Genomic DNA, 1,153,433 nt, shown 5'->3' with positions numbered 1-1,153,433 from the left:
TTTCCTCATTTAAAAGATTGAGACTAGATCTCCGTCGTGAAAATTCTTAATGAAAGGGACTTAATAGACAGTGGTGCTTAATTACAATGATATAGCTCTCCTCTGATATTTGTCTTTTGGTGCATAGAGGATAGGTATTTTTAAATGATACTATAAGGGTTTTTAAAATTTATATTTAGTATTCATATAACATCCATTATCAGAGTACCCAATGGGATAACTCAAGAGCCCCGGGACCACTGGCAAGGAGCCAAAGCTATTACAGTCACATTTGTGAATAAATTAGAAACAGCTTAGGCTCAGTTTCTCACACTCAAGAACTGACTAAATGTACCTCCTGCTCTATCCCCATTCAGTAATTTCCAAAGTCTGTCAGGGAATAGATTCATTAGAATCATCTGGACACTTGTTAAATATACGTCTGTCATGCTCCCCACTAAACCTACTGAAGGGAGATGACTGGAATCCACAATTTTAACAAGCTCTCCTGATGATAATGATGTTTATCCTGGTTTGGATACTGCTTACTGTCCTGCCTCAGAAACCACATAGATGTAGAGAGAAAGGGATACTGATACCATCTAGCTGGTGGAAGATAAAGTCCTTTACATCAGGACTCAAGTGTCTATAGGGCCCACACAAGTAACTTAAATTAAAAAAAAACTGGCCAAACAGGAATTAAGGGGAACTCTAGCAAACACACCCCATGTAAAATGGATAGTTTTTAATTAGCTGTAGTGGTTGTCAGGAGGGCAAGCTTCCCAGCGCTGCCCTGTGCTTTGTAAAAAGGAGATGAAAATAGGATTCTTACGTAAAATCTCCAGTTTGTAGGACTTGGAACTAATTCAGGGTGAGCTTAATGAAACACTTGTGGCTTCAGGTTTGTATTGTCTATTTTAGATCTGATTCTCAGTTGTGCCCTCTAAATCACACTTCTCTCTTTGTCAGCTCCACTGTGGTTTTCAGTTTGATTCATTTAACCATCCAGGTGAAGCTGCAGAAAACCCTATATAAAACGGCCATTCCATCTTTTCTGTTGTCATATCTTTATAAAGTTTGCCAAATTCTTATAAAATTTGTAGAAATCTATCTCTCCCATAAAGCATTTGAGAACTTTATTCTCCAAACATCTGAAAATGTACTCTTTTCAGGTACTTCTCCCAAACATCTTTTCCACCTCTGTATATTTAACACATATTACTAAAGGGATTATTCATCTTCACATAGAAATATCTATTAAGACTTTAGCTTAAATATGTGAAGATAATACTTTCAATAATAATTTTTGTTAATCCCTAAGTGTATTATATGCAATTAGCCTTCATATATAAATTAAAATATTGGAACCTTATTGTTTATTCATTATTGAGTGCTTATTACTTGCTTAACATTACCCTAATTAAAAGCAATTACTGTGGGTATCTCTCTTAATTCTAAAGCCGAAGTCAGAATTTTTAAAATAAGTAAATAAAAGGGACCTTTCCCAAAGATAAAATCAAAAAAAGGCCTTACGCTGAGGTGTTCTCATGAGTCTGGATCCTAATACAGCACGAGAGAAAGCTCCTGGGGCAGGTGGCAAAGCAAAGGACTTTAAAGAGAAACCCAGAAACTTTTCATCAAATAAACACTACATCTTATGCTAGAAAGGAGTTTTAATAACTGGCCGAAGGTAGTTAGTTAATTTTTTTTGTTTTTTGCTTGTGTGTTTTTGATGAGTGGTGGAGTGATGCTTCTAGTGAAGTCTCATGAAGAGAAAGGAAGGAAAATGAAAGCGTATTACTCTGAGAGAAGATCCATAATAGTTGTATGAGGACTGAGACCCACCAAAGTACTATCAATTATCTTCACATATTCGAATTGGTCATCTAAAGGAACTTGGGGATTTATTGTAACCTGGAACACATCCAAAAGTCACTATTTCTGAATATATGACATATCACCAGGACTCATATCATTGTAAAATGATATGACTCGATTAATTTGAATGAAGATAAAAGATATCTAAATTTTATGTCTTATAATAAACATCACTTATATGACACGTTAGTAGAATTTATAGAGGTTGATGATTTATTGAACGTTAATTATTATCATGGCCTCAGATGAGATGATGGAGAAAGAATAGAAATAAACACAAAAGATTGTTTCCACTCTACAGTAGCTTAAATTCTATTTAAAGAATACAAATAAAGTACAGGCATTAAAGATGCTTCAGAACAAGGTAGAGCTCTGAATGAATTGTGTATTTTAATGAGAACTTGGTCCACTGAGTTTTAAGGAAGTAATGATTCAGAGTACAGTGGCAATAGCTAGGGAAATTAAATAAGCTATTTTTAATTTGTCAGCCTAGCTAACTAACTTTGAAATCTTTTAATTTAAGTTAACTCATTCAATCATTTGCTCACTCAACAAACATTTGTTAAGTGCTTCTCTGCATTTTTATTAAAAGGTAATACATTCACATGGCTCAAGAATAAGATGTAGAAGTCTCACTACTGCCCCATCCCTATCTACTCCCATAAGTGATCAATTTTATTAATTTGTTTCTTATCCTTATCATTTATTTATGCAAATGCAAGAAAATGTTAATGTGATTTAGGAGTTTAATCCTTTTAGTATACAAAACGTCACATATTTATATACACTGGTCTTTACCTTACTTTCAGTATTATGAAAGTTCCCTATAAAACTGAATAATATTCTACTCTGTGCCGTTGTTTAACCCATCTCATATAGATGGATACAGTTTATATCCGATGTATTGCTAATATCAACAGTACTAGCATAGCTGCCATAATAATCTAGATGATACTGTGTTCATATTCCTTGTCTTTTCTCACCAAACTTTCTCAATAGACTCTAAAACTAATAATATGTAAATTCTTTTTGGTTCAAGAGAAAAGAGGGTTGGGATCTATCTATTCACCTATAATTTTACATAATCATATATAAGATTATGATTATATAAAACATCTATATATAATTGTATATATCTGTTATATGTTATATATAATATATAATTTTAAGCTTTATGTATACTATTACTATTGGTAACACCTCCTAACATAAATCACAGACTGGATTATCGTCCATTTCCTTTGAAGCAGTTTTAAGAAACCCTAATGCAACTAATCTTAAGAGAGAGATGCCATTCTTTGGCTATCCATACCTCACACTACAATATTTTTGCTAGTGATAATCATCTTTTCTATCTTAATTTCTTATTAGTATTAAGTTGTGGATCATTACCCAGTCAAGATGTTAACTGAATCATGTCATGTCCCATGGAGTTTTATCATGTTTAAATTTTCAAAACTTGACTACATGTAGGAAAATGAAATGTATTAAAAAAAAAACAAAGCTCAGGTTCTTCCCAAGCTCCGACAGCTTGAAAGGAACTCCAACAGAGAAACAGAAGTAAAATGAAAACTCCTGGAGCCTTTGCCCACCCATACGAGACTCTAATTGGCAGCTTCGTAGGGAATTTGTCAGTCATTCAAGTTCTATATACTAGAATCCTGATTAAATTTGAAAACAGAGATATCAGTCTGGTACTGTAAGTTGTCTCAAAATTAAAATAACATTAGTTTAATATTTTACATTTTCATTTAATGTGTGTATTTATTTTAAAACATACATGTAATATATTTGTTACCTTTTATTAGAACTTTTGCTTAAATATCTTCTTCAAATCCTAGCCCTTGTGCAAATTAGATCATGTTCATGATATTTTTTTTTTTTCATGATATTTTAATTCATGCCTCATTTAACAAATTTATCTTTTAAAAACGCCTCTATCTAAATGTAAAATATTTCAAAGCCCTTCTCTGCAATGTGGGTACATAATAGAACACACTTGACATACACTTTTGAAAACTTTTAAAACCCTTTGCTAATTGAAAAAAAAATTACTGCTGTTGCTTCAGAAGCTCTCAAAGAACTTTAAAATTATCTGGTTTTAAAATCCTGTACACTTGTGAGGGATCAATATTATTTTGAAGAATATGTGACTTCTGAAAACTCAGAGTCAGTGGTAGAGCTCAAAATAGAACCAATGAATCTTGACTCTCAATTTGTGTCTCCAGCTAACCACATTAACTGGACAATTTTCTTTCATCTGTGTATTATTAATAACATAATATCTCGTGACACAATAGACTAATAGCCTCTTTGGAGAATTACCTTCGAGTTATGTGGTACATTTTTTTAAAGAACATGTTATGTGCAGATATATATAACTTATGGACTGTCATGTAATAAAATAATTGCTGGCTATTTAGATCAGTGTTTTCACTTCCAACAGTCTTAGTCTTATGAATAGATATGGGCCACTTAGAACAATGATATATCTTAAATTAACAGAGTAGCTTTTTCCCAGAAAACTTCAGTTTTCTCTTACCCAGATACCTCATGAAAAGGGAGCTAGTCAGAACTTTCACATCCTATCGTTATTTTAGATTTGGGGTAAGTTAGGTCTGGTCTAAATAAACTACTGCTTCTGGACCCAAAGGAAATTCATATTAGTCAGTACCTTGGACCCAAGCTATTCAACTTCAAATCAAGACCAATGGGTTTTCCAACTTGTATGGGTTTTGGTTAATGTTATTACTGTTAGTTATTCAAGTATCATGATAACTTTGTTATATTTTCCTACATTTCAAACTCTTCCCTCCCTTAGTGGCAATGATAGTGTGCTGTCAGGATTTTCATTTTATTTCTCTATTTCTAATTTCTTCTATACTTTAAATGAAGGTTTTCCTCAATGGTCTCCTCTTGAACGTCTTCCTTTCTTTCTGTCATAAACATCTATGGCTTCAGTTATTGAGTATATGAAGCTCATTCCAACATGTATAACTAGAGCTTAACCTTACTCCTGAGATTTGTTTGCCTTCTAGTCATTTCCTCCTGGGTTTTCATTAGTAGCTCAAACTCAACACGTTCTAAGCTTTCCTTAACTTTTTTCTCTTGAAGGTATCAGCCTCATAATTCTGTTATCCCATATGCCCCCAAAGCCTGTTTCTTTTCCACGTTGTTTTATAATTATATCTTTATAGGTCTTTTATCCCAGCTGAGTTTCAAGCTCCTCGTGAGTAGGATCTTATTCATCTTTGTTGTCCTGGTACATAGCACTGTATAGCACCTGGCAGATGCTCAATAAATTTTTGGTGAAAGAATGCATGAACACACGATCATTGTGTAAAGGTCTGGTAAACTTTCAGGTTATTTGAGATGGAAAGAGATCTATTTCATGCAAAAAAAAAAAATTTACACTTTGTTTTTTAAAATGTTGCCAGAGAATAAATTATTAAAATCTACTATATTAATATACTGGAACACCATTGCAATACATGTCATTATTATTTGGTTTGGGGATATAATTTTAATAAAATTACATTTTTTTGATGGAGCAGCTTCAAAAATAGGTATTAGTCTCTTCAAGTGAGTCTGATAAAGTTTATGTTCTAGTAATGTTTATGTTACTAAAGTGTTAGGTATTTATAATTATGAAGAAAATACAATTACGACAGAAGCATTTCCAATCAAATAAGATTTGATTATCCATTAATACTAAATGGGAGGTTCATGACCTGAGCCTAATGGGCCCTCTACAAGTTGTAGAGGACAGTTAAATGACTCAGCAGTGAAACTGACATTGAAGAGCAGATTTTGCCTGCCAGCCACTCTCAGGGTTTGGATTTCACTGGATCATGTTCCAAAAGGTCAGCACTGGCCAGATGACCAGTCCAGAACTGCAGATGGCAATGTGGTCACCTGACCACTCTGGGGCTCCCCAACCTGCTGCCCAGGCTCAAGTTCACGGAAAGGTCATGGCAAGCCCTATGCCACTACTCTGGAATATCATAATTCCCGGGTCCTCTCTCTTTTACATGATGTGGAATAAAATAGATACTTTTGGTGTCCCAGCCAGAGAACAAAATCGTGACACTGTTGTAACATTTGAAAGATAGCAGCTTAGTGTTAGAGAGCAGCTCAGTGTGGGACAGATTTCTTCAGAAGAATGCTTACATTCTGAAAATGAAACAGCATTTACATACTCACCAGAAACTTGGGAGACATTCAAGACACCAGCGTTCAAGTCTGACTACACCAGTTACAAGCTGTATGTTCTTGTGCCTCTCATGTCATCTCTTTGAACCCCCGTTTTATGTCTAGCTATAAACTGGAGAAAACAGTACTGTACCTACCCTGCCCTGCCAACTTCAGAGAGTTGAGAAACACAGCATGTAAGTCATTGGCAAACTGTCTGGTGATATACAAACAAACTATCCATTTTCTTTCTGCTTGAATGAGAATCTTTCTGTGAAATTTCCAGTGAAAAAAAATTTATTCTTATTTTTAAACCATATGAGTTAGACTTAGCGAATAGACTTTTTTTTTTTTTAAGCATTTATTGCTCCTAAACTTTTTAAAAAGAGGCCCAAAAGGAGGACACAATCTAAAGACCTCTCTGGTCAATGATTCTCTTGCTCAAATTTTGCCCAGTCTAGCAGGAAAATGAAACTAACTTTAATTTTGAATATTTTTATACCCTTTCAGAGTCAGAATTAAGGAATATACGTTTGAACATGGCTTGGAACTATTGTATTATTTATGCTCAAGTAGCATTTTAAAAAATCTTATGGGATAAGATCACATAATCTTTCTCCAGTGCTTTTATTCTTTGACAAGACAGGTTGGTTAGACTGTAACTCTCACTGCTTCAACGGGGTTTTTCATTTGCCCAGAGGCCAGACCTCTTGGACATTACTCACTCAAGGTAAATGGGGCAAGATTATGTCCATAATATGAAGTACTTATCTACACACGAGAGAGAAAAAGCTGAGCTCACAGGTGGCGCTGAAATAATAAACGATGAGCTTATTTTTTTCTGGAAAGCCTCTTAGGAATAATCAGAAATGGATAGTAGATCTGGAAACAACCTCTGCAACTCCTGGATAAGCCCTTAGAAGTAATTCTGCAGAGTTGGTGCACAAATGTCATTAGAACTAAATAGTTACTCTTGGAGGTAAGATTTTAACTTTGTTTTCAATTGTAACATCCTAAAGAAGGGCTTAAAATACTTGAACTTAGAACAAATGTGAAAAATAAAATTTTTAATGTGTCGGTTTGAGAAAATTTTCAGCAGATGAAAATCAAATTTGCCTTGGTGCTTTCTAATTTTGCCCAATTTTATTTCTCTGTGCTGTGTCAGCTAAGAGAACAGAGACATCTGACTGCAGCTCACACAGCCTTCTCTGAAAGTTCTCAGGAAAAACAACCAAGAACACAATGGAAAAGAGGGCAGATGTACAGTCCTCCAGCCTCCCGTTGACTAGGCTTGGCTTCAGGTCCTGGGAAATTGAGAGAATGCTGATTTGCATGGTTGATGCAGATCAAAGGGAAGGCCGAGTGCCCCGTTGCCCTGTTGCTTGTGCCCGAGTAAACACTTCGGGTTCCTTGGAGCAGAAGCAAGGAGACAATGAATAGATAAGTTGTCTCCTAGAAACTATAAAGGTAGAATTTCTACCTTGTTTTTGTGAAAACTTGAGAACAGGGCAAGCTTTGTAGCATGCAGGAAAGGAATACAGTCGTGTTAGAATACAGTAGAGATAGAAACAGACAGTTGTTGCTCTTTCTTTAAGTGTCCCCTTGCAGCGTGGGCAGTCTGCATTCAGAGCAGCTTATGTTCTTCGTGTTGCACCTGCTCTGCTGTTGGTTTCTAAAAACTATGCCTACACATATGTGGCTAAAACTTCCCTCTCTTGAGTGTCTCCCGTCTGTACTGGAAGATTTAGCTCCAAGGAACCTGGATTCCTGTTTGTTCACCCAGCCCCCTGCCCAATATGTTACCCACATCCAGGCCTCATCACTCACCTACTGTCTTCATATCTGGCCCCAGTATCTCAGTCAGTCACCACCAATTTTTGCTGCCGTGGATTTATTTGCCCTGAGGGAACTGTTGGAGTAGCTGGTGGGGACAAACTGTACTCTCTATAACTTTCCTTTGCACCTTAAGGGCACTTTGGTTAGAAAAGGTATGTTCCACGTACCCAAGTGTGCTCCTCTGGAGGTTGCCCTAGAAACATTTGAACTGTATGCAAATTGGTCACCCCTCTCCACTTCTAAAGCTGATCTCCCCCCTTTTATTTCAGCCTAAGTGTCTGTACAGCCCCACAGAACCCAAGCCTGGCTTGCAGGGTCAAGCTGTCCTTTCACAGTGGGAAAAAGCTGATGAAAATCCTTCACACAGAGGTGTTAAGAGCTTAATGATGAACACTCCCTTGAGTGTCTTCATTTTGAAAGAGATTGTCTGGAGAGGTTATTGATTTACACAGAGAAATGGATTTCTAATCCTGGAATTTCGTTAGGAGAAGGGAAAAAGATGTACTCAGGTGGAGATAAAGATCTTTTTTTTGGGGGGAATAACTCCAGAAATTAAATAGAAACAGCCACCTGATTTTGTCCTCTGATGAGGTGGCCCAGATTATGCCAGTGCCTTTGACTCAAGCATAGTGATAAGCTTTGATAGAGAATACAGAGAAGAGAAAGAGGAGAGGAGGAAAAATAGGAGAGAGGGGAGAAGAAAAACTAGAGGTGCACAATCGCTTTACAGTAATAGAAAGAAGACAGAGAATTCCATAATGCCCACTCTTGTGAGGAAACGTGTTTCTGAAAAATATTTAGATTAGTTTGGCATAGTACTGTAATCATGGACTTTGGCAAGTGAACTAAGTTAAAATGAATATATATTAGCAGCATAAAATACAAATAAAGTACTGTCTAAAAATACAGAATAAATCTCATCGACTCTAGCATCCTTCTCTTGAATGTGCTTCCATAAGATTTTTAAAAGTTTCAACTGCTAGAGATTGTGACTCAAAAAAAAAAAAAAAAAAGAAAAACCAAACAGACTAGGGCAAAATGAGATCACTGTAATTGGATATCAAAGATGAGGTTTAAAAATAGCCACCTCATATCCAGATAAGCAAAAACAGTGTGGTAAGCTAGCAGTAATATTGATAATAATATTTAAAATAATGGTAATGGTAAGGATGATCACGTGGCATTGTTCTAAGTCCTGACAAAGCTAGATCGTCACAACAATTCTATGAAATAGAGAGTATTAACATTTTAATCAGGAGGAAAAGGAGGCACAGAAAGTTGATGCAGTTAAAATCAACAAGTGTCAGAGCCCAGAAGTAAGCAAAGTACATAGTTCTAAGGTTTTCCTTTAGTGTATTCTGAGGCTACATATTAGCATTTCAATGCAAGTTTGTCCTAAACTTTTGCTGTGCTTTTGAATCGTCCTAATCCGCTCCTTTGTTTCTGTGCTGTGGTAGTTCCTGATGAGAGAGCCCAAACAATGACACATCTTCACAATATTTACAAATCCTGAAAATCAATACTTCAAAGGGAGTAGAAACCAGTTGCTTTGGGATTTAAACGATTGGAGGACAATTGCTTAAGTCAATCTCTCAATGGCCATAATTTTCTTACATTAAATAACAACTGCAACAATACTATTTAAAATTCTTGGTTTTGAAGTTTGGAAGAGACACTAGAGAAAATCTTGTCCCTCACCCCGACTTTATGGATTAGGAAACTGCGTCCCAAAAAAGGCATTAACTAATTTGCTTAAGGTACACAACACTGAAAAGGACTGATTTTCCAAAAAGCAGCTTTAAGTGGCATTAACCATGGTGCTGTGTAGTGACTTGTGATATAGCTGACTTAATCTAGGTTACTGAGATGGCTGATATAAAATAAGCATTTTGCCACTTTCTGTTAACCTTCATCCTTTTAATCAACTTTGACTTTTGCCCAGAGGCTCCAGAATCATCACTTTTGTTACATGAGAGTAAATGCTGGACTTTTAGATAGCTGTTCCTCCTTTCCTATTTCCCCTCCCACATTCATTGTTATCCTTCACTGAAGAATGAAAGCCTTTGACAAGTTTATTTTTTAAGGAGGAATCATTCTTTTCTTTCCTTCCTTCAGAGTGGTTCATTTCTAGGACCAACAAAGAAATTATGTGTTACGATGCTTAGTTAATAATTTTTTTTTTTTACTTCTCTTCCTACAATCAACTACCTGGTTCTAGAATTATTTACTTAAGTTACATATTAAATTTTGTATTGAATTGTGTGTGTGTATGTGTATATACAAGTAAATATGCATGTATATATATGTATTTTATATGCATGTATATGTGTATGTGTATATATGTATAAATATATGCCTACCACCCCACATTTCTTGCAGGCCTAGTGCCATCCTGGATTTTGGATTAAAATGCTAGCTCCAACTCTTACTGGGTACCTAACTTGACGCAATTTACTTGCCTTCTTGACTCTCGTTTCTCCCTGTTTAATACTCCCTGTATAATAATACTAATAGTAGTATTTTTTTTCAAAGTTGTTTTAAGGATAACAAATATATGTGATTGCGTAAAGAGTCTAGCACAATGTCTGGCATATAGTTTGTGATCAATAAATATTACTCATTATTATTTTTGCCTGGCCTATAGTAGGTGTTCGACAAATATTGCTAGTGTTATTATTATTATCGTTATTATTATTCTATGTCTCTGAACATTCACAATTTCTCTCACTACCATAGCAACAATGCTTTATAACTACCACCACATAACTTCATTCTTCAAGTAGAAAAATAGGAGCATGTAATATACTTGTGAGGATTATCCATGTACAACAGTCATATAAAGTGCTCCCTAAATGGTAGATATTTTTATGGTTTTGTTTGCCAGCGTCATTGTTGTACAAGGCTTGCTTTGCACATCTTCCTTCCTATCTGCTCTAGCTTCTTAGTTAGGCTGGTCAGCTTAGCTCTTCAATGCTAAGAAAAACAGAAAAATACTAGTTCTGCCTATACCGTGCTTTGTGGCTTTGGCCAGGTATTTTATCATCTTTAACATCACTTTCTCAATCCTAGAATGAAGTGTCTAAATGAGATCTTGAATGTACCTTCCACAATTTCACACAGAAATAATTTTCTTGAATCTGTTATGTGAGTGAAAGCCGTAGGACACTCACCATTCACCACTGCTTTGCTTTCAGAGTCTAATTTGAAATAATCCAATGAGATTTCTTATAAAAGAGGCACATGCCACTGAAAGTCAAATACTGAGTATCTCTGTTTTAAATGCAGTTTATAACTTCCTATATTTCTTTACTCTCTAATGTGGCTGCCTAGTACAATATCAGGATAAAAGGCAGTGTATACATTAATTAGACAGTGAGAATCGCAGTGTTAGTCATTTGTTTTGTTAATGTCATTGTAAATTTTCTACAACATCAGCCTAGGCCTCATTATATGTGGAACCATAGAGTGTCATAATCTGATGAGCCATAAAGCAACATACTTTTATCAAAAAATCTATTTGTTGAATAAAAGGCATTTAAGGTTTCTTGTTTTAATACATGGTGTATAGTGACATCTATCGGAGATTGTGTGTAATGAATGACATACAGCTAAAATCAAGATTCTATGGGTGTGGTAAGCTTTTAGTGTGAGGAAAATGTATCAAATATAACAAGAAACAGCAAAATATAAATTCACTCTTAACACTTAAGGTGGGTGTCTCCCTGAAGTATTGAAGATGCTCTGTATATGCCCCATAAAATAAATAGTTTCAAATGACTGGGAAAATTGAAGGGGAAGAGAGCAATTTCCATGGTAACCATATAAAGGGGAATTTCTCAAAGGAAGAGTAAGGTGAAGAACAGAAATAAAAAGAGGTTGGACAAAAATAAGAATAAACTTGCCAAACAAGTAAATAGGGCAGAAGTAGTTCTTTAGTTAAAATATCTTTATAAAATATTATTTATTCCTCTAAAACAATAATACTAATAAAATAACTATGGATATAATTAGTTATATCATGTACTACACCATATACATTATATTTCCCAGCTAAAAGTATTGTGTCACAGACATGTCTGAGAAAGTAGTGGCAACACAGCATGGACAGACGAGGGAACTGGTGGTCAGGAGTGTGATTCCAGATCCCAGGTCTGCTGAAACCTTCCTAGACCTTAGTTATTTTACCCATAAAATGAGAAAGGATAACAAAGCAATTTCCAAGGCCAAATCCAGCTCTAAATTTTCTAAGTATGACTTTTAAAATAGTGGCAACTTTTCTTTTTTAATAATTCTATGATTAGTTGTTAACTTGATGTGCAACCTTGCACAAAGCTCTTAACCTCTCTGTGCTACGGTTTCCTCACTTATAATTGCAGGTGTTGGGACTAGATGATCTCTGAATTGACATCTCTAAAATGTTATTATTCTCAAACACTTTACCATATTCCCAAGCCCATTTGAGCCTGAGTGAATTAAAATTTTACCTTGAGGTAGAGTTAAGAGAATCAGTGAAAACTGAAGCATATAGAAAAAAAGACTACTTATATTAAACATGAATATATCTCCAAATATATTTAAATGAACTTGAAGAGGATATTTTGATTTTTTAAAAAAATCTATGCACCCACACCACTTCTGTGTTTTGGTCAGTAACTGGGGACAGTAACAGAAAAGGTAGTGTGCCTCTGAAGGTCTTGTCTCCTCCTCAGCTCTACTCCCAACTAGGCTTCAAGTTTGGATCAGTGACACTAAAGAGACAAAGAGGGCTAAATTTCTGAGTTCAATTCCCTGGATCCTCCCAAAGCCTTGATAGCTTAAGCTGAGATTCGTTGAGGGATTGCCTGAGATTTTGAAACACAACTAAATGGGCATTTCCTATACCTGAAAAGAGACACTTTACTATAGCTAATCATACTATCTATATTCAAACATTTTTAATTCTAGAGAAAGCTACAGGTTACTAGGATTCTTCATATTCAACAAAAGAAAAATTTTTTTCTGATGTTTTGATTTAAAACCAAGTTTAGTGATGAATTTTGTGTTAAAAAAAATAAAGCCAAGCTTAGAATACTCTCAATAGTAAATTAAAGACCAATTTTATTGGTCACATATCAAAATGTGCCAAAAATGATGTTAAAACTTCAGGCACAGTGTCTCATTTAATCTTTATAATTCAATGAAGGTTTTATAACCTATTTATAAATGAAGACAATAAGGCTTTAAAAGTTTAACACATTAAGCTTAAAACTGAATTAAAGTATTATAAACTCACACTCATTCTGCCTCTCTCCCACACATACGTTTGTGTGTGTGGCACACACAAATGTGCACACATACAGGTTTGCTTTAATTGGTCCCTACCATCATTATTACAGGTTTAGTCTTTTTTAATTTATATTATGAGCTAGTAGTCAGTGGTATGTTCAGTTTCTATATAAGAAGGGTTAAATTAAATTTAGGGCTAACAACTGGTTGTATTTTCTATTTCTGGTGTTGTTCGTTTGCCATGAGAAATAAAACTGTTTGCAGAGTATCTTAGATAAGGTGAAGAAATATCAGCTACCACTGATAGAAGTAAACGGAGAAATTCAGGCACACTGAATTAAAGTTAATACATTTCTTTTGAGTAATACGTGTTGAAAATATAATTTCAAATTTTTTTCAGTTTGGCCTTTTTTATTATAGAAGATTTTCAACATACTAAAGTAGAACAGTAAAATGAACCCCAACTGACATGAACCTATGGGCAATCCTGCCTCAACTACGATCTGTCCACTTCCCTCTCCCATATTAATTCAAAGCAAATCCTTAGCATCACATCATTTCATCTGTATATGTTCCAGAATGTGTCACTAAAGTATAGGGAATTTTATAAAATGTAATAATACATTTATCACACACACCCCCATGACAATAATTTCTTATTATCAAATATTCAGTCATTTTTTTGAAATGCAGTTGAATTTGGAAAATATTTTCTTTGCAAACAAGATATAGAAAGAAACTTTCTTAGTCTGATAAAGAGTGTATTTTTAAAAGATACCCTATATCATAATTAATGTTGAATTATTGAAAGGTTTTTTTCTAGAGATCAAGAACAGGACATGGATGCATGCTATTACAGCTTGTAGAAAACAAAGTATCAGAATCCTAGCAATACAAGAAACCAAGGACAAAAGACATTAGTTTGCAAAGCAAGAAATTAAGCTATCAGTTTTGCAAATGGCATAATGGTATACATTGAAAATAAAGATTCTTATCAAGGTAGCTAGATGTAGCACAGTACATAGTACCACAATACAAAGTAAATTGTATCAACAATCGACTACATTTCTAAATAACAGCAAAAAGCAGATGGAAAATGAAATTTTTAAAAATAACATCAAAAACATGAAATACTGAGGAAAAATTCAATTAAAGTATGCAAGACCTCTACATCCAAAACTACAAATAACAATTGAGAGAAATTAAAGAAGTCCTATATAAATAGAGAGATGAAAAATGTCCATGGATTAGAACTCTCAATATTACAAAGGTGTCAATTCTGGATGACAGCCATTTCCAATCAAAAACACAAACTAATATCTATAGAATTTACATCTGGTATTCATTTGGAGTAACACAAATACTGACAAAAATGGATTTATACAAAATATTAAATTTGAGATAACATCATGGAGGTTCACAAACACAAGACAAGGCAAAGCCTGGCAATTTCAACTGGTAAAGATACAACGAGCCACTTTTAGATTTAGAGAGTTTATTAATTACATGGACAGCAAGAAAGAAGAATAAGCTAGAGGTGCCAGCTCCCTGAGTCCCTGCCCAGCGCAATGAAACGTTCAACACTGAAACAAAAGGAGACGAATGACTGCAGTGCAAGTTGTAGAATATCATGTTGCCGCAGAACCAAATCTAGATTGCAGCTATGTAGTTTTATATTCTGTAGCTGTGTACTTAGGGGGGTGGGGCAGAAAGCCCCATAACTCATCTGACTCAAGAGGCGATGAGAAACTGATTCATAACAGCCTTCCAGAGGAGATAGATAAAGAGATGAATGGGCAGTGACCTCATAGAAGCGCCTTAAAGGCCTCCCACACTCCCTTGTCCCCAGAAGATCATAAGGTGTACTCCCAAGACTCAAATAAGCTGCAGCTCAAGCCTTTGCTTACATGTATACATGCAAGGTCACCAAGGTGGCATGGTTGAGCCATTCTCCTTTGTTAAGAAATATAGTAAGCAAAGAAAATATACAGACAGCAAATAAGCATATGAAAAGATGTCTTACATCGTATGTCGTCAGGGAAATGCAAATTAAAACACAATGAGATACCACTACATATCTATTAAATTGCTAAAATTCAGAGCACTGTTAAAACACTAAATGCTAGCAAGGATGTGAAGCAACAGGAGCTCTCTTTTATTGCAACTGGGAATACAAAATGGTACAGTCACTTTAGAAGACAGTTTGGCAGTTTTGTTTTTGTTTTTTGTTTTTTTACAAAACTAAACATACTCTTATCCAGCAGTCATGTTCCTTGGTATTTATCCAAAGGAATTGAAAACTTATATCCACACAAAAATCTTCATACAGATGTTTATAGCAGCTTTATTCATAATTGCCAAATTCTAGAAGCAGCCTAGATATCCTTTAGTAGGTGAATAGATTGTGGTATATCCAGACAATGGAATATTTATCAGTGCTAAAAAGAAATGAGCTTCGAAGCCATGAAAAGATATGTAGGAATGTTAAGTGTATATTACTAGGTGAAAGAAGCCAATCTGAAAAGGCTACATACTGTATAATTCCAACTATATGACATTTGGGAAAAGACAAAATTATAAAGACAATAAAAAGATCAGTCTTGTCAGGGGTAGTGAGGGAGAGGAGAGAAGAATAGAGCATGGAGAATTTTTAAGGCAGTGAAAATACTCTGTATAATATTATAATGATGAATATATGTCATCATACATTTGTCCAAAATCATAGACGTACAACACCAAGAGTGAACCCTAAAGTAGACTATGAACTTTGTGTGATTATGATGTGTCAGTGTAGGCTCATCCAAAATGTACGATTCTGGTTAATGATGCTGATAATGGAGGGTGCTGTGCATATGCAGGGCAGGAGTGTATGGAAAATCTTTGAACTGTCCTCTCAATTTTGTTGTAACGCTACAACTGCTCTAAAATAAAGTCAAAAAATAAATAATAAAAGTTTAAAAACAGTAAAAATCAAAAGCAATACAAAATACCATGTATTCAGAAATTTTAAAAAATAAAGAATATTCTTGGGATGGGAAAGAAGTCATAAAGGAAATAATTACTGATAGCTCAATGCCAAATTCCTAGGTCATAGTTAAGTAATATTTTTAAAAATTAAAGTTATAGCTCTAAATATATATCAGAAAACAAGAAAAAATAAAGACACGAGCTAAGTATTTAAATCAGAAAAATTGAAAAGGAGAAAGAAAATAAATTCAAAGTAATAAAAAAGGGAGGAAATATTTTTAGAAATAACCATCAATATCCACATTAAGTTAAACATTAATTCTTACTGATGTCTCCAACACTATTCTATTACCACATAGATCAATCCCTTGCTGATCTGTAATAAACCTAGTTGCTGCCATTCATGAGCTATTTACTGACTTGTTCAATCCTAGTGTCCTTGTATACCAGTAGAAGAATTATTAACCTGCACCCCTGTGGGAGCCAATGTTATCAACTAGGGTATGGTACTGATGTGTAGTTTATTTTGCCTTTACTCTTATAGGTTCCATTCATATCTGTAAATTATATCTATATGTTTATAGATATGTGTATATGTACAAGTTAGCATACAAACATAATTATTTGCTCTGTCAGCTGGGCAGTCCTAAAATAAATGATCACACCAGTGGCAACAAGCACACCAAATACCCAGATCTTCGTTTCTAATACCATTCTCCAATAAATGGAACCATGCTCCTTGAGGGAAGTAGCTGAAAATAGGACAGGGGTAGGAAATATACGAGATGAACTTGGAGCATCCCATTGTGCCAGAAAGTAAAAAAGTGCTTAAAAAAACAAACCCCCTCACATTGATGGGGAGCGTTGTCAAAGAGACACAGGAGCCAACAGAAGGAGCACCCAATGGGAAAGCTGAAGCAATCTGAGTAACAAAATAAATAGATTATAGCCCAAAGCATCAAATAAATATTCATGAGTCCACATAGATATAAATAAATGATTGAATAAATGAGGCACACAAGACAGATCTGTGAAGATTGATTCCAAATAAATTTTGTAGTTATTCCACACTAAAGTGGAGAGCTTAACTCCCTACTCCTTAAATGTGGACTGTACATTGTGACTTCCTTCCAAAAAGTGCAGTATGGAAACATGTGAAAAGAGTAACTCTACTGTGGAGAAACCTGATACATAGTACTTCAGCCAGGTGATCAAGGTCAATATCAACAGTCACAAATCTTATTGATATTATATGCCCTGGATATGATGTGGTAAAAGTGGAACTTAACCTCTGTGATCTTTTCCCCCAAAAACCATAACCCAAGCTAATCATGAGAAAAACATCAGACAGATTCCTACATATACCTGCCCAATACTCCTCAAAACTGTCAGGGTCATAAAAACAAGGAAATTCAGAGAAACTGTCACAGTCAAGAGGAACCTAAGAAAACATGACAAATAAATATAATGTGGTATCCTGGAGTAGAAATAGGATATTAGATAAAAACAATCCATAAACTATGAACTTCAGTTAATAATTTTAAAAAGGAAAGACATGACAAGGAAAAAAAAGAAAAAAACGTGAAAAAGAGAACTAATGTGATTAGTTCGTGCCCACCCAGATAATTCAGGTAATCTCTCCATCTCAACTGAGGTCTGTAACTTTAACCTCATCTGCAAATTCCCTTTTGCCATATAATGCAACATATTTATAAATTCCAGAGGTTAGGATATGGATATGGTTGAGAGGGGGAACATTTTTCTGCCTACCAAAGGAATATAAAAGTAACCTTGAATAAACAGAGAAATACACTATATTTTTAAATAGAACTATTTAATATTTTTAGTAAATTAACCTGTGTAAATATAAGGCAATCTCAATACAAATTCTGGTGGATATTGAAAGAACTCAATAAACTGATTCTAAAATAAATACAGAAATATAAATGACTAAGAATAGCTAAAACACTTTTGAAAAGCAAAAGCAAACCGAAAGGAATTGTACTCCATACTGAATGAATCTAAAACTTACATACGATATGTAAATGCAATTTTGTACTTGGGAAAGACCTGATAAAAAGACAAGTGGAAAGAAATTCCATGAGTAGACCTTTATAGATATTGAAAATTGGCATACGAGAGACATGGCAAAAAAGAAAGTGAAGAAAGTCTAGACTTTCTCACAGGTAATGATGGAAAACTTTCTAACTACATGGAGAAAATTAGTTTGGGATGTCTAATTTACATCATTTAAAATTTTCCAAATGGATTAAAGACCTAAATTTAAAGCTAAACTATAAAACTGTTAAAATCATAATTGGAATAGTCTTCTAATGCTGCGGTGGATTAAGATGTCTTATATAATACCTGAAAACAGAAAATATAATGGGAAAAGTTATGGGTTTGACTACATTAAAAACAATGATTTCTTTTTACTATAAACACATGTAGATTGAGAGAAGATATTTGCAATGTTCCAAATCAGAACAGTATTAATAGTCGGCATAAACGAATTCTCAAGTCAACTAGAAAATTATAGGAAACTCATTAGAAAAAAAAGGGGCAAGAAATAGAAATAGTAACTGCAGAAATTAAACCCGGTGGTTAGCAGGTGTTTGAAGTGATGCTCAGGCCCATTAGTCATCAGAGAAAACAATCAGAGATAATACTTTCAGATTGGCAAAAAAATTAGAAGTTATTTTCCAAGTGTTGAGAAGAGAAACCGCTGATAGGTGTGTAAGTTGATGTGGCCATTATACATAAGATTTTGACAGTCTCTCTCTTTCTCCAACAAGCAAACAAACTAACATATAGTAGATATATAGTATGTGTCAGGATACAATTGCTATCCTCATGGTGCTTATATTCTGGTAGGGATACAAAGATCTGTAAGTTCCTATATTAAACATGTTGGAGTTTGGGCTTGGATGGGGGTAAAGAGAACAATGAATCAAATTAGAGAAAACATGGCAAGGGCCTTGCACAGACCCAAATGATAGTGTTCCGTGAATTACCCCTTACAAACATGATGTATCTTACCATTGTGAGTCTGGGTTTGGAATTTATAATGCATCCTCAGGCAAATAAAATTTTAAGACATATTAGGGAATAAGAGAATCCTAGAAACATTTTTCAGTCAGTACACTGAGGCAAATTCTATTAAAAGAGAAAAATCAAACCAGGTCTGGTTGCTGCAAAGCAACAGAAATTTAGAAGGGGTCTGTTAGCTCTAACGGTTCTTAATGGTGAAGACATCCCGGGACAAGTTATTCAAGACAACATCTCTGACACAGATTTATAGCCAAGAGAATCCCCTAAGTGGAATCAAGCACCTGCTCAGTTTTACAGAGAAAAATTTCAAGCTTTATCATCATTGATGTGGGGTTTTTCCCCCTTCAAATCAAGGATTTACAGTGTTTGGTGTACAGAAAATATAAGAATGCAAGTAGTTCAAAGCGTCCCGCTCCTCACAGGATATACTCCCAAAGAAGAGTAGAGATGAGCCCTCCCGCCAGGCAGAACCTGGAGCAGCCAGATTTGCAGACCAAGGAATTCACTCTCATTCGAGGCAGTGATTGAATAAATGCATTCACCTGAAAATCTGTCGATCCTATCGTGTGCCTTAAATTTTCTGTGTTCTAATATGTGCTATCTGTTCTAGTCCCATTATCAATGTTCATTTCTTTCTAAGAAGTCTCTTTCTTTATTCACTTTCTGTAAATGCTAATTCTTATTGTAATTTCCCTGTATTGGGGTAATTAAATTCTAATTCAGAGTTTGATAGTGAAACCTTTTCATGAATCCAGTCAAAAAAAAACCCCCAAACCAAAAACAACCAAAAAAATTGAAGAAGAATGAATGTAACCTGGACTTTGTAGACTGAGAAATGTTGCTCCTTCATTTCTCAAATCCTTGGGCTGTGTCTTTAAGATGAACACTTCTGAAGCTGTGTCTATAGTTGGAGTTGGATTATATTTTAGGTAGACGCATGTATGGAATCTTGTAATCGTGGTTAGGTGATTATATATTCCAGGCAAAGAAACATGGATAAAATACACTAGTAATTCCAAATATACCTTCCACCAATCAGCTATGGTGTGGTAATTGGGTGTTGGTATTTAAAGTGGCCTCTGTAGGATTGAATATAAGGGAGGATTTTTGCAAAGGTGATGTGGGTATAGGAAGAATGTGTCCATGAGTGCTATAGTCAGAATCTCCTTATTTGTTCCTGTCAAGTTTTTACTGCTCTGAAAAACTTTATTTTCTGTTCAAATTAATTAAGTAACTTTCTTTTCCCTCTCCAATCCCCTTCTCAATGCTATTTGTTATGCCGTGTTATGTCTAACATTTTTTCAAATACAGAAAGTATAAAGATCATATGTTCTGGCAAATGTGTAAGAGAAGCCCAAGTTAAGCAATTTTATTTTTTTAAAGGCAATTAATGAAATGAGTAATCAATAGTCATTTAACATTTATTTCCTGGAGAAAATGTTCACATACTCCAATTCACATATTAGAAAGGGTTTTTTCAAACCACATGAGATATTTTTGAATAAATGAAACATGAAGGTGACTCTGCCTTTGAAATACTTTGGTGAAACATTTCAAAATAGTTGCAGAATTTATCAATTAAAAATATGCTCTTGATTGGAGCAGCAGAGAATAAAGACTAGGATTTGAGTCCCCAAGTGAGGAGTTGGGAGAGAAACATAGTTGCTTCAAAAATTTCTTCTATTCCTTGATCTCTTTCTTCTCCTTCTGGTATTCCCATTTCATGTATGTTACATCTTCTGTAGTTGTCCCACAGTTTTTGGATATTCTGTTCCAACGTTTTTTTTCTCTTTGCTTTTCAGTTTGGGGATTCTATTGACATATCCTCAAGCTCAGAGCTTCTTTCCTCAGCCGTGTCCGGTCTACTAATGAGTCCATCAAAGGCATTCTTCATTTCTGTTACAGTGTTACCGTATTTTTGATCCTTAGCGTTTCTTTTCCTTTCTTAAAATTTCCATCTCTCTGCTTCCATTACTTATCTGTTTTTGCTTGTTGACTGCTTATTCTGTTAAGAGATCTTAGCATATTAATCATACTTCTTTTAAATTCTGAAAATTCCAACATCCCTGCCGTGTCTGGTTCTGATGCTTGTCCTTCCTTTTCAGACTGTGTTTTGCCTTTCAGTATGTCTTCATAATGTTTTGTTGAAAAGCAGACATATTGAATTACATAAATAGAACTACGGTAAGTAGGCTTTTAATGGTGTAGTGATAAGCTGTAGAGGGAGGGGAAGCATTCTGTAGTCCTGTGATTAGGTCTCAGTCTTTTGGTGAGCCTGTGCTCCTGATCTGTGAACTTCTCAAGTGCTTCTCAGCATATTTGTTTCATCCCCTTAGTACAGAATGGCCAGAGGGTGCTGGAGTTCCATTTTCCTTCCTTCAGGTGGTTTAGGCTCTGAAAAAACCCAAATAGGTAAAGGTTTCTCCTAAGGGTAGGCCTTGTTAAGGATAGAGTCCTCTCCTGTATTTCGCAAGTGGTTACTTCTCCCCTCCTCCTGCTGGAAACCCAAAGCGATTTTTCTCTGAGCTCACAGGTTCTCACAGTGAACCAGTTAGAGCTCCAGGAGTTAAAACTCATAAAAATGTGTCTGAGTCCCTCTGACTGGGCCTCCCTGGAATTTTTATCTCCTAGGTTTGTCCACACTGAACCTCCAGCAATTTGTCAATTGCAGTTCAGCCTTCCCAGGGAGGTTTCTGCTGGTGGGTTTCTCTCCGGGGAAATTGTGATTCTCTGTATCTGCCTGTCTGTCTCTAATTTGGGGGGCAGTGGTTTGTCCTGTGGCCTCACTTCTCTGCTGAATTTAAGAACTGTTGATTTTTAAATTTGTTCAGTTTTTACTTGTTAGGATGAAGTGGCGACTTATAAACTCTTTACATGCCTGACTGGAAACCAGGAGTCCTAAATCTATAAACGTTTTTCTTTTCTTATATTTAATTTAGTAATAGGATTTTACTAGTCTCATAAAATTAGTTAGCTATTCCAGCATCTTTTCCCCCCTTCCATTTGAAGGAAGAATTATTCACTACTTAAATGTTTGGTAAAACTCACCTGCAAAACAGTGTAGGCCTGGGAGGGGGGTGTCATGATTCTTTTAAATATGTCTTCAGATTATATTTCCATATAACTCAATTAAATTATTTGGTTTTTTAGTTCTTTGAATTCAGCCTTAGTACTAAAAAAAAAATTTTTTTTGGTATTTCAAAAAAAAACTTTGGGTTTTGCACATGCTATTTCTTTTGGGGGAGTACTTTTCTTTTCATGTATTTTTCCAGCTAACTTTGATCATTCTTTAGTTTTTTTTTCATCTTATCAGATGGTGGTGATTATATGTTATGGAGAACCATGTCTTCTAGAAAGCCTTCCTTGATCTAAGTCGGGTTACATGTTCATATTATGTGAGCACACAGAATCCTGTACTTCTGTTTTATATTGTGCATCACACAGTACTGTCATTCCCTGTGGACTCACCAGTATGTCCCACCAGTCCGTAATCTCCTTGAAGGCAAGAATTATATCACTTCTTGATTCCTCAAAATCATCATTTATTGTCTTAAAGTATTTGCTAGATAAAATATTCTACACCACTATAACTAGGTTATGGTTTCAAAGAGGAAGTAACTGACTTTCTCCATACCTTTGTTTTGCTATTGCCATTTGTGGAGAGATTTTAATTGTTCAGTGTACACTTTAAAACAGATAACCACTACCATCTCGTGGCGGTTTTATGAATTACAGCCCATAGCCTCAAAGTGACTCAAAGTGGATGTGTTCATTTAAGCCAGTGGTTCTCACTTAAGGGGTTGGAAAATCAGATTAGGAGGAAGGTGAGTAGCAGATAATGTGTTTCTCAAAATACTTAAAAGGTCAAAGTTAACACATTATTTTTAAAAACATCATGGATATATTCTGTGCTAAATCTATATTTGCATATTTTACTCATAATCCCAAAGCTCAAATATTCTTTGAAGATATTTTGTTAGATGAATACATATTTATTATTGCTATATTTCCTCACTAAATTAACTTTTTTATCATTATGAAATAACTCGTCTTGCCTTACATTCTTCATTGATGTTAATTATAGCTACACCACTTACTTTTCATTATTATTTGCAGGCAAGTCTTTCTATCCTGTCACTTTCAACTGATCTGTGTCCTTATATTTAAAGTTTGTGACAATCACTCCATCTGTTCCACTGGCTCTGGTTTATATGTTGGGTAGTCCTCTGGAGGTCACCACACCTATCCTCTCTGAGACCTTTCAAAACAATTTATCTCTTGCCTTCAGCAGTGGGTGACATCATGCCATCCTGGTTTGGACATAAGCTGTTCCAGAAAAGCACGGATATCCCCTGTGCAAATAGAATGCTCTTTTTGTTCTGCCTATGGGCCCTGGCATATCCTCTGTTTAAGGCCTTGTGGGGAAAGCACTGAATGAAATCATATTTTAGAAATGCAGTGATTATAGCCTATGCAGAGAAGACATAGATGGAAGATATGTAGTTTATGCTACGAAATCCCCGATAGGAAATTTAACATGAACAAAAAATAAATTATTTTTCACATTTTCTTGCATACACTGGAAAATTATCAATGATGCTCAGTTACAACTTTTAGAGAGCTATTAAAAACTAGTATTCTTGGGCAGCATAATGGATGCTGCAGCATCATAAGTAACAATGTAACCAGCATTAAATAAATGGTATTAAGACACTGCAGAGGCAAGGTTATATTGTTTACATATAAACAAGTTCCAAAGAGCCATAACATTGTAATTAATAACAATGGTACTTCCTTTTGCTAAATATTGGAAATATGAAGCTAGCCAGGAACAGCCTTTTGACAACATAGAACACCAAAAAAATAATGCATGAACCTAAACAGAAAGAGAGTGTGCTTAGACACTGTGAAGAATCATCATGTGTGCCAATAAATGTATAAATACATAAGTGCATTGTCTCTGCAGACTATTTAAAAAAAAGCTTCATTAAAAATTACTATACCTCATATAGACTCAAGAATATTCTTATGCATTTTATTTTTTTAAAAATTTATTTTATTTATTTATTTTTGGCTGAGTTGGGTCTTTGTTGCTGCACGCGGGCTTTCTCTAGCTGAGGTGGGCGGGGGCTACTCTTCGTTGCGGTGCGCGGGCTTCTCATTGCGGTAGCTTCTCTTGTTACGGAGCACGGGCTCTAGGCGTGTGGGCTTAGTAGTTGTGGTACGTGGGACCAGTAGTTGTGACTCATGGGCTCTAGAGCGCAGGCTCAGTAGTTGTGGTGCACGGGCTTAGTTGCTCCACGGCATGTGGGATCTTCCCGGACCAGGGCTCGAACCCGTGTCCCCTACATTGGCAGGCAGATTCTTAACCACTGTGCCACCAGGGAAGCCCTGTTATGCCTTTTAAAATCATGTTGTTGATATAGAAAGGGCCCTTCATAAAATATGTGCCTGATGCTCTGCTCACCCTAGAGGTTAGGCCTAGAAGTGACCCTGTTTATAAGCATCTCTAATTAGACAGATGGAGACTTATTTAGGAGTGGAATCACAGAGGGAAAATACCCCTAACTGATTGAGATAGAGTTTTCTTGAGTATGGGTTATGTCCTGATAAACCCATATTAAGTTGAAAATGTCAGAAGTTGAAAACGCATTTAATACACCTAACCTACTGAACATCATGGTTTAACCTACCTTAAAGCATACTTCCAATACTTACATTAGCTTACAGTTGGGCAAAATCATCTAACACAAAGCCTATTTTATAATAAAGTGTTGACTATTTCATGCAACATTGAATACTGTACTGAAAGTGAAAAACGCAGTGGTTGAATGGGTAAGGAATGGTTGTATGTGTATCAGTTGTTCACCTGTGTGATCGTATGGCTGATTGGGAGCTGTGGCTCACTGCTGCTGCCCAGCACCACGAGAGAGAATTGCACTGCATATAGTGTGATCTAGTCCAGGAAAAGGTAAAAATTCAAAATTCAAAGTACAGTTTCTACTGGATGCGTATTGTTTTTGCTTCATCATAAAGTAGAAAAATCTTTAAGTTAAACCATCTAAAGTTGGGGACCATCTGTATAATTAAACAGAACACATTGGAAACTATCCTTGTAGTGAGAGAAGTGATGGAGATGATGTTCCATAAATTAAGGGAAAGCACCAATTTGAGTTTTTGCAAAAGGATGGTTTGGTCACAGCCCTCTGATTTCCATACCCTTCTAAGTTTTTTCTAGGATAATGATATTCTAGAAAAGGTAAAACGATGGAGATGGAAAATGATTCAGTGATTTTACTGCCAATCTACCTTATCTAAAAAAATACTCAGGGGATTATTATAATTAAATGACAATTAAAATAGAGATTTCAAAGTAAGTGGTGACCAATAGGAGAAGACAATTTTGTTGGCATTAAATCTCTTTCTCTCTCTTTCTCTTTATCCACCTATCTACCTATCTAAAATGACTATGCTTTTGAAATAAGAGATTTAAGGACTGTTTAAACATTTGAGAAATATTATAAGGAAAAATATGATTAGAAGCCTGAAATAGAAATATGAAATTGTCTTAGGAAAACATAGCAGGATTGGTTTGTGTGTGTGTTGAAATTTATATCATTCATATTATATAATGTTAAGAGTGGCTTAAAGAAAGGGATCAAATCTCTTTTTGTTCATGTGAAAGGAAGACAGTATATATTTTATGTATGAAAAGAAAGTGAGAGTAAAAAGGATCCATTTTTGTAAAAGCAAACAAACCAAAAGTCTGTATATGTGCATATATGTGTACATAATTTTGGATGGACACAGGATAAGAGGGACTATAAAGGCTATTAACATTGGTTTAATTATGAATAGATTAAGCAGCTAAGTAATTAGAGAGATCATTAATTGTTTATACTGTCTTACATTATTTCACTCATTACACTTATCACACAATATTTATTTAATTAACATTTCAATAGGAAAGTATTAATTAACTAATGGTTACTTATTACTGTAGTAAAAGCATTCAAAATCTTTTGTTGAGCACCTGCTATATTCAAGATATTGTGCTAAAGTGGAGAATTTAGGGCACACTTGAAATCTGCCCTCAAGAAACTATCAATCATTTTCTTCTTCTGTTTTTGCAGACCAATCATCAGGATATATTCAGGCTATGGATAGTTATAAGTATCAGGACTAAAGGGAAACACAGAAAGGTGAACCCAATACTTAGTGTAAGTTTTTTCCCTTGACATATTTACCAATGACATGTATTATCTGATGGGCTGAAAAGGTGGAAAGCAAATGGTAGCTTAGAGCCTAAAAAAATCAGGCAGAGCTTCTGGTCATTTCATGAGGCTGATGGGAAAAAAATTTATGTTTCAAAGCAACCGAGGAGGAGGATGTTTGGCAAACACTTCAGGCTTTTAGTTGAAGACCTCAAAGGGATACAACCTAGGAGTACAGGTGAAGAAAAATAGACCAGCATTCACAAATAACAGCATCTAGGTAATATTAAGGTTAAAGCTTAAGGTTATTCACCCCTAACCTAGCCTGCCAGAAACAAAATTAAACCTTCTTTGAAAGAATAAAACATCATCTATAGCATGAAAATACCATTTCCATGCACAATTTTGGCATTAAATCAAAATTACTAGGCATAAGAGAAGACAAATTATATGAAAAATATCAAGAGAAAAAAAAAAGAACAACAGAAAATAGAAACATACCTAGAGAAGATCATTGTATTTGATTTGTAAATTGTAAAAAATAAAACAGAATTTAAGAAATCAAAATATGACCTAACAGCAGAAAGACACAGCTGAAGACAAAATTTCTTTAAGGCACAGAATATATTCAGTTTTATCATTATTCCAAGTACTTAAGGAATAAAGGAAACCCACCCAAATTTCAAGGAACTGAAATCACACAGTGTATTTTTGTAAAGCAGTGATATCAAACTAAGATAAATAATAAAAATAAATAGAAAAGCTTTAAATATACGGAAATTAAAAAATATACTACAAATATACCATGGGTCAAAAAGAAATAACAAGGACAATTAGGAAATATTTTGAACTGAATGGCTATGTAAATAGACCATATAAATATTTAGGGAATGCAGTTATAACCTAACAAATAAGAAAAGCTATAACCATGCTTCCAGGAAAATTCATAGTCTTAAAAGCATATGTTAGAAAAGTAGAAAGAGGGACTTCCCTAGCAGTCCAGTGGTTAGAACTCCCTGCTTCCAATGCAGGGGGTGCGGGTTCAATCCCTGGTCAGGGAAACATGATCTAAGATTCCACAGGTGCAGCCAAAAAAAAAAAAAAAGACTGAAAAACTAACTATTTCAATATCCATCTCAAGAAGTTAGAAAAAGTAATTAACCCAAAGAAAAAAGTAACAAAACGATGAAGACAAGAGCAGAAAATAATTGAATAGACAGCAAACATAGAATAGAGAAAGACCTCAAAGCCAAGAGTTGGTTGTTTGAAAAAAAGTAATAAAGTTGTTAAGCCCCTAAAAAGATTATTTAAGAAAAAAGAAGGTATGAAATACCAATATCAGAAATAAAGAGGAGGGGCTTCCCTGGTGGCGCAGTGGTTGAGAATCTGCCTGCTAATTCAGGGGACATGGGTTCGAGCCCTGGTCTGGGAAGATCCCACATGCCACCGGGCAACTAGGCCTGTGAGCCACAACTGCTGAGCCTGCGCGTCTGGAGCCTGTGCTCCGCAGCAAGAGAGGCCACGATAGTGAGAGGCCCACGCTCCATGATGAAGAGTGGCCCCTGCTCACTGCAGCTAGAGAAAGCCCTCGCACAGAAACGAAGACCCAACACAGCCAACTAAATAAATAAATAATAATTAAAGGTGCTAATAATTAAAAAAAAAAAAAAAGAAAGAGGAGACAGCAGTCTAGATCATACAGACATTACACACATTATAGCACAGTTTTGTGAACAGCTTTATGACACTCCCTCAAAATATATTTTGAAATATAGATGAAATGGACAAATTCTTTATAAAACACAAATTACCAGAACTGACATATGGGGAAAGAGAACATCTGAATAGTCCTATATCTATTAAAGAAGTGCAATCTGTAATTAACATCTGTCAACTAAGAAAATTCCCAAGTACAAAAAGCTTTGATAGAGAATTATTCCTAATATTTATGGAGGAGAAAACACTAGTGTTAAGCAAACTATTTCAGAAAATTGAAAAAGAGTGAACTCCTCCCAACTTATTTTATGAGGGTATAAAACTTGATATAAACATCTAAGATAGGGATAATTAGAAAGGAAAACTCTAGGCTAATTTCCCTAAACATAGATGAAAAAATTTTAAACAAATACTAGCAAGCCAAGTCAAGCAAAATGTAAGAATTATAATAAATCCTAACCAATTATTTTTTCAAGGATAAAAGATGATTTAACAGTTTGAAAAATAAATAATATAATATACCTCATTAACATAATAAAGGAGAAAAAATTATGTAATCTTCTGAAATATGCAGAAAAATATGTGATATAATTCAACGCCCACTCATGGTTTTGGGGAAAAAACCCAAATCATAGAAAACTGGGGCTAGGAAGTTATTACTTTAATAAAGGATGCCTATGAAAACCTATGGCAATATTGTTCAATACAAATATTTATTCATGAAAAAGTAATTCATCCTTGGAGTAAAGATAAGACATATGTGGATGATGGCACTTAGCAGAAAATAGGGCTGGAGACATCAGAAAAGGCTGAAATTAGAAAAATGAATTTGATGGTTTGTAGATCGATCAAGTATTAATTTCAAGTAAAGGAACAGCATGAGCAAAACCATGGAGGTAAGAAAGGACAGGGACTGTGGACTAGCAAATGTTTAGTCATATGTTCACTTTAGTTATAGGTGGTGCATAGGGATTTCAAGAAAGACGAGTATGGAGAAACAGGTGGAGGTTAGCTTGAGGAGGGTAGATACACTATTATATGAATAGCAGTATTTCCTTTTATCAGTTCAGGACACAAATCTCAGGGAAGAACTTAAAATGGAAATACGTTTTACCTACATTAGTACTTATTTTTGCTAACTGAAAGAAATATGAAGAGTATTTTCATTTTTATGAAAAAGACAAAAAGAGAAAATAGCATTCAGCCTGTGTTTTGCAGCAAGCCATTATAGAAGCAGCACGCACTGGAGCAGTGACAGTGGCACTGCCAAGCTCTTTCCTCTGAAACTACATTCAGCATCTCAGCATCAAACCTTCATAGCTTTGAACTGTATCTATCAGCATCTGTGCTTTATCTCCATTTATTTTGTGCATCTGTTAGCAAGATGTATCCTAAGGTGATAACTTCTTTGCTTTACATCATTAGGAATGCTGTACTTTTGGATAGTAGGAGAAGCCTGTATAGACAACTCACTTCTCACTAATTCTATACACTGTTTCCTTAACTGGCCTATTAATTTTATATAATACCTGTAAATTTACACGTATATGAATGGTGAGCCTCAGTTTCCTTATGAAACTCTAACAATAAGGAGTTTATCCAGGAGTCACAATGTGCCAAAGTCCAACTTTCTGGAAATTATCAATAGATGTGAACAAAGAAAAATGAAAAGGAGCTCTGAGGTGCTGGAATTTTTTAAAGTAAGGCCATGTGGACAAATGGCTGGAGCTTTGAACCCCATCAGCTGTCATACCTTGTCCAATCTCATCATCTCTGCCTGTTCTCCAATTGGGAATAAAAATAAAGGAATTCATATGAGATATAGGTGTAAAAGATATTATAGAGATTGGTTCAAGGAGGTGGAGTAGAAGGATGTGTGCTCACTCCCTCTTGCGAGAGCACTGGAATCACAACTAACTGCTGAACAATCATTGACAGAAAGACACTGGAACTCACCAAACAAGATACCCCACATCTAAAGACAAAGGAGGAGCCACAATGGGATGGTAGGAGGGGCTCAATCACAATAAAATCAAATCCCATAACTGCTGGGTGGGTGACTCACAAACTGGAGAACACTTATACCACAGAAGTCCACCCACTGGAGTGAAGGGTCTGAGCCCCACGTCAGGCTTCCCAACCTGGGGGTCCAGCAATGGGAGGAGGAATTCCTAGACAATCAGATTTTGAAGCCTAGCGGGATTTGATAGCAGGACTTCGATAGGGAAAGGACTGGGGGAAAGAGAGACTCCACTCTTTGAGGGCACACACAAAGTAGTGTGCACATCAGGACCCAGGGGAAGGAGCAGTGACCCCACAGGAGACTGAACCCGACCTACCTGCTAGTGTTGGAGGGACTCCTTCAGAGGCAGGGGTTGGCTGTGGCTCACTGTGGGGACAAGGACACTGTCAGCAGAAGTTCTGGTAAGTACTACTTGGCGTGAGCCCTCCCAGAGTCCGCCATTAGCCCCACCAAAGAGCCTGGTAGGCTACAGTGCTGGGTTGCCTCAGGCCAAACAACTAACAGGAAGGGAACTCAGCCCCACCCGTCAGCAGACAAGTGGATTAAGGTTTTACTGAGCTCTGCCCAGCAGAGCAACACCCAGCTCTACCCACCACCAATCCCTCCCATCAGGAAGCTTGCACAAGCCTCTTAGATAGCCTCATCCACTGGAGGGCAGACAGCAGAAACAAGAAGAACTAAATTCTGCAGCCTGTGGAAGGAAAACCACATTCACAGAAAGATAGACAAAATGAAAAGGCAGAGGACTTTGTACCAGTTGAAGGAACAAGGTAAAACCCCAGAAAAACAACTAAAAGAGGTGGAGATAGGCAACCTTCCAGAAAAAGAATTCAGAATATTGATGGTGAAGATGATCCAGGACCTCAGAAAAAGAATGGAGGCAAAGATCAAAAGATGTAAGAAATATTTAACAAAGACCTAGAAGAATTACAGAACAAACACCTAGAAGAATTAAAGAACAAACAGAGATGGACAATACAATAAATGAAATGAAAAATACACTAGAAGGAATCAATAGCAGAATAACTGAGGAAGAAGAACGGATAAGTGACCTCGAAGACAGAATGGTGGAATTCACTGCCACAGAACAGAATGAAGAAAAAAGAATGAAAAGAAATGAAGACAGCCTAAGAGACCTCTGGGACAACATTAAAAACAACAACATTCCCATTATAGGGGTCCCAGAAGGAGAAAGGAGAAAGGACCTGAGAAAATATTTGAAGTGATTATTGTCAAAAACTTCCCTACCATGGGAAAGTAAATAGCCACCCAAGTCCAGGAAGTGCAGAGTCCCAGGCAGCATAAACCCAAGGAGAAACATGCCGAGACACATAATAATCAAATTGACAAAAATTAAAGACAAAAAAAAATTATTGAAAGCAACAAGGGAAAAATGACAAATAACATACAAGGGAACTCCCATAAGGTTAACAGCTGATTTCTCAGCAGAAATTCTACAAGCTAGAGGGGAGTGGCACAATATATTTAAAGTGATGTAAGGGAAGAACCCACAACAAAGATTACTCTACCCAGCAAGGATCTCATTCAGATTTCATGGAGAAATCAAAAGCTTTACAGACAAGCAAAAGCTAAGATAATTCAGCACCACCAAACCAGCTCTACAACAAATGCTAAAGGAACTTCTCTAAGTGGGAAATACAACAGAAGAAAAGGACCTACAAAAACAAACCCATAACAATTAAGAAAATGAAAATAGGAACATACATATCGATAATTACCTTAAACGTGAACAGATTAAATGCTCCAACCAAAAGACACAGGCTTGCTGAATGGATACAAAAACAAGCCCCATATATATGCTGCCTACAAGAGACCCACTTCAGACCTAGGGACACATACAGGCTGAAAGTGAGCGGATGGAAAAAGATATTCCATGCAAATGGAAATCAAAAGAAAGCTGGAGTAGCAATACTCATATCAGATAAAGTAAACTTTAAAATCAAGAATGCTACAAGAGACAAGGAAGGACACTACATAATGATCAAGGGATCAATTCAAGAAGAAGATATAACAATTATAAATATATATGCACCCAACGTAGGAGCACCTCAATACATAAGGCGACTGCTAACAGCTATAAAAGAGGAAATCAACAGTAACACAGTAATAATGGGGGACACCAATGGACAGATCATCCACATAGAAAATTAGTAAGGAAACACAAGCTTTAAATGACACAATAGAACAGATAGATTTAATTGATATTTATAGGACATTCCATCCAAAAATAGCAGATTACACTTTCTTCTCAACTGCACACAGAACATTCTCCAGCAGAGATCACATCTTGGGTCACAAATCAAGCCTCAGTTAATTTAAGAAAGTTGAAATCATATCAAGCATCTTTACCAACCACAACACTATGAGATTAGAAATCAATTACAGGGAAAAAAATGTAAAAAACACAAACACATGGAGGCTAAACAATATGTTATTAAATAACCAAGAGATCACTGAAGAAATCAAAGAGGAAATCAAAAAATACCTACAGACAAATGACAACGAAAACATGACTATCCAAAACCTATGGGATGCAGCAAAAGCAGTTCTAAGAGGGAAGTTTATAGAAATACCAGGCTACCTCAAGAAACAAGAAAAATCTCAAACAATTTAACCTTACACCTAAAGGAACTAGAGAAAGAACAAACAAAACCCAAAGTTAGCAGAAGGAAAGAAATCATAAAGATCAGAGCAGAAATAAATGAAATAGAAACAAAGAAAACAATAGCAAAGATCAATAAAACTAAAAGTTGGTTCTTTGAGAAGATAAACAAAATTGATAAGCCTTTAGCTAGACTCATTAAGAAAAAGAGGGAGAGGACTCAAATCAATAGATTTAGAAATGAAAAAGGAGAAGTTACAACGGACACTGCAGAAATACAAAGCATCCTAAGAGACTATTACAAGCAACTCTATGCCAATTAAATAGACAACCTGGAAGAAATGGACAAATGCTTAGAAAGGTATAATCTTCTAAGACTGAACCAGGAAGAAATAGAAAATATGAACAGACCAATCACAAGTAATGAAATCGAAACTGTGATTAAAAATCTTCCAACATACAGAAGTCCAGGACCAGATGGCTTCACAGCTGAATTCTATCAAACATTTAGAGAAGAGCTAACCCCCATCCTTCTCAAACTCTTCCAAAGCTGCAGCAGAAGAAACACTCCCAAACTCATTCTATGAGGCCACCATCACCCTGATACCAAAACCAGACAAAGATACTACAAAAAAAGAACATTACAGACCAATATCACTGATGAACATAGATGCAGAAATCCTCAACAAAATACTAGCAAACAGAATCCAACAACACATTAAAAGGATCATACACCATGATCAAGTGGGATTTATCCCAGGGATGCAAGGATTCTTCAATATATGCAAATCAACCAATGTGATACACCATATTAACAAACTGAAGAATAAAAACCATATGATCATCTCAATAGATGCAGGAAAAGCTTTTGACAAAATTCGACACCCATTTATGATAAAAACTCTCCAGAAAGTGAGCATAGAAGGAACCTACCTCAACATAATAAAGGCCATATACGACAAACCCACAGCAAACATCATTCTTAATGGTGAAAAACTGAAAGCATTTCCTCTAAGATCAGGAACGAGAGAAGGATGTCCACTCTCACCACTGTTATTCAACATAGTTTTGGAAGTCCTAGACACGGCAATCAGAGAAGAAAAAGAAATAAAAGGAATCCAAATCGGAAAAGAAGAAGTAAAACTGTCCCTGTTTGCAGATGACATGATACTATACATACAGAATCCTAAAGATGCCACCAGAAAACTACTAGAGCTAATCAATGAATTTGGTAAAGTTGCAGGATACAAAATTAATGCACAGAAATCTCTTGCATTCCTATACACTAATGATGAAAAATCTGAAAGAGAAATTAAGGAAACACTCCCATTTACCATTGCAACAAAAAGAATAAAATACCTAGGAATGAACCTACCTAAGGAGGTAAAAGACCTGTATGCAGAAAGCTATAAGACACTGATGAAAGAAATCAAAAATGACACAAACAGATGGTGAGATATACCATGTTCTTGGATTGCAAGAATCAATATTGTGAAAGTGAGTATACTGCCCACAGCAAACTACGGATTCAATGCAATCCCTATCAAATTACCAGTAGCATTTTTTACAGAACTAGGACAAAAAGTCTTAAAATTTGTATGGAGACACAAAGACCCCGAATAGCCAAAGCAGTCTTGAGGGGAAAAAATGGAGCTAGAGGAATCAGACTCCCTGACTTCAGACTATACTACAAAGCTACAGTAATCAAGACAATATGGTGCTGGCTCAAAAACAGAAATATAGTTCAATGGAACAGGATAGAAAGACCAGAGATAATCCCATGCACCTATGGTCAAATAATCTATGACAAAGGAGGCAAAGATATACAATGGAGAAAAGACAGCCTGTTCAATAAGTGGTGCTGGGAAAACTGGACAGCTATATGTAAAAGAATGAAATTAGAACACTCCCTAACACCATACACAAAAATAAACCCAAAATGGATTAGAGACCTAAATGTAAGACTGGACACTATAAATCTCTTAGAGGAAAGCATACGAAGAACACTCTTTGACATAAATCACAGCAAGATCTTTTTTGATCTACCTCCTAGAGTAATGGAAATAAAAACAAAATAAACAAACGGATCCTAATGAAACTTAAAAGCTTTTGCAAAGCAAAGGAAACTACAAACAAGACGAAAAGACAATCCTCAGAATGGGAGAAAATATTTGCAAACAAATCAATGGGCAAAGGATTAATCTCCAAAATATATAAACAAATCATGCTGCTCAATACTAAAAAAACCAACAACCCAATGAAAAAATGGGCAGAAGACCTAAATAGACATTTCTCCAAAGAAGACATACAGATGGCCAAGAAGCACATGAAAAGCTGCTCAACATCCCTAATTATTAGAGAAATGCTAATCAAAATTACAATGAGGTATCACCTAACATCAGTTAGAATGGGCATCATCAGAAAATCTACAAACAACAAATGCTGGAGAGGGTGTGGAGAAAAGACAACCTTCTTGCACTGTTGGTGGGAATGTAAATTGATATAGCCACTATGGAGAACAGTATGTAGGTTCCTTAAAAAACTAAAAATAGAATTACCATATGACCCAGCAATCCCACTACTGGGCATATACCCTGAGAACACCATAATTCAAAAAGACACATGCACCCGAATGTTCATTGCAGCACTATTTACAATAGCCAGGTCATGGAAGCAACCTAAATGCCCATCGACAGACGAATGGATAAAGAAGATGTGGTACATATATACAATGGAATATTACTCAGTCATAGAAAGGAACGAAATTGGGTCATTGGTAGAGACGTGGATGAATCTAGAGACTGTCATACAGAGTGAAGTAAGTCAAAAAGAGAGAACAAATATATATTAACGCATATATGTGGAACCTAGAAAAATGGTACAGATGAACTGATTTGCAGGGCAGAAATAGAGACACAGATGTAGAGAACAAACTTATGGACACCAATGGGGGAAAGTTATGGGGTGGTGGTGGTGGTGGTGGGATGAATTGGGAGATTGGGATTGACATGTATACACTAATATGTATAAAATAGATAACTAATAAGAGCCTGCTGTATAAAAAATAAAATAAAATAAAAAGATATTATAAACATGATTCCACAAGATTTGATTAGATTTGAAAGTTGAGGTAGATCATAGATTTCAAAATGATTCTAAGATTTTTCAGCCAACTGGTTGATAACCAGCCCAACTGGTATTTATGAAAATGACAATATCCTAGGAAGTCCCCAAGTTGGAATCCCCTAGTTGACTAAAAAATTTGTATTTTTTAACCATCTTGGAATTTGTTACATGTGCTCAAAATTTTGTGTTCTTACATATGAAAGAGATGGCTGAAACAATGGAGTTAAATGTGATTCTGAGGAAGGAAATGTAGAGATAGTGAGAGATGAGAGAGCGAGAGAGAAATATTGAAATCAACATGTTGAGAAATATAGATGTAAAATTCTAACGATCACATCATATGCCGTCAGTGAAATACAAATTAAAATGTGATACCACGGTGGCCAAAATCCGGTACACTGACAACACTAGATGATTGTGAGGATGTGAAACATCAGGAACTCTCATTCATTGCTGCTGGGAATGCAAGAGAATATAAGAACTTTGGAAGACAGTTTGGTGGTTTCTTACAAAACTAAACATATTTTTACCACATGATACAGCAATCATCCTCCTTGGTATTTACCCAAAGGAGTTGAAGATTTATGTCTGTGCAAAAGCCTACACACAAATGTTTATAGCAGCTTTATTCATAATTGCCAAATTCTGGAAGCAATCAAGATATCCTTCAGTAGGTGAATGGATAAATAAACTGTGGTACATCCAGACAATGGAATATTATTCAGTGCTAAAAAGAAGTGAGCTATCAGTCCATGAAAAGACATGGAGGAACTTTAAATGCATATTACTAAGTGAAAGAGGCCAATCTGAAGAGGTTACATAGACTTGATTCCAACTATATGACCTTCTGGAAAAGGCTGAATTGTAGAGACAGTAAAAAAAAAAATCAGTGGTTGACAGGGGTGGGAGGAGTGGAGGAGGGAAGGATAGGTGCAGCATAGAGGATTTTAGGGCAGTGAAAATACACTGTATGATATGATGATGATGGATACATGTCATTATACATGGATAAATGTCTAAACCCATAGAATATACAACACCAAGAGTGAATAGTAATATAAACTGTGTACTTTTGATGATTATGATGTTTTAATATAGGTTCATCAATTGTAACAAATGTACCTCTCTGGCGGGGGATGTTGATAATGGGGGAGGCGATGCATGTGTGGGGGCAGAGGGTACATGGGAAACCTCTGTACTTTTCTCTCAATCTCGCTATGAATCTGAAACTGCTACAAATATAATCTTAAAAATATCTAAAGAAAGAGGCTATATATCAGGCATCTGCATTTTAGACATCTTGATATTCTGTTAATGCCTTACTACAGTGCTCTACACAAAAATTCTGCTTAACAAATATTTATTAAATCTATGTAAAAATCAGATTTATTATGATTTTTCAGTCTATAGCAGGATAACATAATTAATTAGAGAACTAAGTGGGGAGACATTGCTAGTGGCAGACTGAGAAAAATGATAATCAATAGCAAAAGTAACAAGATAGAATAACTATGAAAGACAGCAATAAATACTTTAAAAACCAAGCAATTATATAATCAAGTATAGGGAACAAATGGTCATCCCAACAACCTAATAACTCATCAAGGGATCTCTGTATTCCAGTATGGACATTGTTGATAGTGAAAGCTGTGACCAAGAATCATTAAGAAATCAACGTAACCTAAAGGCCTTGCCTTTGATTTGTATTTTTGTGAAATCACATCATAAGAGAATACATTACAAATATGTTCAATAAATTCTTCAATGTTTATTCAGATTGCAGTGGGAGTAGAGTGGGATGAGGATTGAAAAATATAAGACTGATCAGAATTTATATATACATATATAATACATTAATATATATTATGTATAATATATGTTCATTAGTTATAATGCCTATTTCTAAAAACTTCTTTTATGAAAACTTTTTCATTCTTATAAAAAGAACCAGCTGAAAGTCAACTATACTTCAATAAAAAAATAAATCAGCAAACAACCAGGGTTTGGCTATGGGAATAATTATTCTTCAGGAGCCTTTTTTTTTTTTTAACATCTTTATTGGAGTAAAATTGTTTAACAATGTTGTGTTAGTTTTTGCTGTATAACAAAGTGAATTAGCTATATGTATACATATATCCCCATATCACCCCGCTCTTGGGTCTCTCTCCCAACCTCCCTATCCCACCCCTCTAGGTGGTCACAAAGCACCAAGCTGATCTCTCTGTGCTATGTGGAGGCTTCCCACTAGCTATCTATTTAACATTTGGTAGTATACACATGTCCATGCCACTGTCTCACTTCATCCCAACTTCCCCTCCCCCTCCCCGTGTACTCAAGTCCATTCTCTACGTCTGTGTCTTTATTCCTGTCCTGCCCCTTGGTTCATCAAAACAATTTTTTTTAGATTCCATATATATGTGTTAGCATACGGAATTTGTTTTTCTCTTTCTGACTTATTTCATTCTGTATGACAGACTCTGGGTCCATCCACCTCACTACAAATAACTCAATTTCCTTTCTTTTTATGGCTGAGTAATATTCCACTGTATATATGTGCCACATCTTCTTTATCCATTCCTCTGTGGATGGACATTTAGGTTGGTTCCATGTCCTGGCTATTGTAAATAGTGCTGCAGTGAACATTGTGGTGCATGTCTCTTTTTGAATTATGGTTTTCTCAGGGTATATGCCCAGTAGTGGGATTGCTGGGTCATAGGGTAGCTCTATTTTTAGTTTTTTAAGGAACCTCCATACTGTTCTCCATAGTGGCTGTATCAATTTACATTCCCACCAACAGTGCAAGAGGGTTCCCTTTTCTCCACACCCTCTCCAGCATTTATCGTTTGTAGATTTTTTGATGATGGCCACTCTGACCAGTGTGAGGTGATACCTCATTGTGGTTTTGATTTGCATTTCTCTAATGATTAGTGATGTTGAACATCCTTTCATGAGTTTGTTGGCAATCTGTAAATCTTCTTTGGAGAAATGTCTATTTAGGTCTTCTGCCCATTTTTTGATTGGGTTGTTTGGTTTTTTTTTGATATTGAGCTGCATGAGCTGCTTGTATAATTTGGAGATTAATCCTTTGTCTGTTGCTTCATTTGCAAATACTTTCCCCCATTCTGAGGATTGTCTTTTCGTCTTATTTATGGTTTCCTTTGCTGTGCAAAAGCTTTTAAGTTTAATTAGGTCCTATTTGTTTATTTATGTTTTTATTCTCATTACTCTAGGAGGTGGGTCAAAAAAGATCTTGCTGCGATTTATGTCAAAGAGTGTTCTGCCTGTGTTTTCCTCTAAGAGTTTTATAGTGTCTGGCCTTACACTTAGGTCTTTAATCCATTTTGAGTTTATTTTTGTGTATGGTGTTAGGGAGTGTTCTAATTTCATTCTTTTACATATAGCTGTCCAGTTTTCCCAGCACCACTTATTGAACAGGCTGTCTTTTCTCCATTGTATATCTTTGCCTCCTTTGTCATAGATTATTTGACCATAGGTGCATGGGATTATCTCTGGTCTTTCTATCCTGTTCCATTGAACTATATTTCTGTTTTTGAGCCAGCACCATATTGTCTTGATTACTGTAGCTTTGTAGTATAGTCTGAAGTCAGGGAGTCTGATTCCTCTAGCTCCATTTTTTCCCCTCAAGACTGCTTTGGCTATTCGGGGTCTTTGTGTCTCCATACAAATTTTAAGACTTTTTGTCCTAGTTCTGTAAAAAATGCTACTGGTAATTTGATAGGGATTGCATTGAATCCGTAGTTTGCTGTGGGCAGTATACTCACTTTCACAATATTGATTCTTGCAATCCAAGAACATGGTATATCTCACCATCTGTTTGTGTCATTTTTGATTTCTTTCATCAGTGTCTTATAGCTTTCTGCATACAGGTCTTTTACCTCCTTAGGTAGGTTCATTCCTAGGTATTTTATTCTTTTTGTTGCAATGGTAAATGGGAGTGTTTCCTTAATTTCTCTTTCAGATTTTTCATCATTAGTGTATAGGAATGCAAGAGATTTCTGTGCATTAATTTTGTATCCTGCAACTTTACCAAATTCATTGATTAGCTCTAGTAGTTTTCTGGTGGCATCTTTAGGATTCTGTATGTATAGTATCATGTCATCTGCAAACAGGGACAGTTTTACTTCTTCTTTTCCGATTTGGATTCCTTTTATTTCTTTTTCTTCTCTGATTGCCGTGTCTAGGACTTCCAAAACTATGTTGAATAACAGTGGTGAGAGTGGACATCCTTCTCTCGTTCCTGATCTTAGAGGAAATGCTTTCAGTTTTTCACCATTGAGAATGATGTTTGCTGTGGGTTTGTCGTATATGGCCTTTATTATGTTGAGGTAGGTTCCCCTATGCCCACCTTCTGCAGAGTTTTTATCATAAATGGGTGTTGAATTTTGTCAAAAGCTTTTTCTGCATCTCTTGAGATGATCATATGGTTTTTATTCTTCAATTTGTTAATATAGCGTATCACATTGTTTGATTTGCATATATTGAAGAATGCTTGCATTCCTGGGATAAATCCCACTTGATCATGGTGTATAATCCTTTTAATGTGCTGTTGGATTCTCTTTGCTAATATTTTGTTGAGGATTTCTACATCTATGTTCATCAGTGATATTGGCCTGTAGTTTTCTTTTTTTTGTGACATCTTTGTCTGGTTTTGGTATCAGGGTGATGGTGGCCTCATAGAATGAGATTGGGACTGGTCCTCCCTCTGCTATATTTTGCAAGAGTTTGAAAAGGATAGGTGTTAACGCTTCTCCAAGTGTTTGATCGAATTCGCCTGTGAAGCCATCTGGCCCTGGGCTTTTATTTGTTGGAAGATTTTAAATCACAGTTTCAATTTCAGTGCTTGTGATTGGTCTGTTCATATTTTCTATTTCTTCCTGGTTCATTCTTGGAAGGTTGTACTTTTCTAAGAGTTTGTCCATTTTTTCCAGGTTGTCCATTTTATTGGAATATAGTTGTTTGTAGTAGTCTCTCATGATCCTTTGTATTTTCTGCAGTGTCAGTTGCTACTTCTTTTTCATTTCTAATTCTATTGATTTGAGTCTTCTCCCTTTTTCTCCTGATGAGTCAGGCTAATGGTTTATCAATTTTGTTTATCTTCTCAAAGAACCAGCTTTTAGTTTTATTGATCTTTGCCACTGTTTCCTTCATTTCTTTTTCATTTATTTCTGATCTGATCTTTATGATATCTTTCCTTCTGCTAACTTTGGGTTTTTTTTTTCTTCTTTCTCTAATTGCTTTATGTGTAAGGTTAGGTTGTTTATTTGAGATTTTTCTTTTTTCTTGATGTAGGATTGCATTGCTATAAACTTCCCTCTTAGAACTGCTTTTGCTGCATCCCATAGGTTTTGGGTCGTCATGTTTTCATTGTCATTTGTTTCTAGGTATTTTTTGATTTCCTCTTTGATTTCTTCAGCAATCTCTTGGTTATTTAGTAGAGTATTGTTTAGCCTCCATGTGTTTGTATTTTTTACAGTATTTTTCCTGTAATTGATATCTAGTATCAAAGCGTTGTGGTTGGAACACATACTTGATACGATTTCAATTTTCTTAAATTTACCGAGGCTTGATTTGTGACCCAAGATATGATCTATCCTGGAGAATGTTCCACGTGCACTTGAGAAGAAAGCATATTCTATTGTTTTTGGCTGGACTGTCCTATAAATATCAATTAAGTCCATCTGGTCTAATGTGTCATTTAAAGCTTGTGTTTCCTTATTTATTTACATTTTGGATGATCTGTCCATTGGTGTAAGTGGGGTGTTAAAGTCCCCTAGTATTATTGTGTTATGGTGGATTTCCCATTTTATGGCTGTTAGCATTTGCCTTATGTATTGAGGTGCTCCTATGTTGAGTGCATAAACATTTACAACTGTTTTATCTTCTTCTTGGATTGATCCCTGGATCATTATGTAGTGTCCTTCTTTGTCTCTTGTAATAGTCTTTATTTTAAAGTCTAATTTTTCTGATATGAAAATTGCTACCCCAGCTTTCTTTTGATTTCCATTTGCATGGAATATCTTTTTCCATCCCGTCACTTTCAGTCTGTGTGTGTCCCTAGGTCCAAAGTTGGTGTCTTCTAGACAGCATATATACGGGTCTTTTTTTGGTATCCATTCAGCCAGTCTGTGTCTTTTGTTTGGAGAATTTAATTCATTTACAGTTAAGGTAATTATTGATATGTATATTTATATTACCATTTTCTTAATTGATTTGGGTTTGTTTTTGTGGGTCTTTTCCTTCTCTTGTGTTTCCCGCCTAGAGAAGTTCCTTTAGCATTTGTTGTAAAACTGGTTTGGTGGTGCTGAATTTTCTTAACTTTTGCTTGTCTGCAAAGGTGTTAATTTCTCCGTTGAATCTGAATGAGATCCTTGATGGGTAATCCCAGTTGTAGGTTTTTCCCTTTCATCACTTTAAATATGTCCTGCCACTCCCTTCTGGGTTGCAGGGTTTCTGCTGAAAGATCAGCTGTTAACCTTATGGGGATTCCCTTATAAGTTATTTGTTGCTTTTCCCTTGCTGATTTTAATATTTTTTCTTTGAATTTAATTTTTGATAGTTTGATTAATATGTGTCTTGGCGTGTTTCTCCTTGGATTTATCCTGTATGGGACTCTCTGCACTTCCTGGGCTTGATTGATTATTTCCTTTCCCATGTTAGGGAAGTTTTCAACTATAATCTCTTCAAATGTTTTCTCAGTCCCTTTCTTTTTCTGGTCTTCTTTTGGGAAGCCTATAATTCGAATGTTGGTGTGTCTAATGTTGTCCCAGAGGTCTCTGAGACTGTCCTCAATTCTTTTCATTCTTTTTTTCTTTATTCTGCTCTGCGGTAGTTATTTCCACTATTCTATCTTCCAGCTCACTTATCCGTTCTTCTGCCTCAGTTATTCTGCTATTGATTCCTTCCAGAGAATTTTTAATTTCATTTATTGTGTTGTTCATCATTGTTTGTTTGCTCTTTAATTCTTCTAGGTTCTTGTTAACCATTTCTTGTATTTTCTCCATCTATTTCCAAGATTTTGGATCATCTTTATTATCATTACTCTGAATTCTTTTTCAGGTAGACTGCCTATTTCCTCTTTTGTTTCGTCTGGTGGGTTTTTACCTTGCTACTTCATCTGCTGCATATTTCTCTGTCTTCCCACTTTGTTTAACTTACTGTGTTTGGGGTCTCTTTTCGCAGGCTGCATGTTCATAGTTCCTCTTACCTCTGGTGTCTGCCTCCAGCTGGGGAGGTTGGTTTGGTGCCTTGTGTAGGCTTCCTGCTGGGCAGTACTGGTGCCTGTGTTCTGCTGGGTGGGGCTGGATCTTGTGCCTCTCATGGGCAGGGCTGCATCCGGTGCTGTGTTTTGGGGTGTCTGTGAACTTAGTCTGCTAATGGGTGGGGTTGTGTTCCTGTCTTGCTAGTTGTTTGGCATGGGGCGTCCATCACTGGAGCTTGCTGGCTGTTGGGTGGAGCTGGGTCTTAGTGTTGAGGTGGAGATTTCTGGGAGAGCTCTTGCCAATTAATATTACATGGGGCCGAGAGGTCTCTGGTTGTCCAACGTCTTGGACTTGGCTCTCCCACCTCAGAGGCTCAGGCTCGACACCCGGCCGGAGCACCAAGACCCTGCCAACCACACCACACAGAAGAAAAGGAAGAAAAAGAAAAAACTGAACCGACAGCACCCCAAAACAAACAGTAAAAGCAAAACTAAACAGACAAAATCGCACAAAGAAACGTATACACACACACTCACAAAAAAAAAAAGGAAGAGAGCAACCAAGCCAATAAACAAACCCACAAATGAAAACAAACAGTAAAAACTAAACTAAGATAAACATAAAACCAAAAACACATCAAACGCAGAAAGCAAACCTCAAGTCCACAGTTGCGCCCAAAGTCTACCACCTCACTTTTGGGCACACTCATTGTCTATTCAGGTAGGTATTCCACAGATGCAGGGTTTACCAAGCAGGTTACGAGGATTTAATCCGTTGCCCCTGAGGCTGCATGGAGAGATTTCCCTTTCTCTTCTTTGTTCGCACAGCTCCTGGGGTTCAGCTTTGGTTTTGGCCCCGCCTCTGCATGTAAGCTGCCCTCAGGAGTCTGTTCCCCGGCCAGACAGGAGGGTATTAAAGCAGTGGCTGATTAGGGCTGTCTTGCTCACTCAGGCCATGGAAAGGGAGGGATATGGAGGAGCCTATTTTTATCTGACGAAGTTCTAACAGGGACAGCAAGCACTAATGACTTTAGACCAAAGCAAGAATATGTGTAATATATTTGTGAAGTTCCCACTACATACACACACACACACACACACACACACACACACACACACATCATTTTGGCACTTAGCAAACCAAACTTTAATTATAAAACTTATTTGTAGAGAATACTACATTTTCCAGCAATAGTAGATAAATAAGGTCTTACTGTATATATTATCAGCTGTTCAGATAACAAACTATCGAAATACAGTCACCAGATTTGTACTTTAAAATTGCATGATTTTTTAAAAACTTGAGATTATTTATTTATTTATTTAAACATTCTTTTTCTACTCCCAAAGAGTCACATAACACATAATCATGAATCTTAGACATCATTTTAGAAATTTTCCTCTAATTTATTATTCTACTTTTTACATTTTAACAAAAGCTACAATTTTTATCCCTTCCATCAACTCATTCGTTTCCTGCATCCCAACTTCTTTATTTATAAAAGAGGTAAGATTTATGTGGAATTATTTTTAAGTGAATAATGATTATGAAAAAACTGTGAAGTCATAAAAGGATCGTTTCTCTGAGAAACATATCTATGACCTAGATTGAAAGTTTGCTTTATAAAGAAATGTGCCCACATTCTTGTGCTCTGTTAACATTACATTGCTATAAAAAGTCAGACTAACAAAATCCCAGTGGAATATGTACATTGCAGCAGTTGCTAAGGTAACACCTTTAGTCTCTAAATAGAAAAAAATTAAAAATACATTCTTTGAGGGCAGATAAGTTAAGGCTGTCCCAAGTTTTTCTAAGACTATTTTCGTGGCAGCAATAAACGACAGTAAGGAGAATAACTAGGACCTAAACTGAGACCTAGTCATAGGTGAAAAATAAATTGACCTGTATAAATGAAATTAAAACAGCATAGGATAAAGCCCTTCTGAAGTTCCCTTTAGGTACCCACAAAGAAGAGTAGCCTCAAGGAGAACTAAAAATGAGGAAATTAAACTACATTGTCATATTCATCCCTCAGGGTGAATTCACTATTAAGACAGAAAGAAGCTGGGAATAATTTGCTCACTATACAATCTTCCTATTCAAACTTTATCTTTCCTCTGGGGTGACCCTTGAAAGTATAGATTTCTTATATACGAGCCTAGAAATGCACAGAGAACAAGTTTCAGAACAAGATTAAATTACCCTCTACTCAAAAAGTCTAATATCTAAATATATATTATTTAAAGAGGCAGCCACTGGATGTCATTGTAATGCCATGAAAATAAAAGTTTCATAAGTAAACTTTTACTCCAGAAATTTGATAGCATTAAGCATAGTTCAGTCTACATCACCTAAAACATCGTCAAAGATATGCTTTCCAGATTTGTTTTATTTGTTGGTGACAGTGATGAGATATTTATTAAAGGATTTAAATGCATTGTTTATTTTTTCATTATTTTTTCTGTTTTATTTGTCAACTGATAAGTAGACTGAAAATATTTTATGATTTTCCTGTTACCATACTTTGGATATTTCAGTCAAATTGGTTTGTATTGTTAACTAATGAACAAACATTTTATTAACTAAGACATTATTATGGTTCAGTAGAACGAGAGAAATGATAAAGATTTGAGGCCTAACCCCATGGCATGCTTTAGACTGTCTCAGGGCTACTGGAAATAAATGATTCACTAGGACTGTAGACATGCAAGGAGACCAGGCATTGGAATACTGTATCTGTCCCTAGACTACTTAGGACCCCCTAGACTACTTGGGACGCCCTGTTCAGGGTACCAGTTGCCCAGAGAAGCTCCTGATAGCTTTTCACAGTTTTAGCACAAATTTAACAAGTCAAATTGAATTCGTCTCTTTTCCACCCAGTTCAAAATTCTATCCCTGACAGAAAAAACAATGAAGGAAAAAAAGTTTGGTTGAGGTTATCCTTGTTTTATTTGAAGTCAAACTAAAAAGCTTAGGTAGTTAAGAATGTGCCTTACCCCTATCTCTGATCTCCCTGCCTCTCTTAATAATAACCCATAATAAATCTGTTATTTATTTATCTAAGCAAATTAACCAAAAAAATTCAATGAAACCAGGGTTCCACCAAATTTTATGTAAATAATTCTCAGTGGTCAAGAGTTAAAAATCAAACTAGTCTATGCACTGCTTGGAACTTTACAATGAGTTTTATAGTGTCAAAGTTTCTGAAAATTCTTGCAGTAAAGCACTCTTATCTATATATGTTTAATATAGATTTGATGCCTTTTAATTCCTATCACAATCAGTTATATGATGTCTATTATGTCATAATTTATAAATAGATTTTCTAGAAAAAACATATTAAATGTTCACATACAATTATTAACCAGTTATAATATTTAATTATTCCTAGACTTAAATGCTACTTTCTTTTTCAATAGAAACATCTAAGTTTCAGTCTAGAGCTTCTTCACATTCTGAATTAAAGTTTTTCTGAATTACTCTGGGGTCAGAGTTGTAAAGTTTTTCCTACAAAGTAATGTCCTTTTATCATGTTCAGTTCTGATGCACCATTTCAAAGATTGATGTTTTTCAGTTATTTGGGATATTTTATTTCTACCATGATCTCATTCTGCAAGCTTTGGTGCAGATGTCCTTTTAATCTTACCATAAGGCAGCAGAAGAAAAAACCTGGTATAGATTTCATACTCTTTCCTTAGAAAACTGATTCTAAATTTTAGTATTCATCCGATATACTTGGAGGGCTATTAAAACAGAGGTTGCTAGGGCACACTCCCAGAGTTTCTCATTCGGAATGTCTGGGCTCAAGGATTTATATCTAACAAGTCCCCAGGTAATGCTGATGCTGTGGCCCAGGAGCCACGCTTGTAGAACCACTGCCTTAGGCCTTCTCTAAAATGCTTTACCTCAAGGGCTTGAAGGTGGTTAGTTGTACTCTCAGGAATAAAAACTATGTCATAGCACATTCTGCTAAACTTATTTTCAGGTGATTGGATGAACTGATTGTTTGCAGAACTCATTAAAAATTTATGGACTGGTTGTGTTAAATAAACATCTCTTGTAAAAATATTCAAGTAGGATTTAGCAGTCTTGTATCAGCACAGAAATCTTATATTCACTGTTCATGCAAGTATAATCATATATTTGAGAAATAAATATACACATTCTTGTGTAACTTGTCTTTTGTAATCATACAAGATGGTAGGAGCAGCAATAAATAGCTTCAGAGTGAAGCACTTCATTTCAAAACTGGCACTTTTTGAAATTAATATTTTTAACAGCTTTAAGATTGGCAGTAAGATTTTGAGGTATATTTGACACAATATTTATCTATTTCTTTTTTAGTTAAATTTGAGGTTAATTTTTTTTCTTCATGAATTTCTTCATTGAATCACTGAAAGTCATGTAGAATCTTCTGAAAGTCAAACCTTGAAGGAATGGAAATATGTCACCTGATTGATATTTCTTCATGATGCAAAATGGATCATAAGTTCTTTTTTGCTTTGTGAAGTCTATGGTCTTGTGATAGAGATCTGGCAGTGTGTATGGTCTTTAATTGCATTGCCTAGAATGTGGCAAACAATTATTTTGATAATAGATATCAATGACAAAACAATAAGTTTTGGCCTAAACAATAGGTCTTAATGACAAATAAAACACAACTTTATTTATTTGTGAATATCTTGCATCTTGAAATTCTGAAAGTTTCTTGGTTGTTTCTTCACAAGAAAACTTAGAAATGTAATTTTTCTCTAGTAATAGGTGTTTAAATTTCATAACTATATTTTTATGTCCTTTTTGTTTTAAAACTTCGTTATAGTGAAAACTTTTAAAGGACATTTTAAATGACTTTTAAGTGTACAAATATAAATATAAACTGTATGTGATTTTATCAGTACTAATAACCTAGGTGACAATCTGTTCAGTTTCTTTTTATGCACATTTGATATAGATGTATGCAAAGACAGCAGTATATCTTTCTCTTCTGCCTAAAGGTTGGTGTAAACATAATAGAAAATATATATTCATGTATATGGAATCAAGGAAATATTGTATTAAAAAAACAGGAAAATAGTGATGTAAGCTGATGTAATTCATTCTTAAAATATCAGGAACTGGTAAAGTTTTATACTCTCTCTATTTTTTTCTTTATGTCTTTATAGAACAGATCTCTGTTCTACTGTTGCCAGGACTGTTCAGTGGAGAGGTTCTTTATACATATTTATAAATATTAAGTAATTTCATCTCTTTACCTTAGTTTGAAATTATCCAAAAGAATTTGTCTTAGGAAAGAAAAATGATATCAAAACAATTTACAGTCTAAGTAACATGTAATCTTACATGTACATGTAATGCAACTGTTTTACACTCATTTATTTATATGTAGACAAGTAAATAGTATAAGTTTGTTTCTATATTAAAAGAGCAAGGGAAACTGAAGAATCATTGCATAGAAGATACAATAAAATGAACAAAGAGACGTAAACTTGAAGCTTAGTAACAGAAAGAACTGTAGAGATCATCTAGAACCCTATTTTACAGTGGAGAAATTTCGGATTCAAAGTAAATGAATTTTCCAAAAGACAGTGATCATGGATTATAAACATCAAAAAGATAGTTAGTGACAAAGTCAGGACTAGAACTTTTCTACCAAAGGACTTTTCTACTAAATATCCCAAGGCATGTTTAGTTAAGATGACAGAGTAAGTGTCAGTAACATTTTCCTCTCAGGTGACTGCAGATTCCAAATACATTCTTCCCCCAGAGCCTTTCCTCTATAGTTCCTTTTCCTTCTGTTTCCCTCTGCATAACACCTGCTCTGGGAGTTATCTCCTTTTCCTTCTTCACAGTCTGAGTCCCTCAAGGTAGAAGAGAGAATTTTCTGAGCAAGGAGTGGTCAGGTGGGAAGCTGTGATGCTTACGGAATGGGTGAGGGAGGAGATGGTGCATCTGGGGAGTGGGGGTAGGAGGACAGTCCAGGGAATGGAATTTGACGCTGCTGAACTCAAGCTTTTTCATAAAAAGTCAGCAGTCATTTCCTCCCCTCAAGGAGGCATCTCAAAAGACTTCGTACTTTAGCATCTTATACATTGTGTGTGGTGGTGGGGGAGGAAAAGGGGAGGGGGAGAGAGAGAACTTTGTCTCTCTTCAGCTTGCAAAATCATGAGTTCCCTAGAGTTGTAAAAGGACTTGGGATCACATAGCACAGTACTGAACACATAGCAGAGACTTTATCAATTACCTGTTGACTGATAATTTTATGTATATATATTATGTTCTCAGGTTTGGAGTTACAGGTTTATCCAGTTATTTATTGTCTGAAGGCAAAAAATCCATTAACTGTTTCATTTATTTAAAAAAAAATTAATTGAATGCTTACTATGTGCCAGGCAGGTACTGTGCTGTTACTTCCTCTACCACATCCTCCACGACCACCTCTAATGAAGATGACACAGCAATTGGTGATGCTGCTGATAATAAAGATGAAGATAATGATTGCTAACATTTGTTGAGTGCTTACTATTTCCCAGGCATTGCTCTAAATGTTTTACTCATTTACTGTTTAGAACAAACGTAGGAAGTGGCTACAATTATCTTCATTTTATAATTGATAAAACTAGAGCAACTTGTCCAGTGTCACAGCACTAATAGTTGAAGCATCTGGAGTTAGGTGACGCATCTGGGGTCTGGACCCCAAGCAGTGCAGCTCCAGAGCCATTATGCTCGAGAGAGGGGCTCTGCCTCCATAAACTAATGGTCTGAGGGATGAGCAGGATACATGAATGGACATGAGAAGTGCCAGTTAAGATTTGCAAATTAAGTGCAAATCAGTAATGCACAAACGGACATGCTGAACCCTCCCTGGGGAGTTGTGGAGGTTTCATAGAGCAGAAAAGTATGATGTAGGTCTAACAGGGGTTAGCATATTTTTCATTCAGACCACTTTGGCAGTCTGATGAATTTGTCACAGAATAGTATTTTTAAATGCCTAAAAGAAAATACATAGAAATGTAACTGAAACTAACTGTATGGAAATGAAGGTATTTAAAATGCATTTTTTTCTTGTAGTAATATGTGCACTTCTTTATTAATGCATAAAATAACAAGATCTATTGCTGGTTCTAATAGTTACGCTAATTCAAAGAGTTGAAGAGTCTAAATGTTATTTGAGACACCTGCAAAAACTGTAACCTGCTATGAAAATATTTGTGATTTCTGTTGATGATAAAGTCATAGGTTCTGCTAATAATACTAAAGTTTGTATACTACATTTACTTTTTTTAAAAAATTATTTATTTATTTATTTGGTTGCTCTGGGTCTTAGTTGCGGCAGGTGGGCTCCTTAGTTGCGGCAGGCATGTGGGATCTAGTTCCCTGACCAGGGATCGAACCCGGGCCCCCTACATTGGGAGCACGGAGCCCTATCCACTGCGCCACCAGGGAAGTCCCTACTACATTTATTTTTGAAAGATATGCTAAATTTCAGTTATGGGTTAGCAAAAGTAAAAGTATAATTTTTTTCCATCCACATTCATAAATGCATTGAATTCTATCCATGGTCTATCTGGAGTCCATGGACCCCAAGTTAAGAAGCCCTGAAAAAATGAAGAAGCATTTATGCTGTGGACAAGGCGGCATAACCTGCTATGCTATGATTTGGGGAATATCTTATTGAGAGTTATGTTGGGTTTTATCACAATAAAAACGCCTTCCCAAAAGTATAAGCAGCAGATTATTACTTTCACACCATGGACTGCAAGATGGCCTGCTGAGAAGCACCATCAATTAAGACCGAACAGTAAGCAGTTTGCTCTCTACAAAGTTTGTTCCTCTTTCACTACAGCCAACTTAGAATTTCCAGCCTCTTGCCAGCACTGTCCTGCAGATTTCAGTGTCTTAATAGCTTTATTACAAAGTGAACATTTGATCCCAATAATGGCATAGTTTCTACCTGAGCAGCATCTATAGTCTGGAAAAAAAAAAAGACCCAAAATGTGATAATAGAAAGAGTCCCCAGTCATGCTGGGACCAGCGTTTTGGCAACCGACCGAATGACAGAATTTAGCGAATGTCCAATTTGTGACCCAGGATGCATATTGGAAGGACGGATGGAAAATAAGAAAAAAGAGGGAAAAGGATTCTTGTTTACTCTTTGAAGGCAAGGTCACCATTGAAATGTAATGGACATCACTGAAACTCAACGTTCAAATATTTGTTTACCACCTAGCCCCTGCTGCCAGGTTTTGGTGTGTGCTGGGAAGTTTCCCACAGCACATGCAAAGGCTCCAAGTAGTTCATTAAGGCTTCTCACCGCTTTCTTGCTCACCCTCATCTTTGGAGGTGTAAATTAGAGAGGCAGATGTACAATCTGGGAAGTTTTCCAGCTATATATTTAGAACGTGGAGTGTTCAGCACCGTGGGCGTTGAGCAGTTTTTTCAGTCTGTCACACATCCAGCCTGGGTGCCAAGGAAACCCCCCAAATGGCCCCTGAATGCTTTGTTCTGGAAGAAAATAGTAACCTTTATCAGGACAAGCCACAGTTTGCTTTTTAATGTTTATTGTATAATGAATTACTATTGAGCATAGTGGAAGAAAAAGTGGATTGTGATTGAAGTCTGGGAAGCCCTGAGGTTCCTGGCTAAATGATATCTGTTAGAAGAATGTTTTAAAGGGTCCCTTTCTTGCAATTTGCAGAAAGTACTTGTGCATCAAGGACATGAGATACCAAAAGGCTGAAATGGTCTAAGAGCATACTTACTTATATTTGAAAAGTACTTATCAGTTGAAGAGTGCTTTCGTATATTTTTATCTGATTTTATCCTTGCTATACCTCGTATCTACAGGATAGATTTTATTTTTCCACAGTTTGATAGGGAACCAGACTCAGGTTAAGTAGCCAATGTTGTGAAGATGTGTTATGGTGGAATTAGGTCTTAATCTCTTCATTCATGAAACTCTTCAGTAGCTACCGTTTGTCAGGGGAACAGAGAGGGAAGCAAAATAATACAGCACCCTATACTCATCTAATTTCCTCCACCCTCTCCTAAATAAACTAATATGGAGAGGAGTCATCTGAGAAATAGAAAGAGTCAAGTATGAATGGAGATGAAGGGTAGCGTCAGAAAGAACATGGAAGGTTGGGAAAATTGTTCCAGTGGGTGCTTTCAGTGCATAGAGATGTGTCCATCTCACACTCTTTTCAGCACAGTTGAGTTCTCTGGTCTTCCCTGCTCTAAATTTCTCTTCTCTTCCTTTACTCTAAAGAGTCAGAGTTCACTGATGGTGAAAATGCTCTCTTCTTCTGTCCCTCAGGTGGAAAATTCTGAGACAGATTCTGTTAAGACTATTCAGAGGCCCCCAGTAGGATTGAGGGCCAGTTGCCTACAGTGGTGACCATTTCAAGAACACACGCCGGTAATGACCGTCCTTTTTGTTTTTCCTTCTTTCCAACCTCTTACTCTTGTTCTCTGGGATCACTTCCAAAATAAGCCACTTGTATACAAGCCCTCTTCTAAAACTCTGCCTTCTGGGGACAGCCTAGGTGAACACAGGGGAACTATAAACCTTTGATTTTGTGTAACTTAAATGCCTCAGTTGGCTCTATGTTAAAAAAGAATTCCGTTACTATGTACTATCAACTCCAAATATTAATAGTTGAACCAGAACACCTTAGGGAAGGAAGTGAATGCCATATACCTCCAGCTTTGAAGGAAACCAGAATGAGTAGAGCCCAAGTTTCAATTGCTTACGACCTACACCACCAATCTGTAAGAACAGCCTAGTATTATGTTCTTCCCATCTCTCCTAATTAGAGCTCTGTGCAGGGAAAAAAAAAAAAGAGAACACCTCTGCCTTCACGTTTTACCCGCACAGCCTTAGCCTTAAGGCAGATTCCCCTTTCAATTATGTAGGCCCCCAACTGAGGACTTCGCTCATGTGCGCCATTCTATTTTCATCATGAAATTCAGCTCCCCTTTCTTTCCCTTTCTTAGCAGGATCCATTCCATGTGAACGTGCTAGGAATTTCCCGTCCCCTTTGACTTTTGTGGGCAGCTGAACACACGTGGCCTTGTCCCTGACAGCCACACTGCCACAGGCGCCTTCCCCTCACCACACACTCTGCACACGCGCTTCAGGAAGCAATGCCTCCTGGCTCCTTTGCCGGATTATTATGCACTGGCTTTGGGAATCAGCAGTAGTCTAATGTCTGACACTTATGATTTTTCTAAGAAAAATATGAATTCCCAAACCTCTCATTCTGTATTTAAATGATTAGCAGTTACCTATTTTTCAAAATTATAGGGATAAGCCACATGACTGACCTGCATTATGACACCACTTGCAAGAAGTTGGAGATCATTTAGCCTCTGTCTCCATTCTTGTGCTTCAGAGGAAGTCTTTATGTGAAGGTTTTTACTTTCAACATGATCCCGATTTGCAGAAAGAGCATAAAAGATTTGGCTATTGTATTTTGTTGTCTGCCGTTATTTAAAAAATGAGGTTTTGTTTAAACTTTTAACTCGGTGTAAGGACATTCCCTTTTCATGGTATGGTGGAGCTCAAGAACAAACATAAGCATCAGACAAAAGGGATGCAGCAATTGCAAAGTCACAATATTTGATACCTTTAATAATATTAGACAAGTATGAAATAATTATTTTTAGATGATGGCAGTGTATTTGTGGGTGTGTCAGGAATGAACAAAAGCACTCTTCACCTTATTTTTTGAACATGTGAAATGACAGGTTTTGTTATTTATATTCAAGGCAAGTAAAATTATATATTACTATTCCTATTTTTAAAAAATATTGTGGGAAAAACTTTTGCTGTTTTTTAAAGCTACCACTAGATGGTATGCAAATACTCTTTCTTCAATGCCAGTTCTATTGGTTTTAGATTGTTAGAATATGAGATGGACCTGTATGTGATGATCTGATTTAATTTTATTCTTGTCTTTGAGATGGGGGTGTAGGCAGAAGGGATGCTGCTTGAATCAGGAATTTTTCATTAACTCATCAACTCCACAGGACCAGTTTTATTCCCTGCATGATAATGGGGATATTATGACTTATTTTAACTTTAAATTTTCTCATACCATTTCTCCAGTTTAACCAAGTAGCAACTATTAAATAATAATATTTAAGGATTTTCTGCAAGTATACTTCATATCTAGAAGTTCTTTGTACTTGAAGGACTAAAGATATTTTACATTTGTGATTTTAAAAAATTACTTAGAGTTTTAAAAAAACTACTTAGTTACCAAATAAAGATATCACCTCATGGTAGGGAAAAAAGAAAAAAATAAGTGTTTTTCATATAAATTATCTAATACTTTTAATAGCTAAAATTAATTTCTAATTTAGCCTATCTAAATACCTATGTCTTTCAATATATGTGAAAATGCTGAATGTCCCTCTCTGTCCAACTGAGATTCTGATCTGTTTTCTTCTAACTCATAAATAAAATTAGTGGGCTGCTATTCCAAATGAGGTAATGACATTCATCATCGTGTAACAAATCTATGGTGAGTCCAGGTCTTTCCAAAACAATTATTATTTGAAGTACCAATCAACTCTAGCTTCTAGTATTTGATAGTATGTTCACCACTCCAACTTCATTATTCCTGCTGTAATACAAGAGACCTTCTGTGCAAAAGTCACCTACAAGATTTCCCAATTAATGGCTTCCAATCTGGCAGCAGTGGTCTTCCTGCCATTCTTCTGGACGGGGGGTTAATGAAAGACCAGCAAAGAATAGGGAGGAAAGTGAAGATGAGGTGAGATGGCTATAAGTATCACTGACTCAGCTGTCAATGCTTAAAATTAACCTTTTCTCCGAATATGTAGCACAGTACTTTGCATTAGTGCAATTTCAGAGATAAAGAGCATTTGAACTCATTACATTATTTAGCTGTTTATATAGCCACGTATACCTACACAACCATACACACTATAAATGTAAAAAGCCATCTACACACATAACCACATAAATCGTAAGGGACTGCCTTATATCTCAAATTATCTGAATTTTGCTGATTACTCATTTTCAGATAATTGAGACTTCATCATCAGCCTGAACTTCATGTTCCTCTCTTTCATTCCTCTTAATGCTACATTTTTTCTAAACCTTTGTCCTTTGGATCTCATACTTGCTTTCTCTGTTTTTGTTCTGAATCACAAAGTAATCCCAGAGGAAGACAGATAACCATGCAGATTTCATGCAGTACAGAGACCAGCTGAGCAGCAGCCCTTATGCTTGCTAATTTACTGCCGAAGACCCCCAAATAATTATACCCTTTGCTTAAGTTCTAGACTCACTGATTTCACACTTGCACTATTTGTGGATGAACTCACCTCTGGCTTCACTGAAGGAATGGGGACTCTTAGATCCATTCTCCTTGACCTAATTTCACATTTTCTGAAAAATATTTGCAGGAGAAGGTGTAGCAGTCTTTGTAATCCATAATCACTTGCCTTTGGTCTCATCATTTCCTGACATCGGAAAACTGTGCTCCTTTACCTGATTCTGCACTGTTGTTTGTCTTGAGCAACTCCTCCTCCTTTAATACATAGTATTTCTTTCTTCTCTTAAGAGAACAAATAAACAAAAACTAATGAATCCTTCCTTTGCTCCTCCACACTTATACCCAGTTACCAAATTTTATCTTTTATTTCACTGAAAATGTGTCAATATTCCAACATTTTTATTCTTTTTATCAACTGTAACCTCTGCAATTTTACATCTGACCCCACTCTTCTGAAAACTGCTCACTTTCCAATATTCCATTTACTGCTACTTCTAATGACACTTCTTGTCTGCCTAGACCTGTGGACTATATTTTATTGACCAAACTTTCCTTTGTGAACCTTCCTTGTGCTGTGAAATCTGTGATCACTACCTTGATTCTCCTCCCATCTTTTAGATAGCATATCCATTTATTTGAGGTCTCCAGCACTTCATTCTTCTTCTTAATTATAAACATTTCTCAGGGCTAACTGCATCCTAATACTTTGCTCTTCTATTTATTTTCCACCTGTTTACTTTTTTATTCACCATTCCTTTTTTTACAGCTATCATACCAGTCTACCCATACCACTACTAATCTGTTACAGTTTCTTGTGGTATGGCTCTACAAGGAAAAGATCATTACAGAAGAGCTAATTGGCAAACATAGAAAGAATGCTGGGATTAGGAAATCATCATTTTGTAACCACAAAAAGTTATGTATATAAACCATGTAATCATAGTAAAGATTAGTTCAGGCAAGAATCATCAGTGGGGGACTTCCCTGGTGGATCAGTTGTTGAGAATCCGCCTGCCAATGCAGGGGACACGGGTTCCAGCCCTGGTCCCGGAAGATCCCACATGCCACGGAGCAGCTAGGCCCATGCACCGCAACTACTGAGCCTGCGCTCTAGAGCCCGCGAGCCACAACTACTGAAGCCCGCGTGCCTAGAGCCCGTGCTCCGCAACAAGAGAGGCCACTGCAATAAGAAGCCCGTGCACTGCAGCGAGGAGTGGCCCCCGCTCGCCGCAACTAGAGAAGGCCCATGTGCAGCAATGAAAACCCAACGCAGCCAAAAAAAAAGGAAATCAATGGATGCTAAATCTAGAAGGAAATTTTGATGAGGTGTAAGATATTTGTATTATCTTAAGTTGTCTTTCCAAATATTGGTTAATTGTTGCAAAAGGAATTACAGGAGAAAGTAAGCATCATCTTAGCTGAGTGATAACAATATCACAAAAGGAGAGAATGATGAACATCATCTGCCTCCAGATGTTACGCCCTGGTACAACATCACTTAAGCCATCAGTTCAGCAATCAATTGAAGATGTGCCTTGTGAATTCAAGGGCTCAGCACTGTGCCTGGATCATTGTAAGCACTCAGTAAGTGTTAATTTTTTCTTTCAAATTCTTCCACAATAGGTCTTCATACAACATTTCTTACCTTTTATCTCATTGCTCTTCATTATGCCCTCTTCATTCAAGCCACATGTGTGTCTTCTTTCCCCAGCTAGATTGTCAGGTAGTGTTTAGTACTGTGTCTCACATACAGTAGATACTGATACATGTTTGTTGTTGCCATTGGTGTTTGATTATTGTATGCACAATTTTGTTTGATGAATTGGAGGAGAAAGGACTCTTCTAATTTATACAAAGTCTGTTGCTATAGATACCACATTTTCCTCTAGGTTTTCATTTTTTTACTTCTCTCTGTGGTACCAGCAAATTATTTTCATCACATCTCTTTTTAACTTGATTTAGCTACACAAATAACAAACAAGAAATGTAATAATTTAATTTAAAAGACAATCTACATTCAATGCTTATAAACAATTGCTCTCATTATAAAGTTTATTTTCTAATAACCAAATATATTGGAAGACATATTTATTGATTATGCTGTGGTGTTTTAGCATAAGGCAAAACTAAATTTTAAAGTAGTTCTTATCTAATGGTGACTAAAGAAGCAAGTTAAGACTGCATACATGATGCAATTTAATTAAATAGTTTAAAATCTCATCAGTTACATTAAAATTATATTGAAAAATCATGTTTATTGATTATACAGAGAAATACAAGGTAACTATTGATGTTAAACTAAAGTTATTTTCTAATTGGGTCTAAGAAATAATTAAGGTGTTAAAGTTTAATGCATGATTTATTTTCATTAAATCACTTTGGAACTTCATCCTTTACATTAAAATGTGTTTGTCAAATTAGGATTTTTGATTTGGAGACCAACAAGAAATATTGTTTTAGTTTTTCTTATTTATTATATTTAACATAGAGTTTGTGCTCGTTAAAGCATATTAAGATTTGTCTATATTATGGCATGAAATAAGAAAAAGGACTATTCATTCAATACAAATAAAATGGATGAATCAGAGTCAATTTAATATTTTGTGTAATTTCCTCAATTGATTGCTTAGTAGTTTAGTGATCTTTGTATAGTGATTTAATTTTTTAGCTGAGACAAAGATTTTTTAAGCTTTTTCTTTGGTAACCTTAGTGAACATATTGAGACAATAAATGCGTCAGAAATTAAGTACATATTCTTCAATTAGAAAATCAAATGCTTGCACTAGAACCTGAATTCTCTGAATATACAAATAAAAGCAACCACCTCATTTGGTTAAAAAATTAGAAAAAGAAATTAGCTTTATGACATCCTAATCCATAATATTTTGTAGCTTGTTTTTAAATTCAGGGTAGTGTTGAATTCTTGAGATAAAAAGCATTGAATAACAAATAGAGCAATTCTGTTTTTTTCTTTGTTTTGTGGTATTTAAAGGTGAAATGCTATAAAGAACAACTAGGGAAATGACATAACACTATTCTTTGTCTTAACTTACCTGTAATTTTAATACCTATCAAATAATGAATAAAAAGAAATAAAAAGTATATAAATAGTATATTCACCCAGCCTGGAGGATGAAAGAAGTATTATTTACCAGATTCTATATCAATAATATTAATAACCTCTATTTATCAATCTTAGTATATAAATGGCAACTAACATACATTAATTTTCACCTTAACTCTATTAGCTGTATTTGACAAATAAGAAAATAGACTTGTATTAGCTTTACTTGACAAATGAGAAAATAGAGACTTCCAGAGGTTAAGTAATCTGGCCAAGGTCATGAAGCAAGTATAGGCAGAACCAGAATTCAAAAATAGATCAGTCTGGGTTTAAAGTCTGCAGTTTTAACTGGTATGCATATTGCCTTCATGGGTGTGTTTATATTTCAAGTGTGAAGGTCATGCAAGCTTTTAGTTTCTATTGTTCTCCTTTGAACACGGCTATATTTAACTTTCTTCTCACCAGAAAATTGGTCAAGAAAAATATGAGAACTTTCACATAATGTACCATCTTTCAACATTCCATTCCATGGAAAGAAATTATGGATACCAAGCTTAAAATGCTGATCTTTTCATGCTGATACTAATTATTTCCATTTTAAAATGAGGAAAATAATATCTACCCTCAAAGTTTGTCGTAAGGAGTAAATGAGATAAGGCATCATGAAAGTTACGTGTAAGAAATTACCCAAGTGTGTTCTACAAATGTGAGCATTATTTTCACATTTCTCTATGCTTTTAATGAATGCTTAGCATCATGATTTAGTTATGACTTGAAAGAGGAGCTTCAACTTTTGGATAAATAGTGCCACAAATAAGTTCTTAAGTGTGGTACTCTCAAAAGTTCTGCATTGCCCCTGGAATATAAGGCAGATATGAGTAATTTAAGAAATTCCAATTGGTACTCTAATACTCTGATACATTGGCTGGTTTAGACCCTCTGGGAAACTAAACATTTCATGAAATATTTGATTAGAATCAAAGTCTGTGTGTGTTTGCCCTTGTTTTGAGAGTAGATATATATCTATATCTATGTATATGTATATATATGATGTATATATATGATTTTATGGATATTATATGAGTTGGCTGCATGCTCACCTGCCATAATAAATAAGAACTTGCAAGGTGACTGGTTCATACATCCTTTTCCTGATAATGCATACTGCCGTGTGTCCATATAGAAAGTCCCTTCTGGGCAAGAACACAAGAAATACTTTAACATTTTTTCAACAGAGTGCCAAATCTGCACCTGCATATCTGTTATCTAAAGCATATGGATCTCTCTGATGAATTACGTGAATATTATCATTTTAGACACTTGTCACAGAATTGAATCATGAATTGACTGTGATTTAATACTTGCCAAATGTTCACCTGAGCTAGCTAATGTTTTGGAGGTGGTACAGGGATTCATTAAGTATCCATTCCTCTGAGCTCTCTAACTTCTTCAGTTTTCTCTGTATTATATCAGGCCATCAAAAAGTAATAATGGGTTTTCTTAAAAGTTTAAGCTTCTCATAAAAGAATTTCAAAGTTGGGAAACAGGGGCCCCACCCCTATGGCTATAGCTGGCCACATGCAGATTATTATTCTTCCTCCATCATGAAAAATAACAATTTTATACCCTGACATGTAAAGAGCTTGGAATCTTTACTCCCGTGCTCACAGCAAGGAGAAAACAGAAAAACTGAAAATCAACACCTAGGGGCCCAGTCATAGGCCCACCCACTTTCATTATTTTTACCTTCTGGAACCCTACCTGGTTCTCACAGTGGACTGCAGAAAAATCCTCCTGTGCTCAGGCAGGAGGAGACGAAAAGTAACCATTTTGAGATCCACCTAGAGCATTCTGATCTCTCTAACAAAGGTCCATCCTCAAGGGAAACTACTTTACCGGAGCCTCACCTGACCTGGGGGAAGGGCCCTAAGGCAACTCTAGCGCCCACAAGCCTTCCTGTCTCATATAAATTGAGAAAGAAAAAGGCTAAGAAACTTCTCTGAAGGTCACAGTCCAGGGATTCTGCCCTCCCTCTTCTCCCAAATGAAGATTTAATCATAGGATTAAGAATGCTTCCCCTCTCAAATGCGTCATACCATATCATCAGGGCTCTTGTATAATTGTAGCAGATTACATCTAAGAGAGTTGTAAGACATAGACTTCCTTTAAGAAGTTACTAGGGAAACCCAAACACAACAAAGTAAACAAATATGAGGACACCAGAGGAACTGAAACCCCTGACACCTACAGCTAACTATAGCAAACATTAAACACAGCCTAGCTCCTAGACAGATAAATATAAAACCACTAACTAAAGTCATGTTTACTTCAGTTCCTATTACACAATATGTCATGTCCAACAGTCAACAGAAAATTACAAGGCATTCTAACAGGCAAGGAAAAATGCAGTTTGAAGAAACAAAGCAAACATCAGACCAGACTCAGATATGACAGAGATTTTAGAATTATCAGAACAGGAATTTAAAGCAATTATGATTAATATGCTAAGGGCTGTAATAGAAAAAAAATGGACAACACGCAAGAACAGATGGGTAACCTAAGCAGAGAGATGGAAACTCTAAGAAAGAATCAAAAGGAAATGCTAGAAATAAAGCACACTGTAACAGAAATGAAGAATGCCTTTGACGGGCTAATCAATACAGTAGACTGGAAATAGACAAGGAAAGAATCAGTAATATTGTAAATATGTCAATAAACACTTCTAAAGCTGAAATTCAAACAGAAAAAAGAATGAAAATAAAAAGTAATAAAATATCCAAGAAAACTGGGGCAATTACAAAAAGAGAATAGGAATGGGAGTACCAGAAGGAGAAGAAAGAGAGAAAGGAGCACGAGAAATATTTGAAGTAATATTGTCTGAGAATTATCCAAAATTAATGACAGACATCAAAACAAAGATTCAGGTACTCCGAGAATCCCAGCAGGGTAAATACCAAAAAGTACACCTAGGTATATAATACTCAAAGTACAGAAAGTCAAATACAATGAGAAAATCTTGAAAGAAGATGGGGTAGGGGGCAGCCTTACCTACAGAGGAACAAGGAGAAGAATTACGTTGAACTTTTATTCATAAATCATGCAAGCAAGAAGAGAGTGAAGTGAAGTATTTAAAGTCTTAAAAGAAAAAAAAAAAAAACCTCACCTATCTTAAATTCTGTATCCAGTGAAATTATCATTCAAAACTGAAGGAGAAATAAAGACTTCCTTAGACAAACAAAAGCTGTAAGAATTTGTTGTCAGTAGACTTGCCCTGCAAGAAATGTTAAAAGAAGTTCTTTTGGTGATATAGATCAGAGACTCGGATTTACATAAAGAAAAGAAAAGCATTAGAGAAGGAATAAATGAAGGTAAAATAAAACCTTTTTAAATTTTTTAACTAATTTAAAAGATAACTTCAAAATAATTATAGTAACAATGTATGGGGTGATTATATCTTATGAATCAGCAAAATGAATAACAGCAATGTTGTAAAGGATGGGAAGGAGAAACTGAGAATACTCTGTTATACTCTTCATTACTCATGAAGTGGTATAGAGTTATTTGAAAGTGGATTTAGATTAGCTACAAAAGTATACTACAAAACCTAAGGCAGCCACAAAAAAATGAACGTGAAAGGATAACATCAAAGTTTGTGAGATGCAGCAAAAGCAGTGCTTAGAGGAAAGTTTAAAATGTTGAATGCACATACTAGAATTGAAACAAGATATAAAATCAATCATCTAAATTACTACCTTAAGAAACTAGAGAAAGAAGACCAGTGTAAACCTAAAACACAAAAAGAAATGATAAAAATTAGAGCAGAAATTAATGGAATTGAAACAGGAATACTGTAAATAAAACCAAAAGCTAGTTCTTTAAAAAGAACTATAGAACTGATAAACCTCTACCCAAGCTAATTAAGAAAAAGAGAAGACAAATTGCTGATATCAGAAATGTAGGGAGGTCCATCACTACTGATTCCATGATATTGAAGTATAATAAAGAAATACAATGAACAACTCTATGCCTACAAATTTGATAACTCAGATGAAGTGAACCAATTCTTTGAAAGACAACATCTACCAAAACTCAAACAAAGAGATAGACGATCTGAACAGGCCCATATCTATGAAAGGAATTGAATCAACAACCAACAATCTTACAAAAAAGAAAGTATAAGGCCTAGGTGATGTCACTGGTGAATTCTACCAAATGGTTTTTTTTTTAAGAAAGGCAGACTGCTGCGTGAAACACCTCATTTGGGTGTGTGTGGAGTCTTGTAAGCTTGACTACCCTATGTTCTCCTACAAAGGGACCTTGAGAACTTGTTTGGTCTACTAAACATCTAAGGAAGAAATGATACGTATTATCTACAACATTATCCAGAGACTTGAAGCAGAGGGTACACTGCCTAACTCATTCTATGAGTCTAGCATTATCCTAATGTCAAAACTAGACAAAGATATTACAAGAAACTACAAACCAACATCTTACATGAACATAGATGCAAAGATCCTCAACAAAATATTAGCAAATCTAATCCAACAATGTATAAAAAAAATTATACAGGAGCACTAAGCTGGGGCTTCTATTTTCCCCCATTTTGCTCCCACATGTTCTTTTCAGAGAAGTTAGAAAATATTCATAAGTGAAAAATATTTTAATTACCCATATCACCATTTAAAAATAACCACTGTTAATATTTTTATGGATGTACTTCCTGACGTTTTCTTATGTTCAAATCTCAGCTCCATTATTTAGTATATGACCTTGGACAGGTAACTTAACCTTTATGAATGAGTTTTATCTTCAACATGATGATAATGATAATAATTTTCTTCATTGAATTGTTGTGAATATTAAATGAAATTGTGCATGTTAAGTAGTTAGAATAGTGCCTGGTACTAGCTTATAAACTTAAATGTACACCTAGCCTTTGACCTGCTAATTATTCTCCTAGATATTTACTTATCTCAATTCTACCCCCTCCCATAATGCACAAATATTGAAAGCAATCTGAATGTCCAGCAACAACAGAATGAAATGATAATGTGATAATGATAATGATAATGTGATAATGATAACGTGATAATGTGATAAATACCACCCAGCATGAAAAAGCACAAACTAGTGATAAACTCAACAATATGGATAATCTCAAAAGCATTTTGCTAAGTGAAAGGAGCCAGAGGCAAACGACTACATAATATAATATGTACTTCCATTTCTATGAAGTTCAAGAGCAAGCAAAACTAAACTGGTGAAATCAGAAGAGCAGTTACATTTGGGGATGGGGTTACACTAGAAATGGCATGACGAAAATTACTGGGCTATATCTCAATTGGAGTGGTAGTTGTATGGGTGTGTACATGTGACATAATCCTTTAAACTCTACTCCTAAAATTGGTTCTTTAATTTTGTGTGAGAATTGTGCCTCAGTTTTTAAAAAGTCTTCATCCTCACATAATACTTGACTATCATGCTGTCTCCAGTCTTAATGCTGGTCATTGCCACATCCAATCAACAACTTGTGGAAATCATCCTGTTCTCTTCATCTGCACTGCTGCCTCATGTAGTCAGGATATGATTTTCTCTCATACGGTTTATTGAAATATCTCCTAATTAAGATCATTGTCCTCAACTTAGCTGAACGGATTTTTTAAAATGCAAAACAGATCAGATCACATCACATTATTACTTAAAATCCTCCAATGGCTGTCAATAAATCTTGACAATTCTCAAATCCCTTTCTGTATCTTCATGGGACCATTTGACCTGGGACCCCGCAAACCACTTCAGTCTCATCTTTCACTATTTACCCACTAGACTGTTTGGTCCCAGACATTAGAAATGTTTTTATTTAATTTCAACCCCTTTTCTTGATTCTAGTTCTTCCCCCATGCTTTTATTTGACATGGAGCAATTTTATTTTCCTCTTACTTGACTAATCCTACTAGATCATCTGGTTTCAACTGAATTAACCTTTTATTCTAGGAAGCTGTACCCAACTACGTATTCTGTTCAGGGCATAAGTGCTACCATAATATCCTATTCTTCTCATACTGTACTTAATTACTTATTTATTTGTCCTTGTTTCTTTCTAGACTCTAAACATGTAATCTGAAGGATCACGTCTGTGTCATTTACACTAACATCCACAACATCTACAACAATCCCTGGTCCATAGTAGTGTCTCAGTAAATATATGATTATTATTAAGCCATTGAATAACTGAATGAATGATGAGTAAAATAAAGAATGAGTGAACATTATATTCTTGGCCTTTTTAAAAGAGAAACTATAAAATAGCCATTTAAAGAATAGTTGGATACCATTTACAAAACTGTAGTAGAAAGTTTCACACATAAAAGTCTCGTGGATGCTTAAGTTTGCCAACATTTGTGTCAGTTGTTGACGAAAACCTCTGCCTAATGTAGGGCAAAATGGTCATGACAATTTCTACTAATAATTTCTATATATTAAATATATTATGAGAAGTTTAAAACTGGTCTGTTTCTGTATAAGTAGGATGTAGATTATCCTGTGACAATAGCTGCTAAGTAGTTTAAAATGAAAATAAACAGTTTATAAGTCAGTCTCCCAAAGGAAACTCAAAGGAAGCAACATAGTTAAGTTAATATCCTTTTATAAACCATGTCAGTTTCTAATTAAAATAAAATTTTCAGTAGGAAATTTGGGATGTAGTTCATGGCACCTCTCAGGTAACACAAGAAAGCACAAATATCTAATGATAACTAAATTATTTCTTGTAAATTTATAGCTGTATAGTGATTTCTCATTATTTGTTAAACCTTCAGTATTTCCCCAGTTGAAGCCTGGAAAAACCATCAGATATAAAAATATTTGATAAATAAAACTTTAAAATAATTAAATAATTTTTTTCCTATTTGAAATGTTTTCAGCTTATTTTCTGTAGCAATAGGTTATAATGCTATTAGCCACCATTTACCACATGGTTATTAGATGTCAGGCAATATTCAGTTACTGAGCACTGAGAGGTCTTGTTTCATCTTCTCGAAAACTCAGTTAGGAAAATGAATAGTAGAAATATGTCTATAATTTATTATTGGGAAATTAACATATTATTAAAAAGCATACTGACTACAATTATGATTATTTAAAATTATAGATATACTGTGTATGTGTACATGTAAGAGACCCTAGGCAGATTTCTCACCAAAACGTTGACAAAGATTATGTCTTACTTTGAAAAAAATATTTGCAGTGTTACAAAAGTCATTTTATGATGATCACACATTATTTCATTTATCAGTAACTACCTCTTTTCTCTACACACATCTTCACTTTGAAGAGATATACTAGACTTTTTATTATATTTATAATCTTTCCTCTATTTCCATATCCATACAGAAGCCTCCTATTTCAAGCTTTATGGATTCAGAATTTTTTTCCTGTAGCTCTTATGTCTGAATATTTTACCAGAATCAGAAGAGGTGGGAATGGCTCATTGAAAGATAAATGAATCATTTAAAATGGAATAAGTTGTAATTGTGTCTTGACTCCTATCTCTTCTTCTCAGTATATACCTAAACAAATTAGTTTAGTTTTAAAATATATTGGATCAAGATGTCCCAACAGAGCCTAAGAATGTAATCACCAATCACATTTCTTTATTCTTAAAAGTTGGAATGTACTTAAGAAATTATTTAAACACAATAACTTCACATAAACTATACCAAAAACTGAGTGCTTTCAAGACAAGAATTTCCCAGTTTTCGGACAGACAATACAAAATCACTCCATCCAAAGTCTACTCAACAATTTATGAAGCTGAAACTTAAGACTACAGCTTGCAGCTAACATATTCTAGTAGGCTCAACAAAATCTGTGAACTTCAAGATAAGATATTCTATTAGAGCCATCTATAGATTTTCTTATTGCTTATACTTATACTTAAAATTTTATAGGTTTCAATTCCTACTTCTCCAGGTTTTAGGGCAACTTTAGAGATCATTTTGAGAAAATATTTGGAACTTATTCCTACAGTCTATCTCCTCTCAAGAGTACAATGGCACCATACCTTCAATAATGTATGTTGACACAATTACTTAATGAAATGTTATCTAAAGCAAGTGGAGTCTCTGTTCAACCATTTAAATAATTTCTGCCCTTTAGATATTGACCAGAGAGCTTCATCCTTCTTTATTGACTCTTCCAATTCTTGTCAAACAAATATTTGAAACAAGTGTTCCCTGAGAAAGAAAATCCAGAAAACATGCTATTTAGACTATCAGTAACTAATTGTGCTCACTTTCTTATGAAAAGGCCACTTCTACAAATAAATCGCTTGGAGGTAATTTCCTACTTCAGATGGGGAACCTTAGGGAATATGATCTAGTGAAGGACATGTCCCAGCTTCAGATGACAAGAGCAAGTAAAGATTTTTAAATCCATCATGGTTATTTTCTTGATGCTTTGAGACCTGGTTATACTCTTTAATCCTGTGTTTTGAATTAGCAACAATGCTGAGGACCAAGAGGTGCGGTGGTGTCTCATCTTCTATCCATACTCAGTACACCTTATCTTAGAACTAAAGATGGTGTAAGAGAATACCTTGTCTTACAACTAAGGGCTGTAAATGAAGGGAGGTGGTGGGGTGACACTATACTCGTATTCTTTATTTATAGTACTCCAATGAATAGGCTTCCTTCTTTTTGAAGATTTGGAATTTACCCTTTTAATATTGGTAATTGATCGTTTTGTAAAATTTGTACAAAATATTGTGTTCTAGAAGACAGTGATAGATTTTGTTTTTTACTTCACCTTTTATTCTTTGGACCAACATGCAGGGCCTTCTTTAGAAATGTCTATTGACAGGAAGGAAAGTTTGTTTGACTTCTATCAAGGATCAACTGAGTAAAAAGCCCTTTTCCATCATATATAAATATTTATTGCCCCTTAAGTAAATTGTTGTTCTTCCTAATAGGAATAAGATAGGGAAGAATGATAAATTAAACAGTTTGGGCAAGAAAATGTCTCTCTTGACAGTCTTTCTCCAAATGGCTCTAAGGATACAATATGCATTCTTTGCTAATCATAGTATACCATGAATTAATATTAAATCACTGCATATATAATTTTAAGAGCCTTATTACAATGTAATTCCATTTATGTCTCTCCTAATTTTTTGAGCTATTTTGTCATAAGTTTTACTTCTATATATGTTCCAAGCACCACATACATTATTACTATTTGAAAAATAATCAATTTACTTTAAAAAATTTTTAAGAGACAATATTCATCATTCCTTCCTATATGTAAGGATTTCCATCTGGAGTCATTTACCCTAAGCCTGAGAACTTTATTTAGCCATATTTTAGTGTATATCTACTGTAATAAGTTCTATCAATTTTTGTTTACCTGAAAATGTCTTTTTTTTGCCTTGAAATTTTAAACATATTTTTCCTGGATATAGATTTTTTTTTCTTTCAGAATTTTTACCATTATTCCATTATCTTCTGATTTATACTATTTCTAAAAAGATGTAAGCAATATTTTTACTTTTATTCCACTGTACGTAATTTTTCTCTCAATATCAACAGTTTGACTATGATGTGCCTAGGTGCATTTTTCTTTTTATTTATGCTGTTTTGAGTTCACTGAGTGTCCTGCATTTTTGGTTGCTCTTTTTGATCAAATTTGGAAAAATTTCAGCCAGTATTTCTTTAAATATTTTTTTCCTACACCTTTCTTTCTTCTTCTCCTGGGACTCTAATTTCATGAATGTTATACTAGTTGATGCTGTCATATTGGCCATTGAGGCTCTGTTTATATTTTTCAGTCAGCTTTCTCACTGTAGTTTAGTTTGGATAATTTCTGTTGACTTCTTTTCATGTTTACTGATCATTTCTCCTCTTTTGTGCAATCTTGTTAATCACATGCAATGAATTTTTCATTTCAAAATTTTTTTCAGTTTACATTTTTTCTTTGTTTCTTCTTTACAGTCCTATAGCTTTTCTGAAATTTTCTATTGCCTTACCAATTTTACCAACATTTTTCTATAATTCCTTTAACATATTTATCATGATTGTATTAAAGTCCTGACTGCTAATTCCAAATCTGGGTTATATGTGGTTTTATTTTTAGTGAATTATATTTCCTGTTTCTTCACATATCTGGGATTTTTTTTTCGGTAGTTGACATTATGCATTGTAGAGCATCTGGAATCTGTTATTGTTTTCTGAAAAGTGCTGTATTTTGTAAAAACATGCAGTTAAACTACAATGCAGTTTATTTGATCTTTGAGACAATTATTTGTAGGCTTTCTTAGAGTGGTCAATTTTCATTTTTTCTTTGAGTCTTCTGGCAAACTCCTTAGTCTTTGGGTGCAGCCTTTATTCAGAAGATGTGACCCTTATGTTGTTTCAGTGGAGACCCTGAGATATTTACCAATTCCCTCAAAATGTTGAGATTCACATGCTAATCCTGTCTCCCCAGCAGAGGCAGCTACTAATATGTAAGTACATCTCTTTCAGCCTTCCGGATGTTCTTTTCCCTAAATGGGTCTATTGATATCTTATTCTGTGGATGTATAGTTTAGGGGTCAGTGATTTGAGATGGGTTTATATGCAGAGTTTCTGTGGTTTTTTTCCTTTCTGGGATTCTCCCCTCACATTCTATCCACGCCTAGGTCCATGAATCCTATTGTCTGACTCCTTAAACCAATAAGATGGTAGCTTTTTTTCCTGAGTTTTGTCAAAGGCATGTCATGTGGACTTGAGAGTTTCCTCAGGGGAAAACCACATAAATGGAGCTCTTACCCAGAATGTTTCTACTCTTTCAGGGTTAAACCTCCTCCAGTTTGTACTTGTTTCTGTTACTCTCCAGTTATTTTAAGTATTTATATTTTATGTTTTGTCCATAGCTTATAATTACTAGCAGCAGATGAGTTAGTCCATTATAAGTTTTGCTATCATTGCCAGAAGCTAGACGCTTTCATCACTTTTATTTTCTTAATTTGCAAATTATTAGTGAACTAGGAGATCTTTAAAATATTTTACTAAAATTAAATTCATATGCATGCAAATTACCTCTTAATTATGTGACTGTTGGTACAACAAGTGAGTAAGAGCCTCAGAATTAGATATGTCATTATTTTAAAGAATATTAGTCATTATGCAATGAGCACACTAAAATTTACACAGACAGATCCTTGGAAGATAGTAATCAAGAATCTCAAGTCATCTTTATTCAAGTATTTAATGAAGTTGCCAACATGTTTTCTAATATCAATTGATACCACTCTTGCATTTTAGCTCTGTGATTGTTCAGATTACTTTGCCTATTTAAGGCAGCAGTAAATGTCTTGGGGAAGGATCTATATACTTATTGCACAAAAATGATTATCCCTAAGGATATCTCACATTCATAAAATATAGTTTGCAAACAAAATTCACATATGTTTACCTGGTTTAATTTTCTTAACTACCCTCTGATTTAGTGTGTCAGTATCTCCATTTTATATTGAATAGATTATAAAATTAGAATCTTAAAGGGATTATGGTGACTTTCAAAAAAAAAAGAAAAGAAAAGAAACCCACAGGTAGCAGGTTACGGGAGCCAAGTCCTGGACTTAGATATTCTGCCTCCCAATAGAACTTTGTTTCCACTAATCCATAGCAATCTCCTTAATTGGATCCCCACTAATTCTGCTTTAGATCTCAATGCCCTTCTTTGTATAAGTCAAATACTTTGTGTAATCCCTTTATAATACAGAGTAACACAGGATATTTGATGGTAACTTCAAATTGGAGACTAGTTACCTTGATGAGAAAATAAAATTCAGAAAGGATTAAATAGCATGTAAAGATACATTGATTGACATAGCTCAGATTAGAATTTAGGAATCCTAACTACTAAATGTTCCATTGCTTCATGCTTGGCAGAGTTAAAGAGATGCATTCCGGCTCATTGTTTTCTATTAACCATGTTTATATTTTAAAATATTGATCAACTTCAAGCTGAATACAAACAATTTATTTGCATTTGAGCAGGAAAATGTTTGTAGGAAAGAAATCAATAACTGCAATTTTGGAAGTAAATGTTAGACAAAAATCTGTGTCTCTTAGCATCCAGTGTCTTATATCAAGCCTGAAAACAAGTTTTAAAAATTACTTGCTAATAGACTTTTATCTCTGAAATCTAGAACTGGTCACATTTGTCCTCTGGGGAAAAGAAAAGGAAGATGAACAAGATTCAGTTTCTTATTTACAAGTCTTGTTAATTTAACCACGCTTTGAAATTAAACCATTTTTTAAGTTCTAGCTCTGAAAATAAAACTTCAGTCTCTCAAGCCCTGTACGATGTGCAGCATTTTGATGATATTATTGACTATTGTGGGCATCTCCTTCTAGGTGACTTTTTTGAATTTTGCTGCCTGAGTATCTATTTGGCATAAGAAATTTGCTGCGTGAGTATCTATTTGGCTATTCCCTCATTTATGCTATAATTGCACCCTTACTTTGATTGTTAGATGTCCTGTGTAGAAAATGGAGCTGCTTCTGAAAACCTCTTACCTTGCTAATACACTGAAAGCTTGTGATTGTAGAGAGGGAGCTCCTTGAAAAACTAACATGTGATTCTTGTTACCAGGAAACCATATTCCTAGATTAAATCTCTCTCTCATACAGCCATTGCTCAATATAGACATCTATAGATATGCTATACATACATATGCATATGCAAAACTTTGGACATACATAAAAATCAAGTTAAAATAAGATCTAGCTTTACAGAGATACGATTTCTACAAATCTAGTTGGACTGAAAAGCAGGTCACTTTTGAGATGTCAAACAATCACATGATTAATTTTACATCTTATATTCTTGACCTTAGAAATATACAGAATGGAAATTAAAAGAATAAAACAAACTAAATTTGAAATCTTTCCAGTTTCTGTTTCTTCTGTATTGAAAATATGTGTGGAGGGTAGTAAGAGAGGCATTCAGTTAAATTGTCAGAGCTGAATTTAGATATATTACAGGATTTACAAATTTACTTTCTCTTAAGAGAGTAAGAAAGACATATGTATATCAATGTAATCAGTTCCCAGAAACTTAAAAAGTGTTATAGACCATTCAGACAAATTTTCCTTCTATTAATACATTTTTTTGTAAAATTACAGAAAGCTTCCTTTTGCAAATTGATATAAGGGTTAGGTGCATCCACCCAAGTACTATTGTTCAGAAAACTTCCTGTTGTCAAGGACTTTTCCTAAAATTAAGCCTGACATAGAGTAATATTAAAAAGAGAATCATTTTGACCCAGTGGCCAGAATGACCACTGAGTTTCTTGGGACAGAAGGATAGCTCCACTAATAGGAGCTATCTCAGAGAGCACAATGGTAACTAGCTCAAATATATTTGAAGGAAGCGTGTTAGACTTGTGGAATACAAAAACCTAAAACCATTGTGAAGAAGAATTTACCAATAGCTGAAAAAGAATTACCAATGAAATTACTCTTTCACTCAGTAATCTCACTTCTAGGGATTCACCTTTAAAATACATCTTCAAGAAAACAAAACAAAGCAAATATTTACAGAGATATTTATTGCAGCAATATTTCTAATAGCAAAATGTTTGAAACAAATAAAATTCTCATTTATAAAAAGTTGGTTGAATAAAATATGTTAAATCCACACAAATGGACAGTTTTGCAGATGTAATAAAACTGAAGATGATCTCTATGAATCAATATTGTGTTATATTCAGGGTATATTGTGAAGTGGAAAAAACAAGTTTGGAAAAATATATTTGCTGTAAGATCTTTGTTTAAGAATGAAAGAGGGGTAAAGTATTTATACATATTTTTAAAATTCCTATTTAAAAAAAAAGAAATACAGAAAGGAACCACAAGACAGTAAAGAAAATGATTATACAGAGGGAGTGGTTGGAATTGGGTGGAAGGAAATGGGTTGGGAATGAGACTCTTCTAATGATATGTTTTCACATTGGAACTATATAAATAATTTATTTTAAACTGTGTAAATTATTTGCATATTTAAAAATAAATTAAGTCAAAGGGTACAAAAGAAGCAAACACATAAAAAACAAATAGCAACAAAGGAATGAAACATGATGATATTAATAACTAAATGAAATGTGTGGTCCTTGATTGGATCATAGATTGAAAAGAAAAAAAAAGAAAAGGAAAATAGGCATTATTGGGACAATAGGGAAAATTTGAATATGGACTTGTTTTCAACTTCAGGAGAATGAAGCTTGCATATGTTGAAATTAATTTAAATGAGTTATCTAAGAATTAAAATCACTAAGGAAAGGTGGCCTAATTTGGCATTACTGACAACAGACACCTGTTTTTAAACTTTTTATTTTATAATGGAATATAGGTGATTAACAATGTTGTGTTAGTTTCAGGTGTACAGCAAAGTGATTCAGTTATACATATACATGTATCTATTCTTTTTCAAATTCTTTTCCCATTTAGGTTGTTAAACAATATTGAGCAGAGCTCCCTGTGCTATACAGTAGGTCTTTGTTGGTCATCCATTTTAAATATAGCAATGTGTACATGTCAACCCCAAACTCCCTAACTATCCCTTCCCCCCCAGTAACCATAAGTTCGTTCTCTAAGTCTGTGAGTCTGTTTCTGTTTTGTAAATAAGTTCATTTGCATCATGTTTTTGATTCCTCATATAAGCAATATCATACGATACTTGTCTTTCCCTGTCTGGCTTACTTCACTCAGTATGACAATCTCTAGGTCCATCCATGTTGCTGCAAATGGCATTATTTGATTATTTTTAATGGCTGAGTGATATTCCATTGTATATATGTACCACACCTTCTTTATCCATTCCTCTGTTGATGGACATTTAGGTTGCTTCCATGTCTTGGCTATTGTAAACAGTGCTGCAATGAACATTGGGGTGCATGTATCCTTTCAGACCATGTTTTTCTCTGGATATATGCCCAGGAGTGGGATTGCAGGATCATATGGTAGCTCTATTTTTAGTTTTTTAAGGAACCTCCATACTGTTCTCCACAGTGGCTGTACCAATTTACATACCCACCAACAGTGTAGGAGGGTTCCCTTCTCTCCACACCCTCTCCAGCATTTATTTGTGGATTTTTTGATGATAGCCATTCTGACTGATGTGAGGTAATAGCTTATTGTAGTTCTGATTTGCATTTCTCTAATAATTGGTGATGTTGAACATCTTTTCATATGCCTCTTGGCCATCTGTATGTCTTCTTTGAAGAAATGTTTATTTAGGTCTTCTGCCCATGTTTTGATTGGGTTCTTTGTTTTGATGATATTAAGCCACATGAGCTCTTTGTAAATTTTGGAGACTAATCCCTTGTCAGTCACACAGTTTGCAAATATTTTCTCCCATTCTATGGGTTGTCTTTTCATTTTGTTTATGGTTTCCTTTGCTGTTCAAAAGCTTTTGAGTTTAAATAGGTCCCATTTGTTTATTTTTGTTTTTATTTCCATTACTCTGGGAGACAGATCGAAAAAGATCTTGCTGCAATTTATGTCAGAGAGTGTTCTGCCTATGTTTTCCTCTAAGAGTTTTATAGCGTCTGGCCTTACATTTAGGTCTTTAATCCATTTTGAGTTTATTTTTGTGTATGGTGTTAAAGAATGTTCTGATTTCATTTTTTTACATATAGCTGTCCAGTTTTCCCAGCACCATTTACTGAAGAGACTGTCTTTCTTCCATTGTGTAGTCTTGCCTCCTTTGTTGTAGATTAGTTGACCATAGGTGTGTGGGTTTATTTCTGGGCTTTCCATCCTGGTCCATTGATCTATATTTCTATTTTTGTGCCAGTACCATACTGTTTTGATGACTATAGTTTTGTGGTATAGTCCGAAGTATCCTATGATACTATCATAGTATCCTATGATGTGGATCTACATCTTTCTGGTTTTATTTTCTAGATTGGTTTAGCAAGACTATTCTATGCTTAAGTTCACTTTTTCAGGAGATATGATTTTTCCTAGGTTCTGGTGTGTATGTTTGTAAATAAAAGGGAGCTCTAGTTGGACAAAATAATTTAAAACCCAGAAATGGTCTTCTTATGAAGTAAACAATGCCCCCAGCCATATCGCACTAACAACCTCACGCTTTATTTGCTTTTCTTTGTAAAATATTGAGTCTGGTGCTTGTTAGCTGAAGACATACAGCATCAAATGGAAATGCTGCTTGAAATGACAAGAATGTTAGTGTTGGAATTTTCTTTGATAGTATTTGTGGTTACAAGAAATAGGGAAAGTTCTTAATCTAGATGGTTGGAGGCATAGCTTAGGGACTGCACTAGATCAGAGTAACTGGCAGAGACTGTCTCTCTGGCTGTGTCGCCCTGGGTTTAGGCACAAAAGATCTCCCTGCTCCCTGCCCCAGGCAGGTGCTCTGACAGTCCCTCTCTCACCCCTCTGGTATCTTTCCATCACAGCTTGTCTCCTAGCTTCTGAAATGAGGTTCCATCTCCTCACACCTCATCCACGTGGTGCTCATGCACTCCCACACTTCATGCTGAGCTGAGCCTCCTCTTTTTTTGGAGTGTTTGTTTCCCCAGTGACTAGGTAAGCACAATTTTTTTGAAATCATGTATGCGAACTTATACACTGATCAATCTAACTCCAGATCTGTAATTCACAAAAAACCCTCACTCTCTTTAAAATATTCCATAGACACATTAAGGTAAGAACTCACCTTTACACAACATATTTACTTTGAAAATATTTGGACATTAAAACCCATTTCTTTCTGTATGTATGTGAAAACAATACACACTTTGCATATTATAGGAAAACCAGAGCAGGGCTTTTTGTGTTCAGACAGCCAGCAAGACAGAATTCAAGCATTAATATGGTTTAAATTTTTATTTTCATTTTAATTTAATTAACTGTGAGAGAAGCAAAATAACTCTATTTTCCTTTTATTTTCCCCACGTATTCCCCACACCCCTCCAGCGTAAGGAAAACCAGTTCTGCCCAATAACGTTGGTGGCATTAATTATTGCTGCATCACTTTCACCTGCTACAAGAGGCTTGCGGCAGTGATGGCTGGCTGCTGGCCAAAGGGCAATCTTCCTTCTCCTCAGCCTTTCTCTTCTTCTCTCATTAGCTGCCTGTGAAATTGTCACATATATTTTTATAAGAAGCCTTTTTCATGAGAACCTAATTCATTCAATATTATATCTAGCCTGAAATTCTGGCCATCACATGCTCCTATGTATTTCAAGAAACTTTATTCTTAGCTTGTCCCTTTTTGTGCCCTGTCAGCACTTATGGCTTTCCTCCCTCTGTAGCTAGGTGATGAGGAAAGGCTAAAAAGAAAGATCTATTCAGAAAGAAGAGCCTTGTGAATCCTTGGGATCACTATTTCTCTTGCTGTGCCAAATATTTATATAGCAGCCTATAAATGAGCATCGTTCAATTGGGGTTCTTTCCATTGGCCCCAAAGGTCAACACTGCCTTTTATAGATTCTGTTTGTATATATGTTTACACTCATGAAGCCCAGATTTTGGTTTCCGTCCCTCCATCATCCAAAATGATCCAGCAACAATGTAGTTCTGATATTCTGAATAAAAGGTCTGCTAGACTTAATCATAAAGCAGTCCATGAAATTGGCAGGCTCTCTTGAGTCACACTCTGTCACTCTTACTTTTTGAAAATAGTTTGTCAAGCTGATCTACACACGCAGGAAACATAAATTACTTGTACGCTTTCTTGGGGGAAGGGGGTGATGAGGAAAATAATTTACCAGGGTCAGTGCAAAGAATAGTGTTGTTACTACTTTTGGAAATTGATTTTATTTGAGCCTAGTTTTTTAGTTTAAGGAATAAACCAGGTTCTCACACTCCACTCTGTGTGCCTTCCTTGGGCTGAAGGACAAACCCCAAAGTCTCTGATTAGTAACTCTGAGATGAGAAGATTTGAGATATTCACTGGCAGTGCTCTTTGGTGAAAATAATTAAGAGGAAATGAATGGATATGCTCATTGGTTTCACAACTTCAGCCTACCACAAATCACAACAAGGAACCAAATGTTTAAGTCTAAAAATAATCTTTTTTTCATGGATTAAACTGGTTTTTACACCAAGAAAATCAAAAGTAGCTAAACACTTTCTACCCTTGTTGTCTAAAAGTAGCAACATATTCCTCTAAAATTTTATGCTGTGAAATCTGAAAGCCTGTAAGTACTAAGGCTTTGTTCTTCAGTGGCTGTTGAAGTGGCCAACAGGAAAAGTTCTAGGGCTTATTGGCTACAGCCAATGAAAGCAGGAACAGATGATTTCTATCAGCACACAGAGTCAAAATTCTAATGTCACCAACCCAGCAAAAAAGGTATGAGAAGGAAACTTCATTAGAACTTTTAGCAATAGTAAATCTCCTACTGGTGTTTGGTGAACTCCTTTTACTTGTGCTCTTTTTCTCCAAAAAAGTTTAAAGTTAATCATTATTTCTACCCTACTCATCCAACAACACAAGGGAGCTAGAATTATTTAACACAAACATTTCCTCTGTCTTATATGGTATTTTTGTCTGGTATTTACGTATATTTTTCTCTATTTTTAACACCACAAATAAATAATTATTATTTTTATAGAGTCAATGTTAATATAGATTTATCCACATATTTACCAATATTTTTGCACATTCTTCTGTTTTGCATCCTAAACTTTTCTTAAATACTTTCTTTTTCTTGAACTACATCTACTAGAAGTGTATTTAATGAGGCTCTATTGAAGGTAAATTTTCTTAGTTTTATCTAAATATGTATTTTATCCTGCTCTTAAATATAATTTAAGGTAGGTTTAAAGTTTTAAGTTAAGTTTTAAGTTTTAGCAAATTGAGGATATTGTTCTGTTAACATCAGTTTCTATTGTCAAGAAGTTGCCTGTCAGTCTAAATGCTGATTGTTTGCAGATAATCTGTCTTTTCTTTTTCATAACTTTTAATATACTATCTTTGTCTCTGGAGTTGTACAGCTTCACCATGATGTGTCCAATATTTGTTTGTTTGTCTGCTTTTTTTCCCTGTTTGGATTTTGTTGAGATTACGGAATCTGAGAATTCATGTCTTCAGGTGTTGAAAATGTTTAACCATTTTCTCTTCGAATGTTTCTCTCACATCTAATTTCTCCCTCTAGAATTCTGAAAAGAAAAGCATTTGATATTCTTTTTTAAATTTCAATATCTCATGTTTTCTGTTCCTTTGCTTCCCTAGACTTCAGATTAATATCTCAGTTTACTAATTATCTTCAATTGGGTTTATGTTAGCCACTAATTTCAATGAGTGTCTGTTTATTGCACACATTCTATTTGTGTGTTTTGTTTTGTTTTGTTTGGTTTTGGTTTTGGTTTTAAAATCTGACTGCTTTTAGAAGTCTCTTGTTCCTGGTTCATGCCTTCAGTTCCCATTCAATTTTAAACATACTTTCCTCATATGCTCCTTCTGACCTTTCTAAAATCAGAAATATTTGTGGGTTAATTCTGCTGATAGTTGTTTCTGCTGACTTACCCATGGTGATTTATTTCTTAGTGTGTTTGATAATTTTGGATTGTGAGCTCATATTCAGTTATTCTTTATTGAACTTCTGTAAGACTGGGTTGAGGTGTACCCTTCTAAAAATGAATTGTGTTGATACTCCCAGATACTTGGGACCACACTGAGTTCTCAGCCTGGGGTTTCCTAGGACTTACAGGTAGTGTGAATTCAGGCCTACAACTGTGTGAAAACGCCTCTGGCCATGAATTCCCAGGAGGGACATTTTTCTTCCAGATATAATTGAGGTGAAGACAGACAAATTATCTTATTTTTAATTGCCGGAGGGAATATTTTTTTCTAGTGTGTCTTCCAACGAGGGAGTGTCTGCTAGAGATTCTTGGTTTCATGCACGTGTCTCAGTTTTAACTCACCATATTGCTTGGCCCAAGGTCTTATTTCATTTCTATCATGAGACAACTTGCTGTATCAGCTTTAGCTTTCTATTACTCTTTCAGATTATTTTCCTTTTTATTTTTTACCACTTAGGATTTTGTTTTTATTCCTCAAAAGTTCACCTAGGCATTTAAAAAAATGTTTGTACTAGCTTATTAAGAATTTCTGTTTTTTTAAAAGAAAGTTTTTCAGGCTTTCTAACTTACCCATATAGCCAGAAATTGAAGATCACATTATTTTTTTTCATTGTGATCCAAAGAATTAATGGAAATAAACATTAGAAATATGGATTATCATCCTAAATCCATCACAGATACTCTGTGAATGTTCATGTTTATGAACAATGAGCAATATGTCTCTTTCCCTGAAAAAAGGTTTTTTTTTTTTTCTGTAGTGTAGTCTTACTGGCTTCTCAGATCCAGATTCTGAGGCACTTTAATATGCCTCAAAAATTCAAGTTTGATCACCACTATGAATTATGTGAGGGGCACTTTAGGTGGCTCATTTTATATTAGTTTATTTTGTACTGGTATACATTTAACACTTTTTCATTGCTTGCAATTCTGTGTTTTTAATAAAGAGAAAGAGAGTGCCAAGCTTAAAGCCGAATGGATCAAACAGCAGTACGGTACCTAGTTAGGTTTTAAAAGCATAATTTTTGTGTTATTGCATTTATTTTAAAATTATCTTCTATTTTTGGCAATGTTACTATTTTCTTTTTATAGTAGTGATATAAGTTTTCTGTATGTATTATTTGAGTTTAGAAAGTGAGTCATTTTAAAGACTATAGTGAGTAGATAATAATGTATGTGAGTTGTGGACATGGTGAGACTTTAAAGGTAATATTCGGGAAACAGGATTATAAACCTAGGTTAAACATGTGCTCCGAGCTACTAGTCCATCAGTAACCATGAATTTACCCAAATACTAACCATACTTTTTAGTGTGCTTTCTTTGGTTATAAACAGCTTATTTACAAGGCTCTTGGTGAAAAATTGGTGGACAAAATATGGTTACAGAATAGGGCTCTAATTATAACCTATGCCTTAGTAGTGTGATGATCTAGCTGGACAAGGTAAATAATCTGATTATGATTAGCTTGTAACCCACATAATTTAAAGAAACCAAACCACCTCCAAAACTGTAAAAATCAAGTGAAAAGTCAGCCAAGGAACAAATTAGGAAAATTAAATTATCCAGAGAAGCGATTGCTAAACCATCACATTAGAATCACCTCGGAAACTTGTTTGACTTTTCATGCCTATTGCCCAGTCTGAATGATGAATAGAATTTTTAGTGGTAGATCCTCTAAAAATGAGTTTGAAGCAAATTACTACAGACAAATGATCTTGACAATATATTCGTGAAATATATTGGGATTAATGCAGTCTATAATTTATTTCAGAGAAAAAAGGAATGTTTTAGATTAAAAGAAAGGAAAAGAACATAGGAATTAGATGATCAAGAAATGAATTTTAGATATAACACATATAAATATCTAAGTCATAAGATATTTATGTTTCTTTTCTTGGTTAGTATTATTAAAACATTATATGGATAGGAAGTAGAACTATTTGGTTTTGCCATCCTTGTTATGTTACTCTATATATTGACTAAAGACCAACATTTATAAATTCTGAACAAGACAGTAATTTCTTCCGTTTCCTTTGCAAAAGTTCAGTCATATTGAATATTTCTAGTCATTATCACTATTTAAATGATTTACTGAAAATACTTTCCTGAATGATTGAATGACTGGAATGAAAACAGGTTGCCATTAGTAAGAGTAGGCCATCTTTTTGCTAATGATGTGTATAAAAAGTTTAATTCATTGTCAAATATATAAGAATATAAGTCATGGAATCCCTGTCCACCTGGCCAAAATTTGGTCCAAAATGCCGTGCAAAACTCTTGCTCTCTAATCTTAAAATACGTACATGTATATGTACATATATAAAATATTTTAAATACAGCTTAAACACACACACAAAAAAGAGGAGGTTGTTCAGAATCAAAATAATTTTAAAAGAGAATGGAATAGAGGATTTGCTCAGATATTAGATTGGTCGAGTATAGAAGGGAAGTTGTGACTTCATTACTAGTGCTGTCTACATCTACACTAAAAGAGGGAGAACTTGGTATTACATAATGTTTAATCTCATGAGTAGAAGCCTTGCACTTGATTTAATGACTTCCTCTAACTCATTTCTCTTAAGAGAAAAAAATATATAGAAAGGAGAAATTAAACTTTATAATTAACCTTTTACACATTTAGACCTATGAAGTCACGACTATGCATATGTTCCAGAATTGCATATACTTTCAGGAATCTTATGATTATAAAATAGAGTGTAATAGAGTCATCCCACCACAAGTCAGCCATACAACATTTCTAGATGTTTTTTACCTCCTCCTTTATAAGAAGAAGCAGTGAAGAAATAGATCTTAGATAAATAATATGAAAGTGAACCTTGCTACTATAGATTTTTTTTTTTTTAGATTTTTTGTTTATTGTTTGTTCATTTATTTTTTGTTCCTAGATGCTGGAATGCAAATCCAAAAAGGTAGTGGTCACTTGTTCTGCCACGAGACTGCAGAAGTGATAGAAACTAGAAATTCTCTAATATTGTTTGAGTGCAGCATAACTGTATCTTTAAAGCCCTACCTGCAGGCACACACTCTGAAAATAGATCCCTTAGTAGTGTTTTCAGAAAATATCTTTATTTCTTTTCAGCTAGTTGCAGGAGGATCCAAGCTCTTGTATTCATATTTTTATATTTGTTAAAAAGAAATGAAATAAATTCAACCATTGGCTTTTAGTTCAACTCTACTAAGTTTAACACTTTTTGAAGTTGAGTACCAGTGAGTGAAACGAGGCAGAAAGTCCTTATATTCTACCTTTAATCACCCTTGATATTAAACTAGGGTTTAAGAAACCTCTCCAGTTATTTTCACTCCTTACTGTACTGACTGCACTTTTTCAGAAAGAGACAGTACTCAAACTAACTTTAAGGCATTTTCAGACTGTTTAAAGAAGGGAGATTTACAACAGTGAGCTAAGTCAAGAACATTAAAAAATATATGCATCAGTGCTAGCTCATGCTGTACACACACACACTAGGTGTAAGAAAAAGAAAATGATTTTTGTGGTTTGGAAAAGGTGAAATGTGAGCTCTGTTGTGATGGCGTAGATAAAATGTTAATTCAAGGGTAGGTAGGAAAAGGACTTAATAGTCAGGGGAATGGAGATGACTAAACAAAATTTACAAACAAAATAAGATCAGCCTTACTGGTAAATTTTGGTATTCCTCTCTAGAAGTTGAGAAAATGATAGCATAAAAATTTAGTAAATTTGTCAAGATCACACATCTAATAAATGGCACTACATGAATTTCAAACTGTCAACAGGGCTTTGCCAATGAGGATCCCAAGGTTTGGCCAGAGGAGCAGCGAGAGACATTAATATGAAGAGAAAGTGTTGGGCCTCTTCTAAAAACCCATTCCTCCAACTCACTCCTATTTCTCAGACTTCATTCTGGTTTCCTTTATATCCACTTTTCAATAGTATCTCCTTTCCAATTTATTTTTCATTCTCGAGTTTTCTCAAAATAAGATTCTTATCTTTAACTTGATTTCAGAATTCCCTGGCCACTGCCTGAGAAACACCAAAAACCCCATCCTGTTAAGAGATAGATACACTGAGGCATATTAAAAAGTTTGAGTTTATTTGAACAAAAATCAGTTCGAATCAGGCAGCATCCAATGTAGCAGATAGAAAGGAGCTCCTAGGGGCTGTACCAAATGAAAGACTTATAGGCAGAAGGGAGCAGGAACAAGGAATTTATATTAGACAAAAAAGCGGGTTGGTTATTGAAGGTTACTTTGCTTTGGGGGACGGCAGACGTCTGTCAGGCAGATTGCCTAGCTAGTGCTGCCAGGCAATTCCTGATTGACTGGTTCAGATGCCATTTCTGGGAGAGCCAAAAGTATAATTAAGTCTCAGCTTGGTGACATGGGGCTTAGCATAAATGACTCCATTTTGGGTTTGTTGTCTTGTTTTTTAATAATCTCCAACACCCTTTTTTCAGTATTTAATTCGCTACAAAGAAAAAAAAAATCTTACTTTCCTCTCTCCCTTCTTTATGAGAGGTATTTGGAACTTTTTAGATTAATTGCCTGGGTGCAAAGGAGTAGTCCCTCTTTCCCCTGTAAAATCCCTTAAAAATGTATTCTTAAGTTCTACTCCTGTTCAAAAGTTTAGAAAACACTATTTTACCTATATTTGTTCTATCATCTAAATAATTATTTGGCCTTCAGTTGTTTTTCCCTAACACAAGTCATTCATTCCATGTTACACTACACGCATACTCACAAAGCAATCCTACAGTTGTGAAATAATCAGTGATGAAAGCAACAGATTGATTCGCTGCAAGACTTCTCAGAGCCTTTAATGTAGTAATGTGAATTGTGAATTCTCTTTAATTCCTTTTTAAAAATTAAGTTAAATGTTTTCTTCCAGCTTTATTGAGACATAATTGACATACAGCAGCACTGTGTAAGTTTAAGCTGTACAGAGTAATGAATTGACGGATATACTTCATGAAATGATGACCACACTAAGTTTAGGGAACATCCATCATCTCGTATAGATACAAAATTTAAAAAATAGAAAAAAAATTTTTTTCTTGTGATGCGTACTCTTAGGATTTACCTTCTTAACAACTTTCATATATAACATAGAGCAGTGCTACTTATATTTATCCTGTTGTACATTACATCCCTAGGATTTATTTATCTTATAACTTGGAAGTTTGTACATTTTGACTGCCTTCATCCAGTTCACTCTCTCCCTAGCCCACACCTCTGGTAACCTCAAATCTGATTTCTTTTCCTTTGAGTTTATTTGTTTGTTCGTTTTTGAATTATAATTGACCTACAACACTATGTTAGTTTCTGTTACACAGTATAATAATTTGGTATTTCTATACATTTCAAAATGATCACCAGGATAAGTCTGGTTATGGTATGCCACCATACAATGATATTATGTAATTATTGACTATATTCTTCACACTGTACATTTCATACCTGTGACATTTATTTTGCACCTGGAAGTTCGTATTCCTTAATCTCCTTCACCTATTTCTTTCCTCTCCTTCCTCTCGTCCCCTCTGGCAACCACCTGTTTGTTCTCTGTATCTATAACTCTGCTACTGTTTTATTATGTTTATTCATTTGTTTTATTTTCTAGATTCCATATATGAGTGAAATCATACAGTATTTGTCTTTCTCTGTCTGACTTTTTCCACTTAGCATAGTATCCTCTAGCTCCATCCATATTGTTGAAAAGAGCAAGACTTCATTCTTTTTATAGCTGATTAATATTCCATTGTACACGTATATACCACATCTTCTTTATCCATTTATCTATTAACGGGCACTTAGGTTGATTCCATATCTTGGCTATTGTAAATAGTGCTGCAATGAACATAGGGGTGCCTATAGCTTTTCTAATTAGCATTTCTTTTCTTTGGATAAATACCCAGGAGTAGAATTGCTGGATCATATGGTAGTTCCATTTTTAATTATTTGAAGACTCCATATTCTTTTCCATAGTGGCTGCACTAATTTACATTCCCACCAACAGTGCAGAGGATTCCCTTTCCTCCACATTCTACTAATACTTGGTATTTGTTGTCTTTTTGATAATAGCCATTCTGACAGGTGGGAGGTGATATCTTATTGTGGTTTTGATTTGCATTTCCCTGGTGATTAGTGATATTGGGCATCATTTCATATGCCTGTTGGCCATCTTTATGCCTTTTGTTTTTTTTTTTTGTAAGATATCTTTTTTATTTTTTAAATTTATTTATTTTTTTATTTATGGCTGTGTTGGGTCTTCGTTTCTGTGCGAGGGCTTTCTCTAGTTGTGACAAGCGGGGACCACTCTTCATCGCGGTGTGCGGGCTTCTCACTATTGCGGCCTCTCTCGTTGCGGAGCACAGGCTCCAGACACACAGGCTCAGCAATTGTGGCTCACGGGCCCAGCTGCTCCGTGGCCTGTGGGATCCTCCCAGACCAGGGCTCGAACCCGTGTCCCCTGCATTGGCAGGCGGATTCTCAACCACTGCGCCACCAGGGAAGCCCTTTATGTCTTCTTTGGAAAAATATCTATTCAAATAGACATTTCAAAAATCGGGTTGGTTTTTTTGATGTTGATTTGTGTGAGTTCTTGGTATATTTTGGATATTAATTCCTTATCAGACATACTGTTTGCAAATATTTTCTCCCATTCAGTAGGATTTTTCATTTTGTTGATAGTTTCCTTCTCTGTGCAAAACTCTTTAATTCTTTATTTTCTTTTTCATGATAGAACTAGTGCACCACAAACATACGGTGGGAAATATCATTGTATTTCCATATTTGTGTATATTTATGTAATCAAAACAAATATCTCTATAAACAGTATTTGTTTTCTTTGCATAATAAAGAAAAAAGATTCCATTAAAGCTCTATCAGAAAAACAATACTGAATCTAAAATAAGAAGAGCAGTATTGATATTCTAGTGTGACCTAGAAGTACCTTAGAGAATATATTCTAGGTTTCATGCTCCCTTGGTTCTTATGTTAAGAGTTAAAACATAGATTTGGGTTATAAATAGGGCTGACACACTAACAAAAATAGAACTTAAAATGGTCCATACTTATTTTTCCAAGATACCTTGAAAGGAAATATCACTTGGTAAAGATTTTGAGATTTAATTTAGAGGTAAAAAGGGTAACATTGATCTATTAATAATTGGTACATCTGACTCCAACATTCGGTAGTTATCTTTATGGGACCTGATGTCTTTTTCCCAAAATGGAATTAAAATCTGACGACCATGTGTTCTCAGTATAAACATAGATATACACAGGAATACACAAAAATTATAAAGAGATTGCTTTACTGCCTTCTGCTATGTCTGCATAAAGTGAAAATTAAATATTTTTGAAAATTAAATTTTTTGAAGGTGGTAATTTAAACTGAAAAGCCACAAAATTATGTTGAAAATAATATTTTTCTAATCCATGAGTCACTAATGATATTTCTTTTAGGCACTCTGTTGTGAGGGGTTATTTAGATTTTCTCATTCTTGTAAGGAAATTATGTTTATCCAATTATAGACTTGGGTTGTGTGTTTGCTGAGGGTTAAACAGATTTTTAATAAATGTGCTGTATTCAAAATTTGTCATCTTTCAAATCAATTTAAGCTTCCCCTTGAAAGTGGAGGTCTGCTTATAGTTTTCCACCTTGGATTGTCAATCTACATTAAAACTGACCTTTGCCAAAACTAATTAAGGTATTTTAACCTTCAGAAAGAAACATTAAGCATAGTATATGTTGGAATGCTGACCTGGTTTTTGAAACTTCAACACCACCAGTGGCATCTTTGCAATTAATATAGCATCAAGTTTCTTTCAAAGGGCTTCAAAGGGGCATGATGGTAAAATCTGCAAAGACCTTCCAAGGTGGAAATTGGAAAATTAATAGCAGTGACCATGGGTTCAAGAGACTATATTTCTGTTTTCTTTATATGCTCCTCTCCTAACTCCTACTGGGAAATCCCACACAGAGATGGTAATCAAAATTCCAATGGAAATTGCCTCAGTCTTTTCATGATGACCCATCAGTGAAAAGTCTAGTGTGTGGAATCGAGTTTGAAAAGTAAGTTAAATTTAGAATGGCTATCTCAGAGCTGGGAAAGGGGGTAGAAAATTTCCTTAACATTATTCTGTCATTTGATACTAATACTCTGGATTCACATCACAGTTTTATATCTTATGGAACCCAATATATTTCAAAAGCTTTATCTCCCTTTCCCCCTTCTTCACAGAATCATTTCAACAGGGACATAAAGTATCATTTCTATTGTAAGAGAGGTCACATTGCACCAGGCAGTTTATAGAGAAGCCGGTCCTGTGTCATTCTAAATTTAGTAAGAAGATCCCACTCTGCACAAGCATTTGGTCTACGTAATTGCCAGAGAGTCTCAGGCTTTGTTACAGAAGCTTATGAAAACAAGTGTAACTCTCTACCACAACAAAGGCCAAGTATCCTTGAGCATCTCTAGACCCTGTTTAACTGAAGTTTTTCCCAGCAAAGCACCTACTCCTTGAACATGCAAAATTCCAGCCATATCTACACATAATAATCAGGCTTCAGAGGAGGGAAAGAGTGGAGAGAGAGTCCCTAAGGCAGCATGAGTTCTGTACAGAACCTAAAAGCTGGTACTTCTGCCAGAACCAGAAATAAAGTATTCCTTTGATAGTGATAATTGGGAATAGCTGCTGAACTGTGTCCTCTTGAAAATGTTTCAAGGTTGCCTTCAATGGGAAGAAATACATGATGTTAATAAGCTTCAAATGATAATGAGAAAATATTTTATGGAGAATAACATAAGAACTGTACCATAAAAAATGGATATAGACATTATGAATCAGGAGACTGCAAAATGAATCCCACAAACAAAATTGTTTTGTCCTTCCTGCTTGCCTTGTTTTAATTTAAGTTAGTTTCTAACATTTAAGAATTGGGAGGGTTTCACTCAATTTCTGCCATCTCCAAAAAGTGGGAAGATCTGAACAACCTAAGTGTTCATCAGTGGATGAATGGATAAAGAATTTGTGATACACACACACACACACACACACACACACACACACAGGAATATTATTCATTCATAAAAAGGAAGAAATTCTCGCCATTTGTGACAAAATGGATGGATTGTAAGGGCACTGTGCTAAGTGAAATAAGCCAAACAGAGAAGGACAAATACTGTGTGATCTCACTTATATGTGAAATCTAAAAACATAGAACTTATAGAAACAGAGAGTAGAATGGTGGTTGCCAGGGGCTGAGGGGTGGAGAAAATGGGAAAATGTTGGTCAAAGGATACAAACTTCTAGTTATAAGATGAATAAGTACAGCATGGTGATGATAGTTAACTAGTTAACCGTACTGTACTGTTTTATATATTTGAAAGTTCTTTTGATACAAGTAGAGCTTTCGTGTTCTCATCATAACAGTATAACAATAAAATGGTAATTAAGTGAGGTAAAGAATGTAACTATCTTTATTGTGGTAAACATTTTGCAATATATACATGTATCAAATCATCATGTTGTACACCTTAAATTTATACAAAGCTATATGTCAATTATATCTCAATAAAGCTGGAAAAATATATGTATTTTTTTAAATTGGAGGACCTGGCAATAGTGAACCCCTATTCCTTAATGTCAACAATGAACTGAAGCTTACATCACCCTAATCCCTATACTTGGTTCGTTTTGCATGTCACTTGGCATCTGAGTTTGCAAATCCCGCTCTGAAAGTTTGAGATATAAAAACTGCCCCTGGGGCTTCCCCGCTGGCGCAGTGGTTGAGAGTCTGCCTGCCAATGCAGGGGACACGGGTTCGAGCCCTGGTCTGGGAGGATCCCACATGCCACGGAGCAACTAGGCCCGTGAGCCACAACTACTGAGCCTGCGCATCTGGAGCTTGTGCTCCGCAACAAGAGAGGCCGCGATAGTGAGAGGCCCGCGCACCGCGATGAAGAGTGGCCCCCGCTTGCTGCAACTGGAGAAAGCCCTCGCACAGAAACGAAGACCCAACACAGCCAAAAATAAATAAATAAATAAATAAATAAAATAAAGGAATTCCTTTAAAAAAAAAAAAAACAAAACTGCCCCTGGATGTCACCTGGAGGCTCCAAAGGGTATATAGAGAGATTTCTAGGAGATGGCATCAAGAAACGTCAGTTTGTAGATCATTGTAGTTTATCTCTGCTTCTGCATATAATGAGCTCAGAAATAGATACCATAAAACAACTAATCTAATGTGAGTATATAAGCATTACTAAGCCTATACTCAGGAACGACTGAGGCCCTGTGAATCCACACTCCTCACCATGAACACTTAAGATTGCCACATACATTCATCTGCTCTGACTTTAGGAAAAGCCCCAGGACTTTGGGAAGACTCTTGGGTTTAGTGTACAGTATAATGACCTGTCTGTATTATGGTTTGTCTCCTGAAACAAGCAGGAAATTCTCTTTGCTGAGGTCTTAAGTCATAAGAAATTTAAGCCAATAACTACTTTCAATGACGTAGAAACACTTAATATGTGACAATTACATACAATAAATTTTCATAACATTTTACAACATTTAATGTGCTCTTACATGCATTCACTCCTTCTTTTTTTAAACCAACTCTGGAAAGTAGGCAAAGCAGATATTTGCTGCTTCTCATAGTGTCTGACAGTAAAAATGACTTTTGTCCAAGTACACAAAAAAATTTGAAAAGCCATGAGCAGAGCTCTGGTCTATTATCTACAAATAATAAAATTTTGGAGTGTATTCTTTAAATACCTAAATTATCAGCAATTGAGTAAATGTTATAGAGAGGTACAGTTGTTAAGAAGGAAAGTTCTGGAATTAATAGATCTGGGTTACTACGCTGGGTATGATGCTTAATACCTCTAAGACGTTGGACAAGTTAATAATTTAAGTTTTATTTTTCTCATCCGTAAAATGTACATAATTGTAGTTACCTTACAGAATTATTGTGAAAGTGAATGAGATAATGCCTGTTAAGTATTTGTAACAGTGGCTGGCACACAATAGGAATTCAATAAATAATGCCTAAAAGAATTATATTAAGATTCATAAGAAAATAGAGAATTTGAATTTACCTACCTGGCTGAAAAAGTGGTTTAGGTTATTTTAATGTAACTTTCTTTTAAGAATTCAATAGCATGTAAGGAAAGAAAAGGTCAATGTGGAATTTAACTTAGGTAATTTAATATATACGTACAAAGACTCCTAAAAACATGTCAGAATGGTACTTGGGAAAAAATTACTGCTGGATTCTGTTATTCTTTTTTGTGCTACAAAATTTTTTGAAAATCATTTTGTTTACTTATTGACAGGATATTTTTAATACTTGAGACGCTCTCAAGCACAATGCTTTCAACCGTTCATTTCACATTTGCATTGGCAAATGGAAATACTCTAAACCGATGCTTTCTCTATTACAAATATGAAATTTTTGTAAAGCTCTTGGAGAGTTGCAACCTACTTCTTAGCTTGCAGCAAAGTTGACTGTTTTTTGTTTTTCTTTCTGTCTGTCAGAGTTGCTATAATTCTCTTACTGAGTAATGAGAAACAGGTGTACACGAGTCAAAATTCATTAAGATGAAAACCAACTGAGGCTCATATTTCTCTGTGTACCCTGTGACAGATGCAGGGCTCTCACAATCAAATAAGTATCAATGCTTAATTTGTTGCATGATTATTGTTGATTAGAAATGGATCCTGATAACAAAATTGCAGTACTATTGACTTAATCTGTGAACTACATCCTTACCAAACACAACTAAACTGAATATTCTTTATATTGCACTGCTCACATACTTCCTAAGTTCCAAGGGAACGACGCAGGCACCTCTAAATCGCTTTCATAGTACTCATTGAATATCATATCTTGTTTACTACCTTTAATATTCTAGGTTTTCACACAGAATTCACTGTTTTATATTCAATTATTCAAAACATCTATATCAAATTGATAATTCTTTTGGGTCTCAGCTTAACTAAAGCACTGAAAGTTTAAATAAACCCATTGGTTTTTGAGGTTTCTATTTGTTAGTTTGCTTATAGTTTATTTGTGTACATTTTTGAAAAAACAAAATAATGCCTCTCAAAACTTGGTAGTTTTAAGAATTATTTATAAACGTGAAACCAATGTGTTCTTTCCCTTTAAAAATGGTCTTTTAAAAGGTTTAAGGATGAAATGGATTTTTATTTTAATCTGCAGCTCTCTCACATTCAGAGATTGTAATCACACAGCAAAAGGAAAGGGAACCTATAAAATCCTTTCAATGGTAGTGCTAATAATTTTTAATTGCCCTTTAATTAGCTTAATAGCTTATACTTCCTTGCATATCTCTTTTCATATGGCAGATTTTATATAGGATCCCAATTGTTATTTTTACAGCTTTTATTGACACTAGCAAATTGTTTTTCAGTTACTAACATATGCAAATTATTTGCATATATACATACCTTGGTCTTCAGGGATGTTTGTATGTGTTGTGATCTTACCAGTAGTTTTTATTAAATAAATCTATGTTCATAATTAACATATTTTCCATAAAAAGAATAGCAAATAAATAATTTCTTAAAATATTTAATAATGCTCAAGCAGTTTTATGAAATTTTTCATAAGATACAGTGTATTTATGCATATTACAAAAGAAGAAATTGTATCATATAAAAGGATTTACCCAATGAAGCAGCATTAACTTATTACTTATTCTGATTCATTGCAGTGTTTTTTATAAACATTTTTCATTGCATGGCTAGTATAATGAGGACTAGAAAAACTAAAAGTAATATAGAGAAAAACTAGTAGCTAGAAACGAAAATTAGCCAGAGTTGAAAGAAATAAGGAACAGATCCTTATTAATTGACTTCTTCTATAATGCACGTGGTTGGAGGAAAACAGGCCCTTTATATTGTTTGCACATATTCTTTCAGAAATATGTTTAACTATATTACTGAAATGCAGACAACAGAAATATTATGATTCAGCATTATTGGTTATTATACACATGGCGATTTGCTTTTCTAGAAGTTGCTGTATACAACTAACATTGCTAATCTTCATTTAAAAGCTATTTAGGGCTGGGCTCCACACTCCAAGAGGACTGAAGTTTCTTTGTTCTCGACCTCACCCTATGAATCTCTTCATCTGGCTGTTGGTTCCTGTGCTTTAATATCCTCAGTAATAAACCACTTATCTGAGCTTCCTGTCTAATGGAAAAGGACAGATAAAAATACAGTGCGGGGTGGGGGGGCATCAAGATGGCGGAGGAGTAAGACATGGAGATCACCTTCCTCCCCACAAATACATCAAAAATACATCTACATGTGGAACAACTCCTACAGAACACTTACTGAATGCTAGCAGAAGACCTCAGACTTCCCAAAAGGCAAGAAAATCCCCACGTACCCGGGTAGGGCATAAGAAAAAAGAAAAAGTGAAGACAAAAGAATAGGGACTGGACCTGCACCTCTGCGAGGGAGCTGTGAAGGAGGAAAAGTTTCCACACACTAGGAAGCCCCTTCATTGGTGGAGACTGCGGGTGGGTGGGGGGGAAGCTTCGGAGCCACGGAGGAGAGTGCAGCAACAGGACTGCAGATGGCAAAGTGGAGAGATTCCCGCACAGAGGATCACTGCGACCAGCACTCACTAGCCTGAGAGGCTTGCCTGCTCACCTGCCAGGACGGGCGGGGGCTGTGAGCTGAGGCTCGGGCTTCGGAGGTCAGATCACAGGGAGAGGACTGGGGTTGGCTGTGGGAACACAGCCTGAAGGGGGATAGTGCACCACAGCTAGCTGGGAGAGAGTCCGGGAAAAACTCTGGACTTGCCTAAGAAGCAAGAGACCATTATTTCAGGGTGTGAAAGAAGAGGGGATTCCTTGCCCATCTGCCCACAGAAAGCAGAGCACCACCTAAATGAGCTCCAGAGATGGCGCCTATCAGCTCAGACCACAGAAACAGGCATGAAACGCTAACACTGCTGCAGCAGCCACCAGGCATCCTGTGTGCAAGCACAGGTCACTATCCACACCCCCTCCCCGGAAGCCTGTGCAGCCCACCACTGCCAGGGTCCCGTGATCCAGGGACAACTTCCCAAGGAGAACACACTGTGTGCCTCAGGCTGTTGCAACGTCATGCCGGCCTCTGCTGCTGCAGGCTCACCCCACATTCCAATCATAACTACCGTACCCCTCCCTCCCCCAGGACTGAGTGAGCCAGAGCCCCTTAATCAGCCACTGCTTTAACCCCATCCTGTCTGGGTGGGAACAGAAGCCCTCAGGCGACTTACATGCAGAGGTGGGGCCAAATCCAAAGCTGAACCCCAGGAGCTGTGCAAACAAAGGAGAGAAAGGGGAGTCTCTCTGTGCAGCCTCAGGAGCGCAGATTAAATCCACACAGTCAACATGATGAACACTGAATCTGTGGAATACCTTAGCAGACAACGAATCGTCCCAAAATTGAGACAGTGGATGTTGGGAGCAACCATAGACTTGGGGTTTGCTGTCTGCGACTGATTTGTTTCTGATTTTCATATTTATCTTAGTTTCATTTTTAAAGCTTGTTATCATTAGTGGATTTGTTTATTGGTTTGGTTGCTCTCCTTTTTTTTATTATTTTTTATTTTAATAATTTATTTATTATTTTGTTTATTTATTTATTTATTTATCTTTCTTTTTTTCTCCCTTTTCTTCTGAGCCGTGTGGCTGACGGGGTCTTGGTGCTCTGGCCCAGTGTCAGGCCTGAGCCTCTGATGTGGCAGAGCCAAGTTCAGGACTTTGGACCACCAGAGACCTCCAGGCCCCACATAATATCAATCGGCGAGGGCTCTCCCAAAGAGCTCCATCTCAATGCTAAGACCCAGGTCCACCCAACGGCCAGCAAACTTCAGTGTTGTATGCCCCATGACAAACAACTAGCAAGACAGGAACACAACCCCACCCATTAGCACAGAGGCTGCCTAAAATCATACTAAGTTCACAGACACCCCAAAACACACCACTGGATGCAGTCCTGCCCATCACAAAGACAAGATCCAGCCTCACCCACCAGAACACAGGCACCAGTCCCCTCCACCAGGAAGCCTACACAACCCACTGAACCAAACTTACCCATTGGGGGCAGACACCAAAAACAATGGGAACTACGAACTTGCAGCCTGAGAAAAGGAGACCCCAAACACAGTAAGTTAAACAAAATAAGAAGACAGAGAAATATGCAAGCAGATGAAGGAGCAAGGTAAAAACCCACCAGACCAAACAAATAAAGAGGAAATAGGCAGTCTACCTGAAAAAGAATTCAAGGTAATGATAGTAAAGATGATCCAAAATCTTGGAAATAGAATAGAGAAAATACAAGAGTGCTTATCTAGGACCTAGAAGAACTAAAGAGCAAACAAACAATGATGAACAACACAATAAATGAAATGAAAAATTCTCTAGAAGGAATCAATAGCAGAATAACTGAGGCAGAAGGACGGATAAGTGACGGGGAAGATAAAATAGTGGAAATAATGACCACAGAGCAGAATAAAGGAAAAAGAATGAAAAGAATTGAGGACAGTCTCAGAGACCACTGGGACAACATCAAATGCACCAACATTTGAATTATAGGGTTCCCAGAAGAAGAACAGGAAAAGAAAGGGTCTGAGAAAATATTTGAAGAGATTATAGTTGAAAACTTCCCTAACATGGGAAAGGAAATAGTCAGTCAAGCCCAGGAAGCGCAGAGAGTCCCATACAGGATAAATCCAAGGAGAAACATGCCAAGACACATATTAATCAAACTACCAAAAATTAAATACTAAGAAAAAATATTAAAAGCAGCAAGGGAAAAGCAACAAATAATATCCAAGGGAATCCCCATAAGATTAAAAGCTGATCTTTCAGAAAAACTCTGCAAGCCAGAAGGGAGTGACAGGACATATTTAAAGTGATGAAAGGGAAAAACCTACAACCAAGATTACTCTACCCAGCAGGGATCTCATTCAGATTCGACAGAGAAATTAAAACCCTTACAGACCAGCAAAAGTTAGGAATTCAGCACCACCAAACCAGCTTTACAACAAATGCTAAAGGAACTTCTCTAAGCAGGAAACACAAGAGAAAGAAAAGACCTACAAAAACAAACCCAGAACAATAAAGGAAATGGTAATAGGAACATACATATCGATAATTACCTTAAATGTAAATGGATTAAATGCTCCAACGAAATGACATAGACTGGCTGAATGGATACAAAAACAAATCCATATATATGCTGTCTACAAGACCCCACTTCAGACCTAGGGACACATACAGACTGAAAGTGAGGGGATGGAAAAAGATATTCCATGCAAATGGAAATCAAAAGAAAGCTGGAGTAGCAATTCTCATACAGAAAAAATAGACTTTAAAATAAAGACTATTACAAGAGACAAAGAAGGACACTACATAATGATCAAGGGATTGATCCAAGAAGATAAAACAATTGTAAATATTTGTGCACTCAACGTAAGAGCACCTCAATACATAAGGCAAATGCTAACAGCCATAAAAAGGGAAATCGACAGTAACACAATAAGAGTAGAGGACTTTAACACCCCACTTTCACCAATGGACGTATCAACCAAAATGAAAAAAATAAGGAAACACAAGCTTTAAATGACACATTAAACAAGATGGACTTAATTGATATTTATAGGACATTCCATCCAAAAACAACAGAATACACTTTCTTCTCAAGTGCTCATGGAACATTCTCCAGCATAGATTACATCTTGGGTCACAAATCAAGCCTTGGTAAATTTAAGAAAATTGAAATCATATCAAGTATCCTTTCCGACCACAGTGCTATGAGACTGATATCAATTACAGGAAAAAAAAGAAAAAACTGTAAAAAATACAAGCACATGGAGGCTAAACCATATGCCACGAAATAACCAAGAGATTACTGAAGAAATCAAAGAGGAAATCAAAAAATACCTAGAAACAAATGACAATGAAAACGTGACGACCCAAAACCTATGTGGTATGCAGCAAAAGCAGTTCTAAGAGTGAAGTTTATAGCAACACAATCCTACCTCAAGAAATAAGAAAAATCTCAAATAAACAACCTAACCTTACACCTAAAGCAATGAGAGAAAGAAGAACAAAAATACCCCAAAGTTAGCAGAAGGAAAGAAATCTTAAAGGTCAGATCAGAAATAAATGAAAAAGAAATGAAGGAAACAATAGCAAAGATCAATAAAATTAAAAGCTGATTCTTTGAGAAGATAAACAAAATTGATAAACCATTAACCAGACTCATCAAGAAAAAAAGGGAGAAGACTCAAATCAATAGAATTAGAAATGAAAAAGGAGAAGTAGCTACTGACACTGCAGATATACACAGGATCATGAAAGATTACTACAAGTAACTATATACCAATAAATTGGACAAACTGGAAGAAATGGACAAATTCTTAGAAGAACACCACCTTCTGAGACTGAACCAGGAAGAAATAGAAGATATAAACAGACCAATCACAAACACAGAAATTGAAACTGTGATTAAAAATCTTCCAACAACAAAAAAATACCTAGGATTAGATTGCTTCACAGGCAAATTCTATCAAACATTTAGAGAAGAGCTAACACTCATCCTTCTCAAACTCTTCCAAAAAATTGCAGAGGAAGGAACACTCCCAAACTCATTCTCCAAGGCCACCATCACCCTGATATCAAAACCAGACAAAGATACTACAAAGAAAGAAAATTACAGACCAATATCACTGATGAATATAGATGCAAAAATCCTCAACAAAATACTAACAAACAGGGCTTCCCCGGTGGCACAGTGGTTGAGAATCCGCCTGCCAATGCAGGGGACACGGGTTCGAGCCCTGGTCTGGGAAGATCCCACATGCCACGGAGCAACTAGGCCCGTGAGCCACAACTACTGAGCCTGCTCTTCTGGAGCCTGTGCCCCGCAACAAGAGAGGCCACGACAGTGAAAGGCCCGCGCACCGCGATGAAGAGTGGCCCCCACTTGCCGCAACTAGAGAAAGCCCTCGCACAGAAACGAAGACCCAACACAGCCAAAAATAAATAAATAAAATTTAAAAAAAAAAACATATGGTAATTAAAAAAAAAAACTAACAAACAGAATCCAACAACACATTAAAAGGATCATACACCATTATCAAGTGGGATTTATCCCAGGGATGCAAGCATTCTTCAATATACGCAAATTAACAAATGTGATACACCATATTAACAAGTTGAAGGATTAAAAACCATATGATCATCTCAATAGATGCAGAAAAAGCTTTCGTCAAAATTCAACACCCATTTATGATAAAAACCCTCCAGAAAGTAGGCATAGAGGGAACTTACCTCAACATAATAAAGGCCATATATGACAAACCCACAGCCAACATCGTCTCAATGGAGAAAAACTGAAACCATTTCCTCTAAAATCAGGAACAAGACAAGGATGCCCACTCTCACCACTATTATTCAACAAAGTTTTGGAAGTTTTAGCCACAGCAATCAGAGAAGAAAAAGAAATAAAAGGAAACCAAATCGGAAAAGAAGAAATTAAGCTGTCACTGTTTGCAGATGACATGATACTATACATAGAGAATCCTAAAGATGCTACCAGAAAACTGCTAGAGCTAATCAATGAATTTGGTAAAGTTGCAGGATACAAAATTAATGCACAGAAATCTCTTGCATTCCTATACACTAATGATGAGAAATCTGAAAGAGAAATTAAGGAAACACTCCCATTTACCATTGCAACAAAAAGAATAAAATACCTAGGAATAAACCTACCTAAGGAGACAAAAGACCTCTATGCAGACAACTATAAGACACTGATGAAAGAAATTAAAGATGATACAAACAAATGGAGAGATATACCATGTTCTTGGATTGGAAGAATATACATTATGAAAATGACTATACTACCTAAAGCAATCTGCAGATTCAATGCAATCCCTATCAAACTACCAAAGGCATTTTCCACAGAACTAGAACAAAAAATTTCACAGTTTGTATGGAAACACAAGACCCCGTATAGCCAAAGCAATCTTGAGAAAGAAAAATGGAGCTGGAGGAATCAGGCTCCCTGACTTCAGACTATACTACAAAGCTACAGTAATCAAGACAGTATGGTACTGGCACAAAAACAGAAATATAGATCAATGGAACAGGATAGAAAGCCCAGAGATAAACCCATGCACATATGGTCACCTTATTTTTGATAAAGGAGGCAAGAATATACAATGCAGAAAAGACAGCCTCTTCAATAAATGGTGCTGGGAAAACTGGACAGCTACATGTAAAAGAATGAAATTAGAACACTCCCTAACACCATACACAAAAATAAACTCAAAATGGATTAAAGACCTAAATGTAAAGCCAAACACTATAAAAATCTACCTATTCTTAAACTCAGAGAACAATGTATTGGACAATTATAAATTAGAGATAGTAGCTATTTTTAATTTCCTTTCAAACAAGTCAAATATTCTTTCTTATAAAATATCACAATGATAAAAATAAATACAGCAAAATGCTGTAGGTCCTTTGCATACTGCCTACCTTAAAAATTCCTTATCCCTTCTTAGAGTTAATAATTAGTTACATGCCCTTACAGATATTTTTCTATTCATATGTGCTTTTTAATTAGTTATAGATGTAGATAGATGAATGTTTTATACACAAATTTAGATATAGAGGTAGTAACTAATATATGAATTTTTAAAATGTCTCCAAAACTTTGTTGTGGAGAAAAAATACTTGCTTTACTTTTTTATACCTGAACTCTATATGTATCCGCATTTTTTCCCATAAAGGAAAACATTTTTCCAATTCATGGTAAACTCAGTCAATATAGACATTTCTCAGTTGATTCAGAAATATCTTTAAGTTCCAAGGGCTTACATAAAATCATGATGTCAGTAAGAAGACTCTGGTCCTTGGTCGTCACCTCTCCATACAATATCTTCTCAGGTATTAGGTCATACTCCGAACTGATGGCTTCTTTGCTGTTTGCAATCAATCCACTCTCAGCCGCCTGGAAACCTGCTTGTTTTCATCTACTTCTTCCACTGGGGTCCATGGGGACTCTGAGATTGGAATAGGTCCATTTGCCTAAACATCCCCAGCTAGTCATTTCTACTTTACTCTCCTGTGCCATGGTAGCATGGAGAACTTTAAGGACACTTGCCATCCCTCAGGTCCCTGGGCAGGAGATAGAATAAAGGCCTTTCCTGTTATCTGTTCTCTGAACTTATCTAGCAGTTCTGTTGATTACCTCTGATCAGCACAAGGGGAGGCATAGGGTCATTTCTCAGCATATCTTGCCTGTGTCTAACATTCTTGCAACTTTCTCTATTGAAGTAAATTTTATCATTTGGAGAGTGGGAAAGGCTACCTATAGTTGTTCTCTTCTCAGTTCTAATAATTATCTCTTTCTCTCTTTCTTAAAAAAATGGGATTAGCTAGGACGTCTCATAATTGTTAAATACAGTGGTGCTAGTGTGCAGTATTGCTTTTACTGTTTAGTACATGGTCCCCTCTTTCAAGAAGATGCCACTTTATCAAGTTAAGAAAGTTTCCTTCTATTTCTGATTTACCATTTTAAAAAAATCTGCCAAATTCCTCATGCTGATTTTTCTCCTTGGAACTATTAATTTCCTTATAGGTTCCCTAATGTTGAGTTATTCTTGCATTCTTAGGATAAATCCTACTTGGTCAATACCAAATCTGTTAGTACACTGTTGGACTCAATTTATAATATTTTATCTAGGATCTTTACATCTGTTCCCATAAATAAGATTGCTCTACGTTTCTCTCTCTTTTATTAATTTTATATTTTTATTTTAGTGTTGTCCAGCATTGTTATCAATATCCTTTGTATAAGAATATTATATGTGTCACTACTGAATGACTAATGAACAGTGTCTTACAAGGTACTTTGATTAACCAAATTTTATATATATATATATAATATATAAACCATATATATATTTATAGAGTATTAATCTGTTTTTTCGGCGGGGGGTGTTTCAGCCACCAAATTCCCATGGCTCTCCTTTGTTTTGCATTCTATTAAAACTAACTGAGCCTAGTACATTGTCACCTTGCACTTGAACTCTGTATTATTTACTATACTAATTTTATTCTATATCATTTTACTAATAGGTATGCCACCAGTATCACTGCTTTCTGACACATTTTTCATACCAACATTAATCTTCCCAAATCTTTTCATTGCCACATTTTCTTCCCTTTTCAAAATGCATCTCCAATACTCATTCACTTGTAAATACTGTACCTTAATCAGGTAGAAGCTGGATAAATTTATTTCCTTATGTTGATGATTACAATAAAAAATAAGCACATATTAAATAAATAATATAAATAAATTATTAATTTTTACTTCTGAAAGTACTTTAGAATTATCAGAACAATATTAAGAACCTTCATTAAATCGTTTATCTTTGTATGGTGCTATAAAATCAGGGGAGGTATCTTATGTTTTGAGGTCCTAGATAAAATAAGTTTTTCTCTCCAAGTTCAAGGGAAAAAATTGACAAATATGTATAAAGCAACAATAATATATTTTTCACTCTGTATGAACATATGCAGTATTTGCATTTAAGAGTTTAAAGAAGCAAATATTGTCAGTTGTAATTTATAAAGAAAGTGTGTATATTTGTCATTCATCAAAAAATTTGGAGTATTTTAGTGTATATGTCATCTTGAGAAAATTAAATGAATCTTGGCTAAATACAGAGTTCAAGTTTCTTTGAGTTTACTGAGTCTCATCTGTCTTTGCAGAATGTACAGCTTTAATTCATCTTGGGAAAAGATGCATATATATATATATATATATATATATATATATATATATATATACACACACACACACACACACACATAATAACTAATGTGACAAACAATTAAATGCATTCAGCTAAAGTGAGGGAACAGAACCCACGAAGATACAAGGAGTAGTGGAAACAGGGACAACTGGAATTTCTGAAATATATATTGGAAAAATGTAACTTGATATGAAACAGCACTTAGTTCCAGCATCAGAAAAATATACACAAGCCTCCCTGGTTGGATCTATTTTGGTCTATAGACTGCATTTTTATTTATATACCAATGTAGCTAAGTTCAGTACTTCTCTCTCTTCTGTTATCAGCTGTAAAACAGCACTCTTGGAATAAAAATATGCTTTTCACTGTAACCTATTTAATATTCATTTTTAAAGTTTAGTTTTACCATATGATTCAAGTATAAATTGATTTCTTTTAGGCAATAACTAGATTCCCAACCTCACCCCCTTTCTTACACCTTTGCACTGTGTATTAACACTACAAATTGACACAGAACCTCATGTTATGAACATGGGGCACAAAAGAACTACTGAAGTTAAATTTCCACACAGTTTGTTGGAATACTAGCTTGAAATAAAAATTATAGAAATAAAATATAGTTTTTACAGATATGAAGTTGTAGACTGAAATTTATACCCCATGTAATCATACAATTTGTTGTTGTTTTGAGAAGGGAAATGCCAAAGAAAGGACATTCCAGGCAAGAAGAATAGCCTATGGAAAGGCAAAAATGAAAAACTGAATAGTTCATATTGTGCCCAGAGACTGCATGGCCCCAATACAAAATAGCTGCAAAATAAATATTTATTGAATGTGCCAAATTTACCACTGACTCCCATAGCTGATAAAACATTTTGCTTTCTCTATAAAGAGCCTATATCACTAAGTCCAGGGTATTCAGAAACACTTAAGAGACCTACTTCTTGACTTTCCAAATGCTTTTCATACATTCTCACTTTTGTTTCCTACCCCTAACTTAAAATCTAAAGTCCAAATGAAATGGTTTTCATTTACATCACCTAAACCAAATTGATTTTAATTTTTCACTCCTTCTCTCTGTATCTCTTCAATTATAGGATACCATACATCTACTACCCAGGTTGAGATATGTCTGCAACCTCTTGAGTCTCTTTATCCAAGTGTGTCTCTATTTCCATAGCCATCTACCAAGGACAGACCCTTCATTAGCTCATATTCAGATACGTATGATTCCACTCAGCTGATTTTCATGTTCTTGGGCTCTTTCCTGTCTGGTGCATCTACAGTATTTCTGCTCAAAAGGGAACGTGGCCAGGTTTCCCCTGCCCACTTGGGCCCCCGGGAACCTTCTAAGATCCTGGGCCTATATTTCTCAAGAATTTTGTCAGTAACTTAAATCTCTTCAAGATTTAATAAATTTAATATTATAGAGTCTTAAATATCTTGTACTCTCTACTGTATAATTTTAGTTTTTCAAAATTTTCTATCACGTAGCCTTTAAATTGGTCCTTTCCCGTATTTTCTACATGCTTATATAGAATTGAACACTACTTCTTTGCCTTTTTGAAAACATTTTTGGATTTCTACTTCTATATTTGAGCTTCACTGACCTTTCTGTAAATTATTATTTTTGTATTTATTACTCAAACCTAGTTAGTTCTATGACCTCATAATAGTCCTAATAAAAGCAAATGGCTTTTCTCAATAGCCATGATTATGATTATATGTCCTAATAAATTAACTCAGTAATTATCTTTGTGGTAGTTGGGATAACATTGACCTTTACATTTCAGTTTTTATTATTAGGACTTTATTTTTTTGTATCCTATATCTTGAGACTTTTATTTAAAAATATAAACAACAAAAATTTGCTATTAAAAGTGATTGCATTCTGTCACTGTAGTTTGGAAGGCTGTGTTCAAAAGATGTAGTTATTCAAATGTAATAGGCAGCAGGAAAGATGTGTGCTGGGAAATCCACAAACTCAAGGATAAATGTGTAAAAGAGAACTTCTAAAAAAATTTTATTGGAGTATAGTTGATTTACAATGTTGTGTTAGTTTCAGGTATACAGCAAAGTGATTCAGCTATACATATACATATATTCATTCTTTTTCAGATTCTTTTGCCATATAGGTTATTACAGAATATTGAGTAGAATTCCCTGTGCTATATAGTAGGTCCTTTTTGATTACCTATTTTATATATTGTACTGTGTATACGTTAATCCCAAACTCCTAATTCATCTCCCCCCCCTTCCCCTTTGGTAACCATAAGTTTGTTTTCAAAAATCTGTTTCTGTGTTGTAAATAAGTTCATTTACATCATTTTAAAAAATTAGATTCCACATATGAGGGATATCATATTATATCACTAGGCCTTTAAACAAAATGTTTCAATGAAAGTTCAAATGTATAGTAGATACATTTTGAATTCTATGACAATATGTTAAGGAAGTAAGGCAAGAATTATCTCCATCTCAAATGAAGGAAAATGAAGCTTAGCAAAGTTGGGCAATTTATCAAAAACTGTTTAGCTAATGGCATATTCAAAAAGAATATACAGTTCACTCTGAACATTTGTTGGCCAAACTTCTGTTTCTCAACTACAACAATATCACAGCATATGAATAGAAAATTAATCAAAAATTCAGATCGAAGAGGATTTACATCTTAAAATAGATCATGTAGAATTCTACTTACATAGCATCTGTTCCCACCCACCACCTCTTCTGATTTTCTTTCCCCAAAGTGCAAGGAAGTGGTGATTGATGACATTCTGCAATGTTCTTATGTGCTTTACCTCCAAATTCAGGGTTTAAATTGAACTTGTAATGTGAGCTACATTGTCCTATAATGAACCAACTATATATTCGATAGTTAAAAATTCCTTAAATCCAAATAGATTTCATGCTATGTTTTTAAAAATAGAATTTGAGGGCAGAGTCAAAGTGGCGTATTAGGAGGACATGGAATTCATGTCTCCTCACAACTAAGGCACCTACCAGACACTGGAGGGGGACCACGGACACCTAAGGGGACGGGAGGAACCCCCAGTGACTGGGTAGGATATGGGGTGTGGGGGGAGTGAAGGGGGAGGAGAAGTGGAGGCGGGACTGGACTTGTGCCCCTGAGAGGTGGCTGGGAGAGGGGAAAAGGGGGAAATTGGGGAACCATTGGGAGGGTAGAGGATCAAAAGGGAGCATGGCCAGGTTTCCCCTCCCCATTTGGGCTCCCGGGAACCTTCTAAGATCCCGGGCCTGATCCTCTGCCCACCTCGGCCCCCTCCAGCCGCTCAGGTCCTGAGAGAATGGGAGGGAGGGAAGGGGGAGCAAAAGTAAAGGCCAGACCTATGGGACTGGCACCCCTGAGGGGTGGCTGGGGGAGGGGAGGAGTTTCTACACTTAGAGGGACCCACCTACAGTTAGGGTCGAGTGGCGATGGGGGAGACCCTGGGGGAGACGGTTGGGGAGGGGTGCTAAGGAACAGAAAGGAATGGGGCCAGTGCTTTCCCTGTCCACTTAGGCACTGGGAAGCCTGTTGGGCTCCGGGCCTAATCCTCTGCCCTCAGAGCCTCCCTCCTGTCACGCAGAGCCCAAACCCCACCCCTACACCCCCACCCAGGGCCCCACCTCTACACTCGGAGACGCTCTCCAAAGCACTGGGCCTAAACCCCACCCACACACCCTCACTCAGTGCCCTACTTCCAAACTCTGGAACTCCACACTACAGAGGCCCACCTTTTGACCTGCTGTCTCTCCCCTTCTGGGCAGATCCTAAGAAGAGGTCCTGCCCCACGCTCAAACGTCAATCCCCCACCCAACTAGGCCCTGCCCCATACTAAACCCCGCCCCTGCCTATGTTCCACCCCTGCCTAAACTCCACCCCCATAGCCAAGGCTTTTTTTTTTCTTCTTTCCTCTTTTAGACTGGGGTTCTGTTTTACCTTATTGATTCATTGTTGTTGATTCTTTTATATTTTTATTTTTTCTAATAAATCTTTTATTTCTCAAATTTTATTTTATTCTTTATACTTTGTTATTGTTCTCTCCTTTTGGCTTGTTCCCCACCCCCCTTATTATTTTTTTCTTTTCTCTGTTGTGGTTTTATTTTACCTGTTGCACTTGTTTCAATTATACTTTTATTTTTCCTAATATAATTTTTATCTTTCTAATTCTATTTTGTTTTTTATTCTTTGATATTGTACTACTCCTTTTTTCTTTCTTTCTTCCTTTTTTTTTTTTTTTTTTAACCATGCCATGAGTCTTGCGGAATCTTGGTCCCCAGACCGGAGGTCAGGCCCAAGCTCCTGTGGTGGGAACTCCGAGTCCAAACCACTGGACTAACAGAGAACCTTAGATCCGGGGGAAAATCAATCGGACTGAGGCCTCCCGGAGGTCCTCATCTCAGCACCAAGACCCAGCTCTATCCAACTGCCTGCAAACTCCAGTACTGGACGTTCCAGGCCAAACAACCAGTAAGACAGGAGTACAGCACCACCCATCAAAAAAAAAAAATGAAACGACAAAATTATATGTTACAGATGAAGGAGCAATGTAAAAACCTACAAGACCAAATAAATAGGCAACCTACTGGAAAAAGAATTCAGAGTAATCATGGTAAAGATGATCCAAAATCTTGGAAACAGAATGGAGAAAATACAAGAAACATTTAACAAAGATCTAGAAGAACTAAAGAGTAAACAAACAATGATGAACAACACAATTTATGAAATTAAAAATACCCTAGAAGGAATCAGTAACAGAATAACTGAGGCAGAAGAATGGATAAGTGAGCTGGAAGATAACATGGTGGAAATAACTACCAGGGAGCAGAATAAAGAAAACAGAATGAAAAGAATTGAGGACAGTCTAAGAGACCTCTGGGACAACAATTAATGCACCAACATTCAAATTATAGGGGTCCCAGAAGAAGAAGGGAAAAAGAAAGGGTCTGAGAAAATATTTGAAGAGATTGTAGTCAAAAACTACCCTAACATGGGAAAGGAAATAGTCAATCAAGTCCAGGAAGCACAGAGAGTCCTATACAGGATAAATCCAAGGAGAAACACAACAAGACACATATTAATCAAACTATCAAAAATTAAATACAAAGCAAAAATATTAAAAGCAGCAAGGGAAAAGCAACAAATAACATACAAGGGAATCCCCATAAGGTTAACAGCTGATTTTTCAGCAAAAACTCTGCAACCCAGAAAGGAGTGGTAGGACATATTTAAAGTGATGAAAGGGAAAAACCTACAACAAAGATTACTGTACCCAGCATGGATCTCATTCAGATTCTACGAAGAAATTAAAACCTTTACAGATAAGCAAAAGTTAAGAGAATTCAGCACCACCAAACCAGCTTTACAACAAATACTAAAGGAACTTCTCTAGGCAGGAAACACAAGAGAAGGAAAAAACCTACAAAAACAAACCCAAAACAATTAAGACAATGGTAATAGGAACATACATATCAATAATTACCTTAAATGTATATGAAATAAATGATCCAACCAAAACACATAGATTGGTGGAATGGATACAAAAACAAGACCCATACATATGCTGTCTAAAAGAGACCCACTTCAGACCTAGCGACACACATACTGAAAGTGAGGGGATGGAAAAAGATATTCCATGCAAATGGAAATTAAAAGAAAGCTGGGGTAGCAATTCTCATATCAGACAATATAGACTTTAAAATAAAGACTACTACAAGAGACAAAGGACACTACATAATGATAAAGGGATCAATCTAAGAAGAAGATATAACAATTGTAAATATTTGTGCGCACAACATAGGAGCACATCAATAGATAAGGCAAATGCTAACAGCCATAAAAGGGGAAATCGACAGTAACACAATAATAGTAGGGGACTTTAACACCCCACTTTCACCAATGGACAGATCATCCAAAATGAAAATAAATAAGGAGACACAAGCTTTAAATAACACATTAAACAAGATGGACTTAATTGATATTTATAGGACATTCCATCTAAAAACAACAAAATACACTTTCTTCTCAAGTCCTCATGGAATATTCTCCAGGATAGATCATATCTTGGGTCACAAATCAAGCCTTGGTAAATTTAAGGAAATTGAAACTGTATCAAGTATCTTTTCTGACAACAATACTATGAGACTAGATAACAATTACAGGAAAAAAAATTAAAAAAATACAAACACATGGAGGCTAAACAATATGCTACTAAATAACCAAGTGATTACTGAAGAAATCAAAGAAGAAATCAAAAAATACCTAGAAACAAATGACAATGAAAACACGACGACCCAAAACCAATGGGATGCATCAAAAGCAGTTTGAAGAGGAACGTTTACAGCAATACAATCCTACCTCAAGAAACAAGAAAAATCTCAAATAAACAACCTAACCTTACACCCAAAACAATTAGAGAAGAAGAACAAAAAAACCCCAAATTTAGCAGAAGGAAAGAAATCATAAAGATCAGATCAGAAATAAATGAAAAAGAAATGAAGGAAACAATAGCAAAGATCAATAAAACTAAAAGCTGGTTCTTTAAGAAGATAAACAGAATTGATAAACCATTAGCTAGACTCATCAAAAAAAAAAGGGAGAAGACTCAAATCAACAGAATTAGAAATGAAAAAGGAGAAGTAACACCTGACACTGCAGAAATACAAAGGATAATGAGAGATTACTACAAGCAACTATATACCAATAAAATGGACAACCTGGAAGAAATGGACAAATTCTTAGAGAAGCACAAACTTCTGAGACTGAACCAGGAAGAAATAGAAGATATAAACAGACCAATCACAAACACAGAAATTGAAACTGTGATTAAAAATCTTCCAACAAATAAAAACCAAGGACTAGATGGCTTCAAGGGCAAATTCTATCAAACATTTAGAGAAGAGCTAACAACTATCCTTCTCAAACTCTTCCAAAATATAGCAGAGGGAGGAACACTCCCAACCTCTTTCTATGAGGCCACCATCACCCTGATAGCAAAACCAAACAAAGATGTCACCAAAAAAAAAAAACTATAGGCCAATATCTCTGATGAACATAGATGCAAAAATCCTCAACAACATACTAGCGAACAGAATCCAACAGCACATTGAAAGGATCATACACCATGATCAAGGGTGCTTTATCCAAGGAATGCAAGGATTCTTCAATATATGCAAATCAATCAATGTGATACACCATATTAACAAATTGAAGGATAAAACCACATGATAATCGCAATAGATGCTTTTGACAAAATTCAACAGCCATGTATGTTAAAAACTCTCCAGAAAGTAGGCATAGCGGGAACGTACCTCAACATAATAAAGACCATATGTGACAAACCCACAGCCATCATTGTTCTCAATGGTGAAAAACTGAAACCATTTCTTCTAAGATCAGGAACAAGACAAGGATGCCCACTCTCACCACTATTATTCAACATAGTTTTGGAAGTTTTAGCCACAGCGATCAGAGAAGAAAAATAAATAAATGGAATCCAAATTGGAAAAGAAGAAGTAAAACTGTCACTGTTTGCAGATGACATGATACTATATGTAGAGAATCCTATACATGCCACCAGAAAACTAGTAGAGCTAATCAATGAATTTGGTAGAGTAGCAAGATACAAAATTAATGCACAGTAATCTCTTACATTCTTATACACTAATGATGAAAAAACTGAAAGTAAAATTAAGTATACACTCCCATTTACCATTGCAACAAAAAGAATAAAATACCTAGGAATAAACCTAAGGAGACAAAAGACCTGTATGCAGAAAACTATAAGACACTGATGAAAAAATTAAAGATGATACAAACAGATGGAGAGATATACTATGTTCTTGGATTGGAAGAATCAACCTTGTGAAAATGACTGTACTACTCAAAGCAATCTACAGATTCAATGCAATCCCTTTCAAACTACCAATGGAATTTTTTACAGAACTAGAACAAAAAATTGCACAAATTGTATGGAAACACAAAAGACCCTGAAGAGCCAAAGCAATCTTGAGAAAGAACAATGGAGCTGGAGGAATCAGGCTCCCTCACTTCAGGCTATACTGCAAAGCTACAGTAATCAAGACAGTATGGTACTGGCACAAAAACAGAAATATAGATCAATGGAACAGGATAGAAAACCCAGAGATAAACCCACGCACATATGGTCACCTTATCTTTGATAAAGCAGGCAAGAATATATGATGGAGAAAAGACAGCCTCTTCAATAAGTGGTGCTGGGAAAACTGGACAGCTACATGTAAAAGAATGGAATTAGAACATTCCCTAACACCATACACAGAAGTAAACTCAAAATGGATTAAAGACGTAAAGGTATAAAGACATAAAGGTAAGGCCAGACACTATAAAACTCTCAGAGGAAAACGTAGGCAGAACACTCTATGACATAAATCACAGCAAGATCCTTTTTGACCCAGCTCCTAGAAAAATGGAAATAAAAACAAAAATAAACAAATGGGGCCTAATGAAACTTAAAAGCTTTTGCACAGCAAAGGAAACCATAAACAAGATGAAGAGACAACCCTCAGAATGGGAGAAAATATTTGCAGACAAAGCAACTGACAAAGGATTAATCTCCAAAATATACAAGCAGCTCATGCAGCTCAATAACAAAAAAACAAACAACCTAATCCAAAAATGGGCAGAAGACCTATATAGACATTCCTCCAAAGAAGATATACAGATTGCCAAGAAACACATGAAAGGACGCTCAAGGGCTTCCCTGGTGGCGCAGTGGTTGAGAGTCTGCCTGCCGGTGCGGGGGACGCGGGTTCGAGCCCTGGTCTGGGTAGATCCCACATGCCGCGGAGCAACTGGGCCCGTGAGCCACAATTGCTGAGCCTGCGCGTCTGGAGCCTGTGCCCCGCAACAAGAGAGGCTGCGATGGTGAGAGGCCTGCGCACCGCGATGAAGAGTGGTCCCCACTTGCCGCAACTAGAGAAAGCCCTCGCACAGAAACGAAGACTCAACACAGTCATAAATAAATAAATAAATAAATAAAAGAACGTGAATTTCTTTAAAAAAAAAAAAAAAAAGAATGCTCAATATCACTAATCATTAGAGAAATGCAAATCAAAACTACAATGATGTATCACCTCACACAGGTCAGAATGGCCATCATCAAAAAATCTACAAACAATAAATGCTGGAGAGTGTGTGGAGAAAAGGGAACCCTTTTGCACTGTTGGTGGGAATGTAACTTGATACAGCTACTATGGAGAACAGTATGGGGGTTCCTTAAAAAACTAAAAATAGAACTACCATATGACCCAGCAATCCCACTACTGGGCATATACTCTAAGAAAACCATAATTCAAAAAGAGTCATGTACTGCAACATTCATTGCAGCACTATTTACAATAGCCAGGACATGGAATCAACCTAAGTGTCCATCGACAGATGAATGGATAAAGAAGATGTGGCACATATAAACAATGGAATATTACTCAGCCATTAAAAGAAATAAAATTGAACTATTTGTAGTGAGTTGGATGGACCTAGAGTCTGTCATACAGAGTGAAGTAAGTCAGAAAGAGAAAACAAATACCCTATGCTAACACATACGTATGGAATCAAAAAAAAAAAAAAGGTTCTGATGAACGTAGGGGCAGGAAAGGAATAAAGACGCAGACGTGGAGAATGGACTTGAAGACACAGGGATGGGGAAGGGGAAGCTGGGACGAAGTGAGAGAGTAGCACTGACATATATACACTACCAAATGTAAAATAGATAGCTAGTGGGAAGCAGCTGCATAGCACAGGGAGATCAGCTTGGTGCTTTGTGACCACCTAGAGGAGTGAGATAAGGAGGGCAGGAGGGAGACGCCAGAGGGAGAGGATATTGTCATATATGTATGCATATAGCCGATTCACTTTTTATACAGCAGAAAGTAACACAACACTGTAAAGCAATTATACTTCAATAAAGATGTTAAAAGCAAAAATAGAATTTGATATTCAGCTAATAAATTTTTATGGGAACATTATAACAAGGTTTTACTGAACATGATTTGTATATTTTTATTTTAGTCACAAATATGGTTTGTTTGCCAAGTAAGTGATCTGCTCACTTTTGTTTTCCATTCCAGCGTTTTCTTTTATTTGCATTTTCCCAGGATGATGATCTGAAGACATCCATATTTAGCACTCCATCACCTACAAAGCAGAATTACCAAAGCCTTTAGCTTTAATACCACGCATGATTCCCAACTTCTTTTTAATATGTATTACCGTTTATTACCAGTCATTAAGGTCTGTAGAACTCCCATAGACGTTAGGCAGCACCTAGAAATATGTGCACCATTGGCAGGGCAGCAACTAATGAAAATGGGCCTCCATGTACAGCCTGCTGTGCTTATGTCTCCCCAGTATAGCTCTCTCCTTTCTCCTGCGAGAAAGGGAAGCAGGTTTGGATATTTATGGATGAGTTTCTTGGGATTCTGTGGAGGCAGAAAGTGGAAGGTGATATCCTTCTTATTTCTCAATTAGTAAGCACAAACTTACCAAGACGACAAGGTCTATGATTCAATACCAAAGATAACATTCCTAGTCCTTGGTGCTCCCTGGAGGATTTACAAATACACTGTGTAAACTAAAGAATAAGTTACTTTTTCCCAGTGGCCAGCATCTTGTTTCTCCTACCCAGAAATATAGGCAGGTTCAAATCCAGATTATGGCTCATAGATGCATCTTCCTTGTATATCTTTCTCTTACTTATTCCTTTCTTCTACCTCTCTTTCCATTTTCTTCTCCCAAAACTTTTAAAAGGTAACAGATCTTTCAAGTAGGAGCTAATATCATAGGTATTTCTCTAATTGGAGCATATTGAAGTTGAACTTGGACCAACAGGCTTTCATGCTGGACATAGATTTCGGGGTCTCTCAGAACTCAAGAGTTTCTAAATTTGTCCACTGATTTTATCTTCTTTGATTGTATCAGTTTTTATTCTAATCAATAGCTGTTAACATGCATTTAAGCTCATTTATTCCTTTTGGCTAACTAGCAGGAAGTGAGAGGGAAGAGAAAGAGAATCTAATGTTCAAGCTTCTGTCCTACTATTTTTTACATCTTCTGGTGATGGTATCACAATCATTAAGTCAGTCCTATTAAATACATTGTAGCCCAATACTCAGATTATTTATTGCACCCAGCCCCCTGAAAGAGTGAAAGAGAGTGTGTGTGTGTATTGTGTGTGTGTGTGTGTGTGTGTACACGCATGTGTACCACACAGAAGATTTTAACAAAGCACTAAAACCTGACAGGGTATGATGGCAAAGATCCAGGATAGGACCATTTAAGTAAACATGAAAGTGTAAATATTAAGCCCAATATCCACCGGAGAAAACCTTTTTGTCTTCATAGTTATATCACAGTAGAACAAAGAAGGTATCAATAATTAATTCAGTGGGCTAAGAAACATATATTTGAGTAAATAATTATTTTGAAATGACAAAATTTAGAAGCATTTGCATGTTTATCTTTTGAATGAAATAGTTATATTCTTTTTTGGTCACAATCCATTGTTCAAAAATGGCTCCCGTTTTCTAAACAAAACCCATGAATGCTTTGGGAAACTTGTCTCAGCTTTGGATGTTAGATTCTAAAAATGGAGAGATTTCTGGAGATATTTTTGATGTTATTGATCACAATCAAATGGAAATGACCTGCAAAAATACTTTGTTAAACAAAATCAAAGTTAGTACAGCTTATGTCGCAACAGTAGGTAATATTTATCAAGTAGTTAAAATGTGCCAGACACTATTCCAAGCATTTTATGCTTATTAATTTTGTAATCCTCACAATAACTCAGGGAGGTTATTTTAATTCTCCAAATATTCATATTGGTGGCAGTTTACATTAATTATGGTTCAAGCCAAATCACCTTACTTTTTCAGTAGAAAAACTCCATCATGCCTTATGTCTTTAAGTGCTATAATAATTAAATTATAAACAAAAATAAAACAATTCAATCAACTGTATTAAACTAAGTTAGTTGAATCAAAACCAAAAAAATATCTGTCAAAAATGAGAATATCAAGTGAAAATTTGGCATGATGATTCAAGATATGATGATGTTATGGTATTACAATCGTTTTTAATAGTGCTTCCTTTGGAATTTTCCTGAAGGACAGTGACCAGTAGATATCTTTACTGTACATTGGTAGGAGGCCATCTTAATCCATGAACAAATTACTTTGCGATTGATGAAGAGAAAATTTAGTCCATACATAACAATTGTTTTAAAAGAGACAATTTATTTAAGAAATTGACAATTAGTCCTTATGGTTTTGAGTGCAATTTGAATCCATCCTCACTTCTAAACTCAACTGCCACTTCTTACTGTGAGTCACTTCACCAACCAGAACAACTGCTGTTGATTCCCAGTTCCATTCTTTCAATCCTGCAGTAGTGCCTCCACTCAGCTTCTAAAACGGCCATTTTCTTGCTTAAAACCTTGCCTGGGAAAGTGTCCAGCTAGAGTTTAATGGTGACCACCTGAATCTGAATCTCTTGATACAACCTTCCAAAAACCACAAGATCAACAATGATAAGTAAAACAACACAAATAAAGAACACGAAATTACTATTGGCCATTCTTTAGATATGCTAAGGGACAGAGAATACCATGAATTTTTAATTACTTACAAGTAGAGACATGAAAAACAAATCCCAACAAGCTCTCATGGCTGGTAAAAGTCTATAGGTATGAAGAGTGAGGGAAGGCAAACTTAAGAGAGTCTGTGAAAAAAGAAAAGTAGAACAGAAGATGCAGATAAAGACAGGCAAAATCACTTCCAGGAAGTGAAATTACAACAGTAAGTACCAAAATGCTAAACACAAGTTGAAGAATTGGCAGTTCCCAGCATCAGTTACAACAATTGGGCTGGAAAGTAAGCAAAACTGTAGGTATTAGCCTTTGGGAAGCATTACTTCTGGGGGAAGAATCTGCCAAACAGAGAAGGGATGGCAGTGAAAAGTAAGAAAGAAAACAAAAAAAGAAGAAGTAAATGTTAAGAATCCCACAGAAACTAAAGACAAACATGACAAACCACATCTCTGCTCTTCATGCCTCCACCCCTATCATGAGAAACATAATCAGATTTTTAAAATGCATTTTAAAATACTGGTAGAAGAGGGCACTCTTGAGCCAGGAAAATTATCAACCAAAGGCCTAGGATTAAAAAACATTAACCCAATTCAACATAAAGTACTACAAAAAAGTAAACAGAAAATTCAAATTAAAATATTTCCTGTGATAGATATTCTTTCCAAAAATCAATAAGGGAGCAGAAGAACACTGTAACGAATTTCTAAATTGAGTTAAATATTCTTAAACAAGCCATAGTTTTAAAACAATTTTAAAAATGCTTTAAATCAGAAATTTTAAAAACTGATGACAAAAAAGGACAGAACAGAAGAAAAAAAATGCAATGAAAGTCACTCAAGCTCAGGAGAGGAATTGAAGAAAAAGACAAAGTCAACCAGGAAATGAAGAACAAATTAGAGGGTGCCCAAGAGAGTACAGAGTAGAATAAAATTTTAATAAGGGACTTTGAACAAAGGCAGGAAAACAACCAAGAGAGTACATATGATATTTTTAAAAAAGAGTAAAAAAGTTTAAGGAGAAAGTGGATGAAATGCCACTTTGCAGATGCAGGCAAGAAAAAGAAAATCTGCTCTTTATATAATTAGAGTTATTGGAAAGGAAAAATAAACACAACAGAAATAAATATTTAAATCTGTAAGGCAAGAAAACTATGGAAATAAAAAGTAAATTTACATGTTGAGAGGGCCTACCTTGTACCTGGGAAAATAAGTAAAAAACAAATGACTTTGAGAAATATGCTAGTAAAATGATTCTATTTAAAGGAAGAAAATAATCAGGATCTTTAAACAGAATAATCAAATTATCTATAATGAGAAGAATATTAGTCTAGCACCAGCCTCCCTAGAGTAACATACAACGCAAAGCAACAGTGGAGCTGCTGGGACTTCCCTGGTGGCGCAGTGGTTAAGAACCTGCCTGCCAATGCAGAGGACACGGGTTCGAGCCTTGGTTTGGGAAGATCCCACATGCTGCAGAGCAACTAAGCCCGTGCGCCACAACTACTGAGCCTGTGCTCTGGAGCCCGCGATCCACAACTACTGAGCCCATGTGCCACAACTACTGAAGCCCACATGCCTAGAGCCTGTGCTCCGCAACAAGAGAAACCACCACAGTGAGAAGCCTGCGCACTGCAACGAAGTGTAGCCCCGACTCATCACAACTAGAGAAAGCCCACACGCAGCAACAAAGACCCAATGCAGCCAAAAAAAAAAAAAAAATTAAATTTAAAAAAATTTATTAAAAAAACCAAAAAAAACAGTGGAGCTGCATTTTCAAAATATTCCATAGGATAAAAGTTAACCAAGGTTTTCATATTCAGCCAAACTGTCTTTAATGTATCAAGTCTATAGGTAAACAGTTTCAGCTGTGCAATAACCCAGAGACTATTTTACTGTGAGTCATTCATGAGGAATCTACTATAGAATGAGTACGTGTAAACAGCACATACTGAGTAAACCCTGGTAAATGGATTGCTGGTGGTTATTTAATACATTTAATTATAAATCAAACACTAACACAAGAGTAGGGTAATGGGTGAGAGAATAGTGTGTAAATGTTATATGTTCTGACTATGTGGAAAGAATTCCATTAAAAATATGAGGAGAGGAAAGGGAGAAGGGTGAAATTTGAAAAAGATAACTGACTTGTATATATGAGTGTCAGTGAGTACCATTTAAAACTGACAGACGAGATAGTGAAAAGGTTTTTTAAGAAAAAAGAAAATTAAGGGCATTGTAACAGGTACACATATAAAGATTACTAGAACAAAACAGAATCTTTCCAAAAAACCAAATTAAATACTAAAAGAAAATTTTGTTATATTTATTGTAAATAAAACATATCAATTATAGCATAAAATAATATGTCAGAATTGAAACAAAATGTACTTATAACATTAAGAGTACAAGGGCAGGGACTTCCCTGGTGGTCCAGTGGTTAAGACTTTGATATTCAATGTAGGGGGTGTGAGTTTGATCCCTGGTTGGGGAGCTAAGATCCCACATGCCCCATGGCCAAAAAAACAAAACATAAAACAGAAGCAATATTGTAACAAATTCAATAAAGACTTTAAAAAAATGGTCCACATCAAAAAAAAAAAAAAAAGTACAAGGGCAAGAATGTCTTCACTCAACCCTTTTATTTGACATAGTGGAAATCCTAACTAGTGCAACAAGACAAGAAAAAGAAACAAAAGATATACAGAATGGATAGGAGAAAATAAAACTGTTTATATTTGCAGATGCAATAATTGTCTATGTAGAAAATGCAAAGAATCTTTAAAATAACCTACTAGAGCTAATAAGCAGTTTTGGTGAGTAGCAGGATATAAGGTCAATATATAAACGTCAATTGCTTTCCTATGTACCAGTAATGAAAAACTGGAATTAAAAAAAATACCATTTACAATAGTATCAAAAAGTCAAACACTTAGGCATAAATTTAACAACATATATATAGAATCTATATGTAGAAAACTGCAAAATACTGCTGAAAGAAATTAAAGATGAAGTAAATGAATAGATAGATATTTGTGTTCATGGATTGGAAGACTCAATATAGTCAAGCTGTCAGTTCTTTCCATCTTGATCTATAGGTTTAATGCAATCCCAATCTAAATTCCAGGGAGCTATTTTGTCAATGTTGATAAACTGATTCTAAAGTTTACATAGAAAGGCAAAAGACTTGCAGTCCTATTTAATGTAATATTTTTTCTTCATCAGTTACCATATTTCCTTTTAAAAATAGATTATTTTTATTCTTAATTCTAGACTTTCATTTTAGTAAAAACATATCATTAAAATCTCTGCAAAGGTAAACTGGTTATTGGAAAATTACCTTGGAAACCAAACTCAAGTGTATCATCATGGGATGCACTTTTGCCATTCTTAAGAAAATTGGCAGTTAGTTGTTGATTTTGTTGTTCTGGAATTCCATTTTAAACTTTTCATCATTGTATACTCTAAAGCATTATACCTGCCTGGTGGCAAGTATGCTGAGTGTGTACCATTTGATTCACTTCATTGCTTAGATGTTCAATACACATCATGGGAATATACAAACTGAAAATCACAATTTGCTTTTTACTGAACATAAGGGACTTATCAATACTGATGATTCTTTTCACTCAGGCTTCTGTTCCTGGTGCAATCTTTGAGACAGCTGATCAATGACTGGGTCCCATTTGAAAACCCATTATGATCCCCAAGGAAGGCATAGCGCTGTGTTCTTTTTGCAGCACAGGAAACTTCTGAAAAACCTGCAACTACTCCCTTTGGCTTCTTGACTAAGGGTGGCCTATTTAGAAAATATGAACTACAAACCCAGAGAAAAAGAAAGAAAAGAAAGAAGTAGGTTTCCTCTATTTTAAAAATTTCCAAACTCATTATAGATCTCTATGGAACAGAGTTAAATTTAAATATCATGATGGAACTAAACAATTAAGTGAAAATTTATTAAACAAAAACAAAACTCAAACAACTCAGTAGTTCAGTCTGGTAATAGAGTCTGTAAAATCAGATCGAAATTCTGTCCTTACTTAATCCTGCACATGAGTTGAATAGCTAAAATGTATGAAATCTGCTATTACTGATCATTATACTTAGCAGAGCAGCTAAGTTTTGATTTGTATCATAACCACCTGGAGAATTTGTTAAACTAATAGATAGCTAAGCCCCTCCCCCCACAAACTTACTATATGAAATCTCCTGGAGATTGACCTTTTCTGTTTTTAACTAGCTCCTTAGGTAATTTTGATGCACACCAATGTCATGAATCACTGTCTTAGCACATGGTCAGCCCTCTAATATGGTGCAGGAAAGTAATTTGTTATTGATTACTCATTATCTGTATCCAGTATGTAGAGGACCTATTTCTTTTGGTGCAGCTACACTTCTTTGCCATCATTTTTTTGGGAATTTCACTTCACGTTAATATATCTATCCTGTAGTGGTAAGAGAAGGGAAAGAGAGATGAAACAAAAATTTGTCAAATTTTCTTCTCAAAGGTTTTGGTAAAAGATTGAGTAAGAAATAGATTAAAATCAATTTTAAGAATTGTCTGGGGATTTTGTTATCTATACTCTCCAGGTTTTTGGTTACCACAGATTAATAGAGGTGATTTTATTGCCTTTGATCCTAAATAGGCCCTAAAACATGTTCAAGAGTCATAGCCCTGGAGAATTAGCAACAGTCTCAGAAATTATCTAAATTACCTCAGCTTTTTCATATGGAACCTGAATGATTTTTTAAAAATATTTATACAAGGTTTCACTTTGCATGATGCCTGCTTCAAACGAATACAAGTCAGCAATAGCGTGTAGGGTTGTTAACTTTTAACAAATGAGCATAATGTGATCATGAAGTCATCTGTACATCTAGTCAAGCTTATAAAACAGATTATAAGATGTATCTGGTCTTGAGCCAACCAGTTTGAAAGAAAGGAAAAACGTGAAGAACAATTTACAAAGAGGGATGTGTAAAGAAAGAAAAAGAAGAACCTAAAGAACTTATAAGGGGGGACCTTCAAGATGGCGGAGGAGTAAGACATGGAGATCACCTGCCTCCCCCAAAATACATCTACATGTGAAACAACTCCTACAGAACACCTACTGAATGCTGGCAGAAGGCCTCAGACTTCCCAAAAGGCAAGAAAATACCCACGTACCTGGGCAGGGCAAAAGAAAAAAGAAAAAACAGAGACAAAAGAATAGGGATGGGACCTGCACCTCTGGGAGGGAGCTGTGAAGGAGGATAAGTTTCCACGTACTAGGAAGCCCCTTCACTGGTGGAGATGGGGGTGGGTGGGGAGGAACCTTCGGAGCCACGGAGGAGAGTGCAGCAACAGGACTGCAGATGGCAAAGTGGAGAGATTCCCGCACAGAGGATTGCTGCGACCAGCACTCACTAGCCCAAGAGGCTTGCCTGCTCACCCGCCAGGGTGGGCGGGGGCTGGGAGCTGAGGCTCGGGCTTCGGAGGTCAGATCCCAGGGAGAGGACTGGGGTTGGCTGCATGAGCACAGCCTGAAGGGGGCTAGTGCTCCACAGCTAGCCAGGAGGGAGTCCAGAAAAAGATCTGGACCTGCCTAAGAGGCAGAGACCATTGTTTCTGGGTGCACAAGGAGAGGGGATTCCTTCCCCATCTGCCCACAGAAGGCAGAGCACCACCTAAACGAGCTCCAGATACGGGCGCGAGCTGCGGCTATCAGCTCGGACCCCAGAGACAAGCATGAAATGCTAACGCTACTGCTGCAGCCACCACGAATCCTATGTGCAAGCACAGGTCACTATCCACACAGCCACCCTGGGAGCCTGTGCAGCCCACCACTACCAGGATCCCGTCATCCAGAGACAACTTCCCCAGGAGAACAAACGGTGCCCCTCAGGCTGTTGCAAAGTCGTGGTGGCCTCTGCTGCCGCAGGCTTGCCCCACATTCCAATTATAACTACCGTATCCCACCCTCCCCCTGATCTGAATGAGCAAGAGCCCCCTTCAGCCGCTGCTTTCACCCCCTCCTGTCTGGGCGGGGAACAGATGCCTGAGGGCAACCTACACACAGAGGTGGGGACACAACCAAAGCTGAACCCCAGGAGCTGTGCAAACAAAGAAGAGAAAGGGAAATTTTTCCATGCAGCCTCAGGAACAGTGGATTAAATCCCCACAATCAACTTGATGAGCCTTGCATGTGTGGACTACCTTAACAGACAACGAATCGTCCCCCAAATGAGGCAGTGGACTTTGGGAGCAACTGTAGACTTGGGGTTGGCTGCCTGTGACTGATTTGTTTCTGATTTTTATGTTTATCTTAGTTTAGTTTTTAGCACTTGTAATCATTGGTGGATTTGTTTATTGGCTTGGTTGCTCTCTTCTTTTTTTATTATTTAAAAAAAATATTTTATTTTAATAATTTATTTTTTTATTTACTTATTTTTTTTCTTTCTTTTTTCTCCCTTTTCTTCTGAGCCGTGTGGCTGACAGGGTCTTGGTGCTCTGGCCTGGTGTCAGCCCTGAGCTTCTGAGGTGGCAGAGCCGAGTTCAGGATGCTGGACCACCAGAGACCTCCCAGACCTATGTAATATCAATTGGCAAGAGCTCTCCCAGAGAACTCCATCTCATCGCTAAGACCCAGCTCCACGCAATGGCCAGCAAGCTCCAGTGCTGGATGCCCCATGCCAAACAACTAGCAGAACAGGAACACAACCCCACCCATTAGCAGAGAGGCTGCCTAGAATCATACTAAGTTCACAGACACCCCCAAAACACACCACTGGATGTGGCCCTGCCCACCAGAAATACAAGATCCAGCACCACCCATCATAACACAGGCACCAGTCATCTCCACCAGGAAACCTACACAACCCACCGAACCAACCTTACCCACTGGGGGCACACACCAAAAACAATGGGAACTATGAACCTGCAGCCCGAGAAAAGGAGACCCCAAACACAGTAAGTTAAACAAAATAAGAAGACAGAGAAATATGCAAGCAGATGAAGGAGCAAGGTAAAAACCCACCAGACCAAACAAATAAGGAGGAAATAGGCAGTCTACCTGAAAAAGAATTCAGGGTAATGATAGTAAAGATGATCCAAAATCTTGGAAATAGAATAGAGAAAATACAAGAGTGCTTATCTAGGACCTAGAAGAGCTAAAGAGCAAACAAACAATGATGAACAACACAATAAATGAAATGAAAAATTCTCTAGAAGGAATCAATAGCAGAATAACTGAGGCAGAAGAACGGATAAGTGACGGGGAAGATAAAATAGTGGAAATAATGACCACAGAGCAGAATAAAGAAAAAAAATGAAAAGAATTGAGGACAGTCTCAGAGACCTCTGGGACAACATCAAATGCACCAACATTTGAATTATAGGGTTCCCAGAAGAAGAACAGGAAAAGAAAGGGTCTGAGAAAATATTTGAAGAGATTATAGTTGAAAACTTCCCTAACATGGGAAAGGAAATAGTCAATCAAGCCCAGGAAGTGCAGAGAGTCCCATACAGGATAAATCCAAGGAGAAACACGCCAAGACACATATTAATCAAACTATCAAAAATTAAATACAAAGAAAAAATATTAAAAGCAGCAAGGGAAAAGCAACAAATAATATCCAAGGGAATCCCCATAAGATTAAAAGCTGATCTTTCAGAAAAACTCTGCAAGCCAGAAGGGAGTGACAGGACATATTTAAAGTGATGAAAGGGAAAAACCTACAACCAAAATTACTCTACCCAGCAGGGATCTCATTCAGATTCGACAGAGAAATTAAAACCCTTACAGACAAGCAAAAGTTAGGAGAATTCAGCACCACCAAACCAGCTTTACAACAAATGCGAAAGGAACTTCTCTAAGGAAACACAAGAGAAGGAAAAGACCTACAAAAACAAACCCAAAACAATAAAGAAAATGGTAATAGGAACATACATATCAATAATTACCTTAAATGTAAATGGATTAAATGCTCCAACGAAAAGACATAGACTGGCTGAATGGATACAAAAAACAAAACCATATATATGCTGTCTACAAGAGACCACTTCAGACCTAGGGACACATACAGACTGAAAGTGAGGGGATAGAAAAAGATATTCCATGCAAATGGAAATCAAAAGAAAGCTGGAGTAGCAATTCTCATACAGAAAAAATAGACTTTAAAATAAAGACTATTACATGAGACAAAGAAGGACACTACATAATGATCAAGGGATTGATCCAAGAAGATAAAACAATTGTAAGTATTTGTGCACCCAATATAAGAGATCCTCAATACATAAGACAAATGCTAACAGCCATAAAAAGGGAAATCGGCAGTAACACAATAATAGTAGGGGACTTTAACACCCCAATTTCACCAATGGATGCATCAACCAAAATGAAAGGAAATAAGGAAACACAAGTTTTAAATGACACATTAAACAAGATGGACTTAATTGATATTTATAGGACATTCCATCCAAAAACAACAGAATACACTTTCTTCTCAAGTGCTCATGGAACATTCTCCAGGATAGATCATATCTTGGGTCACAAATGAAGCCTTGGTAAATTTAAGAAAATTGAAATCATATCAAGTATGTGTTCCAACCACAATGCTATGAGACTAGGTATCAATTACAGGGAAAAAAACTGTAAAAAATACAAACATGTGGAGGCTAAACAATATGCTACTAAATAACCAAGAGATTGCTGAAGAAATCAAAGAGGAAATCAAAAATTACCTAGAAACAAATGACAATGAAACATGAAGACCCAAAACCTATGGGATGCAGCAAAACCAGTTGTAAGAGGGAAGTTTACAGCAATACAATCCTACCTCAAGAAGTAAGAAACATCTCAAACAAACAAACTAACCTTACACCTAAAGCAATTAGAGAAAGAAGAACAAAAACCCCCCAAAGTTAGCAGAAGGAAAGTAATCATAAAGATCAAACCAGAAATAAATGAAAAAGAAATGAAGGAAACAACAGCAAAGACCAATAACACTAAAAGCTGGTTCTTTGAGAAGATAAAAGAAAGTTGATAAACCATTAGCCAGACTAATCAAGAAAAAAAGGGAGAAGACTGAAATCAACAGAATTAGAAATGCAAAAGGGGAAGTAACACCTGACATTGCAGAAATACGAAGGATCATGAGAGATTACTACAAGCAACTATATGCCAATAAAATGGACACCCTGGAGGAAATAGAAAAATTCTTAGAAAAGCACAACCTTCCAAGACAACTAGGAAGAAATAGAAAATATAAACAGAACAATCACAAGCACAGAAAATGAAACTGTGATTAAAAATCTTCCAACAAACAAAAGCCAGGGCCAGATGGCTTCCCAGATGAATTCTATCAAACATTTAGAGAAGAGCTAACACCCATCCTTCTCAAACTCTTCTGAAATATAGCAGAGGGAGGAACACGCCCAAACTCATTCTATGAGGCCACCATCACCGGATACCAAAACCAGAGAAAGATGTCACAAAGAAAGAAAACAGCAGGCCATTATCACTGATGAACATAGATGCAAAAATCCTCAACATGATACTAGCAAACAGAATCCAACAGTACACTGAAAGGATCATACACCATGATCAAGTGGGGTTTATCCCAGGAATGCAAGGATTCTTCAATATATGCAAATCAATCAATGTGATACACCATATTAACAAATTGAAGGATAAAAACCACATGATAATCTCAATAGATGCAGAAAAATCTTTTGAGAAAATTCAGCACCCATTTGCGATAAAAACTCTCCAGAAAGTAGGCACAGAGGGAAACTACCTCAATATAATAAAGCCCATATATGACAAACCCACAGCCAACATCATTCTCAATGGTGAAAAACTGAAACCATTTCCTCTAAGATCAGGAACAGGAGAAGGTTGCCCACTCTCGCTGCTATTTTTCAACATAGTTTTGGAAGTTTTAGCCACTTCTGTTTAGCAATCAGAGAAGAAAAAAAAATAAAAGGAATACAAATCAGAAAAGAAGAAGTAAAACTGTCACTGTTTGCAGATGACATGATACTATACATAGAGAATCCTAAAACTGCTACCAGAACACTGCTAGAGCTAATCAATGAATTTGGTAAAGTAGCAGGATACAAAATTAATGCACAGAAATCTCTTGCATTCCTATACACTAATGATGAAAAATCTGAAAGAGAAATTAAGGAAACACTCCCATTTACCATTGCAACAAAAAGAATAAAATACCTAGGAATAAACCTACCTAAGTAGACAAAAGACCTATATGCAGAAAACTATAAGACACTGATGAAAAGTATTAAAGACAATACAAACAGATGGAGAGATATACCATGTTCTTGGACTGGAAGAACCAACGTTGTGAAAATGACTATACTACCCAAAGCCATCTACAGATTCAATGCAATCCCTTTCAAACTACCAATGGCAATTTTCACAGAACTAGAACAAAAAATTTCACAATTTGTATGGAAACACAGAAGACCCCGAATAGTCAAAGCAATCTTGAGAAAGAACAATGGAGCTGGAGGAATCAGGCTACCAGACTTCAGACTATACTACAAAACTACAGTAATCAAGACAGTATGGTACTGGCACAAAAACAGAAGTATAGATCAATGGAAGAGGATAGAAAGCCCAGAGATAATTCCACGCACATTTGGTCACCTTATCTTTGATAAAGGAGGTAAGAATATATGATGGAGAAAAGACAGCCTCTTCAATAAGTGGTGCTGGGAAAACTGGACAGCTACATGTAAAAGAATGAAATTAGGACATTCCCTAACATCATACACAGAAGTAAGCTCAAAATGGATTAAAGATGTAAAGGTATAAAGATGTAAAGGTAAGGCCAGACACTATAAAACTCTCAGAGGAAAACGTAGGCAGAACCCTCTATGACATAAATCACAGCAAGATCCTTTTTGACCCACCTCCTAGAGAAATGGAAATAAAAATAAAAATAAACAAATGGGACCTAATGAAACTTAAAAGCTTTTGCACAGCAAAGGAAACCATAAACAAGATGAAGAGACAACCCTCAGAATGGCAGAAAATATTTGCAGACAAAGCAACTGACAAAGGATTAATCTCCAAAATATACAAGCAGCTCATGCAGCTCAATAACAAAAAAACAAACAACCTAATCCAAAAATGGGCAGAAGACCTATATAGACATTTCTCCAAAGAAGATATACAGATTGCCACGAAACACATGAAAGGATGCTCAATATCACTAATCATTAGAGAAATGCAAATCAAAACTACAATGAGCTATCACCTCACCCTGGTCAGAATGGCCATCATCAAGAAATCTACAAACAATAAATGCTGGAGAGCGTGTGGAGAAAAGGGAACCCTCTTGCACTGTTGATGGGAATGTAAATTGATACAGCCACTATGGAGAACAGTATGGTAGTTCATTAAAAAACTAAAAGTAGACCTACCATATGACCCAGCAATCCCTCTACTGGGCATGTACGCTGAGAAAACCATAATTCAAAAAGAGACGTGAATCACAATGTTCATTGCAGCACTATTTACAATAGCCAGGACATGGAAGCAATGTAAGTGTCCATCGACAGATGATGGATAAAGAAGATGTGGCACATATATGCAATGGAATATTACTCAACCATAAAAAGAAACAAAATTGAACTATTTGCAGTGAGTTGGATGGACCTAGAGTCTGTTATACATAGTGAAGTAAGTCAGAAAGAGAAAAACAAATACCATATGCTAGCACATACATATGAAATAAAAAAAAAAAAAAAGGTTCTGATGAACGTAGGGGCAGGAAAGGAATAAAGACGCAGACGTGGAGAATGGACTTGAAGACACAGGGATGGGGAAGGGGAAGCTGGGACGAAGTGAGAGAGTAGCACTGACATATATACACTACCAAATGTAAAATAGATAGCTAATGGGAAGCAGCTGCATAGCACAGGGAGATCAGCTCGGTGCTTTGTGACCACCTAGAGGGGTGGGATAAGGAGGGCAGGAGGGAGATGTAAGAGGGAGGGGATATGGAGATATACGTATGCATATAGCTGATTCACTTTGTTTTACAGCAGAAAGTAACACAACACTGTAAAGCAATTATACTCCAATAAAGATGTTAAAAGCAAAAATAGAATTTGATATTCAGCTAATAATTTCTTATGGGAACATTATAACAAGGTTTTACTGACCATGATTTGTTATACAGCAGAAACTAACACAACAATGTAAAGCAATTATACTCCAATAAAGATGTTAAAAAAAAAAACTTACAAGAACTATCATGCAGGAGATGAGAAATGTGTTTTGTATTTCAATTGGGGAAAAAATGAAGAATGTGTTTTAAATTGCTTCAGAAAGGGTTGGCCCTAACTTCTACTTTCAGGTTCACTAAACTAAGCACACTGTCCTGCCTCAGCCTCTTTGCACATGCTGTTTTTTCTACGTGGAACGTTCCTCTCTCTCTCTTGACTGTCTTTACTTCAACTACCATGCAGTTTTCCTTCTCTTGGGTTCTCATAAGGTGTAATTTAATTGTTCATGTGATTGGCTGCTACATCTTCTCCCTGGCAGAGATCATATTCAATTCATCTTTAATTCATCATCCTTATTACAGTGGCTTGCATATACTGGTACTTGATGTTTGCTGAATGAATGAAAAGTTAAATGGAAAAAATAAAATTCCCAAAATTAGTCATCTCTCTTGACTAAAGAGACGTAAGTTAACAAAAACAAGTCACTGGGGAAAAAAAACAAAACTGTCTCCTCTCACCAGAATTGGTTACAAGGTAAACATGTGAAGCCTGTGATAATTTCTTCAAACCTATTCTCACTCCTAAGTATACGGGGGAGGCAACGAGCACGGCAGCTGTGGCGGCCTCTGAGAAGCTTCTGCTTCAGTTAGATCTATCACTTTCTAAGTCTGAGCACAGAATCTGGAGGCAGACCGTTTGCAGTGAAACTTTAAGTTGCAGTCCCTGCGTAACTGAATGGCATGAGCTATAAGTTGCAACCTCGTGTATCAGAGCAGCAACTTCATAGCCTGCAACCAGAAAGCCTGAAAACATAAGGGATGGCCTATAACCAGGTAAAGGTCAACTCCCATCACAATAGACAGAGAAGAAAACACACAGCACTTTGCTTTAACTAGAGCGTCCCCAAATTTAAAGTGTGTAAGATTCATGCAGGGAGCTTGTAAACCCACATTCCCATAAGTTATTGATTCTGTAGGTGTAGGAAGATGCCCAGGAATCTGCAGCTTAACACCAGTGCCTGGTGATTCTAATGCAGTTGGCTCTTTGAAAATCACCACTTTATATTGACTCCAGGGGAAAATTTTCTGCTAATTATGTGGCAAAATTTTAAAAATTTACCCAAATAAATAAAAATGATTTAAAAATTTAGCTTCTATGGAATTAATCAAATAATGTAGGAACTTTAATTCCTGTTCTTTGCAAGATAGAGGTATATGGTATATAGTAGTTCAGAGACTATGCTCTGGATTCTTCTTGTGCCCTTGGATTCCTGGGCATTTTGGGGAAAGGTGCTGAAGTATTTTGCATCTTTATTTCTTCCTTCTTAAAGAGTGGGAGTAATAAAAGCACCTTCAGAGCTGCTGTAAGGATAAAATCAGTTAATATGAAGTGCTTAGTACTATGTGCTTCTCCCAGGAAAAGTTGAATAAAGGTTATCAGTTATGATGATGTTATAACATACAGTTTTGGAGAGTAGATAATATTTGGACAATAATAACTATAATACAAAGGGGACTGGGAAAAAGTAAAAAATTTATAAGTATCTATATTAGGACAAGGGCAATAGGTTGCACAAGGTATAAAACAGTCAATTCCACAACACAAGTAAATATACAGTTCTGTGGAGGTCCAGAAGACAGAAATAGTGTGTCCTGCCATGGAACGGGGAACAGAGGAGGCATTGAGGATGGAGTGAACTTTGATTTGGGCCGTGAAGGATCAGTAACCTATGAACATGTGGACAAGAGCATCCCTGGCAGAGGAAACCTTGAACAAGGTTTGTAAACATTTAAGCACACAAGGTGTGTATGGCTGAGAGAGTGCATCTATTTTGATTTATCAGGGTAGTAGTGAGAAATAAGATAGAAATGTTACATGAGACTGAAAAAAGTAGAAATGAAAGCCTTTGCTTATTTGATGGCTTTTTCCACACAGGTGCGTCTAACATGAACAGAGCAGCAGATACTTTTATTTCCAGCTTGAGAAACAGTCCCAGAGGTGGTAACTGGAATGTCAATATCACGGACTTTTCAAAATGAGTCAATTGGAGTCTAGAAAAGAGGTCCTTATTAGTCACGGATAAATATTCAACTGAGCCTGTCACATGAACCTAATAAGAGGGGAGGTGCAGACAGTATTGAACAGATGCAGCCTTTTCACACTATGGTCTCCAGCTTTTTTCTAAAGGGAACATTAAAAAAATGACAGTATTTATAACCAAAGAGAATTAGCATCACAGCCTTTGGTAATGAGTGCCATAATGTAAGTAAGGGTGCCTGAGTCCAATCTTGACTCTAGCATTGACACCTGCTGTGGTTTGGGTAGATTCTAAAGCACTAAGGCCACTCTCCTTCCAGGGCTGTGAATCCTAACTAAATTGAAAGGGAAATCATTATAGTAAAAATATCTCAAGACCTTGCATTAGGCCAGCAAAGTTGATGCTATTAGCAAAGGAATATTAAATGAGTACTATGTTTCTTGGACTTAAAGTAAAAAATATGTTACATGCTCTCTTAATTCCGTCAATACTGTAGCAATTGAAAATGAGTTTGTTGAACTTTGCAAAGAAGCAATAATATATGAAATCCATATGTTAGCCATTCAATCGTCTTTTGAATATCAAGTTACTGGAAGATAGTCATACCCACAATAAAGATTTTCTGATAATATAATGTATTTGTTATATTTTTTCCTTCAGGAAAATTATATAACAAAAAAATGATGGAGCTGAGTTCAGATGTTATAAATTTATCACAGAAACTGTTGGCTATGTTTATCTCTACATTAAAAATTCATATGCTTGAAATATATGTATGTATACGTGTGTATATATGTTAAAAACATATATGTTCAAAACATATATACACATATATGCATATGTGTTTAAAACAATAAGACAAAAGTTTGTAGGATTCCCCTGAGAAGATTTTCATTCATATATGTTAATGTGATGTGGTTAGAAAACCTGACTGAATTAAGAATCCACAATTGTGCATGCTGTTCATATACTGAAAAGGAAGTTATCCATGATGCCTCATTGAATAGACAACCCTAGATGATTTCTACTTTGTGATAGTAATGAGCTGACCTCATGTAAAGTATAGGCCATGTTATTGTTCCTAAAGGTGATATTAACATGTCAAATGTAAGGGACATGGTTTGTTGAATGACCTCCAGAATTCAATATGGCAACCTTTAGCTGTGACACTTTTGCTGACTAATATACTTGGTAGCATTATTAGCTTTTGTGATGACACATCTTTTATACTTCCAAAATGTATACATCAATTATTGACAACAACATCAGAATGACGATATACCAATACAACCTCACCGTTAGAGGTGCTACATAAAAAAGATACCCAACCTGCTTATTCAAAAATTATCACTAGAAGAAGCATGCATTAGTTTGAGTATGAAGAATAATAGTAACATGAATCTAGGGACAAATAGAGGAGTAATTTCTGTAAACATCTGACTTAATCTTTAATATAAAAGAATGAGGGGGGCAGCTGAGTAGGTCAGAAAGCTTTACTTTAAATTATTTAATGAATTCTGTGATTTTGTTATTGCTAATGTTTTTATATCGAGAACAGGCCTTGTGGTGTTAAGTAGCTGGCAGCCCACATCTTAGTAATATTTTTTAGAATCACCATTTATATTCTAAAATATTAATGAGTGAATATTTTATCTGAGAACACTTTATGTACAGAAGTGATTCCAAATTTTTTTATCTTAATTGATAAAATACACTACCTGTAGAAACATGTGTCTTTTAAAATAAGCTTAGGAAAATCTCACCTTTATTTTTTTTTTAAGTAATGTCTACTTCTGGTCTGATAGCAGAACATCATGAATTTGGCTAGTTTTCCCAATAAATAAATTATGTCCTGAGGCAAATTAGCTTGCTTTGGGACTCTGGCTAAACAAAATCATGTTTTGGCTCTTTATTCCTCCTAAAACTCAATCCTCAGAGCTTGTAGGCAGAACTAAAATGGTTATTTAGTAATCATGTACCACCTTTTGGCATTTTATTGTTTTATTCTCTATGGGTATGTGCCCTATTTATCAAAAATATATAGAATACAGGGGGAAATAATTTACCATGGCCTAGAGAAATCTAGTTTAACAAAAATTTGCTGCATACCTACTGTGAGTCAAGAAATGTTTACTTGAATTTTGGATGATAGGTAGTATTCAAGAGTTTTAAGCAAAGGCATTAGTCTGGATGTTGTGTGAGAGATGGATTTGAGGCAATCACCTCATCAGGAAGGTGATGCCATGGTCCAGTCTAGAAATGTCCAAACTTAGGCTGTGAGAAAGATGATGAAGAAAGAATTAGAGAAGAATTCAAGGAATCCTAAAGATGTAAACTGGCTCATTCTGATGATTAATTGTATATAGAGAATAGAGACAACTGAGGGAATGAAAAGAGTTGAGGGTGTTTCTAAGATTTTTAGCATAGGTTGGGATGGTTAATGATATCACCAGATGCAATAGAGAACACAGGAGAAGATATTGCTTGGAGGCAGAGGAATATGATGAGTTAAGCTTTAGGGTATATTAATATGGAGGTTCTTCAAGGCATGCAGGTTGAGCTTTCCAGCTGCGATGTGAAAGTCTGAAGCTCAAGGAAATCTCAGGGATGGATATAGACATTTAGTCAGGATCAGTAAATGGTAGTAGAGTAGATGAAATCACTTCTGGAGAGAATGGAGAGGAAGAATAAAAATAGTTTGATGGCAAAACCTTGTAAAAAGTATTGATGTTTAAGGCACAGATAGAATAAATGATACTATAAAGGAATGAAGTGGAAAGATAAGAAAGGTAGAAGAACCAACAATATGGTTTCAATGAAACAAAGGAATCTGATGAATAACCAAACTGAGTGTTCACTTAAAATGTCAGCTTCCTGGGAACAAGGCACTTGCCTGACTTGTTCACTGCTAGATCCCCAGCACCAGGAGCAATGTCTGAACCTTAAAGGACACTCAGTAAGTGTTAAATGAATGAATCAAACAGCAGCATAATGTGCACTATAGAGGTTTATTCAAATAAACACTAAAAAATCACCATTGATGAGGTAATTGAGGACGTTGACAAAAGTGATTTCAATGAGATGGTGGGAGCAGCAATCAAACTCTAAGGAAAGGTTAAATAATACAAACACTGAGGGATGACTTCTTTTCAAAATAGTTGTATGTAAAGGAAAGGTAAGAGGAAGACAGCTCTTAAAATAATAAAAATAAAGCTTGGGAGACAGAAGATTATCAAAAGAAGGAAGTCCTCAAATGTCAGAATACAAAGGATCGGAGTCAAGTCATCCTGAAGTGGAGCACAGAAAGGAGAAGCCCACCACCAGATTGTAATTTCTTGATAACAAAGACAGTATCTCACTCTATGGTCTTACTACAGGTTCTGACACGAAGCAGGTACTCAGATTGGGTGCTCTTGCTGAATCAACTACACCTAAACTAACTCTACTCCAAGATGAAACCTGTTTTAGTTTGTATTTATTAGTCCAGTCCATCCCCTCTATCCCCCACCTCCCCTCTGTCAGCTTGGCAGCTGAAACAGAGATCTCAGGAGCTGGGCCCACACTTGAAGGAAAAATGATTGGAAATGGTCAGAAAGGGTGTTAACACTATCTGTAGAAGGGGCTTAATTATGCTCCAGTCCTGGGAGCTCAGAGGAAATTGGATGAAACCATTGTTCTCCATTATGAAATTAATTCTCACTCATCGAGAGATAAGATGTGTTATACAGCACTTGAAATTTTTATAAGATTCAAAGGGTTTGAATCAGATACTGAAACTATTTGATATTGGCAAAATACATATTTTGTAGCTATTTGTTGGCTCAAAAGTTTGTTCTAGTGGATACAATTAAATTACTTTCCTGTGTTCACCTGTGTATTGAAAAATAGTATTATTTTAAACCTGGAATTTGTTTTTGTTCCCTCTCCTTCCTTCTTTCCTCCCTCCCTCCCTCCCTCCCTTCCTTCCTTCCTTCCTTCCATCCTTCCTTCCTTCCTTCCATCTTTCTCCTAGAAGGCATATATGTATAAGCTGGATGTTTTCATTTAGGTGATTATATTCCTATTTTGCTTCATGTTTCTCTCTTGCCTTTACACAGCTAGTTTACAGTGTTTGGATACATTCTTTGGTATCTGTAGTGATTTGCCAAAATACTAATTATAGGTAGACTGTTATATAAGTTACTGCTGTTGCTCTGAAGACTGGGCATTTGGAGCTTTGTCACTGACAGTTGCAGATATTGGGAGCTGTGTTATCTAGATTTACAGGATGTCTCAGCAAACCTTTAATCTGATGTGATTGTGCCAAAATAACCTGGTGCCATGCATATACAATATGTCTATGCTAAAAATTCCCACAAAAATTTGGATGAGTAACCTCGCAGGCAAAGTAACTGGGATCTGCTATTTTAAAAACAGAACTAACGCAATTGTTTGTTGTTTTCAAATAGCAAAAAGTATATTATCACTAAATATGCTCAATTGCTTAACATCCTCTCTGTAAATATGTGTTATGCTAGGTCTCCCTTAGAAAATGTCAATTTAACATATAGGTGCTTATTTATTTTTCTCTATAGTCATGACAGTAGAGCCCCCATTGTTCCTTTGTGATGGGAAACTACTTAGACTATCTCCTAAGACTATTTTTGACCACCTCAAAAGTCTATAATATAACCAGTTTTAGAATCAACTATAAAGACCAAATAATTAGCTAGAAAAGGGAGGAAAAGCATTGAGACTTGACTTGTGTTAATGTTTCTCAAACTTTCATGTGCCTAAGAGTCACTTGGGAGGCTTATTAAATTTGTAGTTTCATGGGCTCCGTCTCATGCCTACTAGACAGGAATCTATGGGTATGGAGGCTGGACCCGGTAATCTAATAACCACCCTTGGTGAATTTTATGTCAGTGACCTAGACACACACTGTGTCCAGGCACAATTTTAAAACTTTCTTGGATTCAATACCAGATTTTTTTATCTTAGTTTTTATATTTTCTTTCAGTCTCTATTCATATAAGAAGGTATTGTGGGATTATCAATAGACCATCATGAGTCTGGCAACCGAGAGAGAGTGAAGGTCAAGAGAAGAGAAAGAGGTGCCTCCCTCTCCTCTTTGGACAGGACATGGTGATAAGCTATTCCTACTTATAAAGCAAAGTGCCCATTAGAGGCAAGTGACCAGGGAAGTGAAGGGAATTAGGTCATTCCCTGAGCAGGTAAATTTGCTATTTGAATTATCTGGGGAACCGGCCTGATTTTTTTTTTTCTTGTCGATGGAGACTTGGCCTAAATTTGCCCTCACTGCACACACATACCAAGTATCATAAGTAGTCAGACAAATCCAGTGGTCCAGGGTGCTCTTGAAACATTTGTGTTAGTCTTTCATTAACATCAACACCGTATTAGGTTGAATTTTGATAACCCTTTAGATATTATGAAGACTTTTCATGTAGGTTGTGTCATTTGAGCCTTAAAAAAGTTCAGTACAGGATTTTGGTTCCATGTTAATGCTTAAAAGACTAAAAATCCAGGAAAATCTAACAGCTTGGCTATTTGGAAATCAGGGACTAAAACCCAGGTTCCCTGACATATTGTTCAGTGTTATATCTTCTTTTAAAAAATAAATAAATTTATTTATTTATTTTTCGCTGCATTGTTTCTTCGTTGCTGCGAGCGGGCTTTCTCTAGTTGTGAGCGGGGGCTACTCTTCGTTGCCTTGCATGGGCTTCTCATTGCAGTGGCTTCTCTTGTTGTGGAGATGGGCTCTAGGCGCACGGGCTTCAGTAGTTGTGGCTCACGGGCTCCGTCGTTGTGGCTCACGGGCTCTAGAGCACAGGCTCAGTAGTTGTGGCGCCTGGGCTTAGTTGCTCCAAGGTATGTGGGATCTTCCTGGACCAGGGCTCGAACCCGTGCCCCTGCATTGGCAGGCGGATTCTTAACCACTGTGCCACCAAGGAAGTCCCCAGTGTTTTATCTTTGATTGTGCTTTGATTTCTTTTTTCTTTTAAAAAAATTAAGAAATAATTGTTGATACTTACTAATATGAATCGGAATCTATTAGAATATTTTAAGTTGCAAGTCACAGAAAGTCTCAATCTGGCCTAAACAATAAAGGTGATTTATTGACTCTTCAAAGCAAATGCTAGTATAACTAATATTGCTTCAGAGAGGCTTGATCCTGGAACTCAAATAAGGACTTGCTATTATCCTCTATTTCTTCACTCAGCTTACCATTGTTGACTCTGTTCTGCAGCACCATCTTTCTTTGTGGCCATAAAACAATGGCCAGCAGCACCCAAATCAAAGTTTTTCTTCTTATCCAGCAGGAAAGAGAAAGCTTTTTGCTCTTCCTCCGGCCCATAGCAGGATTAAAATCTCATTAGCCTGATTTGGATCTTCTGTCCAGTTCTAGGGGCAGAGTAGATGGTATGATGGCTTAAGTCAAGCAGAGTTCACACTTGAAGTTATGGTTCTCAAAAACCCATTGTTAAGGGAAAAGGATGTTCGTGGAGGTCAAAATAACTTTGTTTATCAGAATTCTGATTTCAAAGTCCCAATATCCTTTACTATTGATTTTAAAAATATTTGCCTGGTCAGCTGGAGGTTTGTGATAGTGAAGTCAAATTACTGAGGAACAAACTAATTAGACTAGTTTTATAGAGGAAAAAATCCCATTATTCTCCTAATTCTGGCCAGCATTCTGACAAAGTTTTACTTTTGATAACAAAAGGAACCAGGATGGAGAGTGTACCTGATTCACAATAATCTCTTTTTTCTATTAATATATAAAATAATACTAATATATAAAATATATAATAATTAATATATAATAATGAAATATATAGGGTATGTTCTATAACAGTAAGTCTTAAATCACTGATCTTTTGAGGACATGGTGGGCCATTTCTGTGGCTTTATTCCAGCCCTGCAATCCAGAGCCCTACTAAGATGAAGAAAGTTAGCTTCTTTGAAACAGCATTGGCACTAATTACTAGATATACAAAAAGAATGTATCAGTGGAAGAAAAATATGGAAGCAAAAGACAAATTAGGAGAGCAATTTTCATGGATCTTTCTTAGAATTCTCCTATGCCAAAAGAAAAACTCTCTAAAGTTTAGGAAGATTAGGTTATCTTGAGAGAAACCATTCCAATTTTAAGAGCAAAAGGAGTTTACACAGAAAAAGTAAGCATTAAATTGCTTCATTCAGTGAACAAATATTTCTTAAGCAACAACTCTGTGCAAAGGATTTATTTAAGCATCCTGTTCAATTACTGCAGAGGATAGATTGTGTTTGTTGGCTTTCTTTTATGTTTAATTTATGGATTGAGTAGCCTCTAATCCCAAACTTTCCTTAGGAGGATATTGATTTGCTTTTTGAAAATCACAACTTTGTAACTCTCAGTTCAAGTGGTTGCAACATACTAACCATAGCTCAGTTCTAGCAATGAGCCATGACCACCCTCCTAGCCAAGAATAGAATTTTTGTTTCCCTCTCCACCGTAATTGGTTCAGAGATTTACCCTCAGCAGATCAACAGCAGTTATTTCAGGACATTTTGCTGAAGCTATTAAGAAAGAGAAACTGGTATTACTCTTTACATGAACTACTGAGATACAGGCATCAAGCTTCTGGGGGCCACGACTGGGAAGGGAACTGCCTGGGAAATAAAAACAACATGGAAGAGAGAAGAGTTGAGAGATGCAGATGAAGAGCTAGTCCTGATGATAACATCTGAGCGGCTATTATTGTCAGTGTCTGAAATGATACCATATACTTTTCAGTTACGAAAGCCTATACACTCTCTTTCTTGTTTAAACCAGTTTGATTTGTGTTTCTTACACAATTAAATTATAGATTAACATAGTTGCCAATGCTAACAGGTTTATAAATGTAAACGCTTATTTTTAAACAAAGAATTAGAGAATTGAAAAAATACTGTGTAATATAAAGAGAATGTAGCTAGTTATAGTGGACATTGTGTTAAACTAAATAGAAACAGTTTGTATAAGCGACTGAAATTTTCTAAAGGGTAGACCCAATTTAATTGCAAAGTTTCCCAGTAGAAACCATACCCCTCCTTTATCACAAGGGGTCTGAGTTTCATCCCCTTGATAGAAAGACTAAAGCATAAACCACATCTGTGCATACTTATGTTGTTTTTAAATAAAATGTGCCTATTTCTCAGAGGAGGCTACTCCAGGGTCAGGAAATTTTATTAATTAAATGCCTCGGGCATTTAATTTTACCTTAAACATGTTAAACAGGGAATTTGAAAGTTGTAGATTTTTGGTCTAGCATGTTCATCTAAGTGACTTTCTGTTTGTGACATTTGGAAAGTGCAAACCATGAAACAACTGAGTGTTTTGATAACTCCTAAAATAAATGGTAAGAAACCATAAGAAGGTGCCAAATTGTGCACTTTTAGTTTAGGTTCAAATAGGGAAAATCGTTCTTTCTTTTTGGTGTAAAATTTTCATACAACAACTCATTTTGAAATGTGGTACTTTGTTCCTTTCCACTGCTGAATATTATTCATTGTATCTTCTTATATGAATATACCATGATTTGTTTGTCTGAGGGCCAGTTGATGGATATTTTAAGTTTCTTCCAGTTTGAAACTATGAAGAATAAAGTTGCTATGAACATTCAAGTGCAAATGTTTTAAGGATAATTAGTTTCATTTTTCTGCTTACACAACTGGCTAGTTGGATAATTGGTATGGTCAATTTATATTTAACTTTATAAGAAATTAACAAGCGATTTTCCAATTTAGCTGTATCACTTTGTATTCCTATTGGAGGAGGTCACTGAGAGGACACGACAGCTGATTGACCTGCATGCTGGACTCGGGCCATTCGATGCCCCTCAACCCCTCCCCCGTCCTTGGAATGTACATTCCGCCCACCATTTCCCCCACTGGAAGCTGCTTGAAGAGCGCAGCCTTGAGGGAGTAAGGTGTTGAGACCATCTGGACCGAATATGCTGACTGAACCCAGTTAAATCCTCTACGTAAACTTTTAAGACTGGCGGTCGGTGCGGAGATCTCGTCTTTCGGCTGCTGAAGACAAGCCTCGTATGTAAATTCTCTTGCTTCTTAAACGTGCCACCTACCAATCTGGAGTGGCCTGGCTTTCTTTGGCCTCAGATCCTTGCCCTCCGTGTACTGTGGTGGCCAGTTTGCAGGCCAGCAGTTCTCACCAGCCATATATAAGAGTTCCAGTTTCTCTACCGTGTCACTAATAATACTTGTACTGTCAGTTTTGTGTGTGTGTGAGTGTGTGTGATTTTTTTGGTTTGTTTTAGGCATTCTAGGAACTGTGAGGTAGCTATCTAATGTTTTTAACTTGCATTTCTCAGTGACAGGATGTTGAACATTCTTCCATATGATTATTTGCTATTTGTACAACTTTGATAAAGTATCTGTTGAAAGATTTTGCCTATTTATATATTTTTAAATTAGTTTGTCTTCTTAAAGTGTTGTAAATCCAAGTTATTTATATGTTTTGCAAATATCATGCTGTTTCTTTTTTTAAAGTAGTATATTTTAAAGAGCAAAGTATTTTAATTTTGATGAAGTCCCATTTATTTAGTTTGTTTGTTCATTCATGGTTTTGTATCCTATCTAAGAAATATTTGCTTAATCCAATTTTCTCCTATGGTGCTTTTTCTAGAAGTATATCTTTAGCTCTCACATTTAGGTTTATTACTCATTCTTATTCAAAATTCATAATGGTGTAGGTAAGGTAGGAGTTTCATTTTTGCATATGGTTATCCAATTGTTCCAGTATCATTTGTTCAAAAGGCTATTGTATTTGTTTCCTATTAGTACTGTGACAAATTATCAGAAATTTAGTAGCTGGTAATAAGACAAGTTGATTATCTTATAGTTTTGGAAGTCAGAAGTCCAAAATCAGTGTTATTGGGCTAAAGTCAAGATGTTGGCAGTGTTGGTTTCTTCTAGAGCTTCTAGGGGAGAATCCTTTTCTTACCTTTTTCAGATTCTAGAGGTTGCCAAGGCTCCTGGCCACTTCCTCCGTCTTCAAAACCAGCAGTATAACACTGTCAAATCTAGTTTACTGAGTCTGCTTCTGTCATCACCTTGCCTTCTTTCACTCTGAATCTTCTTCCTCCCTCTCATAAGTACCCTGGAAATTGTATTATGCCCACCTGAATAATTACATTGTGCCCACTCAGAAAAAAGGATCCTTAACAACATCGGCAATGTTCTTTTTGCCATACAAGGTAATATTTCATAGGTTTAGAGGATTAAGACATGGGCATCTTTGGGAGGAGGCATTATTCAGTCTACCACACTGTCATTCCATCCATTGAGTTACTTTCGTTGAAAATCCATTGAGTTACTTTTGTTGAAAATCAATTGACCATATAGGTATGGGTCTGTTACTAGACTCTCTATTCTGATCCACTGATCTATATTTCTACCCTTACACCAATGCCACACAGTCTAAATTACTGTAGCCTTAGAATGATTACTGAATTCATGTAGTAAGAGTCCTGCAACTCTATTCTACTTTTTCACACATTTGACTATTCCAGATCCTCTACATTTATCTATAAATTTTAAAAGCTGGTTTTTAAAGTCTACATCAAAACCTATATATCAAGTTGAGGAGCATTAACAGCTTAGTAGTATTAGATTTCTGATCAACAAACATGATATATATGTATATGTATATATATACATATATCCTTTACTTAAGTCTTCTATAATTCCCTAAGCAGTTTTTTATAGACTTCAGTATATAGATCTTGCACATATTTTGTTAAGTTTATTTCTATGTAATTCATATGTTTTATGATATTAAAATGGTATTTGTTTTTACATTTTAATTTTCAATTGTTTGTGGCAAGTATATAGAAATACAGTTGAATTTTTATATTTACTTTATATCTTATAATTTTGATAAATCCATTTATTAAGTCTGGTAGTCTTTGCATATTCTTTAGACTTTTCTATATAGATGTTCAGATTATCTTGAATAAAGATGATTTAACTTCTTTCTTTTCAATCTGAATGCTTTTTACTATTTTCCTTGACTTATTGCTCTGGCTAGAATTTCCAGCATTATGCTGAATAAAAATTGTGACAGTGGACATCCTTGCCTTGTTCCCAATCTTAGGGTATTTCATTATAAAGTATGATACAAATGAAGTCTTATGCAAATTCCTTTACTGGTTCAAGTTCCCTTGTATTATTGGTTTACTGAGAGTTTTTAATCATGAATTCATGTTAACTTTTTTATATGCCTTTTTTACATCTACTGATATATTACTTTTTTTGGTCTGTTGAGGTGAAATACATTGATTGGTTTTCATCTTAAAAGCCCCAAATTTTAAAATTCATCTTGCTTCCTAGGTTGAACTCACCGAGTCATGATGTATTATCCCTTTTATATATTAACTAATTTTTTTACTGTATGATCTTACTTATATGTGGAATCTAAAACACAAAATCTCATGGATACAGAGAACAGATTGGTTGTTGCCAGAGGTGGAGGTTGGAGGGGTGCAAAATGGGTGAAGGGGGTTTAAAAAGTACAAACTTGCAGCTATAAAATAAGTCCTGGAGGTGTAACGTACAGCATGGTGACTGTAATTAATACTGTATTTATACTTAAAAATTGCTAAGAGTAAATCTTAAAAGTTCTCATCACAAGGAAAAACCTGTAACTCTGCATGGTGATGTTAACTAGACTTATTTTTATATTGAGAAATGATCACAGTATCAAATTATGATGCACCCCTGAAACTGTTATATGTAAATTATGTCTCAATTTAAAAAACCTACTTTGAGCTAAGACTGATACAGAAAGCTTGCACATATTTAGTGTGAACCATGTGATGAGTTTGCCTCATTTCAAATTTTTTTATTTACGAAATTTATAAGCCTGTGTCTTGGAAGAGATCTGATACCTTCCTGCTTGTCCTGTGTTGCACTTGCAGTTTCCCACACTGTTTTGTCATCATAAGTACGTGGTTTCCCCCCTCCAGTGAAGATATAAGAAGTAACACACTAGGAGGAAGAGAGGAGTTGGGAAGTTTGTAATCATCATGGTATGGACCTAGTTGAGCAAGAAGCCCCAATATTAAAGCGAGAGAGGAAGTGGTTGTGGAGAAGGGTGTTTCCCTGGTCTCAGTTTCTCCCCATCAACTACTCATTAGTGGTCAGAATTTCAGTGAAATAAATACATTCCTAGTATTCAGAAGGCAGAGAGGAGAGACAGAGACCTACCTTATACGTACTCAGGATTTTGCCGCACGATGGCCTAAATATGCAGCCTTCAGACAACAGCCCCCTCCAATGATAAACCCCACCTGTAGGGCTGTAGGGGCCTGAAGCCCTGGAGTGGGACCTATGTTGTGCCGTCACACTGTGCATAGGGATGAATGGAGGGGGCTGCGCCTTGTGGGTTTTAGTTTCCCCAGCTGGAAAGTGTGAGCCTTGAATGAGATGATTCCCAGCTGACACAAGCCAACATGCTCCCTTTCTACGTGCGGGGGCGCCCAGCAGACATGTGGTTGGCCAAGGAGCTTTGTAAGCAGCTGAAAGGCTTTGAAAATCTCAGGAGACTGATTCCCAGCAAGGCAGTGTTAATGTCCTGGGGTGGAATCAATTCAGCGGATTGTGAGTGATTGCACCTGCTCAGGCCGCTGCCTGAACTGACTAGTTGCAGTCAGTGAGGTGTTGTGAGAGGCACTCAGGAGCACGCTCCAGGTCAGGGAGAGCCATTCCCTCCCTCAGGAGGGCTGACCTTGGTGGTCCACGTCCTATCTTCGTGTATTTGGACCATCTTTTCAGGTACCTAAGAAGGGGTCCAGAAGAGCCTGGGTCGTGAGTGTGGGGTGTCATGGGTTGTGAGGGGCTGCTGTGCTCAGCTTGGGCAGGAGGTCCAGAGACATTGGGGCTTGCTTGGCTGCATGACACAAAGGTCCATCCTGAGAGCTTTCCCTTCCCAGCGGCCCTTTGACTGTAAAATGTGATAACAGATGAGGGGGCAGGGCAGCTGGTGACAGATGGTATCCTCTGAGAGGTCCTTGAAGCCTTGCACAGGACTCACTCCTCAGGTGCCTGGAGCGGGGCTTTAGGAGCTAATGCTTCCCTCAGCCTCCTCTCTATCTTCCTCTCCTGCTTCTCCCTGACGCAATTTTCTAACATTTTGTAAAGGTTTTTTGAGAGAGATGTTGAATTGTAGTTTTCTTGTAGTATCTTTGTCTAATTTTGAAACCAGAGTAATGATGGCCTTATAAAATGAACTGAAAAACAGCTAGTGTAAAACTAGCATTATTTATGCCTTACATGATTGATAAAATTCACCCGTGAATCCATTAGGCCTAGAGTTTTCTTTCTTGGAAAGTTTTTAATTATGAATTCAGTTTCTTCTGTAGGCAACAGGCTATTTAGGTTTTCTATTCTTGATTTAGTTTTGGTAATTTGTATCTTTCAAAGTATTTGTTCATTTCCTGTAAGTACTCTAATTCATTGGCATGAATTTTTTCATAAAATTCCCTTATTATCAGTTGTCTATGGTAATGCCCCTAATTTCATTCCTTACACCGGTAAATTGTATTTTCTTCTTTTTTAAAATCAGTTTATTAAAAAAAAAAATCAGTTTATTTTATCCATTTATTGTGCTTTTCAAAGAACCAGCTTTTGAATTCATTGATTTTCTCTACTTTTTTGATTTTCTGTTTCACTTTATATTTCACTGATTTCTGTTATTATTATTTCCTTATTTCTACTTACTTTAGATTTAGTTTGATTTTTTTTCCCTAGTTTCTTAAGTTGAAACTTAAATCACTGCTTTGAAACTTTTCTTCTTTCCTAAAATGATCATTTAATTTAATGCTATAAAATGCCCTGCAAGGCTTTAGCTATGTGCCTCATATTTTTGTATGAGGTATTTTCATTTTCATTCTATTGAAAATATTTTATAATTTGCCTGTGATTTCTCTTTGACTATAAGTTTTTCCCAAGTGTGTTGTTTAGTTTTCAAATATTTGGGAAGTGTCCAGATATCTTTCTTTAAGTTTAATTTTGTTTTGTTCAGAGGACATGCTTTGTATGCATTCAATCCTCTTAAATTTCTTTTGATTATGGACCAGAATATGGTCTGATTTGATGAATGTTCTGTGTACACTTTAGAAGAATGCTTAGTCACCTAACATGGAATAGAATATTCTATACATGCCAATTTGGCAAAGTTGATGGTGTTGTTCAATTCATCTATATCTTTATGCTTGTTTTATCAGTTTTTGAGAAAATGGTATTGGACTATACAATTGAGTTAATTTCACATTAGTCAACTTAATTGTGAGGTTGTTACAAGGACTCACAGGTCTCAAACAGTTTCTCCTCACAAAACAACTTTATTATTGAAGGTCTCGAACCATTACCAACCTGCCTGTAAGCGAAGCACATTAGTAGCAGGAAGCCCAAGGTCTCTCATGATGAAGATTTTTTAAAGTGTGCTGATTTTGTAGGCATGTTCTAGTTATGTGAGCAGCCCTATTGGAGCCCCTATCACTACCATTTACTGAAACCAGGTGCAAATCATAAATCCAATTAGTATTTCTAAACAGTATTTTCAAGCTATTAAGTCCTGTTCTGAAACAACTCACAGACACATGGTTGCAGAATATTATTTATCTTTACAATAGATTCCATAGCACTGCCCAAGGGTCAGTAGCTCTGGAGATAAGCATGAGATCAATCCAGGCCAGCTGAAATAAATCCACCCTGTACCAGTGAGGTATAGGTATCAATTTAAGGAGACAATTAAACTAACACAATTTCTGTGAAAATTTTACCATGTGTTTGCACCAACTTAACTCTTTTCTTACAGTCTTTGCCTACTGTAGTTTGAACTTTATTATAAGCTTATGCTTATAGCTTATAATAAATAATTAACCCATTATTAATGAGATAGAAGTCCTCTTCAGGCCAATATCTTCCATTGAGATTGCATCCTAAGCAGATTTTCACTCAGTTTCCTAGTACATTTGATCAACTATGTCTGTATTAGCATGTCTTATTTTCACCTATCAAATTGACTTTACCAATGATCTCAGAATTGTACCAAATTGCACCATTTCTATGAGTATTAAAAATATAATTACAAAACAAAGCAGAAATTATGACTGTATTATTGTTACTTCCCAATAGAAATAACTATTTCCTGTGTGCCAAATATTATTATGTACACAGTTATTAACCAAAGATGATGTGTTAGTGAAATATGGAGTTCTAGGTGTTCTGAGTGAAGATACCTTCCTTCATCACACAGGATCAAATCAAAATGGGATTCAAATGGAAGAGGCTTTTAAGAAAGCCCCTCAACTGTCTTTTGGTAGTATTCATGTAAAAGTTAAAGATTTTTCTATACTCACAAGTTGTACAATTGAGCTGTCTTATTCTGGTCCGTTGATGTTGCCAGAGCTGTTAAGAAGACTATGTAAAATATACTACCCATTTGGAAACTTGTGTTAATGAGGGGATCCATAGAATTCCATGAATGGACTACCTGTGTTTTGGCAGTTGTATACCAGGTCAATGGGATTGGCTTTTTTTTTTTTTTTTTGGCCTCCATTTGAAGTAGTATATCTAAAACTCCTGCTTGTGCTATAGTACAAAGCTTTTTCTTCACTGTTCTGTTTGGGCTTGTTCTCTTAACTTTGTTCCGTTTGTAAAAACTATTTAGTTAAAACTGCATCATCAAACTAAACAACTTGATGTCTACCTCATAAAATTTGAATACTCCCCAAGCCACATTTTTTTGCAGGGTCTTTTTATTTTTTTGAGAACTCTCTTAATTAAAGCAAATTCTGTTCATCTAAACATTCCTAGGCTTTCTCTTATTCCCCATAAAGCACTCTTTGGTCTGGTAGTAAATGTTGTTTTATCCATCATGTATGTTGTTCCCACTATGCGCTAATTGCCCATGTGTAATTGGGAAACATATCTTGTAACCAAACATGCCCTGTTTCCCAGGACAAAGTCATATGGGAAATGAGTACTCCTATATATACCTTTGTGGATACCAGAATGTCCTCTATAGCTAGTCTCTCTAAATTGCAGATATTGTATCTCTAGTATATGAAACCACTAGGTTAGCTGTATGGATTGATCAACCTCAGTAACACCAATATTCTTTTAGTTTTTCCTTAAAGGTATTGGTGTATAATACTATGACACACTAGGCAAGTAATGCCTACCATTATAATCTTTTCTTAACATTTCATTAAAATTTATAGGTACACAATTATCTTCAGTTCTAACACAAAACAGAGTGCATGATGTTTGACCTAGGGAAAGAAATTCTCATAGATATCATCTCATTTGGGGTCCTAATAGTAAATGTAACCTGTAAAATGAGAGCCAAAGACATACCATGTTAGTGTTGTTCCATTTAGACATCGGGAGGATTTCTGTGATTTCACTGAAGCATACGACGTAAGCCATTCCAATAACGATGTTGCTTTATGCTGTCTCCCAGGTCATGGCATTTTATTCTAGTAAGGATGGAGCATTGGTGGAAAAAAATGTATCATCCTTACCAGCATCTGAGTCAAAGCTAAGAAAGAAAATTATTTTTGGCTTTAAGTCTTTCTCAAGATACCAAAATAATGTTTGATGTTACCTTATGAATAATTCCTTTGTTAATTCCTTTACTCTCAGTGATTATTTTACATTCTTTCCATTTATTTTAACCCAAACTTTTTCTCCCCATGTAAGCACTCAGGTTTGGCCTCTGTGCTGACCCACATGACGGGAGGAAATATGTGCCTTGCTAGTGCCTCCCTCTCCACCCATTGCCGTTTATTTGAAGGAGGATAAGAAAAATGTAAGCTTACGGACTATCTACCAGCTAATAAGCCACTTGTTCTTGTTGAAGCCAGTTTGGACTTTATATATTTTGAAGATTAGTTGCATATATATTTAGGATTTTATGTCTTTTGATAAATTGACCCATTTTTTCCCAATTTTATTGAGATAATTGGCATACAGCATTGTATAAGTTTAAGGTCAGCATAAAGACTTGACTTGCATATGTTGTGAAATGATTACCACGATACGTTTAGTTAACATGTATCATTTCATATAGATACAAAAAAAGTTTTATTTATTTTTTTGTGATGGGAACTTTTAGGATCTACTCTCTTAGCAACTTTCAAATATACAATACAGCAGTCAACTCTAGTCATCATGTTGTACATTACATCCCTAGTACGAGTACTTATTTATCTTATAACTGGAAGTTTGTGTCTTTTGACCACCTTCATCCAATTCAATTATGAATTGACCCTATAACATTATGAAACATCACTATTTATCCTTCATAATATTCCTTGCTCTAAAACTTTTATCTAATTATTTTTATAGCCATTCCAACTTTGTTTTAACTTATGCTTATGTGGTATATCACTTCTTGTCCGTTTACTTTTTTTTTTAACATATCTTTGTCTTTAACTTAAAGTAGATTTCTCATAGACAACATATAGTCGAGTCTTATTCTTCTCCATTTTACAATTGGAGCACTTGGACCATACTCATTTGATGTAACTGTCAGTATGGTTGCATTTACATCTATAATCTTCCTCTTTGTTTTATGTTTGTCATGCGTTTTTTCTCTGTAGTTGGCAAAACATTTTGCTTATTTAAGTTCTCCTAAAATATAAAAAACAGAATAGTTTCCTGAAATACAGTTTTTGGCAGTAAGTAAAGGTTACAATAAAGAACATTAAACCCCAAGTTTCCATAGCAGCTTTTATTTTTCTCTAAAAAGAAAGTTCATTTTCCTACAGAGACGTTCATTTAGATATGTATTCTACTGCACATAAAAGTTTTTTCTAAAGTGCCAAAACTCAGATAATTCTCATTATTTCAGAGGAGAATTATAATAAGCAGAAGAATGCATCAGCTTAAATACTCAAGGTCATCTCAAATCCTGAAGAGTCCCTGGGTTCTGTGATAGGGAATTATTTTGATAGCAAATACTTGGACTGAAATCCAAGCAATATGCTCTAAATCTTTATCTTCTGATTCTTAATTCTTTAAAATATAGTAACAGATTGCTTAGTCATATCTAATTATGTGGTCAAAAGAGAGTGTTTTGTAACGACTTGTTTTAAAAATTCCTACATAAACTTCATTTGTCAATTCTTTATTCCACCATCTATATTTTTCTTTGCTTTGTATGTCTTTTTTTATTTCCACCAATTCCCAAGGACAACCCTTCAAAAAACTATTCGTCCTGTTGTTCGGATGGAGGTAAATTACCGCCATAATCATAAGGTCTGCGGCTGTCTGGAGTGTCAGTCTGGCAAGCCAGATGGTCTCCAGTGGTCAGAGCAGTGGAGCCAGGAAGTGGTCTGGTCACTCTTCACTCCCACCAGGCTCAGGGCCCCCAACATCATGACACTGAAGCCACTGAGCCACAGTGCCGTGCACTTAAGATAATCAGAATATCATCTCTAGTGTTCCGATGGGCATAGATAGTATCAAATATATGTGTCCACATAATTCCAGAAAAATAAAGGCGCTGGTAAACAGACGGATCACAGGAGCCCTTGGTAGCAGAGCATCTAAGTAATGTTCCCCAATTAAACATCAACCCCGAGGCTAATTGAGGCCTTCCACTGATGCAGAACATATTTATCATTGCAAGAATCCCTCATGTTGCCATTCTGTAGCCATAACCACTTTTCTCCCATCTCTAGCCTCTCCTTAACCACTGTCAACCACAAATCTGTTCTCCATTTCTATAACTTTGTCTTTTCAAGAATGTTGCGTAAATGAGATCATACATTTTGTACTTTTTGAGATTTTTTTCACTCAGCATAAGCCTCTGGGGTTTCATTCAGGTTTCCTTATGTCAGGTAATTCCAACATTTCTGTCACTTTGGTCTTGGCATCTAATGATTGTATTTTCTTTTAAAATTCAGCCTGGAATCTTCCTTGTTCTTGGTATGAGGAGTGATTTTTTAATTGAAATCTGGACGTTTTCATAGTATGGTCTCAGACTTTGGATCTTATTTAAACTTCTGGTTTACTTTGCTTTTTCTGTTTCATCAGAGAAAGGAGGGGAATGTTGCCTCATGACTTCCAGTTGGAGATAGAAGCACAGGTTCCCCACTTGGTCTTTATTGACAACCAAGGGAGCGGAGGCTCCCTGTTAACGCTTTGGTGGGCATGCGAGTTTGAGCTCCCCCTGTGGAGTCCACTGACATTGTGGTGGGCTGGCCTCACTACCACTGTGTGAGAGTCCTGAGTCTCCCCTGGGCCTGCTATGACAACTGTGGGGAGGGGTCCCTTGTTACTGCTGGGTGGGTGTGAAAGTCTAAGCTGTGGTATCCGTTAACTCTGGGGGGCTCATTACCAGGTGATGGTGATGAAAATCTTAACTCCTTACTTGACCTTCTCTGACACCACCTCAGAGGGGTTGTTAGAGCACTTCATTACAGCCTCACAAGAGTGGAGGTCTAGGTTTCCCTCTCAGACTTTGCTGCTGTGGATGGGGTAGGCCACAGTTTTTTTTTTCAGTTTTATTTGGAGTAGATTACTTATCATCTAGGCATTTTCTTCTTCTAGATTGACCTTTCCTAGTACCTTGGCTAGAGAGAATAGGCTCTTATGGGTACTTTTTTTTTTTTTTTTTTAAAACATCTTTATTGAAGTATAATTGCCTTACAATGGTGTGTTAGCTTCTGCTTTATAACAAAGTGAATCAGTTATACATATACAATATGTTCCCATTTCTCTTCCCTCTTGCATCTCCCTCCCTCCCACCCTCCCCATCCCACCCCTCTAGGTGGTCACAAAGCACCAAGCTGATCTCCCTGTGCTATGCGGCTGCTTCCCACTAGCTATCTATTTTACATTTGGTAGTGTATATATGTCCATGACACTCTCTCACCCTGTCACATCTCACCCCACCCCCTCCCCATATCCTCAAGTCCATTCTCTGGTAGGTCTGTGTCTTTATTCCCGTCTTGCCACTAGGTTCTTCATGGCCTTTTTTTTTTTTTTTTTCCTTAGATTCCGTATATATGTGTTAGCATACTGTATTTGTTTTTCTCTTTCTGACTTACTTCACTCTGTATGACAGACTCTAACTCCATCCACCTCATTACAAATACCTCCATTTCATTTCTTTTTATGGCTGAGTAATATTCCATTGTATATATGTGCCACATCTTCTTTATCCATTCATCTGTCGATGGACATTTAGGTTGCTTCCATGTCCTGGCTATTGTAAATAGAGCTGCAATGAACATTTTGGTACATGACTCTTTTTGACCTATGGTTTTCTCAGGGTATATGCCCAGTAGTGGGATTGCTGGGTCGTATGGTAGTTCTATGGGTACTTTTTTTGTCTGCACTCTTTGGCTTTTGTAGGCTACCAGCTTCTTCAACTCCAAGTCTGAGATATGAGCAAAACGAAATCCCAGAGAACTCACCATCCTCCTGTCCCTCAGGTCCTGAAGTCCCTGCTGCTCTACCTTCTTCTTGCTACCTTTCAGAGTCTTCTTAGAGTTTCTCTTTCTCTCTCTCTCACACACACACAATCTATCATCTATCTATTTATCTACCTGTCTATCTACCTAACTATCTTAGTTTTCTAGAACTGTCTTAACTAAGTACCATATACTGGCTGGCTTAAACAACAGAAATTTATTTTCTCACAGTTCTGGAGGCTAGAAGTCCATGATCAGGGTGTCAGCAGGTTTGGTTTCTTCTGAGGCTTCTCTCCTTGGCTGGTAGATGGCCGCCTTCTTGCTGTGTTCTCACATTGTCTTGCACATATCTGGTGTTTGTGTGTCTAGATTTCCTTTTCATGAGGGCACTAGTCACATTAGATTAAAGCCAACCATAATGCCCTCATTTTAACTTAATCACCTCTTTAAAGGCTGTATCTCCAAATACAATCATATTCTGAGGTACTGAGGTTTAGGGCTTCAAAATATGAATTTGGGGGAACACAATTCATACCATAACACTCTCTCTTATTGTCTCTCTCTCTAGGTATGAATGTACGTGATACACACACACACACACACACACACACACACACTCTCTCTCTCTCTCTCTCTCTCTCTCTCTCTCTCTCTCTCTCTCTCTCTCTCTCTCTCTCTAGGAATTTAGCTGCACCTAGAGGAGGGAATAAGGAAAAGTATATGTACTCTATCTTCCCAGAAGTCGAAGTCTTTATTGTTATTTGTCTTAATGTCATCACTTTAAGGATGTCATTACATTCTGGTCTCCACTGTATTTAGTGAAATGTCAGCCAACATTTGTAGAGTTGTATCTCTCTTTGTAATATATATATTTTTTCTTCTGGTTTTCAGCAGTTTGATTGTATGTCTAGATATGGTCTAATTTGTGTTATACTACTTTGTATTTGCTGAGCTCTTTATTGGTTATGTTCTTCACCAAATTTTGAAAGCAATTAGCTCTTAAATCCTCATGCATTTTTTTCTGTCCTATTTTCTCTCTCGCGTCCTTTTGGAACTCCAATTACACATAACAGATTACTTGATTTTGTGTCACAGATCATTGGTGCACTTTTGTTTTCTTGTTATTTTCCTATCTCTATTTTTCAGATTAGATAATTTCCGTTGAACGTTTTCTACATACATTGATCCTTTCTTTGGCCATTTCCAACCATCTGTTGATCAGTTTCAGTGAACCTTTTATTTCAGGTACTGTGCTTCTAAACTCTAAAACTTCTATTGGGTTATTTTTTATATTTCCCATTTCTCTACTGAGATCCTCCAGATCTTCACTCATTTTGATAATAGTTCCCATTTGATTTTTGAATATGTTTTAAATACCTGCTCTAAAGTTCTTTTCTAGAAATTCCAACTTCTGGGTTATCTGGAAATCTGTTTCTATTGACTTTTAGAAAAACAAAATATGGGCCACATTTCCCTACTTTTAAAAATATATCTAGATATTTTAGATAATAATAGAATTATGGATTCCATTAACTTCCTCTGAAGAATGTTGATTTTTGTTTTTCAGACAGTAAATTATTGGCTGTTAATCTTGAATTACGGAGGCTTGGTTTTATGCTTTATTAGAAGAGATCTCTTTTTGTTTTATCTTTGTTCAAGATAGATATTTTAGTCCTGCTACATCATCTATAGCCTTAAGGCATGATCTTATGATATTTCACTGAGAAGAACCCAAACTCAAAATTTTATCTTTCTTCTGTGGGAAGAAACTGAGGCATCTGTCCAGTTAATTCAGCCTTACACTTGATGACTTCCACTTTTATCATTGGAGCCTTCTTCATACGTGCACAGTTTAGGGCACAGTCAACGATATGAGGATGGTTATATGCAGGTTTAGGACCTATTCTTTCAGTGTCCTCTTTTTTCCCAGGATTTTTACGCTCAGTTTCCATCAACTCTAGCTTCTGAAACCTTAAACCACTGAGGCAGCAGTTTTCTGCTTGAGTTTAGTCACTTCATGCCATGTGGACTGGCATATGGTATAGTGAAAGGTGGAATTCACTTTTAAAATACAATTTCTCTTAATTTTATGTTTTTATTTGATTGCCCATGCCTTCAAATAGTTACTTAAAAAGTATTTTGCTTAGAGTTTATAATTGTTATCTGGGAGATTGTGAAGTTATATCAGTAAAAACTATTCCAACATACCAAAACCAAAACTTTTCTTAATTTATATTTGTAAGTAAAAGAAAATAACCCAATTAAAAAATGAAAAGAAGACAGAAGGAAATATAAATGATAACAATTTACTGGCTTATTAGAATGGTATACATAAAGTGCCTTCTAGTGGGTTTTTGAGTTTTAGCCATTTGGTTTTGTTTTTATTTGGATAAATAGTAAGAATTTCAAGTAGTTCAATCGAACTATGAAAAAAGTCGACAAAAACAAAAAAGTCAAAGAAATATGGAATTTGACTTTATAGCTCCATGCTAAAATTGGATTTTTAGGCTGAGTCTCACACCAAGTTTGCTAATTCTAAGGCTACATGGAACAATTTCAGTTACTGTGTCTAAGACTTCAAAGGAAAAATAAATAATGAAGAATTTTAACTTTTTTTTATCAGATTCTGTAAAAAGCAAGATTTCTCTTCTTATGACTAGCAGAATTATACTATCAATAATAAAATTTCAGGCAGTGATGATGGTGTGCAACTGCATTTGCTAAACATATAACAAGTATGTGTTTAGGGGATATTCATGAGGAACGATTGGTGTCGACGGATGTAATTTTATGTTCTTTTTCAAAATCCTTCTTAAATTCTTCAAAATACTTGCAAACAGCTTTAACTGCCAGAGAGTAGAGTAATCAGCTAGTTCACCTTGACTGGGAAGGGAGACTCAGTTTCATAAAACCAAATTTGTACTCTTGTGATTTCCGGGCAATTTTCTTTTGCTTCCATATAAAATTTCAGGGATCAAAATTAATTCTTCCTTATAGCTATCTCTATAAAATTTGTCCTAGTAAATATAATTAAACAGAAATACAGTTATGTTCAAAGAATGAAATAATAATTATCTCAGCCTAAGCACTGAATTTTCTGACTATGCCAGCATTGTAGCCTATCTTTTCTGTTATTTAAGCTTGGTTCTTTTTTCTTAAGCCCTCTTTTTCTTATTGAGCTTGCAAATACATGGAAAGGCTGCCTCTAGGAGGATTAAAAATAATTTTCTGGGAAAATACTTTTACACAATTAGGCTCTTCTTTTAAAGATAAGTATTAAGAATTATGTGCACAATTATAGTCCTTTAAGCTAAGCTACTATACCCCATTGGATAAATCTGTATTCATACTTTATTTTTTCAACCCAATATTGTTTAGAAAATAGAGCAGAAATATTATGCAATTCAAGTTTGAAATACATATTATCTATAAGAAAAAAATCAATGTTATTAAATCGGTTATTCATAAAATTTTGTTTATATTTTTCTTTTTTTATTTGTATACATAATTTTATTCCTAGCAGTTGTCTTTTTTGGGGGGATTTCTATGCAAAATAGAGTTCAAATAGTAACACTAACTCAAAATGGTGCTGGCTGAGAACTTTTCAGTATCAGTCAATTAGATCAGATATTTGGATACTGTCTCTCTATGTGGCTCCATTATAGCATTTCTCTCTGTGAAGATGGGAATGAGTGTTTATTAGTATTTATGTTACATATAGTGTGTATACACGTGTGTGTCTTTGTCTTGTCTTAATCATATGCCTCTTGCTCTCCCTCTCTCCCCGACTCCCCCTCCCACCTTAGTCTATCATTTCAATTTCATAAGTGTTTATTTTGCTACTGGCCTTCTTTCTAATTCATCACACTTTCTGGGTAGATGTTCATCATTTGCCTCCCTCCGCTAAGTACAAGTCTTATTTTCAAATCCTGTTTACTGTCAAATATTTTGCCCCTGCTTGTCAAGCAGGTAGAGTAATATTGGACTTCCTGGTATTTCTTTTACACCTACTGGTTCAAGAAACAAAGAGAGAAGGAATGCATTGGGTGAAGAAAAGTGTACATATCTAACTGTGGGCTCTTTTGGGGAACTGTTATGTCAGGTCCTCATCTTTCTTAATATTTATTGTGCTTGTCGCTGCTTCTGCTGAAATGTATCTACAGTTTTCAGTAATTTGTATCTTGAACTCTTATTGCAGTATATGGGACACAAAGGATTATAGTTATGTTTTGGCTCTTAACTCCTACTGTCTCCTACTATGCATGTTAGTGACTATTCTGTTTTATATTTTGGAATAGTTTAACACATATTTTATCTAAGATACCTAAAATAATTGTGCTATTTATATAATAACAATTACACTAATAAAATTAAGTAACAGCAGAATTTGATTGAATATGTTTTGGTTATATTACCTGTTCCTGTCACCTGTCTGTCTGATAATATTTGCTCAATTTTGAGTTGCATTTATACAGTGTGATTGAATATTTTTCACGCAAATGCTGCATACGGTATGGCATTTTGTTAGTTGTAGCTTCCTCAGGTTTAAGGGGGTAAAGTGTATTCAGTTCACCCACAGCTGCATGCCATTTATTGTAATTTATTTGCCAAAGGGCTGCCTGCCAGAGCTAAAGTCACATTCATCTTCTTGTTCAAATCCTCTAAATTTGTTGAAACATTTAAGAGGCAATGTCAACAATGATTCAGTTTAAAAAATCACACCAAGAGATGTTTGGCATGGTGTACAATCTAGGTTGCAATTAGGTTTTATCGTTTGTTTATGGGCCAAATCAACTCCATCTCTACTGTCTTAATGTTGAGTAGGATGTCAAAGGCCTGTTCTTTCTCAAGAAGAAAGAGTAATGGGTTAATAGTCAAGAGACTAGGAGTGGCAGCCCTTATGCTATTCACTTTCCAATATTAGTGTATACCAAACCACTACTGATTTACACAGTTTGTTCACTTTCTTAACAGTATGAGACTATGAACCCAACTGTAGTTACATCTTAAAATTAATTATTCACAGATGGTGTAAACATTTTACTAAGGAGAGTCTAAAACAACAAGGTTGAAAATATTAAATAGTCTTAAATAAAGTAAAAGTTCTTAGTGTGTAAGGCTGAAGAGAGACTAGCATATATAGTAAGAAAGGGTTTTCTGTAGTTGGAAGTTATCAAAAGAAAAAAGTTCTAAAAAAACTTTTCTTTTAGTGAGAGACCCGCGCACCACAATGAAGAGTGGCCCCCACTTGCCGCAACTAGAGAAAGCCCTTGCACAGAAATGAAGACCCAACACAGCCAAAAATAAATAAATAAATAAAAATAAAAATAAAGGAATTCCTTTAAAAAAAAAAAACAAAAAACTTTTCTTGACAGATGTGAAAAATGATTGTTATTTAGTATTTCTAAACAATGATTAACGAAGAAATGATGAAATATCTATAAATTCAAATTTTAAAAATAGGAAAATATAAAGAGATTAGTGTTGAACTTTGAGTTGGAAATCATCAGCATCCCTACCAAATTATCAATCACTGAGCTTCTGTTTGGACTCTGGGAATGATGAGAAACTCATGATCTCATGAGCAAGCCTGTACCCTCGTTAGACAAATTTAACTGTCATTTAAAAAACTGTTAGCCAACATTTATTTCTATAGAATTTCCATGTACTGATAAACTTATGAGAATTAAAAGCAAATGACAAGCTAAAACTATCATTCCTTACCATAATACATATTTTATTATTTGATTTTTTTTTGAAAAGTAAAATTCTGCTTTATTTCTAACTGCATGAGGACACTGACATGAAAATAAACAGGAAAGGAAATAAGTAATCTAAGACTGTGACTTTCCAATTTCATCCAGGTTGGGCTTGGTTTAAGTCTGAGTTGAAGTTATACATGTTTCTTTATTGTGACCTATCCTACTGATAAAGAATTCCATAATTTTTCATCCCTTTACTAAATAAGTATAAAGATACTAAATGTCACTCTTCTTGCTAGTTTTAAGATATAGCTCATAAGTCTGTTGCAGGAAGGGAGACCCCTTCCACAGGGCCCAAGAGTGAGCTCTTGTCTAACACTCGGAAATGAATTGTCCAAGGAGACACACGTACTGACAAAGCAAAAGACTTTATTGGGAAGAGGCGCCAGGGTGGAGAGCAGCAGGGTAAGGGAACCCAGGAGAACTGTTCAGCTATGTGGCTTGAGGTCTCAGGTTTTATGCTAATGAGGTTAGTTTCCAGGTTGTCTCTGGCCAGTCATCTTGCTTGGCCCATATTTGGTCTGACTCAGGGTTCTTCCAGGTGGCACTTGCATCTCTCAGCCAAGATGGATTCCAGCGTGAGGGTTTCTGGGAGGTTGGCAGGACATATCATCTCCTCCCTCCTCCTTTCGGCCCCTCCCGAATTCTCCCGGTTAGCTTTCGGTGGCAGCACCGTGTTCTTTATCAGGACCTCCTGTTGTGAGACAACTCAGGAAAGCACTTATCATCCTGCCTGGCCAAGGCGGGCAGTTTTGGTCAACGGTTCCCTAACAATTCTGTTATCAATCTTGAAATGTACCTTGAGGCCTTATTTGCTGGGATGTGTGTACAGCTAATTTAACTTAGCTCAGTTATTAAACATGCTTTGCTGACTATCCTAAGCCTTTTTTTACTTTTCTCGACTGGTAATAAAGTGACTTTTTGATGGTGGCTCAAGTGGTGTGCAGGGGTGGATTACACTGTCCTTCCCCTCTTTCCTCATCACCTGCTTCCATCCATTAGTCTCTAAATAAATATCTGTTATTCCTTAGAACATTCCAGGGGTATTCTTGTTGGGATTTCCAAAAGGTCCTCTTAAATAACATCATTCTGTCCTACCCAGTTCTGAATAATTTGAGAAATAAAAAAAGAATGATAGCATGGGAACCAAAATATTGCCTTTGTTACTGATAATGAACAGATTTTGGTAGTAGATCTGTTCATTTGGAAAACTAATGTTCCTATCACCCCTGCCCTGCAGGTTGCTGGCAACCCTGGATAATTGGAAGAGGCCACCATCCCAAAGAGGCAGGAGTGGAATGCGTGTTTCTGCAGCTGACAGCTTCCTCCCAAGAGGAAGGAAGGCAGAGGTGAGTCAAGTGCCTGGTTAATTGCCTCAAATTTACACATCAAACAGATCATCTCACCTTCCTAATGACAAAGAGAGGTGACCAGTTTGTTGAGAAAAAAATTCTTCCTCAAGTCAGATAAGAGTGGTGGTGGGGGAAATGTTCCCAATTAACGTACTCAGTGAGAAGATATGGTGGGGCGCGGTCTTTCTCTGCTGGTCACAGAAGGTTCAGAGCACCATTTTCTTCCAGAAGTCCCCTGTTCCAAAGGGATATCAGGTGAGGTTAAAACATACTAGTTGACACTATTTTTTACACTGTTTTGACTAGTTTTTCTTCTAGCCTATACATTTTTTTCTTCTAGGGGCAATCACAAGCACCCAAAACTCCTCAGCAGGTACCTGGCATTGCCACTGTGTTCCAACACTTATGCTTTTGTAGCCATTTATTAATGGTTACTTACTTCCTTTATTGTTTAGTATTAAGATCACATTTTAAAAATCTCTAGTTATTTATAATGAAGTATTTATATCATGACTTCCTTAGAGCAAGAGAGGTTCTTAGTAAACATCACCCTATACTCACATTTTAAACATAAAGAAACTGAAGTCAAGAGACACAGACTTACATGAGGTCTCAAAATTAAGGTAAATAACCACTTTTTAAAAGAAAACAACCGCGTCCTGATTATAAAATATGTTAAGTGACTAGAATATATATACTTTTGAATATATTTATTTTATAAATGTATATCTAATTGATACTTACAACTCTGGAGGTATGTAATATTATTGTCCTAACTTTCTAGATAAGGAACTGAGGTTCAAAGGAATTATGCTGGTGTTAGAAAAGAATAGTTGTTTGGATTTGTAATATAAGAAAGAGCTGCAGTATATAATTTTATCAAACTGGTGTTCAACTAATTCTTCATTTCATTAATGTAGCCTATTTGGAGACTTTCTAGGATTCATTAGCGCAAATCACATTGCTCTCAGCTTCCTATACATTAGGTTTTGGTGAGTTTAGCTTTCTTAGGGTAGCCAATCAATTACTACTATTTCAGCTGCTTTCCAGCTCCCAAAATTTGGTTGCTGTTTTCTACTCTACTGTTCTTTGGCTTTCTAATTTAACGTTCCTTACTTGTAATTTAGTGAGATTTTAGTAGGGACCAGAAGGAAGGAGGTGGGTTCAATCTGTCTACTTTAACCGGAAACTATACTTGGTGAAGATTTTGGTTTTGATTAATTTAAGCCAATAAACTAAACTCAAATATTCTTCAACATAAATTATTTTTTCATATGTTCCCCATATTTTCCCTCTAGGTATTTAAAGAATTTGTTGTTTTATACCTATTGTATATTTTAAGAAAGCATTATTAGTAAAACAAAAGTTAATAATTTCCTGATATTTATGTGCCCAGACAATAGAGAATTCTCTTAGTAATTTCAAACTGCTTAGTTTTCCAGATAGGTAATAAATCCTTTGTTAATGATGCTTTACTTTTGAAATGCACTTTTATCTGATATACAATGAGATATAGACAATCAACTGAGTTATGAAATAAACACCTTCCACACCTTTATTTGTACTTAAACAAGTTACACAACATTGGAATTAGTTGTGCCTTTAAACTTTGAATATATTGTTTATAAAATTGTCTACCTCTGGAGAGCATTCTTTTTTTTTTTTTTTAGAATTTTGGTAGGAACTTAATTAATTAATTAATTAATTTTTGCTGTGTTGGGTCTTCGTTTCTGTGCGAGGGCTTTCTCTAGTTGCGGCGAGCGGGGGCCACTCTTCATCGCGGTGCGCGGGCCTGTCACTATCGCGGCCTCTGTTGTTGTGGAGAACAGGCTCCAGGCGCGCAGGCTCAGTAGTTGTGGCTCACGGGCCCAGTTGCTCCGCGGCATGTGGGATATTCCCAGACCAGGGCTCGAACCCGTGTCCCCTGCACTGGCAGGCAGATTCTCAACCACTGCGCCAATAGGGAAGCCCTGGAGAGCATTCTTGAATTGATATCTGACTTTTAAAAATTTTGCTGTTTTATTATTTATTATTTCTTTTTCTCTCTCTCTGTATAAATAATACAAATATATTTATACGATATATAAATGTATTTGATATATTTCATATATAATTATAGAAAATTTTTCATTTTACTCAAATTTTTAATATTCTACATATAATTATGTAAAATATAAATTATACTTTTTATAATATCTTGCCTACACTTTTTTAATATTTTGAATTTTATTTTAATTTTTTTAATACAGCAGGTTCTTATTAGTTATCTATTTTAAACATATTAGTATATATATGTCAATCCCAATCTCCCAATTCATCCTACCACCCCTGCCCCTGCTTTCCCCCCTTGATGTCTGTACATTTGTTCTCTATATCCGTGTCTCTATTTCTGCCTTGCAAACTGGTTCATCTGTACCGTTTTTATAGGATCCACATAAATGTGTTAGTATACGATATTTGTTTTTCTCTTTCTGACTTACTTCACTCTGTATGACAAACTCTAGGTCCATCGACGTCTCTACAAATGACCCAATTTTGTTCCTTTTTATGGTTGAGTAATATTCCTTTGTACATATGTACCACATCTTCTTTATCATTCATCTGTCAATGGGCATTTAGGTTGATTCCATGTCCTGGCTATTGTAAATAGTGCTGCAATGAATATTGGGGTGCATGTGTCTTTTTGAATTATGTTTTTCTCTGGGTGTATGCCCAGTAGTGGGATTGCTGGGTCATATGGTAATTCTATTTTTAGCTTTTTAAAGAACCTCCATACTGTTCTCCATAGTGGCTGTACCAATTTACATTCCCACCATCAGTGCAGGAGGGTCCCCTTTTCTCCACACGTTCTCCAGCATTTGTTGTTTGTAGATCTTCTGATGATGCCCATTCTAACTGGTGTGAGGTGATACCTCATTGAAGTTTTGATTTGCATTTCTCTAATAATTAGTGATGTTGAGCATCTTTTCATGTGCTTCGTGTCCGTCTGTATGTCTTCTTTGGAGAAATGTCTATTTAGGTCTTCTGCCCATTTTTGGATTGGGGTGTTTGTTTCTTTAATGTTGAGCTGAATGAGCTGTTTATATATTTTGGAGATTAATCCTTTGTCCGTTGATTCGTTTGCAAATATTTTCTCCCATTCTGAGGGTTGTCTTTTCGTCTTGTTTATGGTTTCCTTTGTTGTGCAAAAGCTTTGAAGTTTCATTAGGTCCCATTTGTTTATTTTTGTTTTTATTTACTCTAGGAGGTGGATCAAAAAAGATCTTGCTGTGATTTATGTCAAAATGTGTTCTTCCTATGTTTTCCTCTAAGAGTACTATAGTGTCCGATCTTACATTTAGGTCTTGAATCCATTTTGAGTTTATTTTTGTGTATGGTGTTAGGGAGTGTTCTAATTTCATTCTTTTACATGGAGCTGTCCAGTTTTCCCAGCACCACTTATTGAAGAGGCTGTCTTTTTTCCATTGTATATTCTTGTCTCCTTTGTCATAGATTAGTTGACCATAGGTGTTTGGGTTTATCTCTGCGCTTTCTATCGTGTTCCATTGATCTATATTTCGGTTTTTGTGCCACTACCATATTGTCTTGATTACTGTAGCTTTGTAGGATAGACTGAAGTCAGGGAGTCTGATTCCCCCAGCTCTGTTTTTTTCCCTCAAGATTGATTTGGCTGTTCGGGGTCTTTTGTGTCTCCACACAAATTTCAAGATTGTTTCTTCTAGCTCTGTAAAAAATGCCACTGGTAATTTCATAGGGATTGCATTGAATCTGTAGATTGCTTTGGGTAGTAAAGTCATTTTCACAATATTGATTCTTCCAATCCAAGAACATGGTATATCTCTCCATCTGTGTGTGTCATCTTTGATTTCTTTCATCAGTGTCTTATAGTTTTCTGCATACGGTCTTTTGTCTCCCTAGGTAGGTTTATTCCTAGGCATTTTATTCTTTTCGTTGCAATGGTAAATGGGAGTGTTCCCTTAATTTCTCGTTCTGATCTTTCATTGTTAGTGTATAGGAATGCAAGAGATTTCTGTGCATTAATTTTGTATCCTGCAACTTTACCAAATTCATTGATTAGCTCTAGTAGTTTTCTGGTGGCATCCTTAGGGTTATCTAAGTATAGTATCATCATCTGCAAACAGTGACAGTTTTACTTCTTCTTTTCCAATTTGTATTCCTTTTATTTCTTTTTCTTCTTTGACTGCCGTGGCTAGGACTTCCAAAACTATGTTGAATAATAGTGGCAAGAGTGGACATCCTTGTCTTGTTCCTGATCTTAGAGGAAATGCTTTCAATTTTTCACCATTGAGAACGATGTTTGCTGTGGGTTTTTCATATATGGCCTTTATTATGTTGAGGTAGGTGCCCTCTGTGCCCACTTTCTGGAGAGTTTTTATCATAAACGGGTGTTTAATTTCGTCAAAAGCTTTTTATGCATCTATTGAGATGATCATATGGTTTTTATTCTTCAATTTGTTAATATGGTGTATCACATTGATTAATTTGCGTATATTGAAGAATGCTTGCATCCCTGGGATAAATCCCACTTGATCATGGTGTATGATCCTTTTAATGTGTTGTTGGATTCTGTTTGCTAGTATTTTGTTGAGGATTTTTGCATCTATATTCATCAGTGATATTGGTCTGTAATTTTCTTTCTTTGTAGTATCTTTGTCTGGTTTTGGTATCAGGGTGATGGTGGCCTTGGAGAATGAGTTTGGGAGTGTTCCTTCCTCTGCAATTTTTTGGAAGAGTTTGAGAAGGATGGGTGTTAGCTCGTCTCTAAATGTTTGATAGAATTCAGCTGTGAAGCCATCTGGTCCTGGCCTTTGTTTGTTGGGAGATTTTTCATCACAGTTACAATTTCTCTGCTTGTGATTTGTCTGTTCATATTTTCTCTTTCTACCTGGTTCAGTCTTGGAAGGTTAAACATTTCTAAGGATTTGTCCGTTTCTTCCAGGTTGTCCATTTTATTGGCATAGGGTTGCTTGTAGTAGTCTCTTATGATGCTTTGTATTTTTGTGTGTCCATTGTAACTTCTCCTTTTTCATTTCTAATTTTATTGACTTGAGTCCTCTCCCTCTTTTTCTTGATGAGTCTGGCTAAAGGTTCATCAATTTTGTATATCTTCTCAAAGAACCAGCTTTTAGTTTTATTGATCTTTGCTATTGTTTTCTGTTTTTATTTCACTTATTTCTGCTCTGATTTTTATGATTTCTTTCCTTCTACTTACTTTGGGTTTTGTTTGTTCTTCTTTCTCTAGTTCCTTTAGGTGTAAGGTTAGATTGTTTATTTGCGATTTTTCTTGTTTCTTGAGGTAGGATTGTATTGCTATAAATTTCCCTTTAGAACTGCTTTTGCTGCATCCCATAGGTTTTGGATGGTTGTGTTTTCGTTGTCATTTGTTTCTAGGTATTTTTTGATTTCCTCTTTGATTTCTTCAGTGATCTGTTGGTTATTTAGTAATGTATTGTTTAGCCTCCATGTGTTTGTGTTTTTTATGTTTTTTCCCCTGTAATTGATTTCTAATCTCATAGCATTGTGGTCAGAAAAGATGCTTGATATGATTTCAGTATTCTTAAATTTACCGAGGCTTGACTTGTGCCCAGGTTGCAATCTATCCTGGAGAATTTTCCATGTGCACTTGAGAAGAAAGTGTAATCTGCTGTTTTCAGATGGAATGTCCTATAAATATCACTTAAATGTATCTGGTCTATTGTGTCATTTAAAGTTTGTGTTTCCTTATTAAGTTTCTGTCTGGATGATCTGTCCATTTGTGTAAGTGAGGTGTTAAAGTTCCTGACTATTACTGTGTTACTGTCGATTTCCTCTTTTATAGCTGTTAGCATTTGCCTTATGTATTGAAGTGCTCCTATGTTGGGTGCATATGTATTTATAATTGTTATATCTTCTTCTCAGATTGATTCCTTGATCATTATGTAGTGTCCTTCCTTGTCTCTTGTAACATTCTTTATTTTAAAGTCTATTTTATCTGATATGAGTATTGCTACTCCAGCTTTCTTTTGATTTCCATTTGCATGGAATATCTTTTTCCATCCCCTCACTTTCAGTCTGTATGTGTCCCTAGGTGTGAAGTGGGTCTCTTGTAGACAGCATATATATGGGTCTTGTTTTGGTATCCATTCAGCGAGCCTCTGTCTTTTGCTTGGAGCATTTAATCCGTTCACATTTAAGGTAATTATCGATATGTATGTTCCTATTACCATTTTCTTAATTGTTTTGGGTTTGTTTTTGTAAGTCCTTTTCTTCTCTTGTGTTTCCCACTTAGAGAAGTTCCTTTAGCATTTGTTGTAGAGCTGGTTTGGTGGTGGTGAATTCTCTTAGCTTTTGCTTGTCTGTAAAGCTTTTGATTTCTCCATCGAATCTGCATGAGATCCTTGACAGGTAGAGTAATATTGGTTGTAGGTTCTTCCTTTTCATCACTTTAAATATATTGTGCCACTCCCTTCTGGCTTGTAGAGCTTCTACCGAGAAATCAGCTGTTAACCTTATGGGAGTTCCCTTGTATGTTATTTGTGATTTTTCCTGTGTTGCTTTTAATACTTTTTCTTTGTCTTTAATTTTTGTTAATTTGATTACTACATGTCTCAGCGTGTTTCTCCTTGAGTTTATCCTGCCTGGGACTCTCTGCACTTCCTGGACTTGGGTGGCTATTTCCTTTTCCTTGTTAGGGAAGTTTTCGACTATAATCTCTTCAAATATTTTCTTGGGTCCTTTCTCTCTCTCTTCTCCTTCTGAGGCCCCTATAATGTGAATGTTGTTGCGTTTAATGTTGTCCCAGATGTCTCTTAGGCTGTCTTCATTCCTTTTCATTCTTTTTTCTTTATTCTGTTCCGCAGCAGTGAATACCACCATTCTGTCTTCGAGGTCACTTATCAGTTCTTCTGCCTCAACTAGTCTGCTATTGATTCCTTCTAGTGTATTTTTCATTTCAGTTATTGTGTTGTTCATCTCTGTTTGTTTGTTCTTTAATTCTTCTAGGTGTTTGTTCTTTAATTCTTCTTGGTCATTGTTAAACATTTCTTGTACCTTCTTGATCTTTGCCTCCATTCTTTTTCCGAAGTCCTGGATTATCTTCACTATCATTATTCTGAATTCTTTTTCTGGAAGGTTGTCTATCTCTACTTCATTTAATTATTTTTCTGGAGATTTATCTTGTTCCTTCATCTGGTATGTAGCCCTCTGCCTTTTTATTTTGTCTTTGTTTCTGTGAATGTGGTTTTCATTCCACAGGCTTCAGGATTGTAGTTCTTGCTTCTGCTGTCGGCCCTCTCATGGATGAGGCTATCTAAGAGGCTTGTGCAAGTTTCCTGATGGGAGGGACTGGTGGTGGGTAGAGCTGGCTGTTGCTTTGGTGGGCAGAGCTCAGAAAAACTTTAATCCACTTGTCTGCTGATGGGTGGGGCTGGGTTCCCTCCCTGTTGGTTGTTTGGCCTGAGGCAACCCAACACTGGAGCCTACCTAGCTCTTTGTTGGGGCTAATAGCAGACTCTGGGAGGGCTCACACCAAGGACTTCTTCCCAGAACTTCTGCTGCCAGTGTCCTTGTCCCCACAGTGAACCACAGCCACCCCCCGCCTCTGCAGGATACCCTCTAACACTAGCAGGTATGTCACGTTCAGTCTCCTGTGGGGTCACTGCTCCTTCCCCCTTCCTGATGCACACAGTACTTTGTGTGTGCCCTCCAAGAGTAAAGTCTCTGTTTCCCCCAGTCCTGTCAAAGTCCTGCAATCAAATCACACTAACCTTCGAAGTCTGGTTCTCTGAGAATTCCCCCTCCTGTTGCCACACCCCCAGGTTGGGAAGCCTGACATGGGCCTCAGAACCTTCACTCCAATGGGTGGACTTCTGTGGTATAATTGTTCTCCAGTTTGTGAGTCACCCACCCAGTGGTTATGGGATTTGATTTTATTGTGGTTGTGCCCCTCTACTGTATCATTGCAGCTTCTTCTTTGTCTTTGGATGGGGGGTATCTTTTTTCATGAGTTCCAGTGTCTTCCTGTTGATGATTGTTCAGCAGTTAGTTGTGATTCCAGTGCTCTCGCAAGAGGGAGTGAGCGCACGTCCTTCTACTCCACTGTCTCTTGCCTACGCTTGTAATTACATCTCCTGTTGATTGTATTATCTGTTTCTCTCTTTGATTAGATTTGCCCGATGGCTATATAATTTTTGGTGAAAAAATTCTCATTTGCATATAAATTTTACTGCTTTTTACACATTTTATGTTTAATATTTTCCCTTGTAATTTTCTTCATCATTTGTTAATTTAGTGAGTTGCCTTTTTATCTCATTGATCTTAATTATTAATTTTCAAAATAAAATAATTTAAAATTAAGAATTGACACGTACAGCTTTGGGTACCTTTCATGTTTTTGTCAGGAAGTATGTTTTTTTCTGAATTATCTGGAAATGTAATGATGGTTTGGTTTTGGGTTGAGTTGTGTTCTCCTCAAATTTTTATGTTGAAATTCTAACCCTCAGTGCCTCGGAATGTTCATCATTTTGAAATAAGAATGTTGTGGATGTAGTTAAGATGAGGTCATGTTGGAGTAAGGTGGGTCACTAATCCAATATGACTGGGGTCTTTTATAAAAAGAACCTCATGTGGAGGGATAGACATGCACACAGGGAGAACACCATGGGGACATGAAGAAAGAGATCAGGGCAACGCGAGTCCAGTCAAGGAACACCAGAGATTGCAAGCAAACCACCAGAAACTAGGAGGGAGGTATGGAATTGATTCTCCCTCACAGCCCTCAGAGAGAACCAATCCTGCTGACACCTTGATGTGAGATTTCTAGCCTCCAGAGCTGTAAGACAATACATTTCTGTTATTTAAACCAGTCTGTATTACTTTGTTAGGGCAGCCCTAGGAAACTAACATAATTACAATTTTCCTTATACTGTATAAGACCTTATACTGTAAAAGGATTTTTCCATTGCAAAAAAGCAGTTGTGAAATATTTTGAACTTTCCTGTTTAGATGAACACTAAATATCATTATTGTTAGAAATATCCCAAAGTCACTTGAAGTTTTGTTCTTTCAGAATATAAAATGTGATATCTATCAACTTCTTTATTCAATAAATATTTATCCAGCTTATAAGGTACCAAGCATTGCTATAAGTGCTGGGGAAACTGTAGTGAACAAGTCACATAAGACCTGTATTTATGAAACTTAATATAAGTAACAGAGGAAAACACATAATAAACACATAAATAGATTTTCAGATCGTGTTACATCCTATGGAGGAAATATAGAGTTGTGTATTACAAAGTAAGAAGGGTAAGGCATGGAGAATGGTTAAAGAAGGCCTGTCTAAAGAGATGCCATTCAAACCAAGACTCGAAGATTGTGAAGGAGCCAACCAGCTGAAATAGTGAGTGCACATTCTGAGCAGAAGCATTAGTAAGTGCAGTCTGTGAGATAAGAATAAATATGACCTGTTCAGAAAGGAGACCAAGTTGGCTGGAACAAGGTGGAGAGTGGTTAGAGAAGTAGACCAGGAACAAATCATGTACAGCCAGAGAGTGGACCCTGCTGTGGTTTGGCATCTAGTGTCCATTTCTATTTTTCCTGGTAAGGAAACACAATTGTCTTCTGGGGGAACTAGTTCCTCCCTCAGTCTCAGTCCTGTGCAGAATCTCAGCTTGGATCTCTCCACCCAACTTTCCCAGAGGTAGATACTTGACTTGGGCCGGGCTAAGAAGCTTTCATATTACTCTGTCATATACCTGTGACCAAATCAGAGGAGGAGCGATTCCTAAAGGTGAGACATACTCTCTTCTGCAGCATGAGAACCAGGCATTTCATCATCATGTGGATACCTAGTTATGATGCAGAGAGCCAGCCAAGAGTTAGAGAATGGATTCTGTAGACATCATCTAAGTCCTTCACTCAGGGAACTCTGAAGCCAGATCTATCCTGATGGGACACATCTATTTTGAGTTGGGTTTTCGGTCTATTAAGATCATAATAGAGGTTATATGTATTAATTCTTCTTTATTCATTACATTGTTTTAATCATTTTCATTTTTTCTACTTATTCAGCCTTTGAATGATACCAGTATTTTTAAATCTCTCACTGCAATTGTATTTCTGTCAACATTTCAATGTATATTTCTTCATTATGGCTTATACCATTTTTGATATAAAATGACCTGCTTTGACTGGTTTGATTATTTTGGTCTGAGTTCCTGTTGCTAGTAGGAGAGGCCCAGCTTTGCTTCTTTTTTTTTTTTTACTTTTAGGTCATTACCCATTCTCTTGTTTTTATAATTTCTTTCTTTCTTTTGTTCTTTTATTCTTTTGTTCTTTTTGAAGTATTTCATGTGAATTGATTATCATTAGTTTTTTCTTTTTCTTTTTTTTTTTTTTCTTTTTAAGCAATCTGAATTCCTACCCTAATGTGCCAGGCCTTACATGCCCTGGTTCTTCAGTAACTTCTGACTTCATGGGCAGATATGACCAATCTCATTGCTGTAGCTACCCTGGTCTTCTTGCTAATCTTTAAATACTCCTGACACATTTTCTCTTTAATATGTACCATTATCAAGCATACTTCATGTTTTACTTAATTTATCTTGTGGATCACCTGGCCCTCTTAGTAAAATGCAATGCTATGAGGGAAGAGATTTCTGTCTGTTAATCACTCTATACATAGGACCTAGAATATTGCTTAGTGTATAATAGGTACGTACAAATACTTGTTGACTGAATGAATTGAAGATATATATATGCTTTTTAAAGATATAATATTTAATTTTGGCATCTATTTCTATTATTTTGTGCTTCTGAGCTGTTCTTTTTTTTCTATATATATAAGTAGTCTTGTTTTTTTTTTTTTTTTTTTTTTTTTTTGGCCGTGCCACACGGCTTTGTGAGATCTCAGTTCCCTGACTAGGGATTGAACCCGGACCCTTAGCAGCGAGAGCTCGGAGTCCTAACCACCAGGAAATTCCCAGTAGTCTTATTCTTATTTGCTTATTAACTTCTGGAATTATTTCAAACTTTGTCATATGCCTTTTAGTTAAATGAATGGTTTCCTTAAAACTTTTCTGTGAAATTTATAAGCCAACATTGTACTGTGGAATGAGGAGATTAAGGTTAAATTTTTGCTTCAGTACCTCCCAAATTTGTAACTTAGGCAAGTTCTTTAACCTCTCTGTGACAACTTCCTTATCCAGCTCCACAACACATGATATAAAATAGTGGAAGAGAAACACAATACCTATAAGAAAGGCACCTGGTTGGAAAACAGCAGAATAGGAAATGCAGCAGTGTCTTCTCCACAGCATATATTTCCTGCTGAATAGAAATAGTTGAGTCCCTGCGTGCCAGGGGAATAGGCTTCTGCGTTGTCTCTCCTCTCAAGGGAGAGGCTCCTTCTCCATTGTCCTCCATGACCACAACAGAGAGGGTTCTTTCTCCGTCTACACTGCTTTGGTAGTCCACTTCCTATTGTGGTGAGTCGGTGGCCCTAGGATTGAATATTTACATGTTGTTGTCAGGTCTTTAAGTGTATTTCATCAATTGAGTCCTCTTAAAAACTTAACAATCTTCTGTAATACTTATTTGTTGGGCTAATAACTACAACCAAGATCTTGACTACACTCCTTTTTCTCCCCACATCTAACCTTTAGTATAATGGCCTCTGCCTTGAGTCCAGGAAATAATGACCACGAATCAGATTTTCTTCTTAACCAAGTTTGTTCATTCTGCCTGGTGAAGAATGCCCAATAAAGGAGCCCTAGAATAGGCATGAGTCTCACTCTCAATAATCATATTTGCTGCAAAATTGCTTACTTCCCGATTCTCTGAAGGTATGAGCTTCAGCTCAGGGATAGAGAAATTGGTTTTATAAGCCTGGAAAAGCACCATATGAAGGGATTCAGTCTGCTTAGAAGGCCTGTTATAGACAGAAAGCATGTTCCTTCTCAAGGTTGCATTTTCTTTTGTTTCTCCTTTCAGCTCAGTCTTCCTCAGGCTGAATTTCTCTCTGTTGTATAGTCCTTTGCTGAAAGCCACAGTGTGAAACAAACTCATCAAACGTTTTGAATTTTTCATGTTATTTTTTCCTACTTCTATATCTCTCTAGTAGGAGGCCTGTTATGCTAGAAATAAAGCAAAAATGGTGTCGGGGGGTGTGAAGGTAGATAATGACTATTGATTAAAACAGCAGAGTCTGCCTGACTCAGGGCTTAATAAATGTTTATTGAATTATTTTACTTGGGTTCATAGTTGCTTCTGACAGCTCTTAACATTAAGAATGTTTTGTTATTTTAAATATCTTTTCTTAAACTCTTTCTCCCCTGATGCTTGCATTAATTAGTATGGTCAGGCTGCCATTTGAAATACCGCAGGTTGAGTGGCTTAAAAACACATAAATTTATCTTCTCACAGCTCTGAAGGCTAGAAGTCCAAGATAAAGGTGCCAGCAGGGTTGGTTTCTGGTGAGACCTCTCTGCCTGCCTTACAGACGGCTGCCTTTTCTATGTGCATGAGTGGGGAGAGAGACCCAGTCATTGGATTAGGGCCCACGCTTATAACTTCATTTAATCTTAATTATGTCCTTAAGGGACCTATCTCCAAATACAGTCACATTGAGGATTGGGGCTTCAACTTATGAATTTTGGAGAGGTACAATTCCATCTATAACAACCCCGTTTTTAAGCAAAATTTTATTAATATGTAAGTTTCTCTTGGAGTATCTGTTGCTCTCACTGCAAACGACACAGTACCACTTACAGGTCAGAGGAATTGCTCAGTAGTATTGATGAAATGGGAAATCTTTCACACTGAAGCAGATTAACAATAATTAATATAGAATGTATTTAGTCAGAGGGTTAGAAAGGTACAATCACATGATTATTATGCTTGAAAATGTATGTTGAGTTGTTAATATGTGTGTTGAGTTTGCAATATGCCAAATTAATAGAAAGGGTAAAGGAGGTCTTAGTAAGATATAGGAAGATACAAGAGAAAGTAGGAAGAAACTGTGAGGATTCTGCATCCTTGTAACTGTGAAAATGATGCATTCTGGGAAATATTAAGTCTGACCAAATAGGGTAAAGGCTTCAATTAAGAATGGACTGTGCCACATATATACAATGGAATATTACTCAGCCATAAAAAGAAACGAAATTGAGTTATTTGTAGTGAGGTGGATGGACCTAGAGTCTGTCATACAGAGTGAAGTAAGTCAGAAAGAGAAAAACAAATACCGTATGCTAACACGTATATATGGAATCTAAAAAAACTGGTTCTGAAGAACCTAGGGGTAGGACAGGAATAAAGACTCAGACCATAGAGAATGGACTTGAGGACACGGGGAGGGGGAAGGGGAAGCTGGGATGAAGTGAGAGAGTGGCATGGACATATATACACTACCAAATGTAAAATAGATAGCTAGTGGGAAGCAGCAGCATAGCACAGGGAGATCAGCTCGGTGCTTTGTGACCACCTAGAGGGGTGGGATAGGGAGGGTGAGAGGGAGATGCAAGAGGGAGGGGTTATGGGGATATATATATATACATATAGCTGATTCAGTTTGTTACACAGCAGAAACTAACACAACATTGTAAAGCAATTATACTCCAATAAAGATGTTAAAAAAAAAAAAAAAAAAAGAGAATGGACCGTGCTGATTTCATTCCTGGTTTCCTTGGTTATCAGACCAAGGTAAGCCATTTGTTATGAGTGCCTAATGCGTTCTAGGCACTGAGCATGCAGCAGTGAATTAAATGCAGGTGATGCCATGACTCATATCTCCTCAGCCTCTGGCCATAGAAGGACAGTTCCTATGCAGGTTGACAACTTTTCCCAACTTTGCTTCTCAATCTAAACGTTAGGCTTTCTCCAGAACTCCAGAACTTGTTCACCCCACAACTGACAGCCCAGGAGAACTGGGAATGGAGCATTATCAGGACAAATTCCCTCAATGAGAGAATTCTGACGTACAGTCAATTGTGCTGTAATGCTTGTTTTGAAAATGTGAATTTGTTCCAACACAATATATTGAGGAATGATTTGAGAAGATTCCCAAATCTTTTGTTTGTTTATTAGCATGACTTCTTCCATGAGAAACATTAAATTAGGGATTGGCAAACTCCGGCCCATTGCCTATTTTTGTAAATAAGTTTTCTTTGGAGCAGCAGAGGCATGTTTGTTTTTTTTAAAACCCTTTTTATGACTGTGGCAGTGTCTATATGGCCCTCAATACTGAAAATATTTACTCTCTGATCCTTTCAGAAAAAAGATGATACATACAGGTGGCCAACAAACACATGAAAAGATGCTCTACATCACTAATCATTAGAGAAATGCAAATCAAAACCACAATGAGATATCATCTCACACCAGTCAGAATGGCCATCATTAAAACGTCTACCAATAACAAATGCTAGAGAGGGTGTGGAGAAAAGGGAACCCTCTTGCACTGTTGGTGGGAATGTAAATTGATAGAGCCACTATGGAGAACAGTATGGAGGTTCCTTAAAAAACTAAAAATAGAATTACCATATGACCCAGCAATCCCACTACTGGGCATGTGCCCTGAGAAAACCATAATTCAGAAAGATACATGCACCCCAATGTTCATTGCAGCACTATTTACAATAACCAGGACATGGAAGCAACCTAAATGTCCATCCACAGGGGAATGGATAAAGAAGATGTGGTACATATATACAGTGGAATATTACTCAGCCATAAAAAGGAACAAAATTGGGTCATTTGTAGAGACGTGGATGGACCTAGAGACTGTCATACAGAGTATAGTAAGTCAGAAAGAGAAAAACAGATATTGTTTATTAACGCATGTATGTGGAATCTAGAAAAATGGTATAGATGATCTTATTTGCAAAGCAGAAATAGAGACACAGATGTAGAGAACAAACATATGGATGCTAAGGGAGGGGTGGGATGAATTGGGAGATTGGGGTTGACATATACACATTATTGATGCTATGTATAAAATAGATAACTAATGAGAACCTACTATATAGCTCAGGGAATTCTACTCAATGCTCTGTGGTGACCTAAATGGGGAGGAAATCCAAAAAAGAGGGGGTATATGTATATGTATGGCTGATTCACTTTGCTGTACAGTAGAAACTAATACAACATTGTAAAGCAACTACACTCCAATAAAAATTAATTAAAAAAAAAAGATGATAATCCCTGATTAGGTGAATGCAGGAAACAACATGCAGCTGACCAAAGCCAAATAAAAAAAAAAAAGTACACAAACACACACCTCGAACATCTACCAGTGACCTGCATATGTTATGAACCACACCCAGTCACTCCTAGCCTTACAACTTTCTATCAGATTTCACGTAATTATTCTTCTACCACTTTGCAGTAACTCACAAACTGCAACCCTTCCAGCATGCCCTTCCACAAGCCAACATCAGGCCTTCGAAGTAAAATGCCGTATTTATTGTAGATTTTACGTATTTCTTAAACTTTTAGCATGTGTGACGCACTGTGCTACCATTTTTTTTAAAAAAATAAATTTATTTATTTATTTATTTATATTTGGCTGTGTTGGGTCTGTTGCTGCGTGTGGGCTTTCTCTAGTGGCGGTGAGTGGGGGCTACTCTTCGTTGCGGTGCGTGGGCTTCTCATAGCGGTGGCTTCTCTTGTTGAAGAGGATGGGCTCTAGGTACACGGGCTTCAGTAATTGTGGCACGTGGGCTCAGTAGTTGTGGCTTGCAGGCTCTAGAGCGCAGGCTCAGTAGTTGTGGCACATGGGCTTATTTGCTCCGCGGCATGTGGGATCTTCCCGGACCAGGGATCGAACCCGTGTCCCCTGCATTGGCAGGTGGATTCTTAACCACTGCGCCACCAGGGAAGTCCCTGTGCTACCATTTTTAAGGATTCTATCTTTTTTATGTGTGACTGATGAAGCTTTTGAGTATTGTGCTCCTAACTTCATTTTTCTCCATAAGCCCTGTGATTTTTATTCCATGATTTTGTTTAGCACAGTGATTTTTTTTTAGGAACACATATGCCACATTCTACCAGAACTGGCTGTACTTTCTACACTCTATTTCTAGGAAGTTCTCCAGAAGAGTGAGTCCCAATTGGCCAATCAGTGACTTGCTTATTAACAGACAGATTAAATGGCTTTTCTCTCTTCCCTGGCTCACTTCTCCCACTCCTTCTTTGTGCTTCCTTGGATCACTTTTCATGTAAGCCACTTGCTCCCAAGTCCTTGTCTCAGGCTCTAATTCTGGGGTAACAAATTAAGACAACAGGTTCCTGCCCTCAGGGAGCATACATCCTAATTTAGTAGAGAAACTATGATCAAGCAAATAAATGAGCAAACAACAAGCAAACAAGATAAATACAGATTGGGGTGTTTTATGTAGAAAATAGCCAGGGTGATGAGAGAAAAAAAATGGGAGGTCACTTTAAAAAGGATTCAGGGAAGGGCTCTCTGAGGAGGAGACATTTGACTTGAGCCATGAAGGATGAAAATGAGCCAACCAGGGTAAAATGGTGATGGTGTTATAATGAGAAATACTAAAGGCAAATCACTCAATGGAAAAGGACCGGTGTGGTACATAATGAAGTTATATCAATACTTGAGGATGTGTTGGGCACTGCAGTGCTTGTCATTTTTCTTACTGGTATTACAACAACCAGTACAAGTACACTATGTCTTGATAAATCCACATTGTACTCACTCTATGGAAGGGTCCACAGCCTGCAAGGCTGAAGTTCACACTTAGCATTTGTGAGTCAGCGTAGGTGGGTAGAAACACTAGCAACTCACTGCCTCATTTGTTCTCCCTGCCCTTTACTGCTATGAAAATAGAATTTTCAGAGAAAGATAAGAACCAACAAGTGTGGTATAAAACTACAATATGTGGTACAGATAAAGCATCTAAAGTGACCCTGGGGATCCTCAAGTCCCCAGTAAAGGGTCTCAAGGAACAGTGATGGCTTTGACATTGCATTGACAGTTATCATGGAGAGTGGTCATAATCATGATGCTGATTGATTAACAACCCTCAGTGCAGAAAAACAAAAAGAAAAATATTCTCAACTATTAGACTTCTTGCCAGTTTGGAAGAGACACACAATTTGAACATTCGTTATAGGACTGGCTCCTAAAACTTAAGGTATCTTATCAAAAAGTAAGGAACAGAGGGAAGAAAGGATGGGTCAAGAGAAATGGCATTCTGAGTGTGCACACGTCATCACTCTTCGGCACATTTTACATGTTATCCTACTCATCTTCACACTAACCATATGTGATAGTCTACCCAACTTTTATATACAAGGAAACTGAATCTTGGAGAGGTTCTGTAATTTGCCCAAGTTCACAGAGCTCCTTCAAACCAAAGTGTATCTGGCTTCATGCTAACAGAGAAAAAAATCAGTTACTAATATAGACTGAGTGGATATGAGTAATTTTAAAGAGAAGAACAAACATGGAAAAAAAATGAATGCCAGCTTTAAGACTTCGTTTAGAAAGGGTTGGAAAGGAGAGAAGACAAGAAATGCTGCAGTGGGGCCTGAGGTTGTCTCAAATGTATTGTATGGTCTTTAGCAGTGGATTCATTCTTGTGGATCATCACCTCTGCTAAGATACACGGTGCTGGGCTTACTGTCAGTAATTAAACATTTGTGCTGATTTTGAAGAATTTTATGGACATAGTAGGGAAGCCAAACTGATTTAATTGTTTTGCTAATTGCTAATCAGCCTCAGTATAATGGCAGGTGTTTGCATTTGTGTAGTTAGGAAGAGGGCCAGAATATCATTTGTAAGAAATCCTACACTAAAATTTAAGTGAGAACTGTATCAGTTGACTAAATTCTGTCCCATAAAGCAGGTGGTTTGAAATATTTTTACGTTATAAGATTATATTAAGATGCAGTTTCTCTAGCTCTTCTTCTACCGTCTGCATGACAGTGCACTGGTATATATCTAGATTTGTCTATCTAATCTTTTTTTGCACATTTAGGAATGAGGCTGTTAATGAGCTAATAGGATTACTTAATATGGAAAAGTATGGAACTAAAGTAAAACCCATCAATAGCGGCACCATTTTGTTTTCCCTGCCCTTTACTGCTATGAAAGTAAAAGGCAGGGAGAACAAATGAGGCAGTGAGTTGCTACCGTTTCTACCCACCTGTGCTGACTCGCAAATGCTAAATGTGAACTTCAGTCTTGCAGGCTGTGGTCCCTTCCATACAGTGAGTACAATGTGGCTTTATCAAGACATAGTGTACTTGTACTGGTTGTTGTAATACCAGTAAGAGAAATGACAAGCACTGCAGTGCCCAACACATCCTCAAATATTGATATAACTTCATTATGTACCACACTGGTCCTTTTCCATCAAGTGATTTGCCTCTAGTATTTCTCATTTCCAACCTTTCCTCCCCCGTTCTTCATCTCTTTTTCTTCCTTTAAACTCTTCTTAAATTTATCTCCATACATTTCATATTTAACTTCATAAATTTATTCATAAATTTAAATTTTTAAAAAATTTATCTTCATTCTTTTTAAAAATCCTGTTCTTATTTGCATTATACTACACTACTGTACTTTGTGTTTAGTCTTCAAGTTAGCATATTTTCTGTGACAATAGGGATTCTCTGTGCATAAATGCTGTTTGAAATTTTTTATGTTCTACTTGAAAGACAAAACCCTATTACTGACAGAATGTCCTGTTGGTCGAATAGGTTAATCAAGATATCAGGAAGTTTGGGGAAATTGCTACACACATACACTGCACTGTATTATTTTTTTCATAACTGTTTTACCAATATGAAGAAGATGAAGAAGGAAGTAACTGTGCTAATCTTTATCTGAGTCATGTCTTTCCAGGAAACATCAGACAGTTAAGATATCCTCTCACCATTTTGTTTTCTGAAATCTCCTAATAATTTTATGTTTCAACAAAATGGCTAACCTAACAACAAAGGACCTGCCCTCTCTCATACTCCAAAAAATGACTCACCTCCACCTCTCCTCAGTGATTCAGATTAGACCCATCTCTGTTCTTCTTCATGACTCCCATAAGACTCACTGATAATTTTCCTGTTTACCTGCCTCTATAAAACTGTTCTTCATTAATGAACATTCTCACTATTGCAAAAGCCTTAATAGAATCATATCCTTAATTGTCCAGTGCCTTTTGTCTTTCAAAGAGAGTTGAATAACTTGGAAGAGACACTTGAATTTACACTTGGCAAAGGCTTTTACCCCACCCATTCTTCTTTGAGTGAAGAACATGGCATGTAGCAACTAGCTGGTTCTATTCACAAATTCTTGGCACCAATATGGCTCCTAAAGCAGAGGAGACTGTGTTGAAGTTCATCACCACCAAGTGATATGAGTTGAGTATCATAGGATGACCTTCTACTCCAGAGTATCTTATTCCTACCTCACTGGTACACACTCACAGACCTAGCAAAAAGACATGCAAAGGTTTCAGTTCAGCGACTAACATGTAGTGAATGTTCTATTAATAGTACTTTTTACTATTATTGTTAACCAAGTACTCACAATTCTTCTAGTAAATTACACTTTCATTTCTTTGGCTTGGAAGGCCTTCCATATCTGAGATACTCACTAGTAAATGCAAATCCTCTTGGAATGGGTGACATCTGAACCTATTATTGGAAAAGTTCTAGATTAGGATGAATTACAACAACAGAGGAGCCAAAGCATTCTCTGTAGTAATGGGTGGCCAAGAAAGGAGAAGGTGCCACAAACAATCTATTTATAATATGGCCTTCTACTGGTCACTCAAGGTCATGGCTACATGTTAGAGTTTCATGTTATTATTAACAGAATAACAAATTTATACTCTATACTCAGATGTGCACAGAAAACATACTTTGCTTACTTTCTATAATGTATTGATATCTAACTTTCCTTAAAAACATCCCACCACCACATTACATATATATCCATTCTACTGACAAAAATATATATATATATATATTTAGTATATACAGATATATCTTTTTCCTTTTGTATCTATTCCAGAAAAAAAACTAACTAGATGTAGTTCAGTCTGGTAAACTCATTCCAATCTGATAACTTAATCTCTGTCTCTTTCATGTCAAAACAAATCTTTAAGATCCCTTCCCCTTCCTCCCTATTCCTTTCCTAGATAGATTGCCCCAGAGGGCAAAATTGCCCCTAGTTGAGAACAACTGGTCTACCATTGATCTATTTATATTTGAGCTTTGTCATTTTTCAGCTCTATGTAACCTTGGTTAGGTCATGCCACTACTGTAACCCTTAGATACCTCATCTATAAAATGTGTATAATAATAGCTACTGCACAGGAGTGTTATGAAGACTAAATGACAAATAAGGCTTATATGACATTGTGTCTGAGGGGAATGGGGAATGAAGACTGGACCTTTGATCCACATGGTAACTTTTATGCTCCTTGACAAATACTGTGGTGTGGCTAATTTGGGCTACCCTCTGAACCAGTAATTGCTGGTCCTGTTCAGCTATTGAAGCCATCTTGTCTCAGCCACTTGTCCTCGGTCAGAAAGTCTTCACACATGGTGGCTGTTTTGTCTGGATCCCAGGCCTTTGCAGATTTACCAACTTATCAGTTTCTCTGGGCTCTTCAACCAGAGCACACAGAACACCTGAACTCCCTATGCTTCATACAGGGCTTGGGAACCAGAAGCATTTCAAAGATTTTCTAGACACTTCCTTTGTGCTATACAATGTTCCCACATCATGATGGATGTGACTGTGTTGAGCTACACATAGAGGTTTGTGTCTTTCCCAGAAAAATATCCATTGCCAATGCTCTCCAGTCCCCCATCCATTTCAGCATTTCTCCCATTCTACTTTCACATCCTTCATTTCCCACCTTGGAAGATGGAAAGCAAGGACACATGTGTCTGATCTTTCTACCCTCTCCACATGTCTGTCTGCTCTTGGTTAAAATACACTGGGGCCATAATGAGTGAAATTTCTTTATTTTTACCATCCTATTTAAGGCAGAAACCACCCAACATCCACTTCCATGTCCCATTTTCCACTGGGACAGTGGATCCTAAGGACTTGAAGAGACTCTGCTGGCTAGGACAAACAGGCATCTCCATGGTAAGCAGCATGAGAGAAAATCAGATGGACTACTCTCAAATGCACTGTATGAGACTCTTGGTATTTAACCTGATTCTCTGGAGTAAACACCAAAAGCAATTGAGCTCTAATTCCCCAGCAGGCCAGCTGGATGAGGGCTCTTTTTTGACCTCCACTGAATTTAATTAGATTAAAAAAATAAAGACATAAGACATCTCTTGCAAAGCTTAATTTGTGGACAACTCACATCTGCTATGTAATGTTGTTCCTCTCCACTATAAGTTCAAAATTTCTGATGATTTGCTTAATATTCACAAGGACTAATGACGTAAATTGATATTTTTAATTTAAAATAGATTTCTTCTTCCTCAAAGTGCAATTTTAACTGATTTACATTTGCATGCTTTGCATAGACTATAATAGTTATTTATTTCTCTGAAGGAAATCGAACATTTGCAATTTATTATGCTAGAATATCCTTGAGTTTCCCCATCATCATATGGTATGATAAGTATATCATAGTTGCTGTATCTCTATTTTTAACAGTTGTGGCTTTTAAGAATTTGAGGATTTTAGAGACAAGACGTACTTAACTCACACATTAATTCTTTACGCTGTGCAAAATATCTAAATCAATAAACATTTTAGAAGAAAAAAATCAATACTGCCCAAACTCCAGTGAGTAGAACATGTGCTTGTGCTTCAGGTAAGTGCTGAAGTTCTGTGGGGAGACGCATAATTGGGTTGATTCTGTTTTTGGCTTTGTGATACATCTTGATTATGATACATGTTCTATAACCAGTGTCACCCGTTGCAAGAAACCTATGCATTCAGGATCTGAGCCACATTTTCATTGTATATGTTTAGTGTGTGAGGGACATCTTGGGTCATCTGCTTAAAGATATGAGGAAGTGACTATAAGAACAAAACGTTAAAGGTGTTTTGTAAACTGATGATTTATTTATTTATTTTCATTTACCAGACCATGGTAATAGAGAAGTATAGCATTTTACCTAACCCTGGAAAAAAGAAGGAACATCAGAAATAACTGAGTTCTAATTCCCCAGCTACAGACCAGATGAGGGCTCTCCATTGACCTCTACTGAATTCAGTTTAATTAAAAGAAAATAAATAAGTGAGACATTTCCTGCAAACAACTCAAAATGCTAATGTAAATTTGTTATAACTAGATAAAGGAATACAGCTATAATCTCATTAGATGTTACCCCCAAATCATATTTCTTTAAACATTAGTGTATTTTCTATAGTTTAGAGTCAATTGTTTGTTTGAAAAGTTAGGCATCCCTAACTTCCCAAGCCAGGGTTGCTGCATGTGTTCTTTTCAGTTATAATTAGGTGGCAAGGTGCATCCAGGTGGAACAGTTGGGTTTCACAGGTATTCCTCTTCATCACCTCCTACGGACTTAATTGTGTCTCCTCCCAAAATTCATTTGTTGAAGCCCTAACCCCTCAATGTGACTGTGTTTGGAGATGGGGCTTTTAGGAGGTAATTAAGCTTAAATGAGGCCATAAGGGTTGAGTCCTAATCCGATAGGATTAGTGACCTTACAAGAAGAGGGAGAGAGAGAGAGAGATGTCTGTCCATGTGCATGCCTCAGGGAAAAGCCATGTGAACACACACTGAGAAGGCAGCCATCTGCGAGCCGGGAAAAGACCCCTCATCAAAGCTCAACCATGCAAGGCACTCTGCTCTCAGGCTCTCAGCATCTAGAAGTGTGAGAAATTGATTCCTCTTGTTTAAGCCTCCCAATCTACGGTATCTTGTTATGGTAGCCTGAGCTAAGACACCACCATTTTGTAAAAGCATCCCTACCTCTTTCTAATCAGTGTCTATTGCCTCTGCTGATATGATGATGACTCTTCTTGCCTGCTGGCCCTTGGTCACAAGGAATCCAAAGAGCCACGGTGGCAGCTGTAGCTTGTAGTTCAGTGGGTCCCTTGCGGTGTCCCAAGAGTGCACCCTGTTTTGGAGACTATATCCTCTAACCCTATAGAAACCAGAGTTGCCAGGATAGAGAGCATAATTTTTTAAATAGGTATTTGGGAGTGATGGTAAGAGGGGCCAATCCTTCTAGCACCCCTCAGTTCTCAGATCAATGCATTCTTACTGGGATCACAGTGCCATGTATATAGCTTTCTGATTTAGTACATGTATAATGAGTCCTGAATGATGACACCAACTTCCTGCAGAGTATTTCTTCCAAGCTGGCACTTTAACGCTGTCTTCAACAGACTATCCCTATATTAGAGGAGACTAGCTGCTTCTGGATGTTGCAGTATGAGATGTAACCAGTGGATCGCAACCTTATAGGCCCATTCTTGCATATTCTTTGCTGTAAAATGGGTCTTTCGGTTGGATGCTGCATTATGTGGAATTTAATGCCTGAGGATCATGCATTCCCTAAACCCATGGATAGTGGTTCTGGCTGAAGTTTTGCAGGCAGGAAAGGCAAATCCATACCTGCGAGAGGTATCCATCTCTGTGAGGATAAACAACTGGCACTTCCAGGACAGAATGTCTAGTGTAGTTAACTTTGCATCAAGTGACCACTTGATCTCCTTGAGGAATTGTGCCATATTAGTGGCTCAGTGTTGGTCTTTGTTGCTGACATGTTGGACATTCAGGGGCAGCAGTAACTAGACTGACCTTGGCAAGTGCACTGCTAGAGTGAGTGATATTTTAGGTACCTGCATGCAGGGATTTGATCAGTTTCTTTTTTCAGTTATTAGCATAACTTTCAACCATCATGTATCATATTTCCAATTTTTATTTTTTAAATCTACCCTTTTACCACGCAGGCTGACAAAATAACTATCAAACTGGAGAGGTGCCATGCTAAAAAGATTCATAGATTTGGCAGAAATATAAAGGTTTTGTGCTTCAAAGCAAGAAATGTCACCAACTGACTGGGTGTGCTTTGGCACCTTAATATATATGTTTTCCCACATCAGAAGTACGTGTAGGCATATCCAATCTTATTCTCGGAAGTTTTTATGAAAAATATTACCTATTAGGAAACAAGACATATTTTTTTCTGTTAGTTTCTCAGTGTGAATACACTTTATTCTTATGGCTTAATAGGTATAGGATACAAATACTTCTTGACTTAAATTTGCCATTGTTTGCCTTGATAAAACAGAGTCAGTACAGTTTTTTTTTTTTTTTTGATTAAGGATTCTTTTTCAATGTATGTTCAAACTACCTCTCACATCTATTGGCTTTAAACTAATCTCAGCATCTGTCTACAGGGTTCTTCACTGTTTACTGTTTCCTCCGTATATAGTTTCATCCATCTGTGAAAATCCCAGTTTTTCTTCTGCTGCTTTTTTCCCTGAGATAAATTTTCTCCTTCCTTTAGAGTAAAATTCATCAAAATAGGTATTTCATTTAAAATATGAGTGGTAACGTATATCAAACTTTCTTCATTGTTATACAAATTGAACTAGTAATACTAACATATATATTTGATTTATTATTTACAAGTATATGTACATATAAATATAATATATTTACTATACCTTGCTCTGAAAATCTGTTTAATAATTTTAAATGTTTTGTTTGGCAGTGAAAGCTACACTCTCTTAAGAAACCGCATTGACTCCTTAGGAAATCTAGAAGTACTGCTGAATTTAAATTCAAGTAACATGGCTACAAGCTAATTACTATATTATATGTTAAAAGGAAATATTTTTCTTATTTAAAACTGAGAAAAATGTATCTCTTGAGGAAAGAGTTGTTTATAAATAAAATCTCTACTTCCTCTCCCATTTATTCTTTATCTCAATCCATTCTGAATTTTCCTCTATCATTCAATTTAATTAACTTTGCCAAGGTCACAAATGTTTCCCAAATCCAGTGAACACTTATTAGTTCTTATCTCACTCAGTGGACTTAGGTTTTCGTAGTTGAACAACCCTCCTTTGTGAATCACATTTCTATCTTGGCTTTCATGATGCCATGTTCAAATGTTTGCTTTGTTTTTCTCCTTTCTTACCTCCCTGGCCACTGTAGTTTGATCTCCATTTCCGGCTCATCAAAATGTGGTGCAATGTTCTATGAAGCCGAACTTGGTCTTACACACCTTGCCAATTATATTGGCCAGCTATTGCTGTAAAACAAACAAGTACAAAATTTCAGTGGCTTATGATATTAAAAATTTGCTTCTTCCTACGTGTGTGTGGCTTGTCTGGAGAGGCTCTGCTGACCTTGACTGGGCTTGTTCATGCATCCATAGACTGGGGGTTGGATAAAGAGGTGGAATTAGCTGGGCAGCTTTGATTCAAACTGAAGGTCTGCCAATGAGGCAGTTGGCTGTGCTTTATGTGTCTCCCATTCTTCTAGATTGCTGGGCTAGACAGAGCATGTTCTTCTTGTGAAGATGGCAGAGGTGTAAGGGGGAAAGCCAAAGCATACATTGTTTGTAAGGATTAGATTCAGAACTGCAATTCCATCCTTATCCCACTGATCAAAGAACATCAAGAGTACAAAGTCAAGAAACATCAAGATACACTCTGCCTTTAGTGCAAGAAAATGAATTATTATGTGACAAAGGATGTGGTTGTAAGGATAAAGAATTGGGACCATAACTCAACCTACCATACTAAACTTACTTACTTTTGCCCTATAGCAGGATCTTTGCACATAATGTTCCCACTTTCTGGAATATTCTTCCTTTTAATACTTGCCTAACTGTGTTTTATGCAAGATTCATCTTTTCAGAAGTATCTTTTCTGACCCTTATGGAATAATCAGCGATCTCCTCTCACTTATTCACAGTACCCTATTGTTTCCTTATAGCAATGTGTAGTATTCTATGTATTATTTTATTTGTGCTTTTGGATGTTTCTTCCTCCAGAATTCAAGCTTCATGAAAGCAAAGAGGAGGTTTGTCATGTTCATCACTGTGCCTCAGCACCTAATGCAAGTTCTTGCATATGGTATTTAATCAATAAATATTTGTTGAGTAAGTAAAATTAAAAATATGACTGGGCTATTTGGTTTTTTTTTTATTGCAAAGTTACAGGAGAAAAGGTAGAATCAAAAACATTATACCTAGCTTTTTATGCCCTAAATATTTCTTTGTTGTGGTTGAAAGGGCGAGGCCAGTAAGACAGTTATTAAGGATAATGAAGTCTTATTTTCGTTTGCCTTTCCTTTTTGTTTCAGATATTTTGTTACTGTTAGAAAAATTTCATTTTCTAACCTACAGTGAAGTAACATCACAAAAGCCAAGAGACCAGTTAGAACATTATTGGAATTGTCGAGATGAGATAATGACTCGGAGTAGATTGGCAAAACAAATAGGAGATTTGGGAGGAAGATAGTGAGTTCTACCATGAACATGTAGAGTTTAAGGGGTTTATGAAACATCTAGTAGGCCATTGGGAATGTAGGCCCAAGAAAGATATCTAGTAGGTCTTAAGAAATGTAGGCTGGAGAAATAAATTTGTTAAATGCTAGTAGATAGTAATTGTAGCCATGGCAGTGGGTAACATTGTCTCTAGAGAATAAGTAAAGAGAGAGAATGAAAGATGAACTTTTTCCTAAAAAGCTCCAACATTTAAAGTTTAGTTGGAGAAGATGAAACAAAAAATGAAAATGAGAATACACAATTAGAAAGGTAGGAGGAACACTATGCTGTCACAGATCACAATGGAAGACAATGTTTTCTGAAAGAGAAAATAGTAAACTAGGTTGACTGCTGTTGAAAGGTTAAATACAATATGAGAAGAAGAGGATCCATTGGATATGGACATGTAGAAGGCCTATTTTACGCTATCAAGAGCAGATCAGAGGTGTCCTGTGGGTGGAAGCTAGAATGGAGTAGACTGCACATCAAATAAGGGCCAGAAATAAAGTAAGCAGGTGTAGATTTCTCTCTGAGACGTGGCTCCAGGAAGGGGAAGAGGTATGAATGTAAAATTATCATTCCTCCATATAAGTCTTATATCACTCCTGGAATCTTTTTCTTCTCCCTTGTCACATGAAGTAGTCAAATATCTAGATATGGACTAGTTAGCCCTGGGTTTGACTCTTAGCCCCACCAATTACCAGTTATTTTATTTAAGCTCTAAGCCTCAGTTCCTCATATGTAAAAATGGGGATAATAATACCAAATCTACTGTCGTCCATAAGTATCAAAGACATGATTCATGAGAATATGGCTGTCATAGAGGACATGCTTCATAAAAATTTGATTTTAAAAGGGTAAATTACAAATACTATAGAAACAAAGTACACTTTGTCAAACTGGGGGCCTTTTAAGATATTTTAAAAATTAATTTCTTGTCTTTCACTTTGGTTCTATACTTTGTTTTACTCTGCTGTGATAGTATTTTCATTTCTCTTCACCTTTTCTCTCTTCATTATTATCCATTCCATCAAGGTTTGGAAATACTTTATGTTCTTTGTTTTCCGTTTGACTTTCTGATTACCTGAACTTTTCTCCCTGGTTCCCTCCAGTATCCTTACATAATAGCTGCAATGTACATGATTCCCCAGACTGCATTTCCTTCCCTTACACCCCAATCTCTCTGGGCAGGTATTTATTTATGTCATTTGTTACTTATCTCTTGGGGGGCCTATTAATATTAAACACTAAACAAAATGGTTCAGTAGCTTACTCTCACACAGCATGTATTTTATGATGGACAATTATTCTCTGTCAAGCACTGTCATATATAACACCCTTTTTTTTCTTATAATAACCCTATGAGGTATGTAATTAGTATTATCCTCATTTTGTCGATGAGGAAACTAAGGCACAGAGAGGTTGAGAAACTTGTCCAAGAAACACAGTTACTAAATGGTGAAATTATTATGCTCTACAGGTCCATAGGCTCTTGTTGCAACTCCAAAATCCAAAAATTCTAAAAACCATACATTTTAAAATTCATTTTATGGCAAGAGAAACTTAACCTTAATATGACAGTCCAGGTGCCTAAGATGGCAGTAATATCAAGACAAAACTTTTTTCAGCATAAGGACACCCAAACATGTTTGCAGGTGGAAGGAAAGGTACTCATGGAAGAAAAAGAAAATACCTTATTTCGACACATATATACTTCACTATATTTTTTCTACTTGACACTATGCTGAGTTGTGAGTATTCAGTGATGAACTCAGCATAGTCTCTGGCCTCATGGAGTCCATATTCCATAGAGGATAGAACAAGATTTCAGAGGAGGCAGGAGGAGGTGGGATTCAAGCAGTGTGATGCAAAGTGTGGTCCAGTGATGGCAGCATCAGCACCACCTGGGAGCCTCGCAGAAATGCAAATTCCCAGGCTCTCTCTCAGGCCCACTGCATCAGAGTCTCTGCCAGTGAGGCCTTGGAATGTGTGTACTAACACACTCTTTACCTGATTCCTATGCACACTCAAGTGTGAGAGTCACTGATCTAGAGCACATGTAGATGGATCAGCCTTGTTAGGAAGAAAGAAACGAATGGGAAAAGATAGTGAAGTCCTGAGGTATGGTGAAATGAGACAAGGTAGATTACACCAGAAGATGTTGACTTTTCATTGAAGTAGGAGTGAGGTCACCTGCTGAGCATATACTACCTGCTTTTGGTCCCTCTGCAGTTATATCTCCCACTATGTCCCTACATAATCTGCACTCTAGCCAGTGTTTCCTAAACACAACTAGCACCCTTTCTATCTCCTAGTCTTTCCCATTTATCTGAAGTGCCTTCCTGTTCCTCTAAATTTATTAAGGTGTCCCCTCCCCACTTTGAGTCAGTGTGGCCTTCTCATAGAAATGCCTTTCTTAGGAATTCCTGTTGCAGCCTGTAGAATATAGGTTTACTACAGTACAGACTCTGAAGCCAGGTGAATGGGTTTATATCACCTCTACAACTTAACATGTGATTTGGGGGAAAGTTATCTAAGTTTTCTGAACTTCAGTTTCTTCATTGTAAATTGGAGATGATAATAGTATCTACCTCACAGGTACACATGGCACATAGTAAGCAACCTTTAAATGTTAGCATTTATTGTTTATTACCTATTCCATGCTTGCCGTCAGCATATGCTACCTACATAGTTATTTTCTATATATATCTATTTACAAACATGTATACATCATACATATATATGTATACACACACATATATGTCACATACATGCACCTACAGGTTCTCTTTTTACTTGAAAGTCAGGGCTGAATCTTAGTTGCACAACTCCATCTATCTCCAAACAGCTGTCTGAGGAGTTAATAAATGCATTGAATAAGTGATGGTATAATAGTTCTCCACTTTATGCTTTCTGTTTTGAGTTCTGGTCCAGATCATCCCTCTTACCATATCCTACACAGTATCTCAAAACTGTATTTCATATTATTGCTTTGATGGGTTCATTATTAGCCTCAGAGGAGGAAACAGTGATGTGATAAGAACACTGAGCCTTGAATTTGAACACATCTATTTCAGGGTTTTTCAATCTCAGCACTATTGGTGCTTTAAGGCACCAATTGTATTGGCACTGTGTAGTTATACAGAGGATAATTATTTGTCCTCTGTATTGCAGGATATTTGCCAGTATCCCTAGCTTCTACATACCAGATGCCACTAGTACCCGTATTTTTTTTTTCAATTTTTGAATTTTATTTTATTTATTTTTTTATACAACAGGTTCTTATTAGTCATCAATTGTATACACATCAGTGTATACATGTCCATCCCAATCGCCCAATTCATCCCCACCCCCCCGCGGCTTTCCCCCCCTTGGTGTCCGTACATTTGTTCTCTACATCTGTGTCTCAACTTCTGCCCTGCAAACCGGTCATCTGCACCATTTTTCTGGGTTCCACATACATGCGTTAATATACGATATTTGTTTTTCTCTTTCTGACTTACTTCACTCTGTATGACAGTCTCTACATCCATCCACGTCTCAACAAATGACTCAATTTCGTTCCTTTTTATGGCTGAGTAATATTCCATTGTATATATGTACCACATCTTCTTTACCCATTCGTCTGTCTGATGGGCATGTAGGTTGCTTCCATGACCTGGCTATTATAAGTAGTGCTGCAATGAACTTTGGGGTGCATGTGTCTTTTTGGATTATGGTTTTCTCTGGGTATATGTCCAGTAGTGGGATCACTGGGTCATATGGTAATTCTATTTTTAGTTTTTTAAGGAACCTCCATACTGTTCTCCATAGTGGCTGTATCAATTTACATTCCCACCAACAGTGCAAGAGGGTTCCCTTTTCTCTGCACCCTCTCCAGCATTTGTTGTTTGTAGATTTTCTGATGATGCCCATTCTAACTGGTATGAGGTGATACCTCATTGTAGTTTTGACTTGCATTTCTCTAATAATTAGTGATGTTGAGCAGATTTTCATGTGCTTCTTGGCCATCTGTATGTCTTCTTTGGAGAAATGTCTATTTAGGTCTTCTGCCCATTTTTGGATTGAGTTGTTTGTTTCTTTAATATTGAGCTGCATGAGCTGTTTATATATTTTGGAGATTAAGTCTTTGTCCATTGGCTCGTTTGCAAATATTTTTTCCCATTCTGAGGGTTGTCTTTTCGTCTTGTTTGTAGTTTCCTTTGCTTTGCAAAAGTTTTTAAGTTTCATTAGGTTCCATTTGTTTATTTTTGTTTTTCTTTCCATTACTGTAGGAGGTGGATCAAAAAAGACCTTGCTGTGATTTATGTCAAAGAGTGTTCTTCCTATGTTTTCCTCTAAGAGTTTTATAGTGTCAGGTCTTACATTTAGGTCTCTAATCCATTTTGAGTTTATTTTTGTGTATGGTGTTAGGGAGTGTTCTAATTTCATTCTTTTACATGTAGCTGTCCAGTTTTCCCAGCACCATTTATTGAAGAGACTGTCTTTTCTCCATTGTGTATCCTTGCCTCCTTTGTCATAGATTAGTTGACCATAGGTGTGTGGGTTTATCTCTGGGCTTTCTATCTTGTTCCATTGATCTATGTTTCTGCTTTTGTGCCAGTACCATATTGTCTTGATTACTGTAGCTTTGTAGTGTAGTCTGAAGTCAGGGAGTCTGATTCCTCCAGCTCCGTTTTTTCCCTTCAAGACTGCTTTGGCTATTCGGGGTCTTTTGTGTCTCCATACAAATTTTAAGATTTTTTGTTCTAGTTCCATAAAAAATGCCATTGGTAATTTGATAGGGATTGCATTGAATCTGTAGATGGCTTTGGGTAGTATAGTCATTTTCACAATATTGATTCCTCCATTCCGAGAACATGGTATATCTCTCCATCTGTTGGTATCATCTTTAATTTCTTTCATCAGTGTCTTATAGTTTTCTGCATATAGGTCTTTTGTCTCTTTAGGTTGGTTTATTCCTAGGTATTTTATTCTTTTTGTTGCAACGGTAAATGGGAGTGTTTCCTTAATTTCTCTTTCAGATTTTTCATTGTTAGTGTACAGGAATACAAGAGATTTCTGTGCATTAATTTTGTGTCCTGCTACTTTACCAAATTCATCGATCAGCTCTAGTAGTTTTCTGGTGGCATCTTTAGGATTCTCTATGTATAGTATCATGTCATCTGCAAACAGTGACAGTTTTACTTCTTCTTTTCCAATTTGTATTCCTTTTATTTCTTTTTCTTCTCTGATTGCTGTGTCTAGGTCTTCCAAAACTATGTTGAATAATAGTGGTGAGAGTGGACATCCTTGTCTTGTTCCTGATCTTAGAGGAAATGCTTTCACTTTTCACCATTGAGAATGATGTTGGTTGTGTGTTTGTCGTATATGGCCTTTATTATGTTGAGGTAGGTTCCCTCTATGCCCACTTTCTGAAGAGTTTTTTTTATCGTAAATGGGTGTTGAACTTTGTCAAAAGCTTTTTCTGCATCTATTAAGATGATCATATGGTTTTTATTCTTTAATTTGTTAATATGGTGTATCACATTGATTGATTTGTGTATATTGAAGAATCCTTGCATCCCTGGGATAAATCCCACTTGATCATGGTGTATGATCCTTTTAATGTGTTGTTGGATTCTGCTTGCTAGTATTTTGTTGAGGAGTTTTGCATCTATATTCATCAGTGATATTGGTCTGTAATTTTCTTTTTTTGTAGTATCTTTGTCTGTTTTTGGTATCAGGGCGATGGTGGCCTCATAGAATGAGTTTGGGAGTGTTCCTTCCTCTGCAATTTTTTGGAAGAGTTTGAGAAGGATGGGTGTTAGCTCTTCTCTAAATGTTTGATAGAATTCACCTGTGAAGCCATCTGGCCCTGGACTTTTGTTTGTTGGAAGATTTTTAATCACAGGTTCAATTTCATTACTTGTGATTGGTCTGTTCATATTTTCTATTTCTTCCTGGTTCAGTCTTGGAAGATTATACCTTTCTAAGAATTTGTCTGTTTCTTCCAGGTTGTCCATTTTATTGGCATACAGTTGCTTGTAGTAGTCTCTTAGGATGCTTTTCATTTCTGTGGTGTCTGTTGTAACTTCTCCTTTTTCATTTCTAATTTTATTGATTTGAGTCCTCTCCCTCTTTTTCTTGTTGAGTCTGGCTTATGGTTTATCAATTTTGTTTATCTTCTCAAAGAATCAGCTTTTAGTTTTATTGATCTTTGCCACTGTTTTCTTTGTTTCTATTTCATTTATTTCTGCTCTGATCTTTATGATTTCTTTCCTTCTACTTACTTTGGATTTTGTTTGTTCTTCTTTCTCTAGTTCCTGTAGGTGTAAGGTTAGATTGTTTATTTGCGATTTTTCTTGTTTCTTGAGGTAGGCTTGTATAGCTCTGAACTTCCCTCTTAGAACTGCTTCTGCTGTATCCTATAGGTTTTGGATCGTCGTGTTTTCATTGTCATTTGTCTCTAGGTATTTGTTGATTTCCTCTTTGATTTCTTCAGTGATCTCTTGGTTATTTAGTAACGTATTGTTTAGCCTCCATGTGTTTGGTTTTTTTTACTTTATTTCCCTGTAATTGATTTCTAATCTCATAGCGTTGTGGTCTGAAAAGATGCTTGATATGATTTCAATTTTCTTAAATTTACTGAGGCTTGATTTGTGACCCAAGAGGTGATCTATCCTGGAGAATGTTCTGTGCGCACTTGAGAAGAAAGTATAATCTGCTGTTTTTGGATGGAACGTCCTATAAATGTCAATTAAATCTATCTGGTCTATTGTGTCATTTGAAGCTTCTGTTTCCTTATTTATTTTCATTTTGGGTGATCTGTCCATTGGTGTAAGTGAGGTGTTAAAGTTCCCCACTATTATTGTGTTACTGTCGATTTCTTCTTTTATAGCTGTTAGCAGTTGCCTTATGTATTGAGGTGCTCCTATGTTGGGTGCATATATATTTATAATTGTTATATCTTCTTCTTGGATTGATCCCTTGATCATTATGTAGTGTCCTTCCTTGTCTCTTGTAACATTCTTTATTTTAAAGTCTATTTTATCTGATATGAGTATTGCTACTCCAGCTTTTTTTTTTTTTAGGCATTTATTTATTTATTTATTTATTTATTTATTTTTTAATCAGTCATCAATTTTATACACATCACTGTATACATGTCAATCCCAATGGCCCAATTCAGCACACCACCATCCCCACCCCACGGCAGTTTTCCCCCCTTGGTGTCCATACGTTTGTTCTCTACATCTGTGTTTCAACTTCTGCCCTGCAACCTGGTTCATCTGTACCATTTTTCTAGGTTCCACATACATGCGTTAATATACGATATTTGTTTTTCTCTTTCTGACTTACTTCACTCTGTATGACAGTCTCTAGATCCATCCACGTCTCAACGAATGACTCAGTTTCGTTCCTTCTTATGGCTGAGTAGTATTCCATTGTATATATGTACCACATCTTCTTTACCCATTCGTCTGTCTGATGGGCATGAAGGTTGCTTCCATGACCTGGCTATTGTAAATAGTGCTGCAATGAACATTAGCGTGCATGTGTCTTTTTGAATTATGGTTTTCTCTGGGTATATGCCCAGTAGTGGGATTGCTGGGTCATATGGTAATTCTATTTTTAGTTTTTTAAGGAACCTCCATATTGTTCTCCGTAGTGACTGTATCAATTTACATTCCCACCAACAGTGCAAGAGGGTTCCCTTTTCTCCACACCCTCTCCAGCATTTGTTGTTTGCAGATTTTCTGATGATGCCCTTTCTAGCTGGTGTGAGGTGATACCTCATTGTAGTTTTGATTTGCATTTCTCTAATAATTAGTGATGTTGAGCATCTTTTCAGGTGCTTTGTGGCCGTCTGTATGTCTTCTTTGGAGAAATGTCTATTTAGGTCTTCTGCCCATTTTTGGATTGGGTTGTTTGTTTCTTTAATATTGAGCTGCATGAGCTGTTTATATATTTTGGAGATTAATTCTTTGTCCATTGACTCGTTTGCAAATATTTTTTCCCATTCTGAGGGTTGTCTTTTCGTCTTGTTTGTAGTTTCCTTTGCTTTGCAAAAGCTTTTAAGTTTCATTAGGTTCCATTTGTTTATTGTTTTTATTTCCATTACTCTAGGAGGTGGATCAAAAAAGATCTTGCTGTGATTTATGTCAAAGAGTCCAGCTTTCTTTTGATTTCCATTTGCATGGAATATCTTTTTCCATCCCCTCACTTTCAGTCTGAATGTGTCCCTAGGTCTGAAGTGGGTCTCTTGTAGACAGCATATATATGGGTCTTGTTTTTGTATCCATTCAGCAAGCCTGTGTCTTTTGATTGGAGATTTAATCCTTTCACGTTATTTTTTTTAATAAATTTATTTATTTTTATTTTTGGCTGCGTTGGGTCTTTGTTGCTGCACGCAGGCTTTCTCTAGTTGTGCTGAGTGGGGGCTACTCTTTGTTGTGGTGCACGGGCTTCTCATTGTGCTGGCTTCTCTTGGTGCAGAGCACGGGCTGTAGGTGCATGGGCTTCAGTAGTTGTGGCTCGCGGGCTGTAGAGTGCAGGCTTCGTAGTGGTGGTGCATGGGCTTAGTTGCTCTGCGGCATGTGGGATTCTCCCAGACCAGGGCTTGAACCTGTGTCTCTTGCATTGGCAAGCGGAGTGTTAACCACTGCGCCACCAGGGAAGCCCTTCTTTCACGTTTAAGGTAATTATCGATATGTATGTTCCTTTTACCATTTTCTGAATTGTTTTGGCTTTGTTTTTGTAGGTCCTTTTCTTCTCTTGTGTTTCCCACTTAGAGAAGTTCCTTTAGCATTTGTTGTAGCGCTGGTTTGGTGGTGCTGAATTCTCTTAGCTTTTGCTTGTCTGTAAAGCTTTTCATTTTTCCATCGAATCTGAATGAGATCCTTGACAGGTAGAGTAATATTGGTTGTAGGTTCTTCCCTTTTATCACTTTCAGTATATCATGCCACTCCCTTCTGGCTTGTAGAGTTTCTGATGAGAAATCAGCTGTTAACTTTATGGGAGTTCCCTTGTATGTTATTTGTCGTTTGTCCCTTGCTGCTTTCAATAATTTTTCTTTGTCTTTAATTTTTGCCAATTTGATTACTATGTGTCTCGGCGTGTTTCTCCTTGGGTTTATCCTGTATGGGACTCTCTGCGCTTTCTGGACTTGGGTGGCTATTTCCTTTCCCATGTTAGGGAAGTTTTTGACAATAATCTCTTCAAATATTTTCTCTGGTCCTTTCTCTCTCTCTTCTCCTTCTGGGACCCCTATAATGCGAATGTTGTTGCATTTACTGTTGTCCCAGAAGTCTCTTAGGCTGTCTTCATTTCTTTTCATTCTTTTTTCTTTATTCTCTTCTGCAGTAGTGAATTCCGCCATTCTGTCTTCCAGGTCACTTATCCGTTCTTCTGCCTCAGTTATTCTGCTATTGATTCCTTCTAGTGTAGTTTTCATTTCAGTTATTGTATTGTTCATCTCTGTTTGTTTGTTCTTTAATTTTCTAGGTGTTTTTTAAACATTTCTTGCATCTTCTCAATCTTTTTTTTTTTTTTTTAAATATTTGTTTTATTTATTTATTTATGGCTGTGTTGGGTCTTCGTTTCTGTGCGAGGGCTTTCTCTAGTTGCAGCAAGCGGGGGCCACTCTTCATCGCGGTGCGCGGGCCTCTCACTGTCACGGCCTCTCTTGTTGCGGAGCACAGGCTCCAGACGCGCAGGCTCAGTAATCCTGGCTCATGGGCCCAGCCGCTCCGCGGCATGTGGTATCTTCCCAGACCAGGGCTCGAACCCGTGTCCCCTGCATTGGCAGGCAGATTCTCAACCACTGTGCCACCCGAGAAGCCCCCATCTTCTCAATCTTTGCCTCCATTCTTTTTCCGAGGTCCTGGATCATCTTCACTATCATTATTCTGAATTCTTTTTCTGGAAGGTTGCCTATCTCCACTTCATTTAGTTGTTTTTCTGGGGTTTTATCTTGTTCCTTCATCTGGTACATAGCCCTCTGCCTTTTCATCTTGTCTATATTTCTTTGAATGTGGTTTTTGTTCCACAGGCTGCAGGATTGTAGTTCTTCTTGCTTCTGCTGTCTGCCCTCTGGTGGATGAGGCTATCTAAGAGGCTTGTGCAAGTTTCCTGATGGGAGGGACTGGTGGTGGGTAGAGCTGGCTGTTGCTCTGATGAGCAGAGCTCAGTAAAACTTTAATCCACTTGACTGCTGATGGGTGGGGCTGGGTTCCCTCCCTGTTGGTTGTTTGGCCTGAGGCAACACAACAACTGGAGCCTACCTGGGCTCTTTGGTGGGAAGTGCCCGTATTTTAGTTGTGAAAATAATAAATGTCTCTAGACATTACCAAATGCCCCTAAAGGGCAAAATTGCCCCTAGTTGAGAACAACTGGTCTACCATTGATCTGTTTATATTTGAGCTTTGTCATTTTTTAGCTCTATGCAACCTTGGTTAGGTCACTCCACTACTCTAAGCCTCAGATACCTCCTTTATAAAATGTGCATAAAAGGGACTTCTCTGGTGGCAAAGTGGTTAAGAATCTGCCTGCCAATGCAGGGGACACAGGTTCGAGCCCTGATCCGGGAAGATCCCACATGCCGCGGTGCAACTAAGCCCGTGCGCCACAACTACTGAGCCTGCACTCTAGAGCCCACGAGCCACAACTACTGAGCCCACCTTCCACAATTACTGAAGCCTGCATGCCTAGAGCCTGTGCTCTACAACAAGAGAAGCCACCGCAATGAGAAGCCTGCGCACCGCAACAAAGAGTAGCCCCTGCTCGCCGCAGCTAGAGAAAGCCCACGCACAGCAATGAAGACCCAATGCAGCCAAAAATAAAAATAAATTAATTAATTAATTAGATAAATTGTGCATAATAATAGCTACCACACAAGAGTGTTATAAAGACTAAGTGAGAGCCTGTATTGCAGTGGCTTACACAGAAGTGTATCAATAATACAATTTGTTAATCTCAATTTTAGAAGTCTCTATTGTGTATTTAGGCCAAACAAGAGAAAATGCAAAAGGCACCAGAAGGGTGGAAGAAGATCATGCCCATTTCTAACTCTCCTACTTCTCTCCCACCTTGGCGTCACTTTCCACTCAATTTTACCCCTCTTTTCTGTGGAGCTAAAATTGGCTCTGTTGTTAAGTAGCCTTCATGCACCACCTGTCTCTTCTGGCAACCTAAACTTAAAGCAAGACAGGTTAGAAGTGGAAGGGGAAAAGCAAAACACAACAACCAAAATACACCAGCAGCCAGGAGTAGTGGAATTCTGTAGTTAGGTTAAAGTATTTGTCTTTAGGGAATACAACACAGTTCCTGGGTGGCTTCATAAGTTTCAAGTATCTAGACCAAACTTGAGGGGTACTATTCTTGATATTTGAAAAAAAATAATATTCCTTAAATGGGAAATTTAATCATTATAGAAAGTAGAATATTAAATATTCCCTTTATAGCTTAGTAGATTAATGAAACTGCTAACCATGTAGAGTGGAATTATTCTTAAGAAATTGTTTGATTCAGCAAACCAATTCTATCTTCCTATGGTATCGAAACTGTAAATAAAATATTACGATTACTGAAATAATCATGAATGCCTTAGAAATATAAAACCAAAATTAAATATGTCAAAGGATGCACATATGGGGGTTCTTTCCCGAAGGATGTTGTAGCTCTGAGATGTAATAAAAAACTTGATAGACCAAAAAAGTTGCTGCAGAATTGAGCTATACTGTTTAACTTGAATAATTTTCTCTGCATAGAGTTTTCAAAAATTTCCAAATTGTTGTAAAAATCTCTTTGTACATTTTCCTGACTTAAGAAAGAAAACAAATTGAGACTTTCCTTGCCAAAACATAGTCTTGAAATGCTTCAGGTGTTTTCAATCTCATGAAGACTGAGTAATGAAGAGGTAGAAAGCATTTCATTGAAATATCCAGAAAACTATTTTTAAGGTTAAGTTCCAGAGACCCACTGATTTTCTTATATTCATTTCTGTTTGATAGAAGCCAAGTACAAAAATACCTAGATAATTTAGAGTTTATTGTAGTAAGGTTGATTTTTTTAATCAGAGAGTATAATTTAAGATCACTAGAGTTCTTTCTGAGATCATAACTTGCTGAGCTGATATTAAAATATTTGTCTACTTATACAGTTAGCCTAAAATTTCCGATGGATTCTTGTTACAGTGCACAATATACTGTTCTTTAACTTTTCCTTTCCTTTCTCCCTCCCTCTCTCCCTTTCTTACCTTTCTTTCTTCTTTCCTTTCTCCCATTCTTCAGTCCTTTCTAGATTTAACAAATACTTATTGATTATGCTAACCTTTTTCAGATCATCAGTTTGATCACGACTGATAAATAATAAGTTATCTCAACACAGAAATATAGTATCTTTGACACTGTGCTATAGACACATTGTTAGAGACACTAAATATGTATTTTACTTGATATCTAGCTATTATTATCATTATTTTAGAATAGAACTCAATCATAAACTGCCACACAAAATAATATGACTGTATTTTATTTTGTTTCAAACTATAATTTGAAAGGCCTACGTCTGCCTTTCTTGATTTCAAAAGGATTAAAAGGAGAAAGGAAATAATCTCATGAATTGCTCATAAATGGCAGCTAAATCACCACTGTCACCCTGCCCTCGCACATATACACATATATACACTGAAACACGCAAATAAATACACATAATCCTCCACTTCACCCATATACTGGTTTTATATTTTTATTATTATTTTTGCTGTGTTGGGTCTTTGTTTCTATGCGAGGGCTTTCTCTAGTTGTGGCAAGCGGGGGCCACTCTTCATCGCGGTGCGTGGGCCTCTCACCATCGCGGCCTCTCTTGTTGCGGAGCACAGGCTCCAGACGCGCAGGCTCAGTAATTGTGGCTCACGGGCCTAGTCACTCCGCGGCATGTGGGATCTTCCCAGACCAGGGCTCGAACCTGTGTCCCCTGCATTGGCAGGCAGATTCTCAACCACTGTGCAACCAGCGAAGCCCTACTGGTTTTATATAAGGATTTTTTAGAATAGCTTATTGCTTCAGTGGAAAACTTTACCTAATAGAGAAAGCACAGGTTTGTCTGTGATGCAAAGAGTTTTTATCCTGGGGTTTAGTTAATTATTTGCAATTAATATTCTCTCTCATTCCAACTACTCATTTTTATTTAATAGTCAACTTACAATTACTTCTCTGATGTTGCTCTGGGACTAGAATTTCTTTGACCTTTTGTATGAGAAACAAAAGATGAATTATTTTGCTTGACTTTGCTATTTTAGCTGTATTTTTCTGTAATTAATAAGAAAACTTGCTCAGATTGTGTATCATAGACTTAATAAGAAAATAAATAGGAATGACCTTGGCCTTTCCCATGACTGCTTTATTCTGAAAATATATATAATTTACTGCCATTTAATTAGAATTGTAAATATTTCTATTTCAAATATCTCTCTCACACACACACAGACACACACACAAACACACACACAAAGGCATGATGAAAATTCTGACTTAAGAATTTATAGTCGAATACATCCTGACTAAATGTGTATATATATATATATAAACATTCTGTATATATATACAATTTTATATTATATATTTACCATCATCTATTATATATTTACAATTTTATACTTGTAATTATATATATTTGCAATTATATATAATTATGCATAAGTATATGATTACGTATTTGCTATTATATATGTTTGCACATAAATTTGCAAATTGTACTTTTTACAACATTTTATATATTTTAAAGTATTTTTCATCTGATTTAAATCACAAAATTTTTTCTCTCTGCTTGATAAAGAAGGAAACAAAATACAATTTGGTTAAATAGTTTATTTAAGATCACATAAGCAGGCGTGCTTAAACTGAGGCTAGAGTTTGAGGCTTCTGCTTCCTGGCCTCATAACATTTCCACTACATGTTTTTGCTGGGTGGGGATGTTATAACTCTCATGAAGGCAGAACTCATGAAATTGACTTGTTTGAACCCAGCTAGGTACACTGGAAATAATAAATGTATAATTGTTAGTGTAACCTTGATACAGAACACTGTTAACTTAAATCACATTTTGTGCATATCTTTCCAAGCAACACGGGCAGGCAAATTTCCTTTTATTCTCTGAATACCCAGTTTTGGATTGTAAATGTTTTGCCTCTCTATTCCGTTCACTTCCCCATGCTTGCATGCCCTTCTCACCAGCATTGCTTGCCTTTTTCTGGGCAGTGTTCCCAGTTTAGGGTGTGTGTGTATATGTACGTGTGTGCACTCATGATTGACTGTGTGTGCATGTGTTTCTTTTTGTTGATTGTGATGTACTGCATTCCAGATTCTGTTTTTGAGTGAAGTGCTTTATAAATGGTTGTTGTTAATGTTCTCATTAGAGCTCTTTACAAATAGAATGCAGTATTGAAGCATCCTACATGCCACAAAACAGGTAGACAGGGAGGCTAATTATTCATCTTTGCATTTCTAATCTTCCTCAAGGAAAAATAAAAGAGATGTGAGTTTAGAAAACACAGACAAGGTGAATACAAAATGTTCGCTATTCTGAGACAGATGTCAGTGAATCAAGTCAATTCAAGAGTAGCTGTGAAATATTCAAAAAGCTATTGCTATGCTGGGAAAGCAGAACTAGCATGGTCCTGCATAAAAACTTTAAAAAGCTGTTTCATGTACAAGTCTGCTATTGTCCCTTTATATGAGATGTAAGCTTGGGTAATTTGAAATGAGAGCCAGATTGTTTCACTTGGTCTTGAAAATGGAAAAGGGGGAAAAAAACCCTAAAACTAAAATAAAAATTTTTTTCTTTTTATTTCACTTGGTGAGAACAAATTATACAATTTTTATCACTTACTGAACAACTCTAAACTCAATGGAAAATATCACCTAGCGTCTCTAACTTGTTGAGTAACATTTGAAAACAAAGCTGCACCATTTGTGTGACTGGGCTTATCTTGAACTATGGTGGTGGCTGTCCCCAGTTGGACTTCGGTATAGAAGCCATGCATTGGGGTTCAGAGACGTGTGGCTGGCATCCAAATTTCTTTGTCATATTATTTCATAGAACTGTGTGTTCACTATGATATTAATATACCAGGGGTTTTAGTTTAAATCAGTAATCATAAGTAAGATTTAGTTTTAGTAATACGGCTGACATTTTAATATAAATAGTGTCCTGTAAAATGTGTCAAGAACTTTTGGCTATATAAAACAAAATATATTAAATTTTTTGTTATTAATATCATCAGTATGATAGATTTACACTGGTGATCTGCTAAATCTTGCCTAATCTCTCAGCAAAACACACATAAACACCCTGTGAATAATGCTACTTGACACCCCAGCTGGGAATATCTGGTACTTATAAAAGCTTTCCAAGATAGTTTTCTAACATTTTTTCTTTGCTCTTATCTGATTCTCATTTTAATAACTTGAATCAAGGAGGAAAGTGAAAAACTGGCCTCCAGAGTTGTCACAACTTACTCTCTCGAAATAAAACCAATATATCATCTAATTTCAAGGAATATAAAGAAGTACTTCTGTTTCTGAACCTGAGTACTTTTAAGCCTGACAAGTATGAACAAGGTAATGGTCTTTTAGCTACAGTTGTGTGATAGACTGTGTGAAGCAAAAGAGAAGTAAGGAAATTAGAATGCAGTGCAGTAAAGCAGCTCATTTTTTATTTTCAAGTTTTTTCCTGTCCGAGTAGTCGTAGTAGCATCCAGGATTGCTCTAACTGTGGGAGTCTAGTAGATTAGCATGATCCCACAGAGGTGCTCCTTGTAAATGGCCTATATTGTGATGAGTCAATTCAACAGAAATTGGGAGGACATCTAATTTATGCCAGGCCCTGTATGGGAGCTCATGCCCAGAGGTGCTGTTAGCTTTATGACACTAAAATAAGCATAGGAATTGCCTTATGTGTAGCAGTTAGACTTTTGAGTATTGACACGGCCCTCACCCAGCCTAATATCACAGAAGGCAGTGAGCCATCGCCAGTTCTAAGCTCCTAGGATCCTCATCCTGCATAAGCTATGCTGACCGCAAAACTTGGGAGGCATTTTGTGAAAAACTAAGAAACTCTAGTTCCCACTGGGGGGCTACAGCTGCTTGGTCATTTGCATCTTTATCTCATTTTCACTATTTGTTTATAGTCTGCTAGTAAACCAAAGTGAAAGCAATTTGCAGCCAGTGTGAATCCTCATTTTAACAGGTTTTCTGAATGAAATAGGTCTTTGTGGTTCACTTTGGCTCACATTTTGCTAGCTGCTCCTGAATATGCGAGAACATGGATTCTAAATGTGAAAAATTTAAGCTTTGACATTTGCTGTTCAATTTACATCCAAAGATTTTATTTTGGTCAATTAAATGAAAGAATCAGTCAAGTAGTATTTTTTTTTCATTGAAACTGACTCCAATTGACCACGTGATTAATTACATGTGAATGCTAAATATAGGAGTTATGTGGATTAAGGTATATGGACTCCTCAGCTTTCCCTTTGATTCTATATGATTCCTTCTTTAAGACCATGGTGGAGTCAATCAAGATATCATATATAATTAAGCTCTTCTTGTTCATATTTTTTATATTTTAGATGGTATATTGTGTTTAACAAATAGAAGCTTTTAATCTGGACCCGATTTTTAAATCTAATTGTTGTATATTTGATCTTTACATACAAACACACACATTATTTAAAGAAAAAAAGAGAGTAAGTATACTATACGCATAGCTGGTGAGTGCACGCCACCCTCTGGAGAAAATGTCCCAGCGCCTCCCTCATCTGTTGTTACCTAATCTGGAACAGAAGAGTTAAATTATTTGCCCAAGATAGCAAAGAGGCCATCAACCTAGTTTAGTTTATAACTAAAAATTCTCACAATGTATTCTTTTCCGTATATACCCTGTGTTAAGTAGTATGAATATGCTCACCAGCATATTTGAAAAACTTTACTTTATCCAAATACTGAAAGTCAAACTTGACAAAGGTAGGGAATGCCAAACCTGAAACATAATCATGACCAAAGCTAATTACATCTCTTTTATAAAGATAAATTATAGTTTACTAGATAAGTTTATTAATTAGAATAAATATTTGTATCTGGTTACATGGGGTGCTTCCCATGCATTCAAAGTAGTGGAATAATAAAAAGGATCAAACCTAGTCTTGGACACTATATAGATTTACCAAGAAAACTTAAAATTCTAAAAATAAATCAAATTTATAAAGTCTAATTATATTATTTAAATACTTAAAGCAATATTTACAGTTGACTTTCAGTCAAATTCTCAATGCTCTCTCTTCCAAAGTCCTGGAGTCTTTAAGAGTAATTCTTTTAGGTAAGCAGATGTTTCATTTGTTAAATGCCTGCCTTTAATTTATCCAAGGCCACTGCTAGCCTATCCAGTATTTGTGCAGGTAGAAAAAGTACTCATTCTGGGTAATTGATTAGAAAAAGGCTTTCCCTGTTGGTAGAAGCGCCCGCATGGGCACGGTGCTTGGTGAGCTGAGCGCTGGCTAGATTTGAGTCCCCAGTCACAACCCCAGCTGGCTCCTTTGTGCAATGTCCAATATACATGGGGGTCCTGAGTTCACCCTCTGCTATATGATCATTATCTACCTTCTCACTTAAAAAAAATTCTTTCCTTGAGTTTAATAGTCTTGTCCTTTCATAAGAAACACCGGATAACCAATGGATTCCTTACCCTTTAGTTTTAAATCTCTGCAGCCAAGATTCTAGCTTTAAACATCCTTGTATTTATCAAGAAAATGACAGCAGCAAAAAGACAAAGCTAAACTCCTTAAGAGATAACTTTGCAAAATGTGGAAATTTAAAGGGAATGAAAAAGCAGGAGAGAGGAGAAGATGGCGGAAGAGTAAGACGTGGAGATCACCTTCCTCCCCACAGATACATCAGAAATACATCCACACGTGGAACTGCTCCTATAGAACACCCACTGAACGCTGGCAGAAGACGTCAGAAAAAGCAGAAATCACCAGTGAGACTAAACAACTAAGACTTCTGAATATTTTAGCTTAAATTCAATCCCATGAAGGCAGACATGAAATATTGACACTTTAATGTCCCCAGAGTAGTTTAATCTGGTCTGCTAAGTCACAGCTACAGCAGAATGCTATGTCCCAGGGTCAGGCAATGTGCTGAACTCAGCAGGTTGGGCTCAGTTTCCACAGACGAGAGTGTATGTCCTACAGGCTTTGGTGAAAAGGCTGTAACTAAGCAACCCCCTCAACTCTCAGCCACAGAGCTCCTTTAGAAATGTTAAAGAATTTTCTGTTTAGATCTCTGGATTTATTATTCCTTAACTGATATTATGAGTGGGAGAGTCAATATTTGCATATTTGTTACACAATTGCTGCATACACACAAACAAGGTATTAACCAATTGTCAACAATTTTGAAGGATCATCTACAACTAAAGTTCTGAAGTTGCTTCAAAATTTAAATGTTACTAATAGCTAGCAAAGAGAATAGTTTTTAAAATGGAGGGATAGCGGAGTAAATCAATCTTAATTCATTTATCAGTTACTCAGAATAACACCATGATAAATAATTATCACCTAAACACGACTGGTTGTACCATTTCTTTTCAAGTGATATTTATGACATATTATCAGCATACACAACTTAAGAGCTTACATATGTTTTTCTCATTTGTGTAATCTAATCAAAGGTGCAAAGCCTGGATCTACGCCAGTGCAAACCTTCCCTTGTTACAGGGTTGCAGCCTGCATGGTCCATCTGGAGTTGCTGGTCTGCTTGATGTCAAATGACAGATCCTACCAGCATGGAAGATGAAAGGATGTTCAGGCCACGTGTCTGGGGATGACAGTTCTCTTTGTGATGAACCACAGAGTCACAGCTTGTTAAATAAGCCTGTGACAGTGATAAAAGACAAAGCCATCAGTTCATAGCAGAATATGGCCTATCTGCCCATGACAAACCATGCTATCTCTACTCACACAGGCTGACATCTCATAAAGCATTCCCACAAGTGGTGGCTAGAAATAGTCTCTGAAGACAGCCCCAAAAGAGAGTAATAGCTTGCTGCTTATCTTCGAGCAAATGAATGGAAAAAACCTGGAGTGCACAATGTAGTTCTCTTAGCCTCACAGATAAAGGTGGCTTTCTATTTAGAACATTTTGTATGGTGGGCCTATTTCACATAATATTAAAATTTTGAGCAGTGGCATAAAGATGGCTATGAGGCCTTTGTTTTTAAATACATGCTTATTTTGAACTCCCTTTCTATTGTTTCATAAGTCCATAAGCCCACTTTACACGACTGCTTCTGTTTATTCAGAAACAATATATCTATTAACCAAATAATAATAAAAGAACATTAGTAAGAGCTATCACCTAGTCAGTGCTTACAACGTGCTAGGCAGTTGTGCTAATCACACAATATACAGCTCAATGAATCCTATAACCCATATATCACCTAAACACAACTGAATGTACCATTTCCTTTCAAGTTATTACTATGCCTGTTTTGCAAATGAGGAAACTGAGACCCAGAGAAGTAGTTTATCCAGCTCACTCAATGGATGCATCAAAGATTGGAATGTGAGACTCCTGATTTACCATTTCTGTCCCACCAGAATGGTAACAAATGTAGTGGGCCACATTATAAAAGTGGGTGGATGAAAACAATATGAGGTCTAGTTTTATACCTCTATTTTTGATGAACTGAGAGTTGAAATTGTTAAGTCCAGTTATCTTAGGTAGGTTGAGATATGTCAAATATAACTGACATATTGAGTTATGTCAGAGAATGATATTCTTCCAGATGTTTTGCATATGTGTGGTTATTCAGAAAAAGGGAACATTTAAAATAACATTCAACCACCACTTTTCCTTTGCTTCTTTTTCCCTTCCTCCCATTTCCCTAGTTTCTTTCTAGCCATCTTACTTTCCATGACCCCATTTTTTTTCATCTGATACACTTATACCTTAGACTGTCCATGGTGCATTTGAACTTTGGTCTCTTCCTGATCAGCCATTTTACACACACACACACACACACACACACACACACAAACACACACACACAGAGTGAGGTGTTAGGTTCTATTTAATCACAGGATGGTTTCACATAGTTCTGTAATTGTTTTATATATGTAAATTTCACCTCTCTACTCTTCCCAATAAATTTCTTGAGAATGTAAATGGGTCATACACTTCCTTTGTATTTATATCAGACTTTGAAGAGCCTTGGACAAGGAGAAGACAATCAGTGAATGGTTACCCAATTGAAGTGCTTTTCTTAGCGACTGGTTTCAAAGACCAAAGAGGAGACTGAACCCCTAATGTTAGGCAACAATAATACCTGACAAATCTAAATTCTGAATAAGCTTCTCAGAAGCAATAGAAGTTTGCTTTGAAAAAAAGTGACTTTTTCTAGTCCACTAAAATTGAAAAAAAATCCTTTCAATCCAGTGGTTCCTACTGTTCTGAGGAGACTGACTAAACTTGCTGCTACTTTGGATTTGATGGCCACCTCAAATCAAAGTGCTTATGATAGGCTTATAATAGAATTTACAGACATATTAAGATGCAAAGATTAGTTCTGAAAAATACTGTTTTAATTATAACATAACAAAGTAGAAATTTTCCGGCTGGAACTGAACATTTAGGTTTAAGCGCTTAATTGATCTTAACTGGTTCTCAACTTTGCATATTTCAATCAATTCTAATGAATGAATTGAGATGTTGCAACTGCTTCTTATTAACTTTAGTACTTCTATCATTTAACCGTGATCAGAAGTCTTAAATGAGTTGATTTGGTGAAACATTAGCTCAGTTGAAATGTGTGATAATTTACCACTTAAAAGGTCACACAAGTCAAACCTGAGAGATGGGACTTGAGGGGCCAAGGCATTTGAAAAAACATTTTCGGGTGATTCTGCTATGTATTTAGAGTCAGCCAGTGATTTAGTTTAACCGCAGATTGGTCCCAGAGTCTCTTCCATAACATGCTCTCTGGCATTTTAACACCTTCAAATGCCAGAGCAGTGTCAGTGTACATAATCACTCTCGTGAACTAAAAGACTTGAAATCGCTTGCAAAATGTATTATTTACAACCAGAGAAGAGCAACTCACTTCTGATTAGAACACACAAGGCTCTTAGATCTCAAAATTAGCGTATTTAAAAAATTTACTTCAAAATTAAAAAACACGTACCAGACAATATGACTTTAAACCCATGTCTTGTTCTTGGTGAGAAAAATGGGGAAATCAAGTGGAAAATGACTAAGGAGAGGACAGGGAAAGATTCGCAAAAAGAAAGCAACAAGAGATTAAGCTGGATAAAGAACCATTACCTAGTACATTATTCTGGATGTTTGGCCATAACCTTTCCTTAATTTTCAGCTGCCAGCTTCAGGTCACAGAAGAACAATACTAGAAATCTGATCCGTTCAAGAACACTGACAGGCTTGCTAGGAGAATATCAAAATGCGCTCTCAAGTGAAATCAACTAATATTTATTGAATATCTATTATATAAAAGGCACTGTTAGAAAAAGGACTTAAAGAAAGACAGTAGGACCAGCCAGTATATGGAGGGTCTGACAAAATTAAACAGGCTTGTTGAGGTGGACCAGTCTGGTCTGAGAGACTAGAGGTAGCCTGTAGCTGGAGACAGAAGCACAAAAACTATCAGTGTCTCAGGGGAATGGTGAGAGCAATGAACAATGATTCCAAGCAAGATGTGAGCTTGGCCTCCTGTCATCGGAGAAGAATAAAGGTCATTAGAAAATAATTACCCACTTAGGAATACGACCTTCTGACTGACTTGAAAATATTGAACTAAGAATTTGGGCTTCTGTCTTTTCCTCGACTAGGAATCCTATTATGATCCCCAAATTGGAGTTTAAAGAAAGGATAGGAAGGATTCACATCTCTTCCACTTCCACTATTGCAAGTGGAAGAGATGTGAATTTCGGCTGTAGTTATTTGAAGTTCACCTGGACAGAGGCCAAGAAGATCATCACAGACACCGCGCTATATATAATCAAAGATATCAAGGGGATTAAGGTATTCTCTTCCAACAGACAAATTCATAAGGTGAAAATTCATAAGGCGATAATAAGAAACAGTAAGATAAAGTTCAACTATAATAATAGAAGAGTTGTTATGAGATTATAGAATATTAATTGCACAAGGATGAGTTGTTCAGATACTAATGGCTCTGAGTCCCAAAGAGGTACAGATCCCTTCAGTTAGAAGAAGGAAGGGAACTTTCTATAAGGTAACATTCCAAGGGAGAAGTATCCTGTCATTAAACGCTTAGAGGCAGGATCCTAAGACAGTCATATTAAATAATTTATTTGTTAAGAATGGAATATTTGGAATGGATGGCTAGGTTTAGGTAGTTGAACACATGCTGAATAGTTTGGGCTTTATTTTATAAACAGTGGGGACGCACAGACCCTCCTTTTACAGAGGGAAGTTATTTGTGGTCAAAATAGTATTAGAGAGAATTGACTTGCTGGTTTATATAGAATGGATGGTAGGGGAGAGAAATCGGAGGGCTGAAAATCAGTTGGGAAATTATCACAAGAGAGTAAACCTAAGGGTCTGAATTTGGCTCATGGCAGTGGCCTAGAAAGAAAAGTCAGATGCAGCAGTTATTCTAACGAGTGAATTGAGAAGATGTTGCAACCACTTCTTATTAACTTTAGTACTTCTATCATTTAACTGTGATCAGAAGTCTCAAATGAGTTGATCTGGTGAAACATTAGCTCAGTTGAAATGTGTGACAATTTGCCACTTAAAAGTTCACACGAGTCAAACCTGAAAAGCTTTCTTATCTGGATATAATTATTCAAACACCATTTGGAAGCAGCATTTCACTTAGATGCTGCCTACCAAAATGCAACCAGTCCTCTCAGTTTGGCCTTTTCACCCATGGAACTCATCCAAGTCAACAATGTTCCTTGGCCTCTGATGTCCTTTCCAAATCCTAGCTGACAGGGAGAGAACCCTCTGTACTGAAGATAGAAAATAGCATTAAATTCTAAGGCAATACGGATTCATTATCATTTAAAAGGATTTTGAAAACACAGAGGTTATGAATTTAAAAGCTCCACTTAGCTTGTCCAGTGCTTTAGGCGATGGTGTCCAGAGAGGTCAGCTTTGTAGGTGGCAAAAGCAATAACAATAATGAGCAAAAAAAAACTTTAAAAGTGCTTAAAATATGAAAAAAACAATTTAACATCTGGATTTTTCAAATAATTGAATATTTTCCAGGTAAATTCTGTTCATAGGGAATAGTTGAATAATTGAAATTTTTTATTACTTAAAATACATGAACTTTAGAAGAGTATATCCCCTAAATATACTAAATATCTCCCAAAGATCTATTGTTAGATGATGTAGGTAAAATCTTTACTTTTGTTCTATTTGCCTTACCTTCCTTGAAAAGCCCCAGGTACATAAGGTGTAATTCTCTTATTTGTCAATGATACACTCTGTAATTTGTTCTATGTAGAATATTCTGGGATTATACAAGCATCTCCAGCACATCCTGAGAGATGATACTCCTTCACAGAAATGTGACATCTTAAATTTGGAAAATCCTTTGGAAACTATATAGCCAGCCTCCCACTCACAATGGAAATACCTTCTCTGACAAGGATATCCCTGACAGAAATTATCACCCAGACTGAATGCTTCATAAGTATTCCATTCTGTAGCATTCTACTCAGAAAAAGAAAAAAAAGAGTCTTTCTTTTATATACTTATCTAAGACATTTGTAAAATTGTTGAAAAAGTGGAGCCAAATGCTAACCCCACAGTACGGGAGACCTGTCAGAAGTATCACCATTGCTTGTTTTTTGTTTTTGATCTCATCTCACAACCTTGCCCACAATGACGTAGAGATTGTAAGACCTAAATTATTAGATACTTTTGAAGGAAAAGCATTTCTAAAGCGAAAAATCCAGACACTCCATCTAGGGCATTCTCATCTGCCAGAGGAAATCCAAGTAATAGGGCCTGATTTTTCTTTGTGAAGCCATGATGTTTTTCTAGTCATACCACTTTGTTTTCAAGTGTATACAACTGATCTATTTAATGATTTATTCTAGAATTCTTCCAGGACTTAATATTAAATTCTCCAGAATACATATTTATGGGATAATTTATTGATTCATTCAGTTAGGCAAATATCATTAAGCACCTACTTTATACCAGCTACTGGTCTAGGTTCTAGTAATGTGATGGCAAATATATTCTCTACATTCTAGGAGCTTATAGTCTTACGAGGAAAATAGAAATTTAAATAGACAATTTAATCACACTGGTATAAGAGATAAGAAAGGAAACAGAAGGACTTTTGACAGCACATTGAAGGGTCACCTATTGAGGCTAAGTTAGGTTTTCCAGAGGACTTTCGATCTCAGTCGAGATATAATCAATAGGTAGAAGTTAAGTGAAGGCAAGGATAATCAGTGTGGAGGAATCAGCGTGTTTGGAGGTCCCAATGAGAGACTCTCAGTTCAGTGAAAAAGGCCAGACTATGCAGAGAAGAGAGTAATCGGCTAGGTTGCAGAAAAGGTGGTAGGGAGGCTGTAGCAAGAAATGAGACAAAAGAGAGTAGGACCCAGAGGAGCCCTAACATCCAAGGAATACACTGTGTGTTTTTAAAGGAGATACTGAGGTGTAGAAACCAGAAAGGTTAGAGGACAACCAGGAGAATATGGTGACATGAATGCCAAAGGAAGATCATTTTCAAGCAGGAGTCAGTTAATGCCAGATGTATATTAAGAAATCAAGCAAGGTAAAACTGGGAAGTGTTTATTGGATCTAGCGACACATAGGTTCTTGGTAACTCTGATGTGAACAATATCAGTGGAGGTGGATTTGCTAAATCCTAATTGTTGTGGATTGAGGAGAGACTGCAAGGGAAAAAGTGAACATAAGTATGAGAATCCTATGGGTAAGTTTACTGTGAATAGAGCATTAAGATAATGCAGTAGCTAGGAAAAAATTTCAAGGGAGAATTTTTTTTAAGCATGGAAATATTCAAGTTAGAAAGTGTTTAAATCTAGGTGTAGAATTATACCTAGGAATAGAATTAGGTATAGAAAAAAGGAAGAAAAATAATTTATATGTCTTAAAGATTTAAGAGAGAATAAGATCAAGATCAAATGAGGAAATCACCATAGACAAGAAAAGAGACATTATTTCATTTTAAAAGGAGAAAAGGGAGAAGAAGATGAATGTACATGCAGGGAAGTTGATAAGTCTGCTCATAGCTATAGGAAATCAGGAAAATGCTAATCCTATGTCTTCTACTTTCTCAACAGCTCAGATGGAGACAGATGTTTAAATTCAATGTTTAAAAGAGTGGAGAAGGCCTTGTAGTAAAGAGGGCTGAAGGTTGGAATGGCTTGCTTTCCAATTCATTGGAAATCTTGAGAACTGTTAAAGTATTGAGACATCATGAAAGTATTATCTGGTAGCATTGAGGCCTCATTTGAGGATGATACCCATAAAGTTACAATTTGTGCAGTTTTGTGAAACTTATCCATTAGGGTCATCAGAGAGATTGTAGACAGGGAAAAAAGCAAACACCAGATGAAAAATGTTCAAGAAACATTGGCTAAAGTGGAATGAAGGTGAGGGTTATTGGAATTAAGATCAAAATACTAAGACACTAGGTAAATGAATGAGTTGTCTTTTGGAGGCAGAGATCTCCCAGGATGATGGAAGAATTGGAGTGGAAAAGAAGACAGCCAGGCACTAAAATCTCCAGTGAATGAGGAATATACATATACAGTAGGGTTGTGTATGACAGCAATGAGGAGGACTTAGGGGAAATACCTTGCTATTATTCACCCCCAAAGAGGGGTTGTTACAAGGAAATAGAGAAACACTGTCCTGGGATCAGTACTGGAAATCCTGACAGGGGCAGACCTTGAGATGTGGGAAAAAATAGAAGTCTCCTTTTGAGGAGTCTGCAGAAGGGCGGATATGGGTGATTACATTTTACCTTATTTTAAAAAGTAGAAATTGGAGTTGCAACTCCAATCTATGGCACCTCTGGGGTTGAGCAAAGATGAATGATAAGGTATTTGAAAGGTGGTTGAAGTGTCCAGGATCCTCACAGTTGTGAGTACTAAACCATTATAAGAGATTGCTTAGCTGCCACTAGTAGGTTTTGCTCCATGCCATAATAAAGAATCTTCTTATTCATATAAAGGACAAGCTAGACTAGAAAAGTGTGATTCTGACTGAGAAATAATTCTTTCTCACTACTGGTTCTAACATAACAGCATGTTTCCTGCCCACTCACCAAGACCCCATCATGCACCCTCACCAAGACATGTGTCTTTACACATAGCTTCTGGCTTTCATCATTTCCTTTTGTTGCTCTAGTTTTAACATCTGTGGAGTTCCCTAGACCTTGTTCTCAGCCACTACACCAGTACTAAGTGCAATACTATGGAACAGAAATATAAGATAACTTCACTGCCTTCCAAGGAAATTAGGAGCCTAGCAGAGTGCCAAATAGATCCTCTCAAGGCTCTCTGATCTGAAATCTTATAAGAAGACAACTGGACTTAAAAAGAAAAAATAGGTGGTAAAATAAGGTAATTGCCATTTAAGTGTCTTTAAAACCCTGAAATTCCATGAGTCTGTGATCCAAACTTAGGGTAAACACAATCTTGTTCTCCAACATGCTCCAGACTATTGTGAACTTATTGAATTCTAATCCCTAATATGAAAGTGGGAATTAAGCCTCTTGGGGTTATGGGGCCAGAAAACCTACAGCTCTTTGAAGCTGATTGTATTTTGCAAGCCTGAAGAGCTTGAGATGCAAGTTACCACAGATGGAATATACAATGAAATTTCTCTGGACATGAAGTAAACGTTTATATGCTCACAGAAGAAGAAATATTTCTAGCAGATTGGTTCAAGATGGTGGAGTAGAAGGACGTGCTCTCACTCCCTCTTGCAAGAACACCAGAATCACAACTAACTGCTGAAAAATCATCAACAGGAAGACACTGGAACTCACCAAAAAAGATACACCACATCCAGAGACAAAGGAGAAGCCACAATGAGATGGTAGGAGGGGCACAATCACAATAAAATCAAATCCCATAACTGCTGGGTGGGTGACTCACAAACTGGAGAACACTTATACCACAGAAGTCCACCCACTGGAGTGAAGATTCTGAGCCCCACGTCAGGCTTCCCAATCTGGGGGTCTGGGAAAGGGAGGAGAAATTCCTAGAGAATGAGACTTTGTAGGCTAGCAGTATTTGATTGCAGGACTTCGACAGGACTCGGGGAAACAGAGACTCCACTCTTGGAGGGCACACCCAAAGTAGTGTGCACACTGGGACTCAGGAGAAGGAGCAGTGACCCCATTAGGAGACTGAACCAGACCTACCTGCTAGTGTTGGAGGGTCTCCTGCAGAGGTTGAGGGTGGCTCTGTCTCACTGTGAGGACAAGGACACTGGCAGCAGAAGTTCTGGGAAGAAGTCCTTGGTGTGAGCCCTCCCAGAGTCTGCCATTAGCCCCAACAAAGAGCTAGGTAGGCTCCAGTGTTGGGTTGCCTCAGGCCAAACAACCAACAGGGAGGGAACCCAGCCCCACCCATCAACAGTCAAGTGGATTAAGGTTTTACTGAGCTCTGACCGCCACAGCAACAGCCAGCTCTACCCACCACCAGTCCCTCCCATCAGGAAACTTGCACAAGCCTCTTAGATAGCCTCACCCACCAGAGGGCAGACAGCAGAAGCAAGAAGAACTACAATCCTGAAGCCTGTGGGGAAAAAACCACATTCACAGAAAGATAGACAAGATGAAAAGGCAGAGGGCTATGTACCAGATGAAGGAACAAGATAAAACCCCAGAAAAACAACTAAAAGAAGTAGAGATAGGCAACCTTACAGAAAAAGAATTCAGAATAATGATAGTGAAGATGATCCAAGACCTCGGAAAAAGAATGGAGGCAAAGATCGAGAAGATGCAAGAAGTGTTTAACAAAGATCTAGAAGAATTAAAGAACAAACAAACGGAGATGAACAACACAATAACTGAAATGAAAACTACACTAGAGGGAATCAATAGCAGAATAACTGAGGCAAGAATGGATAAGTGACCTGGAAGACACAATGGTGGAATTCACTGCTGCAGAACAGAATAAAAAAAAAAGAAAGAAAAGAATGAAGAGAGCCTAAGAAACCTCTGGGACAACATTAAACGCAACAACATTCACATTATAGGGGTCCCAGAAGGAGAAGAGAGAGAGAAAGGACCCAAGAAAATATTTGAAGAGATTATAGTTGAAAACTTCCCTAACATGGGAAAGGAAATAGTCACCCAAGTCCAGGAAGCGCAGAGAGTCCCAGGCAGGATAAACCCAAGGAGAAACACGCCGAGACACATAGTAATCAAACTGACAAAAATTAAAGATAAAAATTATTGAAAGCAGCAAGGGAAGAATGACAAATAACAGATAAGCGAACTCCCATAAGGTTAACAGCTGCTTCTCAGCAGAAACTCTACAAGCCAGAAGGGAGTGGCATGATATACTTAAAGTGATGAAAGGGAAGAACCTACAACCAAGATTACTCTACCCCGCAAGGATCTCATTCAGATTCGATGGAGAAATGTAAAGCTTTACAGACAAGCAAAAGCTAAGAGAATTCAGCACCACCAAACCAGCTCTACAACAAATGCTAAAGGAACTTCTCTAAGTGGGAAACACAAGAGAAGGAAAAGACCTACAAAAACAAACCCAAAACAATTAAGAAAATGGTCATAGGAACATACATATCGATAATTACCTTAAACGTGAATGGATTAAATGCTCCAACCAAAAGACACAGGCTTGCTGAATGGATACAAAAACAAGACCCATATATATGCTGTCTACAAGAGACCCACTTCAGACCTAGGGACACATACAGACTGAAAGTGAGGGGATGGAAAAGGATATTCCATGCAAATGGAAATCAAAAGAAAGCTGGAGTAGCAATACTCATATCAGATAAAATAGACTTTAAAATAAGGAATGTTACAAGAGACAAGGAAGGACACTACATAATGATCATGGGATCAATCCAAGAAGATATAACAATTATAAATATATATATGTACCCAACATAGGAGCACCTCAATACATAAGGCTACTGCTAACAGCTGTAAAATCGACAGTAACACAGTAATAGTGTGGGACTTTAACACCTCACTTACACCAATGCACAGATCATTAAAACAGAAAATTAATGAGGAAACACAAGCTGTAAAGGACACAATAGACCAGATAGATTTAACGGATATTTATTGGACATTCCATCCAAAAACAGCAGATTATACTTTCTTCGCAAGTGTGCATGGAACATTCTCCAGGATAGATCACTTCTTCAGTCACAAATCAAGCGTCAGTAAATTTAAGAAAATTGAAATCATATCAAGCATCTTTTCTGACCACAATGCTATGAGATTAGAAATCAATTACAGGGAAAAAAACGTAAAAAAACCAAACATATGGAGGCTTAACAATACGTTACTAAATAACCAAGAGATCGCTGAAGAAATCAAAGAGGGAATCAAAAAATACCTAGAGAAAAATGATAATGAAAACACGACCATCCAAAACCTATGGGATGCAGCAAAGGCAGTTCTAAGAGGGAAGTTTATAGCTATACAAGCCTACCTCAAGAAACAAGAAAAATCTCAAATAAACAATCTAACTTTACACCTAAAGAAGCTAGAGAAAGAAGAACAAACAAAACCCAAAGTTAGCAGAAGGAAAGAAATCATAAAGAACAGAGCAGAAATAAATGAAATAGGAACAAAGAAAACAATAGCAAAGATCAATAAAACTAAAAGCTGGTTCTTTGAGAAGATAAGCAAAATTGATAAACCATTAGCCAGACTCATCAAGAAAACGAGGGAGAGGACTCAAATCAATAAAATTAGAAATGAAAAAGGAGAAGTTACAACGGACACTACAGAAATACATAGCATCCTAAGAGACAAGCAACTCTATGCCAATAAAATGGGCAACCTGGAAGAAATGGACAAATTCTTAGAAAGGTATAACCGTCCAACACTGAACCAGGAAGAAATAGAAAATATGAACAGACCAACCACAAGTAATGAAATTGAAACTGTGATTAAAACCTTCCAACAAACAAAGGCCAGGACTAGATGGCTTCACAGGTGAATTCTATCAAACATTTAGAGAAGAGCTAACACCCATCCTTCTCAAACTCTTCCAAAAAAATTGCAGAGGAAGGAACACTCCCAAACTCATTCTCCAAGGCCACCATCACCCTGATACCAAAACCAGATGAAGATACTACAAAAAAAGAAAATTACAGACCAATATCACTGATGAATATAGATGCAATAATCCTCAGCAAAATAGTAGCAAACAGAATGCAACAACACATTAAAAGGATCATACACCATGATCAAGTGGAATTTATCCCAGGGATGCAAGGATTCTTCAATATATGCAAATCAATCAATGTGATACACCATATTAACAAATTGAAGAATAGAAACCATATGATCATCTCAATAGATGCAGAAAAAGCTTTTGACAAAATTCACCACCCATTTACGATAAAAACTCTCCAGAAAGTAGGCACGGAGGGAACCTACCTCAACATAATAAAGGCCATATATGACAAACCCACAGGCAACATCATTCTCAATGGTGAAAAACTGAAAGCATTTCCTCTAAGATCAGGAACAAGACAAGGATGTTCCCTCTTGCCACTATTATTCAACATAGTTTTGGAAGTCCTAGCCACATCAATCAGAGAAGAAAAAGAAATAAAAGGAATACAAATTGGAAAAGAAGAAGTAAAACTGTCACTGTTTGCAGACGACATGATACTATACATAGAGAATCCTAAAGATGCCACCAGAAAACTACTAGAGCTAATCGATGAATTTGGTAAAGTTGCAGGATACAAAATTAATGCACAGAAATCTCTTACACTAATGATGAAAAATCTGAAAGAGAAATTAAGGAAACACTCCCATTTACCCTTGCAACAAAAAGAATAAAATACCTAGGAATAAACCTACCTAGGGAGACAAAAGACCCGTATGCAGAAAACGATAAGACACTCTTGAAAGAAATTAAAGGTGATACCAACAGATGGCGAGATATACCATATTCTTGGATTGGAAGAATCAATATTGTGAAAATGACTCTACTACCAAAAGCAATCTACAGATTCAATGCAATCCCTATCAAGTTACCAATGGCCTTTTTTACAGAACTAGAAAAAAAAATCTTAAAATTTGTATGGAGACAGAAAAGACCCTGACTAGCCAAAGCAGTCTTGAGGGAAAAAAATGGAGGTGGAGGAATCAGACTCCCTGACTGCAGACTATCTACAAAGGTCCAGTAATCAAGACAATATGGTACTGGCTCAAAAACAGAAATATAGATCAGTGGAAAAGGATAGAAAGCCCAAAGATAAACCCACACAGCTATGATCAACTAATCTATGACAAGGGATGCAAGGATATACAATGGAGAAAAGACAGTCTCTTCAATAAGTGGTACTGAGAAAACTAGACAGCTACATGTAAAAGAATGAAATTAGAACACTCCCTAACACCATACACAAAAATAAACTCAAAATGGATTAAAGACCTAAATGTAAGACCGGACACTATCAAACGTTTAGAGGAAATCATAGGAAGAACACACTTTGACATAAATCACAGCAAGATCTTTTTTGATCCACCTCCTAGAGTGATGGAAATAAAAACAAAAATAAACAAATGGGACCTAATGAAACTTAAAAGCTTTTGCACAGCAAAGGAAACCATAAACAAGACGAAAAGACAACCTTCAGAGTGGGAGAAAATACTTGCAAACGAGTCAACGGACAAAGGATTAATCTCCAAAATATATAAACAGCTCATGCAGCTCAATATTAAAGAAACAAACAACTCAATCCAAAAATGGGCAGAAGACCTAAATAGACATTTCTCCAAAGAAGACATACAGATGGCCAAGAAGCACATGAAAAGATGCTCAACATCACTAATTATTAGAGAAATGCAAATCAAAACTACAATGAGGTATCACCTCACACCAGTTAGAATGGGCATCATAAGAAAATCTACAAACAACAAATGCTGGAGAGGGTGTGGAGAAAAGGGAACCCTCTTGCAAGGTTGGTGGGAATGTAAATTGATACAGCCACTATGGAGAACAATATGGAGGTTCCTTAAAAAACTAAAAATAGAATTACCATATGACCCAGCAATCCCACTACTGGGCATATACCCAGAGAAAACCGTAATTCAAAAAGACAAATGCACCCGAATGTTCATTGCAGCACTATTTACAATAGCCAGGTCATGGAAGCAATCTAAATACCCATCGACAGACAAATGGATAAATAAATAGTGGTACATATATACAGTGGAATATTACTCAGCCATAAAAAGGAATGAAATTAGGTCATTTGTAGAGACGTGGATGAATCTAGAGACTGTCATACAGAGTGAAGTAAGTCAGAAAGAGAAAAACAAATATCGCATATTAACGCATATATACGGAATCTAGAAAAATGGTACAGATGAACTGGTTTGCCAGACAGAAATTGAGACACAGATGTAGAGAACAAACGTATGGACACCAAGGGGGGAAAGCAGCGGCGGGTGGGAGTGGTGGTGTGCTGAATTGGGCGATTGGGATTGACATGTATACACTGATGTGTATACAATTGATGACTAATAAGAACCTGTTTTATAAAAAAAAAATAATATAAAATTCAAAAATTCAAAAAAAAAAGAAATAGTTCTACACTCCAATGTGACAACTTACTTAAACATTTTGCATCTTTCATTCATTCATCTTATACATATTTTTAAATGATTACTATTGGCAAGGAAGTGGGAGGGTGCAGAAAAGAACTCACAAAAATGCAATTATAAAAATGATTATAATATATAATTATAAGAATTAATTAATTAATATTATAATTATAAGAATTATAATATAATTATAAGAATGATATAAGATGTGAATGTGAATAATTATCATTTGTGAAAAATATCATAAAGGCCTTAGGAATCTCAACATAATTTTAGCTGCAATATTTTATGCTATGGGGATTGTAATTATTTTTCTCAATTTTTCGTATACTGATGGATACAAGAAACTGGCAGCAATTCTTCTCCATGATAGGCTAGTAGGGAAGAGTTGGAAGGAGAATAGAAGGATGTGTACCAAGATCTCTGGGGGTGGGAGGCATGTACAATTTTTAAAAGCTTCCAAGGGATTAGTATATAGTACCCCACCCCAAACCCCCCCACCACACACACACATACAAACAGGCACAAATGTGCATCTTTTGAGGACTTCTGGGCAAAACAAACAAAAATTATACTGAGAGATAGTTCTTTGTTCATGATTTGGGAAGAGTATGTGGTGGCTGAGAGATTATTGTTGTGTTTAATAGCGTAATAGGATTTAGAGTTCACTGCTTATTATTAGTGTTTTTCCAAACTAGAAAATATATTTAGTTAAATTTTTTAATGATTATTTTAATAACAAAACACTTTTGTTTTAATATTCGAATTATTGTAAATATTTTTAAAATACAGGTTGGACTCTGGGTAGAATAGGGAAGGTGACTTGAATTTCAGGTTAAAAATGAACAATGAGTTTATATAAATATAAACTGAAGAGAAGGTTAAAAAAGAAAACAACTAGACCTAATTGGGTGAACATCTTGAATGTTACGGATGAAGAATAAAAATCACGAATTCCAAGGTGCTTATTGCCGTGGATATAATGAGAGGAAAGGCTTATCTACCACATGTAAGAGAGTAGTAGAACCAGCCTTATTAGTCCACTTTAACCCACGTGCAGAGTAGGATGCCTATGAAATGCTTGACGCAAGGGAGAGCTGTCTAATGAAGATGCTGGTGCAGCAGACGCTGGAGGAGGGTGAGATATGTGAGAGGTTAGACTTGGAGCTCCAATGATCAAGTATTTAACAGAAAAGTCCTGTGTTCTAGAAGGATGCTTAGCTGTCCTTGATAGTCATATTGCAAACACAAGTATGTAGGGTTAGATGGCCAAGGATTTCTATACTTGCTGTGATTGCATGTAAGAGTGAAGAAAATGTGCAAAGAGATTCTCACTGTCCATCCACCTCTACTTGACAAGACAAAGCAAATCCACAATTTCCAATACAGTTGTCAACTAACAAAAATGGCCCTGCCTGCTTATGGACTTTTCTGTCCTCTCTTTTTCTTCCTACCGCTCTCTTTTGCTTTCTTTATTCCTTCCTTAGTCCAACAGTCATGTCTACCAGTTCTACAAAGTTCATTTAGTTTATGGCATATAGTTTATGACAAAAGACAAAGACAAAAGAAAAATTGGGTCCATGAAAATACATACATACATATGTAAAACGAATAATGACAGAAATAAAATTCAGATGATGAGTTATGAAGTTAAAAATACCAGTACTTAGAAAATATAATAAAATATATTCTATTTACAACAGCAACAAGAAAATAATTTATCTAAGAATAAACATATGAATATTATAGATTTATAGTAAAAAAATAATAAATAAAAGAAAATAAATTTTACTATGGCATAGAAAATAAAACTTGAATACATGGAAGTTATTGAATAAACATTATTGAATTGGAAATTTCAAAGCTGTAAAGATGTTAATACCCAATATATTGATCTAGAAACTCAATAAATTATTAAATCCCAAAGTATTAGTTTTGGTATTCTTTTAATATCTAAAGGAGAAACTTTCCCATTCTATTTTTTTCAAAGTTTTTTGGATATTCTTATCTGCACATTATATTAAATTATTTTCAGGAGTATTGCATCAGATCACTAAGCAAATGACTAATTTGCTTGATAGAAAATTATGCAAGGGGCTTAAATGTAGAATGCAAAGAAAAAGAAAATAAATAAAAATGGCCAATGAATATTTGTAAGGTAAATTTGTAACTTCTGCCATATAAAATGCTAATAAAATCATGTGACATCTTTTTCCACTTCAGACTGACATTTTAAAACATCACAATACTCTGTGTTAGTGAGGGTATGAGGAAATAGTTTCTGATACTACTGGTACAAACGTAAGGTTATCAATAACAAAACCCTTAATCTTTAATGTAGTGACCCCTTGCCCTTTCCCCTGTGCACTAGCAGTTCAACTTTCAGGAAATTATCTGAAGGAAATAACTGAATAACAAGCAAAAGATATTTATGAACGTATTTGAAGTACACTACTTCACAGAGAATAGGTCATCAATCAACATTTTAACTGATTAGAGCCAGTTACTTAACTCCCCAAGTCTCTATTTCCCCACGTTTGAAGTGGAATCAAAATAGCTATCGCTCAAGATTGCTGTGAGAACACCTAAAATGATGTATGTAAAACACATAGCTTATTCTGCACATGGAAAGCAGTGCTTGATAAGGGCAGTTAAAGATATATAAATACATAATCCATTTACGCATATATAAAGATTAAACATTTCCATGCATATGTGCCTATAGACTGTTTCAACGGAATATAGTTTTTCTTTCCTTCTCTATTCAAATATAGCTTTAAATTTTTTTTAATTAAAAAAATTTTTTAATTGTTTATTTGTTTTCTACATAAATAAGACTGCTGGAAAAGTAGCTGTGTTCCAATACGTGTTTCTTTTGCTGTGTGGGTGAAAACAGTAAATGATGGACTCTGGGGAAAAATGAAATTCTTAAATATTTAATTTTCCCTACAGCCTCCCCAAGCACCTCCTCTCAACACACACACACACACACACACACACACACACACACACACACACACACACACACACACACACAAACATTGTGCTGAGGTATACAGTAATATGTAGTCTTATGCTCCACAATCTAATGTCTCTTATTTCATAAGCTTCCCTCGAATCATCGAATGTATCCTCACAATTGCATTTATGCCTAATACATTCAATATCCTCACAATTGCATTTATGCCCAATACATTCAATGCATGCACTCTCACTGCTTTGGAGCAAAAAAATGTAGACCGTGACTCGAGACTGGCTGCTTCAAGGAAGGACAGGTGTGTGTTGCTGGCTCTGATGTTCCATTTCTTTGTGTTCTTGGCAGAGCTGCTTGCCTAATGTAGTAGCCTGGGACTGTTTGATTGTTTACACACAAACCTCATTTGAGTGTCTTACAAACTACACTGACACCAAAGTCACACATAGCAGTGACACAAGTTAATTACACCATTCTCAAGAGCGTCGGGACACAGGGCAATGCAGGAGGTATGCTACTTGAAGGAGAACTCTGTTTAAACTCTTAAAGACAGTCAAAAGTAGGTTGCATACTCCTGTTATCACCACCCAGAGAAGGAGTCAACATCTCTATAAACTCCACTATTTAAAAATCTCTCTGCAGCTTGGTTTATTTTAACCTAGAAATGATGCAATCCAGGTGCAAGCACTGTTGTCTCCTTTACATTGTCTTCAAATGCAGAATTGATGTATAATCTCTTGAGACACAAATTGAAAAAAAACAAGTGAATTTGACTGTCACAAAATGTTCTCAAATTTCTTACTAGCCAACCTAGTAACCTTATCTTAACAAATGTATTAGATTTAAAATTTCTAAAGCTGAACCTTCAGGCCACCTTTTCTTGGATGAATAAATCCTTCCTAATTATTCTAGTCTTCTCCAGAGTGAGATGTAAACAATGCGCTGCTCTATTTCCAATGTGAAGGTGGAATTCCTTTGGGTTTTGGTTCTCTTAGCTAGAAAGTAAGCCACAGTAACTAGCAGTTCTTGCCTTGGCTCTTTTTTTCCCAACTACACTGAAAACCCTCTTGGCTATTGGAAGTCCAAAATATAAGATTAATGATCCGAGGAATTGAACAGGATTGGTAAGGAAAATCACAACAGGGTATGCCAGAATGTATAGTACATTCTTGTAACCCTTGTGTCATATGGAGTGGTGAGAAACAAAAGTCATTTTGCATTTTAATAGAACGTCTCCTGAAGAGAGTGCATGCTGTCCCAGCATTAAGGAGAAAATCAGAAGTCTCCAGAGATCTCTGGGAGATCAACTGTCTCACTTAGAAAGATAAAATAAAATATTAGGATACTATTATTTTAGCATTTCAGGTTTGGAAAATGACCTACTATGCTTTCTATGAGATGTTTCTTACTGTAACTCTGGGGTCAATTCACTTGGACTAGATTGAGTTGACAGACAAAATGCCACTGTGAAAAGGGCTATAGCAAAGCTATAACCCTCTGGGGTCTAAACTGAGGTCGTATAACAACTGAAGTATAATAATAAGAAACAACTTGCTTATAGTACAGACATTCACATTTGAGAATGGAGTAGACTGTTCCCTGAATTGCAATAGATGTGCATCTATCTTGAAGATATTCATGACCTGGAATGATCACTCCTCCTCCCCAAATCATTGATATTGGGAGCTGAAATATCTTGCACATATTTTGGACAACATATATATATTTGGAATCATTAAAGCGAATTTTCATGTCTTGATTTGAGAGAGGGAGACCAAGAAATGTGATGGGTAGCAGAGAATGACTGAATGGGATAAGAAATATTTGACTAGTTTATCCCCACAGTGAATAATTCATGGATAACTAAAAAGTTGAATTTTTATATTATTCAAATGAAAGGTAAAATCTAAGTCCCTTATATTGCAATCACTATTATGATTATATCAGTTCTAGATATGGGTAGTTAATTTAGAGAACAAATAGTGTAGCTTCCTAATATGACATTTGAGGAAACTAATGAAATAATTTGCACAATCATATGCCCAGAATCAAGAATGGAATCCACAGATATTCTTTTACTATAAAAGGTGGCCGAGAGGCTAGATCAGGACTTAAGAGCCCTAAGTAAAATTTTACTAAAAATATAAATACACACACACAAATGCTAGGCAAAATAATAATCCCCTAAAGATGTCCATATCCTAATCTCTAGAACTGGGAACCTGTGAGTATATTACCTTACTTGGCAAAAGGGATTTGCAGCTGTGATAAGGATAAGAACCTTGAGATGGGGAGGTCATGGATAATAATCATGGATTATTCAGGTGGATGCAATCTAGTCATGTGAATCCTTAAAAGTGGAGAATGTTTCCTGGCTATAGTCAGTCAGAGAGAAAAAGGATCAGAGAGTTGCTGGCTTTTAAGATGAAGGGAGAGAGCCATGAACCAATGAAAAGACAAGCTAGGAAAAGCAAGGAATTGGAGTGTTCCCTAGAGGTTCCAGAAGGAAGTACAGCTCTGTTGAATCCTTGATTTTAGCTCAGTGACACCCAAGTCAAACTTCTGACCTATAGAACTGCAAGACAATAAATTTGTGTTGCTTTAAGCCATTAAGTTTGTAGTAATCTGTCACATCAGCAATAGATAACTAATACTATAGATATATAAACTTTTAATGATGTATAATATATAAGAAAAAGTACACAAGTTAGAAGTATACTGGTCAGTGATTTATCACAAACGGATCACATGTGTAACCACCAACCAGATCAAGAAAAAGTATTACAAGTACTGCGGAAGCCCCCTTCATGCCCCATTCCAGGCACTACCCTGTTCCCCATGGTAACCACTATTCTTACTTCTGACAGTATAGATTAGTTTTGAACGTGAAATGTTTGAACTTGGAATGTATGGAGTCATATACTATGTATTATTTTTGTATCTATCTCTTTTAATCAACATTATGTTCTTAGATTCATGTAAATTGTACTTACAGACTTAGTTTGTTCCTTCTCATTGCTTCATAAAATTCCATTGTATAAATGTACTGCAATTTACTTAACCATTCATATTTTGGGCATTTGGGTAATTTTTAGTTTGAGACTATTCCAAAGTGCTGTCTTAAGCATTCTTGTACATGTCTTTGATGAACACATAACCATATTTCTATGTCTATACCTAAGGATGTAATTGCTGAGTCATGGGGTGTGTGTACATTAGTGTTGCTGTAAGTTTTTTCAAGTTTTGTACCCAGTTGCATTTCTACCAGCAATATAAGAAGTCCCAGTGCAATACATCTTCTCCAACATTTAGTATTTTTAATTTTATCCATTCCTGTGTGTGCTGATATTACATTGCTATTTTAATTTGTATTTCCTCATTTTCAAGATTTAGTTTACTGTGTTTTTAAGGTGTATAGGTGTTAAATTTTACCAAATTACTTTTCTGCTTCTATTGAGATGACCATTTAATTTTTCTCTTCTGTTTTCATTAATGTAGTGGATTACACTGATGGATTTCCAAATGTAAAAATACCCTTAATTTGCTGGACTAAACCCTGCTTAGTCATGAAGTATTCCTCTTTTTTTTTTTTTTTTAATACGACTGAGTTCCACTTTCTAGTAGTTTTTTAGGATATTTGAGCTAGATTGATGAGAGATATTGACCAATAAGTTTTTCTCTTTTCATTTATTTGTAGGGTTTGATTTCAAGGTTATGCAAGCTCCACATGAAGAAGTAGAAGTATTCCCTTGTTTATCTGTTCTCTGGTAGATTTTGTGTAATATTGGTATTTGGAAGGATTCATAGGTTAATTTACTGTGACCTAGAAATTCCTTTGTGAGAAGATTTTAAAAATTGGATTAATTTCTGTAAGAGATTTAGACTATTCAGATTTTAAATTTCTTCTTAAGTCTGTTTGATAAGTTGGGTTTTCCGTATCATTCAAATTGTCAAATTTATTTGCTTAAAGATTTTTCATAAATTTTTTCATACTTAATCATTATAGTTTTAATATTTGGATTATTTATACTGATGCCTCCCCTTATATTCCTGATATAGGTAATTTGTGTTTTCTCTCTTTGTTTTAATCAGGCTTGCTGGGGGCTTTTCAGTTTTACTGAAAGTTAAAAAACAACTGATTCTCTCCATTGTATGCTTATTTTATATTTCATTGATTTTTTCCATATTATTCTTATTATTTGCTTCCTTCATTCTTGAGGATTGATTTGCTATAATTTTTTGTAGTTTCTTGAGATGGATTCTTAGTTGATTTTTTAGTATTTCTTTTTTTCTAGTATATGCACATATGACTCTACATTTTCTTTTAAGCACTGCTTTAGCTCTACCTAGCAAGATTTGGTATGTCATGTCTTCATTATTATTTAGTTCATAACATTTTAATTTCCATTGTAGTTTCTTCTTTGACCTATGGATTAATTGTGTTTTTGTCTCCACAATATTCATTTTATTCTTATAGTATATTGAACTCCATATCTTACCAATTTTCCATATTGCCTGTAATTTCTTGAGTATATTAGTCACAGTCATTGACTTCTGATCTCAATATCAGGATCACCTGACAGTCTGATTCTATTGTCTGTTTTTCCTCTTGGTTACTGATCATATGGTCTTATCTTTTTCATGCTTAAAGATTTTTTTTATAATTATGAACACTGTACATAAAAAAAACTGTAAAGTTTTATATTATAGATGCCATTTTATCACCAGTGGGGTTCTAAGAAATGAAATAGATGATCACTTTAATCCAATCAGAAATGGGGCCAGGTCAAAACTGCACTTGGTTGTCAAGATTCAATCTATTTCTACTTTGTCTTTATTCTTAGGGTACACCCACCAAGACCTTTTAATTGAGAACCTAGAGAGCATTTTTCTTCTCACCTCTGGAAGACTGTTGGGATTTTTGCCCTGCTTTTCAGAGATTTTCAGCTTAGTCTTGTCCTGTGCAGCTTTTGAATAGCAATTATGAGGAAATCTGGCTCTGTGTTTGATTGACAAAACTCTTGCTTGTTTCTTGGTTTTCCAAGAACTCTCTGCCAGGGACCAACCCTGGATTCTGTATCTCTAGCTGTATTCTCTATCTCTTTTTTTTTGGACATACCATGCAGCATGCAGGATCTTAGATCCCTGACCAGGGATGGAACCTGTACCCTTTGCAGCAGAAGCATGGAGTTTTTTTTTTTTTTTTTTTTCACACACACACACACTGTATTTTATTTTTACAAGAGATAAGTAGACTGACACCAAGCATTGTACATGGATGACCACAACAACAGCAACAATGATTGCAATTACCAAACATGAAACACACTCATACTATGTCATAATATTGACATTCAGTCCAGTAATCCTCCACTGTAACAGCTCCTTTACTTTGCAGTGAAAATTGATTTGTATATTCTTTGACTCTGAGTCCTTGTGGGATTTTTTTTTAAAATTCAGACAGAAAGTCACAAAAATTATACTCATCCTCATCAGTTCACTCAGTCCCATGTAATTAATTTTTTTTTTCATCTTGATCTTTTGTTAACATTTTTATGAGTTCATCAGTTTTTCATTAGAGTTCTGAAAATGCTTATTTATTCAGTTCAGCAGTACAGTCAGTTACCAGAAACCTGTACTTGTCAGAGTCTTTTCCATGAATTTCTTGAAGATGAAAGCCTTTTATAGGAACATATTTGCAAAAGCATCAGAGTACACCCAGAACTGTCTGTAAATGACAAAAGACTTAAAAATGACCACGGTTAAAGATTTGATGAAAGTTCATAATAATGCAGTTGACAAGAAAATTAGTTATTTCTGAGATATACATTTTAAAGTAATAACTAGGATTATTACTTATAACATTATACCAGAACATATAAGATTTTTAGAAATTTCATATAATGTCTGAAACATTTATATTAACATATTTCCATACAAATACAAATATAAGATTTTTTAGAAATTTCATATAATGTCTGAAACCTTTATATTAACATATTTCCATACAAATACAAATATAAGATTTTTAGAAATTTCATGTAATGTCTGAAACATTTATATTAACATATTTCCATACAAATAACCCAATGAAAGTTTAGTATTAGTTGTTTTGTTTGTTGTTTTATATTGCAGGTTCTTATTAGGCATCAATTTTATACACATCAGTGTATACATGTCAATCCCAATCGCCCAATTCAGCACACCACCATCCCCACCCCACCGCAGTTTTCCCCCCTTGGTGTCCATATGTCCATTCTCTACATCTGTGTCTCAACTTCTGCCCTGCAAACTGGCTCATCTGTACCATTTTTCTAGGTTCCACATACATGCATTAATATACGATATTTGTTTTTCTCTTTCTGACTTACTTCACTCTGTATGACAGTCTCTAGATCCATCCACGTCTCAACAAATGACTCAATTTCGTTCCTTTATATGGCTGAGTAATATTCCATTGTATATATGTACCACATCTTCTTTACCCATTCATCTGTTGATGGGCATTTAGGTTGCTTCCATGACCTGGCTATTGTAAATAGTGCTGCAATGAACATTCGGGTGCATGTGTCTTTTTGAATTACGGTTTTCTCTGGGTATATGCCCAGTAGTGGGATTGCTGGGTCATATGGTAATTCTATTTTTAGTTTTTTAAGGAACCTCCATATTGTTCTCCATAGTGGCTGTATCAATTTACATTCCCACCAACCTTGCAAGAGGGTTCCCTTTTCTCCACACCCTCTCCAGCATTTGTTGTTTGTAGATTTTCTGATGATGCCCATTCTAACAGGAGTGAGGTGATACCTCATTGTAGTTTTGATTTGCATTTCTCTAATAATTAGTGATGTTGAGCATCTTTTCATGTGCTTCGTGGCCGTCTGTATGTCTTCTTTGGAGAAATGTCTATTTAGGTCTTCTGTCCATTTTTGGATTGGGGTGTTTGTTTCTTTAATATTGAGCTGAATGAGCTGTTTATATATTTTGGAGATTAATCCTTTGTCCGTTGATTCATTTGCAAATATTTTCTCCCATTCTGAGGGTTGTCTTTTCGTCTTGTTTATGGTTTCCTTTGCTGTGCAAAAGCTTTGAAGTTTCATTAGGTCCCACTTGTTTATTTTTGTTTTTATTTCCATTACTCTAGGAGGTGGATCAAAAAAGATCTTGCTGTGATTTATGTCAAAGAGTGTTCTTCCTATGTTTTCCTCTAAGAGTTTTATAGTGTCCAGTCTTATATTTAGGTCTCTAATCCATTTTGAGTTTATTTTTGTGTATGGTGTTAGGGAGTATTCTAATTTCATTCTTTTACATGTAGCTGTCCAGTTTTCCCAGCACCACTTATTGAAGAGACTGTCTTTTCTCCATTGTATATCTTTGCCTCCTTTGTCATAGATTAGTTGACCATAGGTGCATGGGTTAATCTCTGGGCTTTCTATCTTGTTCCATTGATCTTTGTTTCTGTTTTTGTGCCAGTACCATATTGTGTTGATTACTGTAGCTTTGTAGTATAGTCTGAAGTCAGGGAGTCTGATTCCTCCAGCTCCATTTTTTTCCCTCAAGACTGCTTTGGCTATTCGGGGTCTTTTGTGTCTCCATACAAATTTTAAGATGATTTGTTCTAGCTCTGTAAAAAATGCCATTGGTAATTTGATAGGGATTGCAATGAATCTGTAGATTGCTTTGGGTAGTATACTCATTTTCACAATGTTGATTCTTCCAATCCAAGAACATGGTATATCTCTCCATCTGTTGGTATCATCTTTAATTTCTTTCATCAGTGTCTTATAGTTTTCTGCATACAGGTCTTTTGTCTCCCTAGGTAGGTTTATTCCTAGGTATTTTATTCTTTTTGTTGCAGTGGTAAATGGGAGTGTTTCCATAATTTCTCTTTCAGATTTTTCATCATTAGTGTATAGGAATGCAAGAGATTTCTGTGCATTAATTTTGTATCCTGCAACTTTACCATATTCATTCATTAGCTCTAGCAGTTTTCTGGTGGCAGTTTTAGGATTCTCTATGTATAGTATCATGTCATCCGCAAACAGTGACAGTTTTACTTCTTCTTTTCCAATTTGTATTCCTTTTATTTCTTTTTCTTCTCTGATTGCCGTAGCTAGGACTTCCAGAACTATGTTGAATAATAGTGGTGAGAGTGGACATCCTTGTCTCGTTCCTGATCTTAGAGGAAATGCTTTCAGTTTTTCACCATTGAGAATGATGTTTGCTGTGGGTTTGTCATATATGGCCTTTATTATGTGGAGGTAGGTTCCCTCTCTGCCCACTTTCTGGAGAGTTTTTATCAGAAATGGGTGTTGAATTTTGTCAAAAGCTTTTTCTGCATCTATTGAGATGATCATATGGTTTTTATTCTTCAATTTGTTAATATGGTGTATCACATTGATTGATTTGCGTATATTGAAGAATCCTTGCATCCCTGGGATAAATCCCACTTGATTGTGGTGTATGATCCTTTTAATGTGTTGTTGGATTCTGTTTGCTAGTATTTTGTTGAGGATTTTTGCATCTATATTCATCAGTGATATTGGTCTGTAATTTTCTTTTTTTGTAGTGTCTTTGTCTGGTTTTGGTATCAGGGTGATGGTGGCCTCATAGAATGAGTTTGGAAGTGTTCCTTCCTCTGCAATTTTTTGGAAGAGTTTGAGAAGGATGGGTGTTAGCTCTTCTCTAAATGTTTGATAGAATTCACCTGTGAAGCCATCTGGTCCTGGACTTTTGTTTGTTGGAAGATTTTTTATCACAGTTTCAATTTCATTACTTGTGATTGGTCTGTCCATATTTTCTGTTTCTTCCTGGTTCAGTCTTGGAAGGTTATACCTTTCTAAGAATTTGTCCATTTCTTCCAGGTTGTCCATTTTATTGGCATAAAGTTGCTTGTAGTAGTCTCTTAGGATGCTCTGTATTTCTGCGGTGTCTGTTGTAACTTCTCCTTTTTCATTTCTGATTTTGTTGATTTGAGTCCTCTCCCTCTTTTTCTTGATGAGTCTGGCTAATGGCTTATCAATTTTGTTTATCTTCTCAAAGAACCAACTTTTAGTTTTATTGATCTTTGCTATTGTTTTCTTTGTTTCTATTTCATTTATTTCTGCTCTGATCTTTATGATTTCTTTCCTTCTGCTAACTTTGGGTTTTGTTTGTTCTTCTTTCTCTAGTTTCTTTAGGTGTAAGGTTAGATTGTTTACTTGAGATTTTTCTTGTTTCTTTAGGTAGGCTTGTATAGCTATAAACTTTCCTCTTAGAACTGCTTTTGCTGCATCCCAGAGGTTTTGGGTTGTCGTGTTTTCATTGTCATTTGTCTCTAGGTATTTTTTTATTTCCTCTGTGATTTCTTCAGTGATCTCTTGGTTATTTAGTAACGTATTGTTTAGCCTCCATGTGTTTGTCTTTTTTACGTGTTTTTCCCTGTAATTCATTTCTAATCTCATAGCGTTGTGGTCAGAAAAGATGCTTGATATGATTTCAATTTTCTTAAATTTACTGAGGCTTGATTTGTGACCGAAGATGTGATCTATCCTGGAGAATGTTCCGTGCGCACTTGAGAAGACCGTGTAATCTGCTGTTTTTGGATGGAATGCCCTATATATATCAATTAAATCTATCTGGTCTATTGTGTCATTTAAAGCTTCTGTTTCCTTATTTATTTTCATTTTGGATGATCTGTCCATTGGTGTAAGCGAGGTGTTAAAGTCCCCCACTATTATTGTGTTACTGTCGATTTCCTCTTTTATAGCTGTTAGCAGTTGCCTTATGTATTGAGGTGCTCCTATGTTGGGTGCATATATATTTATAATTGTTATATCTTCTTCTTGGATTGATCCCTGGATCATTATGTAGTGTCCTTCCTTCTCTCTTGTAACATTCTTTATTTTAAAGTCTATTTTATCTGATATGAGTATAGCTACTCCAGCTTTCTTTTGATTTCCATTTGCATGGAATATCTTTTTCCATCCCCTCACTTTCAGTCTGTATGTGTCCCTAGGTCTAAAGTGGGTCTCTTGTAGACAGCATATATATGGGTCTTGTTTTTGTATCCATTCAGCCAGTCTATGTCTTTTGGGTGGGGCATTTAATCCATTCACGTTTAAGGTAATTATCGATATGTATGTTCCTATGACCATTTTCTTAATTGTTTTGGGTTTGTTTTTGTAGGTCCTTTTCTTCTCTTGTGATTCCCACTTAGAGAAGTTCCTTTAGCATTTGTTGTAGAGCTGGCTTGGTGGTGCTGAATTCTCTTAGCTTTTGCTTGTCTGTAAAGCTTTTGATTTCTCCATCAAATCTAAATGAGATCCTTGCCGGGTAGAGTAATCTTGGTTGTAGGTTCTTCCCTTTCATCACTTTAAGTATATCATGCCACTCCCTTCTGGCTTGTAGAGTTTCTGCTGAGAAATCAGCTGTTAACCTTATGGGAGTTCCCTTGTATGTTATTTGTCGTTTTTCCCTTGCTGCTTTCAATAATTTTTCTTTGTCTTTAATTTTTGCCATTTTGATTACTATGTGTCTCGGCGTGTTTCTCCTTGGGTTTATTCTGTATGGGACTCTCTGCGCTTCCTGGGCTTGGGTGGCTATTTCCTTTCCCACGTTAGGGAAGTTTTCGACTATAATCTCTTCAAATATTTTCTCAGGTCCTTTCTCTCTCTCTTCTCCTTCTGGGACCCCTATAATGCGAATGTTGTTGCGTTTAATGTTGTCCCAGAGGTCTCTTAGGCTGTCTTCATTTCTTTTAATTCTTTTTTCTTTATTCTGTTCCGCAGCAGTGAATTCCACCATTCTGTCTTCCAGGTCACTTATCCGTTCTTCTGCCTCAGTTATTCTGCTATTGATTCCTTCTAGTGTAGTTTTCATTTCAGTTATTGTATTGTTCATCTCTGTTTGTTTGTTCTTTAATTCTTCTAGGTCTTTGTTAATCATTTCTTGCATCTTCTCAATCTTTGCCTCCATTCTTATTCCGAGGTCCTGGATCATCTTCACTATCATTATTCTGAATTCTTTTTCTGCAAGGTTGCCTATCTCCACTTCATTTAGTTGTTTTTCTGGGGTTTTTTCTTGTTCCTTCATCTGGTACATAGCCCTCTGCCTTTTCATCTTGTCTATCTTTCTGTAACTGTGGTTTTTGGTCCACAGGCTGCAGGATTGTAGTTTTTCTTGCTTCTGCTGTCTGCCCTCTGGTCAGAAGCATGGAGTCTTAACCACTGAACCAGTAGGGAAGTCCTCTCTAGCTGTATTCAGAATAAGCAAATATTCCCAGAAAGAAGAGCTAATGGAAGAATGTAGTGTCAGTTCACCACTATCTCCAGTACCTCTAAAAATTGTTTCATAGACATTTCCTCCAGCAGAGAGACTGCACTATTCAGTAAAATTTCAGTATTCAGTAAAAAATTCAATAAAATTTCCAACTTGGTTCTTTAAATACTTACTCTGCCTATCTATAAATTAAGTTATGCTCTAAGAAACTGGCCATGTGTTTGCGGCAATTTAAGTCTCCAGCCCTGGATGACTGCTAAAAACTCTGTTGGTTTATTTGTCCCTTCTCATTGGTTTTCTCTCTGAAGGAAGTCCAGATTCTCAAGCTCTAGATCACACTCAAAATTATCACATGCTTCCAGGAAAAGACAGCTGAAAATTCTGAGCTCATCTCTGAATATTTTCCTAAATATTTTCTCTGAATGCTTAGTCCCTATAGTCTTCCTTGCATTCACAGCTCTCTAATGCCTTTAAAATATGATTTTTATAATTTACCTGGTTTTCTTGGGTGTTCACATTAAGAATGTTAGCCTTCTGAAAATTACTTAAGTTTTTTTTTAAACATCTTTATTGGAGTATAATTGCTTTACAATGGTGTGTTAGTTTCTGCTTTATATCAAAGTGAATCAGCTATACATATACATATATCCCCATATCTCCTCCCTCTTACGTCTCCCTCCCACCCTTCCTATCCCACTCCTCTAGGTGGTCACAAAGCACTGAGCTGATCTCCCTGTGTGATTATTACTTAATCTTAATTAGAAGTGAAAGACTCCATAGATAGTTCTTCATTTTGATTTGAATACTAATAAGGAGAGCAATTTTTCTCTAGTTTTTCAAAGATTTGATGAGCCTCTATTGTCTAAAATACACAGCCTGATACATTGTAGAGTAAGTTTGTGACCACAATGCTAAAAGAAACTATAATTTTTTATCTCCTCTGCTGCCCAGTTCTTATCATTTTTTTTTTTCGAGGTTCAATTCAGGCCAAACTCCTCTGGGACACCTTGTCTTTCTGGCAAGAGATGTCTAACTTTTATAAATTCCTTGACACTACTGTTCTCTGCCATTCTACTGAAAAATAAATACTTTCAAAGAGCTCATGTGTCCAAAATAAAAGAACATATCTATTGCCTGAAATAGTTTAGATATGAGTAGAGGACCAGGGAAGAATGGAGTTTGACTCTTGCCAGTTTCATCTCACCCTTATAATTGAAAAGTTGTTTTAAAAGACTCTAATAGCTATAGAGTACATGGAAGATAAGCTAATAATTTTTGAAAGAAGCAGTTCTTAGAATACCTTGGAAAATGTATCTTATAGGTCTCCCCAGTGCTATCCTGTTTCTGCAAACTGAAGACACAATAAAAAAAGTGTACACGGAAGTCAGTTGTCCCTAATAGCAACATCAAATTCATCCCACTGAATCTGTTAAGTTGTTCACTTGAATATTCTGCTTCTGGCTATACTTAAAATCTGGCAAGCTTCAGAGTTGGATGAAAAAGCCCACTATCCTATTAATTAATTTTATCTTCCCAGTTTAGGTAACAGTATCCCTCTGGGCCCCAAAGGCAATCAGCTAGTGCCCTGAAGCACACAATACAGTTACTAATGTTAATAAAATGATGGCTCTTATTTTGAAAAAAAGCTTATAGCAGTATTGATAATATTCTAGCAGCAGAATTTGAAAATCCAGCCACAATACCTTAATATTAAATTCTGTATATTCAGTAGTGTACATTAACAATATACCACCACATGATTTATTCATACCAGTCACCCAGTGTCCTCCAGCATTGATCTCAAGACTGTTTTTTAGCTCTGTAATGAAAACTCTAGAGCTCAAAATCCTGATCAAATTTCATCACTACACCAAGTCAGAAATATGGCCCATAGGGGTTAAGGTAGTATAAATTCTTTTTGGCTTGCATTATAAAATCTTGCCCAGAGCTAATACTGAGAAAAGGGAGAAAACAACTCAGTGAGTCAGAAGACTTACTGTCGTCCTCCCCTCATCAGTGTAGACTGGGTTTATCCTTCTGAACCATGTGTGCCAAGAAAAAAAAAATGCTGTTGAGAGGGTGTTCAACCAGGATGTAACTTTGGAAATGTGCTTATGATGGAAAGTAAAAACAAAAAAACAAACAAACAAACTTAACTAAAGAACTAAAAAAAAAAAAAAAAAAAATCCACTGTTTAAAATGAGGTTGAAGTGTCCATCGACAGATGAATGGATAAAGAAGATGTGGCACATATATACAATGGAATATTACTCAGCCATAAAAAGAAACGAAATTGAGTTATTTGTAGTGAGGTGGGTGGACCTAGAGCCTGTCATACAGAGTGAAGTAAGTCAGAAAGAGAAAAACAAATACCATATGCTAAGACACATATATGTAATCTAAAAAAGAAAAAAACTGGTTCTGAAGAACCTAGGGGCAGGACAGGAATAAAGATGCAGACCATTCAGAATGGACTTGAGGACACGGGGAGGGGGAAGGGTAAGCTGGGACGAAGTGAGACAGTGGCATGGACATATATACACTACCAAATATAAAACAGAAGCAGCCGCATAGCACAGGGAGATCAGCTCGGTGCTATGTGACCACCTAGAGGTGTGGGATAGGGAGGGTGGGAGGGAGAGGCAAGAGGCAGGAGATATGGGTATATATGTATATGTATAGCTGATTCACTTTGTTATAAAGCAGAAACTAACACACCATTGTAAAGCAATTATACTCCAATAAAGATGTTAAAAATAATAATAATAAAATAAAATGAGGTTAATTTAAAAATGGAAACAATCTGGAAACAAGAGAAGTGCAAACCTCACTAAATTGCTCCATTATCCGTTGTTAAATGCTTAGAAAAGAGTTAGCTATGTTTTGGATGGGTAATATTACCATTTCTAACACCATAGGCTCTGAGGCATGAAAGTGATTGTTTCATAAACAAAAATGAAAAAAATTCCAAGGAGACCACTGAAGTATTTCTGGTCAAACTCTTCTTGGAGGACATCTTATAAGCAAAATACCTCTGTCTATATGGTGGAGTTAGAGATGGTGGTGGGTTGCCACATTTTGCTTTTGAAAGATAGCAAAATACCTAGTTTCTATACTGCTTTATTCAAATAAAAATTTCTGTCATATGTATTTAAGAACTATGGTTGCCAATAAAGTCAGTCCTCTTGTTTATATTTTTACACTCCTGTATTAACAGTATACACACATTTATATAAACATCAGAAGTACTATACATGAAAACAAGTAATGTTCCATACTCTAACAAACAAAATGATTGAAGCTGACCCAGGAAAAATCAGACTGTAGCTGTAATAAATATTCACAAAACTGATAGGATACCTTCTAGCAGTGAAACATGAAGTCTGAGTTTAATTAATTTGTAAGATATAACAATATTTTCGTGAATGTTAGGAAACACAGTTTGGTAATATTAACTATATTTCCTTGGTTAATGTTGTTTGCAATTATAATCCAGGTAACTGTATAAATCAGGATTAATCCAGAGAAGCAGAATCAGTAGGAAATATAAATTAAGGGATTTATTGCAGGGAACTGGCTTATACCATTTGGGGGGCTGGTTAAGCCTGTCTAAAACTTATAGGGCAGGCTGTCAGGAGGGTCAGGCTGGAACTGTCAGGCACAGGATAAAGCTGTTGTCCACACAATTTCTTCTTATGAAAGCCTCAGCTCTGCTTTTAACCTCTTTCAGCTGATTGAATCAGGCCTGCCCAAACTATCTAAAATAATCTCCTTTCTAAAGTCAACTGATTATGGATTTTAATCCCATCTACAAAAAACTTCACAGCAACACCTAGAATAGTGTTTGAAAGAATAACTGGAGACTAGCCAAACTGACACATCAAAAAGACTACCACAGTAATATATAGAAGTTTAAGTATTGGTTGATTTCTCCAAATCTCAAAGAGCAGTGAAGATTGCTCATTTGAAATTCAAACCATGCTTTCTTTAAGAAACAATTAAACATATATATATATTATATCTCTGATATTTCCTTCTTATCTGGTTTTCATGGGAATTGAATTAAGTTAAAGAAAGCTCAAATCTTTCTTACTGTAAATTTTTGTCTCAATTTTTATAATATAATATAATTATATAATAAATTATAAATTTATTAAATAAATCTATTAAATAAATTATATAATATAATTTTTATAATATAATGTGCAGAGGAGGTAGTTCTGGATAAAGAGTTTCCTGTAACACAAAGCCATAGAATATGACTTTCCACTATTTCTCTTTTTAAAAAAAAAATTAGAAGGGATAATTTTGTTGATATACTAAATACAATTGTCAATAATGGATAGCATTAACATTTATATATTGATATGTTAATAGAGAATTAGAGAATTCGTTTTCATAATCCTTAATCAGTATTGTAGAAATCTGAGTCCATAGAAAGATATATAAGATTTCAGTTACTGAAGAAGATACACCATGAGGTGTCTACAACATTTTAGAATGAGTGATGCAACTTCCATTCTTTTCTTTTGGCTTTGTGATTTTCATTGTTTAAAATTATGCAATGCTGTGCTCACTTTGGCAGCACATATCTAATACTAAAATTGGAATGATACAGAGAAGATTAGCATGGACCCTGTGTAAGGATGACATAAATTCATGAAACATTCCATATTTTTTAAAATAAAGATTTTGTTATATATGAACCTCATGGTAACCACAAACCAAAAAATTATAATGAAACAGAAAAAAAGAGAAAGAAATCCAAACATAACACTAAAGACACTCATCAAATCACAAGAGAATAGAGCAAAAGAGGAAGAAAGGAACAAAAAGAACTACAAAAACAACCAGAAAACAAATAATTAAAGGACAATCAGTATATTTCTATCAATGATTACTTTAAGTGTAAATAGACTAAATGCTTCAGTTAAAAGACATAGAGTAGGTGAATAGATAAAAAGCAAGACCCATATATATGCTGTCTATAAGAGACTCACTTCAGATCTAAAGACACACACAGACTGAAAGTGAGGGGATGGAAAAACATATTCCATGCAAATAGAAACAAAAATAAATCTGAGGTAGCAATATTTATATTTGACAAAATGGACTTTAAAACAAAGACTGTAATAGGAAACAATGAAGAACATTACATGATAAAGGATTAATCCAATGAGAGGATATAATTGTAAATATATATGCACCCAACATAGGAGCACCTAAATACATGAAACAAATATTAACAAACACTAAGGGGAAAATTGACAGTAATGCAATAATAGTAGGGGACTTTTAACATCCCATTTACATCAACAGACAGATTATCCAGACAGAAAATCAACAAGGAAATACTGGCCTTAAATGACACATTAGACCAGATGAACTTAGTAGGTGTATATAGGACATTTCATCTAAAAGCAGCAGAATACCCATTCTTTTCAAGTGTGCATGGGACATTCTCCAGTATGGTTCACATACTAGGCCAGTCTCAATAAATCTAAGAAGATTGAAACTCTATCAATCATCTTCTTCAACCACAAAGGTATGAGACTAGAAATCAACCACAAGGGAAAAAAAAAAACCTGCAAAAAACACAAACACATGGAGGCTAAACAATATGCTACTAAACAATCAATGGGTCACTTGAAGATATCACAATATACCTGGAGACAAATCAAAATGGAAACATAGTGATCCAAAACCTATAGGACACAGCAAAAGCAATTCTAAGAAGAAGGTTTATGGTGATACAAGCCAACTTCAGGAAACAAGAAAAATCTCAGATAATCTAACCATACACTTAAATAAGGAACTAGAAAAAGAAGAAACAAAATCCAAAATTAGTAGAAGAAAATAACTAATAAATTCAGAGTGGAAATAAATGAAGTAGAGACTTAAAAAGCTACAGAAAAGCTCAATGAAACTAAGAGCTGGTTTTTGAAAAGATAAACAAAATTGATAAACGTTTTGCCAGACTCAACAAGAAAAAAGAGAGAGGGCCCCAATAAAATCAGAAATGAAAGAAGAGTTAAAACTGACACCACAGAAATACAAAGGATTGTAAGACATCACTACAAACAGTTGTATACCAATAAAATGGACAATCTAGAAGAAATGGATAAATTCCTGGAAATGTACAATCTCCCAAAACTGAACCAGGAAAAGATAGAAAATATGAAGAGACTGATTTTCAGTAATGAAACTGAACCAGTAAAAAAAAAAAAAAAAACAAACAAAAAAACAAAACTCCCAACAAACATAAATTCAAGACCAGATAGCTTCACAGGTAAATTCTACAATACATTTAAAGAAGAGTTAAAACCTATCCTCTCAAACTATTCCAAAAAATTTCAGAGGAAGGAACACTTCCGAACTCAATCTGGAGATCAATATCACCCTGATATTAAAACCAAAGAGATCCCAAAATAGAAAATTGCAGGCCAATATCACTGATGAGCATAGATGCAAAAATCCTCAACAAAATATTAGCAAACTGAATTCAATAATACAGTAAAAGGATCATTCACCATGATCAAGTGGGATTTATTCCACGGATGCAAGAATGTTTCAATATCTGCAAATCAATGAAGGTGATACATCACATTAACAAATTGAAGATTAAAAATCATATTAACATCCCAATAGATGCAGAAAAAGCTTTTGACAAAATTCCACATCCATTTATGATAAATACTCTCAACAAAGTGGGCATAGAGGGCACATACCTAAATATAATAAAGGCCAGATATGATAAACCTACAGCCAACATCATACTCAATGTTGAAAAGTGGAAAGCTTTTTTTTTTTAAATCTGCTTTTTATTCTCTAATCTTTAATTAATGTTTGAACATTACATTCCTAGAATAACTCCACTTGACATGGGGTATTAGTCTTCCTCTCTACTACCTCAGTGACTTTTCACCTCACAGGATCCCCACTTCCCTACTCTCTAGCTGGAAAACCAGGGTTTTATTTCTCCCACTCTGTTGCACACTGTTAATAATTGTGACTGCGTTTGAGACAAAGTGTTGAGAGGATGGAGAGAGAAAAAAAAGTGGTAAAGATTCTCTTCACACTTTGGAGACCACAGTTCCTCCGGACAGAGAGAAGGGTTCACATCCTTTAGAGTTTTTGGAGCCTGCTCAAATATTGATTTCATTGCTGTTCCCACTTCCATGGGAATGCCTGGGGCTAGAACAGGGGAGGATGGATGAAACAAAAATATAGGGGCTTTCCTTCACTCTTTGTGACCCCTCAGAGCTTCCTTTGTCACTCCTCAGATCAGGGACAGAGGCCTTCCCTTGGCACACTTTCTGTCTACACATAGTGAGTAGTTACAGTGTTCAAATTTCCTTTGAGTCCAGCCTGGGAACCACCAGAAGAAAATAAAATGGGAGACTCCCCTCCAGTTCAGTGGTACTTCAAATTATGGTTTCCTTCTCCAATCCACCTGCTCTTATTATTTTTTGGAGTCCTCAGAGGGCTTCTGCATGCATTGTATTGAGATTCTAGCTGCATTTCAGTAGGAGAGACAGAGTGAAAATTTCTTACTCCATTTTACCCAGAACAAGGACTGACACAGGTTCTTTTAGGTAAACATAGTAAATGAAATACCTTTCATACCTCTGAGTAGAATATATTTACTGTTAATATTTTACCTTAAAATGCATTTTGATCTTCAGAAGTTAAGAGGGTCATTCCTCTGTATAGTTAAACTCTACAGATTTTTTATCTGCAAACTTCTGTCCTCAGAAATTACAGCAGAAAAAATGCATATCATAGATTTTAAAATAATGAATCAGAGTCATAGATCAGACTACATATATAACAAAAATCTGACATCTTTGTAGTTTAGGAGTTTGAAAATAATTGCATTTCCCTGAATTCTCATTAATAAAAACCATTTATTTTTGGGAACAGCTTATGAGCCTATCATCAGATGCAGTTCATTATGTGGCCTTGCATTACTATTATCCATTTTGGCATAGCCTAACTTATCTTAGCAGGGTTGGAACTTTTGCATTGTCATCATCTAAGTGCTTTTCGTGAGGTAGCAGGGTGATGGTGGAAAGAAGCAATATGTTTGGAGTGTGAGCGAACACTCAGACTTGAATTTTCCTCTTGAAAGGAGTTATTTCCCATCTGGCACTTTTTAGTTAAAAATATTAGATGCTTGTTTTGACTATTACCTCTGTTGCTGAGCCCTGAGTAAAGAAAAAATTTAGGTATCTGTACATTGGAGGATTTTTAGGTTCATGGGAACTGCAGACTACCTGAAGAAGTATTTGGCATGCCTGGGCCTAAGTTGTCCAGGATCTACAAAATGCCTATGAGTAGAACTTCCTGGATCAGGCAGCACAGTGCTGAACAAAGAGAATGAGCTAGAACACCTGGATTCTAGACTTCGTTTTACCATAAAACAATGCCGGGTTAGAATTTTCTAACACTTAAACCCCCATTGTCTCATTTGATCTTCCCAACCCTGCTGTCAGCCAAGAAGACCTCATACTATAATATTTTCCCAGTTCTAGGGATGAGAAACAAAGGCTCAAAGCAGTTAAGATCTTCTACTCTCTGTTAATCTAAGATTCTCTCTACTTGAATGTCACTAGTCAGATGTATTACTAGAAGACTCAGTTTCTTGATCTGTAAACATAAAGATTTTCACTCCCAGTTTTTTTCCAGATCTTTTCAAGTTTGATATAGTCACATTTTCACATTTTAGATACATGTAAAACATAATCTTTTACTTCATAAATGACTTCTTAGGAAAATTTTCCTGATTTCTCAACCTATAAAATAGTTGCATATTCTGTCACTAAAATATCAAGCATTTCTTCTGATCATACTCTAGTGCATATGTACTGGCTATGGATAAGGGCAGAGTATATCTTAGTATAGTTCAATAGCATCTGATTTCTCATTGTGTTTACGGAATTATTTAATTTGAGAATTATGATCTATTTTAAAGGCTATTAAATTTTGTTGATCTCAATCACTCACCCAAATTCTCTCAATTTAATTTGTCTCATTAATATAAACATCCAATAGAAAGGCAAAGAATATAAATGGACAATTCATTAAAGAGGAAATATCATTAGACTGCATAGATAGATAGGTAGGTAGATAGATACTCAGCCTCAGTAATAGCCAAGTAAATGCAAATTTAATAATGAGACACCATTTTGCACACATTAGACTGGAAAAAATGCAAAAGATTAATAACATACTGTGATGGTAAGCATATACAAAAATGGGAAACCTCATATACTGGATTATATGAGTTAATATTTGTTAAGCCCTTTATACAGTGTCTGGCTTATAGCAAGCATTTAAAATGCTTGTTAAAAATCAATGAATAAATTAAATAATTAAACTGCTAGTGCAAGTGTGAATTGCTTCAACTCTTTTAGAAAGTTATCTGGAAATATCTATAAACATTAAAAATTCACTTAACTTTTGAGTGAGCATCGTTGCTTTAGGCAAAGATCTTACAGAAATAAGGGCATCACTATTTAAGAAGGATTTTTATTTCAGCAAAAATACTGAAAATAAAGTAAATGTTCATCAGCCAGGGAACAATTAAAAAATTTTATCAGATTCCCAAGGAAACAAATAAGTCATGAGAATTTGAGTTTATTCACAAAATGGATATTTTAAAAGTATGATCAGTATGTAGGGAATACACAGGAGCTATTTCAATAACACAGTTTGAATAGGAATAGAGCTGTTACCCTCCCTGGACCCAAGGAGAGGAATCTGTGACCAAAGCTCAGAAGGAAAGTAGAGTAGAGGAAAACTCCTTGGGAGGAGAAGTGGCCTTCAGTTGAGCCAGGCTGAGGCAAACTTGCATGGAGGGGGCCAGGAAATAAGTACCCTGCCCTCAGCCTTTTTCTTTAACTTCTTGCCGAGGCTTCCTATTTGTTAACCCCATCAGAACCAACCAGGAGCAAGGGAAGCCATGAGAGTCTGCCTCCCAGAGTGCAGAGTAGAGATGGGTGGAGAGAGGATCTGGGCGGTCAAGCAGAAGATATCTAATACAATACTCATGTCACATGGAGACTATGGACCAATACACAGCAATGGAAAAGACTACGAACTCATATGGATGGTCCATATCATGGATATATGTATCCATGTATGTTACATATTTGGGAAAAAAATGGAGTGTAAAGTTTGAATATGATTCAATTTTAAAAACAGTAATTGTGTGTATGTGTGTATATGTGTTTATATATGTATAAATGTATAAAACTATGTATATATATAAACATGCATATGAATATATTAGCATTTTATTTTAGTATTTCTACAAAGTCCTTTGAAATCCATTAGAATGATAAGACGTCAGAAAGATTGTGATAGTGCTAAATGCACTTTGCGTGTTCATGGCAGGTGATTAGTAATATACATTGGCTGATGGAGATGGCTGAAATATAGTTTGTTTGTAATTTGCATAAACTAAATTTTGCTTTGTAATATGAGTAGACAACAGTGTGCAGATAAATGAACCTTCAGAAAAAGAAGATGCCAATTCTGTGTTTTTCTCATATCCACATGGCTAGAATTTAAATGGAGCAAAGCATACTGGGATCTGACCTGCTTTTGAGTTAGGGAAACATAACAATCATTTGCAGTCAACTCCAAAGCCAGGGAATTCAATGAGGCCCTTAGCTCTGCAGCAACTTATCTCAAAGTCAAATTTTTACCTTCAAGTCTGGAACATTTGTTAGATGTTATCAGGTAACAAATCTGTTTTCTTCTGTTCAATTGGGAGTCTCTAAGTATTTCGGAACATTTTTGTTTCCAGAAAGACTTTTTATAAACATCCTCTCCCCCACTTTTAATAGATGCTTATGTTTATAACACATTTCCCATTTTTAAAGTGTTTTCAAATGTCACTGACTTTCAAATATTACCTTTTCACAAAGCAACTTGCAGACCTTGTTTTAAAAACACATGCCAGATTTGGACTTGCTACAGATAACACACCACGCTTGCACAGATGTTTCATCAGCCTTACCTGGGATCATTTTCAAAATTCCAGGGCAAGACAGGAGTCCCACAGCCCAATGCCTGGAACGCAGCCAGTCTCACAGCACTGAGTCAACATGACACACAGTGAGTCAAAGCTACAAGATACCAAACATCTGGTGTTCTCTCTTTCTTTCTCTCTGTCTCTCTTTCAATGTCTCTCCATCTCTCTCTCTCTCTCTTTGAGAGAAATATGGATGCTCTGGCATTATGGGCACAGAGTCTATCGGGAAGAGTCCTAAGAGAGCCAAGGTTTACGTGTGAGCACGTGGGAAGGAACGTCAGTCACACTTGGATCTTTTCAGGCCTGGCTGCACATGCGCGGAGCATTGGCCATCATTAGTGTTGGCTTCTGATGTGAAAGGCAGCAATTCCATAGCAGCATTTTAAAGAGAAAAACTCAGGTGTGACAAAGACTTTGCTAAAAGGATATTAAAATAGGACTCTTTTTTTTTTAAACATCTTTATTGGAGTATAATTGCTTAACAATGGTGTGTTAGTTTCTGCTTTATAGCAAAGTGAATCAGCTATACAAATACATATATCCCCATATCTCCTCCCTCTTGCGTCTCCCTCCCACCCTCCCTATCCCACCCCTCTAGGTGGTCACAAAGCACCGAGTTGATCTCCCTGTGCTATGCGGCTGCTTCCCACTAGCTATATATTTTACATTTGTTAGTATATATAAGTCCATGCCCCTCTCTCACTTCATCCCAGCTTACCCTAGGACTCTTACTTTTTAACCTGCGGGAGTGGAGCCTTGCATTAAGGACATTTTGTTGGTACTTAACAATGGACTTGTGTACATTTCCCTGAGGAGCAATTCCTTTGGGTCTAAATTCTGATTACTTAACCTAAATTATCTACCAGATGGAAATTATATCCTTGACATTGTAGAATTATAACTCGAATGAAATATCTCATAATTAGTGAAATCTGAATTATGTTTTTAATCATAAATTCCGTGTAGCAAGCTAGACCGCAGTAATAGTGAATGAGCTAGTCTAATAATTGCTTACTCTGTTTTCATGATTCATCTTTGTAACTCCGGGTGCCTGATGGTGGTGGTATAGGTAGAGATTCATAAAGTGTCTGAAAGCTTTCATGATAAAGAACAAACAGGTAATTATTATTGAAAAACTTGCATAAATCAGGTCAAAATTTGAGAATCTTAACATTTTCCCATACCTCCAATATCTGCTACCTTAACACATAGGAAGCTTCTATGCTAGTAGGAAATGGAGCAGAAAGCAAAACAGTAGCAAAATAGAGCAATAAGAAGGTAAGTGAATAAGTAACTAGTGGGGGTAAATCACAGACTATGACTGTTTTATGATGTCAGGGAAGTTAGAACAAATGGTCACCAAGTGATATGACAAACTTCTTGTGAAATATGGCTGAAAAGCAGAATGGCATGTCAATACTACAGGTAAGATGCTGACAAAGGGGTCTTTATCTGAATAAGAATCTTTCAGCTGGTTTCCAAGTGCATAGTTGTGCTCAGTCCATTTTCTTCTTTATTCCTACAATGTTACTAGTAAAGAGACTATACCAGGCAGCAATTTTGACAGTGTCATGTCACAGTATGTTTGCAGATTGGAGCCTACTGATAATCCTTATGGAGCTCATACTAAATTTTTACTAGCAGTTCATGACTTAATACTGACCCATAGATAAAACTGTCTGTAATTTTTCCTGCTGCCTCTCAACACCACTGATTTTCTCTCACTGTCACCTGCCCTTTCCCCACTCCCTCCATACTGTGGTAGCTCTTAAGGAAAAGCTAAAAATTTGCTACCCAATTAGGAAGCCTGTGGATTCAGAAGCAGAGGGATATATGAAAAGGTGAGAAAGCAAAAAAAAAAAAAAGGGAAAAAAAGATGTTTTAGGGGAAGTAGAGTTTCATACTCCTAGACTGTGCTGATATGCCTACTTGGTGACCCACTGCCAAAAATTCTTCCTGAGCTAGCGGAATTTTCCACTTAGCATAATATTCAGTCAAAGGTCAAAAGCCTCTTGTCGGGTTTCAAAAATTAGCAGAAGTGTCTAATACCTGTTGAGTGACCACTAAGTAAGAAGCATTTTGATAGATATTTTATTCTTACAATCACCCTGTGAGCTATGATACTATTAATCAAATTTAAGATATGGGCAAGCAAAAGCTCAGAGAAAAGTTAAGTAATTTACCAAAACCAGGGTGATGGAGCCAAAATTCAAAGACGGATGTCAAGCCCCAGAGACTTTCTCTGCTGCTGTTTTTTGCCATCCACCTTGCCTTCTGCATTGTTATCCGTGTTTCATGTTTTAATGAGATTTAACTCAACATAGATCCATTCGTTTCTCCAGCGCTCAGCAGGCATTCGTGGAGCGCTGTGTGGCGTACTGTGTTACTTCCTGAAGCCTGCTGAGATGAGGTGCACTGGCAAATTGAGTTTGATGTGGGGCTGAGTCAGATGGTTGCAGGCTGATCGATTAGCTCAAGCATTGATAGGTGCTGCCTGGTGAGGACTCCTAGGGATCTTGTGGGCTGAGAGTTGGAAAAGAAGTAGGTAACAGAACGTGAGAAGGTACTAATGACTAGTTTTACATCTTTTAAAATATCACTAGATTTCATAGCTTCTAAATGCACCAGTGGAACTACATTTCCCAAAATTCTCTGCGTGTTTCTGGTCAGGGCGGAAAAGAAATCTTTTTGGAAGATTTGGAAGGCAAGAGTGAAGCAGCAACCATTTTTGTCTTTATGCTCAGGTCGAGGGAGGTGCTTTTGTTGCTCATGCGTGTTGTCACTTAGCTGATGGCTCACCTTGGGAAGAGTGAGCAGCCAAGCCTACAACTGCCTCATCTTCCCCGATCCTCCTTCAGTGTTTCTGTCAGAGGTGTGTTTAGCTCCATGACAAAGGTTACCAGCTTCTGTCCTCATAGAGTTACAGCTAGCGGGTGCTGAGAGATGCCAGCCGGTCCTTGGGCTCCCCGCTTACAACTGTCTTCTCTTCCAGACCATCTGTGACTTGTGTGTTTCAAGCTCCAGCATCAGAAACAAGGGCGGTAATCTTACTGAGACTGCTTAGCCAGCTTCCACATTGTGTGAGATCAAATTCCTCTATCAAACTATGCTTCTCTGATTCAACTCTGACCAATACACTAGGAAAGGAGGGATCTAAATATTTTCCCTCCTCACTTCTAGATGGCATGACCTACCTGCATCTAATACTCTTGGAACCTCAAATGTTTGGGCGCCTCAGGAATTGCATGTCAGTGAGTCAGGAAGCAGGCTCTCACCTGACGCCAAATCTGCCAACATCCTAATCTTAAACTTCCCAGCCTGCAGAAGTGTGAGAAGTAAATTTCTGTTGTTTATTAGTCACTCCATGTTTTCAAGTACCCCTTCTAAGCCCCTATGGGCTAACAAGTATCCCTCTGTATTAGGAGGCCAAATTTCTCTTCTACACTTTAAACTTGTATATCGAGTTGCCTACTGAGAAAGCCCAATTAGATGTACTATATACACACTAGAATTTAATTTGTTCAATATCAAGTTGATTATTGCTCATCCCATACTCTAAAAAAACAAATGAACTAATAGATAAGCAAACACCCCTAATATTCTCTCAATGTTTTTCTCTTTAACTATTGGAACAACTATCAATCCAGTGCTCAAGCCAGAATGCTAGCAGTTTTCTTTTATTCCTTGCTGTTCTCTTATTCTTCACATCCAATCACTCAGCCATAAATTTTCAAAACATCTATCAAATCCGGTCATTTCTCTCCACAACCACTATTTCAGCTCAAGCCACCCATTCTCCAAGAAATGGCCATTGTTAATGTATGTATATTGTAAGACATAATGCAATATATGCATTTGCTACATGTACATTATTATATTTATTGGCAATATGTACTTTATATATATTTACATATATGAGGTCATGTTACACATACTTTTCTGAAACTTGCTTTTTTACTTAATATTTTATAATCCACTTTTTATCTAGTGCAAAATGTGTTATGAGTGTACCATTATTTATTTAAATTATACAAGTAATAGACACACATAGTCAGAATGCATACAGAAAGCTATGAAATATAGAATAAAATTTTCCTTTTCCCATGGCCTCATTTCCATTCTGCTGTTGCAATCACTGCTAAAAATTTTATTGCGTTAGTCATACTGAGTTTAATATTACAACTTTAAATCCTGTGCTATACCTCTGCTTTTTGGTTTGTCAACATTAAAGAGTATCTATTTACTCCCTTAAATAAAGGATGAGAATTCACTGCATTTATACCATCTTCCATTCCCCTGCCACAAATTAGACATTGTTTTACTGATTTATTTTTAGTTTTTCATGTAGTAATTTTAACTTTTAACTGTATTCTTAAGCTTTTATTTCTTTTATCAACTTCTAATAATATCTACGGATTCTACTTTATGAAAGGTAAGGAAACTAATTAACCCATGGATCTTTTCCTAGATCTTATTTTTCTCCATTCCATATCTCAATCTCTGTTGGCTAAATCATAATTTTTCCAACATCAAGATTAATAATATTGCCTAGTGTGCTGAGTTACATCACTATAGTTAAATACACTCCCCTTTATTTCTAGGTTTCTTCTCAAGGGTGAAAACCAATAAATAATATTTGTTATACCCACATCTAAATACACGTATTTACTGTACAACCAAATAAAATATTTAGACCATAAAAAGAACCATAAAATGGTGTGTAACTGGCGATTCCAAAAGGCAAGCCTCACGGCTTCTCTTTTATTTCCTTTTCAGTGTCCTTCATTTCTTCTGGGTAATTTCAAATGTCTTTTTTTCTATCCTATGTAATACTTCTTGGATCACCAAGAACACACGTGCTGCTGAACAAGTTGGTTTTATTACTTGTAGTAGGGAAAACACATACCAATGGGAATTATAGGCCACCTCAGTAAGAGGTGTTAAAATGAACTGACTATTAGAAGTTTTCTGAGTTCCTGAATGTCCCCCAAGTTTTATTTTCTTCTCACACTTGATTAATAATTTGGCTAGGTTTAGAACTGTAGGCTTAGAATTTGAAAGTATTACTCAATTATCTTTATTCAGTATTGCTGATGAAAAGTCTGAGGTAAATGTGATTTTTATTTCTCGATATATGTTTGTTTTACTCTCCCACTTTCTCTCTCTTGAATCTTTCAGGACTTATCTAGGTGTGGGTTTCTTTGTAATTTTTCCACTAATTCCACTAATTAAGTCCTTTCAACTTAAATATTTATACTATTCTTCAGTTTAGAAAATTTTCTGTTAGTTCTTAAATGTTTTCTCTCTTCTGTTAACCCTATTTTCTACACTCTATTTTCTATATCTTTTGAGTCTATCCTCCACATATTGTAACTTTTCTTGTATATTTCTGCACTTTATCTTTTTATTGTATATTCTAAGAAACTTCTTTAATTCAGATCACTTATTTGGTCTTCAGTTATTTTATTAATCAGAAAATTCGCTCTCTTTGTTTTTGAAAGCAAAAACTTTCAAGAACTTTACATTTTCCTTTGATTTTCTTTTCTTTATCATGTCATCCTGGTTTATTTGAAAAAATGCAGTACCATTTGAAAATCTATGAAATTATTAATTATATATTTTAATTACCTTTTTTCTTTTAATAATTTGTTTCCTGGGCAGTTTTATTTTTGCTGTCACTCAGGATGTTGATTGTCTTAAACTGTCTGCTTAGTCATGATTGCTCATTTATAATTAATAGAATGACTAAATTGATTAATGTAGGCAGGGAGCCTGAAGACCTATGCACTTGCCAAAACTAGGGCTTGACTCTGGAGGTGGAGCAGGATAAGTTATTTCCATCAAGGGCAGATTGGATTTTTTAGTTTCCCACACCTTATCTGCTGTGACAGTCAGGACTTGCCGGAAGCTCCACTGTGCCTCTCTCCTAGGACCTTAAACCCTCCCCAGACAGATTACAGACTTTCTTTAGTTTGCATCAGGATTTTACCCAGAGGGCAAAATACTTAGTGTCAGTCACTCCCTTTTTCCTGTGCGAGAAAGGAGGGAGTTACTCACTCAGCTATTTTGTTATCAATTATATAATGAATTTTTCTGATGACCCCAAGGCCCACTTCTGTTCTTAGGTTTTGTTGGCTTTAATTTAGCACTCCTTTAGGAATCACTGGGGAAAACTAGTACTCACAGGTATCTTGGGTTTTTGTCTCCAGGGCCTCTCTGGATGTTGTGCAGGATGAACAGGGCACAAGTCTTTGTGAATGGAGACCCCTAGAATTGCGAAGCGCACAACTTGAAAACTGTGCTTTGGTATTTCATCTGCACCAATTTCTCTGCCAGTCTCTACCTAGCTCCTGAAATGTCTCTGAATTATCTTCATGGATTCCCAATGATATTCTTTTTTCTCTTGAAAATATTATTTTAAGTATTTTAATGTGACTTTGGAAGGATGGAAAAAAACAAGTATTCTTAGACCAATGACTTGAATCACAAACCATGCATTATATTTAGTTTTATTATTTTTCCTAGATATTATCTATAATTAGATGAATACCCTAAATATTATCACTCTCAAACTCACAGAAGGGGAAAATAATCACATTTCTCACAACATTTATGTATAAAAATTTCAATTTTATTTATGAAAAACTATGACTTCTTCAGGTTAACTCAGAATTAACTGAGAAATTTGGAGGGAACTGTCTTTATCAGCCTCTGATACTTTAAACATAGAAATACATTAAATAAACGTGTATATATATAAGTGAGAGACAGAGTCATGAGGATGAAAATTATTTTAAAAAATAAATGAAAATATTTATGTCTGAGAGGTTCGTCTACTTACAAATTTCAGGTAAGATATGTAAATTTGATTCAAGGGCAAAAGGATTAGAAACTTATAGTTTAAGAAAGAAGAAAAAAAGAGATAGAAAGGAAGGAATTGCAGCCTGATTATTGACTATCTCTTTCTTTCCTATTGAAACCAATGGAAAACAGTCACTTGTGTCCTTGGCTTAATATTTGTCAGCCAAAGAAGGATAAGCAATGTGTCTCACAGTCTCACAGGTTGGGTTCCCTGAGAAGCCGACTCTGCAATGGAAATCGGCAGGATATTTATCAGAGAGTGCTCTTAGGATCAAAACATATGGAGAAGAAGCAGGAGAATGTAGCTGAACTAGTTTGTAAGCCCCAGACCTCAGCCCACCCCAGATATAGCTCTGGAACTCATCTGGTTTTTCAGAGATGTCTCAAATTTGGATGAAGGAGCTGAGGCTTTATATCCTGAGACTGTTCAGCCGTTGGATATAGGCACACCTGGAAAGAGGTGCAACTTGGCTAAGATAGCTTTCTTCTACTGAGAATAGCTCCCCAAAAGGCTGATAGTTGACTACTATCCTCTGACATCACACCCAACAGCCAGGGAAATAATAAGTCCTTTTTTTCTGAAAGGAGATCTAGGCAGTACATCATACATTAACCATAATCCACCCTTTCTACCACTTGGATTCACTTCTTACAGGTTCTAGGAGCATCTTCTTTCTCTTGGTGAAAGGGAAGCTTAAAAGAGAAAGATTAGTGGGATAAACTAGCCCCAGCTACTAGCCCCAGGTCCCAACAGCACACCAGGAGATGTTTCTCAAAGGCCATAAATCTCGACTACAGATGCAATGACCTTGCTCCAGAACCCTAGAGGTCTGCATGATATTCTCCCACTAGGGCTTGTCATAAAGTCAATATGACCTTTCCCACCACTAATATCTCTAACACCACAGGGTTTTCTACATCATATGACCGCAGCCCAGCCAGCAGAGTTGCCTGTACTGCAGCCTGGAATTGTTGCAGAGCCCTTTCCTGCTCAGGGATCCACTCATAACTGCCAGCCTTTCAGGCACTATCTATATCCTCAGGTGTTTAATACGCTACCTCTGGGCCTACCTGCCACTGTTTCATTCTTCATGGTGGGAGGCACAGGATGCAATAGTTTGTCCTTTACTTTGGAGAGAATGTCCTAGCACCCAGAAACCACCAAAATTACTATTAACCTGGTGGGCCTCAGAATCTCCCTAGGATTTATTTTGTACTTTCTGGAGTACCTGTGGCTTACCAAGACTTTAATCATGCTGGCCACTTCTTGCTCATTCAGTCCAATTAGAATAATATCATTTGTATAATACTGGAGCCGTATGATATTCAGATACCCTGGATTTCTTCTAACTATGTTATGACAGAGGAAAGAATAGCTTTCATAGCCCTCGAGCAAAACTGTAAGTATATTCTGTTATCTGTTCCTTTCTTCTGACAAAGATACAAAAGAAAACATTCACCAGATCAAATCAGTGGCCACTTAACCAAGTTCCTAAGGTCATGCAAATTTATTCTAGCAAATATACTGCATCTGGCTCCACAGCAATAATTGGGACTACTATTTTCTTGAGTTTACAGTAATTCACTTTATTCTTCAATATTTGTTGCCTTTGGTTTTGTTTTGTGTGTGTGTGTGTGTGTGTGTGTGGACAAGACATGTATTAAACAGAAAAAAGATGACAGCTGTCACTCTTGCATCTTTTAGTATTTAAGGGTGATGCTAATTTCTGCTATTCTCCTGCCATGGGATATTGTGATTTATTCACTATCCTAGCAAGGAGTATAGGTGGAGCAGTTTCAGAGATATCACTTGACCTTTATACCTCCTACATCACAGGCCAAGGACCTAGTATATGGGATGGTGCCAAGCAGCAAATATAACCATTATACATTTGGGGACTCCAGAAACTACCATTGGGTGAGTCTGCAAATGCAGTGGGCCCACTGGTAACTATGGCTGGGCCAGAACCCCATTTATTATCTACCCTCATATACCCCACTATAACAGATGGGCCATAATATACTTCAGGTCTCAGGGTATCATATCATCTCAGACCTGTGTCCAACAGTTCTTGAAATGTTAGGTATCCCTCTTTGCTTGGTGTACTGTTACCTTAGTAAATACCTGAAGGTCCCTTTGAGATAAGACTTAGGAATTACAGTCATGTACAGTTGCTGGAGCTTGGCAGGGCTCTTTCTCCTGGTGACCTAGTCTCTTTTTCAGTCATTAGGTTTGAGGTTCAAAACCTGGCTCTGAGGTGGAAACTGGCTAAGACATTGTGAATTTTTATCAGTATATTTACCCTTACTCTCAGCTTCCTGATTTTTTATCATTGATTTTATAGATTGAGTAATATAGTACTTTTTGGCTCCCTGTCTATCATTCCTCTTGGGATGCTATATTCTATTAATCATCTCCATAATTCTCTGTGACTTGTCTTCCTTGGACCTTTGACTTGACTCCAATCTTTTTTTTTTTTTAATTGAAGTGTAGTTGATTTACAATGTTGTGTTAGTTTCTGGTGCACAGCAAAGTGATTCAGTTATATATATATATATAAATATATATATATAAAATCTTTTAAATATTCTTTTCCATTATGGTTTTATTATAGGATATTGAATATATTTCCCTGTTCATTTATTTTATATATAGTAGTAGGAACTTGTTCATTTATTTTATATATAGTAGTTTGTATCTGCTAATCCCAAACTCCTAATTTATCCCCCCACTTTCCCTTTGGTAACCATAAGTTTGTTTTCTATGTCTTTGAGGACTTGACTACAGTCTTAATGCTCTTTATGGCAAATGTACTCATCTGCCTTCTGATACTTATGTGCTGCCACCTGGTCTCTACTGGGTTTGGTCCTGTCATCCCCAGTGCTGTTGGTGATCTCAGTTCTGGAATGGTATTTTCCACTCACCTGGCCTAGGAGGAAAGCAATAGATGAACTTCTCAGTGATGTTGGGACCAGTCTGACCAGCATATTAATTAAACGTTTTGGTAAATGGTGAGCCCACTGGCCCTCCCATGGAACAAAAGAGTCTAATGGGATTTCTAACCTTCTATAATATGTCCCCTCTAACATATCCATATCTCTAAGACTTTCATCTCTTAGTCCAGTATCTGCCATGACATTTCTAACATCGCCACCTCACTTAGAATGGCCATCTAAGGGGCATGCTAGTAAGTGTCATCTTAGCCATGTGTTCACATCATTTCCCGGGGTCCTCACCAGGGTGATACATTCTATATTATTGAAGAATACCAACCAAATTTATTTTCTACCCTCCCTCTTGGTTCAGCACCCTCAGAATCCAGTCTCAAGCATACTCTTCCACCTCATACTGGTACATGTTGGTCAGGTCCAAGTGTTTCTTTGAAGTTTAATCTCTTTTCTCCCTTAGTAGACCTTGCATTTCTCTGCCTGGGTTGTTGTAAATTTTCGCCTAAATTATTTCTTGGTGGCAAGAAGGTGGGGAGAAGGTAGATCCTGAAGACATGTTGCTTTTTAGGAAAGATACACATGCATTTTGTGTAGAAAAAGGGGATTTTTAATCCTAATAAGGTTAATGGGCCATTTCTGCAAGTTCAGAGGGTTCAGGGGAATCTGGAGATTCAAGATTTTTAGATCTACCTATCACCCCAGGTATCCCCATTCCAGGTGTCATTGCCTTATTCTTTCCTGACAAAGACTCTAACCTTAGCATAGCACATCTACCTTGACTGGGAATTTAATCTTATTTTGGAGCTTGGTACTCTTACCGTTCGGTTCAGGGCCTGGTCCTCAGCTCTCTCTGCCCTCTTGCTATAGGAGATGAGAACTTTATACCAAGGAGTCTCTCTGCTTTTGATACCTAGCTTTTAATTTGCTTATTAATCACTCTTAGCTTGTTATTTTTTTTTTTCTAGAAGGTTGATAGACCTTATCAAGAGCAACCCAATTCCAATGTCCTGCGGTTACCATTTCACCCATATTCTCAAACGTCTAATGCGTTGCCCAAGCTAATGCAGTTTCTTCACAGTGTGACATTCCAGTTTTCTGCTGATGAAAGTTTTAATAATTGCATTGCTACTCTGTGCTCAGGGACTGTCTGTGCTCACCTACTGCCAATGATAGACGACTCCTCATTTCCATCACCAGATAGGGATAGGTGATCCAGCTTCAAAATTCCAGTCAGTGCTTGGTTTCTCTGACCACTACCAGTATAGCAGGTTGGTTGCCTTAGGAAGCTGACTCTGAGATCGAGATTCATGGGCAGGAGCAGGTTTATACGGAATGCACTTGGGATCGACATGTGTAGAGGGAAATTCAGGAAATAAAGTGTGATTAGACATAGGGAAAAGTGGAGCTGGGAGGAAGTTCCAACAAAAACCTAAGCTGGCACCATGGGAAGTTCTGGAAGTGTAATGGTCCATCAGAGTTGTATCAACTTGGGACAAGGGTGGCTTTTTATCCCTTTGTAGATAAGTCTTTCCGTGGAAGAAACTATGAAGTTAAATGGAGCAATTTTCGTCAACCAAGGCAATTCTAAAAGAGGACTGAATTTGAAGGCATCTTCCAGCAGCTAGGGAAAATATCCTTCACTCAAAAATGTGATTGACATGATGCATCATAGCATCTATTACGTGATATGATCCATTATAGCTGAAGGAACATTTTTCAAACTGAGGACGGAAACAAAAAAATTTGTGACAAAATAATATTAATAGTTCCTATTCTTGTTTTCAAAATGTGACTAGGAGAAAATCATTTAAACAAGAAAGACACTCATCTGTTATTCACCAATTTGCTTAAAAACATCACTTATTGAGTAAAATTCTTATATTTTAGACACTGTTGGAATTCAGATATGAATAAGATAAAGTCCTACTTTCAAGAAGATTATATTTTATGGGAGGGTACAGATACTAAATACATGAATATTTTGGTTTCCCAGTGTTTATAAAATTATGTTTACACATAGTATTCTATTAAATGTGCATTATCAGTATGTCTAAAAAATGTACATACCTTATTTTAAAATACTTTCTTTTTTTTTTAAACATCTTTATTGGAGTATAATTGCTTTACAATGGTGTGTTAGTTTCTGCTTTATAACAGGGTGAATCAGCTATACATATTTTTACAGCCATCCCTCAATTTTCCCTGAAAGATTAATTCCATTACAGTACATTTTTGTAAATTCATAGGCCCTTGGATGTGGACTGTCTTTTTCTTTAATTGAAGAAATAAAGTATTTTATTGTTCTCTTTATTTCTTCAATTAAAAAAAAAGACAGTCCACATCCAAGGGCCTATGAATTTAAATACAAAAATGTACTGTAATGAGATTAATCTTTCAGGGAAAATTGAGGGATGACTGTAAAAATATTTTTGAGCATACACACACACACAAATACTTTATTGCTAAAACATACTAACCATCATCTGAGCCCTCAGTGAGTTGGACTCTTTGCTAGTGGAGGGTCTTGCCTCAATGCTGATGGCTGCTGACTGATCAGGGTATGGCTGCTGAAAGTTAGGATAGCTGTGGCAATTTCTTAAAATAAGACAACCATGAAGTTTGCTGCATCATTTACCCTTCCTTTCATTTGAATGCTTGAAAGCCATTGTAGGATTATTATTAATTTTTAATTGAAATATAGTTGACTTACTATATTACTTTCAGGTATATTGAGTGGTAATTGGATATTTATATAGATTATACTCCATATAAAGTTATAAAGTATTGACTATATTCCACATTCTGTACATTACATCCTTGTGACTTACTTATTTTACACCTAGAAGTTTGTACCTTTTAATCCCCTTCCCCTCTTTTGCTTCTCCCCTCACCCTCTCCCCTTTAGTAACCACTAGTGTGTTCTCTGTGTCTGTGAGTCTGTTTCTGTTTTGTTGTATTTATTTGTTTGTTTTATTTTTTAGATTCCACATATAAGTGAAAACATACATTATTTGTCTCTCTCTATCTGACTTATTTCACTAACCGTAATACCCTCTGGATCTATCCATGTTGTTGCAAACATTAGTTGGCCTAACTTCAATATTGTGTCTTAGGGAATAGGGAGCCCCGAGGAGAGAAGGAGAGAGATGGGGTAGCAGTCAGAACACACACAACATTTATCTGTTAAGTTTGCTGTCTTATATGGGCCAGATTCATGGTGCCTCAAAACAATTACAAATAGTAACATCAAAGATGACTGATCACAGATCACCATAACAAATATAAAAATAATGAAAAAGTTTGAAATTTGCAAGAATTACCAAAATATGACACAGAAACGCAGAGTGAGCAAATGCTGCTGGGAAAAGTGGCACTGATAGACTTGCTCGATGCAGGGTTGCTGCAGACCTTCAGTTAATAAAAAACGCAGTTTATCTGTGAAGCACAATAAAGTGAAGTGCAGTAAAACGAGGCATGTCTATGGAAAATCTGCAAACCTCAAAGGAGTGTGATTAAGATTGAAGTAAATGAACAAGACAATAACTACTGTGTGATGTTTCTAGAAGTGTGATGTTTCTGTGCTTCCCTGGTGGCGCAGTGGTTGAGACTCCGCCTGCCAATGCAGGGGACCCGGGTTCGAGCCCTGGTCCAGGAAGATCCCACATGCCGTGGAGCAACTAAGCCCGAGTGCCACAACTACTGAGCTTGTGCTCTAGAGCCCATGAGCCACGACTACTGAGCCCGTGTGCTGCAACTACTGAAGCCCGCGCGCCTAGAGCTCATGCTTCACAGCAAGAGAAGCCACAGCAATGAGAAGCCCGCGCACTGCAACGAAGAGTAGCCCCTGCACTCCACAACTAGAGAAAGCCGCACACAGCAACGAAGACCCAATGCAGCCAAAAATAAATAAATTTATTAAAAAAAACAAAACAAAACTGTAACCTGGTTACAGGTTCAACAGAGTCTAAATCAGCTGCAGTTTTTGTGAAAAATGCAGATTCTGGGAACCTACCTCAGACTTACTGAATCAGAATTTCTAGAGTGGAGCCTGGGAATGTGCATTTTACTAGCATTGCAAGTCATACTGATGTACAGTTATGTTTGACAGGAACTTGTGAAAGTGGCAGCTTATAAGAGGTTAAAATAATTGTCAGAATGCAATAAAGAACCCAAGAGCTATGAGTCATGAGGCAAACCATGAAAATGGATGGAATTTAGATCAATGAAGAGGAGAGAATGTATTTCAGTAGGGGGAACTGAATCCTAGAGATGAATAAATGAGCAAGAGATGTTTAAGATGCATTGAATAGGTCAGACAATTATGATGTACCAATTGGAAAACAGTAAGAAATGAAGTTGGAAATAGAGTTTGCATCAGGTGGTGGAGAGCTCTGAATGCCAGACTTAAAATTTTAACTTTATTCTGAAAGCCACAGGGAATATTGATTTATGCCAAAAGAGAGTATTGGTACAAGCAAAGTTTTGAGAACATCAGCCTGGTGTGGTGCATAGGATAGCCTGAATTGAAGAGATACTCTAAACAGGATCTCAGTTAAGAGATCATTGAGATAATCAAGGTATGATGTCAACAGCCTAGATTAGCAAGTGAAAGTAGAAGAGGTAGATGGACGTAGGAGAGATTACAGAAATAATACTTCATATGTTTTCATTCACTTTTATTTTTATGAAAGCTGACAGTTAGTATCCTGAAGGATTCAGAGAAACTTAAATAAGATAAATATCTCATTTGATAAATGATAATGTGGGTCTGGTCTAGTCACTGACATGGGACTGATGCTCATTGAATGTCAGCTCTAATACTGATTATTCCTATGTAGCACAAATTTGTACTGTCAGGAAAGGATAATTGACTAGAGTCAGGAGTTCTGAGTTCAAATGCTGGCAAGGTCTAGCCTTTTGCTGTTCCATCTAGGGTATGCAGGGAGTTAGTTATACAAGATAGCTCTAAGGTCCTTTAAAGTTCTGAACTTCTATGATTTTAAGAAATGATAATAGATATTATAATAGATATCCTACATATGAATATGTATCATACACTATGAAAATAGTAGCAATTTCTTGAGTCTCTTCTAGAAAGAGATAATTCCCTTCTCATACAAAGGTGTTTTTTTTTTAATTCCTTTATTTGTGCTATTTTCAGTATACAATATGGCATTTGACCTTGAAGGAAAGAATCTTATTTAAACTTTAAATAAGAACCAAGTTTTAGTGTTCCATGAAAGAAAATAAACAGCGTGGTATAACAAAGATTAGAACTGGGCATCTCTCATTTGCCTACACTTGTAGAAATACTTGTGGAAATCATTTTAAAAATCCTGTTTCTAAGAAAAAAGACACAGAAGCATGAAGGAATTTACAGATGAACTTCCAAGGCTGAGAAACTGTCAAACACCCATCTCTGCATGTTGAGTTTAATAACCAAGAAATATGATTGTGAAGTGTCTTTTACATTACCCATGAAGAATATGATAAACTGATTTGGACCAGACTTGCCCTATTGAAAATCTTATACTGCAAAGACAAATACAAGTATTTTTAAATTTGGAAGAAAATTACTTTCTTCAGTTTTAAATATTTGGTTGAAAATAAAAACAACTTGCTTTCCACGATACAATCTCTCTAAAAAAAAAAAAAGGGATGGGGGATATGTGCCTTGAAACTTAGCATTAGGTAAGCATTTCTAGGTAAATACATTTTTCTTTACTAATATTAGTACGCAATCTGTAATGAAAAAGCAACTTTAAAATAAATCAGTTTTATTTAATGTCACCCATAATAACTATGAAAAGTTTTGGTGTCAACAAGGAAATATTTTAGAATAGATTTGTTTTTGACTAAAAAATACTCTCCCTGATGCATAATTAATAGATTAAAATTGTGACACATTTTCTAATGTTTATTATTTTTATGGAAATATTCACCCTGGGAATAATTTGAATAGCAAATTTCTCAAGTAGATTAAAAAGAGATTTAATTACCCAAAATGTATTTTATATTTGTTTCTAAGGTTTACATTTAGTGAGTTTATATGTACCTATATATTGAGTCCTATGTGTTGAATCTTGAATATTTGAATTAGCTGCCTGGAATTTAACAAAGAAATTGATTAGCCCTGATATTATGCACCAGCATAAGATATAAGCCCCAACCAGAATAAAACAGGTGCATAAAGCTTTTTAAATTTATGTATTATTTTCATAACACAGTGGCATTTATCTTGTTTTCAAATCAGTTTTAAGAGTCTTAGAATAAATGTTCTTTCTTTTTATGTTCTATTCTCAAAGTTTCTTTTGAGAATGATATGTAATTTCATCACCAGCTTTGTCCTTTGAACTCACTCTGACAGAACTAGTCAGCAGAGATGGAGCTCAGGGAAGTGTGAGGTCTGTTACGTCGTCACTGCTGGGCCTTGACTAGGAGGTACCATTAGTGTAGAGAACTACAAACAGATCCCAGAGCCATTCCAGGGGGACTGAGAAGAAGCATCCAGAAATAAGGAGGCTAAAATAGATTTAGGCAAGGGGTCTTTAGTTGTCCTTGGGTATCTTAAAGGTATCATAAGGACCCTGTGGCTGGGAGACTTAGATTTTTCAGACCTTGAAAAACACTTGAATATTCTCTTCCCTCCAGACCCACTTAAGAAGAATCAGTCCTCCAAGACAATCTTTTGAAAAAAAAAAAAAGAAAGGAAAAAATGGTCCGAGAGGGATTTTAGTAGCAAGTCAAGCAGGTTTTGAATTTGGAAGGCATGTGTCAGAACCAAATAGCCCCATTAACCCTATAACCATTAAAAGCAGTTCCTAAAAGAACAGTGCAAGATGTCAGAGGATTTGTAGAACGATTTCACATTTTCAGACCTTGCTTGCTTATTTTTCCAGCAATGTTCATTCCCAGATGAATATTTGACAAGGTAGGGGAAGGGGAGCAGAAGGCTGTCTTCATTTGGTATTTTTCTTTATCAATTCAAGCCAAGAAACCATGGAAAAGTGACAGTTAAGAGCAGTAAATCTGGGTCAGACATAAATGTGTGATGATAAGTACCTGGACATGTTTGAATTACGGCATTCTGAACAGACGATGGACAAAGCTTGCTGAATTATCAACCTGCTTTTGCTGAAGCCTTAATTTGTCTCAGTGTGAGAGCCTACTTTTATACTGTGCTATAAATTGAGAGTTTTATTTTATTATGCTGACTTAATTAGAGAAATAATCCCATTGACAGGTGAGATGAATAGAAAAACAAATATTCACAGCCACTTATTAACAAAACTTTGGTCACTTTTGTTTTCTTTCCTTACTTTCCAGGGTAGTCACTGTACACTGAATTGCACATTTCTTGAATTTATTTTGTTGAATTTTACCCATGCTTAATTCAAAAGTTCTCCCAGTTTAGGGAACAAATACTGTGTAAATAGGCACAACCTCTATAGACCCTTGAGGCATGACCAGCAGATTATTTTCAAACCAAGAGAGTGGAACTAGGGATCCACTTTCTAATGGCTGAGGCATGCATGGCAAAATATATTTTATGTGTAGATACAAAATCCATTTGTCTCAGCTTCTTTTTTCTAATTTAAAAAACCAAAAAACAGGCTATGTTGCACATAAAATCTCTAGTCAACAAATTGCCACTCCTTAACCAAGTTGAGGATTAACTAAGCTGGCTGTTCCCTGGCCAGCCCCTAACTCCCCTGACCTCAGCGAATCTCCAAAAATCTATAAAGCAGGGAAGGGGGTGCATCTGTGTGATACATGATCACTGCTGGGAAAATAAGTCAAAACAGTACCGGTTGATGGTAGTCTGGCAGTGATGTCTTTTCATAGGTAGTGTCACATACTTATCTATTACTGCTCTGGTTTCTTGGTCTTTTTGAATGCTATATTCAAATATTAAACTCATTTGAATGAAACTGAGGATACAACAAAGAAAGAAAAGACAGGAGGCCAACTTATCAAAATGTATAACTCTCCAAATCTGACTTTTAAGAAAAATTCACACTCAGTTTTGAGGGTTTTGGTTTGTTTTGTTTTTTAGTAAAGCCCTTTTGATTAGGGATCATGTCTTACATTTAATTCATTGCTTACATTAGTCTCGTAAGTATCTTACTAGAAGAAGGAAGCTATAAAGCGGACCTTGGGTAGAATTTTGCAGAAGTCAAATTTACCTGCAGGATTTTCCCCTCCTTATCAGCATATTTCCTAGATCATCTGTTACACACTCGCCAAATTCTAGTTGCTGAATCCCTAAAGGTCCACATGACCCATCAATCTAAGTTTAACCCCTCATAACATTCTCTTTTCTCTCTCCCACCCAGCCCCTTTCTAATGGACCAATGCCTTTTAACTTAGATCCCCATCAGAATGTAGTTTCCAGGAAAGCAGGGAATTTATTTGTCTTGCTTACAATTTTATCTTCAGTCTGGTATCTATTAGTAGATCAATACATTTTTATAATATATCAATAATGATTCATCCATTGCAACTGATTTGAGCTAGTCATTAGAATAAACACTGCTGATTTATCTCATTTTCAGCAACAGCTGCAACTTGACCATAAAGGCAACTTCATTTCCTTAAGGTGTTAGAGAAATTGATTCATGACACTTGTTAAAGAGAGTAAGGAAGACTTTATTCAAGAACGGACTATGGCAGTAGTTATAAAGACCACTGTGATGGGGTTTTGCAGTAGGGGAGAGAGATTGGGCTCAACTCTGAATACAACAAAGAAAAGGGGAAATTTGTAGCCAAAGAGCAGGGTAGAGGTCAGTGGATGAAAAATTACTAAGAGGAAGCATGAAGGATAAGGAGGGATTCTGGCTAAACTGACCTAACAGGATTCTTGCTGGAGGCAGGTCAGGTGATCAGACATCATGTGGGGGATGGAAGAAGATAAGGAACCTGATTAGATATTGAAGGTGGTCAGATATGGAGGATGGGAGATTCTGGGTAAAGTGACTTAGCAGGATTCTTGCTAAAATTGGACAAGGCAGAGATGAACACAGAAGTCCAAAAGTTAAGGCCTTATTGAAAAAGACCTCAAAGGAGCCTGAGTAGAGTTTGGCCAAGGAGAGAATCTATGTCAAAATCATCTCTGGATGAGAGTCAGCTAAGGCATTGCCTGAATCCTACAGAGGAATTAATGTAGCATTTCCAGGTTTGCTTACCTTTTTGCCAAACAGTTTCACATTTTCATGGCATTTACTATCAACAGACTAGAACCAGGGTGTGTGTTTTCATCTTTCTTACTTTTCCAGAACTATCAATTTTTGTATTTCTATGGGTAGCCTGACAGTCTTACTATATTATTAAGCTTTTCAAATAGCAGTATTAAGACATATATACTATTTACACTTCCTTGAACACTTGAGATATTTCACTCACAAGTAAAAGCCCAGAATTTGGGTCTGAAAAGTCTTCAAGAATTTAGCAATTCTTGCCTCCTGCCTGTGAACTATTAAATGTCTAACCCAACCAGCATGATTAATTTGGGATGTGATTTTAAAACATTACCATGGTTCAACTTCTCCCCCTGTATATTGTTAAACTTTGGTAAAAATGGAGGAGGGATGTTTATAAACCGTAGTTTTACTATTAATCCTCCATTTAAAATCTCTCCAATTCTTCCCCTTCCACTTTGATTATGTGTGAAACACTTACTTGATATAATGGATTAAAAAATTAATTTGAAATTAATAGAAGCATCAGAAAAGTGTTTCCTGATTTTTTTCACAGTGAGATAAATATAAGCTTCATGAGATTTGGGGAGCAATTAAACATAGGAAAGAGAAGCTGCCGGATAGGAGAGAAGGAGAATGTATTAGTTACCTGGGACTGCCGTAACAAAGAACCACAGACCTGGTGGCTTAGGAACAACAGAACTTTATCCTCTCACAGTTCTGGAGTCTACAAATCTGCAGTTAGGGTGTCAGTAGGGCCATGCTCCCTCTAAGGCTCTGGCCAGAATCCTTTCTTGCTTCTTCCTAGCTTCTGGTGGTTGCCGTTGATCTTTGGCCCTCCTTGGCTGGCTGCATCACTCCTGTCTCTGCCTCTGTCGTCACATGGCATCCCCCAACCCCGCCACCATGTGTCTCTATCCATATTCCCTGCCTTCTTATAAGGACACCAAGCATATTGGATTAGAGCACACCATAATAACCTTATCTTAACTTGATACATCTGCAAAGACTCTTTCCAAATTAGGCCATATTCTGAGGTACTGGGAATTGGGATTTCAGCATATCTTTTGGGGAGGATGCATTTCAACCCATAACAAAGAGCTCAAGGTAGCTTTAAGATATCCATCTTGGACTATTGGCATGCTAGTAAGGCCACCGATGAAACTGACCCTATAAAAAGAAGGTGGGCTCACGATGAGAGAAAGCTGGGAACTAAACAGTTTATGGATGGCATTTTCAGTGCTATCATTTGTGCTTGCCTGAGGAAGCCACATAGGCTCTCAGTACCCTGTGGGTCAACAGCATTTCAATGAGTAAGAAGAGATAGGAAAAAAGAAGGTGAGCAAGAGTGGACAGAATCTTTGGGGAAAAATTAGGGACAGGTGTAATAAATTAAAGGAAAATGGAATTTCAAAAAGGAGAGTTATCAATTGTGCTGAGTTGATGGTTCGACCTGGAAAGGAAATCTTAAAACTCGAAACAGTTTTTTTCCAAACATATAATAGGTCATAAATAGATATGTATTTAATTAAAACTAACAATGAAATGACATTTCACATAACTTGAAGCCATATGCAGACATTATTAATTCAACATTGTATTGAGTAAATTTCTAATCTTACCATCACCAGACTTGTTCCCTTGATTGTTCAATATAAGGAGATCAGAATGCAAATAATGAGGCCACCTGTGTTTGTGTGTATTTGTGAATGTGTGGGCTGCTGTGTGATATCTCAGCAACAACCTGGCCAAGTCTGGACATGGGCAAACTGGCTGTTGCCTCCACTTGTTCTGTGGCCTCACCTGCAGCAATGAATGCTTGCAGATCATGTCAGAAAAACAGAGCCCAGAGAGATTATACATGAAATGAGTTGGTCCTGCAATTATAATTGAAGTTGCTAACTAGTCTGAAGATTGCAATTACAACCTAGAAGTATCTGGGCTTTGTTCTTTTACTGAGTGACATTTAGAAGGCCAGCGTTATTACACGTTAAGGCCAAAGGCCATTCAGTAACCTTCCCACCACCTTGCCACTTTACAAATTAAATCTGGACTTTTTTTTGCTTTTCATCTTAAATTATTTATAAATGAGTCTTTGCAGTTCATTGCGTGGCTTCCCATTTGCATTGAGGCAGTGGAGCGTAGTGGAATGAACACTGGACTGGGAGCTGGCATTCCTGGATTACGATGCTTGTTCTGCCAGTAACTTGCTACATAAATACAAGCTGGTAACTTAACCTCCATGAGGCCTAGTTTTTCTCATTTGCAAAAACAACATGCTTTCCAATAAAAAAGTTAAGGATACAGAATTATTCTTATGCTGAGACAGAATAGATATTCAAGGCATTAAGGGAAATAATGTCAACCTTTATGCTAAACATGGGCTGATTATTCCCAGAGAGATTTCATATACCTTTACATTTACATGAGCTGTTACAGCAGTTTTGAGGTTACTTCTAGGCAAAGAACTTAAAAATACTATTTGGCATTGACTCAGTGACTTTTGCATCCAAGAACTTGAAATCATTTTAGAAACTTAATGGGAAGTTATGACCAGGAAAGCAGATGTTAAGGGGTTTGATAAGAAAGGCATTATATCTTACTGTCTCAGTAAGCAAATTGAAAATGTAAAATTTTCCAGTTCTGTTTTGGGTAGTAGGAGTCAAATAGGAGAAATGCAGAAATTCAGTTAGAAGGAATTAAAAATGGCTTTGAATAGATCAGGAAATAACTGGGTAGTGAGTTTAATAATATACCCCATCAAGAGTTAACAGAATTGTTTCCACCAAAGTAACCATGGAGTTTTGAACAATAACAATTAAAACTATTCATTCATTCATTCACTCATTCAACTCAAAATGAGTTGTTGAGATCTTCTGTATGCCTAGTACTCTTTTGGTTGCTGGGGATAAGAAAGTGAACAAGTAGAAAACATATCTGTCCTCATAAAAATTACATCCCAGTGGGGTGAGATAACAATAAATGAGCAGATAAATGATGCAAGATCTTTCAGAGAAAGACATGATTTGAAAGAAATATACTACAGGGATGTAGTAGAGAATGACTGTTGATGTGGGTGAGATGATTTCATTATGGAGGTGACATTTTGCTGAGATCCAACTAATGGGAATAAACCAGTGTGGTAGGAGGTGTCCATGGCTCAATCCTCAAAACCTGTGAATATGTTACTGTACATGGTAAAAGAGAATTTGCAGATGTGATTAAATGGAAGGACTCTGAGATAGGGAGATTATCCTGGAAGGACCCAATCTAATCATGTGAGTCCTAAAAACAGAAGAGGAAGGCAGGAGTGTGGGTCAGAGAGAAGAGACCAGACAAGGAGTCGATCTGCTATTGCTGTCGATGAAGATGGAGAAGGAAGGTCAGGAACCAAGCAATGCAGCAGCCCCTAGAAGCTGAGAACAGCCCTCAGCTCACAGGCTGCAAGAAAATGGGGACCTCAGTCATACAGCTGTAGGGAACTGAATTTTGTCAACAACCCAAATGACCAGGAAACAGATTCTCCCCCGGAACCTCCAGAAAGAAATGCAGCCTGCTGATAGCTTTGATTTTATTCCAGTGAAACCTATACCAGACTTCCGACCTATGGAGCTGTAAGATAATAAGTTTGTGTTGTTTTAAAGTACTTAGTCTGTGGTAATTTGTTATGGCAATGATAGAAAACACACATCTAGCACCTTTGTCCATTCAGGTTGCTATAACAAAATACTATAGACTAGGTAGTTATAGACCACAGAAATTTATTTTTCACAGTCTAGAGGCTGGAAGTCTGAGATCAGGCTGTCAGTGTGTTTGAGCGAGAGCCCTATTTCTGAGCCACAAACTACTGACTTCTTCCTGTATCTTCACAGGTGCAGGGTTAGGGAGCTTGGTCAGGTCTGTTTGGTAAAAGCACTAATCTCATTCAAGAGGGCTCCACCCTCATTGCCTAAGCACCTCTAAAGCCCCGCCTCCTAATACCATCACACTGAGGATCTGGTTTCAACATATGAATTTGGGGGGGATGCAAACATTCAGACCGTAGCAACTTGCTTTGTAAAAAAGAAAGTTGAATTTGAGAGAAGAGCATTCTAGTTAGAGGGAACAGCAAATGTAGAGGTCCTAGAGTAGGAACTATAATCAGAGAAAAAAACCGAACAATCAAAAGCTCGGTATAACTGAAGAGTAATGAATGAGGGGGAGAGTAACAAGAGACAAAATCAAGGAGGTAGACGGGACGGGACTCAAGGGCTTTATTGATCTTGGTAGAGAGCTTGGGTTAGTGCTAAATGAAATTCAAAGACACCAGAAGCCTTTAAATCAGAGTATGACATGATATGACTTATTTTAAAAAAGCATTAGTCTGACTGCTGTGTGGTAAGCGGATTGTAGGAAGCAAGAGCGGAAGTGCCAAGGGCCACTGGAAAATCATGTAGTCATCTATGTAAGATGATGGTGTATTGGGAAATAACAATAGATACAGAAAGCATAGATGGATTTAGGATACATTTGGAGATGGAGTCAGCAGCATGAACTGGTGGTTTGGAGAAGGAAGTCAGTAAAGGAAAAAAATCAAGAATGACTCATGGTTTTGCTTTAAGCCATTGGCTGAATAGCAGAGACTTTTTTTTTTTTTTTTTATGGGGGAAATTGGAGAGGAAGATATAGTCCCTATTGACTCTTGATGATAATCATTCGGGAAGAGGGACTGTCAAACAAAGATGGACCAAAACTAGTCTGGGAATATTTGGATTTCATATTTATTACTCAGGGAATGTGGGAGTCTCTCATCGCTTTCTTCAGCATCTTGGTGAAACTTTAGAACATTTTATCAAGTGTGGGTTCCACACAACTCAGCTTAATCTCTTTAGGCATCCCTGACAATATGGCAGCCAGAGCCCATATGCAGCCCCTATGCCGTGGTTACCCTTTACCTCCAGTAGCTATGGCATTTATCCAACTGAGGGATATGATATAGTAACAGGTTTCCTTTTCCCTGGGACTTGGCTTTAGAAATGCTATTATTTGGATAAAAAGTGAACTGACAAGACAGATTTTAAAAGTAGTAGTCAAGTATGCTCTCTGAGAGGAATTAACTATTAGAATAATAGTTACAATTTATTGAGATCTTATTCTATGCCAACCACTGAACTAAGTGGCTTATACCTGCTTTTGATCTGAGGTATATAGTACCTTTAGCTCATTTGCTATATGCAACACCACTATTCAGGGAGGTTAAGTAACTCAAGGTCACAGAATGAGCAAGAGTGGATCTGCGATCAAACACAGGCTTGTCATTCTTCATATTTTACATTCTTAACCCCCACACGCAATATTTTTTCTTTGTTGATACTTTCCTAATACGTACCTAAAAGTCTACGATTTTATATAACATATATTTGTGTATTTACACAGAAGCACACACACACAGACACACACACACACACATGCAACCTTAATTAAGAATCATAGCAACCCTTGAAGGAAGGTATTGTAATTCCTTTTTTTTTTCTGATAAAGAAAGTGAAGCTTAGAGGGCCCAATACATTTTTCTAAGCTCACAGAGCTACAATTTGGAGTTTCTGGGTTTTGTTATAATTCTAAATCTCAATCCCACTTTGTCTCCTAGGCTTATTTCTCCAATATAAAAAGTAGTAAAAATAGAGGACATTTATTTAAAAACTACGACTTAGTATTAACTATATGCAGGTATCTTCTAAGAATTCAAACATAATCTTTTAAAATATCTAAATGCTGAGACTTCTGCTTCTCATCGTGATGGAGTAATAGGTACCAGACTTACCTTTCTGCCATAAATAATACAAAATTGGACAAAATGTAAGAACCTACATGTAAGAACCTACAATACCGTTTGAGGCATTGAATATCAAGCAGTGTGGTTCTGTGACCCTTCAGAGAGGAGAAATACAAAATGAGCCCCAAGTTCTCCCAATGTTCTGCCTGGGAGAATTTTCTGGACAGGGAAGATGTGTCCAAGGAGAGAACAGAAGTACTAGTAAGTTGAGTAGTCAGAGATCTGAGTTTGGACTCATTGAAGTGTCTAGACTTTGTGCAACAGGGCAATGGAGAGAAGGAAGCAGTTCAGGGATGAGTGTAGAAACACACTTACGGTTTTCACATGGTCCTAGATGAGTGTTGGGTTGTGCAAGAGCAGGACAAAACTCACTGAGGCTTAACAGAGAGTAGATGCTGTACAACTGAAACTTGAATGCAAATATCAGAGATCACACATTGCTGAAGCTTCTGAAATGCTGGCTCATCCAAAGTGGAGAAACTTCACTAAGTACATTGGGCATTCAAATGAGACCCTAGAAAGATTAGACTTTAGGATTAAAGACCCCACCCTAGAGTAAAAGTGATACCTTAGGACTGAGGACAAAACTGAAATGGCCCCAAAACAAAAAACAAAAGGAAAACTGGCAGTTTCAAGAGCATCTCCCATAATTTATCTACGTGTTAGAACAAAACACAATGCCTTTTCTAGGAAGAATACAGTACTCGGACTGCCTATTAATGCATCACCTACAATCTCCAGCAATAAATTAAAAAATTACTAAATGTGTGAAGAAGCAAGATAAGGTAACAAATAATTTTAAGAAGGCAATAGACATATATCCTGGGCATATATCCAGAAGAGATGAAAACTCCAATTCAAAAAGATAAATGCACCCCAGTGTTCATAGCAGCACTATTTACAATAGCCAAGACATAGAAACAGCTAAATGTCCATTGACAGATGAATGGATAAAGATGTGGTACATAGATACAATGTAATATTACTCAGCCATAAAAAAGAATGAAATAATGCCATTTTCAGCAACATGGATGGACCTAGAGATTATCATACTAAGTGAAGTAAGTCAGGCAGAGAAATACAAATATCATATGATATCACTTATACATGGAATTTAAAAAATGATACAAAGAAACTTATTTATAAAACAGAAATAGACTTGCAGACATAGAAAACAAACTTATGGTTACCAAAGGGGAAGGGGGGGATAAATTAGTAGGGGTTTGGGATTAACAGATACACACTACTGTATATAAAATAGACAAACAACAAGGACCTCCTGTATAGGACAGGGAACTATATTCAATATCTTGTGTGTGCATATATACATATATATGCATATATATATATATATATATATACATATATATATATAAAACAATCACTTTGCTGTATACCTGAAACATTGTAAATTAACTACTCTTCAATTTTTTTTTAAAAAAAAGGCAATGGAGACTGAGAGATGACCCATATGTTAGAAACCAGACAAGACTTCATAATAGTTATTTATACATGTTCAAGGATGTAAAGGAAAAAGCTAGATCCAGTGAAAAGATAAGTACTCTTAGCAGAGAAGTGGAAATTATTTTTTTAAAAAGAAAATTTTATAGTTAAAAACTACAATTTTGGAAAAGAAAAATCCAGTGGATGGACTCATGAAAAAATTAGGTACTACAAACAAAAAACAATGATCAGTGAACTTGAAAACAAATCATGGAAATTGTTTAAAATGAAAAACACAGAGAAAGATAATTTTACCTCTGGAATGGCTTCTGTGGAACTCCATGGACTCACTTTGTAGCTAAACAACAAGCGAAAAATATATTTTTAAGAAAACCAACCATTTAAAATCTCTGGAAATTTTCCCAAGGGTACACAGAAAATGAAGATACATTTTTTTTTCAAGTAAATCTACTAAATCTTGGGAATAACAGTCAGAGTCTTTGGAACTTGAACCACAACCTGCTCCCTACCTGATCCCATGTCAGTGAGACTGAAGCTCTGCTATGTTTGAATGTGGCCAAGAAGATGGGAGCAGGGGATCCCTCTCTTCTCCCAGCTCCTAGTCAAGGGATATTGTATCTCATCAGGAAGAGAAATATGTCTCCAGCATTTCTTATACCCCACTGCCAGCCTTGAGTTGCAAAGGCTAACTTCCTGGTAAATGTAGCCAAAAGGCTGGTGATTCCTTTTTTTCCAACCTGTCTTCACTCATAGGATGGATGCCAGGCTGGGGATACTGGTGCCCTAATTACCCTTACCCCAGCTTTCTCATAGGGTGGAGGTTCCCTGTTGGGAAGGGCAAGCCAATAAAACCAGAGACTATTACCCTAACACAATATACTGCTTATAACCTAAGGGTGTCACTCCTAGAGAAGCAGACCACTGTGCCCACACCCACTGCAGAGATTTTTCCCAGGGGGAGAGGCAGGCCATAAGAACAGAGTGATCCAAAGTACTCCCCAAAGAAACCTACTGCATTTGAAACAGAGTGTGGGAAAGTTCAAACCTAAGGGCACTCCTAAAAATAATGAAGATTTTGGTGGTAAGCAATTAAGAAGAGGCTAATAGCTCCATAAGAGCTAAACTGTAGGCTAGCTAGTTTACCAGAGAGAATCTGGAAAAAAGACAGTTAAGAAGAGCCCTACTAGGGTAAGAAAAAAACCTCATTGGCTAGCCTAGAAACTACTCCTGCAAAGCAGCCTGGGTTTAATTCGATCAAACTATGGAGCAATTTGTGTTCCAGGGCATTACTGAAAACAATAGGACAATCAGCTGGAAATTAGTGGAGCCTAATGACTAGTGTGATACCAACAGAAGCACACAGTTTAACAGGGAAATCAGAAAAAAAGATACTCAGAGATAGCCAACTAAAACCACTGTCATCCCATGATGACTGCACAATAAAAATATAGATTTCTTTTCCTGTATTCTCTTAACTAATTTTAAAAGCAATTGTTTAAAACTATGTACATATAATTGAATTGTTGGACCTATAAAATATAGAAATGAAATACATTTGATAATACATGCATGAAGGAGGAGGTAGGGGACAAAGTTGTATTAGAGTAAAGAAATGACATCAGATGGTAACTTGAATCAATAGAAACAAAGTAGGAAAATCAGAAATGCTAAATAAAAATGTAAACTGTAACAAACTTTAAAATATATACAGGTTTCTTTTTCTGTCTCAACTTCTTTAAGAGATATATAATTATATAAAGTAATGATCATAACAATGCATTGTAGGGGTTATATCATATATAGGTGTAATATGTATGATGTAATATGTGTGAAGGAAATAGAGTAATATAGGAGTAACATTTCTATATCTTGCTGGATATAAATTATTATAAATCTGAGGTAGATTCTAATCAGTTAAGATGTATATGGTAAGCTCTAAGAAGATAATTTTTAAATATACCAAAAAATAATAAAAGGAAATAAAATGTTACACCAGAAAATATTCACTTAATATAAAGAAAGCAATAAAGGAAGAATGGGAAGAAACAGACATGAGACACATATAAAACACAAGTGAAATTTCAAACATAGATCCAAATATATGAAAAATAATATTAAATATAAAAGGATTAAATAATACAACCAAAATGTAGACACTGACAGCCTATATTAAAAAATAACGTCATATTTTAAATGATAAAAAATAAAATGATATCTTCCAGAAAGACATCTTAGATTCAAAGATACAAAAGGTGGAAAGTAAAAGGATGCAAAAAGTTACATCAAACAATAACCGTAAGATAGCTGGAGTGGCTATATGAACATCAAGACAAAATAGATTTTAAAACACACAAAAAATGTTACTGGAAATAAAGAAAATAAATATAAATGGTCAATCCATTAGGAATATATAACAATTACAATTTGCACCTTACAACTGAGCCCCCAAATACATAAAACAAAAACCGACAGAGTTAAAGGAAAAAAGAGACAATTCAACAATGATAGTTGGAAACTTCAATACTCCACTTTCAAAAATGGCTAGAACAACTAAACATATGATGAACAAGGAAACAGAAGATTTTAAAGGGATTATAAACCAATAAGACCTAACAGGTATCTATAGAACACTCCACCTAACAATAGCGGCATATACAGTCTTATTAAGTACACATGGATCATTCTTCAGGATAGATCATATATTAGACCATAAAAGAAGCCTCAAAAATTGTGAAAGATTGAAATCATACAAAGTGTGTATTTGGGGACAATGGAATAAAATTAGAAATCAATAACAGAAATTTGGAAATTTCAGAAATATGTGGACATTAAACAACACACACCTAAATAAACAGAGGGTCTAAGAAGAAATCACAATGGAGATTATAAAACACTTTGAAATGAATGAAAATTAAAATACAAAATAACAAATGTATAGGATGTAGCTAATGCATTTTGTAGAGGGAAATTTATAGCTGTAAAAGCCTATATTTAAAAAGAAGAAAATCTCAAATACCCACTTAATATCTCACCTTAAGACTAAAAAAAAAGCAAACTAACTGGAAACAAGCAGAAAAAAAGAAAATAATAAAGATTAGAGTGGAAATTAATGAAAAGTAGAATAGATAAATAGTAGAGAAAATCAGTAAAATAAAAAATTGGTTCTTTGGAAAGATCATCAAATTGACCAAACTTTAGCTAGATTGACTTAGATAAAAGAAAGAAGACTCAAAATACTAAAATTAGGAATGATAGAGGGAGAATTACTACTGATATTACAGAAATTAAAAGGATTATAAATATCTGCATGCCAATGAATTAGATAACTTGGATTAAATGGACAAATTCCTAGAAAGACACAAACTGTCACAACTGACTTAGAAGAAGTAGAAAATTTGAATAGCTCCATATCAAACACAGAGGATGAACGAGTAATTAAAACAAACAAACAAACAAACAAACTATGCACAAAGAAAAGCCTAAATCTAGAGGGCTCCACTGGTGAATTCAAACAGACTTTTAAAGAGGAATAAAAACAAATTCTTCACACACTCATCCAAAATATAGAAGAGGAGAAAACACTTCGTTTCTATGAAGAGAGAATTTCCCTGATATAAAAACACATTCTAGGTGGGCCAGTATCATTTTGAGGCCAGTATTATCCTGATTTCAAAACTGGATGAAGACATCACAAGAAAACAAAAACAAAAACAAATAAAAAAACCCTACAGGCCAATATCTTTTATGCATAGAAATATAAAAATCCTCCAAAAAAATATACTAGTACATTGAATCTAGCAATATACAAAAAAAGAATTTTACACTGTGGCTAAGTGGCATCCCAGTAGTGCAAGCTGGTTAAATATGTGAAAATCAATTAATGCAATACACTATATCAATAGAATAAAGGACAGAAACCATATGATTTTATCAACAGATGCAGGAAAAGCATTTGACAAAGTTCAAAAGCTACTCATGATATTAAAAACATACATACATACACACACACACACCCACAAAGAAACCCACAGTCAACTAGGAATAGAAGGGGCATCTTCAACCTCAGCAATATGGTAGACAAACATAATAATATCAATAATTACATTAAATGTAAATGAACCATGCACTCTAAGCAAAAGGTAGAGATTATCAGACTAGGGAGAAAAAAAGGAAGATTAAAACTATGTATAATCTATAAGAGATGTGTTTTAAATATAAAACCATAGATAAATCAAAATAAATTATGAAAGAACTACATTTGGAAAAAAGGTCCACTGAATATCATCTGAGTGTTTTAAAAACTTATCAAAGTTTCAAAGTTATTAAGGTCTCTATAAATGTGTTTTTGCATTTGGTTCTAAAACTAAGGTAAATTTTCTTCCTTTCATAGATGAAGTTTGCCAGAGCATAAGAGCTTTATTATGGCCATAAAATATTTCAAATTACCTTGATATTTGAAAAATGTATTACTTTTCCTGTGTTATCTCCAGTCTTTCACCAGATAGATACTTAAAAAAATAACGTTCACAACAGTATGAGCTGTACAGCCATATACCACTCACAGAAACATCAGTTTTACTTTAGGTTGGTTTAATTAAGTAGGGACATATGGTAACGTTTTCTCCTTTAATTATGATCCTACTGTATGCTTCTATAACCAAGTTATTTAATAATTAGTGAAAGTTATACATTTTTTAGTAAAAAAAAATGCACATGCCTACACATGTATGCATAAACATACATGGAACTCTCTTATAATTTCAGAGTGAGCAGCAAAGCACTGAAATCTACCCTTGGACTCTGGGTTAAGAATCTACCTTGAAGTTAAGACCACATAGAATTAAAACTGCTGCTGTGCAGGGTGTGAATTTCTCTGCATACAAGGTCATAACTGAAGCCAAATGCTTTCCTGTAGAAATTATACAGAATAGTTTACCTTTAAAGACAGATTTGGTTTTCTGTTAAAATGATATTTTTACCTTTACAAAGAAATTCTGTAAAATTCCATCAAGTAGAAATGAAGAGGAATTGCAGTTTTTCACTGCAGACCTATAACTGGGAAAACCAGTTACTTTAGTCAGATACATTTATTGCAAACAAACAAACAAACAAAAAAACACTTATTTGTATTTGCAGATTGGAATGTTCATTCATTTATTAAATAGATACATACGTGTGTGTGTGCCTGGGGAATAAATGCTGATCAAAACTAGAAATATTTTCTGTCACATGGAGTTTGAAATGTAATGATAGAGATAGATATTAATCAATAGCTCATTAAAATAATAACTGGATTGAAGGAGTTATTCAATGGTGCTTTGAGGAGAGCTTATAAGAAGATTTGACCTAATCTAAGAAGGTAGGGAAGTCTTTCTTTTAAAAAGAAAGTAGTAATCGGGCTGAGATATGGAGGAAAAAAAAAAAAAAAAAAAAAGAGCAGGGCAGGGAGCGAGGGGAGTTACACAGGTAAAGGAGAGAGGGAACATATTTCACCAGAAGCAAATTCTTATATGAATGTTCCATGGTTGGAAGGATTTTGAAATTGAAATCTTTCACGTAGTATTCTTATTCCTTTCTACATATATATAAGTGTCAAGAGGCAATTAAACCTTGTGTTAATACTGTGTCTATAGGTTGCCATTGTTCTCATTTGCTCAGAGTAGTCTTGGTTACAGTTGTAATATGTAATTAATAGTGTCCCTTTCATTCTCAGAAGTGTCCATGTTTAGACAATGAATGGAATGGGCATCTGCATCTCTTCTTCTGAGTATCTGGGGACCTTTATGAGTCTGGATATTTGATCTTTGAGGCTCTTTTTAGCTATGAGTACTGTTGCAATTGTTTTGATAGCCATGGATTTCTGGCTATTTCTGTTTCCTTGTAATTTCAAAATTAGTTTATTCTCTTGTATACTGTATCTGTAATCATTGCATTTATATTCATTGGCAATGATTCTACTGTCTAAATAGAAGTTACAGAAGAAATTATTCTGTATGTTTCTGTATATGTCGTTGTATGTATAACCTATTAATTGGCATTACCTATATCTTCTGAGTATCCTTATATGAACAACCTGGTCCTTGGTGATTAAGTAATTCAGTGGTATCCTCCATCCTATTTTTTTTCCCCCACCATTTCATACTAAAATGTGAGAAATTACATGGTAGCCTTATGTGTTTTCTCACTGCCACCTGGTGGCAAGAGTATAGAAAAGACAGCAAAAGAAAGATGGATGACTGACCAGATGAAAAGTCATTTCCCGTAGCATAAAAATCACATGTTCTCCAACATTTTTCAAAGACTCCTAGTAGAAGCATTTTCCATATCCAATGTTTGGTTCTTTTAATGAACTGTACACATAGCCCTAAGAAACCACAAGGAATGAAATTGTCTATGATTATCTTTATTGAAAAAAAAATTGAAAATGCTAAGATGTTAAAAATCTACTTTAATTATTAACATACAACTTCGGAATGCTTTCTTTAAGTAATTTTTAAATTTCAAGGATAAACTTTGTTGAAAGTTTTAAATTTTGCATGGCTTCACTCTTTGTAAATAAAGGAAATCAAGTATCCTAATATTTGAAAATATACAATAATAAATAAATTTTTGAAATCAAGTAGATATAGTTCCTGACTTCCCTTTGTGGCTTAAGTCATTTTCAAACTGAAATCCTCATGACTTAAATCACTGCTTTTAGCTTTAGTGTCTAGTCTTCATTGCTAGCTACTCTAATTTTATTCTTTACATCATGATGGAGCCAAGTGTTGATAGTATTTCTCAGTGTCTAGGAATTTCATTATATCCTTTGAAATAATATGTTATTAAGAAAATAATCATACTGAATATCATTTTGACTCTTGCTGTTCAAATTTTTCTAATTCATTATGCTTTTAATGAATGAATCTTACAGATTATCAGGATTGACCTCTATGGCCTACTTTTTCTGTTTGAGGAATTTTTCGGTTCAGGCTTCAACATTTGTCTGAATTATATTGTATGTGTCTATGTGACATAAATATCCTATTTAAGTTATTCCTATGTACAATAATGTATTTCTATATTGGAGTTAATTGAGTCCACGTGTGTGTACATTCAACATCAAATTAGTGCTTTATATTTTTATAGCTTTATTGAGATATAATTGACATATAACATTGTGTAAGTTTAAGGTGTACAAAGTAATGATTTGCTACAAATCATTGCAAAATATTTCCCACAATAAGACTAGTTAACACATTCTTCACATGACATAATTACCATTTTGTTATGGTTGTTACAGTAAGAACATTAAAACTATACTCTCACAGCAACTTTCCTACTTTTACCAATTTTCTTTATATGTTCTACTGCATCTGGTTCTCAAAAAACTCATGGGAGGGAAAGAAGGGGGGAAATAGACTAATTAACCCTATTTCATAAATAAGAAAATAGAAACATAATTGGCCAGTTGGGAAATGATTGAACCTAGGAATTCTAGTTCCAACTCCAGAACTTGTTTCAATACATCACAACAAATGATGGGACAATTCTTCCTTGCTTTTTGAATGTCCACTGAAATCTAACATGGCTCAGGGAATATGGCATGCTCCTGAAGACACCCAGAGGAAGTGTGAAAGAGGGAAAGAACATTGCATTGAGTTTTGCTAGGTGTATGGCATGGCCTCAGCTGATAAATTAGAATTAAAACACATTCCTCTTGTTTCATAAGAGGATTAGTGTTAATTTATGCAAAGCTCCTAGCACAATGCTGGCAGATAGTAGTTATTACAAACAGCTATTATTAAGAAAAAAAACATGAAGCTCACAAGATTCTTGCAGATCATCAGACTTGTACAGAAGGTAGGTCCTCTAAGATAAACTGAATTGATAGTGGATTACCTAACACGTACTGCCAGATATCACTCCTGAATTTCAAAGCTATCCCATTTCCTATTTGGTGCCTAGCAATGACTTTATTGCTGCGATATTAACACTGATTGGGAAGAATATGTGTTACTAATGTTTGTAAATCTAATTCCCTAATTTAAAGCTACATGTAGTTACAGTTAGTTTCGTTCCATCCAACCAGTACATGAGGGCCTATCTTATTCCTAGCACTGTGCATGAGAGTTTTAATAAAATAAAAGCAAACAAAACTCAGAACAATACCAAACTGAATATATCCAGCTATTATAGGAGAGAAGGAATTGCAGAAAACAACAAATAAAAACTCAGTCTTATAAATATATGATCATTCCTGTATATGTTGCATGTGTGTGTGTGTACGCATGCATGTGTATGTGTTTTAATGAAACAGTATTCATGCCTGATCACATAAGCAAAATCAAGCTATGTAACACATATTGCTTGTAGGCAAGAAAAGTGAGTGGGTTTTGGCCAGGACTCAGAACTGAGAAGACATTGCCAGGTGCCAAGAGAGTCTAACCAACTCAGTATCCAAGAAAAGAAAGTTAGAGAGGGCAATAAATGGCCTGGGGAGAAAAACAGAAAGTGTCACCTAGTAACCACTTTACAGTAGCCTGAAGAGGCTAAAACATTCTCAAAATAGCAGGGACTTATGCAAAAAATATAGAAAAGGGACCTGTGGGAAAAAAAAATCTATGCTAGGAGCTAATGTTTTAGAAGAAGAAATTCAGAGTAAAAAGGGAGCATTTATGTAACAGATGTGAGAGAATCTGATAAAATGGATAAAATCAATTTTGAAAGTCCAGGAAATGGTTAATGTAATGAAAACAAACTTCATATTTCTATGCAAATACTGAAGTGGTGCATATTTTAGTCAGTATATTTATTTATAACTCTACTCATAAACAGGTGTAACTGTCTTTAATTGACTATATTATATAATACAGAAATTACAAAAAATAAAATTGAAGATAATTGATTTTTTAATAAAACAAACATTGAGCATTTTCTTTACAAAGTAAGTTCCACTTGTGCATTCAAGTTTAATTTTCAAAAGACAGTGATTTATAAACAACTGTGGTTGAAAAGTCTACCATAGTCTCAGGCATGAGAAGTATAATAAAATAAAACTGCATACTCAGATCGTGGTATCACAGAAATTCAACCATTTTAATAGATGGTCTACAAGTTAGACAAGGAAACTGCCTTACTAAAAAGAGAATGTCACATATCTCTAGGCTGTTAGAAGAATGAAAAAAGTTAAAAGATTCAGTCTTTAGAACCTGAGTCATTAAATGTTGAATTGTTGAACCATGATTCTTCTCTAATTCCATAATACAGAGACAGGAGTACTCAGTTCTTACTCAAAATTGATCTTTAGAGAAAAATAAACCACGAGAAGATTGAATGGAGATCTCTATTGTCTAGTTATAGTGAACAAAAAACTCGAACAAGAAGTGAACAAATCTGTGAGAGAAAAGGGCACCAAATTGTAACTCAACCCAGAAATATGTGGAGAATGATGGATGTACAAGTGAAAATTAACTCATAAAATGGATGCCTGGCTTTAATGAATGGCTTATTTTTTAAGAAGAAAATATGTGTATGTGCTGAGGGGTTGTGGGTAGGTGTATATTTCTCCTACAACTGCGATTTTCTATGCTGGCTTCACATATCGTCTGGATAAACTGGAAAGCTTTTAAAAAAGAGACGTGCTTGTGCCTCACTCTAAAATAATTAAATTGAATCTCTGGAGGTGGAACCTGGCCATTTTTAAAAAGTTCTCCAGTTGACAGTATGGTGTAGTCCTGGCTAACAATTACCAACATCCACAATAATTGACACTAATTCAGTCTGTATGCATCAGGTACTGTGTCATATAACTGACTAATATTCTCTTATTAATCCTCACAAAAATGCTATGGGGTTGGTATGGTTTTTATTCCCACTTACATGAGCAAACTGATGCTTGGAAGAGGTTAAATAACTCGCTCAAGTATAGGGATTGGAAAGGAGAAAAAAAGTGATTAACTGATTTCAGCAGGTTACAGTCTACTATTACCAAATCTACACGTTCATGCAATTATTTTTTCACTCCTTCATTTATTCAGCAATCATGTTTGAAGTGCATATTACGTATTAGAATTTGGAAATATGGATAAACAGGACATGACCCATACCCTTGGGGCATTCATTCCTAGAATCTTCCTAGCTTTTATGCCTAGAGAGTAGCTGTGACTACTGGTGTCCCTATGCCGCTCAGGTGTATTTTTCCTATCTGTCTTTAGCAGCTCTTCAGATAGGAATTTTACAGCAGCTATAGAAAGGCATTTTAAGCTGGTACATGTGCAGCATTCTCTACTTGGACTTTGTAAATCTAAAGCTTTGGTAGGTTGTTGGCTGACTAGTAAGTAATATATAGTTGGGTTTTAATGAATTAAACTGCCCCTCCAGAGAGGTGTATTTGGTACCCATCTCAGTTGGATATACTTGCTAGCATTTAGATCTACAGCACCGTAGCACAGTTCCTACCTAATATATGATAGATATTGAATAACTTTATTTAATCTAAGTAAACCAAATTAAATTGGAATAACACCTCAAGATGCCTATCTGAGTTATTGAAGGAGTCATAGTTCTAGGTTTCTTTTTCTTTTCACAGACTTAGACCTTCCACTCCAGATTTCTACTAATGGTGCTAGACCGGTAGGTGAGGGCATGGGAGAGGCCTTATTTAAATAAATAACGAATCTGTTTTGTGTCTTCTGCTGAGATCTATTTATTCTCATGATTTGATCCATATTTGTATATTCACTGGGGTGGGAGGTTTATAAAAGTGCCATGTACCCTACTGAGTCCTTCATTAAATATTAAGCAGATATTAAAGGAATTAAACATTAAACTGATTCCAGAAAATTAAAATGAGCAAAGTCATCATTTGGTGGCTGAAGTTTTATACTTTAAAGCTTATACATACAATTACAGGAAAGACTTTGGGCAATTAAAGCTTTTAACTTTGGAAGAGAAAAAGCTGTAGTAAATTCTCTGATGTAAGAACACAAATTTTTCCCACAGAAATGTGCACTAACTCTTGGGATTTAAGTGCTGAATTTTGAGTTCTGTCAAGAACTATCAGTGAGGGATTCTCTCCAACCAGATAAAAATTGAAAAAGAATAATATCTCCTTCATGAACCAGTACTTTTCATGTTTTCTTCTGTAGAATCCAGGTGGGGGGAGGAACCTGAAAATGAAACTTAACCTTTTATATTTGCATAAAAATGACTGTTTCAGGGTTTTATTTAGCAATGTGTGAGTGAAGGGAAAAAAATTAATCTGAGACATTCTTACTTCTGCACATCTTATTTGAGCATCTAGTATCATCAGTGGAAAGCTGTCAGAAGGAAATTGCAGATCTGATAGCAAGGACTGGCCACAGCCTTAATAGGCAATGAACCGGCTGCGCATTCAATTTTAATTAAGTCCCCATGCCAGGAAAGAAGGCTTTGGGGGCAAGCAGGCTTTGGGGGTGCCATGTGTTCAGGGAGTTGCTCTATATTCACGGAACCATTTGAAATAATTGCAGCTGGTGTGGATATTTAACTGACCAATTAAAAGAATTTTATCATTTGACTCCTGCCAAATGTTTGACATAACTACAAAATGATCTCTGAATTATGCACACCTTTATGGCTGTTCTCCTGTGAGGTAAGGTTTTCATCCAGAATTACTGTCTCTCCTGAATTCAGGCCAGCTCTTCCTCTTTTAGTTTCCTGTCACAAGTAATAAATGAAAAATAGACCATTCCATTCTTCTTGCTAAAACCGCAAAGACTCAGAGGTAATGTTTTTACCCCAACTCCAAAGAAGTGGAGGAGGCCAATTACAGCTGTCGAAGGCAAGCTGGACTCCATCGTTGCAGGTAATAAGATCTGCCTGACGTTCACCATCTGCACCTTCATAGCACCAGTTGCTATCAAATTACATTTCCCATAAAGAAATTAAAGAAAAATCGAATCACACAAAATATGTAGATCCATCTCCCGGTGTTACTTACATTTGCCTTTGCCAGGGTGACTATTAAGAGAAAGGATATTTGTGACCGGCTCTACTACTAAGTTATACCTGGATGACTCCACTATCAAAATATAACCTTATGCCCATAATGCCACCTCCACATATTATGTTAATGTCTTACCAGTTACCTTAGGAACAGGGGCCTGTAGTTTCAGTGAGCCATTTCTCCTCATTCTGGAGTACAGAAGAGTTTTCCTTAAAAAGGGAAGAAAGAAAAGAAAGGAAACTACTTGCAAGTTGGGAGTCCTGTGACAAGTGTTTCCCTTCTGAGGCAAAAAGTTCATGCAGTGGATGAAGAATAAAACTGGGAAGCAGTTGCTTTTCTTAATAGCACGTCCCTGAAAATATCCAGAGAATTTCTTTTTTAGCTACAAGGCTGTGGTTTGAAGTACAATAAGGAGAGGATCGCGGGGGTGGGGTGGGGGGGGAAGGGGGCGGAGCATGTAAACTGTGAAAGAGCTTAAAATCAAGACTCCTTTCTTCCTTGTTCCTATTCATCGGGCTTATTGATTTTTAACCTCTCAGTATATCACCTCTTTTCCCTAGGTACATTTACATGCTATAATTCCTTCTCTCTTAAAAAAAAAAAAAAAGGTCCTTAGGTCACCTCAAGCCCCTGTTCTGCTATTGTGTTATGTCTCTTCTTACCTTTATTACTGTGGCTTTGAAAATCTCCACTTGCTCACTTCCCATCCGTGCCTCTCAGTTCACTGCAGCTTTTCTCGTTTATCCCCAGCATTCCATTAAATGGAAACATCTCTCCTTCGATGCACATATTTTAGTCATTACTCTAACTCTCTGCCCCACTAACATTTTATACTCCTTTCTTATTTAAATTCTAGCCATATTTGCTGCCTCATTAATATTCTTCAGCATCTGTGATCTCCTCTTACTGCATCAAATCCATTCTCTTTTTTCATCCCTACTGTTGTGACCTGAGTGTAGGACCTTATCTTTTTTTATCAATATGACTTCAAAACTCTCCCAGTTAGTATCCTTCCACTGGTTTGCTGAACTTTCAGTCCTTCTTTCTTCTTGCTGCCTCTCCTATAGTCTTGTAACAACACACATTTCTTATCCCTTGCCTTATTAAAATCCTGCACTGGTTATTAGGTTAAAACCCAAACTTCTTATCATGTCCTGCATATGTTCTGGTAGCTGCTTCCCAGCTTCACTGGACACTCATCTATAAACAGGAAACCATATCAGACTGTTTGCAAGTGACCTGACTGCTTCATTCTCCTCATCATAGCTTAAACATTCTATTCATTCTTTTAGTAAAGTCCTTATTCCACTTTTTCACCTGGCTAACTCCTACCCATATTTCATGACATATTTCAAATCGTATCTCCCTGGGAAATCAACCCAGACACCACATGCAAACAGCCCAATATCCTTCTTCATTGCTTCCTTTGCAACTCATACATGCCTCTGTAGTTACTTATTATCCTGTTTTGTAATGGGCTGTCTCCTGCTAGTAGACTCATCTCCTTCTAGTAATGGACTGTTTTTTTGTTTGTTTGTTTGTTTACTGTTTTTTTAATTGATGTATTCCTTGTATTTAGAATAGAGCCAGATACTAGTCACTTGATAGTTATAAGAATGCAAGGACATAAGAGAGGAGGAAAGGAGGGGAAGAAGGAGAAAGGAAGGAAGGCAGAAAGGCAGGCAGGCAGGAAGGAAGGAAGAGAAAAAGAGAGGGAGGAAGGGAGGGAGAGATGTGTTATTATGCCAGCGGAGCATTCATTCATCCATTCAGCCATCTTTCTGGTAGTAGTTTCCTTAGAAATCACCCTCTCCTTTTCCTAGTCCAGGTGATTCAGGGGGAGTTAATTCCATACTTGGCTTCAAGGGTGGACATATGGATTTTGAAAATGTAAGTATTAACTTTGTCTGCCAATTCTGAATGTGGAAGCTTTGAAATCTCAAATACTTCAGAAATAGAAAAGATTTGGTGTATGTTTTCCAAAAATATGTCAGACTGGAAGTGAAACTGTATATTCCTTTAGCATACATATCAACAAAACTAAGATGTCTGCTACATATCCAGCAGGTGTTATTCCCAAAAGTCTAATCTATGAATGAGCTCATTACTTTCAATGAGGTATAAATTCATTTATCCATGCAAAGGAGTCCTTGGATGCAAGTTTATACACTGTTTGTAAAACTTATTGAACTTTTGCCTAGAACATCTTTATGTCTAACTTATATGTTGATATTCTTTTGTTGTTCATGACAGCTATTTTTGACTCTTGTTTTCTTTTAATGAGTCATAAAATTCTTCCTCTGAGATATCCTGGGAATTCCATATTTCCTCTCCATCTCCACAGTGGTTATTCCCACCATTACCTTTCTTAGTTTTCTGTGGTACCAGCTCCTGGAGAAAAGCAAGTTATACTCCATACTCCCTTTACCCACCAACACAGAGGTGGCAAGTTAACAAAGCCAAACTGTATCCAGCCCAGATGTATTTTTCAAAAACCAAATTATGACAATTTGAGGATTTAACATAAAAGCTAAATTTCGAACTTCTCTTGAAAAATAATTTCCGACAAACCTAGAGCCCAAGTTCTTGCATGGTAACTGTTGCAGTTTGAATTGCATCTCCCCAAAAGATGGATTGAAGTCCTAATTCCTGGTACTTATGAATGTATCTTACTTGGAAACAGACTTCGCAGATGTAAGCAAATTAAGATGAGGTAATACTGGATCAAGGTGGGCCTTAATCCAATGACTCGTGTCCTTTTGAAAAAGGAAAAATTTGGACACAGACACAGGAACACAAAGAGGAGAATACCGTATGGACATACACAGACAGAGGGAGAACATCACTGTGGCAGAGATTGGACTGATGCATCTACAACCAAGGAATGCCAAAGATCGCTGGCTAGGAGGGGACAATAAAGGTCTTCTTCCCATAGAGCCTTCAGAGAAAACATGGCCCTTCCAATACCTTTATTCAGACTTCTAACCTCCAGAGTGGTGAGACAACAAATTTCTATTGTTTTAAGCCACCCAGCTTGTGGTACTTCATTATGCAGCCCTAGGATACTAATACAGCAGCAATGGGCTAGGAATGAACAAAGGTTGCCCCCTTTAGATGGGGCTTGTGATCTTCAGTTGAAGGAGTTAAGGATAGTCCCTGTCACTCCTATAGTTTATGGGTCACCAAAGCTAAGTGTCAAGTGCCATTTATATCTTACACTCAGCCTATTTCTCTTATTCATATTACATCTTTGGTCCCTGTAAGGCTTTGAGTTTGTGACATCTTACTTTATTTCAAATTGTATATTTTCTTTATTACAACTCTCAACAATATTGTTTTGTTGCTGCTGCTACTGCTGTTCTTGGTGTAATTGATGACATTTTGGATATTGCCTTCTTCTTGACAAAAAAAGAAAAAGAAAAAGAAATATCTAGGTCTTCACCTAGATATTGATATTTTGTGCTGGTTAATTCTTTATTTGGCTGGTAGTTCTGTGCTTTGAAAGATACATATTGGCATCTCAGGCCTCTACTCACTAGATACCAGAAGCAACCCCTGTAGTTGTGACAACCAAAAATGACTCTAGACATTATCAAATATTATAGGGATCTGGGGAGGGGGCAGAAGGAGGAGAAATGAGGAAATCTCCCTCACTGGGAACCACTTTCCTAGGCTATTTTTCTTATCCAGTCTCATAAAAATAAACATAGTAGCACACTATAACAAATGTTTCAACTTAAAATATCTCTGAAAATAATTCACATGGCTTGATGATGCCAGTACACTTCTGTCTTGTCACCTTCTGTATGTCTTGCTGTAAGAATTCTCTTTTCTTAGTCTATGACAAAGAGTGTTAATTGCTTCCCAGTATCCCTTTGGCTATGCCACCTTAATAAGAACACTGATGTTACTTACATATTAATATTAACTACTGATATTTATTTGGGCACATTGCCATACAGATAAAAAAATTCTGAGTGTGGCCAGTGAGAATATGTGAATAGATGTTGGCCAATAAGATATGAGTGGGAGTGCTATGTAAAATTTTCAAAAAGTGCCATTAAAGAAAGGCCTTACTCTTATTCAGTACTTTTTTGCTTCCTGCTGCCTGAAGTTTGACTGTAATGGTTGGAGCTCTGGCAGCCAACCTGAGGCAATTCACTAAAAATAGAGGAAGAAACAAACCACAGATGTTCCTCAACTTACTATGGAATCACATCCCAGTAAACCCATCCTAAGTTGAAAATATAAGTGGAAAATGCATTTAATACCCCTAACTTAGCGAACATCATAGCTTAGCCTGGCCTACCTTAAATGTACTCAGGATACTTACATTAGTCTACAGTTGGACAAAATAATCTAACACAAAGCCTATTTTGTACTAAAGTGTTGAGCATCTCATGTAATTTATTGAATACTGTACTGAAAGTAAAAAACAGAACAGCTGCAGGTGAATTGGTAATTATCCTCCTGACCGGGAGCTTCGGCTCACTGCCGCTGCCCAGCATCAGGAGAGAGTAATGTGCTGCATATCGCTAGCTCGAGAAGAGATCAAAATTCACAATTTAAAGTATAGTTTCTACTGAATGCATATTGCTTGCACGCCAACATAAAGTTGAAGACTCCTAAGTGGAACCATCGTGAGTTGGGGACCTTCCTGTGGAAGTCTTGGTCCCTGAAACAGGAGCTGTCACGTAATTTCACACTGCCTTCAGTAGAACTTCAATTCAGGAGAGAAAAATAAAATTTTATCTTGTCGACTCCACTCTTATCTCAGATTTTCTGCCACATTTCTAGTTAATACTTGGCCCATTTTAATCTGAGAAGCTCTCCCAAAATTTATTTGATAATAATTTGCGCTATTTCAGTATTCACTCATACTTAGCTCTTTTTAAAGTTCAAAAATTGTCAAGGTGTTTTTTTGTAATATGGTAACAATAATATACACCTTGTGAGATTGTGTTTTGAATCAGAGATAATGCACATAAATCACCGCACACACCGCCTGTATGATGGAGACGTTGCTGTAATCATGAGGACAATTATAACCTTTGTGATTATTATTATTATTAGATCTGAGGGTGTCTTCAGTTAGCACTCCTATTATGCAAGGAAATTATTCTAATGATCTTTAACTCTCTTCTTTGAGAGGCTAGGATAACTGGCTAAGTGAAATATATGTTTTATTATTTTTTATGTGTGTTGTATTAAATACAATATTAAACACACAAATTAATATTTTAAAAATGATTTCCTCTGGCACCAAAATGTTATAAAATTTAGTCTTTTAAATCCAAATACAGTTACTTTCTTTCAACCACTAGATCTGAAATCTGGCATCACCAATGGTATTTTAAAACCTGTAGATGCTTGGGTATCATTTCTAGAGATTCTGATTTAATTATTGTGAGGTGCAGCCTAAACATTGTGGTTGATTACATTTCACAGCAAAGCTTGAGACCCACTGCTTTAACCAGTAGTCAGGACAGGCACTTTCCCTACGATTTGCTAGTTGTCAGAAACTGGGAGCCTGGCACGTGGAGGGAGTGAGCAAATGTAGCTCTCTGGGTTGTCTGCATGTTAATCAAAGTCATCACAAGATTTCTTTATTTTTCCATCATATTCTTCTCTTCTGATATTCTTCTCTCTCTGTCAATCATTGGTCATTCTAAAATAAAAGAGGGATTTTTACTTAATTAAAAAAAACTAGATATGAACAGTTGAGTAACAGTTGATAAGAGGAGATCATCGAATGGCTTGGTGTCAGAATGGATTTCTTTGGCATTTTTTAGCCCAAATTGCCTTGACTCCCAGACTACTGCTTTTCTTACCTCTAGCATTGAGCTTTCTATGTTTTTTTTCACCTTAAACTGAAGGGCAGATAGGGAAACAAAGAAAAAAAAGAAATTACTTTTTTTTTTGCACACTGGAAACTGCCTTTTAACAAGTTACAAGATGAAATAAAACCGTACAAAATGAAGGGATGATATTCTGCTTTTTAAAACCACTTGATATTTCTTAATATCCATTTTCTATGAGAAAATCATGTATCAAACCACTGCTCCATCTCCTTCAAAATTGAACCTGCTAAAAAATTACAGCTTGTAACAAGTAAAAATCCAATTCTTATGCCTGGAGGTTGGTTTTAAAATACAAAGAAAGCATATTATCACTTTTGCTAAGTGGATATTATGATCTAGGGTTTAAAAGAAAGCATTTTGCATACTCAATTGCTGATGTCAAACAGGTTTTGGAGTGGTTCAGCTTTGATAACAGAAAATGGAATTTGAAAATTGAACACAAAGATTTTCATTTGAAGAGGTCTAATGTGGTATTCCTTTGACTCGGTTGTAAATACATTTTTACCTTTTGGGGGGGAACACTCATAGAAAGTGCATTAAAAGAGGTTATTTATAACAGAGAAACATCCATGTTAACACCTTCACAGGTCGAGAAAATAGAACATTGTCAGCACTCAGAGCCCCCTCCTGTCACTTCTCAATCCTTACCCTTCCCTCCTGCAAAAGGTAACCACTGTTCTGAATTTTATGGCAAATCTTTCTTTACTTTTCTTTATAGATTTACTAATTAAGTATGTATCCATAAACACTAGAATTAGGCCTGTCTGACTTATAAAATTCATATATGCATTTATAATTTATATAAATGTATGTAAATTTTATATAAGTGAAACTATAAAATATGTGTTCTTTTGGGTGCATCCTCTTTCCATCTGCATTATGTTTGTGCGATTCATTCATATGATTTCCTATGTTGTAGTTCAGTTAATATGAATGCTACGTGTTACCCCATTGTGTTAGTATGCCACAATTTATTTATCCATTTTACCTTTAATATACATTAGATTGTATTCATTTTGAGGATATGATAAGTAAGACTCCTATGAACATTCCTGTATGTGTCTTTTAGAGCATCCAACAGGGATTAGTGTCACAGTTGAGAAGCTTGACATGCAGGGAGCTCTGTAGATGATTAACCGATGGGCAGCTTAACAAGAATATTGCTTAATATATAGAAGGATGAATGTCCACAAGACTGAGAAAAACTCTATCACCTACCAATAAGAAGTTACAATTTCTTGTCCAGTTTCTCACCTCAGACCCCAAATCATTGACTGGGGAAACATCTGTGTCCTCATGAGATAGGACACAATAATACCATGGCAAGTGTATACAGTAATAATTCTCTGAGTCCTTTTTCAAAGTGACATATAAATTTACTCAGGCAAAAAAGAGGCATGCCCAAACATTTTGAGGACTTAGGGACACACGTAGAAGTTGACATTTTTACCCAGGGACCTGAAGCATCACCATGGCCTGCTGATTATGTAGAGGTTTATGTGGGAGCAGGTAATAAATTGTGTCCTGACCCAGACTCCATTCACAGTGGTTCATCTGGGTCCATAGACTGAACTGGTGATCATTTCTGTGTTTCTGGGTGTATAATTGTAAAGCACATCACATGTTAGTTGGCAAAACCATAACATTGATTCCTTGGCCTATGAGGTAAGACCTATCATCAGTGGGGAATTCAAAATGGAAGCTGCTAAAACTGCCAACTCCCTCCTCTGCCAAAGTAATGAATAAAAACATTTTCCATCCCAGAGAGAATGATAGAGATTAGTGTCATCTTTAAATATCTAAAGTATGCAAGCTTAATATCTCCATCACATACCCATTTAATGTACCTGTCTGACTCCTACAGGAGCCCGACTGATCCAGGGTGATACAGTAGATTACCTCAAACTTGACCAATTAAAAGCTTATTTACACCTAAGGTGCCATATGTAATAGCTTAGCTGGAGTAGCTTAAAATAGTCTCAGGAATACAGCCAATGATCTGGCAAATGCATTCTTTTTCAAGTCCATGGGGAAGGGGAACCAAAAATAGTTCACATTTCTATGGATGGATAAAGTATATATTTATTATCTTGCACAAGTGCTATGTTAATTCCCTCAATCTCTGTCATAATATAGTCCAAAAGGCCCTGAAACAATTGGACATTCCACATGATATTTGATACACCATATAAATGGCATCAATTAATCAGATCAAATGAATAAGAAGTGACAAATACATTGGAGACTATGGTGCAACATATGAACTTTTGCCACTGTGGACATATGACCCAGCAGACTCTCTGGTATAGGAGTTACCTGTGATGAGAAAAGATGCTGTGTAGAGTTTATGGCAAGCCCCAGTAGAAGAATTACAACACATACTCCTGGGGTTCTGGACAAAGCAGAAAAGTAAATACCAATTGAAAAATAGCCTCTGGAGTGATTCTGGGCCTTGGTAGAGACGGAGTGCCTGACTAGGGGCCATCAAATAACCATGCAGCTCATCTTGAGCTGAGTTCCATCAGACCCATCAAGTCATAAAATCAGGTGGAGCCATTAGCAATCCATCATAAGATGGAAGTGGTTCATTTTGAATCAGAAAGAAGCAGGGCAGAGCACACATGTTTCATGGCCAGGTAATCTAGACTGGCATGCCATACATCACTGTTGCACCAGAATCTGCCTCTTAGCTCACATCCATGGTCTCCAACAGGAGAGATGATGAGTGTGGTAGATGGAGTAATGGACCCCCAAAGATATTCTCATTTTAATCCTCAGAAATATATTAGGTTGCATATATTATGTTATGTGATAGAGTGGGTTGCATAGTATCCCCTAAAAAATTTCATGTCTACCAGGAACCTCAAAATGTGACCTTATATGGAAATAAAATCCTTGCTTAGGTACTTAAGGATTGAGGTGAGATAATATTGGCTTAGGGTGGGCCCTAAGTCCAATGAAAGTGTCCTTATAAGAGACAGAAGTCATGCAGAGAAGAAGGTGATATCAAGATGGAGACAGAGATTGGGGTGATACATCTCAAGCCAAAGAACACCAAGGATTGCCAACAACCACCAGAAGCTAGGAGGGAAATCTAGAATGATTTCTCTCCCAGAGCCTTCAGAAGGACTCAACCCTGCAGACACCTTGATTTCAGACCTTTGGCCTCCTAAACTATAAGAAGACATATTTCTGTGGTTTAAGCTACCCAGTTTATGGTAATTTGTTATGGCAGCCATAGAAAATTAATATACATAGCCAAGAAGAATTAAAATTGTAGATGGGATCAAGGTTGCTACTTAGCTGATCTTGAGAGAGGGAGATCATTCTGGATTATCCAATAGAGCCCAATATCATCACAAGGATCCTTAAATTTGGAAGAGGGTGGCAGAAGAAAGAGACCCAGAAATGATAGCATGAGAAGGAATCTGCCTTACTGTGATGGCTTTGGAGATGAAGGAATGGGGCTATGAGTCAAAAAATGCAGGTGGCCTCTAGAAGCTGGAAAAGGCAGAGAAAAGGACTCTCCTTCAGAGCTGTGAGGAGGAAACCAGCCCTGCCAACACCTAGTGATTTTAGCCCAGTGATTTTTTTTCATTGCCCCATGTAAAATAATTGTATACTTAAATCCCTCCTATACCTTTGCTCCTGTTGGTCTTTTTGCCTGGAGCTTGGATAGTTTCCCTATCCAAATTTTACCCTTTCTTCAAATGTAATTCCAATCCATCCTCTTTCAAAAAAGCCTTTCCTGGTCACTTTAGTCCTTATCAAATGTCCCCTTCTCAAATGAAATGTAATATTACTAGTCTATATCAATATTCTGATGCATTCATATAGTTTTTATATTATATACTGTTGATTAATATATGCTAATAAGCTTGTTTTCTCAAGTAGATCTTAAGCTATACACTCAGTCTCAACCAGAAACAGATGGCACACACAAAGTAGGATAATTTGAGTAGAGTTTGTTTACAAAAGTGTAATTTACAAAGATGTGTGTATGAGGATAAGGGATCGTGGAACAACCTGGGGATACTGTTAGCAAGTTAATACCATCCCTAGGCAAGAAGACATAAAAGGGAAAGAGTAGATACCAGAGCTCAGAAGGAAAGACAATATTTTGTAGTCAGCTGTCTTGAGAGGAGAGGTGATCGTTGTTTGAGAGAGACAGTCAACCTTGCAAGAGACCTTGCGAGGGAATAAATACCTTGGTCTCACTCTGGTTGGTGCTCTTATTGACAGGAGTCCTGTTAACGTAGTCCATGTAGTTCTGCCCCAAGGGGCAAAGAACAGGGTGGAAAATATTGGAGAATAGATTAGTGGAGGCAAGTAGAATAAGGGCTTTAGTATCATCCAAAGCATTCATAGGTCCTGGCAGGACTATAGGAATATTACATACATATATACTTTATAAGTACTTGTTAATTGTAATTAGTTTAAAACAATTATGTGTTTAATATAGTATGTATTATGTGATTGTTATTTTTTTTTTTTTATAAATTTATTTATTTATTTATTTAGATTTGGCTGTGTTGGGTCTTCGTTTCTGTGCGAGGGCTTTCTCTAGTTGCGGCAAGCGGGGGCCACTCTTCATCGCGGTGCGCGGGGCCTCTCACTATCGCGGCTTCTCTTGTTGCGGAGCACAGGCTCCAGCCGCGCAGGCTCAGTAGTTATGGCTCACGGGCCTAGTTGCTCCGCGGCATGTGGGATCTTCCCAGACCAGGGCTCGAACCCGTGTCCCCTGCATTGGCAGGCAGATTCTCAACCACTGCGCCACCAGGGAAGCCCTGTGATTGTTATTTAATGAAATAAATATTTTTTAAATACTTGCCATGTGATAGGCACATTTCCTCAAGTCTTGAGGATATAGTGGTAACCATAACGGAAAGCCAAAAAAAACCCTTGCTTACTGGAGATTACACATGTCATATACAGAGTGTGTATGATAGAGCTATAAAATACTTTGGTATATGCCAAAGATGCACTCAAATAGATTTCAAATCTCATAACCAAAAACTTCATCTAAATAGTTTATTGATTTACAAAAGGTCACCTGTGCGACAAAGTACTACATAGTAGATACATTTATTAAAAATGTATATATGGAAAAATTTTAAATTTAATGCTAAAAATTATAGAATACTATTTGTTTTAAAAATGTCACTAATTTTGTATAAATCCCCATAGTGTTTGCTTAATACTAGATGAGCATGTACAGATTTGTATCTGTAGATTAGAGCCTCAAACTTAAAACTCAAGTGCACGTGAGTGTGCTTTGATACAGATAAATTCTACTGATGCAGAGTGCTTCAGCTTTCAGCTAAACTCCAGCCAAACTCCAGCTTAGTTTAGCTCCATACATTACCTCTTTGATGAAGATACTTTTGCTGGGAAAATTAGGTATTAAGTCCCTTAATTTTAATGCTCAGCATAGTTTCCTTATGTTGTTCTGTGAAAAACCAATGAATCCAAGAGGAGTTGTAAAATTTATTCAAATGTCAATATGAGAATTGCACTAATTTAGTTACCATTTCCAAGCATTGATTTTTGGTGCGCTTATGAATGTCTGTTGGCTCCTTTTATCAAGCCCAATTAGCTCACCATTTCCCTGTAAGTTTCCCAAAAGCCTCTTTATTAAGATATTCAAGGTCAGTAGATATTATTAATCAAAATGTCCAACATTCAGAACAAAAAGACTGAAGAACTTAGAATGAATCTTCATGGACAGGGTCTTAGACACATTCATCATCAATTATTTTCAGACAGTCAACCTAATTATTATTATATTATTGTATACCAAGTACGGAAAAGCACTATGTTAAATACTCTGGGGGAAAAAGGTATGTAGGGACTAGACAACATCCTTAAGAAGTTTCTGACTTAGTTCTAGAGGAAATATGGGGGAAAAGAGAATTATAACTCTAAGTCCCTACACATTGGAATTTAAGAAGATACCAACTGTACATAAGCAAGTAAAGCTTCAGGGGAAAAACGAACATTTGATCTAACCCCTGCAGAATGAGGTTTTGTTTGGTTGTTTACTTTGTTTGTGTTGTCTAAGATGGGAGAAGATAACACTTCAGGAAGAGAAAATGACACAACAGAAAAGCAGATATTAGAAAGTATGGGAGCTTTTGCTCACCCAAGTGTTTTGGTTGGACAAATAAGTCTGTTCGGTTTTGTCCAACTATGAAGAAGACCATATCCAAGACCACTTTATTGTCACTGCCACTGGAGGTGTTTATATTATTTGCAGCCAGAATGATTATATTCTGTTGCTTCTTCTTAAAAGGAGATCATACATTACAAGATCAATGATTTGAAACAAGTAAGTATAATTGATAAAGAATCTGCTGATATATGAAATGTCAGTTAGCTATTTAATCAATTATAAAAACCTCCCCCCCCCTTCTATTCATCAAAAATTCTGTAATTCCTTTAAGGACTTATTTCCCTATCCTCAGACCAGAATTTCTCTCTCATTTTGTGTTTCTGTATCCATTTGTATGAGTTTCCGAGACAAATAACCACATGATATATTGTTGGTTAGCAACCTTGAGAGTTCCTGAGATGAAACTTGAAATTGACCCCCCTACCGGGAGGGCAAGGAAAGACCAAAGAACGAGGCAGGCCACTCCAGATGGGTAGGTAAGAGGTTTAACAAGCAAAGGAACTTAATATGAGGCTTCTCTTGGGTGGTCACAAGATGAGTAGATCTCTACATCTGCCCTCCAGAATTTTAAGAGTTTATGTGGAGGCCTTAATGGGGTCTAGACACATACACAGTGCAGATGGTCTCAACAACGTTACTCTCTAGAAACTGCATCCTTGAAGCAGCTCCTAGTACGGCGACAATAGGCAGAACCGACATTCCAGGCACAGGGAAGGGAGTAAGGAGTCTCTGATTGCCCGATCCAGCTCAAGGGTCAACGGCAGTCATGTCGTCTCAATGACTTTCTGCAACATATATTAATTTTAGAATTTATACCCAATTAATATTGGTTTACCTTGAAATATTGAATTATTTATCAATCAATAAAAATTGCGTAACAGGTCCCATTTGCCTTTTCCCCTTTAATGACTAAAAGCAAAAAGCTAACTTTGTTATTCACTCATAGGAACTACATTAAGCTAAATAATTGGGTGTATTTGTTTTTCTTTTTATTTAAATGTATATTTGTAAGCTGTAAAGATGTTAAGATACGTACTTGCATGTACCCCATATTTTAACACCATTACTCTATTTTTATTTTTTTTAAATTATTTATTTATTTATTTATTTTTGGCTGTGTTGGGTCTTCGTTTCTGTGTGAGGGCTTTCTCTAGTTGCGGCAAGTGGGGGCCACTCTTCATCGCGGTGCGCGGGCCTTTCACTATCGCGGCCTCTCTTGTTGCGGAGCACAGGCTCCAGATACGCAGGCTCAGTAATTGTGGCTCACGGGGCCAGTTGCTCCGCGGCATGTGGGATCTTCCCAGACCAGGGCTCGAACCCGCGTCCCCTGCATTGGCAGGCAGATTCTCAACCACTGCGCCACCAGGGAAGCCCCCATTACTCTATTTTTAATGTAGCCTTTCTCAAACACTTGAGAAAATATAAATGATAAATTAGTTAAAATTTTATTTATATTTTGAAATCTACTGGTTCATGTCAAATGTCCTAAGTGCAAGAAAGTCTCCCATGAATAAGTTTTGCACATTTATGAACCACTCTTTCAAGTAACAGAGTTAAGAGGAAGTTGACAGTTAATGACTCTACTAAATTAATTATAAAAACAAAGAGGCAGAAGTAGTGAAAACTATTTGTTAGAACATACAGTTTTGCAAAAATTATAACTCAAATTAACCCATTTATTCTCTCCCAGAAACTTTCTGTAGGGACTTACAAACATGTTTTATGACCTTAATTGAATTTTCATTCACTGCAAAAGTAATGGCTCTTAAAGTGATACAGTTTAACAACCAAAGAGGTTTATGAACAATTACAGATAATCAAAACATTTGCATTAGCAGATATATTGTATTCTGCATTTCCCAAGTTATAGTTACTGTTTCCTGGTCAGCAAATTATGGGCTATATACAACCATGTTCAGTTCGTAGCAAGGTTGACAAAGCAACAAAAATACTGGTCATATCAGTTGAGTTACCATGTGGTTGATCCTTGTGGCTGATTAATTTTTGATATTGAGTTTTGGTGAGAATAGTGAGAAAACATTATGCTACCCTGGTATAACAGACAGAACGAAAGAAAGTGAAACTGTTTGGAAATCATAATCTAGGTAAGAGTAGTTTTGTGTGTGTGTGTGTTTATGTATCTTATTAATGTGATTTGATGAGCCTTAAGGTAACAAGATTTGTGGGACATTTGAAAAATAGAATTTTCTCCAAATAATTTCCCAGTATATTTTTTAAACTTTGCTATTAGCAATTGAGTTTTTGATTTAAATATTGAAATTCTAAGGGCTTCTGAAATGTATTGGGTCACTAAGCATCTTAGAAAAATGTGTTTGCCAGAACATCTTCTTTTGGGAATTAGGTAAGGAAGAGTATAGGTGTTGCATAGCCTGAGCATGTGTATTTTTTCCTGGGGCCTTTGCATTTGATGGAGAGGAATGAAACTGTGGTAAAAATTTCAGACATCAAGCACAACTTGTTTAACAATCTTTCTAGTCACCTTCCAGTTGAGGGTGGCCATGATGCGTAGTTCTGATAAGGGATAGTTTGCTAGGTGGAATCTCTAAGACTTTCATTTTTTTAAAGAGAGGGCAAATTCAGGTGGGTATGTCCTTTTATGCCCCTTTTGCCTCTTTTCTTCTTTTTTCCCTAACTCATCGTGCCTGGAATACTAATTAGAGGCTATTTTGCAACCATAAAGAAACAAACATGAGAAAAATAGAAAAGTATAAGATGTGATAATGCTGTACCTTTAATGGCATAGACTTGAGCTGTCCTGCCCAGGACTTCCTAAGGAGGGCTTTTTATGGCCTAACACTGACAGACTTCTGAGTCAAGCACATTAGTTTAGAGTTTTCCGTTGCTTGCAGCCAACTGCAGTTCTAACAGATACACTTTCAGTCACACAATGCAGAGAACTGCCCCCTCCATCACTTGCTAGTCTTGTTGCAATGCCAAAGTTGATGAGATATCCTGAAATCCCCCAGGAGAATGCCAATGTCACATCGCTTAATATCAGCACTAATGTTAGAAAGTCTTTGTAAAGGTGAACCATTCTAGGACTATCCTGAAGTGTTATTATGAAAACATATTCAACACAGAAAATACCACACATGAACAAAATAATACCCAACGTGGTTTCTTTCATGGACTATTTAAACAATCATTTAGAGCAAAAAATTCCCATTTTTATGTCTTTTTTCTCCTAGTTTTATTTTTAGCATGTTTTGTAATGTAGTGTCTGCCAGAATAAGGTATAAGAAACTCTATTTTGATCCATAATGGTGCATGACAAAATATCATGAAACAAAAGTAAGAAGAATTGAAAGAGGGATTTCTTGACCTGAATGTATTCTTTAGATTATGGTTGATAGCATAATGAGAAATGACAGTGAAAAATGATCTGCCAGAGAAAATGATCCAGTATTATTTGCTACTATGTTGTATTATGCTATGAAATAATAATTCAGATAAAAAATGGTAAGAAAGTAAATCTTTACACTAGGAAGAATGTAAGTAGTAGATGAGAATTATTTCCAATGCTTAATTTTATCCAAGGCTAACAATGTTAATGACTAATTCAATGGAATGCCAATTTTGCTATTTAGATTAACTCCCTGTATATAATGCATTAACAGTATTCAGCAAAAGAACTTAATGTAGAAGGCTTGAAATAAAATATTAGTGTCATAAGTTTTATAATTATATTTTGCTCAAAAAGAGACAGAATATTCATTTAGGACAAATTAGAGAAAGAGAAATGAAAATTTGTCTTTGAAAAGATTAAATATGTTCACATTGGGTAAAAGCATCTCAAAGAATTTCCAGATCCAAAGTTCTGTAAAACCTTACTAAAATGTGCATGACTGTGCAGTATGGCTTAGATATGCAGTGTTGGTTAAAAAGAAACATTCAAATTAGTTATCAAATTTAGAAATTTAACAGATTTGGAAGAGGGAGGCTGTTTTAGCAGTTAGTAAGGGCATGAGATTCACATATTAGTTACAAAGCTGGGAAATGAACTGAGCTGAACTCATTTTGTGACCTAAAGCAGATCTCTCCATCTCAATTTTCTTAGGTGTAAAAGTGAGCTGAGAGAGGTGACAGTCCTTGTTCCCTCACCTGCCTCACTCCATGGGCAGGAAGTTCCCTTCAAAGTCAGTGTAGAGAAGGTTGAAGAGGAAAGGGAACTCAAACCAAACATGAATGCACACGCAGTTGTTTGTATATACCCTCGATTTTACTGCTATAGTAACAACCACTTGCAACTATGATTATCTTTGATTTATAGTCAAGCACAGCTATTAATTGCAAATATATGTTTCCATTTAGCAGTTTCAAGATGGAATGGATTTTATATTGCCAGTAATTAGTTTACTTTATTGTATGCACATGCTTATTCTTCTTTATAATGTCATTAAAATGGATGTCAAGTTTGCAGTAAATTATTTCTAGGTACCTTTATAATACCAAGCATATGGTACAATTGTATGTCAACCTGAATGAAACACGTCTATATTTGTTTAGAAATAGAATCTTATTGATACTTAGGAAATAAGACTGTTCTTTCATGTTATTGGGGTGAAACAGTTGGTGTGGGGTTTTGGAGGTGCTGTTTTAAATGGTTGTTGGATTGTGTAGTAACAGGGATGGCCATCTTCCAGAAGGGTATGGTGGGCTCATGATTACCTTAATTCCTTCATTCTTTTCTTTTTTTTTTTTTTTACTTTCCTTCCACCCCTGCTTCCTTCCTTTTACCCTTCCTTCAATTCTTCTTTCTCTTTCTTTTTCCTTGTGTATAACCTACTTCTCTTCCTTCATCTGTTTCTTTATCCTTTCCTTGCTTCCTCCATCCCTTCCTTCGCTTTCTTTCTTCCTGTTACCCTTTAATATTCTCTCCTTCCTATCCTCATTTCCTCCTGTCTTTCCTATCTGTCCTGACTCAGTTCCAACCATTGATCCTGCTTACTTCTTTTCCTTCCTTTCATGCATCCTGCCTCCCTTCCATTCATCCATCCATTCATCCATTTATATTATATGCTTTCCTTTTTTCTCTCTTATAACAAACATTCATTGGGTACTTACTATGTGTCAGATGACATGCCAAATATTAGGAATCCTGAAATAAATAGCACATGGTCTTCAAGGTGATGAATGTGTGTCCACAAGGAGGAACGAAAAATTTAAAACTTATTAGTAAAATCATATAAGAGACTATAGAGAAAGTGGTATGGGTTGGAAAAATGAGGCTTATGCACAAACCTTCATTTCTATCATCCACCTCTACTTTCAGAGACCACTTGAAGGTATCTGGTGTAGCCAATAAGCATCCCATCCCTGCTATGATACACTGTGTTAGTCGTTATCACAATAAGGAATTGCCCTCTCTTCAGATCTCAGTTCTTTCTTTCAATAGCCTGTTAGTTATATTATCATAAGTTCATTCTGAAGAGACCTTGGGTTAGTCAAGCAACAAAGACAGCCCACCTGGGCTTCTCCAATCCTGCACATTCCTAAGAATGGCCTGTCTTCAGGACTTGCCCTTGGTTAGACTCCTGGGAATTTGACCTCTGAGTCCTTGAAATATCCTGCCTGATAAGAATTGTGCTTGTATGCTTGAGGGCTTGGGCCATGCTGTGGTTTGACATCTGGGGTGGTGGTGGACTGAAGACTGAGTAGCTGAGGTCAGTTGCATGAGCACCGCATGCCTATGTGACAAATCTTCAATAAAAACCTTGGATACCAAGTCTTGGGTGAACTTGTCTGGTTGGCATCACTTCACGTGTCCTCACATGGGTTTTCCACTGGGAGGGGACACCTGGAATCTTGCACCTGGTTCTTCTGGACTTCACCCCATGTACCTTTTCCCTTTGCTAATTTTAATCTGTATCCTTTCACTGTAATAAACTATAACAATGAGTATAACAACTTCTTTGAGTCCCGAGTCCTTCTAGTCAATCACCAAGCCTGAGGGTGGTCTTGGGGATCCCTAACATGCCAAGAGGTACCTGCTCCATTCTGCACTCTCTACAGACCACACATTGTGCTATAGTTAGGTAATATGATACCATTGGGAGCAACTGGGTGAAGGTATGTGGGATCACTATGTTTTGTTTCTTATAACCATATGTGAATCTGCATGTACAATGATCTCAAAATGAAACTTAAAAAAAAAAAACCCTCTGAATTCCATGCAGAGTTCAGAATGGTGCATTTTATTTTCCATGAATTATATCTCAAAAAAGTAGATTTTAAAATCTCTGGATAATGACACAAATATTCTAAGAACTAGAAACACAGGCTACTTCTATCAGTAAGGGGTTCAGATAGAAAAAAAAAAGTTCTAAATTGCTTTATTACAAAGTCCTATTTCTTGTCCTTCATATATTATAGTAGCCAGAAACGCTGATGCATTCTCTCGACGTTGGTTGCTATTACTAGTAATATTACTAGTTGGTTGCTATTTCACTTAGGTTGAATGTTTTCCCAAGAGGCTCCTCAATCCCTCTCACAAATAAGCTTTTGTAGGACAGCCCCATCTTTCTTCCAGAAGTACTCGAACATGCTATAAAACCAGTTAGACACAAACTGAAATCCCTCCTTCAACATAAAGAAAAATTTAATAACCCTACTCAATCAATTCAAATATATTTATTGAATACTTATTTGAGGCTAATGTTGTATCAGGAGTTGCCACAGCTAACAAATTAAAAAGATCCATATCTTCATGGGCATTATCGTAGCTCTGCTACTTGCTACCTATGTGATCTTGGTATGTTTCTTAATGTCTTTGAAATTTAGTTTTCTCAACTGTAAAATGGTGAAAGTAAGAGTACTTACCTCATAAGTTATAAGAATTGAGTTTCAAAATAGTATATAACAATGCAAAGGAAGTGCCCCAATGGGTAGCAAGGGGTAAATATATCTTGGGCATCAGAAAAGAAGAGTAAAACAATGATTCAAGTGGTCAGGGAATTATAAATATGGTGGGAGTTGAGTAACCTGTAGAGAAAGTAGGTGGAGATAGTGAAGGAAACATTAAACACTTGTTGCAAGGGAGGATGTTTGTCATTGGGCTAGAAATGATAGTGAATCTATAGGGCTATGGTAGAAGATGAGGATAGATAGATAAAGTGTACAGTTGTAGAGAACTTTACATAGTAAATAGAACATAGATTTTTTTATCCAAGAAGTAATATAAGGCTATTAAAACCTGTAATATGGGCACAATAAAAATTCGATGTTTCAAAGAATATGAATGGGATATTAATTAGTAGAATGGTTTGAAATTATAATAGTCTGAGAGCAAGGAAACAATTTAGGAGACTACTTTATGATCTAGAAGTAAAGTGATAAAAGTCTGAAATCTTAAAGTTTGGAGCCAAGAAATAGAATGAAGGAAAATAAACTAAATATACCATTTTATTATATTATGATAATTTAATCTAATGCATTAATGAATGGTAACAATGTGATCTGTGTGAGAATATATGTTGGCTTTAATAAAGAGAATATATGTTGCCTTAATGGTTAATTAATAGTCTATAACTGGGACTTCCCTGGTGGCACAGTGGTTAAGAATCCGCCTGCCAATGCAGGGGACACGGGTTCGATCTCTGGTCCGGGAAGATACCACGAGCGGTGGAGCAGCTAAGCCCGTGAGCCACAACTACTGAGCCCATGTGCCACAACTACTAAAGCCCATGCTCCTAGAGCCCATGTTCTGCAACAAAAGAAGCCACTGCAATGAGAAGCCCGTGCACCACAACGAAGAGTAACCCCCGCTCACTGCAACTAGAGAAAGCTCGCGTACAGCAATGAAGACCCAATGCAGCCAAAAATAAAAATAAATAAATAAATAATTTGAAAAATAGTCTATAACTATTACACATATCATAATTTCCTTTCAATGGGAATTTAGGGTTTTCTTCTCAGTAGATGAATGAATGACTCATCAGTAACAATGTATCAAATATACACTGTTAATTTTTTACCAAATTTATTGCACAATGATCTTCAGACTACTCGTTCATTCAACAAATAATTGGGTCTATCCACTACATACTGTATTAGGTATGGTTAAGATATACTCTTTTATTTATAACATAATATTTTGAGAGTTGTAAAGTTTGAGTCTCCTATTTTCTTTTTAATTTCCACAACTGAATAATTATAACCACCACGTTCCTGACATAAAACACTTCCATCATCCCAAAAATTTTCCTCTGGTCCCTCTGCATTCAATCCTCCTCTTCACTTCTAGCTTTTGACAACCACTCATCTATTTCTATTAGTATAGTCTTGCCTTTTTAGAGGAATTTTATTTAAATGGAATCACACAGTTTGTATGCTTTTGTGACTGGCTTCTTTCATTAACCATAATGCTTTAGAGATGCATACATATTGTTTAGTGTATCAGTATAGAGTATTACATTTTTTTCCTGAGTTACGTTCAATTGTGTGAAGAAACCACAACCACAATTCTTTTATCCATTCACTAGTTATTGGACATTTGGGTAATTTCCGATTTGGGTCTATTATGAATAAAGCTGCTTGTAAATATTTACATGCAAGACCTTGTTTGGACTTATGTTAGGTCACATGATAAAATGTATATATGCTTAATTTTATAGGAAAGTCTTTATAAGAAACTTTATAACTTTTGTAAGAAACATTTCAGTAGTGGCTGTACCATATTTTATTGCTACCATCAAAGAGAATTTCAGCTGTTCAACATCCTCATCAATACTTGGTATTGTCAAACATTTCTTTTTAAATTTTAGCCATTCTATTGGGGGTGAAGTAGTAGTAGTTTTGGGTTTTGATCTATGTTTTGTTAATGATTAAAAATGTTGACCATATTTTCAAGTATTTATTGCTATCTTTATATCTTCTTTATTATAGTGTCTGCTCATTACTCACTAACAATTGCCCATTTTTAATTGATTTTTGTCCTTTCATTACTGACTTTTAAGAAGACTTTATATATTCTGGATACAGGTACTTTACTGGATATGTGCCTTACAGTTTTCCCCAATCTTTGAATTGCCTTTTCATTTTTTGGAAGAACAAAAGTATATAATTTTGTTGAATTCCAATTTATCATTTTTCCTTTTATAATGTAGCCTTTTTTGTGTGTGTCCTGTTTAAGAAATCTTTGCCTAAGCCAAAATCACTAGGATTTTTTTACTGTTTTCTTCTATAAATTTTATGGATTTAGCTTTTATAGTTAGACCTATGACCTATTTTGAGCTAATTTATGTATAAGGTATTGATGGAAGGGTTGAAGTATTTTTTTTGTTTTTTCCATATGGCTTCCAATTATTGAAAAAACTATCCTTTCTCCCTTGAATTATCTAGACCCATTTGGTGAAAACCTATTAGTCATATACGTTTGAGTCAATTTCTGAATTCTCCCTTTGGTTCCATTTATCTGTGTCTATTTTTACACAGTGCCACTCTGTCTTCATTAATGTATGATTGAAATCAGATAATGTGCATATTGAAATCAGATAATGTAAATCCTCCCACTGAGTTCTTCACTTTTAAAATTGTTTTGACTATTTTAGGCATTGGGAGTTTCATATAAATTTTAGAATTGACTTGTTAATTTCTATAAAATTCTTTTGGGAGTTTTATTTTGATTTTATTGAATCTAGAGATTAAGGAGAATTAGCGTTTTAACAATTCTAAGTCTTTTAGGCTCTAAACATTGTATATCTTAGCATTTATTTATGTCTTCTTTAATTTCTCTCAGTGATGTTCAGTAGTTTTTGGTGGATAAGCTTTATTTATAATTTTTAAATATATCCCTATGTATTCCATAATCTTTAAGCTATTTTAAGTTGTGTTGTATTTTAATTTGAATTTCCAAATATTCATTGCTATCATATAAAAATGCAACTGATTTTTAAAACTCTGCCTGTATTTTGCAAGCTTAATAAACTCAATGATTAGTTACAAAGCTTTTTTGGTAAACTACTTAGGATTTCCTGACAAAACAATCATTTAGTCTGTGAATGAAGATAGTTTTACTTTTTCCTTTGCAGCCTGTATGATTTTTATTTATTTTTTCTGCCTTTTTTCAGTGGCCACAACCTTCAATGGAATGTTGAGTAAAAGTTGTGAGTGAACACTTTTCCCTGGTTTCTGATCTCAGCGGGGAAATAATTTAGTTTGTTACCATTAAGTATAATATTTGAAAGAGGCTTTTCACAGATGCCTTTTGTCATGTTGAGGAAATTCCCTGGTATTTCTAACTTAATGAGAGTTTTTTTTTTAATGCCAAGTTGATATTTGATATTGTCAATTTTCTACATCTATTAAGAACACCATTTTTTCTTTTTAATGTCAATATAGTAAATTATACTGATTGATTTTTAAATATCAAACCAACTTTAAATTCTTAAGAGAAACTCTAATCAGTTCTCTAAAATTTGGGTGAGGGAAGGTTTGCATCTATGTTCATGAGAGATATTTCTCTAAGATTTCTTGTGATTTCTTTATCTGGTTGCAGTACCTGATTGCTGTTTTCATGATCTGGGGGGGGACTTTCCCTCTTCTTTCTGTAAAAGTTTCTTTAGAATTGCTATTATCCCTTTCTTAAATGTTTGGTAGAATTCACCAATGAAGCCAACTGAAACAAATTTTTTTTAGGAAAGTTTTAAGGAGCTATTCAGGTTCTCTATTTCTTTTTGAGCGAGTTTTGTTAATTTATGTCATCCAAGGTTGTGTGTATTTCATCTTATTTGGTAAATTTGTTGGCTTAAAGTTTTTTTTTATAATTTTAAAAATTAAATGTCTATAGGATCTGAAGCATTGATTCCTCTTTAATTCATGATATTGGTAGTTTGTGTTTCTTTTTCTTTATTCCAAATCTATCTGGCTAAAAGTTTACCAATTTTATTGCTCTTTTCTATGAGTCAGTTATTATTTTCATTGATTTTCTCTATGGTTTTCCAGTTTCTGTTTTATTATTTCTGCTTTTATTTTTTATTTTCCTCCTTTATGCACATTTTGTAGGGGTTTTGTTTGGTACAGTTTTTGGCTGTTGTTTTGATTTTTTCATTTCTTAGGTGAGAAGCTTAGATTTTTGATTTGATAATTGTTAATGAGCATTTAATTCTATAAATTTCCCTTTCAGCTCTGCGTTAGTTGAATCTCACAAAGATTGATATGTCATTTTTCTTTTTTCAATCAGTTTGAATTATATTCTAATCTTACTTGTGATTTCTTCTTGACTGTATCAGTCTGGGTTCCACCAGATAAACATATAGATAGATAGATAGATATTATATATAAAACATATTTAGTGCAAGGGAAAATAATTGGCTTAAGTGATTGTGTGACTGACTAGGCAGTTCCTACATTTGTAGGGCAGGCCATCAAGGAAGGGCAAGCTGGAACTCTTGGGCATTCCCTAAAGCAGCAGTCCACAGGCAGAATTCAGCCTTCTTTAGGGAAACCTAAGTTCTGCTTTTAGAGCCTTTTAACTGATTGAATCAGGCTCACTCTTGTGTATAGTGTAATCTTCCTTACTTAAAGTAAGTAAACTGATTATAAACTTTAATTACGTCTATAAAATGCCTCCACAGCAACCCTCAATTAGTGTTTTATTGAATAATTGGGAACTGTAGTGTAGTCAAGTTGACACGTAAACTGACCATCACATTGACCCAATAATTGCATGGAAGTAAACTTTTAAATTTCTAAATATTTGGGGACTGTTTATATATCTTTCTTTTTGCACTGTAGTTAATTCCATTTAGTCAGAGAACATACTTTGTATGGTTTAAATATTTTTACATTTATAGAGCTTATCTTGGTGATTGTTTATCTTGGTGATTTTTCCTTGAGCGCTTGAAACAAGTGCAATTTCTCTTACTCTCCGGTGGAGTGTTCAACAAATGTCAAATAGCTTAAATTTGTTGATAAGTTTGTTCAAATCTTCTATATCCTTACTGAATTTTTGTATACTTTTTCTATCTTCTATTATAAGAAGAGTGTTGACATTTCTAACTATAATGATGGACTAGTCTATTTCTTCTTTTCCTTCTATCAATTGTTTTGTTTAAAAGTTTTGTAATAACAGTTTTAATGAGATATAATGCACACACCCGTAAGATTTATCCTTTTAAGGTGTACAATTCAGTGTTTTTTTATTATTATATTCACAGAGTTGTGCAACAATCATCAAAATCTAATTTTAGAACATTTTTATCACTCCAAAAATAAACCTTATACTCATTGGAGATTACTCTCCATTCCTCCCTCCGCTAGTCCGGGGCAACCACAAGTCTAATTCATAACTCTAGCGACTTGTCTATTCTGGACATGTCACCTAAATGGAATCACACACTAAGTAGCTTTATGTGCCTGGCTTCTTGCACTCACCATGATAGTTTCAATGTTTATTCACTTTGTAGTATATATCAGTATTTCATTCTTTTTATGGCCTAATAGTGTCCGTTGTATGAATATATCACTTCTATTCGTTATTGATTCATATATGTTAAAACTTGTTATAAGTGAATAAGATTGTTATATTCTCTGATGAATTAATGTCTATCATTATGAAGTGTCCTTCATTATCTCTGGTAATAGTTCTTGTTCTGAAATTCACTTTGTCTGATAATACAACAAGTCCCCTACATACAAATGAGTTCCATTTTGAGAGCGTGTTCGTACATCCAATTTTTTCGTTAAGTCCAACAAAGCTAACCTGGGTACCCAACTAACACAATCGGCTATATAGTACTGTACTGTAATAGGTTTATAATACTTTTCACACAAGTAATACATAAAAGCAAACAAACACACAAAAAAGAAAACACTTTTAAGCTTACACTACAGTACCTTGAAAAGTACAGTAGTACAGTACAACAGCTGGCATACAGGGGATGGCAATCGAGTGAACAGGCAAGAAGAGTTACTGACCGGAAGAGGGAGGGGATGTGGGAGATGATAGAGCTGAGCGATCGTCAGCAATAGGGGATGGAGGGCAAGCTGAAATTTCACTGACGCCTGACGTTGATGGAACGCATGTTTGCATCTTTGAAAGTTGGCAACTTGAAGGTTCCTATGTAGGGGACTTACTGTATAGTAATTCCACCTTTTTTTTTTTTTTTTAAGGTTTTATTTATTTATTTATTTATTTATGGCTGTGTTGGGTCTTCGTTTCTGTGTGAGGGCTTTCTCTCGTTGCGGCAAGTGGGGGCCACTCTTCATCGCGGTGCGCAGGCCTCTCATTATCGCGGCCTCTCTTGTTGCGGAGCACAGGCTCCAGACGCGCAGACTCAGCAATTGTGGCTCACGGGCCTAGTCGCTCCGCGGCACGTGGGATCTTCCCAAACCAGGGCTTGAACCCGTGTCCCCTGCATTGGCAGGCAGACTCTCAACCACTGCGCCACCAGGGAAGCCCAGTAATTCCACCTTTTGAAAATAGTTTGTATGCTCTATATTTTGCTATTCTTTGATTTTGAACCTATTTGCATCTTTATATTTAAAGTGGATTTGTTGTAGCCAACAATAGTTAGTTTGTCAAAGGCAGGTTGACAAACTCTGCCTTTTAAATGGAATGTTTAGATGAGTTACATTTAAATAATTATTGGCATGATTGGGTTAAGTCTATTACATAGCTATTTTTTTGGTCCTATCTGTTCTTGATTTCTTCTCTCCTCTTTTGTATTTGTTTGGAATATTTTTTTATGATTCTACTTTATCTTTGTTCTTGAATGATTAGCTATACATCTTTATTGTTTTTATACTGGTTGCTCTAGGGTTTGCAATATATACTTTTAGCTTATTACAATCTAAGTTAAAATAATATGCTGTCTCACAAGTGTTATAAGAAACTTTAAAAAATATGTTTTCATTTCCCCCCTTGTCCTTTGTTTTGTTATTTGTAATATTGTTTAATTCTATATTGTTATAAACCTCAAAATTCATTGCTTTTGGTCTTACTTTAAACGTTCAGTTATCTTTTTTTTTCATGTTAATCTTATGATTATCTTTATTTTAAAAGATTACCTGGTTGATGGGGGGGTTATTTTATTTATTTCTTTTTTTATTGAAGTATAGTTGATTTGCAGTGTTGTGTTAGTTTCAGGTGTACAGCACAGTGATTCAGTCATGCATACATATATCTATTCTTTTTCAGATTCTTTTCCCTTATAGGTTTTTACAAAATATTGAGTATAGTTCCCTGTGCTATACAGTAGGTCCTTGTCGGTTATCTATTTTATGTATAGTAGTGTGTATATGTTAATCCCAAACTCCTAATATATCCTTCCCCCTTTGGTAACTGTAAGTTTGTTTTCTATGTCTGTGAGTCTATTTCTGTTTTGTAAATAAGTTCATTTGTATCTTTTTTTTCTTTTTTAGATTCCACATATAAGCGATATCATATGATATTTGCCTTTCTCTGTCTGGTTTACTTCAGTTAGCATGATAATCTCTAAGTCCATGCAAGTTGCTGCAAATGGCATTGTTTCATTCTTTTTTATGGCTGAGTGATATTCCAGTGTGTGTGTGTGTGTGTGTGTGTGTGTGTGTATATACACACACACATATATATATGGTGTATCTTCTTTATCCATTCATCTGTCAATGCACATTTACATTGCTTCCATGTGTTGGCTATTGTAAATAGTGCTGCAATGAACATTGGGGTGCATGTATCTTTTCGAATTATAGTTTTCTCTGGATACATGCCCAGGAGTGGGATTGCAAGATCATATGGTAACTCTATCTTTAGTTTTTTAAGGAACCTCCATATTGTTCTTCATAGTGGCTAGACCAATTTACATTCCTACCAACAGTGTAGGAGGGTTCCTTTTTCTCCACTCCTTCTCCAGCATTTCTTATTTGCAATCTACAGATTCAGTGCAATCCCTATCAAATTACCAATGGCATTTTTCAAAGAACTAGAACAAAAAAGTTTAAAATTTGTATGGAAACACAAAAGACCCCAAATAAACATTCAGTTATCTTGTTAAAAAAGTTTTTAAAAATTGTGGGGAAAGTTTTTTATCTTGCCCTTAGTTTTACCATTTCTTGTGATGTTCATTATTTTGTACCATGCAGTTTTTCTTCTGATAGGATTTCTCCTTCTGGAAGATATTCTTTTAACACTAATCTTACTACAGGTCTGCTAGTAATGAATTCTCTTGGCTCTGCCTGAAAAAGTCTCGATTTTGCCTTAACTTATTAAACTTTTACTGTATAGTGAATCTTCCATTGACAGCTTTTTTGGGGGGTTTTATTTTGTTGTTGTTATTTTTTTAAGTAGTTGATGGATATTGCTACATTATATATCTACTAGCATAGATTCTGATGAAAATTCTCCCTTGTATGGAATACAACCTTTTTTCTTATCAGTTTCTAAGATTAAAAAAAATCTGTATCAAACATTATTATTAATTTGATTACAATGTGTGTCTTGGTGTGGTTTTCTTCATTTTTCTTCTGTTTGGACTTTATTGAAGTTTGTGTATCTCTGGATTCAAAAATTTTAAGTAATATTTGGCCATTACCTTTGAAATAATTTTCTTACCCTGACTCCTCTCCCCTGCTGACTCTAATTATATGTAGTTATATGTACATTAGATCACTTGATTTTTGGAGAGTTTCCATTGCTATGTCCTCAATTTCACTGATTTTCTTTTTTTTTGGTAACGTTGAATTGCTTTTAATCTCATCTAGTGTATTTTTTTTAATTTTAGATGTTATATTTACATATCTACAGTTTGATTTGGATCTTTTTTATATCTTCCATTTCTTTCTTCATCAAGTTCATGTTTTCCTCTACCTTTTTGGACATAGGTGGTATATTTACAATGGCTGTGTAATGTCTCTGTAAGCTACATGCCCAGGAGTGGGATTGCAAGATCATCCATTCAATCATCCATTTCCTTTCTGGTTGCTTCTAGTGATTGATTTCTCTCCTGCTTTTTTGCATGCCTGATAGTATTTGGTTGGATGCTGGACATTGTTAATTTTGTGTCTTGTGGTATTGGATTTTGTTGTAGTCCTTTAAATATACCTGGGTTTTATTCTGGGAAATAATTAGTATATCAATATAATCCCTTTGAGACTTGCTTCTGAGCTTAGTAGATCAGTCTCTCCTTAAGGTTTAATTTCACCCCTTTATAAACACAATAAGTTTATGAAGACTCTGACCAGTGTTCCATGCAATGGTAGGTTTTTCACTTTAGATGGTAGCATAGCAACTATTCTCAATCCCATATAAGCTTTGGTAATTGTTCTGTGCAATACTTTTCTTAGTTTCTCCCTTTGGTCTTGGGTAGTTTCCTTACACACTTGTGAAAATCAGTAGGCAGACAAAAACTTGAGTTGACACCTATGCAGGTATGTGGACTTCTCTTTCTGTGCAGCTTCCTCCTCTCCATGATTCTGCTCTGTAAATTCAAGCTGCCTTGATTTCCCTGAACTCCAAACTTTGTTTCTTCAATTTAATCCATTGAGCTCTGATGGGATTCCCACTTCATGCATTGTGATCTGGAAATTCTTAGCTGGTAAGCCAGGGTGGTCACAGAGCTCACCTTGTTTTGGCTCTGCACTGAAGAACAGTCTCCTGCACTCCTTGTTGTTCAATGTCTGAACACTGTTGTTTTCTATATTTTGTGCAATTATATAGTTGTTAAAAGTGAGAAGTTCATCCTGACCCCATTACTCTATCATGAATAGATGTGAAAGCCCAAGTGATAGCTTTCACATTATTTAAGTTTAGGAAAAAGCTGGTTCATAGTATTCAGATTTGCTAAAATATTATAGAATTTCTGTAGTAGAATAAATATGTCCACAGATATAACGACACTTTTTAAAAATAACTAAAGCAAACTTCTTCCAGAAAAGAAGCAATCCAGCCTAGTGTAATTCTAGGAAAAAAATATTTCCACAAAGTTCAAGGATCAATTAAAATTAGGCCTAATGAATATAAGAAATAATTAATCTGGGTAATGATACAAGTGCATTTGTCAACTAAGAAACAATTTAAAGATCTACTGATATAAAAGAAATTTCATACACTATCTTAGTCTTCAAAAAACTGTAATGTGTAACAACTGGCTCATTTTTACATCAATGTGCTAAATTATTTATTAAATTGAGTCAAGAAATTATTCTCTAAAACAACCTTACCTAGGTACCCAGTCAAATCTCTCTATGTACATATATATGTATATATATATATATTTTTTTTTTCAACAAACTTAAATTTCTAGGTTTATTTTTTCATAAATTGTAGGAGCTCAGTTTAGTCACTAGCTATTTTAAATGTCAGTTATTGACGAATGTATTAACACTGCACACATGAAAAGATTCTTTTTTGCAGAAATAGGTGTCATGTTTTAGGGAAGTGTCTACCAAGACCTTATTCCTCACAGAGAAGATGTCTAAACGTACAGTAAGACTTACATGTAATCAATGAGATGAGCCAAATATTAACCATTTGGATAAAAACTATAATGTGGAGTATGTTATCACAAAAGTATCTCGGGTGAAATGAACAATAGCCATTTGGATTAAAACTAATATATAAAACACGTTATCAGAAAAGCATCTAAATTTTCTGAAGGAATATTCAAGTTTCTAACGAAATATGTTACATTAATATGTTAGGAACAGTCACCGGTATCAGTCCCAGTCACTTAGACTAATGAGTATGAGTACAATTCACCTACCCGTTCTTACTTTTCATGCCCCTCACCCCACCACGCACAACTAGCATGGCCTTAATATAAATTAGTTAAGTCCTATATGTTAATGTTAATATTGTTAATTTACTAATTTTAGATTGTAGAACAGCTGTTACTTAAATGTTCACTGCCTGCCAGAGTTTATACTAAGCATTTTATATCTGTTTTCCTGGTTATTCTTTACACACAACTGAAAATTGGGATTATACTGATTTTAGAAATGAAGCTCTGAACAAGAGGGCTTAACTATTTTTATTGGTTTCTGCTGTAAATGGCAATTTCAGGTTAGAGCCCAGTTTTTTTCCTGCCTTTTTCACTAATCCATGCTGCAGAGAAATATTGTTATTTTAATTGATGACCTTAAAATTTCTGCCTCTTAAGATATTGTAGAGCTACATATGATAATACAGGCCAAAATTTGCCTAACTTGTAATTGTAAAGTCAGATGTTTCTTAGGTTTGATGTGACCCAGTTACTACGATAACACCCAGGATTCCCATAGAAGGCCACATTAAAACAGCATTTGTAATGCTGCATTGTGGTCATTAGATCATTAAACTATTTTTGCCAAATTGAGAAAACTTCACATTAATTTCATTGATTTATATTCTATGCTATTGAAAAATATGAAACAAATTATATTGTTTACTTGATCTCAAAAAGTTTTCATTCTCTATCAGTATAAGAATGCCACTTAAATATCCCATAATGGTTGCTACAATTTCCTTAAACATTCAAGCATTAATGTATGATACTTAAATAATTTCTAAAGTAGGATTCTTAAGCAGGGCTCCATTAATTCTGTGGGCTTGCATACTTGCAAACATAATCTTGTGTGTATGAAATTTATGGAGTACTTACTATGTGGTAGGCATTGTTAAAAAGTTTCAACATACTGTAAATCCTAAACTACTTAATTTTAAAGTAACAGAGACAAGTAATTTTAAGAATACATCTGAATCTATTCTCTATCCTCACCCATAAGTATACTGTGTTCAGTGTTAAACTGTACACTTGATAGGATTTCAGCAGTGGAACGTATGTGCTTTGCTCAGTATTTGGACTTCCAAAAAAAGTCCCAAATTGCTAAAAACTTATGAAACCTGGCTTCAACACAAAATCTAAAGTTCATTTTTATAGAGGGTGGGACTGAAGGGAGGGGTGATTTTCCAGCCAGCAAGCAGCCATGATGGCCATCTTCTCATTTGATTCTATTATTGGCTGAATATGGATTGATGTACTTGTCTCCACTGTACCAATGTATAATGCATGAACACGATTACTGGGGTAATTTAGAAACAGGATGCCTTTAATCTTCTGCTCAGATCAATCAATTACAATATATAGGTTATAGAATGTCCTATGATCTTATACTGAATCCTTAATAGAACTAATCTTAGAGCTAAATGAAGTCGGAAAAAATGTGAAGCCCACGGTGATTGCTCATATGAACACAGACAATGGAACTTTAACCATCATATGTGTAATTACCCAGAACCAATGAACAGAGACCACACTGAAGGTGGTAGGGACAGAAAGAATACTTTGGGGAACAAAAAGTCACTTTTCAAAAGTCACTTTTCCTCTTGAAGAAGCCACTTTTCCTCCCTTAAGGTGGAATTTCAAGGGTTTCCAGACTCAATAATCTGTGAAAATTTGTATCAGACTCATAACTAGAGACATTATGCACTGTTACTTTCTACATGCCAATACATCTTGTCATATGACAGATAAATGTGTTTCCAATGTGTGCATTTGGAAATGCCCGTTTCTCTTTAAAGCAATATTCATTCACTGAATTTACATGTGATTTGAAAAAAAATTTTTACCATACAACCTTTCCATAGCTTAGCGTTGTGTTATTATGCCTTTACAGTGTACATGAAACCTTAATTACAATGCACACAATGTGTGGTTTGTTCATTTTTTTCTGGAGTCCTTGATGCATTTTGGGAGGAATACATTTGAGCTTGGATTCAGCTGAGAAGCTAAGTAGAAAAAGAAGGTATTTTAGAAATGGGACGCAAGTAGCGTTCTGTGTTTCTGCGGACATCCGGTGAAGGAAGACAAGCAGTGTATGTGAACATATCAGGGACCCTTGCCTGAGTTTGCAGTTCTATTGTGTGTGGCTGGATGTAGACAGAGAGCAGTTGCTAACGGCATAGTCAGAGTCAGCACCATGGATAGCTCCACACGTTTAGTACCTGGGAGACAACTCTTGTTTCACAAGCCCAGCTGCAGTCAGCAAACAGAAAGATCTACTTTTACTGAAAACGGGGAGAAAATAAAGCCGTACATTGGAGGAGCGTGCCTTTTTATTTTCCGAGAGAGGGAACTTCACGGATTCAGGAAAGCTCAAGCTACCATAAGAGCCTAAGGGTTGTCATAGATTTCTTCTTTTTAAGTATATCTAACCGGAGAATTCAACATTCCCAGGCAATGCTTCTGATTTATTTTCATTATTCTGATAGGAAAGATTGAGAATTGCTTAGGTTCTTGTTTTTTTTTTCTTTTCTTTTCTTTTTTTCCCCTTGGCTTGTGTTTTCTGGAGCATAAGTAAACGTTATGTTTATTTCCTCGTTATCTGTTACAATCCACATGATTCACCGTCTTAATTTAACCCTCCTTCTCAGCCCTTTGCAGTTCCATTCTCATTTTTTTTCACTTCAGACTTCGAGGTTGTAACTGAAAAATTATGAACCCGAGTTACTCAAGGCACAGGCAAAGCAGGCTAATGGGCTGCGAGAACACTCAAAACTCCATCATGCAACTAGGTGTTTTGATAGGACCCTTATCGCCAGCAGAAACAAGAGATTTTTCCGTGTTCTAGTTCTGTAGGTTGTAGTGGTGGCAAATTCCATTTAGAGAAAGGGGCGTGGAGAGGGCTGACTACTTGGTTAAGGGAGGAGATGACATAAATGAAGGGAAAGGAGCATGAAAAACTAGAGAAACAACTTAGAAAGCACCCTCCCTTGGCATGGCTTGTCACATATGATTTCCTAAGTCTCCAGGAGGACTGTTTGGGGCAGAAGTGTATGTATACCATGAGGTTCCCGTGTTGGCAGGCTCTGAGAAGCGAGAGCAGAGAGGACTATTCTCTCCCCTGAACGCTTTCCTATCATATACGAGATGATTTCTTAGAAATGGTAGAAGAAAGCAGAATGGTGTCCCTAGTGTGTTCAGGAGATGAGTGGCACGGGAGGTCACACCAAGGCTGGTAACTCTTAGCCCCACCCACCTTTTGTTCCTGCCCCCTCTTGCCCAGCCTCGCCCATTTCAAACTCATTCCTTGTTTTCTACCAGTTGCTTGCACAGTCTTTGGCCTTCTTATCTTTCTCGCAAGCTGCAGCGCGGAGAGACCTCATCACCCCCAACCTTGCAGCTCCTCAGGGGTTCAAGCAGTGAAACCGGGCATGCTCAGCGCGGCGCCAACAGCCTCCAGGCTTTGGGAGGCGCGGCTCAGCGCCGGGCTGGGACAGGAGTGCCAATTCAGCCCAGGCTTCAGCACCCACCTCCGCCGAGCCCAGGCTTCCCAGCTGCGCCCTGAGGCGAAACCTGCACCCTTCAGGGGTTCATCCTCAATCTTCAACCTCCTGAGCCACCAGGGCTTAGAAATAGTCTTCACTGAGGGACCGTTTTCCCACCTGTCTTTTCTTTGCAGCTAAGGGTGTTTTAGCTACTGCGGCGTGAGGAGCTCAGGAATGGGGCCCTGGGGCCGGTGGCCGTGGAGATCACCTTCCCAGAGTAGCTGTTTGTCACTGAGTTTTGGAGATTTCTTGGCTGGCTTCCGCTAAAGCACGCTTGAGTAATCCGAGCTGTGGCGGCGCCCAAGCTCCCGGGATAAAGGCAGCGCGCGCTTGTGTGTGTGTGTGTGTGTGTGTGTGTGTGTGTGTGTGTGTGTGTGTGTGTCTGTGTGTGTGTGTGTGTGTGTAGGGGGAGAGGGCGGGGATAGAAACGTCAACCACCCCCAACCCCCAGCCTCCTTGTCTTTCTCCCTTTCCTGCAAAAGCCGCCCAAGTCTTCCGTCCCGCCGCTGCCCCCACCCCGCGCCCCCCCCTCCCCTCCTTAGCCATCCTCGCAGCTCTGGGCCACCGCCAGGTTAAGCCCATTTGCGCTGGGAAATCGACGCTGTTTGGGAGAAGAGAAACAGATCGATTGCCCTTGTGACTCCCCGCCCCCCTCCCCACCGCACCCCGCCCCCCACCGCTCCCTCCCTCCCTCCTTCCCTCCCCTGCCGCCTCCCCTCACCCCGCCTCCTTCCCGCTCCCCACCCCCAAAGCCTCTCCCCCGCGGCAGTCCGGTGCGAGGCCCCCTCCGGAAGGTGAGGGGAATGGATTGGACTCCGGTGGGGAAAGCGGGTGTCTAGAAGTGGTGTTAATGGGAAGAGATTTCTGGTTTCAAAAGAGGATGCTCTGCCACAAAGAGCGGCTCGCGCGCTGGCCTGGGCTCTAGCCGAGGAGAGATCCCGGGAGAACTCCGGAGCTCGCGGGGAGCGCTCCTCGGAAGACCGGGGTCAACATGCCCGTTCGCAGGGGGCATGTGGCACCACAAAACACATTTTTGGGGACAATCATACGGAAATTTGAAGGGCAAAGTAAGTTCATTTGTTCTCTTCTCTCTCCCTCGCTTTCTGCTTCGATAGTGCACTTGGCGTCCGCCGCTTCCAAGCTGAGGAGACGGCAACTCCGGGGCTCTGTCAAGTTCAGAGGCTGTGAAACCGAGTCAGGAGGTTCGAATGGCAGCGCGAGTGTTCTGCCTGTGATATTAATTGTGATTTACATTTTAGATTATGGTCTCCATTATAGGAGGCAATTTGATCCTCCTCTCCCAGTGCTCCATTATCTGCCTTGCCCCTTAATGTCCTACTCTTCTACTATCTTACAGGGAACGTACTAGTGTAACATGGGTTTATATTTTGTGGCCGTTTTATTGTAGACTTTCTGAAAGTCAGGAGCAGGGCAGAGCATACTGTTGGAACAAGAGAATGTTAATGGTAGCAGCGATGTAAATGGCTATGCAAACTGTATTTTATTACCTTGGTTAAATTGCAAGGCTGTGGTATGACAGGGATGGTTGCTTTTGCTAGTTTATAGAAGCTAAACTTTGCATGGAATCAATGCAAATCCCAAGCTGCATAATTTGGGAAAAGTAATATCTGATCCGTGTTGATTCCCAAGGCAAACAGTTCATTATTTAAAGAATATTTTGGTCCCTTCATTATCCCCTTAAATTTCCACTAGAAATTTAAAAATTGAAGTGTAATAAGTAAATCGCACAAAGACTGAATGCAGAGAAATGTAATATTCTCATATGCACTAATTATGAGGAATACATAATTGTTATATAAATACATTAATTTTAGATCCTATACTTGTTAAATTTATATTTGACATTTCCTTAAAACTACATTAACACATTTATTTTTGTACATTATGCAGTTATTTTGGCACTGCATTTAGTGATGGGAGGATATAGTACTTTGTGTTCAAAATAAACTTGTGTATCCTGTTTCATATTTTATTTGGAAATAGTAAATATAATTTGTGATCAGAATTAATAAGCCCTTTGTACTAAAATCCCTACTTCCATACAAAAATGCAGGGTCCCCCAAAGTAAATGTAAAAAGGTGATAACATGATATTTACTGTGTGTGTGTGTGTAAATATTTTTGTCTTCTGTATAATACATATTATGAAAAGGTGAACCTTTGCATTATTAAACTACTAATTAATGTAAAATAATTTCATTGCTAATAGTTTCGGTTTTTTTTTTTTTTTTTTTTAACATGATGTGTGTAGTATGCCTTAGAGAGATAGAGAAAAGCCAAATCCAGGAATAATAACTACTTTAAGAAAGTTGTACTCTAAGGGCCAAGGTTGAAATGAGGAACCTGACAGCTACAGGATGCTTCACTGTTTTGGCTTCTAAAATACCTTACAATTAAATGGCATTCTGGAACTATCAATGGGCCAGCTGCTTATCTGAGTGTGCATTAGGACCCTTGAGAGTCACAGGGCTTGAGAACTAGACTATTTGGGAAATGATAGTCTCAAAATTTGAAGAAAAGCTTCTTAATACTTTTTATTAAAACTACTTAGGACCATTAATTTCTTATTTAGAGGTTTTTTTCTTCCTTTTAAAATCTGGGCAGTTAGCAATTTGGGAAGCACCTGCATTTCAGATCTCCTATTACGCAACAAATTGTTCCAGTGTTTATGAGAATCTTGAGGAAGCTTTTTAAAAGATGCCCTACTATCTTTTCATTACAGATAAAAAATTTATCATTGCAAATGCCAGAGTGCAGAACTGTGCCATCATCTACTGCAACGATGGGTTCTGCGAGATGACTGGTTTCTCCAGGCCAGATGTCATGCAAAAGCCATGCACCTGCGACTTTCTCCACGGGCCCGAGACCAAGAGACATGATATTGCCCAAATTGCCCAGGCATTGCTGGGGTCAGAGGAGAGGAAAGTGGAGGTCACCTACTATCACAAAAATGGTAAAGTTTATCTATTTAAGATTCCTTGTGTTTTATTCCATTAAAATGAAATTTTGACAATTGATTACTGAAAGTTCATAGTCAGAGAAGCCCCTAATAGTCAATTGGAGATATATGATTTGCTTGTAGTGTTGCAGGATTCAAGAAATGTGGAGACTCTCATTAGTGGACTAGTATGGACAATTTCTTTTTTGAATAAGGGTACTCTGTACTCTTCAAAAGTCCAGTAACTTAATGTCACTGAGGACAAAATGCCACAAATCAATCTTACTCTCTTCCCTAAGGAATAACTTAAAAGCCAATAATTTCCTGGTTGCGCTGATACGCATTTAGTAGGAGAGAAATAAGGTTTTATTTGCTTGAACTTGAAAATATTTCACAAAGTCTTGTAGAAAAATGTATATCTGAAACTAAGACTGTTACTCTTATAGATGTTTCTTGGCTCTTCAACTTTATTTGGTAGGCAACACCTCTTGTTTCTTTTTATCCTTTTTATATAAGATTAAGGATGATATATAGGAACTTATAAAATTGGTCTAGTAAACCTATGTATATTCAAATAATAAAAGCTGTTCATGTATTCAAGATTTGTCCTAAAGTAAGAAATGGAGAAAAGGAACTATGATATGTAGAATTATTAGTATTCATTTTTATAGCTGCAGCAAAACTGGCATCTGAAACTTAAGGTCATACCTCAACTTCAAGGGCACTCCTCCTTCTTTTAGGCTTGCTATGGGAGCATAAACCTGTTAGACCTATAATAGTTCTCAAAGAAATGGGCATGCATTCATTATATACATAATATATGTATATTAACTCACATGTACGAATATTCAGATATACCCATTTTAAAGTATATACATTCTCAAATGTGAACACTTAATGATATCTGACAATTTAGAGCTTAAAGATAAATCAATTAAAAATGCATGTTATCGTTTGTTTTGTTGATATTGCTTTATCATTTTTTAAATTCCATTGATAGAAATCAGTGAGGCAGAGGGGTATCTAGTCAGATTTTTAGGTAACTCTTAAGATTTATAAACGAGTGAATGAGTGATGTGTTATAGCTTATATCATATAATGACTCATCATTTGGTAAAATACATTCTAACAGGGAAAAGGTTTAGCTCTTCCTCTTATTTTCTCATAATTAAATATTTCATGATAGAAAATGTACAACTCTTAATTACTGGATTTTCCTTAACATCATCTTAAGTGGGTATGAATAACAAAGTGTGACTGGAACAGGTTTGTATAACTTTGGATTAATCTGGAATGAAATCAGTTATATCATTACCAATCAAAATAGAGATAGGTTTTAAAGTTCTCATTTTCCCCCTACTTTTCCATCAGTAGGGTTGGCATACTAGAAATAGCTTAATTGCTCTGTTGTCTTGAAAGCATTTCTTGGACAGAGGCTCTCACTACTCAAATGCAGTTCATCTTTTTTGTGTGTGTATCTGATGCCAACAGTTGGATGTCTGACATTTTTTCCCATACGAGTATCTATCACGATGTCCCATAGTCTGTATTGTGGTTACTGTAGGGTGTGTTGGTTCTAATGTTTTCTGGTACATTTAAGAATTTTTTCAACTTGTAGAATTTAAGTATAAAATGAATCTGGACTGTAGGGATCACTTAGATACTAACTATATTTTTCAGACCGTATTTTCAGATAGAAAAGAGTATTATTTATTAAACTGCAAGTAAAATGGTGATGTTTGGAAGCCTAGTTTAACTTGTACAATGTGACTGTGTAAAATGATCTCAAAACACCTTTAAAAACCAATTTAATGTGGAGTCACAAACATGGATGTAAAAATTTCTACAGTAAAAGTGCTGGTACATTGACTAATGCAAATCATACCATCAGTGATTTGCTTGGTTATATGAATTAAAACCTCCTTGTTTTAGACAAGGAATCTTTATTTGGAAGCTTGTTTAGGTATATAAATATCAACCTTTGGTGATAATTTTGATTCTGTTGCCTTCATTTTCAGTTGTGACTCAATCTACAAGGGCTTGAGTATCCTCAGAGTCAATGACAAATGCTGCCTATTTTGCTTTTATTGATATGGGGAACATGAGGTGATGGGCCAGCTTTTTCTTTTTTTCCAAAGAAAAATATTAATTTGAATGACCTTTGTAGATTGAGAAGACACAGTCAGACTTATTTGCTCTGAATGTAATAAACTTGTGTTTTTGCTACTAGTTCAGATACCTTGAATAGAATCTTCTGAGTGTATTAGTTTTATTCACATGGCAACTGCAAAATCAGTCAGAGCTTGTGAAGTTCAAATGCTTTGAAAGTCTTCCCTGCCAGCCACTCTGCATTTATAAAAGCAGGAAAGGACAAGATCACCAACATGTTCATTGGTTTGTTTCCCAAAGTTTCCTTCATTCTTTATTATTGAGGTCATTTACTTTTGAGAGGTTCTTGGTTTCGTAAGTATATGCAGTAAATGCTGCCTTTATTTATGCTTTATTTAGCATTTCATTGTAATATGAATCGTGATGCAATAAGCACAATGAGCAAATTAACAAAAAGTTGAGATACACTGTTTCCATTTTTTCCATTCACTCACACTGGAGTAACAAAAATATGCCCATGGCATTATTTCTGAAAGCTTGTTTTCCAAAGTGACCCAGAGGCTTTATAAGCAGTTTAAACTTTTTATCTATGCAAGGAGTTCACATTGACGTGGTGTATGGTGAGCTGCATGATCACCACTGTGAAGCAATGCTTCCTACAATATTCCCTTATGTGATTTTACCAGGTACAGTTGGGCTTGCTGTTTACCAGAATATCAATTTTTTAAAACCTAGTTATTTGCAGTAGGAATATTTGACAGCCCTTCCTTTGAGGATTCTATTTTACAGCTTAAGTCATTATTGCATAAATCATTCTTGGCAGCTGTGAAATATTGCTTGAGGTGATAAAGCTGTAAATCTTTAGACATAAAACTCTAATTATACAAAACTATAATTACGCTGAAGCTTATATAAGGATGGGCATGTATTTTAATAGCATAATACATGTACTTTAAAAACACCTTTTAAGCAATAGTGATTGAGAAATAGCAAACACTTCAGCTATTAACTAGCTCATAGTTTGGAGATGATGTTAATAGTAAGGTAACAGAAGAACAATTTAGCTGGTCATCCTTTAATTTATTGCTCATCTGGTTTGGGGTGTGTCATGGAACAGAGCTAGCTAGTTGAAGTGCTAAACTGCTTCCGTCACATCTAGATATGTGATTTTTACCTTAAATTATCAAGCCACTCTAAACATTTGGAAAAATCAAAGTAAATTTCTCCAAGAGAAATAAAGGTCTTAACTCAGTAGGAAAACAGGACTTAAAATGCATTATTTTTAGAGGTCAGAGTGTTTCTGTATTTTTGCCACTATGCTTTCAGACATAGTGCAACGGCAACTTTTTTTTTTTTTAGCAAATCAGAAATGTCCCTATCTTTGTGTTGCTTTTAAAGAACTAAAGGATGAGAAGGGGCTGAGGGAAGTCCTTTTCTGATCCAGTCAGAGACCAGATCCAGACAGGGCACCAGTCATGCTGGGACCAGTACAAAGTTCCAGAGGTATTGTTTGATTCAACTCAACTCAAAAGAGGTTTTGGTTTGGTAAGATTGAATCTACCATCTCTAAGAATTATGAGAAAAGGCCTTATAGAAAATACTGTGTTGTTAGGAGTAAAGGTGAAGATGCATACTGAGTGCCACCTCTCTCTCAGGTAAGGTCTTAGGCACTAGAGAAACAGTAGGAGGAGATGCAAAGGAGTATCCAACCTTATCTCTGCTTTCAGGATGTTTGAATCATAGAGTGACTAATGTGCATTTCCATCTTCTAAACCCCAAGATGTTTTCTTGAAATTATTTTTAAAGAAAAACACTATATAGACTATGAATTGAAGAAGCTTTTATATAAATGGAGACCAGAATTTAGGGTTAATTACCACTCTTCCTCTGTTCCCCACATCTAAAATAAACTTGTCTATGTGTATTTCCTCTCACCTTTTGTCACTATACATAAGACAAACTTATTAAAGAAGCAGTGTAGTTTAGTTAAAATTTTAATAGCTCCAAAATAAATTTTATAATAGCTTTATGTGTTATATGGCATGCAAATATTCAGCCCTCTTAATTTCTGAATTGTGTAAGTAGAGATAAAGATGGTAGTCTTTAGAGAAAACTAGAAATATATTTTGTGTGCATGTAATTCAAGCAACAAGAAAGTTTTCCACGGAAGATCTTGCCTAGAATATGTTTCGGTGTTCATTTAAACTTTCAGTTTATACATTTTCATGCTCCGTCCAGTAGTATATAGTAACAACAGTAACATAAACTACATTTTCTTTTACATAACTAAACTTCATAGCGTTTCATGGACTCTAGTTATTGTATAGAATTTAGATTTGATCAATTGTATTTGTTGATAAAATAAGAATTCTCAAAAAACTCTCCTCCTCACAGTTTGAAAATTTTATTTCAGTATTGTCCCAAGTGAAAACAAAATGTCCTAAAACTGTGGGTGCGCTCTGTTCATCAGCCCTTTTCCCCACCACCAGCACCATACCTCTAAACAGGTTTGGTGCTGAAAAGAAGCTGTCTTGTCTGCCAGGTTGCAGAATAACTACTCAGTTACTTTCTCACCCAAGGGGCTTGAGAACACGGTCAGCTTAGGGCTATAGGCATAGGCTAGACTTAGTGGGAGGAACTGACTTCTCTGGCTTCTGTTGGCTTCCAATGTTGTTTTTATTTTTATTTTTTGGCTATAAATAATTACTAAATCAATTACTGGTGGTCAGCAGTAGAGAGAGTCCTAGGATAATTGATTCGCAGGGAAGTAGCAGTTGGAGTATAAAATGTTAAGACATCAACATTCATCTGGCCATCTAATCTAGAAATCTCAGGGTCATTTTCTGTTGTCTGCTCTCTGTTCTCCCTAAAGCCAGTTAGTCCCCAATTCCTTTCAATATTTACATCTGAAATGTCTCCTAATGCCAACCCCACGTTTCCATCACTGCCAAGTGCTCTGTTGAAGCCCTCTTCATCCTTCTTCTGGAGGATTGAGGACTGAAGCTTCCCTCCCTTTACAATTCATTCTCTACAGTACCATCAGAGAGCTATTTCTGAAATAAAAATCACATACGACTGATGACTTATCAGAGCCAAAAGTCATTGTAAATGAATTTCATGTACTAAATAATGAGTACAACAATCCCATAAGATATATGCTCTTATTCTCCTTATTTTATGAGGAGAGCCCTGCACCTGAGAGAGATGAATTTGCCAAATCACACTTAAGTGGTGATGCCCAAGCCCTTAAAAACTTTTCCATATTTTCTGCTCAAACTACTTAGGTCATGCCTTGGCTTAAAAAGCTATCTTAAGTCCTTAAAACTCTCACTGATAAAGTTCTGGACTCTTTAGTATGATACTTGGTGCCTTCAGAGTTGAATTCACTTGATTTTTTAAGTAGGATGTGTTTAGAGGAACTAGCTGGACCCCCAGCTCTGACAGTAACTAGGTGAACTTGATCAAGTTTACCTTCTTGATGCCTCAGTTTCCTTTTCTGAGATATATTTGGAGAATAACATCTACTTTGTTAGGCTGATTGAATGTTTTATATAGAACAAAGTACATAGCATTATTTATAGTGTGGTTTCCTGCCCATAATATGTGTTTGATAAATGTCAATTAGTTGAATATCTTGCCAACTCCATTTCTCCTACAAATCTTATGCTCCCATAATACTGGACTGCTCAGAGATTCTGAAAGAACCCATGCCCTTTTATGTCACCAAGGCTTTGTTCACCCTTCAGAAGTCTTCCTTTACCTATAATAAACGCCGCAAAGTCTCTGTGATGGGATTGCATTTCCCTCAGCTTCTCACCCTAAAGAAAGCATTATCATCCTTCCAACGACAGATCAGAACAAATCTCTGTGATGTTCTTCCTGATGCCCCCACTGCCTGTTCCTGAACATTAACATTCCTCTGTATCTCTACAACCCTTGGTTCTCGACTCCAGGGTAGCACCTGGGATGTGCTACATGTCATTATATATTATTGTAGTTAATTTTGAGCTCATTCAAAGAAAATACCAAGTCTTATTAATTTCTATGTCCAGAATGTATGGAAGACTGCCTGGTATGAACTATGTGCTCAATTAGCATTCACACAAAGAACACAGAGAAGATAAGAAATGGAAACATAGAGCTGGGGAAACAAGAAACAGATTAACATCAGGAGATTTTGTGCAAGGTGTGTTATAGGGAAAGTGTGATGTTTTGATTTTTCTTATTATTTTTTTTTAACATCTTTATTGGAGTATAATTGCTTTACAATGGTGTGTTAGTTTCTGCTGTATAACAAAGTGAATCAGCTATACATATACATATATCCCCATATCCCCTTCTTGTGTCTGCCTCCCACACTCCCTATCCCACCCCTCTAGGTGGTCACAAAGCACCGAGCTGATCTCCCTGTGCTATGCGGCTGCTTCCCACTAGCTATCTATTTTACATTTGGTAGTGTATATATGTCCATGCCAGTCTCTCACTTCGTCCCAGCTTGCCCTTCCTCCTCACCGTGTCCTCAAGTCCATTCCATTGGACTACATCTGCATCTTTATTCCTGTCCTGCCCCTAGGTTCTTCAGAACCATTTTTTTTTTTTTTAGATTCCATATATATGTGTTAGCATACAGTATTTGTTTTTCTCTTTCAGACTTATTTCACTCTGTATGACAGACTCTAGGTCCATCCACCTCACTACAAAAAACTCAATTTCGTTTTTTTAATGGCCGAGTAATATTCCATTGTATATATGTGCCACATCTTCTTTATCCATTCATCTGTCGATGGACACTTAGGTTGCTTCCATGTCCTGGCTATTGTAAATAATGCTGCAGTGAACATTGTGGTATATGACTCTGTTTGAATTATGGTTTTCTAGGGTATATGCCCAGTAGTGGGATTGCTGGGTCGTATGTTAGTTATATTTTTAGTTTTTTAAGGAACCTCCATACTGTTCTCCATAGTGGCTATATCACTTTACATTCCCACCAACAGTGCAAGAGGGTTCCCTTTTCTCCACACCCTCTCCAACATTTATTATTTGTAGATTTTTTGATGATGGCCATTCTGACTGGTGTGAGGTGATACCTCATTGTAGTTTTGATTTGCATTTCTCTAATGATTAGTGATGTTGAGCATCCTTTCATGTGATTGTTGGCAATCTGTATATCTTCTTGGGAGAAATGTCTATATAGGTCTTCTGCCCATTTTTGGATTGGGTTTTTTGTTTTTTTGATATTGAACTGCATGAGCTGCTTATATATTTTGGAAATTAATCCTTTGTCAGTTGCTTCATTTGCAATATTTTCTCCCATTTTGAGGGTTGTCTTTTTGTCTTGTTTATGGTTTCCTTTGCTGTGCAAAAGCTTTTAAGTTTCATTAGGTCCCATTTGTTTATTTTTGTTTTTATTTCCCTTTCTCTAGGAGGTGGGTCAAAAAGGATCTTGCTGTGACTTATGTCATACAGTGTTCTGCCTATGTTTTCCTCTAAGAGTTTGATAGTGTCTGGCCTTACACTTAGGTCTTTAATCCATTTTGAGTTTATTTTTGTGTATGGTGTTAGGGAGTGATCTAATTTCATTCTTTTACATGTAGCTGTCCAGTTTTCCCAGCACCACTTATTGAAGAGGCTATCTTTTCTCCATTGTATATTCTTGCCTCCTTTATCAAAGATAAGGTGACCATATGTGCGTGGGTTTATCTCTGGGCTTTCTATCCTGTTCCATTGATCAATATTTCTGTTTTTGTGCCAGTACCATACTGCTTTGATTACTGTAGCTTTGTAGTATAGTCTGAAGTCAGGGAGCCTGATTCCTCCAGCTCCGTTTTTCTTTCTAAAGATTTCTTTGGCTATTCAGGGTCTTTTGTGTTTCCATACAAATTATGCAATTTTTTGTTCTAGTTCTGTGAAAAATGCCATTGGTAGTTCGATAGGGATTGCATTGAATCTGTAGATTGCTTTGGTAGTATAGCATTTTCACAATGTTAATTCTTCCAATCCAAGAACATGGTATATCTCTCCATCTGTTTGTATCATCTTTAATTTCTTTCGTCAGTGTCTTATAGTTTTCTGCATACAGGTCTTTTGTCTCCTTAGGTAGGGTTATTCCTAGGTATTTTATTCTTTTAGTTGCAGTGGTAAATGGGAGTGTTTCCTTAATTTCTCTTTCAGATTTTTCATCATTAGTGTATAGGAATGCAAGAGATTTCTGTGCATTAATTTTGTATACTGCTACTCTACCACATTCATTGATTAGCTCTAGTAGTTTTCTGGTAGCATCTTTAGGATTCTCTATGTATAGTATCCTGTCATCTGCAAACAGTGACAGTTTTACTTCTTCTCCAATTTGGATTCCTTTTATTTCTTTTTCTTCTGTGATTGCTGTGGCTAAAACTTCCAAAACTATGTTGAATAATAGCGGTGAGAGTGGGACACCTTGTCTTGTTCCTGATCTTAGAGCAAATGGTTTCAGTTTTTCACCATTGAGAATGATGTTGGTTGTGGGTTTGTCATATATGACCTTTGTTATGTTGAGGTATGTTCCCTCTATGCCTACTTTCTGGAGACTTTTTATCATAAATCGGTGCTGAATTTTGTTGAAAGCTTTTTCTGCATCTATTGAGATTATCATATGGTTTTAATTCTTCTTTGTTAATATGGTATATCACATTGATTGATTTGTGTATATTGAAGAATCCTTGCATTCCTGGGATAAATCTCACTTGATCATGGTGTATGATCCTTTTAATGTGCTGTTGGATTCTGTTTGCTAGTATTTTGTTGAGGATTTTTGCATCTATGTTCATCAGTGATATTGGCCTGCTGTTCTTAGGAACAATTTTCACCTTAATTGTATTAACGGACCTATTTCTTTGCTTAATAAACTAAGGTATTAAATAATCTTCATAGCCTATAACTATGTAGATAACTAGAAAAATATTTAATAAAGAGAAGAGCTGGTAACTAGGAATTATTAAGCCATTACCCGTGTTCACTCGCCACCAAATCAAAATGTCACTCACTAGTGTCTCCAATAATCTCTGTGTAATAGCCAGACACAAAGTTCTCTTGTGACTTGAATTCATTGCTATGTTTGACACAGTTACCCCACCGACTATACAAGTTACACAGTATTGGCATTTTATATCTAGTAGAACATCTCATCCCTCACTGTTTCCCTTGAGAATTCTTAATTGGTAGTAAAGCTTGATCTCAGGGTCACTCAATAATGAGTGTTAAATCTACAATAATAAAGTTAGCTTATTAAAAACAATACAAATAATAATTATTATTATTGTCAAATGAATGTTTTCTCTCTCTTTACTGTGCTGTCTACATTTAGCAAAATTATAGAACTACCGAGAAGCAATGGAAGACATTAATCACCATAGTGAGGAAATTTGTCCTATTACTGAACAGTTAGGAAGGTCAAATTGCCACTTGTCACAGATGCGTTACAAGAAAACCGAGTACCAGGCTTGTATCACCATGACTGAACATTTCATATCTTCCTCTTGCTTCTTTAATTTGTATGAGATATCTAATTAAGAAAATCAAAGTACTCTTTCTGTAGACAGTTAAATTGTTGTTGAGGCAACTCCCACGCCCTTTGCTCAGTTAAGTGGACCTGTGTGTGTTCAAGCTCTCCTTTTTGTGGTTTCCACTGTTTTTTGGAGTGTCTCGCACTACTTTTTACTTCTAAAGAGGGTAAAATAGCCTTAGCTGGCTCTTGGTGGATAAGAATTGGGGAGAAGGAGTGAGAGAGGACTGGGGTGTATTTTGGACCTTAGTCCTGATCAGTTTCTAAAATGACCTCAAACTGGACTGCACTGGTGGGCAGGGCTGTCCGAGCCATGCTGCTTTGGTTCACCTGCTTTTTCCTCCAGGACAACCAGTCAGAAGACATTGTTACAGCAGGTGGAATCTCTCCATTGCTGGTTTTGTTGTCTCCTTTTTTCCTTCTTTCCTGAGAATCATTAGGAGTGTTTCTATTGTTGTTCACTGTTTTGATAGGACATTAATTCTTGCGTGTTGTTTGAAATATTGGTTTTGAGAAACATGTAATAACTGCGTGGGTTCAAGACAACTTAAAATGACTATCTCTTCTCATACTGACCTCTGTGTTCCGAACACAGAGGTCTTAATTCTATTCAGTGAAATCTGTATTAATGACTCAAGATGATGCGCGTGATGACAAAAATTAAAGTACAAAATTGGTGGTGGTTTCATAATCAGTTTCTCAAAGATCAAGTAAAGAACAAAATCTAGGAAAAACTAAATAAGGTATTTATATGCAAAAAAACTATTTGCATTAGAAAAGATCACCTATTGAAATCACAGCCCTAAGGGCTTTGAATATACTAATTAAGATTGCATTAATTCAATAAATGCAACATGCACCATTATATGTTGTGTGACTAATTTTTAAACACGTTCCCATTTACTTCTCTTAGCTAAATTAGTTAAATTTTCTTCCGGTTTTGCTAAAAATTTCCATGTACACCATCCATTTTCTTTAATCGTGTTAATCAGTAATGTTCAGCTACACATTTATTTAGGTCTTTTATATACATGGTTGTGCACTCTGGGTTTTAATTCTTCTGGTTGTAGTTCATGGACCATAGCCCTCCACCCAATATAGATCTTTTCCTAAAGGATTAATGTTAATTGAGTTCCAATTCTGTACAGGCTCTTTATATAAATTACTTTATCTGATTTTCATGACAGCTTTGGGAGTAGACATTATCCCACTTTACAGATTAAAATGAAGTTCAGAGTAAAGTACTGATGATCACAGGGCAAAGTGGAGATGAGGTTTAAAATCTAGATTTGTCTATGCTTGCAAACTTTGTTGCCTCCAAATGATACACTTTTTAAACCTTACTCTACCCCATCCTGTATGTCCTAATTTTAGTTCTTAATCACAGATTCTTATTGATTGTTTGAGGTGTGAATCTGATTAATTTAATTTGCACCAAAGGGTGAATGAATGAAGCAAGCTTTATCCTACGTATTTTGTATTTTAAACAGGACAGTCGTTCAAAGTCAATCTCTATTTGGCAGGATGTTCGATTTCAGTGGGTTGATGATAGCTGGTGTGTGCCTGTAATCTTTGCGTTATTATTAATGGCACTCTTTTTTGCTCTTAGATGTGTCTCTGTTTTGGACTGTCAGCTTAGGTTTGGGAGACATTTTTACTTAAGGCTCCCTCAGCTACTATGTGTCTATTTCCTTATCCAGGAGATCCAGAAGAAAATGCATGGGGTAGTGTGATTCAGGAGCAGAAGCCCTAATGTATTCTTATCCTCTCTCCTTCCTACAACAAGGTTTTATTTCCTGGCAAAATTATGTGACTTAACAAAATTCACCAAAATTCACCAAAGTATTTAAAAGGGAAATCTAATTTACTGGTATGAAGAGAGTTTGGTTTATTTAAAACATCTCCAACTTTTTTCACCTTGGGCCAAATGTCAGACTCAGTTCGTGCTACACACCCTACGATCTTGTGCCTTCCAACTCCTCCCAGAGCCTGCCATTCTCTCCTTTACATGATCTCTAAATTTCTCAGGCAACCTTGTCCACAGTTCCTAACATTTTTTCCCCTTGTCTCTACAAGAACAGCTATGGAATTTTCTTGTATTAATTTATTTCTATGTCTGTCTCTTCCACTCAAAGTTAAACTCTCTGAAGGGACTTATCAATGCACTTATTTTGAAAAGGGAGGAAATGGAAGGAGAGCAAAAAATAAATTTAAAAGAACCCAGGAATACACCTGTTCACTGATGAAAATGTCAGGAAGCACATTCTAGAGAAGTCTCACTCATTCAACATCCTGTGCCTAGATATGGGAGTTGTAAAAATTAACAACTTATGTTGTTTATTAGTTGAGTAATTTAACTTGCTCCCATGTGGCTTGTATCTTATGAAGCAATTTGTTCTAGTACTCAATAACCTGTAGCTTTTTCTAAAAAGGCATAACAACTAACCAACCTTCTTCACCTAGAAGGAGAGAGGTGAGTGATTAGGACAGTCCAGATAGATCCTTAATGTCTACACAGTCAGCTGATTCTGGTGGGGCAACCACAGGTCAATAAAAGGGAGAATATGTCTACACGTTCTTATAATAATATATGCAAATTTGCAAGCCATCCTAGCTGTCCCTGGATCTTCTTAGTTGAATACATCAAATACTCATATCAATGATCAAAATTTGATCATTTTATGATCAAATACTCATAAAACCTTGCAATTATTCTGATGTCTTTTTCTGCTGTCTTTCTCCACACACTGAATACAGTCTCAAACTTACATGTGTCTCCAAACACATTTAATTCTTTTGCCCCAACTCTGAGTCATGGATTGAGATTGTAAGGCCTGTATGGTATCAGCAGACACTTCATCAGTCACATCCTGATACAGGATTTCACCACCTCAGCAAGGACTTCATGTCTATTCTCTCTCAAAGTGGTGTAACTCGACTGTCAAAAAATTAGAAAATAAGAGAATAGATAGAAAAAAAAACCCTATAATCTTGAACCTAAGAGATAGCCACTGTTAAAATGATGGCATGTATTGTGTATAATTTTTCTACCAAAGACACGTACACTCACATATGCACACACACCCACTTTTGTGTTACATGATCAAGATAGCATTATATATACCAAACTCTAGCCTGTTTTCCTCACTGAAAACTTTATCCTGAATGTGTATATATTTTAATGATTGTATAATCTTTATAACATGGCCAGCCCATAAATTATTTTAATATTCACAAAGTATTGCATTGAAGGAAATAACATATTACCGACAATACCCTATTATTGAACACTACCATTTCCAACTCTTCACAATTGTAAAAACATACTAATTTTTCCTTAGTATATACTACTAGAAGTATAATTGCTGGGTAAAACAGTATGTGTACCTAAAAACCTTTGGTACCTCCTGTCAAATTATATTCCACTTAATTGCATATTTTCTGTGTACAATAAAATTGGTATTCTTTTTAATTTTTGTTGACCAATAAAAATAGTATCTTATTGTCTGATCACTGAATTTAACCCCAAATCGTTATTGAAAAATGTGTAGAAAATATTTAGAGCTAACAGTGCTCAATATTGCTGAACCTATGGAGCTATGGGACTGTCCTGTCTGGATGTCCCTCCCCACACCAGGGTCCGTCTTCCAAAAACTGCTTTTCACATTCATATTTTCATTTCAGTAATTTGCTGGCAGTTTTCCAAGTCTTGGATTCAGAAACTAGTACCAATTTTTGACTATTTAGCAGTGTTCCTTGAATTTTTTCTCCTTTCTATTTAGAATGAGTTGGATTTTAAGTTATTTTCAGTATTGCTTATTATCTATGAAAACTATGATGAAATGCTTGATTAGTGAAAAGTTTTTATTCAATAACTCGCATATGAATATATCTACATATACATAAATATATTCAAATTTTTGTAGTTTTGTTTAGATTCAAGTGATAGGCATGAAAGGCAATAAATTCATAATAAATAAACTTTCAGCTAGGATACCATGTAACAGAAATGAAATATAATCGTAAGTGGTATCAATTACTCAAAATTACACAATAATGTGTGAGGAAATATACAAGCAACAGAAACTCAACATAGTATTAGATAAGCTGCTAACTCTATCCCAGTATAATACTACCGAAGTGACTACAGAGAAAGATCGCTCTCTTCCTAGGTTGCAGAGGAACTTAATCAAGACATGCAGAGCTCAGGTAATCTCATCTTTCTAGCTGTGACTCAGTTCTCGGGTCTTCCCTCCAGGTGTTCTTTGTAATGAATATCACTTAACCAAAACTCAGTAGGATTTATGGATTCCTAAACTGCTATTCTCAGAATTTGCTCCCCGAATGAAGCGCTACACAAAAATGCCACTAATCATGCATAGCCCCAACTGTCCTGTGCATTGGCTTCTATTCACTTCTCATTCTGTAATTGCAGGACTTGTTTCTTTGCGCCGTTCGTGTTCCTAGAGTTGAGCAGAAGGTGTCCTACTGAAATTTCACACCCCCCAACATTCATTATTTTAAATATATTCAGAACAATGTGAGTATAGTGCAAGTTACACAACATTTGTTTTAATTATTGGCTCCTTCGAGGATGCCAGTAACTTCAATGATGAATTTCCCTCTGGAGCATAATTAATTTAAAAGAGTTCTGTTAGTACTTTTTATTATTAATCTAAATTTTTTGAAAATGTGAGGGATAGTGATTATGCTCTCTAAATCTTTACCAAGTAAGAATTTTATAATATTCTTGCTTTTTCTTCAATAATAGAAAATAAAGCTAAATGTCTGGTTGAACTACAGTTCAGCTATAGAAATGAAAATTAATCTCGAGTATAAACAAATAGGCAAGAGTAATTTCATAAGTACTTCCTATGTGGCATTTGAAAAAATAAAAACTTTTTTTTCAGAAGAGAGGGCTTACAAATTTTAGCTAGAATATCTGAGGTTATAGAATTAAAATATTAAAATATAAAAAATGAAGGTGAAGCCGACCTTCTAATTATTTTAGCTGCATGTTGAAATACCCAGAAAAAACAAACAAGAAATTCCAGGCATTTTCTTTTCATTCCGGCAGAAGTAATACGTGCTAACTTCTGTTAAAGATTCCAAGAAATATGCACTAAAAAAACCAGAAAACTTTTTCTGAAGTAATGAGATTATAATGTAACCAGGCAGGGCCTTCTTGCTACCAATTCCATTGTTCCAGAATTGGAATAATCAGCCCCCCCCCATCCCTACACCCAGTTTATCTATAACTCAAGTGAAAAATCAGATCCTGGAATTTTTTCTTTTTGTTGATTTTAGTTTATTTATATTTGTATACACTGGTATCTTGCTAATGCGTTCAAAGACTGGGCTTGCAAAATTATCTATGGTAACTTATATGTTGTTCTATAACTGGGATGAATGAAGTAGTAGAGTGTGGTATGAACACTTCAACTGATATTAATAGTAACTGTCATTCACTGAGCCCTTACAGTGTGCCTGTACTCTTCTGAAATCTCATTTTTTCCTAATCCTCACGACATCTTACGAATTAGGTATTTGATTATTCCCATTTTCCAGATTGAGAAGCTGAAGTCAATAAGCTTTCTGAAGGCTACACAAGTAGCATATAACAAAGCTGTGATTTAAGTGTGGGTTGTCTTCTTTCAGAGCCTGTGCCCTCAGAACTCTACTGTACCACCTCAACCCCCCTCCTGTCCATGTAGGGTCTCTAAAACACGGTGCACACATATTTGACATAGAGTCACCTTCCATCTTGATAGAAAAATGTAAATTGTTTCCGGATTTTAAACATTTACATGTTTTAAATTTGGAGGCTCCTAATCTTCTCTCAAATGCATTTAGACAAACACTTCTGGTGTTTCAGAAATACTTTAAATTCACCTCTCTTTCCCCATTGCCTAAAGTAGCTACTCAACAAATAATTTCTTTAAATAAATAAATGAATGAATTAAACTTGAGGCAAACTCTCTGAACATTTGATCTGGTGGTTACTTCTTCAATAATGTGGAAGTTGTCTCTTGCCTATTTGAAACAGATGATAAAGGAGGAGCATAGCATAGTGTCTAAGGTCATGGACTCTGTAGTCAGGTGCTTGGGTCTAAATCCTGAAATATTCATCGTGTGATCTGCAAGTTACCTAATTGCCCTGTCCTCAACTTCATCATCAGTGAAATGGCGACTATGATAATAATAGGACCTATCTTACAGGGATTTATGAGGACTAAAAGTGTCTATATTTGTAAAAGCACTTGCAAAAGCTCTTGGTACCTCGTAAGTGCAATGTAAGTGTTAACAAATAAAATGATATGAACATTTAAAAAATGTGAAAAGGAATTGGGTTAAAAATACATATTAAGTTGATATTCTTACTGAGTGTTGTGCTCAAAGGGAAATTTGGAGCCGCATGTGTGACTGAGTAAAAAACATGAACCAAATTTTGACGTCAGTAGGTAAAAGAATGTATCAGCAGTATTTCTTGAAAATTTAAAATGTGAAATTCCGGGGACTTTAGTCTGGTGATTATGGCCTCAATCAAATTCTGTATAATTTAATTTATTTTTAGACCTATTTTGAAATGCTGAAACTCGTTTTGTTTTAGGTGTGGTTGCCCTGAAAATGTCAGCAGTCTGAGCAACTTGGGCTTTTACAGTTTTTCTCTGCACAGCTATCTTTCAGCTACACTGCACCAGTTCCAGAATGGTATTCCAGAAACCAGTGTATTTTGAAAGCAATAGTTCCTCAAGTCACAGTGAGGTGTAAGCTCAGTTTACCCCTCCTCCTCCCAGAATTTACTGGGAATCAAGATAAATCTTATTTAAAACAAAGATGTGGAATTAATTGAAACCTATTGATTTGGAGAAAATATGTAGATATAAATACTCAAATATAGGCACCATAGTTAAAGTGACCATATAATTTGTAATCCAAAGAAGGATTCTTTTTAACATAAAAGGGGAAGTTATTAATAATTATAACAGGAGAACAGAAAAATCCAGGACTGTCCAGACAAATTGAATGTATGAATACTCTAAATACAACCTATATTTGGCCCTGTGTATGAGAGTCTTCAAAACGTAATCCATTCTATAGTACAGATTCATCTTGAACAATTTTTAGGTTCCTGAAACTAGTGAGTTTAAAAATGTAGCCACTCATTCCTGTGATGCCTAAAATGCTTACTGTGTAGACAAAGGCAGTATCTTGCAATCTGGAGAAATGAGTCAGAATTCTTCTAAAGAATATATTGCACCTGCTGACCTCTTTGAACTAAGACTACAAATGACTCTGTCTATAAATACCATGTTGAAGTTTCTTAGCAAAGGAATTAACCTTAACCACTTTGTGAGCCACAGTGAGTCATGAGAGCAGAATGGACTAAAGGTAAAGAAACTGAGTTCCTTGTTGAATGCCAACAGTTCTTTATAGGATATCTTTGACTCTCAAAGATCTTATAAAGGATCTTTATCTTTGAATCTGTTAAAGCATGTGTGTGCACAGGGCGTGTGCACAGCCATCTTTTTTCCAGCTTCTCTGTTAGGCTTTAGTCATATGTGTTTGTCTATTTGTAATCCTGTGATAAAATTAGCCTTGCTTTGGGGGTAAAATTAATTGTCTAAAGGATTAAGTAGGAAGGACAACTCCAGAAAAGTTGGGACAGACAGCATTAAGCATAGAGTTATCAACATTCTAATAAAAACAATTAAAAAGGTAATTAGTTAATTCAGATTTTCAATACAAAGTGAACTTATTCATTCTCATGAATTTAAATGAAAATTGATCTCTCCGAATTTGAGGAGAAAGTGCAAGTATCAGAAAATCAAAATTAAGGAGTGAGAAATTTTTTTTCAGAGGAAAGTTAGATGAAAGTGGTACAGCTGGTATTCTCATATTGTTTGTATTTTTGCAGATCCAGTACAAACATAAAGGAAATCATCTTTGTCTGTTAAAATTGAGTTTGTAAACAAATTTAGCTTTTGCAGTGCTACAATTCAAAAAGAATAAAAAGCCTATGAATAACAGTAATCATAAAAATCCTTCTTCCCTTCCAGTTCCAACTAATTATTCCTTTTAAATTACCACTGGTTGTTGAGATCATTGCCCATGATGAAACATCACCAGAAGGGTGTGGGAAAAATATGGAGGCATGAGAAATTATACCCTCCACACTCATCTGTCTCTTTTCCTTTTGACTTATGGTGTCCCATTCACTTTATAACTGCTAAAAAAAGTTCATAGAATAAAGAAGTACCTGAATAAATATATTGAAGAACTTATATGATATGTGGAAATGGAAGTTGTATTATTGTGGGTGGTTATATTTTTTTCACTGACAATGTGTCCCTCCCCTTTTAATGAACTAGGATGGAAAAAAAACATAGGCTGTTAATCAGTATTATTGTCAATTTGGCCTTAATGAAAAGTTAGTTATAGAAAAGAGCAGCGTATGATACTCTTAGTTAAGGAATGATTTCTTCTAGTCCCTTACCCTGCATTCTTCCTCAACTCCTTATTGTAGAGAAACATTGTCCTGCCTCCAAGCAAAGAATAATGAACTAGACAGGGTAGAAATCTTTGGCAGTTCCAAAGCTCAAAATTTACTACTGTCTTTCAAGTACAACAAATTAGCATTATTCTTGCAAATATACGGGAAAGATTGATCCATATGTCTAAGTCTACTATTATCACTTTAATTTTTATTTTGAAAAATATTCAGACCTACAGAAGAGTTGCAAAATATTCATTCTTTTTTTATAAATTTATTTATTTTTGGCTGCATTGGGCCTTCGTTGCTGCGTGCGTGCTTTCTCTAGCTGCAGCGAGAGGGGGCTACTCTTCGTTGCGGTGCGCAGACTTCTCATTGTGGTGGCTTCTCTTGTTGCGGAGCACGTGCTCTAGGCACGTGGGCTCAGTGGTTGTGGCTCACGGGCTCTAGAGCACAAGCTTAGCAGTTGTGGCTCACGGGCCTAGTTGCTCAGCAGCATGTGGGATCTTCCCAGACCAGGGCTCGAACCCGAGTCCTCTGCATTGGCAGGCAGATTCATAACCACTGTGCCACCAGGGAAGCCTGCAGAAATATTATAAGGAACTCTCACACTACCTTGATATAGATTAACCTATTTTACAAGTTGCCACATTTGCTTTATCTCTGTATACATTTTCTGTATAATATATATACACATTGTTATTTTATGTCTACTTATTTTGCTAAGCCATTTGAAAATTATTTGCACAGATCACGACCCTTCATCCTTAAGTACTTCAATGTTTTATTCATTAATAATAAGGAAACTCATTTATGTATTATAGCTACAGCTTAATTATCAAGTTCAGGAAATTTTACATTGATACAGTACTATTATCTAAACACCCTATCTTCAAATTTTGCCAGTTGTCCCAATATTGTCCTTTAGCTAATTACTTTTTAACATTTCAGGATTTAAACCAGTATCATACATTGCGGTTTGTTGTAAGGTCTCTTTAGTCTCCTTTTTTTAAAATTATGTTTTTGAAGTGTAGTTGATTTACAATGTTGTGTTAATTTCTGCTGTACAGCAAAGTGATTCAGTCATACATATACATATATATATACATTTTTAATATCCTTTTCCATTATGGTTCATCATAGGATATTGAATATAGTTCTCTGTGCTGTACAGTAGGACGTTGTTTTTTATCCATTCTATATATAATAGCTTACATCTGCTAACCCTAACCTCCCACTCCATCTTTAGTCTCCTTCAATTTGAATCACTTCCTCAGCCTTTCTTGTCTTTATGATATTGATATTCATTAAAGGTACAAGCTCACTGTTTTGCAGAATGTTTAGTTTGGGTTTGTTTGATGAATCCTCATAACTTGATTCAAGTTGTAGATTTTTGTCATATATAATACATAAGTTATGCTGTATCCTTTTCAAAATTGCCAGAAACACCTAATGTCAGTTTGTCCTATTATTGGTGATGTTAACTTTGATCAGTTGTCATGCCACTTTTTCACATGGTTTGATCAAAAATTGGAAAATGAAATTTAAAAATACCCTTAAGATCAGCATCGATAGAATAAATTTAACAAAAATGTTCAAGACATCTACAGGACAATTATGGAGAAAACAAGTAAATGGAGAGATGTTCCATGTTCATGAATCGAAAGTCTCCATATTGTAAAGATGTCCAGTCTTCCCAAGTTGACCTGCAATCCTAACCAAAATTATAGCAGATTTTTTAATATAAAGTAACAGGCTGATTCAGAAATTTATATGAAAATGCAAAGGATATAGACAGCCAAAAAAAAAAAAAATCACAGTAAAGAACAAAGTTGGAGAACTCTAAGCACCTGATTTTAGGAATTACTATAAAGGTACAGTAATCATGACAAGGGGAATTGGCATACATATAGATAAATAGATCGATGGAACAGAATAGTTCATAAATAGATCCTCACATATATAGTTAACTGATTTTTGATAAAGGCACAGACAATTCAATTGGGGAAAGATGAGTCTTTTCAACAAATGAGCCAAATTAACTGAAAAAATAGATGGAAATAAGTGGACCTTGACTCTTACGTTATACTTTGCACAAAAGTTAATTTGATATGGTTTGTAGACCTAAACATAAAAGTTAAAATTATAAATTTTCTAGAAATACCCCCCCAATCTTTGTAACTTTCACTGGGCAAAGATTTCTAAGAAAGTATACAAAAGGCACTACCCATAAGAATGAAAATGACGAATTGGACAATCATCAAAACTAAAAACTTATGTAGTACTTCAAAAATTCCATAAAGGACATGAAAATTGACATAGACTGGGAGAAAATATTATCAATGCATTTATTTGACTAAGAAATTATTTTCTGTATATGTGTGTAGATATAACATATAACAAGTATATGTATGTGTCTATAAATCAGTAATAAAAAGATAAATGATCCAAATAAAAATGATGGGCAAAAGACTTGTATAGATATTTCACACAAAAAGATACACAGTGACCATTAATCACATGAAAAGGGAAATGTAATTTAAAACCAAAGGAGGATACCATTTAATACCCACCAGAATAGATAAAATTAAAGACTGACAACATCAAATGTTGGTGAGGATGTGGAGTGACTGAGCCTCTCATCCATTGCCAGTAGGATTACAAAATAGTGTAAACACTGAAGAACTGTTTAGTGTTTCATTATAAAATTAAACACACGCCTACTTTATGGTCTAGCAATTCCTCTTCTAGGTCTTTCTCCAAGAGAAATTAAAATACATGTCTATAAAATGATTTGTTTAAATTGTTTACAACAGCTTGATTTATAATAGCCCAAATTGGGAAACAACCCAAATGTTCATCAACAGGCAGATACCTAAATAAATAGTGGTATAGCCATCGACAGTACACCAGTCAGTAATAAACAATAAGAAACTATTGATACAAAAAAATGCCATGAGTGGCTCTCAAAAACATGTTGGGGGGGAAAAAGCCACAAATAAGAGAATAAACACTGCACAATTCCATTTATATAAACTTCAAGTTTAGGAAAAAAACTAATCTATGGTGATAGAAGTCAAAACAGGTTGCCTGTGGAGTGGGGGGAGTAGGAATTGACTGGAAGGGGGCACATGGGAACTTTTGGGAGTGATGGACATATTCTCTGTCTTGACTGGGGTATTGAGTATTGAGTAACAAATTGTATACCTCAATTTGCATTTCACTGTACATAAATTTTCCCTTAATTTAATAATGTCACTATTTACTTTCAGAGTCAGACTATTTTTTCTATAACCAAACAATCTTTACACAGACTTCAGTAAGACTTAAATAAATGCATCAAGGGAAGTACATTCTTTAGATTCTGGGCATTTACTTCAACATATAGGGGAATTAGCATTATATTGAATATTCCACTGATTGGATTTTCATCGTAACAATAAAAATCACAGTCCATAACTTATTTTCTTTTTTTTCAAAGTTGAAAAACATTCGTAATGTCCTGATTACCAACCAGGATTTATTTTCATGATTTAGGAAAAAAGGTTTACATATTTGATTAGCAACTAGTTTTGTTTATTTTCCCCAGTGGCCTCTCAGATTTTAGCAATGCCTCAAAGGAACTAAATCTATTGTTTATTATATGTTGACCTATTTTTATTCACTTCCCCCCCTTGTAAAAGTGGTAATTTATAATTTTATTTTATTTTTATTTTTTTTTAAATTTATTTTACTTTATTTGTTTATTTTTGGCTGTGTTGGGTCTTTGTTGCTGTGCACGGGCTTTCTCTAGTTGTGGCGAGCGGGGGCTACTCTTCGTTGCGGTGCATGGGCTTCTCATTGTGGTGGCTTCTCTTGTTGTGGAGCACGGGCTGTAGGTGCGTGGGCTTCAGTAGTTGTGGCACATGGTCTCAGTAGTTGTGGCTTGCGGGCTGTAGAGCGCACGATCAGTTGTTGTGGCACATGGGCTTAGTTGCTCCTCGGCATGTGGGATCTTCCCAGACCAGGGCTCGAACCCGTGTCCCCTGCATTGGCAGGAGGATTCTTAACCACTGCGCCACCAGGGAAGTCCCAATATAATTTTAAATTCAATGTTTCATCCTCTTAAAACTATGTCTAAACCAATGGTATTGAATTCTTTCCTCCATTAGTCAATGGTATCTTAGTTTTATTTAAGGGCATTATTTTTATTTTTAAGTGGAAAGTGGATCTTCAGTAATCTGTGAACCCTTCAGGGTAGGGTGCTCTCCATTGTTTTCTGCCTGTAGTTTTCAAGATTATATTATGGGAAAGGGTAGAAATGACCATTTTAATGAGAGTCATTTTTTCTTAGATGCCAATCCAAAGAGTGCTGCTAAAACAAAACATGCGTCAGTAAAGAAAGGAAGCAAGAATGGTAGGAAGGATAAAAGTTATGAGAAAATTAATTGTGTAATTCAAAAGATACATGCATGCTACTCACGTGGCCAGATGCATAACTTCTTCACCAGAATACTGAAATCTAGAACGACGGAGCTTTCTTTGAAGGCTGAAAGAGATCATGTTTAAATGTATAGTTATATTGGGATTAATATGACTGCCCCCAAGAGATGATATTGGTTGAATTTATAAATATGTCTTAAATGGAAAGTTTATTTGTGTTGCCAGAGTTGAGATAGACCAGTTAGAGATGCAAACTTAACATTTTATTGACTTTGACATTAACATGAAGGGCAACCAGTTTTCCTCAGTGGCCATCCCTCGGTGCCCACTTTGCTTTTCAATATACATAATGCATCAGGGCATTCTGACCCAAGTTTTGTATTTCTCATTTTCTTTTATTCTTCTTTATGTTTAATGACTTAAAATCAACTCAAAACCACACCTTAAACCCAGTGCATATGCAATTGCATTACTTCATAAGATTTTTCTAATGGCAGAATATTTTCTCACATTTATCATAATGAGAATTGAACTATATTCTAATTTTTTGGCATGTGATAGGCCACTAAAGATAATTGAATACATATTTATATGTATTCATGTTTATATGTAGTAGGGAAAAATCACGTGTCTCATTTTTTACTTTATTCTGATTACTTCTATCAGTTTGGAATATTTAAAACTTCACTTGTTTAAACAGAGGCTTTATTTTGATACCGTTCCTCTAATTATAAACTGAACTAGCATGTTTAGAATAAGTAAGAGGATGAGATATAACTTCTCCTTTAATTGTAGTAAACATTAATTTGAGATATATGTTCTTTAAACTTGAAATATTTGGGGAGATTACTTTCTGTGATAAAATATTACTTTCAGAGTATAAAAAAGTTTGTATTTGCTACTCAAAAATTAGAAGGGGCTAAAACAGAAGTGGAAAAGCAAAAAAAAAAAAAAGAAAGAAAGAAAAAGAGGGAAGATTCAAATGCAGGAAAACAAATCTGTTAAGTGGAAAGAAAACAAATATATAAGCCTGTAGTAGAGTGAGTAAGATAGGAAAACTGCTTCAAGGCAATGAGGGAATAATAGAAAGAATTAAAAAAAAAATAGACTGCTGCTTCCTTCCCTCAAAAGAAAACATGCCAGTGAAGTCTCAGACAAGCACAAGTTCAAGAGAGTTATCTGAGACTAGACACCATGATCCTAGAAGGATGAATTCTTCAGTGTGAAGAATATTTATTCCTTAGATCTGTTTACTGTTCTATTTGGAGCTGAGGCAACAGTGATGAATAATGGATAACAGGATACCCTAATTGTCTCTGTAACGAAGGCAGCAGCACTGGACTTCATTATATCTTATTGTGTGAGAACCATATATTGACAGTTACACAGATGAAAGAACTTCCCCTCTATAGATAACAGGTCTTTGTTCCTAACAGGAGATTTACTTTTCTGGAAGTAGAAGCTGATACTTGGGGGTGTATTTTGCCTGCCACACCTCATTGGTGAAGTAACTAAATTGAGCTTCATGGAAAACAAGATAATAATGATAGTGGTATTTTCACCCTTGAGTCAATTTAGAACAATACTATCTAGAGATGAAATGCTGCAGAATCACAGAATTTTAAGATGGTAAAAAACTGGATCATCTGTAATGCTTTCTAGGAAGTGACGCAGAGAGTAGCTGCCCGCCAAATGCTAACTAACCAGCTCCCTGCTTGCCTGCCTCCCTCCCTCTTTTCCTCCCTTTCTTTTTTCCTCCCTCCCAACCTCCTTCCCTTTCTTCTTTCCTTCAATGACCTTTATTTTACAAATGAAGAAACCAAGGCCAAGCAACTAGTCCAAGCTCACTTGGCGTCAGGACCAGGGCCCACATCTTACAGTTTCTAAAACAGGGCTGGATCTCCCATTATATGGTGAAAGCCTTGTCTTCTTGCTCATGCTCTGAAACAAGCAGTATTCTTATAAGTATAAATAAATATTTAGTTTCCTTTTCTTGATGATGAGGAACACTCTGCCTGAATTTCAAAGCAGCATTTCTCGCTGAGTTTGAGTAATCATATAGCTTTTTATTTCCTCAATGAGTATTTCATTTGCTCTTTTGGTGTTTTTAAACAACCTTTCATGACACTTTTTTTTCTCCCAGTCTAAAACATGAAGTGTGTGAATCTATAAATTGATTTAAGCCACTTGAGAAGGGATGGTGCTATTTGTACGGTATATTAAAATAGTAAGGCATCACTATTTGCCATGAAAATGATACTGCAATATCCTAAGAGGGGAGCTCATATCTCACAGAGTATCTACAGGGCCATTAGAAATGAAACAGAATGCTGATCTGCTTGAGTTGGTGAATCTGATTTATTCTGTTTTATGAGCTCCTGCAGGTAGTTTCGGGTAATGAGCTGTTGCAGACAGTTTTAGAGAATGTTAGTATTTGTGTCCATAAGAAATGCTAATTATCATCCAGGCTTATCTTTGTCATGAAGACAATTCATGTTCACTGTGGAGGAAAATAATCAAAGGAGGACGGTACATTCTAGTTATAGCTAGATTTTTGGAGTTTTTGTGTTTTTCTGAGTACAGTTTCAGAAATTGAATACAATTCTTAAAGATTACTCCCTATCTGAAGTACCTCCATCCTGCAAACTGTTTTTATCCAGTGCCCTTTTGGCTCCCAGTTGTGTCTAAGAGGACACTGGTAGGACAATTACAGAAACCCCAGTTAATGATATTTTCCTTCTGTATGATCTGCCCTGCTGATTGTACTTTTAATTTGCCCAATTGTGGAAAATAATGAAACATTCAATTTTTTAAAAGTCCATCTCCTGAGAGGGTGTTTGTTTAGAGTTTTGAAAATATACAATTCCATTTGCCGCTACCTTCATTTGGTAGATAATGTCTTTGTTGCCCTGACATTTGATTGTGTATGTGTGTTGTTAAGGTATTTACGCCTCAAATCTTTAAAAAAAATAATAGTGTTGAGTGAGAGTCATATTATCTATTTTATTCAAAAATGTATGTGTCTGTGGCTTGGTTTTTTTACAAATCATTTTTAAATTTAATTCCTAAATGGTAATTAGGGAAAGAAACTTTTATAATATAATATTGCAATAATATATCTTTTTCTCATTTACTATTATGTTGTAGTACAAGGTGTGTGAGAAATCTAAACATAGGAGGGGATCATTATCAAAGCAGCTTTTGATACAACTCTTATTACTAACTTTCATTAGAAACTAATTGTAACAGTATAACTGCCACTAAAATGCAGTATAGTATTTAAGAAGACAAAGGATTCTAAAGTTGGGAATCATAATAATGATCTGGCTGGCTTTTTTACTTACGTGAGAAGACAGATGAAATATTAATCAATCTGTAAGACATGGGCTTAGACCGCCAGTCAGAAGACTATTTCCCAGAAAGGTAGAGAGCCAGCCAGAGTAGGCTGGAGCAGGTCCCTGGAGGCTTCTGATGTGCCAGGAATAAACCTGTAGTTACTGGATCATGTGGTAATTTATGGGGTCTGGTGCAGCCAAAATAGTGTGGGCGACATTCAAAGGGCCGTGATTAGTGGCTGTTTGCCAAAATATGCAGAAGTACTTCAGAATTTTATTAACAGGAATGGCTATACTGAGTGTAATTACCAAATTATCATATGTGTGTTGATCATATACATACATTATTTATGCCTTAATATTTTTTATTGAGATATAGTTGATGTCTAATATTATATAAGTTACAGGTATACAACATAGTGATTCACAATTTTTAAAAGTTATACTCCATTTATAGTTATTATAAAATATTGGCTGTAGTCCCTGTGTTGTACAATATATTCTCATAGCTTATTTATTTCACACATAATAGTACAAACTATTATCTGAATAGTTAATCCCCTCCCCCATCTTGCCCCTCCCCCTTCCTTATTATGCCTTATTATATTCTATTTATTACACATATGGATTTTTTTCCTCAGTATAAACAGTGTAACTAGGTTGCTTGCTTGGTTTAAGTCTAGAATGAGAGGAAACTATTATTTATCAGCTAAGTCCAACATTATCTCTTAATATTCATTAGAATTCTAATTATACCAAGGTTTTAAAATTCCTTGAAATATGGACTACTAGTGGCTACATAGTGTTAAGTGATTTTCATTCTTGAATGCAAGTATCCATTAGGAAAGCTTGGTGCGGTAAATTTCTTTCTCTACTATAGAAAATTCACTAGAGTCATATTGAGGAGGGGAGTTACTTACTGGGGGGGGGGGATGTGGAAGATTGTACCATTCATGTATGTAATAATAGGTTTTTATATTTAAAATTCTTTTTTATCAAGAATGTATTGATGAAATGATTCACAGTTTCTTTTACTGTAGCTGAATTGTTATAACACACCTGAATTTGTCTCAATAACAGCTATTCAAAGAAAAAAGCTGAGGAATTTTTGTGAATTACTTTATCACATCTGCTTAGAGGTTTCTTAGTAAATGAAGTTTGGAAGTTATAAGAACTGTCTTGAAAGAGATAGATGATATCACTGATAAGACAATTCACGTTAAGTCTGATTTCTTCCAGAGATCTAGATAATGCTAAGGCATGGTTTATTAAATGTTTCTGTCATGTTTGGTGTGTAAAAATGTGAAAAAGAATGCAAATATTAAAATTAAATTTTCCTAATGACAGACTTAAGAGAAATTCAGGTGAATTGTTATATTTGTAAATATTTACAAATATTTGTTATATTTGTAAATAATTCAGTCTCTCAGTGCCTGAAGAGCTTTTCCCACTAAAAATTGAGAAAGGGTGAATGATAGACATAAAGTGCTGATTTAAAGGTGTTAGAAGTTTCACCAGGTTTTAACAAGCCTCACCAATCAGCCTAATATTTTGCTACTGTTCGTGACACTATTGTGTATACAAAAAATGCCCCTGATGAGGACTGTTCCGGCAGAGGAGAAGGGTACAAATTTGGCTTTAATTTTCATCCATGATTATTTTACCTTTCTTTGAATTGAAGTTGAGCATGTGTCGATTATGCCTGGGCCTGCTTGGGTTCTGGGGAGAAAAGGTATCTAATGTTAGCTATACAGGCCACCACATTTTCTGATTTACCTTCTCAACTTCAACAATTCCAATCCCCTGTTTCTGTAGTTTTGTCTTGTCTGACTCTGAACATTCAAAGACATTGCCTAAGTTTTAGAAGGCGGGTAGAGAGGAGATCTATTATCTTCCTGTTGGTTACTCTCTGATTTTTGTCCCTTCCCTTCCACCTAAGAATTCTTAGATTTCTTCTTCCTACCTTCTCTCTGCATTTCATCACTACCCTCTCCATCCTTGAGTCTCAGAAATCTTTGAATCCCAGCCATCCTAGTGAAACTGTACTCTCAGAGGTCGCCAAGGATATCTTCACTGCAGGGTCAGCCTGCCTTTCTTCAGAATATACTCCAGACAACTCTCCTTTCTCATCTTTCTTGATATTGCAGTGTCCTTCCCCTCTGATTGTTTCTTTGATTCTCATCTCCTGCTGTCTTTGGATCTTTTTTTTTTTTTTTTAATTTATTTATTTATTTATTTATGGCTGTGTTGGGTCTTCATTTCTGTGCGAGGGCCCTCTCCAGTCGTGGCAGGCGGGGGTCACTCTTCATCGCGGTGCGCGCGGGCCTCTCACTGTCGCGGCCTCTCTTGTTGCGGAGCACAGGCTCCAGACGCGCAGGCTCAGTAGTTGTGGCGCACGGGCCTAGTCGCTCCGCGGCATGTGGGATCTTCCCAGACCTGGGCTCAAACCCGTGTCCCCTGCATTGGCAGGCAGACTCTCAACCACTGCGCCACCAGGGAAGCCCTGTCTTTGGATCTTAATTCTTTATTATTATTTTGATTTTTTTCACCTGTAGTTGAACTTCATTCCTACCTGTAGAACTGTTTCTTCACTCATAGGCAAGTAATGTTTCTTAGTGCCTAATGGTTATTTCAACTTCATTCCAATTCAGTCCTGTATTTCACTGCCAGTCTGATCTCACTTTGGTCCTGTTTTCACTGTGTCCCTTTTTCCCAAAATATTCAAGGACCTCCCATCTCTTTCATCTTTCTGTATAAAGTCTCTGTTGATATGTTAAGTTTCAAGGTTTCCCATAAGCTTACTCCACTCTGCAGCCTGATGTTTGCCAAATTGTTTTTAACCATAACCAGAGAAAAAAATGTTTTTATATTGCAACCTAGTGTTTTGCACACACACACACACTGTGCTGTACACTCACATAATTAAAACGTCTTTCTTAAAACAATATTTACACATACTACATATAATTTACTCTCATTTTTCTATTTTGTTTCCTTTAAAATATGAAGTTTCCAAGCCCCTGAATTGACTTCCTGTCATGATCTCATAGTTTGAAGTGGTCCAGCTTCTCTGATTTTTCACCTCCTCACACTCTACCCCCTCAACTCTCTCCAGAAGAGTCCATCTCTGCCCTACAAGCACAGGAACGCTCTTTTTTGAGTTTTCATTCATGTTTTTCCAATTCAAGTATCTTCTAATCATGAAGACACCTCTGCCAGCTTCGGCTCTTGAAAATCTCCAGTTCCTCGGAAGAATCACATTTCAAACCCAAGAAGTTCCACACAAGATGACCCGTAATCCTCTCCTGATTTTGTAGTGGTTTTATAACAGTAAATTTTACCTTTTCTGATTGTCTAGTTTGTAAACTCATTAAGAATAGCACCGTGTTCCCCATAGCACTCTAAGTGGTCAAAACAAAGATATTAAGTACTTTTTAAATTGATAGGACAATAAGATAGTAATTAATTCATTTTTCAAACTGCTGGATCTATATGATCATGTGAAAAGAACTTACTTTCAGAAGTCTAAATACAAATCTTAGCTCTACTATTTGCAAGACGTGATCTTGGGCAAAATTCTTAACATCTCAGAAAATTGCCAAAAAGATAAAATGGGAAGGTTTGTGAAAACCCCTGGTGTATACTAGATGCACAGTGAATATTTGTTGTTAAATATCCTGTCCTGGCACATAACCATTTTATCACATTTCTTTCTTGGCTTTCTTCCGATTTGTTTATAATATTTTCAAATATAATCCTTTCTCTAGTTTTCCTGTTACTCTTTTCTGATTATGCCAATTACCTACTAGACATATTTTTCTAAATTTTATGCTTGAGACAAAGTCTAACAAACAATAAATGGGAAAATTATGGATGTCTTCAGGTTCTTGTCTCCCTGTGTAGTACGCAATACCTGACTCTCTAAAGAGATACAACCAACTTCTATATCATGTGTCCTTTGGAGGAGAGTCTTTCATCATAAGATTTGGTGCCTCCAAATCTGAAGGTTCATTATTCCAAATTAAATTGATTTTTAAATGTTTTACTTAAAATTTTTTAAAGTTTCTGAAATAAAAAAGCAAATGTTTTGAGCTAATTCCCCATTATTTTTGGAAAGGTGGTGGTTTGGCCTTTAGCATAACTAGTTATTTGACCAATTATGAGATGCTATTTTGTTTTAAATTTGTGAAAGGAAGGTTTTGTATTTTAAGATAAACTAGGACACTAAGTTTTAGAGGCACATATTGCATCAGATTTTAGAACTAAATTTAAATTCATTTTCAACTTTCTGTGCAATGATATATGCAGATTAAAAGGAAAGTGACACACATAAAATCATGTCTGTTAAGCATTGTAAATTTAAAAAGTAGTTTTTTTACTCACCAAGTCTCCCAAGAATGGAACTTGCTGGCATAAATTATCTAGAATCAGTTAGATGGCATAAGCAGTAGAGACTGAAAGCAGATATAAAGGCTAAAGATGGGTCAGATAAGCAAACATGAATATAAACATACTTTCCTATTATTAGTTGACCTCTACCTTCAAATTAAATTCAGTATAAAATATTTTTTCTTTTCTATTTCATTTGGTTTTATTTATATGTGTTAAACATGTAACTTTTGGTGTGATGACATATTTCTGATGGACTTTCTGCTGACACCCACCTCCTATCTTGATTTCCTTACTCACTTTTCTCCCCATTTCAGAGGTGTGTTAGCATTTTAAACTTATTTTGTATCAATCTGTTAAAAGCGTAACCTCTGTTGGTCTCAGTTTATTCAACTATAATATGAATATTATAATATAGGTTTATTATAAATGTTATTATTAGATTGTTGATTTATATTATAATAAGAATGGATGATCTACAAAAGAATTTTGAAATATTTGAATGTATATCAATCCAAAAATTATAAAAACTTTTATAGACTCAAATATACCAGTTAATGTTATTCTAGTTCCAGATTATCTCTGCTCCTGTCAATTAGTATGGCCAATTTGAAAATTATCTTTTGCTTATATATTTACTAACCTAAGGATGTCTAGAAATGTTTTTGTGACATGGACTAGTTAGACCTGGGTTATCTTGAGTATTCTAAAAGAAAGATACTTTTATAAGGCTTTAATTCTTATAAGATCCAATGGTCTTATTATGCTCCCTAAAATATTTTCAGCAAAATTTGCTTCTGATATACAAGTCTGACATTTGTTTCTTAGTAAAATGAGCAATGATAGTTATTATAGGAGTCATAATTACTGACTAAAGCTTTACCTTCAATGAGGTTGAGTTACATATCAATAAAGCATTGACCTTATTCTAGGAAGAGGCAGAAAAAGAATTTCTAAAATGTCATTCCAATATTTTTTAGTATTGTAAGTTAAAGGAATAGCATCTTCTGGAAAAATCTGGTTCTTAATAAATTCATATCATAAGAAACAAGAAGGTAAGGAATGTCAAAAGACATATGACATAAATGTTATAAGTACAAAATACAAATTTTTAAATTTCTTATTCAGATTGCCTCAAGAAAAGGGTGGAAACAGTAGCCAGGTAAATTTTTTCTTTGAATTTTCTTTTATAACAATGGCTTCATAAAATAATTTAGCTTCATATCACTATATAGTCAATAATAATAATCATCCTTAAGTTAACTAGGTCTTGGCTGATGGATCTCAAAAGTGACTCCATCTAAATCATGACTCAGATTTGTCTGCAGAATTCAATTATTAGTGGATTAGAAAGATCTATTCGGAGATTCTGGCTGATCACTAATGTGTACAGACAGCCCTCACCCTTCAAGCACTGAGCCTTGCAGAGCAAACACTAGACTGTCTACTTTAGGACTAGCATGATGGCTTATCTTGAGCAAAATTCAACTACCAGCTGCTGTTATCTCACTACCCAGAACCCTTCTTCCTGTTGTTTTCCGTTGTGCAGCTGCTAGTATTTAGGGACAGGAAACTAATTCCAAAATTACTATATGAAAAGTATAATTAGGATTATTTTATTTATATATGTATATACATACACACATATAAATATGCACATTATGCATGTACGTGTGTGTGTGCGTGCGTATATATGGTGCACTTCAAAATGGAAGTAAATTGGAGAAAGAGGTTATAAGATAGTGGCTCACATTTTCAGAATCTGTTAACATTTGTACTCCATTGTTATATTTCTTCTTGACCTGATCTTCACATGGGAATTGACAGTTTCTAAGTTAAAAAATAAATATATTTTTAAATAATAAAAATTTAGTTAAAAAAGAAGTTCAAGCTGACTATATAGTAAAAAGTAAAAAGTGAGAGTCTTACTTATCTTCCTTTGAAATCCAGCTCTACACCTTAAAGTGTAACTCCTTTCATCTAGCTTCTTGTAAATTGCTTCCATACTAAAAGCTCTGTGGGATAAAGACTATCACTATGGATCCAGAGCCTCACACAGTGTCTGGCATATACTAGGCATTCACTGAATATTTATTGAAAAAAAAAATAGAATGGATGTCAAAGAAGAACTAAAATAAATGGAGAGATATTTCATGTTCAGGGATAAGAAAACTCAATATTGTCAAGATGTCAATTCTTCAATACCTGATCTATAGATTTGATGTAATCCCAATAAAAATTCCAGCAAGTTATTCTGTAGATGCCAAAAAAACTTTTCTAAAGTTTGTATGGAGAGTTAAAAGACCCAGAATAGCTAATGCAATTTTGAAGGAGAAGAACAAAGCTGGAGGACTGACACTATGTGACCTCATGACTTATTATAAAGCTACCATAATCAAGGCAATGTGGTATTGGCAAAAGAATAAACAAATAGATCAATGGGACAGAATAGAAAGCCCAGAAATAGACTCACATAAATATAGTTATTGGATCTTTGACAAAAGAGCAAAGACGATTCAATGGAACAAAGATAGTCTTTTCAACAAGTGGTGCTGAAACAACTGGACATCCACATGTGGAAAAAAAAGAAAAAGCGTCTAGACACAGACCTTACACCCCTCACAAAAACTATTGCAAATTGAATCACAGACCTAAATGTAAAACAAAAAACGATAAAACTTCTAGGAGATACTATAGGAGAAAAGCTAGATGACCTTAGATTAGGCATTGACTTTTTATGTAACACCAAAGATATGATCCAAGAAAAAAAAAGAATTGATTAGGCTATTTGCATTGATTAGACTTGACTAAAATAAAAAATTTCTGTTCTGTGAACGACACAATAAAGAGAATGAAAAAGCAAACCACAGACTGGGAGAAAACATTTTCAAAAAGCATATCTGATAAGAGACTCTTTTCCAAAATATGTAAAGAACTCTTAAAACTCAACAATAAGATCACAAACAAAACAATATTAAAAAAATGGCCAAAGACCTTAAAAAACACCTTACCAAAGAAGATATACAGATGGCAAATAAGGGAAATGCAAATTAAAACAACATTGAAATACCACTACACACCTATTAGAATGGACAAAATCTGGAACATAGACAGTACTAAATGCTGGTGGGGATGTGGAGCAACAGGAATTCTCATTTGTTGCTGATGGGAAATCAAAATCGTATAGCCACTTTGGAAGACAGTTTGGCAATTTCTTACAAATCTAAATGTACTCTTATAGATAATCCAGAAATCATGCTCTTTGGTATTTGCCCAAAGGAGTTGAAAACATATGTCCACAGAAAAACCTGCACATGGATGTTTATAGCAGCTTTACTCATAATTACCAAAAATTAGAAGCAATCAAGATGTCTTTCACTGGATGAATGATAAATATACTGTGGTACATCCATACAATGGAACATTATTCAGTGTTAAAAAGAAATGAGTTATCAAACCACGAAAAGACATGGAAGGACCATAAATGCTTATTACTAAGTGAAAGATGCCAATCTATGAAGGCTACTATACTCTGTGATTCCAACTATATGACATTCTGGAAACGACAAAATTATGGAGACAGTAAAAAGATTAGTGGTTGCCAGAGGTTAAGGGGGAAGGAAGGATAAATAGGCAGGGGATAGAGGAACTTTAAGACAGTGAAAATACTCTTTATGATACTATAATGGTGGATACATATCATACATTTGTCCAAAGCCATAGAATGTACAATACCAAGAGCAAACCTTAATGTAAACTATGGACTCCAAGTGATAATGATGTATCAGTGTAGGTCTGTCAGTTGGTGATATTGATGATGGGGTAGGGCATGCATGTGTGGGAGCAGGGGAAACATGAGAAATCTCTGTACCTTCCACTCAGTTTTGCTGTGAACCTAAAGTCGCTCTAAAAAATAAAGTTTACTTAAATAAATAAATAAATGAGGATAAAGAATGAATGAATGCAAAGAATATAAATAGTAAATGGTTTCAAGGTCTATAGTATATAAACTATTGAAAATAACTTTTCTACTTCATGTCCTCTTTATTTTCAACTTGCAGAGGGATGCAGAGAGATGTTAGGCTTTAGGTTTTACAAATGCAAATAAACCCCAAGATTGTTTTCCGAATCTCCACTTACTATTAAAATTAACACTTAGAGATGACTATTTTACAGGTTTTTTGTTTTGTTGTTGTTGTTTTTTTACTTTTTTTCCATGAGAGCATTTATTATTCACCTATTGCATTTATATTACTACAGTTTCCTATGTTCTATTTCTATACAATTCTAATTCTATTATTATACTCTCTATTTCTATGCTATAATTTCTGTTTCTAATGCTATAATAGTTTCTTATTTTAGTGATTTTCTATATCATATTTTTAAACACATAGGTGATGTAGTGATCTATATTGTGGTCAATATCAGCTAGTTTAAGGAGTACTTCCAGTTTGTTTTAAGAGTTAATCTTGTTACTAATAATTATTTATTCATTCCCTGTTTTGACCTCATTAAAAAATAGTACTCCTTGCTCCCACAAACAACTTCAATTTTACTGAAACCACAAATTCCATTCAAACATCTAGTATTGCCAGTGGTGTGAATGCCTAATGGAATACAAGGTGTTTATCAGGACAACTTATATTATCTCAGGTTACTAATATTTCTTCCATTGATAACTTTAAGAGAATGCCCTAAGCACAATGTAAATTGTAATACTCAAGAGCTACATTTAAGGACTAGAAAGCCAAATAATGAACTTTTTATTGACAGTAATGACAGCTATTGGTAATTGCCTGCTCTCTACCCATGAATTACTGAGATAAGGAAGTCTGTAAAATACAGTAACAATTTGTGTCAGTTACAATTGAAAGACATTTGCTATTTTCTGGTATCACAGACCAGAGCACATAGTAAGAACTCAGTAAGTTGTGAGTTATAAATAGCATTTTATTATCTTCATCCAAAAGCCCTTCTATTCAAGATGAAGTATGGAGAGACAAGTTGTTATTCCTAGGATTGAGTTACCTAAACTTAGAGTTAGTTTAGAGTGGTTTTACAAATTTGCATAATTTTTTCAGGCAGTGATATTAGAAGATTTTATATCTGTGAATTTAGGTATTCCCAGAAATACTATAATTGACGGCAAGGGAGATGAAAATGAAATGAAGTTACTTTGATTTTAAAATATTTTTGGAGGAACAGTCCTTGTTTTTTCGGAGATAATTGGAGATACCTTAATATGTCTACCAAATGTGTCATTGCTCACAGGTCCTGTAACTAAGGAATGAAGACAAGGGAACACAAGGAAATAACACCCATGATTTGAAATGCAGCTTCAGCTTAGGTCCAAATTCCACTAAATTCTTTTGTTATTTTATTGCTCTAAATATTGGTCTGTGAATTATATACCAAAGTAAAAACTGTTCTCTTCAAGCACTAGGATTCCAGAGGTAGTTCTCTGATTAGAGTGAAATATACGTCAATAATTTTAGTTCTCAGATTATTGGCCTGTGAATAATGGTCTTCACAAAGTGAAATTGTATATTATCTCGTGGTACCAGAGTCTTACAGTAGAAAGAATTTAAGCTTCTCCATAGGCAGAAAAGTTTTATTTACTAGCTCTGTGTCCTTTTGAAAATCACATACTCTTAAGTATCACTTAAAACAGGGATGGTAACCCTCTATGAGTGGAAAGTTAAGTCCAATGTTATAATTAAAGTATTTCATGGAAGTATGTCAATAAAAATGCCTTATGTTTATTATAAACATATTGTCAATGGCAGCTATTTCAGAAGTATTTTTAAATTCCTACTCTTTCCTTTTGTCTACTTCTAAAATTATATTAATTGAAGTAAATTTCTAAGGGAAATTGGTCTAAAATTGAAATATTTTAAATAATTGAACTATTCCTCCTGAAGAAGTCTGTAGAGAAGTTTAGAATTTTAGTGGTAAATAAATTGGCTATCTCAGTAGTGATGTTTGAATTGTAAAATTATTCATATTCAAGTTAGAATAGTATTTAGTTTTCAAAGTAAAAATTTGGGAGAAATTAAGAGTAATAAATACAATAGAGTAGTAAATTGTATGGGATCATCGAATTTTATACTCTCAGCTGTGCTTTATTATTTAAACAAAAGGCATTTTCAATGAGGATAGAGTCCTTCCTCTTCTGGCTTGGTGACATCACATCATAGAGATTTGCTTCTCTTCAAGTTGCCCAGTTCTTCCTCTGCTACATTCAGTAGAATTTATGGGGTATGTGGTTGTTAAACATACAAAATTGTGTTGTCCTTTATGGTAGCCACTTAGCCATATGTAGTGAGCAGGAACTTGAAATGAATATCAGATTAGTATGACTGAGAAACTGAATTTTTTATTTTCTGTTTTTTTATTAAATTAGATTTAAGTAATCTTGAAGCTAAATACTTTTCTGTTAAGCCAAACTGTTATCTTTGTCAAACTACATTTTAATTTAAACAACTGAAAGTTTAGCATCTGAATTGAAATGTGCTCTAAGTATAAAATGGATACCAAATTTTCAAAGATTTAATATCAAACAGTAAAATATCACATTAACAATTTTTGTATATTATTACAGGTTGCAATGATAATATTTTTGATATATTGGGTTAAATAAAATATACTGTTAAATTTTATTTCAGCTGTTTTCTTTCTTTTTTTTCTGTAGCCACTAGAAAATTTAAAATGAAACTTATGGCATTCATTCCATTTCTGTTGGACAATGCTGGTATAGAGAGATGGCTTAATAAAAAATCCAACACCGAGAAGTAAATGCAAGCCTCAGATAAGTCAAATCAGGCTTAGAATGTGACCTGGGAGAGCAAGGGTAACTTGTGGCAGAAGGGAACAAAAGTTGTCTGCTCTTACAGATTCTACTTCACTGTAGAGTTGTCTTAGCAACTAGTGTATAAAACTGTCTTTTAGCTAGAGTGCTACTGACAGCTTTACCTAACCTGTAATAGCTTAGGTTTTCCCAATTCACTTGAGTATTGGGAAACTTTTGATGATACTGTATCTCTCATTCTTTGGAAAAGAAACTGGAAATTTATTAAACCAGAAGAGTAATTCTCATAGTGCTAGAACCAACATCATCAGTATCAGCTGGCAATCTTATTACAAATACAGATTCTCCAGTCCCACTCCAGATCTACTGAATCAGAAACTCTGGGAATGAGGATCAGAAATCTTTGACATAAGCCCCTCAGATGATTCTGATGTACTAAGTTTGTGAACCCCTGGAATATAATATTCTTGTATTGGAATATAATATTCTTGCTAACTGATGAATGAAATTCACTAAAGTAGGCTGAGATATCAGTAAGTCAACAGGTATTTAGTGAATAACTAACTAAAAGGCCATAATTAAGCACTGAGGCTGTAAAGAACTCATGAAAGTACAATCATGTCTCCCTCTTCCAACAGCTTCTTGTATTAAATCATTAGTCTTCAGGAAGACCTCTGGATAGGGATTTTCCTCGTTTACTATTTAATTATCAGTTGCCTTAATGGATTTTACTGCTTAGCATTCTCAAACAACTCCTGGTTTATTGTGATGTAAGTGAGTCTAATCAACCACAATGCTTTTGCTTTTATAGTGTACACAGAAGAATTGCTGAATGGGATAATAGGCTAGTTTTAAGGCACTAAGGCACTCCATTATGCTTCATCCATTTTGATGAAAAGCGATTGTGTTGCTTTTTGAAAATGTCAGAATGATTATGTAACTTTTATGGTGCTAAATTATTTTGGATGTGACATTCTTGGTAAGGAAAAAAGGGTGCTTCAAGAAATTACTTCAGAATCTGACTAATTTTTTATTCCAGTTTTGCTTGTGTAAATTAAAATTTAAAAGAATTACTTTTTTTTGCTATCCCTGCTGTTAATTTTAGCACTTTCGATATTTACATTTAAATACTTAAGAAGGGAAAGCTTATCTATTTTGCATTCTAAATTCCCAATAATGCACTTTCTCCTTTATTGTTCATTTACTTTTTTGGATGGTTTTATTCAAGTCTATAGAATATTGTGCACCTGTTTTCTAAACATATCTACCCCTTTCAAGTTAGTTCCAAATATATCAAAATGAATTTTTCCTTCTTTTAAAAATGGACAACCTTTTTCTCAATCCCCACATAAACCTAAATATGGACTTAAAAGAAATTAAAGATGAAGTTTACATTAAATTGTAAAATAAAAAGTCAATATATGCATGTACTACTTGAGTACATTTTCCCTTTGTTACAAAGAGAGAAAATCCAGCAAGAAAGCTCTGTTAACTCTTGTCAACCTTAAAGCCTCCTTTTCCAAACACTACCCTCAACACATAAGACAAAATTTTTAAATAAACAGGACAAGCATACAAGGACACAAGATTACTTTCACCACTCTAAAGCTAGGCATTCTTCAAAGAGCTTTAAACATCATGAAGGTATCAAAGGCCTAGCACTTTGGCAAGCAACATCCATGTCAACATTGCTGACTGTTGTATTTTATAATCTAAAGCATAGCAGTAATAAAAGCCGTTGGAGCTTTTGTCTTCATTAGTGTTAACAAGGGCTATTCTTGTTCATGTGCATGACTAATGCCTTCTCAAAAATGTAGTCCATTTTTGAGAAGTCCAATGCTCTAGTCCATGCCCTAGTCCATTTTGAGTGGGTAAAAGAGAAATACTATTCTTTACCATGGCAGGTGGGCTTAAATGCTTCAAAGGGCACTTAATGGAGTGTATGGAATCAGGGCTTGAGGTATCCTGGAGTTAAACTGTTTTAATCAGAGTTTTGAAGATAATGGGTGAAAAGAAACAAACTAATTAACATAGGTGATAATAGCATGTCCAGTAAAAATTTAAAAAACACGAATGCTATACGTGACTTTCAGTAAAATGATCTGGCAAAGCCCTAGGCAAGCTGTTTACTTTCCTTTTCTACAATGCTGCACCTGGTCATTTTCCTAAACTTGTTTAAGTTCTTCCACCAACAGTCCTTCTTTCATCTTTTCAGAGGGTTCAGTGTATGGCCTCAGGCTCTTGCCATTGTATGTTATGGTGATGGGTTGGTAAGAGATCTGTTTCTCTCATAAAAGATAAAATATGTAGATTTATATTTTCTTACATTTGAAGGCTTTGAGTTGGTTCCCTCCATTCTGAGTAGTTATTTATAGTGTATTTGTACACATGCATATAGATATGTGTGTGTGTATATACACACATATGTGAAACAAAGTATTTTATGTTTATAATACAAAGCCCCTTCTCTTACATGTAGATAAGCACTGGTAGTACAGAAATACAGAAAAGGCAAATGTATAATTGATGATGCCCTAGACTTTCTAAGGCTTTGAAATGAAAACCAGACACGCAAATTGTTTTACCAAAAATGAAAATATCCTCTTGTATGGCGGCAGTTTGTTCCAGCTGCACCTGTGCTTTGCTGTGATTCACAAATTGGTTGAAATTTGGCTCTTGGCATACTCTTAGCCTCAAAATGTATAAATATTCTAGGGAAAAAAAGGGACTTGCCCATTTATGTACTCTTACATCTGATTTGAGATGAATTTTAATTTTATGAATATAAGATAATTTATTTTGAATAGGGCTATTTGATAAAATAAGAAAGATTGCTTATAACTAGTTACAGTGACACACAAAACAGTCTTCTAAATATTTAAGATCTGGGTTATAATGATTGATGATATTGGTGTTTACCTAATCTTTAAAAAAATACTAATTCATTGATTATGACATATGCTGCATGTCATTCCACAATGAATATATAGCCACTTTAGCAAAAATGTATGTAATTCAATAATAAAATATTTTTTTCCAAAAATGAAAACAGGAACTCACTTTTTTCCAAAAATTAAATGGAAAATTTATGGAGAAAAAAATAATATATAGACCATTCAGACCCCTCAACTGCTATATTTGAGCACAGATTTTGGAACTGAATTTCTTGACGGCTTAAGGAAAATGTAGAAAGGGCCAGTTAAAAAGGAGAAAACATCTGTTTCTCAGGGAAGCAAAGCTCTCCCTAGTACTTAAAAAATAAAAGATATTTCCTCAGTGGGTTTTCACCCAGAGGGTCTTTGGTAATAGATATATAACTAACTTTGTTCAAATACCACCCAACAGCAAACCTGGTGAAAGAGCTCATTTCTTTTAGGGTCCATGGATGAAAATCATCAACAATGCATTAACAGTCAACTTGTTTTATTTCAAGGACAAAACTGAGAATTTCTAGCAAGAATATCTTTCAGAATTTTCTGTTATTCCCATTTCTTTCAGTTTTATTTTTGCTGAATTAGAGTCAACTTAAAATTCTTCTATCTGCCGTAATTTGAGATCCCGAATCCTCTGTCGTGTGGGAATCAGATATTTTTTTAGATAAGAAAAGCAAACCAAGAATATCAGCTATTACTGAAAAACCAAAAGATTACAAGTGTTTTCAATGATGTGGAGAAATTGGAACACTTGTGCTCTGTTGATGGGAATATAAAATGGTGCAGCCCTATGGAAAACAGTATGGAGGTTCCTCAAAAAACTAAAAATATAACTACATGTGATCCAGTAATCCCACTTCTAGGTATTCATCTAAAATCATTGAAATCGGGGCTTCCCTGGTGGTGCAGTGGTTGAGAGTCTGCCTGCCAGTGCAGGGGACACGGGTTCGAGCCCTGGTCCGGGAAGATCCCACATGCTGTGGAGCAACTAAGCCCGTGAGCCACAACTGCTGAGCCTGCGCGTCTGGAGCCTGTGCTCCGCAACAAGAGAGACCGCGACAGTGAGAGGCCCGCGCACCGCGATGAAGAGTGGCCCCCGCTTGCCACAACTAGAGAAAGCCCTCACACAGAAACGAAGACTCAACACAGCCAAAAATTTAAAAAAAAGAAATAAATTTTAAAAAGATCATCTCTTCTTTAAAAAAAATAAAAATAAAAAAAAAATAAAATCATTGAGATCAAGAACTCCAAAAGACATTCACATTCCCATGTTCATTGCAGCATCATTCACAATAGCCAAGATACGGAAAACCCTAAATGTCCATCAACAGACGAATGGATAAAGAAAAATGTAGTATATACATACAGTGGGCTATTATTCAGCCTTTAAAAAGAAGGAATTCTTGCATTATGTAACAACATGAACTGAGCTTGAGGAAATTATGCTAAGTGAAATAAGCCAGTCAGAGAAAGACAAATAATGTGATTCCACCTAGATGTCTTAAATAGTCAAACTCATAGAAACAGAGAGTAGAATGGTGGTTACCAAGGGCTGGGCAGGGAGAGGGAAATGGGGAGTTGCTATTCGAGGGGTGTAAAGTTTCAGTTGTGCAAGATGAGTAAGTTCTAGAGATCTACTGTACAGCATCGCGCCTATAGCTAGCAGTACTGTGTTGTGCACTTAACTTTTTTTTTTTTTTTATCTCACGGATTTTTCTTCTCTTTTTTTAATTGGAGTATAGTTGCTTTACAGTGTTGTGTTAGTTTCTGCTGTACTGCACTTAACATTTTTAAGAGGATAGATTTCATATTAAATGTTTTTACTACAATTAAAAAAGTAAAGAATGTATCAGTATTAATCCTAAATAACCATTCAGAGTTTGTCTACAAGTGTTGCACCAATGAGTAGCAGATCCAAGACACATGGCCTGTTAGATGAAACATGATGTCTGGTCTCCCACAGCAACTCTGTAATTACTGTTTACATTTCTATCTCCGTTGTTGAATCTCGAGTTCCTTATGGGTGGGAACCGCTTTTCATTCACAGTGCAGTGCCTAGCACATATTAAGCACTTGGTAAGAAAAAAAAGAATACAAAGATTGTTATAGGTCTTCCATCAGCACATTCTATGGGACATTTTTTTATTTTTGAATCTTAAAAATTATATTGTTTTAAGACAATATTTTAAAAAACATTTTGAAAGAAGGATTTATTCATATTGCCTATGTTTTAAGGAAGTGACAGAATTAAATATGGACATGAGGGGTTCAATGTATATTGTTGATTATTTTGATTTGAGCCCAGATTTCAACTATTATGGATTTGGAGTAGATCTGTCATTATATTCCTATACCAGAGAAACAAAAAATTCTTAGAAAATAAATCCTAGAAGTTTATTCAAGATTCTATCACACAACATGTAGAATGTGCAATGAAGCCTTGGAAATATCCATGTATAATTTTCTAAAATTCATGTGTCTCTTTGAGAATCTTACCGTATTAACACCAATTACAATGCAAATGAAAGCTTTGGCAAAAATTAGCTTGTTCAAATATTTTTTTTCGAAGGTGTTAGCTCTTCAATACTCCAGCAATTCTCTGGGAAAGCAAATCCGCAGGGGAATAAAAAGTAAAATTTAAAAAGCCATAGGGCCAACCGCTTTCATTTTCTGGTTAAAATACTGTCTTCTAGAAAGGAAGTTTCTAGTAAGGAAAATGGAAAAGTGCTATAAACTATACCTATATCTATATATAGTGTATGTAGGGGCACAAGGGAACAAAGCTTTTTACCTTTTTCATTTACTGAAGGCAGAGAAATTTATATATTTTTAAAGTTTGCTTGAATGCACATTATAAATAGTATTATTATTCTTGTCACTATTCACACTATTCTTTATTCTATCAAGTAGGAAAAAAGATCAAAATTAGTCTCACATTTAATTCAGAAATGGGTTGCTATAGACAGCTACTGAGACAATTGAAACTTCCAGTTCCATAATGTTATACACTTGATTAATTTGCATATGTTCATATTATCTCCCTCTAACCTTTGCTGGATTTCCAGAGCTATAACTTGGCCTGTACATCTAGTTACTAGCCTTAGTGTAGTTAGGCCCTGCCTCAGGCAAAATGGCGAACTTACTTCTTGTGCTCAGGACTCTGCTAAGGACTTCCTGTGGGTCAGAGCTGCCAGCTGTGCTATCACATTTAAAGATCTGCATTGACAATTTCGTCCCCATACCTTTAACATTTAGGTCACAGATCAGGGGTTTGCAAACAACAGCCCATGTGTTAGAAGTAGCCCAAAGAATCCCTCAGTTTGCTTTCATTCTGTTCTTGACGCTGTTTTGTTTGAATGTCTTTTGTGTCTATTTTGCTATAACCCCAGTCCAACCAGTTTTTGTTTTCACTTCCAACCCATTACACACATTGATAATAATCATTTGGACCCTGAAGATATGTTAGCTCTTCATCCCTGTGAAAGCTCTTGTTTTCTCCTGAGTAAAGTTAGACTTTTCTGTCCAAATAAGAAATGTTAATATTCCAATAACTACTAATGAATGGATCAGTTCTCTTAGGTAGTTTGTGTGTTTCCAGCAGGAATCACCAATGTCATAATCTAGGGATACTAAATAGATTATTGACCCTGATCAAGGTTGTTGGCTTGACAGAGCATCGTGGTGGCAAGATTTCTGAGACCAAATCCAAGTGTAGTGAGAGACTATAGTTATTGGTGGCCACAGACTGTTAGAGATTAGGGTTTATCAACTTTTATAGTTCCAGTAGATGAGAATTTACAGTATTATGCTTTATAATTATGTACTTGCCTTATTGCCCCACCATTCTTCAACGAGATTGTAACCCACTTGGTGAGTACGCATCCAGATTATCTAAGTATCCTTGTGGCACCCATCTTAGAGCTTTATGCATGGAAAGCTACCTATATAATTGGAATGCAATTAAGCTAGGTCAGAGGAGGAGATGTTTCTTGACCCTCTATCTCCTGCTGCAACTTTACCTACAAAGGGATTCCAAATTTAAAAATGAAACAGTATTAAGCAAAAAATGTTCTTAAAAAAATTCTGAGTGCTGACTATCAAACATGAACACAGCTTATTTTATCGAAGCTACAGCTCTCTTCCAGATGCCCTGCAGTTGCTAGTGCACAGGAACTGTGGCTTGTTAAATGTTCACATATGCATTATACTAAGCGCAATACAGAATATGGTATATGTAGCTGCTACTGCCTAGGAACCACAGGTAGTACGTGTCCTGGGAAACATTTTTCTGATGATAAGAGATGTGAAATACTATCCTGTATTTTACATTATCTAAGACAAGCTGGGTAGTGTATGACCATAGATCAGTTGTATTACCTGGATTACATGAGGAGAAAACCTCTAAATTTGCTATCACTAGGAAGTCTTGAGCCCACTAAGCTCACTGGGGTAGATGTTTGAGCATCTCATTGGACAGACTGTTGGCATCCCAATGGGCTGTGGTTCACTCCGTATCAATGGGCAATTCTTGTCAAACAGTGTTGACTTGCAGCCTATTATGTGCTGTGCTCCTCCCTGGCACCCTATGTACATTATCACATTCAGCCCTCTCAAGAACCCTTTCAGGTTCATATTGTTATACCCATATTACAGATGAGAAAACTAAGGTTTAGAAAGATTAAATAATTTTCCCAGTGTCGTGAAGCTGATCAGTGTAGTTATGAGATTCAGACTCAGGCTTCTCTGATTCCAGTGCCCATGCTCTTTCTTTGATGTCATTCGTGGTGTACATAAACAACTTTTCATTTAAGCAAAACATAGATGCTATTGGTATGAACAAACTTATTGTAGAATTTCAAATGTCCTGTTTGTTTGTTCCTTGGGCCTGACTGTGCTTGTCTTCAGATTTATTTTCTGAGGCAGCATTCTTACTCTGTGCTCTTCATTGTTTCTTCTTTTTACTCAGTCTTTCTTTCACTTCACAGAAGTAAAATAGCCAATATCTGCCCGTGATTCTGGGCACAGAGCACGTGCATGACCCTGTGCTCTTAGACTTGCTCATAGGAGGGACCCAGGATGCTTTCCTCTCTCACTGTAAAAATGGAACCGGTCAGAGCAAGGTGTCCACAATTATTGTCATAAATTGTTTATGAATCCCACAGACGTACACTCCTATTCTGGGCATGTCTCAAGATAAGATAAAGAGAAACGGTCCCTGTTCTACAGAGGAGGTTTCGTGATGTTTCTCAGTATGACTAGAAGAGCCCTCAGTGTCAGAATCTTAATGTAGACAAGGACCTCCTTCACTGTTTCCTTGCTATGCTTCTCGTGTACTAGATTTGCACTCGTAGATTTTCAGAGCTAATAGTCAGTGGATATCAAAGTGTGGGTCCTGAAGACAGAACTCAAGGGCTGTAAGGAGCCAGTAGTGAGGGGTTGTCCTCAGGACAGACTTCACCCTGCTTTAACCAGAGGAGCTCCATCTGAGGGCGATGTCCTTTGAAAACAAGAGTGTCCCTGGAACAAAAGAAAGAAATCTGAACTGCACTGGTGTAGTCTAGATTCCTCATAATTGTTGCTGCCTCCTCTTTCTCTATCTTCTCTCTCCCCCTTCACCACCAGACTCTCCCACAAGTATAAAGTTTTAACCACTTTCCTTCCAATTTACCCACTAAATTCTGTAATGATGAAAAAGATTTTAATAGAATGTGATTATGTTATCGAATTACTGAATTATATAACATTAAATCATTGACAATATGCAAGGCAAACCTTAATCTACAACTAATTAATGAGTCCCTTTATATCTATGAAATGAGTTAACTGAGAATATAGATTTTGTGGTTACTTATTCACTTTAATGATATTAAAAACTAAAGCACGGGGCTTCCCTAGTGGCTCAGTGGTTAGGAATCCACCTGCCAATGCAGGGGACACAGGTTCAAGCCCTGGTCCGGGAAGAGCCAACATGCCGCGGAGCAACTAAGCCCATGTGCCACAACTACTGAGCCCGTGTGCCACAACTTCTGAGCCCACGTGCCACAGCTAAGAGTAGCCCCCGCTCACCGCAACTAGAGAAGCCACTGCAATGAGAAGCCCATGCACCACAGCTAAGAGTAGCCCCCGCTCACCGCAACTAGAGAAAGCCTGCGCGCAGCAATGAAGACGCAAGGCAGCCAAAAATAAATTAATTAATTAATTAAAAACAAAACTAAAACTAAAAACTAAAGCACGTTCTTAACTAACTGGGCAAAATAGTTAAGAGTGTGATGAATAGCTTAAAAAGAAAAAAAAAAAACAGTGTAATTTCACTAACTCTGATACGTATTTTACTCAAGGTCATGAATCAGAACTTTTAAAACTATTAGAACTGCAGGATATCAAGAAATAAAATTAATGTGTTTCTATACATATTAATATATATATATACATAATAATAAGGTCATTTTTTCCATGTCAAATTCTTCTAGGACCTAAACCATATTATAGTTTGAAGTTAGGCTTCCTTTTCGGAAGGCATTATTATGTATTAATAATAGGAACACATAAATGGTACAATAAAAATTGGTTTGCTAAGCCTAATTAGTAGGGTGGCTTTGGGCAATTCACTCCAGTGAAATCTCTCTGAGACTCTTTTCCCATATGGGCAATAGAAGTAGGCTTTAGAGTATAAGTGTACTAAAGAACATACGGATGAGAGAAAAAGACAGAGTGAACATAACAGGACGGTGGTTGTTAAATACTTGCGGAGATTATTCTGGCAGTTAAGATATGAGTACCACAGTGCATATATAGAAGCCACAGCTCTAATCTTTTCTCCAGTGTCTCTCAGATCTTTTTCCAGCCCCGCACTGAGTGGAGTTGTGTTTGAGGAGGGGAAAGGTGATACTATCTGCAGTGTACCTGTTCTTTATGGGCAAGAACAGGGAGTGATTTTACATGCACAGACACCAGGTACATGATTCATCTGAGTTGGTCACTGGCACATAAGTGGTCAACTTCTTCCTTCTTTCCTTCCTTTCTCTCTCTTTCTTCCTTTCCTTCTTTCTACTAGCTAGCTAGATAGCTATCCATCCATCTATCTTTACTTCTTTATTTTACCATAGAATTTCCATCCGATATGAAAACTAAAAATTTTTAAATTTCCAAAAGTATGCCTGCAAAATTCTGAGATGAGAAACAAGTAAATTTTGTTTTAATAATTCAGCCTAAAAAGTTGAACATCTAGATAATACTCAGAGTTACGGTTCATGCTTGGTAAATTCAAGTGCACTTATGTTGGACAGTAGCTTATATTCAGAATGTTTGCTTAAAATGAAAACATTGTTCAAAAATACTTTATTTTAAATATACTTAAATTTTTGAACGTATTTTCAAAGACGTCATACAATATTTATTTATTCAAATAATCTATGAAACCATGTAGGTTTTTGAACTTGTTTTGTTTTTAATAGACACATGAGAGCTCTGAAGCCACACTCCTAGGGTTCAAATCCTGGCTCTGTGACTTCTTCCTCATGTGCCCCTGGGCAGGTGACTTAGCTCTGTGCCTATTTCCTTGTGTATAGAATGGGGTAATAGTACCTACCTGCTGGCGTCGTATAGTAAGGAAGAGTTGATATATGTCAAGATCAAAAAACAGTGCTTGGCAAATAATATACTCTGTGAGTGTTGGCTCATATTACTTGTCTCAATAGAGGTTTTCAGAACCATTAAAAATGGAAGTTCATTAAATAATTGGAAAATTAATAGCCCAATAAGTGTGGTGCAGTCACAATTCAGTGCAGCACTGGTTTCAGATTCTTTCCTGAAAAAGTTGTCCCAAAAAACCGGAACAACCCAAACAATGAACAAGCAAAAGCAACAATGAAAACAGAAGTCCTACCTACTCCTCAACTCCCACAAAACTAAAACAAAAACAGAAAACTCCCCATGCACCCTCAGTAGAGAGTAGTAATAGAAATCAGAAGAAATGAAAATCCAAAATGCAGAAAAGGTTTCCTTTTTACCCCACTCGCTTGAATATCTAAAGCAAGTTAGATCGGTTTTATTTTTTTTAATTGAAGTGTAGTTAGTTGATTTACAATATTGGGTTAGTTTCAGGTGAACAGCAAAGTGATTCAGTTATATATATAAGTTTTTTTCAGTTTATTTTCCATTATAGGTTATTACAAGATATTGAATATTATTCCCTGTGCTATACAGCAAATCCTTGTTGCTTATCTATTTTATGTAGTTTGTATCTGTGACTCCTAATTTATTGCTCCCCTCTTCCCTTTCCTCTTTGGTAACCATAAGTTCGTTTTCTATGTCTGTGAGTCTGTTTCTGTTTTGTATATTGATTCATTTGTACTATTGTTTACATTCCATATATAAATGATATCATATAATATTTGTCTTTGTCTGACTCACTTCACTTAGTATGATATTCTCTAGGTCCATCCATGTTGCTGCAAATGACAATATTTCACTATTTTTTATGGCTGAGTAATATTCCATTGTATCTATACCACATCTTTTTAAACCAATCATCTGTTGATGGGCACTCGAGTTGTTTCCATGTCCTGGCTATTGTAAATAGTGCTGCTATGAACACTGGGGTACATGTATCTTTTTGAATTAGAGTTTTCATCTTTTCCAGTTATATGCCCTTTTCTGGATAAACCCTGGAATAGGATTGCTGGATCGTATGGTAGCTCTGTTTTTAGTTTTTTAAGGAACCTCCATACTGTTTTCCATGGTGGCTTCACCAATTTACATTCCCACCAACAGCGTAGGAGGGTTGCCTTTTCTCCGCACCCTCTCCAGCATTTATTATTTGTAGACTTTTGATGATAGCCATTCTAACTGGTGTGAGGTGATACCTCATTGTGGTTTTGATTTGTATTTCTCTAATAATTAGTGATGTTGTGCATCTTTTCATGTGCCTGTTGTCCATCTGTATGTCTTCTTTGGAGAAATGTCTATTTAGATCTCTGCCCATTTTTTGATTGAGTTGTTTGTTTTTTTGATATTGAGTTGTATGGGCTGTTTGTACATTTTGGAAATTAACTCCTTGTCAGTTACATCGTTCTCAAACATTTTCTCCCATTCCATAGACTTTTTGTTTTGTTGATGGTTTCCTTTTTTTTTTTTTTTTTTTTTTGATGGTTTCCTTTTAAAGCAAGTTAAATTTAAGTGACTGCAAAAAACTCCAAAGAAGAATGTCAGGATATCTAACTAATAACATATTATGATCATAAGTCAATAAATCAGTGAAATATTGAAAAACATTTTATATAAATTACTAAGTGGTGGTGATATACTAAAAATAACTATATTAAGCAAGAGCAATAATGATAGAGTAAGAAGTTAATAGAAAAGAAAGGGTTTTATTAAAGTATTACATTTAAGACCATTAATCTTAAGAACGGACATTGCCAACTGGTATATTTATCTCCAGCTAAATGTGTTTCATGGCTGTTAAAAAGACTGAGTTTCTTGGTTTATGCTGTTTCATGACAAGCTAATATTTTCTTTCAAAAGTGAAATATATGTATAAATGACAATATTTGAGGCTCATTTAAAAAATCAGAAAATAGTACAGACTCTTTGCATAGCAGGGCTGTCCTTATTGGGCCCACGTCAGCTCTTACTGACAAATCGTGAGCACCAGTTGGAAGAGATCTAGGAGACAATGACTCTCTTTTAAACAAACTCACCGCCTCTCCCCCTGCCCCATTCCTCCCCTTGAGAGCTGGTTAACACTGTGGAGATTAACCACAAGTTAAAAAGCATTATACCCCACTGGTCCAGGCTTTATTCTAAATGAAAAGCTTCTGAAATATTACTGTGGGTTACGTGGAGCAATTTTATCAAAGATTTTTTTTTCCTTTAAGTATTTGCTGAAATTTTCCAGAACAATAATGTATCCCAACTAGTACTACTTTCTGAAATCTTTAGGAATGGAAACGAGCTAATGCTTATTGACTGCGTTCGATCCTCACTGCAATCCTCGGGGTAAGGTGATCTGGCTGCTATTTTTGTGGATGAGAACAGTGAAACTCAGGGAGTCGTTTGCCCAGTGTTGCCAAGTTTCCAAGGGGTGGATGTGGAGTCCTCTGGCTTAAGTTCTTTCCACTCCTTAATGGAATTAGAAAGGAAATTTAAATACAATTTAGCACAAAACCACTCAACTAGAAGTCAATTCTTTAGTGCTCAAGTCAGTGTCTATATAATTGATGAGAGGAGAATTAGCACATCTCTGTATAATTGATGAGAGGAGAATGAGCACGTCTCTGGTAAGGGTTAAGTGAGAAATAAATAAATATTGGGGTCAGTAGTGTTATTTCCACCCCTAACATTACAGAGAGTGAAGGAAGGAACGCTAATTTGTAGTCAATATGCCAGGGTCCACATATTAGTTCTGCCACTCACTGGCGCTAAGAATATGTGCAAATTATTTACTCTCGGAACGTCCATATTCTGTAAAGCTAGCCCACAGGATGGTTAGGAGGATTAAGAAAACAACGTAATAGAGAATCTCTGACATACATTAACTCAATAAATCGTTGTTGGCTTTGGATCAATAGTATCAAGTAACATAAGTCTTTTTTTTTTTTTAAATCTTTAATCTGTTGAAGACTTCCATTCCTCTACAGACATTCTGCATTTCACAAAACCCAAACACTGGATTGTAGAAACAATGTAAATTCAGATTAAATGGGAATTTTGCTTGAAAAAAACTCAAGGGAATTCCTCACAACTTGTATTTTTTTTCAAAGTGTACCTACACATCTTTTACTCAGACTTACCAGTTATTAGCTCTTTGAGCTGCAACTTGAATGCACTCAATACGTTTAGAAAGGAGAAACTCTGAAGTCTGGATTCACTAATGAATACATCAGACATTCGTTTACACTGCAAACTGAAACATGCAGAAAGATTATCGTTAATGTGGGTGTCTGATGTTCGGAGCTGTGGTATTAAAGTACAAAAACTTCGCTGAGTTTTAATGACAACACCCTTTTGTATTCATCATCTTAGAGATGTCACCTTTAGGGGATACAGCTAAGAGTGTTTGTAAAATAAATTTAAAAGAGGATATTTATCCAATCTAGTCTCACATTGTCTTTCCTTCAGAGTGTTTGCTGAGGCATCAGATTGGCAAATACATCTCTGTCAACATCTGCTTTCATTTTCCAAATTGACAGCATTCGGAAGCAGAATTTGTGATTAGATGTTATTCTTAAACCTTGGATCAGGCTATAAAACCGCATTCCGTCTGCTGCAGAAAAGCCTTTCTGAAAACATCTCAAAACATTGTTGGCCTGCGCCAAACATGTCCTGCAAAGTACTTAAGTTTACTTTACAGATTTTCCCAAACTTGCTGATTTTAGCTAAATTTATGAGATGTCGAACAAATGGACAGTTTTCTGTAGATGGACTGGATTGGGCAAGTCCAGGCAAGGGAGCAGAGTCACCAATGACTGTTACGCGGTAAAGAATTTATCGTAAAAATTAGACCTTCCACAACTGTAGAAGGGACTGTGGAAGTGAAGGTCAGAAAGGATAGTTGGATCATCAGAGAAACAATCAATCTGAGAAAACATGTACTTCCAGCTACCAAGTTGGACTGCCAAGGGCAAGCTGGGGAGGGAGTGTGTAGGCACTTATTACCTCTGGTAAGTTACCTCCTCTGTGGCTTCACAGTGAAGCGCTCGGTGGTGGCCCTGGCCACCTGCTGGATAACAGGATCAGCGACCAAGAAGATGCTAGATGGGGAGTGGAGAAGAGTTAGGACAGGCTGAAACCTGCCTGCTATCTGCACCTGTCTATCATGGCATCTGACGACGACGACCCTCACGGAGTAATGACTGCGGGACTGCTCCACTTCCGCCTTCCAGGTCTCACATACAGAGAGGGGTTTCTAGCTTAACGAGTTACACAGTACAAACCATGACATGCTCCGGAATCCACGCCCATTCCATTGCCCATTCCATTGCTGGCTTTGGTGAGGGACATTTAGTCTCCCTTTGAAGCTATTTGACTTCATTCTGTTCTCAGAATAATGCAGCAGAAACCCTTGGAACCATTGATTTTCTGCTTGGATGTTTTCTTCATTTAACCTCTCCAGTGGCTTTCTGTTTCTTCCTCAGTGGTTAATCTAAAGACCTTAAAATGACCTAAAAGCTTTTGAAGCTTGGACTCCCCATGTCCTCTCTGACCTTATCCCCCAGGCTTCTCTGTCCCCTCCCTCATTTCAGCCACCCTGGCCCCCTCATGTTTCCTTGAAAATGTCAGACATTCTCCTGCTTTAGTGCCCGTGCACTTGCTGTTCCTGAAATGCTTTTCTACAAGATAGCCACATGACTCATTCCATCACCTCTTTCTGGTCTTTCTTCAAATATCAACTTCTCAGAAAAGCTTTTCATGACTATTTTATTTAAAACTGTACCCCTAACTCCCTGTATATCTTTCCTGGTCTATTTTTTTCCTCTGTCCTTTTCATTATTTAACAGACTATTTATGTTCCATATGTATTTCGTGTGCTATCTTTTCACCCACACAAGAATGTAAGCTCCATGAGGGCAGAAATTTGTGTCTGTTTTCTTTACTGCTGTGCCTGGCACTTGATGAGCAGATAAGTCAGTAGGAACCCCACAAGTATTTGTTGAATATATTCAGTGAAATAATCAGAGTCACAAAATTGTTTGGTCTGTTCATAAGGATTGTGAGGGACTTTGTGTTTTGAATGCAAGGGGTAATTTTAAATGCCATATTTCAAAATTAATTACACTGGAAATATCTAAATTCCAGTTAGTTTTTCATTCTGACTTTTTATTCCACTGATGATGAGACTTGCAACATGAAGAAATATTTGTTGAATTTACCCAGCTATCTAAATTTCTACCTTTGTGACAGCAAATCACAAAAGGATTTTCTCAGCCCTGGTAAGAAGTTTGCTCTCCACTCAAAGCCCTGAATTAGTCACTTTTCTAAGTGATCCCCCTGAAATCGAAAAGACTTGAGCTTAGAGACTTAAGGGAAGGACAATTCAAAACCAACTGTCTAGATTTCCCTATTGATTTCTTACTTTTGACTAATTGTTAGGGAAACCATGATCAAAAAGAACTTTTGAAAAAATTATATAACTAAATCCAGAAACACCTTTACTTACTTATTATGCCACTGCTCTCATCACTTCCACTACTTCTTTCATTTTTTCCACTTTCAATCCAATTTTTATCTTCCTCATTCTCTTCTACCACATTTAGTTGCTTTCATTTTCCTAGTCATGAGCATATGCATAAATAATGTTGAGAGTTAATCAATTAACATATGGGTTTAGTTAGTAAACATAAGGACTTAATAATATGTGAATTAGAATTAACAACCCAAATTCACTTTCTTGCTTTACCATTTACTGCAGCCTAACATTCTGAAAACTTTTTATTTCTCTGAGTCTCATCTGTTTAAATAACAATAGATAATAATAGATTCTATCTTTATGAGGATTAGATGAGTGAATACACATAAGACATTTAGCACAATGCTGAAGACATAGCACACATTAAATCCATGTTACTATCAATGTTCAAATTATCAATATTGAGTTATCAATATTTCAAAATTATAGATTATGTGTATAAATGGGCATGTTTGGATACATAAACATATGACATAATCTCTATTGAATTTCTCCTAAATTAATTGGACAGTGACGGTAATGGAACATATAAATCATCACATCAGTTTATTACAGTCATTATATATGACAATTAGCTGTTCTAACAGCTATTTCTTTTGAGAAGGAATCAATCATATTAATTCAAGGCAGTGCACTTTTCAAATTGTGTATTTATAAGATGTTTAATAACTAGTTGAAATAATGTCTTCTGTAGGAAATACCATTCTTAGAAATACATTCTGTCCTCAAATTTGTAAGTTTGGAACTCCAAAACCTTTTACAAGGGCATAAGGTTGGAAAAGAAGCCATGTTTTCCATGCTTGGGAAAAAGTTAGTTCAATTAGGATAAGGGTGTAGATAAAAATTAGGATAAGGGTTTTACAGAGTCTGAAAGTTGTGTTTGGATATTGTCACAAAACTTAGGGTACTAGTGTTTTATTTTTATTTCATCTCAACATGTTACTATTTTCTGCCCTTACTCTTAAGACTCAGTGACTGTTTCTAGGTGTTCAATGTACAACTACCCTAGCACTAGCACAATGCGTCATTTTTTTATAGTAGCAAAAGATTAGGAAAAAAAAAAAAAAACCCTGAAAATCTTTCAGTGGAGAATTTGTTACATAAACAAAGCACAACTGTACAGTAAAATACTATGCAGCCCTTAAAAAGGATAAGGCAGCTCTTTGTGTACTTAAATGAAAACATCACTAAAATATGTTATTGTGGAAGTGAAACAAGGTGCAGAAAGGTCTGATTTATAAGCTATGACTTTTGTTGAGGAAAATATTGCTATGGTTATATCTGTGGAGTATTACTAACTGTTATTATCTCTAAGGAAGGGAATTGCTTTTCTAGAAACAACGAAGGTAGAGAGAGAGACATTTTTGCTGCTCCTTATCAAAATGAATTCATAAGACACAGTTTAAACTTTTTTTTCCCATCTCCTTGGATACATTTATATGGGTAGCACTCTTGATATACTAATTAACCATACACCAGAAAGAAGGTTTTTATTTAAATTCACAATTGCAAGAGAAGGAAGAAGAAAACAGGTGTACACCTAGAGGAAATGAAGGCTGTTGAGAGGAAGAGGGTTTAACAGGACGTATGAGTACAAGGAGAAATTATTCACGGTGCCATTAATTCAGATGTAGAAAGGAAGAAAAGTGACACTAGATTGTGCAGAATTTCTTTGAGAAGGGAGAAGAAACCCTGGGGGAACATAATTGGTTCAGACTCTTTTCTGCCACCAGGTGGCATCATCAACCCAGGACAGTTTGGATGCTATGGGTTACTTACTACAGGTTAGAGGGAGGGTGAAAATGAAATGGCTTTCAGATTAGGAAGTGGAAAGCAGTGTATGAGAAGAAACACATATGTTTCAGAAGAAATACATATGTAACAATTATTCAGAAGAAACACGTATGTAACAACTCAGTTCTTATACTGATAGTGCTTCTTATGAAAAAAATCATATTATGTGTGTGTGTATAAAACTGTTGTTTAAGGTTTGCTTAAAAGCTATCATTTTCCTTAATGTTAGAATTCATATTATGGCTTTGAAAAATATTTTTCTCCATAAATTTTGTCAGAACAATCAAACAAAGTGAACTGTTTTATATATTAAAGCAGTTGACATAAGTAAAGAAGATGGCAACAGAGGTTTTGAGTTGCCCTAATATTTGAGTTGAATAACCTAGGAAGTTGAACCCTTCAGAAAAAGAAAAAAATATTGGATTTCTCTCCAAAAAGGTGTCAGACTCATTCGATCAATAATTGACTGAGTAGTAAATGCACATAACCCAGTGGATACATTTTGTATAGTAGACACATGGGTCATGCCTATTTCAGAATACCATCTTAGGCAGTGATGTCTGATAGCAAATATATTAGTTTGAAATATGAATATCTAAAATATCAGTTTTACATGAAGTAAATAAATATGAATTGTATCCATTTATTTTCTATCAACTCCATTTACGTGATTTAATAATTTTAAAAGACCATGTCCTAAAATATATTTTTGATATCTGTTTTATGTAGAAAGGAATCTTGTGAAATTATTTATTGAAGAATATTCCTGGTTACCTACTCTGTGCCAAGCTCTGTGCATACACTGAAAAAAAGATGATGAAAAAATGTACACAGTCCCAATGCTCATGGTGTATGATTATGAAAAAGTAAAGGACTGGGAGTTAGACCTGACTGATATCCCAACATGTTGTTTGTTAATCTTGTAATGCTGACAAAGTAATTAGCTTCTCTAATTCTCCATTTATTCAAAAAATATTTATGAAGGATCTCCCATGTGCCCACTACAGTTTAAGGTGATGGGCAAATGGGAGTGAGTGAATAAAACAGATAAAAAATCCTTGTCCTTAAGGAACTTACATATCAGCTTCTCCATCAGATAAAAAACATAATAATAACAATCTCATTGCAATAAAGATTGAATGAAAAAATATAGAGTACTGAGATCAGTTCTAGGAACAAATTGGCTCCCAATAAAGAGCAGTTTTCTTCTCCTTTGGTTTATGGGCCTTTAGATATTTTTTTCTACAAAGCCTCCTTTTGTGGGAAGGGAGGGTCTCTGTCTTTCCTGTCTTTGTGTTCACCATAGGAACTCAATGAAAGTTTATCAAACTGTTATTATTTTTATCTGAAGATGTGGTAAGAAATAACACTGGAAATTTAGACAAGGGACAGAACTTAGTCTGATAAACTAAGGAGTCTAAACTCTGTTCTATAAGCAGTGAGGAACCACTGAAGGGGTTTAATCTAAGATGTTAGGAGTTCAGATTTAAGGCTTAGAAAAATAACTATGTCACCAGTTAAAGTCTAGGGAGAAAAGAAGGGAGGCAGGAAAGAAGTTAGGCTTCTGGAGGGGGAAAAGACTGGCAGCTCACACTTAGAATAGTTTTTGTTGTCAACGTTCTGGGAGTAGATAATTTTGCTCAGGGACATCTTGTATAATAAGAGAAGATGTGGGCTAAGGGAAGAACCCAAGGGACTATCAAGATGCCGATACAATTTAATTATATAAATGCTTATTGAGCACCTGCTGTGTGCCAGGTACTGTTCCAGGTGCTGGAGAAATAGTGGTGAATGGATGCTTGAAGTTTGTATCCTGGTGGAGGGAGATAATAAACAAAGAAACACATAAGAACCAGAAGAAAATATCAGTTACTGACAGGGGTTATGCAGAGGGTTGAAACAGGTTGATGTGAGAGAGAGTAATTTAGGGATCACTTGGATTAGGTGATCTCTGGGAGATGATGGCTAATGTCTATGTGGCAACAAGAAGCCAGACCTGAGAAAATCAAGAGAAAACCTGCTTTGGGCAGAAGGATATATAGGGGCGAGCAGAAAAGAGAGCTGGTCAAAAGGACTAAGAAGGAGTAGTCAGAGTTATAGAAGGGAAAGGAGTTCGGTTTTGCTAAGAGGAGGAAGGAAAGAGTCCGAAGAAAGAGTGGTCAAAATTCTCGAATCAGATAAACCAAGTCTGAAAAAGCCCATAGGCTATCAGTTAGATTTATTGATTGGTGGCTTTAGGAAGAAGAGAGAAGAGGATGAGCTAACATTTATTATCACCTGCAATGTATTTGTAGCTATGTTATTTTACAGTTTATGTAACTGTTTAATCTTCACAATAGCAATAATATTACTATACTCATTTTACAGATGAAAAGACCTAGAAGCAGAGATGTTAAATATATTACCCAAGGTCAAATAGCAAATAAGCTGGTATAAGAACCCACTTCTGCCTCACTATGAAACTCTCAGTGTCTCCAACACTAGTGGCAGCGAAGGAAGCAAGATTGCAGAATGTTGTGTTGAAGCCAAGGTCTTCTCCGTGGCTGTTGTGGAGGAGTGGGGATTCGGGTAGAGAGAAAATGCATGCTTTGTGTACACAATTCTTTCTTGAAACTTGACCCTGAAAGAAAAGCTAGGGAGTAGGGGCAATGAGTTACCTGACTTGCTGAATTCAGTTTCAGTAATAATTGTATTTTATTTATTCATTTACAAAGGGTGTTGAGGAACAAGTAGAAGTTCTTAGTTTTATTTTATCCTATACCAGACGTTGATAAACTATAGTCTGTGGGCCAAATCCAGCCTGCCCTCTGTTTTCTTTAAGTAAAGTTTTATTGGAATATGACGCATTCCCTTATGTGAGTCTGTGGCTCACATTTACATATTATCTACGGCGACTTTTGCACCATATTGATGGAGAGCCCGTGTAGCCCACACAGCCTAAAATAGTTTCTATCGGGTCCTGTCCAGAAAAAACTTTGCCTACTCCTATCTTACAGGGAAAAAATAGAGTTGTTAGCAAATGAAAAGGATTATGTGGAACATATAAAATGGTAAATTATATATATATGTGTGTATATATATGTGTGTGTGTATATATATATGTGTGTGTGTGTGTGTGTGTGTGTGTGTATATATACACACACACACACACACACACACACACACACACACACATATATATAGGCAAGTTAACATGGTTGTCCATGCAGGATGAATTTGTAGGGAATTATGCCACTATTGCAGGAAAGAAGTGATGGGAACCTCGCCGAGGTGGGACTAAGCAGGAAAGGATAGGAGTGAACTTGGGAACTGATGGAATGCAGGAGTTGAGGGGGAACATCAAAGGCTGATCCAAAGGACCTGGGTGAATGAGTGCAGAAATAAAGTCAAGAAAGGAAACAGTATAGAGGAAGACGGAGAAATTTATTTTAGAAACGTGTAATGCATTAAATGTGGCAGAGTGGGAAGAGCATACATAGACTTCAGGTCTGAGACCTGCATTTGAGTCCCAGCTTTTCCACTTGTACACATGTGACATGGGGAAAATAAGCTTTTCAGGCTGTTTCCTTATCTGTAACATGAGGATAACAGTGTCTGCTCTGGAGGGTTTTGGGGAGGTCAAAATGAGACGCCATGTACTTATTAGCATTGTGCTTGGGACATATTAGGTAATTGTAGCGATAATAAGCAAGTTGTTATATTTCAAAATGCTATTCAAATTAGGCCATCGTTGCAAGTATTACATTACAGTAAAGGAGATTTCATTTTCATTTGTGTCAAAAGTGAACCTCTAGCTTGACTTTGGTCTATTTCTTCTTCTTAATCAATCATCTCTTTTTATACTTTCTTTCTTAATAGACAGCTAGATAATTTGTCATGTACATGCCCAAGTAGGAAACTTTCTAGCGTAATATCAATTTCTTTGGCATTGAAGAATAAATTAAAATGATTCATTAGCATTACAGAATTATTTGTTGTAATTGGTATAATTTTAATGGAATTATAGGATGTGATCAGATTATTCTCTTCTGAAAATTTAGTATTCCAATTTCACATTTATTTTTATTTTTAATAAATGCTTCAACCTCACCATTTTTCTTTCTACAGCTATCCCGGGGCATAATTAGACTGGCATAGCTACCTGCCTAGTCACCCAAGAATTCCTCCAGATGAATTTTTTTCTTCTCTTTGCCATTCTAATCCTTACTGATCATTCTATGTTTGTTACATATTACCCATGAATCAAGTACTGAAATCAAAATTAAGTATAGCAAAACAACTCCTTTTTAATGTAAATGTCAATAAAGAGGTCTTATACATACATAAATGGTCATATGTACAGTTTAAAGGCTTGTAAGGTATTATACACACACACCCCTCCCCCATATAATCAGTCTTAGCTATTAAACTTTTAAGAAGTAAAAAAGAATACCTTTCCTACCTGATTTAGAAACAAATTGAGAATTAGTTGCAGTGGTCAAACAGCTGGGTCAATTTTATTACTGGTGAAAACTAGCTTTGGCTTAGATGCAAGTGAATAGACCTTATAACACTTCTTGTTAAATTGAACCTTAAGCATTTCCACTTAAGAGAGAGGTGAAAGGCCAAGAGTGTTAGTCTAACAAAAGTTTCTCTGCATGGAAACATTAAGAGTAAGGGAGTAAGTGTTTACCCAGAATATCAGTTTATTCTTAGAACTCTTTCTTACCTTTAGACATATGTGAGCACAGGAGTAGAAAGCTAAATGCCCCCAGGTTATTCTGAAGCAACGGAATGCAGTGTTTATCTCAAACCATTTTGATACCAAGTTTCCCTCAAAAATCTTACTTCTTTTAACCTTCCTTTATCTGTCTCCTCTGACATGTATCCTCTTATGCATCAAGTATTTTCAGTTGTCCTGATTCTGATGTTTTATCCCACCACTGACATAGGCATTTATTTTATTGCTAATCTTTTATCCCTCATGCAATCATGATTTCACTTTTTGTGTGATTTCACCTTGATGGGTGGTACTCTCATAGCTCACTGAGCATTCATCGTCTTGCTTTATATGTACATTGCTGTCTTTAGTACATTTTGGTTCATCTTTTTAAGCAATTGGCAGTGAGTTTAAGCTTACTGCTGAACTCTTTGTTAATTTCAAATCTTTCTTAGTGCACACATTGGGTTTGTATTTAATGATTCTTTATCATTACATAGGCCAAAGTTACAGTCATTTTTAAAAATTTTAACAAATAACAATAACTAGTCTTAGAAAAATGATACCTGTGTTTTAAAATCTCTTTCAACTTAGTATTATATTCAGTGCGATAATGCATCAGTGTTAATTCAATTTATGTCACGAGTTTACCTTGTTTCACACAAGGGACCAAATAAAGTACCTGGTAGGTCTTCTCTATGGCATGCTGTTGTGAATTTACTCAGAGCCATGTATTTTAACTTTGGTTAAAATCCATGGCTCTGCAACTGTCCTTAAGGCCATTGGTAAGTTGCTTCATTTTACTGAGACTGTCAGTTTTCTTCTTTATGAGGATGAGACAAAGCTCACAAGGTTGCTGGAAAGTAAAATGAGGTAATATAGTTAGTATATATAAAGTACTTAGTATAGTGCTTAACTTATATAAGACATGCTCAACACATACTAGTCTCCTCAACTTCAATATTTACTCTCCTATTTTTAATGCCAATAAAAGAGCATACTGTATTGGTGATACGTGTTTAGTGAACAGCAGAATGATAATAAAGATTGCAGGACCCCACTGTAAGATAAATCACTCAGCCTATATGTATGGATCCTGAAATGGTGAGTGGACACTGGGCTCCAAGTACCAACTCCAACAACAGAGGATTGAGAACAGGGATAGAGAGAGAGAAAATAGTTACTGGAGGATTAATATAGGAAACTTCTTGTCGAAGAGCTGGCCCCATGCCTATACTCTACCCAAGCCAGGAAGTTACTTCATATTCATCTGCTGTGTATGGCCTTAGTTAAAACTCTCTGAGGAATGAGAAACAAAACCACACCTTGACATCTCAAGTAAAAATGAGAGTGGAATAGTAGCAGATACTATAAGGATATGAGAGTAAATGCCGCTGTCATCCAAGATTACGAAGTACAGTCATACCCCATGGAAAAGGAAATCGGGAATTGCTAAGTCCTACACTGAGCTACTCTCTCTCTTTCAGAGGCTACATGGTTTCCATCTTCTGTCCTTTATTATCCTTTCTCTTCTCTCTCCCAAACCACCCTCTGAAACCCCTCTCTCCCTTTCTCTTTCTTTTCTCTCATCCCCTTTCTCTCCTTTTTCTCACCTCTGCCTTTTCTCTCTCTCTCTCTCCCTCTCTCTTTCCTCCACCTCCTCTCTCTCTCCCCCCCACCCCAGTATTTTCCACTTGTAGTTGGTTCAACACGCAGTCTTTAAATCAATATATCCTTTTATCTCATCACCCAAGAATAATTGGCTCAGTATTTCACTACTGTAACTACACTTCCCAAAGAGGAACAGGTTTGGCACAGATCATTTGTACTAGCCAATGGATTGGCCTTCCTAGGTATGAGGTTGAGCATACTTGAGAGTGTGCTCATGTGATATCTAAGTTAAGCCCCACCTCCAGAGGCTATATGAGCAGATTAATTAAGAAGGTATCAGCTGTTTTCCTAGCAATTACCACAGGAAGTGTTCACCAAACTGGAAGCTCTTTGTACCCCTTAAAATTGGGATTTTATGCAGTCTTCCTCACGTAAGTGTGATCAATTATTAACTCCGTTTCTAGCCCCTCCCCTATCTCTGGAGAATGAGAGGTTGGGCTGAAAATTCCAAACATTTAATCATGGCTTGGTCTTTCTGGGGACCAGCCCCATCCAGAAGTTATCCAGGAGCCTACCCAGTAGTGCCTCATTAGAACAAAAGATGCTCCTAGTACTCTTATTTAGGGATTTATAAGGGTTTAGGAGCCCTGTGTCAGGGTCCGGGGACAGAGACCAATATGTATGTTCTATTATCTCACAGCAGCATAGAGATAAGTGTTTTCATCCACCTCTTTCCTTCTGCCCATTCCCTGTTGAGGACAAGAGATCTCTCCACTTCTGATCCTTGTTTTGCTGATGATTATAAAGGCAAGTGATAAAATTAGTGCAATATAAGAGAATAAAAAGAGAACAAAAATTTATACAAGTTTAAGCTTAAAGTGCAAAATGAATATGAAATAAGAAAATATTTTAAATAATGATTTAAAATGAGGAAATTAAAAGAAGGGTTAGGAGTTTCTCTTCTTTATCTGAAAGGCTGTACATATTATTTTTTTCTTAGATTTGTATTTCATGATAAATTCCCTGAATTTACTCTCAAAAAATGAAATCACTAAAACCATGACATAGGAACTATGAAGTTCAATCAAAATAGTACCTCAAATTATTTCTTTAACGAAAATGATTTATAAACAGAAAACAATGCTTAGAAATATTTCAGTTTGTTTTGAAAATAAATTATTAGCATTTGTGAAAGCCGTGATAAACATTTTTTGCATTTGTATTTTTTTTTTTTAAAAAGACAGTCCACTGCTTATCACATCATTTAATTATTATTAAAAACATAATGGATGATAATCGGATTTTAAACAGTTATAAAATACGGATACTCTTCAGAGCTGGTTTAAGTATTGTTTTGTGATGACACTGATTTTGGTAAACTAAAGTTTGGTTCTAGCTACAAAATGAAGTGTTATTTCATAGGTATAAAAAGATTGACTTCTACCTTTATTTTGTTTTTGCTTTAAGAAGTTTTTATTTATTTTTGTTCCTCAGTGTGCTTTCTGTTTCCTTTTACTTGTGAGTCATAAATTAACACAATTCTTACTCCTTTTTCTTTCCATTGTCATTGCCAACACCTTCAGTTCAAGTTGACAAGGTACAAGTTCTTAAAAACATTCTTGCTCCTTGTAAAGACATAATGGAATTATTAGAGTGATACTTGTTTTGTGACTGCAATATTCAAAGGGCTTTTAGTTTGATATCGACTGAAGTATAGTCTGTAATCTTCTTTATTATATGTACTTTTTTGACCATTGAAAACTGTATGTCAAATTAAACTTGCCCTTGTCAGTTACTAATAATGAGACCCAGAGAAAATAGTAGCTAAAGTGTCCACCAGAGTTTATTTAGAAATCTTCACTTGATATGAAAGGAGTTATTTGTTCTGCAAGTTCATAAATTCCTAGAAGCCTAATACTCATTTCTTATTTGTCTTTATATCCACAATGCCTATTTAATAAATGTATATTGAATAAATTAATGAAATTCCAGGGAGACATGTTGATGGGTTTTAGTCAAATTTGTGAGTATTATAATCTCAGAAATTCCCAGTTTAAGACATGGAAAATATTGATTTGAGATACATTCTTATTTTTAACAAGACCTGTTATTTATCTTCTTTCAAGGACTCTCTTCCTTTGACGTTGATATTGGAGGACAGACAGTTTCTACCATTTGACTGTTACAAATTATCATTTAATTTAAGAAAACATAGTCGTGTTTTGCTCTAGGAAAAATTCTGACATGGGAGGAAAATTAACCAGATACAGTTGTATATAAATGTATATAAAAGGTCACTGTAATGATTGAGGTGAACTGATCCAATTTGAGGTGAAACTTGATAACAGTCACTTGGAAAAAGATAGTTCAAAGCTTCAAGGAGAGTGATTAGGCTAGCCATGTGTAGGGATCAATTGTTCCTGTTTATGGAAATAGAGGAAAGTGGTGCTCTTTGCTTTTCTTCTCTGAGTTGTCTGTCTCTTTCCTCCACTGTATAAGCTTCTCAAAGACAAGGATGGTACCTTTCACTTTGGCACACACTAAATAAATGGTTAATGCATTGAATTTATTGAAGTAGGAGAAAGTAGGGAGAGGTAAAATGTGTGGAGATGTCAAAGTTAAGATCATATTTAGTTTGGGCTTCCCTGGTGGTGCAGTGGCTAAGAATCCACCTGCCAATGCAGGGGACACCGGTTCGAGCCCTGGTCCGGGAAGATCCCACATGCTGTGGAGCAACTAAGCCTGTGAGCCACAACTACTGAGCCTGCGCTCTAGAGCCTGCAAGCCACAACTACTGAAGCCCGCGTGCCTAGAGCTGGTGCTCCGCAACAAGAGAAGCCACCGCAATGAGAAGCCCGCGCACCACAACGAAGAGCAGCCCCTGCTTGCCGCAGCTAGAGAAAGCCCGCGTGCAGCAACGAAGACCCAATGCAGCTAAAAATAAATTAATTAAATAAATAAAATTTTTTTAAAAAGATCATATTTAGTTTAATCATACTCCTAATTGGCCTCCACTATTGATTCTATGGGCTTTGAGGATCTTAAGTTTGAAACAGAGCGATGTGTTTCCAGTTGTATCTGAACTGGCTGCTCTGGTACTTGCTTGACTTTAACAATACCTGCGGCTGATGAACAGTGGGGAAAAGGAAGGCAGCTTTAATAAATACTCCAAGATGAAAAACTATGCTATATTGAATGAATTGGGACACAAAATATATAATGGGCTAGAAAAGAATTTCATTGTTTTGAAGCCAAAGAGGTGATATAATTGATGTTACTGGGAGAAGTTGGAAATAAAAGGCTATGATGAGGCAATGAAATGAATGCAATGGGAAGGACATAGTATGGTGAAAAAGAACAGCTTTTTAGTCAGAAAATCTGGGTTCAAGTTCAAATTTTTCTTGGGTTACTGACTATGACCTTTGCAACCCTCAGTTTTCTCATCTCTAAAATGGAGGGAATACTAATATTTTACTTACATAGTTATCGTCATGATTAATTGTATGTGATAATATATGTTTTCCTTTTTAGGACACAGTTGGATTCAAGAACCTGAAATCCATTTCCTAACTCCAATAAAATAGAAATATATTTTTAAAAGAGATAAGGAAATTAATGGCTAATCAAAAGAAATATAGCCTAGCTCATAAAATTTGAAAGTCTCTATGACTCTATTCTCTTTATCTGTCCCTTTCTCTCCCTGAGATCTTGTGTCGATCATCAACTCATTTCTCTGAATTCCTGTGCCATTCTTTTTGTTTTGGGCCCGGAGTAACAAAATCTTCTTACAAGGGGCCTATACAACAAAGGATTTGTTAATTTATATAACAGAAAGTTTGGAGGTAGAACATATCCAGAGTTGGTAACTCAACAGCTCAGCTATGTAGTCATGGACCCAGGTTGTTCTTATTTTTATGTATCTCTACCTCAGCCTCTAGGCGTATCCTCTTAAGCTGGCTACTTTGAGGGTCCCCAGGTAGATACCTCAGTCTTAAGCATCAGCTGTCTACAGGAGGAAAAAGGTTGTTTGTCTTGCACATTTCTTTTTAAAAGCAATGGCCACTCATGAGGTATATCTCAGCAATAATTTTATTTGTAAAGTATATAGCATTATACTAATAGTTTTGAAGTGATTCATGAAGTATTCCAAAAGAAATATTCTGAAGATTAAACAGTATGAAATCAGATAAAAGGTTGGAAAAAAATCTGAGTTTCACTCTGAGACTTACTTTATTGATAGATAATAATTTCTATAGAGTCATGTGTAAACTGTTTAGGTATGTAGAAATTTATTCATTTAAAATACCTTTCATATTAAAGTTTATTATAATAGTTGCTATAGTGAACTCTAAATTGAATAAATAATATATCTAAAAATCTCACAAGGCAATCAGAAATATACAAAAATAAGAGTGACACAAAGTCAAATGTAAGTGCCAGAGGAAGGACCAACAAGGTCTACCTTAATACGAGGGTGGGAATTAAGAAAAACTTCATAAAGTGGCATTTGATTTCAAAAAGTTGGGCTAGAGGAAGGCTACACATGCAAGGGAAACAGAGAAAGCAAAGACTTGCAAAGTGCAGAGTTGTAAATACATGAATAATGTTAGGAGATCATGAGAAATTTTATTTTACAATGAAAATAGCAATAATGTTTATGCTGGATTTTGATCCTGGAATTCCCTGGGTCAGGCTGAGAAGTTTCAGCTGTATAGTTGGAAGCCAGAAACCATCAAATACTTGAGGAAGACAGAAACATGTTTGGCAAAAAGAGTTGGTCTGTAGTATGTTGGGGAACATGGAGCTCCGGAGATTCTCTGCAATAGTTTCAGCAAATTCATGTTATTTCAACCAGAGTTGAATAGGAATGAAAGTGAGAGCTCAAATCGATGAGACAGCTCCAAGTTGTGAAGGTATAACACTTAATAGTCTGGACAAAAGGAAAAGATAACTGAGATTTTTAAGCCTTGGGAACTGGAAAAAAGGTAATGCCTTTAACAGAAATATGGTAGAAGGACAGATTTGGAAGATGAAATGAGTTGTTCAGATTTGGGGCCAAGGCATTTGAACTATCAAAAGGGACTTCAGTGGCAAACATTTGGAAAATCCAGGTCTGGAATTTGGGAGAAAATTGGACTAAGTTTAGAGATTTTGATGTCATCACCGTATTGATAATAATAAGAATATAAGCAGAGGATAAAAGTGAAATCAACAATTCACGAGATGAAAAAACAATAAAAACTGGTTACTTTCTCTTAATAATATATATTATTGTAATAGCATCATATGATATTTACAGTTTCTGCATGAATTTATATGTCTTGTCTTAACTGATTCTCTCAGAAACATATCCCAAAGGTGTTAGTATCATTGTTTTACAGTTTGTGAGACTGATGCCCAAAGAGGTTAGACAGTTTGCCCCAAATCAAGCAGTCAGAAGGCACAGAAATTGGAATACTTGTGCTTATTTTAGGACTCAGAATTTCACCTTTACTAATTTATAATTAACTGAAGTTAATCCAAAATCTTTGGGTTCAAAAATATTATTATTAAATAAGTGAAATAAACATATATACATATGAGATCCAATAATAATGCAGAACTTCTATATTTAATGAAATAATCTAAACATCTTTACTGTTTGCTTCAAATTTGAATCAAAGTTTGTTCATTCAGGTTCAATGTGGTATCAGGATAAAATGAGTGGGTTGTTGTGAGAATTCTCAGGCAAATATGTAATCAAATTGCCATGAACTGAGGCTTAGGATGTTGCACCTGGGAATACCTGCAGTTGGCAAATTAAACCAACCAAATATTTCATGGGTTTTACTAAAATTCAAAGTTTAAAACCCTTCATTGGGCAGTTTGTGAATAAATTTTAATGAAAAAACAAGAGCATCACTTTGCTTTCATATTGCACTTTTCCAAAATCCCAAAGGGTTGGAAATACGATAGTACACCCTGTTCAATATCAATTTGTTTATAAGGACATCTGTGCCTTCTGCTTTGCTTATTTACATCTTAAGTTTGTATATTTACAAAATTTGACTACTCAACCAGCAGGTGCCATTTTTAATGTTTTGCTTCATTATTTTTAACCCCTTGGGTTACTACATTATGCCATGTACTTACAGATATATGTATATATGTATGGGTGTATATATATGTATGGGTATGTATGTATATATGTGTATATCTATATATATATAGAGAGAGAGAGATATGTTAGTGAGGCACTTGTTTCTTAAAATAAAACCATACTTTTACATAGATAGATAGATAGATAGATAGACAGATAGGGCCTTTGTTCCTTAGAATGAAACCGCATTTTTCTCTACCTTTCCCTTGGGGATGCCCCATCTTTACTAAGGTCTATAGAAGGTGTTAATAGGCTTGTTGTAAGGACAGTAGGTGGGCAACAGGACTGTTAATTCAGTGAACATTATTAGTTTATGACTATTCATTAATTTGTTTTGAGCAGCAATTCAACTTTGTAAATGGTTGCAGCCAGAAAAAGCTCTAATTAAAGGAATTAATTAGGACTTGGAAAGGTGAACAGGGATTTGTGAGCATTTGGAAGAACTGCTATTTCCTGTTGAGAAAAATACCCACCCTGGGAAGATTGAACTACAGTTTGCCTATACAATAGGTAGAAAGAGAATGGAGGGTTTCAAGTCCTAAGGGCACAAGGGAGTGGAGGTCTGTTGTTCAAGTTAGCTGAAGACATCTTGCAGATCACAGCACACCTAGATCTTTCCTTGGTGGAATTCATCTTTTAAAAGTTCTTGTTCCCCACATTCAAAACCCACATTTAACCCTAGTATAAAATTAAACCCACTTAAACAAGAATGATCTGACTATGGAAAACTGTTTTCCATGGTCAGAGTGGTGCTTCTTTCCCTCTCAGTTACCTCCATAATATCCCCCACCAGAAGCCCAAAAGAAGCAGCTGTTCTGAATATGTAAAAACAAAAGAAGCTGTTACTATAGCAACCATAGAACTCTGTGGAAAAAGCTCTCCTTTAATACTAGCCAATCCCTCCGTTTCACCCCTCCCTCTTTTCCTTTTGTGAACCAGTGTAGACTGCCCTTGGACAGAAACGATGATTGGTGATTTGACTGCACCTGAGGGGGTGGAGCAGCGTGAACACTTCAGTTTGCATTTATACTTTGCAGGAGCTGGAAGACTTGCTCCTGGCCAAAGCTTATGAAAAGGCTGCAGAAATTCATACTGGGCCACCCGCTTGCTTGATTCCCTTATCCTCCTTTTCTTTATCCTCCTTAAAAATACTGCTGGCATCTCTCATTCCCACTTGATGAAGCAATGATGTCTCTTGCACCTCTGCTTTTTGTTTCAGTTTTCTTCCCTAGCCCATGTCCATGCCTACGAGGCAAACACAACATGGCTGCAAGGAATCTGTGACTGCTGATTCCACAGTTGCTACTGAATTGTACTAAAGTTAGGGCAGTTTTGACTTCAGAGGTAAATGGGTGGTGCCAGACACTCAACGTTATCGTTGTGTTTCTCCAAATGGTAGAAAATGCAGGCATAGTTTATCAAGATTAACTCAGCTTCAGAAAACCTGTCTCAAATAATTAAAATTCAAGTCATTTCATCTCAGTTTTAATGTCCCACAAAGTCTGGTTTTGATTAGTCTATCAAAAATACCTTTAATTTTGTATCTCTTTTGGTGGTCAGCCTTCATTTCACTAAGTGCTTGTATTCCCAAATTAGTTTTGAAATCAATAATTTAGCTACTTAAAATTGTTTTTTAAATCAATAATTTAAAACTTGGAACATATTTTGATGTGGATACTATCTATTAACTATCCTGCTAACACAAATCATGGCTATATTGCTAAGACAGATCTATTTATCCTTCATGTCACTTAAATATTCTGTCTTGGCAAGGAAATGTTGTAGGGTACTAGTCTTCTTTTAAATGTATAGCATGGCCTTTTATAAAAAGACCTTAATACCCAGTAACACCTTGAAGTAGACCTTCTCACTGGGACTAACTCTTAAAATTTGTTTATGTGAAAGTTAAAATCTTTACATGGGAAAAGAATCTAAAGAAGAGTGGATATATGTATATGTATAACTGATTTACTTTGCTCTACACCTGGAACTAACACAACATTATAAATCAACTATACTCCAATAAAAATGTTTTTAAAAAGCAGAACAGATTAGCAATATATGTAAGTCAAACCATTATACTGTACACCTTAAACTTATACAGTGATGCATGTCGATTATATCTCAATAAAACAGGAAAAACTGAATAAATAAAAAAAAAGTTTGACAGCCATGAACATTTTTTTTTAAGTAGAGTAGAATTGAAATCGCATAGTAGGATTCTCTAGTCATTTGTTTTATAAGTTCAAACATTAGCCTTCTTGATGGGAACCTGTACAAAATGCTCTGTTCTAAAATCTCTTTGACAAGAGTTGCTAGAACATGTTTGGACTAAATAATTTCTAGTTTCCATAAATGTATCTCAATCATCTGATTTTTTTTAAAAATTGGAGTGATAGCTTCCTACATGATTTATACACAATTCAAACCCATTAAATTTAAAAAGTAATTGAATATTTTGTAGAGTTAAGCATAAGTTGTCTTGATTTAACGAAATGGCACTTTCAGAATTATTTAGCGTTTTCAGAAATGGTGTACCTCAATCTGTTTTGCCAATATTTATTCTAATTGCATTGTCAGTTACTTAGTAGTATTTCTTATTTGTTTTTTTTAAATGTTTAGATTTCAGCTTATATGGACCAAAAAAGAATTGTAGTTATTTGAAAGCATAACATATGAGTTTTGATTCATTATTTCACATTCTTACATACTTAATTTTCTGACTGATAAACAAGTTTCTATGGAGGCAGAAGGGTTTCTTTTTTATAACACTGCATAATGAATTTAATGTATTCCTGAATTAATTTTTAAAGTAAATTAAATAAATGAGGAAATATTGCTTTAAAAAAATAGAGTTACGAGATACAGGATCAACCATAGTATATCATTATGTGTCATGAAAGTTTTTTGGTGCTTTCTAGAAATAACTCTACTTTTGGAAACTATTTCCCTTCGATGAGATTAATATGCAAGTTAACCAGGTAATATTTTTTAAAAACAAAAATAACTCTATAATATCATAGATGTGAAGCATAACAAAGCTGACTAAAATATATAAATAGGAGCCAAGCTGAAAATCAGGTATCTACTGACCAAGCTTTTTTGTTTCATTGTTGAAGAACTCATTGATTTTTTAATCAATGTGGAACATGGACTTATGAAAAAATATTTTGACAACAAAGAGGTGCTAGACAGATTTGGAAACTTAGCAAAAGGGATTTCGTTTCCCTGTTCAAGACCTTCCTTTTTACTAATAATCAGGACTTTCACAAATTTAGTCCCTTTTTTCTATTTGGATTTTTGTTTTGTTTAATTTTACATAAACTTTTGTTTCATGTTAAGGTACATGTGTAAAATGTGAGCAACTTTGGTGCTGGAAGTGGAATTTCCCAGTCAATAAAGGGCATCAGTAATGGCTTTTTGTGTCACACACACACACACACACACACATTCTTTAAAAAGAAAGAAAAAGAAGGATAAAGGAAAGTAAATGAAATATTAAGATTTTTTAAGTAGTTAAAGTGGAGGAAAGGAGGAAAATCATGTGAAAAGCAGAGCATCTGTTGTAAAAGAAAAAACGGAGAATTTTGTCATCAGGTGAATTTCACTTATGCGAAATTTATTCATTTATTACATTTTTATTATATATTCACTTTCATTATCAATTGGACCAGCTCTATGAAAGACAGTAATGTGATCACTCCCCAATTGTACTAAGCACACCTTCCATTATAGTCAATAAACATTTTCCTTATCCTTACAAACACCAACTGTTAGGAAAACAGTGTGGTGTCAACAAAGTAGGACCTATCACCTCCAGGCTCTGTGAAGAGGACACTTGAGTACATAGCAAAGGACCTACCATGTATTAGAAGCCCTGCAGAATTGAAAAAATTGAAACCCATTAAGAAAAATTGTAACAGAGTAAGGTATAAGGTGTGCACACTCAGCCTTGACAATCTTAGGACTCATTCTTCAACATACAGTCAGGAGTAAGCTGATGGGTATTTAAATATTTAGATAGATAAGAAGTTACATGTGTATGTAGTTTTTGGACTTGTACACATACCAGGATTCAAGTATCACATATTAAAGGCATTTTGACATATCTTCTATTAATTTTTCTCTTCCTGCACCTTGAATTCAGGTCTGTTTAGGCTTTTTTTCTCTTCTTCCCCCTTGCCCTCTGAAGAGTAAGTTTATCATTGAATGTTGGTGTTAGTAGCAGACTGGTCTTCTATTTTTTGCTCGCCTGTATTCTTTTCCTCCTTCTATATCCTTTTCCTAGTAACATCAAACAAAATAAAGTCAGTGTAAATATTCATGTCAGCATCATGACATTTTAATATTTTTTGAATTTCTTTTTACGGTTCTATTTGACTTTTTACAGTTCTATTTGACTTTGGCTTATATGGTTATAGATGTCTAACCATTAAAAAATATAACAGCTTTAAAAAATTATGTTAACTAGCCAAAATATGTTGCCTAAATTTATTTTGACTGGAGTAAACATATATGATGCTTCATAACATGCTAAAATATCATGAATTCGGGAAAATAAATTTAAAGTTGAAACTGCATCTGCTTAGAGATATTTGTGTTTACATTGGATAAATGCATTTAGTTTTTGAAAAGTAATTCATAAATTGATTTTTAAAATATCTATATCCAAGCCCACATTGTTTATCCCCTGTCAGTTTTGTTCTAGCTGTTGTACTCATAGTAATTTGTAGAGGGAGTGATTGTTTATGCCTGGGCATCATTCAAGTGGAACAATCAGTCTCTTTGACCATTTTTTAAAAAAGTGTTTATGTATCAGTTTGCATTTTTTAGCAGTTCCTAATGATAACTTAGAATAATCTTGCTGGTTTGTACTAGATTTTATCAACTTTATCAACGTTTAGATATTTGGGGAAGAACATACAATGTGCTGTCTAATTGTAAGAGATTATAAAGGAAGCTATGTGGAGAAAAATATTCCCTTGGAAAGGATTTTCTTCTTAATACTGATATCAAATATTAGTCTTGTGGCTTAAATTTTTATAGTCACACCAGCCATAAAATCAAAGCATCACTGGTTCTTGTAGATGTTGATATTTTTCTTTTATAAAGTGAAACTTTCTGAGACACCGTAGTGATTGTAGATCTTCCAGTTCCTGACTTACAGTTCTCTGACTTGAGATTTACATGAAGCCTTCAGGAATTTTATAGTCATGTAATATATTACTGAATAATATTTACCCACTTCTGATATGGAAACTATAGCATAGGAAAAGACAAGTATCTGGAAGGAAAACACTAGAAAGAAAGAAGTTTCCAAAGACTGTCTACTGGTATAAAATCTTTCCTTAAGGTAGAGACACTCCCTTACCCCATAACACATACACACCTAAACCCTAAGGCATATTTATTATCCTCTCCTTGATCCACTAGAGTATTTGTCACATTTTCTGCACATCAGTCTGATTAAAGACAAAAAAGCTAAATTTTATCTCCAGAGACTACTATAGTAGTTGACACACAGTAGGTACTGAATAAATATGCAATGAATGAAGGAACCAGCAAGCACAAGTAGTGTACAGCATTCCTGCTGCAAATACTTTCCTTCAGGTTCATTTTCCACCAGATGATCAACCTAACACAGGCAAAATTACCAACCCTCTGATATCCCTGGTCATTCATCTCTTTTAACCAGTTCCTAATACCTTCTTTCTTTCTCCTGTCTAATTAAGTTGAACATTTACTATCTGCTGAGTCATCAAGCTCTGACCACCCTATTTCCTACCAATTTGGGATTTTTTCTGATTATTTAAAGTATCAGCATGGTGACAGAAACTAGAAAGAAGCATACTGTGTAAATTGCAGTGAGCAACTTGCAGTTTTAAATAATAAAAATCAGTAGTGTATAGATGCTATTTGCAGTGGACAAATTATATCTACTTGGCTTATACATGGGAAGCAAAATGGCATAGTAATAATTGATATAAGAATAAATTTAGATGCAAGACCTTTTTTTAAAAAAATAGTGACCAATTGAGTGTTTAAAAATGACTCAGAAATTAAAATATTGGTGTTTATTGAGTACTCAGGGAACTCTGGTTGCACTTAAAGGAGTATGCATTATCTTATAAAAGTCAATTTGTATAATTCAGACAAAGTTATAGAAGTTTAAAGAAATATGTCAATTAAAAGGGATCTTGGGACGTGGTTCCTGAACTACACTTAGAAGGGTGGATAAAAAATTGGACAGAAGAAAGAATTATAGTAGCAGTGATGGATCTTATCATCTCTATTCTATCCAACATATAATAAAATGCTTTCAAGGTGTCATTATAAATCTGTTATTTTAGTAGCTGAATGTCCTTCTTTCCCCTCAGTCAAGTCAAAAAAACTGCTGAAATAATAGTTTCTTAAATGCATAGAATATATTGACTACTTATTCTGGATAAAACACAGGTTAAGAATCATACCTCCCATGCTTAACTCTTTACAGTTTCCTTAGTATATTCCTATTAATTATGTAATTTTACATCTCACAATTTTATGAAGTGGACAGGCCAGGAGTTAGTATACTTATTGTGGAGACAATGAGTGTGAGGCACAGAGATAATACGACTGAAGTCCAATTCTCATGGCCCTGGCAAGCTTTCTTCCGACTCCCTGAAAGGAGCCCAAACTTTCAAAAGGATGTAAAAACACAAACACCTGAGACCTCAGAATAAGTTCTAAATGAACTATATGTACAACACATCTAGTATTGAGAGGATATCTTTCCATTTGTACCATGGGATGGGCTTTGTTGATTCCTCTGCTGGTTAGACCAGAGTGAATCTTAAAAAAGACTCCCTTTCACCTCACTCCTCCAAAAGGTATAACCCGTCCCCCCATACACCTCCCAACCCTACCCCCTATCCTAGGCTTCCTTCTCCTCCAACAAGATCTTTATTAGCTCAAGTAATTTGCTGCCCAGGTATTATAACAAGGACTCATTCATGTATATATTGATTCATGATCTGTTTAAAAGAAATTGTGTACTATATAGGGGAAAACAAAAACAAAGACCCTAGGAAGTGAGGAAAGTCTTAGCCCTGGAAAGTAAAATGTCTAGATGGGGGAAACCAGTGGGGGAGAGAGAGAGAGAGAAAGATCTAAAGAAGACAGAAGAAGGCAGAAAGGAAGAGGCCTTGCTGCCCTTGGAGGGGGCAGAGGACCACTGGATCTGGCCTCCCAAATCCTCTATCCATCTCTAAGGGACTCACCTTTACTATGCTTCCTTTCCTTGGAGTATGAGCAACCCAACTCAAACTAGCTTAAGGGAAAAAAAGTGAGATTTATTGGAAGAATTTGAGATTCTGTCAGAATTAAAGGAGTTTTTAAACAAACAGTAGGAAGGGCAGAGGCTGGACAGCTGATATAGCCATAACTCAGAAGCAACTGGAATCACAGACTCAAATACAACCAGGCAGTCTTGTCTAATTCCTGTGTGATGTGCATCACATTCTCACTGGGTTTCATCCCGCTGGTAGGAGAGGGGTGTACTGTGAAAAGTGGCCAGATTAAGATCAGACTGCCTGACTTCAAACATGAGACCACCACTCATTTGCGCTGAGACTTGAGTAACAACTCTAACCTATAGTTTCCATACCTGTATAATGTGGTGACTAATGATAGGGTTGTCGTAAAACATTTTAAGTGTTTAGTAGAGTGTTTGATATCAACTGTTGTTGTTATTGAAACAGATATTTTGGATTTGGGAACTCACTTCTCACAGTGCTGTTGCCTGAGAGAGACAGTCTCTCTTTCCTAGGTTGTAGGTTGAAAACAACTTGAGAAAGTCACCAACTATCCTAGGTATGGTCACATGTTCAGGCTGTAAGGATACAGGGACTTTGGAACTACAAGTTTGAAGTCGGAAGAGGAGGGATATTTCCAGAAAAAGAGATGGGAGGGACGTGGAACTGAGCAAGAAATGGACGTTCACCACAGATAAATATCCACAATATCTATCCTAAGTCTACACAAAATCTCCCTTCAATTAAGCTTGCTTGAGTAGGTCTCTAAATGAATCCCTGATACAGATATTGATGTAAATATAGGTATAAAAGTAAATGAAGACAAACAGAGACATAGATTAGATAAATATTGCATGGTCAAAAGATAGGCGTTTTGTCTGTTTCTATAGAGTAAAAAATAAGTGTATTTTTAATGTAATGTATCAATCTGATTCTTATATAGAGAACTTTTAGAATGCATTCATAAACTTAGAAGTCACTGCCAGGCAGCTGGCAGAATGATATCTAAATAATAATTAGCTGCTGTTCTACATGTAAATAATGTATTGTTCATAATTGAAAGAATAATACTCTGTTGATCTTTCTCAGGAAGTTTTATTGCTCAAACATCCAAAGACATTTTAAGTATGCTGTTCAAAAAAACCATGTTTATGCATTCGATAAAGTATATACTTAAAAAGGAAATCATGGTTAAGCAAATGCTGCAATGAAATAAAATATTGAAGCTGAGCTTATTTGTATGCATACCAGACACAACATTTCTGGTGTAATTAGGTTTTGTTTTGTTTTGTTTTTTAATTAATTAATTTATTTGTTTTTATTTTTGGCTGTGTTGGGTCTTTGTTCTGTGCGCGAGCTTTCTCTAGTTGCAGCGAGTGGTGCGCAGGCTTCTCACTGTCGTGGCTTCTCTTGTTGCAGAGCACGGGCTCTAGAGCGCAGGCTCAGTAGTTGTGGCTCACGGGCCTAGTTGCTCTGTGGCATGTGGGAATCTTCCCGGGCCAGGGATCGAACCTGTGTCCCCTGCATTGACAGGCAGATTCCCACCCACTGCGCCACCAGGGAAGCCCTGTAATTAGGTTTTAAAGACAAGTGATTCACTACTTTTGATTACATTAAGAATACTAGTATATGACCAGAAGATACCATTTAGGGAACCAAAGGAGGGATCTTAAATTAATATCACTTAGTCCCAAAGCCAAATTTACAATCTTTTGCACTTTTAAAGGTAAAAAAGTGATTATACTTTGCCAACCTGTGTATCACAGACCTTAAGGGGATGTAGAACTATCACAAATTCACATGCGAAATGAGCATTAACTGAAGATTGAACAAAAAATGTCTTGCATACATGTGAATTTTTTCTAATATAAGGAGAAGTTGTTGAGACTGATAAAATGTAAATTAATTACTGAATAATGATTTGGGGTCATTAACTATCTATTTCTAAACTGTGTTGAAGATAAATATTCTGTCTAGCATCATAAGGTATATTAATTTATAGTATTAAGAAATTATCTGCTGCGTGCCACACAGTTAATACTATGAAAATACTAAAACACTTTCCACTTCAGCTACTTGATTATCTCCTGTTTTCAGTAAACACACTGTACACAAAGTTACCACATATTGATTTTTGAGGGCTTTGCCTCTTTTGAATGGTTTCAGAGTGGGCACTCCTCCTCTGAAGCCTAATTTGGCAATGTTAGTAGCAAAGTTGAGAACAATTAATGGAAACAAATACCATTATCATCTGGAAAGTAATTACTGATATATCTGTAACAGGTTTAAATTATTTTGAGTCTGGTTTTAAGAATTCTAAAAGTTTTCTTTTCTCCACTTTTTTTCTTTTTTCTTTTCTCATCTCCCCTTGTTCCCTCTTCCCTCCTTCCTTTGTCCCTTGTCCCTTTCTCCCTTTCTTCCTTTCTTCCTTCTTCCTTATGTTTGGTCCTTAATCCAATCAAACCTGGCTTGCAACTTCTTCCTAGCGCATGCCCGAGATATGTGAAAGAGCAATCATTTTAATTCACCCTCACTCTTCTTGGGTTGTAGAGACCCTAGGGTTTACATAGTCCAAGAAAGTGGATTGAGAAGACTTGATTGGTTGATCTATTATGGTCACCACTGAAGACGCACCTTGACTTATCTGGGGGATCTACTTAAAAGATGGCATTTCTGCTGTCATGTTCACTCTCTCAGTGCCATGCTGGGCAGTTCTACCCAGATTCTAACAACATTCATCAGCTACCCCTCCTCAGGGAATGTCCCACTTCCTAGGACCTGTGTGTGAGGCTGGGTTGCAGGTCTTCACCATTAACAGAAAAGATACTCTATTTCACTTCTTTGTCTTGGGCAACTTCCCTTTCTATCCAGGAGCCCCAAGGCTCTAGTCAGTCACTTCCTTACACAGGCAAAAACAGTTGAATAATCCCTTCAAAGAGCTACCTTTTCAAACATAAAGGACTACTGCTTCTGGAGGTAGAAGAAGCCCAGATCCAATCCTTACCTACAGATCTGGGAAAGGGTGGGAAAATACCTGTCCTTCTTTCTTGAAGAGACCAAAATTTCTTAGGTCATTCAACAGGGACTTTTTATTGGATCAGTATTTGAATATGCTTTGTGTCATCCTTTGCTTCCTTAAATAATTACATTTTTCCTTTATATTTCTTTGGCCTCAAAATGAATTCATATGGTACCCTTGAGTTTCCTCCTGTGCATAGCAAATCATGAGAGTTCAAAGTTTAGCTAAAAGGCAATAGAGTTATTATTGCTTCTTTGCATTCAGCTTTTGTTGAAAATTCTGTAAATTGATTCACATTTAAGTATACAGGATGAGTCTAAAAGGGGATTCAATGTTAAAGCCTTTAGTATAGGAAAAATTCCTTCTGAATTTAATGCTTTATCAAAGTCACTTGCATATATTTTGGTGTCTAAACGTTTGACACAATTATAGAAATATTATTTTAAAAGCAACTAAAATTAAGTTACTACCTAAAGCTTAGAAGTTTTTCAACATTTTTTGGCTTGCTGATTACATCAAAAATAAATTTTTTGTTTGTTTGTTTCAGTTTGACTAAACAATATATCCTCCAATAACAATATAACCTTGCTGCTTACACTAGATTCTGCTCAATCTTTAATGTCTGTCCATGAACTCAGGCTGTCACACCGTCCAGGGATAAAAATGTAGTCTCGATCAGATTACTGATGAAGTGATATGGCTTTATTGTTAGAATTCAAATCTGGCAAGAATTTGCCTGATTTTCATGACTTTCCCTTATCTCAAGGTGTATGTCCCATGTTTCCTAGAACAAACCATTAAACATCCATTTGTTTATTCAACAAATATTTACTCAGGTCTTACTATGTTTCAGGCACAATGGGTCTCACGGAAATAACAGACAAAGGATAGATTATTGTCCCTTTTTCCTGGTGTTAACAGGCAAGATTTGCATATATCCTTTCTCATTGTAGTCTTTCTCATTGTAGTGACTCCGGCTTTGGTTCTGCCCAAGTACAGTGAGCTCATTGAGAATAAGGACATCTAGTAGTGCATGGTACAAACTCACATGGTTGAGTCCATGAAAATATAGCACTCAATGGCAGTGTGTCTGGTAAGTGCAAAATTATTGGAGAAATTGTATAACTAGTCACTTGTCCCAAGAAACAGGGTCTTCAGCTGCTATTTACTTGTACTAGAAATAGATTCCCTGGTTACCATCTTGTGAGAAATCTAGGGTGTGATTCTAGAACACAGGGGCAGGGTGGGGGGAGGATAATCCTTTCACCTCAGTCTTTGTAGCATGTTTGTAAGCTCAGAAGAAATAATAATCTTTGCACTGCAGTTCCTTTATTTAGAAACCTGGTAACTTAGATACCTTTGTGGTCAAAAGCGTCTAGAAATATACATTTTGGGGGGAGAAGGGTGGCTAACTCTCCAGTCATTTTGGAGAGAGTTTATTTTTTACTCCTTACCAGATTTAAATTCTAGAAATAAAGCTATATAATTTCATCAGTAGTCTGATCAAGACCACACTTTTAGAAAGGCAAAAAATGCATTAAGTAGACTAATTGAGGAACCTGAAGGGTAGTCATTAAAATCAGCTGCCTTTTCAATACATGTTGAGAGATTTGTCTGGGAGCCTTTCTTTCAAATGATACTATTTCAATCCTGCCTAACATTTAAATCTCTAAACACTGATATTCCCGTTTTAATTTTAGCTGGCACCAGAAGGAAATGGTAAAACAGCAGATGATTACCTCAGTAATTTATTCCACATTTTCTAACAGCTTTACAGATTCAAATAAAAAATAATAATCTAAAAATGAAAAATACAGGACTAAAATTAAACATAGAAAATATTCTTAAACTAAGAGATTTTTTCCCCCTCATACTCTCCCAAATGGTGGAAAATAAATTCCACAGTGAAATGTAAACAGGACCTAATTTTACCACTGGTATGTTTTGCTGACTAACTTGGACTTTCTTTTAAAAAATGATATAGATTCAGGCCCTATTAATTTAAATTTTAGGATTATTTAGCTAAAGGATTAGCTGATTTTTTTTTATTTGCATTATCTAAGATCAAATCCCACTTTAGAAACACCCTATATACAAATTAAATTAAATTGTTCTTTAAAACAAGTCCTCTAAAGGTTTTGATTTAGCTTAGTTAACAGTTTCAACTGAAAGCAACAGAGATGAGATTTTTTTCCTTAGATGTAATAGAAAGGAGTCTGAAGTGGGAGAAGTGCTTCAACAACAAGTATTTATTGAGAGTCTAATATATGCCGGGATTTGTCCTAGATTCTGGGTACAGCAGCAAACAAATGGGCTAGGTCTTTGCTCTCACATAGTTTACATTCAAACCTATGACTTTTACTAAAATTGGAAACTTGGTACTCATTCTACCTCTTGTGACTGTTTTTGTAAATAATACTGGTGTCCCGTTAAGTTTATACTCTTGAAATTTTTATTTATTTTGAAAGGAAGATATATAAAATTCTATCAGTCTTTTGAAGTCTATTGAATAATCAAACTAATACTTTTTGTGTATATTTTAGAACACATTTATGAGGATTAATTTATGAAAACTCAAAATAGAATTCTTTTAGTTAACATAATTAGAATAGAACATAGGTCTTAAAATAAAATATGAAACATTGAGTTTAAAAATGTCACTTGCTTCTCTCGACTACTTCTCTTAACATAGTATTTTGTTGAGATTAAGATCTCAATCTACTTAACAACAATAAAGGAGTTATAAATAGGACTGTTCTGGTTGTAGTACACACTATTTTCAGATTTCTTTAAAATTGCCATTTAGATTTACCAAGTATATGCCTCATAATTAGTATTTCATGTCATAACATAAAGAGTGTGGTAAAGATTTTCATAAGTCAATAATGAAATGATAATATCTGTTTGGATGTGTCTGCAAGTGGATTGAAATTTTGGTCATTACATCTTAAGGTAGATATACTGTACCTCTTCCAACATGTGTTTTGGTGGGAACTGTTCACTCAGATCATCTTAACATTCAAATCTCCAGTCACACAGTATCATGTGAGGATTCTAACTAAACACTCCTGAGAAAAACTATATTAAATTACATTAAATGAAGCAGATTGATAAAATTGGGGGTCTTTATTATGTAATAAATATGTAGTATTTAAACATCAACTGTATGGGAAATATCCTTTGTTCAAAAGAAAATTGATTCTTTTGGAAAGAGTTTAATTTTTGTTGTTATTTTTCTAGAGAAAATAATGACTGAGAATGCTAAACATAGATAAGCAGGAAGAATGCTGTAAAGTATGAAACTTCTCCTTTCTATGCAGACAGCTATGTGGCAGTCATTGGATGGAGAGTGGAGTAGATTTCCCACCCAATGTGGACCTTAGTGTCCAGGTAATTCATATGTTTAATTTGGGCCAAAATGAGGTCCTTGCAGAGTGACTCCTGTTCTTTGTACTCTACTAAAGCTGCTTTCTTAAGTGTCCAAAAGTTTGCTGTGTGTTGAATCCAATGGTTTCTTCATAGCTTCATTTTTTTCTTTGCATTTTATTTATTTGTGTAGGAAAGAATTACATTCTCTGGGTTTGACTCTTCTGAGTATCTTCTTCTTTTCCAGCTGCTCTTCCTCCACCTATCTCTTAAATCTCCTAATCTCTTAAAAGTAATTGTAAATTCCCCAAGATTCTGTCCCTGGACCAACTCTTCTGGTCTCATTATTTCAATAATTACATCTGTTATGTAATTTATAAATTTACAGACCCAGGCCTGATCTCTTGGATGTCTCCACATGGAAAGCTTACCCACACCTCAACCTCTCTTGGTGTTTAAAATGCACTAATTGTTTTCATCATTTTCTCCCCAACATTCTTCTTGTTCATCCATTAATTTCACTTTTGCTAGCAATCTTAATTTCTTTTTACTTTTCACACCCTCCCTATCCCTTCTTATAAAACCATTTAAATCACTTTAAAAATATGAAATTTACAATATATAAATATATGTTTCTTCAATAACCCATTAAGTAAGAAGACCAAAGGTGATGAGTATAAATAGTAGCTTGCGATATTTACAACACTGTAGTTGATATGAAACTATCTTTACCTTCTATTGGTAACAAAGTTGAAAAAATTTTTAACGGCATTGTGGTGAAATTTTCCCCTCCAACTTCATGGACTTCCTGAATCACAGGTAAAAATCCCTGGCCTCGAATAACTTCAAAGTATGATCCTGCTTGAGCACAGAGAAGTTACTTAGGTGATTTCTGCTTAGTTATTCTAACCTGATGTTTTCAGCTGAAAAGTAACTTGTTAAAAAGTTGATAAGAGGAAATAACTAGACAAACATAAGGATGACTTTAGATGATTTTGTTTTTTAAAAGGTGGAAATTATATCCTAGAAAGCAAACATACTTGAAAAAACAAATGAGTCTTATTTTCTTCTTGAAAAACTTTCTCTGTGTTCTCCGTGGTCTTGGGTAGTTAGACATTGGTTGGTGTCCTTAGAGAGATTTTTTTGTTTTGTTTCAGCATTAAAATATGTTATTAGTTTCTGCTGAAAATGCAGCTGGTTATAGAAGTATTTTCTTTTTAATACTTTTGAGGAAATATTTTATGTAATGGATTATTTCATGACTGGTCTCCATCTTAGGTAAATATAATCATCAGTTACCTAGAACAATAAGTTTTATTGACTTATACTGTAGAAAATATAAATTATGGCAAGAAAGAAACAGCAGAAGAAAAGCTCATGTGGAATTTAATATAAACAGGAAAACCTAAATTGCTTCTCTAATTTATTTTGCTTATCTCTTTTACACATCATTCTTCTTGTAGAACATTAAATGAAAATATAATACTTTGGGGAAAAGTAGCTTAGCTGTATAAAGAGTATCATGAATTTCCATTTCCATTTTAATTCATTCTTTGGAAAGCATGAATGCTTTCCTCTTAAGAGAAAGGTTAAATATAATGTTACATAGGATAAGAAATCCAAGACATTCAGAAATCAGAAGGGCCAGAGTATCACACCAATGGACTCCTGTTCTGAGACTGTATTATGCTGGTAGTAAAAGAATCTTCGGGGTAGAATCATGTGCTCAGGAAATAACTGGTTGTTGATGATGTTGTGGTCTTGAATTTAATTTGTTTTAATTTGTCCTAGAAGTTGAATATAAGTGAACTAAGTCTTGGCAAATTCAAAGGAAAAAAAAAAAAGAAAAAAAAAAAAACTAAGCCAGTTACATTTTTTAAAGGATATTTTAAAATATGTATTTATTAAGTATAATAGAAAGGGGTACAGATTTTCATGAGATTCTTTCAGATTTGGCACGTTTTCCATAAAAATATTGGGAGGCATAATTTTTTTTCCTTCTTGATCCCATGCATGAGAACTTGAGCAAAAATAATTCCAAGGTGACACATTCTTCCATACACCCACAAAACCTAAGTCAAACAAAATGTAAATGCTGATGGAAATTATATAAAGCAAACTGTTCTACAATGTTAAATATATCTATTAACTTGCCTTTTAACTTTCATAAATGGCTTAATGTACTTCTTGTACCTTTAAATTATCTCTGTTACAGATATTCATACAAATTCATTCATTAAATATAACGTTAACTTGGAAAATATTTTATAAACTATATTAATTATCTTGCATACACTTTGAGTTATATTACTTCTCTGAATTCTATAACCATTTTATCCATTTTAGCATAAAGTTTATCCAATACTAGTAACATTTTATTCAGTTTTCAGCTTATGTAGAATTGCTGTCTTATAATTTCTTTTACTACATAAACTAAAGTTTATCCAGTATTTATTTGTTTGTTTGCTCACATGATTTTTTTTCATAATTTTTTTTTTATTTGTATTTATTTATTTTTGGCTGCGTTGGGTCTTCGTTGCTGTGCAGGCTTTCTCTAGTTGTGGTTAGCGGGAGCCATTCTTCGTTGCGGTGCACGGGCTTCTCATTGCGGTGGCTTCTCTTGTTGTGGAGCACGGACTCCAGGTGTGCGGGCTTCAGTAGTTGTGGCACGTGGGCTCAGTTGTCGAGGCTCGTGGGCTCTAGAGTGCAGGCTCAGTAGTCGTGGCGCACGGGCTTAGTAGCTCCACGGCATGTAAGATCTTCCTGGACCAGGGCTCGAACCCGTGTCCCCTGCTTTGGCAGGTGGATTCTTAACCACTGCACCACCAGGGAAGTCCACATGACTTTTTTTTTTCCTTTGTGAGATTAAAAGTTCAGTTCCAAGACATTCTCTGTGCCATCTTTGTATTTCCATTCAGAACACAGCAAGGCTTGTGGTTCTCTCTGTATCCCATCCCACTGTCACCTTCTTCCTGTGTCACCATTGCCTTAAAGTTCATGCCGCAGGGTATTCTGTTGACTCCCTGGCTTTGCAAAGCCTGATTTACCATCATTAATAATTTTAAAGTTTTCATCCTTATCTCCTCTGTGTTAATAGGTTGAATCCAGATTTGTCATTCCTTTTAATTAATCTGATTAACCTTCCTAGGCTCACATAAATCCCCAGTGTAAGTTTCATGATTGAAAGTAGAGAAGCCCCAGTTTGAAGGTCTTTCCAGGTCATCAGTAGGATAAAATTAAGTTGACTCATTAAAAAGATTTACTCATTCCTATCACAGCATTTCTTTCTTTCCACCTTTAAACCCTACTCAGCTCTCAGCAGGAATGTTCTCTTTCCTTCATTCAATCCTTATTATCATTGTAAATTCTAATCATTTCTGTGCTATGCATTTCTTCAGCACCCACAGAGACCCACTATATTCTACCAATTTGTTCTTTGGTAGATATGTTGATTTTTGGTGTTTTCTGTCATGTTTAGTCTATCTATGTACTTCTTGCCCGTAACTTTGAGTGTCTTGGAGGTTGTCTAACTTGAGGGTTGGCTAACTCCTTCAAATCTTTGCTCAAATGTCAGCTGTTTCAAAAGGCTTACTATTTCGAATGTTATTTGCTACTCACCCCTCGTCTCATGCTTGTCACCTCCACATTCCTGAACCCCTTGGCCTGCTGAATGTTTTACACTTGACTTGTCACATCCCACAACACATATTGTAAAGTTTGCTTATATATTTATTATGTTGTTGTCTATGGTCTGCCTTTATCACTAGAAGAGAAATCCCACAAGGACAGAGATTTTTGTTATTTTGTTCACCAATATATTCTATGGACCTAGAATAGTACTGAATATATAGTATGTGCTCCAGAAATAGTTGTTGAATGAATGAATAATATCAGTCTTCTGCATTGTGTCTGTTGTCATGCTCCTTAGTACTTAGTGCAGTGTGTTTCCAAAAAGGTGGTCAAAATTTAAATTGGATAGATATACAGTCAGAGAAGAAGGAGGAGGAGGAGGATGAGGAGGGGGGAGGGTGATAGGAACGGGGAGAAAGAAAGGAAAAGAAAAGAAAAGTGATGCCTTTTGACTTTAAGTCTTGCTTTGTTAGTGTCTTATCTCCTTGGTTCACAGTCACATCTTCATAATTTTTAATAGTTTTTTTGAAAGTTATTGCAAAAAGCGAACAGCCACTTGTATACTACTATCAGAGAGCGATTCTGTTTTGTCTGTCAAGATCAAATTTGGGAAGGAAAACAGAATTATGAGGAGGAGAGAAAGAGGATGCCTGTCTAACTAGCCATAGCAGCTAAATCACTGGGACTATGTATTACATTTAGACAACCCTCATGCATAAAGAATCTACAATTTTCCTTTTATCATCAGTTCATTGGCATAGGTATTCAGTATTTCACATACACATAATATAATGGTTCATTAAACAGCTTGACTAGGCTGAAAAATGAGGAGTTAAATGGATCTGGGGAAAGGCATAAAAATGTAGTATATCTCATCTCAGCCAAAGGACTATTGTTCTAGCTGAAAAATCCAATATGGATATCACTAGGTAGCACATGGAATTTAAAAACTACACTCATGACACTTAAGACACATTTCACAGGAGCCATAGCAAAACTCTATGGTATGAGGAACCTTATAATGTGTTTTGAGCATTGTTGTCCCAGAGGATTTCCCTGAGGGCCATGAAATACTAAGACCACACGGGCATTTGCATTTCCTTTGTGCAAGTCTATACATACCGTGTTTGGTGTCTTTTGAAGACTTTTCACAGTAAAATGATGTCATTGATGTCCGGAGATGATCAATTCAAGGTTTACTATATGCTTTGACTCCCAGACAGCCACACCAACCACACTCTGTCCAAACTACAGAAAAGCGATCAAGAAAGCTAAGAATGAAAAATCAGAATAAGTGTTCGTTCATAGGGGAGATAGACTCATAATATAAATCACTCCATCCTTTTATTGAGCCAATGTAGGAAGTACTATAAGTAGTTCTTTTTTTTTTTTTTTTTAAACATCTTTATTGGAGTATAATTGCTTTACAATGGTGTGTTAGTTTCTGCTTTATAACAAAGTGAATCAGTTATACATATACATATGTTCCCATATCTCTTCCCTCTTGCATCTCCCTCCCTCCCACCCTCCCTATCCCACCCCTCTAGGTGGTCACAAAGCACCGAGCTGATCTCCCTGTGCTATGCGGCTGCTTCCCACTAGCTATCTATTTTACATTTGGTAGTGTATATATGTCCATGACACTCTCTCACCCTGTCCATCTCACCCCTCCCCCTCCCCATATCCTCAAGTCCATTCTCTAGTAGGTCTGTGTCTTTATTCCCGTCTTGCCACTAGGTTCTTCATGACCTTTTTTTTTTTTTTTTTTTCTTAGATTCCATATATATGTGTTAGCATACTGTATTTGTTTTTCTCTTTCTGACTTACTTCACTCTGTATGACAGACTCTAACTCCATCCACCTCATTACAAATACCTCCATTTCATTTCTTTTTATGGCAAGACACATATTAATCAAACTATCAAAAATTAAATATAAAGAAAACATATTAAAAGCAGCAAGGGAAAAACAACAAATAACACACAAGGGAATCCCCATAAGGTTAACAGCTGATCTTTCAGCAGAAACTCTGCAAGCCAGAAGGGAGTGGCAGGATATACTTAAAGTGATGAAGGAGAAAAACCTACAACCAAGGTTACTCTACCCAGCAAGGATCTCATTCAGATTTGATGGAGAAATTAAAACCTTTACAGACAAGCAAAAGCTGAGAGAGTTCAGCACCACCAAACCAGCTTTACAACAAATGCTAAAGGAACTTCTCTAGGCAAGAAACACGAGAAGGAAAACACCTACAATAACAAACACAAAATATTTAAGAAAATGGGAATAGGAACATACATATCGATAATTACCTTAAATGTAAATGGATTAAATCCTCCCACCAAAAGACACAGACTGGCTGAATGGATACAAAAACAAGACCCATATATATGCTGTCTACAAGAGACCCACTTCAGACCTAGAGACACATAAGTAGTTCTTAAGAGTCACTAGGTTAAGATATAACGCATTGCCCCTTTCAAAAAATGAATTATATGAATAGTGAGTGCATTTGAATATCAAGAATCCAGTTCTACACTGGCAGTTATAAACATTAAACCTGGTTAGTTTTGGTAGCTTTCCATCATCTCAGGGGGCTCCATTTTCTGAGAAGTCTTTAAATTCCGTTCAGCTGGTAGGGTGACTTCAGTTAGCAAGCCACGCTACCATCTTGAAGTAGCCAATTGGTTGGGATATTGAGTTCAGTTCTGCCCACGTATTTGCTGTCACTCCACAAAATCCCAGCTGCTCAACCCACACCCAACTAGAATGTACAAACAATACTTTTAAAATACATCAACAAAAAGCAATGAAAACACAAGCATTTTGTTCTCAGCCATGAAAAGTAGAGAATATGTACTTGCTTTTGAAAACTCTTGGGAATAATTCTCAGGAGCTAAGATACTGGCTTCTTGTGTTTGTCAATGCTAACAGATAAAAGTTCTTAATGTTTTTATTTTAATTAAAAAATTTTTTTAACTTTCATCACTGTTAAACCCTCAGAATCTAACTTGCCTTTAGATAAAACTTCTTTCTAAGATTCACAGTTTTCTTACTCATTCAGTTGCTGTTCCCACCAGATGGCTTTTTTGCTACCTTATGTTTAAAACTTTTTTCTTATCACTTCATCTCACTCCTCCTCCATGGAATGGAATACTCAAGTCAGTGACACTGTGAAGTTAAAGTTTAAAACTCTGAAAATAAAGGCATTACGAATATTTTATAGGCAGTTTTATATCTTTATCCAATAAAAAGATTCAGAATTTTCATATTTCTTTTCCTTTTTTGCTACTTTGCCTTCATTATCACTTCCATATGGGCAGAATTATTATTAATGGTTGAGGACAGGATGATTTGGAACTTCTTGGTAATCCAGGAAAGATGAAGAAGAGAGTCTTCCCTTTTTTTCATTTCTTTTTCTGTGCTATTTTGAGAAGCTTCATCGATAACTTCAAATTTTTAATGTTTAAAATGTTGCCTTTTAAATTTCCTATGTTAATTATCTATAGTGTCCCCATATATAATCTGCAGAAATCATGATGAGCAAAGATTATTTACTAATAAATTGATCCATATTGAGTGTGTGGATTTATTAGTATTTTACCTGATTTCTGATTTACATACTTGCTTTACGTTTACAGTAATTTTTATTAAAGTTGAAGGACCTTGGTGATTTCATTAAATTGGAGTTTTGAACAAATCTGGGCTGAATTTCAAGTTTGATTTATTATTTCAGGCAGAAACCATGTAAAGTTTGGCAGTGTGATATGAGTTTTGAGTTTAAGTTTTCTGGTTCATTTAAACCTGGATCTCAAAGAAATCCTCAAGGGATAAGAACCCACAGGAACTGAAGCCACATTCACTATAAATATTTTCAAGATAAAAATACTTTCTGACCTCTAACTCAAATTCCTTTTTAGATATTAACACTCTTAACATTACTGTCCAAATCAGTCATCTTTTTACAGGATAAGATGACAAATTACTACTTGAAGACCATAAATTTTTTTGTAGCATTATTGAGAATGATTTGACTGAAATGCAAAGTCAGCAAGAGTTTTGCGATTATTAAACCCATTTTTCTAGCAATATTAATTCCTATATTTATATTGCATTTCTAGCTCGAAAATCTGAAAACCGAAATATCATAGGAAAGGGAGGTTGAAAGGAAATAATAGTTATGTACTTGTTTTAAAAGGCGTGCAGTTGTAGGAATTAGAATAGCAGCCCTTTAACTTAGAATACAGCAAGCTCATGAGTTTTGTTTTGCAAATTATACATACATAAAAGCAATAGTCTTTATAAAGTTACATCAGCTTCAAGTATCAATGTGTTAACTGAACTTGGAGGCAGCAGTCTGATTTACGAGGAAACAACTATAATACACTTAAGTGTTCTTTAATACCTTTTTTATAAATAAAGAAACTGACTTAAAAGCAGAAAGCTTTTTTTTAAGAGGAAATAAACTAAGAAAAAGGCAATTGCAAAGAAGTTTTATCTAGTGCATGCTTAGAATAAAAATATTTATTACCATTTTCTGTTTGTTTTGGTCTTTTTGAACCGTGATTAAACAAACACAGTTTAGAAGTAGGAAATGACGTACTGTTATGTATGATTTTTTTCTACTATGTTTAATATTCAGTTAGTTCCTTTAGGAAATATCTTCTGTGGGAAATGTTACTTTTTCAGGGAATATTCTTTTAAGAAATAATATACTTACTATTTCTTGTTTAAGGAGAATTTTTATTGAAATAACCTGGTAAGACTCTTATTTTCAAACTAAAGGAAAAGCTCGATTAGGGAGTTTAACCTATAGCACTTCCTAGATATCTTGTCTAATATTCTTGGTCATTCATAATGGGCTCTTGAGTTTAAAAAAAGGTTTTAGATAGTAACACTTTCATTTTGTCAAGCTCCAGTTATAAAAGGTAGGTCAAATACAGTGGTTGAATAGAGGTGGGTGAACCTCATTAAGGTAAAAGAAGCTTAAAAACAGAGTTGAGATTGAACTGGCAAATGAGTAAGTCAAATTGCTTCATATTTCATGATTGTTGACAAGACGCCTATATGTCACCTCTGTCTATAAAATGGCTAAAAGCTCTACTAGTCAAGGTTACACGAAGTCAAGGAGTTGTACAAGGGATAATCTCAAATTTCAATGTTTTAATGTCTTCCAGAGATAAAATATCTTCGAACACTTTGGCTCCTTGAATGTCAAAAAGGAGATCAGTAAAAATAAATGAGAAGTAGCTACAACTACTCTTGCAAGGTGTTTGGTTACCTGTAGGAACCATCAGAGAGGTTCAGTGGGGTCTGCACATCAGCAGGACTGCCCCACCAGTCTTTTTTCTGGAATCACAGGTTATTGTGGTAATTAAAAGTTCTATAAATTAGAATAAAGCTGTATGGGTAGAACTAAAACTGTCAGAACAGATGTGGTGACAATGTGGTGATTAGAGCTAGGAAGTATTGGGAATACCTGCCTAGTAGGGAAGCTTGTTTGCCTGGAAAGAACTTAATTACAGTGAATACAAAAGGGAAAATTCCAGAACCATGGAGGAGTAAAAAGCTGTAGCTTAATCTTAAAAGGTTGTATGGGCAGCAGTCATATATCTTAGAGAAACTATTGAAAATTAGCATTTGTTTAATCCAGTAAGAATGATATCGTTTTCCCTTGCAATTTGTATTTTGGGACTCTTATAATACATTCACTAAGGTAAACCATTATGGTGTTTTAAATCCTCTGTGGTTTGGGATATGAGTAGTCAGGTGTGTTTGTCAGTTTTTTCATGACCTGACAAATAGATATGTTTGTAAGGATGACTTCTTTCCTGTTTCTTTATTGATTACTCTACCTCCCTAATGACTTCTGGGTTATCAACATTTTGGGGACATAGTGGACCCAACAATTACGTGGAATTTGAAGTAGAAAAGTAGAAAAAAGGTTCTTCTTGTAATCCATTTCACCAAAATGTAGATGAATGTGAAGTTTATCATATAATTTTGTGGCAGTGGGTTGTCCTTCTAACACACTAGTACTATATGTGAAGAAATGTTATAAAATATGTTATTTCTCTTTAGAAGCATTTCTTGATAATACGTCTTACTTTTTGTTCTGTGATTATGGTTTTTATGAGTGACCCAGACACTGGCATTCTAGAGGGAAATAATGTAAATTCTAAGAACCTTTTTATGGTCAGTCATTCTTATCTTTATTTTTGTTGTCATTGTTGTCAGTTTGCTCCAGACTACTAAAATTTTGGCCCCTCATGTTATCCATTGGTTTACAGGGTCACTGCATTAAAACATTTTGTGTATTTTTAATTTTTAGTACCAGAAATATGATGATGAATCTGGTATTCTAGTCATTGAGGCTGCACTCAGATTCCAGTTCTTAACCAAGTTTTATTTATGTTAGTAAGTTAGTGTTCTGTCATTTTCCCATTTTTCATTTGCTAACATTCTATATTATCTGATATCATTTTGATTTTGAAAATAGCCTCTGGTTTGTCTTCCTTAGTTAATCTTCGATGCATTCAGTTTTTTTTTCTTCTTTCTCTTTCTTTCCTCCCCTTTTTCTTCTCATTATGTTATTACCTAGGAATTATTCTTTCTAGAGCTTCATTTAAATTATTAATTTATTAATTTTGGGGAATAAATACACAAGGCATAAAATTCAAAATGCTAAAAACAGTATAAAATGCTCTCACCTCTGGTCTCTAACCGTTGACTTCCACTTGCCGGAAGTTGCCACCTGTGACCAGTTAGAGAGAGAGATGCAGATGATAGACTCTATCATATAGAGTGATGTGTTAAGGAACAAAGGGGGTGGGGGGGGAGGGAGAAACATAAATCACAGAAGTTGACAGGAGAAATCAACGAAACAGGAGGAAGCAGCAACTAGTGAGAGAATCACAGAAGGAAAAGTTAGACCCCAACATGCAGACAACTAGAGTTTCTGCTGGGCCATCAGAACCTGTGGCAGATTACCACAAGTGAAGAATAACATACCAATTCACCGAAAACCTGAATGTGTTACTTCTGAGATATTTCTCACTCCTGTGTTTTGTGTCCTGACAATAAACTTCGGCTACCTGAAGTAACTGGACATAGCTCTACTTTTTGTTGCATAAGCTGTTAAGATATGTCACAAACAAGAGATGTGTCTTTGCGAAGTTTCAAGTGTACCATCAACCACAGGGAGTTCTCTCAATCTCTGTTCTTCTCTTCTGTAGTAGCAAGTTAATGCCAGAGGAAAGTGTGATGCAAAGAAGGAGGCCTAAAATGAAAACATCTGTACTGTGTTAATCATACACTTAGTTGAATTGCAGATAATTTGTCTAAAATGTTATTTTGTTCTCTCTGAAGAAATATTTTTTAAAAATTTAGTTCTCAAGAGGAAAAAGGAAAGAAGAAAAAAGTAAAAGCATTTCATTCTTACCAGGGAATGAAATATGAAAGGTACAGTGTGCAAAGTAGTATAGATAACAAAAAGGATAAAATATGCAAAATATATTGATGTAATCAATAGACAGATTCAAGTTAACATTTAACTTCTAGAAACAAAAAGATTTTAAAGAAATTTTATAGTCAATAAAGAAACAAGAGGAAAAACATATAATCTGTAAAATATAGAAATGAAGTGAGAGGAAGCCCATTTTACTACTATTCTATTAACAAATACAGGATTAAAGTTCAAAGAAAAACCAATTCCCTCTGTCACTCTTATCACACACATTGCTCTGGACCATTTTCGGGTCACCTTGATCGTAATTCTTCATACCACTCCTCATTCTGGTTTCTTTCATTCTTTGACATTATGTCTCAGCAACACAAATATCTGGAGATGTGGCTTTTAGGCCCAGAGCTTCTGTCATAATTTGGACCTTTGAAGTTACCTCCTGGTCTTAAAGACAACATTTGGAATTCTCTATAGAATCACTTTGAACCTTGATTATCCCATCACAAGAGATAAAATAAATATATTTTCAAAACAAAGCCTAAAGTTAAATCCAACGATTCTCTGCATCCATAAATCTATTCACAGGCAATATGATTGCTTCAAAGAAAATAAATTATCTTAACTGCAAGAAAATAAGACTTTTTAACCTGTAGACTGAGTTTTAGAATTTTATACATATCCCACATTGCTTCAAAAAAATGGGAGGATATTTTATAAATGCAGCTAAGGTATGAAAGAGCCTTGAGAAATGTAAACTGTTTTGTAAAGCTTATATAAATGTAAACACCATTATTTTTATGATATGTACTTATGGCTATCCATATTTCTCCTGAAGGTCACAATAGAGATTATGAAAGTTGAGATTTTCATACTTAAAACTTAAAAGCTGGGCTTCCCTGGTGGCGCAGTGGTTGAGAATCTGCCTGCTCATGCAGGGGACACGGGTTCGAGCCCTGGTCTGGGAAGATCCCACGTGCCACGGAGCAGCTGGGCCCGTGAGCCACAACTACTGAGCCTGCGCGTCTGGAGCCTGTGCCCCGCAACGGGAGGGGCCGCGATAGTGAAAGGCCTGCGCACCGCGATGAAGAGCGGTCCCCGCACCGCGATGAAGAGTGGCCCCCGCTTGCCGCAACTAGAGAAAGCCCTCGCACGAACCGAAGACCCAACACAGCCAATCAATCAATCAATCAATCAAGCAATCAATAAAGTAGCTAAAAAAAAAAAAAAAAAAAAAAAAAAAAAAAAAAAAACTTAAAAGCTGAAATCTATTAAGACTGTTGACTACCATGCAATTACAGTTAGTCACGGGCATGTTGGTAAAACAGTAGTGATATATGGATAAAATATATAACATCTAATAAATAATATAGAACATATGGTGTATAACATTATATAACAATATAAAATATATATAACAACCCTATTTAATATGTAATATAAAATACATAACAATTACAAAATGATTTTGCTTTTAATTTTTATTTTTTAACTTAACATGAACATAGATTAGTATGTATAGTGCAAGCATACCAGTATGCCATTGGGTAATACCAACACCCTTCCTTTGAAACATTGCTTGACTTTTACCTTGAGAATACTCAGTTAACTTGTGTCTGGATATGCATGCCTAATTCATCAATCATCAAATATTTCTGAAGTCTCTATCATATGCAAGGTTTTGAATTAAGATTCAGAAAGAATTCCAAAGAATTCATGTCCTTGAGATGATTTCAAACCCTCATATACAGCAAACTAACAATTCAAAGCTCAGAAAAGTGCTTTACGGATACACAGTGACCACAAGAGCTAGAGCATTTCTGATGACTTGGCAGGCCTTGGGAAGGTAACAGAAAGAGAAAAGCAAATTGCAGATGAGGCACTAGAACAAAGTCACGGAGGCAGAAACAGCAGAAAGTTTGAGGAGATGTACTCGATGCCATGATGTAGAACTGGGAGCTCACTACTAAAGATCTGGCCAGGAGGTGAAAGAACTGGAAACTGCCACATGATTGACAGGCTGTAGGTAACAGTTTGAGGATTCAAATTCGATCCTTTTTGAGGCATCATCAAAGTCACTGAGCAATGGTGTAACTATAATAATTTTTCCTGTATCCCGTGCTTTTCTCTTTAATTGGAAGTAGTCATGAATTTCACTTGCAGACCCAAACTTATTTCCCCCCAGTCAGAAAGGAAAGTCAGGGTCCCTACTCTCTCCATCTGATACTGGTTGTGCTACTAACCTTGTCAGTGCCTGATATGCTGGGAGGAGCCCTGGGATCACTTTGGCCTTTCACTCCCAATGCTTTCTAACTCCTGTACATCTACTTTGTTAGGTGCCTAATGTCACATGTACGACTGCTATATTGCTCCAAATAGATTTTTATAGTAAGTCTTTGCCTCCTCTGAGTATTTAGCTCCCACCTTCTCTTTGAGTCACAAACATCTGCTGTCCAGCTTTTGACTGGGGGCCTGACACAAAGGGTAGATCTCTATGAGCAATGATGACTTGATATTATTGTCTGCCACTGAGTTGTCACTGCTTTTATGCACCACCTACTGAACTGGAATCACCCACTTTTCACCCCAGGTAATGTCTAGATTAGTTTTTGATATCCAGCTAATTCTCTGCATGTGTAGTGCTTTAATGAATAGGCACTTCTAGGACTCAACTCAACCCCCAGCCTTCCTCACCCATGCACTGCCACCCTAATACTCCATACCTCACAGCGGTGTCTATTCTTATTGTGCTTGAATGATCATATGTGATATATGATATATATATGATCATACTGACTTCAGATTACTTGTAGTAACATGGGGCAGGAAGAAGTAGTCTGGAATGTGGAATTCTGGCCACTCCTTGGTGCCAGACCAAGTTACACAGAAAAATATTGAGGAGGTGCTCCCAATGACCAGGTCTTACATAGGACCACAGCTAGGCCTGTAGTACCCTCAGTGCCTCCAAAGAAAAGACTTAGAGAAATTTTATGCAGGATCTAGCATACAATATCTCAGTCACCCGTAACAGCCCAGGATGGTCCTCAATGATACAGTGGCATAAATGGTTAAAAAAATTTAAACTAGCAACTAGAAAAAAATAAACATGGTTCCCCAGGTAGTAAGGCAAAAATAGAGAGCATCTAGGTGCATGTGGCTGGTAATCCAGATGTTTGAGACAAAGTAAAATTGTGATGGTGATGAGGCAGATGAGGATCTATGGTGAGAGCGCTCAGAAAAGGCAGTAGACAGTTGGTTTTGGGGATGAATCAGCTGGAAGGCGGGTCTTAGCCGTTTAGCAGGAATTTGAAACATGGTTCACAGCCTTTGAGTCAGGAAGTGGGGTGAGACTAGTGAGAAGGAAAGTTAGAGCCAAGAGAGGGCAGGCGTACAGAGGAGGTTTGAAAAGAGGAATTGATAAAAGGCATCAGGGCAGAAGTGCATTTCTAAGAACTGGAGCACACAGGGCAGAGAAAGTCTCAGGCTCCCAAAGAAGATGGGCATCTGTATTTCAGAAGGGCCTGATGCCAGCAGGCATGGGGAGCTCAGGGGAAGTTGAGCTCATGTGCAGGTGTGAGTTAATATCCAGAAGCAGAGGCAGAACTAGGTCTCTCAGGGTGGGAATCTGGTGAGAAGTGATTTTGGACCAGGAATTAGGGTGGGCCTGTCTTAGACCTGATGAAAACCATGTTCTGCTTTTACCAAATTTATGTTGTGATGGAGTTCAGCATAGATGGGGTGAAGGCAGGTAGACAACTTGATTATCCAGATCTCAACAAGAGAGGGATGACAATTAAGATGCATTAGATGTTGCTTTATATTTATTATTTCTCTCATCCTCCTCGGAGCCTGCATGAGGTAAATGTTTCCCTCATTTTCTGGATTAGTCTCAGTAAGACTAAATTGCTTAACAGCCAGACAAATATCAGAAAACAGGGCAAACGGGGCTCTGAGCTTTATTTTTGAACATTTGTCCAGTGTGCTGTGTTGGCACTGACTCCGTTCCAGTGTTTCCTTTAAAAGGATTCTTGTTCGCCAGGAAGAACTGGGTCAAATTAGGTAGCATTCTGCATGAAGCTATGGAGTTCAGAGGCCTCCTGACTGAGTCAGAAAGCCTTTGTCAGCAAGTTCTACGGAACCCTGATTAAATGAAAACTACCAAGGCGAGGTCATCCTTGGAAAAATGTCAAATTAGGGCACTGATCATCTTAACATATAAAAGAGGTGCTTCTCTGTGCTGAAGAACACTGTGGGGACAGACCGCTTGGTTGTCAATAAGGGAGGGTCACTAAGACCTCACTCAGCAAGGGGTCACACACAGAGGGAAGAGGGCCTTTGCAAATGAGGACCAACAGCACATTTTTATGTGTATATGTATATAGATACATACACACACACACATGCACACACACAAACACATATGAACAGATCTGACCAATGGCTTGGCTACTAGCTTTTAAGGTGGACCTAGAGTCTGTCATACAGAGTGAAGTAAGTCAGAAAGAGAAAAACAAATACTATATGCTAACAGATATATATGGAATCTAAAAAAAGAAAAAATGGTTCTGAAGAACCTAGGGGCAGGACAGGAATAAAGATGCAGATGCAGAGAATGGACTTGAGGACACGGGGAGTGGGAAGGGTAAGCTGGGACAAAGAGAGTGGCATGGACATATATACACTACCAAATGTAAAATAGCTAGTGTGAACCAGGCGCATAGCACAGGGAGATCAGCTCGGTGCTTTGTGACCACCTAGAGGGGTGGGATAGGGATGGTGGGAGGAAGGGGCAAGAGGGAGGGGATATGGGGATATATGTATATGTATAGCTGATTCACTTTGTTATAAAGCAGAAACTAACACACCATTGTAAAGCAATTATACTCCAATAAAGATGTTAAAAAAATATATAACAAAAAATGGAAAGAGAATATTAAACTTCTGATGAATAAGAAAAAAAGAATTTTAAAAAGGAACTTATTATAGAAATACTCTACCACATAGTAGCAGGGACCAAGTAGAGCTATTCACTTTTTACAACTCTTTTCAAAAGTCGAGCAATATAATCCTGTGTTCAACCCCCTTGACCTTACAGCAGGAAAGTGCAGTAATGGTGAAGCCAGCAAAATGTTTTAGACTCAGGCAGTAAACTTGCAGAGTGTGTTTGTGATTGACTTTGAGTATTATTATTCTTGTCTCTGATGTTGTAGTTTCTATGTGTCATTAGTATCACTTCCTTTAAATACTGTATGTGATTTTCAAAGCATTATTTTCAAGTGTTACTCTATTTAGTCTTTGTACATATTTTCCCCATGAGGGATCTTAAATAATTTAATACACATAGCCAAGATGTCTATATTTTCTCTCTCACCTGCATGACAGCAGAACCTTGACACCTCTGTCAGATATTTCTGAGAATCCCTGGGTACTCAGACTTCCACAGTGCCCTTGTGGCCTTGTCTCATTGCCTCCTTCCTGTTCCGTTGATGGCACTTTGCCTTGTGCTAGTCACAAGGCAGTGCTCTTTTACTGTTCTGATCCTGGACCATGAATAGGGTCCTCTTCAAATCTGTTAGCAGCTGCTTCTCTTAGGGCTCACAAGCCCTCACCTACTGCTCTGGGTTCCCATGTCGCTCAGACAGAGAAAGCCACCTCCTGCAGAACAGAAAGACAATCTCTAGCCCAGCCACGCTTAGGATTGATTACCTTTTCCTTCCCAGATGCCTTTGATGGATTCAAAAAAGACATAAGAGTCCAGATTGAGGTATGTGTCTTTAGCTCACTTCACCAAATACCAGTCATGCCACAAATAATGTGAGGATATTTGCTGTTCAAATTTTGGTGGCCCCAAACAAAAACCATTTTCTCCAAAACACTATATTTTTCTCACTAGAAACTGTAAAGACAGTTTTCCTCTGAAAGGATTTCGAAGTTTCATCTCCTTGGGTACTCTGTGTCAAGGTATAAATCCATAGGAAGGTGGAAATGGGCTTTATGCTTCATTAGGAATTTGTATACATTGTCATCTTACTGTTAACTAGAGATCAAATTCTAGGTCCACAGCTGGTTTTTGGTGAGATTCTTTCTTTCTCTCCAAGCTACAGAGTTTGGGACATTTTCTTTCCACAACTATAACACTGTTTTTTTGTTTGTTTGTTTGTTTTAGATGTCTGAACCTATGAATATAATTGGGTCATAAAAAGGCTATACTTTCCCAGCAAAGGGGCTTTAGTTGCTGAATCCTCAGAATGAGAATATGAATCTTTTAAAGAAAGTGTTTAATTGCCATTCAGTGCGAGGAAACACAATAAAAATAGTGATATGTGAGAAAATAACAGAACTCCTACAAAGTGTTTTAGCAATAGCCCTTATCCTGTGCCCCTTTTCTTTAGGAAGTCCCAATGCCTCTTGCTGTCGTTCTTTAAATTCTGAAGGTACTTCTTGTTGCTTCCTACCTCCCTCTTATTATCCACCACTGTCCAACACACGCATTGCTCCTTCTGTGATTTTATTTCCTGCTATTGGAGAACAGCACACATCATCTATGATGGATGACCTGTTTAAATATCCCTTAACCATAAATGGGTCATTTACCTTCTGGGTAACTTCCAATTGGTAACTCCCTTTTCATTCTATAACCTCTCACATTTGCTTTATAAGGGCAGTCACCTTGTGTCATTTATTATACAGGACACTATCCCATAAAAGCCTCTATTTTGGTGTAAATCATATCTGATAGGGACCACAATGAAACGGGCATCAAAAGCTGTAAGACCGCAGATGTTGGGGGTTTATGTGTAACGGGCAAAAAGTTTGGATTTCTTATAATGATACATGCAAAAAGTAACTTTGCTTTTTTTTTTAATAACTGAAATTAATTTTGATCATGGACCTGCATTTTACTCAATTAGCGGGGTTTCCTTGGTCCAGTTAGGATCGTTAGTCAGTGTGGGATTACCTCCTTTCTCCCGAGGCCATGTCAGGAAACCCGGTGAAGAGTCTTCTTCCTCAGCCCAGGCTGGTATCAGTTAACAGAGTTTGCACTTTCTTTTCATTTGTTTGTTTTGTCATCAGCATCGATCCCAACAGACATCCATCCAAAATGTCCATTCTTTCCATGCTTAAGTCACTGGCCCATACAAGTCACTTAGCATCCTCTTTATCCTGACCACAGGCCCTTCAGATCTACTGACTTTTTCTCACTAACTCCAATCTTTGGTCAAGGAAAGTTCTGTAGGCTGTGAAATGATTGGTGGGGCACTCTGTCAAGCCTTGCTTGTCTAGGCACGTCACAGCCGTTTCCTGCTATTTCATACCACGTGAGACTGACTGTAAGGCTTGGCATCTCCCAGAGACGGAGGCACTGATTCTGTTGGCTTTAAGATCCCCAGATACCAGGCTTGGAGGCAAAGTAGTACAAGGAACAGGATCCAAAGCTCCTTTTCAAAGGCTCACATCAACGTCTAAATCTCCTACTTTTGTTTGTGACTCCTTTTCTTTATATTTATTTGTTTGTTTATTTATTTAATTTTTAAATTAATCTATAGTTAATATACAACATTGTGTTCATTTCTGCTGTACAGCAAAGTGATTCACTTATACATATATATATATATATATATATATATATATATATATATATTCTTTTAAAAATTCTATTCCTTTATGGTTTCTCACGGGATATTGAATATAGTTCCCTGTGCTATACAGTAGGACCTTGTTGTTTATCCATTCTATATATAATGGTTTGCATCTGCTAACCCCAAACTCCCAATCCATCCCTCTCCCACCCTCCTGCCCCCTTGGCAACCACAGTGACTCCTTTTCTTTAATACTTGTCTCCTGTCCCTATTCATATTTGTTAATTTAAGAAAGATTGTAAGAAAAATTGATTCAAACCAATCATAGATTTTTCTATGACCATGGCTTATGATATAAGCTTTACATCTTGCATTCTACTGAGCAGTAGCGTTTAATATTTAAAGCCAAGATTTTGAAGTTAAAAAAGATTTCTCTTAAATTATCCATGCTGTGAGTTTTAAAAGTCCATTTCAAAATGCAAAACACTTCATTTCTGTTTAAATAATCTTCCCCTGAGGCAAAAAGTGCCTGATGTCTAGTTTTCATGGTGAGGAGGGTTTTCACGTTAAAAAGGATCACAGGGGGAGAAAAACAACACAGTTTTTTCATGTTTCGAAACACATCCCATCACACAAGGGCAGGACAATTGCAGTAATAACAGAAAGTGAGGACTACATCATGGTGACTTAATGTTTCCAGATAAAGACATTCCATAAAATCAACATCTATGGCCATTATCATTTCTCACAGAAAAACACATTTTGTTATAAAAACACAGAAAGGTCATAACTAAAAATAAATGACAGTTCTTTCTTTATGGGTGATATGGAACATTTTGGGAGAAAAAAAGTGCCATATTTTCCTATTTATACCATTTATCCACATCCAGAGGGGTGGAATACAACTTTATCATGGGATGTCACAGACCCTGAAGGAATCACTGTCTCTACTCAAAAGTCAGGTAAAACTTAAATGCTGCCACATTGCTGAGTAGAGTTTCTTGAAGAAGACTTCCTAGAATCTGCACTTATAAGAATTGAGTGGGCTTAGAAAAAAAGAACATAAGCTTTGGACTAAAAAATATACACATATTTGAATACAGGCATTTGTCCAAGTTTCTGAGCCTCAATTTACTTATTTGAAAACTCGGAAGAATACTAACTCTACATTTAAGTAATATTGATCTTTTAAAATGAGGTAAAGCATGAAAAACACCCAGCACATGGTAAAACTTCAGTTAATATTAATTTACATCCATTTCACTCTAAATTATAAACCAATGGAGGAAACATATATGTCATTTTATGTAACAACTGGATATTTTTACCATGCTCTATATACTCCCCTTTCTCAAAACATTCAGGTTTAGATCACTAGATCAAATACATCTTCTTTTTAGGCAAGCAAGAGACAGTTGCTGATGTTGGAGAGAATAAAATGGCTGGAGGAACTAGAAGGATGTATGGTTTAGCTTAGGCTAAGCTCTGCTGTGATAGAATATGACACCCCAGTCTCTTATTTTTGCTCATGCTACATGCACATCATGAATTTGCTTCAGTTCTGTTCCTTATCATCTTCTTTCTGGGACCAAAGAAGCAGCCGCCATCTGGGGAATCCTGATCTCTTGGCTGAGGGAAAAATGCAGAAGGCAGAGCCACGTGAAAGCTCTTAAAGCTTCTGCTTGGGAGTGGCATATGTCCCAATTCATTGGCCACAGTAAGTTACGTAGCCAAGCCTGATGTCATTGGGTTGGGAAGAAAAAAATCCTGCAGTAGGGGGAGGTAACAAATATGGTGAACAGTAACACAGTCTAACAAAGTGGGCACAAGTAAATGCATGTAAAGAAGACAAGATATAAACAATAGAGAACAGTGGGCGGTACTGATAGCTATCTACTCAGCTCCAGTTTATTTGCTGCCATGCAGGATTGTGGACCCAGTGTTGTCAGATATAGTTTTCCAAAAGAAGCTGAGGACTGGGGACTTTTGTCTATTCATAGATCTCTGAGCCAAATCCAGCTCCTGGACGAGTCCAAGCCCCCTAGAGCTCTAATACCAGGTGTAATAAGTATATGCCAGGGCTGGAAGGAATGGATACCCACTGTCGCTAAACACACCAAATTTTCAAGGCAGGCTGGGGATCTGGAATTTTATGTAAAAGCTTTATATTTCCTATCTATCATCAATCTATCATCAATCAATCATTAAAAACACAATGCCAGACTCACAAAACATGGTTTTTGCAAAATCTGGCTCACTGACCACAGTTTCTGAATAATGATGGTGCTGTAGCTTGGGATTCCTCCACTGTCCTGAATAGGTAGCTTCTGAGAGGGGGTAATCAAGCAAGGTGTCAGAGTGCTACATGATAAATGAGTAGGCCGTTTTCTTTTTCCATTGTCTGGGAATGCCAGCTTCTAGGGACCTCATTTTTGTGTGACTGACATGTCTAGAGTGTTTAGGTAGAAAGTGAAGGATTTGTTCCACCACACAAAACATTTAAAGTGATAGAATTAATAAAAATGAACAATGATCAACTGGTATTTTAAGTTATTTCTAAATTTGAATTTATAAATGTTCATAAAGCCATAATACAATGGAAATCTTTAAAATTTTGAAATTAAAAAGATGGCTGGCATCATTATTATTATTTTTTTTTATATAAATTTATTTATTTATTTATTTATATTTGACTGTGTTGGGTCTTCGTTTCTGTGCGAGGGCTTTCTCTCGTCGCGGCAAGTGGGGGCCACTCTTCATCGCCATGCGCGGGCCTCTCACTATCGCGGTCTCTCTTGTTGCGGAGCACAGGCTCCAGACGCGCAGGCTCAGTAGTTGTGGCTCACGGGCCCAGCCGCTCCCCGGCATGTGGGATCTTCCCAGACCAGGGCTCGAACCCGTGTCCCCTGCATTGGCAGGCAGATTCTCAACCACTGCGCCACCAGGGAAGCCCGGCTGGCATCATTATTAATGCAATTTTATATTTAATGTACCATAAAAATCATGGCAGAAAGGTATATTAACTGGATGTAAAACTCATGCTATCAAACAATTGACATTAAACAGAGACTCATAGCCATAATAAAAAATCACTCACAGTAAATTAAAATGAGCTAACTGAACTTCATTTTTCCTTTTATATCTAAAAAGAATTTGCATTTTGTGTCTTGAGCACATGGAGGTAAAGACCTCCCCTCCTCCATATCTTTCCGTTAGATATCCTAGTCCTTGCTGTCATCTAGAATTAGGACCCCAAAGGCCACATTTAAGGCGTATGAACATTTAGGTAAAGGGAAGATACGGCATTCTATCTATCTTTGTATCTTCATCACCTAGCAGACTATGTGACACAAAAACAGGTGCTCAGTATCCTGTTAAATGAATTAATATTCAGGATAATGTAGATATTTCTATCAAAACAATTGCCCCCCCCCCATTTAATATGCTAATTATTTAGCAACATAGATCCTGGAGAACAGGAATGCAAGTTTATTTTACTTTACTATTATTATATTTGAATCACTTGGCCTGAATGAATGACTGGATTACTTAGAGAGAAAGATTTTAGCCACATCCTTTAGAGAAGGATTTTAGGTCTACCTATCTATCTATCTATCTATCTATCTATCATCTATCTATCTATCGTTTTATTTATCTGCCTGTCTACCTGTCTGTCCGTATCCTTATGTGTAATAGGCATAATAAAAGTAATAGATGCCTGTACAGTTTTTTCCCATATCCCATCATCTTTTCCATATCTCATAGTAATTCTTTGAGGTGGATATTAACAATTTTAATTTTACAGTTATAAATGAGGATATTAAAGTTCAAAGAAACAAAGTCACTGGCTGAGGTAAACGTATCTTTTAATTGAAAATACAGGTCAACAGATCCCTAATTCTATTTTCCTTCCATTATACCTTGCATTCAGTTCTACCTACTGGATCCCTGATATATGATTTTATAAGCATACGCTCTTTAACCAGTAACCAAATAAATGTGAAGCATTGCTTATCCACATGAACATGTAAACTCCAAGGGAATATATCCTTTCAAGAAAGATATAAGCGAATAGAGTATCTGTATATATCAGGTTTCCTTTTTTCTATATAGATCCTATTGGTTTCAAAGATCTTGGATCATTTTTGGCATTCCCAGCTATAGCTTGCTTCAGAGACTGTCACATAGTCAGTCAAATGTCCCTTTAACTTCCAACATGAACTCAGGAGAACAGCTTCCTACTGAAACAGAAAAAGAAAATCTATGTCTTCCTCACACACAGTCCCTCTCAATGGCTGTAGAATCTGCCCACTCCCGGGGCATCTTGCCTCCACCACCATGGTGGCAGTGATGTTCCCATGTCTGCAGAGGAGAGCAGGGGCCACCCCACTCAGCATCTGTGTAGTGTCTGTAGCTATTAGCTTTAGCTTACTCTGTCATTTAGCAGGAAACGCAAGTGCCTTACTTCTACCAACTTCATTTGCCAGCTGTAAGCCATTCAGGTTTCTAAACCAACACACTTCTTTTCATATTTATATTTTTATAATTATGAAATATTTCAGATATAGACAAAATAAAAATAATATATTTGACATCCCTATACCCACAACCAAGCTTTACCAAATTTAACTTTTGCCACAATTATTTCAGTTAAAAAAGAACCCCTAAACAAAAACTCTCCCAAATTTTATTTCACTCCCCTCCATAACCTTCCCAGAGGTAATCTTCTATCCTGAATTTTGTATAGGTCATTTCCATAGATATTTATGTACTTTTATTCATAGCTTATATTCATAAAAATAGTAAGGCATTGCTCTGCATGTTTTATAAAATATTATAAAATGCTTATTTTCTACATGCACACTTTTTGTTCAGTACTGTTTATCCATATCGATACACATAGCACAAGTTTATTTTAAATCATTGCATAGGATTCAGTAGAATGAATATACAAGAGACTATTTGTCAATATTCTGTTTATGGACATTTAGGGGGTTTTTTTCTTTTCTTTTTTTCCCCTTTCCTTTTTTTTTTTTTTTTTTTCCCTTTTCTTCCTTTAGCTCATATTTCAAACAAAGTTACAGGAGTAGCTTCTTGTGCACATATACAAGAATTTTCTAATGTACATGAATTAGAAGTAGAATTGCTGTATTAAAAATATACATACCTTCAACTTTACTAAATATTGCCAAATTACTCTCCAAATGGATGCTATGGATGTAACTTTCTCCCAACAGTGTGTGAAATAGCACACTATTTCACAATCTCAGTAATTATCAGACTTCTTAGTTTGTTCACTATGCCGGATGTACAATTATATCCCATTAGTGAGTTTGGACATCTTCTTATGTTTATTTCCCATTTAGGCTTCCTCTTTAGTGAATTGTTTATTCATACCTTTGTGCAATTTGGGGAAGATAATCTCTTATATTGACTTCAAGGGGCTCTTTATATATGCAGGACATAAATTCTTTAAGAGTTTATATGAGTTACCAATAGTCTTCTCAGGCTTTAATTTTTTTTCTTTTTCTGAGAGAGAAGTTTCTAATTCTAATGCTATGAATTTCTAGCATTTGTTTGTTTTATATTTTGCTTCTTATTTAAGAAATCTTTTCGTTTTGAGTTAATAAAGATTTTTCTCTTATTCTTTATTATGCACTTTAATTTTCACATTAGGTCAATAACTTACTGCAATTTAATTTTGTGTATAGTATAAGAATAAACACGTTTTTTGTTTAGCTTCCCTTCCTTTCTTATTTTGATAACCAGTTGTTCCAACACCTTTAATTTTGTTTAGAATTTTTGTATCTGTGTTCATAAACAATATTGGTTGGTGTTTTCCTTTCTCCTACTGTCTTTGTCAGGTTTTGATATCAGGTTTATACTAGCTGGTTAAATGAATTACAGAGTTTCTCTCTTTATTTCTAGTTTTGCCATAATTTATGTAAGATTGGTAGAGATTGCCTGTAAAACCATGTAGCATTGTTGGCAACTTTTGAGGGAAGGCTATTTGGGGAGAAATGAACAGTTTTCAACTATTGATTCAGTTGTTTGAATTGTCATTAGTAAGTCAGGTTTTTAGTTTATTCTCATGTCAGTCATATTCAGAGGTAAATGTAGAAATTTATTGAGTATTTTCTTATGATTTATTAAATCACTATGTCTTTAGTTTTGAGCCTTTCATTTCTAATATTGTTTACTTGTACCTTTGGGTTCCTTGACATATGATCAGAGTTCTGTCTATTTTATTACTTTTTTTATTTTTAAAGAATCAGCCATTGGGTTTATTAATTGTTTGTTGACATTCTAGTTCATTATTCTCTTCACTGTAATTGCCTAGTTCATTTTTAGAAATTTCATCAGTTTTCTCTGTTTTTCCCAGTTTTTGAGTTGCAAGCATAGTTAATTTACAGTTTATGATTTTCTAATGCAAGAATTTATAGCTACACATTTTCTTCTCAACTTCAGTTATATTCTACAAGATTTAATTCCACAAATTTATTTTATAATATTTAATTGTTTTAAGATTTGTATATATTTTAATTTTCTAATTTTCTAACTTTGGATATGACTTCTGTTTTCAGAAACTGCTATTTAGAAGCAGTTTTATTTTATAAAATTTCCAAGTGTATTTTTTCTAGTTAATTTTCTACTATTATTTTCAGTTTAATTACATGTAGTTAATGAATGCAACTTGTTTGATATCAATTCTTTAGCTATGAGATTTTTCTGTAGTAATTTTTTTGCAAATAAGCTGTTTTAGTCAATTTTTTGCAAATAAATAATTTTTAACACATTAATAACTTTTTAAAAACAATGGTTGCCAATTTCTATTTTTTTCTGCAATGTTTGCTTTATACATTTTGAGGCTCTAATATATATTAGTTGTATCTAAGTTTAAACTTATAATTTTGGCAATTATTTTCTGGACATTATTATTGACCCTCTTTCACCCTATTATCTTTTGCTTTAAAACAAATTTTGCCTGATGTTACTGTTGCTAAAACCACTAATTACTTTTTATTAGTATATGCCCGATCTATATTTTTCCATTCATTTACTTTTGATTTTTATATATTCTTGAGATTTTTAGTGCCTTTTGTAAATAGCACATAGCAATTATACAGTTGTGTGGATATAAGATAAGCTTTGTTGTGGTGTTGTTTATAAAAGCAAGCTTATTTCATATACATGTATTATGATTTCTCACATATTTGGATTAATTTCAACTATCTTGAGTTTTTTATTGTTGTTTCTTTTTATCCACTTTCTCACTTTCTATTGTGCATGGATCATTCTTTAATCCCTATTTAGTGAATAAAATTTTGTAGAATATTATCTGGAAAAGTCAACTGTAATAATTATCAATATTGACTCATTCTCCATTCTCTATTCTTTGTAGAAATATTAGAATCATTTGAATCCATGATTCTTAATTTCTTTTTTATATTTTCTATCTCATTTCATTTAAAATCTTCCAGTTTCCTAATTCAGCTGTGTCTGGTAAGATGTTTATATCACACTTTAAGTTTTTTATTTTAGGAAGTGTAATACAATTTCCACAAATTGTATTTCGTTTTTTAATTTAAATCAGCCTTTCATGTTCACATTGTCTTGCTTTTTTCCATATTTTCAATTCCTTATTCTATATATAACACATTTAAATCTACTTATTTTATAGACTTGATTTTATTTCTAAAAATAAAACCATATGATCATCTCACCAGATGCAGAAAAACATTTCACAAAATAATTCAACACCCACCCAGGATACAAATCTACCAATAAAATAGTATTTTCTCAAACTTTAGGGGGTCTTAAAAAAATTATTTTATTGAAGTATAGTTAATTTAAAATGTTGTATTAGTTTCTGGTGTACAGCAAAGTGATTCAGAAATATATATTCTTTTTCATATTCTTTTTTATTATGGTTTATTACAGGATATTGAATATAGTTCCCTGTGCTATACAGTAAGACCTTGTTGTTTATCTATTTTATATATAGTAGTGTGTATCTGCTAATCCCAAACTCCTGATTTATCCCTCCCCCACCCCCTTTCCCCTTTGGTAATCTTAAGTTTGTTTTCTGTATCTGTGAGTCTGTTTCTGTTTTGTAAATAAGTTCATTTGTGTCATATTTTAGATTCCCCATATAGGTGATATCATATGGTATTTGTCTTTCTCTTTCTGACTTACTTCACTTAGTATATATGGTCAATTGATTTTTGACAAATATGCCAAAGTAATTCAATGGGGAAGAATAGTCTTTTAAACAAATGGTGCTGTAATGATTAGATAGTCATATGAAAACAATAAAAAAAAAAGCAAAACCTTGAACCTTACTTCACACCATATTAAAAAATTAACTCAAAATAGATCATTGACCTAAATATAAGAGATAAACCCAAAAACTCTTAAAAGAAATCTTAGGATAAAATCTTCATAACTTTGGATTAAGCAAAAAATTTTAAGATGGGAACCAAAAAAATGAACCATAAAATAGAAATGTGATAAATTGAGCTCCACCAAAATGTTAAACTTTTGTTCTTTGAGAGACACTGTGAGGAAAATAAAGAGGCAAGCCACCTACTGGAGAAAATGTATTTCTGATAAAATATTTTGACTTAGAAAATATAAAGAATACTTGCAACTCAAACAAATTTATTTCAAAAGAGGCAAAATTTTTGTACAGGCATTTCATCACAAATAATATGAAAATGGTAAAACAGCACATACAAAATTTATCAACATCATTGGTCATTAAGCAAATGCAACTTAAAACCACAATGAGATACTACTGCATATTTTTTTTAATTAATTAATTTATTTATTTATTTTTGTCTTTGTTGGGTCTTTGTTGCGGTGTGTGGGCTTCTCATTGTGTTGGCTTCTTCAGTTGCGGAGCACGGGTTCTAGGCACGCGGACTTCAGTAGTTGTGGCACGTGGGCTCAGTAGTTGTGGCTTGCAGGCTCTAGAGCACAGGCTCAGTAGTTGTGGCGCACGGGCTTAGTTGCTCCACGGCACGTGGGATCTTCGTGGACCAGGGCTCGAACCCGTGTCCCCTGCATTGGCAGGTGTATTCTTAACCACTGTGCCACCAGGGAAGCCCACCACTGCATATTTTTTTGAATGTCTAAATTAAAAAAAAAGATAAGTCTTAGTATTAGAAAGTGTATCAGCTAAACCTCTCATTTATTGCTGATGTGAATGGAAAACAGCTTGAGCAGTTTTGTTTTTTTTTAAATAATAGTAAGCATTCACTTACTGTATAACCCAGAAATACCTCTCCTGGGTATTTTCACAAGAGAAATGAAAGCATATGTACTCAACAAAAATTTGTACATGAATGTTATGGATTTATTAATAATAGCCTCAAACTTGGAAACAGCCCAGATGTCTATCAATAAGAGGATGGATAAACAAACAGTAATATATCCATAAAATGGAATAATATTCAGCTACTACAAGGAGATACTAACAAATGGATGAATCTCAAAAACATTATGCTGAGGGTAAGAATCCAGACAAAAAGAATACATGCAATATTATTTCACATATGTCAAATTCTTAAAAAGGTAAAATTATAGTAATAGAAACTACATCAATGTCTGGGGCCATGGGTGGACAAGGGGGAAATTGACTATAAAGGAACATAGGAAAATTTTGTGATGATGGACATGGTCTTTTATTGATTATGGTGGAGTTCATACCTTTGTCAAAACTATACATTTAAAATTGTTAATATTATTGCATGCCAATTATACTTGAAAAAGGAGATCTTAAAAACCCAAGTAATTTTGTTATATATCTCTGTTAGGTTATGCCCTGAGACAAAAAAATTCAAACCCAAACAAAACCTTAACAAAAAAGATCTTAAACTCTTTCATCATATTTTTGTTTGTAGTGTTAGTATTATTATTCTAAGAGTTATATAGGTGAACTCTAGCATACGATATAGAAGTAATTATGTTATCTTTGGAAACCAGGATTCTTGAGAGAAACAAACAAGATAGATAAATTTAAGTAAAACTCGGTAGTACTAAATTTGAATTGAAGTATCTTCATGAACTCATTGTATTTTTATCTTTTAAAAAAAAATATCAGGCTTTGTCCACTAAAAAGCAAACCCTAAAAATAAGGACTGGCCCAGCAGTGATAAGCCTCTTCCCTGATATTTATAACCGCTAAGTATAATTTCCTACTAAAACGAACCAGCATTCCTTGGGGAATGGTTGACTTCTCTCAGGTCTAGAGCGGGAAATGTATATATGAGCTCAGAAAGTCATGTCAGAGGCTAAGAAAACTATTAAAACCACTAAGCACATATCAAAAAGACGATGGAACCAGCTGAAGAGGCTTCCACTAGCCAAAGATGGTATAACCTGAACAAGAAAAAGAATAATAACCTCCATAGATTGAAACATGTTGAAATATGAGTTTAAAATAATACTTAAAAAAAAAAAAACCTCACTCATCACCATTTAAGAAAACCAACTCATTGTTTTGAAAACTGGAAGACAAAGGAAATACTTGAACACTTATCCTGCTTTTCTGTACAAAGTATACCTTTGGTTACCTTCAGTGATCCAGTAATTGATGAGGGTATTTTTTAAAAGAAACATTTCAGATAATAAATTAAAAAATGAATGATAGAAATAGAATCACACCTTTTTGCAACCTCTATTGAAATGATGGATGCTATCAATGAGTATCAACTGTTGCTTACATCATAAGAAAAGGAGATGAGCAGATATCCCATATCTTCTGATTAAAGTACCCAACAGTACCTAAGAAGTAGAAGTACAAAAAACTAGAACCTGAAACCAATCAATCTCTGAATCTCATAGTCTAATCATCAATTAACAGAAAATATATATGACAAAGAAGCACGAAAAACATGACCATGCCCAATCTGTGGAAAATTCTAAGAACAAATGACCCAGATTTAAAACATATAAAAAGGGATAAAAATAGAGGGTTCTAAGTCTATTAATCAAAATTTATAGTTTAAAGCCTATAGATCAAAAGAGATAAGATATATATATTGTACCTACTAAATGTAATGAGTAGACTTTATTGTACCTCAGTTCAAACAGACTTTTAAAAATCAGGAAAATTTGTATATTGATGGGATATCTAATAAAATTAAGAGGATATTGCTAGTTTTTAAAAGCATAATAATAGCATTGTAGTTATGTATTTTTTAAAGAAAATATTCTTTTAGAAATAGGTATGGAAATATGTGAAGATGAAATGATATGATGTCTGAAATTTGCTACAAAATAATCTGATGCTTGGGGGACATGGATACGGGTATAAATGAAACATTACCCATGAATTGATAATTATGTAAGCTGAATATTGATTGCATCAGATAGTTTTACTCCACTGTCTCTAATTGTGAATGTTATTAGAAATTTTAAAAATTTTAAAAAGTTTTAAAATGTCCACCTGGGAATAAAATCACTTGTGCCCTATATACTCAGTGTGGAAAAAAACCCCCAAAAAACAAAACAGACAAGACCTAAATGTGATTAAAGAAAAAGAAAAGAAGGAAAATCTTGCCTTCTTCCTTTTGATGGACTTGTTCCCGAATAACCTCTGAGTGCTCCAATTATTTTAGTATAGTGACATGAGATGAAGTAGGACAAGGCAATTAAACTTCAGATAATATTGAGTACCTTTTATAAAAAGACTGCATGAATGTATGAACACATTCTGAATGTATCTTCCAGAGTGCTTGTGGTTACCCTAAGATTAAGGATCTTTGTTTATAATAATTTTCTAAAGAGAAATCCTGCCCTAAAGAATATTCATTATAAAAATGTAAGCCAAGATGGTAATAAATGAGTTTTTTTCTAAATTTAAAGATAATTTGGAAAAATGTTAAGGTAGACTTTTATATCAATGTGATTTCACTTTTACTATATATTAAACTATTGCAGTAGGAAGAAATAATCAGTGTGATGTAACATATAGAAATGAATATTACAAATAACAAATCTGCATTTGCATATTTAAAGTCATATCTAAATCTTATCATGTTATCAAAAACATTTGAAATGATCTTTTAATTAAAATGCAATTAAATTGAGAAAACCACAGGTATGGCTAAAATTAGGGTTATAAGCTTTCTTTTCCACATTACAGAAATGTTCATCAGCAAGCTGTTGGCTCATGTGACCTTAGCTTTTCAGAAGACATTCTAAAAATAAAACACACTTTCACTGAGTCATGAAAAAAAAAAAAAAATGTATTTTCCAGGGATGTTGCATGAGATTTAAAAGAAGTAACTCTTTCCTTTGATGCAATCAATTGCCATTATATCTATTTCGATATATTGATTTTTAATGCTATGTGGTACACACACACAAACACACAGACGGCGTAGATTTAAGTATGTTAATAATAGATCTAGCGAATTAACTATTTTTCTCAGCAAGAAAGATATTAGGCAGGCAGAATTTACTATGCTTCAACATTACCTATTACTCCAAAGTTGTTGATTTGTTTTATCTCATTTTTCAAATTCAAACTTAAGCTAGAGTTATTAGAAAACTTTTAATTCTAACTTTTTCTAACTGAATCTTTATCAAATACAACATCTTTCCAGTAAAACTTGATAAGGACTTGTATTTGAACTGTGTGAATTGGTCCTTACTTATGATTGTAGCCTTCATGATTCTAGCATCAGAACTAAGATATTAATGTTCTCTTATGTGCTCTATACTTCTTTTAAGAAGTTCTTCTTCACTCCTGGGTCACAGGACATTATCTCTTCGTAATTACACTTTTACCTCTTACGTTTGGGTTTTTAAATCTATACAGAATCTCTTCCTGCATATGTAGTAAAGAGAATTTTGTTTGTTTCCTCCTTACAATTACATAAAAAGACAATACCATATGATTTCACTCATACGTGAAATCTAAAAAACAAACAAACAAACAAAAACAACTAACAAAACAAACCAAAAGAAAAACAAACTCATAGATACAGAGAACAGATTAGTGGTTACCAGAAGGGAAGGGGGTTGGGAGGGAACGGTGAAGGGGATCGATTGTATGGTGATGGATGGCAACTAGACTTGTGGTAGTGATCACTTTATAGTGTATGCAGATGTATAATGCTGTACACCTGAACCATTTAAACAAAGATTGTTAATACAAGAGAAGGGGTATGGTAAGTCGAATGACAAATTCAGGTACACTTTTTCTGTCTTGGGAGTTTGTTGTTTGTTTGTTTGTTTATTCTTGGACTTGAGGATGTTGATTGAAAATAGCAAGCAATTTGGGATAGTGAGTAGGCTGAAGGCATGGTTTTGTATTTAGTATGTAGCCCACATATTCCTATTTAAAAACAAGGTTACAAAAATTAGGGTTTTCACTCCACCTGTTTAAAACTGGTATTTGCATAGTCAGGGTGTCCTTTTTTAATATCATAAAATGCTTCTTGCTAAAACATGATGAAACCTTTATTCCTAAGAAATTAGAGATATTTTCTGTATATTAGAAAAGAATAGTCTACAACTCAGTTCACTTAAAAAAAAATCCTCTCATAAGTATCCTTGGTTATTTAGCATTTTGACATGTCAACCTTTTAGAATGCATGTTTGGAGTTTTAATATTTCATTCATCAAGAAAAGACAAAAATCTCTGTAGCTTACACATTTAATTGTATGTACTGAAAATAAACTATGTTATTTTACCATGTTTCATGCAGACATACTACATTTTCTTAAAGAGGATAAAGTAAGAATAGATATTAACATTACAAGATATTTTACAATAAGGTTTCTTGAAATAGCAAGCTCCCACTAATGCACTGGATAAAAGAATATCTAGGACTGGAAGGGACTGTGATGATTAGTCCTGCATTCACATCGACACGGTAGAAACTGAGGCCCAGAACAGTTAGGTATCTTCTATGCGATCTACAGCTAGTCTGTTTCCAATTTGGCACAAGAACTTGTGTCTCCTGATGTCCCTTCTTTTCAGAGAAAGTGATATTATCACTGAATTGGAAGACAGGTGGGAGGTGATAGACCAAATTCTCTTCATTCTTTAAAAATTTTGAATATTTATATTTATTCTAAATATTTGGGGAAGGGAGTGTTCAGGTTAATTGAGAGTTACCAGCTATTATATATATTATATATTTATTATATATAATACATTTGCAAATAATTAGAACATAAAATATGCTTGGCATAAAATTATACTGAACTTAATTTAGTCTTTTTAAATGATTTAGAAAGCACTTAAGTAATTTCAGTCCTTCTAAAGCATCATTATAAATATAATTTTTAAATATTAAAATTTGTCCTATATAAAACTGGTAGAAAATTAGATTAAACCTTAGCAAGTGTGTGACATTCCCTACAAGTCTTATATAAGAGAAAACCATGAACATACAATTTGAGCAGTATGGAAAGGAATACACTAAAGTATGAAACTCGACCTTTAAACAATCTCAACTCCCAGCCCTACTCTTTAGAGTAACTATATTTTCTTAGTTGTCCTTTAGGTTAATTTTTAAAATTAATACTATATTTTTAGAGCAGTTTTAGGTTCACAGAACAATTGTGGGGACAGTACAGAGATTTTTCCTGTACCCCCTATACATGTATAGCCACCCCCGTTATCAACATCCCCTAGCAGAGTGGTACATTTGTTACAACTGTAGAATCTACATTGACATGGTACGTTTCAATGTACATGGTACAAGAAATGTACATGGTATATTTGTTACATGTAACAGTTGTTACAAATGTACATGGTACATTTGTTACAACTGTAGAATCTACTATCTCATTCATCTATCACCCAAATCACCCAAAGTCCATAGTTTACATTAGGGTTCCCTCTTGGGGTTGTATATTCTATGAGTTTGTACAAATGTGTAATGCCTTGTATCCAATGTTATAGTATCATAAAGAGTAGTTCACTGCCCTAAAAATCCTGCATGCCCCACCTGTTCATCCTTTCCCCAATTCCACCCCAACTTCTGGCAACTACTAATCTTTTTTTGTCGCCATGGTTTTTCCTTTTCCAGAACCAATTTCTTTTCTGTATTTAGAGTTTTATGCCATTCTGACTGTTAAAATTGGGTTGCTATGCAGCATGCCAGAAACATATCCACTGGGCAAAATGAAGTTATCCACCTACCTAGTTAATATGACTTTACAGAGAGTAACTAAAAATGTATCCATATGCAGAATCAGAGACATTTGAAATTAAAGGTTACATATAGACTGGAGAAAAAATATTTTATTCTAAACTCTGTATATATTAACTATAAAAGAGACTGCCATTTTTGAACATAAATCAAACATATTATAATTCAAATATCAAAATGAGCATTGTTCCAACGAAGTAGCGATTCGGGGAGCCAGTACCATGGTTCCTGTTATAGTACAACATTCAAAAGGAGTCTCACAATCCAATATTGCAAGTTCTTCCAGAGCCACCTTATGAGCAATCAGTGAAAAACGGAGTCTCATTATGTTCTAGTCACATCACTTTTTTGATAAAAAATTCATAAGACCTGCTTTGTCCATATCATGTTCTCCACAGTGGGCTTTAAATGACTTCTGGCTATTTCTGAGACCATACCTACTCTCAGTGGATAAAAATATCCATTATTGAGTATATTAAAGCTAAATTTTCACAAGTTCTGAAGGTACTGGCTAAGAGTTGTTGTTAAGAAACATGTCTGAACAATGCTAGAATCACTGGGGTCAGGGCACTGCCTACCAAGGGGTTGATTTTGAGGTGAAAGCATTACTTAGAAGTGTACGACCTGGTATGTTTCATTTAACAAGTCACAGTGCTTCTCAGGAACACGGTAGATTTTGTTAAATTAAATGTGACATAGGGTTTTAAAATCAAATAGCGGCGTCCAGAGTTTCTAGAGCTTCTTTTAGATGTAAGTTAAGGAATTTCATTCTTTAGGGATCATCTTTAAAATTGTTGTCCTTTTCAGGTACTACTGAATTCAGTTTCCACAAACAGCTACTATCTCATTCATCTATTCATTTAGATGCTAGGAATATAGCTGAAAGAAAACAGGTGCTTACCTTCTAGTGGAAGAAGCTGGCGATAAACACCCAAACGTATAATACAAGGTCAGGTGGTGAGAATAGCTATGAGGAAAAATTAAGCAAGGTAAGGGTGTACTGGGGACACGATTTCTGGCAGTGTGATCAGAAAGTCCTCTTTGAGTGGTTGACAAATGATCACCTATCTGAATACTCACAGTTGGAATGTTTTCCTACCAGAGGGAACAAGTACAAAGATCCTGAGGACCTTGAAGAACAATCAGGTGCCAGTGAGGCTGAAGAGGAGTGAGGAGGGGCTGGTAGTAAGAGCCCGTATCTCAGAGTGGTAAATAGGAAAGCAGTTAATGCCCTGGGCCTACGTATTAGCTCCATCAATTATTATCTGTGTGCAGTTTACTTCACCTTTCCAGGTCTTGAATTCCCAGCTGTCCCAAATACGAATAACAGCAGCACCATCTCATAGGTGTGCCAATTAAAGAAGAGAACACAGCACTGGACACATAACACCATCAGTGATGAAGTATCCGATGAAGGAAGAGAGAGTAGAGACATGAGGTTGTGTCTTTCCAAAAAAGAGTTAGGGTCTATTGAAAGGGGAAACCTTAAAAAAATTAACTTTCTAGATCAAGCTAATGATTCGCAGTTTCCATACAGTTATTTCTTTCAACACCTCCTGCATCAGCTGCCATTATTTGCTTTTCGGTTTAGCTCCTTTAATGCAAGATCTTTATAAAAACACAACTTTAATAACCCTTTTATGCCTTTTTTCATAAACACAAAAGTATTACATGTTTGTTAAAGGAAAGGTTTTTCAAAGCACAGAAATATAAATATAAGAAAATAATATCCATCATTGTTGTAATCAGAGAATATCTTTCCACATAACAGTAAATCATGTAAATATTAGTAAATTTAACCATTTCCAGTGATTCAATATTGTAGAAAATACTTGATCATATTTCATGACTTTATTTTTACATTTCAATTTTATTTTACTGTATGGTACACAGGGGCCCTAACTAATTTTTTTTTTAAAGGCAAAATATAGTTCATTCCTAAATTGAAGAACAGTCTCTCTCAAACACTAAATGTATAAAAATTGGTTGTGTATGTTTTGGACTTTCGTTGTTTCCTTCAACTGTCTTTTCCTGAGCCAGTATGACATTAGTTTAATGATTTGACATTAGAAATAAATGTATGCAATATATAATAATATTATAAACTTTAAATATATTATAGGAAATTTTATCATGCATTATCGCTTCTCAACGTAACTTTGTCTACTCATCATCTATTACATTTCCAGATAAAGTTTACATTATTTTATCAAGCTAGAAAAAGTATTTTGAGGGTTTTTATTGGAATTGTGTTAAATTTATATGTGAATTTGGAAGATCTGACATTTTTACTTTTCATCTGGGAATATTCATGTCTTTCTCTGTGAGTGTGTGTGTGTGTGTGTGTGTGTGTTTTACTGAACCTCAAATTTAAAAGAAATTCTTTATTCCTCACCTTTCTTCCTCCACTTCAGTATCATTAACTATTATAGGAAAATGCAAATTAAAACCCCAGGGATTTGTTACTATACTGATATCAGCAAGGCTAATTAAAAAAACAAAAAGTAACACTCTGAAATGTTGGCAAGGATGCTGAGAAACTGGATCACTCATAAACTGCTGGTGTGAATGCAAAATGGTACAGCCACTCTGGAAAACAGTTTGCTAGTTTCTTTTAAAAACTAACATGAAACTACCATATGACCTGGTAATTGCATTCCTGGGCTTTTTTCCCAGAGAAATGAAAACTTATGTTCACACAAAAACCTGTACAGGAATTTCATAGCAGCTTTATTCATTATAGCTAAAAACTGGAAACACCTCAGTTGTTCATCAACAGATGAGTGATTAAACAGATTGAGGTTTACCTATAACATGGAACATTACTCTGCAATGAAAAGAATGAACTATTTATTGATACACACAACAACTTGGATGATGTTCCAGAGAATTATGTTGAGTGAAAAAAGTCTATCCCAAACGGTTACATACCACATGATTGCATTTATATAATATTCTTGAAATGACAAAATTATAGAGATATAGATCAGATTAGTGTTTGCTAGGGATTAAGGATGGGGTATGGGTAGAGGTAAGTAAATGAGGCTAAAAAGGACAGAATGAGTGATCCTGTGATGATGGAAGTGTTCTGTGTCTTGACTGTGTCACTGTCAATATTCTGGCTGTGATAATGTACTATAGTTTTACAAGTTGTTACCTTTAGGGGAAATTAGGTAAAGCCTATATAGGATCTCTCTGTATTATTTTTTACAACTGCTTTGAAACTACAGTTATCTCAAAATAAAAAACATATTTAAGAATAAAAGTAGATACATGAGAAGAAATTTTAAAATGTATTCTTGGAATTAATTTTGATTGAAACTGTGTTAAATTAATAAATAAATTTGTAGTGATCTGACATTTTTACAGTATAAATCTTTTCATCTAGGGGCATGTCTTTCTCAGTGTGTGTGTGTATGTTCCTTTAACAAATCTTAGCAATTTTTAAAACAGATTTAAAGAGATTTTATTATTCCTTAACATTTTTCCTCCACTTCTGTGCTTCTTGCTCTAGAAGTTTCCAAGTAGAATATTGACCTAGATAAAATAGGTCTAAAAAAGCTGGATTTCCACATGTTAAGTCTTTTTTCTATATTATCTTATCTAGTATCAAAAATAAATCTTCTCTTTAAAGTTCTGATTGTGTGTACATGTTTTGAGACTTTATATTTGTAGAGCAGTTCTAGGTTCACAGGAAAATTAAGAGGAAGGTACAGAGATTTCCCGTATACTGGCTACTGCCCCCCACATGCTGAGCTTCCCCTATTATCAACCTCACTCACAGATTTTACCAAAGATGAACCCACATTGACACATCATAATCAACCAAAGACCATGGTTTACCTAACGTTTCACTCTTGGTGTTGTACATTCTCTGAATTTGGACAAATGTGTAATGACATATATCTATCTTTATATTATACAGAGTGTTTGCACTGCCCTAAAAATCTCTGTACTCTGCTTATTCATCTTTCTCCTCACCCCCACCCCGGGAACCTCTGATATTTTTACTGTCTCCGTAGTTTTGCCTTTTCTAGGATGTCATACAGTTGGAATCATATAGTACGTAGCCTCTGAGATTGGCTTTTTTCACTTAGTAATATGCATTTAAGATTCCTCCACATTTTTTCATGGCTTGGTAGCTCATTTATTTTTAGCACTGAATAATATTTCATTGTCTAGGTGTACCACTATTTATTTATCCATTCACATATGGAAGGACACTTTGGTTGATAATAAGTTTTGGCAATTAATTCATGCTTTGACTATAAGCATACGTCTGCAGCTTTTTGAGGGAGATAAGTTTTCAGCTCCTCAGGCTAAATACCAAGGAGCACAATCACTGTATCATATATAAGAGTATGTTTCGTTTTATAAGAAACTACTAAATTGTCTTCCAAAGTGACTAAACCATTTTGCATTCCTACCAGTAAAGAATGAGAGTTCCTGTTGCTCCATATCATCACCTGCATCTGGTGTTGTCAGTATTCCAGATTTTGGCCGTTGTAGTAGATGTGTAGTAGTATCTCATTGTTGTTTTAATTTGCATTTCCCTGATGACATATGACGTGGAGCATCTTTTCATAAACCCATTTGCCATCGTATATCTTCTTTGGTGAGGTGTCTGTTAAGGTCTTCAGCCCATTTTTAATCAGCTTGTTTGTTTTCTTATTGTTGACTTTTAAGAGCTCTATATATGTTTTGGATAAGAGTTCTTTATTTGATATGTCTTTTGCAAATATTTTCTCCCAGTTTGTGGCTTGTCTTTTTATTCTCTTAACATTGCCTTTCACAAAGCAGAAATTTTTCATATTAGTGAAGTCTAGCTTATTAATACTTCATGGGTAGTACTCATATCTAAAAAGTCATCACCATATCCAAAGTCATCTAGATTTTCTCCTATGTCATCTTCTAGGAGTATTATAGTTTTGCATTTTGCTTTTAGGTCTGCTATCAATTTTGTGTTAATTTTTGTGAAGGGTGTAAGGTCTGTGTCTAGATTCATTTTTCTGCATGTGGATGTCCAGTTGTTTTAGCACCATTTATTGAAAAGACTGTTTTTGTTCCATGTATTGTCTTTGCTCTTTTGTCAAAGATTAGTTGACTATATGTATGTGGGTCTATTTCTGGGCTCTCTATTCTGTTCTACTGATCTATTTGTGTATTCTTTCACCAATACCACACTGTCTTGAATTATTGTAGCTTTATAGTAAGCCTTAAAGTCAAGTAGTGTTAGTCCTCCAGCTTTGTTCTTCTCCTTCAATATTGTGTTGACCATTCTGGGTCTTATGTTTCTTCATATAAACTTTAGAATCAGTGTGTCAATGTCCACAAAATAACTTACTGGGATTTTGATTGGAATTGCATTTAACCTATAGATTAAGTTTGAAAGAACTGACATCTTGACAATACTGAGTCTTTCTATCCATGAACATAAAATATCTCTCCATTTTTATAGTTATTCTTTGATTTTGTTCATCAACTCTATGTGTTTTTTTTACCCTTGAGCAGGCTACCTCCAGCATGTTCTCTAACACTGAGAGGTAAGCACTAAGTGGAAACATTCAAGCACTTTTCAAGTTTCTGCTTGTGTCACAATTGATAACGTACTACTGGCCAAAGCAAATAGCATGGCTGAACTCAGAATAAGGGGCAGTGGAATATACTACAAATTTTTGCTGTAAAAAGCAACAAAGTCCTGGCAATGGGCATGGATACAAGGAAAGCTGAAGAACGGGGGCCATTATGTGATCAATCGACGACACTAACTTATTACATAGGGTTATTGTGAAGATGAAATAAAGCCCTTCGTAAATTATATTTTGCCCATTGTGTTTTTATAGACATTCTCATTATTAGCATGACATTTAAAATAAAGCTGCCTTGACTGACATAAATTTAGAACAGGGGTCATCAAACTTTGGTTCCTGGGCCCCATTTGTCCTATTGCTTCTATTTATACAGCCCTCAAGCTAATAATGGGTTTACATTTTTCAATGGTTGAAAAAGTTAAATTTTAATGATAATAATTTTGTATCATGTTAAAATTATATGAGATTCAAATATCAGTGTCTATAAAGAAGGTTTTATTGGAACACAGCCATGCTTAATAGTTTACATATTGAGTATAGCTACTTCTATGCTACAGTGGCAGAGTTGAATAGTAGCAACAGAAATCATGTGGACCACAGCAGCTAAAATATTTACTATCTGGCTCTTTACAGAAAATGTTTGCTGACCCTCTGTTGTAGAATACTTATTTAGATCTTAGAGTTTTAAGCAGACATTTCTAAATAAGTCTAGCATAGTTATATGGGTCATTCCTCTAAAATCCTTCAGTGAATATTTGGAAGGGTCAGGAGTTATATGACTTTTGACTAGCAGTACTGATAATGTACCTGCTTTGTCAGCTAAACTCCTACCTTATTCTTTCCCCTCAGTGCTCTTTTGCTTTATTTAGTCTTTCAACTTCACACTAGCTGGCAGCCCTCTGCAGTGTCCTTGCAGCTCAGGTTTGGACAATTGACTGATGTGAGTCTCAGTGACCAGTTGTTCCCTGTGAAGTTCATCTCAAGGAGAAGTCCAGTTCTGGAAGCACCCCACCAATACTCCCATCTATCAGAGGCAGCACGAACTATAACCCCCCAGCTGTAGCCTGCTGGCTCTGCCCTAACACTTAGGCTCCAAGCAGAGAACTACTCAGAAATAAGTGGATAGTTAGTAAAAGAAATAGCCTGGTGCAGAACTCAGATATTCTGACTGTATTTATGAGAATAGTGCTATATCATCGTATAGGCATAGTTCATTAGATGTTTAGCTCACATTTACACTTTCCACTTCCTCCTCATTCAAGAAATCGAATATATAACATTTTGTTAGATAATTACACATCAGAATTAAAACCCTACATTCGAGCATAACATTATACTTATATTTACTGACTTTCAATTTGGAGTGCTTTCATTTATCTATATATTTGATGTTATGAATAGTCACTAAACTAGCATGAGTAATTTTATATAATTCTGTTTTTATCCTCAACCTTGTATAAAGTTCCTTTCTAACTCACCTCCATTTCTTACCTTGGAATTAGCTTGTGCTCAATGCTAACATCAGGTTCGAGGTGTTCAGTGCGTTTGGGGATCAAAATACCATCAATTTTGCCCATAGCTACTAGCCACAAGGCAGGTCCTCTGCCTATCAGATTTTCTGGCTCAGACGGCAGTTTCCTTATCATTTCTTTGTCTTCCCAGTCACTCTGTCTCAACTGGTAAAGCAAGAATTTTCCATCTGATTCCTTCTCTTGACAGTGAATGACTTATCTATGACTAGTTTCCCCAATTATAAGGAATTGTTGTTCCAGCATCCTGAATCAGTTATTTGAACTCCATACACCTCTTTCCTTCCACATACTGAAGAAAAGGGAGATTAGAGCCAGGTAGCTACATCTTGCAACAACGGCATTCAACTGGCATTTCACAATCAAATGTGAATGAATAGGTGCCCCTTTACTTCTTTAAATAATGTAGCAAATATCTTCTTCCTAGTAAAGTTCAGGGAATTGCTCTAATAAGTGATGTTTAAAATGTAAAAGTTGAAATTAGCTTCGAATACTTTTTAAAAAGTTATCTAAAAGTTATTAAAAAGGTATCTGAAGTTACCATACGTGTTGAGGGAATTCCCTGGCGGTCCGGTGGTTAGGACTCGGCGCTTTCACTGCTGGGGCCCAGGTTCGCTCCCTGGTCAGGGAACTAAAGATACCGCGTGACGCCTGGCAAAAAACTCATAGCAAGCAAGTAGGTAAAAGAGTCGTATTGAGGCTTTCATGTACCATGAAATACCAACATAGATGTTTTAAAAACGATGAACTAACCTATTTCAAGAACGTTTGGAGAACGGTTTGTTCACTTAATCTTTCATTCTCCTTGGTTTGAAAATCGCTCTGATAGTTGTCTATTTCAATTTCTTGTTATTTTAGACCACTCGGAGTGTAGATGAGTAATTTTATCTCAACCACTTTTCCCTTATGCAGCAAAGAGACAGTTGCTTGTTCATGGAAAGCGAGAGGAGAGAATAGCAGAGGGGCTGTGGAGAAGGACTCTCGCAGAGCCCCCTGCCAGTGCCGGAGAGCTGCTTTACTGAGTGGGGTGGAGGTAGGACTTGGAGATGATAATCAAGTAAAACGGGGAACATTCTCACAAAGAGCACCGACGTGTGCTGAGAACTGCGGAGGGTGTGCAACCTTGAAGCATTTTTCTGTGATTCTCAAAATCTGCTTTTGTTCAGCTGACATTAAAATTGTTCACTTTGTTTTTTAAATTCTAAAGATGCCAAAAATTCACTGGCTAAAAATATGAGGGGAAAAGCCTTGAGTAAAAAATGTAACCAATTAAAGTGCCGAGTGAAAAGTCTTGTACAAGAGGGCAAAGCGCCCTTGGATCAAAATATTCAGGTCCTGTTGTGAACCTTTGAAGAGAAAATGCAGCATCCTAAATGCATAACAATGAAAAAGGGACAAAGACAGATGGGAAGAGAGGGAGAGGAGACTGCTCTCCTTTTGTCTTCTCCTCACTCTTTACCCTTTCAGATTTATTGCCAATAGCAAGCGTTTGTTTGGGTGTTTGTTTTGGTCCTTTTTTCCCCCTCTCCTTTTGAAGGTAATAACTATTGTAAAGCTGCTTCACTGCAGGAACTGAGGCTTCTGATGAGTGCTCCTTCTTTTATGGGAACGAAAGCACACTTACTGTGTGAAGCATTCAGAACTTACTCTGGCTGTCCGGCTTCCAAGTTGAGAGCATATTTTACCCTTCCCAATTTTTGAGTTATGTTAACAGCTGAAGAGAAACGTGACTTTTGGTCACTAGGAAAAGGTTCTGCGGGGTTGTATGGGCACGCAGTAGCTCCAGAGTTGTTCTTTTAATGAAAAGAATATAAACTAAATTCCTGCTGAAATCTCTCGCTGAAAATGCAGGTTGTAGGTGGAGGAGTGGCAATGTTTTGTGACTTTCACTGTGCAACACAGGTTGCAAAAGCCTTTTACACGTATAACCTGTTTCCCTGTTTTACCCATTTAAACTTGATATCAAGGTATTGCTCTTCAGAGACTATTTTCTTGGTACCTTCCTCTGCAAAGGCAGAGACTAATAGATACATGGTAGCAATAGCAGCCTCATTGAAAGAGTTCTAAAAATACGGTACCTTTCAAAACCTCTGCTGATACAGAAGGCTCAGAAATGATATCTGGATATTGCTTCAGGAAAATATTCAGCCCAGAGGGCATACACTGAATGAAACAAGGGCAAGAATATCATGCAATCTACATTTCCCCTTAAAAACGTCTGCCCCTTGCCACTTGGTTTCCACATATCATTTCAAAGCCTTTCCTGTTATTTTTAGATAAGGATTTTTTTTCAGCTGTGTGGAAACGTATTATAAAAAGTGTAATGGTTATTTTAAACATCTGATAGGTAAGTTTTTTATGTGGTTATTGAAGTGACGCTGAAGAGGGTCGCCGTAGGAACCCAAAGCAAAATTGCAAAATGGGGGTTTGCAGGCCATATCTGGACCACAGGTGAGTTCAGTTTGATCTATAATATTTTAGAAAACGTTGAGCCAACTTTTAAATTCTTTAAATTTCACTTTAAAAAGTAGAGGTTTCCAGCTTCTCCTGAAAACTTGGAAGACTTCTTAGAAGACACTAGGCCTGTATTCTCAAATGACAAAATTGACCTTGAGCTAAGTAACAGCAGCTCCTAAATGGCAGCTCTGGCCAGGGTTTGCCGGAATCCCTGACACCAGTCCGTGTGCTTAGACAGTGCGTGTATTATGTACCTGCCCTCCTCTCACTGCATTCATGCATGTCACCTGCTCTTCAGACTTTGAGTGTGTGATCCTTGTTCCACTAAAACATTAAAACTGGAGTGTGTCTTCTTGCAAATATTAATGGATAATAGAGCTAACATGTTGGCACTTTCTGAGTGTGTGTACGTGAACACTGGTTTATGATGAGAGTCTGTGCAATTCTATCGCCTGGTGCACTCAGCTTTCCATAGTATCAGTACCAAAAAACTGACAATAGGCCTGGGTCATCAGCAAATCAGAAAGAAACAAAAACAGAAAGTTTTAAACTAACCCAGAATCTTGATCAAAAACATCTAGAAATAAACTAATCTAACTTTATCGTACATGCATGTTTTGTATTTTCTGGATTAACATTGTTGTTTCAAATTACCATAGTCATTTTAGTGCTTTAGAGTCTATAAAGGATTTACTGGGCTAATTCTGAGCAACTGGATTTCAAAGCTCCTTTTGAATCTTGGAGGTAATTTTGGATGTCAGATTCATTTCGTGTGACTATGAAGCTAAGCTATTTAACACTTGAGCATCTCTGCTCTATGATTGGTGACTCCTTGGCTGTCACTCTTTGAAACTAGTGTATTCCTACTCATTCTTTTCTCATTATCTCTTGTTGGATAATCATGCATGTACAGAAGGATGAGTTCCCTTCAAAATCCACTCTTAAATGAACAAGTTTCATTCCTTCAACATCCACTGTTTAATGACCAAGCTGTAAGCCTTCATAATTTTAGTGACAATGCACATTTTTTGAGTATATATTGGGCAGCCTGCAAGGGTACAGATTTTAAGTTCAACAAACGTTCAGCAGGGAAAGGTATTTCTAACGGTTGGGGCAAACACAGAAGTGCTTAGGAACAGCTTGAGTAGAGCATTAACAGAGGGAATGATGACTAATAAGCCAGGCAAAGGTATTCTAAACACATACAGTGAGAAAACCAAAGGCTTAGAGATAGGGAGCTTGAGATGCTGGAAGAAGTATGAACAGATCTGTCGGTGGAGTAAAGGTTTGCAAGAGAAACTGGGGGCCTTCAGTTCCAAGCTTAGGAGCTCAAAGTGTATTCTATATGGATAAGAAATAGTCATAGAAGACTCGGGCCAGGGAGTGATGACATAGCTTTCATGAAGCTAACGGGGAAAAAGAGTTTCTTCATTCAATAAATATGTACTAAGTACGTGTTATATACCACGCACACTGTTTCTAAGTGCTAAAAATACAAGCATGAATGAAGAGATCAAAATGTAGAATTAATCATAGAAGAAACAAGCAAAACACAGGAAGACTAGTTAGGGTATTATTAAAAATACAAAGCTGCTACTTATAGCTCTACATCAAACACATACATACATGCAGACACACACACACACACACACACACACACACACACACCATCCATGCTGTCTTGTCTTCAGCCACACTGAAGTGTTCTGACATCCCCACTGCACCTTCTACATGAGCAGTTAAGAACCTCTGCTCTAAGGAACCAATGTTACAGATGGTTGCCTATCTTATCACTCAGTTGTTTTAAGGAATGGAGAAAATGCCAATAAACACTGGATTGAGAGGTTTGGTTTTCAGGATTTTGCTCAGACAATCACCACCAACAAGGAACAAACACCTGGGTCCAGGGATTCTCAACACTTCACCATCATGTGTTATTTCTTCTTTTTTTAAAAGCCAACACTTATATAGTGCTTACTTAAAGCCAGACACTGTTTTAGATACTTTATCTTAAACTTATATTAGGTTTTAATCATTCTTCATTTTTTTTTCTCAAGGATTAGAATGAATTCCATTTAATCACCACAATAAACCTAAAACCATCTCATAGGTTTAATAGGTTTTATATTATCAATTTTATAGATGATAAAATTGAGGCATATTTGGAAACTTGTGGATGGTTAGGACTACACTGACAAGCTTTACTGCCCCACTAATATCACTGAATCTAACCTTGATTCTTTCATCTGTGTGATTCTTTAAATAGTAGCAACAACAACATAAGATCATTTATTAGGTGCCTACCATGTGTTTCCACACTATATGTTGAAACTAATATTAGGTGATTCTAAAAATATACTCACTTTTTCTATTTCATAGCTGTCCCATCTGGCATTCTGTCACTCTGATCTTCCCTGTCTCTAGGCCTGGATGACACCCACAATATTCTTTCTTTGGTCTTTATCCAGGATGATAGGGAGTATATAGACGGTGGCTGATTGACTCCTTTTAGGTGCATATCATATACTTTCACTCAAATACTCACTACCCTTAAAAGCCATTCTACTTATTCCTAGTAGTTCTCTTTTGCACTTTGTTGGACAGCGATTCCAGTCTTTTACCCTCCCAGAAGTTCCCAGTTTCTGCCCTACACTCGTCATTCTTAGTAAATGGCCATGGAGAAAATGAGCTTCCTTAGCTTCGCTGTTCTAACATTTGCAAGTTCCTCTTTATCCTCACCTATCTCTCTCCCCTACTTTTATCCTGTCTTAAAGGATGAGGTCTTCCCCTAGAGAGGAAGCTAATTGCTCTACTTATGCCTCTAAGCCTGTGTCCTTTGATTTTTTTTTTTTGGGATTTTGATTCTCAATGGTTTCATTTTTCTTAATTTTTTTTTTTTCTTTCTCTAGTCCCTACCTCCTATTCCTTGGCATACAAATATGTTTAAACCTACCTTAGTTTTAGTAAACCCAGACTCTTTCTGGACCCTGATAATACTCTAGCTACTATCCTAGTTGTAGTTGTTTAATTGTTTTGTCCTAAGGATCCCCCTAAAGCTAGTCAATACGTTACTTATTTAATCAACAAATAACTGTTGAGTGTCTACTGTATGCTAAAAACTATTCCAAACTCTAGTGAATGAGCTTGGAATAAAACTCTCTGTCCCTGTGACTATTAGATGGCAGGAAGGAAACAACAATATACTTTATAAGACAATATTATACTATGTTTTAACATTAATAAGAGCCAAGAAGTTAAATAAGTAGGCAAGGGTGATAGGGGGGCTATCATTTAAAATGGGGCAGTAAAGGAAGGGGTCACTGAGAAACAACATTGGAGGAGCATGTAAATGAAAGTGATATCTGGGCAGAGAAGAAAGCAAGTGCTAAGGCCTCGAGATTGAAGAGTTCCTGGTTATTCAACAAAACTAGAAGGAGGTTAGTCTGCCCAGAGCCGACTGAGAGGGAGAGTGGCAGGAAGAGATGATGTCAGGTGTATCAGATGATGTCACTTTGCTTCTGCTCCATCCCACTCCATCTTTTACCTGTTTTGGGTACTCGTTATATCTTTATGTCAAAGCTATTTACACACATGCTCCATCTCCTTTGAACATCATTTTCTTTACAGTAGGGTGTGATCTTGTTCGTTGTTGCATCCCTCACAGCCCCTACTTTTGTTTTTATGATACAATAGATGTGCTTGGAATTAAATGAAATAAATTAAATTATGACTTTAAAAATGAAGCATTTCCTTTTTTTTTAAAGTATTTGTTTATTTATTTATTTATGGCTGTGTTGGGTCTTCATTTCTGTGCGAGGGCTTTCTCTAGTTGTGGCAAGTGGGGGCCACTCTTCATCGCGGTGCGCGGGCCCCTCACCATCGCGGCCTCTCTTGTTGCGGAGCACAGGCTCCAGACGCGCAGGCTCAGTAGTTGTGGCTCACGGGCCCAGCCGCTCCGCGGCATGTGGGATCTTCCCAGACCAGGGCTCGAACCCGTGTCCCCTGCATTGGCAGGCACATTCTCAACCACTGCGCCACCAGGGAAGCCCTGAAGCATTTCTTTTTAAACATATTTAAAATTATTTCTTTAAATTTTTTCAGATGACATTGGGTGCTAACTACATGGTATGTAATAAAAACTGTATAATTCATGTACTCCAGTCTTAAGCAGAATGATAACTAAATTTGGCCATTATCTACTGATGTCAAAACCTTCTCCTTAAAGGTTAATGATTCTATTGCTTTTTACCTTTTTTGAATTTATGAATTCTGTACTTGATTTTTTAAATCTAAAGGCGTATTGAATAAGTTTCCAAATGCAACCTCAAATTTCTAGCCAAGATTAAAAAAAACTAAACAGAAATGGAATCCATTAGATGTTTTATACTCCCATGGATTTGGATTCTCTTCCTTTGATTTCCAAATGCAAGGAGAAGAAATAACATTCTCTAAATGTGAAACCTCTTAGGGGAAAAATTATGGACTGTCAAAAGGTGTGTTAATAAGTTGTGTCCTTGGGCTTAAGTGGATGCATGTTCTAATGTGCTGTGAGGGAACACCAAGAAGCTGGAGATGTTCCATGGCTTTCAGAAATGGAAAACTTCCCCACTCCAACTGTGCTCGTTAAAGTCCTCCGTAACAAACATTGTAAAGAATAAAGTGTTGGTTTAAATGACCCGACCAACCTCTAAATGTGGCTATTACCTTTTTAAGTGTGAGAGACAGTTTAAAGCAGTTTTTATTTCCTGTGTGGACAAACATGATTCCAAGCTTGTTCCCTCCTCCTGTCAGCTGCATTTCAGAGTCACTTCCCTATGTATGGAGGCAATTAGAGGTAAATAGTTTATCAAGAGCTCTGCAAGCTTCTGAAATAAAAATATGTTGCAGAGATACCAAATAGTATATTTTTTAGAAGGAGTCTGAACACCCTTGATTATGTGAAAGGTAGGATGATCAAAGGTAAAAATTTTGTAGGAAGGCCTGTCTGAGCTCCTGACTGGGATCAGCCATATGCTTTCTGTGACCTTGTCAGGTTACCTGTCATCTCTGTACTTCAGTATTCACCTCTGTAAAATGGAGATACCAGGGGTGCCTACCCTAGAGCTTTTATAAGGATCGAATAGTGGACATGAAGTGTGTAGCGAACATTCAGTATATGAGAAGTGTTCCTATTATCACCATCATTCATATTAATATCAAGGTCATCTACAAAATTACTAAAGCCATTTTTTAGGAGATTATAGTTACCCCTCCACCAGTTTTTTATTTTTGGAAAGGTTCTTGGTTTCTTAATGTTTTTGTAGATTAAAAGGTGAACTTTAAATATTTCCAGGGTTTACCAGGTTGGCTAAGTCATCTTAACTGCAACAAAGCACCATGGTCTCCAGCAAAGCTCTCTAAACACTTCTGTCTTTGGGTAATGGAGCACAAAAGGTTTTACATTTAGCAGGGCACTCTTCTGTGACTCAAAGTGTACCTCTGTGGGCATGCACAGCAGAAGCTCAGCAGAAATATCAGGAACTTCGAAATGTGAAATCTGACTTTTAAATCAAGTACGTTTGTGTAGACTGTGTTTTCTTCCCAACGTTCTAATTTTATTGCATTATGAATGCTCCGGCTGGAAGCACTGGCTGACAGTTGGTTGAGAGTGTTTTAACTTAATTTTAAATGCATTTTAAGGATTTTTCCAATTCATTCCCCAAAATTCATTGATAAGGAAAAGATTCACTGGCTTTATTATTAAATACCAACTTTTTGCTGGATGCTCACATCAAGGTTTAAATGGGCAAAGGCTAATTTAAAATCTGAAATTACTTGAGTTGGGTCTTGCTGGTCACTTATAATACAACATTTTAGCAGCCCAAGGATAACAGTGGGTATCGTTAATTGGACAAATCTCTAAACACCAATGTAGAACATTTTTACAATTTATACTATTTTTACTAATTACACCAGACAAGACACAAAAGAGTTATGTCCAGACATAGTTTTTCCCTTTGAGGCATGAGGCAAACAACTTGAATCCACCTTATTGTTTCAATGCTCTGAAAAGGCAAATGTTATGTAATGTTACAGTCTTCCCATAAGTGAGGAGGGTAGTTCAAGATTTATAAATCTTATCTGTTTGAGCAGGACCCTAGTGATAATAAAATTGCCACTCCACCCTTCAGCTACTCAAAATTTCTGTTCTTTAAATACTTAGAAAATATGCCACCCCATACCTTGTTTCACTTTAAATAGATATTATCTCTAGTTCTATGTCAAGAAACAGGCATAGAGCATGTGCCTGTGGTTCCAATACAACCCTGTTACTGAATATGCTATGTGATCTGCATGTAAATTCTATAGTATATACATCCGTTGTTAGTTATTAGATTATTTTGGGATAAATTTCCTAACATTATGAAATGTTTTTATCAGCTTTTCTCTTGATTCTAGTATGATTTAATGAGTTCCATATAGCTTTGAGTTTGTGAATAGAATGCATGGTAATATAAATGAATTGTGATTTACAAATATGATTTACAAAAGAAAAAATCCATAATGACAAACTATTTAGAAGTGTTAAGAAATTAACTCATTTATATTAAGTTTTACCCATTTTAATTTTGCCAAAACACGGATTTTCAAAAATATGAGAATCTTTCTTGCTGTAAGGTTTTTTTCTTTGAATTTCTTCTTCCTTTCCTTCAACTCTACTTCAAATCAGACTTTAATTAAGAGAGCAGATTAAAAAAAATACTCATTTAGGTTTCTGGTATCTTTGTGTACTCTGCCTGGCCATAAAGTCATTTTGACTTTAATCACCTAGAGATGCCAAATGGGGTTTGGGATTTCAGAGACAGCTGGCTAATACTCAGGCTCAAAACAGCAGGGAAACTAGGAGGGGGATGGATAGAAATTGTCTCTCGCATTGCCCAGTAGGGTTCTTTTCCTGTCTTATGGAGCTGGAAAGAGGAAACTCTAGCTGGATGAGGCTGTGGATTATTTTTTGAATCATGTATTTAAAAATAATAACTCTTCCAAAGACAAAAGCTGCTGAAAATTTGACCCTTACTTTCACCCTAAACCAAGACAAACATAAAATATAGGCTATAATTTCTGTACTACCAAATGTTGCATTTCAAATCAGTTTAAACTCATGGGAGAAAAGATAATGTCCATAATGTCTTTCTCTGAGATTTCAATAATTTGATTGCTTCCCTAATTGACTTTATTTTTTTCATTGGACACAGTAAAGTAAGAATAATGCTTTGCCATTATTTTGCACCTTTTAATTTTCAAATCTATCAACACCTACCTACCCTGCAAACAGGCACATTTCTCTGGGGAAACTAAAGTACAGGAAATATTATGTGATTTAGTCAAGGTCAAACATAATTTCTGTGGCTAGGGAGATAGGACATCTAAAATGATATTTCTACTCTGGAAAATATTATCCCAATATTTTTCAAAAAGCTCACATACATAGTTATTTGCTAATATAGTTTTGACGGTAACCCTTTAATATATTTGAGTAGCAGAAGTCATAGTATTACTATAAACTGATGTCTTGCACCTTTATATATTTTCCATGTGAATGAAAAGCATTCTATTATTCTTTCCTCTGCCCTCTTCTGAGAAATTCACATATGATTTTTGAGCAGTTGGCAGATTGATTACTTGATTAGGGTACCTTCTACTGTTTCTGTCACTTTCTTAAGATCATATATGACGCCTCAGAAGTGCTAGAAGCTCTAGCTATGAGATAATTGAATCACCATTTCAAATGACTTCTGTTACCCTTCTAGTACCATTGTGACTGCGGTGACAGGTAACGCCTGTCTAGAAAAAGTCAATGTTATTCTTTGGCCAAATTGTGAAGTAGTTAAATTTAACTTTTATGTTTCTTTATTTGTTTCATCATTTAAAAAAATACCTGCTCCTTAAAAAGAGATTGCTATCATGTAGACGTTATATATAAGTTTAACATTATCTGTGTTTAAATACAGATGTGTCTTTTGAAATTTTGCCATATATGATGAGACATTATATATTCATCCAAACTATTTCATTCTCTGATATTTCATATTTCTGCCAGTCGTATTCTGTCAAGTATAGATGCTTAAGCTCTCTGTAATTGAGGTATCTCATATATAAAGTAAAGATAATGCTACCCACTTCATGGGTTGTTGTGAGGATCAAATGAGATATTGCATAATGCATGGTGTATAATCATATCCACTACCAACTATTATTATCTATTATTGTTATTTACCTCCAACTACTATACATAATTAGATATCAAAACTGATCCTTTGTAATATTCATCACATCCAGCATTTTTTAAATCATTCATACCACCCAGATGATAGTCTAGGTCCTTGATGCCCTCCTGAACTACTGCAATATATACATATATTTAGATATCTATCTATCTATCTATCTATCTATCTATCTATCTATCTCTATATGTATATCTTTACACAAACATTTATTGAGGTCCTACAAAGATCTAGTGTTTTAGGAACCCCAGATTTCCAAAAATGAATCAAACACGCTTCCTCAAGAAGTATGCAGGCTGATTAGGAAGAAAAAATTTTGACAGAGATTTACAATTAATATGACTAAAGAGGATTAAAAAAAAAAAAAAAAAAACAACTAACCTGGTAAAAGTAACAGTTAAGAGAGGGTACTCCAGACAAAGACATCAGCTTGTTCTAAGGGACAGAGTGCTAAGAGAAAGAAGAATTAGAAATGCAGTGCTTTCGATGTATGAATAATAACTTAACTTAGAATTTGACTTCTTTTTGTTCAAATATTAGAACACGTCTTACATTCTTTTGTATTACATCTACAGAGTATTAACTATTTGACAGATTATCATGGGGTAATTGTTGCAATTAATTTTAGACTATTTTTAAGCAATTCCAGTAAATGATGGGTAATATCATTTGAGGCACAGCATTTCATTGATTTCACTAAAGTAGTAACACATTATATTCAAGGTAGGAACCAGATGTCTCTCCCTGCTGGTGAGTCATTTATTTGACAGAACAAATAGATATCATACAACTTACTTTACTACTGTGGCTAATCTATGCATAATATAGTGTAATGGCCTCAGAATTCAATACTCTGGCAGGAAGGAGAGAGACACTGGATAGAGGTCTTGCTCTGTCAGATTTCCAAAGTGAATATTGTGCTTATCACAATCAGTAATAACAATGATGATAATAATATACTGAATGTTGTTTATGATTCATACTGGCTGATATTTCTCACTCTTCTTGTTTGTCTTTAAAAGGACTAAACTTTTTTTTTTTGAGATTTCAACATTTTTTTTTTGAGATTAAGCCAGGCATTGAAGTGATTTGCAAAATGTGTAACAATGCCAACATTCTCATGAGTAATTTTTGTTTTGAAAAATTATATTTACAAATACGATATTATGTTAACATGTAATGAGTTTATTACTGTTACTTTAAAATAAGATAAATAAACATTTTAAAAATATCTCAGCTCTAACTTCTAATACAGGAAATATGGGTAGGAATAGCTCACATAAACACGGGGCTTTGGGGATTCTGAATACTTCTTAAGATCATAAATACTGAGACAAAGAAGTTTGAGAATTAAACTAAGTGTGTTATATAGCTTGACAATTTAAAAGTCTATCTTGGGAATAATCCTTTAAATGTAGGATTAAGTGGACTCACCTCAATATAATTGAATGTTTCTTAAATATATCTAAAACCCTGCATTATACATTTGCGGGATATAGAATTCTGGGAAAATCTTGTGCTACCTCCTGTGACTTTCATGTTTTCTAATAAGAAGTTCATCCTCACTGAAATTATTATTCCCCTATAGGCAAAGTGTTATTTTGCTATTTTCAAGATTTTTTTCTTTGTCTTTAGTTTTCAAAAGTTTCATCATGTGTCTTGGTGTGGACTTCTTTGAGCTTATTCTATGAGGATTTCACACAGCTTCCTGATTCTGTAGGTTTATGTCTTTTGCTAAATTTTGGAAGTTTTCAGCTATTACATCGTTTTTTTTTTTTAACATCTTTATTAAAGTATAATTGCTTTACAATGATGTGTTAGTTTCTGCTTTATAACAAAGTGAATCAGCTATACATGTACATATATCCCCATATCTCCTCCCTCTGTGTCTCCCTCCCACCCTCCCTATCCCACCCCTCTAGGTGGTCACAAAGCACCGAGCTGGTCTCCCTGTGCTATGCGGCTGCTTCCCACTAGCTATCTATTTTACATTTGGTAGCATATATAAGTCCATGCCACTCTCCCACTTCATCCCAGTTTACCCTTCCCCCTCCCCCTGTCCTCAAGTCCATTTTCTACGTCTGCGACCTTATTCCTGTCCTGCCCCTAGGTTCTTCAGAACCACTTTTTTTTTTTTTTTTTTTTTTAGATTCCATATATATGCGTTAGCATACGGTATTTGTTTTTCTCTTTCTGACTTACTTCACTCTGTATAACAGACTCTAGGTCCATCCACCTCCCTACAAATAACTCAATTTCGTTTCTTTTTATGGCTGAGTAATATTACATTGTATATATGTGCCACATCTCCTTTATCCAATCATCTGTTGATGGACACTTAGGTTGCTTCCATGTCCTGGCTATTGTAAATAGTGCTGCAATGAACATTGTGGTACATGACTCTTTTTTAATTATGGTTTTCTCAGGTTATATGCCCAGTAGTGAGATTGCTGGGTCATATGGTAGTTCTATTTTTAGTTTTTTAAGGAACCTCCATACTGTTCTCCATAGTGGCTATATCAATTTACATTCCCACCAACAGTGCAAGAGTGTTCCCTTTTCTCCACACCCTCTCCAGCATTCATTGCTTGTAGATTTTTTGATGATGGCCATTCTGACTGGTGTGAGGTGATACCTCATTGTAGTTTTAATTTGCATTTCTCTAATGATTAGTGATGTTGAACATTCTTTCATGTGTTTGTTGGCAATCTGTATATCTTCTTTCGAGAAATAAAGGTCTTCTGCCCATTTTTGGATTGGGTTATTTGTTTTTTTGATATTGAGCTGCATGAGCTGCTTGTAAATTTTGGAGATTAATCCTTTGTCTGTTGCTTCATTTGCAAATATTTCCTCCCCTTCTGAGGGTTGTTTTTTCATCTTGCTTATGGTTTCCTTTGCTGTGCAAAAGCGTTTAAGTTTCATTAAGTCCCATTTGTTTATTTTTGTTTTTACTTCCATTTCTCTAGAAGGTGGGTCAAAAAGGATCTTGCTGTGATTTATGTCATAGAGTGTTCTGCCTATGTTTTCCTCTAAGAGTTTTATAGTGTCTGACCTTAGACTTAGGTCTTTAATCCATTTTGAGTTTATTTTTGTGTATGGTGTTAGGAAGTGTTTTAATTTCATTCTTTTACATGTAGCTGTCCAGTTTTCCCAGCACCACTTATTGAAGAGGCTGTCTTTTCTCCATTCTATATTCTTGCCTCCTTTATCAAAGTTAAGGTGACCATAGGTGCGTGGATTTATCTCTGGGCTTTCTATCCTGTTCCATTGATCAATATTTCTGTTTTTGTGCCAGTACCATACTGTCTTGATTACTGAAGCTTTGTGGTATAGTCTGAAGTCAGGGAGCCTGATTCCTCCAGCTCTGTTTTTCTTTCTCAGGATTGCTTTGGCTATTCGGGGTCTTTTGTGTTTCCATACAAATTGTGCAATTTTTTGTTCTAGTTCTGTGAAAAATGCCATTGGTAGTTTGATAGGGATTGCATTGAATGTGTAGATTGCTTTGGGTAGTATAGTCATTTTCACATTGTTGATTCTTCCAGTCCAAGAACATGGTACATCTCTCCATCTGTTTGTATCAGCTTTAATTTCTTTCATCAGTGTCTTATAGTTTTCTGCATACAGGTCTTTTTTCTCCTTAGGTAGGTTTATTCCTAGATATTTTATTCTTTTTATTGCAATGGTAAATGAGAGTGTTTCCTTAATTTCTCTTTCAGATTTTTCATCATTAGTGTATAGGAATGCAAGAGATTTCTGGGCATTAATTTTATTTCCTGCTACTTTACCAAATTCATAGATTAGCTCTAGCAGTTTTCTGGTAGCGTCCTTAGGATTCTCTATGTATAGTATCATGTCATCTGCAAGCAGTGACAGTTTTACTTCTTTTTCTCTGATTTGGATTCCTTTTATTTCTGAAAGAGCTTAACATTTTGAAAATCATATTTTATCTCCTTGTAATGCCCTTTAGAAATTGAAATTGGTTGAATTATACAATGCTGATGAGCACCTAGATAGAAGCTTTAATTTGTTCTTAAATGTTTATGAGATTAAACTCTAACCCTTAAGCTTCATTTTAAATTGTCTAGGTACTGGCTTTTAGAGGTATTTTGAGGGGTTATGAGATGATAATTTTGAAGACAATGTTACGTGTGCCCAAATAATAGCCATTTCTAACCGAAATTAGCATATCTGGCTTCTTCTGTCAATGTCATCTTTTTCTGGACACTTTGGTGCTGAAAATAGTAAGTAAAATTACTTTGAGGAGATTAAAATACTATGTAAATAGATTTTAATCAGGTTAAGTTTTTAGAAATGGTCTGTAAGCATTTATTAAACATTTCTAGGATATAAAATAGATTATTATGAAAAATAGATATATTTATATATTTGCTAAATATAATAATTCTCCAGGTAACTCATCAATGATAATCTCACTAGCAAAATTTTTATTATTCATGTTCCATAGAAAAAAAATTTTCAGATGTTTACACTAGATTAACTATAAATAAAATCTAAACCACAAGAATGAATGTGTCCTAATTATTTATATCTGATAATATTCAAAATGTCTTTTTTTTGTTGTTCCCCGATGAGTCCTTAAAACCATTATATTTTGACAGTGTCCTTAGTAACAATACACTGACTGTATTGTGATAGTTCTGAAAGAGCCAGGAGTGCAATATGCTTGTCATTTCTTACTAATTGAGCATCTGATTATGGAAAAAACTGTTGGTCCAGTTAGTTATAAAACCAATGCCCTGGCACAGAGGGGAAACACAAGATAATTCAGTTTCAAAAGAACAACCCCAAAACCTTAAAGAGAGCAACCAATATTTAACTATTTTAATAAGACAAAACTCTGATTTTAAAGACACCAAAACAGATTTGTTGTATCATGTTCATCCAGGAAAAAAAAAATCTAACTAAATGAGCAACAATCTTCCAGTTTCTTAAAAAGTCTTTGACAGACTCAAAGAAGAAACAGATTCTTAAATGTTAGGGAAAAAACTGAGAGCAACAGTTTTGAAACCTCTGACACAATCACTAAGAAACAGATTCTGTTAGCTTCAAAGATGTTGGAAAGGATCTTTATTTTTCAAATATGCTGACAGTCAGAAAGTAATGGATTTTTTAAAGGAAGAGAACATTCTTGCAATGTCTTCTTGCAAACATTTACATTTTTACATGTAGATTTCTAGAGTGGCTGTCTAGTAGAATAAGGGCTGGCAGTTCCGACACGTTTAATTCAGCCCTTTTTCCTTTCCCATGCACACCAAAAGTGCGTATTTCACATTATGATCCTTACAGAGTAGAAACTTTCCCCTGAAAGGAAAGCAGAGAAGCTGACCCATGGAGCTCTCTCTCTGACTTTCTACTTACAAGGGTGGTCAGTTTGCAGAACGAGCAGGGATTTGGAATAACATCTCATGGCTCCACAGCAAAACTGTAAATGGACGAAACTGTTTGTTTTTGGTCTTTTCCTAGAGTGATATTTAAAATGTCTTTTCTCTTCTCTTCCTCTTGGCTGAGGCCCTGGGAGATGGTGTACCCCACCATGCGTCTGTTCCCAAAACTCAGCACTTCCCACTCCACCATCATAGCACTCGCCCCAGCCAGGGGATAGTCAGTCTCAATCTTTGATATATTTACATATTCATTGGGAACTCTCAAAAAAATTTTTTGAAAAAGAAAGGAAATACATGAAGATTTATCAAGTTTGAGTTTTTTTCCACCACCCCTAGTATCATACTACAGAGGCAGATGCCGACTTGAAAGACTGGTCATAGCTATAAGGTATCACTGCTGCTTTTAATGGAAGTATATGTATATATTTACTTTTCTTGGTTTCCTAGGTCATGTTGTTTGTTTCTTTCCTTGCCCTTTCACTTACATACTCCTTCAGAAAATGGGCAGTGGAGGGCAGTGGGAAGAGGGGCACAGGCTTAGAGCTGTAGAATTGAATGTTTCTTTCTCTGCTGTTCAAAGGAAAATCTTGTATTTTGAGCATTTATGAGAGAGAAAACTGTTCACCAGAAACAGGAAAGACCATTTTTTAAGTTGTTAGAAGTGATTATTGGCTGTTTGTCAGCCCTTACTAAGGTAAAAGCAAGTAAAAAAGAGGCTATCAAATTTCAAGCAGATCACAAATGTCGTAAATTTAAAAATATGAATGTTTGAAGAAAGATATAACCTGAACTAAGAAAAGGTTCCATCACTTAGAGAAGTCAGTTGTAGACTACTGAATGCACACCTGATAGAGTTCTACTGTATCTTTTTAATCAAAAAATTTTAGAATAAGGGTAGGAAGAGGTTTAAAACTACAAATATGCCTGGCCAAAGAAAATATCTTCCTGCTCAGTAACTATTTCAGAATTAAATCTACTCTAGCATAAAACAAACTTGAGAATATAATACTTAACAGGTAACAGAACATAATTATCATTTAGAGGATATCTGAAATGTGCCAAATATTTTATTTATTTATTTTAATTGAAGTATAGTTGATGTACAATATTATATGTTACAGGTGTACAATATAGTGATTCACAATTATTAAAGATTATACTCTATTTACAGTTATTATAAAATATTGGCTACATTCCCCATGTTGTACAATATATCATTGCAGCTTATTTTGTACATAATAGTCTATACCTCTTACTCCCCTACCCCTATTTTGCCCCTCTCACCACTGATAACCACTAGTTTGTTCTCTATATCTGTGAGTCTGCTTCTTTTTTGTTATATTCACTAGTTTGTTGTATTTTTTAGATTCCACATATAAGTGATATCATACAGTATTTGTCTTTCTCTGTCTGACTTATTTCACTTAGCATAATGCCTTCCAAGTCCATTCATGTTGCTGCAAATGGAAAAGTTTCATTTTTTATGGCTGAATAGTATTCCATTGTACATATATACCACATCTTCTTTATTTATTCATCTATTGATGAACACTTAGGTTGCTTCCATATCTTGGCAATTGTGAATAATGCTGCTATGAACATCGGGGTGCGTGTATCTTTCCAAATTAGTGTTTTTGTTTTTTTCAGATATATACCCAGGAGTGGAATTTCTGAGTCATATGGTAGTTCTATTTTCAGTTTTTTGAGAAACCTCCATACTGTTTTCCACAGTGGCTACCCCAACCTACATTCCCACCAACAGTGTAGAGGGTTCTCTTTTCTCCACATCCTTACCAACACTTGTTAATGTTCTCTTTGATGATAGCCATTCTGACAGGTATGAGGTGATATCTCATAGTGGTTTTGATTTGCATTTCACTGGTGGTTAGCAGTGTTGAGCATCTTTTCATGTGCTGTTGGCCATATGCATTTCTTCTTTGGAAAAATATTTATATAGTTTTGCCGATTTTTTAATTGTTTTTTTTTTTTTTCTGATGTTGAGTTGTTTGAGCTATTTATACATGTTAGATATTAACCACTTATCGGTCATATCATTCGCAAATATTTTCTCCCATTCAGTAGGTTGTCTTTTCGTTTTGTCAATGGTTTCCTTTGCTGTGCAAAAGCTTTTAAGTTTAATTACATCCCATTTGTTTATTTTCACTTCTATTTCCTTTGCTTTAGGAGACAGATTTTTTAAAATGCTATGATTTATGTCAAACAGGGTTCTGACTATGCTTTCCTCTAGGAGTTTTATGATTTCTGGTCTTACATTTAGGTCTTTAATCTATTTTGAGTGTATTTTTTATATGTTAGATAATGTTCTAGTTCATTCTTTTACATGATAGCTATCCAGTTTTCTCAGCTGTCCAGTTTTCCCAGTTTTTATTGAAGACACTGTTTTTCTTTCTCCATTGTATAGTCTTACCTCCTTCATTGTAGATTAATTGACCATAAGTATATAGGTTTATTTCTGGGCTGTCTATTCTGTTCCATTGATCTATGTGTCTGTTTTTGTGCCAGTACCATACTGTTTTGATTACTATAGCTTTGTAGTATAGTCTGAAGTCAGGAAGCATGACTCGTCCAGCTCTGTTCTTCTTTCTCAAGATTGTTTTGGCTATTCAGGGTCTTTTGTGTTTCCATACAAATTTAAAATTACTTTTTCAAGTTCTGTGAAAAAATGCCATTGGTATTTTGATAGGGATTGCATTGAATGTGTAGATTGATTTGGGTAGTGTGGTCACTTTAACAGTAGTAGTTCTATCAATCCAAATATTTTAGATGCACGTTCTCACTTAACAGCAACCCTGTGATGTTGGTCTTGTGGTCTCCATTTTGTAGATGAAGAAACTGAAGCTCATGGAATAATTTCCCCTCTAAGTAGTGCAGAGCCTAAGCATGAAATACAGGTCTGTTTAACTCAAAGCTGGTGCTCTTTCTAACATCCAGTTATTTGAGTTTTGCTCACATACAATTGATTCTTATGAGTCTCTAGTTTTGAACAGTTATAAAAAGGAATGAGAGTCATATGAAGTAGAAAAGCTTTTTTGAGAAAATATAGCATATTAATAAGACTTGGAAAGATTAATTTATGCAGTGAAAATAAAAAAAGAGGTAGATTGCAGTTATCCTATGAAATGAAAACTTATCTTCACTGACCCAGAGAAAAGAATCACAGTCAGGAGGAGTAATTAAAAGTAAGATTTATTGCTTACAAGTTGTCATGGCTTTCTATCCATAATCTTAAGTGCTAGAGTACATATCATTTCCAGACAGAGGCATTAATTTAACAGGATAAAACACTCTTTCTCTCATTGATCTGTAGTATTCCATTCATATATGTGAAATATCATCTTCTGGTAGGAATTAAATGTTTTATGGATCTGAAATAAAAACAGAAGAGTAACAGGCTTAACAGTGAGGAGAGGGAATTAGAGAAAAAATGAGCTAAAGGCTGTGATTTTCAGTTTACCTATCCCAAGTATCTGAGCTTTGAATCTAATTTGTAAGTGCTATTGAATACTAGGAGAGTAATAGGGTGGCGTTAATTTTAGGAAACCTAAAATCTTACACTCAAACTGTTAACAGTCTACTGTAGGAAAATTAATATTCTTAGTTTTTATGGCCAGAAATTGAGACTCAAATGATATGAAGTTATTTTTCTTAGATAGAAAATCAGAGGTAAGAGGTTAAAAGTAGAAACAATAGGAATATAAGGCGAGGCAGCTGAGGTAAACCAAAGCTAGTTGTCTACTCATTAAATCTTCTCAGCAATAGATTGACAACTGGTTATTATTATTTTTATTTTTAACACTTTATTATAAAATAAAGTGAAGATACAGAAAACCACACAAAACAAATGCATAGCGTGATGAGTTATTATAAGACAGATATTCTTCTACCCCCACCTAGGTCAAGAAATATAATTATAATCACCTACCCCAGAAGCTCTTTCCTACCCCTTACCAGTATCAACCTCTCCTTTTCCTCCCCCCAAATAACCATTACTCTGCCCTTAATATTCATTAATTCCTAGAATTTCTTTTTAGATTTATCACCCATGTGTAGCCATAGAAAACATAGTTTATTTAGTGTTGCCCAACTCTTTTTCAACTTAGTGTGTTTCAAGCTACAGGTTCTCCCTCCAGCCCTTGATTTTTCTTTTAGTTTATTTTTACTAGCGCCCATGTCATTTGGCCTGTAGCATTCGCATAATCTGCATTTTGCTGATTGCATACTCATGGTATAGTGCAACATGATTCTCTGTCCTCTGTATTTCCTACAAGTTAGCAGATGGATTCAGAGACTGGATCAGAATCATTTCCATCACTTTGGCAAGACTGTGGGTAGCAGTATATTCTTTTCTCAGGTGGCACATAATATCTGGTTGCCTCTCTTTTGGGGATGCTAACAGTCATCGGTGCTCAATGCCTAGATCCATTTATTTATTGGCTATTACAAACTTTTGGCATTTCTTTTTCATTTATTAATTGAAATAGTTTTATAAAGAGATACTTCCCCCATCTTTTATTTAGTTAGCAGGGGTTCATAAAGAAAAGACTAGCTAAGTGGAAAGAAACAAGACTAGATGCTTGATCCTTTCCATTTATTTACCAGTTTTCAAGATAAAATGAATTGGCTTCCTATCACTTTCCAAAAGCCAATTTGATTTTTCAAATATAGCGATCAGCTATGAATTTAAACATATTTGAAAGATTACAGTCAATTGCAATTATTATTTTTTGGAAGCTCAAATAGTCCCACTTTTGTTAAAGGAAGCATCTTTACTTTGACTCCTGAGTCCTTTTGAAATGAGCCTAGTCTTTTTGAAATGTTGCTAGCTTCTTTGATATCTGATATGACAAGATTTCTCAGGATCATTTATACGGTTCCTGCCTCAGACCTGGAATCAGCCATTTCTTCAAGAAGTCCTGGTTCCTTTTTGTTAGAAAGGGTATTTCAAGGCCACAAGTTGGGTGCAAGGATGCTTATTGCTGGTGCATTGATCATTGTTTCCAGACCTCTTCAAGAGACAGTACTAGAAAATATATCTATAAAACTAAAATGTCTCATGAATTTCTATGGACACTTCTCATTCACATCAGGACTCTAGGATTTATTATTATGATGTATTATTTAACTTCTTCTGTATCTTCCACATTAAAAATTCTAGTAGTGAAGGACTCAGGGGATGATAGATAGATGATAGATAATAGTACTACATGTATATATACTTTCTAAATACATTGTTACTATAATTATAATTCCTTAAAACATTTATAAAATGTTTTAACATATTATTTTCCCCTTTTTAAAGCAATATTATATCTCCATTGCCTAAATATGTAGCCTTTTCTCTCCTTTGTAACTGTCACTTAGTCTTAGTTCTACAAGTAACCATATACTTAATGATCACCTCCATCCTCATTTCTTTGCCTCCTTTAGTCATTGGACTTGTTTGAAGATCATTATTTGGTAGATTCATCAAGAAGAGCTTATGTGAACAATATTCCTTTATATGAAATTTGTGTTTCTGAATTTTTAGGAAGAGGTAGGGGCCAAGTATCTTTTCTATTTACACAGAATCTCTTTTGGTCGTTTTCTTGTAGTGATCCAAAAACTATGGTGGCTTGCTTTCCAAGATTTCCTGGAGCTGTTTCCCTCACCTGCTTTTACATGGACCTTCTCTCTCCTTAATTCCTTTTGTTAACAAGAAGTCCAGTTTTGATTCTCGTCCAGTAGTTTTCTTCTGGAGCGGGGCCCTATGATGTCAGTTTTAAGAGATACAGTGACTAAACTGCTATAGTCTTCTGTGCTCTGAAGACCCACCTAGCTGAGGTCTCTTGCACTCTCTGGCTATTGTACTAGGTGAAACCACTCCCAGTTTCAACTGCTGTTCTCCAGTTGGCCCATTTTGCTATCCAGTGAAAACCTCTTGACTGTTTCTGGATTCTCAGGACCACCAGATGCCCCATTACTTCCCTCTGCTTATTCCACAAAGGCTCAAGTAGCCTGTGTCTGGCAGTGGTTTGTCCTCAGAAACTTGTACTCTGGGGTTCATGGGAATATCTTGTCACCCAGTTTTCTTATAATTGTTGTCCATAAGTTTTTGGTTTTGCTATCTGATTAATCTATCTATTTTTGTACTGAAAACTATTCTGTACTGATGACATTGCCATCCTTCTAAAATCCAATAACTGGTTATTACTGAATAGAGACATAAAAATACTCCACATAAATAACACAAACAATGGGATCACAGTTTCTTCCTTAAGAAGAACATGGAATTTTATTCCCTTAATATCATTAATATCCAAAAACACTGCAAAGTAAGGATATCTAGATTTAGTAAAAATCTCCACTAATTGAGAAAATAAGTTTAAGGACTTCAGTTTTGTTTTATTTTTTAATTCTAAGCTAGACGAGAGTTGTGTTCCAGGCAATCTCTTGACTCTGAGGAGTGCTTCTACTTCCCTACCTTTTCTTAGTTATTTTGTCATAACCTGTCCTCCATTCCTGGGAAGCAAATGCCTTGAAAGAGCAAGAACCCACAGTATAGCCTCTGATGATGCGTACTCATTCCCAGAGACTATAGCACCAGATTCCTGCGTGAGAGGCTTCAAGAATCATAAGAGTTCAGACTCCTCATGTGAGTATCATGTACACACACACACACACACACACACACACCCCATATGGTTGTCTGAGTGCTCAATACGCCAAAGATCTGTGAATGCTCACTGCCTCTCTGCCAGAGTGAAATGATCCTATTAAAAGTTGAATTGCCAGGGTGGAGAAAGAAATCTGAGTTCTGAGTTAATATAACAATGACCTATTGTAGATATCTTCCTTAATGATATTAGATACCTTTTTTATATTAGTTGTAAAAGCCCAGCCTCCAAGCTATAGTAGAAGTCTGTTCACTATTTCTCAAGTTCAGATGTATTGATGAGAGTTCTTAATAATACACTATGTATACTGAAAGATCTGTGCGTTAAAGTGGAGGTGATTAACTATATTCCTCAAATGTTTTCAAAATGAGAGTATGTATTATTAAAATATGTAGATACTTTTAATAGCTAGACTTTATGCTTATATAACACCTTCCCCTAAGGGACTTTGAAAACACTAGCTCATTAATCCTCACAAGCTTTATTTATTAAATTATGAAATCACTGCACCATTCAAAATTGGCAACAATAGAATACAGTTTCTGTAGGGTACAGTTTCTACCCATAATATCTTAATTGACTCCTTATTATCTGTAATCTCCTCTAAGATAACAACTAGTCTTTCTTCTTTCTATATTTGTTAACATGAGAAAGTTTAATATTCGTGTTCAGCTTTTATTGCCACATATGTTTCATAGATTTGGAAATTGTCCTTATTCTTTTCACTCATTAAATCAGAAGTGTCGTCTTTTTTTTATAAGGTCTTTGTGCTATGTTTTCTCACCCACCTGATCAGCAGTCTCTTGCCCCTCAGCCAGCTTTTTTCCTAAGAGACATCATATTGCCAATACGTCCCCAGCATCGTGCAGCCTTCTGTCTCTTGCCATCAGTGTTTTTTTCTCTTCCTTAACTATTCTAATTTGCAGTTGGTTGTGTGTTCTCATGTCGTAACACACTGAACATTGAAAATGACCTTCCACTGACCTGATGCTGTTTAAACATGGAATAATTCTTCAGTGTTACCATACTCATTTTTAATACTTCCTGAATATATAGCATTCTGCTGACGTCTGGTTAGAACTGATCGGGAGAAAACACAAATCTCATGCTAGAGTTGAAAATTACCGATTTAACCTTACTCACCACATCCCCCTTGAAAATGTAGCCACTTCTTTCCTTTATAACTTTTTATCTTTAAGCTATTTCTAGGTGTTACAGATGCATATGTACTGAATGTGGTCATTTGTTGGTGGTCAGTGTCCTCAAGAGCTCCTCTGAAATGAAGAATCAGAGTTAAGCTAAGGGGCTCTGGGATGTGGTTTTCAACGGACAATTTTAAATGAGTAAAAACTCCTTATCAAATAGTCCCTGTAGATAAACTATTTAGAGTCCCTTCCTCCAAAAGCATCTTTTCCTCACTTACTCAGCACACTTGTATGCGAACTATTTGGCATTCTTACCCATGTAGCTATAATTTAAATCTGACCATTTACCTTTTTACAAATTAAACAAAATAAAAGACCATGCAGTTTTTCTTTCATTTACTTCTTTTGTTCTTTTCTCTGGATTATTTAAAAGTTTTCTGAGGAACTTTAGCACTCTCTTCCTTATCAATATCTCTCTTTCTCTTTCACACTTTCTTTTGCTGGATTACTTGCAGCGTGCTGAGGGCTTTACAGTATTCACTTTTATTGGATTACATTTATTTTTGAAGTGGCTTCCAAATTCTCCCATGTGGCCCCTAATTCTTGAACACCCATATTTGTTTTCTTTTCCAATGATTGAAAGTAAAGCACAAATATGAACTTTTCTCAACATTTACCAGCTCACTTCAAGTACTGCTTTTATCCTTAACAGGGTTGTGCCAGCATATACTCTAAAATATCAATAGAGGAAAACATCAAATTATCTGGAGATTCCCTTGTACCTCTTGGATTTCTCACTAGAACAATGAAGAAGTAAACGGTCTGTTCCCTGCTGTCACATAGTCTTTTTCAAAATTTGGTATACTATATTTTTATTAAAGTGCTCAAACACTTTAACTGACATTTTAGATACAAAAATGTGTGTGTGTGTTGGGTGTACACGTGAGTGTGTATGTGTTCACTAAGGGATTTTGTTTAGAGAAGTCTTACATGGATTCTGAGATCCATGATTCATTGTGGTCAGGATGTAACTTTGATTATGAAATCTAATGTTATTCACATCAAGATTAACTTCCCTTAGATAATACCAATGTCATGGTGTTAATAATAAGTAGATGCAAGCTATCATATTTTCAAAACTAAACACAATTGCCATGATTCCAATAGATCAGCAGACGTAGAAATCACAGGGGGGAAAAGGTAAGGTTTTTCTTTGAAGCTGTCAAGAGATTATTATCCAATCCTAACAATCTTAGGAACATTGGTGTTTGATGTCTTTCTCAAAGGATAGAATTGTTTCACATGCTTTCAAATAACTGGTATCAATTTTTAATTAATTGGTTTTTAAAAAGTCATAGAATAGTAATATTTGACTTGAAAAAAAAATGTGAGGTTATCTGTTAAAATAAAAGGTATATTTTGGAGGCAATTGTCAAATTTTACCAGTAGTCTTGGTTTGCTATTTAACTGAAGGTGGGTGAAGAAAATGTAGGACCAAGGTATGGTTTTTAGGCTTATTGCAGTGGAATTTTAGAATGGCCCTCATACATATGTGGAAAATATAACCTCCTAGTCTGTTGTTTCCACGTGTAACTATGATCTAACCAATCAGATTATTCCCAAACTTGCTATAGCGGACTTACTTGAGTTATAAAGAGTTACATATAAAATATTTATTATTTTCTGCATAACATAATTTTTAATAGTTTGCTACTGAAAAATTTTCATGGGAGAATAATTGAGTTATTGAGAGCCATGCATATAAAATCTCAGCAAAGATGGGGACAGAAGTCTGACCCTACCTGCTGAACAATGCCTCTCGGCCTGTTTCCAAAATAAGCTTAGAGGTAAAAATTCATTCAAACTAAGGTCTTCACAGGTTAGAAAAAAATTAACTACTGGCCTAGAGTGACAACAGACAGCATATAAAACTTAAAAAATAAACAACAATGGTGTAGAAAAGCAATTGCTAACAATGGTCCTAGGAAAAGAAAATAATTCAAAATAATCCAGAGGAAACCTCCACTTCACTTTCTCTATGGATTTTGGCATATCAACATGATGTCTATCGTAGTTAAGATGTATTTTCATTTAATCTCAAGTTTGATATTTAGAGAGATTTAGAATCTCTTGTTGTTTTGATTTAGTAGTCCATCTCTATCATTCATGGATGGAAATAACACTACTGAGTGAAATCTGTGGCCAGGAAGCCGGCAAATCCCTCTATATCTCCATTAACAATGAGAATCAGGAGAAGCAATAATTGAAATTGACCTGATATCTGCCTAAGTGAGGAGCGCAGACAACCAACCACGAAATTCCAGCAAATGAGTAGTGCTGAAAATGGGATAGGCAATCGACTTCCTCTGCAGAAATAAAAAGTGAACTTTTCCTGTGAAAGTTTCCTCTCCCTAAATAAAAGCGTGATTAAAATGTCAATTATTCGAGACAGTAATATATTGGGTTGGCCAAAAAGTTCATTTGGGTTTTTCCATAACATCTTACGGAAAAGCCCGAATGAACTTTTTAGGCAACCCAATAGACCAAATTCTACTGTTTAAAGACAGACATTTGTCTTTCCTGCAGTTACCCCTGCTGGATTGTGTAAAAAAAGTCCTAGCATGCCCATAGATGGCAGCTTGTTCTTAGAGCCACTGCTTATAAATAAGGTAGCCATTCTTATCCTCTTCATCCTCCTCAGATATTTTTATCTGGAAGGCATGTTGAAATGTTCATACATTTCCTCTATAATATAGAAGCTCTAGAAACTACTTAGTTTTAGATTAAACAGTTCATGCCACAATCCTAGAGAAGCACATGATAGATAAGCACCACTGTTTCCTTTACTTGAGTCAATAAGGTTCTAAAAGGCACTAAATACATTTTAATTGGAAACAGTACAAGCAGATTTAACTGAACCTTGAATACTGTAGTTCTTGAATTGAATTTACTTATACTAGGCATCAGGTTTGTCTTTTCAGAGCAATTTTTTTTTTTTTAATTTCTGTGCTACTGAATAAGAGAGAAGCCTAAATAACCATAATAATTAAAGCTAATACAATAATTAAGTATTGTCTTCAGTATTTAGTATCACAGGACTATAGTAATAGATACTATTTATGTAAAATGAACTATGTGCCAGCTATTGACTTGGGAAATTGGTGACCATTATTGCATTATTACTCAGGTTTACAACAACTCTGGCAAGATAGCGGGTGATATGCCCATTTTATAGATACGAAAATTGAGGCTCAAAAGTTACACGGCTATTAAGTGGCAGAGAAGGAATTCATTCCAGATCTTTCTTACTCTATCTCTGGGCTCTTTGCACTATAGCAGTTTATAAAACTCTGGGAAATAAGGCACCTACACATACCTGTTGAATAACAATGAAACGCAACATGTTATTAAATTGCAATGCAAAAAGCAGAGACCAAAAAGGAAAAGAGTTGGGGCAGGAGAGGTTAGTACTTAAAGAGATAAAGACATAGAAGCAGAGAATTACCTGAAGAATTCTTGCACCATGTTCAAAATTCATAACAGCAAAAGGGTGTGTCTCACTGGATTGCTTGATAAGTCATAGCTCCATTGAAAAAATGTGCGTTCACTTTAAATTGAATGTCCTAAAGAGAGTTAGCCCTATACTCCTACCTAATGCAATGAAATAGCTTGGTAGGAACCATGAAACTCCTAATTGCTTAATGAGTTTTTATTTCATTTTCAAGATTTAAGTATTAGTCCTATATATTATAAACCATCACTAATAAATTTGCTATTTAATTATTCCCCTGTGCAATGAAATATGCTTTAATTAAAAATTTCTTGATGAAGGATGTGTTTTAACAATAAATTGAAACTGATTTCTAATCCCATAAATTAATTATACATTAATATATGCCAAAATATTTGGAAACAATCTTGTCTTTTACTGTTTATTAATGGTTTCCCTAAACTTTTATTTATATTATTAAGTTGCTTGTTTATTCCAATTTTCACAGATAATCAAAAAAGCAAAAAAAAATGTCTTGATGAAACGCTTGATAAAAGTAACTCAGATTGCACACATATAGTTTTTATTTACTTGAAAGGCTCTTGGGCCATTTTATTCAGAAACCCATCTTTTAAATGTACACTTCTAAGAGAAAATCAGTCTGGTGATTATCATGCATGAGAAAGCTGAATTTTAAATTACATAGTCTTTATTCTGCCCCATTGCTCAGCCCTCAGAATAGTGGATTCTTACTAGTAGTATGGTAGTAAATGTTTAACAAGTAGTTTTCTGGCAAGGAAGGGAGGTCTGATTTGTAGTGTTTGCCAGTTTTTGTGGTAAATACTTTCAACGTGGCTGATCTCAACCTCCCAATGTGACATCACTGAACACAGAGTTGTGAAGAAAGGCACAGTAATACACCTTATGGAGTATTTCTACTATACAGATACAGTAACATAGCTAACCTCAAGAGGATAGATAATAACAAAATGTTATAAAATAATTAAGAAGTGAGTGTTCTGCATACTTGTTACCTTTGCTTTTAATATAATTTATTCAATTGTAAATTTATGTAATTTAATTTTAGTAATAGCTATGTTTAACCGCTGTCTCACAATCATCCTGAAAATGTACCAATCCCTTCTTGGGAGTCATTGTGAACTAGAATGGGCAGTATGCGCAGCCCCAGCTGGTACTAAGCAGTGGTACCCACTGGTACTAAGAACATCTTTTTCCTCCGTAACTACATAGCAGTGCAAAGCACCAAGGTTTTGAAAATGAGGGAGTAGGGCATGAAGACAGTACTGACTGGAAAATGGTCCAAAGTTAAGCAATCAGGGTGAATTTCAAGGCTGAGGTTTTTATCATCCATATTCTTCCTAATGGGCATTTTGATTTTGGGGGAAAGATAGCTGGACACTACATTTTTTGGTTTCTCCCTGCTCTTGATGACCTTGATAAATCTAGTCAAGGAATTCTGGAGACAGCTAATAGCCAAACTACTCTGATAAAAATACTTTCTTCTGAAAAAACAAACAAACTTTCCCATACTGAAAATGGGCATTACTGGAGATCTGGAGATGCTGATGGATAGAAAATGGTTCATCTCTAATGAAGCAGGGGTTGAAACTTCATCTGAGATAGTTTGTATGCCAGGCAGGCTGATGACCTTCGAGAATTTGTACTGGCCTACGCAGTCTGTGAAACTGGTTTGGACCTATAAGGGACCGGCACATTTAAGAAAGGATGGAATACGGAAGAAAATATAGAATTGCGGAAGGGACTTAAGGAGATATTTCAAGGGAGAAAAGTAGAGATCATTCTTTTAAGACATGAAACTGTTCAGATTTTTAGATGAACCCCTTCCAGACCTCTCCAAAGGCTTAAACTGATTTGCATCTCTTGTAGAGTGAGATTTGAAAACTGTGATCCACAATGTCTCTCTGAGTACATGATTTGGTCTTTTATGACTAAACCATGACCACACATTTATAACATGACTAGCAAAGGTTGGTAATATTTCTCTGGCACTGAAATAGAGGATAGTTTGCACTCGCTAATCCTGGCTAATAAAATTTATTATTTTGGTGACAGTAGCAAAAACTCAGGATTAAAAATTGACTGGTATATTCGCTCCTCTGATTGGCAGAGAAATTAACCTCCTTGGATTGTTTGGCTTTTTAACCCCAAGCTAAAGAAGAAAGCCAACATGTGTTTAAGTTTAGGTTTTGAAATTGGGAGATTGCTTTTAACATTTTAGTGCTTAACTCCTCTGCTATAAAAGAGGAGTATATAGAATGACAGCAAATCCTTTAAGATCATTTTTATGCCCATCAGAAGGCAAAGTCATTGCCCCGTCATACACTAAACTTTTCCTGCTATCCAGATGAATGCACTTTCCTGTTTTCTGTCTCAGTCTCCTTGACCTGGTTGGCTTCTTCCATTAAAACTAGTTTCTAATGTGGGCAGTAACGTCAGAGAACAACAGCTAAACTGTTTTTGTTCCTCTGTAGTTAGATTATCAATCACCTGATTAGGAAAAGAAAGGGCTAAGATTCAGTGAGCTGATTCTTGTTTTAGCATGGGACATCTGTTTTATTGCTTTGTTCCGCTTTGTTTTATTTTCCCTGACTGGCTGAGTGACAATAAATCATTATTAAGGTTTGAGTAAATCCATCTCTTTTTATTTCCTCTCTAATTTCCCTTTCTCCTGATTTTTAGTGTTGTCCCTTTCTTTTCAGTTCTGTGGGCCAGGCCCTGGCATAATCCTCCCCAAATGACTTCAATTAGCCTCTCATACACATCTCTAACTTCCCACTCTGGCCTCATTTTACTGGTCCTAATACATCTGAAATAGCCCCTGTCACCAGGCATTTCTGTCGCTGCCCCCCAAACTTTGCTTCTGTTTTCTTGCTAATATATTTGCACCTTGAATATCTTCCAGTCTCCCTGCACCACCTCAGTTCCAGCTTAATCACAGAGGCATTCTCAATAATTCCAGCATTTCCTTCTGACCATCCATAGCAAGGCGTCTTCTTACTATACATTCTGTCACTAGAACACATTCATGTGGCCTTTTGTTTTATATTATCTTGTACTATACTTATTTTCTAATTGTACATTTTATCTCTTAATAACATGCTAGCTTCCCTGAAGGTATGGTCCAAAAAAAATTTTTTTTAAATTTTTTAATCCTCATTCTTTATTATTTATCTATTTATTTATGGCTGTGTTGGGTCTTCGTTTCTGTGCGAGGGCTTTCTCTAGTTGTGGCAAGTGGGGGCCACTCTTCATCGCGGTGCGCGGGCCTCTCACTATCGCGGCCTCTCTAGTTGCGGAGCACAGGCTCCAGACGCGCAGACTCAGTAGTTGTGGCTCACGGGCCTAGTTGCTCCGTGGCATGTGGGATCTTCCCAGACCAGGGCTCGAACCCGTGTCCCCTGCACTGGCAGGCAGATTCTCAACCACTGCGCCACCAGGGAAGTCCCCAAAATATTTTTATATTGCTCTTACTGACTAATCATTTTTGAGGTACCCAAATGGTACTAAAAAATTGCTTGTTGATACCAGAAAGTATTCTGATTTAGTTAGAGAAATATTATATCTAAATAAATTTAGATGTGTAGGAAAGATCCTTTTATACTAGGGAATTAGGCAGTTTCCTAATGTGACCTCATGTCTCAGATTAGAAATGTCTTCACTGTGTCTCGCATTTGTGAATTCTGGCATACTTACTGGGGTAGTTTACTTGAAATCCTCTCTTGAGTTGCTTTTAGTGACTCAAATGAGGTCGTGTTAAGGATGACTTTAGATGTATAAATAAATAAACAGAAAATCAAAGGGGAAAAATACTTGCAAAGAGTAAGCTGTCGAAATGGTATATTAGAAGAGGTTGGTTGAATAAGTAAGAATCATTTTAGACAAGATTAACAGAAAGATGCCAGGTGAGAAATAGAAGAACAAGGTTCAAAAGTGGATTCTGCTTTTTACCATTTAGATGACTTTGAATGAACCATCTAATTTCTCTATCGTCAATGCCTTCATCTCAAAAATGAGGAAATTATAGTTGATGAACCCAAAGACTATTTTCAGCTCTAATATACCATAATTTCTAAGTGAGAAATTTTTATAAATGAGGAATTTTTGACTTGGAGATCTAAAGATATTAAATTAATTCTTTCAATATCTGCATGATCTGAATAAGGAATTGTACACTTTGTTTGAATATCGAGTGACAGATGTACATTTAAGAAACCTGACATTCTGATTTACTTCCTAGAGGGATGTAAATGTCTAAATACTAAAATAATGTGTCTCTCTGTAAATAAAGACACCATCACCTAGTCATGCCCTGCAATAGAGAGTTCTGGTTCATTCTGCAGGAAAACCATTTCTGTATCACACGTTCTTCTACCCACAACGCTTAAAGTTTTAACTGTGTGCTTCAACACTTCCTATTTCAATATCATCTTTCTTCTGTGCCTATTTTTTGATCCATGTCCTTGAGAAGAGGAATGTGAAAAAATCTATACTTTCATATATTAAGCAAGGCAAATTTGTGCAAGACACTATGTAAGAAAGTTTTTCTTAAACTGAAATGCATTGACTGACAGATTACTTATTGTCTGGGTTTTTCCAGAATGAACCATCAAGAAATGATGGTTCTCTGTGGTTCTATCTAAACGTTGTGGTATTGATCACTATAGACACAAGCAGGTCTATTAGTACATTTTTAAACTTAGTTTCAAGGTCTACAATTTAAAATTTACTACTTCTCCCTGATTACAAAAACAATGTCTCTTTATTTAAAATTGTAAATTACAGAAAGAACAAAGAAGAAAGTAAAATCATATATAACCACACCACACAGAATTAACCATGGATAACATTTTGTCGAATATTCTTCCAGTATTTTGTTATAATATTTGTGTCCTTTGAAAAATAAATAGATGTCACTTTATCAACCCATAGCTGTTTCTACAAACCCTGAAATACAGATTGACTGGACTGTGACCATGGTATATTAGATTTAAGTATCTTGTTATAAATTTTCCCAAATTCTTATAGCCCTTCTCTCCCTCTCAGAACAACTTGACTTGTTAATAAATCAGTTCTTACAATTGGCAGGAAGTGGATAATAGCAACAGGAGGCTTTATGTTTCTAAAAATGGTTCCTGAGTAACAGATTTCTTTCTATTGCTATGTATACTACGTATATGTATTACCATTCCTGACTCTCCATTGCTTAGACTAGTACCTGGCACCTATTTGGCATCAGATAAATGTTTCTTCAATTAATGGATACATACTGAATTGAAAGAAAGAGAGGTCTGGCTGTCCCATTCTAGCTTCATGGAATTCCTATGCATTGGTATGGATACTGAACTCTAAGATCTGACCCATCACTTAGAAGGGTCGAAAATACAGGTTTATGACTTTATCTTTCTGAATAAATCATGGGGATAAATTCACTCCAACCAGTTCCTATAAGAATAAAGTTAGTTTTGAAAAAAAAGAAAGAAGGAGGGGAAGGAAAACAATTTTCAGTAACAGGAAGCAAATGACTAATGCTAAAGAGTTAAGATTTCCAGAACTTTCTTTACCTCTTGTGCATTTTGTTTTTAAACGTTTTTTCTCCCAAATGTACCAAAGAAAATCAAACAAATCAGGACTCCTTTTAAAGGAAAAAAAATCACAGTCTTGAACTGAACTATCTTTATGTTACAATTAAAGGTGTATACACTTAAAACTAGTTGCAAACTCCTGTTATGCTTTTAGCACACCTATAATTACGAAATCTAAATTTATGTTAACTCCAAACAAAATTACAAAACTAGTAACATTTCGATCAGCAACACTAATTGGGTGATTTTTTTTTTTGTCCAAACTAAACCATTTTCATAGCATGAAGAGCATTAATATGGGGCTGATCACCAAGGCATCAGTTTTGGGGGAGGACAAGAGGGAGAAGTCCACACCTTCTTCTTTATTTTCACTTTAAATTATTTATTAAAATAGACATAAATAAAAGTGCACAAATCATAAACATAGAGTTTCTGAATTATCACAAAATGAACATACCCACATAATAGCCCAGGTCAAGAAGTAGAATATTACCATCAACTCAGACACCTCCCTTGTGTCCCATCCCAGTCTCTACGTCCACTCTCCTTCCTAAAGACCACCCAGCACTAGTTTATGTGTGTGACATGTTTCCACTACTACATTCTTCAAACTACTCAACTTCTACTCTCTTCTCTTCCTAAACTATTATGAAATCTTTGTTTTTATAGCACTCACTGATACCATTTGCCTTTTTATTTTGACACAAATTCATTATTTATGTGTTAGGTCCACATTTTTCCTGCTAGGAATGATAGCTAGCATTTATCATGTGCTTACTATGTGCTGGACACTAAATGCTTAACATGGAATAAACTTGTTTAATCTTCAAATAAGACTACAAAGCAGATATTATTATTATTCTCGTTTTACAGATGAGGTAACTGAGGCACAGAGAGGTTAAATAACCTGCCCAACGTCATACAGCATATAAATTATTGTTCCAAGATTCAAGCCCAAATGGTTCAGCTCCAGTGTCTATGCCTTTAATTACCTACCCTGCTATGCCCTCTTAAAATTTTTAAATTTAAACATTTTCAAAAGTACCGTGTGGCACCAACTTCATGAAAAACTCAAAAATACACAGAGGCATGGGTATCACCTGGCAGTACCAGTTATAAGGTAGTAATCCACATGATCAGATATAGAACTGTTTTAATTTTTTAGATTATCACCGAAATTCAAAGTCAGTTTTAGGATTTCTCATACAGAAATTTTGGAAGCTCTTCCTCCTCTATATCTAAAGAAATATGTGTGACTCCTGTCCGAGAAAAACTGAGTATAAGGAATGAGAAACAAATCTTTTCTTATAAATGGCAATTGACCAGAGCATAATCACACAGAATAATCATCTCTATACCTTGCCTGCTACAGAGCGACTCACCAACTATCAGTAAAAGAAATGAGCAACTAAAGACAGATACTGCCTGTTATCACTCAATATTATTTTATAATTGTTAGATGATATTAGACATGCTGTACCTACTGGACATAAAAGTGAATTTCAAGTATTATTGGCTGTTTCTTTTGTCAAACATGATCTATGCTTTACAAAGATTGCTTCCATAATGTATTACGAATGAGCAAAGTTTCAATGAGTGACCTTAGAAAGTCACTGAGAAATGCAAAGTAGACCCGAATAGGGTATTTTGAGAAGCACAATCTGCTCCTCTTTTTTTTTTTTAATTAATTAATTAATTTTATTTATTTTTGGCTGTGTTGGGTCTTCATTTCTGTGCTAGGGCTTTCTCTAGTTGCGGCAAGCGGGGGTCACTCTTCATCGCGGTGTGCGGACCTCTCACTATCACAGCCTCTCTTGTTGCAGAGCACAGGCTCCAGACGCGCAGGCTCAGTAGTTGTGGCTCACGGGCCTAGTTGCTCCGCGGCATGCGGGATCTTCCCGGACCAGGGCTCGAACCCGTGTCCCCTGCATTGGCAGGCAGATTCTCAACCACTGCGCCACCAGGGAAGCCCTCTGCTCCTCTTTTTTTTTTTTTTTTTAAAGGGAATGCACTATTTATTTATTTATTTATTTATTTATTTATTTATTTATGGCTGTGTTGGATCTTCGTTTCTGTGCGAGGGCTTTCTCTAGTTGCGGCAAGTGGGGGCCACTCTTCATCGCGGTGCGCGGGCCGCTCACTATCACGGCCTCTCTTGTTGCGGAGCACAGGCTCCAGACGCGCAGGCTCAGTAGCTGTGGCTCACGGGCCTAGTTGCTCCGCGGCATGTGGGATCTTCCCAGACCAGGGCTCGAACCCGTGTCCCCTGCATTGGCAGGCAGATTCTCAACCACTGCGCCACCAGGGAAGCCCTGCTCCTCTTTTTAATGAAAATTACTAACTCATCCAGTCTCTGCCTCTGTCCCTATTGGTATCTTCAGCTGGGTTCTCACAGCCCCTCTCCCTGGATCAATTTGAGCTCTGTCCTTTGGCTAAGAGCTGTGGTTCTCATGTATGCTTTTAGAGGTGAAATGATGGATGTGTGGGGAGCACCCTAAGATGCTCCCCAGAGCACACATGATGTAATGCATCACATCATGAGTGATGTGATGGTGCTAGGGTCACCCCATAAAGTAGCACTCAGATTTCCTCTTTGTTTTTACCTTTATATTGATTTAAAGTTTGTTTGTTTGTTTCCTCCCCTTGGCAAAATTATTCCCAGAGTTTGTTCATTTTAAATACATGAAGACTTCATAGTTTACTCAAAAAGCATGGTGTTTAAAAGTTTAAAAAAGTGATGTCCAGTGGGTTCTTTCATCAAAAAAACTTAAAGAACCATTGAGTTTATACAAATTTTTATAGACCTGAACCTCTTCTCTGGACAGTACTTATCAGCCAGTTAATTCTAATCAATTTAGCACTTATTCACATCTATCTGTTCTCTTCTTGAGACACTACCTCATCTGAACTTGACTTGGCCAAAGCCATCATGACCTTCCTTCTCCACTGTGCAGGCCCAGGGTTGGCCACTTTTCTTGTGTTCCTTATCTTCAGCTACACCCTAACCTTTCGAGTTTCCTACATGGTCCAAGCCCCCTTGCTTAGGCTCTTCATTTGACTACCTGGAGATGAGCATTTTACACTTAGTATCCTCTTATTTATCTTTCTTTCATCTCTGTGTCATTTTTTAAATGGATGTTTTACTTTTATTTTTAGAAATTAAAACTATCCAGAAATGAATAATAAGGTAAAAGTTCCCAGAATCCTACACTACAGCGATAACATGTAAAAGACTTCAGATATCTTACTTTCTTTAGCTCTTCTAGAAATTGTTTTTAAAGATTATATGTAAAGAATTTGATAAACACAAAAGAATATGTGATATGTCAGCATGATAGCCATGAGGTGTGATCTACTAGCAACCTAGGAAACGTAGCATTACCAACCCAAATTTCCATGGGCCAATCGCATCTCCCATCTCCCCTTCTTCAGAGTGTTGCCTCTTTACTTTTTACAGAAATTTTGTAAAGTAGCTACTAGTACTATAGTCATTTAAAAGTGAGTACATGAAGGGTTAGAACATTTAAAAACCAATATCCACATAGCCAGTAAGTGAACCAAACCCAGGACTCTTGATTCCAGAGCTCAAGTTCTTACCCACTATTCCACACTGTTTTTCCTGGACTCCCATACCAGATTTGAGATCTGATAAATGCTGTCATGGCACCTAGAACTTCACCTTTATGGAAGGATCATGACTATAATTACATAATTATTTGTAGCCTATTCACATATTGGCATTCTCCCGCTATCTTACTGTAAGCTCTGTGAAGGTAGAACACATATGTATCTTATACATCATTGTAATCCCCAGTTACTGAAGCTTAGTACAGGCACACCTCATTTAATTGTGCTTAGCTTTTTGCACTTTGCAGATATTGCATTTTTTTACAAATTGAAAGTCTGTAGCAACCCTGTGTGGAGCAAGTCTATAGGCACCATTTTTCCAACAACATTTGCTCACTTCATGTCTCTGTGTCACATTTTGGTAATTCTCCCAATATTTCAAACATTTTCATTATTATTATATTTATTAATGTGATCTGTGATCAGTGAACTTTCATGTCACTCTTGTAATTGTTTTGGGGTGCCATGAACTATGCCCTTATAAGTCAGAAAACTTAATGGATATTGTGTGTTCTGGCTGCTCCACCAACCACGTTCCCCATCTCTCTCCCTCTCTTTGGGCCTCCTTCTTCCTTGTGACACCACAATATTGAAATTAGCTCAGTTAATAACCCTACAATGGCCCCTAATTGCTCAAGTGAAAGGAAGAGTTGCACATCTCTCACTTTAAATCAAAAGATAAAAATGATCAAGCTTAGTGAGGAAGGCATGTTGAAAACTGAGATAGGCTGAAAGCTAGGCCCCTTGCACCAAATGGTTAGCCAAGTTGTGAATGCAAAGGAAAAGTTCTTGAAGGAAATTAAAAGTACTACTTCAGTGAACACACGAATGATAAGAAAGCAAAAGACCCTTATTGCTGATATGGAGAAAGTTTTAGTGGTCTGGATAGATGATCAAACCAGCCACAACATTTCCTTAAGCCAAAGCCTTATCCAGAACAAGGCTAGCTCTCTTCAATTCTATGAAGGCTGAAAGAGATGAGGATGCTACAAAAGTAAAGTCTGAAGCTAGCAAAAGTTGGTTCATGAGGTTGAAGGAAAGAAGCCATCTCCATAACAAGATGTGCAAGGTGAATCAGCAAGTGCTGATGTAGAAGTTGCAGCAAATTATCCAGAAGATCTAGATAAAATAATGAATGACGGTGGCTATGCTAAACAACAGATTTTCAAGGTAGACGAAACAGCCTTCTATTGGAAGAAGATGCCATCTAGGACTTTTATAGCTAGAGAGGAGAAGTCAATGCCTGGCTTCAAAGCTTCAAAAGACAGGCTGACTCTCTTGTTAGGGGCTAATGCAGCTGATAGCTCGAAATTGAAGCCAATGCACATTTACCATCCTGAAAATCCTAGGGCCCTTAAGAATTATGGTAAACCTACTCTGCCTGTGATCTATGAATGGAACAACAAAGCCTGAATGATAGCACATCTGTTTATAATGTGGTTTACTGATTATTTTAAGCCTGTAGTTGAGACCTACTGCTCTGAGAAAAAGATTCTTTCAAAATCTTACTGTTCATTGACAAAGCACCTGGTCACCCAAGACCACTGATGGAGGTGTATGAGATTCATGTTGTTTTCATGCCTGCTAACACAACATCCATTTTGCAGCCCATGGATCAAGGAATGGTTTTGACTTTCATGTCTTACTATTTAGGAAATACATTTCATAAGACTCTAGCTATCATAGATGGTGATTCCTCTGATGGATCTGGGCAAAGTAAATTGAAAACCTTCTGGAAAGGATCTATCATTCTAGATGCCATTAAGAACATTGCTGGGAAGAAGTTGACTCCAAATGGCAGTGACTTGGAGGGGTTCAAGGCTTCAGTGGCGGAAGTGACTGCAGTTGTGGTGGAAATAGCAAGAGAAGTAGAACTGGAAGTGGAGCCTGAAGATGTGACTGCATTGCTACAGTCTCATAATGAAACTTTAATGAATGAGGAGTTGCTTCCTATGGATGAGCAAAGAAAGTGGTTTCTTGAAATGGAAACTACTCTGGGTGATGATGCTGTGAAAATTGTTGAAATGACAGCAGAAGGTTTAGAATATTACATAAACTTAGTTGATAAGGCAGTGGCAGGTTTTGAGAGGACTGACTACAATTTTGAAAGTTCTACTGTGGGTAAAATGCTATCAAACAGCATTCCATGCTACAGAGAAATCCTCTGTGAAAGGAAGAGTCCATTAATAAAATTAATAAAATAAGCTAAATTCACTCTCTTATTTTATGCAATTGCCCCAGTCACCCTAACCTTCAGCAACCACCCCCCTGATCAGTTAGCAGCCATCAACATGGAGGCAAGACGCTCCACCAGCAAAAAAGATTATGACTTGTTGAAGGCTCAGATGATGGGTAGCATTTTTTAGCAATAACGTATTTTTTAATTAAGGGGTGTACATTTTTTAGACATAATGTTATTGCACACTTAATAAACTACGGTATAGTGTAAACATAACTTATTCAATATTTGCACTGGGAAATCAAGAAAATTGTATGACTCACTTTATTGTGATATCCACTTTATTGTAGTGGTATGGAACTGAACCCTCCATGTCTCCAAGGTATGCCTCTATATATCTCCTGAATGGATGGGTGGATGGAGTGGAGGTTGAATATTTATTTATATGTTTACCAATTTCATAGACATACAGCTGGTGTATGGAAAAAATAGAAAAGACTTGTTTCTCCCATATTGTATATATAGACCCTGTGTAAATCTAACTCCTTGCATTCCTCCCCAAGTTCTACTCATTCCACCAATGAGCAGCCTGTACAGCAACTGTGTCTTCTGTTTCTGTTTTCTCACATTTCTTTGATTGTAGGTTGCTTCTTTCATCATGTCCTCTCTGCCTTCTCTTCTTCCTCAAGACTGCTAGACTGCTTTTACTTGAATGAAAATATTGTTAGAGGGAGGTGGCCCACTATGTGATCACCACCCTGCCTTCCCCTCTTCTCTGGGAATAATTTTGGTACAGTTCTAGGAAAAATTGCTTCCTCTTCAGTTTTGATCCTTAAAAGTGAATCAGCACAAAATACTGAGACTGTAATGTCGAATACCAATAAGCCATCAAAATTGCGTAATGTCAGTTAGCTACATATTGCCATTATTTATCTAGAAAGATGCTATATTCTTTTTATTTATTTATTTAATTATATTTTATAAAATTTATTTATTTTGGCTGTGTTGGGCCTTTATTGCTGCACGTGGGCATCGCAGCGAGCAGGGCTACTCTTCGCTGCGGTGCACGGGCTTCTCACTGTGGTGGCTTCTCTTGTTGTGGAGCACAGGCTCTAGGCACGTGGGCTTCAGTAGTTGTGGCTCACGGGCTTAGTTGCTCCGTGGCATGTGGGATCTTCCCGGACCAGGGATCAAACCCGTGTCCCCAGCATTGGCAGGCGAATTCTTTTTTTTTTTTTTTAACATCTTTATTGGAATATAATTGCTTTACAATTTTGTCTTAGTTTCTGCTGTATAACAAAGTGAATCAGCTATACGTATACATATATCCCCATATCCCCTCCCTCTTGCGTATCCCTCTCACAGTCCCTATTCCAACCCTTCTCTGTCAAAAAGCACTGAGCCGATCTCCCTGTGGGATGCAGTTACTTCCCGCTAGCTATTTTACATTTGGTAGTGCATATATGTCAGTGCCACTCTCTCACTTCAATCCAGCTTACCCTTCCCCCACCCCGTGTCCTCAAGTCCATTCTCTACGTCTGTGTCTTTATTCCTGTCCTGCCCCTATATTCTTCAGAATCTTTTTTTTTTTTTTTTAGATTCCATATATATGTGTTAGCATACGGTATGTGTTTTCTCTTTCTGATTTACTTCACTCTGTATGACAGACTCTAGGTCCATCCATCTCACTCCAAATAACTCAATTTCATTTCTTTTTATGGCTGAGTAATATTCCATTGTATATATGTGCCACATCTTCTTTATCCATTCATCTGTCGATGAACACTTAGGTTGCTTCCATGTCCTGGCTATTGTAAGTAGTGCTGCAGTGAACATTGTGGTACATGACTCTGTTTGAATTATGGTTTTCTCAGGGTATATGCCCAAGAGTGGGATTCCTGGGTTGTATGTTAGTTCTATTTTTAGTTTTTTAAGGAACCTCCATACTGTTCTCCATAATGCTTGCATCAATTTACATTCCCACGAACAGTGCAAGAGGGTTCCCTTTTCTCCACACCCTCTCCAGCATTTATTGTTTGTAGATTTTTTGATGATGGCCATTCTGACCAGAGGGGTGATACCTCATTGTAGTTTTGATTTGCATTTCTCTAATGATTAGTGATGTTGAGCATCTTTTCATGTGTTTGTTGGCAATCTGTATATCTTCTTTGGAGAAATGTCTATTTAGGTCTTCTGCCCATTTTTGGATTGGGTTGTTTGTTTTTTTGATATTGAACTGCATGAACTGCTTGTATATTTTGGAGATTAACCCTTTGTCAGTTGCTTCATTTGAAATATTTTCTCCCATTATGAGGGTTGTCTTTTCATCCTGTTTATGGTTTTCTTTGCTGTGCAAAAGCTTTGAAGTTTCATTAGGTCCAATATGTTTATTTTTGTTTTTATTCCCATTTCTCTAGGAGGTGGGTCAAAAAGGATCTTGCTGTGATTTATGTCATAGAGTGTTCTGCCTGTGTTTCCTCTAAGAGTTTTATAGTGTCTGGCCTTACATTTAGGTCTTTAATCCATTTTGAGTTTATTTTTGTGTATGGTGTTAGGGAGTGTTCTAATTTTATTCTTTTACATGTAGCTGTCCACTTTTCCCAGCACCACTTATTGACGAGGATGTCTTTTCTCCATTGTATATTCTTACCTCCTTTATCAAAGATAATGTGACCATAGGTGCATGGTTTTTTCTCTGGGCTTTCTATCCTGTTCCATTGATCTATATTTCTGTTTTTGTGCCAGTACCATACTGTCTTGATTACTGTAGCTTTGTAGTATAGTCAGAAGTCTGGGAGCCTGATTCCTCCAGCTCTGTTTTTCTTTCTCAGGATTGCTTTGGCTGTTTGGGGTCTTTTGTGTTTCCATAGAAACTGTGAAATTTTCTGTTCTACTTCTGTGAAAAATGCCATTGGTAGTTTGATAAGGATTGCATTGAACCTGTAGATTGCTTTGGGTAGTATAGTCATTTTCACAACGTTGATTCTTCCAATCCATGGTATATCATGGTATATCTCTCCATCTGTTTGTATCAGCTTTAATTTCTGTAATTTCTTTTAATTTCTTTTTTTTTTTTTTCATGTAATGTCTGAAACATTTATATTAACATGTTTCCATACAAATAACCCAATGAAAGTTTAGTATTAGTTGTTTTGTTTGTTTTTTTATACTGCAGGTTCTTATTAGGCATCAGTTTTATACACATCAGTGTATACATGTCAATCCCAATCGCCCAATTCAGCACACCACCATCCCCACCCCACCGCAGTTTTCCCCCCTTGGTGTCCATATGTCCATTCTCTACATCTGTGTCTCAACTTCTGCCCTGCAAACTGGCTCATCTGTACCATTTTTCTAGGTTCCGCATACATGCATTAATATACGATATTTGTTTTTCTCTTTCTGACTTACTTCACTCTGTATGACAGTCTCTAGATCCATCCACGTCTCAACAAATGACTCAATTTCGTTCCTTTTTATGGCTGAGTAATATTCCATTGTATATATGTACCACATCTTCTTTATCCATTCGTCTGTTGATGGGCATTTAGGTTGCTTCCATGACCTGGCTATTGTAAATAGTGCTGCAATGAACATTCGGGTGCATGTGTCTTTTTGAATTACGGTTTTCTCTGGGTATATGCCCAGTAGTGGGATTGCTGGGTCATATGGTAATTCTATTTTTAGTTTTTTAAGGAACCTCCATATTGTTCTCCATAGTGGCTGTATCAATTTACATTCCCACCAACAGTGCAAGAGGGTTCCCTTTTCACCACACCCTCTCCAGCATTTGTTGTTTGTAGATTTTCTGATGATGCCTATTCTAACAGGAGTGAGGTGATACCTCATTGTAGTTTTGATTTGCATTTCTCTAATAATTAGTGATGTTGAGCATCTTTTCATGTGCTTCGTGGCCATCTGTATGTCTTCTTTGGAGAAATGTCTATTTAGGTCTTCTGCCCATTTTTGGATTGGGGTGTTTGTTTCTTTGATATTGAGCTGAATGAGCTGTTTATATATTTTGGAGATTAATCCTTTGTCCGTTGATTCATTTGCAAATATTTTCTCCCATTCTGAGGGTTGTCTTTTCGTCTTGTTTATGGTTTCCTTTGCTGTGCAAAAGCTTTGAAGTTTCATTAGGTCCCACTTGTTTATTTTTGTTTTTATTTCCATTACTCTAGGAGGTGGATCAAAAAAGATCTTGCTGTGATTTATGTCAAAGAGTGTTCTTCCTATGTTTTCCTCTAAGAGTTTTATAGTGTCCAGTCTTATATTTAGGTCTCTAATCCATTTTGAGTTTATTTTTGTGTATGGTGTTAGGGAGTATTCTAATTTCATTCTTTTACATGTAGCTGTCCAGTTTTCCCAGCACCACTTATTGAAGAGACTGTCTTTTCTCCATTGTATATCTTTGCCTCCTTTGTCATAGATTAGTTGACCATAGGTGCGTGGGTTAATGTCTGGGCTTTCTATCTTGTTCCATTGATCTATGTTTCTGTTTTTGTGCCAGTACCATATTGTCTTGATTACTGTAGCTTTGTAGTATAGTCTGAAGTCAGGGAGTCTGTTTCCTCCAGCTCCATTTTTTTGCCTCAAGACTGCTTTGCCTATTCGGGGTCTTTTGTGTCTCCATACAAATTTTAAGATGATTTGTTCTAGCTCCGTAAAAAATGCCATTGGTAATTTGATAGGGATTGCATTGAATCTGTAGATTGCTTTGGGTAGTATACTCATTTTCACAATGTTGATTCTTCCAATCCAAGAACATGGTATATCTCTCCATCTGTTGGTATCATCTTTAATTTCTTTCATCAGTGTCTTATAGTTTTCTGCATACAGGTCTTTTGTCTCCCTAGGTAGGTTTATTCCTAGGTATTTTATTCTTTTTGTTGCAATGGTAAATGGGAGTGTTTCCATAATTTCTCTTTCAGATTTTTCATCATTAGTGTATAGGAATGCAAGAGATTTCTGTGCATTAATTTTGTATCCTGCAACTTTACCATATTCATTAATTAGCTCTAGCAGTTTTCTGGTGGCAGTTTTAGGATTCTCTATGTATAGTATCATGTCATCCGCAAACAGTGACAGTTTTACTTCTTCTTTTCCAATTTGTATTCCTTTTATTTCTTTTTCTTCTCTGATTGCCGTGGCTAGGACTTCCAAAACTATGTTGAATAATAGTGGTGAGAGTGGACATCCTTGTCTCGTTCCTGATCTTAGAGGAAATGCTTTCAGTTTTTCACCATTGAGAATGATGTTTGCTGTGGGTTTGTCATATATGGCCTTTATTATGTTGAGGTAGGTTCCCTCTATGCCCACTTTCTGGAGAGTTTTTATCAGAAATGGGTGTTGAATTTTGTCAAAAGCTTTTTCTGCATCTATTGAGATGATCATATGGTTTTTATTCTTCAATTTGTTAATATGGTGTATCACATTGATTGATTTGCGTATATTGAAGAATCCTTGCATCCCTGGGATAAATCCCACTTGATCGTGGTGTATGATCCTTTTAATGTGTTGTTGGATTCTGTTTGCTAGTATTTTGTTGAGGATTTTTGCATCTATATTCATCAGTGATATTGGTCTGTAATTTTCTTTTTTTGTAGTGTCTTTGTCTGCTTTTGGTATCAGGGTGATGGTGGCCTCATAGAATGAGTTTGGGAGTGTTCCTTCCTCTGCAATTTTTTGGAAGAGTTTGAGAAGGATGGGTGTTAGCTCTTCTCTAAATGTTTGATAGAATTCACCTGTGAAGCCATCTGGTCCTGGACTTTTGTTTGTTGGAAGATTTTTAATCACAGTTTCAATTTCATTACTTGTGATTGGTCTGTTCATATTTTCTATTTCTTCCTGGTTCAGTCTTGGAAGGTTATACCTTTCTAAGAATTTGTCCATTTCTTCCAGGTTGTCCATTTTATTGGCATAAAGTTGCTTGTAGTAGTCTCTTAGGATGCTTTGTATTTCTGCAGTGTCTGTTGTAACTTCTCCTTTTTCATTTCTGATTTTATTGATTTGAGTCCTCTCCCTCTTTTTCTTGATGAGTCTGGCTAATGGCTTATCAATTTTGTTTATCTTCTCAAAGAACCAACTTTTAGTTTTATTGATCTTTGCTATTGTTTTCTTTGTTTCTATTTCATTTATTTCTGCTCTGATCTTTATGATTTCTTTCCTTCTGCTAACTTTGGGTTTTGTTTGTTCTTCTTTCTCTAGTTTCTTTAAGTGTAAGGTTAGATTGTTTACTTGAGCTTTTTCTTGTTTCTTTAGGTAGGCTTGTATAGCTATAAACTTCCCTCTTAGAACTGCTTTTGCTGCATCCCATAGGTTTTGGGTCGTCGTGTTTTCATTGTCATTTGTCTCTAGGTATTTTTTGATTTCCTCTTTGATTTCTTCAGTGATCTCTTGGTTATTTAGTAACGTATTGTTTAGCTTCCATGTGTTTGTCCTTTTTACGTTTTTTTCCCTGTAATTCATTTCTAATCTCATAGCGTTGTGGTCAGAAAAGATGCTTGATATGATTTCAATTTTCTTAAATTTACTGAGGCTTGATTTGTGACCCAAGATGTGATCTATCTTGGAGAATGTTCCGTGCGCACTTGAGAAGAACGTGTAATCTGCTGTTTTTGGATGGAATGTCCGATATATATCAATTAAATCTATCTGGTCTATTGTGTCATTTAAAGCTTCTGTTTCCTTATTTATTTTCATTTTGGATGATCTGTCCATTGGTGTAAGTGAGGTGTTAAAGTCCCCCACTATTATTGTGTTACTGTCAATTTCCTCTTTTATAGCTGTTAGCAGTTGCCTTATGTATTGAGGTGCTCCTATGTTGCGTGCATATATATTTATAATTGTTATATCTTCTTCTTGGATTGATCCCTGGATCATTATGTAGTGTCCTTCCTTGTCTCTTGTAACATTCTTTATTTTAAAGTCTATTTTATCTGATATGAGTATAGCTACTCCAGCTTTCTTTTGATTTCCATTTGCATGGAATATCTTTTTCCATCCCCTCACTTTCAGTCTGTATGTGTCCCTAGGTCTAAAGTGGGTCTCTTGTAGACAGCATATATATGGGTCTTGTTTTTGTATCCATTCAGCCAGTCTATGTCTTTTGGTTGGGGCATTTAATCCATTCACGTTTCAGGTAATAATCGATATGTATGTTCCTATGACCATTTTCTTAATTGTTTTGGGTTTGTTTTTGTAGGTCCTTTTCTTCTCTTGTGTTTCCCACTTAGAGAAGTTCCTTTAGCATTTGTTGTAGAGCTGGTTTGGTGGTGCTGAATTCTCTTAGCTTTTGCTTGTCTGTAAAGCTTTTGATTTCTCCATCAAATCTAAATGAGATCCTTGCCGGGTAGAGTAATCTTGGTTGTAGGTTCTTCCCTTTCATCACTTTAAGTATATCATGCCACTCCCTTCTGGCTTGCAGAGTTTCTGCTGAGAAATCAGCTGTTAACCTTATGGGAGTTCCCTTGTATGTTATTTGTCGTTTTTCCCTTGCTGCTTTCAATAATTTTTCTTTGTCTTTAATTTTTGCCACTTTGATTACTATGTGTCTCGGCGTGTTTCTCCTTGGGTTTATCCTGTATGGGACTCTCTGCGCTTCCTGGACTTGGCTGGCTATTTCCTTTCCCATGTTAGGGAAGTTTTCGACTATAATCTCTTCAAATATTTTCTCTGGTCCTTTCTCTCTCTCTTCTCCTTCTGGGACCCCTATAATGCGAATGTTGTTGCGTTTAATGTTGTCCCAGAGGTCTCTTAGGCTGTCTTCATTTCTTTTCATTCTTTTTTCTTTAGTCTGTTCCGCAGCAGTGAATTCCATCATTCTGTCTTCCAGGTCACTTATCCGTTCTTCTGCCTCAGTTATTCTGCTATTGATTCCTTCTAGTGTAGTTTTCATTTCAGTTATTGTATTGGTCATCTCTGTTTGTTTGTTCTTTAATTCTTCTAGGTCTTTGTTAATCATTTCTTGCATCTTCTCAATCTTTGCCTCCATTCTTATTCCAAGGTCCTGGATCATCTTCACTATCATTATTCTGAATTCTTTTTCTGGAAGGTTGCCTATCTCCACTTCATTTAGTTGTTTTTCTGGGGTTTTTTCTTGTTCCTTCATCTGGTACATAGCCCTCTGCCTTTTCATCTTCTCTATCTTTCTGTAACTGTGGTTTTTGGTCCACAGGCTGCAGGATTATAGTTTTTCTTGCTTCTGTTGTCTGCCCTCTGGTGGTTGAGGCTATCTAAGAGGCTTGATGGGAGGCTCTGGTGGTGGGTAGAGCTGACTGTTGCTGTGGCGGTCAGAGCTCAGTAAAACCTTAATCCACTTGACTGTTGATGGGTGGGGCTGGGTTCCCTCCCTGTTGCTGTGGCGGTCAGAGCTCAGTAAAACCTTAATCCACTTGACTGTTGATGGGTGGGGCTGGGTTCTCTCCCTGTTGGCTGTTTTGCCTGAGGCAACCCAACACTGGAGCCTACCCGTGCTCTTTGGTGGGGTTAATGGCAGACTCTGGGAGGGCTCACGCCAAGGAGAACTTCCCAGAACCTCTGCTGCCAGTGTCCTTATCCCCACGGTGAAACAGAGCCACCACTCGCCTCTGCAGGAGACCCCCCAACACCAGCAGGTAGGTCTGGTTCAGTCTCCCCCAGGCTCACTGCTCCTTCCCCTGGGTCCTGATGCACACATTACTTTGTGTGTGCCCTCCAAGAGTGGGGTCTCTGTTTCCCCCAGTCCCGTCAAAGTCCTGCAATCCAATTCCCACTAGGCTTCAAAGTCTGATTCTCTAGGAATTCCTCCTCCCGTTGCCTGACCCCCAGGTTGGGAAGCCTGACGTGGGGCTCAGAACCTTTACTCCAGTGGGTGGACTTCTGTGGTATAAGTGTTCGCCAGTCTGTGAGTCACCCACCCAGCAGTTATGGGGTTTGATTTTACTCTGATTGCACCCCTCCTACCGTCTCACTGTGGCTTCTCCTCTGTCCTTGGACGTGGGGTATCCTCCTTGGTGAAGTCCAGGGTCTTCCTGTCAATGATTGTCCAGCAGCCAGTTGTGATTCTGGTGCTCTCGCAAGAGGGAGTGACAGCACGTCCTTCTACTCCGCCATCTTGGTTAATCTCCTGATCTTTTAATTTCTTTCATCAGTGTCTTATAGTTTTCTGCATACAGGTTTTTTCTTCTTAGGTAGGTTTGTTCCTAGGTATTTTATTCTTTTTGTTGCAATGGTAAATGGGAGTGTTTCCTTAATTTCTCTTTCAGGTTTTTCATCATTAGTGTATAGGGATGCAAGAGATTTTTGTGCATTAATTTTGTATCCTGCTACTTTACCAAATTCATAGATTAGCTCAAGTAGTTTCCTGGTAGTGTCCTTAGGATTCTCTATGTATAGTATCATGTCATCTGCAAACAGTGACAATTTTACTTCTTCTTTTTCTGATTTGAATTCCTTTTATTTCTTTTTCTTCTCTGATTGCTGTGGCTAAAACTTCCAAAACTATGTTGAATAATATTGGTGAGAGTGGGCAGCCTTGTCTTGTTCCTGATCTTAGTGGAAATGGTTTCAATTTTTCACCATTGAGAACGATATTGGCTAGTGGGTTGTCATATATGGCATTTATTATGTTGAGATAAGTTCCCTCTATGACTACTTTCTGGAGGGTTTTTGTCATAAATGGGTGCTGAATTTTGTCAGAAGCTTTTGCTGCACCTATTGAGATGATCCTATGGTTTTTATCCTTCAATTTGTTAATATGGTGTATCACATGGATTGATTTGCGTATATTGAAGAATCCTTGAATTCCTGGGATAAACCCCACTTGATCATGGTGTATGATCCTTTTAATGTACTGTTGGATTCTGTTTGCTAGTATTTTGTTGAGGATTTTTGCATCTATGTTCATTAGTGATATTGGCCTGTAGTTTTCTTTTTTTGTGACATCTTTGTCTACTTTTGGTATCAGAGTGATGGTGGCCTCGTAAAATGAGTTGGGGAGTGTTCCTCCCTCCTCTATATTTTGGAAGAGTTTGAGAAGGATAGGTGTTAGCTCTTCTCTAAATGTTTGATAGAATTCGCCTGTGAAGCCATCTGGTCCTGGGCTTTTGTTTGTTGGAAGATTTTTAATCACAGTATCAATTTCAGTGCTTGTGATTGGTTTGTTTATATTTTCTATTTCTTCCTGGTTCATTCTTGGAAGTTGTGCTATTCTAAGAATTTGTCCATTTATTCCAGGTTGTCCATTTTATTGGAATTTAGTTGCTTGTAGTAATCGCTTATGATCCTTTGTATTTCTGCAGTGTCAGTTGTTACTTCTCCTTTTTCATTTCTAATTCTGTTGATTTGAGTCTTTTCCCTTTTTTTCTTGATGCGTCTGGCTAATGGTTTATCAATTTTGTTTATCTTCTCAAAGAACCAGCTTTTAGTTTTACTGATCTTTGTTATCATTTCCCTCATTTCTTTTTCATTTATTTCTGATCTGATCTTTATGATATCTTTCCTTCTGCTAACTTTGGGGTTTTTTTGTTCTTCTTTCTCTAATTGCTTTGGGTATAAGGTTAGGTTGTTTATTTGAAATTTTTCTTGTTTCTTGAAGTAGGATTGTATTGCTATAAACTTCCCTCTTAGAACTACTTTTGCTGCATCCCATAGGTTTTGGGTCATCGTGTTTTCATTGTCATTTGTTTCTAGGTATTTTTTGATTTCCTCTTCGATTTCTTCAGTGATATCTTGGTTATTTAGTAGTGTATTGTTTAGCCTCCATGTATTTGTATTTTTTACAGTTTTTTTCCTTTAATTGATATCTAGTCTTACAGCATTGTGGTCGTAAAAGATAGTTGATACGATTTCAATTTTCTTAAATTTACCAAGGCTTGATTTTTGACCCAAAGTATGATCAATTCTGGAGAATGTTCCATGAGCATTTGAGAAGAAAGTGTATTCTGTTATTTTTGGATGCAATGTCCTATAAATATCAATTAAGTCCATCTTGTTTAATGTGTCATTTAAAGCTTGTGTTTGCTTATTTAATTTCCTTTTGGATCATCTGTCCATTGGTGAAAGTGGGGTGTTAAAGTCCCCTACTATGATTGTGTTACTGTTGATTTCCCCTTTTATGGCTGTTAGCATTTGCCGTATGTATTGTGTTGCTCCTATGTTGGGTGCATAAATATTTACAATTGTTATATCTTCTTCTTGTATTCATCCCTTGATCATTATGTAGTGTCCTTCTTTGTCTCTTGTAATAGTCTTTATTTCAAAGTTTATTTTGTCTGATATGAGAATTGCTACTCCAGCTTTCTTTCAATTTCCATTTGCATGGAATATCCTTTTCCATCCCCTCACTTTCAGTCCGTAGGTCTCCCTTGGTCTGAAGTGGGTCTCTTGCAGACAGCATATGTATGGGTCTTGTTTTTCTATCCATTCAGCCAGTCTATGTCTTTTGTTTGGAGTATTTAATCCATTTACATTTAAGGTAATTATCGATATGTATGTTCCTATTACCATTTTCTTAATTGTTTTGGGTTTGTTATTGTAGGTCTTTTCCTTCTCTTGTGTTTCCTGCCTAGAGAAGTTCCTTTAGCATTTGTTGTAAAGCTGGTTTGGTGGTGCTGAATTCTCTTAGCTTTTGCTTGTCTGTAAAGGTTTTAATTTCTCCGTCAAATCTGAATGAGATCCTTGCTGGGTAGAGTAATCTTGGTTGTAGGTTTTTCCCTTTCATCACTTTAAATATGTCCTGCCACTCCCTTCCGGTATGCAGAGTTTCTGCTGAAAGATCAGCTGTTAACCTTATGGGGATTCCCTTGTGTGTTATTTGTTGTTTTTCCCTTGCTGCTTTTAATATGTTTTCTTTATATTTAATTTTTGATAGTTTGATTAATATGTGTCTTGGCGTGTTTCTCCTTGGATTTATCCTGTATGGGACTCTCTGTGCTTCCAGGACTTGATTAACTATTTCCTTTCCCATATTAGGGAAGTTTTCAACTATAATCTCTTCAAATATTTTCTCAGTCCCTTTCTTTCTCTCTTCTTGTTCTGGAACCCCTATAATTTGAATGTTGGTGTGCTTAATGTTGTCCCAGAGGTCTCTGAGGCTGTCCTCAATTCTTTTCCTTCTTTTTTTCTTTATTCTGCTCTGTGAGAGTTATTTCACTATTTTATCTTCCAGGTCACTTATCCGTTCTTCTGCCTCAGTTATTCTGTTATTGATTCCTTCTAGAGAATTTTAAATTTCATTTATTGTGTTGTTCATCATTGTATGTTTGCTCTTTAGTTCTTCTAGGTCCTTGTTAAACGTTTCTTGTATTTTCTGCATTCTATTTCCAAGATTTTGGATCATCTTTACTATCATTACTCTGAATTCTGTTTCAGGTAGACTGCCCATTTCTTCTTCATTTGTTTGGTCTGGTAGGTTTTCACCTTGCTCCTTCATCTGCTGCTTATTTCCCTGCCTTCTCATTTTGCTTAACTTACTGTGTTTGGGTTCTCCTTTTCACAGGCTGTTGGTTCATAGTTCCCATTGTTTTTGTTGTCTGCCCCCATTGGGTAAGGTTGGCTCAGTGGGTTGTGTAGGCTTCCTTTTGGAGGGGACTCGTGCCTGTGTTCTGGTGGTTGAAGCTGGATGATGTCTTTCTGGTGGGCAGGACCATGTCCGGTGGTGTGTTCTGAGGTGTCTGTGACCTTATTATGATTTTAGGCAGCCTCTCTGCTAATTGGTGGGGTTGTGTTCCTGTCTTGCTAGTTGTTTGGCATGGGGTGTCCAGCACTGTAGCTTGCTGGTCATTGTGTGGAGCTGGGTCTTAGCATTGAGATGGAGAGCTCTGGGAGAGCTTTCGCCCATTGATATTCCATGGGGCTGGTAGGTCGCTGTTGGTCCAATGTACTGAATTGGCTCTCCCATCTCAGAGGCTCAGGCCTGACACCTGGCCGGAACACCAAGACCCTGTCAGCCACACAGGTGGAGGATGGGCAAGTCAGAAAGTAATCAGGTTTCCGGCCCTTTGATGGTGGCTGACTTGGGATTGGTGCTCCACAGCTCCACCTCAGCAGTTGGCATAGCTACCCCGGGTGGCAGGCAGATTCTTAACCACTGCACCACCAGGGAAGTCCTGATGCTATATTCTTTATTTATTTTGTTTCTGCAGTAGGTTTAAATATGGCATATTTTCTACTTTTGTAAAGAAAATTTTAATTTTCAGTGTTCTTAAATTATGTAAATTCTAAGGATACCACAGACTTTAAATGTTCTTAAAGAAGTTTTTAAAATGAGTTTTCAAAAGCAAATTGAATCAAATTCAGAAGGATATTTCAGAACGTCATTAAAATTGAGGAATATGGGGTGCAGGCATAAATAAGGCACAATACATTAATTAACACAAAGCTGAACCCTGCCTTCATTTTCATCCTGAAAGAAAGATAATTAAAAACAACACTGTGAAGTATTTTTCATATGACTCCTGGGTTAGTCAGTGGATGAGAAGTGAAGATAATGACATAAAGGCAAAGTTGAATGTGAGACTCATAATAGCAAGAAAATGCATAGTTTGATGTTGTTCTGTATTTAACTCTCTAAATTGCTCTTACATTTTAAACAACTGCTCAGAGTGTTTCAGTAATTAGCACATCAGGAATGCATTAATATAGAATGATGGTCTTAAGTCTGGGAGTTTTTTAAGCTTTAGTAATCCGCCTTCCCCAAATCATAACATGCAAATAATTTAAATTAAAACAATATATCTCAGTCATCTACCAATCCACTTTAATATATTACATACTCACACATTAGTTTACACATGCAGTCCTGAAAATGTTGCAATATTAGTTGTTGAACGTTACTCTGAGATGACTTAAAATTATGGCTACATGATAGCAATTCTTTGTTTTGAGAACTGCCCTAGCAAGACTGATGTCCTGGGAAACTGCTGTTTGCCAGCCCTATTGTATGGGGCTCTTCCCTTTCCTTTGTATCTCAAGGGCTTATTATCAATTTGTCTAAAAAGAGCCACTCTGTTTCTGAAAACTTGCGCTCTAGGATAATCTATATCCTGCTGTTGTTTCCAATTTCACACCTGTGACCTGTTACTTCAAATTTAACCCCAGCATATATTTATACTTCCTAAAGTCCACTTTGGAATGTAAAACTTAGACTCCCACAAAAGCATCTACCATCATATTTGCTTCAGACTCTTAGGTTAATTTTTGAGTGTATCTGTAATCATCATCTTTTCAATCAATCTCAGTGTTCCAGATTTTTCTCACTCTGTATTTGGATAAATATCCTACCTAAGTCTGATATTACCCCCCTCCCTTAAATATGTCCAATATGCTAGGAAAATATGCCCTACCCCAAGAACTTTGAAAGAGTTCCTTGACTGAGATCAGTAGGTTGTTAGGTTACCCAACCTAAACATTGGTCTCCAAAGTCTGTTAACATTAAGAGTTAAAGAAGTTTCTTACTCTCCAAGACTCTAAAGCAAAATCCACACAGACAAAGCCTCCAGAATATACTTATTTGAGTTTGACATGTTGTGTAACAAGGTTGATGAAGCTATAATCCCCAGGCTGCCATCCTTCCCAGAGCATTCTAAAGTTATTGGCAAATATCACACGCTGTTCTTTCTCCCCAGTGTGTGCAGTAACATGAAGAGATTCTTATTAGAAACAGGTCTTCATTATTGATGAAAACCTTTAATCAACTGCAAATTTTTCCTTGGTTTGTTTGGATATTGAGGTCAGTCTCATTCAAGGGTAGCATCATTCCTTAACAATGTTCTCAATGCTTAATGGGAGCATTTATTAAATTTATTTTTTATTGACATATAAATTACAATTTTATTGACATTACAAATTACAATGTTGTGTTAATTTCTGCTGTACAGCAAAGTGATTCAGTTATACATATGTAAACATTCTTTTTTTATATGTATCCTTTTCCATTATGGTTTATCACAGCATATTGAATATAATTCCCTATGTAGTGCTATACTGTAGGACCTTGTTGTTATTCATTCTATAGATAAGAGTTTGCATCCATTAACCCCAAACTCCCACTTTATCCCTCTCCCACCTCCACCCTTGGCAACCACAAGCCTGTTCTCTATGTCAGTGAATCCGTTTCTGTTTCGTAGATAAGTTCATTTGTGGAACTCTATTTTTAGCTTTTTGAGGAACATCCATACTTTTTCCATAGTGACTGCACCAACTTATATTCCCACCAGCAGTGTAGGAGGATTCCCTTTTCTCTACACTCTCTCTAGCATTTGTTATTGGTAAACTTTTTAATGATGGCCATTCTGACTGGTGTGAGGCAGTACCTCATTATAGTTTTGATTTGCATTTCTCTAATAATTAGCGATGTTGAGCATCTTTGCATGTGCCTGATGGCCACCTGTGTCTTCTTTGGAGAAATGTCTATTTAGGTCTTCTGCCCATTTTTCGATTGGGTTGTTTGTTTTTTGTTGTTGAGTTGTATGAGCTGTTTGTATATTTTGGAGATTAATCCCTTTTCTCCTAGTCCAGAGGTTGCCTTTTCGTTTTGTTTATGGTTTCCTTTGCTGTGCAAAAGCTTTTAAGTTTAACTAGGTCCCATTTATTTATTTTTGTTTTTATTTCCATTACTCTAGGAGACTGATCCAAAAAAAATATCGCTGCAATTTATGTCAAAGATTGTTCTGCCTCTGTTTTCCTCTAGGAGTTTTATATTATCTGTTCTTACATTTAGGTCTTAATCCATTTTGAGTTTATTTTTGTATATGGTGTTTGAGAATGTTCTAATTTCAGTCTTTTACATGTAGCTGTCCAGTTTTCCCAGCACCACTTATTGTAGAGACTGTCTTTTCTCTATTGTATATTCTTGCCTCCTTTGTCATAGATTAATTGACCATAAATGCATGGATTTATTTCTGGGCTTTTTCTCCTATTCCATTGATCTATATGTCTGTTTTTGTGCCTGTACTATACTGTTTTGTTTACCATAGCTTTGTAATCTGAGGTCAGGGAGTCAGTTTCTTTATCTGAGTGTTGGTAAAATGGGTATGTTCAGTTTGTAAAGATTCATTAGGTTGTGTACTTATACTTTTCTCACTCTTCTGCGTTATACATTTCAAAATAATGCTAAAAAATAACATGATGACATTGCCAAAATAAATATTAATTAGTTAATGACCAAATAATTAAACATTTTCAGAGTACATATTTCCAGACCTCTATACTTTATGCTACATAACCTGCCAAAATTCACAAGAACCAATTCATTACATATAAATATGTGAATATTTTTACACTCAGTTAACCAACTTGTTTGACACAATTAAACAAATTACTGGATTAAAATAATGAGTTTGTGCTATAGAGTAATATTTTAGAAAATTTTCTACATTTTGATTAAAAAGTGTTTCCTATCTTTCAGCAATGGTGCCAAAGGATTTCTTGTTTGTTTGTTTTTGTTTTTTCATAAATGATAACCTTGCAGATTCTCTAAGCATGGGTAATTTTTCTCAGGGAAACATCAGACAAATGAAATAAGAGAGTGAGTATTCTATCACAAAGGAAGCCTTATATGGTAGTACAGAACAGGAAGAGTTTTCTGTGAAGTTACTTTGGAAGACTTCATTATTATTTCAAATTTAAAACCCATGATAGTAGTAACTATTGGAGCTCTCCAAGGGTACTTCTGTTTGCACCATTTAGTTCTGGATTTCTTTTAAAATTACTTCAAAAGCTCCAGGGAATGTCCTCTGTGGCAGTTGAACATCTCCTAGACATAGAAATAGAAATTGGAACTGACTTGCTTGCTAGTGAAAGTTTAATTTTGTTCTTCTGTTTCATCTCTTTTTTGTTAGATATTGTCTTATGCAACTTTGTCAATAGGAACAGAGGAAATGGAACATTTGGCTCTTCTCTTGGATGGTTTCCTAAGTCCTATATCCTAGTGGCTCAGAAATTTATAATTATTTCATAACTGAATAAGAATGTGAAATAAATCCATTTTACTTGTAAGATTGCTTTCTATTTAAGTCTAACAGATTTGGAGGTGCCTTCAATGAGATTTCTTACTGATTATTTGATAGATTCCACTGTTGTTTTCAAAACCTTAAAAGACAGAATCCATGCCTTCTTTCTGTAAATGAATAATTATTAGAAGATAATAAATTATTACATTCTAGTGGGAAAAGATAATTAACACAAAACAAATACATAAAAAGAATAACTTTGGACACCAGTGAGTGCTATAAAGAAAATAAGATAGGATGATGTGATAGAGTTATCCGGGATAAGGAACCTGATTTATCTAGGACTTGGAACCAGTAACTCTGAGGAAGTGAAATATTAGTTGAGGTCTGAATGATGAGAACTAGATACTCATTCAAAGGTGAAGGGTGTTCCAAACAGAAGGAATTGTAGAGGTCCTGAGATGCATAGCTTGAGAGTTTGAGGAAAGATGGCTGTTCTAACTAAGTACAGAAGATGAGGAGATGAGTAGAGAGAGAGATAAAGGCAAGTGGCAAATAATAAAATATGTAGGCCATGGTGAGGGATTTGGATATTTTAGTAAGTGGAATATGGAACCAGTGTAAAGCTTTTTGCGTGGGAGTGACATTCTAATTTACACTTCTGAAAGGTAGCCCGGGCTGCTGTATAAAGAATGTACTGGAGGATGCAAGGACAAAAGTAGACTGGTAAGAATGTTTTTGTCATCCACACAAGGTCATAGAAAAGCTTGCATTAGGGTTGGAGAAGAGGTGGTAGTAAGAAAGGTTGTCTTGGGATACATGTGTAAGTATAACTAATAAATTAAAGGTATAGGAAGAGAGGAATAAAGGCTGACTCCAAGAATGGTATTTACTGAAATAGGGAAAGTTGATAGGAAAACAGTTTTTGAAACACAACAGTTATTTTGTTAACATTTTAAGTTTGAGATGTCTATTAGATATCCAATTAGATATATATATATATATATATTTTTTTTAAGAAAGCTGCGTTTTTTTTTTTTTATAGCTACTTTATTTATTTATTTTTATTTATTTATTTTTGGCTGTGTTGGGTCTTCGGTTCGTGCGAGGGCTTTCTCCAGTTGTGGCAAGCGGGGGCCACTCTTCATCGCGGTGCGGGGACCGCTCTTCATCGCGGTGCGCGGGCCTTTCACTATCGCGGCCCCTCCCGTTGCGGGGCACAGGCTCCAGACGCGCAGGCTCAGTAGTTGTGGCTCACGGGCCCAGCCACTCCGTGGCATGTGGGATCTTCCCAGACCAGGGCTCAAACCCGTGTCCCCCGCATTAGCAGGCAGATTCTCAACCACTGCGCCACCAGGGAAGCCCCTCCAATTAGATATATTAAGAAGGCAGTTGCATAGTCTGGAACTAGTGAAAAGTCTAAGATAGAGAAAAAATTTGAGCATCATCAAAGTTTTGTATTATTTTAAGCCCTTGAATTAGCTGAGGTTTCTTACATAGAGAAAGAGTGATTACTGATTACTTGATAGGATCCACTGTTGTTTCCAAAACCTTAAAAGACAGAATCTTTCCTAGGGAAGGAAAGAACTAAGGACAAAGAATAGGAGTAATTCAGCAATTATTGGCGTGGTAGAGAGGAACATACCAGCAAATGAAAATGAAGAAGAAAACCAGGTGGGGGGTGTACTTTTCAGATAAGTGTCCGTAAAATTAAAATGAGTCCAGTCAATCCAGTTGCATAATTTCACTAGCAACTTTCAGCTGCAGGTACTTGGATTAATCAGGGTTGGCATTTTATTAGGCAATTTTGATTGCAGTAGAAAGGGATTAGGTAGTTATGATGTTTGCAAAAAAAGTGATTATAGTACTGGATCATGAAATCTAGTCTAGATAAGGAAGCACTTGTAGGAAGTAGGATCACAGATTTATTGCACTCAGAGAATTGGATTGGATGTGCTAGAGAAGAAGGGCTGGAAGGAGAGGAGATGATTGCCAGTGAGGCGGATATCAAAGCCAATATATTGAAGGAGGTGCATGTATTGGAGTGATGACAAGATCTAGGGTATGGTTCTACCAAAAGGGTGGGGTGGCCGAGGTGCTGAGGTGTTGGAGGTGAATGGGGAATTGAGACATGCTGGGATTCAACCTGAAAGTCAGAGGATATGGCAATGACTAATGACCAAAGAAAAGATGATTGTTTTCAAGAACTAAAGGAACTGAGAGGCCTCGTTTGGGACTAATGTTTATGGTAGTAGAAATCTCCAAGAACATTGGAGAAGTCAAAAGCTAGCTGCTGACGTTATCAGTGAATGATATAAAATGACCAGACAATTAGTAGATGACAATAAAGAAGAGAGATAAAGGATGGTAAAGTTTGATGATGTGGCTTAAAGGAGTTGAGGTTTTTGAAGGAGGAGGGAGTGGAGACAGAATGCAGCTGTAGAGAGCAAGGAGGACCCTCACTGTAGCTTTGGAACCTAAGGCACATAAGGTATGGGAGGAAAGGGGGGGAAAAAACCTGGCTGAGGATACAGTGAGGTTTCGCTGAAAGTAAAGAGGTGAAGGACATCATAGAAAATTTTGAAGCAGGAGGGAAGACACAATGAGAATTCTGAAAGACATGGTGGAATGATTTATGAAAGTAGTGGTGAGGAGAGGTGAAGGACAGGATTTATTAGGATTGTACGGATCATTCAGAAGATTTGGAAGATGATCATCAATAAGATGTGTGAGAATATGGGAAGATTGGGTTCCTGATGCTGTTAGAGATAAACCGAAGTGTGAGGCATGATGGCATTAGTGCTGGAAGTTGGAGCACGCTCCAGTGATTGAAAACCCAGGGTAGCTCACCTCCTACTTGGCTTAAGTCTAGCTGTCCCCTGGAGCACAGGGCATTGGAGGATCTTAGGGAGGGTGGTCATCATAAGTTTATTCTAAGCAATAGTTTCCATGAAAGGGAAATGCCTGATGTGATAGTTCTTCAGGGTTTTTTTGTTCATTTATTTTGTTTTATCTAATCTACACTAAAACAAAGATAAAACTAGCGAAATGAAAAATGTTCTTTCCTACACCTTTTATATACCATTAATGTTATATACATACCATGCTTTGAGACATACTGATTTCCACTTACCTTTTCATGTTCATGAAAGTTTTCAGGCAGCAAATTCCATAAGATTAAGGAAGAGTAAGGAGGCCAGTTAAAATCAGAGAGAAATGTATGTAAACAAGTAAAGAAATCTGCCTGAAAGATACATTTTAATTGAATCAGATTAAAGGAAATTAATCAGGATATGGAATCCAAGTAGCAAAACACTTGATTCTTGAATCTTTGGAAGATAGGAAGTAGAGGGGGAAACAGATCAAACTTTTTTAAATAACAGCTCATAAATGAGTTGCTTCTAGATAAAACAGCAGGTTAGAAACAGCTCCGTCTTTTTAGCTTGCAACAGTTTCCGTGAGCATTTTGAAAATTTTTCTTTCATTATTTTTTAAAGACAGATATTAGAAAAAGGACTCTTTTTTAAAAGATCAAGTTTAGTTTTTTCCATAATTTCACTTTATTTAGAGCCAGTTAGACATAACTTATATCAAAATACATGAATAATAAAAAAATCTGTGAGCTGTATTTAAAATTTTGTTCTTACTTAAAGTCTAAGTGAGTTTTAAAATTCTTGGTTGTAGATAAACTCTTTTTCTAATTTGTACATAAACCAAACACTTAAATGTAACTTTGGATTTTTTCAATATACCTATAGTAAAAATGAGGATTTTGTTTGTTTGATTTTTACATTCAGTAGAGATAAGAAAATCAAAGAACACAATTATAATTTGACATGACTTTGGCAAGATTTTTTCAAGACTATTTGAAATCAATTCTGTTCTTACAGAATTTAAGGAAAGAAATGAGAAATTTAGGAAATTGGAATAAATATCAAAATTGTGAACAAAATGCAAAGGCTTTTTTCCATTTTTTTAATAATGCTTTTCTAGAAATAAAAGTGCACCTTCAAATGTTATCATAGGTGATAAAAATATGAGTTGGGTGTGACCTGAAAAAAAGAAGTGGAGAAACTTCAGGAGGAAGAATTGGGCAACTTTTTATGTTCTTCTGTAACCAGGAGGGATATTCAAAATATTTGACATCTACAAATCCGAACTGGTCATAGCTGGGGCCCTGCTGTGACAAGTCTTAATTCCTTAATTGCTGGGTGTCCTTTGAGAGGGGCTGGGAAACTGGATCATCCAGAAGAGTGTTTAGGGAACTTAAAGCTGAATATTTTCATACTGGTAAATAGTGTTTTCATTATTTAACAACCAGTATGTATATTCTACTGCATACTAGCTACAAAACAATACTGTCCATCACCACCTAACACCTTTATTCAGGTAGGTGCTATCCTCTGTATCTGGAATAACTATCCATATTCCATAGTTATATGGATATCATATATGGATAATTATACAGATGCTATATACTGTATATAGGGTAACTACACAAGCCCCAATTTATTATCTGTAAGTCTGTGGTATTTCAATTGTTTTTCTTCTCTGTCTCATTTTCCTTCTTACCACTTGGTGAGGTACAGTGGGAAAAGTATGTATTTAGAATTAGACTTGGATTCACAACCCAATTCCACTATAAACTGATTGTAATTTTGGACAAATTGTTAAACTTCTTTACCATTCAACTTCATCTTCTGTGAAATGGGGCTCATGAGGTTTAGAGACAAAGAATAGAAGACAGCATTGGGTGCATGACAATTACTCAGTAAATGGTAACTACTGCTACTGTTCTGAGAATTGGAAGAAGATTGCTAAAGCACGTGTTCTTCACCTGGAGAACACGTTATCCATGTTGCTCCTTAGAATGTCCAATAATTCCCTAAAATTGCAAGTAAAACAGGTTATATCTGCATACACACTCCTCTGGGGAAAGGGTCCACAGCATCTGTAAGATTCTTAAAGGATGTTTTGAATTGAAAATACTTAAGAAGAAGAAGTGATTGAAGAAAAGTTGGCAAAAAGAGGAGAAGGAATGGCATGGAAAGAGAAACAGATGAAGAACCAGGGAATTAAGACAGCAACTAAACAGGGACTCATGACTTTAAACAGGGGAACTAATGTGGAGAATTCACAGAGAAAGGAGACTATAGCATTGCTATGGTCTTGAAGAGAAGGTAGAGTTGGCAGAAATGAGTAGATGAGGTCACACAGAATTAACACAGCCAGGTAGAAAACATTGCAGCTTTGTAATGGGGGCTGCAGTAAGGGCAGCGACTCTTCACAGATTCCTGGGAAGCTATTATATTTCACATTGCTTCTGTTTTATCTTTCCTTGTTACTCAGAACCATTTACATAGTTCAGCGTACTGTATTATGTGTTGTATATTGGTAATTCTACCCCATTTTGAGACATCTAAGCTATCTCATCACTGTTATATTATCATTTGTCTGATGTTACTTATTCTCAAAAACTGATATTAGAGTTTGATTTAGCTTATTCAGAGAGCTCTTTCATACACAGGTTAAATGTTTAGATTTGCATTTCAGTTTCTGTTCTCTCTGACAGTTGATCATTTGATTCTCTTGAACGTTTTAAGAGTGGATACAAAAAGTTAATGATGGTTTTCTGGAAGAGCAAACTAATCAGCTGTCTATTAAAAAGGAAAATTTAGTAATAATCAAAAGTATGTGTTACTCTGAGAGGAAAGTAAATAAGAGAAATTCTACTTGAGTTCATTGTTGTTAATAAATTATCAAAATTGTCATCAAAACATATCTTAGGATAAGACTGAATATGGAAAGAAAACAGAAATGTTGATGAAATCATAATAAGCAAAATTTCTTCAAATGTTAATTTTTTCTTAAAAATATAAAATCAAGCTGTATGAGAAATCCTAGGATCAGTATTAGAGAATGTACTTTCTGAAAATGCATATTCAGCAAACATCTACTGCATGTCTACTCTGTGCCAAGCACAAAGTTTATAGGAATCATATTTTAATTTCACAATAACTCATTTCCTGATTTTATAGATGAATAAATGGCAGCTTTGAAAGTTATGACTTACCCAAGGCTACACAATCGTGATTTCTATTTACCAAGTGCCTAACAGGTGTTAGTAATTTTTATCTATTGTCTCAAATCCTCACCACAATGTACGAGGAGCCTTACTGCTATTATTCATGTTTATAAATGACAACTAAGGCCAAGACAAGTTAAATAACTTGCCTATGTATATAGATAGAAAGGTGTCATAGAAGTAAGAAGAACCCACATCTCTTGACCTCAGATTCAATGCTGTTTCTACTATGTCATATTTATTCATTTATTTATTCTCAGAACAAGTATTTATTGTCTACCTTATATTTGCCAGACATTTTCTTAAATGCTGTATCTAAAATCATGGTGAACATAACAGTCATGGCCCTTATTCTAATAGAGTTTATAAACTATTATGGGAAACAGATTTTACACAAGCAAACAAACAAGAACTATAGAGAAAAAGTAACTTATTGAGAGAAAAGAAAGGAGGTGATGAGAGAGGACCTCTATAGGAATCAGCTATGAAAAGAGAAAGTATGTTCTAGCCAGGTGGAAGAGCATGTGCAAAGGCTCTGAGATAAGAAAGAGACTAGATTTATTAACTACGAATGAACACAATGGTCAAGCAAAGACTTTTTCTTTTTTGCACAGAGGATGAAATGTACCTATCAAATAAAGAGCTGACATAAATTGACTAGTATATCAAGTATCAACCATCAATTTACTTTACCTGAAAATAAGTCTACTGAAGAATATATATATACATATATGTATAAATCACACACTATATATATATATATATATATATATTCCATAGTGTGTAGGTGTGAGGGTATACAATGAATACATTTTACTCAGCAATAAATTTTTACATGAAAAATGAGAATTTTAATGCACATTAAGTTTTCTTTAAAGTTGTAAAAAAAAAAAAAAAAGCATGCAACTATAATATAAAATTTTTTTAAATTGTTACTTACCTAGAACCAACCAATTAGCTTTCAGACCTTTTGTAACAATGTATGCAGACACCAAAGGAGATATGATGAAAAAGCTCATTGGAAACATCTTTCGCTGTCATTAGATAACTTTTGCCTCTCATATCCTTTCTAAATCTGGACTGTCTCCTCAGTAGTACATAACCTTTATCCTATAAAATTTATGAAATTTTCATTATCTGAAATATCTTCTTACAGAGTCATTTTGATCTATTACAGTTCACAGTTCCTTTTCCTTACCACAGAGAATGGATCCCTGTAATATCAACAATTGACACACATAGCTTACTTGGAAATTCATGATTTGGATGAGTGGAGATGTTTAGATTCTCAAAGAAACAATATTCTGTTATATACAATGACCTTTTATATTCTTGAATAAAAATAATATTATCTGAAAAAATTAAATATTCCCAACTATATTCACTTCTGCATTGAATTTTGTTAAAGATGCTATATTGCAGTTTCTGTTTAACATTTGGTTGATCTTTTATAAACTTTCATTTTCTTTACTGTCTTTTCTCCAACTCTAAATTCTCTACCTTTCCAACTTCCTATCTCAAAGAGCAACTTTTAGCATTTTGGTAAGCTTCTGCAACTGTGGGGGTAACAATTGATTTTGCTTTTGCTTACAAGTGTAGATCCATAGTGTTTCCATTGAGAGAGCATTTCTCCATTTGAACGGGTGCAGGCAGGAGGTAGTGACTGGACTGGAACACTGTATTCTTGGGACATTGGGATCATAGTATTGTCACATTCAATCTTGCCTGTGGAAAATGCCTTTCTTCAGAGCATGTTGAGAATTATTTTAATTTGTCATAGTTCTTCAAAATATTAATAAATAAAAATGTCTTAAAAATTCTCTAAGATAAATCCCTTTGCCAAAGTAAAGTACTGTATTATTAAACATAACTTTTTGTTGAGAATTATCAGGCAGTCGGTCACAGTGAACATAAAATTTGAGTCTTCTGGTATCTAATGAACTAAGTCCTTGTCTCAGTCTCACCATTAAATAGCTACAGGACATACATATTTTTACCTTTTCTTGGTCTTAATATCTACAAACCCAATTTGAAAAGTTGTACTGGATTGAAATTCAAACTGCAGTGTTTCACAACATGTGTGTTTTTGGCTTGCCATCACATACAAAATAATCAAATTAATTTATAAAGTTAAAAATTGGGTGTTTTTGGATGGATCTAGAAGACAGAAAATCAGGAAGGACACAGTTCAACTCAACAGCACTATCAATCAGTAAGATATAATTGATATTTACAGAATATTTCATCCAACAATAGCAGAACACACATTCTTCTCAAGCTTGCATGGAACATTCACCAAACCACATTCTAGGCCATAGAACACACATTTAAAAATTTTAAAGAATAGGAATTATACAGTGTCTGCTCTTAAACCACCATGGAATTAAACTAGAAATCAGTAGCAGAGAAGAGCTAGAAAATCCCCAAATACTTCAAGACTAAATAACTCATAGGTCAAAGAAGAAATCTCAAAAGAAATAAAAAATAGTTTGAAATAAATGAAAATATAACTTCTCAAAATTTGGGGGATTTAGGAAAACTGTGTAGTAGGAAATTTATAGCATTGAATGCATTTATTAAATAAGAAGAACAATCCAAAATCAATAATCTAAGCTTCAATTTTAGGAAACTAGAAAAGGAAAAGAAATCAAATTCAAAGTAAGCAGAAGAAAAAAATAATAAAAATTAGAGCAGATATCAATGAAATTTTTTAAAAAGGAAATCAATAGAGAATATTAACAAAACCAAAAGCTGGTTCTTTGAAAAGAGCAATAAAATTGATAAGACTTTAGTCAAGTTAACTGAGGAAAAAAAGAGAGAGAAGATACAAATTACTAACAGCAGAAAGGAAAGAGGAGACATCACTGCAAATACTATGCACGTTAAAAGGATAGTAAAGGGATATTATGAACAACTCTATGCTTACAAATGTGATAACCTAGATGAAATGTAGCTAATCCTTAAAAGACGCAATCTACCAAAATTCACACAAGGAGAAATGGAAAATAGGCCTGTAGCTATGAAAGAAATTGAATCAATAATTAATAACCTTCCAAAACTGAAAGCACTAGACCCAGATAGGTTTACTATTGAATTCGACCAAATATTTAATGAAGAAATTATACCAATTCTGTATAATCTCTTCCAGAAGATAGAAGCAGAGGGAATACTTCCAAACATTTTTTGAGGTTAACATTACCCTAATATCAAACAAGACAAAGACATTGCAGGAAAAGCACACTAGAGACCAATATCTCTCACGAACACAGATTCAAAAATCTTCAACAAAATACTGTAAAATTGAATCTGACAATATGTAGAGAGAATTATACACCAACCAGCTGGAATTTTTTCAGGTATGCAAGTCTAGTTCAAAAATCAAAAATAAATTAATAAAATCCATCACATTAACAGGCTGAAGAGGAAAAAATCACATGGCCATATCAATAGATATAGGGAAAGTATTTGACAAAATCCAACACTATTTGTTATAAAAACTCTCATCTTACTAGGAATTAGATAATAACTTCCTCAACCTGATAAAGTATATACACAAAAATCTACAGCTAACATCATACTTAGTGGTGAGAAACTTGAGGCTTTCCTGCTAAGATCAGAATGGGCAAAGATGTTCCCTCTCAATACTTCTTTTTAACATCATGTGGGAAGTCCTGGCTAATGCAACAAGACAAAAATAATAAACAAAAGATGCAGATTGGAAAGGAAAAATAAAACTGTCTTTGTTTGCAGATAACATGACTGTCTATGTAAAAAATTCAAAAGAGTTGGCAAAAAACCTCCTGTAACTAATTAGTGATAATAGTAAGGTTATGAGATACAATATTAGCATAAAAAAGTCAATTATTTTCCTGTATACCAGCAATGAACAATAGGAATTTGAAATTAAAAACACAATGTCATTTATATTGTCACCCCTCAAAATGAAATACTTAGGTATAAATATAACAAAATATGTACAAGATCTATATGAGGAAAACTTTATAGTGTTAGAAATCTGATGAAAGAAATCAAAGAACACCTAAATGGAGAGTTATTCCAATGTTATAGATAGGAAGCTTTCCAACTCAAACTATAGATTCAACACAATCCCAATAAAATTTGCCAAGTTTTTTTTGTGGATATCAACAAGCTGATTCTAACGTTTATATGGATAGGCGAAAGACCCAGGATAGCCAAAACAATAGAAAAGAACAAAGTTCCAGGACTGACAACATTAAGATTTACTATAAAGCTATTGTAATCAAGAAAATGTAATACTGGTAAGAGAGTAGACAAATGCATCAATGAAACAGAATAGAGAGCCCAGAATTAGACCTACATAGATACAGTCAGTTGATCTTTGACAAAGGAGCAAAGACAATGCATGGAACAAAACAATGGGAGCAGGGGGTATATGAGAACTCTTTGCACTTTCTGCTCAATTTTTCTGTGAACCTAAAACTGCTTTAAAAAAGTTTATTTTTAAAAATTGGAAGTTTCACGCAAGTAAGTATCCCTTTTTCTAGCAGCAACCTGTTACAGCTGCCTAACACCTTTAGAGAGGACATGCTGTCCAAATTGCCGTAGTCCTTCCTAGCTTGTTTCTCCTTTTTCTCGTCTGTGATTATTTGAATTTGCAACCCTTGAGCTTGATGATTAATCATCTCTAATATTCAGTATTTCTTTTAAGCTGAATGTAGCTGAACAAATCATTGCGTTTTTCCTGTTTATTTTTCTTCCCTCTTTTTTGATTCTCTATAAGGAACATGTCACACGCTTCACCATTGATGCAATCTGCTCACTTATTGGTTTTCTGCCATATTACCAAATGTGCCAGTCAAAATGCAGTGTCCTGGGTATACATACTGTCAGAGGAATGGAAAGGAGAAGAGATGATTTGTGGCCCTTACGCTTGTCTTTCTTTCCAAATCATTATCACTAAAGTAATGCCTTTTCAGTCTTCTACATATGCCCTGTATGCTTTCAGTCTATGATTTCTTTTCTCATAAAAATGATGGATAGGAAGGCAAAGGGCAACCAAGCAGGAAGAAGAGAGCTGGATTCAAGAGACCCCCCACCCCGAATGTTCACTCCTCATACGCTGAGTATTTCAAATTTATATATATATATGAGTATATATACGTGTATACATATACATATATGTATATATATAAATTTATCCTTTTTATCTCATTATAAATGTCTCAAATCCCCAGAAGAAATATAATAAATGAAAATTTTATAAAATATGCTCATAATGTATATATTATCATTAATAATCATACTCTAGAGTACCTAAGACTTTGAATCCTAGTGCTTTAAAAATATTAAAATTCCATCTATAACTTCTGTTAAGTTCAACAGAGTACCTGTGTCAATGTACAGAAAGCAAGCACATACTTAGGTTGCATAGCTTTTCTAGTGCCAACATGCTGCATTCTAAACCCAGAGCTTTAGGCATTTTACTTGTCTAAAATCTACTAAAACAAGGTTAAGGTCTGTGACATTGGAGTCACACTTGTCCCTTATGCCTCAGTTTCTTCCGAATGAAATGGAATTATAACTCTGGGTTTTTTGGGGGATTAAATGAGATAAAGCCCTGGCACATAGGAATCACTCAATGGTATCTGCAGCTATGTTAATTCCAAAGACAAATTGAAAGGTGCTACCTGGATCCAGATTCCTTGATGTCTACCTCTCCAAATAGTCTATGTATTTTCAGGGACTTAAAACAAAGTGTTTGTTGTATAGAGAAAAGCAACTGCTGAATAATGCTTATTGTTATAAAAAGTATTGAAATTGGAACTAGTCTTTATAAAATACCTACAGAATATGATATTTTATTCAAAAAATCTTATTTAATTCTCATAACACTCCTGCTAAATGGTATTATTATTTCCATTTTGAGAATGAGAAGTTAAAGGCTTAGAAATTTAGATTTTCCCATGAATATGCAACGAGTATGTGGTTTTCAACCCATCCAGATAGATCGTAAAGTCTCTGCTCTTTCCACCACATCAAAAGCTTAAAGTGTACTGCTTTTGAGATTTCCTAATTAAACTGGAGATAACTATGAAGTGTTAGGAAACAAACATTTTCTTTTGCTTAAGACACTATAAACAAAATCATGCTCTAAGCTATTTCTCTCCCACATTGTACGTATTCATATTGCAGAATTGATCTTGAGCATACAGGGGAAAAAAGGCCATAGTTCACTTTTTAATAAATAAAAAATGGTCAATATGCATTTGGGCAATGTTATTCCTCCAAAAGTTTCCAAAACTTAGCAGTCCGTCTTCAGTATGCATTTTTTTCAAGATAAGAAGCAATTATTTATATTTTTTAGTATGCTGTCTTTGAATACTTTTCATGGTGTGATTCTTTTCAGAATGTTTTGGGGGAGGGTATGGCTTTAGTTACATATACCTACCTGCTAAGTGAGAGTCTTAGTTGAATCTTCACAGGTTCCTCTGTTTATTTATTCACTCATTCATTGAATTTTGATGGGAGGCCTCCTACATGCCAGGCATTTTGCTAAGAGAGTGAATACAAAAGCATAAATGGCCCCTAGTCTGGTGTGGCTGAAAGCCTAGTAGGGGACACATATATCACATCAATAATCACACTGTAAAGATGAAAATTGGCAGCAGAGATAAGTTCCACAAGGAAGAGATAAATGGTACTGTGTGTGAAGGTACTTGACAAGAAAATTTAACCTTGTCAGGAGGGTTGGAGAAGACCTTGCTGAAGAGATGACATTTAAACCTGGGTCTGAGGAATGCATAAGCGTTGACCAAGTGAAGAGAGAAGAAAAAAGTTCCCCTTAGAGTAGCAGCATATGCCAAGGCTTCTTGTTAGCTTCTTTCATACTTGTGTTCTTCTTTCATTGATATCTAATATTAAAACATAGCCCTCAAGAGTATAACTGAACATGTGGGTTCTGAATTATGAAAAGGACCCACTAAAGAATTATAAATTAACTGTTTAAATCAAACAAAAGTCTTTGTTTCATACATATCTTTACATACACAAAAGGATTTCTTACCATCCTATCATAGAAATACTTATGGAGCATTTCCATTGACATGTGAGGTAACTATACTCTATGCCCTAGGATTGTGGAGAAATGTGCACAAGCTTCAGCTGTGTGAATTCATTAAAGACCTCACAAATTACCAGAATTTGCCAGGAATTGTGCTAGATGTTGGAAATTCAAAGAAATGTAAGATAAGGCCCCTGTGCTCTGAGAGACCGTAATGCAACCAAAGATGAGCAATGAGTGAAATATCATCTAATTATGCCAAGGGTCAAACTCTTTAACTTAAAGTGCTATAAAAACATAAAGGTGGGAGCAATTACTTTTTTCCTTTACTCTTCACTGCATTGTTTGGCTTTACCTAAAGGCTCAATATATTAGGAATGAACTAATTATATGAGTAAACATGCTATCAACTAACTCTGTAATTAACATAAGGATATATTATCCTTTCTGTATAATTGTATAGATGAATGTAAATGCAGTGATGTTTAATTATGCTCTGTTACTGACCCAACGACGAGAGAGATAGCAGAATCCCTTTTAACTTGAATTAAATATTCTGGGTTGTGAATAACCTCTGAAAATTCCACCTTTTATTTTTTTTGATATGAGTGTTCAGTGGCAATGTATCATCAAAGAAGTCTTTCATGCAGAAATGGGAAATTAAGACCCAGGATTTGTTTTCAGGGTCTGCCATTGTCTCACTGAGTTCTGATGAGGCATCTCCTCTTGTGCCAGTGCCCAGAACAAGAAAACACACGCTGTACTACTAGGCACAGGCAATGTGACTTCTCAAGAGAGAGTGAATATTCAAACGACTTCAAAATAATAATAAGTGAATATTTAAAAATTCATTGAATGCAAAATAGTACCAGGTGGTTGTGGTTATTATAAAGCTAAAGGTAAAAATCATTTTCAGATTTTTCTGGCATACTTTTTATTCTCTAACAACTTACCATTTGTATAGATTTGAGCTTTTGTAGAAACAAAAAGCCTTGTGGCATAATTATTCAGATATAACCTCTAAGAAATCTTTAGCATTCAAAAAAGGCTTCGGTGCCTTTTATTTCAAAATACACTCATGCATAACAATGAACATGCTCTTTCTCTGAGAAGGTTGTGTCTTGAATTGGTTAGGAGAAGAAAACACTCAGGTGAATTTATTTAATAATTGATAGTGGAAATAGAGTCTTAATGAAATTTCCATCTTCCTGAAACATGAACTCTGTATTTATTACTTTTTATTGTCACCTAATACTGATGTGTGCAGTTACCTGACATAGTTTAGCTGCAACCCTTATTAGCAATAGAAAGTACATGCATTGGAAACTTTTTTCAAGCACTAATCTCTCCATTAATCTCAAATAATACCAATCAAGCAGTGGCGAAGAGACAGTTCTCATGATAGAAGCGTGTGTTCTTGCTCAACACATTTTAATTTAAATGAGTATTTGTTTTTCAGAGACTGGACATTATTAATGGTAATATTTCATTAAAACAGATTATTTTTGCAGGTGTTCTGGGGAGTCATCTAAATTCAAAACTGCCACTTTGAAAGTGGCTTAATTTTCACTTTCATTAAATAAAGTTCACAAAATAATCATTCGTTGAATCATAACATTTGGAAAGAATCATCAAATATCAATATTAGGGCCACTCCCACTCTGACACTTTTTATTTTATAAATCTGAAGCTCCTCAAGTCCAGAAAGAAATGAACTTCAATTGCCTAATGTTCTAGAATCACCAAATCAGAGACTATAAATGAAGAGTGTCCTTAGCATCTCAGCATCCTGAGGAAGTAACAACTTAATATCTGCTATCTGCTGGAATTCCCAAGGACTGGGAGCCCCAAACTGCTCCTAAATTGTCCATTTCACTTTTGAACAATGCTATTTGTAACTTTCTGTTCTTCCATCTGTAATCACAGTAATTCTTTTTTCTCTTCCATAATTGTCTTTCATCTCTGATTGCAGCTCTCACGGCCCTTTGGGGAACTTCTCTCCTCCCCCTTCTTAATACTTTCACGCATTCCTCATATGGACTTTCCTTCCAAATTTAAATCTTTTGTTGCCTCTTTTCCTTAGGATTTTATTCTATCAATTCCCCTTTCAAAACGTGATATGAAGAATAGAAGACTATAATAGTCTGATTTTTATCTCACTGGACACTATAGAGTTCAGAGAGGCTATTCTTAGTGTGGCTACTAAAATTTATATTATCGTAAGTATGTAATTAATGTAAAATTATATTATTTTAGTATTATCATGTTTGTAACATTTCTTTAAAGCTCATCTTAACTACTCTAGAGTATGATTTTTAATGATAATATCCACATCACGAGCACATTTTATAAAATTTTCATTTATTATATTTTTTTCTGGGGATTTGAGACATTTATAATGAGCTAAAAAGGATAAATTTAGGAACTGTAACCAATTCATTACTTTGAGGATTGTAGTACTTTAATATAATTGAAATCATTCTATAGCATTGTATATATAAAGTAGCAATTATGCAATCTCCTCCATCCAGGAAAACAGAGCCTTTGTAAGGGCCAGATTTTTGGAGCTTCCTTCCTAATAAGTAGGTCAGACATTAGCTGGAAGCATCTTGAAGGCTGTTAAGCATTCATTAACATTATTGGTGCTGTAAGGAAACTATACATTTCTAAAGAAGATGCCAGTATTTATTAGGAGATTATTTAGGAATGACTACTCTTTCCTCCTCAGGGAATTTTTTTTAATGCTAATAAATAAAATTAATTGAGTGAGTAATTTATGCCAGGCACCATGCTAAATCCTCTACATGTATTATTTCTTCTATGTATTATAATATTTTGAACTATATATTATTATTAAGCCCATTTTACAGATGAGTAAAAATAAGGTTCCTAGAAACTAATTTGCCAAAGATCATAATTCTAGTTGGTAACAAAAACAGGACTTGACCAGGTGTGTCTGACACCCAAGGTGTTAACTACTTTGCATCATTCACCCACTACTTACTTAATTAATTAAAATAAACTTGCCCCTAGTGTTGACAAGGCTCAGAGATGTTAATAGAACTAGTAAGTGCTGGATCTTAACTAACATGCAAGGACTCTGAACTGCTGATCTCAAGACCAACATCTCTTTTGACACTGCTATGGCAAAGATGAGACACCAGAGTTCTAATCTGTGTAGCACTCTTAGCTCTATTTGGACTTCATATTTTGGAATTCAGAGAGAGTTTGGTCTCTATTTCTCTTCTCCCCCATCACTTAGGTTAAAGCACCTCAAACTTTCTCATCAAAATATTTCTAATGGCAGAGATTAGTGAAAATGTATCTTTGCAATGTAATTGAAAAACAGTCCCTTGTATAGGCTATACATTTCTTTTCATTTCAAAATATACTCATGCATAAAAATGAACATGCTCTTCCTAGAAGTTTTGTTTCTCAACTGAAAAATTAATGCAAATTTTATACTTCACTGAGTAATACATAATTATTCTATTTATATGTGTTTTTTATCCAAATTTTTTTAACAAAATTGAAGCTTTGGGAAGAAGTGCCATGGAACCTTTTATGCCTTAGTTACCTTCATGTACCCATACAACATGCATACCTTAGTTTGAGAGTAAGAGTGGTAAGAGGTTCATTTAAAATTCATTAATTCAATTTTCACACTTTCATTCATTTAAAAAGTACTTATTAAATACTTATTTTATGCAAAGATGATACAGATAGGATATGGACATAGATAATACATACTGTCTGTCCAAGAAAAGCTCAAAGTCATAGCAGGGAGACAGCCTAGCAAATAATTCTAATACTTACCAACCCTCTAGTAATAAATGCTGTTGTAATAAGCCTTAATAGTTATTAATAAAGTATTAACAATCTCTTTATCTAGCCTTGTATCTGAAACTCACATGGGCCATTTCCAGGCAGTGAATGCGTATTGATGCCATGAATGTAAATGTCACTTCTCAATTGCTCTCTAATTTAGGTTCTCTTTGAGGTTTTGCTGTGAGTGTATCTCCTATAAGCATCTTTATATAGGAGAGTAGATGTCTGAGACAGCAGGCCAATCCAAACCTTTCTATCATTATAGCATTTCATATATTTATCTGATGTGTTCAACACTAGGACCCACCATCTCTTAGTTGTAGCATTATTTTCCATATTACAGCCTTCCATGCTGACCACAACTTGTTGATTATTGATATCCAGTACTTTGATTTGATCAATATTAAGGAGTTTCACTGTTATTACTCAGATTCAACTTGCTTACATTTTTTTTCAGTGTTCTTATCCATCTTCACCATCCTATCATGGGATCTCAAGGTCATTGCAATTTGGATTTGGATTCCTTCTAACATACTGTTAGCATTTCTTATGTGCTTTCTCAAAGTTGTTTTACATGGTTCAGCTATTTTTACACTTTTAAAAAGCTTTTAAATGAAAAAGGTATATATCCTCAAAAATATATAAAATCATTCAATAAACACAAATACAAATATTTCATGCAAAATATGCAAAACCTATTAATAGCATGTACTGAAATTTCAGGCCTAGTTTTAGCAATACTGAATAAATACTGGGCTGGCCAAAAAGTTCATTTGGTTAATGAATGCGTTGTCTCAGTGAAAATGAAAAATGTGTCTTTTATTTTTACATAAAACCAAACGAACTTTTTGGCCAACCCAATAAATGTCAGCTATGAAGAGAGATTTTATAAACACTCACTCATTACCTGTCACCTACCAATAACATTTGTAAATTAGAAGTTATGCTATTCAAGTGATTTCTGTATGTTTAATGGTTCATTCACTGACAAGAATGGCATGTAACATAAAACCTGGAGAAACATGCCTGAGTATTTTATATGTAGTAAAAAGTAAAGCAATGTGAAATAACTGCTTAATAAAGTTGAAAGCAATCTACTGAAGAGATTTAAAAGAAGACTTTTTACCCACTTGGAAGAATTTAGGTGGGTTTCATGAAGAAGGTGGCATTTGAATTGGACTTAAAGTAGAGGCGAGCAAACTTTTCCTATGAAGGGCCAGATAGTAAATAGTTAAGGTTCTGTGGACCAAGAGGCAAAGCTGAGGATATTAGGTAGGTACTTATATGACAATCAAAAATGCAACTATTTAAAAATGTAAAAACCATTCTTAGCTTGTGGTCTGGACAAAAAACAGATGAAGGGCTGCATTTGGCTGCAGGGCATGGTTTGTTGACCCCTGACTTCAAGAATGACTAAGATTTTCTGGGCTGAGAAAAAGCATAAGCAAAAGCACAGAGTTGTGTGTTCTTTGAATGTGAAAAAGGCATAGGAGGAAGTAGAGAGAGATAAATCTGGAAATATATTAGAAGCCAGATCATGGAGGGTATAATGTGATGTGTTAAAGTTTAGTTAATGGGCACCACTGCAGGTTTATAATAGGTCATTTATTAGTGGCACTTATTGAACACTTAGTATGGGCCAATAATATGCTCTCTGAAGTTTGACTCCAAATCTTATATTTTAACCTCTATGATTTACTGCTTCTTGTGACCAACATTGATTCAGCAATCTTTGTTTTATGCTTACTATAGGCTAATTGAGAATATGACAGTACATATAGCATAGTTCTTATTCCTTAGGTGTTTACAGTCTTATGTATCATGAACCATGATAAAGGATATCAGTATGAGGAATTTGTAAATTGTGGCCACACTAATTTAGGAATGACCCCTTATAGGCTTTCAAAAATCATCAAATATTCTGCAAAAGCCTATGTAATACGAGTAGCTACTATATGCATTACTTATAACTATACCTCCAAAACACACTCAAATACACACATGTGCAAACACACACACACACACACACACACACACACTTGTCAGAGTCCTGGTTGAGAAGGGAGTTTAGGAGACTGGAGCAAAGTCAGGGAACTGAAATTCTCTCAGCAGCTTGGGCCAAGAACAACTTAACTTATCCACATATGGCCCCCGGTGCTATCATATAGACACATAGTTGAGGCTCTCCATCTCTTTTTCGCTTAGAACAACAAGCCTCTTGACTCTGAGAAGCCACTATTGAAGCCCTTCTGTATTTATTAATGCTACTGACAGACTTTAGACGAAGGCCATACTTCTGTTGCTAAGTAACAAATTACCACTAACTTAGCAGGTTACAATTCATTTATTATCTCACAGTTCTGTCGGTTAGAAATCTGGATGGACTCTGTTGGGTTCTCTTCTTAAGGTCTCAAAAACTGAAATCAAGATGTCACCCCAGGTGGGCTTTTATCTGGAGGTTTTGAGGGAAAATCCTCTTACAATCTTATCAGGTTGTTGGCAAAATCCAGTCCCTAGTGGTTGAAAGTCTGAGATTCCTCTTTCCCTGGAGGCTGTCAGCTGGGGGCTGCTCTCTGCTCCTAGAAGTCACTCCTATTCCTTCTTTCACAACCTCCTGCATCTCCAAACCATCAAGTCCTTATGCTTTGCACCTCTCTGCTTTCCCCTTCTGCCACCAGTTAGAGGAAGCGTTCTGCTTTTAAGGACTCCTGTGATTAGACCAACCAGCCACTTGGATAAACTTATCTTAAGGTTAACTGTGCTGTTTAACATAACATGATCACCGGAGTGATATGTCATCGTATTCCAGGTTTTGAGAGTGAGAACATGACTTCTTTGTGGTGATCGACCATTCCAGAAATTCTATCTACCATGCTATAGAGTGGGTGGGGACAAATGGAGACTAGCAAACACAAAACAGTAAGAGAATAATCAAAAAGGAAGATGAGTGAGTACTATGGGTTACATGTTCGGGCTCCATGAAGTGCATACTACGTCAGCTAAATTCATCCTTCTTTGTGATAGTGTCACGGATCATACAGATATATGAGAAGCAGATGTGATCATGTTGAATTTTAGTAAAACCTTTTACTCTCTCCTACACAGAAATTCTCATTCACCTACTATGAGGATAAAACATAAATATGTAGATTTGCAAATACGGAGAGCTTATGGGACTCTTCTTTTAATGGCTTGAACATCAAAATGTGGCATGTTTTGCTATATGCATTGAGTTGACAAACCCTTGTGTACTTTGACCACACAGATTGCATACCTTTTTATCAAACCTCTTGAGTTTTCCTGGTGTTTAGAAACCAGTCATTTATGTCTTTCTAGAATTAGATGGGCAAATAACTGTCATTGGCTTATCAACCTGGGAAAAAGAGATGATTCATGTGAGTTGAAAGATGTGTCATATAAGAAATTCCAATTCTCTCAGTGTATCAATGTAAAAAACTTTCTCAGGGAAGTATACATTCTCTAGGTGTTACCAAAAATTCTCAGTGTGACCTCATTTGGGAGAGAGAACAGAGAGCTTGAAGCAATGAAATACTGCTGCACGTTCCACCCATACTCAATGCATGATGAAAATTTACAAATTGACTTAGCCTCTTTTGCAAGGGAAGTCACTCCCCAGGAAAGCAGATGCGAAATGTGTGTGGCTGTAGTCTCAGAAAATCGAGATACAGTTTTTCTAAGATTTCACATACCTGAAAAGAGCAATATCCTCTTTAAGTTTCATGGTCATAGAGGTGGTAGAGTGCAGCATATGCTGATGAAAATTGCAAACAACCTCGGCTACAGAGACTTGTTTCCCTCTTACATGGTGAAATGAAAAAAATACAGATTATAAAAATGCTTCAGTAAATATAAGCTCAATCAAGCCGAGGCAATACATAGTAATACCATAGGGATTCTTTTTTTCTTTTTTTTTTTTTCTTTTTTTTTTTTTAAATCTTCTGAAAGAGATTGGTCTTGCTAAAACAGAGCAGAAACATTTTACTAATTGTACAGGTCAAAAGTTATATATGAATAAACAAAGTGGTAATTTTTAGAAATTAAATATATATATATATATATATCAACTAAATTGAATTTATAAGATTATTAATTTCTATAGTCAAGAAATCCCCATCAAACAGACATTCTCTATATTTAGCAGTATCTGAGCTTTAATAAAGCAATGCATTGAGTGTAGTCTGTATTTGCTGTAAGGGTGTTTAAAGGTTTTCAGAGAAGAAAAATAAAATAATTAAAGAAAAAATAGGACTGTTAAAGAAAGCAGTTGGTGTCAGTTTATTTAGAATAACAAAAGCAAGGCGGTTCCTTCTTCCTAGATATATGACACATTAGTACCAAAAAAACCCCACAACTTATTCTGAATTGTGACTTTGCTTAACTATAAGTAATAATAAATATGAATGCCTATTATCTTTCTTTATAGAGATATTGATAGATAAAATCCTATATTTCTGCTTTGGAAAAACTCTAAATGTTTTAGAGTTTACGTTGTTGTTCATTAACAGTGTTAATGTGGTTCAGATTTTAAACCATTGAGCTGACTTTTTGTGCATAGTAGGACAGCCTGGCTTAGCTCACTGTTTTGGCAAGAAAGAATTCTGATATATTGTCATAGAAATCAAGGAAATTATCACTTTGTGGCTGATAAAAACTAGTAGATCCAATATATAAAGCTATTGGATATTGTTCTGGAATCATTAGTCACTGTTAATCTTTTACAACTTTACTTAAAAAAATAATGCTTTAACACACTAAAGGGATATCCACCACCAATTTCCTCTCACATAAATGACTTCTTACTTGCTAAGGTTTCCTTTTGGGGCAAAAGACTGTTGATACTGAATGAGTCATTGTAAATAGCACAGATGCTGTACATTTTCTCAAGCCTATTTTTCCTGAAGTTACACACAAGGACTTTCTTAAATACTGGACAGATGACGTGGGGCAGGGAGATGCAGACAAGAAAAAAAACATACAGTAAAAAAAGTAGTACGTAGAAAGAGAGCAGTATGGTGATGACTTCAAGGTCATACACTGAGGAACCATACTACCTGCCCACTAGTTACAACCATCCATTATTATGTCTCCCTAATCCTCTGAGAGTCAGAGCCACTATTTTTAAAGGTCCAGACAAATATTATCAAATAGTGTATCAATCTACTTTGTTAAGCATTCTTCTTTAAATAATTAAATCCGTTTCATTGTTTTCCATAATGTAAATGCAAATTTATTTCGACTATAAAATTTCGCATATACTTTCCCTAAAACTTACACCTGCATTTACTGTGTAATTAGGGTGAAAGAATATATTCCGGGACATTTTTTGCAAATAGGTTCTGACAAATTGTTCAGTGTGGTGTCTAAAACAAAATCAATAGTCTGAATGATCATCAATTAGGGATGCTTGGAGCTAGCCGGCTGCTGATTGATACAATAAATTTGGAAGGTAAGCTGGTTTAGTGTTATTTGATTAAAATCACTGGGAGGGCAGCTCTTAGAGTCATTAAAATAATATTTCAAAGGAAGAAATTCCATTAACTCAGAGGTTTTCTGTCAGTAACAGCTTGAGCTGTGAACAGTTTCAAATTTTAATTGCATAAATATTTCTATTTTCTCTTCATTGCACTCCACAGGTATTTTTTAAATTCTCAAACCATAAGCATTCTTTCATCTTACACTTCCGCAAAATGCCCATAATTTGACCACTGTGCTTTGCCTTGTTGAATTGTTTTAGCATAACAGCAAACATATTAAAATCTCTGGCACTTTTCGCGCTGATTTTCTGGTTACTTAGTGCTGCTCCAGCTTCCTGTTTATCTACTCTCCCTTCTATAAGAATAGCAAGAAAACAGCTGCATGCTGATATGGATTTTAAGTTAAGCAATTGTCACTGCAACCCTAAAGCGCGTCTGTGACTTCCAGCAGAAATGTGCAGGTCTTTCTGTTGCCAGGTGCTCTCTTGCTCCTAGGAGTCACCAAAGTGATGCAAATGAAAAAAGCGATCTAGCAGCAGAAATGACCCTGCCTGAATCATTCAAATATTGACAACAGTACACCCTTTTAAGAGCCTGAAATGTATGCTCTGCCTTTTCTTGGGAAAGCACTGTACAGAGCTAAATTGGAAATCTTTCAGTTAATCACATAATTCAAAAATACACGCTGTATGCCTACTGCACATAAGACATTGCAACAGAATCATGACGGATACACAGACAAGATTAAGAGACAATAATTAACGTTAAGGATCTTACAGTCTATTTGTTAAAAAAAATGATGTGCAAATGAAAATTAAATAGCATAAAAATCAAATGACAAGATGACCATGCGAAAGGTACTGTGTTCTATCTAGCTCAGTGTCTTACGTATAGGGGATAGTCAATACATATTAGTTGTCACAATTAAAATACCCCTGAGTGCTTTATGAGTCCAGACAGGAGCCATCTCTGTGGAAACTTCAGGAAATTTGAATTGGATTGTTGTGTTAAGGATGGGTAGGGCTTGAGACAGTGAATTTTTTTTTTTTTTGATGTGGACCATTTTTAAAGTCTTTATTGAATTTGTTACAATATTGCTTCTATTTTTTTTTATGTTTTGGTTTTTTTGGCCACAAGGCATGTGAGATCTTAGCTCCCCGACCAGGGATCAAACGTGCACCCCCGGCATTGGAAGGCGAAGTCCTAACCACTGGACTGCCAGGGAAGTCCTCAGACAGTGAATTTAATCAAGGCAAAACTCCCCATACTTTATACCTACCTACTGGAACTTATTGGGTTCAGGAGTCTTTAGTTCTACTTGAAAGAGGTACTCTGCGTGGCTACATCATTGTCATTCTTCTTTATGAGCAAATAAAAGAAAATGACCAGTTGGGCTTCACTGAAACTGGAATGATTAAAAAATATGTTTAAGGTGTTCCAATTGTTAAACTTATCTAGATGTCCCAGACTCTCTGATATTTTTCTATGGCATATTTTTTAATTACACATTTTACTCTGAGATAATTGTAAGAGATGCATTTATAAGAAATAATACAGAGAGATTCCATGTACACTTTACCTAGTTTCCCCCAATAGTAGCATCTTGCAAAACTATACTACAAGATAACAACCAGGATATTATCATTGATGCAGGCAAGGTCAAAAACATTTTCATCACATCTAGAATCCCCTAGGTCGCCCTTATGTTTGCTGGTACCTGTCTCTCACTCCTTTATTAATTCCTGATAACCCCCAATCCATTCTCCATTTTTATACAGACATACTTCATTTTATTGTACTTTGCAGATACTGTGTTTTTTACAAATTGAAGGTTTGTGACAACCTCGCTTCGAGCAATTTGATGGTGCCATTTTTCCAAAAGCATGTGCTCACTTTATGTCTCTGTGTCACATATTGGTAATTCTTGCAATATTTCAAACTTCTCCTATTATTATATTTGTTAGGGTAATCTGTGATCAGAGATCTTTGATGTTATTATTGCAAAAAGATTACGACTTGCTGAAGGCTCAGAGGACGGTTAGCATTTTTAATAATACGTTATTTTTTAATTAAGGTTTTAACATTGTTTTTTAGACATAATGCTATTGTACTAGTAATAGACAACAGTATAGTGTAAACATAAGTTTTATATGCACTTGGAAACCAAATATTCATATGACTCACTTTATTGCAGTATTTGCTTTATTGTGGTAGTCTGGAACTGAACCTGCAATATCTCTGAGTCATGCCTATAGTTTTGTCATTTCAAGAATGTTATGTAAGTAGAATCATACAGTATGTAACCTTTTGGTATTAGCCTTTTCACAGCATAATTCCCTGAATATTCATTCATGTTTTTGCATGTATCAGTAGTTCATTTTATTGCTGAATAGTATTCCAAGGTATGGATGTACCATAGTTTGTTTAGTCATTCATTTGTTAAAGTGTATCTGTGTCTGGGTTTTGGCTATTATGAATTAAGCTGCTATAAACATTCATGTACAGGTTTTGTGTGAACATACTCTACACTTCTCAGGGGGGAGTCTCGAGGAAAGCAACTGCTTGATCACATGGTAGTTACATGTTTAGTTTTTAAGAAATTGCCAAACTATTTTGCAGAGTGGCTGTACCATTTTACATTCTCACCAGTAGTGTATAAGTGATCCAGTATCTCTAAATCCTCACTAGCATTTGGTGTTGTTAGTACTTTTTCTTTTTTATTTTTAGTCATTTTGACAGATGTGTAGTGATATCTCATTGTGGTTTTAATTTTCATTTTCCTAATGACCAGTAGGACTGAATATCTTTTCATGTGATTATTTGCCACCTGTATATCTTAGTGAATCATCTCTTCATGCCTTTTGTTCACTTTCTAATTAGGTTGTTTGTTTCTTTTACTGTTGAGCCTTGAGAGTTCTTTATGTGTAGTAAATACTAGTCTTTTGTTGAATATGTGGTTTGCAAATATTTTCTCTTGCCCTGTACCTTGTCTGTTTTATCTATTTCTTTTTTTTTTTTTTTTTAGTTTTGATGAAGTCCAAATTATCTTTGCGTAATCTAGATGCTGAGGATATTCTTCTACGTTTTTTCTAAATTTTTTGTAGATTTAAATTTGAGTATAAGTTAATTTTTGTACAAGGTGTGAGACTTTGGTTGAGGTTCATTTTCCTTTTTGCCTATGGATGGAAGGTCCAATTACTCCATCTCCATTTGTCGAAAATGTTATCTTTCTTCCTTGAATTGCTTTTGCATCTTTGTAAAAAATTAGTAGGGCATATTCGTGTGGATTTATTTCTGGGTTCCCTGTTCTGTTCCAACGATCTTTGCATTTATGCCTCCACTAACATCATAGTCTTCATAATTGTAGCTATGTAATAAGTTTTGAAATCCTTTCTACTTCATTTTCCTTTTTCAAAATTGTTTTTACTATTCTCCTTCCTTTGTCCTTTCCATATAAATTTTTGAATAATCATGCCTATATCCACTTTAAAAGATCTTGCTGGTATTTTATAGGAATATTGTTAAACCTTTATACTAATTAGGGGAAAATTGAAATATTTACTATTGAGTCTTCAAATCCATGAACAAATAGGTTACTCCTTTTATTTATAAATATTTATATTTTTAATAAATATTTATAAACATGTATTATATATTTATGAATCTTCTTTGATTTCTTTCATCAGCATTGTATAGTTTCCAGCACACATGTTCTGTACACGTTTGTTAGATTTACCCTTAAGTATTTCATTTTGTGGACAATTGGAAATTTTTAAAATTTGGTTCATTGCTAATATAGAGAGATAAAATTGATTTTTGTATGCTTATCTCATATCCTGTGACCTTTTGAACTCACTTATTAGCTCAGGAGTTTTTTGACAGATTCCTTGAAATTTCCTATATAACTAGTCACGTTATCTACAAATAGGGGCAGTTTTATTTCTTCCTTTCCAAAATCTTAGCATTATGATTAGATTGTATGTCAGTTTTAAACATTTTTTTGTTTGCTTTCATAACAGGTCAAGGAAAGACTGTACTGAAAGACCTTGTAATGTACTGCTTACTGCTTATGTGTCTGCTTTGGGTTTAGTCAGAAGTAGGTGTGATTCCATGCTCTATCTCCTCCTAGCAATGTTACCTAGGGCAAGTTTCATAACCCCTCTAAGCCTCAGCTTCTTCAACTGCAAAATGATACAATGTACTTATTCATTCAATAAATTTAAATTCAGTGTTTAAAAAACTTGATAATAAAAGTGCCTACTTATCTCACAGAGTTGTGAGAATTGAATAACATAATGCTGGCAAAATACATAGCCTAAGGTAAGAATTTAAACTTTATTATCACTGTTATTATTAGACCATGACTATCAAATGAAAGATTTACCTATAACAATGCAGTTAATCAGTGGTTCTCGGGGCAAGAGGAATGATCTTATCCCCAACACAAGGGACATTAGGAAATGTCTGGAGACATTTTTGGCTGCCATAACTAGGGGAAGGAGGTGCTATTCGTATCTAGTAGGTACCAAGGATGTTGCTAAGCATCCTACAGTGCATAAGACAGCCCTTCCTAATGAAGGATTATCCAGCCCAAAATATCAATGGTACCAAGGTTAAGAAAACCTGATTGAGATGGATGATAGATTTCTATGTGTGAATATGTTAAAAATCACTTACAGTTTACCAGTGAATCCCCATGCTCCCCTTTAACCCTTGGCCTAAACCCATTCTCCAGGATCCCTTCTTTGATTGGCCACCTCAAATTCAGAACTGCCCTTGGTCTGTCACCCTTTCAATAATATATTAATTTATACTCCTGGATCTGAATTATTTCACCAGCCAGAGAGCGAATGTTTGCATGCAAGGACTATATATTCTTTGGGAGCAATTCCACTTTGCTAGTACACATGGCTGATAGTCATCAAATATGTTTAATAACTCTTCCTTTGACTTTGCTTCTTTGGTCTTTAACTCTGGTTACTTTTAAAATGTATGCTTTTCTTTATGCCTATTTTAGCAACTCCTCAGAATTAATGATGTGACACCTTGTCTACCAATAAAATTCAGTAGCCGTGCTAGAAAATTGCTCTTTTGCTTTCAAAATGCTTTCAGTGTATGCTCGTCATTAATATTTTCTGTTAGAAACACCCTAAACAGAAATGTATATAATATGAATTCATATTGATATTCGAATCAACATTTGAAAAATTGACTCAAAATCAGTAGAAAAATTCAACTGATGATTGAGTACAAATCCTTTTCCAAGGAAACCAATCTGAAGCAGAATCTGAATTCAAATACCTTTGGTGACTGTTTTTGCCTGCTGTGAGATTTTCTACTGACCACAAGCACTTTTACAGCATAACCCCTGGTCTCTGAAGGTGGAAATAGAAATGTTCAGGATTACCTCTAGGTCATGTTGAAACTATCACCTCAGTATCAAAAATAAACTAGTCAAGAACTTTATTCTCAGTCATCATACCTATAGCTAGAGTGTGCTTTTCTTTAAAGGATAAGCTTTGAGAGGTGCATCGTATTCCAAAAATGCTCTCCTACAGGTGCCATTGAGCCTAAATTCCTGCCATCACAGTAACCCTTCTGAGTTAAAACATTGTGTTTCTCACAAGGGACTATCAAAAGATAATACAGGTATAAGCACCAAGAGAGGAAATGTACTAAACTTTTTCATCAGCTTGCATACAAGCTAACATATTAATGTTTGAATCTAAAGGGACCAAGACATTACAGTTTTTTCCAATCCAAAATCAGATGGGGATTAACCCATCAGCGTTCGAACTAGTCAAATGGATTAGAGGATAAGTTTTAGATATTTGGACACTTAGGTCTATCTGATATGTTTCTTCCGCTAATGCAAAATGATCCAAGGGATAGTCTACAAAAGCAGATACTTACCTAGCAAGCTGCAAGGGGAAATCCCTGCCTCAACATATAGGTCGTGCCCAAGGAGACAAGAAGACCAGGTAACATAAATGAGGGCTTAAATGATGTAGAGAGAAGCTATAAATGTGGGAAACATAAGGATGAGGGTTCCCCTGGCCCGTAACATAGAAAATAGCATGATCAACTGTCAGAGACCAGAACAGAAGGCACAAAGGAGATGCATTTTCGTGGAGGTAAAATGATGGGGGATTGTAAAGAATAAAGAAGACAGTCCCAATGTTGAGTCCTCTTGATTGAGGCCCTAATGAATTCCCTAAAAGTGGGCCCCTCATGTAAGATTCTGTAATTGAGAAGAATGGAGGTAAGAGGAGGAAGAGAAGGACAGCCTGGTGGCCCTGGATTAGGTGAGGAATAGATTGGGGGAAAGTTAAATGAGAGTTAAACTGCCAATGACAAAGACAAGCTCTGTTACTCAGTGGTATGTATCAGGCTGGCCTTGCAAATCACAGTGCAAGACTTGGGCATTGGAGAAAAATAGAATGAGTAGCTTTGTTTCTTTTTTGTTGTTGTTCATTCTTTTTTAAAAATTTTTATTGGCGTATAGTTGCTTTACAATGTGTTAGTTTCTGTTGTACAGCAAAGTGAATCAGTTTACATATACATATATCCCCTCTTTTTTAGATTTCCTTCCCACTTAGGTCAGCACAGAGCACTGAGTAGAGTTTCCTGTGCTATACAGTAGGTTCTCATTAGTTATCTATTTCATACATAGTAGTGTATATATGTCAATCCCAATCTCCCAATTTGTCCCACTGCCCCTTCCCCCCTGGGTATCCATAAGTCTTTGTTTCTTGCCCTCGAGGAATTTATAGGTTAACCCAGTGGGATTATTTGCTTCCGTTCATGTCAATGAGATATATTGCTTCCATTTATATGAAAGAAAAAAAAATACCTTAAAAGCAACTGATCATGGCCAGTTTATTTTAAAAATGCACTATGTGATGTGACATATGTAGTATGTGATGATTATGTCATGTCATTGAACTTTCATTTATTCAGTCATTTGTTTGGAATTAAAACACTGGAGCCCTGAACCTTGCAGGGCTGGAAACAAAAGCGAAAATTTTATCTAGACAGTGAGAAAAATAAAATGTGAGAAAGCTTCCAAGACTGATTTTGCATGGATTAAGAAACACAATGAGGGTCCAACAAGTAGCAGAAAGCAACAGTCAACATGACATTGGCCCTCTGGTTCACAGCACCTGGCAACAGCTGTAATGGATGTCCTACAAACAGACAGAATGATTCAGGTAAAAGCTGAACAACATTCAGTGGCAAATCTTTCCTCAGAGGAAGATGAATGTTTAGACACATTTAATCATTTCTTCTCCATTTCTGACACTGGCTGAGATTCTGATCTACCCCTTATTTGATAGTGTTAATTTTAGGCTATTTTCATGAAATAATGCCCCATAAAGTGTTCTTGTGCCAAATTTTTTTAAATGTGCTAAATAAATACTACTAAACGTCAATTTGGAAAGGAGACATTTTGTGCATAGACTCTAAAATACCCAAAATCAAAGTAGGTGCAAAAATGAGGCCCTGATGAAATGGATATGGCTTTTCCAGCAAAGATGAAGTGAGTTTTTATTGTATTTTTTAAAGTGAGAAACAGAATTACTCTTACTAACTGTGGGTGAAGAGAGAGCCCACATTGGGGTCATATTTGATAGTTTTTAACTGGCAGCAAGATGTTTCCAGAAGCCACTCTGGCTTGTAGATGAAAACTCATAGGGAAGACAAGCTTTCTGTCACACAGTGGGAGAACAGGGTTTTCCAGCAGACAAGTGAGAAATTTCAAATGCTTCGTAGTAAAGAATCAAACTGTTTTGCTGATAATTTCATCATTAGTTATTTTGTGCAAGATGAAATGGGGGAATTCTAGGTCAAGATTTTCTATTTTTCATTAGATAACAAAAACAAAGAACCTGTGAAGAGATCACTCCCGACACAGTTATTAACTAAAAAGAATTAGCAGAAATTGTGATTCAGATGTATGCTGCAAAGGCAGCAGTTCTGGGACTGTGTGAGTGGGTGTAAAAATCAACACTAAGATTTGCAAAACTCTAAGGCCAAAAATCAGAACTAAACTCATAAAATCTTAGGGCAATAGATAATTCAGAGCACCCCAGATCAATCTGAAATAGTCAAAAATTATACACTGCTGCAGGGAAAGAGACCAGAAAAAGTACAGTAATCTTTTAGGAGACTATTATTATTCCCAAGAATCAATTTCATTGCATTTGTTTCCCACTGGATACTGAGAAACCTCCAGAAGAAGACTGTGTCTTACGTGTTTTTGTATCCCAGTGCCTAGCTCATGTCCTGGCACATAGTGCATGTAAAATATTCATGGAGGAAATGAAATTATAAAGCAACTCCAGAATATGAAGTCTGGGTCAGATGGGCTGAATCAACACTGTTCAATAGAGATTTCTGTGATGATGGAAATTTTTGGTACTGCCCAATTTGGTGGCTGCAGCCAAGTGTAGCTATTAGGAACTTGAAATGTGGCTAATGCAACTGAGGAACTGCATTATTAATTTTATTTAATTTTAAATAATTTAAACATAAAATTTAGTAGCCACATGTTGGACAGTGTAGTGCTAATTTTGCAAAAGAGCAAAGGGAACAGAAGTTATTTGTTTCGTATCCTGCTATCTTAATACTATTCGACTATCATCCATCTCCCCTCCTCCCAATTTATCATCTTTCATCAAGTAAGAAATCCCAAGAGAAAATATAGTCCCATATTTCAGGTTAGTTAAAAGTGACTATGGACATCCGTGCCTTGTTCCTGATCTTAGAGGGAATGCTTTCAGGTTTTCACTGTTGAGAATGATGTTAGCTGTGGGTTTGTCATATATGGCCCTTATTATGTTGAGGTAAGTTCCCTCTATTTCCACTTTCTGGAGAGCTTTTATCATAAATCAGTGTTGAATTTGTCAGAAGCTTTTTTTGCATCTATTGAGATGATCATATGGTTTTTAGTCTTCAGTTTCTTAATGTGATATATCACATTAATTGATTTACAGATATTGAAGAATCCTTGCATTCCTGTAATAAATCCCACTTGATCATGGTGTATGATCCTTTTAATGTGTTGTTGGATCCAGTTTGCTAGTATTTTGTTGAGTATTTTTGTGTCTATGTTCATCAGCGATATTAGCCTGTAATTTTCTTTTTTTGTGGTATCTTTGTCTGGTTTTGGTATCAGGGTGATGGTGGCCTCATATAATGAGCTTTGGAGCATTCCTTCCTCTGCAATTTTTTGGAAGAGTTTGAGAAGGATAGAAGTTAGCTCTTTTCTAAATGCTTGATGGAATTCACCTGTGAAGCCATCTGGTCCTGGATTTTTGTTTGTTGGAAGTTTTTTTAATCACTATGTCAATTTCAGTACTTGTGATTGGTCTGTTCATATTTTCTATTTCTTCCTGGCTGTGTCTTGGAAGTTTGTATCTTTCTCAGAGTTTGTCCATTTCTTCTAGGTTGTCCTTTTTATTGGCATATAGCTGTTTGTAGTAGTCTCTTATGATCCTTTGTATTTCTGTGGTGTTTGTTGTAACTTCTCCTTTTGCATTAAACTTAAAAGCTTCTGCACAGCAAAGGAAACCATCAACAAAATGAAAAGACAACCCACAGAATGGGAGAAAATATTTGCAAATGAAGTGACGGACAAAGGATTAACCTCCAAAATATACAAACAGCTCATGCAAGTGTATGTCAGAAAAACAAACAACCCAATCAAAAAATGGGCAGAAGATCTAAGTAGACATTTCCCCAAAGAAGACATACAAATGACCGAAAAGTACATGAAAAGATGCTCAACGTCACTAATTATCAGAGAAATGCAAATCAAAACTACAATGAGGTATCACCTCACACTTGTCAGAATGGCCACCATCAGAAAGTCTACATATGATATCACTTATATGTGGAATCTAAAAAAAGGGTGCAAATGAATTTATCAACAAAACAGAAATATAGTTACAGATGTAGAAAACGAACTTATGGTTAGTAAGGTGTAAGGGGGAGAGGGATAAATTGGAAGATTGGGATTGACATATACACAGTACTATATATAAAATATATAACTAATAAGGACCTATATAGCACAGGGAACTCTACTCAATACTCTGTAATGGCTTATATGGGAAAAGAATCTAAAAGAGTGGATATATGTATAACTGATTCACTTTGCTGTACACCTGAAACTGACATAACATTGTAAATCAACTATACTCCAATAAACAAAAATTTTTTTAAAGTCTACAAACAATAAATGCCGGAGAGGGTGTGGGAAAAAGGGAACCCTCCTACACTGTTGGTAGGAATGTAAATTGGTACAACCACTATGGAGAACAGTATGGAAGTTCTTTAAGAAACTTAAAATCAAACTACCTTATGATCCAGCAGTCCCACTCCTGGGCATATATCTGGAGAAAACCATAATCCAAAAGGATACATGCACCCCAATGTTCATTGCAGCACTATTTACAATAGCCAAGACATGGAAGCAATCTAAATGTCCATCGACAGAGGAATGGATAAAGAAGATGTGGTACATATATACAATGGAATATTACTCAGCCATAAAAAGAAACGAAATTGAGTTACATGTAGTGAGGTGGATGGACCCAGTGTCTATCATACAGAGTGAAGTAAGTCAGAAAGAGAAAAACAAATACTGTATGCTAACACATATATATGGAATCTAAAAAACATGGTTCTGAAGAACCTAGGGGCAGGACAGGAATAAAGATGCAAACATAGAGAATGGACTTGAGGACATGGGACACGGGGAGGGGGAAGGGTAAGCTAGGACGAAGTGAGAGAATGGCATGGACATATATACACTACCAAATGTAAAATACAAAGCTAGTTGGAAGCAGCCGCATAGCCCAGGGAGATCAGCTCGGTGCTTTGTGACCACCTAGAGGGGTGGGATAGGGAGGGTGGGAGGGAGACGCAAGAGGGAGGGGCTATGGGGATATATGTATACGTATAGCTGTTTCACTTTGTGATACAGCAGAATCTAACACACCATTGTAAAGCAATTATACTCCAATAAAGATGTTAAAAAAACAAAAGAAAATCACTGGTAGTCACATATCCTTTAGTTTTTACTTCATTAAAAAGTATTTAGCCATGAATTTAAAATCATTTCTATAGACTATGTATTATGTAAGTACTTATTACTCATAAACAAAGTTTTCAGGTATCTCAAATTTTTTGTTTCAAAAAACTGTATTTTTGAAATACAGTTTTGTTTCAAAACTGTATTTAGGAATACAGTTTATACAAGGAAATGCATATTAATTTAGCTTCCTGTACTTGGATTTTATATTTTTCATCTATTTAACTATGGCATAAGGTAATGTTATTTTATTCACCATTGCACCTTGTCTGTGACACCAGTTACAATACAGACAGTTGGGGAAATTGGCCACCAATCATGGACCTCTACAGTAACTGCAGTTGCCTGAATCTGAGAGTCCTGAGTGAATCTAGATTGCGGTGCACTCTCAAAAGTCTCAGATGCAGGAGAAATCAAATCCCCAGGCTGAATGCCTCTGGCAGACGTGAGAGACTTTAATTTCCACATAGATGTAAAAGAATGCATATGGTTGAGAAGCCTCTCTCAGGACTATGAAGGAATTCACTCACTAATTCAACAAATATTTTTATTTGAGTGCATTCTATGAGCATGATCTTTTAAGTTGCCACAATGTAGGAAGTCAAAGGCAATATATTTTAAAAATTCTTCTCTGATTGTTAGAGCATGAAGTGAAAAAGACAGTCACTCTTAAGGTTTTAGAGAAATAATGCAGCATAACATACTGAAGTTCCGTCAGTTTATTTCCCCTGTATTTCCTATATTGATAATTGACTTTTCAACTAATTGCCTTTATGTCTACAACTGGTATTACTGAGAATTAAGTTGCTAATTCTCATTTCTTAAACAAATCCTGTAGCCTCATAAATCTTTAATAGTGATCTATAATCAGTATAGATTGATTTCGTCTAGGCAGCGATAGGTAGTATCTAATCCTAATGATGGTGCTGCTAGCCTACAATTCAGAAAAATCAGTAAATTAATCTCAGCTCAGGTATTATGACTGAATTTGTTATGCCACAGGGTCCATTACTCCTCAAACTGAATTTAGGTTACCCTCTACACATATGCCAATCATTTTTTTGTAGAGAACAATGATTTGACTTACATATTAATACATCACAAAATGATTACCACAGTAAGTTTAGTGAATGTCCATCATCTCATATAGATACAAAATAAAAGAAATAGGAAAAAAAAAAATTTTTCTTGTGATGATTTACTCTCTTAGGATTTATTCTCTTGACAACTTTCATATATAATGTACAGCGGTGTTAATTATATTCATCATGTTTTACAGTACATCCATAGTACTTATTTACCTTATAACTGGAATTTTGTACCTTTTGACTACCTTCATCCAATTCCTCCTCCTCCCACACCCTGCCTCTGATAACCACAGATCTTATTTCTTTTTCTATGTTTGTTTATTTTTGAAGTATAACTGACCTACAACACTGTGTTAGTTCCTGGTGCACAACATAGTGATTTGATATTTCTATACATTTCAACATGATCACCACAAGTCTAGTTACCATTTGTCCTCTATACAAAGGTGTTATATAATTATTGACTGTGTTCCCCACACTGTACACTTCATATCTGTGGGTCATTTATTTTGTAACTGGAAGTTTATGCCTCTTAATCTCCCTCACCTATTTCTCTCTTCCACCAACCCCTTCTTATCTGGCAACCACCTGTTTGTTCTCTGTATATATGACTTCTTCTGTTTTGTTGTGTTTGTTCAATTTTTTTGTTTCATAGATTCCACATATAAGTGAAATCATAAAGTATTTGTCTTTCTCTGTCTGACTTATTTCAATCAGCATAATACCCTCTAGGGCCATCCATGTCGTCACAAGTGGCAAGATTTCATCACTTATTTTTGTAGGTAAAAGAAACTTTGGATTTTTAATCACAGAAAATATATCGGTCTACTTATGACATTCAAAATTCCAGTTTTCTCTCATTAACTACTCCGCTGTTCTTCCAAATAGCAGTGTCTTCCATTTTTTAAAATTTGTTTTATGAATAATATTAGTATAATAATTATTTTATGAGACATTGGGAATGTATTACAAAGGGTATAAAACTAAGTGTTTATATAAGGCCTTAATGCAAATATGTCAAAGCTTTCTGTGGGTACTCTGTGTCTCTAAATATTTATTGTCTTAACAAATGGCTTGTGTTTGCTTACATTTTTGCTCATTTTTCCCACAATTAAAATTTTTTATTTGGAAATGTAACTGAAATTGCATACCATATGGATAGTATATTTTTATTGAAAATTGAGCTAAACAATCATATGTTAATAGAAATAAAATCTCTCCATATCCATAGCATGCCACTATACAAAAAGTTTAACCAGACTATAACTAGACTGCCCTAGAGTCCCAGTTCTGTGGCAGGATCACATTCAAATGAACTTCACTTGATCAACAAGAATTTTTTTTTTTTAATTTCAGATGTGTACTAAGATTCCCACAGTAAGACTTTTTAGAAGCCTTTTTCCCCCAGGTGACCAAGACTCTCCTCCTTGTTCTCCTCACCCACAACTTAGTCAATGCCTTTTTATTCCAGCTCCTATCCCTGCCTTTCTTGTTAAACTCTGTTTTTTTTGTTGTTATAGCTTTTCCTCTTTCCAGTGTAAACTATCCAGTGTAATCCCTAATTCCGCAGCTCTTCCACAGAATAGTAGAAAGCTGAATAACAAAACCCTGTGGGGAAGGGTTGTGTTGTGAAGACTCATTAATTTTTTTTCTGGTTATGCAATTATATTTTTTAATTATGTAATAACTATAGAGCATTTTTTTTTTTAAAAGAGGATCTTGCTGCCTGGGCCCTGATTCTGCCTAAAGCAGCTTTGTCTCTAAAACTCTTCATTCCCCACCAGTCCCCTCACCCGCTTCTAGCTCCTACTTACATAAAGTGAGAAGACTTAGGCAACATTTGTTGAATACTTACCACGGGCCAGGTAAAGTTCTACGTGCTCTACCTGCATTTACTCATTTAATCTTCACAACACTGCTAGGAGGCAGGTGCTCTTTTTTCCCTTCTTTTATAGGTGAGAAAATGAAGGCCCCAATGGGTTAAGTAGATTGTCCGTGGCATTGGACTAGTAAGTGACAGAGCCAGGAATGGAACCCAGGGAGTTAAACATTTAACCACGATGCTACTTAGTACTATCTGATACTTGCCTTGGTACAATGAAATTAATCATTATGTAACTAACATTGGAATTAGAGAAGATTAGGAGAAAAGTTTTAGAAATAGGTGAAGGAGATGGCAAGGTTAACACATAGGGAGTTACTAAAAATGATTAAAATTCCTTATTCTGGGAAGATGTGTGTGATGGCAGTCTATAAAATCACAAACGATATTATTAAAATAAATAAGGACTTATCTGCATCTTAGAGGGGACATTTGCAGATAAAAAGGGGAGGAGGGTAGACTCTGTCAAGGGGAATCATGACACTGGTTTGTGTTTCTTCTAAAAAATGAGCAGGTTGATTTCCCCCACTCACCTAAAAGGTAGAGAATTTGCTTTTTGTGAGTTAAGCTCTGGACTTTAACACCCCAAACTATGTATGTACCTTATAAACCTTATTTGCCTTTAATCATCTGGAACACAGCAAATGATATCAGATCCAGTTTTACACTGTGCATTTATAAGCATTATTGCTTCCCATTTTTCAAATGGGGAAACAGATTGAAAGGATTAAGGATTCAAATGTTCATTTCTCTGATCTTTCAGCCCTTCCTCCTAATCTCTGTGTTCTTCTGCCTCTCAAAGACTCCTCAAATTATCGGGTCAAAAGATAACGATATTAGCTAACACATGCATAGTGTGAACTAGGTACATTAACTATTCAAAACATTGTATAAATATTAGCTCATTTAATATTTACCACAGCCCCATTAGGTAATATTATCTCCATTTTACAGGAAACTGAGGTACAGAGAGGCTATATAATTTGCTCAAGGTGATATGACTGATTCACAGAGCTGGGTTTTGAACCCAAGTAGTCTAGCTCTTCCATCCACGCGCTTAACCGCCATACTAAACCATGGTAAGAGAAATTTTAATTAGATCAGTGTTTTTCAGTATGTATCTACAGTATTAATAGGCCACACATAAAAAAACAGTTCTGTAGTCAAACCAGTTTATTTTTGTCAACATATCAGATCCTTTGATAAGAATATGTATCATACAAATCTTACATTTAAATTATCATCATTAGGTTAAATTATATGAAATCGCTAATAGTCAACGATTTTATACTTACAAAACTGGCAACAAGAGAGAGGTTATGATATAAAATATCTCTGAGCAAATGGTTCAGTGACATACAAGCATTTTAGAAAACTCTAACATAGTGAGCTGTAAGTGATTGACAAATACTTGCTTCTAATAGAAACGAGAGATACGGGAAGACATCTTCAACTTGTATAGGTTAACGTTGTGGAAAATCACCATTCCCTAGTACAAATCACCTCTTATCAAATACAGAATACAAAGCTAGATAATCCATGCGGTTTTTACAAATAGCCTTACAATTTACAATGTGAAGGAAGTTTTCAAGCCCCAAAACTCTAACTCTATTATGTGGTCCACCCATCTCAGCCATAAATAATGCAGGAATTTCTCTGAAGTAGAAATTGCTTGCCCTTTTCCATCTTTGGGCTAATAATGCTTCTCACTAATGATGAAGATCATAGGATAAAAATGTACAATACTCTCCCCGTGCCCCTTTGTTTTACAGAATAGAAATCTATGGATCATTAACAACAACAAAAAATCTGTGAGACAAAACGTATGAGAGGCAAAGCCAAGACTCAAAAGACAAATCCCATACCAGTCTTCTGTATTTGTTTCCTAATCACATCCCCTGATAGCTTTTGCTTCTCTGGGCATCTATAATCAGGACTTTTTATTCTTAGGAAATCTATGATCATGTTTTATGACCAGTTACAACTGGGTTCTTAGTGGCACATACATAAATACAAAGTGGAGAATTTACTATTGCATTCCAGAAGTCTAGGCATTAAAAAAACAAAATTTTAGACCTAGAAGAAAACTGAAAGATCAATCCCATCTTTCACCCCATCTCCAATAAAGTATGAAATTGAAACCAAGGGAGGCACTAAAGCTTCCTTTGGCACATAGGTATTTAACTATAACCATCTGTGTTAAAACTAATTTAACTTCACCTTACCTCTAGCCTTGAAAGACCAGTTTGATAACACTTGTTATCGATTTGCAGTGAAATAAGGAGCAATGTAGTTGTGTTAAAGCCAAAGAAACCATTCTGTCTTTCCCATTGTGAGCGGGTGGTCAATACCCTTTCCCTTTTCCCTCACTGTCTCCCACAAGTGTAGCCGGAATATCAGCACATGATGAGATGGTACTGACCCACTTTTGATACTCCTTCACGTGGTGTTTTACATGAATGCAGAGCTGATCACTCTCACAGCATGGCACAACTCCTATGAACAGCCGACACAGGAGTGTTGTATATTTGATAACTGTGCATAAGAATGGCAGTTAATTTCTTTAGGAGTTTAATTTAAGCCTTTCTGCAGTTTCTAAAAGTAGTGGGAGAATGAAAAGAACAGAATGTTCTCATTTTGCAGAAATAGAATAACAAACTATATATCAAGAAAGAAATTAGACTGAATATTCTTTAAAAAGACTCAAGAGAAGTGGCAAGAGGAAAATACCCTTTAATAGCAATTTTATCTTGAGGTGTTTTGCTAGCATTTCTCATAAAAGAAATATTTGTGCTATGCATATAACGAATGATGATCCGAGAATAATGCAAACTAATTCTTTAATGTATATAACTAAATAAGCTACTTCTATTTTGTGAAAACAGCATACTTTGTGTATTGAACCTCTTCTGTAAAACAAGATTTTATGTAAAATTTCAGCCTCTGGTGAAATTTAACAAGCAAATAATATTTACTCTTTTTGCTTTTTCTACACATACACCCCCAGCACACAGTAGGTATTGAATGTGTACTTATGGAATTTATTTGCAATCTGTGATATATTTCACATATTTTATACATATATATCATGTATTATATACATATATATCATATTCTGTGTGATTTTATCCAGCCGCATGGTTAATAGTGTATAATCAGTTGTCAAGACAAATGTATTAAGCACAAATTATTTTCAAAATCCCAGAGAAACATGTATAGGGGTACAGCACCTGGAAAAAGGTTCCAGCCTTCTTTCCTACTTTAGAACACAAAGTGAGATAAATTCGCAAGTTCCTAAGTGTGGCAGAGCAGAGGAGCGTCCTCAGTTGAGAGGGGTGTCTATATGCTCTGGCTCTTTGTTAGCTAGAAGATTATTGCCAGCAGGGACACACGTTTAATGTCCCCCATGCCATGGATCACCCTTATGTGTATCCTCTGACTTTAGCAATGATTTTACCCAGAATTTGAAGCAGAGAAAAAACCAGAAATCACAAAATAAAATTATAGAATTGCCTCTATAGAAGCTATAAAATTAAAAGTTAGCAATGTTCTAATGGGGGTAACTAAAAAAAATTGTTTAACCAGAACAACGCACACACACACACACACACACACACACATAATATGTGTGAAATGAAAGATAGTATGGGATAAGTTAACTGGTGAAGACATTTGGAAGTCAGAAAATGATGTTTTGGGTCACTTCCATTTAAAGTGACCATATGTCCCCAGCTGACTGGAGCATTCCCAGTTCATGCCTTTTGTTCCAGCATAATATCCATTTTGAATAATACATCATGCTAATGCTAGGTATTAGAGGTGTTCTGTATATTACTGAGCAAAGGAATTATGAGACAGAGGGTCTGTGACAGTAAGATTATTCTGTGATTTCTTGGCACCTGGAACAAAGGGAGGCAGGAAAAACTGAGAGGTTTTTCCATTTGTCTATACATGAGTTGACTCTTACTTAGTGATTAAGACACAAATAACGAGGAGGATCCACAAGACCTCATAAAGGGGTAATGTACAGAATTTTTAAATGATTTAAAATAATTATGATGGGTAAAGGATCTCAAAAGTAGATATAAGTTGTGAATCTAGGGTACTTGGTAAATGACATTGTCAATAACAGGGATGAAATGTTGGAAAAAGCATTCTAAAGAGAAAATAAGGAGCTCGCTATCTAAAATATCATTTTCTGGGGTCAAAAAAGGCAAGCCAAGGAAGTTATATCATCCTATAATAATCAACAAGTAGGAGTCTAAAGAAACAGGAAATACACCTTTGAAATCATTAGCACATAAGTGATTTTACAAAGATCTTAAAATTTCTGGACCAAGTTGACATTTAAATCTCTAAAAGGGACTGTAGAGATCTTGGAATCCAACATCTTCATGGACAGTGTCCAACTTGGAGTCCAATATCTATGTCTATATATCTCTACCTAGACATCCCTGTCTATCTATGGATCAATCGATCGATCGAAGGAGTATGTAATAACTCCATGTAGGATCAGCTGACTACAAAGCAGTGGATCTGAGGACTGACCACAGATCTCCCAGTATTTTGAACCCAGTGATCCATTATAATTTATCTGCTTCCACAGAACAAGTCGTGGTGAAATTCCAAAAGCTTAAAGGTTGAGGAGTATTATATTTAATTTACATATTTATGCAAATTCCTCATGTCCTTTTAAAAGTAAGGTATAAAGATAAAAGTTGAATAACAAATAATAACAAATGAGACTGCCAAACTATATGGTTTGGGACCAGATCTCTGGGACATGAGTTTAATTTCTGTGAAGCATCTTCCAGGATCTGGAGATTAATTTGCAATTGTCAACAAAGTCTTTAGTTGTCAGCAAATACTTGAGCTAAAAGAATTATTTATCAATGATAGGGATATACATTGGCTTATCTATTAAAAGAATCCCTTTGGGGGAAGGACATAAATGCCTTCTAGTTTGTTTTCAGTTTGTGTTGTCACAGAGGAAAACATTAATAGATTGGCTGTCATCTGACATTGATTTTTGGAAGGTTTTCTAGAGGGAGATTAGGGAAAGGGATTGGTTTTGCAGAAAGAATTGAGTATCCTGGACCAAAAGGTTAATTCTGCTTGTTGTTCCATTTTAGGGAGAATTATAAAAGATTTAATTAATTTTCCTCAAAGAGCTTTTCAATATCACCCTTGGTCTTTTGTCCTGACTACCCAAAGGATATACCTAGTTAATGAAATTTGGTATTTTCTTATTTTGCCCTCATTCTCTTAGCAGTATCTTTTTAGGCTTTGTTATTTTAGTTATAGCTTAATAGAGTATATCATATTTATTAAGGATAATAATTTTTTATTATCCTTAATAAAAGGATATTAATTTTTAATTAATAATTAAATTTAAATATAATTTGATTGGATAATTAAGTGGATAATTTTTTTAATTAGTAAATTTGTACTTTCCATGCTTAGTGAGTGAATAGCCTAGCATAGTTCTTGACACACAATAACTGATGAAGCGTAATTGAATGAATGAATAAATGAGTGAATGGATAGAGAGATAAGCTGAATATTCAACAAAAGCTGGCCAAGGTTATAGTATCCTAAAGGACGGGAACATTTTCCTTTTCATCTCCTAGCCCTAACAGTGCCTAGAAGATCTGAATATGCTAATGATCTATAGCAGCACTGCCTGACCTAATGTTTCCTAAGCTAGCTACTCTACTCTTTTGCATTCCCACTTAATTAGTCTATATAATAATGTAACTTAAAATCAGTTTGCTGATTGGACAGCAAACAGTTTTCCACACCTCCTCTAGTGCACGTAGAAGAGAATCAGAGACATTTATTAAGCTAAATCAGTTCATTTGAGAGAAAATTCTATTGATCCATGAACCCATTTACACCTAAGACCATATATTCATAGATTTTTACAGATCGCAAGTAATAAAATACAAAATACAAAAAAATGTTTAAACCAAATGTGGCAGTTTATAAAAGATTGGAGTTTGAAAAATAAAATTGGATATAGTTTTATTTCCAAATTAGCATTTGAATTTTTTTAACTAAATTTTTTGAATTTTTTGTATACATTTAAGGTAAAATTCTGTGTCAGCTTGTGTGTGTACATGTGTGTGTCCTCTAAAATGATCTTTAAGGTGCAGATTTTATAATAATTATCTCATTTAATGATGTTGTAGGATCTATGTTGTAACAGTCAGTACTAGGAATGTAGGGGAGGAAAAAGGTTTCCTTGACCCTCTTAGCCCCTGGCTGAATCTGAAAATTAGACTGACAAAGACAGGTTAACAGGAGAAAAGCGTACATACAAATGTATAAAATAGACGTTTTACATGACACAGGAGGCTTCATAAGGAAATGAAGACCAGAAGAAATGGTTAAATCAGTGTGCTTTTATGCTAGATTTGATGAACAGTCAAAAGATGTGATAGGGCAAAGGGTTAAGTGTAGTAAACTGGAGGGAACTTACTAAGACCTGTCATTCAGACTCCCCTGTGCATCACTGTGTCTTCAGAGGCAAGGGTGCTCCTTTTCTCTGGGTGTAGGGAAGGCACCTCTCACATGAGGCTCTTATGACCTGCTTCAGATGAAAGTCAGAAAGTCCTCCCTGCACATGCCACTTTCCACATTCCTTCAACTTGAAATAGTATGCCAAAATACCATATTTGGGGGTAGCCTGTCCTGAACCACATCAGGGGTCAGGAATAGGCTCTGGTTTTATCCTTCCTGACCATGCTACCTCCAAGAGCCACTAACAGGGCATTTCTCATGTACAAAATAAAGTAGCCTGAGACTAAACGATGGGGGAAAGAGGTAGATAAAGCTCTTGCGGCTGCAGTAATCTATGATTAGATGACCTTATAATTATTTGACTGTTATTATGCAGCATTTACTTAGAAAAATATAATCAATCTTTTTTCCTTCATTATCCTGCTTGATAGGATAAATTAATAATAGATATTTCTTTACTAAAGCTAGGTTTACCTGGAAATATTAAAATTAATTTCTTATTTCATTTTTTAGTATAAAAATAAACAAGTATTAAAATTTTCCCTAAATTTTAGGCTGGTGATTATCAGAATTAAGAAAGCTCAAATTATAAATGCTTACTTCTGTGATTTATATAAGACCATTAAAGAGAAAAAAGAAATTAGAAAAAATATTTTAAATGGTGCATCATTTCAATGAACGCAAAAGGTTTTTCACCTTATTTATAAATTGAATTGCCTAGTTATTTTTACAGTTATTTTATTTAGAACTAATCCACATTGAATTTCAAACAGTTTTTATTGTTTTGCACATTAATAACCCACTTAATCCATTAGAAAGGTTACACTCCTATTGGTTGTGGGGCAAGTGTTCTCCAAACACAGTCTGTACATATGATTTGAGACCAGAGTTAATGCTCTGAAAATCCTCACTCAGCTCAGCTTTATATTTATGACTTTGTTTTTGTGTTTTTCTGTCTTGTCCTTCATTCCTCTATCATCTGCCCCAGTGAAACCTCTGTTGGAGGCTTGTGGCTTTGGTTTGTCTAACTTCTTAAAGCCGAAACATGGGTCTCTGCTTTGCTTCTCTCTCACCCGGTTTCTCCAATGCCACTGGTAACGGACTCCCTGGTTCTCAATCCCAGTGTTCCCCGACCTTAAACTTCACCTTTTCAGGACTCTGACAATATATGTGGAGCCTGAGAAACATGTTTACAAAAATAAGAAGAACACAACCATACAGAAACTGAAAGCCACACTGCAGGCATAGATAGGATTATCGAATTTTCCTCTTTAGAATGAAAATCCTAGAATGAGTACATACTTTTAAGCCAAAAAGTAAGTGGCATTTTGGAAAAAAAAAAAAAAAATAGAATACTTTTCTAAGTAGAAATACATTTTCTTTGTAATATAAATTGTACAAGTGCTTTCTATCATTTTATGTTTTTCCTGTGTTAAAGAGAAACCCTAAGGACAAGAGTCATCTTTAATGACTTCGACAGAATTTGCATTTCTTTGCTGCTGTTTTTTTCATTCTTCCACCCACACCAACCTGGTGATGAAGGCGAAGCCCAGGCCAACGGCACACCCTATGTAAGGACAAAGAGGCCAGGACAATTGATGGCGTAGGAAGACTGGGAGGGAATTGAAATAGCATGCAATCTGATCTGCTTATTTTACAGATGAGGAAACTAAGACCCAGGGAGGCTAAAAGTGGTATTTGACCAAAATTATACAACTAGTTAGTGACCCAGGAGGACAATAATGCAAGTTTCCTTAAAGTCGTGTTCCTTCTCTTCTCCACCAGATATGACCCATCATTGTGTGTTTTTCACTCAAAAGATTTAACATTGCCAAGTCTTGTCTCCTGCAAAGCCTTCAAGAATCCTGATGAGGAAGACAATGTCAGCCACTCCGTTTTCAGCCTCCACATAGGTTAGCATGTGAAGAACACAGGGTTTATGTAATCTATATGAGTTAGGTGGAGTTGAATTTCACTCTTTTGTTCCGTGCGTCAGAAACCGAACTTTAGAAATGTAAATCAGACTAACGTGGAAAAATTCAAAGTGATGGCCATGCGTGCCATAGCCAGCACACAAGCAGAATCTTTGGCTTTTTTTTTTTTTTTTTGAAATATGCCTGACTTCCACTCTAGAAATACTTTGGATTTGAAGGCAGTTTAGAAAACCATAGTATTAGAAACTCATCTCAGCAATTTTCCTACCTCTAATTTGGTAACTTCTAATTTAGTGTGAAATAGGAGCTCATTTTGTTAATTACTTGAAAACTAACTTATAAGCAATCCAGGAAAAAAGTTGTACTTTTTTTGCCGGTGTATTTAAAGTATGGCTCATTTGTACATTTTTGCATGTGCATTCATAATTATAATTGCATTCATAAACAGTCTCCCAGAGCTAGGATTTTTTGCTGATCACAATCTTTTAAAAAGAACAAAAATACAGTAAAGCAATGGGAGAGTTTAATAACCTCATTGTTTTACTACCTTAGCAATAAATAAAATGGCTCAATTACTCTGTATTGAGACTGCTGCATAAATAATAAGTAATAATTGTAATTAAGAGGAACGATTGATAGATAAGACTTTCTGTGTGTGCAGAGTGGTAATATGACTCTTAAAGGTAAGATTATGACTTTGCCTTGTCACCTGACATTTGAGAAACTTAATACATTTTTTAAGCCTCAGGAGAATCTAACAAAGAATGCACAAGTCACCCTGACCACTGAGGCAAATCCTAGCTAGTGTTCAGTTGTTAACTGAGTCCCTTGAGTGATATATTTTTAATGTCTTTTATGTAAACAGTCAGCAGAGTAAAGCAATTGCCTGTTTATTTACAATTAAATGTTTGTAGACAATGTTTAAAGTGCTGAATAAGAAAATGAAAAGAGTATAGTAGTTAAGCTTGAATCCCAATGTGGAAGGCATAGCACTTTTCTTTGCTTATTAGAATCTTCCTGGAAAAATCTCCTCTGATGGGCTCCAGGCTGCCTGTACACTGGTGCCTACAAACGCTTGCTCTGCGTAGGAGTAGGACTCAACCATGGAGTATTAGTGACCAGAAGCCACAGGTGTTATGCTAGCTTGAGATATTAACTGAACACAATTTGGAGTTCTGTAAACTGTGAAAAACAAAACTCTTCAAGCATTTTAAAGAATGGCAGATCTGAATGATTGCTGGCATTTAAACCCTATGGGTATGATTTTTACTCTCAATTTAAGAAATATTTTTATCAATGTATCTTCTTCCTTTTTTTAACTATGAAATACTTCAAACATACAAAAAGATATAATGAGTAGTATAATGAACACACTTGAAACTGCTACTCAACTAAAGTATAACAATACAGAGTTCATGAACCCTCTCCAATAGCTTTTTCTTTCTTTCCCACCATCCAGAAGTAGTAACTATCCTGAATTTGCTGCTTATCACTCCTACGCATGTCTTTATACTTCCCTACAAATATGTATATTCCTCAAGAAAGCATAACATCATTTTATACTACAAAACACTATCATATGAGATGCATTCTTCTACAAATTTCTTTTTTCTACTCAACATTATGTTTTTTTAATATTTATCCACTCTGATACATTTACTTCTAGTTCATTCATTCACGTCACTAAGTATTATTAGATGTATGAATATTCTACAATTTATTTAACCATTCTTTGTTTGGGGAGCATTTAGCTATATTGTTTTGTTTTGTTTTGTTTTGCTATTACAAGCATTGCTACTGTGATTACTCTGGTATGTTTCTCCCTATGGAGTGTTTAAGACTTTGTATAGAGCAGTGCTACTCAAAATATAGTATGGACCAGTATCAATGAATTACTAGTTATCTATGATGAGGTAGGTACAACCACTGAGAGTAAGCAAGTGAAAACTGTTATAGAAATTTGACATTGCTACAACATCTGTGCATGTGATTTTGTATTTTGCGAAATTATTATTCTGCAGTGGATTATGCATTTAAAAAGTTGTTTTAAACCATAGATAGCTTAAGAAGTATTGCTCTAGTCTATATATACCTTGGGATAGAATTGTGTTGTCATGGAGTGTGCATTACTTAATCTTTAAGATATTGCCAATTGTTCTTCAGAAAGGTTGTGCTGATTTAGATTCGCACTAGAAGTGTGGAAGAATCTTTTTTCCTCTGTGCTCTAGATACTCTGCTTTTTCTATGCTTATTTTTAAAACTTTCTTTTGGAATAGAGATTATTCAGTTTCTATTTCATTTCCCCTCTACTGTAGAATTTAAACACTCTATTTCTGTTCTTTTAGTGATGAACCTTCAAATATTTCATGTGTGTACTTATCTACAATCATTCTCTCCCCTCTTCCGTGTTATTTTTATCTAGTATATTTTTCCATCTCATTTTTTTACCATTCAAATTAATAGTTATTGTTTTATACCATCAGTGATTGTTTGGAACACCTAAATTTTAACCATTTTTTGCCTCAATACCTTTTGAGCGTCTTATCTTTTTTTCTAGAATAATTTTATTCTTAGTAACTGAGAAGTTTTAGTGCTTTAGAATTTTTTCATTCACTGAAAGTCTCTTGATGGCAAATTCTTAGTGCTGTTTTGACTAAAACATATTCTTCCCTTGAATAAAATTCTGCATGACAGCATTTTCTCTTAGCATATAAAATTGGTCTAATGTCTCCTGATTTTTAACGATGCTACTGAGATGTTTGCAGTCACTCTAATTATAGTCCTTAGGAGGAAATTCAGGCTGTTTTGAAATACTTATTGTATTTAGTGTTCTGTAGTTTCACTGTGACATTATATGCCTAGCTATGGATTCTTTTTTATTTACTTGATTGAGATTTATTAGCTTCCCTCAATCTGAAGGTCCTTGTTTTTAAATTCTACAAAACATCTGTGGTTTTTCCTCTCTTACCTTTTCTCATTATATAGAATCCTTTTACCAGAAGCCCAGTTAGACTCTCATTCAGTCCTCCAATTCCCTTAAACACTGTCATATTTTTCATCTTGTGTCTCTGTGATAAATTCTGGGTACTTCTTTTATTTTTCTTATTTTTTTATTTTTATCTTTTTTTAATTAGGTGTGTTAGTTTCTGCTGTATAACAAAGTGAATCAGCTATACATATACATATATGGATACTTCTTTTAATACATATTATTTATTTATTAGTTATCCCTTCAGCTGTTGTCTGGAGTAACCTGTTATTTAAGCCTTCCATTGAGTTTTAACTTTTAATTTATTAATATTCTTTACTTCTTTAAGTTCTTATTTCTTCCATTTTTGTTGAGCTATAATTGAAAGACAGCACTGTATAAGTTTAAGATGTACAGCATAATAGTTTGACTTACATACATCATGAAATGATTTCCATGAGTTTAGTGAACATTCATCATATCATACAGATACAAAATAAAAGAAAAACGAAAAAAATTTTTTCCTTGTGATAAAAACTCTTAGAATTTCCTCTCTTAACAACTTTCATATATTACATAGAGCAGTGTCAGTTATATTAACCATGTTGTACATTACATCCCTAATATGTATATATCTTATAAGTTCTTTTTATATTATGACTGTCTTTGAAAAAGACATTTTTCTTTCCCATGTTTCAACCTATTGTTCTCTAAGCATTTTAAATATATGTATTTATATTATATATTTAATAACTAAATTATTTGTTGTACTTGTAAGTCTGATTTTAATTGAGCACTTTGCTGATTCTTCCTCATGTGTTTTGTAATTGTGGACTTTGGGTTCATGTTTGGCAGAGCTTTATCTCTGGGAACGCTGAGATGTTCCATTTCCTTCTGCCAGATGTCCTGGTACAATACGAATCAATAAATACCAATTACTGGTGGTAATTTTTAATTTAGGGTCTCTGAGACCACCTACAGAGTGCAGATTTGAGCTTTAAACCCACGTGAATGTAGGCTAGTGATAACAGATTTTCAAGAGGAGACTTTTTTCCCACTCAAGCTCAGGTCAAGATAGATGAGTTTACTTGTTGTTTTTTCAAGTCCACCTTTCACCAAGGGTCTAGTCTTTCATGGATCCTGGCTTTGGGTGGTGCTCTCTGCTCTAAGCTTGCATAACAATTAATACTTAGTTACTAAGACTGGGAATCCCTTCCAAAGCAGCTGTGATGTCTATATCAGCTTCCATTCTGGATTTTAGCATACTTTTCACTCTTGATTCTTGTTATTTCCCTTCATCTCTTGGAAGCTCAATTCTGAGTCTAAAATGAATGTTTGCTACATTTTATCCAACATTTCTAGATATTTTGTATCCATAGAGTTTTTCAAATTATCAAATATGCCATAATGCCAAAAATGGAAGTAAAATTCTATCCTTTCTATTAGCCACACTGTATATGTTCCTGACTCCACAGCTTTGTTCCAAACAGCCACTCTTCCTACTGTGGCTTTCTCCATTTTCCTAAGCCCTAGGCATAAATTAAGACTCAACTCAACTTCTGCCTCCATTCTGAAGCATTCCTTGATGATCCCACCATTAAGTGAACCTCACAACATGGGATAGGAGTCAGACACCAGTGAAGCAATAACATTATCTAGATTTCTACTCAATTTTAAGTGTCCTGGGAGAGGAAATGGGTGCTACTCTTCCTCAGTACATATCTGGTACATTGCTGTGAGGTAAAATTACTATACTTAAATGTGCAAAGAAAATACAACTCTTTTTTTTAAATCCCATTACAAGGGCTGTCTTCTCCCCTAACCTCAAGTACATCATAGCCTTAGGACATTAACTTGATGCCTAATCCATTCCATTCTTTTTCAACTCTGCTGTTTTAATTTGTCCCTTTAAATAATGTTTACTCTCTCTAGGAAAAGATCTCTTAATATCTCATATCTCTTAGCTCATTATCCCTTTCTCAGTTCTACCCTAGAATGGCATCAGAGTATTAGAGAGCAGAGTGTATCTTATAGAACCTTGTATGAGAGAGCAAAAGTCAAAGTCTAGAGGTGTGATGCTATCTAGCTACTCATGTCATGGGGCTAGATCTCTTGTTCACTTGGTTGGAGCTTGCCCTGCTAGAACTCTTAGATAATGAATAAGGCCTATGTAACTCAAGATCTTGTCTCTTTTGACTCTGGTCGGAACCACTGCATCATTGCTATAAACTTTATTTGCCTCTCTGCCTGATGGTTCACCCCAGTGCCACCACAGGGAGCCCCATGGTGGGCCCCTTGGCTCTCTGATTTGCACCCATGCCAAGTGGGACTGAAGATGGCTGGAAAAGCTAAACCTCAGGGCCATCAAGTTTACTTTCTTGTTCTGTACCCTTGACTGATGAAAAATAGTGTGGTTTCTTTTCATGGTCCCTAAAGGGAGTGGGACCTGGAGTCCTCCTTTGCCTCAGTTATCTAACACACCTTCCCGTTTTGGCCAATATTATGTTTTTACTGAACCTGGCTTTCAAACCCATGGTCTCTCAGAACAGTCTTTTTTTTGCATGCCATTTAATACCTTCTATAACAAATCCTAATTTTTACCACATTTCTCACTCTTTACCTTGAGGCAAGCAGGGTGAGGGCCTAGTACTCAGAAAGACAAAAGAGAAAAGATATTAATAATTTTCAGAATGTTAACCCAAATATTATATGAATACCTTGTCAGAGACAAGATGAATGAAGATAAAAATTGCTAAATCAGTAATCTTCGCTTCATTTGCATGATATTATCAAAAAACTGGGACTAGGAAATTGAAAGATATTTTAATAAATTGTGGGTCACATGTAAGTTAATAAAATTAGGACTCTGTTGTCTCTAGAAATACACATATATAAATAATTCTCTACCTACTTTTATCTTCTGGCTTGATGACCAAATAGCCATAGCATGTAGTGACTTGAGTTGATCTCCCAGCATCTAGGCTTTGGGAGAACCAAACTCCACAGAGGCAATGGTTCTTGAAAATGTTGTGGGTAGCCAGATCTAAGTGGGAAGAAGAACTCATTTAGCTGTTCCTGAAGGAGCTGTGATACATAAAATAAAAACATAAATGTCTTCCTAAGCAATCAGTTGAGGCTTCCTTGCCTGGACTTTCTAACCTCTCAAGTTATATTGCTACAAGGTACTTTTCCAAAAGTTAAGAACAGTGCTCCAGTATGATATTGGAAGGCTATGTCGCACTCTTGACCTTATTTCCAACTTTTGGGTGGTATGTTCCTGTTTTCCTTTCCAAGTTCATTCTGTTGTTCAGTTTAACCTGTCTTTCTTCTATAAAAACGCTGGTGAGAGAAAGAGACACACAGTGAGTGTAATCCTCCCCAAGCTCCCCATTCTCCTAAGGAGAGTTTAGAATCTCAGTGCTCCTAGGGATGATCTGCTTTGAGCCTGAACTAGACTGAATTAGATATAGATTCAGACTCTTCCAGACTATAACTTTCTGGCCGGTTTGCCCCCGGCCCAAGCCAGCCCCCATTGTCTTATGGTGCTGTGTCACCTCCCTCTGACCCTCCACTCATTTGAACCCTTGATTCTTCCAGAGTCACCATTAGAGTCTGCATCTCTTCCAATTGTTGTTACTCCGCTCCACAATTCTCCCCTCCCTTTCCTTTCCTTTCTGCCAAATCTCCCTTCAAAAGGAGGAAAAAGCAGTAAAAAGTTTGCCTTAACTTCATTTATGCACTCTTAGCACTTTCTCCCTTAACTAACTCATCTTGCCTCTGGGCCAAATTACCTTAAATACCCTCACAGTAAAATCCAAAAGAAATATCAATGAAAAGGTTGGACTAAGTGATCTCTAAGGGCCCTTCTAGAGAAGAGTTCTGTGACTTCATATGAGGGCAACAATACACAGGAAAAATCCAATTCAGTCCTCAAAAAAAATTCTGTAAGTTTTGACAATACATTATTTGTGAAATGCTGAGTGATAGAAGACTCAAAAAAAAAAAAAAAGGGTACATTCCCTAGTTATTATAACCTCATTATTAAGCATAGAAGACCTACGTGCAAGAAAAGTTAAATAATATTTGAGAAGTCCATTCATTTATTCATTCATTTATTCATGAATGAGGAAAGAACTCACAGTCTTCTGGGTCTTTATTTAAGAAGATGAAGTATGCAATTGCAATTACAAGGAACCACAATAGGAAAAGTAGAGGATGCTTGGGTTCATGTAAGAAGAGTACCCAGTCACATCCCAGATGGGAAGGTAGAATTGTCTTCTTGGAAAAAAATGTTGTCTCAGCTGAGATTTGACGACTCTATGCATAAGTGTGTGTGTGCATGCACGTGTGTAGTGGAGCCGTGATTAAATTGAATCAGAGCAGGGCAATGGTATGAGCAAAGGGAATCGCACTTGTAAAGGTCCAGAAATTAGAGTAAGGACAACTCTTCTTCAGGAAACTAATAGTAGTTTAGTCTGGCTGGAAAACATTTAAACAGCAGTATAAAACCTTACACTCATGTACAAGGCAGACACTATCATAGAAAATAACAAGTGAATTGCCAGTTGTGTGAGGTAAATAAAATGCTATAACTTCAGAAGTTGATTAACGGGTGTTACTTGAAATTAGCTACAGTTACACATGTGGGGAGGGTACAACGATAAGTAATTTCTAGTAGAGTTAACAGTATGAACAAAGGCAGTCAGAAGAATGCATGAAATCTTCAGTGAAGTGTAGGCAGGCCCATCTGACTAAAGTCAGGGTATGAATAGGAATTCTCTGGGCAAAAGTTGCCACCTCGAAATATGCCTTCCTCCTATGCTGAATAAAAAGCAGAATTCCGATAGCTCCAAAGAATCCGCCTTGTGCACTGGGAGGGATGGGAAATTGCACTAATTTAGAAAATCAGAGTGAACTGACTTCTCCTCAGCACAGAACTGTGGCCACCTTATGCCCAGCTACCGTCCATACTAGAAGCGCCCTGGTTATAGCCTATAGTATAAACTTCAACACTATTGAAACAGATTTCATTTGAGAGTACCTCATTCTGCCAGCTGCTTGTTTCTCATCAGCTAATCATACCGTCAACCTCTCACGCAGAATCTCTATCTGCTCAGTGCCGAAGCAGCGTCCCACAAGCTGAGCTATTTGTTTTTGTTTCCTCTGTGTAGATATGGTCAATGAACGGAAGTCACATTCTATCTTTAAAATATGGTTCCTTTTGTAAACACCACAGCCAAGTACAACCCCAAATACTAACTAGATTTGGGACCTAACATAACAGAATGAACCTAAGAAATAAAAGTATGGAATATTTATTAGGTTTACAAACAGCTAAAGGAGTAAATCAGATTTTGTAAATTTAGAAATCTTGTAAGGCAGCCGAGTCTGTATTTTCAGACCACTGTAATATATTCATATCATCAAGCTGGCTGAATTTGTTAGACTGGGAGGAGAGCAAAATGTTTTTTGGGGGGTAAAATCTAGTACTTTAAACTTTTCTGTTTTTATTCAAAGATATGTGAAATGTAAAATATTAACTATTATATGTTTGGGAAATAATTTGTATAAACTATAATGTATTTAGAATTTTCATTCAACTTAATTATATAGTTAAGGGCATTGAAATATTGTTAATGAAGATAATATCACACACCTTGTATTATTATCCATTAATGTCTATTTGATGCAAATTAAAAACTAGGTAATAATTCAAGGCTTTTTCTCTTATTCCAAACATGTTTTCACTCTCAAAATTTAGCAACTTCAGTCAACTTCCTTTCTGATAATATACAAGCCATTTTTCTATTAATTTTCAAAAACTTTTATTTTCCTAATTGTAAAATTAATGTGTTCTTAGGCAAATAAAGACATGAAGAAAACATAATTTGTAATCTCATCACCTACAAATAATTACTATTTATAGTTTGATATATTCATTTCTAGTCTTATTTCTAATCTATATATGTATTTTAAAAATTGAGGTCATTATATATGCATGTTGTATTAACCTTTTCTGTATTATCTTTTTTGAACATTATTCCAAGTCAGTATGTGCTCTTGAAAACTACCAATTTTAATAGTATCGGGCTGTTTTCAGCTTTTTTCTTATTAAAAGTAATATTTTTAATGGATATCTTTGTTTACATATCTTATTTAAGATTCTGATTATTTTATTTTTATTTTATTTTTTAAAAAATTATTTATTTATTTATGGCTGTGTTGGGTCTTCGTTTCTGTGCGAGGGCTTTCTCTAGTTGTGGCGAGTGGGGGCCACTCATCATCGCGGTGCGCGGGCCTCTCACTATCGCGGCCTCTCTTGTTGCGGAGCACAGGCTCCAGATGCGCAGGCTCAGTAGTTGTGGCTCACGGGCCTAGTTGCTCCGCGGCATGTGGGATCTTCCAAGACCAGGGCTCGAACCCGTGTCCCCTGCATTAGCAGGCAGACTCTCAACCACTGCGCCACCAGGGAAGCCCCTGATTATTTTAATAAGATAGATTTCTAGGTGAATTACTCAATCAAAATATGTGAACCTTAAAGGTTATCTTATTGCCTTCTTGGGAAGGTTTATTTTTTTAAAACCAATTTATTCTCGGGTGTATGAGCCTGAAATCCTCAACAGCACTATGTATTTATCTTGGTTACGATGATAGGCAGATAATGGTCATCTGCTCAAATTTATATTGATGTGATAATAGTGAGGTGGAACAATTTTCATATTTATAAGCCATTTGTACTGCTTCTATTAACAGTTCATATCATCTATTACACGTCTGTCTCTTTCTGATGAATTGAGTAGAATTTAGGATTTAAAACACCGAGTTAAAAAATAATTTAAAAATGGTAACAGTAAATGTCACCTTGTGATTAAATGAATACTTAAAAATTAATCAACTTTTAATTTACTCTCAGTTAACTCAATGAGGATTTTAATTAACACAACAGTTTTTAACTCAATTTGGTTTTAGGGTTTTTTTTAAGGCTTGGCTTTTACTTGTGAAATCCTAAATCAATTTCCTCACTGAAGATTTGTACATTGTTACAGTTTTCTTTCACTTACTTCATGCCTTTTCTTCCAGGCCACATATCCCATCCTACACACTCAAACTTAACTACTGAGTAGCAGCCAAAAAGGATCTGAAAAAAAATTCATGTGTCAGAGAAATAAATCTTTAACAATAGAATTTAAAGGTAGTGAGAGAGATTTATTTATACACAAAGGGATCTTCTACTGTGTAGTCAGCCATCGCTTAAAAAATCTTTCCTGAACAGAATATTAATCTTTCTACCACAACCAAAATAAAGAAAATACTATGCGTGGAATTTACCAAGAAGGCATGCACTATGCCCACCTAATATGCTAATAGAGAAGTCCAAAAAGTCTTGGTAAATTGGAGTAAATTTTAAATAATTATTCGGTATCCTAGTTGTGTATATGCTATAAGTGGAACCCCAGATTTTTAAGGAATTTTTCTCATTGACTTTGTCAAGGGTCTATTTTAATAATGAGGAAAGCAAATTATCAAGCTCAGTAGCACGGACGGTGCAAGCTTTCAAGGGAAAAGGGTCAAAGCTGAAAACTGACACTTTAAACAACCAGAATGTCTTTTTCCATTTAGAATATTTTCCATTAGAGAAATGATTTTTGTGGAATTCACATGAAAGCAGAATTTTAGCGCTCACATCTATTACCTACTAGGCATCTGGAAATCACAGCAAGGAAATTCTTTCAAAAGAGTGGAGGTTTTACATTTTCCTGGAGATTTGAAAAATAAAAATGCATTGTGTATTTCTTTCCCAAAGATTTCTAGTTGTTACTCTCTTGGTGTCTGTTTACTGCTGACCACTGGGCCATAATAAGTTTGATAGCTGCTAAAACAGGAATCCTAATCAGATTTAACAAACCTTCTCTGAAATGATTTATCTTGTCATAGCTATAGCGCAGACTAAATTGAAAAGCAAAATTAATCTGCCTCTATAAAGGTGAACTCTAGCCTATCATGTAGTCTGTGACAGTAATTAATGCTGCTTTAGCTTTCTTTCTGTGCTCAGCCCAAGAAACATAGTAATAATTTAGGTATGTGGAAAAGCTGTTGAGTTTCATTTCAGCCACACAGGATGAGGAGAGATTGGCATGTTTACACACTTTTGATTTCTCCCAAGAAAATGAAGCTTCTGATAGACATTTCCTCTTTGCAACTCTTTCATGTGAAATTAGATACTTTTCTGTTTTCTGGTAGGAAAAAGAGAATTAATTGGGAATCTCTATGGTTGCTTGTAAAAAACATTGATAATAAGTTGATGATACTTTAGGACTAATTTATTAAATAATTAATAAATATTTGAGGTTGTTTTCCCCTATGTACTACTATTTTTGAGTACAGATAGATAAAAACAATATTTTTAGCTGTTCATCAGAACTGAATTCTGATATACTAATCCTAAAACCCAGCTCTTAATATCAAAAATTAGGGAGAGGGGGTCCTTTCCTGCTTTACAGGTCAAGTTGATTGTTATTTTCCTTTTTCCTAAGGCAAAAATATCTCAAGTAATACCTTAGCTTGAAAAAAGAGAGGATGGATATGAAGGATTTGGAGAAAGTAAAATCAAAATGTTGAAAAGATTTGAGGTGAGGCAAAGGTGAAGAAGAGGAATGCTTCCAGAATAACTCCCCTACTTCTGGCTTTAGACACTGGGCAGCTGAAGGCATCTTTTGTAAAGATAGGAAATACAGAAAGAGGAAGAAATTAGAAGAGAAAACAAAGAGTTCAGCTTTGGATATATTGTTTACAAAGTATGTGTGGAATAGGCAGCCTGTTATGCAGGTGGGTGCTTGAGAGAGGTCTGGGCTTACGAACAATAATAGATCTAGGAATCCTCAGTACCTAAAAGGTCATGAATCCATAGGACTGAGTGGGAGCATAGGACTGAGAATGTCAGTAGTTTATAAATCGATGCCTATTATGTCAATGGAAAATATTAAATTTTAAAAAATTTTAGGGCCAATGAATAATCAATTTTTGAACCAAAGGGTAGGTTTTCTGGAATGTTCGTATCTTCTCCTTACTATCTTTTTTGTTCATCAATCATGAACAACATAAATTTATTAAATTCTTAAAGAGATAAGGAGGCCAATAGTCATAATTTGGGAAAATATGTGCCTTCTTCCTGAATCAAATTTGAAAGAGAATGCCTAGTATAAAACACAACGTTCTCTAGCTAAGGAGGTAAATTCTCCCTTATGAATGTATTTGCCACTCCCATATTTTCATGTCAGTGAAAGAAGAATTAAAAAATCAAGCTTCTTAGATAATTTAAATTACTTTATGGATTGAGATTTTATTTTAAGGTGTATATTTTAACTGTTAGTATTTTACTGCTACCTATGAGAAGTACAAGCAGCACTGCATGTTTGTTTTATATATATATATTTTTAAACACAGTACTAAAATAGATTATTAAGGGATAATAAGTTAATCAATTTTGGGACTAAATCTTTAAATTCTAGGAGAAGACCAGACTAAAGACATGGTTTAAGCATAAAACACATAGAGAATAAGAAAAAAAAGTGATTCAGAGTAGACAGACATTTTCTGAAGGCTCATAGTTTATTTGTTTCTTAAATGGAAGGACGTGGAAAAATATCTCTCTAGATGTCAAAACTCTATAATTGTTATTTTTCTTGAAGATAGTGAAAATAATATTTCACAGCCACTTTGCATCTTTCATTAAATATTTGAAAATATACAATAGAAAGAAATACTTGGCCATATAAATAATAAAAGTATGGTATCTACATAGAAACAAAAATCAATCTTCCAGAAATACAACAAATCTAAGAACAAAATGAGAATTTGGGAGCACTGTCAATGCTTCCAGAGAGTACAGATTTTTTGAAAGCAATAAAGAGTAAAGTGACCGTGTTCTATTTTATTGTCATATATTATCTTTTTGCAATCTGTCTAAACCCTTTGCACCCGCAGGGTTTTAGCTCTCACTCGGAGGCTCCTGCTGCAAACTTCTTTCTGGGCCTCATACTTATTATCTCTGTTCAGATTACTGGACCTTGTTCCTAACCCATTTGGAAGTAGGGAGTAAAAGAAAATGAAATTGCAATTTATTCCAAAATATCGTAATGGATTCTCCCATGTGTGCCCTGCGCCACTGTCACCTCAGTCCCCTCCTCTGCAACAACCCTCACATCCTGGTGGACACTTCCAGTTCTAGTTCCTTTCCCAGTCAGATCCAGGAGCATTTAATTTTTTCATGTCTGATTTATAATATTTTGGAATAGAATGTGGTTTTTTTTGAACTTACAACAAAACTATTCTCACTTCACTTCCTAACTTCTGCATTAATCTACTTGTCAGGGAACATGAATTCACAAAATGCTACAAACTATTCATTCCTGATAAAAGTTAAAATGGTCATGTCATGAAAAGTTTATTAGGGAAAAGAGTGCAATCCATGTTTAACACATGAAAGGGAGCCTGACCACACCCAAGTGTTTACAATAGTTCATATATCTTGATAAGATAAAGTCCAACACTTAACGTTGATCAGCTATGACTGAGTGCCTCCTTCATTGCACAGATAATTATATGAATTATTAACCTTCAAGGAAGACAAGTTAGAATAAATTTTACCACTCATGGGCCAAACAAAAAGTTAAAGAGATTAATTGTATGGTTTGTTAGGGAATGTGACATTGAAGTATAAATTGAATAATGAATGGCAAGATCATGAAAGGTCACTTGTGCCCTGATTTAGATGTTTAGCCTGAGAAATGTTAAAAACACCAAAAAAAAAAAAAATAACAAGAAGTATTTTTTAATTGGGAAGTCATAAAGATGCAGTGTACACAAATGATTCAGTATAAGAAGTTAGAGTCGAATGCCCAGAACACAGAAGGGTGGACTCACACGTTCATCTTGAATAAAAGGTTCCCTGGTCAACTAATATCATTTGCCTCTTTATCTGCAAACCACTGGCCACCAGTGGGTCACAAACCTTTACTTGATCATACTGAACACAGGTTCTCTTCTCCAACCAGCTGGTGGAGGAGAACTCCAACTAGGTAATATTCTCTCGGGAGTATTCATGTGAATAATATGAGTTACTTTTTCTTTCTTCTTTTTTTTCCTTTTGGATAAGTTCTCATTCAATCTTAGAGCAAAAGGGGGCTTTACAAATCATTTAGTTCAGGGGTAATAAATAACATACATAGTATCTTTTTCCTCTTTTTATCTCCTTATGGGAGACATCACTACTCCATAGAGCATTCTTTCCCATGAAACAGAATCCAGTTCACAATTTGCAGTAGAGGGCTTAACGGTAGCCACTTCCAGTCGATTGGTACTCCAGGTAAAAACCACCTGCTGCACCTGATCTAGTCCAAATTTCCATTTTACAGTTAAGGAAACAGAGACCCAGAACTCATTTGCAACTGTGTTGGAGATTCAGTCTATAATCTTGAAAGCAAATTGGTCTACACAGGAAATAAAACTTTAATCTTCTTTGCTCCAGTTCCTGAAGCAAAACATATAGAAGGTAGAACTGTTTGGTACAGAGCTGACAACTTGAAAGACTCACTTTATCATTTTTACTCTACGCAAAAATAATAGAGCATTTAAGGAGTTGTCACTGAAACTAATTCTTTTCATGTGGACAAAATAAAGTTTTCCTAAATCCTGGGCAACATGTTGCTTGTCTTGCAAATCAGAAGAACAGTAAATTTGGCAGAGGCAAAAATATCCCACCCTCAAATTATCTGGTTTGTCCATGAAATAATATCAAGGTAGGGTGCCATGATTATAAAGTGCCCTGAGGGAAGATGCCACCCAAGGATGATCGCATTCCTATATCTGTTTGGTCTCATTTAATTCAGCGATACTTGTAGTTTTCTTTCTCTGAGGCTCAGGGTGGAGAATAAGGCAATCATGAGAATTTAAAAATAACACAACGTAGAACCATTGCCCCTAAGCCCTTAACAGGTGATGTTCTGCAGAGAGCAGTCCTGCGCGCATTTAACATCTCTGTATGTGATTGATTACGAGCTGGAGAGAGTAGTCATTAAATTTGCCAAGTACGTCACATCATCAGGATGAGTGAGCACCATGAAAGACAGGATTAGAATTAAAAATGACCTCACAGTTCGAAAAATGATTACAAGCAAATGAAATTGAGTTCCCTAAAATCAACTGTGCAGCAACATACTTAACACGCCCCAGACTGCACAAATCAGGCTCACAGTGGGTGAGCTGAGAAGACGCTGGTCGTTACCTAGTGAGTTGTAAGCTATACTTTGGTCAACTTTGTTCTGCTGACTAGACAGTTAGTGTGATGTACAATCAAATATTTGATTAAATATAGTGTATAATTTTGTTCATGAACTAATGTAGATTAATCATTAAGCAACATTTCTAAATTAATCTATGAGGTATATAAATTAAGATAGGCTTGGAAACCCTGAAAAAGAATCAGAGGCCTAGGAAGAAAATAATTACAAGGAAAATAGAAAAGTTAGGAAATATTAACAAAAGAATTTGGAAATGTTGATAGTGCAAAGCTGTTCACTGTCCAAAGAGAAATGAAGAGAAAAGATGTTAAATAAGATCATAAAAGATTTAGGCTATAAATAAGAGATCTTGAATGTTATAAACTCTGACTTGATTTGGGAATGTTATTTCCGAGAGATGATGTCAATCTAGGCTGTTAATTTACAGCTTTGCCTGAATTCAACAGTGCAAAAGAACTAGGATTCTGTGATCTCTTAAGGGAGTAGTGTTTATGTGGAGTTTTAATTTATCTCTCTGAAGAAATGCTAATTTATAAGAATAGATTGAGTTGCATAACCTCTCATAATAAGTGATTACAAAATTATTATTTCAGCTATTGAGAAATTATAAAATTCTTTTAAAACTTTTATAAAATCTTTAATATTATCTGATATAGAACATCACAAAGAATATGTGACATTCCTTAGCAATGCTTATACTGTATCATATCTCTGTTATGTAAAGCAAGAAAAACTGGTGTGAAACCTTCTATATTATCCGTGAGACTTAAATGCTAGAAAAGACTTTTGACCTAATTCCATCAATCATCTCACTTGGCAAAGTTAATGTAGCAACACCTTTAATAATTATAAATACCTGAAATGAGAACCACACTGTCCTCTTCAGTGTGCAGTAACATTTTTTAATTGACCAAATCACTCAGTAAAGGAACCTTTAAATTTGTTTAAATGCACATAAAATATATAGCTATATATATATATATTTTTTTAATTAATTAATTTATTTATTTTTGGCTGTGTTGGGTCTTCGTTTCTGTGCGAGGGCTTTCTCTAGTTGCGGCGAGTGGGGGCCACTCTTCATCGCGGTGCGCGGGCCTCTCACTGTCGTGGCCTCTCTTGTTGTGGAGCACAGGCTCCAGACACGCAGGCTCAGTAGCTGTGGCTCACGGGCCTAGTTGCTCCGTGGCATGTGGGATCTTCCGAGACCAGGGCTCGAACCCGTGTCCCCTGCATTGGCAGGCAGATTCTCAACCACTGCACCACCAGGGAAGCCCTATAGCTATATATATATATATATATATATATATATTTTTTTTTTTTTTTTAAACATTGCTCAGGAAGGTTTTTTTCTTTTAATTAATTAATTAATTAATTTATTTTTGGCTGCGTTGGGTCTTCGTTGCTGTGAGCGGGCTTTCTCTAGTTGCGGCAAGCAGGGGTTACTCTTCATTGTGGAGCACAGGCTCTAGGTGCACAGGCTTCAGTAGTTGTGGCATGCTGGCTCTAGAGCACAGGCTCGGTAGTTGTGGCGCATGGGCTTAGTTGCTCCACGGCATGTGGGATCTTCCCGGACCAGGGCTTGAACCCGTGTCCCCTTCATTAGCAGGCGGATTCTTAACCACTGCACCACCAGGCAAGCCCTATATATTTTTTAAATACTGTATTTCTTAAATACCTAGAGGGATTTTTTTGTGACATGTGGCACTGAATTTTAGCAGTTTAAAAGACTATTTATGCTTTTAGCAGTTTAAAAGACTATTTATGCATTTGGATATGAAGAGCTTATATTTGCATTTAACATCCTTCAGATGAGTCTTTGTATAATTAAAGGGATTTTTCTCACTGTGTTCTTAATTTGCTGTAAAATGTCACTTTTTGCAAGATTCCACCTCTGTTGTTGCAACCTCAGCTTATAAACAAAGAAAAACTATATGGTAACTTCCACATTAACCTCATAGGTGTTCTAAAGGAACTACCCAGATTCCTCTTTAGCACACAGCTAGATTCTGAACAGTTTAACTTGTGTGTACAATGTTTCAGCAGCTTCCTTACCATGGGAGAAATGTTGGCATCTGTAGCACTGGCTGTGTCCATGCCATCTGAGTAAGAAGAGAAAGTAAGAGAAGAATGAATACTGGTACAGTGTGAACAAAGAGGTTGGAGATTGGTTGGAAATACTGGGACTCAGGGGTTGAAATTTTCTCTGGGAAATAGCGTCCAAACAGAATTCTAACTTAGATTTCATCACAATTTACATATCTGATTCAAGGAATATCTGAAAATATTTCCATTTCCAATAATAGGAAAAAATGGATTTTCTAAAATGTTGATTTGGTTGGGCTACGTTCCCTTTCCCTTGTCCCCATTTCAGTGTCCACCCTCAGTGAGAAACCTTGCTTGGGTTGAGAAGGAATGGGGTATGAGAGAGAGAGATTGACAAAGATTAAACGTGGCTGAAGCAATTGCATGAAGCCTGTGGTTCTGAGAGGACTACTCACTGGTTATTAACTAGCATATCTGTGAGTTAAGCTAGAACCTTCTGAAAGACAATGATAGGGATGTGCTCCCTCCCACCCCGAACTCTCAAGGCTTTCACAAATTACAAGTCTAATTTGGAATATGATAAAGTAGATGAATGCTATACAACCAGAGAAAACTGCCACCAAATGAGAGAAGACCAGATTCCAAAAGGTCATGGAAGACAAGACTCCTGCTCAGCATGATTCTACTAAGGCCATAGTCCTTTCCTCATCCTTCATAGGTAAGATTAGCCAGTGCAAGTGCAAGACAGGAAAGATAACACTAGAATGAGCGTACGCAATATTTGAATGAAAATGTGCAATATCTGAGTGCTTGTCCTTGGATATATTGAGTCAATAAACACATACATTGGTATGTATTGAAGATAATTTGATTCAGCGATCTCTCCTTGGTTATGAGATTGAATCTTTGACAAGTATTATTAGAAACGAAAAAACACAGAGAAATCAGCTTTATTTTCATTTAGAAATGAGAACTCTGCAAACTGAAAAATGTCAAATAGGCACACGGCCCTATTACTGTTGTTATTAGTTATCAAGAATGAAGATTTAGCTAGAAATCAGGAAAAAAGGGTGGAAAATCATATTATGACAGATGAGAAGTGACAAGTCTTATACCTGCCCAACCTACTCCAACTTCAACAAAGAACAATATTGAAGATGACATTTCAGAATTACATAGGGTGCCTTTTCTGGAAACAAAAAAAAATTTTGCTACCAGTGCTAAATTGGGTCACATTTTTTCTAAGATTTTACTAGGCTAGACTAAGATTGACTACATTACTGTGGGCATTTAGAAATGTTTAACATCCCTACTCTCAAAGTGAACCATCTCTCCTGTATTACAGAATACCTGTCAATTCTGTCTGCCTACATTATTATCCCCATTATACTGTGGAGGAAAAGCAAAGCTATTTGGTTATAGCAAAGCAAATTTTTAAATATAATTTCCATTACTTATGCCAAGGGTCAGCAAATTAAGGTCCATGGGCCAAATTCAGTGTGCAGTCTCTTTTCTACATGACCCTAAAACTAAGAATGATTTTTACGTTCTTAAAGGATTATTTTAAAAAAAAGATTATGCAGTGACAGAGATCTTAGGTGGCCCACAAAACTTAGAATATTTACTGTTCGGCCTTTTACAGTGCTATTAATAGTATAGTTCCTTTAAAAGTAACTTAAGTTGTTTGATTATTGGTAAATTAAATGATTTGGATAAAAATGGAATATATTTAAACCTAGAAAATAGAAATGGAATACAGATACTCATTTAATTTACAAAATACTATGATATGCTTCTGATGTAGAATTAGTTGATGTGATGTCAAAACACAGTGATATTTTGAAATCAAGAAGAAAGAAGCTTTTCCATTTGTAAACTTGGCTGGCTCAACAGAAGATAAAAAAATTGACAAAAAATCTTTGCCAGTAAGGTCAATTAATAGGAGTCACAAAATAAAAATTATATATATATGTATAATTATATATATATATATATATATATATATATATACATATATAAACATCATTATAGTAACAGAGATATACAAATAAAGTCGTGTTAAATTCTCCCGTATGTAAATAAAGGCTCTGAGGGTCACTGCAGGGAGAGATTGTAAGCATTAGCTGCAGCCAACTTTTGCAACTTTCATCTGGCTCTACTGAGCCAGATCATCTAAGTCTTGATATCTGTTCTGGCTGTTAAATTTCTAAGCCTGCCCATTGCCTTTAGCCAAGAGGCCATTTTCCCAAAGCACACTAGATTTTTGTGGAAAGAAGGGTCACAGAGAAAACCTGATAAAATGAGGATGCTCACTGTTTTTTCCATTCTCCCCACACACATGCCTGGGGACTATAGTTATTAGGCTGGACTTTCCAATACTTAATGATGTCCTCTCTGCCTCTGATGGTTTCTACCGCTTTCCTTGCTGATGTACTTACGAATGCATCAGCCTCCTCGCCTTAATATAACTCTAGTGCTGACTGCACATTGTAGGTGAAACCTTTGTCTATCAGGAGACTAGGAATAGATCAGGAAACTCAGCACAACTCTGAATTAAGTAACCTTTCAGCTGTGGGAGACTTGAATCACCCCGCCAACCTTGCACACTCTTCTTAACTGTTTCTTTGTCAGTGTTTTTGTTAAAGGGAAAAGGATAAGGATGCCTTGTCTCTCTCTTTCTCTCTCTCTCTTTCCATCAGTCTACTAGAAGGAAAAACTGAAAATGGACTAAAATCCATTGATTCTGCATGGGGCTTTCCCCATTACCTCAACATTCACAAGTCTTCAGTGGGTTTCTCAGAAAGTGTATTAACTGTTGTATGTAACCAGCTCCCTTAGAACACTGAAACTAGGAGTGTAATCTGTGAAAGGAAGAGAAAGGAGCACTAACAGGCATAACAGGTGTGTTGATTCACAACTGAGGAAAAAAGAAACTATTAACAATGAGGGTTTAGATTTCAAAAATGAAAATAACAGTCAGCTCTACCCACCACCAGTCCCTCCCATCAGGAAACTTGCACAAGCCTCTTAGATAGCCTCATCCACCAGCGGGCAGACAGCAGAAGCAAGAAGAATTACAATGCTGCAGCCTGTGGGACAAAAACCACATTCACAGAAAGATAGACAAGATGAAAAGGCAGAGTGCTATGTACCAGATGAAGGAACAAGATAAAACCCCAGAAAAACAACTAAATGAAGTGGAGATAGGCAACCTTCCAGAAAAAGAATTCAGAATAATGATAGTGAAGATGATCCAGAACCTCAGAAAAAGAATGGAGGCAAAGATCAAGAAGATGCAAGAAATGTTTAACAAAGACCTAGAAGAATTAAAGAACAAACAAACAGAGATGAACAATACAATAACTGAAATGAAAAGTACACTAGAAGGAATCAATAGCAGAATAACTGAGGCAGAAGAATGGATAAGTGACCTGGAAGACAGAACGGTGGAATTCACTGCTGCGGAACAGAATAAAGACAAAAGAATGAAAAGAAGTGAAGACAGCCTAAGAGACCTCTGGGACAACATTAAAGGCAACAACATTCGCATTATAGGGGTCCCAGAAGGAGAAGAGAGAGAGAAAGGACCTGAGAAAATATTTGAAGAGATTATAGTTGAAAACTTCCCTAACATGGGATAGGAAATAGCCACCCAAGTCCAGGAAGCACAGCAGGTCCCATACAGGATAAACCCAAGGAGAAACACGCCGAGACACATAGTAATCAAATTGGCAAAAATTAAAGACAAAGAAAAAGTATTGAAAGCAGCAAGGGAAAAGTGACAAATAACATACAAGGGAACTCCCATAGGGTTAGCAGCTGATTTCTCAGCAGAAACTCTACAAGCCAGAAGGGAGTGGCATGATATACTTAAAGTGATGAAAGGGAAGAACCTACAACCAAGATTAATCTACCCGGCAAGGATCTCATTCAGATTCAATGGAGAAATCAAAAGCTTTACAGACAAGCAAAAGCTAAGAGAATTCAGCACCACCAAACCAGCTCTACAACAAATGCTAAAGGAACTTCTCTAAGTGGGAAGCACAAGAGAAGAAAAGGACCTACAAAAACAAACCCAAAACAATTAAGAAAATGGTCATAGGAACATACATATCGATAATTACCTTATATATGAATGGATTAAATTCTCCAACCAAAAGACACAGGCTTGCTGAATGGATGCAAAAACAAGACCCATATATATATGCTGTCTACAAGAGACCCACTTCAGACCTAGGGACACATACAGACTGAAAGTGAGGGGATGGAAAAAGATATTCCGTGCAAATGGAAATCAAAAGAAAGCTGGAGTAACCACACTCATATCAGATAAAATCGACTTTAAAATAAAGAATGTTACAAGAGAGAAGGAAGGACACTACATAATAATCAAGGGATCAATCCAAGAAGAAGATATAACAATTATAAATATATAGACACCCAACATAGGAGCACCTCAATACATAAGGCAACTGCTAACAGCTATAAAAGAGGAAATCGACAGTAACACAGTAATAGTGGGGGACTTTAACACCTCCCTTACACCAACGGACAGATCATCCAAAAAGAAAATAAATGAGGAAACAGAAGCTTCAAATGACACAATAGACCAGATAGATTTAATTGATATTTATAGGACATTCCATCCAAAAACAGCAGATTACACTTTCTTCTCAACTGCACACAGAACATTCTCCAGGATAGATCACATCTTGGGTCACAAATCAAGCCTCAGGAAATTTAAGAAAATTGAAATCATATCAAGCATCTTTTCTGGCCACAACGCTATGAGATTAGAAATGAATTACAGGGGAAAAAAAACGTAAAAAAAAAAACAAACACATGGAGGCTAAACAATACGTTACTAAATAACCAAGAGATCACTGAAGAAATCAAAGAGGAAATCAAAAAATACCTAGAGACAAATGACAATAAAACACGACGATCCAAAACCTATGGGATGCAGCATAAGCAGTTCTAAGAGGGAAGTTTATAGCTATACAAGTCTACCTCAGGAAACAAGAAAAATCTCAAATAAACAATCTAACCTTACACCTAAAGGAACTAGAGAAAGAAGAACAAACAAAACCCAAAGTTAGCAGAAGGAAAGAAATCATAAAGATCAGAGCAGAAATAAATGAAATAGAAACAAAGAAAACAATAGCAAAGATCAATAAAACTAAAAGCTGGTTCTTTGAGAAGATAAACAAAATTGATAAACCATTAGCCAGACTAATCAAGAAAACGAGGAGGAGGACTCAAATCAATAAAATTAGAAATGAAAAAGGAGAAGTTACAACAGACACTGCAGAAATACAAAGCATCCTAAGACACTACTACAAGCAACTGTATGCCAATAAAATGGACAACCTGGAAGAAATGGACAAATTCTTAGAAAGGTATAACCCTCCAAGTTTGAACCAGGAAGAAATAAAAAATATGAACAGACCAATCACAAGTAATGAAATTGAAACTCTGATTACAAACCTTCCAACAAAGAAAAGTCCAGGACCAGATGGCTTCACAGGTGAATTCTATCAAACATTTAGAGAAGAGCTAACACCCATTCTTCTCAAACTCTTCCAAAAAATTGCAGAGGGAGGAACACTCCCAAACTCATTCTATGAGGCCACCATCACCCTGATACCAAAACCGGACAAAGATACAAAAAAAAAGAAAATTGCAGACCAATATCACTGATGAATATAGATGCAAAAATCCTCAACAAAATACTAGCAAACAGAAACCAACAACACATTAAAAGGATCATACACCATGATCAAGTGAGATTTATCCCAGGGATGCAAGGATTCTTCAATATATGCAAATCAATCAATGTGATACACCATATTAACAAATTAAAGAATAAAAACCATATGATCATCTCAATAGATGCAGAAAAAGCTTTTGACAAAATTCGACACCCGTTTATGATAAAAACTCTCCAGAAAGTGGGCATAGAGGGAACCTACCTCAACATAATAAAGGCCATATACGACAAACCCACAGCAAACATCATTCTAACTGGTGAAAAACTGAAAGCATTTCCTCTAAGATCAGGAACAAGACAAGGATGTTCACTCTCACCACTATTATTCAACATAGTTTTGGAAGTCCTAGCCACGGCAATCAGAGAAAAAAGAAATAAAAGGAATACAAATTGGAAAAGAAGATGTAAAACTGTCACTGTTTGCAGATGACATGATACTATACATAGAGAATCCTAAAGATGCCACCAGAAAACTACGAGAGCTAATCAATGAATTTGGTAAAGTTGCAGGATACAAAATTAATGCACAGAAATCTCTTGCATTCCTATACACTAGTGATGGAAAATCTGAAAGATAAATTAAGGAAACACCCCCATCTCCCATTGCAGCAAAAAGAATAAAATACCTAGGAATAAATCTACCTAGGGAGACAAAAGACCTGTATGCAGAAAATTATAAGACACTGATGAAAGAAATTAAAGATGATACCAACAGATGGTGAGATATACCATGTTCTTGGATTGGAAGAATCAATATTGTGAAAATGACTATACTACCCAAAGCAATCTACAGATTCAATGCAATCTCTATCAAATTACCAATGGCATTTTTTACAAAACTAGAACAAATCATCTTAAAATTTGTATGGAGATACAAAAGTCCCCAAATAGCCAAAGCAGTCTTGAGGGAAAAAAACGGAGCTGGAGGAATCAGACTCCCTGACTTCAGACTATACTACAAAGCTCCAGTAATCAAGACAATATGGTACTGGCACAAAAACAGAAACATAGATCAATGGAATAAGATAGAAAGCCCAGAGATAAACCCACGCACCTATGGTCAACTAATCTATGACAAAGGAAGTAAGGATATACAATGGAGAAAAGACAATCTCTTCCATAAGTGGTGCAGGGAAAACTGGACAGCTACATGTAAAAGAATGAAATTAGAACACTCCCTAACACCATATACAAAAATAAACTCAAAATGGATTAGAGACCTAAATGTAAGACCGGACACTATAAAACTCTTAGAGGAAACCATAGGAAGAACACTCTTTGACATAAATCACAGCAAGATCCTTTTTGACCCACCTCCTAGAGAAAGGGAAATAAAAACAAAAATAAACAAATGGGACCTAATGAAACTTCAAAGCTTTTGCACAGCAAAGGAAACCATAAACAAGACGAAAAGACAACCCTCAGAATGGGAGAAAATATTTGCAAACAAATCAATGGACAAAGGATTAATTTCCAAAATATATAAACAGCTCATGCAGCTCGATATTACAAAAACAAACAACCCAATCCAAAAATTGGCAGAAGACCTAAATAGATATTTCTCCAAAGAAGAAATACAGGTGGCCAAGAAGCACATGAAAAGCTGCTCAACATCACTAATTATTAGAGAAATGCAAATCAAAACTACAATGAGGTATCACCTCACACCAGTTAGAATGGGCATCATCAGAAAATCTACAAACAACAAAAGCGGGAGAGGGTGCGGAGAAAAGGTAACCCTCTTGCACTGTTGGTGGCAATGTAAATTGATACAGCCACTATGGAGAACAGTATGGAGGTTACTTAAAGAACTGAAAATAGAATTACCATATGACCCAGTAATCCCACTCCTGGGCATATACCCAGAGAAAACCATAATTCAAAAAGACACATTCACCCCAATGTTCATTGCAGCACTGTTTACAATAGCCAGGTCATGGAAGCAACCTAAATGCCCATCGAAAGACGAATGGATAAAGAAGTTGTGGTACATATATACAATGGAATATTACTCAGCCATAAAAAGGAACGAAATTGGGTCATTTGTTGAGATGTGGATGGACCTAGAGACTGTCATACAGAGTGAAATAAGTCAGAAAGAGAAAAACAAATATCGTATATTAACGCATGTATGTGGAACCTAGAAAAATGGTACAGGTGAACCGGTTTGCAGGGCAGAAATTGAGACACAGATGTAGAGAACAAACTTATGGACACCAAGGGGGGAAAGCAGCGGGGGTGGGTGGGGGCGGGGGTGTAATGAATTGGGCGATTGGGATTGACATGTATACACTGATGTGTATTAAACTGATGACTAATAAGAAAAAAAAAAAAAAGAATGATATCTTCTATATCCAAAACTGTGTTCTTTTTTTGCATCATACTTAGAGATATCACATGATCCTCCCCACTCCTTGCCATTTTACAAATCGGAAATGCAGAATGAGGGAGAAAGTGATTTGTTAGGCTCACACCCAGGTCACAAGGGATGGAGCCAGGACGCCAATCCAGGTCCACATAATCCCAGGTCCTGTCTTTCCACTGCCACTCTGCTACCTCACACTTCATACTTGAACCTTAAAATTGGGAGGACTTGACTCTCATATTTACCAGAGGGAAATTCTGATGCTCATCTTCTTTGTTGCATGCGTGCCTTCCCCATTCAGGCAGCAGCAGGAGAGGTGTGGCATCCACTCAGAAGGGAGGTCTCTCCCCTGTAGGGGCTCACTGAGGGTGGCCCCAACCCATAAAAAAAAAAATGAAAATAAAAATTCTTCACCACTTCTGTAATATGAAAAAATGTTCCAACCACAATTTAAGTTTTAACGATAGAAAAATATTCTATAGACTTTATATAACAGTCAAATACCTACAGTTACCCATTTTTGACACAGTGGCATGACAAAACTATGCGACCTAAGTCACTTGATGACATACTGAGACTTAGTTGTTCAGCCGCTTATGAAAGCTAACCTGCACGTTAATTGCAGCCACTATGAAGACTGGCCATTTCTTTTCATGCCATATGTGGTTTTTATTTTGCTTTTTATGTCTTCCACAATATATATGTAGCTGTTTAATTCTGGAGAAAAATCACTTTTGTAAAGGTGGAATTCTGAAATAGAAACAGAAGTGACTAGAGATTATCTATTTTTTAAAATAAATAATTATTGAGCTCTTGTTATATGCTTGTAATATGCTGGACACAGATATATGGTCTGCAGAGACACATGTGAAAGAGAATCCTTGCCCTGGGGAAATTACATTCTGGTGTGAGATACAGACCATAAATAATAATAAAAAAATGCATAATTTCAGATAATGTGATGTGGATAATAAATTGGATGATTTACAAAGCAAATAACCTTGTTGAGGAAGGTGGGTTGGTTGTTCAAGAAGATCTTCCTGAGAAGGTGTAAGTCTGACTGAGCTTTGAAGGTGGAGATGGAGCCAGCTATTGAAGAGCTGAGGAAATGCATTCAAAGGAGAGGGACCAGTAAATGCCCCTTGGTGGAAATTGAGGTTGGACATGTTCCAGGAACAGAAAGTTGATTGTGGCTAAAATAGTGAATGGAGATGAGAGTGGTTAAGATGAGGTCAGTTAGTAGGCAAGAGCCAGATCGTGGTCCTTATGGGCTGGGATCAGGAATTTGAATGTGATTCTTGGTTTATTGGGAAGCCATTGGAGGTCTTTAAAGACATGCTCTGAAGTACATATTTTAAAAATTATTCTGGCAAATGTGCAAGGAAAGTAGGCTAAAGGAAGGAAGAGTAGAAGTGGGGTTACATAGTCATCCAGACTACAGAGGTAGTCACTAGAGTAATGATGGTTGAAATGGAGATTGATGGATGGATTTAGTACATATTTTGGAAATATAACCTAAAGACTTGCTGCTGATAGATTGGACAGAGACCTTTGTGCTGGTAATTTGGGTGATAGGAAAAGAATGGACTCTTAGTGTTTGCCTTGAGCACGAGGAAGACTAGAGAACATAGCCTTTCACTTGTCTTCCTTTGTTATTTTCCCGGACCTAAGTCCCCTTCTTTGTCAATTTTCCAATCTACTTCAGATTAGGCATTGATTCATTAAGATTCCAATAACTCTAGTCTCTTCCCTATGTCGGAGCTAAAATGTGAATCTCAAAGACTTTTTCTGTTTTTGTCTCCCATTGCAGCTTTAAAAATATTTGCACTCACTCTTTCCTCTCCCCAGCTGTTGCATTTGCCAGAACTTCAGGAGGTGCAGCTCTCCACCCACTCAAATGCAGTAGGATAAATGCCTAGTACAAGACATCTTCTTTCCTGGCATGCTGTGGCTGGGAACTTTCAAAGTTGCTTTCATTTTAGTGGGACAAAACTATCTTCAAGTGTATTTCTACATAAGAGACTCTAAAAGTCCATTTTCTCCAGTTGCATTGGTGTTTTATAATTGAATGTCTCCTTTCCCTCCTCTACTCTCAAGTTCCATCCAAAGCTACATATTTAGATTTTATCACTTAACTAATGTCTTCTGCATTGAATAAGCTAATCTAGCTTTCCACATCACATGCATGGTTTTCTTCTTTATTTTGCATTTTTTCCCTTCATTCGTTCCTCAATGTATCAGTTCTTACCTACACGTACAAATACTTTAATAACAACATACTGCATGTTTAATGGATTATGTGTGCCCATGGATATACCACAGTAAATACTAGAGGTAATAACAGTAATGGCACTTTATAAATCATCTTTATAGTTATCTTTTGTATCGAAAGCCACCCACGTATGAAATCTGAAAATAGTTTCCTCTTGTGTTAAACGAATCTAGAATGTTCCAAATAAATAATGAATTAAGAAAGCCAACTTTGACTTCAACAAGAGGTTCATAATTTTATTACATATATCTCAATCTGACAAATACCCAACTTTTGCTTTGGGCGGGGGGGGATGTATGGAAAAGACCATAGTAATAGTAACACACTACTAATAATAACATATTAATTATTCAGTCAATGAATAGTAACAAATTCATAAATATTTAGATCTGCTTCACATTAAATATGACAAGGAAGCTACCAGGATCTATATCAAACAGAGATTTCTTACTGGGTAAAGATACCATAAAAATATATTGTCTTTGATTTCAGGAAAATGACTAAATTTAGATTTGTGCTGTTTCTTAATGTTTTCCTAACTTTTCCTCCAGGTGTCATAATTTGGGTAATATTCAGAAGTGAGAAGGTGAGGAATTGAGTCGTCATTACCGATGCCTCTTTTCATGTGTTACGTATGTGACAGTGCTTCCCTTGTCTATATTCCATGGTCTTTTAATAGCTCGTTCAGAGCAGGAGCAGTGAGAGGGAGAAGGGATGGTTTGCCAGTGGCACCTTTGTTGCTATTCAATAGTAGGACTGGTTTCCTTGTCTTGGCAGCAATTACAGATGTAAAGCTGCTTCCTGGAAATTGTTCTTTTTGGTAGATTCAGCAGAACTTCTGTGTATCTCTGCTGTACTAGCCTATATGGTTATGTATACTGACTCATCATGTGTTCTTAGGGTATGAGAAAACAAAGACATAGCTAAATGAATTTGGCATCTTATGGATAACAGAGGCAAGACAAATGAAAGGTAACATATATTGTGGTAAGAAGCAAATGTTTGAACACTCCAAAGTTATTACCAATCACTACAGTGCAAAAAGGGATATGCTTTTTTATTTGCTATTTATCAGCACACGTGATAATGTCTTCTCTGAACAAAGCTGGAAAAAGAAACTATATAAACCAAAACAGAGTCACAAGAACACAGAGAGTGTATGGATGACACAGCATATATGTGTTTAACTAAAAATAAAAGTGTATTGCTGCTGCTTCTGCTACCTTACATTTAAAAAAAAAAAAGTCTAAATGCTATAAAGACAAAGGCTCCACAATAAAATTGATTCTGTATTTGTTCTTTCACCACAAGCTTGTGATAGATGGGAGAAGTTATTGTGAGTGCATGTCATACAGAATGCAGGAGTTAAACACTTATTTTAAAGAAAAATTTATTACACTGTATTCTACAAGTTTTGTTTGGGTCTAACATCTCAATGACAGTTTCCCAGAAAAAAATCTGGACCTTCAAATATTTTCCAACTGAAAACCAAATGTAGTCCAAGTGTTTGATGAAGCTGACGCAAGTTTCCCTAATGGGACTGGCAGATCACTCATAAATATGAAGTAAATAGCATAATAAGCCAGCATAAAATTAAATGCGTAAATTACAGGCAAAAAATTTCAGCCACACCATGACAGGATTCATGTACATGAATTCATTTAATACCAACCAAAAGCTTTGCTTACAAGTAACATTTAAGCAGTAGAATTTGAGATGAAAGGACATGAAGCTATTCTTTCCATGGGAAAGAAAAAAAATGTATGTATAATGTATTCATCAGGCTTTAAATTGGACATGCAGTCTTGACTAAATTTTGCTCATCATAATGATGGGAATATGTGCAAATACAAATACATTTGTATCAACTTCATTTATCAAGTCATCTAGGTATAGTATAGATGGTGATAAATGAAGTTGATACAACTTTATTATTTTCATTTTAAAATTTTAATAGGATTTTATGACATGGTAAAAATTATTTGTACTAAGAAATCCATATATATCATTCTATTTCTAATTTCAAATTAACTTACAGCTCTTATATTGATTTCAAAACCCAACTTTCTATTTTTAGGAGGAAAATGAAAACAGAGAAGATACCATTATCAATACATTAGTTATTCACTTCATCAGTTATATATAGGCATTTCAAACCATCTCAAATTTAGTGGCTTAAAGGAAAAATCATTTGTTTGCTCATAATTCTGCAATTTGAAATCAGCTTAGCTGGGCAGTTTTTTGGCTGGACTTGCCTGGCATTACTTACAAGGCATTACTCACAATCAGATCAGTTGACTGGGGGTGGGACATCTAGCATGGCTTTAGGTCTGAGGCCTCTGGTGAGATGGTAGAATGGCTGGGGGGCTGGCTCTTTCTTTCCATGTGGTTCCTCTTCCAAGCTTCTTCAGAGCCTGGTGCTCTCAGAGTTCCAAAAGGACAAAACAGAAGCTATGAGGCCTTTTGAGGTCTCATCTCAAAATTTGCACAGTGTCAACTCCTGCACATTCTACTTATCAAAGCAAGTTGATTCAAGGGGGTGAGGTAGGAAAGGGACTCTACCCTTTGGTGAGTGGAACATCACCTTGTAATAAGGACAGGAGGAATTTAGGGTCATATTTTGCAATCTATCACAATCATCAAATTTTAAAAAGGAATAATACTTTGGTATATTAATAGTAACCCAAACATGAATACATAGGAAGAAAATCCTGTGAGTTTAAATTTTTATTTAAATAAAAGACTTTTATTGTGTAAAAATCTATTTTACATCTGATAAACTGTTTTAAATATTCTGAGATTCTGGAAAAATCTTTCTATGGCTTTATGAAGTCACACATTTGTTGCATTTCTCTATAATACATAAAATTCCTTCCTTTAAAAAAAAAAAGTATGCATAAGACTTGCCAACATGATCAATTCCAACACAATTCTAACCTGCTTAATACTAATCTAACAGTGTTCCTGAAAATTCTTGCTCTAAGTGTGGATCAACAAGATATGTCACAGCAAACTGTGCATTATTTAATCTTTTACCCAGTTTTTTTTTATGTAGTCATTTATCCAGTTGTGCCCATTTACACTAAAGACTATTATTCAGTCATATATTAGAGGACATTTTAGAAATTATTAATCATTATCAAAAAATGAACTCAAATTTCATTTTCTCCCCAAATCTGCATTATTAGAATAAAAATCTAAACATGATTAGATGTATCCAAGTTTGGAAAAAGTGGGTTTTTAGATACACTACACTTTTAAATGTTTTATATGCTACATTTTCTTATATTTTATTAAACAGACACAATTTCTCAACTTTTGCTTTATGAAAAGAAATTTGCTACTCATGGGTCAGGAGTGAGACTGTGAGAGATATAGTTAAGAATAAATAGATCCTATATGGAATCTAAAAAAAAAAAAAAAAAAAAAAAAAAACGGTTCTGATGAACCTAGGGGCAGGACAGGAATAAAGACGCAGACAGAGAATGGGCTTGAGGACACAGGGAGGTGGGAGGGTAAGCTGGGTCGAGGTGAGAGAGTGGCATTGACATATACGCGCTACCAAATGTAAAATAGATAGCTAGTGGGGGGAAGCAGCCGCATGGCACAGGGAGATCAGCTCATGCTTTGTGACCACCTAGAGGGGTGGAATAAGGAGGGTGGGAGGGAGAGGCAAGAGGGAGGGGATATGGGGATATATGTGTACGTATAGCTGATTCACTTTGTTATACAGCAGAAACTAACACACTGTAAAGCAATTATACTCCAATAAAGATGTTAAATTAAAAAAAAGAATAAACAGATCCTGACCGAAAGAGTTTACAATCTACCAATGGTAAGATACAAGCAAAAAAACAATGCAAAGATGTTCAGAAAATAGAAATCAAGAAACATACAGGCTTCAAAGTTATCATATTTATGTTTCCAAATTGGTCACTTTAAATCCGCTGGTTGAGAGGAGTAAGTTGAGAAGGGAAAGAACAAGGAAAAAGCCCACTCCCAACACTTAAATCACCGTCTGGAGCACTACAACACGGGCCAGCCTAGTCTGTGCTGGTGCCCAGAAGTGTGGTGGTTGATAAGTATTCTCTCAGATTCTCACGTCTTTTTTTTTCACAAAGCACTTTCACTGACATCCGTATTCTCAGTAAATTCTACAACGCTCAGTGAGACAGTTAGAACCCTTGTTTAACAGATTAAGCAGCTGGAGATGAATTAGGGAAAGTAACTTGCCCAGAGCTAAACAAAAAATTAAAATGACATAGAATTAGGGCGAAACCTAGGCCCTGTGCTCATCCCATTGCTTTTTTCTTTCTATATGGAGCAAACTGGAAGCAGTGTTGGTGGTTAAAAGCTTAATTTTTCAATAGCATCTGTTAGTTCACAAACACTGCAAAATGTAGTGGCTCTGAGGTATCATACTATGTGACCATAAGATCTAGATTCCTCAGCTGTCATAGTTTCCCCATGAGGTAATGTATGTAAAAACCAAAGGATGGGTTCTAGCATGTGGTAGTTTCTAAATACCTCCATTCTTACCATAGCTCTAGGATTTAGGTCACAAGACCAACTCTCACAGTTTTATAACAAGCCCTTTTTGGTTATTTCAAGAGCTAAACCACTTTGGGTGGTATCTGAGGTACACCTTCTTGGCTCTCAAATGTATTAGATCTTTGTTCATTTCTCAAACTAGGGTCTAAGTCTCTTGGAAGTTCAAGGACATATTCTTGAGGATAAGCAGATACTCTGCAAGAATTATTTTGACCTTATTGAACTTGCTAATATAAAAACAATGGAAATTGACTTAATACATGTATGATGTTTTCATCCCATGAAAACCAAAAAATTTCACATTGTGCTTTGTGAAGGAAGGTTTTACAGAATGTAAAGTAAATCATCACACAGCATAGTAGAGGCCTATAGACATGTTTCCACAATTCTAAATGCAATAAGTTCTGAAAGCCAAAAAAAAAAAAAAAAAGTAAATAAATGTTTTTGACTCATTTGTTAGCAAACTTGACCTGTATAGACATGAGGTCACTTATAATTTTTATTTATATCTTTTACTATGAATATGTATGTATTCATGTATTATTATGCAGAGATAGTAATATGCTTGATTATTGGGTACTGTCTCTTTCTAAAATCTGAAATACTTTGAATTCTAAAATAGATCTTGCCCCAGTGGTTTCAAAGGACAGGTTGTGCACCTGTATGTGTGTGATACCGCAAAGGAATCTGCATCGAGTGGACAGTGTGCTAGTCTTTATTTTTAATGACAGCTTTGAGACATTAGTGCCCTATTTTCATTGCTGGTGTTTTTCAGCAAGGCAACACCAACCATCATAATTAATTACTGATATTGATTTTGATTGTGTGGGTTTTTTGTTTTGTTTATATTAAACATAAATGCATTTTGGTTGCAAGTATGTTAAGAATTGTGGACATTTGAAATTAATCCTGAATTTTATGTCTTTAGATGTTTTCTTTTTTTTTTTCGTGGATACAAAGGGCTGACTGTATCCGTTGTATTGTGCTTTTTTTTTTTTTTAATTTTTTTTTTTTTATATTTATTTTTTTGGCTGTGTTGGGTCTTCGTTTCTGTGCGAGGGCTTTCTCTAGTTGCAGCAGGCGGGGGCCTCTCTTCATCGCGGTGCTCAGGCCTCTCACTATCGCGGCCTCTCTTGTTGCGGAGCACAGGCTCCAGACGCGCAGGCTCAGTAGTTGTGGCTCACAGGCCCAGTTGCTCCGTGGCATGTGGGATCCTCCCAGACCAGGGCTCGAACCCGTGTCCCCTGCATTGGCAGGCAGATTCTCAACCACTGCGCCACCAGGGAAGCCCTATGTTTTCTATATTATTATAATAAAAGTATTTTAGGTCAGCACTGAAAGGTTCACTAGATATTTTTCTTTGCTTGTTTAAACACAGGCATATTAATCATAGTTGAGAAACTTTAACATTATACTTAGCAACTAGAACAAGGATAACAAGGAAGTAGTTCGGAGTGATTTTCAACCTTTTAAAGCTTTGTGTACTGACAAAATTACTCTAGGGAAAGTGTAGCTGTAGCCTAAAATATGACTGTGATATTTTGCTATGTATCAGGGAAAACAATTTTTACTACTTGTAACATGATCATGAAAATATATCTATACTTTACATATAGTCTCTTTACTATAGGAAAATCCCAGTCCCTTTACTGTAAGAAATCTGTATCTTCTTTTTGCAACAAACAATTATCCAGCCTATCTTTGCTACTAACCATCTGGTCACCTACCTGAAGCATCTTTAAATTCTGGGAAATGAAAATTTCTCTAAATATATAGTAACTAACTACACACAATTTATAGCTATTAGTCAATCAGTCTTGTTTTGATGGTTGGGATGCTTTAAAACTTCAAAAATACAACCAGGGATACAATTTTAAAATTTAGCATTTACTGCAGAAGTTGTCTCCATTGTCTATGCCAAAAATAGATAATAAATATCTCACTCTTACTAAGCAACTAAAATGTAACATTTTAAACGCTCGCTACTCAGTGTGGGAAGATTTATAAGCAAGCAATTATAGCAAATGCACATTGAGTTGTTGCTGGTTTTATTTTCTAGATACAGGTGTCACCTAATATCCAAGGCAATGATACTAGAGCAATCTCGTTCGGTCCCTTTGATCTGAGGAAGAAAATGAGATTTTGAGAGGCTTCATAGATCGTGCGTGATCATGCAGCTAATTAGTGTCAGAGTCAAGTCCCCTCGATTTGAGTGCAAATGGTTGAAGTTTTGTTATCATTTGAAATGCTGTGCTTTAAATCTAAGAAGGAAGTGACCTTATCTGCCCCAAAGCTTGAAGATAAATTGTCCCCAAGTGACAAAGCAGTAGTTGAGTCCAGGAACAAAGAGCGTGACTCAGCCAGACCCCCTTCAGCAGGGCTGGCTTCGAAGCTGAGTCACTGAAAATTAGATTGCAGAGTAAAGGCAGTGTGCGTTCCTGGCCTTAACCCACAAGTGAAAGGACAGAAAGCCCCAACCAAATTATGAAATAGAGGAGTTTCTCTAAGGAGGCTTCCCACCAGTCCTAATATTTTATCCCTGCTAATCCTTACTAAAGAGTGAGATGCTAATGTATCACATCATACAGGAGAGTTCAGCGTAATGCTTCTCAGGTTTATTATTTTACTTTTTTTTTAAAACACTTTATTTATTTATTTTTGGCTGTGTTGGGTCTTCGTTTCTGTGCGAGGGCTTTCTCTAGTTGTGGCAAGCGGCGGCCACTCATCATCACGGCGCGCGGACCTCTCACTATCGCGGCCTCTCTTGTTGCGGAGCACAGGCTCCAGGCGCGCAGGCTCAGTAATTGTGGCTCACGGGCCCAGTTGCTCCGCGGCATGTGGGATCTTCCCAGACCAGGGCTCGAACCCGTGTCCCCTGCATTGGCAGGCAGATTCTCAACCACTCCGCCACCAGGGAAGCCCCTATTTTAAATTTTAATAAGGGATTCCAGAAGACCTTCTTCAGTCCTAAAAAAAGAATGGCAGGTTGTTTAGGGCAGCACATCTCAGCCTAACATCCACCAAACCAACCACTTAGGCAGCTAACTACGTGCAAGGCCAGATGGGGTCTTATGTCCTATCCCAGCAGAGATCATCTTGACCTTTTAGAATCACCTTTCTCATAAATCTCAAATTTCAAACGACAGTATTGTGCAGCCATGCTTATCCAGCCCTGTCTAAACAGCCCTTCAGTTTATCCAGCCCGTTTTGCTTTGCAAGCCATCTTGCACGTGGCGATCTCCCCAGTCCCTTCATCAGATGCTGTGTGCTTATCATCTTCAAATGAGAAGCCTGAGGGGGAATGAATAAGGTTCCAACACAGCAGTTTATTCTTTAGCAATGAGTATCTCATCTCATCACTGCTTTTTATTTCTCAGGTCAGGTGGGTCCTTTTGCAGTAAAAAAGTTTTGAGCATCATTCTGGATTATTGGAGTTTTCTTAATTATAAATCAAAGCAAATTCCAGTCAGTTAAGATATATGACATTACACTGTGGTTTTGCTCAACAAAATAAATATTAATTTTCAATCAGTCTAGTGATCTAATAAGATACCATTATGTAGAACAAAGTTTGTGTCTTGAGAAAAAAATCTGAATTTAAATATACTCTTTAAAAAAACTAAAAGAATTGTAATAAAACAAATGGTAGTTTTCCATGTCCAGAAAGGACACAAGCAAGGTCTATGACCTACAATGCCACTTCTTATAACAAAGTAGAGAATAAACTCTCACCTCCAAAAGAATGTGAACCAAATACCTTGTTAAAGGATATAATAAAACAATGATTCTGTTTTTGCTAAGCTGTTAGAGAAGATGGTTGTATTGTTCAGTCATTCATATATTCCATGCAGTTCTGAAGTTAGCTATCCATTGTTGTTTGATATATTGAAGTCTCTTCCGTCACTTAAGAATACAAACGTGCAATTAGCAAAGTAAGTTGTGCAGTATGCCATACTTGGATTGGAATTTAAAAAACAAAACAGGTTTTAAAGTTTGAGTTTATTTTGCCTATTGACTTGAATGTGTCAAAAATAAGGACACAAGTTTATTATTTGGAATCAAAATGGAAGTTCTTCTGCTTGTAAAATTCAGGGTTTTACCCAATTTCACTTACATGAAGTTTCCCATCATTACCCATCATAATCACTCCACATTCTTCAAAACTTGGGAAAATCATGTTGCTGTATATGCTTTTTCTCCCTGAGCTTTAATTATAGTAAAACAATATCAATGAACACTCCAGGACTCTCATTGTGCACAGCCAGTATAGAAAATTACACCCTTTAAAAAAAGCTCTGTTAGTCTCACTCTCTCCTTTCTCTGTAAGAATATCATGCAGGCCTCTTGGCATCCTGAGATCATGTCTATATAGGAATCTTAAAGGCTTCTCCTACATCCTCCTCAATGCCCGTAGGATACTCTGCTTGAGGCTGTGCTCTCTGCTTTCTACCCCAAACCAAGCCCTCTTATTCTCCCTGGTGCTATTCTGCTAAAAGAGGTTCTCCGATGTCACCGCTGTTGGTGGAATGGTTGGATCGCTTCTCGCAGGTCCTCTTTTTCTCACCCAAGTCATTCATTGGTCTTCCAAGATACCATATTCAGAGAGGGAACCTCCTTTCTGTTGAAACACATGAAAGCTCTTAGAATTAAAGATTGTTGGGTTGAGCTGCATCAAATAAAAATGAAGTGAATTAAATTGACTTGAATGCAATGGAATGAATCGGACTAGGATGGGAGAGACTGGAATGGGATACCTTGGTGCTAGACCCCCTCCTCTTTGAAGCCTCCCCTGTTTGTACTCTTGTAGCGATCCCAAGGTTCACTTTTTGGGCTGATAGCTCCTTATTTACACCCATTTTAATTTTTTTAAAAAATCACTATTATTAAATATTATATCTTCCTTGAAGGAGGGGAACTAGGTCTTATTCATTCCTTGTAGGCATTTGGCAACTTTTTGTTTGTTTGTTTGAAAACCCAACTTATACCATTTCTAAGTGATGGGTGTGGACAGTGAACCATAAATAATGTAAACATGTTAGCCCTGCCAGAGAACAAGAGTTCATTTACAACTTAGAAAGACCTTCCTGGCTTTGAGCTATAGTGCCTATAGCACAAGCCAGGAAGGTCACAGTGTTGCATTATCTGAATACTTTCAAGAGAATAGCCTAGAGTTCATGTGTCCTGGCCTGTAGTCAAGTCCACTTTGAATGAAGGAGAACTACTACATGAAGTGGCAGCAGCTACTCATGAGGGTGTTATCTTTTTGTTTTCATCACAGAAAGCAAATTTTACTTTTCCATAAAGACTCATTTAAAAATCATTACCAGAATATTTCACAAATAAGAAATCATTGTCTCTTTGTACATCTTTTCTTTTTCCCAGTTACAGTTGCTAACCTTTCTGGAAAAAAAGTGTTTTCTATCTATGATTAAATATTCTATCCACTATGTATCTACTGTGGGTAGGGTTCCTCATTAAATGACCACCTCTATGGTCATTATATAGACTTTCAGGAAGGCTGTGCATGTTTCAGATGTGCACATCATGTGAGGGGTGAGCTAATAAGCAGGGGCAGTTTATCTGTCAACCTCCCTGAGCTTACCCTTCAACTGTTTCACTCCACCAAGGATGAGAAACCTTACAGGTTTCCCTGCTGCAATTGATAAGTCAGACACGAGGGAGATTAAAGGGTGTCCAAGCTGCTCACTGAAACTGGGGAAAACCAAATTTTCATGCTGACATAGCAGAGGAACAGGGAGAACATTCCCTCCTTGGAAATGTGATTGCACTTTTTCTCTCCAAAAACTTCCATCAGCCAAGAAATACTGCATCTCCCTCTACAGGATGTAAAGTTGAATAAACCCACACTTAGGTTCGTATTCTCCTTCTATTGCCCAGGAAGGGGTAAAGAGTGGCTAAAGCCCACAAAGGAGCCATGTGACCAGTTGTATGTGATCCTGGTTCTTGGGGACTGATGAGCTTCATACTCAGAAGTAGTGAATCCCCCTTCAGCCTCATTCCTCCTCAGTCAGCACAAATGAGAAATGCCTTTGCTCTCTGCTCAAATAATTTATATCACTCTTTTAAGGATTCACACAGCCCCCATAAGCCTCATAAATGACCCCAGGAAAAAAAAAATAAACCTGACATACGTTTTTCTCAATGCTATGGCTGGATTTCAATAATAAATAGAATTATTTTATTACCCAATCAGTCCAAGTGTAGGTATCTCAGTAGACAGGCAGATATAATGTAAAATTGATTACCTTGCTAGGTAAAAATCTCATAAACCTGAATGAAAACTTAATTTTTGTTTTTAGTAGAACTGAAAATAATAGTAATTTGGTAGGACTGTCCTCATAGGAAATCTATTTATTTTCCCATATGATAGCAAAGGATGCTTATTAAAAGAAGTAGGTCTCACTTCCACAACCAGGAATTATTTTTCTTTTTGCCATATGTAAATAGATATATTCCAACCCTCAGTTCCTATGCCATGAATGAGACAGCATGATCTCTCTGGGTGCCACCTTCAGAGTCAGCCCAAGGAAAAACCCTGACGTAAGCAAAGTACTCCAATTTCTTCTTTCACTGTCATCTAAGCTTCAGCCCCGTCTCCCTGAGGTCTTAGGTGCAGTGCCCTACCTTGTCTGCCATACTTGGGCACTGAATTCACCTTCAGACACTGGCAAGAGCCCAAAGCTGGGGATCAGAAGCCTTGGTTGTATCACTAACTGGTTTGTCATTTATTAGACACGTCATTAACATCTGTGAATTGGGAATGATAATACCTACTTTACAGGGCTATAATGAGGACTGACAATATGTATGTGGAACACACTTGAGAGCTTAAAGCACAAAATAAATACGAATATTTAAACACCTTGAAATAACTTATATTGAATGCCTGGCTAAATAGATATTTGTTTGCCAAATAAAGTTACTGTTCAGTAAATGTTACTTTCACCTCTCCCCCTTTGTTATTGCCTAAGCTACTATTGAAGGGCTCACTCTTCTCCAAAAATCACACATAGATACACAGACACACACTAGATTTGCAAGGTCAGTATTTTCTCATGACATTCCATCATAACATTCATTACATTTTATTTGTAATTGCTTATTTATTGCCTTCCTTACTTGACTTTAAGCTCTATGAGGACCAGGAGTATGTGTATTTTGTTCATCTTTGTCTTGTCAGGACCTGGCATTTTGAAGGCACTCATTGAATGAGCAAATCAATAAATGAATAAACATACACACACACACACACACACACACACACCACTACAAAGCCCTCTCCCACTTCTTTGATTCATGATATTCTTCTATCCAGAAACAAATTATTTCACTAGATTATAGATAATGAATATTCCCAGGGCAGGGTTGCTTAACAACCAAATTTCTTCCCACTAAGGTATAAACAATTAAAAACAGATGCCTGCTGAGAATTAGTTCTGACAGAAAGATCAAAAGGGAAAAAGGACTAAAAGAAAGAAAAGATGTAGACTGAGCCCTGGGCAAGAGTAAACACATGCTCACCTTCTTGACAATTTTGCTCAAACCTACCCCATCTTTTTAAAAATGTCTCTGCCTTTTGTTCTGGTCAGTTCCCAAACTTGATTCCACTCAGTGCTTATAGAGGATCTGAGTCAGCACCAAATAAATCAGTAAAAATGATGGGAGAAGAGAATATCCAATGAGTGTCATGCTCTAGAGATGCTATAGAAAACCTTTCTGCGGAAAATGTCGCAGATCACTAAAGCACGTTTGACCTGTGTATGTATTGCAGCAAGGGATTTGTCTCAGTATTCCTTGGAACCATAGGGCACGGCATTCTAGTGGGAGAATCATAGACTTTGGAATTAGGCAGATTGGAATCATGTCTTGGCTCAGCCACTTAGGAGCTCTATGACCTTGGACAGGTGACTTAACCTTGTTAGGTACTATTGCTTCAATTGTGAAATGAAAATAGCAACTCCTACGTGGTAAAAACCTGACACTGGTAATATAAATATATGAATTATTTTTTTCATTCATTTAATCAGGAACTTGCAGAAAATTCTAGAAAACACTGTCTTTTAAATAAAATCATGCTACCTGAGTGAGGACTGGGCAAGTCCACCCCAGGAAAAATAAATAATTGAAGTACTTTATGCAAGAGTGTTCTGTAGTTTATAAAATTCTCTCCCTAGAAATCTTCCTCATCTAAGTTAATAGAACTCTGTGAGGAAAAGAACAGGTTATATTCCCTCTATTTTATAGAAATAACTGAAATTAGGTTAAGTGCCTTGGCTAAAGTTTCAGGAAAACTCATACAAATGACCAAGCTGGGTCCAGAGTCCAAAGCCCAAAGTTCAAGGCTTTTGACTTAAGTCCCACCAATTTTTTCTCCCATATTAGGCCAGCTTCCAGAGAAGTTTCCAGAACAGCAAACTTTGAAACCTCTTTTGGTTTCTCAGTATGTGACTGCTCCTGCTTTCTTCCCTGTCTATGAAATTAAAGATGTTAATATAATTTGATGTGGCATTAAGTGAGGTAGAGTGAGAACAGAAATTCCAGGAAGAGATTACAATACATTATTCTGGTGGAAAGAGCCTCTGTTCTTCCCAGTCCTACCAGATCCAGTTCAAACTTTCCTTTCTCTTTTTCATCTCTTATCTCTTGTTTACAATACTTTTTTGGTCATCTTCACTAGCAGTCCCTGCTAGCTCTAAAAATCTATGATTCACCACTTTTTTCCTTTATACTTCTCTTGCCAAAAGGGAAGAAAACGACAAATATTTTTGTGCCTGTGATGGACTTCTGAGGGGAAGTGGAATGAGGTACATTGTTGAGGAAAAACAGATTTAAGAGAAAGATGGGGAAAGGTTAAGACTAGATAAAAAGAAGGGGTGGCTGATTTTAATAACAGTCCCAGGTTTTTTTGTTTTCTGCCTTTAAGGAACAGAGCTCAATAAGGAATCTGTTCCATTTCAAGTTCCCTGACTCCTAAAATCTTGATGTTAGACTTGGCAGACATTTCCTCTCCTTCCTTTACAGAAAAAGAAAAGGAAAGCCAGAGAGGGTATATAACTCAAGCAAAGTTGCAAAGAACTTAAAGGAGCAGCAATTTTTCTTGTCTTTTGCCTCAAGAACTCCTCATGCTTACCCTCAAATAGTGTTAGAGAAAAAAGTTTAACAAACCAACAGTTAGTAAAGTCACAGGGAAAATTCCATGAGAGAATTTGAATTCTTTACATCAATTAAGAAGAAGAAAAAAAAAACCAGTTACTTGGTGTGCAGCCATGATTTCTCTTTATGCGAAGAATGAATGTTGCTATTCGAAAAACGTACTTTGCCAAATTCATACCTCTTTCAAAACTGATGGGTTCGATTTTAAATCCAACCCAAATTATGTGGTTCTCAAAACTGTTTATGCATGGCAAAACCCCATTTCCTGCAAGTGAGTCAACTATCTGTAACACCATTCATAATGCTTCAAGCACTGCAAAAATAATTGTTTGGTTTAAATTAATTTTACAGTTCTATGGCTAACTGGGAAATTGAAATATATCTGTGAGCTAGTTTTGGATTTTTTTTTAAACTAAAGTAGTGATTTGGTTAAGCAAATTTTTTAAAGTTATTTCTCCCATTTCAAATCACTTAAGCATAATCTTCTTAGTTTCAAAGTAAAATATTATACTCCTAGTGAATTCACAAATAAATGCTATTTTTTTTTTTTAAGGCATAAGAAAGTATTTGGAAATGCCATTGGGATGTAGCCAGGTGATGTAGTTACATGCAGAAGAAAGGGGCAGACAATAGTGGCTAGACCTGAAATTTTATCTATTCCCTGGGAATGTCAGTCTCTAGGGTGTAAGATGCGGCTTCTGACGCTGGGAGAAGCACCATAATAGAACAAAACATGCAGGAAACATGGTTGGTTGGAAGCAAAGGTGGTCATCCTGGACGTCATCTGGCATGCGGAAATGCAACTGAAGTTAAGATGTTGACTGGACAGGCAGTAAAGCACAGTGTCAGGAACTCCAGGCAGGCAGGTGAGCAGTTTGTCTGTATGTAGCAGAGCCCCAGACAGTAGACAGAGGCAGAAGTCTCCCATGGGAGACTAGCCTAGAGGAGTAGAGAGCAAAGCAGGTTACAAAGGCTGGGAGGCAGACACGAAGGTAGGAGTAGGGTAAGTGTGGAAAGGGACACAGGGTTGAAGAATAAGGCAGAAGGCCAGTTACACTACTTGATCTTCAAGGTCAGGAGCAAACCAGCAGCAGATGTGATTTGATCCTGTGTCCCCAAATAGAAGGCTTTACAGCTCTAAACCTCCCACACCCGGTCAGATTCCCAGCTCTGGTTCCTGGGCTAAGCCTGCCAGCCAACTGACTTAGCTAGAGAGGAGGGGCCTGGGGCTGTCCTGAGGCCATGCCTGGAATGAGAACTACAGTTTTACCACAGTAACTGGAAAATCGGGAGAGTGGAAGTCTCACATGCCCAACACTTCCACTGGCATTTAATGTTCTATGCCAAGGTTAACTCATGCAATATTTACTATTGTCATCTACCCAAGCATTTAGTATTCTACCTGAAAACTATTTGATCATGACAAGAAACAACAGTTAATGGTCTACTTTTGTAAACCTAGCTTGATAATACTATAATAGAGAAAAAATATGGAACTGAGTCTGCAAAGAGTAGGCTTTCTGGACCTGCAGGGGCTGGCGGTGGTATCACAACCACCACCCAGTTTTGTTCTTGTCATGTTCATACTTGCAGGATGAGCTCACAGTTTCCTTTCAGCCCCAGCTTTCTATATTTTCATTCCAGAAGTCAAAGGGATAAACACTACTAAAGTATTTGGGGATTTCTCTTCTAGACAGTCCACGTGGCATTCATAACAGTGAACGCTCAAATGAAAAACAAAAAAAAAGGACTTTGCCCTCAGTTGCTTCAGAAAGTCATTACAATCTATTACCTATTATCTATTAGGTAAATAGCCTACATTTCAAGTGTATTTATGTAACTGTTTTAAGAGACCATAATAAAGGAATATTACATTTCTGTTGAGCCAACTTTTTAACAGGTATATGATTGAGTTTTTGTTCCTTTTTTTTTTTTTAACAAAGAGAAGATATTATGACTAAAAAAAAAAAAAACTGTGCTAAAGTTAAAAAGAGACCATTAAAACCCTGAAATAATGAGCTGAGACAGGCTCTTCTGTCAAATTGAAGAATGACTAATGAAAAATTAGTACGTACAGCTCAAGCTCTCTCAAGCAGTAACATTTGCACTGTATTAAACATTCATGTTTATTAATCTCTAGTATATATAGTTTGTGGTGTCCAATGAAAAATATAAATATCCATGCCATAGAGATGCAAAATACACCTGTGTTTTATAGACTTGTTCAATGGACAGTCGGTGAATTATGTAACTGAAGGTGATTAAATACCAAAATTTAAGATAAATTCCAAATTCATAAAAAGTTACCCACTTGAGAGTAAGAGGTTTGATAATTCGAACAAATGATAAATTATGATTCACAAATATGCTTATTCTGCCCTTTTTATAAGATTCATACTTTATATAGCAACCCATTCTCACAGGCATTTTTTCCTGGTAAATATATGCAACAAAGTACTTGCATATGTATTAAACTATGATACAAATATCTCTCTACATTTTCCTTAAAAGTTAGAACAAAAATTTCCTGTTAATTAAATATATAGCAATATATCTGTAAAATAGTTAAGTAACCTTATTGAACATGACACGTTGAATAATTCTTCCAAACTAGGACCTAGAATAATTTGTCTAATTTTAACTTAGATTTATACAATGTAGACACAAAATACAAGGTAGCAGATATATTTGTACCTATCTAGTGGACTGAAGGAAATAATCTTCTCTGGAGACATATTAAAATAGTAAACATTTTATAACAATTCTGTGAACATGTAAGAACATGTAATTAATAAATAAATTTTTTCTAAATTCCCAAGCAAAGTAATTGTATTAGCTTGGTGTTTTCTATGGTTTTTCAGCTTGAATCTCTACATCTGATTTTTAATAATAATTTAATTGTTATTAATAGTGCCTTTGTTAAATGGAAACTTTCATTCATTTTTTTATTTATTTCTTCCAGAAATATTTATTTACCTCCTCTTTTTCAGGCATTGGGGGCTAGATAAGGCCACAATAAACAGGAATGAGCTATTACTCTCATCCTTAAGGGTCTCTCACTCAGTCATGGCTTGATTTCAGAATTCTTCCATCTCCTAATACAATTTCCCTTTTGACTTTGCTATGTACTATACCATTTAAGATATTTAATTTATATAGGTTATTTTCCCCCACCATTTCACAATACTTTTTGAAGGGATTAGTTTCAGACATCATCTGAAAATTATTAGGCTATATTTGTGTTTTCATGACAATTATTTTCAGAACCGAAATTTATGACTTCTTTTAAAATTACAGTTGTATTTGTGTCATATGTGCAATATCTGAGAAAAACTGTAAAGAAGCCAAAAATGTATTTTTAAAAAAAGATAAGATAAATATCTGTTATGCTGTTTGAGCTCTATTTACATTTGATTTTATTTAAAATAACTTTCATAAAATCCCCCCAAATTTTACATTCTTCTCACTATCTCTGGCTAGACTTCTTTCCTTTACATATTTCTTATATACCTTTAGATTTTCTTTTTCTTTTTATACTATCTAATAGCTTTAACTTCATTCTTCAACACATATTTACCTAAAACACTGAGTCTGCTCACCATGCAACTCAGCAATAAATTCCGAACAAAGAAAAAAATGCTTATTAAAATGTCACTAACCTTTGCTTCATTATAATGCTTTAATTATTTAATCAACTAGAAATAGAAATTATACAAAGTAATTTAATGCCTTAAAGATGTTAAAATAAATGACAATGTTTCATATGCATCTGTATTGTGCAAATCATTCTTTTCATTTTTTAGATTTGAAAATTATTTATTGAGATCTTACTGTGTGCCAGGCTCTATGATAGCCAGTGAAATGAATAGTAAAAATACTTACCCTATAAAGCTTACATTCTAGAGAAGAGAGGTCAACAATAAAAATAAATAAGTAACACTTACAGTAGGTGTGACTTACAGCATTTCCTACCGTAATCATTCAGATGCTTCCCATGAGCCATACTTGCTTTTAGCTTGGGGGTGGGGAGGTGGATGAGAAGGAAGAAGCCTGAAAAGAACTTGCCCTCATGGAGGGTTCAGACAATTAACATGTATGATAGTGATAACATGTTCTCACTTTTACTCAATTCCAGCTCCCAGTTTTATGTAGATGCCTACCTTATTTAACCTCACCTAATGGCTTTTGGACTGAGTTATTCAGAAAGGAAGGAAGGAAGGAAGGAGGGTTAAAAGGAGGTGTCTTATTTGTCCTGAACCCTTTGTAAATTCCAATTTTATTAGAAAAAGATTTGACTTCAGGGTATGAAGAGTTATTTTGGAGTATCATATATAGCTGAATGGATAATTTTGTAATTATCATCTTCCTCCTAAGGAATGGTCATATTTTTCAGTTATCTTGTTTTCTTGTAGTATGTATTGAGTTCATGCCATAAACAGCTATATCAATAGTAATAGTTCTGTCTTTGTTCAGTGAAAAATTATACTACTCACATGTCATCAATAGACTATATCCTTTAAATACCTGAATTCCCCCATCCCCTTTCAGCTGATCAAATCCTGCCCCTCTTTTAAGACTAGGCTCCCCAAAGGTTATTTGAACAATAAACACACTTCCCAACACTTAGCCACCCAGGTAGAATTGTTCCACTTTTCCTTTGGGTACCACTCTAATTCACTCACAGCTGCTGAAACAAAAATGTTACACTTTGGTATTTACAGATTTGATCTCTTCCTAACTCTCACCTTTGCTCACCAGACTGAAAACCCTTCAATAGCAATTACTGTCTTGTCTTTGCAGCTTCTAGTAAAAAGTACCTGGTCTTTATTAGATACTTAATAAATGTTTCCTGATTAAACGAATAATGAGTTAATGAATAAATGTCGTTTACATAAGGTGGTAAATTGACAATCTCTTATTTTCCCTTCCTGTACTTAATGATTATATATTTCAAGACAACTAGTTCAATTTAGGCAGGTCGTTTTTGCCCACAGGCTAGGCCATAGGAGACTAAGTCTGAGGAAACCTCATTCTCATCTTATTATAAATAAATGAGCTGAAAATGCCTATGAAGCTTTTATTGAGCACCTGAAAGTTTCAAAATTTTATGCTATCCCTAAATAAAATTGGACTAGGACAAAGTGACCATGCTTTACATAAAAATAGATTTAGAAAACATAATAAATCCAGGTAACTGTTCTGACTATGAGGTTGGTGAACTCCTTGAAATATGATGGAAAGAGAAAATGCAGAGTAACAAACAACAGATACCTCTTTAGAGGAGGAAAGGGTTGGTGCTGGTAGACTCCGCAGAAGGCAGTGGCCTTTTTGGTTAACGTCTTTCAAAGACATTCTGTTCTCCACTGTGAGCATTAACTGGGCAGGGCATGGTTCCCAGATAGATGAAAGTGACTTATAGTATCTTAAAGCAATAAATAATAAGCTAATATTTATTATTTAGTATACTAGGCACTTTATAACCATTATTATATTTATCCCCACAAAACCCTTTATTATCCTTGTATTTTATAGATGAGGAAACAGAGGCACGAAAAGTCCGGTAATTTGTCCAAAGTCAAATACCTCAGAATAAAAAAGCTAATCGTTGAATCCAAGGTGTCAGTACATTCCTACCCACTATTCTGCTCCCAAACTTAAAATATAGCAAGAAAATTCTTCAGATGATGACATTTTTAAAATACAGTTTCATATCCCTTGCAGTGATCTTGGAGGACCAAGGACTGACTTTAGATTTGCAGTGTTCTTGTATGTGTTTAGAATTACGGGAACAAGTCTCTGCTCTACAGCGTCAGGGTAACTGAACCACCATTCGACTGGTGACTATTTAACGGGACATGTTGAGATCTTTCATACAGAAACATAATGCTGCCTTTTTTTCCTTTCCATCTTATTTTACCATTCAGTAAAAATTGTCACCCTTTGGTACTTCTTATCAAGATATTTTGTATGCTGCTAATTTTTCCAACATTTATATGTAAAACATATCCCAGTGGAGGAATATACTAAATAATTAAAATCTATTTAGATTGCCTATGCTGTCTAACTCATGTAATGGAGATGTTTCTTAGGGTTAGTTATTTTTTTCTGAACAAAGTAATTTATTTGCACATGTTATTTTAATGAGTGATGATCAGGAAAGAAATATATCTTATGTTACTCTAGTCTAAGGATCATTTAGAAAAGACCAAATGCAAAAAAAAAAAACAAACAAAAAAAAACACCCAAAAACCAAAAACATAACTGAAGAAGGCTGAAAATTATTACTCATTCCTAAGGGCAATATTCAGATATGGGTGGCAGGCATTATGCCAGTCTAACAGATGGACACATTGAGGCCCCTACTTGTTGGTATGAAATATTAATATGAGGGCATGATTCCAAGCTGAGAACATAAAAACAAATTACTTTGGAGGTTAAGGGGATACGCTATTACTAATCCATCGCTGAGCTGAATTAGCCTTCAAAAATAAAAATCGCTCCCAATAACGTGTTTAACCTAATGCTAAACTTATTTTAATCAGGTGGGGTTTTGGAGAGACTGTAGAAAGCTATTATAAATTTTCTGAACTCATCAAATATGGAATAAGAAGATCGATACAGAAGATGATATATTGATCTGGGGATGCTAAAAATAAAGAGAGTGGGGATCTAGCCCTTAATGACCCTCAGAAGTAGAATCATGTAATTTTATGGATGCAAAAATATTATGTTGTACTTCCTTAATCCTAAACCAATAATCCTTCTCATCCTTAATGTTACAAAGAATTAGTGGTCAAGGTCACTTGTAAAATATTCTGCAATATATAATAAAGAAAAATAACCTGTATAAATGTCTCTTTAGATTTACCACAAAGGGTATTCCCAAGGTTTTCCAAGAAAGAAAGCAGAACAGATTAATTGTATAAGCAATTTTAGGGGTTAATGAATTCCCTTTTACCTTTCTGGACCTCAGTTTCCTCAGGGGTGCATGGCCTGCTTCATGTTGGCAGAGCTAAAAAAATTCATTAAGAATTCTGCAAATATAACATTTAATTCTGCAAATATAACATTTCAAGGTCTGCGCTAATGCTTTTAACTGGACTCAGCATCTGTGAAATTTCTGCCTTGTTCCTTAACTTTGGTCATGTCATTTAAACTCTCTGGGTCATATCTGTAAACCAGGTAAGAAAAATACAAGTCCTAACCATGCTACACAGAGATTCTTGAAAAGAGGTTAAAAAAAAAAAAAAAAAAAAAGGTAAAAATGAAGGTGGAACAAGAAACATATATGGCGTGATAATTGTTTTAAAATGAATTGTATGTGGAGAGGAGGATATAGAAGAAGAAAATGTAATACATCAGTTTTAAGTTTTGAAAGAAAGTAAGTTTGAACTTTAATAGTTTATTGCTATTAACAAATGAAAACTTTAGGTAAATTTTTAAGCCTCTGATAAGAGTAACTGTTAGTTTTATTGGGAAAATATATTTTTAAAATAATCCCACAATAAATCATTGTTGTAAACACCCAGCACAAGAGAATGATAAGGGAAAAGGAGAGAACTAGGAATTAAATTTTTTTTAACTTGACGGATTGTTAGATTCAGACACTGTCTATAACCATAAGGAGACAATGCCATGAAGTCACCTCTTAATATCCAAAAGGATCTCATTTGCAGAACTCTAATTATATGCTTTCATCCAACAGTCAACATGCTGGGTTAGTTTTTCTAGTTTGCACTTTATAAACTTTGAACTCAGTTTTTACTTCTTTTTTTTTAAAGAATAGTAGGTAAGCAGTCATATCTGGAAATTCAAGGACACAACACAGGAAGCTGTTGACTCTTTGCAAAGGCATTTTTTTATCTGATAGACTTAAGTCATTTCATCCTAGCTTTACCATTAGTTAGAAAAAGCATAACCACCTTGTGTTGTAAGCCATGCAAATAAAACCATCACTGAGAGGGTGTGTGTAAATTTCCATACCAAAAAATACAGTATGAAGTGGTATAATTAAAACGTAAATGCCTACATACCTTAGAGCTGTTATCAGTTGCTGCTTACTAAATGGTACTATTTATGTGTCTAGCACTTTCATGTAAATCATTATATGATTTCATGCTGAAAACCAGCCACAAGGGAGTATTAACTGAGTTCTCAGATAAAGTAAGCAAGTTTCCTCAGATAATATGTGGCAGAGACCCAACTCAAACCCTTGTCAGTTGTCCTTGCCTGCGAGGTGCTTATCACTGCACATTTAAACTCAGTGAATATGCCACCTTTCATTTAGTGGCAGTCATTTAGAGTACAAGCGTCAAAAATAGTTATGCTATGGAAAGTGACCTTGTGTTTCTGAGTCAGATAAGTGATAGCTGGAAGAAAGACCAAAGCTCTACCCTTATCCCCAAATGTTAGCAATAGCAGTAGGATCTCCACAAGGACAAGCATTCTTCTCTATTACCATGGTCCCACTGAGCTGTGGTGGCACCAGAGTGGACACCCAACTGGAAGATGGATTCTAGAAGGGCTGAGTTTATGCTAGAATATTTAAATCAGACTTTACTGAGGGCCCAGGCATAGCAACATGGGCAAGACAAAGAAAGTAACATAGACACTGGAGAGCCAGTTTGGAAGATCCCGTTCCATTTGCCATTCTCCAGCAAGCTGCTTCTCCCCGGCAGAGGTCACCCTTCCCTGACCACCTGCCATACTCTCGGCTTTCTCAGAGCCCGGCCCCAAGTGAGCAGGGCCCACAAAGAGACAAGTCTGCCTCCCCTATTCTGACATCTGAGCTAAGGGCGGGCCTCTCTTCTCTGAGTAGCTAACACCAGAAATATCCACCACTTGATACTTTGCCTTCGCACAGCAGCACAGAATCACCCCAGCGCCACGGCTGAGCCAGTTCAGAACGCTACCCAGGACACCCACGCTCCAGTAAGAGATAGGCTCCGTGTTCATGCAGCAGCATATTACACGCTGAAGGAGTTGTCTGTTACACTATGAAACCCACACCCTTACAACTAAAGCCTGTCTCAATTACCTAACTCTTTAATTATACCTGAGCAATATTTTAATAAAAGTACCCACATTGTGAATCAATAATACATTTTAGTGAAAATTTTGTAATCGCAATGCAAAGGCAAAGTTTTCATTTTCACTTAAAATTGTTAAAATTGTTTTTAAGAAAAATGAGATGCTGTTTTTTTTCAGCAACGACAGCTACTACTTCACAGCAAAAGCAACAGCTACAGCATAAATATAAATAAATAAAAGGAAAGGAAAGTGCTTAAAGGAAAAGGAAGAGGGAAGCATACCTATTATACGTCATGGGTTTTTTAATATAAATTAGATGCATAAGGATGGTCTGGGTAGAATGTAACTAAAAATTACTGATCTGAGAGAAATCTACTGAGCAAAAACATTTGAGCCTATAAAATTCAATAGTCAGTGGAAATGATATTTCCAAATTGTAAAAAAAAAAGAGAAATGTTATTCCAATTCTATATTTTAAGTATGAAGCTGGCGGATTACCTTGGTTTTATATAAGAATCATTCCGTTTTAACAGCAGACATCTTTGCAGAAACTCTCATTTTGGAAAAAAGGCCTCATACTTAGTTATTTCAAGAAGGGTGAATCAGAGAATAAGCCATTGCCTGAAGAGTCACCTTTTAAGAAGTCTGATTACAACCCCTTTAATTTTCTGTAACTCTGCAATATGTTTAAATCACAACTACTTGTAAAATAAAATTTCTATTTAGAACAAACAGCTCACGAAATCAAGCTAGTTTTATCTGTTTTATCCTTCAGTTTCAGTATTGGAAGTATGATATAGACATTAAAACTATGTGTTCATATGAAAAACACAAGTTTTTCGTACCTGACTAATTCAAAGGCATAACACTTCTAACCTCGAATATTGCAGGTATCCTTTTATACACAAAGGTTAAACAGTCAGAGCTTGGGCGTGACTGTTTATGGGGGACATATTCTCTTCTGTCCCTCTGTCCCCTTTTTAATCCTGGTTGCTGGTCTCCCAGCTATATGATGATTCCCAGGTGTTCCCAGCCTGGCTAAGTGGGAACAGCCTTCCCTTTGGACCTAGGGCTTCTGCTCTGCCCTGAATTCTCCTGGAGGCCAGAATGGCATGCTACTTTTGTTCCTGTTCTGATGCGGTAGTTACAAGGTAGTTACTTGCAGGGAGGTGAAAAAAATTTTCCAGCACAGGTACCTCTAAGACCAGATATATTCATAGGAAACGTTGAAATGGCAGAGAAATGCTTCAGAAATGTAAACTTCCAAACACAGAGAAAAACCTGTTTCCCTGATACATAAATTTTGTGGCAATGAAGTTTGGCATTGACTTTACTGAACTTGGGGGACACGATGTTCTGGCTACTTGCCACACAAGGATTCTTCTTATACTTGGCATCCTCACCATATTTTGGAAGTTACCCCCAAAGAGAATCAACTTCCTCACAGACAAACATATAGGTCAAGTTTATATGTCAGAAAGTCAATATTTTAGAAAGCTGTAACTAATGCCCACAGTGGGTGTCCATTGTTAAAGATGAGAACAAGTTCTATCCTGTTTCGTTAACCAATACATTTCTGTGATACAGCTCTACATTATAAATTGTGTTCACATAATTCAGAACTCCATCTATTAAATATCACTGAGACAAATGTACTTCAGTTACACACCCACACCCTTTGCCTGCCATTGTCCACATAGAAACAACCATAACTCAGCTATACAGTCAATGCAGTCGCATTTTGGAGGGCTACCTCACCCCATCAATATAAATATCATCATCATTTCATTGGTCCCATTTGTTTTCATGCATGGTGCATTCAATGAAGCTTCGATTTTAAAACAGTTACACCAAAGACTGACAGTGGCAATGACACAAAAGAAACAGTTGGACAACTTGGAAATAATGGTTATGGGTTTCTTCCTAGTGAAGTGTGAAGTCATAGAAATGGTAAACTAAGAGAGAGATTAGCTTTTGTTTTTTGTATCCTTGCTTTTAAACATTCTAAAATATATCTTTGCAAATAACAATATTGGTACTGGGGTTAATGGTAAATATTAAGAACATTTTATGCAGCTTCTGGCATAATTCATCACCTTTATTACTAATTCTGCCATTACTAATCACAGCTGACTCACACTGATTTTTCTCCAAACGATTCATTAGGATTCTTTAATATGGAACTCTTTAAGTGTGGTCTTATAATTGAGTTCTTTAGAAACTGTTCATTACTCTGGAGTCTCGTTCCTTCAATGTTCTGGCTCAGATTCCTCATCTGTTAACTGAAGAGCCTAAATCTGATGAGTTCTAAAATGCTATCGTTCCATGACTTCTAAACCATTTGACATCAAAAGGTTTTTACGCCTTTCCCACCTGTAGACCATCTATTTATTGTTTTACACTGGTACAACTCTTTTAAGAAAAGACTGTTTTGTATTTTAGGTTTATATCAGAACTTGACACACTTTATTCTTATTCCCTTGCACCTCTCTTTAGTGGATCAAAGCAAAAATAAAAAGTTTAGGGTTGGGTATGAATTCCCCCAAAATGCATCTCTGCATAACTATTTTTATTCTCATTTGTAAATTTCCTACCCCAACACTATTTATTTCTTTCACTTATTTATTTTAGGCTGTGTACAGACTAAAATTTATCTAAAATAACCCACAAAACCTCACAACATCTATAAAAATGGTTCCTTTAACAGAGCTTTGAATATAAGAATTTCAAAGTGAACTTTATTTTTTTAAAAACACCAGATTTGAGTAGGACACATAAAAGTGGGGCACATAAAATGGTACTCAAGTTTGAGTAAAATTTTTAAAAAGGCATATTTTATTTTTAACCATACCTTCCACATTGCAATTTGTGATCAGTTTACTCTCTAATTAATATAGTTTGACATGGGTTTTTTTTTTCAGATTTTTGATTTTGGGCTCAAAGCATACATTCGTACCATAGCCCATAGTAGGTGGAATACCTAGTGCGTTATGCTACAAGGGGTAATTGCAACTTGAGGGAGAAAGTGGGATTCTTCTGATTGTCACCTGAGCTGGGTTTCACTGTAGTTCTGGAGGAGGTGGACAGAGAGGCAGAAGGAAGGAGAGAATTAGAGCCTTTGCAAAAATGTCACAGAATGTAGGCAAGTGACTCAGATCAAGAGCACTGCCATATTGGTAGAGAGATGGGAGAACCAACTGGAAAGGGTAAAACCCAGCTCAAGTACTGCGAGGGGAAAAATCAGTCACAGCACAGCTGCTGTGGAGCAGGGTACCTGGGTGGCATGTACACTAGAAGTGCCCCTGTGATCACTGCCCCCATCACAATCCTCACTTGGCTGTGGGCATGCAGGAGGATGAATAACTTAATTTTGACTCTTCTTTATATTTACTTCCAAAATTATTCTGTAGTATATGAGGGGAAAAAACATTTATTTTAAAGGCACTTCTTATAAATGTCCCTAAAATGACATCTATATGAACCTAAGTAAATAACCTCAAATAATAATAATCTTAAAAAGCATGTGTGTGTTATTTTTTATCAGTAAAAATCAAATGTCAAAAAGGGCTTCTGTCGAGAGTGGCCCACGTAAGGCAGCTTGTTTGCTCTTCATCTGGAATCAACATCAAGAGATCTCAGAAGCATAATTTTTTGGTATCTGGGCAGCTGGTGATCGTTGGTCCTGGTGCCCCTGCTTTTTAGTCTGGAAAAACAGAGTGTTTTGTTCCAGTCAGCTAGAATGGTAACGTAGAGTTTTCCCGAACACGTGTGTTGTCACACGTTTTGTAAGTTTGATGTTTCTAGAGCTTCTGCGACACTGAAGCTGGGTTTAGTTTCTAGAGCTCTAGCAATAAATTTTTTGATGACAAAAAAAAAAAAAGAATCAAATGTCATGTTAATTAACCACAGAAACAGATCCCACAGTTAAGGCAGTAAGCCAATTTTCAGAATGCTTTTTAATGTAAAACTGTTTTGCTAGGGAATTAATATGTCTTTTGTAATTTTTAATAACTTATGAAGCTATTTGAATATCAAAAAACCCACCTGTTTTCTGTAACAGGTTGTTAATTAGGAAGAGATCTTGGAAGATGTGATTTTATTTATCAACTTATATTCAATTCACAGCTGACTCTTCACATTGATTTTTCTTCAAATGATTCCTTAGGATTCTTTAATATAGAGCTCTTTAAATGTGGTCTTGTAACTGAGTTCTTTAGAAATTGTCTATTATTCTGGAATCTTGTTCCTTAAATTCTCTGGCTCTTAATGCTTAAGTTAGGTTTGGAAATGTTCCTTTTGTTTCCACCAGTATTCACTCTACACCCTCATTAGTCTCTAGCTATCTCTTGGGTATGTAGCTGAGATATGTCTTGTTATGTTAAGAAAAAAAAAGGAAGTGCAAAATTCTTCAATATGGTGTCTTTGCAGAAGAAAGTGTCAATTAAAGCACTCTGTGTTATTTTTTCTGCACATATATATGTCTTATCAAAATAATTAAAAATTCTTTTCACAAGCTGATGCAGAGTTTGAAGGGTGAAATCTAATACTTTGTACAATGCATACACTTTTAAATAGTTGCTTCCCATCATATAAAGATAATTTTGCTCATGATTTGAGGCATCTTCGAGACATCTCTCTATGCATTGTTTCCTCCTATTTTTAAGGACATTTGAAATAAATTACCATATTCTTTAGATTAGGTGGACTATGATTCAAAGAAAATGGATTTATTAAAATAATTATATATCCTCACACAGACATACCTCCCCCACTCTAGTTTGGGAATTTAAAATCAAAATAACAAATTAATCTGCAAAACTTTTCACCATCAAACTTACTATAAACCTGCTAAGGTGTCACTACAACTCATTAAGGGCAAGGGCTGTACCTGACTCTTACTCATTTTTTTTTTTTATTAAATTTTTTTGGGGAGCCTTCGTTTGGTCTTTGTTGCTGAGCACGGGCTTTCTCTAGCTGCAGCAAGCGGGGCTACTCTTCTTTGCGGTGCGCGGGCTTCTCATTGCAGTGGCTTCTCTTGTTGCAGAGCACGGGCTCTAGGCGCGCCGGCTCAGTAGTTGCAGCGCTTGGGCTCAGTAGTTGCGGCGTGTGGGCTCTAGGGTGCAAGCTCAGTAGTTGTTGTACACGGGCTTAGTTGCTCCGCGGCATGTGGGATCTTCCCGGACCAGGGCTCAAACCTGTATCCCCTGCATTGGCAGGCGGATTCTTAACCACTGCGCCACCAGAGAAGTCCTTACTCATCTTTAAATACATCTTTGTGTCAGTGCCTGGCACATAGAAAGGTGTAATAACCTGTTTGCTGAATGAATGAACTAACTACTCTAACTTCACCTAATTGCATGTAATAGCTTGCTCTCCTTCATTATGACTGCAGTTATATAAAGGGTGTTTTATTCATTTTCTGAGTATATTTGAATACGCATCTAGGCTAACAACAGAAATTTAAATTTTAATCATTGCTTCTTCAATTTGGAGCATGGAGAGATAAAAGGTCACAGTGTAAGGGTTTGCTACATGTTAACCTTTGCCTATATCATGCATTCACCTATTAATATTTAATGAGCACCTACAGTGTATGAAGTTGTGTGCTAGGCACTGAGAAACGAGTACTTAAAAATATTTCAAATGGTTTTTGTGCCTCCAGGAACTTTAGCAGTCACATGATTCCTATCTTGGATTAAAATAGACTGTTTTATTGTGTCTAATTATTTAATCATCTTCCTGTAGAAGAATTAAGTATGCTTGTCACATTGATGTTGAGCTTAACCATATGTTTTAGGCTAATGAAATATGAGTGTAAGTGATATATATCACATTTGAACAAAAGTTTTAAAAGCCATTGTGTGGTTCAGTCATTGAATTTTCCTCTGCCATGAGAACAATGTGCCCCAAATAGTGACAGCCCCTTTATCCTGGATCCTGGAATAAAGAAGGATCTAGGAACAGAGCCAATGACAACCCACAGCTACCTTAGTCTATATTAGTAGGAGCAAAATCTAAGGCATTTTTTGAGTAGGCTACTGAGATTTGGAACCTTGCTTTATCCACAGTGTAGTCTTCCAAATGTGACTAATATATATGGGCAAAGTTCAACCATAGTTTCCCAGGTAATTTTAATGTCAGAAAATTATTCTCACGAAGTGGCTTTCTGCCTTAAAAAATGTAGAAATTTTTACTGATTACATTGAAAAATAAAAACTAGATCTGTCTGACTCCATGCTTTATCTACTGTACCAAATTGTCTCTTTAATGTAATACTAATGACAATTGCTGTAATAGGAGTATGAGATGACATCTATCAAACACACTCTTTGACTTTATTACACTTTCATACTTACTCTTCCCAACATTTATACATGGAAGGCATTTTTCTTTTCTAGGTTGAAAAAATAAAGTTATTTGCCCAAAATCACATCTGTCTTCACTCTTACCCACTTCTCATTCTTGTTTCTTACCTGCTTTTCAAACAGTTTTGGCAGTAAAAGTCTATAAAGGTACTGTGATACAAAGGAAAGGGTCCTGAAGACAGAAGACGTGTTTCACTCTCCATTACTAGCTATGTGACTTTAAGGGCATCACTTAACTTACTTATCGCTCAGGTTACTGATCCATAAAATGAGTTTGATGCAGGCTCAAAACAAGAAATATACATGAAAGGTCTTTATAAATTATGAGGTACAAAGATATATGACATTGTCACAGTTATATAGAAAGAATGATCTTCCTCTTTTGATCATTAACTTTGTAGGTCAACAGCAATTATCCACAGACTTCTCATGGTTTGACCAGAAATATCCCCTCTGTGGATTCACTCTTTACTGCAAACCTTTTTTCCCACTCTGCATACTCCATTTCCCAATCACCAGTGATCAAAAGAAAAAAAAAACTGAGACAGAAAAATAGACAGTCAGAAATGTAAAGAGGCATAGTCAGCTTTATTTATAATAATCACTATCAGTTGGGAAGAGATAGCCTGTGGTAACCAACCAAACCAATCATATATCCAGGAATTTAACCTTTCCTTGTCAATGGCATAATAACTTTTTTATATCAGATATATTTTACAAAGACTAGGCAAAGGTTGCTTTTTAAGCGACTGCAGCAGGTGGCATTTTCCAAAGACAGCTGCACCAATATCTCCCCTATCTCTCATCTCTTGCCACTGTCCTATCAAAAGAAAGAGCCTATTTCTCTACTCCTTTAAATATAGGTGGACCCTGTGGCTTCTTTGACCAATAGAACATGAAAGAAATAATGCTATCCTAGTTCCAGGCTTAGACTTTCATTGGCCTGGCAGCGTCCCCTTTTTGTCTCTTGTAAAGTTCACAACTGAACACTTATTCTTGGGATGCTTCCTCTAGAAACTAAGGCACCATTCTCTGAGAAGCCCAAGCCACTTGAAGGTCCATGTAAGCATTCCAGTCAATAGCTCTACTTAAGCTCCCAACCATCAGCCAGCTTCAACTGCCAGCCATGTAAAGTGCACCATCTTGGATAGCCAGTCCAGTCCAGCCTTCAGATGACTGCAACATTAACCGAAATCTAACTGAAACATGAAGGAAACTAAGCTTGAACAACTCAGCTCAGAACTTAACCTACAGAACGATGCAAAATAATAATAAATTATTTATTTGTTGGGGTGGTTTGCTACATAGCAATAGCTACCAGAACACTATCTACTGCATGATTTTCCAAACGTGATTGTCCTTTGTTTCATTCTATAAATCCATTAACACAATTTAACTAAAACCAACATGATTTTTAAAATACTTTAGTGATTTCATTGTATTGATGCTATGTGTTTTTAAAATTCTATAAACTAACTTTAAAATGAAGACATTATTTCACATTTTGAAGCTTACTGTAAAAATTTTTAGGAAAAGATGGAACTAGCATGTGAAGACAAAACATATTGAATTTTTATTCAATTATTTGCATGGGGATTTGGGCATCTAAACTGAATTTATTTTAAAAATAATGGATTTTGAAGACTCAGTAAGACAGGTTTTCAAGTATCAGTTTTCTTGCATTTTAAATAATGTATCATAGCTGGTAAATTGCAACCAGGTGTTTCCCACTGATTTCCTCTTTTGTGGGATCTTTTTTTTCCCCAAATGAAAAATACCTTTCTTCTTTTTTATAATTATAAAAGTAATACACACTCATTATTGAGAATTCTAGCATAGACTGTAAAAAAAGTAGAGGTAAGAGTCATTTGAATATTCACATCCCAAAGACAGTGTTAGATAATCAAGTGTCTTTGGCAAGTTATTTCATCTCTCTGTGATTCAGTTTCATCTACAAAATCAAAATAATAATAATTCATAGGCTTGCTGTGGAACTACATAAAATGATACATGCAGAACATTTATAACAGAGTCTGGAATAAAATAAGTATTCAATATGTTAGTTTTAATTAGTAACAGTTTGATGTATAAGTGTGTTTCCTTCCAGATTTCTATTCTAAGCATGCATAATTACATGTATACATTTTTAGCAAAAATTTATGGAATCATAAATGCTTAGTTTTTAAGCTAATTTTTTTAACTCTTCACTATATCATAGGGTATAGTTTTACAACAATATATAGAAATATGCCTCATTGCCTCATTCCTCCTTATAACCACATTGTATTCTAATTTATAAAAACATATGTAAAATATACCCAGAGTTCTATTTTAAATTTTTTTTTTTTTTTTTTTTTTACAATTTGAGCTAGTATATAAAACACTGCAATGAACATTCTTATTTTAAAAAGTATCTCACACATAGGATTCTATAAACAAGAAAACCGGAAAAAATAGTATCTTAAAATATATCGAACTTTTTACTCAAATAGATCAGAATATTTTATGATCATATGGCACATGCTTTATTAAGTCTAAACCCTTATAGAAACCATGAGTCTGCTCATCTACATGCAGATAAAATTCTTATAAAACCAATATATAGGACCACAAAAACTAGAAAAACCAAAAACCTAAAATCCCCATAATATTATCAGGCTCCATAAATAATCAAGTTTAGTTAAGGACTTTGGGTGCCTGTATTATGTTCAGCATGTCATGAAGAGAACCTTTATTTCATTATGTCACGTAAAATTCTAATCAAAGACTAAGCAAGTTCCAAACATATGTGAATATCTGAAGACAGAATTTGGGTAAAGAATATCAACCATAGATACTGAGAAATTGAATGAAACTGAGGTATTAGCATGCTAACACTGAACTGACATAAAGATTAAAATAAAATGTCAGAGAGTGAGTTATTAAATTGGTATTAACCCCAAGTAAATTTCACACAGCGGGACCAAGCTGTCTGTCTTATCTCTTCTTCTCTGCTCCTTTAAGCAGGATATTCAAACACTAACAGTGATAGAGCCAAGAGGTTTGGCTTGATGGAGGAGAGGAAGGGAAGAATTTGACTCCAATAATTTCTTTAGCCCCTGATCTCAATCTTCCTCCAAATACATGTAAGATCCATGTAGAAACATCAAGCTTGCTATGAAAACACAGCTCTGAAGTAAGTTTCCTAGTCCTCACCTTCTAACTAAGTTCCTCTCATTTGACAATTCTGGATTCCCCACTGACTGCTAGATGTTTGGGCAACTTTCACATAATAAATCTTTTACATGGAGTAATGTGGATGCATGTATGAAATGTTTTACCAGAAGCTTTTGGCTTCTCAGATTCATATGAAGTCTTCTTTTTCTAGAAGTGTTGTAGACAAATACATACATAAATAAAGTATATCCCCTATGGTACACTGAATGATGGCCCTGGAAAGAGGTCTATGCCCTAAACCCCAGAACCTGTGAATATATTACTTTACATTGTAAAAGGGACTCTGCAGATATGATTAGGTTAAGGATCTTGAGATGGGCAGATTCTTCTGGATTTTCCATGTGGGCCCAATGTAATCACAAGGGTCTTTATAAAATTGGGGCAGGAATGTCACAGTCAGTGAAGGTGATGTGACCCCAGAAGCAGAGGGTAGGAAGAGAGTATGAAGACGATTAGAAGATGTGACATTAATTGCTTGAAAATGGAGGAAGGGGTTATGAACCAAGGAATGCAGGTGACCTCCAGAAGCTGTAAAAAACAAAGAAATGTATTCATCCCTAGAGCCTCCAGAATGCAGCCCTGCTAAGCCATTTTGGATTTTTGACCTCCAGAACTGTAAAATAATTCATATTGTTTTAACTTACTAAGCTTGGAATAATTTGTTGTAGCAGCAATAGGAAACTAATACACTCCCAGTGAGGTATGTCATGACAAAGAATTCCATAGCTCATTTCTTCACAGTAAAGTAGCCAAATATGTAAAGTGTAAGAAGAATGTGACTAGCTAGAGACACTTGTCATAGAAATATTCACATGTGCTGAATTCTGATAAGAACACAAGTGTGGTTATATTTTATACCTCTCTTTGTAATCCTCACTCATTTCCCTCAGTGTTCACGCATAAGTTCATTCTAGTTGTATCCTTCCAAAATGACACAAAAGGGTATGGCATAAACTACATCTTACTTTTACTGCTTTTTGTAATAATGATTTTGAACTATCTCTGTAGCTATGCCAAGGATGAAGTTGACTTGTTTCTTGAAGTTAGGATCCCTAAGTCACTGATAACCCAATATTCCCTAAACCTTATAAAGAAGTACACCTGGGGTGTGTAAGCAAATGCAACTAACATAGTTACTTCAGATCCAACCCTACTATGAGTTATAGCCATGCAGTTTCTGGTAGAACCTACTATTGGAAGTTTATTTTTATTCATTAAACTTGAATCAAAACCTTTGTGCAGAAGGGTTATGTGGTTTTAATAAACATAAACAAGCCAAGAGTGGCATAATTTCATTTTATACTCAAATTGGGAAGTTAATTTATACAGGAATAACACAAGAGAATCCTGTGAAATAGACTATCAGTGTACACTGGAATAATAAAGTACAGAATCCTTTTAAAAGTGCTGAGGAGATTCAGATAAAAAGGTAATTGGAGCCCTTTGGGATTGTCTGATACATTGCCCTCGACTCCCTAGATTCCTGAAAAGAGAAGAGAAAAGCTACAATTCTTTTTTTTTTTTTAAACACTTTTTAAATTTATTTTCTAAATAGATTTATTTATTTATTTTTGGCTGCGTTGGCTCTTCCTTGCTATGTGTGGGCTTTCTCTAGTTGTAGTGAGCGGAGGCTACTCTTTGTTGCGGTGCACGGGCTTCTCATTGCGGTGGCTTCTCTTTGTTGCTGAGCACGGGGTCTAGGTGCGTGGGCTTCAGTAGTTGTGGTTCACGGGCTCTAGAGCGCAGGCTCAGTAGTTGTGGCGCACGGTCTTAGTTGCTTCGTGGCATGTGGGATCTTCCCGGACCAGGGCTCAAACCCGTGTTCCCTGCACTGGCAGGCGGATTCTTAACCACTGTGCCACCAGGGAAGCACCTACAATTCTTAAATTGTGTTTTTTAGATGAAGGCAACATGTATCTTTCTCACTGCTGGGTCCAGGGAACCACGAGAATGAGGTGTCTAACATGGCCAGTTAGTCAGGGTCTTCATTTTAGACCTTCTTTTGTCACTTCTTTTGTCTTGTTAGGAAGATTTGTATTTAAAAGGTTAATTCCTCTTTGTCCTACTTTTCCATTGGTTCCATAGTGCTCATAACAACTCCTAGAATAATTATGACATGTAAAATTCACATTCTGTACCAAGAATTTAGTAATTAAAAACCCAAGTTGTAAAGTGGTAGTGAATAAAGAAAAATACTCAAGAGAACGAGGATTGCCAATCTTCCATGTTGAGGCTTAAAGGTGATTTTTAGTCTTTATATGTTGACATAAGGAATCTTTCCAATGCTGGAAATTTTTTCAAATGTTAAAAATGCCACAAGGGTTTAGACTATTGCATGAATAATGAGCAAATGAATTAAAACATACCAAGGATACTATACAAAATGATATAATAACCCAGTTATGTCATCTCAGAAATAAGGGGATCAATCCTTTTAAATGTATAATAATTAGGTTCATTAAACCCTTCTTGATGTCCTTTGTAATTTCATCCTGTACATCTTGAAGTAACAAATTTCTTAAATATACTAATAATTATGAATAAAACTATGCTTTGTTTTAGTTTCAATTTTAAGAATTCCTTTTTGTAACATTAGGAGGAACTGTCTTGTTCTAATGAAGACCTTTGAGGAGACCCAATAAATAGCACCTCCTTCCCTACCACACACCAACCATTAAACTAGTGGAAAAATATGATAAAAGCGTGCAATTCCGGGAACAAAACTTCACCTTTACTACTCAAAAAATGTCTCGAATGGCATTTTCTGGTTATATTTTTGGGAGGTTTAGACTTCCTAATATTAAACCCCAGAATACAACAGCCTTATCTACCCAGTTAGAGACATGAGAGAAGAAAATGTGCTCCCTTTGGTCAGGCTTATTCTTAAGAGGTAAAAAGAAGAGCTGAGTCAAACATTCCCAACATACTGTCCCAATTCTGCCAACCAGATACATCACACTACCTTCCCAAGGGCAAGGTGACCAAAGGGATGGAGAAGGGTCGGGAGTGTTATGCTAACCTAGCTTTCTGGACATGAAAGGAAACATCTGGAAAGAAAAGAAGCAGCATTTCCCCACTAGCTGGACTCACAGATTCTTTCCAATACACCTAATATGCAGTCCTTCTGTTTATCTATTTTTATAAACCTTGAGAATAGTCCCTTAATCTTTAATTTTCCAGATAAGGGGTATATCTGTAAGATGTATACTTCCTAAGAAAGTTTGTCCTGTTGCTTATTTTAATTGCATATCTGGGGAACTTGTCTATCACTTATGCACTTCCTGATGTCTAGTTAAGAAGGGTAACTCTTTATATTATCCTGGGAATGGATTAACCCTATAATTTTTACAGACCTTTTGTTTCTCGTGAGTTTCCAGTACCTTTCCTAAGGATGCTCAGAAATGCTGTTGGTCTACTCAACAGGCACATGCTGAGCCTATGTCTATGGGCAGCAATGAAAATGCTCACTGTAGCCTTCTAATGAATCATAATTGCTGGTTGAGACCAATCCACCATCTTGCAAATATCATCTGGATTAATTCTTCCTAAAATGCCTTGCCTTCAAACCCACACTGAAACTTTTTTCTGCCATTCCACACAGTCAACATAACTAAATCTCTATTCAGTGTATTCCCCATAGGTCAAAATTCTACTACATGCACAAGCTCCCTGTGATTTTACTGAACTTTTGTAAAAATGTCAGATAAGACAAGTTCCAGAAGTAATTTTTGCTGTGTTATTAGTTTCTTTCAGATGCCTGATAAAATACTACAAATTAGCAGCTAAAAACAATGCCCATATATTAGCTCATGGTTCTGGAGGTCAGAAGTCTGGGCACGGTGTGGCTGGGTTCTCTGCTCAGGGTCTTACCAGGTTGAAATCAAGCTATCATCCCGGGCTGTGGTTCTCACCTGAGCTCAGGTCTTCTTCAGGTGTACCAGTTGATGGCAGAATTCATTTTCTGTGGTTGTAGGTCTGTGTCCCTGCTCTCCTGTTAACTCTCAGTTTGGTGCCACATTCAGCTTCTAGGGGCTCCTGATCTCAGCTGTTCAAAATAGGGTGTTTGCTTTCTTCCAGACCAGCAAAGACTTCCCCTCCTGTGACCATCCAGAGAAAAACATCTGCCTTCAAATGTCCCAAATGATTACGTTAGGTTCCCCTGGATAAGCTCTCTTTCTTAAAGTCAACTGTGCCATATGATGTAAATGCATTGTGAGAGTTAAACCCATCATATTCACTGTGGCTAGAATTATGCAGGATGTGTATACCAGAGACAGAAAATCTTGGGGACCATCTTAGAATCCTACCTACCAAACGCTGTTAACAAGTCCTAGGCATAGAAATGCCTGATTATTTCTCTCCTTTTTTCTTTCTTATTTTTGAATCAGCTCCTTATCTTTGCAAAACACTGTTCAAATGAGACTGTCATTCCATTTTTAAAATCGTTTAAAATCTCTGGTAAATATCTGTTAAAATTTTTTTTAAAAGTCTAAATGAATTACTTAAATAAACAGGGTACTTAGAACCAGCCAAACCTGGGCAAGGGTCTGGATTCTCCTTCTTCATGGTGACTCGACCTCAGCCAGTTTAGTGATGTAGTTATGGAACCCTTTCCGTCTGTTTCCCTCTATAAGATGGAGACAGTAATTCCCACCTCTGGAGCACTGTCAGTATTTAATGGGTGTGTTAAAATTCTTACCACAATGCTAGGTTCAGAGTAGCCAGCTAACAGTTTCTCTCCTTTTCCTTCATTTTATTTATCTTTTCATTTTGGTTCTGCTTGGTTTTTATTTAAACTCAAAAATCTGCAATAGATCAAATAGACCAGATTTTGCCTTACAGAAAAATGTTGCCGTTCCACCAACACATTATTCTCAACAGGGTTACAGTATTCTACAATTTATTACCATTGCCAACACCTTGCCTGGTATGGAAGAGCTCTAATTTGTTGATCTCTCTTAAAATGCTTATCATGGGAATCACACTGACCAGCATATTGATCATCAAAATAATAAATTACATACTTTGGGCGCCAGCACCACACCTTGAGTACTTTAAATATTGATCATGGGAGGTGATTTATTTATATTGTTTTTGTACAACACATTTAATGCATTCTACTTATATAATGCGGTTCTGGAACTACTCCATGTCTAATAGAATTCTTAGCTGAGTTTCCTTTTCTACAGTGATTAGAACTTCAGGGATCAAATTTGTTCCCCAGTTCATTGCCTTTGTTATTTTTAATCATCCAATAACTTATTTAACTTAATTAATCGCTTAGAAATTATTTGCAAGTATCCCTCAAATTATTTTTTGCTTAATTTTTTACCCTTGACATTTGACTCTTACTAGGTTCCCTGATTCTTTTTCACAATTTCTTCACTTCGGAAAAAAGTCTTAATTTTTTTTTTTCTTCATTCAAGTGTGTAGTTTTACCACTTAATCATGCAGGACTTGTAGCCAAGTTACTTTCTTCGAAATACATTGTGGTGCTTTTAAATGACTTAAAGGTTTCCCCTGGGATATTAATGAGTAGTTTTTTAAAAAATGTTTTAAATATTCTGTCAGTTTGGGCTGTTTCTTTGTTTTCTTTTCTATCATTAGGCACCCTCCTTCCAATGGATATTTTCAGTTCCCCTCACTTTCATTAAAATGTTGAATTTGATCATGCTATTACCACTTAATAATTGCCACTCTTCTGACCACTGCTCAGAGCTAAATCTATTACATTTCATCCTCCTTGAAATTCTAAAGGAATTTTATCTCAAAAAGTCATTTATCATATCCAAATACCTGACACCCACATTTTGTCATGGTTACGATTTCTGCCAATCTATATGGGGACAAATGTGCTGCCTTATTACTATTATCTGGCCAAATTTTTTGGGTTCTCTTTGTCTTGTTTAACATATATGACTTATTCTCATTGTCCCAGTATTTTGCTACATCTTTATTCCTTAAATATGGAATGTCTGCTTACCAAGTTTCCACTTCCCTTGTTTTGTAGTATTTTTATCTTGTATGAATCAATATTCAAATATTTTTTGAATGCTCAAATCGAGTAATTTGAAGAGTTAATAAAAGAATAATGTATAAGGGCTTCCCTGATGGCGCAGTGGTTAAGAATCCGCCTGCCAATGCAGGAGACATGGGTTCGAGCCCTGGTCCGGGAAGATCCCACATGCCGCAGATCAACTAAGCCCGTGCGCTACAACTACTGAGCCTGCGCTCTAGAACCCATGAGCCACAACTACTGAGCCCATGCGCCACAACTACTGAAGCCTGCGCACCTAGAGCGTGTGCTCTGCAACAAAAGAAGCCACCGCAATGAGAAGCCTGCACACCACAACGAAGAGTAGCCCCCGCTCGCCGCAACTAGAGAAAGCCCGCGTGCAGCAAGGAAGACCCGACGCAGCCAATACATACATACATACATACATACATACATATATACACAAATAAATAAAATTTATTAAAAAAAAAAAAAAAGAATAACACATAAAAGCGCAATAAGGAATGGTGCAGTGTTCCAGGCTGAGTAACAGTGGAGAGCCATTTGAAGAGACAAGCAGAGGGAATGATAATTACTGGAACCCTGAGATGGGGCTATATGAGGGCTGCCAGAAACTGTAATTTAGTGATGGATGCATCCAACCCTCTGCAACCCAGTAGGATGAGACAGTAAGGAATAAATACTCCATCACTTTCCTCCCTTCTTTCGATTTCCTACCGGAAATCCCCACTGGCTAAAACCCAACTGGAATTCAGAGGATGACGGAGTCCTTTCAGCATCTTCTCTTCATTCTGAGCAGGAAAAGAAGGATGCAAGTGAGCCTGGAAGGGAAACTGAAGAAATCCAGCAGAAACACCAACACTGCTTACACCCCAATCTCAATGCCTTGTTAGAGAGGATGTGGCTTCGGAGCAGCATATGCCATTGTTCAATTTTTCTCCCTCCAACTGGGCTCTCAAATACCATTCACTGTCTGTATATTTTGCCAAGCATTCCCTATCACCATGGCTTCTGAGATGAGTTTCGAAATACTTAACACATTCTCAATTAAGAATCAACTTGTCACCTCTCTGGGAAGCTTTCCATAAAATCCACACGAAGACACTTTGAAATACATGATTGTTTCTCAGGTGCAGTTCTTAGAAGGAGCAGCATTTTAAAGAACATTAATGGCATCAATCCAATCTCTTCTTGTCAATCAAAATTTTGGTATAGGACCTTCTTACTGTGCTTTCCAGTGATGTTACTAGATGACTCAATGTTGATTCCTTTCCTGTTCTTGTTAGCATTAATCGTAATAATATCATCTGTTTTCTTTGTCCCTAGAAATTTACAATGACAGTAGAGGAAAGGAATCTAAGAAATAAATTCTTTTCATCTTAAAAGTCTGAATCTCTTTCTTCTCAAATGTAATACATGATAGATCAACCTTGCTAGTGGTTTTATAATGTCTACTGAAATCTCACCAGTGTGTTCAATCTAATATTTTTTTTCAGTTCTTCTTTACCATTTGAGGGGTGATAAAAGTCTCCATTGCCATCAAAACATCTCTACCATTGGCTCACCATAGTGCCTGAAATTTCCATCTTTAGAGAAACTTCTCTGATATAGGACTTTATCTCCAGGAAGTTCCTATCAAGTAAGTTTAGATTAACTAAGAGAGGTAACATGTTGACATACAGAATCACTGATCAGCTTCAAAGTCATCAGGCAAAAAGAAAGAGTCATTGACATTCAGATGGAGGTTCCTATTTAGAGAAGCTAAAGGCTTAACCTTCAGCTGATGGAATTAACCCCGGCTTTTTTTTTTTTCCTGTCTCACACAGCTTATTTAACAATAGGTAGTAAGAAATCAAATTTAACAGTAATCAGAAATCAGATCCAAAGTTCATATTTATAAGTAATCAACTTTAATCACATGATTTACAAGTTGAGGGTTTTTGCTTTCTATTTTCAAGCTTTACAGAAAGTGTGTGTGTGTGTGTGTGTGTGTGTGTGTGTTGGTGGGGGTGGGTGGGCAGGGTAAGGAGGAAGAAAGCAAGCAAAGAAGTAACCCTAGGGGCATTTTGCATGTTAAAATCATCCCACTGGAATCGTTTCTTACCCTCTTTTTAATTTTTTCCTTTGTTAGATGTAAAAATAACGAAAAAAATTATTTCAAGAAACAGAACCACAGTATATAATACATCAATTTGGCAGCTGCCCCTGTATATTTTGAAAAAGTCATTTTTCTCTCTACATGTACAAATTACTTTAATACTTGAAGTCTTTACGATCAGACTTATGGAATAGAAGATTTTCTGGAGCACAAAAGTTGACTTGAGGGAGGAAAGGGGACTTTTTTTTCTTAGACATTTTTAAAAGAATGAACATCTTTGCATCCAGAGAAAAAACTTGGTATTTTAATATATATTCATATAGAGAGAGAATGTAATTTTAAAGTAACATTAACCCCTTTTGTCCTCTGGTTTTAGAAATGTTCTTTTCTAACTCTTCCATAAAGTGAGGAAACTAGGGAGAAATGTCAGCCATCTGCACCAGTAAATAATAAATGTTAATATTACATATTTTCATTAATTAAAAAATAATAATAAAACCCATTGGAGGTGCAAGGCAGGAGCACGTGGTTGGCTTCACAGACCTCAGCCTCCTCCCAGTGCACGTGTCCAGCATATTTCTAGTCATGGGTAAAACCAAAGAGCGGAGGGTTTATCTGCAAAAAATTTCAAATACCAGAGCTGAGAATTAAGCCCCATGTATCTCTGTCAGCAAGTGCTTAGGGAAGACCTTTGGTTAAATATATGGACTGGTAAATTTTCATAAAAGATAAGACAGGAGAAGTTTAGGGCTAAGGGCACATCAGAGGCAAGGTCTGGGGAGGGAATTATAAAGTTAGAGGCCAATAGGACTGGAAATACGGAGTGTGCATGGGCAGTTAGATGCTCACAAGGGAAATGGGTATATTACAAGCACATTTTGTCCCCTCTCCCCAACTTCAAAATATGATTTGTCCATCTTATTGGCTACAGAACTCAAAATTATGCTTTGATCATCTCCTTATGATAAGAGACACTTCTTTCAATATACAAGGCAAGGTTTTAAACTTTTGCAGATGTTGGCTCATTTCATCCTCACAATAACTCCATGAAATGGGTAACATCATCATCCTGATTTTACAGATAGGAAGAAACTGAGTCTCACAGCATTTAAGTAACTTATTCTAATATCAAACACTGCCAAGTGGCAGATCCAGGAATTAGCCCCTGACAATCTGATGCAGAGGCTTTATGCTTAACCATTACACTATACATTCTCTCATGGATACAGAAAGTACATCTTGCCCCTCAGATTAACATGTTGCTGTGTGCATCAATCAGATCATCCCACCCCCCATCTTCCTCTATGGTCTCAGTGTGTAGCTGGACCATGGCAGTCACTACTCTGCTATCTTGAAAAGGCACTAGGCTTGGGCGTGAATCCTGGTATGGGTAAAACACAAAAGCAACAAGAAGTGTGGTCTGGGTGAATTTTAAATAGAACATCTCTCTGTGTAGCTGTGCAACTGTTTCTGGAAAAATATATGCAGGGCAAGATGAACCACTGCAAAGCAATCCCTCCATAAGGCGTCTGCTGCAGGTCTATGCCTCTGGCAGCCTTCTGGAATAGAGAACATCTGTAGTAGCCACATGCCCCAAAGCCTAGTGTCAAAGCCCAGGAGTTCCCCACTAACGCTGCCAATGGGAGAAAAAGCCCTGCTTTCACTAGTTTCCAGGACAGGACATCCTTTCTGCTCCTTCTGCTATTTTGTAAAAATAGCCTAGGCATTTAAAAAAGAAAAATGAAAACCCCAAGTTATAATGGTCAAACAGGATAGGGAATTTTGTGAAAAGAGAGGAGGGTTAAGTTACCTAGAGAAATATCTTCAATTTCACCTTTTTCTGCTTCTATCACTTTAGTCCCAGACAGGCCTACAGAGCCTAATTTTAACCCCGTCAGGTTCTGTGCAAACACAGTGAGAGCAAACCAACAACCAAGAATACACTGTGCACACAGCACACCAGGCATATGGCCGTGCACAGCCTTCGTCAGCAACGACATCCGCATGGCGGTGCCTGGCCTCAGGATTCTACTTGTGTTTGACCTTGACAGTAGTGTGTACATACCAGGGTGATGTGCAGATTTGCTCTTATGTTGAATCAGTCCAGTTGGTTCAGTGTTAATGCAGTTTTACTGGGTAAATGGCAGTTTGGTGGGATGGACTTGCTTGAGGTATATCAGAGGCTTGGTAACATGAGTGTGTCTTATGAAAAAAATTTTGAACCAAATAGCAAACATTTACTTGGTGTAAAAACCACAAAGCATTAAAAAATTGTCATAAACATGCCCCAAAAGTTCCTGATTACAAACGTAGACTTGGTTTGCCTGTAAATCAGCCTCAGCTTGTTCTAACACTTGTATGTCCCAATACACTAATTGAATCCAAAAAGCTCAAAAATTAAATGGGAACCAGGGCTAGGAAGTGGGTAATCATAATAGTACATCTACAGAGACAGTCTAGTTTATGAGTCAGACAAGGTGTAAGAGTTTTTCTTCCTTATTTCAGTTCCCAAATAATTTCTTAGTGGTTTATCAAGTCTAGAAAGACAATTAAACTTGCTTTTTTCAAAAATCAAGTTTACAAGTATGATGAGAGCCTAACACCTGAGCATTAACGTTAACAGAGGAAGTGTCAGTGGAAAGGAGTGAGAGTCAACAAATAATTGTAAGTTCACATATGTTCACATTTTGAAAATGAAGAGGAAAGACTTCCTGAGGAAACAGAGTGAAAATATTTCCTTGCAGATGTCAGAGTTTTCTCACGCAATATCTGATGCAGAATAGTAATGGATTATTGAATGACGGCTTCTGTGCTTCAAAACCTGATCTCTGTCAAATAGTATGAACTGGACCTAATCTGTGAAGTGCTCTATCATATTTCATTTAGTGGTAACCTTCTAGCTTATGGGAAAACCATTGCTGCAAAATATGTGATCAAATATGCCAATGCTATTTTAGTTGGATTTCTGAGAGCTTAGATCAGGACCAACACCAAGCAAAATGTATTGCATAGGTAACATTGGCCTTTGCCATTCTCTTTCCCCTCCTGCTTCAGCCCCTTGTTCCCTGTCACTTAAGCATCTAGGTGACCTATGATATTTACTTTCCTCCCTCTCAGAAGGATGTCTTTAAAGCAGGGAGGGAGCTAACCCAATTCACTGTTTTCCAATGGCATTCCAAGGAGCTGGATGTTATTGCTAATTTCTCTAAAATAGTATTTCAGAGTCAAGTTGATTTGGGAAGTGCTGCATTAAACAAAGTAAATATATACTTGTTTTTACAGAACTTCTCAAAACCTCTAATACAATGATGTGCTTTGAGCATCTTCTAGAGGAGAACATTTCCCAAACTTGATCATTAACAGAAAGCCCTTTCCAGTAGCATGAATTAACATCTCACTGTTTGGGAAACACTGATGTAAGAGAAAGAGTGAAAACTGGAAAGGTCTGAGTTCAAAGACTGGTTCTACTACTTACTTGAGAAACATCTCTGAGATAAAGTTTTCTCATGAGAAACATGTGACACATAGAAGACATTCAGAAAATAGTAGCCATGATTTAATTATATAGTTGTTAATAGTAGTAGTAAAGATAGTATACAGGGATTGAGGGAGCAGAGTGGAGCACCTTTATTCTTAGAAAGCCCAGAGCTGATAAAAAGAAGGAGAGATGGAAAGTGGTCATGGGGCAGTATATGACTGGATGGATTCAAATGGAATGTGGGACTGGGCAAGCCTGGACAAATAGATGATGCCTTCCTGCCTCCCAAGTAGCAGAAGGGAATTCTGCCTAAGCCACGAGGACTGTGCAAGACTGAGAGAAAGAAGTGGAAAGAATTTTAGTTCTCAAGCCATTGCTTATAAAAGATAAAAACCTCTTAGAACTTACCTGATTTAAAAATCATGGAACTCAGGGTCTTGGCATAAAGAAGGAATTGGAACCAAGTATTCTACCCAGTCATGGAAAGGGGAAGAAATGCCCCAAAATCAGGGGCAAGGAGAGACTGTGCATGGCTTACTTTTCATCTGCAAATAGGAATGATAATGGTACCATCATCAAGTTTTCGTGAAGGTGCAAATGTATTAAGGCACATAAAGCCATTAGAACAGTGGCTGGCACCCAATAGACATTAGCTATTAATATTACCTTTCTTTCTAAAATGTGCTTTCAAATACTGATCATGGTACTTCTTGAGCAAATCCAGAAATAAAGATTGCTTCACACATTTCTACTATATACCAAATTCTTCGCACTATGGAGCTTGCCAAAAGAGACAGAGTTCTGTTTTCACAAAAGTTACCTGGTATATAGTATACTTTTTACAGGCAATAGGACAGTCCACAGAGGCAGGAGAAATATGCGAATCAAACTAGGGACCTCGTCACTACAAAGTTAAGGAGACACTAGAAGATAAAATAATCTTCCATCTACTAAGCTCTCATTCTGTTCAAATTGCTGTTTGATGTACTTTCTCCTCTGAAGACAAGGGGATTAAGCTGATGGATTTATCTCTGAAGTTCCTTAACAGCTGAATGACTCAATTTCATCATCAAACCTTTGAAGGAAATTGAACCGCCATTTCAAGTTGAGAAAGTGGTTTTCCTACTCCATTTAATAACAATAAAACTTGTTTATTGCTCACTTTCTACATGCCAGATTCCATGCTAAGTACTTTCAATGTATTGTCTAATTTCACCTTCCCAACAATACTGTGAAGTGGGGTACTCTCTCTTCCTTTCCTCACTTTTCAGATAAGGAATCTAAGTCTTGGAGAGATTAAGTAACCTGTCCAAGGTCACTCAGCAAATAACAGCAGAGCCATGTCTGTCCAATTCCAGGGGCCTCACAGAGCTACATACCCAAGGAATTTACTACTCACTGGCACTGCCTCAACACTTTCTGAATGTTTAAAATTGTTTTAAATAAGACGTAATTAAAAATAAATAATTCATGCTGTTGACATTTCAGTGCTAATACTACCACACAGGGTGTGAGCGTGACAACCAAGCTTGTGTAAATTAGGCTAGTTCTTCATTTTGCAAATAAAAGGCATATATATAATCTCTCCTGGAAATTTGGAAAGGGTACTTCTAGTCCCATGTTACTCCATCAAGTACCTAAACTATCTAAATACGTTCACAGTTGTTCAATTTAATCATGTTGGTGATTGTTACGTTAAATCTATGTATGTTGGTGACTATTAGGTTAAGCTTGTTTCTTTAGACCTAATGCATTGTCAGAGGAGCAGCTCAGTTCTTTTGTTAATAATGTTTTTGTATAAAGTGTTTTTGTTAGCTCACATAGTTCCTCCTCTTGTGCTCTCACTAGACTCCTTTAGGTTTAAGCAGGTGACTGGTGAAGTAAGAGAATGGGCGAATATTAGAAGACTTGCCTCCCACAAGCAGTCAAGTTTGACCCAATCCACAAGGCCAAACAGACTATATGGGCTCATTGGAATTACCTATTCCATTTATTCTTGTTGATACGATATTGTATGAGTTATTAATAGTCTTTCTAAATGTGCCTTCTGTCTCTTCAAATAGCTCCTCTACCTTTTGAAATTACTTCTCTAACACATCACTAGGACCTAAAAGAGCCATGTCCTCAGTCTGTACACTAAAATACTTCCTCTGAAGATACTCTCATACTTAAAACAATCACTGCATCCCCAAGACCAAAAGCTGAATTTCAAGAACATAGAAGGCCATCAGGACATGACCTCCTATGGCTCAAGCCTTGTCCATCACTTCCCAGTTCACACTCTGTGCTCTAGTATACTATTAGTCTATGTAAACCAAGTTACTTGACAAACTAACAAAAAATGTTTCATGTGTCCATGTCTTTCCAGCAGCCAGAGCCCACCACTTCCCTTTCTCAATCCATCCAACGGCTTCACATTGTTAGCCCAAGTCATTGTACTGCCCACAAAGCACTGTTTCCTCAGCCACCCTCCATTCCCACCCCACTCCCCTGCTCTGTTATCTCTCTGACCTGGATCTCTTACCACTTTCCTCTCAGCTTAATCTATTTTAGCAACACTGGCTGCCTGCCCTGACATGCTCCACCTCAGGGCATCTTAGCTCAGGCTGCCATAACAAAGTACCACAGACTGAGTGGCTTAAATAACAGGAAATTATTTTCTCACAGTTCTGGAGGCACAAAGTCCAAGGTCAAGGTGCTAGCAACATTAGTTTCTGGTAGGAACTCTCTTCTTGGCTTGCAGATCGCTGCCTTCTCACTGGGTCCTCACATGGCCTTCCTTCTGTGTGTGCAGACTCCTGATATCTTTTCTTCTTCTTACAAGAACGCTAGTCCTATTGGATTAGGGCCCCACCCTTATGTCCTCATTTAACCTTAATTACCTCCTTGTAGGCCTTATCTCCGTGTATAGTCACATTGGGGGTGAGTCTTGTTCCAGGATTCCATGATGGTCCTCTCCTGTTCTTTAGGTCAAAAATTGTCCAAAAGTGATATTGATATCAGCAAGCAATGACTTATATGGTGTGACCTGAGGGATATCTGAAAGGTCTTATCCACACAACCAAAATATTTCTTCTATATAGGGGCCACATTAGAGCTCATCTTGTGATAATTGTTGTTTTTCACTACTCCCCTTAAAAAAATTATCCAGAAAGTGGTAATCCACTATGTCATCAATAGTTCTATGAGAAATTAATATATCTAATGATGCATCTCATTGATAGGAAGAGGTTCATAATATTTCATCTTGGAAGCTTGGAGAGAGCAGAGGAAGATGGAAGAGGTTCTGAAAAAATGAAATAAAAGGAAACATTACATACTGAGAAGTCAAGTACAAATTTGGCTTGTTTCTCTCTTGTGCCTCCACTTGGCTATATCTTAGTCATTTGTGACTGGGTAGCTTTCTCCTTCTAAGAGGTATAACAGTCCTTTTTTGCTTTTCTAATAGGCTCTTCAATTTAAAAAACAATGCTGCCTCTTTGATAAGGCCTTTGTATCCCAAGGTTGCTATGTTTAGTTTTACTTCTAGGACAGGTCTCCAATGGTATTTTTTTAATCTTCAAAGAGCCCCCCCCACCCCAATCTACTAGAAAGAAAGGAATTTAAAACTCTGAGGCATTCACTAAACCTATCAGCTCAGAGAAGAATAATCTCCACTTGTCCACTTGGTGCCCAGAAATACAAGCAAACAGTGTAGCTTGTGGTTCCAAGAATGGTAAAAGCTTGGAGGAAATTACATAGACTTGAGAGTTAACTTGCCCCTCTGGAGACCCTCCAACAAGAGGCAAAAGTAATAGCTCACATTATTGAGTTTTGCTCCATGCCAGGTACTGTTCTAAGAACTTTACACCCGTATGAGTTCTACTGAACAGTGCAAAGCTCGGACTATGAACAAAATGCAGCTTACTTCTATTTTTCATCGTCCCGTTAAACTTTATTCCGCGGAGTAATTCCCCACTGACTTTGGATGGTGTCTGGCAGATCCTTCCCTTATTAGGTCACTCCCAGATAATAAAGCCTTCTGGTTACTTTCTGTTACACAAACGGTCTCACTTCTAAAATTACAGTTCCCAACCAGCTTCAGGTCAGAAGGCAATGGGAAGCCAGCTTCAACCTCCTACCCTTGATCCTTTCCCCACAATCTACAAGGTGTGGCTCCCTACTTCCCCTTTAACTTTACCTACTGTCCAAGCCCATCCTACGCCACAACCGCCACGCTGGCTTCCATACTGTTCCTTGAGCTCACAGCCATGCTTCCACCTAAAGGATTTTGCACTGGCAGAGCTACATAGCCCACCTCCCCATTTCCTAAATGTCTTTGCTTACATGTCATTCTGCAGGAGAAGCATTCCCTTACCACTGTCATCATCTACCACCTTGTTCTGCATTCTTCTTCGTCATTGTACTTCTTTTTACTTGATATATGTGTTTATTAATTATATCTCCCCCAGTAGGATATAAGTTTTACAAGTTCAAGACCTTGATTTGTTTTCTCACTGCTGTTCTTCTCATTACCATCTGAGAACTCAGACCAGTGCCTGACCCAATATTAGGCTCTCAGTAGACATTTTTTGATTTCAGGGTAAGGATACCCCGTGAGTACAAACAGTACTTCAAGCAGCTCAGAGGGAAGAGTCTTGGTATTTTATTTAAAAATGCCCCTAGCATTTTTAAGCAGCTCAGAGGGAAGCATCTTTCAAGCAGCTCAGAGGGAAGAGTCTTGGTATTTTATTTAAAAATGCCCCTAGGAGTTAATTAATAAAGGAGTAACTATTCAGATTACCGCGAATTTGCTTGCTCTGTGGCTACAGTTAAAAATTAACATTCTAAACATTTTATTAAAATTAGCACTGTTCCTTCTAAGCAGCCTTTCCCACTTTGACAATGTTTTCACTCAGGAGACAAAACATGGAAATGAACCTGAGTCTAACTAATATTAGTATAATTGCATGTATAATTTTATAATCATTGGATAATGTTATTGTGAATAAGCTGCTTCTTAAAAAAACATTATTAATTTCATTTGAATACAAGATTTATTTCACCAAGGCCTGAACTTTTTATTTCCGGATTTTTTTTTTTTAGTTCTCTTATTTATACATTATTGAAAGTGTCTATTTTTGTCTTCATTGCTAGATTAGTATTTGGTGGGTTATGCTTCCATTTCTCTTGCTCCCACTGTTGCATTCAAGAAAAATATCTAGGAACACACAGTAATGACTTTTTAGAGTAATGTTACTTTACAAAAATAGTATCTTAACAGAACTTGGAGTTTGTAGCATTATGCAAGCTAAACTGTTTTTGCACTGTAAAATGTATTCTATTCTTTTCTTCTTATAAATTCCATATATCTCCTTTCAGTATCTGCTTTCCAGGAGTCTACGCAAGATTATGGAGACATTAAATCCAAAAACTAAAAGAGAAAAAAATGTAAATGTGAGTCTTCAGTTGACTTTAAAGGAGATATATTGCTCAATAGAAACATGCAGGGAACAATGATAGTGGGCGGTAATCCTAGATTAATTACACTTACTCAATATGCTATGGAACCAATGCACATGGCCAAACTTTTTTATAAAGCACTAGAATTGTATGATTTTTTACACTGGACAGTAAATGTACAAGCATTAGTATTGAAAGACAGGATTTTTGTCCCTTATTACTGAAAGCAAAATTACTCTGCCCTATTACAAACCTATTAGATCTCTATCCCTACATCTTTTATTTATTGATCTCTCAAAAATCTGTGCTTTATGTTTTATTGTACAATCAGCAGTAAACCTCAAATGTTGAAAGATTTGAAACTGTGAAGTAACAAATCTGTGAATTCACAATGATATTCTGAATGATCCAGGAAATGTCATTTTAAGTGGTAAAATCAATATGTATTTTGGTTCATTAGCAAAATACATAATGGCTATTTCTAGCATCTCCTCAGACTCTCTGTTTAATCATTTTGTATTGTGATGCCTGGCTTGAAGCAATTCTATTTTTAGTGCTAATGGAACAGCCCTAAATTGCTTATTTTCTGTTTACTGAAGTCATCCTGTTTGTTACCATGGAAACTATGACAACTGCTCTAGCTAACTATTTTATTAAATGAATTGAAGATGTAGCTGAAGACTGTGAAGGTGCAGCACGTCATTCTTAAAACGTACTTTCCAACAGCTGCAAAACTATGGCCATATCTATAGAAAAAAATGAAATTAATTATGAATAAGGTCGTCTACATTTCAAACTGGGGAGGCTTATCCACATTTGAAAATCTGAATCAAAACTAGCACATAAGCATCCCCAACTTACAGAGAGTATATGTTCTAAAAGTGTATTTGTAAATCAGTTCCTTGGAAATTGGAACACATTAACCCATAGAAACAATTTCATAAATAATAATTAGATCTCCAGGGCCACCCTCAAAAGCCCTTCGACCTGTGATGTCTCTATCTATAGCAATATTAGCAGAAGCCTTTGTTCTCAGCTCTGGCAGCAGGAGCCAATTCACAGGGATGAGAAGAAAGGAAAGAGTTTTCTCCTACTTACTTTGTTTTTAATAGTGAGAGCATACATGGAACACCATTTCGGAATACTAGCCTCCACAGTAGACGCTGGAGCTCTCAATGCCCCTGTCTCCAGCCTCTTGAGGTCCCCTTATTACCGACCCTCCTGAGTTGGTCCTCAACGAGGGTCCTCCTGCCCAATGCCATTCGAGCCAATAGAAGACTGAGTGCGGTTCAGAAGCAAAGGAAAGTTTATTCTTTGATCAAAGCATGGAGACGAGGTGTGAGCTCCTGCTTCATAGTCCATGCTCTCCCTCCACCCCCGCCCGCCCACCCTGCCCCCAAAGGCTGTGGGCGGGGCTGCTTTATAGGGCCCCGACAGTGGGGAAGGGGGGTGGAGTTCTGGTGAGTGGGGTGGGGCTAAGGCTCCTCTGGGCTCCAGATTGCAGTGCCCGGGGCGCAGTGACTCTGCACGCCGCCCACTGAGTTGAGGTGTCGGGCGCAGCCATTTCGCACTAGGAACTCTGGTCTGAAGTGCTGGGTGCAAGGCCACTGCCCGAGGCACCCTATGATCAAGTGAAGCTAGACTAAGCACAAAAGAAGAGGTTAGACCTTATCTAATCACCTAGATTCCATCTTATTTTTCCTGGGGACCCTGTGGGCTTTGCCAGCGACACTCTCACTTTTGCACATCTCCCTTCGGAGTTTCACGCCAGACAGATCTTGCTCCCACCCTGATCCTGCCTCTGCATTGAACCATCCTTCTCCTCAAGATGCAAAAGGGTCCCAGCTAATTGTTTAGGGAAAAAAAAAAAAAGAGAGAAAGCAATCAAAATACTCTCTATTGCCTAAATGATTGAACTCTTCCTGAAGTTTTTGCATTTTAAAAGGTACAATATTTTTGGGCTCCTCTGGTGGCGCAGGGGTTGAGAATCTGCCTGCCAATGCAGGGGACACGGGTTCGAGCCCTGGTCTGGGAAGATCCCACATGCCGCGGAGCAACTAGGCCCGTGAGCCACAACTACTGAGCCTGCGCGTCTGGAGCCTGTGCTCTGCAACAGGAGAGGCCCGCGCACCGCGATGAAGAGTGGCCCCCGCTTGCCGCAACTAGAGAAAGCCCTCACACAGAAACGAAGACCCAACACAGCCAAAAATAAATAAATAAATAATTTTTTAAAAAAAAGAATATCTTGTGACGTGAAAATTCTATGGAATCCAAATTAAAAAAAACACACAATATTTTTTGAACCCAAATAAATCCCTAACCTGTGAGATTTCCATCACCACAACTAAAGAAAATATTCAGAGGGTCAATGTGTGAGGAAACTGCTCTGAGGGAATACTCAGCTTTAGAAGTCAGACCCAAGAAGGCAGTCAGAAGTCAGTTGATTTAAAATAAGTCAGCTTCTTGACTGTCTTCTCTAAATCTTGGATCTTGGGTTTTCTGTTCAAGGATGGATGGCAGTGGTTAGTTGTAAGCTGAGTCATCCCTTTGTTCATTTCATTTCCAGGAGATTCTAATAAAATGTATCTTATTAGCCCTATAATTGTGCTTTTAAAAGAATATCATCTTCCCGGTTAAAAAGATCAAATTAACACAATAATATAGATAAAAGTTTTGTTCTTATTTTCTAACAGAATACAAACCAAACAAAATCATTGTGATTTGGGCATTGTGAATTTTACACAAAAAAGGAAAGAATTATTAGGACATGTTTAAGACAGAGTCAGTAATTTTTTATTTGATGTCTAAGAAATTAAAGAAGAAAAAGGAAATAATTTGAGATTATTTCAGGATGAGAAAAAATGAGTTATCTTAATTATTTATAGAGCTATATTTTATATAGATTCAGAATTAATCAAAATATATTATTATAATATATTTCTAGAAAGTTAAAGAGTATGTCTTTTTTTATTATTATTAAAGTGGTGAGTATAAAAACAAATAAGATTTGATTCCGTTTTTCCATAATGTAGTACTTGAATTTGCCTGTAAAATCTTTCTGGGAAATTTGTTCATTTTTACGTAAATACATGTGCAATAAAATATGAAATAAAAAAATCAAATTTTAATTGAATTTCAGTGGTCATTTAGGATAGAAAATTCTATAGGGCTTTGTTAGAATTTTGATATTACTGACACTCCAAAATGAAGGCATATTTTTGACCTTACACTTATTTTGTTTTTATCTCCTTAGGGTCTACTTTCATTTGTAACACTCACATAATTCCAGTGAAAAACCAAGAAGGCGTGGCTATGATGTTCATCATTAATTTTGAATATGTGACAGATGAAGAAAATTCTGCTTCCCCAGAGAGGCTAAATACAATATTACCAGTCAAAACTGTAAACCGTAAGTAAAAGGCAACGTAATACTCTTGATACCCTGCTACTGTAGTAATTTTAATACATGCTTCATTTTGATTCAGTTCTCAAAATATGTTTGCATTTTAAGTAAAATAATTTTGTATATAAAAAAGCCATAGCTGACATTACCCATCAGTGCCTAACAGAAGTGATCAGCTGCTTTCAAAGCCATTTGACTTGGTTATACCAAACTTATTTAGCCAGTCCCCTACTGATGGACATTTAGGTTGTTTCCAAATTTTGGCTATTGTAATAATGGCAGAATGAATTGTGCATATGTATTTTCATGTGTATATGTACATTCTTAGACAAAATTATTTTCAGAGTAAGGTTCTATAAGTGGTATTCCTGGGTCAAAGGGTAAATGAATATGTAATCTTTTTAGATACTGCCAAACTCCTCTCCTTACGGTTTGAACCATTTTACACTAATACCAATGTATTATATAATACAATACAATGTATTCTATATACATTGTATATAATATTGTATATACAATGTATATAATACAATGTATTATATCTTTCCTCCAAAGCCTTGCTAACAGAGTGAGTCAGTCTTCTCGATTTTTGTCATGATAAGTGAGAAGCAATACCTCAATTAGTTTAGTTTACATTTCTCTTACTATGAGTGAGGTTCACATATTTAAGCACTATCAATTGTCCATTTCTTGTATACATTTTCAACTTTTTTGTCTTTTTCTTTTAAATTGTGGAATAAGTGGCAAATCGCTTCCCCAGCAAATTGTCTTTTATCTTTTTCCTGATTTTTGTCACACAAAGCCTTTATTTTTTTGTAATGTGGCTAAATTTATCAACCTTTTCTTTTGTTGATTCTGAATTTTTGAGTCATAATTAGAAAAGCTTTCTCCATTCCAAGGTTGTAAATAAATTCATATTTTTTTCTAGACATTTTTTAGGATCTCTAATCCATTTTAAGTTTAGCTTGGTTTATAGTGCAAGTTATAAATTTAATTTGTCATTTTATCAATGGCTTTCCAGTTGTTCTAACATCATTTATTAAGAAAATCTGTCTTTCACAAGTAATTTGAGATATCACTTTTATCACATACTAAACTTTCTTATGTGCATGAGTATATTCTGGTCTTTCTATTCTGTTCTCTTGATCTGTGTCATTGAGAATCTCACTGTTTTAAATATACAGTTAACCTCTTATATGACATACTCCCTTTAATATTAATTTTCAGGGTTTAAGGTTATTTCTTGTTGCATATTCCACATGAACATTAGAAACAACTTGTCTGGATAAAAAAAAAATCCCTATGGTATTTTTATTGGATTCAGATTAATTTTATAAATTAATTGGAGGAAAAGTAACATTTTTATGATGTTGAGTCATTCTATACAGGAATATGTATATGTATTTTCATTTTTAAATCTAATTTTTGTGTCTTTCAAGAGTGTTTAAAATTTTTCCTTATTGTTTACTTTGCTACTTGACATTTAACATGTTTTGTTGTTGCTGCTATTATAAATAGGATCTTCTCTTTAATTATTATCTTCTAATAATTTTTAAGGCTACTGATTTTTTCTGAGTATGTTAATTTTATGGTCTATCTTAGTGAGTTTTCTTAGTTTGCAGTGGCTTATACACTGTTCTGAGTTTTTCAAATGTTCTATAATATCAAATAAAGATTACTTTACATTTTCCTTTCCAATTCTTATACATCTAATAGTTTTCTCTTGTCTAATTGTGCTGGCTATTACCTCCAACATATCATTAAAAAGAAACTGAGAGTGAACATCAATTGTTCCTGAATTTTGTGTGAATGCCACCAGCGATTCCCATTAATTCAAATGATGGCATGTGGTTGAGTGGAATGTGTTTTATAATTTTATAGAAGTTTCCATTGACTTGTATTTATTAAGAATGGGTGTTGAAATTTGTAAATTGCCTTTTCAGCATCTGTGAAATGAGTGTGCTATTCTGTTTCCTTATTTTTATGGTAAATTTTATTAATAGAGTTACTAACATGGAACTATTCTTAAATCCCTGGAATGAACCACATTTGGACATGATGTATTTCATCTTGTAGAATTGAATTCTTCTCATCTAAAATTAATTTAGGATTGTGCATCGATCCTCATCAGGGAAATTGCTCTCCAATTTTTGAATATGTATATGCAATTTCGTTAGGTATTATTATCAATGTTATAATTACTTAGGAAAATAATTTGGAGTTTCTTCTCTATTTTCTACTCTACATAACCATTTAAATAGTTTGGGGATTATCTGGACTTCAAAAGTTAAGTACAATTCCCCTGTAAAATCATCTAAACCTGGTACTTATTTGTGGAGTAGCTTTTTAACAATTTTTTTTCTCCAGAGATTGGACTATTCAAATTATCCAGCTCAGCTAGTATCTTTGCACTCCTAAGTATGCTTAGTCTTCTACCATTCAGTTTGTCAGTTTAAATTATATCATTTCACTCCCAGTTTCTACCAACAAGGCACTCAATGAGCTTATTTTATATTTCCTTCTCTTTCCATTTTGTTTGGTTGTGATACTTCTAGCTTCTCAGGGGATGTAATTTACATACTTCTCACTTTTGTTTTGGCCTTAAATTTCTAGTGAAATGTATTCAATGCTCACTACTTGTCTTTTTGTCAAAGTTTCCGCAAACATAACTTCTTGGATAAAGTTCACCTCTTCAGGGAATGTTCATGAGTAAATCAACACTATTTTTCTATAGCCTTCACACTTGGAGGACAGCCTGGGTAGATATAAGATATTTGGCCCACACTTTTTGCCCTGTGAACCTGGTAGATAGTGTTCCACTCTGCTTGCATCAAATCTTGCTAATGAGGAATCTGATGCCAACCCACTTGTCTGCCCTTTGTAAGGGATTTTGTTAATTTTCCAAGTCCCAGAAAATTTCAGAAATAAATTAATAGTGGTAGATTTTAATACTCCAATTTCAAACCAAGACAGACTTTTAAAGTCTAAAACTATTGCTTGCATATGTCTGGATTTGACGTTCTAAGTCAATTTTCCTGGATACACGGTGGGCCCTTTCAATATGTACATTCAATTCATGTTATAGTTCAGGAAATTTTATTGAATTATAATTTTTAATATTTATTTTATTTCTTTTGGTTTATTTGTCTTCCTCAGGGACTCAAATAATATAGATGTTGCACCTTCTTTGCCTGTATTTCATATCCATCACTTTCTCTCTGGTCCTTTTTTCTCTCTTTATTCTATTTTATTTTCTTAGCATCTCTCATTTCTAGTCTCTATTCTTGTGGTTTGCTTGTAATGTATCTTAATTTTTTAGATGATTTTGTCTTTTTCTTTCCTGAATTCAGTACCTGTATTCTTTCAGTTCTTGCTTTGCGTTTTCTTCTTATTTGTCCAGTTTTTATTCTATGTTTTTGAGTTCCTAATTTATAATCTTATTTCATATCTCTAATTATTGGTTTAAATTTTTTAAATTTATTTTGGGATGTTATATATCTATTCTGTTTCATAACCAGATATTTAGCACACTTTCCTCTGCAAGGTACATTTTTATTCCCATTTCCTGTTTTTCTCTTATGATATTTTTGTATGAATATTAGAGTATTCTTGTTTATAGCTATTCATGAAGGACTTTCCTGGACCATCACTAGCAAGAAATCTGGGGGTGGGGGCAAAGGGAATAGGTCTTGTTTGCATGCCTTATAAAATTTTTCAGTTCCAAGTCTCATTCATATATAGCAAGGAGTTTGTAAATTTGGAGGGTTTGTGGGGAGGGGGGTTACTTGTTCTTTAAAATATATGGCACTGCCTGTTTTTGTTGTTTGTTTGCTTGTTTCTGTCTTCTGATTATTCTGTCCCCTCTTATATTAATAAGGGGAACTTATGTTTATCTGCTTCCTTATTTCCCAGCCTCCAAGGGACAATTCCACCTTTGAATATCCCTCCCCCTCTCCAAGATGTAGTGCTTTTCCAAGGCTGATATCTGGAGTCTTGTGCACTTTTCTAGCCACTTTCTATTGTCTCTCTAGTAACGAATGCTTTGTCCATTAAGGTCACAGAACTTCTCTCAGTATTTCTCACTCAGTGTTAAACCCTCTTCTCCCAAGGGTAAACCCTATTTGATATGTGTTCCATTACTCTAAGGAGACTTCTGAACTCCCGCCCCCACCACTTTTTCCACTTAGCTTCTGCCTGACTGTTGCCGTGTACTCTTCTTAGCCAATTCTGCTGGTCTTCGGCATTTATTTCCCTGACTACGTGTAAATTAAAATTTGTAATGTCTCTTTCTCTAATTACTCTTTAGGTATAGTTTATGGGTATTTTTATTTGCCTCCCTTATTGATCTCTGTGGTTTTTAGGAGGATCTATGAGCAAATGAAAATTTAAGTTACTGTCATTGTCTGTGGGAAGCTGGAAGCCTTATCACAAAACTGTAGTATTTGCATAAAGAAATTGTTATACTATATGGAAATCAGATAGCAAAATATATGTAAAATAAAAAACACAGTCCCAAAAGCCTATGTTGTAAACTGAATTAATACTAAATAAAATGTACTCCAGCTGAAAATTTCTCATAGTGTCAGTTACTGCCTTAGGTACGTCTAAATGACAGTACAGTATCCTGTTAAGGCAATATTGGGACGAATATATTAGTGTAATACAATTCCAATATTTTGAATATTTTATTCTGGCAATATCACACTTGGGAAAAACTCTCTATTAAAACCACCAATCTGTCAGTCTCCCAGGTGACATGTTTAGAACAAAATTGAAGTACTATAAAAAACTATTGTAATACTTGTTCCTTTAAGTTGATGACTGTTTTTGATATCTTTATATTTTCTACTAACAAACTTAGTCATTACTGAATGGTTCCTGAGAGTATACTTTAGGTAATGTCAGCCTGTATTTTGGTAGTGAATGTCAATGAGATAATTTGTTTGGGGGAAGCCTAGTTTTGTTTCTTTATTGTCTTCAAAAAGTCTTCATTTTCCCCCAAAAATAGCTGTTTTTCATGGCCCATCAAGTTGGATGGGAGTAAAAAAGGGAGTAGTGTATCAGCCGTATGACAAAAAAGGGGATTTTAAAAAAATAAAGTATTCATTTCAAACTGAAATACAAACGGAGAATTGAAACTTTGATTTCTTGAATGGAAGACAATCTATACAGTAGCCTCCCAGGTATCATACATAATCTATGCAACTTTATACTATGATTAACATAGCATCTCTTTTGCAAGTCATAGCAAATTCAGTAGATTGTTTCTTATTATGTGAACATGAATGGTTTCCCTACACTGCAGCTGTCACTCATATAGGGAATCATTAGAGAGAGTATAAATATGCAGATAAAATTGTTTCCAGAGCATTACAAAGGCCTATTATTTACAACCATTATATTGGTTTCGATTATACCTCCTGTCATTATATGCTTTAAATTTCTCTTTACTTGGTGTCAATTTTTGAGGAGTTGATTGTTAAATCAAGCAGAAAAGTTAAGGAGAGACAAATTATATTTGGTAGCTTCTGATACTATCCAATTTCTACTTTGTATCATTTCTGATCTTTGGAAAACTCTTTTTTCTTCTTAAAGTATAATTTTATTACCTGTGTGAAATAACATGTTGGCTATTTCAAACATGGTTGCTCCATTGGTAGCCTCTAAAACAAACAACTCAATAAGGAAATAAAAGCAAATCAAATTTTGATACACCCTTTTTTGCAGAAACATCTCAACTTTCAAAAAGCTTAATTTCTTATCTAAATAAGGAGTGTGTAAGTGTGTGTGTGTCTGGGGGGCTAGGCATGCCCTTGTGTTGGAACTTAAGTGAAAGTAATGGGGAGAGGCTACTGTTTGTTTGAGATGATGTGGGTTTCTATAAATTCAACTGCCTCTCCTGAAATGTAGACAAAATAAGGGAAAAAATGTGAAGGAGCTATAAGAAACTTACATGAAAAAGAAATGAAGTATTAAATTGAGAATATTAAGTAATAGAAAAGGAGCTAAGTACACAATAGAAAAGATGCATCATGAAAAGGCACTATGATCAATTGGCTGAGTAAATTCTGGAAACCTAGAGGCTTGTATTGAATAAAAAGGTGGATCAATTCTCAGTACAAATATCTAGTTTCTGGGTCAGGAACACAGCACAGCAAAAGTGAGCAGCTTTCTCTGGGAAGAACTCATTTTTCACAAACTTAATCTCTGTCGAAGATATAGGACCAGCCACAAATAGATGTCTTAAGTGCCCTGGAATGAAGCAAGTACGGGAGAGAGTATTATTCTGATAGGTCGATCAAATTAATATATACTGCACAATTGAGTTGATTAATTACTACATAATAAATATAAATACCAAATAAAAGATATAATTAAACGTTTTCTCACTGATGGTTTAAACTCTGCAATCTGAAAAGTGGAAATGATACTGAGTAGAAGAGAAAATTCTACTTTTACTACCAACTAAAAGGGGGCCACATCTAAAGGAACTAAGGGCAATGGGAAGATGTGTTCTCTTTTTTTCTGCTCTAATATTTATTTCTATGAAATATTTGCACAACATGAAAGATAACCAAATTATGTGTCCTTGCTTACACTATTAATTTCAAAGTTAATTGTCAAGTGTGAGACTTTTGTTTTCATTATTTTAAATAAAATATTTAAAAGTTTTATTTTACATTACTTACAAGTATATTTAAGTCTTATATTTCTTCTATTTTATAGCAGAAATCTAGGATCGCCAGTCTGGTTCACACAGACACACATACACATTTTTATTTGTTAAAAATTTCTTTAAGGGGATTGGGGGGGACCTAAATTAAACAAAAAATTCCTGATTTAACAATATACAACCCAACAGAAAATTAATGCATTCTATGTTCTTATCATGTCTGAAAACCAAAGAGTCAGTTGAGCCACTATAAATGTTGACCTTAAGCTCATATCCCCAAGTAAATTTTAACTAATAACATTCACTCCTCTTATCAATTTAAAATAGATTTTTATTTAAGTCTACTTAATTTACTGTTTCCATCACGGTCAAAAAAATCCATGAGGTTTTCTCATTTTACTAAACTTGAAACATATCCCAACAAGAAAACAGGCCCAAGTTAAGTCTTTTTAGTCACAGAAAAATACTGAATTTTATCATTTATTAATTTATAAATGATTATGCTACAAGTCAAAATTATACATGAGATCCTAATTTTTTAGGTACTTTTCATCTCTTTCCCTTAGCAAGTATTTCAAAACTTCACCAGGCTTTTCATGACTCTCATGTCAAATCCACCTCCTTTGTCAGACAAATCACCTCCCCTTCCACACCTCAGAGCAAGGGGAGGGCTTGGGCAAGAAGTCCCTTAATCAGCCTACCCTCAACAAATATATCTCAACCCCTGGAGGCAAATCTTAACTGGGGTCCACATCTCCACTTGAAACCCACTCCCTCTGCCAGTCCTTCCAAATCTGTCCTTACCAATGCCCCTCTCTCAGCTATGTTTTCTACTGGCTCTTTCCCTTTTGCTCACGCTCATGCTGCTGAGAATAGCCTATACTTCAATAGATACATTCTGTTTACATCAAATAATATTTTCTCAAAGTTTCAATTAGTTAAATGTGTTGCCAACATTTAAACATTGGAAGATTACACCTAAAATTACGATCTCTGGGGAATTCCCTGGCCATCCAGTGGTTAGGACTCCGCATTTTCACTGCCGTGAGCCCGGGTTCAATCCCGGGTTGGGGAACTAAGATCCTGCAGTTGCACGGCACAGCCAAAAAAAAAAAAAAAAAAAATCTAGCTTATTGTGGAAAAAGATGAGTATGTGGCCACACATTTGCAGTAAGCTGGAAGAGAATACTGACTGCACCTTTAGACGGTATGTACTCCCCAGTTTGCCACAGTCCTCAACTCTCCTTATTGCTGTTCATACTTGGCGTTCTTCACTTTTGTCCCCTGACTCTTCTTCCAGGCATTTGGAGTTTCCACACCTACTCATCGTCTCCCTTATTTCCTTTCTTCCTCTGCCCACTGTAATGAGCTTTCTATGTTGTGCTCTCAATGTTATCGTCTAGGTTGAAGGTACTGTGCTAAATTCAGTTCCCTTCTCTCGGGTCTTTTATGTTCCATGACACCACACTCCTTTGCTTCTTTTGATCTCTGTGGCAGCTATTTTAGTACCATTTTCTTGTTCCTCTTAAACAAGAAACTCCTAAACACTGTTTGTTTATCCCCCAGAAGCTGCTCTTAGTATTCTTCTCTTCTTAGTCATCTTCTCTGTACACGCTGCTTGGGCAAACTTATCTGTGACCCACAGGATAAAGGCTCCCTTTCAAATCAGTATCTCCAGACCACACCTGTCTCTAGACTTTTCCAATTACTTATAACTTCATATATCCAACTGCCCACTGGACATCTTTTTTTGGAAGATTTTAACATTTCTGGAAATTTAGCATTTTCAAGCTAAGAAGACTTGCCTTTCCATCCCAATTACCATCTACTCTATTCCGTCAAAAACTCTTGCTCGGGTTTCCCTGGTGGCGCAGTGGTTAAGAATCCGCCTGCCAATGTAGGAGACACGGGTTCGAGCCCTGGTCCGGGAAGATCCCACATGCCACGGAGCAACTAAGCCTGTGTGCCACAACTAGTGAGCCTGTGTGCCACAACTACTGAAGCCTGCACGCCTAGAGCCTATGCAACAAAAGAAGCCATGGCAATGAGAAGCCCATGCAAGGGAGAGTAGCCCCCGCTCGCCACAACTAGAGAAAGCCTGTGCACAGCAACAAAGACCCAACGCAGCCAAAAATAAATAAATAAAATGAATAAATTCATTTAAAAAAAAAAACAAAAAACAAAAAAACAAAAAAACTCTTGCTCTTCATACATTGTGAATGGTGTCATCATCCCAGCCACCCAAGCCAGAAACCTGGGCATCATGCTAAACTTCTCCTTCTCTCTAAGCCTCTCTTCTCCCAACCGAAGAGTGATCAAATTCTCTCAGGCACACCTCCTGAATATCTCTCTCATACAGCCCACTGTGATTACCTACTCAGGCCCTCAACACATCTGACGCAGTGATCTCAAAATTGGTATCTCTGCCTTCAGCTTCTTTTCCTCAGGATCACATGTCCCACTACTGTACATCAGATCATAATACTCCACTGTTTATATTCTTTATCATGGTTCTCTATTGCCTAAAATTATAAAACTCCAAAACCCTGTGCATTAAGCAAAAGACACATTTTATGGCCTCAGATGCCTCCTTAGCCTCTTCTCCCATCACAGCACGCCCCCCAAGCCATCGCCGTCATATCCCATATTTCAGTGGTGGTTTTTTGGAGCCACATACATTTTATACCACCTTGTTTGTATAACATAGTGTCCTCTCTACTAGACTGCCTTCGTTTCTCTAGCATATCTTCTCCAAAGGACCCTTTACCTGTGGAGAGTTCCTAATTCACCCAGATAGATTTTCCTGTTCTTGCCCCTGTGACATGATGATACCTCATACCTGTCTCTACTACCACACTGGCACATCCGTTTGCCTAGTAGACAAGAAACATAAATGACTAAAGAAGGCCAGGAATAAATATAGAGAGCAAGAGAGGTGAGAGCTGTGGAAAACTAAGGAAGCCTACCTTTTTTAAAGTAGCCAGGAACACTTAAGCTCCAGTTCATAGGAGGGCTGTTGTGTTTTCTTCCATATCCCCGACATTTGGCAAATAGTGAGTACCCAATACAGACTTGTAGAATGTATAAATTTATGAGTGTTATTTTTATATTGAGTAATTAAGGGTTTTTTCCATACTGAATGCATATTAGTCAGTGATTCTCCAAGAGTAAAAGACCATCAGCATCATCTTGTAGCATGTTTGAAGTGCAAGTTCTTGGGCCTTACACCAGAACAACTGATTCAGAAACACAGAAATTCAGCAACCTGTGTTTTGACAAACCCTTCAGGTCATTCTGATATACATTGGAGTTTGAGAACTACTAGTCTAAGTTACTTAATGGTTAGATAAAACCATAAAGATAAATTTTAAGTGAAGCTAAAAGTAAAAATATAGTAAAATAAAGTTAAATTTCTATAGCATCTTATTCTCACAGTTATTTTCAAAAGTGTACTTTTTCATTTCATTTCATTAAGGTATTATAAAGGAGATTCCATTATCTTTGAAATGATTAAAATTATACTCTCCAAATCAAAAGAGAATTTTTACCTTTATGCTTACTAAAATAAAAGTTTGAATTACTCTAAATGCTTCAACTGAAGCAAAGTCTATACACAAAAATACAGTTGGTAATTTAGGCAATTATCTAGCTAATTTAAGCCACTAAGAATGCATTCATATGCTTTGGACTCAATATTTTGAATAATTGACACATAAAGAATATATTTGCCTGAATAGCTACCTTACTCCCTCTAATTTGTATTTCAGTGTTCAGACCTCAAGCTAAGGAACAAAGAAATTTTCTGTATAGCTGGTTTATGAAAGGGCATTCACAAATGTTTTTGCTATTCTCCATTGGAGCTGAAAGTCATTCTTTAAAGATGAAGAGCTGCAGTAGTAATACAGAGTTTCCCACTCAGCAAGCATTACTATAGAAACAATCTATTATTCAGATGAATTTAATTAAAGGCTTTACAACATAACTAATGTTTCCTATTATCATGTGTTTGCAAGTTTCCTCTTTTTAAAGATTAAATTTGCTGTAGAAAAAGGAACCATGATATGGTTGCTGAAAGAAATCTGAGAAAAGTTCAGTCATAAGTTGCAATCAACTTTATACCATGTTTCCTCCCTAGGATTTGGGCAAAATACGTATTTCTAAGATCAAGAAAATTACTCATAGTTGAAAAAATATGCTTTATCCTTTCGTTAGCAATGAATGTTAATGATGGCCTAAATCAGCATGTCCACATCAGAGACCCCGTGTGCATACCATTTGGAAGAATTTGTTACCTAGCAACACCCAAATCAGGGACAGTCCCTATTCATACAGCATGTGGGTAACTGGCGCCTGTACCATTTGTGTTTGGAACACTCCATCAAAAGAGTCCCTGTCAATGTAATAACTACATGGTCATCTTGGGTCAATCTAGGTAAAGATGTTACTACTTTCACACAACATGAGTGGACTCTTTAACTTGGCATTTGGAAAAGAAAGAATTCTATGAAACAGAAGCAAAATAGCAGTATGGTAGATCATACATTGATTTATTAAGCCATTATCACATAGAAATGGAAACTAATTAGGTATATATAATACTGATGTGTTTGCTTTAATTTCCAATGCCTCCTCGTGGACGGATTTTAACCTTGGGTGGCTAAAAGCAGTCCACCAGCCTGTCCTGTTTTCTGCCTTATCTCCCTTATTCTAAACCTGTGTTTTCTGCTTCTTTGCTCTCATGATGACCCAGCTAGGTTGGAAGCAGTGTCTCTCAGACATCATCAACATTTGTGAACTTGTTCCAGAAGTTCTCTGCTGCTGCTACAGCTCCTATGATTACTCTCACTCCTGCTACAGCAGTAACTTCTCCTGATCTCCACACACGTGTCCTGTGCTACTGGGTCAGGACTCACATTGCTTCAAGATTCCTATTTGGTCTTATACTTACTGCCTTATTGTAAGATGTTGCTTTTTCTCTGGTATCTCTCGCCCTAGGAAATGTCCAAGGAGTCTTAGTCTTTCAAGGCCTTACTGACCACATCTGCTCCTTTAAAGGGTCCCAAATTTAGCTGCAGGTTTTCCAGGTCAATGGACTCCCTGGTGACCTTTTGTTGTCACTAACACCAGGACCGCACTGGCCGCAATGCCCCATGTGTCACCCACTAATCAGGTTAGCCAGGTCAGTACTGACTTCACACTGAATTATTTTTTTTCCCCAGTCTAACAGCTAACTACTGCCTTCTTTGACAATATTACGGGTTGCTCTAGCAGCCCGTGGACATCCTCATATACTCCTAACACATTAGTAAGAAAGACATCTCCTTGCTGGATGCCTCTGTGGAAATTTCTTCCTAAAAAGAAAAGTCAGATATGTCAATTACCTTCCCTGTTTCTCCCATCAAATTTGATCTGCTGCTCTCTCTGACTCAGAGATTAAATTTATATTTCTCTGCACATCCAGAGCTATTTGGTTGGAGAAAAGTCCCACAGTGATTTTAAGGCTTCCAATTTAAATGTCAGACTTGTGAATACCCTGATTATAGAAAGGTACATTGATATTGATTCATGAATTCTTATTTTGCCTGATAGTAGCTGATAGTAGACTTAGTCAGATCATAATTTTTTTTTCAGACCCCGAACTGGCTATCCTTCCCCATCTGTACTATAGGCACTGTGCCTCAGACACCTTCCTCAGGGCGGGGACAGCTGCTGGAAATACTGGCCACTGCAGGACACAGCTCCACCCCTCATTGGAAGCTGTAGTCAAAAGCGAGGAACTGCATTACCCAAGGTCATGACCCTTCCCATGGGGTAGCTGTAGCCAGTGACTGGCTGCAACAGGGAGATAAAAACCAGATACGCTAACTTCATTTTGGCATAACTCTGAAGGGCTACCCCAGCTCCACAGCCCCCAGGAGGACTGACTGAAGCTTTAGCTACATTTTTGTATCAGTTTTACTTCCTCTTACCAATCCTGCCTTCCTCTTTTCCTTATAGGCATACCTCCTGAAAACGCTTCCCCAAAACCCTTTTGCACAGTCTTCTTTCAGGGATTCAATCAAGATACCTCCCAGCACCCCTAATCCTTTGTGAGGGGAAATATCTCCGCTCGTAGCCTTCACAACTTTCCCCCCATATACACGCACATACGTCCTCTCCTTACCCCACTATATTCTCTGATTTGCATGACTGCTGGAACTAAAATTTTTCTCTGCTTTTCAGTTTATAATTCAACTAAGCAGAACCAAGCAGGAGTAAGATGCTTCTAATTTATATTTAACTGGATTTTAGTCGTGAAATTATTAAGTAGTCAAAGTTCTAAGAGTTTGCAGAAATGATGAGAAATTAAACCAAGGGAATGATTGGGAATTTGTAATTGTGAGGAAATTAAGTGATTGGGAATATATGGAGAACTTTTCAGACATAGTTGGTTTTCTGCAAGAAATATTACTGTTTCTAATATCCCTAGGTATATTCTTAAGTTAGAAAATTGTTTCATGTCAAAATTAGCATAATAGTTTTCTTCCAAACTCTAGTAGAAAAGAATCAGCCCCCAGAGGAGAGAAAGAGAGAGGGAGAGAGAGAGACAGACAGAGACAGAGAGACAGAGAAATAATTCAGATTGATGAGGTTTTCTCAGTTTAGAAAAGTTGGTAAAACCATTTTCTAAAGTCCCATTCCCACAGGACATAGGGGTAGAAATGTAGTTGTGATCATTATAATTTTGTGTGAACTGTGGTTAGTATAAATATACATGCAAAGAAACTCAAAACTGGAAGGAATATTAAGAGTCAACTAATCCTAGGGAATCCTAGGGGAGGTTAATGGAGGGGTTTTGGTTGGAGGAGAAGGATTTTGTTATTTGACCTCTGAGATCATAAAAAAAAAGTGTGTATGCATTTATCTGCATTATTTAGAGGAGAGAGTTATGATTCTCATTAGATTCTCTTGTGGATATTTAAGGACCAAGAAAACACCAAGTTTTGGGTAAAACTGAAATTAAATCAAGGAAACTGCTATTTTCTTTTGATTTTACCTTGATTTCCTATTTGACCTTGGGCCAAGTATTTAACATTTATTCATATATAGATTGAAGTCATAATTACAGGCTTTCCAAAGAGAAAGACACTGGGAATATCTGTGTGCCTTCTTGGTTGAGATGTAAAAAGCTCTTAGTTAAATGTAACACAGCGTGTATGAAGATGCAGCTTCCAAATTTATTTTCAGCAGCTTCACAGAAGTGACATGTCCTGAGAAAGACATTGTAGTGGTAGTTAATTGTAAGTTCATGTATGTTAGAAACGATCTCTCTCAAGTGAAAAATGGTGCATTTAAACAAAACTGTGTTCATGTAAGTAGTTTATCAATACTTATAATTATTTTGGGGAATGTGTTAAAAAATGTGCAAAACACCCCTGATTCTGTTGTTATTATTTCAGATTTATTGAACATTTTAGTAGCTAATAGGCTAAAGAGTATCTATTTTAGTTATCAATTTAGAAAGCAAATATACTAAAATATGGAGACAACTTACAAGGGTGCTTTTTAATGTTAAGAATCATAACAGGATTATACTCATCTAAGTTTTATATTTCATGCCTGAAAGTGCTAACATTGAGCAAAATTCTCAATGTGTATTCTTTCCGGATGAACTGCGGTTAGACAACTAAATCTGTAATGCAATATAACATGGTCATATTAACCTAGTGATGCAGAAAAGACCATCTGTACCACCTTGGATATGACTAAACTGTAGGAGCAAACTAAATGCCTTGTGTAGTCATTAATTTAAGAAAGGCAGTGAATTCTTTTAAGGAGGAGGGTAATGTAACTGATGAAAAATGAATAAGAGCAGGCATTGACCTCAGTGAATTGTAATAAGCTTGCAGAATTGATTTGTAAACTGCTTTATAACTCAATTCCTAGTGCATTAAAAACTAATCAAATGACTTTGATGCAGTTCACTGATTTTTAACTCGGCAATTTACTTGAGCATATAAAAGTTGTTAGTAGAATTATGTAAGAATGCTTGCAAAATAGATACTGTGATGCACCATTATTTAATTGTATATGCACGCAGTGGTTACTCTCATCTACTAATTTATCCAGAGTTTAATGTTGAACGTACTTGGAGTTTGTGCACTGTGTCCTGTCTTTTATCAGAACGATAAATTCTATTTCAGTTATATTTACCACTGTTACCTACTAGCACACAAATGAAAGCTTATAGTAAGGACTTAACCTGCTTAATTCTAAAATTTTCTGTAATAGGTATTTTACATAAAATTCACTAGATGATGAGGAGTTTGAAAACACTTTTGTGTATGCTCTAGAATCAGAATGGTAACAATTAATAACCTTGGAAAAAAGGTGAAAATTAACAGTAAGTGTTGTATCAGGTATATAAGGCATGGTATAAAGTTTACAATTTCCATCAGCTACTGGGTTCTACTCAATTAATCATTTTTGGTAAATATGAGTAAACACAATTCCAGGAGACTAAGATTCTTTAGTTAAGTTGGGCAGAGCAATTAAATATTTTAGTTTTTCCACAGTCCAAATTGAAGGACATTATCAGTTTAGAATCTGCTAGTGGAAATTCATTGACAGTGCTCAGACATTCTGTTAGAACTGGGATTTGGTGAGCAAAATAGGGGCTCTTCCTACAGTCCACTAGCGGAGAGAAATGTTAACCAGAAAATCAACAAGTGTATAACTATGAGCTGTTACGAAAATTACGAAAGGAATGCTAATCTAGTTCAGAAGGAAGGAAAAGCTTCCCATGGGAAATGACTTTGGAGCTAAAACCTAAAGGATGTTATTGTAGAGTATGTATAACTGAATCACTCTGCTGTACACCTGAAACTAACACAACGTTATTAATCTACTATACTCCAATATAAAATAAAAATTTTTAAAAAAGGAAATGCAACAGATTTCCGTAAAACAAAACAAAACAAAAAACCCTAAAGGATGTACTAAGTAGGAAGAGTAAAAATTATCAAACACAAGGAAGCCCTGAATCTGTAAGAAGCACAGGCCTCTGGAGGAATTAAAAAGTTCATATGGCTGGATTCTAGAGAGCAAGGAGGAAAAATTAAGCTGCAGATAGTGGGGCTAGTGTTATCTTCATGCCCAAAGCAGGAAGTTACTGGGAGTAGTGAAAGGTTAAATAATAGCTGACATGATCAGAAGTTAGTATTTTTTAAAGGACAGACAATATGATGCAAATGTGGAAAATGATTAGCATCTTATCGCAAGAAATCAGGTGAACCCTGATTTCTTATCTCCACAAAGTGAGAGCAGTGGAGATAAGAGAAGTGAAAACACTAAAAAGATATTCAGGAGGTGAAATGAACACAATTAGTGGGTTAATTGGATTCAGGGGATGGAGGTGAGAGAGAAGAGTAACTACTAGAATAGCCAGCAAGTCTCAGGCTTATACAACTAGATGTACTGTGATGCCATTCACTGAAAAAAAGGGCTGGGCTTTGAGGGATAGATTATGAGATCGGATTTGCTACAGGATTTTGAGGTGTCTTTAAGACTTCTAAGAGAAGATGTTGATGAAGCCATTAAAAATGCAGGTTTGGAGCTAAGAGAATAAGTCTAGGCTTGAGTTATAGATTTATGAGTCTTTGGGCTAAAGATGGAATTGAAAATATGTGTGTAGATAAGACCATCTGCTGGAAGAGTATACTCAAATATAATGCAGAAAATTTCATAAGTTTTGAGAGTGTTCTTCCATGTTTTGAAACAATCCTCAACGCATTGAGAAAAAGTTCATAGTAAATATATTAAAGATAATGGTGCCCATGACATTTAAAGAATATAAGGAGGTAGATAATATTGTAGCCCAGATACACCAGCTGACTGACTTGAAGGGCAACATGTGATTGTAAAGCCATGGGGCGATGTGGACCTAGGCTACTGTGGAACAGAAACAAAAATTAGAATCGGCATTTTCTTGTAGACAATACTTAGAATAGCTGTGAATTATGCGGTATTTTTTGAATGCTTTCTCTTATCTTTTCATTTCTTCTAGGGGTAGAAGTTTTACCTTTTTTTTTTTTAATTTATAAAAGAATGCATGCTCGATGAAACAAACAATAAAGATATATAAAGAGGAATGCAATACATTATGCTGAGCTAGTCAGCATTAAAACTGTGGAGTAGGGCTTCCCTGGTGGCGCAGTGGTTAAGAATCCGCCTGCCAATGCAGGGGGCACGGGTTCGAGCCCTGGTCCAGGAAGATCCCACATGCCGCGGAGCAACTAAGCCCGTGCGCCACAACTACTGAGCCTGCGCTCTAGAGCCCGCGTGCCACAACTACTGAGCCCGTGAGCCACAACTACTGAAGCCTGTGCGCCTAGAGCCCGTGCTCCGCAACAAGGGAAGCCACCGCAATGAGAAGCCTGCACACCACAACGAAGAGTAGCCCCCACTCACCGCAACTAGAGAAAGCCCGCGCACAGCAATGAAGACCCAACACAGCCAAAAATAAAATAAATAAATAAAATTTTATTAAAACAAACAAACAAAAAAAACCGTAGAGTGTGTTCTTCCACATCTTTCTCTACTGCCATGCAACTTATATGGGCAAATATAAGGTTTTATTTTTTTTAATGAAATAATATCACCATAAGCACACTAAGCTGAAACTTGCCTTTTCACATAAAACTGTATTTGAATAACTTTCTAATCAAAACATATACATATTACTGTTTTTTAAAGAACATCATAAGATTCCAAAGTATAAAAATGCCACATTTATTCAACTATTCTCCTTCTAGTGGATATTAAGATTATATCTAGTTTTTGTGCCTTTGTACAGTAATATCCTACAGATGAGATTGCTGAGTCAAGTGAAAAGTGTATTTTTTCACTTTAATAGATATTGTAGGATGACTTTCCAAAGAATTTGTAACGATTCGCAACGCAATTCTACCAGCAAAAAATTCTACCAGTCAGAATGCTCGTCAGCTTTCTTTGCCAGCACCAGATGTTATGTTTCTTTTTTTCATTTACTGCTAAACTGAAGAGTGGAAAATGATATTATCTTGTCTTAATTTGCATTTTTTACTACCAGTAAGTTTATTAGCTAATATTTTCATTTTTAATATCTACCTTTTAATGTTTATATTTAGTTGCACTTTTAAGCATCAACCTCTCTGAGATATGTTTAACATTCCATGCCATATTCTTAGACACTGGAACAAAAAAGAAATCAGGAAAAAGAAATTCTTATGTGTACATCTCTCTCTGAAACCAAAAGCTTTTCAAGAATCCCAAACAGAATGAGGACATATGTAATTGACCCCACTTTTCCCATCCACACTTGACTAGCAATATTATCCAATACAAACCTTCTAGGTATGTCAGGCCAACGCCTAACGCCCCCTCATTCCCTTTCCTCCACTTTCAATACAGTTACATCCCCCTCTACCTCCACCCCGACATAATATAATATAATATGATGTAATATAATCTTTCCTGTATCCAGCCCTTTTATACAAAGTATCCATTCCTTTCTTTCCTTTCTAAACTGTGCTCCAACCTTCAGTTTCCCTTTAAAAAAAAATGGATGCATAGTGAATTTTTTTTTCAGTTTATTAAAAAAAAAACTTTGCGTCATCCTAATAATGCTTTTATTTAGCTGGAGTATATCTAACCATCAGAAACATGGTAAAATTATTTCACTATTTTCTTACAACTTATATGATAATTCATATTGGTCCCAGAGAAGTTTTCTACAATATACCTCATTCCGACTGTAAAATGACTTAAGTATTAATTAATAACTTTTTACACAGTATTTAAGTATGAGTCAACAAGGTTCGTTTGTTTGTTTTAAGCAATATATCCTTTGTCTTGTTCTTTCCTGTCTGTATTTGTAGGGAAACTTTTCGGGTTCAAGTTCCCTGGTCTGAGAGTTCTCACTTACAGAAAGCAGTCTTTACCACAAGAAGATCCCGATGTGGTAGTGATCGATTCATCTAAGCACAGCGATGATTCTGTAGCCATGAAGCACTTTAAGTCTCCTACAAAAGAAAGCTGCAGCCCCTCGGAAGCAGATGATACAAAAGCCTTGATACAGCCCAGCAAATGTTCCCCCTTGGTGAATATATCCGGACCTCTTGACCATTCCTCTCCCAAAAGGCAATGGGACCGACTCTATCCTGACATGCTGCAGTCAAGCTCCCAGCTGACTCATTCCAGATCAAAGGAAAGCATTTGTAGTATACGGAGGGCTTCTTCCGTTCAGGATATAGAAGGATTCAGTGTCCACCCCAAGAACATATTTAGAGACCGACATGCCAGTGAAGGTATGTTTGTATTTTTAAAATATGGAAACATATGTTACGGGGTAAAGAAAGGTATTTCTTATTGTGTTTAATTTTAACATTAATCCTTATACCTTTGGAGAAGAAATGTGAGTAGAGTCTATTAAAAATATGAGTTGTACATTCAGAGTTGTTACTGATTTCCTCTTTGAGCCCTAGTGAATAATTTGGTTTCTTCTGGCTTCTTCATCCCTTTCTGAGATAGAATGATAACTATTATCTGCTTACTTTATGGAGTGTTATTTAACTAATGCTTAATATAAGACCTGTTTAGGTGATGACGCTATCATCTCAAGCATAATTAATTGTGCTGCATTTAGTAAATAGTCAAGACCTGGGCAAAAAGAGTAGTGTGCTGTCACAGGACTATTTTATTGACCAACTCTCTCTAAAGGAAGAGGTGTATGAAACGTGATATACTGAGTGATCAGAAAGCTATACACTAATTGGGAGCAGGGAAAGGATAGGTAGGGGGAAGGGGCTCAATCAAAAATAACTTGACGTGCAAAGTCAAAATTCATTTATTTCTCTCTGCCCTCTTCAAGGTCACATTCATGTATTAGCCAGTAGTGAAAGTAGGGATGCTTAAAAGGCAATGCTAAAAGCAATCCATCATTAACATGATGATGGATAACATTTGTTGGATATTTACATGCGTGAGGCAATGTAAGTGCTTGACACACATTGATTCTCATATAATTCTCATAACAACAACCCTATGAGTTAGGATCTATTATTAAGCCCATTTTATAGATGAGGAAACTAAGGCTTAGATATGTTAAATAGATAATTGGTCCAAGGTTATAGAATGTCAGAGCTGGCCTTCAAACCCAGGACTGGTCTCCAGAATCCACAATCCATCCATGCAATGCTTTTCTCCCTTCGCTCCTGCTCCATGAGACTCTGCTGCAAGGGTCTGTTGAGTCACTGAATCTTCTCTGGGGAGGTCCAGATTCAGGGTACCCATTGCATGGATACATTAGTCTCACTTTTCTACAGATTTGGGTTCTTGAGAGGCCCACTGTCCTTTCTGTGGTATTTATTCCTTTGAGAGCCCATCATCATCCATGCTGCCACTAGTTTTCTTTTTAAAACATATATCTGATCACGGGGCTCCTTAGTGTAGGGTACTAGACACTTTTCCAGCTCTCCACAGTTAATTTTCAAGCCTCATTTCTAGCCCCTGCAAGATTTCCTCCCCTACTATATACTCAATTCTAAACCTGCTCAAAAATAATTGCCTTTCCCAAAAATATATCATGCATTTTCATGCTTCATTTCTTTGTTCTGCTGGGAATACTCTTGCTCACTTTGTCCCTCCTCACACTACTACTCATAGCCATAAGGACCCGTTTCTCCTTTCCAGACCAGAAGAATTAAATGGTTTCACACCTGAGTGTGCAAGGCAGTGTTTACATATATTATAGCATTTCTTACATTCTACATTTATTCCACATTATATGTCTTGCGTTCCTATTAGATATACAAACAAATAGTGATGTCGCTGAGAGCTTCTCTAGCACAGGAGTTCTGGCATTGTTGGCTCCACGGCCTTGGTCTCCAGCACAGTTGCCTATTTCATGGAAGGAACTCAGTAAGCATTGGTGTGACATTGAGAGGATCGTGCTCATGAATTATGTTCCAGAACTACACCATCAGGAAATAATGAGTTATCTGTTCCGTAGTACTCTGAAATGTAAACCAGTTTTAGGATTGAATCATGTGGGGATCTTTATTTAAAGGGTGCAGTGAAGTAGAGAAGGCAGAAGAGGTGAAAGAAAATGAGTTGGCAGGAAAAACTTCAAAGAGAGACAAATCAATGTCAAAGAAACAAAAAGAACAGTTTTCTGTGAGATAGATTTGATGTGGTACAAGAGCAATTAGCACATCCACTTTAATCTCTAGTCCAAAGAAAGTCAAAGGGAAAAGGAAAATAAAATCAAGGACAATTTCCAAACTGGATCCTCGTGTAAGGCTCTACAGCATCTAGTCACAGCATGCTCACTCTCTCCTGACTAAATGAAATCTCTGAAATTTGATCTTTGAGCAATGGATCCTATGGCTGAACAACAGTAAATCCAATATGATCATTCAAATGACCAGCATATATTTTTGTTTGTTAGTCCAATCTGTGTAGTCATCTTTAGGAAGCATACTGACTTTTCAGAGATTGGCCTTATTGCCTAGAACCTGAGTTACAGTGTAATAACATTCAGAAACAATATTAAATGATACATATTCAGTGCATGGTACAGACTTCTAGCCTGTGTTTTGACAGTGGTGCTGAGTGGGTTAGATCAGATTTCATGATTTAACTTTATTGTTTTCAATTTTATATGGTCTCCATTTAGCACACAGTTACTGATACAATTATGGGAGAGGATGTGTTAATATTTTGGGTTTCTCAGTACAGGTTCTATTCAGGGACACAGTGTTGAGATCATCCTCAATTTTCAAGCTATGTTATTTTCAAAAAGCTGTATCACTTGCTTGCAGATGCTAATGTCAATGTCTGACTACCAACAGATAAATTCAGAGGGTATTTTGTACTTCAGTTTTAGCTACAAAATCATTAATTAGCATAGGCGAACCTATCCTTCCTAAAGCTTTATAAATTAATATACTTTAGAAACTGAGCCACTGATAAGGGAAGATGGAAAACTTTTAAACCTGATTTTAATTTTATGAATTCATGTAGCTCTTTAATAGGTTAAATCCCACATGCACCAGATTTTGAATTCAGATTGTTGTCTCTTCACTCAAGAAGAAAAATTCCCTCCTACATAGGCTATCTTTATAGAACTTTAAATAATTTGCAAATATATCAGTGCATAATATTTTACATTATCTTTTCATTTAATCTATATTATCAAATACCTTAGAACCATAGTTCTCAAATCATTTGTGGTGAAGGACCAGATTTTTATTTTCTTATCCATCACATACCAATATATTTGTAAATACAGTAAAAATGCACTACAAGAAAATGAAATTTTAAAAAATAGACATATAAAATATAAACCCCAATTGTTGTATTATTAAATTGAACAGACGTAACATTACTCTGTCAAACTGCTATAAGACTCTTAGTGCTTACTCTAATTTCTGCAGTTAATAGTGTCATGGAGGAATAACAAGCAGATCTCAGCTAGCACCAGCACGCAGGCCACATGCTCTGCCTCAGAATGTCAAAGCAGCATTAACTATATAATATAACTTTGGGGCAGTTGGTTTTTTGGAGATTGCAACTCTTTACATGTAATTTCCAGGTTGATGAATAGAATTATAATATTTAATTACTTGCTTGCAAGCAGTTATTACTTTACTAATGATTGTTGGCCTAGCTTCTGATGGAGATAATTAATTCTATGTAATCGAGGTCTCTCCCATTAGCCCTATTTGTTTGTTATGGTCCCTCAAAAAGAGCAGAGCATTGACATGTAAGGTCACAATTTTATTTGTGCATCTCTATGTGAGGTAGTGTCTATGCTAGCAATTCAATATACTGCATTATTGAAATTGCTTCAATTGTAATATTTGAAACAATTATTATATATCCCAAGATTTTAAATATGAACAGCATTAGCATAAATGTCAACAAATGTGAAACAGATTTTTCAAATTTTGGATATATTTGAATGATTTTAACATGACTTCGTTTACATTAAGCTTGTTTGTTTCAAAACTAGTAATGAATATTTTGTTAGTAGCATATATGCAACAAAGAGTCAGAATGCTAATCTCAAAATAAATCTGAAAACACTCCATTCTGAGATTTGACAACAAACCGATTATAATATAAACAACTTTCCTAAATTTTCTAGGTATTAACACTGAGTGCATTGTGGACAACATAAATTTTTAAAGCTCACATTACCTTTAAATAGTCAAATCTTTCACTGATTTCTTATAATTATTTTTGCCTAAGAATGGCTTTTTGAGTACTATTTGGTATTTTCAAAATGTACATTGAAGAACACTTGTGGGAAGAATGGTTCATAAAATTGTGATTAATAATACAAGTTGGTTTATTAAAGTAAACCATTGTCTTAGAAGCATTTTTCTATTAACATACTAGGTTAACTATGAAAAACGTTACTTAACATGCAAAATGCTGTGTAGTTTTTCTTTGTAAGTGATGGTTGAAGTAACACTAAAATTGACTTCTGACAAGTTTGAAAGTTTTTGTCACAATTGCAGGCATGTGGGTATGGCTTTCTCCAAACAGTCATAATTATAAAATCTGGATCCTGGAATCCATTTAAATTAAGTGAGATAAACGTTTTACATATTTGAACACAGATGCTTATGATGGCAGATATTTTTAGCATATGCATCTTACTTGGTTGAATAGTACAAAATGTTAATTTCAAAGATAAATTTTCAATCATTACATCCTGTTTTCTCTGATTGTTGTTACGGAGGTTATTCAGTGCATATAACATAATTTTAGTCTTCTTTTTGTATTTCTCTCTTTTTTTCCTTATGTGCTCAAAACAGACAATGGTCGCAATGTTAAAGGTAATGTATGAACTCAAACTTCATCATCTGATGCTTAGATTGCCCCTTTACTCGGCATGTTAACTTGCCTGCTGTATGCCCTGTTCAATGCAACATCATGCTGCCCTTAGTGAGCCCAGGTGCCTGGTGGAGACATCATGGCTTGATTTTGCTGGAGACATTGTTACTTTCTCAGCTGTACCACCAAAATGACTATGAACTCCTTTTTCCTGCAAGAAGTATAAGCCTAGGTTGACAATGAAGACTTCCTAAATATTTGAATAATTTGGAAAGAAGCAAATATTAAGCTAAATATATTCCGGTATAAAAGAGGCACATAAGCCTATTTCAGCCAAAAAGAAAAAAGCCTTTTTGAGTACAAGAATAAATAAAAAATAAGCAAAGTGCTACATGACAGCATCACTTCACTTGTTCCTCTTTTGTTTCCTTAAAACTAGTTTCACGTTCCTGGATGGCAGGGGGTATGGTTTTAAGCTTACTGTAGTAGTAAACTGTATATGCATGAGAGTCATTTTCTATTTTTCTATATTACATTTCAATCATTTTAATTGTGTCCTATATAAGTCTGAAATCACTAGCATGACCTACAGCTACTGTAGGGTAATGTTTAACTGGGCAATACCTCTGGATAAATCTGGATTTGACTAAAAATTGGAAATTCACTTCAGTTTTTCTACTCTATTATAGTAGATGCAAATAATCACAAAATATAACAATCATATTATTCTCATCCAGTTGAAAACTTTTGGAGCTTAGTCCTTTAACATAGGCTATGCATGCTGCTGTCGGTGTGCATACAATGACAATGACTCATTTGTGCATGTGTGTTGCATGGACACGTCTCCACCAGTAACCATCATTACTTAGAATTCACTGTTTTGGCCTCTTCCATATGTCACTGCTACTCCGATCACTGTGAAGTTTTGTATATTGATTTCTCAAGTGCTTCCCTAACTAATTCAGAGCTGGTGATGATTATGAATTAAGAGAACTAGAAGCTAAAGATCTTTTCTGGTCAGCAGCGCAGGGTAATTTGAAAATAAAAGAAATTGTGGCAGCTTCTCCCCATCCTAACTTTATTTTGTAAGCACTTCAAAAAGGGTCTATGCAGGGGACCTCCAATTGCAGCATGGAATTTCATATACATGATTATTCTATCCTTGGCCTGTCCACTTAGATTTCTAAAAGGGAACAAATTAGTGTCAGCTGTGGGTAGTGATTTGAATTGATATAATTCAGAACATAACCTCAAGAAACAGAATACAGACAGCTCTTGACAACTGGTCTGTGTGAAATATGACTGGATTTAGCATTTAACAATTAGCAATAAATTATTAGACATTAATTTTCCAGTGATCTTTAAATGCAGTGAGAAATCTAATTTTTCTCAATAAATAGAAAATTGAGCTTGCTAATCTTCCAAACTAGTAGTTCACATAGTTGTCATTCAAACTACATTAATTTTATTTTTTTCTTATAAACTAATCCATTTAATCTCCAACCCTTTTTTCCTCAATCCTCCATTTTTTTCTTTTTCATTTTTGAATTTTATTTATTTATTTTTATACAGCAGGTTCTTATTAGTTATCTGTTTTATACATATTAGTGTATATATGTCAATCCCAATCTCCCAACTCATCCCACCACCACCACCTGCCCCCCGCCATTTTCCCCCCTTGGTGTCCATACGTTTGTTCTCTACATCTGTGTCTCTATTTCTGCCTTGCAAACCAATTCATCTGTACCATTTTTCTAGATTCCACATATATGCGTTAATATACGATATTTGTTTTTCTCTTTCTGACTTACTTCACTCTGTTTGACAGTCTCTAGGTCCATCCACGTCTCTACAAATGACCCAATTTTGTTCCTTTTTATGGCTGAGTAATATATTCCATTGTACATATATACTACATCTTCTCTATCCATTCGTCTGTCGATGGGCATAATCCTCCATTTTTTAATAGCAATAGTCCTTGAATAAAAATGAATCATAAAAGTCAGAATTTGGGATTAGGAAATTCTAACCCATTGTAGAAAGTTTTCACATATTAATATTTATAAAGTTAAACTCCTAAATTAGATAAAACATGTGCAATTTAATAAAAATTTAATGTAAATGCGCCCTCCAATGTCCTTATTATGTGTTCACGCTCTGATTTTGAAAACTATTTAAAAAATATTTAAGTGTCTGGCTCTTTGAGATTTTCACAGAGCAATTAATATGCTAATTAGATATAGAACAATGCATTAGTGTGCTTTTTAAATTTTTGTGACCTTGTTACTAAACCACATTTAAATAAAAATTTTTAAAAATAAAAAACAAATTTCTACACCTCTCTGTATGCAAATGCATAACTACAGTTTTTTCAATATCTAACTCAAACAAAAATAATTTCTTTAACAAAATAAAATAAATGATTTAGAAATGCGCTTGGAAGGTCTTCAAGATCATCTACCGTAGTTTATTCCCCTCAGGCAAGAGTATTGGCTGCACAGGTGGTAGAAGCATCTTTATCTCTAGAGGATCCCATTCTTTAACTTTCTTGGAAAATCTATTTTACTGCCTATTATACAAAGAGCTAACTCAAATCCTTCTTGCTGAAATGTAATTTTTTTCCCCTTCATCTATCCTGAGTGGACAGATACTAGCCGGTTACTTCTATTCTTGATGTAACATCACAGTATAAAAACAGCAAATTGGTACTCAAGCTCTTCTGCTAAAATGGAATAATTTCCATTTTACCTCCTTTCTTAAGATCAATTTTGTTTTCCTTTAATAGTTCCCTGAGCACTCTGACTCTTTAAAATAAGACTTCAGAGATCCAAAATTGTAACCCATTATCAAAGAGTGAAAAAGTTAATTCAAATAAATTGCATATGCTATTTATATGTGTGTGTGAGTGTGTGCATCGTTTTTTAAACAATTTCTCTAACATGTGGGAGGCAAACTTAATCCTAGTGATTTTTCTGTTTATTCTGCCTTCCAAGTCACCATAAAAATTAACCCCACTTACCCTTTTTAGTAAGTAAGTCGTTAAAATAAGTTTACCCTTCTATTGCATCCACCTCTTCATTATCCCAAGTAACTTTGTATCCCACTGACAATGATATGTTCAGTTTCCAACTTGTCTATGAATCTGGCATATGAGTCAGAAACAAAACTACCCTCAAGATTTGTTATAGCTTTCACCTCCTCTCTAGCCACAAAACCTATCAGACACACAAAGCAAATCAACAGATCTGATACAACTTGTATCTCATATGCTGCATTGGCCATATCAAGTATTTGTGATCTTATAAGAATTTGCAAATTGATTTTCAATCGTGACAGTTTTCTTCTATAAAGTATATGTTATGCACGGAAACAAACAATATGGATATTGATTACAAATAATTTGGTGACTAATTCTTATATATTTTTTAATGTTAAACTGGTTACCTTATGCTTATTGGCAGTGATCTTTTATAAAATCCAATTAATGAACGCTGCATTTGCATTTTCTTTAATGTTAAGCCACTTCAGCAATTTAGGTTTTATTAAACTTTAGCCAAATAAACTCATGCTGTAAGAAATATTGTATAAAGACCTGATGATTTGAAAACAACCTTAATCTTTTTGGTTTCTTTCCCTCCTGTCCCATTTGGCTCTCAAGAGCAATAATCTTTTTTTTTTTTTAATGGCATTATTATTTTTTAAAATTTATCAGATGTCCTTAGCTCTATTTCCAGCATATAGCTGGAAATTTAAGGAGAATATATTCTCCTTTAGCATCTTGTAACTCATGATAAATTGAAATAACCTTATAAAAATTTTAAATACCTTTAATCTAAAATTCTTCCTAGATGTTGCTTTAGCCTCTAGCTTGATCTTTAAATGCAGTATATTTCTTTGTAGCTAGAACCTGGCTTATTTTATATTTACTCAGACACTTGTAATATATTAGAGCTTTACCCAGCTGTTGGTTTAGTCTTCTTGGTCACCTGTTTTCCATCTCCTACTAGTATATTAGAAAATTTAATCTGGTCATCCATTCTGCAAATGTTTCTCTGAAGAATATCAAGTCCTCCTAAATACTTTTGAGCTTTACATTCTTTCTGTTGAATCTACTATTTCCCTTTATTTCTGTCCATTTATTTTCTTTAAATTCATTTACTTTGTTTTTCAGGTTATCCTCCTTTCTTTCATTAGAATTTTAAATGCCATCTGTTTATGATCACACTCAGGGAGGCTGCCTTTCACCTTTAAGTCCTCAACCAAGGCCTTTCTGAATATAGACCTAGGAGGTAGGAAACCCTGCATTCTAATTTCTGGTCCTTGATTCTTATTCCATTTTGGCCTCCTATTGTGTCTCCTTGGGCTTACAACTGGTAAAATGAGGATATTACTAATACCTTTCTTAATTAAAGTGTAGGAAATTATTTTCATTAGAATTTAGACAGATTTCAGAGAAACCTAAGCTGACACTGATTATCTTGCAGACACTAACAGACCCCTGCATGTAAACCTCTGCTTCAAAATCAGTGGAAAATTGCATAATGATTTTTATTATACAAGATGAAATAGATTTTGAATGCCTTATCTAAGCATGCATGAATTATTTTGAGCAGTATTTTAAGTTCTGCTGAATTCTTTAAATGTCTAGATTTAACATTAAAAAAAAACCAGAATAGAGTAACAGTTTAGAAAGGTTTTCCACTAGTAAGTAAGAGAAGCTAAAACACAGATTGCAATAAAGTAATATTCTGAGGCCAAATCTTAGTGTGGTGTGTATTGGCCAGTGGTTTCTCAGCCCTATCAGACTAATGTCCCCTCATTTCAACTTTTTGTTATACTCGTTTTACTATCCTGAAATGACGTTCAGAGATGATTTAACCTATTTCTAAAAGATCAACATTATTCCTTAACTTTAATTTAAAGGAGGAGTTAAAAGGAAAGCAGTTTATAATAAAATATTTCTCTCAATATGTTAATGTTCAAATATAACTACAAGGCATAATGTGATAATCAGAAATAAGAAAAAAATTTGGTTTTAAGAACATTAAAGACATGATAAAACAGTCCATATAAGTACTGGCTAAAATGATAGAGCAGGAGTACTGAGGGATAACAAAGTAAAAACCACTATTGGAATAAATAATGACAGATTGGACTTATTTATATATAAATTTTTAAAATAGTAAATAATCAAAATTAAATTATGAATAAAACCAAAATCAACTGGGGAGAAAGTGAGACAGTGTGATATCCTCAAAAATGAACTGGCCCTTGGTTTTAAGTGTAATGTCAAAATGATTCCCTATGGGATAACATGCAATGCAATAGTAATGCATTGCACAGGAGAAAGAAATCCCACTAAACATCAGGATGTATATTTATCCTCCAGTACTTAAAAAAGACCTTGCAGACCATATGCCTTCATAAGCAATGGGAACTAGAAGATGGATTAGAAGAAGAAATGGCAATCAAGACATTATGGAGAACACAGACATAAAGAAAAAAACTAGTGGTTACCAGTGGGCAGAAAGAAAGGGGGAAGGGGCACGATAGGGGTATGGGATTAAGCGATACAAACTACTCTATAAAATAAATAAGCAACAAGGATATATTGTACAGCAAAGGGAAATAGAGCCATTATTTTGTAGTGTGGAGTATAATTTATAAAAATATTGCATCACTATGTTGCATACCTGAAACTAATCTAATATTGTAAACTGACTATACTTCAATAAAAAAGACATTATGGAGACATTGTGGCAGATCTATAGGGAGTTCTTAAATCATTCCAGGTGTTTATTTTTTACCTAAACACTAATACAGGCTTTTTTTTGTTGTATCATACATCATTTTACATATACAGGAGATCAATAATATAAAATATTTTAGCAGAAATTTTATTAATGATTTTAGGTGTGATTCCTATCATTGTCTGCAAATTTAATAATATTTGGTTCCAACATTGTTTTAAGAAGACTCAGATATCTTCATTTACATGTTTGCATGTGACAGCTACAAACACAGACTGTAACCTGAAGTCCGAAATTTTGTATTGGCAACTCAAATAACACAAGTAGTGTAGCTCCAAGTGATTTGGTTTTCCAAAATGGTGAACAACTTTTGGTAAAGTTATGAACAAAAAAAAGTAAAAATCTTTATTCTATCTGGCACCTGTGGCTCTGAAAGTTTCAGTGTATATTAAAATATGTGAAACAAGTTCAAGACTCAGATCATTATAAATAGGCTTTTCACCTACATGAATGCCCTTTGGGACATCCGGGTCAATTTTTCATGGTGAGAGAATAGACACCTCCCATCACTGTAACTAACAAAAATTCCCCCACAGATGCCTCTAGGGTGAAGTACTGTTACAGTTGAGATTACTTGCTTATCAGTGCAGCCAATTCAGTGGAGTTTATTTGAAGTGGTCACAAGGACAAGCAAAGTACATATAACACTGCCTTTCTGTGTTAACATCACAGATAATCCATATTTTTACCCAATTTTTTAACAACTCTGTAGGCCATCTGCTGCAAAAGTCCAATATATAGAAGGATAATAGAGAAAGAGGATTGAAAAGTGTGCTTAAGGGTTTGAAATACAATTTAACTATATACCTGAGCTCGGTGTTATATAGTCTCATGTAAATATCCCTGTGTGCAGTAAAGTCACCTAAGCAGAGAAAATATGACATTAGAGTTGGGAAAAAGACAATATCTAAGAAATCTGAAGTCCTAGAATATTTTACAATTTTAAATATTAAGATATAGGCTGGGAATGTAGCCATAGAATGATACAAGATAAAAAACACTATCTAGGATATGTTACAAAAGTAGGGCTTCCCTGGTGGCGCAGTGGTTGAGAATCTGCCTGCTAATGCAGGGGACACGGGTTCGAGCCCTGGTCTGGGAAGATCTCACATGCTGCCCAGCAACTAGGCCCGTGAGCCACAACTACTGAGCCTGCGCGTCTGGAGCCTGTGCTCCGCAACGAGAGAGGCCACGATAGTGAGAGGCCCGCGCACAGCGATGAAGAGTGGCCCCCGCTTGCCGCAACTACAGAAAGCCCGTGCACAGAAACGAAGACCCAACATAGCAATCAATCAATCAATCAATCAATTAAAAAAAAAAAAAGACTCCTCATTTCCTCCTCTTCCCCTTTAAAAATGAAAAAAAATTGTATCAGAAACTTTGAAATATCTTTGTTTCATCTTGATTTAGATAATAGAAACATTAAAAAAAAAAAAAAAAGTAAATTAGTGATGTGTATAGGAGAGTTTTACAAAGAATGGGGTTTCTCATAGACCTATCTGAAAGCTAGATTAATTTGGTAGCTTTGGGCTCTTATTTCTCTTCTTGTCATATAAATAGAAAAGAGAGTGAGAATCTATATTCAAATGAGAACATACTGGGAAATAAATGCTCAGAGAACTTAGTGACATTTTTTACATGGATAGACTTGGCCGTCATCATAGATAAAACTCCGAGAATGAACAGAAATGCACCTCAAGGAACACAGGGTTTCCTACATAGATAAAAAATCTCTTAAAATCATTTCAATATTTTATAATAACCAAATATCAGTATAAACTTTTATAAACGAATATAGTGTGATTTTCCTCCAGGGTGAATATGAACTAAATGATGGGTATTTTTTTTTTTCTTGGATTATATTTGATCTGAGTTGATTGACGGCGGTGGTCCAAAATACACAATCTATAAATTTCATTTTCAAGGGTTTATACCTCACTTGGTGCATAAAGCACATTTTGATCTCCAAAATGTGATAGTTTCATTCTGAACAGGGGATAAAAATAGCATAAGGCAAAATGTGCTGACTAGCAAGTTCATTCATGCAATTTGCATGTTTCAAGCACTCTCCAGGCAGAAAGTTAATGGCTGTATAGCACTCGTGGGCTCAGGATTTGTATAAAAGTCTTCCTCATGCTAATTTTTAAGAGCTACATAATGGTATAAGTAATATTACCAATTGTATAAGAAACTCTTTGGAGCATTTCTTGACTCTCTATAAGCAACAGACAATAGGTTCATCTCAAAAGAAGATGTAGCTGGTCAGTGTACTTAACCGCAACTAAGGGGCCCAGGGTCTTGGCAGAGTGCCAGATTGTCTTCGTAAGAAAAGAATGTGAGAAGTGACTAGCGTTGGTCAAAGAGTCCAAATTTCCAGGAATAAGATCTGGGTATCTAATGTATGGCATGGTTAAAAAAAAAAAAAAAAGATGTAACCAGGTGCTACCAACCCCAGACAAGTCTTATTTACCCAACTACGGTCACTTCAATTTTAAGTTATGTTTGCCAAAGCATTCTTCTGCTATGTTTTTTTTTCCCTCAAAAAGTGGTCAGCCTTAAATCTAAATAAAAGGGAAAAAAAGAAAAGAAAGATTTAAAAATCCCACATAGGAGCCAAATTTTTCAATACAGTCCACAACACACACACACACACACACACACACACACACACACACCCATACACACAAATGACATTTGTCCTTCTCAATGTTACCTGAAATTCCTGTCTGGACTTAACTCTTTTAGAATCTCTGGGAAGCATCTCATACAGGTAATAGAAGCATATGAAGAATGCAACTGGCTTGTCACTTGTTATGGCACAGAGAAGGGAGTAATACGAATTGGAGCAGGCTAGTCAGCTATTCAGAAGTTTCATGGCCAACATGATTGTAACCTTCCTTGAATAATTCCTAAATTAAAAAGTCCTTCCTTGAATAATTCTTAAATTATAAAAAAAGAACTTCTTGAGAAACTTTGAAAGTAGAATTTAGCCAATAATAGGGAGTAGAGTTCATTCTTTTATTCCAGCCTTTAATTAAAGAAGCCAGTTAACAGCTAAAGCTGTCATCTGCTCTCTGGGTGCACACCTAGGGCACCATCTTATCCTTGGATACTCACATGCCGGTCCATATGGCAGATGGTGAACAGGTATCAGCCAGCTGCATTTAGTCACATCTGAATCAGGGTCACAATGGTCATGGATTACTAACAGGTCATTCAAGACCATCTCTTTCTTAATTTTTCCTGATATTGCTTTTACAAATACTTTCCAATTTTTTAGGGCCTTTTAATCATATCAAGTCAAGCCTCCTGGGATCCACGTCGGATTCAAACCTCAACAAATACAGCACCATTAACAAGATTCCACAGCTCACTCTGAATTTTTCAGATGTCAAAGCTGAAAAAAAGAATACATCCCCTCCTTCTTCAGATAAAACCATTATTGCACCCAAAGTTAAAGATCGAACACACAATGTGACAGAGAAAGTTACCCAGGTAGGACACGATTTTACTATCAATTTTAACTGTTTTTAAAGTTATTTTCTGCACCATAAAACTCATTCCTTTTCCTATGAATGACTATTAAGAGAGGTAAGCCATTTATTTGCACTCCAATTTATCTCAGATGTTGGGTGACCCTCTAATGTAATAGATAAATAAAACTACAGACTATGATTTTATCTATTACAAGACTAAGCAAAAATGGGCTGGCTTGGTTTTCTTGTTCCTTTTGTTGCAGAAGTGGTTAACCAGCTATTCATGTTTGGGCATTTATTGTTTTGCTGCCAACTCTTGCATTATTAAAGCATGTTTTTTTTTTAAATATAATGGATGTGTCTATGGAAGGTTTAGGCAACTAATTGGGATTTACTCTTAACTGTGGCCCTCTTTTTGCACTTACACTACTAAGTAGAGTCAGGTATAAGTCAGTGGAATTGGGGAAAAGAACTGTCTGAGTTGATGAAAAGTCAGAGTGAAACAATACATTTCACAGGAACGATATTTCATTGTTTTTTTAAAAAATATTGCAAGTTGAACTAAGGTAAAAAGGTACTGTCTAGCAAGAGTCCTGTTTTAAAGAATAGAGAAAAATGATTTGCATTTATTATATCAAAATACCAACCTAAGCAGTACCCAGCTTTTGCTTACAATGCACTTACATCGTTGGGAATTCATGAGTCTAAAATTTGTGCCAAGTAAACAGTTTTTGGTTTTTTACAAACAATTTAACCTAGTATATTTGCTTAGCAAATCTTTTTATAAACGGTCACAACATAAAGATAAACTTGACCCCAATCTCTATCCCAAGCATTTAAGATTTTACATTAATAAAGTTTTTTGTAATTGTAAACACTACAAACAACACTATAGCAGTTTGTAAATAATGTCTTAAATGGGAGCTAAAATAGCTATGTAAAGACCATGAGTCAGTTGTAAATAGACCTGAATAGTCTCTATTTATTTGAGATGAGAGATTATACCTGCCATACTCAAATATATATTTTGATATTTATGTAGTAATGAGGTTTTCTACCCTTGGCATTTTGTTTTTCTTAACTTATACTTAGTAAACTGGGCCTAACAGTGGTCAATGAATAGTCTACGGTTATTTGTGTTGTACTGACACCGTTTTGATAGCTTTGAATTTTACTTGCAATTAACTCAAAAATTATATTATTTGTAGACCATAATCATCATATGGATATATAGAAAGTAAGAGATTTTAGTAATTGCACAGTAGACTGGTTGCAGATATTAGGGTCAGGGTTCTGCCAGTAGCGTGAGTAAAGTAGTCATGGTAGCACAGCAGGCGTGGTAGGGGCTACAGGGACTTACAGAGCCCAGAGTCCCTCCTGAGCAGCTAGCTGCCCCTCAGCTCCAGCTAACTGTGGTCATGCAAGAATGCTTGACCAATGTTTTCAAGTCTTCCAATTTTAAAAAGAATCTAGAAATCCAGAATTTAAGATAAACTCTTTATTTCTAAAAGTTGGCAAACTAATTCAAAATGCTTTTATAGGCCAAACCAAACATACCTAAGGCCTGTGGGCAGCCAAGTTTGATCTTTGCAGAGTTTTCATGAGCTTGGTTCACTACAGGGCCTACCTTATCCTGCCACATTCAGCAGGTCCACTGTGCCGGGAGGAGATGAATGTACACATGGATTAGAGGTGGCACCTGTACTGGGACTTTCTGAGCCTGGTGAGAGGAAACATTTATACAAATAGCCCTAATGAAATCATGGTGTTAAAGAATACAGGAACACAGGTCGAGGGAAAGTAATTATACTTTAAGGGAGGAATTTTCAGAGAAGAAAAACAGATGAGATGGGACATTTAAGACGGATCCAGAAGGTTATTTATCAAACTGGGTAGTGAGTGATGATTAAAAGCATAACTCAGAGTCGCATGCACTTGTGCTTTAATTCTGGCTAAGTCATTTATTGTGACAATGAGGCAAGTTTTAGTGATGACAAGACTTATTTCTCAGTGTTGATATAAGAATTAAATAGAATGATGTGTGGGAAGTGTTCATCAAGGTGCTATGTACATGGCAAGCAACATCAACCATTATTCTGTTTATTAATGTTCTTGTATGACTTCCCCTGGCCCTCCTCACCATCGCTGCAGGATCCTTTTATCCACACCCTGCCAAGACCTAGTAAAACACCTGGCAAAGCAGAGTTCATGAAACGTTTACTGAAGGAAGGAAGGCAAGAGAAGTTGACCAAGCAGACAAGGGAAGGGGTGAGAATCCCAGGCAGAGAAAACAGCAAGAACAAAGTTGTAGAGGCACAAAAGTCCAAGTGCCTTCTCACAACAAGTAGGTTCTTGAGCCAGGGAGTTGCTAGGCTGGGCAGGGGCTTGTTACAGATTGGGGAGCTGCTGGAACTTTCCCCTCTAGATGGTTCTTCAATACCTTTCTCCTCAAGTGCCTTGGGGGTTTGAGTAAAATGCAACAGCTGCCATCAAAAGGTGAGCGTTCTTTTAAGGTCTCATGCTTTCTCTTTAAAATCCCTCTGACTTTCATATTTAACTCCATAACATTACAATACTTGTTTTAACATTTTTTTTTAATTTTTTTTTTAATTTTTATTTTTTATATTTTTTTTTATTTTTGGCTGTGTTGGGTCTTCGTTTCTGTTCAAGGGCTTTCTCTAGTTGCGGCGAGCAGGGGCCACTCTTCATTGCGGTGCGCGGGCCTCTCACTATTGCGGCCTCTCTTGTTGCGGAGCACAGGCTCCAGACGCGCAGGCTCAGTAGTTGTGGCTCACGGGCCTAGCTGCCCCGCGGCATGTGGGATCTTCCCAGAACAGGGCTCATACCCGTGTCCCCTGCATTAGCAGGCAGACTCTCAACCACTGCACCACCAGGGAAGCCCTGTTTTAACATTTTAAAAAATGTTTAAAACTATTACTTACCACTGAGGCCCACAACAAAGCCCCATAGTTTTCCTACGGTTTCTTATACTTCACCCAAATCATCATGGAGTGCCCCTCCCCACAGTCTCTGAACTACCCCACTTGGGGGAGCAGGCAAAAGGCCTTTTGAAGGTGCTGGAAGATTAGAACTGAATCTTGTTTTATAAAGGATCACTTTTTTTAACAATGTAAAAGATACAGTGAGAGGAAGGAGACTCTGGAGACAGAACACTTAAGTAGCTATGGTTCTGGCCAGAAATGATGAGGGACTGGAAAAAGATTGAGACCGGAAACTAGAAAGAAGGGGATCTGTAGGCTCGCTCTATCTTCTTTTTAGGTCCCCTTTAGCTCTTAGCAGCAAACCTTCCAGTTGTCAACATGTCAAACCAAACAAGGTGGAGATCAAATACTGAGACATTCCTCCTGCAAACGTAGCCTCTGGAAATTTTTTTTTTTTAATTTTTTTATAACAATATCCAGGGGAGGAACATGGGAGTTTTTTTGTTTTTTTAATTAATTAATTAATTAATTAATTAATGGCTGTGTTGTGTCTTCGTTTCTGTGCGAGGGCTTCCTCTAGTTGTGGCAAGTGGGGGCCACTCTTCATCGCGGTGCGCGGGCCTCTCACTGTTGTGGCCTCTCTTGTTGCGGAGCACAGGCTCCAGACGCACAGGCTCAGTAGTTGTGGCTCACGGGCCTAGTTGCTCCGCGGCATGTGGGATCTTCCCAGACCAGGGCTCGAACCCGTGTCCCCTGCATTGGCAGGCAGATTCTCAACCACTGCACCACCAGGGAAGCCCCTGGAAATTTTTTTAAGCACTTGAAAGCAGAGCGAGCCTATAACTATTTTCTCATTTAGTGTTTGTGAAGTTTCCTGATTGTAGCTATCTCTGGAATCCCCATATTCACAACATATAGTATCACTTGCCCCCTAGTCTCTAGAAATAATTTTGTAGTGACTCAGAAACTTTACTATTCCCTTTGTTAGGACTACGTGGAAATCCTCCTTGTCAAGATATTCTCAACATATTTGCTGTAGGCAGCCAGCAGTATTTTCTTTATCTAATGTTCTAATATGTTTTATTCCCTTGATGGACTTGTATGGTAGTCCTTTTTTTCAAAAGATATCAGGGTTTTGTTCATCAATCATTCAATAATGATTTTTAAACACTCCTCTGAGCACAAACAATAGAGCAGACATCAAGAAAAAAAAAAGGCATAAATGAAAGAAACAATTCATCTCTGCTCATGTTACGCTTTCTCACCATTTGGATCTTATCTCTATTGTACTTTCGCTAATTATTAATTAGCCGGTTCGTTGTTTGCCTCCCCAGCTAGATTGAGCTTATTGAGCAGGGACCATGTTGCTATCCATTCATCTATTCATTCATTCATGCGTCTGTGTATTTTTTTATTCACTCAACAAGCATTTATTGAGAGCTAGTATGTACAGTGTTAGGTTCCGGGAATTCATATTAAAAGGCAAATTCTCTGCCTTCAAGAAGTGAGGGAGACAGACAAGTTCAGTACATGGGCATTGTAATGCAGTGTGAAGTATTACACTATAGGTAAACTCAGAGAGCAGAGAGTGCTGGGAGAGGAAACATTGCCTATATTGGGAGGTTGGGGTGGTGATTGAGAAATATAAACTCTTAGATGAGTTTTGAAACTTGAGAATTTTCTGAGATTGTGAGTTAGAATCTGGAGTGGGGCACACTTGGGAAACTGTAAGTACCAATGGATGAATGAAGCATGAGGTGTTTGTATTACTAGAGCCTAACGTAAGACACAGCACCTAAGAATCTTAAAAGATTCAGAAATGGACCACCAAAGGTGTTGGAGAGAATTAAGCAAGAGTAAATCTGTGGGTAAAAAATTCCCAAGGCAAATGCTTGCCTTCCAAACTCTTCCCTCAGGCAAGGTTCTCATTCTTGCTGTTTTTTTAGGTCCAAAGATTCCTTTCAGTGGCTGGTCTGAGAGGCCAAACTTCTGCATGCATCAGCTGTTTATGTCATATTCCATCTGACCTTCTCTATTCATTGAAGGAAGTAGAAAATAACTCTCAGAGGATGTGGGGTTTTTTTTCCTTAACTACAATCCAGCTGGTACAGGCAAATGTGTAGTAGGGTCCACTTTGGGGAAGTGGGGCCTTGGTTGGATAATTACTACCAAATTCCAGTGGGGTGATGGAGAGAAAACAATGAATTGGAAGAAATGTGTGGGTGAAGAGCAAAGATCTGCTTTCACCATGCGATTGCAGTTCTCAGTAAAGGATCAAATTCTTGGCTATATCTGCCCCCTTTTAAAGAAAAGTAAACCAAACTTTTGTACTCTCATATGATTTCATTATTTCTGAGGCTAGTTCTAGTTCAGATGTTATGCTAAGCTTTAGGATAAAATGTATCATTTTGTTGTCACATTCAGCTCTTACAAATTTTGCACTAGATCACTCTCCCTAGATAGGCATAAGAATGTCAGAAGGTTTAAGAAGATGGCATTGTGGGTTTCAAATCTTTATTGGCCAGTCACATAAGGCTCTATCAGTCAGTGCTGTAACAGAATGCAAGTCATAGAAGCCTGAGTGAAATCACTTTAAGCAAAAAATGAAAGGAGGAGGGTCAGCTTATAGGGTCACATAACCGAAAAGTGCAGGGGCAGGTCTGCTTTGGGCCACAGCTACATTCATTGTTTGAACAGCTGATGACATTCTCTCCTTCTCTCAGCCTTGCTTTCTTCTGTATTGACTTCATGCTACATCTGATGGAAGCAAGGTCCTTAGACTCTCCTGTCTTACATAATACTCACAGTTGGTGATCTGATGGGAAGGGCTTTCTCTCCACCAATGTCCATATCAATTCCCCAGATAGTGGACTCTGAGTGGCCAACTTGAGTCCTGTGCCCAGCCTTGTGGTGGAAGAAGTGTAGCCCTTGACTGCGGACCACACCAGAAAAAAGCAGTGGGGAAGGAAGGGCTCTAAGGAAGGAAAACAAAACAACAGTGGCCCATTGTGTAGATGAAGATAAGAATTCAGACTAACAGCATCACACAGACACACACACACTTAATAAATGCACATTATATGCTGGGTAGGCTCTAGAGACACAGAAGTATAAAACCTAGTACCAGTATTCAAGGGGTTATAAACTACTTGGAGAAAAATATTACAGCAACATGTAATAATAGCATTTGCAAATGCTAATATAATAAGTACTACAAGATCATATTATGAAACTAAAGGTAGTTTGAGTTTCCTTTATATACAGTACTGGCCAAATTATGAGCAAATAGTTCTGCAACTTATTATTTTACTACTTAAAAGGAATGTCTAGTGAACTTAATAGAAACCCATATTGTGGTCATCAGAAAGACGTATGATGAAGAAGAGAATTACTACTAGTCCACAACTATAGTTTTCTTATAGCTTTACTAAGGAGAATACTCAAAATAATTAGTTTTGGGAGTAATCACTAAGAGACTTAGGTCACAAGAGAGAAATTTCTGAATGTTTAAAAGGCCATATAATTTTGAAATCTACATAGAACCTACCTTAAACCTAAAATAAGTTCCCATTATTTGGGATTTATTTAAGTATATTATTGGCGTGAAAATAGAATTATGATAGATTTAATAATAGGTGACACTGATTGAGCATTTACTACGTGCCAGGCTCTATGCTAAGTGGTTTAACAGATTATCAATTTTAATCCACATAACACTCCTATGAGTTGGTACTATTATTATCATCTCTAGTTCATAGAAGAGGAATCAAGCTTAGGGGGAAGGAAGCAACTTACCTAGGTCACACAATAGATGATGAAAGTCGGCTTCAGACTGAGATCATCTGACTTGAAGAGTGAAGATCTTAATCTCTAAAGTACATCCTCTTTAATTCTGTTCTGTTTTCCTATCTGTCCCCTAAATCTACTCAGAAGTTAGCATGGCATTGGGAAATACCTGTAACATTTGGCTGTATGGCAAAACATCCTAATCTAAATGTTTACTAGTAACTGATTAGAGAAGTGAGTCTACAGAAATAAGGAAGAGAATGTGGTATATTTTCTCTAAAACTCCTAAAACTCTGCAAAAAGCAGCTGAATAAAACCATCATTAAGGATGATTTATCTCTTGTTTAAGTTCATATCCCATTTTTCTTTTTTTTTGTTTAACATCTTTATTGGAGTATAATTGCTTTACAATGGTGTGTTAGTTTCTGCTTTATAACAAAGTGAATCAGCTATACATATACATATATCCTCAGATCTCCTCCCCCTTGCGTCTCCCTCCCACCCTCCCTATCCCACCCCTCTAGGTGGTCACAAAGCACCGAGCTTATCTGCCTGTGCTATGCAGCTGTGCTTCCCACTAGCGATCTATTTTACATTTGGTAGTGTATGTATCTCCATGCCACTCTCTCACTTCGTCCCAGCTTACCCTTCCCCCTCCCCATGTCCATTCTCTACGTCTGCGTCTTTATTCCTGTCCTGCCCCTAGGTTCTTCAGAACCTTTTTTTTTTAGATTCTATATATATGTGTTAGCATACGGTATGTGTTTTTCTATTTCTGACTTACTTCACTCTGTATGACAGACTCTAGGTCCATCCACCTCACTCCAAATAACTCAATATCATTTCTTTTTATGGCTGAGTAATATTCCATTGTATATATGTGCCACATCTTCTTTATCCATTTATCTGTTGATGGACACTTAGGTTGCTTCCATGTCCTGGCTACTGTAAATAGAGCTCAATGAACATTGTGGTACATGACTCTTTTTGAATTATGGTTTTCTCAGGGTATGTGCCCAGTAGTGAGATTGCTGGGTTGTATGTTAGTTCTATTTTTAGTTTTTTAAGGAACATCCATACTGTTCTCCATAGTGGCTATATCAATTTACATTCCCACCAACAGTGCAAGAGGGTTCCCTTTTCTCCACACCCTCTCCAGCATTTATTGTTTGTACATTTTTTGATGATGGCCATTCTGACCAGTGTGAGGTGATACCTCATTGTAGTTCTGATTTGCATTTCTCTAATGATTAGTGATGTTGAGCATCCTTTCATGTGTTTGTTGGCAATCTGTATATCTTTGGAGAAATGTCTATTTAGGTCTTCTGCCCATTTTTGGATTGAGTTGTTTGTTCTTTTGATATTGAGCTGCATGAGCTGCTTATAAATTTTGGAGATTAATCCTTTGTCCGTTGCTTCATTTGCAAATATTTACTCCCATTCTGAGGGTTGTCTTTTCATCTTGTTATGGTTTCCTTTGCTGTGCAAAAGCTTTTGAGTTTCATTAGGTCCCATTTCTTTATTTTTGTTTTTATTTCCATTCTTCTATGAGGTGGGTCAAAAAGGATCTTGCTGCTGTGATTAATGTCATAGAGTGTTCTGCCTATGTTTTCCTCTAAGAGTTTTATAGTGTCTGGCCTTACATTTAGGTCTTTAATCCATTTTGGTTCATTTTTGTGTATGGTGTTAGGGAGTGTTCTGATTTCATTCTTTTACATGTAGCTGTCCAGATTTCCCAGCACCACTTATTGAAGAGGCTGTCTTTTCTCCATTGTATATTCTTCCTTCCTTTATCAAAAATAAGGTGACCATATGTGTGTGGGTTTATCCCTGGACTTTCTATCCTGTTCCATTGATCTATATTTCTGTTTTTGTGCCAGTACCATACTGTCTTGATTACTGTAGCATTGTAGTATAGTCAGAAGTCCTGGAGCCTGATTCCTCCAGCTTTGTTTTTCTTTCTCCAGATTGCTTTGGCTATTCGGGGTCTTTTGTGTTTCCATACAAACTGTGAAATTTTCTGTTCTAGTTCTGTGAAAAATGCCATTGGTAGTTTGATAGGGATTGCAATGAATCTGTAGATTGCTTTGGGTACAATAGTCATTTTCACAATGTGGATTCATCCTATCCAACGCCATGGTATATCTCTCCATCTGTTTGTACCATCTTTAATTTCTTTCATCAGTGTCTTATAGTTTTCTGCATACAGGTCTTTTGTCTCCTTAGGTAGGCTTATTCCTAGGTATTTATTCTTTTTGTTGCAATGGTAAATGGTTCTCTTAATTTCTCTTTCAGATTTTTCATCATTAGTGTATAGGAATGCAAGAGATTTCTGTGCATTAATTTTGTATCCTGCTACTTTACCACATTCATTGATTAGCTCTAGTAGTTTTCTGGTAGCATCTTTAGGATATTCTATGTATAGTATCATCTCATCTGCAAACAGTGACAGCTTTACTTCTTCTTTTCCAATTTGTATTCCTTTTATTTCTTTTTCATCTCTGATTGCTGTGGCTAAAACTTCCAAAACTATATAGAATAATAGTGGTGAGAGTGGACAACCTTGTCTTGTTCCTGATCTTAGAGGAAATGGTTTCAGTTTTTCACCATTGGGAACGATGTTGACTGTGGGTTTGTCATATATGGCCTTTATTGTGTTGAGGTAAGTACCCTCTATGCCTACTTTCTGGAGGGTTTTTATCATAAATGGGTGTTCAATTTTCTCGAAAGCTTTTTCTGCATCTATTGAGATCATCATATGGTTTTTATCCTTCAGTTTGTTGATATGGTCTATCACATTGACTGATTTGCATATATTGAAGAATCCTTTCATTCCTGGGGTAAACTCCACTTGATCATGGTATATGCTCCTTTTAATGTGCTGTTGGATTCTGTTTGGTAATATTTTGTTGAGGATTTTTGCATCTATGTTCATCAGTGATATTGGCCTGTAGTTTTCTTTCTTTGTGACATCTTTGTCTGGTTTTGGTATCAGGGTGATGGTAGCCTCGTAGAATGAATTTGGAAGTGTTCCTCCCTCTGCTATATTTTGGAAGAGTTTGAGAAGGATAGGTGTTAGCTCTTCTCTAAATGTTTGATAGAATTCACCTGTGAAGCCATCCGGTCCTGGGCTTTTGTTTCTTGGAAGATTTTTAATCACAGTCTCAATTTCAGTGCTTGTGATTGGTCTGTTTATATTTTCTATTTCTTCCTGGTTCAGTCTCAGAAACTTGTGCTTTTCTAAGAATGAGTCCACTTCTTCCAGGTGGTCCATTTTATTGCCATATAGTGGCTTGTAGTAATCTCTCATGATCCTTTGTATTTCTGCACTGTCAGTTGTTACTCCCCCTTTTTCATTTCTAATTCTATTGATTTGAGTCTTCTCCCTTTTTTTCTTGATGAGTCTAGCTAATGGTTTATCAACTTTGTTTATCTTCTCAAAGAACCAGCTTTTAGTTTTATTGATCTTTGCTGTTGTTTCCTTCATTTCTTTTTCATTTATTTCTGCTCTGATCTTTATGATTTCTTTCCTTCTGCTAACTTTGCGATTTTTTTGTTCTTCTTTCTCTAATTGCTTTAGGTGTAAAGTTAGGTTGTTTCTTTGAGGTGTTTCTTATTTCTTGAGGTAGGATTGTATTGCTGTAAACTTCCCTCCTAGAACTGCTTTTGCTGCATCCCATAGGTTTTGGGTCATCGTGTTTTCATTGTCATTTGTTTCTAGGTATTTTTTTATTTCCTCTTTGATTTCTTCAGTGATCTCTTGCTTATTTAGTAGTGTATTGTTTAGCCTCCATGTGTTTGTATTTTTTACAGATTGTTTCCTGTTATTGATATCTAGTCTCATAGCGTTGTGGTCAGAAAAGATACTTGATACGATTGCAATTTTCTTAAATTTACCAAGGCTTGATTTGTGACCCAAAATATGATGTTTCCTGGAGAATGTTCCATGAGCATTTGAGAAGAAAGTGTATTCTCTTGTTGGGGGATGGAATGTCCTATAAATATCAATTAAGTCCATCTTGTTTAATGTATCATTTAAAGCTTGTGTTTCCTTATTTATTTTCATTTTGGATGATCTGTCCATTGGTGAAAGTTGGGTGTTAAAGTCCGCTACTATGATTGTGTTGCTGTCGATTTCCCCTTTTATGGCTGTTAGCATCTGCCTTATGTATTGAGGTGCTCCTATGTTGGGTGCATAAATATTTACAATTGTTATATCTTCTTCTTGGATTGATCCCTTGATCATTATGTAGTATCCTTCTTTGTCTCTTGTAATAGTCTTTATTTTAAAGTCTATTATATGTGATATGAGAATTGCTACTCCAGCTTTCTTTCAATTTCCATTTGCATGGAATCTCTTTTTCCATCCCCTCACTTTCAGTCTGTATGTGTCCCTAGGTCTGAAGTGGGTCTCTTTTAGACAGCATATATACGGGTCTTGTTTTTGTATCCATTCAGCCAGTCTATAACTTTTGGTTGGAGCATTTAATCCATTTACATTTAAGGTAGTTATCGATATGTATGTTCCTATGACCATTTTCTTAATTGTTTTGCGTTTGTTATTGTAGGTCTTTTCCTTCTTTTGTGTTTCTTGCCTAGAGAAGTTTCTTTAGCATTTGTTGTAAAGCTGGTTTGGTGGTGCTGAATTCTCTTAGCTTTTGCTTGTCTGTAAAGGTTTTAATTTCTCCATTGAATATGAATGAGATCCTTGCTGGGTAGAGTAATCTTGATTGTAGGTTTTTCCCTTTCATCACTTTAAATATGTTTTGCCACGCCCCTTTGGCTTGCAGAGTTTCTGCTGAAAGATTAGTTGTTAACCTTATGGGGATTCCCTTGTATGTTATTTGTTGTTTTTCCCTTGCTGCTTTTAATATTTTTTCCTTGTATTTAATTTTTGATAGTCTTATTAATATGTGTCTTGGTGAGTTTCTCCTTGGATTTATCCTGTTTGGGACTCTGCACTTCCTGGACTTGATTGACTATTTCCTTTCCCATATTAGGGAAGTTTTCAACTATAATCTCTTCAAATATTTTCTCAGACCCTTTCTTTTTCTCTTCTTCTTCTGGGACCCCTATAATTCGAATGTTGGTGCGTTTAATATTGTCCCAGAGGTCTCTGAGACTGTTCTCAATTCTTTTCATTCTTTTTTCTTTATTCTGCTCTGTGGGAGTTATTTCCACTATTTTATCTTCCAAGTCACTTATCCGTTCTTCTGCCTCAGTTATTCTGTTATTGTTTCCTTCTAGAGAATTTTAAATTTCATTTATTGTGTTGTTCATCATTGTTTGTTTGCTCTTTAGTTTTTCTAGGTCCTTGTTAAACGTTTCTTGTATTTTCTCCATTCTATTTCCAAGATTGTGGATGCTCTTTACTATCATTACTCTGAATTCTTTTTCAGGTCGACTGCCTATTTCCTCTTCATTTGTTTGGTCTGGTGGGTTTTTACCTTTCTCCTTCATCTGCTGTGTGTTTCTCTGTCTTCTCATTTTGCTTAACTTACTGTGTTTGGGGTCTCCTTCTCGCAGGCTGTAGGTTCGTAGTTCCCGTTGTTTCTGGTGTCTGCCCCCAGTGGCTAAGGTTGTTTCGGTGGGTTGTATAGCCTTCCTGGTGGAGGGGACTGGTGCCTGTGTTCTGGTGGATGAGGCTGGATCTTGTCTTTCTGATGGGCAGGACCATGCCCAGTGGTGTGTTTTGGGGTGTCTGTGACCTTATTATGATTTTAGGCAGCCTCTCTGCTAATGTGTGGGGTTGTGTTCCTGTCTTGCTAGTTGTTTGGCAGTAGGTGTCCAGCACTGTAGCTTGCTGGTCGTTGAGTGGAGCTGGGTCTTAGCATTGAGATGGAAATGTCAGGGAGAGCTTTCGCCGTTTGATATTACATGGAGCTGGGAGGTCTCTGGTGGACCAATGTCCTGAACTCGGCTGTCCCACATCAGAGGCACAGGCCTGACACCCAGCCAGAGCATGAATACCCTGTCAGCCACACGGCCAGGTACGTGGGCAGTTTCTTGCCTTTTGGGTAGTCTGAGGTCTTCTGCAGCATTCAGTAGGTGTTCTGTAGGAGTTGTTCCACATGTAGATGTATTTCTGTGTATTTGTGGAGTGGAACGTGATCTCTATGTCTTACTCCTCCACCATCTTGAAGGTCTCCCCATATCCCATTTTTCTTAAGCTAATTTTTGATTAGGATGGAAATTGTTTTTTATTGGTGGCATGCCACTTGGATGCAGGAAAAGCAAAATTACACTGATATTGCTGATATAAAGAGCTCAAAATATTAGCTTTTCACTTTTCACTGAACTTTGTCCATGTAAATATGCTCATTATCTCTTCATGTGATTCAGTGTTTTCAATTTATACTTACTTTTGACAGAAATCCAAAACAATATTTGTAATTCAGTACTTCTTTAGAAATGGAGATTGATTTGTAATGGAGAGATAGTATTGATTTCATATTATTAGCTAATGTTTAAAATTATAAATGTGTGTAATTTGTGTATATCAATTATACTTCAATAAAGCTAAAGAAATTATATATCATCTCAGGTAAATAGTACAAACTTTCTTAATGCTTTCTGTAGTTTCCCTCAAGCTAGATAAACTTATTCTTAAATTTTCTTCCATGACAGTATTAAAAGATATCTTCTAGATGCAACTACAAATTAAAAATACTTTTCAATAATAATGTCATTTTAATTATGACTCCAATTCAGACTCTGACACCAGCTGGGTGTTCTACAATTCATATCAATTCTGACACTATCTACCCAGAGATAGCATCAGAGGCCACAGATTAAAGGCTCAGTCCCTCAAGACTGCCCCCCACTTCAGATGTCAATTGCAATACAAGTATCACCTGTGCTTCTGACCAACTGGCTTTAAATTGAAGGCTCCCATGACCCTCTCCTTCAGTTAGGTTAACTTGCTAGAGACTCACAGAATTCAGGAAACCTGTTTACTCACTAGAGTATTACAAAAGATATTAAAGGATACAAATCAACAGCCAGATGAAGAGATACATAGGGTGAGATCCTGAATGAAGGAGCTTATGTCCCTGTGGTGCTTGGGCCCAGCATGATGGCACAAGGAAGAGTTCTGTTTCACCAGCCTGGAAGCTCTCAGAACCCCCTCCTTTTAGGGTTTTTATTGAGGCTTCATTACATAGGCATGATTAATTAATTCATTGGCTATTGTCTATGGATTCAACCTCCAGCCCTTCTCCCCTCCCTGGAGCTCAGCAGTGGGACTGACAGTTCCAACTGTTTAATCAAGAGGTTGATTCCACTGTTGACCAACCCCCATCCTTAGTTGACTTAGAAGCTTTCCAAAAGTCATCTCACTGACATAACAAAAGACACCTTATCTCTCTCAGCATTTAGGAAATTCCAAAAATTTAAGAGTTCTGTGCCAGGAATGGGGACTAAGACCAAATATATATTTCTTATTATAAATCACAATATCACAGTCATGAATTAAAAATAACACTTAATTGAAAAGTCTATTTTTTCAACAGTTATTTTTATAAAGTCTCATTGATTCTTCACTCTTGAAATTCCAAAAATCAACATTCGCAATACTTCTACAGTATGATTTAAATGTTTTCCTAAACCTCATTTTTTGCCTAAACTAAGTATCCAGCAAACCTCAATAAAACTGTACAGATCATCTTGAACTGCCAAAAATAGTAACAAACACAAAATTCCAAATTAATTTGAAATGCAATGCAGGAGTCCAAAATTGCCTCTGAACACTTCCAATTTAATGTGACATTAATATTTCATCTATTATCTTACTGTTATTTATAGAATACCATCAAACTTGGTTCAGCAAAACAGAAATCACCATCCAATATTTTCCTCCTATTCTGGATTTGGTCTATATCTATACATGCAAATTGAAATGAAAAACAATATATGTGGATACTGCAAGTAGGAGTAAAGCACATTCATCAGGATAATTATTGATTCAATCTTTGTGAGTGCTTACTAAATGTAAGTCAAAGTGTTATGTACAATGGTGATACAAAAATGTGTAAGTCAACGTCCTTGCCTTTGGGGGCCTTTGATTGAATACAAAGCTTTGATCTTTGAGATATTGGATTATGTTTTCTAGTTCTCTCTGGTCAAATAAATATATAATCTAGTGAATGATGAGGAAAAGGTAAAAACTATAGACATGTAAGTAGCAATTGACTACTGCAAACATGTTGTCTGCTATATACATATTAAACGTAAAATAAGGATGTTATTTTGAAAACACGTGTGTAATTTTAAAAAGTAAAAGATTAACTTTCTATTTTCACTAATTACTATATGCACATCAAAATTCATCACTTGCTGACATATTTGAAATTAAAATAAAGTTTCTTTCCAGTTTTAAAAATCTTAATTAGCTCAAAAGTTATACTTCTCTATATTCTAAATGGTGAAGGAATTACATCCCTGGTAGCCACTGACTAAGAACCATAGCTTGTAAAGCAAGCATTTATGTACAAATTGCTTTTAAAAAGCACCTGTTTGGTTTTGTACATTCATCAGACATTTTTAAATGAAAGGAGGAAAAATACCCCTTTCCTTTAAAAGTTCTGTCAGCCAAAGAAACCAGATTGAACATAGATGCTTGAAATAAAGAAGTAAAATACCAGTGGTCAGAATAGACAGGTAAAAATAATTTAGCTTAGCATACATAGCAATAGCCTGGTTGCTATGGCAACCAAGACAAAGATTGCAGTTATCTGTTGCCAAGATGGTTCAATTTTTATCCCCCCAGTCAGTACAAGCCTTGGGTTAAAGTCAAACTCTGGAGCAGAAAGGAAGCACTGGACAGAGAGTTCCTTTGTTCTTTTGCCCTCATGGCCTAGGGGTTGGGACAAACATAGCTCAAGGTGGGTTGCCTAATGAGAGTGGGCAGAAGCAGTAAATTTTTCATGTTTCACAGGATGAGAATTAAATATTTTTATCAGGTATGGAAATTCAGAGCAGACATGGCATTTTCACACACCCAAGCAACCCAAGGTCTTGTAATGTTACGTAGCTGTGGACTGTTCCTTGAGTTAGGAAGTGAATTCAACCATGGAATCTAATTTGAAGGAAATCCCAAATAAGAAAGTAAAATAAAATAAAAGGTCTCATTGGTTATCTTGGTGGTGAAATTGTGAGTAATATATTTTCCTCTTTAGCTCTCCTTCTCTGTATTGTGCTAATCTCATTTATAATGGAAAATATGTAGTTAGATATAAACCCACTAAAACTCAATTGCTCCGAAAGAGTTCATTAAAAAGCAGTTAATCTTCACAGAATTTTAAAATTTAAAGGACACTTAAATATCATCTTGCCTAGGTTTTTGGTTTATTTTTTAAAACTCTTTGATCAATGGAATCATCTGGAACTAAATCTCTCTCTCTCTCTATGTGTCCTCCCACCCCCTGGAAATTCAGTAATGTTCAATGGAGCCTGAGGATTGTGAATTTTTAACAATTCTCATTCCATTTGCAGCCTCTACTCCCACATTATTAAGATCAGGCAAATTTGGGAAACATGGGTGTAGCCCAATCTTTCCATTCTGCCTGTAAAGTTAAAGCTGAAAAAAGAACCCAGTAGAGACCTAGAGTTTGTACTTCCTCATTGTTATTGTACATTATCACTCTTTCCATAGATTTCTCAATGAGGTAACTGGTTCAGTTATATATTCGTATGATGTTTTAATTACAGTGTATTTGTTTTTTAAATAAAAACGTGTTAAAGCTTACTTACACAACTCATATTGGAGAAGCAGGCTTACTTCCATAGGGGAGCTACTGAGTTCAGGGAAAGGTACTGCCATATTGATTTCTTGTGTAAACCCTCTAAGAAACAATGTCCATTTAAGAGTTTGCCTAGGCCAGAGTGCTTCAAGTGTCTTCCTCAAAACATTGGTCTCACAATTGTTTCCTAGAAGAAGGTTTTCTTAGTCAAGTAATACCTGCTCCCCCAAGAAATTAACATGGCAAATTAACACAATAAAAGTTCTGTGAAGTCCTAAATTAAAGAAATCGGAAAAAAAATTTTACCTAACACTTCTCGAACATTTTTGATGACAGAATTCATTTTTAATTTGCCTTTTTCTTTATATAACATCTATTGATATCCTGAATTCATATTTGAGGAAAGATTTTTTAGGAAATACTAGCCTAGACAAAATGTTTTTTCACAGATAACTGTGAGCACTATATGTTCAACTCAAACATGGATGTGTTAGAAGTTTTTAAATTTTTAAAAGAAAGAGGGTTAGGGCAGTCTTGACGTAATACTGGTGGGAAGGAGGTGGTACATTATAGGAAGTACATTTTTCTTCCTTGTTTTAGTGAAGTCCACTCAGGTTTTTTTCCTAACAATGTACCAAATATAGAACTCAGTACAGAAGAGCTGGAAAAAATACCATGTATATTTCCTTCTCTGTTCTAAATACCATGCTTATTTCCTTTTCTGTTTTAAATATTGGTTACAAGTATACCTGTACTTTGAAGCCTACTCTTTTAGATTCAGTTAGGTAGAAATGGAAAAACGTGGGATGCAGGGTCATACATAAAAAGTGTCTAAGTCTTTCTTCTGAGAGTAGCATAGCTAAAGCTGGCCATAGAGCTGAGAATGGAAAAAACCTCTTTTTCTGCCCCTTGTCCCAGTGTCCTGAGGTTGGTGGCACTAAGGATATTACTGTAATGGTGGGAACAGAGACAAGGTGGTCTGTGGTGTGAGAACCAGGGCACATAATCATGCTATTTTCCATACTTCCTTGGCTCCTTTATTTCCTATTGGTGTCTCAGTTCTCCTTTTCAGATGTGGCAGAAAATATTAAAAAAGGATCTGCAGCCAGATCTAGTTTCTGGTGCCTGTTGATCCTTCTTTCACTTGAAGTGAAGAGTCAAGCTGAGAAATCCCTATACCATTATGAGGAACACAGGCTTAATTTTCAGGTCACGGCAACAACAGTAGGTGAGACTGAGCAACGAAAGCCAAAAGGGAAAAAGAATGTATTGATAGTAGAGAGGAATATTTTAGTGCTGTTTCTTGGTTGACTGGCAGCTGTCAGTTGAGCTGTACAATCCTGTTTCAGGTGGTAAGCTGTCATTTGTAAATTATGCCCATAGCTATATCCATTATTCATGGGTCGGTATTGGAAAAGAATGATTTCGGGCGCCTAAGTGTTCCTACCTGCAGGCACCTGAATTACTTCCAAAATTGACTACTCTATTACCTGTCATGCCCTCTCATTCTTTTTCTACCACTGTTTGATCCTACCAGCCTGCTTTTTGTTTCCAGTGAAGAAAGACTTCTCCTTTCCTTTTCCTAGCTTTCTGCCTTAGAAATGAATGAATAAATTCTGATGAACAGAGAACTTTAATGCTAGTAAATGAACAACTGCAAGCATGAGATTTCAGTATAAGGTTAACTTTAAAAAAAAAAAAAAAAGTATTTTCCAAAGAATAAGTATTACTGTCCACTCTACACAATCTATTACTTAAAAGTGAGTAAAAACTAAGGCATGAACTGCTGGATATTTAAAAAGAGAGCGTTCATTACCATATTTTTGCATTTTAGAATTGTTTTATATTGTTTTTATAATAAAGTAGAATAACCCCTCAGCTTAGTCTTCTGATTAGCCATTTTAAGATTTTGAATATGTTTCTTACACAGATTACCCCAAATTTGTCTGCATTTTGAATCCAAACTACTCCTTTAGAATTATTAAGGTAGAAAGGGGAAAACCATCAGTGTGCAGGGAGGTTGAAGGAGTCTCGCTTTGAAGGCAGTTTTGTTCCATCCTGAATCGTGAAACTCCCTTTTTTTAAGTTCAGGGAAAACAACAGAGATACAGGTTCCTGAGTTCCTATTTCATTTCCATGCAGTGATCTTCTCTGGTGTATCAAACTGCCAAGAAAAGAATTATCCCACGTTGGATAAATTAGGGTTCATCCTAACAGTTGTGGTCTCTCTGGTTTCTTTGCCCTGTTACTGACTTGGCAATAAAGAAAAAATAGAATGTAATAGAGAGAAATACTCTAGTGCTGTTTTGAAGGAAACCTCCTTTATAAAATATAATACTTGTCAATGCGATTGTTCCATTAGTCTATTATCTGCCTCAGGTATAGGACAGAAAATTAACTTCGTGGGGAAGCAAACAACTTTTTTAACACAGTCACTGAAATTTAAACTGATATTACTCTTTCGTTCTGAGAATATTCTCAGAAAAAAGAATCTAATGCTATTTTTGTGCCAACAGGTTCAAATGTAAAATTTATATTAATTGTCGAGAAGAGACACAATATACAAGAACATAAAAAAGCAACAAAGAAAGCGGTGAACTTCTGTGTCTTAAGAAATTGTTTTTATCATTGAAAGAAAGAATTCCTAAATGTTATCAAGAACAGTAATTCATATTGCAGAACCTCTTTCATTGTATGTAAAATTGAAGCTCATATCAAAAGACCATAGCAAAACACAGAAATATATGCCTCATGAATGGAGGAAATAACCTGATTTAGGCAGCATGGCCCATTGTCCACAGTATTTGAAGAGGTTACAGTGTAAAGTTTTGAAATTATTGGTTTTAATGGAAGACTTTTATTAAAATATTTTTGATGTAGTTAACACACACACATCTCTGTTTCCCACCCATATGGAATGTTAAATTATCTACTTTAAAATCTATAAAATTCAAGAATGAAATTTGAAAACATATTAAGATCAGAAATATACTTTGTTATTTGTTCTGAATTCTATTTTTATGTCCATAGCTGATGGAGAGTTAATTCCTTATTAATAGGAGCCCTTCCTCATCCCCAACTCTTGAGAATAAACTCAGAGCACAATTATTAGCACATGACAGTTTTAGGAATTTTAAGTTACAACATGTGAAAATTAACCTGCTAGTAGTTGAGATATAATTATATTCAACTGGCACTTGATATTCAGTTTGTGTTCCAGAAAGCACTAAGAACAGACTTTGAAGTTTGCAGGGAAATATTTATTTTAGTGTAGTTATCCAGTAGAGGAAGGAAAGATTCCTGATTAATCTATATAAAGCCCAGGAGAACTGCTTCTGCAGCATTTTTAATTTCCCAAGGTTCTGTAGCTGTACAAACTAACAGACCAATAACATCATTCTGTTCTCTTGCTTTGGCTTAATGCTTAACCTTAGTGACCTGCTGCACACCTTGATTCTGGTTCAACCTGTGAGATTAATGTATTTATTTACAAGTACTGGAATTGTTTGAAACAGTTATTCCCAACACTATCTTAGAAAACTTTAATGGGTAAATTCATTTTTGGGGCTAGAACCCACATGAACTAACTTTAATATATACTTTGGAATCAACTTTTCTCATCTTCCTAGAAAGCAAACACACACACACACACACACACACAAACACACACACTCTCTCTCTGTAGAAGACATTTGAATATTCCCTCTCCCGAAAGCCCTCTTACACTATGTGTGCTTTACCACTTTCCTGCAAGCACATACTGTCTGCTCTGTGCAAACTGTCTCCTTTAAGTTTCACTTGCCCTGCTTATGACAAGACCTGGAGGTTTGTTTGCAGTGATCCTTAGACTTACAATATAACCATCCTTTTCTCTGTATATCAAATCCTACCCATTTCTGAGATCCATATCATCTCCAGGTAAATTTGTCAGGCTTCCCAGCTTGCATTGACCTCTCCCATCTTTTATCTAAGAATACTTGGTTTATTTTCACACAACTAAATGATTTATTTCCACGATGCTTTGTATTTCCTGGTAAATGGATAAATGATAGATAGATTGATAGATATATAGATATTTGTGTATATGCGTGTTTATGAGTTTCTTTCATCTTCCTAACTATACCTTGAGAAATAGAATTTATCACATCTTTTAAAAATATACCCCAAAGAACCTAGCACACTGATCATTTGGTAATCAGACTAGACTAGATAAAATGTCATTTATGTGGTACATTCTTTGTATGCACAAGAGAAGATTCTAACTTCTGATAATGCTTTTTGGTAAGAAGGAATAAGGACCTCATATGTCCATTCATTTAACATTATTGAGTTCCTTATAAGTTCCAGGCAGGTCAAATAAGACACATGAAAGTTAACTGTATTCCTCCTTTTATATACTCTGTCTTTTTTACCAATGAGGAAAGAGGCAGGAAATGATAGGGAGTCTGTGTGCTGGACAGCACACCTTGAGGTGGAACAGTCTGGGCTTAACTGAAAGAGGCTGAGACTCTGATACCATTAGTTTCTGAGTGGAGATAGAGAATGTTACCTGAATTCAAATACCAGCCCCCATCACCTAATAGTGCCAATGTTCTAGGCTACACTGTTTGATCCTTCTTTGTCTTGGATCCTTAATTAGCATATAAGTAGGGATAATATCTTTCTTGTTGTAGGCACTCATTAATGTTTAGTGTCAGGTCCAAGGCATTCTCCAGATACATGTGGAGTGCCTACTCTGATAGGACACTGTGTTAGAAAGTCTGGTTACAATGGTGACATGTCCCTGCCATCCCATCAAGTGGGCAAAAATAGAAACATTAACAGAACCCATAATAAAGTGTGATAAAGGTCCTACTGTGGAGAAATGGGTTATCTGTGAGCAGAGAAGGGACATCATACCTAGCCTGGAGGAGACAGGGGAGGTAATGCCTACATTGCAACATGAAAGAGGCGAGAAGTTAAAGGATGGTAGCCAGCTAGAGACATGGGCAGTGAGGGCATAAGGCACACACAAACATTAGTGCAGAGATTTTTTTTTAACATCTTTATTGGAATATAATTGCTTTACAATGTTGTGTTAGTTTCTGCTGTATAACTAAGTGAATTAGTTATATGTATACATATATCCCCATATCTCCTCCCTCTTGCGTCTGCCTCCCATCCTCCCTATCCCACCCCTCTAGGTGGTCACAAAGCACAGAGCTGATCTCCCTGTGTTATGCACCTGCTTCCCACTAGCTATCTATTTTACATTTGGTAATGTATATATGTCCATGCCACTCTCTCACTTCGTCCCAGCTTACCCTTCCCCATCCACGTGTCCTCAAGTCCATTCTCTATGTCTGCGTCTTTATTCCAGTGCAGAGATTTTTAAGCCTCATAACTTCTGGCTCTATAAGGTAGACGCTTCTACCTGGTCTATATTCCACTCCATAATGCTCCTTCCATATCATGGATGATTATCTGATAGACTACCCACATGCTCTAAAGTAATGTACAAAATTATAAACAGAGTTTGTTTAAAAATAAATTCCCTCAGTTCTTCTCTTGTAATAAAAAAAATCCATGTTTTCTGGATGTTGCTAATTTGATTAGAGTATTTCATATAAAAAGCGGCATGAGGGAATTCCCTGGCTCCCAGTGGTTAGAACACGGTGCTTTCACTGCCGAGGGTGCAGGTTCGATCCCTGGTCAGGGAACTAGATCCCGCAAGCCGCACGGTGCAGCCAAATAAATAAATAGCTGCATGAAAAATGGAATTTTATTCTCACTGGGATATATTTGCATCTTGAAGGAGAAACTCATTAACTCAAATGAATCTTTTATTGATGGAAACATGGGCAAAGGAGGTGAAGAGATGACAGGTGAAAGAAAAGATACTTTTAAAAAGCAGGTCTTCGGTTCTATCTGTATCCTCCCAAATTCCCTACCACTCCACCTACCTCAGGTACCACCCAATCCCCTTTGCCATAATTATTCCCCTTTCTTTACCCTCAGAAGGAGTTAGGGGTTCAGTAAAAGAGGCTTCTCCTGAAATTTGGGCATCAGTGATTCAAAGTAAATTATGAAAGTGTGGTGGGCTTCCTGTGTTTATCATAGACTGGACCATTTGCAATATAGTAACTGGTCAGGAAAAGCAAGAAAAATGCATACACCACAGGTGGCTATTTAAAATAGTAGCATTTCCATAAACCTAGATTTTTTAAAAAAACAAAATTCTTACATTAATGAATCAGAACTCCATTTTTCATAGCTTAATCTAAAGCCTGCCTTCAACTAGAGATTTTCCTTCCTCTCCTTAAGTCTTGAAATAGCTTCATTAAACCCTCGAGAAATCATGGTCTCCTTGCCAAAATTGTTCTTCACAGAATATCAGGTTACATTTGCAATACCTTCAAATAAAATCTAAAATGACATTGTCATGAGGTAGAAATTAAAATAAATTCCATCCCTCTATCTTGAGGATCAGCCTGCACTTATTTCCATTCTAAGAATGATGAAAAGTCAGGAATTAATAGAACTTGAAAAAGGCATTAGTAGGGATTATATCAAGACCTCTCCAAAAGCATCCCCAAGTAGCAAAAATATTTTATACAGCTCTGGAGTTCTGATTCCAGTCTATACTTCAGTCATCATACAAGTAGGAACAATTTTCACAACACACACATACACACACACGATTCCTTAATGTTATATTTTGAGTTTAATTCTGCTGCCTCTGACCTTGGGAGACATCATTTATTGTGTACCTATGACACAAGACACTGTCTATCTGCTATTCACAAGCCGTGTTCCACAGAGACTTCCTCTGATAAGTCTAGGTAGGGAGACTATAATACATGACATAATCAGAAAATACATTACAGAGCTGTCTATAATTAAAGGGTAACATGTATGGGCCAGACTATATTTGAAATTAGCATTCAGATAAAGGTTTTATCACCATGGTCGGGAGAAACTGCATGGAAAACAGAGGACTTGCTCTGGCCCGTGAATGATGCACAGCATTTGGAATAGTGGAGAGGGTGCTATAGCTATGAGGATGAGCTGGGCCAAGGACCAACGGTGGAACTGAGAAGACAGCATCCAGAACAACACTCTGTTCTCATTATAGTTGTCATTATGACCTCCTACTTTTTATTTTCCATACCTAATTATCTTAGGTCCTTCAGAGTTTCCTCAGATAGTGCCCCTGGAGTGCTTATTTGTCCTATGACTGTACATATAAATTTTTTTTTTATAAGAATATGGGATTTGACTTCAAAGTTAGAGAAATTGAGAAACTTAGTTGGCCGTGAACTTTTTTTTTTTTTTTTAAGATCTATTGATTGATTGATTGATTGCTATGTTGGGTCTTCGTTTCTGTGCTAGGGCTTTCTGTAGTTGCGGCAAGCGGGGGCCACTCTTCATCGCGGTGCGCGGGCCTCTCACTATCGCGGCCTCTCTTGTTGCGGAGCACAGGCTCCAGACGCGCAGGCTCAGTAGTTGTGGCTCACGGGCCTAGTTGCTCCGCAGCATGTGGGATCGTCCCAGATCAGGGCGCGAACCTGTGTCCCCTGCATTAGCAGGCAGACTCCCAACCACTGCGCCACGAGGGAAGCCCCTGTACATATAAATTTTATCTCCTCTATAAAAATTGAACAAGGATCAAAATATGTATTACTACTTAATTTACACTTAAACTGTGAAAGCTGATTGCTCATTCAACTGAATTTTGAGTTGTGCTTTGGGTACAGATCCTTTGCTCTCATTAATAATAAATATGCTTCCTTGGAATTTGTTTTAAAAGATAAATAATTTATATTCAATTTACCAGTAAATATTAGATATAAGTTCAAGGTATTGAATGACCTTTTATATAATTTAAAAGAAGACTTTTAAATCCTCATCTTCCCCATTCCTGTTAGAGGAAGTTAACACTTTCCAGTAATTGAGTCATCTCCACTTAACCTAAATTTAGAGTATACTACCTCTCTCCCCTCCCTGGTGATTTCTGTGAACAAATCTGAAGCTTTCAAAGTAAAAATTCCCCACCTGTTTTATTTGTATCAGTTCTGCTTCCTTCTTAAAAGCACCAAGATAGCCCAAGGAGCTACAATGATTAATGAATGACCTGTTCTAGAGTTTACCTGCTCTATAAAATGTGCTGAATTCCAGAGCATAAAAGAAACTCTGAAGTAGGTCAGGAGCTTAGCCTGCCCATGGGCCTAACTTAGACCAAAGGTAAGCAGGTTTGAAATTCAATTCGCACCATAAATTGCGATGGCTCATGATGCGGTAGCTTCATATTGGACTGGAAGATGGGGAACTATAGTGTTCCATACTGAAGGCTTAAAACCTGAGTTCATTCAGACTCATGCAGTTTTGAATTTGAATTAATTCAGATGACGACCTGGTTCGAAATAGTTTTGTACATTCTCTAACGTGGGTTGAGGTGAGGTGGAGGGGAGAATTTGCACAGTGAGTTAAGGAAATGTTTAGCCTATGAGAGTAGAGACCAAAATATACATTCAAGGATTACTTCAGAAGAGTCACAGAATGAATGTGCTCATTACAAATCATTCTTATTAAACTTAAAATGTTTATGCCAAACAAGTAGATGAAATCTACAAGATGTTCCCCACCAAGGTAACACATGACGTTCTGTGCCCTTAAGCGGGTCACGGTTGCTTGCAGGACAAACTATTAGTCCACTTGCATCTCTAAAAATCTGTAATTCTGTAATCCACGTGGGAAAACCAGTGAAGGTCCCAAAGCTGTAAAGAACAACTAAGTGGGAAGAGGTGAGGTATTAATGGGAGGTGGAGAGAGCTTCTTACAGGAGAAGCCTAGATTCCTTGGTCCAGGAAGTGATTGGGAGCCTCAAGGCAGTTATTCCAGGTGTGTGATCCTGACCTGTCTGTAGTCTCACCCCATGTGCCACCATATATCTAACCCATTTCAGCTGAAATACCATTTCCTCAGGCTGCTCTCCTAAACCACCGCCCCACCAGACTAAGTTAAATTCATCCAGTTTTACACTCTCATGGCACCTTCTTCTTATCACTTATTATACATATCACAATTGTAATCAAATCTTTGTGTAGGTATTTGTGTTATGCCTGCCTTCCCCCACTAGTATGTAAGCTCGATGAAGACAGGACTGCATCTTTTTTGTTTTCCATGGCTTTCCCAGTACCTGATACATTGTAGGTGCTCAGTAAATGTTGGGTGGATGGATGGATGGATGGATAGATAGATGGCTATATAGGAAGAGTAGGCATATATTTGAGGAGGCAAGGTGGAGCCAGATTTCTACAAAGTTCCCTCTTAAATCTATTATGGTATTCGGCTTTTAAGAGCTGAACAATATTTCATTCGGTAATATAAAGAGACTGAAAATAAGGAAGAATTAGAACAATATATCATGTAGAGATTATAGTATTTTTGCTTCATATATATATATATATATATATGTGTCAGTATTATTCCTTGTGAAGACAGAAATGGCAGGCTGATATTTTTAGGGCTTGCCAACTGCAAAAAAATAATAAAATAAAATAAGTAAAACTTCTTCCATTTAAAATCTTTCCTTCCCTACCCTATCACTGAAGCCTACAGGGAAGACCCTGTTGACTTTTTTTTCTCAAGTCTGCTTGTCAGGGAAGATAGAACTGGAAATGGAAAAAGAGCCAAAAGAAAAGAATGTGGCTTGTGAGGCTGCCAGACACCTTTGTACTCCACAAACCCTGGGTCTTGGCTTTGCCTCTTGCGCCCCCTGCTCCTTTACTCTCCAAAGGCTCCTTAAGCTCTGAACACTTGTGATGCCTGCAGGGCTTTAGTCTCCTGAGTGAGTCCACGCTAGGAGGTGAGCACGCCCAACCCTGAAGAAGTATCATGGCAGGAAAATCTGCAGAATGTCAGGAATGAGTATAAACCCCTGAACTTTCAAGATACTGCCCTTAATTGTTACCAAGTCCCAGGCAGGAATTTTATGCCCCTCTTCCACTCTTCTTTTTCTTCTCCTTGCAGTTAGAAAATTTATCTTTAGATATCAGTTTTAATAGATGCTAGTGAATGACAAGGTTCATGTGGCTAGCCTGAGCCTTACATGTCCTATTCCCTAACACCTGAAGTAAATGAAACGTAAACGAGATTCAGCGGTGCATCTCCTGCTCCTGACCAATGCACATTTTTATTGCTGTAATAAAAGCTTGTATGTGAGACTTAATCATATGCATAACCACTTTTAAAATCTGAGAAGCTATGTTTCTACTAGAGGTAACAACTGGATCTTATTTTTTGAAGCTTCAAATTTGCAAATATTCTCTGGAAAGGTATTCTTTCTTCAACTCATAAGGAAACGACACATAATGTTTTCTGCCATTATTATTTACTACAGAGAGTATAGGCATTAACCTCTGTTCCATTGATTATCTCAAGATTAGTTGTGTTTAAAGATGTTTTTAAATGTATTAATAAAATGCACTAATGAAGCTATAATTTTAAAGATACAGAGCAAGTGATATATAGCTTAGCAAAATGGAAATAATTTAAAATGAACTGGTAAGAAATCCTTCATTAGTTTAAGATTTATAACTTTTATTTTAAATATATATTGCATTAAAGATATAAAATCTGTTATAAAAGTCACCTCATTTAACACCTGTCTTCATAACAAAGTAAATGATAGTTTCAAGATAATGAGTTTTTCTGAATTACTGAATATATTAAAGGTGCTCTGAGGTATTATCTGACAGTAATCCAGGCAAATATTAATATTTTGATACAGCCTTTGATATAATGAATATGTCTTGGAAGATTAGCACTAGAAGTTTGCTCTGTGTATAAAATTCCAGTGTAATTTTGACCAGAAAGTTTAAGGATGTTATTTCAGCAGGTTACAATGAGAAAGCTGAGGATTGATAGATTGAATTTCATTAATGGGCACCAGCCTCCTTTAATGAGATGCCAGGCTTCAGAGGCTTCATCCAGGTTCTAAATGTTCAGGACAAGGCTTGCCAATTTGCTTTGCTGAAGGCAAAGAGGTCCCCCCACAAAAGGGTCTTCTCCAGTTGCAATTTTCTGCATTAATGTATTCTGGGCTGAATTATCTCACCCATTGATTGCTGCCCTAGGAATTTCAGTGTTCATACAAACTAACAAACGTCCACTAGACAAGCCCAGCAATGCCCAGCTGGCTCTTTGTCCCCCATGGGAAATTTTCTCAGTCAGAGCCTGGTAATTGTTTAGTGCAACTGCTGCAGTTTCAAGGGTGCCAGCTCATCTGAGCCAACTGTATGCACACAGCCCATGACTCATGGGACTGAGAAAGTACATGCTGCGGGTGGGCAGGGGCCTTCAAGGACTCCATTTTAAATTTGCCCTCTTCTTCGTCAGGTGTTTGGGGGAGAATACATAACGAAAGGCAGTTATTTAAGGGTTATAAATATCCTATATACTTGTGAAATTCAGCTATAGGAGTATATAATAATCTCACCTTTATCAAAAACATGTGCTGTATATCTCAACAGTCACTTGGCTGTACTGTCTGTGTTACAATAACAGCTATACTGTAACACCTGTTACATAAATATGGCATAAAGAGCTGGCTTAATATCCAGGGTGAGGGGCAGTCTCGGGGGGAGGCTGGGAATGCAAGCCCCATTCTCTGGCCTCATGCCATGCTAGCCGGCAGAAGTGTTCGCCCTCAGGTCTTCCGAAATTATACTGGAAATACCAAAAATATATTTTGTTAGAAAAGTAGACAAAACCAGTTTATTATAAGGCAGTTTGAACTCATCAGACCTTTACTGTCAATTAGAGGCAGGAATATCCTCCTGAAAAAAATCCTCCTACATAGTATTCTGTACACAAATGGCATCTGGAATATATGGAATATATGATGATTAGGATGAGAGTTCTCAGTGTATTAGTTATCTTTTGTCGAGAAACAAATTACAAAATCTTCGTGACCGAAAATAACAAGAATTTATTATCTCACCGTTTCTGTGGGTCAGGAATCAAGGAGACGCTTAGGTAGGTAGTTCTGCTCAGGGCCTTTCACGAGGCTGCAGTCAGGTGACAGTCATGGCTGCAGTCATCTCAGAGCTAGACTAGAGAGGTCTCTGCTTCCACGCTCACTCACAAGGCTGATAGCTGGCTTTGGAAGATTCTCTTCTGAGGTCACCACGTGGCCTCCCCACGGGGCTACTTCACACAGTGGTAGCTGGCCTCCTCCAGAGAAGTGGCCCAAGAGAGGGTGTGAGAGCACACACAAGACTGAAGCCACAGCCTTTTTATGACCTAGTATTGAGAGCGGCAGCCCATCACATCTGCTGTATTCTATCCATTAGAAACAAGCAAATATGTCCACCCTACCCTCGAGGGGAAGGGATTATATAAAGACCTTAATTCTCAGGAGACAGAAGTCAATGGGGGTCATCATAGAAGCTGCCTACCACACTGAGAGAATTAATTCAGGGCCTCAGCATTTCTCTCTGGAATTATAGCTACTACCTCTAATTAGTCTTAGGGCCTAATTTTGATCTCTTCCAATCAAACTACCCTTGCTATGGCAAAGTGGTCTTTAAAAACTGCAAATCTTGATACGTCAGCTGAAAACTGCTAATCGTCCTCGGGAGCATGTCTAAGCTTCTTAATGGGACATATAAGATCCTTTATACACAGAGCATAAAGGCAATATTAAATGGTCTCTAAGTTCATGTAAAGCTAGGCTGCCTGGGTTCTAATCCTGGCTCCACAATTTATCAGTTTTATGCCCTTGGGCAGGTTTATTAACATCATTTCAATTTCCTCATTGAAACTTGAAACAGTAATGATACTTATCTTATAGAATTATTGTGAGCATTAAATAAAATAATCCTTGTGCAACTCTTGGCACAAGTGTATTTCTTCCACTGACTTCCGGTTGTTTAGGATTTTGAAGTCTACAACTTCATAATAACTGCTTTGCTTCACAAGCCAAACTCCTTAGATGGGCATTTAAAACTTCACACAGTCTGCTCCCCACAGATCTCTTTATCCCCACCATCTCCACACCCCCAATCTTCCTTTGCCCATTCTCAAATACATACACACACAGACATACACACACATACTAAACACACACACAGCATACATACACACATCTACCAACACACAACTATATACCAGGAGACTCACTGCTTTGGATTCACTCTAGATGCTTGTTAAAATTCAGATTTCTGAGTCTCACCTACACTCAGAGGGCAAAGGGGAGGAAATCAGCCTCTTGCAAGCTTTCTAGGTAGTTCTTATTCATAGAAAGCCTTAAAGACCACAGCCCTTGTCCCACTAAATGATCTTGCTGAGCATGTCTCCAAACTTTGCTACTGTCGTGGCCTCTTCATGAAAAGCATGTCATTTCCAACCGAAAAAGAAAAAAATAGATTTCAAGATTTACTCAGATAGCATCCTTGTCAAGCATCCCTAGACGGCCCCGCAGCAATTGATGGATCTTGCTTAGCTGGCCCTTGGCACGTTTTATGAAAATTATTAGTTTGCGCATTCATTCCCCGGGTTAGTTCAAGAGCAACTTGAGTGCAGGGACCACCTCTGACAGCACTTCTGGCACAAGGTCAAAAATCGTCATTGCTCAGTTCATATTTCCTGCAATTTTAGCCATTACATTAAAGTCTACTTTTGCTCTCAAATTTGTTATCTTGTATGAGTCTATAAGACAACTTTTTCTATACAAAATAAGAATCTCGTAATAGTGTTTAGCTACTACATACCACTTTAACTTTTCAAATACATTATAAAAAAGAATAAATAGCTTGTCCAAGATATAGAAGTAGGACATTAAATTCTTCTGCCAAGACATTTTGTCAATAATCTTGCATAATTTGGAATAGCTAACTGCAAACTAAGTAATGTACAAATTTCAGTTGCATTGACTTAACAGTTTTATATTCCTTAGTACAAAGGCATAAGGTCAGAATGTGTTTGTACTTTTATTTATATTTTAGTGTCCCAATTATTTTAATGCTTTAAGATTGCTGCTGAAGTTTTCTTCTCTAACTGGAACTTGGAGTGTATTAAGTAGCCAGTAATCAGATTCCTCCAACTTAAGATAAACAATTGCCAAGATTCATAACCAAACACATTTTAAATGGGGTCACTGCTGAGTCCACCACTGCCAAGGTGGCTACTCTCAAGATGGAGAGGACCAAGAGATGTAGCATCAAAACACCTGAGCAGCTGACAACATCTGCTGCTGGCATGTAAATGTGCAAGGTCACCAGCTGATCGGACATGTTGGATTACACTTAAAATTCAGTTGACATTGATTTCACAACCTTTGGTGAAAGAATCACTTCCAGCTACTCTGTGACATGATAACTTCTACTGACTAAACTCTCCCTGAAAGACAATTTACATAGCCTTCCAAGCCCACAGTCAGTGTGGGATCCTTTAGGCTGTATGGTTTCTCTTTTAATATCTTGTGAATTCCCCAAACAAAGCCTTCCACTGTCATAGGAAAGAACTAAAATCCATCCTGAAGTCAAACAGAATTATTTGGAAATGACATGCTGGTTATGGGGTAATCTACCTCTTTCCCTCAAGAGCAGATATAAGCAAAGATTGATAAAACAATGCATTTCTTCATTTGTGAGAGATTTTTCCCTTTACTCTATTATTATTCATTATTACTCTATTCGATATTTAATATATTAGAATTACCTGTCCTCATTCCACAACTTAGTTATAATGTTAGTGCCCAGTTAAATTGTTCCAAAATTTACCGGCAATTAGATAATTTTGAGTATTTTTGCTGAGTGGCAATTACGTAAAGCCCATTACCAGTCCTCAAATTGAATGAGGAACCAAAACTAGTTACTAGGGAAGTAATACTAGTCAGGATGGCAGCCTGAGCTGCCACTTGCTTTATAAGAGAGTTAATCATTCCTAATCTACAACATGTACAGTGAATTACAGAAATGTGTTTTTGACATCTTCTAAGTTTCTTTCATGACACAACATTGCCAAGCAAGAGTTCCCTAGCACATTAAACATGCAGTGTCTCTCTTGCTATTTTCAGACTCTAGGCAACATACCAACATCGATTAAGCACACACACACACACACACACACACACACACATTATATTTATACGCTCATTCTCAACACAGTTATAAGTTTAGCCCTTAACCACCCAGCTTATAGTGGCAAAGTAGATGCATTCAATTAAACAAAGAGAAATAAGACAACACACTAACAATATGTAAGTTTGACTGTGCAATTCTGAGTAAATTCTGATTACTTCAGAGGTTGAGTTTAGCTCAAAGGAACACTATAAAAAGAAATATTAAAGGTGGATTTGAAAAATAATTGAACGGTAAACAGTCTATTATCTAGGAAATAGATGCCTTTTCTGGATCCACTGCTACTTAAAAGTGCATAGAGGAAAAGATAAAAATGGGATGAAGAGATGCATGACTGTATGGCAGTATGCACATCTATGTGATACTAAATGGATTTGGGGTAAATGTATAACATTAATATACAGTTAACTATTGTCAGGTCCTGCTTATACCCTCAACAAGAATATGGTATACGTCATTACTCAGCATACCTCACTGAATTGTCCCTACACAGAATAATGTCTTTGTGATCAAAGATCTTTTATTGATCTCAGGAAGCTTTCACTCTAGGACAGTGGGATTAAACATGAAATATATTTGGGCAGAAATCTTTGTACTCAATGGCCTGCTGCTATTAAGTCCTGCTCTACCAAGGCAAATGCCTATCCAATAAGTATATAGGATACACCCTTATGCATTAAAAAAGCTACATTTATATTTTGGAAATCTTCCCTCTCATAATAGAGCTTGAATTCAATATCGGCAACACAATAACCACTCTTGACTAGCAGAGTAAATTACAGTACAAAAAATGCAGTTAACAGTCAGAAACTTAGAGCATGTTAGGGCTGGAAGAGATTTTAGAGATCACTCAACTGAACCCAAGTATTTTATAATTAACATAATTAATATGACAATTTTTCCAAACCCTGGTCTGCAGAGCAGTACTTTCTGATAACACCTTTTGTACTGTCCATAACAAAATGAGAAAGATAAAGCGGTATAATAGGGTTTTCATAAAACTGAATATACTTATTTAAAATTATTGCCTTTTATTCTAAGAGTTTGTCCTTCCTTATATTTTTTATATTAACATATCTTATGAAATGATGATGATAGAAAAAGATATTTGCTTTCCCTGACATTTGTAATTGATTAAATAAAACCCTGACAACCCTGTGATACACCCCATTTCTTTTTAATTTAACCAAGCTGTGAAATCCAAGGCTTGGGGAACCACTGATTTAGATGCCAATATAAAATTTCTTCCATTGACTCTTTTATATATGAGACACACAAATTTATCATAAAGCAAAATTAGTAAAAAGAGTTATTGATGAAATGAGCTATGTTAAAGGACATTGCTCCTGTTTACCATGTAAAATGCGGCAAAAGGTCTCAAGTGCAATAATATGTCTTTTGCTATTCATATGTGTCTCTGACAGAAGAGAAACTGTAACAGTTTTTAGCTGTATTTGAAAAAACTGGCATATTTTATCTATCAGTAAGACATAAAAACTGCAAGAACAAAGAAATCAAGGAGATTGAAGCATGAACATAATCATATTATTACAGTTATTAGGATGAAGGTTATGGAGAAAGTGATACTTGTCATCAGAAGGCACAAGCTGGCTTGATTTTCATTTTTTCTGTCACTTGCATAATCCCTTTTGTTTCAGATAGGCATTTGCAGATTCATACCTCACCCCAAGAGACATGGATAGGAGTCAAATATCTTAGGAGGTTTTTTTCGAAGAATGTCAAGGGAAAATAATGTCTAATGAGATATTAAGAATAATATCAGGCAAAATGGAATTCAGGACCATTTAGAATCAAGATAAATTACCTCCTAGGAAGTTACTCCTGTGAGGTGATGCACAAAAACAGGAAGCTAATGAATCTCTGCTACAAAATTATGCTTCCACATCAAGTCTTCTAAATAATCAAGAATGCCATATTTACTTCTTTTTACTTATTTCAGATAATTCATATACCCATTGCTTTAAAGTTATGTACTTGTTGTGCAGGTTTATTCAGTAATTTTTAGAATATAGAATGCTTTTTTTTTTTTTTACCTTTTTTGTTGTTGCTGTTTGTAGGGTTTTTTTTTTTGTTTTTTGGTGTTTTTTTGGTTTGTTTTTGCCATTGTTTGAACATGGAGAAAACATTCAGATTTTTAGTAATTGGGCTGACCATACCATATTTAGGAGCTATTTCTGAGTCCTAGTAAGACATTTTTCATAAGCCTTTTGAATTTAAAACAACAGGAAAATAATTTGTCACATAACCAAATTTCTTCTTATGTATTTTTGACCACTTGTGTTGCAGGTTAGTCATCCAGTGAAAAATATGTATTGAGTACTTACTGTGTCGGCAGCAATGGATATGGGGTGGTTTGAAGTGCAAAAAAATAGCAAACGTGGTTAAGTCCATCAGGGAGTTTAGAATCTAGTAAACAATTTTATGAACTAATTCATAATTGCTCTTTGCAGAAGTTTGACTTCTATTGAACCTTTTCATTTTGGAAGGGAGAAAGGAAAGGAAGGAAGGAAGGGAGGGAGGGAGGGAGGAAGGGAGGGAGGGAGGGAAGAAGGGAGAAAGAAGATAGGGGGATGGGAGAAAGGAAAAAAAAAAGAAAAATTGGTGATTTAACACCTGATTCTGTAGAAGTCATCTTGTTTTACTTCTTATAGTTGTATTGAGTTGATCTATAGATATTCTGGCATTTTCTATTCATTGCTCTTCTGCGTCCCTAATGAAACTTGTCAGACCTCCAAAAAGAACAAATCCAGGAAGCAAATGGTGGCCTTCCAAGAACTTGTTACTAAAGTAAACCACTTGAGTGGATTCCTGCAATTAGAGTCAAGTTTTACTATCATCAGACATGGCCCAACCAAGTAAGACTTGTCAACTGCAAATTTGGTAGGAAGGTCACAGTTGCTAAGGCTACTTAGTAACTGGATATTCTCAAACTTGACAGGAAGGCATTTCTCATTTGGGAAGTTAACAGGAATGAGAAACCATCTCTGAACCCAAGTTATTTAAAAGCAAAGCACAGGCCTTAGAATTAGTAGACTGTTCATCTTGTAGACACAGTTGGACACTTGGACAACACGGGTTTGAACTGTGTGGGTTCACTTATTCACAGATTTTTTTCAATAGTAAATACTACAGTACTACACGATCTGCCGTTGGTTGGGACCTTGGATACAGAGGAACCATGGATACAGAGCATCAACTATAAGTTATACATGGATTTTCAACTGGGAGCAGGGTTGGTGCCCCTAACCCCTGCATTGTTCAAGGGCCAACTGTACTCAGAAAATATCTGTCAGTAATGGAGAAAGAGCTCACCTGTGCTTCAGTCAAGATGCCATCTTTGAGTTCACTCTAATTTTGAGCACATTTCCTGCTAGTGCCACCTCCATTAATTTATGCTTCATTTTCTCTGTAAACATTTCTTATTCTTACTCTTTTGCCTCTCTTTCTCTATTATTTCCTCTCACTTGATGATTATACATGTGTTGTGGTTCTATGGAATTCAGAGACCCATAGAAGTTCATGTCATAAGTTAGGATTTTTAACTACTGTAGGTCTTAGGTGACTTTGAGAATCCAAAAAAGAACATGAACACATTTTCCCTAAAAAAATACACCACCATACTTCTTAAATTTTTAAAAAAATAATTTCAGAAAGTTCACAAAAACCCACCCATATATCCCGGAATAATACACTGTGTTAGATAATCATGTGATTGCTCATATACATATATACACATTTACATTTCCCCATCATCCTGGAATTTTTTTCATTTTATTGAAAAATAATTGACATACATGACTATGTAAGTTTAAGATGTACAGCATGATGGTTTAATTTACACATATTGTGAAATGATTATCACAAAAGGTTCAGTCAACATCCATCATCTCATATAGATACAATAAAAAGAAAAAAATATCTCCTGTGATGAGAACTTTATCCTGGAATTTTTATGGAGACTGTTTCTGATTTTTTTTCCTTTAAATACATTAAGCCTTAACCCATAGATAATACAGCAAACACAGTGAAACCACACTGATATAGTGTAACTGAGTAAACAACCAGTGTGAGATAAGAGAGATAGGAGAACTGCACAATCTCAGAGATCAGCTATACTGATTTTTTTGCATGTATAATTTCTACAGGATCCTTAGAAAGTACACTCAAGATTTAAAACTGACAGGGACTCCACAAATACTTACTGAATTCATTTAAAAGAAGTACCCTTACTTACAGCAAAATAGAGAAATTCATATACTCTCTGAAGATACCCAAGAGTAATTTTCTCCAACCACCCATCAGATGTTCAGTTTCCTTTACGACAGTAATTCCAAGCAGGCCACTAAATGTTCCCTAGTTCCACGACATATGCTTTATGAGGAAATCTCCTATTGCTTGCTTAAACTGGGTCCTTTCAAAGTGTTTGAGGGCTTTCAAAAAATAGTTGATTCTCTAAATTACCACTCTATGCATGGCCCACAGGCCAATATAGCATAACAGATGTTCATAAACAAAGAAAAAATTTTATCTTACCAGCAAGCACATATAACCAAGAGGCCTAACCATCTGTCTTCTGCTGTCTCTATCTTTGCATAATTGACTTGCTCCGAAGGTCACATCAGAGAACTGGGTTCAGTCAATAATTATAATTGACATTGAATGTTATTTATCATTTAATTTTGAGCTGTTCAAGTTAAATATGCCTAAAATCATAATAGTAATACCCACTTATTGGATGTTTATAGTAAAACAGGAGTTATATGTGGAACTTTATGTTTGTTGTCTTACTTAGTTTACAGATGCCTATGAGGTAGCAATTGCTGTCCTCATTTTGCTGTTAAGAAATCTGATACTCAGGGAGATTTTTTGAAATGGCCAAGCTGGAATATGTAACAGGGCTGTCTCAGTCAGGAGCCTGGCTTATTCTGCAATATTTGACAGATTATGGATTGCTAATTAAAATTGTCTTTATTATTATTTTTGGTGCCCATCATGGCCATCTAACATTTCTATTTTGTTCTTCCTGTATCCTACACACATGTGTTTGTCCAAACGAGTGGCCTTTAGGCTCTTGGCAAGAAGGGGTTGTACATAATTCTCTTTATTCACTATTTTGGCAAAGATGATTAGGATTTTATTAAAGGCATTTTGACAACTATGAAAATATACATACCCTTGCAAAATAATTTCTTCTTCTGGAAACATATGTATAGTTAAAAAAAAAAAAAAGAACCACAGGCTTTGTCTCCAAGACAAAATGAATTGAATACTGATATGCTGCTGTAAATAAGAACACAGACCTATGGAACCAGACAACTTTGGGAAGTTAGCCACTAACCTCAGTTTTTGAATCTGTGGAGTGGAGTAAACAATAGCATCGTCTTAATTTCCTGGGTTATCCTACAAATTACCACAAACTAGGTGGCTTAAAACAACCTATGTTTATTCTCTTACAGTTCTGGAGGCTGAAAGTCTCAAATCCAGGTGTTAGCAGAGTCACTTCTCTCTTTGAAGGCTCAGGGGAAAATCTATTCCATGCCTTTCTCTCAGCTCCTTTGTTGCTGGAAATCTTGGTGTTCCTTGGCTTGTAGATGCATCTCTCCAATCTCTGTCTCCATCATCACATGGCATTCTTCCTGTGTGTCTGTCTCTGCGTCTCTTCTCCTCTTCTTCTAAGGACACCAGTCACATTGGATTAGAGCCCCCCTCAATCCAGTATGACCTCATCTTACCTTGATTACATCTGCAAAGACCCTACTTCCAAATAAGGTCACATTCACAGGTACTGGGGGTTAGGAGTAGAGCATATCTTTTGGGGGGGACACAGTTGAACTCATAGCAAGCACCTCTGATGTAAAACTGTAATATTTAAATGTGATAGTGCCTATCAAGCCTTCAGTAAATAATAGGCATTCAATAAAGTTAAGGGATGTTATGATTGATAATACTATAGTTGGCTCTGAGACCTCAGATAAATTATTCAGCCTCTCTTGAGTCAGTTTCCTTGTCCATAAAAAATGGAGATAATAATGTTTATTTCAAAGAGCCGTTGAGAAAATTGAATGTCATAATTCACTACTGGCCCTGGTAACTCAGGGTTAACTCTCCTCTTTCTCCAAGAGATAGCATTGATGAGGTGAGCAGGAACTCTCTCAGGAGTCCAGTGTCATCAAATACACCATATTTCAAGGAAAAAAGAGCAAGGGTCAAAATAGGTTGACAGAAGACATTGAAGAGGGCAGCTCCGCTCCTTTCCCAGGTAGCGGTGGTGGCAGCTGCAGCCGTGAGTTTGGTCTTCCCCCGCCTAAGGAAGGAGGTGTTGGAGAAAGCACATCATTCCCCATTGTCCTCCTTTCCGTGATAGTGATTTTGGGGACACCTGCGCAGAAAGAGTCTGACTGAGCGAAGTGAGCATGTGCACATCTATTCCTTTGTGGTTTTTTACCCCTTGTTCACCACCCCCTTGAAAAAGTCACCAGGATAATGAGTGTGCTGGTTCATGTGATTTAGCTGGATTTAGATGTGCCTCTCTTGGTCTTTTACAAGTTGTTAACACCGGTGATGTGACTCTATTAAACTAAACCTCAAGGGAGAGCAGAGGGAAGAGATGGGATACACTGTGGACTTGATGTTTCTCTCCTGCCTGTTTGAGGACTTTGTCTTATTGAACATCCAAGTATTAGTTAGGGTAATGCTAGCACTGGAACTAATAAACCCCCATAACATTGAGGCTTATCCCAATATTATATTTCATGCTCAAGCAATACCAGAAACTATATTTCTGTGCAATGAATAATTTCCTCCTCTTGGTAATTCAGTGACCAAGGTTTCCTACCTCTGGGGGCTCCCCTATCCCATAGGACTTACAGACCTGAAGCCTTGGAAGCATCTGACTTATGCCATGGAAGGAAAAAGAGAGAATAGGGAATGACACTCCTGCTTCTTGAAGGCTTTGGCCAAGAAGAACTATTCATGACACATGACCATAGCTAGATGCAGATGAGGCTGAGTAATGTGTTCTTGGCTGGACAGACACATTCTAGCAACAACTCTACTCCATGGAAGGCAGAACAACACATTTTGGTGACAGCAGCTATTTCTATCATAATCCTTTCTCTCGTGAATCTTCCTTCTTGCCACTTTCATTGTCTCTTGTTCTTAAGCTACAAATATGCCCATTCAACTATTTTGAATGCTTGCTATGTATATTCAGGTAAAGTGCTAAGTCCCGGGAATATTCCCTTGCCTTTTTTCTCCATCCCACATTTTAGTTATTTCCAATGGATTCCCTCTTTCTTTACAGCCTCCTGGCAAATGAGTCTACTTTCCAGAACTTCAGCCACTGCCTCTGCAGGATGAAATATCAGGCTCCAACCCCCTCAGGAGCCCAATCCCAGACCTTCTATCTATCAGTTGACTCCTTGAATTGGTATCTGGCACATTTATCTCAAGCTGTCCTATCTAAACCCTGTACTTCTCTCTCTGATCTTTAAGGCGGTTCCTCATTCCTCTGTGCATTTGAACTGCTGTGCCAAGTGCTCCTTTTCCTGATTTCCATTTTTTCTTAAATTATGTCCATTTAAAAGCAAAGATAAAGAAAATGGAGAGAAGAGTGCATGTGTATAGTTTCCATGAGAAAGGAAAGAGGAGAGAAGAGGCAGGCAAGAAAGCAAACATTAGGCCAGAAAGTATCTGGTATCAGCAACAAGGTGATACCCCAAGCTTCTCAGATCAGCCTGGCACAGGGGTGGGGGGCTGATTCAAAATTATTTGAATACAGAGCCGGAACCGAGGGCCACTGTCCAGTTGGCCATCGGTGTGGAAGTTAAGAGAAGTTTATGGTTCTGGAAGAAACTGTCATTTTTAATATGCATATATTTGAAGTAGTACAAGAGTATTAAAAATGTTTAAGATATTATTTAACCTGTTTCTTTCATATTCTGAGAGTCACACATATTTTGAGAAGCAGATATTTTTCTTTTTTTTTAAAAAAAAAACTTTATTTATTTTATTTATTTATTTTTGGCTCTGTTGGGTCTTCATTGCTGCACGCGGGCTTTCTCTAGTTGCACCGAGCTGGGACTACTCTTAGTTGCCGTGAGCAGCGTCTTACAGTGGTGGCTTCTTTTGTTGTGGAGCACGGGCTTTAGTAGTTGCAGCACGCAGGCTCAGTAGTTGTGGCTTGCGGGCTCTAGAGCGCAGGCTCAGTAGTTGTGGCGCACTGGCTTAGTTGCACCACGGCATGTGGGATCTTCCCGGACCAGGGATCAAACCTGTGTCCCCTGCATTGGCAGGCGGATTCTCAACCACTGCGCCACCAGGGAAGCCCGAGAAGCAGATATTTTTCATATTAACATATACGGGACATACAAAAACAAAACACTAAACCTGACATTTAGCTAGATGACTCCTGTTTTCACAAATTCATACAGTCTTCACGGCTCAATCCAACACTCACACACAAATACACACACGTGTGTGCACACATACCCACATACACACAAATGACTAAATGTCTACTTTAAGCCTTAGAAAAGTATTTGAATACAGAATGCTGCAGTGATTCTACTACCTAATTTTAGTATTTTATTTATTTTAAAAAATTTCCTATGCTACAGATTTGATTTATTTGTGTGAATATTTTTCATCTTTTAATTTAATTATCTAGGTAACCATCAGTGGAGCTGCCTGTTTCAATGAAAATTATTCAGGTTTTACCTTATTTCTCAAATCAAATGCTTAAAAGCCAGGGAGTTTCAATCTTTTCTGATGCTATATAATCTATCTGATTCATTTTGTTACTGACTACTCTTTTGATAGATAAAAACACAGCTAGCCTATTAGTTAACTGAAAGTCCCAAGAAAAAGATAAATAACACACGAGCAGTCTCTACCAACACCTCAGCATGGCGTTTAACAGCTGCCAAAAGTACTGTATAATCTTTTAGAAGGCTTAATCGTTCCCTATTGCACTTTTCAAAAGAGAAGAGTAGTTATTAATCCTGGTGTTCGCACAAAATTTTCACAGTAGATCTTCATTGAATAAATAGTGCTGTTTCCTATAAAGATTTTGGTTTTATATAACACTTAACTGTTCGAGGTTAAACAAATAGTAATGTGCTAGCAAAGAGAAAAACTATATTTGGTAAAGAAAACCACATTTTAGGCTGTATTAAACTGTACATTTAATTGGTGGTTTTGAGGAAAGAAAATAGAAGTGTCTTTCTGGAGATCATGGAGTTCCCCTTTTTTATACAGTGAGGTTTCTTCCCCGCTTTTCTTTCTCTCTTAAAAGAAAATCCTTATAATAGTTCAATTAATCATGTTTTATCTTTCTAAAGTGTGTTATTACTCAAATGCATGGGAGAAGCTGGCTCTCAGCAAAATGTAATAGACTGTATAGTAGACTTTTTCTTTTCAATCATTGGCCCCTTAGAATCCTATTTACATCTTTTAGAACAATTAGTTACCTATCTAATATTTTGTTTCTGACAGAATGACTCCCAGGCACTGTCATAATTAATTTTAACTTTTGGGGGACTTAACGATTCATACATTTATCCAATTCCAAAGTAAGTATGAGGTGGCATTATAAAAGATATATGCATTTAGAACATTAAAATGGAAATAAGATGATTAAAACAATATAAAGGGAAAGAGAAATAATGGTACTGAAATTCTAAACTCATACAGTTTTTTGTAAGATTAAAAAAAGTAACTATAAGTAATGAAATAACTCATTGTCATTTTTTAAACAAAAAAGATATGAAACCTTTTGATTTCTCAAGAGAGATCCATTTTTTTCTAGAAATGAATTATAAATATGTATATATAATGCAAATATTTGCAAAAATGACATTAAACAACATAAACATTGCATTTAGCTTTATGAGGAAAGAATGCAAAAACATGCTTCTTATATCAATCCAGAATGAAAGCTTAACGCTTGAATATGAAATGCTAATGAAGTAAAAGTATTTTAATAAGAGGCCTAACCTGATGGATCTTAAAAAGTGGCTTATTTTAATCTAACTTGATGAGCAATATGGCTAAAGATACTCAGAGGCATGGACATCTACAGACTTAGCACATCCAATTATCTTCTTATAACGTGATTTGTCCCAGCCACCAATGTGACACAAATTTAAGGAGAAACAGTTCAAGTCTGGGCAAAGTTGGGATTATGTGCAGTCTGTGTGGACTGAATGGAGATAAACATAATATGAATTAGATGTGCAGAGAGCAAAGTAAACATTCTGTTGTAGAAAAAGGAATCCTAACTTGCCTAACAAGGAACCAACTCAATTCTGATAGGAGTAAGCCACCGTGGTGATATGTGTAGACCCATCCTCAATATCTTAGACCTTTCTGACTGAGATTCTATAATTCTTTTTTTAGAAGTTTTTATTTTGAACAATTTAAACATATTATAAAAATAGAGCGAATAGTATATACCCATCACCCAGTTTCAATAAAAATCAACATACATCTAACACTGCATATAACCAGACTTTCTCTCACCTTTCCCTTCCCTCACTCTGGATTTTATTGGAGCCCACCTCAAATATTATAGCATTTCATCCACAAATATTTTACTATGTATCCCTAAAAGGTTAAGACAATTTTTAAAACGTAAGCACAACATCATTATCACATCTAAAAACAATACTCGTCAACAATTTCTGTGATAGCTTGTCTCCAAGATGGCCACAGTTAATTCCTTCTTTCCACATGCATGCCATTCCCCTATCAAAATGTAAAGACTAATTCTCTACTTTTTTGAATCTATGCTAAGCTATGACTGTTTTGGCCAGTAGTATATGGCAGGAGTAATGCTGTCCTACTTCTACTCCTTGACTTTAAGAGGACTAGATATTTCTACTTCTCTCTTGGGAGTACTAAACATCCACATAAGACATCTTACTACCCTGTTAGCTAAAAAAAAACAACCATATGGAGAAGCTCCAAGGAAAGGAAAGACCATATGGAGAAACAAAATATATATAAATATAATTATTATATTATTTATATTATATTATATTATATTATATTATATTATATTATATTATATTATAGAGAGAGACCCATTTGTTCCAGCATCTTGAGTGAACCATGCCTTCGAACTGTTCACACCAAGGTACTGGATATGTGAGAGAATCCTTCCTGGATTCTCCACACAAGCTCAGCCACCAACTAATTATGACTGAGAGACCCCAATTGACACTGTGTGGAACAGAAGAATGGCCCAGCCAAGCCCTGCCTAAACTTTTCATCCATATAATCATGAATAATAAAATAACTATTGTTTTAAGCCACTACGTGTTAGCTTAGTTTATTCTAAGGAGAAGATAACTGAAACAATACCTTAATGTTATCAACATCCAGGCAGTGTTCAACTTTCTCCAATTGGTTCATATATATTTTGGTTATATTTGGTTCATTAGATTCAAGATTTAAACAAGTAACTCAAGAACACTAAAAAATACTGAAATTGCTTTATGTCAATATTTCCCATTTTATCGGCTACTTTTATAGAAAGTATCTGATGTGATATGGTAGCTCTGTATGGATAGGTTATTTGAGCAAAGATGACTGTCCCCATCACACAGATGATAAGAAAAAGATCCGAAGAGATTCAATGATTTACCAGAAAAATTGTATCCAGAATTTAAACCCAGCTCTTCAAATTTAAAATTTAGGGCTCTTTCCCTTATTCCAAATCTGGTTGAGCCTTCAAAGATTGTAATTACCATGATTGTCTCTAATAAGACTCATTATTGGAACCATAAAGAAACAAATGTTTCTCCACTCCTCATTCTTACACCCGGAGATGAATTTATTTCTGAAATGTGTCCTTCCTCTCTGTCTCTGCCACCTGGTTCCTAGTACAGGATTTCCTGATCTCTCCTCATTTACCTATGTTTCTTAGTACCAAAGTCTTAAGAGATCTCTAAGCCTCTGGTCCTACCCCTCGTTGCTTTCTCCTCCATTCCACTGCCAGATGCATTTATTTGCAACTAAACTTGGCCACCTCAACCTCCTTGCCTAGTAAACTTTAACAATTCTCAAACCAACAACCACAGAAAGGAATATTCTCAAATGTCCATGAGTGCTCCTGGAAAATCTTAAAAATTCATCTCTCTTGGTAAAACCTAAAACAGTACAATAATCTTCTGAATCAATAAGATAATCACTTAATAACAGAGTACTGCCATCTACCTGATTTCAGTGCCTATGATGGCATGTGGATTTACAAGACTTCATAATACCAAAGCATGCTGTATAAATAAGTTTTTGAAGTCATTTGGCTAATAAAATTCGTGACAGAATTGAGTGATCATATAACACAGGTATAGCCATGAAGAAGCTTAAGAACCTATATCATAAGGTTTGTTACCATCCCAGTTACTAAAAATGCATTGTCAAAACACACTCCATTGTTGTATGTACCAAATTTCAGTGGTTCAGTATCGAGACGTATATTGGAATTTAACAAATGAACTACATTTCTGATCCCAGTTCCAGAGATAATTTGATTAATTACTTAATATAGAATTCAATAATGCCTCAAAGTTAAAGTCAACTCCAAGTAAATAAAAAACTTTTAGAGTATCAAGTAGCACCACTTAAATGGGCTTTCGAAGCCTAGTAGGAGCATAATTTACATTAAAGATTAGATTAGATTATCCTAATACAGCAATAAAATCTTTGAAGTTTGTAATTCTATTTTGACTACATACTTTTTGCAAAAAAAGCATTGAGGTTAGAAGAGAGAAAATTATCTTACCTATTAGATCAAACCACACATAATAGCCAAAGTTCAACCATTTTTGTCCTACAGATATGTCAAATATTGAATTAGTGATGGTAGTATGAATTCACTGGTTTTGTAAATATTTTTGTAAATCATTTGTTTTCATTATTTGTCCTTGTATTAGCTCACTAGGGCTACCGTAACAAAATCACAAAATGGGTGGCTTAAAACAGTGAAAACTTATTCTCTCACAATTCTGGAGCCCAGGAGTCCAAAGTCATGGTATTGGCAAGGTTGGTTCCTTCTGGAGTTTCTGGGGGAGAATTTGTTTCGTGCTTCTCTTCTAGGTTCTGGGGGCTGCCAGCAATCCTTGGTGTTCCTTGGCTTGCATCTGTATCTGCCTTCATTCTCCCTGTTTGTCTTTGTGGCATTCTCCCTGTGTGTCTTCGTGTCTCTGTATCCAAATTTCCCTTTTTTTATAAGGACTCCAGTTATTGCATCAGGGCCCACCCTAAGCCACTAGAACCTCATTTTTATTTGATTACAGCTACAAAGGTGCTATTTCCAAATAAGGTCACATTCACAGGGATTAGGACCTCAACATATCTTTGGGGTCCACAATTCAACCCACAAGAGTCATAGTAAGAGGTGTAAGCTTGAAAAGTTTCAACCTAGTTTTATTTTTGTGCATATTTACCTAACACTATATATAAGAATAATATAATCATCATTGGAGTTCTGCCTTAAGTATCTTTCCCTTCAAAAGGAGTCTGTATTTTATTCAAACGTGAGCAACGCTAACCTAAAGGAGAAAGCCTGAGGTCCCTATCATGTCACATTAGGTCTTTTGCTGCCATCCTTCACCACCACTCCCTTGCATTTAATCCATCAGCAATATAAGGCAGCTTATAATTCCTGAACACACAACGCATTGTTTTATGCATCCCCACCTTTGTTCATTCTGTTTCCTCTGCCTGTAATGGCCTTCCCATTCCAACTTCATCATCTCCTACCACTTCCTACTCGAAGTCTCAGTTCAAGTGCCATCTTCCCCTAAAAGTCCCCTATGATGACACCCCGCAGGGCTACCACCAACCCCAGGAGCTGAGTGAACCTCAGCAAGGCTCTCATTTTTTTCCTCATCTCTCTACCAATAGACAATAAACTCTGTGATTTCAGGGACAGTGTCTTCCCAGTTTTTCAGTCTCCACTCTTAGCACAACAGTCTGCTAACTGTTAAATGAATGTTTGCATATGTGGGATGGAAATAGTTACACCCACAGTTTTTACTTCTCAAGGGTAACTCCAAGGTGCTGGATGTATTCTAACTTATACTTCTGCTAAAACAAGTATTCAAATAGTCCCATCTGGGAGATAGGTATCAGAAGTATGAGACTTAATCAGGAAGCAAGCTCAGACAATATCCCCATATTTAGAAATAAATTTTTTTGTTCTCTTTGGATGATTATATACTCTTTTTTTTTTAATGAGAGAAATTTGTGACTTCAGGGATTTGGGAAGATCTCAAAAATTTAGTCATGTTGCCAGAGTACACTGAGTGCATAGAGAATAGGAGAAGGAACTGAAAGATAGAACGGGTCCATATTTTAGATGACTTTGAGAGCAAAAATAAGGTTTCAGATTTTACTTTCTACATACTGAGTAGTCCCCGGTTTTTGAGAAAGGAACATTACATAATGACATCTTATAAGATGATCCATTCCTTCCAAACCAAAATATCATACACTGGTTTCTATATTAAGCATAACAGGATAGAGTTCTATCAGTCTGCACTTATCAGTTGATAGATTATCCAAACATTATTCTTATTTGGATATTGGGAATTAGATATAGATATAGATACAGATATAGATATAGATCTTGGATTCTAAGGATTTTTAGTATTTCATAAACAGTGGAGTCACTTATTTTTCAGAGTTCTCTTTGACTAATAATTCCTGTCATTTCTCACGACTTAAAATAATATTCCTTTTCCACCATATAATTGTAGTTCAAATTTACTCTGGGCTTTACTCTCAATTCTTTATTATGTTTTTCAAGCTAGTTAAATCAGTTTAGGTGTTATCTAAAAACAGCTTGGTCTATTTTAACTGAACTAAGGTTATATTTAAAAGTCATGTTTTACTTCATTTGGGGTTATTTAACTTCTCAAGTTCTTTTTAAGATAAGAACGGTAACTCATATGTGAAAAAACGTATGGTATATGACGATGAAAATGAGACTTAAAATTGAAATTTGCTGTGATAATTTATTATTATAATCAAGTTAAAATCTACATGGAAATTTTCTACTGGGTAGTGTCACAATTCAAGTTTAGCTCTTATTTTTTCAGATAAACTAAGACTCTAAAAGGTGAATTATTTTAGTCTACCCAATGCTTTATTAAGTAGAATAAATCTTAGAGTTTAAGTACCCCTTGGTGGCTAAGAATCTTGCAGCCTCTCCAGATCAATATTCTGAATATCTCCTTGCACCATTCTTTCCACATGGTTCTTTAAATGTGATGAAGGAGTTCAGGTGAAAGTATATTTGTCCCAGAATATAAAATACTCCTTCAACCTTTTAGGAAAAAGACTCCTTTGTGTTTATTTTAATCCCATGTCCCTTGTTTTCTAATGTTAAAAACAGATTTGCAGGTGGGAAATTTTAATTAAAGATTTGAATGAGTTGAGTTTAATTTATCAAAGTTTAATTATAAATTAAATATATGTAAATTAAATATGACCATGGATCCAAGTAGACTGTTTCTAATCATTACAGCCAATCCTTTCTTAGGTTTGAAAACAATTTTTCATGTATTAAACTGATTTTATGATTTTCTAAAAACTGCTATGTATTTTTATTTCTGAGTAGTAGTATGTTCCAAAGGAACCAGTAACCCATTCCTTAGTATCTCAGTGACAATATTCACTATTTTTTAGTGAAAATTATATTTATCAAGAAATACCAATGAGGTTTTCTGGGGTCAAACATACTGGATGGTAGGGGCTAATAGGGGTTCCTTTAAATGTACATACTTCACAATTCCATGATTTTTTCTAGAAGATTTTGCTGTATAATTACCTTAATATTTTTATAGATTTGGAGATTAAATAATCACATTTTTATGTAGTGTATGATTCTCTTTTCTGTATTCAGGTTCTCTCTTTAGGAGCAGACGTCCTACCAGAATATAAACTGCAGACACCACGCATCAACAAGTTTACAATATTGCACTACAGTCCTTTCAAGGCCGTCTGGGATTGGCTTATTCTGCTGTTGGTCATATACACTGCTATATTCACTCCCTACTCTGCAGCCTTTCTCCTCAATGACAGAGAAGAACAGAAAAGACGAGAATGTGGCTATTCCTGTAGCCCTTTGAATGTGGTAGACTTGATTGTGGATATTATGTTTATCATAGATATTCTAATAAACTTCAGAACAACATATGTAAATCAAAATGAAGAAGTGGTAAGTGATCCAGCCAAAATAGCAATACACTACTTCAAAGGCTGGTTCCTGATTGACATGGTAGCAGCAATTCCTTTTGACTTGCTGATTTTTGGATCTGGTTCTGATGAGGTAAGAGCTGCTTAAGAATCTTATTTTCTGAAAGATTGAAGTTATAAAAGTGAAGCTATTTTAACTGCAAAAGAAGCGGTTGCTTTACAAACTTTCTATATCACACAGATAAAATTCATTTTCAATTGGAAATGCTATAAAATGAAATGGAACATTTTTGCCATTGCATATAATTCACAATTCTATTTTTGCTAAGAAATAGTAAAGACTATTTATCTTTTAAACAACAAATTAAACTTTGAGACAAGTGTTTCATACCACATAGCACATTCCTAGAATGTATAATTTCTACATATTAACTTTATGGATATAAAACTATCAAAGGTGAAGATTCCTCTTTCTTTCTTAACTCCTAATTGTGGTTTGCAAGAGCAGGGACTTGTTTTATGTTCAAATTATGTGTAAGAGGCATCTTCTGAAATGTTTTATTCAAAACTCTCTCTTAAATAATACCTAGGTTGGAAAATACTTCTTGTGTCCCCACTATCTTATAAAGTTGGAAATTTCTTAAAAGTATTATTTCACCCTATTATTTTTTATTTTAAATATTTACTTATTTATTTGGCTGTGCCGGGTCTTAGTTGCAGCATGAGGGATCTTCGTTGCCACACACGGGATCTTAGTTGTGGCATGTGAACTCTAAGTTGCGGCGTGTGGGATCTAGTTCCCTGACCAGGGATTGAACCTGGGCCCCCTGCATTGGGAGCGCAGAGTCTTAACCACTGGACCACCAGGAAAGTCCCCTAAAGTTGGAAATTTTAAGGAAATCTGACAAGTGGATGTGCATTTTCTGGATAGAAAGTCCATATTTTTAATCAGATTCTTCTCAAGGGGTTCTTTGATCTAAAACAGTTTACGTTCTCCTAAAATCTCCAATTTATTGCGCTAATTTTTTGTAAATAAATTTCCTGGATTCTATAACAAAGTTTTACAGAAGGTGTGAAAGTAGATCTAAGGGATTAGATTGAGAAAGATAACCTGGGTGTGTTGAATTTTTAAAATTCAGGGTCAGGAATTCCCTGGTGGTCCAGTGGTTAAGACTCAGTGCTTTCACTGCCCTGGTCCTGGGTTCAATCCTTGGTCAGGAACTGAGATCCCACAAACCACGCAGCGTGGCCAAAAAAAAAAAAAAACTAAAATTCAGCATCCTTTTCTACCTAAGAATCAGTCAGTGCCTCACCATCATTTTGGGTTTTTTTTCAAGAGGAGATCAAATATCATAAATGCCCTCTGCAGATGGTTGCTCCCTGACCAATTAGCACTTGAGGACAAGAGAATCCCCCTCAGCCAAGGGAAACAATAGGTTTAGAAGTAAATTCTCTCCCACAGAACATGCCCATCAAACTGTGGATGAATTAAGAGCAGGGTAATGGAACAATATATTCTTCCTGGATTCTACAGACCTTAGACAAAGTCTCAAACTTGACTTTCCTTATCTATAAGGATAATAATATTACTTTCCCTGCTTAAGTTTTTTTTTCTTAATTTGAGACTCTAATGAGATAATATATGTAAAACTCTAGCAAAATACTCAAAAAAAATCAGCTGCTGTTAAACTAGTTGAACTCTTAATGTTAGATATTCCTAACTTTGGTTTTTAATTAAAAGGCAAGAAAGTGAAATACTTCTTTATCAATATTTATCTTTATGAGTTTCTTACAATGGGTGAATCCATGTAATTACACCAAATAAGTTCTTCTTGATAAATAGAGTAAAACCTCACTTTCAAATTTTAAAATATATACACCAACAGCAAATTAAATTTCAGCTTAATGAAATGAAAGAATGGGTAAACAATAAATAGGCAAACAAGATTGTTAGGGGAAGTTGATTTACCAATGATATTTAATCAATAACAATCAAACAAGTGAATATTAGAATATGCTAATTATTCTAAGATGCAGCACTTGATCAGTTTAATTTCAGTTACTATATCATCACTTGAAAATAAAAGTTTATTAAAATATGTAATTCAAGTAATCACTGTTTCAGACAGAACTTCAAGTGAGCTGAAACAAGAGAAAATTTATGTGATTCACATTAATATAGGATGAAATAGTCTTGGGGAAAAATGGTGTCTGGATCACCTTTCTCATGTAGCATAAAGGAAAAGATGAAGTTTGCCTCAAATAAAGCAATTCCAGTTCTTCACTCTGATATGTATAATTTCCCGGATTCCTCCCTGTTTCCAAAGCTGCTCCTCTCTCTTTTGAAATGTGATATGATATGGGAAGGATCCTGGCTTTGGAGTCAGACAGACCTGGGTTTGATTCGCCTTTGTGCCTCTTACTTGCTGTATTTAAGCTAGATATTTAATTCATTTAGGACTTTATTTCTTTTCTGTAAAATGGTGAGGGTAGGTTCTTGTGATTTCTAAAAATAAAGCAGCATATATGAAGAAACTAGACCAGTAGCAGGTAGGTAGTACTTGCTTACCAAAGATTACTTCTTTTCTCCTTCCCATCCCTTTGGATTAAAGTCCCTGTTTCTTAATGAAGTCTTCCTTTAAAAACGTACATGTTACCACATTAATCCATTAATATCTAAATTATTCAACAAAGATTTACTGAGTAGATTTATGGAGATTTATTGATAGACATTATCGTATAGTAGTTATTGTATTAGCTAGTTGCAGCTAGGAATCCTGAAGAAAGAGACAGAAAGGAAATGTTTTGAGGACAGTTATTGTCTTGCAAAGCACAGGAATTTGGGGTATGTGGTGGGGGGAAGTAGGTCTGCATCAAGGATAGCAAGTGGAGGGGTGGGTCTGGAAGGAGCATTAAAGAATCAGCTATGAAACTTCCTGGTGGATGGACCTGGGGCTACCTTTACCCAACTACAGCAACTGTTTACTTAAAATCCTGAAATATGTTAACCCAGATAAAGGGGGAGGGGGGCAGGTTGGGGGGCAAAAACAGCTTTTTCTTCTTTTGACTCAGTATTAAAAGTGGACCAATCTGTCCAAAATGACTGGCCTGAGAAGTTTGATGGATGTCTTGGGTTTCTTGTGGATTGGCCCTTAGGGCTCCAAAAGACCATGACAAATTATGGCTTAGGATTCACTCACTGACCCAAAAGATGTTCCTTCTCTTTGGCACACATTTCTTACCAACTGTTCTCCATGTGCTGGGACTCTTCTACCTCTACATCAGTGTTTCTCAACCAAGTGTATCACAGGCGCCCTGGGATGAATCTATAGTTGGTTTTCTGCTACTGTCTGAAACTTATTTTGTTGAGTTTAACTTTATACAATTTGCATTATGAAATCAGTAGGTATTTTGAATGTGTATTGTCAAAGGGTGTCTCCCTAGCCACCATCCCGACCCCACCCCATCCTACTTTAACAGTGTTCTGAAACTTGACAACTCACAGATCTCACAGGAAATGTTCAATTCCGCGAAGGGTCTGAGCACCCAATTTGAGAGACGTCACACGACAAGTGAGGTCCTCACTTGGTGCCACAGGGATCAGAGGTACAAGAGCAGATGCTGCGATCACATAGCAACACTCTGTTATGTAAGATGGTTGTCCAGGGATCCTTAGCAAATGTGTATTAATTTGTTTAGATTATAAACAAAAGTAAAACATAAAATTTTACATGTTATCATAGAAAACTTGTCTCCCCCTCCCCCAAGAATATGTCTGCGAAAGTAGCCAAATTTGGGAAACACTGTTCTAAATGATTTTCTCTCTCTCCTTCCCCCCCCCCACCCCGCACTCTGTGAAAACTTCAGAATCCCTTATTGTGAAGGTTGTTCTAGAACTGCAAAATTAAGCTAATTTCCTTCTGTAGCCTCTAGTGTGAATGGTTAATTTCTTCCCTAATAAAAAAAGTACCCATGGATAACAAAAAAAAAAAAAAAAAGAATCAACTATGAAGGGTAAAAAGACCAGTGATGGATTGGAGTACTTCATACATTTTTCAAGAGTGACATTGAAGATACCCCTTTTTTTTTTTTTTTTTAAGAAGAAAATTTCAAGAAGTATATTGTACTCACACTTTTTTCTTTTTTCTTTTTTTTTTAGTTATTTTTGAGATATACATTTTAAAGTAATAACTAGGATTATGACTTATAACATTATACCAGAACATATAAGATTTTTAGAAATTTCATGTAATGTCTGAAACATTTATATTAACATATTGCCATACAAATAACCCAATGAAAGTTTAGTATTAGTTGTTTTGTTTGTTTGTTTGTTTATACTGCAGGTTCTTATTAGTCATCAATTTTATACACATCAGTGTATACATGTCAATCCCAATCGCCCAATTCAGCACACCACCATCCCCACCCCACTGCAGTTTTCCCCCCTTGGTGTCCATATGTCTGTTCTCTACATCTGTGTCTCAACTTCTGCCCTGCAAACCAGCTCATCTGTACCATTTTTCTAGGTGAAGATACCCCTTTTACATACAAACCATATTATATAACTATAATCAGGATTTTCAGGATATAATGATATTTCAGAATAAAATTTCCCCAAAAGTGTATAATATACCATATTACAAGAGTATAAAAAATATTCAGCATTCATTTTTGTTTCTGAGAAAAACAGAAAAGAAATGCTTCCAGAGAAAAGAGATCTTACATTCAAATGGACTAATTTGGGAAGTTTCATCATATGAATATGAAAAAATAAAACCTCTTTGGATTTTGGCCCCCAAATTAAGTGACAAATTCTAAAATCATTAAGCTAGAGGTCACTCTTGATGAGGGGTAATCTAGTCCAGGGTTTTTCAAACTGGGGTTTCATGGAGGTGCCCGAGAGTCTCAGAGGCCCTCAAAGTTTGACAGGCTGATAAGACTCAGAACCATCCATCTCCACTATACAAAGAGTAGCTTGATTTTATCTGCTTTACTGATTAGAGTTTCAAGTAAATTTTAACAGGAATTGACCTAATTCATTTTGCATTTCCAGAAAAGGTTATGGTAACTGCCTTCTCAAGTAGGTTCATTCATCCAATTAGCATTTATTGGGAAACTCCTAAGTGCCAATGTACTAGACTCTGAGTTTATAGAAAAGAATGAGACGAGGACCCCACTGCCTGAGAGCTTGCATCCTAGACTGGGAGAGCAGCGGATGAGCAGATAGAGTACTATCTGATAACAGCTTTAATAGTACTATATTCAAGGGGACATGTGAGCATGGAAGGGGAAGTTTCTGATTACCAGTGGAACTTTTCCAGGTAGAAAGGGTAGAAAGGTCATGCCCATTAGAGGCACGGAGCTATAAAGTGTTGGTTTCCAGCCCTATCAGAACTAACATAACAAATATTTTATAATGCCCCTTTCTACTATTGTTAAATAAAAGTCATAGATAATATAGCTTTCTTACATACATAATTTGACAAATATAATATATAATGCTCACCCTTAATATAAAGGAAAAACAAAAGAAATGTTCATAATAAAATACCTAGTAGAATATGTAAATGCTTCAGGCATGTCTGCATAAAAAGATATAATGAAGTTATCAGATGCTTGTACCTACTGATAACGAGAAAGTCCATATTTAAACAATAAATTCAATATTAAATGGGATATTGTTAGTTTTCTTTATATTTGCATTTTAATAAAGGGTTGCATAGATATGTGTGTGCTTATAAATGTATTGATATATATGTGTATACATGCATTTATACAGATAGATATGTTTATATGCATATATTAATATTTAGATACCTAGAAACACTGTGACTGTGATAACTACAAATGTTTATTGATATAGCTGTGCTGTATACCATATAGTATACAAATACCACAAGACCTGTTGTCAATGAAAATGAATAGTGGCAGTAACTGGGCTTGCCTATGTCATTAATACTAATATCTTCCTGATGCTAATGCCATCTGGACAGACCAAGGAAAAGATTCTCTATTTCTTAATTTTTGCATCATCAAACATCATGCCATCCATAGCAAATTACCTCAATATCATTGATGCAAAGGAACACTATTATTGGTTCAGTCTCCAGAAAGTCAACTTTTCATTATCTGCCTCAAATTTTTCCACAGTTTGCTTCTCTGTGGCAAATTTTACTTTCAGAGATATTAGTAGTTAGAATCTAGAGCTTCCTGTTTAGTTACATGCTTCATTAAACTCTTCCTCCCCTGAAAATTACTAGTATTCCTTTTTTTTTTTTTTGAATTTATTTATTTATTTATTTATTTTTGGCTGTGTTGGGTCTTCGTTTCTGTGCGAGGGCTCTCTCCAGTTGTGGCAAGCGGGGGCCACTCTTCATCGCGGTGCGCGGGCCTCTCACCGCCGCGGCCTCTCCCGTTGCGGAGCGCAGGCTCAGCAGCTGTGGCTCAGGGGCCCAGCCGCTGCGCGGCATGTGGGATCCTCCCGGACCGGGGCACGAACCCGTGTCTCCTGCATTGGCAGGCGGACTCCCAACCACTGCGCCACCAGGGAAGCCCCAATAGTATTCTTTTGATTAATTACTTGCTTTGTTGACCTCTCTCCTTTCACACTTCACTGTTATTTTTCATGGATTCTGAATGCAGGCAAGGCCTTTGACAGAAAGTTCTAATAGAAAAGAGGAGTTTCAGCTCACATTGATATGTTTGCTTCATTAGTCTGATAGATGAATCATGGAATGGATACAAGGAAAAATGTAGCAGGCCTCTGTATAGAAACTCTGATCATCTTGTCAGCATTCTTTCCGAACCTAATCTCTACAATAGTTGTCATTAGTTTGTTGGAAATGAATTTCTAAAACATTAGACATACTCATGTTCAAAGTTAAATGACAACATTTTGAAGACCTGCATGCATATATGTGTCTACACATAAAGTCTCTTATTAGATAGTTCTTGGGAATTAAGGCAGAAGTTTCCATTGGCTTGTATTTGAGGCTACTGGTCATGTCTCCAAAAATCTGTGCCATGACAAGTAAGACACACAGGATCCACAATGGAATAATTTTTGAGCTAAGGAAATATAAGTGTATTCCATCAAAAAATTTTGCATTAAGTTCATCACTTATCCATTATTTATTTACATGTGATCCACTGATAAAATTTGCTAAAGATGGCATAAGATACGATTTTTGGTTAAATGTTTCCAGAACAAGTCAAATTCCAATTTTAAAAACATAACATAACATTCATAATTGTTTATTTACTGTAACATTTGCCTAATACTATTTGGAATCATTTGATAACCAGTTTTCCATATTACTATAACTAAAGAGAAAGTGAGGTCAAATTGCAGCAAAATAGAATGTTAATTACAAAACAAAATAAAAATAAAAGTGTCTCGACAGTTAAAGCTATTAAGTAATGGAGGTTGTAAAATCTTTTTATTTATTATTTTTTAAATATTTATTTATTTATTTATTTGGCTGCATCAGACCTTAGGTCTTTGTCGCGGCATGCAGGATCTTTTTGTTGTGGCACGCGGGCTCTAGAGCTCATGGGCTCAGTAGTTGTGGCGCGCGGGCTTAGTTGCCCCGTGGCATGTGGGATCTTAGTTCCCCTACCAGGGATCAAACCCACGTCCCTGCATTAGAAGGTGGATTCTTAACCACTGGACCACCAGGGAAGTCCCTAAAATCTTCTTTTTAAAAGCCCATTTGTGGAGGAATTTGTGAGGTTTGCTATGGGTTAAGAAAGGCTAAGCTACGTGTCCCCCCCGCAAGGTTTTTTACACACTCAAAATGTAGCTCTTTGATTGTAGTAGTGAATGTGTTCTAGAAATATTGAAATAGTGTGACTCAAGCTGAACAAAACAAATAGAAACTAGTTTCAATATTATTGAGTTTTATTGGGCAGTTTATTGAATGATGAATACAAGTACCAGAACTTAGAGGGAATAGAAATGAAATCTAAAATAAAACATGAGTGTGGAGTTATGAAATGTATTACTCACTAAGTGTTCCCTTTTCCCCATTTGTACCAATATTACTTGACAAAGAGGACAGAATGATGGATTACATAGAAAGTTTCAATGACAATTCATCCTAACAACCTGTAGGCAAAACCAAAGATCACATACTTATATTTCCTCATTTATAAAAGAATAATTCTATCCACTTACTATAGGCAAAGATTTTAGAGAGTAAACCTCTGAAATAAAGTATTTTAAATGTAAGATTTTTGAAAATGCTTACTAAAAAGAAAGAATTATTTTTCAAAATTACTTTGAAAAATTCTTGAGCATGAGATTTTCTCTTATTGATGATGCTTTCTCAGTTTAACTGTAACCAAACTTATTCTTAAGTAGAGAGTTGTTTAATACTGATAAGAAATCACCTATTCTAATTTCAGCTCTTCAAAAAGAATTCAACTTGCATTAAGAGAGAATGCCTGAACTATTATGAATTGTCTAGTAAAAAAAAAAAATCACATAGTTTTCTTGAGTCTGGGTCTAGTATCTAACATACTGACAAAACTGTAGTTGTTTAGAGTATGTATTTTTAATATAAAGTTCAGTTAAGAAAGTCATACTTAATAAAGGAAACTAACTTTTACCTCAATATAAAAAAAAGTACCTAGGGCTTTAATGAACTATGGATGTGGGTACATTTTTTAAAAATTGAAATTCGATGATATTCATCAGCTACTCAGAAATTTGAATAATTAATAAATTTCCAGAGGAAGAATCATTTTACATTTTTTGAAAATTCTGACAAAATGAAAGTCTTAAGTAGGCCTTCTTTACTGTGGCATTCAGGCAAAAAGAGTTTGAAATGTCATTCAATCACAGTGAAGGAGTTGAATTTTGAGATGGCATGGGCACTGATGAGGTGGAGAGTTGACTTATTAGAGTTTATTATTATCTCCTTTGCTATATATTCATGGGCAGGACTGGAAAACAATTGACCTTGTTTCAATCTAGTGTAAAATAGTTAACTGTTTTCTAGATCTTATTTATTATCATGATGTCTTTATCTTTCATAATAATGATTACACTTACCTCCAGTGAGCTTTTATGCCTTTTCAGTCTCTACCAAAAGTAACAATAAAGACCATATTTGTCTACCAGTGAAAAGTTCAAGAAATACCACCTAAGAGAAACTTCTTTACCTCTACAATTTAAAAGTTGTTGTCATTAGTTTAAGGATAGTTTTATTTCTATTTTCAAAAAATGAAAAAAAAATGAAGGTAGATTTTCATATGTCTGGATATTACATGAAATTTGATATACTGTGAGATAACCATGCATTCTGAAAATATTCTAATCAGCCAACAACTACAATTATAAGGTAGTTGTTGGTCCCATTTTTGACTTGCAGATAATACAAAGATAGTAGCTCGTTGAACTAAACTATGCAGACTAACAGTCTCCAACAAATCTGAAAGAGGAGATGGATCATATTTTAGTCCACTTTTTCTGAGATTTTGGTGCAATCACTTCTCTCTATTGTGTAATCTGGGGCAAAATGCCTTAAATCTTTAAAGAGACATTTAAAGAAGAAGAAGAAAAGAGCTATTGCAAGCCTAAGTGTCATCTACAAGATGTGCTGTACCCAACTGTAGCTAAGGAAGAATGCCCAGGCATGTTAGCAGCGTCTTGATAACAACAGAAAAAAGCCCAAGTCATTTGTTACATTGTCAAACTAGCATATGTAGTTATGCTTGGGTACATGTTACAGAATCACAAGAGAATGGCTTTGACTGTTGAGGTCAATATTCATTCATCCTTACGATGTAGCTGAAAGTAACCTCTCCCCACCGACCCTTACACTCTCCCTCTCCTTTTTCCTTTCCGTCTCCCCCTCCTTCTGCAGTTATTTTGTGTCAGCTGGCTTGAGACTTCAACATGTACCTTATTTCTTAAACTTTTTTGGTCCAGAAAAGAGGTCATTTGTGTGTTATTATATATTATATTTATTTATCTTAACTTACTGTCATCTAGGTTTCACCTCATTCTGACATAACTCTAGAAGAAACACCAGAGGTTTCTTTGGGGGGAAGGCAAAAAGAAAGGAAGTGGCATATACAGCAGATTTGATTCCTTTTCTTTTCATAACGTCATTTTACTCTACCATCTTTGCAGCCAGAAGAGTCATTAGTACTTTTTATCACAATATGTTGTTAAAGCAGCTCATTTGTTTTGAAGCATTTCTCTTCGTTAACCAAATACCTATAGAAATGTCATTATATGTGATTTATTTTGAGGTTCAGAAATATTGTTCCAACGAAAGGCAGTTTTGATAATAAATCAAATAATAATAACCCTCAAATATTTCTGATTTCTCAACACAAGTAAATAGATAACAAAGCTAGGAGGAAAAATAAACATGCAAACTTAAGCTATGAAATGTAGAAATGGAGTTATGTTGAACCGGGGTGATTTCTGTTACCAGAGTCTGAGTAGTCAATGAATCCAGATGACGTTCTTGTCTTTAAAAATCCCTGCAATTTCCATAGGGAGCTGAATGACCAGTGTCCAAAAGCCTCCATTTGAAATTCCAGATATCAAAGTAACACGTTTGGAAAATATGTTGCTCTGTCAACCCATTTTACATTATAAAGTTCCTGCTTAGTGATGGAAGCGAAAGTGTATGGGATATTCAAATAAAAACACAGCTAAAATTTACTGGGTATTACCTACAACCCTAGAAGGATTTATTATTATGCCCATTTACAGATGAAGAAATTGACCCTTAGAGATTAAGTAAATAACTTGTCCAAGGTGACACACTGGTATGGAAGCAGAATTTCAGACCTAAGTTTGTTCTGAAGTTCTAACTCATAACTGCTAAGCTGAAACACTGACAATACAAATAGTGGAAAGTTGACATCTCTCCCAGGAAAACACCTCATACTCACTTAAACTCACCATTCATTCTTTGAAGAGATATAATTTTAAATTTGTGATGAAGAAAACACTGTTTCCCTTATTGCACCCTGAAAAATAATAACTCAGCTTTGGAAACAGAGAAGACTCACCTCTCCACCCATCCCTAAATGAGCAAAGACCAGAATCCAGTTGTGGTAAGGACATCTGAACTGCACAAGCTCCTCTCATCTCTAGAGGATTCGAATACTAACTGAAAAGAAGTCAGGGGAGACTGAGAAATCTTCCCTTCCCTTGTGACCACTCTGGCACAAGAAAAAAAACTGTAACACTTATTATAGAATGTTAATGAAAATATTTTCTTGATATTTAGAGCTCTTTTTCCATCAAGTCAATATGAAGTTATAGGGTGATAGTTATACCACATGCTATTTCTTTAATTAAAGTATGTGTCCTTAACACAGATGGATGTACTTTGAGAAATAAACACCAACAATAAACACATAAAATGACTCAATAATTGATTGGTAAACACCATGTAACTATGGAATAATTATATGCCCTGTGAATTATATAGTACTTATAGTTGACATTGTTTAGGAAACCCAAGAAATGAACTTGTAATTTGTACTTATCAAATTTCAAATCCAAACAACCAGTTAAGTATCTTGTTATTATATAGAAGTGTCCTATCATTAGACACCTGGTCAGTAATAATCATGCAATTAGTTACACATATCATACCCCAAAGCAAAACACATAATATCATTGGGATATCAAGAAACAATTTATCAATTCAACACATTTAGGAAGAAAAAATGAATTTAAATATAGTACTTCATGCATGCATGCAGTCATCCAATAAGTTTCCCAGTTGCCTTCTTGACTGGCTCCTTCTCATTATTCAAACACTTCTAAACTCTAATGTCAGCCCCTCAGCAGGATTCTCTTTGGTCTTCCTTTCTAAAGTGGTCCCCATCCCAACCCAAGCCCCTGAACATCCTCTAGCATATCACTCTGTTTTACTATCATCATCACACTTTTCACTCTCTGAAATGATCTTATTATTTGTTTATTTTAAAAATATGTATCTCTCCCCAACAGACAGTAGCCCTTGTTTCACTTCATAAGACACTTTGTCTAGTAAATAAATGTCTTTTTCTATTATAAAAGTAACCATGTCTGTTTGTTCAATACTATAATCCCCGTGTGTGGACCTTGGTAGGCCCACCAATAACACTCTGGAATGTTTGTCGGTGAATGAATGATTTACTGAGTATTCATTATGTGCCAGGCATGTGGTTAGAGCATGAAACCAAGCAGATAGAGTCTCTGTCCCATAAGTTTTACATGCCAAGATTCTGAATTAATGTACTACAGACTTTCAAAGTACTTTCCAAAGCAGGTGTAAAATTAAAAAAAAAACACAACTAACCTTAATACTTAATTCAAGTACATAGTCATCTTCAGTGCTACCATATTGTTGTAACCTGTTTCTACTTACTTTGCTTCACAGGAACATACACTGAATTGTTTACCAACTGTTTCTGACCATGCACATTTATTTCCACAGACAACAACATTAATTGGTCTTTTGAAGACAGCTCGACTCCTTCGTCTTGTGAGAGTGGCCCGAAAACTTGATCGATATTCAGAATATGGGGCTGCTGTTCTAATGCTCTTAATGTGCATATTTGCCCTGATTGCTCACTGGCTGGCTTGCATTTGGTATGCGATTGGGAACGTAGAAAGGCCCTACCTGACTGACAAAATCGGATGGTTGGATTCCTTAGGACAACAAATTGGGAAACGTTACAATGACAGTGACTCAAGTTCTGGGCCATCCATTAAAGACAAATACGTCACAGCACTTTATTTTACCTTCAGCAGTTTAACGAGTGTAGGATTTGGGAATGTGTCGCCTAACACCAATTCGGAGAAAATCTTTTCAATTTGTGTCATGTTGATTGGCTGTAAGTAGATTTCTCTTTTGTTATCTATTAGGATAAAATAATATCAGAAAATCGATATCTCTAGAACATTCAGAATAAGGCAAAGAAAACAGTTATAGAAAGTTGTAGAAATAATGGGATTAAATATATGGGTATTATATTCTATCAGATCTGATTCTCTCTGTGAAGGGAAGACACCAAAGGTCTTTCATGATCTCAGGAGCATAAAACTGGAATGACATGCATCTTGGGATTCAGGAACGGAGACTTGCAGTTCACGTTTACTGATGTAAAAACGTGTCTGTAATTTATCACTAATGGTTATCTTCTGTTTCAAACTGAGGCCAGATTAGAATGGGAAAGACTAGCTTACGTTTACATATCTATAGATATAGATATATAAATATCACCCCACTAATTATAATGTAAGCTAACCTTTCATATATATATGTATACATATGCACATACATACAGATATATATATATTTTCCCCCTGTCATTGACTAAAAATTCCTTTCCCTGTGACATTATGTCAAGGACCTAAGTGACTGCCCTTTACCCTACAATGGGTAATGATATGAGCATCATTTATAAGGTATAGTCTTTGGAATAAGAAAAAAATTCTGTGTAAAACTAAAGATGCTTTAATATTAATATTTTTTTTAAAAAATCACACTGTGGAACCACTAAAGATAACCTTGCTGATACCAGGCAGCAGTTGACAAAAGCATGATGGATTTTTAAAGCTTGAAAAGGAGCATTATCCTTAGATTGCATACAAATTTGAAAGTAGATCCAGAGAGTTAATTTTTAAATGTTAACATATTGTCTAATAAAATGTGCTTAGATAAGGTTCATTTATGAAACTTAAATAGATTCACCCAGTTTATTGTTCACTGTATTTAAAATTTACTTTTCATATATGTGTCTTGGTGTTTTTATTTTAGTAAGATTGTATAGGCAGATAACATTCTATTTAAATAACTCAAGGTATTCTGCAAATTCAGACTAAGTCTTGCCACAAACACAAAAGTAGAATTGCACTCAGAAGGAAATGGAAGTGTGGCCCACTTGAAAAAATAGAAAAATTCATTCCAGAGAGACTGAATCTTTCAGAACAAACACAGTCCCACTCTGTGATTGAAACTGCTAGTTAATACTTTATAGTGGTTATCAATTTCAGTGGCATTGGTAACAAAAAAAGAAAAGAAAAATGTCTGTTTTTAATTATTTAAACACCCGTATAGAAAAAAAAAAAAAAATATATATATATATATATATGTATACTCTTTTTAAAGAAAACAGAACTTGCCTCTTGAAACTTAGAATTTGCAAGAAAGAATTTTTTAAGTGCATTGAAGTTTAATGCGTTCACCACTTAGGAATCCTTACCGCTTGTGAGGATTAAGTGAAATACATAGTACTGTTTATCATGTGAATTATTTTAAATTAAAGAGAACTCAGTTCTTTACTTGCTCTATACCCAACCTCTAATCCTTAAATCAGGAAATTATTGGCAGTTTTTATTCTTCCTTTATTCCTGTCTTATTCCTTCCTTCTTTCCTTCCTTCCTTCCTCCCTCCCTCCCTCCCTTCCTCCCTTCCTTCCTTCTTTCCTTCCTTTCTGTCTTTCTGCCTTCTTTTTTAAAAGTGGCACTAGGTTATTTCTATTGATTCTTTAGGAAGAATATTTGTTTCCTGCAGATGAATTCTATCTTTTAAGAAAAGAGAAAACACTCTTGTTAATTGAGTAGACTAAGATACATCCATATTCCACATAATATCTTTTATTTGAATAGACTTGCTTGTACAAAACTTAATCAAAATGGGATTATGTAAAGCTTAGTGTCACACAGGAAAAAGTTTATAGATATTCCTAGACAATTCTTTCATGAGCTATCATGCCATAAAAGGTAAAATAAGACTAGAAACTTAGCAATAATAAGCATGCCTTGAAATTTTCTTAGTCATTTGATGTATATGTGTATATCTACACATGATATTTCCATTTAGATCCAACTGTATTAGAAAATGACTTGGTTTTCTGTATTTGGTTATATTTTTATACTAAGTACATACGCCTCAGTTACATGAGTGGCTTGATTTAAGCCTAAAAATATCCAAAATATAATGTAAAATATTGTATATATACTACTGCATGTTAAAGTTGATATAGTCTAGTTATCAAGTTGAACTCTCATTATCCCTAAGCTTCTTTAAAACTAATCTTCATTCTAAAATAAAAATTTGAAGCCAAGTTGTAGAAAGCAAAGCAATGTACAATCCCTCTTACAACAATATAATTCAAGGAAACTAAAAATTAAACATTAAAGCTATCATCTAATTAAATTCAAATAACGCAAATACCTATAGATACATTTTTAAAAGCGTCTATTTGCAAAGACAGTCACCAATTGTGCTGCTGAATGTGTACAGAGAACAGTAACCAGAGAATTCTTTTTAAAAATATACACATATACATAATTCAAGACGAAAAATAAAGAAAAATGTAAGCGGCCATTAAATAAATAGGAATACAAGCTATGCTCACATATTTATATCTATGTGTTCTAATATGTAAGTTTATATCTTTATTCAAATATTATAAATATAATATATACATTTAAATTTAAAAACACATAAATCAGTATACAAAGGCAAATGTATTTCGTCTCTGACCTGCTTGACAAACATCTTGGAAGAATTTCTTATTTTTATAACATGTAACAAAAAGTTATTGGATCTCTGCTTTTAACCATGATGGAGTAACTGAAACCTTACCATACCCCTATAATTTTTTTTTAAACAACAGAAAACTGAATAAAATATACAGGCATTTGGATTTCATCAAAATTAGTAACTTCAACTTTTCAAGGACACTTTGAAAGGGAACAGGAAAATGATAGACTGGAAGAAAATATTCTCAATACTTAGATCTAAAAAAGGACCTTTATTCAGCATATATCAAGAATTCTTACAACTCCATAGTAAGACAACTCAATTTAAAAATGAGCAAGATTTTAAACAGACATTTCACAAAAGAAGATATATTAATGGCCAATAAATACATGAAAAGATGTTATTAGTCATCAAGGAAATGCAATTAAAACTCTGTGATGGTTAAAATAGGATAATACCAAATGTTGGAAAGGTTGTGGAACAACCAATATTCTCAAATATTGCTGGTGGGAATGTAAAATCACACCATCTTTGGGAAATAGTTTGGCAGTCCCTTATAAAGTTAAACCTACCACACAGATCAGCAGTCCTATTCCTAGATGTTTCAAAGGGAAACGAAAATATATGCCCACACAAAGACTTGTACACAAATGTTCATAGCAGTTTTATTCATAATAGCCAAAAACTAGAAACAGTGAGATTTCATCAACAGAAGAGATAAATGGACTGTGGTAGAGGCGTGTGATGCAAATCTACTCATCAATTAAAAAAAGAACAAACTACTGATACATACAAAACAGAATGAATTTCAAAAACAATATGCTGAGCAAAAAGAAGTCAGACACAAATGAATATGTACATTATGATTCTATTTACATGAAATTCTAAGAAATGCTAACTAATCCGTGATGACATAAAGGAGCTCAGTGGTTGTCTAGGGTCAACCTAGAAACCAGTGGGCAGACAGCCAAGGGGCACAGAGGAATCTTTTGGGGATGTTGAAAATGTTCTATATCTTGATTGTGTTAACAGAGGTGTATACATTTGTCAACTAACTGAGCTATACATTTAAAACAGATTCATTTTGTTATATCTAAATTACACATCACTAAAATTTATTTTTTTAAGTTAAAATTTTTTTAAGTTTGTGTACTAGATAGAAAAGCAAGTGTATTTGTTCTATCAGCATGTTTCAGCTATTACCCAATGACCCTAAATTCATTAGTTTGGTGAGCATCTCAGATTTTGAGTGTGGTGTGCTGACGTTTTAAATTATACCTGTTTTATTTTTATAATACTGCAGCATAAAGCAAACCATTCTGGTGAAGGAAGAATTTTCTATTAAGGAAGGCTAAACAAAATATTGAGTTGAAAGAAATGCCTATATAGTCTGCCAACTTGCTTTTGAGTCATATTTTATGCCAGTTGATGGCCATTAACCAAATAACGTATACAGAATATAATCATTTTGTGCTTCTCTCTTACTTACAGACTTTAGCTCCATTTGCTTCCTAAAAAATAGAAAAAAAAAATGTATGCCTTCATTATAATTTAAAAAGCCATTAGCATAGAATTTCCTTAGAAAAATACACGCTATTCATGTATTCAACTATGTACTTATAATCTAGATTTTTGCCATCCTGTCAATGAGTGGAAATACGTGTTTATGATCCAAACTAATGTTTGGTTCATTTTTATGGCAGTATGGAGTTAAAACCACAGCATTTATTAAAAACAAAATAAGAATGTTTTCCCTGACTCTTCTTTGCGTAATTATGTGGTTTAAGTAAAATAACTAGCACTGATTATGTGCCTTTTAATTAAATCAAGTGAAAATCTGTACTAACTAAACTATTTCCTGAGAACATGATAGCTACTTTGGACACCTAACAACAGGCATAAATATTTTCAACACTAAAATTAGGCAGAGTAGGATATATTTCTCACACGAATCTCCTTGAATCATAGAAATCCATTTCAGAACAGTATTGCTAACTCCCTTCTTAATCAACTATGCATTTACTCAAATTAGGCCCAGGTTTTGTTTTTCCCGCCCCCTGTGGAAGATACTACCTAAACAGCTTTTCTACCTTAATGAGAATTACTGTCTTTCACAAATCCCAGTTCAGCCTCCCTATAGATCTCCCCAATTTTTATCCCTTTAAATAGATTAAAAATAAAGGGCTGCCTCTTTGTCTGGGGCATTCTCTTACTTGCGACTTCTATGGTAAACAAGGACCATGCTAACCAAGAGACAAAATAAGATGGAAAAGAAAACAAATGACCAAAAAGATAAGTCATTTTAAAACACAGACTGAATCTGACCAACATCTACTTTAAAAATGATTAAGTGTTTTATATAGGTAGTGATTTGTAAGACGTGTTGGGGAAAAAAATATGTTGGTTGGATATTGTTGAAACAAACACTTCAAGGGGTTGTTTTGGTTTTTTTTTCCCACCTACTTGGTACTTTGCAGTTCCAGTGCCTTAATGTGTTTTACCTCCTTTCTAAGTGTCTGACACTTGTCCAAAGGTCAAGACATAGGGCATGTATCATCATGTGACTTTCTGTACAGGATATAGAATTTTTCTCAGGATTATTAGAAACTAAGTACAAATATAAAAAGAAAGACAAGATGCTTAAAAAGCTTATGTTAAATCATAAAATTTAGCCCTGGAAGCTTTAAAAAGGGCATTCTAAGTATTGAATGTTAGTTTTTTTCTTCCCATAGATGAAAGAACAAAGAGGTATTCTATTTTTCTCTACAAAAAGTAAAACTATATTCTCATAGTCTAAGCCAAAGATATCTGTTTCTCATATAGAAATACTGTAAAAATGAATTTTAATAGATTAAAAATTACATATAAATAAACACTCTAGGGAAACTATGAGTTCCTTAAAACAATTTATTATTCCTTAGGAAATCCAAAATTTTCTGAATAATCTTAAAATTTATAGTAGGTTTATAATATTGCAAGGTTAGGTTTGAGGCTGAGGTGGAGTTGTCACAATTTAAAAATGATCATTTTTACTCCACTTCCAGAAAACAGATCTGTGTGGTAACCCCATGACATACCTTCTTATTACATTACAAATGAAATGTTTATTTTAAACACATTTTATCTCTAGTCAATAGTCTAGGTTGGTTACAGGTTGATATTGTAAACAGTCTGAGTTTCTACTTGAATATATAGAGAATCCATGGTGAATTTGTGTATTTTTCCTCTCCAGATTTACCACCAAAATTATAAATTTTACAACAGTATCGACTTGACTTCTTTGTTCCCCTAGGGCCAGTGGTAAACCCTCACAAATGGATTGAGATAATAAAAAATCTACGTATTTGAGATTCTGACAAGATATAATATCCCCAAGTGCAGTCTTTCCCCCATAACTTTGTTTTTTATCCAATCCAGCACTAATGTATGCAAGCATTTTTGGGAACGTATCAGCAATTATCCAAAGACTATACTCCGGAACTGCCAGGTACCACATGCAGATGCTGCGAGTAAAAGAGTTCATTCGCTTTCACCAAATCCCCAACCCTCTGAGGCAACGGCTTGAAGAATATTTCCAGCATGCATGGACTTACACCAATGGCATTGACATGAACATGGTACGTATTTCTGTTTTCCAAAACTGGAGCCCCTCAGGCGTTATAGCTACAGCCAAAATGGAAAAGCCAGTCTCACCAGCTTTGAACCCCTTGCTTTTGTTTCCCTCTCTCAGATGTTTATTTTCTCCCCTGGAGATAGTCTTTCATTCTCAATTCATGGCATTGCATGGTGCTATATCTAGTTACACTGTGTGGCAAAGGCATTATAACATGATGCAAACTGATATAACTGTGTGTATTAGAGCTCCCACTTCTGGTTAGGGAGAGCATTGCTAAGTTGGGACTAGGGCTTTCACCACTTGGTTTAGCTGCCAGCACCCAAAAAAATAGGTGGACCCATGTGCATTAAGACATTACAAGTAATAATAACTATAATGCCCCCAAACAGAAATATTTTTTTAAAATAGGACATTTTGAGGATTTGTGGGAGAGGTTAAGGAGCTTAAGTATACCATAAACATTTTATAATAGGAAGTTTCATGTTTCTGGTAAGGACAATTTTTCTATATTTTAATCAATTAACTATGTGCCCTTTTACTGTACCTGGTTTAATGCATCTTTCCTTTCAAGGGGGAAATATGGATTCCTTCATAACTCTTAAGCAAATTCAACATCAACAGTCACTTTTCATAACCCTTCCCTCCTTTATCAGTGCTCAAAAATCAATACAACTAATAAGATTAATTGATCCAAAGAGCTTCTTTTATTATTAGGAGAATTACATACATCTTTTTGACCTAGCTATTTGGCTATAGAGATTGATTACTAAAGATAAATTATATGATAAATATAAGTTATATAGCATATCATAGACCTATTAAAAAAAGATTAGAATTATAGTACCTTCCCATCTAGCTACTCCTCCACTGGGTAAGGATCCTGTTTCTAAAAATTCTTCATAAAATGATATCTTTAAAATTTAACGACGTCAACAGCATGATACAATTTTTGTATAAGTGAGCCTATGCAATTTAAATTGACTTTTTTTTATTTGACCAGCAATATCCTAACAAAAAATGAAAAGATTCAAAATTAGCAGTTAAGGTACAGAAAGCATTGCAAATATTGCCCAGTTTGAAAGATATATTTTTATATGATGTTTATCATAGCTGTGCATGATTTATTTGACGGAGAAGTAAGAGCATGCCATTATAAAATTTTTAATTTGAAGAGCTAATTAATCAGCACATTTCATACAAAGCCATAACTGAATCCCATGAGTTATTTCTGATTATCCCAAAGTTACTTGTGAAAATTCATTTGATAAATTGATCTCACCAAGGTAACACTTTAATCTCATAAGAAAGTACCTACAAATTGGTCACTTTTATGTACTTCCATCCATATTATTGTTTAATGAAGATATCAGCATTCAGAAACTATTGGGGATTCTCTAATGCTGGGTTGGCTGGAGCAGTGTCAAGAATTTTTAATCAAAACACATGTCGCTCAATTTTGTTGTTCCATACTACCAGATTATTTCAATAATCATAGTAAAACAATTATTTATTTTATTTCCCCTCTCCATATAACTCTAGTTTCATGACCATTTTTTTGTGTGATAAAGTCTATTTTGTGAAAACTATTTACCTTTCATTGTTTGACTCTATTACCTATGAATATGGTTTATATACCACTTGCCTATTTACAGTGTACTTATGAAAGATTTATCTCTTTCCTGTCTGCTTCACACCTTAATACATGGAATCACAACACCCACCGGTAAGAACAGGAGGTATTTATATCCAATTTAATTCTCGTGTAAATTGTGGAGAACACCCTTGTTATCTGTCAGGCTTAGAGCTTGTTAAATGATTTCCAATGTTAGTTCTGATTTTTTTTGCATGATGTAGCAGAGGAAATACAAAGCAAGAAACTGGGAAAGATAACTTGGAAGAGGCCAAGTACAGAATAGAAATCCTTAACTTTAACAACGACTTGACCTCTAATAATGTTTATATAAAGTTTCCCCTTCCCCACAAAAAGTCACTTATCTGCCCCTTCCTTCACTCTGGTAAAGGTTATGGGTATACGGTTTGCATTAGATAACTGTCATAAAGAAAATGTCATTCTCTTTCATCATCCTCTATTTTCATGATGTAGGTGCTTTTCTTTCCTCTCATCTGCATGCCTGTCTCACATGATCCTGGAGTGTGTGAGCTCTAAACCATGTGCCACTAAGTCTTGCATGTGGTTTTGAGAGCTTGACTTTGCACGAACTTCTTGTTTGTACACAGTGTCTACATTTCTCATCTTGTGACTGCAATGTGAGTAAAAAATCAAAGTGCAACATAACTCTGAAAACTCAGCAAATGGAAGATGCTTGCTAATTAAGAACAATGTGCAAAAGAAAGTTGATTAGAATAAAGCAACTGTACTCTTAGACTCTTGAGAGGTTAAAAAAAAAAATCTAAGTGGATTTTTTACCTCTAACACCACATCGTTAAATCCCTGTGTCTTGTTAGTTTATTGTTAACTAAATTGTAATTTAAAGTGATTTAACTTTACGTATTGTGATACATAAAAGTACATCAAACTGTTGTATTTTACATCAGCATTCCATGTTATTTCATTTAAGTATAACCTTAAATATAATTTCTCATGAAACATTTCAGGTCATTTTTGCTGTTTAACCATGTCCAAATGAAGTATAAGATGTTCAGTCACACTCTATTAATTGACCTAAAATTATTTTTCATAACTCAAAATATTTGATTCCTTGATAGATCACAAAACATAAGAAAGAATTGTAGCCATATTCCTTATTCCATAAGAAAGAATATGTAGCCATATTTCTTACTTCCTGCATCTTTTGCTTTTTGTGAACCAGCTATTACCAGAATGTTCCAGTACCAAAAGCATTCTGGGAACACTTATGGGCTTCCTTTCAGTTGAACCAAATGGTTAAGGTTGCAAAAGGAAAGGGGTCAGGATAATGAAGCTAGTGAAAGGAAGGTGTTCTTTTGCATATTATGTCAGGCTTAGGCGTAGTAAAAATTAGCTCAAAAATGTCCATAGGTCAAGTCTGGAAAATCCTTTCCCTTCTGCAATACTTTCTCAGATTAGGACTGAAAGCATCTCAACAAATTTCCCCAAGTTAAAGCTGTCTTATAACCCAAGCTGAAACTTTCAGACATTATCCAACAGTGATTTTAGTTACATCATTGCCAAACACAGAAAATCACCTTCCATGTCGTTGTAGAATCGAGCCATGCACACAGAGGAGCATGGCTTGAATGAATAAAGGCACCAATAACCATGGTCTATCCATCATTCTGGATGGAGAGAAATAAATCACTTATGACAGAAACCACTCCATAATTTAAAATTATATTTGCATGGAAGAAAAGCCTTTATGAACATTCAATGAAAAATGTTATTCCTTACCTAAAAATGCCCCCCTAGTAATGCCTGAATACTAGAGAAAAATACAGAATAAAAATTCAGAAGACCCAAGTACTAGCTCTCAATATGCCACTTTTCTTGGACAAGTCACTTAACCTCTCTGCAATTTCATTAAACATGTCATTTTCAAATAGTTTTAAAGTGCCAAAACTGCATTTGCTAAATGTGTAAAACAATTATCATGGCAGTTTTTCTGCTTGAGGATGTAGAGTCTAACCTACCTGCTGCCTACTCTCTTGCTCCCTCTGAGTCTCCTTTATGGAACATTTTCTTCTGCTTTGAATATTATTCAAAAACCACAGAACCAAGTGAGTGGTAGAACTGTGGAAGGCAGAGAACCCAAGGGGATCATTTCAGGTAAAGACAAGAACGGGAATAGAGGCACATATGTGTGACATCCAGGGCAGAATTAAGGCAGGTAATCCAGAAACAATTTTGTTTAATTTATTTTAGGAAGAAAGGGGAACAATTGAGTATTTTTTATAGTCTGGGACATTAATGGAGAAAAATTTGAGAAACACTTGTAGAAAGGAGTTGGAATAAGAACCTAGAAAGAGAAATAAATTCTTCAGCAAGGCAGATAGGTGAGGTTTCCTTAAAGATAGGCAGGAGAGAAAAGAAAAATGGTGATGGCATTGGTTTTGAGGAATAAAGGGCAATGGCACTCAATGGCACTTATACTACATGGTCCAGTCTCCTTGATCAAGCAGAGACTAAATGAATTCCTCAGAAAGGAGAAGGTGTAGGGTAGGAGAAGAGTTGAACAAGGGAGAATTTTTAGAGATTTCAATCAAGAGTCAACCTAGTCGTCTAAAATTGCTTAGAACCCCAGTAGGACTCTGAGTGACAAAACATACACTTATAATGGACCCAACAAGCAAAGCCAATCAAAATGGAAAGGAAAGTAATGAAGAATGACATATTGTTTAATAGAAATTCCTACTTCATGAGGCTGATGTTATTGCTAAGGAGCATTTTAATAAAAATCTGATTTCATTTCCTTCCATGACTCTTTTCCTGCTCCTCTGTTATCTGCTAACTCTGACTACTGACCATAACTACTACTACTAACTGCTTACTACTACTACTAACTACTATCTATTTAACTAGTAACTACTAATATTAACCTGCATCTACAATCTAACTCTACTGCATCAAACATTTTGTTGCATCCATTCTCTATACTTATTTAAATAACTTCATCTGTGCCAGGCCTTCACATTCAAATACACTCCACTCACGTCCTGTTTGATACACCATAGTGAAATGTAATTTCAAGCTCTTTCAGTATGTCCAATTAAGCAATGCAGATAAAATAATCCTTGTGACATTAAACCCCATAGGAAATATAAAGCAAAATTTATTAAATAGCATAGCTTGTCTCTACCATAATATTTTTATCCCCCTTTACCTTTTTCTAATGACCCTTATATACTGAAGTTGATAAATACAGTCAATGAAAAACCTTTGACTAGTTCATCATAGAGCTAAAATAAAATGACTACAAATATGATGCCCTTCATGTCTGACCACCCCTCCAATGGGGACCCTGTTTTCAAGAAGTCTTCAGAAAATAAAATCACTCATGTTTAAAGATATCAACAGCATAATACAATTTTTGCATAGGTGAGCCTACAATTTAGATTGATATTTTTTATTTGACCAGTAATAGTTTAACAAAAAAGCATCAGTTCAAAATTAGCAGTCAAGGTACAGAAAGCTTTACAAATATTGCCTAATTTGAAAGACATACACTTCTTCTCTACACTCAGGTCCAAATGGCCTAACAAGTAAATCCACCCATTTAAAAAGGGAACATGGAGATTGGCAAAAACCTGCATTTAAATGATAATGACCCTGAGGATTGGTGACATCTTTTAGTTTTCTGTAAAGAAATACTTAGTTACTACTTGGGAGTGGAATTAAAGTAATGCTGTTTACAATGCACCTTAAAAGATGTTTTCATCTCCATGCTGATTAGTTGATAGGAATTGCCTGGCTCTGCAAAAACTGGATAGGTAGCAAAATTTTGCACTCACAAGAAATCTACTATTAACACACATACTTGCCAACTGTAGCCAGCACGTGAACCACAGGTGCTTAAGAAAGGGCAAGTCACACGTCCTTCCTATTTTTCCCCAAGGCTATTTATCCTAAAGTCTCAAAAATGCCACAGAGCACAACAAATACCATCTGGAGCCCCCTGACATGAACAATATCAAGCTTAGGACAAGCATCTGGTATTTTCAGGTTACCAATTGTATATGCTCAATCATGTTTCACAAATGATGATGGTCACTTCAGCCTGGTCTCCAACCATCAACAAGAAAGACTTATTTACATCAGACACAGTGCTGTTTTAATGCAAAGCAAGTTCATCAACGGTGGGATCTGATCTTTAGCCATTCCTGAGTCCAGAGAAATAATGACAGCATGGTCTGGGGCTTTACACATGAAAAAGAGTCATTGCAGAAATACCATGCTGAGGCGATGAACACACTTCTATGTCTCCATTTGTTAATAATGTTCCTCTCACAGTAGTACGATGGCGGAAATGATATCTCAAGTTGTTTTTCAACTTTTGAAAATTTTGGTACTATTCAAACAGGACTCGAGTGCAATTTCTTATGCTGAAGAGTGTGATGTGTTTCCAAATACTTTCTTTGGAGTAGTAGAAGCACAGGAGTAATTCAAGCTCAATTCAGTTTAGGATCAATTAATACTCAACACAGGTTTAGCCAATAATAAAAAATAGAGACATCAAAGTTCACTTTTAAAATATTCTTTGGAAATATGAATTTAGGTCGACTAAATTAAAATATTAGAGGAACTCAGCACTTATCAAACCTAATAAAATCAAACCATTCACAATTCTCCCAAAATAAAAGTCCAATATTTACTTTAGTTAAAGAATTTTCTGAGACATTACCAATAGCCTGAGGATTTATATTGAAAATGGATATGTAAAGTTCCACCCGATATACCAGATATTTTAAATCATTTTTTAAAGGTGAAAATAAGCACAAGTAGTTCATCTAATCCAATTGATTATATAGCCTTAAGGCATCAGACTCAGGAAAAGTACATATATTTTCATTGTTTTTCTTGGTTTAGACATATTGCTATCCATGGAGTTGAATGTGGATGGAAAAAAATATATAATCATGCCTCTTTCATGCCAGATATTCCTAAAGAACCTATTTTAGTGTGCATCTTGGGCTCCTATTAGTCAGGTGGGCTACCCCCAGCAGAACTCTACACTCATCTTAAGGACCATCTGATAAGAATCTTCCTCACTTGGGGTCCAGCACCTCATATAGTGCATTTTAATGCTCTGAAGCCATGCTAAATCATTTACACATGTGCTGTAGATCATTTTTCCCACTCTACTGGTCATCTCCTTAGATCAGGGTGCTCTACAATACACACGAAACTGAAACAAATCAGTAGTTAGAAACACCTACCATACTGGGCGGGAAAACCAAAGACTCAGTCCACACAGGTGTAATTATTGTACTTCAATCATAGAGGTCCATGTCGAGCCATTACCTAGTTTTGACTGTGAGTCACAATATGTGGACGCTGGGAAAATCGGGCCTTAGTAGTGTTTTCTAAGATGGGAGCTTTGGCCCAGATTCTAACTCTGATTTTACCTGCGTTATCTATGAGCTGTGCTTAATATTTAACAGTAGGTAACACCAGCAATGAGGTCAGAGCATTATAATAAAGTAAGAATAGTTAATCAAGATGTTTTTTTCTATGAATTACTTATTCATAACATTTTTGCATAGTTTTTCGTTACTTTTTTCTTCTCATTTTTTAAGAACTCTTTATAATTTATAGACAAAGAGTTCATTGACACTTTATCTGCCGTCTATATTGCAATTTGTTCCTAATCTCTTTTCAATATGCTGGTTTTGTTTAGGGTATCTTATGAATTTTAAAGTGTTTTTGTTTTTTAATATCATCCAATTAGTCAACTTTTCTTGTATAGTTCAGAGATCCTGTCCTGTTTTACAAAGGTCTCACTAAACCTATGGATTGTACAAGTAGTTTCCTAGGTTTTAAGTTTTGTTATATGATTTGGAAGAAAATTCTGAATCTGTTTGAAATGTAGTTCTGTAAATTTTCTTCACATGAATAGAAGATAGTACTTTTTCTGTTGATTTTAAATACTACCTGATTTACACATTAAATTATTAGGTATAATTGGAATACATATCTTTACTCCCAGATTGGCTCTATTTGTCCATTCCTATGGCAATATAATAATGATTTATACTTAGTGGCTTTATACCATACTTCAATTTCTGACAAAGTAGGTCAACTCTTACTAATCTTGTTATTTTTATTTTGGGGGGCATTTGAGAGTTTATTCTTCCATATAAAATATATGACTATTTTAACTCAGTTACAACAAACTCCATGTTGGGCTTTTGAGACAACCCAAAGATCAGGTTGTCAAATCTGGCACACAAAAATCAGAACTTGTAACCAATATTAAAGTTTACTAATAATTTCAAGAATATATGTAATCATAAGGCATAAGCAAAGCATAGAGATCCTTCTTTGCATATTAGTATGTGTTCTGTCTCAGATTTAACACGGGAGGTCCCTAAACTGTGTATGTAATGACATAACACTTAATCAGAATGAAACTTTTTGGTCATTAAACATTCTGGAAGTTACATAGCTTACATGACATTTTATAGTCTGGAAGTTACATAGCTTACATGACATTTTCCAGAAAGTCATGTCCTATAAATCTATTGATGACATTAAAATAAATCTGCTTTTGAAAGAACATTAGCCTAACAGTTATTAATAAATTAAAATAACAATAATAGTAAAAATAATATGAGCTATAATTTAAAGACTCCAAGATCTTAAGAAGAAGATACCAAGTGCTTTGCAAGCCTTCAGATCAGTTTATTCCAGTACAAGCTGCCTTTGAAACTTATTTCTTATGAGTGAGGAGTGAACACAGGGATTCTCTTTAATGGGAAATTGTTGGTGGGTGAGTGGACGGATGTGACTGAATACTTCCCAACTTCTGTATCATCTGTGAAGAGACGGTAGAGAAAAGTCTAGTTCTGGGTAGAAGATAGATAAAAGGCAGCTCATTCTTTAAAGTTGGGCAGCAGGATCTTTATCACACCTACTTCTACCTGAGCAGGTTATTAACACCATTCACAGCCAGGTCATGCTGCATTTCCCTGTCGATAGTATATGTTAAAACCAGACAACATTTCTTTTGCAAAACTTCTATGCAACATTAATTTTAGTTAATGTAACATACACTGAATTTTGTCACAGCTTGTTCACTATCCTAATCAAACACAAGATTTAAATAATGTAAAATAAAATGATCCAAGATGAAGGTAAAAAAAAAAACAAAATCTACTGATGAAAGTTTTGTTTATCATAAGCAATTTAAACTAGACACATCCTGCCAAAAACACTCCATAGATAGGAGCTGCCCCACACCCTTAGTGTGCTTGCCAGGAGCAGGTCACTAATCTTTGTCATTAGCTGGTCACTTTTCTTTCCGGTATTCCTCAGCAAGGATAGAGAATGAACTGTATTCCTGTTGCTAACCCTTTCCTTTCTATTAATTTTATATTAATTTTTACATAATTTTGAAATTTCAATATTAAATTCTCATCTTTGCCCCATGTTAAAATCATCTGAAATATGTTAAACAAATTTTAGTGCTTCAGACCCACCCTACAACAATTAAACCAGAATTGCTTATAGCTAAGTCAGAGCATCAGTATTTTTATATGTCTATTCTAACATGTAGCCAGGATTGAGAGCCACTGATTTAGATCCTAAAAAATTACATCTCCTTCAACAAGATTTTATAATGTTCTTAGAAATTTTTACCTTTGTTATTAAATTTATTCTTAAATTTATATAGCTTAGTCAAACAAATGAAATATATTACACATTTCCATTTTTACCTGCTTATAAATAATATATAGTTAAACTATTTATCTTCCTTATAGCCACCTCAACAAATTATTTGCCTCATTCTTTTTTTGTTTGTTTGATTAACTCTTGAATGTTCTAGGTATGCAATCATATCAGCAACAAAAAAAAATAAATTCATTCTCTTTTTAAAAAAAGACTATTTATTTTCTTTATTAGTTCACTAGATTCTCCCAAAAAATTTCAAATAGTAATAGCTGACTTTATGAAAATAGCTTCACCATTAACACTAATATTTAAAAAATATCCTTGCATTCCTGAAATAAATCCTACTTGGTCATAGATTTTTTTGATACTTTGTTGAGTTTATCAGCTAGTAAATTATTTAGAATTTTGCAGCTATTTTATAGTGATATTGATCTATAGTTATAAGCTCCTTTTTTATTATTTAAATCCACTTTATTGTTATTTACTTTTCCCTTTTTTTTAACATCTTTATTGGAGTATAATTGCTTTACAATGGTGTGTTAGTTTCTGCTGTATAACAAAGTGAATCAGCTATACCTATACATATATCCCCAAATCCCCTCCCTCTTGCGTCTCCCTCCCACCCTCCCTATCCCACCCCTCTAGGTGGTCACAAAGCACCAAGCTGATCTCCCTGTGCTATGCGGCTCCTTCCCACTAGCTATTTTACATTTGGTAGTGTATATATGCCCATGCCACTCTCTCACTTCGTCCCAGCTTCCCCTTCCCCCTCCCTGTGTCCTCAAGTCCATTCTCTACGTCTGTGTCTTTATTCCTGGCCTGTCCCTAAGTTCTTCAGAACATTTTTTTTTTTTAGATTCCATGTATATGTGTTAGCATACGGTATTTGTTTTTCTCTTTCTGACTTACTTCACTCTGTATGACATACTATAGGTCCATCCACCTCACTACAAATAACTCAGTTTCGTTTCTTTTTATGGCTGAGTAATATTCCATTGTATATATGTGCTACATCTTCTTTATCCATTCATCTGTCGATGGACACTTAGGTTGCTTCCATGTCCTGGCTATTGTAAATAGAGCTGCAATGAACATTGTGGTATATGACTCTTTTTGAATTATGGTTTTCTCAGGGTATATGCCCAGTAGTAGGATTGCTGGATCGTATTAGATGTAGTTCTGATGTATTTGTGGGGAGGAAGGTGATCTCCACGGCTTACTCTTCCGCCATCTTGAAGGTCTCCCTATAAGCTCTTTAAATGTTAGAAAAAAATCATCTGTTAAGCCATGTGGTCCTGGTGGTTTTAATGGTAGTTCTTTAATCACCATTCTAACCCTACTATGGTAATTATTTATTATATTTCTTTCTTAGTCAATATTGGTAATTCATATTTTGTGAAAAATTCATCCATTTCATCTAGGCTTTCAAAGTTGTTACAAAATTGCTTGTAGGATTCTCTTTTAATTCATTTATTCAGTCTTTTCTGTATAAGTAGGTACATCTGCCTTATCATTGCTAAATTTGTATATTTTTGTTCTTTCCTGTAGCAGGCCTTTGAAAGATTCATTTATTTCACTGGATCTTTTTCAAGGAATTAGCCTTTGGATTAATTTATTCTTGCTACTATTCTTTTCATTTTCAGCATTTGCCTTCATTACCCTCTTTTTTATTTCTTTGTATTGTCCTACTATTCTTAACAGTTGTTTTAAGGTTTTTCATGTTTGAGTCTTTCCTTCTGTAATATCTAAGACATTAAGACTATATATTTTCCTTTCAATGCAAGTTTTTCTGTGTTTCCATGGGTTTTGACATGAAATGTTCTCCTTCTGTTGCTTTGTAAATTATTTCTTTTTGGATCCAAAGGTTATCATAGAGTGTGGTTCTTAATTTTCATGTACTTCTGATTTTTTTAGTCACATTTTAATAATTTTTTTTCTTGTTTTTTGGATTACAGTCAGAGTTAAGGGACTCTATAAACTTTTCTACTATTATAAATGTTTAAGCACTCACATGTAGTGCAAAAATTATCTATGGTTGCATTTGTTTAAAATGACTCACCTTTATAAAGGTTTTCCAAAGCATTTAGCTTTATTTTCATGGGGATGGGGCAACCCTGCTCTCTTTCTTTACACACACTTATTTCATTCTTTTATGTGTAGTACGATTGAATTATATAATTTCATGAACAAGTACAGCTGACATAAATAGGTTTCAGAACATACACAGCTGGTTTGTAACTCAACTGGTAGAAGTAGAAATGTGTAGGGACACAACAATATGTAACATTCAGAGCGTTGGGTAACGAGAATCAACATATTTTACAGAAGCGGAATCTAATAGGTGGAGGAAGAGAACTTCTACTATTTTGAGAGCTTCTGCTACTTTGCAAAAGTTATATAATTGCTGATACAACCATCAGTTTCCTTAGAAAGCAATTGAATTGCTGTCTAGCCTTAATCTTTCTGAGGAACAAATTCCCTAACTGGTACAAAAAGAAAATGGCATTTATGCTACATTTTTATTCTTTCTTACTTACTGATAAACCAATAAATAAAATGAGTGGGAAACATTTTGTATTTCACCATACTAGTAGCGACTTTTGAAATCTTATCTGATGAACAGCTATGGCAAGTCACAATAGTTGAAAGAATCCTGGAGTAAGTTTGGAGTCTTAATTCTTCCACAAATAAAATCCCTTAATGCACTTATACTTCAGCTTTCACATGAAAAATGGGGGAATCACCATTCTATATTCCTTATATAAGTTGATGAATCAAAAGAAGATTTGATTTTAAAATATTATACACGAGAAATTTTTCTGAAACATAAAACTAGATCCAAGTTCAAAATGGTATATCAAGTGTGAAGTTATACTTAAATCACTCTTTTCATCACCTGGCAGATTGCACCTCCCTTTTCCTTTGTAAGCAAGCTCAGGTCATCTACAATCAATCCACTTGTAAAAAAGTATTTGCAAAAAATATCCATTCATCCACTGTGGTTAAATTCTGTCCATCCCCTCCTTCATTCCCTCTCTCAAGTAATTGGGCAGTTGAGGGGAAGGTCCTGAAATTGCGTCTCAGGATACTGGTCCCTCCTGTTACCTTTAGAAGCCCTAGTGAGTTCCAAGGTTTTCCCCTGAGGCCGTATTTCAGAAATCCTAATGCATCCTTTTAAGTCAGGTTTTTGCTGATTTAGCACAAGGACTCCAGAGTTGGAGTAGCAAGAATATGTATGCAAAAGTAATAAATCCCCTCTGCCTACGCATCATCACCCACACTCCAACTCATCCTAGGCCCCGACTTAATTGGGGTCAGGTTGAACTTTGAGTGTCCTTCTGAAAGCAAAGGAACATCTCATAGTTATGCTGTTAGCTGGGGATGGGAACTGCAGGAGAGGGGAGGGGAAGATGCAGGAGGGAGGACTGTTTCGTTTTTCAAGGAACCTTTACTTGCACCAGAACTTGTTCAGGACTTATGACATTGTTTTCCATGTCTATGTGCAGTAAGATTTTGCTCTGCTCATATGTTTTTTTCCTAAATGATGTAACCATATGATATATGTTGAAAAGTTGCATGTAGAAAATTAGTTAATTTTCCCAAGGCTTATAAAAGCCCTTTAGTCATGGATTCTACAATACCCTGCTTTGCCAGCAGTCTGGCCAGATACGATGGCCCTATGCAATAAAATAATAAGCCGCATGAAAGTAAAATAAGAAAGTAGATGAAAAAGCAATTTGAGCTTCAGACTAGGACTATATATATTTATATGTTTAAAACTACTAAAAGAATCTACCTATCTTGATTAGTGGTTAAATGTGTAATGCCAAGGAAATATGAAAAATATGTGCTTCCTATCACTTAATGTTAAACCATAATCATAGAAATAATCTGGGATGACCTAAAAATTATGGAATCCATTAAAGAAGAATATTAACTTCTAGAAACAACAAAAAGCAAGGTTCAGTATATTTTAAGTGCTAAAGATTTATGAAGCCTAGAGTGCTCACATAGCAAGCAATAATTCTATTAGAATAAAAAATGCTATAAAATATTAAGGTTGTACTCTAGGGGAGAAATTTAAGATTTGATGTATTTCTTGCATAATCTATTTAATAATCATGCTTGAGATTTAGTGTTTCATAAGGAATGTTAATTTGTGTTTTGATTAATCTTAATTTGTCAAGATTTACATGTATTTAATGACCCAATGAATTTCCCCAGAAAATTTCCTAATGTCAGTTATCACAGTTACCAAAGTTGTTTCTATGATTAATTTACTATTTAGGGGAACCATTTGCTACACTCAAATTGTTTTTCTCAATGTGCCCTTTTTAGCCTCTCTTTAGGAATGTCCCTCTCTGCAGCTATGCTAAGTGAAACAAACCAGAAACCATTCATTACACCATAGGTCAGCTTTCCAATACTATCTAGATAAGGGGCATCTGTTAGAGAATATATTTTGATTTTTTCAAAAGCAAATACAAGACTTTAAAACACTACGGAAGGGGGTGTTTTTTTGGTAAAAACTCAATTGTTGACGCTCTTCCAACATAACCTAGAAAGTGTGCATACCACCAAAAGAGAGTGTTTTGTGATCCAGGCTAAGAAACAGCAAACACTGAATCTTGTATCTTGAATTTGAGGAAGGAATAATAGGGTTTGATAGATGTTTTCTATGGCATAGTTATTTCCATTTTTGCTCTCTCTTTGTATAATTTCTTCAGTTTTACTTTGATTTAATACTTCTGTCTTGTTTTGTGGTTGCTGGGTGGTTCTTGTTTGAATGTCCCTAAACTTTGGGCTCTCTAATGCTAAGTTATGGGATTGATTTCTTTTAATAATCACAGAAAGCACTTCATACTCAAAAGAACAAATGTCTCATTTGTCTTACATAATTTGAGAGTTCCACAGAGTTTTGTCTACCTAAATTCAAGTAAAGGGAAGTTAATCTTACATTTATAAAATATTCAAGTGACTTTATATCATAATTAAGATATGGAATTTTTATCAGCCTTGAAAAAATGTTCTGGAACTTTCAGGAATTTTAGAAAAGTGAAATTAGAGCTTTTTACTCACCTTAAATTAACTGTTCCCTTGAGGGTTCCTTTGAACAACCATTAGTATTGTAAATGTGCATTATAAATGTCCAAATTTGGCCTGAAAATGTGGGAAATTCTGATTAACCCTATAATTTTTTTTAATCTGAGCATTTAGAGGCTTGAGGACCAGGGATATTTTCAGAACATGTTTTATTCATTGTTATGCTCTCATGCCTAGCATACTGCTTGGTATAGAGTAGATACTTAATAAATATTTGCTAAAAGAATGAGGACTGCTTTTCCAAGCTGCAGGCCGTGAAACTGATTCTGGGTGATGCACCTTAGTCTTTGAAAACAGGCTAACTCCATAAAACAATGGCTCCAGATGCACAGTGAAAGGTGCTAAGTACCCTCACAGCAGCTCCAGAGCTTGACAAACAAGAAGGTTGTATAGAGGGTAGCAACATGACTATAATAATCATTAAACCAGCTTGTGTCCTGGTTTGTACTTATGTACTTGGCATAGATAGTCTTTTAGCCAGATCTGCTAGGCCTGGTAAAATGCCACTATCTGAGTGCTGAATGAGGAAGTTCCAAGTTAGGTAATTTAGCAGAGGAACCAAACCTGACAAAAAAAGGATTATCCATTGGAAACAAGAAAGGCAAAACGGCTGGGCCCAGTGGAAAGGGGTACCTTGGATAAATATCCGCTTAAGCTTACCCTTTCTTCCCACTCTTTTCAATGTTCTTCTACCTCTGTTCCAATACAGCCCCCTCTCTTATAACTCCCACTTTAAAATCCTCTTACTGAGGCATAAGCCAGATTCCGATGCTGCTAACTTATTTTAGACGTCCAAGCCTCTGGGCTAGGAAGAGATTCAATTATTAAATCTTAACTTCTATTGAGTTTTACCTGAATGATCTATGTAACTGACTTAAGAAAATTAAGAAAGTCAGTTAAGGGCTAACACAGGAGAATTACTTAATCTAGACAAGTCCCTCGTGCTAAGATCTGTGTATCTTCCCCCCATGCAAGCAAAGTCCTCTCCATGGAACTCTACGGTACCTCCTACTAGAGGTCATTCTCTCCAGTGATTGCCACTCCTAATAGGTTGAGTGTTAGGGGCTGACAACATATAGCAAAGACACTTGAGAAGAGAATGATGTTGAAAAACTTTCTCAAGTGCTCTTAAGGTTTTGTGGGTGATTCTAAGAATATTGGAATTCCAAGAACATATTTGTACATTGATTTAGTAACTGACCACTCTCAAAAAGGATTTAAGACAATTCACAGTGAAAACCTAAGTGAAAGTAACCCAAAATATTTAACACAAGTCAGAAACAGGAAGCAAAAGTTAGAGAGATGAAAGGAAAAAGAATTCTTAAACTCTCTTGCGGCAATGGAACACAAAATTTAGTGGTGAATTTTCTACTCACCAAAGAGACCAACAAGAAGAACACATTGGGCATGTATCTCTCAGTTTCTAGCAAACAGAATGTAACAGTTCTTTAGGAACAATAAATATGTGTGAGAAAAAAAAAAAAAACAGAAAAAGCTAGAAGTAAACTTTCCACTGAACATCTACAATGCACAGGATGATTTACATTCATTATGACATTTAATTGTGGGCACAACCCTGTGAGGTAGATATTATTTTTACAGTAAAGGAAACTGAATCTCAAGAAAATTTAATTGACTTGACAAAAGTCACAGCTAGTAAGGGATGGAACTAGGACTTCAGCTCATGCCTATCTGATTCCATAGCTCATATCACACCCAGAGAAGTGAATAACCCCTACCTCTATCTCATCATCTCATCTGCATCTTCCAATTCAAAGCATGCATACACACACACACATGCACATGTGCACAATTTTTCCTTCTATAACCAGGCTATATTCAGAAAGTATAATTGAGAAACTTCAGGAAAATGACAGAGATAGCAGCTGTAAGCTCAGTATTCTCATTCCAACTACTATAACAGTAGCAATATCTCCATTTATGTGAAACATAAAATGCCTTTATAGATAAACCCTAAGAGAAAAATAGGCATATCTGTTACTTGGGCTAATGTTCTTTATGTTTTTATCTGTATGGGGACATCTGAGAGTTACACTGAGACCACAGTAGTGGGCTTCAGGCAGGAAAAATAAATCATATGCAAAGAATCCAGTGAACTGGGGTTTATTCCTACCATAGCACCTCCAAATAAAGTGGCCCCATTTCAGAAGACAGTGTCCAAACCTAGCTTAACTCTAGTCTAGCATCACTTGCCAAAGAATTGAATGTGATTAGTTTAGACAGGTAAAAGGATCAGCAAACTAGAGGGTTGCTTCCATGAGAGGAGCTGGGTTGTTTGTGATCCCAACAAAGCGTGGGAAAAGAGTCTCCAACTCCAAAGGCAGAAATGGGCAAAGACAAGTTACCATTCTGGAGAGGTCTCCAGTCTAAGTAGGCAATCTGACCGGTGTCCAGTCATGGAGGTGAAGCCTGAAGGTTACAGTTAAGGGGAGAGGTTTCAGATGAGTGCCTAGGAACTCAGACAGAGGAGAGCTCATTTTTTGGGAGTCTGAGCCAGGTAATACAGGAACTTTAAGATAAAAGTTTGAGTTTCTACGGCTGTGTGGAGCTGGATGAGCAGAGCCCTACAATCAGCACACTATTTATTGGTAACTTATGACAAATTCCAATATTGCAAAGGCTCTTATTCTCTGGCAAAGAAACACAGATGGATGAAGTGACTTGCACAAGCATCAGCCTGTGGCAAATTCATGACCAGAACTCATATTCTGTGGCTTTTCTTCTAAAACACCCTTGACCCATTTCTGTGGGTGACTCTACAATGAAGGAAATAAGACTGGAAACAGTGGCTGTTGTGTTTCAGGTCTCTCATTGATCCTTTTGTATCTCATCACAATCAGTCTGACCAATTGCATCACACAGTGGTCCTGCAGACGCAGGATCCCTGTGGTTACTTTAATATTTAACATAGTAAAAATTGTAAGTTAACTCAAATATGATCTAATTTGAAGTTCCTCTATGGGCCACATGCATTTGAATTATCTGCACAAATAATTTATTATTACTTTTAGCTATAGTGGACAGCAATACAAAGGTTGACCCAAAAAGGTAGGAAATCCTAAAATTACATTTTTAAGCACTATATAATGCCTTCTCCCTCTACTCCAAAGCATATTTAAATGGATCCATTTTTACTGACATAGGAAAGTCAACCTGAGAATTAAAATCTCTATATGCCACCCAAAATAGCTGACACATACAGAAGAGTTGAGTATCCTTGACCCATTGTATACTAGACACTTTTTTTTAATAACATAAAATTTTATTCAATTTAAATTGAGTAGCACTTGTCACAAGCTATTGTTTAATCTTTTTTTACAAGTTTTAATTTAGTCACTGAATAGGTTGTCAAAACAGCAGAGCTGTTAGGAGGTTTATGTATGCATCGTAACTTCTGGCACAATTTCCATTTCTGAAAACTGAACTACACTTTTAAAATATGTTTGCTGTTCTCCTTCCCTTTCTCTATTTTCAGTGCTTATCAAAATATTTAGTACTAATAATGTGCATATGAAACATAAATATTCCAAGTATTTTTAGCTAAGGGCTAACAATATGGTATATGACACAAATACCATGGCTATTTCAGGATCATTATTTTTATTAATTATAACTAAGATGTGTACCAGAGGTAGTAGTGCAAATTGACTTGAGATTCCTTCTAAAGGTTGTCTTTCTAGTTGTACCACCTTTCATTAGTTATGTCTTATTAATCGTCACATTGCATTATATCTGTGCACAGTATGGTGCTACATAACATAATGCAGGAAATGAGAAGCAGTGTGAAACGTTGTAGGCATTACATTTTAATGAGACAGCATTTGTGTTGCGTCTGAATGCCTGCAGTTAATTCAGAGAAAAAGTATTTGAGTTAAAATTCTGACATGTTCAGCAAAGCAAGTATTCATTAAGGTAGGCGAGGTAGAAGCATTGTAAGAACTCCTGTGTAACATTTACTACACCTGCGGTTCTGTGAATGCGAAATATACTTTATTTCAGGTGGAGGTAATCCTGTGCGCCGGTAGTATGAAACTCTTTCTTTTTTTTACTTCAGGTCCTAAAGGGTTTCCCAGAATGTTTACAAGCTGACATTTGTCTACATCTCAACCAGACTTTGCTGCAAAACTGCAAAGCCTTTCGAGGGGCAAGTAAAGGTTGCCTTAGAGCTTTGGCAATGAAGTTCAAGACCACCCATGCACCTCCAGGAGACACCCTGGTTCACTGTGGGGACGTCCTCACTGCACTTTATTTCTTATCCAGAGGCTCCATTGAAATCCTCAAAGATGACATTGTGGTAGCTATTCTGGGTGAGTGTTTTAGAATTGGATAGTCACAAATTCAGTTATTAGCTAATGCAATGCATAGTTTAAAATGATAGAAAAGAGGGCTTTCCTATTTATTTATGAGTACTAAGACTGAGGAGTAATTTTAAAGCTTTATTTAAAATTCAATTCAAATCAAATTAACCTTGCAGAAAATATGTTTTCTTGACTGTCTCACTTTTTCTCTGGTGTGTAAATGCTTCCATCTTGGCAGCTACTTAAGCTTTTGAGGCCAGATATATGAAAATAGTCAGCATTTTCCTTTTCATGTTAGAGGATCTTGGATTCATGATGAGACCTTATCACCTTAAATAAAATATATACGTAGTAAGCATACTTGCTAGCATGTGCCAATGCCCTGTCATGAAGTGGGTTTATATGTTGATGAATTTCATCTATTTGCTGTGCACTTTATGTGCTGTGTCCCATCAAACAGAATTATATGAGTCCTTACCTAGGTAATATAGGGCTATAAACTTAAAACCTAGGGATAAAAGTGGTGAGGAGATGAAAATTAGTAATAAGTTAAACTGGTTTGGGTGCAAAAGAAAGTCCATCTGTCCAATCTGCCTCTTCAAAAATAAATTTAGTCATTGCGAACTTGTAGGATTTCTTTGGAATATTAGAACAATGGGAAAGAACAAGGGAGCAGAGAGAAACGAGATCAGTTGCTGTCCTCTCCTATCCCCTAGCCAGTATGTTTAAGCCTCCGTCTCCCCATGAGAATACCCACCCCCAATGATTGTGAACATGTCCACTTCTTTTTTCCTGCAGATTAAATCTGGTTCTATTTAAATAACAAGCACATAAGTCAGTGATTTCCTTTCACTTGACGCTTGATGTTAACATCCAAAAGGACGAGGATATTGTCTGTTTTCTTCACTTTTATGCAGAACCAAAATGGGCATAGCACAGGACCCAATACATGAATGAAGATGTTTGAGAGATTCCTATTTATTTTGATAATTTTATTATGAGAGCCTTTTGAAAAATTTTTCAAAATTGACCAGATGCACAATTTGGTTTACGATCCAATAAGCAGGCCAAGAATAAAAACATATTCTAAATCACTTAGCAGCTACACAATAAAAGTGGGATTTTCACCAGATTTGGCTTTGACAGTTTGCTCTAGTATGTTGCCAGGGAAGGAGCACACATCATTGCATTCCTGATCTTCAAATCAGCCATCCCTAACTTCTACAGGAAGGTAACAAGCCTTCTTGCTTTATAAAATAATAATTTTAGAGGGTAGTTAAGCTGTACACGGTGACTGGCTTACTCTTTGCTCGTTTACAGTCACGTAGCTAATTAAAATACGAAGCAGCTCATGCTGAATTTAGTTCAGAGATTTTCTCTGATAATATCTGTACTGAAGTATCAAAACTATAAAGAATTTCAAGAGATTCTCCTTTTCTGTCTCCATTTCCATGTAAATCTGCACTTAAAATCCTCAGAAATAGTGATTATTTATTCTATTTTTGAAAAGCTAAGTATTTATTTAAACTACAGTTAATGTATTCTCTCCAATGTTAATTTTTCTTATAAAGATATGGCATCTGATTTCTCCCCATTATAGTCACATTTAGAATAAGAACATTACAGCATTTTTCTTTTACATAAACTTTATTGTTTAAAAGTCTTGGTAGTTTCCATAGTCGGGTATATATGAACTTGTCTACCAAAAACTAAAGTGACAGATCCAGGGAGTTTTTTCTAAATCTGAAAAGAAGCTTCAGGATATATGTAAGAAGGTACATTTTACGCTGCTATTGACTACCTTTAAAAGTTATGTAATCAATAATCCATCAGTAGTTATTACGCATGTATTCCCTAGGTACGATTTTTAAGTGTCTTGACATTCAGAGACAGAAAAACCTAAGTGGCCATGACTTTCAGGGAAAATATTGAGAGAAGATGAAATATATCAACGGTGCAAAGATTATGACTGGAGTCAGAATGCATGGGATTTAGTCATGGCCACTCTCTCCCTCCCTTTACTTCACCCAACTAAGAAGGTGACCTTGACCTAATCCGTTTACACTCTTTAATCTTCTTTCCATATTCATAAAATTTGGATAATAATTAGTAATTTTTTCATGAGGTTATTTTGGGGATCAAGTGAGATAATACACCTAAGCATTTGACACAGTGCCTGACACCTACTTAGTCCTCAATAAGCGTTTGTTGTTGCTGTCATTATCATGCTCATCATTGAAGGACACCTAGGAAATAGGTGACATGTGGCTAGGCAGAGGGGATGGGGGGTGCCCATCAGAAGCCAGACAGTGAAACAACCCCAGGTTTGGCAAAAAACAGGAAGGACACACTTTTAGAAGAAAGGCCATAAAGCCATATAGTAAAAAAGCATGACTGTATTTTTTTTTTGAGAAAATGTAACTAGATTTATTAAACATTTGGGCAATTTTATTAAGGGCAAATCCAAAAGTGGTTACTAAAGGAAACAGGGTATGTTCAAATTGTACCCCTAGTCCTCTGACTGTTAAAAGAGTTCCACCAAAACCCCATGTTTGGCATCACCTCCCGAGACCATCCTGAGACAGAAAGTTTTAAAATTTGACTCTCCACAGCCTTTCCCATATTCCTAGATGGACAAAATTAGACCATACCTACTATTGGCAAGACTCTTTTCTAGCAATGTGTGACATAGCAGACTAAAGCCGTGTTTGCTGCATTCCAGATGCTTAGCCAAAGAATCAAAACAAGGAAGTAATGGGGATTATACCAGGACCAGTGCTCTAAGAGGCAAAATTCCAGTCAGTGAACAAACATGACTGGGGCAGCCAGTACGAGGTACTAGAATTTTGCTGCCCAAGTGTCTGTTGGCTGTAGGGTCTTACATATGAAATTTTTGGTTCAGGGATTGGTCAGTGGTCCCCTTCTACTTTCAGAAGCAAAACATTAAGTTCAGATTCCTTTTATTTCCTTTTTTTCCCTTTCTCCTTTTATCTTTTTTAGGAAAAAATGATATATTTGGAGAAATGGTTCATCTTTATGCCAAACCTGGAAAGTCTAATGCAGATGTAAGAGCGCTCACGTACTGTGACTTGCATAAGATCCAGAGAGAAGACTTGCTAGAGGTTTTGGATATGTATCCTGAGTTTTCCGATCACTTTCTCACAAACCTAGAGTTGACTTTCAACCTAAGGCATGAAAGTGCAAAGGTATATGTTGCCTGCTTACTTTTGTACTCTGACATTTTATTTTATTCTTGGATTGCCCAAATACCTCTGAAAGATCAAGCGGAATAGTGTAGAAAAACTTAACCAACTGTGAATATTTGAAAGAAAAAGCTAACTTAATATTGGAATTTCTCAATTATAGAGAAGAAATTCAGTCTAATTTCTTTCAAGTACATTGAATAATTTTAGGTAGTTCAATTAAATTTGACCTTTTAGGAACTCTTGGGTGACATATTTGATTTATAATAGCCTTGGTTTATATTGAGTTTGACAATGATTTGTAATAAATGGGTGATTCTAGGCTATTGAAAATTGCCTAGAAGAGTTTATCTTATAAAGAGGTTTAAATATTCTCTCAGCTTTTACTTACACCATAAACTGTTTACTGATATCTTTTCAATAATTATGAAGAAGTTAAACTCTTAAAGTTTAGGTCCATATTTAACACAATTTCTAAATTGCAGAAGTATAAATTAATCAGGCTTATACCTGAGTCAAAATTAATGCTACAGAACGAAGAACATATACTCTACTAGAAATAATATTTTAAATAATTCTACATATGATTTAACCTAGGATGAATTTTGAGAGTGTAGCCCTTATATCCCTCACCCTCTTCCACTATGAAAATGTGTCCTTATGACCTACGAATATTCTAAGAATATAGATTTTATCTTGCAGCCCACAATTTATTACTAGGTTATTTCTCCATCCCCTTCCCCTCAAACCTCATAACCCCAACTCCAATTCTAAGTACTTTTTTTGACAGAAACCAAATGTTTTGACACTTGCCAGTGTATTTTAATGCTAACAAATAAAAGATCCTCAAGTCCATAGTTAGGTAAAACGTGGTATATTTAATTCTCCCTGGAGTTATAGTAATTCCCAGGGTACTGTGAGAGACAAAGATTTTAAGGTCACAAGAGTACCATTTGATAACCTGAAGCACCAGCTCAGGTAGTTACTTCTTTTCAAAAAGCTGAAAAGTTGAAAAATAATTAGGGGGTAAGAGGTTCAAGTTACCAAGAGTATATTCTTTTTATAATGATTTTAATTCAGATTTCTATCAAATTGCAGTCTGAGGTCACCAACCTCATTCTTACTTTGCTTTGAAAAACAACAAGTACCTACCTCAGATAACTTATTTACATAAAAAGTTTAGGCAGCAACCAAATAAATAAAACAGAAGCTTCCATTTCTTCATTTATTTGGAAACTTCCAGTTTTGTTTAAACGAGAGGGAGGAAGGAGGAATGGGGAACAAAATAATCAAGGGTTCAGAACATAGTGTTTATTGAATTCAACCTTATATTTATTCTTGTGAAATTTAACCTTGCCATCATTACCATGTAATTTAAACATCATAGCTAATTATAATTAGTTTACACATTTTTCTCTGCAGTAATGCAGATTCTGCAAATTTTTTAATTATTATTATTTTTATTTTAACTTTACCAAGTTACATAAAATATATTCCACATGAAGGAATATGTTGTATCTAAATGTTGACAACATCATCCCCAAACACTTCTGGTAAATAACTTCTACAACTCTGATTTCCCCATTAGGTGGAGAAACTACTAGGATTATTCTAGCAGACTATTTTATAATTTAGAGAAAACCATTAAGCAAAGTACTGTAGCTATTTGCCTGCAATCTAATAATTAAGTCTCAAAGTGGTTGAAATAATATGAAATAGTAAAGAGTTTACTGATGATACATTGTGTTCAAATTGAATAATCTTCCATTTTGTCTTCACGTTCCATTAACAAAGGCTGATCTCTTATTACAATCCCAGTGCATGAATGATTCTGAAGGAGACAACTGTAAACTACGAAGAAGGAGATTGTCATTTGATAGTGAAGGAGAGAAAGGTAATTCATTCTTTTCTAAAATTTAAATGCAGAACATGTGGTTATCAGTTCTTCTTACTTAAATGCTCATTATACTTCTGATTTCAAGGGTAAACTTTATTCAGATTTTAAGAAGGCAAATCCTTTGCTGTTTTCAGTAGCTAATGATATGGTTTCTGATTGATAGCTCTCAACAGTGTTCCTCAAGACCTGATCCTAGGCCCTCTTCTTATCTTATTCTATGTCATACTCTTTCCCTGAGTAATCTCATTTATACCCACAGTTTAATTATATTTTCACATAGGAGATGTGCATATTTATATCTTAATCCCAGACCATCTGAGCTTCAGTCTCATATATCCAAATGCCTATTAAGCCATCTACTTGAAATCGCAAGGGCAGCTCAAACTCAACATTTCTTAAATTGAAATCATGATGTCCCGCTGGAAACCTATCTCTCCATCAGTTGCCGTGTCTCTAAATGTCATCACCATTCAATAAACTGCACAAAATAGATCTATCTAGGAACCAACCATCCCTCAACCTCTTCATCAACCCTGGTAACAACTCTTGTTAGTGGCACCTGCAACACATCCATTTACTCTTCAAGCTAGGTCTCTATTGGTTCACTCTTCTCCATCTTCAGAGGCACAACTCTGGGCCAAGCTACCATAATACTGAAACACATTTCAACTCACCTTCCCAACTTGCCCTCTGTCATCTATTCTCCACATTGGACCACTGGTGATTTTTTTTTTCTAAATGCAGGTATTTTTATGTCACATATTTAAAGCGCTCTAAAGACTTCCCATTCCCTAAATTCTTCATAGGGTAGGTTTATACCTACATCTTCAATCTTATCTCATACCATCCTTTCCTTCACTACCCTAACCTGGCCTTCCCCATCAGCTCCTCTCTTTTGCAGCATTTATTCCAGTTTTACTTCCATATGATTTGCATCATCATTTAATCAGTGATATCTGCCTATAGATCATAAGCCCCATAGGAAATATTTAGTCACCTGAAGCTTCAGTGCTTGCCTCATAGCAGATGTTCAACAAATATTTGTTGAAAGAATGACTGAGTTAATGAACTAGCATTTGAGCCTTTTCCATGTGATTCTTTTCCTCCTTTTGCCTTCTTAATCCAAGTTCTTTTCTTGGCCCTCTTCCTTCTGGATTCTCTCCCAAGGGGAGAGCATCTACTAGCTTTAACTTGCCCTAAATTTCAAGTGAACTCAGCTACCCTCTCTTTCACGTACATCATTTTTGTGTTTTTGCTTATATCCTTTCCTTAATTGGAATTTACTTCCCTATCCTCAAACACACACACACACTCACACACAACTATACCACACCACTTTTTCATCCATTAAATTACATTTTTTGTCAAGGTTAATCTTCAGTGATATTCAGTGTGAACTCTTTCTTGATTTCCTCAAAAATATACATTTTCTTTCTTTCATGAATTCCTAAGCCACTTCCATGTTGTTATACGGATGGTCCTTGACTTACGATGAAACAATTTGTGATTTTTTTCACTTTACAATAGTGCGAAAACAATACACATTTAGAAGAAACCATACTTCAGATTTTGAATTTTGATCTTTTCCCAGCTAGCGATATGCTGTGATGCTCCCTCGTGATTCTGGGCAGCGCCAGCTCCCAGTCAGCCACGTGATCAAGAGGGAACCAGCCAATACACTTACAACCATTTTGTTTTTCACTTTTAGTGCAGTATTCAATAAATTACATGAGATATTCAACAGTTTATTTTAAAATAGGCTTTTGTTAGATGATTTTGCCCAACCATAGACGAATGTGTGTGTTCTGAGCATGTTTAAGGTAGATTAGGTTAAGCTATGATGTTCAGTATGTTAGTTGTATTAAATGCATTTTCAACTTATGATATTTTCAACTTACAATGGGTTTATTGGGCTGTAACCCCATTGTAAATCAAGGAAGATCTTTATTTTCAAAATCTGCCCTGTATAGTGGCTATTGGTATATTTGTCCTTTTTCTCTATCAAACTGCAGATTCTTTTCGCAAAGCATGGTTGATAAATATCTGTTGAATTGAGCTAACTGTTGAATCCTCTGGCTGATTGCAGAACAATAAACCATTCACAGATAGGTGATAATTTATTACTGCAATGCCCTTCATTATTCTCCTGGTGACTTTTTCTAAAATCAGAACCATAACAGCCAAGCTGTTCTTCTGTCGAGTTGATCTAAATCCCTTATCCTGAAGTTAATCTCATATTTTGATCTCACTAGAAATGAAGAACAGCTTGACAATATTGTCTATATAATAATGTCCCCCATACAGTTGAAGATTTATTAAATCTCCTTTCAATCTTGTTTAGTTTCTTCATTCTCAAGCTAAATAACTTAACGTTTTTATCTCCTGACAAGACCCTGAGAGCGTGTCACAATTTATATTGTGCTCATGCATGTAGACATTTCTATTGATTCTGAAAACTTTTCCTTTAATCACAGGCTTAGTCTGTAAGACCCATTTTATATAAAGTGTTGATGGTAAGGGATTTGCCTGCCTGTAGCTCTTTGAAGTTTCCTGGTGTGTCAGTGAGTAAGCATTTTTTGGTCAACATGAAAACACAATTAACTCCAGTTATCCAGAGCCTGAGAGCCTATTCCAGTCTTCAGGACTCCATGGTGCAATAGGCAAGTTTAAAATTTGCTGAAAGCAATTTAATCCCAATCACCCCAATCTAAAGATCTGAAAGGGCCGCTCATTCTATATTTCTTGATATAGAATCAATATCTGGGAGGAAAATGCATATAAGTAAGTATAAAGAGCAGAGAGCTTTCAGAAGATAATTGATACTAAATGATACGGAGGGTACATAAACTAAAAGCTGCCCATGAAATGTATTGATTACTTTAGAGTTGGTTTACTGCTCATTTGAAACAATACCTTGAGGGCAGATATCCAAGAGTGCTGATGACTGTGAATTAATCAGCAGAGACATCAAGAACCAGAGGGAAGAACACGTGGTTAGCCATTGGAGACAGACAGAGGTTGAGTCTTACAATTAACCACTCACGAACTACTCAACACAACACTGGAACTCTTCAGGCTTCAGCTCTCACCTGCACAGCGCCCCCCATCATGCCTGCCACGTGGTGCTAAGGAGCTTACATTCAAAAAGAGATATTAAAAATGAAAAGATATATATAGAACCTCTGCAAGTTGACCTGGACTAAATGGAAGCTTAACATATCGGATCACTTCTCTCCTAAAATGCATTTGTAGATGAAAGTGATTTGTCCTCATAGGCTGCGCATTTCTTTTAAGAATATAAACTCAGTTCCTGACAAGAAAGAGTTGTCAGTTCAGGTCCAAATTTAAGGACACCTTGTATTTTTTTGAAGATATATTCAAGAAGTTCTCTTTCCTTCCTAAAATCCTGGCATGGAGGTACCCAGGACCTCCCCAAACTGACTATGGTCATTGTAGGGGGAGATGTTATAGTTCCTGAGAGGGAAGTAAAATGTTATTTTTACAGAAAGTGAAGAATAAAAATGTATCTTCAATGACTTCCTTAGTGATCACAAGCATTGGCAAAATAGTTGGACAGAACAGAAGTAAATGTGGTATAACCATTTGGAACATGTTGAAAAATAGTCTCTAACTGGTCTTCAGAGTTGGATTGTACTTACTTCAGAGTGTGCCAGTGTGGCTTATTGGGTTATGGGAATACTTCTTTTAAAATTTTGTGTTGTGGAACTAAGATCCCACAAGCTGTGCAGCACAGCCAAAATAAAATAAAATAAAATAAAATTTTATGTTGTGTATATTTTATAATACACATAAATTTTAGTACAATAGCATGTATAATGGCACATGAGATATACACACACAAGCATATATATATTTTTTACTGATAGCACTTTTGTGACCAAATATTTGGAATATTCTGCTCAACTTTTTCTATGAACGGAAAATGCAATATCAAAGTAGTTACTAATGGCTGATTTAGGGAGCCAGTGACCTTTTGAGAGAGAATAATTCAATGAGAACAGCAATTAACAGGCCTCCCCAGAAAACAGAAAAAAATTTAAATGTGCTAAAGATATGACTGTACCAACCAAAGGGATGGAAATAAAGGTGAAAAAAATGTTCAGCATCTTCTTTACTTTGGATTTAGATAGTGCCACACGTGTCATAAAAAACAGGGACCCATTTTAAGAGATATACACACCCTAAGAGCAATTTTCTCATTTCCCTACCCATGTAATTTTTTTTTTTAACATCTTTATTGGAGTATAATTACTTTACAATGGTGTGTTAGTTTCTGCTTTATAACAAAGTGAATCAGTTATACATATACATATGTTCCCATATCTCTTCCCTCTTGTGTCTCCCTCCCTCCCACCCTCCCTATCCCACCCCTCTAGGTGGTCACAAAGCACCGAGCTGATCTCCCTGTGCTATGCGGCTGCTTCCCACTAGCTATTTTACATTTGATAGTGTATATATGTCCATGCCACTCTCTCACCCTGTCACATCTTACCCCTCCCCCTCCCTATATCCTCAAGTCCATTCTCTAGTAGGTCTGTGTCTTTATTCCCGTCTTGCCACTAGGTTCTTCATGACCTTTTTTTTTTTTTTTTCCTTAGATTCCATATATATGTGTTAGCATACTGTATTTGTTTTTCTCCTTCTGACTTACTTCACTCTTATGACAGACTCTAGGTCCATCCACCTCATTACAAATACCTCCATTTCATTTCTTTTTATGGCTGAGTAATATTCCATTGTATATATGTGCCACATCTTCTTTATCCATTCATCCGATGATGGACACTTGGGTTGCTTCCATGTCCTGGCTATTGTAAATAGAGCTGCAGTGAACATTGTGGTACATGACTCTTTTTGAATTATGGTTTTCTCAGGGTATATGCCCAGTAGTGGGATTGCTGGGTCATATGGTAGTTCTACTTTTAGTTTTTTAAGGAACCTCCATACTGTTCTCCATAGTGGCTGTATCAATTTACATTCCCATCAACAGTGCAAGAGGGTTCCCTTTTCTCCACACCCTCTCCAACATTTATTGTTTCTAGATTTTTTGATGATGGCCATTCTGACCGGTGTGAGGTGATACCTCATTGTAGTTTTGATTTGCATTTCTCTAATGATTAATGATGTTGAGCATTCTTTCATGTGTCTGTTGGCCATCTGTATATCTTCTTTGGAGAAATGTCTATTTAGGTCTTCTGCCCATTTTTGGATTGGGTTGTTTGTTTTTTTGTTATTGAGCTGCATGTGCTGCTTGTAAATCTTGGAGATTAATCCTTTGTCAGTTGCTTCATTTGCAAATATTTTCTCCCATTCTGATGGTTGTCTTTTCATCTTGTTTATGGTTTCCTTTGCTGTGCAAAAGCTTTTAAGTTTCATTAGGTCCCATTTGTTTATTTGTGTTTTTATTTCCATTTCTCTAGGAGTTGGGTCAAAAAGGATCTTGCTGTGATTTATGTCATAGAGTGTTCTGTCTATGTTTTCCTCTAAGAGTTTGATAGTGTCTGGTCTTACATTTAGGTCTCGAATCCATTTTGAGTTTATTTTTGTGTATGGTGTTAGGGAGTGTTCTAATTTCATACTTTTACATGTACCTGCCCAGTTTTCCCAGCACCACTTATTGAAGAGGCTGTCTTTTCTCCACTGTATATGCTTGCCTCCTTTATCAAAGATAAGGTGACCATATGTGCGTGGGTTTATCTCTGGGCTTTCTCTCCTGTTCCATTGATCTATTTTTCTGTTTTTGTGCCAGTACCAAACTGTCTTGATTACAGTAGCTTTGTAATCTAGTCTGAAGTCAGGGAGCCTGATTCCTCCAGCTCCATTTTTCGTTCTCAAGATTGCTTTGGCTATTCGGGGTCTTTTGTGTTTCCATACAAATTGTGAAATTTTTTGTTCTAGTTCTGTGAAAAATGCCAGTGGCAGTTTGATAGGGATTGCATTGAATCTGTAGATTGCTTTGGGTAGTAGAGTCATTTTCACAATGTTGATTCTTCCAATCCAAGAACATACCCATGTAATTTTTATTGAAATGGGCACTTTTATATATATCAACTGGTAAAATCTAGTGTTCCAGAAAATGAGTGGAAAGAGGTCTTGAACTCATCATACCTGTGTTTCAAAGCAATAAACCTTATCTCCTTGTAATGTTTGTATAGTGATTTCACATTGCCATCCAAAAGTCAGTAAAGTTTTGAAAGTGTTTCTCCAAAATAAATAACTTCTGTGAAAGTTATTGAAGTAAGGAGTAAATATATACACTGTTAAACTTGTTTTTACAGAATACGGGTGGGTCAAATTCTAATTTTATTAAGTTTTTACATATATTGCTATTATACTTTAGCATCTCTTTGGAATATCTTCTCCAATAATAAATAATGATTAGCTTTTGTTATCCATTTCAGTAATATATAAATGTATCTTTCTTTATTTTAATTTTTAAGATAAATTCTTTATCTTTATTTGTATAGAAAAATGACTCTAATCCACTTTCAACTTTCTTTGATGCTAGAGCAGAACTAAAGTACTTGAGATCAAATGAAGAAATTTATTTTGGACTCCAATTTTCCAATGAAATAAATGTTTTTTAATGCATTCGGCTGGAAAATGCTCAAGTTATCTCAAAATCATTACCAGTAGGAAATCTTAAACGCAAATGCTGAGAGAGTACATTAAACGCCTCTCTTTTACCAAACCTTGGGTCCACCTGTTGGGTCTGACAAATAAAAATGATAAATCACCTGAGAGAAAGACTCCATAAATGATGGAGAGAGCACAAGCATTTGTTCCCAGATTGTTTGAAATGTAAGAATTTTATATAATCATTCTTAAGATGGATGGGTCAACCACTCCATCAGGACATTCATTCTGTGCTCTTCAATCCATCCTGAACACAGAGAGACACCTACAAGACAATTCACAACTGCTTTAGAATTGCATCCTGTGAGAAAAGGAGAGGAGGTGAAGTGTCAGCCTACAGAAACAAGGGATTTTTTAAAAAGTTTTCAGTCATCTAAATCAGAAAAATTCGAGGCTTAATTAAATAGGCAGGGTTTTTTTCTTTGTAAAACGATGGTAACAGGAATGATTATACAGTCTCATTTCTAGCAAAAGGGAAAATGTGAAAACTACTCAGATTACTATTCGGAATACTATTTCTACATAGCATTTAAGAAAACAACATTAAGAAATCATAATAATAAAATAGCATTAAGAATAACATTAAGGAAAATAGTACCTAATGCTATTTAATGTCTATTAAATAATCCAGTTTAACTAGAAATGGAACAAGCCATCAAAATCTAGAGGTACCTGGAGGCCAATTATAATGCATTTCAGCCCAATATCATGTATTCCATTAGCCAACGTCCAGCCTAAGCCTGAGCAGTTTCCATTTTTAATCCACAAATAGATTGTCATTTCAGCTGTCATTTTAAATGATCAGATTTGAAGCTTTGATTTATCTAGTATGGAATAGAAAAATGTTGCAATTGGGCTGCATCAGAGAAACTGTTCACGTGGCCTGAGTTCCAAAACGCAGCTGGCTGATGATCCAGTGGCAATGAACACAGAAATAAATGTGGAGAAATTTCCCCTACGTATTAGAAAAAATTCAAGGATATCAAATGTTTTCTTCTTCTTTCATGATCCTGCTTTTACCTGAAATTCTTGCTAAAGGATTTAGATACCATGTGTACGAAATAATTTGCTCCGTTTCACTAGAGAACTAAATAATAATCCCTCATTCACCACATTTTGTGAACACATGTCCCGAGTTGAAATCAGCAAGTTATAATTCAGTTTAGCAATATATGTTGACTGATGAATTTGTGCCTAAGCATCCAAAATCAAGCCATAATTTAGTAAACTAAGACCAAGGCCCATGTGGTAGGTGGGACAGAACATTTTACTATGTATGAGGATTTACAAATCTACAGAGAACTCGCAAGCTCTTTTAAGCCAAAAAGGCGAAGTGATTTAATAATTTGTGATGTATATTCATTACAAATATCCATGTTAGCATTATCCTTACTTAGATCAGAGACATATGAATTAGATGTTAATTCAGTTTACATTTGATTCCGCTGGAAAAGATTCCATGAAAGTGTTTAAAAGAAAAGCATTTTGGGGAAGATGAGAAGCCTTTGTTGATTCAAATCCCATTGGTGCCCAAACTGCACAAACGTTTACTTAGGAGCAACAAACTGATGCAATTCACAAAGCAGGTATGAGTATAATTTAGAGAAGTGAAGTGTTTAAGTTTTTTAACATTTACTAGCATAAAATTGGAAACTATTATTTTTTGAGGAATGAAATGATATGGTTATAAAGTGGGGAAATGTTGATCAAATTTTCAGGCGGGGAGAAGTTAAAATCAAAGGAAACAGAGGAAGAGATGACAAGAATGAAGGAAGACTGTGTCCGTGACACTGGAGAGAAAGGGCTTGTGTAAGAAGAGTTGATCTGGATATTTACAGGCAACTAGATTAGTGGTTGAGTAGAGAAATATAAGTGATACTGAGTAATCAATGATGTCAACAATGCTTGAGACTGGAAAGGTCTGTGGTCTTCTCAGTAATGATGAAATCACTGAGCAAGTGGGGAATCTTAAAGAAAATAAATTAAGCAATCTGCTTGCACTACATTGAACTTTAATTGGCAAGGTGTAAACTGCACTACATTGAACTTTAATTGGCAAGGTGTAAACTAACTCCTTAATAACAATTTCACATGAAGCTGGTTTTTAAACTCTATCCATTTTTACCTTGGGCTGCTTTCTAGCTTCTCATATTTTAAATTATGATTTTTTTTAAATAAAAGAAAAAGATCTCTGTTTAATTTCTGTGCCATATGGGAATTTTAAAGAACAGTTGGAAGTTTCTCTGGAGTAGCCTTAAATCAGTTCATTTGGCCTTCTATAAATAACAATGTAAGCACAACCAGGCAGAGAATAGATGGAGACACTGTCTTAAACATTTCTCTAGAAAATGATATACCTTCTGGAGTATGTGGGTTAGTTATTAGCAGTAACCAGATGGAGAATTAAACTGTCTCCCCAGGACACTAATGGAAACAAGTTCTGCGATTCATCTCTTGGAGTTTTGCTGCTGAAATATGTTCTAACACAACCTTCAGGGCTGAAATTATCCTGACATTTCAGTATAAAGCGGCCAATATGCACTACTGGCTTTAATGTAATTAGGTAAACCTACCTTAATTACTGTGTTTAAGCTTTATATTCTTTGCAATATCCTGCACAACCAAACTGCCTGGAATGTCAAGGCCATTACATGCATTGAACTAGGGTTGAAATTCAGCCTGCCAGCCTTTACCACAGGGAGGCTTCTGGTTTTGACCTTCACAATGTGGAATGACCACCACAGATGAGAGGGCATGAAGGTTAAAAATCAACAAACAATAAACTGCATAGCAGTGACATTTTAGAATTGGGACACATTTTTCTTCACTTTTTCATTTCCTTCAAGAAAGATTACACCATATTTTAAGAATACAAATGACTGTTGAGCATGTATAAATAAGGTTTAAGTTATCCTAAAGTTTTTTTTCAGAAATATAAATGCTATTACTACCACAGATATTCTTTTAATTTTGGAACGAATAGCGTATCTCATTAAGATAATCTAATGTCCTATGAATTAAGAAAAAAAAAAAGTCTTCTTAAATAGTTACATTCTCAGTAGGAAAAAGAGAAAGAACAACTTTTCTGGCAGTTTAAAAAAAATCTATGTTAAAGTTATCCCCCCAAAAATCACTCTGACAAAGGTAGTTTATGTAGCGCTAGATAGTGCAGTAGGCATAGAGTCTCACATTTGATTCTCTTCTATAAAATAACTTTTCTTTGATAGATTTTGGCAAAGGAAGCACCACAAATGATCCAGAAGACTCTGTAGATACCATAAGACATTATCAGAGGTCCAAGAAACACTTTGAAGAGAAAAAAAGCAGATCTTCATCTTTCATCTCCTCCATTGACGATGAACAAAAGCCTCTCTTCTCAGGAATTGTAGATTCTCCTCCAGGAATAGGGAAAGTAACTGGACTTGATCTTGAAGAAACAGTGCCCACCTCAGGAAGAATTCCCATAGATAAAAGAAGTCACTCTTGCAAAGGTAATCAAGTTTCTCCAGAATCTCGTTGTCTCTCCTCAGGACTAGTCACAAAATGGTGACTTTGCACAAATGAAGAACCATACCGCACATTAATCTAATCTGCAATTTTGTGATATATTTGCAAAGATCAAATCTTAGATCATCTACAAAGTGTTTGCAGGGTTCTGGAATAGTGGTCATCATTCCCAATTATAGCATAGGAGGGTCTGTGTGGCCAGGAAGACTTAACATAATGCCACATAGAACACTGTAGGAATGTCTATCGTAGTGACTCCGTGGGGAGAGGGGATTGATGAGCATTTGAAGAGAGCAAACCCATTGATTCTTATATGTATCTTCTGTATCCATTCCTCACCCCCAACCTTGTTTTTTTATAGCATGAAAGGCCAATGCAATAAAAATGCAATAAATACCAAAAAGAATTTCAGTTTACTGGGAATTATGAGAAAATGGGGAGAGATGCTCCTAAATAAAGTATGCTTTTGATCCAACTCATTTGAACACATTTGCTTAAAAGGGATACCCAAATATATGGGTTTTGTTGTAGAAAATATGCATGAACTGGGTAATTGTGCTTAATCAATATATCCAGATTAGATGTTAAAGGGTGGAAAACTCAGGAAAACTTGAGGACTGTCACATGAAAGAACAATTAACTTCTCATCAGGAGCTAGATATATGCATCTTGTTAAATCTTGCTAAGTGGGTGCAAGAACAGGTACGGGCAGGCTGCTCGGGTTCCAAGTTCAAGTCTGTGACTTACTCCCTTTATGTCTTTCAGTAAGTGATTTGACAGACCCCACTAAGACTCAGTTTGCACATCTTCAGAATAGGAATAATATCTTCTAACCAACTAGTCTGTTGTGATTACTAAACAAGAGAACATGCATAAATTACTTTCTCTGAAATAAAATCCCCAACTCTGCTTAGTATTTTCTCACAGTTTTTCTTTTCTAACACTTTAATCATTGAATATAGTCCTAGATATATAAAAATGTAGAGATGAAGAAGGTGTAGCAAAAAAATCAAAAGAATATAACAGAAATGAAGGAAAAATAGGATGTTCTTGACCTGGCAGGATACAAAATTATGACACAGAGTAAGTAAATATTACCTATCATTGTCACCATTATTCGAAGTGACTATATCTGACAACAAAAGTTTTATTGAATCTAGGATGTTTAGGCTTTACATTTTTCCAGAGTTACTGTCCCTATTTTATCAAATCAGCTTTTGCAATGACCCCAAGTTGAAGTAAGCTAAGAATATATGCAGATGTTCTCTGGACAATCTAAAATCTTGATGAAGTGGATGAAAATATTACCTCATTTATCACAGTGGAAGAATGGAATATTAGATGTGATTACCAAACGTCCCGTTTTAGTTATTTATGAAAATGGATTCTGGGAAGTACTAAAAATTGAAACAGGTTGTATCATGGAAGGTAGAAGTTCTGAAGAACTTGCTGAACCATCCTACTATTTCCAAGAGTCAGCATAATGTGGGCCTGACTTCTTTCAAAATACTTTTTGTTGTTTTCCTCTTGCGTCTTAAAGTCTCAAGTGACAGGTCGTTAATGATATATTTTGGAGATTTGATTTGACTTTATAATGACTCTCGCTGACAGCGAATTCTCATGCCCTTCATCTTATATTTTGCTTTGCCACTTCTTCCAATTATTTTTAATTAGCTATTCTACATGCACAATAAAAGATAGTATACTAGCAAATCATTTTAATATCTACAAATTTTAATTTTCAAAAATTTACAATGCGATCCCTATTCAAATAAATAATTACCTTTAAAATTCATAGTTAAATATTCATGTCAATTGAATCAGCATGATTGGTGTTGTTATAGGTCTATCAGTGTGACACATGGTTAACCTGGATAGTCAATATGATCAACCAATGGAGAATTCTAAAACTTTATTCACTGCAAATTTCATTCCCTAGTGATTTTCTAAGGTGAGATACTGTGCAATGTTAAAGGGTTTGAATAAGATGTAGGGTGTAGCTGTAACTGCTGCAGCTTGAGCTCCTAAATACCCACAAATTTTAGTTTTATCATCAATGGAAATGCCACTTACATTTCTAGCATTTGTCATGCTGAATCCAACAGAGGAGCACCTTTAGACAAAACTGAAAAGAAAAAATCGAACTAAATGGACTCAGATCCTACTTAGATTGAGGTCAAGAGTCCACTGTAGGAAAATTGTGTACCCAGAGCAAAGTGAAAGTTTACTTTCTGTTCATCCATTTCTAGAAATGTGTCTTGCAACTATAGCAACATTTTCCAAGGCAACCAAGTGCAGATTTTTTCTGAGCTATATTTAGAAAGTATCTACAAGGATGTTCATTTTGATTAAGACTGCTAAGCAGGATTTCCCCTTTGAACTCCTTTTTTCTTTCATATTGCTGTTAAAATAAGCTAATCACACATTACTGATTTTAATAAAAGAGTAAATTATAATCAAGGAAGACTTTACGCAATAGTTTACAATTATTCTTTTCTGTTAAGAGAAGATTATCAGGTTTTTTTCTTGAGCACTGAAGAAGAAATAGAATCCTACATAATTTATTGCATGTGATTCACCACTGTTATTTAAAAATCAGTTTATTATATATGATTTGAGAATGAGAGCTATTAGGCATAAGTGGAAATTCTCTAAGCTTTCTCAGCACAAAACTTCTGAGCGTAATATGTAACTTCCAACCTATCAGTTTTTACTGTTTTTGTTTTATTGTCTAGCAAGAGGCTAGACAGGGAGAAACGTGGGCATCATCCGACCATTAATATGTGTGTTCTGAATATTTGTTTGCCATTAATTCTCCAAAATTGAAAACCTAGTGTACTAAGACATCTTATTATTGTTTTGCCTTTTAAATAGAGTCACATGTCTGTGAATAATAAATCATACTTTTCAGTGAAAATCTGCTGATGTATTACTGCACTTAAAAGTTCAGCATTATCATTTTTTGATGTTCAGTTTCATTTGTTGTGTTCGATTAAGTATCAAGGGAAATTATATATTGTCACTTTAAAAAGAACAAAACACCAGGCTTCCATAGTCTAAGGAAGCCTTAATCACAAAGAACCATTCTGGAATTCATAGCAAGCTCTCTGAGGTCTGTTAGCCATTTCAATAGTACAGGGAACCCTGACCTTATATTTTTCTAATACTGTCTTTGGATATGCTAATCCCTTTGTTAGAGCTTCACCCATTTGAAGCCGAAATTGTAGGCACCTCAGTAGGTATTTCTGTGTATTCAGTGATAAAAGTATAGTGGTAGAAAAACCATGAAGAAAAGATTCAGAAATTGTGTCTGCTACCGGAGGATAGGAGGTGCTTTTGAGCTATCTGACTGTACTTTTGAAGAAACTGTAGGAAAGGGACTTCAAAAAGTCCTACAAATCCTGTTCCTTGTTTCTAGAATCACAGCTAATCCTCCCCAAATCAGTTACTTTCTATCCAATTTTTAAAATAGCCAAGGATATAAATTCCTTAACTTTACATAACTTTTGTCAGTGTTTAATCATAACTACTTGTCCAAAGGGGGAAAAAAAAAGGCTTTCTATCAAAGCAAAATCACTTTTTGTTATTCAAGTCTATTTCCATGTAAAAATGAAGACCAGTTCTAGACAGTCTTTTCCTCCTACCAGCCCTCCCAGTGAGGAAAAGATGCTCCTTCTTTATCTCTGAAATAAACTCCCAACTCCACTAGTATTTTTTTCTGGGTTTTATTTCCCAGCCTTTTAATCATTCTAAGTACTTCTCTAGATATGTGAAATGTAGAGGGGAAGAAAGCATAGCAAAAGCCATCAAAAGTTTATGACAGAAATGAGAGGGAAAGTAAGATATTATATTTGCCCTCAAATATTGACAACTTGCAAATACAGATTGTAGGAGAAACAGTAAATTAAATGAGGCTCAGAAAATGAATCTCTGTAAGGAAAATGTTTAAAACCTTGCTAGACTGAATTCTTCAAGGGCAGGGCCTATGTTTTCTTCATCTCTAACTCCCCCACGTTTAGCAGAGTGTCTGGAACATAGCAGACATGCGGACCATCTGAAAAGTGGACTTGAACAGATAAACAATATGTTTTAAAGTATAGCAGCATAAAAATATTCTAAATAAAAGAGCCCCAAGAAAAAATATTGGAAATTAATGGACAGAATACGTTAAAGGACAGTGCAGAAGGAGCTACACAGAAACATAAAAACATGAAAAAATGTCATAGGACTAGAGACTTAGGACTCTTCCCATCTTTAATGGCTCATGGTTCCTTGGCTCTACTTTGAGTTGGGTTGGCCTAAGGGAATCCCTCTGAAGATCATCGCTTCCCCATGGCTGTCTCTTCTTGAGCCCACTCTGAATCATGAAGTATGCAAATTATTCTGGATGAAAGAGCCCTAAAATCTTCAACCTGAAGTGCAGCAGTACATACAAATGGTGCTGTTTCTTCCCAAATGTAAAAGCACAAAGTCATTGCTCTCTAACCAGAGTTCGGATTGGCCATCCATGTTTTCCTCTTAGCACAAACTAGAAAGAAGACAAAATTGTATTCAAGACTCATAACTGGCTGTTTGTTTTTCTTCGTATGGAAATGGGTGCGGGAAGTGGCAGACAGGATCGGGGTGGATGAAATTCAGCTACCAACTGGTCGTGGTCCCTGGACAGGTCCCTGAGTCACTCTGGTTCTCTGTCTTCCCGTTAAACTCCAAGATCCCTTCCTGCTTGTATCGCGGATGTCTCTGGAGCTACAAATGGGCACCCAGAGAAGCTGACATCCATCTTGCTGTTTCCCACAGATATCGCTGACACCAGAAGCTGGGAAAGAGAAACTGCCGGAACTCAGGCCGATGAGTCTAGCCCCTCAGCGCTTCCGCGAGCTGCCTGGGGGATCTCTGAAACCGAAAGCGACCTCGCCTACGGAGAAGTGGAGCAAAGATTAGATCTGCTCCAAGAACAGCTTAACAGGTATAAGCAATAGCCAGGCAAAGGGAAAACATAACGCAAGCCCTTAGCTGGGTCTAGCTTTACTCTTTGTAAATAGCAAATTCGTCCTACCATAGATGGCATATACACTTCTTTATACACTTATTTAAAAGAAGGCTAAAAGTTGACAGAATTATTAATCTGTCTTGCAAGGAGCATTTATTTAGAACGCTTCACACTTTTGGCAGCATGAATCCTATTTTTTCTTTACTTGTCATAAAATTAGTATATATCATCAACCTAAGAAACCTTTTTTATCCCCTCAAAATAATTCATCTTAAGTTTGTTGACTAACACCCTTCCTCTTTCAATCCTCCTTTTGCACTTTTTGGTTGTTCATGGTAACTTAGTTATGTGGTACGGTATTTTTTTAAGAATATTGACAAAATGATTTAAACATTTAGTTTTTCAGCCAACTTGTCAAAAATGTGATTGAGTTAAAGCCCAGATCCTCTCCATTTTCCCTCCATCTTTGATCTCTAACCTTTTAAGATAAAGAATAAATTTTGGTTTTAGGAAGGGTGGAACCCCTTAACCCAAATCTACATGGATTCCTTAAAATTAAATTGATCAATGACATTCAAGGGGAAAAAAAGTAGATGTATGAGTATGATACTGCTTTAGTTGTGTTACATGTGGAAAGTGACCTCGATTCAAGGTAGTTTCCAGGACATCGCTGGGCAAGGTATTCCAGTAGTCACAGACAGAAAACTGCATGGATTAAACTAAAATGTTCAAATCACAGGATTTACTAAATCAATTTAAAACACACAGTGAGTGATGAGGAGCGCCAGATGGGGTAATTAACACGTTTCTAATAAGTGCAATCCTGGTAAAAGAACCATACAACCTGTATCCTGATTTATACAATTTTATATATATACCTCATCAGCCTTCCAGGCTGATGGTGCGGTTATGAGGACCAGAGTTTAGGTTTGCACAAAAGGGGTCCACAGATTAAAAAAAAAACCCAGTGCCAATGACACACTTGCTCTATCACAGACATGAAAGGCCAAGTACACCCGGCCACAGCTGTGGCATTTCAGTTAGCCTGCCGAACAGCCATGTGTTTTATTGGCCTTTATAGGTAAAAAACGTGAGGTGTCAGAAGGAGCTTATACTGTGTGTGTGTCACCAGTGGGTGACCAAACTTGGGGGTGGCAGTCATCTACCCAGAGGTGACAGGAGAATAACTTGTTCTTTCCATCTCTTTCCATGTATAAGCCATGCTCTGGTTTGTTACATCATATTTCTATTCTATCTTTGGGATGTCTTGCAGGTTGCTGGCATGCTGTGTGTATTTAATGCATCTTATGAATTCTGCCCATGTGTAACAAGCTACTTGCTTACTTGTTCTCTATACTTACCACATTCTATGAGTTTTGTTTATACTACATAAGCTAGCTATCTAAGCTTAATTTTTCTTCTGTGTTTTATCAATGCTGCTTGTAGTTTTATTGGTATTTTAAATCTTTATGCCCGAATTGAACAGTGTCAAACAATACAGTAAACATAAAAATGTATGCACACACACATACATTAACATGAAAGATGAATTAGCAATTAAAACAGACAAAAGGAATTAGAAAACCTACAAATTTGTAAATTGAAATAAATTTGTATGCCTTAATTTCAAACAGAAGTATGACAATACTGTATGAATTAAAGATTTAATTTTGTATTTTTTGTTTTCATGTAATTTTATCAAAGGTTAAACGTTAAAAAACTGAGGTCTATATCCCATTCTCAAGTGCCAAATGAAAGTCTTGTAAAATTGAAACTTATTTGAGAAAATTAAAACAAACTATCATTTACTTAGAGTCAGTAATTCCTAATTAAGGTTTAAGAACTTGACATGATCATACTTATTATTGCTCAGAGAAGCATATTTAGTTAATTAGTACATTTACTATCTCTCCCTGCTATTTATACCAAGCTACATTGATCTTTTAGCCATAACATATATCAAAATATATACTGTACACACAAAAGAATTGATAAAAGTGTGATCTCTGAAGTTTAACTTCCTTGATTCCTGCCCATTCCTTTATTGTCAAACATATAGTATGCATTCAATTCCTGGAGTAAATGGGAAACTTACTGAATGAATGGATTAATGACAGGGACAGCAGTGATTTCTTCAGCATGATACTCACACAGCACTTGCGTATTGGTTAGCCTAGATTAAAGTCATAACTCTTCTACTTAACTACTAATAGGATGACTAGGTCAAGTCATTTAAATTTCTCCAGCCTCAGTTTCTTTCTTTGACCTATACTGACCTGCAATGCTGTTGTAAAGACTAAGGTAATACATGTGGAGAGTATATATGCTACAAAATAGAAAGTGTTGTAATTAGGTAAAATATGATTATTTTTTCTTTATTTTTTTTGGCTGCGTCTGGTCTTCATTTCGGTGCGCGGGCTTCTCTCTAGTTGTGGCATGCAGGTTTTCTCCCTCTAGTTGTAGCACGAGGGCTTCAGGGCGTGTGGGCTCAGTAGTTGTGGTGCATGGGCTTAGTTGCCCCTCGGCATGTGGGATCTTAGTTGCCCGACCAGGGATCGAACCCATGTCCCCTGCATTGGAAGGCGGATTCTTTACCACTGGACCACCAGGGAAGCCCCGGTAAAATATGATTAACAATGAACTTAACTTCATTTCTATTATTGATGTTTGTCTGAGTATGTTCTCTTACTTTTCATATGTTTCTGTGTTTCCTGATTTGGACCTTTCTTCTGGATGAAAATTGAGATTTTTAAGGTTCCCTTGTTGCCTCGTCATGGATACCAATCATTGCTGCTAGTGTAAATCAAAGATTACTGAAAATACTTGCTTTTAATGTGTCCTGGGGCTGAAAGTGTAAACTTTTAAGGGCATATACATCCAGGACCCATTTGGCTTGCAACCGTACTTTAATACTAATAACTCTTATTACTTTATTACATTAGTTTTAGAATGAGTTTTTTATGATACTTTTTTCACAGCCAAACTGCAACTAAATCTTTTTTGACATGTCCTAGCATCTGTATGTTTTTTAACATATTTATTTTCTTTGACTAACTTCTTCCTATTTAGCTCTGAAATTGTCACATTTTATTGCCTGACTCAGCTTAGCCTCTTTTGGATTTAAAATCCAAAACATTGCATTTTTACTGCACTGCCATCTCCAAGAACCTCTTACCTCCAGTTTACTCTAGAAGGCAAAAGTATAGAAAACAAGTTTGAAGAGGGCAGCTCACTTTAGACTTCAACTTTGCAGGGTAAGAATCCTGGGACTCTTTCAAGAGTTGGGTCTACTCTGTTTAGCCTCAGTATTCTGTTCAAGTGTAGTAGAACTGTGAATTCTATCCCATTTGTTTCGCCCAAATACACATATTAAGTACACGGTGCAATAAAAACAAATATAAATGGTCTATCTTGAATCGTCCTGTCTGCCGCTGCTGCTTTTCTGCTTTAATGGCCAATTAAACTATATGCAGGGTTAAAAGTTTACCTAAGAAATGTTCTTACATATTTATATATTATACCTACAGATATACATATATCGGGAAATCACTCATTGTTGATCCTAAAGCAGTGCTTCTCAAACTTTAATGTGCTTTTGAATCACCTGGGGATCTTGTTAAAATGTAGATTCTAAGTCTAGGTCTGGAATCAGCAGAGATTCCACATTCTAACAAGCTCCCGGATTTGACCATTCTGTGCATAGCGAGGCCCTAGAGGATGTAAAAGCTTTCAGTGATGATTCCATCCCTTGCAGAACACTGTGCCTGGTACACTGTGGGTCTTTGAGTAAGTGAATGAAAACATTTATTTTACACAGCTGTATAGCTATGCTGATGTAGGGGAAGAAAAATAAATTTTCCTTTACCTTTCTGAGTTCTTGGCTGAAACCCCTATAATAAAAGACAGATTAATAAGAAAAAAACAAACATAAATTTATTAACATGTATACCTCACGTACACATGGGAGATACTCAAGGGAAAATTAGTAACTCCCTGAGGTGCCTTAGAACTGAAGATTAAATACCATCTCAATAGGGAAAGGGGCTGGGGATGTAGGTCTCCTAGAGGAGAATGAATAATCATTAGGAAGGTGAATGGGTCCTTAGAAGAATAGATGGGAGGTATGATAGTTTGTGACAAAGTTTGTCTCCGTGTGATGCCTCTTCTGTGACAAAAGTCAATCTTCCCTGGTTGTTGAAACTCCCAGGGAGGGGATTTATGACAACTGAGTTCCTTCTGGAAGATCTGCCTTTAGGCAGATAAGGGAAGTTCAGAGAAAGCTTTTCCCCACACTTGCTGTTCTCCAAGTGCCTATAGCTTAAAAGAATCAATATGCCAAAGTGGCTTGTTTTGGAGTGGCATATGCCTTAACTGACAAAAAAAAAAAAGTTATAAAATTGGGTTATTCTTTTCTGTTTTAAAGACAAAGCTGGACTTTTTCAAAATTCTCTGTAATTCTTCCAGAGTAGAGCAGATTACTTGTGTCATTAGAAGAGTCCATTCCAATTAAGCTGATAGACCCTAACCATAAAACATGAAAATACAACCTAAGCATAGTAAAGAAATTCCTCACTAAAGCTCTTCTTTGTTGAATGTTTTAGTCTGTTTGGGCTGCTATAACAAAAATACAATAGACTGGGTGGATTTTAAACAACAGGTATTTATTTCTCAGTTCTGCAGACTGGAAAGTTCAAGATCAAACTGCTGGGAGATTTAGTATCTACTGAGAGCCAGCTTCCTGGTTCATAGATGGCTGACTTCTCACTTCGTCCTCACATGGTAGAAGAAGGAAGGGAGCTCTTTGGGGCTCTAGTTTATGAGGCACTAATGCCATTCATGAGGGCTCTACCCTCATGACCTAATCAAATCCCACAGGCCACACCTCTTAATACCATCACATGGGGGGTTAGGATTTCACTATTAGCATTTCAACATAAACATTCAATCCATTGCATTGAACTACCCAAAATATCAGATTACTGGTTAATAAAACCAAACTAAGGGTTGGTTCAAAGTCACTGCAGGAAGAGAGACCGCCACCTACACAGAGTCTGAAGTATTATCTCAGAAGGGGAAGTAAGAAGTAGGATATTTATAGGACTTTGGAGCCTGGGCCTTTCAAAGTGGGAAACTGAGTGGATCTGGGCAAAGTTCATAATATAATAGTTCAGAATTGATGGACACAGTGAAAGTGAGGACCTTGAAGCAAGTATGGATAAATACAATTTGTTTGATTAAGCAAGTTTATTTGTTCAAAAGAGCAGATTGCTGTCTCCAGTGAGTTAATCTATAGAAATTTCCTGAAGGAGTAAAGTTATTTATTCCCTTAGACTTATTTTTCCCAGGCAGAGTTTTCCTGGAACAACTAAGTCATGTTGACAGAGGTGGTCTGCTGTCTTAGCTAAGTCATGTGGGCACAGTCCTGTTCTCACCCTGCACCAGCTCCTTCACCTGCATGTGATGGTCTTGTGTCCGGGAATCCCACTCATGGTAGCATGTTGCTATTACACACTTCCAATAGGTTTTTCCCTCATCGACACTATTCAAATAGAATCTATGAGACAGAGATCCTGTTTCTTGGAGACCCCTACTGTTTGACAAAGGTTTTGTGAGGACTCAAAATTGTTATCATAATTTTTGACTCTCTGTTGGGTCTTGGGTCCCATTTGTTGATGCAGTTTTTATTATTCCACTCCCCACGCCCAAAGCCTTTTACATGTAATGTGTAAGCCACTCCCTAAATATTAAATGCTGTTAATGATGGGATAAATTCATACAGAAATATTTACAATGGATGTAGAATTTTTCTTGGGGACTCAGAGGAGAGAGAAATTAATTCTGAATAAGGGAAGATTTTGGGGTGCAGATAAAAATTTGTGCTGTACCTTGAAGTGTGAAAGAAAAAATTGGTGCATAATAAAATAACGAGTCTCCTCTGTTTAGTTGGCACCATAAAAATATTAGATCGGAGCAATGGGTAACAAATAGATAAATAAACTAGTTGATAATTCAAATTTTCTTTTTCAGTTTGTGGTTTTGACATTTGCAAGGCACAATCATGTATAATTTATAGCTATTTGTTTAGAAGACACTAAGCTATATGGCTATATACACCAAATATAGAAAACCTGCACAAATAATGTGTTATCATGATTCTCAGAAGGAAGATTTGTAGTGTCAATGTTAAAAACTAAAAGGAAAAAAATGATTTTTTCTTACGTTGTCCAGGTTTATTCTCTTCTCTCTCAAATCAAAGGCTAAGTTCTCTCCACTTTGAATTTCACAAATACAGCATGTATATAACTGAGCAAAATTAGTCTATGATTTTAAATTTTTAGTAAGATTTACCTTTTCCTTGCATTTTTCACTGAAACAAAATAGTAAGCACAAATAAGTAAAGAGTTAAAAGAAAAGTTTTCTAAAGAGGCATATGGTCCAAATTTTCTGTTCTTATACCCACATAATCCTTTTTTAATACTGTTAACACATGCAAAGGAGGGGAATCAGATCCATTGTATTTTGCTATCTTTCCCTTGAATTTTAATTTAAAATGAGAATGAAATTAACAGGCCAGTAGGCTACTTGTGAGCTTTAGGGAAAAAAATGATCAGACTGGTATTTTGCATGCCAGATGTGTTATAGAAGCAAGTGAACTTTTATGTTCGGTCTGTTTCTTAATTACCAAAGGCTCCAAGCTGTAGATGGGAAAGGAATTTAGCATTTGACAGTACTTAACATTAAGGAAAGAATACAATGAATGATATACAATGTTTGATGTTTGTAGGAGAGAGGTAAAGTAAAATATAGATAATATAAAATTGGAACACATAAGAAATTATCCAGTTGTTGCAGCTATAGGAGAAATGTGCTATGAAATCTTTTTAAACAGTAGATAAAATGTTCACAAGAAACTGACCAAAACCCGATAAAAAGCACAGAGAATGACTGATTCAAAATGGATTCTGAATGCGTTTTACATTTTGAAATCAATAAAGCTTAATTGTAAAAATGTAATACAGTACGCACTGTGAAAATGTAGCCTCTTCATTCAGCTGTTTTTTTGTTAAGATCAACGAACAGGAAAGCAAGGATCTTTATCAGAGCCATTAGTGAGATACAGAAAGTGAGCATCTCCGTGCTCCCTCTCCTGTCCTTCTTGTTTAAAGCAGGGCCGTAATTCTGTTCTTTGGTGGTGCTGCAATTTTCTCAAATGCTTTGCAATCCTGGACAATTTTAGGACTGTCTTCCCCCATTTCTGTCTGTCCTGCAGACTTGAATCCCAAATGACTGCAGACATCCAGACCATCTTACAGCTGCTGCAGAAACAAACCACTGTGGTTCCCCCAGCCTACAGTATGGTAACTACAGGAGCAGAGTATCAGAGACCCGTCATCCGCCTGATGAGAACCAGTCATCCGGTAGCATCCATCAAGACGGATCGAAGTTTCAGTCCTCCCTCACAAGTGAGTATAGATAGTATATAACCAAGAGTGTCTCTCAGTGTGTTTCCAGGGACCCCCTGAATCAGAATCACCTGGGCTGCAGTGGAAAATACAGATTCTCATCCCCATCTCTGTTTTTTCCTCAATTAGAACATCTGGGAATGAGCCCTGTAATCTCCATTTTAAACAAGCTCCCCAACCCCGACCTTTGCCCCCGATTCTTTTGCTCATTTAAACTTTGGGAACAATGGACCTAGAAGAATGATCTTAAAACACTAGTATTTTATTTTTAAAGAAAAAGCTTTTTTTCAAATATCAATCTACTTAAGTTTATAAATGGTAGAGCTTTGAAAGCTAAGGATTAGCCCTGGGTCCAAAAAATGCTTCAAATAAAGGTTTGTAATTTGCTCTAGTGACAAAAGGCACCCTTGAGCAGGGTCTCAGGAAGGAAGGGGCAGAGGAATAGCAGCAATAACAAGCAATAGCAAGACCTGAGATCCAAGTGTAATTAGACTAGTAACCACGTCTGTGCCCCACCCATCACCAGTGAGCGCTAAACTTTTCTCACCTTGGTGATGGTAAGAGGAATGTTAGTGTCCTTATCCTTCCTCTGAAGTCCTGTGAGGAATCCTTTGAATTATGTTAATATGAAAAGTTCAACTCCTTTGGAATTCTATTTTGGGAATCGTTCTTCATTACTTAAACACTGTGGCCAAACTGGACCTAAGAACAATGATTTAAATAAGAACTATCAGAACTATCTTGTAAAAACTTTTTTAGAGGCTTGGGAATTGAGTGCAAAATGCCCTGGGGAATGAAACTATATTAATAGCACAAGGTAATGTGACTGAAGGAAAATAATGCAATTTTTCTAAAATATGAAAGTAGAGATAATTTATCTCAAGTTTTGAATGGCTGGGAAACATGCAAAACCATGTACTTTGTTTTTTGCTTTCAGTGGATTTAGATAATATTTTCTGCCAAGGGATGGGTGATTTTCCTTCCTTTCTTTTTTCTTCCTCCTTGTTCTCCAAATGTACTCACCAAATGACCCACCTTTTTGATCCCAGTTTTGTTGGGAATTTTGAATTAAACTCATCTGGAAAACTCAATATGAAATATTGTGCTTAAAATAATAATAATAATAATCTGATATGGCTTTGGAGTAAAATTAAAGATCTTGGAATGGTTATATAGGATTATCTAAACTGATACCTGACCTTCAGTATCTTGACCCACCTTTGAGAGGGAAAGATTGGTTAATACCACTAATCAAATACAGATTTATGGAAAAAGAAAACATGTTTAGATTTCATGAGTATAATTTTAGAAATATGTCCAAATGAATTATAAAAATTCTTCTTTTTTCTTTTGTTTTCTTCTCTTTTCTTTCTATCAGTGTCCTGAATTTCTAGACCTTGAAAAATCTAAACTTAAATCCAAAGAATCCCTCTCAAGTGGGGTGCATCTGAACACAGCTTCGGAAGACAACTTGACTTCACTTTTAAAACAAGACAGTAATCTCTCTTTAGAGCTTCACCCCCCGAGGCAAAGAAAAACTTGCCTTCATCCAATTAGGCATCCTTCTTTGACAGATTCATCCCTAAGCCCTGTAGGAATCTTGGGTCTTCATAGGCATGTTTCTGATCCTGGTCTTCCGGGGAAATAATCATTTTGTACTATTTATTCCACATACAATGTAAGTGCTTTTAATGGCTGATTTCCTTTTTGTATTTAAATCCTCTCTACTTGACTCAGGGGCTCACAAGTTACCATTATATGCAAAAGTACTGTATATTTTCCTAAATTGAAGCTTGTAAGGTAAAATTGAGCAGTTAGGATGTAAATATATATATGAACTCTTTTGTTCCAAATGTTAAAACTGCCAGCATCTCAAGGCACCTTATTTTTTATTTTTATTTTTTAAATCATGTGCATGTTAGGAAACTCCAGTTTCTCTTGCATGGAGACTCCTATTTACTGCTTTTACTAAACCCATACTTTGTTATGAAAATGCCTTCCAAGCAAATAAGAAAGCAAAGGATAAAATTGTTCATGGATGCAACTCAGATGATCCTCAACTCGTGGAGGTTCAAGGGGGAGATAGGGAACTTTGTCACTTTTGAGAACAGATACCCTTCTGGATTGAGATGTTTATAGTGAATTACATTTATTCCCGCACGCTAAAAAAAAAAAAAAAAAATACAGTTTTAGAGTTATAAATCTCTGACAGTAGAGGAAACCATCTCCAAATACATGAATATAGGCCAGCTTTAATGAGGGCAAAAAGGCCTTTCTATTTAAAATTCTGTCTCTAACTGCATTCACAAACTCCCTAAAATTTTTCCACTGGCACGTTTCCTTGAATGCTCAGAAACAAGTTTCTCTAATTTTTCTTTTTCTTTGGTGGGGGGGCAGGGTGGGAGGGATTCTTCTTCAGAACTGCTAAAATGCTACAGACGCAAACTGATATCCACAGCTTTCTTCTGACTCATATTTTAGGGCAATCCTGAATTTGATCAAAAGAGTTTATTGACGCATGTTGTTTTCTTTCCAAAAAACGTACAATTTTAGTTGATTTGTGTGGCAAAACTAGCTTCCATGAAGTATATGCCGTGCTATGGCTTTCTAATCCCAGCTGTGAAAGAACAACATGCATTTACCTACGTATAAAGAAAATGCACAAACCAGCAGAAAATTTTTAATTTTATTTGGTTATTCAAATACATTTGCTAATCAAAGATTAAATGAAAATCTATCCTATATGGATTGGGCTGAATATATATTGACTCCAGAATATCAGAATATACCATGGAATATATTTTAATATATTCGACTGTTAGATTATTTTGGGGGAGTGGTGGTATATGCCTCTCATAAAATCAGGGTACAGAAAAATTACAAGTTAATTTAAGATTCTGATCAGTCAAATTCTAGTTGAGAAATTTTATTTTTCAATTCATTTGAATACAATTTTTAACTTATTATGGACTGGCCCATTGTATCCTCTCCTTCTGAACAAAATTGTGAAAATCCTTGAAAGTTTCTTTATCCTTTACTAATTTTTACACTCATATATATTTTTAAAGAGACATTATATCTGTGTACATTATTAAATGGATTCATATCTATCCCTCCAGGATAGAAATATAATCTATTGACTTACTTTTACCTTTGACACTAGAATATTAATTTCAGATACAGGCAATTTATTTAAATTTACAAAAACTTTGCACTGGTTAAAATATGATTAAAGCGACCTTAAATTGCTCCATATATGTTTTTAATGGTTCCATAAATTGCTAATCTGTGGAGGGATGCAATCTGTAAGCACAGGCATGTTCTTATCCCTGCTAAATTTGTGCAAACAAAAACATAAACGATCCAGTACACATGACAGAATGACCAGTCAATTCAATAAAAGTATAATAATTCTAACCAGCTTTCCAAACCATTTGGTGTTATGCAGACAGAAATTTAGGGACTAACCGATGGTTTCCTTTCCTCATTCAACAAACTTTTATGGGTACCTAGCAGAGAAGAGAGAAATGGCTGCCTCTGATTCAGAGGACAACTTAGGGATTTTACTTCCATATTTAGGCAGATTTTTGCAGCTGCAACAAGTTTCATAAGGATTGTCAGTCCAAGCTCCAGAGAAATTCAGAATGAATTCACCAGAGAATGTTCATTTGTAGAGGGAGAGGATTTGGCAGGTGAGGAATTTAGATCTGATTGTTTGATTAGTGAACGCTTCAGCTGCAACATTTGGTATGACATGCATAAAATTCAGCCTTCCACACATAAAGTCTCTATACTTCTTTATAAAAACTAAACACGAAGAAATAGGAAGATGGGGAGGGGTGTGCAAGCATCCAGATTGTTTAAATTCTAGTACAACATAAACCTTTTTTCTTCTTAATTTCTCAGCGTAAAAGAATTGCTTGATAAAATCTCAGAGAGTTGGACAGGATTTAGGAAGGCCCATTCCTACAGGATATTAGCTTTAAAAGAGCCCAAGCAGTATAAAGATGTGGCGAGTCAGGCATAAAAGTCAGAAGACTCAGTGGTTACAATGACTTAAGCCAAAGGAATTATCTTAATTTACAAGATTCATCCTCCTGTCCTAGCCGAATATCTAATGCCTAAAGTCACTGTCACTTTCCCCATGGGCGGTAGCAAAAACAGTCTGAGCCCTCCATCTTGGAACCCTGCTGAGAGCCAGGTTTAACTGCGGTAGGTTTAACAGCAGTATAGCAACTGCTCTCCTTCTAGGTAATTAAAAGCACTAACATAATGCTTTTTGCCTTCCACCTAAAAATAACATTAATATTTATATTAATATAAATATTTATATTTAAAATAATATATAATATTAATATTTAGGTCTCCAGGCCTAAATAAAATGACATCTAATGTCTAAAGTTTATTTGGGTTAGATTTTTTCTGATGGTATTATTTGCTGGGCAGAAATCTGAAAGACTTACCAGTTTACCCTATAGAGGAGTCCCACACTCTTAATTAGTTGAGAAAACCAGGAATGAAAAATGCTGATGAAAAATGCTGAAGCAATGTCCTTGTAGGGTTTTTAAATAATCACTCATTCAACGAACATGGGAAGGTAGGGGCACATCCGGGACAGTACAGTTTCTTAAGTCCATTATAATGGGTTGGTCATCAGAGTTGAACTTTCTGACTCTTCTAGTCAGAAGATAAGGAAACTGAGTCAGGCCATAGTAGAATTTGGTGTCAGGTTTAATGTGTGTATGAGGGTTGCTCACAAGGTCCTTTTGGAGGTTGATCTTTAGCAATGGTTCTCAAATGCCTAAAAGAACAAAGTCCTAATAAAAATGCTATTTTAAAATCCCATCATATATTATCTAAGGATAAAATTGATCACCTGATCTGCCTATCTAAAATAAGAATTATTAACAATAGATCTTTCCTCTGAATGCCTTTCATGGTTAAAAAAAGGAATCTGGTAGAACTAGTTACTAAAAGTGAATTGGAGTTTTCAAATGGCTTATCCATGGTTAAAACCAAAAGTAGATCAATTATTTAAGTGGATTTCTAATTGTAAATCAAAATGTTTATAAATCACACAAAAAAATTTAAATGTTATTAGATTTCTAATCACATTTTTTGCAGTAAAACAAATGTGTCTATCATGTGAGTTCAAAGAGGCACCTGGAAGACAGGGTGATGATATCCTTAAGGGCGGCCCTCGAATTAGCTGCACTGGCTCCAACCACCTGGGAACTTGTTAGAAACATATTTTTGGGCGTCACCCACACCTATTAAATCAGAAGCTTTGGGGGTGGGGCCAGTAATCACATTATAACAAGCCCTTCTCCATACCATTCTGATGCACATGAACACTTTGGGAATCACCCATGCAGGGTTCTGTGGTCAGACCAACTTGGGTCTCAGCATGAGTTCTTTCATTAATAGCTGTGTGACCCTGAGCAAGTTAATTAAACTCCCTGAGTCTTTTTCCAGAGATTATGGTACCTGCCCTGAAGACACCTGAGGAGGAAATGAGATAACATATAGGAAAGTGCCTGGCACATAGTAGGTGCTCAAAAATGCTAGATTCTTTGGCTGTCATCCAGGAACATAACATTATGTTCAATCAGGAAAACAATTTTCCACAATTTAGCTTTTGCACAATGTGCAATGTCTCCAACTAAACAGCTGTTACCGAGACTAAGATTTTCGATTCAGAAAAACTCAAGTGTAGCTATTGTTGTCTCTCCTAATTGTATTTTGCACTATTAGGTTTATAGCTTTAAAGTAATACTATTTACAATAATAATTGTGAGACTATGAATCTCATCGTTACAAACATATCTACTCTGAAGTGATGTTAAATGCCAAGTGTGCAAAGATGATCTGTTGAATTCAGTATGACTAGAATGTATTCCGTGAAGACCAGCTCACTAAGGAAGCCCCTTTACATCCATGATAGTTCCCAAATGGATATTTAAAAATAATTTTCAAAGTACAATTTTGGTAGAAAATATAGTGTTTTTTCAGAAAATAGAATTTCACAGTTGTAATGGCTCTTTTCAGGCATCTAGGCCCACTCCCTCATGGCACAGACATTACATTACACAGACGTAGCCTGCCTAAGCTCTAGTGTGCAATGGTAGCAACGGCAAGAGACTCAGCGTGGTAAGCCTGAATTCAGATCCTACCTCCTCTACTCACTGTCAAGACAAACCCTCAGTGAGCCCCAGTATCCAAAACTATAAAAATGAGACAACATCTTAAATATCTTGAAGGGGTGTTGAGGAGTCTCTGAAATGTATTTGTGGAAGTGCTTTGTAAACCACAAGGCACCGTAAAACTATAAGATCATCGTGTGACTTGTGCATCATCACAAAGGTGGTGGTCTTGTGGTCCCAGTGCAATAGCACTACTTATGTCTTCTAAAAACCTTTCAGTGCTCTTTCCCCTGCCCGACACTGCTCGCATTTAACCTTTGTGACAAAAATCTATAAGGTGTTTCTCACACAACTCTCAAAGATGCATCTGATCAGAGTAGGAGAACGCCACCCTTAGGGAAGCTTCCGCTGCCATAGCACCCCACTATTTGTCAAATATCACCTTTGTCCAAGATGCATAAAATTACATTTACATTGCAATTGTTTTCTAGGTATGCAATAGCTTCCCCCTCTCCCTCTCACTTAATTTCATTTAAAGGTGTTTTTCTTGTGGTTCTCGTTAACTTACTATGCAGTGATGTCAACCTTTTAAAAACTAAATGGATTGTGTTTTTAAATGCTTTATAAAGCATTAGGTATTGTGATTGATCAGTGCCCAAGCTTAGAATAATTCATTACATGCTCTTGTGGTACAAATACAGTTTAAGAATATGCAATACAGAAAAGAAAATTCACAGGAAGACATGAATTATTAATAATTATTAATAATTGACAGCATGAAAAGAAATTATTACAAGGCTTATATAAACTATTAAATGGGGGTTGAGGGAGATGACTAAAATTTATTTAAAACTAACACATTATTACTATGAATAGAATAACACATCTCTAGAAATGCAATGTTAAGAACACAGAACCGTACAATTAATTGACCAATTTCATTGTTCTTCCAATCATAATCCAACTTTTAAGTGAGAATACCAAGAATTACTAGAGGAATGCTCCCAATAAAATATTTTTATTTTGAGAAGTGGCAATATTAACGTGGTTACTCTTCAAAAGCTAGTGTCAAAACCCAGATGAATTCCTGAATTGCAGTCATGACATCTGTGACTTACATTAGTTCATTTATATTTTGAGAGACACAAAATAATTTAGCACAGCCGTGGTTTTAAAGCACTATATGTTTTACCTATGTTCTTTGTACTTCCACTGTCTGTATATTAATGGTGTTTTTAAGTTGAAAATAATCAAATAATCATCACAACTGTTAACATTTTAAACTGTATTTTTTAATACTGACAATATATTGTTTGAGTATTTGAGAAAATTCCACACAATTCCATCATTCTTATGTTATTTAGGTATAAAATTCAAAGATCAGTAATCTTATAATTAACTCCTCCACAGTCTCATCAAAATGGCCCTATAATTACAATAGCACTGAAATAATATGGTACTCTTTTCCCAAATATTAAGGAAATAGGATAAAAATATTGGGGAATCCCCAGTTCTTAATCTCCTAGGCACCTGCCAATTTTAATTAAAGGCATATTACCTATATTTAGCTGAAATTTGTGTTCTATAATTTTGTTAGGAATATGTATACCAGAATGTTACCAGTTAAAAAAATAATACATTTCAAACAGTAATGTTTGTAATTACTTGAAAACGTCAGTCATCTGATATAAAGAAGCTTGCTCACATTGGTTAAGTAGTAAGCACTTTGGAATGCTTTAAACATAATGAAACAATCTACCAAAACACGTATATTTCCTAGTCTTTATGCACATAACGTAGCATGAAATCATGATGCTTTTGAAATACTCTGTGCAGAAATATTTATTTTTTAGCAAATATTTTCTTCAAAGATTGGTATGCGATATTGACAGTGTAATCTACTTGCACTAGTTTTGCAATAACCTTCCACAAATAACTGTAAATAAGAAAACTGTAAATTTCATGTAAAAATGGTTGCAAATTTTTGGTAGCTAAAAGTGTACAAGTTGTATTGAAAATATAGTATATATACATAATTTAAGAACGAAGCATATAATTTCTGATCTATTTATACATGAAAATTCAAGAATTTGTAAAAGAAATTATTTTGGGGAAAAAGAAAGTAAATCTCATTAGCTACTTAGGATACTTTTATTAGAGAAGCCAACTCTTTCCAACATTTTACTAGGTACAGTGATAGACACAGGCATGGTGGTGCTGATGTATTTCACAAAATCACGTAATTGTAACAGTGCTACAGTTTTACTGAGTTCCACTGAGGCACTAGTAAGCTGGACTGAGTGGTAAAAAGCGTTAAATCTCAAAGAAACATAAAAACACTGCACTTTTTGCCTCTCGAGAACACAACAGTAACTTACTAAAACATTTATTTAAAATTTCTGATGGCTAATCAGGCTTTAACTTACATGTGAGACAAATTTTTTCATAATGTATGCTTTATACGTATTTTTCATCTAGAATGAAAATATTGGGATATTATTTTCTTTTGCCTAAGTTTCATACATTCTTAATTCTTCCCCGGAATCATTTATCTATTAGTTTTTAAAACATCAAACTATCTTCAAAGAAAACTTTTAAATAAAATTGGTTAATCGTAATGTGGCATGTTCTAAGCTAAGGGCTGTTGAGTCTGTTTAAGGTTGAGAATACCTACCATTCACTTTTTTTTTTTTTTTTTTTTTTTAATTTTTATTTATTTATTCATTTATTTTAATTTATGGCTATGTTGGGTCTTAGTTTCTGTGCGAGGGCTTTCTCTAGTTGCGGCAAGTGGGGACCACTCTTCATCGCGGTGCGCGGGCCTCTCACTATCGCGGCCTCTCTTGTTGCAGAGCACAGGCTCCAGACGCACAGGCTCAGTAATTGTGGCTCACGGGCCCAGCCGCTCCGCGGCATGTGGGATCCTCCCAGACCAGGGCTCGAACCCGTGTTCCCCGCATTAGCAGGCAGATTCTCAACCACTGCGCCACCAGGGAAGCCCCCCATTCACTTTTAACGTTTAAAAAAACCAAGAGAACATGCCCTACTTGATAAATAAAAAATGAAATCAGAGTAGCAGGAAGCACTGTATTGATATCTACAAGTGAAGCGGATTAGAAAATAAGAATCCAAGTATGAAAAAGCAAAATATTTAAAAACTTAGTCTCTTGCCTTAAGATAAATTGGGAGTAATGCATTTAGATAGCTTTGGGCAATTAAATATGTATCCACAAGTTCAATTAATCTGAAAACCATTCTTAAATGGCCTATAATTTTCAAAAGGATATGGATCTTTAATTAGTACATTTCTAGAACATCCATACTAGCAATGTTCAAGTTATCCTTTGCAATTTCAGTAATCATAACAAGATAAAACGTGATTAAATACAGTCAACTAAAATGCAAATGACTATATGTGTATATCTGTAAAGTACATATTCATATTTTTACGCTTATGGGAAAAGGTTGCACCCACACACACACAGTATCAGAAGGGGTACTAATTCCTGGCATACTTGTCTCTGAATATAGCTATTAAATGACCCAGACCAATTCTTCTCACTCCCTGTAAGATTTCCAAATTGCCACCATCTCTGATGTTGCAGAAGGGGCACACCTAAAAACGCAGCACAGAGGCAAGGAGCCTACTCATTCCCTAACTCTGTGGCACATCATAGTAGCGTAGACGTGCCACCAAGGTCTACTTACTATATATTCAGATCTAGAAGCACATCTGAGTTTTGAATGCTCAAAATGTAATACACAAAGCTGCATATTACCAAGCTACATGGGTAAAAGGAATGTTAAGTAATATAAGGCTCTTTTCTTTACTATATGTTTTTTAAAATAAGTAGAAAAAGACATGGCAAGAAACAAAAACACAGGTTTCCCAGCATTCAAATAGTGAGCTGACAGTGAGACAGAGAAATTTTTCATAACTTTCCCAGTTTTCTGGCAAGTAGTTTTGTGCTCAGAATTCTAAGTTACAGGACAATTTGAATTCAGTATGGACATATGTGATGTTATGATCTTATTCTAGACTACAAATTATCTGAACAGTAGTCATTTAAAATCCTGCCTGCATTCATCACTATAATAACAGAAGTTCGAAATATTTATTTTTTCTTTGTATCATCTAATATTATTATGAAGTCAAGATATACTCTTAGATGATAACTTAGCATTGTACATTTATTTCAAAATGCTTAATTTGCTATGAAAATGATTTGATTAAGACCAACAAAAATGTGATCTTTTAATACAAGTTTCAAAGTAATCAAACACCCATGGTTGCGTTTTAAAGTTTAAAAGAAAAATATGCTAACCTGAAAAATGTATTGAATTTTACTCACTAGATTTAATTTACCAGATTTTGACAAATTTATTCCTATTAATTTCCCAGAAAACTGCTACAAAGAAAACATATCATTTATGAGTCTGTCAAACATAAAAGGACAAAGAAAAGCACATTTCTGACAAATAGTATTTCTTTTGTTTGTCCAGTTTAGTAATGCCATAACAGATGAACTTGATTTGTATATTTTATTTAAAGAAATCATCACAAATTAATTTTTTTATGTTCTTAATTACACAGATTTTAACTACATTAATAAATTTTACTTTCTTCCAGGGTAAATGCCTTTTCTGGAAATAAACATATCACTTGACATTTTTTTTATTACTTTTTGTTTCTGAATTCATGCTTGATAGATCAAATGAGCGCAGTCCTTGAAATAACATTTAAAGTGGACCAAATTAAGATTCCAATAGTATTCATTTCCCCTTGATGTAATTTAAAATGTGTAAACTGCCACTCGAAATAGAAGTGTAATACCTGACATTTAATCATTTGGCAGTCTTTTAGGCATAGGTGAAGTACTGCACTGTTATTTGAACTGAAGCATCTCATAATATCTATGTAACAGATTTTGTATGATGCAAAACTTTACAGCAACCTATTTGAATGTTTATTAAAAAAAATTCTCAAAATGACATGGAAACATGTTTATTGGATAAATAAAAGCACTTAGACATTAAGAGTGTACATTATTCAATAATTTACATCATCATAAGAAAACTGGGGCATGAGTCAACCAGTACAAACTACCACACTATATTCATATCCCAGGCATACTCCCTGTAAAACTATTTAATTTTTACCTTAGTAATGGATGTCTGTTTACAGTAATTATTTTAAAGCATCAAAAATGTGAATTGCATTTCAGTAAAAAAATCCTAGTAATATATTCTCTATGGCTAATGTTTATGTAATTATCTATATAATGTAAAGTGCAAAAGAACTGTCTGACAACTGGGTTGGATTGGCATGGAACATTAGTTTTGCTAAGAGGAAGGGTTCTGTGGTTAAAAAAAAAAAAAAAAGTTCAGAAAAAATTGGGTCAAATAAAATTAAATGAGATTTTCTGTACTTTAGGCTTTATTAAGCTCCCTGAGGAAGGTGAGACTTTCCCAAATACGTTTGGTCATGGAAACTCCTTCTTCACAGACCTCCTATGACCAAAAGTCATAGGAACACCTTTGGAAAAGGATGACTTAGAGAATTGTGTGAAGAAGTTCTAACACAAAGTGTCATTTGGCAAAACTTATATGAGTCATGTCAAGCCATTTAAAAAGTTTTACCTCATCTATGAGCATCCAAATAAGGAAAATTATAATTGACCTCTGAATAGGACAGTAACAACCACCTGTATAAACTGGATGTTAAGATTCCATGCTACTGGGTCATAGTATCACCCTATTCAACATGAATGATATACAGTGTGTTTACATTAGCTTTTTTCCTACAACGCTTCTAATTAGAATTCTATATCTTTTATGACTCAGTTAACATGCTCTCACATTATCAAATATATGTTCATGAAAAAAAAAAATTAACAGCCAGAGGACAAAATTACATGGATTATTTATTCACACATTTTTATAAAGCTGACCAAATGAATTTGACAGCTAATTATATAAAATTATCAATATCAACATGAATATACATTACTTCCTTTCTAGGATGTTTTTAAAGTGAAAGTTTATAAAAGGTTTTTTTTCAAGATACTACCATTCATCCTCCATTTTTAATGAAAAATTTTTTAATGAAAAACTATACATTAATTTGGTCACGAGCCATATTAAAATTATGCCATTTGCACCTTTAAGCTGGAAGATATTCAGTTAAAGCGTAAGAAAAAATATGTGGTTTATTAAAACGTCATTAAGAAAGACTTCGGGGTGTTTGCCCAGAAAGGGACTGGATTAACCGCAGCAGCGTATACCAGGAATCTTAAATGCTAAGGACCTGGTGACTCCACTTTGCAATTTTTGTAGTAACGCCACTCAAAAATGCTGCTATGACGCCTACCATGCTTAGGACCCACATTACACTTAGTGGTAAAGACTTACTGGTTTACTAATGCCAAAATCACTGGCTAATGTTGTGAAGAAAGTCAAGCTCATAATTTCTGAACGCTTAAACAAAGTGGTAGATTACTGGAGTTTTTTAAACTTTCTAAACAGTTAACAGCATTATGTATAAACATTTTAGCTTAACAGGACAAATTTAAATATTGACATTTCATTAAAAATATGTCATTTCCAGAAAAATCTAGATTTAGAAAAAGATGCCATTTTAGGTTACCTATAAAGTGCAGAGAAAAAAGTTATGTTTATTAAGAATTTTTTTCCACAGAAGACAATAAAACATATTGAAGAAAAATATATACTGCAAAAAATTAAAAAAGGAAAAACAATGCCTCCTGTAGTTTTATTTCACCATAGATTAACTTATGGTTCACCTAAGGTGATTTAAGATAAAATTTTAGGAACTACAATTTTCTTCTTCACAGGCAAAGACTCATGAGTTTCTGTTCTCTGATTATGTGATCAAAGAACAAACCCTGTTACAAAGATGGCGCAAAATCTAGGCTTCCCCTTGTGGCTCACCCTCAAATACCAACAACTACAAACAAAATTTCCAAGTATAATTTGTAACCTTCAGGTAAGTATAAATTAGTTTTATCTAGGCTTTCATCATTTGGCTTCTTATATAATCTATCTTGAAAGTAAGAAAGAAAATTAAAACTAAGAGGTATTTGTATCACTTAATCATACACCAATATTTATTATGCAGATATCTCTAAAGTTATAAATTTATATATATTTATATAAATATTCCAAATACAAAAACATCTCTTTTACTGCTTTGCACGGTGAGCTAAAGTAAAAACACATAGAAAGAGAAGAAATTTAACAGACAGGAACATGGAAAATCCCCCAAAGCTTTAATTCAAAGTAGTTCAGTTCATTTCTTCCAAGCACAGAAATTCACAGTATTTCTTCAGCCTTCAAATTCTAGACTTTCAAATTGCCATAGTGCCCTGCAAAAACTAATACATAAGCAAAATCACCAGCTGGTAACAACAAAATGGTTTTTGGTTTTGATTAATTATATTCCACAGAAGCATTTTCACAAGAGAAGAAATTTTGAGTTTCTAAGGCTTGTAACTCAAACCTGTATTATACTAGTAGGGTAAAGTTGACCCTATAATTCCTACATAACAAAAACAAAACAAAACCTTGAAACACTGAAGAACATGTGAAATATAACCTTTCCTTCAGTTAAAAACAAAACAAACAAACTTGGAATCAGGTTAATAGCAACCATCTGAAATGAGAAATGAACAGTTCCATTACCTATCATAGATGAAAATTTCCTATCTCTCTCAGAAAGACCATCACAAGTAAATTACTCTTTATAAAAGCAATGGTAGTTTTGCCCTTAAAAATGATTTGGAACATAAACTGCCAAAAGTCTGTCATAAAATTTAAAAGTATTTTTATGTTTACTATAAAGTCAAATTGGTATTTCTACCACTATTGAATCTTACGTTTGCGTTAAGCTGAAAAACATAAAGAATATGGTCTCTAAGATATATTATTTCCAGTACTGAAACCAGAGATCACTTAAATTTTTTGACAACTATAAACATATACAGAACACAGTAGAAATATCAAAAAAGTATAATACAGGATACTTACATCATCATATATGAAACTCACAACCCCTTGTTGCAAGTGGTCTCTTCTCCTAAAGAAATCTTTAAGCAAAAAAATTACTTTTTCTGTTATAATTTAAAATCTATACTTTTAAATACTTGGTGTCCCCAGGTACTAAAAAATGAATAATTTTATACTCAGGTAAATCTTAAGTGATTTTATGTCCCAGGCAACTGAGATATGAAGAAAACTTTCCAAAACTGAGCTATAACAATTTTTCACTATTTATATTCCTAAGTTTTTAAAGCCTTAAAACTCTGATTAGATTTAATAGTGAATAAAGGGGGAAAACACATAATACCATCAACTTGCTGAAAAAAGTGAGGGACACCATTCAAGAAAATAGCTACATGATACTGTACCCATAAGTGGTCCATACCTGTCAATGCTCGAAGCTTCACACAGCAAGCAACATAATCATCAAAGAAAATTCTGCCATTCTTGCTATAACGTTTAACGATGGCAGTTAATGTTTGAGGACTCAAGCTATAACCTAGAAAAAGGGATTGCTAGATTAAAACCTCCAAAACTAAACTCAAAAGAACACAACAAACAATGCATTCTTGTTAATAAAGTCATAAAACAAATTAACATTCAAAATTCATTACATAAAAATATACATTAGAAACAAAACACATTCCGATTGAAATTGATCAAAGGTTTCATTACTAAGAGTGAAGTGGTACATAATTCTGACAATTCTAGCTTTGTAAAAAAGTGAAAGCTAGGAAAAAGAAAATAATTATCTTTTTGTGTTTTTAAAATATATTTTGATTTTGAAATAAGGTCTAGTGTATGTCACAGGTTTTTTTAATGCATCAATATTTCAACCCTGTAATTTTATAGTTCTTTAAAGAATATCAGAGCTCTGGGTGTTTCTGGGAGGACTGGAGGTAGCTGTCCAGTTTTCCCAGCACCATTTATTAAAGAGGCTGTCTTTTCTCCATTTTATGTTCTTGCCTCCTTTGTCATAAATTAGGTGCATGGGTTTATCTCTGGGCTTTCTATCCTGTACCATTGAACTATATTTCTGTTTTTGTGCCAGTACCATACTGTCTTGATTACTGTAACTTGTAGTATAGTTTAAAGTCGGGGAGCCTGATTCCTCCAGCTCCGTTTTTCTTTCTCAAGATTGCTTTGGCTATTCGGGGCCTTTTGTATTTCCATACAAATTGTAAAATTTTTTGTTCTAATTCTGTGAAGAATGCCATTGGTAATTTGATAAGTATTGCATTGAATCTGTAGATTGCTTTGGAATGGCAATCATCAAAAAATCTACAAACAATAAATGCTGGAGAGGGTGTGGTGAAAAGGGAACCCTCTTGCACTGCTGGTGGGAATGTAAATTGATACAGCCACTATGGAGAACAGTATGGAGATTCGTTAAAAAACTAAAAATAGAACTACCATATGACCCAGCAATCCCACTACTATACCCTGAGAAAACCGTAACTCAAAGGACACATGTACCTCAATATGCATTGCAGCACTATTTACAATAGTCAGGATGTGGAAACAACCTAAACGTCCCACGACAGATGACTGGATACAGAAAATGTGGTACATATATACAATGGAATATTACTCAGCCATAAAAAGGAATGATGCCCCAGTGTTCACTGCAGCACTATTTACGATAGCCATGTCATGTAAGCAGCCTAAATGTCCATCAACAGATGAATGGATACAGAAAATGTGGTACATATATACAATGGAATATTACTCAGCCGTAAAATATTACTCAGCCGTAAAAGGGAATGAAATTGAGGGCTTCCCTGGTGGCGCAGTGGTTAAGAATCTGCCTGCCAATGCAGGGGATATGGGTTCGAGCCCTGGTCCAGGAAGATCTCACGTGCCACAGAGCAACTAAGCCCGTGCGCCACAACTACTGAGCCTGTGCTCTAGAGCCCGCGAGCCACAACTACTGAAACTCACGTGCCTAGAGCCTGTGCTCCACAACAAGGGAAGCCACCACAATGAGAAGCCCGCGCACCGCAATGAAGAGCAGCCCCCGCTCGCTGCAACTAGAGAAAGCCCGTGCACAGCAACAAAGACCCAACACAGCCATAAATAAAAAATAAATAAATAAATAAATCTATTAAAAAAAAAGAATAGCAAAGCAAAGGTTATTAGTGATCTTTGCTATCATTCAAACCTATATTTCCCATTGACTATATTGCTTACAAGTGTCTTTTATAGTCAAAGAAAATTTGAGAATCAACATGGTTACTCAGAGGGGGAAGAAATAGGAAAATGTTATTCCATTTTGTCCTATAACTCTTAATCTGTTTCTTCACAGATTTTCATCTTAACCACAGTCTTCTTACTATTTCCTTGGTTCTTTATTGTCTAGCCCAGTGGACTCCAAAAGTTTTTGAATGTGTACTTCTATGAGTAAAAAGTTTTGGATCACTCACTCCCATTATATGTGTATTCATTTAGTTTTAAATTCTATACATGAATTACTATTTGACTATTTACATTTTAAAGTATATATAAAACTAAAATTTAAAAAGAATGGAATAAAAGTAATTAAAAATATAAATTAATATATTCCACTTGTTGCACCCCTACAGATGGTCTTATGTATTTAATGAGATGTGTACACTTTACTGTGAAGAATGCTGGCCTAGAATTATTGTCTTTATATATTAATGGATTAGTAGATTTAGACAAAAGACATTAATCCAGTCAAAGGGAAAAATAATGAAAAAAAATGCAACAGAAGATAATTCTATGCATAGCTATAATGAAATACAATCCAGGAAACTTGCTAAAAGTAAATGAAAGGAAAGGTATAAATTAATAGAAGTCATATATGCAAACTAATGTAATAATATGCAAATAAGCCCTGAGCTGTCTATTAGAGAATTATGATCTGGATGTGGGACGATAAAATTCGTAAGACTTCCCACAGCATTCTCAGCAAAAATAATTTGAATATCTTAAAATATATCTGAAGACCTTAAATTTGAAAAATACAGAATACCTCTTTGTTACACTCAACTGCCTATGTGAACTCTTCGGTGGTTTTCTTTTTTGCAATTGGTTATATTAATTTTCCAACACTGTGCTGAATTAAGAACCAAGTTTAATTCATTAGGAAGTAAGACTCTATAATTGAACTATACATGTTTATATGGCCAGGACTGTCCCTAAAATGACCATCTATTAAAACATCTATTTATACAACGAAACTAATCATGGCTTTGACTTTAAATTGGAATTTGAGATAATTTGCACTTGGTTCAGATTTCTGAAAGTTAAAAATCTTTCAAAAAGTTCTGTTACAAAAGAATTTTGTTTAAAAATGAGTGTAAATAAAATCACAAAAGTAAATACAATTAAGAAAACTACTTAAAATTGCACTAACTGTAAACAAGTTAAACACCATTTATATTATCACTTTTTGAAAGAAAATAGACTGAGAACCTTAGCTTATCAGAGATATGCTAAAAATAAAGTTACAGTCTTTTAAGATATTCTAAAATGTAGACTTCCCATTTTGAGGTTTTTCGGTGTCTGCTGTGTGTTCTACACTACATTAAAAAAAAGAAGAAAAATAAAAAAAAAAACAGTTTTTACTGCCAGAAAGCTAGACTATGTATGGAGACCTGTAATTGAGATAAACCTTTGCTGTCAGATTAGAGATCTTACCAAGTTACAAAAGAATACAATATAAATGGTAAGTGAGTACAAACAATTAGAATAAATTTAAGTATACTCAACATAGGAAATTCAGAAATTGTTTTATCAACCAGAATGTATGAAAGATCATCTTCAGAAAACTCATAAATAAAATGGTTTTGTTAAAGGTCTTTAATCAGAATGTATCTATAACCTTGAAATCATATTGGACAACAGCTGGTGAAATAATATACCCTTTTATTACTTAGCAAATTTAAACAATTAAGATTCATCTGATCAAAGAACAAAGATGACCTGGATCGATTCTAAAGAATTTAATATTCTTACCCATAGCAGCAATGGCTTGATTCAATTCATGATGCTCTACTGTGCCACTTCCGTCTTTATCAACAGTTACGAAATTTTGCTTCCAGGCATTAAGAGCTGCCCAAAGTTCTTTGAATTCATTAAATCCCATTTTTCCTGTGTAATCTCTCTGATAGTTTTATTAACAAAAATAAGTTTTGATACCAAAGAATCTACCCGGACCCAAAACTCCAAATAATTGACTAACAAATTGTAAGCTCACTTCTGCAAGAGTTAGCCAAATTTAGCATATAAATAGATTTCTGTGTAAAAATGGAAAAGAATGGAATTCAAACAGGACGTGACAAAGTATTGTTAAACTCTCTAGTTTACTATGATCATTTATATCTAACAATTGCCTTAATATTCTATATTCCAATATTTTCTATTTTTAGTCAAGGATACATCCAACATGGCAATCATAATTCTGCAGGTTTCTAAACTGAAGGCTATAAAACATATTTATTATTTGAATTAAATTCTGTCCGATTTTATTTATATAAAATTACAACAATTTCTGTTTTCAAAACAAAACATTTACAAATTGCCAAACGTACAAAATCACCCAATGAACAAACTTTGAATGTTAGGCATGCATAGTAAAAAAAAAAAAAAAAAAGAAAAAAAAAGAAAAAAAAGAGAGACTAAAATAAAAATTACTACCTTCATACTACTCACATCTAGTAAGGGGATTTGGGTAATTAAATAAGCAATTATAAAATACTGAAAATTAAACAAGTGAAAAGGAGGGTTTCAGTCTTCCTAACACAAATGCCAAGTCAGGTTTAAGTAGATGTTGTCATACACTGAGATCACAAAACTTGAAAGTGTTAGAGATTTGGTTAAAGCCTGGGGTATATAGGAAGGAGAGGCATATAATGACTTCAGAAAGCCAGATGAGGACCAGGTCACGAAAGTCTTGAATGCCACCCTAAATCTTTAGACCAATGGAAGTTACTAAAGGATTTTAAGGAACAGAGGGGCAATTCTAAAATTTCCATTTCAGAAACAGTAGCTGACAAAGAACATACTAGAGAGTAAAGTAAGATGGATCTGGATGTAGGTAAATCATCTGGTAGTTTACTGCAATCAACCAAGTAAGAAAAAGATGAGCTTCAGAACTGAAAGCAACTGTGTTCTCGGGGGAGGGGAAAAGAAAGGAAGAAGAAATCAAGATAACAAGATAGTTTGCTATCTTAAAATCAGGGGTTATTAGGAATATTAACACTTTCATGTTTCAAGAACTATAACTGAGGACTCACTAGGCAGAATTTAATTTTTCTAAACCTTATCACAATTACATTCAACTAGCATGCTGATTTATCTCAAGACTAATTACATAGTCCTGATAAAGGAGATATGTCAGTACAGTTCAGTCAAGTTTACAAAGTTCTTACTAGTAACTCGTTAAAATAAATGAATGAATAAATAAGTAAAAATGCTTAAAATTATTTTACTTTATGCTATTTGATAAAATATTTTGAAATTTTTATAAAGAAAAAAACTATTTCAGCTAAATTTTAGACCCATTAAAGAAAATTATAGAACAATCCCAAAGTTAAAAGAGCTTTCTTTAAAAGTTTCATATGGTGTCAATGTTAGAATAGGTGGTTACAGTATTTTCAGACTGACAATTCAATTGACAGTGAATAGCATTTACTATGAGCCAGGTAGTGTGTGTTTTGTGATTTCACATAAACATGCCAAACCTATCCTAGCCCCAGTTTTACAAATAAAGCAACTGTGGCCCAGAAAGATAAAGTTTCCCACGTTCACTAGCTAACAGGTGGAGGAGTCAGGATTGGAGACCAGCGCTCCTTCATACAAAAACTACTCAGGCAAGGAGGCGGAGAAATCTCTGGAATGGCATTCCATCATTTTGTCAAGTAAATGACATCTGTTTTGCCTGAAAGTTAACATGGCACACATTCATTAAGTGGGAGAATCTGAATAGATGATAATAAATGACAAAAATTGAGTCATCAAATAAGCAGAACTTCAATCAATCTCAAAACAGGACCAAGTATATGTAAGATTAAATATCTCTGACAAAGAATGGAGGGAGAGAATTTTTAGGAAAGTTGACAGATTTTCCCTCTCTCCCCACACCCCATTAGAATGGACAGAATTAAACTGAATTTCTAAAGTTGTAATCCTTGAGAGAAAAAGAGAATGAGAGAGGAAACAAAGGAATAAAATTTTGCAAGTTGGAAAAGTAGGTGGACCTAAGTTGACAACCTAGATCTGAGAAAGTGGCTTCCTGAACTTGCAATAAGACAGCCTGAGAAGCAGCCTGGTTTATCCTGGAGGAGACTCCAAACGTTTAAGAACTGGCGGTACTTCTGAAAATGGGTGTGAATGTAGAGACAAAAACCGAAGGACTGATTGAATGTCTATCTAAGGAGCCTTTAGAGCCCCCAATCCCCTCCTTGCTCCAGCTACATGGATAGCTACCCCGTCTACTCCCACGCCAGTAGACGTCTGGGGTTTTATCCTCTGGAGAGGACTGTGCACTGCAGGAAACCAGGCACAGCTGAGGACAGGGCTATCTACTAAAACAAGGAAATTCAGTGACAATTTACAAAAGACTGCGAACCCTGCTGAGTCTTCCCTCCTCCCCTCCAGACAGAAGATCAACTGGACAACCAGCCCCAAAGGAAATCCCGAAAGATCCTGATACCCAGTGTTGGGAGGACACACTGCCTGGCCAAACCACCAGACTCTGAAGTCTACAGTCAACACCCAGCCTGGCTCTCAGGGCTTCTAACTGGCATTTTAGTTAAATATGAGCAAGCTAGGATCATCAGACACCTGAGAAAAGCACCTAATGCGAAAGATAGCCAAACAAACAACCTGGAAAAAAAAACTGGAGGAAGTAGGTTATGTAGGAAGAAAAAAACTTAAAAAAAAAATACATTAACAGTCTCAGAGAGATAAGGAAAGACATCGCATTCATCAAAAAAGAACAAAGGCTCTTGGATTTTAAAAACATGATAGGAGAAATGAAAGACTCAATGGAAGGTTTCGAAAATAAAGTTGAGTGCTCGCTTCAGCAGCACATATACTAAAATTGGAACAAGACAGAAAGTAGCATGGCCCTTTCACAAGGATGACACGCAAGTTTGTTCTGTGAAGCGTCCCACAGTTAAAAAAGAAAAAGAAAATAAAGTTGAGGAAATTTCCCCAAAAGTAGAGGAAAATAAGAGGTAGGAGAGATAAGGTAAGAAAAGTGACCCAGTCCAAAGACAGGCATTCCAGAGACAGAAAATGGAGAAAACAGCGCTGAACTAAAGCAAATGAGTTTCCAGATTAGGAGTGCCCACTGCATTCCCAACACAAACAGGCACAGCACTGTGACATTTCAGACTAGGGACAAAGAGAAGGTCTCACAAGCCTCCACACAGTAATAACAAACCACATACAGGCAGGAAACAAAAAGATAAAGCAACAATGGAAGCTGGAAACAATGGAGCAATACTTTTAAAATTCTAAGTCAAAATGATTTGTAATCTGGAGTTCTATACCTGGCCAATCACTTAATTCTGAGGACAGAATGAAAGCATTTTCAGATAAAGTCTCAAAAACTTTACCTCCCATGCACTTTTATTAAGAAGCTAATTCAATATATTTTATCGAATTTAAAATGACAACAAGGGATGGAATGAAGGGGAGCTCCAACTCAAGAGAGAGAAGAAAGGGCTCCAGAAGGAGTGCAAGCATGACAGCTACGCACAGAAAACGAAGCACAACAGAAAGCTCCTGGATGAGGATTAATTTCAGAAAAAGCAAAAAGTTACATTAAAAGGAAAATTAATCATATATTATCACAAGACTCAGGAAGAGCATTTAGATAGTAACAATAAGGCAAATACTGATTAGTGACCTAATGAAAATTACTCAACAGCAGATGGATGAGGGGAGCTCCTGTGTGGAGTACAGGGACACAGGTGAGAGGGTTACCTCCTCATCACCCACAGCAGGACATAATAATTGATGATCAGTAAAATTGAAACTCAATAGTGATAAAGGCATGCTATTTTGAGATATGGAGGCAAATTTCAAAAGAATTAGCTGAAGAACTTTAAAGAGATTTTTCTCTGCGAGTGGTTAACATCGGGGAGGGAGGAATGCACGCTGAACAGTATTTTCATAACAAGCTTTGCAGAATTATTTGGCTCTTTGAACTATGTGCATGTATATCTGTGATAAAAATTTTTTTTAATATTTTAAGTATGGAAAAAAAAAAAGTTAGAAAATGAATTTCCTAGTCCAATTTTAACAGAGGAAAAAAAAGATCTCACGAGAAAAAGTTCCACTAATTCCAGACTGTGTTAAACATTTCTGAAGTTCTTCAGCATCCACTTCACCATCCTGTTACAAAATAATTATAACCTGATTAATAAAATCAGTTGTATAAAAGCATACTAAAATGCTAACTAACTGTTCTAGGCCAATCAATAAATATGCAATCTTCAAAATATTGCTCTATTATCAACTACAAAATTATAGAGATAATTATTGACGGCAAAGGCACATTAGAGAACATCACACAACATGAATACTTTTTTCACAATCAAATTTTATTCTATTAAATTATTCAGGCATTTCAAATATAAGTTATATTCTCTACTTCTGAAAAATAGCATAATCACTCTGTCCTATAATAGTGCAAAGTAATACCTTGTGAGAATCATTATACCTCTACTTAAAATAGTTAGAAAAATGCCTAAAATGCTAAAATGCGTTCAGAGAAGTCTCAAACACTTTCCTTTCATGCCTATTTTGAGGGGAGATTATTTCTAAAGGATACTGAATCTTTAACTGGGAAGAGAAAATATCTTTTTCCTCCACGGCATTAACCTTAGCAAAATTTTAGAGTCCCCTCTGATTTTTTGTCCAAATACTCTTGTTTGACCTTCTTATGGGAAAAAAATGTTTTTTATCACAAACAAGAAACCACAATGGAAGTGAAACAGGTTGAATACTCTCATTATGTTTCAGTACCTCATCCTATTTTCTACAAAAATAAAGAGTAATTTACTTGGAAGCATCACATACACTGTCACAAATTCAGAACAACATCTCTGAGAAAGGATTAAGGAGGCAAATTTAAAACACGTAATTTGTAAGAACCCAAGAAAAAAAATTTTACAAACTGCTTCTAAGAAGTATTATAAACACTTCTAAGGAGTATTATAAACATTATCAGGCAAGTGAGAGACTAACCTTTAAATATAAGGAAGTTTAAGAAAACTCAGTAGTCACAGTAATGTTTTAATGCAATATTAAAAAAAGAATTAACGCAAAAATTCTGTGAATAAATATCCAGTTTTTAAACAAAGGATCTGACCCTGTTCTTGCATCATTCACTTCATTTGTCTCTTGATATTGACCCTGTTTAGGTCTATCAAGCCTGTTAGATTTACCTGACGGTTTTACATTTTTAAGATATTAAAGTATGTACTGGTTTATTTATTGTATTTTAGTCTGCCTGTTTCTGGAAAATAAACCCAAGTATTTATTAGAACAACTTAACTCAAGGCAAAGGATTTTATATTTCAGTGAAATCTGATTCTGGACACAATCTAGGTGGGGAAAGTCACAAAACCACTAGGTACGGAAGGGTGACATGGGGAGAGGAAAGGAAACATGGAAGGGGACAAAAGGTGAGGTGGGGGGGTGAGGAGAAGAAACAAAAACTTCACTCGCTGTAAGTTTAAGGAACCAATATTCCAAAGTATGTGGAAAAATCTAATGTTCAGAAAGACAGTCCACAAGCATGAACCATTTTAGAACAAATTCATACAGGATGAAAGAATTTTATAGAGCAATCATTAAAACAAATACGCTAAGAAACAGATATCTTCCATTTAGAAAGAATCAGAAATTCATCCATTTAACATACGTCTATTGAACAACCTAACATGTTCAAGCACCATTAAATGGACTAAGTACCAAGCAGTGTCCAAAACAAATTCCTCGCCTTCATAGAGGTTACATTTTAGTGGTGGGAGAGAGGCAGTAAAGCAGAAATTACATCTGATGGTAGTAAGTGCTGAGGGAAAAAATACAGCAGAGTAAAGGTGCTAAGAAGGAGTGTTGTGGAGTAGGGTGAGGAGGCCAATGGTATTTTACATAGATGGCAAAGCAGAGCCTCATATATAAGGTGAATTTTGAGAAAGATCTGAAGAAAGCGAAGGAGCGAGCTATGCAGACATCTGAGGGAAGAGTGCTCTAGGCCCGAGTTGTCCAAAACAGAAGCCACTAGCCCTACATTCCACCGAGCACTTAAATGTGCCTAGTCTGAACGGGGATGTTCTGTTAGTGTAAAATACACACCAGGTTTCCAAGACTTAGTAACCATGACATAGAGTAAAGTATCTTATTAATAAGTTTTACATGATTACATGTTGAAATGTTAATCTTTTTTGATACACTGGGTTAGATAAAATATTCTATTAAAATTAATTTCACCTGTTTCTTTTTACTCCTTAAAACGCACTACTTGGAGGCTTGAGAACTACACATGTACCTTGCATCCGTGGCTCACATGCTGTGTAATTTGGACAGTGCAGTTCTCGGCAAAGAGAACAAGTACAAGGGTCGGAGGGATGTTCCTGGTGTTGCTGTCATCTTCACTCACTCACCCTGAGCACGCCTCTCCCTGTACCGTTATCATTTCCCACAGGTCTATCTCCCTGACTAGACAGAGATCGTCTAGGTCAGTATCTGAGTTTCATTTATCTTTCATCCCCAGACCCTAGCCCAGTATCTAGTACAAAGCAAGATAGCTGTTTGGTAGAATGAAGATAATTCCTTTGGTTCTTCACTAAACTGTAGTCATTTCTGCCAGTTTGTAGCCATATTCATTTACTATTTCAAAAGGTTGAAACTATTACAATTTCTCATTCAAGTATGGATTAAATTTAAAAATCTAAAACCTAATTAATGAATGAAATTCTATTTTACATGCGTTTTTATAGAAGTTTGGAGTTTTTCGAACAACCTGAATAGTTTTGCTAAAAGTTATTTATCACTATCAGAAAGCATTATGCTGATATACTACTTCATACTTGTATTTCATACATTTTATAAAAACATGTTATCTTAATTAACTGACTAACAAGCAGTGTCTTCCTAAATTATACGGAGAAAATCCAAGTGATCATTTTGGATCTCTTTACAGGCAGTTTGAGCTGAGGACTGTGATCAACTATCTAAACCCTCGACTAAATCACCTATCATTAGTGGTAGAAAACTGCATTTTCAAATTAAATATTAAGAGCTTTAGATAGATAATTAACAAAAAATCAATTGCCCTTGGTTAGGTTAACTGATAGGCAGCAAGATTTTGAAATGATAGTCAAGTTCAAGTCCTATTTGTTAGGCTAATCAATCTTAATCTCTACTTACTCATCTATAATAAAAGAGCACATCCATCTTGCCTACCTCACAGAGCTGCTGTGTGGAAAAATGCAAGCAGTGTGCACATTAAAGTTGTTGGTATTATCAAGATACTTGTGTGTGTATATGTGTGTGTGCATGTGCGTATTTACGAAGGTACTAATCAGAATTTCCCTGAATCAATTGATGATTGAATCATTACTGTTAGGAAAACATCCTCCTATAAAAAGGGACACTGCAGAAACTTTTAATTGGACATTTCTCATAGAGTATCTTTAATTATGAGGCCTATCAAAAAAGAATATAGCTGCAGAGGTGAGTTTGGTAATTAGGTTCTAGGATCATAATGTATAAATCTGATACTACACTTGAACCCTTAAAGCCAGACAAAATTCATCATATAAGAGAACTGTCTAAATATTTGGACTAAAAATTGAAAATGAGATAGTTTATGTATCCATTCAATGACTAATATAATCCTAGTGCCTCCTGGGGAAGAGACAATATGACAAGGGCCATGTCCTTATGGAATTTAATTATTCAAAAGCACAAGACTGAAAAATTTAAGGAAAGTATCAAATAGTACAATCATAGCAAATCATTGTTGACAACTGTTACAATGAAATAGTTCTTAAGTCAAAAAAAGTCTCTAAATATATATCTCTGGTTCTTATGTTTTAAGTTGTAATTTTATAAAATGGATTTATTATATAGTCAGCTATAGATAACATACTTATTCCCAGTATTATACTACCAATACTTAAGAGTTCCTTGCAGATAAGAGTGGTATAATGCAACAGTTAGGATTGCATTTAGCTGCAAAACAATTAGAAAATGTTATAAAAGGGGCTTAAACAAATCAATGTTTATTGTTTTATACAAGAAGTCTGGGGCTATGCAAAACAAGACTCTGTGGCAACTTAATGAGGCCATCAATCTCTTTCCATGTTTCCACATTCCCCATCCATAGGCCTTTATCTCAAGCTTGTTGCCTCAAGATCACAAGATGGCTGCAGCACCTCCATACTGCAAGTCTCCTTTCTAGGCAGGTAGGATGAAGGAGGAGAAAGGGCCAACACTAGTTCCAGGAAAGCTTTCCTCATTTGGAAAAGGAAAGTATCCCAAAGAAATTGCACCTACATCTCAATGGCCAGTCTTACGGCACATGGTTACCTTTATACAAAGGTGTCTGAGATGGTATTAGGGCTTTCCAACCGCTACCACATGTGAAAAGGGAAAAGGAGGTTTTGAAAGGAATTCGGGTAGCCAAAACAAAGTGTCTGCCACATGTAATAATTCTGTGCATATCCTCTATTTCTAGAAAGGCATATGGGACCTAGTGAACATTTAAGTGACTGAATAATGAATGGAAAATGTTATCAAACTTCTATGAAATTCTATGCACTCAATAAATCATTCTTGACCACTATGAAAGAAAAGAGACATGGATTGTGACTGAGACCCAAGTATGAATCTCTGTCTCTGCTCATTAGTCTGGTATTTGCCCCTTCATTCTGCCTTGTTTCCTTTATCTTTTCCTGATTTGCTTTACCATCAAGCCTCTCCCGGAAACATCCACAATTTACAAGTCTCCTTTGTGATACTCTGCCCCAGCTTCCTCAAGGAGATTTACATAGAGATCTCTTTTTCCCAGATCCTATCTGGCTCAGTCTCCACGCACCACCCTGGTTACTCCTAACGTGTTAGACATCAAACTAACAGACCTTTTAATGAGATAATTATGACTACCCTCATCTCTGATCTCAAGAAGAAAATTGGTCTAGATAAGTTTAAAATGCAAGTTTCATATACATTTAAAATGACATACTAAATAAAAGAGTTGACATTTGTTTTAAGTTGCAATCATTTTATAAAACTGATATTTGTGCTATATATTTAGTTTTTTACCTGGTCAGCAACGGCAGTGAAGTATGTCCACATGGGGTCTCCCGCTGAGGAATAACTGTCCGGATAAGGGGGGCATACAGGGTATCCACCAGGGAGCACAGCTGGCCCTGTTCCTGGCACTGGCTGTCCCATTTGCATCTGATTGCTAAAATTTCCAAACTACAAGAGCGAAAAAGGAGAAGGTTATTAATACAAATATTACCCATTATCCACTGAAGTTGGTTTAAAAGAAAATACTTACGAGAAGTCCGTTGAAAAGCAAAAATCGAGTTACTGAAAGCTCCCAAATTATCACAAAAGCTGTTAGCTACAAACTGCGAGATGCCCTGCATTACTTAATTCAGCTCATTAACAAATGTTATCCAACATGTTTTAAAGTGTTAAAGAAAAAAGAAGTCTCTAGCCTCTAAGAATGAGGTACACTTTAAAAAAGTAAAAAATACAAGAAGCAAAAAGTAAAAAAATACAAGAAAACTTCACCTAGAGTAAAACTAAGAAGTAGTATACCTAAAGACACATACACAGAATACATGGTAAATACAATACAACAAAATTGTGAATGAATCATGGGAAAATGCATAGGGCTGAAACATCCCCTCCACTAGAAAATACTTATTTTTTAAAAAGCAAGATAACAATGAACAGAACAATAAAGTGATAGTTCCAACAATGGTCCTCTTCAAAACTGATAAGAATAACAACAACGAGTATACCAACAATAATAATACTCAGCTAACATTTATTGAGAGCTTTTTATATTGCAGGTACTGTTCTAACTACTTTCCATCTACCATGTGATTTGATTTCCCAACAACTCAGTGAGATAGGAAAGTACTATCCTTTTTTCAGTTGAGGATGTGAAACTTCAAGAGGTTTCTGAATTAGTTAAGGTCAAATGGCTAGTAGGAAGTAGACCATGATTCAAATATGAAGCTGACCCCAGAGACTACATACTGTTTGTTTCCTGCTATGGCTCTGCTTACTGTCTTCTTTCCACTTTGGAACTTGGTATACATTCTTTTATATCTTAGAGAGACATCTTACTCACTGTTTTTAATGAGTCTGGAGGAGGAAGAAGTGTCAAGATTGTTCATTATTCTATTTGGAACAAAAATCTTGATCTGCATCTTTGAAGAATAAGCAGAGATTGATGGAAGGCAAAAAGAGAAAAGAATTCTAAGAGGGGGAAAAAGGCAAAAGGTAGGAGCCTTTAGTGGCAGTTTGAAAAGCTGCAGCATGGGATATGGTAAAGGCAAAAGGTATGCAGGAAGTATGGGAGCTCCAGGAAATGTGCTCAAGGATCAAAAACTAGATTATGAAGCAATGAAGTATAAGAAAGGGCACAATAAACATTAAAACAATATAATGAATTTGAAAAAAAAAGTGATTGTTTAAAAGTTATTCTTTGAAAAGAGACAGACTGTTAAAGGACAGGCCAGTTTCTGGAATAAAAAAGAGAAGTGTATATAACCACAAAGAGAATTCAAATTAAAAAATACATATTAACAAATGCTTATGAACATCTCTTTACCAATACATTTGAAAATGTAGGGGCTTCCCTCGTGGCACAGTGGTTAAGAATCCCCTGCCAATGCAGGGGCCATGGGTTCGAGCCCTGGTCTGGGAAGATCCCACATGCCGCAGAGCAACTAAGCCCATGCGCCACAACTACTGAGCCTGCGCTCTAGAGCCCGCGAGCCACAACTACTGAGCCCGCGTGCCACAACCACTGAAGCCCGTGCACCTAGAGCCTGTGCTCTGCAACAAGAGAAGCCACTGCAATGAGAAGCCCGCGCACCGCAACGAAGAGTAGCCCCTGCTCGCCCCAACTAGAGAAAGCCCGTGTGCAGCAATGAAGACCCAACACAGCCAAAAATAAAATAAATAAATAAAATAAATTTAAAAAATTAAAAAAAAGAAAATGTAAATGAAATGGGCCTTCTAAAAGTATCTAAATTCTATAGATTACAAATATTGACTTAAGAAAAAAAAACTTCCTATTTCTAATAAGGGTAACTAGGATAAGATCAATCTTCACCAAAAAAATAAAAAATAAAAAATTTGCATAAAATATTATTTTTTAATATTAAAGGAAAAAGGTAAAATTTCCTCATTCATACGGGGAAACTTCCAAGCCAATACTGGGGACAAATCTAGACCCAGAGTAAAAGGATTAGCAAAATTCCCAACGCAGCTTTTGCTCTGAGGCAATAACAAACACCTAGACTTTGGTTCCAAGGCCTCCAAGGACACGGAGGGCAATCAAGGCGTGGGGCATATCCAAGAAATTAAGGCTTACTGGAGACCCTCACACCTTAAGCTTCACAGAAGGAAGAAAAACTGAAAAAACTTTTTTCTAAGAAGAGAGGCCAAACTAAATATAAGCCTATTAGTGAAAAACTCATGTTGAGTTGGTGCCAGGAGACTGGCTATAGACCCTCTACTGTGGCATCTCCACGTGTGCCTGGAGGGTTCAGCATACTTGTGTTTTAATCAAAGTCAGGCAAGCAGTATTATATGAAGAACTTGGCCTTAGGAATAACCTTCTATCTACCTTTCCTTCCTGTCTCGCAATATTAACTTCTCCAAAATCCAAAAATGTCAGAGCCTGGTGGTGGCCAGATTAAGATGGTTGCAAATTCTTTGCAACCTTTCCCCTGCAAAGGCAAAGACTTTTCTCTACTCCCTTGAATCTGGGCTGGGCCTGTTTCAGCTTTATCTGGTAGCAACTGCACCGCAAGCATTCCAGGCTTAAGACTTTAAGAGGGCTAGCAGCTTTAGCTTCTCTCGTAGAACACGGCCAGCATGAAGAAGCTCAAGACCCATGTGGAAGGGCCCACATGGAGGGAAGCTCGGACCCCTAGCCTACAAAGTAAACCCTGAAAAGTAGTTTATAATAAATTCATATTTCAAGTTGTCTTCCCAATAGTTTCAAATGAATCAAAACTGATCATTAGGTCATCATTGTCCTCACCTGGTAATGTGACTGAAGAAAACCTTGGACTTAAAAGTGTCAGCAATGTCATTTTCAGGTAGTTTTGCACATTTTTGAATCTTTAGTACTATCTTTGATCCCTAGTTTCTTCCCAGAAATTTTCAACTACTTGTCCATTTTGTGAGGGTTACTTTGGTTAAACTAGATCATATAATCTGTAACCCTGGAGAATTCTGCACATATAAACTGTGTAGTAAGTCACAACAGGCTGAGAGGAAACAAGTGAGAGGCCAATGCATAGAACTCCACTTCATACCTCAGGATACCAGCTGTACCTTATGTCAGTGTTCTTCAAACATTTGCTTCCCTATCCCTAAAACGATGTTGAAAAGTTATATACCTTTCGCCACAGTTTATGTCGACATATGACGTTCTTAAGTTTAAATAGTTGTAAAGAATGCAATGCCTAATATACTGTAAATCTCGACATTCACAAATGATGTTTTACATCACTCTTTGGAAAGTATCCGTTGCTATCTACATACTATAATGATCTGATACTTGCTCCCACCCATTTTTTTTTTTTTTTTTTTTTTAAAGAGAAATGAAAAGGCTCTTCTGGAACATTTAGAAATTTTACCTTTTTCCTTTTATTCTTGGAACTTATTTTTTATTCTATTTCTTCCTCATCTGTATAAGCTTTCTATGCTTAAAATGTATCATTATGCTTGAAAATACTGATCACACTATAACACTTACCTAAAATATAAATATGTATGTAAATTGAAATTTTAAATTTTATTTTATTTCCTGTTACCATAATGGATACTACAATCACAACTCCCAATTCCCAAAAATGATGCAGGATAAACAGTTACATAAGAAAGTATAATCCTCTCCACCTCCCCACTCTCCCATCCCCGCCCAAAAAGTCTACAAGAACACTGTCCTTGGTAGAATAGTAAACATTAGAAGACATTTAGCATACCTTAATTTATTCATAAGCAACATAGAGAACAGCAAAGAAGTGGTCAAAAAATTCAGGAAAAGGATGTCTAGCAAAACTGGAGAAGAGGGGGTTAGGAGGGTTGGACGGAGGGTGGACCACAAAAGATTACTGGAACAAGAAAAAGGATGCTTTGTTCCTCCATTCCAGGGAAGAAATTTCTAAAAACACTCCACACCCTTGGCTCCACAAAGACTCGTCTAAGGGTTCCTCAGGGACCAGAACACCTGCGGCTCCCCGCTCGGCCCCAGCCCCGGCTTCCTGCACGGCGCGAAGTCCCGGCGCCGCCGAGTACCAGAGGCGGGCGAAGTTAGCAGGGACCGACCGAAGGCGGATCCGGCACGTTGGCACCGCCCGCCGGAGCGCCACACCCCGCGGAGGCAGAGGCCGCGCCGAAGCGGCCAGGACTCACCCCTCCTCCGTATCCCGGGTAGGCCATGACAATCTTGCGAACGTCAACCGTCACCCTTCAATTCAGCGTCTGCCAGGCTGGGCGAAAAGCGGAGGTGCAGCTGCAGGCGCAGGTGAGGATGATAAACTCGCCGGCCGCGCCGTTCACTTCCTCGAGACCAACCCCTCCCGGAGTCCACCTCTGCCCTACTCAGCTCGGATTGGCTGAGACCGGCCCTTCGGAGCCTATAGTGCCTAAGCCCGCCCCTTCCCCGAGGCTAGTCCCATCCATCTCGTCTCTGATTGGCTTCACGCGCCCAGCCTTTTCCTATTCCTCTTTTATTGACTCGCTCGGGTCTTGCGCTCTCTCCTCGCTAAACCGAGAACCCTTTGCAACAGTAACTTCCACCCTCTTTGGAAAGGCTCTCTAGGTCGGTTTCTTTTCTCCTTAGAAACCCCAGACCAGCAAGTGCATGACTTCTTTTAACCTCCACTCTTCTGAAGCTGGACTACCGAATACGTATCTATGAATTTCAAAACTTGAAGAGTTACTTACATCTATTTTTGCGTAGCGTTGATGTCACATCATCAAAACTATGAAACCTTGACCTCTACTCCAAAGGTAGTGCTTCTGAGCTAAAACTCTCTTGACACCAAGTTTTACCAAAAGGTTATTATAGTTTGTTAGATAAATGGTGACCAGAAGTTGCCAGATTTAGCAAATAAAAATACAGGATGTCCAGTTAAATTTTATCCTAAAAAAAGGAGGAAATTTTTAAAATATGAGTATGTCCCAAACATTGCATGGGTCATACACTTATACCAAAAAAATTATTCTCTGTTTACACGCTGATAATATACAAGGCATCCTATATATTATCTGGCAACCCGACAAATGACTCAACATTTGGGCAAACTCTTTAAGTTGTGTCTCCTAATTATATCCACCGAGGAACAGCTTGGTTTTTAATCACTGGGTGCAAAGTTAAATGCTCAATTACTTTGATTTATTAAGTAATAGTCATTGACAGTTCTGCTTTTCTCTGGAGCTCAAATGAATTTTGCAGCTCCAGCTTGAAAAGGACAGGACACACACAGGGACCGGACAGTTGTAGACTTAGTTTAAAAGCAAACAAAAAGACCATAATGATATTATTTTGAGTTATCTCTGAAGAATAAGACAACTGCTAAAATGTTTCTTAAGAATAAGGATGTGGAAGAAAGTGTCATGTATTAGCTGAGGAAATCAACCTTGCAAAACTGAGTAACTGTTGGTCAGTTACATTACAGAGGAGGAAGCTGTTGAACCTTGTGAAACCTAATTTTCTCAGGAAGAGACAGAGAGAAAGGAAGATTGCTAAGGTACAAGCCACTCTTGACAAAATGTGCATTGGTTCCCCTAACACAATAAGAAATACTTTAGCCACTGAGGTTAAATTATTAGCATAAATAAATAAAGGGGGATGGTAAAACCTATTTGATAAGAGGAAAGAACATTTGACTCATTAAAGCATCAAGTGATAAAGCATTACAAAGCAAAACAAATCATTGCGAAGTTTTATTCTAATTGATTAACTGCGTATTCAAAGAAATACTCAGGATCAAGTGTTTAACATTTACCATCTTAGTCTAAATGGCTGGTCAGAATTTTTGTGCATCTTCTTTTCATCATACTAGCCTTACCGATGCATTACATTTTTGTCAAAACTCCATGGGTTCCTTGCATTTCTACATATGTAGTTTCAGGATAGGGATAGTATTTTCCTCAAGGGCAGAGAGAAGATTTGCTGCAAGATAGCAAAGATAATTTCTCCTTCCAGGGCAAAGTTTGCTTAGGTTTGCTAGCAAGACTTTCCTAAGCTTAGAGTTCCTTCATGCTGATTCAAACCCACTGCTTCTGCATCACCCACCTAGGAGCTCCATTTTACTCAGTGGGACTTGGGAGCAAAAGGAATGCATGAGAACCTGAAGCTCATGCTGCCTGTGCTGTAAGTAACGAAGTTCTTTGTCTCTGACAGAGGAATCTCATGCCTTCTGTCAACTTCTATGAAATTGTGGCAGGCTACTTGTTAGCTTGCAAGTAGGATAAAATATCTGATCTTTCAAGTTCTAGGCAATGTGTCTCTTTCTTAGAGAAAGAACTACCCAGGGAAGTTCCTACTGAAGGGTAGCAGAATATGCCACCCCAAAATATGCCACTTTGGCATAAGGATTATTTTGAACTGAAGGCAATTAAGAAGAAACAGATACAAGAAAAGCTCTCTACTCTCCAATTACCTAACAGCAGGACCAAAGTGTCCCTCTTCCCCTCTCTACCAAGAAGGACAGAGATGAATACTCTGAGACAAGTTTAGTCCCTTATCAATAAAGAAGGCAGGGACTTAAATCTGCATAACAAATCTTATGCTTGTTTATCTTTCTTTTCCTGGTAACCTCCCAGTAGCTAGTTTCCCCACACCTTTCTTTTCTCTTTAGCTGAAGATGGTATTTAAGCTGAAGTTCTAAGCCACCTCTGAGAATTATTCATTTTTCATTTTTCTCTGGGTATCTCCTATGCATACATGAGGATTCATGTTAATAAACCTCTGGGCTTTTTTTTCTCTTATTCACCTGTTTTTTGTCATAGAGATCTCAGCCAAGAACTCAGAAGGGTAAAGGGAAATTGATTTTACCTCCCATACACTATCATGTGAGGTACAGAGAGGATTTTCTACACTATAGTCTGCTGTATCTCTGTCTCTAAACCTAGTATTTCATATTATAAATTTTCTAGTATAGGAACTTACAATTTCAAATAAGTCCATAAAGAGTATTTTTTTTAAGTAATTGTATGATCAGCCCACCCAAGATAGCTGTTCTCTTGCTCTCTATACATCCCCTGCTTGACCAGGCCTGCTTCCTACTCACCTGACTAACCTCCCTACATACTTGCCCCAGGCCTTAGCTAATGGCTGCTACTTTAGCCACTGTGATAGCTTATCAAAGGGGCAGTGAGAGGCGTGCTCCTCTGCTGGTTTTCCTGGTAACCAATGAGCCAACCTGATATCAATTCCCCCTATAATTGGTAACCCACTGTCCCCGGAGCAAAGACCGCCCCATGTCCTCCCCACTGTCCCCCACACATGGAGGGGTGTCGCTCCAGGACCTTGCTTCAGATGTCTAAGCTCCCCCATCCAATAAACCACTGATGTCTCTGTTGCTGACTCTGGGCTCTTTCTTCCATCTTGAAGCTGGGTAAGTACAGGGCTTGCAGGGCTGCTTAGTGCAGCCCAACAGTAATAGTAATGAAAATTTGCCCCATGATTCAGTGAGCATTGTATGAACAATATCATCTTATGAAAATGTAATGTATAAAAAACAATTTTAGGGGCGGACTCAAGATGGCATGTTAGGAGGATGTGGAATTCGCATCTCCTCACAACTGGGGCACCTACCAGGCACCGGTGGGGGACCACGGACACCTAAGGGGACGGGAGGAACAGCCAGCTACCGGGTAGGATGTGGGCTGTGGGGGGAGTGAAGGGGGAGGAGAAGTGGATGCGAGACAGGACTGGCGCTGCTGATGGGCGGCTGGGGGAGGGGAAGGGATCCCACGCCCGAAGGGTGAACTTGGGGAACCACTGGGAAGGCAGAGGATCAAAAGGGAGCGTGGCCAGGTTTCCCCTGCCCACTCGGACCCCCAGGAACCTGTTGAGATCCCAGGCCGGATCCTCTGCCCACCTAGGCCCCCTCCAGGCACGCAGGTCCTGAGGGAGTGGGAGGGAGGGAAGGGGGAGCAAAAGTAAAGGCTGGACCTCTGGGACCGGCACCCCTGAGGGGCAGCTGGGGGAGGGAAGGAGTTCCTACACCCAGCGGGACCCACCCACGGTTAGGGGTCCAGCGGCGACGGGGGAGACGCTGGGGGAGACAGTAGGGGAGGGGTGCTAAGGAACAGAAGGGAACGGGGCCAGTGCTTTCCCTGTCCACTCAGGCCCCGGGAAGCCTGTTGGGCTCCTGGGCCAAATCCTCTGCCCTCGGAGCCTCCCTCCTGCCGCGCAGAACCCAAGCCCCGCCACACACCCTCACTCAGGGCCCTACCTCCAAACTCCAGAACTCCACCCTCCGGAGACCCTCCTTTCAATGGGCTGCCTCTACCCTTCTGCAGCAGGTCCTAAGCAGAGGCCCCGCCCCACGCTCAAACGTCAACTCCCCACCCGCGAAGGTCCCGCCCCACCCTAAACCCCGCCCCTGCCTGAGTTCCACCCCCTCCCCCCACCTAAACTCCGTGCCCATAGCCAAGGCTTTTTCTTTTTGTTCTTTTCCTTTATTTTTCCTCTTTTAGATTGGGGTTCTGTTTTACCTTTTTGATCATTGTTGTTGATTCTTTTATATTTTTATTTTTCCTAATAAATCTTTTATTTTTCTAATTTTATTTTATTCTTTATACTTTGTTATTGTTCTCTCCTTTTGGCTTGTTCCCCTCTCCCCACCCCCCCCGTTTTTTTCCTTTTTTCTGTTGTGGTTTTATTTTACCTTATGGCAGTTGTTTCAATTATAGTTTTATTTTTCCTAATATATTTTTTATATTTCTAATTTTAGTTTGTTTTTTGTTTTTTTTTAAATTTTTTGTAAACGTTTCTTTAATTAATTTATTTATTTTATATTTTATTTTTGGCTGTGTTGGGTCTTCGTTTCTGTGAGAGGGCTTTCTCCAGTTGCGGCGAGCGGGGGCCACTCTTCATCGCGGTGCGCGGGCCTCTCACTGTCGTGGCCTCTCCTGTTGCGGAGCACAGGCTCCAGACGCGCAGGCTCAGTAGTTGTGGCTCACGGGCTTAGTTGCTCCGTGGCATGTGGGATCTTCCCAGACCAGGGCTCGAACTCGTGTCCCCTGCATTGGCAGGCGGATTCTTAACCACTGCGCCACCAGGAAAGCCCCCTAGTTTGTTTTTTATTCTTTGATATTGTACTGCTCCTTTTTTGCTTTCTTACTTCCTTTTTTTTTTTTTTTTTTTTTTTTTACTGTGCCATGAAGCTTGTGGGGTTTCGGTTCCCAGGCCGGAGGTCAGGCCCAAGCTCCTGTGCTGGGAGCTCTGAGTCCAAACCACTGGACTAACAGAGAACCTCAGATCCCAGAGAATATCAATCAGAGTGAGGCCTCCCAGAGGTCCTCATCTCAGCACCAAGACCCAGCTCTATCCAACTGCCTGCAAATTCCAGTGCTAGACATCTCAGGTCAAACAACCAGTAAGACAGGATTACAGCACCACCCATAAAAAAAAAAAAAAAAAATGAAACGACAAAAAAAAGTGTTATAGAGGATGGAGCAAGGTAAAAGCCTACAAGATCAAATAAATGAAGATGAAATAGGCAAGCTACCTGAAAAAGAATTCAGAGAAATGATAGTAAAGATGATCCAAAATATTGGAAACAGAATGGAGAAAATACAAGAAACATTTAACAATGATCTAGAAGAACTAAAGAGCACACAAGCAGTTATGAACAACACAATTACTGAAATTAAAAATACTCTAGAATAGCAGAATAACTGAGGCAGAAGAACGGGTAAGTGACCTGGAAGATAAAATAGTGGAAATAACTACTGCAGAGCAGAATAAAGAAAAAAGAATGAAAAGCACTGAGGACAGTCTCAGAGACCTCTGGGACAACATTAAATGCAGCAACATTCAAATTATAGGGGTCCCAGAAGAAGAAGAGAAAAGGAAAGGGTCTGAGAAAATATTTGAAGAGATTATGGTCAAAACTTTCCCTAATATGGGAAGTGAAATAGTGAATCAAGTCCAGGAAGCACGGAGAGTACCATACGGAATAAACCCAAAGAGAAACACACCGAGACACATATTAACCAAACTATCAAAAATTGAATACAAAGAAAAAATATTAAAAGCAGCAAGGGAAAAGCAACAAATAACATACAAGGGAATCCCCATAAGGTTAACAGCTGATTTTTTCAGCAGAAACTCTGCAAGCCAGAAGGGCGTGGCAGGACATATTTAAAGTGATGAAACGGAAGAAACTACAACCAAGATTACTCTACCTAGCAAGGATCTCATTCAGATTCAATGGAGAAATTAAAACCTTTACAGATAAACAAAAGTTAAGAGAATTCAGCACCACCAAACAGCTAAAGGATCTTCTCTAGGCAGGAAACACAAGACAAGGAAAACACCTACAAACCCAAACCCAAACCAATTAAGAACATGGTAAAGGAACATACATATCGATAATTACCTTAAATGTAAGTGGATTAAATGCTCCAACCAAAAGACATAGACTGGCTGAATGGATACAAAAACAAGACCAGTACATATGCTGTCTACAAGAGACCCACGTCAGACCTAGGGACAAATACAGACGGAAAGTGAGGGGTAGGAAAAGGATATTCCATGCAAATGGAAATCAGAAGAAAGCTGCAGTAGCAATTCTCGTATCAGACAAAATAGACTTTAAAATAAAAACTATTATAAGAGACAAAGAAGGACACTACATAATGATCAAGGGATCAATCCAAGAAGAAGATATAACAATTGTAAATATTTATGCACCCAACATAGGAGCACCTCAATACATAAGGCAAATGCTAACAGCCATAAAAGGGGAAATCAACAGTAACACAATCATAGTAGGGGACTTTAACACCTCACTTTCACCAAGGGAAGATCATCCAAAATGAAAATAAATAAGGAAATACAAGCTTTAAATGACACATTAAACAAGATGGACTTAATTGGTATTTATAGGACATTTCACCCAAAAACAACAGAATGCACTTTCTTCTCAAGTGCTCATGGAACATTCTTCAGGATAGGCAATATCTTGGGTCACAAATCAAGCTTTGGTAAATTTAAGAACATTGAAATCATATCAAGTATCTTTTCTGACCACAATGCTATGAGACTAGACATCAATTAAAGGAAAAAAAATTAAAAAATACAAACACATGGAGGCTAAACAATATGCTACTAAATAACCAAGAGATCACTGAAGAAATCAAAGAGGAAATAAAAAAATACCTAGAAACAAATGACAATGAAAACACGATGACCCAAAACCTATGGAATGCAGCAAAAGCACTTCTAAGAGGGAAGTTTATAGCAATACAATCCTACCTCAAGAAACAAGAAACATCTCAAATAAACAACCTAACCTTACACCTAAAGCAATTAGAGAAAGAAGAATAAAAAACCCCTGCAAAGTTAGCAGAAGGAAAGAAATCATAAAGATCAGATCAGAAATAAATGAAAAAGAAGTGAGGAAACAATAACAAAGATCAATAAACCTAAAAGCTGGTTCTTTGAGAAGATAAACAAAATTGATAAACCATTAGCCAGACTCATCAAGAAAAAAAGGGAGAAGACTCAAATCAACAGAATTAGAAATGAAAAAGGAGAAGTAACAACTGACACTGCAAAAATACAAAGGACCATAAGAGATTACTACAAGCAACTATATGCCAATAAAATGGACAACCTGGAAGAAATGGACACATTCTTAGAAAATCACAACCTTCCGAGACTGAACCAGGAAGAAATAGAAAATATGAACAGACCAATCACAAGCACTGAAATTGAAACTGTGATTAAAAATCTTCCAACAAACAAAAGCCCGGTGCCAGATGGCTTCACAGGCGAACTCTATCAAACATTTAGAGAAGAGCTGACACCTATCCTTCTCAAACTCTTCCAAAATATAGCAGAGGGAGGAACACTCCCAAACTCATTCTACGAGGCCACCATCACCCTGATACCAAAACCAGACAAAGATGTCACAAAAAAAGAAAACTATAGGCCAATATCTCTGAAGAACATAGATGCAAAAATCCTCAACAAAATACTAGCAAACAGGATCCAATAGCACATTAAAAGGATTATACACCGTGATCAAGTGGGGTTTACCCCAGGAATGCAAGAATTCTTCAATATACGCAAATCAATCAATGTGATACACCATATTAACAAACTGAAGGATAAAAACCATAGGATCATCTCAATAGATGCAGAAGAAGCTTTTGACAGAATTCAACACCCATTTATGATTAAAAACTCTCCAGAAAGTAGGCATAGAGGGAACTTACCCCAACATAATAAAGGCCATATATGACAAACCCACAGCAAACATCATTCTCAAGGGTGAAAAACTGAAAGCATTTCCTCTAAGATCAGGAACAAGACAAGGTTGCCCACTCTCACCACTATTATTCAACATAGTTTTGGAAGTTTTAGCCACAGCAGTCAGAGATGAAAAAGAAATAAAAGGAATCCAAATTGGAAAAGAAGTAAAACTGTCACTGTTTGCAGATGACATGATACTATACATAGAGAATCCTAAAGATGCTACCAGAAAACTACTAGAGCTAATCAATGAATTTGGTAAAGTAGCAGGATACAAAATTAATGCACAAAAATCTCTTGTATTCCTATACACTAATGATGAAAAATCTGAAAGCGAAATTAAGGAAACACTCCCATTTACCACTGCAACAAAAAGAATAAAATACCTAGGAATAAACCTACCTAAGGATACAAAAGAGCTGTATGCAGGAAACTATAAGACACTGCTGACAGAAATTAAAGATGATACAAACAGATGGAGAGATATACCATGTTCTTGGATTGGAAGAATCAACATTGTGAAAATGACTATACTACCCCAAAACATCTACAGATTCAATGCAATACTTATCAAACCACCAATGGCATTTTTCACAGAACTAGAACAAAAAATTTCACAATCTGTATGGAAACACAAAAGACCCTGAATAGCCAAAACAACCTTGAGAAAGAAAAATGGAGCTGGAGGAATCAGGCTCCCGGACTTCAGACTATACTACAAAGCTACAGTAATCAAGACAGTATGGTACTGGCACAAAAACAGAAGTATAGACCAATGGATCAGGATAGAAAGCCCAGAGATAAACCCACGCACATATGGTCACCTTATCTTTGATACAGAAGGTAAGAGTATACAATGGAGAAAAGGCAGCCTCTTCAATAAATGGTGCTGGGAAAACTGGACAGCTACATGTAAAATAACGCAGTTAGAACACTTCCTAACACCACACACAAAAGTAAACTCAAAATGGGTTAAAGACCTAAATGTAACCATACACTATAAAACTCTTAGAGGAAAACATAGGCAGAGCACTCTATGACATAAATCACAGCAAGATCCTTTTGACCCACCTCCTAGAGAAATGGAAATAAAAACAAAAATAAACAAATGGGACCTAATGAAACTTAAAAGCTTTCGCACAGCAAAGGAAACTATAAACAAGATGAAAAGACAACCCTCAGAATGGGAGAAAATATTTGCAAACGAAGCAATTAACAAAGGGTTAATCTCCAAAATATACAAGCTGCTCTTTGCAGCTCAATATCAAAAAAACAAACATCCCAATCCAAAAATGGGCAGAAGAGTTAAATAGACATTTCTCCAAAGAAGATATACAGATTGCTAAAAACACATGAAAAGATGCTCAACAACACTAATCATTAGAGAAATGAAAATCAAAACTACAATGAGGTATCACCTCACACTGGTCAGAATAGCCATCATCAAAAAGTCTACAAACAATAAATGCTGGAGAGGGTGTGGAGAAAAGGGAACCCTCTTGCACTGTGGGTGGCAATGTAAATTGATACAGCCACTATGGAGAACAGTATGGAGGTTCCTTAAAAAACTAAAAATAGAACTACCAAATGACCCAGCAATCCCACTACTGGGCATATACCATGAGAAAACCATAATTCAGAAAGAATCATGTAGCACAATGTTCACTGCAGCACTATTTACAATAGCCAGAACATGGAACCAACCTAAATGTCCATCAACAGATGAATGGATAAAGAAGATGTGGCACATATGTACAATGGAATATTACTCAGCCATAAAAAGAAACGAAATTGAGTTATTTGTAATGAGGTGGATGGACCTAGAGTCTGTCATACAGAGTGTAGTAAGTCAGAAAGAGAAAAACAAATACCATATGCTAACACATATATATGGAATCTAAAATAAAATAAAAGGTTCTGAAGAACCTAGGGGCAGGACCGGAATAAAGACACAGACGTAAAGAATGGACTGGAGGACACAGGGAGGGGGAAGGACAAAGTGAGAGAGTAGCATTGACGTATATACACTACCAAATGTAAACTAGATAGCTAGTGGGAAGCAGCTGCATGGCACAGGGAGATCAGCTTGGTGCTTGTGAACACCTAGAGGGGTGGGATAGGGAGGGTGCGAGGGAGACGCAAGAGGAAGGGGATATGGGGATATACGTATGCATATAGCTGATTCACTTTGTTATACAGCAGAAACTAACACAACACTGTAAAGCAATTATACTCCAATAAAGATGTTAAAAACAACAACTTTAAATTATACGTTTTTTCAGAAAATACTCCATTATTTTATAAAAATAGCTATTTTTAGAGTGAATAGTATGTAACAGGCATTGTGTTGTGAGGTGTTATTCCTTGAAAGAACTCCATCAGGTATATACTATTATTACCTCCATTTTATAAATGTAAAAAGTAAGGTGGAGAGTTGTGTATCACTTATCCAGAGCTGCATAGTTTGTAGCAAAGCTGAGATTAGAATCCAGGAAATTTGGCTGCAGAATGTGGTCTGTTAAACAATGCATTTGCCCCTGTCTCTCCACCCACAAACATAGTATTTTAAAATGTAATAAAAATTATTTACACCATAAGTGGAGAGTGCTTAAGGAGCAGAAAAATGACACACCAATAGCTAGAAAAATAAACAAGAACATGCATGGTTTTGACTAAGATTAGCCAATAATTACTTCTCTTACACAGGATACATGCTTTCTGGTGACCATAAAGTTTTCATGACTACAGTATTACCTAGAGTATTTCTTTCAAATCTTGGTGGTCTTTGGTCTTAGGGTAAGTTTAGATATTCAATTAACCAGTACATTTATTAGTACAGTATAAACACTGAAATAACTATGGTTCCCTTTCCTATCTGTTGCCGCCTCATTTTCTCTTTCCCTCTAAATGAAATTTTTCTTTCTCTCCCTCTTTTTACAGGTGGAGAAACAGGGACATGAAAGACAAGGTAAATATTTACTGCTCCTTAGCAAACTTCAGTTCCAGAGCCAGAGCATCTCATAGAAATCATTTATATGCCAAATACTATAACAAGATATACCAGCTAATGAAAAACAGCATTAATGGAGCTTATTTTATATCACTAAAAAATTTCACAGACTAATTCATTTTAGTCAACAAATACTTATTGAACATCTATACTCTAGTACTAGTTTAGATGGAAAAAATATACATTAGTGGGAGTGAGAAGTATATCCTTGCCCTTGTGGAGCTTATATTCTAGCAGGAAGAATAGACAATAATAAGTAAAGATAATGAATAAGTAAATTATTTTATAGTATGTTAGAAGATGATAAATGCTGTGGAACAAAAGGAACATGAAAGCAGAGGTAGGGGTAGGGAGGTGACAGAGTAGGTGGCAGTATCAAATGGGATGCCCAAGGTAGCCTTGTAAAGTAGGGGATGTTTGCGCAAAGGCTTAAAGAACATGAACAAGTTAGGCATGAAATTATCTGTAGGAAGAATATTCCAGGCAGAACTGGAGTTACAATCCTAAAGCAGAAGCCTTCTGACCTGTTTAAAGAACAGCAGGGAGGCCAGTGAGACTGGTGTGGATTGAGCCAGGACGAGTCATAGAGTGGTTACAGAGCCGGGGCATTGGGGCAGATCACGCCAGGCCTTTATAGGCCATTGCAAGGACTTTCTTTCATTCTCTGGGTGAGATAAGGAGCCACTGAAGGGTTTGGAGCCTTAGCCGGACATGATATAACTTAATTTTTAAAGCATCACTCTTTTGGCTGTGCTGACAATAGACTGAAGGGGGTTAGTGAAGAAGCAAGGAGATCTATTAGCGATCTGTTGATAATTCAGAGATGATGGTGACTTACTATGCAGCAGCAGTTGACATGGTGAGATCATTTTCCACTTTTAAGGTATAGCCTTCAGGATTTACTGATGTTTTTGGATTTGCCCCTTAATGGCTTGGTGACAAAGATTCTCTCCTTGACCCAACTCTAGCCAGGTTCTTCTGAGCTCTCTTCTTAATCCTGTCCAATAAAAACTTGAACAAACACTAACTTAGTTTCTGGCAGCTCAAGGCTGTATCCCTATGATGACACTAGCACCCCCTTAAAGTGCCTCTGTGAGAAGACTCAAGGCTTCCAAAAGAATTTACTGTTTGTTCCAGCCAACACCTGAAGGTAGAGCTCCTGTCTCCCTGGCTCTGTGAGAGGGCAGGAGCCTAACTTCCATAAGGGCCAGTTAGCAAACCCAGATGGGTTTCACATGCACTAGACCCCTCTTCCCGCTTTTTGTCATTTTTTCACTTCCCTGATTCTACAGAGCCCCCACTTAACCCCTCCTTATTCCCTCATCCTCCCTTTAAAATACACAGTCACCGCTGTACAAATCAAAGTTGAGTCCAGTTCACGCTGGATTCTTTTCCCTATTATTATTATTTCCCTATTATTAATAGTATATGACCAACTTCAGTCATCCTTACCACTTTAACTAGTGTCCAGTTTTGTATCTTTGCCAGTGGTGGCAACTGGAGGAAGAGCTATTTGGGATGGCCAAATCAAAAATCAACATTGAACATGTTAGATTTGAGACGCCTAGGAGACTAAGTGACAATGTCAGGTAGGTTGTTGATCTAAGAGGCTGGCTGGAGTGAACAGTGCCTACCAACCACCCAACATCTGCTTCTTGCTGAACCTTGCTACTCTCCACTTGATACATATACAGCAACTGTTGAGAAGTAGTGAAGAATTCAGTGGGAGGTGAGAGGTGTTCCTCCAAAATGGCCCTAAAATGAAAATTAATTGCTGTTGGCGGTAATGAAAGTGAGAGGGGCCTAAGAAATTAATGCTTCTTTGACATTGTTGTCCATAAAAACTAATGAATAATAGAAATAGCTTATGACCTAGTGGATTAAAGGTGAAGCTTATTATATATGCAAAGTGATTCTGGCAACCTTTAAATCCATATAGTTTGAGAAGTTATGCACACCCAATGTCTTAGTCAGCTCGTGCTGCCATAAAATACAATAGACTGGATGGCTTAAACAATGGGAATTTATTTCTCACAGTTCTGGAGACTGAAAGTCCAAGATCAAGGTGCCAGCAGGGTTGGTGTTTGGTGAGATCGCACTCCTTGAGTTGCAGATGCTGCCTTCTCACTGTATCCATGCTTGTCCTTTTGTTGGAGGGAGACAGAGAAGCAAATTCTCTGGTGTTTCTTATAAGGGCACTAATCCCATCATGAGGGGCATACCTTCTTAACCTCATCTAAACCTTATTACCATTGAGTGACCCTATCTCCAAATGCCATCACACTGGGAGTTAGGCTTCAACAAATGAATTTTAGGGGGAAAGAGTTGTCTATAACATACAAGACCTGAAAGGTGAGGAAGAGGAGACACTTAGTCCTAAGTGTCTGTTGTGTTGTCACCTTGGATCCACCCTAGAATTTATTTATTTCATGCTAAAATGTATTCACATAGATTTCATGCCATTGCTTTAATTGATATACATGCAATAATTATCATACTTTCTCCAGAAATTATTAATTGTCTTTTTGACACGGAATAATGAAGGCTCTATATGTGTTCATTTCGTAAGGCATAAAAACATGGCAGTATAAAATGAAGTCATTCAGTAATAATTTCATTAAAAGTCCAAAACTTTCTGTTTCTTTCAGCAACTGCCTAAGGGTTCTGCCCACTGGTGAGGACAGAGAGATATAATAAGCTTCCCAAATAAGACAAAAATGAGTATTATTTACCATTTGTTACTGAGACCAACCACTTGACAAATTGACCTTATTCAGCTAGGCTTTCAACAGCACAATTTTCTGTTTCTAATTCTGATAATTAAGTACTCTTTTGGCAGAAGAGTACTATTTATTAAAGCAATTTAATAAACAATAATGCATATATGAAAAGTGTCAACAGGGCTCTTCAGAAAGGTGAGGAATGGTAGCTTCTGAATATATATATCCTCACTTGGATTGCTAAGCCCTATTAAGCAATTTGGATGCAACACAAACTTCTTTAGAAATGCTATATATAATGTTAACCACAATGTGTGTCCACAACTAATGCTCAATAAAAGCAGCAACACTATAATTAATAGCCTGGGTTAAGTAATCTGTGACTCGAGTAATGGTGGAAAAATACCTGTCTTAATATTTATTTTATTTATTTATTTTTTAAAAATTTATTGGGTTTTTTAAAATTTATTTTTGGTTGTGTTGGGTCTTTTTTGCTGCATGCAGGCTTTCTCCAGTTGTGGCGAGCGGGGGCTACTCTTCGTTGTGGTGCGCAGGCTTCTCATTGCCGTGGCTTCTCTTGTTGCAGAGCACGGGCTGTAGGCACGCAAGCTTCAGTAGTTGTGGCACGTGGGCTCAGTAGTTGTGGCTCACAGGCTCTAGAGCGCAGGCTCAGTAGTTGTGGCGCACAGGCTTTGTTGCTCTGTGGCATGTGGGATCTTCCTGGACCAGGGCTCGAACCTGTGTCCCCTGCATTGGCAGGTGGATTCTTAACCACTGCACCACCGGGGAAGTCCCTCCTGTCTTAGATTTTAAATCCAGGTTTCATGCTCATGAATATCAGACTCCATATTAACATGAGATCATACACTCACAAAACTGACTTTCTAGAAAGATATAAATGAAATAATTTTGACTGATATTTTTGGCTGGTGTTTATCCCTTTAGTAAGTAACTTGATTATGTATAATGTGAATTTAAGTTACCAAAAACTAAAATAATTTAATCAAAACCATAAAAGTGGTCCAGTTTTTAAATTTTTAGATTATAGACTGTCTAAAAGCTGAGATCATCTCACTTCCACAGTAATCCTCAGGTGTTTTGTGCATGTGTGAAGATAAAATTGCTGGTGGAAATAAGACCTGGTAATAAGAATGAATGAAAAATTTACAATCTTTTTTTAAACTAAATATTTGTTGTTTATTTATTTAGCCGTGCCTCACGGCTTGTGGGATTGTAGTTCCCTGACCAGGGACTGAACCGGGCCCTTGGCAGTAAAAGTGCAGAGTCCTAACCACTCGATCACCAGGGAATTCCCCTACAATCTATTTATTTATATAGCACATAATACTTTTCACAGCTATTTTTCAGATTATTACATTTGATCTTCACAACAATCTTGTGAAATAAGTAGCACCAATTACATTTTAAGAGAAAACTGAGTAATAAGATGCATTGCGAATGCAGGCACAGATCAAAACAGTTGCAAAATCTTTTTAAAACAAAATATAACCTAATGATTTTTCATGTTTGGAAAATGACAACCCACAGTGTTGTAGTTTTGAATGAATGAATGAAGTCCCATGCTTAAAGCTTTCTAAGGTAAGAATTAAGCTATAAAGCACTTATAAGGTAAAAGAAAAAGGAAAGAGTTTAGTACTCTCCTTGTAAGGTCCCAGAGGGTAGGAATTATGACATATATTAACATAGATGAGGACTCATGATCAGTGATGGTGCCAGAACAACCTGGGTGGATAGAAGGAACCCAGTTAATGCACCATCCACAAGATCTGCTCAACTGAGCCTACCTAAACATTTGCTTTGCTTTCTGGCCTTTACCCGTAAAACTCAGTTGTTGGCGCATCTACCAAAAATGCAGATGGCACACTCAAACACAGTAATTGAGGGACTATGATAAAGTCACTATTTACAAAGGTGTTGACATAGTTAAGAGGCATCAATGAGGGATGATATAGCATCTCAGTGCAAGCAACAGTGAGAACCCGTTACCACCCTTAGGCTGAGGGGGGCAAGGCAAGGAAGCAGCCACTGAAACCTGGAGACAGTAGCTGTGTGGAGAGGGCCACCTGACCTGACCTTCAGTAGAGGGATGCACAATGAACTGGATGGAAGGGAACCGAGGAACAAATACCACAGCCTCACTCTCTTCCCTGCCTCTGATCTCCTTTCAGTGCGTCCACTGGCTGATCCCAATCAGAAGCCAGAGGAAAAGAGAGTTCAAGGACACAATTCATAAAGGTCAGCCTCCCAGGGAACAGTTCAATGTAGAGGAGGGTGGAGCATGGATCTTTAGAGGCAAGTGGAAAAGATCAAACACAGTGAACAAAAATAAATCCCATAACTTACATTTATAATCCTGCCAAGATTTAATGACTCTTCAGTTAGAGACTCAACTTATGTAATTTTTTTGTAAGGCAAAAATCCAGATAAGTTGCCTAAAGTTAGTATTTATAGAATAATTATATCAAATGGTGAATCTCTCTTTAATTAAATCCAAATGCTTGATTGAGCAACTAGGCTATGGAGATGAGAGAGGGAGAATGAGAATCTAGATTTTTATTCAGCCACCATGATTCCAGTACAGACTTGAGCCACCCATTACAAGAAGCACTGTGGCAACCAGCCCAGAAGAAGGGGTGGGGTGGTGCGGGGAGGAGAAAGGAGGATGTAACCTAGCAACAGAATCTTTAGGCCACAGTTTGCTCATAAATTGTCAAAATGGAAGTTAGTGATATCAGAAAACGTAATTAAATCAAGAGAAAGTACCAAAAAGGTGTGAGTGAGGACATAGCAAATATCTAGGTATATGAGTAAGAAAGATCAAATATTTTTAAAACTTAAAATTCCTGTGTAAAATGTCTTTCTGTATAGTATTTTAAATACATGTACACATAAAGTAAAAAACTGTTTGGAAGGAAACAGAACTGATTTCTATTGGAAAATGCATGTGCCTAAAATAGAGCTTTTTCAGTATAAATTTGAAAAATTAAATGATTATAATCTCCACCTTAAAGTATTAACTAAGCAAACATGTATCCTCAAGCTTATGACCCTATGATAGTTATTCAAGAATGAAAAAAATAGCTGATATTTAGATCAATTTTGATATTTCCTCCTGATTGATATTTGAGAAACATTCATGTAGAAAACTATCAGCTAACCATATCATGCAGATAATAAATTAATACCTATAACAGAACAATTTCCCTTTATCTACTGATTTCATTCATTCAGACACACTCTCTGACTTCAGGAGAATATGTTAATTGGTACACTAACTACATTTTCTTATTTTCTGTATTTTTGATGTTCTGGGATCTGGGTCCTCACTGACTGTCCCTCCCAGGATTAACCACTTCTTAGAGGTAGCAAAACACTGAACAGGGAAAACACTTTCATCGCAAACTAGCCAATCCAGAGCCCAAACTCTGAACTATCTCCTCTCTCTGGCTCTTACTTGTCAAGAGGCAGTATCCTCTGCACTAATCTTCCTGGGGCCAGATACCAGGCACCTAGAAGAAACAGCTTCCCTGCCCCAGAGCCTGCTAAAATTATTCAAACCAGCCAATTCTAACCCTGCTTACCCTGCCTTGCCTGGCCATTCCCATGGAAACCAAAATAAAGGCTCCCACCCCAGGCTTTCCCCTTACTCCTTCTGCCTCCTGACTGACCCTGGTGCTTTCCTACGTGGCCCTGCATGGTCTGGTGTGCCCCCTCCTCTTGGAAACTGTAACAAACTGTTTTTTCAATGGCAATCATCCCCTGATCTGTTGTCCTCGGCATGCTGGAATAACAATACTACCTGCATTTTAAAACAATTGGTTCCAGTCGTTATTGTCTATTTTAACTCTTGAAGGAACTGTGCAGTAAATATTTTAGAGATTGATAATTGACTCCAAGTTCATCTACTGGCTGTGTGACGTTGGGCAGAATAATACAACTTCTATGACTCTCAGTGCACCTTTGGCAAAATGGGGAAATTCCCTACTAGCAGATAAATTAGTCCTCTTTCTGTTCTCTGTTTTTATAAGATATAATAATTTATACTAAATTATCTTCCCATTGGGAAGTGTAGATTATATCCCTTTTCTGTTATCTGGCAAAAAAATAAATCTATAATTGTACCTAGTTACAGTTTTATTTACTTGAGACCAGCCAAACCAGTTCTGACACAATTAAGATTTGATAGTTAAAACCCCACAAGGTGGCGGCAGAGGCAACACCATCAGCAGCCAGCAGCTCTACAGAGGAGCCTAAGGAAGGAAGCAAGGCAAGTCCCTTTCTGGGAAGGGCGTGCATACTCCTGAATGTCTAGGACTTGGCCTGTACTGCTCTGGGTCTGCTGGGTCATCTAGGGTCCAGGGAACTTACTAAGCCACAGGCAGTGCTTGGCCTCACCTGAGATTCTGGGCCAGCTTTTAGAATTCATTTCGTGAGGAAGCTCAGGTTTTCTCTACAGTTCATTGTGATGTTCTACTAATACTGTATGTTACTCTTATTCTTAATCCCTAATTAACAACACACAGCACATTTATGTGCACATAAGCAGTCTATTCCTGAAAAACAAAATATTTCTGAGATGTAGAACATCACTTACAGTCCAAGCTTGCAGCCTTATTTACAGTCATCCATCTGTTAAAATCATAAATCCTTCATCTTAAAGTATTTTAAAATAGATCATTTGTAGTAACAAAATAATTTGGGCCACGCTATCATTAAAATTTTTAAAATCTCCCACATCGTACGATACGTCCCTCTTGAGGTTTTTAATTGCATTTGAGGGAGAAAGAATCAATGAAATGAAACCCTCTGTGCTAATTAAGTTCTAAAATTGTGTACCACTTCTGAGGGGTGGGAAGGACCATGCAAGCTCCCCTAGAGCTGTTGAATCTTTACACCCTCAACACAAATTTGCATATAGACACACAAATGCAACACACGGATACACACATTCTAATTAGGAATTCAGAGGAGAAAAATTAAATTCTTTTAGGTGTATATCAGGAAATATTTTATTTTAAATATTCTTAAGTATTATAAAATTTAATTTTCCTAGCTGAGGTTGAACAAGGGGATGCTCTACTACTTGTTTCAGTTTTCATCTTGCAAACCAGTGTCCTTTTCATCATATGTTTAGTGCTAATTTTTTTTATATTTTTGTGCTTTTTGTTGGTGATTTCACTGTTTTAAATGGCCCCAAGCATAGTCCTGAAGTGTTATCTAGTGTATCCAAGCACTGGAAGGCTGTGATGTGCCTCAAAGAGAAATATGTGTTAGATAAGCTTCATTCAGGTGTGCGTTACAGTGTTGTTGACCCTGAGTATAATGTCAGTGAATTAACAATATATATTAAATAAGGGGTCTTTAAATAGAAACACACACAAAGCAAGGTTATGCATTGATTGGTTTTAGAAATGTTGTGAATTAGGCTCTCAGGAACCTAATACTTCCCCAGGAGAAGTCGTTCCGTATTCGCTAATTCAGGGTGAGTTTATAGCGAGTAACGAGACTCCACTGTACTCTGTTGGCCCTAGGCTAGCAGAGGCCCTCATCTCTAGTTCTCAACTCTGGCTGGAGAGTGGAATCACAGGTGGAATTGAAAGGAGAAATAATTGACAATAAAGTTCCAATCGTGGAGATTCTGATGCAATAAATAATTGTATATATGTCTCCCTGTGAGTCAAATATACAGCTAGGCTTGAGAACAACTTTCTAGCTCACTTTGCCACCACAACAAAGAACTGAATGTGCTGCTTTGGTACTTCCTATTGGGGATGCTCTTCAAGGGCAATGTGTGTGCTCAGTTAAGGAAAGCATCTAAAACACAAATTTTTCTAGCCTTCTCTGGGTTATTTTTGTATTTTAATAGTCAAATAAAATGGCTTGAGCTCCTGTGACAAACAGTGCCTTACTATTAGAAATCAGAATTTTTTAGTATTTTGAGCAGGTATCACTTTATTTTAGGGGAGGTGTCACAGCCCAGTTCTAGCCAATGAGACATATAAAAAAAAATTCTGCTGTGAGACTCCAGGGACACTTTTTTTTTCCTTCACTGTGGAGAAGGCAAGTGGGAGAAACTCTATGTTCCATCCTGCTACAACCTACTTTTAAGTCGAGTTGTAGGAAGAAATGATGTTCAGAGCTGTAGTAGCCATTTTGCAACCATGAGAGAAAAGCCAAGAAAATTACAGGACACATCCCAGAGTTCTGACCTCAATGAATCATTGGCTCTTCTTGTTATGTGAGAAAAATCAATTCCTGTTGCTGGGCCACACCTACTCAGGCATCGTCTTTACCTTGCACCTGAAAGTATGCCTACTGAGATGGCCCTTCGTATCCTGTAGAGCATGGTAAGTCTGGCACAGTTCCTGATTTGTCTGACAATCCCTAGAGGGCTTATGCTCTCATTGTCTCTCTTGGATGGAATTCTCAATCCATGCTCCCTGTCTCCCTTTCTACAGATACACTTTTCTCTCTGTGTAGCTCTGCTCCATGGGGCCACTGCCTCTCCTTTATTAACCAAAGCACCACAACACAAACCTATTACATGTGGCAGCCTTTCATGGAAGACCTGGGACTAAGAAGAGTCAGTACAGCAAAGGCAACACAGGAATGAACTTATTATATCCTGGCCTTCCCTGCCGCAGGGAATTTCTCACAGATTCTTTCTCCCCTTGGAATGTCAATACAATCTACCTATGGAGATCTCTTCCTTGGAGATCTCTTCCTCACAGTTGAGACCACCTCAGCTCACTCTCCGATGAACAGATGTTGAGTGTGTATAGGTATGTGCAAACACATGCATTTACACATATATTTGTGCAATTAAATATTGGTAGGAAATGCATTTGAAATATTAATAATGCCTATCTCTGGGTGATAGGATTATAAGTAATTCATATAATCTTCTTCAATATGATGTGATTTTCCCCCTGAAATTTCTACAGTGAATATAAACTATTTTTTAAATAAAAATTAATTTTTTATAAAAGATTCAATTCAGGAACAAATCTGCTGGACAGCATGTCTGGCAATAGGCTATGAAATATATTCAAGTTCCATGTATTAACTTAATATACCAACATTTGTCACAAAGCAATAATAACGCTAGCAATTTGGAATATTCTACTTTTAAGATCTAAACGTTGAATTTGTTTTCCTCCCAGAGCTTTCTCTTCTTTCACCTCCACACCTTCCCCCTTCATTCTTTTTTTTTTTTTTTTTTAAATTAATTAATTTATGGCTGTGTTGGGTCTTCGTTTCTGTGCGAGGGCTTTCTCTAGTTGCGGCAAGCGGGGGCCACTCGTCATCGCGGTGCGCGGGCCTCTCACTATCGCGGCCTCTCTTGTTGCGGAGCACAGGCTCCAGACGCACAGGCTCAGTAATTGTGGCTCACGGGCTTAGCTGCTCCGCGGCATGTGGGATCTTCCCAGACCAGGGCTCGAACCCGTGTCCCCTGCATTGGCAGGCGGATTCTCAACAACTGCGCCACCAGGGAAGCCCCCCCTTCATTCTTATTATACTGCTCTTCAAATTTAACACAATCTCTAGCCCTTGGGAAGCTCTCTAGAGCTGTAGTCTCCAAGTACTTTGTTCTTGATCCCCTATCAGCTAAAATATTTGAACACGGACCCCAATAAATAAATATATATATATATATATATTTAGAAAATCTTTACATGTACAAATAGAATGACATATCCTAAAATACAAACAACAATACAAACTTAAAAGTAAGGGATCAGACAAAAGTGAAATAAGATTTTAAAATGCAACTGATATAATCTAGTGTATTAATAATAAAAATAAATTGTAATTGACAATGTGTTATTTTTTAAAAAAATCTTAGTGTGACCATGTGATTTAGCAGCTCAAAAGTTTGGCTCAATTTATCTCAATATTTGATTTCAATAACTCATTCTACAGCAATAACTCATGTCTCCTACTCCTACTTCAAGACTTTGTCAGCTATATAGGAGCAGAGGTGAAATGAAAATATTTTACTAAGTATATGGGGTGGGTATTAAGCAACTAGCGCAGCCACTCCTCAATCAGAATGGACACAGGCTGAGACATCTAACCCCACAGTGCTCACCAGCTAAATGTCAACCAGGATTTCAAGGAAAAGACAATGGCACTCTACCTACATTTGACTGTAGTTTGCTCTTGAGCATTTACTGTAAAATAAAGTAAAAGAAAAGCTCAGCCAATTTATGCCTTTGAGGCAAAGGTGTTGTTTTAAAGGTGTGCAAATATGCAAGTAACTGCTTTTAAAAGGACTTAAGCTATGGAGGAAGTATTTAGAAAAATGGATGTTTGGAAAATGTTTCACTGACACCTGATTTTTTTGCCAAAACTTTTCATTATGTAGAAAAGCTTTCACATGTGCACACTTAAAACCAAAAGTTTATAACTGAATTTTTGGAAGTAATTAAGAAATGGGTATCATGATCTAGTAAACTTAGAATTTTTTTCTATTTTGGACCTATTTATGTTTTTGAAATATAAACAATATCCTTTTTTTTAACATCTTTATTGGCGTATACTTGCTTTACAATGTTGTGTTAGTTTCTGCTGTGCAGCAAAGTGAATCAGCTATGTGCATACATATATCCCCATATCCCCTCCCTCTTGTGCCTCCCTCCCACCCTCCCTATCCCATCCCTCTAGGTGGTCACAAAGCACCCAGCTGATCTCCCTGTGCTATGCAGCTGCTTCCCACTAGCTATCTATTTGAGAATGGACTTGAGGACACGGGGAGGGGGAAGGGTAAGCTGGGACGAAGTGAGAGAGTAGCATTGACATATAAACGGTATCCTTTCAATAAACTTTTCTGCTAAATCAGCCTATGAGCTTTTGTTTCTTGCAAAAAGGGATCCTGTGTAAGTATCAGTTAGATGGCTAGTTATTATATAATGTTTATGTGTATAACTAAGTTATTTCCTCTATCAACTGCACATTCGTTGAGGGCTAGCAACATCTCTTACTCGTCGTTTGTATAAAAGTGCTGGCAGTCATGTATAGGGCATGTATAACATGCCAGGATTAGTGCTAAGTGCTTCCAACAACCTTATGACATAGTACTGGTATCACCATCATTCTCGTTTTACAACTGAGACATTTGAGGTTATTTTCCTAAGATCACACAGCAATTAAGAGGCAGAGCTGAGACGTGAATCCTGATATCCTGAGCTCACAGTCTCTCAGCTTAATCACAGCTCTATTCTGCTAGTCAAAGGGCATCTGACTGTAAATTACAAATAGGCTCTTTATTGATACAATTTAGTAAACAAGTGAAAAAAACAGAGCAACAATTCTAGAAGCATTTCCTCATCAAATTAAATTTATTGTCATTTTCTTTGGAAAAGGCATTTCTGCCATGTGTGGCCATTAAACTGTAGTTCTAGTTTGTCAAAGAAGTGGCAGTTATGATTTTTACTACTTCTTAGCTGTAGAAAACTCAAATGGTAAGTTCGATAACAGCAAGAATCTGTTATCTAATATCTTCCTGAATTACAATTTAAAAAACAAAATGCTAAAAGGTGACTTTTAAAACTGATGGAGACTGAAATATTTCTTTTGGGTTTAAAAAGAAAAGGCAGCTCTAGAAAAAAGGAAAAGATATAGCTCAATTGAGGTAGGTACTTCCTACCTCAAAGGAGAAAGGGAACAGAAACTTATGTTTAGAAACAATAAGGAGGAGGATAATAAAAGTTATCTGAAGAAATGTGACAGAGGAAACCCCTATTAAAACAAAAAGAAGAAAATAAACTAAACCATGGTGCAAAAATATAGATGAAGAAAAAGGATACATTTTGAGAGACTGGCTTTCTTTTTCCTCAACTTCTTTCCTCCAGTAGTGGCCCTATCAAGACTATGGTAGATTCCTAAAAAAAAAGAGGTTTCTATTTTCCCTCAGGATCAGTCCTCATCAGTCAATCTTCATCCAGCAAAGTGACTCTTACCTGAAAGGAAATATGTATTGATAATTTTTATTGATGGGTATTATGTGATGCTAACGGTGAGGGTCAGGAGAGGGCATCTGTATGGAAAATCAACCAGTGAAACTGCAGTGTGCATTATTAGCTAGATCTTACCATAGTCCTCATAGCACCTATCCTCACCTGGCACACTGTATATTTTCTAGTTATTATTTATTTTCTGTCTTCCCACTCGCATTAGAATGTCAGACCCATAAAAGTAGGAACTTTGTTTAGTTTTATAAACTGCCCCTACAGTAACACTGGTCACATAGTAGGTTCTTTTTTTTTTTTAAAGATTTACTTTATTTTTTGGCTGCTTTGGGTCTTCGTTGCTGTGCGCGGGCTTTCTCTAGTTGCGGTGAGTGGGGGCTGCTCTTCGTTGCAGTGCAAGGGCTTCTCATTGCGGTGGCTTCTCTTGTTGTGGAGCACGGGCTCTAGGCGCACAGGCTTCAGTAGTTGTGGCACGCAGGCTCAGTAGTTGTGGCTCGTGGGCTCTAGAGCACAGGCTCAGTAGTTGTGGCACACGGGCTTAGTTGCTCCACGGCATGTGGGATCTTCCCGGACCAGGGCTCAAACCCCTGCCCCCTGCATTGGCAGGCGGATTCTTAAGCGCCACCAGGGAAGCCCCACATAGTAGGTTCTTAATAACAATTTTTTAAGTGATTGAATGAATGAATGAATGATATAATCTAAATACCAAACATTTAAACTTCCACTTTTGACCCTCTTTCACCAGGACAGCAATTCTGTGGCATTAAGAAGATGTCATTATTTCCCCATATTTAATCAGCAACCCCTTTTTATTCCCCAATGTTTGAAACTAAAGGACGGACGGATGAGTAACAGGGGACTGAATGTTTTTTGGTTTGTTTGTTTGTTTGTTTTTGCTTTAACATACTGAATAAAACCTGCCAGCACCTGAGGGGGTGAGGGGGAGTTTAATAGCCCTAACAGATATCTTTGTAGACACATAACTAAAATTGATAATTTGAATACTTCTGTAGAAATGTCTAATGTGGTTATCTTCTACCTACAAGATAAACTCTCCAAAGTAAATAAAGATATGGTAATATTTTATGAAGAGACAGCAAAGAATAGCATAAATCAGGCTCACCTGCAAGGCCAAGGTTCTATTTCATTTCAACAACTTTCACTGTGTGTTTGACATTAAGCCAGCTGCTGGGTCAAGGCAAATACAATTCCCATTCAGGGGGAAAATCAGCAAGGGCCTACTATTTGTAGAGTATTGTACTGGTCCTGTGTAAATATGTCCTTTCTTCAAGCAGCTTACAATCCTTGGGGAAGAAAAAAGGCTTAGCTACATAATATAATTAGCAAATAATATAAGACGACAGCTATAATGTACTCAATTGGGTATTTTCTATGCCTCCGGTAAATACAAAGATTCTGTGTTTCACTTATCCAGTCCAAAACTCCACCAAGCTTCCCCGGCCTATCCAAACTTCATTGAATGTGCATTGCTAGCAGATTCCTTTTCCTAAATATATCTTTTTGATAGCCTAAATGACCCTTCCTCCTCCATATAATTCTGGACCATGAGGTTCTCATTATGAAGCAGATAAACTACCACCCACAGTCATCCAGGGCTGCAGAACACCTGCATGAGTAGCAACGTGAAGGACTCACATTTATGTGGCTTCTGTACTGAACCAAAGCTGCCACTTTTCAGTGTGGGTGTCTTTTCTTTTCCCTCATGACATAGACAAATGTTGATGTTTACTACAAGTTGGTACATTAGTTGCTAATTAAGTTCCTAGCTGCTTCAGCCAAAACTTGCTGTATTGAATCCAAGAAAAGAATGGCAGCTACATCAAAAATAAGTTGTTGGGGATTTTGTTTTGTTTTATTAAAGGAAAGTTGTATATTAAAGAATATGGGGAACTTACATACTGGGAGATGGGAGACCTTCCGTCTTGGCTTCCTCCTAAGCTGAGTTGGTGGTTCAAGTCCTTCAGCGTCTGTCACCAGGCCTTGGTCAAAGCCAAATAAATACTACTATCTATGCATGAGGCAATAAAGTTAATCGTTTATCATTACTTGCTCTTTTTGCATACCCACCCACAAATTCCCAAAGAGTTACTTCTTGGGGACCCACAGAAGGGCAGGTTTGTTCTGGAAAGGGTACAGAGGTCACGTCATCCTGGGGTTCTGGGCTTAACACACCTCTGAAAAGATGTCTTCTTAGCTTCGTCTCTCTGCCTGTCCCCTGTCATTTTACCACTCAGGCGCGGCCAGGGGCTGCCTGCATTCAGCAGCCAACGCTAACACCTTGCTGTTGACATCAGGGTCTCTGGCAGTTTCTCTTTCCCTCTGGGCTGGGAAGCCCCCAGTCACGCGCTTTCACCCCCTCCACATCTTCGCTGACAAGGGGTGATGCGAGACGGCCCCGGGAAAGAAGTCTGAATTTTAAGGGCGAACCCTGGCAAGGTAGACGAAATACCCGCTGGCATTGCTGGAGCGCTGCTGTCTTACTCGCTGGAAGAGAGAATTCCCTTTCCTTTTCTTTTTTCCCCGCAGGGCCCGTGACCGAAGGACTGTGCGTACCGGAACCGACCAAAGGGTGGCTCCTCCCAGTCCAAACACACCCCGCCCGGCGGATTACATGCGGAAAGTCCTGAAGAAGAGAATCGAAACAGAAACCGAAGTCAGGCAAACTATATAACTGCCTGGCGGAAAGCTGGCCCCGAAGCTTCCACCCCAGTGAGCAGACGAGGCGCACCGGTCCCCGGCCCCGGCGAGCGCCCGCCGCCGCCGCGTCCTGCCCACCTGCCCACCTGCCCAGGTGCGACCGCGCCCTCGCGCGCCCTCCTGGGCGTCGTGCAGGCAACCCCGTCGTTGTCAGGAGCATCGCTGCAGACCCTGCCGCTCCAAAGCAGCGGGACACACATCTCATCCGCTGAGCTGAGAACAGCAACTTGTCCGTCTATTGGGGAGAATCTTCTCCCGCCTCTGAGAAGGAAAGATGTCGTCGGATGGGTGTTCCGCAGACAAGAATTTCTGCTATCTCATTTCGTGTTTCAGGGCCCGAGTGAAAATGTACATCCAGGTAGAGCCAGTATTGGACTACCTGACCTTTCTACCTGCAGAGGTGAAAGAGCAGATTCAGAGGACGGCCGCCACCACTGGGAACATGCAGGCAGCTGATCTGCTTCTGGACACCTTGGAGAAGGGGGTCTGGCCCCTCGGCTGGGCTAGGATGTTTGTGGACGCCCTCAGGCTAGCAGGCAACCCCTTAGCCGCCCGGTACGTGAACCCTGATCTCACCGACTTGCCCTCTCCATCCTTTGAGAATGCTCACGATGAGTGTCTCCAGTTGCTGAACCTCCTTCAGCCCACACTGGTGGACAAGCTTCTGGTTACAGATGTCTTGGATACATGTGTGGAGGAGGAGCTGCTGACAGTTGAAGACAGAAATCGGGTAGGTGTCAGTTCAAATGGAGCTGGACTTTTAGGCAGATACAGGTATTGCAACTCTGGGTTGTTCCTCCATTTGCCCCATTCCAGATGTTCTTTGATATCTTTCGGTAAATTTGGATCCCTCCTTGAGAAGAGAATATCTAGGCTTTTAAAAACATAATTTTGAAAATGGCTATTTTTCTAATTCTTTCACTGAAATAAACTAAAGAGGAGTTAACTCTAGAATAATAATGTATGCTAATAGACAACATTTATTAAACACTTACTGTGTGCAATTAGTATCATTTGCAAAAGGTATTATCAGAGTTCATGCTCGCAATAATCTATTGAGGATTTTTATGTTATTAACTGTGCCGTTTTACAGATGAGAAAACCGAGGCAGTTTAAATAACTTGCCCAAGTTCTCCCAGGAAGACATTAACAGAGCAAGGGATTTAGTTCCTGATGGTGTGAAATTTTATGTCTTATTTTATAAAGTTCCATAGAACAGGGATCAGCAAACCATGACCCATGGGCTAAATCCAGCCCGAAAGCTCAGAATGGTGTTTAAATTTTCAGTTCATAAAGAAAGTTTTATTGGAACCCAGCCATGTTCATTCATTTACATGCTATGATTGCTCTTGTGCTTTAGGAGCATTTGGACAGAGATGTATAGCCCACAAAGCCTAAAATATTTATTATCTGGGCTTTAAACAAAAAATTTGCCAATTTCTGGCCTGTATTATGCACTATACCATTTAATTTTTGTCCAAATGGGGAAACTGCATAGTACACACACACAGACACACACACTTTTTTTTTTCTTTACTCAAAGTTTCAACTCTCTGGGAATCAAAAATTGGAGATAATTAACTGAAAAAATATGTTGCTAGTTGCAGTTTTCCATATTAATAAAAGAATAGTGGATTTTTTACGTGGCATTTTGACAGGATGAATTATACAGGTGACTTTACACTTAATGTTTTATTGTTCATTGTTTTTCAATGAGTGAGGATGTACTGTGGAGTATAGAAATGCTTACCTATTTAAATCTGACTTATTCAGGGTGTGCGTCAAAAGTCTTATTTTGAAAGGCATGTAGGCAAATAAACCCATTTTGGAGGTCAAAGTCTAACATGCTATGATTTTGGACACTTTCTTTCTCTCTTTCTTTTTAATTCATCAACTGTTTGTATCCTTGTTACAAAGTTTTGGGCATGGGACTCCTATCAGCCTATGATGTGACTTGGTCTTTAGTGACTAAAGTTAATACTCCTTTGTCCACTTGACAGCCATAGGGCCTGTCCAAAGACCTAAGCATGCATCTAATTTTGATGACTGGTTTTCCCAACTAGTAAATTACTTTACACTGTTGTCGGTAACGTTTATGTAGTTTTGTGTATTGAGAACCAGCTAGAACGCATTATAGTAGTCCAGCTGGATATGACAAATGTGTACATCACTGTGGCAGAAACTTAATTTGGAAGACAGTATGCAGCCTTCAAGCCAGCTGGAGATGGAAGATGGCATTTCCAGCCACAGTAGCTGTTAGGAAGTCCAGAAGCAACAGAGTCCAGTAACACCACAAAGCTGTTTATGTTTGGTGGGTACGATGTCCCGATTGCCAGCGAAACAGCACTTCTCCTTATTTACTCTAAATATGTCTGCCTATCAGCATCACTTTTGTCTTGCCTGGATTGAATTTCTGCCAGCTAGTTTTTATCCAAGTTCTTGATTCTGGCAAGCTTGGAGGCAGCTAGCAGGAATGCAAGGGATTTGACACAAAGAAGATATAGAGTAAAGGGACATTTGTGTAGTGGTAGCAGTTAAGGCCAAAGCAACCCAAATTCTCCCTCAGAGTCATATTTCAAAGGAGGCCCTGAAAGCTAGAGGAGCTATGTATCTGAGGCTTTCAAAGGAGCAATAGTGTCTGTGCGAAATTTTGGAATAGTTTTCGTACACCTCATTTTACAGGTACCATCAGTCTCAAAAGGAATCAATGGCGGATGATGGAAAGGCACCACTAGGTTTAGAAGAATCCACAGCATGTTGATACGGGGTCCTTGAGGAATGTTTATCGTATTACAGCAAAGTGTAGTGGGGAAACCATGGGAATTTGGAGTGGCAAGACCTGGATTTGAGATCTATCCCTGTTTCTTACCATCTGTGTTACTTTGGACCAAATTATTTGTTTCCTGATCCTAAGTGTACCCAGGAAAATGGACATAATAATAATTTCCTCTCTCATTCACAGTATTTTATTGAACATGAGTGAGAAGTAGTGTTTATGAAAAAGCTTTATAAATAAGAAAGAGCTGTTTGGTTATGATGATGACTTCTATTATTTATTTGGTCACATTTCCTTGTGAATTTAAAGTTTCAGGGATTTAGGTAAATACCCCATGTTGAAATTGAGATCTGCCTCCTAAAGTCCCTGGATTAAACTGTGATTTGAGGAAGAAACAATGTTTTTCATCTAAGGATGAAACCAGAACCCAGTTAGGACCAAGTATAATATTGGTGCTTAATAAGTTTTGATTGATTGGATTTATTTCCAAGGAATTGTCTGGAACAAGAAATGAAAACACTTGGAGTAATGAATTGCCTTGCCAGGCACTGGGGAATGGATGGGTGGTTGATGAATATAAGATCTCCACATCTGCTTTTTTGACACCTTAAAATAGCATTTAACTAAGAAATCAGAACTTCTAAAAAACATTTTATTTTAATGCTTCTCCTGTTTTCCAGTTGACACTTTCTACTTGGTCTTGGATTCTTACCTCCACCTCCCAATCCCTGCCCCTCTTACATAAGCACATCTAAAAAAATGATCCTAAATTTAGTTTTGTGACCAGTCGGTACCCAAAGAAATTTATTTAATTGACTGATTATTCATTCATTCGGTTTAAATTTATGGAGCGGCACCTTGCGCCAGACACCATGCTAGTGCTGAAATGATTGGAGAATAACACAAATACTGTCTGTGCTTTCATGGAGCTTACGATGCAGTGTTGATCAGTGTTCATTCTTCTAACAAATAATTAAAGAAGGTCTAGTATACGTGAGGCACTATTGCAAACACTGAGGACTCAGCAATAAATACAAGAATCACTTTATCGATCATTATAATAGAATGCTCCCTAACAGTAAGGGGGTGTCCCTGTACTGGCCTGCTTCTATTTAGGATGCTAAGTGACATCGTAGCACGTCCATGACTTAGACAGCCATGAACTGTGGATCATATAAACATTTCTATAGTGTCTTTTTAAAAAATTAATTAATTTATTTATTCATTTTTGGCTGCGTTGGGTCTTCGTTGCTGCGCGGGCTTTCTCTAGTTGCCGCGGGCGGGGCCTACTCTTCGTTGTGGTGCGCGGGCTTCTCACTGCAGTGGCTTCTCTTTTTGTCGCAGAGCAAGGGCTCTAGGTACGCCAGCTTCAGTAGTTGTGGCACGCGAGCTCAGTAGTTGTGGCTCATGGGCTCTAGAGCGCAGGCTCAGTAGTTGTGGCACACGGGCTTAGCTGCTCCGTGGCATGTGGGATCTTCCCGGACCAGGGCTCGAACCCGTGTCCCCTGCATTGGCAGGCGGATTCTTAACCACTGCGCCACCAGGGAAGCCCCTCCATAGTGTCTTAATATCAATTTGAACAGCTTAAGTAAGCTGCCTGTTTCAGCCCTGCCCAGTTCAAAGCATCAAACATCTATAGTCCTAGAAGACCCTCTGTACCTTTCATTTACACAGTAGAACCTCAGATAATATCACCAGTCCAGCTAGAAACCCTCCAGTTCCATCAACATGAAGTTGAGTATTAGAATTAATCTCCTTCTAGCTCATTGTAATGTCAGGTAAATTAGGATGGGTAAGAATTTTATTAGCAACAAAAAGTACAAATAAGAAATTAGTTATGTCATTGTGACAGTACATAGTCATTCAGAAAGACATTAACTTTTGGAGGGAACTTGTTCTTTAAAAATTCTTTATTTTTAATATAAGAGTTTTGCTTCTTGATTTACTGGTACTGCGGGTTGAGCTCTGCTATATTAAAAAGTCACCATTATATTTAAATAGCTATCTAAGGTTGTTCTGAGGGGGGAGAAAGCATTTTTATCTAACTTTACAATTGTGTTGGCAAGCCAGTGCTTAAACGAAATATCATTGGTTTCTCTACTGATTTCTGTTAGAAAAAACATACATCAAAGAATTCAGGACATGAAAGCATTGAACTGTATTACCCACAAATTCATATTTATTTTACACTCTATAAATTAGTTAACAATGTATCCATAGACATTTTTAACTTCATATTCAGAGAATACATTCGGTGGGGAAGGAACATGAGTGGGAATCATTATATGTCCTGTTTCAGGCTCAAGTCTAAATATTCATTTCTCAAGAATTTCAGTAATCAATTGTATATATTGGGATCTTATATATAGGAGAACAGATTAAGTAAAAAACATTGTGTGATTGCTTTAAAGGGAATTGATGTACTTTCTAGCACCCAAACTAGGAAGATTTCTTAAAAATTCAGAATCTTGATGACACTGCTAAAATTGCACAGGTATTATATGTAGTTCCACATTCAAATAATAAAAATACTTGCAGGAAATAATGGCATAATGATTCTCAAATACCTGAGCTCAGTAAGGACAAAACAAGCTTGACAAATACAATTCTACAGTAAAGATCGACTAACTGGTTAATAGTCAAAGAAAATTTAGTGGATATAATATGCTTAGGTTTTTAAGTATAAGTATTTATTACAGTGCTTCACTTGTTCATTTTAGAGAAATGCTTTCTGATTACTACTTCTGTGGAATGAGTTTAAAGCTGATAAAAGACTGAGATAATTAAAAATGGAAATGGTTGAGTTAAAATAAGGTGCTCAAACCAGTCTCATTTAGCATCTTTAGAGACTACTGCTTAAATTAGCAGATAATAATAGAGATGTTACAAACATCAGAGAAGACAAAGAATTTCCATTAGAAAATTAACGAAATTAGAGAAAAGTAGGAAATGAGCAAGAATCTGCTTAGAGATTCTGTGGGGGAGATGGACTGAAATCGACTAAATTTTATTAAGTCAAGTAGTCATTTTAACCACTTCTTGTCAGAAAATGAACTTAAAATTGGAGACAATTACCAGCTATAATTGTAGCTCAGTAAGGCAGTATTCAGCCTCTGGAGCCAATGCCTGGGATCTAATTCTACCTCTGCCATTTACTAGCTTTGTGGCCTTAGGGAGGTAACTGGACTTCTCTGAGCCTTGGATTTCTGATCTGTAAAATGGGTTAATATCGGTATCTTCTTCAGAGTTGTTGGGTTGATATATGCAAAACATTTATAATAACATAATTATCTATTAGCTAATGAAACGAACGTATCCTTTGGGTAGAAATCATGTGGTATAATCTTGTACTAAGTAGTGTCTGCTGGTGAAATGTTTGTAAAGATAGATGCTTTTCCCAGTCATCATAATAATAAGCACTGAATTTGTACCAGACATTGTTCCAAAAATGTGAATTCCTGAAATTAAATGGTTATTGGATATATTTATAGGACTAGAAAATACACAAATTCGTAGGAAACAATTATTCTAGCTGAATAGTCCATATTATACATGTAGAAGATGGGCAAATGTTGAGAAAGACCTTTGAGCGTATGTAAGTTAGTACTTCTTACCTAAGCTGCGGATTAGAATCAAGAGGTGCTTTTGAAAAAAATTTCTGGTTTCCCCCCATGGACAAATCAGAATCTCTGAGGGTAGATTTCAGACATCAGTATTTTCTAAAGCTCCTCAGGTGATTCTAACGTGCAGCTAGGATGGACAAACGCTGTAATTTCATTTCAGTTGCTTTATTTTACACATGTAGAAACTGAGGTCTGGAGAGGAAGTGGCTTGCCTAATGGCCCAGCAAGGTGATGGTGTCCTGCCTAATTTCTTTCTGGTCTAAATGTGATCTTTTCTCCAAATGTCTGGTGCTGTATTAAGAACTGGGGAGATGCACTGTAATAATGATTACACAAATGATTCACATTTAAAAAGATTTACTAGATTAAAGGAGAAATTAAATGAAGGTTAAAAATAGTAATGAATGGATACAGAAATGCTTCTGCCCAATACTTTAAAAAAGGAATATAGAAATAAGTTTGTCTTATAATATTAAGTAAATACAAATTTTAAAAAAAATGTATTATAGCAGTAATAAATCATACAAATATTAAAGAATATAAATCTCTGATAGTAATTACTTATTCCATAATGGTAATAGTGAAGAAAGAGAGATCGGATAAGAAATGTTTGATTTCCTATTTATAGACTCCATGAGTTGAACAGAAATAGCAAGCCCTAGATATACAGAAAGAAATTGATACAAATAGATATAACATGGCTAGGGATTAAAGACGCCTTCTTTTGCACCCCTTATTCAGAATGGCGGAGGTAAAACATCTGTTTCCTAAGTGTCAGCTTTGAATATCTCAATAGCTTAAAAAAATAGTGTATATTTAAAAGGGGGATTGGCCCAGGGATTTTTTTTCCCCCTAGAATCCAAAATTTCTGTAAGCGGTATTGCTGTTTTCTTTAGTATTTGAATATGAGCCTTTATACATATGCTTAATTGTTCAATTTTTCTAAAGGCTAGTTCCTGTTTAAATTTATTCATAAGATAGTTGGACTTCTTTAATTCTACTTTTCTCTTAAAACAGGTTTCTGCTGCAGAAAATAATGGAAATGAAGCAGGGGTAAGAGAGCTACTGAAAAGGATCGTGCAGAAAGAAAACTGGTTTTCTACGTTTCTGACTGTTCTGAGGCAAACAGGAAACGATGCGCTTGCCCAGGAGTTAACAGGCACCGATTACAATGAAAGCAATGAAGGTATTGCTCATTCTGCAAAGGAAGGGTTTGTGCGTTTCGCCTAGTGACTGAGAGTTTAATGAAGCCTGTAGACACAGTGCCAAATACTAGGGTATTTAGAATCAAAATTTCAAGCGATTTTGAGAGATACGTTTTCTTCTTTTTACAAATGAGGAAACTGCTGCTTGGGAAAAGATGAACCTTCCAAAGACCACAGCACTTAGCAAGGTGGGCTGGAATATTGGCAGCTGACTCCTTGTCCAACATATTTTCCATTTCCCATCTTATTGTGGAAACAAAGTGATTATCTGAGATTTTTATCAAGATAATTTTAACATTGCCTAGACAAATAAATTGGAAGAAAATATTTTAGTGGTTATTACAACTGCTGCATAGTCTTCTGGACATTTATATAAATTTTTAAGGAATTTATTAAACATTTGATAAAAGGTCTGTAATTGCTAACATATCACAGTGTTACTTTCTGTGAGTTTTTAAAAGTATTCAATTATAATAATAAAAATAACATTTTAGAGCCCTTTCACATATATCATTTGTAAATCTAATATAATCTGCCATCTTATTTTTCTTTACAGAGTATGTATCCTATGCTTTTAAAAATATCATATGTAAGACAAATTGAAGTTTAATTGGTAATGAATGATTACCAATTTATAATTGGTATAATTTATTCACAATTATATATAATTTAAATGATTATAATCATTTCAAGCTTACTTCACTTCTTTGATTCAGTCAGTCATTCAATCAACATGTAATGAGTACAAACAATGTGCCAGACACTGTTCTAGGTGCTGGGGATATGGATTTAAATGAGACATACAAAGTCCCCATTCCCATAAACCACACTTCCTAATGGAATAAGAAACACAGTGAACAATTTTCTAAGTTACTTATGCAAAAGAAAAACAGATAGTTACTAAATTATTAGAGTAAACAGCATATTATGATTTTATGCTGTATTATTTATGAAATAGCTTAATTTTGCTCAATGGTTAGAAATACACACAATATATATACACATATATATCTGTGTGTATATATATCTAGTGTATATATACACATACACACAACAGTGTGTACATATGTGTGTGTATATGTATATAGAGAGAGACAAACACAAACACACACAAATATTTTTACTATGAAATATTGAAAAGCCCAGAAGAATTACAAAATAGTATTAATGGACCTGTGTGTAAATGAATCACGGGGAGTGAAGTCTAATCCATGTTTAGGGAAGGTCTTCTTGCTTAAGCCCAAAGCAAATTCCTTATGGTGTCATATGTTTGAGATGGCCACAAAGTGAAAAGCTCAAGAGGCTCCCCTTCTTTTTGAGATTATCTAGGGATTTGAGGGGGATTTATTCAGCCAAATGTGGTTAATCCAGCTTTCAAAAGCCAAGCAGTAATTCCATGATCTGTCCACTAGCAGGTCCCCCAGTTTCTACTGTCATTGTTTCTATTTCCACAGCAAAGTGTAACTGTATTTAAAAAAAATCCCTCTCAATAGAAGCACCTTGATTTTGCTTCAGTTCTCTGGAGTGGGCTCAGTGGTGCCACTTGCTTGCAACATCAAGATTATAGGTTCTTTTGCATTTATATATTATGGCCCAGCTATTATTTCCACAATGTAACTCTAATGCCAGTTTGCTAATTCTAAAGGGACTTCAGGCCAAACTTACATACAATAATGGGGCCAAATTTCTCCTACATACCTCAAGGATGAGCTGGACCCCAGTGCAGATCACACCCTCTCATGATGAGTTCCCTTTCAAGATCTCGTGGGACCATTTCCATCCATGACAAACACTCTAGGACTTGAACTTCAAAGGGAAATGGCTACAGTCTCAATTTTTTTGTTCCCTGGGAAATTTTGGCCTCAGTGTATGGAGGGATATTAGAAAGAGCAGCCTTGCAGATCACAAAATACCTTGTTATATTCATCCCCCAAAGTAGAGGGTACTTACCCATTTTATGGTTGTGTACTAGTTGAGGAAAAAGTATAGAAGATCAACTCTAAGTGTCTTCTAGCTTCCCCTGACATAGGCAACATCCGGCCATATTTCTGTCTTTTTTTTGTTGGGGGGGAGCGGAGCAACAAGTTACATACAACATATTTCTTTCTAAGATATTTTTAAGTTCCACTTTACAAGGTGCCTTGTTGGAAGCTAATGTGATTTTTCAAATTCTAATGCTTTGAACGATAGCAATCCTAGGTAAAGTATATACACGTAATACCTGTATAATAACACACCTCATCACATACCTTATCTAATATTCACATGCCTTCCTCTTTACTTTCCTTATTATATGCCGTAACTTTGTATTATGATTAAGTCTTTACATGTCTGTTTCAGAATGGCCTGGGGACTAGTTTATCCAGACTCTCCTAGCCTGTGCACATAATATCAGCTGGCCAAGGCCAAACACTTTATAAAAGGGATAAAGACCTTCTGAAAAGAGAAAAGGGGCACCAATTATCCATCATTCTTTTCGCCCTCCCTGGTCCCCTGACAGGATCCTCTTACATTTGGGGCTTTTCCTTCTTTCAACCAAAGTGAGTGATGATGGATGTTGCCCCAGATATGTGGGCTCTTACAAAGACAGGGAGCCCAGTAGAAAGGGATTTCTAAGCTTCTTTTGAAGGTTGGATGGAAGATGCAATCCCCTTCTGGGACTCAGCAACCTTACACTCTCACTACCCCTACCAGCAGTCAGGGTGCTCCTGACCAACTCATTCCAAATAAGTAGGGCTTCCTTCGTGCTCCTGACCAACTCATTCCAATTAAGTAGGGCTTAGTTCTCATGTCCTTCCCTGAAAATCCAATCAGGGGAGTCAGGAATTTAAATATTGTTTGCTAAACTGTACATATTATTAAGGGAATCTAATCATTTTTCTAGCAGGTCTTGATGCCCAGAACAAAGTTAGCTGTCATTATTCAAAGTTAGCTGTGGTAGGAGCTGCTGTTGATGGAATCGAGCCCCCCTGCCACCAAATTCATATATAGAAGCCTTAACCCCCAATGTGACTGTGTCTGGAGCTAGGTCTTTAGGAGGTAATTAAGGTTAAGTGAGATCCAAAGGTTGGGTCCCAGTCTGATAGGACCGAGGCCTTATAAGAAGAGGAAGACAGATCTCTGTCTCTCTCTCTCTCCCCACCATGTGAGTACACAGTGAGAAGGTGACATTCTGCAACCTCAGGAACATGCTCTCACCAGACACCAACCTGCTGGCACATTGACAGTGGGCTTCCTGTTTCTAGAACTGTGAGAAAATACTTTTCTGTGACTTAAGTCACTCAGTCTATGGTACTTTATCATGTTGGCCCATGCTGACTAACACAGGAGCCTGGGCTCTGGATCCTGACACTTACTGAGTCCTGGCTCCTTCATGTCCCTGGATGTGTGACTTTCACCAGGTACTTGCCCTCTCTGTGCCTCAGTTTACTCCTCTGTGAAATGGTGATAATAATATTACTGATTACCCAGGATTATTTTGAGGATTAAAAGATTTAACATTTGTAAAGCACAAAATAAATTGACTATTATTATTATAAACCCCAAACATACTTAATATGTACCTACAAATATTATAAAATCATCTTGTCTAAAGACAAACTCCAAAGTCAGAACAGTTTTCTTCAGGAAATTCTCCATACACAGCACACATTTTCTCCTTATTCTTTAAGATGGGTTAATCGAAAATGATACTTTAAGAAATTTTCTTTATGGCATCAGTCTCTGACACATTGTACTTCAGAAGGGCAGAAACTCTTGCCTTTCTTTGTAACTTTCTTTCAAAAGTCCTTAAGAGAACACTCAATACATGTTGGCTGAAGGAAAATAAAAGGTCAGGTGGAAGAAATGGTGGGAAGGAGAAAGGAAGGATTCAGAATATTTCATTCAATTTCTAAAAAATCTCCAGAAATTCAGAATACATGAATGTAGGCTGACATTAAAGCATATGTACATCTCGTGTAGAACACGCAGTGAGAGAACAAAAAGGCTAGAGCACAAGCTGAAGAAAAACTACCACCAAATTTGCATTTTCATTAATGCAGCCTTACATGTGACTTTGTATCATTGAACAAGTGGCTTACTTCCTAAAGCTGATGGTCAGATAGGAAATCGTCACACTTATGATTAGCATAATACTTATTATATTGGCTTTTTAGATAAAATTTAGTCATCACAAAAGAATTACTACTGTGTTCATATTAGAAATAAAAATACTTTGTCACAACATAAAAACATGTTCCAAGCCTTACAAAATGTCAAAGTATTGTAGTATATTTAGGCAGATCTCTACTAGGGACCCCACTTGGTTTTCAAAATAAAAATAACAGCTCTTTATATTGTATAAAAACTTGCATTGCAATACAATTTACATTCTGTTTAGAATTTCAAAGTATTTAAGTATATTCAGGTTAATCTCTATTAGGAACCCCTATTCTGTTTTCAAAATAACAATGACAGTTATGTATACTGTATAAAAACTTGCATGGCACTATTGTTTACATTCTAATACTTTTATTCACAGAGTCTGAGAATTTATCACCAGAAGATGGTCCTGAAGTCAAAGAGCCCCTCCATTTAGTCACAGATCAGCCCAGTCTGGAGGTCTGGGACAGAGAGAATAATTCATCGGAACCATCTTTTGCAGATTCTTCTGTAGCTTCAGGTACTTGGGACACACACATACTTTTATATGCACTAATTAACTACTTCTGGAAAAATCAGTTGCTGCATTGATGACATTAGGATCTATTAAACAGAGGGAGAAATTTGGGGCTTTGGGGTTTTGTGAGTACTTGTGTTAAAATAATATTTCTGGAGGAGATTAAATGAAAATAATTTCTCTTTGTGTCTAAAAATGTTTTAAAACTAATGCAATATTAATATGTTATGAACATGAACACACTGGGTTCTAATTTTATTTTATAAGATATCCATGGTCCTTGTCATGTGATAAATATCATAAGCATGTCCTGCATTTCATGATTTTCGAAATACTTTCAAATACATGAATTAGTGGGGGGTTTTTTAAAAAGATTTATTTATTTATTTATCTATTTTGGCTGCACCGGGTCTTAGCTGCGGCACGTGGGATCTTCGTTACGGCATGTGAGATCTTTTAGTTGTGGCATGCGACTTCTTAGTTGTGGCATGTGGGCTTCTTAGTTGCAGCATGTGAACTCTTAGTTGCAGCATGCGGGATCTAGTTCCCCGACCAGAGATCGAACCCAGGTCCCTGCATTGGGAGCACGGAGTCTTACCCACTGGACCACCAGGGAAGTCCCCATGAATTAGTTTGACTCATCCAAATTTCTGAGAATTAAATGAGGCCATTACGTTTTCCCTTTTTGACAGACTGGCATGTCGCAGAGAGGTTCAACTGGGTTATAGAGACCAAAACCAAGGCTTTAGAAAAGAAGATGAATGGGTGCTAAACAGGAGTTGGTTTGAATTTCAGTAACTAATTGGTATGGGTACTAGATCCACCATGTCCACCGTTTTGATATGAAAGAGCCCTGGAAGAATCAAACTTATTTAATTATTTCCCCTCCCTAATTTGCTCATAATAGGAGAATCCTTCTCTCCTTCCCTCTGTCCCCCAAATGGCCACATTCATTTTTCACTAGAAATAGTCTGGTTGAAGTCTGGTGTGCTGGTAAATGTTTACCAAGTGACTCTCCGGGGAAAAGAAAAAAGCCCTGATTTGTAGCATATGCCAATCTTCATGGTGCAAATACTCCCACTAAGGCTACTTTCAAGTGCCCACATAATGTCACCGAACACTAAGTCAGGAATAGATGTGCAGTAGCACACCACTATTTGCCATTTCCATTATACAGAGACAATAGGCTGAAATAGCCTCAACATCATTGATGATTGTAAAATCTAGTAAAATGATTAGAAAATGATGAGTTTTAAGTATTCTTTACCTTTGTTTTAATATAATTTTTTTAGTAAGTCCATATAATTTAATTTTTAAAATTGCCTGCGTTTAACACTAACAACTGGCTCATGAAATTCTAGAAAATTTAACAATTGTTCTTGTGCGCCAGTATGAGCTGACTCCATCACACTATTACAAAGTATACTATTTTCGACTCAGAAAAGTAATATAGCCGCATTGCAGGAAATTTGGAAAACATAGAAACCTACAAAGAAAAAGTCACACACACTTTTACAGTAAGATATATTACTCTTCACATTTGGGTATCCCGTTTTTTTACATACCTGGATGTTTATATATAATGGCGTTTCTCCTGTATTCATTAGATATTCTTCTACAGCATGGTTTTTAACAATTGAATAATAATTCCATCCATTGGATGCTTTATGATTAATTACCCAACTGTTGAACATGTAGGATGTTTCCACATCTCTACATCATGAATAATGCTGCATAACTCTCTTCATATTTATGTCTGTTTAATTCTTTTTAAATTTATTTTTAATTTTTAAAATTTATTTTATTGAAGTATAGTTGATTTACAATGTTGTGTTAATTTCTGCTGTACAGCAATGTAATTCAGTTATATATATACATGTTTTTTCACATTCTTTTCTATTATGGTTTATAACAGGATATTGACTATAGTTCTTTGTGCTACACAGTAGGACCTTGTTGTTTATCCATCCTCTATATAATAGTTTGCATCTGCTAACCCCAAACTCCCAATCCATTCCTATCCCACCCAGTTTAATGCTTAAAAACATATTACATAATTGAAATTTCTGGATCAATGATTTCTACAGTTTTAAGACATTTGATACTTAATGTTATATTTCACTCCAGGAACTTGTACCAAATTACATGTGCTCTAACAGTATAGGAGAGTACTTACTGCCCTGAAGTCTATTCTATAAGAGTGGGTAATATTATTTTTAAACTTTGCCAATTTGGTATTTTACTACTTGAATTTGAATTTTTTTCTAATGAAAAATGTTTTTACAAGTTCATTCTTTTTGTTGTTGCTAATTGCCTATTTTTCTATTAGGGTATTTTATATTCTTCTTGCTGGTTTATGTGAATTAGCTAAATATGCAGGATAGCAATCTTTTGTCATAAAATAGTATCAAGATTTTTTATAGTTTGCCTGCTATTGCCTTGTTTAAGGTGTTTGTTTTTTTAGTGGAATACTTCTGAAGCTTTAATGTGCTTATGAGTCACCTGGAAGAGGAGGTCTTACTGATGTGCAGATTTTGATTCAGTAGGCTCTGTATGGAGCCTGAGATTCTGCCTTTCTCACTTGCTCCCAGGTGATGCTGCTGGTCTTGGACTACACTTTCAATAGCGAGGTTTACGGTACAGAATAGCAAAGCTTTTAAACCTGAATTCTAGAGGACCTTTTTTTTTTTTCTTTTCATTTGAGCAGCTGCGCTTTCTTTCAGAAATCATGATTGCGTAGGAATGCCAAAACTACTACCTGAATGTGGGTTTTTCACGTTTTAAAAAACTTCCTTGGTAGGCTACCTGACATCTCTGTGGGTTACTGGCTATTTTCTCAATTCGCACTAGAAAGAATTGAAGCCAGGACTGAGGCTGGGAATTGATCCTGCATCTCAAATGAAGGTTTTTCATCCGAGGTTGCCAACCTGATGCATCTTGTCAGCCTGTAGTTTATTTACCTGTGGAGCATTCTGAGTCTCAACAAGGACAAAATTAAAGACAAAACCTTTTTAAAAAAATCTGTTTTCTTACTATTTGATATAAAACTTAGAGCTGCATCAAGTGAAAAAAATCTGGATCTTAATAATGGCTTTAAGGGACAGAAAGGGGTTTGTTTTTCCCTCTTGGGGTCCCCTCCCTCCCTTCCTTTCATTTAACGAATCTTATTAAACTCCTATCGTGTGCCAGGCATGCACTGTTCAGCGTTCAGCACTGTAAATATTGGGGTGGAGTAAACCAGATGTGACTTCTGCTCCCAGGGAGCTTTCAAATGATGGGCACGTCAAACGGTAGTCACTATATAGCTGCACAGTAAGTGCTGTGAAAGAAAAGTACAGACTATTAAAATGTGTACTAGTCTCAGAACATGTGAGAGTACAACAAACTGTACAGTCATCTGAGGACTCCATCCAATGCACAGACTTTAACAGTCTTCTAGTCTGTAAGATTCTTGTGGTGCCTGGACGTCTCATGTGGATTTGGGAACAGGTTCGTCCAATGCATTCTGGTCCTTTCCAGAGCAGTAAGAAAGGGTAACTGATTTATGAAAAGGGAGCGCTTTTGCTTTAGGCCTTTGCCTCTGCTTCTGATAGATGTTGTGGATCATCCCAGGTATTCATTTCTTTTCTTGATGCTCTTCAGAACTAAGAATTGCCCATATAAATGACTTGTAAAGTATCATTAACCCAAAGAAGTTACTGTAGTTCTTTGGACTGAAGTTTTTGTTGCAAAATTAACTGTAGAAGGATTTTGCCTACGTTGGCATTCTTTTACAGGATTAACAATCAAAATAAATAAGACAATAGTCAATAATCTGTAATATTTATTCGCATAATTTTTTGTGTGTATCTTAATGATATTGACAATATATAATCTTTATTTTGAATTTCAGTACATTGGGTCAAGATTTCAAATACAGTTACCAAGGTAGCATTGAAAGAAACTTATTACTTAAGCTACACACATTCTATAAATATGAATGTTCATAGGCGAAAAAATGTGACTTGAATTATTTCTAATTTTAAATTAAGACTTCTCTAATTTTTATTTCCAAATCAGTTTCTAAAATATTGTTTTTCAGTGCATAATAGTCTTTGTGGATACAAATGTTAATTATTTATAGTTTTAATGCAAAGATTCTTTATATATTGTTTTTAGCCTTTTTTACTCCTTAACACACCTGACAGGTAAGACACACTAGTATTAGTAATAGTGGCCTACCCTGAAACCAATTCTAATCACTCCTTCAGTGATTAAATCAGTGATTTAATCACCAAATTTAATCTCTCCTTCAGTCTGGGGTGCTAGATGAGAATTCCCTAGTGGGCAGTTCTGGACAGGGATTTTGTCATGCCTCCACATCGGAGGCTGGCATTTCTTCTTCCTTTCTCCTTTCAACTTCTTCCCTTAAAAAGTGGTTAATAATTAAGGTATACCCCATTTTTTAAATTTGCTTTTTCCACACTAATACAACCATTTCTAAAGGATATTTGAATAGTTCTCAGACTATTCATAGAATTTTAATGCTGGATGTAATAATTCTGCTTTCTGAGGTCACTGGTCATTTTCTAACAAGAAATTATTGGAAAACTTTGGTGTTTCTCTAGACCACACTTCCCTAGAAAACATCAGAGGGGCACAATGCCCACATTCATTTTCTTCTATTAAAAATATTTTAATTATAGCAAATACACAGTTATCTGGTTTATGCTAATTCTAAAGGCTTACAGTAAAATTGGTTATGCAATCATTTTTAATTGTCTGCTACTGTTGCTTTGTTAAAACAAGTGAGTGGTTATTTTACATTGACCTTTTTAATATACTATTTTAGGAATTAATGACATATAAAATAAAAAATAAAGCAAATGAGGTTCAAAATGAAATAATAAAATTTACTGTATTTGGAATGAACTTACTTTTATGCAGAGTTCCACAGAAAATCCCCCAAATTTCTTTTATCATCCTTTGTTGATCTCCCTGTTATGAAACTAGAAAATGCAAGTACCGCAGGTTGGCCAGCAGAGGGCGCTTTGACATTTATAAAGAGAATGGAATGTCACTGTTCCAGGGTGGACGATTATAACGTACAGGGCGAGCGTGCCATGTGTGAATACACAGTGCGCATGACTGTGAGTGCATGTGTATATTTTGATTTATATATTCGTTCACGTGAAGATTTTAAAATTCCACCCAAGCTAATGAGCTTACCAACCTGCTTGTTTTCAGACTTTAGTACCTTCTTTTTCATATTCCCCCATATGTTCCACTCCTTAGGTTTATCCGGTGACATTATGCTTTGGAATATATTGTGGATATATTTTGCATAGATCATCTTCTGTAGGAGGGGTTTAAAAATTGACCTTTATAAAACAGCCTCCTTCTTTCTGGCCCAATCTGTTAGTGCACTTTTTTTGTTGTTGTTTTGTTTTCCCTTTTTATAGACCAAAGTCCAATCTTAGATTTGGTCTATAGTAATCTCTGTAAAAATGCCACAAAATTTATCCTTGCACTTGAGGACCAGAATAATGTTCTATAGTACTAACCTCTAGAAATTTAGAGATTTTTAGAATCTCTAGAAATACATACCACATAGACCTTGAGAGCTTAGTGGGAAAGATAATTGATGTAGCAGTCTGCAATAATACTGTGAGAGATCACCCATACTGTTACAGGATTGCTCTGAATTAAGATAGCTCTCCTTTACATCTATATTTTTTCTAAATTTAGTTACATTAATTATTGGGAAGTAGAGATACTACTAAGGCAATACAAAAGGCAAATATTATTGTGAGCTGAGAAAGAGAGAGAGAGAGGGAGAGAGAGGAAGAGATGCTGTTACAGATGCTGATATTGGTGTTTGTTAAAGGATAATATAGGTTTGTATTTTATATGAAACCCACCAAGAGCCATCTAGGTTAGTTATATGACCTCCAATTGCATAATAGTTCTAGGAGGGTGACTGTTCATATCTCAGGAGTGAGAATGTATTTTGATGGAGAGAAACCTCTTTACTGCCCAGCTAATACATGTTGGATTTATTTTCATGACATCTTTTTATGACTACAAGCCTAAAGCTTTTCTAGCAGAGTTTTAACAAAAGCAGTGGTTTTAATTTGATCGTTAGACCTTACCTTCTCTATTTTGGCATATGAATGAGGACTAGAGGCTGAGAATGTGTTGGTCAGGTCATATTATTGAGAAAACCAAGCACTGAGGTATTGTCCTCACCCTCAGAGAGTTTATAATCCCGTTCAAGAAAACAAGTTTCATGTCCCCAAAGAGAGACAGTAATCTATCTCTAGCAAAAGAGAAAGTATTAAAGGATGAGGGCAGAAGCCTGGTGAAAGAAGGAAGACTTAGAGGAAGCTTACCAGAGAGGAAGAATGTGAGGCAGTTCATCTGCGCCTTGAAGGTCCTGTGTTGGACCTGTAAACAGAAGTGGTAGCCAACACTTCCCGTTACATGGACACCATGAGCAAAAGTGCAGGTATAGGAAAGTTCAAAATGTGTGTGTGTGTGTGTGTGTGTGTGTGTGTGTGTGTGTTGGGGGGATATTGATAATGGAGGAGGCTATCCTTATGTGGAAGTGGGGGGATATGGGTAATCTCTCTACCTTCCACTCAATTTTGCTGCAAAACTAAAATGCTAGAAAAGAAAATCTACAAAAAATTCATCCAGCTATAATAAACCCATCAAAATCCAGCTGTAATAAACATAACAAAGTTTTATAAAAAATGTGGGTAGGGGAACAGTTGGATTAGAGGGGAACATTTATGGAGGAGGGTGGTTGGAGACAAGACTTCTAGGATCAATGAGAATTAGTGGGTTTCTCTTACTATGATTTTTACAAAGCCTTGTCCTAAGGCAAAACAATACTCTTAAATGTTTATCATTCGTTGTTTGGACAATTATGGAATATTAGCCCAAAGCATGTGTGGTTATTTCAGATGGTGTTTGTGGGAAAGTCCTTAGTTAGAGGGATGTATCCATCAGGGTGCTGGAATGGGCTCCTTCCAGCTTGCAGGAGCCCAGTGTGCATGTCTCTTCCCAGTTCCACTTGGTGATGTCATGCTGGTAGCTTGAAATCAGCCATGGTGGGAATATGAATACCATCAATATTGGCAAACACTTTAAAATTGTCGCTTTTTTTCTCCCCAAGAGCTGCTATTGAATATTTACCAGGATACCTTTAAACAAATCTCTCCCCATACTTTCCTCAGGTCTACTTAACTTGAATAGCTCTTCCTTAAGGGTGCCTACCAGCCAAAGAGGTTTCCAGTTCATCATCTTCTATCTTGCCACCTTGGATTGCTAAGACTTACTTCCCATGTGGTCATCAGGCTTATCACTCTTAACTGACTCTGCTCTTGGACTTTTTGCCTCTGCTGCTGACTAGCAATGAATGAATGGGTCGCTCTAGTGGGTATGGTTATCCCCACAACCCTGTACTTGACTCATCCTCTTTCCCTTTGAGACCCAAGTCCAAAGGCTAAAGGGCATAGATGATACAATTTCAGCCAACATCAATATACACAATTCCAATTTAATTCTGGCTGAAACATTTCAGCAGTGTGAATTCTATAAACAGGAGCAGAGGAGCTCCATGGACAGCCATGTGGGCCTGTGGCTCCAGGAGATTTTTTTTTTTTTTTCTCTTTGGGGAACTCATTTCCTAGAAGCTTGGATCCAGGAGAGAATATGCAAGGTGGGTGGAGGTGGCTTCTCTCCATTCTGCAGGAACACATGTTCCCTGGCACAGAGAGCAGAGTCTGACAGACCAAAATGTTAGCGTGTATGTGTGTGTGTGTGTGTGTGTGTGCACGCACACACACAAATCCATATACATAGAGCTGAAAATGAAAGTCCTCTATCTCCTCTCAAAAAAGATTATTTCAAAAGAAAAGGAATTAGGTATTATTAGTATGACAGTAAGCACACTTAAGAAGTTCATGAGGCTGTGTATGTGCCCATACGTGCACATGCGTTTGAAGCTTTAGGGGTGGTCTTTGCTGTTCCAGACTGTGGGGATTATGCAACTGGAGGGAAGGTGGGGATAGTTGAAGAAGTGAAGCTGATGTGCGTCACGAGGTCAGAACTAGAATAAATATACCATTATCTGGCAAGTGAAAGTAGACTATTTGCAGACCCTGTAAGCACTACCTCTCAGGAGAATGGATCTCTTGGTGCCCTTCTTCTTTCTCAGTAGCACAGAGGCTTGGCCCCCTTCCTAATGTAATGCAAAACGATTTTCCAGCAAAGAGACTGACAGCCTGAGGCGAGGGGTAAGAGGAGAAATCTTTTGTGGAGTTAGACATGCATCTTAGGCTGAAAATAGGAGGGACACTACCTGGTAGGGGTAGAAGAACCAATTTGTATCTTATCTAATGAAACTCACTCAGTTCTTGGTCTGAATAAACAATATACTTATCAACTAATTGTTATAATAGCATTTCTCCAGCAGAGGGCAGACTTTACATTGGAATAGATCTAAAAAGGCTTTCAAGGAAGAGGTTTTTTTCAATTGAAATTTTTTAATTTCAATTTTCTTTGGCTTCTAAATGGTTTAAAAATATTTTAAAGTATTTAAAGTTCCAGAAGATGTTAAATATAAAATTTCTCAGATTCAAGTTAATATTTCTGCCATATTAGTAAACTATTCAAGATGTGATTATAAAATGAGGCAGTTTTTTTCCATGGCTTATGGACTGGTCTTAGACACTATTATTGTAAGCAAAGCTGTTCTGTATTGTGTTGTTCACAAAATTATTCTAGAAATCCTATCTTTTAACTGGATGAGTATTGTTTTTCTTCATTCCAATAGATTTTGATAGGAATAACTGCTTTTCTTTAACAGAAATCACCAGTGTTTTCTAATCTGTTTCATAGCTAGCTTTGATATTTTTCCTAGAGGAAATGACACCTATCTAAAAGTTAACTAAACTTATTATGTAATCTAACTGTAATATTCAAAGCTCATTTAAACAGCAACTTCATGAGAATTTAAAATTTGTTTCTCTTAAAGATTTATTTCCTTGATCTAACAGAATCATTCTCACGATAAAGGAGAAAGTAGAAACTAGTATTTATATTTTTTAAATTTTTAAAGATTAAGTCACTTGTTAGCAGTGGCTGAGCTCAGATCTGGAGACTGATCTGTTTGACTCCACAGCACATGTTCTTGTCATGGGAACACCCAGTCTCTGATCTATTTTAAAATCATAGACACATGACTATTCATTAGGACATAAGTCCAGATTGATACTGTGAAAAATATTGATACAAAGAATGAAACATGATAATCCTATATAATCAATTGTAGGAATTCTTGGCTTATAAACTCAATAGGTTGGTTTAATTTTGTCATCACATAACACTTTTTTGATCTGGCTTTTTGCGGTGTGTGTGTGTGTGTGTGTGTGTGTGTGTGTAACATGATTTCTTTAGGTGAATGCAGGAAGAAAATCTCTGGGAAAGGCATTCTCAATGTTATGGGAGAGACAATATATTTTCTTTAATTATTAGAGTTATTTCCTTTAGTACTTCTATTTCTATGAAATCAAAAAAATATATCAAATGCATAAGAATTTGCTGCCAAGGAAACAAAATTATTTTTGTGTTGAGAAACTGGAGATTTATATATCCTTAAAATGACAAAGAAATAGACCTCTATATGCTGACTTTCATTTTCGTAATGATCTCTAGCCGAATTATTGCAATTAATTTTAATTAATTTTAATTTTTAAGAAGGATAGAAATGCTCTTCTTTTATTTGTGTGCAGAAAAAAGTTTAAAACTTAGTGCGGATGTTTAATCAACTATACTCCAATATAAAATACAATTTTTTTTTAAAAAGTGTGGATGTTTAAAAGTAAAGTAAATGAAAGTTTGTGGGTGAAATCAGAGATGTTAGCAAAATAAAATAATCTCTAACTTTCTTCCGGGAAAGATAAGCTACTTCAAGATTGATAGAAAACTTGACATTACAATGAAAACTTAAAAAAAAAAAAAACTTTCATTTCACTTAACACTATGGATGCAGTACTGTTTGCTTGTTCACAAAGCTTTACAATGATCATCAGCCATGCTAGGCATTGGGCAAAAAGCACTGGAATTTCATTTCTTTTTATGGCTGAGTAATATTCCATTGTACATATGTGCCACATCTTCTTTATCCATTCATCTGTTGATGGACATTTAGGTTGGTTCCATGTCCTGGCTATTGTAAATAGAGCTGCAATGAACATTGTGGTACATGACTCTTTTTGAATTATGGTTTTCTCAGGGTATATGCCCAGTAGTGGGATTGCTGGGTCGTATGGTAGTTCTAGTTTTAGTTTTTTAAGGAAACTCCATACTGTTTTCTATAGTGGTTGTATCAACTTACATTCTCACCAACAGTGCAGGAGGGTTCCCTTTTCACCACACCCTTTCCAGCATTTATTGTTTCTAGATTTTTTGATAATGGCCATTCTGACTGGCGTGAGGTGATACCTCATTGTAGTTTTGATTTGCATTTCTCTAATGATTAGTGATGTTGAGCATCTTTTCATGTGCCTCTTGGCCTCTAGTTGCAGGGCAGGAATAAAGAGGTAGGCATAGAGAATGGACTTGATGGCGTGGGGTGGGAGGGCGAAGCTGGGGCTAAGTGAGAGTAGCATCGACATATATACACTGCCGGATGTAAAATAGTTGGCTGGTGGGAAGCAGCAGCATAGCACAGGGAGATCGGCTCAGTGCTTTGCAATGACCTAGAGGGATAGGGAGGATGGGAGGGAGGCTCAAGAGGGAGGGGATATGGGGACATGTGTATGCATATGGCTGATTCGCTTTATTGTGCAACAGAAACTAACACAGTATTGTGAAGCAATTATACTCCAATAAACATCATTAAAAAAACAAACCTCAGAAGTCACAGGAAGAGAAAAACTGGAGTTGCTCATCTTAACCATGAAAAGTTTTCATTTATTACTTTGAAAATAAACTTTATTAAGTTGCTTAGAAAAAAAAAAAAAAAGCACTGGAATGTTAGACTTAGATTCAGAAAATGAGACCCCCAGCTCTGCCCCATTCTAGCTGTGTGATCTGGATAAATCATTTAACCTCTCTGAGACTTGGTTTCTCACCTATGAAACTGAGGTGATAATAGGTATCTACCACATAGGATGTTGAGAGCTTAAAATATCACTTACATTACATCTGTGAAAGCACTGAGCTCAGTGTCCTCTGACACATTGCAGATTTGTTTGCTAAATCAAAATAATCCAGATAATGAACTTAATTAATAATACCCTCTTTCGGTAGTAACTTTCTTTAATATTCATAAATTATTCATGCACATTGCATTAAGCAGCTCTCCAAAACCTTATGTATGTTGGAACAAAGCTTGGGGAAAATCCTGACTTTACATATACACAGAGGAGGTCTAAGATAGTGGTTTAACTGCTAGTGATTAGAAAATGAAATGAAAATCAAGTATAATTTCCATCTGGATTATACTTAGTGGAAAACTTAAAGATACAATGTTCAGTTTTAGATAATAGTTGTTAATGTTTTTCAGTGTTTTTGGCATTGTCTTCAGTTCTCAATACCACATTTAAAACAAGTGAAAAGCATGTCAAAATTCACTTTTTTTGCCTTAAAAATCTTGGTCTCTCTTTCTGGATCTAGAATTATCCTTGCAGTGACATTTTCCCCATCTCATTTTACACCTTGCCTTTTCCTTACAACTCATATTCTCTTTTCATCAGTACATCTGCCCGAAACGCTCTCCTACTTGACAGTTCTATCCCACACTCGCCTCTGAGTTCCTAACAAGGCATACCTCTGGGAATTGCAAAGTGCCATATTTAAAATCTCTCAGTGAGATATACAGGCTTTCCCGTGTGATCATAAGGGATTCCTCAAATCTGAGTTTCAAAGCTAATCTACGACAACTGATAAGCACAGTATTTTCACATGAGTATATTTGTGTTGTGCTAATATATTTAAACAGTATGTAAGTCCACTGACAATTTTATTTTTTACAAATTTCTTATAAGCTTTCTTTTAACTTTTAAGAAAGCTATCTTACATATTTAATTGGCATTGGCTGTAATTCCACTATATTTCCCAAGCTCAATGGGCTTATCCAAGTTGGAAGGGAGATGTCACAGACACACGTCACATATGCGCAATGGAATAGTAGTCGGCAATAAAAAGGAACAAATTACTGATATAAACAGCAACGTGACTGTATCTTGAATGTTTTATGCTAAGTTAACAAAGCCAAACATAAAGGCTACATAGTGCCTGAATTCATTAATATGACATTCTGGAAAAGGCAAAACTCTAGGAACAGGAACCAAATCAGTGATTGCCAGGGGACCGCAGGAGGGCAGTGACAGCAAAGGAGCTTGAGGGGATTTTGAGGTGATGGAAAAATCTTGATTGTGATGGTGGTTACAAAACTATACATTTGTCAACTCATCGAACTATCCACCTAAAAAGAGTGATGTTTTACAGTATGGAAATTATACCTCAACATACCTGACTTAAAAAAAGAAATAACCAGTTAAAGAAAAAGAAGATACTTGTAGTTTTAAGGAGTTGTATGTTGTCCCTTTCCAGAGACATTTTATTGATAACATACTATCTGTCTGTTTTGCACCCATTTCTATTTCCAGTTTAAATATGTGACACTCAGACTAGTTTTACATAGCTTAAGCCTTCTTTAATATAATTTATTTAGTGCATTTGGAAGCTTTAGCATAAAATAATAATTATCTAACACGTATAAATATTATGAAATATTATTAATTGTAAAGATATTTTATTTATTTATTTATTTATTTATTTAAGCCACACCGCATGGCTTGCAGGATCTTAGTTCCCCAACCAGGGATTGAACCCAGGCCCCGGCAGTGAAAGCACAGAGTCCAAACCACTGGACAGCCAGGGAATTCCCAAGAGATTTTTAAATGACATCTTGCCCTAGTAATCCACCAACTACTTGAATTTTATTTCATTTTCCAATCACCAGCAATTAAAGTGCAAAGAGCTTGTTGTACCTAATACTACTCCATGGTTGTCAAATCCTGTGAGATAAATTGTGCTAGCTCCATTTTATTTTTTATTTTATTCATTTATATTTATTTTATTGAAGTATAGTTGATGCACAATATTTATATAGGTTACAGGAGTACACAATTTTTAAAGGTTATACTCTGTTTATAGTTATTGTAAATTATTGGCTATATCCCCTGTGTTGTACAATATATCCCGTAACTTATTTTGTAATAAGCTATTTTATAATAGCTTGTGCCTCTACTGGCCCCATTTTAAATAAGAGGAAGGAAGTTAGGCTCACAGCATTGCCAACAGCAAATTTCACAAGTCTTTCTAATTCCAAAACCAACATCTGTAACCATCTTTCATTTATTTTTACCAGTTTAGCAGTAGTTCTGATCCTTGCGGGTGGGATTGCATAAATCCTTGGAAATAAACTGTAAGGAGGGAAGTTTTCCCTTGAGGGAAGGAAGGTTTTCAAAAGGAATTGATACTGAGTACTGAAAAGAAAAAATCAGGATTAATAAGTGAAAGACGTACCCTTGCCCCTCATATTAATTGTAATTCTTTGATGGAAGCTTAGTTTACGTACAGTAAAGAAAAAAAATTATTTCCAACTTCACGTAAGCTCCCAGTGCCACTGCAATGCCAGGCTTTCATTGATATTCTTCCTGAGTAAATTCTTTGTGAGATTTTAAAGTTATGTGTATCACTGAACTGCTATTTTCATAACCTATCAGTAGAACCATGTACTTCATTAATTCATTAATTTTTTCTGTAATTTATTAATTCTCTACCGTTTTACATGAAAATGACTCAATGGTTTCTATATAGTACTTTTGTTTAAATGACATTATCAGGCCTAGATCTTCTTTTTTTGGACAAAATTTACACATAGGGGGACGACAAAAGTCATAAACCCTTACAAATTTGCATGACCTCTCATATTGGATGAATGGTACTTTAAGTAGGTAGACACATGTATTTGATTCAGTCCCCGACAGCTGCTCATCTATGGTGGAGTTTTTAAACGTCGCTTGCCAGAAACTCTTACCTTTTATTCGTAGTCGTCTGGGTGTGCTTTCTCCTCTTGCATTGAACTGTATGTACTGTGTGCTGTAGAGGTGTGCAGTTAAAATACGTTTATTCTCAGAAATATTTTTAAAATATTTTAAAATGTTTTCCTTTGCAGAATCAGACACAAGTTTGGCAGAAGGAAGTGTCAGCTGCTTAGATGAAAGTCTTGGACATAACAGCAACATGGGCAGTGATTCAGGCACCATGGGAAGTGATTCAGGTACTGCCTAACTGTTGTGTAAACCTTAAAAAGTGTGAAATAAGACACCATATAGTGGAAGCATGGGGGCTGTTCATACCCTCCCTAATGTATTTATGCAATGAAAGCAATTCTTTTCTACAGTTGAAGTAGTTTTGGAACTTTGCCATTCACTTTCTTTAAAAGTACAACTTAACAAAAGTCTTAGAATCAAGCTCTCTAATTTTGATCCAGCACATAGCTTTTTGGTCTGGCATATGCCACGTTCCATAGAATCATGTAATCTATGTTATTTACGTGATCTGTTTCAATTAATCTGACTGCTTTCAAATTATGTACTCAATTTTGTACATTTTTTTCCAACCCCTAATTTTTTAAAATTAAAATACATTATAAATAAAAAAATACTATCAATAAGATGAGTATGACTGTAGTTAATGGCATATAATGCGTCCTTCTTAAAATAAGAGCTAGAATTTACACATATAGTTAAAAGAATTTCAATTTGTATAAACACCTCTTTAATTGAGTTTGCAAAATATTTTCATCACTAAATGAGAAATTTACTAGGTATTTCCCAAATTGTTCTTCGTATCAGTTGAATATCCCACCAGCAATAAATAAGAGTGCCTCTTCCCAATCCCCACACTTTAGCAAGACTTCCTGTTATCAGACTCCCTAACTTTTGTCAGTCTGATCGATTTCAAATCTCTCCTTTCTGTTCTTTGAATGTGCACTTCCATTATTATTACTGAGGTAAAATGTTAACATCTTTTAAGAATGGATGATGGGTCCTTGGATATCTGTTACACAACTTTCTAACATTTGGCTATATGTTTGAAATATTTTATAATTAAACTTAACAAATTAGCACAAACAAAAAACAATGTTTTGCAATGTGGCCAGCTAAGAGGCAGCAGCAAAACGGCAAATTAAGAACAAATTACTTCATTCTTCATTCGTTCTGTGACTGAGTTGTAGAACACACGGAGAAAATATTGTGCACTTTAGATTATCCTGCATTGTCAGAAGGATTCTAGAAATTTACATCTACAATAGGCCTAAAGGGGCAAAACAGTTTACATAAAGATGGCCATCTGCCCTAAAAGCTTTCCCAATTGGAATGTACCACCTCTTATATTTAAATGCCCTTTTCTCTTAGTAACACCCCTGAATCTCTTAGAACAAGTTGGTCTGAGGAAACACAATTCACCAAATGTCAGTCATAACTTTAATGTTAATTAAAAAGGGTTAATTAATTTTCTGTTCAATTTAGTCAGTGTTTATTAAGTTCTTGCCATGTGCATATTTCTGTGGATTGTATTTGTTTTTTCTATGCTTGTTATACAACTGTTAAATTTAATATTTAACATTTTTATTAAATGCTATTGATGCTAGAACTCAAAATATACTCTAGCTAATATTTAACATCTTTATGGTTGCTTTAAGCTTGTGGGCCTCATCCTAATTTTTGTTTGTCTAAGTAAGGGCTTTTCAACAATATTCATTCATTTAATAAATATTTAATGGATATTCACTATGTGCCGGGCATTTTGTCAGTTTAGAGCTGTTAGCAAATGTAACTATTTACTGATTTTCAGTCTTCAATGTGGCATGAAAGACATGATAAATCTGAATGCAACCTACTTTTAAAAAGCAAATACATTTTCAAAGGCAAATACATTTGAAGACAGACACATTTTTAAAGGGCACTCACTGAAGCTCTGGATGGTCAGTGTTTAGGAACAAAGACTAGTGGGTATAAAATTGCATAGTGGGTAGCAAAATTCTGAAATTATAAAATTCTGAAATTCCTTTCCTTCAGGTGCATGATATAGGCTGAAGTGGAAATCAACTCAAAAACAGGTTTATGTAAACTGCGAATTGTTAAACACATATTGAATCACTGAAAGCATTACAGTGTTTGGGATTATGTTTTAACTTCTGAGGTTGACATCAAAGGGACCTTATTCCACATGCCCTTTGTTCACCTTCAAAGGTTACATGATGGGCCATAAGGATCATGGACGTGACATTATGTTCCTTCTTAGAAATATTATTATGCCCTAGTAAAGCATAATTAGTGGCACTTTTAAAGTTTAAATATTCTAATTATACTATGGGAGGCTTTTTTGTTTTCCTGTTTCTCATTCTCAGAGAGATAGACTGCTTCTCTCAAAGTGGCAATATTTTTGGCAATGCACATTGGCCTGATATATAGAAAGTATTTCCTTACTATTTCGAGGTAATATCTGTTAATATTTGTCCAGCAGGGATGGTGTATTTTTCTGAGGTTACATACTATAGGTAAAGGAATACTTTGTCGATTTCAAACACATGCAGTGACAGACCTTTTCTCTCCAAGAATAACTCAGCTGTCAAAATCAATGTGAGAATGAAATTTGCCACATGGTGTAGTTCCAATAGAATGTTATTATTTAAGCCCTATTTGATTTCATTTTTTGACCATTTGTATGGTATAGTATAATTTTAAGGTCTTTGATTAATATTTGTCATAGAGGATGGGCACAATGTTATTCAAAGCCTGTGCATATTTTAAATACCATTTTCGTTGTTGCATTTAATTGATTTTGCTTTTCAAAGAGAGCCAAAAACAACAAACAAACAAAACCCAAACATTTTTTTTTTGTAAGGGAAATTGGCTCCTGGCTCCTTGATACCAGCCCAATTCTCTCCTTCTGGTGGCAGAGAAGAGAAAATTCTCTTTTCGTTGCTTATGTGGATACATTCTTCCATCCCTATGTCAGAGGATGTGATAAGGCAAGAATCAGGCTGAATATTTAGCACTCACCCAGCTCTTTTTCTTTGGATGCTATCCTCACAATGAATCCAGCTCTAATTTTTCCATATTCACTCTGTGCCTCTCTTTTAAACTTGGGGGCACCCATCAAGTTTCCTGGACTTAACTCAAAAAAATATGGACGATATTGAGCTGTCCACTAGCCAGATATTTTCAGTGGCAGTAGTGGAGTGCCCTAGCCTCTGAAGTCCTTGTAAATAAGGACTGTGTTCTTGGGAGTGCCTGGCATTTAGTAGGCACCCAGTAAATGTTTACTTCGGAATGAATTAGTGGTACATTACTAGATAAATAACAGTAAACATCACGCATTTGGTTCAAGAATTAAATTTTGAACCTGATAGCTCTTAACTCTTCTTAAGCGTATTAGTACAACAAATATCTAATATACATGAGTGATACTGATGTCTTACTCATTTGACTTCATTTTAGATTCCTGGAAAAGAGACTTAGAAAATTGGTCTCAGTTTCTCTTTTTAATTTTTGTTACCCAAGGATGTAGTAGTAAGCATGAAAAACAAAAGGGGAAAGTGATTATTAAAAAAGTACATGCAACTATTTTGAGGGAAGCTGAATTTTATTATTTTCTTAAATCTTTGAAAAAAATGTACCTAGAGTGAAATTAAACAGAGAGAATTTGCTGATATCTTTTAATAAATTTCCTACCTCAAATGGCAATTTAGCAAAAGTAAATTCCTGGATCTTGGTGTTAAAACACAATTTAAAATACATCTTCCTTTGCAAACATTCTGGCTCTTTTGGAAAAGTTAGGTGGCAAGTGCTCAAAATATAGGTGGAATATTAGAATTTTGATAATCTATAAAAGCCACTTAGAGAAATAATGATATTCTTAAATCAACTTGAATCTTACATAAATATAATAAAGATGAATTATAATTGCTATAGAGTTCAAAACAAGCATGGAAAGAAAACTTGTCAATGTATGTTTTTAAAAGCTGGTGATCTTGAATGAGTTTTTCCTGACAGTCATAGTAAATGAATCAGCAGATGAGCCAATGATAATGTAAATGTATTGCATATGTGTTTACTCAGCCATACAGAAGGCAAATTTCCTGCCAGGTTAGTAGATGACCCTTACTAAGTGGTATTTGGTGTGAATTTTCCTACCTGTTCAGATAGTGCTATAACAACAAGTTAAAACCCAGTTAAATAGAATCATCCAGTTCCTGAAATGGAACAATCAGCAACTTTTTTGAAGTTAATGGGATTATGTTAGTTTAGTTTTATTGCAATCATTGATAAGAGAAAGAACGCTTACTTCACGTGTAATGAAATACTGATAAGTGCTGTCATTTCATTTTTTCTGTAATTACATAAAGCATAAGATGGGCTTTTAAATTGATGTAATATCTATTTTACTGCATTCCACATGGTAAGTTACACATTTTTAGATCTTTTCCTCTGACTAATTAGATAAATATGGTCACTTCTAAACAAAATATATTTAAACCAAGATATATTATAATGATTTGATTCTAATGTTTATAAAATTAATGTATGTTAGTACTTATTTTATCAGTATTTTAAATTTAGAAATCTATGTTAATTGGAAATATTTTTAATATATTGTACTTCGAGTTTCAGGAAAATATGAATGCGTGGAGACATACCTATAAAGAAGTGAAAAAAACCACATTCAAAACCAAATGGCAAAATTAGTTACAATTCAGTTAAAACCATCAAAATCGTTTTTCATCTTTCAGTGAAAACATAAAAATTAAAGGCTAGCACGGGAGATTTTCCTTTTCCCTAAATATTGCTTCTGTTTAATCTGGTTGTCTTAAATGGCAAAAATGGGATTTGGGGGGAACCATTTTTAGATATTTGAGATAGATGATAGATAGATAGATAGTTAGATAGAAGTGCTCTTTGGTATTTGGTTTGTCAGGTAAAGTTTTTCAAATGAAGGAAAGTAGCATCAGCTCTAATATTTCTTTGCAATAAAAAGTGAGGGGAAATACAGAACAAGGAGGACTAATGAGTCCTACTTTCCCAGTTCCTCTTGATCTGTTGGTGGAAAGGCTAAGAGAAAAAAGTGGGACAGAATGGTTCCACAGAGAAATGGCAAGTCAGATGCATTAAGAACCATAAACTGCCAAGTCTGCACCACAGTCATTTCCACTTGGCTTTGCCCACTCTGTGAAAAGACTCTTCTGTGTTGCCCCCTCCTAGGCCTCCATCCTGTTAATTCATTCCCTCTGTACCCCCATCTCCCCAGGCCACTTCCATAGTGCTTGGGTTGTATCCTGCAGATGCAGAGAGCGGACACCTATTTGGTACAGAAAATAGAACTTTGGTTTGGACCACACGTGAAAGGGAATTTAAGCCACAATATTTATGTTCAGTTTCAGGCCTCCTAGCCTTAGTTATTTTGTTGCCTATTTCCTTATTTTTCTTCCCTTTCACCTCCTTCAGATGAAGAGAATGCGGTACAGAGAGCATCCCCTGAGCCAGAAATGCATCTCAGGCCTTACCAACTGGAAGTGGCCCAGCCAGCCTTGGAGGGGAAGAATATCATTATATGCCTCCCTACAGGGAGTGGGAAAACCAGAGTGGCCGCTTACATTGCCAAGGATCACTTGGACAAGAAGAAAAAAGCATCTGAACTTGGAAAAGTTATGGTCCTTGTCAATAAGGTATTCAAACAGCACAGAAATAGAACATGGTTTATTTTCATTTTACTTTTCTGAAGCATTTGTATAGTGACATTTGTAACAATGGATCACACATTTAGTTTAATTAGGAAAAATGTCAAAATAGGTAATTTATTTTAAATCTTTGCTTTTCCAGCTATTTGTAATATCTCAGTTATTAGCCGTTAAAGTCGATTTTTTTTTTCTCTTAAGCCAGAACATTAAGTTAAATAGCTGTAACTGAGGTATAAAGAGTATTTTACCCAGATTTTCTTTAAGGTGAACTGGTACTCATTTATCACTGCATATGAACATAAAGGACCTCAAAATATCCCTGGAATCTAGGCTTAAACATTGTGTTCTGGAGTCTCTTTAACCACTGACCCTTAGTCAAAAATGGCAAGTGCTCTTTATTCAGAATATATGCAATTTGGTTTGAAGATGAAGAGAAAATTAAGTGAATATTTGGTTGATTTATATCAAATTAAATAGATAAATTTTCAGATATTTTATATATGTAATTATATATATATATCACTCAATGCAACTGAGATTTTCTTTAGTATTTATATCTTAGGATTTTTGAAGCCTATCTTCATAAACAGGTATGGGTCTCCTTCATTTTAAACAAAATCTAGTTATCTGAGCTTTATTCAGATACATCAGAGTTTATTAATTTATAAATCTGCAACAGTCTTTTTTCCCATTACTTATGGTAACTAGATTCTCATTTACTCCTTTACAGAAATTATAGTGATAGACTATATATGTAACTTTCCTCTATTTTTTGGATTTCTATTATGCTGAAAGTTTTAGTTGAAACCTGCTTTTCAGTACTAAAGAAACATACTCAGAATCCACTATCTTAATGATTTACGTCATGTAGCTCCAAATGCACTTTGTATGTACATGCCAAGCCTAAAGACTGCTCCTTTATTCTTACATGCCCACTATTAGAACAGGTTTTGTGTATGTGTGTGTGTGTGGTAATGGTGATACGTTAGAATTTTTTTCCAGGGCTTTTCATGTATTTCCTTTATTAAGGATATTATCTTTTGGAATAAAAGAAATCTAGGTGTGAATACAATTTCTACCTACCCGTAATTTGATCTTGGGCACATCACTAACTTCTCTTACTTTAGTTTCCTCATCTGTAAAGTGAATCAACGAATACTACCCTATACAGGGTTGGAAGTTTAAATTAGATAATCTATCTAAAGCCTAAGAGTGACTCAGTGAATATTAGTTCTTTCTTCCATCCCTTCCTCCTCACCTTTATAACTAATAAAGTGGAATTCCTTAACCAGTGAGCAGGGTCTTAAGTGCCAGGTCCAGAGAAGAGAACAAAGTTAATTGGATTTGAAACCACTTAAGCTGATGCTCTTGATACCATTTGAACATTCTGCCATTTCCTCAAACTCATTCCCTTCATCTACTCTCCCAAAGAGCTCTCCTTACCTACTTGTCTGTCTCTCTGTTGGTTATATTACCTCCTCCGAAGCACGTAGCCTCAAAACCTATGAATTATTTTTGATTCATCACATTCCTTTTCTTCCCTTATCGGGTCACAGCATCTTTGACTATTAGAGTTGAAAGACGCCTTAGAGATCCAGTTTTTATCCATTGCTGAGTGGTTCTCTCACCTCTGCTGAGTAACTTCTCATATCAAGGAGGTCCTCCTTCTAACAAGACAGCTCAATCCATTCTTTGAACAACTGTCACTGCTGGAAAGCCCTACCTGCATTCATCAAAATCTGTTTCTCTGGAATACACACTCATTGGTTAGTGTTCTTTCCTCTGTGATTATACAGAGTAAGCTGAGTCTTAATTCTTCTGCCTTATGACAGCCCTTCACATAGAGAAGGAAGGCTTGCATCATGTGACTCTAAAGTGATTTTTCTGTTAGTTTCCTGGGATAAATACTTCCAGTTGCTTTATACGTTCTTCATATAACATGGTTTCCAGACTTTTCATCATCCTGAGATCTCATACTTTTCCAGACATTATCTAAAACCCTGTTAAAACACAGTGTCTAGGGCAGAACAAAATACTATAGATATAGTCTTAGTGCGGAGTATAGGAGAGATGAGATGTGACATTTTGTCTGTGACTGGGTTTGCCTTTGTCACCAGTTCTGGCACCACAGACTCATCTGGAGTTTTCTATAACCTAAGAACCCTCAGCTCCTTTTCGTTTGAAAATCTGTTAAATTAGGCCTCTCGTTATTTTTGTGCAGTTAATTTTGAGCGTTAGTGCAAATACTTACATTTATTTTTTTCATATTATTCATCTTGATTGACCTTTTCAGGTCTCATGTTTTTGTATGCATCTCACGCACCTTCCTTTTTGTAAAACTCCTTATCCTCTCAGTGCTGTATTCTGGTTGCGAATCTTTCATCCCATTGGATCGAGGTGATACTTACAAATGCACATTTGCAGCCATGTTTAAATGTTGTTATCCTCATTGGTTACTCATATTCATTGCATTGTTGTGTAGACATTTAAGGACATGGGTCTAATTCCTGATCTGTTTCCCTGTTGTTTTTCCCTAAGAATTATTAGAAATCCCTCCACTAGATCTTCCATCTATGTCATAATCGTTTACTTTATTATCCCATTTCTTTGAATTTTAAAGTAATTTCAGCTTTAATTCTTTTTGATTGAGTCAGGTAATCTCAGGCGCAGTAAGTCAATATAACCTGCATTCTGTATTTGGCCCAGTGGCAAGGTATTATAACCTTTGATCTAGGAAGGAGAAATCCTGTTCCTAACACCATTTAGTTTTATCTCCCTCCATCCTTTCCAAAGTTATCGCCTTTAGATGCAGGGAAAAATGAAAACACCACCTGTGTTCCCAGACTTTCTATTTCCTATCTAGGGCTTCAACATCATGAGAGAGAAATCCCAGGTTCCTTCAGATGCTATAATGCAGCCCCATATGATTCAGCAGAAGTGGGTAGCAGTTGGGTTTGATTAGTCTTGGCAGGCACTCTGTCACACCTCAGGAAAAGGCTCCAAGAGGCCCACACGCCTCCCAGTTAGCCATGTCAGGCTTGCATCTGGCTCTCTCTGTGTCCTTCAGTAGGAAGTCAACACCACCCAAAGTGAGTCTCAGGATTTCCAACACCTGCTACCACCTGTGACAATGTCTTTTTGTTCTGTAGACCAGAAGATGCTGCTTCTTTGGAAGATCTCGGCCCACCCTTTATGGGCAGAACCTCAGGTTTTTATGCCACTCCATAGTATAGAGATTCTTAAATCATTCAACAACATGAGAGTATTTAAAGACAAATCAAATGCAGATCCTGCCCTCAAGGAATCTACAGTCTAGGAAATGAGAGATATGTATTAATATAATAATAAATATTGTATTACACTTTATATTATCTCATTAAAACCACACAGCTATTCTTTGAAGTAACCATAATTATCTCCATTTTACCAATCAGGAAACAGAGGTTTTGAGGCTTTAATTGGCCTGTCAGGGGTCATCCAGCCAATAAGCAGCAGAGCTGAGACTTGAACGCTTTTCTTCTGAAGTGAACTGGTCCTCCCTTCTGTCATTCTCCACTGCTAGAATAAAAGGATGGTGAAACACCAGGGAAGTTTTCTGAGTACTGGCAATATGTCAGTGTCTATTTCATTTAATTTTCATAATAATTCCACCACAGGTTAATATTTTCCTGACTTTATTAATGTGGAAATCGAGATGATTAAGAGCTTTGTCCAAGGTCACACAATAAGCAAGTAGCTGGAGCAGTTGTTTTCAGAGCTCACTTTCTCTCCTCTGGAGCATGCTATCTCCACTAAATTTAATTTTCCTTCTCTTCCCCAGAATCTCTTTTGCTGACTTCCTTCTTAGATTATTTCCTCTTTCTTGTATAAGTAGAAGGAAAACAATAGTTCTAGAAAAGTGAATTGGAAATGACTTTGTGGAAGAAAGAGAAGAGCTGGATTATTTCCTCTTTCTTGTATAAGTAGAAGGAAAAGAATAGTTCTAGAAAAATGAATTGGAAATGACTTTGTGGAAGAAAGAGAAGAGCTGTGGTTCTCAAATTTTAAAAAGACCTAAATGTCATATTGGAAGCTTCATAAAAGTGCAAACTTCCACTTCCCTGGTGGCTCAGTGGTTAAGAATCCACCTGCCAATGCAGCGGACACGGGTTCGAGTCCTAGTCCGGGAAAAGCCCACATGCCGCGGAGCAACTAAGCCATGCTCCACAACTACTGAGCCTGTGCTCTAGAGCCCGCAAGCCACAACTACTGAAGCCCGTGCACCTAGAGGCCATGCTCTGCAACAAGAGAAGCCACCGCAATGAGAAGTCTGCGCACCGCAACGAGGAGTAGCCCCCGCTCGCCGCAACTAGAGAAAGCCCACGCGCAGCAACGAAGACCTAATGCAGCCAAAAATAAATAAATTAATTAATAAAAAAAAAAAAAAAAGAAGCACAAGCTTCAAGACTCAGTCCCCAGAGATGGTCGGTCCCTAGATTAAGTAGTTCTTGGGTGTGGGGCTCAGGAGTCTGTATTTTCCAAATCTCTGAATTGATTTTGTGGCAAGTAGGCCAGAGACTTCACTTTGGGGTTGGAGACGGGTGGGTAGGCGGGAACCACTAACTGAAAATTTCTCTTTCTACCTGTGTTATGCTCTTTCACTTACCAAACTTGGTTATTGATTCACTTTGTTCCCTTGGAATTCATGGATTCCATTTAACCCCTTCTCCCCTCCACATTCACTCTTAGAAGCCCTCACCATTTCTACTAAATAATAATACAAAGACGTGTTCTTCCTACACGGTTCTCTCCAGCCAGGAGGATCAGCCAGCCCTTATTTTTCACATAAGTGGAGTTCATCTCAAGTTAAAAAGAAAAAAAAAAGAATAATGCATACCTTGCAGACCAGTGGAAAGATAACCACTGATCACATTATCAGGTAATTAAATTATGAGGAGTATAATGCACATTCTTTGATGTTTGCCCTTGAAACTCTTCCTGCCAACTCTATTTGCCACACTGCACACTCCTGGGCTTCCACTGTACAAATTCTCCTGGGATATGACCTTCAAGATGGCCTGGTTATTCCTTTCCCCAGTATAGGAGCTATTCTGAACGACTAGTGATGTGTAGCCTTGAGGTGTCAACTCAACCACCTTCAGCAGGCACATACAGAGAGTCAGCTCTTTTTTTCTCTACATGCAACAAAACCTTTATTAACACTTTGAACAGGTTCAGCTATTACCGAAGCTGGTAATTTCTAAATGTAAATTGGGGTAGAACGAAGAGTAATGCCATCATTTGGGCATTGTGAGTGAAAGACTGAAGAACTGAGAGCCACCCCTCCGACAGAGGAGCAGGTGCAAGCGCAATGTTTTCTGGAAGTTGTAGTCAGATAGAGTGAGGCCATCTTCCATCTGCTTGCCTGTAGAGATGAGCTCTGCTGGCCAGGGGGGGATGCCTTCTTTATTCTGGATTTTAGCTTTCACTTATATTCTCCACGATATCACTGAGTTCCTCCTCCAGGGTGATGGTCCTGCAGGTCAGGGTCTTCAGGGAGATTTGCATTTTGAGCTGTTAGCGCATGTGAAAATACTGTGAGTCACCCACCAATCAGGTGGAGTCACCTCAGTGCCAACGCACTCACTGGACAGCCTCTCCGAAAGCGTTTTCATTGATTTGGTGTTTTTGTTTTTGTTTTGTTTTTTAATTGAAGTATAATTGATTTACAGTGTTTCAGGTGTACAACACAGTGCTTCAGTTTTATATATATATATTTTATATACTCTTTTTCAGATTCTTTTCTGCTATAGGTTATTACAAGATATTGAACATAGTTCCCTGTTCTATACAGTAGGTCCTTATTATTTATCTATTTTATATATAGTAGTGTGTATCTGTTAATCCCAAATTCCCAATTTATCCCTCCCCCGCCTTTCCCCTTTGGTAATCATAAGTTTGTTTTTTTTTCTTTTTTTTTTTTCTTTTTGACTGCACCACGCAGCTTGTGGGATCTCAGTTCCCCAAGCAGGGATTGAACCTGGGCCATGGGAGTGAAAGGCCGGAATCCTAACCACTAGGTCACTAGGGAACTCCTATAAGTTTGTTTTCTATGTCTGTGAATCTATTTCTATTTTGTAAATAAGTTCATTTGTATCATTTTTTAAGATTCCTCATATAAGTGATATCATATCATTATTTGTCTTTCTCTGTCTGACTTACTTCACTTAGTAGGATAATCTCCAGGTCCATCCATGTTGCTGCAAGTGGCATTATTTAATTCTTTTTTATGGCTGAGTAATATTCCATTATGTATATATACCAAATCTTTTTTTATCCATTCATCCGCTGATGGACATTTAGGTTGCTTCCATGTCTTGGCTATTGTAAATAATGCTGCTACGAACACTGGGGTGCATGTGTCTTTTCAAATTAGGGTTTTCATCTTTTCCAGATATACGCCTAAGAGTGGGATTGCTGAATCATATGGTTACTGAATTTTTATTTTTTAAGGAACCTGCTATTTTGTTCTTTCTCAGCCACCAAAGCTAGTCCAGCAGTCCATCCCTTCACCGCCATCCTTTCCCTTAGGCAATGTCTTGCCTCTTCACCTTTGGTTTTCTGCTTCCTCCAATTCCTTAGGCAGGTTGCCTCTGGCCTGATTCCCAAAAAATAACTCTACAGAACAATTCATAAGGGTCCTATGAACTGTTATACAAAATTTAAAGTACTCTGCTTGGTGTTCATAACCCTTTACAGCTTGACCCTGTTTTACAATCTCAAAATTTATTTCTTATTCAGCCTTAGTTTCAGTTTATCTCTTCACTGACCCATGGTTTACAGGTTAAAATTCCTCCTTAAACCCCTCTTTTGAGGGGTCAGTTGCTTCTTCCATTTTGCTGTCACTTTCTATGTGTTTCCATGGGAGAATGATCACATTGTGTTGTGACAATTTGTTTTGTTTTGTTGATTCTTGGTCCATGTGCTCAGCTAGAATGAGTTCCTGACAGTTGTCAACCATAATTTAAACATCTTTGTGTCCCAGACACAATGTCTACACCTAATAGACATTCAATAAATGCTTATTGACACGTGAATAAATGGAATGATGGATAGGTTGTTACACCTAATTAACTGATAATGCAAACACCTCTGTTAATGCCTGACACATAGTAGGCCTTTGATCAATACTCCTTTTGTTTGACAATGCTCTTTCTCTCTTTTTAACTTTGGCATTTTTAAAGGTACCATTAGTTGAACAGCTCTTCCGCAAAGAGTTCGAACCATTTTTGAAGAAATGGTATCATGTTACTAGATTAAGTGGTGATACCCAATTGAAAATAACATTTCCAGAAGTTGTCAAGTCTCATGATGTTATTATCAGCACAGCTCAAATCCTTGAAAACTCCCTTTTAAACTTAGAAGAAGGCGAAGATGATGGTGTACAGTTGTCAGGTTGGTTGAAATGTTTATTTTTGTAAAAAGAATTAGTAATACTAAAGGTAGTAACAGAGGCTGTATTAGTTACATAATTTTTAAAATGTTGATTAATTTTGATTTATTATATTTTATCAATTTTTAATTGATGTATACTTGATTTACAATGTATTAACTTCTGCTGTACAGCAAAATGATTCATTTCTACATATAATACTTTCTTTTTTATATTCTTTTCCATTATCATTTATTGTAGGATATTGAATATAGTTCTCTGTGCTGTACAGTAGGATCTTGTTGTTTATCCATTCTATGTATAAAAGCTTACATCTGCTAACCCTAACCTCCCACTCCATAATTTTGATTTCGATTGTCTTCCATTGCTTAAATTTTCATTCAAACCCTTCTTCCTTAGGGAAGCAAAAAAAAAGTTGGATAAGTTTTTAATTAGATCACTTTATTCTGCATAAGAATATCATTATTAAATCAAACACTTACTGGACTTTTCATTTACTCCGTATTTTTAATTACCAACAAGTTCTTTTTACATATTAGTTGATCCTGTTAGATATGCCTTCTTCTCCATAGAATAAATACAATCCTTCCTATTTTGTGGGGGATGGGAAGAAAAGGTAGGAGAGAGGTAGGGAAAGAAGTATATATAATCATAATAATTAAATGCAGTGTTAAAACAAGGTAAAATTATTCCTCTTTAAATAATGTTTTTCATTTGATAGAATGAAAATAAAATTCACCAACTTAAAATTAAATATTTTTTAAAGAACAAAAATGTAATCCTGAGAGTTTTGAGGAATAAGCCAGGGTTTGAAGTCCATCCCATAACACTTTTTAGATCTATAAATTTTCCAAAACTCATCTATTAAGTGGGGATAGTGTCTAACAGGGATAGTTTCATGATTAATATACACAAACATCTGTATATACAGGTGGCTAGGATAGTTACATTTCCCCTTAAAAGGTGAAAGATGCTTGACTGCTCAGTTTCCTAGCTTAAAGGTACTTTTACACTGTACCTTGCCAATATGGACAAATGAACCATTTGAATTTTCTTTTAAGACTTTTCTCTCATCATTATTGATGAATGCCATCACACCAACAAAGAAGCAGTCTATAATAACATCATGAGGCGTTATTTGAACCAGAAGTTGAAAAACAATAGACTTGAGAAAAAAAACAAACCGGTGATTCCCTTACCTCAGATACTGGGACTAACAGCGTCACCAGGTGTTGGAGGGGCCAAAAAGCAAGCCAAAGCTGAAGAACACATTTTAAAAGTAAGTAAATCATTAACTTTATGCATAACCCAAAGAACCAAAGTTAAAGAAAATGCCAGTGCTTCTTGGGTAAGATTAAGTCCAAGTGCCATGGTGTGCATGAAAGATGGTATTCCATGATCATCAGTTAAGTGAAATCTATACACTTTCAAGTAAATACACTCAATCTTCTACAGAACAGTAAGTGCCTTAATAAATAACTATGACACAGAACAATATCACAAAAATTATGGAAAGCAAACGTAATTAGTGAAAAATTGGGACAAATGAAATACCTTCTTTTAAATGTCTACCCCTATTGTTAAACTTAATGATCTACTTGATATAGAAATATGTATAAACTATGAAAGTTTCTAATTTTTTATACACATTCCATGAGTTTCAAAATTGTATATTTTCTTCTGTGCCTTTTTTTGTTCTGTGTGATACTCGGATTCTGGGCAATTCAAATTAAATAGGAAAATGGAGATATGAGAACCTTTAATTAAAGGTGTATTTCTTGTCAGCTGCCCCCAAATGGTAACAACACATAAAGTACTATTGTTGATCTCAAGCACTGAATGAATTCAGAGTAACTCACAAAATATGTTGGCACCAAGGCATTGCATTTTTATGTTAAGTCCCTTTAAGTTGAAGTCAGTAAAAATCATAGAGTAGACAAAAGCACAATTATTGGTTCCAACATATAATTTATTACTAGCATTAAGGACTAACTCCAATCCAAATCCAGGCACATGGGCTTTGGCTGCTCCTGTCTTTGCACTGCCCTCTTTTATATGTAGAAGAAAGTGGTAATATGATCCATGGATGTCAAGATGACCCTTAAAATGCCTCATATAATATGGTTAGCTCATAACCACTCTCTTCCCATCTCTGCAATTTTCTGTACTCTCTCCACGTCAATTTTTCCAGCTGGAAAATGGAATGTAAGGAATGAAAATAAATACTTTTTTTTTTCTGGAATTTTCCACCAACTTGATTTAGAAGTTCTTATTTTACTCTATCAGGATAAATGTTATTGGTTAGTCAGATCCACAGTAAAGCAATACTAAAATGCTATGTTTAGCAAATCATGCTACCTACTTCTTACATGAGAAAGAATTCTACATTGAATCAATTGAAAGGGAAAAGTATTTGAATATTGAAAAATGTCTCTTTTTCAGATATGTGCCAATCTTGATGCATTTACCATTAAAACCGTGAAAGAAAATACTAATCAACTTAAAGACCAAATAAAGGAGCCATGTAAAAAGTTCGTAATCGCAGATGACACCAAAGAAGTATGTGCTTAAATTTTTTTTTTTTTTATAAAATCTGGTAGTTTTTTTTTTTTTTTAAATGGTAGGTTTCTGCTTTTAAGATTTATTTATTTTTCACTGATTGATTGATTGGTTGCTATGTTGGGTCTTCATTTCTGTGCGAGGGCTTTCTCTAGTTGCGGCAAGCGGGGGCCACTCTTCATCGCGGTGCGCGGGCCTCTCACTATCGTGGCCTCTCTTGTTGCGGAGCACAGGCTCCAGACGCGCAGGCTCAGTAGTTGTGGCTCACGGGCCTAGTTGCTCCGTGGCATGTGGGATCTTCCCAGACCAGGGCTCGAACCCGTGTCCCCTGCATTGGCAGGCAGATTCTCAACCACTGCACCACCAGGGAAGCCCCTTAAATTTTTATATTCATTTGATGGATGATACGGTACACAACTGAACGATACAAAGATTATTTATACTGACCATCTGAAGAATGTTATTTTGAAGTTTTAGCAAAAAAGTTACAGTGTTATTCCTTTTTTATTGATATTGGGCAGCAAAGCACTACTGTGAAGTCTCTCTTCAATTCTTCTTTCAGTTTTCTAGTTTATATGAAGAGTAGCTCAGTAGTTGGTTGACTGCATATGAGCCACGATGGGGTAGGGGTGGCGGAGGGGATGAGGAGGGTTGAAAGGCTAAACTAGAGGGATCACCATAGTTTCTTTTATTCTTTTTACTTTCTTGATGAATTCCAGAATTGATTTCCTGACATTGAACAGAGGCAATAGATTACAGTTGGCAATGATAATGGGAATCCTACCTACCTGACACATTTACTTTCTTATGAAAATACTTATGGTAAAGCAGTGAAATATTTAATTTACTGGTATTTTTGTGATGAACACCTTCACTGATTATAAAAACCAACTGAGAGTCAGTTTGAACGTTATAACCAGTACATTATGTCAGTACTTTCTTTTGTAAAATATAAAAAGCATCATAAATTTTAGCTGTGTGTACTTGATAATAAGTGTAATCTTTGCAAATCTACCTCATAAGGATGTTGAATTATGAAATATGCATAACAGATAACATTGTGTTTGAAATGTAGGCACTGAACTAACGTTAGCAACCAGTTGCCATAGGTCATTCTTTTTTGGAAATTCTGAAAAACAGCACTATCTATTCCAGCTGGAGTAGCACATTTGAATGTACTTTATTTTTCTTCATTTTTTGTTACTTATTCAGTTTTATTTGATAAGTTTAAATGCATGTTTCTAATCGTAATCATTAAAAAAAAAATCCACAACATCTGTGGTCATCCATTTACAATGCTTGGTGTCAGTTTATTTATCTCTTGTAAAAATAAAATACAGTGTGTGTGTGTGAAAAAAAAAGTGATGTAAAAAGGAGCTAATATAGCGTTATATGTCAATTATATCTCAATAAAAGAGCAAAGTAATAGTTATTAATCTGTTCTCCTATATAATTTACCTCTTGTATATAATTTTTTCATTTTGAGAATGTTATAAATGTTTGATTCTTGTATGTAGGACATACCTGAGTTTTAAATCTCACAGCATTTTACCTTTTAATTGGTATGTTTACCTCGTTTATATGTGATATGTATGTGATAATGAATATATTTGACCTTCAGTCTAAAAAAAAAAAAATCCACATCCTCAGAGTGTACTTTCTTTTATTTATTTATTTTTTAATTAATTAATTTATTTATTTATTTTGGCTGTGCCGGCTCCCAGTTGTGGCACGCAGACTTCTTGGTTGCAGCATGCGGACTTCCTAGTTGCAGCATGCGGACTCTTAGTTGCGGCATGCATGAGGGATGCATGTGGGATCTAGTTCCCCGACCAGGGATCGGACCCGGGGCCCCTGCATTGGGAGTGCAGAGTCTTACCTACTGGACCACCAGGGAAGTCCCCTCAGAGTATATTTTAAAAGAATTTGCCATCTTACCTTTTAACTTAATTAACTTTGGTTATACTTTTTATTGAAGCATAACACACATACAGAAAAGTTCAAATTCGTAAGTGTACAGATTGCTGAATTTTCATAAACTGAACACACCTGTATAACCAAAATCCAGATCAAGGGACTTCCCTGGTGGTCCAGTAGTTAAGACTCTGCCCTTCCACTGCAGGGGGGCTCCGGTTCGATTCCTGGAGAACTAAGATCCCACATGCTGCGCAGTGCGGCCAAAAAAAGAAAAAAGAAGAATCCAGATCAAGAGACAGAACATTACCACAACCCTCAAAACTTCCCATTCTCCCCTCTAGTCACCCACCCACCGTGGGATAACTACTATCCTGACTTCTAACACCAAAGATGGCTTTTGACTGCTTTTGAACTTTATATAAATGAAATCCTATAGTATGTACTCTTCTGTGTCTGGCTTTTTTCAAAACTCTACCTTTTAACTTTTTATTTTGGTAGAAATAATACTGAAACCAGTTCTTCAAAAAAGAATGTTTTCTAAATTAAATTACAAGCTTTCTAAATAATTGGGGCATTACTTTAATATATATTTTTAAAATTACTATTAGCATTCAAAGTGTATATCATTCATTAATTTTATTTTTGTAAACTTTTAAATTGGAAATTCCAGTAGGGATACCTGGTGTTGGTGTGGTGTGGCTTGAGGGTGGAAGTAAAAGAGAAGCTGATAAAAAAAATCAGTGTACAAAGAGGTGATCAGAGTGACTTGTTACTTTGTCTAGACAAAGATTCTGAATCAAATTTGTTATAACATGGAAATTATTTTAACAAAGATAATGTTATTCATTCAGCAATATAAACATGTAAGAATAAGTGTATAATTTGTTTTTAGGATCCATTTAAAGATAAACTTCTAGAAATAATGACAAAGATTCAAACTTTTTGCCAAATTAGTCCAATGTCAGATTTTGGAACTCAACCCTATGAACAATGGCTCATTCAGATGGAAAAAAAAGGTAATTTGGGTTTTGACATAACACAATTTATCCCATGTTTATGCCATGTTTCCAGATCACATATTCCCAAGCAAACTGAAAGTAAGTGTAATAGCCAATGGAATTTCTGTGTGCTGAGTAGGACAAGGATAAACACATTCTAATTCCTTATTTAAGGAAAAAGGCACCAATTCATTTTCTCTTTATCTCCACAGTCTTTCACTTATTGTATACTTAAAATATTAAGATAAATATTAGTATTTCTGTTTCCAAATGCAAACGCAAACACTATGTTTTTCATGCCATTCCTCTGAGTCAGCATGAGTCAAGTATGTTTTCTTGCTGACGCAGAACACAAGTAGCAAGTCTAGGAGTCAAAAAACTGGCCCCCTTTTAGTGCTCATGGCACGTTTTGAGCCTTAATTTGCTCATTTCAAAAACATGGTGAAGCCTATTCTCGAGTCAGTATCATAAACATATTCAAGTCCACAGCACAGTTGGGGGGGGTGTTCTATCATGATTTCACTCTACATAACATATTTTTCATAGCTGCAAGAGAAGGAAATCGCAAAGATCGTGTTTGTGCAGAACATCTGAGGAAGTACAATGAGGCCCTACAAATTAATGATACAATCCGAATGATTGATGCATATAATCACCTTGAAACTTTCTACAATGATGAGAAAGAAAAGAAGTTTGCAGTCCTAGGAGATGACAGTGATGATGATGGTGATGATGAAGATGCAGGTGATGAAAAGAAACCTTTGAAGCTGGATGAGTCAGATGGATTTCTCATGACTTTATTTTTGGGTAAGAATAAGTGTAACATTTTTGCATGGTCTCATGCATTTACCTCTTTGGCATGAACCCACTGCTTCTCAAGAGCTCTTCAAAAGTCCCTCTTAAAATAATCTTTCATTGTGAAAGAAGAAATCCCACTCATATTGGGGCTATTTCTGATTGATGGGATTAAGTAGCCATGAGCTGTATGATCATAATTAATCATTCGATCATCTGATTTTATTGTCAAGATGACTACAATAAATTTATCTTAAAAACTAGCCTAATTATTAGATATGGCACAAGACTAACTGTAGTTGAACATCTTAGTACTTCATTATATAAAATCTTCCAGTTATTCACATATTTTACTAATTTAAACTAATTATTTCTTGCAAATCAAAACTGTAATGAGGTATCACCTCACGCAGTCAGAATGGCCATCATTAAAAAGTCTACAAATAGTAAATGCTGGAGAGGGTGTGGAGAAAAGAGAGCCCTCCTACACTGCTGGTGAGAATGTAAATTGGTGCAGCCACTATGGAGAACAATATGGAAGCTCCTCAAAAATCTAAAAATAGAGTTACTATATGATCCAGCAATCCCACTCCTGGGCATATATCCAGAGAAAACTCTAATTCTGAAAGATGCAAACACCGCAATGTTCATAGCAGCACTATTTATAATAGCCAAGACATGGAAGAAACCTAAAAGTCCATCAATAGATGAATGGATACAAAAGATGTGGTATAGATAGATAGATGATAGATATAGATATATATAGATAATGGAATACTACTCATCCATAAAAAAGAATGAAAAAAATGCCATTTGCAGCAACATGGATGGACCTGGAGATTATCATACTAAGTGAAGTAAGTCAGACAGAAAGACAAATAATTATATGATACCACTTATATGTGGAATCTCAAATATGATACAAAGGAACTTATTTATAAAACAGAAACAGACTCACAGACATAGAAAACAAACTTATGGTTTCCAAAGGGGAAAGGTAGTGGGAGAGGGATAAATTAGGAGTTTGGGATGAGCAGATACAAACTACTATTTATAAAATAGGTAAATAACAAGGTCCTACAGTGTAGCACAGGGAACTATATTCAATATCTTGTAATATTGTATTCAATATCTTGTAATAAACCATAATGGAAAAGAACCTGAGAAAGAATATATATATATATCATACTTACGTATATATAACTGAATCACTGTACTGTATACCGGAAACTAACACAACATTGTAAATCAAGTATACTTCAATAAAAAAGAAAATAAAGAAACTAATTATTTCTTAAAGAAAATAAGAAAATGTTGAAAAAGCTGGCTGTAAACCCAGAACATGAAAATGAAAAGCTGACCAAATTGAGAAACACCATAATGGAACAATATACAAGGGCCGAGGAATCCGCACGAGGAATAATTTTCACGAAAACGCGACAAAGTGCATATGCCCTTTCCCAGTGGATTACTGAAAATGAAAAATTTGCAGAAGTAGGAGTCAAAGCCCACCATCTGATTGGAGCTGGACACAGCAGTGAGTTCAAGCCCATGACACAGGTGAAACCATCCTTTTGGATTTTTTTCTCCTTATGCCGTTATTTCTCTTCCCAGTTTAGTTGTAGTCTTTTTTCATCAATCTTCCCACCAACCCACCAATACTTTAATGGAATGAAACACTTGTTCTTGAAAGAAAATTGTTTAATAGCAATCAATCTGTGGTATTTGATAGGCTAACCATTGTTCTAGGCATCATTTTTTTCCACATTCTTGGAGGAACTTTCTAGATTGAGTTTCCTTTGCAAAAAATGATTGACATTTAAACTTAGTAACAAAATGGGAAAACAATTACAATATAATATCAAGTGGAAAAATCAAATTCCCACAAAAATGTGTGCATTATAATTAGAATTATGTAAAATATGTTTGCATAGAATGAGATCTTGAAGGGAACTTGGAAAAATTAAGACATTTGATGTGTTAGAGATTTGGGACTATGAGAGATTTTCTTTTCCTTTTTAAGATTTGTTTTGTTTTGTTTTCAATTCATTATACTACTTTTGTGCACAGTATTAAAAAAACACTTGGGAGAGAAAAAAAGACAGTCATAGAGATTATAAGCATGGGTGAAACCAGGATAGCTTGTTAGAGTAAAATGTTCTTCTGAAGTCATATTGGTCCTCAGTCTTGCTGGACAAGGGGACACTTCAGTTCTGTTATGTTCATCATCATTTGGTCCACTGGAGCAAATTAAATCTGTTTTAATGTTTGCTGAAAAAAGTCATTCTTGAAATTGTCCACCATAACTCTCAGTATACTCTCTACACGTACTCATGTTAAAGTTGCCTCTAAAGTTTATGCCAGAGAAGGCACTGTTTTCCTTGGATAAGGAGTTTACATCCTTTTTTATGATGAGAGCTGGTTTACTTAATATGTTTCCCTTTTTGCCCTAGCTTCCAGGAAGCTCACAGGCAAAATTGAAGTTCATTTTCTCAGCCTATGTGTTAATCCTTGCAAGTAATACACCTATACTCTTTCACTTTTGGTCCTGTTTTTAGGTTTTTATTCTATTAGCTTTAGTGTTAAGACTTTGATTTTATGTGGCCTCAGCTCCTCTTTGAAAAGAGATGGGGTACAAATGGAAGGTATGCATTCAAGCTACTTTTTGCTCCTTACCCATTTCAGACTTGGTGGCTGCATGCCAAAATTTAGAACATGCCCCCTTCCTCACTCCCCACATCCCTACCTGTAAACTGAGCTGGACTTATTGGAAGAGGAGTTAGGCATCTATGTGATATGATTTGAGGGTCTGACAGTGTGTCTGAAATTTTCCTTATTAAAGTTACTCCTGTGAATGAAGGCACAAACATCTGCTAAAATCCAAAGACATGTAAGTTTTTATCAGTGGATATGAGTGCAAGAAGGAGAAATTATCAGAGAAGACTGGAGAGCGATCTTTCTGCAGGATTCTCCAGCAGCTAGGAGTCAAATAAAGACACCTGACATGCTGCCTCTGAAAAGAAAGGGATGGGAATAGGAGAACATACAGTTTGTCTGACAGGTGTATTTTTGTTTAATGTTTGGGGGCAAAAGATAGGGTGAATGTGCACCAAAGGCCACTGGACCAACAGCTTTGATAAGAATGGTTATGAAAATAAAACTCCACTGGCCACGTCAAGCTAGGATTATGCTCAATCATTCCTCCTATGCAAGGACCAGAGTGCATATTTGATTTCTTTACCCATATTAACTTTCAAAATTCAGATTTTTTCACAAATATAGCTGTTTTAATTACGTTTTTAATAACTTATTCTTTCATTTTTATTTATATCCTTTTGAACAGATAATATATTTACCTCTTTCAAAATTAATAAGGTACAGGATGTACCACTGTCCTCCAGTCTCCCAGCTCCCCTCACTGGAGGCAGCCAATGTTTTCAGTTTCTTCCAGGAATATTTCTTTCTTTTTTTTTTTTTTTTGCTTGAATGTCTCTTAAAATGACCAAATGCAGTATACCGTGTGTATTTTCTCTGTGATTCAAAATTCTACTATCTTTAAAATTGTCACTGCATCTTCTCCTCTGTTAAAGAGCCTGAAATTAATGTATCAATAGTAAAAAGCAAAGCCTATTTTAGTTTCTCATTGCTGGATCCTCTTCTCAACTGAAAGCACCTCCTTTCTTCCTCCCAAGTCACCCATCAATTTGTTTCCTTGGCATAAACGATGGCCTTCCCACCTCCAGACTGGAGGATGGAAATATTTTTGTCATTGTGTAGTAATCCCAGATTGGAAATCAAATGTTGTCTCACCATCATGTCTTTGTTCAATGCCAAAAACAGATGGCAGCAAATCCGTGGATGATTTACTCCTTTAATTTACACTGACCAGTTGCAATTTAATATTTCTTTTCCTAATTAGAAGATTTTAATGTGTTTAGTGTTACAACATTTAATTTACTAAAATGTTTCTTCAGAATGAACAAAAAGAAGTCATTAGTAAATTTCGCACGGGAAAAATAAATCTGCTTATCGCTACCACAGTGGCAGAAGAAGGTCTGGATATTAAAGAATGTAATATCGTTATCCGTTACGGTCTCGTCACTAACGAAATAGCCATGGTCCAGGTACATTCAAATACCTCGATTATGTTAATTTTTGATTTTGTGTTCTTGTTTTGTTTTCTTTTAGTAAAACAGCACACATAGTTTTAAAAATATATCTGTTTTCCTACAAAAAGAGACATCAACCAGATAACCAGACAGCCACCAAATTAAGAAATACTTGGATTTCAGGAGTCCATGTGTTATTCAGTGCCTCACTACTCAGAATGCATTTTTCATGAGGATGATATTATAGTTGATAGTGAGGTTCCTGGGCAAGGCCATAACATTTTCTGTTACTGAAAATGTACCTAAATATTATCACTTTATACAGGAGACTATAGAAATGTATCACCATGTTGAGCATGATTTCATGGAAATATGTGCTCAGCATTGAGGGTAGGATGCTAGGAGCAGAGCCGCACTCTCTACAGCTCTGGCGGCAACGTCAGAGATGCCCTTCTCCCCGTTCATCCCTCCTACGGGGTGGGGGGCAGCGGGACTCCCCCAGCCCAAATCACTGATGACGGTTCACAGGGTTTGAGAGGGGTGCCCCGGGGAACAGAAAGGCGGGACAAGACGGTCTTGTGTTATTGAAGCTTTTGAGGGCTGGTGTGGGGACTTAACCACCCTCATTCTAGGACATTTTTTCTGCATTAAGGTGCATTTTGAGTTTGAAGTAGCCGACTAAGAAAGAATGAAAAAGAATTAACTTTACAGAGAATAGAGGGATCATTTGAGGTTGGGATACTGAGCAGTGAATATCATTCCAGGACAAAAACGGGAGCATTCACAGCCAGGCATATAGTCCTTCAGTGACTTGATTTCTTTCTGTTCTCAGGCCCGTGGGCGAGCCAGAGCTGACGAGAGCACCTACGTCCTGGTTGCCCAAAGAGGCTCAGGAGTTATTGAACGTGAGGCAGTTAATGATTTCCGAGAGAAGATGATGTATAAAGCTATAGACCGTGTTCAGAATATGAAACCAGAGGAGTACACTCATAAGGTATTGTTTTGGGCCAACTCTGAATTTTGGTTTTCCCTTTAAAATGGCTGCCTGTGGTTACCATTGATATCTCTGTGGCTAAGTCTCTAGACAGAAATTGTGCTGAATTATAAATTCCAGTTTGATGAGCTATGCTGAGTCCAGATTCACATACAAAGAATCAAGATCCATGGTGGGCAGAAATTGTCAGGGAGCCGTTGATAATATAAACATACATTGTCCCTAATCCAGAAAGACTAGTGCAACTCACTCGTTCAACCCTACCTGGTCATTTTGGTCTGGTCTAATCTGTACAGGCACAATTGTTTCATTCCAGATATATCTGTGAAGTGCCTACTGTGTGTCAGGCAACAGTGTAGAAACAGAACATAGCGGCAAGCAACGCAGATAGACCTCTGCTGCATGAAACTTATATTCGAGTACGTGCGTGGTGAGATTTGAGGAGGGGAAACAATAATAAACAGAAATAAGGCAACTAATACATCGAATGGAAAGAAGAGCTGGAGAATTAGAACAGGACAACGTGAAACAAGCTTCTAGATGGGCACTTTAGGTTAGGTGTTTGGGAAAGGCTTCTTAGAGGGAGAGACATTGAGGCTAGCCCTGAATGGTAAGAAAATACATCATATATCATCTAGCTGCATCTCAGTTTACTAACATGGAGTCATTTGAGTTGTGAGAGGAATGCAGCGAAGGAAGAATGTATTTCTACAATATTTCAGGAAATCCCCCATACCACTGAATTAAAGACTGTAACTACTATAATAGCAAACAATCCATTTAGAAGAAAATTCACACCCTTGCATATGGGTGTGAATGTTAGTTTCTTAACATTGGAATTGGCTCTACCCTAAATAGAGTTTCACAAAAGGGATGCTTTCAAATTGGTGTGCATTGCTATAACCAACTCCAAGGTTTCCTGGCCAGGTTTCTACATGAATTTATATTTTAAAACCCCTTTAAATATAAGGCAAACCAAACATTTTGTGGTGTCAGATCAAACATTTGTGGCCATATAATACCCCTGGAAAGTTATTGTTTTACATTTAAAGTCCTAAATAAATGAGTCAAGTGGGATGTTTTCAAAGGTTGATGTTTCAAGACCTGCTGTTTTGTATAAACTCTAGAACCATCTCTGGAGTTTATGAGTCACATTTTTCCAGATAATCTCTAGAAAAAGACCCAGTCCCGTTGGGGGCCCTGGAATGGACTATATTTTTAGGTCTCCTTTGGCTAAGAGACCTACTCTCCTGAAACTACTCCAGGTAGACAAACCCAGAGAAGGGATGGCAATGACGTGAGGCATATGCCACCACTACTCTGTACAAAGCCCCCAGCACCCATTGCCACCAGGTCAAAGCACTCCTTTCTTCTGACTTAAGAACCTCCTCAACACAACTTTCAGGCAACCACTAATGAATGGTGAGAGTTGACACATAAGGGGAGGTTTATTCTCCATGTTCTATACTGAGTTTATACATAACTGAAAGCTTCTTCAATCAAATCAGCCTTCTAGGAGCAAGTTGAAGATGTTAAACATGTTCCCTGGCCTTCACCCAACAACATTTGCCACATTTTTACATTTTATTTGGGCTTTGATCATAACTGTGCCTCCCATATATTTGTTATGATCTCTTTTCTCTTTTTGCCCCTCTAATTGTTTCATATTCTTTACTAGTTTAGAGCTACTCTTTTGGTTTCCGGTGTCCTGATTACATATCCAAACACTGACCTTGGTTTTGTTGTCTTTTTTGTGTCGAGCTCATAGGTGTTTCTTAATTGCCCACATGTATCTGTTCCTATATGCCAAATCATCTTTGCACCAGCTCGCTGACCTGTAAATAGCTTGCAAGAACAACCTAATTAAACTTTTAAAGAACAGAATACTTCAATTCATTACATTGTTATAATTTACGTGGGAAATTAGTCTTCATACTTGTCTGATTAAACTATGTCATAGCCTGCAGGCTCACTTGCAAGGTTTTGTTCTCTTTTCTGTGCTAAATATGGCTGCCTCAAATCAAGGTCTAAAACACAGAGGCGAGAGCCAAAGAGATGGGCCATTCAGCTTTGCTCCTCAGCACTATAGTTTACTTTTACTGAAAACTTTCCTTCGATCTTAAGGAAAACAATGGCTTCCTCCACAACTTAATATAAATTTGTCATCTCTGAGAGGTTTAGTTTGGAGATAAATTATTTAAGAACTAGGTTTTCTATTGTGAAATTGTATAGGTATGAGAACTGGCCAGTCCCTACCTCAAGTTTTATATCTCTCATAAACTATATTTTCTCTGTTATGAAATATTGATAAGATTTCTACTAGCCACAGAATGGGGGATATAAAAATTTAAGGTCTTATTCTCTCATATAAAGAATGTGGGCGGTGGGCAATCTAGACCCATACAATTGCTCCATGACGTCATGAGGAAGCCAAAACTCCTCTCTCTTCTCTGCCCTTTATTATTTGGCTTCCATTCTCAAGGTCAAAGCTTTTAGAATTTCAGCTGCTGCATGTTCACTCTAAGAAGGAAGGAAGAGGAAGATGGAAAAGGCAACAGTGCCCATGCCAGCTATCTGATACTTATGGAACTTTCCTGGAAATTTCACTCAACATCTTCTTATGTCTCAAAGGCCACTGGTTTGGAAATGTCCTCATTTAGCTGGCATATTTCCACTCAGAATAAAATTATAGTTCTGTTCCTACGAAGAATGGCTGCTGAGTGGGAAACTAGTATTTTCTGTCACAAATGTATAGAGGAGATAAAGATAGCTAAGAGTCTGGAAATTACAACATATGAAGAAAAATGAAAGAAACCGGGGGCTTATCATGGATAAGAAACGACTAAGGGTGACGAAGTAACAGTGTTTAGTTCTTTAAAGAGACTCCATGTGGAAGAAAAATTAGACTTATTTTATGAGACATAATTAAAACTAACGGAGGTGGGGGTTAGAGGGATTTTTTTTTTTTTTAATATTGCCAAAGACTTTCTCACAACAGAACTTTTCTAAAATGGAATGGGCTGTGTTTTGAACACCTGAGGATTCCATATTTCTGTGATTACAGGAGAAGATTCTATACTAAATTCTTTGAGGGCCATCACCTCATTACTTCTATTTCTAGACCAAGTGTAGAATTTCATGAGTCAAGTGTACATTTTCATAACTGTCTAAGATCTCTGAATTCCAGGAGACTTACTTCAGTGAAACTATGAAAAAGACCACACTGAATATTCTTTCCTTGATGCAGATTTTGGAACTACAGATGCAAAGTATATTGGAAAAGAAAATGAAAATCAAGAGAAGTATTGCAAAGCAGTTCAAGGACAACCCATCATTAATAAGTTTTCTCTGTAAAAACTGTAGTGTGCTAGCCTGCTCTGGAGAAGATATCCATGTAATTGAAAAGATGCACCATGTCAATATGACACCAGAGTTCAAGTAAGTCCAGGAAGACTTAATTTTAAGTTTCTTTATAAGGGATGAAGCAGGTTGTATTGTAAATGTTCTTCCAAAATAGTACAAGTGAGATTCATTATTTTTCAGAACTTTCCTTTCTCAGCCCCCAAATTATAAACCCTACTTCGTGTCCATTTTTCAAATACATGCACTGGGGCAGGAAAGGAGAAGTGAAAGCCACTTTCAACCAAGGCACATCAGTTTGTGAATGCTCATATTTGTTCTCAACTTCTTGAACAACTTAAGTCTAGTTAAAGTAATCAGCAGACTTGAAAGAAGCTACAAAAGGCAACCTACCCCTTGAGAGGTGCCTGATGATCTGGAAGAAGGGATGAGGTGCTGGCTGGTGCATGCATGTGGACAAGTGGCAAGCCCAGCAATGCATACCGTGTGCTGCATACTGGTCCTGTGTGAATTCTCAGGGGTGATTCTGACTCCTTGATAATTTTAGGAAACTGTACATTGTGAGAGGAAACAAAGCACTGCAAACAAAGTTTGCTGACTATCAAACAAATGGAGAGATAATCTGCAAAGAATGTGGCCAAGTAAGTAAATTGCTGTGGGCTTAATTTTACTTTGGCCAAAAGAAATTCTTAATTGAATGTGCTCTTTTTTAAAAAAATATTTATTTATTTATTTATCTTTGGCTGCACTGGGTCTTCGTTGCTGTGCGCGGGCTTTATCTGCGGCAAGAGGGGGCTACTCTTCGTTGTGGTGCGAGGGCTTCTCATTGCGGTGGCTTCTCTTGTTGCGGAGCATGGGCTCTAGGCGCGCGGGCTTCAGTAGTTGTGGCTCGCAGGCTCAGTACTTGTGGCTCACGGGCTCTAGAGCACAGGCTCAGTAGTTGTGGCTCACACGGGCTTAGTTGCTCCACAGCATGTGGGATCTTCCGAGACCAGGGTTCGAACCCATGTCCCCTGCATTGGCAGGCGGATTCTTAACCACTGTGCCACCAGGGAAGCCCGTAAATGTGCATTTAATTTTTCCTCTTGCTCTCTCTTTTGTTTTCCAGGCTTGGGGAACGATGATGGTGCACAAAGGCCTAGATTTGCCTTGTCTCAAAATAAAGAATTTTGTAGTGGTTTTCAAAAATAATTTACCAAAGAAGCAATACAAAAAGTGGGTAGAATTACCAATGACATTTCCTGATCTTAACTATTCAGAATATTGTTTGTTTAGTGATGAAGATTGACATTTGATTCAAGATTCTTTTAAAATATTATCAACTTGACATTTAACATGATTTTGATTATTGTTTTCATTATACTACAGAACTGATGTGAGAATTAATAAAAATCATTGCTTTACTCTGTGTTGAGCTGTATGCAAGAAGACAATGTATTATACTTTCAATTTCTACCTTGTTAGTGGGCAGAGGTAAAGAAAAGCTACCAGTAAAACTCTTTAGTGTGGAGCATTATAGTACAGTGGAAAAAATGCTCAGGTATAAATGAGGATATGAGGTACTAATCTCAGTCCTATCAGTAATTTTCAGAATAAAATTAAGCAAATCAGTTCATCTCTCTGAATTAGTCTCCTTGTTGGTGAAATGGTTATGGTATTATCTGCCTTTGCTTTTATTAGCTTTCTATTGCTTCATAACAAATTACCACAAATTTAGTGGCTTCAAACAACACCCATTTATTATTGCACATGTTCTGTAGGCCAGAGGTCAAGGCGGGGTCCTCTGCTCAGTGTCTCAGAAGGCCGAAATCAAGGTGTCAGCCAGATGATGTTCTCATCCAGATACACTGGGGGAAGAATCACTTCCAAGCTCTTTCAGGTTGCTGGCTGTCACCTCCTTGCAGCTGAAGACTAGGATTCCTGTTTTCTTACTAGCTGTCTACTGGGGAATCAGTCTAAGCTCCAAAGGGCACCCTCACCACGTGGCCTGCTCACGGGGCCTCTCACAGCTATTTGCTTCTTCATGGCCAGCAGGAGACTCTCTCAAGTCTGCTAAGGCAGTCTTAACTGTAATCCCATCATACTCACAGGTCCTGCCCACACTCAAGGTCAGGGGGATTTTCAGGGAGTACACTTCCCACACCACTTGCCCAGTTTTTGTGATTAAGTCATATATGTGTATATATGAAAGCACTTTGAAAAATATGAAGCAGCATGAAAGGCAAGGTATTATTGAGAAGCAGCCATCAGGCAGGTTAAGGCTTACTTCCACAGCTTTCCCTCCATGAACATAACACTATGCTCAAAAATTACCTAACAAGAATGGAGGCTAAATCCAGGCTAGTTATGAATACACAGAAGATTACCTGTGTCAGTGGAGATGTCCAGGGTTCACACAGGGTTGAGCAGGCAGCAGATGCTGGATGTCATTAGAGAATAAATAGAAAATGCCTACCTCTACCACTCCCTAGTCCTAAGCAGAAGAGTAACCTCTCTGTGTCTGGGACATTGTCAGTGTTCCTGAACTAAGTGCGATCATTTGGAGATAGACACAGGGCCCAGCACAACAGAATTCTCCCAGCAAACAAACAGCCTCTTTTGTCATGGAAGAACCACATGATCAAGACAGAACCACAGCTGACCATTTTAACCCACACTTAACCCCGTCTCACAGATGGTCTGCTCCACAAAAAGTTACCTCCTATGACTAAGGAGAAACAAAAAGTTGGAGGGAGTGAAAAGTAAATTCTTCTGTGGTTTTTGGATTAATTAAATTCAATCTAACAGTAGCTTTGAATCTTTTGATTAAGACCTAAGCAAAGATGAATATTAACCAATCAGAGCTCTTCAGAATGCAAGAGGACAGAAGATGATTGTGGTTTTCTTAAAATACTTTTTAAAAATCCAGCTGACTCCATTTAAAGTATTGCTGTCTTCTAGAACATTCTGTCAAGAGGACAGATGATTGTGGTTTTCTTAAAATACTTTTTAAAACTCCAGCTGACTCCATTTAAAGTATTGCTGTCTTCTAGAACATTTTGGAAATTATGCAAGAAACCAAATGCATAAAATAGCTAAATATACTACTGTAACATATGTAGACTGTTTTTAAGGTGTCAGCAAATATCAGGTTTTTTTCATCTATGTTTTCTCATAATTTTTTTCAATAAAAAAGTATTATTTCTACTGCAAAGGTTTGAAATACATGTTTCAAGTAGCATAAAACTTAATATGCAATTGTACTTGAGAACTCAAAGTACGATGCATTCAAAAACAATTGTAATCATTCTAACGTTTTGATTGTTAATGAACAGTTTAATACTCAGGACATTTTAAGGTCATTTAACAGAATATGCTCATGACAGGTAGACACCCTGTTAGATGCCTGAGTTTCAGTACCTACAAAACCTTCTATTAGTTGGGTGACTGAGCAACCTCACTTCACAGGGCTTGTGTTTGCTTTCCTGGAAAATCAGAGATTGTATTAAATGGTATCAAAGTTTCCTTACAACGCTAGCATTCTCATAGTTCATGCTTCTGGCTCCCTGGCTCCTTTCATTTGGAGACCCTGTTTAGTGATTTGCGGTAATATCAGCTGTGGGCTAAATATCTACTGAATACATTACACATTTGAGGGTAGCTCCTATTTTCTGAAGGGCATTGCAGGGGTCTCACAGAACAGGTACACTGGCTGGAGTCATGCGCCTTAAGGCAGGTTTGAAAGGCCCAAAGGGGTCAGGAAATTTTACAACAACAAGCATTTCCAAGCCAATAGATCATTGGCCAACCTTGGGCATAAGAAATGTAAAGGCTTACTACCAAAACTCTGAAATCACTTCAGACCATATGAAATTAAGATACAGTAACTTATAGTTTATACAGATATTTTGAATGTAAGGCATTGAGGCAACACAAACATGGGTAAGAAATGGTTTTCCACAGGATGATCAGTGCAAGTCACGAGCAACTGTTGAAAGTGAAAAACGCCATAAGAGAGGTGAATATTTTCCTCTCTGCAATTTAATAGTCCCTATATCAGAGCGGAAAGGGAAGGCTTAGGGAAAGGAAGGCTTCTGGCATTGTTTTCAGTTGGTTGAACCTAAAGCCAAAGAGGATTGATTTGGTGTTTCTTGTTGTCATTGTTGCTTTTAAGCTGTAAGAGGCTAGAACACCTTTAGGTGCTAATGGGAAAGAACAATAGGAAGTGAGAAAATTCGCAATATTCAGCCCCAAAGTAAATTGCTTATTGGGTGTTACTGTTATTTCCTACCAAATATTCTTGCTACAGAATTTTCTGGTCACCCTGATCCTTTCTCACCCTGATGCCTTTCCACACAGGTATAAGTCCTTCTTTGCCACCTCTTCAGCAGACATCCTTTGTTTTTCAAAGACAAAATCCGTGTGTCACTTCCCAGCGTCTAGCATAGTTCATGTTTTCAGAACTAGAACGGAGAGCACATCCCTGGAAAGTAATGTTCATGCACCCTGAGCATAACAAAGTGCTCATTTCCAAAACCTGGTAAACAATTATGCGAATCATAGCAATAAAGAAAAAACAAGAAAATTATTTTATTTTCTTCTAAGAGTTATGAAGTTAATTTGAAGTGAATGTTTGTCTTTTTTCAGTTTGTGAATTTCTCCTTAATTAGTCATACTAGATATACAATTTTATATCTTTGTTTTTATGGGGAGAGCATGAAGTGAGACAAACTTGGGTTTGGATCGCCACCAGCTTTGTGACTTGAGCAAGTTACTTAATCTCTCTGAGACTATAGGAAGTTAATAACAACCTTGAGGAACTATCATGAGACTTTGGATACTGCATGAAACACACCCAGTAGTTGTCAAATGCATTTGGTTTCTTGTATAATTTCCAAATATAATATAGGTATAGAATATATTAGTAAGAGTCTCCAGAAAAGCAGAAGCAGTATTAGAAGCACAGCTGTGGGTATAGCATAATAATAGTAAATTTTAGACCTATGTTTGATTATGAGTATTATAAACACTCAGTGTTTAGCCCAGAGGGCTTATCTCAAGAAGTAAGTAGTAGCTGTGGTGAAACATGATTGCTATGAATATGCTATGCAGTGTAGCTAGAGGAAGGATTTAATGTCCAGATCTTCTATAGGTGCAATACAAAGATAGGTATCAATATAAATAGAAAGATCAACACTTTTTTATTAAGTGGCTGTAGGACTTAAGTAGGTCTGTCATGTAGATATAATTTTCATTAGAGTCTGTCTTCATCTTCAAGAAGAATATAATAATGGAAACAACCTAAGTGTCCATCAACAGAGGAATGGATAAAGAAGATGTGGTGTATATATATACAATGGAATACTACTCAGCTATAAAAAAGAATGAAATTTTGCCATTTGCAGCAACGTGGATGGACTTGGAGGGCATTATGCTAAATGAAATAAGTCAGAGAACGACAAATACACTATGATATCACTTATATGTGGAATACAAAAAATACAACAAACTAGTGCATATAGCAAAAAAGAAGCAGACTCACAGCTATAGAGAACAAACTACTGGTTACCAGCAGTGGACGGGGGTGGAATATAGGGGTGGGGGAGTGGGAGGTACAAACTATTGGGTGTAAGAGAGGCTCAAGGATGTACTGTACAACATGGGGAATACAGCCAATATTTTGTAATAACTGTAAATAGAAAGTAACCTTTAAAATTGTATACAAATTAAAAAAATAATAACATAATAATGTTGTACTGAGCAGGCCAGCAATTGCATGAAAAGAGAGAGAGACAGATTCCACTGTAGCATATGAACAGTAATTTATGTCCAGCACAAATGGTGGTTGTTTTTTATTTGTTTCTAAATCTCTAAACTTCTTTTTTTAAGGTCATAGGTTATAAAATATGAAATAAATATGGAAAGCATTGCAGATATTCTTTAAAATTTTTAGATATTTTCTACACAGAGTATTACCAAGTCCCTCTCTACACGAAATTAATCATCCCATAAGCATCTCATTTGAGGATGACATTAGATAGTGCTGAGCCCTATTAGTTTATAAGTTAAAATCCAAATTAAAGGCCACATTCTAGGTGAGAAGAGGAACAGACTGTTTATAGGAAGTAATATTTAACCATGCAGTTGTTAGAATACATTTGAACCACTATTTAAGTTGAATATATTTGATGAAATTTAAAAACTGGACATTATTTTGACATTTATGAAAGAAATTTAACTGTTTAATTCGGTTATATACATATAAAATAATAATGAACCAAAGATGAGCATTATTTCAGCTTAAATATTTCCTTCAAACCTGCCTTCTGCTTGTTTTAATGAGCGCTTGTATTTTATTGTACACACATAGGATGAATGGATTGTTGGGTTGTTAGTTCTTTCATTCTGAATCTCTTAACAGGCATGGAAATGATCTTAATTCACTAAGATGTAAGGATTTTTATAACGCTAAAATGACCAGAACAAATGATTTAGTGTTATCTTGGACAGGGTTGCCCACCTGAGATTAATATCAATTCAGTACCACACCAAGGTTTCTACTACTAAATTTAGCATTTGACCCAGATTTATAATTTCATGACTTGACTTTGCACAATTCATGCTAAATAACCTGTTGAGTTCAAAATTGCAGCTTAATATAACTTTCAAAGCATTTATTACATTTGACAAATAAATCCCAAATCTTTCTCTGAAACATTGATGTTTCTTGTGTTTAATTAGACTAAATATTTTTTTCTATTGAAAGCCACTAACTTCATGGGAAAAGATCAGTTAAGGTTCTCCAAATTTTGTAATAAACAACTTAGTTTAGCGTTTTATTTTTATCACTCATTTGTTTTGAGATAAAATGCAGAACTCGAATAACTGCAAGAAACAAATAAAAATAATGTTTCATTCCATTTAAAATGGTGTCTTCCAAGCACGAGAGGAAAAAGAAGAGAAAATGAAGGTAAAAAGGGAATAGAAACTAAATGAAGAAAAAAATAGAAACAGAAGCAAAGAGGCTAAATAGACACCCACGTTAAAACATGTAGACAAAGAAATGAGAAAGTAAGAAGGAGACATGAATTTACTGAGGGATATGTATAGTTTTAATAAATGGCCAATTATTTCTTTATGTACTCATCAAATATTTTTTTAACATCTTTATTTCATCAAATATTTTTAAGTCCTGCTATTTGTAAGGTACTGTATTTTAGGCACAGAGAACAGTTAGTAAAATAAGGATCTTGCCCACAAGATCTTTTACCCAATAGTGAGGATCTTTTACTCCATAATGAGTAGAATAAGGATTTTGCTTTTAAGATTCACTTGTAGAGATTAGCCATGTTCATAAATATCAATAATATATGAAAGACAGTGATTCAGTGCCATAAAAGAAGGGAAAGAGAGGTTATTTCCAACAAGGATGGAAGATAGAAGATTGCATTGGATTGTGGAGTGTCCAGGAGATTTCTCAAAGTCCTTTTGGGGGTTATCCTATCTTGGGGAGTGTGTGTCGAGGATGGATAGTATAGCGACAAGAAAAAAGAACATGTAACAATTTAGAAAAGAGAATTTTACCAGCAAATATGGTTAGATAACCTCCCATTAGAAAAGGAAAAGTTGTTCTAACTATGTTTAGAATAAAATATTTTTGGTTTAAAACATATAATAACTTTCAGATAGTTTTGTAGATCACATAACATTTAATTTAAAAACATCGTTTTATCTACCTAAGTAATTATAAAATAGTATTAAAAAGATTCAACTCCTCTGTAACGGTTTGAAAAAGCACTAAACTGATGAAAGAAGATGCCAACTTTTGATGTAACAGTCATGGGGAGAGGTCAGGACTTCTCTGAATGAAGCTAGACACAGCAGGAAAATTGTAAGATGCCTGTGCTCTGATCATATCCATCCTGTTCAAAAGATGCCTTGAGACACAATCCTACTTTTCCAACATTCTCCAAGACAAAGGCCTTAGCAACTGGCCCAGCAGAGTCATCTTCTGGCCCAGGTAAGGTCATTACCTCATAAGCAGTGTGAGGAAAAGAATGCCTAGACAATCATAGTTTTCTCTGGAACCAAGGTGGTGGATGGAGGGATGGATAGTTGATGCCATGTACATCTTTAATCACCATATCCAATGATTAGGATACTTAAAAAATGTTCTTTAAAAAGCTTTGTGATGAGTGCTCAATTTGACTGCACTATGTGTTTCGGCTAAGGAAAACTGACCTATACCAAGTGAGCTTGGTAGATATTCTTCAACAAAGAGTGAATTTGGGGAGGTGAAGAAATGGATGTAAATAGATGATCTTTAAATGGGAATTGTAAAAAAAATAAATCAAAAGAAGGAAAGAGATGAGGGAAAAATTTTGAAAGGGAATCCAAAGTTTCAAGTCTGTGTACAGGCAAAGGAGTTAGAGTCAAGAAACAAGGAGAGGGCTTCCCTGGTGGCGTAGTGGTTGAGAGTCTGCCTGCCAATGCAGGGGACACGGGTTCGAGCCCTGGTCTGGCAAGATCCCACATGCCGCGGAGCAACTGGACCCGTGAGCCACAACTACTGAGCCTGCGCATCTGGAGCCTGTGCTCCGCAACAAGAGAGGCCGCGATAGTGAGAGGCCCGCGCACCGCGATGAAGAGTGGCCCCCACTTGCCACAACTAGAGAAAGCCCTCACACAGAAACGAAGACCCAACACAGCCATAAATAAATAAATAAATAAATTTAAAAGTAGTATTATAAAAAAAAAAAAGAAAGAAGGAGAGAGTCAAGATTCAAGAGGGAGAGATGAGGGCATAATTGTTGAAACAAAATGTGTGGGAAGAAGGAATAGGATGAAACCACGAGCACAGAAAAGACTAAGTTTGGTGGAAGGATAGTTGCTGCTGCTTCTGAAGCAGGAGAAACATAAATATGAATAAAAGATACAGCTTAGAGTAAAGGTACAGAAGTAGGAGGCTGAAGGAATTATTCTCCTGGTATCAATCACTAGGCTATCTGCTGAGTTGGGTTTGGGATTTGAGGATGGACATTGGGGACATAAAGAAAGTAGTGAAGATTTTTAAACATGCTTTGATGAAGGCAAACTGACTAATTAGAAACAGAAGAAGATTGCCACACAGTATCAGGACTAACCTAATTGGAAATAATAAATGTAGAAATAATAATTTAATAAATATTTATGTGCAGTATATTAGACTAAGTTTTGTTATGTTTATTCTTGGTGTGTAAAAGGAAAAACATCTGAATGTTTAAAAATCTGATGGACTCACAAAGCTTTAAAATGTTATGCTCAGTGTGACCCAAATATAGCTGGTTCTGTTTATAGCTTTTCTCAGCATGAAATTGTATTACAAGAAACCTAACATCAACAGCCAGACTAATGAAAAATTAATTTAAATATTTTTTCTGGCATGCAAAAAAGAAATCCAAATGGAAATTGCATATTATAAAAATATCTTCAAATCTTTTAAACTCTGTTTCCCAAAGAAACACATTATACATGAGAACATTCTACATTATATGTGAGAACAAAAACATTATACATGAGAACTACTTCACCAACTCTTTTTCTCTTTTCAAAACTCCTCAAAATTATCTGCCTATATCATCCTGTACTACTTTTTATCTTCCCTACTCCTTCTCCCAGTCTCTTCCTTTTAATGTAAATCAGTATTGTTTTACTGTGTTCATTTCTTTTTCTCCCTTCGTTATGCTAGACTTGATGGATGCCTGAACCACAAATGGTTTTTCCACCTTGGAAGTGTGCATTGGGAGGTGGGGTATTTTTGTGAATATCCATACTAACATTTTTAGTCCCTGGAATATCAGAAAATAACAGTGACAATTATCAGTTTATTGCCTTTTAGCTCCAAATTCAACCTTTTTATCGGCTCCCTAAAGATGCATCTGGGCCCTTTCAACATTTTTGCTTTGCCTGTTGGCATGACATTAAAGTTTGCCTGTAGAGGGTGCTGGAGAGGCAGTGCAGAAAGAAACGGTTTTGTTTGCTGGTCCAGGCTTTGGCAGCCTGAGTGGCTTCTCCAGCATCCAGTTCCTGCAGTACACATGGCTTTCTCCAGCACCAGGGTCTTGCATGGCAGCCCACAGCACTCAGTGACCAGCAACCGCATATTCCCAGGCCAGGCAGTTTTGTGTAGAGCACCTCCAGTAAGATACCTCCCCTTGAACAGCTTTCCCTGGTCCCCAGAGAGCACATTTCCAGCATGCTCCAAAAGGTAGACAGACTTCTGGCAAGTTCTGGTGGCACCATGGCAACTTCCTTGCTTTCAGTAACCTGCAATTGCCCTATCCGATAAGGTCTGAATCAGCCTTGGGTGCCCTGTCTCAGCCCCAAGGGAAGTGGCTGCTTCATATGTCTGCTATTTCGATATTCTTTAGGGTTCTTTTTACTTCTTCTTAGCTAATGCTCTGTTACTCCAATCCCATCGTAGTTAATAATTATTTATATTAAAATTTGCCTGTTCAAATTACTCTGTGGTTTCTCCAACTAGACTGAACTCAGACTCATACAGTAATATCTAAAGGAATATGAGAATTAGTCATAAGAAGTTATAATTTTCAAATATCCAACTATGTTCTCTTATATAAAAGCATTGAGTTTCACATAGGAAATGATTCAAATGCATCTGACCAATTCTCTAACCAAAAAATTTAGAAACAGGACAGAATGTATTTTATCACTAAATAATTTCATTTTCGGAATCCAAACAATCAGCTTTATAATACCAATAACTGAACCCCAAATTCCTATCTTACATGAAAGACCATGAAATGAGTTGTTGAGAGGATGAAATGAGAAAATGTGTGTATGATATATTTTTTTAAATAACTAAAACTCGCAGAATAACTCTGAGAGAGAGAACTACCTTGGTTTTAGAACGCCCCCGCTAATGTGTGTGCTTATTTTTGAAGATGAGACCTTCTTACGGCATTGGTAATGAGTCAAAGAAATAGCTTAAATGTTTTGCATAAAACAGAATCGTTTTGAAGGAGCTAAAGAGGAAGGGAGAAAATGTTGAAGAGAGAGGGAATCCCAGAAGCAAGGCAGGAGGCTGCAGCCCAAATAGAAATTACCGGTGGAAATTCTACCGTCATTGTCCCAGAACACCAGTAAATCTGCTTCTTACTTGAGTCGGTGTTATTTGGCGTCAGGCACTGGGGCAGTCTGGCAGGGAAATACGGAAACAGTGAAGGGAAAACACACATACAAGGAAAAGTGGATACAGAGAAATTGCAGATAACAAATGTTGAACACATTTTACAGTGACTGACACAAAGAAGGCGTTCAATAAATATTCATTTCGTTTCCTGATTCGAAGTATAAGGAGTAATCTCTGACCTTGGGGAGCTAACAAATAGGTTGAGAGTTCAAAGATTATAGGCACAAAATTATCAGGAAAAATATGAGTATACAACAATTGTGTGGTATACAAATTTATAGGTATTGTAGAGTTCTGAAAAGCCAGGGATTGAGAAAAGCTTCTGAATTAGAGCAAATAAGGAATTTGAATAATGCCTTGTGTATAATAGATGTTCATAGTTCTTTAAAATAATTTTAAAAGGGAAGGAGTAGGAAATACATTACAAACGGAGGTAATGAGGAAGAAGGAAGAAGAGAAATGAATGTGTTTTGCACATCTATTGGGATGCCAGACCGAGCTTGGGTTTGCCTGGGTGACCAATACAAATGAAGTCATTCTAGTTTTTTGCGCAGTGGAGTGACGTGTTTTAGAAAAGATGGTCTACAAGGAGTTAACAGGCTAAATCATACTGAAGAGAGAAAACTTGGAAGGAGAAAGATTAAGGAAGGAGCTGGTTGCAGTCATTCGGGCTGAGGTGATGAAAATCTGGACTCGGTCTTTGGCAGTGAGAGGGAGAGAAATGAGTGGTTCTGGATGATGTTGAAATAAAATCACGAGCTGGGGAAAACACGGCTGGCACAGAATTGATGGCAATCAACAAGATCAGTACAAAAGGGCTGCACAGTTTGTGACAGAAACAAATACAAGTCACTTCTTTACATTACCTTATTTTTGCTCCCGGTGTGACTCAGTTCTGTTTGGTCGTCATCTAGTGCCACATGTGGTCGTGTTCCTGGCATATGGAGTAATTGCTTCACTACATCCAGGAGCTTGCTCACTGGGCTCCAGCTGTTCCCTGGTCCACCCAAACTGGTCACTGAGCTGTGGTAGATACACTTCCTTTGTCCTGAGGAAAAGGTTTGAAATGAGTCAGAATCTGTTGGTTTGTGAATAAAGCAAAACCTTTTACTTGCCAGAGGCTCTGGTTCCGGCACAATGAATCTTGCTTACTTCCTCCATCCATTCCCACTCTACAAGTGAGGCCCAATGGGTTATATGACCCAGGTGCTATCTTGGTCTCTCAAGAGCTAAATAAGGCGCTTTGGGGTTCCCGTTTTAGTAAGGCCAGGGAAATGAATTTCTTTTATTTGTTTATTTATTTAATCTATTTATTTATTTACTTTTTAACATCTTTATCGGAGTATAATTGCTTTACAATGGTGTGTTAGTTTCTGCTGTATAACACAGTGAATCAGCTATACATATACATATATCCCCATATCCCCTCCCTCTTGCGTCTCCCTCCCACCCTCCCTATCCCACCCCTCTAGGTGGTCACGAAGCACCGAGCTCATCTCCCTGTGCTATGCGGCTGTGGGAAATGAATTTCTGATAACGGGGGAAGATGGTTTCTGCACTCCCCATTCTGTGGCCCTTTCCAGTGCTTCTCTGTCTTAGGCTGTGACTTTGAGATCATGACACTTTGTCAGGATTTCAGGTTATTCTGGACCAGCTCTGTCCAATACACATATGATACACATAATTAATTTAAAATTTGCCAATAGCTGCATTGAAAAGTTAAACAGGTGAGATTAATTTTAATAACATTTTATTTAACTCACTACAGTAAAAATATTATATTGATGTTATCAATGTAAAAATTATTAATAAGATATTTCACATTATTTTTTTCCTACTAAGTCTCCAAAATGTTGTGTGTATTTTACACTTCTAGTACATCTCGATTTGGACTTGCCATATTTCAAGGGCTCAATCGACACATGTGGCTAGTTGTCACTATAGTGGATAGTGTCATTTTAGACATTTTATTTTTTAAGAAGGACATAGATAAAATTCAGTTTAAACGTGAAGTTCCGATCTTCTCCTTGCAAGTTACTATCCAACTTTGAATTCTCTCATTTTCTCTTAATTCTCCAAAGTCTTATCTTCCTGGTTTTGCATATTTTTATATCTGGTAAAACAATTACTTGTGAGAGAACATAATGGACACCATAGTTCTCTGCTCAGATCCCCTCTTCAGGGCAGGGATACCCCCAAGCCCAGCCCTGGGAATATGGCTCCCGAGAGCCCATGGCTGCCTCCCTCACTTGGTACTACCCTAGGCCCTGGGAACATTCTCCCCTAAGGTTATGCCCTTTTGGGGTGGCCTGAACCCAGTGACTGATGAATGAGGGAACACAAGTCTCTCCTCTCTTACTTCATTTGGGACCACTGTGAAGGGCCATCCAAGCTCCTGAGGTCCCCATATAATGAGGCTTCCTTTGCAATTGCACTTCTGGCCAGCCTCTCCCACTGCCCCATCCTGCCCTCTTCACTTGCCTACTGGTGGATCTGCTGAGAGATCTTTCTGCTCTCGATCTCACCCCTAAAACAAACCCTGCTTGCATGTCTCCATCTCAGAATCTGTTTCCAGGGAACACAGGTGAAGAGAGAAGATAAAGTAATCTTTATTCTACAAAAGCAAGATTATAGGCACTGTTTGAAGTGAAGGGAGGAAAAAGCAGGAGGCACGCTTTGATTGACATCCGTGTACTAAACTAGACTTACCTTCAGGTGAACAAGGCCAGAGCCCTCTCTGACCCTTCCTCTCTATATGTCTATTCACTTCCATTATCTTTATTTTTTTTCCTGTATCTTTTGTCTCCCAAAGGAAAAAAGTGACAACTGAGTAAAGGGTATGGTCAAAACTGGGATGAATCAGCACTGGGTCAAAGCATGAGAAAGGGGAAATCAATCCTGTTGAAGGGGGAAATCAAGATCCCCCTTGTCTTAAAACGTGGGCTTGTCTGCCACACGGAGATCTGTGACTCGCAAACATCTGATTTTATTCTCCTGGAGATTGTTGGCTGTTACTATTCCTCCTTTAGCCTTCTTGGATGACTTCATATCTCTGTCTTACACACACTCATCCAGGTTAATGACAGTTTGTTCTGCACAGCACTTCAGATGGCTTTCTTCCAGATCTCACCAAGTCATAATCAACAGATTATTGTTACAGCGAAGACCATTATGATCTAGGGAAGTGGAAGAAGGAAGGCATCATTCCCATCATTTTCCCCTCCCCGCGCCTCTACCTCAAGTCCTCTAAATAGGATGAGATACTTAGTTCTTGATTCTCCATCTGATTTTTTTCTCTTACCAAAGTTTTTGTGACTGGTTTAGTGTCTGGAGTATTCTATTACCTAATTGTTAAATAGAGTGTAGCAAAATAATGATTAAAAGTGTTTTGTGTCCTGCAAATCTTTTCTAGCCCCCAAATTCAAGATTGGATAAACTCTTACACAAGGTCGACAATGTGTCTTTTCCTCAAAAACCTTGCTGCCTCTTTGGTCCTGGAAACATTCAGAGGGGTAGTAGAAAAGAATTTTAGAGCAAGTGGATATTTTCCTGAAGTATTATGAAAAAATATTTTTTTCTGGGTATTTTTATCTTGTCTATAACTAAGATATGACCATGTTAGAAATACTGAAACCATAGAAGTCTCTGTGCTTCTATGAAATATTAGGCTTACCACTAGGCTGATACTGTAATGGCACCCAGAGGTCAGTGACTATGGATTTTTCAAAGGAGGGACCGTACATTTAGCGAGGGACAAATTGTGTGAATCATAGGGATAAGGAGATTCTGGCATAAATAGTACTTCGGGCTGTAAGAATACGTTTGAAAATATCTAGTAACGCACATTGGATATTTTATTTGAATAAAAGCAAACTAGAGCAAGTCCTCATGCAGTCAAGCATGGCCCCTCCTGTTTTCAACAAAGGGGATTTTCTTCTTTTACATTCCATCAGGAAATGGGAGTTTATACGGGAGAAGGCAATGTTGTTGTTCCTTTTTCCTATTACAGTAGGAACAGGGTAACAACAGAATAAAAGGCCATGCCTCCGTATCACAACAAAAGTAATTTCTCTGACCTTCAGTGTTCGCCAAGAGAGAAATTGTGGCTTTGCGCTCATGCCTCAGTGTAACCAGTTGTGGCATCACATTATAGGACAGCAAATTCATGCCTGACCAGACAGTGTTTCCACAGAGTCCACCATCTGCTTTTCCTCTCTCCTGCCTGCTGTTTCCTTCATCCTTCTTCACAACTACCTCCCCTGTGACAGTTCATCAGTATGAGCTCTGAGGAGGCAGCAAGAAAGGGAGAACTTGCTGCACCAGAGTTTGTGCCAATTAGAGGAAAAGCACAATCCCTTAGCCACCAGATGGTCCAGACAGCCCACAGTCTTTTTGGATCCCACAGGCTCCCATACAACTCCTTGACCACATCAGCTAAGCCTTGCCATTCAAATTGATTGTTACACCAAATCATCCACCATGAGCATGGAACAGCACAGGGAATGTAGCCAATATTTTATGATAACTATAAATGGAGCATAACCTTTAAAAATTGTGAATCACTGTGTTGTACACCTGAAACTTATATAATATTGTACATCAACTATACCTCAATAAAAAAAAGTTTTTAAAGTCCCACAAATGTGGCACATGAACCCCACAGACTTTTTTCTCTATCTCTAGAATTTGATCAAATGATTGCTCTCATAATTAATTATAATATTCTGATACTATTATATGTATATATTTTAAACTACAAGTTGCTGATGTAAAAAAAGTAATAAACAGAAACCTCAATTAAGTACAGTTGGGGAACCACAAGGGGGAGCTCTCATGCCCTGGAGGATAGCAGAGCCCAACTGGAAGAAGAAAGCCTTCTCTTCTTTCCTGACAAGGGCTCGGCCAATGAAAAGCCACGGACTCTTTGTTTACTAGAGCCCTCCCAACTTCCTTTTCCCCTCTGTAAAAGAGTTCTTCTTTTGCTGTGCGGGGACTTGCATGTGGCTTACATTGTTGCAGATCCTGAATTACAGTTGTCTACTGATCCTGAATGAACCTATCTTTGGTTCATTCAGGTAGCTGGAAATATTTTATTTGGTTCATTTGGTAGCTGGAAATATTTTATTTGGAGATAAATAGACTGCCAGATAGAAATATCTGGCAGTCTATTTATCTCCAAATAAAATATTTCCAGCTACCAAAATGTTGACCTGTACTGGGACCAGAGAAGACCTCCAATAGCTCTGGGGTTGGTTAGCAAACAGGTGCAGTACCCACAATAGAGGCCATTGTCACTCACTGCTTTCTTGCCAACCCTGGAGTTTGAAAGCACTTCTTTCTCCTGGATCAGAACTCACATCCTCTTTGCATTTGAAGCTCTCCAGGATTTATTTGAGATCTATTTTAAGGTCTTGTCTTTCTGGTTAAAGCCTTGTTCTGTATATGAGTACCTTTTTGGCACTTTGGTTTGATTTTGAGATCAGTCTGTTTCAACTGAAGCTGGCTAAAAAAGCCTTCGGCCAATTCCTTTGGGAACAGGGTCTGCTTCTCTGAAACTGCCGGTTTTCAGCCTTTGGCCTATTCATTTGGAAGGGGCTATTCTCTGGAAACTGGCTGAAAAAGCCTTTGGCCTCACTCTTCTGGGACCAAGCTGTTTCCTTAGAATTGGCTGGTACTGCTTGCAAGCTGTTTGAATTGAGCTGTTTGTACTATAAGCTGTTTAAGCTGTTTGAAAATTGTTCTCTACTCGAGAGAAAAACTTCTGAGAATAGGATCCCAGTTATCTAAATATTTTGAGGGTGTCCCCCTACAAGGTCTCTGGTCAGTTTTATGTTTAAAAAGTGTGCTTTTTCCTCATGTTCATTTCTAAGAAAATAGACCAACTTGACCAAAGGGAATTTAGAATATCAATGGCCATTATGAAGAACTTTTGGAATCTCTAAATTTAATATCCTTAAAACTGAATTGGACTGCAATAGCTCAAAAATTTCCAGAGCTTAGTGGAATGCTTATTTCAATTGGTATTTTAAGGCTTCTCAACATTATCAGGAGTCTAAAATTGCTTCTCTGCAAAATAAGATTTTTAAGATTAACTGAGGCACCAGTCACCAGCACCATCTTCCTCCTTTCCTTCTACACCACCCACGTCTCCTCTATACCCTCAGTTCCCTTATACTCATTCTCTTGCCAGACTTCCCCTTTTCTGAAACTCTTCCCACTCCCTTTTCCTCTGAACTTGTCAGAAATTGTCCTTTTTAAATTAAGCCTTCTGTGGGTTCAGAGGCTAAACCTTTAATTTCTTATATCCCCTGAATCAAAGCTGAACTGCGAGCCATAGCCAAAGATTTTTCCAAAGTAACTGAAGATCCTCACAGATTTGCTGAGGAATTTAATATAGTCATTCAAACTTGTTGACCTGGTTTTTCTGACTTTATCAGCTAGTTCATAAGTTTGTCAGTGAAGGTCAAGCCCAGCATTGGATGAAAACCACTAATTGGGGAAATCCTGAAAGATCTCTAAAATTACAAATGGGAGACCAACCCCCTAACTTATTATTTGATCAGGCTCAAGCAATCAGCAGGCAACTTCATGGAGTCATTCTTAGGGCTTTTCCAAAGCCTGTTGGTTGGAACAAATTTCAAGTTTGCACACAGAATCTGATGAATCTGTTCATGATTCTTACAATCGACTTCAGATTATTTTTAAAGAAAATTCTGGCTTTTTTTTCAGATGCTGATTCTACCCAGGTAGCTTTTAACTTTATGCTTATTAATGAGCTGAACTGTGACCTTTCCCTTCTAGTGAAAAGGACCAGAATGGAATGGGAAACTACGCCTATTCCAGATTTAGTTAATCTGGCAAACCAGCTCTCTCAAACTCCAGATGAGTCACCTCAAAAAAATATGGCCAAAATTCTTCAACTGCAGCAAATGAAGGGTCCTAAACAAAACAAAATCTTCCTAGTTTCTTCTACTGTTATAAAGAGCCAGGACATTGAAAAAGAGATTATTACAAATTTAAGCACTTTAGGCACCTTCAGCCTTCTAACCAGCCTTTCCAATGTCCTCCTGATTCTCAATGACATGGCTCTGAGGAACTACAGGGGCTCTTCTCAATCTTCTTCACTGGCTTGGAGAAACATTTGTCTAGACTGAGGATGACTCTCTTCCAGTCCTAAATGACATCGGAACCACACTCTTGGTGCTCAGCCCCACTACAACAAAGCAGCCCCTGTCTTGGAGTACTAAAACAGTACAAATAGTGGGGATCTCTAATGAACCTTAAGAGGTTCCTGTCTCTGAACTTATTCCCTTTTGCTTAGACCCTTTGAGAGATACACCCCCTTTCCTCCTTATTCATTTATTAGGCTAAGACTTCTTAGAGAAGTATCATGCTGGAATTTCTTCCTCCCCAAAGTGGAAAATAATTCTGAGATTTGATAGTAGTCATCAAAATAATCAACCAGGTGAATTAAATAACCCTTTGACATTATTTATTTGTCCAGTCCCTGAAGGTACTAGAGCTGTTTCTGAAAACACTGATCTTTTGTCCCTATTGAATCAGCTACCACTTTCCTTATGAGCAAAATCTCCAACTGAAGTTGGCAAAATTCACAGTGCACCTCCCATCAAGTTTCAAATAGAATCCTCAAGACCTCTTCCCCAAATTATCAATACCCTATAAGTAAAGAAATCCTATAAGGCAGAAAGCCCATAACAAAAGATTACAAGGCTCAAGGCCCCATTAACCCTCATACTAGCCCCATTTTCTTACCTGTGAGAAAAATTAAGGGCCAAAGGTGGAGGTTTGTCCAGGACCTCCAAGCAATAAACAACAGTGCTATCCCTTGACACCCTGTTTTTCTAACTCTCATACATTACTAACATCCATTCCCACCAGAAGTAAATTCTTTACTGTAACTGATTATGCAGCGCATTCTCTAATATTACAGTTGGTGAAGCTAGCCAATACATTTTTGCCTTCACTTGAGAAGAAAAATAATTCACCTGCACAGTAATGCCTTGGGCTTTTACTGAGAGGCCTAATTCCTCACAAATCCTGAAGTCTGATCTGGAAATCTTTCCGTGCTTACTACCCCCAATCCTCTGGTTTAGCTGAATGCATTAACGACATTATTAAAAAAACTCAATTGGCAGAATTGGTCAAAGCCCTCCAAATACCTTGGCCAAAAGCATTGCCATTGGTCCTTCTAAATCTCAGATCCACCCCTTTTGGAACTCACAAATTCTCACCCTTTGATACAGTCATGGGATGCCCAGTGAACTTGGCTCCTGCTTTTTTTGACACACGACTGTTAAAAGGAGATATATTCTAATATTGCAAAGGCCTAGTTGCTTTTAATAAAAATAATCATGCTTTGGTAGAGCAAAAATTTCACAGTGTGCCCTTGGGAGATGAAGACCTTAAGCATCATACCTTGCAACCTGGAGATTCATCTACTGGAAAAGGCACTTCCAGAATACCTCTCTTCAACCTTTCTCAAAAGGCCCCTATCAGGTACTACTAACCAACCCTTGTGCTGTCAAACTCCAAGGAATAGACTTTTGGATTCACAAGACACACCTAAAGAAAGAACCAAACACTGACTAGATCATCATCTGGTGACCTAAAAGTAAAGATTTCAGAGAATTGAAGTAGATGACATCTGATAAGACAGCTTTCCTAAAATATCCAGACTAGGCATGTTGGAAGTTTGTTGCCAAAACTTTGGTGATGGCATAATGCTTCAGATGATCTCCAGTGTCTATGATCTTGATAGCATATGGACTTGAGATAAAAAATGCCTGGGAGTTCTCCTTCCTACTCCTCCTTGTTTCTCTAATGTGACCTTAATAGTTTTCTAATCTGGACACTAGGTATGATATATAAGATATTATACCTAGGAAATGTCCTTCCTGACAGTAAAAGATAAAAGGTCACTGAAACCAGAAAACCTAACTGTTGATAAGCAATGCATTCAGAGAAAGATTTTTTTTTGGCTGTGCCATGCGACATATCCCTGACTAGGAACAGAACCTGTGCCCCCTGCAGTGGAAGCTCGAAGTCCTAACCACTGGACTGCTAGGGGAGTCCCTCAGAGAAAGATCTTGATCAAAAGGGGGAGATGTAAAATATGAATAAACAGAAACCTCAATACAATTGGGAGACCAGAAGAGGGAGCTCTCACGCCCTTCAAGGATAGCAGAGCCCAACAGGAAGAAGAAAAAGTACTCTTCTTTCCTGGCGAGGACTCAGCCAATGAAAAGCTATGGACTCTTTGTTTACTACAGCCCTCTCAACTTCCTTTTCCTCCCTATAAAGCATTCTCCTTCGCTTGCTATGCAGGGGAACTTGCACTTGGCTCATCATGGTCACAGACCCCAAATAGCAATTCTCTGCTGATCCCGAATAAACCCCTCTTTGCTGGAGAAATATCTGGCAGTCTATTTATTTCAGGTCAACTTTAGAAAAATTATCAGAGTGGAACACAGAATTGATTAGATTACGTATTAATTGAAATTTCACTAATTAGAATGTCAAAAGGAAGTAGACATGAAGTTCAACTAATTCTCACTTTACTAATCCATAAAACAGATACTTCTCATACATAGTTGGTAATCTTTCCTCAGTTCTCAGGAAAAAATAACTGAATATCTGCAGTAAAATCTCCTATTACTAATTCTCCATGTTATAATGAACTAAACTGCAATTCATGTTGAAAGGCACCCTGAAATAGTAACACAAGGATTAAGCGATAATTGTTAAGATAACAGTTGTTAATATCTGATTGTTTAATAATCATGAGCTTGGCCCTTTACTGGTCACACCTGGAGGTGCTCTCTTTGAGCCATATCTAGCTTGGGCCCACAGTGAGCAGCCAGTGAGCACCAAATCCTCTATATTCTTCTTCATGCATTCATTCAGATAACAATATTTATTAAGCACTTACTTTACACCAAGAATTGTTCCTATGTCCTTGGGCTATATGAGTGAAACAAGCCAAAAATGGAGATAGTATGTGTGGTAAAGAGGAATAAGCAGTAAAAATAATACATACATACATATTCCAGGATATTGGGAAGTGGCAAAATCTATGGAAAAAAAGAAGAGTAAGCTAAGAAAAACTGGAGGTGGAGGGGGGGGGTCAATTTTAAGGGAGTGATTCAGCCTCATTGAGAAGGTGACACAAGCAAAAACTTGAGCCCATGTTGGTAATGCCTTTCCTATTTTCTCATCCATAAATCTTACTTTGCTATCATAATCTTTCCCTACACCGTCTGCCAGACACATTTGCTCCATAGCACAATAGAAAAAATTAGGTAAATGGTAGAAACAGGCAGTTTACCCAGGCAAATCCACAAATGTCACCTACTGTATGAGACTACTTAGTGAAGAAGACCTGCTAATTCATCATATGAATTTTCAGATTTATCTTTTAAACTTTCTGAAACAATATGAAAAATCAGGTGGTCCTATATTTCTACTAAGGTAAATATTCCCTTCCTACACTGTGCCCTCAATACCATTTGGAGATGACATGGCAGGGACAGTTATGTGTACTTCCAATTCTTATTCTGTTCATCATGGATGAGATCTCTTGACTGCCTGCTTTGGGAGATGAGGGCATGTGTTTTCCTGTCCATCTATCCGTGTTTCTTCACCCCCCTTCCACTTTCCGACTTTGTTAGCTATACATTTAATTTTATTAGCATATAAATAATAAATAAATCATTTTGATCAATAATTTCTAACTACAAAATAGTCTTTTGTGATTTGTCCACATGAATTGTAAAAATGTAAAACCAATAAACACTCAAACTATTGTGACTAGGTAAGTATTGCTTTTGAGCTAAGTAGTTTAGCAGGATTATGTTTCTTTCTCTGTGGGTCTAACAGAACTTCTCATGCTGCTTAGTTGAGAATGTTTCTAAGATCCTACTTTTACATACCATCAATTACTTCCATCAGTTGTGTGACTATTGGGACTCCTATTTACAAGTGGCATGAAAAACAATTCAAACTTAGAAAAAATTAGTTATGCAAAGGACTAGATCTGTCTTAAGAAAAGACTGGAGACAGGGGTTCACACAATGCTAGCATCGGGTTTTCAAAGACCAGATTCTTTCTTTCTTGGCTCAGCTTTTCTCTCCCCTGAATGATGACTTCAGTACTTTAATGCCTCATTTTGCTGAAATACACCCTCAAGTTCCTTCCTAAGAAAGGATATCTGGGGTGTAAGTTTTCTGAGTTTTCATACATCTGAAACTATCTTTATTTTGTCCTCATATTTGACTCCTATCTTGACTAAGTAGATTCTAGCATGACAAGCATTTTCTCTCAGAACTTTAAAAACATTATACCTTTGTTCTGCAGCATCTAGTTGGCAGATGGTAAATTTGTTGTCAGTCTATATCTTGCTTCTTTTGCAGGCAATTTTTTCTCTCTGGAAGAATTTAGAATTTTCTTTTTGTAATTAATATTTTAGAAGTTCACAGTTATATGTCTTTGTATGAGTTTTTTCTCATATTTTGCCCTGGGCATTTTGTAGGCCCAGAAGATGTATTTTCTTCTTCATCTTTGGGAAATTCTCTTGCCTTCATTCTATAATAATACTTTTCCCTCTGCTTTCTTTGACATTTCTTTCTCAAACTCCTACTAATTGGATGTTGGACTTTCTGAGTTTATATTCTATGTGTCTTACCTTTTTCATCATATTATCCATCTTCGTCTTTCTGTTCTGAGAGATTTCTTCAATTTCATTTCCCAAAACCTATATCGATTTTTAAAAATTTGGCAGTCGTATTTTCAATATGTAAGAGTTTTTTTTAATATTACTTTATCATAACCTGTTGTCTAAATTGTGGCAATATCTTATTGAATCACAGTGAGGATACTAATTCAAGCTTTTTAATTTTTTTTTAATTTTACCTTTATTGGGGGGTATAATTGACAAGTAAAATTGCAAGATATTTAAGGTATAAATCGTGGTGATATACATATACATTATGAAAGGAACCCCCCCTTGAGTTAATTAATACATTCATCACCTCACATTTTTTGTAAGAATATTTAAGTTCTTCTCTCTTAGCAATTTTTTTTGTACAATACAGTGTTATCACCTGTAATCACCATGCTTTACATTAGATCCTCAGACCTTATTCAGCTTATAGCTGAAAGTTTGTACCCTTTACCAAGCTCCCCCTATTTCCCCCAGCAACCACTTTTCTACTCTGTGTTTATGAGTTTGACATTTTTTTTAAGATTTTATATGTAAATGTTAACATGACATATTTGTCTTTCTTTGTCTAGTTTATTTCACCTCGCATAATGCCTCCCAGATCCATCCATGTTGTTACAAATGGCAGGATCCCTTCTTTCTCATGGTTGAATAATATTCCATTGTATATGTATACCAGAATTCCTTATCCACTCATCTATTGATGGACACTTAGGTTGTTTCCATATTTTGGCTATTGTGAATAATGCTGCAATGAACATGGGAGTGCAGATATCTCTTTGATATCCTGTCTTCACTTCCTTTGGATATGAGCCAGAAATGGGATCACTGAATTCAAGCTTTTTTAAAGGTTGTCCTCTGTTCTCATAATTATCTTCCTGGTCATTTTTTTCTATTTTTCTTGAGTGTCTTTTTTTTTTTTTCCTACTTGTCCTTCTTAGTGTCTTTACTTTTCTTTCATGTTTTAAGGTTTGGATTCTTCTTTTTTTTAAAAAAAATATTATCCTTGTTTACTGATTCTTGGTTTTTGTAGCAGACATAAGAATGAGGGAAGAATGGAGAGACCCTGGTATGCAGGTGGGGCTTGTCAGCTGGTGGGTTTTGTTTAAGGATAAGAGGTCAGGAAGCCCTTGAGCTGGAGGACTGAATTTACTTTGTTGCACTGACTCCCAGCTGGCTCCTCTGGTACTCCACAACAGTAGTTTAATATCTCTTAAAATTTAATCTTTTGTTTTTTGCCTGGGGTAAATGCTCAGCTGCAGATTGTTTTGCATCCAGAGATGAAGAGTCCGTATATGGATATCTAACTAGCCTCCTTTTGTCCAGCACCATTTCTCTCTCCTACCCTCAGTGGTAAATGCCATTTCAATTCTGGAACTGTTCCATGCAAGTTTCTTTCTAGATGTGTCCCAGGGAGTTGCTATTTCTGCTCTGCTTTATCCACTGGTGATCCTCTCTCCATCTCTCCATTGTTACATGCCTTATCCTTTTCTTCCTTTTGCAATCAGTTTAATGGTGTTTCAGAAGGCAAAGAAATTAATGTACATGTTCATTCTACCAGTTTGATCTGGGAATCTCTCCAACTCTTTTATAAAGAGTTAAGAATGTGAGTCAGTGTATTTCTTCCCCCTCCACAAGTATTGCCATAATTTGAGGTAAATTAAGTTCCCAGATATACATCTCAAATGACTCCCTTGCCTCTCACTGTTTTGACAACTATTTATATCTCTAGGTACCTTCACTTCTTTCCTCCTCCTCACTACTTCTGTATCCACACCCTAGACCTTGTCAGCACTTTGAACTGAAATCTTAAACTGAAACCTGCTCCTTTCTGGGAACAACTTCTTTACTTCCTATTCTATCACTGGCCTCATCAAGATATCCAGCTTATTAGCCCATCTAATATCTTCCTCCTGCTTTACCTCCTCCTAGATCCAGTCTCGATTACACATCCCATCACTATACCTATATATACCCTCCTGGCAGAAACTTAAACATGGACCAATCAAATCGTGTTATAGAATAAGACTGTTTGGGTTCATGTGCCATTGCTACTGCCCACATCGCTCATGAACACATAGTCGTAAGCTATATGACTGTGAGGGAGTTACTTAAATTTTCTGTGCGTCCATGTCCTTATGTTTCAAATGAAGATCATAGTGGTACTAATGTTCTGAAGATGAAATGAGAGAGTACAGGTACCGTGCTTAGAAAAAGGTCAGGATTAATAAAAGTGTTCAATAAACATTAGCTATTAGTAGTAATATTCTCTACTCTAAAATACTAGTGAAATAGCAGTGTCTTTAATAAGTTTTATCAAAGTATATAAAACGCTTACACATTCCATTTAAACTATTTAATATGATCAAGCCTATTGATTAACTACTTCTAAGGAAATGTAATATTTGCATTTTTATTTTTTATTTTTTTATATTTATTTATTTTATTTTATTTATTTTTGGCTGTGTTGGGTCTTCATTGCTGCGTGCAGGCTTTCTCTAGTTGCGGTGAAGGGGGGCTACTCTTCGTTGTGGTGCGCAGGCTTCTTATTGTGGTGGCTTCTCTTGTTGCAAAGCACAGGCTCTAGGCACGCAGGCTTCAGTAGTTGCAGCACACGGACTCAGTAGTTGCAGCTTGCGGGCTCTAGAGCGCAGGCTCAGTAGTTGTGGCACACGGGCTTAGTTGCTCCACTGCTTATGGGATCTTCCTGGACCAGGTCTCGAGCCCATGTCCCCTGCATTGGCTGGCGGATTCTTAACAAGTGCGCCACCAGGGAAGTCCAATATTTGCATTTTTAAACTGCATCAAAACACCCAAAGAAACAGGTTGTTTCCCTGCTATTTCTTTTCTAATCCAACTTGACTGTTAACTCTCTGGGCCACTAAGGAGAACTTGCGCTAATTATTAGAGGATAATAAACCACTGGCATCTAATTATAACATCTATTAAGAAAGTAGGTATCAATTACAAACTGGGAGACGTGTTGCTTCATATTCTCCCTCTTGTAACAACTGGGGTTTTAGAAAACAGATCAGATTGAAAAGTAGTTTAAGCTGTATCGTTTTTCATTGATGCTGTTATGTCACGTCTTCCAGATCTACAAATATGCGATAGTTACTATGAGCCTTGACAATCTTAGCTCTTCTTTTCATTATTATTAGTATTAGTTATTTAATTTATTTATTTAGGTTGTGCCAGGTCTTAGTTGCGGGTCGTGCGGTCCTCAGTTGTGGCATGCGAACTCTTAGTTGCAGCATGCATGTGGGATCTAGTTCCCTGACCAGGGATTGAACCAGCATCCCCTGCATTGGAAGACAGATTCTTAACCACTGCGCCACCAGGGAAGTCCCAATCTTAGCTTTTCTTAGCTTAGGTCTCAAATATCTTTGATGTTGGGTATTCTGATGAATCCCTTAATTTAAACAAGTCCCTGAAGGAAGACCTTCTAACCCCAGGTACTATATAACTACTGCTCTGATTATTAGACCTCAATTCTAATAAAACTCTAACCAAGTTAACATTTTGGACACAGTCCCTGCAGAGTAAGACTGTGGTCTTTTGAGTCATGTGTAACAATGTGCTCTGAAGATGTGAGGATTATGCATATTTTAGCTGTAATTATTTTACCATCACCCCCTTAAGATGTCTTTCAAAAGAAAATCAATGAGATGTTAATTAAAATTTTTATTTATTTATTTTTAAAAACATATTTATTACTTTGGAATCAGCTTCAGGAATTATCACAAAGAAGCAATATAACATAGTAACATTGGTTCCTGTTGGAATCTTGGGCAAGTTACCTAATTTTTCAGGGCTCCATTTCGTAATCATTAAAATGAGTTTTGGTATGAGTTAAATGAAATGTATTAAAGCACTTTGTATAAAACAGTTGACAGGAAATTTTTACCAAATCTGAGGAATCAAATGGGCAGGCATGGCCTTCTTTGGAGCAAATTTTTATTTTAGAGTATCACTCAACCTTAAATAATCTATTTTAGCTTTTGGTTAATGAATGCATGTCTCTTTCTTTATCTCCCTACCCCCAATTAAAAACACAACATCCTTATTTATGCTTTCAGCATCATCTTAACCTTCACACTGTAGGAATATATAGCTGAACGTATTTTCTGGGAAAACATCTAAATCAAAATCATTTTTGGCAGACACACAGTGGCTATTACTAAATAGTTCTAGAAAGCTCTCTTAGCAAGCTAAGGAATTATGTTATAGTTAACTTATCCAGTGGGCTTACTAAAATGCAATCATATTCTAAATTAAGCCTTATAAGGTCCATCTCTGGAAAAAGCTCACTTGAGCCACTACTATCCTAATTCTTGCTCTTAGTTGTTTACAGGCCAAAGTCATACTTTCTATTTTTGCAGCAATGAATAGATCCAGAGTTGCTTTCTGAGAAAAGTCCCAGTCTTGGCAAAAATAGGACTTGAATTAAGAATCACAAACATGAGCCATGTTTACTTTCTGTCTCTCCTCTGAGTCCATGCAGCAGTCAACAAACCCAGAAAAGTAAGTTATTTTCTACTAAGCACAAACTTAGCTTCAGGCTCATTCTCAGCAAGAGCTCCAGAGAGGGAAAAGAATCAGATATGTAAGGACTTACTTGCCAAGCTTGTAGAAGAATGTAAGCTTCCTGAAGATGCAGACTGTGGCTTATTCATATTTGTTTTCCCAACAAAAATGTTGACTAGATATTAACTAACTGTATAAAATAAGAATAGTAGTCAGTTTCCTCAATGTTTAAAAAATGTTAGTATAAGCATTTTCATTTTGACTCTAAAAGGAGAAAAAATCATCGAAGATGTTATAATATTAAAAGAATCTAAATTTTTTTGTGGGAGTACTTGTTTGGATGAAAATTAGAGCACTTACACATTATCTCAAAGGGATGGACATTTGCAGTTCTGTTATAAGCAATGTATCCCTAACTCATGGAATCAGATGGAAAAAACCTTGACATCTTTATTTCTGCAGTCAGTCTCATTTTTCTTGAAACCATTCAAACCAGTCAGAATTTTCCAGAAGCTGCAGTTTGAATCACCCAACCATCCAAGGAAAAAACAAACAAAACTAAAGAAATGTGTTTTAGACTAGAATTTTCCTTCTCACTAACAGTTTCAATTTAAATTTCTCCCTCTTAAAGCACCCTGATTTCTCCTTAGATCCAGTCAAAATGATTTTCTTGCAGACACCTACACTTGACTGCAGTCCTAAGTGGTACTCAAACCAGTCGCACGTCAGTGCATTTTTAATTGCTAAAGCCAAGAGCAACCATTTTAATCACGCCCTAATCATGTATTATAGTCAGTTTCTCTTCAAGATGTAAAGTCGTGGGAATAACTCACTAAAAAGTACTTGTGGACTTTGGCGCTTTGGCAGGCTGGGACAGAACTTCTGAGAACACGTTGTATGAATTTTCCAAAGAAGGCAATCAATCCAAGAGGACCCACATGGGAGCAGCTGACTTGGGACCTGGCTGGTGGCTTTTATCTTGGATTTGAGGATCTCACAATCACACGGAGATGCCTACAAGCATATAGCATAATTTGGATGTTTATCTTAATGATTGCTTCAGTTTGTAAAGAGCTGGCCCCATCAACTGGAAAGGATGGAGGGGCTCCTCTCCAACTCAAGGTGGTCACATCTCTCTGCCAGTAAGTGCTTAATGACTCATTTTCCTCAACAGAATTTTCATAAGGCTGGAATTCAGGGAGGGATGTCTGGAGAATGTCTAAGAGGAAGTTCATAAGCCACCGTCCTGCTCTGTGCTGGAGAAAGCCTCCCATGGTAATCAGACCAGTTGAATAAAGCAAACAGCAAAAGATTTCAGGAACATTTCCTCATTACTTTTCATGAAAAATCCATGAAAGCTCACCATGAAGTTTGTTTTAGTCAGGTTGAGACCATTACAAATGTCCAAAGAAGAAAACCATTAGTGGAAGAACTAAAAGACAGTAGGTTAACAACTGTATTTATGTGGAACAACATAATCTATCCAAATGAATTGCATTGAACCAGCCAATATACTCCAAGAAACTGGTGTGTGTGTGTGTGTGTGTGTGTGTGTGTGTGTGTGTGTTTTAATTCAGACTACCATTTTACTGATGTCAAGTTGACCGATTGCTTTGGATTTATGTAAATTTAGCCAAAATGAAATTGTACATACAACTTACTTCTCTTTTCAAATGCTTTTTTATTTATTTTAAAGGCTTTATAATTACTAACTGTTCTCCTCTCTCAGAAGCTATTCTGAGAGGGAAGCAAAAATATCACTTTTGCAAAGCCATTTTCATTCTTTCAAAGGTCTGCTGGTAAATTATTCTTACTGATCTTTCCATCTTTCTGGCCTGTGCATACACACCTAACCCATCCTAAATTTCACCAGATGGCATTTTATTTCTTTAAAGTAAAGCAGTCGTGGGTTTAGACAGTTGAATTTTTAAACTTCTGTATTTACTGAAAGTGCATATGGTGCTATATGGACAAAGAAATTGTGCTGAAAGAAAAACATTTCTGTCTGCAGTACCTCATAATCTCCCAGAGGAAGAAAAGAAATTGCAATAATGTGGTGTCTTTCTCACAAAATCTTATGTGACTTTAATTTTCTTCCTCTGCTAAAAATGAGATATATGTGTACTGTGCACACCTGGAATTTATATTATTTTAAATTCTTCTTTTGGTTGCAAATAGAAAGGTTATCCAAAACCCAATGACTTGCCAATGTGATCTGTAAGTGATTTCTAGAAGAAAATGAAACAAAAACCTAAACTTGTAAAAAATAATTTAAAAAAAACACTTCCGTGTGGCAACGTAAGCAGATGTTGGTGTAGAATTTACAAGGATGAGAACGCTATAAAACCTCCCTTGAGCCACTCACAGTTCATTTCAAGGCCAAGAACGCCCCCAAAATCTGTTTCTGATTTTACAGAAATCTTTTGAAATTTGGCACGGTATTCAAAAGTCTGTGGAAAGAAAAAAAACCCTTGCCCTAGCTTCGGCTTCCAACTACGAAGACAGACTTACTTCTTTCAACGGTTTTCACAGATCCGGTGACCCACGCTCTGAAGTCAGAATTAGCTAACTTTCAAAAACATCTGGAAAAAATGAAGGTTAGTATATGCAGCCTCAGATACTTGCTAAAAGCATGGGGGCTGGCTGAATTGAGCGCGATCAGAGTTTTCTATCGTATAGAAGGTGAGGATTTGTACATAAGTATGTACTTCCTGGAGTGGGCTGGGATTGGGAAATTTGTTCTAAATATACTGTAGAAACATTTCTCCTTGCAGAGCTGGAAGAATTCCAGCAATTATAGCCAGATCAGTGGAAGACAATCAAAAGCTTTATGGGGAGGGAGAAAGGGGATTTAGGTGTAAACAAAAGCTTGCCAATTCTACTATTTAGCAGAAACCATTTATATGTCTAATTTTCTTTATTTTATGTAGACATGGTTAAAAATTGTACTTGGAGTTGCCACTTCTGCTGTGCTTGCCTTATTGGTGATGTGCATTGTCTTACGTCCTTCAAGAGGTAAGAATTTTCTCTAATTTGCTCTGTCTGCCTAGAATAGTTCGGAAAATGCACTAGTGCTTGGTCACAAGTGATCGAACATTTCCTAAGTGCTTATTTTCCAAAGTAAATCTGTTATTTCTAAGAAGACTTAGAAGCTCCCAGATATGTTGTTGAGCAACCAGAAATACTGAGGAATTTAAGGCTTGGGTAGGAAGAGGTTTCCAGTATTATTTCAGCAATAGAAAAACCTGAGTGCTCTTCTATATCACCCCTACATCTCTGCAAAGTATGTGCTAAATTCCAAGCTTTGACAGGCCTTTAGAGACAATATTTTTAACTAACATTGCTTTCGTTATTGGATTGCCTCATGGAAAGTAAAGATGAGTAAGAATGGAAAAGTTAAAACAGAACCTATGGAAATTTTTATTATGAGTCTTTCCAAAAATTTAGGGAGGCAGTCAAGAATAGAGATCTCGAGAATAGCTGCATAGAAAAAGTGAAATTGTTGTTCTAGATGCAGTAGCCAAGAAAATCAAGTTAGAAGACTAAATATTATTAAGCAAGTGTTATGTTTAGTTATAAATTTATCTTTTTTAGAAAAGCTTAGATTAAGATTGATCTCACTTTGCTAAAACTTGGGAGACTGATGTTGGGGTTTGGATTTAAATTGGTAGTTTGGATTTAAATTAAGACTCTTGTCTATAAATATTTCAGTGATATTAGAGAAATAGATTTTTATGAAACTCTGAAAAGAAGCTCAAGTTCTAAAACAGGAAAAACGTACAATAATAACAGGTCTTCTGCCTTGGGGTCTAGGGAAAGGAAAAAAGTTTGTACCAGCAAATATTAAAATCTTATGATAGCTAAAGTGGAAAATATCTTTGGTTAAAAGCTAACTGACAGTAAAGGAAGATCAATGACCAGCCTTTAGCTAAAGAAAGTATGAGTCCTGAATGATTTGTTGCTTTAAAAAATGAAATATAGACAAATATTTTGAAAAATTCAAAATGCTCATGGGATTTTCACAGAATTACAAAATGAAGAGGTTAACCAATAAAATGAAGGCAATGTTTTTGTATCTTCAGTGTTGATTTTCAGTCCTCATTCCTCTCTGCTAGCACAAGATTATTCTGAGGCTGTTGAGACAGACTGAGTTCATATTTTTTATATTTTTTCAGGTTAAAATTATTTTCAGACTGTTGTCTTTCCTCGTTTGGGGGCCATATTTCCCTCACACCAGCAATTGTCAGGTAGTAAATTAGTTCCTATTGACACTTTGGATGTTAATACATTCAAAATTAGTTCCTGAATTTTAAAGAAAACCCCCCAATACTTGAAATGGACACTTTGCTCCATCAGAAACAAATGTTCTGAGAACAAAAGTGTGTGGATTTTATGGTGAGCCTGCACCTTGTCTACAGGCAAGGATGGGTTGCATTTGCACTTTGGAGTTAGAGTCATAATTTCTAATAAGAAATATACTACAGTTATAGTATATAAGTATACACACTCATAGATATTTGTCTAATTATATATAATCCCAATGCTTACCCTCTCCCCAAGTTTAACAGAGATATATGTTATAATCTACATATATTACAAAAGTCCTATGTTCTTTATAAGCTGGTTTTCTGTTTCAACCAACGGGAGATTCTCAGAGCAAAGTAATTTTCAGATAGAGTGAAATAATCAGTTTAAGCTTCAGATGAAATTTTATTTATTTATTTATTTATTTATTATAAGTTTTTTTGAAGTAATTTAATATTTATTTATTTATTTATTTAAGGCTGCATTGGGTTTTCTTCGCTGCGCGTGGGCTTTCTCTGGTTGCAGCGAGCGGGGGTTACTCTTCCTTGTGGTGCGAGGGCTTCTCATTGCGGTGGCTTCTCTTGTTGCGGAGCACGGGCTCTAGGCACGCAGGCTTCAGTATTTGTGGCTCGCGGGCTCTAGAGTGCAGGCTCAGTAGTTGTGGCACACGGGCTTAGTTGCTCCACGGCATGTGGGATCTTCCCGGACCAGGGATTGAACCCGTGTCCCCTGCATTGGCAGGCAGATTCTTAACCACTGCACCGCCAGGGAAGTCCCAGATGAAATTTTAGTACTCTTTCAGCAACAGAAAATCATAAAAAAGCTGAGAACTATTTTTTTCCATAATACCATTCTTTTTCTATTCTAAATTTGCTGAAGAACTTATCAGAATGTCACTTAAGTAAATTGTACAGGGGACTATTCATTTATCTACTTTCCTGAGCAGGACCAGGGTTGAAACTCTTCTTGCCTCCAGTCAGTGGTCCAGGCAGCCCTGATGTGAAGTGTGCCCTGATGACTTCCCTCTTTTCTCCTCACACCCTGCTCCTCAGCCATCCCCAGTGTGGAACTTCAGGTCCAGTTCTCAGTCTCACATCTGCCCAGTGGCTGGTGAGGGAGGATCTGAGGTGGCAAGGCAGGAGAAGGGAAGGAGAAAGGGGAAGGAAGAATGGAAAATTCAGAGCCAAATAAGCTTCTCTTTAGCCTTCTTTTCACACTTCATCAGAAATCCGATTACCTCACATTTGCCTTAAGTGCCCTCGTATTCCTAACCCAGGATTTACGTGCTAGCATAAGAACAGTCTTCCTTTGAGAAACTTAAAGACCCTCTTATGAAACACTCATTCATTTATTGATATATTAACAAATGAAGTCCCACTAGTTAGTCCCACTCAACTAATTGAGTTCCACCTGCCCATCATTGTGCTAGTTGGGGAAACAAAGGTACTGCAATTTAGACTTTCCTCTGAAAGCATGGTAAGAACCCAGTATGGATGCTCAGTCATCACCACCAATATGAGATCAGGAGTTCACTTAGACCACTGGCTCACTTAAACCACTGAGTCTAAGTGAAAGAAGAAGAGAGAGGGGCTTTTCCAAGGAGGGAGCAGGTCCCAGGAACACCAATCTCTGGATTAAAAGAGCTTTGGAGGAATTAGGCAGGATTTTAGGAACAAATAGGGCAATGGAATGGTGAAATGAGAACAATTCGTTTAGCTCACTCACATAATAATAAAAATAACAGGCAACTTTGTTTGGAACTGCCAAGTTTTCCCATTTTTATTTTCACCAAATGGGAAACACATATGAGTTTCCACCCCTTAGACCCAGGCCGTCCTCCTTGGCCTCAGCCTACTCCTTCAACCGATTCTCTTTCTCTTCTCCTAGCTCTATTTTTTCTCTTGAGATTCTTCTTCCCAAGCATCACTCCTCTTCCTGTGTAGAGATGCAACCAAACCAAGAGTGGAAACTAAGCTCTTCACCTTTTCCTCATTTTCGCCAACCCCAAGGATAAACACAGGAGTTTTTGTTTCAAGAGATATACAGAGGTGACAAAACAAAAACCAAACAAACAAAAAACTAGAATTGGAAAGTAACAGAAGCTACAGAATTTTGCAAGTAAATTCTATATGGCCTTGCTTCATGATTTATAGTTTCTGAATTCCTGGACCTTTGTGAAAGGAATTGTGGGAGCTATCTGCACTTTTCTTGATTTCTACTGAGTATAGAGTTCCCTACATGGTGATAAGCAAGCACTCAATAAAGCAAGCACTCAATAAACACTAACAATTTTTTTCTAAGATTTCTAACATTTTGTAGTAGCTTAATAAATGGTAGCTACCATTTTATTGTGCTCTCCATCCTAGCACACAAAGATGGCAACTAGGCCTTCTGTGTGATGTATTTTGATTTCAACAATGCTCTTCTTAAGTCTGAGAGTAGGGAGTACTTATCCCTGGGCAGCATCCCTGTTCCTATCCCCCACCTCCTTGGATCAAAAACAAATATTTTTTCAGAAATTTTGTGTGCAAGGCCCTCATAAAGGATACTGGCAGCTCTGAGGCAAAAGCAAGATTGAAGAAAGGAAGAGATATGATAAAGGAAGCTGAGGTGAGTGAGGGTGCAGAATAAGACTGAGTGAGAGAGAAAGAAGAGGGAGATTATGTAGTGTGGAGAAATCCAAGTTCTCCTGGGCAGAGCCTCTAGTACCTGCTGTGAAAGGAGAACCATCGTTAGCCTAGCCTCAGATCTCCCTGAAGTCCTCCTGTCTACCTTTGCACACTTTTTCTTTTATTGTTTTTTTTCGTTGTTGTTGTTGGTGGTGGTTTTGGCCTGCAGTGGTTTATACAAATTTGTATTAGTTGTCAACTTTTTAAAATCAGAAGATTTCACATAAAAATGTACACTTTTGGCTTCTTTTTAAATATTAGATCTGGCAACATTGGCCCAAGGTAATAGTCGGCTGAGAAGCAGTGGTCTTTAGATTGACAATGAATTCTCCAGTTTGCTACATACCCCACTAGAAAATAGAAAACAGACAATACTTTCTATTTTATTTACACAAGGTACCATATTCACTTACAACATCTGCTTGACTCCTATAAACACTTGGATTTTTAACCTTTGGACTGAAGAAGCTATAGTATTCTTCCTGAGATTAAAAATAGCAATCTACTGAATATGAAAACACAGAGATTAGCATCCCTAGTTATCCATATCCACAATGCCCAGTCCACTGTGCTCCTGGATACTTTGGTTATTTGTTCAACGAATTATTTATTGAGCACCTTCTAAATACCAGGCACAGGTATAAGGAATGAATGGCAAGGTCTCTGGCCTTAGGAAAGGACAATCTGATAATAAACAAGTAAATAAGTGAATTAATAGAGTATTTCAAATTCGTAGCAGTGCTACAGAAAACAACTGGAGTGGAGGCTGTGTTAGACATCTAGGGCTGCCATGACAAAATATCACAGACGGGGTGGCTTAAACAACAGAAATTTATATTCTCACAGTTCTGGAGGCTGGAAGTCCAAGATCAAGGTATAGTCAGGTTTAGTTTTTCTGGAGGCTTCTCTCCTTGGCTTGTAGATGGCTGCCTTCTTGTTTTGTCCTCATATGGCTTTTCCTCTGTGCATGTGCACTCCTGGTGTCTCTTCCTCTTCCAATAAGGGCACCACCAGTTCTATCAGAGTAGAGCTCCACCATTATGGTCTTATGTAATCTTAATTACCTTGTTAAAGGACCTATCTACAAATACAGTTCCATTGAGGGTTAGAGCTTCAGTTTATGTATTTTGGGGGGGCACAATTCAGTTCATAACAGAAGTGGTCAAGGAAGGCTTCTCTGAGATGATATTTGAGCCAAGACCTTAAGGACGGAAGGATGCAAGCTGGGGGCTAGACCCTCAATGCAGAGGGGAAAGAAGATACAAAGGCTCTGAAGCAGGAAAGTATATTTGGGAAGTTCAGGGAATCAGAAGGAGATTGATAGCTGTGAGGCCAAAATTACATAAACAAATGAACACAGGAAAATACATATATACATATGTACTTATGACTGTACACACATATATAAAATTTATAGTGATTGCTTACTTAGGTAAGTAATACCTTATATAATTTATTTCAGAAGATATCTGAAGTCACAGATGATTTAGACAGAATATAAATCAATATTTTATAAGAATAAATATCATTTAGAATGTCTATATTTTAGGCAGAAACCATTGTTATTATTATTATCATTATTGTTACTATTACTACTATTATAACCTCAACAATCACTTTTTATAAAATAAGATATTTGTGAGACCAAATTATCATCAAAGGAGATGTGAATATGTTTTTAAGGCTTAAAATTTTCCCAGTATCGACATTCAGAACTGTGAAACAGATTCCCTCAAATATCTTAAGAGTTTTAAGCTTATTTATTCACTGTTCTTTTGGAGGAAATATGGGGAAGCCTAAAGTGCTGAGGAAAAGTTTCAGAAAGTTCATGGACATAACAGAGCTTTTGAGTTGAGTGTAAACAACTCAACCTTGCAGATTATATTTCTCTACTTTGCACTTGGATTTTAAAATCACAGATGATGAATCTTGGGAAATTCTTTGAGTTTTGTCAAATTCTAAATAATTTAGAAAATAATCCAAGTCTTTGGATGACTCCCATTATGCAGAGGAGTTTACCTGTCTCTGATTTCCAAAGCGAATTGTTACAACTTACACAAGAATATCTAGTCATATACAGACCTTGAGAAAAACATGTTCTAAAGCTCAAATAGGGGAGGTAGAATCAAGGCTAAAGGTTCTTAAGAACCAGAGACAGTCAAACTGAGCCTTAAAATCTAGCAACATGTTAGGCATAAATTAAAATAATATTTCCATGGGATAATCAATACTAATCAGTCTTTTACTTACTTATTGGTTATTATATAGAGAGCAAAGAATTTATTTTTCATTTCAGTATCCTTGTGAATTAACAAAAATTATGTAGTAAAAACAGAATAATTTACAATCTTTATTAACCTTTATTCCTGCTAATAATAAAAAAAATAGGGTTGCTTAGTATCTAAATTAAAATTTTTTCAAACTGATTATGGTTTTTATACTTGGTAGAAAAACTGATATGATAGGACTCAAAGGAACAGGATAGAAAGACTGTCAAAAAATCAGATAACTTAGAAGAAAAGAACAAATTTCTAGAAAGATACAAACTACCACAATTCACTCAAGAATAAATAGAAAACCTGAATAGAACTATAACAACTGAAGAAATTGATTTAGTGATTTTTAACTTCCTGCAAAGAAAACCCAAAGCACAGCTGACTTCACTGGTAAACTCTACCAAACTTTTTAAGAATTATTACCAATCCTTCACAAACTCTTCCAAAAACTAAAGGAGAACACTTCTCAACTCATGCTGTAAGGCCAGTGTTGCTGTGATACCAAAAATATTCAAAAACATTACAAGAAAAGAAGTTACAGACCAATAGCAGTTACAGACCAATATTTATTATGAATATAAATGGAAAAACCCTCAACATAATACTAACAAGACAAATCCAGCAATGTATAAAAAGGACTATTCACCAAGACCAAGTGAGATTGATCCCAAGAATGCAAGGTTTAATATCCAAAAATCAATTGCTATAATAAGCTATATTAATAGAAAAAAGGACAAACACTACATGGTCATTTCAATAGACACAGAAGAAGTATTTAACAAAACTGAGCACCCTCTCATTGTAAAAACACTCAGCAGACTAGAAATAGGAGGAATTTCCTCTATCTGATAAAGGGCATCCACAAAAACCTCACAGCTAACATCCCACTGGTGAAAGATTCAGTGCTCTTCCCCTAAGATCAAGAACAAGACAGCATGCTTGCTCTTACTTCTGTTTAATATTTTATTGGTGGTTGTAACCAGGGCAATTAGATAAGGAAAAGAAATAAAAAGTATCCAGACTGGAAAGGAAAAAGTAAAACTATCTCTATTTGCAGATGACATTGTTTATAGAAAATCCTAAGGAACTCACTAAAAAATATTGGGACTAATAAACAAGTTGAGAAAATTTGCAAAACACAAGATCAATATATAAAAAATCAATTGGATTTCTATACATTACCAATAAACAATACAAAAAAGATATAAATAAATGGAAAGAGATCCTATATTTATAGATCAGAAAACAGTATGTTTAAGATGGCAATACTCCCCAAATTTATCTGCAGATTAAATGCAATCCCTATCCAAATCCCAGATGACTTTTTTTTTTTTTTGCAGAAATTGACAAGCCGATTCCAAAATTTGTATGGAAATACAAGGGATCCATAATAGCTATATTGAAAATGAAGAACAAAGTTGGAGGAATCACACTTCCTTATTTCAAAACTTACTACAAAGCTTACATACATAATCAAAACCGTGTGATACTGGCATAAGGATAGACATATAGGGACTTCCCTGGTGGCGCAGTGGTTAAGAATCCACCTGCCAGCGCAGGGAACACAGGTTTGAGCCCTGGTCTGGGAAGATCCCACATGCCGCGGAGCAACTAAGCCTGTGCACCACAACTACTGAGCCTGCGCTCCAGAGCCCGCGAGCCACAACTACTGAGCTCGCGTATCACAACTACTGAAACCCATGCGCCTAGAGCCCGTGCTCTGCAACAAGAGAAGCCCCCACTCGCCGCAACTAGAGAAAGCCTGAGCGTAGCAACAAAAACCCAACACAGCCAAAAATAAATTAATTAATTAATTAATTAATTTTTAAAAAAGGATAGACATATAGATCAATCAAATATAACTGAGAGCCCAGAAATAAGTGTAAAAGCCTTACATTTATGGTTAACTGATTTTCAATAAGGATGCCATAGCAATTTAATGGAGAAAGTCTTTTCAACAAATGGACAACTGGATATCAACATGCAAAAAATGATGTTGGACCCACTTCCTCACACCATACGTAAAAGTTAACTCAAAATGTATCAAAGACCTAAATGTAAGAGCTAAAACTATAAAACACTCAAAAACAAAACCTAGGAATAAATCTTCTTGTCCTTGGATTAGGCAGTGGTTTCTTAGATACGACCCAATGCACAAGCAACAAAGGGAAAAATACATAAATTGGGCTTCTTTGAAATTTAACACTTCGGTTGCAAAGGCTATCATCAAGGAAGTGAAAAGACTACCCACAAAATGGGGGGGAAATGTTTGCACATACATACATCTGATATGTGACTTGCATCCAGAACATATTTTTTAAAAACTCTTACAAATCAATAATAAAAGGCAAATAAGCAAATTCAAAAAATGGACAAAAGATAGACATTTCCCCCAAAGAAGATATAAAAGTGACCAATAAGCTCATGAAAAGAGACTCAACATCATTAGTCATCAGGAAAATGTAAGTCAAAACCACAATGAAATACTAGGAATGAAATTACAGGTGTAGCAAATAGGTATCCATTACAGCCTACCTAGTGAGAAATGGCTTGGCCTTGGAGGTTCAGTAGAAGTGCAGAGAGTTGAGAGAGATTTTGGAGATAGAATTGTCAAACCTGGGTGCTGGACAAAGACAGTAAAAGAAGAGGGAGGTCAAGGAAAACTCCCAGGTATTTGAATTGAGGAACTACATGGACGATAGTTGCATTGACTTGGAGAAACCTGGAGGGACAGCATGGAATTCCTTTTTTCTTAGCTTTAGACATGCTGATTTTTTAAAATTAATTTTTATCAGAGTATAGTTGCTTTACAATGTTGTGTTAGTTTTGCTGTACAGCAACATGAATCAGTTATACATATACATCTATCCACTCTTTTTTAGATTTCCTTCCATTTAGGTCACCAGAGAGCACTGAGTAGAATTCCCTGTGCTATACAGTAGGTTCTCATTAGTTACCTATTAGACATACTGATTTTGAAGTGCCTGTGAGATATGCAGGTGGAGGTGTTAAAGAGGAAGTTTAATATATCGTCTGGATCTCAGAGAAGAAATCCAGTGAGGGGTGAGGGGTGGCAGTGGGGGTGGGTGTGAGCCAGCTAAGAATATGTGATAGAAACCCTGGGAGAATTAAATGGTAGAGGAAGGTGACACTTGCTGAGGTCCCAAGTAAAACTAATATAAGCCACACCACAATTTAAAGCAGAGATTAGAGGAAGATGAGCTGGCAAAGGAGACTGAGTGGGCCTTCAGATATAGATGAGGTTTATTTTCATCTTCAGGGTCACCAAAATATTTGGCATTTACTACCATGTTCTTGTGCATTATGTTGACCATACCCTATGACCTTTACTGCTTCAGAGATCACGAAAAAAATAGCCCTAATTAACATAGCACAACAATAACATAATACACAAAATGAACTTAAACCTGACAATACCTTTGAATAACATATGTTGATCAGTGTTATCTGTAGAGAGAACCATGGGAAATTCTTTCAGAACTGAGAGCTACTACATTCTTCAGTGAGACATTGAAAGCTTATAGCGACCTCTTTGCTTTGACAAAACTCAAATTGTCTCATTTTCTCTTAACGTTCATTTTGAGGTATAATTATTCAACCCCCCTTGTGTGTTGCTTGGTTCTTGACCTTATTTTTGTGTTTGTTTTGTCTTGTTTTATTACACGTATGCTTTCACTTTAAATCAAAAGGTAGTGGTAAAGTGCCCAGTCTCTAAAATTAGATGGAGCTGGATTTAAACCCCAGCTCTGTTATGTATTAGGCAAGTTACTTCAACTCTCTAATTTCCATTTCCTAATCTGTAAAATGGTGTTAATAATAGTACTTAAAGAGTTGCTGTGAGTATTTCACGAGACCATGCATGCAGAGTGCTTGGTACTTATTAGAACTTAGTCAATTATAACACTTATTACTGGTCTAAAGCTACCTCAGTTCCATTTTTTTCAAAGTTGTCAGTCTTTGCCCAAATATAATATTAGTTTTAAATAGTTTATTTCCCAACCAAGTATCTCCGACATTTGCCCCTGTGGTGCTCACTCCAAAAACAAACATGAGCTGATGCAATGGCTGGAGACATTGCCTATTTGAGGACAGCATCTTTGCAGAGCCAGCAGAGAGACAGGTGCAGTGTGCCTGGGAGCCCATGTCACTTTCATTGAGGTGGCCTCATAAGCATCAGTTCCAAAACAAGTATGAAAGTGAGAACAAAAAGACCTACCAGCCGTTCGTGTGCGCACTTAATAAACCATATTTTCTCATTTAATTTATGATGAATATTAGAGCTGACATCAGATGTCTCTGTTCTGATACTTATTTGCAATTTTTTAGGACTAGAAAATTAAATGGCAGAAATAGAAATAGAACCCTAATAAAGAATAAATACAAAGTTTTAAGAAAGAATTAGGAGAATAGTGAATCATTATTTACTTGGGAATCATTTCTGTGAATTGTCATTTCTTGGATTCATAATTGAAATTATTTCCAGCTGTGCTTTAAAACGTTGAAAATGCAAATAATTAAACTATAGTAAATCGGAGTGTTTTGCAGTGTATAAATAACTGTGCTAAAGATGGGCCAAATTGACTATAGGGGCACTATCAAGAATTAAGTGTTAAGTGAGTGTCAGTTACGTATGGAAGAGAGAGATGCTCTCAGAATTCTTTTCTACTTCTGCTCAGCTACTTAGAGTTTAAAAATTATAGATGCCAAAACTAAACTTCCAAAATAATCAAAAGATTATAATTCAACATTAAAACATTATTTGGAAAAAGGCACGAAAATCCACGTATTCATTCAGTAATTATTAGTGGAATACTTTTCAGGTGACTAGAACTTGTTTAGTGTGATTGATGCCATAGAGATGCATTTTATACTGATTCACACAGAAACACACACACACATTCAAAACACTAGAAAACAATAACCCCTTCCCCTACCAGTGCTTTCCCTGTTATCTTGTTTAAATCTAATCTGGGGCAGAATCAGTCCCTTTGCTCTTTCTCCACTGCTCAAGGATCAGCGGAGGGAAGGTACCTAAAGAAGAGTCCATCTAGGCAATGAGCAAGAGGACTGACTAGGGACATAAACATTACAGGCGACCATTAACATTCCTTGAAAGCCATGATTAACATTAGCTGTGGGGAGTCTGCCCATGAAGCGTGAATTGCTCTGCAGGCCTGACCCATCCACCTACCAGGGGTTTATAAGCAAGGAGCAATTCCACCGACAGGCACAGGAGAACATTGAACCAAGTACAATAGATTCAGTGAAATCACTAAATTTGGATTCTTTGCAGAAGAATCACCTGTGGGGCTTGGTAAAAACTGAAACTCAGGGCCTTATCCCCAGAGATTCTGAATCAGTAGATTTGAGATAAGGACTAGGAATCTTGCTTTTCAAACAAGCACTCCAGCTAACTCCACGGACAAAATTTTGATACATATTTAAATGATGGCATGTCCAGGTAGAATTATACATGAAATTTACAACATGGATAGGAGGATAAAGAGTAAGGGCAGGTGTATCTTTGGGGGAGAATTAGTGAAAACAAACTAAAATAAAATCTGTCCAGCTGATTTATTTTTTCATTCAACAAATATTTATCATGCTTCCACTGTATGCCGAGCACTGTCCTGGCTGGTACAAAGAACCAGAACTTGGATTGGAAATTCTAAGTACATGCCTTATAACCCTTAATATGTGACCTAAAGCATCGTCTTAGAGCAGATACATTACTCTATTGCATTTATGAACATGTGGTCATTTTCAGCAGGAAGAAAAGAATGCCTAATTTAAATTCTCCCCATTTGATATGGTATCACTCTGAGTCCAGCCTGACGCCAGGATAATCACACCTTCTGAGCCCATGTGAGGTTAGGAATAATCACCTACCCCAAATCTGTGCCACAAGCCTATTTCCGCATAAACACAGCTGGCTCTTCTAGATGTGTTCTGTATATGCCCTTATCACTTCATTGGTGCTGGTGGGGCTTATTATCATTACAGTAATTAGTAGTACAATTAATATATATTTAAATTGCTTTATAGATATTGAGTTATAATATGACATATGTTAAGTTCTCTATATAGATCATTGGTATTTATAGCTACCATGCACCCATTTAAAATAAATGACTAACTGGGAAGTAATATAATCTCATGTAACTTTTGAGGATAATCTAAATTAGAGGTGAAAAAGAGTAAATAACTAACCCTTGAAATCTTTTTGGGAAATCTGATAAGGATCAGCATGATTATTAATGTTAAAAGAGGAAAATGAGTAGGAATTTTTAAAATAATTTGAAACTCTTGATTTTTATAAATTTTATTTATCTGTATGTGGGATATTAGTACTAACCCTATTTATGATCATAATTGGATTATTTCACTTATGGAGCCCTAGGATGACCAAGATGTTCTAAGTATAACTGATGAATTCCATTATATTAGAATAAAAGTTAACCTTAATTATATATACTAATAGCTTAATCTGAAACTGCATTACCCATACTGTGATTTTAGTAGATATTAAAAAAAAAAAGTCCCAGTGGTCAAATTAGTTTGAGAAACAATGATCAAAAATATTTATTTGGAGACTACTGATAAGCTATGACAAAAACAAAAGCTAACATTTATTGACTGCCAAGCATAGAGCTAAACGTTTCAGTTGAATTAGCTCACTTAATTTAACCTTCTATAAAAATGAAGATTAATTATAGCTAAGAATTTCTCAATTAAACATAATTGCAAGTAAGGAAAATTATATGCAAGGATACTTAAGTAGGAAAATCTGTTATATAAGTCATTAGCCATAATCAAACCATTATTTATGGTAGACAAAAAAAGATATCACCAAGATTATATTCATTTATTGAATTAATATTGAAAAAAGTTTAAAGAAAAACAATTACCTAGTTTCTTGGTATTCACAATAAAGGAATTCTTTAAATTAAAATTTTTTTCATCTATATGTTCAGGGTTGTGAGGATACAAATTAAATATATCTCAAAAGGAAAATAATTTCCATTGTAAATAGTGTTAGAATTTCCCCTTGACTATATTAGAAACAGATAGCAATTTACTCTTAAGAGAGTTAAGTAAAATTGAATTAAAATACTTAGCAATTATACTAATGCTGTTGCAGTAAAATGGTAGTATTTTTTTCATAGAATGGGAATTATAAAATCAGTGGTATGAATTTTGCACAAGACCATTTAATTAAATAGAAGCACTTTCATTATGAATAATTGTATGGCATGTACAACCTTACTTAGGATGCAAAGAACCTGTACAAAGATGATTATTAGAATAATCTAATGTTATTAAGTATTTAGTGCCTCGTTGCATAGGGGTTCATCAGCCATTTATGTTCTTACAGCTACCAGGATAATTTTTAGTAAATTAAGAAAATAACTCATGGTCCTAATCAAAAGTATGGAGCATACATACATCAGTGTGAATCAGTTAAAACTGCAGAAGATGCTATTATCCAGTTAGTCAATTCGACCTTATCACATGGCAGTACATTTATGTGACTGTAAGGTTAACAGAGCATGTTGTGTCTCAAATTTCAAAACCTAATGTAGTAAAATTGGAAGGTATTATCAGCATTTTCTAGTCCAGTCCTTTATATTATAGATGAGCAAGCTGTGATGCCAGAGATTAACTTATAAAGTCATATAGGAAATTAGTAGTAGAACCATTCTGTAAAGAAGAGGGCACAAATCTCATCCATCCACCCATCAATCCTTCATTTCATGTATTCATTCATTCAACAAGTATTTATTAAATGCCTATTATGTGCTAGACACTAGGGATGTGGTGGTGAGCAAAACTTAGACATGGTCTCTGGCCTTATGGACTGTTTTGAGAATACAGTGGGAGGTGAAGAAATATGAATAAAATAATCACTCAAATACATACAAGATTACAAACCAAGACAAATGTTCTTAAAAAAGGGAACCTGGCCTATGGTAATGTATAACAAGGGGACCAGACCTAAACCAGGGGATCAGGAAGGGCTTCCCAGAGAAAGTGGCACTTATATTAAGCACTAAAGGCTGAAGAGAAGTTATAAGGAGAAGGGAGAGGGTGGGAAGAGGTTCAGTAGCCCTGGAGAAAGAAATTAGTATTTGAGAAACTGAAAGTCCAGGATGTTTGGAGTCTACAAAGTAGTGAGAGTGGGGCAAGAAGGGGCTGGAGAGGTAGACCATTCCAGACCAGCTAGGGCTTATAGTCCAGACTAACATTTTTGGTCTTTATCTTAAGAGTCATAGAAAGCTGTGGAAGTGTTTAGCAGGAAGATATAAATTTAAGCTCATCTTTGACAGTTTTATTTTTACATGAACAAATACCAGATTCATATATGCTATTCAAGGTATAGGACACTTTTCTAAGTTTTGGTTCTGTAAGTGATGGCCTGGAGAAGGGGTAAGGTGGGAGGGGTGGAGAACAGGAATATGGATTGAAGAAGGATTGGAAATTGGTTGCCACAGTTTCTGGTATATCTGACTGTTTCAGGGCTCTATAATGAACTTGTTCTGATAATGGAAATCACGTTTGAAACATAAAATTGTTTTGGAGGGTTCAAATACAGGTGAAATTTGCTTGTGGTTTGTGAGCTACTTTAAGTTAGTTTTTATATGGGAAACCTCTACTCTTGGAATTTCCAGATCATTTGTATAGATGATGTGGTTTTCTTTTCTTCTGGTCCATTTTCTCTTTATAAAAACCCCTAGCCAGGATAAGAAATTATCTACTTTCATTAATGCCTCTCTTGAGATGTCTGAAGGTAAGGATTCTGGATGATGTCATCTGACCAATTGGGATGCTAAAATATATCACTGATAAATCAGTAGAAATCCAAGCCAAGCATATGTGAGGAACTACAATGAACTGCTTAAAAGGCTAAGTTTTTAGTCAAACCTGCATGGCCTGCAATCCCAGCTTTTCAAGACCTAGAGTTATTGGAACCTCATCTCATCTTCCTTCTTAAAAACCTCTGAAAATTCTTCACTGTCTGAAGAATAATGTCCCTGCTGCTCAGCATGGTCCCCTTCACACTCCTCGAGATTTTCCCGCCAGTGTTCCTTTCCAGGCAACCAAACTACTTCTCTAAGCCTCATTAGTTTGTCTATCAAAAAGGAAATAATACTCAGAGCTATTAAGACAAGAGTTAAACAAGGATTTAGCAATGGCAGATCTTTTCATTATATGAGGAATAACAGATGAGAGACGTTTGAGTTATTCATCTTCTTTTAAGTAATAATATGTTTCCTCCTCCCCCAAAGTTCATAAATCTGAAGGAAGTACAACAAGAGCACTCACACTGAAGGATATTTTAAATGGGACATTTTCTTATAAAACATTTTTTCCAAACTGGATTTCAGGTAAGTGAATTATTTCTTTACCTTTCGGGGTTTTTTTAAATGTATGATTTTTGGTTTTTATTTTTATTGCCAACAATTCTCTATGGTAACATAAGCCATCTTAGTTGAAATGGATAAAATCAGCAATGATTTAGATAAGTCAAGTGGCCAACAAAACATTTTTTCACAGAACTATTTAGACAGGGTTTGCCCAATAGTAATGATGCCAAAACAGTAGTAGCTTTAGCAGAACAGTAAAATCTGAGAATGCATTGTTAGAATAAGCTGATTATATGATATAGCTTTTCAGAATGGGAAATAAGCACCTATTTAGAAGAAGTCATGAGAATTTTACCAAAAGAAAAATTGCATTGTTAATCTAGATAATCTGAGAAATGAACAAATCCTAACTTGAAGACAAATACTTTAAGGTTCATAAAATTGATATTTACATATAGTTTTTCAAAATAGTATGTTGTCAAATGAGTCTAATCAAACAAGTGGTAAGAGCAACTAAATTGTTTATATTATATATAATTTATATCTAAAGTGCCACTAAATAAAATGGAATATTTTCATTTTCTCTTTAGAAAATAAAAGCATATAAAATAGGTTTTAAACTAAGTCGAACACAGCCTAAATGGAATATATATTTTTTTATTGCAGAAGAAACATACAATTTTAAACTGGTTTATTCTCTTTGTAACACAGAGAAAATCCAAATTTACTCCTAAGCACCCTGAACTGGTTAGAATAAGGCTCCTACTAGCAAATATGGCATTTTTGTGTAATGTAGAAAAACAACCCTTTCCTCCCTTCCACCATCAACTTACTATCATATTTTAAATTTGACAAGGCAATATGTACCAGACAGAGAGGAAAAAGAAAGTCAGTATGTGAAATGAGAGAGGTTTCTCTTTGTTATAAATGTATTTCCTGTTAAGGGAGCTCATTTCAAGTTTTGTTTTCCTTCTTGTTTCAAGGACAAGAATATCTTCGTCAATCTACAGATAATAATATAGTATTTTATAATATTGAAACAGGAGAATCATACACTATTTTGAGTAATGCCACCATGGTATGTATCCTCCATCATCTTCCTCCTCAGAAACCTCTGCCCAAAGAACAGAGTCCGAACACTGAGCACCTGATCTGGACCCAACCTGCCTTCTCAGCTCCATCCCCCACCACAGTTATCTTCCCATTCTCTTTTCTAGTCACACTAGATTACTGTCCTTGCCTGCTCAAATCACCTAGCATTTTTCTTCCTCTGTGGAACAGGTATCCTATGAGATAAAATGTACAAACTCAGTTCTTAGAGTCAGGCAAACTGAGGTTCAAATCCTGGCTCTGTCATTTACTAGTTATGGAGCCTTGGGTAAGATTCCACATTATTCCATCCTCACCATGCCTCAGGTTCTTCCTCTGTAAAGTAGGAATAATAATACTTCTTTGGGTTAGTATAAGAATTAAATGAAGTAACATTTGAAAGTGCTTAGGACAGTTACCTAATAAAGGCTCAGTGACTGGTCCTATGATACATAGGCACATGTTCTTCTGTCCTCCTGGACTCTCAGACCTCCTACTTTCTCTACCTTCAAGAGCCTGGTAATCGTTTAGAGTCAAGCTCAGCTGATATTTCTCCTTCTCTGTGCAACAAACCATCTTATCGTTTGCATTCAGTCACTTGCTATTTAACGCTTTTGCAATGCTATATCTCTTTTATAAAATTTTCTGAATTATAATGTTATTTGTTTAGAAGTTTACTATTATAAGCTTCTTGAAATCACAAAGTATATCCTATTTATCACATCCTCATCCCCTAATGTGTAGTAAATTTCTTTGTATACAGTAGGTACTACTTAAACTTTTAAAACATTGCTTTGAATGTATATGTGGGAGTATATCGATGATACAATATTCTTTTAGAACTACAAATTTATATGGCTCTGTTATTTTTTCTGTATTCTAATCAACTTCTTCATAATTTCAGAAAAGTGTGAATGCTTCAAATTATGGTTTATCACCTGATCGACAATTTGCATATCTAGAAAGTGATTATTCAAAGGTATTGACTATTTAATTTGGGTTTATCTGATTGTATCTCCTACTAGCCCACAGATTGGTTTATAAAAGTAAGAGGAAGCAAGGGTCTATCTTTATCTCTAAATATTCAAGAAATTGATGCAATTCTAGCTGAGCCCCCAAAGCATAGCAGAAACATATACAAATAATTCAGAATTTGACATTCTTGTCTGGTTATCATCAAGTAGTAGAAACTACTTTCATCTTAAGGGAAAAACTTATTTTGGGGGCACTGATATTCATCAGAAAAAAGTTATTTGGTATCATAAATCATTAGTCAATTCTCACATATTTTAACCTTGTTGATATTTATTATTATTGAAAATGGAAAAATCAAGATATACCTTATTTAATTCACTTGCTTTTTAAGGAACCTCTGTACTGTTCTCCATAGTGGCTGTATCAATTTACATTCCCACCAACAGTGCAAGAGGGTTCCCTTTTCTCCACAGTCAGTATATTAATATATTTATATATATATATATATATATATATATATATATATATATATAAATTAACCCTGGTAGCCTAGTGTAGGAGAATCCCACATAGCTGGACTATTTAGCCTTACTTAATTTCCCCCTCCTGAATGAAGTTGTGGATGGAAGATAATCACCTTATTTTTCCTACTTATGCTGGTAAAAGGGAAGAAGAATTTACTATCAAATTCAACTTCTAATAGTTACTCTTAGATCAAGAACCTTTTGTTTTAACTGCCATTTTTCATATTCTACTTGAGATGCAAAGCTCCCTTAATACACAGAATGAAAAGTCAAGCTTGCCCCTCCCCCATTGTTCAGACAGCTGATTATTTTCCAACGGACCAGGTCTTGGTCACCTGCAATCTTCAGAAAGATATGTTTCAATCCACTGGAGCTTCTTTGCCAAAAGTTTGAAAGCCCTTTAGGAAACAAAATCCAGAATAATACTTGCTTTATTCACTAACCACAGCACAAATAAACTTAATGAGAAACGAGCAGTTTTTTTCTGGAGGAATTATACGCTATATATCTCTTATTTATTTTTTCAGTCTCTACTATTTTAAAAAACTATGCTCAAAGAAAAGCAAGCATTTTGCAACAAAACTATATGTCGAGTAACTTCTCTTCACCCAATTTTAAAGGGTTATTATCATAATAATTACCCAGGTGCAGGGTAATCTTTATGGGACTTGGAAATTACAGTGGTTTTACTTCAATCAAGGTAAAGCATAAAGGGAACATTTTTTAGGGTAGAGTGTGTCAGAGAAAAGCTTTTTATGTTAAGAAATGTCTTTGGATATGCTTTTTATGGAGTGAGGGTTGAATCACTGCTGAGATTAGTTCTGGAATTTGGACGAACAGCACAAAAGTCCCCAGTAAAACTCTTTAAATGAGACTCATTTAGAATTGAAACATGTCTTTCCTAGTGCCTTGTGAAAATAGTCCTTTTATAATTCTGAAGCTTGAATTGAGTGACCTATGATTATACATTATGGACCTGAGCTTTTTAAGAATCATGATTTGTCTTTGCCTCTTCTTCCTGACAGCTTTGGAGATACTCTTACACAGCAACGTATCACATCTACCATCTTACAAATGGGTAAAACTTCATGTCTTTTTATTAACACTACTTAAGTCTCATATAGAGACTTTTTCACTCCAGACTCTGATTTGAGATTAAGACTGCGTTCTCTTGTTTCTGGTCTTAATTTCTTACTTCTTTACAATATATGTATACCTATACAACTTAAGAAATTCAAAGAAATACTCCTTTGGAATATTCACCTCTTTTTATGTGACTAATATCTTACATTTTTATACACTCTATAGTTTTACTTTTCCTACTTTTGAACACCAAATTATAAATATATAATTTATAAAAATACACATATTTATAAAAGTACCAAAAATGCATGGGAATGATACACAATGTTGGGGAGAGGGGGCTCCTTCATTGGAAGGAAGCAGAAGGGAGGGAGATGCAGCATTTAATTTAAATTTAATTAATTTTAAACGAATTGTTTTTTAAAATGTAAAATGATAATATCTTTTAAATTTAGATGCTAAATTGTCATCTATTATATTATTTTCTTTATCTTTATGTTTAATTATTTGAAATATTTACAGTTTAAAAGAAAAAAAATTAAATGAATGAGTAGGTAGGCAAAGAGCTGAGGGAGAGAATTCCTGGCAGAAAGAACAACATGTAAAGGCCCAAAGGGAAACGAAAGCACGAAGTGTTTGGCAAACTCAAAGTAGGTCAGTTGAGTTGAAATTGGAGGAGGGCATGCTTACTAGTAGGAGGTGGTGTAAGTTTGGGAAGGAGTTGAGGCCAGAAATCATGGGCCAAATAATAATGAGGAAACCATTAAGAAGAGTTTAGATCTCATTCTGATGACAATAGGGAATCACTGAATGGTTTTAAATGGGAAATGACATGATCAGATTTGCACTTTAGAAAAATCTTTCTGACTAAGTATGGACAATGAATTGATTAAATTACTCATCTTAATGTGATATCCTATTTGCTGTTATATAAAAGTGAAAATAATTGTATGGCTTGAAGAGGTACTGAAAAATCTTATGGTCTATTTCCCCTTTTGTCTAGTAAGAACACAAAAATTTAAAAAAACTTTATCTTTCTACTTCTTTTAAATGTTCAGAAAAGAATAACTCTGATCTTCTTAAACTGTCAAATTAAGAAATAGGAACTGCTATGTAACGTAGACTCTAAATCCATCTAATGCACTCTGAGTCTTTTTCTCTATATCCACATTGTTACCAAATTCAAGAAGTGTTTATTGAGCACCTACTATGTGAAAAGCATATGTGGGGAGACACAAATGAGCTTGAGGTGCCAACCCTATTCTCAAGAAACATTTAGACTAGTGAAGTGGAAACCTTACTCTTTCAGTAGAATTTCTTAAGGCTTTAATCATTTCTTTGTTTTTCTTTTAATCATTTTGAAATTCTCCACATCCTACCTATGTTGAGGTTCACCAAATTAAACAGCATTCCAAAAGGAGATGACAATACTAATATTTCAATCATGGTTTGTATAAGCTTTATGGCCTAGAATCATTTTAAATATTTAGCTTTTGTACAGTGAATTTAATCAAACCACTATTTTGTTTGTTTTTTTCTTGCACAACTATCTAATTTGCCAGATTGGTTTTTTATCAGGTAAATATACCATAATTTAAGGAGTGAAGAATGACAAATTTGTTGAGATTCAAGGCAAGACTGAATATCACTCATTCCAAGTCTTCTATGTGCCTCCAAAAGGTTTATAAAAAATCTACCATAGAGAAAATGAAGATAATTCTGATTTCAAGCAAGGGAAGGATTACTGAGGGGATGACAGCCTTTGTAAAGCACGCTCCTCCGCTTTCTCTCATACTGTAAAACACAGACAATGGCAGCTGTGGTGACCTGCCTGCCACGAAGAAACTGTGCACTGAGATTTTCAGCTTGGTGCTGTCTGCATGCTTGCATAGATGATTCCTTGGTATATGGAAACCTAAGGCAGTGTTACAATGTCAAAGGTAATGTGGACACTGGTTTGAGAGAGAATTGTAAACCAGGGATGAATGTCTTCTCTTCTGGGACATTCTTTTGCCTGTGCCCTCATATGTTGATCTGTTCCAGACTTCCCAGGGGCCTGGTGCTCATAAACTGCCCTCCAGCAATCAGGATTCCCACTGCAGCACCAATAGTCTCCTTCCTCCGGGGCCATCACTCTTTCTCCAATCAAAGCTGATCTGTCTAGTGCCATTTCCCTCATTGGTCGCTAGGCCTCATACTTCATGACCTAATAAGTTAAATCAAGGTAACGTGCGTTGCAAGTCTTCACAGGTGTCCAAAATTTAGAAGAATGGGAAAAGTAGAAATATCAAGCATATGTTAGGTCCAAGTTGGAGAGATTTTTTTTGGAGGGGGGAGACAAGGAGTCTTCCTTCAGGCTCCTCACATTATACTTTGGAGGCAGGTCTTGTTTTGCATCTCCACAAAAGCATTCTTGATGAAACTATTCATACAGTCTTCAAGAAAATAATAGTCAAAACTTAAGCACGGCATCCTACAACTCTTTAACACTTATAAAAATCTGAACACATTCTTGCCGAAGAACTGTAGAAACTCCACAGTGCAAGTCAGTCGATTGAGTATTTGCAGGGCAACTCTAAGCATCAAAGTGAGATTTTTGGTCAATAATATATTTGAAATTTCCCCATGGGTGGAGTGGAGGACTTTCACGCTTAAGGCATACTGCCCAGTATATGATCTGTTTTTTCAGTTTAGCTTGAGATCAGATGTTCCTTTCCTTTTCTGATTTCAAGTCAGATCCCTGGGGAGATTGTCAAATGGCATCTTATTTTCAAAAATTTGAAATGCATATGCATTCACAGAGATGGCGGTTGTGAATGAAAATGTGGAAGAGTACATATTAAACTTCAGCACAATTATAGAATTTCAGAGCTGGAAGGCACTTCAGCAACCATCTCAGCCTGGTGTGTACACATTTTACAGTCCTGAGGGTTAAAAGGCTTGAGTTTAATGAGGGGTCTTCCAAGAGCTAGCAATATGATGTTTAAAAAGTCATATCATTTCTCTAACCTCAAGTTTACTTTCCATAAGATGAGGGGGGTTCCATTAGGTAATTTCTGGAGGTATTCCCACTTTTTCAGTCTATAACCCTTTAATCCACTCACCTCAATATAAAAGGTCAGAAGTTAAATGACCTGTAAGTAACTAGTGAAGAATTCCAACTACTACCCCATGTCCTCTGTCCCATGTTGTCACATTTTTTCCATTAGGTTTGAAAAAGCAGAAACGATGATGCTTTATGTTTATTGTTTGTTTATTTTTTCTTTTTATACCTGTTATTTGCATTGAACAGCAAAGTGTATTTATTTATTTTCTTTCTTTTCTTCTAGAGAGTTTATAAGAAGAAATGAGCTTCCTCGTCCAATTCAGTATTTATGCTGGTCGCCTGTTGGGAGTAAATTAGTAAATGTTTAAATTATAGAAGTGTTTAATCATTCAAATAAAAGAGGAGCCATTTGATTTTGGCCTTTGTTAAATTTCCATGCCTGAAAGAAAAAAAAAATACATTTATGACTATTTTAAGTGGTTAAAAACGGGAAGAGTTTTGATAAATTGAAACCCATCTGAGAATTCCGTAAAATCTCAAGCTCATGGATAGACTTCTTTAAATATCGCAGTCAAAAACTTTATCCTTATACTCAGCCAGAATGCGTTGTGCCAGAAAGCTCAGGAAAAATATGGTTTTCACAAGTTTCCCAGACTAGCTTCAGACAACATGAAATTTTGTCCAAGCTCTTATTTAAGGACTCTAAATAAAGATTAGATCTGGCTAGCTATTAATATTCAGAGATTTATTTGACTTTCTGTCAATATACACAATTATTTATTTAGGTAATAAAGGCAACGAATATAATAGTAGGCTTTATTCTCTATTTAATATATAGACTTTAAAATCATAATTTTTATGTTATGTTAAAAATCATAATGTTAATGTAAGTTCGTTGGGGTTTCTTGACCTATTAAAATGATATCTTAGTTATGAAGCTTTTTGCATCTGGATTATCACTCTTTTTAAAAGTATTAGGTGAATAATTAACACAAATATGCAGGTTTTATTGTATTTCTTATGAAATTTCTCCTTGTTAACTAACTTACCACCACTTCTAGGCATATGTCTATCAAAACAATATCTATCTGAAACAAAGACCAGAAGACCCACCTTTTCAAATAACATATAATGGAAAAGAAAATAAAATATTTAATGGAATCCCAGACTGGGTTTATGAAGGTACGCTGTATTCTTTTTTTACTGCTGCCGTTAGGCTTTTAATTGAAAATAATCGCACACGTTTAGTAACGTTTAGATGAGTGGTATGTTACTGAGATGAATGGTGGCATTTCTGAAAGCTGTTATCAGGTTATGAACAGGACGTGCAAATTCTGAAAGAACAAAATCTTGTCATCTGACTTGTAGAATTTATTTTCATGAGCATTATAAAGTAGTAGTAATAATTTATATTCCAAGAAGTATATGGTCCTTAGATGCTGTGTTAGTACATTTTCTCGGGTTTGTTTTTTTCTTGCAAAATAAACCTTTTTTCCAAAACTAAACAACTGTCTGTATTATTTTGCAGGAAAATATTCTCGGTTCTTGATGCGTTCATGAATTTTGTCCTCTTTCTGGGTCATGTAGTATCTAGGAATTCACTGGACTTTAAAAGGTCTTCTAGTCCTTGCCTTTATTAAAAATGTATATAACTGAATTAACTGGTTTTTTAAAAAATATTCCCAGGAGAGAAAGTCAACTTTCAAATTTATGTCACTCTGTAGTATAAGTACAGTTCTCCTTGTTTCGGCTACTTTAGATGACTGTAAAAATCAGAAGCGGCCCCAAAAGGGAAAATTAATTATTGTTGAGATGTTTACTATTTATTTTAAAAATTACATTTCTGATCAATGTCAATTCCCCAGAAGACTAACTGATGTTTGATATGGGGTATTAAGTTAAACTATTCCTCTAAACCTAGATCATTTATCTTTTGATAATCAAAGCATGGCATATGTCACATCCACACTAAATAAATTATTTCAGTTAATAAATGGCTATATACAATGTATTTTGAAGTATTTATGATGATTTTAACAGTACACTGTCATAGTAATTAATATGGTAGTATTTATTTTTCAGAGGAAATGCTTGCTACAAAATATGCTCTCTGGTGGTCTCCTAATGGAAAATTTTTGGCATATGCAGAATTTAATGATACAGAGATACCAGTTATTGCCTATTCCTATTATGGCGATGAACAATATCCTAGAACAATAAATATTCCATACCCAAAGGTATGTGGAATACTTTTAGCAGATGCTTCCATTTCCCTGGTGTCAAAATGAGCAACCAATACCATGAATAGAGGTGGGATCAACAAGTTTGGAGAGCTTCTTATCCTTGTGCATTGTAAGGCAAACATTGTACTGTGCTCTATTATTTATGTGGACATCTGTTGCTTTGGACATCTGGTTGGGCTGGATGAAGTAGTCTTTGCAAAATCCATTGCAGAGTCTTTGAAAAACATATGGTCTAGATCATGGAGGAAAAACAAGCTTAACTTAATTTTAATTTTTTTCATATTTCATGCTCCAAATTCGGGTAAAGTTCTGTTTTGCAATTCCCTCTTGAATTCTCATGTAAATTCAAAGTTGAATGAGAAATTAAAATGTTGAATGTGGTGTTCCTGTCGGGTCGAAGTAAGCCTGAGTTATGGTCTTTTCTGGACATACATGGTAGGTTAAGTTTATGAGCCTAAGTCCTTCTTTGAGGGAATTAGACATGGTATAAGCCCTAAGTTTCTCATATAAACATACTAGAATCCTTAGCTTACATACTTCACATGCAGTCCCATGTCTCAAGAGAGTCAACCTGTATGCAAAAGAAGAATGGCCAGGTCACGGTGGAGAAACGTCGTATCCTAATTTAATTTAGACAGGAAATCTGAAAGGGCATCAAATCATAAATTCTCCTCTTGCACAAGGAGTGGAAGTGATTTTAGAATTTAGCTCTTTGTTCTTAAGTCACTATTGTTTTCCCTTGCCAAGGGGAACACTGTCATAGATGGAGCCAATGGGTCCCTATATGTGACAAAGACAGGATGGATATGCACACACACAAGTGGATTCCAAAGCAAGTCAAAGTGGCCATAGCGAGAGAAATAGAAATTCCAGATAGTCTAAAATCTATGTTAAAAGTCTTTTGAGAAAAGGCAATGGGTAGGAGATGAGTGCTTAGGTAAGAGACCCCTCAGGGGTTGTATATAAAGTCTGAAAGCTGAGATGTTTGGAAGTGAGAGGTATGATACTTGGAACCCAAAAGATGTAAAAGAACTTGGATCTTTAGAAGGTTGTAGGGTGCAGGAAGAGATGAAGAAATCCAGAACTGAGTAGTAACTCACACTGACAGAGAAGTCAGGACCCAAATTCTCATGTTTCTTTGAAGGCTGAAGTTGCTGAAACATCTGACATTGAACTGAGAAGTGAGACAACTCGAAAGAAGCAGAAAGCCCCACCTAAACCTCAGAGTGAAACAGGAAGGTGTGAGGAGAGCCTGGACAATTTCTTAGATAAAGCCAAACAGCATGGAGCCATTTATGGCTATATATCTAAATTTTGTGGATTTAAATTGTTTGACAATTATAAGATTCTCTTTTTCTGTGGTAAAATAACAGAACTCTAAGAAGATGTCTGGGCATGAACTATACTGTCATGTAAATCTAGGGCATATACTAGCACGTAAAGCACAAAGCAAGAACAGCGTAAATCCCATGACACTATTTTGAGGTGGAATTTTCCTAATTTGGGAGTATTGATAGCAGTAATAATGTAACCAGCTAGTAGACTGTCTGGTAATTGTCCTAGACCAAATTACAGGGTAAAAGCAAAAGGTATCTTTCATGATCTATTCTTTCCCCTCCCTTCCCAAAATCAATCCCCCTCAGCACTCCCCTTGGCACATGAAGAAATATTATTATAATTATCCTAATAACAATAATAATGGGAAATATCTGTCTTAAAAGTCAGAAAAGAGAATATCACTTATGGAACTGCATTTTTATAGCCCAAATATTGTTCCCTATGAATCAAAGCTCCCTCATTGATCACTTAGAATATGTGTTTTCACTCTGGTTGCACAATATTTGTAATTGCACTGCAGTGAAATTCGTGGTCATGTTCTAATTAGAATGCTTTCAACAATAATATACCTAACATTGTTAGCTTATAAAAATATACCTAAATTCCTAAACTGTCTTTAAAATGTTGGTGATAATTAGAATTTTATGAGCTTATATATCTCCATTTTCTTCACAGGCTGGAGCTAAGAACCCCATTGTTCGGATCTTTATTGTTGATGGCACTTATCCTGAGCATGTAGGTCCCAGAGAAGTGCCAGTTCCAGCAATGATAGCCTCAAGGTATATTGATCTCTGTTGCTTCCCACTTTTCAAACTGAATTTTAACACTGAAATTTCTTCATCAAGGTTTACATTTCTTTTCTAATGAGTTTATGATGTATATGCTACAGCAAAAATAAATAAATACACAAAATTAGCATGCCCAGCTAAATATATAACAAAAACTGAAATTCACAAATAAGTTTCTTAAATTGATTTGAAAATATTAGCCCTTTTCACACGTGTAAAGATGACCATGGTGGTCAGTCTAAGTGCTACTTCTGGATGTGTGAGTGTAAGCTAGAGACAAACAGAGAGATAGTAAAATTCGTATATACCCTCACCCTGGCTTCTTTCAAGTCTGACCTACTTTCTCCCAGGGTTTGTAGATCATGCTTATCACACGTGTATGACAAACAGGAGAAGATACACCAACCCTCTCCAACTATTAGCGTTTTTCACTAGGATGCAGTCTATTTGAAACGGTCTGGTTGTAGAATTATCTGTTTTGGGATTAACTGCAGGCAGACGGGGACAGAAGCATTCTCATTTCCCCAGCATGGTGCCCTATGTACATCTTGTCTGATTAGTCCTGGTCATTCAGGTTGAAGTGGGTAAAGGGGAGGGGTCCCCAAGCCCTGCCTGGTGGTCCTCCTTACCCCTTCCCACACCCTATCAGGCCAAGGCTTGACTCCTCTCCTCCTGCCTCAGGAAGGAAAGTCAGCCGGGGCCAGATGATTGATCACTAATAGGAAAAAAACTTCATCAGAGGCCTCTGCTGGGCTTTGCCAAGATGAATCCACTCTCAGATAATCAAAAATGGCTTTAATTTTTTAAATTATCCATTATTCCCCACCCTAATCTAGTTGATGAAAACTTGACTGAATACATCTGTTTTTTTATGTGTCATTCTCCTTAGGATGCAAGCAGAATGATAGGAAGAGCATCATGTAAGGAGTCATGAGGCTTGTTTAAGCATCTGTAAAATACTAACAATACAATAGCAATAGCTAACATTTTTTTTTTTTTAGTACATTTATTTTTATTTATTTATTTATTTTTGGCTGTGTTGGGTCTTCGTTTCTGTGCGAGGGCTTTCTCCAGTTGTGGCGAGCGGGGGCCACTCTTCATCGCGGTGCGCGGGCCTCTCACTGTCGTGGCCTCTCTTGTTGCGGAGCACAGGCTCCAGACGCGCAGGCTCAGCAGTTGTGGCTCACGGGCCTAGTTGCTCCGCGGCATGTGGGATCTTCCCAGACCAGGGCTCGAACCCGTGTCCCCTGCATTGGCAGGCGGACTCTCAACCACTGCGCCACCAGGGAAGCCCGCTAACGTTTTTTGAGCGCTCACTATGTAGTGAGCATAGTTTGTAAGCGCTTTAAGCGTTCTCAGTAGATCTTTACAGAAAGCTTTAAAATTGGTACTATTATTATTCCCATTTTATACAGAAACAGAGGCATGGATATGTTAAGTAATTAGCCTAAGGTAGTATAAATAGTAGGAGATAAAGCCAGAATCTGAGCCAGAGACCCCTTCTAGCTCTGTGAGTCCTTTTATATTAATGTCCAACATTCTGTGGTTCATTTACATTGTTGTTCTCTTAACTACAAGTTCACCCTCAGAGCCAAGTAACCATTGCTGCCTTTCATAGACATCCACTTTGTGCCAAGCACTGTTTGAGTTACTTTGCATACATCATCTCCATTTTATTAACCCGAATTTCAACCCCTGACCGTGGTCACAGCTAAAACTCAGCTTCCAACACAAGCCTGCCTATCTTTTACCCACGTAGCTCTCTTTCAACCAGTTAAGAAGTGAAAAGTTGAGTTTAGCTATGGGAAAATAACCAGTTTAATGCTTTTTCTCCTCTAGATTGACCAGTAGCTTTGGCCTCCTGTCTTACATTTTTTCCTGAGATATAAAAATCCCAACTGGGAGAAAACTCAAGTGTAAAATAATTCTATTAGATGAATGAACTCTCTTATAGATATTCTTTAAAAGTCAGCAGGTATATTTAAACTTTCTCTGCAGAGAAAGGAATGTTTTGCCTTCCTTATCTATGGAATAAATATTTCAGAGTAATAAAATACATCCTTTAGAAAGCACAAATTAAGAGATTATTTGAATGTGATATTGATTTATGGTTGTGACTGTCTGTTTTGATTTGTTTGCAGTGATTATTATTTCAGTTGGCTTACATGGGTTACTGATGAGCGAATATGTTTGCAGTGGCTGAAAAGAATCCAGAATGTTTCAGTCTTATCTATATGTGATTTCAGGGAAGACTGGAAGACATGGAGCTGTCCAAAGGTAAGTTGTATTAAAACCACAGAGGTGTGTTACTGAAGATGAAAGTACAAGAGTGGTGACTTATTTATAGCTAACATTTTATATTATAAAGCAGAATTATTGCATTCAACTCCTGATTGCAGAAAAACACTCTCTATTAAGAGGTTCATTATTTTTATTAAATAAATAAGGTACCTTTTGTTTTCTTGAAAGACTTTAGCATTGAAACTGAATAGAGAAAAAGACTAAATGAAACAACGTAATACTGGGAAAATCAGGTATCTGGTTTTGAATTAGGATGGAAATCCATCCTTTTAAGATTATAAGATTGGCAGTCAAAAAAGCAAAATAATGAAGTTGAAAATGTAAGATGGGTCCATTAAGGAAATAGATGTGTTCTATTCAAAAGAATTAGAGAAAAAATGCAAATGGTAACATGTTCTATTCAATGTCAAAACTGAAAAACAAAAACTCCAAAGTAAACAAATATTATCAAAGGAAAGCCAAATACTCCCATTTGAAAATCAAAAGTAGATAACTAAGAATGACATGAAACAGATCAAATCATCTTGCTATCCTGTTATCTTAGAAGAGTGCTCTCAATACTGTGCTAATTTTAGGGAGAAAAAAAAACTAGGCACAGATTTATTGTTGAGTTTTAATTGTTTTTATTGCTCAAATCCAAACATAATCTGTTGAATTAATGAGTCAGAAAACTACTTCACCAATTGAAAAGCTTCAAAATAAGCCTGTTCATAAGTACTCATATTAGAGACTAAGAAACACAAAATGTTTTCTTTAAATAGGAAATTTTATGGGTACATTTCATGAGACATCTAATTATGAAGAAATGTTTCATTAAACCAAATATAGAATAAACTTATTTTATAAAGGAAGAAAGAAAGCACAAAGCAATCAAAGTAAAACACTAAATTCCATCTAGAAATTAGGACATTATGTTTTGCAAGAAAAAAGTCATATGAATCTGTTTGGAAGTATATCAGGACTATAATAGTCAACATTACTCAGGCTAAAAATATTTTTAAATCACTACTGTGTCTATAAGAAGCTTGACTAATTTTGATGGAATATGCTAGAGCTGATTTTTATCTTATTTATAGTTTGATATACAAAGCAGAAAGATTTTTTGGCTTTAATGCAGTATCATAGGCAAAAAAACAAAAAACAAAACTTGATTGTTCTAGTTAATTAAAAGCCATTGGTCTGATTAGTCAGCTTTGGGTGAATATATCTTTAACGTTTTCATTGAATCTAGATACTAGGAATTATTGCTTTAATTTTACTAGTTTAAAACTATAAGATTGGTCATTTAGATACAATTTTTAGCTCTTAAAACTAGGCATTTAAAACTGTGATTGCTTTGGAATTTGAAATTCTAATTTATCAAATCTGAGACAACTTAATCCAAACTGACAGAACATATAAGATGCTCATTCAATGAGATGTGGAATTCCCTGGAATATAAGCTTTAGTTTTATGGCCAAAATCAGTGATTAAGTTTAGAATACCAGGTTTGAATAACCTTAGAATTTCAAAACAACCTCTGTTTCAAAATAGTCTGGTAAGTTCCTGGAACATATTTTCAGATTTAAGAAAAACAGGGTTGAATTTTCCAGTAACCATACTCATGACCGGGGTGTGTGTGTGTGTGTGTGTGTGTGTGTGTGTGTGTGTGTGTGTGTTTTGTTTTGAAAACAAATAACATTTAAGGTTAAGTGACTTGGCAACACTTTATTCATGTTGGGAGTCATACCCAAAACAAAGAGGCAAAGGAAACTGGCAATAATTGCTTAATATAACTATATTAATAAGATTTATTAAGAAATTTGTAGTTTGGGGGAGAAACATCATAGTATTCTTTCTTCTCTGAAAAGGGAATTAAAATTAATTTTATCTTAATAGCTAGAAATAATGAATCAAAAAAGTTTTACTTTATTAAGCCTTGTCTTAACTTGTTCTCTCTGAGACACTGGCCTATCCTTGTAAGAGAAAATCCAAACTGTGTTTTTAAAATTTATTATTCCCTTGCTTTTTTTGACAGTACTCTCTCGTGGTTCTCTTTCTACTTTACTGACTGTTCTTTTCCTTTCCAGCTCTTCCTCTTCTGACTTCTCTAGAAATCTTATTATTTTCCAAGTTAATGTATTTGCAAGATAGGCTAACTGCTATAACAATAACAACAAAACCCCTCCAAAAATTCAGTGGGTTAATACAATAGAAATTTTTTGCACATTCATGTAACCATCTAATAGTGAGTCCAGGTAAGTGGGGAATGGTGAGGGTATGGGATGGGGTGCCCTGCTTCACAGAGTCATTCAGGAACACAGGTTGATGACATTTCTGCTATCTTCATCTAGTGGCTTCTAAGGGTATTCAAGGTTATTCAAACCTGGTCATCAACATCCCGCGGGGTGGTGGGGGGGGCGGGAGAGGGCGGATGGAAAAAGAATGGAGGATCATGTATGAGAGGGTTTTATAGATTAAGTGTAGAAACAGCATGAGTCACTTCTGCTCACATACCCCGGGTTAGAACTTATCACATGACCACATCCAACTGGAAGGCGGCCTGGAAAATGTAGCCTACCTGAAGTCCTAGCAAAAACAGGAAATGGTTGCTAATTATCCTACAGTCTCTGTCACAACTCCCTATTATTCTCCTAGGTGATTTTTGTCTAATACTAGAGGTTTTCAATTACCACTTGCCCTACAAATTCATTCTGAGGATTTGAACTTTTATGTATCTCTGGCTACATCTTCTCTGCTCCACCCTCACTGCCGCTACCTAGATTTGGGTCTTCAGCATCCTTTTTCCAACATTACAGTAGCCTTCTAATGGATCTTTGTGCTTCCCTCTATCTTACCCACTTAATCCATTCTCTGTATCATGTTCCCAATTATATTTTTCAAATTGTGATTCTGAAGTCTTTCAAAGGATTTACCTGCAGGAGAAATCCACATTTCCTAGGGTGGAATACAATTTTCTCTACGATCTTGCTGATCCCTCTACATTCTCTCATCTTCTCTTTCCCACAGTCACCCTCCATTCAGCCATACTGAGCCACCTGTGGTTTTCTAAGCTGGCCTTGTCTCTATGCTTTTCATTCTATCTAGAATGTTTTTCCTTTAATTGTCTAGAAAAGTCTATTCATTTTTGTAGGCTTATTAAATATCTGTTCAATGAATGATTGATTGTACTATGCTAAAATATATACCAAAATAAGATTCAGTGCAAATTTTAAGATTTCTAGCTGCTTCATAAGATTGAGAAAAGAAAAAAATTAACCTAAACTCCACTGTGAAATGCCTTTTTACCTACATGACACCAAGTGTTTGGCTTGTGCTAGGCCTCCATAGATATTGTCATAATTCCAGTCACTGCCTTATGGAAAATTTAACCAGAATTATGAATGGTTTGAAATAAGATACAGCCCTTAGATCATCCTTGTGTATGCAATGGTGTTGTTGTATTAGATTTTGAATATAGTCATCTTAAACTCAAGCGTGAAGTTAGTTGACTAGCAATAATATACTCCAACCAGGCAGCTTAACTTGTTCAAATGTCCAGATTATATTTAGGGAAAACTCCTCCTAACACTATGCTTTATTTGATCTTTTTTTTCTTTTAGACCCAGGAACATATGGAAGAAAGCAGAACTGGATGGGATGGTGGAGTATGATTGCTATCTTTTCCTTATCTTTTAATGAAATTCTCAGCTATCAAAGGAGTATTTGAAATGTATCCAAACTGGCACTACTTGCTTTTATAGAAAAATATCAAGGTAAAAAACACAAAGGTAGTGATCCCTTCAGCAATTTTGTGCCAGACAATTTTTAATGTGTATATATTTAGAATTCTATTCAAATCAACAAATCTAACAAATCATATACCTCATGTTCCAAACTTAACTTTTTCAATCAACTCTCTGGTAACCATAATTAATATTACCTCTTTAAAAATACAATAAAGATCATTTTTCAAAAGAGAACACAACCCCTGATTTGCTTAAAATAATCTGAATAATTATTAGCCATTTGAATCCAAGGAAAATAATTACATTGGGTATCCTTGGTTTAGAGACAACCTACCGCTTATTAAATTTTATATAAATTAAAATGATTAGATGTATTTCATATATATGCATATTCATTCTAGTTTTTAAGTAAAGTGGTATCCAATAGGAAAGTGTGCGTTTTGTTATGGTTTGTGATCACATATATCTGGACTTTTTTGCATAGTTTTATTCAGTGATTTATAAGGATTTGTTGTGTAGAAATAAATCATGTTTTAGGAAAATATCACTTGTATCTTATATCCTATATGAAGAATACAAAATAGGACAGATAATAAGTGAATGCTGTGTGGATACTCCATTTACCACACACATGTGGTTGAATTCAACTAGCATTTGGGTGGGAAAAAAAGGCTACTTCTTCTGAGATTTGGACACATACATAGAAAAAAGAAATTCTTAAGAACTAGTTTAACACATTAACCCAAGACAAGGGATGATAAAGAATTCAGAAGTCAATTCTAAGATGATGTCTTGTAAAACTTTAAATTAAGATGGGATGTGAAGTGAAGTAAAAATCTTCAGATAGTAAAAATTCTTTTCTGTATACTTTCCTGGAGTCAGCAATTTTAGCTTACATATATTTACTTTCTGTCTTCAGTTAAAGATACTTCAGTTTTATTCATTAACTAGAGAATAGTTATTACTTTATTAATTGTATAAGTAAATGTACATTGCATTCTAAAATAACAAGGTAACAAGGATAAGTGTGTAATTCAGAAAAAAAGGAAGATCCTATTTTATTTTATTTTTAATATTTATTTATTTATTTGGCTGCACTGGGACTTAGTTGTGGCACACAGGATCTTTTTCACTGCAGTATGCGGGCTCTTAGTTGCAGCATGCAACCTGGGCCCCCTGCACTGAGAGCACAGAGTCTTAACCACTGGACCACCAGGGAAGTCCTGAAAATCCTATTTTAATTCACTCTTCGACGCTGTACTAAATAACACAGGAAAAATGAGAAGTAGTCAGTGAAAGAACAGGATTTTCTAATTTGTTTGGATTCTTGGTCAATCAGAAGCTCACCTTCCAGAAAGATAATTCCTAGATCAGCATTTGAAAACTTGAAGAAAGGGAAAAAATTAATTTACGAGTTTACTGCCATTATAGAGATTTCCTGTAAAGAATGAGGGAAGAAAGAATACTTGAATATGTCCTTTAGCTGTGTTCTCCATGAAGATAGTATAACTAGAGTTTCCATAAAGTAACATGAATGATGTGATTTTACAAATAGATAAACAATGATACCAACAACCTTATCAAAGACATGATCTAAGAATCCATACACATTTATTCTGAAAATAGTGCCACCATTCAAAGCACACTGAAATATTTTACAATGCATCTTTTGAAATCTCCTATGTATAAGCATCTCGAGGAAAACAATTGTATGTTATCAATTTTTATAGTTTGTATAGCACCAGCCTTACAATCTTAGCAAACAATAGCTGGATGAATGGATGAATTAATTAATTAATTGCCTTCTAAAGCTTTAGAATATTGTTTTAAATACCCTCAGTGGAAGCACATATGTGTCCTTTGAGGGAAGATGATGTCTCTACATTAAATCAAAAGTCATGCCAAAATAAATCTAGTGAATAAGTGAAATATGTATCTGTAACATATGATTTTGCACTAGATCATTTTAATACCTATAGCTTTAGAATTCTATTGGGAAAATTATTTTTTTTGTGTACTAATCTCAGTCTCTTCAAATGTATCCAATAGTCAGTAAACTTTCTGAATATCAGAAGAGGAATTGTCAAATTTTTTTGGAAATGGTAGCTTTCAAGAGTAAGTTCACACTTCCCCAAGGCAACTGCTTTCAAGAGGTCAGTCATTAGATTTTATAAGTTCTGACACATCTTTTGAACTCATGACTTTATTTAGTCATAACTCATGTGTGGTAATATGCTGCATAGCTTCCTTTGACCTATAATGAAACCAGTGGTTTAATAAAATTGCCCAGAAATAACCTAGAAATGTTTGTCTTTCAGACATTTGTTCGAATAATATTTATGAGGGTTTTGGATAAAGTGTACAGTCTAGTCATATTAATATAAATTTAAAGAGCAGTTTTAGAGGAGTTGTTCCTTTAGTATTTATCAAAGAGATTTAAACTGAAAAAGACCTTTGGAGATCACCTATGAATTAGAAATGTGAGATTAAATGACTTGCTAAAAGTAGTTAACATGTTAGTTTCAGGCACAGAACTAGCAAATAGTTTCTTGAGAACTTTACTTGTCACTTTCCTTTCCTCCTGCATGAGAGATATTGTGTCTTAATTTGGGGGAAGTACCCTAACTTCTTCTTTGGTATTTGATTAGAAAAATAACAACAACAAATTCACTTTGAATATGTATATATTTTTTAACCCTGTGGAGAACAGATGAAAAGGAAGATTTAATCAAAGAATCTAATATTTAATTACTAAAATGTGAAGAACAAACACTGAAAACATAATGCTTAGATTGCAAAACCACATTTAAATTATTTTAAAGTAATTAAGCAACACGCCACACTTCCTTTAGGCGGTTGGCAAAATCCTTTGGCTCGGAAAAATGGATGTTCTACTTGATGCTTGAAAGTCCGTGCTTTTGACTGCATGTGGACTCAGTTTAGGCACCAGCCTTAGATAAGTAGTTCCTCAGGTTATTTACCAACTGTGGCAAGAAATTAACTGGTGGTAAATAACCTTACCTTCCAAGAAAAATGTTTTAAGTGGCTTTGCACGTAGAGGTGAAGAATTTATCAGCACATCTAAGCATGATAAAGGGACCTGTGAAGAGGCCTTGTTAAAACTGAGGCCCACCTAGTGACATGCGCTTATCTAGGGCCCAGGCGTGACCTGCCTCGAGAGGGACTTAACTCAGGATGCATTACGGACCTCACTCTGGCAAGGTGAAGGCGGAAATATTTCACACTCTCTTTACCTCACCCAAGTTACCTGCTCATCTAAAGCAGCTGTCTTGGATGTCTGCAATAAAAGGGGAGAAGATAACAGTCTTTGCCTAGCAAAAATATTCTTCCTGTTTGCCCAATTCTAATATCTTAAAACATAATACTCTGCCCTCTTATTTTTTATTTTCAATGAAAATGAAGTTTTCAGTTTTAATCTAGAAGTAAATCTTTTTTTTAGAGTTCCCTAACTGCAGATGTAAAGAGAGTATTTTTTTACTAGGGCACCTTATAATATTTTGTGACCCCAGTTCCATTGTAGTGGTTAAGACAATGGAGAGCCAGTTTTTGTCTTTCATCTTGTGGAGGGGAGAGGGAGACACTGTGAAGTGGTTACTAGTAAATAATCATTTGGCTAAGAGGGTAAATCCTCGTTCTAAAATGAAACAGTGATTTGTCAGACCTATGCTAATGAAATTCCATCGGCAAAATCGCAAATCAGAATTTCCTATTCCAGGGCCTCTTGGCTCTCAATTTCACTGAGTCTCAATACGCAAAATCCTACCAGAGCTGGTCTTATTATTAATGAAACTAATAAAGGAATCACGTAAGGAGACAGCAGTTTCTCATTATTCCATTTTACATTTTGTTAAAAACATCAATTCTATGCCAAATAGATAAGACTTAGGACACTATATTAGTTCCGTAGAATTGCTGTAACAAATTAACACAAATTTGGCTTAAAACAACAAAAATTCATCATTCTGGAGGCTAGAAGTCCAAAGTCAAGGGGTTAGAAGGGCCATACTTTGAAGTGTCCAGGGAAGAATCCTTCCTCACCTCTTTCAGCTTCTGGTGGCCCCTGGCAATCCTTGGACTTCCTTGGCTAGAGCTCCACCAGCTCCAATCCCTGCTTCCGTCTTCATATGACTTTCTTCCCTGGGTCTCTCTGAGTCCACATCTCTTCTTATGAGGACACCAGTCATTGGATATAAGGCCCACTCTAATCCACTATGATTGCATCTCAGTTCTTACCTTGATTACATCTGCGAAGACCCTATTTTCAAATAGGGTCATTGTCTTTGTCCATTTGAGCTGCTATAACAACGTAACGTAGTCTGAGTGGCTTATAAACAACAGAAAATTATTTCTCACATTTCTGGAGGCTGGAAGTCTGAGATGAGTACGCCAGCAGGGTCAGGTTCTGGTGAGAGCTCTCTTCTGGGTTGCAAACCGTCAAGTTCTTGTTGTAGCCTCAATGGCAGAGAGCAGAGCGGAGGCAGCACTCTCTCTGGTGATTCTTGTAAGGGTACTAATCCCATTTATGAGGGTTCTACCTTATGACTTCATCTAATCCTAATTACCTCCCAAAGGCCACACCTCCTAATACCAAATACTATCCTACTGGGGGGTTGGATTTCAACACATGAATTTTGGGGGCACACAAACATTCAGTCCACAACAGTTATCTTCTGAGGTTGGGTTGAAAAGAATTTAGGGGAACACTATTTAGACCCCACCGACACCGCATCAAATAAGTTGCATTTTACTATCATGAAATTCTAATCATGACTTTTATCAAAAAGCATCAAGTATCAAATCACAAGTAGGACCATCATTAAAGAGGCCTACAGCTACTTCCTTTGCTTTCTTTGTGCTCAAAAGTGGGTCCCAGCAAGATGGTATCAGCAAAATAGGTGTTTGTAGCTAAAAGATACCAGTAGTCTTTTGGTTGTTGTTGCTTGGGCAGTTTTAAAGAATCTGAAAGTCTTGGTTTGCTGTCATGTGGAAGCACTCCAGCTAAGAGAGCTGGTTTGGGATAACTTGTAGGAATATCTACTCTGCTCTGCTCTGCTCTGCTCTGCGTGATGTGAAATAGCTCTTTCCTCATGGGACACTTTCATCACATTACCATCCTTCCCCAACCCAATGACCGGGAAAAAAAGGAAACCAACAGATGTAAAATGAGTCTCTTTTTTTAAGGGAGAAATTACTAGCTAAAATTTGGTGTGAGGACATTTGCAGGACTTTAGTTATCTGTACCTTTCAGGATGCTGAGGTGTGGCTTGCTCTGTTCAGGTCACACTAGACCTGTGGCAGGGACTCCTTAGGTCATCCGAAATTCCCAGCAGGCGGAGAGCATGGGCCCTGGGAAGAGGTCAGAGATGAGCAATGAGGTCTGCTCTGCTCCCTGAGTTCAAGGAGTAATCCTCCTGTTGGCTTGTCGTGCGTTACATTTTTCTCTCAAGTCCAGAAGTCTCTTCTTGCCATTAAAAACTGTGGCTAGCAGGTCATGATATTTTAATCTTTAAAATGTCTTTATTGTAGCATTAGCATTAGGTGCTTGACATCAGACAAATCAAGAGTTAAAAGAGCTTCAGAAGGGTCACTTTGGTCAAAAGCCACATTTTGAAGATTGACTTGGTTAAACATCAACATTCATTAGTGATTCATTTAACTCTATTTCAAATCACATAATCTCAGAACATAGAAATTAAATCAAACTAAACAATATAAGCCCACGGGTATGTAGTAGCAATTAAGTAGTAGTTGGAATATGTAAGTGCTTGTTAGAAGCACCAGAAAAGCTGTCCATCTGAAAGAATGGAATTTCAGGTGTGAGTGACGGAAGGAGAGGAGGCAAGGCATTCTGGTCCCGATAATTATAACCACACATGGCTTTAAAGAATCTATAGTTTGGTTTGTCTTCTGAACATAACCTCTGTTCATTTCTTTCAGTTCTTTGTTTCAACACCAGCTTTCAGCTATGATGCCATTTCATACTACAAAATATTTAGCGACAAGAATGGCTACAAACATATTCACTATATCAAAGACACTGTGGTATGTTCCTTCCAAGATTTATCTCCTCAAAGATCATTCACTTGAGGTTGCTCAAATAACGCTCAGCTTCACACAACATAATGTTTGTCTTTTTATAGGAAAATGCTATTCAAATTACAAGTGGCAAGTGGGAGGCCATAAATATATTCAGAGTAACACAGGATTCACTGTAAGTATTGCATGAAGCTTGATGCACCATTCAGGTTTTAATTGGCACTGATGGACATACAAAGGATACGGCACCACTTCTTTCAGTTAAGAGCATTTTTGTTACTTATTCTATAGTTTAGTTCAGACAGCTGTGGCTTCATTAAGATTGCACATTCTTTAATAACTAGTGAACATGATTTCCTTTTGGAAAGAAGATTTAGTAGGTGGTTATTTCTCTTCTGGTACTTGGTATATAATTACATTAAAGGTATAAAAATTTTAAAATAGTAACTGGTTCTAAAGATAGATTTCCCCCCAGCACTTGAAGCAATAAGCAAATTCAGAAGTCCATGATGACAGCCCCTTGATATAGAAATGTTCTTGTAGTGATTCACTGTTATATAAGTTTAAGATTGTTATCTATAACAGCTATTATTTATTGAGCGATTGTTGTGTACAATGTACTGTAAAGTAGAAATGATGATCCCAGTTTTACAGATGAGAAAACTGATACTTGGAAATTTAATTAACTTGGCCAAGGCTACATAGTGGCAGAACTAGGATTTAAACCTAAAACACATTAAATCAAAGGTTCTTATTATTAACCTCAACATGGGGCTTCTTCCTTCCAGGTCTTTCCTTTTCAGTCCATCCTGCGTACTGTCTAAATAAATCTTCTTAAAATCAGCATTTATGATCAAACATCTCTAATCAAGAATGTGCAGTTCCTTTCCCTTATTTTTAATAAAGTCTAAATCCAGGGTACTCTCTTGTAACCTGCGTGCCATTAGCTGGAATTCTAAGAGCAAAAGAGGAGGATCATTAGTCCAGCCTCACTGGATAAAAACTCTTTAGAAACCTATTGCTAATCCATGGAATTCTTTGAACTGTCGGCAAAGGAGTTTGGACTTTACATGGGGGAGCCATTAAAACCGCCCGTGTAAGAGGAGCGACAAGATAAAAACAAATGGGACAGTTCAGAAATAATATGTTTAGGAGGTAGGGGAAAACTGAAAGCAGGAAGACCCAGGTATGGTCATAATCTAGGCCTGAGGTGACAGAGGACTGAACTAGAAAAGTGGCCATGAAACGTGGACTCCAAGGGAAAACTATGCCTCCTTTTTTTGCATCTTTGGAACTTGGCATATAGTGCCTGGCACACTACTGTCAAATGAATGAAAGGAAGAGTAGACAGACAGTGAAGAGAGAGGCTGAACAGCACTGGTGGGTCAGTGGCTGTGAGGGAAAAGGAAAAGGAAAAAGGGAAAGTAGACTCTGTTCTAAGTGTTAGAGATAAAGACAACTGTGGAAACTTTGACATGACAAGAAAACTGCAGGAGGCTGTTTGGAAAAGCTACTGAATAGTTTATTCACAGGTAGTTTGAGGTGATGTGGGAAAGGCAAGTATAAGTGTTGTTTGGAGTCCTGTGAAGTCAGTAAAGACATTTAGAAGGATGCTGGTTTAAAAGGTAAAATTAATACTAGGAGTGGGGTGTATTCTGTGGTTTTTTCCTTTTACTGGGAATTACAAGGTTTTTATTTCAGTGAGGATATACAAGTACCTGGGTTAATAAAAAGTTCTGAGAATTAAAAATTAGTAACCAAACCTAGGTTATTCCAAACTTTTAACACTCTAATAATAGAGCTCGTCCTAAAAATAAAAATAAAAAATTAAAAGTCAGTTACTTTGTGATATTCAGATGAACTCACAGAGGAGTGAAAATCATGCCACTAAATTGGATTTCCCACTTCGTGGCTATAGTAAAACAGGTTAAAACTAGGACCCAGATACCTAAGTAACAAGTGTGTTCTCTTGTGACTTGTTCTGCTTCTGGGTAAATTCACATGGCCGTTTGTGTGGTATCCCTGGGTGGACGAGTTTCCTGATTTATAGAAAAGTTATCTACTGTCAGTGCTTCTGTAAACTAAGTTTTAAAGATGTTCGGAATCGTAGACAAGATTAAATAGTATAGCATAAAAAAATCAGTAAGCTGTTAATTATGGAAATGAAAGGGCTGATATTAATCAAACATCCTAGTTTATTTTGTGTGACTCATAACTAATGCATCAGAGTATAATATACATACAAGAAAAAAGAGTACTCAACATAATTTAATATTTCTCCTATAATTTATAATTTATAAACATATTTATAAGTATATTTTATGTAGCTATAAGTATATTTATATATGAATTATAATTTATAAAGTCAGAGTAAGAACACAAAATTCAGAGGTATGAACAGCAGGGATTTGTGTACATAAGTGCCAATTAATTGTTTCATAAATGAACATTGGACTATATTGTTTACTATATAAGTACTAGTATTAACAATTCTATCACCATTTAGTCATCAATACTTATTTAATAACTTCTGAATATATTTTCAGGTTTTATTCTAGCAATGAATTTGAAGGCTACCCTGGAAGACGAAATATCTATAGGTAATTTATATCAATTTATTCTAGTATTTTTATATATTGAAATTTAAATAAAAATCTGTCAGAGTCCTCAGAATGTATAGAATATTTTTAAAAGCTGAAATGTAATAAAATTAATTTGTGAACTAAAATAAAATATTCAGACTGTTGTACACCACATCAGTATAAAAATATACACCTCCCCAACATATTAGCTGACTCAAAATGTTTGTTTTCAAAAAGAAAAATCAAGAAATTTTAATGCTGATATAAACATGGTACTAAACATTTCAACTAAATTTAGAGGTAATTGAGGAAATTCATTTTCCTACTGTGTACCAGGCATTGTATTTTTTCCCATAATGTGTGCTTTCTTTTAATGTGACTCGCTTTGTCATAAGCCTATTATGATTGGAAAGAATTCACCTCTGTTCCTAAATTAGTGTTAAAGTTAGTCCACTGGCCCCCTTGGTGACTGGAATGGTGCCCTTTAAAGTCCCTTCTGGTTGTGGAAACAAAAACAATAGCTACCATGGGCTGGTGGTCTGCGATAGGCACATTATTATCTGCTTTACATATGTAATTTCATTTAATCCCCACAACAACTCTATGACGTTGGTGATATTGTTGGAGCCAGGATTTATACCTGGGCATGCTGACCTTGATCCCTTACTGTTAACTGCCTACCTAATGTTTTCCAAGATCACACCAAAATATGAACATGAATACTACTAACTGTAGCTGAGAAAATAAGAAATTTTTCCCTCTGCTGCATTCCTCTGTTCCCTCCTGGATCATGGCTTCTCATCTGTTGAGAAGACTCCCTCTCTGATGATAGCAATGGCTCTGGCCACCCTCTAACATGCCCAAGGCAAGGTCAGGGGCAGCAGCGGAAGGAACACTGCAGTGGCCACAGGTAACCTTACTACCACAGCAGGACCCCAACTGTGCCTCCATCCTGGCATAATTCCACCTGGTCATCCCCAGATGAGACTCTGAGTGTTTGGGGTAAAGTCTGGGAGGCAGTTTGTTAAAGCCAGTCACCCAGAGAGTGGGCCCAAACTTGGTAAGTACAGGTTGGCTTGTGTAGGAATGTGTGGAGGGAACATTTCCAGGAAGAGCTTCCATGAGCCCAAATTTCCTGCCAAATAAAATGAAAGCCGCAGGAGCTACATAGAATCATGTTTCTTATTTGCAATTGGCTAATTACTAATTTCCCCTTCTAGATATATAAGGACAGGGGACCCCTTTTTTTGGTGATACTGTCAGATCTTCATTGTATCTTTTGCCGTGGGAACACAGGAAGAAAGACTGGACGTGGAAGAACTATGCATTCTCAACCACTTTGTAAAGTGTAAGAAAGTGATGGTTAGGAGAAGTGACTACTTGGCTCCCATTCGAGGTGTTAGATATTTCTCCCACCACAGGAAAACCACAGAGGGCTTCTCTCTCAAAGTCTGTGCCTATTCAGGCAACGATGGACTGAAAATCAGACAGATCAAAATCCTGTGATTCCCCCTTTACTTTAAACGATATTGGCAACAGAAAAATAGAGTGAGTTTGATGTCAATATGTAAATTAGTCATTTTACATGGAGTAGTACATTTTGATAAATACAATCTCAAAATTTCAGCTTAGTTTTATTTTCATTTTCCTCTAGAATTAGCATTGGAAGCTATCCTCCAAGCAAGAAGTGCATTACTTGCCATCTAAGGAGAAAAAGGTGCCAATATTACACAGCAAGTTTCAGCGACTATGCCAAGTACTATGTCCTCGTCTGCTACGGTAGGTAATGGACCTAACGCATTCTCTACCCTCCTCTGCCACGTTCTTTGTCCTCGTCATCACTATCTGATCAAACCTTAGCTACAGGTTACTGAGCACCTGTTATATGTGAGGAACTTATCTAGGTTATCTTATCTAATGCTTATGGGGAAAAATGTAAGGAGGATAGGAAGGAATTATTATCTCCATTTTTTGTAGTTGAGGAAACAGACCTTTTGTTAAAGGTCCACACTGCTGGTAAGCATGAGAGCCAGATGGGAGCAAGAGTCCCTTGGCTGTAAATCCCAACCTCTTACCCACCAAGTGCCACAGCACCATGATGTTGTATTGCCAAAACAATATCATAAAAAGAAATGTCCTCTGATAAAAATGGTTGCTGGACTTCAGCCCCATTTACCTGCAGAAATGTCAGTCTCCTATAGCCAGGGAAAGAAACCTGAGCTCTTTGCCTTGGAGGCCAGCAATTCTTTGAACTATAGCTTCAATGCGGATGGAAAATGAGCTTTTGTCACCTAGTATCTTCTTTCTAAAGTTGGGAAACATGATAAGTAATTCATTCAAGTATAAAATAAACAAGTAATAAAATATACTAGACATTTCCTGGATGTTTAGGCTATATGTCCATTTAGCAAACAATTTCTATCCAGATAATTTCATTTTATGTGTAACCTTTCATCTATATCTTGGACACGTAGTAAAGTTGGGTTAGGCAATCAGTAGATCAATGAGATACATTAGGACCTTGGTAGTCATCATGGGGATTAGGAAAACTGATCTGTAAAATATCTACCCCTCCATTCTCTGTCCCGACACCGCCCCCCTACTCCCATTAATCCCTGAGTTTCCATGGGAGTTGAGGGGGGACGGAAAGCAAGGGGGGTTATTACAAAACATATGCCACTCTCCTGTTTCTGGCATCAACTCCACATATTCCGGTGGGCAGCTCAGAGAATAAATAGAATCTTTGACTGATTGAGATCCCTGCTCAGTTGTAGAGGACCCTGAGGTCTCCTTTACTTCCCAGATGGAAGACCACCCTGACATGCCACTTCCTCAGTCCAATCACCTGGGCCCAAAACCTCAGCCCCAGCCGTGGAAATGAGTAAGCATTTTAATCCAAATGCTCCCTTCAAGATGGTACAAGATGTCAGTTTAATACAACATTTTCACAAAAGGTTTGGTCAGTGGCATCTCTGAAAAGTCAAAAGATTGTCGTTCATGACCATATGTGCTGATTGTGGTTATGGCATTTCAAGGTATACATTAAATGTCCTTCTCAAGTTATATGCAACATTTTTCATCCCAAGCTATGTGTTTATGCAGCATATATTGAAAGCTTACATGCCAGGCACATAGTATCATTGAACTAACTGTCCTGAGTCATCTGGTTGTCTATTTTCTCTCTGAAGGTAGAATCTGCTTTCCCTTCATCTTTATATTCATAAGTCCAAAAAGAATGATTAGTGCATTATAGACATTGAAGGTTTGCAGAATGAACATAGGTTCTAGGGAAGATCAAAACATTGCTGCCTTTTGCAAAGTGTACCCAAAACATCATTTTTATGCTGATATATTTACTGATAAAGACATCAGTGACCCTACACATAGAAACATGCATTTATATTTATATGCATTCTGCATTTGTACAGTGCTTTAATGCTTTTTGAAAGCACTATACCACTTTTTATATCACTTTGTTTTCCTGAGATCTACTTGAGCCTAAGTGCCCCCTGAAGAGTAAGGAATCAAAGACTAAGCTCTCATCAAAAGTTGGTGAAAGACTCCTTTCTAGAACTTGAATCGCCTGACTTTTCCACACTCACTCTTCCTCGGCAGTATGGTAATTTCCCATTTAGCAAAAAATATACTGTGTGGGAAGCATCACATCGTCTGGTGTTTTTGAAGCTCCAGTAAAATGAGTCACTGCACCATCATAGGAAAAACCTTGAAATCTTTCCCTTTAGGACTAAGAGTAAAGCTTCATTATGTAACTTCAAACTCTCCAAAAGGGATGGTGAGTAAATCCCAGATAATAGGATTTTGAAATAGGTAAAATCATACTGATGATGCTGATGGAACAAAAGCAATGCAAAGGATGCTTATGCCACTTGGATCACACCCTCAGACCACTTGTGTCAAGGGCAGTTAGTCATTAGTTTGCCTCATAGTTTGGGCAAAAGAGATATATATGCCAGTTGTCTCTATTGGAACTGCACACCCATGAAAATTGCATAAGGTCAATGTTGATTGACTAAAGTCTAGAAATTCAGATTCATGTCTCATTGCCTTACATTCTAACAAAAAATATAATGTGTATTTGTCCCTTTTAATGTGTATTTGTCCCTTTTAATAACGTTGAAGAAAAGCTAACCAAAATGAAAACCTCTGAAATTAAATTCTGTAAAATTATGAGACTCCACACCGTAAAGAACTGCTGGTTTTTGAGGGAGCCTAATAAACAATATCGCTTCTCCTCGCTCTCAGGTTAGACTGAGGAGTCAGGCAGGAAATCAATATTAGCTTTATTACCTGTAAAGGTTAATTGGAAAATGGGGCTAAGGTGTGAAGCTTCCTAATACTGCGCCCCAGAATTACAATTACTCACACAAACATGGGTACAACTAGATAGCCACTGGCTTCGCCCATGGGGCTGGCCACTGTCACACTTACAGCACTGGAACAGATCAAAACAGTCCTGTTCTCTGCAGGCTGAAAGATGCCAGGAACAAGGTAGAAGAAGGAGCTACTTATACTCTGGTTTTCTCAGGATTTACCACGTAGGTCATTCCCCCTCTCCTTGCTTGGGACCAAGGATGCTCTAATGGCACTCCCGCCACAGAGGAGGAAGCATCAGGAGTGCAAATGAACATCTCCCAACCTCCATGTTTGTTGCTTTTAACTCCTTGGCTGCCTGAGCAAATTTACCCTTCAAAAATGTATTTCCAGGTATTATTTATTCTATAGTTCCAGTAAGTGATTGTGTTTAATATTTGTAGGTTTTGTTAAAAGGGCCAATTTCTGCACAGAGAACCTGAATTCCATGTCGGAATATATGGTGGACAGTGGTTTGCCACCCAGACGTCCCATCTTCAGGTCTGAATCACTCATTTCTCCAGCTGCTGAGAGGGCTGATGGCAGACACCTCACAGCTGGGCCCCCCACTCCCACCCCAGAGATTGCTCTCATCCCAGGTCATTTTGGGGTCTAAAAGCCAGCTCAGTTGGCCCCATTCAAGACAGATCTGCAGGCCATACATCTCCAGAGCTCCCAGTGGGGTTGGCTGAGGTCAACACCGCACCCCAGATAAACTTTTGGTGCACAAAACTCCTTCTGGGTCTGTTTCGTGGGGAATATGACCCGTCACAGCATATTTGAACAGGAAATATTTTGTATATAAATGTATTTCTGCATATAGTAATTAAATGAAAGAAAAAAAGATGCTGGGTTCTACTTACCAAAATAAACTGAACATCAAACCAAGAAGCCATATTGAAAATACATTCTAGGTACTGGAGAAGGTTATTTGATAATAAAAACACAGCTAAAACTGGCCCATACAGCATATCTTCCCAGAGGGCCATTTATCACTGCAGCTTCTGGGACCCATTTGTGTAATTAGATCTTAATTATTTAGGATCACTCTTGGAAAAGTGCACAGGCAACTCTTCTCTTATGTCTGTCCTTTGATTGGGCTCTGGTCTCATGTGTTCTTTCAATGTAACTTAAAAGGTGATGTTTACTTCTCTATGGGAGAAAAAAAATAGTTGCAGAATTAAAAGAGGTAATTGAGCTTGACAGTAATCACAAATATTACCAGAAGTTCTTGTTGAAAACTAAATGTTATTTTAAAACTAACCCATGTTTTTGTTTTCATCCTATGCATAGGCCCAGGCCTCCCAATTTCCACCCTTCATGACGGCCACACTGATCAAGGTACTTTCTCTCCCACGCTGTTGTCTTGTCTTAAGAAATTCTGCACTCTTATGACACTAGAGGAAGCAAGACAGTTTCCCCACACCAACAGGGGGAACAGTGATGGATTCTTTTATTGTATAGCTTATGATTATATAGATCAGCCTATTCTTTGAGTCAAACCTGATCATATGAAATTTAATAATTATTTGCAGTAAGAACCTGGCATAATGCAAATATATAAGAGGGATTAATCCTGTCTTCCCCAATCACCCTTATCAAAAACACAGAAGCTTAGAATTGGAAGGAAACTTAAGATTTTTAGTACAATCTCCCTCCCAAATAAGAAGACCTGGTTTTTTGGTAACATCCCAAACTGGAGAAGAGTTCCAGATATAACTCCAATTCGAAGCAGAGGGTGACTATCACGCTAGCTTTTTTGTTTTAACAGCTACATCACACTGTTGCCATGTATGAGAACCCTGAAATTTGGAGGCTCTTTCCATTTTCAATTTCTATCAAGACAGAACTCCTCCATCCCGCATTTGTGATATTGGTTCAAAATAGTTCACAGCTCAAAGATGACCGTTTTTGCTCTCAGCGGAGATATCAAAGTGTATAACTGCCCTGAGACTCTTCCTGCGGTTCTCTGTTATCTTTTGATTTACTATTAAACATTATAGGGTTGAAGGTGATGGAGTCGAGGGACTTCAGCCCTCTGCTTTGGAATTAGTTTGGCTGCCAGCTCAATGGCCTAAGTATAGGTGAAAATAAGGCAATGAGGAAAAACAGAGTAGATTCAGGAGCTCAGGACAGGACAGGCATTGTAATAATGACACTGTGAATTTAGTTTCAGTTTGAAGTTTGGGAGTTTTTTTACCTTGTGTCTAATAATGAAATACTTTTAAGAATAATAGATTGTATTTCTCATTTCAACCTGCAGTGAGAGAAATTTTAAAGCAAGAATAGTTAGGAATTTGTAAGTTTTGGTTTTAATGGAAGTCACCATAAATGTATAATTCGCATTTTATCATGACTGCAAAATAAAGGTCAGCTTCCTTTTTTTAAATGAGTTTCTACTTTCTTACTATCCTTCTCATATTCCTGCCAGATACAAATTTCTGTACTGCTTACAAAGCCTTGTTACTTCACCCAATACTTACAAAATAGGGACAGTGTTCATGTCAGTCTCATATATGTCATATGCATTTATACGTTTTCTAACTCTCAAAACATAATGCAAATTCTTTTACAGCACAGTTCTGCAAACTTGCCTCATGATGAAATTCTCCAGAGAGGTTTATTATAAATAAAGATTCTCAGGCCGCCCCCAGCAATTCCAGTTCAGTAGGTCTTATATTGGGCTAGGGAATCTGTGTTTTTAATAAATCCCCAAATAAGTTTTAGAGTTGCTTTTTAGAGCAGATGTTATTTCTTCTATTTAGTTCTAGTTTTCTCAGCCATTTTCCATTGCATTTGGTGCCCCAAATTTTCATTCAATAGATATTTATTAAGCACTATTACATTAAAACAGACACTGTACTAGATACTAGATCCTTAAAATGAACAGATACTGGGTTAGAAATGGTCCCTATCCTCAAGGAGATTATAGATCAGTGGGAAATGCAAACGTGTGAATGGGCAGTTACAACACAGTGGGGTAAGGTATTAAGATAGGGGAAATAGAGATAGCATAAAAACATATAAGCAGGGCACCTCATCTGGGGTAGGGGGCTTAGGAAATGTTTCCTAATGATAGCTCCATCGACTCTAAGACTCATAAATATAAAGGAGGGATTGATGCTGTTTGGATGTCTAGCTTGCTCAAGTGGGTTGGTATTGATGCTTTTTACTGAAAGATGGGATTCACAGTGGAGAGAACATTTTGGAGAGATGATGAATTTGGTTTTCAATGTTGAGTTTGAGGTACTGATGGCATATAACTAAGAAGAGCTGTCCTGGAGTGACATAGTTTTGGATCTGGATGTTGGAGGATTGGTTTGAACTGAAGATGATGATCATGAAGTCATTCATTTAAGAAGTGATTCATTTATGGAATGAATGGTTACTAAGGTTACTAAGTCCATGGAAATGGATGATGCAGCAGAGTGGGGAAAATGAGGGTGGGCAAGGGTAGTGGAAAGTGAGCCTAGAGTAAAACTGTGCAGAAAACCAACACGAGAAATGGAAAGTGAAAAATGAACCTGTAAAGGAGACCCAGGGGGAACAGGAAGGAGGACAACCTTGAGAGTATGGAGTCACGAAAGGCAGGGGAAGAGAGGACCTCAAGAAAAAGAGAGTGCTTATCTGTGTCAAGTGCTTCAGAGAGTGAAGCAAGACCTGCTCTAAATCAAGAGCTTAGCAAAATAAGGATGAGCATTAGCTTGGTCAGAGCAGTTTCCTTGGAGCAGTGGAGGTAGAGGCCAGACTGAAGCAAATTTAGGTCTACATAGGAGGTAAATAAATAAAAAGCGACTATTTTCAGTAGGTCTGACTGATGAGCAAAGAGGTGGGATAATGACTGGAAGAGATTGATAGAGGTTTAAGTTAGTTTTTGAAAGCTGATAAACATTTGAGCATGGTTGAATGCTGATGGAAGAAACTTGGAGACCAAGAGGGGTTGAAGGCATAAAGGAGGGAGGTCGCTGAGAAGGTGGGCAAAGTGGAGTCCAGAGACAGGTGAGGAGATTAATCTCCAGCATTGTGATGAGAGAGAATGAGGAAATTACCGATGTAATTATATGAAAGTTTGTAGAAAACAGTGCAATGGCTTCATTTTCTCTGCAAAGTGGGGTAAAGTCATTGGAAAATAACAGATAGTACTTGAACCAGATGCTATAAAAACCCAGAAGAGTTGGCACTTGACATGGAGGGCCCAGCTGAGGCTTAGTTGCTTCGGGCAGAGCAGATCTTCATTAAAATTACCTAACTGATTGAATAACCTTATTTATCAGATTTTCTGCAGATTCTTCACATAATTTAATCAATGAACAATATGTCATAGTTAATATGATTTAAACAAAAATCTCATATATGATCCATCATTCTTACCACTTGATTTCATTGTAATGAAGAGTCTTCAAACATTTGGAGAGCACATACTACATATCATGCACTTGGTACTGAGCATGCTGAGTGCTGAGTATACAATGATGAGTGAAAGAAGATAAAAGGTACAGTCTGGGCTGTAGCACTCCTTGCCACATTATACATTGCTAATGCAGAGCCACATAGAGAAGTCCAATTGCCACCCCTCCCTCTCCTCACAGCCCTGTGAAGTTCCATTTTGCCTCCAAGGGGTGGGAAAATTGCACATTTACTATCCATAAAAATGCAACCCTGGACTGTAGAAGCTTTAATAAGATTTTCCATTCAACTTGTCATTTCAGTAAGTCATGAATCAGAAAATTTCAGTAGCTAGGAACAGAATAGAAAAGGAATCAAGGTCAACCCAATGAGGCAACACCTGAGCGTTGTCTCTGACTTCCAGTATCTGTCTACAGAATGATAAACATGGTCTACATAAATAAATATTGCAGCCATTCTTTGGGCTTACTCCACATAGATTCCCTTTATCCTTGACAGTTCCACACTCAGAACCCACACAAGGAGAAGGAAGAGCTGGCTCCTCTGTAGTTATAATTGAGTATTCATTTTATTTTCTTTTTTGTTTTAACTTTTTAAATTGAATTATAGTTAATTTACAATGTTGCGTTAGTTTCAGCGTACAGCAAAGTGACTCAGTTATACATATATACATATTCTTTTTCAGATTCTTTTCCATTATAGGTTATTATAATATATGGAATATAGTTCTCTGTGCTATACAGTAGGGTCCTTGTTGTTTATCTATTTTATATACAGTTGTGTGTATATGTTAATCCCAAACTCCTAATTTATCTTTCTCCCCTCCCCCCTGCTATCCCTTTTTCTAGTTTTAACTTTTAAGTTGCCACAAGTATCTCTTTCCTAATGGATTGTCCAAAGTTAAAATGAAATGTATTATGTATCTTATACAACTCATACCAAAACATCTATACTTGTTCTAAGATTAAATATAACACTTTGGAGCAAAATGCCATGAGTATATGAAAACTGAGAGTTACAAGGGAAGTGGTTTGGCAAACTTAGTGTAGTTACAAGTACTCCCCCCAGCTCCCCATCTTCAAGGACCACTTTTTTAAAAAGGCACAAAAACAAGGAGACCACAGGACTGACATATCTCAGAAGTCATCCAGACCCTCTTTTAAAAAATAAAGCCACAAACTCCACTTATTATACAAAAATCTAACTTCTCTCTAGACGATACCTAATATTTATCCAGGTCAAAACAAAGCTTACAAAAAGTCATCTACTGCTAGAAACCCATTCAAATGTATCACTGATCTACAGCATCAGGAGATCAATATATTTGTTCAGTTACAAAAATTAAAGTGTGAAACATAACTAAGCTCAAAGATAAACAGCAGTTTTTTAGGAGATCTTTTACGGTGAAAGACAGAGATCATAGTGTGTATATACTGTTGTTCTTTTAAGATATGTAACTACCTTGAAAGAAAGGATTTGAAGGAATAGGATGCACAGTAATTCAATTATAAAAAGAAAAAAAAAAAGGAAGAATATCCTATATTAAGCAAGTACAGCAGGAAAAGTTTAAGAAAGAAATAGATATAAAAAAATCACAGAATTAATATTTGACCTTACACATTGAAGATTTTAAAACAAACTTTGTAACTATAATACATACTTAATTATTTTAAATTTGAGGTTTCAGCAATATAGATTTTGCTTCTACCACTTTTTCAGTAAAAATAATTTTTTTTAAATGTCACCTACTCAGGTCATGGCTTCATGTTATAAAAAAAAAGTTAAAAACAGGAAAATGTGGCTGAATAAACATTGTTACTTCTGTGATTCTGCTCAAAATGTATTTTGATGCCATCAGGGTCCGTTTAAGAGACAATGACTGATGTCCTTCATAAGCTCATCCCTGCTTTAAAGGCTGGATTAAAAATATCCTTGTCAATACGAAACTCCTTAAGCAATCCTTATACAGTTTCAGTTTCATCCATAGTAAAGCCAAAGACTTTTTAAGAAAGAATTTTCCAATAGAATTTCTATTAATTAAAAATGAACATTTTATGTTTTTTTCAGAACTTAAAATCCTGGAAGAAAATAAGGAATTGGAAAATGCTTTGAAAACTATCCAGCTGCCTAAAGAGGAAATTAAGAAACTTGAAGTGGATGATATTAGTAAGATCTTTTAAAGATTTCTCATGAATAGATATGAAGCTGAACACTTATCTTGCTTTTTTAAAACAAAATTGTAGGGTATATATTATAATCCAAACTCTACAATATTACAGGATCTTAATTTTAAAAATCTTACTGTCACATTAAATTTTTATGAAATATCTTCCATATGTTTGTGTATAGGTTGATCTTATACTTTTCTATAGCTCCATTTCAACACTGATACTTTTTAAAAGAGTTTATCTAATTTTAATTTTAAAATGTGTGTTTCTAGAAAAATAATAGTTCAACATTTCTAGCAATTTGTAAATTGGACAAAAATATGTAATAAAAATCAAGTAAAACATAGTCTTTGTTCTTAACAATTTACTAGTTATAAATTGATTTTATGTTATATATTGTTATTAAAGAAAATAAATAATGCTATGAGTATAGTGGAATGAAGATTTTTCTCTGTTTTTGTTTTTCAAGCTTTATGGTACAAGATGATTCTTCCTCCTCAGTTTGACAGATCAAAGAAGTATCCCTTGTTAATTCAAGTGTATGTAATATTTTCTTTGGTTTAAAAACTATTTACTGAAAATATGTTGGATTAAATACACATTTGTGAGATAGAATGAACCATTCTCCTCTGTAACAGTTCCTATTGATGCTGTTTTTATATATTCCCCAACTAATCAGAGTAAATAAAATATGGCTATTTAAAAGAGCCTGAGAAAGTTTTGAGATTTTTAGATGGACTTGCTTGCATTTACTGTTTTGAATTTCCTTTGTATGGCAAATTGCCTAATGTGTCAGAATACCTTTGAGATAGAGAAATTGCAGCCAAAAAATATTGTAAATCATCTTAACATCTTATGTAATTGAGTTAGAAATGAAATAAGGGAATGGAATACATTTTGTGGAATCACACCCAAAATCAGTGCTGACCTACACACAATTTGCTTAAAACACCATGCATTTTTTTTAGTATATCTTATGCCTGCTTTTAGCAAGTGGCAGGTGGCAGAAATGACGAAAAACCCACACATATTCCTTGAAATGCCAACCCTAGATGTATCCGTTTTGGGGAATAGGAGAGGCTGTGTCCCAAAACAACTTCCTTGTAGCAAACCTCTGGGAAAAGCCTGGTCCTCTCTTGATTTTGAGCCAGTTCTAATGCCACTGTTATTGAAATTTTATCATACAAATGTACTGGGAAATACTAAAGGCAATTCTTGGCCATGATGGCAAGTTGAGTTTCACAAAGGAATCAGAGATTCTATCTTTTTCTTTTTTCTTTAGGTATGGTGGTCCCTGCAGTCAGAGTGTAAGGTCTGTATTTGCTATTAGTTGGATATCGTATCTTGCAAGTAAGGAAGGGATAGTCATTGCCTTGGTGGATGGTCGAGGAACAGCTTTCCAAGGTGACAAACTTCTGTATGCAGTGTATCGAAAGCTGGGTGTTTATGAAGTTGAGGACCAGATCACAGCTGTCAGGTGAGCGCCTTCTCATTCAAACAGAAACTGATGTCAGCAAAAGTCATGCAGTCATTCTCGGGTTTCTCCAACCTTAGTGTCTTAAATTTTTTTGTCTATTTTCCTGACTTCATCTAAAGCTATCATTAACCTTAAAGTGATATTTTTACCCAATATAAGAAAAAATTATTCATGGAAGAGAGAAGAAAAATGATTTATGGTGAAAGATGATGAACACTCTCTTTCCATGTTTCAGTCATTCTAACAGACTTTCATTACCATGGCTCACAATTAGCAGAAAAATTTGTATAATTCTAGGGATGGTCTGTAGGAAGCCAGACATCTGAATTTGCTCAAGCCTTGTGGATTCTACTTCATAAATTTAGAAATGGCTCAAGATTTCATCAGCGCTATATACTTATAGATATTAGCATTCTTTTGTAATTAAACTAGCTATTTTAGCAAGAATGTGTTTTCCTATTTTCATTCGACAAAAAATTTCTTTTACATAATAGAAATTTACAAAAACATTTAGGGGAAAGAGATTTATAATGTGAGTTCTTCTTCCCAACTACATTCTCAACCACAATTTATGGCTCAATCATCTCTTCCTGAAACAAAAAGAGTCACCAAAATTGTTCCTAATTTGGAAACACTGTGCAGGATTCTTCTGGATATTTCTGTATAGTTGTTGGGTTTCTGTTATTATGATGTGAGCAGGGGAAGTTGGAGAATAGTAGTTTGTAAATGTAAAAGCTAACACAGGCTGACTGTACTCTTAGTCATGGATATATGTGCATGAGTGATGTCCAAAGGTCAAACACTGTTTCACAGCAAAGAGCAATTTAGAAAATTAATTAGTATGTTTCTTTTATCATCTTAATATCATTAGCAGTTATTGAGTTCAATGCAGCACACACAACACAGATTATATTTAACAACAAGGAGCCAGGCCCAGACAACACTTTTCTGTATTTTTTTGTCTCTAATCAAAGCAGAATTTAGACTCACAAGTAATTATTTTTTTTAAATAGAAAAGTAATCATAACCCATATGCTTTCAAATTTTTCTTCCATTCTGTGAACAGTAATAGACACACACTTACACCTAAAACATTCAGTTAAAAACAAAGTCTATTTGAGTAAAATCAGAAAAGTTGATAAATAAATTATTAAATAACACTATACAATCTGTAGGCATCATTCACACCTAACTTCTAGGAGGCTCCATCTTTCTTACTGATCCAGATTTTTGGCCTTTCCACTATTTTAACTTTTTTGAGGGAGTCTTCGGCCTGATGGAGAGTCATAGAAAAGATAGTTCAAAGAAAAACTCTGAGATTCAATCGTTTATGTAAAGACTGTGGTACGCCTTAAGAATATTAACACAATTGTCAGCATTATAGACTTAATTCTTTACGGTATTGTTTTTGGCATTGTGGGTCGGGTCACATTTATTTGTATTTAAACCATGCAATAAGCACCAAGGACATGTAATCCTGGGACAACATCAAAAGACAGAGATGTAAATTATGGTTTGTAATTCAACTTTCCAAAGTTGGTAGAGCTAAAAAGTGGTTTGCTTTGGCACTGGTTAAAAAACAATCATCATTAACATCATACATCATTATATTTTTGTGCATTTATTTACCACGAAAAATGCAGCATTCAAATTTAAGAGGAATACCTCAAGAAACAGAACAGATAACTGATAGCTTCTTAATGTTTTTCCATGGATGAAATGAAAATTTAAACATGAAACCCATGTATAGACCTTAACAAAAATTGTTATTTCTGGTGTCTAACATATAGGACACGAAGCCACAAATTCTATTGATTTTCACAATAATATAAATGCCTTTGGCATTTAGAATTGAAAAGAAGATGGACCAGAGGCGGTAATTGGCTACGTTTACCTTCTCTGAGCCATTTTTAGGATGGAACCTGAAGAATGTCTTCCTACTATAGATCAGGCATATGTTCACTCATTGACTCAGCCATTCAAGAACAGATGAAATATTAGTATATGCTATTACAATACTCTGTATAAAATTGTGCAATTTACAATCTCAACATTCAGTGCACTTACAGTTTTTGAAGAGTGAATAAACCACATGCACTCAAGGGAACATGGCTATTAGATGGAACTTTTTGTATTCACCTTAGTGAACACAGGCAACTGTATGGCAAAGCACATATACAGCAGTGGAGATGCCAGTGGGGACTGGCCTTGGCTTTGCTTGAAACCATTATTCTGCAAAAGGGAAAGGGAAGCCTTGAAACCCTATGCTTTTAGAAAACAAAAGCTAAAAGAATAGACTTATAGTGATAATTCTAGAAATAATTCAATCACATATCTTCCTGAGAAGTGTTTTAGGAATCAGACGCTGAATGTCTGACTTGAGGAATTGGGATTGTAATTCCTCTATGGTAGTCCTCAAATTACCTCCCCTCAAAGAATGAAATTTTTCCTTGGGATCTCTTATGAAATGCAATCTGGCTAAATTTTTTATATACCAAAAAAAATCATAAGTACATATTTGGAAACCACAGTAAATACTAGTCAGGGTCAAGAAACAGACTCAAGCAAAGCAAAGCCGGAAAAAAAGAGAGGCCCTACAACTGCACAAATTTTGACTATACATAAGAGAAAGCCCCAAAGGATATGCTTGTGAGGTCAAAGCTTAGGTAAAACTGAGACCTGCTTTCTTCAGGCTTCTCTGCAAGTGGTTCATATGTGAGACCCTTAAAATTTCAGTAGTTATAGGATCAAATCTGCTCATTTAGGGTAGGTTTGGCATTTTTGACGTTCCCACAATTTTGAAATTTTATATAACTTCAGCGTTAGCGGTAAAGAAGGATTATATGAGAAAAAAATATATATCATACTGTTATACATGGTATCAATAAGAACATTTCCAAAATAGAATAATAGTAATTGATTACTAAGATTTCGAACTGACCTTAGATTTAGGGCATTTTTATGAGAGAAAAGTTGTAAAGTCCAGTCCAGCCTCCAAAATTAGAAAAAATGCTTTTTCACTTGCTATTAACATTTTCTTGATTTAACCACATTGTCAACAGTATCTCTGATAACCCTCCTGGAAGGTCTTCAGAATTTGGAGGTAAATTTTATAGAGGCTTGTTGGTCTCAGATTATCTAGCTAACCTTTAACCTAGTCCTTCCACAATAAGTGTTAATGTTTCATTTCCATGTTAACTATTGCACTATCATTTCCTGTAAATGTCATCCTTTCGGAATAAACCTAGGAAGGGAGCTGTTAAGAATTTCCTGTTCCCATGTATCACCTGTTATTTGCTTTTACCCCAGATGCAAGGCAATATGATTGCTAGCTTCTGGGAGATCATAAAATCACGATTGATTTTATGGCTCAGAACTGGTTTCAAGCACTAGCAGCAAGATTATTTTTTTGACAAAGAAAGTGAACCTTCTTTTCTTTCACTTGGCTTTTGAAGTTTGTGGGAGAATTGCCGAAATGCCACAATTTGCTGCCCGTTTTCTCTACTTTACTGTGACCAAGCATCAACACAGGTAGCAACTTTCCGTTTGCTACTGCGTTTCTCCCCTGTAGACTCTTCAGTGTCCCTCAGAATCAGTGTCGAGTAAGCTGTGACTGACGGGGCTTCTTCCCATCTGTTTGTGCCGGGCATCTGCCCAACTCCTCTATGCATCAGAAACATGCATTTTGAATCCATGCAACGAGCAAAATGGTTGCTGTGAAATCCCTTTAAGAAATTCCATTATTTAACTAATGCAAATCACTCGGCCCTAGTTCCAGAGAAGAATGAGAAAGGGCATTAACGTCACTTAAGGCAACCAAAAAAATTAGTATTTTTCTGGGGTCATGAGTGTCACTTTTGTCTCTTCCCCTCTTTTCCTTCACTGTCCCATCCAGGCCTCTATAATGGCTCATCCACTTTGCTGTTTTCTTCCACTGCTTCTGCTTCTCTAAGAGTTTCTTGAGTTTTTATTAAAACGTTCCCCAAATAAATCACAATTGCTCTAGAACACCAGCCATCGAGGAAGCATGGAATAAATTAGCCTAAAACACTCTCTTTTTGTACCAATGACGTAGTTAGATTTCTGAGGGCTTCCCAGGATTTTTTGAAGGTTGTCCTTCAGCATGGTCCCTTGCTCCTAAGGATAGATATATTTTCAAACTCATCTTTAAATGGAGGCTCTTCTGTGAGGGAAATTGAATGAATAATGTTCATATCCTGAAAGATGCATACAATTGTCCAAACCATGATGAACTGAGGGTACCTAAGTGTGAAATGGGAGAGGGATGGATATTTTTCCATGGATGGATGTGACCAAAAATGAGACAGTGATTATAATGCATGTCAACCTACATAAAAGGTTAAAACAAGGCAAGCTCAAAATTGTCAAAAAATGAGTTTATTCAGGAATAGCAGAGGAATTGAAATTCTGGACTCACAAACTGTAGCAAGCTATAGGCCCATCCATTGAGGGTTTGGGGAAGGCTGTGTTTATAGGGAGGGAATGGAAGAGGGGAGAGTTCAGTGAGAGTCCATTAAAATCAAAACAAACAGAGACCAGCTTTGACTACTCCCTGGGCAGACAAAAGCAGTCCCGTCCTACAAACAAAGCTCAAGTCAGCATATTTTGAGAAACCAACCCAACTTGGGTCATTTCTTGTTCACGCCTCTGGAAACCAGAAGCAAAACTTCCCAAGGTTGATACGAGGCAACCCCTGACCAACGCCCTATCATTTAAGAAAATTTCCAAATTACCAGTTTCCTGGAAATCAGGCATATATGGAAATCAGTCTCTCAGTCCTGAGGGCACATGTGTGCAATTTTTCATTTATATTCTTCAGTCCCATTTTAGGTTGAAATTCTTTTACATTAACATCTAAGCAAACAGAATCATAAGAAATTAATAAATTTTAAAACAGCAATAATGAAACCCTTTTTCCCAAAGCTGGAGATTTGGAAATTTGTTACTATGAGCCAGTGTCTCTTTTTTTTTCTTTAAAATATCTTAAGTGCATTTAATAGTAAACTCAAAAACATGTGGCTGTAGTGTTAGAACCTGAGTTAACCATTTGCTTGTTCACTGCATTAAAAAACATTTTCCCCTTTCAGTCTATTCTCATTTGCTGAATATGAGCCTGTCTCTTAACCTGAGTCCCAAGGAACTCACCAGCACAGTTAGGGTAGGAGGCCTTACAGCCCTGAAAGTATTACTCAATAGATGTACCAGAGAGTCTAAAGGATCCTTTTATCCCTTGCAGTAAGCATGATGATATTCTTTTAACTATTTGTAAATGCAGCCTTATTATGCAAGTGTTTAAACAAAGAAAATGTAGCGTTTCTATTAAATCTTTGGATTAACTATGCTTGTGTAATGAAGTAAATGTCATGTGTACGCACTTAAAATTCTAAAAATTTGTTTCTTTTACTTTAGAAAATTCATAGAAATGGGTTTCATTGATGAAAAAAGAATAGCCATATGGGGCTGGGTGAGTTGTTTTATATGTTTTATGCCTGTTCTTTGGTTCAGCAATCATCATTCTCTAAAGTGTTCGCTTATAAGGTTTCTCATGAAATGTTAATGTTGCAACATAATTTAATCTGTCAATGGAAACAGTCAATTTGGATAATCTGGGCTTCAAAGTGGTGGCTTTAAGTGTTTGTTCCTTTTTTTCAATCATTTAGTTTCCTACCTGTATAGCAAATTAACTTGTAATCGACACATTTTCACTTAATTTCTGGTATTAGAGTATACTGAACTGAGCCATATTCATCAGAACTTTAATTTCCTTTGTTATTTTAGGGTTAATATATTTCTTTTCTTTTATATGTCATCACTTCATTTTCATGAGAAGCTAAGATAAAGTTTGAAATTATAGAAACTTTCACAATATAAATTTCCTAGGACCTAGCCTATCCTAGTTATATCTTGGCTCTTTTGATTCTTTTTTTTTTTTTTTTCTTGTAATCAAATTCTTTTACCAGACCTAATGTTAATTTGTGCTAATTGGAGAGAAATAATTATTTATTACTAGTTATAGATCATGGAGATAATTTCCCACGTTTGAAGAGCTGCACAGGTTTTTTAAACACACATTAAAAGGAAGTGGCAACATTTATCAGTCACGGGCAATGAAGTCACTGGAAAGTTTAGAGAAATATGGGAAAGAGTTTAGATTTGCCCATTATAAATTATGATAATTACCCTTCAAAGAAGATTTCCTGTTTCACTTTTTGGTCTGAATTTGTACATTTGCAAGTCAATTTGCAGCCATTTGTGCTTGGGTTGTTTTTCTTGGCTGTTTTCTCTGAGCGCGGCCTGCACAAGATGGAGGGAATGAAACCCAATATTGAAGGGAATCTGCAGGATTCCACTCATCTCTCAGCTCAGTGACCAGATGAAGAACTGTTATGAATTTGTGGAAAGTTGTTACTTCAAGCCATTTGGTCCTTCTTAAAACTATCAAATGTTAAGTATCTAAACAGAATGGAATTCAAATGGGTGGAAATAAAATGAAATCTTTTTATAGTGAAATATTTCAGATAAGACCTTTCTTACCATCCATTTTTATGAAATTTCCTAAAGTAAACCCTTGAAAGATTCACATTTCGAACTGAACGCTTACATATAATATTAACATTTCTCTTAGAGTTTCACTTTGCTTTTACTTCAGGCTTTGAAATAACCGAAAGCCACCTTTTAACTTCACTTCTAGAACATTCTAGGTATAAGTGGTTTGGTAGAGAACCATGTGTGTGGGATGATTTAAGAAACCCACTCATCATGTGAAGGAGAGTGAGCTTTATCCATGTCTCTGTGACATGTTTCTCTTCTTATTTTTCTATGTTTCTGTGATCATTACAGTCCATTCCTTAAATGTCAGTGTTTTTCTGGGTCTGGTCTTGATACTTGTTGTTCTTCACTTTCTTGGGGAAACCCACGTGGTTTCAAAGATGATGATGCCTGCCACCAGCCCCCTCCTCTCTCTTCTGAGCTCCACGTTTCAAATGGCTACTGATCCTATTTCCCAAATATCTTACAGAGGCCTCAAGCTTAACATGCCCAAGTTAAACGTATTATAGTCTACTTTAAAACAAGCCTTCATCTTCAATAAGGACCTCACCACACACCTAGTCACCCAAATTAGTAAGTTCAGAGCTATTTTCAGCTTCCCCTGCTCCCTGACTCCAATACTCTGTTGATTAGTAAATTCTATCAATTCTGCCTTCAAACATTTGAGTCTCTTCTCATCATCCCCACTGACATTGCTTTAGTTCAAGTTTCTTTATATGTAACCTAAATCAGAGCTTCTCAAACTTTAGCTTGCATAAGCATCACCTGGAGAACGTGTTAAAACAGTTTCCAGGTAACAACCCCCCCCCCGACCAGTACTCCAGGGTGGAGTCTGAGGGTCCACTTACGTGGACCATAGGTTGGGTGGTACAGGTTTAACTATTCCAGTTGCTTCTTAACTAGCCTCCTTGCTTTGGTCTCACAAACTCCAATGTTGCTAATGAAGTTGTTGTTCCAAAACACAATTCTTACCATGTTGCCTTTTTGCTTACATATTTTCTAGGGCTACATGTTGACCTCAGCCTAGTGCCCAAACACATTTCCTTGCAAGCAAGGCCCTTGGCAATCTGGTTGCAACCTACTTTTCCAGTCTCTCTCCTTCCACTTCTCCCCACACTTTATGAATAATTTGTCTTATGTCTGTGCTTCCTTTTTCCCATGTGTTGATCAGTCCTGTTTCCTACACCTGCAATGCCCGTCCTCTTCTCCCATTCCCCATGTCTTCCTCTCTCCAAAACACAAAATTCCTACTTGTTCTTTAAGACCCAACTCAGATATGACTTTTTGTGCTCCAATAGCTCTTTATACTACTTTTATAGGAACTGCCATGCTTTATCTTGTTTGTGCATTGTTTGCTCTCACAAGAATCAAGGAATGGACTTTGTCTTTCTTCAACTTTGTTTCTCAAATGTTTAGCACAATATTGGCCATCTCACATATCTATGATGCCGTTTATACTGAATTTAATCCTGTAAGTCAATGTTCCCCCAAATGTGTCATGTTAGTATCAGGAAATTTGGGGGAAATGTTCTCTGGTCTAATAATTTGGTAAACTATGAAGTCTATATAATAGTGTATATAGCCCCTATAGTAAAGAATCCTGTTAAACTTTGTTTAGTACAGTATTACCAAAAAGTATTTGATTCCATGGGTACCTCTTTTAGTGGTGGTCTTGAAGTCAATAGGGAGTGGAATTGGAGCCTTAGAAAGATACTCTTGGCTGCAGAATGAAGAGTAGCCTGATGTTGGGGGAGAGAGTGGTCCAAAGGGCTAAGAGAGCAGTGATAATGGCAACAAATACCAGGGGCCTGAATTTAGGCAGTGAAGAAGGGGGCAGGAATAGGTCATAGCTCTGAGTGCTCTTTTATAGTGTAATAAGCAGAGACCTATGGGAAATTGGAGAAGGGAAAGAGAAAGACGTTGAGAATGACCATGTGGGTTTGTTTAGCTATCACTGTGTTCCATAAGTACCTGTTTCTATGAAGTATTAGATACCTTAGTGGTCTGAGAAATACTCTAAAGCTAGCCACGCAATTTTTTTTCTTTGGTCAATTGGTCAATGAGTTGCAAATCTTACATTTCCCTCCATTATCCAGATTAAGAAGGGGAGAGAAGGCATTTTTATCTTTTTATCTTACACTTTCATTTTTCTGGCACACAAATTAAAGTCCAGTAGCCTGTTTTTTAGCTTCCTCTTAGACGTCCACTATGCACACAGCACTATGCCTAGGAAGTGTCTGTTATGACAGGGGTTCTGACCTGGGCAATTTTGCCCCTTAGGGGACATTTGGCAATGTCTGGAGACGTCGCTGGTTGTCAGAACTAGGGGAACGCTACTAGCGTCTAGTGGGTAGAGGCCAGAGATGCTGTTAAATATCCCACAATGCACAGGACAGCACCCAACAAAAAAGAATTATCCAGCCCAAAAAGTCAATAGTGCTGAGGTTAAACAACCTTAATTTATATGAAGAAAAATTGAAACAATTATTCTGACAATTGAAGAGCAGCAGGGGTTTTGCCTAAATTATTAGAATAACAACCTCATTTATGGGCTTTGCTTTGTTAATATAGACCTAGCCAGGTGGTGTTGAATAAGCATTAGTTCGTGATTTAATCTTAGCTCCCTTCTCTTCCAGTGACTAATTATAAGCAATTTGAATTGCTATGTGTGATCAACGATGTAAAAGTAGGACAAATGCACCTCTAATGAAACTATATTAGACTCTGAACTTAAAACTTCCCAAAGAGGTTGCCCTAATGTAAGGATATAGAGGAAGTGGCTTGTCGGCAGGCATCCTGCAGTTGAGTCCCAGCTCCACCGCTTACTCTAAATTTATCCTGAGCCTCAGTTTCCTCATCACGAAATGCAACAATAATTTCCTCATCAAGTCAGTGTGAGAGTTAGATGAGTTAATAGGAAAGTCATATATTAAACAAATATTTATTCTATTCCCACTGTGTTTCACATTGTATTGTCAGTGCTAGGGAGACATTCATTAACCAGACAGACAAAAATCTCTACCTTTATCGAGTTGGGAATGGCTGGGGAGAAAGGCAATAAGAAAGATAAATAAATAACATATATAGGATGTTAAACGATGATCAGTGCAATGGAGAAAAGCAAAACCAAGCAAGAAAGGAGCAAGGAGGGCTTCCCTGGTGGCGCAGTGGTTGAGAATCTGCCTGCCAATGCAGGGGACACGGGTTCGAGCCCTGGTCTGGGAAGATCCCACATGCCGCGGAGCAGCTAGGCCCGTGAGCCACAATTACTGAGCCTGCGGGTCTGGAGCCTGTGCTCCGCAACAGGAGAGGCCGCAATATTGAGAGGCCCGCGCACCGTTATGAAGAGTGGCCCCCACTTGCTGCAACTAGAGAAAGCCCTCGCACAGAAACGGAGACCTAACACAGCCATAAATAAATAAATAAAAATTAAAAAAAAAAAAAAAAAGAAATGAGCAAGGAGCATGATACAGGATTGGAGCAATTTTAGATTAGAAGGACAGGTGAGGCTTTTTTTTTTTTTTTTTGAGTTAAGACTTCAAATGAGAGGGAGTGAGCCATGCCAATTTCTGGGGATAGAGAATTCCAGGCAGAGGGTGGCAGCATTTGCAGAAGTCCTGGGGCTAGATCATGCTTGGAGAGTTCAAAGAACGTCAGGAGAGCCAGTGAGCAAGGGGAGGTGGGAGGGGGGAGAGAAAGGACACAGAGCCTGTGGGACCACAAAGACTGTTGCAATGACCTTGGCCATACAAACATTAGTTAGTTATTATTATTGTCTGTAGGTGAAATGTTCCAATCTGCATTATAGCTCCCATCAGAGTACTATTCCATAAATCCCTCAAAATTCTGTGCCCTTCTAAGAATGTTTTTAAAGATATCCTTCATTTAAACAAAATGGCAAGGCATCTAAGTGCAAAGGACAAAATTCTAGAATTCTCATGGCCAATCTGCTCCGTGGGTTCTTTTCTTTCTGCAGCCACCCACTCTGCCTTGGAGCCCCACCCATGGGAGAGCAGAAAAAAGTCAGCTCGGGTGGTTTTTTTTCTCTTTATTTCTACAATAGAAACAGCTTTTCTAAGCTGCCTGAGAATTTCAAGTACACCTTCTTTTATTGTGCTGCTGCTACACTAGTTTGCTTTTACAAATTCCTAGAGGCAATTTGTATTCATGCTGAAAGCATGACAATTTTATTTACATACTGCCCTGTTATCTAATCACTGAATAGATACAAATTAATATTTTTATAATTCCTAAGAGTTTGGACGGAAATGTTCAAAACCCTTTTTACTATATGCAAATGCTTTGATTTCGAATGTCACTCCATGCTATTTTCTGTTCTGGGGCATAGGAGAGGAGAAGCAGAACCCAGTATTATAATTTGCAGTGATCACACTTTTCCAATAAAACCATAAACAGGAATCATATTTCTAAAGGACTCAAGCTTACTCTACTTTCATTTAAATCAAAAATTAAGAAGGAAGAAGAAATCTTTTGTTTCAGTAATAGTTGTTGCTAACCTGCTAATCAAAACAGATTATTTTTATGTTTTAAGTGAAAGTTTGATCCTGATAGAGAATTTGCACTTATCAAAATGATTTTTAAACCCACATGCTCCTTCTATTTTAAAATATATTTTTCCTCTATTAAAACACATTTTAGTTCTCCTCCAAGTATAATGAAAGGAGGCCATGGTATAATTGGAGCTGCCACTTTTAGTCTGTGTTTTGTAGCCAAGGGTCCTCAATAAGATTCCCCAGAGTTGGAAACATAAGACTGTATGTAAACTAGTTAGTTAGCATTCTTTCTCTAACAATTGAATTCAGCAAGATGGTTTAGCTTATTCCCTCAGGCCATGTATTTCACAGATTAAGACTAGACCCAGGCCACTGACCTGCTGCCTGATGTCACCACCTCTGTCTCCTGTCTCTCCCTTGCTCTGCAGAGCTCTCACTCCCACTCTCTCTTTCACCCTCTCTCAAGACTGACTTTTTTGTAACAAAGGATGACACGATCTCTCCTGACCGGAGGGCAAATGATTCCCAGAAGTTTGTGGCAATAAAGTCCTAAAAGCAAGGCACACCCTTAGAGAGTCACACTGTCCTCTTTTGATTTGTAAGGACGTTCCTGTGTTGGGGCAAGAATAAGCACCGAGAGTCACTTCCTAATCTAGCACGCACACTTGGGGTGGCGGGGAGGGGGGAGGAGGGTCCATGTCCCAGAACACTGCTTAATCCATGTTCCTAGAGGAAGCATCTCTCTCCCAGCAGGTTAATACAGACCAAATTTGCCTTCCAGGGAGAGATGAGCTTTACTGTGACGCTCTGTTCATTTCTTCATTTTTAGGAAAATGTTCAAATTTCCAAGTGCCACAGGCACACATCTCCTTCTGTTATGAGGGTCACATTTCTGAATCACCTACCAATTCCCTGGGGAAGAAAACTGATGAGTGCTAAACCTACTCCAGACTCTGCAATTTGTATCCCCTTTTGTATTACTTTATTTTTCCATTAAGTTGGGGAGGGGGGGCATGTAAGATTTTTAAAGACACCAGTGGCTTTTCCTCCTTTGAGCTGCTATGCCAGAAATCCTCAAAACAGAATACGGAACACTACCTTATACACAAACTCTGGCCGTGTCTTAAACTACTCAAAAGGTTCTTGTGTCCTTCCCTTGCTGTTCTGTTATGAAAATAAGTGAGTAAATATACAGACATAAGTGCTGCCTCACAGGAGTTTTTTGCACGTTGTGGGAAGTATCTTACTTTTACTTTTGGGGAACGATCTTCTTTTTTGTGCATTTTTTTAAAGTAAAAATCCTGTTTTGCCATAGCAAGGTCCTGGTTGGAAAAACATAGAGGGGGGAAAAAAGAATTTTGCAGAAAAATTGCAGTTATAGTATCTCTTAAACTGCCCGCACCATGTTCGGATCAGCACACCAAGTATTTGTAACTGACTAAGCTGACATTGTTGTCATGTCTGGTGGAGTTCGCTACCAAGAGTGCAAGATAGACATTTAATCTACCCTATCCATATTCCCCAGCTCCCATCAGCACTTATTGTGAGTAGAATTGCTCTACAAATACCTTAGAGAGTTTATGAGAGTCAATCTGGGACTGACTTGTAACAATGTCTCTATAGTCCTACGGAGGTTATGTTTCATCGCTGGCCCTTGCTTCAGGAAGTGGTCTTTTCAAATGTGGAATAGCGGTGGCTCCAGTCTCCAGCTGGGAATATTACGGTATGGAAACATTTCATAAATGTTGCTGCGAAAACATTTAACACATAATTACTCTATATTTAAGGTTGCTAGGAAAACAAATTATGCAGTAAAATTCACCCCAGCATCACTGGGAAAAATATAATCTATAAATGAGGTTGTTTATATGATTCATTATAATCATGTTGCAATAATCACAGCAATTTTAAGACGAGGAAGGACTCTTCCAAAACCCAATGTAAGTTATTCTCTTCCAGAAACCGTGTGCCCCCTGATGAACCAAATCTTGAAAATCAGAGTTAACTCTATGTTTTCACAGACACACAGGTGCAGCTGACCTAGCTTTTAAGCACATCTTAGGGAAAGTCAGGACGGGACCAAGCAAATCACCGCCACGCCACAGTTTGCAGCTGCCTGTTACATTGCTCTAGAAATCAAAGAAAGAAAAATTTGTTCAAGAAGTCCACCTTCCATGTGTGCCTATTTTTATGATGAACATCAATGCAGGATGATTATTTGGAAATAACTCTAATAAATGCACAAAAATTAGCTTTCATCAGATCCTCTTCCCTGTGTTGTGGTGGAAATGAGACAATTGTGACTTGTAGGGAATCTCCATTCAGAGAAAAACGTGTGTGTGTGTGTGTGTGTGTGTGTGTGTGTGTGTTTTCGAGGAGGACTTGGGGGACATAGTTCCATCCCAAATTAATTAAGACACCCATAAAGGTACTAGAGGTGGCTGCATTTGTGATTTCTTTTAAAATATAATGAGGTCATTCCTAGCTCAACATTCTCCCAACTGAAGAACTTTGGGTAGAAGTGAAAAAGCTTAAGAGCAGCCCTTTCTATTGTTAGCTGCTCCTGTTTCCACAGTCTTCTCCTGCATTGCTTCTCCAGCCCTACTGAGGCAACTTGCAGAGCGAATGACTTGGGTGGAGCGTTACAGTAAAGGAAAGCAAGAACCTTCCTCGGCAGCTCCACCTGGGAAATTGAGGAGCAGTTATCAAACTCGGAGTGGGGGGGGTCTGGTTGGTTAATGAAATGACACATATCACATGCAAACAACATACTCATATGCTCATATATTTTACAGCATCTATCTACACAGAGCGATTCATGGGCCTCCCAACAAAGGATGATAATCTCGAGCATTATAAAGTAAGCATTTTCTGTTTGATTTAGGTCATTAATTTATTTCAAACGTGCTAAATAATTGTAAAGCAGTCATTCAGAGTTTACAGTTTTGCTGGGTCCCCAAAGCAAGTATGATGATCTTTTGTCAGCTGCAAAACACCTCACTAAAAAGGAATTGACTCCTTTTGGATTCTATTTTTTCTTTCCCCATCCTCCTTCCCTAACTTCCCTTTTCCTCATCCTCCTCCCCACCCCCTACTCCTACACAGCTTGAGTGGGCATCATTTATGCCTAAGGTCTCACTCATATGTAACATATGACACATAAACTTTCAGTTTTTCAAACTAAGAATCAGATGGAAGTAATGCAAATGACGATGAAAATGTGTTGCTCTGACTCTTAAATATTTATCAACCAAAGCAATACATAATTTCAGTATTGGTGCTAAGTCCATTGCACAATGATTTAGCTAGTCTTCTATTAGAACTTGCAGCAACTAAAATGTTAATTTTTCCCCTTTTCCAGAATTCAACTGTGATGGCAAGAGCAGAATATTTCAGAAATGTAGACTATCTTCTCATCCACGGAACAGCAGATGGTGAGGTTTAAGCAAGACTCTTACACATAAAAATACTGAGCCAGCATCACTTTGTTTAAGAAACATTAAGCATCCTCCTATGCCTGTGCTCAGGGTCAATACCTAAGAGTCAGGGACATTTCCATAAGCGAGTGTGATTACTCACTGCTGACAATGTCAACTGCATGACTAGATAATTGTTGGTGCTCATTTCCAGGCGGTACATTGTCACTCTGTGCTTTCTGGTATTTAACAGCACTTTAACTCTCTCTCTTTGTTGCAGATAATGTGCACTTTCAAAACTCAGCACAGATTGCTAAAGCTCTGGTTAATGCACAAGTGGATTTCCAGGCAATGGTACATAATTTTGTTTTACTCATGTTCATGGCCTTAGACCCCTAAGCCAAAAGGAGGACTCTTCTTCTTTTTTTTTTTTTTAAACACTAAAACCTGAAAAGGAGGCTGTCAGGTAGAGTAGACAGGACATTAGCAAATAACTCTTGGATTTTTCATGAACTCCCTGAAGGACACTAGGCAAACCATGTCACCTCTGCTGATCCCAGTTGAGTCATATATAAAATAAAGGCATCCACAAGATTAGAGGATCTTCTAGCTCAAACATCCAATAGTTCTGTGGTCCTACGTATTGTGTAGCTATGTGCGTAGAGTCCCTGTAAAATCTGAGAGGCTCAAAGAAGCTAGAAGATTCTGTTTATTTAGTAAGAAGCAATCACAGAATGTTATGAGACCTCAGAGGCTCCCTGAAATCACGCGGCTCCACATTTAGAGAATCCTTCCATCTCTGTGTTCTCAGTGCCTGGCGTGTGACCGGCCCATCACAGAAGGTCATATTTTTACTGAGTAAATGAAGAAATGAGCTAGCTGTGAGATCCAGATGCATGAAGAATGGGAAATGGAAACAGAGAGGAAAAATAAGGCAAAAGCCAAAGCAAGGGAGACAGTTCCTGGTGGTTACTGTTCCCCCTCTTCAGGGAACATAAATTCTCCCTCACTTACTTATGTTGCCCAAGCACCTAGAAAAGGAAACCTCCATCTTTTGGAAATTTGGTTTCTTAAAATAATTTAAAGAGGGTGAGGCGAGATTTTTCTGATCTTTTTTTTACCCCTTTCACCCATTTTTGAAATTGTGACTCCCAAAGTAAATTCAACTCATAAGTATATAGCATTACATCAATAACCACTAGCCACCTTTATTCAGTGAAAACAATAATCTTACTGGCAACTGTCCAGCAATAAAGTTTAAATTTGTAATACCATCTCCCTGTTGTTTTTTTTTTTTAATGATACTATTTTTAACTCCTATGGAGGGTGTTTACAGTTATATATATTGTGAATTTTCTGCCACAGATAGGAATTAGATTCATGGAATTTTTGAGCTAGAAGGAACCTTAGAGAAAATCAAATCCAACCCCCTCATTTTTCAAATGAGAAAACCAAGCTCCAGAGAAGCAAAGTAACTGACCTAACACCCCAGCTCTGGAACCCAGGATGCTGGCCGCTGTGGAAGTTCAGCCACTGAGATCTCAAATAGAAGTTTGAAAAATATGAAACAGTAGTGAAGGTTAATGAAAAGGCTTTAGATCTTCCTGTTCTAAATGTTTATCTGTAACCTATTTTATTTATGCAAGTGTTCTTAGGTAGAATTCCAGCCATAATATTAGAAAAATTATCAGGTCCTCAGAGCACAAAAAGCCAAAGCTGGTTGCATTGTGTGTCTGCAGGAATAAAATAGGTTTCTTCCCTTTGTGTTTCAGTGGTACTCAGACCAGAACCATGGCATATCCGGCCTGTCTACGAAGCACTTATACACCCACATGACCCACTTCCTAAAGCAATGTTTTTCTTCGTCAGAGTAAAAATGATGCAGATACAAGATTGTATCACAATCTGAACACTTCCTATAAATGCCTCAGACTGTTTGCTTGTTTTACTCTTTATGCTGTTAAATGTTGGTATAAACAAACAAACGAATGTTGTTCTGAAGGCTGACAGAAAATTCAGAGGACTCAGAAGTTCAACCTAAATATTGTTTACATTTTCTGGCACTCTGTGAAAGAAGAGAAAAGGAGGCCATACCTTTTGCTTTGGACACAGGCAGTGTTTTATCACCTGTTCGTTTGAGGGAAAAAGAATAAAGTCAGAAGTTAAAATGCTATGAATTTCTCTGTGTGCATTAATTTCAGGTTCCAGTTTCTATCAGAGAAAGAAATGCTTATGTTAGGCAAGTGCTTGAATAATATTAGGGTGGTCATGGAGGAGAAGAATCTAGAAGCAGTTTTGGGTTTTTGTAATTAGAACTCCAAATGCTGGAAACCACAGCTCAGAGTGTGCAAAAGCATTGTTCAGAAATCAGGTTGGCAATGCACTGTGTAGAGGCACCCTGACGTTTGCACTCTGTGCTGTCCCTCCAAGAAATGTTTATTAAATTTCTCCCAGAAGATTTCTTCAACATTGCCAAAAGCATTTGATAAAGATAAAGTCAGAATTTTGGATCCAGGCTCCTTTTAAGAAATGCTTCAAATTTGGAAATGTTCCTATTTTGGATCCCTTTTTAGAATGAGTAATGGTTAACTGTTTTCTGATTGCTAAGCCACACCAAACTAAATAAAACAAAAAATTAGATAAAAATGGACATCAACAGCTGGAGAAGGAAAATGTTACATCTGTGAGATTATTCTGGGGTTTTAGTTCTATGTTATAGGGTTTATTTTGGAAAAGAAAAAAAAAAAAAGAAAGAGCCATAATGCCAGCAATCCCAAAGGCAATGCTCTGTCAATAACTGTCCCCATCAATTAGAAACACAGGCAGTACGCCATCTCTGTGATGGCCACAGAATTAAAAAGATCCACACCAGGTCACCAGAAGATGTCTTAAATGAATGCTGAAAGTATCTTGAAGCCACTGCCGAGGGGACTTTCCATTGACATGGTTCCCAGCATTCAATTGCCCTGGATGATTTTTCCCCATCCTTGGTTTGATTCTTCCCAGTGTCAGGTAGAAGACCCTCACACCTTCCGTCATGCTGTGTAACTAGAAGAACCAGTCCAGGCATGGAAACTTACAGCAGGCAGGGACCTCAAAGGCCATACACCACAGACTCTTCTAGAGTTTTCAGACCTTTCTCAGTCCAGCACTCTTTCTCCTATGACTTTTTGAAATCATGCTCCCATTCAGGCCACAGAGTCCCACCCACCTCACCTGTCAGGAAGGGTACTTGGTGGAGGTCAGGGAGCACGGGCAACACCCTCACAGATTCAGGACTGGCCACAGCCCCTCCTCTGCACATCTATACAACTGCTGATGCCCTCAGGGTCAGAGGGAAGCACTACTCTCCTTTTCTGTTCCACATGGAGCGGCCTGTGAAGCAAGCCCAGGAGATTTCTGCATAATTTTCTCCCCATTCGCTCTCTCCAGCTAGGAAGGGGAGACGAGCCAACAGTCCTTTTCTAACACTCTGTTAAGGGAGACAGCAGGGCAATTTTGTAATTATTATTTGTATAATAAGGAAGTCTTGTTACCCCGACTTATCTTCTGCCGTTGTGGAATATGCAAATCTGGTGTTTAATATCAATGTGCAAGAAGTGGTCTCCAGCCTCAGGCCTAGGTTCCCACTGCCGCAGAGGCAACTCCTACAAGACAGATATAACTGCGTCATTTTCCCAAGTAGAAACTTCCAGGGATTCTCCATGGTCTGTAAAATAACATTGTAGATATTCTATGTAGAACATTTTCATCATCACAGAAAGTGCTATTCGTTGGTGCTATCTTAGAGGAATCTTCACAGACCATATCTTGGAACATAGCATATGGTAGAAGCTCGCCAACCAGTGAATGATTGAACGACTCTGTCCTCATGGAAGACTCGGGTTTTCTACATCACCGTTGATGCAGCCTCGCCTGACCCCTCAGGCGCTCCTCAGGACTATCAGTGTGTGTTTATGTACTTATTCATCCATTCAACAACCATTTATTGAGGCTGTCTGTGTACCTGACAAGACTTTGAGGATATAGTGCAGAGCAAGGCAGCAACTAGAGTGGCAGGGTTGTTTTTTAATTTTTTTTTTAACGTTCACATTTTGTACAGCTTTACTAGATTTTTCTTTTGGCTTGGAAAGTAAGAGGTACATAAAGTACAAAGATTTTAGTAGAAAATACGAAACTAAAAGGGATGATTAAACGTCTTACCTTTTCCATTTGTAGGAAGTGAATTATAATAATAACTATCCTTTGCCACATTTTATTCTTTCATATGTGATTTGGGGAGGAGGTTGTCCCAACGTCCTAATTCATGCTGCAGGGTAGAATCATCCTTCACATATCGCAAACTAGGGATTTTCATGCATTCATTCAACAAATGCAATTGCAAGCCACTGACTCAGGTACTATAGGTGACCCTCCCCCACAGAAGACATGTATGTTAAACAGTATGCATATCTGTGGGCAGAGCTTAAGGCTTGTAAAGATGAGATATGAATGTGAGTAACTACAATGCAAGTTCAAATGATATCAGTACTCCGGGGGTGAGATTCTAGTAGGTGTAAGAGGAAAACCATAAAAAATGATGCCATTTCAAAATAACCTCAAATTTCAACCCTGCAATGCTGGCCTTAGAGCTATTTTTATTTTATTTTTATTTTTATTTTTATTTATTTATTTATAGCTGTGTTGGGTCTTCGTTTCCGTGCAAGGGCTTTCTCTAGTTGTGGCAAGTGGGGGCCACTCTTCATCGCGGTAGAGCTATTTTTAAAGGTTTCAAAATTCTAAATGATCATCAAATATTTGTCAGAGTGAATGAGAAAAAAGCAGCAAAAAAATGGGTATCTTGTTAAATTTAACACAAATGAGGGAATTTTGATTGCGGTTTAAATTTTAAAAAAATCTTCTCCAAAGTATAATTTGGAGTATGTATGATTTATTTCCTTCAAGAAACATTTTTTGAGAACCTATACTGTGCATGGCAGTATTCTGGGTACTGCAGGGGTTACAAAGATGAATGTATGTGACAAGTTCCCCATTTCTAGACTGTTTCAGTAAAGGCAACTTAACGAATCTGATTTTCCCAACATTTGAGCATTTTTCAGAAACTGACAGATCTTTATGCAAATGTTGTTGCCAAGCTGTTTGTAATGGTGAAATTATACTTTGACAGTAACTCTTTAAAATATATTAAACCCAGCTAAGGTTTTTTTTGAAATGTTGCCAATTAAGTGACTTTAATGAGCTTCTTGATGGTAATGTAATTAAAATTCAGATGTTCTAATTGTAAAAAAAAAAATACAGTTCTGGGAAACAACAGTAAAATAAGCAAATGTGAAATGAAGTAGGGCTAATTTAAATGGTGATTATGTGGTCTTCTGAGAAGATTCCACCAAAACAACATTTTCAATTATCCTGTTTGTAAAGAAGAAAGAAGGCACCTAACAGATATTTTAAATGTATCCAGTAAAGTAGATATTTTGAGTTTATCTAATAAAACAGATTAAAAAATTCTGAACACAGTAAGCCATTCTCTGCTTGTGAAAGAACTGCTAAAAACACTTCCTTGGCTTTATGAACAGGTACCGTAGCAATCTGAAGTGAAATAATTTCTAATTCAGGGAGAAATGAGTGCCTGGACCTTACCAAGCTATTCATGGGGAAAAAGATCTGGCTCCTAGCAAAGGTCTCTACTGACCACCTGCTCAGATTATTGGCATGCAATACTAACATGCTGGTCACAGACACTTCTTTTTGACACACAGGTATGTCGTTGGCAAGCTAGAGCAGTATGATTTCATTCTATTGGCCTCTAATTAATACCCCATTACTTACTGTACTCACTTTAAAAATGGCTTTGACAATACATGATTTAACAAATATTCGTTGGTGCAGCGGTACAGCCTTTGCTCTGTGGTTATACAGAGTCCATATCACATTCATAAGAGGGAGGCGTAATCAAGCCGAGGTCATGCTGCAGTAGTTTGACAACTCATGTTCCTACTTTCATAATTACTGGTCATTGACAAGCAAAGGCAGGAGCATCTTTGCTAGCCATGATTTATTGGGGGTAGGAATTTTTCTCATTGTTAAAGAGGGTGAATTTTTGAAATAAATGTCTTAACAAATCATTTAAAAGGATATAAATGTTATTTATTTGCTAAAAAGCTTACTATTCATTCACTCATGATTCAGTTTGTTATTGAAACATCCTTTCAGATATTCATGGACATAATAGAAAATTTTAGGTAGGTCATAAAATTTGCTTGTATCACACTGACACTTCGCTAAATTTCCAGCTGTAAGAGATGATGCTTTACTACATGCAAGTACTTTTATACACCGACAGGAGACAATACTGCTCTCTCATTTTCTTTAGAAGATTAAAGCAATACTTTGCAATATTGCAAAGGCCTCCCTTTCAAATGAAATACAAGATCGCTCACGTGCCAGTTCTTTTAAATATAATATGTTCATTATAACTTATTTTAAAGGCAGTGGATTGTAACAGGTAAGGGCACAGATACTAGCGCTAGACTACGTGGTTTCAATCCCAGCTCAGCAACGTACTAGCTGTGTAACTTTGGTGAGTGTTCATACATTCTTTCTGCTTCGGTTTTCTTATATGTGAAATGGGGAATAATAATAGTTCCTATCCCATAGCATTATTTGGAGGTTGAAATTAGTTGTTATTCATAGAGCTCATAGTGTCTGGCATATAGTAAGTATTTTGTAGGGGTCTGCCTAGATACATAAAGTAAACCAACTTTTTAGTTGGTATTTTCAGTAAATTAATTCTCAAGAAATTAATAGTTTAATCTGAAGCCAATCATTTCTTTCCCATATCAGTGAGTTTAGTAGAAGTATCAGAATCATCCATCACTTAAAAATGAATCTCTGTCTTCTTCTGAAACAATGTGGCCTTTTAAGAACCAGTAGGATAAGGAAACTCATCGACCCTGAATGAATCATTTGACAATAGAAATATTGTCAATATTTGACAGTAGTAGTGGAAACACCTTGGGGGAAGACAGGCCACCGAGGAAATGTGTGCTTGAAGGACACGGACAGTTGCCTCACCCAGCTTCACAAAACAACCTACAAAGCACCACACGGGTCCTTCTTCTCTGGCTCTACCTCCACCCGCTGCCCTCCAAACTCCAGCCCCACTGGTCTCCTTCCTGGTTTTCTGTGCAGACCACGCTTATTTCTGTTTCAGGGCCTCGAATGTGGATTTCTCACATTTTCATTTGGCTGTGTCCTTGCCCATCGAGGTCTCAGCCCAGGTGTCACCACTTTAGAGAGAACTTCTCTAGCTTTAATGGTCACTGGATTTAATGTTGCTTCTTCCACGGGCAGAGACTTCCAACCGCAATATCTAATTTTGTTTGCTTAATAGCACTTATAACCAACTTATAATTTGATAGCACTATAAAGCATGTTTATTTAGATATGTGTTTGGTACTTAGTTCTCCCACTCAAATATAAGCTCTCTATAAGGAGTGACCCTATCTGTCTTTTCACCTCTCTGCACCCAGGGCCTTGATAGACTTTGGAATAAGGTAGAAGGAGCTTGATAAACATTTGCTGAATGTATTCCCACATTTTGCCGATAGGAAGGCCTATGAAACTAGAATCCTTATGTGTGATCTCACAGTGGAAACAGATCTCACCCTTTCAGGAAATGAGTATAGAATTACTATACAACCCAGCAATTCACTTCTAGTTGTAACCCAAAAGAACTGAAAACAGGTTCTCAAACAAATACATGTATAGGATTACATGTTCATAGCAGCACTGATTCACAATAGTCAAAGGGTGGAAACAGCACAAACGTCCATCAATGGGTGAATGGATGAACAAATTGTGGTATATACATATAAAGAATATTATTCAGCCATAAAAAGAGGTACTGATAGATGCTACAATGTGATAGATGCTCGAAAACAAGCTAAGTGAAAGAAGCCCAGACACAAAAGGCTACTGTATGATTCCATTTATTTGAAATATCCAGAATAAGTAAGTCCACAAGACAGAATACAGATTGGTAGTTTCCTGAGGATGAGAAGAAACTGCTTAATGGAGAAGGCATATTTTCTTTTGCAGTGATTGAAATGTTTTGGTACTAGATGGAGTTGGTGGTTACACAACATTGTGAATGTACTAAATACCACTGAATTGTTCACTTTAAACAGTTTGGTTTTGTTATGTGAATTTAATCTTAATAATTTTTTAAAAAATCTAGTTTTAAAAACTCTATTTGTAAAGATTTTCAGCATAAGTAATCTATGATAATTATGGCACCCTTTCTAGAATCAGTAGACTCAAGTTTTTAATCTAAAAGAAGAGTATATTTTAGGAAATTAGGCTCTTGGGTGCTTTATAAATATTTATTTTGATCCATCCTCATTGCCAATAAAAGGAATATTTTTATTCTCAATTAAAGAAAAAATTAAAATTTGTTATACTTATTTAACCACTTGTCATTCACACCATCACACCTCTGGTTGTGGAAGAGAGAAAACCCATAGAATTCACCCCCTGAGTCATACCTTACACCTCATGAGCATTCAAAACAGACTTTTGAAATACCAGATATTCTCTTGTCTGCCTCTTAAATTCTGTTCTTCCAACTTCCTGCTCAACCGCACTCAGTATAGCAGTTCTTCCAAAATGACTCTTTCCAATATCCAACCTCAGGCTGCCTCCTTCTTTGCTCCTCGCATTCTGTTTTCACATCAATCTAGAGAAAACTATAAGAACAAACTCTTTTTGCCAAGACCTGTCTCATTCCCTTACTCTGCTCTCAATCCTATGTTCTTTCAATGTTCCAGCTTCTTCATCAGAAAGTGAAATCTGTAGCTGTTGGAAAGGGTGAAAAGTCAATTGGGTGACATCTCCAAAACTCATGGATCTGATTCTTCAAAAATGGAATCTCCACAGTCACTTTAGAAAGCACTCTGGCGGTCTCTTGATAAGCTAAACATAACCCATCAATTCTACTTCTAGAATTCTTCTTTAGAATTCTTCTAGAATTCTACTTTACCTAAGGGAATTAAAAGCATAGTCCAGACAATTATTTATAGCAGCATTATTCACAGTAGCTCAAAAGTGGAAACAAACCAAGTGTTCATCAAATGATGAATAGTTAAACAAAAGTGTTATGTATACATATAATGGAATATTATGCAATCATAAAGCGCAATGACGTACTGATTCATGCTACAACATTGATGAACTTTGAAAATATTATGCTAAGTAAAAGAAGTTACATGCATGTATTGAGCAATTCCATTTATATGATATGTGCACAGAATAGGCAAATATACAGAAAGAAAGTACTTCAGTTGTTGTCAAGGGCTGGGAAAGGGGCAGTGGGGAATAACTGCTAATGGTACAGGGTTTCTTTTGAGAGTAATGAAAAGGTTCTGGAAGTAGACAGTGGTGATGGTTATACAACATTGTGAATAAACCAAAAATCATACACTTTTAAAATAAAAGCTAAACTATGAAATACCTGGAATTGCCAATTGTTTATTTTTTAGTCCTCTTGCTATCTTAGCCATCTGGCGGCTGTGAATGGATTCAGACAGAAGTCAAGGCAGATTCTGAGGAGGTTAGGAGATTCTGCTGGCATTCCCACCACTGCTTTGTAGAGCCTCCCTCTAGAAAGGCAGTATGATCTGGATTCAGATCCAGATGCGGCTTTAAGCAACTTGGTTGCCTGTTCTAAGCTCCTGCCTCATTATTTGTAAAATGGAGGAAAAAATATTTAACTCACTGTATATTATGAGGATGAAACAATAATATATTCAGAGAGTTTTGCTTTTAGTAGGCGTTAATAAATGGTGGCTATCTCAATTATCTTAGAGGACTTGCTCCGCAAATATTTTCTACATTGGTTGCCTATAACTAAGCCAATATATGAATCGCAGGTGAAAATGTAAAAAAGCAATCACCTCATCGGGTGGTTGGTATAACGTGCTACCCACTGAAATGAATGGCTTTACGCTTTCATCCATGTGCTGAGTCAAACATTGCCCTGAAATTATAATTTATACTTGATTGTTTTCATTAATGTCAACTGTCCTAAATGATACATTTATGTAGGACAACTGTCCAGAAAAACATTAGATGCAAATTGCTGCTTAATAAATCAAAGCCAAATTTAAGATATTCAGTGAGTTGCCTTTTTTGCTATGCATTATGCCTAGTGTTGAGAGGAAGCGGTGGAGAAAAAGGTCTAACATCCAGACTTGGACTTCTAGAGTTAGCTGATCAGTGTTTATGGAGGAGGATACTTCTGACCATGCACTAGATTTATGAGAAAGAAAGGGAGAATCTACCTTTCTTCAGCATTCGACAGGGCTCACAGTTAATACTCTGGTGTGCTCTATGAGGATAAAAAGATTTTTATTCAAATGGAAGTGAAAACTCAGTCTTTACTTCCTCTGACAGCGTTCCAACAAAGAAACAATTTACTTTTCAGTCAGAAGGAGTCAGGATTAGAACACAGTACTGAGGCCATAGAACTGTTTCTGAGTTCAGAGATAAATTATTTGGGGTAATTTATTGCAAAATGAAATTGTAGAAATTAATTCTCTATGTTTGAAGAATAAAATAGTCAAACAATGGATTGTTTTAAATTAGATAAAATTCTACTTAAAAATATGATAATAGCCTAGAGGGCTTTATAAATTAGCCTTCAGTCTATGATTATATCATTTCAATATCACCAAAAAACTGGGCATATCTTTGCGGTACATCTGATAAAATATGATGTGGCAGCACCAGCCCTAAGCAAGTTTCAGGCAGGGGGCAAGCCTGATTATAAGACATCATGAATAAAAAAAAGTGTTCATAACTCCATTTTGCATTTTCAGCATTTTTTAGGATACAGATTTCAAATTTTAAATATTCTAATGGCTGAGGTTACTTCTTTTTACAGAAGCCTTTGAGAAATTGCAATGTTTTAATTGGTTCACATTAAAGACTCTTAGAAGCTTGAGGGAAAAATGTCTTTCCAGATGAGCAAGAGGTTGGATAAATGTAATGACATATGGTTTGTTTTTTATAGTCACAATATGCGAAAAATAGAAGCATAACACATGTATTCAATGATATATATGTATTTGTACATATAAATATATATTCTGATTATAAATTATGAGATATGATTATTTTGTATCAGTGTGATTTTGTTTTCTTTCTCTTTCTTGTTCCCTTTATGAATAAAAATAACAACTGAAACTTAGAACAATTTTAAACATCTCATTATACCAAGGATCTAGCAAGAGATAAAATCAACATATGCAAAGCCATGATGCCGCACGGTCCCCTCCTCAGGCTTGTGAGCTGGGCTGTCTACAGGGTCTCAGAGCCTCAGGGTGGGAAAACTGTCCGCTGATCTTATTATGGAATTTCCCCTCACCCAGCAGGCTTCTTTGGAATCATTCCAGATGAAAGGGTCATGACCTGTTTCTTAAATATCTCTCAGGAAAAACCTATCTCACATCCTCTGGCAAACTCAGAACTCGCCTTGGATGTTCTTCTTTTATTGCCTCTGGACCCCTGTGTTCATCAAGACACTCAGGAGATGTGAAACGCATCTGATCATTACGTTATATGTACTCAATTTTTAAAGTTTCAAAGGGTTTTGTTAAATGACTTGCTACTTTTTTTCTTCCAAGTTAAAAAAAAAACAAACCTGAGTTAATGTAAACTTTTCTCTCACATGCTATAGACAATTTTTTGGGGTGGGGAGGGGTGATCTTTTGCAGGCTCGTGGGTTATTTTCAGAAGACCCTTGTTATGGAGAAGAGGAATAGCATGCATATGGAGAGGATTACCTCCAAGAAACCAAAATGGACCTCAAACTCATCCGGAAAGTGTTAGTGGTCACTATTAAGTCTTACATGAGGGCGGAGGCATACCCTAGGGACAGGCCTTGAAAATGATTGAGAAGGAGCTGTGATCACTATTCCACTACCTCTGAACGGTGGTTCTCACACCCTGCCTTCTTGAAGTTTTTTTTCCATTACCCAGGCCTGGCCCTGCGCTACCAATTTACCTCCAAGCTTTGTTGCCCCCACGTGTCTCTGAACTTCATTTACGTTACCTAACTCATCCTTGGTAACTGAGGGGTCAAACTCTTTAGCTTCCAGAGTAACTGATTAATTGGTGCTAATGGCCCACCCACACATTTATTTTATAATAGCTTTAATTTAACTTTTTAGTTTGGAAAATTTCAAACGTGTCTAAAGTGAGTAGAATCACATAATAAAACCTCATTGTAATAACTCATCAGTCAATTTCAACAATTATCAATATTCTGCCATGCTTCTCCATACCACTTTAAATTTTACTATTTTTTTCTTTTAGTTAAAATTTACATAAATTGAAATCACAAATCTTAGCTGCACTATTTTGACAACTGGACATGCCTTGGTAAGACACACCCCTTTCACGATATGGAATATTTCCACCTCCCCAGAAAGTTACCCCCAGACTATCTTCCTCTTCCAAGAGACAACCACAGTTCTGCGTTTTATTTAACCTTAGCTTTGCTTCTGCAACTTCTATGAATGCATTCATACTGTATGCAGTGTTTTGTGTCCACCTTCTTTCACTCAGTATCATATCTGTGAAATTCATCCATATTGCTGCCAATATCTGTTATTGTTCAGTAGGATTCCATTATATGAATTCCATACCACAATTTGTCTATTTTTTCTTTTGCTGATGGATAGTTTGGTTCTTCCCAGTTTTTAGCTGTTGTAAATAAAGCTGTTGTGAATATTTTTATACATGTCTTTTTGTGGATATACGTTTTCATTTCTTTTGGGTAAAACACCTAGAAGTGGAATTACTAGGTCAAAGTGTAGCTGTACAGTTAGCTTTAAAGCTTAAGCTTTCATCCCTTTTTAAATTGTATTTTTAAGCGTTTTGAATAAATAATGAAATGAAATGGTAAAAAATTCCAGATGGCATAACAAATATATATTAAGAAGTATTCTTTGTACTCTGTTCCTGTCTAGCCCACAGCTCCACACTGCCTCCTACAGGTAAGCGCTTTTATTAATCTCTTGTGCATTCTTCCAATTTTTTTAAACACAGTGATGAGTAAATAAACATACATTTGTCCCCTTCCCTCTTCTAACACAGAAGGTAACCTACTATATATCCATAATACACCTTCCTATTTTCACCTAACAACATATCTTAGAGACTTTCCACATTGGCGAATAAATAGGTTCCTCATTCTTTTTATAAAAACTGCTCTATCCATGGCCCCTTGGATTGGGTCCAACCTGTTACTACTATACATAGGCTGCAATGAAGAAACTTTTACCTACATCATTACATATATAGGTAGAAATATAGATGGGATAAATTTCCAGAATGGTGCTTTAGCCTTACTAGGCCAAGGGTGATAGGTATTTGTAATTTTGTTAATGTTGCCAAATTGTGCCCCAAACGTGTTGTGTTGTGTTGTAATCCCATCAGCAATGCATGAGCGTTCCCCTCGACCATAGTCTTGCTACCAGAGTGCACTGTGAACCTGGATCTTTGCCATTCTCAAGCATTTCAACTCAAGTTTCCTGAACAGCTGAGGAAAATAAACGTGCAAAACCCCCGCACCCTATGATCTTGTGAGGTGAGGTCCTAAGCAGAATCTGCTACTTAATTTGTGCGGCCAAGTAAAAAACAAAAAGGTGGAGTCCTTGTTCAAAAATTATTAAGAATTTCAAGATGGTGAGAGTAGGACATTAAGCCAAGCACGCGGCCCTGTAAAGAAAGTAAGAGAGCTTTGAGTAGGAACTTATTTCACCTTAAAATGTGATGCACATTTTTGCACTCCACTCCATATAATAGTCATGTTTTAAATTACCTTTATCAAGTCAAATTGACCTTTCAGGAAGGCATATCATAGCTATCACGTGGCCATACCTCAGGTGCCACCACACAGCCTGATGGGAGAACTCTAGATGACTTCTCCCAGAACTTCCCTGCTCCCAGACAAGCTTTTTAATACTAGTTATATAAATGCAGGGCCACCACTTTCCCTGCCTCACGTCTAAATAACTGAATAAGTGCGATGATGGGAACTGAAGGCCAAGTGGATGTTGATGTTGGGACAGTCATTGCAAGAAGATCCACTAGTCCAAGTTGCACTTGTTGTTTGTCTTAATTTCTGATGACACCATGTCTGTTAGGGTGCCTGATTTCCCCTTCCAAGGGAGGAGAACAGTGCCTTATTCAGTGGCACTCTTAGTGCTTCTGCACTCTCAGAACGCTTATCATTAATGGTATTGGGGACCCCCAAGAATCAGTGTTGTTGGGCTGCAGATGACACTAGAGGAAATTTCCTGAAAAAACTCGAGATAGTCACTTCTGAAATAATAGAAAGCAAGCGGAGTGGAGGGAAAAAAAGAAGTTTTTTCGTGATATATTGGGAGAGGGCATTTACTGAGATGCCAGGTGCCATGTTAACGCCCTTATATACGTCACTGCAGAGCCCCCTTCTTCAGGCTGCTCCCACAAACAAGTAGCCTCTGCAAAGGAAAGACAGACAGACAGACTGACAGAGGCAGAGAAAGAGGGGAAGAAACATATACTCAAATAGGCAAAGGGAAAAAAATAGAACTGAATGCCAAACAATTTAATAAAAATATAACCAATATACTCATGAGGATTGAGGCCAGAGGGAAGAACAATTTGATCATATAGTAAACTAATCCACACTTTCAAATCATTACAGCATGCGTTAATTGTTAATCCAGACAGCCCCGAGGTGTGCCACAGTTCTCTGCTCTTTCACCCCCTCTGCTGGTGAAAGCCGTCCTCAGGTCAAAACACGAGCCAGCACGGGGAGAAGGTGAAGAAAATGAGATATGTATTTTACACAGTTGTGCTTCTCAAAGTTTAATATGCATATGAATTGCCTGGGAATCTTGGTAAAATGCAAATTACTTACTAAGTCTGGGCTTGGGCCTGAGAGTCTGCATTTCTGGCAAACTCCCAAGTGGTGCTGGTCCTTGGACCACACTTTGAATAGCAAGGCTAAACATTAATGATATACCATCAGTAATCACCAGCACAAATACTTCTTCCTGAGGTCCCCCAGTTTCACAGAGAACTGATCTCTATGGCCTTTAAATAGCTCTACATCCAACAGTGGGTCCAATCCACAAAGTGAACAGTTTAAATTCATTGGGAATGTTTCTACAGTTATCTCAATGATTTACTTCTGTGCAAGTTTCACCATGCAGTCGATTATATTAGAATATTGGAATCTAGTTAACACATGTTGCAATGATTTGGTCAAATGAAAACAAATTTTTATTTTAGAAGAGTCATTTAACCAACACTCTCATTTCCAAACAGGAAGCTGAGGCATAAAGAGAGTATGTGACTTGACTGAGGCCACACAGCTTGTTTATAGCAGCCAAACTAAAATCTAATTACACCAACACTGTCGTCATTCTGTCTGTCCAGATCATTTCTCATTTTTCTCTTTCTCTAAGGTGACCAGACTCATATCTGCTAGATCCCATAGGTCACTGAAGTCCTAAGTGGCAGATCACAAAGCTCAGTAAATATGACAGTATACATAGTAACTCATTCTTTTGTAAATTAGTGTCCAACTCTCTTATCAGCAGAGTTAGCCTTTAAATATCCATTAGAAGGAAAACGAAATACTAGACCCTGTCTTATTACCATCACCTATCTTGGATGCTTAATCCTCACTTTGCTTTATCCTTTCTTCCTGAATTCCATTTTTAACATCAGGACGCATTAGGTCTTAACTGATATTCTTTAAACTTCCCCACCAAAATAATACAGTAAGAAATACAGTAATTAATACAAATTAATTTCATACAGTGTACATGAGAAGATTCTTAATAAGTATGTTTTGAGTGAGTGATTTATTATTTGGGTAGATGAAAGGATAAAGAGATTATTATACTAAGATAAATTCATCGTAACTAAATAGCAAAGAGGGGCTTATAAGACCCTCGAATAAGGCTATGCTCAAAGTGGGCTGGCCACGGACTATGTAATTTCACGTTCTTTTGTCTGCAACATAAAAATTCACTTTAGAGTACTTAAGTGATTTTCATGCCTGATCAAGAGTGAAAGGTGAATCTCCAAGCTGCCCTTTCCATCATTCTCAGCAAAAAAAAAAAAAGACAAGAGTAAATAAAAAGTTTCCTGGTCTCTGACTTCCCACCCAATATAAACGTAGAATGCAGATGAGCAAAGTGAGTGAGCGAGTGAAATTGTTTGTAACAAAAACCCATTATTCACAGATGAAAAATTTATATTGTCAGCGTAATATCTGTGAGGCTAAACAACACTGGAGACGATATAAAAGCAGTGCGCTTCAGTGCAGAACTACAGAGCTCAGGACACTGCACACCAAAGTCCCAAAAAGAGGGCTCGCTCTCTCTCCACCTGCTCTGTCCCACCTCCTGGTATCAGAAGGTAAGATTAATACTGACAGATTGTAAGACTGAAAATTCTGTTTGGGGTCCAGTTAAGTATTCATAAGGGGGCAAAGTATTATGAATTATAGTGCTGTTTTTTCATCTTATACTTTATTACTATAATACACAGGGCAGAGTTGAAATGAAAAAGTGATATAAAATGCATTTACATAAACTTCAACATACTGTAGCCGCAAAGTGAGTTGAAGAAATAATTCAATGTAAAGATACAAAATAGAAAGAAAAACAAAGATTCAAATCAATGCACTTACTACAAGATTTAACTGTTATGAGAACTGCATTTTAAAAATAAGTGGTAACAGTTTGAAAAACAAATATTTTTCTTTGGATTTGATAAATGTGTGTACTATTGTGAACAGAAGGAGTCTTAAATTCAGCAGAAATGTGTCCATTAGAGAGGTTATAACAGCAATTGTTCCTTACCAATGAAAACATATGGTTTTCCAAAAGAGCAGAATTAACATCATCATTCAAATATTCAAATAAGGCTGATAAGGCTATCAAAAAATCAAAGTCCATGAAATCAGCTCTTTGTAAATAAGACATAGCATATTTTGTGCAGAGAACAAATATCATTGATTACTGGGAATTCTGTGGATGGAGCTGAGTAAAAGCATAGATTAATAATTACTTACTATGTATTGAGGACCAATAGTAATAAATAAAATATCTAAAATGTTTATATTCCAAAATGAAATTATAGTAAATACCATTAAAAAAAAAGAATATCAGATGTTCTAAAGTACCTACTTAAGCTCTTAAGGACAAAGAACACTTTTATGAAGATCCTCAATGGGTAAATGATTACGTGGTATGGTTTCTTTTCCACACACTAATTAACACCTGTGAGAGGAAATGATCTAGCCAGTTTTAAAAGTATTTGGCCTAAAGCACCAATATATTTAGGGATACACTGTATGTCACCTTGCCTAGGTCAAAGATTAATCTTTCTAAAAGACTTTCTATTCAGGAAATACTATTGGTACCATATCTCCTTTTAAATTTGAGTAGAAATGTAAGGTTCTTATAAAACTGCAGATTCTTTCTGTAGGCTGCCTAAAGCAGGGGTGGGGAAGTAATTGGAAAGTCTTCTCTTATTGAATAAGATTTTGATACCAAAATAATGCAAATATTTGCTTTCTCAAGTCGTGGTATTCAAACAACCTTATTCTTAAATTTTTCACAATTCTGTTGACTTTTGCACAATGAATAAATACAATTTTAAAAATCAGTTACTTCTTTCAGTAGAGCTCATTCTGTTGCCTGGAGAGGACTTTGAGCATTCTCTTCTGTATGGTTGTTTCTTCTACCAGCTCTCTCAGGGGCAGAAAACCACCTGCTCCGTATTTGCCTCCAGAGGACATCATAGAAGATAACTGTAAAACCGTTAGGGACATTGTGTGGAAGGAATTACAGTTCTCAATTGACTTTCCAACAATGACGTAATCCTAAAGAGAAATGCTTGCTTTAATTTTTAAGTTTCTGAAAGCATAAATTTATCATTAAAAATTATAATCAGAAGACCCTGCCTATATATTTGGCAAGGTTTCCAAAGTTTGCCAACCAGATAAACTGAAGCACAGCAAAATGCCAAATTAGTAATTGAATGTTGATGAATGAAGAAGGATGAATATGTAATGCCTATTGTGTTGTTTTGTCTAACTGACCTCTTAATCTAAAAAGAGTTAATATTTCAAAGGAAAAAAAATATCACGCAGGTATTACAGTCTCCATGTTTTAGTGCCAAAGACAGATAGTAAGTATGGCTAAGATGTTAAAGAAAAGACTGATAATTTAAAATGATAATATTTATAAAATACTTATTTCAAACCAAATGCCATTTGCTAAAAATACTCATTCAAATATTTTATGGATAAGCATGATCAAACTTGGATTGAAATCCCCACTTCTCAAAGTAAACACGGTCGGTTGAAAGTAGCAGAGGGAAGTTCATGACAAACACTGGACTTGAGGTTTTCATTCAGAAAATAGGGGTGCTTGTCCTGTGGGGACATTCTGGCCACATTCATGTTGGTCCCACCCCGCCCATCCACACTGCATCATGATGTCCTTGGCATCCCATGGCTTCATGAGGCATCTGCTTGTGATGCGAGGTATTCTACAACCTGGTCTAGGGTGTCACTAGCAGTGAATGACATGTCCTGGACTCAGTCCAATTATAAAACAACCAGGGGACTTCCAAGACTTCAGAAGCAAGCATTAATTTCCTTTATGACAGTGATCTCTTAGTTTCTTAGTTGTGATTGTTCAAGTTGCCAGAAGCATTAGTTCTTGTTGCAAATTGCTTGTCTTTAAAATGATTTTTTTCCCTTTAATTTAGAACAGGTCAAAGCACCCTAAAATACCTCAAATCTGTTGGCCGCTTTATAATTACAAAGTCTAGACCAAGTTACACTATTTAAAATATAAATGAATAATACATCTGAACCGACAGCTGGTATGCCAAGTTGTAGCCTGAGGCTGCTTTAAGATGGTTGAAATGCAGTATAATGTAAATGCTTGGAAGTGAAGGACTATTAATTGAAAGCCAGACTGATAGTGAAGAGGGTGGCATTACGGATAAGGCGCCATTCAGGCTAACCATATGTAGCATATCATCTACAGTGGGTATTTTCAATGTTTATCGTGGACATTTTTAATTTCAAGTCTGGAAGTGAGCCTTCTAATCATTAACAGAAGTGTCCTACACTAATGAAAAAGTTTCATAGTGCTACACATCTTTTGTATTCTTTCTAGCCACCAAAAAAAAAAAAAAAAAGAACTGCAGGAAAAATATAATCTAATATTTAAAATTACTAGAAATATAATCAGAATAAAATTGATGACTAGCTTTTTGTTCTATTTATAATATTTACTTAGTCAAAATTGAACTAATTTAGTCTGACTGGTTTAAATATGGTTGAGGGTCTCTATCTTTCCCTTGACTCTGTGTTCCAACAGGCAGCAAAAATGAAAAGCATTTACTTTGTGGCTGGATTGCTTGTAATGCTGGTCCAAGGCAGCTGGCAACGTTCCCTTCAGGACACAGAGGAGAAATCCAGGTATTAAATCTTTAGACTTGAACTAACATAGCACTATGGTTAGAATACAGCCCGAGATAACTGTGATTAATAAATAGGTCTCAGTAATTTGGAGTAAATACTCCGCAGAATTTTCAAATGTTTAAAGTATCATTGTGATAAAGGCTTTTCTAGAGTACAGATCAGAGTATGTTGTTTCATAACTGAAAGGGTGGGCAATGTTGAAAAATATGGTACATGGGAAATTATAGCTCTTTGAAATCTTCAGCTAATACTCCCCGTTCATTCATTACTCACACTGCAGAGTAGGCCATTTTAATTATTCACACCAACTTTTCCTCTTTTATTCCTTTCTAAAAATTAACACTGTTTCTTACTAATTGTAAAAGTCATACATGTTCATTATACAAAATATGCATGTACTGTGTATAAATATAGCCTGATCAGTTACAGCTTTGTATTATGTTCTGTCTCTTAGCATTGTATTGTTAGCTTATTTTTATTATATCATTACAAATATCTATTAAGTGTATGGTATTTAATGGCTACATACTATTTCACCTCATAAATATACAATATTTATTTAGCTACTCCTGCTCTATTGAGTACGTAAGGGTTCTTCAAATTTTCCCACAAAGAATGCTGCAAATAACATTTCTTCCTACATTTCTTACTATTTTTCTGAGGATTTATTTCTAGTAGTAAAATAATCATGTCAAAGGATCTGAATGAGCTTAAATTTTTTATCTTGCCAACTTGCTTTCCAGAAAAGTCATACACATGCACACTCCCATCAGCATTATAGAAATACTCCTCTCACAATATCCTCCTCGGTATTTAATCCTTGCTAATTTGATAGGTAAAAATAGTATCTCATTTCTATTTTTGAGTTTTAATCATATTGAATATTTCCCCACATAACCGTGCCAACCAACTGTTGATTACTGGCATGTGGATTATCCACTACACAGTTTCAAATTAGCAAGTGGGCTTTTTCTTGCCTTTCTTCGAATTTTTAATTGTCTTTCCTTCACCATTAGCTACCACATAGCCAGGTAATGGAGCTACTTTTTTATATTAATATATGCGAAACAGAATTCGGAACATAAATCTGCTGCCCCAAAAAAAACGGTTTGATATTCTTCACTCTTTTAAAATATTCAAGGCGTTGCTCTCTTCTGGCATTATTAACATAATTACGAGTAGATGAAATTGTTAAAAAAAGATTTATTTAATCTTATTTCAGAAAAAAGAAGCCAGTCGAAAAATCAATTGCTAGAATTCCAAATCGGAGTGCATTCAACTCTGGTAAAACCATGGGATTCCCATGGCAAATTAAGGTCTTTCTGAACTGCCAACTGAAATACTCAAGGAACCTGCCTTCCAACTTCATGTGGTTCTGTATTTTGTAGAGAAGCTGCTTCTCAAGTGAATCTACTCTTGAGGAGAGATTTAATTGCACCAGTCACTCTTCTTCACAGATCATTCCCAGCTCCCCAGACCGACCCGCTCAATGATCCAGATCAGATGAATGAAGACAAGCGCCACTCACAGGGCACGTTCACCAGTGACTACAGCAAGTATCTGGACTCCAGGCGTGCCCAGGATTTTGTGCAGTGGTTGATGAACACCAAGAGGAATAAGTAAGAGCCTGAACCTGATCAGAAATTTGCACACAAATGTATTACTTAAATATGTCTAAAATTCCTCCTGACTTTCTTAAGTTATCGTGCCTATCAAATAGTGCCCATAAGCTCTTTCAATTTTGATGATTTTCAAGGTTGGTGATGTTATCCTTCCTAATGTGCCTCTGAATGTCCCACCCCTCATCCCTCCAAAACTCTTACCCACCCTCCAATGGGACATAGACTTTAAATTTTCCCAACTGTGGTCTTAGCAATATTCACTCTCATGCCCATTTTCCTTTAAAATTGAAAGCTGACTTTTACAGACCTGCAAGATTAGAAATCTAATCCCTGACCAAAAGATAAGAGCAGATTCAACATTCCCTTGTAGGATTCAAACTCATGACTATGATCACAAAGTATCCTCTAGCCAAGTTAGTAATGGTAAGGAATGGAAACAGATGCAGTCTTTTTCTTGTAGAATACAATCCAAGATACACATTTAAAATTACAGCCTAGCTGCACAGCATAAAGAGAGAAGAAGGTATATAAGAGCACAAGCCTATCGCAAGGCATACATTTTAATGCTGGACTTCCTTTGACAGTTTTGAGGGTTTTTTTGCTGCATCCAGGCTACTGGACGAAATCAGCCGCAAGGGTTTCACAGGGATGGTGGAATTTCACAATTTCTTTGGAGGGTGACCCACAAGGGGAAGGGAGTTATGCAGACAAAGTAGCTGAAGGAATCTAAAAATCAGGAAAAGGGAATAAATTTGTCTGGATAGAATGGAGAAGGGGGACAGAGAGAAACTAGCCAGCAGGAAGAATAAAAGAGAGCTGTTGACCAAAAATCCTTAAACTGGAGAGTACAGGAAAGATGGCGGTCATGGTCAGAGAAGACACTGAGAGAAGTCCTCGTTAAGGATTACAGATGGGGCCACTGGTGAAATGGGAGAAATCACATATTTGAAAAAATGCAAACAACTGTCTTCATTTCTAGAAAGAGAATGCCACGACTTGGTAAACTAATGTAAAACAATCCTAGCTCCCAGGCAGTTTCTGTTGTTTTTAAGATGAAACCTTCCAGGGCTAATATATGATGGAACAACTGACCATCTATCTGGTCAACCACCTCCACAGAGCACTCTGTACACATTTGAGGGTGATACGGGGTCATCTTCTTAGCTTTCCTCACTGCTAGCCCATCACACATTTCCTTTAATCCAATATCAGGTGGTCTTTTGAAGACATTTTGAGATGCTCCTTTGCTTTCCCTTGATTCAGTTAACTAACTCTGACCCCGTATGTACTAATGACAAGCTGCTGTTTTGTTTGCAGGCAGCATAGCACAGTGGATAGTCCCCATACATTGAGACTGAAGAAAATGCTGCTTTAATAGTCAATGGCACAGATAAGCAGGGCAGGTGAAAATGGGTCACTAGGTGGAGTGAGGGAGCTTAGCCCCCCATAATTTTTATTAGCCCCCCATCAGCCTTCACTCCAGGTAATTAATGTAGCTTCCAGACAAGTCCTCTACCCACCCTCATCTCTCAAAGCCACACAGAATCCCGAACCCAAAGCTGCCACTGCTTGCTTATAGGTGAGAACCATATTGCTAAAGAGACAGATCTTCAATTTAACTTTCACATTTCTTTCAGGAATAACATTGCCAAACGTCATGATGAATTTGAGAGACATGCTGAAGGGACCTTTACCAGTGATGTAAGTTCTTATCTGGAAGGCCAAGCTGCCAAGGAATTCATTGCTTGGCTGGTGAAAGGCCGAGGAAGGCGAGAGTAAGTCTGTACATTCTTACTTAACTTTTCTTCTTTTTTTTTTTTTTGCTTGATGTGAAAAACTTAGAATACGGTTATCTATATATGGATCTGCATTACGGAAGCCATTAGTATTGTCTCACAGAGTAAAGAAATAACTCCTGTTGGTGGGAGACGATTTACAAAAGTCTCGTCTGTTTTATCTCTGTTAGCAAGTATTAATAATAGAGTCAAACAGGTTACTTTTTTATCCCCCATTATAGTTGTATTATAATTAGGGCATTAATTTGCCAATGCAGGACACTTTTGAGAATAAACAGAGTGCTTTTGATAACTACACCAGGAAAATAAGCTTAAACTAGGACTGTCCAGGAAAACTAGGGATAAGGGAAAAGAAGAAATAATGCAGAAAACTTAGTTTCACTTTAAATATTTACATAATTTATGTGTTAGTAAGTATTGTGTTAGTAAGTATTGAGGTAAAAATGTGATAAAGACTGAAAGGAATTAAACTTAAGACGTTTCATGAAATGACATTCAAAATACAGATATGTGGCAACATCTATATATTTAACAATGTGCCCATTTTTTATGGGACTGTCATAAAGAAAACCATTAAATTATCACAGCTGAAAATACGCCCAAGACCTTTAGGTACTTTCTTGGATTTTACCACAACCAAACAGACCCCTGAACCATCCCATTTTCTTGTGATCATTTTGATTGACATTTGAATTATGAGAAGCAGGAAATTCATGTTCCACTCTATTTTTATTTTTAGTGAGACTTTAAAGAGCTGTCGAGGCAAAAGGGAACTAGTATTCTTGCTGATTTTTAAAACATTAACAATCAAATTTACAAAATCAATGGGAAAATAGTCACTTACACAATCAAATTTACAAAATCAGTGGGAAAATAGTCACTTACACTTGAGACTATTTTACAGTGTTTTAAAGGGATACCAAAAATTCTGCTAAATAAATCAATCGAAGAGAAAATCTGATATAGACTAAGGTTTAATCCCTTAATACTGCACTTGGCAAGGCTGTTTTGATAATCACTAGTTTTACAGGCTAGAATATATTTTTATGAATTATAAACAAATTAATAGTCTCAATAATAACTTCTGTGTTGGCAATACACTAAAATCTTTGAAGCAGCTGGAATATGGAAAAGGCCTTAGTTTCAGGTCCCAGCTCTGCGCTATTCTACCTAATTCCCTTTCTGATATGCAAGTTTCTATGAGGCTTTTTGTGATAAGCCCTCTGTAAATAGAAACATATGGTTTTGTCAGTAATGCTTACACATGTTACCAGTGATAGGCAACCAATAAACATTTATTTGAAATGTTTAACCAAGTACTGATTTTACCTCTCTTTTTCTCAGTTTCCCAGAGGAAGTCACCATCGTTGAAGAACTCCGCCGCAGACACGCCGATGGCTCTTTCTCTGACGAGATGAACACGGTTCTCGATAATCTTGCCACCCGAGACTTTATAAACTGGTTGCTTCAGACAAAAATTACTGACAGGTGATTTATTTTAGTTCATTCTGAAAACCATCAACACTTTCATAAACATTATCATACTGCTACAGGTTGTTCCTATGTGGGGAGAGAGTCTTTACTCTCTTGGTATATAATCAAAATTATGAATCATTCAAGAGTACATTATTATATTTGTTTTCTGTCATTACAATTTTATCCATTCACTCATTTATTCCAAACACATTTCCTGAGTGTCAATAAGGGACAAGGCATTCGGAACACTTTGCAAATTGCTATGTATGTTGAAATTTTAGCACAAAGTAAAATACCAGTATATATGGTATTAAATACTTAATGTAATAAGCATAGCAGTAAAAATTTAAATGCCAAAATTAACCACTTATCTTGGTAGGTTGTAATTGCTTTTTTTATAATTATTCATACACTTTATATTTCTTTTTTTTTATTAATTAATTAATTTATTTATTTTTGGCTGTGTTGGGTCTTCGTTTCTGTGCGAGGGCTTTCTCCAGTTGCGGTGAGCGGGGGCCACTCTTCATCGCGGTGCGCGGGCCTCTCACTGTCGCGGCCTCTCCCATTGCGGAGCACAGGCTCCAGACACGCAGGCTCAGTAGTTGTGGCTCACGGGCCTAGCCGCTCCACGGCATGTGGGATCTTCCTGGACCGGGGCACGAACCCGTGTCCCCTGCATTGGCATGCGGATTCTTAACCACTGTGCCACCAGGGAAGCCCCACTTTATATTTCTTGATAGGGACACTTTAGGATAAGCCATCTTCAAATGTAAATATTTGAAAAGTCCAAAAGACAAAGGGATCTATAAGATGAAAAGACATAAATAACTTTGATCAAAATAAATCATTGAAATATTTCCTGGATAAGTTAACAATATCATCTGTGTATTATACTACGTTAAGTCATTTTCTCTTTTTTTTTAATCTCCAGGAAGTAAGTGTGTCATTACTCAAGATCATCTTCACAACATCACCTGCCAGCCACGTGGGATGTTTGAAATTTTAAGATCTGTAAATTTAAGAGGTGTATTCTAAAGCCATATTGCTTTGCATGCCAATAAATGAATTTCCTTTTAATATTGTGTAACCAAAAGATCATAAATAAATAAACCATTGTCAAAATAGTGCTAAAATGTCAGCTTTAAAATAAAAAAAATGCAGAATTCTCTTATTTTCTTCTTATTTTGGATGAAGTACCCTAACCTGCTTACACTTAGCAATGAAACTGTTGTTCTATGATATAGTTTGTATATATAAATTACTCCAATCACAACATATCTGCATTATAATAATAGAATAAGGGAAGGGCTGGTAGCCACAGTTGTGAAACTGAAAGAGAACTTTCTTCTTGAAACTTTTGTCATAACAATGCTCAGCTTTCAATATATAAAAGATAGACTAAATTAAAATGTCAAGCTTCTTCACCATGGTCTGTTTTCTCTCTTCTTTGTGCTCCCACTCCTTCCAAATGCCCCTGCTTCCTAAGCTGGTAGCCCATAAGCCAAATCTGATGCCCAGCCGTGGTTTCATGTTTTAAGTTGTTACACAGTGCTTTAACGTTTTTAGCCAACATTGAAAAATCAAGGTATTTTACATTAAAATGTTGACTTCTTACATTTCTTGAAAAATTAGGTCCTCAGGAAATATTAGACCCACAAAACAAATCTCTTCTGAAGCTGAGAGCCAGCTGCCTTCTTCTGAACGGTCACATGCCTGGCACCTGCAGGCATTTAAATTTTTCTGTCATACCCTATACTCTTATCTCCCTGTCCTGCAGTGTCCAGTATCTTGGGTCAGTCTGATGCTGATTGCCGTGTCACAGACATTTCTCTGCTGTATAGAGACAGCATTGTCAACTCTCTTTCTCTCTTTTATTATTGAGATATAATAAACACATAACATTGTGTTTGTTTATGGTGAACATGTCTATTTACATTTATATATTGCCATATGATTACCACCAGAGCTTTAGCTAACTCCTCTGTCAGGTCACACAATTATCATTTCTTTTCTGTAGTGAGAACATTTAAGATCTAGCCTCCTAGCAATTTTGAAGTATGTAATACTGTATTATTGACTATAATCCCCATACTGCCCATTAGATCTCCAGAACTCACTCATCTTCTAGTTGCAAAGGTGTAACCTTTAATAACAACTTCCCCACCCCCTAGGTCCTGATAACCATTGTTTGTTCAAGAGTGTGTTGTTTAGTTTCCACATGCTCGTAAACTTTCCAGCTTTCCTCTTGTTGTTGATTTCTAGTTTCATATCATTGTTATCAGAAAAGACAGTTGGTATGATTTCAATCTTCTTAAATCTACTAAGACTTATTCTGTGACCTGTCATATGACCTATCCTGGAGAATGTTCTATGTGCACTTGAGAAGAATGTGTATTTTGCTGCTGTTGGATGGAATGCTCTATAAATATCTGTTAAGTCCTTTTAGTCTAATATATAGTTCAAGTCTAACATTTCCTTCTTGATTTTCTGTCTAGATGATCTATCCATTGCTGAAAGTAGGATATTGAAGTCCCCTGCTATCATTATATTGTTGTCTATTTCTCCCTTCAGATATGTTAGTATTTGCTTAATATATTCAGCTGTTCCATTGTTGAGTATCTATATTTTTATGATTGTTATATCTTTTTGATAAATTGACCCCTTAATTATTATATAATGACCTTCTTTGTCTCTTGTTACTGTATTGGCTTAAACTCTATTATAAGTATAGCCACCCCCACTTTATTTTGGTTTCCACTTGCAAGGATTATCTTTTTCCATCCTTTCATTTTGAGCCTATATATGTCCTTAAAGCTGAAGTGAACCTCCTATAGGCAGCATATGGTTAGGTCTTGTTTTTTTATCCCTTTATACACTCTGTGGCTTTTGGTTGGTGAATTTATTCCATTTACATTTAGAGTAATTATTGATATGTTAGGCCTTATTAATGTCATTTATTAGTTGCTTTTTAGGTGTTTTGTAGTTCCGTTGTTTCTTTTTTCCTCTGTATCTGCTTACCATTTTAAATTAGTGATTTTCCATTTTCTTCTTGTTAAACAAAAAAATTGCTTATTAATACAAAAGCACACACAAAGTATAAAGTGATAAGAAATTTAAATATCTAAGTCAGAGCAAACAGGTGGCAATTCAACATCCAGAGCTGACAAATTGCTTGAAAGAAACTGCAACAGATTAGATTCCCCCTGATGAAGAGGGAATCTTCAAAGGTGAAGTGGGGTCAAGGTATAATAGCTTTTCAAGTTTCCTCTCCTCACTGAGAATCATGAGAGACACTCCATTCAAGGGGAGGTGTCCAATTTGGTGCTTTTAAGGCAGGTCAAAACCCTCAAAATCTAGAGAATTGAAGGGAAAATGTGTCTCTATTTCTGGATAGGTATCATTTGAGGCAGGAACAGAGCTTTTTCTTTAACAGTGCTTTTGGTCATCTTTTTGGCAGAGAAGTTTGTCTCTGAGGCATCTCTTAGTCTTTACTGACTTTTTTTGTAACTCTGTTGACAGTTCCTAAAGACTTTCTGGTGGCTTTAGGTAAGGCTGTTGGAAAATCAAACATTTGTGAACATGTGATGTTGAAACCCAAGATCTCCCATCTAAGACTTTGACTGAAGTCCTAGACCCCAGCTTCAGTCTCTCCTTAGAAGCCACACGGATGCCTGGTTCTCCATTTTCCTTAATAACAAAGATCAGAGTAGTCATTCTGGATTAAGCAAGACTCAGTCTCTTTTTCTGCTCTGACTGCTTTTCTTGATTTTCCACTCTGATTCCCTTTTCTTTATCTTTTGTGAATCTACTCTAGGTTTTAGTTTTCTGGTTGCCAGGTGGCTTACATAAAACGTCTTATGGAAAAAACAGTTCATTTTAATGTGATAGCCACCAATCACATATGAAAACTCTACACTTCTACTCCCCAACTTTTATATTTTTTATATCACAAGCTATGTCTTTTTATATTAGGTGTTTGTTAACAAATTATGGTAGCTACTCTGCTATAGATGCTTTCTATTGCATTTTCCGTTTCATTCATTAGATTCTTCAGCTCCAGAATTTCTGTTTGGTTCTTTTTTATGATTTCTATCTCTGTTAAATTTCTCATTTTGTTCATGTATTGTTTTCCTGATTTTGTTAAATTGTCTTACTGTGTTTTCTTGTAGCTCATTGAGCTATTTTGAATTCTTCATTGAGTAAATTGCAAAATTCCATGTCTTTGAGTTTGGTAATTGGAGATTATTGTTCTCTTTTGATGATGACAAATTTCCTTGATTCTTCATGTTTTTGGAGTTCTGCATTGCTGATTTCACATTTGAAGTAGCAGAATCACCCACAAATCTTTACTAGTTCCCGTCAGGTGAGATACATTGATCCTTTTTCCTATTATATCTGGGGTTTCTCTGACCGTGTATGGATACACCAACTCCACAATTCTTGCTCCCTCTTGTGGCAGAATTCTTAAGCTTTTATGCCTTCTCTGGTTCTTACTACTCACCAGGTGAGCTGCTGAAAACCTATCTCTTTTTTCCAAAAAGTAGAGCTACAGCTCAAGTTTGTGATTTCTCCCTTGCGCACAGACTTCGGTCTGATTTTCTGAGCACGCTCCATTTGCCACACTTGGGAGCCCACACAAGGAGCCAGCAGAAGAGTGGGACGAGGTGTGTGTTTAGTAATTGGGGCATCGAGGATGCCTGCAGTTCTGATGGGGGGGATTCTCGCAGGCAGGCTTCCTTTGGAGCCCTGAAAGCAGTCAGCAGGACTCTCTAATGCCCTTTGATATTCTTATCTGCCTCTCTCCTCATCTCCTCTCATCCTCCAGTCATGGATGTCCCCCCCTCAGTACTGTGGGTACTGCTCTAGAGAAATGGGTTTCTCCAGTAGCTTCCCACACAGCTGGGGTAGCCTGGCACTCATTTACCACTCACCTTTTCTCCCCCAAGAGAGGTTGTCACCAGTTAGTTCAGCCCTGAGCTGTGTCATCTTGGGGGAGGGATAGAGCTGGGTGGTTCCCCTCACCCTCTCCAAAGCATCCAAATTTGGTTTTATTTTTTGTTTTTGTTTTTGCTCCAATGGAGTGTTGGAATAGCCCCTCAGGAAGGCTAGACCTCTATGAAGCCTCTCTTATCTTGGATGGCTGCCCAAGTCAACACTCTCCAGGTTTTCCTCAACTGCCGCCAAGGGGTGTCGGGGCAGGTTCACCAGCTCCTGCTGGTTCGCAGACTGTACAAAGGTCTGTCTTCCTTTTGCCAGATGCACAGTTGGGAGAGACTCCTTCCAGGTCCCTTGACATATGGTGCTCGATCCCACAACTCTACAGACATACTTTTGTTCACAAATGGATGCTGGTTTTTAGTTGTTAAAAAGGGGACAGAAAGGAGGAATGTATTATGCCAAAATGATGCTGACATCAATTTGAGTTGGATCCTCTTTCTCTATCTCTAAAGTGCCTGTAAGCCAGAATTTCCCAATTACCAACCAGTAAGTTTCTAAAGTTTATAAATTACTTATATACTTTGACCGAAAGGAGTAATATCTGTAATATCTGTAATAATCCTCTCACCCATTTACATAATGACAAGCTTTTCCTGATCTGTATAGAAAAGTTAAGATTAGCATTATCTAAGTAGGTTTAGTGCCAGCTGTGGGAGCCTGAGCAGGTAATTTAAGCTGCCTGGGCCTAAATTCCTCATGAGAAAAAATTAGAGTAAAAGTGCCTAATCACCACCATATCTTTCAGAAGTCTTTGTTTATAACTCTGTATTTGTCTTACAATGAGTTCTCAGTAATAATAGGATCCTGAAGTATCCATCCTAAGATCATTATTATGGAGCTACTCAGGGCAGAAGTTACCTTTGTATGTATCAAGATTATGTCAGTCAGCTTCTCCAGAACCAAAACTAACATGTTTTCCTCCAAAGCATCTGAAAGGGGAAGGCTCATAGGCTGCACAAGTTCTTTCTGAGTAGGGTTTTTGTTTGTATATTTGCTTGACGTTTTAGGTAGGCGATGGCTTTGTGGATTGTTTAGGCATTCAACTGATAAGATCAATGTACTGTATTTTTCACAGTTCTGAGCTAACAAGCTCAAGGCTATTCTATGGGACTTCCCTGCTGGCGCAGTGGTTAAGAATCTGCCTGCCAGTGCGGGGGACACGGGTTTGATCCCTGGTCCAGGAAGATCCCACATGCCACGGAGCAACTAAACCACAACTAAACCACCACAACTACTGAGCCTGCGCTCTAGGGCCCACGAGCCACAACTACTGAGCCCACGTGCTGCAACTACTGAAGCTCGCGTGTCTAGAGCCCGTGCTCCGCAACAAGAGAAGCCACCGCAATGAGGATCCCACACTCCGCAACAAGAGAAGACACCGCAATGAGAAGCCTGTGCACTGCAACGAAGAGTAGCCCCCGCTTACCATGACTAGAGAAAGCCTGCATGCCACAACAAAGACACAATGCAGCCAAAAATAAGTAATAAGTAAGTAAATAAATTTATTTAAAAAAAAAAAGGTTGTTCTACAATGTCCACCATGGTTTCTTTTATGCAAATTGTTGCCTTTACTCTGATACCAATGTATCACAGGTGACATAACAGGCTCCATTTGGAACTGAAGTTTGGTTTAGAAACTAAACAGATATGTGTTCTTGTGATACCAAGTCAAAAGCTTGAGAACACCTCCATGCCCACTCCAGTTAAGCAGCAGCCTTCAGAACCAGGGATACAAAATAGAGGAGGTAGGCAGCTTAGGAAACTGACACCTAGCTGGAGTGAATGGAAAAGGGAAGCATAAAACAGCAAATGTGAGTCAAGCCCAAAATAATGCCAAAGGTCAAAATCAGAGATTAATCTTCCCTTAGGTTTAAAAGGCAAACTAAGGGACGACAGTGGGAAATAAAGCTAAGGATGGGGACTGCAGGCCTAGAAATGAAGTTGAATGTATTAGTTACATATTATATTTACCTGTGTGTAATACAAACCCAATCACAGAGACTGAACTAAATAGGGGGATATATATTTTTTACAAAACAAGAAGTCCAGAAGCAGGAAGTCCAAAAGTAAGCATATCAGCAATAACACCTGTTCTTTATCCTTCTGCTTTGCCATCATTAGCAAATGGCTTTCCTCTCACAGTCACCTCAAATTTGAAAAATGACTGATCCATCTCCCAGTTTCCTGTCCATGTTTTAGGGAAGATAAAGAGGAAAAAAAGGATGGGTAGGAGGATAAAGAGGAAGAAGAAGAGGAGGAAAATGAGAATAAGTATCTAGAAGGAGAACTGACAATCAGGAAGGGAATGCACAATTTTTGAAACAGCAAAACATTCCCAGGAATCTCCAGAAGAATTTTGATTTTTTTTTTGGCCAGAAATGTGTCTCATGACCTCATCCTGGCTACAAGGAAGGCTAGGGAATTTTGTCTTTCAGATGAATATGTTGCAGCCCATACAAAACAGGATTATATTAGTAAGGAAAGGTAAAAGAATGAATATACGTATGAAATTAGAATCAAAAGGTGCATTACCACAGTCAGGGTTGAGATGCCCAAGCCACATTTTACTGAGTGCCACCTTTGTTGTTTGAAGTTTCATTGGCCTAAGTCCGAGCAGGTTTGCAAAACCCTGGACTCCCTCTGAATTCAATGTGATAAAAGTAAAACACCCAACAAAGATTACTGTAGAACATTTAGATAAGACTCATACAAGCATTTTATATCTTTAATTATAGAACTAAGATTAAATAATGGGGATAAGACTATAAAGCAGTCATGTTGAATGAACCAGGCAGATATAAATATAAAAGAAAGCAGGGGTTGAACTATTGGCACCAAAAGTTAAAACTCCAGCAAAAAAATATTAAGGAAAAGAAGGACACTTTAAAATGCTGAGTGTTCTGAATCATAATGAAGATCTATAACAGCTGTTAATATTTATGCACCCAATAACACATCAACCACTTTCATAAAGCAGAAACTACATGAGATTCAAGAATCAATAGTCAGAAATACACTGATAAAAAGAAATCTAAACTCTCCTCTCTTAACTCAAGATAGAGTCAGAGAAGAAAAAAATTAGGATACAGAGACCTAAACAACATAATCAATAAGGTAGATCTTATTGATCTAAATTGAAGTATGATTTCTGATGAAAGAGGATACATGTTCTTCAAAATGGAATGGAAAAGTCACAAAAATTGACCACATTGTCGGCCACAAAGACAACCTTAATTATACAAATAATTGTACAAATTTTGAAGATTGGAATCATTCAGACCATAGTGGAATTAAGTTAAAAATCAAAAACAAAAGATAGCTTAAAAATTCCCAACTGCTTGAAACTAGGCAATCACTTCTAAATAACCCATCAGTCAAAGACATCATAAAGGAAATCAAAAAATACTTTTGAACTGTACTATAATGAAAATAAGATAAATACAAATGAAAGATACAACTAAAGCTGTATTTAAGAATAAAACATTGCTTTAAATGTATTTGTTAGGAAAGAAGAAAGTTTGGAAATCAATAGCCTAAGCTTTTACCTCCAAAAGCTGGGGGGAAAAGGACAGCAAATTTCAGAAAGTAAAAGAAAGGAATTTTTTTTTTTTTTTTAAACATCTTTATTGAAGTATAATTGCCTTACAATGGTGTGTTAGCTTCTGCTTTATAACAAAGTGAATCAGTTATACATATACAATATGTTCCCATTTCTCTTCCCTCTTGCATCTCCCTCCCTCCCACCCTCCCCATCCCACCCCTCTAGGTGGTCACAAAGCACCGAGCTGATATCCCTGTGCTATGCGGCTGCTTCCCACTAGCTATCTATTTTACATTTGGTAGTGGATATATGTCCATGACACTCTCTTACCCTGTCACATCTCACCCCACCCCCTCCCCATATCCTCAAGTCCATTCTCTATTAGGTCTGTGTCTTTATTCCCGTCTTGCCACTAGGTTCTTCATGGCCTTTTTTTTTTTTCCTTAGATTCCGTATATATGTGTTAGCATACTGTATTTGTTTTTCTCTTTCTGACTTACTTCACTCTGTATGACAGACTCTAACTCCATCCACCTCATTACAAATACCTCCATTTCATTTCTTTTTATGGCTGAGTAATATTCCATTGTATATATGTGCCACATCTTCTTTATCCATTCATCTGTCGATGGACATTTAGGTTGCTTCCATGTCCTGGCTATTGTAAATAGAGCTGCAATGAAATTTTTAACAACTAGAAGAAAATAATGAAATTGATAAAAATTGGCACTAAAAATTAACAAAGCCAAAAGTTAGTTCTTTGAGTAGGTTAATAAAATTAATAAATCCCTAGCAAGACTAGGCAAGGACAAAAAGAGGAAAAATTACCAATACCTATAATAAAAGGGGACATCTCTAAAGATCTTACAGACAATATAATGATAATAAGTATATAGTACATAAAATTCTATGCCTGGTAAATTTGACAATTAGATAAAGTGGACAAATTCTTTTTTAAAATGTTACTTAAATAGACACAAATAATAGGAAAATCTTAATAGTCCTCTGTCTATTATGGAAATTGGATCTGTTATTTTAAAAACTTTTCCAGAAAAGAACTCCAGGCCCAGATGGCTTAACAGGTGAATTCTTCTAAACATTTAAGGAAGAAAAAACACCAATATTACATAAATTCTTCAAAATAAGGAACAAATATAAAACATTTCCCACCTCATTTTGTGAGACCAGGATAACCTTGATACAAAAATCTGACAAAGACTTTACAGAAAAGGAACACAATAGATCAATCTGACTGAACATAGGTAAAAAAATCCTATATAAAACATTGATGAATCTAATCTAGCAATATATAAAAGAAATATTACAGTACAAACAAGGAATAAGAAGAAACAACAATATATAAAATAAAATGAATTTGGAAACAACCACTGAAACAAATGAAATTAAAACAAATATGAGACTATTGAAAATGTCTATGATTTATTAGAATAAAATGTATTTGAAAACCTAGAAGAGAGTGATGAAATTTGAAAGAAAATGTAATTTTAAAAATTGACATTAGTAGAGGTAAAAAAACCTTAAATAAACCAATTTCCATAAAGAAATGGACAAAAATATCAAAGAATCATCTCATAAAAAGTCACCAGGTCTAGGGACTTCCCTGGTGGTGCAATGGTTAAGAGCCCACCTGCCAATGCAGGGGACACGGGTTCGATCCCTGGTCCGGGAAGATCCCACATGACACGGAGCAACTAAGCCCATTCACCACAACTACTGAGCCCGTGTGTTGCAACTACTGAAGCCCGCGTGCCTAGATCCCGTGCTTCTCAACAAGAGAAGCCACCGCAGTAAGAAGCCTGCACACTGCAATGAAAAGTAGCCTCCAATTGCCGCAACTAGAGAAAGCCCGCACGCAGAAACAAAGACCCAACACAGCCAAAAATAATAAATAAATTAAATAAATTAATTTATTTTTTTAAAAAAGTCACTGGGTCCAGATGGTTTTGCTTGGAACTTCTATCAAACTTTCAAAGAAGTTGGTAATTACGATACTTCATAACTTATTTCAGAGGCTAAGGGGAGAAAAGGAGAAACCAATGTTCTAATTCTTTTTATAAAGTGAGTGTAACATTGATACTTAAGCTTGATAAAGATAGAAGAAAAAACCCAGAAAATTGTGAGCTATTTCATTTATGAAGTTGATTTTAAAATCCTAAAAATCCCAGCAAATAGAATTCAACACATATTAAAAATATTAATACACTATGATTAAATGAAATTTATTCCAAAATTATCAAGGGGGCTCTATATTAGAAAATCTGTTAATGTAATGTACCATATTAAGAGATCTAAAAAGAAAAAAAATTATCATCTCCACACATGCTGCATACAAAATTTTAATAAAATGGAATTAATGCATTACACATTTATATCAAATTTGTAAAAACCAGCAGCCTAAATGGTGGCAAAGATATGGCACTGGAAGTCTCATATATTCTGGATGATAGTCTAAAATGAGATGAGCACACAGGAAAACAGTTTGGCAATTTGTTATAAAGTTAAACATATATGTACCCTATATATATTACCAAAAGGAACGTTATTATAAACAACTTAAATACTCATACATCTATCCATAGGATACTGGTTGAATGAATCAAATTACTTTGACAAAATGGACAAACTGCATAGCCATTAAAAAAATGTGTATTTGTATGTATATGATTTGAACAAAGATGTTCTAGTAGCTTTCCTAATAGCCGAAATATTGGAAACCCAAATGTCCCTCAACAGAAGAATGGACAGAATAACTGGTATATTCATACAAAGAAATATTATACAGCAATAAAAAGGACAAATTATTATGATAATACATGCAACAAGATGATTAATCTCACAAATAATATGTTACACAAAAGTAGCCAAATACAAAATAGAACATACTACTTGATTCTATTATAAGAAGCTTAAGAGCAGCACAGACTAAGCAATGGTGGTAGAATAGCTTAATGGCTGCCTCTGGGGAGGGAGGTGAGGAGTTCTGAGTAGAATGGACACCAGAGAGCTTCCTAGAAAATGAAAATGACGGAAATGTTCTATTTCTTGATTAAGATGTGGGTTACGTGGAAATGCACGTTTATCAGACGTCGGCAAAATGTGCACTTAAGATCTATGCAGTTCACTGTGTATAAATTGTGCCTTAATAAATAAATTTAAATATGCAAAATCTATATGAATAAAACAAAATAAAACTATATTAAGATATTAGTTCTAACTCAAAAGCTTGGCAATACACTCTGTTGACAAGGATGTGGGTACACAGAACCTTTCAAACGCTGCAGATGAGCATACAAAATGTCATTACCCCTTCTGGAGGAGTATTTGACAATATACCAAAACTACTTAGACATTTGCCCTTTTCCTCAGCAGCCCCAGTTCTAGAAATTTACCCTAAAGATACACACTTAAAGATAAAAATCTAGGGCTTCCCTGGTGGCACAGTGGTTAAGAATCTGCCTGCCACAGCAAGGGACACAGGTTCGTGCCCTGGTTGGGGAAGATCCCACATGCCACGGAGCAACTAAGCCCGTGCACCACAGCTACTGAGCCTGCGCTCTAGAGCCCGCAAGCCACAACTACTGAGCCCACTTGCCACAACTACTGAAGCCTGCACGACTAGAGCTCGTGCTCCGCAATAAGAGAAGCCACAACAATGAGAAGCCCGCGCACCACAACGAAGAGTAGCCCCCGCTCATGGCAGCTAGAGAAAGCCCGTGCACAGCAACAAAGACCCAACACGGCCAAAAATAAATAAATAAATTTATTTTTAAAATAAATAAATAAATATATTAAAAAAATAAAATAAAAATCTACTTACGTACAAGGCTACTCTTTGTGGATATTGATTATTCATTGTAAAAAATTAGAAATAACCTGAATACCCACACGATACTAGTTGAATGAATCAAGATACATCCATGAAATAGGGAACTGTATAGCCATTAAAAAAGAAGAAGAATGAGTTTCAGTTCATAAAGATAAGTTTGTCTCCAGTAGTATTAGCGTAATTGTTGGGGAAGAAAAAGACTTTCCTTTGCTCTTCTAGTTTCTTCTGGCTGGTCTAAAATTAAATTAACATTAGATTAACAGAAGAAAATCAAATTTCATTTCATACATGCAGGAACCCCACATACATGAGAGATTCTTGATAATAACTCTTTTACTGGGGAAAATCTCCAATCTAAATTCTTCTAGGTAGTTAAGGGAGGGACAGTAGTTTCTCTTGAGCCTATAGGGTCTCCCCTGCCTTTAGCTCAAAATAATCCACATGCCAAAGTAGCACATCTTGGGAAGGCCTGTTCTGAACCCTCATATAATAATTCTGAAACTGCTAGGAGAGACTCTTAAGGACATGCATTTTTACTGACTCCTGGGCTGCCGTCAGGGGGTTCACAGCCTGGCCTGGACACTGGCAAAAGGGTAATTTCATGATTCAAGGAAAGCTTCTCTGGGATGCCTCTATCTGGAGATAGCCAGCTCACACATGTCGACTGTGGTCACTTATATATCTCTGCACACGCGCGCACACACACACACACACACACACAGACACATAAACAAACACCAAAAGCACATTATAATAGCATTGCAGACTCTTTATCCAAGTTACACACCTGTTCCAAGGCCCCACATGAGCCACAACCCAGAGTACCAGACATAGCCCTGGAAACAACTATTCCTCCAGAGATGCCATACCCACTAGCAGAACGGGACCACATCACATCAGGGCATCAGGTAGTGACTGACTGGGCAAATAGGCACACCCGGTTCTAGACAAAATGGTGGCAGGTAATTGCCCCCTTTGCTCTCAAACAAAACTCTGGGAGGCTCCCAGGTGGGGGCGTGTTCCCTGGGGCGATAGACCCTACTGCTATGGCAACTGATTTTTATTCGACGGCCACCGCCCTCTCCTGGAGCTAGTAGGTATGACACCACCACTGTGGCTATAGTAAGTCCCCTACATACGAATGAGTTCCGTTCCGAGAGTGTGTTCGTAACTCCAATTTGTTCGTAGTCCAACAAAGCTAGCCTAGGTACCCAACTAACACAATCGGCTATATAGTACTGTACTGTAATAGGTTTATAATACTTTTCACCCAAATAATACATAAAAAATAAACAAACAAAAAATAAAGAAAACATTTTTAATCTTACAGTACAGTACCTTGAAAAGTACAGTAGTACAGAACAACAGCTGGCATACAGGGGCTGGCATCTAGTGAACAGGCAAGAAGAGTTACTGACTGGAGGAGGGAAGGGAGGTGGGAGATGGTAGAGCTGAAGGATCGTCAGCAATAGGAGACGGAGGGCAAGCTGCAATTTCACTCAGGCCTGAACGTTTATGGCACAGGGTCTGGTTCCTTGCTGGATTCAATCTTATCTGCCCTCCTGAAAAAACGATCCAGTGATGTCTGGGTTGTAGCTCTTTTTTTCTCATCATAGATGACACGGTAGCACTGGATTGCATTCTGAACGGCTGCTGCAACCTTCATGTACTGTTCTACATTCGGGTCCTGTGCCTCAAGAACTAACAGTGCCTCATCAAATAAACAAAATCCCCTTGCCATTTCCTGCATTGTGAATCTCTTCAGTTCTTCAATTACTTCTTCTTCCTCTTGTCTCTCTTCGTCCTTTCTCTGGGCCTCCAATTCCATCAGGTCTTCATCAGTAAGCTCCTCGTCTTGCACAGCACGGATTTCAGTGAAGTCGTCCTCTTGCAGATCTAGCTCCACCTTCTTGCTGAGGGTCACTAAGTTGCTGAAGACCTCTTTGGACTCGTCATCCACCTTCCTAAATCCACGAAAATCATGAACAAGCTGCGGGCAAAGGTTCTTCCAAACCCCATTCATGGTGATGGCCGTAACCTCACTCCAAGCAAAGTCAAGGTTTTTTATGGCTTTGTAGATGTTATAGTCCTTCCAAAATTGTCACAAGGTTGTTCCTGATTCATCACTCACCTTTACTGCCTGAGGAAAGTGTGACATCATAAATAATATTTCTCGAAAGTCGCTGTAACTCCCTGGTCCATGTGTTGGACAAGCAACGTAGTGTTAGGGGACACTATTAGGGGGCAGACTCCTACTGGCTGCTTCCTCCTGAAATGCTGCTTCCCATCATGTAATCTCCTTCTTAAGCAGGTACTCACTCACTTTGGCCCACCAGACATTGTAGAGTCAGATCAAGGTACCATTTCACTTCCCAAGCTGTTCAATCATGTCCTACATCTAGCTAAGATCCATCCAGAACATGGAATCTTACGGAATTTCCACCTAGCTTACTGACCCCAAGTGACCAGACTTACAGAGAGGTACAATGGCCTACTCAAAGACATGTTCCTCAAGCTTTTAAACAATAAATGATCACCCAAATAGACAAAATTATTACCCCAAGCTCTCATACTCCTTAACTCCTGGCCTCCAAGTCTCCAAACCCCTCACATCACTGACAGTCTTCTCCAAAGACTTCCCTACTAGTACTTACAGGGAACTCTCACTCCCTCCATAGCAGAGAGGAGGTCATTCAAGTCTGCTTACAGATAAATTCTTCCCTTGTCATTTTGACTTTTCAATAATCTCGCCATCTTCCACATACTGGCAACCCAACTGAGGGTGGATTGTGCAATATGACCCTCTTATAACAGAGAAACCAAGGGAACAAAACTGTTTAGAAATCATGATTATACAGATATCATTGGCCCAGATGATGGCCCAGTACCAGACATGAAGTTCAGGCCACTGGCTCTTCCTCACTACTCAGGTAATAAAATTTGGTTAAGTAAACCAAATTCATCAAAAAGTTTACAAGAGATGGAAATTATAGCTCCAGAAGCCACTAGCGAATAACTGTGTGGGTCTCAGAGAGAAGAACACAAGCCCTCTGCCTATGGATGCCTGTCACATTAGGAAGTGAAATCCATAAAGGACCCCTGGAATCCAGGTCACTACAGCACCTTCGGGGAGGAGGAAACAACCTACTGATCCAAAGTAACTCTACCTTTGATCAGTATCCAGATTACTTGCTCTGAAGGAGGCCCCAGCAAGCTAGTCCAATGCAAATACTCTCCTTTGTTATGGTTATTGCTCTTAATTGTGTACAGCCTGGATGATAGACTTGCTAGTGGACCCCGCAGGCCTAATCCTGTCCCAGGAGATGTGTGGGAATACCAGCCAGGTGAACAACTGCACAGGAGGATGGCTGAGTGACAGGCCCTGTTGGAAGGGCTTTGGCCAGTGTGCCACCAGGAGTGGATTCTGACTCAGAGCTCACCTCCTTCTACATTAAATGGCTCCAGTGGAAGCCATACTTAAATGAGCTGCTCCCACCTTATACCATGCTTCAAATGATATCTCAGGCAGAATGGCCTCCCAGTGTAATCAAATCAGACCCATCTGGCTGGCAGGTTTGTGCCCTAATGGTTCTACTATATAGTCTTAACAGGGCGATCTCTGGATTGTAAAGCTGCCATCCACAAAATGTTCCTACAATTAGCCTGTCAATATGCCCAGAAGCTACATGCATCATGGATGGCGTCCACACAAAGCTCTGTCATAGACATCACACACTCCTTTGCAAGGTGCCCCTGAGGATCCTACAGAGCTCACTGAGGTCTGCTCAACTAGCAGTAGATCCTGTACTTGTAATCTCATCCTGAGATAGGCCTCTAGCGTATATACTTAGAACTTGACACCAGCCAGCCACTCCTTCGTGTGTCCCACCCAGGAAAGTCACCTTCCCCCAAGTTGGCCTTCACCACCCCCAAGACATCAGTGCCTCAGAGGATGTCACCCCAGCCCAAGAGCTCACCATTGGAGATGACAGCACCTCAGTCAACACACCTCAACCTCACTAGACATTAGGATCCCACCCTTCCCCGCATCACCTCCCCACCAGGAGGGAGATGGTTGTGATGACTATCAGCCTGGAGGCTGAGTTGCAAAAATGCCTCCAGTTGGTCAGCTTAGAGGACCCTGTAGAATACTGTTTTTCTGAAATAACTAACTGCTTGCCCCGAGAACCATGCCTCTATCAAAACACTTGCAAAACCGTTAAGTCTCCTGCCAACTGCCTGGCAGCACTAAACATCATCCACATCAATGTCAAGCCAAACAATGTTTTCAAAACCATACTAGCCATAATAAGGTGCTTCCTCAAAACACCCCTAGTTTGACCTGCTTAGATCTCAAGGTCAGGGACTTCTGGCTGCTGTGTTCCCTGCTCAGTGTCCTAGATTACAGCCTTTCTTCCCTCCTGATGCATCCATGAGAGACCCTGTTCCCCTGTTATTCCTTCCACACCCACTGGCATCTCCTTCACACCCAAAATTGCCACCTCTGGGATGAACAGTAACATGTTGGTAAATGTTTAATGGCCCATTCTCAGGGGGTGGGAGGGGGATGAGGAGGAAACACTTGATTTGTAGTTATTGCCAGTGTTCATGGTGTGAGTACCCCCACTATGGCCAATCTCACACTGAACATGGATTTGGGAAGAAATGTGCACTATTGTTACTCCCCAGTGGACGAGCCCACAGCATCATTCCACAGAATGAGAAAAGTGATGAATTAAGGATTACTCCTAAGTTTTTATCTTCAGTGACTGGGTGGTGTGGCTGAGATGCTACATCAGGTGAGTGAGAGCTATATTGGTGTTCACTAGTCTTCATATTTTCTTAAATGTCTTAAAAGTGTCACAATAAATTATAGATGAAATGATGATAAGGAAAGAGAATGAGAAGGAAAGGCTATTGTGTTCCAACTTCTCAATAAAATACCCAGAAAGACAAAATAATGATAAAAATAAATAATAATAACAAGAATCTATTATTTTGTAGCCATGGCTGGTGATTCTGATTACACTTCTATAAACTGAGCTCCTCTCATCACCTTAACAACTTTCACTGCATAATATATGCATACATAGACTATATTTCATCTACTCATGCCCAATTAGACATAATATTCCAGGAGACAGGCATGTTTAGGAGCACACTAGCTCACATGTATTTTAGAGCAGTCACTGCGACCCTCACATTTTAGCCCACATCTTCTGTCTAATTTCAATTTCTTTCCTTATTTTCTTCCATTCTTCCTTTGGCCATCTTATTGCTCTGGATGTCTTTGGCTTTTGACACAGATATCTATGTTTCCTACACATGAGCAATGCCCTCTGTTTTCCTTTTTCTTCTTTTATCAGGAATGAACTGGAATCTCATAAAACAACTTTAAAGATTAGAGGGAAGCAGCAGGTTGAAGAGAATTTCAGTAATTCAGTTGAAAAATGATGAAGACTTGAACTGAAGAACTGATAGTGAATAGAAAGGAAGATGTAGGGAAAATCTTAAGGAGGTGGCATGAATATAAGAAGACAGAATAGAGTTGCATTCTAGATTTCTGGTTTGGCATCTAGGTGGTGTCCTTCACTAAAGAGTACATACTGGCTGAGGAGCAGGTTTCAGAAACTGGAGAGAAAACAGTGGGTTTAGTTGGAACATAGAAAAAATATCCAGCTGAATTCTACACCCACCCCTACCCCGTGAGAACCCACTGAGACTTGTCCCACCAAAGAGTAATGGAGCAACAGAATTATAGTGGATTAAGAAGAGACAAGAAAATGAGGGGTGCAGACCCCAAGTATAAACCACTGTGGTCTTTCAAGTTTTGCCCGAAAGGAAAAGGGTAGGAACAGCTGTAACGTTTATACATAAGAAGGACATAGGAACAGTATGGTTGGAAGAGGGGTGGGATTTGATGCTATCTTTGCATAATGTTTTATATAGAATGGAGAAAACTTACCAGTTGTTCAGATGGAAAAAGGAGGAGAGAGAGGGTTGGTTAGTAGAGCTAAGGAGTGGTTGTTGGTTGATTGAATATTTGTTGGTTGGTTTGTTAAGATGAGATGACTTGAGAAGAAATTTGTATCTCCTCCCTCCCAGCCTGGGCAGACCACATGGAAAGCAGAATTGGGGAAGGTTGCTATTCAAATGAAATTGCACTCTCTTCTCTTTCAAACAGAGAGAAGTAAGAGAAGGAACAGGGCACAGAGATAAAATACCGCCCTTCATAACCTAACATTTCAAATTATGTAGGTAACCAAAAACAACGACTGAAGAACAACACGAGTTCAGAGACTTTCATAGGGCAGAATATGAGTTTAAACAATAACTTTGCTTGAAACTAATTCTGAAGTTTTTCTCTTTACAAATGCTATTTCCCCAGGGAAATCACAGGTTCCTGCCAAGACAGAGAGAGTTCTTGCCTTCCCCTCTAATGTTTTTGAGTGATCCCTCTCACTTTTCCAATAATTATCGTTTCATTTGATGTTTGAAATCATTTCTATCTGACGTCTGGAACAAACGCATGGCATTTCTAGGGAACTAGCTTTTTCTTTTTTTTTTTTTTCAAGAAAGGTACATTTAGAGTAACACATCTTCCTAGAAAATTCATGGTGCTTCACATTCTTAACAATTTTATACCCCAGCTAGAGAAATGGATCAGAAGGCAGTGGCAGGTCAACGTGGTGGAGTTGAGAGAAGATGGGCTTTAAAATGAGGCACACTGAGACTTGAATGTCAGCTCTATCGGTGAATAAAATGAGGATAATAATCCCTACCTCATTAAGTGAGACAGCACATTCCAAGCTCACGCTGTAGTCCCTGGCACATAGAACCCTTTCAATAAATGGAATCTTCTATTACATAAATTATTTTAAAACAGTTGATAAGAAGTTAAGGTTATCAATAGTCTAGTAAATACCCACTAGTTTTGTTGTGGCTTTGGGTGATGGGAACACTAAATAACCTTTATGAATCCAAAAGTGGTCTGTTAAGTAAAACCATGAAGTTCAAGACAAGCACAGATATTTTCATGAATAAAGCTGTATTAGTTTCTTACTGCTGCTGTAACAAACTACCTCAAACTTAGTTGCTCATTGCAACGTGAATTTATTATCTTACACTTCTGCAGTTCAGAAGCCCAAAATGGGTTTCAATAGGCTGAAATCCAGGTATTGGCAGGGCCACACTCCTTCCAGGGGCTCTAGGGAAAACTCTGTTCCCTCGCTTCTTCCAACTTCTTAAAGCCTGCCTTCATTCCTCTGCATTCCTGACTCTTCCTCTGTCTTCAAAGTGTCTCTCTCCAATCTCTGCTTCCGTCATATCTTTTTTGTCGCCTTACCCTCCTATCTCCCTTTTATAAGCACGTTTGTGATTACATTGGGTCCAACTGGATAATCCAGGATAACCTCTGCCTTTCAAGATCTTTAATTTAATAGCATCTGCAAGGTCCCCTTTTCCATGTAAGGTAACATAGTCACAGGTTCTGGGGATCAGAATGTGGACATTTTTGGGGGGACATTCGTTAGCCTACCACAAAACCCAAGACAAATTATACAGATATGACATATAAAAAATAGCAGTTTGACAGTAAAAGGCTTGAGATTTATCGTGGAACATAATCTGTGCCAGAGACAAAAAGGAAATGCTGTAATTTAAACAGCAAATACGATGCTGGGGTAAGATAAGAAGAAAACTTTGCTGTTTATTTACAACTGATTTGGATTTGAGAAGAAATGCCATTACCAGTTTTATATAGTGAGGTATAGAATAGACTCTAAGGAGAAAAATCTTAATTACAAAAATCATTGTAGAGGGAAAAAAATAAGTCTTCTGAAAAATAATGAATTGCAACTGTGTAGCTTGGGGGGGGGGTAGCATAAATCTTAATAATTAATTGTGGGTGTATAGAGTGTGAGCCCGAGATACTTAGCAGGAAAGGTTGATCTTGTACTCTCCATATTCACAGAGAGCTGAGAAAAAGAGGAAATGGGCCAAACTGCAGTGAGAAGCTGGGCTTTTAAAAAAGGAAGTTCTTGACCATGAAGATCAGACTACCAAGGGAAGCTGTGTAATCTCCATCCTTAAAGAGCTTTAAAAATAGTATAAACAGCCATCTGCACAAGATGATTTATGCATTGACCTTCAGGAGGCGGGCCCAGATCATCTCATGAAGTCCCTTCCAAGTGTGGGATTCTATGATTTAATCAGTATGTGATTTTTCTCAGCTCCACATTTTGTGAGATAACCAGCAGATGGAAGCCACAAATTCCCCAACATCATACCAAAATCATGGTTCCTCATACTGGTAGGGCCCGGCCAAGCTTGCCAAATTGGCATCGTTTGTAAAAATCATTGAAGGACTCACCTCAAACATTTATTTATCTCCTCGTGGGTGTCTGGACCACCCATGTCCACAAAATACAGATAATCCTTACATTGATTCACGTGCATTTAGCTTTCATTTAACATAAGAGAAAGTTGCATATGTTAGAAGTATTTGTCTGGTTTTGAAATCTGAAGCGGTAGCTCTTTAAAATGTTATGAAAAATGTACAGAACCTCATTGGAGCAGAAATTAGACCAATTGGACACTGTGCTCTGAAAAGCTTCACGGCTCACTTGGGCCTCAGTGTTTCGCACTTAAGTAACAGATACAGTTCTCTATGTATGTTCATTTGTTCATTGAACAAATATTTGAGTGTTGACTGTATTCCAGGTTATGTACAAGGCATTAGGATGCAACAGTGAGGTAGACTCTGTCCTTCCCTCATGGAACTTAGAGTCACCTGGGGGAGACAAATAAATAGGCCATTTTACTGTCAAGGGATAAAAGCTATAATGGGGTTAGGGGCATGGTGCAAACTTAGGAGGAGTAACCAACCCAGTTTGAGGGGACCTGCGAGGATTTCCGGAGGGAATGATGCCTAAGCTGGGATCTGAAGGATAACTGGGAGCTGCTGGGGGAGAGGGTGGTGGAGAGTATTTCATGGAGAGAGAAGAGCCTGGCCGAGAGGCGGATAGAATGCCATGGTATGGGAAATGAGAGTCTTAGCGTATGGCTGGAGCTTGGAGGGCAGCAGAGGAGGGTGAAAGGTGGATGGGAAGAAGGAGAGAACAAGAGAAAGTCAGTGATGAGGCTTGAGGGATCATGAGAGGCCTCATAACCATGCTAAAGAATTTGGACTTTTATGCAATGGTAATGAGCCACCATTGAAAGATATAGATCAAGTGTGTCCTTTCGAAAGCATTAGTATGGTACAGTTTTTGTTGTTGTTGTGTGTTTTTTTTTGGCTGCGCCGGGTCTTAGCTGCGGCACACATGTGGGATCTAGTTCCCTGACCAGGGAGCGAACCTGAGCCCTCTGCACTGGGAGCACAGGGTCTTACCCACAGGAACCACCAGGGATGTCCCATATGGTACAGTTTTAAATCCAAGGGACAGAAAAACATACTGACACTTGTTTTAGCAAAAGGAAGTGTTTCTCTGAAGGATATTAGGAATATAAGGAATCCAAGTAGGAACTGAACGTCCAAGCTGAGCGAAGGGCAGAGATGTTTGTTGGGAGCTACGGAGCCAGGAGTGGGAGCAAAGTGGAGCTTCATTCATCTCCTATTGTTGCTTCTTTGAGCTTCATCCCTTCCACTTGCTCTTTCTGTTCCTCCAGTTTCATTAATGGTCTCCAAAAGCTCCTGAATTTTAAGCTTTCAGACTGATCCAGTTCTTCCATGTCTAAATCCTAAATGCCAATGGAGGGGACTTCCAGGCTCATCTTTAATCTAGGAGCTCATCTCTTGACCAAAGAGCCGTGCCAGGGAGCAGAGGTACATGACAACAGGGCAGCTGTGCTGCAGCCACTTGGATGGGGAAGGAGGGCTTGTTCCCAGAACTGCAAGGGCTGCTTTGCAGATTTTCCCCAAGTTTCCTTACTACAACTTAGATGGATTGACTGAAAGCCTGGAGGCAGAGCCAGTATGGACATTGTTGCATACGTGGAGCTTGTATCTGGGGTCAATGAGGGGAACTGAAGCCTCCGTTAATTCCAGGAACTATGCAGCCACATGAGCCACAAGCTCAGAGCAAGCTCTGGACCTCCATCAAGCACCACAATCCAGAGAACAGGTTCTGGGAATGTGTTCTTATTCAAAACTATAATTACTGGCAGGTTCTACTCTCATATGTGAATTTCCAACCAGCACACTTTTACTCAAATTGTTCTTTTGTTTCATCGTGTTACTAAAAAAAAAGTATGACAGGTTGGCATGCTTGTTTATGTGAATGTCTGCCACTGTAATTTCTTACATGTTAACTTAGGATCACTATATAGGATACTATTTATAATATTCTCCGAAACAGTAAAATCATCTTATCAGTATTGACAAAACTTTCTTTAAATTTGTGAAGTATGAGGTATAAGCCTTTTTATTAATGAATAATTCACCTCCCTCAAGTCTCCATTTGTTTTAAATTTCCGCCAACAGATGCCACGTTAAGCAATATGTATGCAGTTACCTATTTCACCACTAGATGGCATTCTACATCTTTCCTTCTAATTTGATCGCAAACTAGCTTTTTAGAAATGGGATTTGCTTTTTGTTTTTGTCTATTGTTTTTCAAAGAGTTAATAGTTTTTTTGTACCATTTATTGAATGTTCATTGCGTCATTACTTATTTGTAATACTATCTTTAATCATATACTAAATTTCTATATGTGCTACACATGTTTCCAGGCAATTTTATTATTTTACCTGTCAATTCTTATTACAACACCATGCTGTTTTAATTACTTTAGTTTTACAATACATTTTAATATCTTTTATCACCACCATTACTCTTCAACTGTGTCTTCAATTTCAAAATCTTTTTAATCCATTAATTTATCCCCATGAAATTTGGAATCATTTCACTGTCTTTAAAAAATTACTGGCACTTTTATTGGAATTAACAATAATTTTGACAGTAAATTTAGAAGTTAATTTTGGAGGAGATTACATCTTTGCAATATTTATTCCCTTAAGTATAACGAATGCTTTTGAACCAGTGATGTAGATAAGAACATAGGCAGAGTTCTTGGCCTGTGCAAGTGTGTGTGTGTGTGTGTGTGTGTGTGTGTGTGTGTACAGAATAAATGATTACATAGAGAGGGACACATTCAAATATTCTTTATAAAAGGAGAAAAATAACTCCTCATGTACAACTGTAGCAGATGGGCTAAATAAATTATTGTATTATCTCAGTGGAATATTTTGCTCCACTACATATAGTGATTTCAAATGATTGTCAAATGAGAAAATGCTCATAATAGAAGGTTAAGTAAATATAGTAGATCTGAAATTATACATATAACAATTTAAAAATAGAGACAGAAGGAAATAGAATATATGCCAACTCATTCTAAGAGGTAGAATTGCAACTAATTCATATTTTCTTAACACTTTTCAGAATTTTCTGTATTTTCTACAGCGAACGTGTATTGCTTTCACAATCAGAAAAAAACCTTCTAAATCTTTAAAACAAATAGACTTCATGGAGATTGCAAAGGTATATCATTTTCTTTATATCTATACATACAGATTGATTTATTGACCAATTTTTCATAGAAATATTCTTTCAGTATTCAAAGAAGCCTCCTATAGCCCAAAAAGTTACTTTGTGATACTTTTTCTCCATATGTTCCCTTCTATTCCTGTGGAGACATTGTCTCAAGTTGTAGGTCACTGTCTCCAGAAAGCTTCTCCACCTCGACTTCTTTTGTACAGGTCCAACCTTTCAACCTTTCACTGAGAGCAGGTCTTCACCTTCTAGTAAGTGTTAAAAATTAGTGGGTCTCAAACTTTCTGGTCTCAAGGCCCCTTTACTCTTTTAAAAATTATTGACTATGCCAAAGAGCTTTTGTTTATTTAGGTTATATCTATTAATATTCAACATATTCAAAATTAAAACAGAAATTTGTACATATTTATTTTAATTCATTTAAAATAAAAGAATAAGGAGGAGGTCGACCAAGATGATGACATAGGAGGCTCCTGAACTGCCCTCCTCCCATGGACATGCAGAAAGTATAGCTACACGCAGAGAAATTACCTCTAAAAGAAATCCAGAAACCCTACACATCGAGTGAATGACGTATACCAACATTGAATTGGGTAGGAAAGGCTGAGACACACTCTCGCCATAAACCTCACCCCTTGTACAGCATATACAATCCTGAGGACACTCCCAACTCCCAGCTTCTCCCTGAGGAGTGAATGATTTAGACCCCACATCTAGTGCTCCAATTTTTAAGACTCCCACCCAAGAGATGCGTCCCCAAACACCTAGCTCTGAAAGCCAATGAGGCTTGCGTCCTTGAGACCCTCAAGACTACAGCAAACAAAGAAACACTTCTTAAGGGACAGGCAAGCACTCACTGCAGCTATCTCTCCAGGGCTCAGCACAGAGGGAGCAAGGAAAAATGCCCATTTCCCAGTCTTTCTGTAAAAGGGGTCCACCTGCAGACTTTGAAAGCAGCTGCCTGAGGGTCAGCCTTCTAATTTAATATACATCTAGGAAATGTTTGTGATCATCCCTGGAGGATGCACACTCTCACTACGTTTATTCAACATCATATTGGAAGTCCTAGCCAGAGCAATTATGCAAGAAAATGATATAAAAGTCATTCAGATTGGAAAGAAAGAAGTAAAATTGTCTCTATTTGCAGAAAACATAATATTATATATAGAAAATCCTAAAGACTCAACTAAAAAACTGTTAGAACTAATAAACAAATTTAGTAAAATTGCAGTATATGAAAATAAATATACAAAATCAGTTGCATTTCTATACACTAACAACAAACCATAGAAAGAGGAATTAAGAAAACAATCCCATTTACTATAGCATGAAAAAGAATAAAATACTTAAGAATAAATTTAACAAATGAGGTGAAAGATCTATGCACTGAAACTTTAAGTTATTGATGAAAGAAATTGAAGAAAACACAGATAAACTGAAAGATATTCTGTGCTCATAGATTAGAAGAATTAATACTGTTAAAATTTCTATGCTACTCAAAGTGATCTACAGATATGACGCAATCCCTATAAAAATGATAATAGCATTTTTCACAGACATAGAAAAAGCAATCCTAAAATTTGTTTGGAGCCACAAAAGACCTCAAATAGTTAATGAAATCTTGAGAAAGAGTAATAAAACTGGAGGCATCATGTGACCTGATTTTAAACTATATTACAAAGCTATAGTAATCAAAACAGTATAGTATTGGCATAAAAACAGACACATAGATCAATGGAACAGACTAGAGAGCCCAGAAATAAACCCATGCATATATGGTCAATTAAATTTTGACAAAGGAACCAAATACATACAATGGAGAAAGGACAGTCTCTGCAATAAATGGTGTTGAAGAAACTGCATTGTCACATGCAAAAGAGTGAAACTGGACCCCTGTCTTGCACCATACACAAAAATCAACTCAAAATGGATTGAAGACTTGAATGTAAGACCTGAAACAGTAAAACACTTGGAAAAAAATATAGAGGGTAAGCTTCTTGACATTGGTCTTGACCATGATTTTGGGGGTTTGACACTAAAAGCCAAAATAAACAAGTGGAGCTACATCAAACTTAAAAGCTTCTGCTCAGCAAGGGAAATCATCAACAAAATAAAAATATTTGAAAACTACATATCCAATGAGAGGTTAATATCCAAAATATATTGGAACTCATACAACTTAATAGCAAGAAACCAAATAACCCAATTTAAAAAGGGGCAAAAATCTGAACAGACAGTTTTCCAAAGAAGGCACACAAATGGCCAACAGGGTACATGAAGAGATGCTCAACACCCCTAATCATCAGGGAAATGCAAATGAAGATCACAGTGAGCTATCACCTTAAATATGTTAGGATGGCTTTTATTAAATAGAAAAGAAATCACAAATGTTGTCAAGGACACAAAGAAAAGGGAACACTTTTACACTGTTGGTGGGAATACAAACTACTATGGAGAACACCATGAAGTTTCCTCAAAAAATTAAAAATAGAACTACCATATGATACAAAAATTGAACTTCTGGATATACATCCAAAGTAAACAAAATCATATCTCAAAGAGATATGTGTACTCCCAAGTTCACTGAAGCATTAGTCACAATAGCCAAGATATGGACACAACCTAAGTGTCTGTCACGGGATGAATCAATAAAGAAAAAAAAGTAGGACTTCCCTGGTGGTGCAGTGGTTAAGAATCCGCCTGCCGATGCAGGGGACATGGGTTCGAGCCCTGGTCCAGGAAGTTCCCACATGCCATGGAGCAACTAGCCCATGCACCACAACAACCAAGCCTGCGCTCTAGAGCCCACAAGCCACAACTACTGAGCCCGTGTGCTTAGAGCCTGAGCTCCGCAACAGGAGAAGCCACCGCAGTGAGAAGCCCCCTCACCGCAGCAAAGAGTAGCCCCTGGTCTCTGCAACTAGAGAAAGCCCGCGCACAGTAACAAAGACCCAAGGCAGCCAAAAATAAATAAATAAATAAATTTATAAAAAAATATATATATATATGTGTGTATATGTATATGTATATTATTCATCCTTAATACAGAAGGAATTCCTGTCATTTGTGACATGTATGAACCTGGAGGATGTTACATGAAATAAACAAGACACAGAAAGACAAATACTGCATGTTATCACTTATATGTGGAATTAAAAAATAAAAAAGGACAAAGTCATAGAAACAGAGAGTAGAGAAATCGTTGCCATGGGCTGGAGTGTGAGCAGAATAAGGAGAGGTTGGTAAAATGGTACAAAGTTTCAGTTATAAGATGAATAAGATCTGAGAATCTAATGTATAACTTGGTGACTCTAGTTGTTGACACTGTAATTGTATAATTGAAATTTGCTAAGAGAGTAGAACTTAAATATTCTTACCAAAAAAAGGTAAATATATGAGGTTATGGATGTGCTAATTAATTTGATGAGGGAATCCTTTTACAATGTTTACATATATCAAATATTCACACTGTAGACTTACAATTTTATTTGTCAATTATACCTCAAGAAAACTGAAAAACAAAAAAACAAGATTCTGGCTGAGACTTCAGCCTCATCTGAGGTTCTGCTGGGGAAGGATATGCTTCCGAACTCACTCAGGTTGTTGGCAGAACACAGTTTCTTGCTGGCTGTGGGTTGAGGGCCACCCTTAGCTCCTTGAGGCACCTGTAGTTTCTCTCCACATGGGGTTCCCCAACATGGCCACTTGCTCCCTCAAAGTCAGCAAAGGAGAGAGCAAGCACTTCCAGAAAAATGAGCACTGCAGTCTTATGTAAGAGAATCACACAATCACCTATATCCCACACGTTTGGCATATTCTATTGGTTAGTGTCTTCAGATATGTTTATGGAGGGGGCTGGCTGTAGGATACTTCAAATAATTTATCTGATAAAATGGGGAAAATACTTCCTGAGGAGGGGATATTTTCCCTGAGACCTCAATTGATAAAGAATCAGCTATGAGAAGATGGAGGTGAGGAGCATTCTGGCAAGCAGAAACAGAAAGTGGGAAATGTAGTTATACACACAGAGAGACCATGTTATCATAGTATTATAACTTTGAGCTTTATTTGTTTCTGTGTCTGTTTTCTCTATCAGCCAATGAGCTGTACAAATTATCTCAGGATGTTCAACATGTATTATATAGTAGATAATCAGTAAATCCGTTTTTATAAATTGGTGAATTTTTAAATAAATAAAATGAAAAGAAAAGCCCATTACAAGTTAACATAAATAACAATTTATGTTATTTATTATTGTTTATTATTTATTGTTATTTATAACAATTAAAATTTTCCAAAACAAAAAAAAGTTCCCAAAATGGTGTTGTTTTACATTTTTTGAAATTTCTTTAATTTCTAGCTTAATAGAAGAATAATTGGATTCTCATGTCTGCTTCTGAACTCAATCTATTGTGCTCTCATACATCACGTAGCCTCTGGAAAACTCCACTGTACATTCATGAGACAAAAAGTGAAAATGGCAAGTGACATCTTAGTATCATTAAGCGAAAAGTTATGACTTGAAAAAGTTCTTGAGGAATTCCAGTCCACACTTTGAAATTCATTACTTAGCTGCATTAAAGCAACGGAATTATCATTACTCCAAATTCTTTCCTCTCTCTGTTATAATACTCATGTACTCAGCTGAAACGGAAAAATAATGATGATGAGAGTAAGAATACTAGCATAAAACATGGTCCCTCATTGTCCACTTGACTACATGGAACAACTAGGAGAACATTTTAAGCTAGACCTGTGTGTCATTCTAGAGGTGACTGGGTTCTTTGAAGTCATCTACCCCAGGTCTACCCCACCACTGCCCCACGCCACTACCTGGTTACCCCTTGTTATTCTTTGAAGATAGTTTAAGATTCACTCTTTCTAATTTTACTCCTCTCATACTTCTCAATGAGTTAAATATCCAATAGGTGATGTTTTCCATGTCTGTCCTCTCAATTCCTTGCCCTTCCTTCTTTCAATGATCTTGTCCTCCCCTTCACCCTGGCCACTCATTCCCATGGATGTAGCCTTGAACTTATATCAATAACTGCAAACCCTCCACAATCTCAGTTCTAAACAGCTTACCTTCTGGCCAATAACTACCCTTTTCTCCTCCAGTTCACTTCCTATACCCCAATTCCAACAATCTCTCAACTCCACAAACACCTCCAATCCATTGATCCTACAACATTTTTACTGGTTCTCCTTGTATCCTCACTCACTTTCCCTTTCATGGTCACTTATTATAATCATCCTGTAAATCTGTCGCCAACATCTTTGCCTTGCTCTTGCTTCATCACACTCTCTAGGATAAAGCCCCATCCTGGTTAAATTCAACATTCTGACTCCTCTGTGCCTACACACACACAGATGAACAGGCTTAGAGAAAAATCCACTGATGACATCAATCTAGATTCATGATCACCAATATTACGTGGGTGATTAAACCGTCCAGCAATTATATTGCATTTCCCTGGATCACTTACTCTTCTACTCTCCTAAGTGACTATGTTTACCTTCTCTCTCCTCAAACTCCAATACCTCCTCCACCCTCATTCTCAGATGGTGACTTTGCCTCCTATGTAACTAAGAAAACTATAGCAAGCAGAAGAGCCCCTTCACATCTACCCACACAACTGCATGGGTGCTTGTGCTTCACTTTGTTTCTTGCAATACAGTTGAGGCTTCCATGTTCCTAAAGATCAACCCCTCCAATGATGTGCTAGAACTCATCCCCTCTAACCTACTTATTCAAGCCATTGCTCCAGCAATTCTTCCTCTCTCTCTTGTCTCATCGATTTCTTCCTCTCTACTGGAATCATCCTACAAACTTTTATTTCTATATTCACTGATTAAAAACTCTCTTCATCCTATTTCTCTCTCTAGCTATTTCCCATTCTTCTCCTTCCCTTAACAAAAAAAAACAACAAAACTTCTTGAAAGAGCTGTCTATACTTGCTGCCTCCAATTGAGCTCCTTCTGTTCTCTGTTGAACCTACTCTAATTGAGATTTTGTAACCATTACTCCCCCAAATTTGTTCTTATCAAGCTCACCAGTAATTTACATGTTACTAAATCCAATGATCCATTCTCAGGTTTCATCTTCCTTGATTATCTGCATTTGATAGGATTGTTCACTGTTTCCTTCTTACAGATTTTTTCACCTCGCTTCTAGAATACTTTGTTCTCCTGGTTTTCCTCTGTAGAACTGCTGTAAGTGCAGAAGGGAGAAGAGTGTTGTTTGAAATGGAATTGTACTGGTATCTGTAGTCATTAGGAGATCGGGTTAGGGAGAACAGTCAAACAGAGAATAGACAAATTATTTCTTTGACATTCAATTTGTCATGTAATTTCAAGTGTAACAGATATTGAACAAACATGATCCATGATGAAATCACAGCACCTCTGTTTTTATGATCCATTCCCACTACACATGTGTTGAGTGGAGTTGACCTTCCCTTGCCCCGGAAGGGAAGTGCCTGTCACACTCAGGCACACCCCAGGACTTTCCTAGACATTCTCAGGCATCTATATCAGGACAAGAACATCCTGCAGTCACTTCAGTAACAAATAGAGTTAAATTCAGTAATGTGAATATCTTACATAATCAGAAACTAGAACTGATTTAGCACTAAACCTTTTCCTGCTCCCTTGCTTGGGCTGCTTCTCTGTGGGTGGCTTATTCTCCATGTCTCCACCTTGTGCTTTCCTCCCTCCCTCCCAGTGCTCTCCCCACAGCTTGCCAGCCAGTTTCTGGTTTACAGCAACAGCCAGAAGAGAGAGAAATGATAAAGGACTAGAAAATGTCCTTCATGAACTGGCTTTGTTTAAATATTTAAAATGTTTATAAGTGAGTCTTTCTTTCATGGACACTTTCATAGGTCTCCTGTAGGGTCTCTCCTTGGATGCCTCCCGTGGGATTCCCTTGTCTCGGTTGGGCAGATACATCCCATTATGGGTTGTCAAGGGTAGGGTGACCAACCATTCCAGTTTGTTAGGTAGTGTCCTTGTTTCAGCATTGAAAGTCCCGTGTCCTGGGAAACCCATCAGTTCTGGAAAAAACAAGGATGGTGGATCACCCTAGTCATGGGTGCTCTATAGCCCTTCATTAATCTGGTATCAACTCCAACACCTGGCTTCTGGTCCTTCACTCCTTTAGGACCTTATTAGACAGAGCCAATGATAAACTCACATTGACTCACCCACCCAAGTGACTCACTTCTCTGGTCCACAGAAAATATTCTTTGGCTCCTTTGAAACGTGGAGATATAAGCCCTCCATCCTGCCTGAATCCAAATATTTGCAGTGGTCATCTCCAAAATCAGCTCTCTGCACCTCCCCTCCCTTTCCCTGGAAAGAATCAAGTGTGTCCTGGTCCCGTTGGAACAGATTCCTTCCCATGGCCTCTGAGAGGGTTTGGTGATGGCCAAGGGGCTTCAAATGGTGTCCAGTTTGGGCTTCTCAAGAAGATACATGTTCCTCACAGATGTGGTCGAGTCTGCATGTAACCCTTATGAAGTGTATGGTGAGCCCATAAATAACCCTACCTGAGGGACACCTACCTTGTTTACTCTGGTAAAAAAAAAAACAAAACAGATTGAGAAGATGCAAGAAATGTTTAACAAAGACCTAGAAGAATTAAAGAACAAACAAACAGAGATGAACAATACAATAACTGAAATGAAAAATACACTAGAAGGAATCAATAGCAGAATAACTGAGGCAGAAGAATGGATAAGTGACCTGGAAGACAGAACAGTGGAATTCACTGCTGCGGAACAGAATAAAGAAAAAAGAATGAAAAGAAATGAAGACAGCCTAAGAGACCTCTGGGACAACATTAAACTCAAAAACATTCACATTATAGGGGTCCCAGAAGGAGAAGAGAGAGAGAAAAGACCCGAGAAAATATTTGAAGAGATTATAGTCGAAAACTTCCCTAACATGGGAAAGGAAATAGCCACCTAAGTCCAGGAAGTGCAGAGAGTCCCATACAGGATAAACCCAGGGAGAAACATGCCGAGACACATAGTAATCAAACTGGCAAAAATTAAAGACAAAGAAAAAGTATTGAAAGCAGCAAGGGAAAAACCACAAATAACATACAAGGTAAGTCCCATAAGGTTAACAGTTGATTTCTCAGCAGAAACTCTACAAGCCAGAAGGGAGTGGCATGACATATTTAAAGTGATGAAAGGGAAGAACCTACAATCAAGATTACTCTACCCAGCAAGGATCTCATTCAGATTCGATGGAGAAAACAAAAGCTTTACAGACAAGCAAAAACTAAGAGAATTCAACACCACCAAACCAGCTCTACAACAAATGCTAAAGGAACTTCTTTAAGTGGGAAACACAAGAGAAGAAAAGGACCTACAAAACAAACCCAAAACAATTAAGAAAATGGTAATGGGAACATACATATTGATAATTACCTTAAACGTGAATGGATTAAATGCTCCAACCAAAGGACACAGGCTCGCTGAATGGATACAAAAACAAGACCCATAGGCTGTCTACAAGAGACCCACTTCAGATCAAGGGACACATACAGACTGAAAGTGAGGGGATAGAAAAAGATATTCCACGAAAATGGAAATCAAAAGAAAGCTGGCATGGCAATACTCATATCAGATAAAATAGACTTTAAAATAAAGAATGTTACAAGAGACAAGGAAGGACACTACATAATGATTAAGGGATCAATCCAAGAAGAAGATATAACAATTATAAATATATATGCACCCAACATAGGAGCACCTCAATACGTAAGGCAACTGCTAACAACTATAACAGAGGAAATCGACAGTAACACAATAATAGTGGGGGACTTTAACACCTCACTTACACCAATGGACAGATCATCCAAACAGAACATTAATAAGGAAACACAAGCTTTAAATGACACCATAGACCAGATAGATTTAATTGATATTTATAGGACATTCCTTCCAAAAACAACAGATTACACTTTCTTCTCAAGTGCGCACAGAACATTCTCCAGGATAGATCACATCTTGGGTCACAAATCAAGCCTCAGTAAATTTAAGAAAATTGAAATCATATCAAGCATCTTTTCTGACCACAGCATTATGAGATTAGAAGTCAATTACAGAGAAAAAAACAAAAAAAACCACAAACACATGGAGGCTAAAAAATACATTACTAAATAACCAAGAGATCACTGAAGAAATCAAAGAGGAAATCAAAAAATACCTAGAGACAAATGACAATGAAAACACGGTGATCCGAAACCTATGGGATGCAGCAAAAGCAGTTATAAGAGGGAAGTTTATAGCAATACAATCCTACCTCAAGAAACAACAAACATCTCAAATAAACAATCTAACCTTATACCTAAAAGAACCAGAGAAAGAAGAACAAACAAAACCCAAAGTTAGTAGAAGGAAAGAAATCAAAAAGATCAGAGCAGAAATAAATGAAATAGAAACAAAGAAAACAATAGCAAAGATCAATAAACTAAAAGCTGGTTCTTTGAGAAGATAAACAAAATTGATAAACCATTAACCAGACTCATCAAGAAGAAGATGGAGAGGACTCAAATCAATAAAATTAGAAATGAAAAAGAAGTTACAACAGACACCACAGAAATACAAAGCATCCTAAGGGACTACTACAAGCAACTGTATGCCAACAAAGTGGACAACCTGGAAGAAATGGACAAATTCTTAGAAAGGTATAACCTTCCAAGACTGAACCAGGAAGAAATAGAAAATATGCACAGACCAATCACAAGTAATGAAATTGAAACTGTGATTAAAAATCTTTCAAGAAACAAAAGTTCAGGACCAGATGGCTTCACAGGTGAATTCTATCAAACATTTAGAGAACAGCTAACACCCATCCTTCTCAAACTCTTCCAAAAAACTGTAGAGGAAGGAACACTCCCAAACTCATGCTATGAGGCCACTATCACCCTGATACCAAAACCAGACAAAGACACTACAAAAAAAGAAAATTACAGACCAATATCACTCATGAATATAGATGCAAAAATCCTCAACAGGAAACAGAATCCAACAACACATTAAAAGTATCATACACCATGATCAAGTGGGATTTATCCCAGGGATTCAAGCATTCTTCAATATATGCAAATCAATCAATGCAATACACCATATTAACAAATTGAAGAAGAAAAACCATATTATCATCTCAGGAGATGCAGAAAAAGCTTTTGACAAAATTCAACACCCATTTATGATAAAAACTCTCCAGAAAGTGGGCATAGAAGGAACCTACCTCAGCATCATAAAGGGCATATACGACAAACCCACAGCAAACATCATTCTCAATGGTGAAATACGGAAAGCATTTCCTCTAAGATCAGGAACAAGACAAAGATGTCCACTCTTACCACTATTATACAACACAGTTTTGGAAGTCCTAGCCACGGCAATCAGAGAAGAAAAAGAAATGAAAGGAATACAACTTAGAAAAGAAGCAGTAAAACTGTCACTGTTGGCAGATGACATGACACTATACATAGAGCATACTAAAGATGCCACCAGAAAACTACTAGAGCTAATCAATGAATTTGGCAAAGTTGCAGGAGACAAAATTAATGCACAGAAATCTCTTGCATCTCTATACACTAATGATGAAAAATCTGAAAGAGAAATTAAGGAAACACCCCCATCTCCCATTGCAACAAAAAGAATAAAATACCTAGGAATAAACCTACCTAGGGAGACAAAAGACCTGTATGCAGAAAACTATAAGACACTGATGAAAGAAATTAAAGATGGTACAAACAGATGGAGAGATATACCATGGCGTTGGATAGGATGAATCCACATTGTGAAAATGACTATTGTACCCAAAGCAATCTACAGATTCATTGCAATCCCTATCAAATTACCAATGGCATTTTTTACAGAACTAGAACAAAAAATATTAAAACTTGTATGGAGACACAAAAGACCCCGAATAGTCAAAGCAGTCTTGAGGGAATAAAACGGAGTTGGAGGAATCAGACTCCCTGACTTCAGACTACACTACAGAGCAACAGCAATCAAGACAATATGGTACTGGTACAAAAACTGAAATATAGATCAATGGAACAGGATAGAAAGCCCAGAGACAAACCCACGCACCTATGGTCAACTAATCTATGACAAAGGAGGCAAGGATATATAATGGAGAAAAGACAGTCTCTTCAATAAGTGGTGCTGGGAAAACTGGACAGCTACATGTAAAAGAATGAAATTAGAACAATCCCTAACACCATACACAAGAATAAACTCAAAATGGATTAGAGACCTAAATGTAAGACCGGACACTATAAAATTCTTAGAGGAAAACATAGGAAGAGCACTCTTTGACAAAAATCACAGCAAGATCTTTTTTGATCCACCTCCTAGAGTAATGGAAATAAAAACAAAAATAAACAAATGGGACCTAATGAAATGGGACCTAATACACAGCAAAGAAAACTACAAAGAAGATGAAAAGACAACCCTCAGAATGGGAGAAAATATTTGCAAACAAATCAATGGACAACGGATTAATCTCCAAAATATATAAACAACTCATGCAGCTCAATATTAAAAAAACAAAAAACCTAATCCAAAAATGGGCAGAAGACCTAAACAAACATTTCTCCAATGAAGACATACAGATGGCCAAGAAGCACATGAAAAGCTGCTCAACATCACTCATTATTAGAGAAATGCAAATCAAAACTACAATAAGGTATCACCTCACACCAGTTAGAATGGGCATCATCAGAAAATCTACAAACAACAAATGCTGGAGAGGGTGTGGAGAAAAGGGAACCCTCTTGCACTGTTGGTGGGAATGTAAATTGATACAGCCACTCTGCAGAACAGTATGGAGGTTCCTTTAAAAACTAAAAATAGAATTACCATATGACCCAGCAATTCCACTACTGGGCATATATCCAGAGAAAAACATAATTCAAAATGACACATGCACCCATGTTCATTGCAGCACTATTTACAATAGCCAGGCCATGGAAGCAACTTAAATGCCCTTTGACAGATGAATGGATAAAGAAGATGTGATACATATATACAATGGAATATTACTCAACCATAAAAAGGAGCGAAATTGGGTCATTTGTAGAGACGTGGATGGATCTAGAGACTGTCATACAGAGTGAAGTAAGTCAGAAAGAGAAAAACAAATATCGTATATTAACGCATATATGTGGAACCTAGAAAAATGGTACAGATGAACCGGTTTGCAGGGTAGAAATTGAGACACAGATGCAGATGACAAATGTATGGACACCCAGGGGGAAAGTGGTGGTGGGGGGGGGGCGGGTGATGGTGTGATGAACTGGGAGATTGGGATTGACATGTATACACTAATATGTATAAAATAGATAACTAATAAGAACCTGCTGTATAAAAAAATAAATAAAATAAAATTCAAAACTAATAATAATAATAGTAATTTTAGTAAAATAATAAAATAAAACTAATTTTAAGCAAAATAATAGCCTGGGCTTTCTCTCCACCTGGTGGCCCAGGCTACACGGAGAAGTCACTTGTAGCTCTTGCAGCTGACAGCCCTAGAAAGAGCCTCAGCCAATAACCAAGTCAACCACCAGACATGTGAGTGAAGGAGCATTCGGACGATTGCGGCCCCAGCCTTCCAGTCTTCTGGATGAGACCCCAGACCTCATAGAAGCAAGCTGCCTTCACTGTGCCTTGTCCAAAGAATCCATTAACATTACTAAAGTTTTTTTTTATGCCACTACCACTATGCTTGGAGGTTGTTACACAGCCATGGTAACTAAGACATCATGATGTATAGACACGATTTATGAAAGACACGCAACCCAGTCACACCTGCCCTCTCTATGCTCTTCAAGCATCTGCCCACAAGCTGTCTCCTCAGACACCAGGGTCCTCCCGTGTGTTGCTGAAAAAGCTTCAACCACCACAAGAGTGTGGCGACAGGACCCCAAGCCTCCCCTTTTTCCTGAAACCGTCCCTGTCTTTGGGACCTTTGCCAGCATGAAAGCTTAAGCATCCTCCACGTTAGGGTCTGCAGCTCCCTTCGCAGGGCTTCAGCCTCAGGACAGGGGGACCACTGAGACCACCCAGCCCTGATTCCACAGGCAGCCCTTCAGGTACACTCACCAATGAGACAAACTCCCCAACTGCAGATTTGGGGTTACCCTTCCAGCACCCATGTACATTAAACTGGCCCAATGGAGTGGCTTCAGAACTTATATCAGGGGCTTTTATTAATATTTATATCAGAGTTTCTATGAAAATGAGGGTCTGAGACCTAAACCTCAAAGTTTTTTGTGTTTTTTTTTTTGGCTGCATTGGGTCTTCATTGCTGTGCATGGGCTTTCTCTAGTTGTGGCAAGCGGGGGCTTCTCTTGTTGCGGAGCACGGGCTCTAGGCGTGCAGGTTTCAGTAGTTGCAGCACAGGGGCTCAGTAGTTGTGGCACGCGGGCTCTAGAACTCAGGCTCAGTAGTTGTTGTGCACGGGCTTAGTTGCTCCACGGCATGTGGGAATCTTCCCGGACCAGGGCTCAAACCCGTGTCCCTTGCATTGGCAGGCAGATTCTCAACCACTGCGCCACCAGGGAAGTCCCAACCTCAAAGTTTTTGAAACCCAACTTTTTCCTTAGTTAAAGACCACAATCCAGTCTGTAATCACGTACAATCCATTATTTGACTTAAATAGCTGTCGGAGTACTATGACTCCGTCATTCCTCCTGTTTATCTGAGTGCCTTTGGGAGCCATATCTCTTGGAATTTAAAACACTCAACCCAAAGCAATTTAAAGTTATTGCACTCTAGAAAAGAACTACAAAAACAAAGATTCCAACTAGAAGGTTAAATATTTTTTAGGTTTTACAAATTATGGAACCATGACCACCGAAAGGAACTCATCCATTATACAAGATGATGTCATGACTTATTTTGAAAAATATAGGAATGTTCTCAAAGTAGATGGGGTTTTTACCATAGTAAGTTTATTCCATGCAACAACTTACTGAATTATCTATCTGCTCTACTCTTGATAATTCCCAAATTTAGCCGTTCCTTAGTGAAGATGCCTTTTATCCCCTAACTTTTCCTGTCAGTCATATATTAGTGCATGTACCATTTCAAAGCCATGTAAACATTAACTTACATAACACATACTTTAAAAAAATCTAAATAGTCTCCAATCTTGAAAAGATTTCTTACATTTCTCTTTGGCATCCAGTTGCCAAGCAAACATAAATTCAGATTTTTATCAAACTTGTTTTCCATACCCAAAGTACACTCTGATTATTTGGAACACACCAAGCATAATAAAAATTAAAATTAAAATTAAATGGCATTGTATCCTTAAGGGATTATATTTCACTATTAAAAAACAAATCTGTGAAGGTTTTTTTTTTTCTGTTTTCTTTTTCCTGGACCATGTCAAAATTAAACCAGGCAGGATCATAAAGTTGAGTATCAAAATGCTCATAGTTCAGATTCCCTAAGGGACCATCCATATCGCTATAGCACTACAAAGTAGAAGTAGCAGTAAACTATGAGGAAATGTGAACTCCTTGCTGGAAAATCCAAAAACAGGATTTTTGAGAACAGTGAAAACCTGCCCTGCCTAGTGGTGTATGTACAGTTGGAGCCAGTGGCCAACCAAATTCTGTTATGATATAAATGGAAACAATATCATTTTCTTAAGGACTTGGAATGCTTTCCCAGTGTTTAGCTCCAAGTGGAACTCAGCTATAAGCTTGTTAAATAAAATCATATTGCTTATCTCATTTTTTGTGTCCTCTACAGCCATGCGGGATGGGTGATACTATCACCGTTACTGGAGGAAAGTCCTGTGTTCTGCAGCTACTCGTTGTGTACAACACTATTCCAATATGACAGCCATTGGACACTGCACTCATCCATCCATTTACTCATTCATTAACTCCTCAAAGCCAAACTTGTGGTTAATACATTTGAAGAGCACACGGTCCCGTGGGGAGCAGACAGGGAACTTGAATAATGCATTCCAGAGTGAGTGGTACAATAGAGGAAAACAGTTGTGGAGTCAGGCAGGGCTCCGTGGAGGAGGTGATACATGTCTGAATCCTGAAGTAGAGATAATCTAGTGAAACTGTTTCAATCCACATTGTCCAACTCAGCACTTCTCAAGCTATGCTTGAAGGAACACTAATATTTGGCTTAATATCAATAAATATCCTGTGGATGATGGAATATCCCAATTAGCAGCAGCTGCCCTGTGGTTTGACCTAGCTCTTCATTCATTGTAAATAATTTATTTAAGTTGGTTCACTGTTTCATCAATGAGCCTGCTGAGTTTGATCTTTCAGAATTAGCCCGACTCGATCTGGCTCATTTATGCAATAAGACTCCACAGGTTGCCTCATAGCTGACTATTCTACCTGGTGGGACTAAGGCACAAGACCCCTGAACAGGTGTGGTATCATTGCATCCGACCACAATTCTCAGCCTTCCTGAAACTAATACTCTGGGTAGCTTTTCTTATTTGCTTAAGGAGAAACTGGACATTCTTTGGATGAATTTAGTGGGTGTGATTAAAAAAATTATTTATTTAAAAACAAGCTAGAAGTGATAATAAGCTGGATTGTTCACTATTTAAGTAAGAAACTGAAATCACCTTATCAAAGAAGCTTTTTGGAGGTGCAGAAGGCAAAATCGTCTCTGCTCCCGGGTGAGACCAAGTAACACATACCACAGAAAGCCACTCAGCACGCACATTTCCCTGGAGAACAGAGAAGAGAGTTGTCTGTTTAAAGTAGATAATCTGAGCAGAGTAGATAATCTCTTCAAAGCAAAAGTCAGAATGAGGTTAGTTAGAAAACATTTAAAGTGAGAAGAAACCTCTCGAGGTAGCTCCAATTGTACACAGCAAGCAGTCAGGCCTCCACGAGAATCTTGAGAAAAGCACACCCCTTTGTGAATTAGAAATTTGGCAGCAACCTCAGTAGGTTCACTTTTTCAGTGTGTTTCATGTCGAGACACATACAGAAGTCTCAAGGGGGTGCTGGTAATTTCCACTAAGATTTTCCTTCAGGATAAAATTTGCAGTCCTGGGAATACGTTGTAGGAGTTCTAAGGTTGGTTTATTCTTGGCACGTTTTTAAGTGTTTGGAGCAAGAGAGCACAAGTTCAAGGTGGAAGGGATGCCCTCGACAACATGACAGGGCCCATTCAAACATCCAGAGGGGCTTTGATATCCGATAGCACAGGATGCTCCTTATTTTCAATGATACTTCATACTTTCAAATCACCTCCTTGGACATTGTGGGGTTTGACTACTTGCACGCCAAGGCTCTTGGGTGCCACACGCTGAACGTTAACAAGAGGGAACAAAGATTTGTTGAGTATTTGCTCTGTGCTGGCCTCTTCACGTTTCAGAAATACCAAAACCCTGATTGCCACGCCTGCAAATTTGTCCCCATGGCACCTGGCTCAGGACACAGCAGGAACACACTCCTGTCCCTCATCCAGAGTCCTGGTTCTTTTCTACAACTCGTGGGAGGGCTAATGTCCTGCCTTATTCTGCCGAACCTCACGAGGAGTGGATCCTGTACTTTGGTGATGGGGGAGGGGAGGAGTGGGAGAAAAGAGGAACCAGTGCTCGGCTTTTTGTGCGATGCCTGCAATGATTTCTTCCTTGGAGAAACTACAAGCTGCAGGAGAGTGTCCTGTTCTCATCTCTCTACATCTCTCCTCCTCCACCCTTATTTTCTTGGCTCTTTTTCTAAAACCCATCTTTGGCCACGGGAGGGTAAAGAGTAGGGTTGGGCAAAGAATATTTAAAAACAATTCTAGTTCTTTCCTTCTTCCTTCAAGTTCCAGAAACCACCAAAAACCACACCTTTTCCCGTGTTCAATGTCCCTGTCTAAGCACCTGCCATAGTTGCACAGGCTTCATGAGACCTCTGCTGTCCCACCTCACCCGTCCTCCCTGAGCTGTGATGGAAACACGAGCAAAGACACGACACCGTCTCCGCACCATGTGGACGCTCAATTCTTTTTAATTTTGGAGTTTCAGAGCAAAACCAAATTGTACTCATTAAAAAACAAGTTTCCCAAACCACATAAACAAGTGATTCTGAAAGGAAATTTTCAATCAGCCATTTATGACATTTGCCTTTACTCTGTTTTACAAATAGCAAATCAATCTTCACTGAGCCAGTCCAGTGAGAAATGAGGCTGAAAAAATAAAAGAAAAAGGCACTTATTTTTTTAGCATTCTAATTATAAGGAAATCTCGCAATTATGCACACACAAACATGTGTGTGTGTGTATTTGTGTGCAAGTCATCTTGTAAGTTTATTTACTTATTTAGCAAATATTTTCCAGTCATCAACAATATACCAGCAAGTAACCTTATAAGTTTATTTACTCATTTAGCAAGTATTTTCCAGTCATCTAGAGTATACCAAGTATGCCAGCTCATGCTAGGGGCTGACGTTATAGTAGCTAATATAACAGCGTTTTGATTATCTATTGCTGTATAACAAACCACCCCCAAACTTAACACCTTAATACTATAATTCATTACGATGTCTCATAGTTCAGTGGGTTGACTGGGCTCAGCTGGGCAGTTGTCAGGCAGGTCTTTCATGTAGTTTCAATCAGATAGTGGTTGGAGCTGAAGTCACATGAAGGCTTGACTGGTCTGGACATACCAGACCAGTACAAGGCATTTGTTCGCACCTCGGATGGCTGGAACAGCTGGAACTGGCCAAGTCTGTCTGTCTGTCTACCTGTATGTCTGTCTGTCTGCTTCTCTCTCAAAATCTCTGTCTTTCTCACCATGTGGCCTATGCATGTAGCCAAGTTGGGCTTCCTTACAGCCAGGCAGCCCCATGTAGTCAGACATAAATTTCCTCCAGAGCACAAAAAGACCAAGGTAGACACTGCAAGGCTTCTTATGACCTAGCCTCAGAAGTTATACAGAGTCACTTTCACTGACTTTTACTGGTTACACAGGACAAGCTTGGATTCACTGTGGGAGAGAACTACCCAAGATCCTGAATGCAGGAAGGTATGGTTCGTTGGGGGCCCTCTTTAGAGACCAGCCAAGGTAAACAGGCATGGTCCCTAACCTCCAGAAGCTTATAGTCATTAAATACACTCTGAGGACTTCTCTGGTGGTGCAGTGGTTAAGAATCCACCTGCCAATGCGGGGGACACAAGTTCGAGCCCTGGTCCAGGAAGATCCCACGTGCCTCAGAACAACTAAGCCCGTGCGCCACAACTACTGAGCCTGTGCTCTAGAGCCCGCGTGCCACAACTACTGAAGCCCACGTGCCTAGAGCCTGTGCTCCGCAACAAGAGAAGCCACTGCCATGAGAAGCCTGTTCACCACAACGAAGAGTAGCCCCTGCTCGCCACAACTAGAGAAAGCCTGTGTACAGTAACGAAGACCCAACACAGACAAAAATAAATTAAAAATAAATAAATTTTTAAAAGTAAGTAAATAAACTTCAAAAAATATTAAATATAAATAAATACACTCTGAAATAAGAGTTGTAGTTCTGACTACTAATTTTGGCTTTGCCATGCTAGTGTCAAAGCCATTTCACCTTTAAAAACTAAACAACAAAAAACTTAACTGAAATCCTTACTGAAGTGAATTTTTAATTGTATATACAACTAAGTTCTATGCAGCGATTAAAAATCATACCTTCAAAGAATATTTATGGATGGAAAGTGCTCAAGTTCACTGGAAAACAGAACACATAAGCAACGTAAGTTTGTAGAATATTTTCAATTCTGCTTAAAACACACATGTACACACACACACACACACACACACACACACACACATACGTACACATATAAACTCATAGAAAGAGGACTAGGAAGAGTCCAGTGAACATGGTTAAGGTGGTTAGATTGTGAGTGGGGTTTTTTTCCCTTCTTTATACTTTTACAAATTTTCTACAATGAACATGTATTGCTTTAATAATAAAAATTATATTTATAACTGACATGCTGAGAGAAAAGGAAAGTGAACAGTTAATCTTTATACTTATTTCTGGGACTTGGGTTTTCCAAAACTACCATAGAGGATGGCAAATTAGCATAAAATCCTAATACAGTACTTGGCAAAAAATGAAAATGAAGACTACAAGGTGGCCAGGGGTGTAGTTCACAGGACTTCAGTGTTATGTAAGAGGAGTAAAGCAACAGGATATTTCCCAAATTCTCTTATAGGCAGAAACCACATCTTGACAAAGGAAAGAGTCCAAGGTCCCTGGCTTTGTCCTGGAACTCTGAAGTTCTTAGGAGAGAAATGCTTTGACCATGATACTCATGTAATACCGTTTGAACTAGTTCCAAGAGAGTTTGTCCCAAGTTTGCAAAAAGGAGTGTAAGAATAAAAGAAATTGAAAGAGTAAATATGATATATACATATGACTCCACAGTGTATAAGAGCAAGAGAGCAAGACCGTCCATTGGGGATTCCAATAAATTGGAATAATGATGGTGAAAAAGTCCTTTCCTGTCTCAGTTGGTTATATAGATGGGAACAAGAAGGCGTTTCAGTGCGAGGAGCCCATTCATGGTAACCAGAATCACAAACTTAGTGGTGACTATAGTGGCCAGATGAGCACTGAGCCACAGCTCATGTGGTTCAGCCTCAAATCTAGGTCGCAGACAATGGCATACAGTACAGAAACCAAGATTTTATTTCAAAATAACTCATATTCTTCACTTCATATCTCAAGGACTGTTAAAAATATTGAAATACACAATCCACAACACCACCTTAAAATTCTCTTTCCTTTCTCTATGGGACGTCTGCTAGACCTCCCTCCCACTATGCATTTTCCTTTTCTTCATTAGAAGTGGAACTCCTGATTGGGCTGGACACCTAGAATAAAATCAATTGTTTCCCAGGTGTGGCCATGCGACTAAGTACAAATGTTGGGTGTAACTCCTGGTAAATTTCCTTGAACAATGTCGGCAGGCCTTTTGTGTTCCTTCCTCCTTTATGCGGGCAATAATACAGATGATTTGGCTGGAACTGAAACACCTATTTTAGACCATGGGAGAGCACACTAAGGCTGATGGCACAGGAAAAGGATCCCAAGTCCTTGAACTTCCATGAAGGTGAAGAACTACCTACATTTGGACTTTTTAAAGTGATCAAGGAACAATCTTCTATCTTATGTAAGCTACTGTTATTCAGAGGTTTTTCTTTGCTTGCAGCCAAACATAATCTTAAGTAATTCAAAGTCAAATCCCTTACATTTCACATCTCTGTATTTTTCTTTCCTAAAATCCCCAGGAAAAACTCCTCCCTACATGCAGTCTCCAGAATCCCAGCCCCCAGAGGCTTTTCTTTCCTTTCCCAAGAGAAAAACACCTTACCTTTCTGATGACAAGGAAGGCTCTCATCATTCCACCCTCTCCTTTCCTCCTGACCCTGAGGCTCTAGCTGCCTGTCTTCATTTGAGAAATTGTCTCAAATTCTGCAACCCACATTCCACATGCCTGGTGGGCAAGAGGAAGAGAAGACGCCAAGCAATCACAGCTGAACCTCTTCTATAGGAGGAAGGGAATAGGGGGCAAAAGATGTAGGAAGACTCATACATTAATTGCTAAATCATACAACTGTTTTGAAAGTAAAACAAGGAAAAATGTCAATATTGACAAGACACCTTTTTACATGTGCAGATAACTTTTTTGAAAAATATACATTTTTATGATTATTTTCTGTAGTGAATAAAAAAATGAAGAGGGAAAAATTGCACAGCTTTTTGAGATGGTACTATCTGAGAAAGAGCAATCTTGGGTCAGCAATTAAATCCTTTTTGCTCTCACACTTACATGGCATTTGAATGCATTACTTCATTTTACCTTCTAAAAAACCCTGAGGGGTAAATGCTATTGTCATCCCCTATACATGGGACAAAGCTGAGGCTCAGAGAGGTAAAATGCCTTGCTCAAGTTCATGTAATATATCAAGCTGTATTATTGTTCTCCAGTATTGGCTGCCCCACACCATGTTAGGATTAGATCTTGTCACATCTTGGACATCAGGCTTGACGCTGTGACCTGCTCGGGCCAATGAAATGTGAGTAGAGGGCCAGGTGCCAATTCTTAATGCAAACTTTAAAGCAATTCTTCTACCCTCTTTTCCCTGCTATAGACCTGCATGTCCCAGGTAGCTGCTGAGTCATTGATCAAATATGTGGAGTTGAGCCACAGCCAATGCACAATGAACATGTAACCTGAGCAAGAAATAACACCATGTTTATTTGTGGGTCATTTCTTGCTGTCACATAATTTAGACTAAGGTAACTGATGCACAAAGTAAGTGAGTGAAAATCCTGGGGCTGAAAGATCATCCATCCCATTTAAGGCAGCATTTGTTTAGCACTCCTGGGCATTCCAGCAGGCCCCAAAAAGGTGAAGGAGTTGTAGGCAACTATCCACTCCCAATCTCATCCCCCCTCTCCCATGGTTGGAAGTTCTCCAGTCTACAGGCAGACCTTGGAGATACTGCTTGTTTTGTTCCAGATCATTGCGGTAAAGTGAATATCACAATAAAGTGAGACACGTGCATTTTTTGGATCCCCAGTGCATATAAGTTATGCTTACCCTATACTGTAGTCTATAAAGTGTGCAATAGCATTATGTCTAAAAAAACAATGTAATGCCTTAATTTAAAAAATACATTATTGCTAAAAAATGCTAACCATCATCTGAGCCTTTAGCAAGTAGTAAAGCATCTTCAGCATCTTTTAGCCTTTAGCAACTTTTTGCTGGTGGAGGGTCTTGCCTCGATGTTGATGGCTGCTGACTGATCAGGCTGGTAGTTGCTGAAGGGTGGGGTGACTGTGGCCATTTCTAAAGGTAAAACAACAATGAAAATTGCCACATTGATTGACTCTTCCTTTTACGACCGATTTCTCTGTCGCATGCAATCCTGTCTGATAGCATTTTACCCACAGTAGAACTTCTTTCAAAATAGGAGTCAATCCTCTCAAACCCTACTGCTGCTTTATCAGCTGATTTTATGTAATATTCTAAATCCTTTGTTGTCATGAACTGTACCGGGACATCAACTGTGGCTGGCATGGCTGCTGAGGAAATCCTGAGTTCCCCAGATTTCATGGCAAAGATAAGAATCAGCTTGGGAGCTGGGAGACAGGAGCTTGAGGGTCTCAGAAATCCCACTGGGTGGGATACAACTTGGTCATCCTCTCCAAGGCTGGTGTGGCCTGAGAAACATTACATACAGTTTACATTTTATTCGCTTAATACACTGATTATATTTGCCATAGCAGGTGGTTTCTTGCCAAAAGTATTTTTCCACCACCAACCAAAGCATGGGCTCCTTATTATGACTTGGAGCTGCATGAGTTTTCCCTTATCTTATTATCAACAGAAGCACTGTTGCTATAAGAGAATAATGAGGACATTTTTAACATCTATAAGGAAACAAAACTGTATCACTTACAGTTTTGTGGAAAATTACTTACCCTTTGGCTTTTCTTTCTTTTTTTTCTTGGAGCCATTATGATTTTAGTAACCCCTTAAAGTTTATTTTAAAATCTCATTTCCTGTAAGGCTTATTGAAAACCCTAAAATATCAATCTTTTAAGAGTTAACTGGTTGGAAAAAATATCTTTACCAAGGCAGGTGATGTGGGGAGATGTGGAGGAAAAGCCAAGATACATTTCTGATGTTTCTGTGGGCAAAGATACCTTCTTCAGAAAGGTCTCTGTAGACTCACCAAGCACCTGTTTATCTAAGCAGTGAGCCCACAATATAGTTATTTGCCCAAGCCCTGAAGAGGGTGAAGCCTGAAGGAAAAGGAGGAGGAATAGAAATTAGAACAGGAGACGACCCAAAGATTCAAAGGAGGAACTTGTACAGTTTGCCAAACAGGTTTGACGTGCAGTACGGAAGTGATACCGAGGCCAGGACAAATTAACTGTGTTTCATAACTGGATCCATTTTTATGTTTAAGCGTCTGGTAAAGCCGTGTGTGTGTGTGTGTGTGTGTGTGTGTGTGTGTGTGTGTGTGTTTCTCAAACACTAAGAAGAAAGGGGATTTTTCTCACTGTGGTAAAGCGAGGGAAGAGATCTGTTTCTAGATGCTGTAAAATCCCACTGGCAGCAGCTGCTTCAACTGGACAACTGGGGAGAAACTCAAAAGGAAAGATGGAAACAGCCATTATAATTGATACTATGCCCCTCACTCCTCCCCAAAGATTCCTTTTACTATCTGTTAGTCTTCTTTTTCACTTTTTGACATAATGTCTGTATTTTAACACTCTTTCCCCAGACCTCCTCCTGGCCACTTTCTCACCTCCCTCAAGTCTTGCCCAGATGGCCCCTTCCAATGAGCCTTCTCTGACCTCCCCACTTAAAATTGCAGCCCTTTCCTCTCTAAACCAACATTCCCTATTCCCTCTTTCCACTTATTTTCTCCATAGTTGTATTTTATTCTTTTAAAATGTAATATTTGATACATACAAAACAATATACATATATATGTAAATGATAAATCATGTTAATAAAAGTTCACCACAACTTAAGAATTGAAACATTTTGAATATCCTGTCCTCTTTCTCATTGTACCCCTGATATGTGTGCCAGGAGAATGTGCATTGTAGCACACATAATTACAACACAGAACTGAAAATAACACAAATACCCATCAAACAAAGAGTAGATAACTGAATTATGAAACATTCACTCCATAGAATACTCGTCTGTGGGATTGAATGAACTACAGCAGCACACAACTGAACGTGGAGAAATCTTAGAAACATAATGAGTAGAATAATTAAGTCCCAGAAGACCAAACTGAATATGATACCATTTATATAAAGCTCTAAAACAAGCAAAACAAGGTTATTAGCATGAATCTTAATAAATGTTAACACTATGAGACATATTCATCATCTTTATCTTAGTTTATTATTCAGAGAGGACTCTTCCAACTTCAGCATACATGTAAAATAATGTCTTCTAAATTCATGCCAATTTTTAAAACTCTTAGTTCCAAAACCATGAAACTATATTTAGCCCTCCAAGCTGGAAAATAAGAATCAATCTTGACACCTTTTGTCTCTTACCCACCATAAAAAACTGGTTACCCAATCATGTAACTTTGCCTCTTGAATCTGGCATCCAAGTTCCATCCATCCATCTACCATCTTCCATCAATCTACTGCATCCTTAGATCAGTTCTTCAACTTTGAATTCTGACATTTAATAATTTCCTAACTCATCTCCCCATTTCAGTCTGTTCATAGAGTATCTTTCTGTGAGATATATAGAAGATTAATTTTTTTGGTTTTTATTTCAATGATAAACTTCAAATTATTTCATAATGAGCATAATTGATTTATCAAATAGTTTGCACTTGATAGGAGTTTATACCAGAAACAGTTTGTTTATTTCTCCAATTGCCACGTTCATTTGTACTAGGATAAACCCTCCTTTCCAGTTACATTCAGATAATTTCCAGTTCAGTCCATTTTAATCCAGCTAAAACCTTATTCTCATAGAGCTCCCTCCCTCACACTCCTAGCTCATACTGCTTGACCCATGTGCCCTGAAGTGAACTTCACTTTGTCCCCCTAAAGACGCATCAACTGGATTCCTGCCATGTTGAGGGAGTGGATAAGTAACCAGTGTAGCCAAGAGAGAACCACAACAGCATCCTCAAATAGGACCCAGCCATCCCTTTCCATAACTCCTATTCCCCCACTCACCCATGCTTCCCGGAGAACAAGAGATAATCAGAGAAAGGTGAGGACCACAGGTCCTCTTGTGCCCTACAGGTTTCAGGCCATGGGTCAAGCAGTGGATTAACAACCAGCTCACAAAATTTCTGAAAATTTAACAATTGGCCAGTATGAGCTGGCTCCAGCAGACAACTGGATAAAGGGATTGAAATAAATTGAGCTGGATCAGATGTCTTATTCCCAGAACCAAATGGTAGCTTGCGATCAGCCATGGTGGGAGAATTCACGATATAGAAATTGACAAAAACTACAAACCAGTTCTGTTTTTTTAATTCTTCTTTTCTTTCAGAGAGCCGTTTGTTAAACATTTATTAGTATTTACTAGAATGTCCACAGCTTTCATCTCCTCTCCTCAATGGTCTACCCCACAGCCTCTTGCCACATAATACCATTCTGGCTCTTTTGTGTGATTTTTTGAAAGTAAAATTTATTGAAGTATAACATACATATGGAAGAGCACACAAATTGTAAGTGCCTGATAAATTTTCATAAAGTGTAACATCCAAGCTGCCAGCAGTCAGATAAAAATCCAACATCAGAGCCTGCCCTGTACCTCCTCCTAGTCATCCTGACTTCTAACCTCGTAGATTAGTTATGCCTGAATAACATCTTTATTGAGATATAATTCACATGCCTTATAATTTAACGGCCTAAATTGTGCGACTCAATGGCTTTTAAAATACTGACGAATTATGCAACCATAACCATAATCTAATTTTAAGACATTTTCATCAGCCCACAAAGAAACCCCATACTCATCAGCAGTCACCCCCTATTCTTCCTCATTCCTGCCCAGCCCTGAATAAGATTTTGAAATGATTATCTCTTCACATTCTTGGGATTTGACATCAACAAAAACTTAATTCTCCTAAGTATATAAGAAATTTAAAATCATTTATTTGCAACTAATCAAATATTTCCAACAGCTGAAATTACAAATCATCTAAAAGGCATTTCTTCCCTTAACAAATCTGATATTAATATTTGCTGTGAAAATGTGAATGGCGCTCAATATTGGCACTTTGTCCAGGATGGATAGTTTGCAACTGGCTGATGAAGTAGACAGGTAGATGTCCAGACAACAGAGTGCCACCTTGGCCGTGCTGAGTATGCAATATGGTGGCAGAGTAACAAGTGCTATATGTGTCTCCATGGGGACCTCATGGCACTCTGTTTTCCATGAGAAAGGAGAAAACAAAGGCTTTTGGCCATGTCCTTAGTCTTAAATGCTGTATCTAATGCCTAACAGTAAGCCCTCCAAAATGAGAGACACTTACCACCCATTTGTCCTCAGATTTGGAACTTAACTGCTAATCTTAGAGCCTAAGGAAAAAAACTTGGTTATTATTCTATGAATAAGCATATCCTGGATTATCCAGATGACCACCGTATATATAACAAAAGATACTTTTTTAGCGTCCCATGTTTGTTTTTGTGTTATTCTCATAGCCTGTGGCAGTTTTCAAATGTGGCTGAAACTTCTTTGACATTCTTCCCATTAAGACACAAAGTCTATGCTTCCTCCCCCTGGTTCTGGGTAGACTTGTGACCTCACTGTACAATAGAATACAGTGGAAATGACCTTGTGTGACTTCTGAAGCTAGGGCAGAAAATGTGAGGCAAGCTCTACTTTGTGACGTGGGACACTTGGGAGCTCTGAGCTGTCATGTAAGAAAGCTGACTGCCCTGAGGGTTCCGGGCTATGCGGAAGCCAAGGCTGCCTGAAAAGGCGTGTGTTGAAGCTCCAGTCAACCACTCAACTGAGGTCCCGCTATGAGTTCGCATCAATTACCCGAGTGAAGATGTCGAGTTTTCTCCAGCCCTTGGGTCTTCTCAGCTGAGCCCCAGACATCCTGGAAAAAAGAGAAGCCATTCCCAGCCCAGTCTGAATTCCTGACTCACAGAATCTATCAGCATAATAAAATGGCTGTTTACACAGCTAAGTTTTGAGGGAAAGTTATATCAAATGAGAGTCAAATGACTTCACAGCATGTGGTATAGACGAAAGATGCACAATAGTTTGAGCAACAGAAAGAAGTGGAAGAATCGAATTATCTTAAAACATGAGTTATTATTGGCATGTTGAACTCTCTTATGATTAAAGAAATTCATTTTTTCATGAATTAATTTTAGCAAACCATAATCCTTCACATTAAATTAATGATAATTTGGATTTTAGAATTCATATGGTTTTGTTTTTATTTCTTATATAAATCAATTTTTGTTCTTTAGTTGTATAAAAATTACAAGCAAAAGGAATTTTTATATCGTTAAAGCTGATACATATAGGGTACATATCATAATAAAAATATGGAAGTCAATCCTGAAAAAGTCCTCAAAAAATATTTCTATTAAAAGGATGCCTGTAATAATCAGATTTGAGAAACACTGCCTTCCACTTAACAACCCACCAAAATAACCTGTCGCCTGTTGCATTTGGGTTAAATCCAAACACCTCTGTAGGAAACGCGAGGTCCTTCACAATCCATCCCGAAAGTATCTTGATTCCTTTCTTCCCTTTATCCATTTGCCCTGTGTTCTAGCCACCTTGAAGTTCTCCCCCATCTCTTCAGGAACTCCTCCCTTCCTCAAAGACCCATCTTAAATGCCATTTCTTCTGTGAAGTCTATCTGGATTCCCCAAAGAATTCTCTCCTCTGTGTTCCCACAGTGTATCAGTAGGGCCTGGCAGGAAACAGATGGCACAGTAAAAAGAATAATTTGAGGACATTTCCTGAAAGGAGCTGTGACTGGCCCACAGATGCAGGCAACCCCACGTGGAAGGAGCAGCGGGGTTCAAAACCTCACCTCATGCTTATCCCTTCCTCTCATCTGCTGCTGGGGTCCCCACTGGCTGAGCTTAACCAGAAGCCAAAGGGCGAAGGAACCCGTTGATACATTCCATTCAGATCAGTCTCTCCAGGGAAAAATGCAAAGCGGAGAAGGAATATGGGGGTGAGGGAACAGAAGATATCCAGGTTTTTTATTTATGCTTGAATGACATTCTATTGCTATGACCTGTTTTCATGAGTGCTTTCCCACTGGACTCTGACCCTGCCATTAATATCTCCATATTCTCTTCGCTTGGCAAAAGATTTGGACTGCAGTAATCTCTTAATAAATATTTATTGAATTGATGAATTAATAAGGGAATGACATAGATGAAAACATTAAGAGCACTACTGGTGTTCTTGAATATTCCTCAATTTTTATTTTAAAATTTTTTCTCTACAGTTGTTGTTTTATTTCTATCTTTTGGAATCCATTTTTTTTCCTAAAATAAGTTCTTGTGTTTTTTTTTCCTAAGTAAAGCAGCTATTTGTATTGTATTTTTGTTTGTTTGAATCTTGTTAGTGAGATTTTAGTTCTTTAAGCCAGTTAGGATTGTATCTTATAATAAAGCTCATTTTAATCTGCTTTATTTTTGTGTATATGATTGTGGAGCAATTTTAATTTATAAAACAGGACACATTTATGGCACATGGTTTAAAAATTTCCCTTCAGTTTTGTACTGATTTCCTAAGTTCCTTTACACTATTTGTATGGATCTTGTCAATCAAATTTATTCTGTATAAGAGATTAATAGAAGAATGCTACATTACAAGCCTTCCAGTTTCCTTGACTGATTTTTAGTATTCTGTAACACTTTTTTGTAATTAAGATTTAAATACCCAATCCCTCAAGACTTGCCATACAGAGAGCTGTCAATCAAGGAATTGGCAAGCTCTATGAACCGCATGATGAAGTCTTTATCCCTACTCTCTGATGCCTTCAAGACCAGCTTTTGCGAGTTGATCCTTCATTTCACATGTCTTAGAACTCACTCACACTTCTTATGCTTGGAAATGTAACACACAGAGTGACAACGTAATCCACAGCTAATAAGTTAGCGGCTATAAAAATGAACATCCACGTTAACTTGCCAAGCATGGAGGATGGAGGTGTTATACCGTACTCGTGTATATATGTCTGCCAGGGCAATAGTACATATGCCTTTGGAGATGCTTCTAAGTTATGCAGAGAAGCTGACAATAATTTTTGAACTTTGTTGTCAGGATCCAGTTTCATTTAAGAGCCAAACCAACAGCATCAAAACACTTGGCCATGATTAGCCACAATCCAGCCGGCAAAGAAAACATATAAAACTAGCCCTTGGGTTGTAAATTTTGTGGAAATAAGGCTATCTCAGCACATTCTGTTGTGAACTAGTTTAGGGTATATGCTTTCACTGAAAAAATAGTAACAGTGAAGGAGTTCAAAAATCTCTGCATATCTCTTAAATCATTACACAGTCAAGTAAAATGAATAAATACTATTATTTAGAGAAAAATTTTGATCTAAAATTTATGTCACTATTACCAAGTATAAAAATACAATTCTATTGTCTTTATAAATTTACATTCAAAATTTTAAATTTTAGGAGTTTACTCAGTTACAAACAATATTTAAAGTAATGCACTGTAAAATTGAATAGCAGGCTAAAATTTGAGCCTCACACCAAAACTGAGCCCTGCCCATTAAAATCTAATTTTAAATTTACTTATCCTATACAGTAGGATAGGATATTTGATACACAGTGCTTTAAAAGTTTATAAATCCTCGATATATACATATTCTCTTAATGTGTTATACTTATGAGTATTTTTGAATAAATATAAACTCTCTTACCCTCTTCTCAATATGATTTTTTTAATCGTGTGAGCTTGTGCTCATACACGTGAGGGAGGACCATCTTGAGTCCACTGGAAAGGTGAGCAGAGATTTATGTTAAATGGAAGCACAGCTGTGTGTTGGGAGAAAAGGGAAGCCAACATTATCCAGTACCAATTATGGTACATGTTTAATGTCTCTTATTTTATTACTTACAAGAACCCCGTGAAGTAGACGTCTTTTATCACTATACTGATTCATATGTTAAGTCTCAAGAAGGTTGGGTAAGTTATCCAAATTCACAGAGCTGGTAAATTGTAATGCTGAGATATAAATCCAGATCTCATTAAAAGTGTGTTCTTTTTTTTTTTTTTTAAACTTTGGGTTTATTTATTTATTTATTTATTTATCTATTTATTTATTTATGGCTGTGTTGGGTCTTCGTTTCTGTGCGAGGGCTTTCTCTAGTTGTGGCAAGCGGGGGCCACTCTTCATCGCGGTGCGCGGGCCTCTCACTATCGCGGCCTCTCTTGTTGCGGAGCACAGGCTCCAGACGCGCAGGCTCAGTAGTTGTGGCTCACGGGCTTAGTTGCTCCGCGGCATGTGGGATCTTCCCAGACCAGGGCTCGAACCCGTGTCCCCTGCATTGGCAGGCAGATTCTCAACCACTGCGCCACCAGGGAAGCCCAAAAGTGTGTTCTTTTTGTTATTCCACATAGTCTTTCAATGTACAGAAATACTACAGACTACAAGCTCTTCAAAGACAGGAGCTCTGCGCAAAGCACCATTGTGGATCTGTCAATCTGTCTGCTTCATTCATTTATTCAATAAGCATACATTCAGTGTCTACTCTAAGCCAGGTACTGTGCTAGGCCCTGGGAATACAATGGTGAACAAGACAGACAAGGGGTCCTGCCCTTAAGGAGCTTGCAGACTATAGAGGGTTCAGAAAAGCAGAAAGGCAATGGTGATATAGTGTGGTCACTGCTCCAGGGAGAGGGGAGCAGACATGCGAGGGGGATTCACATTTGGGGGATCTGGGAAGGCAACTTGGAGAAAGCAGCATCTAAGCAGAGACCTCACAAACAAGCAGGGATTACCCAGGTGCAGGAAATGGAAGATACTGCTGGGGAGAGAGTTCCCGGAAATGGGTACTGAAAGACCAAAGGCCTGGCATGAAGAACAGGGCCACACTGAGAAGGTGGTGGGAACGAAGGGGAAGGGAAGTGATGTTACAAAGGAATTTATAGGCCATGTTCAAAGGATTGGAAGCGAAAGGGCCAGTCTTGCATTTGAGGACAATCTCCCTGAGCTGAGTTTAGACAGCTGGTGGAGAGGAGGGGGCTGAGGGGCTGCCAGGAGAAGTGGTGGTGGCCTGAACTCTGAAGTGGTTCTGGGTACTGGGAAGTGGGAAGGCTGGAGTCTGAGGACTCGTGGGGAGGAGGGAGAGCACCTCGTGGGCTGTCCATGAAGGTTTGTTAAATTTCTCAGGAATATTGAGAGGAAAGAACTAAAACAATTAATCTGGTCAACTCCCCTCACACGGAACTCCATAGGACGCAATTATAAATGAACACTCCCCATGGATGAAAGTGGAAACTTCTCAGGAGCTCTAAAGTATAACTCTTCCTTTAAAAACCTTAAACTGCAGCATCCAGAGGGAAAATCTCTAACAATGAAGGACTCAAGAATTTTAAGGTGTTTATCTTTGAAAGGGCTAGAGGCCTTAATCTAACTTCCTATATTAGGAAAGGAGCAATTCTTCCCTCTCTAGTCAAGATGCAGTCTTTCTATGATTTTGAAACATTTTCTTGCTTTCCATATAAAAAGATTTACTCCATGATCAGTGAGCCTGTTAGTTTCCTCCTTCTGTTTACACTGCACTATGCCGTCAGATACTCGTTATCTCCTTCGTTAAGACTGTCTATTCGATGCACACAAACAGAAGAAGAGCATTAGCTCTTTTGCATAATTCAGAGTTGCAAATTTTCATTGTACTGGGACCAAAATATAAAGGAGGGGGTTTACTTTTGAACATTAGTCAGAACTTTTCAACCCCAAAATGTTTCATATATTTCTTGAAATTCCCATTATTATAATTCATCAAAATTATCAATCATATTTGATTAATGTTACATGTTAGCACATTGTATTCAGTACAAAGTAGTTAAAAAAACTAAAGCATTTTTTAAAAAACACATAGTCTTTAGTGAGATAAAGGAAGATTTCCCAAACCTCCTCAACACCATTCACCTCTGACTCAAAGAACAAAATAAAGAGTTGTTTCACGAAATGTTATTGACTTAAGGGCTTATAGTAAACTAATATATTTTTCATAATTATAAGGCTCATTTTTAATTACTGAGTATAAAATGACATAATTGTATCTTCTTTCATCGGCTACTGGCTTATTATCATATGGAATATGGTATCATGTTCCTATTTTGCAGCTGTATTTAAAACAATTTTTGAACTTTTGAAACTTTTGAATTCTTTTGAAGTGTACTCTATTACTATTAGAATGTCAGTTTTACATTGTACATAGTATAGAATGTATTGTTTTATGAATAAGCCTTGGACATATTAAGTTATATTATGTAAAATCAGAATAACGTGGGTCAAAAATGGTCAAGGATCAGCAATATCATATGGTTCAAATCTAGTCTTTCCATACCTGTTTTCTAACCCCTTTTCATTATCGGAGGAATTAGCAATGCCCACCCAATCATTAAGTGAATGCTCAAAGAAAGTCATATCTATACAGCACATAGCTCATTATCCACTTGCTAAAAGTAGTTCACCCATCCATAAGAATCAACTACCCACAGGGAAAACTGGGTGGATGAGAGGTCCAGAAATCCGATTCTGTGTATGTTAGTTAAGTTTATGATTTTCACTAAAATAATAAAGACTAATTTGTTTTACAGTAAATTCTGTGTTTGACTGAAACTTCAAAGGGCAATTGCTAAACATAAATGATCTCTTACTAGTGATCTTTTACAGCGCCTTTCAAAACAAAAGAGAGGAGAAAGGCACTGAAAATTGTCCACCAGCAATGTCTCCAATAGAGTAGTGCAGGGAGAAACAGAGGCTCTTCTTGGGAAACCATGGCCTTTAATCAGAGAACCTGGTTTTTCCAGGTTGTTTTATTTCACTCCCTTCAAAAGTGAGAATGCCTTGGCCACACCTCTCTCAAAGCAGCTATAAGGTCTGAAGAGGATAGCAGGACCTCAGGGGTAGAGCGGCAGGCATACTGCATCCTTGAAACTCTGAGATCCAGGAAGGAGATTCCACCTACAGGGAAGAGGTCTCTGCAGGGCTGAGGGTTGTTATATTTTGCCACTGTGCGTGGTATACCAGGTGTTGCACAAAATTATTGGATAGAAAGAAACTCTTGATAATTATATCAAATTCTTGTCAAATATAATTTTATGAATTATATTTATATGAAATTCTACACATGTTTAGCAACACAAGTAACTTGAATTTCTGGATTTGGTTTATCAGTAAGTCCCTTCTTAGTTCCTGAAAACTCTGAGAAAGAAAAAGAAAGGTTATAAATACAAATTAGAAGACATGGTCCCTGCCCATAAAGTGTGTCCATTCTTCTTGGGCAGAAAAGATGAACTGTACACAAAAGAATTAGAGAATACATCTTCTCATACAATTCCCCTCCTCCCTTAGGGCATTAATTATTACAATACACTTATGGCACCTCCCTTCTCAAGAGCCCAAACACTGGCTGTGGAACAAACTCGGAAGACACGCTTCTCACAATTGTCTTTTAGCCAGTGAGCCCACCTGGGAAACCAATTCAGTGTCTTCATTCTAATCATAAGCTCCTCTGACTTTGGGATCTACCTTACTCAGTTTTCCTCATGGTGAGGCAATACCTCAGAAACCTTAGCTGGAAAATTAAGAAAATAATGCTAGCCGAAAACAATACTAATGATAAACCCACTCCGATTTGTGGAGCTTACCACTTGCCCTTTCGTAAGTGTGTTACTTATTTTTGATACCTCTTTAATCATCCTTACAATACAACTTGCAAAGTGCTGCTCAAAAGAAGACAAAGAGGGGCTTCCCTGGTGGTCCTGTGGTTAAGACTCTGGGATCCCAATGTAGGGGGTGCGGGTTCGATCCCTGGTCGGGGAACTAAGATCCCACATGCCACGTGGTGAGGCCAAAACAAAAAAAAATTAAAAAAAAAAAAAGACAAAGAGGCATATCCTGAGTAAGCCCTTGCCCATTCTCTCACTATCCCAACTTGTCTCTCATATAATAACTACCAAATGAGCCGGAGATAAGACATGAAAATTGTTGGGGGTTTTTGGTGGCATGACCATGAAAGTCTGACCTGCTCCCCACCCCTAGTCCACCCAAAGTTTTCAAAGTTTCTAGAGAAATTCTGCAATGCGTGTAAAAAATCAATTGGAATTTTAAAGTGCTCATTTAGGGGGAAAAGTGCAAAATACACCTACTACCCAGGAAATACCATCATTACTTGTCACCTCCCTTCCTTCTGGGTGGGGTCACAAAGAACTCGAGGATATTCTTTTATAATGTTTTGCAGAAGCTCAGGCTGTCGTTCCCCTAGCAAAGTTGTTCCTTTCCCCCTGTCTCAGCCTCTCAAGGTCAGTCTAGGCCTGTTGCACAGTCCTCTCCTCCGCGAGGCCTGGGAACATCTGCTCAGCAGCTTTCAAATTGGAGCGCTCAGTCATGCATGGCCCCTCAGGGCACTGGCATGCTGACCCCAGCTTTCTTCTCTCCAAATTTGATTGCAACTATTTTTAGCCTTGTAGATCATATTTTTCAACTTTTAAATCCTTTTTGTGTTTCTGCTTATTCTTTCCTATTTCTCCATGTCGTGTAATATTCCTTTGTGTTATCTTTTTCCAAGGAATTCAAAGAACTCAGTGATTCAGCCCTCCACCCACATACCCACACAAGGTAGGAGGTTCTCCTCCCTGCTTCCCTTAGATACAAAATTGTTTGGCTCCAGTGTAGCTCTGTTTTTCCAGCTGTCAAGCAGCAGCTGACCAGATTTTTTTCTACACGCTGAAAATTGACATGCAGCAAAGTGTGCTATGGCGTGGCAGGATGGATGCAAGGTCTCAGAAAAGCACAAAGGAGAAGTGGAATCTTCGAACTCCGAGTGGCAGTGAACCTATGCACAGAGACAAGCTTACTGATTTTCTTATGTACGAGGTACCAGGCTAGCTGTTGGGAATACACAGAGTGAACCCCAGTCCCCGGCCCTTCAGAAGGAAGAGACACAAATGAATTAGTATTTACTTATTCAGTGAGTCTGTAAACACTTTGTGAGCAGCTATTACATGCCAGACTTTATTCTTAGCCCTGGAATTACCTCAGTAAACAACATAGACAAAATCCTCAGAGATTATTGGATACAAAAATCCAGAGTGGATAATCATATGGACTCTGGAGTCAGACCTCTTAGGTTCGGATGCTGGCTGTGTGATACTGAGAGAAATATTTCCTTCTCTGTGCTTCCATGTCCTCGTCTGCAAAGTGAGGGTGATAACAGCACTTACTGCATAGGATTATCATGAGATTAAGCGAGCTAATACAAGTAAAGTACTTAAAAGAACATCCAGCACATAACATAGGGTCCATAAATCTTAGCTATTACTACATTAGATAATTACATTATAGAGTGACAAGTGTTTTGTTAAAAAGAAGTGAGACACAAGGCTCTCTAGGAGCACAGAGGCAAAGCAACTCACTTGGACAGGTGGTAGATAAGGCTTCTTAGAAGAAACGACACTGGAGTCTGGAAGGTTGATTGGAATTTAGCCAGATGAAAAACACGGGGAACGGAATACCAGGCAGAGGGAGTATTGTGTTTGAAGATCTGGAAGCAAAGGAAAGAAGGGCAATGCTTAGAAATGCAAGTCTCTTGGTGTAGGTGGGAGGTTGGGAAGGTGAGGTAAGAAGGAAGGTGAAGCAGAGACCAGCTCATGATAAGGAATTTGTACTTTATCCTGCAGCAGGAGAAGCCACCAATTTGAAACAAGAAAGTGACAGAGGCTGCACTGGAGTGAAATTACAAGACAAGAGGCCATTCAGAGGATGCTGGTAGGGTGGTCTGAACCAGAAGAGAGGAAAGCCTACAAAAAGGTGGAGTGAGCTTAGAGGGATGTGGACAAATAAAACAGATGCTAAAGGGGTCGCTGTGTGGGGTAAGGAGTGAGTAGACATCAAGGAGGACCCCTGGGTTTCTGGCTTGGGCAATGTGGTGTCGATACCTCTCACTGAAATGGGGCATGAGGGAAAGGATGGAACTTTGTGGAGGGGGTCAGGGATGAGCTGGGGTAGCGCCAGCAGTAATTAATAATTAACTTACTCTTGGCTAAATTGCATTTGATAGGCCTCTGAGTCATCCAGGCAAGGACTTCCAGATGGCTCAGAATCCAGCAGAGAGATCCCAACCGAAGAGATACACCAGCATGTAGATAAATCTGAAAGCTTCAGGGAGTAGCCAAGATTACTCAGTTATTATCTCATTAAATCTCCACAACTCTGTGAAGTAGCTTTTAAAAAAAAAAGACCCAGGGCATACAGTAATTGGATGACAGACCCAGGCTTGTCAGACTTTAAAATCTTTGCTCATTTCTCTTCTCCATGCTGCCTTCCAGGTGGTATGTTGATTGGCTGGAAGAAGCTGGTGTTTCTGTGTTATAGTACTTTGCTGAGTTCACCCAAGTCCAACACTGTTGTAGTTTCTGGAAATACAAATATTAATAACACATGTCTGCCACAGTCAAAGCAGCGTAAGAGAGACAGAAAGTCAAGAGATCATTTCAATGTAATATGGTGTCGACGAAAAAAAATTAGTCAGTTGATCTAGGAAAGAAATAGAGAATTTTACTCGAGCCAAATGGAGGATTATAAACCAGGAACAGCCTCTCAGAAAGCTCCAAGAACTGTTCCTCCCATTAGAGGTCAAAGCACAGTTGTATTGCTTTTTGAGATAGAGGGCTGTACATTAAATGTCGATAGTTTGCACAATCCAGATCTGCAAGTACAAAGTGAGTAGTGGGTCATGGGTCATCATGGTCCCTTACAAGATTAAGAAGGTTATCTCCTAGGGAGTTATCTTATTGATGTTAGAAAAATGTTGCTCTTTATGGTTGAGCAGGTATTTTCTGGCGATGGGGAACTGTGGCTGATGCATATGCAGGTATACAAAGCACAGTAGAGGGGAGAGAAGTGGCCAAAGGACAGAGAAAAATATTATGCTTAAATTTTCCTTAACTTGCCTTAGAATGTGAATTTTTATTTCATCCATGGTAAGAGGAATGACAGAGGTATGCACCAGGTGTATCTGGCAAAACTTTTAAGAATCAAATAAAAGCTTCTGGCCTCAAAAGTCCTGATAAAATGCATATAGCAATCCTGTCAACCTCCAGTCGAAGCTGTTTACAGAATAGATGGAATTTGAGAGAGGAGAAAGAGGTGGGGAGGCGGGGACTTCACCTCTGGGGACTGGTTTGAAAGAGATATTCCTGAAGGGGATACCGTGACACAGAAGAGACAGTGGAAAAGAAGAGACAGCAAGACCTGGGAGGGAAACAGAAGGAAGGGTACTTACAGGAAGGAGCCAAGAGGACTGACTACCAAACTCTAAACATCAGATCCATAGCCCAGCACATTCACGTGGCCCCTGGGAGGTCTAATCTCCCCCACCTCCCCCCCCAGAATGCTTTTTGGGGGCCAGTAAAGCTTAATCATCTCTGACATTTGGTCTTGGGTTTTGGTAGCAAGCTTGGATGAATTCACAATGATCAACTTGTTTGTAAACACTGTGCTCCCCCTATTGGACCTGACTTGTTCACTGTGATGTTCCCAGTACACTGCCTGGCAAAGTAGCATCTCAAGAAGTATGAACCTTGACTGAATTAAAGCTAAATGTAAATAATTAGTTACACTCAAAATATTTTTTAAAAATCTGTAGTAGAATAGTTTAGCATCCAATTAATGAAATAAAATTACAAAAAATAAGTCTAAAAGATCTGAACAAGTTTAGCAAATCTTTGATTTAGTTGACATTTTTAGAACAATATATTGGCTAACTAGAAAATACCCAATTTCTTTGAAGTTCCTATTATATATTCACTAAAATAGACTACATGCTTGGCCATAAAATAAGTCTTAAAAACTTAAAAACTGTTTTCTGATCATAACAAAATTAAATTAGAAGTCAACAACAATATGAAAAAACGAAGTAAATAAATAATGAAATAAAAATCTAAAATATATATTGTATTTTACATAATAGAATCGGCATATTGAAATTTTTTGGTCTTCCATTAGTAGAAGCCAGACTCATTAGTTACCATTGAGGAGTCTTTGATAAAGTTTTCTTCCCAATATTCATGGCCATCACCTAGTTTCTATCCAAAAGACTTTGGGTGGTCTTTGCATTGTTATTCAGACCACATGACCTGATTTCAAATCAATCTTCTAAACAAATTCACAATTCATCTTTCTGTCACTGCTGAAATCTTTTTTAGTTTATCTGGCAACATATTAATGCTAATATATTGGTGGATGTGACAGAAAGTCTTAACTCTAAAGAGAAAACATTTGTAATAAAATCTTCAGGAAGTAGTCACTTGAACACTGAGCCTTTTTCTGGACTGTATCAAAATCCAAGTTAACATGTAAGTATTCAAGAAACTAAGTAATAGAGTTTTTGTATGTATAAGACTCCTATTGAGTGACTTATCTAATTCTTTTGGCACCGGCCTGCAGTTCCAGACATCTTTGAATGTTATCACTGCTGTAGCCAAATGGCTAAAAAAATCACTTGAATTATTTAAATAGTGTGCTGAAAAAGGACAAGATAAAGAATGTTATAACAGCCTTTGGAGTGGTTGAAGAAAACAGAGACCAATGGATGAGCCATGCATGCTACTCAAACACTGGAATGGAGAAGTGGTTATTATCTATGGTGTCTTTTTAAGCATGTAAGGTCTTCCATGGCTGCAATCTTCATTCCATATTATGGAAATAAACAAAGATTACCCAAATGAGAACAAGCAAAGGCTATTTTTTCAGAGCTTAATATAGCAAGGGAGTCAGCCACCATAGCTTGACATTTGGACTCAAAGGCTGGCAGGGGAGTGGGAATGCTTTACAGTGAAAAGAAGTGGGGCTTCCAGTATGCTCGAATTGGAGATTATTGGTATGGGAAAACAGGAGGCGGGCTAACTAGAAGTGGAGCAACTTATAAGATTGAATTAAGGAGCATATTCATCTTTTTCTGAGTGGTTCTGTGTTGGAAGAAAGGGCAAAAATAGCAAAGCTGGCAATCATTGACCAAGTCCTGACCACTTTGGGCAGATTGTTGTAGAGGTGGTGAGTGAGAATCCAACTGTCTGGCCTTTGTCTCTTTGCATGTTCAGTCTCTCAGCATTAAGATTTCAGAGGTTAGCTTTCTCAGAGTGAACTCAGTATTTCTATCCTATGCTGGAACCAGTGCTCTAAAAGAGTAGCTATGGACTACAGGCCCTTTGGTGGGGCTAATGGCACACTCTGGGAGGGTTCACACCAAGGAGTACTTCCCAGAACTTCTGCTGCCAGAGCCCTTGTCTCCGCAGTGAGCCACAGCCGTCCCCCGCCTCTGCAGGCGACCCTCCATCACTAGCAGAAGCTCCATATGCATTGAATTGAAAATACCTTCTTTCAGAAGCAAGAAGAACTACAATCCTGCAGCCTGTGGGAAAAAAAACCACATTCACAGAAAGATAGACAAGATGAAAAGGCAAAGAGCTATGTACCAGATGAAGAAACAAGATAAAGCCCCAGAAAAACAACTAAATGAAGTGGAGATAGGCAACCTTCCAGAAAAAGAATTCAGAATAATGAGAGTGAAGATGATCCAGGACCTCGGAAAAAGATGGAGGCAAAGATCAAGAACATGCAAGAAATGTTTAACAAAGACTTAAAAGAATTAAAGAACAAACAAACAGAGATGAACAATACAATAACTGAAATGAAAAATACACTAGAAGGAATCAATAGCAGAATAACTGAGGCAGAAGAACGGATAAGTGGCCTGGAAGACAGAATGGGGGAATTCACTGCTGCGTAACAGAATAAAGAAAAAAGAATGAAAAGAAATGAAGACAGCCTAAGAGACTTCTGGGACAACATTAAACACAACAACATTCGCATTATATGGGTCCCAGAAGGAGAAGAGGGAGAAAAAACAACCCAGAAAATATTTGAAGAGATTATAGTCGAAAACTCCCCAAACATGGGAAAGGAAATAGCCACCGAAGTCCAGGAAGCACAGAGAGTCACATACATGATAAACACAAGGAGAAACATGCCAAGACACACAGTAATCAAACTGGCAAAAATTAAAGACAAAGAAAAAGTACTGAAAGCAGCAAGGGAAAAATGACAGATAACATACAAGGGAAATCCCATAAGGTTAACAGCTGATTTCTCAGCAGAAACTCTACAAGTGAGAAGGGAGTGGCATGATATATTTAAAGTGATGAAAGGGAAGAACCTACAACCAAGATTACTCTACCCAGCAAGGATCTCATTCAGATTTGTTAGAGAAATCAAAAGCTTTACAGACAAGCAAAAGTTAAGAGAATTCAACACCACCAAACCAGCTCTACAACACATGCTGAAGGAACTTCTCTAAATGGGAAACACAAGAGAAGAAAAGGACCTACATAAACAAACCCAAAACAATTAAGAAAATGGTAATGGGAACATACATATTGATAATTACTATAAACGTGAATGGATTAAATGCTCCAACTGAAAGACACAGGCTGGCTGAATGGATACAAAAACAAGACCCACATATACGCTGTCTACAACAGACCCACTTCAGATCTAGGGACACATATAGACTGAAAGTGAGGGGTTGGAAAAGGATATTCCATGGAAATGGAAATCAAAAGAAAGCTGGAGTGGCAATACTCTTATCAGATAAAATAGACTTTAAAATAAAGAATGTTACAAGAGACAAGGAAGGACACTACATAATGATCAAGGGATCAATCCAAGAAGTAGATATAACAATTATAAATATGTATGCACCCAACATAGGAGCACCTCAATACATAAGGCAACTGCTAACAGCTATAAAAGAGGAATCAACAGTAACACAGTAATACTGGGGGACGGTAACACCTCACTTACACCAATGGACAGATCATCCAAACAGAACATTAATAAGGAAACACAAGCTTTAAATGACACCATAGACCAGATAGATTTAATTGATATTTATAGGACATTCCTTCCAAAAACAACAGATTACACTTTCTTCTCAAGTGCGCACAGAACATTCTCCAGGATAGATCACATCTTGGGTCACAAATCAAGCCTCAGTAAATTTAAGAAAATTGAAATCATATCAAGCATCTTTTCTGACCACAGCATTATGAGATTAGAAGTCAATTACATAGAAAAAAACATAAAAAACACAAACACATGGAGGCTAAAGAATTTGTTACTAAACAACCAAGAGATCACTGAAGAAATCAAAGAGGAAATCAAAAAATACCTAGAGACAAATGACAATGAAAACACGATGATCCAAAACCTATGGGATGCAGCAAAAGCAGTTATAAGAGGGAAGTTTATAGCAATAAAATCTTACCTCAAGAAACAACAGACATCTCAAATAAACAATCTAACCTTATACCTAAAAGAATCAGAGAAAGAAGAACAAACAAAACCCAAAGTTAGTAGAAGGAAAGAAATCATAAAGATCAGAGCAGAAATAAATGAAATAGAAACAAAGAAAACAATCGTAAAGATCAATAAACTAAAAGCTGGTTCTTTGAGAAGATAAACAAAATTGATAAACCATTAGCCAGACTCATCAAGAAAAAGAGGGAGAGGACTCAAATCAATAAAATTAGAAATGAAAAAGAAGTTACAACAGACACCACAGAAATACAAAGCATCCTACTACAAGCAACCGTATGCCAACAAAATGGACAACCTGGAAGAAATGGACAAATTCTTAGAAAGGTATAATCTTCCATCAATCTTTCAATGAAATTGAAACTGTGATTAAAAATCTTCCAAGAAACAAAAGTTCAGGACCAGATGGCTTCACAGGTGAATTCTATCAAACATTTAGAGAACAGCTAACACCCACCCTTCTCAAACTCTTCCAAAAAATTGTAGAGGAAGGAACACTCCCAAACTCATGCTATGAGGCCGCCATCACCCTGATACCAAAACCAGAGAGAGATACTACAAAAAAAGAAAATTACAGACCAATATCACTCATGAATATAGATGCAAAAATCCTCAACAGGAAACAGAATCCAACAACACATTAAAAGTATCATACACCATGATCAAGTGGGATTTATCCCAGGGATGCAAGCATTCTTCAATAGACGCAAATCAATCAACGTGATACACCATATTAACAAATTGAAGAAGAAAAACCATTGGATCATCTCAGGAGATGCAGAAAAAGCTTTTGACAAAATTCAACACCCATTTATGAGAAAAACTCTCCAGAAAGTGGGCATAGAAGGAACCTACCTTAACATCATAAAGGGCATATACGACAAACCCACAGCAAAGATCATTCTCAATGGTGAAAAACGGAAAGCATTTCCTCTAAGATCAGGAACAAGACAAGGATGTCCACCCTCACCACTATTATTCAACATAGTTTTGGAAGTCCTAGCCACTGCAATCAGAGAAGAAAAAGAAATAAAAAGAATACAAATTGGAAAAGAAGCAGTAAAACTGTCACTGTTTGCAGATGACATGATACATAGAGCATCCTAAAGATGCCACCAGAAAACTACTAGAGCTAATCAATGAATTTGGCAAAGTTGCAGGATACAAAATTCAAGCACAGAAATCTCTTGCATCCCTATACACTAATGATGAAGAATCTGCAAGAGAAATTAAGGAAACACCCCACATTTACCATTGCAACAAAAAGAATAAAATACCTAGGAATAAACCTACCTAGGGAGACAAAAGACCTGTATGCAGAAAACTATAAGACACTGATGAAAGAAATTAAGATAAAACAGATGGAGAGATATACCATGTTCCTGGATTGTAAGAATCAATATTGTGAAAATGACTATACTACCCAAAGCAATCTACAGATTCAATGCAATCCCTATCAAATTACCAATGGCATTTTTTACAGAACTAGAACAAAAAATATTAAAATTTGTATGGGACACAAAAGACCCCAAATAGCCAAAGCAGTCTTGAGGGAATAAAACGGAGCTGGAGGAATCAGACTCCCTGACTTCAGACTATACTACAAAGCTACAGTAATCAAGACAATATGGTACTGACATAGAAACAGAAATATACATCAGTGGAACAGGATAGAAAGCCCAGAGATAAACCCACGCAACTATGGTCAACTAATCTATGACAAAGGAGGCAAAGATATACAATGGAGAAAAGACAGTCTCTTCAATAAGTGGTGCTGGGAGAACTGGACAGCTACATGTAAATGAATGAAATTAGAACACTCCTTAACACCATACACAAAAATAAACTGAAAATGGATTAGAGACCTAAATTTAAGACCAGACACTATAAAACTCTTAGAGGAAAACATAGGAAGAACACTCTTTGACATAAATCACAGCAAGATCTTTTTTGATCCACCTCCTAGAGTAATGGAAATAAAAACAAAAATAAACAAATGGGACCTAATGAAACTTAAAAGTTTTTGCACAGCAAAGGAAACTACAAACAAGACGAAAAGACAACCCTCAGAATGGGAGAAAATATTTGCAAACGAATCAACTGACAAAGGATTAATCTCCAAAATATATGAACAGCTCATGCAGCTCAATATTAAAAAAACAAAAAACCTAATCAAAAAATGGGCAGAAGACCTAAATAGACATTTCTCCAAAGAAGACATACAGATGGCCAAGAAGCACATGAAAAGCTGCTCAACATCACTAATTATTAGAGAAATGCAAATCAAAACTACAATGAGGTATCACCTCACACCAGTTAGAATGGGCATCATCCGAAAACCTACAAACAAATGCTGGAGAGGGTGTGGAGAAAAGGGGACCCTCTTGCACTGTTGGTGGGAATGTAAATTGATACAGCCACTCTGGAGAACAGTATGGAGGTTCCTTTAAAAACTAAAAATAGAATTACCATATGACCCAGCAATCCCACTACTGGGCATATAGCCAGAGAAAACCATAATTCAAAATGACACATGCACCAAGGTTCACTGCAGCACTATTTACAATAGCCAGGACATGGAAGCAACCTAAATGCCCATCGAGAGACGAATGGTTGAGGAAGATGTGGTACATATATACAGTGGAATATTACTCCGCCATAAAAAGGAACGAAACTGGGTCATTTGTAGAGACGTAGATGGATCTAGAGACTGTCATACAGAGTGAAGTAAGTCAGAAAGAGAAAAACAAATATCGTATGTTAATGCATATATGTGGAACCTCGAAAAATGGTACAGATGAACTGGTTTGCAGGGTTGAAATTGAGACACAGATGCAGAGAACAAACGTATGGATGCCAAGTGGGGAAAGTGGCGGGGGGGTGGTGGTGGTGGTGGGATGAATTGGGAGATTGGGATTGACATGTATACACTGATGTGTATAAAATTGATGACTAATAAGAACCTTCTGTATAAAAAAATAAATAAAATAAAATTCAAAAAAATAAAGTAAAAGAAGAGTAGTTATATTCTGCTGAGTAATTGCCACCTTCATGTTGGAGCCAGTGCAACTATAGAGCCTGCATTCTCAATGAGGGCAATATCGCCCCCTAGGAAGTGGTTCTTGGGGGCAAAAAAAGTTATTTTTCTGATGTATAAAGCACAGATTTATATAGAACATAAAATACATAAACAGATGTACAGTATATCTGTGGTATTTGAGTTGAATGTGGGTGTTGGTTAGGAAAAAAATATCTAAATAGAAGTGAGGGTGGGGGAACGTGGAGAATAAGGAAATAAAACATTTGAGAAACAAGCTGTAGAGCCCACGTAAATACTTCTACCTAAAACTGTGCTTTTCAGCCAGGGAGTTAAATAGCATTGGACCATCCCTCTTGGACTGCATTTACCTTGTAATTTCTGGCTTTTCAAAGTTCTCCCTAGTTCGTTTAGTTTCTGTTTGAAATACTACAACTACTGTCCCTTCTCTTAAAGCACGAGGAATATCACCAGAATAAAGGTCTCTGTGTACACCCATAGCAAAGACTCCCATGTAATATCACTAAAAAGATCCAATTCCCATGTAGTCCTTCTTTTCCATCCTATATCGCCTTTAAGGAGAGAAAATCAAGCCCCAGTAAACAGATGCTAGTCCAAAAAGTATACTATGAGTGTAGCCAAGTTTTATTCCACCATCTTGTCAAGAAAAAGGAGAATCCTACATAAATAATTTTAAGCTGTATGTTTAATCTGCTAAAATTACATTACAAACTTTGGACTATTCTAGATAAAAAAGAAATGACTGTACACTTTAAAATGGTTAAGATGTTAATTTTTAAAATAAATTTATTTATTTATTTTTGGCTGCGTTGGGTCTTCGTTGCTGCACGCAGGCTTTCTCTAGTTGTGGCGAGCAGGGGCTATTCTTTGTTGCGGTGCGCGGGCTTCTGATTTCGGTGGCCTCTCTTGTTGCCGAGTGCAGGCTCTAGGCGTGCAGTCTTCAGTAGTTGTGGCATGCAGGCTCAGTAGTTGTGGCTCACGGGCTCTAGAGCACAGGCTCAGTAGTTGTTGTGTACGGGCTTAGTTGCTCCGAGACATGTGGGATCTTCCCGGACCAGGGCTCGAACCCGTGTCCCCTGCATTGGCAAGTGTATTCTTAACCACTGCGCCACCAAGGAAGTCTCAAGATGGTAAATTTTACAGTATGTATATTTTACCACAACTTTAAAAAATGACAGCCTTATTTTTCACTCTAGTCCAATGCCAAGCATGAACCTTTTTTCCCCCTTATTATTGTTCTTAATAAAACAACATCCAACTAATCTGAAGGCGCTTCCACATATAACTTTCTGATTCTGTGATCTACCACTCAGAAGAGAATAGGTCGTCCCCCACAATGGCAAATTAGATCTCTCAGTTTAGTTAGAGGTCCCTAGCCTTGTTGTACTGGTCCTTGCTCCTTCTTTCCTTAAATTGGAGTAACCACTGTCTAGCCTCTCCACTCCTCCACTACCGCAACCTCATACACATACACCACCACCATCACATCACCTCACATTTACAGCTTGGAAAACACTAAAAAGGAGATGTCATCATAACCACAGCCATTATGTGAGAATCTGGCTCCAAGGATCTTAAACACATTTTCCCATAAAGTCATACAATTATTTCCTAAGTCAGGAGCTAATATAAGTAAATCAAGTAAATCATTGAAATTTTTTAAAACCCACAGACTAGCCAAAGGACGCTAATCAAAGAAGAGCACGAAAGTCTCCTCTCTCTTTGGCTAATGTCTGTTCTAATAGGTAGCAAGAGAACTTTATTGGGTATTGAGTGTAAGAAGAACTCCTAACTTGGTATTACTGATCACTGGGGCAAGGAAAACACCCCAAACTACAGCTGGAAAACAGTTTTTAGAGATCTGTATGTAAACAAATACAAACCAACATGATTTAAATTCTTTTATGACAAGCTCCACACAGAGAAGCACCTGCCCAATTAATTTTGCAACATCAAGTTTATGATTCTCATCCTATTTCTAGTTCTTCCATTTCTCAGCTATCCAGCCTATGCTATTGTCTGCTTCTTATATCTAAAGTTCAAGTCTGATTGTGTTCCTTTCTCTGGAGAAAATTTTAAGTGGCTCCCTAGTGCATACTGAATACTGAATTTAAGACTGAAGAATATGTCCAAGACCAACCCTATTCCTGGTGAGACTAAACTAATAGATTTTCCCTAAAGATCTCCAGCTTTGTCACTCAGGCTTCGTGTAGCTATTCCTTTGGTCTGAAATTTCTTCTTTCCATACGTCTAAATCCACAGAATTATCTGTCTGTCATCTCTGTATCATGTGGTAGAAATTAATTTTGTTGTAAATAACCCAAGCAGAATAATCTTACAAAGTCTGGTTGGTAGGGAAAGCAGAAAATGGAATGGAAACAGACGGGGTTATTTTTGAAGGTAATCTGAAAGAAGTGACTTTTGATCTGGACTCCAAAGGACATGCTAAAAAAGTCATTTCCACACAGGTGGGCAGATTTCCTTGATTAGGTGGAGAGCAAGGAGGGCACTGAGCAAAAGAATAAATACCTTTGTACTTCCTTTACTTATCCTGCAGAGCTAAGGGCAAAGAGTAAGATCTGTTCAGCTTCCTCCCAATCCCCCAGCCCTGCCATCCTCCCGCTCTCCTTTCTTTCCACATGCGGCGACATCCCATTTTTCCCTCGCTTCCGGTTCCAGCAGACAAAAATGAAAAGATCTGATGTTATTTTTTCTTCATTTGATTTAATTTTTGCATTTATTCCACCAACACTTATTGACTACTGATGTGTTCCAGGCATTTTACTAGGCACTAGAGAGAGAAGGCTGGAAGAGAAAGATAAAAGAATAAATGGAACATCTCCAATCTTTGTGGGAAGACAATTTAGCAAATAATATGTACTCTCATGGTGTTGGGCCGTTTATTTGGTTATATTTCATTTGGACCCTCTTATCCATCTTTCACCCTTATCTTCCCTGCCCAGTGCCTTAGGAAGCTGACCCCTGCAGGTAACATCCTCTATCATCCAGGCTCCTTTGCCCTCTGCCTTTAGCTGGGTTCCACCAAAGGGAGCCACCAGCAAGATATTGACAAGACTAGGAGAAAGAGACAAGAGTATTTATTCCATCTGCTTTTTATCTGCTTTGCGCTGCAATCTGACATTGACTGCATCCTTCCAAGGCAACAGCTCACTTTAGGTGACCCTGCTTCCAAGACTCAGGTTCTTCAAAGAGGCTATTACCATAAACAGCTGCATTTCGATTTCACATCGTAATCAAAATGTGTAACCTGCAATGGTGGTGTTTCATTTATCATGGGGTACTTAAGAACAAAGTATACAGGCAGCATTCTAAACTATGGCTTGATTTCAGAACTCAGAAAAATTCTAGGTCTGGGTCAGAAATCTCACTTAAGTTGCCATAATAGAAATTCGTGGCTTTTCATCATTTTCAGACTCAAACCAGTTCATAGACTCAAAATGCCTTGTTTGAAATGGAGGCCAGACCCTGCAATGCTCCCACAGTACATTCCTTGTATCTTCTTCCAAGCCTTCCTCAGAAGGACATGTGACATACAGCTACATTTGAAAATGTTCTGTGAGAAGGGATATACCCAGACTTCCCAGGAGTTATTAAATCCCGGCCCTAGGTTTATGTCCATTTCTATGGAGTTAAAACATCACTGTTGCCCAATGGTATATTAGTTTCCTATTGCTGCTGTAACAAATTATTTTAACCTAGTAGCTTGAAACAACACAAATGTATTGTCTTATGGTTCTGGAGGTCAGAAGTCTGAAATAGGTCCTAAGCGTCTACAGTCAAGGTGTCATCGGAGCTGCATTCTTTCTAGAGGTTCTAGGGCAGAATTCACTTCCTTGCTTTTCCAGCTTCTAGCGTCAGCCTGCCTTCCTTGGCTCATTTCTCCCCTGACCCATAGAGAGAGATGAGGGTAAGAAAGGATAAGTGGAAGCCCCTGGAATTGTCCTTCCACATCCATACGGTGAGCCAAAAGTAATACTGCGTCCCTGGGCAAGCACAGAGATTGGTGTCACCATATAAAAACCTGAAAGATTCAACAGTGCTGGTTCCCTATCCTATACTCAGTTAACTTCCCTGTTCAGCCCGTACAAAAGATGGACTATGGAACAATGTCAGCTGCCATTTCCAGTGTGGTAACTTTACTGGATCAAACAATACAGTCCTAGTATCTGTGGCTATTAATCTGAACACTGTTTTTTTCTTGAGGACCATCCAAAACTGTTTGCCATCACCTGGAAAGATCAGCAGTATATTTTTACCATCTTACTTCAGGGCTATGCGCTCTATCATAATATAATCTCCTGGGACTTTGATCATCTTGAAATCCCATAGAACATCACATGGGGCCATTACATGGGTGATATTATGCTAATTGGACCTCGGGAACAGTAAGTAGCAAGTTCCTTATATGCTTTAGCAAGACAAATATGACCACAGAATAGAGGATAAATCCCATGAAAATTTTGCAAAGTTTCAAGGGATTCAGCAGTCTAGAGCATGTCAGGATAGCCCCCTTAAAATGAAAGATAAGTCACTACACCTTGTACACCCACCACAAAGAGGAACAATATCTACCAGAACTCTTTGGATTTTGGAGATACCATATACCACAACTGGATGTGTTTCTCCAACCTATTTGCTCAGTAGCACCTAAGGATGTGTATTTTTAATGCAACCTGTAGCAAGAGAGGGCTCCCTAGGTCTAGGATACAGTACAAGCTTCCCTGACATTGAACCTTAATGACCTAGCAGACAATAGTTATTAGAAGTGCCTATGGTAGCCAAAGCCTCTGGTGGGCCCCAATAGGAGAATCACAGAGGATCTGCTTAGGGTTTTTAGAACAAAGTCATGCCCTTTGCCAATTCGTCGGTTATCTATTGATGTATAATAAGGCACCTCCAAACTTTGGGACCCATCTTAGATGCAAGCTACAACAGTCAATGACTATTCACTACGTGAAAATCAGCTCCTCTCTTTCTATAGGGCCCTGATAGACGCTGAAAGCATGATCATGGAACCCTTAGTATATTAGTATGCTAGGGCCACCATAACAAAGTACTGCAGACAGGATGGTTTAAACAACAGCATTTTATTGTCTGACGGTTCTGGAGGCTAGAAGACCGAAATCAAGGGATCAGCAGGGTTGGTTCCTTCTGAGGCCTATGAGGGAAGGATCTGTTCCAGGTCTTTCTCCTTGGCTTGTAGATCATTGTTTTCTTCCTGTTTCTCTTCATATCATCTTCTCTGTTTTCCAATTTTCTCTTTTTATAAGGATACCACTCATACTAGATTCCACCCTAATGACTTCTTTTTAACCTGATGATTTCTACAAAGACCCTATCTCCAAATAAGGTCACTTGCTGAAACACTGGAGATTAGGACTCCAACATATCTTTTTTGGAGGAGACACAAACTCAACTCATAACTATACAACCTGAGCTATGATAATGAACTGGTTGTTACCTGATCTACCCAATGATAAAGTTGGCCATGTTCAGCCATGTCCCATGATTAAGTGAAAATGGTATCTATAAGACACAGCAGAGGGCTTCCCTGGTGGCGCAGTGGTTGAGAATCTGCCTGCCAATGCAGGGGACATGGGTTCGAGCCCTGGTCTGGGAGGATCCCACATGCCGCGGAGCAACTGGGCCCGTGAGCCACAACTACTGAGCCTGCGCGTCTGGAGCCTGTGCTCCACAACAAGAGAGGCCGCAATAGTGAGAGGCCCGCGCACCGCGATGAAGAGTGGCCCCGACTTGCCGCAACTAGAGAAAGCCCTCGCACAGAAACGAAGACCCAACACAGCCAAAAATAAATAAATTAATTAATTAATTAAAAAAAAAAAAAAGTCCTCAAAAAAAAAAAAAAAAAAAAAAGACACAGCAGATGAGCACAAGTGGTCCAGACAGCATAAGAAAATCACAGACTTAAAGAACAAACTTATGGTTACCAGGGGGAAAGGGTGGGGGTAAGGGATAGTTAGGAAGTTTGGGATTGACATGTACACACTGCTATATTTAAAATGGATAACCAACAAGGACCTACTGTATAGCGCAGGGAACTCTGCTCAATACTATGTAACAACCTAAATGGGAAAGGAATTTGAAAAAGAATAGATACATGTTGTTAGCCAACTACACTTCAATATAAAATAAAAAGTTAAAAAAAAAAAATCCCATGAGCAGTGAACTTAGACTCCATGGTGCTTCTCCCATTGTTCGGTGTCTCTCCCTCAACACACACCTATAGCTTCATAAGAGTTCGCCACAGACAGGCAACAGAGGAGGGAAGAGGCAGCCTTATGCAAAGTAAGCTGGCACCAGTCAAAAGTGACGGCTGCTACCTTACAGCCCCTCTCAGGGATGTTCTGAAATCTAGTAGAAAGAGAAATCATCCTGACAGACAGAACTTGGAGTAGTACATCTGTTTTCCATTTTTCATGAAACAAGAGATGGCCTAATATAGGATTTACACTGACTCATAGGTGGCGGCTAATGTGTTGGCCAGCTGGTACCTTAGGGACCTGAAGAAAACAAGATTGAAAGACTAGTGACAAAGAGGTTGGGGCACTGGGGGGTGGATTTAGGAAAGAATCTCTTGAAGTTGGCAGAGAGTGAAAATATTTGTATTTTGTGGAATACTTTCCAGAGAACAAGATGATCTGCCCCCACGGATGTCAGCCAACTTCCCCCAGCTTCCTGGGGGCTTGCTGAAAGTATAGTGTCACGGTGCAGGTATGGAGGTCAAGCATGCACTCAACTGTACCGACTTGCCTCCTGCATTTTGCTGAGTGTACAAACTGGTGAAAGCAGAGATCAACACTGAGCCCCCAATATGGCACCATTCCCTGTTGTCCTTGTCGGACGGCCTCTCTTCCCAGCTCACAGGCTACAATAACACTATTGACTCAACTCCCCAGCAGCTGTAAGAGGGAGGAGGAAATGGATTTGAGAAATACTTGTGAAGGCAGAAATGAGAGGAATTGATGGCCACGTGAATGTAGCAGGAGAGTGGAGAAGAGAAACTGAGATGACTCAAGCCTTTAGTTTTTGTAGCTGGTGAATGGGGTCACTTTTTTTTTTTTTGAGCTGTGTTTTTATTTTTATTTTGTTATTTTTTTAACATCTTTATTGGAGTATAATTGCTTTACAATGGTGTGTTAGTTTCTGCTGTATAACAAAGTGAATCAGCTATACATATACATGTATCCCCATATAATGAAGACAGAGATGATCAGAGAAGGGATGAGGCTGACGGAAAGGAGAAAGAGTTCGGTTCCAGCCTCTGGAGCTCGGTGTGAATAAGGGCATGTGTCATAAGCAACTAGTAGCCAGAGGGGAAAAGATCCCTGAGCTCAGAAGCAATGTATGGGTTGGAGATAAAGGATGGAAACTGGAATTTATTCATAATCATGTGTTAATGCTCCATAGGACTTTGCATTTTTAACCTTTTACCTGTAACTTTGGACAGAGAGGTTTTGTAGCTGAGTGAGCAAGCTGAAGAGGCCTTTTAGGGAGTAGGAGTACTTAATCCACAAGAGAGGAAGTGAGCACAGAGGAAGAACCTAACTGCAAAGGTTCACCTGTGTATTTCAGACTGAAAGTGCCAAGTGCATAAATATCATCTATCTTGTCCCACTTCTCTATCTCCAGCATCTAGATGAGACTCTGGCACTTTGTAGTTACTCGAATATTTGTGGAATGGGTGAAATAAATAGGAGGATGTGGGGATGAGTGAATGAAGAAAAAAAGGAATGAGTGAAGGAACCTACAGGGCATCCTGGAGGAAGGGAGGAAGAAGCCACACCTGACCTTTTACCTTTTTCCAAATCCTCTTTGCAAGACTGAAAGATGAAAGGCCCTGTGCAGTAGTGGTTAAGAACACGGACTCTGAATTCAGGCTCCACGACTTCCTAGCTGCCTTGACTTGGCCAAGTGACTTAACCTCCTGTGCCTAGGCTTCCTCCCTGTAAAATAAACACATAAATGCTCCTGGGAAAAAGTAAGTTCCACATAAGTGTTACTGTTATTATTTTTGGCATCTTGATGAGAAGGTAAGCCTGCAACACAAGCCAGAAATCCCCTGCGGGGAATGAATCCAGACACAGCCTCTAAGTGCCATCCACAAGCGAACAATCACTTTTTCTCTCTCTTGGCCTTCCAGAAGCTTTAAACACCCCAGAACTTCCCAACATACCATTCACTGGCAAAGGACAGAGGCCTGGGTTTTAGCTTCAGCTGCCAGCAGTGAACTGTGTGTTTGCAGAACCCCGTGCCCTCCCTGGGCTAGGTCCCCTTGCCTGCCCACGCGAGGTTGCGGGAACTGAGCGCAGAGGTCCCTTTCAGTTAAGGCCGACCATGGTCCCCCGCCGGGGCTGCAGCAGGTCTGCAGCCTCAGGGCTCGCCATCGGATGCCAGGCGCTGGCTAGCCGCTGCTCGGGCGGTCACACCCCTCCTGCGCGCCCCGCAGACGCCCCGTGCCCGGCGGCGCCCGTGGGGAGGTGCCTCTCGGGCGCCCCCCGGCCGGGACGCCACTGCCGGGGCCCGGCGCGCCTTCGCTCGCAGCCTGCCCGCGGCCCTTTATACCCAGCCGGACCGGCGCTCACTAATGTTTAACTCGGGGTTGAAACTTGGGAGCGCCGAGTGACTGCGCGCCCGGAGCTGCGGAGCTGCACGCGCGTCCGGGAGGCTCGCCTGACTTCTGCCTGCGCTCCCGCTCCGAAAGCTTAGCTCCGAGGAGACGCCGACCATGAAGGTGAGTGAGTAGCTGGCCTTCCCCGCCCCCCCCACCCCCGCCCCCAGAGCCCCAGGGGCGAGTTGTAGATGCCTTTTCACCAAACTCTCCCCAGATTGCCCCCGAAGCTTGCGGATCGAAACCAGGGGCTCTCATTAGGCGGGAGCTTCAGGGCCACGCTCTGACAGGTGAAGGGACGCCCCAGGGCTCTGGCCTGGCTCTCGACCCGCGGGCTTTCTGCTAGAACCCAGGCACCGAGCCTTGGAGAACCTGGAGGGCCACCCGCAAAACGCACGCCTGAACCCTCACTTGGCTTCTGAGTTGTAGGCCTACAGAAGCAAACAATTAAAGTGTTCAGAGGCCAAAAGTTCAAGGGAGACCGCTCTTGCAACCTCCGACTGGCGCGCTCCAAACCCTCCCAGCCCGCGGTGCCTCTCTCCCAGGGCGCGCCCGTCGGCAAACCCCGCTGCCTCGGGTGCAGCCCAGGCCCCCGACCCTCTTTCCCAGACGGGGGCCAAGCGGCTGGCTCTAACTGGACGTGATCTGCCCGGCTTGCAGACGCCGTGGAAGGTGCTCCTGGGACTGCTGGGGGTCGCTGCGCTCGTCACCGTCATCACCGTGCCTGTGGTTCTGCTGAACAAAGGCAGTAAGTTTAAAACATTTGAAAAAGATAAGACAGCTGGAGACCGGGATCAGGTTCTGTTTTACCACACCAAGGAGACCTAGGGATTTTGCTGGGGACCGGGTGGGATCGGTGTGCCAGGTCGTCGCCGAGGCTTCGCTGGCGTGGCTGCCGCTTCTAGTGTAGCCACTAGATTCGCTTCGTTGGTCTCCAGTGTTTAGGCTACGAGAGCCTTGCACCTGCCACGTCTTGTGTCTGGCAAATACATACTTCCTGAAAATAAGGGGAAGTTTTAAGATTTCTTTATGTTACATTTGAATTTAGTACCTTTTGAATGTAAATTTAAAAAAAAAAACAACTTTCGTGGTTGTGATTTTCAAAGGAAAAGAGGCAGCGTTCAAAGATCCCAAACAGCAGTAAGGATGCCCTAAGGGGAGGGAAAAAAAAATAAGAAAGCAAGCCCCCAAATACAGTTTTGAGAAAAGACAGTGCTTGGGGAGCCCAGGGGGTTTTCCTTCAGGGATGATGGAAATCCATAAGTTGGAGAGTTGGGATGCAGGAAAATAACTATTTGACCACTTATAGAAGTAAGTATTTCAGAGTTAAATCATAAAGTTGGTATCCATGGCAATATTCAGAGGAGGTGGGATCAGTGATGTTTGGTGGATTCTTTCACTTAAATCCACCTTGGTTTCTTTTAGCTTGCCTCACTGTTCCAGTTTAGTCCTAGCTCTTAATATAAAACATTCATATAATGAAATACACACTATTGGATGCAATCAAGTGAGAATAACTAGTTTGGGTCTCCACTGGCCCTACTTTCCTTTTAAATAGTAACTTTCATGTAACTATTCACATTCTAGTCAGCCAACTGAGGTGTTTTCTCTGATGGTCTAGTCAACCAGGAAATGTGTAGACAGTGCTTATATACTGAGGGGTCTTATCTAGATTTCAGGTGACCATTCAGAATTAGTTTGTAGAACCATCAAAAATCATGTTTGGCCGGCAATTTCAGGACCAGGGCAAAGGTGCCAAAGGTTAAATTACTGAGTGTGTTGACCTATTGAAAATGATTTTCAGTTACTTAAGAAAGCCATGGTTACCACCATTTTAGACTATTAAATGGCAGGCATCTGTCCACTTTTTTGACTCTTTGTTGTGAATTGTTAAAATATAACTGCTTTCATAAAGTGGTACTTTGTATATTTAAACAACCACACACACAAAGCCTTCCTGTGGGAAAAGGACGGGTCACCCATACAATCAGTAAATATTCACATGACCTACATTATGTTCCAGGAACTGTGCTAGTTGCTGCAAATCCAAAGATTAAATTTTATAAATAAAAAGATCCCCAACCTCAGGAAGTTTATAATCTAGTGGGAAACAGATACGCAAACAAATCAAAGTAACCTGGATAGTCCATTCATCTCTAATGTATTGCTGAGGCACCCAGGCATCCTTGGAAGAATGGGTAAAACTGTAATTATCAGAACTTCCCTTCTGGAAAGTTGAAAGGAACACTAAACTTTGATAAATAAGCCACTTAAGATGGCAATGAAATGGCTTAGGGGCCTGGGTCATCTATCTGCCTTCCATGGGGTTTGGTTAAGTTAACTACGGGGATTCTGTTTGGCTGGGTGGGGCATACAGACTGGGGAGGGGCTATCTTACCATTTGCCTTATACCATACTTAGTCTCTTCTCCAAATGAAATGTGAACAAAGATTTCAAGAACATTCTCTTGACAGGGACTTCCAGAGAGGTTCACATGTCTAGGTCTGACTATTATTATGATTCAGTGAGAAAATTTAGGGAGGCTTAAGCAAACTTTCTCAGGGGTTAAAAGGATCACTTCTGGGAAAGTCTGGGAAGACTTCTCAAAAGAGATTTTTTTTTTTTGTGGGGAGGCCTGAAGAGTTAGGATCAGTTCCTGGAGATACGTTTTTCCAGAAAACGTGAACAACTTGTGAGTCATCATAGAGACACAAGATCACATCCTCTATCTGGGAACATAAGAGGATTCCTAGCAAGAGCGAAGTGTGGGCAGCAGGGCTTTAACCTGTAGATGATGGAGAATTCTAGCATGCCTGAACTGTGGGGCATGACAGTGGTAAGGTGGGCTGACATGGGGCAAGGCTGGAGAGGAAGCAAGGGAAGTATCCCAGGAGACTGATGGCGCAGAGCAGAATTTGGAAGCTATAGAGCTACTCAGAAATGTGAATGATTAGACTTCCGTAATTGGAAACATAGGGAGTAAGGGGGTAGGGTGTGAGAATGCCTCTTGGACTACTGGGTGGAGATGTGGTTTCACTATGTGCTTTATTTACACTTACACAATAAGTTATTTCTCTTCTTGCATTTCTTAATAGGAATGTATGTATATTTGAGGAGAAAAGGGAAATTATCTTGTTTCAACTCCAGCCTTATCATAAGGAACAAAGATAAAAGCTCAGGAATGCAGTATTTTTGCTAAATCAGCAATACCATTCCTGGGCTGTGTCACATGAGGGACAGTCTTTTTACAAAGGATCCAGAGTCATCACCCAAGAAGTGTCCTTCATATTGTCAATCTAGGTTTTCAAGTCAAACAAAACCAGAAAGGAAGAGAGGAAGGGAGGTGGGAGAGAGGAAATATAAATGGAAAGGAAAGGGGGGGAAAAAAAAAGAAGAGAAAGAAGGAAGGAGGAAAGGAAGAAAGATTTTGATAGAACAACAAAACAAAGTCCTCGATTATGTGGAAAGCAAAGAAATAAAGAGCCAAGAAAAAAAGAGGAAGAAATGAGCAAACCCAGGTTCATCCCCTGAGAGGCTGGTTTAAAGGTTAAGTGTTTCCATATGAAAAGCTGACTTTAGCAGAACTCTGGACACACCCAGAGCAGAGAGAGAGAGACGGAGACAGAGAGAGATGGAGGTGTAAGCTTCATACTGTTAATGAATTGTTTTAGAATAAAAACTCCTTGAGGTCAGGAATTATGCATTTCACAAAGCAAAATTGAAAGTTCATCTCCTTCTGTATATATAATAAAGGACTGTATTTTGTTTTAAATCCCTCAAGTATTCTAGTAGAGAAGGAGATTGCATATTTGGACATTCAGTTTCTCAGAGAATCAGCAATAAAATGTATAAAAATAATTTACTCACATTGGAATTGTAGAAATCTTCCTGGCCTAGAGGCAATAAAACCTTCTCACTCAGCATTTGTGATCCCTTTAATTCCCTCTTTACATTATATTATAGGCTGAGTTTTTAAAATAACTGTCAAATAGTTTCATTATTGAGTTTTGCTATTTGTCAGAGAGTTTTCTTATTGGGTTTTGTTATGGGATAGAGACATATCTGTTCTTCTTGTGTTCTTTCCACTGCTGTAGCAGTAAATTTCCTCAATATCTTCTTTCAGCACATAGGAAATTTGACTGCTCAGCCATCTACCAGTAATAAAAGAAAACCCAAATGTGAAGGAGACAGGAATAATCAGAGAAAGAAAAGATAACATCTATGAAGTTTGCCTGAGGAAGTCCAGGATCTATTCCAGGTTTAAAAGCACAGAAATGAGCCTGAATGAAAGCTTTGTATATTTCAGAGGACAGGTTCTAAACAGAGAGCCCTGTAAAAGCTCGAGTTGACTCCAGCTCACTCAGTTATCAAGCTTTGTCGAGTGCTCCTGAGGTCAATGGGTTGGTCTTTTTCAGGCCAGCTATTTTGGCTTTTGGTTCCCCAGCTATAGCATATGCCTTAAATTTCTCTATCTTAGACATCTTGCCTCTCATCTTAAAAGGGATCAGAGAGAAAAAGGGAAGACTATTTGCCCAACTGATGCTTAGAGAAAAATGACATCAAGAGACTGGCTAGAGGTGGATCAGTGTACTTGAAATTTTAAGCCTTAACAAAGTGCTGAGCCTGAGGAATGTTAACTGTAAGTACCTGCAGGACCCCCTTCCTTGTGGAAGAGAAGGCACAAAGATGCAGTAATAACCAACATGGATTCACTCTGTGCCAGGTATTGGGCTGAGGGCTTTCAATACACTTCTCATTTGCTCCTTACAACAACCCTTTGAGATAGGTTATTATCTCCACTTTTACAGAAGATTTACAGAAACCTTGAGAGGGTGCTTTAGTTATTTATTACTGCATAATGAATTGTTCTCCAACTTAAAACAACGAATATTTGTTATCTCACAGTCTCTATGGGTCAGGAATTTGTCAGAGGCTTAGCTGGCTGTTTCTGGCTGAAGGTCTCTCATGCTGCTGCAGTCAAGATATCATCTGAAGGCTTGACTAGGGCTGGGGGATCCCCTTCCAAGTTCTCTCAAGTGGCTGTTAGCCAGAGGCCTCAGTTCCCCGTAGAGGATGGGTTTTTCCAAAGGGTGCCAGGGCGGCTGTCTTCCCTTAGCATGAAGGATATAAGAGAGCAACTGAGTAGGAAGCCTCAGAGCTTTTTTGACCTAGCCTCAGAGGTGATGTGCCATCAATTCTGCTGTATTCTATTGGTCACACAAACCAACCCTGATACAAAGTGAGAGGGCATTACACAAGGGCATGAATATTGGGGTGGAGATCATTGGGGCCATCTTGGAGGCTGGCTACCAAAGTTAAGGAACTTGCTCGAAGTTCCACAGAGTTGGCGTTCACGCTCAGGCACCGTGCCTCTAGAGCTGGTACTTTGTGATCAAGTATAAAGTTAATGTGGCCATATTAGCATAAATGTTACAACTTCCTATTTATATGACTGTATTTAATTTCATGACTGCTAATCCCTGGGTGCCAGTGTTCTGGGGAAAAGTGCCTGCTGCTGCCTCCGTTCCTACACAAAGCTGTAGAGGAGCAACAACTTCCAGCCCAGGACTGACATCCCACTCTTTTGACTGGTCTTATTAAGTGTTTTCAGTGGTAGTAGTAGGTCCAGGTTTAGTACTTACACTGGATTACACTTGTTTTGTTTCCAATGTATGCTGTGTTATTTCATCTGATCTTCACAAAACAATCCACGTCAGAGGAGGTATTAATTTCCTGACTTGTTACACTTAAGAAACTGAGGTGTAAAAGTTTAGTGCTTTGTGAGGAAGTACTAGAACTTGGGAATTCAAATCTTGTAACTTCTAGCCTTCCCTGAGTCTGCTGGTTTCCATGAATAACTGTTTTAGCGAAATGCTTTGGTGGAAACTTTTGTAACTTAAAGATTAGTCACTGCTTTATGGCTTGATGCTAACCCTTGCATTATTGTAAATCAATTATCTTGTTGATATTTTCACCTTTAGTCTTCACAGGTCCATTATGACTTCCCAAAGAGGTCGTGTCTCTCAGAGAGCAAACTGAAACCACAAAATTAGCACTTCTGTGTTAGCTGTATTATTTTTGCAGTTTTGTATGGTACTTCAAAATTATAACTTCCTAGGAAATTTCTTCAAACTTAATGATAAACCATTTGCTTTCGTTAACTGTCCACATTAACGAGCACATTTCTTCATTATTTGGTCCACTGGGGAAGCAAGTAGACCCATGAGCTTAGGTCATGTGTTTCAGCATCTAAGGCCCAGGAAGCCGAGGTAATTTAAGGCAGAGCCAAAGCCAACAGGGACTTTGTTCCCAGCAACCTGAGGGCCAAAGTGGCTTAGGATGTGCAACAGAGAAAGAAGGGCAAGGGGGGGGGGGTGAATATTAAGTGGGCAACACCATCCACCCCTTCCCTGACTTAACTGTGGGTCCCCCCAAACTGGCTGGGTGGCCCCTGCATCCTTAACACCATCTCTGTGGGGCTGGGACCCCATCTTCTTATTTTCCTCAGTTGTTTTAAAGCCAGACCTGCTCAGGTCCATGAATATCATGGATGGCTCCCATTTCCCTATTATTTTCCTTTGTTCTTTTATTCCAGGCAGGAAACTCTTGTTGTATGAGATTTAAAACCTCTGAAGGGCTAAGGTCCTATATTGGCCAGAGGCGATATTTGTGAGCTCTCCTGTGTGTACTGAATGCTTACTGCGTGGCAGCTGTTGATGCAGGAACAAGGGATGAGGCTCTAAACAGTAGAGGCAAAGAGCCTGCTCCCATGGGCCTTTACAGTCATGGGGCAGGCAGATTGCAGGCAAGCTGAGTACTGTCTGAGTACTTTCAGACAGTGATACAGGCTAGGACAACAATAAAGTGTGGTCAAGAGGATGGAGGGACACAAGAAGGAGTTTCTCTGTTTCAAGCATGAGTGTGGCATGATCTTGTTTCTCTTTCTAAAATGCCTCTGACTCTGGTGTAGATAATGGTGGAGGGTGGGGCGTGGATTATCCAGGTGAGAGATGATGCCAGCTTGGACAGGGTGCACCCTGGAAGGAGCAGAGATAAGCGTGACTCCTTGAACAGTCGGCTGGCTAGCCCAAGTGGAGACCTTTTTCTTGCCCTCATGGCTCTATCCTTCCCAGAAGAGCTAATCTGCAGTGGCCCCTCCAGTTCCCTCATCCTACTGGATACACTTCCTCTTTCCAAGGCAGGTCTCGGGCGGGCCTTCTACATCATGCACCCAGCATGTCAACAGAAGGTAATTCTCTAATTCAGCAAATATTTATTGAACATTTTCTACGTTAGGCACTTTGTTGGTCCCTGGCAATATAAAAATGATAGACATGGCCCTTGCCCTCAAATAATTCTTAACCTTAAAGGAAACATAAACATTAACTATAATAAAAAGGGCTAAGTGTCCTTCTAGTAAATGATCAAAGTGCTGTGGAAGCTCTAAAGAGAACGTGATAAATGCTGCCCAGGGAAGCTCATATATGGAAACCAACCAAGCTTAAAGGGTTAATAATTAACGGGCCTGAATACAACCTTTCCGATCTTGGAGCCATCAGACTGGCTTTCAGGCATGCAGTTCACCTACGTGTTTAGCCCTCAACAGTTTGCAGCCCCGACCCCCGATTCTGTATGCAGTTTATGTCAGAGAGAATACTTTTGGCTGCACGTAACAGAATACCTGGCCCAAAGTTGTTTAAACTATAGAGTCTTATTGTTTAGCATCTTCCGTAATTGGAAGTGCAGAGGTAGGGCAGTTCTAGAGTTTGTTAACGCAGTGGTCCCACAGCTTCCTCCAGGGCCCAGGGTCTCTGCGTCTTTCAGCTCTGCTGGTCTCACACTGTTACTTTCGTTCTCAAGCTTGTCCTCGCGGGTCGAGCATGGCTGCTTCTGCAATGCGTCATTTGTCACACGGCCATTTCACAAGGACGATGCTCTTCCTCATTCACAGTCTGTTCTATCAGGGAGGAAAACTATTTCTCCAAGTCCCCTGGCCCAAGGCAGACTTTCCCTCCTGTCTCCTTGGCCAGATTTGTGTCATTTGTCCATTCTAAACCCATCTCTGGCAAGGGGAAAGGATTACCAAGGTTGGACTAGATTAACCAAGACTCACCTTTCTGGGACCAGGAGGGAGCTCCTTCCTCAGCCCTTGGAAGGGGAAAGGGAATTACCTAAGTTGAACTGGGGATTCTAAAAGGAAGAAATGGGAGGTCTATGCAAGTGTATCAGATATTTTATGATTGCTCATTTTTCATTACATTGGAAAAATTTAATTTACTAGCAAAAGAAAATAGATGTCAAGCCAGCTCTGATCTCCAAAGATTCCAATCATATAACTCTCTCCCTCTCTTCTCACTTTCCTTCCTAACCAAACAAGCTTATTGTAAAGCAGGGTGTTTTGATGCTGCCTTTTTGATCCTGAAGGCATTTTGAGCCCAGCACTTGCTTTCTGTTGTTATCCAAAATGATTGAGAATAGGGAAGAATTGAGTTTGCAACATTTAAGATACAAATCTGAGAACATGGAGGGGGTCAGAAACATCTGAGGGAAACTACTCTCAATTTTCTCATAAAAAGCACATATAAACTGTTGCATTTTATCCAATTCATAATGGGAAAATGCGGCAGAAACAGTTAACATAAAACAAAACAGTCAACATAAAGAAGTTTAAAAATACATGGTAAAAGTTAGACCTGGAAAAGTTGACCCAGGAAAGTAGCATTTGAAATAATCTACATGGTAATGATGTCATTAAGATGAAAATGGTTTGACTGGACTGAAAAGAAAAACCAGAACTCCAAAAAAATCAAGCAGCCCCTTCGTACTAGCTGATGACCCCCATGCCCCGACCCCTACCCCGCGCTCCCCCGCTGTTCCCTCACATGTCTCCTCTCCCCAGGCCTCCAGCACCTCCCCACGGTCATTCTCAGCTGACAGCCAACCTTGCTTTCTATTTTAAGGAGAAAACTAAGGCTATTAGAAGAGAAGGTCCTCAGTTCCCACCAGCCCCCTCCCAGCACCTGCCCAAGGCCAAACCCTTCTTTGTACACTGACCTCAGCCCCTTTCACTTACTCAGAGATGTGGCTGCAGCTATTTCCTCTGCCCACTGCACTGTCATTTTCCCCTCTCTATATAAACATGCTGTAAATCTCTCACATCCTGGAAGAGAGGGAGGGAGGGAGGGAGGAAGGGAGGGAGGGAAGGAAGGAGGGAGGGAAGGAGGGAGGGAGGGAAGGGGGGAGAGAGGAAGATCCTCTCTGTACCCCACATCCCTGCCCACCTCCCAGCCCCTTTCCCTGCTCCCTTTACCAAAAAACTCCTGGAAGAGTTTTCTATTTTCTTTGTCTGCTGTTCCTCTCCCGCTCCCTCTTAAACTCACTGGCATGAGGCTTATCCTCACCCGTCACTGAAATGTTTGGCTCTGCTCGCGTCCAAGTCCCTAACCTCTGTGCTGCTGCATCCAGGGCTCAGTTCTCCCTCTGGGTCTCCCATCCCCTGTCACTTGATCATGCTTCTTCTCCACCTCCTCTGGGTTTCCACTCTCTCCTAGTTTCCCTTCTGCACCTCCACGTGCTCCCTCCCATTCTCCTTAGGGGCTCCTCCTCCTGTCTGACTTTTATTTTTAACATCTTTATTGGAGTAAAATTGTTTTACAATGGTGTGTTAGTTTCTGCTTTATAACAAAGTGAATCAGCTATATGTATACATATATCCCCATATCTCTTCCCCCTTGCGTCTCCCTCCCTCTCACCCTCCCTATCCCACCCCTCTAGGTGGTCACAAAGTACCAAGCTGATCTCCCTGTGCTATGCGGCTGCTTCCCACTGGCTATCGGTTTTACATTTGGTAGTGTATATATGTCCATGCCACTCTCTCACTTCGTCCCAGCTTACCCTTCCCCCTCCCAGTGTCATGTCTGACTTCTAACCTTGGACTCCAAGGCTTCATCCTGGAACCTCTTCCTTCTTTCTCCCAGGTGATCTCATCGACTCCCATGGCCTTAAACACCATCTATAACCTGACAGCAACACCCAAATTTGTATCTCCAGACCAGACCTCTTTCCTGAACTCTACATGCATATGTGCAACTATTAAGTGGACATCTCCATTTTGATGCTATTAGCATCTCAAAGTAACATCTCCCCAAACTTTTTAATCCCCTCAAACTTATTCCTCCCTTAATACATCTGGTCTCAGCAAATAGCAAGTCATTTTTTTTTTCAGTTACTGAGGCCAAAATTCATGCAGTTCTCAACTCCTCTCCCTTGTTCACACTCAACATCCAATCGGTCAGCAAACCCTATCACTTCTACCTTCATGTTCTTTCAGAGTTTGGCCGTATCTCAGCACCTCCACTACTACCACCCTAGTCCAAGACACCATCGCCTTTCACCTGAAATATTGCAAAAATCTCCCTATTTCTCTTCTTACTCCCTGCAGTGTATTCTCAACACAGCTGGCAAGATGACTGTGATAGGCAGAATTCTAAACTGTTTCCCCAGATTTCCTCCCTGCCCCGTGTGCTAATCTCTGCCTAATCTCTGAGATTGTGAATATAATGGATTTTATCCTGGTGGTTAGGTGATGTTATATGATGGCATAATCAGCTTTAAGAAAGGGAGATGACCTGGGTGAGCCTGATCTAATCACATGAGCCCTTAAAAAGCAGAGTTTCTCTAGCACTTAACTGTGACACTTAACCTCCTAACATAAGGCATTATTTATTTACTGTTTGCTCCTATGTCTCCCCCCCATTAGAATGTAAGCTTCATGAGGGCAAGAATTTTTTTTGTTTTGTTCACTCATATCTCTAGTGCTCAGAACATTGAAAAACAGAGTGGGTGCTTTCCTAGGGCTGTTGTAACAAATTACCACACACTGAGTGGCTTAAAACAACAAAAATTTATTCTTCCACAGTTATGAAGCCCAGAAGTCCAAAATCAAGGTGTCGTCAGGGCCACGCTCCCTCTGAAGGCTCCAGGGAAGAATCCTTCTTTGCCTCTTCCAGCTTCTGGTGGTTACTGGCAACCACCTTGACTTGTAGCTGTATGACTCCAATTTCTCCTTTCATTGTCACATGGCCTTCTTCCCTTTCTGTCTCCACATGGTCCTCTTCATTTTCCAAGTCAGCAAAAGCATGTCTTTGCGTGGCCTTCTTATAAGGACACTAGTCATTGATTTTAGGGCCCTCCCTAATCCCGTATGACCTCATCTTAACTAATTACATCTACAAAACCCCTATTTCCAAATAAAGTCACTTTCTGAGGTTCCCAGTGGACATGAATTTTGGGGGGTGGGGAAACTATTCAATCCAGTACAGCTTGACAAACATTTGGTGAATTAAAGAAATTATCTTAGAGCTCATGTAAAAATATGTTTTTGATGAACAGTTTTTAATGTGACTTTAATTCTGATTAAAATTCTTACATTCCTAAATATGGGGTCAAGTCATGCACTACTAGATCATGCGTACCTATTCGTATAGTGCCAGCAGCTGTTTGATAAAATAAATTCATCCATTCAGCTTACTTACAGACCAGTGAAGACATGACTGTTCAGATTAAATATTTGACTAATGATAGAAGATTACTTGATTAATTGGCAAACTATATGGTATAGAGAATAAGCATTGAAGAAGATGATGTTGTAGCAAAGTGTAGTGTATGGAGGAGGGGTAGTTCCAGAGGCATGAGGAGGGACCAGGACAAACTGAAGGCCACAGATGCGGATTGTTTGAGACGTAGGCTGATAAATACAAGAGAAATAGGAAGATGGCTGCAAGAGCCCACAGGGTCAGTAAGTATTTGTTTGACATGAGTACACCCTGTGCATGCTTATAGAAAGGGCAGAAGTAAGCAGTGAAAACGAAATGAAGATACTGAGAGAGAAGAGATGAAACAGAGCCCCTAAGAAATCAAGAGGACCAGGATCTGAGGCCCGGGGCAGGTCCGCTTCTGCCTCCAAGTGCTGAGGAAAGGGTTAAAGAGTGGAGGAAGGGACAGACAGAAGTGGAAAGCAGAGTAACAAACAAGCCCCTGTGGTGGCTCTAAGGGAGGAATCGCTGAATCTTTTCACTGGACAAGTTCCCACTCTTTTGAAAATGTGTACTGCAGGGCCTGAGTTATTCAAGATTTGTTATGTTTAAGATCTAGGAAACATGAAAAAAAGGGGGGGGGGGTAGAAAAGAAACCTGTTATAAAGCTTGCATGGCTACTTTTTATGAGTGTAGGGAAAAGATGATGAGAGTTACCAGTTGTACCATGGAAGAGAGGAGGAGGGTAGTGCAACCTCCTTTCCAGAAGTCACAGAGCTGCCATCCTTAATAACACTCCAGAGAGAAAATTCTAGGGTTTTCGGAAAGAATTGATGCCCCTCTGACTTCAGAGCACTAGAAAAAATTATGTTCTAATGTAACCTACCAACTGTCCCAGGTCCAAATGATACTACCAAGCTGCCTGTTTAGATTATTTGCAAAGATTGAATCCAGACACTTCCATAAAGTCTAATCCATCTATGCTAACTCACAAAAACTGCCAACAAGCATTTACATGTACCTCACTCTGCTGCATACTTAGGTTGTTTAGAGCAGTGGTTATAACCACAAGCTTCAGAACCCTATTGCCTAGGGCTTACTAGTCATGAGACTTGAGTCTGGTTACTATCTGCACCTCAGATTCCTTACCTGTAAAATTGGGATGAAAATAAGTTAATAAGTGTACAATGCCTAGAATAGCCCAGCACATTGGAAGGTCTCTATAAGTATCTGTAATGATTACTCTTTATATATTTTTAACTTAAAAAAAATTTTTTAACAGTCCCAGAGACAGGCATTATAATAATACTTGTCTCACACTCCTGAAAGTTTTTTTTTTTTTTTTTAAAGGCTTTGTACGTAGATCAAACTCAAACGGAGTTTGAGCTCCATTGTTTGCTCAAACTCTACCTTGGAGAAGGGGTTTCTTTATTGGTTTAATGCAGTTTGTTATAGAAGGCATTTCATGGGATAACTCAGCTTTGGCCTAATTTTTCTGCTTTCTGCTGATTCTTTTTTTTTTTTTTTTTTAAGGGTAGTTGGACCATTTTTCTGAGCTTACAGATTTTTTTTTTAAATTATTTATTTATTTATTTATTTATTTATTTACGGCTGTGTTGGGTCTTCGTTTCTGTGCTAGGGCTTTCTCTAGTTGCGGCAAGCGGGGGCCACTCTTCATCGCGGTGCGCGGGCCTCTCACTATCGTGGCCTCTCTTGTTGCGGAGCACAGGCTCCAGGCGCGCAGGCTCAGTAATTGTGGCTCACGGGCCTAGTTGCTCCGCGGCATGTGGGATCTTCTCAGACCAGGGCACGAACCCGTGTCCCCTGCATTGGCAGGCAGATTCTCAACCACTGCGCCACCAGGGAAGCCCCTCCTGAAAGTTTTGCTGGGTGAATGCTGGAAAGGGCAATTTCTATGGCAGTTTTGTTTTCCAGTGATCATTTTCCTCATCTCCTGGCAGACAAACCGTTGTCACAGAGAGTAGCCTTGTTGATTATGCTTGTGAATCTTTCTGGAAAGTTCTTCAGTGACTTGGTATTAGAGCTTTCAGCTTCCCCAAATGCTGATGTTCTCTAATCAGTTTTCTTTCCAAATTAATCATTTCTAGCTTGCACAGTGACCTCCCAGTGATGTCTCACTACAACTACTGCTGCTAAAAACCAGCCCTTTGCTAAAATAGTTGCTTGTTTCACGGGCCTGTGGGTCATTTATTTATACAGTTAAGACGTTTCCACCTTTCAGCTGTTTCTCATCCCCTTGGATTACACTGGCTTAATGTCAGTTGACATAGTGGGGCGTAAAAGCCTTGTCAATATTAATTATGGCCACTGTTATCCAGTCCTGATTATTCCCAGAAGAGTCCTAACAAGCGGTGAGGGAGTAACTATAATCAGAATAGAAAAATCGGGCAATTTCCATTTCAGAAAGGAATAAAGCCATCCTGATGCCCTGTTTAGTGCTGGCTTCCTATGTGTGCTGAACCTCCTGGCTCTTCACTGGGGTGAGGGCAGGGTAAACTGGGCAGGGTAAACTGGATTTAGTTCAGGCAGTCCCTTTGGCCTTGCATTTCTTTACCAGTGGCTATAGACATCTTCATCTTGACCTGAAGTTTGAGACATGAATATTCTGCCCACTTTCACTTCTCTGCCATATATATTGGAATCTTATGTTGATATTCATATTGTTTCAAGGCAGTTAGAATTTCAGTCTCAGCATCTGTCTTTCCAACTGGTCTTGGGAGCTTTTTTTTTTTTTCGTGTTGCTGACCATTCTGAGGAATGTCTAGATAGGGTCGTCAAGCTACAGTCAGGGCTGGCTGCTGAATTTTGTAAATTAAGTTTTATTCGGAATACAGCCTTTTCTATTCATTTACATGTTGTCTGTGGCTGTTTTCAGGCTACAATGGCCGACTTGAGGAGTTGCACAGCCTAAAATATTTACCATCTGGCCCTATAAGAAAAAGTTTGCCAACCCCAGGTCTAGATATTGTAATCTTACAGCCGAAAGAGACCTTCTTATTTTACAGGTAAGTTGTGTAAATCCTCACACAGACGTGACGAACACTGAAATCGCACTAGATGTTTCAGCAGAGAAACTTGATATAAAAATCGGTTCCACAAATTAAAGAGCAAAAGAAAAAATTATGAGGTAAGTGAGAGACAGGAGCTGTAGGAAGAAGCTATCTCTAGGGCTTGGGAAAAAGGAGAATAGGGACATAGAAGTCCTGGGCTCTAAGCTCCAAGGTGTGTGAGGCATGCAACTGAGAGGCAGGATGCAACAGGTTCAGGTATAAAAAGAAAAGCAGGAGGCTGGGACAGGTGCTCCTTCGGGGCACCTGCTGACAGGATCAACAAGCTAAAGGGAGTCCCTCCTACTGACTCCACGCCTTCTCGGTGTTTCCCTAATGGCAGGACCTAACAGGAAGCCTGCAGATGAAGGGGTCTGGGAAACACAGCTGTAGACCCCCTTCCCAGCATTACTGAGCAAAGGATAGAAGTGTGTGTTTGAGCTGATAGACAATACGTAAATGACGGTCACAGGCGTAGAGAAGTGAGAATGCCTGGTGACAGCGAGTGGAAGGCTAGAGCCTGAGGCTCCTATCCTCGCTCTATTTAGACCCAGCTGGCCCAGTGCACGTGCTTTCCTACTCACCAGTCGCTTGGAGTTCACGATGCTCATATTTAGAGCTGTGTTCCTGTGTTTGTGCTCTCCTGTTTATGTTGTCTGGCTTTTCTCTTTTCATTTGACAAACATTTATGAAGTGCCTTCTACGGCCACGCACCATCTAGGCCGTGCTGAGATAACTAGCAAGCAAAACGTAACAAAGCACAATCAATGTCCTTCTGGAGCTCACAGTCAGTCAAGAGAGGCAGACGATAAACAAGTAAAAACTAGAGCACGTTAGATGGCATCACTGCTGAGGAAAAACATTGCAAGCCAGGAAGGGCGATACAAAGAGGATTTCTTCACCAGGGGTTTGTAAATGTTAGTCCAGGAAAGGAAGGTGACATTTAAATAAAGACCTAAAGGAGGTAGGGAACAAGCTTTGGGCACATCTGAGGGGAAGAATATTCCAGGCAGAGGGTGTAGCAAATTCAAAGTCTCTGAGGCAGAAGTGGGCCCAGTGTGTCTGAGGAAGAGTGGGGAGGCCAGCGCAGATGGAGTGGAGGGAAAAGAGGAGAAGGAGGGCGGAGGCCAGAGTCACGACGCGGACAACCCCTCGTTGTTTCCTTTTTTCCAAATTTTTGCTATTCTGGAAAATGTGCATGGTACCAGTTGGTTGGCCTTTCAGAGTAGACCTTTGAAAATACAGCGATTACATCCCTAACAAAAGTTTGGTCATCTGACACTCTGATCTTAGAGTACACAGCCCCAGGTTCAAGGACTCCAGCTCAATGGCAATGCATCTATCAGATGCACTTGATGTCCCTGGGATGGTTCACTTATTGAGAAGGGAAATCTGGTGATAGTGATTATATTTTAATGCCTCCTGTGTATAGTAATCAGGGAAGTATCACTTTTCACAATTCCTCTAATTCTTCTCAAGTCCAACATTTTCCCTCCATGTGAACGCTGTGGATGGTATTAAACTTGTCGAAGGAGGAAGTGATGCTCGTCAGTACTTAGCAAATGATTCAATTGTACTTATCCTAGATGCTTTCTCAACGTGATGCTCTTATGCTTTCTTGTTAGGATCGTTTGGGATTTGAACACAGTGAAAGTTAATTCGCTATTATTTTATTGCAGTGAAATTCCTAATCTCAGCGGCACTGCTAGATACTCCTAGGGAGAGACTCTTTCATCTTTGTCTCCTGATTGCCTAGCACATGCTTGGAACAAAATAATGATAAATAGTTTAACCTATCTGGAGAGCTTCCTAAATTTTAAATTCTGAGCTAAGAACTTTGCATACATTATCTCATTTCATCATGGCAGATCCCTAGGGGCTAGATAGTGCTATTATTATCATTTTATAGATTACAAAGTTGAGGTTTGGAAAGATTCAGTAACTTTCCTAAGGCTCCTGTGCAAGAATTAGGCCTGGGTTCAAGTTCAGGCTCTCTGATTTCAAAGCCATCAGGGACCCAACCCCTTATTGGTATCTGTTGAATCATTGGTGATGGGTGGCAGCCCACGTGTGCTGCTGGAGAATAAAAGGTGTGAGCAACTTTCCAGTCAGTTTCTTCTTCTGCCTTCTTGATTTTTCTTCCTCTGTCCCAATGTCAAGGCTGCTATTTTGCTAGAGCAAATTCTAAAGTAACACTCATTTTATTTCCTTAGCATCAATATAAAATGTTAACTGATTACCATATGGAACACAAGAACTCTAAAACCAGATATCTATTACCCATGTTTAACAACTTTATGAGTTTATGAGCTGTAAAGAGCACTTTTCCTTTTAGTTGCATTTCATTAGCCGTTTATTTACCAAAACAGTTTATCTTTCTGAGGTAGAAATATTTTATATCACAGTTTCATACAGACCAAAAAAGGTTAATATTAATGAATATAAAAAAATTCAAAGGCTTTCCTGGTGGCGCAGTGGTTGAGAATTTGCCTGCCAATGCAGGGGACACGGGTTCGAGCCCTGGTCTGGGAAGATCCCACATGCCGTGGAGCAACTAGGCCCGTGAGCCACAACTACTGAGCCTGCGCATCTGGAGCCTGTGCTCCGCAACAACAGAGGCCGCAATGATGAGAGGCCCGCGCACTGCAATGAAGAGTGGCCCCCACTTGCCGCGACTAGAGAAAGCCCTCCCACAGAAGCGAAGACCCACCACAGCCATAAATTAATTAATTAATTAATTTAAAAAAAATTTAAAATATCCTGTAATCCTAAAATAACCATTGGTTAAAGCAAGACTATTCTGTGGAACTACACCACTCTCTTACTTAGATCTTACCATTCTGGAATTCCTTTTATTCAGAAATGATCTTGATCCTACAACCAGGACTCATTAAGATACCATACACTTTGATGAGAAATTTATTAAGTTGAACCATTTTAAAAGCTGTTATTCTGCCATTTTTGACTGATAAAAATGACATTTTCATATGGTTCAACCTAATAGTTGGTCTCACCAAAACAGTAAAGTATAAAGTTGTTAACCGTTTTTTTTATTTTTAAATTCAAGGAGACATGAATCTAGGAGTTTCTGTGTAAACTGATGGGTAACATAAGATTAACTGCTCTGCTTGGCTAGCATAATGCTTTAAACTGATAAGTCAAATAAACGATATGTCCCAGGCCCACCAGGAAGACCACACTAGCAGCCAAAGACCTTCATCTGTTGTTGCACGGGTGCCCTGTCAGGGAGCAATCAGACAAGGAAAGAGAAATGTGGGCGTGTCCTCTGGTGTTTGACAGAATAGTTTGTAACTTGGCAGCAAACTATGAACTTGCTAAAGGTCAAAACCTGGACTTGGGGCTTCCCTGGTGGCGCAGTGGTTAAGAATCCGCCTGCCAATGCAGGGGACACGGGTTCGAGCCCCGGTCTGGGAGGATCCCACATGCCGCGGAGCAACTGGGCCCGTGAGCCACAACTACTGAGCCTGCGCGTCTGGAGCCTGTGCTCCGCAACAAGAGAGGCCGCGATAGTGAGAGGCCCGCGCACCGCGATGGGGAGTGGCCCCCGCTCGCCGCAACTAGAGAAAGCCCTCGCACAGAAACGAAGACCCAACACAGCCATAAATAAATAAAGAAATAAAGAAATAAAATTAAAACCAAAAAAACAAAAAACCCTGGACTTGGCACTCACGTCTCACAGAACTCGCTTATCTAGATGTTTCGAAAGTCTTCCAGTTTGCGCTGCTTATCAAATGGCAAGGCAAAAAACAAGGAACATTTGTTGCTCTGCTTGTTCCAGTTTTGCAGTGGTGTTGTAAAGGAGCTGAGTGAGGGTAACACAAGCCAAGGGTGGCCCGGGCCTTGCACCCATGTCCTGGGCCGTAGCAAGAACACGGCCTGGCATCGGTATTGATATCTGAACATCAGCAGATGGATCGAAATCACGCTGAGCCCATTATGAGCAGAAGGGAGTCTGAATCTGGCAGAGATGATGGGTTTAGAAAGGCTGAGGCCTGATGAGAGGATGAGCCCAGGGACATCGGAGGCGAAGCGGCAGGAGGGGTAAGTGCCCAGCGAGGAAGATCAGCGTGCAGGGCAGCAGGTGACATCACGGGGGTTTTTGTCTCAGTTATTTTATTATTCCAGATTGAAGCGTGTTGTCCTTTAAAACCTGGGCGAATACCCCCATGTGAGATAACACTGTATCTGATCTATATGGTAGGTATGCAGTTCATTCTCACAAAATCAAGAGTCAGTGATAGACGCTTTATGTTGATATGTCTGTCTTATTATAGATATGTATGTCTTAGTATGTGTGGACTGCTGTTATAAAGATAGCAGAGACTGGGTGACTTAAACAACAAACATTTGTTTCTCACAGTTCTGGAGGCTAGGAAGTCCAAGATCAAGATGCCAGCAGATTCGGTGTTTAGTGTCTGGTGAGGACCCGTTTCCTGTGTCCTCACATAGCAGAAGGGGTGAGAGAGCTTCCTGGAGTCACTTTCTAAAGGGAACTAATCCCATTCATGAGGATTAGTACTCATGATCTAATTACCTACCAAGGGCTCCCCGTCCTAACACCATCATATGGCGGTTACGATTTCAACATGTGAATTTTGAGGGGATACAGACATTCAGTTGGTTGTAATATACGTATGTTTGTATAAATTGATCTATTTCTATTTACAGATCTATCTAAACATCTACATCAGCAGATAATATTAGGATTGTGAATGTCTCTTACCACTGATACCTTGATTTGTACTAATTTGGGGATGTGTTTTATGTTCATTTTAGACTAATAGCTCTTGATAGCAGGGTATTTATCCTTAACAATGATACTCACTTTATAACTATTTTTATATAATAGGATGATTGGATGAATACAAACAATTGAGGGTGTTAGTGAGCAAATCCAGATTTGTAATTTTGTAGTCCAACATGAGTTTCAAATATTATTTTCTGTAGCACAATGCTTTACTTCTTATTTAAAGGTTAAACTCAAGGACTGGCTTTACTCACTTGCTGTATTTTTGCTAACAAACACAAATATCTTATTAACTTTCAGGGGAGAAATGCAGGATTGACTTGAAAAACAAAAGCTTTTAAAAGAATATTTTACTTAACAAACTAGGCTTAAACAAAATCAATAAAGTAATAAAATAAAGGGTAGCAATTTTATCTATCGAAGCTGAAGGTTTTATAGGCAGAAACAAGACTATGTTATCAGATCAAATCCAAAGAAATAAAATCTTAAGAACATTTTTTGAAAGAGCATTTCCTGTACGAGATCTACTTCTCCACAGGCTGTAAAAAATTAACATGAGAAGATACCGCTGGCTTTGAAATCCCCGAAAAGAACTGCAGTTATAGAATGTTATGGTAGTGGCTGATTTGGTGAGTGTATGTTTACACGTACGTGGAAAACGTAGAGAGTGTGGAAAAAGACTTTAGGGTATTTGTCATCAGTGGAGGCTCCGGGATTGAGGAAGAGGAATCACATTGGCTTGACTATGCTTATAGGATGATACCCTACTCCAATCAACAAAAACTTTTTTTGTGGGTCTCTTTTATGCCATACAACTGTGCTAGATGCTAAGGTTGATGAAAAACAAAAACAAAAACCCCAAACCAACGAACAAAAACCCAAAGCTCTGTCTTCAAAAGAATACATGGCCTAGCTGAGTAGATCACACAGGCAGGCATGGAAAAATAGTTATCAACACAAGTTAGTAAGTGACAGGAGCCCAATGAGTAGCATGGGGGCAAAAGTCAGAGGCCGAATTGAAGTCTTCATGACAGAGGTGGGAAATGGAGGAGGGAGGCTTGTGACAGTTGGAGAAGCAGTTGAAGACATGCCAGGAAGTGGCTTAGGACAAGGAGTAGAGTCAGACAAGCCTAAGAAGATCTGCTGGGTTCAGTAGGCAGATCAGTGTGGCTAGGTTAGAAGGTTCTTGCAGGGAGAGAGTGAAAATAAGCGTGGAAAGAGTCTCACATCAGACTGTGGAGGCTGCAATTGCCAGGCTAAGGAGTCCAAGTCTCCCTGTAGACAGTGGGGACTCATTGGAAGCTTTTGAGGAAGAGATCACCAGAATGAAAGTGGCATTTTAGAAAGATCATTCCACTGATGGTGCAGGGCAGGAATTGGATTGGGAGAACCTGATGGCAGGGATACCTGGAGAAGAGATTTCACAGGAAGAGTCAATAGGGTTGATCGGTTGTAGGGGATGGTAAAAACGAGGGAGACATCAAAATGATTTTCAGCCTTTGAATTGGCGTCTTCAGTAACAGAATATAAAACCACACAAATTTCCTATGGAAATCTAGTTTTGGAAGGAAGACAATTATTTTAGACAGGGTATGTATAGGGTTAGAGTGGGGCAAGTCAACTAAGAAGGCTGAACACAGCACTGGAAATGTAAGCATGGGTGCAGTAGGCTAAGGTAGTGAGAGCAGATATCGTCATTTATCTAAATGGTAAGTATGCCTGAAGCCCAGGAGCTCGCGTTCTCTGGAGTTCCCTGGAAGGAAAACTGTAGAGAGAGAGGAGTAGAAAGCTGAAGACTAATATCAAAGCATTTCTGCCTTACAGGTCAGTGGAGAAAAATAGAGTCAAAGTAGGAGATGGAAAAATAATGGTCAGAGGGTTAGGAGAAGGGCTGAGGTTGTCACACAATCCAAGGGAAAGGTTTCATGTAAACGTTAATCAAATTCAAGGAAAAGTGATGATAGAAACGAAGATCTCTGACCTGGGTGATCAGCATATCTTAAAGGTCTTTGCGGAGCGAGAGGACTTAGAAGTGGACCTCATGGCCTCACGAAAGGATGATCTAGCCTCGTGCCATCCACTGCATTGACTGGGAAGTTGCCCATTCAAATTGAGATATAAGCATCAATTACATATCAGATTTTAAAGACTTAGTATGAAAAGAAATAATGTGAAAGATCTATTAATAACATATAAAAACCGACAACACACTGAAATGATAAAATATTTGATATACTGGCTAAATAAAATATGCAATTAGAATTAATTTCACCTTAAAAATTTTTAAATATGGCTACTAGAAAGTGTACTCACACTATATTTCCCTTGGACGTTGTTGATCTAGACCTTCGAAATGAAGCTCACTAATGTAGCACCGTGAAAAACACAGTCTCGCATCCACTTTAACAGCTAAATGCATTTTTACCCTTTTTCTCAGTCCGAACTCTTTCAAGATGTATTTTGCATTTTGTCAGTGTATTTCTGTATTTGGTGACTAGTGTATATTGTAGATATCCTTTTTTTTTTTTTTATTTTATGCGAAACAGGTTATCCCGTCTTACTGAACATTTGGTTCTTTTTTCCAACCAGCAGATGATGCTACAGCTGATAGTCGCCGAACCTACACTCTAACCGATTATTTAAAAAATACTTTTAGAGTGAAGTTCTACACCTTGCGATGGGTTTCAGGTAAGGATTTTTGGCGGAGAGGGGGCTGATTTTTATGGTTATTTTCATTCTGGTTAGGTTGTGGGGCACTTTTATGGCACTGAGAAAATATCCTTATTTTTTTTTAACCGTATGGGAAAGTTTTTTCTACTTAAGGGTGGAAAGGGAGATAAGACAGAAAGAAACTTGAGTATTTCTTTGATATGTACTATAAAAAGTTAAATGTGAATTGAGCCCTTTACAATAATGATGGAAAAATGAAGGCATACTAGTGTAATATTCATCAGTTCATGTTTTTCCACCTTAGAAATGCCTTTTTAGTACTTGTGTGAATTTGTCTTAAATTTTTATTGCATGACTTTTTAGCTTATGAAGATGTTTAAAAGCATCTTGAAATACTGATCTGGCCGTTTTCTCTCTTTAGATCATGAATATCTCTACAAACAAGAAAATAATATCTTGCTATTCAATGCTGAATATGGAAACAGCTCCATGTTCTTGGAGAACAGTACATTTGTATGTTTAATCACATAAGTAATTCATGCTTTAAGGGAATTCTGGGGATTTTCTTTTTCATAACCTTTCAAATCATGAGTACTATCATTTCTCATCCTGTTGGACTCTCTCTGCAGCATATGGCACAGTGGATCTTTCTCTTCTTCTTGGAATGCTCCCTGCCTTGGCTACTTTTTAGTCTCCTTTGACGATTCCTCCTCCTCTGCCCATACCCTTACGTGTAAGTGCTCCTCAGGGCCGTGTCTTCACTGCTCCCCTCCCTCCTCACTTTGCATGCTCTCCTTCAGCGAATTCCATGCACTTCCACAGCACAGGTGCTTCTCAAATACATGCTTGTAACACTAACCTACTCCCGAGATCTAGACCTCTGTTTCCAACAGCTTGCCGATTCTGGCACATGGATGGCCTGCAGTCACTTTAAACTCAGTGTCCCAAGCTAAACTAGTTATTTCCCCTTCCCTCTCCTAGCAAACGGAAGGCACACTAGTCCTCTTCCTGAGTTCCCAGTCTTGGTAAATAGCGCCCTCCTCAAAGTCACTTAAGCCAGAAACCTCAGAATCCTTGATTCCTCTGTCAGTCCCCTTATTTAGCTACTCAACAAACCCTATCAGTCCTCCCTTGCAACATCAAGTGTCTCTCAGATTTCCATTTCCACGGTATAGTCCTGGTTCGAAGCCTTGATTAATCTTGTGACAGTATTCTAACGAGTGTCCCTCTCTCCATTCTGTAAATCAGACCACGGCATTGCCCAAGTCCAGGGCTAATGTAACCCCTCCCCTCTCGTCTCATCTCAGCCACTGGGTCACCAGAGCATCTTTGTAAAAGCCAGATAAGATTCTCTCACATCCATGTGCAAAAAGTAGTTCATAGGTCCATTTCTTATATCTAGGCCCTGGCTATTTTTCTAATTTTATGTCTTCTCTTTGTCTGACACACCCTATACTGTATTCAGGTTACAACTAACCTTTAGGCAGTCTCTAAATATGCATGCCCTTTCTGCATCTGGGTTTTTACTCCTGCTGTTTCCCCTCCTGAGGAAGTTCTCTCTCTGTTCCTGATCCCCACCCACATAGCCATCTTTCCTTCATTAAAATAAATCCTTCCCTCTCTGATTCTCTAACCCTGATCACCACCCACCTTGCCTCATGGTCATTTGTGTGAGGGAGTGTGCCCCCTCTTCTAGACCGGAACCTCTCAAGCTACCAGCCACAAGTCTAGAACTGTACCCTCTACACAGTAAGTGCTCAATAACGGCAGTTAAATGGAATCGTTCAATTGTTCTTTTTTCTACTTGATTGACAGGATGAATTTGGATATTCTATAAATGATTATTCAGTATCTCCCGATAGACAATATATTCTCTTCGAATACAACTATGCGAAGGTAAAAGAAATGCTTTTTTACTGTGACATTTAAAGAATCCTATGAGTATGTTATTTTATAACTGATTTCAAGTCTGTGACTATTTAGGATTGATACCTAAGTAAAACAGTAGGCGCTAAAAACTCATTCATTCGATATCAAAAGGAGAAATGGTCATTCTCATTCATAAAAGATAAGTCCAACGAATGTTTTAAAAGAAATTCATTTTCAGGGTTTTCAAATACTAAAACGCTAAAGTAATATTATAGATAGATACTAAAAACATAAGTTAATAAGAACTTATAATTTAAAAGTACGTGTACATGTCTGACTCGTACATCCAGTAATAGAACCTTTATTTCCTTTGTCTCAGGTCGACATATATTAAAACTCTCAAGTATTTCTTTAAAAACAGTTAAACTTCTCATCCTCTAGAAGAGACTCTGCACAGTGACTCAGACCACCTCCCAGCCCCCAGGTCCCACCATATACAAACCGTTCCAAAGGGGCGGCCTCAGCACCAGTCATCAGTGCCCTGCAGGGAGCTCTCAGCTTCCTCCAGTTGCCCAGCCCAACATCAGATTCTGACACATTCAGGAAAGGTTACAGCCTAATCACACATCCTTCTCATGTTTAGGGTAGCCGCCGATCGCCAGTGACTTTAACTGCAGCTTTTTGATTATTCATGGATTTGACAACGGTTGTTGAGTATAGGAAGTTTTGAGACATACAGGAAAGATTAAAAACCTGTAGAGAGATTCTGCTCGAAAACAAACTACAAAGCTGGGGATCCCTACCTCTGCCTTTTTTCTCTAGAATAAATAGTAAATACTGAGTGACCTTATCCCACACACCAGCGCTGCTGTATTCAGGCCATGCCAACCATCCCGTACTCCATTTCCCATTTTGGGATGGTGACGCTCGATCATAATATTTGCCCTGATTCATTGTGCTGGGCTCCATTTCCTGGACATGAAGCCTTGCTGACTATGTTCTGCTAAACCAATCCACCAGGAAGGAATCAGAAGCCTAAGCCTAACTTTAACATATCTGTTCCCAATTAATGAATTAGTGTTTGTTTAATTCAGTGGTTCTTATTGCTGTCTACAGGTTAAAATCACTTAAGGAGCTTTTAAAAATTCCTAGTGTCCAGGTCCAATCCCCAGATCAATAAATTGAAGTCTCTGGGGTGAAGCTGGCATCAGTTTTTTTTGTTGTTTTTTTTTTTAACACGTAGAGTATTTTAATGAGCAACCAGGGTTGAGAACCACAGATTAACAATTTCCCATGTTAAAGACAAATATATAAAGACTATGAGGTTAAGGTAGAAACAGCAAGATAAATACCAGCTCATTTCCTATTTAGCCAAGTTCAGCAAGTGCCATATGATGTGTACTAATGGATGTATTTCACTGGTAGACCTTAGCTGGACAACCGTCATTGGTAATTTGTATTTGTTGTATCACTGAAGTTTTCATGTGCATTTAACTGCTTTTGCTGTTTTCATGCTGTCCCCTTCAGCCTGACATTCTGCCCTTCTGAACCCACCTCCCACCTCCCTCTCTGCACTCACCATGCTTGGCCAGAGCTTCCCAGCCCTGCCTGCTCCTTAGGATCAATCACCTGGGGGAGTTTTTTTAAAATACAGATGCCTACAGCCTACTGCACACCAACTAACTCAGCATAGCTATGGATGGGGCCCAGGCGTGGGTAGTTTTAAGGACTCCCAAGTGATTCAGCGATCCTAAGTTAAGAACCTTTAAGTGCAAAGCTCTTCATTTTTCTCAAGCATCACTTTCATTCCCATCTAAGGGCCAAAGCATTTGCTATTGCTTCATCCTGGCACCTTCTTCCCCTGCTCATCATATGCTCTCCCTTTTTAGTGATTCAGGTCCAGGCTTTGTCGATGCTACTCTGTTCCCCCACCATTCACTCTCTATCACATTAGCTTACTTTCTTCATACATTTTATTGCCGAGCATTAAATCAAAAGATTCCTGAAATAGAGAACTCTATATTCTATTTTACTTCCCCGAGTATTCAATAGAATTTTCTATACAGCGTAAATGTGTTGACTAATCAACTCTCAAGGAACACATCAAGAACAAAGAAAAGTCTACTTTTATTCCATTTCCCTGGAGGTCTACTTCCAGTGTTCTTTAGATCCTACTGCATGTTTTCTCCATGACTGAGCTAGTGCATTCAGAAAGATCAGTTCTTAATTTTAAGGTGTAGCTACAAAAAAAGGTAAGTGAGTCAGTGAACAAAAACATAAATAATTTTTTAAAAATTAATTAATTAAAAAAAAGAAAACATAAATAAGTAAGTACCATACAGCCTACTATGGATGTTCTCATAGCATCTCGCCTCATCGCTTAACGCTGTACAGATAATAATAGTTGCATCATCTGTGACTTGTTGACAACGTCCAGGAGTCCTGCTAAATACTTCACATTCATTCTCATGCTCCTGAGATTGTGTCTGTCACTATCCTCATCTTCCTAAAGAGAAAATTGAAGTCTAGAAAGAAACTTGCCTGACATTACATATTGGAGACTTGCCTTCGTCCATTTGGGTTGCTATAAACATCACAGCCTGGGTGGCTTAACAACAGAAATTTATTTCTCAGAGTTCTGGAGGCTGAGAAGTCCAAGATCAAGGTGCCAGCAGATTCAGTGTCTGTCTAGGTCTCACTTCCTGGATCATAGTTGGCCATCTTCTCCGTGTGTCCTCACATGGTAGAAGGGTCAAGGGATTTCTCTGGAGTTTCTTTTATAAGGAAACTAATCCCATTCATGAGAGCTTTCCCCCTCGTGACTTAGTCACCCACCAGGGATCCCATCTCCAGAATACCATCAGGCTGGGGGTTAGGATTTCAACATATGAACTGAGGGTAAAGGGGGAATACAAATATTCAGTCTATAGCAAGACTTGAATCCGGGTTAGAAGACTCCAAAATTTGTGCTCTTAAACATGATCTTTCCTATCTTCATGCTTGAACCTCTTTCTGCTATGATGCTTTTTTGCCCTTCTCTGTGTGGCAGTCCTCTGCCACTGAGACTCAGTCCAAGAATCACCTTTTCCATAAGCCTCTCTCCCTCCCCAGTTCCTAATTTATGATTCCTGCCTTTCCCCACCCACCTCCATTGCATGCTCTGTGATTCTTTTCTTGTAGTTTATGTCTCCATATCCCTCATTCAACTATGAGCTCCTCAAAAAGAGGGAGCCTGTCTTATCCAGTAATGCCTAATCAAGAGGATAGGTGCCAATGTTTATAGCCTAAATAGACTGATAAGTCTGTTTCAGAAGATGAAGTGAATATACAAACATCTTGGATTTCCCTTTACAACCCATGATAGATCTGCCACCCTGAAATGATCTCAAAACTTCTTAAATCTCTTAATATTTTTAGCCTGTACCACAACTTTTGGCTCTAGCGAGTATTATACTCAGAGGTTTTCCAGAAACAAGCATGGAGTGTGTCAGAATAATCCAGGATTCAAAAAAGAATGTTATGACTTGCAAAAAAGAGGAGACAATAAATATTTGTTGACATGAGAGGACAGGAGGGTGATAAATGATAAGTGGAAATATTTTTCAAGATTAGGGACCTGACGTGTCTCAGCTCTGCTAATACAGCTGGGGGTCTTGGGCTACCTATTTCATCTATTTCAGCCTCATAGGTAAACTTCGATTATTTTAGTTTGGTCTGTTTCTTGAATACATACTATGTGGCTTGTGCTAGACCAGACTCTGGGTATTTAAAGATGAATAAGACACAATTTCTTACCTCCAGGAGTATGGTAGGGAAGACAGACATACAGACAAGTAATTTTGAAAAAAAAAACTTTAATTTATATATGTATCCACATATAAACATAATATTTCATAAATGCAAATCTGTGATCATATATTTAAAAAATCTTCAGTCTTATTTTTTACCATTTTTTCTTGGCTCCCTACTTCTCACCCCTCTGCCTTTTCCCCAGGTATCCCATGTTGAGAATCTATTGTATAGCCCTCCATATTTTATATTTGTTTCCTTATTCATATAATTCTAGGAAGATAGAGATTCTTTTTAGTTATTGTTTATTTTATAAAAATAGAATCCTATTTTCTGTAAATTGCATTTCTCACTCAGTGGTACCATGTGGAACTTCTTCCAAGTCATCTGCTATGGCTCTAGCTCATTTATTTTTGAATTAATAGACTTTATTTTTTAGAGCAGCTTTAGGTTTACAGAAAATGAGTGGAAAGTACAGGGGGTTCCCATATACTTCCTCACCACACCCCCACCTCACCTCCACCCCTGCTATTTTCCCTATTATTCACATTTTGCATTAGTGTAGTACATTTGTTACAATTGATGAGCCAATATTGACACATTATTATTAACTAAAGTTCATAGTTTACATTAGGGTTCACTCTCTGTTTTGTACGTTTTATGGGTTTTGACAAATGTAGAGTGTATAATGACTTTTATCTGTCATTATAGTATCATACAGAGTATTTTCACTTTTCCTAAAAATCCCCTGTGCTCCACCTGTTCGTCCCTCCTTTCGCCCGAACCCCTAGCAACCACTGACCTTTACTCTCTCTGTAATTTTGTCTTTTCCGGAATGTCATGTGGTTGGAATCATACAGTATGTAGCCTTTTTTTGATTGGCTTCTCTCACTTAGCAATATGCATTTAAGTTTCCTCCATTTCTTTTCATGGCTTGGTAGGTCATTTCTTTTTATCACTGAATAATATTCCATAGTCTGCATGGACCATGGTTTGTTTATACATTCACCTGTTGAAGGACATCTTGGTTATGTCCAAGTTTTGGCAAACATGAATAAAGCTGCTGTAAACATTTGTGTGTAGGTTTTCTGTGTGGGTATAAGTTTTCAGCTCATTTGGATAAATGACAAGGAGTTTGCTGGTAAAATTATTTGAGCTGGGAGTTTTCTTTGTACAGAGGTTATTTATGGATTCAGTTGTTTATTAGATGTAAAACTATTCAGATTCACTCTTTCGTCTCACTTTTGATAACTTGCTTTTCAAGGAATTTGTCCTTTTTTCTAACTTTTTAGATTTATAGGTAAAAAACATTTAAAATAAGGTCTTATAATCTTTTAATGTCTGTAGAGCCCATTGTGGTATCCCATTATTCATTTCTGATATTATTCATTCATACTCTTTTTCTTACTCTATGTTAGTAATTTTATTAGTCTTTTCAAAGAACCAGTTTTTAGCTTTGTTGGATTTTTCTCTATTATATTTTTTCTATTTGATTACTGCTTTTACCTTTATTATTTCTTTTCTTCTAATTTCTTTGGATTTGGTTTGCTTTTCATTTTTTAGCTTCTTGAGATGGTTATTTAAAATATTGATGGTACATGTATTTCAATTTTAATACGTATTGCCAGGTGGCTTTCAAAAAATCTGTAACACTTTATATTGTCATGATCAATGTAGGAAAGTAAGCATCTCTCCCCATCACTACCAGCAATAGAATTAGAGATCTTTAAGATATTTTGCCAATAAGATGGTTGAAAAGGGAAAATTTGCATTTTCTTAAACAGGTGAGCTTAACATTACTGTGGTAAGTGCTGGGAGTAATGTTTGCACAGGAAGTGACACCTCAGTCCACTGTGGTCCTGGGAAGTCTCCTTTGCAGAGGTGAGGCCAGAGAAAAGTTATAGATGAAGTCCAGAGGAGTTTGTACTAGATGATTTCTGAGATATTTTCTAATTCCAAAATTTTAAGGATCTAGATAGGGAATCATAAGATATAAAAGTTGAGAATTATACAATGTTATATGGCTTTATCTCTCAGCTGGGCTCCTATAGCAAGTGGTCAAACTATCAAAAATCACAGAAGCCTGAAATGTTTGTTTTCTTTTGCAGCAATGGAGGCATTCCTACACAGCTTCGTATGATATTTATGACTTAAATAAGAGGTCAGTGACTTCCTCCCAAAATCTGTTATGCTTTTCTAGTATAATAATAATTTAAAAAGAAAAGAAATTCCACTATGATTTATTCACTTGGAAATATTTCTCTTTATCTTTTTCCAGGCAGCTAATTACAGAAGAGAGAATCCCAAACAACACACAGTGGATCACATGGTCACCAGTGGGTCATAAATTGGTTAGTGAGTCTCTCCCCTTGTCAGAAAAATAATGGCTCAAATCTCTCATATGCAGAAGCTGCTAACCATGATACAGAGCAGATACTTAGGAAGCCAGTATGTCACTATCAAAGAGAGTTTTATTGCCTAAAATAATATTTTATTAGTCTAACAGTAAATACAATTCCTGAAAGTTTCTGAACTACTGTTAGAGAATTGTTTATTTACTGGGAAAATGTTCATTAAACTCTTAAATTCTAATTGTGTTGCACTTTGGTTTTTGTTTTGTTTTGTTTCTTTTGAGGCATTCCTGCTTTCTGATAGTTCTGTGACTTTCTCTACGTCACTATAGATACACCTTCATGCGCTATAGTCTTAGGAGAATGTCAGAAGTCCAGAAGAATCTAAACAGGAAGACAGACTGTTTATCTGTAGTTGACTTCACCCTCTGGGCATGCAGCTGCCCTGCATCTACTCACCTTCCCTGGAGAGAGATGCATAGCACACATCATGCTCTAGAAGTGGTCAGTCTTCCCAGGCTTCGCATACACTTTAGTATCCAAGTAACGTGGTTGAGAGCTGCTTCTTGGACTTCTATTATCTATACTTATAATTTAAGAATGTGAGGGGAGGGAGTAAATGACTCTTCCTCCTGCTCAATGGAATAAGCTTAGGTAATCATTACACTTGCATACCCATATTTTTTGAGGATAAAATAATTGATACGTTTTTTAAAATCCAGGATGAAATATATTATGTATCAATCTTTTTTTCCAATCTTTCTAGGCGTACGTTTGGAAAAATGACATTTATGTCAAAAATGAACCAAATTTGCCAAGTCAGAGGATCACATGGACCGGGAAAGAAGATGTAATCTATAATGGAATAACTGACTGGATTTATGAAGGTAGAGACATTAAAGCTCTTTCAAATCAGAAAATCGGTACATTTTCAAAAACAGTTAAAATGGGGGAACATTCAAGGGCATTCAAAATAAGTTGCATTTTAAAAATGTCATCAAATCTCCTTTAGCACTCATAACACCAGGTTTCTCATAGACCAAGAATCTCTTCACAGTGCCTACTGCTGCTACATTCTCACTGTCTCTTCAATGATCCTATTGTCTTTGCTCTACTGCTACAAAGGGCCTTTCTGTGTAGGTGGCTTTTCTGCTTTACTGGGGCATAAAAGCCTCCAGATTAATATCAGATGTTTCTCGAACCGGGCCTACCTAACCCGGAAGTTACTAAAGAAAACGAAATACTCCCAGAACATTCCAAAAGATGACGAAATATTGTCTGGAGATTGGGGAGTCAAGGGTAAGAAAATGCCTTTTTTTAAAGAGGATTTGTGTTCATTGGAACTTGAAGAAATTAGCATTTCCTGTTTCTAAAGAAGAAAAAAAATAATTAGAAAGACTTAGGAAAAAATGGGTTCAAAAAACAGAACTGAAAAAGTTGAAAAGAATGATTCTCTCTTTAAGGATAAAGAGTTTTAGAAAATATTAGGAAGACATTTTTCATGTCTATAGTTGCTAAGGTAAAAAGCATTTTGAGGCTATTCCAAACCCTTCACAAGATTGCCTCATGCTTATTAAAGACTCATCCTTATTTTATCCTGTTACTCCTTCTTCATACTTAAAAAAAAAAACTTTTTCTTCATGACTTAATTTCGGTTCTTACTAGTTCAAATCGAGTTCAGTTAAGTGGATAACATTATAAGAACAACGACAGGGCTTCCCTGGTGGCGCAGTGGTTAAGAATCTGCCTGCCAATGCAGGGGACACGGGTTCGAGCCCTGGTCTGGGAAGATCCCACATGCCGCGGAGCAGCTGGGCCCGTGAGCCACAACTACTGAGCCTGCGCGTCTGGAGCCTGTGCTCCGCAACAAGAGAGGCCGCGACAGTGAGAGGCCCGCGCACCGCGATGAAGAGTGGCCCCCGCTCGCCGCAACTAGAGAAAGCCCTCGCACAGAAACGAAGACCCAACACAGCCAAAAATAAATAAATAAATAAATAATAAATTTAAAATAAAAAAATAAAAATAATAATAATGATCTAAAAAACAACAACAACAACAACAGAAAACACTTTAAAAGAAAGATAAATTCCCATGGCCCAGAAACAAGTGTTTGATTAAAACTTACAATGAAATTTACTATCACTTGTCACTTAGATATTGAAAAACATCTTTAACACTTGTTGGACAGCACAGCACAACCTCCAGGATCCCCAGCGTGAGCTGGATAAAGCCTCTTCCCAAAGCTGTGACTGACCCTTCCTCGGAACAGCTGGGCAGCTCTAAGATAAAAGCACTCCAACACTAAGGTTCTTTCTAAGGTAGATAATAGCTGGAGGGATCTCATTTTGCCTGTTCATGACTAAGCCATTCAGAAGCAGAAGAATGGCTTCACAGTTCCAATGTGGGCCTGTCTCTAAAAACGGGACTTTAGTCCCTACAGGGAAATTCCTACAATTGGTTTTGGACGTTTACGAATGCTCCATACTTAGAAAAGGGCACACCTGCTTCTCCACATATCGGATCACCTTCCTATTGGAGCCACCCTCTCCACTGTAGCCATGAAGACCTGTTGGGATGAAAAGATAGTACATTTTGAGAATCTGTAGATTCATAAGTAAATGGACAAACAAAGCTGCAAGGTCTAAACAGGGCCACGTGCCACACTGGGGAGGGACACTCACAGAGGAGCCTGTATTCTGGGACTTGGGCCGCCACCCCACCCTGGGTCCCCAAATAGCTTTCTCTCTCAATTTCTCTGTTTTCACTTTATTTTATGATTTTCTAATTGATTATTATTTTACTTTAGTTAATAAGTGTTTTCTTTTTTTAAAAAAAAAATGATAATACTTTATCTCCTAGGATGAAGTTAATTATGTTACAGTCACTTTTGAGTATGAATGTAGTTTACCTAACCCAGAGCTGAAAATGAGAATTTTGGTGAGATGAGAGGGGATAGAGAAGGAAATAATTTAGGAAGATGGAGCACTCCTTACCCCCCTGAGGCAGTAGTGTTGACAGTGGCGGGGGGAGGGGGTTGTGATTAATTCAGTGCAATTCACATTGAGTGCCAACCACCTACAAGGTGCTGTGCCAGGTGCTGGGGACACAGAGACAAATGCTACCCAACTGTTGTTCTCAGGGAATTCAGCCCAGAGAGAGACAAAGAAGCCAACAAAAACTGTCATGGAGTGAATTAAGTATCCTATTAGAGGGAGGAAACTAGGTCCCAGGGGTACCTAAGGAAATTCAGAGTGAGTGGCAGTATGGGAGTTATCACAGGATGGTGGTGGGAGTGCCACAGACACCCGTCGTGTTCATAGCCAACTTCAGGAAGGGCTGGATATCTTTTCCTTCTTTCTTTGTTCTTCTTTCTCCTTACCCATGATCCCTTCATTCTTAGGACTTTGAGGTTGACCAGAGTAGTTTCATAATAATGGTTTCGACACATCATTGATATGGAAAAATGTGTTCAGTATTCTAGTAAGGCAGAAGGAGAAAGACAAATACCATATGATATCACTTATATGTGGAATCTAAAATATGACACAAATGAACTTAGCTACGAAACATAAACAGACTCACAGACATAGAGATCAGACTTGTGGTCACCAAGGTTGGGGGGTGGGGGAGGGATGGATTGGGAGTTTGGGGTTAGCAGATACAACCTATTATAAATAGAATGGGTAAACAACAAGGTCTTACTGTATAGCACAGGGAATTATATTCAATATCCTGTGATAAACCATGATGGAAAAGATAAATAAATAAATAAATAAATAAATAGATAGATAGATAGATAAAGTGTTCAGTATCCTAAATAACTACTAATTCAAGACATAGACTCCTACCTGCCACCTGTACTTAAAAGTGATTTTACAAAGCATTACCTTGCTGTCATTGAATTCATTTTATGGAATTGCATCTTGATCTTAGATTAGAACCAATGGGTAGAAGCTATAAGGAATGAGACATGAACTCAGTATATGAAGAAGTTCTTAGTGAGAAACCCCCTTGGCTCAGAATCACAAGGCCTGCCTTCTTGTCTCTGTCAATTCACTCTATCTCTCTAAACCTTAGTTGTCCTCTCTGTAAAATAGCCTATGCATAGACTCACCCAGGGTTCAATTAGATAAGTGTTTTGTAAATTCTAAATTGCTGCATAAATGTAACTGAGTGATATACGTAGAAAGCAGTCAAAGGGGGAGCAGGCTGCCTGATCAAGTAGAAGGTTTTCTGTTACTAGAAGTGCTGAAATAGGCAGGAAGGAACAGTAGAAGATGGTCTCCAAGCAGACAAATCTGGATTCATTCTTGATTTTAACAACTATTGGTCATGTGCTCCTGAGTAAATTACTTCCTCGCTTTAAGCCTGCCTGCCCCTTTGCTCATCTGCACAAGGAGTTATTGTGAGGATTAACCGAGGTAATAGATGTCAGTTACTTATCAGTGTATGGTCAGCAGGCATTAAATGGCAGCCGCTCATCATTATGATTATTATATTTTATTATTATTGTTATTTTTATTACTGTTACTCCTACTACCATTACCATTGTCGTAATTGAAAATAAGCATTTGGAAGCAACTTGTCAAGAAGTCATAAGAATCAGAAAAGTGATTGGGATAAATGATTTCCTAACTCTAATATTCAAGTTTTTATGCTTTTGCTTTTACCTTTCCTCTTGCAGCACAACATGAAATGTGTGGATTAACTCTGTGTAAAGGACTAGGAGGCTCCATCAAGTCTACTTGAATCCTCTATTCCCAGTTGGTAAAAGAGGTTTTGACATTTTAAGAGGCAGAGATTGGAAGTCCCATGAATAGACTCCATAATAAACATAGGACGGAGCTACCTTTGCCAGAGACTGAGAACGAGTGCAGCATTGTTCAAGAAAGCAAAACCTTTCCTTTCATTTTGCTTCCATCTTACCGTCTTCCCTCACCCATCAGCTGATAGACCAGAGGAGGGTGTTAATCCAAGGGAGTCTTCAGTTTCTAGACAAGGCAAAGGAGATGTTTCTTGGTAGGGGTCTCATGGAGCTCCCTTCCATTCTAAATCCATCATTCTCACGCCTTTTGTGCCAAGAGTAGTAAACTCTGGGCACCATATTGGTTTGATAGCCTGGAGCCACACACCACCCACCAGTACCCTGCGGGCTCAGTACAAACTGAGCCCACTTGGGGAGCGTATGCTGGCATGTTGACTGTTTGAAAATTAGAAAGGAGAATCAGCCCCTTGTGTGAAATTTACTTTTAGTATGTTTTGCGGCATAAATTTAGAGGATTATAAGATAAAGAAAAAAATGTAGAGTTTATATTAAATATTGTGTGCTAAAATATTCAAAAGTGGTCCAACGGGTTACTTATTTTTACAATCCAGCTCTATCCTTGAAGATTTTATTTTTATTCGTTCGTATTACTGTGATTTTGGAAGCCCAGCAAATGCAAAGTGGTTCATTAGTTGAACTCTACTGTAATTACTAAAGCTAATGAGAACAATATTTTGAATGCCAAAGCCAATTTATCAGCTACTTCTTGTAACAGAACAATTTCTGTCTTTTTTCAGAGGAAGTCTTCAGTACTTACTCCGCTCTGTGGTGGTCTCCAAACGGCACTTTTTTAGCATATGCCCAATTTAACGACACAGAAGTCCCACTGATTGAATACTCCTTCTACTCTGATGAGTCACTGCAGTACCCAAAGACCATGCAGATTCCTTACCCAAAGGTCTGTGCTCCGTTCAGATAGTGGTTCCATGATTTGATGGGAAGAGAATGGTTTCATTTAATCCTTTCCTGCTAATGAAAATATTGTCAGTCTCTCTTCAACAGCTTGTGTGATTACTCTTGCTGAAGTCAACAGCATGTGGCAATTTTAAAGTATTTTTATTATCCCAGGAAAGAGTGTGATTTAAGGTTTTGTAATTTCTCCAAAAACTTTGAAGAATGACAAGCCGAAAAAGATGGGGAAAATGCTTTTGAAAGAAGTAGGGGGAATGAAAATGTTTGAAAGGAGGAAAAGAGAGGCTGTGATTGAATCACAAGCTCATCGCATTTGTAGAAGTTGGATTGTGCCCTAGATAAAGTTGAAGAGCGAGGTTATATATCAGGTGGTATTACTAACTAACAGATACATGACGAGTTTTAGTAGTTCTATTATAGATTTGGCACTAATGTAATTTCACCCATCCTACATTTGGAATAATAGTGTCATGTCTTGGTTTTCAAGACTGTTTCCCCCTCCGGGATGCATGTTTATGAAAACTGAAGAGCCTTATTAAGCAGTATAAGCCAAGGAAGAGGGAGGTTTAGGAAGGAACCAGGATTCTTCGCTTCACTAGTGTCCTAATAACAATGGCCACAGTATCATCTATAGGAAAATCTAATAGGAAAGTGTTTTTGCTGTAAGCAATTTGGGAAAAGGGATTTTTATTTTTACCGACTCCCTCAATTTGCTTTATGAAGAGCTGCCATTTTAGGGAGACAGAGGAAGTTAAAAGGAAAAAAATCAGAGACTAAATATGGAGATGTATTTTCAGTGGAATGTTATTTTTTGAAGAGTGCAACTGGCAAAGAAATACCATAGAGTGTTCTCACTAAAAATATCATATTATTTCTAACTAATTTGTCAATTGAAAATCTATGTGTATATATAAAACGATTTTATAGATTTCTGTCATAACATTGATTGTAAAACTCCAAAGTACTGAACCTGAATTTGGAGTGGAAGTGATGGCTTCTTAATTAGCATTTTGGCTCTCGGCTCAGGTAAACTAATTTTCCTGGGGGATTGTGTCTTTGGCTGAACCCAGGGTATTCTTCCTAGTGGTCAGTCATCAGTCTTCTTGTCTTCTGGAGTCAGGGTATATTTACAAATTAAAAGAATTGATTTTAACAAATTTATCCTTTTTTGCTCAAAGCGCATAAATTATGAGCATTCATTACTTAAACGGGAGTCATATATGTATTTCTACCTGAACATGAGAAGGTTGCATTTCATGACTCTCCTTTATGTTCATTTTATCTGTATTAAATTGTTTGAAAGTGTCTGATTGTTTATAATTTTATGGCCATAATGCAGACATTTTTGTACAGCTTTAAACTTGTGTGATGATGTTATGTATATATCTTTTGTCAATACCAATTCCGTGATTGTTTTTTCCTAGGCAGGAGCTGTGAACCCAACTGTAAAGTTCTTTGTTGTAAATACCACCACTCTCAGCCCAGACATCAATGCAACTTCCCAACAAATCTTTCCTCCTGCTTCTGTGTTAATAGGGTAAGACTCTTGACCCAAATGCTTGTGTTGTAAACAGTTCCACAGCTCCCAGGGAGAACACTTTCAAAATGAATGGCAGAACCAATGGCAGTATCTCATGGTGTCACCTGGCCCGGCCCATCATTCATTCTTCCATTCAACCACTCTGTTGGGCTGCACTTGCCCAGCTTTAAGACCAAAGAAAGAACCCAGAGTCAGCAACAAAGACATCCGTGGTTTAACGGGTGCGGGAGCTCACACATCTGAAGCAAGGTCCTGGAGCGACACCCCACAGCGTGCTGCTGTGGGCGGTGGGCAGGACATGGCAGCAGGCTTCGCTCCCAGGGGGAAGAGGAGATTGCCAGTTACAGGGAGGATTACATCGGGTTGGCTCATTATTTACCAAGGAAACCAGCGGAGAGGCACGCCCCTCACCTCCTGTTTGTTAAGAGTCACTGGCTGGAGCCTGGGGCGAGTATGTAGGAAGGTTCCTCGGGGGAGTAGGTGTTAGGTGGAGCAGGGACTGGTCCAGCAGGGGATGTACAGAGAGCAAGAGAACAGCCATCTTGGGTGGCCTGACCACTCTTTGCTGAGTTCCAACTTCATGCCTTCATGCCGGGCATGGCTTCCAGGGGTGAGGTTGCAGAATGAATAGGGCAGCCAGAGCCTCTGGTGTCATGGAGCCTCCACTCAAGTAGGGGAGGCCGACAGCAGCCAGGTAAACAAATAAAGTTATGTGAAATGTTGTGAAGACAATCAAAGGAGGGCAGGCGTGATGCTGATGGTTGGGGGGAGGTCAGGGAAGGTTTCTCTAATAAGAGGCCCGTGACCAGTGATGTGAAGGAAGAGGGGAAGATCTAGCCCCATGGAGAGCTGGGGGAGCAGTATCCGGGCAGAGGAAGAGCAGGTGCAAAGGCCCTGCAGAGGGAGCGTGCTTGGTGCAGTAGGGGTCCTGCAAGGAGGCCACAGAGTCTGGAGCATCTGGGCGGAGAGGGGAGTGATGGGAGGAAGGTCAGGTCACACGGGGCTTTGCGGGGCCTGGTAAGACCTAGAGTAATTCAGGGAGACCGTGGATTAATTTTAGGCACCCCCGAGACACCGATGTGCCTCCAGGTGTCATTTGCTTGAATGATCCTTGGTGGTTTGAAACTCTCAGCCCCTCCTTTAGTTTCCTGTAAACACCAAACTGCGTGAAACTTTTGGCCATCAGGCTGCTCTCTCTTCTTTTCCATTACTTACGTTGGTTTTATCATTGCTTCTAAATAATGACTAGCATCTATTGAACACTCTCTGCGTGCCAGACACAGGGCATCACACGCTTTATCTTATTAGTCTTTAAGTAACTCTTTCCAGCAACTATTATTATATGACTGTTTTACAGATAAGAAAATGAGGCCTAGAGGTTAAGAAAATGACCCAGTAAGGGGCTGTATTCAAATCTTTCTGACTTGAAAGAAAGAGCTTGTAAGCACTCTTCGAGGTGCCTCTCTCTCCCTCTGTGTGAATTCAGCTGGTGCCCTCAGATGCCTGAAGTTATCATCAGAGCCATATGGAAGCATTTTCCTTCTCGGGGTTGCATTTACTACATCAGGCATGCTGGAGGCTTTGCTCTGTGGTTATTAATTCATTTACTTGCTTAGAAACATCTATATTAACCTGTTTATTCTGAGGGAAAATTAATTATCAGTCAACTAAAAAGTATTTTTTTTAAGTTCTAAAATCTGCTCTTTGGTCCCGTCCAGCCACCTCTTCCATCAACATTGATTAAGCACCCACTGTTTACACTCACAGATGTCCTGTAGGGCTGAGTCTGCCTTCTGGCACTTAGGATGGGGTGGAGGATAGAAAACATGTCAGTAAATGACTCCCAGAGCGCCTACGACAGAGGCATAAACAAAAGGCTGGAGGCATCCTGAGGAGGGGGAGATGGGTTTTCCGTGACCCCGGAGATCAAAGAAAGCATCCTGGAGAATGAGCGAATTGGACAGGGCACGGTGGGGAGGAGGAGGACCGGAGTGGGAGGACCACCGAGCGTGCACAAGCTCGGGGCTGCCCGGGAAAGAGCAGCACGTCCTGCGTGCCCTCTTGGTCTACGCCCAACATCTGTCTGAAGGGAGGATGAGCCGTGAGCTCCCACGCTGAAAGATTTTAGATCTGGAAGGGGCTTTGGACCTTACAAGTGTTTTTAAGGAGCGAGAAACCTTTGTGCAAGTGAGATACAACAGAGGTGGGGTGCCAGTAAGCAAACGGCAGGTGGCTGCTCGGGTTATAGGCCCAGCCCCTGTGCCTTCTCCTTCCCCCAGGAGTCTCAGAATAGACAGAACCTACCGGGGTTCCGGAACACACTCAGAACACCACTGTGAGACACAGAGGAGAGATCTGAGGCTCAGAGAGGTAGACCCATTTGCTTAAGATCACACAGCAACTTAGCATGGGAACTTGGGAATAGGACAGAGGCCCACACTTGCTGGGCCAGAGTAATAGAATAGTTGAATTAAAATGTACTGGGTGCTTCCTATGTTGCGGACTCACGTTGTCTCATTTATTACCCACATGCTGCCTATGGTGTCATTTTCACGGCCATTTCACAGATGAAGAGATGGCATCTTTCCCACTTAGAAATCACTTTCCAAGGCACAGTTGTGAATTTCGGAGCTCAGGAAACTTAAGCAGTTTAAGGACTTATTTTTCACCCTATATGAATGAATCCTTAAGTCTTTGTTCTTTGCAGTTCTTTACGCCACACTCGTGGTGAGGGCTGCCTTACTCACTGTGGGTATTTTCTGGGGAACGTATTTCACCAAAGAAGCATTTCTGGAAATGCTACAGGAATGTGCTGTGTATGAAACTGCAAACCCAGCTCTGGTCTCTGTTAGCACCAGTACAGCTGCAGCTTTGCTAAAACCAGGCTTGAGGGCCCCTCTGGAGAAAAATGTTCTAGTACACGGTAGTGCTTCGTTTTCTAGCCTCATGCAGAGATCAGCAGGGCCAAGTTAATGCGGGCAAGTTATGCCTCTTCAGCTGCCCAGCACCTTCTGTTCTGTCTCGTAGTAATTCACTCGCTCCTGGAACCAGGCCCTCCTCTGCCTGCGCACCCATCACTAATTTTCTCCTTAGGCCTCATCCTTTCATCAGAGCATCCAGCAGCTGAAATCCTACAGGAAGATGAGGCTCTCCACACACACATGCACACGTTTTCCAAGGGTTCTTTTAGGAAAGTGGACTCCAAATAGCCTTCTTCTTTTCTAAAGTGGCCTAGTGGAAAGGGGCAGGTGAGGTGGGAAGAAAACCCTTTAACATGATTAGTGGGTCTCCTGGTACTAAATAACTTTATCTACTAAAAGCCAAAAATTATGCCTCAGGTTCAGCAATCAGCCATATAAAAGTAACTTTTCCCCATTTGAAAACATTGAGCGATGGAATTTGGGAAGTCTGCCAGGAAACTCACATGCATCTGGCATCTTCCCTGCCCATTTCTAGATCAAAGGTTCATGAACCTGTATCCTCCACTACCTTTGTCACTCTCCACAGCCCAAGGTGTACTCTGCACCCTGTGAGGGCTCCATGAAGGCGGTTCACCAGTGGAGCGGGCTGTAAATTTTGAATTCTTATATAAACGCGCTTCTCTTCAATCAGTTTCTCTTTAGGATTTGGAATTGAGGGGAGACAGAATGAGGGTGCATAACCCAGCCTGGAGCTGCGATCACACCAGGCCAGGATGTCAGTGAGTCATGAAAAAGATATAAGGAAACCAAGGGCTTAATTGTAATTTTTACTGGACGTTTTAAGTCCCCACTTAAGACCAGAAAAATCCAACAAGCAGGATCATCAAGTATACTTTCCACAACATGCCAATTCTATTCTGTAAAAACAGAGAGGCACATACTGAATAGACTGGTTAGAGTGGTTGGGGGAGGGGTGGAAGAGGAACCAGGGACAGCCTGGCCTTCCCTTGAGCCACTGACTGCCTTTCCCAGGTTAGACACCGTGATTCAACAAGCTCTTCTAACTTCTGGAACAGGATTAGTCCAAGAGGAGTACGATTGATTTTAATACTAAAGCAATGAAGTAATTTCTGTACATAAGGACGGTTCACACCCATGTGGAGTCTACCGTGGGCCAGGAACTCATCTAAGTGCTGACATAAAGCTCATGATCACCTTATGCGGGAGGAATGTTAGAGTTCATGTTTTGCAGACAAGTAAACGGAAGTGTAGAGAGGTTAGGTAACTCGTTCAAGGTCACACACTGGACAGGGTTGGAATCAGGATTCAAAATAAGCCGTTGGCTTCAGATTTCCTGCCCCCAGTCATTCCCTCTGTGGAACCTCCACCCATCCCTCTGGTAAACATTGCTGGTTAGCTTCACCCTCTTAATTCTTTTCAGGATAAAGCTCCTCACTCTATGAAATCTATTTATTCCTCGAGAGTGTATATAGACGGAATAACTGAATTTTATAAAGCAAATCATATTTGAATGCACTGGGAGAGACTTGTGCTTGAGAGCCATATGACACAGGGTATCCCTTTGTAAAGTGGCCGCTGCCTTGCAAAGAGTAGGCATGTAACAAAGGTCTGTTGTGTGATATTAATTCCCCTAATTTGTGTAAATGTTTCTTTGGGTATATTAAAGCTACTTAAAATAAGGTACCTATTACTACCTGGAAAGTAAACCACTACTAAGAGCAACTGCATGCGGTGGAGTGATTAATTCAATGAATCACCCAGGGAAGAGGGCATCCTGCCAACGCTGGCCGCAGACTCCATGCCACCCTTTTTCCCCCTAGAGACAGGTACATAAAACAATAAGAACTACTGGTATAGAACAGGGCTTAGCAACCCTGGGCCTGCCGCCAAATCCTGCCCCCACCCATTTTTAGATGGTCCCCCAAGTAAGAACGGTTTTTACCTTTGTGAACGGTTGGGAAGAAAAATCATTAGAAGAATAATACTGCGTGACAGGTGAAATTTACATGAACTTCAAATCTCAGCATCTCGTTGGCACGCAGCCACACTCATACATTACGCACTGTCTCTGGCTGCTTTGGTGCTGCCAAGGCAGAGTCGAGTAGCTGTGACAGAGAGCGTGTAGCCCGCAAAGCTGGAACTATTTACTGGCTGGCCCGTTTCTGAAAAAGTGTTCTGACCCCAGGTCTAGAGAGTTCATTTCAAAAACTTTTGTTTTCTATCTTGCGTTTCATTCTTCCATTCCCTTTGCAAGTATTTATCCCCTACCCACCCCGGGGATGACTGGTTTGCCTTTCCATTTTCTCACTTAACGCCTCTGCCTTGGGCTCAGTACCGGGCAGTTAGACTAGATGAGGCGCCCTCGCTCCTGGGCCGGCGAAGCGGCATTCACCCTCTCAGACTCCGCAGCCTGGCGGTTCGTGAAAAGCACCATGAGACCCGTGATAGCGGTGTAGAAGGAGGGGGTCTTCAAGAAAGCCTCACGGGCGGGGGATATTTGAGTAAATCCTGAAGAAGTTAAAGCATGACAGTCATTTCAGACAGAAGGGCAGGTTGACAAGGGAGGCATGTGGAAAACCTCACAGGGTGTTCAAGGGACACCAGTCGTGCAGACTGGACAGTGTACAGTTCTTTTTTTTTTTTTTAATTTTGTTTATTTATTTATTTTATTTATGGCTGTGTTGGGTCTTCGTTTCTGTGCGAGGGCTTTCTCCAGTTGCGGCGAGCGGGGTCCACTCTTCATTGCGGTGCGCGGGCCTCTCACTATCGCAGCCTCTCCAGTTGCGGGGCACAGGCTCCAGACGCGCAGGCTCAGTAGTTGTGGCTCACGGGCTTAGTTGCTCCGCGGCATGTGGGATCTTCCCAGACCAGGGCTCGAACCCGTGTCCCCTGCATTGGCAGGCAGATTCTCAACCACTGCGCCACCAGGGAAGCCCAGTGTACGGTTCTTAATAAGCAAGAGAAAGGACTGAAATGGAGAGGAGTCCCTGTTTGTGTGAAGGTGGTGCTTTGCTGCTCGGTGAGGGGTTCTGGTCTTCTTTCAGTGCCTGCCACCTGCAGCGGAGACAGCCTGGAGGCCCGGGTACCCCTGGGCGTATTAACACAGTGAGTGTCCTGCCCCGCCAAGGGAGATAGTGAAGTGGTGAGGGGCGGAAAGTGCTTTATCTAGCACCTGATCCATCCTAAGCTCTCAACAAATATTTGTTGTTTGATTTAGTGTCTGTGAAGGGAGTGGGGACAGGAAGGGATCTGTGAATTCTGAGGAAGAACAGAGCTACTTAGGTCACGAGGATGGGACAGGACTTCCCCCTCTGTTCAGTGCTGCATTCCACAGAACTTTCGTGAGCACCTGCTTTGTGCCAGGTAGTCTGCTAGGCCCTGGAGATACCCTGTGAACCAGACAGCTGTGGCCCAGCCTCAGAGAGTTTGCAGTCAAGCAAGGAGAGCCTTGACAAGAGGAGGTGTGGGCACAGCCCATGAAGGAAAGAGCAAAGGAGCATGTTAGGGTGAACGGATACAGCCATAGGGTCAGATGGGAAGGGGTGGAATGAAAAATTTCCTTTGGAATTCTTCTGACCAAAGGGAGCAAGGTTGTTTTTTTTTTTTAATTTTTATATATTTATTTATTTATTCATTTATTGCTGTGTTGGGTCTTCGTTTCTGTGCGAGGGCTTTCTCTAGTTGCAACAAGCGGGGGCCACTCTTCATCGCGGTGCGCGGGCCTCTCATCGCGGCCTCTCTTGTTGCGGAGCACAGGCTCCAGACGCGCAGGCTGAGTAATTGTGGCTCATGGGACTAGTTGCTCCGCGGCATGTGGGATCTTCCCAGACCAGGGCTCGAACCCGTGTCCCCTGCATTGGCAGGCAGACTCTCAACCACTGCGCCACCAGGGAAGCCCCTGGGAGCAAGGTTTTGATCACACACTGGACAGGAATGATTTAAGAAGAGTCATACAAAAATCGCACGAGGGTGTGGGGAGCAAATAAAATAAAATAAATTATCCAGAGCAAATATTTAGGGAGGCTAGCAGAAAGGTAAATTAGGAATTCCATGCATCTCACTTATCACTCAAAATGTAGTTCCAAACACTGGTAAAGGTTTTTGTTGGACGAGGATGTACTGCTCGAGATATCTCTATTTATATAAATTTATGTTAAAATACCAAAAGTTTCCTTAATTTCTTCACACGATTTATATTTTGACACTTGAGAAAAGATTTGTAGGATATAATTATTTGGTTTTCAAACTTTGCAGAGATGTGAGTCCATTTTTTCCCCTTTGAAAATGAAGTTGAGGAAAGGGTCAACTGTAGTTTCTCCCTAGTAGGAAGAATGTTTTAGAGAAACATATCAAATTACCAGAAAAGAATAAAATCTCAACCAGTGTCCCTGGGTTCCCTGTAATGGCCCCTCCAGACAGCAGAAAAGAGATGGGAAAATATCACCCTTGACACCCTGGCACTACCAAAGACCAGTTGTGGGCTTGCAAAGTCCTGAGCCATGGCATGTATGTTACACCTCCGTGGGATGTTAGCTGTTGTTCTTCCTGTCAGATATATTTGCATTTCCATTCAAAATTAAATTACACTTTAAGCTTTAAGAAAGGGTAAAATACTACGGTGTTAAATGGCTTCAACAACTATTTAAAACTGGATTCTTATTAAGATTGATTTCATTGAGCAGAACGTCTATTTGTACCAAGGTCTGGAAATAGTTATTCTCCCTCTCCCCTCCCTCCCTTCCCTCCTTCCCTCCCCTCCCTCCATCCCTCCGTCCTTCCTTCCCTCCCTCCTTTCAGGGATTACTACTTGTGTGATGTGACATGGGTAACCGAAGAAAGGATTTCTTTGCAGTGGATCCGGAGAATTCAGAACTATTCGGTCATGGATATCTGTGACTACGAAGAGTCCACCGGAAGATGGATTTCCTCAGTGGTAAAGCTGAATCGGGATGTTCTGCTTCCAAAGCTACATGTGATCTGAGGGCTGGAGGAAAACAGGGAGAGTGTTATCAGGAAATACAGCTTGAGTTTCTATTCTTTCTCTGTGTCTGACCCTGAGGCAGTGAGTAAGTCTTGACTGACTTTTAGATAATTTGATATTACCTGGTGGTACTTCTAGCTCATCGGCTCTCACTAGTCATACTGTTTTAGTTATGGAGACTATCACTTGCGAAAAGGGTGGTGGTGATTGGAAAGCCAGAAAATAGAATTTGATGTCAAAATTCACAAAGTCCGAGAAAGCCAGGGGCCGCAAGGTCAAGGAAGCGTGTTTCAGGAAATGGGGAGTGACTCGCCGAGTATATGTGAAGTAAAACAAATATCAAGAGGCCACAAATCTATTACCACACTGTGATTATCATTCAGCAGTAAACAGCTTTAGAAAGTAAATAGATAACTTCCAGGCTGAGAGCGTGGCAACATTAAGGCAAAGGCAAGTGTTAATCCAACCTTGAAGTGCTGGGGGCGTTTCCAGCCCAGAGACCACAAGGTATAGGCCGTGGATCAAAATTAAAGCCCCATTGGGACCAACAGCCTCAGGAGGGGTAGAGCCTGGGCGAGGCTTGCTGGCATATGTCAAGGACAGCTCTACAAGCCCTTTTCTGGTAATGGGCTCTGTGCCCACACACCTCTTCTCCCTGCTCCACCCTGGTTGGGCACACGGCCGATTCTTGCCTCAGAAATCCTGCCCCCCACCACCTGCCCCTGTATCTTGATGCACTCATTCATTACTTATGTAGCAATCATCGAATACCTATTTTGTTCCAAGTTCTGTGCATAGCTCTGGAGGGAAACAAAAAAAAAAATTAGGCAGCATGCCTGTCCCTAAAATGTTTATTTTCTAGTAGGGAAGACTGTTATGAAAATCAATAATAATAGTTACCATTTCTTGAACACTCACAGTAGCCAGACACTGTGGAGACAGGCTCAGTAAGGTTAAGGAGTTTGCTTAGGTCACAACGACAGCCAGAATCCAAACTAAAAAACCAAGCTCTTTGCTTCCTGCCAATTAAATCATCTCAGTATCAGGAACATGTGCTCTAAAAGTGTATAAGCAAGGTACAAAGGAAATGTAGGGCAAAAGAAGATAATCAACCTGCCTGGGGGTAGGCAGAAGGGGATGGGAGACGACATGGAGGAGACTAGAGCAGCCTGGGGTAAGTTGTCATATTCGGGGCAGCATGAAAGCATGTGGACCCTAGGAGCAGAGGCTGTGCAAAGGCATCTGGGGTGAAGAGCTTGGAGCCTGCAGGGTCTGGGGGTACACCGGACTAGGGGTTGAGGCAGAGGCACGATGATGAGAACTGAGGTTTGAGATATATGCTAAGGCTCAGGCACCATTCTGAGGAGTTTGACCTTACCTTGTAAGACACTTAGAGCTATTTCAGGGTTTTAAGTAGGAAAGAATTATAATGAGATAGAACTATCTGTTGCCTGATGAGGTCAGCTGTGGGTTGAGCAGGGTGGAGGGCAGACGGGAAGGAGAGCAGAGCAGCAGGGTCTCCAACCAGGAGGTCAGGGCAATGGACCTGGGAAACCCGACATGACACAAACTAAGGCAATAATGGTGGAGAAGAACAAGAGAAGTCAAAGAACTAGAAGACAAGGGCTGAGGGGGTTACTGTGAGAAGAGCAGGAGTCTGGAGTGATTCCCAGGTCTCTGGCTTGGGTGAGTGGTGCCACTAACCCAGGGAAGAACGAAGGAGTAAGAACAAGCTGGTGGGGATAAGGGAAAGATACTTCTGTCCTTGCTGAATTGAAAATGTGGAGGAACTTGCAGGACGGCTTATGAGTTACACATCCAGGACAGAGCTCTAGGCAAGAGAGGTAAATGTTCTAATGTAGCTATGTAAAAGTTACTATCATAAATACAAATATGTGAATGGAGATAGCTTTCATTTATTTTATTACAAGTACAGTCTTGTTTATATTGCCACAAATTGCAGCTAAAGAGTAGAATTCATATCTCACTTCTCTCTGTATTTTTCCCTCCCTAGGGACGGCAACACATTGAAATGAGTACCACTGGCTGGGTTGGAAGAGTAAGTTGTAAGAGTTATGGGGTTTTCTGTCGTATGCATCAGATACTCAGAGCTATTTAATATGCAGATATACCAAACGAGGCCTCTATGTTATTTGCTATTAACAGAGACAGAAGTTGACCTTTTTTCACGTGATATTTTAATGCGCCCTGTAGAGATGTCTTTTTGTAGAGAATATACAACATGCTTGGTTGGAAAAAGTAAAAGGACAAGTGAAAATTCAAGAGAAGAGCAGATAAAACAAAAGACATATTCTAGGCAAATTCTAGCTTCTGGAAAGTTAAAAAGCAACCGTTGCTGAAAGGCAGCCAAGATACCAATTGTCCTCGTTGACCTCAGGTTCGAAGTTAGGCGCTTCGGCGGCAGAAAACACGGTTTCCGCCCTCAGCCTCTGCACAAACGCAGGGGACAGGACTACCCCCAGCAGGGACGCAGTGACACTCAACACCACACCCGCTATGCACCTCTCTTTGGAGGAATCATACACACGTGGGTTCACACTTTACTATACCCTGGATGCAGAACTTTCTCCAAGGAAGCACGTGACCCTCCGTGACTTCCCATGCCTCACGCTACACCTTGTGCAGACTTACCAGCCACGTTGCTACAAGCTGGTGGCGTGAAGCAAACCGACGAAGGCACTGAAGCCATCATGGCACCGTGTGTGAAAGAGGAAGAATGAATCGCCCCTAATTTGTACGACCACTTCTATTAAGCCCCTTTAAGAGGGAAACAAAGTGACATAAAAAACGTAAGGATTTCTCGTCTTCCAGAACACAGAGGTGCAGCTCCCTGGTCCAGAAATGCGACCCCTTCCAGCTGGGCTCGGAGCCCCCTAGCATTCACACGTCCTTTTTGTTCAGGCATTGATTGGGCAGAGGGGAGAGGTTTGCCAACATGAAAAGTGGTTTCCTCCATGGCAAGAGACATGCTACACTTCCTCACGACTCTTTGAAAAAAATATGTTTTTTCCTCTCTGTATTTAACCAGACAGATGCCACTTTTCACACATTTCTACTAGGCACAACTCCATCCAGGGGAAACAGGGAAATGTATTAAAAAGATAAGGCTGTGAACACAGGTCTAGAGAGGGGAATGTGTTTCCGAGCTCTGTAATGAGAACACCAAGTGTACTGCACGCCTCGGCTTGCTCCATAAATGCATTCGTTTTGAATCACTAAATAGAAGAGGGAAGCATTTTTCTTCCTTCCCAAAATGGGAGCTGATGAGCGAGGAAACAGCGAGAGTGAAGTGAACCAACAGTTTTAAAAGACCATCTCCTACCTGCTCTCAAATGTAGTAAGGAAATCGAAGTCGTCAAGAGATATATTCCTTTCAGGCTGGGATAGATCCCCTTCTGCTTAAACGACATTATGTTCTGAGAACTATCTTTTATCGAACTGTAAAAAATGGAAATTTTGTTCTATATTTCCATACAACTATTTTTTTTTGGGTAAATTGTTGATCCTATTTAGCAAAATGGAAAGGCTTATAATAGAGACGATAGCTATATGAACGTTTCCGTATGAAATATACGACAGACATTCCTTATGGTATCTAGTCCAGAAATGATTAAAGAGTTTCTAAGTCTGACTTTCAAAAAAATTATGTATAAGAAACAGGGGGGAGGGGAAATCCCTCAAATTACAAACCACCTCCAACTAGAAACAGTCAAAAATAATATTAGTCTGTTTCAAGAGAGCACGTTGCGACATCGAGGAAATTGACTTCTTAGAACTGAAAGGCTAATGCTAATTTTCTCACGCTTATATCAAGACACCATAGCGTTATTCTCCATAGACAGAAGATGCCTAAGGGTAACAATAACCACTGCTATGTGCTGAGTGTCCTGTGTAAGCCTCTTCATGTTTATTCTTTCATTTACTCCCCACCAAAAATTCCCTAGGAGTTAGATCTTTTGTCTGCATTTTCTAGGAGGAGAATTTTCTATTGAGACCCTCTGATTGCAATCGGCAAGTAAATGAAATATGGGTTTTGAGCATAGGTGTTGGGAGGACTTTCTGAAGCTAAAGTTGTACTGAGATGAGGCTAATGTGCTTTAACATGTTTTGTGTTTCCTATTATTTTCTAGTTTAGGCCTGCAGAACCTCATTTTACCTCTGACGGGAATAGCTTCTACAAGATCATCAGCAACGACGAGGGCTACAAACACATTTGTCACTTCCAAACAGATAAGAGAGTGAGTATTTTTAAATAATTTATTTCGGGTTGATCTCCTTTTTTTGAAACTAACTTGAAGTGGAAATCATTTGGTAAAGTCGATCACTATGTACCAATAATCAGACGAATTCAAATACCCCAGTGGTATCTGTAGTAAGGTAGGATGGGGAAAAGAACCGAGATTATCCCAATTCCTGATGTAAATGATTTAATCCTCCCCTTAACTTTGATCAGAGAGAGAGTCTAATAAACCTCTTTTTTTAAAAAAATCCCATCAGAATTGCACATTTATTACAAAAGGAGCCTGGGAGGTCATTGGGATAGAAGCTCTGACCAGTGATTACCTGTAAGTATTCTAATAATCAGTAGTATATCAATATATTTGTCATAATCATGCCATTCGTTGCCCAGAAATAAGGAAAAATCTTCTACAAATAAAGAGTAGTCTATTTGGAATGTGTTCAGGACTTTTTTCTTTTTAACATACGGAAGCCTTAATGATTTTCACATATGTTCAGCAGACTTGATACCATGCCACCAAGCAGCTCTACCTCTTGCTCTTACCTGCTTTGCATTAGAAGAGCTGGAGCCTCTTTTTCTTAAACGTCTTGGAACACTGAACTAGCATGCAGGGGCATTTTGTTAAATTTCAACGGATACTGGATTTTCGGAAGGCTTGGAGAGGCTATTGTATTTGTCCATGTCTCGGCCTTACTCTTTGGCGAATGGAAAGCTTTTCAGAGGCTGTCAACTACCACACATGAATTGATGGGATAGGGAGTGTTGTTTTTCATTAGAATCTTAGGCACTTTTTATAATTCTTTATTGGTTTCACCACGGAGGAGTTTTGCCATTGCTCAAAGCAGTTTTTGAAGGTCCTGTTTAGAAGTGGCTCTGCCACTCTTAGGAAGATGGGGCTCCTGCCGCCGAGTGGTTTGTGTTATGAAACAGAAAATATGGGAAACAGTGTAGATAAATGGGCTGTCAACTTCAGACTAGTTGTCCAGTCATATTATTCTGAAAGAAGACTTTCTTTGAGTTTTTCCTTGTCACTCTAATTAAGGGAGTAATCCCCATATTCAGATATTTTAGTCTGTTAAAAAAAGAATCCCCTATTTAGAGATGATGGGGGACAAATGGTTTCTGAGGATGAGGGGGCAGGGAAGAATGATAAAAGAAGAGCAAGCACTAATGCACATGCACTTGTGTGAACACTAGTGCTTGGTGTTGAGTTAAATGGAGCGTACTTGACTTTTTCTTAAAAACAGAATTAATATATTTCATTTGTTTTCTTCCCAGATACTACATTAGTAATGAACATAAAGGAATGCCAGGTGGAAGAAATCTTTATAAGTAAGAGTTTTATCGAGTTGTGGACTTGACCTTTTAGCTAATGAACAATTTCTGGCTCTTGTGTTTTTATTTTTTATTTTTATTTTTTGCCTAGTCCTAATATATTAAATTGGAACTACTATCGAATGCTTTTATTCCTCGCTAAACCAACCCACATGTCAACAAAAGAGCATGACTTTATTAGATGCTTTGTGATATTTCCAGACAACGGGAGGTTTGAGGTTATTATGAATTAATTCATGCATTTTTTTCACATTTTAAAAGTTTCTGAGTATTGCTTTGGCATTCTGATATCTTTGAAACTAGAATACGGCATTATTCAATTCCTTCTTTCATTTTTCCTTTCATCAAGTACTTAACTTCCACCATTGGTTTTACAGAATCCAACTTAATTACCACACAAAAGTGACGTGCCTTAGTTGTGAGCTGAATCCAGAAAGGTGTCAGTACTACTCTGTATCATTTAGTAAAGAGGCGAAGTACTATCAGCTGAGATGTTCTGGTAAGTATGAACCAAGGACAGGGAGGGAGAGCAGGGTGTACCCCCAAAATCCCTCTCGAGTAGCTCCCTACATCCCCTACCCTCTCTGGACAACCTTCTTACCACCCTCCTGGCTCAGTGTCTCCATCTCTGAAGCCTTCCTTTCAGTGCCCAGTTTCTGCCCTGCTCAGTTCTCTCCTATTGAATCTGAGTTCTTGAGATCATGTAAGTCCTCTTCCCTTCACTCATGTATAAGTGGTGAGCTAACCATCTCTCCTTCCCCTTCTAACCAAGAGGCTTGCTTTAGACTGAAAGCACATCCTAGAGCTTATGTATGACAGAGGCACTTCATCCTTATACACATACATGCTGTGCATTTTTTAACACAAATTATAATTTTATGCACTTGCCCCTTGAAATGAGAAAAATGTATGTAGGTGGTGCCTGTGACTCCACCTGCTCACAGCTTCATCTTCTGTTGCTATTGTTATTATTGTTTTCTTTATTATAAGTGAAGAAATCTGGACAAGGAGAGACAATGTGATTTCACAGGTCACGCAGCTAATAAGAGGCACAATGGGATTCAGACACAGGCCTCTGCTATTAACACTAAGCTAGATTACTTCTCAAAATGAGAGAAAAAGTCTGGATATTCTGAAAAAGAACTGTGAATTGCCAAAAGGAGGTCTCCAAACCATTTATCTGAACCTTTTTTTTTTACTGGCACATTTTCTTTAATATCATATTTTCTTTGTAGTTCTTTACTATGGCTGTTTCCAGTCACCATTTCTTGGGCACCTGTTTTATATATACTAGGTACTGTGCTCAAGTTTTGTATTCATGATCTTGTTGATCCTTTAAAAAGAAAACTCTATAATGCAGATATTATTATCCTCATTTTACATGTGAGGAGATTGAAGCAGAGATATGTTATCTTACGTCACAAAGCAGGAAAGCCAGGGATTCAAACCCAGGTCCCTCTAATGCCTCCACAGTGGTGCTGATCAAATGTAAAAATTAATATCATGATCCAAATGTATCAAAATTAAATAGCTCACGAGATAGCTTTTTCTATACATTACCTTCCACTCTGCAACTACCACAGTTGGGATAAATAGTGAAGATCTGAGTGTGTGAGAAAAAACACTTTTCGCGTGCCAGGAAGGAATTGCTTATCCAAGTCGGGCACAGTGCAGATGTGCTGCCTGGTCCAGGACTCCGCAGTGGGGGCAGCAGCGGAGGGAAATCTGCCCTTTGGGGGCCGGGGAACCTGGCTCTGGAGCTCCACCCTAAGGGGGCGGGGCCTGAGAGAGGTTGTAGTACTCGCTGGACCTTGGTGTTAGAGTTGGGAAGGATAGCGGCGCTCATTGGGTCTGGATGGCTTAGTCCACAGATGAGGAAATTGGACTCAGGCATAGTAATGTGCGCAAGGCGCCCAGCAGGGTCAGAGGTGCATTTTCTGTTTCGTTCTCCAGAGCCCTGTGCCTCTCCGGTAATACTTCTCACACTCAAATTGCGTGCATGTTAAGGAAAAGGGAAATCAGCTAACACTTAGTAAGCTTCTTATCCAGTGTGATATTCATTCTATCAAAGCTAAATGGTGTCAAAATTGTATCAAAGTTAAATGGTAACAAACGCTATTTGAAAAGTATGTTATCTTCTTTAAAAAAAAACAAAACTCTAAAATATATTTTTCCCTGATTATGTTAACAGGCCCTGGTCTGCCCCTCTATACTCTGCATAGCAACAGCAATGATAAAGGTACTTTCTCACATTTCACCCTCATTTGCTTTTCAGGAAAGTGTGTGTGAATAGAAGCAACATGCACTTAGCACAATGGGATTTTCTTTGGCTTTAGAGTGTCTTAACAATGACTTGAACACAAGGCTTATAACCTGAAGTACGTGTAGTCCCATCAGTGAATCGCCCACTTGTTTGTTATTGCTTTGCACAATCCAGATTCTTCACGTTGTAACAAATGACTGCTGTCTCAATTATTTGTTTAGAACTGAGAGTCCTGGAAGACAATTCAGCTTTGGATAAAATGCTGCAGGATGTCCAGATGCCCTCAAAAAAACTGGACTTCATTTACTTGCACAAAACAAGTAAGTTAAATTTCTGTTGGAACATAACTTTTCATGGAAACACCAGTAAAAATATAACTAAGTATAAGTTTATCTGACAATGTGTATTTTATTTTATATGTAAATCTAACGTAAGGTTATTTTTCCATGAAATGTTCTGTCACAAGAACCACTAGTTTCACTTTTTTTTAAATTTAAAAATACAGTACCATTCTATGTAACATATATTAAGAGGAAAATATTTGGAGAAAATGCATTATTGCTAGTTCAGTCTCATCCCATTAGTAACTCTATTCTACTATTAAGTATTAATTGTGTTTTTAACTTAATGATATCCTAATATATTTTACCTTTAACCCAAACAGATTTAAAATAACTTGTATTAAAAAAATAGGGTTGGCTATAAAATGTTGAAACTTCAGTCTCAGGACAGAAATCTTGAATTTTTCCTAACCTCCTCCCCGTGATAGGCCCTGGCCTGGTGGCCTGATCATGGATTATGTTCAGGGACGACTAAGAACAAGGGGTTTCTTTGAGTAGGAAATCTTGTAATTTTGTTGTTGTCGTTTTTATTTGTTTGCTTGCCTTTTCTATTAAGGGCTAACAACTCATAGGGGAGGGGGAATCCATCAGGATTGATTTATTTTAGATTCTTTTTAAAATATAGGATAATAATGGAAGAAACTCAGGTCATCCAATTTTAAATGGCAGGAAAAGCACAGAGAGTAGAGGGTACTTTTGAAGAAGAGCTTAGAGCAGAGCTACTGAAACTGCAGGTGCTTATGGATCACCTGGGACCTAATTAACATGCATATTTGGAGCCAGCAAGTCAGGGTAGGCCCAGGATTCTAAGTTTGTAATAAGCTCCTATGTGATGCCAATGCTGCTGGACCTTGAATCTGGCTTGACTGGCAAGCGCTTAGAGTTCTGGAGAGAGTCCTGGAGAGCTATCTGGACCGCCTGGTACAGAAGGTGTTGAATATTAAGATGTGACATATTAAATATTAGGATGTGACACGCCCCACCCCCCAAAGGAGAGACTGTGCATCTTCGAAAATATAGGAAGTGAAACACTCCCAATCAACTAGTGCTGATTCAAACAAAGGGGAGATCAAGTGCTGACTTTGGCATATTTATTTAAAACATCATTATCAACTGATAGTTTGACATTCTACTCAAATATAATAAAGATTAAAACTTTTGTTCTCATAAGCACATTTAATCAGAAGGCATAAAATAACCAGCAAAATACAAATTGAAGAAAAATCTATCTACATAAAGATTTTACTCTTAAACTTTTATTTTTTCCTCAACTAAAATAATTATAATAAAAAACAAAAGAAAGATAAACATAAGGAAGAACAGCTCTAGAGATAAGGATTTTTTTCCATACAGGTTAGATCTACTGAAGCTGGAAATAATCTTATTAAAATATGAAACAACTCTCTTTCTTTCTCTCTCTTTCTCTCGCTCTTTTTTTTTTTTTTTTTTTTAAAGATTAGTCTAACTAATTAGCCTGAATTTGGGAGCAAAGGTAACCGATTTATTATTTAGGAACAAATTTTATTAAACTGATGTTAAATCAAGCACAGAGAATTAAACAGACCTGCACAAGATCGTACAGAACAGTTTGCCCCACATAAACCTGATTTCATTCTGTGAAACACAGAGCTGAAAATGGGAACTCAGCTTTACGGTCTGGGATGGCAAGAAGAATTACAAAAATGTTATTAAATCAGAATTTTAAGATAGAGTTAAGGCCAACTAAAAATCCGAAACATCTTCAAAGAAATTCAAGAAGAGGAAAACATTTTGGAGGAAAACTTAGAACATAAGCCATAAACAAACTAGATAAGTAGATCAGATGCCAAAGAACAGAATCATATAAACAAAACATCAGCAATTCTAAGATGCCCTTTTATTTTACAAGGCACCAATGTATTTAATAGATCCATTAGAAACAACTTTATTGTTTTAAACTTAAACTAGTATTTTAACCTGAAAGAGAATATTTTTATATCTGAAAAACATGCTGAATCAAATCGGTTCAGTTTCTTTTTCTATTCTAATTTAACAAATTGCTAAACTCTACATGTTACTTATCACTGACAAAGATAAGGAACCGAAATCATGTGCTAATAAGTGTTCTTAATTCACTAATTAACCTTTCTGTTTGTTTAGAATTCTGGTATCAGATGATCTTGCCTCCTCATTTTGATAAATCCAAGAAATATCCTCTGCTAATAGATGTGTAAGTATCCAAGATAAGGGAATAATTTAGAAGTTAATGATTGTACATCTTTTGCCCGGTGCAGCTTACTGAAAAATAGAGCCAAATGCATCCTTTCTCTCTTCCTGAATCATTGTAGAGCAGTTTTAATATTTCTTCTTCCATTCTGCAATCGCAAATCCAAACCTGTGTTTTCTACCATCTTTCTAATGGAGAAGGTAGACACTCTTCTTCTATCACAATGGCATATGGAGTTTGTTTTGATTCCCCCCCCACCCCCCCGAACCCCAAGGGAATTCCAAAGAGATTCTCAAGTCCCCACGTTCATCCTTACTTCACGGACATTTAAACAAGCAATAGATGGGTATTAACAGTCTTCACAGTTTCCTTATCTCCAAGTTTGCCCAAACATCTCCCATTGGTAGCCTTTAATTCATTCCAATGTCAGGTTTCTCTTTCTTTAGATCCTGAAATATGCCTGGTATTTTCCATTCCCTTTTTGGTGAAGAGAAGATGTGATACAGGAAAGTATTCATTATAATTCAAACTTCTCCAAGTCCTAGAGAAAGTTCTGAAATCACAAGTCTTTGAGCAGTAAATATGAGCTCATGTGAGGTCTAAATATGGCATCTTTGTAAAATATTTTTGATAATTACTAGGAATATATTTTACTTCAATCTTTCCAAAATTGCCCTGACCTCACACATAATGCCACAATGCCACTCTTCCTGTCCCAACTTGCCTCATTTCCTTTATTCAAAACAAAACAAACCAACAAAAGTGCTGGGTGCCTGCTGCATGCTAGGTAATTTGCCTTATTTTGTCCACACAGCAAGCCGATGTGGTAAGTTCTGTTGGGCCCATTATACAGAAAGGAAAACTGAAAACTCAGGGATACTTTCCTGTTGCTACTAACAAAAAAAAAAAAAAAGAAGGGATACAGATACTAGCATCAGACACAGCCTTGTTCCACTGTGTTTACAGTTCCATGTAAACCAAACATAAAAGCTCAAAGAAAGAGAAAGAGGTATTTTAAACTTCCAGATATGCTATTTGATTCTCATTACACTAATTTAGTCAAGTTTTGACTACAGTAGCACTCACTTGCTTTGGGCCTTAGCCCCAATTCTAAATAACAAGGATCCTTTACCTTTAAAAAAGAGTGATATTTTGACACAAGCGTTTGTTAAAAAAAAAAAAAAGTGATATTTTTATATTCTTGGACTCCCCAGTAAGTAATGACTAGATCTCCCCTTCATTAGGAAAGTTAAAAAAAATATGGTAAATTTGGTACCCATTCTTTTCAGTGATTTTCCTCTTCATTTTCATATATGTCTAAATCTTTGTTTTCTATTTTTAAAAATGATGTTGTTTAATCTTACAGGGTTAGGTTACTTGATATATAGTTAATATTAAGGGAAGCTATTACTCTACCAAATATAAGACCATTGAAAGGACCAAGGCATTTCACATGTTAAAAAATGTTTACTTGCCCAAGAAATTCATGAATGCCTTCTTCTTTTTAAAGTTAGAATGTTGCAAAATCTAGTGTAAAATTAAAGTCATATAATATTTTGTTTAAAACTAAAGTTCTTTTGACTGCCATCCCTCAGGAAAGGGAGGAAAATGTTAGCAAAGTGGTCCAAGCAGGCCTTGTCCAGTCCTGTGGAGGAGAGAGTGAGCAGATGAATGGGAGAGACGGGCTGAGGAGGGAAGACTTATCGGAGAAGATCTGGGTCCAGGAGTCCTGTAGGTGGTGCAAAGAAGACGTATTTACATGAGATCCAATGAGCTGTAGGGAGTGTCTCTTGATTAACAAATGGAAATGAGAGGGCTTGATGGAGATTGTACACACAGCTGTGTATGGATAAGTTATAGCCTATATGAAGAATGCAACTACGAGGGAGTTAAACTCGTTAATAAATAGAATGCCAAACAGTATACCCATCTTCCAATGTAGTCTATTTCTTTCTCCTCTGAAGTTTTAAGGAATGGTGTTCGTTCATACTTTGGCCCATTCCACAGTGCCTTGTGGAGCCTTAGTCAGCAGCGCTGTGCTGGGCACTGTGGCACGTGCAGTGCATATCCTACAGCAGCCAAAGTCCTTCAGGAAGCTCCAACCAAGGAAACTTGTAGTCTAGGAATGCTCAGTCAGAAAGATATATTCAAAGCTGTATTTATTGTCATCCTCATGGTTTTTTCATAACACAACTCCCCTATCCCAATTATTGGAATTTTTACTTCTTTGATCGCCAAGATATATACGACTTAGAAACTGTTGGCCTGTGAAGTCTGTGTTTGATAACAGTTTTCAAAGATAAAACTGATGGGCCTCTTTGGAGGAAACACACAGCCATTATAGTCATGTTGCCAAGTTTTAGAGGACCCATTGTGGACACCCCCGGTGGCTGGCACGATTTCAGGCTCGTGATCAGGAAGACGTACACTTCCGGTCCACAGGGGATAGAAATGCAAGCGCTCCTCATTTGCTTCAGGAAAACCACAAAGGCTAACAGTTTGGGATTTTTCACAGATATGCAGGCCCCTGTAGTCAAAAAGCAGATGCTGTCTTCAGACTCAACTGGGCTACTTACCTTGCAAGCACAGAAAACATTATAGTAGCTAGCTTTGATGGCAGAGGAAGTGGTTACCAAGGAGATAAGATCATGCACGCAATCAACAGAAGACTGGGAACATTTGAAGTTGAAGATCAAATTGAAGCAACCAGGTGAGTGACTAGGAGATGAATTCAAAGGTCATTTGATTTCTTTCTCCCTCCATTTATATTTTAAAGTTGTGAAGTGTAAAGAATTTAAAGTGTCCTGGGATGAATCTTTCATTCTTGGGCTGGATTTTTAGTGAAGATATTATGTTTAGACTTAGAGAGTTGACATATGTGCTACCACCTTCTAGGAATTGGGACTCAGAATTCATCAAACACATGGACAAACTGAGGGATAAATGTACCCCTGAGTAAACATCTAACTAAACAAGCAAGCCACCCCTGTAGTCAAGGATAAGTAGAGGAGTTCGGTGTACATTTACCTTGGAGGAGGGTGACAGCTATGAAGTCCTAGGAGTGGCTCCTACATTCTGCTGAGTGAGGGTTACTCCCTCAATTTGGGAAAGTTGTGGAACACGACCGTTGTCACTCACAATTATAAGGGCTTCGTTAAGGATGAATGACATCAGTTATGAGACTATAAATAGATGTGATATGGCTTAAGAAAGATTTTAGCCATGAATGATGGTTACCCTGGAATGCACATGTAACATGCAATGTTTTACCTGCATTCTCATTAAAGCTGCACAGCAACCCTGAGAGGTGGGTGTTCATACCTTACACTTCAGGTAAAGAAATGGAGGCTCTTAGGTTAGGTAATTTGCCAAGACTGGTCAGGATCTGAAACTAGGTCTCCCTCCAACTTACATTCAGTTGCATTCAACTGGTAAATGGGAAATGTAGTCTTTGAGTTTCTATAACCAACTGCATAGATGTCTGGAAAGCAAAGTAAGTTAGTGATTTTAAATAATGTTGTGAAACCATCAACTAGGAAATGGAGAAAAATTGTGAATGATTAAATGGTTGGAGGAAAACGCCTTTAAAAAAAGGAACAACCAAAGAGGAGAGAAGATGACAATTTATTAAGTATCCCTAAGTCTGTTACATCAAAGTTAATGATTAGCTATCATCCTCGAAAGTAAAAAAAAAAAAAAAAGGTTAGATAAGAGAGAGGATAAATTGGTTCAGGAGTGAGGCTTTGATATTTTACAAACACATTTTCATTTATCCAGATTGGTCCTCTGTGAGAGAGGGCATGATTTCCAGGTCTTCTCAAGTCTAAAATGATAGAATTGTGTTATCCACAATCTACAACTCCGTTTAAAAAGTAATGAGCAGCTGCTTTTCAGCAACTAAAAGGAACTAAACACAACAACACAGATGAATCTCACAGACTGTTGAGTGAAAGAAGCCAGGAACAAAAGTGTATGTCCTGCATGACCCAATTTATATTGGTACAAATTCAGGTGAAATTTTTATGGAATCCAATAAAAGGAAGACATTTCTTTTTTTCTTCTTTCAAAGAGAGAAATGACACAGAGGCATCTGGGTGATAGTAATGCCCTATATTTTGGTTCAAGGTATGCTCACTCTGTAAAGGTTTACCAGCTTGTACAGGCATGATTTGGTGCACATTTCTGTACATATGTGTTCTAAGTTTAAAAAGTTTGCGTGGAGTGGATAATGAGTTGAAAACTATTTACACTGAATTTTTTTCTAATATTGCTTAACTCAGGGCAGTCTAAGACATATATCATCCATTGAAAACAAAGATTTTTAAAGTCACATATAAGTCAATGCAAGGGTCCCCTTCCTCCCTTGACACTACAAAGTTAAGGGCCCCATTTGCTAGATTTTTTTTTTAAAGTAAACAAATTACCTTTTGATGTAAGGCTAAGATTAAGAAATAGACGCAAAGAACCTTTTTCTCCTTTCTTTACCTGGATTCCAATCCTGAACACAATTTAGTGACAAAAAGACTTCTTAATCCATCAAGGAAAAATTGCTTCTGATTTAATAGCGCTGAGCTAACTAATCAACACCCATCATAAGAAGGGATGTATTTAGAGAATGGTGTTTAAGTTCTCAGGTAGGGGGCCCAGAGACATTTCTAAGCCCTACCCAGATGTTCTACACACCTCTATACTTCTCCATTGCAGGGACAGCCTCTCTCAAACTGTAAAACATCTGGAGAGATTTAAATTCAATTATGTAAAGGAAAGTGCATCTGGGCTGCAAATTTTTATATAAAGCTGTGAAAAAAACAGCCAGGATTTGTTTTCTGTGAAACACACACACACACACACACACAAATTTTTGATGGACTCCAACACAAGTAAACCGTGTTCATCTGGCTCTTAAGTTAAAAATGATAGACATCGATCTCAGGTGTTTATTTGATTGCTGGCAGCAATTAATCTTTGTTTCTAATAGAATGAAATAGAGAACAAATGGCAGGGTTTCTCACATTTGTGCAGTTATCTTAGTTTTCTATACACAGTGTGATACTAATTCGTGGACTTGTTCCATGTATTTTAGACAATTTTCAAAAATGGGATTTGTGGATGACAAACGGATTGCAATTTGGGGCTGGGTGAGTAGTTTGGCTGATGAATCTGTATGCCTTTCTTAGTGAATATAACCCAGAGCAGGATAATTTACTTTTGTTTGTACATATTTGGAGGTGAAAATCATGTCAATCATTTCAATCTAAGAAGGTCCAATGTCTTAAGGTTTCTGGGCGATGAGTCCCCCCCAGGCTTATACTTTTGTTTATTACAATGGGATAGGGAGGTGAGGAAGGGAGAAAAAGAGGAAAGGAGAGAAAGAGGGATAAGGGGAAAGAAGGATAGAAGGAGAGAGGGAAGGAGGGAGACTTTTTCTCATGGGTCCAAGTCAGTAAAGATTTAGTGTTTATTGCTTTTTGGGTTTTGGGAGGTTTTTTTTGGTTTTGGTTTTGGTTTGTTTTTTTTCTTCAATTAGTACTGCCCAGCAAATTTTCAATACTTTCCCCCTTACACCTACCAAGAAGAGGGACCAGGGCTCTGAAAGTGTAGTCTTTAGATACTACCCAACTAAGACCAATTTAAACCTTCTCTACCATGCTTTCTATCTCGAAAGAGGCACAGTATATAAAGATGTGAGAAATGTGGAAACTGCGACTTGCTTACCATACGTCCTTAATTCCTTTACCTCCATAAAAATAACTGTTTCCATTTCTTAGTCATATGGAGGGTATGTAACCTCAATGGTCCTGGGAGCAGGAAGTGGCGTGTTCAAGTGTGGAATAGCCGTGGCACCCGTGTCAAAGTGGGAATACTATGGTAAGTGATCACTCCCAGGTACAGAGTTACTGAGTGTGAACCTTCACATTCCAATGACAAAACCATTCCTTTTTGAGTTTCAGTGTTTCTACAGCGAATAAACTGATTCACCTTAGAAGTACTTTATGGATACCTGTAATGAAACAGTCTCACTTATTCTGCCATTGTGAAATGTTAGATGGTAGTAAATGCTATCTACACGTTTAGTTACCAACCAATTCTGTTTTCTAAATGTCTTATCAACAAATTCAGTTTTCCACATTTTAAAACATCCCCAATGCTACAATTCTTTAGATAAACCCTTCCTTCTTTTTATTCTAACTTGAGTTTGAAGCTTCACATATTAGATCAATTAGAAAAGTATGTTATCTCTTTCCCTTCAGGTAAAAGTCAAATATAAGTAGGACTTTGGGTGGAAAGAAGAGACTAGGGCAGGGGAATTCCTGGGGGTTTTGTTTCCACTGTCTCTGAGTAGGTGAAAGCCACTCTAGAATATCCTGTTCACTGCTGAGAAAGTATTGTTCTATCATACACATGTAAGGTATAATTCCCAAGTGGGAGCGGGTAAGCAGTGAAACACTAGGTAGGGGGGAAGAGCCAGAGGTGGTGAGAAGATGAATTATTTTCCTGTATCTCTTCCTACCCCATCTCAAGTCCTTTATTCAGTATAAGGATAGAATCATTCATAATGAATATGGTCATTAAATATTTAATGTCCTAATATATCGTAGTACCAGTCCTGTGGAAAACTCTTCTTTAAAGCCTCTCCAAGTCAAGAGAAGCCAATGTGTAAAAGAGACAACCCTGCCTTTTAGTTAAATAAAAATTGGAGAACATAGTTAGGATTGATCCTCACACAATAGATTTGTTTTCATATAATACTTTCCTGCTTAATATTAATTGTTCTATTGGAAGGCTTGTTTTTGGAGGCCTCTGGTGGTCAATAAAGTAATAGAAACAATCTTTGTGAGTTTGGAACTACATAATGGTAAGAAGAGAACTTTATTAAACGTATGAGGACCAACCTAACACTTGGGAACTTTCTAGAATTCTTATATATGTGCAAATTTGAACAATATTACTCAAAAATCAAACTGAAGGAGTACATAAGTGGTATTGCGAGACGTACTTCTAAAAGTTTACAACCACAACACTAAGCATTCTTTAAATAGTATTTTTAAAATTTGAGACCTTCTTACACATGTAAACCTGGTTAGCATAATAAGAAAGGGGTATTATGTTCTAGGACAAGAAGAATTGTAGCTGTTTGGGGAAAATTTTATTTTGCCCTTAAAAGCTATTTCCCCCCCCCCCCCATTAAATGTATAACCTAAGTTATTCATATTTAAATGTTAAAAGATGAGCATTTTAGGAAAATCTTATATTTTAAAAGTGTACTTTAAGATACTATATTTTCTATATTAGTGTCCTCTAGATATGTAAAATTGCTTGTAGTCTGTATTCACTTTAATCAAAATGATAAAATATTGCTGTTACTCATTTTGGAGGAAAATATTTTGATTTCCATAGGAAAAGCATGAGCAATACACATGGAACAACTAACACTAGTTATCAATGCAGTTTTTAATCTCCAATGCCAGTCATTCACAAAGGGTTAGGATGTTGTTTAAGCTTGTTATTTTGATGATATATTCTTCTAAATAATTAATTAAATCAATATTGAAATACCGGTACAATTATAGTGAAATTCAAGCCATTAACCTATATAGCACAATGGAAACATATTATACTTATTTATTTACTGTAACCTGGTCATGTTTCAAAAACAGTTATTTCAGATTTTTAAAGTTATATTGGAATTCAGCCACAGTAAATTTTCTCACTGATATTTTAGGAAATATATATATACACACATACATATATATACATATATATATATATATATATATATATATATATATACACACACACACACATACATTTGATATATGATTTAATTTTTTAAAATTAGGTCAAAAATATGTTTAAATATCCAAAATAACCAAACCCACAATGCATATGTTTTTCTGCCATATCTATAGATAAAACAGCTTATGTCACTTCAGCACAGATACTAATGTAATCTGTTTCTCAATACTCAGCAGACATCAGAATGGAGGCCTCATCACAAAATGAGAGAAAACAGATGTTTCACTTGCATTATGATGGAGTAGCTGAGCCGTTATAGGGTTTTACAGCAAATAAATGATAACTGAATTCTTTCCTTTCGATCTGTCTCCCCCCCCACCAAAAAAAATATATATGATTTAAGTAAGCAACCAGTAATTGAAAATTATGAGGAGTTTCCAGTAGGAAAGAGAGTATCCTAAAGTAGAGCATATACTGACTGAGGTCAGGACCAAGAAATTCAAGACAATTGAGACATTAACTGACTTGATAATCAAGATCTTTGAGAGGGTCAGATGATAATGTAGAGTCCTTATCACTTAGCACTTCCCATTTGACTTTTCTGCAGGCGGGCTGTTGATTGGGTTTTAGATCACCTGGTTTGATCTCCCTCTGCCCTCACAGGAAGGGCTAAAGGAAATGGGCTATAGGGCTGAGTATGGAAAGGCAGGTGTCTGGCTGCTTTAACAAGCCAAGTAGAGATGATCTGGAGGAGATACTTCTGAGGGTAACACTATAGACCTTTGCACAAGTAAAGAATATGAAAGCATATAAAGTAACCCCAAAAAAGGGAAAAAAGTTTTTATTGTATGAATTGTTTTTCTTTTCTCCATCACAGATTCAGTGTACACAGAACGTTACATGGGTCTTCCAACTCCAGAAGACAACCTTGACCATTACAGGGTAAGAGATGGTGAACTAGATCCATTTTATAACCTATTTATAAGTGGTATAAGAACATTTTTAAGTGTATCCATTCCAGAAAATATATATTTTTTATTTCCAATGAAATTCTTGTTAAAAAGAAATAACACAGGTGGTTTAGAGACACTCCAATAGCTTCCCGTACTATATTCTGCATAATTACAGCCTTTATCGTATGCTATATAGGTCACAATATGCGTTCATTTGGAAATACAAAGCAACACCAGATAATTACTTTAATTATAAAAATTTCAGTTCAGAAAACATGTCAAATTCAACGTATTCCTTTAGAGCCCAGAAGACTCTCTAAACCTTTAACTACATATTCAAATTTCTTATGGTATTATCATAATTAAGTTGTATGTACAAGCCTACAATTTTCTAATTCATAGCCAAATATGTACAGTTTTTTTCACACAAGATTTGAGTAAAGCAGGTGAGGTGTAGGTACAGGAGGGTAATACTCTGAAAAGCCCTTGAATCCAAATTACTGAATAGCATCCGCAGGCTGGTTGCCTGATGGAAGAGCCAGTGGGCAGGTTGCTGTGCGGATAGGCCGTAGCATCTGAAATATGGTCTGGGTGTAGCCATCACTGGCGGCCCCCGTGTGCTAGTGCGGGTGCCACCGCAAAGCCAGGGCCCTCTCTTTGGTGGCAGCCTGCTGCAGCTGGAAGTGTCAGCCAAAGTACTAAGCACCCTTCCAGCACATTGCCCCCCAACCAGAAAAAAAACACAACTTTCCTGATTCTGTCGTGTAAATTGAAAACCCTGAAACATACAGATGACAAGGTCAATCATCTGATGTTTACATTCTCCGGAGGATATTCAAAACTCCTCCCAGGATAAAAAGAAAACAATAACCCATACAATTTAAGACCACAGTTTCTCCTCATCTGTGCCACGGCTCTCAATGCTTGGGCTTCCTATTCATACATCGCTCTGAGCCATATTTGTACATTTTTGTAAGCTGTCATCATTATTATGGGTTCTGAAGCCATTTGATCAAAGCACAAGAAAATGCAAATAAAACTTCTAGTTTTGCAAGATATGTACAGACAGTTTCGTTTTACCTCTTCCTTTCAGTTTTATTTAGCAAGGCTTGTGGGGGAGGGGCGGGGAGGTGTACGCGTGTGTTTGTGCCTGGGTGTGTGTGTGTTTTCATCTCTTGTTTTTCAGTCAAGATAGAAAAGTAACAACCTGTAAAGTGTGATGTACCAATCATCTTCCACTACAAAGCAGTCCCGTAATGAGGTTGTCCTTATTTCTGCTGAGTGTCCCACATGATACTTTGGACTCAGTTTTTCCCATTCTTTCTCCTCCACATCCAATAAGCTGCTTTAGACATCCTTTCCCTGCTCCATAACCACATTGCTGCTGTCACATGACTACCTCCTTTTACAACAGTAACCCCACGGGTCCCCCCTTAGCTTATCTTTCTGCACTCCAGCCTGTACCACACAGAGGTATGAGGTTAACCCTCACCCATAACACTTTCATGGACTTTTCCTGTACAAACTAGTCCAGCCCTCATTCTTTAACCAGGTGTTCAACACCTTTCTGAGAATGGCCCAGGCTACCTGGAATGTTCACTGTTCTCTGAATATTTCTGGGCCTTTCCCTTTTGTGCCTTTGTCCTCTGTTCCTCGACCTGGAATGTCATTCCCCCTCTGTCTTCATCCACTAGGAAACTTGTCCTGCTCGCCCAGAAGACTAGCATTCTCTCTTGACTCCCATGACATTTTCCTTGTATATCTTTAATCCTCAATTTATTCATCTTGGACCCATAGTTAGTTTGTACTCCTTTTCCCCCTCTGCGGTATTATTAGTCATTCAAGGCTTTGCTCAACCTTGTATTCTTTGGATCACCCAGTATGAAATAGAAACCTTAGAACCTTTTTTGATTTAATTTTAAAACTTTTTTGAAGGGAAACATTGTTATAAAAATTATATGTCTCCATCATTGCTCTCATTTTACAGCTGGAATTTTCTTGCTAGTGACCCCACCAGGATCCCTCCTGTAGTGTGCCATATTTGGGGCATGGCTAAAGGGTGTTCTCAAATATCCTAAAGTACTAAAAACTCCCAAAACATCAGAGGTGTACTGCCCGGGACCCTCATCCTGACTCTAGAAACTGCTGGATGATGAGTCAAAAGTTCATTTTAAAAATCCCATTTTGAAAGTCTTTGAACCTAGAAGCACAGGATCAAGTCTAAACCTTGACATCCGAAGAAGTCCGTGGCACCTACCCTACTGCACTTCAAGAACATCAGCCAACAGCGTGTTTCCTCTTCAACCAGCCCTCCCCCTAGAGGATAATTAGTTTTAATCTGCCATGTCAACCTGTATCTTTCTCCAGATTTTCCCATAGGCTCCTCATTCCCACACCCATCCCCCTCTTCTCCAACTCTACCCCCCACTGAGGTGGCCATTTTCATCTCTCCCCTTAGATGTTCTCTGCATGAGGTAGTCATGTAAATAGAAGTCACTTCCTCCTACCGATGGCAATACACGAACACTGGGAGCACAAAGTCACTGTCTCACTTCACTGCACAGATGGCACCCGAGGACTGTTTAATCCTTCCACGCCAGGAGTCGGGTTTTCTTGGCACAAAATTCATTGCTGGCAATGGACACATTAAAACTGCCAGTACCAGGGAGCTAAAGGTTCCCAATGTGTTACTCAGAGGAATTATTTGGGTGGGCGACAGTTAAGGTGGGTAGGAGAAAGTGAGGCAAATGCATTCACTGTATTGTTTCCGCCCTGTAAGTTGCATCCTCAGAAAGTGGAGAACTGAATCTAAGTACCTATATTTGGTGCACAGCAGGCTTTAGAATAAAGCTGCCTTCCTTTGTTTTTTAAATGAGCCTGTGCTTTTGTCTCTGGCAGGAATACATTCAAAGATTCTATTTTCCTCCAAGGCCCCAGCTGCCCCTCTGGACCCCTGTCTTCTTTTACTTCTCTTTCCCAGGTTGTTTTTATTTCCTCCCTTTCTCTCTCCTTCTCTCCCTCCCTCCTTCTGCCCTCTTGGAAAAGACAAAGGAGACAATTCTTTACTGGCTTTCGCTTCTTTGTGCATTTCCGTAGGTCAGGAGGAAATATTTTGAAAATGAGTCCCAGGTAGTCTAGACTATTGACTTTCTTCAGCACATCCAGGATAGGAATGATCGAAGTGTGTTTTAAGCAAGGTCCTGTGATCGTTGTACACCTTTTCAGCTATAGAATCATTATCAGTAGCCAGAATTACAGCCTTTGGAAGAGAATGTAATTTTTAATAAAATTCAAATGAGGAGAGGATTCATTTTTAAGTCATTGATGACCCAGATTTGAAAGAATTTAGACAAGCACACCAAGAGAAGCACATTTTGTGAAATAAAGGTCCTACTTACTACTTAGGAAAGGAAGTTGAAGGAGCCATTTATATACGCAAATGGAACAGGCAGGGATGTCATGTATTGTTGTTCAGCTTGTGCACTGCTGGAAGCTAGTCTATGCTTCATTCTCTAAGGCGTGCACCTCTGGGGCTGCATCCAACCGGAGGGAGTGCCTTTTCTTATTCTCACAAAGCTGCCATATAAATTAGGAGACCCTGGGACTAAGGCTTGGACCCAATGCAATGACACAAACAGTGACTCCATAAGACTCTTTTTGTAGATAGTCACCTACCCACTGCCGAGTGGAAGGGCAGGAGCACGTTTAAAGGATACCAGGGACTCAAAGAGGAAGGAAGCTGTTCATCTCCCTGAAACTCCAAGAAGCTGGTCCCAGAAGCTCTAAGTAGGCAGGCAGAGTGGAGGGATGACAGTGTAGCTAATAAGCAGTATAAGCAGATTCACTGCCGTGAGTCTCAGTCCGATTCTCAGTCCACAGCCGACAGAAATGGCAACAGAGTTGAGCAAAAGAATCAGATAGACAATGAGACAACCCTCACCCCCAATAGCGATAAGCAGATAGCAACCGTGGTCCCACCTTGAGGAGGGGGGTTCCTGACTAACATTGATGAATGGTCTCTCTATGGTCAATCACAGGTCTTTTAGTCAAACCTGTAAAAAAATATGTTAACACGTGGTAGACTTTCATTCACCCATTCAAGGTGCTTGGTGTTTTAGCTGTTCAGAAGTTGATTACCTTGTTGGTGAGACAAAACATACAGGCAAAATTTTTGAAGAGAAATAAAAGAGAGTAGTCATAAAGCATGAACTTGAACATGACATAGTGCCCAGTATGTATGGAAAAGACTAGTAGTTCCAAATTGTGACTCTGGAGCCCCAGGAATTCTGTGCCTTCTGAGCATGTAGGGAGGGAAGGGAAGTGGCTGAGAAGTTAGGGTTTCACCTCCCCCCACTCCTCTCAACCAGGGGGGATCTGGTTTCATTTATTTCATTCATTTTTTTAATTCACTTAATAAGTGCTTGCTTCTATGGCCAGACACTGTTCTAAGCTCTTTCCATAGGTTATTAGGTTCAGTTCTCCCTCAGATTCTCTGAGATAAGTGCTCTAATTTTCTCCATTTTATTGACCCAGAAACGGAGGCACAAAAAGTTATATAAGATGTAGCTACTGAGGGGTAGGAAAGGGAGAGGGCACTTATCTGGAGCCAGTTAAGGAAGACTTCTGGGAGATGCAGCAGAATAGCGTAGGTGCTCTCCACAGGCTGCCAGAGGGACCGACGAGGCAGAGGAGCACAGTAGACACACGAGTGGCAGCAGGCAGAGCTGGTTTTCTGGGGATCTGTGAAGCAGGTTGGATGAACCGAGGGATATCACAGAGCAGGGATGTGGGAGGAGCTGGCCAAATGGCGGCTAATAAGGCAGGATGGGAGACCAGGGAGGGAATGGACTTACAGAGAGCCGTGTCAGATCAAGGGCAAGAGAAACGGGGCCCAAGTCCTGAGCCTCGTTGCCAAGAGAAGAGGGCAGCCTGGAACACACAGAAGGGACTGATTTAACTTGTAGAGGAGATTTATTTTGCATTTTGCTCAGAATTTGATAGGCTTTTGGCAAGTGTACGAAACAGTCATAGATTTGGCAGTCTTCTGCTAGCAGATTTGAAATGTTCAATCCTTAAGAACTGCTGCATCGTTAGGTTATGCAAAACAGGGTGCAATTTTGTAAATATGCCATCTTGTACTGATTTGACATTTGTTCTATTATCCTAGAATATGCCAAAGGGAGAGAGACCTTCAGATTTAAGCCAAACCTTAACTTGTTTGTTGAGTGCTGATAAAATGTTGACTGCTGTGTGATCTTTAAAGAAGCCAGTGTTGCTGGGTGAGGCCTGAGGTAGGGCCCCCTGTAGGCGGATGGGAGCTCTTTCCTTGGCATCTCACCGGTACAGTTGTTTGATGGATACGGACAAGTAAAACATCTGATGCGGTGGGTTGAATTAATTTTTCCTTAAACATTTTCTGTGACCTCTGGTGTGGCATTAATGGTGCTTCCCCAAACAGCCTCACTTAATATTATTTATGAGGCTTTGGTCACAAGTGGGAGAATGCACAGAGCAAGTCAGTACACTCGGGGTACTGTCTCACTGAAGCAATAGGGTGTCCATTACACCTGTGGCTGTTTGCTTTTTCTACCAGAGCTTGGAAATGACAATGCGATGTTTGGCTGTGAAGTGAAGGGACACTAGAATATGATGTTAAGAGGCATGGACTTTTGAGTTTGACCTGTGCTAAAATTCTGTTTCCACCACCTATTAGCCAGGAGAGGTTACTAAACCTCTCTGAAGCTCTGTTTCCTCATCTGAATAATGGGGAGAATCAGAGCTACCTCATGGGGTTATTGACAGGATTAAACGAGACACCTATGCCTGCCATGAAATAAGCTTACAAAAACATGGAAGCTGCCACCATTATTCTCAGGAAGCAAACTGTCCGTATGGTTCCTGGATGGCGCAAGGGGTAGCTTAAAAATTGTCAGACCTTCCGTTTCTCACAGTACTTCCCCACTCTTATCAGCTCTCTCTTTTATTTCAAAAATACAAAGATTTATTTGCTGGAAGGTAACTGAGGAACCAGCCTGATCCAACGAGCAGCTACAGATGGTTCTTCTTGGGGCTTGAAGGAAAAGCTCCTCGCAGAGATGCTGTGCACCAGCACTGCCACTGGACCAATCCTCCCCACTTCACTTTGCCAGGCTGTTGCTGGCAGCGGGGCTCTCCGGAAGTTTCTAGCCTCGGGAGAGTGCCAACTGCACCACCATTGCATCCTTGCCCATTTATCACTCTAAACTTCCTTTTTAGGAGCTGGTGACAGACTATTCGGCTTCTAACTTAGTCATCCATTTCCTTTTTTATTTCTGTTTCCATCGATAGGCAAATGGGGATTATCCTGTTTTGGTGGGTTGAAATAGCACCATTGAATTATTTCTGGTCATTAATTCTCCCTTAACTTAGTGCATGCATTTCTCTCACTGACTCTGGCTGCCTTTCATGGGTTAAAGTGTGCCGTACAGCGGACTGTCAAGAGTCCCTCTCGATTGAGAAGCCAGGACGCTCAGGCTAGTAGGGAATGATGGGTGGTTCCAGAGGCAAGGTGACACAGCTGCATCTTTCCAGGAGGGCAAAATGTTCCCGGGAGCCTGCGAGCCTTGAAATGGGTGTGTGCCTGAGGCTGCCTGGCGCCCGTGCACTGAGAGGTCCCTCTTGACGCAGCTCCCAGCGAGCAGGGGGACGTGTGCATTGGAAATGACACACTTCTCTTGTGGTTGCAGGGGGAAGCTTTTGTTTTATTTTTCCCTTGCTGCATTAAAGTATTTGTCTTTCTTTCTTTGTAGTGTAATATTGTTAATGTAAAACAATTTGCATCATGACACTTTTATCACAGTTTTCGTCTTTTTCTCAGTATGTTGCATTTCTCACCATGTCTAGTTCATCACAGCTACAGTGTGTACATCACAACATTTATCTTAGGCTCAGGGTTTTACTTGTTTATAAAAATTGTCTTCTTTCAGCCTGTATTCACTCCATTTAAGAAAAAAAAGGCAGCCAGAAACTGTTTTGGTCCAAACTCCAGGAGTTATCACATTCCTTGCTAACTGTCCTGCGTATTTATATGTCTCCTAACTATTACTCTATGTTTCAGTGACATTTCTCAGTCTCATGGCTCAGGGAGGTTGTGGAGCGGCTTTTGCTGTGCACTCTGCCACGCAAGGAAGGCCCGAGAGGCTTTTGGAGGGGAGGGGAGGTCACACAGCTGGATATTTGGGCCACGTGTAGGTGCTGAAGTTGACTATCTTTGGCAGGCGAAGAGCTGGGTTTCTTGTGGGGAGAAACAAGGTGGAGGAGACAGCCGTGTAGCCGCAGAAAGGATGGTGCAGGAGGACTCGGACGAGGGCGCCGGCTCTGGGGCTCAGACTGGCGGTGTTCACCGTTGGTGGGTCAGCCCCAGCCTCTGCTGTCGCCAGCTTTGAATCCTACACTGGCCTTTTGGGAGATTGATTTTGACCCTTTCCTCTCTCCAGGGCAGGACATCGCTCAGGGTTCTGTTGCTTCATTAGGCTCTGCATCAACCACACAGTCCAAAACGCCTCACAAGTCTCGAAGGTCTGTGCGAGCCAGCTCTCTTCCAATGAATTCACTCTAAGAAGGCATGAGAACGCAGGGGGCAAATGACACCCAGTGTGTTTGTGCACTGCAAATCCCAGAACAGTTCAGTAACAATTTCTTTCTCCCTGTATCTTTGCTGGAAGACCACATCATGAGCAGCTTGGAATTTTAGTGGAGACTCAGTGCAGCATAGGAGGTAAAAGAGGTTCTGCCATCAGACCTTGTGTCCAGCTCCGACTTCTTCCTGATGTAACCTGGTGTACTTTATTGTCTCAGTGTAGAAGTGGGATTGCTATAGACCTATCTTGCAGGAATGTCATGAGGATTAAATAGAGCAGTGCTTTTATAAATCCTTTAAGATACTTAGCAGAGTGACTGGTGCAGAGTACACAATAAGTATCAGCTCTTATTACTAATGGCATGGTGTATGGGTTGAAAGTGGGCAAAACATATCTTGGTAAATTTCAGAATGAGAATATTTTATTCCACCTCCCCTAGCTGTTCCCACTTGCCTCTGCAAAACTAGGACCGAATATAGTGAAGAGTACAATATAAGTGCCTACATTTCTTTTGTTTATTCCTTTAATTGATATTTAGCTCTCTATTAAATGCTCAGGATAGAGTAATGAACAATATAAATTCCTCTTCTCATGAATCTTATTGTTTAGTTGGGTATATGACAAATAAATATTGATCGACTTGAGAAAATGAATGAATGGATGGAAGAATGAATGGAGTATAATGTTGGGATGGATGGATGGATGGATGGATTCATCTGGGACATCTCACCAGATAACACGTTTCTTAAAGTAAAATAGAAGTGCGACTTTTAATGAGTCCTAGGTGTTTATTCTGAAAGTTCGTGGGTAAATTCTCAATTTGGGTCAGAAATGCCATATGGTCAGGACAAGTGGGACCCAGCCTGCACAGGAGTGGGAGGGCCTTTGCTCTAAGCTTTTCAGGAGAAGATCACCTTGACAGCCTCAGTCAACACAAATATGTTGGGTGACTTTGTCCTGAAAGTTGTAGACAGAACGTCGTTTTTCCAGAAACACTGTGTCACACCATCCTCACATCACCGTAATTTAACCTTAAAAAAAGCCATGTCTCTTGATTTCTATTTCAGTGAGAGCAAGAGGAGTTAATCTTCCTCCCATTTCAAAGAAAACAACACTCAGCAGCATGTCTCTAGGTACACAGCTCTCTGATATTGAAGCTGGGGCTAGAATACAAACGTTCGGACCTTAGCCCCATCCCCTTCCAGCCAGACTTTCAGGGTTCCCATCAAAATATTAAGCTGATGTTAGCTACAAAGATATCTGTAAAACACAAACCTTGCCTCTCATAAAGTTGACTTTGATTCACCAAGATGCTGCAGGAGGAGCTGGCTGATTTTAAACCCACAGGGAGGCTAGTGGCCCTTCCTGTGCCCCACAATAGAAGCAGAGTCCGGCTCACCCCTTCCCAAAGTTGCTACAATGTCTATGACATTCTTACCTTCACCCCAACTCTGCAAACATCTCCAGATTAAGATCAGATGACTAGTTCTATACTTTCAAAGCTTTTCCACCAAAGACTCCACCCTCATTCTAGAAGTCCTACCTGTGCAAGGTCATGAAACAGCCTTCAAAAAGCTGACCTCCCGGTTTTTTCTCCTAATTCCCTGGCTTGATCCAAAAGCAGCACTTTCCCCAAAGCAGAATGAGGCAGACAACCACCACCCACTGATTTTCTAAGGCCGTACTTGATCTTTTTCACCCCTTTCCCCTCCCGTATGTTACATTTGCCTAGGTTTTAAACATCTGTTCCAAAAAAGGTAATACTTGCTTCTCATTCAGAGCCTAGCAATGTGGACCAAAGTTCATATGACATATTGCAGAGTATGTTTAGTTGCAAATGCTATGTACAGGCTCTTTGAAATGTAGCATGTATGGCACCATGTGACACATGGTTGCCATGGCAATACACTTTTTGGCTGAACTACAGCATAAGCCCATGGAACATACATTGCTAATATGAGACTCTGCCCTGTGCTAATGCATAGGACACAGCCAATCTGGGATCTGGGACCCGAGGGGTTTCGCATGCAGCCTGGGGGGCAGATGCCCTCTTCTGCATGTGCAGGGAAGATGTGGCATCCTCCCTTTCCGGTCCTGTCTCACAGGGACAGGACGTGCTGTACATTCTGCCATGCATGGAGACAGCATTTGCTTGAATATCGGTTTGCTATATTTTGTATCAAAGGGGGCCCCAGCTGAAAACATTTTATTTTGTAAACTGAAGTGAAAAATCAGTTTATGGCAGATCTTTTTTTGAATAATGACATTCTTTTTCCCAATTCCAGAATTCAACAGTCATGAGCAGAGCTGAAAATTTTAAACAAGTTGAGTACCTCCTTATTCATGGAACAGCAGATGGTGAGTTTCAGTTAATTAGACTTTTTAGTATCACAGACAGGTTTGCAATTTCACTACTGACAAAACAAAAGCATGAGGGGCAAGACTGTTACATTTACTTCAATAAAACAGTGTTGCTTTCCACAACTCACTTGTCTTGGCCTAAATGGGATGCTGAATCCTAGAACTTCAAACAGCCCCTTTCTTCTTGTGCCTTTCCCACCCTTCCTACCAGAAAAGTGGAGCGGCTTTTAGTTACTTTATGTTTCCTTTCTCTCCCTGCAGATAACGTTCACTTCCAGCAGTCAGCTCAGATCTCCAAAGCCCTGGTGGATGCTGGAGTGGATTTCCAGTCTATGGTATAGCAAAACTTCCTGCAAGGGGAGGGAACTTCCTGGTGGGTTCCGGTTCCCCTCTTGGAACTACTTCTCCTCACAGAGGTTCCAGGAGACGGGGACGGAAGCAAAAGGAGTCTTATTTTTCCAATGAGAAGTTGAAGAAGTGATATCCTTGAGTCATAAAGAGAGTCATGTTCAATATCATACAGTTGGGGGTTGAGAAGCACAATATTGCCTATCCTGAGAGAGTCAAAACCTTGGTCCTGTGATTGTCCCGTCTCTCCCTATTTTGATCAAAAAGTAATCACTTACCCAGTGAACGTGTGGCAGAGTAATTCTAAAGTGAAACCAGCATGATAATAGCTCAGGTCAAATATGCAAATCCATCTCTAGTATGTGTTTCTAGCCCTTCTAACAACAGTGCGGTATCAGTAATCAGTGCGCTTCCGTTTTTGCAACTTCCATGTTATCTTTTGTTGAACACCACAGCTTATAAACAATTAGGCTGGTTTTATGAAGTCGGAAATGGCTAGAGCTGTTGTTGCCTATTCAGAGGATGTTTCTAGGTATTAAGTCAAATTCATTTTACGCACTAGACCTTTTCAGATTAAGAAGAAAAAAAGATTATATATATGTGTGTGTTGCACTAAATATTTTTGTGTTAAGTCCTTTCTTGTTTGTATTAGCTTAAAAAGCCTGCTTTCCCTCACTCTCTTTTAACGGACACACTTTGCTCCGTGCTCAGTTCAAACAGCTCCTACTGTATAAAAGTGGGACAGTCATTTGATACCACAAAACCTGGCATATATTTTTGGGGTTAGATTCTTATGAGGTTGAGGTGTATCCTTCCACTGTTCAAAGAAAAGACGTGATACTTTAAGCCATTTTTGAAAGTTAATTTATGTCTCCATAATATATGTTTTCCTGGCAGTGACTTCCCACTTGTTTCACGTGGTGGGATGAGTTGATAAATTTTTGCCTCAGGTCATCAACTCATCCTACATAAATGTCAGACATGCAGATAAGAGATTCCAGTGAAACTCCAGTGAAAAAGTGTTTGCAAATAATACATTTGACTTTTGACTTCATATGTTATGCTAAACATATATATGGAATATTGAAATAGATTTTTTCTAGTGCCTTAGTGATATATATTAGGAAAAATTGCTTTCTAAAAACTCATTTATTTTAATAGTTTACCTTACTGCAGTGTAGGAGAAATTTAACAGTTGATAACACTTAATTAAAGTGGGCTTTACAGGATAAACATTCCCTATGCATGATGTGTTTCTAAGTGTCCTTTGAGTCAAATTTGAAAATGGACTTGGCTATTTTAATTATACATATCCTTAAAGCTCTATGCAGTGAAGCCAAATTCACAGTGAGTTGTCTCAGCACCTGCAAAGGACGATCAGAGACTCCTGCAGGACAGAGCTACATGCCCTGGAAAAGCTCTGGGAGGAAATGAGAAACCCTCTTTGATCACATTTCAGTTTATAAACTGAAGAATTAAAACATCCTGTGTTATTCCATGTATGCTCATGAGAACTCACTTGGGTTAAAAAAAAAAAAAAAGACAACTGACTTCCTAACTCTGACCTTTCTTTTTCTCTCTCCAGTGGTATACAGATGAAGACCATGGGATCGCCAGCAGCACAGCACACCAACACATATACACCCACATGAGCCACTTCCTAAAGCAATGCTTCTCTCTACCTTAGCACCTTGGAACAGCATGCCATTTGAAGCTTCTGAAAAGCCACTTTTGCTCTCATTATCTCAAAACTGCACCATCAAGATGATGATGTTAAAAAAGTACACTCAAATCAAGAAATGTTAAGGTTACCTTTGTTCCCAAATTTCATATCTATAACCCGAAGTAGGGACTTCTGTCTTCGCAACAGATTATTACCTTACGGAAGTTTGAATTATTCAGTCTGGTTTTGTTTATTATTTAAAATCACTTCCATATCAGTTAGTGAAACAACAATTAAGAATTGTTTTCATGGGAGCTTTGCAGAGGTTCCCTGGGCAGCATTTTTTTCTAACTGGACTAGACTTGTTCTCTTCTTGGAAGGAATGACAGGATGTGGGCCGTGATGTCACCGAGGCAGGGGTGAGAAAAGAGGGGGTAGGGAAAGAAGCTGGCGAGGCTGTGAACCCCAGTCCAAGCCTGCTGACCCAACCAGGCTGCTACCAGCTCCTCAAAGAGCTGTTCACAGCCAGACTGGCACAGTTTTCTGAGAAAGACTATTCAAACAGTCTCAGGAAATCATATATGCAAAAGCACTGACTTCTGAATAAAACCACAGCAGTTGAATAGACTCCAAAGAAATGAGAGAGAAACTGCCAACAATGCAGGGCCCCCAGGTGCCAGTTATGGCTATAGGTGCTACAAAAACACAGCAAGGGTGATGGGAAAGCATTGTAAATGTGCTTTAAAAATACTGATGTTTCCTAGTGAGAGAGGCAGCTTGGAACGGAGATGTGAACACATCAGCTTGCCCTGTTAAGAGATGAAAATATTTGTATTGCAAATCCTAACTTGAAGGAGTCTTTGCATCAGTTTTTCTTATTTCATATCTTTGAGCATCTAATTAAAAGAATATTTTAACTTCCTTGGACTTGTTTTTAAAAATTGAAAATTAGCTACAGATGTATGTAATATGATTCCCATTCTACATACGGTGGAATTTCTCCTGGTCAGTAATAAATGTGCCTTCATTTTTTCAGAGGTAATGAGTTCTGTGTCTTGAATCAGACCTAAACTGCATTGGCATATGGACACGCTTACTCAGAAAGGCTCTTGTTTATTTTGCTTGTTATCCCAAACTGCCTCGTAAACATGGAGAGGGTTCAGTTTTTGTAAGAAATAGATACATAGAAATGTGTTAAATTAAGCAATTCATAGCGATTTTATCTAATACATATACAATTACTGTTATCATACATATATATAAGCTTTTGAAAAATCAACTCAAAATAGTTTTGGTTATTTATATAATACATACTATATCATTTTATTCCGGGGAACTACGATGAGGCTCATAATATCAGATAATCTCGACAGTATCATCTTGG

General features: G+C 36.8%; 6 protein-coding genes, 3 non-coding genes and 1 pseudogene across 16 annotated transcripts; 8 read left to right on the top strand and 2 right to left on the bottom strand.

Annotated features, from left to right (window-relative positions):
* The first annotated feature begins 232,535 nt into the window (after window positions 1-232,535).
* On the top strand, window positions 232,536-232,645 carry LOC132369440 (U6 spliceosomal RNA). Its single transcript, XR_009504414.1, has one exon. It is a non-coding gene; the product is annotated as a U6 spliceosomal RNA (small nuclear RNA).
* A 78,831-nt stretch (window positions 232,646-311,476) lies between these two features.
* KCNH7 (potassium voltage-gated channel subfamily H member 7) lies at window positions 311,477-764,745 on the top strand. Its single transcript, XM_059927175.1, has 16 exons — window positions 311,477-311,605; window positions 313,281-313,511; window positions 616,711-616,866; window positions 635,431-635,859; window positions 640,378-640,398; window positions 649,487-649,701; window positions 697,210-697,635; window positions 709,961-710,360; window positions 716,435-716,634; window positions 735,137-735,389; window positions 738,381-738,586; window positions 740,378-740,477; window positions 750,377-750,628; window positions 755,442-755,610; window positions 762,905-763,097; window positions 764,476-764,745. The coding sequence occupies exons 1-16, from the start codon at window positions 311,530-311,532 to the stop codon at window positions 764,743-764,745; spliced, it is 3,597 nt and encodes a 1,198-aa protein (XP_059783158.1). The 5' UTR covers window positions 311,477-311,529.
* LOC132369399 (U11 spliceosomal RNA) lies at window positions 590,402-590,535 on the top strand. Its single transcript, XR_009504378.1, has one exon. It is a non-coding gene; the product is annotated as a U11 spliceosomal RNA (small nuclear RNA).
* Window positions 764,746-776,506: 11,761 nt separating the features above from the next.
* On the bottom strand, window positions 776,507-821,305 carry GCA (grancalcin). 4 transcript variants are annotated; one of them, XM_059927174.1, is made up of 10 exons: window positions 821,241-821,305; window positions 820,687-820,770; window positions 819,894-820,074; window positions 790,610-790,768; window positions 785,599-785,668; window positions 781,703-781,746; window positions 781,280-781,427; window positions 777,684-777,797; window positions 777,287-777,345; window positions 776,507-776,634 (listed from the first exon to the last, which is right to left on the bottom strand). In XM_059927174.1, exons 4-10 carry the CDS (start codon window positions 790,745-790,747, stop codon window positions 776,608-776,610), a joined length of 600 nt encoding a protein of 199 aa, XP_059783157.1. In that variant the 5' UTR covers window positions 790,748-790,768; window positions 819,894-820,074; window positions 820,687-820,770; window positions 821,241-821,305; the 3' UTR covers window positions 776,507-776,607. The 4 variants fall into 4 exon arrangements, with proteins under 4 accessions (XP_059783157.1, XP_059783155.1, XP_059783156.1 ...); XM_059927172.1 differs by having other exon boundaries at window positions 820,687-820,799; window positions 820,964-821,292; XM_059927173.1 differs by having other exon boundaries at window positions 820,687-821,292.
* Window positions 784,338-784,446, top strand: LOC132369378 (U6 spliceosomal RNA). The gene has a single exon (XR_009504359.1). It is a non-coding gene; the product is annotated as a U6 spliceosomal RNA (small nuclear RNA).
* Window positions 821,306-821,455: 150 nt separating the features above from the next.
* Window positions 821,456-877,326, top strand: IFIH1 (interferon induced with helicase C domain 1). Its single transcript, XM_059927170.1, has 16 exons — window positions 821,456-822,218; window positions 828,905-829,073; window positions 833,615-833,755; window positions 847,989-848,093; window positions 853,327-853,547; window positions 860,783-860,993; window positions 862,053-862,270; window positions 863,434-863,550; window positions 866,360-866,483; window positions 867,012-867,272; window positions 868,561-868,820; window positions 871,235-871,384; window positions 872,202-872,363; window positions 875,611-875,801; window positions 876,271-876,364; window positions 876,832-877,326. The coding sequence occupies exons 1-16, from the start codon at window positions 821,763-821,765 to the stop codon at window positions 877,009-877,011; spliced, it is 3,060 nt and encodes a 1,019-aa protein (XP_059783153.1). The 5' UTR covers window positions 821,456-821,762; the 3' UTR covers window positions 877,012-877,326.
* A 26,773-nt stretch (window positions 877,327-904,099) lies between these two features.
* FAP (fibroblast activation protein alpha) lies at window positions 904,100-976,643 on the top strand. 3 transcript variants are annotated; one of them, XM_059927167.1, is made up of 27 exons: window positions 904,100-904,299; window positions 905,574-905,754; window positions 906,088-906,172; window positions 921,716-921,814; window positions 922,777-922,871; window positions 923,787-923,861; window positions 925,407-925,459; window positions 928,794-928,866; window positions 929,572-929,692; window positions 930,593-930,747; window positions 932,767-932,870; window positions 935,021-935,156; window positions 938,783-938,827; window positions 944,867-944,971; window positions 945,070-945,140; window positions 947,512-947,565; window positions 949,202-949,326; window positions 953,212-953,259; window positions 958,393-958,491; window positions 958,963-959,032; window positions 959,776-959,970; window positions 965,401-965,455; window positions 972,678-972,777; window positions 973,850-973,914; window positions 974,416-974,488; window positions 974,751-974,824; window positions 976,243-976,643. In XM_059927167.1, exons 2-27 carry the CDS (start codon window positions 905,749-905,751, stop codon window positions 976,342-976,344), a joined length of 2,283 nt encoding a protein of 760 aa, XP_059783150.1. In that variant the 5' UTR covers window positions 904,100-904,299; window positions 905,574-905,748; the 3' UTR covers window positions 976,345-976,643. The 3 variants fall into 3 exon arrangements, 2 of the variants coding, with proteins under 2 accessions (XP_059783150.1, XP_059783151.1); XM_059927168.1 differs by lacking the exon at window positions 904,100-904,299 and having other exon boundaries at window positions 905,548-905,754; XR_009504115.1 differs by lacking the exons at window positions 972,678-972,777; window positions 976,243-976,643.
* A 17,302-nt stretch (window positions 976,644-993,945) lies between these two features.
* GCG (glucagon) lies at window positions 993,946-998,950 on the top strand. Its single transcript, XM_059927166.1, has 4 exons — window positions 993,946-994,037; window positions 995,498-995,659; window positions 997,300-997,437; window positions 998,803-998,950. The coding sequence occupies exons 1-4, from the start codon at window positions 993,946-993,948 to the stop codon at window positions 998,948-998,950; spliced, it is 540 nt and encodes a 179-aa protein (XP_059783149.1).
* Window positions 998,951-1,002,047: 3,097 nt separating this feature from the next.
* LOC132368509 (securin-like) lies at window positions 1,002,048-1,002,648 on the bottom strand (annotated as a pseudogene).
* A 72,933-nt stretch (window positions 1,002,649-1,075,581) lies between these two features.
* On the top strand, window positions 1,075,582-1,153,086 carry DPP4 (dipeptidyl peptidase 4). 3 transcript variants are annotated; one of them, XM_059927986.1, is made up of 26 exons: window positions 1,075,582-1,075,836; window positions 1,076,374-1,076,461; window positions 1,097,673-1,097,771; window positions 1,098,175-1,098,266; window positions 1,099,569-1,099,649; window positions 1,105,520-1,105,572; window positions 1,105,690-1,105,762; window positions 1,106,529-1,106,649; window positions 1,111,325-1,111,485; window positions 1,112,924-1,113,036; window positions 1,120,779-1,120,914; window positions 1,122,977-1,123,021; window positions 1,125,114-1,125,221; window positions 1,125,481-1,125,548; window positions 1,126,502-1,126,555; window positions 1,126,936-1,127,057; window positions 1,128,750-1,128,797; window positions 1,129,043-1,129,141; window positions 1,131,302-1,131,371; window positions 1,133,884-1,134,078; window positions 1,136,452-1,136,506; window positions 1,137,137-1,137,236; window positions 1,139,983-1,140,047; window positions 1,149,963-1,150,035; window positions 1,150,300-1,150,373; window positions 1,151,972-1,153,086. In XM_059927986.1, exons 1-26 carry the CDS (start codon window positions 1,075,831-1,075,833, stop codon window positions 1,152,071-1,152,073), a joined length of 2,301 nt encoding a protein of 766 aa, XP_059783969.1. In that variant the 5' UTR covers window positions 1,075,582-1,075,830; the 3' UTR covers window positions 1,152,074-1,153,086. The 3 variants fall into 3 exon arrangements, with proteins under 3 accessions (XP_059783969.1, XP_059783968.1, XP_059783967.1); XM_059927985.1 differs by having other exon boundaries at window positions 1,076,323-1,076,461; window positions 1,097,676-1,097,771; XM_059927984.1 differs by having other exon boundaries at window positions 1,076,323-1,076,461.
* The last annotated feature ends 347 nt before the right edge of the window (window positions 1,153,087-1,153,433 follow it).

The sequence above is a fragment of the Balaenoptera ricei genome, chromosome 7 (assembly GCF_028023285.1).
Source record: "Balaenoptera ricei isolate mBalRic1 chromosome 7, mBalRic1.hap2, whole genome shotgun sequence".
Lineage (NCBI taxonomy): Eukaryota > Metazoa > Chordata > Mammalia > Artiodactyla > Balaenopteridae > Balaenoptera > Balaenoptera ricei.
The sequence above is the reverse complement of the archived record's forward strand: the minus strand, read 5'-3'. Positions and strand labels throughout refer to the sequence as shown.

What these genes read in the sequence shown, in the direction of transcription:
- IFIH1 (XM_059927170.1), top strand. Translation starts at nt 821,763, where the DNA reads ATGTCGTCGGATGGGTGTTCCGCAGACAAGAATTTCTGCTATCTCATT. An exon ending in TGATGGTGTACAGTTGTCAG is followed by an intron (nt 860,994 to 862,052) that starts GTTGGTTGAAAT and finishes TTTTCTTTTAAG; the next exon opens with ACTTTTCTCTCATCATTATT. An exon ending in TCGCAGATGACACCAAAGAA is followed by an intron (nt 863,551 to 866,359) that starts GTATGTGCTTAA and finishes ATTTGTTTTTAG; the next exon opens with GATCCATTTAAAGATAAACT.
- KCNH7 (XM_059927175.1), top strand. Translation starts at nt 311,530, where the DNA reads ATGCCCGTTCGCAGGGGGCATGTGGCACCACAAAACACATTTTTGGGG. An exon ending in CTCCAAGAACAGCTTAACAG is followed by an intron (nt 755,611 to 762,904) that starts GTATAAGCAATA and finishes TCTGTCCTGCAG; the next exon opens with ACTTGAATCCCAAATGACTG. An exon ending in GTTTCAGTCCTCCCTCACAA is followed by an intron (nt 763,098 to 764,475) that starts GTGAGTATAGAT and finishes TCTTTCTATCAG; the next exon opens with TGTCCTGAATTTCTAGACCT.
- GCA (XM_059927171.1), bottom strand. Translation starts at nt 794,989, where the DNA reads ATGGCCTACCCGGGATACGGAGGAGGG. An exon ending in TCACTGCCGTTGCTGACCAG is followed by an intron (nt 785,669 to 790,609) that starts GTAAAAAACTAA and finishes ATTTTGTAACAG; the next exon opens with GATGGTGAAGTGGATGCTGA. An exon ending in GAAGCTTCGAGCATTGACAG is followed by an intron (nt 777,346 to 777,683) that starts GTATGGACCACT and finishes TTTTGCTTAAAG; the next exon opens with ATTTCTTTAGGAGAAGAGAC.
- GCG (XM_059927166.1), top strand. Translation starts at nt 993,946, where the DNA reads ATGAAAAGCATTTACTTTGTGGCTGGATTGCTTGTAATGCTGGTCCAA. An exon ending in GACACAGAGGAGAAATCCAG is followed by an intron (nt 994,038 to 995,497) that starts GTATTAAATCTT and finishes TCTTCTTCACAG; the next exon opens with ATCATTCCCAGCTCCCCAGA. An exon ending in AAAGGCCGAGGAAGGCGAGA is followed by an intron (nt 997,438 to 998,802) that starts GTAAGTCTGTAC and finishes TCTTTTTCTCAG; the next exon opens with TTTCCCAGAGGAAGTCACCA.
- DPP4 (XM_059927984.1), top strand. An exon ending in TCTTGGAGAACAGTACATTT is followed by an intron (nt 1,098,267 to 1,099,568) that starts GTATGTTTAATC and finishes CTTGATTGACAG; the next exon opens with GATGAATTTGGATATTCTAT. An exon ending in CCACTGGCTGGGTTGGAAGA is followed by an intron (nt 1,123,022 to 1,125,113) that starts GTAAGTTGTAAG and finishes ATTATTTTCTAG; the next exon opens with TTTAGGCCTGCAGAACCTCA.
- FAP (XM_059927167.1), top strand. An exon ending in TATCCCTTGTTAATTCAAGT is followed by an intron (nt 959,033 to 959,775) that starts GTATGTAATATT and finishes TTTTTTCTTTAG; the next exon opens with GTATGGTGGTCCCTGCAGTC. An exon ending in GAATAGCCATATGGGGCTGG is followed by an intron (nt 965,456 to 972,677) that starts GTGAGTTGTTTT and finishes ATGTCTCTATAG; the next exon opens with TCCTACGGAGGTTATGTTTC.